This window comes from Chlorocebus sabaeus, chromosome 22 (assembly GCF_047675955.1).
Source record: "Chlorocebus sabaeus isolate Y175 chromosome 22, mChlSab1.0.hap1, whole genome shotgun sequence".
NCBI classification, from domain to species: domain Eukaryota; kingdom Metazoa; phylum Chordata; class Mammalia; order Primates; family Cercopithecidae; genus Chlorocebus; species Chlorocebus sabaeus.
In genome coordinates, this window is record NC_132925.1 from 56,809,745 (window position 1) to 57,963,177 (window position 1,153,433).

General features: G+C 37.6%; 1 protein-coding gene, 2 long non-coding RNA genes and 1 pseudogene across 6 annotated transcripts; 2 read left to right on the plus strand and 2 right to left on the minus strand.

The window, feature by feature from the left end:
• Positions 1 to 2,896: 2,896 nt before the first annotated feature.
• Positions 2,897 to 902,692, minus strand: GRM7 (glutamate metabotropic receptor 7). 3 transcript variants are annotated; one of them, XM_007985083.3, is made up of 10 exons: positions 901,831 to 902,692; positions 627,469 to 627,685; positions 471,803 to 471,944; positions 464,622 to 464,776; positions 342,135 to 342,275; positions 304,707 to 304,907; positions 295,789 to 295,928; positions 168,114 to 169,049; positions 63,908 to 64,154; positions 2,897 to 4,064 (listed from the first exon to the last, which is right to left on the minus strand). In XM_007985083.3, the coding sequence occupies exons 1-10, from the start codon at positions 902,347 to 902,349 to the stop codon at positions 4,015 to 4,017; spliced, it is 2,748 nt and encodes a 915-aa protein (XP_007983274.1). In that variant the 5' UTR covers positions 902,350 to 902,692; the 3' UTR covers positions 2,897 to 4,014. The 3 variants fall into 3 exon arrangements, with proteins under 3 accessions (XP_007983274.1, XP_072866009.1, XP_072866010.1); XM_073009908.1 differs by lacking the exon at positions 2,897 to 4,064 and adding an exon at positions 54,691 to 57,860; XM_073009909.1 differs by lacking the exons at positions 2,897 to 4,064; positions 63,908 to 64,154 and adding an exon at positions 155,654 to 159,250.
• Positions 902,693 to 912,753: 10,061 nt separating this feature from the next.
• LOC140709774 (uncharacterized) lies at positions 912,754 to 918,323 on the plus strand. Its single transcript, XR_012090497.1, has 2 exons — positions 912,754 to 913,909; positions 917,831 to 918,323. It is a non-coding gene; the product is annotated as an uncharacterized lncRNA (long non-coding RNA).
• Positions 918,324 to 960,287: 41,964 nt separating this feature from the next.
• Positions 960,288 to 1,139,228, plus strand: LOC119625867 (uncharacterized). 2 transcript variants are annotated; one of them, XR_005242062.1, is made up of 4 exons: positions 960,288 to 960,348; positions 974,600 to 974,688; positions 1,136,390 to 1,136,499; positions 1,139,018 to 1,139,228. It is a non-coding gene; the product is annotated as an uncharacterized lncRNA (long non-coding RNA). The 2 variants fall into 2 exon arrangements; XR_012090498.1 differs by lacking the exons at positions 1,136,390 to 1,136,499; positions 1,139,018 to 1,139,228 and adding exons at positions 1,024,036 to 1,024,128; positions 1,029,453 to 1,029,665.
• LOC103227953 (dipeptidyl peptidase 3 pseudogene) lies at positions 1,061,921 to 1,064,581 on the minus strand (annotated as a pseudogene).
• Positions 1,139,229 to 1,153,433: the final 14,205 nt, after the last annotated feature.

Below are 1,153,433 nucleotides of genomic sequence, written 5' to 3' on the forward strand. Positions count from 1 at the left end.
CCTCCCTCGATATTCTTGAGCTCTTTCACTTCATCTATTCATTCTTGCTTGCACAGATTTATTTGCAAATACTTATGGAGTGCCGACTATTTGTGTTACAGGTAGTTAGACAGGCATGGGCCAGGGGAGAGGGGGCAGAAGAGGCTTTCCCCCCACCTACCAGGAATGTCAGGCAATTATCAGGTTATGGTTCAATAGTTATCACACTGCCTCTCTAAAAATGATAATTTGGTAGCTGGCACCTGTGAAAGACTATCTCCTGATGGTCCACAGCTGTCACAGTAAAGTGTTAATTAAATTCAGACACCAGGGAGAGGCAACTTCCCGGTATGCACATTAAAAGACAAAATGTTGGAGTATAACCTTCTGGGGGCACTCCACCAGAAAAGGGAAGCAAGCCTCAGAAGAGCATGCATACAGCTTTCTAACTCAGTGCACATGCTCACTTCCCAGGGGCAAGGAGGGCACTGTGCATGCGGGGAGCCCACCCTAAGGGAAGTATTATGGGAAAGGGTCTCAAGACACTGGGAGTAGATCATCCTATAAAGTCCTAGGATCCAGGTTAAACGCTGCACTCGACCTTCATGGTGCCTTTTTCCAAGTGTACTTTCCTTTCTTTCCTGCTCTAATGCTTTTAAAACTAAATGTCCATTTCTGCTCTGAAACTTGCCTCGGTCTCTTTCTCTACCTTATGCGCCTCAGTGGAATTCTTTATTCTGAGGAGGCAAGAACTGAAGTTGCTGCCGACACGTACGAATTCGCTGCTGGTAATTCAGATATCTTCCACCCCAACACTTATTAAGCATTGTTTTAAGTGCTCAGATATTACGGTGAGCAAAACAGAATATCTGATCTCCTGGTGAATACTGCAGAAGGAGACTGATGAAAACAAGAAAGCAAATCTGAAAAGTCAGATAATCGTTAAGTGTTGTAAAGAAAAATGAAGCAAGTTAATGGATTCACTGGGATCCTGGGTGGAGGACTGTACTTTTAGATATGGTCAGGAAAGAACTTAGACATGATGTTTAAGCAGAAACTGGAAATAAATGAGGATATTGAATCATGCAGATATTTCGGGGGAGAGTGTGTTAGGCAAGAGAATGATGAAATGTCAAGATTTTGAGGTGGGGTATACCTGGTATAGTTGTAGAGCAAGGAGACCTGCGTACTTGAGGGAAGTGGGTATTTGTTATGCTGCCTGGTATTGATAATGTTACCCAATCTATCTGTTCTACGGCTACAGCCACACCTTAACTACTGGGTTGGAGATCAGCATTGTAGAAGATGATTAGAACTGCATTTTGAGGACAAAATACATTGATATATAAGGTATACATTGTAATAAATGTAGTATGCATAAAGTATGTAAAGTATATTTTTTATATATATATATATGAATAACAATTCCTTATAAATAGTGCTGCAGAAGTTTTAATCATTGTCGCTATCAAGATCATTATTTCAATTTGCCCCGGGAATCCAGAGGAAAGGCAAAGGTCTTTGAAAGTAACACTTTCCAATTCTAAATGGAATTGCTTTTGCTACTGCCTGAATGCATGGTTGTACATTTGAGTACTTGGGAAAGAACGTAATTTCTTTTTGAAAGAAATGATTTCTACCACATGCCACAACACAGCCTGGCTTGCCCATGTACTCTTTTAGATTCTGTTTCCATGTCTGGAATGGAAAGCATAGCACCCTTGATTTTATTTTTAAAACAAAATATAGCAACCACGATGATGTTGATGCTGGCAGTCATAGCCATGGTGGTCATAATAGCTAACACGTATGGAGAGTTAACCATTTGCCAGGCACTGGTACTATGTTCCATTAATGGATTTTCTCTTAGCCCTCATAACACTATGAGACAGGTAGCATGATTAACCTGTCATCTGCCTGAGGAAATGGAGGATTCAGAATGTTTATGTAACTTCTCCAAGGAGAGTTAGCAGGAGGAGGAGCCAGGTTTTTACACCAGTTTGGCCTATGACTTGGAAATGTGGATCACCCAAAACTCATTTCTGCTTTGATTTCTATTTTCCTATGGTCTATTGGTTGAAGGGTATTTAAGGAGTAGGGAAAATGGGGAAATACATTTGATTTTCTTTAGTAGGATGTTGAAAAGAAAGAATTTCTAGTGTCTCTAAGCACATTGCTTGGGCTGTGGGAGCTAAGGGACAGTAGGGAAGAGTTTGGTCAATGCCAAAGATGAGATGCAGGTATGAGTTTTATTAGTCACAGCAGAAAAGAAGTCACAGTTAGATCCACCATAGAACCTTTAAATACATTTTACTGTTTGGGGCCCAGCCCTGAGTATTATGAACCAATGTTCCCCTCTGCAAATAGACAGTCTTCTGAGTTCCTGATGGCCCAAGGTGCGATTAATTCATCCTGAGGATACTTCCTGCAGTTGAGTTTTGAGAATCCCACGTCTTAATCTCACTAATGACAACATGGCCACTATATTTGTTTGTAAATACAAAGGCAACATAATAGCTATATTTACTTATGTCCTTTGGATAAATTCTGCAGAAATAATGATCTCTTCACTAAATTGCCCCCACACTATTATTTGCTTAAGCTAATATTTCCTCTTCATTTTCCTCTTCCCTTCTGATGTTTTTGATAACTTGCTGAGAAACACCTGGAGTTATCAGGTCTCAACTTCAATTATGAAGAAAAAAAATTGCATGGACTTTGTGATAGTACTTTTTCTATGAGACAACATAGCATCTCTGGGTTTTTAATATGCCTTTCAGAAATGGCTGTAGTTGTGAGCTAAAGCGTGTTACTTCAAAAAGTTGGGCTGTCTATATGGCCCTCTCACTTAGGACTTTATGAAATACACTGTATCTAAAAGGGGAAAAACAACTGAAAATATTTATTGCAGAAAATAAAAAAGTTAACCAAAGTATTTTATTGATACATTCTTGGACAATATCACAGAATTGAAAGAGAATGGAAAGAGGGAATTTTTCAGCAAGGGTTGTTTTTTTCCACTAAATTGGCACATAAGCAGCAAGATTAACGAAAGTACTTATTACAAACAGTAAAAAACATACATGCTTTTTTCTAAAGTCCTTATCACACTGATCAGTCAAAGGGGCATGAACAAAACCTCAAGACATAAAAAATCCATATTCTTTCCTTCAAACAGCTTAATAATTATTAAAATTATTGCAAAATATTCATATACTCTAATTAAAATAACAAAAGAGAACACAAATACAAATATTGAACATAATAAACATGTACTGTAAAATACATTACTGGCATGCATTCCAAAGATCAAGACCTCTATTCAGTTCAGCCAATAACTTCCTTTTATGTAACCTATCATGTACCAAAGATAGGTGGGGCATACTTTCTCAGCACAGTTTTTGGTCTTTAAACATCTTTTTTGTCTTAAAAAAAAACATGATGTGCAGTGGTACTATAATAATTATACAGTCATGTACAGATGTACTTTTTTAATCTGCCAAGATTGCTTTAAAATTTTAATCGTTTTAAAATTTTTCCAAATATTCCACTGTCTGAGAGAATAGGGCTCTATCTATGAAAACAGGGCATTCGAAAACAAACAGTGAACCAAGGTACGACATCAGATGGCAAAGTGCAAAAGTCCTCACAAACTGTACAGAAAATTTCAAAACCTTGCAACCTAGAAGTACATACGTAATAAGACAGGTCAGCCCCAAAACGGTCCTGTGGCTCTCACGGTCCATTCTAAAGAGCCGGGGCGGGACTTGAGTTTCAACACTCCCTTTGGTAGGGAAGGTCCAAAATTGCAGCCGAGTTGGCAGTGCTGATGTCAGTGACTTATTAAGCCAAGATAAAGTAAGGATGTTTCATAAAGCAGCTGTTTAGGTCACTTGGATCCTCTAACATTGGTCTCCCGGCCGGGGAAGCTCCTCCGGTGATGGGAAGCGGGTAGGACCAAAGAGTCCTGTGCCAGGTTGGGTGACAAAATAACTGAGGGTCTTCTTCCTCCATGGTTCCATGGAATGGAACAGGTTAGATAACCAGGTTATTATAACTGACATACTTCTTTTTTGCAGCAGGGCCTGAAAGAAAAATTAGAAAGTGTGAGTTGCAGTAATAACCCTGTTTGCAAAGGTAGAAATAGAATTAGAACTTTTCACTTGAGGTACAGAGTCAAAGTGGGGTGATACAGCTCTGAAGAACACACACAGACAACTTTGGATTCCTCTGACTGTAAGGCTTTGGCCACCAAAGTCTGTGGTTCCCAGTGATTCTCAAATCATCTGTGTTCTCTTCTCTGATATGTCTCCAGCTTCCCTCTTTATACTCTATTAATAAATTTATTTGTTAATAAATGTATTAGCAATGTTTATTAATAATTAATAATAAACAAATGTTTATTAATAAACAATAAACAAATGTTTATTAATAAACAATAAACAAATGTTTATTAATAAACAATATGTATTAAACAATAACAATATGTATTAAACAAATGTTTAATAATAAATGTTTATTAATAAATTTATTTGTTTATTTGTTGTTACGCTTTCTAATCAACCAACCCTTAAAGGGTTCACTCACATTGTGGTATATTTCTTTGTGTGCTCTTCTCACAGACCTTTTAATAATAACTGGCCTTTGCTTGGAAAAGGCCAAGTTGCTTGGGTCACTGAAATTAATTGAGGTTGAATGCAGATTAGGTCAGAGTGTCTTCTTCAGTGCTGATTCACACAATCAAATGACTACAGATTGACTTATGGAGTGTTAACAGTAAGTTGTAAATGGTCATTTGCAGAACTATTTCCATTAAGATGTAAAGCCCACTTAAACCTGTCAGGTGTCTGACACATACACACGCTACATTTGTTTTCCTTAAATGTAGAAATTATTTTTCTACTTGGTAGGGTAATTTCAGGACTCACCTTCACTCACTCACTCAGGCAGTAAATATGTATCTACCGTATTGCAGCCACAGGGCTAGGCACTGATGACCAGCCAATGAGCACAGCAGATTTCATGTCCTCATGCTGGAAATAAAGACACCAGGATCCCAGAGTGTGCCTTTGCTTTAGGTTCTGGTCCTCAATACCAAGTCATACAGTTGCAATGATGTGATATGTTCCTTATTCACTAAATCTTGGTAGTTTTGCATCAGTTTCTGTTGGGCACAAAGTAACTTTTGTGTAGCATTTACTGATGGCTTATTTTGCTTACTGTTTTTAAATTCTAAATAGAAGTGTTCACTCAAGACAGAAATGTCAAGAGCTCTTCAAGAACTCTTAAGTAGGGATGCATATACAATTTTGGAGGAACAGAGAAGTCATATTAACATACTAAGAGAGAGTTTGTCTTTAAACTTTGAATAATACAAGTAGTATGTTACAGGTGCTTGCATGATTATAGATATTACACAGAATACTGTACACTATACAACAAGCCTGGTCTTCTTTTCTGGATTAAAAATTGGGACTCTCTGACAAACTTTGACTTGAAGACTCATTTTTATTTGAAACTCATTTCTATATTAAACCATATTGCATTTATTAACTAAAATACAAAAAGATAAATAAGAATAGAATTTTATGAAATTCAGGGCCTCCTGGAAAATCTGGTGATGAGAATTGGGTCATGATATGTCCTCATTTTGATGAACACATAGCCTCAATAATGCTCAAATCTTCCAAGAAGTTTCCCATTATCCCAGTGTTGTCTTCAACAATATTCTTGGTTTGGGTAGAAGGAGGAAAACTTTCAAAAGATGTTTCTTGACTCTGAATCTTATTTTCAGTGTCATAACTAGAAGACCTCAGCTGACAGTTGCAAGCAATAGTCACAGCATGCCTTGTCAAATGTCAACACACTAATTATCCTCAGGACAAAAGGAGGGGAAAAAAAAACGAAAACCCAGAAGCTGATCTGAATACCTGAGACCACCTTTATTGTGTGAATAATTAAGACTTTTTTGTAGCATAACACTCTAGTGAAAACAAAAGTGAATTTCCTTACATTGGTTACTATAAAACACTAATTTCTCAGGAAGAGTTTTTACCAAAAGAATAAGTAGGTTAGAACTGTCAAGCTGAGCATTGGCTAGGATTAAATTAAAATCACAATAAGGTTATGTTTAAAAAAAATGGATATAAAAATAATGGCATTCCATTGATGCTTTGCTTAGATTATCTTCTTGTGTTCTGTGTAGCCTTGAGATGAGCACTGTTTATGATCGCCATTTTACATAGGAAGGGTCTGAGCCTCAGAGGAACAAGCATTCCAAAACTAGGCTGCCTGATGGTTGAATCTTTATTTCTGTCTTCATACTATAGTAGGAAGACAGTACTGCAGTTGGACTCACCTGACCTGGGTTCTGATTCGGCTCTGTCACTTACTTGAATGTGACCTTCCCCAGTGTCTTGATAATGAACTCCTTGTAGCCTTTGTAAAACTGGGAGAGGCCGGGTGTGGTGGCTCACGCCTGTAATCCCAGCACTTTGGGAGGCCGAGACGGGTGGATCACCTGAGGCCAGAAGTTCAAGACCAGCCTGGTCAACATGGTGAAACCTCGTCTCTACTAAATATACATAAAATTAACCAGGCATGGTGGTGGGCACCTGTAATCCCAGCTACTCGGGAGGCTGAAGCAGGAGAATCACTTGAACTCGTGAGGCAGAGGTTGCAGTGAGCTGAGATAGAGCTTCAGCCTGCACAACAAGAGTGAAACTTTATCTCAAAAAAAAAAAAAAAAAATTGGGGAGAATAATTGTTACCTGGTGTACTGTTGATATCACCAATGTACACAATACCCCAGTTTCTCATCTGGGAATATAATGTATAAATGTATTTTTAAATTACAAAGTTCTATGCAAATGATAAGCCTCAGTACATGCTTTCTTTGCAGAATTGCTACGAACATTGCCCCAAAATTATAATGAAGTTTATGCAGGTCCTAGAAGGGCAATTTGCGTACTTTTCCCAGCAATGTCCAGTGTATTATGTTTATTTTTAAACCATTCTAGTCCTGCGAGTAAATAAAATAAGTGCCTGTGGTGTCTGGTAATTCCATTTATTTGACTAGCAATGTAGTTTATGGTCAGGAAAGAAAATTACTGAGCTCAAAATAGTTGTGCAATGAAGCACTTGCTAAGGAAATAGACTTTTTATTTTAAAATAGTATGTTTTTCTCTTATAAAGTTACAGATTTTAAAGAAGAATTATAGTATATGGCATTGTCCTGATTAACTTTTGGTTATATCTACTTATCTACATAAGTAGTTCTCAAAACAAGGTATCTTGAAGAGCCAATGTTTACAGTGAGGTAGTGTTAAGAATACTGGTTTGTGAAATGAATTACTAATACACCATTGCTACTTAAGAAAGGTGAGACATTCCAACTCATTCTTGATGTCTTGTCAAAATCTATACTCAATATGACATTAACTTTATTGAACTTCTTATTTTCTCTTTGCTTTCATCTGAGTTTTTTTGTCTTACAAAAATTTCATTCCTTGAAGTGCATTCTATTGAACATGCATAACCCAGATTCAAGGAAGTGAAGAAAAAAATAGAAAAGAAAGCCTCATAGATATTATGTTGGGAAACACTGAATAAGTGATATTAAACATTACTCTTTCCTGTTTCCACCCCATATTTAATTTTTTATATTTTAAGTAATAAGAAATATTGTAGCTTATTAACTATATACTGTGTGTTCTCCTCAGGTCATTTTGAAGAATGTGTGTATGGATGTGTATGTGAATAAGAACATGTATGAAGTGATTTAAACATCCAAAAAGGATAAAAACAAAATATAACAAAATATTATATAAGCCCTGAATATAACACATTACCATACTGACATCTTGATTCAGGTGCCCCTCCATCCGCTCATAGGAAATACGATGCAATCAAAGCCCTTGACACCCCACATTCCTCCCCATCCCCCATAGTATCTACTATACTGAACTTGGGATGTGTCCTATAGCTACTACAGTAGTTGTCCATAAATTATAGATAGTATTGATTTCTGCATTTTAAGTTGTGCAAATTATTCCATGTATATCCACTTGAAATCTGGTTTCATACAACATTGTGTTTTTAAGATTTACTTACATTGATTTAATAATCATAGTAACTATATAGCTTTCTATATATTAATGTTAGCATAACAGATTTTCTGTAACTCTTTTCCTATTGATAAACTCTACTTTCTAATGTTTATGAAATAAGCAATGCTAGAGTAGATGATACCTGCAAAACAATATTTTTAACAAAGTTGAATGACAATGCTATAGGGCAGGATAAAATATTTGTCATGTATTTAATTGACAAAGGATTGATATCTAAAATTTTTAACTTATACAAAGGAATAAATAAGAGACAATCTAATTTTTAAAAACATAGATTCAAGATAAATAGACAATTTGTAGATGAAGAAATATAAATAAAAAATGTTCAACCTCACCAACTAGAGAAATGCAAATTAAAACATTAATAAGATAGAATTTCATGCCTGTACCATTACAAGAGAAAAAGTGAACTAATACCAAGCACTGGTGGGTGTGAAAAAGTGAGAACTCTCAGACAACACTCAGGTATAAATATAAGTTGGTAAATTTATATGGGAGAGCCATTTGGAAATATCTAGAAAACCTAAAGCTACGCATGCCACTGAGTCAGCAATTTCACTTCTAGATCTAGACTTGAGATACTTTCACATGTACACATACACATACACATGCTTAGGATTTTAAAAGCCTTTAACATAACAATTTTCTCTGTGGTTCTCCAAGAAAAAATTCTTTTATAGAAGCTAGGCACCTACAGGAGCAAAGTGGGCCAAGTATAAGATATTCAGGAAAGATACAGACCATAGTGAACTAGAAACCACCTGCCCCATCAAAAAGGCATAATTATATGGGATGTTACCACAATAGGAAGATAGTACATTGTTTGAGGAGAAGCTTGACTGTATAATTTGATGTAAAAGTTCAATTTTTCACTCAGCCATCTAACAAATATTTATTGAGCACGTATTATGTGTTGGGTTCTATTCTAAGCATTAGAAATACCTCAGTTTTTAACAAAAGTTTTAAGATCATATTAAAACCATTTAGCAAGTCAAAAAAGAAATAGAGACCAGAGGCTAGACAACATTTCTAGGCTGCTTATTTTCAACTCTGTGATCCTGTCTGCACTCAGTTCCTTAAATGTGCTTGATTATAAAGTACCCTCTCCTGCTCGCCTTTTTAGTGGATCATTTTGCATTCTGTAAGAACATACTTTTGGAAATACATGGGATATTTCTTAAACCTTAACCCTGTCTATCACTTCAGTCATTTGTAAACCTCACCCAACTTCTGAATATTGGTTTATTGCCTGATAGAACTTTGTTCAAACTAACTTTGCTATGAACTCATTCAAAGCACTGTCTGTGCCTCTTCCCTCACCAATTCTGCTAACTAATGCTTCCCTATCAAACAGGATTCATAGTTGTTATTTACTTATAAATATTTCAACTGGGAGGGATTCTTTATATTATGGTTTGCAGTTTCTAAAACAAAAAAGAAATACTTTTTGGTAATTACTTCTCTAGTCAATGGCCTGTTTCCTGCCTGTTCATTTTATTAGTAAATTGCCCTTAGCCCGTCACTTAATAGCAAAAGAGTAGATGTTATCTTCAACATCTCAATTCTCATTTCAGATTTCAAAAAAGCTACTAAACTTCCTGTATTTTACAAAGAAGCAATTCATTTTATAATGATCTCCCTTAAATCCTTTTTTAAATTTACTACTCAGTGTAGCACATTACTCAACTTGAGAAGATACAAAGCTAAACAAGAATGAAGAACATGACTACCAAAAAATTGAGACATTCCCAATTATACCAGTTCAACTCTGAACTATAAAACAATGGAGACTTTCTACATCTCCCAAGAGAATGTGAGGCTATTGCTCATATGTTTGGTACCTGGATTTGTTGACACAAGAAACTTGTCAGGGATAAAAGCATGATCAGTCAGAAAAATAACTCAGTATTTCAAATCACCATAATTTCCAATCCAGTGGCAAAAACTCTCAAATTTGGATTTCTGTTGATCTACTCAGCCATTCATCTAATAAAATATTATTTAACACATATTAAATACCAGGAACTTTAATACATGCTAACATTAAAAGCAGACATGGGAATCTGCAAGCTGTTCAACATTTACTCACTTCTCATTCATCGTATATTCAGATTATTTAACAAATATTTATATGAAGCTGCTGTGTGTCATCAGCAAGGGATTGGCATATCTTTTTTTTTCTACTCAATGAGATAAAGATAAGTCATGAATTTATAAACTAAACTCACACTGAGAGGAACCCCCCCAAAGCAAATTGGCACCCCTCCCTAATGCTGAATAAGGGAGATAAGGTCAGTGGATGGCGAGGCAACAAATCTGTTACCATATTTGGAGACAATAGTGATCCAGTTCAAAAGAATGGAGAAGCATCAGCCTAGATAACCTTAGAGAAAATGTGTGAAGTGTTTGCCCCATTTGTACCAGGGACAGAGAAATGAGTCAAATACAGTCTTTATTGTTATAGAACTTATATGATAATGCAAAAAACTATTACATATCTGTGATGAGTACTTAAAGATATTTTACAAAGACTAATTTTGTCTTGGAAGAGGATATACTGTTCTAAGCCCAGGAAGGCTTTTCAGTGGAAGGGGCATTGATTTGGACCATGCAGTGTGAGACAATTTAAGAAGAGGGCAGGGCAATATAAAGGTACACTTCGTTTCCAAAGGTACATAGAGAGGAGGGTCAGAGAGTGCTGGAAGTCAAGGTTGGAAAGGTACACAGGGCCACATAAATTACTTCAATATATAAAACTTCAATAAACCTGCAGCTTGTCATAACAAATTCAGGGTACTGTCAGAGGCATCTGAACCAGAGCAACTCCACCTTGAATAGGGACTGGGTAAAATAAGGCCAAGACCTTCTGGACTGCATTCCCAGGAGGTTAAGTTACTCTAATGATAGAGGCAGGAGGCAGAGAAATGCCTAGGCAGATAGGGAAAGGTCCCCGGAAAATCTGACCCGCCCCACAGGTGTTTACAACAGATGTTTCGTGCAGACAAGGGGGCAGTGGACTGGAGACCCACATGCACTGGGGGAATGGGGTGGAGCCACCAGAAACAAACATCTTATTCAGGGGAAGAGCCTGGCCTCTTCGGCTCCTGTGTGGTGACCCTGGTATTCAGTTTGTGAGGTGGAAACCCACTTGCAGGACCCCTCTCTTTTTTGAGAGTTTTCCTTTCACTTAATAAATTCTGCCCTCCTCACCCTTCAGTGTGTTCATGTGCCTAATTCTTCCTGGTTGTGAGATAAGAACCTTAGCTGAACTAAGGAGCAAAAATCCTACATCACTAAGTCACAGGATGAGATAGGAGGTTGGCACAAGATACACATCATAAAGACTTTGCTGATAAAATAGCATACAGTAAGGCCAAATCCCACCAAAACAAAGACAGTGATGAAAGTGACCTCTGGTCATCCTCGCTGCTGCCCTCCCACCAGTTTACAAATGCCATGACAACACCAGGAGGTTACTCTATATGGTCTAAAAAGGGGAGGAATGAATAATCCACTCCTTGTTTAGCAGATGATCAAGAAATAACCATAAAAATGGGCAACCAGGCTGCTCTGCCTGTGGAATAGCCATTCTTCATTTTACTTTCTTAGTAAACTTGCTTTCTCTTTGCACTGTGGACTCACCCTGAATTCTTTCTTGTGTGAAAGCCAAGAACCCTCTCTTGGGGTCTGGATCAGAGAGTACCAGTAACAGTCTGGTTCAGTACCAGTGCCAGAAACAGAAGAATGAACAAGGCAAAATTTCTGTGATTATTTAGCTTTCTAATAGAGGTTCTCATAAAAAGCCTTTAATGCTAAAGCAGTGGTACTTGAGAAGCCACAGGGAAATATTAACGATTTTGAAGAGGATCTTCACACTTGCTTTTCCCTCTCTGTAATGTCCTTCTCTGCCCTTTTTCCTTAATTGGTTTCCTGTTCTTCGCTCTGGTTGGTTTTAGTTTCTGCTCACTTGCTCCAAGTGGCCTTTCCTATCCCTCCAGACAAGTGAGATGTTCCTGCTCTACCCTCTCATGACCTCTCTACTATTCCTTCCTCATATACAACCAGGGTGAAGTACTAATTTCTCATATGTGTCTCCAACATTAGAACTTTAAGTATCAGGATGGTAGACACGGTGTTTTTCTAGTGCTTGGGAAGTGTGCAATATATAGTTGGTGCTCAATATTTTTGGGATGTGTTACCATAGAGGAGCCTTTTGTAACTGCCCTTCCTGCCCACTGCATAAAGAAAGACCACGGCATTGTAGTAGAGAAAGAGCTTAATACGGAAGGCTGAGGCAGGAGAATGGCGTGAACCTGGAAGGCGGAGCTTGCAGTGAGCCGAGATCCTGCCACTGCACTCCAGCCTGGGCGACAAAGCAAGACTCCGTCTCAAAAACAAGCAAACAAAAAAACATACGAGATGGAGTTTGCACTCATATCATCTCATGCAAAGCTCACAGGTTAGGGATTTTTCAGAGACAGTTTAAGGAAAGGTGTGGGAGTGGCAAGGTAACAGGTGCTTGCCGCTGATTGGTTGGGACAGAGATGAAATAGTTGGCCAAAGCTGTCTTCCTGAGGACTAAATTGCTTCTGGGTGGGGAGTGAGGGGGTTGGTGATCGAGGGGGAGCTATGAGTGTCAGACATGCAAAACAAACAGAAAAGATATCTCAGAAGGCCAGTCTACAATCATGATGTTATTTGCAGATGTAATTGGGGGAAGTTGCATGTCTTAGAACCTCTGGAATAATGACTGACAATCATGCATGTCTGAGCCTTAGCAGGACTCAGCCTCCTCTCCCTCTCCTCCTCCTAGCCTGGTGGTCTCCCTTTAGCTTTACAAAAGTGGTTGAGTTTTGGGCAAGGCCTATTATCATTTAAATTGTAGCCTAAATGTCTTCCAAAGTTAGCTTGGCCCAATAGCCCAGCAATAATTAAGGCAAAGGCCAGATGGGGTTGAGTTAGCTCGCTTACTGTTAGAATTTTCTCACTGATATAACTTTTGCAAATGCAGTTTCACTTTGCTCTCTGAAGTCATTGTCAGCTCTAGGAGGGTCTTAGAGATGAATAGAACAAAACAATATATGTGGGAACTTCATGAGCTTTGCCATCCTTTTTTTCCATCCCTTTTCTCAGTATTCTCCTATGGGTTATTGTATTCAAAGCTAACCATTATTATAACTCCTCACATTTCCTTTGTAACTTTTAAACCACAGTATTCTTTTTTTTTCCCCTCTGTTTGCATCTAAACATGGCCAAAAGAGCCTGGCTAAATTGAGAAATCAATTTTCAGTTCTGTCATGAAAAGAGTACATGAATGTTCCAGTGTTTCCTTAAAAAACAACAACAACAACAACAAGAAAACTAATTTGTACTTTAAGATGTAAAGCATCAAACAGAGGTTTACATCGTTCTTAAATGGCATATTTGAAACAAATGGACAAAGTCTCTGTCTTAAAACATCTTTAAGCTTGGCTAAGTTAAAATCTAGGTAATTTGCTGCTGTATATGTTTTACTTTGGAAAAAAATAGATATGCATTAAATTACCACATCAGATTTCTACTTTTTCTACTTTTTCTTATGCACTTTGGGCATTGAAAAACTTTTGTGCATTTTACAATTTCAATATATTATAGATGTGAGCAATCTGGAGCATATTATGAATGCAGTGCAATCATACATCAAAGATCGAAGCTGTGAACCAAAGTCGGTCTTAAGGCTAATGTTACAGATAAGGCAATAGTGACAAAATAGCAGCAGAGTAGTACTTAGTGTTCCTGGATGAAAAGCTCCTGCTGAAATCCAGGTCTTGCTATTTTTGGATGGGGCATTCATAGTCTCTTCATTCATTCCTTAATACATTTATTGAACTTTTACTAAGAGCGCACAGTGTACTAGTATAGCCTGGCTATAAACTAGTGGCACAAAGGTAAGGAAAAATAGTCTGTATCCTTGAACAGTTTCTGGTTCAGTACAATTCAACATGTATCTGTTGAGCACCTACTATTTATCAGATACTGTTTTAGGCAATAGGGATGTAGCCATGTTACTGTGCAGGTTCAGTCCCTGCTTTCATGGAGCTTAAATTCAACTTGGAAAGACAGATCTTAAAACAAACAAACAAACAAACAACAACAACAACAAAAACAGGCCAGGTGCAGTGGCTCACACCTGTAATCTCAGCACTTTGGGAGGCCAAGGTGGTCGGATCACAAGGTCAACAGATCGAAACCAGCCTGTCCAATATGGTGAAACCCCATCTCTACTAAGAATACAAAAATTAGCCAGGTGTGGTGGTGGGCACCTGTAATCCCAGCTATTCAGGGGGCCGAGGCAGGAGAATTGCTTGAACCCGGGAGGTGGAGGTTGCAGTGAGCTGAGATCGTGCCACTGCACTCCAGCCTGGGTGACAGAGCAAGACTTCATCTAAAAAGAAAAAATGCCAAAAAACAAAAAATCAGTCAGGTGTGGTGGCATGCACCTGTAGTCCCAGCTACTCAGGAGGCTGAGGCAGGAGAATCCCTTGAATCTAGGAGGCGGAGGTTGCAGTGAGCTGAGATTGCTCCATTGCACTCCAGCCTGGCAACAGAACGAGACTCCGTCTCAAAAACAAACAAACAAACAAAAAACAAAAGTAGATGCAGCCAATTCCCTTTATTCACGGCACTGATATTCTATAAAGTCACCACAAACATTGAATTATTGAATACTGAACCACTGCTTCTACAGCCAAATACGGCGTTACCTATACCCCTCCAGTCACAACATAACCTTATTTTATGTATATGTTCCGTTAAAAACACTTTATTATTACATATTGTTGACTCATTAATATTGAAATCCGAGCTGACAAATGCCTATAAAAAGTTTCTCTAACACAGCTACTTTCTCCTGAAGGCATGACACATCATAGCCTTCTTGCACTTAGGAATATGACACAGCGCTTTAGTATTTGTACAGGAGTTATTTTAAACTGCAAAACCACCAACCACAATCACAGGTGTTAAATAGACTGAGAAAAGGACACTTGTTCAAATATGAGAGCTGAAACCAGAAGGTAGGGCATCATCCTTTTTGACCTCAACTGCAAATGTGTGCATTGGGTGTTTCAAATAGTTGGTGCACTGCACATTCCTGTGAATGACTGTGAAAATGCCGTAAGTATTGATGTTGAGGTTACCAATCAATTTCAGTGTGTAGGTGAATTTGCAAATATAAAACTTACTAATACTGAGAATCAACTGCATTATAATGTCATAGAATCCCCAAAACTATGAAAAAAACGGCCCGAGGGCATTATGCTGAGGTTGCTGTCCAAGGCACAGAGAGGATGACTCTTTCTTATTTATCTCCATAGGTAGGAGGTGCCAATTACAAGAAAGAAGACCAGCTAGGAATGGATGGAATACTTAGGACTATATGTTAAGTGAAATTCCAAGTTAGTACTACAGTGGGGTTCTAAATAACAAGCATATAGAGATGCTGCTGCTTTCACCAACACCGTGTGGTGTGGCAGGCCAGTTCTTCCTAACAGTCACACAGACAGACCTCCATAGCACTCCAGTTATACAGGCAGACTTCCACAGCACCTGCCTTCACACTAAGTTAATAATTAAACCTAGGGAAATCGATGCCTGGGCACCAAAGCCAGAAATGAAACACATTTGGTAAGAGCCTTGCTCAGGCTTCTCCTGAGACCTGGGGTAAGTCAAGATAATAAAGATAGTCCTATGCTCCTTGTACCAGGACCCATCTTGGGTTGAATAAATTTCTGGGGTGCTTGAAGTAACTTTCCAGACCCAAGTTGTAGGTAACATAAGATAGAAGTAATCACTCCATTACCAGGGCCCTCATAGGTTAAGTAGATTTAGGGGATAATTCTGGCCTCTGACCTTTTAGTTACAACAAAATTAATCAGGCATAGACAACGGCGAGTATGATACTTCACGTAGGCATATAGTTTGAAACATATATAAGCACTGGAAAAACTTTACAATTGTGAGTTGGTCTGGTGAATTATCTCTGACCTTCTCTCTGAACCTGGTTACAGACATCAACTCTCCTCTTTCCCAGTTTGTCTGCATCTTGTTATTGGGCCACAAGAACACACAGCCGGACCCGGTTTGGTCTGGGAACAATGTCCTTTTATGAAAGCATCCTTGAGACTAGAGCTACTTTTTCTTTTCTTTGTTTTCAATGTGAGAAGGGCATGTGTGTGCTGTCACAGTCAAGTCCTGTTAAGTTCAGTGGCTTCTTGTTTTGACTGCAGATCTCAGAGGACCAACAGCGCTCAAAGGAGAGGAAACCAGAAAGCTTCCTGGCTAGGAAAACAGAAGAGATGAAGGGAACCTTAACTATTTTTCCTTTCTTGAAATCCAACTAGGCTTAACCTGACAGGCAAAAGACAGAACCTCAGAGTTGCAGCTCTGTCTAGGATTAAAGATGGCTGGAATGTCGCCAGGATTGTGTATTTTGGGATCCTGGCCATGGGAGATGGAAAGGTTGGGACCTAGGACAGACAGAAGTCAGACAAAGCTCAACCAATATAAAACAAATATCTACTAAGTTTTAAGTACAGGTTGCTGGGGATACAGAGGGAGTAAAGATGTCTTTGTCCTCAAAGATTTAACAGACCAGAAGCCTGTGTGGTTAAACTGGGTTGGCACAGACTGTGAAGTTTGAGAATGTAAGTCACTTCTCATACATAGGCTTCTCCTGTGTATGAAACTGACCAGCTCACACTCAGACTGGAATACAATGTGTCAGTCTCAACACTAGAACTCTGGAGTTACAGTTCCTTTTGTGTTCTGCTTACATTTCATATATATTTGTTAATTTATTTAATAGCTACTCCTCTGAGTCAAAGAAACTAAAATTAAAACAACAGTGAATTTCAGGGTGTCTTATTGTTTTTTGTTTTCATGTGAACAAGAATCATTTTAAAAAATTTAAATAGTCTATGATTTAGTACAAGCAACATGCATTTGAAAAAAAGTATTAAGAATGTTAAAAAAAGGACCCTGTTATCTGCATTAAGATGTTCATGATGATGTACAATATAATTTGCAATTTTAAATAACCCAAATGCCTAACATTAGAGGGTGATTAAATTCTAATACATTCTTTTGATGGAGTATTTTAAACCTGCCAAAGGTGATAATGATGATTAAGACTATGGAGCAACATGGACAATGCTTATGCTATATTGTTAATAATATTTAATACAAAAGGACAGGTTTGAAAATTGCAAGTATTCTGTAATTAAATCTGCATCAAAAATATTAAAGAAAATAAAACAAATTTTTAAAAGCCATAAGAAAATGGGTGACCTTTTCAAATATTCCAACACTGTAAAAGACAAAACAAAACGTTGTGAGACTGTTTTAGATTACAAGAGACTGAAGAAACGAAAAGATTAAAAATGCCTGATCCTTGATTACAACACAGATTTTTTTTAAAGGAAACAGCCATATTGGGAAAATAATATATTGACTTTATAGCAAAAATAATACATCAATATTAAATTTATTAGATGAGAAATGGTATTGAGGTTTTGTAGGACAACGTTGCTCCTAGGAGGTACATGCTGAAGTATTCAGCAGTGTTAGAGTCATGATGTCTGCAACTTGCTTATAAACAGCTATATGGGGAAAACCTCTGTGTGTGTGTGTATGTGTATATATATACACACACATATATATATCTATAGAGAGAGAGAGAGGAGAAAATGAATATAGCAAAATGTTAGTGAATGGTGATTACATGTTGTTCCTCATTTCAATGTATTTGTAAGTTTTAAACTTCTCAAAATAAAACACAGGGAGAAATGACTTATAAAGCTCTATTAGGGTAGTTGAATTATACTTTTTTTACATTTTACTTTGTACATTTTACTTTTTTAACTACATTCTCTATAATGCTATATTTTTATATTGAAAGTAAATTAGTTTTTTTTTTTAAATGACAATACATAGGTAGATGACAGTAACCATCTCCGAGGCCTGAATAGCCACATCCCTTTTCTTCTTTTTCTAGGGTTTCTTTAGAATGAAGGGAATTTCTTGTTCTGCAAATTTTGTCCTATGGGCTCCTGCAAAGTAATCTCTGAAGAGGCCTCTAAGGGGTGACTCTCCTACACAATCTAATCCCCCCATTTTGTCTTCTGTCATTGTTTTTGTTAGATTGACCAATAATTTAAAACCACTGTTATAAATTCTGACTCATTATTAATTACAAAATGACCCTTTCTTCCAGGCTTTTGGGAAAATAGCTCTAAGAATTTTGTCTAGTCTTCATTTTTTTCCCCCCATACAACGTGTACCTACCTTATGTAATAAATAGCCTCCTAAAATATTTTCTGAGGCATTCATATGTTGAATACACCTATGAGAGACTTCTCCCCCTAACGTCAGAGTGGAATTTTGTTTTTTCAATAAAGTATCTCTATTTAGCTGTTTTATAACTTTAGCTTTTAAACTATGTAAATCATGATGTCATATCCCAGAAGGAGAAAGTGCTGGAATGGATTGGTAATGTCTGTTGAAAGTAGGAAGTGGACAGCACTAGCCAGGTAATGGACTAATCTGGACTAAGTCATGCATCTCTCAGTACACTGGAACTTGTTGGCTTGGCTTCTTCTCAGAAGAAACCCTGGTGGGCACACCTTTCTACAGAGGGTTGGCTTCCCTCCCACAGAGGAGTATCATTGAGATGCAGTGATAAGTAGAAGTGAAAATGTAAACACCGTGCCCTGGGTCAGAAGGATAATCAATACCTATGACCTTTCCTGGCTCTTCCAAGCCAAGGCCTTTACTTCTGTGTGTGTGTTTGCCTGTGTGATGTCTCAGGAGTTGATTTATTTAAAGGATGGAGAAAATACAGAAATGGAAGGAAGAAGTGGGAGAGAATTCTGAGTCTGGCCCCAGGGTTCATACAGACAAAGTTACTTCTACATAAAACCCAGGCCAAAAGTATCTGCAAGAGAGGAAAAGAGGCTGTGGAGGCAGTGATACCCTCTAACTATCTGTTCTGGAATGTTCTTCCCCAAGATATCCCCAAAGATGGCTGTTTCTCTTTCTTCAGGATTAAATTTCTCCTCCTTGGAGAGGCCCTCCTTCATACTCTCCGTAAAATAGCACTTGCCAACCCTCAATTGTTCCCTAGTTAACTACAGCTTATTTTTCCTCACATCACTATCACTCTCTGAAGAGTTCTAATTTGTTTATATTTCAATGTATTTTCTTGTCTGCCCTCTGTAATGTAAACTGCTCATGTCTTGTCTTGATGAAAATTATATCCACAGGAGTTAGAACTGTGGGTTATTGCCTGAAGCTAGGAGTTTGAGAATAGCCTGGGCACTAAAGTAAGACCCCATCTCTGTAATAATAATAATAATAATAATAATAATAATAATAACAACAACAACAAACAAAAAACAACAGCTGGACATGGTGTCAAGTGCCTGTGGTCCCAGCTACTTGGGGAGGATGAGGCAGGAGGATCGAGTGAGCTCAAGAATTCAAGGCTGCCGTGAGTGAGCTTTGATTGTGCCACTGCGCTCTAGCTTGGCGACAGAGTGAGACCCTGTCTCTAAAGAAACAAAAAGACAAAAATAATGGAATGTGTAAAAGGTGAGAGATCCTTGGTTTGGGATTAGTAGGAAATAATGACAAACAGGCCCCAACTCAATATTCTGTCTTATATTCCTTAAAACTGGTGCCTTTGACTGTATGCTTTCAGCTGGGATTTTCATCTCCTTTTTGAGATAGATACAAAGTGGTGAGGAAACTGACAATGCTGTCCTTATCTGCTTCCATTAGTAGGGACAGTCTCTGATCCTCCTAGCCGTTGAGCAATTCTTCTAGTTACCCAATCAGGGGAAAAAATAGTTATTTATTGCAGGAAATAATGAAGAGTATCTAAAATTATTGACTGAGGGAAATAGAAAAGAGACTGTATTCTGATAAAGTATGGATGGGACAGGTCCCTAAGAATTCCATGCCTGAATTAGGAGAGTGGCTTCTACCGGACAAATGAAAGAATACACTAGAAATTGGTTATGGCTGTGGATGTTTCAAGCATGGTTAGTTGAGGGAAGAAATTGAGGGCATCTGTGGCATGGGCCTCACTAACCAAAATGTCCTTGCTCCGTTGTTGCTTTCTCATGGACACAGCATTTGACAGAGTGGTTAATACAAGCAGGCATGGTTCTGCAACTCTGGGCACCTATGGCTGATCAGAGCGACACAGCCTGTACCCAGACATATTAGGCTCACAACAGTTCTGTATTTTCCACCTTCACTGTTCTCTATGGACGTGTTTTCTGTCCTCTTCATTTCTCATGCATGGTGCCAGTCTGTTGCTTTGAAGCTAGCTTAAATTCCAGGTAGGAGATGGTGGATTGATATTGGCTCTCCAATAAGTATATCAGATTCAAGGAGTTGCAGACTACTTAAAATATTTTAGGGATATATATCAAGTTCCTTATTTTTTATTTAAAAAAAATGTTTTTGGGGTGGGGTGCTCTCACTCTGTTGCCCAGGCTAGAGTGCAGTGGCCCAATTATAGTTCATTACAACCTCAAACTCCTGGGTTCAAGCCATCCTTCCACCACAGCTTCCCAAGTGACTGGGACTATAGATGCATGCCACCACGCCTGACTCATTTTTAAATTTGTTGTAGAGATATGGGGTATGTTGCCTAGGCTCTTGTTGAAATCTTGGTCTCAAGTCATCCTCCCATGTCAGCCTCCCAAAGTGCCAGGATTACTTGTGTGAGCCACGTGTGCCATCGTGTCCTACCTAAATTCCTTATTTCAGATTGATGGGGTTATAGCCTTGCCTTAAACATATTCTGTTTGCTGTGGTGATGTCTAGTGGACCTGCCCACACTGTCCATTCCTCTTTGCACTTAGGGCCAGACAACTTGTGACGTAATTTGAGGGATCTAATAGGAGCCTGGAATTCCCATCACTAGAATTTAGCAAGGGTCTTACAGAAGTGATCACTTAGCTGGACTGAAGGCAATGAGTCTGGAAAGACTAGATTGAGGAAGCTTAGGAGTTCATTCCATTAGAAGCAATAAAGAGATCTTGAGGATGAGAGCACAAGCTGGGTATTGAATGATATTAGAGAATTACTGTTAATTAGGTTGGATATGATAATGGTATTATGATTATGTTGGAGAATTGCTGTATTTTGTGATAAGCTAAAATAATTTGGAGTACTGGTATCTGTAGGTAACTCTAAAATGTTTAAAGACAAAAATACATAGGTATAGATGAAGCAAACATGGTAAAACCTTAACAGTTAAATCTTGGTGGTGGACGATACTACTGTTCTTTCTACTTTTCTGAATGTTTGAAGTCTTATGATAAAAAAATTTGAAACTTCCTGTCTCCAAAGCAAAATTTATGCTTCACAACTTTTCTGGAGCTTGTCTCACTTTTATCTCCTAACATCTACGACCAAGAATTAATACTGTCAAGGCAGTCTTCTCTATGTGTCTTGAGTGCCACTGCACTCCAGCCTGGGTGAGAGAGTGAGACCCTGTCTCTAATTCAGGAGTGATCATCAAAATAGCCACCAGGATGAAAGAGCAGTGGGAAAACACAAGGGGCCAGGCGTGGTGGCTCACACCTGTAATCCCAACATTTTGGGAGGCCGAGGTGGCAGATCATTTGAGCTCAGGAGTTTGAGACCAGCCTGGCCAACATGGTGAACCCCTGTCTCTACTAAAAATACAAAACTTAGCCAGGCATGGTGGTGCATGGCTGTGGTCCCAGCTACTTGGGAGTCCAAGGCAGAACAATCTCTTAAACCCAGGAGGCAGAGATTGCAGTGAGCCAAGATCACCACTGCACTTCAGCCTAGGCAACGGAGCAAGACAAAGAGACACAAAGACTGTCAACATTTAGCTGTATGACCCTGGCCAAGTTACTTTATCTCTTCATGCCTTGATTTTCTCATCTGAAAAATGGACAAAGTAATAGTACTATAGTATAACAACTCTAGGTTGTTCTAAGGATTGAAGGAGTTGTCATATTTAAGGAACTTAGAACAGGGCTTGGTAAAATTTGTAATCAATATATTTTAGCTATGCTTAATATTCTGAATGCATTTGGAGAATTTCTCTGCACATGCATATAACACTGACACGTGTTTGCAAGTACTTTTCCCTTAACAGAAAGGGGTCCTTCTAAAGCAGGTCAGCCTGCCTATAAAATGAAACTAAATTTGTTGTTTGGTTTTTGGACTCTGTTAGGGTGCCAGCAACTGTCCTTGAGAAGGTTTAAGGAGATGTCAGAGCACCTAGTGCATTTAATCCATTCATTGAAACATGAACCTGTCAAATTATTGTCAACATGTTTCCACTTCCATCCACGCATACTGCCATCATTAGCCACTGTTCCACCTCTGTGAAAGTGTGAAGTCAAAATCTTGTGCTTTGAGAGGTTGTATTATTTAAGTGGACTCAAAGGGGAAAGCAGGGAATTGGCAAAAATGACAGTTTCTTATTCTATGGAATAGTATTGTGCACATAATCAATGGCCCCTGCTAGTCTCTCATATAACCATGTCAACTCTGTGGAATATTGGAACTGGGAATCATTGAGTTTGAGAACCTCATTGTGGTGATGTTACACCATATGCAAAATCAGTCGCTGGAGACTATAAATGAGCATTTATTTATATATTTTCTCCATTTTGGTTTAATAAACTAGATATCTACTGATTAGTGCTAGACAAATGCCAGTTAGATTAGCTGAAGTAAGTTTATTCACTACTCAATTTTGCAGTGAAGAATTGATCTATGTCTGCATTGATAAAGTGAAGACTGGGACAACTACCAAGCTGATTCTGTTGAAATGACTACAACCAAAGCTATCCATGCACATCTCTGGCATATGTCTGCACCTACACATTGAGCCCATATGGCCCAGGTTGGTTATCAAAAAGACTCAGCACTTATCACTCAGAATCCCACATTCCCCCAGAAACTTTATGTATTCAACACGCAAAACAACTTGTTACATCTCAAAGAGGAGTCTACCTTACACATTTTGACCAAAACCTGAAAACTGTGTGGGATGAATCTTCATGGAAAAAAACAATATTGCCAAAATAATGGAACACCAAAAATATTTTCTCTTGATAGTTTTTGTTCTTAGAAATTAAGAGGTTAAACATGGATCCTGTGAAGAACTTAAGCATGAGTCCTAGATGATGCAATAAACAGTACAAACAGTTGTGCTCTGAATGTAGTAGCATCTGTTGAGCATTTATTATGTGCTAGAAATAGTGCTAAGCATTTCATATTCACGGGCCCTTTTAATCCTTCCAGCAAGCTCTGTGCAGTAGGTACCAGCATTATCTCTACTTTACCAAAGTAGATCTGAGGCTAAGAGAGGTTAAGGAACACATCCAATACAATTTCAGATATCCCCACCTTTCCTGAATCATGGTTTTGGTAAAAACAAGAGAGGGCTATGAGAGGAGGGACTGACATCAGGAGACAGAGGTAATTCTCATTCAACAAACATTTTCCAGCTGTCTACTATGTGCCAGACACGGCTGGATAGTAAGTGCCAAAAAGTCATGGACAACATCATTGTTGCTCAGTTCTTTTTATCTTTAGCACCTATCACCTCTTGATTTCTTTTCTGAAATTCTATCTCCCCATCTTCCATGAATGTTCAAGTTGTTGCAGGAAGCTGCAAATGCTGTGAAGTGCTCAGGGAGTATCAGTGGTAGAATGGTTAGTATGGATATTTAGATTCCGGGAGACTGAGGAGCCCTTTTTAGGCAGTGATAGCCCCTGGCAGCAAAGCCTGGCAGGTAAGATTCCACTGTTCAACGTCACCTTCCTTCTCCCTGAGAGGACCAGTGCAGGACTCACTTTGAAACATAAATGCAGGATTTGTTTGGGCTTGGAGGGAAGATCTGAAATAAAGAATATAATCACAGGCCAAATTTAAAGTTCTCTTGAAATTTTGAGAAATGGTTATGGCTGGAGGAAAAAAAAAAGTTGAAGATTGCCGAACCTTTACATTCCTCAAAAAAAGAAGATGGTATTGCCTAGGTCACGATGTGAGAGGCAATATGAAGTCATAGTTAAGGTGAGGCTGCTCATGTCAAAGTTCCTGGATGTAAATCCTAGCTTTGCTGTGATCTTGTGAGAGATCATCAAGTCTCAGGTTTCTTGCCTTTAAACTGTTTATAAGATGAGGAAAATGATAATAGTGATTGTTGGGAGGATCCACTGTGATGCTGTATGTGAAGTGTGTAGTATAGTGCTAGACATTTAAGAATATACTCTTATTATGACCATCACCACCACCACCACTACTACAACCGTTATCTTTATTTACTTGACGATTCCACCATCATAATTATTATCAAAAGTTAGTCATCTGTATGAGACAATGGAATTCAGAAGAGTGACTATATGAAAACTCAACTGGAAGTCCCTGTTTTATAGGCTGAACTCCTTTTGTAGGTTATCATTTCTTTTTTTCTTTCTTTCTCTTGTGTGTGTGTGTGTGTGTGTGTGTGTGTGTGTGTGTGTGTGTGTCACCCAGGTTGGAGTGCAGTGGCAGAATCTCGGCTCACTGTAAGCTCTGCCTCCCGGGTTCAAGCCATTCTCCTGTCTTAGTCTCCCGAGCAGCTGGGACTACAGGTGCCTGCCACCATGCCCAGCTAATATTTTGTATTTTTAGTAGAGACGGGGTTTCACTGTGTTAGTCAGGATGGTCTCGATCTCTGACCTCATGATCCACCCGTCTCGGCCTCCCAAAGTGCTGGGATTACAGGTGTGAGCCACCACGCCTAGCCGTAGTTTATCATTTTAACATGAAATTGATGTAAGACGGGATTGCCAGCTTTTGCTATTCCTTACGAGAGAGGTCTAAACTCTGAAACTGATCTTCAATACAGTCCCTTAGGCCTTTAGTGAGGAGGAGTTTTCCCAAACTGTGATAGTATGTAATAAGACTATATTTTTGCAGAGAAAACACAGGAGCACAGTTACATGGTAGATCTTCATATCACTTCAGAGAGTGGCCATCTATCTCTAGATTATCGAGTTTGGATAAAGAAACCTTTTACTTTTGGAGAAACTTCCAGTTTTTGGTGGCAGCAACATGGGTAATTCTGAATATCCAGGCTGTCTAGGAGAAGCAGGGTTGTTGTGTTACTTGGGAGAAAAACACTATCGTTTCTGCAAGTACTTCCAAATAGCGTTCCTTGGGATAGTCACCATACCTGGGGTCTGTCACCTCAAGCCATCATAAAGTTCACACCATTACCATAACCACCCCTCTCATTGGGAGAATGAGGTAAAATATCAGGCAATGAATATTTACCAGATCTCCAATATGAATCATATTATACCAGGTTCTAGTGCTGTGATAGATGCACAAATATATGAGGCATAGCATCAGCCTTCAAGAGACTTCTAAGCTGGGACAAGAACTGAACCACCTATGAACATACCAAGGTCTCTAATGTCAGCAAGATTATCACCAAAGACCCTGCTGTTCTAGAGGGAGTGATGTCTGAAAAATGACCTTATGCCCAGGGAGTTGTTTTCCTGAAGCAGACTTAGAGGCCAATATGTCAACCACCTCCCAACTAGGAAGTCTAGACTGTTAACTTGGCAGACGGTCTTTGGACAAGTCTCCTCCCCAGGTACGCCTGGTCTTCTGGTTGGGTAGCTTCTGGTTTTTAAATTTCTATTTTTATGTCTGATTCTACTCTTGCTGTGCTGTGGGTGAGGTGTCTCAATTTCCAACTCCCTGGTATCTAAGTGAATAATTTTCTCTTTTTTGGTTGTATTCTATTAATACCATATTTCCAAGTTTGAGCTCTCCTAGAGGCTTGGGATTATTTTTCTGCAATCTTTTTAGTGCTGCCTGGGTCCAAAGCCTTCTCTTTTGTTATATTTAAACCCTTTATAAACAGTCAGTGAGTTATAGGGTTCATTTGTTTATTGTGTGAAAAATATACAGGGGAGGGAAGAATGGGATGAAGCTGTACAGGTCTCAAGGACTATTTGAAATGGAAAGGAAAGGCATTTTATTACATGGTTGATGAAAGAGAGTTTCCTTAATAATAGTGATGGTTAACATTTATAGAGTGCGCCCTATGCTCAGACATGGTATTAAGTGCTATGCACAGACTGCCTCATCAACTCCCTGAGAAGATGCTTTCATTCTCTCATTTTGCAGATGGGAAAAGAGAGGCACAGAGAGATTAAGTATAACTCCCAAGGCCCCAAGGTTGGCTGAGCTAGGCCATCTGACTCCAGAGTTCATGTCTGAACCCTGTAAACCTCTTCTTTTAATAAGAGATGTCAGTCTTGCTAGTCCACATCATCTTGGAAAATGGAAATACTGTAAGGCAGAAGGGTGAAGGAACTGAGCATATTTAATGACATGTAAGGTCCTTTCTTCTGAAATGTACTACCATACCTCTGATGCCACAGTGAGTGATTCTGATAAAACACAGGAATGGGTTTGAAAAGCAGATAACAGAGTTTGTCCATAGTAAGCATCTTTGGCAGAATTTCCTATCTTGAATACTCTCTCCTTCCTCCCTGCCTCTAAGAGACCTCATACTGGGGCATAGAATCTCATTTCCATCTAGTACTAGAGACTCTCCCTTCCTGTTGCTAGTGGGCCATTGAACCTGGCTAGCTAGAGGTTGCCAACAGATATCAAGAAACAAAGACATATCAGTTGATGGGACAGCAGTTTTATTTATCTTTGGCCACCTTGTATTTGAATCCAGGTTACCATTTAGCTGGTTACAACTTCTAATTTCTGCTTTTGAAATAGTATATCCATTGCCTCTCTAAATACCAGTTCAGAGAGATGATGGATTGAAACAATCATAATATGAAAACCCTATGGCTGAATGGCTGACTCTGTTTCCTGGTGGAGAAAAAATATATACCAGCATTTTCTAGACCTTCCACAACCACCTGTGGAATTTTTTTTTTAAATCAACCTAATTTTAGCTTTCTAAAATTTCAGTCAGCAAGAAGGTTGTGCTGTGGTTCTGTCTACTGGAAAATAACTTTGTGTGTGATTTAATTTTTTTTTTAAGAAGTAAGTTTTGGAAGTCTTTTCTGTCTGTTTTTTGGTGATTTCAAAATGAAAACTAAAATTGACCCATTTATAATTCATCCATTTTTAGATGGGAAAGAAGAAAATGTATCAAAGTCACCATTTTGGGGAAAAAAAAAGGAAGGAAGGGAAAAACTATCTAGTTTGAAGAAATTAAGACAACCCCAGGAAGATGTGCAGTATTCCATCCTTCCACACTTAGAGTCTTTGTACAGTTAGCACCAGTGGTCAGAAAAGTGAACCAGAGGCCCTTTCAGAATTCCCACCTGAGCAAAAATAGGTTAAATAACACTCAGCCTGCCTCATCAAGTAAACAGAGTAGAGTGATATATTTTTGAAAATAAGGATTTCAATCATGTGAAATGAAACAATGGGAGGATTCAGGAAACCCCAGGTCAACCAGAAAATTCAATAAATCTCACACACATAATTTCCCTTGCTCACTCCTTAACGTGTTATTGGAATTGGTTTGAATGAATCTGCTTACTTTTCAACTGACTATACTGATGTCCTGTAAATACAGCCCAAATATCAATTTCTATAACAGAGCCAACCATAAAAACAAAATCAGCAGCATCATTCAACCCATGGGAGTAGGATGTCCGAATGTTATGTATTCAGGCTGGACTGGGGCTGTTTATTTCACTCTATTTTTGCATCATCTGTGACACTGTATGAAAAAACTCAACTACTGCTTTGTCCGTGCCATATTTTCTTTTTCATAAAAACCTATAGATGCTTTCCCATTTCTTAATATATGCCCCTGGCTTTGAAATGTTGACAAGTAAAGTACTAAATATTGGTATCACTTTTGCTGGAAATAGTATTGGATAATGTGCAATTTACAAACTCTAATCTATATTCTGAAAAGTATTATTTTCCCTGTAGGCAGAAAGAAAGGAAAATGAGGGCAATAAATGTATCCCAGCCCTTAGGTTACGGAACAAGTTAGTTATGGAATGACTGTGGGGAATTGCTGGCCAAAGGAGTGGATGCTTTGTAATGGATTGTAAGAAGGAGACAGCTTGTATGCCAGTAGCAGAATGCAAATGGATGTAGATACAGCCATTCCAAGTGTCTCTGAACAAGAAAACATCCCCCACAGCATGATTAGAAAGCTCTCTTTTGGCCAAAGCTCCAGACCTTTGAATTAGACATTGGCTTTTCTCAGATACTCCTGCATTTAAGACAGGTGATAGGTTCCTTGGGAGGGGAGAGCCTGGTGGTGCAGGAGAGAAGGCTGGCAAGGAATTAGATGGGGGTGAGGATAACACTGGGGAGGAGAACCTGGCTTGGGTTAGGGAATGGCTGCTGAATCTCTGCAACCTCTTTTTAGGAGGAGGTGGAGATGAGCAGAGCGGGAGAAGAGACAAAAACCCACAGTGGGAAGTGAAGAAGAAATAAGAAAGAGACAAATGCTTCAAAAACTAAAGAAGGCTGAATTTGAAACCTTTATGTTACATTTTTTTCTCTCTGTGTATGCCAGATATATGAGTGGAGTGTTCATATGTGAGATTCAGGAACCCAAATGTGGGGGGTCTGGATCCCTGTTCTGCCATTTAACTGTGTGACGTTTGGCAGGCTGGTTAACCTCTCTGTACTATTCAATAAGAATTTATTTAACTCTTTAATAAGAATAACAATGGAACCTACTTATGGAGTGGTTCTGAGGATTATATAAGTAAAGTATTTAGTAAACACAGACACTTAGCAGACATTTAGTAAGCACTTGCTATTAGTATGTCAGTCCTTGATAAATATATGTTACCATCTCTTTCCTCCATTGCTTTTTGTTTTTAATTTGTTTTGAGACAGGGTCACGCTATGGCATGGAGTGCAGGGGCACGATGATGGCTCATTGAAGCCTTGAACTCCTGGGTTCACGCGATCCTTTTGCCTCAGCCTCCTAAGTAGTTGGGGCTACAGGCACATGCCTCCATGTCTGACTAAATTTTTATTCATTTATTTTTTATTTTTGTAGAGATGGGGTCTTGCTATGTTGACCAGGCTGTTTTTGAACTCCTGGCCTCAAGTAATCCTCCTCCCTTGCCCCCACAAAGTATTGGGATTGCAGGTGTGAGCCACTGCACCCAGCCACCATTGCTTTCTTTTTGTCATAGAGAGAGTAGAAGATGTGGTACAGATAATTTCCTATTGGGTCATGCAGTGAGAATTCCTTTAATCCTTACTAAAGCTGAAAGTGAGAAGAATCGACTATTTATCTCCCAAATTGAAAGGCATGTTTATGTTCCTGCAAGAGCCTTGAATGCCATGCTTTTGGCAAGGAGAAGCCTCGGTTCAGCCATTGCTTTGGCTGGGAAGAGAAGCTACCAGATGGGTGACTGTTCATTGCCATTGGCATGAGAACAAGATCAATTTAGCATTTTGCACCTGCAAACCTTCATAGGTGGGAACAAAGCTATGTTCCAGTTCAACACTGTTGCACCAATAGACCTCTGGTCTGTGATGGTGTCCTTTGGACTTGGAAGGAAATGGACTCTGTTACAGGACCCAAACTGTTCTTGGATAGAGGATTTATCCACAGAGGAAGTTATGTGCTGGTGAGCTCTTGGCTGATACAACCAGGCTGCTGAGTAGATATATGCACACAAAGTCAGCGTTAGGCAGATTGGGAGAGAAAACTTGTGCCAAAGAGCACGTTTCAAACTGTAATGTGTAGAGGAGTCACCTGGGGATCTTGCTGGAATGCAGATTCTGACTCAATCTGCAATGGAGCCTAAATGAATGCATTTCTGACAAGCCCCTGGTGACACTGATGCTGCTGGTCAACAATCCAAACATTCAATGTAGCGAGGTAATAGGGGACATTTCTAGAAATTCACGTCATTGTCAAGTTCTGTTTATCACTCTTGGCCTTGTTGGCACACACAATTTAGAAGAGAACTGGCACTTTTCACATGACTGTTTAAATCTGGAAATTTGAGATAACTGAAGAGAACCAGTTGGATTTTATTCTTTGTTTTGAGATTGGAAAGAGTTACCTCAGTTGTCCTACTCTTTACTACATATGTGTGAAAAGGCCTTGCGCAAATATCTTCTCCCTCACTTTGATTTGTTTAATAAAACCTTCAATTAATTCCAAGCCTTCAGGATGGCACAGATCTGTGGAGTGTTTCGTTCTCCATCCCAGTTTCTTTCACTAGATAACCTTGGCAATACATATTCATTGAAATGGGATTTAAACAACTCAAAACACAAAAACAGAAATGCATGCTTAGCTGAGATTGGTTTTGCCTTTCAATTTTGCATCACAAGGCCTGATGCAAGTGGTTCCCTCTGCTTACTTTCAGTAAAGAAGAGACTCTGTGGATGGTTCTTAGGAATGCCCTTCTTTTTATTCCCATCAGCTACTTGACTAAATGTGTGCTTCCACTTCTCAGGCAATGCGTGGGTGGATGTCTCAAGGCGAACTCAACCCATTGCTTTAAAAAAAAAAAATCCATGGCTCTTCCAATTGAGAGCAATCCAGGAGCAAACTCTGTTTTATACCTCTCTTTCTTTTACAGTTTTACAATTATTATGCTGTTAACATGTATTTTTCAAATAATTTTATTTGGTACTAATCCCTGAACTACTCTCTGAGCTGGCTATTAATGTCCCTCTTTTAAAATGAGAAAACCCAAATTCTGATCAGAGAATTCATTCAAGAGTGCTGTAGAAAGTGGAGGTAGAACCTGGATTTACACTCGTATCTGCTCTAGAGCTCTAAACTCTTAATACTACTTGGAGTTTGACAGGGGCCACATTATAGATTGAATTGTGTCCCCTGAAAAGATATAATGAATCCTGGCCAGGCATGGTGGCTCACACCTGTCATCTCAGCACTTTGGGAGGCCGAGGCAGGTAGGATCACTTGAGGTCAGGAGTTTGAGACCAGCCTGACCAACATGGTGAAACTCCATCTCTACTGAAAATACAAAAATTAGCCAGGCATGGCGGCGGGTGCCTGTAATCTCAGCTACTCGGGAGGTTGAGGAAGAAGAATTGCTTGAACCTGGAGGCAGAGGTTGCAGTGAGCCAAGATCTTACCACTGCACTCCAGTCTGGGTGACAAAGCAAGACTGTCTCAAAAAAAAAAAAAAAAAAAAAAAATTCTAATCCTCTATTTGTGAATATGACTTTATTCAGAAGTAGAGTCTTTGCAGATATAACTAAGTTAGAATGAAATCATACTGGATGAGGGTGGGCCCTAATCTAGTGATTGGCATCCTTATAAGAAGAGGAAAACTTGGAGACAGGCAGATGGACACAGAGTGGGAAGGCCATGTGAATGAAGACAGAAGCAGAGATGGGAATGATGCAGCTACAAACCAAGAATCACCTGGGGCTGCCAGAAGCTGAAAGAACAAGAAGGACCTCTACTAGAGGCTTCAGAGGAGGCACAGCCCTGCTGCCCCCTTGATTTCAGACTTCTAGCCTTCGGAACTGTATCCAGTTCATTATACTTTCTTTAAGTAACACAGGGAAAGTAATAGAGGCCAGGATTATACACGCAAACCTTTGTTAAGTGTGTAGATCTTAGGTTAAGTGTTCTTACCACAAAAAAAATAACAAAAAATAAAACAAAAATCAAAACAAAACCAAATACTTAACGAGGATGAGATTTAAGGAAACCAGTGGTGGTGGGGCCTGTTATTAAGTGAAAAGGTACTTAGATCTACAGCAATTCAGGAAAGAGGGAAGGAGAGAAAATTTAGTTGAGGGTGGGAGAAGAGGGAAGGATCCAATGAAAAAGTGCAAGGATAAGAGGAGGAGAGGGAGGAGGGAGAGAGAGAAAGTCATCTTTACACAATAGGCCTTTCTGCTGGGTGTAGCCTAGGATGCCACCAGCTCAGGGCCCCAGCACAGTCCTACAGCTGCCACCCAATCTATGTTAACAAGGTATCTAATAAAGGCATACACTTCATAGGTATTATTTCTATATTACACATTATGAGAAAGGTGTGGTTTGCTTTCATTCATTTTTATAAATGTGAAAAGTGAGGCCTAGAAAGGTTTACTTGCCCAAAGCTTCCTAAATGGCAGAAGATGGAACTGGGTCCCTTCTGTCTAGCACTGCCCCTCCACTGCCCCTGGCATGGGGAACAGGAGGGCATGCCCTGCTAAGGAGATTGAGTTTCTCCTGGAGTGCCCCTAAGTCAAAGGCAAAAGACCTGTGGTGGGTACAGTGCAGTCTGCTACGGCTCAGTCATATGTCATGATGACAGAAATGCTCCTTTTATGACAGTCACTAACTGCAGAAACCTTGAAATATCTTCTTGGGCCTATTCATTGGTTTAGTTACAATGTAGCTCAAGTGGGTACAGAAAGAACAGGAGATAAGCTGACTGTCCATGTGCTCACTGTTTTGGGAGCATATGAAACACCTTGGAGTGGCTTGTCAGGTTCTGCTCTTCACAGGCATTTCCCGTTTAGAAGGAGCTGATCTTTGAAAGGCGCGCATGGGGCCGCATGTGAAACACACAGGCGAGGCATCGAGAGAACTAAAAGAACGCGGATAGGGAGCCATGGCCCAAGATCGGTGGTTGATTCATTGATTCAGAGTACAAAGCTTTGGTGCCCTCTGAGTTCCAGGCACCATGCCTTTGAGAAATGCTATAACTGGAGTTAGAGGTGGCTTAGGTCACGTTACACTTTTGATTACAAGGCTCCCATGGTTTCCCCTTAATCTTTGGAACAGAGACTGAATTCTTCTCACTGCCAAGTGGACCGGTTTCTACCTGCAACTCTGACCTCATTCTGTTCCACTTTTCTGCTCGCTCACTACACTAGCCTCCTTGCCATTTGGGTGCCCACTAAATCTGTACCTCCCTCAGGGCCTTTGCACTTGCTGTACGTGAATCATATCTTCACTGCCCGAAATACTTTCCCAGGTATCTTCCCATGGTTTGTGTTTGTGCCTTCTCATCATTCAGTCTCATGTCAAATGTCACTTCCTTGGTGACATCTTATCTAAAATAGCAACCCCCACTCACAGTCTATCTTGATACACTGCCCTTATGATTTTCTGCATACACATGCTTTATTTATCTTTCTTTCTCATTAAAATGTAAGTGCCACTTGGGTAAGGATTTATTGTGGATACCACTGTGTCTAATACTTAGGGACCACTTGCCAATGATGGGTTGAATAAATGAAACAGAGCAACCAGAATAAAAGTGTGAGAGAGGTAGGTTCAGGGCTGTGTGAGTGCATAGGAGGGACATTCCTGTCTTAGGTAGTTAAGATCAAAGGCATGCCCAGAGAAGGTGACTCTAAGCAGAGTGCTGAAGGCAACGTGAGCTTGAGACAAGTGAAAAAGGTGGGGAGGATCTTGGCAGAGACAGTGGTACATTCGCAGGGATAAATACTATTTCACATGATGGGGTGGAGATTATGGCATTGAGAATTGGGGAGATAAGACTAGGGCAAGATCTTTCAAGAGTTTTATACCCTGTGTTGATGAGTTTGGGTCAATATATTCTACGCAGTGAAGGAAAGAGCCCAGCATCTTCTGGTTTGTGAAGTTTACTGGGGCAGGACTAATGCCTCAACCTTCCTCCACCCTGTCATTTCTTAGTTAGAAGCTGAGAAATGAGGGTCAGTAGAGACAGACAATCAGGCTGTATTTTCAGAAATACTCGGTGGAGCCTCAGATTTATCCTCTGGTATGGGACTCAGGTTGATTTCCTGTTATGCTCCTTGTGCACCGTCTGGCAAGGCTCCAGGAATGTGAGTGACAAGGCAAAACAAGGCACCCTGAAATTACCTATAATGAAAATGACTGGTAATCTCCAGCGATTACTGTGTTTGTGAGTGACAGGGCTGCACTTTGTACAAAATCTTTTGCTACAGCAAAAACAGGTCCTGTGGCATTTTCAAGTTGAGGTTTTTGGAGTTTTGTTTTTAATGAAAATAGCTTCAGATCTTTAGCATTATGCATTCTTTTGCCTTCATAATGAGTCTGATTACAGATAGCTAATGTACTTTTTGAAGAGATACGTGTGTAAGTCTTTAAAAATATAAACCCAAGTTAAAATGAAAGCAATAGCATAATTCTTATACTATTAAGAACAGTATACATTTTATACTATAGTATTATGTTTATATATAATACATACACACTCTCTATATATACACTTACACATAGTACTTATATGCTATATTTATAATCCCAAGCAGTGGGGAAGCATTCAGATTCCAGAAGTCCCACCCACGGCCTGTCTGAACTCTTGGAGCAACCACAAGTCACAGGAAAAAAGGGAGCTTGGGGCAGGAGGACGCCTAATGTGCATTCCAAGGCTGAAATATGGGGAATGAAAGGTGGACCTGGGTAGCCTAATCATCTGTCTCCACTGATACTCATTGTCTTCTGTGGAAGGCAGCTTCCTGTAATAGAGATAAGGGGTCTGGAAATAATCGGGCACATTCCCTGCTCCCCAACTCTAGAAACACAAGTTCTTCCAAACCAATGCAAGGAGTTTTGGGCTGTGTTTATTTTTCCTTGAGTTTGAGAACACTGAACTGCTTATTGAAAGCAGAAATCTTCACACTTGTTTGGAAACCTTACTCAAAGGAGTCCTGCTAGGAAAACTAAAATATACAATGAATGATGGGGAACTTGTGGTTGACACAGAGAGGAGGAGCCCACTCAGCCACCCACATCCCCTCACTCTCTGGTCCACTTCCTGGTGACCCTATGCCATTTTTCTATCAAAGTTTGTAAACAAGAAATACATGCCTGCATGCATACACATAATTTTAAAATTATATATAACATATTTTATATTATTATTATTATTATTATTATTATTATTTTTATTTTTATTTTTTTTTTTTGAGACGGAGTCTTGCTCTGTAGCCCGGGCTGGACTGCAGTGGCCGGATCTCAGCTCACTGCAAGCTCCGCCTCCCGGGTTTACGCCATTCTCCTGCCTCAGCCTCCGGAGTAGCTGGGACTACAGGCGCCCGCCACCTCGCCCGGCTAGTTTTTTGTATTTTTAGTAGAGACGGGGTTTCACCGTGTTAGCCAGGATGGTCTCGATCTCCTGACCTCGTGATCCGCCCGTTACATTTGTGTATGTATAAATTGTTTAATTTTGACTAAAACATAAATGCCACATGAGTAAGGACTTATCATGGACACCATCCTGTCCAATACCTAGGGACCACTTGCCAAAGATGGATTCAATAAGTGAAACAGGACAATCAAAAAAAGTTGAGATTTTTTTCAGAGGATGGATGTTGACTTTGACTACAGAGGTGGTGGAAGGAAGTGGAAGGAGATAAACAATAAATCAGAGGTAAAAGCAACAAGATGTGGTGATTGAATTGACTTTCAATTCTACTTTTCCACAGTCTTCAAAGTCTCAATTGTGTGTGCATACACACAATTTTAAAATTATATATAATATATTTTATGTAGTATTTCTATTTTTATATTTGTTTATATTTATGTATAAATTACATTTATTTTTTCTGATAAAGAAATTCTACCCTAACCCCAAGCCAACTCCCATCTCATCTGAGGTACTTCCCTCGGATCCTACCAGGCTGTTAAGAGAGCTAGGGAATATCAACCATAGGATGTCGAGATGTCATGCTATACGAGTGACTGGTTACCAACCTCTACTACTGCCTTCAAACTCTCCATCCCGATTGGTGTCTGTCCCTCTTCCTGGCAAATTCATTTGCTCTTATGAAAGAAAGTTTAGGTTCGCTCTCCAAACCCTTTTACCTTCCTGTCCCCGTACCTGCATAAGGTTAAATACACCTTACCCTTTGTGTTCTCCAACAGACCATGACCTTCCTCTCTGGCAACCCCTGATCACTTCGAGACACGGATCAGGTGTCACCTCTCTTAGGAAGCCTCCTCTGACTCCCTCAGGCAGAATGAGGACCTTTCTTCTCCCTGTGCCTACAGCACTCTGTGCTTTCCATGCAACCGGTCAGTCTACCACATTTGTGATATTGTTTTTTTGCCATGTTTGCTTTTCTATGCTATTATTTGATGACTGTTTTCTGTATATTAACCTTAAATCAACTCATAGTTTTAAGGAAACTAGGCTTTATATAACAAAGTACATGAAAGCACATGTTCAAAAATAAAATAAACGAGACAAAAACCTCACAAAGCCAAAACCCAGCTAGATGGTATTGGGATTGAAGGTTTGAAAAAAAAAAAAAAAAAGATTTGGTGAGGCAAATAAAATGACAGAAACCAGTTATATCCTGTAAAATCCTATAATTATATGAAATTAACCAAGATGAGTGTTCCATGATATTCCCAATTTTATAAGTACTCAAAATTCAATCTCTGAATTTGGAAGTTAAAAAAAGGCTTGCTTTATAGAGCATGGAAAGTTAAAAAAAAAAATGGAAAGCTTTACAGCAATATGTTCTATTGTGGTGCCACAAAAGTGAACTCTGGTAAGAATGAAGTTAAATGGTAAACGGGGCAAACTATGAGCATACAGCACAGGAGAGCACGGTAAGTAGACATGTGCAATGGTTCTGGCTTGGCCAGAGAAGCCATAGTTAAAGAAGAGACCAAGAGAGCTTGGAATTTTTGTGGCAGAGACAACGAGTAGTAGACTAGTTCCTGGGGATGTTTTGGAGGCATCTGGTGTAAGATATTTTGGAAATTTCTGGTGATCCTAAAGACTCCACCATCTGCTGGTGTTTTGTAAATAATATTTTCATTTGTCTTTAAAATAAATGGTTTCAATTATTTAGAAAAGTAGATGCCAGGCCAGTGACTGTACCAACTTAACATGGTGCTCTTGATGATTGTGCTGTCACTTAAGCATTATTCAAGAGTCAGTCTCCATGGAAACTACCCGATTGTAATGAATGGCAAAGCATACGTGGGCAGTCATGCTAAACAGGAAATCATCCTGCCTGTCAGTTCCCTGGTGAGTTCTCCTCAGATACAGGAAGGGAAGACCTTAGAATCTGGCCCATTAACTGACTCAGTGGGCAAGAAATGACTAAACCAAGAAACTCAGACTATGGAGAAAGGTTAAAATGCTGAAATGTAGCCCAACTTCCTTTTTTATCAATCTTCTCAAGAAACGCATTTTTCTCCTAGTTGGTCACAGGAAGTAGGATTTTTGAGGCTAGCAAGGAAGGAAAGATAGAGAAAGTAGTTTTCTATCTAAGCGGTGCAAAACTTAGTTCTGGGCAAGGTCATATGTAACCTCAGTTAATTTAAGCTGCTTATTATGAGAAAAGTAGCATCGTTTTTATAAGCTTATACTCTCATTTCAATGCAGTATTGATTTCTAACTTCATTTCCACTACTAGTCACATAAATCATTTATTTTTGATGTTATTGGCATATTATACATAAAGAATTTAACCTTTCCCAAAGAGAGGTCTGGCTCCTTGGAGACGATCTTTGCTGGTCTGGGTGCCTCCTCCTAGCCAGATAGTGACAATGTGATTTAGGGTGGTGGTTGGTCATGCAAAAAATACCGCATTGTGAGTTATGGCAGAAGCTTTGGTTCACATGGTGTCAGTCAGCCTAAAGACTGAGTTCAACCACATAGGCAATTAATCAATCATGCAAATATAATGGAGCACCAATAAACACTCAGAATACTGAGAATCAGTGAGCTTCCCTGATTAGCAATACTCTGTGCATACTGTCACACAAAGATACAGAAAAGTAACATGTTTATGACTCCATATGGCGAGGACTCCACATTCGATACTTCGCTTGGACCCTGTCCCATGCACTTCCCTTGGTAGATTTTCATCTATATCCTTTCCCTGTAATAAATTGTATTGTTAGTATAACAGCTTTCATTGAATTTTGTGAGTCCTTCTAAGCGAATTACCAAAACTTAGGGTAGTTTTGAAAAATCTCCTCCCCAAACTTGCAACTGGGGATGGTCTTAGGGTGTGTTCCTTTTAAAGTTTGTAGCTTGCCTAAATTCTTCACGTACATACAAACTACAACCTTCTGCATAGGGTCATACATATAATATATAGACAGCTGGAGATATCTTTGTAAAGATCTCAAAATAATTGGCCTGTGTATTGGAGAAATTTCCCTGTACTCCATAGTACAGATAAATGAGCAAAAAGACAATCAACTGAATTTGGGCAATACGGCTTTACAAAGATACAACCAACCTACTTGTTTTTTCTATGTCTAGGGCTATAGAAGTCAATCTGAGTATGTAGGTAAGCTCTGAAGTTCAAGTCAGAGGGATTTATTATGGGTGGTAAAGTGGAATTGAAAGTTAATTTATCTCCAGTGTTGTTGCTTTTACCTCTGATACATTGTTTATCTCCTTCCACTTCTGTCCTTCTCTACTGCCACCTCCATAGTCAAAGCCAACATTGATACCTCAACTTATGAAATATTTCCAAGCTGAATTGTTCCATGTGGCAACTAAAGTGATTTAGATACATAATTTAGATCATGGTGCTCTTTATCTTCTCACCTTCTGTGATTAAAACTCTTAAATGTCCTCCCAGTGCTCTTAGAATAAAGTCAAAACATTCCTGAATTGGTCTGCAAATATTGGTGCCACTTGATGCATATTAATTTCCCAGGCTTTTTCTTGAACCACACTTCCTGAGGCTCTCTTATCTCTGGTCACACTGGCCTTTCTTTGATCTTTCACATTTAGCATACTCCTACAGCATGGTCTTTGCACAAGTTCTCTTTGTCTAGCTTTCCCACCCACTTTGTGTTTATTAATGCCTACACATTGTTCACACAAACATTTCTTTTAAGAAAGCTGCTTTTGATCTCTGTAGCTTTGTTTCATAATTCCTTCTACTTCTTATTCAGAGGTTTTTCACAGTTGCAGTTTTGTATTTGTTATCAATTGGTAACCTGTGTCCCCAGCTAGAATGAGTGGTTTGGATTTGGGTGGATCCATGGTTCTGCACTTTTCACAATTACCTCATGCCATTTTGATGCAGGTAGTCTTCAGACTAAACTTTGTTTAGATAATGATTGTGGGGTAGGATGCTAGCAACTGACACTCTGAAATTTTAATTAGAATGAGTAATTGTAGAGTAAACATTGCCACCCAGAATCATCATTTGTATCTAAGAAGTTCTTTCAGATGTTGTTTGCCCTGGTTGATTTGTCCTAATCATTTCGTTCAAAAAAGAGCCCTTGACATTCCAAGAATGACATGGGTAGGAGAGTTGGCCAAGGTGGTGCCATTTTGGGCTTCAGTAATGCGTACAGTATATGAGATACTGATCCCTCTAGACCTTGGCACAGCAAGTCAAGGCCTGGGGTAACCTTCCGCATCATGTCTAGCCACCACAAGCCTTGTATGGGGTCTTGAAGGCTTCTTGAACAGAAAAGGAACTGGCAATTTGTCCCAGGGTTTCTATAGCTAAGCAGAGCAATTAATGATGTCCAGCTCTTGCCATTCTGCCATAAAGCGTGGTCAAGGAGTTTCTCTATCCACCTGGACATGAGGTTCAGTACATATGTTCCACTGCCCACGGTGGACAAGAGCCCTATGGAGCTCCAGGATATGCCCAGAGAGCCAGGCCGCTAAGGACATTAGGGAAAGATGGCTGGATGGGTATTCTGACGGGTCTAGGTCCAGCTGCAGGTCCCTATATTTGTGTTCATGTATATATTGAATACTTCTTTCTATTGTAACTGATGTACCCTTTTGGTAGCATCCTGGCTATCTGCATGACAACAGTGCAATGTATTCAGCAAATTAAAATATCATTATTTTAAAAACTTGAAAGAAAAAAAGCTTGGATAGGATTCAAAATTAATTCATATTATCAAAAGACATTTTGATATAACATTTTTTCAGTAAAAGAGACGCTATTGGATTGTCCAAATATAAATTCAACTGTTACACATTTCTGAATTGTAGAAAAAAATACTCTCAAACTTTTTATCATTCACTCAATGTTTTTCATTTATGTTCTCTATAAAGAATTTGAAGAGAGTATCATCAAAAAGTCTTGACCAGGAAATTTTTTATAACTCTTTTATGCATATAAATTGATGTGAAATAGCTGTTCATGAAAGCAATCCTGAGTTTTCTTTTAAAACGTTGAAAATATTAGGTTTTGAAGTTTGATACAAAACAAACATTCAACCTCTTCTTTAAAACTTTTGGATTTAGTAATCATACTTAAAAAACAAGTGATTTTTTTCAGCAAGCTTGACATACATTTCCCCAAATCCTCTTCAGTTTACCCAGTGTGCTTTACCAATGTTATCATGTTTTATATGCACTAAGACATGAAAAATCACTGTTTAAATAGATGCGTAGAATGGACAATCTATTAAATCTGTTTTGTGTGCTGGTCAATAGAACTCAGCAGAAATGATGGATGAGTTTAGAAATTGGCTGCAAGGAACAAGGGCTTCTTATTTTGGAGACCAGATAGTATGAAGGGACAGTTTCATTTTGACAACTGCTTATAGGTAATCATTTTTGAAAATGCATTTTGTATGTGGCCTCAAGATACAGAACCTGGTGCAAGCTTTGTGAAATCCATGTGACCTTAGTAACTCATACAACCTCTCTAAGCCTCCATTTCTGCAGGTACCAAATGTATATTATAACAACTAGCTCAAGGGTAATTGTCAAGCATGGATGAATTATCTTTGTAAAATGCTTAGTATAGCACCTATACCTAGTAAGCAAATGGGAAGGACTGGGCCAGATGGTAGTAGGTTCCCTATCACTAGAAGTATTCAAGCATATTATGGAAGATCACAGTTTTAGACTGACACAATTAAAATAAAATCTTTAATAACCTTAAGATCCCCTGTGTAGCTGAAACTCCCAGATTGGAAGTAGCAGAGCCGTGTCTAGAATAAACACCACAGCCCAGGTTGTAGGCCATCCACCAGATTTAAAAAAAAAAGTCTTAATGTGAAATCTTTCAATGAACTCTCATAAGAATTTTTTAGTAAGAATGTTGATGAGGACCCTTGTCTTTCTTAAGAAAGAACTTACAGTAGCATGCATTGGACTTACTTGGGGTGGGGGGGGCGGGTTGTTAAAACACACATCAATGGATCTCATCCCCAGAGTTTCTGATTCACCAGGTCTGGAGTGGGGCCCCAAAATTTGCATTATTAGTAAGTTTCCAGACATTGCCAAGGCTTTTGGTCCTAAGATCAGAGTTGAGAACATTAGAGCAATGCTACATTGGAGCAATGCTTCTCAGTTCTAGCTGACATTAGATTCACTTGGGGAGATATTTAAACTTATAGCTGTATGGAAACTTACCCTAAACCCATTACATAGAATCCTGGGTGACAGAGCCCAGGCATGGGTGTATGTTAAGAGGTGTCCAAGTGATTCAAATGAGCAGTCAGTACTGAGAACCACAGAGAGAGAATATCCGTATTTTAGCTAGTGATTGTCTTGCTACTAGATCCTAATGTTGGATTAATTTTTTCATTAGTTTTTGTTATGACTGTCTTTCTCTTCTGTATTTCAGTGTATTTTTAAAAATGTCACAGTGACATTTGAAAAAAGTGTTTTTGTACTCTGAGACTGTTCCAATAAGTTGCATCCCATCCTCTTCCTAATTATTCAAGAGCCGACTTACTGTCAGCAATTAGATGAAAATCTGTAGCCTGCAATTAAGATCAGTATATATGACAGTGCAAATGGACTCTGAATATTTTATTATTTATGCTTGTAATACTTTAAGTGTTTTAAATCATTGTACTAATAAGAATAACTTAAAGCATCTTTTAAGTGAAATTATAACTTGCAGTATATTTTGTTTCCTAAGACAGAAACACCTTTAGATAACAATAGCCAATTGAATTGCACCAAGTTTTCATATTTAAATTTTAGTGTAGTTATATAATGGCTCTTTGAAGCCAGATTAAAATGCTTATGACTAGTGGACTCACATCTGCCATAGGGGTTCGGTTTTTAAATCAGCATGCATGGCAAAGGTTGTACATCGTCAAAATTTTCTTTCAGAATCCTTTAAATCTACATTATCCAGACTGTGCTCCAAAGACCAGCAGCATGGGCATCACCCAGGAGACTGTGAAAAATGTGCAGTCTCCATAACTTATTGAATCTACACCCACAGTTCAACAAGATTCTTGGGTGATGGTATGGACATTAAAATTTGAGAAGTATTGCCTTAAATTATTCATTAATCACTAAGGCCTGAGACTTCAGTAGCTGAAGAGCCCACAATTATTTACTCAGTTTCTCTTTGCAGTTTTGTTGAGGCTTCATTCTTCCTTTTGAAGTGGAGGCCTGCCTCTAGGTTGAACAAGGAAAGTGGGAAGAAGAATTATTTTCTTTACATCTTTCCCTGCTCCCTCCCTTTTCTTCTATATAGACTTCATGTGGTCCAATGCATGTTAGCTGAAAATGCCTGCATTGAAACTCCATTGTCTTTTATATTATAGTGTAAAAAATGGATTGCCCATCTACCATAGGCTTGGTGACAAAGATGCAATGGCAAAGAGGAAAAAACGGTTCCCACTGTCATAGAGCTTAGTGTCTAAAAATGTCTCATTGAAGTTCATTAGTGATTAGCAGGCCTTCAATGCACGAAGAATACTGTGTTCTGTTCAACTTAGTGTTCAGTTTCCAAATACCTCTAGTGAAGAATATCTTCTGTTAGGAATCCCTGTGAACTGACCATCCACAGGGAGTTTTCTGAGTAAAGCTCCTACCATCCTACCACCAGTTTAACTACCTTCCTTCAATTCTTACTGAGGCCTGAAGGAATGACTCGAAATAAAGGCAACCACTGGTATCTTCTGTATGAGCTTCCAAAACCAGGCGTTCAGTGGCCAAGGAGAATTAATGACATTGGGAAAGAAAAGCATCTTTGGAGAAGACTGGGCAGCATGCCAACAAGGTCCCCTCTATTGTTATGCCAAATCCCAAGCATGTCTCAGGATGCTGGCAGTGCCAATTCCACATCTTATATCAGCAGTCTCCAAATATTCTAAACAATTTCATGCATCTGTTCCCTGGGGGAAAGGGGAAAAAGGGCTTCATTTTTCACTGCCCTCATGAGATTTTATTGTTTCCACTTTCTGGATGCTTGCTTTCTGTTAACTATCTTGAAAAAGAAAGCTTTTCACTTATGAAGAGAAGGAAAGAATGACTTGTGAGATGAGAACTGATCACCTCTTAAAACTATTTACATTACTGCCAGCTGCTGGCTGTCCTTAAAATGCTGCAAGATACTTGTAAGTGTCCTTTATTTTCCTAACAATGCGTGGCAGATGTTTGGGGTTTCATGTCTTTAAATGCCTTTCATCAGTGCAGAAACTGCATTTCCTGGTGGCTGTTATCCCCATACAATGGCTGTTGTATAATGATTTATCGTGTTTAATCAGAAATTACAACTTGGTTCTGAATAAAAGGAACAAAGCACATATTACAGGATATTTATGACTAAATCTATTTACTATTTATGAAGAATCTAAAAGCTTAGCAATCTCCTTCAAAGACAAACTGTCAAGTTTGAAAAAACCTCCAGCTGTTTGAGATTTCAAATCCTTAGCAGAATGACTGATCTAGACTGAGGCATTCTATTTGAATATCTTTTTTTAAACAAAGCTGTTGAAGACAATTTTCTGTTATGTATTGTCTTTACTACAACGCAAGCTGAGAGCTTGGTGGTGTTCCCAGGAGAACTGCTGATGTTAAGATGCTTGAATCCTACAATTCCAGTTTCCACAGTCTTCTGGCTGTCACTGAGACCACAGAGATGTGGTGTTGGGAGAGGAAGGCAGGTTTCTGCCTTGAGTTCAGGGACATCCACTGAGTCGCAGGGATGTGCCCTTGTTGAAAGCAGGTTGTTGTCTTATCTGAACACAGAAGAAATTTCTAAGTGGTTCCAAAGGAGACCTGATCTCCTAAAAGTCCTAGATGATTCTGCTAAATGCTAGTTGAGAAGGGATGCCAATTTCTGAGTATCAGCTATGTATCAGATCACATCCCAGGACTTTAGCTTGTGCCATCTCACCCAGTCTTGAAATAACTTGCTTACAGAGGGTCCTGTATCCCTGTGTTGACAGATGAGGCAGTTTAGATGGGAAGATGTTTGTTTTAGACTTATGCAAGGTCCAACTCCAAAGCCTGTAACTCTGACCCTAGACTGGCTCTCCAGTCAAAGATGCCTCACTTGCTTTCTCTGGGATGAGAAAACTTTTCTCAGGCAATCAAGTTGTTTTTTTTTTTTTTTTTTTTTTTTTTTTTAAGAAAAAAAATCTATCTTCAAAACTATAAAGTTAGCTAGAAGCTTGGAACTGCACTAGATTCAAAATGCTCATAGCAGTCTTATAAAGAGGGCTAAGAAAATAATTCTTTGTAATTCTTCCCAATGACATGATAAAGAAAAAAACATTACGAGCCAAAGTAAGTAGTAGAAAAAAAAAAAAAAACACTAAGTTTTGAAAATGGATGAATGTCATGATTAGTTCAGTGTTGTCTACTCACCAACAGAGGTACAGTTCAAATTAGATCCATTTGAACCATACATTTTCAAATTTAAAAAATTGTTTCATAAAAGTAACTTGTTTGTTATAGAATTTAGAAAGTACATAGGCTTTTCCTTTCCTAAGAGCTACTCTAAATACATATCCCCTTGGTTTGAAATGTGTATGTAGAGAGTTGAAGGAAGAATACTTCTATTTTTTCCCATTGTCACCAACTGTCTAGTAAATATTCCTGTAGAGATGTCCTCTCTAAAGTTTATGTAATTATGTTCACATTTACACGGTGACCTGGGGTCTGATGATAGAGCTTTTTCAGAAAACTAGGTGGTCAGTTTTTCCATAGATGTAGAATCTTCCTTATCTGAAATCAAACTTGGAGTTTTGAGCTTTCAGGTCAGGATTGACTGTAACCCAGGGACTACTAAGGTGAAGTGGTTGCCTGAACTTTTGCACTGTTCTGAGAGATTACCCTTTGCCATCTGTAGCTTTGGAATTTTTGAGCATAGATTTCTATAAAGTCTGCAGATAATCCTGCTCCTAAGCTAAGATCTCAAAAGTGTGTAGTCTCTGACAATACTTCCTGCCCTAGTGCTTCTGCATATTATCTTTTCTGCTACTCCTCGGTTGTAACCCGTTGACATTTTTCTCTATATAGAGTACATTCCCATAGCCTTCAGAAGAGAATTTGGGAATATTCACAGCTGAGTTCTAATTGTTTTCTTCTGCTCTTCTCCAGGCTTACCCATCATATAGAAGCCCAGTGGTACTTAACTGGGAGTAATTGTGCCCTCAGAAAACAGTAGGCAATTTCTGGAGATGTCTTTGATGCTCAACATTGGGATGGAAGTCAAAGATGTTGCTAAACATCCTACGACGCAGTGGACAGCCCACTGCAACAAGAATTGTCCAGGCCCACATGTCAGTAGTGCCATGGTTGAAAAGGCCTGTGGTTTAGCTATACTGGAAAACAGACCTTCCACAAACACACCATGTATTTACCTACCACTGGGAAGTAGTCCATTGTTTAGAGCATGATTTCTGGGCCCAGATGGCCTGGGCTTATCTCCAAGATCCTCTAGTTATCAGCTGTGTGACTTTGAGAAAATTATTTAAAATCTCTGTACCTCAGTTTCCTTATCTGTAAAAGTAGCCTAATTATGTCTATCACATACAGTTGTGTAATTAAATGAGTTAATACATATTAAGTACACAGAATAGTGACTGGTGCATGGGAAGAACCCAGTATGTGCCACACAGCATGGCTGCCACTACTGCTGCCACTTAATGCATTTGGACTTTATTTAGGATGATCCCTCTGCCCAGAACACCCTCTCCCATATTGCCTCATCCTTTAAGCCATAGTTAGACATTCCCCTTGCAAATGGCCCCCTTCAGTCCTCTTTACATACCTCTAGTATAAGTCAATGTATAGTACCTGGCAAGGAGTAATTTGTTCTCCCTTCTCCTTTTAATTGCAAACTCTTGGAGGAGCTGCAGCTTGCTCTATCTCAGCCTTTCATGCAGAGTCCCTAACAAGAGTAACCACTCCGTAAATTAATAGCAAACTTTACTTTCTTTTCAGACTTAATATAACCTGTTTAGTAAGCCTCACAGGGCTATTTGTTCGAGCACAACAAGCCTGGTTTTAATTGGACATTTGCAATTTCTTTATAACTCCTACAGTAATGGTGGAACCTCCTTAATAGTTGGCACTGAAAGCCAAAAGCTGAGTGACAGTGCAGAGTGTAATGCTGTTTCCTCCCTCAGACATAAGACAGACACTCATCTTCAGCTATGCCAGCCTTCTGGCTTTGGGGAGACATACACCATGAAGTGCTATGTGGAGTTAATAATTCACTCCTCTTTTAAAGCTGTCTATCTTCATTCTTCATTCTGGCCTGAGCTAGATAAGGCAACTAGTGGCTCCTCGCTGCTGTTGATCATCTATGAGTAGAAGAAACCAAAATAAATTTGTATCCTGTATTGTAAATCTGAATCTTCTATCATGAGATAACATTTGTTGTTCTCTCCTTGGCTTAAAATTAATTTTTTCAGTTCAGAAATATTACAGCTCTTTAATGAAGAAATGCTGATGTACAAAGGGATCAGAATGGGTTCTAAAACTTCTGTCACTAATACCTTGGATCATTTTCTTCACCTCTCTGAGCCTTACTTTACGCTTCTATGAATGAGGATGACGACACCTACCTCAGTGAGATACCCTGAAGATAAAATAAGATGCTGAATTTGCAAGCACATAATAAAACAAAACTATAAAATGTTACATAAGGGCAAGTTGATTACAATAGTTAATTGATGATGATGTAATTTTTAAAAATTAGGTACAGTTTTCTTTTTTGCCTATTTTGTCCTTCTGGACACAAATTCATTGATGTTGTTTTATTGAGGAGATTGAGAAGTCAATATTTATTTAAATGTATAGCTTGTATGCAAGTTCATGGAAAGAATGACATGGTTCTTTCTTTCTCAATCCCTTATCTGGCCATTTAACAGCTTGAGTTCTGTCTGGAGTGAGCACCTGAGATACTGAAGGAGGTTTATCTTTAGCTGTACTCAACCCGATTGATAGAACTGGCCTGGAACTGGGATTAAATATATTTTACTAGCTCTTCTTACTAGCTTTCCATGCTAGTTTTAAATAAAAGCTCTCCCAACATATAAACTGATAGCAGAAACTCCTCTAGCTAATGTAAAATATTATTAACTATTCATGATTCACATAAAACTTCTGATAGCTGAAAAATAGCCATCTTCAGTCCCTTGCCTGTATTGTTTTTTCCTTCTGAAACATTTACAAAGCAACTGCCAGACAATGTTGCCAAGGGCTAACCATGCACAGAAAAAAAATAAGACACATCAATTTTGACTTTTTAGAAAAAGAGAATTTTCCAGCTGACACCAGAATCTCAAAGTTGGCCAATCTAAGTGAAAAATGCTTGGAAATATTCTGTTTAAGGTTGGGTGAAGCCTCTGTTCATATCCTGGAATATTTAATTTGGCTTTTCTGTTACTGAGGAAACACGGCATGATGAGTGAATATGCACATTACTTCCATTCGGGTGGTGATTAAGAAAACCATTCTTCCTTACATACAAAGCCTTACTGTAGTCATTCTCTATGTACTGACCACAAACAAACTTGCCATCTTGCCTCCTTTTCAAGAACTAGGTTCAACTATAGAATGAATGAATAGAAAGCATTATAAATAGCTTGTGAAAGGAATTGAGGAAACCTTCTCAACTAAGAGAACATCATTTCTGATAAACTATTTTTGTTAACTCACAGTATCTACTGTACACTCTACAATGTAAATGGCTTTTTACTAGAAGCTACAAAAGAAATGGGTCCAAACACTCTTGAGAGATGTATAGATAATTCTTATAAGCAATGGAGAGTATTAAGAACAACAGGAACTCTCTTATAAAGGACATTCTTATCCCTCTTTTTACCTTCTCTAAGTTGTGGCTCAGTGCTATTTAATTTTTGTGATAATGGAAATGTTCTCTAACTTTGTAGTCCAATATGGGAGCTGCTAGCTATATGTGCCTGTTAAGAACCTGAAATGTGACTTGTGCAAGATTATTTAATTCTAATTAATTTAAGTAGCCACAAGTATCCAGTGGCTACTGTATGGATTGACAACTATACTTCAGTTGGTGATAGTCATTAAGGAGTAACAACAAATTATTTAGCATTCTATTACATGCCAATCACTGTTTTAAGCATCATGTCATATATATTAACTAATTTAATCCTAATAAGTGCCCCATGTGGTAGTTACTAAGATTATACCAATTTTACAGATGAGAAAACTGATGCGCAGAGTAGGCAACATGGCCACATCACAATCTGGAGAATGACAAAGTTGGATTTAGAATCCAGGTATATGGGCTCCAGCATCTTCAGTCTTAACCTGGGCACTAGACTGCTTCTCCATAAAATCGTGGTTGATTTATTAACAGCAAGAGTTATTGAAGACTATCCTGATCATTTTCACTATCTGATTGCACAGAAAAGCATATAAAGCATAAATGAAGATTTAAAAATCATATTCTCTTTGAGGACTTCAGGGCTAAAAAAAAAATATGTAGACTTCCTTGGCTAAGTGCCTTGAAATGATTGCATAAGATGTATCAACACACTTTGCCTACAAAAGGCCAGGTCTTGTGGCCAACTGAGTGCAGAAAAAAGGAATGTTGACCCAGCTTCTTATTGAGTGTTGTCATGGTGATTCAGCTTTAAACAAAGGTGATGCTATGTTTTTGTGCTCCAGTAACAGAGCTCAGCAATTAACTTTAGTTTTATTTAGTCTGCAACACCAGATTGGAGAGTCTCTTGAGAGAGGACCTTGACATAGCTTCTCACAGTACTAGCCTACAGAGGGGTGACTTCTTGGGTACATGGTAGATCCCACTTGTGCAATAAACCCAAATAACTTTTCAAAAATCAATCATTTTAATACCATGAAAAACACTTTGCTCTGTAAGTGATCACCATCACATCAATGCCATATTGCATGTGTTTCTTATCAAGGACAATTTAAAAAATAAAACTGTTTCCCAAACCTGGATGTGCATCAGAATCACTGAGAAGCTTGTTAAATACAGGTGACATTTTGATGTCCACAAGGTTAGGGGAACAAATGATTTAAATTAGACTGAAGTATAAACTGAAATGTACTTCAGAAGGTATGCTTTTGGCAAATTTTCTGCCATACAAAGGATTTTTAAAAATTGGTCATTGGCATTTCCTTAAATATCTGAGTACTAACAGGTACTAATTTTTAAACCATGATGGTGAAAATGTTGAATGTATTTATGCCTAGAGTTAGGAAATATGTGTTGTGTTATGAAATTAAATGAAAACTAAGTGTGTTTAAATGTGATTTCCCAGATAGCTCATTTGACAATACAGCAAAATTTTGACTTTAAGGCACCATTGCTCCAAAAATGATCAATACTAAATAGGTTGAAGACAAGACTGGAGATGTATTGATATTTCAAGATGTATTGGAAAATCCTGCAGGTTATTCCAAACAAAAATTAGATGCAGATGGATTGCTTGACATTCTTAAACTTTATTATGTGTGTGGTACAGGAAGACAATGGGTACAAGAGACCAAATAGAAGAATATCAGATGGGAATCTCCAAAATCCTTTCCTAGAGGAAACAGAAACAGAAAATCCAGTTAATTTGAGATGACACCATCAAAACACTGATGGTTAACATTTGAATTGCCATTATGCTAAATTCTGATCTAAGTCCTTTATCTTTATTTATTTCTCACTACTACCATATGAGTTGATATTTTGCAGATAAGGAAATTTAGACACAAAGAGATGATCTTTTCTAAAGAATCAGCATTTTCTTGCTTGGCACTAATGATAAAGTTTCACCTACTGATATCTTATTTGATTTTCTTTTCCTGTAAATGGGAATGGGTCAGAACCCCCTATGAATGCTACTCTTCCTGCTGACTTGACCCAGAATAAACTGAGAATCCAGTACCCAGGAAGAGACTGGCTTTTCAGTATTGCATCACAGTAGATCACAATAGATCACAGTAGGGATCTCTTCTTCATTTGATGTCACTGATGTCTTCCTTAAATAAAACTCCTAGACAAGATTCTAGTGGGCCATGATCTCAAGACATCTCTGGCGCAATTTCCTTAATTATGCTGGAATATTAAGAGGATGTTGCTGGCATGTGATGAGAACTGCCCATGACTAAACTCATGCAAACAGGATAAGGTCTCTTTCATTCAATAAGTTCATTGGTGGGCTGGGTAGCAAAGCTTCCTTAGGATACTTAGAAGGACAGATACTTGCCTCAGACAATCACTTGACTAGATGCCAGTGCAGATGGTCAATTGCAGTTGCATTTCTCACCTGAATAAAAACAACAGCTCAAGTCTCAGTCTGGACTTTGGCAAACCACGGGAAATTAAATGCAAATGAAATTTGCAAGCATGACAAAAATGAGGGCAAGAGGAATTAAGTTCCAAGAACAAAAATGTAGCATTTTTCATGCTAACCCTAGGAGGCCAACTTAATCAAATTTTCAGCTCAGACTGATAATGACCCTGGTGGCCAGTTTCTTTATAGAGCTTTGCGATGGCAAAAGCAGAGAGAAAAGCAGGTGATGAAGGGGTGGGGGAATTAGCTTTTCACATTTTTGTTCCAGGGATTTGCCATTTTTTAATGCTAGCAAATCTTCTGAGTTTAATTACCTTTGCTCATGTTTCCATGCCAAACTTGATTACCTTAAGCAGAGGTGAGTCTGCTTATAACCATCTGTATATGAAGACCCATGGCTTGAACTCTGAATGGCTAAACTTCACTCAGGATGACCAGTAGATGTCAAATATGATCATCAATGGATTTCAATGAATTCTGAGAATTAAACATTTCCAGTTCCAGCAGATCACGTTCTTTGTAACAGGAACTACAGTGTTTAATTTTTTAGACCATCAAAAAAAAAAATCCAAGAAGAAGTGAAATTATATCCAGTGGTCTTTGCAATACCATAAAGAAAAAAAAAAAAAAGTAAGATGCATCTCACTCCACAATGGCCCTGAAGTCAGATTACGTTTCCCTCCTTGAAACCCTGGAGGACCTATCTAATTTTTAGCAAACTGAGGGCCTCTAGAATCAACTTATGAGAACAAGAAGTGATGGCGAGATAGATGATGTAGACTGAGACATTTCACCCTATTCCATTCCATTTCAGAAAAATTCATTAGAAAGACCTCTGGCCGCAAGATCTGAGTACAGGTGTCTACTCTGCCACTCATTGATGTGTGTTACTAGGAAGGTAATTCACTGCTCTACGTCAGTTTTCACAACTTTCAATAAGACCTGCCTCAACAGATAGTTGGGTACATTCTAAACTTTGCAGCAATAGTGAAAATATGATGAAAATTTCAGCATAATATTATTAAATTGCTGCAAATGATCATGATAGGCCCTTTGAAGACTGAGATGAAGGAGTCTGGCCCTCCAGGGTGGTCCCATATTTAATATAAGTGCAATAAAAGCCAAACTTCAAAGTATCAAGGAAGATCTCTGAGAAGTTTTGTTAATTGATTTTTTGGTAGGATCCTAGCTTCTAAAGGAAACCAAATGTGTTTTCACGAGCTAAAATTAAGGGAATCTGTTCCACTCAGTCATTATTCTATCACTCAAGACATACCCCAGAACTATTATTTGTACTCAAAATGCTCTTCAGCTTGCCAGCCAGCCAGGAGCTACCTGTCAAAGTTAATCACAGGTAGTGGTTCATATATCAGGTGGTATGAGCCTATCTGGCTCACAGCAGCTTTGCTGAGTGACTGATAGCCTTCTCTCTCAATTTCACCAAGCCAAAAGACTACTAATGATGCATCAAAAGGCCACAGTAAACTGTCTTGAAAATAGAAATTGTTGTACCTAGAGAAAAGCTTGCATGACTTTATTGGCAATCCTAGATATCATGACTTCCAACTCTAAGAGTTTATGATAGACAAAAATGTAACCAAAACAAAAAAGAAAAAAGAAAGCCAATTAAAATAAAACACAGGGCCGGGCACGGTGGCTCATACCTGTAATCCCAGCACTTTGGGAGGCCAAGATGGGTGGATCACGAGGTCAGGAGTTCAAGACCAGCCTGACCAACATGATGAAACCCCCTCTCTACTAAAAATACAAAAATTAGCCAGGCGTGGTGGTACATGCCTGTAATCCCAGCTACTTGGGAGACTGACGCAGGTGAATCACTTGAACCTGGGAGGCGGACATTGCAGTGAGCCGAGATTGCGCCACTGCACTCCAGGCTGGGTGACAGGGTGAGACTCCATCTCAAATAAATAAAATAAAATAAAGTAACACAGATGAGCAGAGACCAACAATGTTATCTTATGTACCCTGACATATGCACAGTCAGCCCTTACAAAAGAGAGCTTTCATATACAGAATCTCATGCGACCTCCATGGTACCTCATCAAGATTAGCTTATTTCCATCTTATTAAAGAGGAAACTGAGGATTGGAACTTATCCACAATCAGAGATCCATTAAGTGATGAAGCTTTTGCTACCCCAAGTATCAGAGTCAGGGTGGGACTTCCAGTCCAGTTTTTCTTATTCTTGGCCAGAGAAAAGGATAGCACATGCAAGGTTATAACCAATACTTGGACCAACACTTACAGAAAATGGGGTTGCTGATCCATGTCACGTTTTTCTAAGTGTTGGGTCAGCTCAGGAAGAACAAGCTTTGGAAATGTTATCTCAGTCCTCTTTGTGCAAGCTGTGGTCCTCAGAGGTTACTATGAAAGAGGGCAGAGATATAAAGGGAATTGAAAACTAATCTTCAACTTGAAAAAAAATGAGAATAGTCATGTAGATCATAGAGAGAAATAATGATTACCTTTGATTCCTAGAGAAAGTTAATTTAAAGTGTAATCCAAGTTCCACTGTACAGCCAAAAAAAAAAAAATCTGCAAAGTTGAGATACATCTTTAGTAGATGGAAACGAGTCACAAGGATCACCTCTCTTGAATATTGGGAAGATGCTCATTCACAATAATTGGGGGAAAGAAAGATTTTGGAGATTAACTGACCTTGGTTTAGGATACACAGTGTTTTTTAAATGCAAATGATATTTGGTATCATGATAAAAGGCAAAATCTGTCCTGAATGACAGTCTCTAAGGAAATGCACTCAATAGTCAGAAAACCACCAATTCGATTGCTTATGTTTTTGTGTTTACCAAATTAGAATCTGTAACTATTTAAAGCAAATCCTTAGGATCCATGTCCAATGGAATCTTTCAAGTTCACGTGCACTTTGAAAGTATAGATATCTGTGGTCCGTGAAATAAAATAGGCATAAAACTTTGTTGGTTTATAAATGGCTTTAGCACAACAAAAGAAATTAATTACACAAGCCCAGATGTAGCACTGACACCCATTTAGGAGCGGTACCTTAGAACTACACCATATTTTTGAAACCTGTGACATCAGGTTTGTACATTGTCTTTTTAGGGTGGTCTTTGTGACCTTAGAGGCTTTATCTGGAAGAATATAATTCCACCTACTGAGGCTGCAGACTTATTATTGTTTTTATAATATTTATTATTGCTAATAAATATTCACTTATAAATGTTTACTGTGCATCTACCGAGTTCTAGGTAGTAGGAGCCTTTGGTATGGGAGGCATTGTGCTCCACTCATTCCAAGCACATTTTCTCACAGCCTAGTACTTACTAGCCCTTGTACTTAAAGGCACAAAGACAAAGGATATTCAGTCTTACTATCCTCAGGCTGCTTCCTGCATTTCATTCCCTAAAACTATCTGCCTCAAAACCCAATAGCCTCACAGAACTGCTTTCTAGTACCAGAACGTGTCATATTCTCTTGTACTCCAGGTTCTTTGTGTATACTTTCCCCTACCTTGAGTGCCTTTCCTTTTATAGCTGCCTGGAGCCCTTTATCTTTTAAGAGCAGCTCAAGCAAAACATCCTGGGTGATGGCCTCCACCTGTAGCTTGATGGCACTTGGTATATACTTTGAGGAAGAGCCCTTGTCACCTTTGAGTCTATTACTTACCTTCGAGTCTTCCATCAGATCTGAGCTCCCTGAAGGCATTGTCCCCTCCTGTCCCCCACTCCTAGTCAGTTCATGGATGGCCTGGAGGAGAAGTGCTTGGCAAATATTTCTTTGATTGACCCAATTTAAGGATACTCAGTAAAAAATCTTGACCAGATAGGGCAGTGCAATGCATATATGTAAAACTTGACATAGTTTTTGTGACTTTGAGGTATGATGTGTATATTTCTTTATGCAAGAAATGAGAGAAGTAGTAGCCATGTAAACATTCATCCAGTTCTTTAAGTTGAAGTCAAGTTGCAGAACCAAGACGGCAGATATTAATTGGATTTTGAAGATATGCTGAGATATCAAACCTTGGCGAGAGAAATGATGGTGTCTCACAGACCTCATAGGCAGAGAGAAATATGCCAAAATGATTTATAGCTTCATTTATTCCCAAGGTGATTCAGTGTCAAAGGTCAGATAACATATATTCTTTGCTATATTTATAGTGTTTCAAAGTGAGTTTTAAGAGGAGGTGGTCTCCAGTTACAGCAGAGATATCACATTGAATGTAAAGAGGGAGAGTCCCAACATGATACGAAAACTTGCACTGCACAGTTCCAAAAAGCTTAAAATTGCCAAATAATCCCATTCATTACAAGAAATCAAATATGATTTTTATAATATTCAATAATGGATGTCAATAATATAATTCATGTGTTTGGCATTCTTGCAAGGCTTAATTATACTCTCAAAGTTTTTTTTATCAAAATATCATCCTAGGGTGTGAAAATTTACCTTCTAACAAAACTTATTTCCTGACCCAGCCATGGTGATGATGCCAGATTAATTGTGCTTTTCATTTTGTACCTAATTGCATTTCAACATAAATGTCATTAGGTTGATAACACTTTGCAGAGTTTTAAAATTTATAAATATTCATGTAAAGAATGCAGAAAGTATTGATTCTGCAGATGCCTGGCTGAGAGTGGTCGTCACATGAGAGTGCTTTTAAACAGAGGCATGTTATGGAATGCATTTTCAAACCACGCTTAGGTTATGTTCCATCTGAATTTGAACCTACTTCATTCAAATCCCTATAAGCAAATATTTGATTTGCTGTAAACATTTTACTAGGCTTTGTTGGGACATGATGCCTGACACTAAGTTTTAATAGCACAGTAGTGTGAAAGTTTACTCTTGAATCTGTGATTTTCTTTTTACTGTCTTGTCTCCCTGAAAGCAATCACTTAGAAATGGATTTGAACACATAACATTAAGAGACTTCTTTCATTGACCTTCCAAGTTTACTAGTCTCATTATTGACCTGAACAAGTAAATCACCTGTTCTTTGAATTAATGTAACTTAAACCAACTTATATCCCCAATTATTTTGAAGCAGTTCTACAAAATGTTTATCTTTAATATTTAAAGTCACATTTAAGTTGGTCAGAAAAGGAGACCAAATACAATTATTATTTGCATTTGGAATACCATTGTGAAAACAAAATGGGAAGAAATAGAATAATAAACTAATAAAAGCCCTATGATATTGACATAGGAAACAGACCAGTCCACATTATTAAGCAATTATTCCCCTCTCATGATGTGACCTCACTGCTTTCTCTCATCAAAATCTTTGAAGTAAGACAGTTCTTGCTACAAGTTTGAATTTACTTCTAACCTGTATATCCTAAAAGTATTTTTTAACCAAAAGGTTGACTTAAAATATTTTCATCTGATTCCCTTTAAAACCAAAGGCATCAACTTAGAAAGGAGCAAAAGAGAATTTTTAATGGATTGAGATTAAATCTATCATTTTTACCCAGGGAAAATTCCTTCTTATTTATTCTTAGTCAGTCTCATGTAAAAAGACTATTAAAGTGATGAGCTCCAGTGTTTTGACAAGCACTTGTACTACAAAAAACTTGAAATCTCACTGGAATACAGTTACATATTCACTGGGAGGAAAGAATGCCCTATTTAAAAACTAGGACAGATCATGTTGATAGGGAAAAAGGAAATAACTATGTGAACAATATAGCCTAAATTAAAGACCGAGTTGCTGGCATCCATCTAAAGTCAACAGAAAATGTCATTACTCTTTGGAAGTACTCTTATCCTGTCTTACAATACTAAATAGACAAAAGAGAGAGAGAGAGAGCAAGACATTATTCGTATTCAGAATTCTATTACACAAACAAAGATGGGAAGAAACAGAACAGTTATCTAAGTCCCATGTTATCAATGTAGGAAAGAGAAAGACCAGTCTACATTATTAAGCAATATTTTTCCCCCTCCCGTGGTATGACCTCACTGCTTACTCTCTTGGGATCTCTCTAGAGAGAGGTCTCTCTATTTTATAAGTACAATAGGAGGTTCAGAGAAACTCAAAAGAGAATGTTTTACTCAAAGCCACCACATGACTTGAATAACGTATTCCATGTTCTCTACTGTATATTTTTCCATAGTTTGGAACGCCCTGTTCCACATGGATGAGGATGCTTGCCATAGCAAGTGTTGTTTTCCACTGTCTTGTAATGTTGCTTAGGCTGAAACAGGGTGATGATAATATTCTTTCAGAGTACATTTTCTTTAGTGAGAGCCTAAAGCAATATAAAAGCCTCTGTGGTGAATCCATTATTATTCTTATGCCACCCCACTCAGGTGGTTGGTTCACACATCACACAATACATCATCATTTTCTCTAATCTATTTATTTGAACACCTTTGGCCTTTATTGGTATTCTTGGGTATAACCAGCATTGAAATTAATCTTTAGATCTTTGTGGTCTTTCACTGACCCTTTCTCTGCTTTTGTGTGATGAGTAAAGTTGGTTCAGTGTTTCTCAAAGGCAGAACTATGAGCCACAAATCATCAACATATTATCAATCCCTACCAGTAAATCTATTTATTTTCTGCAGAGAAGGAACCAAGACAAGTCCGCCAGTAAACCCATTTATTTTCTGCAGAGAAGGAACCAAGACAATTTTGAGTTAAAGATGGTAAGGCCATTTGTTGCTATTTCAATGGATACTTCTTTGAAGGTATTTAGTAAAAATAAACCAGAATAAACATTTCACTAGGTTTGCCTTTACTAAGCATCCCTCTTCTCTCCTTGTAGGTTTTCCACATTGCCTTCTAAACCCACAGTAGGAAATCATACATTGAGAAATACTGTGAAATAGTTTCTCACCACTGGTAGTTTTAAAGTAGAGCGTGTGTCAGAATGACCAGCAACAGCTCTCTGCAATTACTGGCTAGCTGTTCAGGAAGACAAATGTATACATACTCATAAACACAGTCTTTAGAAAATTAAGCAGGCATACGACCAATGGCAGCTGCCGGCACTAAGCTTATCAAATAGATCATATTTGAAAACTTATTTCTTCCTATAGATATATTTTCAGGTAATCATGCACCGTTTCCATGGCAACATTTCTAATTCTCATTGGAGACAAGAACACATAAATAAATAAGAATTAGATTGTTTTCTTACCTTTTGGAAAGCAGTCAAAAGCTATACTGTTGGTGGGATAGTGTACCAAGTAACAGACTTTTGTACACTCTTTCTTACTGGTGGTATACAGTCTACAGGAAAAGTAAATATATAGGTATGTATAAAATAAATGTGCACATGATATTACGTTTTATTATTATTATTTTCCTTTTGGGAAAAGGCTGCGATAGAGACCATACACATTATGCCCACACTTTTGGTGGGTTCAGTAGCCTTTGGTAGACCAGGTCACCTCAATTCAGGTACCTCTGAACATGGGAGTACTGGTGCCTCTTGAGTTAAGGGAGTTGGGTTTTACTTGCTTGATTTGGAACAACTGAGGGAACCAGCCCAAACATAATTTATCTATCTGCTTAGAGCATTATTTTCTTCTTCTTGCCAGCCCTTTTTTCTCAGCCTAGTCCAGTCATGCTGTCCAGCCTGTGTGGTTAGTCCAAGAGGATGAAACAAGTAACATAATGTTGAGAATGTTAGGGATCCAAACAAATGGAGAAGCAAAACAAAACAAGAACCATAACAAATTAACACAGCACAGAAGTGTGTTCTAGAATTTTCTAGGAACCATTATTTGTGTAGAGTTTTGGTGCCCACATCCATTTTCCAGCAGCCTGAGTTTTCTTTCTTTTCTTTTTTTTTTTTTTAAATAACATACCTTCTTATGTTGACAGTCCTATTTTATGTAATAAATTTATTTTGTTGAGAACAGCACAAGTTGTTATTTATGTATTTTCCTTATTGTAGATGCAAAAATGGTAGCACAAGAAAAACACCATCAGAATACAATTCCATACCTTATTTTGTATTTTAGGTGCAAATTGTTATTCTTCTAACATGTGCTTCATCATACAACGTGTTAATTGGCTTAAACCAGTCTTTTATGTAGTCTATGTCCATTTTCTATCCCAGAGTGAGTTCATCAGTCATACATCTCCACATCCAAAAAAAGGGTTGTCCCTCGCTGTCCACCTGCCTGCCATCTCTAGTTGCTGCTGACCTGCCAGAATAAACTCTCTGTATCTAGCTAAGATCCTTGAAGTATTACTCTGCACTGCTTGCAGGGCATTAGCTTAGAAAATGGATGGTAGCTTAAAAGAAAGGTAGCTTAGGGCCAGGCCTCTCTTCACTATGCACTGCGATCTTTTACCAAAGAAAGCATGAAAGCCAAAGACAATTTACAGAATATCTTCTGGTTGATACCAGTCCAGGTGAAGAAGGCTGTGGTTCTTATCCACCCATCCCAATAAAGCCATGCTGCCTCTTAGTTAATATTATCCATCCAACTTGAAAAGGATCGTCGTGGCCATCAGTAAGCCATAGCCCAAGCACAACCACGGCATCTTGTTTATCTGACATCTACAAGTTTGCCATGAACATACATCTGCCAAGTGAACTGTAGAAAGTGCAGGGAAACATTCCAAATTCAGGATGCAGGTGGGAGAAACAGTTTGAGGTACCCTTCTTCTTAGACAGGAATGTGAGAAGGCATCATCTTGGCCAGATATACAGCTATCCAAATGAGGCCAGGTTCTTTTAAACTTTTAGCAATGGAAGTCTTATTTGCATAAATAAAATTCAGTAAGTAGCTGAGCTACAGCCCTATGCCCTCTGAGCTTGCTGTTTTTCAATCTAAGTGCAGAGACCAGCAAGAATTGGCCCAACTCTGAATATCTAATATGCCAGCAGTGCACAGATACATTGAAATTTTGAGATTTACTTTTCGTTTATTCCACACATAATGGAGTTTTTCTTTCATACAATGGACTGTTAGCTAAGGAAACAAACTAACAGGATAATTGTATTTCTTCAGGAAAAAAATATGGTAGTATAAATGTCCTCCTATATTAAGTCAGCAAGCAAATTCATTTTTATGTAGACATGTAGTTGCAGTGTGGAGTTGGATGAGTAGAAGCATGCATGCACCAGATGGCAAACTGCAGTGATGGAGCAGAGCTGTTAAAAATGAAAACACTGAAGATTGAAATACATTGAGACTAAGTGTTTAGAGCAACAATGAATAAGAGGACATTTCTGTTCCACTATTTACTTTGCAGCTCATAGTATAAACTCTACTTCCTCTCAGACATCCTCCCTCAGAAAAAATTGTACAGAATTTGCCTATTGGAGAGACAAATTCCTTTTTCAAGTGCATGAGCTGTTTTTGTTTGTTTTTAACCAGTCAGCTTAAATTCAGAAAATAATGTCATTTGTCTCTGTTATGACAGTTAAGATACTGGAGATAATTTTAGCTATATTTGGCATTAAACAGAATATTATAATGTTACCTAGCATAGCATAGTCATGTCTGTTTTTATTAATTGAATTTTTCACTATTGTTCTTTTCCTATTACATGTATTTTTGCCTTGCTGGGGACTGGTTTTTCAAATGTCATTGCTGTCTATGATGTTACTTTTTCCCTATTAGTGGCTCATTTTGAGATCATTTTAAATGACTATTTGTTTGTATGTTTGTCTTATCTCAAATGTTTTATTTCTTTGAGTTGACTTTGTCCTAGATCAGTATCAACGCTAAAACTTTGGAAGCTATATCCAATGTGGACTCAACTTGAGTTTCCTAGAATAAAATCCTTGTCAATTTCTAGAGCTACACTGTCCAATACAGTAGCCACAGCTACAAGTGTGTGTTTAAATTTAAATGCAATGTAAATAAAGTTTACTTAATTAAAAACTAAGTAAAATAACAAATGTATTTCTTCAGTTGAGTAGCCATATTTGCTTACTCTATTAGACATCACACACACAAAACATGACCATCATTGCAGAAAGTACTAGTGGACAGCTTTTGTGCAGATAAGCTCTTTGGATTCTTTTTTGGGACCTTTGAGAGCTGGGTCATCAGAAACCCCAATGTTTGGAGGTACATGAATCTCCTCCTATGGTTTAGCAAATATCTAGTTAAGTTTTCATGGTGTTTTAGGGTGTGTCTACACAATAACAAAAGAGCTAAAGCAATTAAAAAAATATTTCCAACTGGTAGTGAGAAAAAGGCTCTATTTTATTTTATTTTTCTGTATTGTTTACCTTGGCTCTATGTAGACACTTAGAGCAACAACAAAAACCCTATGAAACTTTTTCAAGGAAAGAGATACCAAATGAATTCCAAATGGAATCACTGGAATATAATTTTTGAATTAATCAGATGAGGCCTCTACCTGGGCAGCCTTCTTTGAGCTCAGGTTACTCCTGTTTTTGTAGACAAAACAAGCAATAATACGTTACAGTATGTTTAAAGAATCTCCCACCAAACATCATTATATTCAGCATATACAAACTATATAACCAAATAACGAAACCAAAAGAGTAATTCCTGCATTGGAATTTTGACATGCCATTCATATTCTAAGAAACAGAGGAGCAAAGAGGAACAAGCGTGGGCTGAAGAGTCAGACCTGGGTTTTAGTCCAACTTCTGCTGTTAACTACATGTGTGGCTTTGGTAATGTTACTTAATCTTGTGAAGCCAAGGTTTCCTCAGTAAAATGAGAATAACAACATCTATTCTATAGATGTACTGTGAGGAGTAAGTGAGATATTCCACACAAAGCATTCCGCATAATGCCTATTTCAAAGAGTACTTTATGCTAGCATTAGCATTAATGTCAGTGTTAGCATTTTAACAACCAATGTCATACCCAAAAAAAAGCCTCAACAAGGATTGCACCTTATCATTAAATAGCAACAGTAGTAATGTTTTTTGAAAGTTAATAATTCTTAAATAGCATAGTATCGAATTGTCTAAACTCAAAACTTCTAATTTCGTCTTTTATTCCCCAGTACAATTACTTCCAATTATGTTTTCTGTTTATTGACTTTGAACAGTAGTTAAATTGTGTGTGTGTGTGTACAAAAATAAAGCTGTTATTAGAATATTTGCAAGATAACGGTTTTATGAAATGCAAATTTGACAAAACAAACTATAATTAAAAGCCACTAATTATAAATATACAGATATATTTAACAACACAGGTATAGGTATAATAGATGCACACATACGTTCATGTAAATTCTTCTTCTTCTTCTTTTTTTTTTTTTTTTTTTTTGAGACAGAGTTTTTCTCTTGTTGCCCAGGCTGGAGTGCAATGGCACAATCTCAGCTCACTGCAACCTCTTCCTCCTGGGTTCAAGCGATTCCCCTGCCTCAGCCTCCTGAGTAGCTGGGATTACAGGCAGGCACAACCACGCCTGGCTAATTTTTTATTTTTAGTAGAGATGGGGTTTCTTCATGTTGGTCAGGCTAGTCTCGAACTCCCGACCTCAGGTGATCCACCCACCTTGTCCTCCCAAAATGCTGGGATTACAGCATGAGCCACCGCACCCAGCCGTAAATTCTTCTTTTAAGGATTTAGTTTTATCTACCCTGTGATGTTTAATGTACATTTAACTGCACCTTTATATCTACTATATCTTAATAAATTATGCTGAAATTTATTTCTAAGCAAAGCTTTTTGCCTCTTCAGGAATGGAAGGACACTGACATTTAGCTGATATAGTATTTTCTAGACATCATATTTTATGACACACTTACGACAAAGTTATTCTCTCTTTTATACATAATTTTATTGAGTTTTAGAAAAGCTCAGTGATTCTTAAAGCCACACGGCTAGTAAATGGAGTGGTTTAGATTTGAACCCAGGTATGTCTCAACCCAAAGCCTCTTCCTACATCACACTGAATGCCACAGCAAGTCACCATCCACTTGCTCTCCTCTCAACTGGCCACTTGCTCTGGAGACACAACACAGCCTATCATTTATTCTGTTCCTCCCTTCTCTCAGTATGTTCCTTTAGCCTTGTCCTAGGATGTTTTCTGTCAAAAGTCAAAGTGGGGCCCACAATGTTGTTAATTAACCATGTTACTTTGTCTACATATAGTCAAAATATTTCACAACATTCACTCAACTATTCGTAAATAGAGATAGGTCAAAATCACAGTTCTTTGTGTGTAGTGTTTGTCAGGAGCAAACCCAGTTGGCTTCTTGGTTTTTATTAAAGGTATCTCTCTTATTTCCAGAGCAAAAAGGATTTCCTCAAGAGTATTTAAAACTGAGACTTCCTTCTGTTTGGCATTAAGCCTTTGACAACAAGATCAGCTTCTAACTGAAATATAGTATGTCATGAATGACTTAATGGATAACCTGAAATCCCTTCTGCCTTAAACAGAATAAGTATCACAAATATTTGAATCTGCCTCATTCTACATGCAACTAGCCAAAATATTCCTGGAAAACAAATCTTAAAACTAGTATTTTAAATCTGAAATGTGCTCTTACCACCATATTGTTAGTAAAGTTAGCAATTAGGAATTCTAAGCATTTAACCTTTGAGCTGGTCTTGTGGTATTTACAAAGTGATAGCTATATGCCCATTTTACCTGGGGACATTTGCAGGCATGACTAAAGGGTCCTAGAGTTTTGCAGATATGCCATATAATAGCATCTTAAATCCAACGTTTTTTTCCTTAATTTCTTCCCTAAGGTTTGTCTTGCATAGAATAAAACTCTTCTCCAGTGGTATGGTAGACATTGTTTTTCCCACAGGACGATGCCATTGTCATGGTAGTATCTGGTCCTGTGTACTTGGATTAAAGTTTGACAACTTTTTCCAATTTTTATATGTTTCTAGAAGACCTGATGAGTAAAAAATAACTTTTTCAACATTCACATGCTAAAGGAAAAAAGTTATGCTTCCAAAATTCTAATTTATTCCAGTTTTATTCCTACCAATACAGTTCATTAGGTATGGAAATTTCCCTAACAAAAAAGTTGTTGCCTTAACAGGAAGGGTGCAAGAAAGAACAACCTGACAGGCGCATTTGTCAGTTGGAGGTTTCAGTACCAGAGGACAAGAAGCAAGGGAAGGGGGAGGCTTCACACTTCTAAAGCAGAGCCTCCAAAAGCTCCTTTCCAACAAGGAACAAAAAGAAAATGGTGGCAGGAATGAGTCAAACTCAAAAGAGCAGAAGTTAGCATTCACCAAGGCAGCCCAGTCCATATGACAAGAACGATCACAGTAGTTCTCCAGAGAGGCAAGCACACCCACCCCACCTCTTCTAAAGTTTCTTGATGCAGGATGGGAAGATGAAAGAAAAGGAGAGTTACTTACTGTTTGGGTCTACATTTTCACAGAGCTCTGTCTTTGCCTCACCGTTGGGTCTGTCACTGGGTTTGTGTGACAGCCTCGATGACATGGTGGCTGCTGTGACTACCGCCTTGAAGCTTCGCTTCCGTTTCTGGACATTGAGTTCAGGGTGGAAAATGATGATGTATACTTTCGGCATGTATAGCATCCCCAGCGCCACTGACGCACTTAGGTTCATGGAGATTGTAAGCGTGGTAGTTTGTATGTAGAGCTAGGAGACACAACACACAAGGCACTATTACAAATAAAATGACTGCAGAGGGGGTCTGAACACTTAAAGCGATGTCAAGAATGACTATGGCTAAGATAAAAGCAATCTTCAGGAATTTTGATAAATAAAGGAAAGGACAATGACTCTGCACAGTTATTGGAGAGTATATGCATATATTAATTGATTGAATGCTGTTGGGTCAATCCATGCACTAGAGAAGTCTCCTATATTAAAGTTCAGAGTAGTCTTGCCCTAGAGAAGTCTCCAATATTAAAGTTCAGAGTAGACCTTTAATCATAGTTGAAGGACTTCTAATCAGAGTGTCAGCTAAATATAAAGACATGAAGACCACAGAAATCTATAATCTTGATTAAGGTGTAGTTAAGTTTTATCTTTCATACATGTAAAAGAAGGTTCACGCTCCATGATTTCTTCCTGCATTGAGATTCTGAGGCCTTTTGAGAAGTCTTTATCTTAATATATGTCTCTTTTTATATTGTTTTCTAGAAAGGCATACCTTTTCCCTATTTGCCGAATAGTGAGTTGAGTTTCTCTGAAAACTAAGACCTTCTTGTTTAATTCTGTCTTACAAACCACAAATGACAAGTGAACAAGACCTAGTGATGTTGGCTTGTCCACTCTTTATATTGTCAAATTACTAATGAGATGCAAAATTGTATTCTGGAGTTGGGTTATTTGCAGTTTGGATGGTGCCCCTATTTCTGTCCCTGTCTCCTATTGTTTCCTCAAGAAATCAGATCAACTAATTGCTTGCTGTCCAGTGTAAATATGAACAATTGATGGTAGAACAACATAGGGAGGTGTGTGATCCATAACAGTAAAGCTATAGGCAACTTGCCTTGGTCTAGTTGTCTACAATACGCCCTACCATGATCTAGGACTCCACCACCCCACCCACAATGTATTCAGTCATACTTGTGTTTTGCATGACTTCTAAAGGCTATTTAAATGGAACAACCAGAAACCATTGCCTTTTCTGTCCATGGAAAGCCTAGTTCCTTGACAATGGATTCAACTGTGGTATTCCACAACTATGCCTTCTTATTGATTGATGATAAAACCCCCATTCTTAAGGGAGTTCACAAGGCCCCTCATGGTTTGGGCTGGTCTACTTTTTTAGACTAATTGTCCACTACTTTCCACCTCCCTGACCCCCTGATCCCGTCTTGCCTTCCCAGGGTCCCATCCATTTGTGCCTTCCTTTAGTTCGTGAATGAACTGTACTCATTCAAATAACTTTTCTCCATGCCCCTTTTCTTCATTTTTGTTTTCCTATGTATGGAATGTTCCTTCTTTTCTTCTTAGCATACCCATCCTAGGCTGCGCTCACAGCCTCAAGTCTAGGCCAGCTTCTTTACTGATACGCTCTCAAAGGACTTCTTTAGATCATTTGTCTCCATTGCAATTATGCACTCAGTACCTTGATCATTTTTCTGCCCATTTTCCCGCAAGGTCTTAAGTTCCATGAAGGCAGGATCTGTCTCTCTGGGACATTATTATGTCTGCGAAGAAGGCACTTCATAAATATACAATGGATAGGCTCATGTGTTTGTCTAATGGACACCTTTTTCCTACCTATAACTCACTGGTTAAACAGCCTATCTCTAAATATACAAAAATTTCCGTTACACATATTGGCTGCCTGGACATTTCTGATCTTAATTCTTCAAACTGAGGCCATACTGAAATCAAAGACAACTTTGCCATCTTGGCTGGAAAAAAATACAGTTTTCTAGCCAACATTAATTTGAATATGGATGTCTCCAAATGGTTAAAAGGAGCTACCAGGTGCTGACTACAATACATAATGAATGTAACATAGAAAGACAAAACAATGTTGAATTAATGACTCTTTAAAGTGTGAATTAGTTCATATTTTTAAAGCTCATATTTCCCTACTAGCATACCCTTAGACTTTTAATGTCATTCCACCCTGCCAGCCTACACTGTTCAAGAAAGGCTTAACATGGTCATAGGGCGTTATAGACATAGGCAATTTTTGTCACCACTATCACTGTACTTATGAGAGATTTGCAAACCATGGCTTAGATCAAAAAGGAAAGGGATGTCAACAAACCTATGGGATCTTAAGTTTTGTTTCTATTTTTCTGCTTATGAGTGAATTTTGCAGTTGATGAAATTATTCAGACTTATTAATGTAATTATAAATTATACAAGCATATATGCTTATGTATATTTGTATGTGTGTATACATATGTTTTCTTTTTTCAACTTTTAGATTCAGGGGTACATGTGCAGGTTTATTACGTGGGTATGTTGCGTGATGCTGAGGTTTGGGGTATGAATAATTCCACACCCAGGTACTGAAGATAGTACCTAATATTTAGTTTTTCAACCCTTACTCACTCTTCTATTAGCCCGTAGTGTCTATTGTTATCTTTATCTCCGTGACTACCCAATGTTTAGCTCTTCCTTATAAGTAAGAACATACGAGGGATGTGATTTTCTGTTTGTGTTAATTCACCTAGAAAAATGGCCTACAGTTCGACATGGTTTTGTTCTTTTTTATGGATGCATAACATTTCATGGTATAGATGTACCATATTTTCTTTATCCAGCCCACTGTTGATGCACCTAGGTTGATTCCATGTCTTTGCTATTGTGAATAGTGCCGTGAGGACATGCGTCTTTTGGTAGAACAACTTGTTGTCTTTTGAATATGTACCCAGCAACGTACATACTTTTTCTTAACAAAGACTACTTAGCAATTTAGGACTCTACAACTATGATGTTTATTTTATGAAGTGTTTATTTTCATCATTTTTAAACTAGAGACCATCAAGACTTTGATTTTCATTTAAAAAAATTTTACAGTCTCTGGTAACACTTCAAAAGTATGTGAAAACTGAAATAAACTTCACTAATCATATTTTTTCTACAGCCCCTCCACCCCCGAATCCTCTTTACACACATAGTGGATAAGAATGCAGATTCTAGAGCTAGCCTGAGTTCAATTCCCATTTACTAGTTTTGTGACCTTGGACAAATTACTTCCCCTCAGCTTCTGCATCTGCAAAATGGGCATAATAGCACCTACCTCATAATGCTGTCTTGCTTGATGATTAAATAAGTATTTATAAAGTGTTTAGTATAGGGCCTAGCACATAGTATTAATAAGTAATAAGTAAGGTTTTTGTTTTTTGTTTTTTGTTTTTTGTTTTTTAAGACAAAGTCTCCCTTTGTTGCCCAGGTTGGAGTGCAGTGGCATGATCTTACCTCACTGCAACCTCTGCCTCGTGGGTTCAAGTGATTCTCCTGCCTCAGCCTCCCAAGTAGCTGTGACTACAGGCATGTGCCACCATGCCCAGATAATTTTTAGTAGAGACGGGATTTCACCATGTTAGCCAGGATGGTATTGATCTCCTGACCTCGTGATCCTCCCACCTCAGCCTCCCAAAGTGCTGGGATTACAGGTGTGAGCCACCACACTCGGCCGTATTTTTAAATAAGTATAGTCATGCATCACTTAATGACAGAAATGTGCTCTAAGAAATGCATTATTAGGTAATTTGTTATTGTGCAACCATCACAGTGTACTGACACAAATCTTGGTGGCAGAGTCTACTAAAGTCCTAGGCTATACAGTTTAACCTATTGCTCCTAGGCTACAAACCTTTACAGCATGTTACAATACTGAATACTGTAGGCAATTGTAATACAATAGTATTTATGTATCTAAATATAGTTAAACATAGGCCAGGTGTGGTGGCTCACGCCTGTAATCCCAGCACTTCGGGAGGCTGAAGTGGGCAGATCACCTGAGGTCAGGCGTTCAAGATCAGTCTGGCCAACATGGCAAAACCCCACCAGGTGTGGTGGCAGGTGCCTGTCATCCCAGCTACTCAGGAGGCTGAGCCAGGAGAATCACTTGAAGCTGGGAGGCAGAGGTTGCTAGGAGGCAGAGGTCGCAGAGAGCGGAGATCGCACCACTGCACTCCAGCCTGGGGGACAGAGTGAGACTCCATCAAACAAACAAACAAACAAACAAATAAATAAATAAATAAATAAATAAATAAAAAGAATAAGCATGATTAAATATATTATAATCTGTTTATCAAAAACTCATTATGTGGCACATGACTATATGTGGGTATGAAGGCTAAGAAGGCTTTAGTCTACAGAGATCTCAGAGGTATTGGTCCACAGGGACCTGCTCCCACTAAGCCTAGAAGGGAAGCTAGGCTGCTGACTCTTTGGCTTTTGGTGAGGTGGGAGGCTCACATTGAAGTTATGAGTTTTCATCCCACCATCTTCTTTAGTACATTCTTTAGTAAATTATGGCATATCTATATTTAGTCCCATGGTTGTTCTTATTTTACCTGATGCTTATTGTATAATGCACTACGCTGTTTAAGGTTAGGCATTTCACATCACTTTCCTTTATTTGTAATTTCTTTAGAAATGTAACAGTTGATGATCATTATCAGTTCCTTTTGTCAAAGTAGAGGTAAAGGAGTTCTTATGTACAGAGTTTTACTGAGACCAAGGGCTGTCCTCCAACTGAGCCTAATCTGATTTTGGATGTTGGAGGATCATCCCCAAAGGAAAAAAAGAGCTTCCCCACCCTGGCCAATTATGGATGGCCCAGGCCTGCGGGGAGGACATAGACTGCCTTGAGATTTCCATGTCTTGATAATTAAGCCTTAATTTTATCATCAACCTAAATGAATTTCCACTCCTGGGTTAAATGTGGCTTTTCTAACACCCACTATGTATAATTTAGGTCAAATAACTGAACAGCATTTAGGTAAGGAATTCAGAGCCAAGCCAGCAAGAGTTATGTACAGTATTCTAAAATACTTTTCTTAAAAGTCTGATGTGCAGAACCCACAGCTATAACTATTCTCTCTTTCAGTTTTATGAATTATAAAATGAAAACCATAATAGTTTGTACCTCATATGGTCACTGTGAAGAAGTGACCAATTAATATATGAAAATTGTTTAGCAGAGTGCCTAGAAAATAAGTACCCATGAAATGTTATCTGTTAATATTTACTTTCTGCCAGGTTAGGTTTCTGGGGTTTAGATCTAAGGATAAGGCTTTCACTGTAACCACTTTATATATTTTAAACTTTTCATGTATAGGTTATTAAGTAATAGTGTTTATAAAATCCACTCCTATTCATGTCTAGTCAGATGGAAATGTACCAGCAAATATTCTATTAAAGTGCACAAGGATGTGGTGAATTCAATGCCAGGCAAAGCTCATTTGAACATGTTCCATGCTATTTTTTCATCTTGGTCTAAATAGTTCATTGTTGGATAAAATATGAATGCATATCACAAGATGCCTTTATTTCTTTATAAAATTGTGTAACATTTAGTGCTAGCTGAGTTCCTTATCTAATTTTCAATTGCTAGGATGTTAAGAAATTTGAAAACTTGTTAGATAGTGCTTACAACCAACTCTGGAATTTGCCAACTCTCCTGTGTAGGTTTCAGAATCAGTTTAATTGAAGAATATTCTGATAGATTTCAAGGAAATCTGTTAATAATTGTAATAATCATGGGTCTTCAACTTTGAAAACCAGAGTATTCTCAGTACTGTTCAAAAAAACAAAAGGAAGTCAAGAAAAAAAATTCACAGGGCACAGAGATAGATATAAGACTAGAATTATCAGGAAAAACTCAATTTCACATTTTTGAGAAATCATCTTATTACTACTGATGTCTTTAATAATTATATTCCATAAAAATGATATAACAATATATGAATACTAATGAATCATCACTTTTATCTATATAAAAATTTAATTTACTCAGAAAAGTGTTATGCAGCTATTTCATGGTGTCAGACCACTGGTTTAGGGGATGATTAACGCTTGACCATGTTTGTTAGATCACTGTTAGCTGTAGTTTTCAGATAGGCTGTATATGAAATACCTTACTCTTCTACTACTTGTACATTCATCCATTTATGAGTTTACCATTTTTTATTTTTAGTATTTTTCTCTTTTTAAATCTGATCAAACTTAAACCACACTAAGTTCACCATTTTTATTGAGATACAAGTGCCTGGACTGGCCCATGTGCTGTGCACACAAGGGTGAACACGCCAGGCATGCTTCCCGCCATCAGAGAGCTACATTCTAGTTGCAGGAGGAAGGCAAGAAAGACATCTATTGTACAACATGGTGACTATAATTAATAACAATGCATTATATATTGGCAAATTGCTAAGAGAGTCATTTTTAAGTTTCCTTACCACACACACAAAAATATGTGAGATAAATGAGTATGTTAGTTTGATTTAGCCATCCCACAATGTACACATATTATACAATTTGTATGTCAATTAAAACATAAATATTCAGCCGGGTGCTGTAGCTCACTCCTGTAATCCCAGCACTTTGGGAGGCCGAGGCAGGCAGATCACGTGAGGTCAGGAGTTCAATACCAGCCTGGCCAACGCAGTAAAACCCCATCTCTATTAAAAATACAAAAGTCAGCCAGGTGGGGTGGTGGCTGCCTGTAATCCCAGCTACTTAGGAGGTCGAGGCAGGAGAATTGCTTCAACCCAGAAGGCAGAGGTTGCAGCAAGCCAAGATCGTGCCACTGCATTCCAGCCTGGGTGACAAGAGTGAAACCCCATCTCCAAAATATAAAAAATAAAAAAATTCAACTACTAAAGAATTCATGATGCAGTAATTGCTCACTAAATCATTTCTTCATAGTGTATATTGTCTCTTGCTTTTCCTTCCTCTTGTAGTGCCCTCTGCTCACTGCTCTGCCCCTGATACTCTTGTTATAGTTGATGCTCAATCCACAGGCATCCTCTACATAAACCATTCCCCATCTCCCCAGTCAGGACAATTCCTTTCTTTGCTCCTTTCTGAAGTTATGGCTCATATAGTACTTAACCTGGTCTGCTTAGGAGAGGTCAGTCTGTGTGCTGTGAAGTTGCTTTGAAACTACAGATTCATCCTGAATAAACTGACTTATTAGGGAGCAATTTGAGTATACCACAAAGTTCATGTTTGTAAACATGTGATTTCCTCTGCAAGAAACACTAGGTAAACATGGTAAGCTGCTTCTTGCAGAAGTCAGCTATGTGGGAATACACAAAATGCACACTCACGCCCAGGCTTCAAGCATCTGCCTGCAAGCCTGACCCTTCCACAGTTTTACAATCAACCTCATGCAGCAATCCTTCTGGCATCCACTTCCATGAACAAACTTTAGGTCACTTTTTATCAGGTAAAGTGACACATTTATTGTAGTATTCATGGGTTTCTTAGCCATTAAACATATGTAAAATCATGCCACTATTTTTATTAGGTTCTGTCTTTTTTTTTTTTTTTTTTTTTTTAAGTGTTACTGATGATGTTTCTCAGTGTTGTGTCTCTAATCCGGTTTCCTGTAAGTCCTGTGTTTTCTCATGGGAAACTTTTGAATGGCATGGTGATCTTTTAAGAACACCTATGTCATGTTTCAGAAGAAATGACTGGAAAATAAACACGATGTCTGCTGCAGGGTATCCACTTATTAAATTCTGGTGAATCAGGAAGTTCTACACTTGAAGCAAGTATTAGGTATGATCAGTATTCTTGGCATTTAGCACTGTTTCAAGAAAAGCTATTATTTGTAGTCTATTAGTAGCATTTTTTCTATTTGTGTGCTTCTGTTTCCTCATTACTAGAGTGGAGATGACAGTAATATCTATCTCATAACATTGTTGGGATCAAATAATGGTCTATAAATATACAGAACTGTTACTAGCATGTAATAACCACTCATCAAGGATGTTAGTGTTATTGATTTATTTATTGGCTATAACATGAAATAATTTATTTTCTACACTGTTTTTTTCCATTCAATCTGAACACATTTTAAAATGATTTTCTTCTTATGAAATCCACTGAAAAACAACAGCCTGTTTTAGGGGAAAAAATCTCGTTTAGTTTGCTTCCATTTTGTTTGAAAGTATATTCAAACTCCTATTTCATCTGTCATTGACTATTTTATGAGAAATAACCAGTTTTGTATGTTCCCAGGTGACAGTTGAAAATTAGGACAAAAAGGCTTTAATGGAGTCTATCAGTGGGATCGGAAAAGTTTCACAATTCTCATGAAATCTCAGTGACTATGTAATAAAAATGAAAAATGTAGCCAATGTTGTCACAGTAAAGAGGAAGGGTACATTATTATCTGACAGATGTTTGAAACATTCACATTATTACATTGAAATGAAAGTTCCTGGCAGTTAAGACCAATGTTTTCTGTCTTCACTACCTATATCCATTGCTTCCTAATTAGAGTGCTCACATATTTGTGAAATAAATGTCACATAGCCGAGAATGAGCCAGAATGTTTGCAACTGGGATTCTTTCAGCCATCCTGCAGGTCAGTACCCTGAGGGTTTTTGCTTAAGTATTTATAATACATGATGATGGAAGAACCCAGTATATAATGGAAAAACAAAAAAAAACAAAAAAAACCAAAAAAAACTGTTTTTCCCCCTGTGGGGCAGGGGCGAGAGTTTACATCCTTTAGAACGATGATTCAAGGGAGGAAAAATATTTTTGTTGTTAAAACTATTTTCAAAGGTTGGCCTTGGATTATTAGTGGGTGACTTTGGGCAAGTTACTTTACTTCAGGCAAATGATAAAATCAAGATTCAATGCCAAGATGTTTGTTACTAGAATGTCTGATATAAACTCCTACCTCATTTACCATTACCACAAAGACTTCCTCACAGTTCTGAATATTAAAAGAAATCATGTATAAAGAGTAGGTAACACAGTCCCTGTCACATAGTGGTGCCAGAAATTGCAAGTGTCATTATTAGATGGCCTCATACTCTGCAGATAATTTTTATGCTATTCTACTTAGATCTCCTAACTTTGAATAGATGCCAGATAGGTAGATAGAGATATACTCACACACCAAATAGTGTGGGACAGGCATCTGGTCATAGAATGATAAATAATGGAGGCAACCAGATGAGTATTGGACAAGACCTAGTTTCACTGTGTTTTGTTTTCTCATTTAACATCTCCAGGCAGACATGATATTAAGGCTACACACAATTGCATTCTTTATTTGGATAGACTTAAGGTGAGCGCTCCAGGTGAATGGAAATCAGTTTCTGGAGCATGAGATAAGTGATTATGTTCATGCTTGAAATCACCTGCATCTCAGTGCTTTGCTCTCCTGACTGGAAGCCTGATGCGGTGTCTATTCCCAGATACTGTAATCAGAGAAATGCTGTTATTCCAATTGACCACATCCTTGGAAAAGTTTAGCATTCATCCCCACCCCATGCCATCCTAATAAGCTGCAAACCATCTTGATTCCAGGAAAGTCACTTCTGATGTTGCTGGGCATGTGCAAGCACAGCCTACGCACTCAGTGGTACACAGAATTTCTCTTCCCTAGCCGCTCTCTGACTCCTCAATTTTGATTTCAAGATGTTTTCCCTCTCCAGTTGCAAGGTAGGAATTTTACTCTCTTATGTAGACAATATTGGGTACTATTTGCCCTGTTGTGTTATCTAAAAGGTTATTGACCATTCCTGCTGGCTTGAGAGCACTAAAAATGTTAGATCTCTGGCTTGCAGGGATTTAATGTACAAAGGCACAGCATTTTGCCTATAGTTAGCCTGGAGAGACAACTCCTGCCAGAATCCATGGGCTCCCTTTAATCCTCTGCCATATTCATGAAAATGGAACCTAACAGCACTTTTGTAGGAAGCTATGTCAGATTCTGTCTTATAATGTGAAAATGCTGTCTTGTACCTCACTGGGGAATATATTGGGTAATATACCATTAAGTTCTGTATTACTTTACAAGTCAACCAGTAAGTTTAAAAGACATTAAATCTGAGCTTAGTCAGTTTCTAAAGATGTGAAATACTCCATTTGTATTAGTACAATGCTGTCAAATCTTGCCAAATTTTAAAATAATCTTTATAGTGCTAATGAACATAAAAAGAGAAGAATCAAATGGAAAACACTGACGTCAAATAAATAGTTAAAAAGCAAATGTCCTAAGAATTTCTTGGGCCTATTCAAACTTGTAAAGGGTTCATTAAAACTAGATCCAACAGTGTCATTGACAAGAAGACAATGTCAGATTCTCACAGAAACAAAATATGTTCTTATCTCAGTTTTCAAAGCCATTGACAATGGCTTTCTGATGAACTTTGACAGGTTTTGATAATTGGATTCATCTCAGCCTTCTCTTTCCTCTTGTTAGTTCTGGTTCTTCTATTTGCTGATCTTCCTCTGTTGTTTTTGGTCTGCATCTTTCCTGTCTTGCCACCAAGCTATGATAGCTCCCTTCCTGCCCTTCAGCTTCCTCTTTTCACCTTGCACTAGTCCATACTTTACTCTGTATATGTCTTGGTTTTCCTGCCTTTCCATGACCACCATTGTGGCAACATGGTTGTGGGTAGAGGCAGGCTTCCCCATTCTCCACTCTGAGTGCCTGGCACACTGAAACACCCCTAGGTAATGTGCCATATGGTGTCCCTGGCTGATGGGCAAATCACTTCAACAGCTGGAACCTACGCTAGTTGAATTGCCCCACTGGGGTGAGTGTGCACTCAAAACCCCTCATTACGCCCCTCTGCTGTTTAATGGTTGAAGCCCAAGAAGAGCAAATAATAGAAATGACACTGTTGCACTGTTCACAAAAGTGTAAACAAGGAGTCACTCAGTCCATGCCTCTAAATGGAACAGTGAGAGCTTTGAGATTGGGCAGGAAAATGATGCCCATCCTGCCAAGGCAGATGCAGTGAGAAGAGAGTAAGCCTGGTCAGGCATAGGGGCTGAGCAGTTTGATCTTTGATCTTGCCTTTGACTTTGATCTTACTTTAATCTTGCCTTCCCAAGACCCATTTCCCTTTCCTCTTGTTACCAAGGTGTTGGATCGGAGATTTCCTGACCACTCACTCTTTAGGGCCTGCAGTCAGGCTTCTATCCCCTGACCTCCTCTGAGTTTGTCTTAGACATGTTCTTTGACTCCTTGGAGAACCTGAGAGGCAGAATTCTTCTAGGTCTCATTCTTTTCTTCTTTAAAACTCTGTCCTTCTGCATTACCTCAGATTTCTACTACACTTTGGATGAAGAGAAAATTCCTTCACATGGCCCAAAGAACTCTGTGGGGTCCCCCTTCTGATTTCCCTCACCTTCTCTAAATCCCTAAAATGAGTCATGCTCCATCCATCCTGAAGCCCTCTGCACATGCTGTTCCTTCTGCCTTAGATGCTATTCCCAGCCATCTTTACCTAGCTACCTCCTACTTGTCTTTCAGGACTCAGCCTTACTTCCTTGGGGAAGCCTTTTCTGGCCTTCAGGTCTAAATTGTGCCCATCTTGTTTTACTTGCTTATAGGATGTATCATTTCCCTTTGTTTCACTAATCACAATTTGTGATTATTAATCCATTGCATGTTTCTTTTATACATGTCCCCTTGCTAGACTGAACATTCCATATGTTCTATATATTGCACAGCAAAAGATAGGACAAGTGCAATAGAATTGGCATCAAGCGTGCCAGATTTGGATGCAGGCTTATGCTACTTGCTAACTGTGTCATCTCCAACATTTTATTTAATCCTGTAAGTCTGGGGTTGAATACAAAATGGAAAGTAGTAACATATAATAGGTACAGAACCAGAATACATCGTGGGAATCAGGGATTGAGGGAGCATCTAGAAGTGATGAAATCAAAGGCATGGGCCATACTTAAATTCTCTTGCATCTTAGTACCTGGCACAAGAAACAAGTTCAATGTATGTTTGATGAATGAAGTGGTCCTCACTCATTTGAGCAATCCATGCAAAATTCGAAGTCACTCAATTTCTATCTCTCAGTTCATGATGTCTCCCACAGTCACTCTGTCCTCTTTCATATTCCTAAATATGCTATATTTCCTTCTGCCACAAGCCCTTTGCCTATGCTTTCTTCTTCCCCTGGTATGTTCTTCTACCCTACCCACTTTGTTATCTTCTATTCATCCTTCAGAGAGCCACTTAAACTTCACTTCCTCAGAGGAGATTTTTCTAACCAAGACTAGGGAATACTGTTCTGTTAGGCAAGTTCTCAAAGCAAATTTTGCCTCCATATTTAAATGTGTATGTGTGCATAAGAGAGAGGGAGGAGGAGGAGAGAGAGTGAGTACTGTATCTCCTCCACCAGGAAGCATATCTGGTTAGCTCACCATTTTATCTCCAGTGTCTGCCACTGTAGGTGGCAAAGAGAGGGGACTTAATTGGTAATGTTAAAGAAGCAAATTTTGGACACACAAAGATAGAGATTCCATTTCCAATCGTTGGCTCCATACCTGGCATAATCACAGAAAACAGAGAGACAAAAGGTAGTTGGTGGGAAGGGGAAAGAGCCCGAGGCTCCCAGGGCACACACTTTCCCTGCAGTATTTCCCAAACCAGCTCAAGAGAGGAGGAGTGGACTCTGCTGTCCCGAGGGTGGCCACCTACATTTTCTCTAACTCATCTTTGATATATTCACTAAACAATAAAGCATAATTATCAATAATGACTTCTATAGAGTCTGTGACAAAAATGAAAATCCAACAACCCCGCCTCTTTTGTAAAGATGGAAGCTTATCTTTCAAACAGCTTGAGATAACACCCAGGTTAGCACCTAATTGTCTCCTCACAATAGAAAAATGAAATGGTTGCCATGACAACTCAGTGATGAGTTCAGGCATTGAAGTTTTTTTTTTTTTTTTTTTTTTTTTGACATAAAGCTGCTGACTTTGACTTAACTGAGACCCTATATGTGTTTTGTTTTTGTCTTGCTAATTTCTCCTAGAGTTTTAAAGAAATCATCAATAAATATTTTTAAAACCTGCCTTCTTTAGATAATATAAAAGTGATCTACAAAATAATTAATAAGAATGTGAGTAAATTGCTGTCTTTCCACAACTCAGATCCCTCCATAATATCTAGGCCCATGTTTATAATTTAGGAAAAAAAAATGTTGGAAAAAGTTCTATTGTTTCATCTGACTCCTGAAATGAAACTATATGAAACTTTGATATAATTATTAAAAAATTGATGAGTTTTTTTTTAAATAAGTAATTTTAATGGCAATTTCTCTATTCAAGTTTAGCTTATGGGATCACCATACTTGTTGTGTGTTGCTGAGTGGGGGAGGAAGAGAAATAAGATACAGAAGTCTCCTACATAGTGTACTCAGAAATGTCAACAGGGATGTCAGGCCTACCCATCAGACCGCCTGCAGAAGTGCCTGAAAATGTTATTCTCATTTCCATGTAACTAGATGCTTATCTTTTATCTTTCTCTTTGCTTATCTTTTCTCTTTCTCTGTTTTTTTTTTTTTTTTTTTTTAACAGACAGGGTCTCACTCTGTCACCCAGGCTGGAGTGAAGTAGTAGGATCATAGATCACTGCAGTCTTGGGCTCAAGTGGTCCTCCTGTCTCAGCCTCCCAAGTAGCTGCAACTACAGGCATGTGCCACCACTTCTGGCTATTTTTTTGTTTGTTTGTTTTTGTAGAGACAGAGTCTTGCTATGTTACCCAGGTGGCTTCAAACTCTGATGTTTATCATCTGTAGTGTAGGGATGATCATCTCCAACCTCATAGGTCTGCTGAGACAATCAAACAGGCATCTCAAACGATGTCAAAAATAGGGCATTCGCTGTACAACATGCCTCTCCACAAATTTTCCTTTTCTTGGGAACTGTTACCTCTACCTGGCTGCACAAATTGGAACCTTAAGTGTTATTCTTTAACACTTGTATTTCCCTCACTTTTTATACTTCATATCAGGTTTATTTTCTGGTTGGCTAATGTTACCTGTAATATAAGTAATGCAATATATAATATATGTAATAAGAAGTAATAACAATAAAATAAATAATACCTGTAATACTTCCGGAATTTGTTCCCTTCTCATTCCAGTGCCCTCACCTGTCTCAAGTGTGTTTAACCAGTTAATACACCTAAAGCACAGAGACCAGTGGCTACCATTTTTAAGTTCTAAAGTTTTGGCTATTATCATTGTTATTATTGTTCTAATGCACTCACATCATGCAGACAATGCTATGGTAGCATCCCAACCGGTTTCGCAACATCCATTTTTTTTGCCTCCCTTCAAATAATTCTGCACAGAGCAACCAGAATGATCTTTGTAAAAGCTGCAAAGCAGATCATGTGGTCCGATGTCAAACATCCTTCAAAGACTTCCCATGGCCCTATAGTATCTGGCCTGGCTCTGTTTCAAATTTTTTAGCTAGTTTCTCTTGAATATGACTTATCTATCCTGGCATTCTTGGGGGATTCAAACTTAATTCCAGCAAAAGGACTTAGTGTATATTATTTTCTCTGCCCAGAATGTTTTCTGTTTGTTTGTTTTGCCTCAGTTCTCCTAACTCATTCTTCAGGTTCAACCTTCTTGCATTTTCTCTGATGAAGAAATGTAACTTGAATGACCACACGCCACCAATTTGAATTTTCTCCTTCTGTGATGCTCCCTAAGAGCAGCCTTCTCTTTTCATTCACAGTATATATAATTATCAGTAATTATCATTGAAGTCATAGATTCAGTTATCTCAAGTCCTACTCTCCCACTAGAATTTAAGCTCTGTGATGGCCAGGGGGTACACCTATCAAAAACGAAGGCTTCAAAAAATAATTTTTGAATGAATAAAGAGTATAAAAATCCCAAAGTATGGTGCACATATAAAAGTCCTCATGAGTAAAACCGACCCTCTTTTTGAGGTGTAAATATATAATGAGTGGATTTAGAATCTTAAAGTAAATACACATAGAGAATATACATTAAAAATCCTAAGTTTGCAGAGAGGTTACATGACTTGGGAAGAGACACAGTAATCAGGAGCAAAGCTAAGAAGAAAGTTGAGGTCTCTGGGACTCTAAAGCTCACTCTACTATACAGATAGTCACTTTCAACTAAAAAGCCTATTTAATGAAAGACTAGATTGTAAAACTGTTCAATTTTTCATTCTCCACAGTTTTAATTGCCAGTACTTGGAAAAACAAATAGCTCTAAGTATTTCTAAAGGCAACTGACAAGAAAATTCTGATTCTTTACCATGGAGTGCATACTTATATATGTGTTTTATATTTAAATTCATATTTCCTATTAAGAATCTTGGGCAAACATTCTCCGTATGCAGTTGAAACTGTGTCCAATTCCCTTACCAAATACAACCTTTTGTCAAGAGAATGTGTCATTGCTATCTTTTCCACCAATAGTGTAAACACACCCAGGCAGATGTCCCAAATGATAAAAGGTGTGCTTGAGCAGGCAGAAAGAAAAAAGAATGAAAAATAAATAATATACAAATTAAATATAAACATTGTCTGAAACATGAACAGGTTGCAATGTCTGATGATTCTGCTGATATGTGGTTATAATATGAAATTTAGTAATTTGAGAAGATCAAGAGTAGACTAAGAAAACTAGCCATAAGGCAGGAGGGAGGAGCTTAAGCCACATAAGGAAGATGAATTGGAATTATCTGAGTTTCAAGTAAGCATTTGAGTGCCCCAGTAGCTTTATAATTTTCTTTCTATGGTAGAACAGTACTACCTGTCTCTATTTATTTTCTAGCTGTTTTGCTTACATATAAGATAGAATAAAAATAGAAGACATGGGGGTTAGGGGAAGGATAGCATTAGGAGAAATACCTAATGTAGGTGATGGGTTGATGGGTGCAGGAAACCACCATGGCACATGTATACCTATGTAACAAACCTTCACGTTCTGCACATGTATCCTAGAACTTAAAAAAAAAAAAAAAAAAAAAAAAAAAACTAGAAGACATTTGGTAATTCCAAAGCAGAGACTTTGCCCATAATAATGCATGACATACGCGGAAAGGTGCCCCAGATCTCCCGTGAGAAAAGTCTGACCCCTTTACAGACATACAAAATAGATCTGAGTCATGAAATACCCATATCAGAATGAGGACAAGTTGTTGGAATCCTGTGAAGTGGTATCAAGGGGATTATGAAGAGGACAAAAGAGAATTTTTTCCACAATGACAACAAAAGTGGCAGCCTGAGGGGTGACCTCAAATGAGAAGACCCAGGCCTGTCCAGGAATTGAGGGAATTAGTTGATCTTACTCCAATCTTGGGTTGAGAATTGTGGTTGTAACCTTAAAGAAATGACCACTTTACACATCCTTGTAGATTCTGGAAAGTTTGGCTGGATAATTATAGGGTGTCTAATAATGAACTATCCATTCTGTTTCTTCCACTATAACCCTGTGGCACAGGCTTTGCACCCATTAGAGATGTTTGAGACAAGCTTTTCTTGTCCTGTGGTCATAAAAGTGAGACCAAAGTTTGCATTAAGGCGTAGTCTTAACACATATATCCCTGGTGTAGAGATGAAACCCCTGGACTCAGGTGTCAGAAATCCTAAATTCCAGTTTCCGCTCTTTCACTTAGTATTTGTGGGAATTTGTATAAAGGCATTTAGAAATCCTTATGTCCCAATGTATTATCTTCACCTTTGCCTTTGAGTCTCAGAAGCATGTCTTCTTTCTCAAGCTAACTTGTTTCTTTTTCATAAAATCCATGGCCTCCATAACATGCCATGAATTGAAGAAAGTTAAGACACATGCTGAAGAAAATTAGAATTTCGAAATAATATGGTAACAATGTATAACATTTATAAATGATTATATGTCAATTATTACAGGCAATTATTTATGCATGCCTTGTATAAAAAGCATTAACAATATATGAAAGAAACACAGAAGCAGTGTGTTATGAATGTTGTGTCGTACCCTCCAGAGGCATTCCACCTTGAGGACCGAGGGTTCTACTGGTGCAGATGCTGGAAAATTCATCAGCTGACAGCTCTCTCTGGGAATTGCCTTGACTAAAGAGATTCAGCTTGCTTAAGTGTATGCCCCCTTCTCCTGGGCATCCTGCAAATAATGACTGGGAGATACTGGTACATAAAGGCCCGGTTCTTTGTCCCAAGTGAGACACCTCTGTAAGGCAGCTTCTGAGTTCCCTGAGGGATGCCAGCTGAGACCTGTTGAGTCTGCATCTCAGCCCCACTTCTCCATCAGCCCAATCCTGATTCTCTCCCTTCTGCCTACTGGTACTGAAACTAAGGGCATTTCCAAATACACCTCCTGCAATTGTGCTCCCTGGGAGTTTAGCCAGAATCAGAGTATCACTTAGAACCCTCATGGGCATCTCAGTTCTAATTAAAATCAAGAATATTCTAAATATAATTTATTCTGTAACTCCCCTTCCAAGCACTTACCTCAATGATCAGCTGAGCACCCTACAACATTTACAACAAGTACTAAGTCACATCAGCATCTCTCAGAAAAGCCACATCCTCTCCCCAGAACTTGTTCCTGCATTCCTATGACTATAAACTGAAACATCCCCATCTCACTTTTTTTTTTTTGAGACGGAGTCTCTCTCTGTCGCCGGGGCTGGAGTGCAGTGGCACGATCTCGGCTCACTGCAAGCTCCGCCTCCCGGGTTCACGCCATTCTCCTGCCTCAGCCTCCCAAGTAGCTGGGACTACAGGTGCCCGCCACCGCACCTGGCTAATTTTTTGTATTTTTAGTAGAGACGGGGTTTCACCATGGTCTCAATCTCCTGACCTCGTGATCCACTCACCTTGGCCTCCCAAAGTCCTGGGATTACAGGCATGAGCCACCATGCCCGGCCCCCCATCTCACGTTTTGTGCCTAGACACATGTAAGCATATATAATACATATATTTTCCCCAATTTTTTATTTTGAATACTTTACAATTTTTCAGAAAATTTGACATAGGACAAAGAACATCTGTATACTCTTCATGCAGATTCACCATCTGTTCATTTCCTGCTAAAATTGTTTTATCTTTACTCTTTTTGCTGAACTATTTAAAAGTCATGTACATTATAATACTTCATACTTTATTTCTGTATGCATCACCTAAGAAATACACACTTTTGTATATAACCGCAGTACCATTATCACACCTAAGAAATTTAACAGTAATTTCATATCATTTAACATATGAAACAAAGTCAAATTTCTCCATTTGTTCCAAAAATGTCTCATATGATTTTTCCTCAATCCAAAATACAATCGAGGTTCATACATTGCATTTGGTTATGTCTTATTAGACTTGTAATTAAGAACACTCTCCCTGCGTTTGGTTTTTAAACAGATTTGTTGAAGTATGCTCAGTAAACTGTGCATAAAGACTAGAATCTGATACATTTTGACGGATGTACACCAGAGAAATCACTACAGTCAAGATAGTTATCAGCATCACCTCCAAAAGTTCCTCATTCCTCTTTGTAATTCTCCCTCACTCCTTTCAACTTCCCCCATCCCCAAGCAACCATTCATTTGCTTTTGCTCACTGCAAATTCTTTTCTGTTTTCTAGAGTTTTATATAGATAAAATCCTATGATATCTACTATTTTTTGTCTGGCATCTTTCATTCAGCATAATTATTCTGAGATTCAACCATATTATTGCATATATCAATATTTCATTAATTTTTATTGCTGGGCAGTTTTCCATTGCAAGGATATACTATGATTTGTTTTTCCTTTCATCTGTTACACACATTGGGGTTGCTTCCAGTTTTGGCAGTTACTGTCACTGATATTCATGTGTAAGACTATATACATATTTCTCATTGGTGGGGGGGCGGATAAATACTTTGGAGAGGAATGGCTGGATCACATGGTAGGTATATGCTTAACTTGTTAAAAACCTGCCAAAGTATTTTCCAAACTGATAGCAGCATTTTACATTCTTTTTTCTCTTTTTTTTTTTTTTTTTTCTTATTTTTTTAGATGGAGACTCATTCTGTGGCCCAGGCTGGAGTGCAGTGGCATGATTTTGGCTCACTGCAAGCTCCACCTCCTGGGTTCACGCCATTCTCCTGCCTCAGCCTCCTGAGTAGCTGGGACTACAGGCGCCTGCTACCACGCCCAGCTCATTTTTTTTTTTATTTTTTATTTTTAATAGAGATGGGGTTTCACTGTATTAGCCAGGATAGTCTCTATCCCCTGACTTCATGATCTGCCCGCCTCGGCCTCCCAAAGTGCTGGGATTACAGGTGTGAGCCACCGTGCCCGGCCACATTTTACATTCTTATCAACAGTGTATGAGAGTTTCAGTTCCTCCAAATCCCTTCTAACATTGGATATGGTCAATCTTTTTTAACTTCAGCCTTTCTAATAAGTGTGCAGGAAAATTCAATTGTGATTTTAATTTATGTTTTTCTAATGACTAGTGATGTTGAGAAAATTCCCTGTTGGTATTTGTAGTATCTTCTTTGGTGACATATCTGTTCAAATATTTTTGCCCAGTTGTTTTTTATTGGGTTGTTTGCCTCTTGCTAAAATTTGAGGGTTTTTTGATTCAAATATAGGCCCTTTATCAGATACATGCTTTGCAAAAAATTTTCTGTCTGTATCTTGTCTTTTGATTCACTTAACAGTATCTTCTGAAAAACAGAAGTTTCTTATTTCGATGAAGTCCAATTAATCTGTTCACGTATAAATTGTGTGTTTGGTGTGATACTGAAGAAATCTTTGCCCAACCCAATGTCACAAAGATTTTCTTCTATTCTAGAAGTTTTATAGTTTAGGTTTTATGTTTAAATCTATAATCTACTTTATGTTGATTTTTATATATGGCACTAGGCATGGGTCTGTGCATGTTTATTTATTTTGGATATTACTATCACTCTAGAATCATTTGTTGAAAAGGCTATTCTTGCTCCATTGTATTGCCCTTCCACCTTTGCCAAGACCAGTTGTTCATACATTTGTGGGTTTAGTTCTGGACTCTACTCAGTTCTAATGGTCTGTTTTTCTTATACTCTGTTGTTCCGATTTCTAGAGCCTTATAATAATTCTTGAAATCAGATTATATTAGCCCTCCATTTTATTCAGAGTTGTTTCAGCTTGGTTTTCTGTATTTTTGTATAAACTTTAGAAAATGTATGTCAGTTTCTGTAAGAAGCCTGTTGGGATTTTGATTGGTATTGATTTGAATTTATATTATAATTTGGGGAATTGATATCTTAACAATATTGAATCTTCCAAACCATCAACAAACCATATTTCTCTATTTATTTGGTCTACTTTAATTTATTTCAGAAATATTTTGTAATTTTTCATATGTATACATCTATAATATTTTGTCATTTCTCAAAACATTTGACTTTTTGGAAGATCTCAGGCCCATGCCAATGTCTTATAAAATGTCCTGCCTTCTGCATTCCTTTGTTCTTTCCTAATTAAATTCAGGTCAAATGTTTTTGCAAAGAAAGCTTCATGAGTGGTACTACAGGCATGTGAATGCCTCTTCTGTCAAGAGGCACCAATTATTAGGCTGCCCTGCTACTGGTGATGCTAACTTTGATCATGTGGTCAAAGCAGTGACTGCCAGATGTCACCATTAAAAAGTTACAGTTTACCTTTGCAACCGGGAACTAATCTAGGGCTGATACATTCAGACAAAATATATTTTGAAAAGTTAAACCATAAGGTTATATTTAATACTTTGTTTTTTTTAGCTTACATTCTATATTTTATCTACATATTTTGTTTTCATCTATTCTGTCTTGGTAAACAGAACTTCAGTTTTCTCTGTAGATTAGAAAGCAGATGCTACTACTTCCCTGACCCTCACTCCCATGAAATAATGTACCACTAGAAATAATATGCCACTAGGAAATGCTTGCCTAGCCCCAGTACCAAATGACCAGTGATTATACTATTAAAGGTGTAGTTAGTCTGAAGAAAATGTGGGATGAGCTTCCAAGACATTAGAACAGGAAAACAAAATCCTCACCCTTTTTAAAACATCTCACCATGTTGAAAATACACATTCTCTTCCTGTCTCAGTGAGACCTTGTTGCTGTGGAGCCAGCCAGAGTTTGATCAGTTTTATAGATTTATAAACTATGAACCAACCTGTTTATAGGCCTTCAATCAACATTAAACAAAACGAGATGTCTCACTTACACAATGGTGTGTAATACCTGTGAACAGGGGGCTTCCAATTGGTGATTACTTTTTCTTTTTCACATACGATGTATTTTATACCCTGTTAGGAGAATTCGTATCTACTGAGATTCTACTATGTGTCAGGCTGGGTGCTGTTCGACTTACATATGTGATTGCTTTAAAATAGTCTGACCATGACTGAAATTAAAAGAGATGCCCTTAAATGATCATTGGGCCCCCACTAGATTAATCCAATGGAAGCCTCTTTCTCTTTCCCAGTAACTCATCTCTCATAGCTATAAAGCATATTTCTGTATAACAACATTCCCTCCAACTCACAGGCTATCTCCTATACTTCATGATGCATTGTGTCCCCATCCCTCAGTGTCCATGAAAACAGGAGTAAACAGGTATTCTGCAAATTGTATGAAAGCAGTAATATTCATTTTCCAAGATTCAGTAAGTTACAGCTAATGTTCATTTCATTTGGCTTAAATCAGAGCAGGTCTTGAAGGGAGACAGCTCAACAGAAATACGAGCAATTCAGACAAAGGAATATTCAGTTACTGAGTTGATTAATAGGAATTGCTTCCACTATTTTAAAATCCTGGTTTGCAGAAATCTTAAAATCTTTGTGAAAAATGCAAAGAAATCTTTGGTATATAAACTCTCGATATTATATTTATGTAAAATGAGAGTATTCACCTTTCAAAAACTTTCATGTTTTATTATCTTTTTATAAATTAGAATTGCAAAAGTAAAAAAAAAAAAGCTGAAAGGCATATAAACAAGAACTGGGTGGAAAATTGTTGGAAGAGTTCAAAGATTCAAATTCAATATAGGTCATGCATTTACAGTCACTATCTGATGACTTCATTTTATTTGGTGTTTGACATTCTGTGGACCATTCTATACACAATGGTATGGATTTTCCTAATACGTTATTCCTACTTACAGAATCCTTTATTCCCCCCAAATAGTCGCTTTAAATTGCCTAGGCAGCATTTTTCACAGAGGGTATCGTTAACTCGCTTTATATCAGCTATCTCTCTAAAAATTGACTATGAGTCAATTTCACTGGATTTTGTACATGCCTGCTCCTGGGAATTCTTGCTGCAGCTAGCTTTCATTAAATGTCAGAGACTGCATGAGTGGGAAAGATAAGATGAAGCAAACTAAAATTATTGCCAACTTTTATCTAGGCGAAAGGCTACCAAAAAAATGGTAATGGAACCAATTTTCATTTTCCCAAAACTAAATGGTTCAAGTTTCACACAATCATCTATTTTCCTCCGCTGACTTTTTAGAACATTCCATACTCAAAAGCTATATAGTGAGCATTTATTTGGAGTTTTAATACTGTATGCTCTAAATTCATTAGCAATGCATTGAATTTGTCTTATAAAATTAACCATGATATCCATCAAGACTTGATGCCTCAAAGATTCATTCAGATTTTAGAGTGTTTATATTGACATATACACACATACCCATTCTTCTTCCATGCAGCCATAAGGAATACCTTTTGATGCACACAAACTTGGGAATTAAAGAGGGAAGCATTCACAATAGTGTTCTTCATTCTTATCAATTCTGGTTTAGTAATTAATCTATGGTTATGATCTTCAGTGATTCAGTAAGAGTGGAGACACATCATGCCTGTAATCCCAGCACTTTGGGAGGCTGAGGCGGGTGGATCATGAGGTAAGGAGATCGAGACCATCGTGGCTAACACGGTGAAACCCCGTCTCTACTAAAAAAAATACAAAAAAAATAGCTGGATGTGGTGGCAGGCGCCTGTAGTCCCAGCTACTCAGGAGGCTGAGGCAGGAGAATGGCGTGACCCCACGAGGTGGAGCTTGCAGTGAGCTGAGATCTCACCACTGCACTCCGGTTTGGGTGACAGAGCGAGACTCTGTCTTAAAAAAAAAAAAAAAAAAAAAAAAAAAAGCGGGGGGAGACACATACCCAGGAGCACGATGCTCTCTCTAAGCCTCACTTAATTGCTTGGAGAGATTCCTGGAGAAGTGAGGGTTTCCTTTAGCAGCCAGCCTGGTCTGTATATTGAGACCAGTGCTCCTACTCTCATCGGCCAGGACTGAAACTTAAAAGCCAACTAAAGGTCAAATTTTCTTGACTTTCCCAGGAAGAGTAAGGTTTTCCCTCTATTATCATTACCAAAATTCATAATTGATGTATCTGTTTCTGCTCCCCTCCCAGCCACCACTACACTTAACTATGAGGCTCTCCAAAAATGTGCGATTCATTCTGAGAACTCAACCCTTCCATATTCATGACTAGCAAAGTGATGGGGACTGAATGTTTATTTTCAAAAAAATGGAAATAAATTCCTATTGCAAAAAAATAAAGGGAATTCTTGTTCTCTTTGCCATGATATTTCATAACTCTTTTCTTCTTCAGTGGTAACTAAGATTAAATGAAACTCTTTCTCCTCTTCCCAAAACATGTTGTAGCTGCTTCAATACTTTTTTGGGGGGTTGAATTAATTGGATTGGGTAAATAGCAACACATGCACATCCCACATGAACCCTGCCCAGATGTTCATATCAGGGTTTGTATCTGATAATACAATTTCCTTTGGTTTCTAACCAACGTGTTCTGACATGACAGGCATGACTCAAATAATTACCATTTATCTCCTTATTTTTCCCCAATTTAGACTGTTTCTGCCTAACATTTTTTTTCTCACTTGGGGAATGGCAATGATATTAGAAGGCAGGAACTCTAGAATAACGCCACCACTAAAACAAGGGTATTTTGGGTTCTGCAACAATACTCAGGTCATCATTTCTGCTGAAGAACCTCGGGAGTGTGGAAAATTGGCTTTTCTTTCCTGGGCACAAACTTGCCATTCTCTTGGGACTCATTTTCTGGTTATTAGTCACATTAGTGTGTAGAAAAACATTGTAGGTTTTTCCTCTGTCGATTTTAAAGTATCTTTGTACTTCACTCAAAGTAAATACTATGTTTTCATTAGCGTAAGTGTTCAAGTGGCAGTTGTCAATGTGAATTCACGTATCTCCCCCATTGCTAAGGAATTATGCCCATTTTAAGTAATCTCATACTTTAGTTGATAAAAATATCCTGATATTTCAAGTCTCCGTGTGAAAACCCCAATTATTTTGTTTTTCTAGGACCTCTCTTTGACCATTTTTAAAAACGTGCTTCACTTTTCAAATGACATTCCTGAGGTAGGTGGTAATTGACACTTTTAATGTAGCCATCAAGTAGCTTAACTCAGGTATAAATGAATGCTGATGTTCCCAGAGAGAGACTTTAACCTCCCTGCCCCTAGGACATAAAACACTACCTGATTTTCCTCTGTCTGCCACAGCACACTTTGTGTGTGTGTGTGTGTGTATACATATACATACTTGCTCTGTCTCCCAGACTGGAGTGCAGTGGCATGATCTCAGCTCACTGCAATCTCTACCTCCTGGGTTCAAGTGATTCTTCTGCCTCAGCCTCCCAAGCAGCTGGGACTACAGGTGCATGTCACCACACCTGGCTAATATTTATATTTTTGGTAGAGACAAGGTTTTGCCATATTGGCCAGGATGGTCTTGAACTTTTGACCTCAGGTGATCCACACGCCTCGGCCTCCCAAAGTGCTGGGATTACAGGAGTGAGCCATTGCAACCCAGCCAGGAAATGCACATTTAACCACACACACTCACCCACAGGTTTTGATTTGTGGACAGGATAGAAAGAACATCTGAAGTAAAGATACATACCCATGCACTAGACAGAACCCCCAAAAGTTCGCTCTTCAAGTTGCTATTATATGCCAAGCACAGTGCCAGATGCATTTACATTTATTATTACTCTTAATCACCTGAAATAATGTCATTATTCTCATTTTATGGGTTGGGATGCTGAGGTTCTTTATATTACGTGAATATGATCACATAGCATGTAAGTGGTAGGACCCAGATCTTTCTTACACATAGTTCCTTCATAAAGAAATTATGAAAATTGACGATTTTGGATTTTTCCACACATCCAAAATTCTTGAGGAGTGCATGGGTGAACAGATTTCTATTCAGGGTGAGAAGTTGTTTCTCCAGATAGAAGCCAAGTGGCGCTCTGGCGAAGCAAAAGATCATAGGAAGTTTCTTTCCTGTTATGAAACCCTCAGTGTCTAGGAGCCATGACAATTGGTAAACCTATGTGAAGGTGATAGTAACGGAGATAGATGCCTCACCCTCAGATCCCTGTCTATGGGCAATGCACTTTTTCAAAGATACCTCCAAGGCATATAAGTGCATTCTCAAACCAAGAAGTCATTTGGAGGTATAGTGGATCAAACAGTGACCCTCAACTTCATTCCTGAATCTTTGAAAGTGACCTTATTAGAAAAAGGGACTCTGCAGATATAATTTGGTTTCATGGTTTTAATTTGTATTTCTGGGATGGGTTTTATACCTCCAATCCTCCATAGCCATCCCAAAGGATAGAGCCACATGCTTCATCTTGTTATTGGGTGAAGAGGTGATAACTTTGAACCCTGGGTTATTAGACATGGCTATTTTGACGGCAATACAAAGTTGCTCTTTTCAGCTTTGAAGATTTTGCAAGAAATTATTTTCTCTTCTGCCACAAATTCGACTATACATCTCATTTAGGTCTTTGACAACAAGGTAAAGCAAATTCAATTTCCTGGTGAATTTTTGACATCAATTTACCTCTTTTTCTACTTCTCTTTGAAATAACCCACCACAGATATCCCTGTGGTTGGCAGGTCACAACCAGGCCTGAGCTGGGCTTGTACTTAGCTGACTTCTCTTGTTAAAATGGATCTGCTCACACAACTAGAACCACAGACAGTTGAGGCCACTGTTAAGAGTCCTCATGTAAGTGCCTTGACTTCCCACTCCAGTGTAAGAGGGAAAGGGAAGAGAGGAAGTTAAGAAGAGGTGGTAAATTTCCAGTCTTCTTAGGTAGCAGAGCTGCTCAGAAGTCAAATGTTAAGTGTGGGCCACCCTGTGCAATTATTTCCTAATACAGAATTCAGAGTTAAGTTATGGATAGTACTTCATAAGAACAAAAATTTGTGTCTACTATGCTTAAACATTTACTATGCATGAGCCAGGCACTGTGCTTTGTGTAATGTACTTTATTGAGCAACTCATTTCAGTGCTATGATATCAGTCTCAGGTGATTCTCATTTTTTCAGATAGACCCATAGATTAAGACGGTAGAATCAAGTTCACAGAGCTGATCAGTGGAGAAGCTGGGCTTCAAACCCAGAGCTTCCTAGTTCCAAAGCCTATGTCTTAACCTCTTCACTGGACTAGAAACAGTCAAAAATAATAAAATAGAAGTGTTCTTTATGAAACAGTGCAGCAGTAGTAACAAATCTAGGAAGGACAGCTTCTGATTCCCTCCATTTGATACCTTATTAATTTAAGAGAAAAGTTTCTAGGGCCACTGATTTATAAACAAAAGACAAAGTAACGTGTAGATGGTGATTGGAGTGGGTGACGCTTTAATTACAGAGATAGCACAGGGGCTAAAGATGTCACCCAACAAATGTAGGAGTGACAGATAAAGCTAGTTAAACTGTGCTTTGTCATTATTATGTTGAGGAGACAAGTTTACTGAAAGAACAAACTCATGTCCAAGTTCTGTGGCATTTTCACAGTATCCATTACCTTGCAACTTATTTATGAATCCTCTTGTGTCCTTGGTGGGTTCTTGGTCTCACTGACTTCAAGAATGAAGCCGCGGACCCTCGCGGTGAGTGTTATAGTTCTTAAAGATGGTGTGTCCGGAGTTTGTTCCTTTAGACGTTCAGATGTGTCTGGAGTTTCTTCCTTCTGGTGGGTTCGTGGTCTCACTGACAGGAGTGAAGCTGCAGACCTTCGTTGTGAGTGTTACAGCTCTTAAAGGCAGCGCGGAGTTGTTTGTTCTTCCAGGTGAGTTCGTGGTCTGGTTGGCTTCAGGAATAAAGCTGCAGACGTTTGTGGTGAGTGTTACAGCTCATAAAGGCAGCCTGGACCCAAACAGTGAGCAGCAGCAAGATTTATTGCAAAAAGCAAAAGAATAAAACTTCCACAGCGTGGAAGAGGACCCGAACAGGTTGCTGCTGGCTAGGACAGCAGCCTGCTTTTATTCCTTTATCTGACCCCCACCCACATCCTGATTGGTCCATTTTACAGAGAGCTGATTGGTCTGTTTTGACAGAGTGCTGATTGGTGCGTTACAATCCTTGAGCTAGACACAGAGTGCTAGACAGAAAAGTTTTCCAAGTCCCCACTAAGTTATCTAGACACAGAGTTAGCTAGATACAGAGTACTGATTGGTGTATTTATAAACCTTGAGCTAGACAGAGTACTGATTGGTGTATTTACAAACCTTGAGCTAGACACAGAGTGCTGATTGGTATATTTATGATTCTCTAGCTAGACAGTAAAGTTCTCCAAGTCCCCACCAGAATAGCTAGATACAGAGTGCTGATTGGTGCACATACAATCCTTCCGGCTAGATATAAAAGTTCTCCAAGTCCCCGTCCAGTGGATCCTGCACCAGGGCTGCAGGTGGAGCTGCCCACCAGTTCTGAGCCGTGCCTGCCCTCCTCAGCCCCTGGGCCATTGATGGGATCCGGCGCCACGGAGCAGGAGCAGGGGGCAGCGCCCGGGGAAGCACGGGGCGGGGGCGCAGGAGCCCACCACGCAGGGGAGCTCAGACATGACGGGATGCAGGTCCTGAGCCCTGCCCCGCTGGGAGGCAGCTGAGGCTCCGCGAGAATTCGAGCACAGCGCCTGCGGGACGGCACTGCTGAAGGACCCCGTGTATCCTCTGCAGCTGCCGGCCCGTGTACTAAGCACCTCTCTGCTCTGGGCCTGCGGCGCCCGCCGGCTGCTCCGTGTGCGGGTCCTGCTGAGCCCGCGCCCGCTGGAACTCGCACTGGCGGGCAATCCCCGTGCGCAGCCCGGGTTCCCGCCCGCATCTCTCCCTCCACGCCTCCCCGCAGGCAGAGGGAGGCAGCTCTGGCCTCAGCCAGCCCAGAGAGGGGCTTCCACGGTGCTGTGGTGGGCTGAAGGGCTCCTCAAGTGCCGCCAGAGTGGACGCGGAGGCCGAGGAGGTGCTGAGAGTGAGGGTTGCTAGCACATTGTCACCCCTCACTCTCTACTTGCACAAAGGTCTTTTTCAAAGGTGTTTTGAAGGGGCTTGCCATAAGACTATATGAGCTCAGAGAAAGAGACCAGAAATCAGCAATATAGAGGAAGTCGGGGGAGAATTTGAAGAGGAACCTAAGATAGGACAGCTATTAGCTATTAGCATTAGGGTATGATTATAAGTTTTCTGGCAAAAAATGAGAGAAGGCAGAAGCAATGTCACATCAAAATGATTTAAGGAAGGGGGTGAGGGAGCAGTGGGGGTGCCAGCAGGATTTGGAAGCAGCACTGGTCTTAGAACCCTGGCCGCATCTTTTAGGTGAATTATTTGTCCTGTTTCTTTCTACATCTGTAAAATGGGTGTAACTTTACCTACCCTGCCTACTTCACAGAATCAAGGTGATGCTCAAAGAAGTCAGTATTTGTGAAAGCCCTGCTCTCAGGCAGGTTTTATTTGGTCAGTGCAGTCTGTAAATTTGAATTTGAATGCCTTTCTTTGGAAAATGCACCATCCACTTAATATTCAGCACTCATCTTGTTTTACATCCTGCTGCTTCAGGAATTTTAGCTTGTGCACTCAAAACCTTTGGTTTAATGAGACTAGCCAGCCATGTAATATGAGCATATTAACCTGTTTACATCTGTTGGCCATGGAGAGACTTGCGGGGCAGGGGTTAGAGGCAGGCTGATTCTGGGGACTGGACTTTGAGATAGCCTAAAGCGCTAGGCAAGAGTGGACATGACCCTCAGAAACAGACCTTCCTCAGAGAAATCCAGTGGGTTCTCATATCTGTTACTTTGTGGATTTCCCAAGTATCTGACCCTGGACCATATTTTAACACAATATTCCTACCTGGATCTCAACATCAGAATTACATATTTTCTGAAGACTAGCAGAGAGGCTTTTAAAAAATTGATCATAATAGTCATAAATGATGCCATTTATTGAGTCCTTGTCCTAAAAGCATTTACAATTAGGTAGAGTAAGAGGGGAGAAAGATGCAAAGCAAAAAAAGATAAATAAGTATATAGTATGTTATAATGGAAAGTGCTATAGAATATAAGACAAAGGGAAGCAGGCTAAGGAGATGCTGGAGAGCAGAGGAGTGGTTTGCAGTATTCAGTAAGAGTAGGAGTTCATTGCAAAGGGGAAATGAGGGCAACGATGTGGTGGTGAGATTGTTAGCCAGGTGGGGAGCTGGAAGCAGGACATTCCAGAGAGACCCTATGGTTCAACAGGGATGTTGAGTTCAGCCTGAACCAGGGATGTGCCTGATGTGAAAAACTCCATTGTCCTGTGGTGAAGATGAAATGGGATCATAAATGCTACATACTTAGCCCTGGTCCTTGCCTTATGGAAAGGTTTCAAAAAGAATTAGAAGATGTTATGCATACAGCTGGTCTCAGAAAACACTCTAATTTTTAATGATCTGGCCCTTATTGTCATCTTATAATTTCTGTAAATTTACTGAAATGGGTTTTGTTTATTTTGACTGGTATGGCCAATCATAATGGGTGGTTTCAGTCAACTTAATTCCTTGTGAAAGCGTAACCCTGCAAAAGAGCCACAGGGTGCAAACTGCAGGCTGGGTGGAGTCCCATCTAGGTTCGGCACTGAGTATTTCTGATGGCAAACAACAGCCTTGTGAAGGGAGCCATGTTTGTTCCCCTCACTTGACAAATGAGGAAACTGAGGCTAACAGAGGTGAAGGGATTGACTTGCCCCACTAGAATGTGGCAGAGCTAAGCAAAAACACACCTACTCAGAGTCCTTCCATGAGTCTATTTATTGAACAAATGTTCTTCACCAGGTACTGTTCTAAATCCACCCAAAGTGGCCCTCTCTTTCCTTCTGAGAACCTTCCCTATCTCTTCTCCCCTGCCCAGTCCTTGGCCTGAGCAATTGGATTCATGGAACATAAGTAGAATGACCACATGTCCCTTTTTGCCAGGGACAGTCCTGTTTCTACCCGTGTCTTGGCTTGATTATTACTGGTTTCCCCCTTCACTCTCAAATATGTAGCAGTTTGGAGGGCTAACTTCATAGTCATTCTGGATAAAATATCTGTCTGCTATTCAGAACAAGCCAGCTGCCATTCACTGATTTGGTGCCTTGGTTTAAAGCGTGGTTTGCTCAGGTAAATGTACTACCCTTCAGGAGTTAATGTTCCATTTTTTTCCTCCAAATGTTGGTCAAAATGTCCTGTTAAGAACTTGTACAATACCAAAGGAATATGAGGTAGGATAAGGCAGGGACAATATTCAAGATATTTGCCAACTTTGGCAGGGGCTGAGAGCTTGAACTGTATGTGTGCAGCTAGACTTGGCTGGGGGAAGGAAGAAATTCCATTCCCCACCTCCAATCTTTCTCCTACTGGCTGGAGCTTTTTGCTATGGACCTGCCATCGGACCATATCCATTAAACTTCCTCCTGTCTATGAATTGCTATTTCTTCTGCAAAATGAGGGATGGGACTCTGTTATCTCAAAACCCCATAGTGCTGCGTACTTACAATTGCAGCGAGACGGAGGTGAGGACCTCTTTGGACCAAATGTTGAGATTTAGTTGAAATTTCTGGAACTGAGCAGCAATTCTTCTCACAGAGCCAGGACAGAGGATTCTTTGCCAAGGAGATATAATGAGATGTATGTAAATAGCTCTCCCCTTCTTGTTGTTTCTGCCTTCAGCCTCCTCAATTATAGAGCAAGAGCTTTGCCAGTTTGCCCGAGTTCTAGAAATTCACCTCTTCAGTCCAGCAAAACAGGCATTAAGAAGCCTATAAATAATCATCTTATTCTTACATCTCTGCAACAGCAGGAAGGCTGGTACTGCAAACAAATGAATTGGCAGTTCATAGACAACTTAAATGAATATTGAAGGGTGGAAGCTTACAGGATGCATTTGGAAGTAAAAGCAGCACTTTTTTTTCCCAAGGAGGATCAAAAGCAATTCCCCTTCACTCCCACCTATCTTGTAGCTTTCTTTTCCCAGGATAAGGTCCACAGCTCGGTTTCTGTCTTTGAGATGCTGACGCTAAACATGAGAAAGGAGAAAGAAACCCTTTGGGTCCCTGAACTCTGGGATCTTGTCATTTATCAGGAGAAGACGTAAACTCTATAAACACCCTGTGCTATTTAAGCTTCCTGTGTTGAATAGGAGAGAGGCTGCCTTCTTTCCCCCCAATTTTCCTTCAAATCCAAAAATTACAGTCAGAACTGAGGTTTGGGGGCAGGATCAGGAGGCAGTCTTCATCAATTTTCATTAGCGCCCTCACTATAATGTTTTAAGAACTCTCTGACTCTTCCTTTTTTAAAATGAGGCAGGCCAGACGCGGTGGCTCGTGCCTGTAATCCCAGCTACTCAGGAGGCTGAAGCAGGAGAATCTCTTGGAGCCAGGAAGCTGAAGTTGCAGTCAGCCAAGATTATGCCACTGCACTCCAGCCTGGGTGACAGAGGGAGATTCCATCTCTAAAATGAATGAATGAACGAATGAATGAATGAATGAATGCAAAATATTGTTATGGACTTTGAATTTTCTCAATCTATTCCTAGAAAATGATCTCTGCTTGGCTTCTGTAGACAGAAAGGAATGCCACACTTCATAGTGCTATTGTAATCAATAATTTCACTCATCTGAAACAGAATTAGAACCAGTCTCAACAGGTAACAGATTTCCTTCTGCAAGGTAAATTTAAAAACAAAAATAACCCTTTTTAGCCAGCAGCAAGAATTAATTTGAAACTTCCATTTGGCTTGACATAAAGTACCATCTTTTTAAGTATAGTAACTAGTAGTGGGTTCTGTACACAGTGGCTTATACACAGCATCTCACTTAATTCCTGCACAGCATAAGGGATAGGTAGATGAGTACCATTATTATCACCAGGGTTCAGATCAGAAAGGGAGGCGCAGAGGACTTACATCCTCATTCAAGGCTATAAAGCTGGGAAGGGGGAGAGCCAGAATTCATATCCGAGAGTGTTTTCACTCTGTAGCTCATGGGCTTATAGCAAGCAAGCTTTTGAGAAACACTAATGTTACTTAACAGCATTGACCTCAAAACATCATTAAGTCATTTTTTAAATCATCGTATTTTCCTTGCGTAGGATAAAAGGTTTTCTTCCTTTGCTGAATAAGCTGAATATCTAGACACAAGCATTCAAATACAAATAATGCAGAAAAGAACATAAAAACAAATAAGTCACCCAATAATTAAGTCCTCAAATTTTCCATTTGAAGCCTAGATAATGATGTACTGTAATTATTATAAAAATAACAATCTATTATCACCACTATGAAATTAGCTGTTATTACAGAATTCATATTGGCTTGGAATTCCAACATCTCTTCTTGTTAAAGAAGTACCCCTCCTCCAAATCTGTTTCCTATTTTTTTTTTCCTTTTACCAGCAGTAGAAATAAATTTGGGTGGAAAATTATATAGGCCATGTTATATGATTAGGAATAGTTTTGGGAAGGAGGATGGTAAATAGCTGAATTCAGCCAACAATCATTCTTTACCTAAATATCAGTAACTCCCACGCCGAAAGACAAGGAGACTGTGTTACAAATGTGATGGTATAAAAATAGTCAACTCACGCAAGTGAGCAAGGGGGTATGTGTGACACTGTAATATATACCAATTTTATTTGTATATCTCTGCCACATTGAACCACTGAGGGAAGAAAAAAAAACAAAAACCAAGAGACAAAATTAACCGCTATCAACAAGAAGTCAATACATTTAATTTTTTTTGAAACCTTTATCAGAAAGGTTTATTTTACCATCCTGGCTGAATGAAACACACAGTAACTTAAAATCTGAGGTTGTCATTTTCCCTGTAGTATGAAGTTGGTACTACCTGGCAGACACACAGTGCTAAGGGGCCTGGGCAGAAACAATGAGTGCTTCCTTCAGTTTGTTCCTTTAACCAAGACTGAATTGCAGGAGACATGGGCCTGAGTATTAGCAAGCTCTACTTGACTAAATCCACTAGTCAAAAGGAACACCACAAAGTCTGACTTCCACCAAGTCCTAGAAGACCTACTTTTGTAGTCTTACCATGGCTGTCACCTTGGAAGACAGCACACTTTATGTAACGTTTGACTTCGCTGCATCTGAAGACCTTTTGATATTTTCACAACATTTGACTTCTCTGCCCAGGTGCTAGGGGAAGTTGGCCTCTCTTGATCCTTTTTTTTTTTTTTTTTTTTTTTTTTTTGCTTTTGAGACAGAGTCTCACTCTGTTACCCAAGCTGGAATGCAGTGGTGCAATTTCAGCTCACTGCAGTCTCCACCTCCTAGGTTCAAGCGATTCTCCTGCCTCAGCCTCCTGAGTAGCTGGGGTTACAGGCGCCTGCCACCACACCCAGCTAACTTTTTGTATTTTTTAGTAGAGACGGGATTTCACCATGTTGGCCAGGCTAGTCTCGAACTCCTGACCTCAGGTGATCTGCCCGCCTCAGCCTCCTAAAGTGCTAGGATTACAGATGTGAGCGACTGCACCCGGCCTTGATCCTTCTTGTGTCCTAGATCTTCAAGTCTTGCTCTGATTATCAAGATTTTTTTATTTTCCTTCCTCCTCACGGCCATTTATTTTTTTCTTTTACAAACAAACAAAAAACCCTACTTATAGCTACTAATTAAAATAATAGCCATATTAAGAGAAAGAAGTTAAGCGGTACTCATTTCTTTCTCAGAATGTTTTTTGGGAGCCCCCAAAACTCTTAAAGGAGAATTAAAGCTTTAGATACTGCTCTGGAAGTCACTGCCACACAAATAAGTTGTGTCCTAGTTTACATCTGGGGCCTCTACTGAGCATTGGGAGCATTGTTGTAAAATGCGGTTAGGCCGAGTGAGCTTCAAAGACAAAATCTCTCCTCCGGTGGAAATACTGTGTTTGTAGGGCTATATAAAACAACAACAACAACAACAACAACAATGAAAATACAGATAATATTAATAATGGAAATGGATAGCATCTCAAGTAGACTTGGACGCTTTTTATTTTCTTTCCTGCTAACCTCAAATCCATTTCTCCCTTGGTCTACCCCATCTCTTTACAAAGCAAGATCATCTGCTCAAGTGACTCTTTCCATCCTCCATTCTTCTCCCTACCCCTAGCCTGTAGCACATCTGTTGTTTGTTGATTCCAGATCTGCATCTCTTGAGTCTGTCTACTTAACCTTCACTGCCACCATCACTTGTCACCTAGAAGACTCCTAGTGGTCTCCATTATTACTCCTGTCCCCTCTATAATTCAGAGAAACCTTTTTTTTACTTTAAATAAAATTATGTAGCCCTCATACTTCCAACTCGCCATTGGCTTTCTATTGTAGTTGCCTTAAATTCCAATCTCCTCAATATAGTCCACGTTGCTTCTGCACAATCTGACCTTAGCCTCTTCAGGTGCTTTCATACCTGCTCTGTCCTAGTATACCAGCCTCCTTGTAGTTTCTTTAACAGTTCAATCTCTTTCCCAGTTGAGTTAGTTGGTTAAGGTAAATGTGTGTCATTTATGGGCAAGGTGGGCTACAGCAAAAAAGAAAGCTGCTTTATCAGGAATGGGAAGAAAAGGGAAGTGTCTGTACCCATTCTTTGTAAGAGCAAGGCAGGGGCCACTGTGAAGCTAACCAAAAAGGAAGCCAGAGTTAAGCTCTAATTGTTTGGCTTGGAAGCATGATGAAAAAGAGGTTTTCCAGGCTGATTCTTACTGGCTGAGGGTCCACACCCACATCCTCATACCCACATGGGTTCTTTACTTCCATCTATGTAATCATCTGTTATCTATTTCATCAAGCAAACTTTCATCAAGCATGGACTATGGGCCAGTAGGATAAAATGCCAAGGGAACATTATTAGGACAGAATGGATACAAACGGATCGAACTTCGGCCCTTGACCCAGTTCACCTCTACAAGTATACCTGGTAATGCAGCCTTGTGAGGCATACCCTTTTCCTGCCTCAGCGCCTGAGAATGACCTCCAGAATACAGACTTCACATGGCTCCCTGAGCAATGCTGTTCTGGTTAATGAAACAGCCCAGCTGTGGAATACTTCTTTTAGACTAGGAAAGTCGTTTTTGGCCTGAAGAGGAATTGCAATCCAGAACCATTCATTATCATCAAAGATGCTAACTCCATCCTTCAACTTCTCATACATGCACACATATACACATAACCTTCCCCCCAGAATCACCATGAAACACAGGAAGACTTGTGGCTGTCTTTTTTTGGACATGAGAAACCAGGCAAAAGCTGTTGACAAAAAATTACAAGCATATCTTTGGGCCCACGTGTACTGCATGGCACTAACAAGAACCTTCTAGAAGTTCAATATTGGACCTGACAGGACTAACTGCACCATGATGGCTGAAAAATTGACTGTGATCAGCCAGGCACAGTGGCTCATTCCTGTAATCCCAGCACTTTGGGAGGCCAAGGCGGGTGGATCATCAGGTCAGGAGTTTGAGACCAACCTGACCAACATGGCGAAACCCTCTCTCTACTAAAAATACAAAAAAAAAAAAAAAAAAAAAAAAAAGCCGGGCGTGGTGGCACATGCCTGTAATCCCAGCTACACAGGAGGTGAGGCAGGATAATTGCGCGAACCTAGGAGGCAGAGGTTGCAGTGAGCTGAGATTGCACCACCATACTCCAGCCTGGGCAACAGAGTGAGACTCCGTCTCAAATAATAATAATAAATAAAAATAATTACTGACTGTGGTCCGCCCAGGCAGACACATTAGAAAAAGGAGAAAACCAGTGTGACCGCCATGGTGCACGGACCCTGCATGGACAGAAGACTTCTCTTTTGCATTAGATTGTGAGCTGCTCATTAGATTTAAGTTCAAAACCAAGAGAAAGACAAATGAAGAGATGCAATATTCTGATAGATCTTTAAACTTGTTAATGAGGGCTTAGCAAAAAGTCCTTCTGATTTAAAACAACCAAACAGGCGCTCCCCAAGTAATGATAAAATAAAATAGCTTATTTATCCAAGGAATGGGTATGATAAATTCTATCTCAGTATACTCCCAAATAGCAGGAGACTTTGGACATAGAAAGGAAAACCGGGGTCAGACTGGGGAAGATGACCACCTGCAGAGGCTAAATGCAAAGGCTGATAGCTCAGTCATAAACAGGTCCACAAAAGCTTATTTTCAACACTTCCTCCCAGTAGCACACAGAACCACACTGCCGCTTCCAACACTGCACTCCGGGAGCCAAGTTAAGATTTTCTATCTTATGACTTTGTGGCTCATAGAGATTAGCTTGTCAATTAGGTTTGGTGGGTCTAGGGAGACAGGGAATGTAGGCTTTTTAATTTTCTTTCTTTCTTTGTTTCTTTTTTTTTTTTTTTTGAGATGGAGTCTTCCTCTGTCACCCAGGCTGGAGTGCAGTGGGGCAACCTCAGCTCACTGCAACCTCTGCCTCCTGGGTTCAAGCGATTCTCATGCCTTAGCCTCCTGAGTAGCTGGGATTTCGGTCACGCACCACCACACCCAGCTAATTTTTGTATTTTTAATAGTGACAGTGTTTCACCATGTTAGCCAGGATGGTCTTGATCTCCTGACCTCGTGATCTTCCCGCCTCGGCCTCCCAAAGTGCTGGGATTACAGGCGTGAGCCACCGTGCCCAGCCAATTGACAGTAGAAAATTCAGCTCCTTTGAAGTTTGCTTTCCATAATCTCTTTGATCCATCTACCTCAGTTTAGGAAAATGTGAGGTACAGGGAAGTAATTAGTGGTTTCTGAGGCAAGGTCTCAGTTATTCCTCCTGTCTAGTGGTAGGCAAGGCTCATTTTGGGGAAAATGGGCAGGAAAGCCAGAGCTTTGGGTAGGGATGTAAAACCTAGTTCTTTTCTATTCCCCTGTTTGCATGCTCAAAGCACGAGCTGAAGAGGCATCTGTGGAAAGATGTTCCTGGTCAATGAAGCTTCAAGGGCAGTCTGTGAGTCTCAGTGGAGAACCAGACGGGGGCTGATGGGCAGGGAGCCTCCACTAGGACCAAGCAGAGGTCTGTATGCTCTGGTCCTGACCCGGAATGGGAGAGTGAAGTCAATGCAGAATTTATGTAGACTGTCCAGACAGTCTGGAAAATTGTCCCTAAGACTGTAAAGTCTTGGGGACAACTTTCCAGAAAAAGTTGGCCTTGAAAATCTACATGGAAAAATCCAGATAATTGAGGCTAAAAACTTTTCTATGGTAATTTGTCAGGATAATGGTTCACATTCTCATTTTCCCCAGCTAACATTCCCAGGACTACCCTTTCAAAGACTGAGAAGTGAGATATCATGTTACAGTGTTCAGTATGGTGAGGAATAAAGATTTAGGAATAACATTTTTTTCCTTAGTTTCTGCATCTTTTAATATTCTAAGAACTTATCTGGGAGGGAATTGAATTATTTAAGTAACTTGACAGAACAAAGAAAAATCATGTTACTCTCTAACATAATATACCTCAAATGGCAACCAGGAGATAACTGAGGAATTAAGCCTGTGCTATTAAAACTAACTATTTCTGCAAATTATATTATCAGAAGGTCTGTGGTTGCAGAAATATGTTTATGCATGTCCACAACTTCCTCTCCATTCTTTTTTGTATTCTTTTGGCATCTTGTTAATCACACATACTTTAAATCATGCCATATATATATGTACAGGCATATATATACACACACACAATATGCACAGTGTTTTAAAAATTGTGGATAAATGACAAAGGAAATATATATATATGTAGTGCACATACATGTACATACACCATCTGATGATTTTGTTTCAAGACCACAGGTAGAAAAGCAAGACCATGGAATGGCCCAGCCCCTTAGATGACCATTATTCATATCTCAAATACAAAAGACATGTTAAGGGAAAGAACATACTGCTTCTACTGTGAATGGGTAAATGGATTTCAGAAGGAAATATCCTCCTTTCTCTCCTCCTTCACATGTAAAACACTTAGGCACTGTGGGACAATAATTCTGGTGATGATAATTATATTAATAACCTCTTACTTGGATGCTTGATGATTTATAAAGTGCTTTTCAATGACATTATCTCTGACCCCTGCCACACAATCCTGTATGGTAGGTGTTATTATCCTCATTTGACAGTTAAATAAAAAGCAAGGATTTAAGATAGAGTCCCTAACCTGCTGGCCAGTAGACAGCTTCTGACCTATACAACACTATGCATGGTGTTTTAAAAATTGTGGATAAATGACTAGCATTTTCAAGTCTCAACTTTTTATGTAAAACTCTCGATTTCCAACTTCTCTTTAAAACTGTCAAGGCCTGGCCACTTTTATTTTAGAGGAATGACTCTTTTAAAGCAGGGCATGAATACTTCAGTTTTCCAGAGTCCCACTGTGCCCTATCACCCGTTAGTGCCCTACTTTGTTTGTTTTTCACTGGGCTTGTGGATACTGAAGTTGCAACCAATTCTCAGAAAGCATAAGCAGTATGCTTAAGATCATGCAGCCAATAAATGGCAGGAGGAGAAATTGAAGCCAGAGCTCTGGTACCAGGCTTCTGTCTCTGACAGTGACTCTCAAAGAGAATGGCTTGAACTGGATGCTGAAATCCCAAGTATGGGGTATAGGAATCTGCATGTTTAACAATCACCTAGGATGTGATGTGATTAAAATCCTTGCAGTCTGTGACAAACTGCAAAAAGCCCCATCCTAAGGGCTCAGGAGACTTGGGAATCTCGTTGATTCTCTTACTAAGCTAGCCTATCTCTCAGTATTGAGTCATCAAGTATTTGGGCACTTATAGAGTTCTGTATTCTCTGCTTGTGGATAATAATTGTTAGGCAGCATAGATCCATTCATGATCTATAAAATGAGTGCATGCCATGTGCTCATTTACTTTCCTGTTCTCATACATGAGAAACAGATTTTTCTCATTTATTCATCAAATATTTACTGAATGTCTACCTTGCAATTTGCATTATGTTTGACTGTGAGGATCAACATGCCAGTTAATACTTGATTGTTTGAGTTCTCAAACTAATAAATTCAAGTGAAACCGAGCTGTCGGCCTGGATTACCCCAAAAGTACATTGATACTTATCTTACGTTGGTAAGCACAGCCTTATTTAGAGCATGCACGGAACTCACATGGTTAATACAGTCCTATGACCTTATTTCTTTCCTAGTGGCCACTGTATTCAGACTTACTTGACCGAATGTCTTTTACAAAAGCAACTTAAGTATTTCAGTTTCTAGACAATGCATGATGAAAGCAGGAATACACTCCAAACACCAGATTTTAACTATCAATATTTCATTTGTTTGTATGAGAATGAGAATAGTTGAAATATTTTGTCTGAGAGTGCACAGTATGTATGTCTAAATTATGTCTTACCTCTCCCTCTACCGCTTTTTTTTTTTTTTTTTTTGAGATTCGTAGGAAAATAAAAGGCAAATACAAACTCTACCCCTCTCTAAAGTTTTGAAAGTTGACTAAGTATTTGCTACTCAAAATGTAGTCCCAGGATAAGGTGTATTGGTAGCTCCTAGAAGTTTTCTAGGAATGTAGATTCCTAGGCAAAAATGTACATTTACCAAGACCCGCAGGTAATTTTTATGTACACTAAAGTCAGAAAAGCAAGCCCCGGGTTAAGCTCCTTGTTAACAGTTCACTAGATGTGGTTGTTTTGGTACATAGACTTATTTTATAAGGACTTTTAGATGCAGAAAAGCTAGGCAGTAGGAAATAGATGGTACAATGTATTTACACACTGAACTGTCTGGAAAATGTTGATGTTTTTTAAATTACTGTTTTCCCCATCTAGATTTCAAAGTAAACATGGTAGGAGTGAGTGAGCTCCTAGAAAATACCAAAACAAAACAAAATGACAATGTAGAAAATGTGATCTTATGAATTTATAAGGGTTTCTCATGTATTAGACATTAAGTCCTTGTCTTTTATATGTATTTCCAGTATTGTCCCTGTTTTTGTATTGTTTGTAATGTTTGTCAGAATTTCATGTTGTTATGTAGTCACATCATTGGGCATTATTTTCTTTATTATTTCTTCTTTTGCTTTTAAGATCAATAATTATTAGCCTTGGCTGTACATGGGAATCATCTGGGAGCTTTGAAAATCACTGATGCTCGGATTCTCCCCATCCTCCCCTCCCCTGGACATCCCAGTTTGATTAATTTGGTATCAAGATTTTCAAATGTTCCCAAAGTGATGCTATTGTGCCACCAGTGTTAAAAACCACTGCCCTAGAAAGTCCTTCTCTATAGCAAGCTTAGATAAGATTCAGCCACAAGTGCTTCTAAATATTCCATGGTTTTATTCTTCACCTGCTTCTTAGTTTGTTATATAATATGAATTTGGATTAAACCCAGGACACATTTGAACCCTTTGAATAATATATTGTTAGTTCTTCTTACTGTCTGTAATTTCTATTTTATCTTTTCCTTTTAGTTCCAACAGATAATTGGTCTCAAAATCAAATTTCAGATGGCTTACAATGGCAGAGGGTCAGAAAGTAGTATTCCAGAAGTAAAAAGTTCTAGACATTTCTGGAGTCAGTTTTTGGAAGAAGTAGGAAGAAATTGAGTTTACTGCTTCATTTGCAAACAATCACTAGGAAACTTTTCCTTTCACTGACTAAATTGCTTAACGATTAATTTATTCAGTTTCGATTGAGTCAACAACCATCTTAACAATAATCACCAGAGAGACAAAGTGGAAACTTCTAGGGCTCTAAAACTTTACTCTTTAATAGTTGCTCTATAATTATGACGCCTTTACTGAGTGTTTTGTGAATGGACAAAATAGCTGTCAGAGGCAGACACATCTAGTGGTTAGTCATTGTCATGGCTTAGTTGAAAGTCAGAGGTCTTGACATGGTATTATATAGTCCTGACTTCAGTTAGGAGACAAAGCAATTCGTCCTTTACCCAAAAATGCAGATGATATCACTCCAGAAAGCTTCACATCATTTTCATAATTTTTATAGTTTTCCAAATCCCATTAGATTGCCACTCAGTTCTAAGACTTTACAAGCTTAAAGTACCAGGCTATAGTTATTGCTATAAATAGTATTTCTCAGACTTTCCTTAAATTCTCTTTACACACAAACTCAAAGAGCGAATGGAATATATTTTCCTTCTATATGCTTGACTGGCATCATTCAGATTTTAAATTTTCAACATGGATCACATTCCATTATTATTGGAGAACAAGTAGAATTTTTGACATTTTAGTTTAAAATTTGTGCTTATAAAATCCACAGAATTCAGAGCATGGTAACCAATTCCAGGCATGTGGGCATGTCAAAATGCAGAATTTTATCACACAAGGCACTGAGCCTTTGCTATCAATTCTCACAGAATATAAAGTGCCATAGATATTGCACTGTCTTTCTCTTCACATCATGCTCAATAAACCCTCATTGCTATAGAACACCTGTCCCAGTAGCACGTAGTTTTACACAGATCATGCTATCTTGCTTCCATGTGATCTTTCTAGCTGAAGTCATCTAGTGAGCTAAGAATGAAATTGATCATTTGCCCAACATGTGTTGGTCATCAACTATATGTAAAACCCTGTGTAGGGCATTGTGGGGGACAGGAAGATAAACTGGTGTGGAACCTTGCCCAAAAGAGGTCATTCGTTAGGCAAGGATGTCTTATAAAATGTGGAAACAAAGTATTTCAGGAGTACAGGGCTGTATATATATTATGACATGACTGAATCTCAAAAAATAAGTTGAATATAATTATACAGACACATAAGAGTACATACTATATGATTTCATTCATATGATATTCAAGCACAAGCAGAACTAATCTATGATGGTCAAATCAGAATAATGGTTATCTGAAGATGGGTCCTGACTAGAAAGGGACATAGAAAACTTTCTGAATGATGGAAATCTATATCTTGTTGTGGGCAACAGTTACATAAGTGTACACATTTGTCAAAATGTATCCCAAACACATTTAAGACTTGTACATTTCACTACTTTATGACATATAAATAAAATATACATACATATACATATATATACAATATACATATACTGCATACATATATTGCATGTATTTTTCATTAGTGATGCTACATATGTAGCATCACTAATATGTAGCATCACTAATTTAAAAAGGTACATATGTAGCATCACTAATTTAAAAAGGTAGTAGGAGTTTAAAGGAAGGAGAAATTTTAGGGGAAGTTGTGAAGACTTTAAAAAGGTGGTAATATTAAAATAGGCCTTGAAGAGTGAATAACACTTAATAAAGAACAGATTTACGGGAATAAAGAAAACAAATTAGAGAGTGTTCACTGAAGGGTCAGTAACTCTGTAAGCTTTGCACTTACAGGGCTGTTGTGAAAGGAAATACTTGCAACACATTAATGGGAGAGATGGAAGGGCAGTTTGGGGAATGACACTTAGATCATCAGGTAAATGGGAGCCAGTAGACGTTTTCGGGTAAGGGGTAAGTGTGATTGCAGCTGTGCTTGGGCAAGATGGGTCTGGCCACACTGTGTCCACAGATACTCATAGAGAGAGAGGAGTGTGACAGAAATGTATGAAACTCTGGAGAGGTGCTGGAGTTTCTGAAGAAGCAAAATTGGTACTGGACATACTGAATGACAGTGAAGAAATGGGGAGATGTAACACATTTAATACACACCATGTAGGATTGTCTTTGAGTTGTCTGGATGTTGGAGGTGAGGGAGACAGAGGTGGAAGGTTTTAAGTTTGGCTGTCAAGAGGGGGTCAGCAAATTAGGAAATACAGTGGAAAATAATAACAGGTCTGTGAGAGGGTGTTGGACATCCTAAATTAGAGGAAAACCTGGGAAGACAAGCACATTTTGGACACATATTCAACAGCTGGCAAAGCTGAGAAGCTCAGACTGAAAGCTTCTGGGAGATTCTGCCAAATCATTAGCTGTCTATTCCCCTTGATTTCCCTTGACTTCCAATCCTTGACCGAGCCTTTAGATACAACTAATGCAGGGAGAACACAATAGTGGTGTCTTTGTTTCCACATTGTCTTCCTTGTGCTATGATCCCTGTTGATATTATGATGACCCATCTTTCAAACTCTTCAGGGCAATGCAAATGTTTCTTCTAAGAGCTTACCCTGAAATGGCCTTCCATCTGGATTATGGCAACAGTCCAAACTCATTGGCAACAGCATGCCAATTTCAGAAAAAAAAAATGATATATCCAAACACCAGGTCCATTTTTCATTTAGAAAGAAAAGAGGTGATCTTACGGGAAGGCGTTGTTGCATTAGGGTGAGTGGGTGTGACTGACAGTAGGAATGTGGAGACCTTAGTGGGCATCCCACTTTTATTATCATCAAACTGGATCTTGAGCAATCTTTTACAGTCAATGATTTAGCTTCCTCTTTCATAAAAGGGGATTCTGATGTCTTCCTTAGAGAGTTATTTTGAGTATCAAGTAAATTAATTGATGTCAAAATGCATTACAAACTGTAAATTACTGAGTGAAACTGAATAGTGAGTATTCCATTTTATAATGATGCAGTCCTTATATGTTGTGGAGCTTCTACTTTATCATTGGATGTATTCCCAGGACATTTCTAAGACAGATTCATCTTTGCAAAGATTAATTTATGATTCTGGAACTTGACCTTACCCTCCCCTCAAACAGTGTGGGCCTATTAGAGGAAGTGTGGAAATAAATGAGGAAGAAGTAGATAATTGTTGAACTCATAACTGATCATAACTCATAACCCAGGAAGATTTTCTTTCTCCTGGATTCTTACCAGGTGTCTCAATTCTCTTGGATATGCCAGAGATAAATTATAGAACTTTGCTCAAGGGAATACTCAGTACCTGGACACCGCCATTCCTGTAATGGGCAAACACAGCTTACTGAGTTGGCTGAGAATGATGTCGGAATTGTCAGATCAGATTCTGTGACTGCTGCCTGCGACTAAAGAATGCCGAAGAGGCTCCTGTGGGAGAGGCTGCTTAGAAACACAGCCTGCCAGTCTGTGTCTTTGCATTTCACGGCTAATATTGCACTAGCTGTTGCTGTCATTCTTGCATCAAGTTCACATGCCTCAGTGACAGGCCAACACCACTGTTCAGGTTGACCGACCTGTCACTATAGCCAGTGGTCTGCCATGAGCATGTCCCCAGGTAGGTGTGTTTGTGTAAAATGACTTCATGTTTCAAACAGGTGTGCCTCCTCTTTACCTAACAGGCGATAGGCTCCTGCAAAGCCATGTTGGAGATAAATTCTGTAAACCAAATTTTATTTTTCTATTGATTTCTTCTGGAAATTTAGGAAGGCTTTGTGTCTGATGGATTTTTTAACAGAGGGTTGTGCCTGGCATCTCAGAATTGCTATCCATCCTGAATGTCAACAAAAAAGTAATTTGTTCCTTTGACTCAATCGCTGGCTTACTGTGATTCATTCTTTGTAAGGAAACATATGTTCAAGTCACCTTCCAATACACATCTTTCAGGGCTTTGGATGCTGTTTAAAGTGAGCATGGTGGCTCATGTCTAAAGTCCCAACACTTTGTGAGGCCAACAAGGGAGGATCATTTGACCCCAGGATTCAAGGTTACAGTGAGCTATGGTTGTGCCACTCCACTCTAGCCTGGTGACAGTATGAGACTTTGTCTCTAAAATTAAATAAGTAAATAAATAAAGGGGACATGTCTGCAAATTTTCTTCTTCCTAATTGCAGCATCTCCCCATGCATTTCTATCAACCACTCTTTTAAAAAATGGGGCAAAAATTTAGAATGCCTCAAATCATCTGGAGTATTCTCATGCCATGACCATGAAGTTAAAGGCTATTTCCATAATAAAGAGAAAAGACCATTTCAGGGTATGCTTTTGAGGAAATCATTGCATATTATGGAAACCACTGTTAGTAAATAGAATGCCTGTTTTTATAATTTGCCAGTAACCCTGACAAGTCTGCAACATGAGACGGGGCTTGTCATTTTGCCACCACGCAACGTTGAATCTTGGGCACTGAGAGCTTTGGGCATGATCAGTTAGGGCATGAGCTGAGCTTTTACCCAGCACTCAAAACATTACAAGCCCAGGGTTCTCTCTGCATCTACACCCACTTGCTTTATGGGGAAGAATTTCACACTACAAAAGTGCGTGTGATCAGAGGATTCTCTAAAGAATCTGAACATTTCTGTCTTGAATGCCAATGATCAATTACATTTTTAAAATAAAAATTCTTGAATAAGATTTATAGGAACCTGGTCTGGCGCAGTGGCTCACGCCTGTAATCCCAGCACTTTGGGAGGCTGAGACAGGCGGATCACAAGGTCAGGAGATCAAGACCATCCTGGCTAACATGGTGAAACCCCGTCTCTACTAAAAATACAAAAAAAAAAAAAAAATTAGCCGGGCATGGTGGCGGGTGCCTGCAGTCCCAGCTACTCGAGAAGCTGAGGCAGGAGAATGGTGTGAACCCGGGAGGCGGAGCTTGCAGTGAGCAGAGATCATACCACTGCACTCCAGCCTGGGTGACAGAGTGAGACTCTGTCTCAAAAAAAAAAAAAAAAAAAAAAAAAAAAAAAAAAAAAAAAAGATTTACAGGAACCTGCATGGTCTATCTCCCAAATCATTTTCCTGATGTAGACTAACAGAACTCTCATTACCTGACCCTTGGAATTTTTCTACCATGTTCTCATGGAATTATTCTCAATCAATGTTCTTGTAACTTTAGAGTGAACATGTACTCATTTTTCAAACAATGACACTGTGTGTCCAGACACCATTAGATTCTCAGGAAAATAAATAGGATGGAGTCCCTGTCTTCATTTAGCTGAAGTTCAGTTAGGGAGGATAACAAGAACAGTCATTGCTGTGTCTTCATTATCTTGCAATGATTCAGGGAAAGCCTGAGACCTGGGAAGTGGGGTAAGAGAAGACATTACAAAGAAATTGAGGCTTAAGTTAAATCTTGAAAAATGAATAGAAGTTAGCCTAGTGGACACAGTTTAGGCAAAAGAAGAACAACCTCTAGTTAGAATTCACCATAAACCTATTTTAAAGAAATTTCTGTTCTAAAATTGGGTAGTTTTGATAAAATAACATATTTTCAAGTTGATGAATAATTTAGATGTGCTTTCTTGAAGCAAAGTAAATTAGCTTGTAAAGATTTGAAGCGGCCAGCTGCAATGGCGCACACTTCTAATCTCAGTTCTTTTGGAGGCTGAAGCAGGAGGATTGCTTGAGGCCAGGAATCTGAGATAAGCCTGGGCAACATAGTGAGACTCTATCTGTAAAAAATATTCTAAAAAGTTAGCTTTTGTGGTGGCATATGCCTGTAGTCCCAGATACTCAGGAAGGTGAGGCAGGAAGATCACTTGAGTCCCCAAGTTTGAGGTTGCAGTGAACTATGATTATGCCACTGCACTGTAGCCTGGGCAACGCAGCAAGACCTTGTCCCTAAAAAATAAAGTTAAAGAGATTTGCAGCCACATTGGCTTTGGCTCAGAGTAGTGTTTGATAGAGGACTGTGGGCCTCAGATCAGTGGAACAACTTCCAACAAGGGTTGAAGCAATTATCTACTGAAGATACTACATGCAGAGGCAGCAGGGCAGACTATAGCTTTCAGTGGACAAATGGTGAATTTCATCTTAAACATGAATGACGATATCTTGAACAGTTAATTAAAGATGCCATTTTATTAAGGAGTTAGGTGGGTTTGACAACTCCATGCTTCAAAGTTCTTAATGAAATGGACACAGTGTTGAACATCCCTCAAGTTCTGCTTGACTTCAGCCTAAGTGTTCTTTAGTCATAGGAGAGATTTAATCCACGTTCATTTCCAAATCCACTTTTTGAGATTTTTCAAAGTCCCATATACTCTCTGGTAGTTATTTCCTTAAAGTTAGAAGTTCCTGTTTTCTTCCTCTTACTTTTATTCCAGGAAACTTTAGCTGTGCTGTTCCAGCCATTAGCCACATGTTGCTGTTTAAGTTTAAATTTAAATTGATTAAAATTAAGTACCTCATTCTTCAGCCCCACCAATCTCACTTCAAGTGCTCAATGCCCACATGAGGCTATGGCTGCTTCATGGGGCAATTCAGAGAACATTTTCATAATTATAAAAAATTCTATTGGGCAGTGCTGATCTAAGTACCCCTGTGGTTAATACCACCTGTCTCCATATGTAAGAATAGGTTTTTGGTATCATTATTTGATGATCTTTGAGAAAGCCTTTATATCCTCTATTGGCTTTTGTGGCTAAAATATTCAAAATCTGGCCAAAGTACCATAGCCTTGAAGGATCTGTGGATTTCTTTTTTCTTTTTTTGAGATGGAGTCTCGCTCTGTCACCCAGGCTGGAGTGCAATGGAGCGATCTTGGCTCACTGCAGGCTCTGCCTCCCAGGTTCATGCCATTCTCCTGCCTCAGCCTCCCAAGTAGCTGTGACTACAGGCGCATGCTGCCATGCCTGGCTAATTTTTTGTATTTTTAATAGAGACAGGGTTTCAACGTGTTAGCCAGGATGGTCTCGATCTCCTGACCTTGTGATCTGCCCACCTTGGCCTCCCAAAGTGCTGGGATTACAGGTGTGAGCCACTGAGCCTGGCTTTTTTTTTTTTTTTTTTTTTTTTGGAAAAAGAGTGCAAAGTTGGATTTCCATCATTCCTACCCTTAGTGGAAATTTGACAGTGTGTTTAATGGTGTATGCTTTCAGTTTGCAATGGGAAAAACACTTGTCGATGTTTTTGTTGCTGTTTGTTCAAGAAATAGGTTCCTAATTGAGCTAGAAAAGAATGAGATGATATGTGACAATTTAGTTGATCAATAAGCAGTTGGTTGGGGTAAATAGATGAGGAGTTTTGGCAAACTACTTGCTTTAGCTAACTTTACTAGGATAATATTAGTTATACAGTTCTGAGCTCAAACCCAGTTTTGAATTACTTTATCAGCCAAGTTATCCAAGCATAATTCTGAGCATGGAAAGAAGGGAAGCAGGAAATGGACATTTGGGCGAAATACCATGTGCTGAGCACAATGTTAGAATTTCCACATATGGGATTTTATTCCAGATGAAATGAGATCTACAATGCTTTTTGAATACTAAATTAATAGAAGCATGTTGTGAACAAAAGGCAAGCATAACACACAAGATAAATTGGGATATTTCCTCTTAAACTGCTGAACAATGTCTGTTGCTATTTGTACACCCCAAGGTCAAGGATTAGAATGCTGCTAATTAAGAAAAAGCTCTATTTATTGGGATGCAATTAAGTTAATGAAAATGAGAAGTAACCATAGAAGAAAAAAATTAAAAGATCAGCTTGAATGGGTCTTGTTGATAAATCTGGCAGTACATACAAAGAAATTAAGTAACAGTAATGCATTGTGGGGAATGAACATCAGTGATCACTTTGGAAATTTTTTTAAGTATCTTCTAATAGGCTATCGTTCATAGCAGACATAATGGAACCAGTTTGGCTTGGAATTAGAAGCTTCAGGAGTACTGGAGGATAGAAGGGCTTCAGTATTTAGGGCTACCCTAATTCCAGTTTCATTCCTCCCTCCTCCTAAACACCCCTCCTTGTCCATACACACCCTGCTATGCACACCAGCCCCACTGGGCTTCTTACAGTCCCAGTTTGTTCTTCTCGCTCCTATTTTCCTCTTTTGCAGCAGTGTATGTTAATGGTTAAGACCCAGACTCTGGAAAAAAAGTTCCTAATTTCAAACTCCAGCTCCATCACTTGCTAGCTATGTGTTTTGGGACAAGTTACTAAACTTCTCTAGTTCCTCAGCTTCATTGCTATAAAGTGAGGATAATAATACCTACCTCATTATGAGCACAGAATGAGTTAGTATCATGACTAGTTCCCGGCACATGGTAAGTGCCTTAAGAGTGTCTACCACTCTTAATTTGTGGCAGCATCTGCCCACAAATTCACATTTTCATCCTGTGATGATTATAAGAATGTATGTCTCCTCTACCCTTGCACTGGCCCAGGCCATTTGTAGAGTTTTATACCCCTTGCATCCCAGCACCAAATAGGTAACTTCTTATAGTAAGCATCAATCTACATTTGTGGATCAATGATTTCTTTGGACAAATTTCATTTAGATTCTGTTTCTATCAAAAATATAATCATGTTTTCTTTTATGGCTCTTTAAAGCTGGCTATCAACACTATAGATTATATTAAGAAGTAAAATTATTCCATTGAAGGGATTCTTTGCTCTATGACTACTTTTTAAAGATGCACTGAAATCTTTTTTTAATGTTTAAAATAATTAAATGCAAATTTTCATTGCAAAGCCCAGCTGGGAAATAGATTGTAGGATGACAGTGCTCAGAAAGACATATAGGAAGTAAAACGTGATATTTACATGTAAAAAGTTTATGCTATTGTTATGGATAAAAACAATTAAAATAACTATATTCATAACTACCATTTTAGGGATTTGCTCCCATCATTACAACAAGGCTTCACTTAATTATCTCAGCCTTCCTTAATCCATGTGTAATACATTCTATTTTGATCTTCATTTTACAGATTGGAAAACAGCCCCAAAGCAATATTCAGATGACTCTTATCACTTTGCCACTTTGATTTTGTACCATCAGCATTTCCTTTTAAATAACAGTATTTAAGATTAGATTTTGCTGCACATTAATTTTCCCATATTGATGGGGCTCTTCAACATTATCCTTTATTCCTTTACTTTTTATGTTCCCCTATGAGTCCTTAGTACATACACAAACATGCAAAGTGCCATCACACAATAGACTGAGAATAATAACGGCTACTCATGCCCACTCCATTCCCTTCTCGCCAATATATTCTCTATACCACGGGGGAAAGTAAACCAAGTCATGTATCTTACTTGCTTGAAATTGTTCAGTGCCTTCCCACCATGCTTATGATAAAATGCACACTCTCTATCACAGTTTCTAAGGCCCTGCATGATATGACCTTCACCTGCCTGTAGCACCTCCACTTACACAGGCCTGCATTACTTTCCTGAGTGGATCAAACTCTGTCCTCCTGCAGGGCCTGTGTACTGTTCCTTCTTTGTTCTGGAACACTCCTATATTCAGTTATCTTCCCTTAGGCCTCCTTGTAAATATCATCCCCTTAAAGAGATTATTTCTAACCACCTAATGTAAATTAGTTCCATTCTCTGACTCTCTCTCACCTATTTTCTATCAATAGGGAAACTATTTTGTTTCCCTAGTGATGCTTGTTATAAGTTACAGATACACACACAGACATACACATTCTGTTTGTTAGTTTCTCTATATTACCGCCTAGCTCAACTCAGGGCAAAACTGACCCTACTCGCACCCTGGGGAACATATGGCAAAGCCTGGAGGCATTTTTAGTTGTCACACCTGGGAAACGGGGGTTGCTACTAGCATCTAGTGGGTAAAGACCTGGGATGTTGTTATATGTCCTACAATGCACAGGACAGTTCTCCTTCCCTCCCATGAATTATCTGGAGCAAAATGTCCGTAGTGCAAAAAAGTTGAAAAAGCCTTGTTTATTCCACTACTTCCACCATTATACTTAAAGCTTCATGAAGGCAAGTCTCTTCACTAGTTCCTTAAACAGCATGGTTCCAGAACCTAGAAAAGAATCTACTGAATGAATGAGTAAATGGGATAAAGGAGGAAAAATAAAGGATCTCTAGAGGCCTTAGAGTCCACCATGGCTTCCACTTCCCTGTGGTGGTCTCTGTAGAAATACACATCCTTCTGTGCGGCTCCTGAATACTCCCCACTGCCAGGCTACTTCTACCTGAGGCACCAAGTGTTCCGCTGTTGCAATCTTTATCTTTTACAAAGATTTGCAGCAGAAACAGGCTTCCCCTGAAGTGAAACCGCAGGGCATAAAGAGAAAGTACAAAGAGCCCAGCTGGCTGCCTGCCCACTGGTGGTCTGGAGCAGCAGTGTCACTGGAAGGGTGATTGTACTCCTGCTGTCTGGTCCCCACAGCTGAAATGACAAATGTTCTGTGACCCTGCGGCCAGAGTGTTTGGCAAGCAGTCTGCTAGGAATCAGAACACAGATCCAGAGAGGACTGAAGTGATCGCTTCACAGTAATTTTCTTTTGTTAACATCCAAGGGTTACAGTGATAATTATAGTTGGCACTTTTAAAAAAGGTCACATCAACATACAAAAAATTCGTCCTGTATTCATTGGGTTTAACACTTAACAGCAATGCAGCTTATCAGACAGAAATTTAAACTATGCAACATTCACATGCCTCTGAATACTGACTAATGCTCATTGTGTACCTACTTCCTGGGGGTCAACAGTTTTCTCCCAAATCCTTTTGTCTATGATCTAGGGAAGTGTGTCACATGCTTAACTGTTTTTGAGACAGTGCCATGCTTGGAGATTACTTGGCTTTGCTGATAACGTTAAATGCTCTCATTGGAAACAGAGGCAGGATGACGTCACCTTCTAATGGATCCTCAGGACAAGCCAAACCTGTCTTCCCCATTCCAAGTGATTTCCAAAAGCCCAAGTGAGAGAAAACATGTTGGGGTAGTAGCAGTTCCTTTTCCCTTGTTATATTTCCTTTGATCAAGGAAGAGGTGAGTCTGGCAGGGCTGGCAACATAGGGGTTGAGCTCAACAGAGATACAGGTCACCACTGACACCTGAGTTGACAATCACAGTCATTTGTACATTTGCACAACATTGTTGCCAGGTGTTGAAAATACTGTGACAGCTGGGATGATTCTTTTGTCATGCTTGTTTGTGTCTAATAAGACATCTCAGGGAAGATTCCTCAGCTTAATAGAATGGGTAGAAATTCTTCTTCTCCTATCCTATGATCTGTCTCCTAAGGGGGCCTTATTTCATGAGTACCACCCCCCCCCCCAACACCCTCAGTCCAAATTATTTAACCTTGAGCTTGGAAATCATTCTTGTCATCTGAAGTTTTAATAAAAAATATATGCAGAGTATCAAACTTAAGTATGGCTGAGTGCCTCAGGCTAAATTTTAGGTGTCGGATTTTACCAACAATGTAACTTGCTTTAAATACCTCCTCATTTCCAACTCTGAAGAGAGTCTAGTGATTAATTCAAATTAAACTACTCCAAAGCCAAAGTGGTATGTGTTACGAAACACGAAAGCAAGCTGGCTGAAAAATTTTAATTTTCCCTGCTTATTAGCTGTCTGTTCTGGGAATAAATCGAAGGTGCTAATTTCCTAGGTTTCAAATCTATTTTTAAATGTACTAGGCTGAGAGATTAAAAAAAAATTGGAATGTAAAACAACTTTCTTATCTTTGAAATAAAATTAAGAAACTTGGTTACATTTTCAGAATTGTGCTTGCTTTTAAGACACTGTGTTCCAGTTTAGATGGCAAGCTCTGGCTACCTGGTCCATATGATACTTAGCATAAGGCAGTGCTTAAAGCTTTGTATCAAATTGCTATGGATGAAATTGTCCCCACACCATTTGTATGTGGCAGACCCAACCCCCAAATGCAAATATATTTGAACACACAGCCTATAAGGGGATAAATGGGATCAAAAGGGTAGGACCCTGATCCAATATGGCTGGTGTCCATATAAGAAGAGGAGGAGATACCAGAGTGCCCTCTCTTTCTGCACTGGGGAAAGGTCATGTGAGGACATAGTGAGAAGGCAGCTATTTGCAAGCCAGGAGGAGAGTCCTCACCAGAAACCAACCCTGCTGGCATCCTGATTTAGTGGAAGGAAAAAAAATGCCTACTGTTTAAGCCATCCAGTCTGTGATATTTTGCTATGTCAGCCTGAGCTGACTAATACACAACTCTACCTACCTCTTTGCTTTGGTTATATAGTACTGTCTATTACAGTAAAATCTCATGTATATGATCATTTTCTTGGGCAATTTAATCTATCAGGAAAACCCGATATTAAATGATGAAGACAACTATCCCAAAGCCCATGCATTTTAAGCTGTAGCAGTCAAGTTATCTCCTTTTTTTAACAGAGCCTTCATAATAACATTACCTGCTAGGCTATTATAATTATTGTGCCTTTTCTAGATTATTGCAAAGTTTGAGGATGGGCTAGGTAGAGATTTGCAATATGTATCCTCATGCCTACTCTAACCAGGACAGTAGTAGAGGGTGAACAAAAACAATGAATACCACCTAAGGCCAGTGATCTACAGGGCCAATTGTGATGCACAGCTAAGCAGTCATTATGCAGTGTTACCTCTGCATTTTCCTGGACGTGAGCAATCTTATGTTCAAATACCAATACAGCTGCCGAGACCGGGGCCAAGTGCTGGGAGCTCGCTAGCATTGCTATCACTTCTTATCCTTCCACTGCAAATAGCGCCCCTCTCTCAACTCTCACTTATTCTTGGAGATGACTCTCAAATGCCTTGTCCTCTAGGAAGGCTTTTTGAACTCCCAAACCTGAGTTAAACATAGAATTATTGAATTGGAAGTAACCTTAGTGATTTCTGGCCCAAATGCGTATTATTTTACAATGAAGAAACAAAGGTAAGTGATGATGTTGGCAATATAATATAGAACCAGGACTCACAGTTCAACATGTTCTTTCTCTTAATACATTGACATATTTACATCCAAAACAGTTTTAAATATGTAACTGAGAGAACGCAGGAGATTAGTTTGCAATGATTGCTAAGTAAGTTCCAGGCACTGAGGATACAGAGATGAATGAGAAATGGTTCCAGTTCTTTCTGAAGTCGTGACCTGGGCAAACTGAAATATAACGGAGGCTGTTAGAACAAAGATTTTACCTGAGGACAGTGCTGCATTCCCCAGGTTGGGCACAGAGTAGGCCCTCAGGAAAAGTGTGTCAAATCAATTAGCTACTGTTAATAACATAATTAAAGTGTGTGTTACCTATTTTAAGTAGAAGAAAAGAAGACTCTAAATATCTTTATTTCTAAGAAAAAAAATGCCTCAAGTTTTTTTAACGATTTTGAGAGCTGTGCTTTGAAGTTCAAAGTAAATGGTAAATATATTTTGTGTGTGATGAGGAAAGGGGCACTACTTTGCTTGGGTGGCAGGGGGTGGGGTGTCACTGGCTGATTTGTCTCTCATACAATTCATATGTTGAAGTCCTAACCCCTAGTACTTCACCAGAATGCCATTGTAATGGTGACTGAAACTTTTAAAAGATAATTGAGTTAAAGTTACTAGGGTTGGCCCTCATCTAATATAACTGGTAGCCTTATAAAAAGAAATTTGGACGCAGATACACATAGGAGAAAGACCATGTAAAAACACAGGTGGAGGCAGCCATCTTCAAGCCAAGAAGAAAAGCCTCAGAAGTAACCAATTCTGTTCACACCTATATCTCAGACTTTCAGCTTCCAGAACTGTGAGCAAATAAATTTCTGTTGTTTACACCACCCAGTTCATAATACTTTGTGAAGGCAGCCCTAGCAAACTAATATAATAAGGAAAATATACTTTGAGATTAAAGTTCAAGTGTTTTTCCAGTGAACTACAATAAGCTTTCAACTCTGGCTAGTTGAGAGTTCATGGTTTTAACACCATGTGAATGTATGTCATGCTGACCTTTTTGCACCTACAAAGGAAAATGTCTTACCATTTTCTAGGAATATGAAATGTTACTATTTTATATAAGAATCATTATTTCCGAAAATATCTAACTTTAATAAGCTAATGAGAACCTCTGAAACAGGGGACATGATCTCTGTTCTACATCTGCAGAAAGATAGAGTGTTAATTTGTACTCCAGGTAACATTTTTGAGATTAATTTGCCACCTAAGGCATGAGCGTGATCTCAAACATGTGCTGATCAATAAGAGGAGAAATAAAAATCACGAAGTTTCTTCTTGTTTTTGTATTTGTAAACTTAAAAAGTTACAAAATTTGTAAAAAACTTAAAAATTTGTTTAAAAAAAAAAAGTGACTTAAAAAACACATTGCTTTATAGTTTGTCCAATCTCTATTTGCATTTTATTTGGTTAGGACCACAACACTTTGAGTTGGAAGGAAGAATTTCCAGTGTATAGATATGGAAGCTGAGACCCAAAGCTCAACAGCCTGATTATGACTGAATTAAGGCCTTCAGTCCAGTGATATTTCTTTTCTACCCAACAATCAGCCCTTTTAAGGTGGCCAAAAGAAGGCAATGTAGTCATTATGTAAATGTTTCTAGAACATGAAAAAAAAAAAAGAGGTGCTCATGTAGGCTTTTGGACCTGGGCTAATGCAAACATTAATAATGTTCAGTCTTTGACATAACAAAATATTTGATCTTTTTAATGGGTTGAATTGTGTTGCCCCAAATTCCTGTGTTAAAGTCCTAGCCCCTCGTGCTGCAGAATGTGACCTTATTTATAAATAGGGTCAGTGAGTACGTAATTAGTTAAAATGAGATGATTAGGGTGAGCCTCTAATCCAATATGGCTAGTATCCTTATACAAAGGAAAAATTGGGACACGCACAGAAGGATCACCACTATGTGAAGGCAGATGTTGGAGTCATGATTTTCATAAGAAACACTAAGCATTGCTGTCTGCAGCTAGGCAGAGGCATGGCACATGCTCTTTTTCACAGCTCTCAGAAGGAGCCAACCCTGCTGACACCTGGATTTCAGACTTCCAGCTTCCAGAACTGAGACAATACATTTCTGTTGTTTATACCACCCAGTTTGTGGTATTTTGCCACAGTAGCCCTAGCAAATGAATACAGTCTTTACAAAGGATGCCCACATGGTGATTTCAGAGCCGACAGAGAATTGTCCAGCCTGTGACTGAGTAACTCTAGTTGCCTTCCGGACATTTCATGTTAGAAAGTTTAATGTATCTACTTACTCCATAGAACTGCTATTTCTAGAATGGTTAGCTTCTACCCAGTAGCAAGTGAGTCACATTGTCAAAGTGAGATTCTGGGAAGGAGGAATGAGGGCTCAGGCTGGATGACCCTCAGAGTAGGAAGTGCTGCCTGCAGGAACCAGTTCCTGATATACTGTCTTTTCCTTTTGCAGTCTGACCTCTGGACATACTAATGTGCTAAGACAGCTCCCAGAAAAATGGCTCTCTCATGCCTAAGAACATGTTTCCCATGTTTTTGAAACAGTTCCTTTCTCAGCTATAAGGACAATCTGTAACTTGAATGTTTTCTCCTTTCTTGGCTCAATTGTTGTTCTCTTTTAACTCTAAGTCCTTTTTCACCCTTTTCTGTGCTTTCTCCCTTTGCTGATCTCTTCAGCAAAATGGCTTGATACAAATGCCCCTCTCCAGCCATGGTCTCTCTTTAGAAGTCCTACCTTTGAACTGCACATGATACTTTTCTACTTGGATATCTCATCATCACTGCAACCTGCACTTTTAAAGCCAGGCTGTGCAGAAGTCAGAGCAGAAGCAGACAAGGAATATTTTTCTGTCCCTGATTCTTTTTAAAATTTATTTATTTTAGAGAGGTCTTGCTCTGTCATCCAGGCTAGAATGTGATAGCACCATCATAGCTTACTGCAGCTTCAAATTCCTGGGCTCAAAGGATCCTCCTACCTCAGCCTCCCACCTAGCTAGGATTACAGATGTGTGCCACCATGCCCAGCCAATGTCCCTGGTTTTTGACCTCATGAGTTGGGCAATTCTTAGCAAACCACTTCTGAGACTCAATTTTCCCATCTATGCAATAAGCAAATAGTGTATAAGGGCTCGTAAAATTTTTTCATTAGAAAAATATATCCCCTGTACGAGTTGCTTGCTTTTTGTTAGCATTTCACCACTTTTTCTTGCCCTCTAGAGTGTGAACTTTAAATTCTTCCCATTCCTGCTTCCTCAAGCGAATCTTGTTTGTTACTACTTTGAAAGGCCCTTTGCATGCATTGGACTCAACATTCCAAATGCACCACGGCATTGCTGGCCTTACTACAATATGACAGCTACCAGAGGTTTCTAAAGGGTTTCTTTCCTTGATTCCATTGCCAGTGATCTAACGGGCCAGTTGTGATACACAGCTAAACAGTCATTGCATAGTATGAATATTGCCTCTGCATTTTCCTGGAGGTGAGAAGTCTTGGATTCAAATACCAACATGGCTAGTGAGACCTGGGCCAAGTTCTGGAAGCACATTAGCATTGCTATCATTTCTTATCCTTCCACTGCCAACAGTGCCCCTCTCCCAACTCTCACTTATTCTTGGAGATGACTCTCAAATGTCTCCTTCTCCAGGAAGGCTTGATATGTGTAAATAGCTCTTTCTAAAGCTTTGCTTTCCTTTCCTGCTCAAATCCTCCTAATGTCCCCAACCATGTGAAGTCTAACCTTTGAAAAGACAAAAAGGAACAGCCAGAAGTCGGAAGATTAACACTAAGCTCACCTACAGTAAGATTTCTAAGATAAACTAATGTTTATTGAACCCCTAAGATGCTTCATACCCTAATTTAGGCACTTCCCATATATTATTAAATTTTCATAACAACTCGGAGATGGTAGATTTTATCAGAGTTATGACAGAAAATTATGATAACTAAATTTGTAGAATTCATAAACTGTTCTAGCATGTACCATTACATTACAATTTTGTAGTGTCTGGGAAGTGTTGTACATCCTGGAAACAATATATGGGTTTTTAAAAGTATTGGAAATTCCTGTATTATCAGGTACTTGATTATTTATATCTGTGTATAATTACGTAGCTAATGCAAAGTTAAATGTAAATGACCTGTAGTTTTGGAGTTTCTCAGTATGTTAGAGGTGCAATTACGGTTTTCTCTGTAGAATCCTACTTTAAATCCTTAACCTCTGATGTCCACATGGCATCCCTCATGCCAAGATAGCATCTTTTTGGAGAGGCCTTCCCAACTCCATGTATGACACTGTAACCACCCCACTCTGATCCTCCAACCTGGTTTACTTTTCTTCAGAATAGTCATCATCAGCTTGCCTTCTACATCATTTTCTGAATGTAACCTCTAAGACTATCGACTTTGGTTAATTTCTATATCTAATTCTCAAAACAACCTTATCAGATAGAAATTAGTTCCTCTCTATTATAGAGGGCCTACGTTCAAAGGGTTTTAGTGACTTGTGCCAAGATTCTAAGCTCAGTCTGATAAACTAGGCCACAGATGCTCATCCACTGTACCATATAACACTTTGAAAAGTCAACAGGCTCTACTCTCCGGAATGCTAGCCAGGTTCTTGACTGGAGCTGCACATACCCACCTAGGAAATTCTGTACATTGCCCTTCTAGGTCATGAGATTTCCCCTTCTTTTCTCTGTGAATAAACTCCTGTCCATCTTGTAGGACCCTCAGTTCTATTGGGACTTGTGGATTATGTATGTTATTCTATCATAGATACTGTACTGTATGTAATAGTTTCACTAGTGCACATCTGATTGTGCTGGCAAGTTGATAACTAACACCTTGAGGGCTGAACTCCCATGTCATGCTTGGTGTCCCCTCCCATGCATGTCCCGGGTGTAGGAGATGCTTCAGGACAGATGGTTGGCCTGATCTGTAGTCAGCCAAGTGAGCAGGTTGAGCTCATCAGACAGATTCACTGGTCTCAGAGTCAAACTTCATTGCTTCATTGTGTGCATTTAGTAAACGTGAATTTGGTGCCATTCAGCTTAAATGAGTTCTGATTCAATTTCACTTTAGCCTAGCTTTATTAAAATTTTGCTAAAGGGATTCTAAGACGGCAACTGAATAAATTGCAGTATTTTGTTTGTAGTTAAAAATTTAAGATACATGAAGCAGAGTTCATTCTCCAGAATCTTCAATGAAAAGACATTGGATTGGTAGAAGAAATTACTTATGAGAACCAGCAGTCTCTGTCCCTCCTTAATTCTGCACACTGGTCTCCTTCATTCCTTCCATGGCTGCATCATCCTTCAGGGCAGAGCCTCGAACAAATCATTACCTCTACTTCTCGTGTGTGCCTTTATAACATGTCAACTTAGCTAGGCTGAATTATATTTCCCAGATTTCCCTTCCCTGGATGTTTCCAGTTAAGGTAGATCACGAGAAAGACTGCTATATGACATTTGGAGAGCAGGAGTGAAGCATTCACCGTTTCTTAGTTGATGCCCATAGTTACCTTATCTTTTGGGCTTGCAACCCCGCCCCCCTTTCCCCTGGAACCTCCTTCAGCTTCTTTGACTTACAGGCAGCAGGGTGTGTGATTAGCACCATGACATACCATCAAGGTCAGAGGAAATAACATGGACATGGGTTTCAGTCTGCCCTCGTGGACTCTGGTTTGTCCATGTTCTCTTTCACTTTACATCCCTCTTCTAAACTTCACTGGCTGACTTGTGGGCTTCAAGTTCCAGTGTCAGACACCAAGGCAGCCTTACACATACTGTTTAACCAGTTCCTGCAACCACCTACAGGTTCTGCCTCCCTTACTGAACCCTGGCTAAGCCTTCTTTGGGATTTCAGCTCCATCCCTGCTTGAAAGTATGTCAATTCCACCCTATTCTCTACGCCACAGTGTCACATGCCTCTCCTTTATGGCACTTAACACAGTTGCAATTTTCTATTTGTGGGATTATATAAAGAACAGCTGTCTCCCTCATCTGACTACAGCTTCTTGAAATGAGGGCCATGTCTATTTCACCCAGCATTGTAGCCTTCCCACGTGATAATGCGTCCAACTGACATCTGTAAAGTGTTTGAAAGAAAAGGCATCATGACATAGAGACAATATGAAGGGAAGGCTCAGGACTGGAGTTTTTCTCACCTTAATATCCCATGTGCCTACCACAGAGTGGGTGCTTAATGCAAAAGTTTGTTGAATGACTGAACAAACTGACACATCTAATATCCACCCCTTGCTCTTTACAAACTCTGGTCTGCAGCTTTTGGGACAGAAATAGCCCTGGCATGGTGATTTGGGTAAATCATTTTGCCTTTCCAAGTCTCAGCTCCGTCATCTGAAAAATTGAGCCCATGACATCTTTTTTCCCAGGACTGCGAATGCTGAGAGATAATGGATGTAGACGTACACTTATAAAGTCTGATGAGGATAGAGTTGTTGTTCTAGCATTTGCCCAGATTCATAAGTTGAATTTAACAACCCCATCTTTGTTTATCTCAATCCAATCTATCATATTCTTGCTACTCTTGATGTAAAGCCCACCCAGCTTTCAATGATGTCAAAGCATAGCTGGCTTCCACAGTTATGCCTGTGTCAGCTTTTTCCATTATAAACTCCTATTTTCAGGAACTCAGTGTGTTAGTGGCAACTCTGTGGTTTCATCATTTTCTGTAATTGCTGTGAGCTACCACCTCCCTCCATGTGAAATTTCATATATTTTACCGGTCATAGCAACAACAAAAAACATGTCGCTTTGATCAGTGCTGTTGTATTTCATTTGAGGATGCATCTTAAAAATAAATTATAAAATAGTTCTGTAACCAGATATGGGTAAGAAAGATATGTTTAGAATGCACAAGCATTTCAGCTCCTTCGTGCGTCCGCTCCCCCAGCTGACAGGACTAATGCAATTCACATTTTACAGGTGCATTCCGGTAGATGTTAATTTCATCCACACTTCTTTTGGCAGAGTCCACGTTTGTGTTTAATTCACTAAATGACTTGAGCCATCCAATTCTTGTTGCTACAAATGTATCACAATTAGTGCAAATGGTAGCCATGGAAACCATTGGCTTCATCATAATTCCTAAAACAAGGATGGCTTACTTCTGAGCCCATGAAATTCTCGACTCTCCATAGCATACGTTTACGGTTATTGCTAAATTGGGATTTGGTCACTTTGGAATGTAATACGTAGCTCCTCATTTCAAACAAATGTCATTATAAGGAGTCTGCCATTTCACTAATGTTTGCCAAGTTCCAATCATTCCCATATCCCTGGTAGTTATGTTCAATTAGGGAGATATTGCAGTCTATAAAAATAGGTATGAATTCATGTGGGGTGGGAAATGCATCCCATTTCTACAGTATAAAAAGGAGGAGATGAAAATCTGTGTTGGGTTAAGACTATGACAACCTGGAAATTAATTATTCATCCCCTCTATGACAGGCTTTTCTCCCCACTCTCCTGTGGCAAGAGTATTAGTTAGGTTGGTGCAAAAGTAACTGTGGTTTTTACCATCACCAGGATCTGCTCCACCACTGGGAAAAAGAGGTACACTATTGAAATTCTGGACAAGGCTGCTCTAGCATAACAGGCAAGAAGATGGAGTTTGTTGCTCCCAAATAAGAGTTGCTAATGGTAGTTTACTATTTGGGTCATTTTAGAGCAATTTCTGTACTCTATAACCAGACATAAAAATGAAGAGAAAAGTAACACAGGCCACATCTCTACCAGCATATAAAAGTCATTTTGGAAATAAAGCCACACATGTGTATTTATCTATACCACATATATAATATTGGTTCTGGGCCCAAGTGCCGCACTGCCTGGTATGGTGTAACTATAAATTAAGACTGCTTCAAATATAAAATGAGGACTGCCGTTCTTTTCATTTCACTCTCCTCAGTGTAGCTCTCTTTCTGAAAGTAATATAGCTATGGCTATAAGTCATAATTCACCAAGACATTCACTTAATATTTAATCTTTCTAAAATCCTAAAACATAACTTTCTTTCCCCAACATAAACTGTATTTAGTTAAGCAAATAGATAAAATTCTTATTTTATTTGTCAGATAAAATAGTGAACATTCCACTAAATTCCAGATAAACAATGGATGAATTTTTAGTATAAGTGTGCCCATAAATAGTGCATATTTCACACTAAAACATTCTTTATAGTTTTATTTGCTAAATCTGGCAATGCTGGAAGCAAAATTTTTGTTCAGATAATGTTTCAGTCCTGAAACACTGCTAATGAGTCTTAATCTTCTTTCTTATCTTCTAATTCTTCATACGATTGGTGAATACTCAGTGCTCCCCAGAGGACAGGCAAGTAAGCACATGGACAGTTAGACTTGGTAAGGAAAGTCTAAGGAGTGGTCAGGATTTTTGGTCTATATTCAGTTCACAGACTATCACTTCTAAAATAAGGCAAAGGCAGAATTTTAAGAAAAATGTTATTGGACTGTAGAAGTATTTTGCCAAGAGCTCTCTCAGTCATCATGCCGAATTAAGGCCAGATCCAATGACTACTGAGAAAAGTGACCTTAGAATAGAAGACACAAAAGGTTGTGGGACTGTTGACAAAACACAAAGCTTCAATATGCCTTCCTTGTCCCAACTTCTTTATCAGATATGCATTCCATTGGTTCTTTAAATCTACCTTTAGTAAGCACCCCACACTGAATCTAGCCATAAGTAGATTTGCTGCCTTCAAAATAGATCTCTGGATAATTCCACGTTCACTGCTCTTGCTCAAAAGACATGAGGAAAACAGGGCAGTTGACAACCATCCTTGCAGGACCATCCCCTCTACAGCTTTTGAAGTCACCTCTAAAGTTTGCATTTTGTTCGAAAAATCAACTGTTACATTCTACAGTTTAATACATAGGCCTGGAATGTCTTGGTTTGGCCCTTCGCTTAATCCCCTGAGACGAGGCAGATCCTTCTATGCCAAGGTTGACCTTTTTCTGAAATCCACCCATTTCTCCCTAACTTGTAAGTGTACACAGTCTGACTTGGAGCCACTGTGCTGTCCAATTTAAACTTTTATTGACACCTGGCAGTTGAGTAACATCCCAATTCTTCAATTTCATCAGTTAGGGCCAATTTAGTCTTCACATTATGTTGATAACCTAAATTGTTGGCAGGAGCTGTGTCACCACTAGAGAGGAGAAACTTGTCTTCGAATTACATTTAATTACCTTCATTAAGTACTACAGCATTTCGTGACACATATTTGCAAAATGGGCCGACTAAAATAAGCTGAGTGCATCTAATTTCCTGAATATCTCAGGCTCTCTTCCTCTCCTGTCCCATCTGTGTCTATCCTTGTCCTCTCTACATGATGGTCAAAGGAAAAGCCACCTATGCTCCCTCCAGGGGAAGATAGAACTGTTTTCTGAAAATAAATTCTTTTTTTGATCTCTGAACCTCTGGTGATAGAGACTTTTTACAAAGCATCACTCATTAAATATTTACATTCTTCTAACAGTCTAGCAGTTGGCAGTTTCTACATGCAGGTCAATGCCTAAGGTCAACAGAACTGGACCTTCTAACAGCTTTTCTGTATTATCATCAGGCAGCAGTTGTTGGCACCTCCAGTCCATTGTAATTGTCAACCTTCAAGGTATATCTCCTAAAGGATTGAGCAGATTGAGCAGTTGCTTGACAGCTTCTGGGAAAGAGATGTGCCTTTGCGTTGGCTCGTCATGCGGGTAATTTTAGGTTACAGTCAAAAGGACATTCATCCAGACTCAATTTAATAGAATCCACTCTTACTCAATATGTGATGATTGGGTTCCTTAAAGTCACAAATGGCAACAGAAAACAAATAAACTACCATTAAACACAGATAAAAAAAAAAAGAAACCCAAGTTGTCCTATTCCTTTTCTTTAAGCGCTTCGAGAGTGGTCACATTTTCTAAATGTTCCTTTTGGCATTTAAGCTCATATTTTTGATTGCTTGACATATTTTTGGCTAGCTAGACACAGTATTTTTCTTTTAACAAACACATAATGGCACTTACTGAATACCATGCAAATGCCAAAGGTAAAATAACTTATAAATATTAACTCATTTAATGATCACACTAACCCTACCTAACATTATTTCTCCATGTTACAAATGAAGAAACTGAAGCCCAGAATGATGAAGTGGTTTACTCAAACCCCCAGTTTCTTCATGCAGGAGGAGTTTTGGTTTTTGGCTTTAAATAAAATGAAATTAAAAAATGAAAGTAATAATTATATCAGCCAACAGTTATTATGCACTTGTTGTCTGCCTCTGAGCTAAGCATTGTTAGCTCTGATCTTCAATAATTCTGTGTTATAGGTATTTCTAACCCCTGCCGCTCCAACTGTGTATGAAAACTCTAAGGCACAAGAGGGTTTAAAAGATTTTCCCAGAGTCTAAATTTGCATCTGGGCACAAGAATCCAGGACTAGCACTTTTAATTGCAGTATTTGAAGCCCCTTCCTCCACATTGTCCTGAGCTATTTATTAACGGATTGAAGTTGTTTTGATTGACTTAAAAACAAACCTTATTCTTTAATAAAGGTCAACATTTGGAATAGTTTGTTATAGAGACTTCCCCAAGTCCCCTTCAAACTCTTTCCTATCTCTGGTAAGATATTAAATGTCTTGATACTTGTGCTGTTGTTTTAATCATAAGGCTATATCAATGCTGTTCACTCTGTCTTGGAGTTTTCTGTTTCATTTATTTACCTTCCTTACTGTATTCTGCTTCCTTTCCTTGCAGGAATTCTTTGTATTTTCTTGTTTCTTTTGTTTGCTAACAATATTTTTGTTCATTCTGTCAATCTTTTGCTTTATGGCTTCTGGGTTACTGTTTTTCTTAGAAAGTTCTTCTGATTCCAATGCTTTTCCAAATTTGTGTTATATTTATGAGATTTTTCTCTTTACTTCTAGCTGTTTTATCTAGCTGTAGTTTCCCTTTTCTGCAAGACATGGAGTATGGGTTGAAATTTTTCTCTCTTCCATAATGGATATCTAGCACACCCAACATTATGCATGAAAATAAGAAAAACATCTTATCTTCATGATTTGCAAAGAGACTTTTATTATAAACCAAACTTTCTCATATGCATGAGTCTGTTTTTATACCCTATATTCTGTCCCATTAACCTATTTATGCCTAGTGTCCCATTATTGGAACACTAAGCTTGTGGGAGTTATTTATGTCCTAATGCTCAAGGTCATTGCCAAGGTCTGATTTTTCACGCGCACACACACACAAAAAAAATTTGCAATCTCTGGCAATAAATGAGTTAAGCCATTTATCCATCCTTACACTAACATCACTAGCATTCTAATTATGTTAGCTTTGATATATCTTGCTATGGAATACAGTAAGTCAGTCACTAACACTATTTTTTCAAACTTGTCTTTATTATTTATTTTCTTCTTCCCAATTAACTTTAGAATTAGTTTAATTCCATTACAATTCTTATCAGAATTACATTGAATCTATGTATTAATTTAGAACTAATAATCTTTCCATCCAGAAAGGACAACTTTTAATTAATTAAAAATTTTTAGGTTTTTCATCCTGAAGTCATTTTTCTCAGTAAAACTGAAATAAATGTATCATCTGAGGTAGAGTTTCTTTTAATTAGTTTATAATTTTAGAATTTTCCATTGTTGTGATCTAAAGATTTTTGAGGCCTTTTCGAAGTTTATTATAAATCCAAAGAAAAGATCAGCTATACATATTTTATGTTTTTAAAAAGCAAAACATACAGAAAACAACTGCATGATTCACTAGTGAATGAACAAACACTTGAGGGTTGTAGCAGGAGAGCTCAGTGTGTCTGGAGTCATGAAAGATAGCTGTATAGACTATGAGGAAATTAGCTGGGTCCTGATGGACCTAGGGAAAGTTTTGAGCAGTGAGTGAAACCCATCTAAATATTAGCTGGACCAGACACAACATGCATTCCAGATTAGCATCCTGAGATTTAACATCTCATGAAGGATAGGTCTAAGTTAGGTGTAGGAAGTATATGAAACATAGATTCATGTACTTTAAATTATTCTAACGGTAAAGCAAACTTCTTTGTTGGGGGGCAAAAGGGTGCATTTAGTGTTTAAAGAATTGTACAGTTTTCATTTAAGAAGCTTCAAAAATGTATGCAAAATGATGCCGGCAATAAAGTATATTAGCGTGAGACACTGTTTTGTCTACTTGGAAAGGAAACTTGCTTTATCATTTGACCTTCAAATAAAATAATTTCTAAATAGAGCATTACTGAACATTGTAATTCAAGACACTCCTCCTAGTAGCACACTACCTACTTCAGATCTACCTTTCTACGGAGGACAACTAGAAACCTGAATAAAATTAAAACTATATCACTATGTATCTACTTATCTACTATATATGTGTGTGTGTTTATGTAATATATTTATAAATACACAAGTACATATAAATATGTTGTATGCTTATATGTAATATATACTATATATATGTATACACACACACACACACACACACATATAAAACCTTCTTCAAGGCATTGAAGAGTTAACAAGACAGAAAATAATTACAGGGAAAGGATACCAAGCCAAAAGAAAAATCAGAGAGAGGCAAGCCTGGTATTTTCAGTAGTCCCTCCTCCTCCTCTTTCTATTTTATTTTTCCCTAAGAGCCATCTGCTTATTCTGGAAAACCTTATAAAATTCAGGCTTTGGTTTGAGACCTCAAAGGGCCATAAGCTAGGAAGACTACATAGAAATATACCCACCCTCATAAAAACCAGCCTTACGCAGAAGCAGAAGTCAGTCTTCCACAGGAAAAATATTATCCACTGCTTCAAATTATCCATATACCCACTTTATACAGTATTCAGTAGGTATTCTTAGGTATTCAAGGTGATGTGATTAAAAAGAAATGGCAACAAATTTAGAATTTAGTGTAGAGGTTTTAATGGTAGAGTAAAACAGAGCTCAAGAGAAAATGACCAAAACCAGAAATGTGTGGAACTGTATGGGGAAAATAAGTAAGGCATTTTAATTTACCTAAACTTCGAGTCCCAGTAGAAACTGAAAGTGGGAATGGAGAAGTAATATTTAAATAGATAATGGCTGAGAATTTCCAAAACTCATAAAAGATGATGAAAGACAGTGACACACAGATTTAAAAAGTGTTACAAACTCTAAGGGAGGAAGAATACACACATATACACACATATTCATGCATATGTATATATATACTCATGTATGCATACAAAAGAAGACGAAATCTTGAAAATAGTAAAAAAAAGGCATATTACTTTCAAATAAAAAAGAAACTGACTTCACAGTAAAAACAACGTAGTCAAAGACCGCAAGATGTCACCTTTAAAATGTAACTAAATTTACAAACAAACACTGCCCAAAGGGTATGAGACAGATAGAATAAAAGCTGAACTGAGATCACAGTTCAGAGATTCAAGAAGAAATGGAGAGTCAGAAAGAATAAATAGGTGGGTTAATCCAAATGAATCTACTTTGCAATAATACTGACTGGGGTTTAAAGTGTATTGCACAATGACATACAAATAAGGAAGAAGGTTGACTAAATTACTCTTTCAAAATACTAGTATTATCAGAAAATTGGTGAAAGTAATAAGTTTTATTAGAATTTAATTCCAGAATGCCTGTAAATTGTAATTATCAGAGTAACTAAAGTATCTAACAGGTTAATGTGTAAGAGAAAAATGAACAAATTATATATTTGTTGAATGTTTCTTTCTTGCTTTCTATTGGATGGATCAGAATAACAAACTCAAAATCAAAGCAAAACATTATGTTTACTGACTAGATTATAAAATCAAACCCAACTATCTGTTTTAAGAATAAGAACACAGTTGAAAGGAAAATGCTAGAAAGATATTCTTCTTGAACTTGGCCTTTTCCTATAAATCTATTTGAGGAATGGGCCAAAATGGAAGATTCTGGGTTGTTCTTTGCAAGTGCATTCTTCTCCAAACTACAGAGGGATGGTGACTGGAAGTGGGGGAAAAGGGCATCTCTGGGATGTTAGTGATGTTCTGATTATTTACCTGGGTGCTGCTTATCAGGATATTTCTCCAAACTACAGAGGGATGGTGACTGGAAGTGGGGGAAAAGGGCATCTCTGGGATGTTAGTGATGTTCTGATTATTTACCTGGGTGCTGCTTATCAGGATATTACTATTTATTTATTTAGAGACACAGTCTCACTCTGTCACCAAAGCTGGAGTACAGTGGCATGAACTCCGTTCACTGCAACCTCTGCCTCTTGGGTTCAAGTAATTCTCCAGCCTCAGCCTCCTGAGTAGCTGGGATTACAGGTATGTACCACCATGCCTGGCTAATTTTTGTAGTTTTTAATAGAGACGGGGTTTCACCATGTTGGCCAGGCTGGTCTCGAACTCCTGACCTCAGATGATCAGTCCGCCTTGGCCTCCCAAAGTGCTAGGATTACAAGTGTGAGCCACTGCGCCCAGCTGACATTTTTATTTTTAAAAAATCCAGTGACTGCCTTTATGGGTTCAGGCACTTTCATTCAACACTGGTATCGAAACTTCTACTAAAAATGTTTTTGCAGAGTTTCCCTATACCACGACTTACAAGACACAGTATGTACAAGACACAGTATGTATATCAGTCAAAATATTACAACGTGAGGTCTTGATGTCAGAAATTGAGACAATATCTTCAGAAATAGTTCAGAAAATGCTGTCGTAAGATGCTCATCTGGAAGGGGCCTTAGAGAGGAAATTAAGGCCCAGATTATCTAACTTCCATAAGAAGGGATCATATGTGTTCAGGAGAATGCTCAGAGATATCTTCCCTTGTTGTTAAAGCAAAATGTAAACATTCTGAAACTTCTAGGGGAAAACAACTCTGTACATTGGGAAGATGTGAGCATTTTCTTCTCTACTTCCCTGCCCTGGGAGAAGTGGTACCTTATGTTTATTTTCTGAGCGTCAGGGATGAATAATACCACATATTTAGAGTATTCATCAAAAGCCCAGCCACCATCTGGACTAGAATCTAGCCGCCTTTACAAATGCTTTGTCAGCTATAATTGAATCTTGTTGAAATATGCATGACATATGTACGTTAGGGCTGGAATTTTGAATGCATAGACTAAATCCTATCTAGCAGTTTGAGAACAGCAATGGAGGGAAATCTCTTATTGATAAACTAAACCAAACACTTTAACTATTTATATGTTTACTCTCTAAGTAAAACCTTATTAATCTGGTGGCCACTGACCCCAAATTCATGTCCATTAAGACTAAGTGAGACAAATAGAATTTAACTTAACTCATGGAAAGTGTTTCCCAGGAAAACTCGAAGGGTAAATATGTTGGGAGATAGTTTTTAATGACTTTACATAAGTATGTTCAAAAAAAGACTTGGAAACACTATATATTCATGTTGCTGATAATTATATGTTCATATTATCTGCTCATTAGAGCAGCTCATTAGTTTACTCTGCAAAAGTAATTGGTTCAACTTACTCTGCAGAGTTGAAAGAAATGAAATCCTGCTTCTTTAAAGATAAGCAATGGATCTTTCACTGAATCTAATTGGTCCTCTTTACAAACTAATTCAAATTCATGCAGTTTTACTGAAGCTGTTTTCAAGAATTCTTCCTTGGTGACCAAATTACTTTTTCTTCTCTAAATCTAATTCTTCCCAGATATTAACAAATCTGGATGGCCATTTCCCAAATCTTTACTAGTTATCCTTCCAAAATCCCTTTTAACCTTCATGCTAATTCTTCCCTCTGATGCCATGCAGAGAAGTCTGAACCTCAACTTCCTGCCAGCCCAGTGTTTGAAGACAGCTATCAGGTCTCTTCAGCTTCTTTGTCTTTTCCATTTCCTCTGTGAGTTAGAGCTTAGTATTTTCCTGATCCTCCTGAATATGGCTGTGTACTCTAAATCCAGACCTACCCTGATTCCACCCATTCCTAGGAGGTTCAGCTCAGAGTTTCCTCCTCAAAGGCAGAGACTCATCTTTGACTTCTCCACATCTTAGCCCAGGGCCTGGCATAGGAAATGCATGTTGTCCAGTGGTTTTAAGCACTTTATGGTATCTCAGTTTAATTCTGAACATAAACTCCAAGAAGTAGTTACTACTGTTGTCACACCTATCTTATAGATGAGACACAGACAGGTTAAAGAAAAGTGACTAAGGGCACGTAACCCAAAAGTGGCGAGCTGGTATTGATGCCTTTGGAATCTGGCTCTGGCATTCATGCTCCTAACTGCTGGGCTACTTTCTAGCCATTCTACCATGCTATATTATTAATACCATGACAACAGAATTAGTAACCAAGACTTTCAGAAGGGTGTGAGAAGGCGTCTAGTAAAACCATAGAGATACAGGAGAAGTCTGAGAGGTAAAAGGACCTCAAGGTGACAAAAGTCAGAATCAAAATTCTGCGCTATTGGTTTTAAGTCCATAGCTTTTCCTATTATATTCTTCATGAGATCTGTTCATAGATTCTTAAAAACATGTATGATTTTTATATTCTCACACTATGAATTAACTTCAATGTTCCACATCTCGAGATTTCTCTTTGCAAGATGGAACTGTGCATTTCTACCTTTAATGGGCATATGTAGATCACCTGGGGATCTTGCTGATATGCAGATTCTGGTCTGGTAGGTCTGGGTGGGGCCTGAGAGTCTGCATTTCTACGATGCTCTCACTTGATGCTAATGCTTTCAATCCATCGGGCAACTTTTCTGAGCAAGAACAGAGCTATTCTAATTGGTCTCCAGTTTATTTATCCAGTTCTTGGGAAGCTTGACCTCAATAATCACAAAAGTCCATTTCAGCTCTAGTAAGTCTATGATGACCGTCCCTGTTTCTCTCTGGCCTCTGTCTTCTATATCTTCTTGACTGATTGCTAGGCATGATATGATAGGTGGCAGCAGTGGAGACAGGGAGAACAGAGCGATGACAGATATCTTGGAGGAAGCACTTGATACCAAGCCATTTCTTACTTCATGAGGGAGTCTTCTGTATCCCTATGTTTCCTCCCTAAATTCCTTGTTTCTCACTGCACATAGCTTATTTCTCTACCAAATTATAGGCCCCTTGATACAATAAGGCAACAGTTTCATATAATAATTATTAGTGGCCAGGCACTGTTCCAAGGCATTTAGGGGACAGATTCCTCAAATCTCTTACAATAATCCAAGAAGATAAGTATACTATCTTCTACAAGGAATATGAGGCTCAGCAAACTTAACTAATGTGCAGAAGATTTGAAATACTCATATACATTAGAATTAAATTGGATGTGATCCATCAGGTAAGACCCAAGGCTTTTCAATATATTCTCTAACATCACTTAGCATATAAATGCTATCTAAATATTTAAGGACAGACAGAATACTGTTGGCTTAGCTATGCCTAGGGAACCAAAAAAATTATTATATATTAACTATCTTTTTGTTGTTATTTGTTCTTGTTTTTTAGTTGGTCAGCCCAGGATGGCCAAAGTAATGTTTTTGCTAACCATATCCTGTTGGTTGTAATTTTTCACTCCAATGCATAGTGTGATGACTACAGGGAAAACCAAAGAAACAAAAACAAACATCTTTCACCTCTAAGAACATGTGGCCTTGGGGATTATCAGGAGGCTGTGGAAGCCTAAAATTTAGATATAATGCCCTGGATCATGAAAATAAGAAACAAAATCCCAAGATGCTTCCTTTGGATATACCTCATACCTAATCCATTTTGCCACCTTTGCAATAGCTGATGTTTTTCCTGGTGTACTTCTTTTTGTTAGGTGAATTATCCATGGAAAACTAAAAAATCCCTCCAAACACATAGTAGGTCATTTAATTCTAAGAAGTGATTTCAGGGCCATGGCTATGTATTTTAAAAGAAATGAAAACACCTTATGACACCACAGTGATTAAAAAATCCTATCTGGTTGTTTCATCGATAGAGTAATTACTTTGTTTAACTAGACTGGAACCAATGACAGCAGGGCTGCTGGCAATGCCTGGTAATGAGCTGTCATGTCAATTGATGTTGGGGGGGGGCAATTACTTTAAAAAGCATCTCTATTATGGTCAATTCTTTATTCAGTAGACAATTCATGAGTGGCTTTGCACCTTTTTAAAGAAATGATTCCAAGAGATAACTGCCACCACTAGGGATTAAAATCCTACGCTGCTTTAGACTTAAAAGTTTAAGCACCTTTTAGTCCAAGGCAGTTAACCAAGAATTCTTCCAAGTGCCCTACCTTCAATAAGACAGACGCTCAAAAGTACTTGTTGAATGACCATCCCTCTTTCCAAAATGGAAAAAAGAAGGTTAAAACGTAAACATCAAGCATAACAAGGCACTCAAGTCTATTTTATTTAAGTAAAACCACGTCAACTAAGAACCAGCATCAAAAGCTTGGGAATCTATTTGTCAAAAATACCCAGCTATGAATGGGCTATATCCAGAACTTAATTCTTTCTGGTGTCACTTGTTTTATTTTTCCTTCTTTAAGGGAGTGGTTCTCAAAGTAGGTTTCCAATGTTGGCTGGTTTTACTTTAAATTTACCACTCACTCCAAGTGGGCTTCTGATGTCATTCCATGATCATCCTATATTTCTAGTCCTGCATGCTTTTATTCTCTAGGTGATGATTTCATCCACTGGCCTCTCTCCTCAAAAGCTCAACATCTCCTTCCCTGGCCTTCATTTACTCCATTTATATTTCACAAAACAGAAGTTTCTCCATCAGCTTCTAACCCCACATTCACCCACCTACCCACACCTGTGCCTGCTCTGTTTTTCCTCCTGCTAATGTGGAGGAAAGGTTCATCTTCTGTTCCATGAGCTCCTCAAGTTTCTCTTGAGGTCTAGAGCTCCTTTACTCTGCCCTGTTCAAGAATATCGTTCCAGCCATCTCCAAGCCCACCCTGCGGCAACATTTATCCCTCTCTACTGGATATCCTTATCTATACACTAAAGTGCTGTTATTTCTCCCAGCATTAAATTTCATTTTTGGACCCCACTTTGCTCATGATCTAAAATGTGACTTGCCTGCTTCCCTATAGTGTTAGATGTCTACATCATTTCTAAGAACAGTGAATTACTGACTTAAGTGCTTTTGTTCCTCATTTAGAGGCTCTATCTTTGGTCCCTGTAAATGAATGTGTTCTTTCTTGCCACTTTGAGGAGTTTTATGAGGAATGCATATAGCAGTAGAAAGTTAAATGTATAAAATGCTACAGTAACTAAAATAGCATGATCCTGGTACAAAAATAGGCACATAGACCAATGAAGCAGAATAGAGAGCCCAGAAATAAGGCTGTACATGTACGACCATCTAATCTCTGGCAAAGCTGACAGAAACAAGGAATGGGGAAAAGACTCCCTATTTAATAGATGGTGCTGGGATAACTGGCTAGCATGTGTAGAAAATTGAAGCTGGACCCCTTCCTTACATCATATACAAAAATCAACTCAAGATAGATTAATGACTTAAATGTAAAACTCCAAACTATAAAAACCCTGGAAGACAACCTAGGCATTACCATCCTGGACATAGGAACTGGCAAAGATTTCATGACCAAGACTCCAAAAGCAATCACAACAAAAGCAAAAACTGACAATTGGGATCTAATTAAACTGAAAAACTTCTGCACAGCAAAAGAAACTATCAACAGAGTAAACAGAAAACCTACAAAATGGAAGAAAATATTTGCAAACTATGAATGTGACAAAGGTCTAATATCCAGCTCCTACAAGGAACTTAAATTTACAAGAAAAATCCCCATTATAAAGTGGACAAAGGACATGAACAGACACTTCTCAAAAGAAGACCGAAGTACAACCAACAACCATATGGGAAAAAGCTCAATATCACTGATTATTAGATAAGTGTAAATCAAAACCACAATGAGATACCATCTCACACCAGTCAGAATGGCTATTATTAAAAAGGCAACAAATAACAGATGCTGGCAAGATTGCAGAAAAAAGAGAATGCTTATACACTGTTGGTGGGCTTGTAAAGTAGCTGAACCTTAGTGGAAAGTGATTCCTCAAAAAGCTAAAAGTGGAATTACTATTTGACCCAGTAATTCCATTACTGGGTTTATACATGGAGGAATAGAACTCATTTTACCATAAAGACATATGTACGTGAATATTCATTGCAGCACTATTCACAGTAGCAATGACATGGAACCAACCTAAATGCCCATCAGTGACAGAGTGGATAAAGAAAACGTGGTACATACACACCACGGAATACTATGCAATCATAAAAAAGCATGAGATCATATCTTCCGCAGGAACATAGATGGAGCTGGAGGCTGTTATCCTTAGCAAACTAACGCTGAAACAGAAAACAAAATATGGGGTGTTCTCACTTATAAGTGGAAGCTAAGTAATAAGAACTTATGAACACAAAAAAGGAAACAACAGACACTGGGGTCTACTTGAGGGAGGGTGAGAGGAGGGAGAAAAGCAGGAAAGGTAACTATTAGTTACTGGGCTTAATACCTGGGTGATGAAATAATACGTACAGCAAACCCCTGTGACACTTGTTAATGTATGTACAAAAGCTTCACATATACCATAAACCTGAAAAAAAAGTTAAGTGTGCTTACGAGCTCTGTGAATCTGCTGAAATGATGGCACATGACAGGCTGTCCTCAATCATTCACCACCACTCCCCACCCTGGGCCAAATTTCTCTGTGCAAGAGTGGCTATTTACTTTGGTTACAAGATAAAAATTTATGTAAGTGGTTGAGCCTAGATAGGAGCACTAGTTTCAGAAAAAATGAAACTATATATATTTCTGTGTTTTTTCCAAGGCCAAGAGTAGTTTTGTCCTAAGACAACAGTAATCAGTATTTTTTGCTTCTGTTTTGTTTTTGTCTTCTTTACACTCTTTAACTACTTTATACCTTTCACATCCCTTATACTCTTTTTTTTTTTTTTTTTTTTTTTATTTAATTTATTTATTATTATTAAACTTCAAGTTGTAGGGTACATGTGCACAACGTGCAGGTTTGCTACATATGTATACTTGTGCCATGTTGGTGTGCTGCACCCATCAACTCGTCATTTACATCAGGTATAACTCCCAATGCAATCCCTCCCCCCTCCCCCCTCCCCATGATAGGCCCCGGTGTGTGATGTTCCCCTTCCCGAGTCCAAGTGATCTCATTGTTCAGTTCCCACCTACGAGTGAGAACATGCGGTGTTTGGTTTTCTGTTCTTGTGATAGTTTGCTAAGAATGATGGTTTCCAGCTGCATCCATGTCCCTACAAAGGACACAAACTCATCCTTTTTGATGGCTGCATAGTATTCCATGGTGTATATGTGCCACATTTTCTTAATCCAATCTGTCACTGATGGACATTTGGGTTGATTCCAAGTCTTTGCTATTGTGAATAGTGCTGTAATAAACATACGTGTGCATGTGTCCTTATAGCAGCATAATTTATAATCCTTTGGGTATATACCCAGTAATGGGATGGCTGGGTCATATGGTACATCTAGTTCTAGATCCTTGAGGAATCGCCATACTGTTTTCCATAATGGTTGAACTAGTTTACAATCCCACCAACAGTGTAAAAGTGTTCCTATTTCTCCACATCCTCTCCAGCACCTGTTGTTTCCTGACTTTTTAATGATCGCCATTCTAACTGGTGTGAGATGGTATCTCATTGTGGTTTTGATTTGCATTTCTCTGATGGCCAGTGATGATGAGCATTTTTTCATGTGTCTGTTGGCTGTATGAATGTCTTCTTTTGAGAAATGTCTGTTCATATCCTTTGCCCACTTTTTGATGGGGTTGTTTGTTTTTTTCTTGTATATTTGTTGGAGTTCTTTGTAGGTTCTGGATATTAGCCCTTTGTCAGATGAGTAGATTGCAAAAATTTTCTCCCATTCTGTAGGTTGCCTGCTCACTCTGATGGTAGTTTCTTTTGCTGTGCAGAAGCTCTTTAGTTTGATGAGATCCCATTTGTCAATTCTGGCTTTTGCTGCCGTTGCTTTTGGTGTTTTAGACATGAAGTCTCTTAAAACTTATTGAAGACTCCAAAGAGGTTTTACTTCTAGGTTGTAAATATCAGTGGTCACTGTTGGAAACTGAACAGAACCACTACTATGATGCTTATATAATGATGCAAAGGAAGATAGCAAAGATAAAAGCATTGCATATTAATAATATCTCGGTAATAGGACAAAGTTAGTTCTGGCCTCATGGACCCCCGAGATCTGTCCTAAAATCAAGTGTCAGTTTGTTCCAGAATGTGAAAGAGCAGAACCAAAGACACAACTTGGAAAGTAAAACTTATTTGCCTTGGTTTTTATAATACCTGAATCTGGAAATCTATAAAACCTGTTAAGATACTAGCAAAGCTTTCTAAATTTTGATGAGCTTATTTTCCTTGTTTACTAATATCTTCATCTGCAATATAAAGTGTTATCATTTTTGTTGTGTGTAATCTGTCTAGATAATAAAGATTTTGTTCTCACCAGAGTGACTTCTACACTTTGAATTGACATCATGATGTCCTTGATTATTAAGAAAACAATGCCGGGTGCAGAGGCTCACACCTGTAATCACAGCACTTTGGGAAGTCAAGGCTGGTGAATCACCTGAGGTCAGGAGTTCGAGACCAGCCTGACCAATATGGCAAAATCCTGTCTCTACTAAAAATACAAAAATTAACCAGGTGTGGTGGTACATGCCTATGATCCCAGCTACTCAGGAGGCTGAGGCAGGAGAATCACTTGAGCCCAGGAGGCAGAGGTTGCAGTGAGCCGAGATTGCACCACTGCACACTCCAGCCTGGGTGACAAAGAGAGACCTTGTCCCCGGAAAAATAAAAAGAAAACAAGCAAAGTTTCCTCACTTATAAAACAGATAAGGTTTTCCACAATTGTATAATTTTCTATGCTTATTTGTGTGTTTTATTGTCATATCTTACTCCAAAGCACCCACCTCTGAGTTTAGTTTTTTTTTTTTTAATTTTGCTTTCACCTAATCAGATTTTTAATGTACAAAACATCATAAAGCTTTCAGGACATCTGTTACACCTAAAACTGTCTTTGAAATTTCATAGAGGGTTCCTGGAAATTCACAAGGATTTGTTCTTCAGTCATAAAAAAAGAGGAGCTAGAAGTCATCTGGTTCATTTGCTCTGTTACTACTATGAGTTGTATGGGAAAAGTCAAATAAGAAGAGTTGCTCAGCCTTCCCTAGATAAAATTTGCACTGAAGAATATTATTAAAGTAAATATTCAGAAATTATAATCCTTAGGGGAAGTTCCAAGAGATCTGTCACTGTCTTCACTGCACATGATGTGTTTCCATTTGTCAAAGTCTTGGTTATGCTTTGTCTGATGATGTAGGTAACAACAGTATACCTCAGACATCGGTCAACATGGCCCTTCAGCCAAATAAGGCCCATTACCTGTTTTTATAAAGTGTTACTGGAACATGGACAAGCCCATAGATTTCTCTATGGCTGCATTTGCACTACAATAGCAAAGTTCAGTAGTTGTGATGGAGATGTTATGCCTCACAAGCCTAAAATATTTACTAATTGGCCTTTTACAGAAACATTTTGCTGATGTCCCATATAGTGTTATCATACATAAGTTTAGTTATTATTAAAATGCTTACTTGGCTACAACCTCACTTTTTAAATTTAAATCTAGCAATTTTTAGACCAATAGATTTCAACTGGGGATGCACATCAACGTTACCCATGGAGTTTTATAAAACTGCAATTATCTAGAATCTACTGCAGACTTACATAATCTTTTTACTTGATATTCTTGCTATATTCTTAGTATGCTAGGTATATTATGCTTCAGGATTATTACGTGCTATGTATCAATATTTTTTTCTGCTGTGAAAATTATGTTCATTATTTGTATAAATCATATATAGCATTCCCTCTTTTCTTTGAAAATAGCCTTAATCATTATTCTTAGAGACATTTTATCAAAAACATTTTTGATTATCTTTATTATCTTGTTTTGCATGCCACAGAAACAACCAGATTTCCTTGTCAGCTGGATTATTCTTGACATGAATTCTCATTAGGTCTTTCACATTTGCAAATTGCCAATAATAAAATAACCACAGCCTTTTGAGTCTCTGTCATCTACCGATAGCTTTTGTTTTTCTGTGACTCTTCCCTGAAAGCTCTGCAATCAGATATAAACCCTCTTATGGCCCTGAGGAAAAGGACTGAATCAGAAGGCATCATCTGGGCAATTTTTCAGATGATAGAAAAATTTTCAGATTTCTTTTTAATCAAAAACTCTGCTCCATGATATTGCTACTCAAAACTCCAGTGGAGCAAGAATTAACGACCTAGGACTGAATTAACTAATGAAAGAGATTATATTGCATTATTTGTTTGCAATATTTGTTGATGTTAGCCTAATATCCTATATTTTGATTAGATAAGGAAGCACTTTTCTATCTTCTTAAGCTTTTGATAATTCATAACAATTTGGTAGGCTCTCTTTTTGTAAACTGAAATAAGACATTTGCAAAGGACATCTGATTTCTTTTTCATGGACTCTCCTACCTTCAATTCAGAAACTCTTATTGAATCCCCTTACTTTACATGACAGTATATGTATTTGCATGGTTTCAATGTATCTGTCTTCCTTTTCTACCAGAACATAACAGGAAATATTGGTATGCCTCCAAAGCCTTGCCTGGTATATCATATTTTAGGATGATGTTCTGTTAATCAGGTATACTAAGCCACACGTAAGAAAGTTAGATGGCCTTTTAGGAAGCCTTTGCAAGAAAACTGACCAGGTACCTGGCTTTACAGGATCTCATCATTGTGGGTATGGAATGTCATTTTCTAGTAGGTCAAGAGTGTTGAGGTAATTTGGGAACCTTGAGAAGGGAGAAATTTGCCCCAATTCATAGATAATGCAGGAGAAACCTGGTAAAATTTCTTGGGCATGGCCTCCTGGCCTTTGAATAGCAAATGACAGAGCCCTTAAAAATCTAATCTGAGAATCCTCATGAAAACTTCCAGCAAAACAAACTTAAGCTATCCTCCATAGTAAATGAATGCTTGTTTCACCTACTTAAATGATCAGGCTAGGCCTGAGACCAGTCTTATGATCACAAATAACCTTTTTTGAGATTATTTTTGGTCAAAAGGTGGAAGACTATGATAAGCAAACTAATGATTAGTATCTCCAATGGAAAGTTATGCTTCTTTTTTTTTTTAATAGAACAAACCCTTCTAAGTTATCTGTTCTCTTTCATTACCTTTGAACAGTTTTATGACTCTGTAACTTATAACTAATTTACAGCAATGAAAAATAAGTCTTGCCTATAGACAAACAGATGAATTCTGCCCAGTATATTTAGAAAGTCCAATTGACTTCTCTGTCCCCTATCCCAAGGCAAAAGCCAATTTTGTGTCTATTTACACATTTGTTTCAGCATTCTTTATTCCATGTAAATGTGTGCTGCTCTTATTTCTCCTTTGAATTGGCTGTAACATCTTCCTTGTGTTCTCATTAAAAATTAGTTATATAATAAAATCTTAAACATGTATTAACATTTTTAAAAATTACCTTCAAAGTTTCCTTTCAAATTGTCAAATTAACTTGAATCCCACCTCCCCATATGATTGAAACCTATGACAAATACAACAGTAGGAGGAAAACAAACAAAAATCCTAACATTCCAGATGTTAGGAGAAAAATGGTGGAAAAAATAAGCACATAAGTCGTACAGTGTATTCGAAGGTGATAGTGTTATAGAGATAAATATAAGTCACCAACTCTGTGAGCTGCTGTTCTGGAAATTTAACTCGCTTGTACAATTTTTCTGTGGGATGTAACAAAACCTAGAACAATAACCCTTGGAAATCCTCAGTGCTATTTATGGCCTATCAAGGGTCCTGATCTCTGTGACTTATGTCATAAAACAGTAGAAATTTGGAGTCTAGGGGTACTAAGACGACAGCAACAACAACTTTCAATAAGTGACATACTGTACCAACTAGTGATAACCTTCCTCCCCTTAGGTTACAAAAGACAGCCTCAGGCATGTGGACTTGAGTGTTTATTTGACGGACTGATTTTTTTTTCTTCATTAAATGAGTAAAGGTTTATACTTCACCATGTGTGCCTAGCTCTTTGGGAAAGAAATCTAAGTTCACTGTATCAACTGGAAATAGGCAAGTTTGATCAAAGGGCATGTATCTGGGCATTAGTGCAATATTCAATGTGGTGGCTCTAACTGGGCAGAATTTATTTTTTAAGTACAGTCTACATTACATATTTGTAGGAAATCAGAAGCCTGTGATTTTCTTTACCATTTCTCCTAATAAAATGAGTTTATAAAATATCACTCATTCTGTCAGTAGATGCTTTGCCAACCAGAATAACCCACAACTTTGAAAAGCTTAACTTACCATACTCATAACCCACATGCCAGAAAGTCTCTGGAAATAGTATAAATGGCCAAAATAATTACGAATCGGTGGTAGTGATGGCAGAATCTCCTGCTTTTATACAAGACACATCAAAGCACAAAACGTGCAAGCTTGAAAGAATTCCTCATTGACTATCAGCCTACCTTAGAGAATTCTAACTTCTAAAAAAGTAATTTCTTTTGAAATAACTTTCTTTATTATGAAACAGTAACAGGCAAATTACCTACAATCACATCTTCATGAAGATTTCTATTCTGAGAACTACATTTTCTGGAAATCAATGGAAGGCTAATTATGCCCGAGTAGTCCCTGATGCTGAAAGCCTGGGCGCAGGGGAGAGCACAGAGGAGATGTGGATTGTTTCCTCGTGAGATGGTATCTCTCCTCTCCTTTTGGTGGTAGGCATATGCATCTGTAAGTAATTATAGAGAGAAGCATTCTGACTTTCAGTTCTTTCATCTCTGTAGATGATAATCGGAGAGATAGATACTAAATTAATATGAAGAATAAAACACGAGAAAACAGAAAAGAGCTGTGTTAAATTTTGGTGCTCATTCTACATCCTTTATTTCACAGGGTGTAAAACCTGATTCACAAAGTGTCACCTGATTAGGGGAGGGAGGGGGAAGCTTTCTTCAGAAGAATGGGATGCCTGTACTTTCCCTGCCTCTTCCATGTGCAATTTCATTCCAAGGGCATCAAAGCCAGGGCTGCTCATAGGCATTATCCCTTTATTTACATGCTCTCCCCTTATCCTGTTTTCCAAAGATAAGTGTTTGTTTAACAAACAAAATGACTTTTTTTTTTCCCTGCTAATATGTGTTCCCTGATGAGTTTTCCTGACAAGTTGTGTGCCATTCACTCTGCTGGTTTTCTTTGCAACATTTCTCCCTTCCTTCTTTTCAGCATGGCTTATTGTTCATTATCCCTCCTCTCTTTGGCTGCAGAGATGGACACTGATTAGTCCTATCCAATGAACACATGGCATCACCCTGACAACTACTATTGGTCAAGGAGACACTTCTTCCAATTCGTCTCAAGGAAACTGACAGGAAAAATTTATGTCCTCATGCTTGAGAGTTTGGGTCTCTCTTTCCTGTGAGACAGAAACAAAGAGGTACATGGCCCCAGTTGCTCCAGTAGCATATTTTGAGCATGAATTCTTGAAGACTCCTGGAGACACTGACCACAAAGAACCTGAATCCCGACTTCCTATACATGAGAACACACACATCTCCTTGGTATTCAAGCCGCCTAGAGTCAGGTTTTTGATCTTTGCAGCCCAAAATATTTTAAATAGATACAAGATTTGGTGCATCTTTTCTTCTAAGCATTGAGCCTCAGAAGGTTATGTTGAGTAACTAGACCTCTGATTTAAGGGTTATGTATTCCAATCTTGTGGAGGTTTTTTTCATTTATTCATTCAACATGTACTTATTTACTACCTGAAGTTTACCAAGAACCTTGATTAACACAGCCAGATAGAACCCCTGTCTCTCTCACTTATGGTCGAATGTAGAGGTTCTTAAGGTTTGTGGTGCCAAAGACCTCTTTGGAAATGTGGTGAAACCTGTGCACCCCTTCTTAGAATGCCTTTAGATGCATAAGACAAAATGCACAGCATTACAAAGGAAGTCAGAAGTCAGACATGTTGAATGACAGTAATCAAAATGCTTTAAGAATTTTGACACTGTTATGTATACATGCTTCTCTATTAATGCCTTAAGTAACAAGATCAAGGCAGCTGGTTTAATAACCAGCATTTATAATGCAATTATAATGCAATTATAATGAGGAACATAAATGATATTTTGAGATAGCCACAACAAGAGTAATGTGATGGGAATCTGTGAGTTTTAACATGTGCAAAGACTCCATGGCAGGGCAAATCATGGCAAGTGTTAGGGATTGAAGCCTGTGTGGCTATATCACAGAGATTGGCAATGAGGAATATGAATAAAGTTGCATTGGTAGACATTGGCTATCTGTTTTATTTCTGTCTGTCTTTCTCTCTCTCACACCTCCCACCCCTAAAATAACTTTAGCAAGAGAACTGCATGCAAAATAGCAATAAAATAACTGTACAAAAGAAATCACAGATGTCGCTTTTGAAATGAATGTGCCTATCCATCGATTCAGTTAAACATAAATTTCCCCAGAGATGCTATACTCTCAATTATAATAAACTTTGGTTAAGATGATATGGGCAAATTATAAGGCATTTTAATAGGTAACTTAAAATCATACATTAAGGACGAACTGTTAAAAATTCATTTTATGATGGGGAAACTGATGCCCAGAGAGGAGAAGAACACCAGAGGGCACACAGGTAGACAGGCAGAACTTACCGCAGCCCTGGCTCTTTAACTCTATTTCACTACACTCTGTTGCTTCTAAATACCCCGTTCAACAGGACAGGCATAACTAGGTCATTTGTGTTGCTTACCAAGAGTTTTTATTGACAACTAAGAGCTCTAAGGAGTAATCCAAATAGAATTATCAAATTCTAAACTTGTCCCTCTGCCAGCCCCATCTCACCACCTCAACCCCTGGGATCTAGAATGAGAATTTTATTTGGTGTGTCTCTCATTTATTCCACATTTCTCTGTGATACAGAAAATCCATTTCCCACTAAATTAAAATTGCTTTTTCATCCTAACAAACACTATACCCCTGGTACACACCAGAATAAAAATAAATTGATTTTTAAGTATCCACTGCAAACAACAACAACAACAAAAACAATAAGAAGCATAAAAATCATGGTGCCTCTGTGTGCCTTCTGAACAATTTAGCTATGAAAATGGATTCCTATTCTGCAGATAGCAATTGTGTCTATGATGGCAACATCTTTGGACAGTTTAGTAGCTTCAGTAAAAACTTCAGTCTCTCAGATATTTTGCAGAATGATGCTAAATGACCTGTTTGGTTGAATTGTTGCTAAGGTGATAAGATAGCTAATGAAATAAACCACTGTATCACTCAAAAAAGAGGAACTTTCAAAGGGCCTCAATAGCCTATGTCCTCACTAGTGACCCCACCCTCCCACGACCATGTACATCTGAGTCCAGAAACCAAGCCTTCCATTTTGTGCTCCCGAATCAACAGCAGGTAATTGACAGCCTTACTTAGGGCTTCATGATTTCAGGTTGTCATTAAGCCACCTGATTTTCAAGAGTATAAGATTCTTTGTCAGTTAATCTTATCTGTCCTTCTGACAATCCCCCCTCCATAATAAAGCTGTAAAATACTTTATCAGTCATATAAACATTGCCTCTTTCTGCAATGTTTTACTAGCTATAGAGTAGACATCTTTCTTTGGATGCTGAAGCAGGCACAGATGTCCCCATGTCAAGCTCTGGATATAAGACCAGAGACAACAACCTCTGGATATAAGACCAGAGACAAATACCTGCTTCTGAAAACCACACCCCAGGTGTTAATGTGAAAACTGGGTACAAATGTTTTGAGGACTACTATTTCTCATCACTCGGGATACAGGGACTAAAGCTTAAAAATATTTCCACAATATATCATCAAGTGATCTGAACCTCTTTGGGGACCTACAACAGCCAGGGTGAAGTAAATGTATTTCAGTTTTATGAAAAGAAACAGATTAACAAAAAGATATTAAAATTCACAGTGTTGAATTTTGTATGGCAAACATTAATTTTACAATAAAAAATCAAGAACTAAAAATAATGGAAACGTCAATATGTAAAGACATCAAGGTACTCTCAGTGCATTATGGGAAACATAATTTGCATATAGCCCATTAAATGAAATCAGTTGCTGCCACTGATGATAGGCTCCTAGGAATGTCACTGAGATAGGAGTCTCTGTTCTCAGATCTGTATAATAAAAGGGCTTAACTATATCATTTCTACAGTCCCTTCCAGTTGAAATATCTGAGTAGAAATTATCTTTCAAGAGGAATTTATGGAGATTTAAGAAAAGGATTTAAGTCCCTGCATCCTTGCCCTTTGGTCTCATTAACTATAGATATCAAGATATCTTTATATCATTATATTCAAGCTTGTAGTCCTTCTGGAAAGAAATTCATGTCTCAAGTCCTCAATGGTCCATTTTTAATCCACCAAAATCAATTATTGATTATTTCACTATTGACGTAAACACTTATTTTTTCATCATGGAGAAGCCCTTCTGTGCTGTCAAGAAGTATCTGTGCCCAGCCCACTTTGAAGTGTACCTCATTAAACACAGAATTGCCAATAGGATTTTCAAAAGCTTAAGCAAAGATGGAAATTAAAAAAAAAAAATTTATAATTGTTCCGAGGATTATAAAGTCCTACTTTATTTTCTTATAAAGGACAACTTCAAGATCCTTGCAATCGACCCTCACAAGCAAGATATTCCTTTCATGATAACTGATAAACATATTTTAAAGAAAGTTCCTTTGCTCTATTATAGGGTTCAGAGTCATTGTATCTTTGCTGGGGAGAATGCTGGATAAATGGGTTAGATATGAAAGCTGAGTCTGCCTGTGTTATCAAAGGACAGGTTGTTGGTGTCAGCGTTCACTGTGGCAAAGATAGTGCTCATCAGATATCCATGTGCTCCTCAACCTCCCCCAGGTATTCTCACACTGTTCCCCTACTCCTGCAACCTCAAAGGACATGTGTCCAAATAGCACAGCTAGAGGATAGAGAAGAGCTGCCCAACTTTCATGAAACTTTACTTTGTTACCCGCCACTGGGATGTGGGGATTTATCTCTTACTGCATCACACCTGTGCAGCTCTACGTTCCTTATCTGCAATATGTCAGATTATGATGACTGAAGACCCAGAGTCCTAAGACCCAGAGATGCTTCTAATTTGCATGCAAATTTTGCTGATTGCCAGGAAACAAACACCTGTATCCTAGGGTCAAGGAATTTGTTCCTTTGGTCTTCCAGAGAATGAAGCTTTCCCTCATTCTCTGCTTAGGGAAGTAGAAAATGGGATGAGGAGAAAAAACTGCCTCAAATGTAATAAGAGATCTGTTGTCCATCACCAACTTCCCATATTCCTCATTTATGATGTGTCTTGGTCAACCCAGGTCTATGCTATTTCCTAGATGAGCCTTCTTGCATTCTTGGTATCTGCCAGCACTATAGGATCTATTTGTTGAAACTTGTAATTCTAACTTCTAATGTCATCCATGGTCCTAGCAAAAAAACATACTTTAAGATCTCATCCTCATGGAAACAAACAAAAAATGAGCCACACCTAGAAACAAAGGTACCCTGGATCAGAAGCCTTTTTACATGCACTGTCTAATAGATAGAAACCTCATATCCTTCATGTGCATAATGACCCCAGGATTGATGTGCTAAATCCAGTATATTTGAGTCTGGTAATGGAAGATCATGGAACAGTCTGCTGGACTGCAGGGGTCAGCAAACTATGGTCCATGGGCAATTTATAGCCTGTTTTTGTGTGGTCTACAAGCTAAGAATGGCTTTCACATTTTTAAAAGGGGATATAGTTTGGATATTTGTCTCCTCCCAAATCTCATGTTGAAGTGTAATCCCCAGTGTGGGAGATGGAGCCTGGTGAGAGGTGTTTGGGTCACTGAGGCAGATCCCTCATGGCTTGGTGCTGTCTTTGCAATAGTGAGTGGGTTCTCACAAGATCTGGTCATTTAAAAGTGCATGGCACCTCCCTAAACTCTCTTTTTGGTTCCTCCTCCTGCCATGTGAGATGCATACATCCCCTTCGTCTTCCACCATGATTGAAAACTTCCTGAGACCTCCCCAGAAGCAGATGTTGCCATGCTTCCTGGAAAGCCTGCAGAACCATGAGCCAATTAAACCTCTTTTCTTTATAAATTACCCAGTCTCAGGTATTTCTTTACAGCAGTGCAAGAATGGCCTAATACAGAAAATGTCACAAAACCAAACAAGCAAACAAACAACAAGCACATCACTGTAATAATGATCTCCTCACTCTTCTGAACTTTAAAGTTTCCTTTTCTTGCAAGATTACTGTCTTCACCAGACAAAGACTTAAAGACACCCTCTCTTGATCCTATAACCCTCTCCACCTACTACCCGGGTCCTCACAGCTGTGCATGTGCTTTACGAAATCATGACAGTGAAACCCCTTGAAAGCCTTTATTATGCTCACAGAAGCTCTCTCTCCTCCCATTCTCCCTAGCATCACTCTAGCCAGGCTTTCACCAATACCAGTCCATCAAATCACTCTTGAATTTTGCAGTAATAAGCTCAATGTGATGCTCTAGTACTTCCAAGCAGCATTTGAAAAACAATGGTTCATTCCCTCTTTCTCCTCACCCTTTCCTCAATCACTTTTTGGGTAACTGTTCCCTCCCAGTTGCCCTCCTCTCTATTGCGATATTCTTTTTCAGCTCCTTTGCTACTTCCTCTTCTTCCCTAGTTTAAATATTGGAGTATCTTGGGCATCATTCTTACTTTTGTATCTACAATTATGCCCACATGATCTCATCTAGTCTCCAGGTTTCCTGTATCATTTGCAGTCTGATAATTCCCAGCATCTCTCCTGAATTCCAGAATTGTGTATTCAACTCCTAGCTGACATCTTTACTACCATTCATAAGCATCTCTATGTTACCACGTCCAAAGTTGCCTTTTTCCTGCCAAACCTGCCCTCTCCTCTAGTCTTGCCTTTTCAGAAATAACTCTACTGTTGACACAGCTGTACGCACAACACCTGTGGAGTCATTTGGATTTGCCCCTTTTGTTTATAACACATATAGCATCAATCACCAGATTTAAGTCTAGCTCATCTTCACATCTCCCTAATCAAACTGTTTTTACCTCTAATTCATTCCTCCAGCCCAGGCTACCATGGTCTTTTGCCTTGATTACTGTAACAGTGAATAGTGCCCTGGCTTATCTTCCTGCTTCCACTTTCACCCCTAGAGTCTGTTCTTCTCCAAGACAGAGTGGTCCCTTTAAAATGTTTAGTCAGATCATGCTCAAAATCATCCAATGACTTCCCACACAATGCAAAAAACCCTGAAATTTCCCCTCATGGCCTATACAATGTCAAGGGATCAGGGTCCTGCCCCCTCCTGGACTCTTTCCTGCCTGTTCACTGCAGACACAGGAGCTTCCTTACTGCTCCTCTTGCCAATCTTACCCCTGCCTTGGTGTCTACCTGCCCTTGCATTTGCTCATCTCTGGCCTGGGCACTCTTCCCTACTCCCACCTCCAGTTATATTCATGACTCCCTCTCTTGCTTTGTTCTCTATTCAAGAATACTCCCACCTCCAAGACGGTGTCCCTGACCACCCTCTTACTCTCCCTCCCAACACATCACAGCATTTAAGCAATTGATATATTATATACTCATATTTAATTTAACCACTCTCTCACTCTCCCTCCCATCATATCACAGCATTCAAGCAATCGATATATTACATATTCATATTGGAATTGTCTACTTCATCCCATAATGTACACATTCAACAAGGATTTGACAAAAAGAAGAAAGAGGAAAGTATCTAGCAGACTCATGTAAAGGAGTTTAACCAATTACATTTGCTTCTAGATTCTTCTCATTACTACTTCAGCTCATGTATTACCTCCTCACTGAAGCCTTTCATGACTACCAATCAGAAGTAGCCCTGCTCTCTCCAGTCATTCTCTATTCCCATGCACCTGTCTTTGTCTCTTCAGAGCACATATCATTATCCAAAATGATGTGTAGCTTTATCCAATTACTATGTAGATTTCATGAAGCACTAACTTTTTCAATGTTGTTCACTGTCCCCAAGGCCTAGATAGTGCCAGGCACAAAGTTGATATTTGTAAATACATATTGAATGAATGCATCAATCAACAATTGACTGAATAGAACATTTCTTTGCAATAGAAGGCACAAGAGGACACAGGATAAGAAAATGAGGATTGTATCAGAAATACACATGTACAGACACACACACACACACACACACAGAAAGGAAGACGGGAATAGAAGGCACTTTTACCCACCCTTCCACAATGATGAGTTGACACTTTTAACCTCATAAGAAGTTGGGTAACTCACCATCTGCTGGTTTCTCCTAGACCATATATCTCTTCTTGTGCTCTGTGTGGGGGCCCTGAGCTTTGAGAAGAGCCTGCAGATGCTTTTGCAGAGGCCCAGATGGTGGTCAGGATGTGTCTGGAATCTCAAATCATCCCTGGCTGCGGCTCACCTCTGTAACCTGCTTTGATCTGAAATGCTTCTGATGGGTTTCCAGAATGAATACTGCTGAGGCCTGTCGGGAAGACAGGTTTGGAAGTTTTGCATTTTTGGAAATGCACCCTGCTGTCAGTAACCCCTGTTTGTATTTACATAGAGGATGGTGAAAAACAAATGAACTCATTAGGATGCCAAGTAAAAGGGCAATCACTCTAACCTGGGAACATGGTGAATCAAAAATATTATGTCTTGCTTGTTCCTATCCCCAGTGCCTAGCACACTGGCAGGGCTACAGGGTGCAGTTATGCAGGCAACACATCGCACAACTCCATGGGGTGGCATTCTCATCATAACCTATGTGAATAACAGTCCCTGGCATTACACAGGATGCAAAATACAACCTGCATGGACCTACACTGTGGTTATGATTCACGGCACCTGGACACAACAAGGTGCTGAATAAAATTCACTGAATCAATGAGGGATTTTTTTAAACAAAGCCTAGGGGGCTAATTTGCTGTCTGGGAACTATCTCAGATGGCCACTGGACAGGTGAATGAGACTTGGAATAGTCACATCATTTCAGAAGAAAGGAAGAAAGAATTGGGGTCAGTAGCCTTGGAACATTGCCTGTAAGATTTGCTCACTTCCTGGAAGTTGTAGAACTTGCCTACATAATTGATTTGATAAAATGAGTTCCCCCAAAGCTAGGAAAGTATGATGCTTGTATTGTGAGGAAATCACTTTCAGTGGTTTGCTTCCCCTTCTGTGGATTGTGTCAAGGGTGTAATTTTGGAAGCTCTATCAAATGTGCAGGTGCTTGGGAAACTTCTATCTGGCCTCCCTGACCCTACTCTTGCTCCTCCACAGTTTTCTTCTTACCAACAGTCCAAGTGGTCATTCTAAAACATAAATCAGTTTCTAAAGCTTCCCCTTTTTCCCCGTCTTGCTCAGAATAAATTCCTAAGCCCTACATAAATAGCCACTGGCTACCCCCACCCCATTCTATTTTCTACTTCCATCCTTTACACTCCAGCTTCTGTTTCTCAAGTCACTCACACTCTCCTCTGAGCACCTTTTCCCTTGCTTTTCCTTTTGCTATTTCATTTCATGCAGGTTTATGCTTGAAGAGCACCTCCTCCAAGAAGCCCTCCTGACCATTCACATCTCATATAGGAGTCTCAGTAAGATCTATCTCCCATCTTCCTCTACTTTTCCTGTCTTTCTATCATTTTCTATTTGTTTGTTTGCACATTGTCTCACTTTTCCATACAATATCATTTTCATGAGGGCAATGAATTTGTCTTGTTCCCCTTTCCATCCCTGGCACCTAAACACATATGTGGCACATGGTGGCTTTTTGTAGACATTAGTGGGATGCATGAATAAATGTTTGAAATTGGAAAGTGCCAAAACCCAGCAAACTGGATATAACCACAAAATCACTGGAATATAAGGCTATGAATATGGGGTCATTCTTTCACCATCTGCTACCTGATAAAATCGTAATTTAATGATACCAAAAGGAGAAATTTGGTGAGGCAATTGCCAGAAGCAATGATCTCATCAAAATAGTATTTTAAATGCAAAAGTGTTATTGTCGAGTCAGAGCTGCATAGAAGGATGCATTTGAAAAGATACTTTATCTAGCAAGAACACTTCCATGCATGGAAGTGCTCTTACTAAATATTGTTACATTATTGTGTAGTTATGTGTGGAAGCCCCATTATCTTATCCATGGAAGAGGTTACCAGTCCACTCAGGTCTTCTCAGGTTTAAACTGTTCCTAGGCTGAGTGCAAGGGTAGGATTGGTGCTAGAATTCAGTTTCCCCATGTTTTCCAACACAAACTAGCTTCTCTCCAGCAGCGGACAAATGGCATATACAAAAGTCGCCCTGTCACCTTATCCTCCAGGTTCATCTCCTACCATGCCTATCCTAGCTCACACTACTCTTCTAGTCATTTCTCAAATAGCTTTGACATGCTTCTGCCTCAGCACTTGCTGGTCTTTCTACCTGGAATACTTTTCTCTTAGATGTCCTCAGGGTTTGCTTCTTTACATCTTTGTGCAAAGGTCGTCTTCTCAGTGAGCCCTGCTCTGAGTCCTTATTCCTAATAGCAGACTGTGTGCCCCATCCTGGTATTTCTTCTCTTATCTACTTTTTAAAAAATATTTGCCACAGTCTGATTTTCTCTTTATATTTCATTTATTCATTTAAAGTCTGTCTCTATCCACTAGAATGCAGACTTGGGAATTTATCTCTTTTACTTGCTCATGCCTCCTCTGCATGCACAATAGTGGCTAGGATATAGCTACCCACACATATGTATATGAATATTTTAACATAGATACATACAGAATGAATTAACTCATTCCATCCTCACGAAAACCTTGTGAGACAAATACTGTTGTTATTCTCATTTTACAAACAAGGAAACTGAAACCCAGAAAGATCAAGTAATTTGTCCAGGGTAAAATAATTGATCATTTTTATTGTCCATATCCCAGAGCATTATGTGAGTCAGGTCCTGATAAGCAACTTTCTTTGTCCCTTTCTGGCTCTGGGACCTTAGAAAAAAGACCTTAGAGGCTTTTGTAAGCCTCTATTTTCTACTCTGTAAATGGGGATGTTATCAGTCCCTATTTAGAGTTTGGTGTGGAGTTTCAAAGAGGTAATCTATACGAAATGTTCAGACTGGTGATTGATACACAGAGAATGTTCAACAATTGGTGTTCTGGGCTCTGATTTGCACCATCATTTTTAACAATTCTAAGTAGTATATTTTGTAGAAGTACTATAATGCACTGTCACTTCCCTTTTGTTAGCTACTTACATTTTGGTGAACATTCTGGTACTTCTATCTTTGAAGAAGTTTCTAATTTCTCCCCTTTCCAAAAATCCTAGAAATGGAACTACTGGGTCAAAAGTTATTCATACTCTAAAAGCTTTTGATATATAGCATAAAACTACCCTCCTTAAAAGATTTGATCAGTTTGGACATTGATTTGTAATAGGTAAGAATATTCATTTCTCCCACATCCTCACCCCATCACTGTGTATTACTGTATGTTTTCATCTTTACTGTTCTGAAGACTAAAAATTATATATGAGATTGGACATTTTAATATATTCATTGGTAATCAATTTCAACAAATAACGTCAACATCAATTCCTTCATTTTAGAAAGTCCTTTTTATGTTTAACAGTGCTTGGTCATCCTTGACCATTAGCTTTGTCTACACAATCTTCATGACATACTCCCTTAGCAAGATTGATCTTGCACAGGCTGTTCTTGCTATAAACCTACTTTCTTAATTTCTCAGACATTAGTGTACATGGCTCTCTCTAAACAGTTTATTGAGGGTAGAAACTGTATCATACTGCACAACAGATTCATTCATTCATTCTTCCATCCAATCCACAGGGATTTATTGAGCACTTACTATATACCAGTCACTGCTCAGCACTCTAGGGATACAAAGCAGAACTGGAGACAGACCAAGGCCTTGCATTTAAGGTACTTTCATTTTAATGAGGAGTTACAGGTACACATGAACAAACCAATAAGTGACATAAGTTACTGATGAATAGGAAGAAACAGAATATGACTGGGGTGGAGCTCACTTTAGCGGGGGTGGAGGAGAGTTAAGGAAGCCATGATATGTGTCTGTAGGCTGAGCTTTAAGTTCTTTGAGAAGAACACAGCATGAGAAGGTCTGTGTGACAGCCTCCGATAAAGAAGGCACATCCTGAACCAAGGTCCTGGGAAGGAAACGGCCCTGGGGTTTTCAAGAGCAGAAATACTACCAGCAAGACTGAAGAGAAGTCAGCAAGGATGAGAAGAAATTGGAAATGAAGGTCAGAAAGCTAAGAAGGCAATAGATTATCTAAGGCAGGTCCGGTAAGCTTTTCTGGTAAAATTCTGGTTTATAAATATTTTTAGCTTTGCAGGTCATATAATCTCTGTCACAGCTATTCAACTCTGTCTTTGTAGCAATAAAAGCAACCATAGGCAGTACGTAGATGAATGGATGCGGCTGTATTCCAATAAACCTTATTTATAAAAACAAGTTGCTCATTGGACAGGCCCATGGCCTGTATTTTGTGATCTTGAGCGAAACCTCCTGGGCTCTAAGAAAGAGTCTGAATACTGTCCTAATTGTAATGGTGGCAGGGAGGAAATGATAATAATAGTAACAATAGGAAACCCTGGAAGGTTTTCTAAAAAGCAAGTGATGTGATCCTCACTGGTTGGGGTTGCAGGTCATGTTACAGGTGCTTTAAAATTGATTGTTAAATAACAGGGGGACATTCTGAATGAAAAGGAAATTATTTTAAAACTCGATCTCCTAGAATATCTAGCTCAGGGGTGGTAGGCACTGAAGGAATAAAGATAGTATCACTACAGGGAACAAAAACCTTTCTTAGTTGCTGTTTCAGAACATCTACTAGTCAGGGTTCTTTTTTAGACCTGTATGAAGGGAGGCCTTGGATCAAAAAATCACCGTTGGTTATAAGTCAAGCAATCAATTGGAACATAAAGCTGAATGGGAGCACACAGGCACATTAGAGAGACAATTTTCAATTTTAGGCATCAGAGGACCTATTATAGATACCAGTGCTTCTGCATCGGCTAGACTGATAGTGTCACCATTAAGAAATCATTTCCTTACATTTTCTTTTCCTAATAACTGCAGTGGGAAGCTGGATTTCTATGAGAAAATCAAATGATGATTCCTTTCATTTCCCAAACCCCTTTATTAGGATCTAAAATTCAATAAGCTTGGTTACCAATCATCCACACAGCTCTCAACCCTGGAATAATATGGGACGTCTCCTCTTACCTGGCCCCATTTCTAGAGATTTCAGTCCAAGGACTGTGCCATTAACTTGCCTCTACTGTTTATTTACTGTTGCCATATTGTCAACAATGAAGCATCTTAAGATTCTGACCCATTCTTAGTACACTGTAACTGGGTAATGTCCCAATTTAGAAACTAATACAAAGGTTCCAAGGCCTTCTAAAACACTTATCCCAGCCAGGCGCGGTGGCTCAAGCCTGTAATCCCAGCACTTTGGGAGGCTGAGACGGGCAGATTACGAGGTCAGGAGATCGAGACTATCCTGGTGAAACGCCGTCTCTACTAAAAAATACAAAAAACTAGCCGGGCGAGGTGGCGGGCGCCTGTAGTCCCAGCTACTCTGGAGGCTGAGGCAGGAGAATGGCGTGAACCCAGGAGGCAGAGCTTGCAGTGAGCTGAGATCCGGCCACTGCACTCCAGCCTGGGTGACAGAGTGAGACTCCTTCTCATAAAAAACAAAACAAAACAAAACAAAACAAAAAAACACTTATCCCTATGCTGTCCACTCACTGAAGATTTGGAGAAAAAAGATCAGCATTTAAGTTGAACCTCAGTATATGGCAGTAGAAACATCTATGTGGTTCTTTACTCTTCAGTTAATTTCTTTAAAAAAATAATGCGCAAGGCACTTCCATACCTCAAGATCTAGAACATGAAAATAAAAGAGAATGATCTGCTTGCTGGGTTAAAACCAAGGGCTCCATTCATCCGGCATTTGGTGTCACACCAGGCAGCAGCCCTCACCTTATCAACAATTTAATTTGGCCATGATGCCTCAACCCAGTAACTTTGACAGGGAACTGGGAAGGTTACCAGAGAAACACAATGGAATTGACAGAATTGGAAGGCAGATTTCGCCAGCCTAAATATCTGACCTTGATGCTAAAACCCAATCATTACAATCTGATCTAGGGCTTTGGGTCTGTTAGCCAGAATCTCCCAAGTATGAACAACTGACTCCTTATATATAAATCAAGCCTTTTTTGGAAACAATCTAAGTCCTTCGCAAGTGATAAATCACTAACATGAGATCACATCTAAGTTGAAAGTGAGGATGAAGAGCCTGCAATATGAGAAGGAAAATGAGATGTTTTGTTTCAGTCATTCATTTGTCCACCAATAGATTTCTACTGATTACTTACTGAGTGTGAGTTTCCTCCTGCAGGTATATAGAGACACCGAGAGCTTCAAGGAAGTGCTAGTTTAGTGGCATTAACTTGTCTTTTACATTCCTTGCCACAGTATACCTTGCTCTATGATATCTCTATTGACTATTTGTGACCTGTTATCTTCCCCAACACCATCACATACATGAGACTTAGATGGAAAAATGTGGCTTTTGTTGAGTTGGGATATTCCACAGGGGTCCTCTTTGAAGCCTGCAATTGGATACCTATTTATTTGAGGTTGTTCACTTCTCAATGCTTTATGACTCAAAAACTTTATGGCCAAACCCAGTGAGACCAATAGAGCCAAATGTGGTCCTGAGCTGGGTGGGTAGAGAGCAACCAAATGTATTATAATAGGTAACAAGCTGAGCCATCTGAAGGTGCATAACTCCACAGCAGGTGGCATGTGCCCTGAATTCTTACACCCCAAGTGCAAGTCATTGGAGGATAGCTTTATTCATTAGGAACTGCTTACAGTTCAATAGCCAGAGATCCATTATACTCAGAAGAAACTAGTGTTGTGGTAACGTACTGAGAATATACCAAAACAAGGAAGACTGTATATGGGCAGTATTTCTAGTATATGGATATTTTTCAACAACAATTCTTATGATTACCCATAATATACATCCATTATGATGGTGTTGCAGTCTCATTCCAATGTCTCATGCTTTACTTGGGGAGGGAGGCCATAGATTGAAGTCAGTGTTCAAGTTTCCTCTCCACCAAATATCCTGTGAAGCAGAGATGGGAGGAGAATCATATGCTGAGTTCTCATCTAACGTTCTTTGGTATGAGGGGTTCGCTGGCCTCTTTCTGAAGGGGGACGTAAAGGTACTATAGGTGACTGTCAGTTCTGATCCAATTTTTGCTCTAAGGGATTCTTCTCATTCTTCCGCACCCTACAGGTTGTGTGCTAACCTGGGTCTAAAAATATGAGCTTTAGGAAAGTCCATTTAAATCATGATTGGTAGCCAGTGCCTGTCTTTCCAGGGTAAAATTCCACATCTTAACTGTCATGCAATCTATTACTTATAAGCAATGAGTAATTTTCTAAAGCATAAGCCCAGACAAGTCACACTACTATCCTATAAATCATTGAAATACTTCTCCCCTTGTTTAAAGAACAACATCCAAGCTCCTTAATAGGGCACACAGGATCTTCTAGGGCTTTACCTCTACCTGTCTTTCCAGTGTCAGCTCTTACAGTCCTGCTAATTTATACTACAGCCTCTCCTGACAGTTCCCCCAGATATATGACTATTTTACCTTCTGGGGACCCTCCAGCCAATGCCTAGATAGACATTTTGCTAAGGGGAGCCTAGGGTAGAAGAATAAAGTTATCCTTTACTGAGTATTTACCATGTGGTAGAGAGTGTTTAAAGAGCTTTACATACTCTAATTTGCACAATTCTAATATCATTACAAATATATTTCTAGGTTCAGTACTGTGCAAATAGGCCAGTTGGCATAAGGCCACTTAATGATTACATTTCAAGAAAAAAAGAGGAAGAGGAGAGAAAGAGAAGGGTTTCCGTACAAAGCAATTTGTCATGGGTTTATGAGGTATAATTAATATACAATAAACTATTCATGTTGAAGTATGCAAATTGATCAATTTTGACTTACATATCTGTGAATCCACCTCCACAATCAGGAGAGTGAACAAAATTTTCTCATGCCCCTTTGTAATTCTTCAGCCCTTCCCTGCTTATTCACAGACAACATCTGATTTCTGTCACTACAGACTAATTTGGATATTTAAAAATTGATATAAATTGAATCATACAGTATATATGCTTTTATATCCGGGGTCTTTTAATCAGCATTATTTGGAGATTTATCCATGCTGCTCAATGCATCAATTGTCCATTGCAGTTTTTTTGAGACAGAGTCTGGCTGTGTTCCCCAGGCTGGAGTGCAGTGGTGTGATCTTGGCTCACTACAACCTCTGCCTCCTGGGTTCAAGCAATTCTCATGCCTCCACCTCCCAAGTAGCTGGGTTTACAGATGCACACCACCATGCCTGGCTAATTTTTGTATTTTAGCTAGAGACAGGGTTTCACCATGTCAGCCAGGATGCTCTTGAACTCCTGACCACAAGTGATCTACCCACCCCAACCTCCTAAAGTGCTGGAATTACAGGTGTGAGCCACTGCACCCAGCCTGGTCCATTGCTTTTTACTGCAGAGTAGTATTCCCTTTTGCAGATAAATCCATCCCAATTTGTTTATCCATTTACCTTTTCAGGAACACTTGGGTTGTTTTCAGGGTGGGGCTATTAGAAATGAAGCTACCAAAAAAAATCCTCATGTACAAGTCTTTACATGAATACACTATTTCCTTTCTCTTGAGTAAAATACATAAGAGGAATGGCTGGAGCAGTATGGTAGGTATATGTTTAATTTTTAAAAATACCTGCCAAGCTGTTTTCCAAAGCGGTTGTACCATGTTTTATATTCCCACTGGGAGTATATGAGCATTCTCGTTGTTCTTTATCCTCATTAGCATCTTGCATCATCAGTCTTTTGAGTTTGTATGCTAAGCAATTTCAATATTTTATTTTACTTAAACCTAGATGTAGGAATAATTAGACCTATGGTAAAGAGGAAAGAAGTGAAGACCAAATAAGTTAAGTGATACATCCAGAATGTATAATGATTAGGCTCAAAGCAGTATAGGATGGTGGAGTAGAAGAAAATGCCCAAATAAACCAGCTTCTAGGACCGGAAGAAAAGAGGGTAAATGAGACTGGAAAGAATTCACAATTGGGCCAGTATTGTGACCTATAGTCTATGGAGCCGAGGATTTGGCAGTCCCCTGACTGCCCATCAGCACACCAGGCTCTGTTATGGTTTCCTGTGCTTTGAGAAAGGTTATTTCTGAAAATGAGAGATGGTCTCTGATGCTTTGAGAAAAGCTAGGGAACAGACATGTGTCAGTTTATGCCAGTTCTGCTTATAAAGGTGAGGCCTGGGTCCCTATGGCTGTGTCTCTTAGTGGCTGAGGTCTCAAAGTGCAAGAAACCTAGGGGGAGAAGTGAGCTCCAGGGAGTTCTCCATGGGAAGTGGCAGGAAGATTCAAGGTCTGTTGTTGAGTCTTCCCTTTTAGAAGGAATTTCTCTTTCTGAGTATCCCTCTGTTCAAACTTTCAGTGATTAAAACCTTTCTTTTAATGTTGTAAGCTATTCCCTTATTTGTTTTAGCTCAGTTCAGTTTTATACAAGCCCTTGATATTTACCTGCTGAAGTAGCTCTTCTAGCTAAAGCAAGGGTCTAAGATGGTTGGGACTCCATTTATCCTAGGTGACTGCATCTGAAATTAGTTGATTCATTATGGCAGGAAGAAAAAGGACTGCACTATCCCAAGCCACTGCTAACACCAGCCTTGCAAACAGCTGGTTTCTGACAGCTGTTTAGAGAGAAACTCAGTTATCACCAAGGTCACAGCAGGCAACAGAAAGAAAATAGTTTCATAGGCTTCTGATAGAAACACGAACAGACAAAACCAAACAGCAGAAGCAAGACCTCAGCAACCAGTATGAGTTCCTATCACAGCATGAGTGCACAAACGGCATCAGCAAAAACTATGTACTGGGACACCTCTTTCTCCTGTGTTCCAAAGCAAGGTGAAGATTCTTACTAAGCATGCTAGAAGAGAAAATATGGATTTTTGTTTTAAAATAAGTTTGGGTATGTGTGTAAATATGTTTATGTTTATATGGCTGGAAGTTACAACCAGATGATTGGACAATGATTGTCTCTAGGATGTGGGATAATGAGAGTTCTCTTTCTTTGGCTAGTTGTTGTTGACAATAGAGATTACTTTGGGAGGCTGAGGTGGGCATATTACGAGGTCAGGAGATAGAGACCATCCTGGCTAACACGATGAAACCCCGTCTCCACTAAAAATACAAAAAATTAGTCAGGCGTGGTAACAGGTGCCTGTAGTTCCAACTACTCTGGAGGCTGAGGCAGGAGAATGGCATGGATCTGGGAGGCAGAGCTTGCAGTGAGTCGAGATCATGCCACTGCACTCCAGCCTGGGCAACAGAGTAAGATTCTGTCTCCAAAAGAAAAAAAGAAATTAAATAGTGGGCAATGTTATTTTCTAAATTAAACAAATTTTGAAAACTGTATTTCTATTGAAATAACAAAACAACATAACACAAAATAAAAGATAAGACTTACTCTACTCACATATTTTCCTAATGCTTAAAAAGTCCAAAATAGCTTTCAAATTTGCTCCATCTTTTCCAGTCCCTTAAGCTTTCTTCAAACCAGTGCCATCTTTCGTCAAATTATTATAATAGATACTCAACTAGTTTTCTTACCTCTAGCTGCTTTTCACCCTCAAGCACTATTTCTAAAATTCTCATTTCAAAATACCCTATGCTCACATTTCTCCCACATTTAGAAATTTCTGCTGACTCTTCATAACTTCAAGGAGAAAATTCAAACAGAGCCCTTCACAATTTGGCCTTGCTGCTTTTTACTATATCTTTGCCTCTGCTATAGAGTCCAGCCCTACAAAACGAGAGGGTGGTAGAATTGCATCAGAGGAAAGATCATGCAGAATTCAACAGGCACATAAGTCAATAATTCCTCTTAAGGTAGAACAGGTATTTCAGCTTACAAGCTACAGTATTTTAAATTAACTTGACCCACTATATGGAAAAGATGTGACTCTTGCCAAAAGTTAATTTGGAATTCACATTATTCCAAAATCTGCACATAAAATGGTGTTTCATTAATTCTGATTATACTCTCACATTTTATAAGAGTCAAAGTCGTGTAAGTGCAATCTGTCTCTTCTCTATGTGCTATATGTTGAAAACACTGTCCCTCACTTTTTAACATGTAATATAATTTCTTACTACATTGTCATGCCACTTTTTCTGCCTCTAAATTTTAGTGCACTTGTCGTATTTTCTGTGAAGCTCCTTCTCCATATGGCTGTACTTCATTCTTTGTGCTACAACTGTCATATTTCTCACACTTAATTCAGTGTTTGTTTGAAGACCTACGTTGACCATTAGTGTATGAGTTCCTAATGGAAAAGAACACTGTTTTTTTCTCTGCATCACAGTCCTTAACAGAGTACCAGGGGCACAGTACATGCATTGTAAGTTTAATTACTGAAATACCATGAGAAAAATTTAAGCAAACCAAATAGTACAGAAGCATAAACTAATATGTAGCTTCCTAAGAGAACCAGGGCTGCTCCTTGCTGTATGGCATTTGGCAATTTAACAATAAAGGTTTGTAATCAGAGACAAAACCAACAAGAATTAAGGCACACCCCAATTCCCTGACTATTCTTTAAGTAGATTAATCTTTACAAAAACTATCATTGGTTTTCACACAATGACAGCAAACAACTGAATGGGAAGAAGTATCAAGAATCCGAAACTAAATCAGAAATAGCAATGGATTTCAAATTCCAGCTCTGATTTGTTAATAGTCCTTGTCTTAAAACTGTATAAAAAAAGATTTCAAGACCATACCAGAGTACAGGGGAAGTGTGTCATAATTGATTAGTGATGTCTGCCTTGGGTATGGATGGAGAAACATTTATCTACCTGCCAAATATTTCTGATCCCTGTATTAGTTCTGGGCAGATTTTACTTTGTGTTTAGATTCTGAGGCGCTATCTGTTATATGCAGAAGATCAAAAGGTCTTGGTCTATATTCTCAGCCTCACAAGAAATACTACTGGGGAACACCAGTCTACCTATTCTATTGGTATCTCTGGTCCCAAGACCAGGGACTTGGTTCTGACTTTTTAATGGTCTCTGGCCCAAGTCTTGGGACTGATGCTTCATTTAGACATTCTAATCTTTGACTTTGTCTTTGACTGTGGATTAGTGTCTTTCTGACCTCCTGGTTCCTTGATTTCTGGACCTTCGCTTTGCTTGAAATGGGAGTTAATTGATTCCCAAAGGTTCTGAAGTTAAGAATCAAGTAAATATTTACAGGATGTCTTCTGTAAATGGGAAGAAAGTAGTAAGGCTTTTAAAAAGTATGGTTGGTGTCCACTGGCATTTTTCCAGCAAACTTGAAAAGTGAATAGTTCTATGCCCCATTCTAGACCTGTCAAACCAGTAGGGGATTACAGGGTTGGGGAGACGTGACAATTTGTTAAATTCCTCAGGGGATGATCATGAACATGAACACAATTTGAAGAACCACTGAGATAAGAACCCTGAACTGGCTCAAAGTTTGCCTGTAGTTGCCCCAATTCGGTCATTTAGTGACCAAAGGCTCCAGTGCAAATCAAGTTACTTAAGTTTTGTAATGTATTCTGGTTCTGTTATAATATGCACAGAAAAGTGGCCTGTGGATGCCATTTTTGAGGACACAATTCTTTCTTCAAGCCACTTTCCTTTTTAGCAATTTTCTCTGCCCTTCAATTGCCTCAATCTTTTTCTTTTTCCTCTTCTTACCATCCTCCTATCTAAACAAACACACTTGTACACAAAGGAAGACCTTTGAGAACCTATGATCCCATTCCTTGTGTATCAAGATCATTTTCCCTTTGTAGAGTGACATTGCACAAAGCATGTCTCCCTGCCTGTGTATAAGGATATGTTGACTTACCTAGAAAGCTCTTCAGGCAATAACTGGCTACAAAGCTCCAGATGAACATATCATCTATAGAATTTTTCAGATTTTGACAGGATAGGCTGCATGTTCCCTACCTGAAGCATACTTCTTTTCCTAGATGTGCAACTCTCTGTATAGATACAAACACAAGGCAAGCTTTTGCTTTTTATAGAAAATATTCTAGTCCTCAACAGATAGTGCCAGAACAAAATAATGGGATGTTATTACATCACACTGGGCCAGCCAGCTTCCACTGTGCTATTGACGTACCAGTTTTAGTGTGTTCTTGCATCATTACATCACCTAAATATAATTCCTGAATCATTCCCTTGTGGTTAAAGTTCACCACGTCCATCCCTGGCCACGTGGTAAGATGCTCATTCTAGAAGTCATGGGGTTAACAATGATAAAACAAGATAGCAGTGGTCTCCCATATCCTCCTTAATAAAAGCAAAAATAAGCTTCATGGGGGTTAATATTTTGCAAAAAAAATATAAATAAATAAGGAAAAGAACACTGCTTGCTCTTTATGTTGTGCTAATAAATTTGACAGAAGTTTTTACAGATATTCCTAGCATAATCAATATAAATTCAATTTCTTGAAACAGTAAATTGTTATTACTGAACTCACTGCCTAATCTTATTTTTCCTGTTATAACTCTTTGATTTAAAACACTTAAACTGTTAGATCTAAAGAAAAATGAAAAAGCTGTGATTTTGTAGGTTGCTGGCTTGGCAAAAATCCCTTCTGATGTGATCTCTTTGATAATGTGCTACTTTCCACATTTTAAATGCCATAGTTTCATGTATACATGCTGGTATTTTCTCATTGGTTGTGCATGCTTCTCTAGCCATATGCCTATAAGTGGATGTGCATTTTCATATAATAACTTACTGTTCCCATTTGGCAATTCTGTGCCTTTCATTGTGTCAATCAACCACGTAAAATTTCATAACCTATTGAGAATACCCAAAGAAAAATATGTGCCTTCTAAAACTCTGGTATAAAAAGCATACTGCTTGAAGACAACTTAAATTTCCCCAGACTCCAATTCTACCAACACATTGTTCTCTAGAACAACTAGAATTCAATTCCTGAAACCTTGTTTCAATTTCAGGTTTTTAAATGAATGTATAAATTATACCTGTGACCTTACTGAAAAGATCCATAATCATGACTAGAAATAAAAAATGAAATGATAGAGACATATATTGTCAAACAGGCATTACAATCAGCCTCATCTATAAAACCACTATAATTATTTTTCCTTTTAATATTCCTGAAGAATAAACTTATGGGAAAGGTTTTATGTCTTTAACCTGTTGCATGAAGTATTCAGTTGTTTTAATAACAAAATAATTATTATCTCCATAGGCTTTTATAATACTCATCATTCCCTATAAAAAGTTCAATAGTTATCAACTTACCAGCATATATTTGGGGATTTTTTTTTCTTCTCTCTATTGTATTATACCACTCTAACTCATATTTTACTATTCCCTTGGCCCAGGAATACACAGAAGAAATAAAATGATATTCAAGTTGGTTTCACAGACAGTAAACATACGTTATGAAATTGAAACATGCTACGCTTATTGAGCATATATTTTAGAAGAACTTTCTCTAAAATACTTTATGACTAAAACCATAATCTGGAACTATTCACTCTCCTTGATTTTAGATTCTGTGTGGCTTCATGAAATATTTACTTTTTAAAAACACAGTTCAAAATTATAGCCCCTCTGAATTACACAATTTAGGTAAAATATATCTTTTCAGCTGGAAAACCAGATGCCATTAATCCTTTGTATGATTATATGGAGAACAGAGGTAACAAAGAAAAACTAGAGTAATCTAATTCTGGGATATACAGGTTGTTGTAAATTTTTAGACATTCTAAGTCTATCCTTGTTTTTCCCACTTAAGTCCCTGAATGTTTCAGAGATTTGTCCAAAGTAACATGGAAGCAGACTAGACCCCTGATGTGCTAACATCTAATCAAGCTATCCCTAGGTCCTCTTGTGCTGATTATGTCAGTTAGAACTCTAGGTCACAGTTGTACTAACCTGCCAGAGCTGCCTACATCCAGTGAAAGACACCATACCTTATCAGTATCAATATATTAGGGTTGATATTACATGAAACTATAGCCACATGGGTGAGTATAGGAGTCAGATGTATAAGAATCATGTCGGAATCTGCCATAGAATTGTCTAAATCAAAGATTCACAAGACTTATAACTACCTGGAAGGTGCGTGTGAACTAGCAAATATGTTGGCCTCAAAGTTTCACAGCTTGATGACACTAGCTCTGCACCAAATATTCACTCTTCCTCTTTTAGAAAGTCACGTCTCTGATCTCACTATGAATTGCTGGATGTGATTAATGTCCATCTAGTTGTAGGGAGACTACAGTGAAATGCTAACCAAATCTTTCCTATAGTCACCCACCTGGGTATATATTGTGCATATACAACTGGGCAACTCTACTCTGTTGTAAAGCTTGAGTACTAGATGCAATGGACAGCAATAGCCTAGGTAGCCACTAGGAAGAGATAGAGAGCATTTACACTGGTGATAATAATGACCATCACACACTCCCCAACCTGGAGGAGAAGGTACTATGCTCCTCTTTTCCTATCCCCAAAAAATATGTGGGTAAGTGGAGAAGGTGGGGAATAAATAAGTATGAAGGGTTATTTTAGATAGATTAGATAATTTTATACTAGATAATCTCTCATTATATTTAATAATTCTATAATTTAATTAATTTGAAAAGGCTACATCTGGTTGGTTTCCAGTGGAATGAATGTGGCTCAGTTTTAGATTCTTAGAGCATTGAAGCCTACTAGACCTTGAATTGGTTCTCTACTCTTGGGAATACCATTCTGCATATAGAGAACTTCTTACTTTATACAATCAATTTGGTTTCAGTACTTACAAAAATCAACACATTTTCAAAAAACATGTTATGATGTGCATTTTCACTTACCTTTTCCGCTGATTGAGCGGTGCCAAAAAAAATTGGAATGAAGGCAAGCCATACTATACATGTCGTGTACATAGTGAATCCAATGGGCTTGGCTTCATTAAAATTCTCTGGTACACCCCGAGTCTTGATGGCATACACAGTACATGTGACCATGAGAAGAATGCTATATCCCAAGGAGCAAATGATTTGGAGATCTGTAATGTCACACTTGAGAACTCCTCTGGCTTGCTCAGGGTTCATTGTCTTATGTTCATCATAGTCTATGATGATGTTGGGTGGATCAACACCAAACCAAATGAAAACCCCTAGAAGCTGAACTGATATTAAACTGGAAGTGATTGCCAGTTGTGATGTTGGGCTTATGAGTCTGGGAGCTGTTACTGATTTCTTGCCCTGCTCAAATATGCGATAAATCCGATTTGTTTTCGTCAAGAGGGCTGCATAACTGATGCACATACCCAAGCCCAAGAAAACACGCCGGAAAGAACACACTGCCACATCAGGTTTGGCAATCATCAGGAAAGTGATGATGTAGCAAAGAAAGATGCCCGTCAAAAGAACATAGCTGAGTTCCCGCCCAGATGCCCGGACAATGGGCGTGTCATTGTAGCGGATGAAAGTGGCCATAACAAAGATGGTGGCAATGATCCCCAACATTGCCAGGAAGACAGGAATCACAGCCCAGGGGGAGTGCCACTCCAGTTTGATGATGGGAATATCTTGGCATCCGGTTCGATTTTCATTGGGCCTCTGGTCATAGGGGCAATGCTGGCATGTCATCTCATCAAACTGGTACTGGTAACCATCGCAAGGCTCACAGGTCCAACAGCAGGGAGTTCCTTTCTGTGTCTTCTTTCTCTGTCCAGGCTTACATGGTAGTGTGCACACTGAGGGAGGTATCTCTCGGACTCCTTTACCCCACTGCATGTCTTCTATCTGTAACATAAGAAAGAAGAAGGTGAATCAGGCAGATTCTTCAAGAGAGTAGAAAAAGAACACCAGCAACAAACAGTACTCATGGCAAGTGACATTTCAGCTGTGATGAGGTTGAATTAGCTTTCCCTCAGCTTGCAAGAGTTACAAGTATGATTTGAGCCCATATCATAGGACTCCAGCATCCTCGCTCTTCACCATTAGTGTGTTCTCAACATGCCAGATCTTAAGAATTCCCTGAGGCAATACAAATTCCCTCTTCCCATTCCTGACTTTCCAAATATGAACATCCTGAAAAAGAACCTGAGGGGCTGTATTTATAACAAGTGCCCAGAGGATTCTTGTGAGCAGATAAATTGAGAAAAACTGGCATGCAGTCTACTGTCTTCCCCTGGGTAATAAGTGTAAATGTCCCCAATCAAGTAAAAAACAAAAACAAGAAACTACGGCAGTACGAAAAGCTACACTCACCTCCTTTGTTAGGTGTTTTATTTAAAAAAAAAAAAAATGTTCTAAAGTTATTTTGGATAATACTGCAGTGCTGGCTATCTTCCCTAAAATTCTGTAAGCATTACTGTCATTTTCACTGAGAACTTTTGCAGCAATGTGAATCTATTATCACAGGGGAGAAGTGGGGCTTACTATTGAAGGCCTTAATTGTATTAGACTATTTCCTATGAATTCAGGAATTATTTGATAAGAAAATAATATGGTCTGGAAACCTTTCAAGGTTGGCCATCCCCCATTTGCAGATGACATTTAGACTATCCTAGAGGAGAATGTATTTGCTTAATTGAAACACTGGTTTTCTGGAGGGCAACATAACCAGCAGTGTTCTGAGAAATAATGGCATTAGAAACAACAGGAAACTTTACTATTGGGTGGAAATCTCATTAGAGTAGGCATCTCTCCTCTTTGCCAGCACAGCATCTGCTCTTTCTCTTCCCTGGTATCAGTTCCTTAGATTTCTTTTCCATATGCTTTCTGTGCAGTTGAACTTACACTGAAGCTCTTGGGTTGTGCACATGACCCAGGCCTAACCAATTAGTATATTGTAGTGGTTCTCAAAATTAAGAATGCATCACAATCATATGGACTTGTTACAATAGAGTCTGCAAGATTTTCTGATTCATTGGATCTGGGATGTGGCCTGAGGAATATGGTTTTTTTTTTTTTTTTTTTTGAGATGGAGTCTCACTCTGTTACCCAGGCTGGAGTGCAGTGGCGCGATCTCGGCTCACTGCAAGCTCCAACTCCCAGGTTCACGCCATTCTCCTGCCTCAGCCTCCCGAGTAGCTGACTACAGGTGCCCGCCACCACGCCTGGCTAAGTTTTTGTATTTTTAGTAGAGACGGGGTTTCACCGTGTTAGCCAGGATGGTCTCGATCTCCTGACCCCATGATCTGCCTGCCTTGGCCTCCCAAAGTGCTGGGATTACAGGTGTGAGTCACTGTGCCTGGCCAGGAATATGCATTTTTAACAAGATCCCAGGTGATGCTGCTGAGGATTGTTCAGGAACCACATTAGTCAACTACTGATACATTCCAACCTCCTAGCCACAGATATTGGGTCAGAGATGGCATAATTATGTCCCAGGTCATAGAATTTAATTTCATGACTATTTCTGAGGTCACATAGGATAAAAATATTTGTTTTCACTGGACTCAGAGTTTCTACGGTATAAGGTGGCTAGTGCTGATGGCTAAAAGAAGGAGTTTATTAGAGACAGAAGCTAACATAGAGGGAAGTTAAGTGGAAAGACAAAGATCACTGGTGAGCTTGTTTGAGCTCCTGGATATAGTTATCCCTGAAGCAAGAATTTTCCTAGACTATGACATTATGTAAGCCAATAAATTTATCTATTTTAAAATACTTTGAACTTTATTATTATTACTTGCAACCAAGAGTCCTGAGCAATATATGCATGAAATAGTTTTAGTATTCACAAGTCACAAAAGATGTACTACCTCTGCAAGTTATTATACAGAATAATTCCAATTAACAATTAAGACTGATTTTCCCCATAAGTAGTTAATTGAATTTTTAATACAATTGAACTAAACAATAGACTAGAAAGATACTGGAAAGTCTGAGACATGTTTTCAAGTGCATAATTTTAAGAGATAAAGGCAAAAGATAAATAATATATTGCATATTGGAATTTCAGTGTTGTGTTAATATACTGAATGAAATGCATAGCAGAGAGTGATTCTTCCATCAATGCTTGAATGTGAACTACATTCAAATTCTGAATTGGATGTAGCTAACTCAGAAAAACAAATGGCTCAGGAGTTAAACTTGGTAAAACAGCATAACCTTTTAATGGTTGAATTTAAACTTTAACCAGAGACCCAAGCATCTTCAGATGACTCTAGTGTGAACTTATTTTACCAAGCACAAAACCCAAGTCAGCACTAATAAATCACTTACTATAAAGCACAATCTTCTCTTTCTCAATATGATAATTTTTGAGACAATAAGTCACTGGAAGCCATCTCAAAGTCATAAAATTAGGGAAATAACTTATGACAGGAGAGAAAGATATGCATTAACTTTACAAATGTCAAATTTCAAGAGTTGGAAACTAAAAAAATTGCTGGTATTAATACAACAAAGATAAATACATTTGCTTCATTTCAACATTAGCGGTTACTAATGTTCCACACAATTAAACTTTATAGGAATAAATGTAGGGCTCCTACAAATATATAAACAAATTATCATCATATGTAATACTTTACAGCCAGTTTCAAATGCTGCCAACTCATTATTTTTCCCTTGGAATAAAATAAAATACCTGGCAATGCTGCACAGCTTTTTATTTTCTCAACTTATCCAAATATATACAAGAGCTGTAACCATGGACATCACACTGACTGATCACTTCATTTGTTTTCAGTTTTCGTTTAAAGCAGGTTTCAACTCAATTTAATTGTATATGTTAAACCAACAAAGATTCCTCCCGCTCCAGATGGACAAAAGTCTCATTTACTCCCTTTGCTAACAAAAATCATTATTGAAAATATAATCTGTGTTCCATGAAGGTACTGATTAACCTTTAAAAGCTCTAGTAAATGAGAATTTTGTTAATATGATGTGTATCATTTGTATATATCTACACCCATCCACACAGATACGCTGCCTTGTTTCATAAGAAACAATCAGCTGCAAATGCCCATGGGTATCTATTTTAAAGGGAGATAATTATTTAATGCTATGAAAATCAAGTCTAATGTCAGTTTACTTTTCAAGAAGGCTAACAGGAATGTAAATTTCAAGTTTCTCCTAAACTCTGCAAAAAAACTGTGTTTCAGTTAGCTGGAAAGCCAGATGTAAGGTGCAGAAAGATTAAGAAAAAGACTGACGTGTTTATCATCTTCTTCATTAGAAGATGCAAGTTTACATTTCTCCATAAAGATGCATTTTCCCCCTGGACATCCAAGGTTTATGGCTTTAGGGTACCTGGTCTGCTTAGTAGGTGGCTCCTGGGGAAAGGCTCTTGAGATCCTAGCTTTTGGCAAGAGAACAGAACTTTACATCTCCATCTCATAGCAAAAACTGACACTATACATGGCAAATAGATTGCATAGATAAATGGATCAATAGTTTAGGCAAAGAGCAAATTATGCAGTTCTGGTCAAAGAAAGCAAAAATAAGTTGCTTGTAGAGTCCTAGTTTCATTCTTATACAAGTGGAACAAAGAACGAATATGCTATTGTTAACTTAAAAAAAGAAACTCAGACAGACACGCTGTCTGGAACAAAAGATTTCATTTGGGAAGAGCAAAGGGTTGTAACCCGGGGTGTGCAGCACACCCAAGCAAAATTAAGACAAAGGAAAGACACCCACACAAATTGCTTTGAAAGAAAGGTCACTGGTCTCAGAAACTCACTACAGGAGTTGTCATTAGTTCACCGGGGGAGGTAGTCATTGGTAGGCAACTGTCCTGATCTGAGGTTCTTATCTGAAATACTGTAGGCCAGAGAAAATTCCTGTGAGAAGCTCTTCTTGCTGTTTGCAAGCTATGAGCAAGACATTCAGGGATGCAAGTATGTCAGCTTCTTTGTTATGGCCCTCACTAACTCTATTTTGGTTAGTGTTTTGACATGTGACTCTATTTTGTACTTCTCACTTCCACACTGCCTTCAGCCTTTGAACTTTGATTTGTGCATACATGATGGTTGGAGCTATAGTAGCCATTTTTCAACAAGAAAAAGACAAGCTGGCTGGGCACAGTGGCTCACGCCTGTAATCCCAGCACTTTGGGAGGCTGGGGCAGGTGGATCACGAGGTCAGGAATTCAAGACCAGCCTGGTCAACATGGTGAAACCCTGTCTCCACTAAAACTACAAAAATTAGCCTGGCATGGTGGCAGGCGCCTGTAATCCCAGCCAGTCAGGAGGCTGAGGCAGGAGAATTGCTTGAACCTGGGAGGCAGAGGTTGCAGTAAGCCGATATTGCACCTCTGCACTCCAACCTGGGCAACATAGCAAGACTCCGTCTCCAAAAGAAAAAATTAAAAAAGCCTAAGACACACAGCTCATATGCTGAGGATGGCCTACCAATGACTACCTCCCCTGGTGAACTAATGACAACTCCTGTAGTGAGTTTCTGAGACCAGTGACCTTTCTTTCAAAGCAATTTGTGTGGGTGTCTTTCCTTTGTCTTAATTTTGCTTGGGTGTGCTGCACACCCCGGGTTACAACCCTTTGCTCTTCCCAAATGAAATCTTTTGTTCCAGACAGCGTGTCTGTCTGAGTTTCTTTTTTTAAGTTAACAATAGCATAAAAATAAAGAAGACAGAAAGACAGACTAAAAATAATTTACACCTCTGAAGGCAAAATTATGTCACCAACTGTCTTTAATGGTTAACCAGTTCTCCATGGGCCATCTACTAATTGTTGTCAAGCATTCCATCTAATACATTTTCTCTTATTTATGCATTTGGTACATGAAAACCTTCTGAGTGTATCAGAAAAATTCACCAATAATTCAAGTTCTTACATGGATAGTAGGCAACTCTAGAAAGAAATGGAAGTTTTTGTCTTTGTCTCCTGAGAATGCTCAGAAAAAGGTGTGGTAAAGTACTGAATTCAGAAAATAAGTTTTGACTCCATTGCTTCTGACTCAGACAGAATACAGAAAAAGCACCACCAGCTAAAGTTTTCTAGCACACATGTTAGGGGAAAAAATGGTGTCTGGCTCTAGTAGAGAGACAAAGCTACTCCACAAGGAATGTGCAGACCTTATAATCACTGGAATTTTAAAATAAAACTAAATTAGTTGCTGTCTTACTGCCAAACACAAAAACCAAAGAGATAGTTATAAACACCATTCAGGGCATCCATTTTTATGGAGAAGAGATCTGTTCCTCTCCCTACGCAGACACACTCTATCTAAAAGAAAATTTTATCACTTCAGGGATATATTTCTTGGTGAAATTCCATTTGCATATTTCCAAAGCTTACTCCATAGACCAAGCTGGCTGGTGCTTTTATTGCATAATTCTCTGCAATATTATTTTTACTTGTTAGAACCTTAATAGAATGAGCTAATTTAAAAAAAGAACTTTCTTATTAAAATGCCATTTGTTCATTAAAATACATTTTGTCCTGTCTAATTTATAGAAAAAAAGCTTTTTAGGAAAAATTCATAGGAATGTTGAATTTTCAATACTAGGAAAGAGCCAGGTTTTGGTTCTGATGAAGAGGAGTGAGGTAGAGGAGTTAGCAAGTGCTTGACAAGGAGTTCTGCAGCACCTCAAGACATTTTTAACCTCAGCCCATATTTTGAACATTAAGTAGCATGACTAGACAGTGAACAGAATTTAGGGACTCTATATTACAATTAAAAACATTGCCAATTCACATTCTACTTATTCAAAATTTATAATTATAAAAATCATCATTTTTTAAATGTACTCCAGGTAGAAAGAATTGTACACAGCATTATTATAATTTTTTTTTTTCTTTGAGATGGAGTCTCACTCTGTCACCCAGGCTGGAGTGCAGTGGCACGATCTCAGCTCACTGCAAGCTACGCCTCCCGGGTTCACACCATTCTCCTGCCTCAGCCTCCCGAGTAGCTAGGACTACAGGCACCCGCCACCATACCCAGCTAATTTTTTTGCATTTTTTTAGTAGAGACGGGGTTTCTCTGTGTTAGCCAGGATGGTCTCAATCTCTTGACCTCATGATTCGTCCGCCTTGGCCTCCCAAAGTGCTGGGATTACAGGCATGAGACACTGCGCCCAGCCAGCATTATTAGAATTTTTTTAACTGCAGCAGACCCTGGGCTTCCATGGAAGGATCCAGAACTGTATTTCACTGCAAAGCCCCAGGGGATCCTAGACGGGAGACTTCCCTAAGGTTTCTGAGGCTCAACTTTGAATTGAAGCAGTAATTCCTAATTTGATTATACATTTGAATTACTTGGGGATCTTCTAAAAATTTCAGAACCTGTACCATACCCTGGATAAATTAAATTACAATCTATGAGGGGCAAGAAATAGGCATTGGTGTGTTTCAAAGTTTCTCAGGTGATTTCAGTATGTGGACAAATTTGGGAACCACTGAACTAAAATCTCCAAAAGGCTGGGATGCAGAAGAAAATCTTTGTTTTGTTAAGTGAAATAGTGACTACAAAACCACTTATCTGGTGATATGATTTGACTGTGCCCCCACCCAGATCTCATCGTGAATTGTAACTCCCACAGTTCCCATGAGTCACGGGAGGAACTTGGTGGGAGGTGATTGAATTATTGGGGGGAGTCTTTCCTGCACTGTTCTCATGATAGTGAATGAGTCTCATGAGATCTGATGGTTTTAAAAATGGAAGTTTCCCTGCACAAGCTCTCTCTTTGCCTACTACCATCCATGTAAGAAATGACTTGCTCCTCCTTGCATTTCACAGTCAGCCATGATTGCGAGGCCTCCTCAGCCATGTGAAACTGTAAGTTCAATAAACCTCTTTCTTTTGTAAATTGCCCAGTCTCGGGTATGTCTCTATCAATCAGTAACATGAAAACAAACTAATACAGTAAACTGGTACCAGTAGAGTGGGGCACTGCTGAAAAGATATCCAAAAATGTGGAAGTGACTTCAGAATTGGGTAACAGGCAGAGGTTGGAACAGTTTGGAGGGCTCAGAAGAAGACAGGAAAATGTGAGACAGTTTGGAACTCCCTAGAGACTTGTTGAATGACTTTGATCAAAATGATGATAATGATACGGGCAATGAAATCCAGGCTGAGGAGGTCTCAGATGGAGATGAAGAACTTGTTGGGAACTGGAGCAAGGGTGATTCTTATGGTTTACCAAATAGAATGGTGGCATTTTTCCGCTGCCCTAGAGAACTTTGAACTTGAGAGAGATGATTTAGGGTATCTGGCAGAAGAAATTTCTAAGCCACAAAGCATTCAAGAAGTGACTTGGGTGCTGTTAAAGGCATTCAGTTTTATAGGGGAAGCAGAACACAGAAGTGTGGAAAATTTGCAGCCTGGCAATGCAATAAAAAAGAAAATCGCATTTTCTGAGGAAAAATCCAAGCCAGCTGAAGAAATTTTCATAAGTAACAAGGAGCTGAACATTAATCCCCAAGACAATGGGGAAAATGTCTCCAGGGCATGTCAGAGGTCTTCATAGCAGACCTTCCCATCACAGGACTGGAGGCCTACGAGGAAAAAGTGGTTTCGTGGGCCAGGTCCAAGATCCCCATGCTGTGTGAAGCCTAGGGAATTGGAGCGCTGCAGTCCCAGCTTTTCCAGCCATGACTAAAAGGTACCAAGGTACGGTTCAGGCCATGGCTTCAAAGGGTGCAAGCCCCAAGCCTTGGTAGCTTCCATGGGGTATTGAGCCTGTGGGTACACAGAAGTCAAGAACTGAGGTTTGGGAACCTCTGCCTAGATTTCAGAGGATGTATGGAAACTCCTGGATGTCCAGATAGAATTTTGCTGCAGAGGCAGGGCTCTCATGGAGAACATCTGCTAGAGCAGTGCGGAAGGGAAATGTGAGGTGGGAGCCCCCAAACAGATTCCCTATTGAGGCACCACCTAGCGGGGCTGTGAGAAAAGGGCCACCAGCATCCTTCAGACCCCAGAATGGTAGATCCCCTGACAACTTGTACCATGTGCCTGCAAAAGCCACAGACCCTCAATGCCAGCCCATGAAAGCAGCCGGGAGGAAGGCTATACCCTGCAAAGCCACAGGGGTGGAGCTGCCTAAGGCCGTGGGAACCGACCTTTTGCATCAGCATGACCTGGATGTGAGACATGTAGTAAAAGGAGCTCATTTTGGAGCTTTAAGATTTCACTGCCCTGCTGGGTTTTGGACTTACATGGGGACCTTGTTTCGACCAATTTCTCCCATGTGGAATGGCTGTACTTACCCAATGGCTGTATCCCCATTGTATCTAAGAAGTAACTAACTTTTTAAAATTTTATTTTACAGGCTCATAAACAGAAGAGACTTGTCTTGTCTCAGATGAAATGTTGGACTGTGGACTTTTGAGTTAATGCTGAAATGATTTAAGACCTTGGGGGTCTGTTGGGAAGGCATGATTGGTTTTGGAATGTGAGCACATGAGATTTGGTAGGGACCAGGGGTGGAAATGATATGGTTTGGCTGTATCCCCACCCAAATCTCATTTTGAATTGTAACCCCCACAATTTCCATGTCTTGTGGGACAAACTTGGTGGGAGGTGATTGAATTTTGGTTGGGGTTCTTTCCTGTGCTGTTCTTGTGACAGTGGATTAGTCTCATGAGATCTGATGGCTTTAAAAATGAAACTTCCCCTGCACAAGCTCTCTCTTTGCCTGCCGCCACCTTTGTAAGATGTGACTTACTCTTCCTCGCCTTTCACCTTCTGCCATGATCGTGAGGCCTCCTCAGCCACATGGAAGTGTAAATCCAATAAAGCTCTTTCTTTTGTAAATTGCCCAGTCTCAGGTATGTCTTTGTCAGCAGTGTGAAAACAGACTAATGTATCTGGTCTTTAATTCTTCATCTTGTGATGCACTATTGAGATGACACAAGGCCCTCAGTTTCCCAGCATAGAAATAAAGAAAAATTCTGAGCCCCATCAAGGGAAATTCCAGGTACCTAGCTAGCCCTGCCACCAGCAATTAGGGAAGTGAATGAATAACTTACTAAGCAAGAAGATAACAATAACCACCCAAGTAAGTCAGGGTCATGAGATGTTTGGTTCCCGATGTAAACTAAAGATAACATCTTGACGTATGTTCCTGATTTGTTTTCATAAACTGAGACCCCCTGCTAGATGAAAAATGCTGATTGCGGCCGGGCGCGGTGGCTCAAGCCTGTAATCCCAGCACTTTGGGAGGCCGAGACGGGCGGATCACGAGGTCAGGAGATCGAGACCATCCTGGCTAACACGGTGAAACCCCGTCTCTACTAAAAATACAAAAAACTAGCCGGGCGAGGTGGCGGGCGCCTGTAGTCCCAGCTACTCCGGAGGCTGAGGCAGGAGAATGGCGTAAACCCGGGAGGCGGAGCTTGCAGTGAGCTGAGATCCGGCCACTGCAGTCCAGCCCGGGCTACAGAGCAAGACTCCGTCTCAAAAAAAAAAAAAAAAAAAAAAAAAAAAAAAAAAAAAAAAAAAAAAAAAAAAAAAGAAAAATGCTGATTGCTGTCATGCAGACCTCACACAAACTGGAACTGGAAAATGAACACGAAAGTTCCCAGAATGCCCCCGCCCTCAACTCATTTTGAAAACCCTCTCACCCCTGCCCTTAAAAACCCTTGCATATAAGTCATCCTGGAGTTGGGTCTTTTTTTTTTTTTTTTTTTTTTGAGATGGAGTCTCACTCTGCCACCCAGGCTGGAGTGCTGTGGCATGAACTGGGCTCACTGCAACCTCTGCCTCCCAGGTTCAAGCAATTTTTGTGCCTCAGTCCTCCCCAGTAGCTGGGAGTACAGGCATGCTCCACCATGCCCAGCTAATTTTTGTATTTTTAGGAGAGATGGGTTTTCACCATGTTGGCAAGGCTGGTCTGGAACTCCTGGCCTCAAACAATCCACCCACCTTGGACTCCCAAAGTGCTGAGATTAAAGGCATGAGCTCCTGCTCCCGCCCCTGGTCAAGTTTGGGTCTCAAAACATTTGCTGAAACTTCTCCTCGCTTGGTGCCCAGCAATACACACCTTACTTTCTATGCAAATCACAATGTCATTGTTTGGCTTTGCTGCACTGGGTGGGAAGCCCCAAGGTTGGTTCAGTAACACTGCCTCTTTTTAAAAGTCTGAATGGGGCACCTAAAATGCTTAGTTATACTCTATTATGATATTATAATGGAAACATACAATGTTGTAGTGGAATCACAAATTTTCACAGTCAGGAAGGTCTTTAGGCTTAAGTTTCATAATGTCATTGGTTAAACAACTTAAAATGCCTACAGAAGCTGGACATATAAACAAATGAAGTTAGTGGGTAAAAGAAACATTTTTTCCCCACCCCAAAGAACCAAGTCTAATGGAACACAAGTTTGTTAAATTATATATCAAGAACGGATTTCATTGTATTTCTCCCTAAATGACCTGTATTTACTATTTTAATGCTTGCATTATCCTCAAAAACAAAAAAATTATGAGGAAGGTTCTTATCTTAAGTTTGCAGATTTCAAAACTCCCAAATTGAATAGTTAGCCACAAAAGTAAATCTAGGTCTGTCTTTGTGAAATCTTTCTATACCCTTAAGTAAAACAGACCCAATTTACTTGATTTCAGAATTTTTTTTTTTCTTTTTTTCTGGAAGAATCAGAACAGCCTTATGGGAAATCTTCAGAATTTTTTTTAACAACTTCTATGCCTTTTTAAAAAATACCATATTCTCAGATTGCCAAACAATATGCATCTGCTGATACCAGTTAGCTATCTTTTTTTTAAATTCAGTGTCACAAGTTATCCCTTTCTGAAATAGTTCTGCCAGTAGAGAAGCCATCTCCTTGTAAACAATTTATTTGCTAACTGCAAATGACCTCCTATTTCTTCTTGCTCTGTGATGGTTTCCTAAAAGATGTTTAACAATCAAGGATAGACATGTTTTATTCTAATTATTAAATACATTTGAAAATACTTTTTTAAAAGCCTGAATTTAAGAATAATTATAATGTAAACATAATTCACATGAATCTCTCAATGAAAAAGAATGAGTTGGGTTCTTATTTTAAATTTATTTCAAATTAAATGTGTTCAAAACTGGACACATAATCTGTACCAGGGGCTGCCAAGCTGGCCTATGGGTCAGAACCCATCCATGGCCTATTCTGAAAATAGTTTTATGGAAACACATCCACATTCATTGATGTACACATTATTTTTGGCTGCTTTTATGCTGAAACAATGGTAGAATTGAATAATTGGGAATCCATAGCCAGAAAAGCCTAAAGTATTTACTATCTGGTCTTTTACAGAAAAAAAGCAGCTGATTCAGATCCAAAGAAAGCAGAAATACAAATCCTTAGTGTATGGTAGCTTTATCTATTCATAAGCCAGAAGTTAGGGTCATCTTTGATATTTCCCTTTCCCTTAACCACACATATTTAAATTACCAAAAAAACGTATGTCAGTTTTATGTCATGCAATAAATGATTTATATCATCAAAAAAACTACATACGAAGTACTTACTGAGTTCTGGACCTGGTTGAGTTGCCAGGAACAAAACAGATAAAGGTTACTTCCTTAGAGAGTTGAATCCTCCTTTCTGATCTTTGCTACCATACGCTCTTCAGCGAAAGCTTTCTGTCCAGTTTCCTCATCTCCCTTTCCTGCTGGTCTTCTCCTAAGAAAATTATTGCACGATATCCAGCACTATCCTTTTAATGTGCAGGTCTAATCATGTCATCCTTTTGGTTAATATGATCAGTGACTTTTCATGCAGGTCTAATCATGTCATCCTTTTGGTTAATATCATCAATGACTTTTCATTGCTCTCACACCTCCCATATAACTGTGCACAGTCTGGCAGAGATATCCATCAGCTGGCTTCACTGTCCTGGCTTTATCTGAATTCTGTGAAGTTTCCTGTCCCACAGTGGCTTTCATGTCACAATATACTGCTCAATAACCCTTAGGCTTACCTAAGTTTTGTTCAGGAAGTGCCTATACCTACTGGAATGAACACTGTTTCATTAATTCATAAAGATACCTCTTCACAGCACTTTGTCATTACAATTTGTAATTATGCAAAGATGATACTCGATTCAAGTCTATTTTCCCAACTAATGTGTGTATGCTGCATGAGAGCACAGCCTCCAATCTCTTTATCCACTATTGCAATTCAGTATCTGGGAAGAAATGCAGTGGCATTGTTGGATTAAATGGATAAATGACGGTGTGAAGGAAAGAACAGACTGACCGCTCTTTTAGAAGTGATTTTTCTATACTCAAAATTTGAGTTGAAGTGTAATTAGAAGTGATGAAAAGATCCATAATTACTTTTGTGATTCTCATCAGTTTTCTGGTCATTTAATGCATATCTATGTATAAAATGAATGTTTGCAGTTGAAATGTCCTTGGCATTTTCTTAAAGGAAGAAAGAGAATTAAATATGGAGCACTCAATTGCTAGGTAGAGGACAAATGAACACAATTAGCACATTATGAAACAGGAGAAAAACAAGTCATGTGCAACCTGCAGCCAAGGACAGAACATGATTTCAATAGTCCCTTACCTCTCTGAATACTCTCCTTCAGTAGGCTTAGGTACAGCTCGAAATAGAAAGAGTATGAGTTAGGAAGTCAGGCTGTCCTGGGTTCAAAGCCTAGTTCCATCACCTCCAGAAAGTATGGCTATAAGCAAGTAGAAGATATGGAATCTCAGTTCCCTTAGTTTATTAGGTAGGAAGACTAAATAAGATGACATGTATAAGGAACAGCATGATGCCTGAGACATGGCAGTTACCTAAATCATTAACTATGGCTCCAATGATCAATATATTTCATGCAAAGAACTTTAAGATGAATATTCCCATCCCTCCTCTCTCTCTTGAGCTTCAATTCTTCCAGCTGAATATTGCCAGTATTTAATGTCATAGTGGCTTTTCAGACCCTGGAGATGTAAAACTGAACACATCAACTTCCTTCCCTTTTTCTAGATCTCTCCATACACACTTCAGCCTGTCTTGATGGATTAGAGTAGATAATAACATGAACATTGGAATCAGATAGATGATCATGGGTTCAAATCCTAGCAGGGTGATCTTGGCCAAGTTATTTAAGCTCTTGAAACCTCACTTTTTCATCCGTGAAATGGAGACAGTAATAATTACTTCCTACACTTATTGAAAAAGGACATGTTGTCTGACACATGGTAAAAGTTTGATGAGTTCTGTCTATTAAAATTATTACTAATGACAATACATTCATCTTTAACTCTATACCTTGCTCCCTTTGGAGAATAACAATTGTGAAAGTTTGTTCCCGTTTTCTCCCACAAACCCTTTTCTTCTTTGTCCCCAATGATGACCATCTATTAAAGTCATCCTTACTGGGTCCACTTAATTGCTCTCTCTGATTTGGGGTCTTCCCTTCCTTGTTTCTTACTCCTTTACTCTGCTTTATTTCTCTTCATAATAATGGCTGGCTTAAATCAAACATATGGGTGTTGACTTCTGTGTCCATCTCCCTCCACCTGAATGTAAGCCCAGGAGGTCAGAGACCACATCAGTGGTGTTTCCTAATGTTCATCTGTACCTAAAAACAGCAGTTCACAAGGACTGTTTGTCTGAAGTTGCCAGAGTGCCTTCTTGGAAGGCAAGTGTGAGTTTACTACATCCTGGATTAAAACCTTAAATGTCTCCATTGCCCACCTGAGGCAGTGCAGACTTTTCCTTTGATTGTTCACGTTACTCCAAAGCAGATCCCTGAACCTCCACTCCAGTTTCATTGGCCTCTTCTAACAAAGGGCAGTGATTGGGCTTCCCTTTAATACCAGAGTCCCTATTTATATTATTTTATTTACACGTAACCTTTCAGCTGTCATTTTTCCCCTTAATTCTTCTGCCATTATCTTAAATGTCCCAAATCTTTCCTGATACCTTCAAGTTAGAAATGGCCTTTCCCTTGTTTGAAATCTCTTAGCATTTCATTTGTGCTATCTTTCTCTTCCCTGTACTTACACTTTGAAAAGTGGGGCTATTATCTATTTTGTATAATCCCCTACAGAGCTGAAAAGAAATATGGAACCTGGGGCATATTCTATCCTAAGAAAGAACTTTTAGGATTAGGATATAAAAGGATAAATCCTTAGAGAAAAAAAAAATGTCTTCTTTTATGCCTTTGAACACTTGTTATTCTTCTTTTGTGCTTGAGCCTTCTGTATCTGACTAGCTTTAAATATGACAAACTATACAAGAAAGAACAATCGAAATCCTTAAATCACTGAAACTAAATCTTCTTTTCTAACCAGCTCAGCCATTCATCTTAGATTTTCACACTCAAGACAACTTGCAAATTGCTTTTTACCCACTCACCTGGGGTGAGTCATGCTCTCTGCCAGGTAAGTGGAGAAGAATGGCTTACTAGGGCAAGAAAGGCTTTTGATTATTTTTTCTGTTATTCCCCTACTTTCTATTTTTATAAGTCTTGAATCTCTTCTTTTCCTTTTCTAAACTAAAGGATAGAAACTGTTTTTATACAGGTTATTTAGGATAGTTATCTCACATTTCATTATAATGAAAACTAGCCCTTGAACATAATCTTTTGATACAAAGAAACCACTCTATCCAATACAGACACATCACGGGAGGCAGGATGCATATTAGTGTATTGAAGACTTTGAGATGTTTTGCTCTTAAGGAAAAACGAGGCCTCCTTGATTTAATCTAGTGCTTTCTAATCCATTTGAGTATAGAACAAACCATGCTTTTTCTTCCTGTAATATCTATCTCTCAACATTCTCTGGAATCTGTGTTCCTTCAATAACACTGTAGAAAACAGTGATGTTGCTTAACTAACACTTTGGTTGGGATTCTAGCAGCAACTTTCAGGCTTTCTTTGTTCTTGGGCTAGAAGAACTTGTGGGGTCATTGCAAAACTTACAGAACATGAACTGGGTTGCAAACGCTCTCAATGCTAGCTAGATCATCTTGATCGACTCACTTAACTTCTGTGTGGTCAATTTCCTCACCAGTAAAATGGAGTTACAGAAAAACCAAATATGACTCTATATACGAGAGTATTTTAAAGGGGTAATAGTCAATTACAGCTAGTATTTTTATTTTTTCCTTTTTAAAAAAATATAAGGGGGAAAATAAACTTTTTTTTTTTTTTTTTGAGACAGAGTCGCCCAGGCTAGAGTGCAGTGGCCAGATCTTGGCTCACTGCAAGCTCCGCCTCCCGGGTTTATGCCATTCTCCTGCCTCAGCCTCCCAAGTAGCTGGGACTACAGATGCCCGCCACTTCGCCTGGCTAGTTTTTTTGTATTTTTTAGTAGAGACGGGGTTTCACTGTGTTAGCCAGGATGGTCTCAATCTCCTGACCTCGAGATCCGCCCGTCTCGGCCTCCCAAAGTGCTGGGATTACAGGCTTGAGCCACCGCGCCCGGCCAATAAACTATTATTTCACATGGGTTTTGGCTTTTTTACTGGCTCATTGTGTCCATGCCTTTGTTCATGCACGTCCCGCTGACTGGCATACTCTCTCTCCAGCTAAAGTTAGCAAGACTGAACCAAATACTTCCTCCTGGTGAACACTTGGCAAGAAAAACTAAAAGGTCAACCTCTATCTTACAGGGCAATGGGTTAACGCTTCCTACAAAAAGCATAAATCAAAAATGTTTTCAAGCATGTGCTATCCAGTGATGAATTGGACAATCAGTTCTTTAACAGACAACCCGAGAAAACAACTCAAGCAGTTGGAATTTCAAACTCAGTTGCCCGTTCAGGGGGTGTGGCATAACATATTTGCGTAAGAGGCTTTCTGGTATCTTTCATGTCACTTCAATGTAAGTCACCACCCATTGCCACTGAATTCTGTCCCATGCCCTGTGGAGTTTGGCAGAAGGCTGCTGAAATGTATGTTCATTGGTACTGATGTCTATTTTACATGAATATATTTAAAAATTCAATTAGACTATTTAACAAACAGAATCTACTATCTCAAAAACTTTTAAGTCCACAAAGCTAAGAGAGAAGTGGCTTCTAAACCAAACATGCATATCTGCTTACTTTTTTGCAGTGAGAAGTTAGGTCAACTTCAGAGAATGAGACAAATAAAGTGTTTATCTGATTCACATTATCTTCCAAGACTGCTGGAGGACTAACGGGATATAAAAAGTTGCTTTTTCCTCAAACAAAAATATGCTTACTAAGGGTACTACAATGTCCTGGAAGGACCTTCCATGCCAACATTCTGTAGCAGGAACAAGTGGTCTTTATCCCATCCTTCTAACATCATCTTGTAATTCTCCTACCCCATAATCAAAGGCCATTCACTGAGCAGCTTCTGTGTTCCATGCACTATATTAAACAATAAAAATACAGATATGAGAAACACCTATTTTCTTTTCCTCAATAGGATCTCAGTGTCACAGTATAAATTTACATATAAATCACACTAAATTCAATGTAATTTAAGATATAAGTGGGACCCAGTTGGTCCTTAAGCATCCTTTTCTAGAATATTGGAGCAGAGACTCTGAGGATGAATATGAGTGCTTTAGTGAAACAAGATGGCAAAAAGACATTCAGAAACAGTGAGTAGCTTGACAAAATGCAAGAAAGCATGAATGCACTAGATTCACAGATGGTGATGAGGATGAAGGTCTGTAAGTAGTTTCAGTTGAACTGCAATATAAAGTGCAAGCAAGGGAGGAAGAAAGAAAATGTTGGAGACTAAGACACAGACAGGCAACAGATTATGGAAAAACAATTTGCTAATTATTCATTCAAGGACTATCTGCCATCTCTGCAGTATTTGCCACATTATATCCATTAGGATACAATTGTTGAACAAACTGGATATGACCTCCTGAGCTTAGAGTAGAAGAGATGGCCAAGGCAAAAATAATATAACAATAAAATGTATTATAATAAGTGTTAAACAGGAAATAAATAATGTGCTGATAGAATTACATGAAGGCAACCTTTCCAGTAGAAGATGAGAGAAGTAGCAAAGGTGATTTTTTAGCTGTGATCTGAAAGGTGAAAACACAAGCATGGGAAGTAACAGGGCATGTATGCAAAGATCCTGAAAGCAGGAAAAGCTCCAGATATTAGAACAGGGCTTCTCAAACTTGAATGTACCAACAAATCTACTGTGAACCTTGTTAAAATGCAGATTTGGATTCAGTTGGCCTGCAGTGGGCTTGAGACTCTGAATTTTTAGCAAGCTCTCAGGTAATGTTGTTGGTCTGGGGAGCAACAACGTTAATCAACATAATAGCACTGTGTTAGAGAAACAAAAATCAGAGAATGCATCCAGAACTCAGTGGTAAAGATAAAACACTCTACATGAGAGTGGGGAGAAAGAAAGGTGAGCTGAGAACTATCACATATGCCATTGGGAAATATATGATTAGCAACAGGCTTGCAATTCATTCCCCTTCTCCACAGGGGCTGCGAGTGAGGATGATATGGGAGCATCCTCCAGAAAAACAGAAGAAAGGTAGCTTGATTGCATTTCCTTTTTTGTATTAGATACATTACTTACAGATCTAATTTATTATCCCAGAGTAGACCAAAAAGGAAGTAAAGACCTAGGTGTGGTATGGTACTTCTATGCCTCTCCCTATTTTGCCTGTGTCTCACAATTATTTGAAACTCTGTAATTAAGGGTAAAACCTGATAGTGGGGATTATGGATTCAGTTGTGTCCTCCTACTGCAAAGTCATAGGTTAAATTCCTAACCCCCAATATGACTGTATTTGGAAATGTCACTTTTAAGGAGCTGAGAAAGGTTAAATGAGGTTCATACAGGTGGGGCCCTAATCCAATAGAACTGGTGTCCACAAAAGACGGTGAGGAGACAGGAAAGGCCATGTGGGGACAACATGAGAAGGAGGCCATCTGCAAGCCCAGAGGAGAGCCCTCATCAAATACCAATGCTGATGGCACTTTGTTGTTGGACATAAAACCTTCAGAAATGAGAGAAAATAAATTTCTGGGGTTAAGTCATCCAGTCTGAGGTACTCTGTTATGGCAGCCCTAGCCTATCCGTGTACTAGGTAAGACCACTGATTTGTATAAATCAGACTTGACAATCAAACTCTTTGTGTTCATTCGCCTTTGCAGAGTTGAGAAATAATACTGTAGCATGATTGACGGCTTAAAGCAATGCTCCTTTGGCCAGGATATTTATTAGAAACATGTTGGAAGACTCTGAAACACATCCATACCAAGATTCTCTCAGAAGGGTTATCATTTCATTGGTCAGTGATGGAGCCTGGGCATTGGTACGTTTCCAGCCTTCCTATGTGGTTTGTATGTGCATCCAGAGCTGAGAAACAGTGGAGGAAATTATGCTTTGAAAGATACTTCTGGCCACCCTAGAGGCAGCAATAGTAGATAATGTGCTTGTAAATAAATATAGGGTACACACGTTGGTATCTGTGCTTCTTCAGACCTGATAGGTGATAAATAAGAAGCAAGGTTCCCCTCCCTTCAGTCCTCAACATGCACACATTTCTAGAGCATCTGACTTTATCTTGGATGGGAAGCCAAGCAGCTGTCTTGGGCCACATATCCTGTTGATGCCCTCAATGCCAGGCTCCTTGGTAATTACTCATTTTAATGAAAAAAAAAAGCTACTGTTAATATATGTGCATTATTGAAATGCACTCTCCAATCTTTCTTGCCAACCTGCATATTTCTACAATAAGTCATTTGTTCAGAGCTCAATTATTTTCTGATGTTTGATTAAACAAAATCAACACCAAAATAATTCTATTAGGGTTAATTGACATCTTCTCACAGGAAAATTAACCACTTTGCTGGTCATGCTTTTAATAACAAGCTTCCCAGATTTCAATGGCCATATTTGAACACAATTCTTGAGGACTGCTTGAAGACTGAATATAACCTTACAGTTACTATGTCAACAGTTCAAACAATTAACAAAACAGTTACCATGTCAACAGTTCAAGCCATTATTCAGCCTTATGGATGGCACTGCAATATTCAAAAACTTGGCAGCTAGAATTTAACTATTAAAGCCTTATAATTAGTTTCTTAATCTAGAGCTTGAAAATGATAAGAGTTTAATGCCTAGACTATGTCAATAACTTTTAGGCAATAATATTTACTAAAATATGTGGACCCCTAATTGTCTTATTAAATATATTGGGATAAAAATGAAATTAGCATGGGCCTAGGTCAAATAAACTTTCTGAGCATAATAATGAACCATTATTATTTATTATTTTGTTCCCTTCCCTCCTACTGGGATAAATTTGCTATACTTGCAGAACTCTCCTAAAGCCTAGAAGCGCTACATCAAATCTACAGGCCCTTCTTTTCTTTTCCTTTTTGAATACTAGGTTAGTGTTTTACTTGGAAAACTTCTTCAGAACGAAAACTTACCCATAGCAGTTTGTTTCACCATAGTATATCGAAAAAGGATTTGCTTTTCAATAATAATTATTGAACTTTCACTCTATGTCAGGTATTAAATATATACTACCTCTAATCCTCATTAAAAACAATGTATGGTAAGAATTATTCCCCTGAACTTGGAATGAGCAAACCCAGGCTCAAGTATTAAATGTAAATTTAAAAAATGTATCCAAGTCATACATCTTATAAGATTTCAAGAGATACATAGTCATATATCACGGAAAGTTAGCCTCCTTTTCATCCTTGGAAACAGGTTGTCCAAAAGCAAATGCTTTTACCGGTTTTCTATGCATGTTTTAATGCATTTGTGACAACATCGTCACTAATTGCATTGCTTATGTTAATTTTAATGTCACTCCCTCCACTGTCTCTTGAGGAGAGACAGGAGGAAATAAAAGAGCTCCAAGGGCATTTGAAACATCAATGATTTAATACTGATCCTGCTTATTTCTGAGGGTCACTCCCCACGTTGCTCAGCTCTAAAGTACTCTAGGGTGATCCTGCCTTATTTGGAAGAGACTGGCTCAAGAGAACAAGGAGGGGATTTACATTTTCATGCCTCCATTCAGAAATATTTTTAATAATTTTAGTTACAAATTATTTGAAGATTGTTAATGAGCTTAAGTTTTTTACAATTGCCAAGTAGGTTTTTGTTTTATACAAGCCTATAATGAAATACATATCTTCCCTATGTATGTTCTTAGGCCAGTCACTAAATCTTTATAATCATTTTTTGATGTGATCCATGAGGACAGTGTCTGACTTGGAAGTTGATCAGAAGGATAAACTCTGAAAAACTAAAAGCACTCAAAACATGGAGGATGATAAATACATGGCAATTTATTTTTCTATTCTTCCTTGCTCAATACATGTTTTTGACTTGACAAATATTGATATTCTAATTTGAAATTAACATTAATTTCAAAATATATTCAAACTACAAAACTACATCATGACGTTTCTTCCTAGATCGGTCAATATCTCCATGTGCCATTTAGAAAATCAGAATTTTAGAGCGTCTCTTTTAACATTTCCTCTTCTCATCTTCCATGTCCAACTCAAGACCAAGTCTTACTTATTTTATCCTCTAAGCACTTAGCATAGCCACCTATATTTCTCATTTTGCACCATTACCTCCCACAGATTGAGCCCAGTGGATTCCTCATGTAGGCCCAGAGTCTTAGAAGACCCTCCATTCTGGTTCACACACATCCACTAGATTTCATCCTCCAGACACAGCAGTCTTTTCAGAAGGCAGATCTAGTCATCTAATCTAGTCATAGTAACCCTACTCTTCTCTGTTTAAAATTCATTAAATGGGTTTTCATTGCTCATAAGTTAAAAACCCTAATTCTTGGCATGGCCTATAAGACCTGCTTTTTATGCCTCATCTCATATGCTGCAATCCTATGAGTATTCTCCAAAGTTCACCCATAGCTGAGCTCTACAACCATACTCTGCTCTCTCTCATGGATGGCTTTTCTTTCTTTTGCCCAAGTTAGCTCCTCCTCCATCCTCCAGCCCTCAATGCCTCAGTCACTTCTGCAAGGATACCATTCCTAATCTCTCATTTAGGTGGAATTCCCTTAAATGGAGTCTCATACTATCATTGTCAATGATGCAGTTTCATACTGTACATGAGAGAACATCATATTATCATCTAGTCTCCTTGCCGAGTGCCAAGTTCAGTGAGGGCAGAGACAATGCTTTGGTTCACCAGTTGAGCCCTCATCAGCTAGTACAATGCCTGGCATCAGACAGACAACTAATAAGTATCAGTCAAATAAATATCAAAATAATGGTTATTTACAACAGAGGATAGCAATGACTTCTAATAGAAGGTAGTATAGTTTACTATGTGCCATGCAATTTTTTGGGCACTTGAAACATGCAGTAGTCTCACAATGAATCTTTGCACTAAATATTATATCTTTTAAGCCCTACTTTACAGAGGTGAAATTATGAAAACATAGAGGTTGCTATGGTCTGAATGTTTATATCCCGTAAAATTCACATGTTGAAACCCAATCACCAATATGATGTTATTAGGAGGTAGAACCTTTGGGGGTGATTAAATAATGAGGACAAAGCCTTCATGAGTGAAATTACTGCCCTGATAAAAAAAGGTCCCAGAGAGGTGCCTTGTCCTTTCCACCATGTGAGCATGCAAAGATAAGGCATCATATATGAACCAGGAAGCCAGTCTTCACTAGACTCCAAATCTGCCAACACCTTGATCTTGGACGTCTGTGAGAAATAAATTTCTGTTGTTTATAAGCCACTCAGTTTATAATGTTTTGTTACAGCACCCCAAATCAGATAAGATAGGTTAATTCAGAGGGTAATCTATGCTAGTCATCTAAAATGCTGGTTCCACTTTAAACTTTTAAGTTAAAAAATAAGTTTTACCAAGATTAGCCATGCTTTTGGCCCTTCCTATAGGGTGTCTTTTAAGTATGTAGATATGGTGACTTCTCACTGCATAGTGAGATATCTACACAGATGGCAGGAGTATGAGCTGGGACTACCGCACATGCAAGAAAAAAGTTAGCAGAGTAATGACTTGAGGTGCTGCTGAGTGTTCTACTGTTATGAGTAATGTTTTATGAGTTACTCCTTAACTGTAAGCATCTGCCTTAAATATAAGTGTCAGTGGGTAAAAATATTTGCCAATTCAAGATTCCTACTGCCAAACCCACATCCTAAAATTCAGGCAGTCGTAACAATGTTTTAATTTGCCATTGAAAGGTACACGGATTGTTAGGACTAAAAAGAGTCTTGAAGAATAGCTTGTAGTTGAACACATCATTTGACAAGAGAGAAAAACAACAACAGCTACTGCAAAATGTAAGTTAAAATGAAAATCGTGTATCTACCCCATTGGATTCCTTGTTTGTAGGCTGTCATGGGGACTCTAAGACAGACAGGGAGGGGAAGAGATTCTATAGTGCCAGTTACAAAGGATCAGGTGAAATTTTACATTGAGATGGCTTGTGGGGAATAGTAACAGAACTTAGACAACAATGTTTCAAAATTTTAAAATTCTAATTCCTTCAGATCTCACCTTATTATTACTAGTGACAGCCACAATTATAGTTTAACAGTAATGGTACACTTAGAGTGAACCAACCAGATCTATGCTAAATGTTGCTTAAGGATTTTACCAGTTATTTCATTTGATTTCTCACAAGTGTCATCCACATTTTACATCTGAGAAGAATGAGACATGGAGAGACCAGGCAACTTAACCTGAAGTCCCCAGCTGGTAAGGAGCAGAATCAGGAGGAGACTCTGGCTGTCTGACTTCAGTATCTGTGCTACTAATCTAAGCTGATTCCTGGGCGGTGCCTTTTCTGACCACCCTAAGTGATCACTCTCCCTATCCACTACCACTCTCCCTATCCACTACCACTCTCCCTTGGGGCAGGAGGCAACTTGGGAGTCTTTTAGACATCCAGCTGAACTGCATTTCCAAGCCCATCATGGATTTATGTTGTCAGCAGTACTGACATGGGCCACTGGCAGGCCATGTGTAGGACTTTCTCCATCAATACCCTGCCTTATGGATATCAACCTGCTGATTACAGAGAAGGGAGGAGGCCCTCAAAATGGCAGCACCAACTAATGAAGAGAGTATGGATCCTTGAAAGATTGAATGGAGCCCAGGTCCTACTATCCCCACACCAACTCCAATCCCCACTGTCTGTCCACACTAGACTGTGACATGAGTATGAGTGATAAATCAACTTTTATTAGGCTAAGCAGCTGATATTTGGGGGTGGATTACTTACCCTAGCTAATTTCTCACTGTTGGTTTCCTCCATAGCGTTGATTACAATTACATTTGTACTTTATTGTATATTACTCATTCAATGTTATCACATTTGCTCAACTGTAAGCTTCTGAGGGGAGTGACTGAGTCTGTTTCATCTACCACCATAGCTAGCAACTAGGAAGAGTCCAGCCTGAAGCACACACATAGTGATATTTGTTACATGATTGTTGGGAAGATGGAAGCCAATGCAACAAAATGAATGGGCATATACAAAGAGTTTCTTCCCCAGTGTGATGTGGCTACTTTAAACAGGGTTTAGGTTCAAGAATCAGGAGTGCCAGCATCTACAAGCATATTCTTAAATAAAAGCTTTAGGTTCAAGGACTAAAGATATTCTTCTCCAAGTATTTCTATGGAATTAGAATGCAGGACCAAATTATGTTTATGTATCTAGCAACATTCTACTTTGCATGGCTCCATCATAGCTTTGCATCATAGCTTTGCACAGAGGGTGGGGCACTAGAACACTGCACTGAGACATCAGACCCCTTACCCCTACCCTACAGGGCTACCCCCCATTAGTTGAGTTCTTGAAAACAAATTGGGAACTTAATCTACATTTACAATATGTCCATGGTCCCTTCCTGCTATCACAGCTTCTTCAAGAAGATACAATAAATGAAAAGAAAGATCTCCCTGTAATCCCAGCACTTTGGGAGGCCAAGACGGGCAGATCACGAGGTCAGGAGATCGAGACCATCCTGGCTAACATGGTGAAACCGCGTCTCTACTAAAAAATACAAAAAACTAGCCGGGCGACGTGGTGGGCGCCTGTAGTCCCAGCTACTTGGGAGGCTGAGGCAGGAGAATGTCGTAAACCCAGGAGGCGGAGCTTGCAGTGAGCTGAGATCTGGCCACTGCACTCCAGCCTGGGTGGCAGAGCGAGACTCCGTCTCAAAAAAAAAAAAAAAAAAAAAAAAAAAAAAAAAAAAAAAAAAGATCTCCTAGGTAAGAGCTGATATGGGTTAGGCTTTGTGTCCCCATTCAAATCTCATCTTAAATTGTAATCCCAATAATCCCCATAATCCTCAAGTGTCAAGGGAGAGACCAGGTGGAGGTAAATGAATCAGAGGGTGATTTCCCCCATGCTGTTCTCAGGAGAGTAAGTTCTCATGAGATCTGATGGTTTTATAAGAGGCTTTTCTCCCTTTCTCTTGACACTTCTCCCTCCTGACACCTTGTGAAGAAGGTGCCTTGTGCTTCCTCTTCACCTTCTACCATAATTGAAAGTCTCTTGAGGCCTCACCAGCCATGCTGAACTGTAAGTCAATTAATCCTCCTTCCTATATTAATTACCCAGTCTCAGGAAGTTCTTTATGGCCATTTGAAAATGAACTAATACAATAAATTTGTACCAGGAGTGGGGTGCTGCTATACAGACACTTGAAATTGTGGAAGCAACTTTGGAACTGGATAACAGGCAGAGTTTGGAACAGTTTGGAGGGTTCAGGAGAAGATGGGAAGATGTGGGAAAGTCTGGAACTTCCTAGCGACTTGTTGAATAGCTTTGACAAAGATGCCGATAGTGATATGGATGATGAAGTCCAGGCTGAAATGGTCTCAGATGGAGATGAGGAACTTGTTGGGAACTGGATCAAAGGTGACTCTTGCTATGCTTTAGCAAAGAGACTGGCAGCATTTTGTCCCTGTCCTAGAGATCTGTGGAATTTTGCACTTGAGAGAGATGACTTAGACTATCTGGCAGAATAAATTTATAAGCAGCAAAGCATTCAAGAGGTGACTTGGGTGCTCTTAAAAGCATTTGGTTCTATGCATTCAAGAGATGGTTTGGAATTGGAACTTATGTTTAAAAGGGAAGCAGAGCATAAAAGTTTGAAAATTTTGCAGCCTGATGACAAGGAAAGAAAATTCCATTTTCTGAGGAGAAGTTCAAGGCAGCTACAGAAATTTGCATAAGTAACTAGAAACCAATTGTAAATAGCAAGACAATGTGGAAAATGTCTCCAGGGCATGTCAGAGGTCTTCACAGCAGCTTCTCCCATCACTGGCCCAGAGGCCTAAAAGGAAAAACAGTTTTCTGGGCTAGGCCCAGGGTCTTGCTGCTTTGCACAGTCTCGGGACTTGGTGCCCTGCATCCCAGCTGTGACTAAAAGGGTCCAATGTACAACTCACACTGTTGCTTCAGAGGGTGCAAGCCCCAAGCCTTGGCAGCTTCCACACGGTGCTGGGCCTGCGGGTGCACAGTAGTCAAGAACTGAGGTTTGGGATCCTTCACCTAGATTTCAGAGGATGTACGGAAACACCTGGAAGTCCAGGCAGAAGTTTGCTATAGGAGTGGAGCCCTCATACATAACCTCTGCTAGGGCAGTGCAGAAGAGAAATGTGGGGTCAGAGCCCCCACAAAGAGTCCCCATTGTGGCACTGCCTAGTGGAGCTGTGAGAAGAGGGTCACTGTCTTCCAGAACCCAGAATGGTAGATCAACCAACAATTTGCATTGTGTGCCTGGAAAAAGCCACAGACACTCAATACCAGCCAATGAAAGCAACCAGGAGTGGGGTTGTACCCTACAAAGCCACAGAGGTGTGGAGCTGCCCAAGACCATGGGAACCCACTTCTTGCATCAGTGTTACATGAATGTGAGACATGGAGTCAAAGGAGATCATTCTGGAGCTTTAAGATTTGACTGCCTGGCTGGATTTCAGACTTACATGGGGCCTGTAGTCCCTTCATTTTGGCAAAAGGTTTCAAGGGAGAGACCAGGGGGAGGTAATTGAAATATGGGAGTGGTTTCTTCCATGTTGTTCCCATAATAGTGGGTGAGTTCTCATGAGATCTGATGGTTTTATATGGGGCTCTTCCCCACTTCACTCAGCACTTCTCTTTCCTGCCACCTTGTGAAGAAAGTTCCTTGCTTCCTCTTTACCATCTGACATTATTGTAAGTCTCCTGGGGTCTCCCCAGCCATGCTGAATGGTGAGTCAATTAAACTTCTTTCCTTAATAAATTACCCATTCTCAGGGAGTTCTTTATAGCAGTAAGAAAATGGACTAATACACGAGCCTACCATGTACCAGGCACTATGATAGTATCATTCACATTTATACTTTTATTGACTGCCTGGGCAGTCCTCTGACCCAGGAAATAAATAACAAAAATTGGTATTTATAGTTTCCATTTATTGTACAACTATTATGAACTAGGCATAAGCATTGTCATATGTGCTTTATATATATAAATATATACAATTTTATATATTAATATGTTATATTTAATTATGACAACAAATATATGAGGTAAATGTCAAGAATTGTAAAGGATGTGAGATTTTACCCTACTTTCACACTAACAAGTTAGCTTGCACAGTCTCATGAATGTTGGAAGAAGACACAAGACTCTTAGGTCAGAGACAAAGCACAATTTACTACTCACAGGAATAGCAATAGACAGTCATATCATTTGTCTTGGTTTCCAAAGTCTCAATTCCCATAGGGTGTGAAAAAGGTCCAGATGCATGCTATACAAGCTGTAGGTTGTTTTACACGTGAAAAATCCTGAGTTTAGGAAACTCCATTATTTTATAAGGGGCCTGTATGCAAAACTCTTCAATCTTTAATGTGAGCATTATTTTTATTATCTTGAGCACAAAACAAATTTTCCTCTGCTCCCTAAGGAGAAACTTATCTCTATTTTCCAGTGTGTACTATGTAAATATTCTTGGAAAGATGGAGTTTTGAAACAAAAACTGAATTTCTTTATTCATAAGACATGCAGAAATGTGAAAAATTGATGAATAATTTTTCATATTTTATAAATGTGATAGCAAAGCTAAGAATCACTAAGTAATTTACCTAGTTAACTAACCCATAGGAAGATGAATGGGGATTCTAAGCCTGATGTATCTAACTCCAAAACTCACACTAATATCCACTGTGAAATACTGCTTCCATATTTTATTGAGCAGGAGAATGGGGCTTAGAGAAATTAAAGATTAAGCCAATTGAGGCTGAAGGAGCTTGTAAGCAAGGGAACTGGGATTTGAGTACACACCATCCAACTACAGATCTGGTAGTCTTGCCACCACACCACAGCTATTGATCAAACATCAGTGTACCTGAGTTTGCTGGGTGATCCAGGACATTTCAAGAAAAGCATACAGAGCAAAGAAAGGTCTGGAGAAAGCAGGAAGCCCAGTTGGCTCAAGTGAGGTGAGGAAGCCTCAATGTGGTGGAAGTAGAAAATACACACACACACACACAGAGAGAGAGAGAGAGAGAGAGAAGAAAAGGGGGAAGAGAAAAAAGGAAGAAAAAGAATAAGGAGGAGGAAGAGAAGCAGAGAAAGGAAAGAAAGAGAGGAAGAAAGGAAGAGAGAGAAAGAAAGAGAGAGAGAGAGAAAGGAAGGAAGGAAGGAGGGAGAGGAAAAAGAGGAGGGGAGGGAGGAGGGGGACGAAGAAGAGGAAGGGGATTAGGAGAGGAGGAGGAAGAGGAGGAGGAGAGAAAGCAGCTAGAAATAGTTTGGAGGTTGCTTTCTACCTTGTAGGTTTTGGCCTCCGGGCAGTTACCCAATTCTTAAAAAATGAAAAAGCTCTCTATGCACTTACATGGACAGCACTTAAGTCTATTACTAAGCGGGGGTTGGGGGAACCAAGGTAAAGGACAATAACACTTTATGTAAAAAGGGGGAGGATGATGGTAAAAATCCATATTTATATTTACTTGGATATGCAAAAAGAAACTGGAAGGATATATAAAAAGAGCAGCAGTGATGGTGGTGTGGGTATCAGAAAGCAGACAGATATGTTCATTTCATAGCTTTCTATAACTTCTGTTTTTTTGGATCACTTGAATACATTTCCTTTAGAAATTAAATTTATAAAACACAAGCACTGCAGATGCATGGTTTTTCTACAAGGTCAATTTTCAGGATTGGGAAAGTTTTTCTTCTCATATTTTCACAGGCGATTTCAAAATCTTCTGGCATAACTGTCACTTGTGAAAACAGAATTGATTTTGCCTTTAGAAAGTAGAGTATGTGTAATCCCAGCATTTTGGGGGGCCGAGGTGGGTGGATCACGAGGTCAGGAGATCGAGACCATCCTGGCTAACACGGTGAAACCCTGTCTCTACTAAAAATACAAAAACTTAGCCTTAGCCGGGCATGGTGGCGGGTGCCTTTAGTCCCAGCTACTCGAGAGACTGAGGCAGAAGAATGGTGTGAACCCGGGAGGCGGAGCTTGCAGTGAGCTGAGATCCCACTACTGAACTCCAGCCTGTGCAACAGAGCGAGACTCCATCTCAAAAAATAATAATAATAAATAATAATAAAAAAATAAAAATAAAAATAAAAGAAAGTAGAGCATGGACTCTGGCTAGTTGCTGGATTTTCTTTCTCAGCATCTTGCCTATTTTGAAAAAGATATAGGGAGAAGTTTTTCTTCCCACGTGGTTTTCTAGGTAACTTTTGGGAAAATCTTCCAAGTCATAACCTATTGATGTCTTTCCTGATAATAGTTAAGGTGCTTCAATTGCACTCATCCCTTCTCCCTCTCCCCACACACTGGCTCAGAGATATTGTGGTAAATGTTTACAACCAGTTCTCTGAGAGAAAACACAAAAATAAAAACACCTTGATTTGTAGCATTTCTTGATTTCTGTGCTAGAAACACTATGATTGATTTAAAGGCATCCATGTGATATCATGAGGCAATGTAGCACACAATTATACAGCATTTCTACCATACAGACTCAACAGATACTAATAAACTCAGGTGAAGAGAAAATAATAAAATGTAGTGAAATAATTAGGAAGTGATGAGTTTTAGGTATTTATTGCTTTTGCTTTTAATTTAATGTATTGAATGTAAGTTGATATTTAATTTTAATAATGGTTGTTTTTATAAATGGACTCACAAAATTTCTAAAATTCTAAAAGTAGTTAGCTCTCTGTTAGGCTGGCATGTGATGGCAAGAGCTGGGTCCAGCCTGCTACTGCCAGATCCTAATCTCTCCTCAAGGATACATACTCTCTCTCTCTACTCTGCTTACCAAGAAAACTTTGGGAAAATTGAATAAGACATCCCATACAGGTACAGTGAGTAATAACAACCAGCATGTATTGAGTCCTGCAGAGTTCTAGGCACTGTGAAAAGTGTCCTGATTTTATTTCATCTTTGCATTCACTTTGAAAAGCTTCAAATATTGGTGCCCATCACAAAATGCAGAGAGTGAGGCTCTAAGTTCTCAGAAAAGGGGCTCACCCAGAATTGCAACCAAAGCCATACACTTGTCTTTTCCTGAATGCTCACAGACTATTGCTTCAAAATGGCTTTAAGAGATGATTTACATTAAGCTAGATAAATGAGAGGTAGTCCTAAGGGATCACAATTGGAAGAAGAACCAAAAACGTCTTTAGATTGTATAACAGATGGCTCTGCCTCCCACCCTCCCCAGTAAACACATTTTTTTCCTATTTCTAGAAGAGGCATTTTGCCTGAGATTTTCCATTAAAATATAGTCTGGATTTTTGCTCAGAAATATTTCTTTCAGACGTTGTCTTAGTCTGTTTGTGTTGCTATAGAGAAATACCTGAGGCTGGGCAATTTATAAAGAGTTTTATTTAGCCTGCGATTCTGTACGCTATACAAGAAGCAGGGCACTGGCACTTGGTTGGCTTCTGGTGAAGGCCTCAGGCTGCTTCCACTCAGGGTGGAAGGCAAAGGGGAGCTGGAGTGTGCAGAGGTCCCATGGTGACAGAGGGAGCAAGAGAGAGACTTAGGAGGTGTCAGGTTTTTCTTAACAACCAGCTCTCATGGGATCTAATAGAGCTGACATTCACTCACTACCTGAAGGATGGCACCAAGACATTCATGAGGAACCTTCCCCTATGACCCAAATGCTTCCCATTAGGCCTCACTTCCAGTGTTTGGGATCAGATTTCAACATCAGATTTGGAGGAGACAAACACCCAAACTATAGCAGTTATACTTTTGCGTGCCAGCAGTGCTGGCCAATTGTTCAAGATCCAAAACTTGTCCTTGCCTGCCTTGTTTTCTTTCCCCATTCATGGCCACCACTCTGCCTTTTTTGGGCTTCATTCCAGAATCCATAGTCAGTCCTCTCTCTTTTCCAAACAAATTCTTCTGGAAAAGATCTCCAGTTAGTGAAATGATTCACTTGCTATTAAGTCCACTGTATTTTAAATATCCAAAGGAATGACACTTCTTTTTTTTTTTTAATTTTTTTTAAAATTTTATCATTATTATTATTATTATTATACTTTAAGTTCTAGGGTACATGTGCATAACATGCAGATTTGTTACATATGTATACTTGTGCCATGTTGGTGTGCTGCACCCATCAACTCGTCAGCACCCATCAACTCGTCATTTACATCAGGTATATCTCCCAATGCCATCCCTCCCCCCTCCCCCCTCCCCATGATAGGCCCCGGTATGTGATGTTCCCCTTCCCGAGTCCAAGTGATCTCATTGTTCAGTTTCCACCTATGAGTGAGAACATGTGGTGTTTGGTTTTCTGTTCTTGTGATAGTTTGCTAAGAATGATGGTCTCCAGCCACATCCATGTCCCTACAAAGGACACAAACTCATCCTTTTTTATGGCTGCATAGTATTCCATGGTGTATATGTGCCACATTTTCTTAATCCAGTCTGTCACTGATGGACATTTGGGTTGATTCCAAGTCTTTGCTATTGTGAATAGTGCCGCAATAAACATACGTGTGCATGTATCTTTATAGCAGCATGATTTATAATTCTTTGGGTATATACCCAGTAATGGGATGGCTGGGTCATATGGTACATCTAGTTCTAGATCCTTGAGGAATTGCCATACTGTTTTCCATAATGGTTGAACTAGTTTACAATCACACCAACAGTGTAAAAGTGTTCCTATTTCTCCACATCCTCTCCAGCACCTGTGCAAAAATCCTCAATAAAATACTGGCAAACCGGATTCAGCAGCACATCAAAAAGCTTATCCACCATGATCAAGTGGGCTTCATCCCTGGGATGCAAGGCTGGTTCAACATACGCAAATCAATAAACATAATCCAGCATATAAACAGAACCAAAGACAAGAACCACATCATTATCTCAATAGACACAGAAAAGGCTTTTGACAAAATTCAACAGCCTTTCAAGCTAAAAATGCTCAATAAATTCGGTATTGATGGAACGTACCTCAAAATCATAAGAGCTATTTATGACAAACCCACAGCCAATATCATACTGAATGGGCAAAAACTGGAAAAATTCCCTTTGAAAACTGGCACAAGACAGGGATGCCCTCTCTCACCACTCCTATTCAACATAGTGTTGGAAGTTCTGGCTAGGACAATCAGGCAAGAGAAAGAAATCAAGGGTATTCAGTTAGGAAAAGAAGAAGCCAAATTGTCCCTCTTTGCAGATGACATGATTATATATTTAGAAAACCCCATTGTCTCAGCCCAAAATCTCCTTAAGCTGATAAGCAACTTCAGCAAAGTCTCAGGATACAAAATTAATGTACAAAAATCACAAGCATTCTTATACACCAGTAACAGACAGACAGCCAAATCATGAATGAACTTCCATTCACAATTGCTTCAAAGAAAATAAAATACCTAGAAATCCAACTTACAAGGGATGTAAAGGACCTCTTCAAGGAGAACTACAAACCACTGCTCAGTGAAATCAAAGAGGACACAAACAAATGGAAGAATATACCATGCTCATGGATAGGAAGAATCAGTATTGTGAAAATGGCCATACTGCCCAAGGTAATTTATAGATTCAATGCCATCCCCATCAAGCTACCAATGAGTTTCTTCACAGAATTGGAAAAAACTGCTTTAAAGTTCATATGGAACCAAAAAAGAGCCCGCATCTCCAAGACAATCCTAAGTCAAAAGAACAAAGCTGGAGGCATCACGCTACCTGACTTCAAACTATACTACAAGGCTACAGTAACCAAAACAGCCTGGTACTGGTATCAAAACAGAGATATAGACCAATGGAACAGAACAGAGTCCTCAGAAATAATACCACACATCTACAGCCATCTGATCTTTGACAAACCTGAGAGAAACAAGAAATGGGGAAAGGATTCCCTATTTAATAAATGGTGCTGAGAAAATTGGCTAGCCATAAGTAGAAAGCTGAAACTGGGTCCTTTCCTTACTCCTTATACAAAAATTAATTCAAGATGGATTAGAGACTTAAATGTTAGACCTAATACCATAAAAATCCTAGAGGAAAACCTAGGTAGTACCATTCAGGACATAGGCATGGGCAAAGGCTTCATGTCTAAAACACCAAAAGCAACGGCAGCAAAAGCCAAAATTGACAAATGGGATCTCATTAAACTAAAGAGCTTCTGCACAGCAAAAGAAACTACCATCAGAGTGAACAGGCAACCTACAGAATGGGAGAAAATTTTTGCAATCTACTCATCTGACAAAGGGCTAATATCCAGAACCTACAAAGAACTCAAACAAATTTACAAGAAAAAAAAACAACCCCATCAAAAAGTGGGCAAAGGATATGAACAGACATTTCTCAAAAGAAGACATTCATACAGCCAACAGACACATGAAAAAATGCTCATCATCACTGGCCATCAGAGAAATGCAAATCAAAACCACAATGAGATACCATCTCACACCAGTTAGAATGGCGATCATTAAAAAGTCAGGAAACAACAGGAATGACACTTCTTATGATGATAGGTTAGGGGAGAATTTATTCTTTTATCTGTTTATTTGCTTTTGTTATTTTGCTTGGTTATTTTTTCCTTTTGTACATGGGACAGTCAGATAGGTAAAAGCATAATTTTATAGGTGACCATTATCTAAATTTTGCTACATACTGGAATTATCTGGGGATCTTTAAAAAACTACTGATATCTGGCACACACCCTGACTCGGACTTTCTGATTTAATTGATAAGGCATTGGACCTGGGCATTAGGATTTTTTTTGGAAGCACCATGGCATTTCTTATGTGCCCCGAAGTTTAGCAAACATTCTTCTAGCTATTAAGAATTTACTCTCTGGGGGCTGTGCTGAGAAAGGCCACTGTGCCAGGGGCTTTCTCATGGATCTGGCATAGGATGGGTTCATTAATTAACACTTCAATTAATTGAATTTTCATTGAGCCCTCCCTTCCTAGTTTAGGCCTCCAGGGCTCTGTAGGATTCAGATTGCATTCTGATTTAGTTTCCCAAGGTCTCCCTGCTTCAAAAGAGAAGAAAACAAGCATCCCACCTCCCAAAAAAGAGCTGTTTACTAAATAGAGTGTAACTCAAGTGGCAAACAAGAATGTTTTTTCAATGGCTTATTAAGTTACTCCAACATCGGCATTTACATGCAAATAATTAATGGACCAATTACAAATTATTTGGTTGTATTCATTAAAGCAGAACCACGATTTATTAAAGCGGGAACCAAAACAAATGATCTTATTGTGCAAATGCTACATAGTTGTTACAGAAAAACTAGAATATGGAAACTCAGCTTGTCTGCAAGAAAAGAAAAAATAAACTCTAGGCTTTTCTGTATCCATTCAGTGGAAAATATGACTAATTCAAGGTCAGCATTAATTTATGAATTTAAAAACTCTTGGGAGGAATTTACATCTGCTGCCTATACTCTTGGGCAAGCCAAGGTCAGGAAAAGGCTTTGTTTTTCACTTGCTTCTCTGCAGTGCATAGCAGCCTTGATGCCGTATTACCCCTTCTCCCACAGCAAGTTATCTTGTTTCTGGACTGCTGAGAAGTATGAATATGAAGACCTGAATTATTCAACAGAAGGTGACTCCATTGGGTAAGTTCAGCCAGAGACTTCCTGAAATTAGCACAACTGTTTTCCTTACTGTTTCCTTAGTAATCCCCATCACAGGGCCATGGTCAGGTGTCTGTAACAAAAGTCCCTGAGGGATGGATAGATGGATGGCTATACAATGAAGAAAATCTAGCAAAATGTTAGGCATAGAATGCAGATGGTGAGTCTAGGAGCACTGACTCTACCATTCGTTCAACTTTTCTGTATATCTGAAAACTTTTATGATGAAATATGAGAGGATAGGGGAGTGTCCTCATCTTACCCTGTTTTCTGAATTTAGACTCCTTGCATATGAATTAAAAGTAATGGACACTTTTAGTATGGTTTTAATAAATTCGGGCTGAGTTAATAATGATAATAATAACTAATTAGTAATAACTGATAAATAATGAACCAGGTACTACACTAAGTGATTTATTTACTGTATTTAATCCTCACATCAAACCTGAGAAGTAAGCGCTATTATTAGGAAGAAATTGAGGCTCAGAGAAGAAAATTGACTTGCCTGAGTGTCTGATTTTTAAAAGGTTAAGTTTGTTGACCTCATTATTCTTTCTTTTAATTGTGCCTCTAGAAAGATACACAAATTTTAATTGTATAGCTTGTGAATTATTACAAAGTGAGCACACCCATATAATCAGCATCCAGATCAGGAAACTGAATCTTTCCAGACCCTGAAAATTCCCTTCTTTCTCCCAATCACTACCCTCCTTGCCCCAAGTCATCTCCTTGGCTGACTTCTACCTCCATATATTCAATTTTCTAGACCTCATTCTTCTTGTGTCCACATTCTTGAGGCAAAGCTCTCCTTCTGTAAAGTAATAGCATTCTCATCCCAAAGACTTTCTGGTTAAAAAACAAGTTGAATAAGCCACTACTATACTGTGCAAGGTTGCTTTCTCCTTTGCCTACAGAGGGCTTTCAGGTAGCAGAATAAAATCACTGTAATGAGACAGAAATGGTGCCTGTGAGCAAAGGTATCATGTCTCCTTCACTAGTGGGGCAAGCACCAGACTCCTGGAATTGTTCCGATCAAGGATGAGTTAAACCCTACATTTTAATTCTTCCTTTCGTTTATTCATTCATTAAATACTTAACCCTACATTTTAATTCTTCCTTTTGTTTATTCATTCATTAAATACTTAACATAGTACAGAGTACACAGAGCATCAGGCAATTCGCATGTGCACTCAGTATGTCAACAGTCAGGTTAGAGATAAAAAGAGGAAAATAAAGATCTGATATCATTTTGATCAATGCTACTGGAATGTTTTGACAAGTTTCAGAAGTGGAAGCAAATATACATTTTCTACTTGCTCTGTAGCAGGAATAAGACTAAGCAATTTTTTTACGTGACTCTGTTAATCCTCAATCCATCAATTGACTCACTCACTCACCCATCCAATAAATATCACTGCATTTCTTATGTGCCATGTGCTAAGGATACTGTTCAAACAAGACAAGTATTTCCTGGTGACATATAACTTGCAGTATTAAGCATGCATTTTTTAACAAGGAGTGATAATGCCCCTAAGGGGGCAAAAATTGATTTTACAGGGGCAAAGATTTTTAGAATTTACAATGCTTTATGCCCTTCCAAGGAATCACATTGCAGAAATTGATATACAAATTGATATCTGTGGTATTTAAATCATAATGGAAGGGGAGAACAATTAGAGAAAAAAGTGTCAAAAATACTCCTTAGGGGCAGTATTGAAAAAAGAAATACTTTTCTAAGGAGGAAAGAAACAACATAAAAATGTCATGATTATTAGACTCAAAGAGGTACAGTAACCAATGAAAACAGGTAACTGTGAGTTCTGTATACGTTGAGACTTGGGAGTGATGTTAGCTTGCCACCTGAAGGAATTCTTGGAGTAACAGCAACTTTGATTTACAGCTGGGAAATAGGGCTTAGCCAGGTTGGGAACTACCCAGGATCTTCCACCCAGTAAGTCAGAGGCAAATCTGACTTCAAATCCAGGGCCCTGGAGGTTGGGTGCTACTCCACCTCCTCCTAATTTATAATCCCAGTGCTTCACGAGGCTGAGGAGGGAGGATCACTTGAAGCCAGGAGTTTGAGACCAGATAACATAGTGAGACCTTATCTCTCAAGAAATTTAAAAATTAGCCAGGCATGGGTGGTGCACACTGTAGTTCCAGTTACTCAAGAGGCTAAGGCAGGAGGTTCGCTTGAGTCCTGGAGTTCGAGTTTGCAGTGAGCTACCTGCCACAGCATTCCACTTAGGTGACAGAGTGAGACCCTGTCTCTTTAAAAAAAAAAAAAAAAAAAAAAAAAAAAGTAAAAATAAAATAAACCCAGAGTTCTTATCACATGATTTATGCCTAAGTGTGAGTGTGCTCTTTCTTCTTAGAAGCAATAGTACTGGGATCCTATCTCGTTTGTCCTGTCTGGGCACCAAACAATGAACTAGGTCCCTCCTGGCTTGAAATCAATCAAGAGCTTTATGTCTAGATTTCCTGACATAATTGTGGAATTTATACAACTGCCTTGTAATAGTGAAAAGCTCTGATTAAGGAAAATCTATTTTTCTTGCCCAGGGAGTAACGCTCAGACTCAGCTTTTATTGGGTCAGTATAAGCCCCAGGATGAAACTGTGCCTCTCATTTAAAGGTAACTCAAGTGCAGCACGAGACTTGTACTTTGTCTTCTGTCCCTTGAGGCAAGCGCTCACCATGGCTACAGGTTTTCATGTTGATTTATCGCTTTGGAAAGGTGTATCTATAGAATTCTCTCCTCCTATTAAATTCTGGCAAAATCTTCCTTCACGATCTCTTGCTAAGTTTTACTCCATAAAATCAGAAGTGTGGATCTTTCGCAGTTTATGGACTGCTGTCTTTTCACTTCAAGGATGTGAACTATTATCTGAAAGGGGTGAGTTTCCAGGCCTGCAGCCTGGTGGCAGAATTGCTGCCAAAGAAATTAGCTGAATGCGTGGCTGGAAAGTGAAAACGTGGCCTCAGGATGATGCTGTCCTCCATGTTTTCAGAGCAGGTACGGAAGCTGCATAAGACAGGATTGGTCCTTTGGGAACTTCCTGGCCAGCCCATCTTATATCTTTGCTTTTGGATACATTCCCAAATTTTCCTCTCATTGTCACCTCCACCACCACTCATGCCCCGGCTACTTCACCTTCTCCTAATTTACTGAGCCAAATTGGTACTGTGATGAACCCTGTTTTATAGACAATATAATCAAGACTTAGAAGAGTCAAGTACCTTGCAGTAGGCACACAGTAAGTGGTGGAAGTTAAAGTTCTGTCTCCTACTAACGTCTCTGCTCTGAACCATTTATGTAAAACTGACTCCCTAACAGGGATGTAGATTTCAGATAGGACACACCATAATGGCTTCTGGCTTATTCATTTATTCATTTGTTCATTCATTCGTCCATTCAAATAAAAGCTTATTGTGACAAGCACTGTGTGACAAGTACTGTGCTGCAATTGTGAACCAAAGAATCAGGATACCAGCCCTTCATATAGTTTATGTTTGGGGGTATGGCCACGGTGGGAGGATGGGGAGTAGAAAACAGGCAAGTGAATAATGAAATATATTTATAATTTATTTATAAATAAAAATTGCTATAAACAATTTTTTATATAATGAATTTTTTATATAATGAAATATGTTATTTATAAATAAAAATTGCTATAAACAAATTTATAATTTATTTATAAATAAAAATTGCTATGCATGGGCGCAGTGGCTCATGCCTGTAATCCCAGCGTTTTGGGAGGCTGAGGTAGGCAGATCACGAGGTCAGGAGATAGAGACCATCCTGGCCAACATGGTGAAACCCCGTCTCTACTAAAAATACAAAAATTAGCCTGGCATGGTGGCACACGCCTGTAATCCCAGCTACTTGGGAGGCTGAGGCAGGAGAATCACTTGAACCTGGGAGGTGGAGGTTGCAATGAGCCAAGACTGCGTGACTGTACTCCAGCCTGGTGACAGAGTGAGACTCTGTCTAAAAATAAATAAATAAATAAATACATACATACATACATACATACACACACACATACATAAATGAAAAACAATTTTTTTTTTAAATGCTAGGCATGAAACTCAGGGAATTAAAAAGAAAAAGAATGAAAAAGTAGAATAAAAGCATGCTTAAGAGAGGTTGGAGTAGAAAACACATCTAAGAGGAGGTGCTATCTTAAATTAAGACCTAAAGACAGAGAAGGAGCAGGCTGTAGGAAGGCCTTGGGAGTGCATTATTCCAGGCTGAGAGCAGTAGGTTCAAAGACCATGTGGTAAAAACTAACAAGGCTGCTCAAGAAACCGAAAGAAGATCAGTATAATGGTATAGTGGGGGAGAAAAGCACTGGATCATAGACAGCTGAGAAGGTCTTGAGAGGTATTTGTTATGGGTTGAATTGTGTCCTCTGAAAAGACATGTTGAAGTACTAACTCCCAGTACTTCAGAATGTGACTTTATTTGGAAATAGGGTATTTGCAGGAGTAATGCAGTGACAGTGAGGTCATACTTGATTAGAGCAGGTTCTAATGCAATGTGACTAGTGTCCTCATAAAAAGAGAAAATAGAAACAAAGAGATGGACACACAGGGAGAACGCCATAAGATGCTGGAGACAGAGGGTGCCAGGATGCAGCTGTGAGCCAAAGAATGCCAAGAATTTTCAGCCACCCCAAAAGCTAGGAAGAGGCAAGGGAGGTTCCTACCCCTGAGTTTCAGATAGAGTATGGCAATGCTCTTGATTTGGGACTTCTAGCCTTAAGAACTGTGAAATAATACATGTATGTGCTTTAAGCCTTTCCAATTTGTGAAACTGTGTTACGGCAGCCTCAGGAAATTATTACAGTCTTGAAGACACCAGGAAGAAATGCAGATTTCATTCTAAGCGATTGAAGGCAAGTCAAGGCAGCTAAGGGAACACTGGAGATTTGTAGTAGCCGAGAGAAAAAAAGACAGTCTATTGGATTTAGGTTGTCATAATACAAATGGAGCAAAAGGGGTAGTTAGTTTTTTTACATTGGAGTCAGTTTTCTACAGAAGACAGTGGAAAATACATGTAAACTACCACTAACCCACTCACAGTCACTTTGGGTAAGTGATTAAAACTGAATCTTAGGTAGATGGAAAAGGCAAGATGGTTGAATAGGAACAGCTCCAGTCTCCAACTCCCAGCGCGAGCGACACAGAACACCGGTGATTTCTGCATTTTCAACTGAGGTACTGGGTTCATCTCACTAGGGAGTGCCGGACAATCGGTGCTGGTCAGCTCCTGCAGCCCGACCAGCGAGAGCTGAAGCAGGGCGAGGCATCGCCTCACCTGGGAAGCGCAAGGGGAAAGGGAATTCCTTTTCCTAGCCAGGGGAACTGAGACAGACAACACCTGGAAAATCGGGTAACTCCCACCCCAATACTGCGCTTTAAGCAAACAGGCACACCAGGAGATTATATCCTACACCTGGCCGGGAGGGTCCCATGCCCACGGAGCCTCCCTCATTGCTAGCACAGCAGTCTGCGATCTCGCCGCAAGGCAGCAGCGAGGCTGGGGGAGGGGCGCCCGCTATTGCTGAGGCTTAAGTAGGTAAACAAAGCCACTGGGAAGCTCGAACTGGGTGAAGCTCACAGCAGCTCAAGGAAACTTGCTGTCTCTGTAGACTCCACCTCTGGGGACAGGGCACAGATAAACAAAAGCAGCAGAAACCTCTGCAGACGCAAACAACTCTGTCTGACAGCTTTGAAGAGAGCAGTGGATCTCCCAACACGGAGGCTGAGATCTGAGAAGGGACAGACTCCTGCTCAAGTGAGTCCCTGACCCCTGAGTAGCCTAACTGGGAGACATCCCCCACTAGGGGCAGTCTGACACCCCACACCTCACAGGGTGGAGTACACCCCTGAGAGGAAGCCTCCAAAGCAAGAATCAGACAGGTACACTCGCTGTTCAGCAATATTCTATCTTCTGCAGCCTCTGCTGCTGACACCCAGGCAAACAGGGTCTGGAGTGGACCTCAAGCAATCTCCAACAGACGTACAGCTGAGGGTCCTGACTGTTAGAAGGAAAACTATCAAACAGGAAGGACACCTACACCAAAACCCCATCAGTATATCACCATCATCATCAAAGACCAGAGGCAGATAAAACCACAAAGATGGGGAAAAAGCAGGGCAGAAAAGCTGGAAATTGAAAAAATAAGAGCACATCTCCCCCGGCAAAGGAGCGCAGCTCATCGCCAGCAACGGATCAAAGCTGGACAGAGAATGACTTTGACGAGATGAGAGAAGAAGGCTTCAGTCCATCAAAATTCTCAGAGCTAAAGGAGGAATTACGTACCCAGCGCAAAGAAACTAAAAATCTTGAAAAAAAAAATAGAAGAATTGATGGCTAGAGTAATTAATGCAGAGAAGGTCATAAACGAAATGAAAGAGATGAAAACCATGACACGAGAAATACGTGACAAATGCACAAGCTTCAGTAACCAACTCGATCAACTGGAAGAAAGAGTATCAGTGATTGAGGATCAAATGAATGAAATGAAGCGAGAAGATAAACCTAAAGAAAAAAGAAGAAAAAGAAATGAACAAAGCCTGCAAGAAGTATGGGATTATGTAAAAAGACCAAATCTATGTCTGATTGGGGTGCCTGAAAGTGAGGGGGAAAATGGAACCAAGTTGGAAAACACTCTTCAGGATATCCTCCAGGAGAACTTTCCCAACCTAGTAGGGCAGGCCAACATTCAAATCCAGGAAATACAGAGAACGCCACATAGATACTCCTCGAGAAGAGCAACTCCAAGACACATAATTGCCAGATTCACCAAAGTTGAAATGAAGGAAAAAATCTTAAGGGCAGCCAGAGAGAAAGGTCGGGTTACCCACAAAGGGAAGCCCATCAGACTAACAGCAGATCTCTCAGCAGAAACTCTCCAAGCCAGAAGAGAGTGGGGGCCAATATTCAACATTCTTAAAGAAAAGAATTTTAAACCCAGAATTTCATATCCAGCCAAACTAAGTTTCATAAGTGAAGGAGAAATAAAATCCTTTACAGATAAGCAAATGCTTAGAGATTTTGTCACCACTAGGCCTGCCTTACAAGAGACCCTGAAGGAAGCACTAAACATGGAAAGGAACAACAGGTACCAGCCATTGCAAAAACATGCCAAAATGTAAAGACCATCGAGGCTAGGAAGAAACTGCATCAACTAACGAGCAAAATAACCAGTTAATATCATAATGGCAGGATCAAGTTCACACATAACAATATTAACCTTAAATGTAAATAGACTAAATGCTCCAATTAAAAGACACAGACTGGCAAACTAGATAAAGAGTCAAGACCCTTCAGTCTGCTGTATTCAGGAGACCCATCTCACACGCAGAGACATACATAGGCTCAAAATAAAGGGATGGAGGAAGATCTACCAAGCAAATGGAGAACAAAAAAAAGCAGGGGTTGCAATACTAGTCTCTGACAAAACAGACTTTAAACCATCAAAGATCAAAAGAGACAAAGAAGGCCATTACATAATGGTAAAGGGATCAATTCAACAGGAAGAGCTAACTATCCTAAATATATATGCACCCAATACAGGAGCACCCAGATTCATAAAGCAAGTCCTTAGAGACTTACAAAGAGACTTAGACTCCCATACAATAATAATGGGAGACTTCAACACTCCACTGTCAACATTAGATTAACGAGACAGAAAGTTAACAAGGACATCCAGGAATTGAACTCATCTCTGCAGCAAGCAGACCTAATAGACATCTACAGAACTCTCCACCCCAAATCAACAGAATATACATTCTTCTCAGCACCAAATCGCACTTATTCCAAAATTGACCACGTAATTGGAAGTAAAGCACTCCTCAGCAAATGTACAAGAACAGAAATTATAACAAATTGTCTCTCAGACCACAGTGCAATCAAACTAGAACTCAGGACTAAGAAACTCTATCAAAACCGCTCAACTACATGGAAACTGAACAACCTGCTCCTGAATGACTACTGGGTACATAACGAAATGAAGGCAGAAATAAAGATGTTCTTTGAAACCAATGAGAACAAAGATACAACATACCAGAATCTCTGGGACACATTTAAAGCAGTGTGTAGAGGGAAATTTATAGCACTAAATGCCCACAAGAGAAAGCAGGAAAGATCTAAAATTGACACTCTAACATCACAATTAAAAGAACTAGAGAAGCAAGAGCAAACACATTCAAAAGCTAGCAGAAGGCAAGAAATAACTAAGATCAGAGCAGAACTGAAGGAGATAGAGACACAAAAAACCCCGCAAAAAATCAATGAATCCAGGAGTTGGTTTTTTGAAAAGATCAACAAAATTGACAGACTGCTAGCAAGACTGAAAAAGAAGAAAAGAGAGAAGAATCAAATAGACGCAATAAAAAATGACAAAGGGGATATCACCACCGACCCCACAGAAATACAAACTACCATCAGAGAATACTATAAACACCTCTACGCAAATAAACTAGAAAATCTAGAAGAAATGGATAATTTCCTGGACACTTACACTCTTCCAAGACTAAACCAGGAAGAAGTTGAATCCCTGAATAGACCAATAGCAGGCTCTGAAATTGAGGCAATAATTAATAGCCTACCAACCAAAAAAAGTCCAGGACCAAATGGATTCACAGCTGAATTCTACCAGAGGTACAAGGAGGAGCTAGTACCATTCCTTCTGAAACTATTCCAATCAATAGAAAAAAGGGAATCCTCCCTAACTCATTTTATGAGGCCAACATCATCCTGATACCAAAGCCTGGCAGAGACACAACAAAAAAAGAGAATTTTAGACCAATATCCCTGATGAACATCGATGCAAAAATCCTCAATAAAATACTGGCAAACCGGATTCAGCAGCACATCAAAAAGCTTATCTACCATGATCAAGTGGGCTTCATCCCTGGGATGCAAGGCTGGTTCAACATTCACAAATCAATAAACATAATCCAGCATATAAACAGAACCAAAGACAAGAACCACATGCTTATCTCAATAGATGCAGAAAAGGCTTTTGACAAAATTCAACAGCCCTTCATGCTAAAAACGCTCAATAAATTCGGTATTGATGGAACGTACCTCAAAATAATAAGAGCTATTTATGACAAACCCACAGCCAATATCATACTGAATGGGCAAAAACTGGAAAAATTCCCTTTGAAAACTGGCACAAGACAGGAATACCCTCTCTCACCACTTCTATTCAACATAGTGTTGGAAGTTCTGGCTAGGGCAATCAGGCAAGAGAAAGAAATAAACGGTATTCAGTTAGGAAAAGAAGAAGTCAAATTGTCCCTCTTTGCAGATGACATGATTGTATATTTAGAAAACCCCATTGTCTCAGCCCAAAATCTCCTTCAGCTGATAAGCAACCTCAGCAAAGTCTCAGGATACAAAATTAATGTGCAAAAATCACAAGCATTCTTATACACCAGTAACAGACAAACAGAGAGCCAAATCAGGAATGAACTTCCATTCACAATTGCTTCAAAGAGAATAAAATACCTAGGAATCCAACTTACAAGGGATGTAAAGGACCTCTTCAAGGAGAACTACAAACCACTGCTCAGTGAAATCAAAGAGGACACAAACAAATGGAAGAACATACCATGCTCATGGATAGGAAGAATCAATATCGTGAAAATGGCCATACTGCCCAAGGTAATTTATAGATTCAATGCCATCCCCATAAAGCTACCAATGTGTTTCTTCACAGAATTGGAAAAAACTGCTTTAAAGTTCATATGGAACCAAAAAAGAGCCCGCATCTCCAAGACAATCCTAAGTCAAAAGAACAAAGCTGGAGGCATCATGCTACCTGACTTCAAAACTATACTACAAGGCCACAGTAACCAAAACAGCATGGTACTGGTACCAAAACAGAGATATAGAACAATGGAAAAGAACAGAGTCCTCAGAAATAATACCACACATCTACAGCCATCTGATCTTTGACAAACCTGAGAGAAACAAGAAATGGGGAAAGGATTCCCTATTTAATAAATGGTGCTGGGAAAATTGGCTAGCCATAAGTAGAAAGCTGAAACTGGATCCTTTCCTTACTCCTTATACGAAAATTAATTCAAGATGGATTAGAGACTTAAATGTTAGACCTAATACCATAAAAACCCTAGAGGAAAACCTAGGTAGTACCATTCAGGACATAGGCATGGGCAAAGACTTCATGTCTAAAACACCAAAAGCAACGGCAGCAAAAGCCAAAATTGACAAATGGGATCTCATTAAACTAAAGAGCTTCTGCACAGCAAAAGAAACTACCATCAGAGTGAACAGGCAACCTACAGAATGGGAGAAAATTTTTGCAATCTACTCATCTGACAAAGGGCTAATATCCAGAACCTACAAAGAACTCAAACAAATTTACAAGAAAAAAACAAACAACCCCATCAAAAAGTGGGCAAAGGATATGAACAGACATTTCTCAAAAGACATTCATACAGCCAACAGACACATGAAAAAATGCTCATCATCACTGGCCATCAGAGAAATGCAAATCAAAACCACAATGAGATACCATCTCACACCAGTTAGAATGGTGATCATTAAAAAGTCAGGAAACAACAGGTGCTGGAGAGGATGTGGAGAAATAGGAACACTTTTACACTGTTGGTGGGATTGTAAACTAGTTCAACCATTATGGAAAACAGTATGGCAATTCCTTAAGGATCTAGAACTAGAAGTACCATATGACCCAGCCATCCCATTACGGGGTATATACCCAAAGGATTATAGATCATGCTGCTATAAAGACACATGCACATGTATGTTTATTGCGGCACTATTCACAATAGCAAAGACTTGGAATCAACCCAAATGTCCATCAGTGACAGACTGGATTAAGAAAATGTGGCACATATACACCATGGAATACTATGCAGCCATAAAAAAGGATGAGTTTGTGTCCTTTGTAGGGACATGGATGCGGCTGGAGACCATCATTCTTAGCAAACTATCACAAGAACAGAAAACCAAATACCGCATGTTCTCACTCATAAGTGGGAACTGAACAAAGAGATCACTTGGACTCGGGAAGGGGGACATCACACACCGGGGCCTATCATCGGGAGGGGGGGAGGGGGGTGAGATTGCATTGGGAGTTATACCTGATGTAAATGACGAGTTGATGGGTGCTGACGAGTTGATGGGTGCAGCACACCAACATGGCACAAGTATACGTATGTAACAAACCTGCACATTATGCACATGTACTCTAGAACTTAAAGTATAATAATAATAAATAAAAAAAAAGAAAAAAGAAAAACTGAACCTTAGATTTTCTCTGTAAACTATGAATCATACAGAGTTGTTGTAAAGATTTACATAGTGCCTAGTACATAATTCACATCTAATAAAAATGAGCCATTCTTGCAAATATTACTACTATTTTAATCTCACTCCCACCAAAATCTAACAAAGCGTGTTATAAAATATGGCCCCAAAAGCATGTCCCCGGGTTGAATTTAGTGTCTGTTTGGCTCCAAATCTCTATTCTTCTTACTTAAAAAAAAGTTTGAATAATATGTAATTTCTGGTATTTGACTATTTTGACTAAGAAAAATAGCATTTTTACATGGTTTCACCTAATGCCATATTACATCTGCATGCAAAAAAAAGTACACTATGAAATGAAGTATGATAAATGTTGATCTCTGGCATATTTACACTTAATTTAAGAACCTGAATTTTGCCAAACTCCTGACTTTTCCTGGCCCCCATATCACTGTAATCACTAATCCTTTGTTTTATTTTAAATATACATATATTTTTTACACACAAACATATCTGTGAATTTGTTTCCAATCTTTATTAACATATTGAATGATCTATATGTACTTCTTCAACTTGCTTTTTCTTCTACTGAATATTATGTTTTGAAGATTCATCTATGCCCTTTCCTATATCTGTAATTCTTTCCTTTTTACTGCTGTGTATTATTCCAGTGTCTGAATATACTGCAAATTTTAAATAATCCATTCTTCTGCCAATGGATATCGTTTGCTGAATGAATTAAAAAATTCCTCAAGGATTCTATTTTATCTTTTTTACATATCTTTTTGTAACTGATATATAAATCACATACATCAAATTTGCCATTTTAAAATATGTAGGTCAGTGGCTTTTAGTATTTCCAAAGTTATGCACCATCACTACTATCTAATTTTAGAACATTGCGTCACTGCAAAGAAAACCCCATATTCATTAGCAGTCACTTCCCATCTTCATTTCACGTTAGTCCTGCCAACCACTAATCTACTGTCTTTATGGACTTGCCTATTTGGACATTTTATGTGAATTTTTTTTGAGTATCTAGCTACTTCCACTTAGCAAAATGTTTTCAAGTATAATTCCTACTGTAGCATGCATCATTACATCATTCCTTTTTTACCATCAAGTATTTCATTGTATGAATATACTACATTTTACTTGTTCACTCATTAGTTGATGAATAATAGGGTAATTTTCACTCCTTGGCTATTATAAATAATGGTGCTGTGAACACTTATATACAAGTCTTGTGTGGACACATGCTTTTGATTCTCTTGGGTAGACACCTAAGAATAGATTTGCTGGGTCATCTGGTTATCCCATTTTTAACCTTTTGAAAAAATATAAAACTGTTTTCTAAAGCAACCATTCCATGTGGCCTTCCCACAGTGACATATGTGAATTATGATTTCTCCACATTCTTGTCAATACTTGTTATTATCTGTCTTTTGATTATAAACATGATCTTATTTTTATAACGGAATTATAATAAAATCTATTTTGCAAAGTTATTAAAAGGAGCATTTAAGATAATAGAAATAAAAGTACTTTCTAAATTACTGGTTAGCCTTGTTATGCTGATGAAATCAAGGAAAGTCCATACAGACAGTATTTCTTTAGTGTGCCACAGACATACACAAAATATTTTAATGATTCAGTAAGACAAGCCCCTTTGAAATTCAATTCAGTGCCAATATCATTTACAATTCCCATGAACTCTTGAAGTTAAATGAACACTAGTGTTTAAAGACTTTAACTCCTCCTTCTGCATTTCAGTGGTCTGCTTTTACCAGGTTCTCTGTGATGGGTGAGTGAATTTTTTTTTTTTTTTTAAAAAGACAGAATCTTGTTCTGTTGCCCAGGCTGGAGTGCAGTGGCATGTTCTCAACTCACTGCAACCTCCGCCTCCCAGGTTCAAGCAATTCTCTGCCTCAGTCTACCGAGTAGCTGGGATTACAGGCACCTGCCACCATGCCTGGCTAATTTTTCTATTTTTAGTAGAGATGGGGTTTCACCATGTTGGCCAGGCTGGTCTTGAACTCCTGACCTCGTGATCCAGTAGTCTTGGCCTCCCAAAGTCCTGGGATTACAGGCGTGAGCCACCACACCCGGCCAAGAGACTGGTTTTAAAGAAAGCACGGAGAACTTCATCAAGACGTTTAGAAGAACTTCCTGATCAAAAGCACATCTTTTTCATGGAATTATGCACACTGTTCTAGTGACATTTTTTCAGAAACTCACATAAAGCCTTGCCAGAGGCTGGGGAATAAATGCCAGGATGAGGGTTTAGTGGAGAGTGGTATAGTCTACCCAGCTATTGTAGTTTCACTGTTCTCTGCTGATCTGGGTACAATAAATCACCTCAACAGACATGGTCTATGGCCTTTGAGTATTTAGAATCCCAGATCTCATCTATAAGAATCAACCATCTGAAAGTTAATTTTAGAGGTCCATGAAGAGGAACCAAATTTTGCATCATTTGGCAAAGGGACAGCTAATTTTGGGGTGGGGGCAGCTGAGAGTTCCTCTCAGAAACATGAACGCACAGTGCAGTAAGAATTTGGATTTCCTCTTACTAGTTGCAGTCAAGCACAAAAATCACATCCTCTCTACCAAGTCTCTATTCTGATAATCTGCTTAACAATGTGAGTTTATCTGGCATTTGTTCACTTGATTTTGTTACAAAAAGAACAAAAACAGAAATAACAAGATCCATGACAGGTAGCACTTCCGAAACAGCCAGTATGCCTTCTGAATCTTCAAAAACCGATTACACTGTGTTTTGTTGTACATGCTTTTTATCTTTTTTTTTTTTTTTTTTTTTTTTTTTTTTTGCTGTGGCACAGCATATTGCTACAGCACTCAGACAACCTGCAGGCACTCAATGATGTTTACTGATTTGAATACATTTTTACCAATATTTTAAAACTGCCAACATGTCTATAAGCTTTTTCCAAATAAGACTTCTGGTTAAATTAAACTTTGATATTTTTTATCCTTGTGAAAAGGGAAGGTTTTGCTGATGCAGATTCCCTAGCCTGGTATGGTTGCTTGTAGCCCAGGAGTAGGAACAGCTAAAGCAGGACATAGACAAAGTCCTGTGTATCAAAATACAGTATGGGCTGGACATGGTGGCTCATGCCGGTAATCCCAGCACTTTGGGTGGATGAGGCGCACAGATCACCTGAGGTCAGGAGTTTGAGACCAGCCTGGCCAACATGGTGAAACCCCGTCTCTAATAAAAAAATACAAAAATTAGCTGGGCGTGGTTGTGCACCCTTGTAATCTCAGCTTCTCAGGAGGCTGAGGCAGGAGAATCACTTGAACCCAGGAGGCAGAGTCTGCAGTGAGCTGAGATCGTGCCACTGCACTCCAGTCTGGGCAACAAGAGTGAAACTTCATCTCAAAAAATAAAAATAAAAATAAATAAAATGGAGTAATGACCTAGGCAGAAACTTTTGTTTAATCATGGAATCAGCATAAACAAGTAGATGATAAGCTCCAACCAGTTAAATTTTGGATACTGCTGCTGGGAACATTCCTTCCAAATACTATTTTCACCTTTCCCAGACTATTCTGGTGTGGGGAGGGGGGAAAAAGCAAAACATAACTCGGCTGAAGCTCAAATTTTTGCCATGTTGATTCAAACTGCAGACCATATTGGCCTACATCAGTAGTTCTTGCAATCTGGGGGGCCTATTAGTCAAAAGCAATAGACTTTCTCTTCTAAAGATATACATCTGCATGCCTAGTTGAATAATCTACACTAAAACACTAAGTTCCTGGGCTACCTTCCCTGCCAACCTGAGTTCCAAAGGAGAGTAAGCTTGTGCATTCCATCTCGGTAGAACAGGACCTCCTACTGCACAGATTCTAAGTATTTTATGGAACTGACCTAAAGTCTAATCCATGCAGCAATTGTTTTGGTAAACACAACATGAAAAACAAGTGCTTGCGGACCTTTACATTGAGACTGGTTTAGTAGTTAAACCTAGTCATTTGCCTTATTGATTGACTAATGGATAGATTTATTTTTGGAAGAGTTTCTGCCAAGTTCCTTGAATCTGTTATGGTAGACACCCACTTCTGTCTCAAGCTGCGCAATCAGACACACTGAGGTTCTAAAACAGCTTCTTAGTAGAACCAAAGATTCATTGTCACCTTGCTAAAGCAGCCCTTTTGGGTTAGCCTGAACTGAGAGTTTAGAACCCTAGTTTTAGTTAAGAGGGTAGCTGCCTTCAAAAGTCAATCCATCAATAAATAAATAAAAGGGAGGAAAGAAGAAGAGATTAAAATCAGGAAGTGAAGAAGAGTGGGCCAAAAGAGGAGAGAACTCAAGTTGAGAGGCGTGAATAATCATGCTTAAGATTACACAGCTGGCCTGGTGCCCTGTCCTCACACACTCCTTCAGACATTACCTGCAGCTCTGAAGAGCCATTCTGGTGTGTGCTGTAAACTTCCTTCCTCAAGCATCTGTGCCCCTTTCCTGATGATTTTCTCTGGCCACAGGAGCTTGTCCTGCCCATGGAAGCAACATTTCAGAAATGTTGGAAAGTTAACACCATGTATGAGTTATCTATTATTCCATAAAAATTACCCCAAGCATAGTAACTTAACAAATATTTATTATCTCACACTATTTATGAGGGTGGGAAATCTGGGAGAAACATAGTCAAATGATTCTATCTCAAATTCTCTCACGAGACTGCACCTTGAAGGGCTGGTCACAGCTACAGTTATCTGAATCTTGGACTGGGGCTGAAGGATCCACTTCCAAGATCACTGACTCAAGACGGTGGGCAGGAGGCCAATATGAGCCAAATTAGCCTCTGCATTTGGCTTCCTCAATGGCAGCTGGCTGCCCCCAAGCTAGTGATCCAAGAGAGAAAGCAATGTAGAAGTCATGCTGTCTGTTATAACCTAGCCTCAGCAGTGACATCCTATCACCTCTGCCATATTCTGTTGGTTGCACAGACCAATCCTGATACATTAGGGGAACAGATTACACAAGGGCATAAATACCAAATACTATGAGGCAGAGATTTTTAAGGGTTATCTTGTTGGCTGGCTTCCACATGTCCCCAGAATTAGTCCTTATGTAATGAGAAATAGGAGTCATTGGATAATATCCCAGTTTTTGTTCCTTACTGAGACAATTCCAAGTTGTGTCCTACAAAGCCCTTCATGTAGATCCTGGTGAACTGAAGTCCGAGCTACCAATAGTGGTAATAGTTATTGGTTATCTTCTGTTCCCCATTATCTTACCATGCTTCCTGGGATTATCTAACAACTAATAAGTGATCTCAAACTTATTCAGAAACACAAAGTAAGATAGCTAAAACGGAGCAGACTTCAGAAACCAAGTCCCACATTCTGATTCCAAAGCCCATTATCTGAGCCACCACACACTTTTGGTACTAGGAGTGGGTTAAAAAGAGTTAGAAACATATGCTTACCATTCTTGTACACTGTCTCCCAAGAAGTCCTGTTAGAGGAGCACTAGTTTCTCTCCTTAAACATCCTGAGGAGCAGGGCTCCTATGAACCCACACGTAGATGTTTAAAAGGCACTTCCCACCTTACGCTGTTGTAGACCCCTGGATTTGTGACTTGCAGGTGGATAATGTCCTTATGGAAGGATGCTTTACTCGGGGTGGACACAAGTATCTGCCAAGGTGCATGATTGGACAAGTAAAACATGGGCTGGATTGAAATCCCCTTTGGACTCTGCAGTTTGGGTAACTTACACAGTATCTTCATTGAGTAAAATTCCCCAGGTATGTTTTCTGCACTATTCTATGGTTAGAGCAATATTAATTGTTAGTCCCCCTGTGCATGAAGAGTAAAAAGTCCAGTTCTTCAATGCCTGACAGAGACGCCTACTATGAAAGGAAGGAAATTAGAGCATATGGAAGTTAAGTGTTCTTCCCCTTACTGCAAAGGCAGTAATTGGAAGAGCTGTCAGTTGAATTATGGAGGAAGCCAGGTGAATGGAGGTGCCTCCTGTGTCTATGGTTCTGAGCTTCCCTTGGGCCTACCATGATTTCTAAGCCTTCTGCATGCCCAGTAGTGGTCACTTCAGCCAGTGCCTAGGACTATTTTATAACTATATTACATTTTTTTTTTACTAAAGCAATCAATCCTCTTGGTTATCTCCCTAATGTTCATTATTTCCCCTATCTGTTCCAAATGAAACCCTGTTTTTTTTTTTTTTTTTCTTTTTTCTTTTTTCCAGGTATCCATCCTCCTCCAGTTGCATCAGCCCTGTCAGAAGGGTTCTCTAAGTCAGTTACGATTGTCTCATTTCCTGAGACACTATTAGTTTGGGGGATTGGTATATACAAGATTCTAACAAAAGACTCCCTTAAACATGCAGAGAATATTTGGGAAAGTTTTCTCACTTTAAAAAGACACATAGGTAGAAATGTCAATTGATCCGTCAGTTCATGGTCATTTCTGGATGTAACACCTGATACTCCCACAAATACCCAACAGTAAGAGAAGTTAGCTGAAGGACACATAGCAGTGGAAGAGTGGAAAGAGGGCAATAACCTGCATATGCATTCTCATTGGAATGTGGAATCAACCACCCCCCAGAACACCCTATGATGTTCCCATTATATAAGAAAATGCATTTCCTTAATAGCTGTGTTTTCCTATTGCCAAAGATTTCTCGACAGAGTCACCAGCTGTGACACCCCTGGATTTCCACATATTGTATTCTATTTTTACTTACTTGTCATACTGCCAACAACTAGATATATATTCTGTAAAGACAAGGAGTGGTTCTTCAACTATGTATTTCCTATAAAATTAAGGGCCCTGTTTATTAGAGCTCCTGAATAAGTGGAATAACCACAACCACTGAATTCTAACTCACACTTTAAAGTGACTCTTTCAGGTGAAATGAAACACTTGAATTCTGGGTGGGACCTTGGAAATGTTATTTCTGAGTCTCTGTTTCCTTATCTAAGAAATGGGAGATAGTAAACACAGTGGTTAAAAACACAAGATACGGAATTACCCAGACATGGGTTCAAATCTTGATTCTATAATACTGTATCAGGGCAAGTTTCTTCACTTCTCCATGCCACAGTTTTCTCATGTGTAGAATTAGGCAATAGTACATATCTCAAAATGTGGTTATAAGGCTTCAGTGAGATTGTATATTTAAAGTATTCACACTTTTGGCTGGGCGCCGTGACTCACGCCTGTAATCCCACCATTTTGGAAGGCTGAAGAAGGCAGATTACTTGAAATCAGGAGTTCAAGACCAGCCTGGCCAATATGTTGAAACCCTGTCTCTACTAAAAATACAAAAAATTAGCCAGGTGTGGTGGTGTGTGCCTGTGGTCCCAGCTACTCGGGGGGGCTGAGACAGGAGAATCACTTGACCTGGGAGGCAGAGGTTGTAGTAAGCCAAGGTTGTGCTACTGCACTCCAGCCTTGGTAAAAGAGTGAGACTCCATCTCAAAAAACAAACAAACAAACAAACAAAATATTTAGCCTTTTCTATGTCACATTTTAAATACTCAACTGATAAATCACTGGTTGGTTTGCTGTATGAGCATGGTAAAATGTACATCATAACATCTACCATGTGGTAGGAATGTAGTAAATCAGTAAGCAAAAAATTGCAGATTTGAGTCTTGGCTATGAGGCTGAGATGGCACAGCTCCTATTACCCTTTGGAATTAGGGAAAGTTGGCAGTGGAACATAGGCCATGGCAGTATCTCTTACCAGTGGGAATTAAATATTGATTTCATTTTCACTTCATTGAGTCTCCTATTGATTTCAACAAGGAAGATGACAGTCAAACACTAAACACACACTCAGTAAATAACAGGAAAGTTTGCTTTTCCTTCAGGATTGGGGTTTCCTCTGGATTGCCAGAGCCCTTTTGTGAGGCTACACAGCATATTGGAGATCCTGGCTTGCTCCTTGGGGCCACAGGCATAGAGATGAATTAGCCATCATAGTTGCCCTGAAGGACCTAAGATTCTCTAAACACTGCTTTAGTTGTGTCCCAGAGATTCTGGTGCATTGTGGTCCTTGTTTTCATTGGTTTCAAAGAACTTATTTATTTCTGCCTTAATTTTGTTATTTACCCAGTAGTCATTCAGGAGCAGGTTGTTCAGTTTCCATGTATTTGTGCGGTTTTGAGTGAGTTTCTTAATTCCGAGTTCTAATTTGATTGCACTGTGGTCTAAGAGAATGTTTGTTATGATTTCTGTTCTTTTGCATTTGCTGAGGAATGTTTCACTTCGGATTATGTGGTCAATTTTAGAATAAGTACGATGTGGTCCTGAGAAGAATGTATATTCTGCTGATGTGTGATGGAGAGTTCTGTAGATATCTATTAGGTCTGCTGGCACCAGAGCGGTGTTTGAGTCCTGAATATCTTTGTTAATTTTCTGTCCTGTTGATCTGTCTAATTCTGACAGTGGGGTGTTAAAGTCTCCCATTATTATTGTGTGGGAATCTAAGTCTCTTTGTACTTCTCTAAGAACGTACTTTATGAATCTGGGTGCTCCTGTATTGGGTGCATATGTATTTAGGGGAGTCAGCTCTTCTTGTTGCATTGATCCCTTTACCATTATGTAATGCCCTTCTTTGTCTTTTTTTTTTTTTAATCTTCATTGGTTTAAAGTCTGTTTTATCAGACACTAGGATGGCAACCTCTGTTTTTTTTTTTTTTTTTTTTTTTCTTCTTTCCATTTGCTTGGTAAATATTCCTCCATGCCCTTATAGCACGAAATGTCCACAGGAGAAATCAGGAAAGATCTAAAATTGACACCCTAACATCACAATTAAAAGAACTAGAGAAACAAGAGCAAACAAATTCAAAAGCTAGCGGAAGACAAGAAATAACGAAGAGCAGAACTGAAGGAGATAGAGACACAAAAATCCCTTCAAAAAATCAATGAATCTAGGAGCTGGTTTTTTGAAAAGATTAATAAAATAGTAAACTTCTAGCCAGAATAATAAAGAAGACAAGAGAGAAGAATCAAATAAACACAATAAAAAATGATAAAGGGGATATCCACCACTGATCCCACAGAAATACAAACTACCATCAGATAATACTATAAATATCTCTACGCAAATAAACTAGAAAGTCTAGAAGAAATGGATAAACTCCTGGACACATACATCCTTTGAAACTAAACCAGGAAAAAGTTGAATCCCTGAATAGACCAATAACAAGTTCTAAAATTGAGGCAGTAATTAATAAGCTACCAACCGAAAAAAGTCCATGACCAGAGAGATTCACAGCCAAATTAATTCTACCAGAGGTACAAAGAGGAGCTGGTACCATTCCTTCTGAAACTCTTCCGAACAATAGAAAAAGAAGGACTCCTCCCTAACTCATTTTATGAGGCCAGCATTATCCTGATACCAAAACCTGGAAGAGACAACAAAAAAGGGAAATTTCAGTCCAACATCCCTGATGAACATCTACGCAAAAATCCTCAATAAAATACTGGCAAACCAAATCCAGCAGCACACTCAGTAAACTAGGTATTGATGGAACATGTCTCAAAATAATAAGAGCTATTTATGACAAACCCACAGATAATAACATACTGAATGGGTAAAAGTTGGAAGCATTCCCTTTGAAAACTAGCACAAGACAAGGATGCCCTCTCTCCCCACTCCTATTCAAGGTAGTATTGGAGGTTCTACCCAGGGCAATCAGGCAAGAGAAAGAAACAAAGGGTATTCAAATAGGAAGAGAGGAAGTCAAATTGTCTCTGTTTGCAGATTACATGATCCTCTATTTAGAAAACCTCATCTTCTCAGCCTAAAATCTCCTTAAGCTGATAAGCAACTTCAGCAAAGTCTCAGGATACAAAATCAATATGCAAAAATCACAAGCATTCCTATATACCTAGAATAGACAGAGAGCCAAATCATAGTGAACTCCCATTGACAACTGCTATAAGAGAATTAAATACCTAGGAATACAACTTACAAGGGATGTGAAGGACCCCTTGAAGGAGAACTACAAACCGCTGCTCAAAAAAGTAAGAGAGGACACAAACAAATGGAAAAACATTCCATGTCCATGGATAAGAAGAACCAATATTGTGAAAATGACCATATTGCCCAAACTAATCTACAGATTCATTGCTATCCCCATCAAGCTACCAATGACTTTCTTCACAGAATAAGAAAAAATTACTTTAAATTTCATATGGAACCAAAATAGAGCCCTCATAGCCAAGACAATCCTAAGCAAAAAGAACAAAGCTGGAGGCATCATGCTACCTGACTTCAAACTATACTACAAGGCTACAGTAACCAAAACAGCATGGTACTGGTGCCAAAACAGAGATATAGACCAATGGAACAGAAAAAAAGGCCTCAAATATAATGTCACACATCTACAACCATCTGATATTTGACAAACCTGACAAAAACAAACAATGGGGAAAAGATTCCCTATTTAATAAATGGTGTTGGGAAAACTGGCTAGCCAGTTGCAGAAAACTGAAACTGGACCTCTTCCTTACACCTTATACAAAAATTAACTCAAGATGGATTAAAGACTTAAACATAAGACCTAAAACATAAAAACCCTAGAAGAAAACCTAGTCAATACCATTTAGGACATAGGCATGGGCAAAGGCTTCATGACTAAAACAACAAAAGCAATTGCAACAAAAGCCAAAATTGACAAATTGGATCTAATTAAACTAAAGAGCTTCTGCACAGCAGAAGAAACTATCATCAGAGTGAACAGGCAACCTACAGAATGGGAGAAAATTTTTGTAACCTATCCATCTGACAAAGGGCTAATATCCAGAATCTACAAAGAAACAATTGTACAAGAAAAAAACAAATAGCCCCACCAAAAAGTGGGTGAAAGATAAGAACAGACACTTCTCAAAAGAAGACATTTATGTGGCCAACAAACATATGAAAAAAAAAGCCTATCAACACTGGTCATTAGAGAAATGCAAATCAAAACCACAATGAGCTACCATCTTACACCAGTTATAATGGTGATCATTAAAAAGTTAGCCAACAACAGATGCTGGAGAGAATGTGGAGAAATAGGAACACTTTTACACTGTTGGTAGGAGTATAAACTAGTTCAACCATTTTGGAAGACAGTGTGGCAATTGCTCAAGGATCTATAACCAGAAATACCATTTGACCCAGCAACCCCATTGCTAGGTATATACCCAAAGGATTATAAATCATTCTACTATAAAGACACATGCACATATATGTTTATTTCAGCACTGTTCACAATAGCAAAGTCTTGGAACCAACCCAAATGCCCATCAATGATAGACTGGATAGAGAAAATGTGGCACATATACACCATAGGGAACACTATGCAGCCATATAAAGGATGAGTTCATGTCCTTTGCAGGGACATGGATGAAGCTGGAAACCATCATTCTCAGCAAACTAACACAGGAACAGAAAACTAAACACCGCATGTTATCACTTATAATTGGGAGCTGAACAATGAGAACACATGGACACAGGGAGGGGAACATCACACACCGGGGCCTGTTGTGGGGTGGGGAGCTAGAGGAGAGATAGCATTAGGAGAAATACCTAATGTAGATGATGAGTTGATGGGTGCAGCAAACCACCATGGCACATGTATACCTATGTCACAAACCTACACGTTCTGCACGTCCCAAAACTTAAAGTATAAAAATAAATATATAAAATGTTGAACTGACAAAAAAAAAGAAAAGAACCTAACAGCCAGTGGTCTTCTGAGTTAAAACAACAACAACAACAACAACAGCTTATTTGTTCACCAGGTTAAGTCTTTTGAGAATGGCCATAATTTTTCAGTCATGCCAGGAGTGGTCATTCTTTGGACAGGGCTGGTAGGGGTACCAGGATCAAGGGTTTGATTAGACATTGAGGATCGAGAGTAGAAACAATAAAAACAATATCTTAAGGCAGGATGATCAACCTTGAGCAAAATGCAAAGGTGTTCATGCATTCAGGGAATCATACAGGCAGTGGGCTAGGAACCAAGTTATGAGAACTAAGGAGAGTCTGTGAAAAAGCTATGGAGCAAGAATATTTGACAATAAGTGTCCATTAATAGTCTCTATAAGGTTAATGACCTTGACCTAATAATTCTACTTGAGACTCTCTCCTAAACAAATAAAGAATTTCTGCCCGTATAACAAACTTCCCTTGCAGTGTCTCCTTGCTATGCCAAACCCCAAAACTTGAATGGATGTATGAATAGACAGTTGGCTTGGTAGGTGAATAGACGGATTCTTTCATTCCAAAGTGCCTCTTAAGAACCAGAAGCTATCATAAAGTTTCCTTCAATAAACATTAACTGAAACCTATCATGTGTCAGTAATTAGGCTACATACTGGAGATGTATTAATTCACTGCAATAATCATTTGATGACTAATAGGAGCTTGGCACCATTCTAGACAATAAGACACTTATAATACAAGGCTCTCAAACTTTACCACAAAATATTTTTGAAAGATTCTTGTCAAATATTCAGTTTCCAGACTTCCACACCCCACTGACAACATTAGACAGATCGAGACAGATAACTAACAAAAAAGTTCTTAAGTTTGATACCTGACTAATTAGATATCTACACAACATGCTACCCAACAATTACAGAATATGCGTTCTTCCCACCCCAATACTCTAAGATTGACCATGTGCAATGTCATTAAGCAAGTCTCAATAAATTAAAAAAAAATTAATCATACCAAGCATATTCTCAGATCACAGTGGAAGAAAAATAGAAATCAATACTAGAGGAACTCTCAAAACCACACAATTACCTGAATTGTCCTGAATAAATTTTGAGTAAACAACAAAATTAGGGCAGAAATAAAAAGAATTATTTGAAAAAAATGAAAATGCAGACACAACATACCAAAACCTCTGATACGTGGCAAAAGCAGTGTTTAGAGGAAATTTTATAGTGCTAAATGCCTACATCAAAAAGAAAGATCTCAAATTGACAATTTACCCTTGCATCTAAAGAGACTATAAAAACAAGAACAAACTAAACACAAAGCTAGCGGAAGAAAAAAAAAATAACTAAAAGCAGAGCAGAAATAAATAAAACTGAGATCCCAAAAATCATACATAGGATCAATGAAGTTTTGAAAAGTTGGTTCTTTGAAAGTGTAAACAATAGACCACTAGTTGAATTAACAAGGTAAAAAGAAGACTCAAATGAGCAAAATCAGAAATAGTGAAAGAGACATGACAACCAATTCCACAGAAATACAAAAGATCCTCAGAGACTATTATGAACACCTTTATAAACGCAAACAAGAAAATCTAGAGAAAATTAATAAGTTTTCTGAAAATACACAACCTTCCAAGATTTAATCAGGAAGAAACTGAAATCCTGAACAGACCAATAATGAGTTCTATAATTGAATTAGTAATAAAAAATCTACCAACCGAAAAAGGCCCTGGACCATATGGATTAACAGCTGAATCCCACCAGATGTACAAAGAAGAGCTGGTACCAATCCTACTGAAACTATACCACAAAACTAAGGAGGAGGGATTTCTCTCTAACTTATTCTGTGAAACCAGTAGTATACTTATACTAAATTCTGGCAAAGATGCAACAAAAAACAAAACAATGGGTCAGTATCCCTGATTAACATAGATGTAGCAATTATCAACAAACTACCAGCAAACTGAAACCAGCAGCACATCAAAAAGTTAATTTAACACAATAAAATGGGCTTTATTTCTGGCATGCAAGTTTAGTTCAACATACACAAGTCAATAAATGTGATTTACCACATAAACAGAACAACAACAAAAAAAAACATGCAATCATCTCAATAGACGCAGGAAACACATTTGATAATATTTAACATCTTTTCATGATAAAAACTCTAAAAAACTAGGCTTCAAAGGAACACTCCTCAAAATAATGAGTCTTTTATGACAAACCCATAGCCAATATCATACTAAAACAGCAACAGATTGAAGTATTCCCCCTAAGAACTGGAACAAGACGATGATGTCTACTCTCTCACTCCCATTCAATGTAACACTGGAAGTCCTAGCCAGAGCCATCAGGAAAGACAAAGAAATAAAAGGTATCCAAACAGGAAAAGAGGAAATCAAATCATTTCTTTTCACTGATATGATTCTACATGTTGGAAACTGTATAGACTCCATAAAAAAGACTCCTAGATCGAACAAACAACTTCAGTAAAGTTTTAGGATACAAAATCAATGTAAAAAAATCAGTAGCATTTCTATACACCAATAACATTCAAGCTGAAAGCAAAATCAAGAATATAATCCCATTTACAATAGCCACAAAAGAATAAAATACCTACAAATACTTGTAACCAAGGAGGTGAAAGATCTCTAGAAAGGGAATTATAAAAAATTGCTGAAATAAATCATAGAAAAAAACAAATGAAAAAATGTCCAATTTTTATGGATTGGAAGAATGGATATTGTTAAAATGTTCATACTGCTCAAAGCAATGTATGGATTCAATGCTATTCCTATCAAATTACCAACATCATTTTTCACAGAATTAGAAAAAACAATTCTAAAATTTTTATAGAACTAAAAAGAGTCACAACAGACAAAGAAATCTGAAGTAAAAAGAACAAAGCCAGATGCATCACATCACCTGACTTCAAACTATAAGGCCACAGTAACCAAAACAACATGATACTGTTAAGAAAAAAAAAAAAGGTACATAAACCAATAAAATATAAGAAACTTAGAGGAAAAGCCACACACCTACAATCAACTTATCTTTGACAATGTTGATAAAAATAAACAATAGGGAAAGGACTTCCTATTCAATAAATGGTGCAGAGAAAATTAGCTAACCATATGCAGAAGTGTAAAACTAGACCTCTACCTCTCACCACATACAAAAGTTAACTCAAGATAAATTAAAAACCGAAATGTTAAAACCTCCAACTATAAAAATCCCAGAAGAAAACCTACGAAATACTCTCCTGGACATCAGCTTAGGCAATGAATTTATGACTAAGTCCTCAAAAGCAAACAAAAACAAAAATTATCAGTTAAGAACTAATTAAACTAAAGAGTTTTGCACAGCAAAAGAAACTACCAATGGAGTAAACAGACAACTTACAAGATTGGAGAGAGTATTTGTAAACTAAGCATTCAACAATGGACTCATATCCATAATCTAGAAGAAACTTAAATCAACAAGAAAAAAAAATATTAAACAGTGGGCAAAGAACATGAACAGACACTTCTTAGAATAAGGCATGCAAGCAGCCAATAAGTACAGGAAAAAAAAGCTTTACATCACCAGTTAGTGGGGAGACACTAATCAAAACCACTATGTGATACCTTCTCACACCAGTCAGATGGCTGTTATTAAAAGGTCAAAAAATAACAGATGTTGGCAAGATTGCAGAGAAAAGGGAACACTTATATACTATTGGCATGATTAGTTCAGACATTGTGGAAAGTAGTTTGGAGATTTCTCAAAGAACTAAAGATAGAACTACCATTCAACCCAGTAATCCCATTACTGGGTATCTACCCAAAGAAAAATAAATCATGCTATCAAAAAGACACATGTATGCATATGTTTATCACAGTATTATTCACAGTAGCACAGACTTAAATTAATTCTGGTGCCCATCAGTGGTGGATTGGATTAAAAAATACAGTACATATATGCCATGGAATACTATTCAGCCGTAAAAAAGAACAAAATCATTTCTTTTGTAGGAACATGGACGCAGCTGGAGGCTATTATCCTAGGTGAATTAATACAGAAATAAAAAACCAAATATCACATGTTCTCACTTATAAGTGGGAGCTAATCATGGATACACATGGACATAAAGATGAAAACAATAGTCACCAAGGAATCAAAAAGTGGGGAGGACGAGAGGAGGAAAAGGACTGAAAAACTTCCCACAGGGTACTGTGTTCCTTATTTGGGTGATGGAGTCAGTAGAAACCCCAACCTCAGCATCATTCAATATACCCCTGTAACAAACCTGCACATATACCCACTAAATAATTTATTCATACATACATACATATGAACATAAAAATGTAAAAATTCCATTCCCAGCTAGGCTCTGTGATGGATGCCTATAATCCCAGCTACTTGAGAACCTGAAGCAGGAGGATCACTTGAGTCTAGGAGTTTGAAACCAGCCTGAGTAATACAGGGAGACCCCATGCCCCGCAAAACAAATCAGTATGCTATACTCCATTCCTAAAGATTTGGATTCAGTTCACCTGGACTGGAACCCAATACACTGTATTTTTAACACCAGAGAATTCTGACACCTGTGTCCCATAGACTTTCTTTGAGGATCAGTGAATAGTGATTGAGAGTATCATCTGAATTCACTTAGGGCTCATGCTGAGTTCTCAGATCCAGCACCCTCCTAGTCTCCATGATCTCTCTAGGAGCAAGATAGAAGAGGGGCTTTTTGTGGCACCCACTGGAACTTGTTACCTTGAAAAAGCATTAACAACAAAACCCAGAAACCTATGTTGAGAGATTAAACCATAGTTATCCTCAAAGTCTTGAAATTGCATAACGTCCTCTATTTTTCTCAAAGTCCTATTTCCTGGAATCCTTCTTCTCCCCATCCCTGCATTTCCGTATCTGTCCTTAATCCCTACTATATCCCGACCCACCTATATACTAATACAACAGTGACCATGCCAGTCACAAAGGCAAAATTTGATGACTAGTTTTTCTAAAACAGTCTCTTGTTGAGATCTTGAAGATTTCCTCTCATTTCTTAATGTCTTTTTTTGATGATATCATTGTCAGGAAAGTACATCCCTTGTAGTCTTCCCAGGTTTGCTCATTTCCCTCAAATTTAAATGATGCATACTTTAAAAAAGCACATTTATTATTTAAGTGCTATTAGCCCTGGCCTTTGAGCCACATGATGGAATACAGCAGGAGTGTACACTTCTACCAGCTCAGAGATGCCTGCTTACCAATCTGCATTAAAGTCCAGCCTAGCAAATCAGAGTGCACATTGCTAGCAAAACTTACTTCCATATTTCTTGTAGGTTCCGTTTGTTACAAGCAACCAGGAAGCCTGGTTTCAAGGATTAATTAGGGACATGGGGAGAGGAAATAGACAATTTCATTAAGGAAAAATTTTTCTGTATATCAATTGACCCTTCTCCTTTTCTGATCTTTTTGTTGAAAGGCACAATGGGAGACAACTGATGATAGTACGTTATCATGGAGTCATGGGAGACTATAAGAAGGAAATGCAGTAAGTTGGAGAAAAAAGAAAAGAAACATGAATGTCTTCATTAGCTCAGCCTGCTGTAATAAAATACCATAGACTAAATACAACAGAAATTGCTTGAACAACAGAAATTTCTTTTTTCTAGTTCTGAAGGCTGAGAAGTCTAAGATCAAGGTGCTGGCCTATTCATACGAGAGTCTTTCTGTCTGGAGGACAGCTGCCTTCTTGCTGCATCCTTACATGCAGAGAGAAAGAAAAGGAGAGAGGAGAAGAGAGAGCACTAGCTCTCGATTGTTTCCCTTCTTTTAAGAATACTAATCCCATCATAAGGGGCACAGCTTTATTACCTCATCAAACCCTAAGTACCTCCCAAAGACCTCATCTCAAAAATAGTATACATTGGGGGTTAAGGGCTTTGACATACAAATTTCAGAGACACAGCTCAGTTCATAGCCATGAATTTCACAGGCCATTCTGCCACCTACCAGTCTGTGACCTTGACATGTTACTTAATTCTTTCAGTCTTCTACAAATCTGGAGAAATGAACTTGAGACGAAGTGAAAGTGTTCTGGAAGTCTTGGGATGTAGACACAGATGTAACTACATCATAAATTTGTGGAAAGAAATTTTCTGGCAACCAAATATAAGTGTGGATGTGGGGAGAATGTCAGCGGGTAGAGGCATAAACTGACCTCTGGAGGTGGGGAGGAGGGCAGGTGTCATAGCCCTACAAGACAGTAGCAATGGGTCTGTAAATGGAAACGTAAGCATAGAGAAGATGGTACATGTGGAAGTACAAAGAAACATCTCAAGTTCCTGGGAGAATTGTTGAAACAGAAAAAGAAGAGCAGGAACCTTTGACTGCTGTTCATTGCCTGTTTTTAGTTTATTCAAACTGTAGACTTCCTCCCTCTACCCTGAGTTGATTGCATTTGTACTTAGAGAAAAGATGATACAGAATGACACAGGATTCAAATTACTAGATTTAAAAAGGCAAGGTCCAGTCATATTACAATGATTTTGATCAGAAAGAGCCAGCCTATTCCACATTTTCCCCTTCTTTCCGGGTTAGACAAAGATTTCAGAGGCTACGGTCTAACACAAACCTGAACAGGCCTATGAACCTCCAAAATGAGCTGGGAGAAAGGACAGCTGGAACCCTATATGAGTGAGATTCTGAGTTCCACACTCCAACACAGAGAAGGAACAACAGAATAGAACTATCCATGTGGCATGTGGAGACAGGGCTCAAGGGACTTCATCTGCCTCCCTTCCCTCCATTCAGAATTGGGGAGCTATAAATGATTTTGCCTGTAGAAACTGGTGAAATAATTTGTCCCCAATGAGTTTCTATGTGTCTACTTGGGAAAGCTACTCAGTATTCTTTTTGTTATCTAAAGATCATAGCAATACCTGAGAGGCAGACCTGAGAATATCATTTGGTGAGGTTCATCAGACATGAATTCATGTCTAGAAAGAGGTATTATACATCTCCAGTATTTCATGTGGAGGGAAAATGATTGTCTTAGTCCATTAGAGCTGCCATCACACAATACTATTAACTCAGAGGTAATGTAGTTCTCATAATGCCGAAGGTTGGGAAGTCCCAGATCAAGTTGCTGGCAGATTCAGTGTCTGGTGAGAGTCTGCTTTCTGATTTCTAGATGTTGCCTTCTCACTGTGACCTCACATGGTGGAAGCGGCAAGGGATCTTCCTTGCATCTCTTTTCTAAGAGCATTAATCACATTCACGAGGGCTTGCCCTTAGACCTAACCATCTCCCCGAAGGCCTCACCTTCTACTACCATCACCTTGGGGATTAGGATTTCAACATGTGAATTTTAAGCGGACACAAACATTTAGACCACAGCAATGACCAAGAACTCTGGCTTTACCCGGCCATGTACCAAGGCCAGGGGAACATCTACGGCACCAGGAACCTGGGAAAAGATGGTAAGCCGCGAGACTGGCCTGCTCAACATCAGGTTCCACCACCCAGTGAAACAGGAAGCTCAAACTACAAATATACATTTATTCATTCAAAATAATTATTTGCACACCTGAGTTTTTGGACTGATACTTCTACGTACTACAACTGAACAATTATTATCAGTTTGACCCATAAGGAACAATAAAACCTGGGTCAGAACGCATCTACAGCTCAGAATTTGAGTTGGGGGTCAGGGAAGATATAGTAGGCATCAAAGGAAAATGGAAAGAATCTGGGATACGTTAGAAAGGGAGATCCTCAAGCTTTAAATGTATTGCAGGGTGTGCAGCAAGGATGTGAAAACTAGAGTTGCCTTCACAGTGAAGTGTCATACTATGTATGAGCTGACAGAAGCATTTCTGATGCCCCACTCAGGAAAATACACGAGTTGGATGATTTCCCTCAGGGAAATGGGATCTATTTTAAATGGGAATCTGAATGCTACAATTACAGCTCAGTTGTCTGTGTAACAACATTATGAGCCTTAAACAAGGGCACGATATGAATCAGGCCCCAGGGAACCTGCCTTCTACACCCTGATCCACCTTACAAAATAAAAGGGTTTGATATTCTTTTTGCTATCTAAAGAGCATAGCACACCTGGCTAGCTAAGTAGCTAAGCAACTAACTAGTAGAATGTGAACTTGTGTTAGAGTTAGTTCTGAGTTTTAGGTATTTTATCGTGATGAACAAGATTAAACAAGATTAAAAGTCCCATGGTGGTCATTTTTTTTTCAGGTCTAGAGAGTCATTTGAATTTAGAACATAAAGAAGCCAAAATATAGGAGAATTAAATGATGCAAGAAAGACCAGAAGTTAGGAGAATTAATAAGGGCACGACAGGACTTCTATATGTCTAAGCTGGATACATACCTGGCTGACCACAAAAGTGGCTCTTAAACCTATTAATTCAACAAGAACTTGCCTGCCTCCTTCTTGTCTTCCTGCCTTTCCTTTAGGACTCCAGCAACCAAGGATAATGAGATTACCAAGCTCTTCTGGGAAGACAATGTGTTCCAATGATGGCCCATTCTACATGCTTTCTTTATATGAGTGACACTCCTCTCTATCCACAAGTGAGATCTATGTACCTCTCCTTTGATCTGGGTGGGGGATTAAGATTATTTTATCCAATAGACTATGGTAGAAATGATGCTATATTGTTTTCCAAGGCTGAATGCTTGGGCTATATCTTCCACCTGTCTCTCTTGATCGCATTCTTAGGAATGTGGTCCGTAAGCAACCAGCAACCATGCTGTGAAGAAGCATAAAGCAGCCTAGACAGATAGATGACATGCATAGGCTCACATGGGGTGGAACTGAGGTCCTCAGCCAGCAGCCAGCCTCAACCACCAGCCCAGTGAGTGAATGAAGCTTCAAATGATTCTACCGCTCAGCCTTTGATCCACTTCAGCTGTTGCAATGTAGAGCTAAGACAGGTTATCCCCACTAAATCCTGCCCAAATTACAGATTAATGAGCAAAATAAATTTGTCTTGTTTGAAGTTACTAAGCATCAGAACAATTTTTTTATACTAAAGGTAACTGTTACTGAGAAACAGGTCTCAGGTGCCTGACATTACTCACACAAAATGATATAAATTTATTTTGAGAACATCAAAAAGTGATTCTAATTTTGCTTCATTGTTAACTTGGAATTATCTATGACCTCTTTAACTCCATGCCTTCTGCCCCAGTAAATTGCAAATAAATGAATGGTATTATCTGAATTGAATATTAAGGTTAACTGAGAAGTCCCATGTAACAGCAAAAGTTCTAGACCCAGCCTGTGTCCCAGATCAACAGACAGAGTTCCAGCAGGAAAGAAAATATAATGGCTAAATTTTTATTTTATTTTATTTTTTTATTTTGTTTTTTTAGACAGGGTCTCTCTTTGCCAACCAGCCTGGAGTGCAATTGTGCTATCTCAGCTCACTGCAGCCTCTACCTCCTGAGTTTAAGCAATTCTCCTGCCTCAGTCTCCCAAATAGCTGGGATTACAGGCATGCACCACCATGCCTGGCTAGCTAAGTACGTTTTATAGTGAAAGTAAAAGCTGTTCAGTTCTACCAAGAAATGGTTTACTTGAGTGAAAAGAACAGTAAATGTATAGTGAAAAAAACTGGATTGATATTTTCACACTGTCATTTTCTAGCTGAGCAAGTCACTTAATTTATCCAGGCCTCAGTTTCCTCAAATGCAAAACTGAGTGGAGAATAATGCCTGATTGTCACAGTTCTTGTGAAGATTTAATTCAATAGATTAACAGACAGAAAAGTGTTCTAGATTGTTACATGAAAGAAAATAATGAATGAGAATTATTTAAAGATTTTTAAAAAGGGCCAGCTAAATCTTAAATGATAAAACTGCCAGCTAAATCTTAACATTAATCAGAGGTCAAGTTTTCACTTAGGAAAATTGAGGACTTATTTCATTAACTGATATTTAGAGGTATTACATGAAAGTTATTTTCCATTTACTGATAACCATCTTACTAATTTCTATTTGGGCAGCTATGGTTTTAAATTTGTCTGGCTTCTTAGAATTTGATCAGCTGATGCTTGGCTGTTAGCCAAAACATAAGCTACAGGGAACAAGAGCTGGCAGCTCTGGTATTATATTTTTGATGTTTGAAAAACCCAGTCAGTTTAGACGGTTTTTAAAAAAAGTATTTTAATATCAGTGAATTAACAGCTTAATGTCAGGAGCAAGGTAGAATCAGAGAGAGAAATCTGGATATGAAACCTTTTCCTAGGAAGAGAGGAAAGATCACAGTAACTGAAGCCTTTTTATACTCTTGTTTAAAACCTGTCATACCTGAATTAAATAAGGTGTCATGGCGGACAGAATGAGGAAGCTTATTCTGTGATGCTTTCTAATGCACTTTACGTAAGAACCATCAAATGGTATTAACTTGCAGCTGCCTTCACCCTGGCCTTACTTTTGCAGAACTTCCATTATCATAGATATAATTCCCTGACCCCCTGGAAATGCTGCCAAGGCCTTCCTGGTTGAAGACATTGAAGCCCGTTGCTGAAAAAGGAATCACACCACAGTTCTCTTGGGGCTTGTGCTCTCTTGGGAACTAAAGCCCCACAGTTCTTACAAGGGAGGTCCAGAAGCCATGCCTATGAGCTTTACAAGACTGTCTGAGAAATCAATTATCCTCACCATAGTGGATAGAAGCAGGAGTGGGATCTCAGCAGACTGCAGCCACCCCAACCAAGTCCTCTTTTATGACAAAATGAGTGAAACATCACACGTTGGCATTTTAGAGGCTACCTCTGGGTTTTACCAATTAGATGTAAGGGTCCTGAGCCACAGTAAATATGCACTTTGGGCAGCAGTTCAAATCCTACCTCTGTCACATGTCAGTTGGATGAGTTGGGAAAACTACTTAAGTTAAAATGTGGTGATAAAAGAAGTTCAGAATGTATTGAACCATTATGAAGATGAACTAGGATAATCCCTAAACAGTGTTAATACCTGGCCCGTATAAGCCCTAAAAGGCAATCAGCAGCTGGTATCAGAAAAATAATAACCAGCCAGGCATGGTGGCTCATGCCTGTAATCCCAGCACTTTGGGAGGCCAAGACAGGTGATTGCTTGAGGTCAGGAGTTCAAGACCAACCCGACCAACATTGTGAAACCTTGTCTCTACAAAAAATACAAAAATTAGCTAGGTATGGTGGCAGGTGCCTGTAATCCCAGCTACTCAAGAGGCGGAGGCACGGGAATCGCTTGAACCCGGGAGGTAGAGGTTGCAGTGAGCCGAGATCATGCAACTGCACTCCAGCTTGGGTGACAGAGCGAGACTCTGTCTCAAATAATAATAATAATAATAATAATAATAATAACAACAACAACCACCACTGTTATTATTACAATAACACATTTGTTTATTCATACAAACATTTGCTGTTTGACAAATGTTTATTAAATGCTAATTATGTATAAAGTGAGGACAAAGCAATTTCTAAGAAATTAATACAAAATAAATGACCAAAAACTTCTCTGCATCTACTTCAATTTTACCAGGAGGAAAGGAAACAAGATATTTGGGGTCTCAGTGTGATTTGTGTAGCCTTGACTTGTCCACTTTCTAACCTCGTGAACATGATTTCAAGAGAGATGCAGAGTGTGAAAGAAAGCATGCCATAGCCCTGCTTGTGAAAAGAATATTTGAAAGATCAAGTGCGCTGAGGGGAGGCTGGCAGCAGAGCGACTGACAGTCCAGTGGATAGGTGGGGTCTACAGGAAGGTGCATCTCAGGAACCTAGAATTATGGTACATCTATAAAAACACCACCAGTTAGATTCCTATAATAATTCACAAAGCCTTCCCAAGGCAAAGATCAAAGCTCTAACAGGACCTGATTAAACTTAAATGAAAAAATACTAAAATGCTTAGTCATCAACAGAAGCAAAGACTAACCATTTCTTTCTTTCTGCCTGTCCTCCCTGCCCTCCCTGCCCCCCATCCTTCCCTCCCTCCCTCCCTCCCTCCCTCCCTCCCTCCCTCCCTCCCTCCCTCCCTCCTTCCTTCCTTCCTTCCTTCCTTCCTTCCTTCCTTCCTTCCTTCCTTCCTTCCTTCCTTCCTTCCTTCCTTCCTTATATGGTGTCAACTCTGTTTCTTTCTTTCAGATACGGTGTCACCTCTGTTGCCAAGGCTGGAGTGCAGTGGTGTGAACATGCTCACTGCGGGCTCTGCTTTCCAGTCTCAAGGTCCTCCCAACTCAGCATCCCAAGTAGTTGAGACCACAGGCATGTACCACCATGTCAAGTTAATTTTTTTATTTGTTACTATACTTATTTATTTATTTATTGAGACAGGGTCTCCCTATTTTGCCCAGGCTGGTCTTGAACAACTGGACTCAAAGGATTCTCCTGTCTCTGTCTCCCAAAGTGCTGGGATTACAGGTGTGAGCCATCATGCTTGGCCTTACCATTTCATTTTTATATCAGCCTCATGCAAAAGTCATTGTCCTCTAGTTTACACAGCAAGAGTCACTGAACCTAGTTTAGTAAAATCTGTGACATAAACCAGCCTGAGGTTACGGCGTTTTAAAGTCTAAGAATCCAACCTTAACTGTGGCTCATGGATTTCTTGTGAGTCCTCAAGGTGACAGGTACCTTCCTTTGCTACACCCTAATAGCACTGTGAGATTTCCCCTTTATAAGACTGGGGAGCTGTCAAAGGGATAACCATCATAGCTGGGTTAGTTTCCTTTTTGATGTTGGCTTGGTAAAACTGACAGTTTGATTTCTTAGTTTGATTTTACAGCCTATAGGCTTAAAATTCTAGACCAAGAACCAGGACAGTGCTCCTCAATGGGGTGATTTCTGCCCTCAAGGGAACATGGACAATGTCTGGTGACATTTTTGATTGTCAGAACTGGGCGGTGCTACTGGTATTTAATGGACAGAGACCAGGGATGCTGCTAAAACTAAACCTGCTACAATGCATGGGGCACCTGTCTCCCTTCCTCCCTCAAAAACAAAAATTATCAGGCTCAAAATGTCAGTAGTCCTGAAGTTGAGAAACTGAGTTAAGAGAAAATATTTGATGTCTTTTTTTTCCTTCTACATTTAACACTGCACTTGTGTTTTAAAGGAATAGGAAACTGACATCTATTGAGCATTTCACATGTGTAACAGGGGCTCTCAAGTGTATTCCTAATTCTCACAACACTCTTCGAGGTGTTTATCAATATCTCCATTTTACACATGGAAAAACCTAGGGACACAAAGGTTGAATGGCTTGCCTAAGGTCACACAGAACCAAAAGTCAAATCCAGTTCTGTTTGAAGCACTAGATATCTTCTGTGACTCAACAGTCATAACTCGAATTCGGAAAACAAAAACTGAGCTAACTCCCAAACACTATTAGGTTTTAGAAAAATTAAAATCTGAGCAAAGTTTCATCAAAGCAGACTCTGGAGAATAAAATCCTACGCCTGCACTTTATGGAAAGTGTTCTACTGAGCTCCACAGTAGGTGAAGGGTCATGCTGGTGCCTTTAATCATGGTAGACACTTAGATCAAGGTCAGGCTCACAGTGGATTTATATTGCACCATGCAATGATTTATGTTAATTATTCAATTCTGCAAATGAAATAGCCCCATAGTTTTTACAAGGGAGGTCCAAGGAGCCATGCCTATTAACTTTAAGAGACTGTCTGAGAAATCAGTTATCCTCACTGTGGTGGATAGAAACAGGAGTGGGATTGCAGCCACTCCAAGCAAGTCATCTTTCATGACAAAATGAATGAAACATTCCACATGGGCATTTTAGAGCCTACATCTGGGTTTTACCAATTGATACATCCAGAGATGACCACTTTCCTTTGACCAAACTTCTGAAAATGTAGCTTGTAATGGAATAATCTGGCAAGCTTACTGAAGATACGAATAAGAATCCCAGAGATTCTCATTCATCAGGAATTTGCAATATTAATAAGAATTTCATGTACTTTTGTTGCAATGGGTCTTAAGCCAATCTATGCTGAAAGTTACCTAGAGTGAGCATCTATCTCCAACTTTTTCTTTTTGTTCCTGTCTAGGATTTCTCAATAGGAGAATTACATATTTTTGTATAGGATGTGTTTCAATTATTTCTTAAGAGACAAACAGGAAATAAAAATCATATTAACAGTCAATGTCTGAGTTCAAACTACACACCAGAATTTTTTCTGGAAGGTTCATTCTTATTAACTTGATACTCACCACAGAACTATAAATCAGATGTCATCATGGCCCCCAGCTTACAGCTAAGGAAATAGATTAAGTCACTCAAGGCATACACAGTTAGTAGTGAAGTGATGGGTTTAGCTCTGCTAAAGTGAAATACTGCCTTTGAGGAATTTTTATACTAGTTGAAAGATAAGGCAAATATGCAAATAGCTATAGATAGGAAAGATGAAGTGCAATAAAATAAATACTTCCTTTGCACTAGAAGTTCAGAGAAGCAAAAGAGAAGACACGGTGAAGTGATCAGGTAGGAAGTAGTTTTGGTTTGTGGTTGCTGATGTTCTTCTCTCTTTAGTTTTTTAAAATTTTTAATTATTATGGGTATATCAGAGTTATGGATATTTACAGGAAACATTATGTTTTGATATGTGCATACAATGTATAATGATCAAATCAGGGTAATTAGAATATCCATCACCTCAAGCATTTATTATTTATTTGCACTAAGAATATCACAAGTCCACTCTTCTAATTATTTTGAAATATACAATGAATTATTGTTAACTATAGTCATCATATTGTGCTATCAAACACTAGGTCTTATTCCTTCTATGTAACCATATTTTTTAACTCATTAGCCATCCCCTCTTCTTCAATGTGGAGAAGGCAGGAATACCAATTAAGTGAGTTTAGCATAATAGATAGAAAAGAAAAAAAAACAGAGAAAAAAAGATTTTATCTTGGTAACACTGTTAAGTACTGTAATGAATATCTATTCCTTTTTCTAAGTTTCTGAATAATGAGGACATTCATCAAGGTTCCCCTCTTCTTTGCCAATGATTTTAATCCATGCAATAACAACTATTTTGAGGGTCCATTCCTCCTATGAAAACACCAGGAGAAAGGTGAGAGGTGGAAATTGACGACACTACTAACTGCATATTCCTAAAGGGAAACATTTTTCAGCCTTTACAGGGAATCTATTTTCTCTGCAAAAACTTTCTTAGACTGAATTCTCCAATGTCTTTCCTGCAATACTCCTAGGAATTGAAAGCAATTCCCTACTCCCTGGACTCATTTATTTTCTCCAGGTACTGCCTGGCAGCCATCTGTAACTGTAAACAATAGTTCCATTTGGGACAATTAAAATGGATTTTCTATTATGCTAAACTCACTTAATTGGTATTCCTGCCTTCTCCACATTGATGAATTTTTTAAACATGGCATCGGGTGTCTGGGCAGGGGAAAGATGCCATCAGAGTCCAGACTGGTCACCTTATATGTCTCTCCTCATTGTCCCTTCTCCACTCCCCCAAGAACGTCTGTCTTTTCCTCCTCAAAGCACTGGCTGCTAGATCCTTTCCCAAGTGTCCTCCAGGTTGGATAAAAATGTTTTCCCAGCATCAACTAAGGGCTTTCTGAGATAAAATGACTTTATTTCATAGCTTGACATGAAGAAAGAACACCCACAAACACTTCGCACCAATCCCTCAAATTCCCCAAAGTCTCTATTCTGCTCAAAAAAAAAAAAAAGAAAAAAAAAGAAAAAAAAAATCAAAAACAAAAAGATAAACAGGATCCCTACATATCCATTTTCTCTGGAACTCAAAAATAAAGAAAAATATTTTATCATTGCCCACACCCACACAGACTCTCTGTCTTTGCCCACTGTGTTGGGCTCTCCAGAAACTGTATTTTATGCAGGGGAACTTTGACTCTCACACTAGAAGGTAATTTACCAATCTCTTATCTATCTATTACACTTCACTTAAAAAATAATAACTGAATTTCATCTTTTTTCCAGCTTGGAAATTATCTCTATCTCCTCATTCTGCTTAGCATGAGCCTCCTGCAGAAGCAAAAGTAAAACAGGCTTGCCACTGAAACTATTGCTCTTAGACTTTCTCATGGTCACTGAATAGTCATTTCTTTTCTTTTCTTTTTTTATTTTTTATTTCCAGAGACAGGGCCTCTATCACTCAGGCTGGAGTGCAGTGGTGCACTCATATCTCACTGTAGTCTCCAATTCCTTCCTGGGTTCAAGTGATCCTCCCACCTCAGACTTCCAAAGTAGCTGGGACTTCAGGAGTGTGCCACCATGACTGGTTAATATTTTTTATTATTTTTGTGGAAACAGTGTCCCACTATGTGGCCCAGGCTTCTCTCAAAGTCCTGGCCTCAAACAATCCTCCCACCACAGCCTCCCAAAGTGCTGAGATTATGGGCATGAGTCACTGTGCCCAGCCTAGCCTCAAACAATCCTCCCACCACAGCCTCCCAAAGTGCTGAGATTATAGGCATGAGCCACTGTGCCCAGCCTTGAATGGTCATTTTTAATTTTAGGCAATAGCTACTGAGGATAAAGACTGGATATACGCTGCTGATATGATACCAAGACATCCTGTTCTTCATCTTCTTACACCTATTTGGACAAGCACTAATGCCTTTGTAGTCTCATTGAGAAATCTCCAGGATAGCTTTATTAACAGGTAGTTTACCAGTTTTGAAACTAGATTGAGAAAATCAAAGTAAATCCTTAAAAAAATCCCTGGGGCTCCCAGGTGTTCAGTCACTTTGGCATGAGGTGGTACACATCTGGGTGTGATCATCTGGGACAAAATGCAGCTGAAGAGATGAGAGGTAACAGTCTGATGAATGCAAACACAGTCTGTAATAAGGGGTCCACTCAGTCTTAATGACAAGCAGTCACGATGTCTGTGGTGCACTCACCACTGTGCAGCAGCCTCTGTATGTGACCAGGTAGCAAATGGCTTCTGTTTATCTTTGAAGGGAGAAGGGAATAAGCTCAGGTGTGATTTTAACTTGGCATCACTGTTCAAGTACTAGAATGAATAACTGTTCCTTTTTCTAAGTTTCTAGATAATGCAGACATTAATCAAGGTTCCTTCCCCACAACTCCTATAGTCAAGGGCCAGGCATGCAAACTAAGTCAAGCTCCTTAGGCTCACTTTTTCTGGAATTTGGAAACTGAGTTGAATGAAATTAGGATGTGGGTAATCAGATTCACTCTGCTGGTGACACCCCAAGTAACTGTCTCTTCCTTTCTGCTACCTGGATTCCAAGCCTTACCTTGCTTTCTTAATTCCCTAAGGAATTATGACCACCCTAAGGTCTTGTTGCCCAGTTGGATTCCATGTGCTAACTTAGGGATTGGCGAAGTTCTGAAAAGGACCCGGGAGTAAATATTTTAGACTTTTCTGTATGTGCATTCTCAGTGACAGCTATTTCCCTCTGCCACTGCAGTGCAAAACAGCCACAGAAAATGTGTAAATAAATGGGCATGGCTGTGTTCCAATAAACCTTATTTATGGACACTGGAATTTGAATTTCATATAATCTTTATGTCATGACATGTTATTCTTGTTCTGATTTTTTCAACTATTTGTAAGTATAAAAACTATTCTTAGCGTGTGGGCTGCACAATGATAGACAGCAGGACAGATTTGATTTGACCTCAGAGCTATATCCTTGAACTGACCCATCTCCTTCCAATAACTTCCTTTATTTTACCTAATCTTACCCAGGCCAATTTTTGTTGCCTGCCACCGAAGACTGACTATAATGTGTCTTAAATTTGTTTGTATCTAAAGGAGATTGGCTACAAGATTCCCCAACACTATTCATTCCTTATTTGTTCATTCATGCATTCAATCCGTGTTGAGCACCTTTTATACTCAGGCGACTGTAATAGGCACTGAGAATACAGCTATAATTTAGGCTAATACAGTCCTGCCTTCCTGAGGGAGCTTTCTTTGTAACAGGCACAGACAATCCTGATGAGAGACAAAGGAAGGTATTTAAAGAATCATCTGTGGCTGTACAGAATGTTCTCTGGGGAGCTTGAATGTTCAAAAGACATGTTCTACAGAAAAAGAAAAAGTGACAAAGTCCAAGATAGTAATAATACGGTGACCATAAACATGTAAAAGAGGACCAGAGAAGCTCGACTCAAAAACAAGCTGAAACTTATTGGGGGAAAGATAGGACTATCAAAGTGGGGGTTTAAAGTTCTAGTTTGTAGAGAAGGAAGAGGAATAAGCTATTAAAATCTAAAAACCAATGTACACATGATGCACTTGATTTAAGGCAATTTTTGTTGCTTAAAAATAGAAACAAACAAATATTACAGATGACACTGGCTTATGTTCCACATTTTTCAGGTTTAGCTCTCTTTTTCCAAGATGACAGGTAATTAGAAAGGCAAAATCAGAGTTCTTACTTTTCAAGTCCTCATTGGTGATTCTATATTCTTCCTCTCCTCTGTTATTTTTTTAATACCCTGATACTTAGATTTTGGAGGTCTGTCCTAATAAAAAAAAAAAAAAAAAAACTCCCCAGCTGAAAATATAAGCCTTGGCCCCGCTTGTCAGGTACTCGGAGAAACTGAGTTGGGGCTGCCTTCTCTACCATGCCTTTCTAAAGTGCCACTAAAGAAAAATTGTTACTAGGTTGACCCTAAGACTGTCATTTTCTAGGCTTGATTCACTTGGTTGAATGCAACTCTTCCTAGAAGAATTAGAGTGAAAGTCCATTATGAAGTGGCTTATCAGATTGGATCTTACTTAGTTCCTCTTTATCTTCAGGGGATACATATATCTGTAGAGGATATATACATACTTATGATACATTATTAGTTCCTCCTTATCTGCAGAGGATACATTCTAAGACCCCAGGAAACACCTGAAACCCCAGATAGTACCCATCCTATGTAGCCCTGTTAGATTCCATGTTAGGGACTGGCAAATGTCTACTATGTTTTTTCAAACTGTATGTGAATACCTAAGATGATGTTTAATTTATAAACTAGGTGCAGAGATTAATAACAACTAATCATAAAATAGAACAATTATGACAAAATGCTGTAACAAAAGTTACATGAATGTGGTCTCTCTTTGGTTCTCTCTCTCTCCCAAAATATCTTATTAGACTGTACTCACCGTCTTTTCCCTGTGATTTGTTGATCTGATAACTGAGATAGTTACTAAATGATGAATGGGTGGGTAAAATACACGGCGTGGTACATTGCACAAAGGAATGATTCACATCCTGGATGGGATGAAGTAGTACAGCCCAAGATTTGGCATAATATTCAGAATGTGTGCAACCTAAAACTTATTATTTCTGAAATTTTCCATGGGTCACCGAAACTTTGAAAGGTGAAACCACAGATAAGGAGAAACAACTGTCATATGGAGCAGAGGGGTCCAAACTTCTGTCTCTTCTAGTCTTGGCTTGTCAATGGAGATGAACTTAGGAATGCCTATTTCATCAAATAGAGATGGTGCTGGACTCACAGCAAGAGCTCAAGAAACACATGGTAAATAAAAATATTTTGAGCTGACTCTAATATGACATTGATACCTTCCCAAACTTTTTATGAATGTTGAACCTCTTATTTCATTTTATCTCCCTTAATTATCTTGCAGGAAATGCCATAGAACCATTTTTCCCAAAACAATTTTTCAAATGCCCTAAAATGAAAACAAACAAGCTAAAATGATGGCTAAAGACACCCTTGGGAATATATTCCAGACTCACCATGATATTGTTCATTAATGGAACTACACAGCTGTAAGAAAATCATTCATGAGTATTTAGCAGATCATATAACCAATTAACCTCATTTTTTATTACGACATATATATTCACATGTGTGTGCCTATGTATATAATTATACACTAATATTACTCTATAAATATTTATTGATAAAAAATTCTTTGTGTTTTTAAATATAAGGTAAACTATCACTTGAAGTAGCAAAACAGCATGGTACTGGTACCAAAACAGAGATATAGACCAATGGAACAGAATAGAGTCCTCAGAAATAATACCACACATCTACAGCCATCTGATCTTTGACAAACCTGAGAGAAACAAGAAATGGGGAAAGGATTCCCTATTTAATAAATGGTGCTGGGAAAATTGGCTAGCCATAAGTAGAAAGCTGAAACTGGATCCTTTCCTTACTCCTTATACGAAAATTAATTCAAGATGGATTAGAGACTTAAATGTTAGACCTAATACCATAAAAATCCTAGAGGAAAACCTAGGTAGTACCATTCAGGACATAGGCATGGGCAAAGACTTCATGTCTAAAACACCAAAAGCAACGGCAGCAAAAGCCAAAATTGACAAATGGGATCTCATTAAACTAAAGAGCTTCTGCACAGCAAAAGAAACTACCATCAGAGTGAACAGGCAACCTACAGAATGGGAGAAAATTTTTGCAATCTACTCATCTGACAAAGGGCTAATATCCAGAACCTACAAAGAACTCAAACAAATTTACAAGAAAAAAACAAACAACCCCATCCAAAAGTGGGCAAAGGATATGAACAGACATTTCTCAAAAGAAGACATTCATACAGCCAACAGACACATGAAAAAATGCTCATCATCACTGGCCATCAGAGAAATGCAAATCAAAACCACAATGAGATACCATCTCACACCAGTTAGAATGGCGATCATTCAAAAGTCAGGAAACAACAGGTGCTGGAGAGGATGTGGAGAAATAGGAACACTTTTACACTGTTGGTGGGATTGTAAACTAGTTCAACCATTATGGAAAACAGTATGGCGATTCCTCAAGGATCTAGAACTAGATGTACCATATGACCCAGCCATCCCATTACTGGGTATATACCCAAAGGATTATAAATTATGCTGCTATAAAGACACATGCACACGTATGTTTATTGCAGCACTATTCACAATAGCAAAGACTTGGAATCAACCCAAATGTCCGTCAGTGACAGATTGGATAAAGAAAATGTGGCACATATACACCATGGAATACTATGCAGCCATATAAAAGGATGAGTTTGTGTCCTTTGTAGGGACATGGATGCAGCTGGAAACCATCATTCTTAGCAAACTATCACAAGAACAGAAAACCAAACACCGCATGTTCTCACTCATAGGTGGGAACTGAACAATGAGATCACTTGGACTCGGGAAGGGGAACATCACACACCGGGGCCTATCATGGGGAGGGGGGAGGGGGGAGGGATTGCATTGGGAGTTATACCTGATGTAAATGACGAGTTGATGGGTGCAGGACACCAACATGGCACAAGTATACATATGTAGCAAACCTGCACGTTGTGCACATGTACCCTACAACTTAAAGTTTAAAAATAAATAAATTAAAAAAAAAAAAAAAAAAGAAACTTAACTTTAAGGCACGCTTTGGTGCCTTCTCTCAAAAATCTCAACTATTATTTACCACTCCCTGGTTTCATCTTTATTTTCTATTTTTTCTCACATGGCTAATTATAAATCTGATTTTCACCTCTAATGGTATTTTATCACTAAACCCTAGCCCATATATTCTGGTTTTGATAGGTTCACTACAGCTATTATCTTCATCATCTCTATTCACAGAACCAACCAGCACTAAAAAATTGGCAAGTATCTGAAGAAAACTATCTAGACCAGAGCTTTCAGCACACAGACATTCAAAATGTGACTTTAGTTTTTAATTCTCCAGGTGAAAGAAACAATATTATAGATTATCTTTTTCTGCTCTCAGAAGCCACGCATTTATTCTTGGAGTAAGCACAGGGGAAGAGGATTGATTGCCCAAAGGAAAAACTCCAGGTGCGGTTATCAGAACAAGGGAGATAAGTGTTGAGCAAGCAAAAGCTAACCAAAATTTGTGTATATTTTCAGACCACATTAAGGCATAAAAATATGTAAGCATTCTATCCTGTTTGAAATAAAACTGAGCCCCATATTTTACAGTGCAAATTATTTAAGAGAGAAATAAAATACACTGAATTATAAAAATAAGCAGTATTTTTTAAAAGCACAACAACTAGAATAATCTAGTGCTTCCTCAATCATAACTACCAATTAATAATCAACTCAGGTCTATTCACTATGTCTTGAATATCAAAAGTTAGAAGAACTATACCTGTTCTAAAATTGGACTATGCATTAAGAGAGCACTTGGCCTCGGCTTTTATCTGCTGATAGGTTAATTGGTTTTAATTAGCTTGCATACCTTATCAGAACCAAAATAGTTTCTTTAGTCTGCTAAATCTTTGGAGCATAGTGAATACTTTTTAGAAGTAACTTTTTCCATTAGTTACAAAATGCTATAGCTTCTCTCCTTCTCAGGACTCAGTTTGACTCCCATTTGTTCACACTTCTGTATGTGGAAACAATTCTAGAAGTTTCCAAAATATATAGTTGGTATTTACTTGTCCCAGTAGCTGTGTCCTCACCAGACACTCTGCTATGAGCACACTGCTGTGGCTCCTCTTTCCAAGTGGTCTAAACTGGATTTTTCCCTGCCTCTTTCTCAGCCTGGTTCTCTAGGCTCAAAAGGGAAAATTCCATTTAATCCCCTTTTCTGAAATTAACCAGAGTCAATTTCTGCTGCTTAAAATAAAATATCCCTATCTGAAAAGCATTTATCCAACTAATGTTTTCTAAATGCCCACAATCTGTCAGGCATTTGCGTTTCACTGTTGGGTAAACAATAGGTCCCTGCTTGTAGAAGCTCACACAGTAGAAGACATAATTATAAAAATGGTGATATGAAGGCTGTCTGATAAAAGATGGTAGTTGTGGGAGCTATGGTATGTTTCTTTAAATATGTTACGATGGTTTGAATGTTTCCCCCAAAAGCTCATGTAATGGAAACTTAATCCCTCATCTCTCACTAATGGATTAATGTTGGCTCTGCCCTCATGAGTAGATTAGTGGATTAATGAGGGTTCTGCCCCCATTCATGTTATCACAGGAGAGGGTTTATTATCTGGAGAATAGATTTGTTGTAAAAATAAACTGTATCTGACTCTCTTGCTCCTGCCTTTTTGCCAAGAGCCTTATGCCCTCTGACATGTTATAACACAATAACAAGGCCCTTATGAGGTACAGGTACTATGTTCTTAGACTTCTCAGCCTCCAGAACTGTGAGCTAAATAAACTTTTTTTCTTTATAAATTACCCATTCTGTAATTTCTTATAGCAACAGAAAACAAATTAAGACAGAAAATTCTACCAAGAAGCGGGATTGTTGGTATAACGAATACCTAGAAATGTGGAAATGGCTTTGGAACTGGATAATGGGCAGAAGCTACAAGAATTTGGAGGAGTAGGCTAGAAAAAGTCTTTATTATCATGCATGGAGCATTAAGAGTGATTCGAGTGAAAGCTGGAATAAGAGAAGACTAGGGAAAGTCTGGACCTCAGAGATTACTTAAGTAGCTATGACTAGAATGTTGATAGAAATATGGACAGAAAAGGCTATTCTGATAAGGTCTCAGAAGGAAATGTGAAAGAAGGTGTTGGAAACTGAAATTAAGACCCCCTCCCCCACCTTGTTATTAGGTAACAAAGAACTTGGATGAACTGTGCCTGTGCCTGAGGGTTTTATAGAAGGCAAAATTTAAGAGTGATAAATTAGGATATCTGGTCAAAGAAAATAGCTAAGCTACAAACCATGCAGGCTGCTTAATGGCTATTTTTAACCATTTACAGTAAAATATAGAGGAAGGAGTTGATTTAAAGACAGAATTTATAATTAAAAGGGAAGTAGTGTGCAAAGATTTGGAAAACTAGCAGCCTGGCGATGTGGTAGAGAATGAAAGAACATGGGACCAATTGAGAAGGAAATTAGTATGGATCAAAGAAAGCCAGAGGCTATTCATCAAGACATTTGGGTGATAAAACTTGAAAGATATTTTAGAGATCATTGAGGCTGCCTTTCCCAACACAGGCCCAGAGCTCCAAGAAGGCAGAATGGTTAGGGGGATGGGCAGCTGCCAAGGGCTGCCTCAGGTCTCTGCTCTCTGCATTTCAGCACATGTTGAGCTCTCCAGCTGTGGCTCAAATGGCCCCAGTGCTTCCGAAGGTATAAATTGTAGAAGGTGTAAGTCCTAGAAGGCATAGGTCATAGGCCTTGGCAGTGTTCATGTGGCTCTAATTCCGCAGGCATGCGGAAAGCAAGACCTGGGAACACACAGCTTCCTCCACCGAGATTTCAAAGGATATCACAAAAGCCTAGGGGCCTAGACATAGACCATACAGTGGTTGTCACAGAAGTAGAGTTACTGCAGAGAGACCATACTCAGGCCAAGCTGAGCTAAAATTTGAGATTGGAGTCAAGGCTGCCACAAAGAGCTCCCTCTAGAGCAATACCTAGTAAAGCCACAGGGTCAGGGTCACCCTCAAGACTCAGGAATTGTGGAGCCACCATTGTGTAACACCAACCCATGATAACTGCAGGCAAGGGACTCAGTCTGTGAGAACCGCTACATAGGCAGAGCCCTCTAAAGTCATAGGGGTGGGGCTGCCAAAAGCTTTGTGGAGGAGGGGGTCCAAATCCCCACTGTGTCCTAGAGGCAACAGAGAGTGAAAAATCATTCTGAAGCTTCAACGAATAATATTGTTTCTCCTGTTACATTGTTGACTTACTTGGAACCAGTTACACCTTTTTTCTTGCTTCCTTTCCCTCTTCTGGAATGTAAATGTTTATCTTGTGTCTGTCCCACCACTGTATTTTGGAAGTAGATAACTTGTTTTGATTTCAAAGGTTCACAGCTGGAGGAAATTTGCCATGGCATGAATCACGCCTGAGTCACTCATATCTGATTTAAAGGAGACTCTGGACTTTGGACTTTGAGTTGATATTGGAATGCTTAAGACTGTGGGGCTATTAGGATGGAATTAATGTATTTTGCATGTAAGAAGGACATAAATTTTGGGGGCCAGAGACAGAATGCTATGGCTAAAATGTGTATTCCAAAGTTTATGTGTTGAAAAGTGAATCTCTCTCTATTCTCGTGAATGAATTAATAAATTAATGAATTAATGAGGCTCTACCCTCATGAATGGATTAATGTTGCTATCATGTGATTGAATTCATTATCGTGGGAGTGCCTTTATTATAAAAAGCAACCTCTTTCTGGTTCTTTTGCTCTTGCCTTTTCTCATCATGTGATACTCTCTGCCATGTTATGGCAAGCAAGAAGACCCTTACCAGATGCAGACACCATGCTATTGAACTTTCCAGTCTCCAGAACTGTGAGCTAAATAAACTTCTTATCTTTATAAACTAGTTAGTCTGTGGTATTCTTTTATAGTAAGAGAAAGTAAACTAAGATATATGTTGATAGAGGAATTACTCTAAGGTGGGGGAGTGTAATCTTACAGCTCAGATCTATCTAAAGAGAAGGAGGCAGCTGATTGGAGAGCTGAAGCATGAATACGCTACCCAGAGGGAAGAAGAAGTACAAAGAAGCAGGAAAAAGCTTGGCAATTTCAAGGAAAGTGGTTCAGTCATCTGACCTATTAATGTGCCCTGGTCTCTCCTTACTCTCATTCTTCTCAGTCACTTGTGGTAATAAAATCCTTATGAGGTAATCCTACTCCAAAAATGATATTATCTTTCTCTAAAAGTATTTTACCACAAAATTTTTAATGAGTCTCAACTTTTTTTCATACATTTGAGGCTTGTTACCTAAGATAATTTTAAATCTTTCCAGAGTTGCAAACATGTCAGATATTTTGTTGATATTCTCATATATTAGGTAAATGGGTAGGTATCCTATAAAAGTGCATCCGTTGAGATTCCCAGTGTCCATCCACGGAGAACAGATTTTTGTTAGTTTGGTACCATGTGAGGCAATAAATGCTATAACAATGTTGCAGCATTTTGCCCTATGAGTTGCCGTATCTCTGCATTCATTAATTAAAGCAATTAGAATGAAGAATTTTTATATATCTCGTCTGGCCTGAAAAAGCTGACAGTTCAATTGGAGTCATTGGCTAAGTCCCTAAAGTTACAAGCTTTTATAATTAGCAATTGGCCTCAGAGGATTTAACAAACAATGACAAACATGCCAACATTTCCAATCCCTTCTAACACACAGAAGTAATCATCTATAATACACCACATTAGCACCATCTACAGAGAGTGCATGTACAGAGTGGGAGACCCACTCTGTAGTGAATGATTAAAAGATAATGTTTTCAGCAGAATCGATTTGAAAAGAAGGAATAATCACCAGAGAAGTGCCAAATAGTGGGTATGCAATTTGTCTGGAATAATTCTAGAAGACAAAAGAACTGAAATATGTTGCATTTGATACGATACGTAGGGAGGACTCAGGCAAATCCTGAGAAATTGTGTGTGTGTGTGTGTGCATGTTTTATTCTCTTGGTGGAAAGGCCACTGTCATCTAGAAAAGAGCCATTCCCTGGATTTGTTCCCATGACACTAAGAATCTGGAAAAGAGAGATATGACAGAGGAAAATAAAGAAGAAAAACATTATCTGGTCTCTCTTTTATTAGGAATTTTTAATTTTCAATAAATTTTGAAATTCTTTAGAACATGTAATTTTGCCAGAAATACTGATATGGGGGATTTGCTTGCTTCTGGGGGAGCAATCACATCATCCCACATGGTTTTCCTCTGCCCAGCTTTCTAGACACTCTTTATGATTGTAAGTAGACACAGTATAGTGACAGGGACAGTCATATACCATAGAGCAAATTACATGTGTAAGTTATTACTAAGTCTATTATATACACAAAGAAGTGGGGCAGAAATTTAAACTGAGAATCCTAAGTCACATTTTAACACTCAATGGAAATCATTTAGGCACTTGGACTCACAGTTTCTTCATCTGTAAAATGGAATTTATCACACTTCAGGGTTGCCTTAGAATTAAAATGATGTTGATGAATATGCAAACAACAGAAACAACATAAACTACAATCTATGACCACTAATATCCTCATCCACTTAGGAAACAGTAGCTGTTTATTGACCAGTAGAGAAGTCTTTTAGTGTATGCTGGTTATTTGCCAAATTATCATCCATTTTCTCTGAGTTTCTCAGGACAGAACACACAGAACATTCTGTGGGACAAAAAAAATAGTGAATTTATTAAGTAGGGCAATCATACTTCTGCACGTGCGTATGCACACACACACATACACACATGAGAATTAACATTTGCCCAGTTTTTTCATCTTTGAATTATGCTTTTATTTTATTTTTTTCCAGTTTTGCCGGCTGGTTTTGTTCTTAGACTTGGAAGAAATCAAAAGTTTCTGATACCCAAATGTCTCATTCTAATGTTAGGAAACTGAGACCTAAGGAGAGAAAACAGACTTATTTTGTGTCTTGTGTACTTTCAACTGGTATTGAAAGTCAACTAGAAGAAGGTGTTCAATTCTAAGTGTAATATTTTTAGGAGTAATATTTTCAAACAGTAATTATCCAAATGCAAATGAATATAATGTTGAGGGAACTGGACATAATTCCTTATAAGAGTTGTTGTTGTTATATGACTTATTGACTTTATCGTGGCAGTCACTGAGATGAGAGCTTTAATACATTTCACTCTCTACTCTCTGCAAGAGTGCGATGTTAGCTCTACACTTAGGATTTTACAGATAAGGATAGTGAAGCTTAGCAAGGTGACATAGCTAAGTGAAATTTATATGCAGCAGGCAGCAGGGCCAGAATTTCAGTACAGTTTTGATTGACTCCAAAGCCAACTTTTTTTACAAAGGGAAAAAGAACCACTATGTAAGGCTACATTATTCATCAAATGAGGCAGTAAGTTCATTTGATACAGTAAGTGCATAGGATAGAAAGCTCAACTGGAGGTTTTATATGAGGTCCCTTATGCTCTTATGACCGTGGGACAGCAGAACCTGGATTTTCTGACACCCAGTTCTAAACTGTTTCCAATTATTTATTTCCATTGCATCGCACAGTGCCTTGAACATAGTGCCTTGTGTCAATCTGTCAATCTGTAATTGCAAAAGTTGTTCAAATCGCTCAACTATGAAATATATGCTTCCTACAAAGAAAATGGTTACAAACGACCCATAGGAATCATGGTAAATTGTGCTGCAAAGAAATAAGTACCATAATAGGTAGCTTAGTGTAATAGATAAGAAGTCAAGTCCTGTGTTAGAATTCTAGATGAATCAGCTGCAATCTTTGTGACCTTAAACACATAGCTTAACCTCTCCAAACATCAGCTGTCCTATAATACAAGCTGATAAAACTAGTGCCAAACTCAGATGGCTATTGTCCACTAAATGACATAATCAAAGCATAGAGTCTGACTTAAGTAGTCAAAAAACGGCAGCCTTAATCATGCCATGCCTACATGACACTGGCCAAATAAATTCTTAAAAAGCAGAAGTTGTAAGTGTTCCTCAAGAATTTCAGAAACATCTGCTTTGCTGATCTTAATAAGAATATCCAAATTCCACTTTTGTGCCATGTTCAAAAGGGTGAGTTTTGATAAATTATTTGAATCATTTTCATCAAAGGCAAAAACTTAAGCCTCTGAAATGAGGATAATGATATTATCTACTTTATGGGCTTGTTTTAGAATCAAAAGAGGTAATGCATGCAACATGCTTAGAAAGTATCTGGCATTATATTTTAGGTACTTAATAAAAATAATAAAGTCAACACTCTATATAGTCAATAAAGGTCAGCTGTTACATTAGTTATCTTTTTACTTCATTGATACTGTGAAACAAAGGCCTAAAATCCTCAGTGTCTTGCATAGATGAACATTTCTTCTCACCCTTACAGATCTTCAGCTTGACTGATTTGGTTGAGGCAGGTTGCTCAATGGGACAACTGCTTCATGAAGTGGGATGTCTGGATTCGGAAGGAGGCTACAAGTTGGGCTTGAGTCTGTACCAAGTATTTCTTATCCTCCTTGTATCCCCAGTGCATGTCTGTTGCATGGTGAATGTCAGGAGAGTAGGCTTCAGCCAAACTATGCCTCTGCTCTAGTCATGATTGATAAGGGTTCATTGACCAAAATAAGTCATATAGCTCAACCCATGTCAGCAGGAAATGAAGTACATCTGCCCAAGACACTGAAGGATGTGAGTGAAGATTTGACAACAACAATCCAATCCATCACAGTTGGATTCCAAGTGTTCATGAGCTAGATAAACAAATTTAATCAGTATCATCCAATATCAGATGAAGTTCCCTCCAGGCCTCTGGACAACAAAACCATTAGGAATGGAGATGACTAGATAAGGTCAGGTTCAATTCTCCTTCAAGATCTTTCCCTGCAGACCAAGTTGAAGAAACTGGCCCTCTGGCAGAAAAACTGAATTTGGAATTCCAAGTAAAGAAAGCTACAGCTTAGGGCAATGCATCGTGAAGCAAATACCGACTCTGAATTCTTATCATCATTGAAGGGGATGACAACTCTAATAAATCTCAAACAAAAATAATTTTCTTCCAAATTTGATGGTGGTTGATTCTATATGAATAGAATGCATTTGATGCAATAGACTATTTTATATACAGTGAACCAAAAGGAAGCTAAAAACCAAAGAGACAAGAGCTTTTATGAGCTTCATAGTGAATTCAAGAAGATAACTTAACCTGGTATGTCAAAAAAAATTCGTAAAAATAGCTCATAAGTAATAATGTAGAGTTAAAGACAAAAGGATGCTATGGTGGAGGATAATTAGAAAGTATGGTGTCCATGCCTGTAATCCCAGCACTTTGGGAGGCCGAGGTGGGCAGATCACGAGGTCAGGAGATCGAGAGCATCCTGGCTAACACGGTGAAACCCCGTCTCTACTAAAAATACAAAAAAATTAGCCTGGCGTGGTGGCAGGTGCCTGTAGTCCCAGCTACTCAGGAAGGTGAGGCAGAAGAATGGCGTGAACCCGGGAGGCGGAGCTTGCAGTGAGCCAAGATTGCGCCACTACACTCCAGCCTGGGTGAGAGAGCGAGACTCCATCTCAAAAAAAAAAAAAACAAAAAAAGGAAGAAAGAATGGTGTCTAGGCCAGCTCTACAATTAAACTGTGAGGTTTTTGCTGGATCACTGCTTTTTCCACTTCAACAGTTTTATCTTGGGAGTGTTCAAGACTTGAACTTTAATTGCCAACTCTGCCTTTATACTAATCTGGAAGCATTTTCATCTTCTGTGACCCAGTTTCCTCATCTGAAAATAAGTACCTACTCAGAGAATTTTGTGAGAATAAACATGTAAAGCATTTAAAATAGAGCCTACCAGAAAGTAATCTCCAAGTAAACATTAGCTTTTATTGATGTTGGCAGCATTATCATCATTAAGGATTATAAATGGATTTACTCTATCAGGGATCTCTAGATTACAGCTTTTGATGGTTTTGTAAAGGTCTGCAACTTCATTGACCCTCAGGAAGCAGTATCTGTGCCGTCTCCCTTTAAAACTGGGTGGGCCTTTGAGACTACCCAGAGGAACAGAACGCTGTGGAAACTCCATGTGTCTCCCAAGGCTAGGTTAGGAAAGGCCTGAATCTTCTGCTGGTTTCTGCTGGGACACTTTCTGGGTGCCTGCAAGTGCCATAAAAGAAGCCCAGGGATTTTGAGGCCACCATACAGAAAGACTATGTATGGGAAGTTAGAGACATCCAAGGCATCCCAGTTCTTCCCATCCAGACACAGACATGGAGCAAAGAAGCCTTTGAGATCTCCAGTCCCAGCCACCAAGTGATTGCAACTACATGGCAAAATCTGAGCAAGAACTGCCTAGCAGAGCCTAGTCAACTCCCAGATTTAGGGCAAAATCAGCAATTTTTAGTGTTACCATTATTTGTTATATAGCAATAAATAACCAGATTGCAGCAATTCTGCATAGGTGACTCTACATTCACCCCGGTGGAAGGAGGCAGCCAAGGACAACAGAAAGTGGAGGGCTCTGGCCTCACCCGCTTTAAGTTAATCAGAACAGCTCTCTTTTACAGATTTAAATTTTATATACATTTTTATACGGGGCAAAAAATTTTTTATAGCTAAAAGGAAATGTTTGAAACCACTGAACTAGGCGATGTCTCAGATACTTTCTAGAGCCACAGTTTCATAAAAGAAGTTTATGTTAAAAACACTGAGAATCTACTGCTAGCTACACACACTGATCAAGTGCCTTATATATAATGAATCTTTAAATCCTCATCATGTCCCATCAACCTAATATCAACCAAATGTGAAATAGCAGAGTCAGGATTCAACCCTAGGGAGTCTGGCCTCAGAGCTCAGACTCCTAATTAGAATACAAGAGCTAAACTAAGCTATTTTGCTTAACAAAAAACAATTTTCATGCTTCTCAAGGACAGTTGTGAATGAGGGTCCAGTCTACTTGTAAGTTGAGTGTCAGCCACATGGCACAATCGGCTTTTAAAACATTGCCCAACACAAATTACTGTCCCCAACTCTAAACCCTGTAGGGTAAATGCATTGCAGGCTATTGCCCCTTGGGAGAGGTCATTAAGTCACTTTCATATATTAACTTCTCTAGTGGACAATTATCTGTGAGGACTTCGATAATAATTTTAAAAAGGCAGGCAAAGTTTACTTGTGGGAAATGCTAGGGAAATATTTTCTCTGAGCAAGCTATAGAACCCCAACAGGCTATTTTTGTATATACTTGAAGAGAGGATACTTCTTTTGTGTAGAAGAAACTAGATGATGAGGAAATCTGGGACTAATAGAATTAGAAAAGTTCTTTGAACAAAATTTCCCTATTGATTGTTTTCAAAAGATTGGACTTCCTGGAAGAAGAATCAATAATACAATTATTATTGATTGTTAGTAATATCTGTTGAGTTCCCATCATGTCTTACAATTTTAAATATATGATCTTGAATCTTTACAGTCACCCTATGATATGGGCATTAGTATTTGCATTACGTACAAGAGGAAACTGAGGCTCAGAAAAGTTAAACCTTTGCCCAGGCTACAGAGGTAATAAATGGTGAAGCCAGGACTTAAATTCAAGATTCAATGACTGATTTCAAATTTATGCTCTTTCCTTAGACACCAAGAGTGAGATTATCTCTATTTAATTATACAAATGAGGCTCATGTATATGCCAAAAACACCCAACTCTCCTATCTCTTCTTACTAAAGGGAACAAATGAATTACATGAAAAAGAACATGCAGACATTCTTTGCAAAGTGGAACTGCTAACATGTAATCTGTAAGAAAACATAAATCTGAGAGAAAGAAAAATAAATCGAGCCAAGCACTGAAACCTCCCATGTTGGTAGAGACCGTAGTACATCTAGAGAATTCTAGGATCAAAACCAGTTGGTTTTGATCATGGAAGGAGGGATTCATGGAACATAATGGGTGGGCTTATACTCCATGAGAGAACTATATGTGGTTTCCAAACCCCATGGGAAATGTTGCCACTTTTAGTTATGGCCTCATGTGACAGCTTGGCTATGATTTGGTCACCTCTAAAGCATCTCACTGCTTATGTATTGAAGTGACATAAATTGTACGTTTACACATGACTGAAAGTAGCTCACATCCCTCTCCAGGGCTCTCAGACTTTCAAAGCCTGGCCCTAATCATGATGACCACTTCATGACCAAGAGAGCCACTTCATGACCATGCTAGACATGGCTACAAGTTCTAAAGAACGTGATGGCTTTCTCTAGTGACTGGTAAATCTGAAATGGACAAAGCAAGGGCCAGAATTTCTATTCCTAGATTTTTCTATAGTATCTATGAGAATAGATGTATTAGTATTGACCATATTTTTAATCTTTAATTTTTATTTTTCAATATTTTAAAACTTACATAAAAGTTGCAAAAATACAGAAAACTTCATATATCCTTTCACCAATTAACATTCTGTCACATTTTTTAACACATTCTCCTTCTCTCTCTGTCTCTTTCCGAGTGTGTGTGGGTATAATCACACACACATACATCTATATCTATATATTTTTATATCTATAATTATATTTTTCTTAATTCAATGCAGTTGCTTCTCTTTATCCCTTTATATTTCAGTGTATTTTTCTTGGAAACAAGGGCATTCTATTACATAACTGCAGTAAAGTTACTAAATCAGAAACTTCAACAGTGACACTCCATGTTAATCTACGTCCATGTTACAAATATTTTATTTGTCCCAATAATGCAATGATGTACTTCTTAGCATTTTTTTTCATTATAAGATCTAATTCAGGACTATGTTTAGCTTTTTGATGTCATGCCTCTTCAGTCTCTTTCACTCAGGAAAAGTTCCTCAGCTTGTCATTTAAAAAAATATATATATAGGCTCATGTCTAAAAGAATCATTTGTGCCTCATTTTGACTTTGTTTTAGTGTTTTCTGATGATAAGATTACAGTTAAGCATTCCTGACCAGAGTACTATGCAGGTATTCTCAGCATATTATGTCCAGAGGCTCACAGTGTCCAGTTGTCCCCACTGATGATGATAACTGAATCAAGATGTTGTTGGGTTTCTTCACTAGGTAGATGATGTTTTGCTCATGCAATGAATAAATGGACTATGGAGAGATAACTTTAGTAGTGCTCACTTTTGAGTACAAGATTAAAGGTCACACCACCTCCCCACAATATACACATCAGCTGCTTACAGGTCGCTGCCCAGAAGCTTCAACATTCTACTACTGATAAGAGGGACGCAAGATGAGTTTCATGGATAAAATATCGGGCATCACTTGATAGAGGAAAAAGGTGGCCATAAAAATATGTTTTATACTTTCTCTCTGGACAAGCAGACATAGACCCATTTTTCTCAGCTCTTCCTCATTAAGCACAGCTATAAACCCTGCGAGAGGTGCAATCAAATAACTTTAGAGGGTGGTAAAAGAAGGTGATCTGTTGTGGGAACCAAGGACTAGAGGAACAGCCAAAGGGCAGGCTACTTGTGTCCCCCTATCCACCAGAAGGTGACCCAGGCTCAGTATTTCTAGACTCACAACCTAGCAACAGAAGACATTTGAGGTAGGTTTATTCTTTCCTCATGCAGGAATCCCTCTGATAACATCAAGTGAGACTAACATCTGTCAAGGAAGACCTACCGGGTTTTACATCAGAAGTAAGCAATCAGGAGAGGGACTTTTCTTCCCCTGCTGGCCCTGAGATTCTCTTTTTCTCTTAAGAGATTCTGAGATGGGCAGGGAAGGCCAAACCAGTAACAGAGACCCAGATGTACAAGAGTTTGATCCAGGAAGCCTCTTTGTCACCACGGGTCTGAGCCTTTTCTCCCCAAACCAGGGACACTGAGAAGGGTGAGTGAGGGGCCCAACAATAGCAAGGAGCCTGGCCCCTTCGTCCCTGAGCCTCTTTTAGCTTCTTTGCCCCTGCAGGCCCATGACTCTTCTATTTCTTTGCTCCATTACCTACAGAAACCAGGGTTTGAGAAGAAATAGGAAGATATAACAGTGCTCTTCCACCAAGCAGGCTGACCTGGGAAACTGCTCTTCTTTTCTCCCGGGTAGCACCATCAGGAACCCGTGGGAGCCTGAGCAGCAACTTATAAACAAAGCCAGCAAAAATAGCTCTGCAAAGACTCCAGAAATTAAACTGCCATTGGAATGGCAGTCCACAGAAGCAAGCCAACACCCACATGACAAATTTTAACAGTGGCTACCTCCTGCTAAAATAAAACATACATATAAGACACAGTGCCTCCCAACACAATAAATAAAATTTCAAGGATACAAGTGAAAATCACCTGTCATACTAAGAACCAAGAAAATCACAACTTGATTGAGAAAAGATAACCAACTGATGCCAATACAAAACAAATCAGATGTTGGAATTATTTGACTAATGTTTTAAAACAGCCATCATAAAAATGATTCAACAATTATGAGTTCTCTTGTACAAATGAACAAATTGCAAACTTTCATCAAGGGATATAATGTTATAAAAAAGAACCCAGTGAAAACAATATTGCTTAAAATTACAATGATAACAATAAAAATACTGACTGGATAGGCTCAAGAGTAGAGATGACAGAGATTAAAATCTGTAAACTAAAAGACACATCAGTAGAACTTACCCAATGTAAAAACAGACAAAAGACTGAAAAAAATGAACACAGCTTCAGTCACCTGTGTAATAACAAAAGATTCAATATTTGTATTATCAGAATCCCAGGAGAAGAAAAAGGGAGTGAAGCTAAAGGGTATTGGAAGAAATAATGGCTGGACACTTTCCAAATTTGACAGACACAAACCTATAGACTAAAGAAGCTGAACCAATCTCCAAAAGGATAAATCTAAAGAAACATGTCAAGACATATCACAATTAAACTTCAGAAAACTAATAAAGGAAGTATCTTGAAAGCAAAGAGAAATGATGCAACCTGTAGGGAATATCTATTTTCTTGACAGTATATTTCTCATTGAAACCACACAGGCTAGAAGGACAAGACTTTTCAAATTCTGAAAGAAGGTAACTGCTCACTGTAAATTCTATATCCAGTGCAACTACCCTCCAAGGATAAAGGAGACATGGAAACCTTTTAAGATAAATAATAATAATAATGTACTGCTGGTATATCTCTGAAAGAGACCTCTTTAAACAGAAAGGAAATGACAAAAGAAGGAATCTTGGAGCATCAGGAAATAAGTAACAACAAAGTAGAAATATGGGCACATAAAATAGTCTATCATTTTTCGCATAAGTTTCTAAATCACATTTCATGACTGAGACAAAATTATAACACCATCTGACACCCAAGATAATGATATTTAAAGTGGAGAAAAGAAAGGGATCTAAATGGAAGGTTTCCAAATTTCGCAAAAATAATAAAATGTAGACTTTAGTAGACTATTATAGGTCACGTACATACATTTTAATACCCAGAATAACTATTATGAAAAACACAGATACACTCACAAACACTATAAATAAATCAATAAGGAATCCTAAAAATTGTTCAAGTAACACAAAGGATGACATAAAAGAAACAAAAGAGCAAGTACCAGAGAAAACAATATAAATTCATAATAAAATGGCAGAATAAAGCACTAATATATTAATTACCTGAAATTTAAATGGTCTAAATATGCCAATCAAAAGACAGAGCTTAGTAAAGTGGATAAAAAATATGACCCACTTATATGCTTCTTTAAAAGATGGAAACTCACTTCAAATTCAACTTACTAGTTAGGTTGAAAGTAAACAAGTTGCAAAAAGATATACCATGTAAATATTATTTTTTAAAAACAGCAAGAGTGGCTATATTAATATTTGATAAAATAGACTTCAGAGCAAAGACAATTACTAGAGACACAGAAAAATGTTACAATAATGAGGGAAAAAAAAGAATCAATCAACCAGGAAACATTATGATCTTAAATGTGTATGCACTAAAACACAGAACCTCAGAATACATGAAACAAACACCAATGGAGCTGAAAAGAATAATAGACAAATCCACAATTACAGCTGAAGAGTTCACCATTCCCTGATCAGTATTAAACAACTAGACAGAATTCAGCAAGAATATAAACAATATGAACAATATAGTCAACCAAAAAGATCTAATTGACATCTATAGAACATTTCACCCAATAAGAGAAACATACACATTTTTACCCAAGTGCTCATAGAACATTCACCATGATAGAATATGTTTGCCATAAACATACTTCACCAAATTTAAAAGAAATAAAATCATGCAGAGTGCTCTAGAATAGCAACAAAATCAAACAGAAAAATTGATAACAAAAAGGAAACAGGAAAATCAATGTGTTGAAATTTAAAAATACACTTATCAATAATGAATTTAAGAAGATTCTTAAAGAAAAAAATAAAATATCATGGAAGTGACTGAAAACAAATGGCATATCAAAATTTGTGGGATGCAGCTAAAGCCCAGCTGAGAGGGATATTTACATGATTAAATGACTACATTAAAATGAGGAAACTTTTCAAAATAATACTCTGAGTTGCTACCTCATGAAATGGGAAAAGGAAGAAGAGAATAAACCCAAAGCAAACATAAGAAATATTAAGAACAGAAATCAAATAAGCTGAAAACAAAGATCTATAGGAAAAAAGTCAATGAAATAAAAAGTTGACTCTTTAAAAAAATAGATAAAATTATCACAAAACTCATATAGAAAAGACACACCAAATCACCAACATCAATAATTTAATATATTGCTATAGACTCTGCAGTCATTAAAAGATAGGTGAATGGAACCAACCAACAACTTTATACTCATAAATACAGCAACTGAAAAGAAACACACCAATTCCCTGAAAGTCACAGAGAGCCTAAACTCAATCAAGATTAAGTAGACAAACTGAACAGTTCTATAACTATCAAATAAATTAAATATGCAATTAAAAACCACACAAAAAGTAAACTTTTAGGCACAGATGGCTTCATGGGGAAATTCTACCAAAGATTTAAATAAGAATTAATACCAATTTTGTCTGTTTTAGAAAGTGGAAGACAGGGAAGCACTCCCTACCTCATTTTATGAAAGCTAGTTTTACTCTGATACTAAAACCCAGCAAAGAGGTACACAAAACAATAACCACAGACCAATCTCTCTTATTAGTTTACATAAAAAATCCTCAGTACATATTTGTAAATGAAATCTAACAATATACAAAAAGAATTCTACACCATGACTATGTGGGATTCCTTCTAGGTATGCAAGGCTGGTTCAGCTTTAAAAAATCTATCAATGCAATCTACCATATCAATAATCCACAGAAGAAAAACCATATGATTTCATTGTCACTGCTTGGTGCCTGGGTCCTTGCCAGGTAAAACAGGGCAACTCAAGAGACTTGCTGGAAAAGGGCATGTTCTCTTATATATGTACCAGAATCTGTGAAATGCTGCTTCTCCTTCAGGCATTTATTATATACTTACCATGTACTAAGCACCATATCCAGTGTTTCCATGCTTCATCTTATTTAATCCTTCCTACTATCTTTTCAAATGAAGAAAACAATTCAAAGAGGAGAAAATTATTTGCCTAAGGACATATATCTGTTGTGTAGAGGAGCTGGCATCCAACTCCAACTGCCACACGAATCACAAGCTAACACATCATCTGGTAAGTTTAAAAGCTGAAAGGACATGTAGAGTTTAAGAAGCCCACCTCCCTCACCTTGTCTATGAGAGGCGGAAGCAAAGTCCCATGGCTTCCTTCCTGGGAGCCCAGGGCAATGCCATACACACAGAATGAACAAATATTTTACGCAAATTACAAACCAGAGGGACTTACTTTTAAAGGCCAATGTCATAATCTCACTATATATTTCCCATCTAAATCATTTTCTTTAATATTTTATTATGCAAATAGAACCATAAGAACTAGATAAATTGAAAAATATAAAATAATCCATCCGTTGAGAGCTCCAACAAATAGCTAACAAATCATCTCTCTTTTTTATGTTTATTTCCACTCATGATTTACCTAACTGTACCATTTTTATAAAAAGTTTTGCTCATTTGATACATTTTAATTGAATACCTATTATAAGAAAATAATTTGCTGGGCTTTGGGAATATAATACAAAGCAAAAATAGATAACCTCTACCCTCATGAAGCCTAGTGATAAGTAGATTTTTACTATTATATTATAGAAATGTTTTTATTTGTATACATGATTAATTTTGAAGCATCAAAACATATTCCATTCAGGTAAAACAATTTTCTTACTTATTTGTAATGTAAAATATTTTAATTATTTTCAGATATTTTCTATTTTAGATCATGTAAGTTTTTGCTTGTTTTTCTTTTGTTTTAGATTATTTATTTACCTTAGACTCCAAGGAGTAAGGCTGTGGAATTTCAAGACTAGCAGTATCTTTGTGGCATTTACATATATTGCCAAGTTTATTTCTGCAATACTTGTTCATACTTCACACAGCTACCAGGAAGATACATCGAGTCTTATAATATCTGTAGCAACTTTTGGTAGTTTTGACATTTTTCAAAACTTTTTTAACCATACTTTTTAAAACATAAACAAAAATAGATCATCTAATAGATCCTCATGTATAAGACACTCAACTTCCACAATGAATAATAGTACTTTTAAATATATATATATATATACACACACACATATATTGTCATTATACTTTTAGTTCTAGGGTACATGTGCATAACGTGCAGGTTTGTAGTCATTTACATCAGTTATAACTCCCAATGCCATCCCTCCCCTGCCTCCCCATAATAGGCCCCCATGTGTGATGTTCCCCTTCCTGAGTCCAAGTGATCTCATTGTTCAATTCCCACCTATGAGTGAGAATATGCAGTGTTTGCTTTTCTGTTCTTGTGCTAGTTTGCTGAGAATGATGGTTTCCAGCTGCACCTATGTCCCTACAAAGGACACAAACTCATCCTTTTTTACAGCTGCATAGTATTCCATGGTGTATATGTGTCACATTTTCTTAATCCAGTCTGTCACTGATGGACATTTGGGTTGATTCCAAGTCTTTGCTATTGTGAATAGTGCCGCAATAAACATATGTGTGCATGTGTCTTTATAGCAGCATGATTTATAATCCTGTGGGTATATACCCAGTAATGCGATAACTGGGTCATATGGTATTTCTAGTTCTAGTTCCTTGAGGAATCACCATACTGTTTTCCACAATGGTTAAACTAGTTTACAATCCCACCAACAGTGTAAAAGTGTTCCTATTTCTCCACATCCTCTCCAGCACCTGTTGCTTCCTGACTTTTTAATGATTGCCATTCTAACTGGTGTGAGATGGCATCTCATTGTGGTTTTCATTTGCATTTCTCTGATGGCCAGTGATGATGAGCATTTTTTCATGTGTCTGTTGGCTACATAAATGTCTTCTTTTGAGAAGTGACTGTTCACATCCTTTGCCCACTTTTTGATGGGGTTGTTTTTTCTTGTAAATTTGTTTGAGTTCTTTGTAGGTTCTGGATATTAGCCCTTTGTTAGATGGGTAGATTGTAAAAATTTTCTCCCATTCTGTAGGTTGCCTGTTCACTCTGATGGTAGTTTCTTTTGCTGTGCAGAAGCTCTTTAGTTTAGTGAGATCCCATTTGTCAATTTTGGCTTTTGTTGCCGTTGCTTTTGGTGTTTTAGACGTGAAGTCCTTACCCATGCCTATGTCCTGAATGGTATTACCTAGGGTTTCTTCTAGGGTTTTTATGGTATTAGGTCTAACATTTAAGTCTCTAGAGTCCACATTGCCAAGACAATCATAAGTCAAAAGAACAAAGCTGGAGGCATCACGCTACCTGACTTCAAACTATACTACAAGGCTACAGTAACCAAAACAGCATGGTACTGGTACCAAAACAGAGATATAGACCAATGGAACAGAACAGAGCCCTCAGAAATAATACCACACATCTACGGCCATCTGATCTTTGACAAACCTGAGAAAAACAAGAAATGGGGAAAGGAGTCCCTATTTAATAAATGGTGCTGGGAAAATTGGCTAGCCATAAGCAGAAAGCTGAAACTGGGTCCTTTCCTTACTCCTTATACAATTAATAGCACTTTTTGAACGATTTCTTTTATATTGAGGGGCACTAGGGGGATACCATTTTCCCCACTCGCATCACAATAAATATGCTACCACAAGTGATATTTCAACATTATAGTTTCAGGCTAACACAAGTGCAACCATTTACTCAAGAAGTCAGTTTCCAGTTAGAGAATATCACATGGAGAACATTTGAATTGCATCCCGTTCTAGATGAATCTGAAATGGTGCTTTGCTTATGTATGCCCCGGGGGAGGTTTAAAGGAGAATAATGTGTGCCTCTTCAGTTCATATATTTCAGACTGTTTTTGTGTGTAGCTCGTATTTTGCCCTAAAGCCTATACATTTTGTGCTATAACTTTATTTTTAAGTGAAGTTTAAGTGCAAGATGGCTATGTTACCCCAAAGGTAAAAAAACACTGGCAAATAAAATGATTCAGAAAAAAGAAAAAGAATAAATTTGTATTATATTATATTTTATGTATAACTTTTGTAAACTAAATTCCAATTGGCAGTTTATCAGTTATATAAACTTGGTTTTTAAAATTCAGTTGATATCATTTTCTGTTATAATTGTATAAGTGTTTGAGAATTTTAGGATGGATTTCAGCATATTTTTGTCAGATGTTCACCTGTTAATATTATAGGGTATATACATATTTTAATTAATAATATACAGTATTGAGTGTTATGCTCCATTTACTATTATATGGTATATATCATAAATTAATGAATCTGTTATATGTCATATATTTATTATTTATAATATGCTCTTTTGTGCTGCCTGTGTTTTGTCCTGAAGGTTGTATATTCTTTGCTATAACTTTAAGTAAAGCTTAAATTTAAGAAAGCTGTGACCTAAATATATTTATACTATATATTATAATATCTAATAAATTAATCCACTTATAATATTGCATTGTAGGCAATATTATGCATACACATGAAATTATGATTCATGCTACTATGCATCCATATCTTCTACTTAAACAATCTGACTAAATCACAGGAACATTACACAGCAAGCTACACAGTCACCTGAAGCACCACCCTTACAGATAGATGTCATGTCCATCATGGCTTTAAAATGCAGGGTGAAAGAACCAGTGTTTTGAAATTGACAGTTTTGAAATTGGGTCCGAATCCTAACACCGCCTCCTATTAGCTGGTCAGCACTTGAGTGTGATTTAAATTAGTTTTCATAGCTACACTTGTAAAATGGGAATAACAACATGTGTATCCCAAGGATACTGTGGATACTAAATTAGATGATGTAAAGTGGTTTCAACATATGGTGGTATCAGTGGAGGGGGAGGAAACGGAAGGAGAAGAAAGGGATAACATTTCTAGTTCATAACCAATTTCTTTAAAATGAAAAAGAACAGAAAATACTTTTCTTCTGATGTGTGTATTTGGGTCGTGTTGTAAAATGTATTTCTTATGGTGAACCACAGTCAAATACATTTTTAAAAATATATATCCATGGAGGCACTTTAATACTCTGAGGATGGTAGATGTATCTCCCTCACAGAGTCGTTAGTAAATGAATTTAACCAGTTAAAGTATTCAAAGCAACACCTGCACAGGGCAGACAACCAAAAAGAGTGAAGTAAGTATTACTACTTGTTGTGGACAGTGTTGGTATTAGTGACATCTATCACCCTGTCACCATCTATGTAAAAAGTGTCATTTGATACACACTCTATGTAGTAGATGCCTTCTTCCAAAAATAAATAAATAAATAAATAAATAAATAAATAAATAAATAAATACCTTTCTAGGTCAGTGGTTTCCAGAATGTGGAACAATAAAAGTGAGGAAGAGCATCTGAAATAAGACAACCAACTTTTTATCTGGCCAAGAACACTGTCTTAGTCTGCTTAATGTTGTAATAACAGAATATCTGAGGCTGGGTAATTCATAAAGAAAAGAGATAATTTCTGTCATGATTCTGGAAGTAACACACCAGCACCAGATTGCCTGTTGGCAGGGCACTCATGCTGCATTACAATATCATGGAGAAGCGGAAGGTGAAGCAGGAATGTGTAAAGAGAGCAAGTATGAGGGCCAGCCTCAATTTTCTCTGCAGAAATGAATTCAGTCCTGTAAAAGTGAGGACTTACTCACTCCTGTGAGACTGTTAATCCCTTCATGAGAGTAGATCCCTCATGACTCAAACATCTTTTAAAGGCACCACATCTCAACACTGTCACATTGGGGAGCAAACTTTAGCATGAGTTTTGATGAAGACAAACCATATCCAAACCACTGCATTCTGCCCCTTGCCCTCCACTGTGAGGAAATTCATTCTCCTCATAGTGCAAAACACAGTTATTCCATCTTAATAGTCCCCAAAGTCTTAACACGGTCTAGCATCAACCCAAAGGGTCCAAAGTCCAGGTGTGGGCCTGTGAAATAAAAAATAAAGTATCTAATTCCAAAATATGATAATGAGACAGGCATAGGGTAAATATTCCCATTTCAAAAGGGAAAGATAGGAATAAAGAAAGGAGCAACTAGAACAAAGTAAGTCCGAAACCCAGCAGGGCGAACATCAGCTCTTAAAGCTCCAGAATAATCTTTCACTCCATGTGCCACCTTCTGGACACATTGCTACAAGTGTGGACCCCCTAGGAATCAGACAGTTCCTCCCCTGTGGCTTTGCTGGGTGCAGTCCACATGGCTGCTTTCAAAGGTTAGGATTGTACACTGGAGCCTGTGGTTTTTCTCAGACTAGTATTACAGGCTGTTAAGAGCTCTACAACTCTGTGGTAGTGAGGGTGCCTCTGGCTCCAGCCTCGCATATCCACTCAGTATTGCTTTAGTGAAGGCTCTCTGGGGTGGCTCTGCCCCAGCCACAAGTCTCTGCGTAGGCCCCCAAGTCTTCTGAATACATCCTTTGAAATTTGGATGGAAGTGCTATGCCTCTACTTCTCTTGCATTCTTCGCATGTGCAGAGTTAGCACCAGTTGGTAGCTAATGGCAACAAGGCCTACACTTGTGCCCTCTGGAGCAGTGGCCTGAGTCACACCTGTGACCACTTGAGCCAAGACTGAAGTGTCTTGGATGTGAGTTGGATATGAGGAGCAGCAACTAGAGGTAGCTCTGGGTAACAAATTCATGGAGAATATTCCAAACCTGTCCTCTGAAACCATTTTGTTCTCCTAGGTCTCTGGGGCTTTTTCCCATTGTACTGATGCACAACACTTGAATCCCTTTTATCCATGTTAATATCTAGCAACTTGTTGGTGGGCCACACCCACCCTCAGCATTCTCTTCAGAACAAGCCTTTTTACTATTCACATGGTAACTCTGCAAATTTTCCAAATTTGCACACTCTGCTTTCCTTTTAATCATAAACTTTGTCTTTAAATTACTCTTTTGCTCCTGAATCTCAGTTTAAACAGCCAAAAGTAACCACACAGTTCCTTCTGTATTTTGCTTAGAAATCTCTTCCAGAAATCCTAATTCATCACTCTTACATTCTGCCTCCCGTAAAGCCCTATGACAGGGAGACAATGGTGCCAAGTTATTTACAAGTGTATTTTACTTCAAATCCCAATAAAATACTCCTTATTTTTATCTGAGACTTCATCAGAATGGCCTTCTCTGTCTATATTTCTATCTACATTTCAGTCACCACAACTTAACTAATCTCTAAGAAATTCCAAACTTTCCCTAGTATTCTCATCTTCTATGTCCTCACAAGAATCTAGGTTTTTTCTAGTCTGCTCCTTCAAACTCTTTAAATGTCTGCCAGTTACCCAGTTCCAGAGCTACTTCTACATTTTCAGGTATAGCAACACTCCACTTCCCAGCATCCATTTTCCATCTTAGTGTGTTTGGTGTTGCTGTAGTAGAATACCCGGGGCTGTGTAAGTTATTTTTTAAAACAGTCTTATTTGTTTCATGATCCTGGTGGCTGGGAAGTCCAAGAAGCATGATGCCAACATCTGCTCTGCTTCTGGGGAGGGTCTTGTGCTGTGTCAACATGGCAGAGAAGTGAAAGAAGCAGGCGTGTGCAAAGAGACCAAACTTGTGAGGCAGCCTTGCTGTATAGCACCCCACTTTTCTGGCAAATAATTCAGTCCAGCAAAGAAAAAACTCATTCACTCTTCCAGTGACTGCATTAATCCCTTCATAAAGGAGGACACTTTATAACCCAATTGCCTTTCAATGGTATCATCTCCCAACACTGCCACATTGGGGACCAAGCCTCAACACAAGTTTTGCTGAGGACAAGTCATATTCAAATCATAGCAGAGATAGAAACAAATAAAAAAAGTCTTCCTACCCTTTATTACTATCATCACCATTATTATTACCATCATTTCTTGGGAAGCATAGACACTTAAATACAAATAAAACAAGGGCAAATAGAAGGAACCAAAAAAGTATGAAAACTCATGATATTTTACTTGTTCTTTTCTATTTTTAGAGCAAAATGAAATATATTCTAAGATCAGAGTCAGTTCAAGAAGCAGTATTTAAAATCCATATTTTATCTCATCCTTTGACTCTTTGCAGAACTTTAAAGTTTATCTCAACTTCTATAAGATGTGGTGCCTATTTCTGGAGGATTTTATCACATTTACCATATTTGTTTATATATGTGCCCTTACACATTCATTTATGTCTTAATATGTTAAAGGCACCTTAAGTTATAGTTTCTGTCAGCTATTTTTTTTTTTTTTTTTTTTTTGAGACGGAGTCTTGCTCTGTCGCCCAGGCTGGAGTGCAGTGGCCAGATCTCGGCTCACTGCAAGCTCCGCCTCCCGGGTTCACGCCATTCTCCTGCCTCAGCCTCCCGAGTAGCTGGGACTACAGGCACCCGCCACCTCGCCCGGCTAGTTTTTTGTAATATTTAGTAGAGACGGGGTTTCACCGTGTTAGCCAGGATGGTCTCGATCTCCTGACCTCGTGATCCACCCGTCTCCGCCTCCCAAAGTGCTGGGATTACAGGCTTGAGCCACCGCGCCCGGCCTCTGTCAGCTATTTTTTAATTGCTGGGGAAAAATTCAGTATTTAAGTACTTCAACTTTTCAGCTTGACTCTTACATGTGAACAGAGTTTGTGAACATGAGTTAATAATCCGTGCCATTAACTGCCATGCAGTGGCATCAGTGATTCTCTCGGTTTGCTCCAAAAGACAAGCAATATAAATGTTTTCTATGGTCTCTGTAAAAGCAAAAATTAAGACAGCAGAAAGGCCCTCTGAGAAAACAAGGGCTACTGCCATATCTATTGGAAGAATCAGAAATTCCTGAACTTCCTTAAGTACCTTCTGATATTTTGGGAGGATCTGATGTTTATCTTGCATTTGAGCTTGAATTTAAATCTTCTGTGTTTAAATTTCTTGAAATTATTTTTTCCAACTTATTTGAAAGGGAAAAGGTATGTATAACATGAATGACAGAGTAAAGCTATTATGAACAGATCTATCTCCGAGAAACTCAGGGACTTGTGGTATTAGAACTGATGAGGTCCCTTAACCTATTTACACTGCATACTTCTCCAACTTGATGACTCTGTTACATATGGCCAGGTGTTTTCAGTACATGAGTCAAGAAACTCCTTAAGGAACATTTCACTGATAAGGTCCAATTCTCCTGAGATTATATGAATTAAAGACAGTTCACTTAAATGAAGGCATATTAGTTATTGGCTGCTGTGTAACAAATTACCCCAACAACTTAGTGACTCAAACCAACAAGCACTTATCTTCTTTCATTTTCTGTAGATTAAAAATTTGGACACATCTTAGTTGGGTTCTCTGGTTCAGAGTCTCTTTTACAGCTATAGTCAAGGTGTCAGTGAGGTCTAAGTTTCATTTCATGGAACAAATGGGGAAAAATTCACTTGCAAGCTCACCGTGTGGTTGTTGGCAGGATATAGTTTCCCACATCTATTGGAATAAGTGCCTCAGATCCTTGCTATGTGGGTCTCTCCATAGGGCAATTCACAATCTGGCAGCTAACTTCTTTCAAAGCAAGCGAGAAACAGTTTAAGAGAAAACACCAAAGACAGACACCACAGTCTTTTTGTAACCTAATTTCAGAAAGGAACATCCTACCACCTTTGTCTATTTCATTTGTTAAGAATGAGTCACTAGCTTTGGCAGACACACAAAAAGAAGGGAATGCACATGGGCATGGATCCCAGCAGGTAAGAGCACTCAACACCATTTTAGAGGCTAAATCAGAAAAGGAGTTTAATGAGGAAATTATACACACATACTAATACCAGGCATATTTTATTTTCTGTTTTATTTACTCTTGCGTTCCAGTTCTAAGAACTGTGCCTGGCACATAACTGAATAAAGGAATGCATGGAGGATGTACCAAGCCATATCCCCTATCTAGCCTCCCTTTCTTTGATTATCTTTATAGTCAGGGATTTGAAGTGATGTAATTTCTACTCCATGGTTCTTACAGCTCTGAGCATTGGAAGAAACATACTCTCACACTTTATGGGTATTGACACATATTCTACTCACAGTATTGATATCATCCAGTATAAATTAATCCCCACTGCATGAAGGAATGAATTTTTAGAAGATAGCCACAATGGAACCTTGGAAATAAGAAAATATTACTACTGGCACAAGTGAACAATTAGAAGCGGCAGAGCCTCCACTTCTCTCATTTCTTCTCTAGCCTCATTGAAGAGTATATTCTGTCCAACAAGACCGGACAAAGTCTATCAGAAAACAAACCCACCTATGTATCAGAAATGGGAAATAGAGATTGTTCCACTCTTGTTAAATGCACCTTACCATACGTCTTTATTTAATATTTACAGATTGTTTCCTTAGGAGGTGCTTTCTCAGTTGTGACAACTATTCAAAACTATTCTGGAAATAAACCAATTATAGAATCAGATCTTTGAATCTTTGCGTCAAAAAGTGTGAAGCCAAATGTTTTTTTTTTTTTTAACAAAAGTATATTCAATTATATTAATCTCACTAAAATATTAATAGCACTTAAAATAGTAACACATTAAGCACACTTTTTTCTTTTAATATGATAAATCACGTAGAGTGTGTTTTCTCTTTAGTTGACAATTTTTAATGTCCATTTTGCATGTTTTATAATATTCCGAAATATAGTATTCCATATATAATATATAATAAGATATATAACATATATACATAGATATAGACACATAAGCATATCTATCTATATCTATCTGTCATCTGGAATAATAAAACTAACTGGCCTAACTTGCAGTTGCTTTTACCCCCACAGCTCAACCTCCATCCTCAAACCACAGATTTAACTGAGATCATATTGCTTCCCTAATTACAATCATTACATGGCTTTCTAGTGTACTTTTAAGAAAACGCAAACTCTTCTCCAGGCCCAAGACAGACTGGCCTTTGTCTATCTCTGAATTTGTGACCTGTCCTCCTACCTCCTATTCACCTTCTACTGTCAATCACATTGGCTTCTTTCACTTCCATTTCCCAGGACATGCCAGGCCTCGAGGGCTCTGCTCCTCTGTTGTTTTCTGTTCCTTCCAACAAGTCCATTCTGTCCCCAGATCAATATTGCTTCTTGTTACCCACATGTTAACTCAACTGTCATGTTCATAAAGAAGCCTGGCCTTCCAATCCAAAGTATCCTTTGGTAACACATCACCTTATTTTATTTTTCTCATAGCAGCTATGGCTATCTATTTATTTGTTAGTTTATCACTGTTTTGTACACTCAGATATTATCCTCCATATGATCAGCAACCTTCTCCCTCATGTCCAAGGTTGCATCATCAGTATTTACAATATGACTTGGCATAGAGTAGTTATTCAATTAATGTCCATTGGGTGAATGGATGACTCATTGGATATGCTGAAAAGAGACTCATTCTTTACCTCTTGTTGCTTCTTTCCTTATTTGCAAAATGAGAATTCCAGAAAAACATACTGCTTAGAATTGTTAGGAATATGAACAAGATGATATGGAACAAGATGATATAAGTAATTTTAAATAGTAGGAAAATAAATGTTAGCACTTTCTTTTCTCTCCCCAAGGAATGTGGAATTTATTTAATGTCACTTATTTTAAAATTCACCAAATGACGCAACACAGCACATGGATCCTCAGAATCAGAAGAACCCCATCCTCGGTCTTTAGAACACTTCTGAAAGATACTTGCTTAACTTCACACTAGTAAAGGCAGCTCATTCTCTCACTTTTCCTACTTAAAATTTTTCTTAAAAAACCTTTATCTCTAGATCAATTTTCTTCCAGGGAAGAACACAGTCATCCACATTTGCTCTAGAGGGTCTTTCACAGTTGGGCTCAGAGCTGGCCTATATATAGCATTGCCTCCTTTATATCTTCTAGCCTCTCATACCACTGGCTTTGCCACAATCTGGGGGTGCTTTATAACTCTCTCTCTAAGGACATGCCTCCTGGCATTGTCTCCCTTCAAAAATATCTCTCACATTGACTTGCCATGAACCTCCCCTAGGTCCACCAGAGTTAAATTACTGGTACCTTAATGGGACATGGTTACCTACATATCAATTTTTCCTACTATCTACAGCTACACTGAGGTAGGTACCTTTCTTCAGGTTATGTGAGTTTATTTGGAAGCAATCAAGTGGCAGATTCTTTCTCTAGAGTAGGGTTAGTGTCTATGGGATTGAAATACATGTAATCAAACTTACAGGGTTTATAGAATCTGACTTGCCTGCCATGGTGTGAAATATTCATTTCTTGTTTTTTTTTTTTTTTTTTTTTTTTTTTTTTTGTTTTTTTTTTTTTTTTTTGAGATGGAGTCTTGCTCTACTGACCAGGCTGGAGTGCTGTGGCGCAATCTCGGCTCACTGCAACCTCCGCCTCCTGAGTTCATGCCATTCTCCTGCCTCAGCCTCCCAAGTAGCTGGGATTACAGGTGCCCACCACCATGCCTGGCTGATTTTTTGTATTTTTAGTAGAGACGGGCTTTCACTGTGTTAGCCAGGATGGTCTCGATTTCCTGACCTCGTGATCCACCCACCTTGGCCTCCCAAAATGCTGGGATTACAGGAGTGAGTCACTGCACCTGGCCAGAATACTCATTTCTAATTAGCAAAATGCTTTGACCTCTGAAGTGCATTTGTACCTTCTATGCTTTCTGCAGCTCACAGCAGGACAGTATGCCTTGTTGAGGATAGATGCCCAGCTACAGTGAGAATATCTCCTCCATGTTCGCTAAGAACTTTCCATAGGCGTTGTGTACATTTAATATCCACATTAATAGGCAAGAGTTCTTTTCCTTTCCTGAGACAGGATTCTTCCCTCAAATTATCATAAGATGTACTGAGGGCTTGGCCACACATAGCAATAAGAGTTATCATTAATCCTTAAAACAATCCTTAAATTAATCCTTAAAACAATCCTGCCAGCTAGGTCTTATTTCTCCTTTATCAATAGAGGAAACGGAGGCCCAGAGAGACCACATAATTTGCTCAAGGCCTAATAGTCATTGTTTGACAAATCTGGAATTCAACTCAAGCTTATCTTACTTGCTGCCTACCATTTGCTTCAGATTAAAGGATGCATTGAACTTGCTTTGAGAATTACGGATGCTGATATATAAGGACTTCGTTGGCCAGGTGCAGTGTTTCATGCATATAATCCCAGCCCTTTGGGAGGCCAAGACGGGACCCCAGGAGTTCAAGAGCCCACTTGAGCACAGGAGTTCAAGACTAGCCTAGGCAACATAGGGAGATACTGTCTCTACAAAAAATTAAAAAATCAGGCATTTGGCACATGCCTGTAGTCCCAGCTACTTAAGGGGTTGAGGCAGGAGGATCACTTCAGCCTGGGAGATTGAAGCTGCAATGAACTGTGACTATACCACTGCATTCCAGCCTGGGTAATAGAGCAAGATCCCGTCTCAGAAAAGAAACAAACATTCAAGACTTTGTATTTGCAATAAAATCTTGTAGCCCAATGGCCCTGCCCATGTTTGCCTACCCACTTGCATACTTTCATATCACTCTTCTCCAGGTAGTCACGTTGGACTCTAATATACTCCCATTTTTAAATGTCTCCTTTTGAATATATTTTGTTTTTCCATGGACAAACACTTATTTCATGATTATTAGCTGTGTGTAGCTTAATTCTCAAAGCATGGTCCACAACTCATCTGAACAAGGTTTCAACAGAATCAGAATTTTAGTGGTGATGCTAGGCTCTGGTAACTTCCATTTCAACACATATCCCAATGATCTGAATGTACAGCAAAGTTTGAAACCCATAGTTCGAGCCCTACATTAAACAGTACCAATACCCACAATTCGAATCTGTAATAGTAATCTCAACAATTTCACTCTGCAATACTCACGATGAATTACTACTCCTAAGTGCATGCAGAGATATAATATGTATAAATATTGTATACCATTTTGCTCATTTGCTTTTTATTTAATGTTGCAACACATTGGCAGGGTGGATATTATGGGACTGATTCCAGACTTTGACAGTAAATCTCAGAGTGCTTAAGTCAACTTTAACACAGTTCTAAACCCAAAGTCTCAATTTTATTCCAATTGCTTTGAGGCTAGTTTACATATAACTAACTTTCCCTTCTGTAAGTGGGGAGCTTGGTCCCTTCCTTTTTCTATATACCACTCCCCTTAAGACTTCTTTTTCCTAAGATGTTGCTCTAAATCTGCATTTCTACCAGCTAGAACCTGGAAAATACATTGCCAGAGAGACGGAAGTCCCCAACTCCTCTATCTTGAGGGGCCTAGCTGAGTTGTGTATGCTTATTTCTCATTTTTGCCACCTAGGTAGATAATTGTGAGCATCTTTCTTGTCTGGTTAGACTCTGTGATGGATGGGACTGTCTCCCTTCTGCGTCTCTCAACAGCTCTGAGAACAAAGCAGTGCACACAGGAGATCTTCACTAACTGTTCTTGACTAACGACTGCGTCTGTGTCTGACAAGTGCGGTATCCATTGTGCACTAAAAATGAATGAGTTGATTTAAATTAAGAAAAGTGTCAGGTTGTTCCTGGGGTCATATAAGTTGCCACAGTAGCAGGGTAAAAAGAAGAGTTAGAGTTAGTTAACTTTCATGTGAATTTAAAAATATTTCCAGCCTTTTTCTTTTTCTTTTTTTTTTCTGTTACAGATGGAGAGTCAGCATACATATTAGTTACGACTGTGAACTACAGAGCTAGACAACCTGGGTTTATTCACCACTCCACTTATTTATTGCCTATAAACCTTGACCAATAGCATAGTTGGGGGCCTCAGGTTTATCATCTGTAAAATGGGAATAACAACAGCACCTACAAATAAGTGAGCTGTGAGAGTGACCTAATAAGTAAGCTGTGAGATAGCATAGTGACTGGCATATAGTGGGTGATTAAAAAGTTAACTCTTTTCATTTATTGTTCATCAATATATATTTAGAAGGCCCTATAGGTTAGACATTAAGCTAGCTCCTTTGCATAGATTAACACAGAAACTCTGGGAGGGAGGTATCTGTAGCAGGTGCTGTCATCTGGCAGGCATTTTCCGTACAGGTCAACATACTCAGCATACTTGCTACCGTGGCGCACTCTTTGCCTCTCTGCTTGAGAGTGGTCTCTAGCTATTGTTAGGTATAAGTGGTGGGAGATAACCTCCAAGGAGTATCTGTCAAACAGTGAGGCATGAGAGTTGTAGATAAGTACCCCAGCTTCCTCACCACCATTTTGAGGTTTTTCTAGCCATTCCCTGTGAGTCACCAGTGAGATGTAGCTTGAGGCGCACAGAGTGATAGCCTCCTCATCCCCACACTCTGTCCTGGCTTTCCTTGCCTAACTTGCCTACTCCCTTACATGTTTGGCAGGACCATTTCCCAAATTCTTGCCTTGGAATCTTCTTTTGGGGAAAAGCAGACTAGGACAGTATAAATGTCCCCACTTTACACATGGGTACACTGAGGTCCAGAGACTTCCAAGCTGGACTTCTGAGGCCACACTCTTTCCATCTCTGTACTATAATTGTCTTCTAGTTCTCAGCTTGTACTCTTGAGTACTATAAAGTCATGTTTAGAGTGCTCTGGGGACACTGCATAGAGACCAATTGAGAATTAGGGAAGGTTTTATGGAGTGAGTAAAACAAAAGCTAACCTGTAAAAGATGTGCAGGTGACTGCACGCCTGCGGGGAGATGGGCCAAGACAGGAATAGTAACTAGTCACGTACATAAGAACGACCTTTGAGTACTAAAATGCCAACACACTAGTTGATAAGTAGGACTTCTCATCACTCTCCAGTGTTCCCTACTGTTCTACATTCCCAAAATTTCCCAGGGATGCCCATGGCCTGCCCATGATCCAGTAACTTATGTGTTAATAAGATAGGAGGCTTCAGGACCCTATTTCAGCAAGAGGTGTTGACTATACTCACTGATTGCTCCCCAGATCTAACTGATTATTAAATATTTGAAATGTAACGCTCTTGGCAAAAAGAAAGAGGACTAGCAAAAATATTTGCTGATTGAATTCCATGCTTTTTTCTCCTCCCTTTCTTTGCAAAATGCCCGTCATCTCTCAGCTGAAAAATAAATGTCTACTTGATACGTGGGCCAATATAAATTTTTAATGGCATGAGCAATTACCCAGTGAGGACCTTGCCATATCACAAGAAGTGTTAAAACAGAGCCCAGCGCTTAGTGAGAAAGACTTCCACCTAAGACAGCAGAAACATATGGTTTTTCAACAGGTCAGTGGGTCCCCAGATTTCCCTCCAGTTGGCATGAGAAAGCCCAAGCCTGTAAATTCATGGTTCCTGAGATGTGCTGTCAGCGTGAGGTTCAATGAGCAGAAGAAAGAAAAATCCCTATAAGGAAGGCACAGTCACCACAGAGAATCAAGGACAGCCAAGTTCATGTTTCAAGCTGGGAGACAGAAGGGTCATTATTACAGCTTTCAAAAGCACCTCTGGTAGAAATGCAAAAAAACCCCACTCACATTAATAAATTTATCTTATTGAACTTGCTCTTCAGGAAGGGCAGGAACGTTGGATCATGACAAAGGACAAAGATAGTGCCACTTATAACTGGTCCTTATAACATGCCAATTTCAAAGGGTCTTTGATACCGTGCTTTAGAACAGAAATTGACATGGACCAAGGTATGCTGAATACATTTGTGTGTGATTTTACTTTTTAACTGGAGATTCAGGCTTCGCAAGGAGAGAGGGAAATTAGCAATCCCATGAGAAATGGCTAAAAGAAAGGGTACAAAAACATTCAAATGATATTTCAAAAGACATTTTAAAAGGAAATCTATGGTGATGTTTCTTTGTGTTGATGACAGCAAAGAGAAACAAGGGAATAAAGACGTACATCTCAGAAAGAAACAATCAAAGTGAGATGCAGCCCCAAAGTCTGGTACTTGGTGGAGGCCTCACTCTTGAAGGTCACCTCACACAGCTAAATCTGTTACCTCTGCTCACATACTCATGAATGTCTTTTTGAAAACAATTATCTTGGGTGTAATTGATCTTTACCTATTCATTCTGGAAGTCAGTTTGCATCAGGGTTGAAGAGCTAAGATTTCTTAAGTATACACCAGAGTTGGGAAGGGTGAGAGAGGCGTGGTTAGTGCTTCCTTAGTATCTGTCTAAAGAAGACTTTAGACAAGATTGAGCTTTCGTAAGATATAGTAAGATTTAGTAAGACTTTAGTAAGATTTAGCTGTGAGGTCCTGATGAATGAATGCACCCTAGGCAGCTGAGTATCTTGCTCTTTTGAGTGCATTTGAAAAAAATTTCCACCAGAGATGCTTTTGAAATCTCCAATAATGTCTCTTCTTTCTAAATTGTAGTTGCAGAGCTCTCTGGAAAAGGAAAGTTAGTACCAAATAAGAGATTCAAGTTTTTACTACTTTACACTTTCATTTTCAAGCATCAGTTTGATGTCTAACACTTTGCTAGGCCCTGGAAGAGACAGTGCTCTGAAGTGCTTCATGGAAGTGGTTAAAAAATAATGTTGACCTAGCAAGATGGAAATTTCCACTAGGGAGGTTAAGGAAGAGGCAATGCTTTATGTGAGTCTTCACAAGTAAGGTGAAATGTGTCCAGTGGCCAGTGTTCAGTTTGGTGGTGGAATATGGCATTTCAGACAGTGTGTACAAGACACAGAAATGTCAGAGAGAATGTGACAGATTCAAGACCGTCAGAGAGGTCTTTGAGACAGAAGTGTGGGTGTGAGTGGCAGAACAAGGGCAGAGAGGTATGAGAAGCAGGAGCTGGGAGTAACCATCTGATCCTGGAAGGAGGGAAAACTGGTGGGAAGTTTTGACATAGAAGAGTGACATGGTCTTATTTGTGTTTCAGAAAAAGTAGCAACAACAATAATAGTAGTCCTGGCAAATATTTATTGTACCAGCCACTGTCTTAGCCACTTTTCTTTTTTTAAACTTTTTCTTATTTTTTTGAGATAGAGTCTCACTCTGTCACCCAGGCTAGAGTGCAGTGGCGCAATCTCATATTACTGCAACCTCTGCCTCCTGGGTTCAAGTGATTCTCCTGCCTCAGCTTCCCAAGTAGCTGGGACTACAGGCACGTGCCACTACACTGGCTAATTTTTTGTATTTTGAGTAGAGATGGGGTTTCATTGTGTTAGCCAGGATGGTGTCGATCTCCTGACCTTGTGATCCTCCCGCTTCAGCCTCCCAAAATGCTGGGATTACAGGTGTGAGCCATGGCACTCAGCCCCCAGTCACTTTTCATGTCGTTAACTCTCACAACAATCCTGTGGGTTAGTTCCCAATATTAGTCCCATTTTGCAGATAGGGGAATGAGGCATGGAGAAGGGAAGCAAGTTAAGTGGTAGAACCAATAGGCAGTGAAACACGGGATTTAAACCCAGGCAGCCTGCCTCCACAGCCCATGCTTTGTAATACCCCCATATCACCTCTTCTGAAATAAGTGTCAGTCCACACCTGTGAAAACTGATCTACTAATTCCTCTCCATTTCTCAGAAAGTAAAATGTAGGCAAAGAAAGCGGATTTGACTTGGGACATTTTCACAGAGGGATCAATAGTATTGTCTGTTTTAAAATAATCCACCAGCCCCATAGTAGCTCCAGATGGTTTAAAAAACAATTTAAATATAGAGCAGAGACCAGTGAAAGGCGGCATTTCAACAGGGTGCCTAAATCTTGAATACTCCATGATAGAAATGCCCACAATACTGCATATGCCTAATAAAATGCTTGACAGTGAAATTCGCAAGGCATCCAGAAAATCTTCAATGGTTTTGCCATAATGTTGTCAGGTAATGACTATAAAGCAAATCAGTTAGTCTTCTGCTCAAGCCTCCTTTCATTATAGACAATCACCTCAAGTGGTGATGACAGTCATTTGTGTAACAATAACAGTGATGAGAAAGTGAAGAGCTATGAATTCCACCCCTTCTTCCCAGACTCCTGACATTGTAATCTGCCATCCTTGATTGAATCCTGTAAACTGGCACTAACAGCCAAGGTGATCTATACTGTTAATGGAAAAAAAATTAACTATCAAGAAATATGCACACGAATCAAGTAACTGACTCTTTACCAACATCAGTGATAACTTCTTACTGAAGCATAAATGATTTCAGGGCAATTTCCAAAAGCCACTTACCTTTCCAATGCATATCCATCAATGTGTTGAAGCTCGCTTTCAGAGTGTGATTTCAAATGGCAGGCATCAAGCTCCCTGCTAAGATAAAGGTGCTGGTTTCCTATTCAGTCATTGTGAAGGCTCCCTTACAGTATCACCACACAATAAATCAAGAACACATTTGTTATTGATGAGAAACGTAGACTTCTTTGTATTTTCCCACCACATCCTTTCTGTCTTCATTGTTCTGAGCTTGTTACTTCTTTCTCATTGTCATCCTCAGGAAGACTTTCAAGTAGAGCAATTGAAAACAGGTCCCTACAACTGAATAGTTGTGTGTTTGTTGAGGAGTTTGTAAGGCATCCACACCTATTGGCCAAAGAGCTGTGTTTAAATGTGGGACTAACTTCAACATACAAGACCAAGTCACTACTTTGCATTTAACAATTTACAAAATCATTCCTAAGTATATGACTGGTTATCAGTTCTATCTCTGCCTGCTTTCCTGCAGGCATATAACTGTCTATACATCTTTTAAGGAGCAGCCCTTATTTCACTTACTCTGTAAAATCTTTCCAGATTCCCAGTTGGTCCCTACTCATGTCCCTAGAACACTGTAAATGTGACATCATAGCACTCAAAAGTATATGTGAACCCATTTTCCAAGCAGGACAGATATTACATCTTGGGATCCACAATCAGTCAAATGTAAGAGTCTAAGATTTAGCTTAAAAAAACTCTGATACCACTTTTATGCTTAGCAAAGGGAAGTTAGCTGTACAGCTGTGCAAAGATTAGCTGGAACTTGTTTCCAGGAGTGGGAGACTCATTTATGTATGTGCACAACTGAGGGATCAAGTGGGGCTTTTCTCATTTCAGTTATTTTTGGTCGGGGGTTACTACTCTCAACTGTCGATTTTTTTTTTGAGAAGCTATTTGTACACATGATGCTACCCAGGCATCATGGATTTAAACCCAGGCAGCCTGGATTTCTTTCTACCATAAAATGGTAGAAAGAAAGATGGGCTGATCAAACATTCCTAAGAATAGGAGGGTCTACTTGAGAGCACAGGGTATAGGGTTGGGGATTCCAGCTACAGTCATCAGAAAAATGAATTCTTTCAGACTAAAGCCTCCACTTAGGATATGAACACTGTAATTTCAACAGAAGAATGCTGATAGCACCAATTATGGAATTGTCTTGCTTAAGTAACAACAGTATATTAGGATGACATGTAGCTCAGTGGCCATGCTATTTTGGTTCTAAAAGTTATAGTACAAAAGATAGATAAATTTGACTTTTTTATCATGGCCATAAGTGATGACACCAAACAGCCCCTCATTAGGTGTCAGAGAACTCTGTAGAAGCTGACCCTGCACAGAGCTGATATCATAGATTAAAAGATTCTAACTTGGTCCTTATCCTCAAAACAAATCCCCTGCAATCACCCAGCTAACTAGGATCAAAGAAACTAAAACTGTCTGCACTAATAGGATTTTACTATTGCAAGAAATTCTTACCCAGGAAGATAAAGTTACAAATAGTTGTATGGTTTGTTGTTAGAACTTCCTGAAAATCCATCTATTTGAATAATCAGCCAGGAAAATAAGTTACCATAGGGATAAATAGTCTCTTTTCTGAAATACTGACCACACAACTGGGCCAAGCCCTCTAATCAAACAATGGTTTACTCAAAACGACTTGTTTCAAAATCCTCTTTGCTGTATTCACCAATACAAAACTATAAGATCACATGCTTTGCACAATTCTGATCAAGATTCCCTCACTGAAAGAAATGCCTTAATTTAAATCCCCAAATCTTAAAAAATATCTGTCCTTGATCTCACTTTTCTGAGATGTTACAAAAACTCTGTCAAGGTGGTTTTCTCTCTCTCTCTCTCTCTTTTTTTTTTTAAGAGACAGGGTCTTGCTCTGTTACGTAGGTTGGAGTGCAGCAGTGCAGTCATAGTTCATTGCTTTCTTGAACTCCTGGGCTCAAATAATCTTCCTGCCTCAGCCTCCGGAGTAGCTAGGACTACAAACATGTGCCATCACACCCATCTATATTTTTATTTTTTAAAATTTTTGTATAGATGGGGTCTTGCTTTGTTGTTCAGGCTGGTCTCGAACTGCTGGCCTCAAGTGATCCTCCTGTCTTGCCTCCCAAAGTCCTAGGATTACAGGTGTGAGCCACTTCCCTGGGCGTAGTGGTCTCTTTTATTGAAGTAAGCAATAAATGTGACTTTGTTTTATCAATAGGATATTTTGGTAGCTTTCTCAGGGAGTCAGTAATTGAAACTCCACATCCCAAGCTATTAACTACTGTGTGTTACTGCTTCATTGCCTTTGCAGCCAGAGAATATGAGAGCTGGGTATATACTTAGAAGTGGAACTGCTAACTCATATGGTCACTTTATGTTTACCGTTTTGAGAAAACGGTCTTCATGTATGCTTTGTCACTGAAAGAGATCTAATGCAACAAAAATAAAATATTGAGAAATCTAGGGACTAAAACAGAAATAAAAGATCTTAACTGGGGGCAGGGCGATTGAAAAACATTAGTTGGCATGACTAAGTTATTATTCTACTTTAAATGGAAGAAGGAAATGAGTTAACATTAAGGTGGGATCAGGAAGAGAGATGAGTGAGTAGTGTTACACTGTCTTCCTGATTTTGACCAGGTTTCTGGAAGTGGTGACTTTGTTGCGTCATGTCTCACTCCCCTGTTGGGAGTTCTACTCTGTTTCAGTGGATGGGGCTATGCCATCTGCAGGGACCCTGAAAAACAGCTGGAGTCAACAGTCCTCTCTCCTTGAGCTCATCTAACTCGCCTATGATGTTGGCATCACTTACCGTTCCTATTAATCTTCAATCTTGCCCTGACACTCAAGGGGGTTCTATATGTTTATCATTGAATCTAGGATTCTTTCCAAGCTTCCCAGAAATGTGCGTGACACATTTATCAAACAGACTAGCTCAATTATAGATCAAAAGTGTTTAAGTATAAAAGCTTCATAACATTTCTATTTACACAATTATGTGAACTCCCTTAGTCCGTTTTATGTTTCTATACAGGAATAACTGAGACTGAGTAATTTATAAAGAAGAAAGATTTGGCTCATGATTCTGATATATGGAAAAATCAAGATTGGGCATGTGGCAAGAGCCTCAGGCTGCTTCCACTCATGGCAGAAGGTGAAGAGAAGACAGTGTGTGTGGAGATCACACAGTGAGAGAGGAAACAAGAGAGAGGGAGAGGGGAGGGAGGTGTTAGGCTTTTTAACACCCAGCTCTTTTGGGAACTAACAGAGTAAAAACTCACCTCCGAGGTAGGGCATGAATCTATTCATGAGGGGTTTGCACTCATGACTCAAAGACCTCACCTTTAGGTCCCTCTCCCAACACCACCACACAGGGAATTAAATAGCAACATGAGGTTTAGAGGGGGCAAGCATTCAAACTACAGTACTCTCCATTTAAGAATAATGGGAATTTAATATGGATGTTACAGACTTCCCAGAAAAACAAAGTTATTAAGTACAGTAAAGAACTATGGTAGGCAAAATAATCCATTCCTCTCAACTCCCCACAAAGATGTCTATGTTCTAATTTTTGGAACCTGTAAATATGTTACATTATATGGCAAAAAGGACTTTGCAGTTGGAATATGGTTACCTACCTTAAAGTAGAGAGATTATCTTGAATTATCTGGGTGGACCCAGTACAATCAAATGGGCCTTTCAAAGTGGAAGAGGAAGACAGGAGAATCAATGAAAGAAATGCATTGACAGAAAAAGAGGCAGAAGAGACTGGATGCTCAGAGAAACTTGACCTGCCATTGCCAGCTTTGAGGATAGAGGAAAGGGGTCACAAGTCAAGGTGCCAGAAGCTGGGGTCCACCCACCACTGCCAGCAGAGAAACAGGGACCTCAGTCCTGAAACCAAAAGGGACTAAATTTTTCCAACAACCTGAATGAGCAGAAATAGATTCTTCCTAAGAAAAGGGAAACAAAGAAAGAAGCATAGCCCTGGTTCTGCCTTGATATTAGTCCTGTGAGACCTATGTTGGACTTCTAAAGAACTATGAGATAATAAACGTGTACCATTTTAAGCCACTAAATTGGTGGTAATTTTTTGTACAGCAGCAATAAAAAACTAATACAAGAAACACGACCACAAATCTCATATGCATTCTTGCATCAGGGAAGTTTTCACTATTCATTTTCAAAGTGTTCTTATGAGGTGCGTATTTTGCTTGATTTGACTTTCTTTTATTTTACTTTCTTTAAATACAAAAGGGAATTGTCGTTCAGGAATGTTAACTGATTTCCTCAAGCAACAAGCAGAAAAGGCAGGACTCAAACGGGGGCCTTCTGATGATGCCTCATTTTATGAGAGTTTCTCCCAGTTGGAGGGAAGCACTTTAAATCTACTTCCTGTATTTTCATTTGAACGTAACCAGCTTGTTCTAGAATTTTTTGGCTTCCCAAAGCAAAACAGTGAGGCAGACCATACATTCGTTGACTTTCCTTCCTTTCATAATTTTGGGTTAGTGATAACAAGTTGAGTCCCTGTTATAAGAGTCTAGCTCTCTAAACTCATTCATCTTGTTGTATTTCTTTTTTCATATATATTTTGCCTGAGCCCAAAACGCAGATAGTAATGGCGTTCGACAATTTCCACAGAGAATCTGGAGTCTATTAATAAACATAAAGTGATCTGCTTGAATGCCTAGAATGCAAACAAGAATTTATGGGGGTTTAGGCTCTCTAATGTACATGTTTGTGGAACCATATTGAAAATTATACATATTATTAATCTTCCAGACATTCATAGAAAGAACACAGTTATACACCATTGATTCCTAGGAGAGATGCTGACAAAAGAAGGAGTATCTGTTTCCAATATGTTTCTGAATACACACAAATACATGTTTCCAAACAAAAGCATTTTCTTTACTAAGGCAGTCCTCTCTTTCAGACTGCATTTGTCAACCCTTTTAAGAAAGTACTATTACATATTACGGAATGTTTTTGGATATTAACAGTATTGATACATTATTGATTTTTAGAAACCAATTTCCAGAGACTATCAATAAAAAGTTAAGCATACATTCAAACTAATTTCTGAATTAGTGAAAATAAGTTAGAATCTACTCTAAGTTTAGATTAGGTGAATGACATAAAATGCTAGTGGGAGTTAGGGGGATTATGTAAGAGAGTGGAGTGGTAGGAGGCCGGGGGTCTGTTGTAATGTAGAGAGCACACACCTTGTATCAAGTGGAAAGCTGTTCCTTTGATTTAGCCAGCTTTTGTTGCATGAGGAGGAAGGGCATATCATTGCCAGATCTGATCTTTTAAAGAGAAGTCAAAAGCATTCTTATTTCCTGACACTTAAAATATTGGCAAGTAGTTAATTTTTGAACCACATCTGCTGTCTGTAATCAATTTGGGGTCTCTCATCTCAAGTTAACTGACAAATGGGAAGCAGTACTTAATTTTGACTTATAAATCAAAATAACAGTACTATTTTTGATTTAAAAATATATTTTATAAAACATCACAGATTCAGAGATGCTGACAAATAAAAATAATTCTTGTTATTGTGGTGTCAGGTTAAATGCTCTCTTTTCAGAGAGAACTTCCTTGTCCTGGTTCACAGATATGATCAGTATCAGGCAGGGCGTGATTAAGAGACCAAATCCTAAATCCTTTCCTGTTTTGATGCTTCCTGTGATGTAGCATTAAAGTGTAGAGAAGCAAGTGGCAGGTGCAACCAGCTTCAATGGTTTGATGATTAGTTCACTTTAACTTTAGCAAAACAAATGGCCAATGACTCCTCAACTTGATTCCTCAAAAGCAGCAATTTCACCTCATGCTCTCAAATAGCCACTGATAAGTGTCTCAAAACAAACAAACAAACAAAAATTGGAGTAAAACAAAAACTAATTCTTCTATCTCTTTCTCTCCTTTTCTTCTGAACGGCCTTAAAATTTAAAACCAAAATCATTCATCTTTACACTTGGAACAAGCTTACAGAGCACTTAGGGAACCCTTGAGGAACCTATTTGGTAAACCAAGTTCTCAAATGAATCCCTCAATCATGTAGAATTGCTGACTCGGGTAGAAGTCTGGTTGAATCCTCTGATCCATTCATCCAATAGGCACTGGGATGCTAAGTCAACAATGACCTAGTCCTTGTCGTTAAGTAATTTGTATAATTCAACGGTTTGTCTGTTTATCTAGTTATCCATTTAATATTTAACAAACCGTTTCTATATGCTCAGCACTGTGCTTGGTGCTGGGGGATACAGAAAAATAACCCAGCTAAATGCTAGTAATTGATGTTTTGAGCAATTATGGATCATGTGTATTAGCCTGTTTTCACATTGCTATAAAGAAATACCTGACACTGGGTAATTTATAAGGGAAAGAGGCTTAATGGACTCATAGTTCCACAGAGGCCTCAGAAAATTTACAGTCATGAAAGGGTAGCAAGGACCTTCTTGGCATGGTGGCATGAGAGAGAAGTGAAAGCAGCAGAAATGCCAGACACGTATAAAGCCATCAGATCTCATGAAAACTGACTGCCATGAGAACAGCATGTGGGAAACCACCCCAATGACCCAGTCACCTCCCTCCCTCAACATGTGGATGTTACAGCTCCCTCCCTCATGAGATTTGAGTGGGGACACAGGCAAACCATATCATCATGTGACAAACTAAGGATGTGAAATGTTATTTTTGTTGCTGTTATGGCTAACATTTGTTGAATATTTACCACATGCCAGGCACTGTTTTTAGCATGTTACATATACTTTTTATTACATGTAATGCTGACCATAACTCAGTGAAATAGGTACTACCATAAACCTGCTTTACAGCTAGTAATGGTGGAACTGAGACTCAGATCCATTTAATCAGTTCAGCTTTAAAGCCTATTGTCCTAATTACTAACAATAAAACTATAAATTACAAGAAAAGAGCTGTTAATTATGATGGGCAAAAAGGTGGTTCCATAAAAGAAGACTTCAAATGGAAGCTGAGCAAGTGCTAGATTTTGACACCTTACATATTTTCTCTTTGTCAACATTGCCTTGATTACTGCTATTACATACCTCATGTAATACATTGTAAATTATGAGTACAGTAAGATTTTTACTGTTGCAATTACGAAACAATAGAGCAATTAGCAGTTTTATAGGCAGGTGCAGGTATAAGTCCATATTGATTTGGAAATATTTAATTGTATTAAATAGATTTTGGCAATCAACTGTTTGTCTTATGTCCTAAGTGTCTGTGACAGCCAAAATTCTAGCGAGTGTGAAAGATTCAATATGGAACGAACATTACAACTTTTGAAATTAATTTGAATCACTTCAGTTTAATAAGAACTGAAACATTTCTGCTTAATAAGGGGTGACAGAGAGTTTTTTTTTTTTTTTTTCTTTTCCATCCTGGGCACATTAAAACAAAAAACAATTCTATTTTATTTTTTCCATTTTTCATTACTATGGTGAATCAGATTGTAAACAAAGAGTATCTCACATAAATTGTTTTAATTTATTGATAACTAAACAATCCAGAGAACATTATGAATGGCTTCTGGTAAGGATTTCCTAGGGCACAAACAATATGACCTAGATCTAGTTTTTGTTTTCAAGTTTTGACTTCTCTTCCCTGAAGCTCCTACATGGTGGTCTTAAAATGGCTCCCCAGGAGCCATTTTGCCTCCAAGAAGAGCATGTTGGTGTCTCAGATTGGCCAGCAGACATCCAGTGATGTCTTGATTAGAGAGACATAGTATGGGTGCCCATCCCCATCACTATGGCCACAGTGATTGGCTTAGACTGAATTAGTTGACTCCCTTGGACTTGGGAAACACCCAGGGCAAACCACATGGCGGAAAAGAGAAACTTGGGGCCAGGTGCAGTGGCTCACACCTGTAATCACAGCACTTTGGGAGGCCAAGGAGGACTGATCACGAGGTCAGGAGATCAAGACCATCCTGGCTAACACAGTGAAATCCCATCTCTACTAAAAATACAAAAATGTAGCTGGGTGTAGCGGCACGCGCCTGTAGTCCCAGATAATCAGGAGGCTGAGGCAGGAGGGAGGTGGAGGTTGCAGTGAGCCAATATCGCACCACTGCACTCCAGCCCAGGTAACAGAGAGAAACTTGGGTGCTCTACTCAGAAGGAGGAAGAGTGGCTGTAGATAATGTCCATCATTTTAAGAAGTACATGTTCATTATATGTGATTTTATATATTTTTGTTAATATATAAACAAAATATATTAACAAAAAATAATAAATGCCTACACTGTGTGCTAGGTACTGTGTTTACAGGCATCCAAGCATGACTAAAACATGGATTCTACCTTCAAGGAGCTTTTAGTCTCTAGGTGTGAAGTGTAAGTTCAACAGAGAAAACAAAATCACCAGAAAAAGTTAAGAAACCCCATATACCTCAGAATATCAGAAAGTTGGTCTATCTTAACAAATGGCAGAAAATTGAGGTTTGTAGAACTTCAGTTATCCAGAAAAGAGGAAGTAGCTTTCATTCAGTATTCTATTTAAGAGAATATGCAGTTCACTGCAGGAAGCTACTATTAAAAATAGTTCTTTTCTAAAAATGTTTTAACATTTTGGTATATTAGACAATTTTAGTTATTTGGAAAATTAAGATTTTTAACATATCTGAACTTCCTAATTTCAGATAAATAAAAGACAACAAAGTAACCATCATGGTTTCTATCACACATAATATATTTTACTTACAACATAAATTTAGAATTTTTTTAAGCATCCACATTCCATTTCTTGCCTTTTTTCAGAAATATTTCCCTACCCTAATTTTTAAATATTACTGCATTATTTATTATAAAGCAATTTTTTTTCTACTTCATCTAAGGAACTACTACTTAACCTTCAAAAGATCCAGTTCAAATATAACTTTGTGGTGGGTGTCTCTAAACCAGTGCCTGTCTGTAGCCCTAAAATGCCATATATCTACTACAGAGTCCTTACCCTAGACTGTGAACTTGGAGTGCATGGATCTGTCCCTTATTTATTCTAACATCTTCATGAGCTATCATCTCTCCTGACACACTGCAGATAAGCAATCACGTTTGTTGCATTGTCCCTTCTTCTTTCCCCCACGAAGAGTATTTTATACAATCTCTAGAGAGTAGAATACAAACTTAAGAAATTAAATTAGGGTTGTTTCTACAGAGGTTACAATCAGAAGAGTGAATGGTTTTGTTGGTTATGATTCCCTGCCACAGAATTCTTGTTCAGCAGAAATATCCTGGTGGCTAACCATGCATTCATCTCTTGGGCCACATAGGAGACAGAGTATAGTGAGGGTACCTGAGACATTTTACAGCAGACAGCACACTGCTAAGCACTTAAATTCCAGAAATTGCATACAGAACAGCAGAGCAGTCTGATCTACAGAGCTGAGATTCTAAGAACCTAAAACTCTGATTTCTTGGCCCAGAAATTCATTTGCAATTACTGACCACAGAGAAAGCCGCCCTTGAAAATTTCATTTGCTTGGGATGATGAAACTGAGAATTGAAAAAGTACCCATGAATCTTTGTGAGGAGACATACACTTTTTACTTGAAATACTTTATTTTTTTCTGTTGACTAGAGGAAAGCAAACCTACAAAACTGTTTGCCCAAATTCCACTCTCACAGAATCTTTAATAGAATAATTACAGAAAAAGGAACATCAAGGGCAGGATGATGTTGGAGAGGAACCAACCATTGGATACGACAACTGGGCTGTGATTCTGGGTCCCCAGGTGAGAGGGGTAGGGTGCCCTCTGGGTACTCTACTTAACTTTTATTTTCTTATCCCCCTGAACACAATTTAAATTAAATTTCACATTAAAAGGTATCAACAGGGTGACATCCTACCAAGTCCAGTTATCTCAGTAGCCACATTAGTTGAAACCCAGCCTCTTATCCCCCTAAAAGTGACCCCCTTCATGGTTGTCATTCACTCCTTTAGGTCCCATGCAATACCAAGTATAAACTACTGCATCCACCTGAGGGTGCCTGTTTTTCCTAACACAACACTCTTAGCATGACAAAGTAGAATAAAGAATGCTCTCACTTAATTCCAAGCCAAGAACGAACCCCTGTTTTAGCTAGCATAAACCCAAACAAAAATCGAAAATATATGGTTAGTCCAAATCTCTGGGCCAATTAAACAGAATATTTTAAACTGAGTATTTGGAGCAGTTGGAATGGAATTGCGTCATTTTCTTTTCTTTTCTTTCTTCCTTTTTTTTTTGAGATGGAGTCTCACACTCTTGCCAGGGCTGGAGTGCAGTGGCATGATCTCGGCTCACTGCAACCTCTGCTTCCTGCGTTCAAGCGATTCTCCTGCCTCAGTCTCCCAAGTAGCTGGGATTACAGGCGCGCACCACCACGCTCAGTTAATTTTTTTTTGTATTTTTAGTAGAGACGGGATTTCATTATGCTGACCAGGCTGGTCTCAAACTCCTGACCTCATGGTCTACCCACCTCAGCCTCCCAAAGTGTTGGCATTACAGGCATGAGCCACTGCGCCCGGCTGGAATTGTGTCATTTTCTATGAGGTTTTCAAGGGCTTGGGGTCTCTGCTTTTTTCTTACTCTCTTCGTAATGGATTTAAAGACCATTTATAGGGTAACAGTTTACATTGTTTTATAATTATGACTCACAACTGTTGTCTGAGCTTCAGACCTATATCAATTTCATTTTGGCGGTAGTATATTTAAGAAGTCTCACATATATAAGAATCCCAATTGGGATGCTTGATTTTCTCCCTTCTACTCCCAGCAGCCTCCCTCATCTCATGTGTTACCATCATCCACACAGTGCCTCATGTTACATACGTATCCCGTTCATTTGGCTTCATCTTCACTATCACACATGTCCCTGAGCCAGTGGTCCTCAAAGGGACATCAACATTGCCCAATGACTTCTGATAAAAAGCAAATATTCAGGTTTCCCACACCTCTAGTTCTTCTGAATCAAGTTATCTGAGAGCAGGGCTGGGTAATATGTGCTGGTACAAGCCTTCCAGATGGCTCTGATGCACACTGAAGTTTGAGAACCACCTCACTTAGCCACCCTATTCTAGCTAGACACCTGCAATACACTCATAATTGGTCTTTCTGCTGCTACTTTTGCCCCCTCCATTATCTTCCCAGCAGCCAAAGTAATTTTATTCCCAAATTGGATGCAGCCACTCCCTCACTTCCTTGCTTAGTACTTCTTAGTGGCTTTTAAATGCACTCAGAATAAAATGTTTAAAATGTATCATGACACACAAGGGGTTGCATGAATATGGCTCTTACCTATTGCTCTAACATCTCCTCTTCCCCTTCCTCTCATTTCCCTTGCTGATTAAATCATCACCACATCAGCCATCTGGCCTGCTGGTCACTCTAGTTTTCACATTGCTGGCTTCTCTTGTAGTAAGTCCTTCCTTTTCACCTCCATTATCCTATCTACCACCTTTTCCATTATCATACTTCAGTATTTCCATGTACATATCTGCTTGCTGTGTACCATGTAACTCCATCCTAGATGCTGAATTGTGCAAGAACAGGGACCACATTTGTTTCATCTTCACTGTGTACCTACGCATATGACTCGTGCAGTGCTTCTAACTTGATAGCTATTTAAAACCAAAACCAAAGAAGCAACAAAAACTTGCTGAATAGCTAATCAAATGCAATTCCTATAAAGGATAAAATACAAACCAAACAAATGAAAATAAACCAGTGTTAATGTTTGTTCTTAAAATAGTGTGCTTAAGAACCCCCATGTAAGATCCCATCTGAAGTTGGTGAATGCTACTTGGGAACTCTTATGGATATTGGACAAATTATATGTGCCAGAAATTTAACAAGAGTGCAGGGTTTATGCTGGTAAAGATTAATGAACCTATTTAATCCACTGGGTCTTACAATAAGCCCTGAGCACTTCACCTATGCACCAAAGACCTTGATTCTCTACCTTTAGTTTTGGCAGAACCATCTTCATATCACATGGCAGCACCCAAAAAAACACACTTTGAGTGTGTCATCCAGGTTATGCTGCTTTAATTCTACTTTTGATTACTACCCCTTGAGTTTACCTTTTAGGTTTTTGTTTGTGTTGTTTTTATTTTCTCCTTTTACTTGCAAGTTTAGTGTGCCTTGGATTCAGAATAACCTTAGCTTCTCTTTTGATCTTGGCCGTTTGCATTTATGTAAGCCATGGATGGTACCTGTTGATTCCAATCATTCCTGGATGCCAGAGCATAATCCTTTGGACCCAATTTTAGTGCCAGTTCATGTGTATGGTGCATGTCACGATGGGGAGAACTGGACAGGTGCAAAAGCAGGTCTAGGCTAAGGCTATGTGTAAATGAGGTCATTGACCTGTAGTGGCTTCAGCCCTCCCTATGTGAACAACCCTTTCTTCTTAGAAACCACAACATAACCTTCCACTTCCCAAGAAATGGGTTTGCTTTCCACACCCAAGAAGCCTTGTTCTCAATAATTCAAAAAGTACTTCCTGAGTTATAGACTAATAAAGGCTAATGGCATAATTTATCGCTTTACAAAAGACATTAAAGGAATTTTCTAGGATAGAGACTGTGATGGTTAATCTTATGTTCTACTTTGCCATGGAGTGCCCTGATAGTTGGTCGAACATTCTAAGTGTGTCTGTGAGGTTTCTGGATTAGATGAAGATTTGAATCAGGAGGTGAGTAAAGCAAATTACCCTCCCCAATGTGGATGAGTCTTATCCAATTATTTCAAAGTCTGAATAGAACAAAAAGGCTAAGAGAGAATTTTTTGATTGTTTTAGAGCTGGGGCATTGGCTGATGGATTTGATATAATCTCGTGAAAGGAAGTGGCTGCTTACTTAAGGTCACGTTTTATAGAAAGTGGGAGAGGTTACAGAAATGGGAAGCACTGCAATTACTCAGATAATCCCATTATAAATCTCACATAAAGTGATACACTCAAATGTCTCAAAATACTATTTAAAAAATCAGTACCACCAAATAAAGAAGAAAAAGGAAGCAAGGAATTGGGGGAGGCAGAAGAAATAAAAAGTTTAACCAAGAGAAGGATCTTGTGAAATTGTTAAGTAGTAACCTGTTTGCTAAGTAACTCCATCTCAGATTAAATGAGATAATTCGCACAAGTGATGAATATAATACACAAAACTCAATGCACATTTCCCATCATCATCATCACCATCATTATTATTGGATATCAGTTCCTCTTGATGCCCACAACAAATTGCATGCCCACTTGTATATGCACACAAACATTAAACAAGAATCATTTGTATAACTGAGCAAATTAAAAGTCTGTTCATTCATCTCAACAAGGGAAGAAGGGAAGCAGGCAGAACTCACATTGAGCTGAAGTTCGTCTGTCCACTGCCCGATCAGACGGTAACCCGGGTTGCTGGTGTTTGTGGTCTGGTACTGAAAGATGTCATAACGGCCAGGTGCATCCCCGTTCTTGTTAAACATCACTGGAGTGCCAGCACTACCTAAGGAAGACAGAAAAAAATGAAAGATTCTAAAGTTAAACAAGATTCCTTATATCTCTTGTACTACGGGTGACAGGCTAGAGACTTGTTGAGGAGCAAGGTAGTTAGTAGATATCCCCTTTAACCGGTCCCCCAAAACGGCCCCTGGAATTCATAGGCAATTTATCACTATGGCCTATGAATTTTAATTATGGAAGGTGAAAGACAACTTCCCCTTTTGAATAGTTTCACTGTTTCTCAATATTTCTTAATATTTTATTCTAGTATTTTCCCCTTTCTGAGGAATAAAAACTACATGCATTATTTTTAAGAGACAGCCTTAAGTTTACTATGCTCCTGATGATGATGATTTTGACTATTATTTTAGTTTCCATCTAACACTAAATTGTGGTCAAACAATTTCAAAAATAACAAATTAATATTAAAAGAGAAATGCTATTTAGAAAACAAGAAGTAAATAAGAAAAATGTATTTAAATGTATTTTTCTACTCATTCTATTTTAAATATTTTTGCTGGTTATTTCTAATTTATATAATTAACAGGGTAAAACGTCTAGCAGTGTGTTTGGCAGGCCATGTTTATTTATTTAAAATAAATAATGGTTTCTTTCTCAATTTCTCATTTGGATCTTCTTAAAATGTCTATCTTAAGACACAATCAATTATTTTGGTAGAATTAGACTTTGGAGTTAATTTTAAAGAACCAATATATTTATTAAGCATATATACCTATATCTACATCTGTATCTATCCATCCATACTCAATATATAAGTGTATATGGTTGGATAAGTAAAGATTCCTTAATATTAACCACATAGAACAACTGGAAAACAGTATACAAATAACGCAAGACATGAGTTTTGGTTAGTTTCAGCAATAGTTACAAAAGAATCACAAAACATTCAGTAACTGAGTTCTGTTTCTTTCCTGATCCTCTGGAACTGGGAAAAATTACCACTGGCCACATGATAACATAATATATGACTGCTATCTGTCTATAAGCTAATACTGGACCAATATTCCCAGCAGAAATCAATGCTCTATTTCCTGCCATTTACAAACTGAAATGGTTCTTTGGCCACATACAGTTTCAGCCATTGACCCAAATTTGGCGGCACCAAAGCAATGCTGCTCCAAGAATATCAGTGTCCTCTCCCAATGTGAGACCCAGCTTGCTGTTTGGGGGAAAAAAAAGAAAAAAGAAAAAAAAAATTTATAGTGACAGAGAAATTAAAATTAGATACCAGTTAGAAGAGGGCAACTTTGGTGCAATGAAAAATACATTTGTCTGGGGAGCTGAAAGCATTGTTATGTCTGGTTTTGAGGCATAAGCAAATTAAACAATTATAAAAACTATTAAAAATCATTACCATCTATTGAACACATATTTTAGTGTCATTCTTGTGTTGAGTTAGTTGTTTGTGTGGGGATATTCTCAACATCATGGCTGCTTCCTCAAGGTTTGGTTTTTTTTTTTTTTTTTTTTTTTTTTTTTAACTATTTTAAGCATATTTTTCCCTATCTGGTTAAGATGCTGCCATAACTCTCATTTGAATATGAATATTCGAATTGCCTCGGTATCAATCTCATCCTGTCTCTCTCTTGTCATCCTTGCTCTACATATTTGAAGATAGTCTTCACCCATTTCCTGTTTTTGTGTTCTAGACAAACAAGGCTCTACAACCTGAACAACTTGAGTGGCTTACTCTGCTCCTGGAACTACCAAGAACGAGCTTACAGAGTTCCCTTGCTTATACTCACACACTCTTCAAGTTAACAAATCCAACTCTGTCACAGGAAACATACCTAGGTAATTCCCTGATATGGTTTGGCTGTGTCCCCACTCAAATCTCATCTTGACAAGTAGCTCCCATAATTCTCATGTGTTGTGGGAGGGACTCAGTGGGACATAATTGAATCATGCAGGCAGTTTCGCCCATACTGTTCTTGTGGTGGTGAATGAGTCTCATCAGATCTGATGACTTTAAGAGGGGTTCCCCTTTTGCTTGGCTCTCATTCTCTCTTGCCTGCCACCATGTAAAGACATGCCTTTCGTCTTCCACCATAATTGTGAGGCTTCCCCAGCTTCATGAGACTGTGAGTACATTAAACTTCTTTTTCTTTATAAATTACACAGTATTGGGCATGTCTTGGATTAATACAAGCCCTGAACCCCAATAAAGACTTTGGCACACTAGTTCCTTCCTCCCTCTCTGCTCCCCACCTGCTGGCTAAGTGCTCATACCTAACTGGTATCTAATTTAAATTTCTCCATCACTATAAACATTTTTTATTTTCCAAACAGCAAGCTGGAGCTCTGGGAGTGGACACTGATCTCCTATGAGCAACACTGCTTTGGTCCAGCCAATTTGAGTCAACAGCTGAATCTGTGTGTGGCCAAATCACCATTTCAATTTTTTTTCTGTCTTTTACCTAGACACTACCCCCATAGACCACAAAGACACCCACTTTATCATAATAGAGATCTCTTAAACCTGCTGTGTGTAAGAACCTACACAAGTCTTTCCAATATAGGGAGAAAATAATGACAACAAAAACATCAATAACAACAAAAGATTTTTAATATTGGATTTCTGATTTCAACAAGCCTTGCGAGTATCTAAGAAAAAGAAATAAAATCTGGATTTTACATGTTATTAGCAAAGAAATGAGCATCCTGTCAGTTTGCACGAAGACATTATTATTCAGATACTCACCTTTTTCTTTCACATTGGATAGTAGGATTCATGTTGTGCTTTGCTGTAATTCTACAGCTTCTATTCATTAAACAGTACTATTTGAGTTTTTCATAGTCTTTGAGAAGAGAGAGGAAGAATATTGCAGGCGTGGGGCTCCAGAGGAACTCAAGTGCACCAGCTACATATTCATCAGAATGGGCCCCATCACCTAATCTTTCTCCCTTCTTGCAATCTTTGTTAGAAGAAATGGTCTTGTCATGCCCTTTCCATTCTCATTAAAGTTCCGGTTTAAAAAAATTAAGGCAGAAGAGCTGAATACTTTATCTAAGTGATGACTTGTAATAGCACATTGTGTGGCTTTGACCTTTTTGATGGATTCTCTAATGCAGCTGTCTTATTATTTCCAGTTTTTTAATCCCCACATCTCCTTTTTAACAGCATCCATGAACTTCTCAAAAGAGAATAAGAAGCATTGTGTTCAATGAACTCTATATTTTAAAAAGGTCCAGAGGAGATAAAGAATTCACCAATGGGGAAATGATTCCCCACAGAGATGCCCACAAGGCATTAGAGCCAAGATGCAGGCACACCAGGGCAAAAGAAATAGAGTCACCTGACAAGATGGGTAACAGACAGTAAAGGACAGATAACAGATTGTACTGAAGTCTGAAATCTCCCCTACTGGATGAGAGTCTCTGAATTTCTTTCTTCTTGGACAGAGAAGGAATAGAGACTCAGATAGCCCAGATAATAAAACAGTCTTCTGCATCAACGTATTTACCTGACACATTTTCTGTTCTCATTTTACCAAACCATGCACAGATTCCAGGAACGTGACATTTGTTCGGGGTTCCTGTTATCTCTTTCTGCCCAAGAAACCACTCTGAATATTAGTACTCAAAACAGTGACAACACTTATTTCATAATTTGGTCAGAGCTCTGTGGGGACAGCAGCTCTCTGGTCCACTCATGTCAGCTGGGGCAACTTGAGGCTCTCATGTCTGACAGTTGATATTAGCTAACAGGTGGGACCCTCAGCTGGGGTTGTAGCCAGAACATGTGGCTACACGTGGCCTGTCAGTGGGTCATCTAGGCTTCCTCCCAGCATGGTACCCATGCTCATAGTCCAAATGTTCCGACAAAACTATTTTGCCTTAGAAGTCACAGTGCTACTTCCAAATTAATCACAGGCTCACTCAAAGGGAGGAAAAATAGATCTCACCTCTTGATGAAGGAAAGTTAACATCATATTGCAAAAAGAGCATGTGAGATCTGCCATCTCTACAAAATATAACCTACTCCAATTTGTTTTCTAGAAACTAGTAAATTGAAGTACAGACATGCTTCAGATGAAATCCTTCATTCTATAGCTATTTTTGAGATTTTATAATCAAGACACCAAATTTGTTAAGTTTATATTTATAAGTATTGCCATATGGTTGGATGGGCCAACATAAAAGTAACTAAAATGAATTTAGGCTTGGGACTTTGCATGGATTTGGGTTGCAGGAAAAATATCTAGGCATGATAACTTACCCATTTCTTTCCTCAATGCATAAGAGGAGGCTAAATACTTGATGAAACTGTATCAAACACCTTTAGGGTACGATATTATCATTTTTTAAATTGCTACTTTGGCAAATACGAAGACCAGAACTGTTAAATTATATTCTGCCATTAACAAAACTCCTATCTATACAGCAAACTTTGTACTCAAGTAACTGTGAAACATAATCTCAAGCTTACTGAGACAAAGAAAAATCAAAATCCTCCTAAAATATGCAAAATAAAGTTTAGATTTTTCACAATGGATTGGAAAAAGACTTGAGTTCTAGATCTGTCTCTGTCCTTTGCTAGCTATGGAGTCTTGGACAAATATTTTTTCTCTAAGATTTGATTTTTTAACCAAAAGTCAGAAAATTGAATGAGTAAAACATGTCAAGTTCTTTTCCCCTCTACCTTTGCTCACTTAAAGTGACATAGGACCCACTGATTAAATTTAGCACAGTTTCTTTGCTTTACAAAACTTTTGAGCCTTGTCATCCATGAGTACTGCAGTGTCTTAGGAGCCAGAAGTCTCTTAGCTATCATATGGAAGATAAAGATATCCTCAGAGAAAGAAGATTTTGTTGACCATAGAGTATGATTACAATGATGACCAAAAAACAAAAAAAACCCAAAAAACCAAAAAAACAAAAAGAGAAAAAATTAGCCCTTCCTGAAATTCCCATGTGACCTCAGATCTAAGAGGAGGCAGCAGGAATGATGCAGGGAGCCCTTGCTCTCAGCAACTTGAATAACATTCAAGGAAGCAGATTGTGGACTTAGTCGTCCTGTGTCTCAAGTATAACATCATCGCTACCTAGCTGTATGGATTTGAACATCGTAATTCTTAAGTTCCCCATGAATCAGTTTTCTTATCTGTAAAAAAAAAAAAAAAGAAAAGAAAAGAAAAGAAAAGAAAAAAATAGCATCCTAAACCATTATGATGTTTTAAAGATAAAATAAGCCAATGCATAAAACGTTTAGCAGTTTCGGGCACACAATAACCACTTAATAAACATAAGCCCTATGAATAGCTCAGCTATTCTGGCTTGTCAACAGACAATCCCCTCTTGACAAAATGGGTCTATAATCATTCTCTAAAAGAAGAATCAGGGAAGAACCATCAAGAAAACTTACCAAACAAATTTTATTTTTGTCGCTAGTGTAAGAATGGTCACACATATCCATGAACCAGAATAAAAAGTCCAGAAATTGACCTCAGCATATGAAATATGATGCTTGAAAAAAATAAAATTTATATTTGTTTGACTCTGGGAAAATTGGTTATACAAATATTAGGAGATTCTGTAACATCAAGAAAAAAATACAGAAAGAACATAACTTGTAGTTGACCTTCTTTCTCTCCATCTAAAGTAGGAAACTATTGATCCCCATATTGAATGTGGCTCCTCTTCATTCAGATACTAGGTAACTCCTGAAAGACTGACACCATGCTGTGGTTTTAAATGAGTTGTTATTAAGAGAAAAAAGTAAAGAGTTTTTAAAAACTATACTATATCCAAACCAGGAAATTAACACTGATAGAATACTATTGAAACTAATCTGGAAATGTTATTAAAATTCCTCCACCTTCCCATTAGTGTTTTCTCTAGCATAGGATTAATTAACATTTCCACATTACATTTGATAGTAATACTTCCTTGGTCTCTTTGAGTCAGAAACAGTTCCTTTATCTATTATTCTCCTGGACACTTTAGAAAAGTACTTACCAGTGATTTTATAAAACATCTTTTAATTTGGATTTGTTTGATGTTTCCTTAAAATTAGGTTTAAGGTATACTTTTCGGCAGTAAAACCTCAGAAGTGATGCTGTAATCGTGCCACTGTATCGTATCAAAAGGCACACGATGTTCATAAGTCTCATTAGTGATGATGTCCACCTTGATCACCTGTTTTACGTGCTATCTCCCAGTTTTCTCCACTACAGAGCTACTATTTTCTTTTTGGTTATTCATATATATCTTGATGGAAGGTACTTTGACGCTATGCAAATATCTTGTTTCTCATCATACTGTAACCCCATACTTTTAGCATCCCATGATTCTTGCCTAAAAAAATTACTACTTAGGTCTTTACTAAAAGGCAACTCTGTATTTCCATCTAAACTTTATTCCATCATACTGCCTATTCTCTTGCTTTTGTTTAATCAGTTCAAGTGTTTATTGATATCAGTATGGACTCATGGTTATTTATGTTATTTTATGAGTTATAATCCACTGGGATCCCAGAGTTGGCCAATGGGATCTCTTCCAATTTGGTTTCTGTGCCCTTTCAACATGACCCCTTCAGTTTTTGAGAACTTTCTTGTATTCTGGCACAGCATGCTTCAAGCTTATTTTGGGCTTTCCCTGCCCCAGGACCTTAAAGAATGGCCCCAACCACTCTTTAAGGGTTCTTCTACCTTTTTAATTTAACAATGGTATTTATAATTAATATCTGTGTGCTAGATGTGTTCATTTTTACCTGTGTATCATTGCTCTCAGGCCCTCTCAGGGAACAGAGCCAGGCAGAATTGGTATATATAATACACATATAAAATTTACTTCTATATTTACCCATTGCATGTTTATTAAAAACCATACATATTATAATTCAACACAACAGGGTTCATTCTAGATTTCCCTCATTCCTTATTAGTGGTTTCTATCTTAGATAATGAGAAAACTGGCTCTCATTATTCACAATATATATAATTATTTTCTCAGTCTTATTATATACATAGATTAGCTTCAGAATTGTGGAAAAAACACAGATTTACTAGATATTGTCCAATGTACGTGTACAGCTACTTTTGTCTTCAGCCTTATATAGTCAAATACTATTTTCCAAAATTACTTGCATTCATGATTTCTTCCTCACCCTCCTTCACTTTAGTTATGTAATTTGTAAGATAATTTGTTACTGTCCGTGTCGAATGTTGCATTGCTCATACATTCCAGTATACTTATTTAATTCTTGGCATGTGAAACATTAAGATGTTGTAAGAGTCGAGACTATTCAAATAGATATTCTCAGAGTGTGCTTCCTCCTATTCCTTTTATCCTATTGGCGCATTTTTTCACCTATCTCTACCCACATATTTTAGGTAACCTATCAATTTATAAAAGAGTTTTGTACTTGGAGAAATAAGTTTAAAACTTGAAATATGGTTGATGTGGCAAATTACAAACATTACTTCTATTAACTTGAGTATTGTGATGTTAGTTTATAAGAGTGTGTGTGTGTGTGTGTGTGTGTGTGTAGCTTTTCATTTATGGTTCTTGGCCCGTAATTACCATAACCTTTGTTATAATGTTGGAGCACTTTAGGTCTCAGAAAACAATTTCTCTTTCCAAACTTCTCCTGCCCTCCTTCTACCAGCCTAAGGTAGGATTCTAACCTTCCTCCACCTTTCTGTTAACAGGCCATCAGACCCTCATTTTAGAATGGTCCTGTCCCATACCCTGGAGGAAGAAATGCTGCACAGATAGACCAAGAAGGATGTGGACAGACAGGTCTCGCTGGGTATCACTGCTTAGCCTATTAGTATTAGAGTATATCCTTTGTGTCCATTCACATTTCTTCACGGTTGTCGATCATGCCTATTCAATGAAATCTTCATAAAAGACCCAAGAGGACAAGGTTCAGAGAGCTGAACACATGGAGGCTGACAGGAAGGTAAGCAATAACTCATCTGTGTGCAGGGGAGGCCAGCACACCCCAACTCCATGGGGACAGAAGCTCCCACTCTCAGGACCCCTTCAGACCTTGCCCTATGGATCTCTTCATCTGGAGGTTTATTTGTATCCTTTAAAATACCCTTTGTCATAGACTTAAGTAAGTGTTTTACTGAGTTCTGTGAGTTGCTCTAGGAAATTAATCAAACCTGAGGAGAGGATTGTGAAAACTAACGTTTATAGCAGCCCATTTGGAAGTACAGACAAAGCAACCTAGGGTTTGCCACTGTCATTGGAAGTAGCAAGGGGAGGAGTCTTAGGAACCAAGCCTCCAACTTGTGGGGCTTGACAGCATGCCAGATACATCATGTAGGAATTGAAGTAGAGGACACTCAGCTTATGTCCACTGCAGAATTTATTGCTAGCTTGGTGTGTGGGGAAACCTCTCCCCTGACATTTGGTCATGGAAGTCTTCTGTGTGAATTCTTGTTGTGGTATGTGAGCAGAGGAAAAATGGCTTCAGTTTTTCCATATTCAGAGGTACCTACAGCAACTGCTCCTTTCCCTTCCTCTTCCATCCCATACCCACCTAAATTCACCAAAGAAGAATTTGGCTGTGTGCAAAAAAAAAAAATCTCTATTTCAAGAAAATGAGACCAAACCATAACCCCCAAATATATTGTAATTCATTCTTCCATTCATTTGCTCATTCATGCATTGATTCAGTCATTTAAAGTTTTATAATCAAGCAAGTTTTGACACATATTTTAAAGCAAATCATAATAAAAATTTAAAACTTATGAAACAGAATGCCAACACTTAGGATTCCAAAAAGGATGGATTTTTGGAGACTCACCATTGAAGTTAACATTGCGGATATACTTCAGCAACTTCTTGCCTCCAGCTTGCTCCATCTCTGGACAGACACCCCGGTAGTCAGCGCAGAGATCCTTGTTCATGTGGTGAAGGGCATGAGCCATAGCATAGACCGCGTCAATCACGAACTGGACTTTACCCTCCTGCTCATAGTTGGAATCTTTTCCAATTCTCTCCTGTCCTGCACATTAAAACAAGAAACACACACACACACAAATTGGCATTGAGTAGAATGTCTAAATTTAAAAGTAAATTTTCAATTATGCTTAAAGAAAACACTGCTTCGACAACTACAGTAATTCAAGCCACATTTGCCTACCATGTGATAGCCAGCTGGTATCCATATCCAGCTACCACGTTAGGTTTCTCTAATAGTTTGTAGTATTTTACTTTGTGACACCTTACCTGCTATTCAAAATACAGTGGTCCCTTAGAATAAAAGGATCTTTGAGATTAGAAGCTGGGTTGCCACACCCAAGTCTAAAAAGCTTGCTTATTCTAGAAAGACCAAATGGATAATGACAGAAAACAAACTAAATTCCACACCTGAACTCATTACCTTCTACATACCTATTGTACCGTCTCAATTGTCGCTTGTCTCAATTGTTAGTATTACTGGAGATTCAGATGCTCAGGCTAGAAACACTGATGTCAGTTTTCTTTCTCTTCTCTTTCACAGTCCCTGCTCTCACATATGTAAGTCTAATAAATTCTAGCAGTTCTACCTGTGAAATACTGAAGAGTTTCAAACACCCCACCAATGGCCTATTTATGCCTCCTACCATTTTCCATCAGGTGCAAAGCTCAATGTCTCCTTTCATCCATTCATTCCTCCATATTCACTTTACAAACGATCGAGTTAGTCCCACCATTCCCACACTAATAATCCTTCAATGGCTCTCTACTGCCTACAGATTAAATCCAGATCCCTTTTACTGGTAACAGCGGATATTTATCATTTTGCTCCCATCTGCCTAACAACTGATATTGACTAAGTCCCCACACTGTGTTGAAAGCTATGGATGTGGGATTTTTATGTCATCATCACTTTGTGAGGTAATTTTTTTTATCCTTATGATACTGATGGGAAAGCTGAGCCTTATAAAGATTAAATCACCTTCCAAAGGTCATTTACAGGTAGAGCAATGATGATGGCCCAGGCTTGTCAGACCCCAAAGCCCACATTCTTCTCATTACCTGGGCCCTGCTTACCCTCTCACATTTATTTTCCTTTACTCTTCCACATAGGTGTGACTATTGTTGCTGTTAAACTATCTTTGCTCATGCTGTTTACTTTGCCAGGGAGATCCTTCCTCTTTGCTTCCATCATCATACTTAATTCCCAACTGTTTGTCACACTGAGGCACTCAATTACAATTCAACATTCCCGTAAAACATTTCAAAACTTGCTTATAGCATTGTCAATAGAATCATATTTTAATGCTCTACCAGGTGTCCAAGACATTTTTCTTGTTTTTACCCTCGGATCCCCACCACTGAACATAGCATTTAGCATCTAGTAGATATTAAATAACACTTGTTGCATTAAATCATGCATTCATTAAGTACATGACACTAGCAGCTCTCTCTAGACCTCTGTCCCTCTATGAAGAATAATTATCCACAAATTGCATGTCACTTTCACATCAATATTTTCCAAATTGTTTTCTATGGCACATTTGTGTAGTGAGGAAACAATAAGAGCTCTACAACCTCAACCCCTTTTCCTGCAAAACTCACGAAGGTTTCCCAACAGCCACTGTGCTAAAAAGTTTTAGGTTTCTTCACTGAGAGACTTTTCCAGAACATTTAACATTGTACATAAAATGTAGTCTCCAAGAGGGAAATTTAGAATTTCCCAAATTTACTTGAATTTGTATTTTTCCATTTCAGAGCACCATTAATATCTCATATGCCAGAGAGCTGTGTTTTATATGTATCTCATTTAAATACCAAATCAACTTTATGTTCACTGCCTGTCACGGGATCTAGGGTTTTTCAGTGTATATAGTATACGATTTTTTTTGAAAAAGATAAAATTTATCATGAATTTATGCAGCTACTTCCCATTCATATTCAGGACTACAGAGTTTTTGCTTAACCTTGACACTCTTAAATCTCTACTTCCTTTCTCTCATAAGGAAAATCTTGGTTCTCAATGATATCGCTATGATTATTCATTTGCTTTATCCCATAATATACAGATAACATTCTTAGAATAACAATCATGTCTAACTAATAGTCTGAAAAGTATAGAACAGCCTTCTGCATATACCTGTATGTGTTTTTCAGTTTTTGCCTGAGTATTTTGGGGAAGAATTTTGAGAAGTAGAGGAGCTTTGTCAAAGGGTAAATTCATGTGTATTTTTTATATATATATATTGACAAATTGCACTCTAAAAGGATTGCATCATTTTGCCGTCCCACCAGCAATGGATGAAAATGTTTGTTTCTCTGCAACCTCAGCAACAGAGTATGCTGTCGAACTTTAATTTGCGTCAATCAGGTACGTGAGAAATGCTACCCTATTGTGTTTTTATTTGCATTTTTCTTGTTATAAAGGAAATTGAACTTCTTTCATAAGGAAAGATGCAACTTGTTTCTTGTTTTTGTAAACTGTTCATAAACAAGCCAATTCTGATAAAAAATTACTGGCCATTTTCTTCTGTATTTAAAATTAATTAGATATATTAACTCTTTGAGATTAAGTTGCAAATATTTTTCCCCGTTTGTCATTATTCTTTTACCTCTTTTAGGTATCTTTTTTCAAATAAAAATTTATTCTTTTTTTCTAATAAAATGTATTGATTTAGTTTTCTCTTAATATATCTGGATTTTGAATCATGGTTAGAAAAAAATGAGCCCACTTCCAGAGTACAGAAGTTTTCATCCATGTTTTCTCTTAGTACTCATACAATTTTTTAAGTTAAATATTTGACTCACTTGGAATGTATTTTGTTATGCAATGTGAGAAACTAATCAAAATTTTACCTTTTACCATATAGCTATGCAGTTATTGCAATATATGACAGTTCACCTTCTCTTGCTGATTTGAGGTTCTGCCTTTACTATATGTTAAATTTCCATGTGACTGGGTCCCTTTACGGATTTTTAAAATCTGTTTCATGGTTTACTTTCTCTATCCATGCACCAAACCAGAGTTTCACTTATAAAGGCTTTATAACATATTTTAATAACTGATACAGCAAGCCCCTCTGTGCCAGATTTGTTGATTTTTAAAGATTTTTCTGAATAATTTATTTCCTCCAATAAAATTTATTAACCATTATCTTCAGAAGGAAAATCTAGCAACGTGGTGGTCCATTTATCGGGTTTTCGTTGTATTTAAAAATAAACTTGCCTGGAACAGAAGCCTTGCTGAGGTTGAATCTTCCTATCTGTACCTTCATTTGCTCAAGTCTACTTTTGCTTCTCTCAATAGTGTTTAAAGTTTTCTCAAACAGGTTTTGAATGTTTCTTGCAAAGTTAGCCACGATGTTTTATTCATTTTTGCTATTATAAGTGTGGTGTTATTTTTCATGAATCGTTTTATTGGTATTTCATCGTATATATAAAAGCTACTCTTTGCTACGTTGTGGCTGCTTTACTGTTTTCCAACTTTCTGTTATGAAAAATTTCAAACATAGAGCAAGGTTAAAAGAACTTTAGAGTGAACCCACTAACTAAATTCTAATATTACCATTTTACTATATTTATTTTATAAGGCTATTCATTTTTAGTATTTTATAACCTGGGCTATTTTATAAATTTCTCTTATTTTTTATAGAACTTTGAAAAGGCAATCTTGGAGGCATTTTGACCATTATAAAATATACACTATGAAATAGGTTCAGACTAATAATTGAGGGGAGCCATTTCCAAACTATACTAATAAAGACAATCATCCTTGAAAGAATGCCATGAAAAACAATTGCATTATTTTACATAATAAAATATTTTATTATCTGTGAAACACTGCAGGCTTTATCCCTTTCTCAGAGAGTCTCCAGGTATGTTAACATATTAAAGACTCTGAGAAGACTTACGCATTAAATTTGTCTTTGGAGCTAATAGGACTTGAAAATGTAGCCTTATATCAACAAAATCAGAAGTGACAAGTTTATGTTTCATAAAAAGGATTTAAGCTTTATTTTCCTTAGTATGGCAGTCACAATTATTTGCCAATCTCTGAGTCTCTGACTACTCATATACCATCCCTACTCCTTGTCTCCCAACTGAAATCTGATTCTGTTCAGATATCAGAGGCCACCAATGGGAGTGAGGATTTCTGGACTTTTCACTTAGTGAATCCTGATTTGTCTAAGCCAATCCAAACTCCTCTGCAAGCACTGGTGTAGGAACATGGGATAGGATACAATTCTAGCCAATGAGATATAAAGAAAGAGTTTGCTGGAGAACTTCTGAGAAAGTTAGTTTATTCTTACAAAGAGATTAGTCAATTGTATCAAAAATCCCCCACACCGCACCCTGTCCACACACCCTGCAACTACTCTAGTTATTTTGTAGTCCTGAAGAGATGATAGCAAACTGATGACAACAGGGTAAATACTTGATAGGGAAGTGAAAATGCAACTGAACCGTGAGTTAGCCAAGCTTGAAATCACCCTCCACTAGGTCTTCCAAGAAATACATGAAATGGTTCAGCCACTTATTAAAGCTTGATCATCAGTATTTTCCAGGTTTATTTAACTACTACACTTCTTATTCATATACCCATTTACAAAATTCTAAGGGACTAGCATTAAACACACCCACACACACACTGAAATACAGTGTTAAGAAATATCTTCAACAACATAGCTTGAAGTGGACCAAAGAAAAAGCAGCTTTTTTTCAATTAATTCTCAGTTAACAGGACATTGTTTTGATCTCTGTGATTTAATAAGACATTATTATATTCTTTATTTGGAGGAAGTTCGTCCTTTTCATTACGTTTTCTAGGAAAGAGTCTGCGGTTTAGATAAAATGAGAACTCTGAAGCATTACGTTTTTCCTCTCTAGTATGCAAAGCTTACCTTTTCAAGACTCCTGATTTTCTTCTCTATTATTACTTTTGCCCAAAGAGTCCAGTATTTATCTTTAAAAGGCACACTCTTTTAACCTTCTGTTGAATTAATTGTCAGTTGCATTTCATAAGAATAACCCATAAATTCTTTCACTCTCAGAATTTCTAATGGTCATGCTATGGGGAAGATCTTTTCTTTGAAATACCTGTTTAATTTGCCCATTTCAGCTTACTGCTTCCTCAGAACATATGCCTTAGATAAAATGGATCAGCAAATTATTAGGATAAAAAAGATACAGAAAATGAAAGATATAATGGATTTGAAATTGTTAATTAAAAAAAAAAAAAAATCCTGGCCTGGCACGGTAGCCAGTAATCCCAGCACTTTGGGAGGCCAAAGTGGGCGGATCACCTGAGGTCAGGAGTTCGAGACCAGCCTGGCCAACATGGTAAAACCCCATGTGTACCAAAAATACAAAAATTAGTCGGGCTGGTGGCACGTGCTTGAAATTCCAGCTACTCAAGAGGCTGAAACAGGAGAATTACCTTGAACCCAGGAGGCAGAGGCTGCAGTGAGCTGAGATTGTGCCACTGCACTTCAGCCTGGGCTACAGAATGAGACTCCGTCTCAAAAAAAAAAAAAAAAAAAAAAATTGTGTTTCAAAAGGAAAACCAAAAGAAAGAGAGATGGAGTTATGGTTAGGTGAGAAAACAAATCAAAGATGTTTACTAATGTACACTGAGACACACAGATGCTAGAAAGATTCAGCAGATTTGAACAACTGGCATAAGGCTTCTCATGTGTTTTTAAGGCAATGAATAATTGAAATTTTTATTTCAAATATGAACTGAAGTGATTTCTTTGGAAAGTCTGATCTGAAGCTGTGTACGCTTGTGCTGGCAGTGCTTTTAGACTTTGCATTACATAATTTTATTGAATGTAAAGCCTCAAACTTAAATATTTCTTGAGGCTGAAGTCCTGAGTAGTAACAGCATATAATTAAATGTTAATGTTTGGATCTATTGTAAATGATAAATGCCTTAATAAATAGTAATTGAATATATTACAAGAGCTTTGAAAAGAGAGTCAGGGCATATTTCATTTGTGACAAACTGCTATATTCTGGGTGAAGAGGACACAGGGACAGCAGGGTGGATATCCTGGAGTGTTACAGAATGTTGCTGGGTTCTAAAAGTGCTACAGTAACCTAGCAAGTCTCATGACAAAGCTGCTGCAGCTTTGTAATATTTAAAAATAAATTTAAAGATAAATAAATAACTGTCGACTGGGTACTATTCCCCTTCAAGGGTAGGCATTTCTTTTTATAAAATGAATATTAATGGAAAACTAAGATTCTGTGTTATATTGAAGTTTACTTTAGTGCCATCTTTCATAGTATCCACATTTAGATAATCCCAGAGTAAAATCCTATGGCCTTGTGAGAATTATCAATAGAAGCAAAGTCAGAAGGTCTGGAATGAGCCAAAATGTCTGCAGTATTGCTGTGCCTCTATTTGCAGGTGAAGATGAGTGAGAATTGAATGTGATGAACGACTCCTGAAAAGAATGCTGGGGTTCACAGTGGGTCGTAGCACCACCGGCAACACGTGTTCGTTGCGAACTTTCTGTGCACCAGGCTCTGTGGAAGCACTTTTCATGGTTTGACTTTTTAACCCTCACAGCACCCTTGTGAGACAAGTACTATTAATAATATTTTCTCCATTTGCCTTCCATTTCTTGCCTCTGTGTTACTTCGTTGCACATTATAAAAAATGAGCCAAATGGTTTCTTCCCTATCTACACAGGAAAAAGCGACACACTTGTCCTCCCACCCCCAGCCCCCTTTAATTCTTTTCGTTTTTGATATTAGTTTAGGGTCATAAGTAATCTAAAAGTTCATGATGGCCATTATTTTTATTTACATCCTCTTACACCTACTGAATGTTTCAGCAGAATTTCCTGCAAGGAGGAAATGGATGGTTTTGACAACCACCACTGTATTCTTGCTTGACTTCTCTTTGGGTGGAAAAGTAATGCCCAGAACAACTGACAAAAGGCTGGCAGAGGAATGAAGAAAACAACGCAAAAAGGCCAGATGACTTACCCATTGATCTTCCAGCTTAAATGACCAAAATTTGATTGCAATTGAACCATTAACATCCTAATGTTCTGCAGTAGTACCGAGTGCTCTGCTAAAGATTCAAAAAGAATTACAGCAAAGGAAAAAAAAGTCTAGCTAAAACCCATTATTTCTAAGCATTTTTCAACTAGGATGCTTCCTTGAGAGCTATTCGTTTTCACTTAAAACTGTGTTTTCTTCTGCAATTCCATTTTCAATTTCCAGGTAAGTACAAGAAAAGATACATGCAGTGAATAAATGTGTGTTGGGAGTAGGGGGTGGATAATGAGGATGTGTTTAGGTACAATGCACACAGAGACTGGGGTTGAATGGAGGAATGTTTCCATCTCATGTTTACACACTCCAAACATGTGAAAGGTGTCCTGAGAGACTCCACCAAGGACTTTATGGCCAAGAGCAATTTGTTGTGGGTAATGCTAATCAGTTCAGTAAAGGTAAAAACACTGTTTGCTACTAAAACTAACATAAGAAAACTTAATATACCTTGTTACCAGACAAACAAACAAAACGATAATGGTTTCCTAAAGAAGCACATAGATTCAGTTTCAATGTCTTACATAGATTTCCTTCTCCTAAGCTTTCTTAAGCCAATTTTCTACTTCAACAATTTTGATTGGTCCTCTTCTACAAGCCATAGAATCATTGAAAAAGTATTCTTTCTAGAATTGACTTAAAGAAAAGTCTCTATAGATGCCTGTCCTCTTAACTCATTCCTCAACCAAACCTCCTTCAATAAGGAGGTTGTACCACTCTGAAACTCTGTTTATGCCATCCCAGGAGTTGTATTCAGGTTGAACTTTTAGGACATTCATGTATTTGTTTATTCACAAAAGCATTAAGAAGCCAGATTAAATAGTGGATCTGTTCAATTGTCACCAATAGTTGCTAAAAGCATGAGATAAAAGGATGATGGGATCTTTGCAGTGAATAGATCAGGTTGACAACCCTGGAATCCTAGCTTAATCCTTTTTCCTCCTCCTGTTTTGTTCTTGACATTAGCCAGTTTTTTGTTTGTTAGTTTGGAAAACGGCATTATATACATATGTAGCCATGTAAACCAACAACAACAAAAAACTTTCACAAAAACATAAATGTTCAGAGTAGAAAGGAAAATGTCACCTTGTCGTCTTGTGCTTAGGATATTCCCTCTTCTAAATATAACTACTCTCATTCCTTATGTTAATAACACACAAAATTAAGAAACAGATTTTATGTGTTTTCTAATGTGATGCAATACTAAATGTATACCACCACCTGGTAGAAATTCTCTCAAATACATAACCATGCAAACACAGAAAGAAAGAAAGCGAGAGACATACACCTGATCAAACTCTGGATCTATGCATTAATTTACAGGAAATGCAGAAAATAAAGAGAATATAAATCAAAAGTAAAATTCAATTCTCACAGGATGTTCTGACAAATGGCAAGAAGTAAAAAGAAAAGAAGGAAACATATTTAGATTACAAAAAAATTGAGAAACATATCAAATAAATGTGAGATGTACAATGTATTTAGATCCTGATGTGAAAAAAACAATTTTATAAAGACATTTATGAGAGAAGGGAGAGACTAGCTATTCAATGATGATAATGAACTATTGTCTTTTGTGTGTATTCTACATTTTTTGAGAGCAATTATCTCTTAAAGTTGCATGCTGAAGTATTTAAAATAAAATCATATGTAAAAGTTTACTTTGAGCTGGCCAATGGTGAGGGAAAAAATATGTATAGGGTATATGTAAAAATAAATTGGCCAGATATTGACAGCTGTTGGGGTTCAGTGACGGATACATGGTGATTCATTACACTACTCTTTCTGCTTTTGTGTTGGTCTGAAGGATCAGATGATGCTCATGAAAATAAAAATAAAAGACGGAGAAGACCAGAAAAAGAGGAGGAGGAAGTAGAATAAAAAGAAGAGGAGGAGGAGGAGGATAGAAACAAAAAGGAGGAAGAAAAAAAAGAAGATCAAGATGATATCAGGGGGAAACAGGGAGGGTGTGCGGAGGAGGCAAGAGAGGAGATGAAGTTAGTTGCATCTAAGGATATCTACCATGTACCAGACACTCTCCTAAAGATGAGGGATACAGATATAAATAATAATACAACATGTTGTCAGCTTTCACAGTTCTACTCAAATACTTCTGCTGAAAACCAGGGTTTCCACTCTCATGTCAGGTCTTACAGATGCTCTTGGATTAATGTGCTTCCCATGTATCTAATTAAGGGGCACACATATTGCAGAAGCTATGGCATATGGGAAGGTTCATCTAACTCCCACGGGACTTTAGCCCCTTCCTGGATGAAACCTAGGCATGTTATAGGGATGGAATGATTGCATCTCACTGGTACCATGCCCCTTCACCTCCTTAAGCACACAGATAAAACACAAGGGAATTCATCTCACTTCAGAATTTGAAAGGATATTTCAGAATCATCAGTTTTATCAAAGTTTATTTTTAGAAAAGTCATACTTGAAAGTCCTAGTTAGAGCAATCAGGCAAGAGAAAGATACAAAAGGCATTTAAAGGAAATGAAGTCAAACTATCTTTGTTTGAAGATGCTGTGAATTCATTCCTACAAGACTCTATAGTCTCAGCCCAAAAGCTTCCAGAACAATTTCAGCAACGTTTCTGGATACAAAATCAATATACAAAAATTAGTAGCATTTCTATATGCCAATAGCATCCAAGCTCAGTACCAAATGAAGAATGTAATCTCATTCACAATAGTCACAAAAAGTACTGAGGAATATAGCTAACCAGGGAGGTGAAAGATCTCTAAAACAACAATTACAAAACACTGCTGAAAGAAATGAGAGATGACACAAACAAATAGAAAAACATTCTATGTCCATGAATAGGAATAATCAATATTGTTAAAATGGCCATACTGTCTAAAGCAATTTGCAAATTAAATGCTATTTCTACCCAACTACCAACAACATTCTTCACAGAATTAGGAAGAAAAAAAAAAAAAAAAAAACTAATCTAAAAGTCATATGGAACCAAAAAGAGCCCAAATAGCCAAGGCAATCCCAAGCAAAAAGAACAAAACTGAACACATTACATTACACAACTTCAAGCTATACTATAAGGCTACAGTAAACCAAACAGCATGGTACTGGCACAAAACAGACACATAGACCAATGGAATAGCATAGAGAGCCCAAAAATAAAGCTGCACACTTACAGCCATCTGATCTTTGACAAAGGTGACAAAAATGACCAATGGGGAAAGGATTCATTCAATAAATGGTGCTGGGATAACTGCAGAAGATTGCAGAAGATTGAAATTGTACCACCTCCTTATACCATATACAAAAATTAACCCAAGATATATAAAAACTTAAATGTAAAACTTAAAAGTATAAAAGCTCTTTAAGAAAATTTGGAAATGCCATTCTAAATATAGGCCCTGTCAAAAATTTTATGAAGATAACAAACGTAATTGCAACAAAAATTGACAAATGTGACCTATTTAAACTAAAGAGCTTCTACACAGCAAAAGAAACCATAAATGGAGTAAACAGACAACCCAAAAAATTGGAGAAAATATTTTCAATGTACGCATCCAACAAAGATCTAATATCCAGAATCTATAATGAACTTAAACAAATTAACAAGCAAAAACCAAATAATCTTATTAAAAAGTGGGCAAAGGACATGAACAGGCACTTTTCGAAAGAAGACAGATTCATGGTCAAAACACATGAAAAAATGCTCAACATCACTAATCATTAGAGAAATGTAAATCAAAACCATAATTAGATACCATCTCATACCAGTCAGAATGGCTATTATTAAATGGTCAGATGCTGGTGAGGTTGCAGAAAAAAAGGTAATGCTTACACACTTCTGGTGTGAATGTAAATTAGTTCAGCCACTGTGGAAAGCAGTTTAGTCATTTCTCAAAGAACTTAAAACAGAATTACCATTTGACCAAATAATCCCATTACCAGGTATATACCCAAAGGAACATAAATTGTTCTAACATAAAGATACATGCACACACATGTTCATGGCAGCACTATTCACAATAGCAAAGACATGGCATTGACCTGGATTCCCATCAATGGTAGACTGGATAAAGAAAATGTGGTACACATACACTATGGAATACTGTACATCCATAAAATCAAGAATGAGATAATGTCCTTTTAGCAACATGGATGGAACTGAAGGCCACTATCCTAAGCACACTAACGCAGGAATAGAAAGCCAAACATTAAACTTTATAAGGGGGAGCTACACATTGAGCACACATAGACACAAAGAAGGGGACAGTACAGGCTGGGGTCTATTTGAGGCTAGAGGATAAGAACTGAAAAACTATCTATTGGACACTATGTTTATTACTTGCATGACAACATAATATGTACACCAAACCCCCACGACACTCAGTTTATCTATAGAATCAAGCTGCATATGTACTCTTGAAACTAATCTAAAATTAAAATTAAAAAGCCATGATTTCACCCATTCTAGTTGTATGTCTTATGGGTATATTGGATTAGCTCTAGTGATTGCAACTGTAAATAGGAAGGAAAAATATACATGCACATACACTGAACACCCTAAAGGCAAGTCTAGGTCTTCAAAATTTCTACATGCCCAGAATCTAAAACCAGGTCTGGCATACAGTGGACATCCAGTAAAAGTATGTTTAATGAGGATAAAGGAATAAGTGAATGCACTGAAAAGGGAAATAAAATAATGAGAAGTAACATCTGTAAAAATGTGTAAAAGGAGAGTTACAATGCTTCACCTTAGATAGCTGATAGTTTGGATGAATAATTTAATTCCAGAGACCAGGTAATTTCAGACAAAGATGGAGAAAAAATAGCAGTACATTAAGCCTTGATATTTGAGCTCTTTATCATGAATTGGCTTCTCAAATGGCTAAAGACCCTACTTCTCTACCTGTCACTGCTTTCACTTTTTTCAATTAATTTATTCAAGTAAAGATGATATAAATACCCTGTGAGCCTTTTTAATGATTAATTTTATATTAAGACAATTACATATATACATTTACCTCTTCACATATACTTTTGATCATGTAGTCATGATCATTCAAGAATGAAATAGATGGGTTTCTTCATCATGAGTCCTAACGATATTCATAACTGAGGAAAAAGAGTCCGTATATTTCCCAACACAGAGGTTCTGAGGGCTCTGAGCTAAATATGCATGTCATATTTCACTTGTCCCAAGAAAAACAGAACAGCTGACCTGACAAGGAAATATTTGTAACCATCTGCTAACCAGAAGGTTGAAATGGACAGTTCACCATTAGAACAAACTTGACGATTTGCTTGACGAGCAACTAACCACTCCCTGCTACCCACAGAAGGAAAGTCATTTAATAGCAATGTAAAGGCCATGCTCAGTAGAGCAGTATTGAGAACACTGTCTTAAAATCCAGGCTCAGTTAAAACACTTTCATGTCACCACTATGGTTTAATGGGGAAGGAGTCCTTCAAAAATCTTAACATTTTGAAACTAGTGTGATGGTACTTCCATCTTTCTTATAATCAATCTAACCACTGTAAAAGAGTTAGGAGCTTGCAGGCTGGTAGAGAGAAACCTGGGTTGAAACTCTACCTCTGCATGTATTGTATTTGTGACTAAAATCAAGTTATATAGCATCCCCAAGCTCATCATTTCTTCATGTATAAAAGGTAGTCATCCCCAAAGAGAAACATTATATTCTTTGTGTGGCTAGATGCTGTAAGGAACATTGTGTTACTTCCAATGTCTCCAAGCCCACAGTCAGAAATACATTACCAAAATAAGGGCCAGAATGTATCTCAGTATTGCTACAGTTGATAGCTTTACACTTAAATTTCATTTCCAAAGTTCACCTGCATTTTCCTAGGCTCAAGTAACTGCCCTCCTCTAGAACATTCTCAGAAACAAATCGTTCATGCCTCCCTTTGAAGCTTTACTGCCCACTGGACATGCCTCTCTGATCCTACATCTGCTAAGCTCTCATCCCTGTATGCCAATTCTCTATTGTTTAACAACCAGCTCCCTCCATCTTTCCAAATATTTTGTGCTCTCTGGAATTCCAAATCCACACTGAGCACTCCTCAATGCAACCTTATCCCAGTTTTCAAATAGTTCCTTAACTAAAACCTGGAGGTTTGCTGAGAACACTGCTTCCCCTAGGGCTCTATTAAGTAGAAGTATTTTTCTCCCTTGCATAGCCCCATGTATCTCAATGTCCTTCTTATTTCCCAATGCCACTTGCATTCTCAAATTTGTTTCTCCCTGTGTACGACAGAAAAAAAACTCCTGTTCCTTTTTTTCCTAACCCCTGTGCGTCTTGACTTGTTTGTCACAAACTGTGAAGGGTCTGGGATTTCACCATATCTGCATGACTACAAGTTAGCCTGCCATAGTTTTGGGTGCTGGCGGAAGACATAAGAATCAAGGGGCAGGGATGAAAGGTGTTATTTTTCACAGAAACAGTAGTAGCCAGAGTATCAGCCTTTTCTGGCTCTGGTTCCTCGAGCCCCAATGCACATAGGCTGACAGAAAAAGAGCCAGGTGACACCACGGACTACATTACAGGAGAGGACTCTGAGCTTAGAGAGCCTGGTCTTTGATCCCAGACAGTAAATATTACTGACCTTTGCTCTGAAAAGAAACACTATCTCCAGCTTCCAAAGTTGTTTGCTATACAAGTGCCCTTGGAAAGGTAGTCTGGAACAAAAGTGGTCGCTGTCCCTGCCCACAAGATGTGCAGAAACATGAGAGACCCATGGACAATCTTCTTCCAACAGTGTTCATGTCCCTCCTTATAATATGAGTCTCAGGGTTTGGGATCCGTCTTTTCCTTCTCCTCACACTCACTCCTTCCTGGACAATTTTATTCATTTTAATGACATTAACTATGAACCACTGATGAAGTTATACTTTGTATCTGTGGTGTAGACTCCTGAGTTCTACACCTATACATTTAGTTGTCTTCATAACCCTTCTAGTTGTATGTCTTATGGGTGTACCGGATTCAACATGTCTACAATTAAACTCTTGCCTCTTCTACCCGCCAGCTCTTAGTCACGTACATACATGACAGCTTCTGTGCTGTATATATTCTGTGTGTCCCACAGATGAACCTGGTACCATTCTCTACACCTTGAGAAACTTTCTTTGATGAACAAATACAGAGCTCTCTTACCTTTTGACATCTGGTTAATTTGGTCAATGGGAGCCGCAGGCAGAAGACTAAAGGGCAGGAGGGTGGTTTGATGTTGCTGTTTATTGGTCTGGCTACCTCCCTGTCAGGTAGCTGTCCTTACATTTGTCCTCCCAGGCTTCTGGTAACCACTCTGTCTGCTTGCCCTTTCTGGTTTGGAGTGGTGTTTCTCTACGTTATTCGCCCAGAGGTACTGCATTGTCCTTCACTGCCTTCTTAAGAAACCCTTCTGGCACTTTTGGACATTATGCCTTTGTGAGACTCTGTTTAAGTAATTCCCTTTGAATGAGGCATCATTTCTGCTTGGATTCTCACTGATACATTCAGCTGTGTATGCCAGAAATGGGGGTGTCATGATTGCTCTCATTTCCCCATATCTCATCCATGACCAAATTATAGAGATTTGGATTCCCAAATACTTAGCACAATTGTCTCCTTCCCTCCATCTCCACAACCACTGCCCTTCTCCAAGTCATCATCCTATCTCACCTGGACTGCTGTATGGCCTCCTCACTGGTCTCACAACGTCTATCCAGGCACCTCTTTAACACAATTTTCACATAGTAGTCAACTTACCATTAAATTGCAAACTAGGCCATGCCACTCCCCTGATTGAAACCCCTTACCTGTTCCCCACTTCATTTACTTGGAAATCAGAACCTCAACATAGTCTACGAGGCTCAGTGTGATCTGACTCCCTCCAGTCACATCTTAGAGCCACATTCCTTCTCATTATATTTCACGTTCTGTTACCTTTTTTTTTTAAAAAAAAAAAAAAAACAAATTTCAAGCATATTCTAATTTCCTCTTTCTTCTATTTGAAAAATTCTCATTCTGGATAACTACTACTCTCAGATTCTAGTTTAAATGTTATATTTAAGAGACTTCTACTAATTCTCAAAGTTTGGTCTCTCTGTACAGTTTCCCTACTTGCCCCTAGCCTAGCATTAGGCTATGCAAAGACATAAAAATTATAGTTATATTATGGGTGTTGAGAGAGGTGGGCTGGGTGTAGGGTGGGGAATACAGGAAGAGAAAGAAAAGGAAAGAAAATGTAAAAGAAGGAAACCAGGCAGACATGAATCAGTTATAAATAAGAACATAAGGCCAGGCAAGATGCAATTTTAGAAAAAATAATAGAGACAATAAACATTATGAATTAAGAGATGAAGAATACCATAAATTTACATAGTCAATTAATTTAGAGTCTAGGACTAGAGGCAATGACTCCAGTTAGGACTATTTACAAAACTGAGACATGCGGTAAGGATGTCTTGGACTGCAGTGGTAGCAGTGAGGATTATCTGTTCCCCACAGAGTCTAGCACAATAAATAATTGATTTATGAGTTAGATTATTTTGTAGAAAGCTAAGTAGGACTTAGTGACTGAGTGGATAAGGGAGAGAAGTGGATAGAGAAAGGATGGGAAAAAAGGAGGGTGCAAAAACATTTTTAAAACTCTGCTAAGAGAAGGCACCAAATTTGGAACTTTAAAACTGAACTCACTTAACTCATACAACAGCACTATGAAATAGACTGCATTACTTCACTCTTTTAAAAATAGAAGATAAAAGCTTAAAGCAGAAGAGATAGGCTTTGCAGTTAGTCTCAAATCTTGGTTCTGCCACTTACCAGCTGTGTGACTAGTTATGCTAGGAAACAAAAATGAATAATAAAAGTCATGCTACAGGGTCAGTGTGAAAGGAAATAAAAGTTGTAAGGAGTATACATTGGACTTGATCTCTATTGTATCCAATGAAACCATTAAGTGATCTCCAAAAACTAAAGCAAATGACACATATAAAGAGTGAAATGATGATGATGATAAAAGACCTGAGGCCAGAATATAGATCCCAAAGTCAACAGAGAAACTAGAAATAAGGGGTATTTCTGCAAGCAAGAAAACAACACAGAAGGTGAGTCCCACGTGTGCCCAAATACTTGACTGACTGCAAAGTTCATAGGCACAGGGGAGCCCCAGAGAAGTCCAGGCTGAAAAAAGCAGAAGTGTAAAATGGCAAGAGTTGGAGAGATATATAAGTAGCTGTAGACTGCAGGAGAGGCAAGTTTGCAGTTTGACTGTAGGTAACTATCTTCTAGAAAACAGCACAATCTTCAGAGGAGCATGACAGAATTCAGAGTTGCTTTAGCCACAACCCATATCTTTTGATAATGAAAACAGGAAAATTTGTAGCATTAGTTGTTACATAATGAAAAAATGAAGGCTGTAAATCAATGAGCTAAGCCAGGGGTAGACAAAGTATGACCCATGACATGTTTTTCTATGTCCCACAAACTAATAATGGCTTTTAAATTTTAAACAATATGGTTAAAAAAATAGAAGAAAAAGAAAAGAATGTAAGACACAGACTCTATGTGACCCTAATCCTAAAATATTTATTATCTACTTCAGAAAAAGGTTGCTGAACCCTAATCTAAGCCTCTTCTTAACAACCTAGAAAAGAAGAAAGAAAAGGAGGAGAAAAAACTAAACAAAAAGTTACCAGAAAGAGGGATATAAAGACAACAGTAGAAATAGATGAAATAGAAAACAACAGACAATAAAGAAAACAAAATTTATTTTTATAAGGTTAATAAAATTGATAAGGCCAGACTCAGTGGCTCACACCTGTAATCCCAGCACTTTGGGAGGCCAAGGCAGGTGGATCACCTGAGGTCAGGAGTTCAAGACCAGCCTGACCAACATGGTGAAACTTTGTCTCTACTAAAAATAAAAAAATTAGCCAGGCGTGGCTGGGCGGGGTGGCTCACGCCTGTAATCCCAGCACTTTAGGATGCTGAGGTGGGTGGATCACAATGTCAGGAGATTGAGACCATCCTGGCTAACACGGCAAAACCCCGTCTCTACTAAAAATACAAAAAAAAAAAAAAAATCTCTACAGCTGTGATCATATTCACTGATGCCAGGCTGATTTACCCTGAGATTGGGAACAAGGTAAGTACTCCCATTATTACTTCTACTCAATATTGTATTAGGAAGTCCTGATCAGTGCAATAAAGCAAGACAAAATGCAGTGAAATAAGAAAGCATTGTGTCACAGATGATGTGATCATCTATATAAAAAATCCTAAAAATCTACAAATGAGCTACTATAAGTAATAAACAATGAAAATGTATAATATTCAATGTCTACAGAGTTAATTCTATTTCAGGAATGGTAGCATTAACACTTGAAAAGGAATTACAAAGATACTATTTTATAATGGCATGACAATATGAAAAACTGAGGGTTGAATTTAACAAAAATATATACAAAATCTATATAATGAAAATAACAAAACAAGAGAGAAATCAAAGATTTTAAATAAACAGAGTGGTATACGATGTTGACGAATTTAAAGGCTCAATATTAAGATGTCCATTTTCTCCATATTGGTATACAGATTGGATGCAATTGAAATAAAACTGCTGCTTCTCTCATTTGGGTGTGTACTAAAGAATTCACAGATGAGACAGGATGAGAGCATTTTTATCATGATAAAGACAAAATTCTGTTTTCAATCCCATTTTTCATAAGCCTTCTACAAATATTCAGCATTCCTTAGGGAATATATTTTAGTTATGTCAATGAATTTGGCATGAGTATCTTTTATCTAGAATAGTCCTGGAAGAAAACTGCTCATCAGAAGAGATTTGAAAAGATACTTGGACCATGACCTGTAGAATTACTTATGCCTCATTCACTTCCATGGCATCACTCACATTATTTTTCACCATATAACCCTTCGTACTGAAACACAGTAAGGCAATATGACAGGATTCACTGGTCTGTCTTACCACATACCCTTCTACTTGGCCTAACAAAAATGACAGAATAGCTTACTGAAGACTCAGTTATTGTGCCAGCTAGTAGACAACACATTGCAAGGTGGGGACAACATCCCACAAGAGGTGGTATGTGCTTTTAACAGGAACAAATATATAGTGCTGTTTCTCCATCAGAACACTGAGCTCCAGGAAGGAATGGAAGTGTAAACACGTGCATCACTATTATGCCAAATAACTCATGTGCAAACACAATGTTTTCCATGGGTGCACATTTGATCTCTGTTTACGTAGAGATAAGAATGTTTGCACCAGGGTACATGAAAATGATTCCAGTGAATTGGAAGCTGAGACTGCCACTTGGCCATCATAAAATATTCTCTTTATCTTCAGAATCACGCATTTTCACCATTATTGTGTCCATGGAAACTTTCTTCCTTCCTCGATCTCTTCTCTTACTCTCTACTTTCCTTCTTTATTTTTTTATTCTGGTTGGCATAGATTTCCTTGATCTATGGATTATTGTGTTTCTTCAGCTGTTAAAATTCTTCAGTCATTATCTGTTTATGAATTCCCTCTTTTCCATTCTCATTATTCACTTCTGGGACCCAGGGCTGATTAGTGTTCCTCCATACACTTCCATATTTGCTATCCTTCATTGTCCTGTGCTGCATTTTCTTTCAGATGTATGTTCTAGCTCAAGCATTCTCTCTTTGACTGTGTCTAATCTTTTTTAACCCATCCATTCAGTGTTTTATCATTTTTGATAGCCTTTGGTTGATAGTACACATTGGCAGGATTCCACATTTATTGATCTATTTTATGCATGATTTTATTCTAAATCTATTATTTCTAATTAAAAAAAAAATCAAAAAACAAAAACCAAAAAACTAGATGCCGGTCTGGGTGTGGTGTCTCATGCCTGTAATCCCAGCACTTTGGGAGGCAGAGGCGAGCAGATTGCCTGAGGTCAGGAGTTTGAGACCAGCCTGGCTAACATGGTAAAACCTCATCTCTACTAAAAATACAAAAAGTTAGCAGAGCGTGGTGGCCCATGCCTGTAGTCCCAGCTACTTGGAAGGCTGAGGCAGGAGAATCGCTTGAACCCAGGAGGCAGAGGTTGCAGTGAGCCGAGATTGTACCACTGCACTCCAGTCTGGGCAACAGAGCAAGACTCCATTCCAAAGGGGGGAAAAAATAAAAACTAGATGCCTTGGTTTACTTATATATATATTATCTTTGTTTATGTTGGCTTTCACTACTAGTGTTTTCTTTGTGATTTATCAGCTTTAATTATCAGATAATAATGGTTAATTAATTTTAATTTAAAATTTTGGCTCAGGCCTAAAGAAGACATACTTTTCTTGAAAATAATTCCTGCTGGAATCCAAGGCAAAACCTACCTGCTACTACTTTATTCCTCCCAAAGCAGTTCCAGCTTCATGCTTGAGTCTCAAATTTAGCAGCTCTACCTTGTAGCTTATTTGGGGCCCTTTGGAGTACCTGGGAAGCCACACTGCTCAAAGTCAAGTCAGTCCCCTAACCTAACTTTATGGCCCATCAGGCTTCTTCTCAGGATTAAAGAACAATAAAAAACATTGTGCCAGGTATTTAAACCTTAATAATTAGCATTTGAATGCATATTTATTTCTCTATAATGGAGTCTATATATTGCTCCACATACATCTGTTGTTACTCCCATAACTACCAAATTCAGGTTGTCCAACATTCATACAGTGTACTGCGGTGAACAACAGTTAACATTCATGCAATGTTTTCTACACTCCCAAAACTGTCCTCAGCACTTTACATTCATTATCTCACTTAATGAAATAATCATCCAATGAGGTGTTTGCTATTATTATTATTGACACTTTATGGGCAAGAAAACTGAGACTTAACTTAAATAACTTACCCAAAGTTATACAGATAACAAGTGGCTAGTCAAGTTACTGAACTCCAGCTGTTTGGCTCTCAGTCCAATGTGTGAATATTTTTAATAAAAGTACATTCTGCATACAGTTGTAAGTGAACTGTTTAATCAGTTTTGATAAATACATATCAATATGAAGAATATTTCATCCCCCGGAAATCTCCCCCAACTAAGAAGGAACTATTGCTTTGCAATCTAGCACCATAAATTAGTTTTGTCTATTCAAGACTTTCAAATAAATAGGATCATACAATATGTAGTTTGGGGGTCTGGGTTCTTTCACTCAGACACAAAATTTTGAGATTCATTTTGCTGCATATATCACAATCCATTCTATTTTCAAATGATAGACATTATTTGACTGATTGTATAGACCAGAGTTTGATAATTCACTTTCTTTCAGATGCACATCTGGGTGATTTCCAGTTTGGTGTACGTGTGTCAAGTTAGTCCGACATAGTTTCATGAGTGCTGGCTGAAGATGTGGAACCCCTGGTTCAGAGTCAAGGCATGGCAACAAGCACAATCATTATGTTTGCACTGGGCCCCTTCCCACAACCCCTTCAAATCCAGTGGGGGTAATGCAGAGTGGTCTATGTGGATGCAGAAGGCACAATGAGTTTGTGTTACATCAGTCAAACTCTGAGCTTTAGGAATTCAAATCTTTTATATAAAAGGACTTTAAGCAAGCCGATCTGACCTTCGCTCCAGAGAGAGATATTATCTGTATTATATTTGCCAGTAAGCAAAGTTCCCTATACTCCAAGGGGATACCCTATCTGTATCATCTGGGACTATTTGCCACGGAAACATCTTGAAAAGGTAATCAGTGCTTCTATTTGCAAAATAAGCAGAAACAAGAGAGGCCAATGGAGGACTGCCCCCCAACTGGGCTATCATGAATAAGTCGATGTGAATATTTCTGCACCAGAGTTTTGTAGACATATGTTTTCATTTCTCTTGGATAAATGCTTAGGAGTAGAGTTGTATAGGACAGGTCGGTATGTGCTTAACTTTTAAAGAAGTGTTCTAAATTAGTTATAGCATTTGCATTCTAACAGCAATACACAAAGTGCTGGCTCCTCCATATCTTCTCTGATGTTAGATCTCATCAATCTTTTTCATTTTATTTCTGTGTAGTAGAATTTCATTATGGTTTAATTTGCATTTCTCTGGTGAATTATGACAAAGAGAATTTTTCTTGTATGCCTACTGGCCCACTGTATGAAATCTAACAACTTTCCTTGCCAAACATCTCAGAAGTTGAACATCCCAGATTACCTAAATTTTCTACTGGAAGAACACAGTAGTTCAGAAGGCCACAGGAATGGGGCCAAAATTTAATTATTTATTAAGAAAAGATTATATAGGCTGCAACCATTAAACTATACTTCATAAGATCACAACTACTTCCAAGTAGTTTTTCATTTTTAATTTTATATTTACTTATTTATTTGAGATGAGGTCTCTCTATAGCATCCAGGCTGGCCTTGAATTTCTGGGCTCAAAGTAATCCTGCCTCAGTTTTTGAGTAGCTGCAACTACAGGCATGCACCATCATGCCCATCTCACTACTTCCAAGTTGTAAACTGCAGCTAATTCTGTGCCATTTTATACGTACTTTAAGGAGCCAGTTAGAGCACAATTTTTCTTTTGTGGTTTCCAAATGAACTAAAGGAAACAGCTTGTAAGATATTTAAATCATATTTCCCTAAGGGTTTAAACTTTTTACATGGAAAAATTAGGCATTGCTTGTTTTATTTTTAAATTGTGTTAACTCTTTAATGCCAGGGAGATGCCACTTCTTTGTATCATTGTTTATGGTTTACAAGAGTAGAGCAAAATACTTTGGTTCAAATTCCAGCGCTGCCAGATGCTAGCCAAGTGACTTTTCGGCAAGCCACTTAACAAACCTCTGAGAACTTTGCTTTTATCTTTCTCTGTAATAGATTGTAAATATTACCAGCTCTGTCAACTCTACTGAGTTGTAGGGAGGATCAAATGACACAGGAGTATTAAAACAATTTAAAGTCTGTAAAGTGCATCTCATAAAAAAGACAAATCTGTACCCAAACATATGGAAAAATATTCAACCTTGCAAGTTTTCCAAGAAATACAAATCAAAATAGAGATAACATTTTAGTAGTTTTGCCAATGGCTGAATAAATTAGTAGAGTGCTTTCAGAAAACGGCTTAGCAATATATTTCAATTGTCCAAAAATGTTTGTACTCTGAATCAGTAATGATAAAAATAGGTAATGTGCATTTTATTGTCATTTACCACAGGCTTCCTATGTCAGGCATTGGACCAAGCACTTCACATGTATTAACTCATTTAGTGCTTCTACTTAAAACACAAAACAAAACAAAACAAAACCCTATCAGATAATTATTATCATCAACATTTTAGAAATTAGAAAACAGGCACAGAGATGCAAAGTCACTTGTGTTAGGCTTCATAGCTAATGAGGCAGGAACTGAAATTGATTTAAGGCAATTTAGCTTCCAAGTCTTTGTTCTTTACTACTCCATTTAACAACTTCTAGAAATAGGCCGGGTGCAGTGACTCACGTCTGTAATCCCAGCACTTTGGGAGGCGGAGGCGGGTGGATCACGAGGTCAGGAGATCGAGACCATCCTGGCAAACACGGTGAAACCCCGTCTCTACTAAAAATACAAAAAAAATTGGCCAGGCATGGTAGTGGGCACCTGTAGTCCCAGCTTCTCAGGAGGCTGAGGCAGAAGAATGGCATGAACCCAGGAGACAGCGGAGTTTGCAGTGAGCCGAAATCGCGCCACTACACTCCAGCCTGGGCGAGAGAGCGAGACTCCATCTCAAAAAAAAAAAACAAAAACAACAACAACAAAAAAAAACCACTTCTAGAAATGCATCCCAAGAAAGCAATCTCCCTCAAAAAAAAGAAGCAAGAGTTATTGAGTTATGTCCTGATGTGTTTTAAACATACCTGCAAACTTTGTAAATAATTTTAGTGCAATTTCTGCAAACGATAGTATATGAAGTCACTGGGTTATTATATAACACTTTAATCAAGAAAATTAACAACAGATATAATATGTATGTTTCATAAAATTAAAAATACATTTTAAAGGTACCTGAATTTCTTATTATTATTCTGGGGTCACAGAATTACCAGAGTTGGGGGTTTTGCCTGTGCTAGCATTGTAAGTTTCCCCCTTTTGTGCTGAAGTGTATAGAAATCATTAGGACAAGTAGTTACTGGATACCTAATGTTAAGGACCACACAGGACCATAAGTGGTAGGCAAACATCTTCCCATGAGTGACAAGACCAACCACAAACCCGAGTGTTATCATGAGAAGTTCTTTCTTTTCATGAGTAAGCAGTCATGAATGCACACTTTTTGTGAGTAAGTACTCGTTAATAGTACAGAGCGAATGAGATATCATTCACCATTTTAATGAAAGAACGCACACTATTGTGTTAAAATCACAAGAACATTAAAAACAGGTAACAATCACACAGGCTGTCCCAGGAGAAAAAATGGTGAGCCAGAGTTAGGCACTCTCCCAGACTTATGACCTCTGCAAATTTTCTCCATCAGAGAAGTGACAGCTCTTTTTCAAGGACAGTCTTTTCTTTGCCCATATTCTTTCCCTACTCTTGGATAACAAAATAACGAGCCATTGAATGGCAGAGACGCACTCCTTGGTGGACCAACTCAAAAGAGCACAAAGCCTAGAGTAATGAGCTCCTTTTAGAAACAATGGTATAAGCTCCTTTCAGAAACCCGTGTTTTCTGTCCCCAAACACAGAAGCCTGTAGACATATATGTCACTCCATATCTTTTATTTGCTGCTGTAGTGGCTGAAGCTGGGTACTAAATGTTTTGCACATCATTTTCCCTATAAGGGGTCTCAACCCTGGTGGACAGCTTGGAACAAAAGAAACAAAAAGAAATGGCCGGGAGCAGGTCTGTAATCCCAGCACTTTGGGAGGCCAAGGCTGGTGGATCATGAGGTCAGGAGATCAAGACCATCCTGCCTAACACGGTGAAACACTGTCTCTACTAAAAATATGAAAATTAGCTGGGCGTGGTGGCGGGCACCTGTAGTCCCAGCTACTTGGGAGGCTGAGGCAGGAGAATGACATGAATCCGGGAGGCAGAGCTTGCAGTGAGCCGAGATTGCCCCACTGCACTCCAACCTGTGCGACAGAGCGAGACTCTGTCTCAAAACAAAAACCAAGAAAAAAAACATAAGGCTTTGAAGTCTGCCAGACCTTGTTTTGGATTCTGGCTCTGCCACTTTCTAACCGGCGACTGATCATGAGCATGTCATGTCATTAACCTTGCTGAGCCTGAGCTGCCATTTTCTGCTGTGTGACCTTGTACAGATTGCTGTCTTCCTGCGCTTCCATTTACTCATTTATAAAATAGCAAAAATAATCTCAGAGGGGAGTAAAACAGATCAACCCTTCTCAACTAAAAACTGTGGATAAAAATGGGACTTTTGAAGACCACCATCATCTGTGCAAAGTGCTTAAGTGTTAGTGTTAAGCAAAGTGTTCAATATTGCTTACTGTACTTAGCATAGCAAAGTGTTCAATATTGCTTACTGTACTTATTTTTCAAAAGATGCACAGAATTAAAATCTTCAGTGTAAAACTTCCAAAAATACAAAAATTTTATTTTGTCGATTTGAATTCACCTACAGGAATAGGTGTTTGCAGGAAGAGACATCATCATTTAAGAAAGTACCCAGTAAGCATGGGTTATTTTATTATTTTTACTATTAGGGTTTTAACAATTTATGTAATTTCTTCTTCATAACACATGAGATGCAATAATTCTTCATACCATAAGAGCATAAGAGCATCATATAAGAGAATTGAACGTAACAATGATCAACGCAGAAAAGATGTGGTCAAAGCTGAGAGGCTGATGACATTTCTTAGTCCTCTATTCCTGTAAATTCATTTTAAAGGAACAAATGGCTAATATATTACAGTTTATTGAATTTTGGGATTTTCACATTTCTCCTTAAAGTGGGAACACTTGTCAACTCAAATATATGCAGATGTTGCTAATTTCTTTTTGTGTCTTGTGGAAAACAACATAATGGGCTTCTGAAACATTTATCACATGCAGCCCAAAAGATCCTACAAAGCCTCTGATTCAATCTATTTGTGCGGAATAGTCTTGCAACAAAAGACGCTGCTGTAGTGTTGTAAGTGCAGCAAGCTGAGCACCTTTAGGAAAACACAAGCACAAATCGTCTCCTCCTTCTCCTCCAGTCTGATCAATTGCATTGAAATGTTTTATGCAAAGCAGATTTTTGTTTTCAAGCCTGGAAAGTAAAATTAGTGGTTTCTCAACAACCACTTGTAGTTCCAAAACAATTAGTTCCTCAACAACTACTTGTTAAACTCCTACTCTAAGCCTGATACTGGCCTAGGGCCGGGGATGTGAAGATGGGGATCAACAGATATGTGAGCAGCTTGTTTGATGGAGCTTGAAGCCGAGTATGAGAGAGACATTCACCTCATATGCACACTGAGGAGCACAGTGTCACAAACAGGCGTGTGTTTCTCAGGACAGGAAGGTGGCAGAGCAGATGGCAAGGAACCTGCCCTAGATCGTGGTGGGAACTTCATTGGAGACTTCCTTAAAGAGTTGACACTGAGATATGCAGGATGAGTGACTGTCAAAAGTTGTATTGGGAAGAAAAAAATACAGGCAGATAAATAGCATATACGAAGGCCCTGTGGCAAGAAAAATGCAGACACCTCTAGAGAACTAGAACATCAGAGTCCCAGGAGTATGAGATAGGGCCTTCCTACCAGGTGCCCCACAGACCATGCTGAGGTTTTAGTCTTGTAGAAACCTGACCAACATGGAGAAACCCTGTCTCTACTAAAAATACAAAATTAACCAGGCATGGTGGCACATGCCTGTAATCCCAGTCACTCGGGAGGCTGAGGCAGGAGATTTGCTTGAACCCAGGAGATGCAGGTTGTGATGAGCCGTGATCGCACCATTGCACTCCAGCCTGGGCAACAAGAGCAAAACTCCATCTCAATTAAAAAAAAAAGAAAAGAAAAGAAAGAAACAACGTATGGTACGGCCAAAGAAATGTCTTAAATATTGAGGAATTAGTTTTACATGTTAAAAATAGCACCAATCTAGACATTTTGTGCTTCTTGAAACTCACTAACACTTATTTGGCAATCTCAAAACTCATCCAAGGAAAGAAAGAATCTATTGATATATAGTGTGTGCTGGAAGCATGATTTACAGTCACGTTAACAGCCACACAGGCAGACATTAGAAGTCCAATAACTGCTTGTCGTAGTGATTTCTGTACACTTCAGCACAAAAAGAGAACTGTTTCAGCTTGGTTCTTGGCATCTTTTTCTTTGTATTTTTTTTTAAATTTAATTTTAAAACGTAACTATTTATTATAAACTTGACCAGAACCTGTGTGTAATAGTTCCATTTTTTCTCTAATATAAAAGCAATCACATCTTGTAATCCAACATTTTCCTTCCATAGTAAATTGCCCACTTCTGTCAGTGCATTGGACCACTTTGGTAGCTCAATTTACAACTGCTGCTCCAAAAGTCCTTTGAGTTACTTAAAGGTATTATTTTGTACCACGTTGGTTTCACACAAAATTCAGTCTCCACCATCTGCTTTAACAAGCCTGCTGGCTTGTGTCTGCCCTACCCTAAATGGACAGAAGGTCCCAAGCAAATGAGATATATTCAGAGAGAATTTTATAGTCAGAGCTACAATTCCCTCTTGTATAACCATGCTGCCTTTGAGACAACAGGTTTGAGCTCTCTTTTCTCTTTGTACAAATGGCTAGCTTTTTATCATTATAACAAAGTTTGAACATAAACTGGAAAATACTGCCCTATTTTAATTTCAAGAAAGGAGAAAAGAAACAAGGTCAGCTCACTTCTCCACTATAGCTGTTTATCAGTGCGGACTAAAAGGGATCAATCCAGGATCATTATCAAACATGTTCTACTACGAGCCCTTGTGTGCCTGGGTATCACAGACTGAGGAAATTGCTGTAGAAGCAGAACTACAAAGTTACCGAAAAATGACAAAGTATCTATTTGTGTTCAGTTTTCCAAGGGTCTTGGGAGGCAACTAGGCATGAGAGGAGAAACAGCATAGGGATAAATAAGCTCTATGTACCATTGGGTTGATCCATCTGAAGCACAATTTCATCATGTGTATAATGGAAATAATAACCTCTCATGGACAGTCAGGGCTGCCATGATCATCTCTGCTGACTATATATTTCTGGAAAAATTGTCTACTGTTATGTTCTAGCTCAACCTCTTGTTTCTTTCACAGCACTAATCACAACTTGTAATTATTCTCCATATCTGCTTTTGGTTTTTCTTTCTGCCTCCTGTACTGGAATAAAAGCTCCCTGAAAGCAAAGACCTTGCCTGTGTTCTCTGGCTCAGCACAGACACTGGCCCAGTGCAGCTCACTTGTCATTCACTTGTTGAGTAAATAAATGAGTGACAGAGTACACGATTAAATGAGTGTATGCACTTAGTTGCTGGCATTATTAAATTTTTCTCATTGGTCACCCTCTCAGAGAAGTCACAAACTATCTCCAAGTTTGTTGTCTTTTTTATTAACCTGTAAAAAGAGGGCATTACTTACCCTGACTATCTCACAAGGCTGATATGGGGATCAAGTAGAATAACATAAACATTTACAAGTGTTTTGTTATGTGCCTAGCATGATATAAGGCAATAGGTATTTAAGGTAAAGGCAGAATAATACTTTATATGAAAATAAAAGAAAGATGGACTATTTAAGTCATGGAGGAGCCTGACTTTTCTTTCTTTTTTCTTTTTTTTTAAACGAAGGTCAAAAGTAGGATCAGTCACCACTATCAACAAAGACAACCACAACAATGGCACCTAAACGCATCGGGTGCCCTCTATCCCTACCAGGTATTGCTCTATTTAATTCTTGTGAATGAGCCCATATAGTAGGGACCCTGCTTTACAGATGAGGGGATGGGAAAGATCGCTGGGAATGTCTGAGTAACTTGCCCATGGTGACACAGTAACAGAAACAGCTGGGATTCAAACCCAGGGAATCTGACTCAAGTCTTAACTTCTTTCATGAACAAACTAGTGAGACTGAAGCAGGCAGCTTGAATACTGTGTTTCTACACCAGTGAGGCTGTATTTAAAGCCAGCACCCAGCTTTCAGTGCCCAGGATGGTAAACAATAAATACTATTTGAGGACGAGAATGCAAAAATTAGCAGCCTCCATATGTGTTCGCCCACATACCTGGATCTCCTCTTCACAGAATCAGGGAGACAAAGTTAGAATAGCTCTAGAAAGTTTCATCTGTATGTATATATACATATTCAATATTTATTTTGTGATCACATTTTATTCTGTAGAAAAATAAATATGATGCTGCATATACCATAAAAACCTAAAATGCTTTTAGTATCCATATTTCTCTTTGGTGGGTAGTGGTGGTGGGGAGAAAGCCTCTATTGCTAGAAACTCTTCTAAGGAAGGCTATATTCTACTCTAACTTGCTTGATGATACTTGATAAGTCATTCCACAACCCTTTCTTATACCTACTAAAATGACTCTAAGCATCCAATTTATAATACTTCTATTGCTTATAAGAGGCACTTTGTTTACAAGAACTGTTGCCGAGAAGACGCATATGCATTAATTTCCCTAGTTCAGGAATTCCTTCTCATTAACAGCCAAGCCTGACAGACTTTCTGAATATGGAAAGGCCATAATTCCTAATTTTAAAGACGTTGCCTGTTGGAGTTACTGAGAAAGAAATGACACACAGCTCAAATAATTATGGCTTCTAGCATTTATGGAAAGAGCTTTGCCTGAGTACTCCCGGGCTTTCTAGTTGGTGTTCCACTGCTTGGTCTGCTTCGGCACAGAATTAAACACAGTTGCCGTGGGTGACGTAAAGAGCTGTGTGGCAAGAAACAAACTGAGGGAGTGCGCTCTGAATTAAAATGGCACTCAGCAGAGACCCCTTTTTATGCTTTGAAGAGTTGGTGGCTGAAGGAAAAATTTATTTACTGCAGGGTTCATCTATAAACCTCTATTTCATAAGGCTGAAGATACCCAGTCTCCATTTGGGCACCTGGTCAAGATTTGGGAAAATGAGGTTTGTGAGTAAAATCAACGATCTGGCTTGCCATCCATCTACTTTGCTTGTACTTCGGTTAGTGTCATATAGTAATTTTCTAACATAATAATATATCAACAAATGTGCCTTTCATTTATTCCCCACCATTTATTTTCTAACCATGGTAGTTTCAGAACTCTTCTTCATTGCTTTTGGGAAGGATGGTTATAATAAAACACAGAACAACAATGGAAGCAAAAAGAAAATAATAATAATAAATAAACGACTGACATTTGTGCTCTAAAAGCCACTGTTACGTGGTCAGTACTTGGCTCTCTGCTTCAAAAATACTGAAGTATTCAGGACATGAAGTGTATGCCATATACAAAAAAAAAAAAAAAAGAAAAAAAAATGGAAGGATATGAATGGATCTAAATTAGTCTCCTCTCCCAGCCTATTAACAAGACATTGAGGAGTGACAGATGTGAAGGGAGAAACTAACAGGGTATGTAAAAGTTAAATGCTGGTATAAGATCCTGAAGAGCTCCTAGGCTCTGCAGAGCCAGTCAGTACAGTTGCCACTAGGCACATGTGGCTGTTTACATTTTAAATAATTTTAAAAGTCTGTTCCTTAATTGCATTAGTCATGTTTCAAATGCTCAGTAGTTGGATAATAAAATATTTCCGTCATCGTAAAAGGTTCCGTTGGGCAAGGCTGGTCTAAAGCAAGGGATCATTTGTTTACTGTCCATTTGTTTATATATTGTGGTTGCCTTGTGTTATGGGAACACAGTAGTTGTGTCAGAAACAGCCTGACCCATAATGCCTCAAATATTTACTACCTGCCCTTGAGACGGAAAGTTCACTGACCTGATCTAAAGGGATAGATACTGAGCAAAAGTTGTATTGCTATGGCCCTATTTTGGGGGGGGGTTTGAGACAAGATCTCACTCTGTCATCCAGCCTAGAGTGCAGGCAGTGGCATGATCACAGCTCACTGCAGCCTCAACTACCTAGGTTCAAGTGATCCTTCCACCTCAATCTCCCAATGTAAGTAGCTGGGACCACAGATATATGTCACCACTTCTGGCTATTTTTTTTTTACCGTCTGTAGAGACACAGTCTTGCTACGTTGCCCAGGATTTGGCCTTATTTTTTAAAAATACAGTATTAAAAAATGTATTTTACTCCTTTAAAACAAAAAGAAAAAACTGAAGAGCTCCTAGGCTCTAGAACCTCCAGCAACCATGGTCACAGGAAGGACCTGGAGGTCATCGAAACCATGGTTGTACCTGGAGAAGTCCTGAGGTCGGGACCAAGAATCCATGTGGCAGTAGCCCTCACATTTTCACTCCAAAGGGCAAGAATGGACAAGGTGCATTCCCGGAGATGGATTCATGGCTAGTGAAAAATCATGCATGCCAAAGGCTCAGAGCAAAGCCTCACAAATAATTTTCAAGTCCTGGACTTTAAAAGAATCTCTTTGTAACTAAGGTCTAGGCCTGTGGACCATGTGGAATAAGGGGTTTAAAAAAGATTAAATTTCTACAAAACACTGGGATGGAGATTCGAAAAACAAAGTGAAGTTATGGAAAATAACCAAAAGTTCAATTTTTTGCACTAGTAATTTTATGATTTGAGATTTGTACCTATTACAATACACAGCCATACAGAAGGCTATGCTAATTACTGCCCTCAGAATCAAGCATTGTCTAATCATCTTGCTTATCTTCTCTCAGAATTATCCAGTGGAATAATTGGCAATTAACATAGGTGGTGATATGCTTCCCTTGAAAAGAGGTTACATTTTTGTTCTTAAATGCCTTTAAAAAATTTATTGATTTTTAAATAATACAAGAAGATAAACTTTCATATTTTAGTGACTTAAAAGCAAACCCATAGAGTTAGCATGACACTTACTATGACTTAATGTTACACTAAAGTCTATTTTTAACAATTATACATGAAAAACTAAAGTCTAGAAATGTAATTACCTTTTATGGGCATGGAATTTTTATTCAATACCTTACGTTCCAAAAAGGATTTAAAGAGGTTTCCCAAAAACAATGAGGATTGTAGATGTGACATTCAGACCATTTTAACTTGAAGAATCATATGTTAATTGGTATTCTATGTATCTAAATGTTATTAACAAACTTACCCAATCAGTTGCTGTAGAATGCCTTACTAAATCCCCAAAGCTATAGACTTTAGCCTTTCTGTGAGGATTTACTATTTAACACTCATTTTTAAATAAATAAATTAATTAACAAGCAAAAATTCTTAATAATTTGACACATTTCCAGTTCCCACAACTAGAAACAAGTCATTTATGGAGGTAGGTAGGGGAAGATTTAAGGGTGATGGTAGCAAGAGAGATGTCAACCAAGACTCCGATATTTGGAGATGAGTCAGAGAACCAAAAATTTAACAAAGAACCACATTAACACCATAAAAAAGGATGAATTCGTGTCCTTTGCAGGGACATGGATGCAGCTGGAAACCATCATTCTCAGCAAACTATCGCATGTTCTCACTCATAGGTGGGAACTGAACAATGAGTCACTTGGACTCTGGAAGGGGAACATCACACATCGGGGCCTATTATGGGGAGGGGGAAGGGGGGAAGTGGGAGGGGGAGGGGGAGGGACTGCATTGGGAGTTATTCCTGATGTAAAGGACGAGTTGATGGGTGCTGACGAGTTGATGGGTGCAGCACACCAACATGGCACAAGTATACATATGTAACAAACCTGCACGTTATGCACATGTACCCTAGAACTTAAAGTATAATAATAAAAAATTTAAAAAAAAACACATCACCCTATGCATGCTCACAGAGATTAAATCATAATTAATCTGTGGCAAGCCTCTATTTAAGAAAGCACAAAGGTGTAAAAATACATTTGACATTGCTTCTCATCAAAAATGTTTCAAAAAAGTCTTGGAGTACCAAAGGGTTAGACATTAGTTACCTATAACATTGTGTTGTGGATTCCTCAATCGTGTTAAGTAAATTAGGTGCTGCAATAAAACATCTTTGTGACAATTAAAGGTCAACTCAGAATAGAATAATAAAATGACAGTGAGCATAAAAACGAATCATATAATCATCAATTATTTTTGCACATATATTCTGAGCACTTGACTTTAAGTGTAATTCCTTTGTCTTGATAGTCTTGTTAACGAATTATATAGGCTCTAATGAGCCTGGGTCCTGGTGAAAATAAAAGACTTAAGAAATACGTGGCTTATTCATTAACAGCATTTATCAACAGGCTTTTTGTTAGCTCCACTGAAAAGAGGACTTAAACTATTAGCTCTGAGAAGTGAAGTGTAAAGAAAAACACAGCTTAAGAATTCTGACCTTCCAAAATGTAGACATTTATCAGAGTATGCTCTTTAGCCCTTGATATCTTTCCACAGAAAGCAGGGGTTGATTAGGGACACAAATCAAAACTGAATTTGCTTATTGTGTGACTTGAAAGCACTAGCAATGAAATATGAAGGCTTGTTACAAAAAATGTATGTCACCAATTTATTCATCTTCTGTCATCTCAAAAGAAAAACAAATCTCTGAACGTTAAATTGTCCCATCATCAGATGATGGATTTGTAAATGCTGAGTTCCTGCTTTTCAGCAAGGAGGTAACTCTAATGAATCACTATTCATCAAGTGGCATTTCATAGAACGGTGATATTAGTTAGACAAATGTTCTGGGTAAGTCATGAGTTATGACTGATAAGTTATAAGATGTTGCTCAGTCATAGGCAAACATATTCAGGTTCTCAGAACCTCCTTCTGAGTTTAAAACATGAATTTGGGAGCTAAAATATTTGATGCTATTAGACATGTAAGGATACAGCTTCTCAGAAGAAGATGAGCAAACTTTGGGATATGAGATGTTGAGTGTTACAATCTTGGGGATGCCATTAGCTATGTAAGGATACAGCTCTTCAGAAGAAAATGAGCAAACTTTGGGATATGATGCTCTCTATAATGCAGCGTGTGTCCAAGTGTCACTGGGCCTTGGACACACACTCTGTGTTAAAGCACCGAAATTCCTTAAGCCTTGAATTTCATGTTTCACTCATAGCATAACATGGTATGATGCCTGTCTGCAAACTCTTTTGATACTCAATACTCCACTCTATAGTGTGCACCCCAGTAAAAATTCTTGTCTATATTTATGTACTTGTTTTCTTATTGGAGTTGATATACATCCTGATCTCTAAGGAGTGACACAGACAAAAAGATCTTCATGAATTCCTCACAGGCCATTGAATTCAACCCAGAACAGCAGAAAATTTCCATTGTTAGCTACTATTATGTGCTAGTAAAATTTCAGACCCTTTATTTAAATTATCTCATTTAATCCACTCAATAATTTTGAATGTAAAGTTTTACTAGTCTCCCTTCAAAAATAAGAAATGACTTTGAGAGGTTAAAAACACGTTATCTAAGCTGTCACAAGCATGTGTGATTAGGGATGTCCTTAGAACAGAAGCTTCGACCTTTTTGATTCCAAAACCAATGGTTTCTTAACCACTGTGGTATAATGTTCCTGACCCCGAGATGGCCTCAATCTCTCCTTGCAGCGATATCACTTCATTTGTGTAATGTTCCTTATTTCGTTGACCCTTAGTATTTCCACTGAAACTTATTATTCCCAAAGAGGTCATACTCTAAACTGGTATTTGTGCCAGCAGCATCCTGGCAAGTCTCAAGGGTGAACACAGTCAGCTGGTGGGCTGTGAGTACGGGAACATAAATACAACCCAGAAAAAAATCACATCTGATCCTTCTGCCTGCAAATGATAAATGGTACGTGGCAAACTCTCCAGAAGAGATGACTGTGTGTATAGCTAGCACTGTCTCCATGAGAAAACGTAGCTCTTCTATGAAGTAGCATGAAGAGCATTAATGCCTGTCAAATGGAAGTTGTGTTTTCTGTGATAGCTTGGACAACCACATACTTGCTGAACTGCTTTCGCGCTGAGTGGTGACAGCCAACATATCCCATGAGCAGGATGGCTCACTGCGAATGCTTGATCTATATCAATGGTTATTAGGCTACTCCGAAGGAAGGTAAGAGGAAGAATGTCTAGCTCTCAGATTGTCACATCCTGGGATGTGGTATCAAGGAAAGTGGGGATGTTCTTGAAATACTAAAGAATGTGATAAAATCCCTTGCTTGGAGGAGACTTTAAGTGAACATGGATAATTTACAGAAATAAAGATTACATAGTTGTTCAGGTCATTTTCTGTAAGAATTCATGCACATCTAGCCCCAAGTAAAATTATGAACTATGAACAGCCTATCTCATGTTTCTTAATGAATATTTTTCAATAATTATTATTCCTCTCATGACTTTGCATTTTCTTGTGATTTTAGAACTCATGGTTATATTCTGACCTCAGGAATTTGCTCTCTCCAAATAGTATGGTCTCATTCCTCATCTTTAAAACTTGTCAAAAGGCTGATTCAGTGTTGGTGTACTTGCAGCTAATATATAACAAATATAGTTTAGTATGGCTAAGGAGGCTACCCAGTCCAAAAGAAAAAAAAAGGTTTACATTTTAATTTGTGCTCACGTCTTAAGAGTGAATGTTATATGAATAAGACTTCCTTTTTCCTTAGCAGAGCCAAGTCACAGAGAGAGCTCTGTGAAGGGGGATATGTTCTACAGTCCTCAGATAAAAACACTCATTGTATTCACAGTGCAGATCTTCAGTGCCAGACTACTCAGACAGTCTGCTCATCTGGGTGCCCTTTCTAACACGCCTGTCCTAGTGTTTTAAAATCTAGTTACCAAAGCATGTAACCAGGTTACCTTTCCCACTGATTCTTCACTTCCAAATTGAGAAATACTTAAATGTAAAGATTTTTTAAATAGTATTTTTTGGAATACTATCGAAGAAAGATGTACATATGGTTGGATTTGGAAAAAGGAAGGACAAGAAAAACAAAATATGACCACCATATCAACAGGTGGAAGAGTAACAGATATGATAATGGTAACAATATCTACCTCCGTTCCGTATGGTACAGCTCATCACAAAGAAAAGTGACGAGGAAGGAAAAAGGAAGGTGAGAATATACAAATAATTTGGGTACACTGATAATTCAGTGAATGTGATTACAAATATTCACATGGAAGAAGCATGGTAGTTAGGAAGACACAAACACTTCTATTTCCATTTTTGTAAGGTAGAGGCTTGCATAATGACCTTACTAGCTTGTATAAACCCAGATTCTGAATGATCAGCCTGAAGCATGGCTCCAGATAAAACAGCCTGTGTTTAAGCTCATAAAAGTCAGAGGTATGGCCTCAGATTGAGACAATCCTAACGTCCATCAATCGATTCCACCTTCCATACACTCTACAGAACACCAAATGTCAGAAAGAACCCAGGAAAACTGTCATCAATCTTCTACATACTTCTGGTGCACTTGAATGTACCCTGTCATATAGACAAATTATCCAGATGTCAAGCTAATTTTTTCAGTTTCCACTGGAAAGCTTTGTGTTGCCTAGGTCAAGTCAATACTAAATTAATATTTTCCCTTTTCCCCCACTATTCTAGGGACCATATCTCTGAATTATTGTTATACAGCATGATCTGGAGAACATGGTTAATCTAATATTCCAGTTGACTGAATAATGCCTTTAATATATGCATCATACCGATTTTATAGTGTTATTTTTATTCATGTTTCTGGTCATATCTTGTTCATTTCTCCTTTTTCACAGAAAACTCCTTGAGACTACATTTAAGCACCCTGAAAGACTTCATGGTGTTCCTGATACTATATATTACATGATTAATAGATGCTTGTTGAGTGGATTAATCTACAACATGTGGGTGACCGGTATTCAAACAGCTACGTTATATAGACTAGAGACAGAACTGTGTCCCACATGAATGTGTCTTTCTTGATCATGCATAAGATATTTTAGCCTTATTACCTTATTATACTTGAAGGTCATCATTACAAATTGTAAAAGCTGCTATTTAAAGAGGTCTAGTTGATAAGATAGTAGATCATGTCATACCCTTGTGTAACACCCTTCCATGGTCACCACTGCTCTAAGGATAAAAGTCAAGTCCCACATACATCCTAAAATGATTTAGTTCTGGACCACCTCTCCATACCTGCAGCCTTGGCTCACACATTCTCTCTGTTCCGTGTACTTCAGTCATGTTTTTTTTTCTGTTTTTCACATCCTCAGAAACACAAAAATTCCTCCTACTGCAAGCCATTTGCCATGTTTAATCAGAATTCTCCAACTTATTCTCCTTCCCTAACCAGCCAATGTCCATTACTTCATTTTATCTTGACTCAAGCATCATTCTCTCAAAAGGGTCTTTTGAGACAACTTCTACCTTCAACATGAGTAAACTTCCTTAGTTACAGGCCCTCATAACACTTAGAACATGGATTGCAGTTTGTAATTAAGAATTCGTTCACGAGATCACTGAATAAAGTCAAATTCCTTCCACCAGACTCTGGACAGCAAAGAAGGATTCTCACTTAGTTTGCTCACCACGGGATCCCCAGTGCCTAGCACAGTGCATAGCAGAAAGGAGTCACTCAGTAAATATTTGTGAGTGAATAAACGAATGAATGTGTGATTTTTCTTCTGACTTATTCACAGATATTTTTCATTTGCAAGGTTATATATAAGGAGCTGTGAATATTTTAAACAGTGGGTAACTCATTAACTTAGACATTAATGAAAATCATTTGGGATTTTCATTATTCTAAACCCAATCACTCTGTTTCCTTAATCAAGTATACTGTCCATGGTAACAGTTAAATCCGGCAATAGCATGGGATTTGTCAGAGATTTTTGTCTACGTGAAAATTACTTCATACCCCTGGCTGAAACTGAACAAGAGAATTCAAAGCAACATGACCCCTTCTGAATTCAAGGAATCACTGAAAATGTCAATTACTGCTAGATAGATAGGCAGAAAAGAATACATTCTTGTCTGTACATCTTTTGTCCTGTAAGACGTATGCTCCTGTTCCATTTTCTGAACAGTCTAGTAAAATTTAATTTACTTTTTCAATTTGTCTCCAGCCAAGCTTCCTTCTGTCAGCTATGCAGACATTTCGGGGCTAGCCACGTAGAGTAATAGGAGAAGGACAATGAGAATTAAATTACCTGTACATTTGCGATCTGTGTCTTCTTTTTTTGACCCACTAATCGTCAACTTGCAGTTGAAGTTTTCCTCCCAGTATTCAGCAAACCATACATTTCTTCTGTTGTTTTCAAGTGTACGGGATGTAAAGTAGGCATCAAACCCTAAACAGAGTTAAATGAAAAGGTCAGTGCTTGCAGGGCACTGCTGGCATATTCAGAAATAAAAATAAAAGTGACTTTTTTTCTTTGTTTCAGTGAACTGGATCCTCTTGTGTGTCAACCAAAAAAAAAAAAAAATTTAACAGAAGGAGGAAAAATATTCTAATTGCATTAATCTATGACTAAATTCCTAGTTCAATCTGACAGGTAGGTAGTTACTAGCATAATTTCCATTTGTAGGTGAGAAAACAGAGAGTTATAAGAAATAGTAACATGCCTAAGGTCAACCATTATGCCACATTCTGCATCCCTAATTGTGTTAGCTCCTGATCCATGAATATTATTTTAAGAACCTCCTTTCACTTAGCAATATCCCATTATGTAATTGACTTTCTAGTCAAATTAGAAGGAAAAGTTTTTGAAGAGGTTATAGGTGAACTGACTCCAATATAAATCTCAATCCAATGTATACAGAATATCCAGATAAGCAGGAACGAGGAGGCCAGGGAACTCTCTAGCTTCCTCTTTAGGACAGTGTGACTTTAAATATTCGTATGGGGTCATAAGATCTTGCAAGAGTCAGAGTGGAAAAAGAGATTGGATTCAGTGTCCCTAGGCTCAAATCCCAAATCTATGAATCTCACTCAGTCATGGACCCATGAGCAGGTACACACTTAACCTATCCGATTTTCCTTCAATCCACTAGCAGCAATGAAGACTACACCATCTCCTTCCCCCACAGTATCTTGTTTGTGGCCATGGAAAAACTTTGGAAACTTACAAAGTTGAGTTCTATGATCAAGAACCATAGGGAAAAAAATGGACCTACTTTCAGAATACTTAAATTATTCAAAGTTTTCCCTTACCTGTAAGGCCATAAAAATGGAATAATCATTACAATTACAAAAATAAGAAGTATTTTATGTACATTTTCTCATAAAATGTCACATCAGCCAAAGGAAGTAGGTAGTCTCAGATCCATACTCTAAAGTTTAAAATGAAGGCTTAGAGAAGAATTTGGACCCACATCTGCCTAATTCCAGACCCTGGTTTCTGACACCCAAGCTATGGGGCAGTGAGTCTCACATTTTGGTGGGCATTGCAATCATTTGGAGAGCTGATAAAGAATACAGAGTTCAGCTCATTGAGGTAGGCAGTATCTGAGTCTTGTTATTTTTTTTTTTTTCAAGTTCCCCAGCAAATTCTCTTAGCCACCAATGGTCAACAACTACTGCTATGAAGCTCTTCCATGGCCCACTTACCAAGCCACTTCCTCTCTTTCTCTACTAGATGCCCCATCACCAACTTACTGTATCAGCTATTGATTCCACAGGGCAACTGGGTGGATTGACAGGTAGAAGAGCAAAAACAATCATGCATTCAGCTATTGGAATGGGTAAGTCAATCAAAACAGTAAAACCCACTACACAGTCTGACAGTCCTGAGCCAAAGCCACTTTCATAAAACGAAGCTCCTCTCAGACAATTCAAAGCAGCAGAAGCAGAGGTCAAATGGATACTATTCTATTTAGTTACTTCTTGCTGACTTGCCTCTTCTTAGCTGAGTCAGATTCTTCCAGGATCTAAGAGTCTGTTTATTCTTCTAGCTAGGGAAAAACATAAATTAAGTCTTGAAGTTTGCTTCTATTCAATTTTGCTCACAAAGAATAAAATTGTCCACGAGAGACTTAAGTTTTAAGAGAGATCTTGTTGTAGCCATGTATTTACAATGCCTTGGAATATACTTGGCAGCTCTCTGGGTTAGGCATACGCTATAGCTTTTCTTTATTAATGGCTATGGAGCTTCTGATACAGAATGGTTTAAAGTTTTCCCTCTGGCTGAAGTCACCAAGCCATCACTTTTGGTCTGTCATTATAGTTCCTGTAACCTAAAGATTCTACCTATCTTGTTTGAGGAATAGACTGTCCAATACAAGATATACAGTTACCAAGGTGGAGCAGAGGGAAAGTCAGGGGTAGAAGCAAAAATTAGAATAACTCTATTAATATTATTATGTGTGTGTGTGTGTGTGTGTGTGTGTGTGTCATAGTGAATTGAGATTTTCTTCCAAACTTTCTACTAGAGCCAAGAAGAAAAGTAATCTAGACATATATTCCATTACCATTAAATTGTCAGAGTATTTAAATGTAAACCAAGGCAACAAGACCAGAGTTTTAGGTCACTGGAAAGAGAATCAGAGTCATGTAAAAGGAGATCATTCTTTTATACGGGGCAGATGGTATTTTTATTATGAAATTGTTCCTTTTATTAGACAGATAAATTTAATTTCAAAAATTAATCTCCAGGTGCCTCTGAAGCAAATGCCCCATTGGTTACATGTTGAGCAATATTCCTGTAATCTTGAAAGTAAACTTAGAAAGAACAACATAGAGAAAATGTAATGGATTTTAGCTGGTGTTAAGACCATACCAGTCTGGTTCTTTCCTCTTTTAACAGGGTTGCTGCCCTCAAACACCCCTTGAAATCGGTGGTTGAGACAAGACAGTACAAAACAATAGAAACATAATTTATCCCAGGCATCGTGTTTGGTAAGTGACCTTTCCAGGTAAGACAGAGAGAAAAAGCTCTTGCAAGTGTGCGGTATGAAGGGAAGCCTATCAGAATGTCAAGAGGGGGTCAGACGACCCAGTTGCCTGCTCTGCCAGGGTAATGGGAGCTGACAGATATTGATGGCGCTTCCTGTGACATCAGAAAGTGACCAGGAGTCCTGACGGCTGCCTTCTCAACACTATTCATGTGTTGGAGATTAGAACATCCCTGTTAGCGTAGGTGCCAGGGGGTACCCAAGGCTTCATTTTACCAGCCTATAAACAGAGAGTCTGCTTTCTTCTTAGGAAGAATGGCCCAATGATTCAGAAAAATAAAGCTCCTACCACATCATAGGCATATGACACTAATAGAATCAGTGAATGAAGCAATTAATAAAAAGAACAAAAGGAAATGACAACGGGGGAGACAGAGGGAGAAAGAGAAAAGGAAAAGAGGTGATGCAGGGAAAGGGAGGGAAGGGGAGAGGAGGAGAGAGAAGAGAGAAGAAAGAGGCATTGATTAGGGTGAGAAACAGGGAATTCCCTGTTTCTGAGAGTGCAAATAAGTATAAAAATTTTGAAAAATAGGTCAGCATTATATATTAATATTATTAATATGTATTCTTAAAGACGAGCCATTCTACTGCTAGGTACATGCACTAGAAAGTTTACACACATGCACCACAATATACATTCAATAATGCGTAGCGTGGTAATATCTGTAATAACTAAATCCGAAACAACCCAAATGCCTATGAAATACACAGGAAAAAAAGTGCTGTTCACAAAAACACATATGAATCTCATAACAAATGTACAAACCAGGAATGAAAGAATGCATTCAGTATCATTTATGTCACATAAAGTTCAAAATTGGGCAAAAATAAGCTACATTGTTTAATGAGGCAGTCATATGTGGTTCAACTACAAAGAGAAACATTGAAACTATTACAGTAAAAGTAGGATATTCTAAAAAAAATAGATTATTTCTGGAGTTACAAGAGAGGAGACAGACACATGGTGGACAGAAACAGTGCTGGGGCATCTATCGTTCTGCTAGTATTCTTGACTGGGTGGTAACGTTATAACTATTTTTAAACCCGACATAGTTGTTTCATGCCCTTATATATTTCTATAACATAACCTGTGGCAGTGATTTAAATTTGGCTCTTAAAAAAAGTCCATGTCCTAACCCCCCAAACTTGTGAATATGACATTATTTGGAAAATATATTAATATTGTATAGCAATAAGTTACATCACAAATAAAATTAATGTAGGGATTTCTTGATGGGATGATCCTAGATTATTCATGAGGGCTGTAAATCCAATGACAAGAATCCTTACAAGATACATACAGAAGAGAGAGACACAGAATGTGAGAAGGAGATGTGAAGATGAACACAGATGGAGTATTGCAGCCACAAGCCCAGGAATGCTTGGAACCAGGAAACGCTACTCTGCCTAGAACCTTCAGAGGGTGGTGGCCCCAGTTGAAACTTTGACTTTGGATTTCTGGCCCCCAGAACCATAAGATAATACATTTCTGTTGTTTTAAAGAACCAAATTTGTAGTCATTTTTCATATTATCCTTAGGAAAGGAATACACCTTAGTAAATAAAATATCCTGTTGTGGTATACCTTACCAGCTTCTCTTTGGTCCAAATGATAACACTGTTCTCAGAGGTCACAAAGTGGTGGCTTACAGGGCATATTTAACATACAGACTTGTCTTGTCCTTTCTGTTTTGCCACAAAATGTGTGTGTGTGTGTGTGTGTGGTGATTTTATTTGTGTGTGTGTGTGTGTGTATATATATATATATACACACATACTTTTTTTTTTTTTTTTGAGGGTCTTTTTCTGTCCCCAGGCTGGAGTGCAATGGCTCAAACATGGCACACTGCAGCTTCAACCCGCCAGGCTCAAGTGATCCTCCCACCTCGGCCTCCCGGGTAGCCAGGACCACAAGTGGGCACCACCATGCCTGGATAATTTTTGTAATTTTTTTTTTGTAGATATAGGGTCTCACCATGTTTTGCAGGCTAGTTTCACATCCTTGGGCTCAAACGATCCACCTGCTTCAGCTTCCCACAGTATTGGGATTACAGGTGTGAGCCACCATGCCCAGCCCCAAAATATTTTTAAAACCAACTTTTTATTTTTTTTTATTTATTTTTTTTGAGACAGAGTTTCGCTCTTTTTGCCCAGGCTGGAGTGCAACGGCACGATCTCGACTCACCGCAACCTCCGCCTCCCAGGTTCAAGCAATTCTCCTGCCTCAGCCTCCCGAGTAGTTGGGATTACAGGCACGCACCACCACCCCGGCTAATTTTGTATTTTTAGTAGAGACGGGGTTTCTCCATGTTGGTCAGGCTGGTCTTGAACTGCCAACCTCGGCCTGAATCCACCTGCCTCGGCCTCCCAAAGTGCTGGGATTATAGGCATGAGCCACCGTGCCCAGCTAAAACCAACTTTAAAGCCAGAAGATTTTACTTCAAAATCCAGATTCCTAGTTTTGCCTATAAAGTTAGAAGATCTAGTAACACTGTCCCCCCAATAGTGTTCAAAAAATAGCTATTCCCTTTAGGTAGGCCTGAGCTCTTCTGCTTACACTATTTCCTCACCATCCGACTGCCTTTAACCTGGGCTACATTTCTCATTTTTGAGATGTACGTAGTTGTCAGGGTAGACACGAGCTTCCCACCACTGAGAAACACATCTCTCTAATGTTCCTTTGCTGCAATTTGAGTAATCTAAAAACTTCACTGAAATGAGAAATACTATTTCAGGCCCATAAGAATATATCCTTGAAAAAGCTACTAAAAACAGAGAAGTTGGCCAGGTGCGGTGGCTCATGCCTGTAATCCCAGCACTTTGGGAGGCTGAGGTGGGCAGATCACAAGGTCAGGAGATCGAGATCATCCTGGCCAACACGGTGAAACCCTGTCTCTACTAAAAATAGAAAAAATTAGCCAGGCATGGGGGCATGTGCCTGTAATCCCAGCTACTTGGGAGGCTGAGGAAGGAGAATTGCTTGAACCCAGGAGGCAGAGGTTGCAGTGAGCCGAGATCCTGCCATTGCACTCCAGCCTGGGCAACAGAGCAAAACTCTATCTTAATACAAACAAAAAAACAGAACAAAACAAACAAACGAAAGCAGAGAACTTAGGAAAGTAGCAGGATATTCTCTCTCTTTTTTGAGGGGAGGTGCGGTTAGCTATTTAATTTTGCACTTTTCCACTGTGTCTCTAAGTGGTTATTGTTGGTGTATATAAATAGAGATGATCTCTCTGTGTAAATTTTGAGAAACTTAGACTGGTTAGCCCAATATCTATCCAAGAACAAGTGATACCTTTCCATTTATCAGGGCTTTTGTCTTTCAGGAAAAGTTGAAGGTTTCACATACGTCAATTCCCTTCAAGTTAATTTATAGATTTTATGTGATCTCAATAAAAATACAAACTTTTCTTGCCTAGAGATAGACAAGTTGCTTTTAAAGTTCATATGGAAAAATATCAGAACCAAGAGAATGCTGAAAAAGAAAAGCAAGTAGTTTGGGGGAAGGAAGTGAAAAAAAGGAGAGCAAGCGCCAGATGATTTTAAATTCATATTTAAATTCACTATTATTGAAAAAGAGTAGTCCTGGCACATAAAGAGATCAATTTATCATTGGAACAGAACAGAAAGTCCAGAACTAGACCCAATTACACATGGGAATTTAATGTAGTGCAGAGTAAAGGTAGTATTTCAAATAATTAGCGAAACAATGAGCTTTTAATAATCGTCTAATAAACAGCAACCAGTTGGATATTTAGAAAATGATCAAGTTGAATCTTAGCTAGGAATTTAACATATAATCCCACAAGAAATATGAGGAAGCATTGCATGGATTCAACCACAGCAAGCGCATTTGGATTTTCTCTCTGCAAAATGGGGAGTTTTGTATGATTGTAGAAATCGGCTGTTCTGCACCCTTGACTCTATGCCATGTGCTGTGTTCTCAGGACATGTTCCGCAGGTAGCCCCGCTAGCATTTGTGCAGTGTTACAGGTGTTAGTTTTTTGTCTGCCTCTCTTGAGAATCTTTGAGGTCCTGGAGGCCAGAGACTGTGTGTCACTCAGCTCTCCTTCCCCATTCCAGTTCCTATCAATATTAACTGATGTAAATGGAAGTTAAAGACATGTAAATCAGCTTGGCTAGAAGATCATTACTGATCTAATGAGAGGAGTCTAGGCTCTCAGATGCACTCACAAATTATTTGGTGTGTCTGTTGATGAGAGAGGTGGAAACCAGCCATTATTTTTGAGAAAACAAATAAGAATTATTGCAACAAAAATTATTCCACAAAGAACAAAAATCTCACGGGAAGTGTTTATGGATGAGGTACAGGAAATAATGTCTGCAATGTTATTGCACAAAATGTCTCCAAAGGGCTGTTGCATATTATATAATATCAGAGTGCCTGTCATTTTTTATTCCTTTAAACTGCTTGGGAAACAGAAGGATATTTATGTAATCTGAATATACTTATATGGGAATAAATATAGATATAAACAATACCTATTAAATTGATAGTTTAATGGCTAAAAGCAGATTCTGAAACTAGAATTCTAGGGTTCACTTCCGAGCTTCGACACTTGCTAGCTAGATGGCCTTGAGCAAATGGGCTAAGCAGTCTAAGTTCCTCAGTTGATAAAATGGGGATGATGATAATATAGACTTCATAGGATTGTTGTACCTATTGGATGTGCTAATAATATATGTAGTTTTTAGAGCAGTGTCTAGCATGTAAGTGTGTAAATGTAAGCTAACTTAATAGAAAATTATCTCAGGCACACACGTAAGGTGAGGAAAAAAGAGAGAGAGAACAATAACAAAAAATTTAAGAAACTTTGTACTTTAACACTAGGAACTATGCATGAAATATTCAGCTCTTAAAAGCCTCACTTTGCAGTCAGATAGACCTGAATTTGAATCCTGCCTCTGCCAACTACTGGCTATCTAATTTCACTTGTCTTATGCTAAGTCTATCACTTACATTTCTGCCACTTTTGTTTTGCTATCAAACTGTACATTTTAATTTGCTTATCATTTCATTCATTCATCCATTTCTTCACATATTCCAAATAAGACTTAAAGTGGCACCTACTTTTCCTCATCTATAAATTAAGGACAATAGTACCCACCTTACAGATGATTTTTAAAATTTTCAATATGAAGGATAAAACAACATTTTTGAAATTGTTCAGTAAATGCAGGTTGCTTTCCTTTTGTTAAGGTAAGCAGTTTTAATATCAGTTCCAGGCACTGTAAAGTAACAACCCTCTACACTTGAAAGCCTCTTATCATTTTCCTATGCTATGTGCAGTCATGTGAGCTTAATGGCCCACATATATATTGTTTTGAGGCTGCTCAGGATGCACAAAGTCAGTAGAGATGAAAAATAAAATGATCATCCCTCTAGTGGATGATTTAGGAGGTGAGACTTGAAGAGGCGTCCAGCTGGAGGCCACAGGCTGCTTCCACAGGGTGTAGAATGGGTGATAAATAAGCACACGATGGAGTCTCCTGCTATTCTTCTTTCTACCCCACCTCATGGCAATGCCAACTTGAACCCCTGCCTTAATGGTTAAATGATTTGTGCAGAAATGTGGTAAGGGTTTTACTCAAGAGCACTGATCCCTCACAGGTATTACAACATTACTTCCTGGCTTGAGTTTTTATTGTTGTCGGTATAATTTCTTGCCTTTCTAATCTCTTACCTTTGTACCCTTCCTCCTTCCATACTATGTTGTTTTAATGACATCCCATATTTTCATATATTTTTCCCTCTAATAACAATGAGTGTTAATTGTCACATTAAATTGTGCAATCTTGACTGCAATACATATTGGCACTTGCCAAAATATATCCAAAGTCATAAAAAAGGTGCAAACTTTTTGATCTAGCAATATGTTTCAAGATATTTATCCTAATGGAAAAAAGATATGCATTTTTGAAAAGGCATTTGAAGTACTAGGTGATTTTAAAAATCATTAATTTTACCAGATATGGGAATAGCATGGTGATGTAAAGAATAGGTTCCCATCAGTTAGAGATACATTCCAAAATATTTTAGTTAAGAAGACATAATGTCTCAGATTTGATCTAAAATGCCCCATCACAACAAAAATTCAGGAGAGAAAGTTAAAGCCTGATAGCAAAATATTGATAATGCTTGAAACTGGGTTTTCAATTCACATGAGTTGATTATATGATTCTATTTTTATGTATGTTTAGTAATTTTTATGATATATTCTTTTAAAAGTAGTTATAAGGATAATCATTTGAGCACTTTTTAGAACAATGAAAATGTAAAACCACTGCAAATGTCCCCAAAACACAAGATTAAATACACGTTTTGAGGTAGTATGCAGCCATTAGACTACAGAAAGTTTTCAAAAGTGTATGCTAGGAGCCAAAATAATTTATGTTTGTATGTTATATTTTAAAAATTAAAAATAATTTGATAGTATGACTATTACATATAATATTACATATATAATATTCATTACATTATCTAATACCAAAGTCAATAGTAACAATGAATGTCAATAATGTCAATATGTCAATAGTAATAACCCACTGTTGACATATTAGATGATGTGATAACCTACTGTTGATACTAGATAATGTGATGAACAAATGATGAGTGATATTTTATTTTTAGTTCCTTCATGTTTTTTATTTCCTTATATATCTATAAAGCAAAACACAGACACATGCAACATAAAACAAAAAATATGTATATGAAATATATATCTCTCCAAAATAAGTGCCCATTTGATACAATATTCAGTCTTTTGCAAATAGTAAAATTTTGTAGAAGAGCCATTATTCTCCAAGATAAGTTAATTCCTATTTCTAAACAAATCTAATTTTTACAAATGTAATCTATCAGGCGTGTCCTCAGAATGCTACAGGGTACAGCCCATTTGAGCTCCTGTATGGACGCTCCTTTTTATTAGGCCCCAGTCTCATTCCAGACAACAGACCAACTTGGACTGTGCCCCCCAAACACTTGTCATCCCTACTCTCTTCTGTCTAGTCATACTCCTATTCGCTGTTCTCAACTACTCATAAATGCCCTGCTGTTGTTTACACTGCCAGTTTACACTGTTTCTCCAAGCCATCACAGCTGATATCTCCTGGGCTATCCCCAAACCACCACTCTTAACTCCCTCTTAGAGTGGATAGATGATCTTTGCTGGCAGGGCACCCTCCAATACTTGTACCCTGATGAAGTTCTATTCTTTACTTTTATACTCACTCTTATTCTCATTCCCATTCTTATGCTACTCTCTACCTCTCCCCAGTTATCTCTGCCACACTATCAACCTTACTCACTCTCTCCTAGCCGTTTCTAAGCCCTCCTTAGTGAACAATTGCTGGCTTTGTATTTCCCTTTCTTCCTGTGCCTGAGCAGCTGTCCCCGCCTTACATACAGACTGGGCAACATCTCCTGTCTCCTTACACCTCCGAACTTCCTTTAACAGCCTTCACCTTTACCCTCCTGAAGACCTTCTTTACTTTCTAGACAGGTCCAGAAAGACCTCCCCAGGCATTTCATATCAGCAAGCTGCCACCCTTCTCCACACTTACTTAAAAAACCTTTCTCCTTATATCAACTCTACTCCCCCCATAGTTGGATCCCTCACAACACAAACTACTATTCCTGTGGCCACTCCTTTATGTATCTCTTGGCAAAGACTCACTGGAATTCCCCTAGGTAACCTTTCACCTTCTTGATGTTCCTTCACTCTTCATCTCCAAAGCCCAACTATACACATCACTGAAACAATTGGAGACTTCCAGCTCCGTATTACAGATAAGCCCTTTATCAATACAGGCAAACTTAAAAACGTTAGAATTATTGCTTAGGAAGACACTTACCCTGTATTTCACTCCATCCTTGGCTACTTTCCCCTTGCTCGTCAGACTCTCCTCCCAGGCCCTCTTCTTGTTTACTTATACCCAGCCCCGTAAATAACACTGAAAGGTTGCTTGTACTCACTCAACATTTTCTCATACACCATGAAAACTGAACCTCCCCCTCTGCGCGGTTACCCCATCAGTCCCCATTACAACCTCTGACGGCTGCTGCCCTAGCTGGATCCCTAGGAGTCTAGGTACAGGACACCCCTTTCAGCACTCTTTCTCATCTTTTTACTTTGCATTTCCAGTTGTGTCTTGCACAAGGTCTATTCTTCCTCTGTGGATCCTCTACCTACGTGTGTCTACCTGCTAATTGGACAGGCACATGCACACTAGTTTTCCTTACTCCCAAAATTCAATTTGCAAATGGGACCGAAGAGCTTCCTGTTCCCCTCATGACACTGACACAACAAAAAAAGTTATTCCACTAATTCACTTGCTTGTCAGTTTAGGACTTTCTGCCTCCACTATTGCTCTCCGTACAGGAATAGCAGGCATTTCAACCTCTGTCACGACCTTCCATAACCTCTCTAATGACTTCTCTGCTAGCATCACAGACATATCACAAACTTTATCTGTCCTCCAGGCCCAAGTTGACTCTTTAGCTACAGTTGTCCTCCAAAACCGCCAAGGCCTTGAGTTACTCACTGCTGGAAAAGGAGGACTCTGTATATTTTTAAATGAAGAGCGTTATTTTTACCTAAATCAATCTGGCCTGGTGTATGACAACATAAAAAAACTCAAGGATAGAGCCCCAAAACTCACCAACCAAGCAAATAATTATGCTGAATCCCCTTGGGAACTCTTTAATTGGCTGTCCTGGGTCCTCCCAATTCTTAGTCCTTTAATACCTGTTTTTCTCCTTCTCTTATTTGGATCTTGGGTCTTCTGTTTCGTTTCTCAATTCATCCAAAACCGTATCCAGGCCATCACCAATCATTCTATGTGACAAATGCTCCTTCTAACAGCCCCACAGTATCACCCCTTACCCCAAAATCTTCCTTCAGCTTCATCTCTCCCACTCTAGGTTTCCACGCTGCCCCAATCCTGCTCGAAGCAGCCCTGAGAAACATCGTCCATGAACAATCCATGCCACTCCCCAAAAAGTTTCGCTGCCCCAAAACTTCAATACTAAATTATGTTGTTTTTCTTATTAATAAAAGAAGGCAGGGATGTCAGGCCTCTGAGCCCAAGCTAAGCCATCATATCCCCTGTGACCTGCATGTATACATCCAGATGGCCTGAAGCAAGTGAAGAATCACAAAAGAAGTGAAAATGGCTGATTCCTGCCGTAACTGATGACATTCCACCGTTGTGATTTGTTCCTACCCCACCTTACCTGAGCGATTAACCTTGTGAAATTCCTTCTCCTGGCTCAGAAGCTCCCCCACTGAGCACCTTGTGACTCCCCACCCCTGCCGGCAAGAGAACAACCCCCTTTGACTGTAATCCACTCTCCACCCAAATCCTTTAAAATGGCCACCCCTATCTCCTTTTGCAGACTCTCTTTTCAAACTCAGCCCGCCTGCACCCAGGTGATTAAAAAGCTTTATTGCTCACACAAAGTCTGTTTGGTGGTCTTTTCACATGGACGTGCATGAAAGGTATAGTAAATATACTCATGTCACCACCCCCTACATCTACAACCATAGCAGACATCAATAATCAATTTTGAATCTTCCCAATACAAAGAAATGATACATGTTTGAGTTGATGAATATGCTAATTACTGATTGATCACTAAATATAATGTGTACCAAAATATCACTATGTACCCCAAAATATGTACAAGTATTATGTGTCAATTATACAAATAAATAATAAAATAACAATCAATCATGATAATCAGTCTTAACAAACCTGGTCTTCAGCCTCTTTCTAGCTTAGTGTCTTAAAAAGCTAATATTCTTCTGACTTTTTAAAATATACTACTTATATACTATCCTTGATATGACATATTTTCAAGAAATTATTCCTGAAAATTTACTATATATAAAGTGGTATTTTCAGATCGAAACATTTAAATTAATTAATGGCAACACAATCTCCTACTGTGTAGGTGACTACTATGCCCAGAGCTTTGGTCTAAATGCTTCGCATGGATTTTAGCTATTGAACATAAATGTACCATTCTCTGGCTCTCATAGAAGTTCCAGTTCAATGTGCTCTCTTGGAAGACACCAAAGAAAAACACATGGTGCTTTAGCTTGATATCATATGTTCAGTATCTTCATAAAAGAAATATGGTAGGTGTTAGAGATTATCTAGAGATTGTCTATCAAGAAAACCAAGACCAACAGCGTGTGTTGCGAACATTTTTTATTGATTATATATAGAGTGTCTTTGGCTTAATCTTGTTTGCATTAATTTTTTGTTTTATGTAGGACTCAAAAGAGTTCAGAACTTTCTATGATCTCCAACTGGGCCAACAAGAGGCTTCCTGGTGGAAGAGATGGACAAGATCTTAAAGGGAGAGTATCTGGAACAAACAGTTATTTCTCTATGCTAAATTCCACGGAGCACACATCTTGGTATTGTACTCCTGCTGCCAACAATGGTTGAAAACTTACCATAGGATTGGTAGATTCCAAGGCACTATATTTTTTAAATACTTTTTATAAAAGCCACGCCTCAAAGGATCAGTCATCCACCAGAATTTCTTTTCTCTGTGCCCTGAACTCCAATGCCTCATCTTAATTTATATTTCTTTCTCAACTTCCAGGAAGAAGCCTGATGCTTAGTTCCCAGAAAGGCTGTCAGCCTAATTAACTAGTTGGAGAAAATCATGGGAAATCTAAACCAATAACCAAGAATCTACCAGAGAATTCCCAAGTGAGATCTGCCTTTCTTAGAAGACAGCGTTTAGATTACAAGAGGAGTGCTTGCCAAGACCTGATGCCTACCTACAAATGCTCCCCTCCAGGAGAGTGCTATAACAATCCACAACTACTGATTTGTATAGAGCCCCTCTTTCTAGGAACTTATCCCTGACATAGAGGAAGTATATGCAGAATACTTATGTCCACAACAGTTATACACTCTGGTCTACACACTGGAATTAGGTATAGAATTTTTTAAATTACTTTTGCTTGGACTCCAAACCAGACCAGCTAAATCAAAGATTCTACTGCTGGGCCTGAGCATCCATGATTTTAGCTTCCCAGGCGATTCAGACACGCTGTTAGTGTTAAGAATATCTACTGTATATGATTATGCAATTTCATCACTCATATATCCATTTTACACACAGCCTTGGAAGAGCCATCTGAGGAGTACCAGAAACATGAGAGACAAGGTCCCCTTAATTTGAGCATATCTATCTATCTATCTATCTATCTACACACACACACATATTCTTATATATATACACATATATTCACATATACACACATATGTATATCTTATATATATCCATATATAACACACATATGTTCTCATCTATGCATTCTTATATGTGTGTATATATGTAAAAATGTGTGTGTGTGTCTATATCAGAATTACTCAGATAATAACACATGTTCAGATGTCTTTGAAAACATTAAATAATGGACATATATTTGCCATATATGACATATATTTGCCATATCTTGTTGCCATTCTTTGAATATCACCATTTATTATATGAAAGCTTTCCAAGATTTAATGAGTAATATTCTGCTATATAGAGATTATATATATGATTATTTCAGCTTGATGTCATCCTAATGAATGTAGGGTGAAATTTATGTTTCCATAGATTGTGGATATTGTGTCTATTACAATACATACAATTATACATTTGTAATATATAATTTTTTTAGAAATGTCTAAGGAGGAATATTTTTAGGAATTATAGTAAATTATCATAATCACTTTCATGTGTATATAACTGTCCAAGAATCATAATCTTACAGAATAATGTATTTAATGCATATAAATTATCAATCAATTCAGCAAATGGGACCTACCCATTTTTCCAGGCAATGACAGAAAGAAAGCCAGACAAACTTGTCAGAGAATTATTCTGCATCGTGGAAGCTTCACATTTTATTTTTAATAACTATAGAAGGACCATGTTGCCTGGTTACCGTCTTCATTTTGTACTCTGATCTAAAAATGTCTCAGCAGCCAGAAGTTTTCAGTGAGCTCGACATCTAAACTTATATAATCAAACATCTATAACAATTCAGAAGGAATTTTATCAAAATGATATTTCATTTTCTTCCTAATCACAGATTCAGCTACCACCTAATGATTGAGGGGAAAATAAAGCAAGTTTTTGAAGGAAAGACGTTTCCTATGCAGGTCTGAGAGGGGAAAAAGAATCTTAAAAAAAAAAAAAAAAAAAAAAAGGAAAACAAAACTCAAAGAAAATGACACCAGTGTCCCAAATGCGTGACCACTTAGTATTTGAATTCCCATGAAAATATAAATCAAAAGAAGAAATGTTTCGGACACCTAGAAAAACTTCATGTTTACAATATTTTACAATTTCACGTCAAAGGTCACTTTTATTTGCAGGTATTTTCAGGTTTGAGAAGAACTGTCCAACATTCTAAAACATGCTATTTTGGTGTATGTTATTTCTCCATGTCTTTCTGGCATATTGATTAAGACATCATATTTGCAGAAGTGTAAAAATGAGAATAGATGGCTCATGTAAATATCTTCATGCAGGATCAAGTTCAAGCAGCAAACTCAGATTATATTCATTCTCTCACTACCTGAGTTACTAAGACATTTCTGAGAGGGAGACATTGCATTAGGTGCAATAATAGGAAAGGTGAATTGCCTTCACCTCTGACCTCTTACACTTTTAGACAATACATCTTGTTTTCTAGGAAATCACTTACACGTTTATAGGTTTGTAATGGGTATCAACTGACCGGGTTGGGAGTGAGCACCTAACCTTATCTGTGCCAACAGATTCTTTTCCTTGGTAACCTAAAACTGGAAATAGTGAATTCCTATCAACCAGTACTGCTCACTTTAATAGAAGAATTATTAAACTCAGGAGTTGCTGATAGCAGCCACATCGACTGAGAAGTAGAAAAACTCAGTTTGCATGGAGAGATGAGTCAATTAGAGTCCTAGAATGAAAAGACATGGAGGGAGAAAAGAGTCTTACATTTTTAACAATGTTCAAGTACCTGGTTCCAATCTGTTTCTAAGGCCCTGACATATTCCTTGCTTTTGGATTCTATAAGACATCCACTTATTCTTATAATAAATCAACACCCCTCCATTTTTACCTTAGGCAAATCCCAATTTTTGTCTGTCATTGGCAACTGTAAGGGTCATAACTAATGCTGATGTGGGGATGAGTCAGATATGGATCCTGCTCTCAGGGAGATGACCAAGAAGTAGGACATACACATATACTTTTAACAGAGAAGGAAGAGATTCAGGAGTTATAGAGATGCAATGATGGAAGTTTCATATTAAGAAGCAAACATTCCTGACTCTGAATAAGGTGAGTTCAGAAAGCTTTTGGAGGCAGTGATATTCAGTATATTTGGAAATGTTTAAAATGATGACTAATGCTTTTTTTTTTTCTTTCAAAGTTTTTTTCTAGGTAATTGGTGTTGCAGAAATATAACTTCAATCTGCTGCCAGATTGGTTCAGACACAGAAATCCTTGCTTTTATCTCAATGGAGAGTGTTATTAGTAGGAGTGCTTCATGCTCTGTATTTTAGAGAGAGCAATGGGACGGACTTGGAATGCAAGCCATATGGCAACATCATAAATATGGTCTTGCCTCGGACATGATGTTTCCAATAACAAAAAGCGATCAACACTGTCTGTACTATAGCCCTACTGACAACTTTCTGTTCCTCTAAGGAGCAGGCAGCGCACGGAGTGCCAGATGAGAGTTTTATGACAGTTACTGGCAGGGTCTGTGCTTGCTACCTGGGTTAGCAACAGTGTAGAAAGAAAATGCAGTCTCATTTTAGTCACCAGGGATTACTTCTTTGTCACACACATTTAGAGTGTGTCTTGGATGAAATCAGAAAATGGTACAATACAGCAATTAATTATAGCAGAAATTAATTAAAGCAAAAGGCTCCATGGTAGAGAGATTCTGAAAGTATATAATACACAACTTCTGCTCCAAGACACTTTCAGTGTTTGAGGTTAGATAAGAAAAACAAAAACAATATCAATGATTCTGGCTAATGCTTACTAAAAAAAAAAAATTAAATGATTATACTGGGTTAAGAATGATATGTTATTTCAATTCTCACAAACATCCTAGGAGTTGACCATTATTATTATCCACATTTGGTGAACGTGCACACTGAAGCTCATATAGAATAAGTAATTTGCCCAAGGGCTCATAGCTAAAAAGCAGAATCTGAACACAGTGTACCTGATTCCAAATGGTAAACCACAATGCAAGAAGAAATAACAAAGCCATTTAAAAATTCAAAGGTAGCCTATGAATGTTACAGGATTTCAGGGATGAAGAAAAATACCAGGATAGAATGATATGCATTTATGCCATTGAAGGGTTGTGATTTGAGTTCAGCCTAGAAAATGCAGAGTTCATACAGATAGGAAGGATTGGAGAGAGTGGAGCATGATAGCAAGCACAAAGGGTGAGGTGGTTGTATCACTTGTGTTTCCAGGTGATGAACAGACTGATTTGACTACAATGGGTGTTTGATTTCTGAACTCACCTTCTGTTTGATACAGAACATCTTTATGCAAAGGTATAATGGAACCAGATTATAGAGGGTCTGCAGTATAGAGAGTCAGGATGTTATCTAACAGGCATTGTGAAATAATTGAGGGTTGGTTCTTAGAATGGATACTGTGATAATAGCTGCATTTGAGGAAGAATATACTAGCAAGACTGGGAGGAAGGTTCCTATTTGTTGAGTGACATTGCTATAGAAGTGTTTATGAATGAAGCTTTTCATAATCCTTACAACACTTGGAAATGTAGAACTACCATGTCCATGCTTAGATGAAGGAGCTAAGGTTCTGTCAGGGAAGATGCCTGTCTCAAGTTCACCAGATGGAAAAGATGGACACAATATTTTGTCCTAGTCTGTTTACTTCAAAGCCCACACTCTTAACAATTCAATGTGAAAAACAAAAGCAGTAAACAGATGTTGCAAATATTGAGCCTTAACTATTTCTAGGTTCTAAGTAATCTGCATGCAATAACTTATGTAAACCTTCTAATACCCCTGAGATAGGTACTTGTCTTTGTGCGTTTTTGTGTTGCTATAAACGAACACCTGAGGATGCGTAAGTTATAAAGAAAAGAGGTGAGCTGGGCGCGGTGGCTCACGCCTGTAATCCCAGCACTTCGGGAGGCCGAGGCGGGCAGATCATGAGGTCAAGAGATTGAGACCATCCCTGGCTAACATGGTGAAACCCTGTCTCTACTAAAACAAACAAACAAACAAAAAAATTAGCCGGGCATGGTAGCAGGCACCTGTAGTCCCAGCTACTCGGGAGACTGAGGCAGGAGAATGGTGTGAACCCGGGAGGCAGAGCTTGCAGTAAGCAGAGATTGCCATCACTGCACTCCAGCCTGGGTGACAGAGAGAGACTCCATCTCAAAAAATAAATAAATAAATAAATAATAAAAATAAATAGAAAATAATAAAGGTTTATTTGGCTCATGGTTCTTCAGCCTGTACAAAAAGCATGGCTCACACCATTTACTACTGGTGATGGCTTCAGTCTGCTTCTACTCACAGCAGGAAGGGAGGCGAAGCTGGTATGCAGAGATCACATGGTGAGAGCAAGTTGAGGGGAGGGGCAGTGGAAGGTGCCTGGCTCTTTTTAACAACCAGCTCTTGTGAGAATTCTGAGGCAACTAATGGAGCAAGAATTCATTCATTACAGTAAGAACGATACTAAGCCACTCATGGGGGACCTGCCCCTGTGACCTAAACACCTCCCATTAGGCCCCATCTCCAACACTGAGGATCAAATTTCAACATGAGACTTGGTGGAGCCAAACAAACCATATCCAAACCATAGCAATACTATCTTATCCCCATTTCACAGATGAGAAAAATGAGGCAGAAACAGCATGGGTCATTTGCTCATTACCAGAGGAAATGATATTTCGTTCAGATCTTTGGCTCCAGAGCCTGGGCTCATGGTTCTGCTGTGAGGCCCTCAATTATAGCAGCAGTTGACAAAGTAGTAGTAAGTGTGACATCTACAGTCTAGTTGAAAGTTTTACAGAACAGACCAAAAACGAGAACCTTGATAAAGAAAAAAAGTAAGATGGGGTGATTGGATCTAGAGCTTAGAGAATAATGTAGAGGGTAGATTCTAGAAAAAGTTGAGGACATTTATTATTATTATTATTATTATTATTATTATTAGTTGTTTAAATAGGAAGATGTGTGATTTCCACCTCACTAAGCTTACGTGGAAGGTGGAGCATGAAGGAAAATGCTCTGAAGGGTAAAGCTGTAGATTCAGAAGTCAAGCAAATGCCTATGATGCTGGGTATTAAAAGGATGAAAACATCAATGGAAAATGTATAAAGAAAGAATGGTGTGTGAAAGGAAGAGCTATTGAGAAATGACCACATTTGAGGATGTCAAAGACAAACAAAGGAGCCATTAATGGAGACAGAAAGGAATTGTCAGAGAAGTAGAAAGGGTAGAGGATACAGAATTTTAGAATCTCAGAACTTAGTAACAACCAGGGTTGGCTTCATGGTCACAGGACCTGAGCACTCACACAGGGCCCCAAGTTCAGAAAATTCCCTGGATGTAGGTTTAAGGCTTTTATGTCACTCTTGAAACTCTTATTAATTTTTGAACAAATCAAATACCCTCATGCTTTTCTCTTGCACTGGTCCCCCCGACACAAAAACAAGTGTGTATATATACACACATATACATAAGAGTGTGTGTGTGTGTGTGTGTGTATATATGTGTATAGCCAGTCCTGGCAAGATTTGGGAGTCACCTTTTTTCCAATTGTCTTTAAATTTTTTCCATACATAGCCTACCAAATTTCTCTGTATGTGTATCTAGTACAAGAAACTTGCCATATCTTAGGGATAGCCCATTGCATTATCAGATCTAAACTTTAGGAAGCTCTTTCTATAGTAAGCTAAGATTTGTTTCTCTGTAATTTCTGTGCATTCATCCTGGTTCCCCTCTTGATGATAAAAAAGAGCTAAGTATAATTGTACTGCTATGTTCTCTACAACTTCCATAAATTATCTGATTTCAAACCTTTCATTCCATGGAACTGATAAACTCTTCACTGCCAACTGCCAAAAATGTGGTTAGCACATAGTAGGCAGTCAGTAAATACTGATGTGTTGAAGCAATTCTGAACCATATTTCCTAAGTTCTTTCTCACTTTCAGAAAAGACATTTTAAAATTTATTTATAGTCTAAGTCCCTCAACTCAATAATTCTATGTAGTCATTTTTAAAGTCATTCCCACATGGCAACCATGAAAACTTTTAGAAGTTATGCCTACACTGAACCTTCTTTCTTTTCATCTTTTCCTAAAATTGTAAGTTTTCTTTGTGCGGGGGGTTGTTTTTGGTTTATATCACATGGGTCAATTGTAACTCGGGTGCATCCACGTTTTGGCTCCCTTTAAAGCAGTGTTTCTCGACCTCAGCACTATTAACATTGTGGCCAGAAAGCTATGTTCTGGGGATGCATTAAGGATGCTTAGCAGCATTGCTGGCCTCCACCCACAAAATTCCCTAACTGTACCACCACTGGCCCCCAAGTTTTGACAATGAAAAAATATCTTCATACATTGCCAAGTGCCTACATAGAGGAAAATCTCCCTTAAGTGAGAACAACTGATTTAATGTTTTTAAATCTTTAATTATTATGAGTGCATAATAGTTGAATATATTTATGGGGTACATGTGATGTGATATGGGCATGCAATATGTAATGATCAAATTAGGGTAATTGGAATGTCCATTATTTTAAGCATTTATCATTTTTGGTGCATATTAGGAACACTCAAATTCTACTGTTTTAGTTATTTCAAAATATACAACAAATTATTAACTATGGTCACTGTATTATGCTACTGAATATTAGGTCTTATTCATTTTATTTGTATTTTTATACCCATAATGATCCCCACTTCATCTCCCCCTCCCCACTATCCTTCTCATCCTCTAGTAAAGCAACTCTACATAATGGCTTTAAGTCAAGGGATGATGTTTCCTTTACTGAATTATAGAACTTTCCTCTAATGGTGAAAAATTAATGCAAAAATTCATGTATATTGTATGACACAGTATTAAGATGTCTGGATGACGAGTCACCAAAATTTCAATATGATAAACTTCCCCGGGGGATAAGTTTGTTTCTTATCTTGTTTTGTTTACTTAGTTACTCATTCACACTTTTCCAACTCTTTCCATTATCAACAATCAGAATGAATACTTTTTATAATCAGAGTAAAATGGTGCTTTCATTCTGAAATCAAACAATGCACATGTGAGTGGTAAGGAAATGGAACCCATGGGCATGGACACATTCAAGAAAGATTCACAAGAAAGGCTCTTAGGGTACTTTTGTTTTCTTCCTCAAAAACCCATATCTTATAATTTATAGGAAAGGAGAATAATATTAGATGCCATAAAGTTCTTCTATTTTATGATAAAAAACTATTTTAATACATCACATAAGCTAGAGGTAGAACTTTAAAATGAAATGGCTAAAACCAAGCACAGTTATTCCTAAGGAAGAATAATGATGGCACCACTTGCATCAGATAACACGCACAAAGAGGGTTTATGCATTCCTCATGAAACAGACCACCAGACTGAGCTCATTATATACTCCCAGCTACCCATCCATCCCAAATGAAATTTTTAAATAACTATTATTTCCAGTCTTAATGATACAAAGAAGAGAAAAATTGCATGAAATACTATTCATGCACATCCCAAAGCTTCCTATAGGCATTCATACTAAAATAATAGCAATAAAAATATAAAATATGGGCGAATCACAATGTTTCCAACATATGTTAATTTAAGATGCAGAAGATGAAAACTTACTGAATTTTAGGGTAGGCTAACTGGAGAGGATTTAACAGATGTCTTTTTTAGTTTGTAAAGTATTTCTTAAAAAGGAAGTAAAAATAAAACAGCAAGGGAGTTAAAGGGACACTTTTTTTTTTTTTTTTTTTTGCTACCTCAGAAATCTCTCTTCAGATTCACCTTTTTAGTGTGTGTAGTTACACTTTCACTTTATTTATTACAGCCTGAAAATATAGGTCATGTTAAACCCAACATGTCATTATGAGGATTTTTTAAAGGTTCTTACTGGGAAATTTTTCGTTTTGTCCAAAAATTTCTCCCAGGTGTCCTTGGGTCTCATTGATGATTTTGATATAAATTTGACAAAATGAACCTTCTTGGAGATAAAAATCATGAATTAAAATATAAAATATTGATTTTATTTTTTTCAATTAAAAAAATCGGCAAATAATAATTATACAGATTCACGGGGCCCATAGTGATGTTTTGATACATGTAATATATAATCATCAGATCAGGGTAATTGGCATATCCATCATCCCAAACATGTATCATTTATCTGTGTGAGAAGATTGAATATCCTCCTCCTAGCTATTTGAAACTGTGAAAATATATTAACGTTAACTACAGTCATCCTACAATGGTATATGTATTATACCATATGTATTATACCATATGTATATCATACATATCAATGATATGTCTATCATTTTTGTGCTGCTGATAAAGACATACCTGAGAGTGGGTAATTAATAAAGGAAAGAAGTTTAATTGACTCACAATTCCATATGGCTGGGGAGGCCTCATAATCATGGTGGAAAGCGAATAAGAAGCAAAGTCATATCTTACATGGCAGCAGGCAAGAGAGCTTGTAAAGGGAATTCCCATTTATAAAACCATCAGATCCTGTGAGACTTATTCATTACCATGAGAACAGTATGAAGAAAATTGCCCCTAGGATTCAATTATCTCCACCTGGCCCCACCCTTGACATGTGGGGATTATTACAATTCAAGGTGAGATTTGGGTGGGGACACAGTCAAACTGTATTATTATAAAACACTAGAAATTATTCCTCCTCTCTAGTAGAAATGGTGAGATGACATATTATCTGAAGTGGAACTCCATACTAGACTTGGAAAAGCAAATTATTAAAGTAAAACAGTTATGCTAAATTTATTATGAGAAAAAATGCCTATCCAATTTGAATACATAATCATAGATACATGTGAATGTAGATACATGTGAATCATCATAGATACATCATCATAGATACATGTGAATACATAGATACATCTATGATGTATTCACCAAATTTTAACTCAGATAGATGACAGAGTAAATGGAGCTGTTCAAAGTCTATTTTGGCTCCATATTTTGGCTCAATAAACATATTTAAAGTAGAAAAGAAGAAAATAATCATAACATGGGAACTGAATCTCCAGCTATAATTTGTAAGTCATAAGACGCCCTTATAATTTTTTTTTTTTTTTTTTTTTTTTTTTTTTTGAGATGGAGTTTCACTCTTGTTGCTCAGGCTGGAGTGCAATGGCACAATTTCAGCTCACTGCAACCTCCACCTCCTGGGTTCAAGCAACTCTCCTGCCTCAGCCTCCTGAGTAGCTGGGATTATGGGTGCCCGACACCATACCCAGCTAATTTTTGTATTTTTAGTAGAGACAGGGTGTCGCAATATTGGTCAGACTGGTCTTGAACTCCTGACCTCAGGTGATCCATCCACCTTGGCCTCTCAAAGTGCTGGGATTATAACCATGAGCCACCGTGCCCGCTATCCCTATAATTTTTAATGAGTTCAAACTCAGGTACAGACCAATTATACTATGAACAAGACAATAAAACGTTGCTGAAAATCTTAAGAATTTGAGTGAGGCTGCAAGATCCCACGTGAAAGAGTATTTTCCCTAGATTAAAAAGGGGAGGAATAAAGAAGATGAAATATGGAAAAATCTTTATATCACCCTCAAAAAATTTCTATGTATATTTGTATGACAATTAGTATATGAGCACAAGTAAAGTATGTAATAATCACTCAGAGAGAACTATATGTCTTTAGAAAAACAAGGTGACATCAAGTTTCTCTTTCAGTGGCCAGGCCAGATCATCTCACAAAAGATTTAGAACACTTTACATGTTCCTCTGTATGTTTACTTCTCTGTAAACTTTTACAGTGTTTTTGTGAATGAGCAGAAGAAATGTTGTGTGAATCTACCATTTGGAGATATGTGAGTAGGTGGATTTATAGCAGACCTAACTGAAGATTGCTGAATAATGGTTCAAAACAGAGCGAGAAGTTAGGACAAGAGAGAAGGAGGAGAACAGTTTTTGGAATCAGACATATCTGGGTTCACTTTCAGGTTCTAGTCTCTTATAGCTGTGTACTTTGGCATGTTATTTAAATTTTCTAAGCTGAGGTTAATTTCTAAGATGTGAAGAATGATAATCACTTTAAAAGAATTTAACATAATAATGCTATGGTAAAGATTATAAAAGATGACATAGGTAAAATACATACAGAGTGCCTAAGGTGAGAAAATTGTACTACCTAATTGTTATAATTACTACTGGTAACACTACCACTTCAACAAGAATCTGATGGGAAGTCTCTGCAAGGACCACAGTGGTGCTAGTCTCTTCAAGATGCTAATCAACAGCTTATTGAATGAAGACTTAGTTGATATACTTACTAGTTTCCTACACAACTCAAAATTTGGGAAGAAAGCTACTAGTGTGATAAGAGACACATAACAGTCTGAAATAAATGAGATGTAATTTATTGGAGCAACTGTGTACATACATAAAACCATTTTTATTGTGAAGTAAAGAGGCAATCAAGATGGCCAACTACACACAAGTAGTATGTGCCTCCTCCACAGAAAAGAGCCAGAATGTAAGTAGATACTCATATTTTGAACACGTTATATAGGAGAGAATGCTCAGATTCACCAGAGAAAAGACAGAAAGCACCAGAAATAAGTAGCGAGAGGTTCCAGGCAGCTTGTCCAGTCAGAAACTGATCTGAGAGCTGGGAGAGACCCCTAGACATAGGGAAACAGTAAGAGAGAAACATCCAGAGCTCCAACATGGGCTTTTACGATCTTGGCAATGGGAGAAACCCTCCTCTTATCCTTGGCCTGAGTCAGACTGATATAGATGCAGCCACCACTCAACCAAAAAGGAGTGGAGAAACCAGGCTTTTCTAAACATAGCTAGGACAATACCTGACACCTTGCTACCAGCTGCTGGGAGACCAAGAGTCAGGTAGAACGTACTTGCCATAGTGACTTGCCCATGTTTCTCACCTGAGAGGGATTCCACCCACCTCAGGTCACAAGCCCACAACTGGCACCATTTTGGGAGTTTAGAGACATTATTTAGAAACCTGGCAGCAGAGGCCACAGCAGGCATTTTAGTCTTAGATCAGACATTGAAGGGCTTGCTCTGGAGCGTGGGAAGGGCCCCCATAGCCAAAACTGAGCAGCAAGTATGGAGAACACCCACAGCAGTAGGTACTGGAATTAGACTCTTCCCTGTCTCAGGACTAGAGTGGGAGGAGAGTTGCTGAAGCCAAGGTTCCTTCTGTGTGGCCAGACATGCAGCCAGACAGCTTTGGGACCTGGAACTGGTCTGTGAGTGTCATTGCTCAGTGCTGTAGTCTTCTCCCTTGGTCAGTTGAGGGACAGTGCCCACCAGCTCTGAGGGGCAGAAGGGAAACACAGTTCACTCACCTGGAGATCTAATCCTCAGTGCAAACCACCCCAAAGGAGGGGAGAGAACAGTCTACCAAAGGCCCTCTTGAGTCAAAGAAAATGTGAACCCACCCCAGCTCATGAAGGTGGCACCACCAAAACTCAAGAATAGATGTAGAGAGGGGGTCATCTCCTGCCTATCCCTCTCAGTGCATTGTCACAGACTTAGTAGTGTCTCTTCCCATCAGGGCCTGGGGAGCCTGAGCTAAGATGGTTGAGTTTGCTTTTCCAGCTTTTCCAGAGGCTCCACCCCCACTGAAGGTGAGCATGCTCTGGGGGAGGGTGCTTTTCACCTTTCTTCATTACCTCTCCCCAGACCCCTAGCTGCCAGCTCTTACACTTACGTGCCATCTACTGGACTGCAGCCTGAATTATATCACCAAACAAAATTAAATCACAACAAGCAACATCTGAGAAAGCCACTGCCAAACCTATCTGCAAGCAAGGAACCTGTACAGAGTCTTGGCACCCTGAAAGCACCCAGAATTGAAGCCAATAGATCATATACAACATACACCACAATCATACCTCCAAGGGAAAAAAAAGAATAAAAAATCAAGAAGCCCCATCCAAATGATAGCCAATTCAAAACAACAATAACAAAAAGTATCAGCTCACTCAGATGAAAAGAAACCAGAACAAGAATGCTGGCACTAAAAAAAAACAGTGTTTTGTCACCTCCAAAGGATCCCAGTAGCTCTCAAGTAATGGATCCTAATCAAAATAAAATGTCTGGAATGACAGATATAGAACTTAGAATTTGGAAGGCAAAAAAAATCAACCAGATCCAAGAAAAAGTTGAAATCTAACACAAAGAGGACAGAAAAAGATCCAAGATTTGAGATGACATAGCTATATTAAGAAGGAGCTAAACAGAACTTCTGGAATTAAAAAATTCACTACAGGAATTTAAAAATACAATCAGACGCCTTAACAGACTAAGTGAAGCAGAAGAAAGAATTTTAGAGCGCAAAGACCAGTCATTCAAATGAACCCAACTAGACTGAAAAATAAAAATTTAAAAATTTAAAGAAAGAAAAAGAGAAAAGAATTTTAAAAGATGAGTAAAGCCTTCAAGAAATATGAGATTATATAAGATGACCAAATCTATGATTTACTGTCATTCCTGAGAGAGAAGAGAAACAACTTAGAAGCCATATGTGAGGATATAATTTAAGAAAATTTCTCCAATCTTGCTATAGAAGTCAACATGAAGGTATAAAATATCCAGAGAACCCCTGTGAGACACAAGATAATCAATACCAAGGCACATAATCATCAAACTATCCAAGGTCAACACAGAAAAATCTTAAAGCAGCTGGAGAAAATGGTCATGTTACCTATAAACATAAACACATCAGAATAACGGTAGACTTCTCAACAGAAACCTTACAATCCAGAAGAGACTGGGGGCCCATTTTCAGCATTCTTAAAGAAAAAAATGCCAGCCAAGAATTTAATATCCCACCAAATAAAGCTTCATAAATGAAGGAGAAATAAAATATTTCCCAGACAAGCAATCACTAGGGGAATTAATCACTACTAGACCCATCCAACAAGAGATGCTTAAGGAACTTATAAACATGAAAATATAAAAACAGTACTAGCTACATGCAAGCACATAGCTCATGGAACCCAATTGCATGAGCAATCAATACTAAAATGTAAGCATCTCTTGTACTTACAAGTACTAACAACACCATGACAAGAACAAAGGCCTCACATATCAATATTAATCTTAAATGTAAATGGTCAAAACACTCCCTTTAAAAAATAGAGTGGCAAATTGTATAAAAAAACAAGATTCATGCTTCTTCAAGACATCCATCTCACATATAATGACACTCATAGGCTCAAAGCAAAGGGATGAAGATTTATCATGCAAATATAAAACAAAAACAGTAGGGTTGTTATTCTTCTATCATATAAAATAGACTTTAAACCAATAACAGAAAAAAGGACAAAGAAGGGCATTATATTATAATAAACTCTGTAATTCAACAAGAAGAGTTAACTATCCAAAATGTACACACATCCAACATTGGAGCGCCTGGATTTATAAAACAATTATGTCTATACCTAAGAAAAGACTTCCATAGCCACAAAATAAGAGTGGGAAACTTCAGCACACCCATGAAAGCATTAGACAAATAATCAAAGCAGAGAACTAACAAATTCTGGACTTAAATTCCTCACTTGACCAATTGAACCGAATGAATACCTACAGAATATTCCACCCAACGACCAGAATATACCTTCTCATCCACACACAAAACATATTCTAATATTGACCATTTTCTCAGTCATAAAGCAATTCTCCATAAGTTCAAAAAAATCAAAATCATATCAAGCATCTTCTCAGACCACAATGCAATAAATATCAAAATCGACTCCAAGAGGAACTCTCAAAAACCACACAAATTAATGGAAACTAAATAGATTGCTACTAAATGACTTATGGGTAAATAAGGAAATTAAGGCAGAGATAAAAATTGTTTGAAACAAATGAAAACAGAGACACAACACACCGAAACCTCTGGTATATGGCAAAAGTGGCATTAAGAGGAAAGTTTACAGCACTAAAAGCCTACATTAAGAATATAGAAAGATCTAAAATTGACAACCTAAATTCACACTTAAAGGAACTAGAAAAATAACAAACTAATCTCAAAGCTAGCAGAAGACAAGAAATAACTACAATCAGAAGAGAACTAAATGGAATTGTGACCATACAAAGGATCAAAAAAATGAAAAATTGCTTCTTTAAAAGTATAAACAAGATTGATAGACTGCTGGCTAGATGAACAAAGAAAAAAAGAATACCCAAAAAGCATAGTCAGAAATGACAAAGGTAACATTACAACCAATCCCAAATATAAAAGGTCATTAGAGACTACTATGAACATGTCTATGTACACAAAGTAGAAAATATAAAGGAAATAGGTAAATATCTGGACACACACAACTTCCTAAAATTGAACCTAAAATAAACAGAAATCCTGAACAGATCAAAAACAAGTAATAAAATTGAAGCAGTACTGAAAAATCCATGAACCAAGAAAAGCCCTGAATCAGACAGATCCATAGACAAATTCTATGAGATGTCCATAGAAGAGTTAGTACTACTGAAAATACTCCAAAAAATTGAGGAGAGACTTCTCCCTAACTCATTCTACAAAACTGGTGTCATCCTGATACCAAAATTTGACAAAGAAACAACAAAAAGTTAAACTACAGGCCAATATCACTGATGAACATAAACCCCAAAATACTTAACAAAATACTAGCAAACTGAACCCAGCAGCACATCTGGAAGTCCTAGCCAGAGCGATCAGGTAAGAGAAAGAAATAAAAGGCATCCAAGTAGGAAAAGAGGGAGTCAAACTCTTTCTCTTGACTGAACATATGATTCTATGCCTAGAAAACCTTAAAGACTCTGCTAAAAGGCTCTTAGACCTGATAAATGATTTCAGCAATCTCTCAGAATACAACATCAACATACAAAAAGTAGAATCTCTATCCACCAATAACATTCAAGCTGAGAAAGACATCAAGAACACAATTCCATTTATAATGGCCACAAACAATAAGATACCTAGGAATATATCTAAGAAAGGAGATAAAAGATCTATATGAGGAAAACTATAAAACACTGCTTAAAGAAATCATAGATGACACAAACAAATGGAAAATCATTCCATGCTCATAGGTTGTAAGAATCAATATTGTTAAAATCTCCTAATTGCCCAAAGCAATCTACAAATTAACCATCATTCCTACCAATGTATCAACCTTAATTTTTCCACAGAATTAGGAAAAAAACTATCCTAAAATTCATATAAAACCAAAAAAGAGCCTGAATAGCTAAGGCAATGCTAAGCAAAAAGAATAAAGTTGTAGGCATCACATTAACTGGCTTCAAGCTATACAACAAGGCTACAGTAACCAAAACAGCATGGAACTGGTACAAAAATAAACACATAGACCAATGGAACAGAATACAGACCCCTGAAATAAAGCTACACACCTACAACTAAGTGATCTTTGACAATGTCAGTAAATAAACAATATAGAAAATATATCCTAGTCAATTAATGGTACAAGGGAAAGTGGATAACCATATGTAGCAGAATGAAACTTGATCCCTATCTCTCACCATCACAAAAATTAACTCAAGATGAATTAAAGACTTAAAAGTAAGACCTAAATCTATAAAAATCTTAGAGAGTAACCTAGGGAAAACTCTTCTGGCATTGGCCTAGGCCAAGAATTCATTATGAAAACCCCAAAATGAAATGGAATGAAATTTAAAAATAGACAAATGAGACTTAATTAAACTGAAGAGCTTCTGCCCCACAAAAGAAACTATGAACAGAGTAAACAGGCAACCTACGAAATGGGAGAAATTATTTGGAAACTATGTATCCAACAAAGGACTAATATCCAGAATGTATGAGGAACTTAAATCAACAAGAAAAAAACAAATAACCATTAAATGGTGACCATTATATAGAAGTCAAAGGACTTCTTTGGAGAAATCTCTATTTCTCCAAAGAAGACATAAATGTAGCCAACAAACTAATAAAAAATGCTCAAAATCACTAATCATTAGATAAATGCAAATAAAAACCACAATGAAATACAATCTCACACCCATCAGAATGACTATTGTTGAAAAATCAAAACATAACACATGTTAGCGAGGTTGCAGAGAAAAGGGAACACTTACACACCATTAGTGGGAATGTAAATTAGTTCAGCCACTGTGGAAAGTAGCTTGAAAGTCTCAAAGAACAAGAAACAGAGTTACCATTTGACCAAACAGTCCCAATTACTGGATGTATGCCCAAAGGAAAATAAATCGTTCTACCCAAAAGACACCTGCACTTGAATGTTTATTACAGCATTATTAACAATAGCAGAGTTATGAAATCAGTATAGGTCCCCATTAATGGTGAATTGGATAATGTGGTACATATACACTATGGAATACTATGTAGCCATAAAGAAGAATGAAATCATGCCCTTTGCAGTAACATGGATGCAGTTGGAGGCTAGTATCCTAAGCAAATTAATACAGAAACAGAAAACCAAATACCACATATTCTCACTTATAAGTGGGAGCTAAACACTGGGTAAACATGAACAGAAAGGCAAGAACAATGGACACTGGAGATTCCAAAAGCGGGGAGGATGGAAACGGGAAAAGGGTTGAAAATCCAACAATTGTTTACTATGTTTGCTACTTTGGCAATAGGTACATTAGAAGCCCAAACCTAAGCATCATGTAATATACCCATGCAACAAACCTGCACAGGTAGTACTCCCGAATATAAAATTTAAAAAAATTTTAAAAAGAACTTTAAAAATTGAAAATTCCATACAACTTAGTTGCTGGTATAATTAATACATTTTTAAAAGCATCCATTTAACAAACATCTGATCAAAAAGTAGATTTCCACACAAGAGCTATCCCCTTTACCATCAAATTCCTGCCTCAATCATTATTTTGACTTGCATCGTAATCAGCTCCACATTTTGTTTTGTTTTGTTTTGTTTTTTCGTTTATACTTTAAGCCCATTGTATACATTGCTAAACAGTGTAGTACATTTTGTTGACTTAGTGTAAATGCAATCAGACTGTATGCACATTTTGCTTTGTATCTTTTGGTCAACATTTTGTTTCACTATCAAGCATCATACCTATGAATGCATTCTATTATAATTCATTTATTGTCATTGCTGGTAGTTTGCAAGATATGAATAGACCACAATGTCTTTACCCATGCTGTCACTGATGAAATATTAGGTTATTGTTAATGTGTGGCTTCTGCCAACAAGAATGCTTTATTTATGTCTTTATTCATGTCTTGCAATGCATTTGTGTACACATGGAAGAGTATTCTCAAAATATATTAAAGTTACTACTTATTTTTCTATATTTCACTTTGCCAAGAACATATAATTTAATTTATACAAGTTAAATCTATTGCTTTGATACTTCTGTATTTAAAACTCCACATAGAGGGGCCGGGTGCCGTGGCTCATGTCTGTAACCCCAGCACTTTGGGAGGCCAAGGTATGCGGATCACGAGGTCAGGAGATCGAGACCATCCTGGCTAACATGCTGAAACCTTGTCACTACTAAAAATACAAAAAATTAGCCGGGCGAGGTGGCAGGCACCTGTAATCCCAGCTACTCGGGAGGCTGAGGCAGGAGAACGGAGTGAACCCAGGAGGCGGAGCTTGCAGTGAGCCGAGATCACGCCACTGCACTCCAACCTGTGCAACAGAGCGAGACTCTGTCTCAAAAAAAAAAAAAAAATATATATATATATATATATGTCCATATAGAAATAAGATTCCACAAATAAGTGCTTTTTTATCAATATGTCTAAAATATTCCTTTTAATAAATATAAATTATATTAAAAGAAATAAGTCACATTCTATATGGTCAAATATAATGATTTAATTTCCTGGAAATGCATTTTCCCTTATTTTGATGAGAAAGGTTTGTCAAGGTATTGTTTGCATATTTTAAAAGGAGGCTTTAATTTCCTTCTTTAGCCCCAAGGGAAAATGTGAACACTGGATATTATTTGGAGCTTTTTCACATGAAATAGATTTCATTTAAAGGCAGTTTACAAAGGAAAGTAAAAATGTTATCTTTTTTCCAGTATTACATCTATTGTTTAAAATGTATTTGTAAGATATTTGATTTCCATAGCATATTTCTTAAGTTTCTGTCACTTACTGGAGGAAAGAGAGAAGGGAAGTGTGGCCAAGCAGTTTTTTTGATCAGGTAAAGCTGATAGATTCCTTTGTAAAAGCTCCCCAATCTCTCTGTAGCCAGGTAGAGCTAAACTGTTTTGTGACTATGTGTACACCTGCTGTATTCGACTTGATAGCCACCAGCCTCGTGTGGCTACTGAACAACTGAAATGTGTCTTGATCAACTTAAGGTGCTCTAAATGTCGAAGACATCCAAGATTTTGAAGACTTAGTATGAAAAAAAGAATGTAAAATATTTCATTCATAATTTTATTTGATTATATGTTGAGATTATAATATTTTGGATACATTGGGTTAAATAAAATATATTATAAACTTAATTTCACCTAATTTTTATCTTTTTAAAATATGGCTACTAGAAAATACTAATTTGCATGTATTATTGGATTACATTTCTATTGGACAGCATTGGCACAAACTTTAACAATTAAAATATTCCAAATGTTGGTGGATGTTTTTTCAGTTATCCAAATATTTAATTTATATTACTCCAAAAATTGATATAAATGTATTATATGGCCAGGTGCAATACCTCATGTCTGTAATCCCAGCACTTTGGGAGGTCGAGGTGGGCAGGTCACCAGAGGTCAGGAGTTCGAGACCAGCCTGGCTGACATGGTGAAACCCTGTCTCTACTAAAAATGTAAAAATTAGCCAGCTGCAGTGGCATGTGCCTATTGTTCCAGCTACTCAGAGGCTGAGGCATGAAAATCACTAGAACCCAGGAGGCGGAGGTTGTAGTGAGCCAAAATTGTGCCACTGCACTCCAACCTGGGCAACAGAGTGAGACTCTGTCTCCTAAATAAATAAATGTATTACTTATTTTTGGCCTAAAATATCATTAAAATTTCATTTTACCCTTAAAGTAGGGTCCAGATGACTTAGATGGCTTGTTTATACCTAGTGAGAATTTTAAATATACTTAAGTTAAAAAGGTAAACTCCACGAAGCTAAAGAGGGACGAGGGAAATTATAATTCTACCTAAAAAGGTAAACATTAAAGTTAATTAAAATAAACCTTAAGATAGATTTCATATATCCCAGGGTGGTATGAATAAATTTTTATATATTTCATTGGGTTAATATTTGGATGACTTGAATGCAGATGTTTCTGTTTTTATATCCTTGCCTTCCAGTGTAGTAGGGAAAGTCAGGAGATTAGTTTAAGTGGACTGTCGGGGAGAATCTATGACATTTCACATTGAAGGGCCACTTAATGGTGTATCTCAATGTCATATACTAAAGTTTGTTAGTCTTTAGAGCATCTTATTTGATAGGTAAACATTACTCTGTAATAATTCAATAGAGAAGTATGTATATAATCAGAACTGATTTTGTGTCATTTTTTGGCATGACTAGGTATACAAGGTATTATTTCCTAATAACATGAAAATGCTCTACAAGTTCATTTTAAAAAATCTCTTTGGATCACAAAGCTTAATTTCTATCCCACCATAAACCATCTTTATGTCAATCCCCACTTTCATTATCTCCTCTCAGATACCACAGTTCTATAAACCAAAAAGCCAGAAAAAAAGATGAAACACAGGTACCTACTCAATAGTCTGAGCACTTCTTAGGTGTAAGGAACTGCAACAGCAATTGTAGGGATCCAGATACTTATTATACCTAAATGAAACATCTTAAATCATTTTCCATGAGAACCTACGAAAAAGAAGAGAATATGATATTTCCTGCAGGCTCAGTGTCTTGACACCCAACAGCTTCACTCTGAAATTTGGAGGTAGGGGCTAGAGTATGGATCTGGGTTGTACTGATATTCAAGATCACTCAGTAAGTAGCACAAGAAAAATCAACACAAACACATTGCCCACTTGGAATGGTTGAAAAAAATCTCAATTTCCTCTCCTTGAAGTCACAGTCTGTGGATAGCAAGGCTACGGCATCAGGGTATTAAGGCAAAGTATGTGTGAAGTGAGATGTAAATGATCTTCTCCAAAGTCCAGAGCCAACTGAGAATGTGCGTTGTAGTTTGACACGCAGATTCATTAATTTCTGCCATCTCCAAGGTCTGCTTCCTTAATATAACTAAGAGGGCAGTTTGCCCAACTTTCTTCAAATGTTGTTTTAGGTTACCCATATCTAAACTAATTAAATAAGACATATAAACACACTATCAGACTAATTTATTTTTTTCCTTTCAATCTCTACTCTTCCTTTCTATTTATTCTATTGTTTCCCCTTTTTATTCAACAAGCTTTTATGAAGTGTCTTGAATGTTCCAGTTATTGTTCAGAGTGAACTCAAATATGAGTGAACAGAACTTGAACATTTATGCCTTGCAGAGTTTACATTCCCATAATGAGCCAGAAATAGGTTTTGTTACTTGCTATAATAAAACTCTGATGGTTTAGGAGCATTCCCAGTAAATTTCAGGAATAAAGCCAAGATACACACCATCACAGCCCTGTTCTGCGCAATGATGAAGAGCTTCTCTATCAAAACAAAAGAAGAAAAAGTAACAAGAGACATGGAATAGAAATGAAGATACAAAATCTTCATGCTTCACATTTAACAAGCCTATATACATAGAAAATCTTTGATAATCTAAAGGCAATCAGAGCTCATAAGATTACTTGATAATTATCATCAACTTGGTGTAGAAATAAACAGCTTTCACTCATAGTAAGAACACTCTAAATCAGCCAAAAGATCCAATAAAAAAGCCGTAAGTTAACCAGAATTTTTTTTTTAAAGAGAGAGAGAAAAGAAGAATCATCATAAATAATTTCATAAAACATTATTGATGAATAGCTGTTGGTTTTCTTGTCTGGTGCAGCATTTGATAGTGACTTAACTCATTTTGGGCCATGGACTTCAAATAAAATAAACATGATTTTTATGCAACCCATGGGTCATCATCCTAGAAATAAACACACGCATAAAATACTGTGGTGTATGAGTGGTTGCCTAACACACGAAACCCACTTACCCTGAGCTAGATAACCTTAAATGTGCCTTCAACTCTAAAATGATTGATTCTCCCATTATTATCACTTTAAGATCACATTGGTAGGATATAATCAAAACCAAAATAATAAATGTTTAAATTAATGAGATCCTACAATTTTCAAGGCACTCGCTAAGCACATTATTTACATTATCACATTTAATGTTCACAACAAACTAATAGTGTAGTCACTATTATTATTCCCACTGTATAGATGAGGAAATGGAGGCTCAAAGAGGTCAAGTAATCCCATACTTCAGTATGGTCAAGCTCTTTGGATATATGTCTTTTCATACAACCAATTGATGTATCATATTTTGCTTTTTTCTAGAAAATTTATCTCAGTTTGTATTTATATACACCTTAGTATAAGTGTTTAATGCTTGCCTCCCCAAAGATCCATAAACCCCAAGAATAGAGACTTTAATGAGTTTTATTTACCAATGTAACCCCTATTACCTGCACATGATATAGGACTTAGTTTTCACTCAATAAATACTGGCAGAATATATTAATGAGTAGGGGAAAGAATGAATGAATTATGAATAAAATGTGCAAAATTGTGTGGCTTTTGAGTAGAAAAGCCTGGATTTTTATCCAGATTTGCATGCCTTCAGAGCCCTACACACTGTAAATGAAGTTACAAAACAAATAAAAACAATAAAAATATTTTAAAAGTAATGAAGTTGAACATCAAAAAAAAAAAAAAACTAAATAATAGCATGAAGTCAAGGAAGTAGATGATACTCAAATGTACTTGCGAAAGGTAGTATTGGCTTCGAGCTCTCTACTGACCAAACTAAGAGAAAAATGATAAATTTCTTCTGCTTCCAAATTTGAGTTCCTCCACCCCATAATGCCTCTCTTATCACAATTCTTTATTTTTGCTCGTCTTATGACTTCAAAACAGACGGTCTTCCTTTTATAGCCTCCATTTTAATATAAATTTTTCAGAGACATGGATGTTACAATGGAAAAACACCAGTTTCCCCAGGATTATATACTGGAAGGAATATGTAAACAGAGGAGGAGAAATGGATTTGGCTAAGCAGTTCAAATGGGGTTTAGGGAATTCTTTTCTCAGTGCTGAATCTTCATGACCTGGAAGAGTGCAGAGGATACCTTCCTTTAGTTTTAACTTTGCTACCTTCAGGATAGTTAGTATGTTCAAAATTGGGCACGTCTTAAAAGGTTGTATTTTACCACCTGGTAGGTTAGGAGAGGCTGGAGCCCTCATCACCTCCTTCTTGCTCACCTTGCTTCAGTCTCTCTTAGCCAAACAGTTAATTCATTGATTTCCAAAGAAGTTGTTTATGCTGCCAATATGTGCTCAATCTCAAGCCAAAGACTAAGGTTGACAGAGAATAAATATGCACAGAATCAACCAATGATGCACTCATTCATTCTCCACCAGGAAACGCAACATTTCAACTCTAGTTGAAATATTGTGGTGACACAATATATTTGTGTCACAAAATATCTTATGAACAGAAAACAATGCCCTCTGAACTAAATATAATGTGCAGAGGACAACTTCTGTGTTTTCTTATTGTTCCCAATTAATCTAATTGCTTTAATAACACAGATATTCAAAAATGGAATGTTAAAACTTCTTGAGGGCATGGCCAAACTAGGTCACTTAAACCATTTTATGCATTCCTGAAAGACACATTCAAGACTTCTCTAAACAATTCTTTATTTATCCTGAAATGTCACCAGCATTTTTTTTCTACTAAGTAAATATGGACCTCCCATATTTCAAGTCAAGCCAAGCCATTCTACAACTGCTCCTTGTTCCAGTGGCTTTGAATAGTTTTGAAATATCATTTAGAGATGGAGTAGAACCAACAAAAACACATCCAAGTTGCCTTGGTACAGGGTTATCTGTCAGTGGAAAATAAAGGTAGTAAGAAGGTTTGGAGAATTGGAGACCCAGGGTGATGACGGAGGGAAGGCCGCAGAGTTTGAGGTGATCCTGAGCAAGCAGGTAAGGAAGAAGAATCGGCTTCAGCCTCTGTGGGAATACTGCACTCTGTGCAACTAAAAATACAGATGGCAAGAAGGAGTCAAGCAAAGATGTAGGACAACCTCATATTCCTACATACAGAAGTAACATATGTAAAACATGTTCCCAAAAGTGGTTGATTTTATATTTAAAATCTCCACTAAGGGTACATTTTTTCCCCTGAAAATTAACATACTTGCATTATTTACATACTTATAAAAACATCTGTCAATTTTACACCAAAAAGATATGAAAAAATATATAAGGAAAACAGAATATTCTGTTTCATAATATTTAAGAAATTAAAGAATGAAGATTTTACTAATAAAGGTTTAGGAAGAAATGAGATGTTATTTTTAGCATACTAAGGCTCAGGATACTGAGTTTGGTAAGTCTTAAGCAAGTCATTAAACATCTCTGAGCTTTAGAGTTTGTTATGATGTCACTTGTAAAATTCACAGAAGAGGCTGGGCGTGGTGGCTCGCACCTGTAATCCTAGCACTTTGGGAGGCCTAGGAGGTCAAATTGCCAGAGTTCAGGAGTTTGAGACCAGCCTGGGCAACATGGCGAAACCCAGTCTCTACTAAAATACAAAAAATTAGTTGGGTGTGGCAGCAGGTGCCTGTAGTTCCAGCTACTTGGGAGGCTGAGACAGGAGAACTGCTTGAACCTGAGAGGCGGAGGTTGCAGTCCGCTGAGATCGTGCCACTGCACTCCAGCCTGAGCAACAGAGCGAGACTCCGTCTCCAAAAAAAGTAAAAAGAAAAAGAAAAAAGAAAATAAAATGCCCAGAAGATGCCTGGTACATAATATGCATTATTTAAAGCTGATATTATAAAGATATCTTCTAGCCAATCAAGGAAATTTGATAATGTACAGGATAGTGTTTCTGATGGATGTGATAATGGCATTGCAGTCATGCATTGCATGACCTTGCTAATTCTTGGAGAAGCTGACTGAAACATGTGTGGGAGAAAAAGTAGGATATCTGGGATTCTCCTTCAAATACTTGAAGAAAATTTTAAAAGATAGATGAATCAAATGTGGCAAAATCCTGGTAAGTGTTGAAAGCAGGCATTGTATACATGGGGGTCTTCATAAGTCTTCATAATAAAAATCAGAAGTTCAGATATTAATGTATATTTTTAATATTTTCTATTAATATTTAATGTTAATTAATACATTATCCAAACATACAACTGGTTTTTAAAAGTCACTAAAATATAAACTCTCTTGTCACAAAAAGTATTCTAACATAAATGAATTTTCTCATGGCATTTTGTGTAAAGAGAAGTTCAAGAAGAGGCCATCTTAGTAGTTGATCCCTTTGAATGACAGAGGACTCCCTTAACTCCCAAGACTGTTGTAGTACTTAGGACTTCTTTCTTTCAAGTGGTAGAAAATCTGACCCAGTTTAGCTTATACAAATAGAAAAATATTACTTTGTATTAGTACACATATCTAGATGTCCAATTATTTTCAGGCTTGGTAGATTCCAGATACAAAATATCATTAAAAATCAGTGCTTATTTTATATCTCTGCCTTTTTCTTTGGAATTTCAGACTCAGACATCATGTGGTACCAAAATCAAGGTAGCCATTCCAGCCCCTACAACTTCTTGTTTGAGGATTAGAAGATAAGAGTATTTTTTTCTAGAAATCTAGGAGTGTATTGTCTCTTCCTGGGCTGTGCAGCCATCCCACACCCGGTCACCAAGAGGCTGTGTGGAATGGCTTAGCTTTGAAGTCATATGATTTTGTCTATAATTGAGATTAGAGTCAGCTCCAATAAAACGACATGAATTGGGATGGGGTCGGGGGGACTTCCTAGCAGAAGACAGATGTTGGTGACTAGCTTCTGGGAAATGAAAGGCACAGTAGTTCCATGTGACTGAGAACCACCGTGTCAGCTTCCACAGATACATGGAAAGATCAAGGATCTTTATGCAAAGACCTTTTAGCATTGCTTAGTTAACTAAGTGACAACCTCCAATAACTTTAAGACTAAATACATGATTTTTATGTTCTATGAACACTAGTATTCAGTATTTTGAACTCATATAATTTCCTGTTTTGTAAATATTTTTATTTGTTCTCTTCAAGTTGCTACTTGAAGAAGTGGTGTCTTTTAATAATAGATCTAGTTCACATCTTGGTGGGAATAGAAGCCCAGCAATCCCTACAGAAGACAGCAAAGATATCAACATCTGAGGTCACCTCAATGTTTTTTCAACCTTAACACATCATGATTTTAATGTTTCTTTCTATCACTCCACAGGGTGCTTTATGAATATCAGTTTCTTATTTCTCTCCTCTTTTTTCTTCCTTCCCACCTCCATTACCACCACTCTCATCACTGCTATCCCATAAGCACTCACTATTGATGCCAGACGCTGTCTTAAGTAGTTTAGAAGAACATGCTCTCACTTAATTCTAACATTTTAGAAAAGATTCAGGTTCAAAGACACAAAATAATGTGCCCACATTGATAGAGTAGTAATGTTGACAAGGCTCAGACTTAAGCTTAGTTCAGGCAGGTGTCACACAGGCTGTGCTCAACACCCCTGTGGCCACACTGCCACTATACATATTTGACTTGAATTTATGGTGGGAAAAAAATATTAGGAACCCAGCCAGCAAATCTCAATATGTTCTCCCCTCCTGACCAGACAGATTGAACAGTATTGCATTGAGGTCAGTGAAATTTGTGCAATGAGTTTGCCAAAGGAAAATAAGTAGTTGGTGCATCTGACATCTTCATGCTTTTCAATAATTGTTTTTTTTTTTTTTTTTTTTTTTCCCACTTTCTTCTAAAATGTATCTGGGTCTACTTTGTCTCGAGCAGTGCTTCTCAACTGAAAGTGATTTTGTCCCCTAGGGGACACTTGGCAATGTCTAGTGACATTTTTGGTTGTCACAAATGGGGAGATGGTACTGCTGTAGATGCAGTAGTGGGCAGAGGCAAGGGATGCTGCCAAATATCCCATATTGTACAGAAAAACCCTCTTTGCCCCCTTACCCAGCAAAGAATTCTCCTGCTCCTAATGGCAACAGTTCTGCCTCAGAACAGAGGTCAGCAATTTTTTTTCTGTAAAGAGCCGCATAGTAAATATTTTAGGTGTTACAAGCCACACAATCTCTTGTACAAGATTGTAGGGCAAAAGCAGCCATAAGCAATACATAAACAAATGAGCATGGTTCAATAAAACTTTACTGACATACACATGCATGCAGGGCAGTGGGTCACATCCATCCTGAGAGCTGTACACTGCAAACTTCTGGTCTAGAGTGCCCCTGAAGTTGCTTAACCTCAACCACAGGTTGTTGAAGCCTCTATATATGTCTTCGTAAATAACCAGATAGTCTCTATGGAGCAGGTCTCCTAGCTTGTTCCTCAACTGTTTTCCTTAAGGAACTCAAAGCTATTTTGCATGGGTGTGGGTAGGTGCATAGCATTAACTAGGAGAACAGCTCGATGTGAGGATTATAGCATCTATAAGAGTGGACAGTCAGCAGAGTACCTGCAGCCACAGAGCAGAAACTAGCAAGTGAGAATACAGAGAGGAGAGGCAACATCCAGCTTGAAATGAAGATGTCTGGCCCACATGGTGAGAAACATGCAGCGAGAACCATGGGTGTAAGAACACTGCTTGTCATAAAGTTGGTCAGCATGATGCAGACACTAAGTCAGCAGAAAAATTTAATTAAAACATCGTCACCTTATATCTTGGCAGTACTTTGCCATTTTGAAAATGCTTTCACCTACACGATTTCATGGTATACCTGGGACAATATCGTCTACTCAATAAGCCTCTCTGAGCTATAACTCATAGGCGCTTGGGTTATAAAGCAAGTGAAATATATGCTTTCCTCTCAGGGAGATGTTGGTCTAGTGGGGACACAGATACAAGGAAGCAGAAAAGCCCAACATCAGCATGTGTTCAGTAAAAGAGCTGCACCTGGAAGAGGCTGGAGACTCACCCTGGTTTGGGAATTAGGCTAAAGGAAGTCATAGGCAAGGACATTTTTCTGAGGTGATTTTGCTTGAGTGAGTACTAAAATAGAGGAGGATGAACCTAGAATTAGGGGCAAGGGTGTAGTTTTGCAGGGAGGGGCATATGAAGAATTAGTCAATCCAGAGACGGGGTTGGATGGAGGTGGAGAGAAAGAGAAAAGTGCACGCATAGGAACAGCAAAGCCCATGGAGGTGAGAAATAGCAGGGCATGGGCACGTGACAGGGAACTGGGGAAGCCCAAGAGTAAATTCAGAGAAGGAATTTACTTTACATATGTAAATCTTTACATATGTAAAGAAGAGGCCAGGCACAGTGGCTCACGCCTGTAATCCCAGTACTTCGGGAGGCTGAGGTGGGTGGATCACAAGGTCAGGAGTTCGAGACCAGCCTGGCCAATATGGTAAAACCCTGTCTCTACTAAAAAACACAAAAATTAGTGGGGCATGGAGGCACATGCCTGTAGTCCCAGCCACTCGGGAGGCTGTGGCAGGAGAATAGCTTGAACCTGGGAGGCAGAGGTTTCAGTGAGCCGAGATCGTACCACTGCACTTCGGCCTGGGCGACCAGAGTGAGACTTCATCTCAAAAAAATAAAAAAAAAAACGGGGTGGGGGGGATGTTTAAATGAGAGCCAGTTTATGGTTTGGCCTTGGTTACCATTCTGAGCAGTATGGATTTGATTGTTTAGCGATAGAGAATATGGAAGTCAAATTTCAAATTCAAGTCAAGATGCAAAGTTCATATTTGAGAAGAGTGAAGGCAAGGAGATCTGCTAGGAAGCTGATGTATCATCCACCTGAAAGATGAAGCAGTCATTGAGGGTGAGGAAGAGGAAATAAACTCAAGAAACACATAGGAGGTCATGGTTTCAGAGTTTGGCAACTTTCTACAATAGGCAGGACAGGAATTATAATCTCCATTTTACAAATGAGGCCAGAAACTCAGAAAGCTGAAATCATTAGTTTACTATCTCACTTAAGGAAGCTTACGTTTACTCCCAATTCTCTATGTCATGCTCATTAAAATAGCTCACACAGGCCGGGCATGGTGGCTCAAGCCTGTAATCCCAGTACTTTGGGAAGCCGAGGCAGGCAGATCACCTGAGGTTAGGAGTTCGAGACCACCCTGGCCAACATGGTGAAACCCTGTCTCTACTGGGAAAAAAAAAAAAAAAAAATTAGCCAGGTATGGTGGCAGGCACCTGTAATCCTAACCACTTGGGAGACTGAGGCGGGAGAATCGCCTGAAGCCCGGAGGCAGAGGTTGCAGTGAGCCGAGAGCACGCCATTGCACTCCAGTCTGGGCAACAAGAACAAAATTCCATCTCAAAATAATAATAATAATAATAACAACAACAACAACAATAACAACAACAATAATAATAATAACAAAGCTCACATCTGTACTCCCAGCGCTCTGGGAGGCTGAGGTGGGATGACTGCCAGAGGCCAGGAGTTCTAGACCAGCCTAGGCATCAAAGCGAGGTACGGTCTCAATAAAAATACTAATATTAGCCAGGGCCTGTAGATCCAGCTAGAGTACAGACTGAGGTGGGAGAATCACTTGAACAGCATAAAACATATATAATAAATAAAATATATATGTACATATATAAGTTTAACTAACATTCATAGAGTATCTGTAAATGCTAGACCTTAAGAAAGCCGGTTTCACTCATGTTATATCTTACTAATATTTCATGCAAGTAAGTTTTGTTACTTGGACTTCGTTTTGTGTGGAAACTGAGGCACAGGGACTTATCTAACATACCTAAGGTCCCAGAGATCATAATGGAAGAGGTTGGATTTCCATGACACTATGCTGCCTCTCCTCATGGAACATGTCCTTGACATAATCACTATTCAGAACTGTACTTCCCCAACATGGTAGCCACTAGTCACACAGATGGTTATTTAAATCTAATTAAAATTAAGGTTAAATAACAATGCAGTTCCTCTATCATACAAGCGACATTTCCAAGGTTTGATAGCTACACATGGCTGGTAGCTACCATATTGTGCAGCACAGATATTGACTATTCATCATCACAGAAAGGTCTATTGAACAGTGTGGCTACTTCAGAATATTAAATCCCAGAGATGCTGGCCACATTCCCAAACTATCAAAGTAGAAACTTGCAGCAGGATTTTCTGTCACAAGTGCAGAGCAATGGAGATCAGCTGTCATTTTATTTTCTTTCTCTTTGTGCCTCAGTGGCATAAGGAACCATTGTGGATACAAAAGCTCCACCTTAAAACAAGGAGAAAGCATGGGAGAAATAAATAAGGGCTTGCTTTTCCTTGTGGAGGACTGGCTTCTTGGTGCTGTGTTTATTAATGTAGTTTAACTGGAGATTAACTGGAGAAGACTGATAAAGAAGCTAGACCTAGCAGGCACCAGAAGGGGGATTAAAGCTTAGCCTAAGCATCCACATAATCTGATTTATTTATATGTCCACACGTACAGAAATAAAATAAAATTAGCCAAGATTAAAATCATTTGAAATAATATCACAAGTAAATTTGGGCTAACTCAATTAGGCAGTTCTAGAAAATTACTGACCCAACTATTGGGTACTGATTATAAAATAAACTTATGATTCTAAAAGAAAAACTTAGTAAATAGGAATTAGAGAGCAGTGTATATCAGTAGTAACCAAGATAAGGTACTACAAATAATTAAGGTATTAAGCAGATAGTGGTAGCTTTCCTTTGAACTATGTAATGTCATGCTGAGTGTCCTTGAAAGAGAATAAAACAGTTTGAGTGCCTTCAAAATTTTCAGTAAGTGGATCATAATTCCAAATTTCAAAAAGATTTCAAATATGCTGTTCTAATTATGCTTTCTAAGTGGTAACTTGAACTATGCTGGCTTAGTGGTATATTATATGAGGTTTCTCATTTTTCAAGAAAAAATAAATAAAAGAGAAAATATATTGCTTTCCACTACCAAAGATAAGATTCCTGTAAAAAATTTAAATTGAAATTTAAATTGGGAGGCCTGCCTCGACCTACCAAAGTGCTGGGATTACAGGTTTGAGCCACCATGCCCGGCCAGTGTGAGCTATTTTAATGAGCATGACGTTCCTGTAAAAAATTAAAAAAAAAAAAAGCTTTCTGCTTTTTTCTTCCCTTAAGCCCTCCTTTCTCTCCCTTGACACACCCCTGTCACATACACCACATAAAAATTTGATGTTGTTCAAATTCCTGTGATAAGATATAACATGGCTTAAAATAAAATGATGAATTCTTCATTGTCCTTGACAAAGATGATAAATATCAATCTGTCACTTGTTTGGTGCTAAAGTGCAAAATTCTAAAACACCTGCTACTTCTAGGGATCTTTTATTCTGAGTCCTCCGGCAACAGACTATAAAGATGATCAGATGTTGAAGTATCACAGAGTTTAAACTGTGGCCAAAGTGAATGGCGTACAATTAAGGCCTACAAAGTTGTCTGTACATCTGTAGACCCAAGGCTAATTGGGAGAATATTTTATGCATACAGACTGCTCTCTACAATTCTGGTTCTAAAATCCGGCATGTCTTAAGTGTTCTTCACTTCAGACTTCACACCTGAGTTTTCCAATGTTTGCTCAGTGTTATAAGATTGTACACAACCTGAGGACACAAAATGGGTACTGCCAGCACCTAGCACTGTTTGCCACAATTAAGGGTTCCAGAAAATACACACAAACTTCTTTACATGATTGTTTTGCTAACATCTAAAACTCAAGAAATCCCAATGTGAACGCCATCTTCTGCCACAAACCATTCCTCCTTCCCTAGTTATTTCTTAACTAGTTGGCAGGAGCTCCTTCCCACAGTGCCCAGACTTCCACCCATCTCTCCTGCCCTACTTCCATAACTTAGAATGTAGCAATAGTTGACGCTCTCATCTGTAGGTACAGAATGTCTGACTGGACCTCTCTTCTATAAGGCCCTGCTGTCTCTGCACACGGCTCCTCCTCCAGCAAACTTAATCCATCTCTCTCCCTTTGAGAATCTTTTACTGCTTTAAGATGATCTCCAACTGTGTCTTTAGGGTCCTCTGTTCCGGAACACTAGTCTACACCCACCAAGCCCACCCACTCACTGACTCACACCTCTGCTCATTCTGTTTGCTGTCCCTGTTAGAAAAGTTTCCTCTTTTTATGATTGGATTCTTCTTTCAAATCATTATAGCAAAGAAAGGGATTAAACTCATGGGTTGGGGCTGTTCAAGTCACAAACCTGGGTGCAAATCCCAGCTCTACTGCTTAATTAACACATCCATACAGGAGGACAAAGCGGGTGTAAGAGAGACAGAAACAGAAGAGAGAGACTGAGCAAAGTGTCTATTCACAGAACGTACATCATTGTGCATTGCTCAGAATTAAATTACTTTATACACATAGAAAGCACTCAGTATTGGCCCTAGCACATTATAAAAAAATCAAGAATTATTAGCTATAACTATTAATAATATCTAGATTAACCAACCTCCATTTTGTTGCCTTTTTTCATCCTCATGCTTCTTTTATCTTAAGTGTTGTAAACCATCTATTACGATTATTATCTATTTTGGTTATAAATTAATTATGCCTAAGTCTCTCACCAAACTATAATCTATTTGAGAGGTGAAATATTTTACTTTTTATATCTCCTAGGTTAGTGCTTCCTAAGTGTGTCCTGTCTGCAAACTGCCTGCTACAAGTGTCCATGACCAGGTCACTTCAGAATTTGGGTCAGTTTTCAGAAGCTTCCATAGCAATCTGCCATGGCTACAACATTTTTCTTCTATGTCACTCTATTTCGGTCTGCAATCTATTAAACTGTTTTTTTAAAATAGTCCCTTACTACAGAATTTGAGTTACACTATCCTAGAATATATAGCCTGTGCGGTGATCTACAGTAGATGCCCACTGAATATTCAATAGTCTCTGTACAAAGAAAAAATAATGAAAATAGTGTTTTACTGGGAACTTTTGTACTTGTTCAAGTTAGCAATATATATAGATAACCAACAAATCAGGCTCCTAAAATCAAATTCAAGACTTGAGGAAATGTAAGCATAGATTAATTTACTGAATCCTGAATTTCAGAAAATGTTAAGTAGTTTTAAAACATTATCTACCACAGTTCAGACACATTATCACACTGCTGCCTGAGGAATGGAAGAAGAAACGTAAGTTCTGATTTTTAATTTCTCTTGCACCAAACATATTAAAGTACCAACCCTGACACTGATGCACACGATTTCTTCTATGAGAGAGGGTGAGGGTTGAAGGCAGGGAAGGAGGGGAGTCATTTCTAGTCATAGTTTTTAGACATTCTTCTTTTTGTCCTTCAGTTTCTGGACATTTCTGGAGACATCTTTGTCCATTTCCTTTTGTATTAGAGTCCATTTTCATGCTGCTGATAAAGACATACTTGAACCTTCCTGGGTACTTTATAAAGAAAAAGAGGTTTAATGGACTCATAGTTCCGCATGGCTGTGGAGGCCTCACAATCATGGCAGAAGGTGAAAGGCATGTCTTACATGGCAGCAGACAGCAGAGAATGACAGCCAAGTCCCTCACACAACACGTGGGAATTACAGGAGCTACAATTCAAGGTGAGATTTGGGTGGAGACACAACCAAATCATATCACCTTTTCTCCAACCTGGATCCATATCATCCAAGCCTGTGGGGTACATGGATAAGAGAAAAGGGTCTAAGGAGGAATTCCATCAACACTTGATACTGATGGGCATTGGGAATCTTATGAAAATACTTAATTTACTAGTTTGTATTAACAATATTCTCAGTATCATTTATTTAAGTCTTGGCTTCAGATACCAAAAAAAAAAAAAAAAACTTTTTAAGTATTCTGAGAAAGCTAATTGGAAATTTTAATTTTTAACCCTGGAAAGTAGGTGCTTTTGACAGGATTCATTTCATACATTATGCAGTTACCCAATGACGTGGGCGAGGCAAAGTGGCCGGAATTAACACTTGCCTTGCTGTTATTTTTTTCCCAGAGAAATTTCCCATGAGGGATGCTTGCCTCTTCTTAGCTATTTCTGTTATCTGTGGGATCCTTGACTAGATCGGAATCAATAGAAGAAAAAAAAAGAAAAATATTGTAAACCAGAATACTGTTATGCTATTCAAAAAAATCTTACTTTGCCACATATTTCCAAGTGATCCACATGGATTCTGGGGTTTTTCATGCATTTAACAATTATTAACTGAATACCTGCTCTGTGTCAGGGAGTATGATCAGCACTAGTAATAGAATGATGAATGAAACATATTTACTGCCTTCAAAAACTTCAGACTTTAGTTGGAAAAAGAGAACAAAATAAACTGACAATGACTCTTCTGGGAGAACAGTTTTACAAGGAAAAATTATGAAAACTCATATGACAATAATTGCTAATTGTTCTCTACTACTGATTCCCCTTCTTTCATAATAGAACTCCAAAGTTTTAGCTACAGACATGTCTAACCTGCTAAAAGTTACAGTTCTCAGCTTCCGTTGGAACTGATTGTGTCCACTTGCCAAAGTTATAGCCAAAGGAACATGAGGAGAAGTGTGACTCATCTTTTTGGGAGAAAAAAAGCATGTGTGCCCACACCTCCCTGGCCTAGGCCTCTGTTCTCCCTCCTCCTGACTCACCATGAGACCTGCCTAGATATGGAAGACACACGGTGACAACATCAGAGTCATTCCCTTTAGGATCGCTTGAGGCCACGAGTTCAAGAACAGCTTGGGAAACATAATGAGACCCTGTCTGTATGAAAAATTTAAAAAGTAGCTGGCGTAGTAGCATGCACCTGTAGTCCTGGCTACTCCAGAGGCTGTGTCAGTAGGATCACTTGAGCCCAGGAGTTCAAGGTTGTAGTGAACTATGATCATGCCACCATACTCCAGGGTGACAGAGAAAGAGCCTGTCTCCCATTCTGTAGGTTGCCTGTTCAAAATTTTTGCAATCTACTCATCTGACAAAGGGCTAATATCCAGAACCTACAAGGAACTCAAACAAATTTACAAGAAAAAAACAAACAACCCCATCCAAAAGTGGGCAAAGGATATGAACAGACATTTCTCAAAAGAAGACATTCATACAGCCAACAGACACATGAAAAAATGCTCATCATCACTGGCCATCAGAGAAATGCAAATCAAAACCACAATGATATACCATCTCACACCAGTTAGAATGGCGATCATTAAAAAGTCAGGAAACAACAGATGCTGGAGAGGATGTGGAGAAATAGGAACACTTTTACACTGTTGGTGGGATTGTAAACTAGTTCAACCATTATGGAAAACAGTATGGCGATTCCTCAAGGATCTAGAACTAGATGTACCATATGACCCAGCCATCCCATTACTAGGTATATACCCAAAGGATTATAAATTATGCTGCTATAAAGACACATGCACACGTATGTTTATTGCAGCACTATTCACAATAGCAAAGACTTGGAATCAACCCAAATGTCCATCAGTGACAGATTGGATTAAGAAAATGTGGCACATATACACCATGGAATACTATGCAGCCATAAAAAAGGATGAGTTTGTGTCCTTTGTAGGGACATGGATGCAGCTGGAAACCATCATTCTCAGCAAACTATCACAAGAACAGAAAACCAAACACCGCATGTTCTCACTCATAGGCGGGAACTGAACAATGAGATCACTTGGACACAGGAAGGGGAACATCACACACCGGGGCCTATCATGGGGAGGGGGGAGGGGGGAGGGATTGCATTGGGAATTATACCTGATGTAAATGACGAGTTGATGGGTGCAGCACACCAACATGGCACAAGTATACATATGTAGCAAACCTGCACGTTGTGCACATGTACCCTACAACTTGAAGTTTAATAATAATAAATAAATTAAAAAAAAAAAAGAAAAAAAAGAAAGAGCCTGTCTCTTAAAAAAGAAAAATAAAGATTTATCAGGTTGTGATGTGCCATAGGGAGGGAGAACGGTGTGATAGCAACAACAAACTGAAGAATTAAAGGTGACTGGAACTTAATAAAATTTTTGAAAAGTAATGAGATCAAATAGTTGGAGTTAAAGTGTACATGAAAAACACTGATTACCATCACTCATTTAAAAAAATTCAACATGTTTGTAATAGGCCACTCTTATGTGCTAAGCACTATATTTGATGTTAGAGATATAGTGGGTATCAAGAACAGATGTAGTCCCTGATGATATAGGCTAGGAGATTAAGGGACTACTACACCATGAACAGTTTGGCCCTCTGCACTGTCTATCTGATCTTCACCACAACCAAACAGTAGTGTTCACTACAATAACACATTTACATATTAGGAGACCAAGGCTCAGATAATTATAAGTAACTTGATCTAAATCTGGCTTGTCTGCTGTTAAAACTCATGCTCTCTCAACTAAATCATGCAGCTCTCTGAGGAATAACATAAAACAAAACACATACTTCCTATTTTCAACAGTGAATGCTAAAGCAATCCCAAGGCATGAATTACATTTTAAGTAGAAAAAAAAATGAATTATATAAAGTAAATTATCCATTACCATCAATGAAATTATTATGTGGGTCTCATTTTACCTATTGCCTAAGGCATAATCTCTAAGAATTTTACTACTGAAAAATACTTATAATAAAAAATAAACTTGCTATTTAAATAGTGTTTAAAGAAAAAAAGGGCTCATTTTGTGATGTGGTGAGGAAAGATAATAACATATCATTCCAGCTTTTCAAATTATCTTCATTTTTTAATTAGTGGCACAATTATCAGTTCTAGCCTCACGATCTCACCTCTGTCACCCAGGAAACAAGTTCCAGAAATGCCTTCGTAGTCTTTGTAAACCAATCTCCCAGGCAGATAAGAAGTCCACACAGCTTAAATATTTTCTTAAGGTGTGATGGTCTTACACTTTATAGGCATCTGTTACACTTCTTCTTTGTCCTCCAAATAGACATTTCTTGGATTCTTCTCGTAAGGCTTCTTTTTTTATTTTATTTTATTTATTTATTTTTTTTTGAGACGGAGTCTTGCTCTCATCCAGGCTGGAATGCAGTGGCGCGATCTCGGCTCACTGCAAGCTCCATCTCCCTGGTTCATGCCATTCTCCTGCCTCAGCCTCCTGAGTAGCTGGGACTATAGGCACCTGCCACCACGCCCGGCTAATTTTTTGTATTTTTAATAGAGACGGGGTTTCACCGCGTTAGCCAGGATGGTCTCGATCTCCTGACCTCGTGATCCGCCCGCCTTGGCCTCCCAAAGTGCTGGGATTACAGGCGTGAGCCACCGCGCCCAGCCAAGACTTCTTATAAGTTTTTCTTAAGGATTTGTATCATTGTATTTTTCATTTCTCTCTTTATTTATTTATTTTTTTTTTAGGATTAATGTTTCTTTTCCCTTAATAGTCAGAATAGTCAAGTTTGGGGAATACTTACGGCAAAGGGAAGAATGTGGAATGTAAGGTTTCAGATGAATGCTCGGATCAGCGGTCCACAGGACCCCATCTAGATGGTTGACAGCAAGATCACAAGGGAATTTTATTCTCTGGACTCTTTTCAGAACGTTTTTCAATGGTGAGTACTAGTTTTTCCTTTTTTTTCTCCTTCTCTCCTAGAACTACCATTCCACACTACATTGTTAAAACATATGAGTTTCTTTCTTTTTTTTTTTTTTTAATTTATTTATTATTATTAAACTTCAAGTTGTAGGGTACATGTGCACAACGTGCAGGTTTGCTACATATGTATACTTGTGCCATGTTGGTGTGCTGCACCCATCAACTCGTCATTTACATCAGGTATAACTCCCAATGCAATCCCTTCCCCCTCCCCGCTCCCCATGATAGGCCCCGGTGTGTGATGTTCCCCTTCCCGAGTCCAAGTGATCTCATTGTTCAGTTCCCACCTACGAGTGAGAACATGCGGTGTCTGGTTTTCTGTTCTTGTGATAGTTTGCTAAGAATGATGGTTTCCAGCTGCATCCATGTCCCTACAAAGGACACAAACTCATCCTTTTTTATGGCTGCATAGTATTCCATGGTGTATATGTGCCACATTTTCTTAATCCAATCTGTCACTGATGGACATTTGGGTTGATTCCAAGTCTTTGCTATTGTGAATAGTGCTGCAAGAAACATACGTGTGCATGTGTCCTTATAGCAGCATAATTTATAATCCTTTGGGTATATACCCAGTAATGGGATGGCTGGGTCATATGGTACATCTAGTTCTAGATCCTTGAGGAATCGCCATACTGTTTTCCATAATGGTTGAACTAGTTTACAATCCCACCAACAGTGTAAAAGTGTTCCTATTTCTCCACATCCTCTCCAGCACCTGTTGTTTCCTGACTTTTGAATGATCGCCATTCTAACTGGTGTGAGATGGTATCTCATTGTGGTTTTGATTTGCATTTCTCTGATGGCCAGTGATGATGAGCATTTTTTCATGTGTCTGTTGGCTGTATGAATGTCTTCTTTTGAGAAATGTCTGTTCATATCCTTTGCCCACTTTTGGATGGGGTTGTTTGTTTTTTTCTTGTAAATTTGTTTGAGTTCTTTGTAGGTTCTGGATATTAGCCCTTTGTCAGATGAGTAGATTGCAAAAATTTTCTCCCATTCTGTAGGTTGCCTGCTCACTCTGATGGTAGTTTCTTTTGCTGTGCAGAAGCTCTTTAGTTTGATGAGATCCCATTTGTCAATTTTGGCTTTTGCTGCCGTTGCTTTTGGTGTTTTAGACATGAAGTCTTTGCCCATGCCTATGTCCTGAATGGTACTACCTAGGTTTTCCTCTAGGATTTTTATGGTATTAGGTCTAACATTTAAGTCTCTAATCCATCTTGAATTAATTTTCGTATAAGGAGTAAGGAAAGGATCCAGTTTCAGCTTTCTACTTATGGCTAGCCAGTTTTCCCAGCACCATTTATTAAATAGGGAATCCTTTCCCCATTTCTTGTTTCTCTCAGGTTTGTCAAAGATCAGATGGCTGTAGATGTGTGGTATTATTTCTGAGGACTCTGTTCTGTTCCATTGGTCTATATCTCTGTTTTGGTACCACTACCATGCTGTTTTGGTTACTGTAGCCTTGTAGTATAGTTTGAAGTCAGGTAGCGTGATCCCTCCAGCTTTGTTCTTTTGACTTAGGATTGTCTTGGAGATGCGGGCTCTTTTTTGGTTCCATATGAACTTTAAAGCAGTTTTTTCCAATTCTGTGAAGAAGCTCATTGGTAGCTTGATGGGGATGGCATTGAATCTATAAATGACCTTGGGCAGTATGGCCATTTTCACGATATTGATTCTTCCTATCCATGAGCATGGTATGTTCTTCCATTTGTTTGTGTCCTCTTTGATTTCACTGAGCAGTGGTTTGTAGTTCTCCTTGAAGAGGTCCTTTACATCCCTTGTAAGTTGGATTCCTAGGTATTTTATTCTCTTTGAAGCAATTGTGAATGGAAGTTCATTCCTGATTTGGCTCTCTGTTTGACTGTCACTGGTGTATAAGAATGCTTGTGATTTTTGCACATTAATTTTGTATCCTGAGACTTTGCTGAAGTTGCTGATCAGCTTAAGGAGATTTTGGGCTGAGACAATGGGGTTTTCTAAATATACAATCATGTCGTCTGCAAACAGGGACAATTTGACTTCTTCTTTTCCTAACTGAATCCCCTTGATTTCTTTCTCTTGCCTGATTGCCCTAGCCAGAACTTCCAACACTATGTTGAATAGGAGTGGTGAGAGAGGGCATCCCTGTCTTGTGCCAGTTTTCAAAGGGAATTTTTCCAGTTTTTGCCCATTCAGTATGATATTGGCTGTGGGTTTGTCATAAATAGCTCTTATTATTTTGAGGTACGTTCCATCAATACCGAATTTATTGAGCGTTTTTAGCATGAAGGGCTGTTGAATTTTGTCAAAAGCCTTTTCTGCATCTATTGAGATAATGATGTGGTTCTTGTCTTTGGTTCTGTTTATATGCTGGATTATGTTTATTGATTTGCGAATGTTGAACCAGCCTTGCATCCCAGGGATGAAGCCCACTTGATCATGGTGGATAAGCTTTTTGATGTGCTGCTGAATCCGGTTTGCCAGTATTTTATTGAGGATTTTTGCATCGATGTTCATCAGGGATATTGGTCTAAAATTCTCTTTTTTTGTTGTGTCTCTGCCAGGCTTTGGTATCAGGATGATGTTGGCCTCATAAAATGAGTTAGGGAGGATTCCCTCTTTTTCTATTGATTGGAATAGTTTCAGAAGGAATGGTACCAGCTCCTCCTTGTACCTCTGGTAGAATTCAGCTGTGAATCCATTTGGTCCTGGACTTTTTTTGGTTGGTAGGCTATCGCAATTAAAAGAACTAGAGAAGCAAGAGCAAACACATTCGAAAGCTAGCAGAAGGCAAGAAATAACTAAGATCAGAGCAGAACTGAAGGAGATAGAGACACAAAAAACCCTCCAAAAAAATCAATGAATCCAGGAGTTGGTTTTTTGAAAAGATCAACAAAATTGACAGACCACTAGCAAGACTAATAAAGAAGAAAAGAGAGAAGAATCAAATCGACGCAATTAAAAATGATAAAGGGGATATCACCACCGACCCCACAGAAATACAAACTACCATCAGAGAATACTATAAACACCTCTACGCAAATAAACTGGAAAATCTAGAAGAAATGGATAATTTCCTGGACACTTACACTCTTCCAAGACTAAACCAGGAAGAAGTTGAATCCCTGAATAGACCAATAGTAGGCTCTGAAATTGAGGCAATAATTAATAGCCTACCAACCAAAAAAAACATATGAGTTTCTTAATAAGATATTGGAAGAATTATTTTTGGAGGGTCAGATATTATTAACTGAATACCTGCTCATCCCTCCCACATTTATTCTCGTACAGCAGTTCAACTTGGTGTAAAGAAAATAAGAGGAAAAGGGAAATAACAAATAATATTCATATTTTACCAAAAATCCAAAAATTTCCTTTCTAATATCTTGTCAATAATTCTAACTATATTTTGTTTATCAAGGGAGTTGGAATAAAAGAAATATTGCTTCTTGTTGGATTTATTTAGGTTTCCGACCATTACCATTCTTACAAACAAAATACCGTCCAACAAAAAGAATTCAATGATTATTAAAATCCATTTCCAACATAAACTAAGGGCAAAAAAATCACTGGAAATACAGCAATGGTGTCATACATACAGAATAAGTAGGTTGAGAAAAAAGTGTGAAGGAAAAAAAACACTACATTTTATTCTTAACCCTTCTCTAACACAATTTTAGATGATTTTAGGATTCTCATCTAGAAAGAATATGGAAAACAAGTATCAACATTTTTGAAGTAAAGAGATAAACATGATGTAAAAATTGACAAACCAACTCCAAAAAAACCTTAAGGAGCACAACTGCAGAGAAGACCTGTAAGCCACTGAGAACAGAACTTTATTATATTCCGACAAGAATCCTTAGGGTAATTTATAGTAAGAGAAAGAAAAAGCACTTCCAAGATAATTTTAAGATTCATTAAATAATTCATTAAAAAGTATAACATAACCAAGAATTATATTTTATCTTACCAGTTCCTATTAAAATTTATTTTTATTAAATAGAAATTTCAATGATCCGTGTCTTTTCATATTACTTTTATAAGAAAAACTAAATAAGAGTAGAGTGATAATTAACATACAAAAATCCTAGTTTCTGTAATTCAGAATTCATACAGCCATCTCTCACACAGTTTTCTCAATCTCTTTCTTTCTTTTAATACAGTGAGATATTGCAAATGGTGTATATGAGACACTGTAAGAACTTTCAATATCAGAGAAAGATTCATGTTATTAAATGGTATGCATTTAGAGAAAAATAAAGAGAATCATTTAAAAAATTTCCAACCATATTAAGTAGTAGAACTTAATAGGAAAATATCAATTTCCAATTTAGTACTTAAATCTTAATTAAAGGTACTAATATACTTCACTCAAAAAGTATAAAGACATTGAAAGGACATCTGCTTCTATTTGCAGCAACATGGTGGACTGAGGAAATGCAAACTTTCCAATTATTATAATTTTAAAAACTTGGAAAGTGTAGATGACAAAAAATTTAACATTCTTTAAATACATACATAATCTTGAGAGAATAAATGGAAAGTGTCAAGGTGTTAAAAATAAAGAGGAAAATTAAAGACAGGCTTGTAATACTGCAGAGGACAGAAAAGAGTTACAGAAGATAGCAGAATCCAGATCTAGGCTATAATAGGTGAGCGTTGGCTGTTAAAATCCTTTTGGGGATGGAAGATATGACTTTAGATCTATAGGAAGTAAGGAGATCTCTGCATAAAGCCAGGACTCAGGAAAGCTAGCTCCCTCCATTCCAATGAAACAAAAACAATTTGATCTCACAGTTCACAAAAGTAGGAATGGAAAAATGGACCATACATGGTTTTACAGCCTAAATGCACTCTATTAGTATAGTATGGCAGGGTCTCACTGAAAATTTAACATAAAGCTGACCCCAGAATGGTGAAACTTCCAATCTCTTAGAAAATCAGATATTAATCTGCTCTGTAGCCACAATTCCAATTCCATAAGAAGCACATCCATATCCTTTACAGAAAGAGCTACCTCCTCCAAAGAGAAGTTTGCAAGCCAGATTATAAACCGTGAGTGCGAAAGAAGCTATAAAATATCGTGAAAGAGGCTATAAATTATTGAACTAAAATGATTAAAGAGATAAAGTATAAATTATATATATACACACACACATGTATATATACACACTTACATATTAAATCAGACTACTGTACAGACCATGAAATACAGATTTTTTTGATTATCTGAAATGACAAATATAGGAAATAAAGTTTATTTGAATGAAAGAATCTATTAAAAAGAATTAAAAATCAGATTGGATATACCTAAAGAGACAATCAGTGAACTAGAAGACCATTTGAGAACACTTCGTAGAATTTAGCACAAAGTGGTAAACAGAAGAGAAAATGAAAGTTATGTAACTAGGCATGAAGATGGAGAGCCTGTGAGGACTTCCTGAAGAACAGATGAAAGAGAAGAGTGTGAATTAACATTCAAAGAGAACATGGTTGAGCCTTACTGTTAAATTTATACAACATGCCAATTTCAATTTCAGCTATATGTGTCTTTCTTATACAGAAATCACAAAGAACAAAAGGGGAAGAGGGAGTGCCTTCAAAAATCAGAAAGAAGAGCAAGTTACTCTAAAATAAATCTTTAAAAATATTGTTTGACAGCAAATCAATTATTGGCAACAGAAGAACCAGAAAACTGTGGAAAAGTATCTTGAAAGGTATTGAGAGGCAAATACTGTCATCTGTTAATACTGATTTATATGTCTAACTTAACTGACAATCACGTGTAAGGGCAAAACAAGAGCAATTTTAGACAAAAGTTGCCACCTATGTATCCTTATTTGAATTGATGCTAAAAGTTTTACTTCAGGAGAAAAGAGAGCAAACCATGTGAGTGAATAGGATGCAAAAAAGTATGATGAGCAAGGAAATTTATTATCATGTAGGTTAATTTAAATTAACATGGCTATAAACGCTAACCACAATAAGGACAAATAGTAAGGGATTTATAAGCACTTGCATTAAAAATAAATAGATAAAACTGTGGAATTTGGAATTCAGTGAGCAGGGTTACAGCATTCCACAAAATCTGGTATTCCCTGAAAGGAGAATAACACCAAACAACTTTTAATTTTTAAGTCGAACAGGGATATTAAAATTTCAGAATTATCAGTAAAAAAGAGGAAATAAAATGTATAGTTTCCAGGTACAGAGAAGAAAAGGAATAAAAACAAAAAGTCAGTGTGATAGGAGGAGGAAGGAGTAACAAGTTAAATCAAAATATTAAAATATAGAAAAAACAAAAGCAGATTATATAAATAAATAAGAATATCTCAAGTTTTATAACAAAGAGAACATGATTAAACTCACTACTAAAAGAACGGAGATTCTCAAATACATTTCTAGACATCCAGACAGGCATTGCTTATAAGACACTCATCATAAACTTAAAAACAAACAAACATATTTGTAAATGCCTCAGACCAAAACTGTGAGAGTCTGTATATAAAACAAAATCAAATTTAAAACAAAAGTTGTTAATGGGGTAAAGGAGTCATTGAAACATTAAGAAAGGGAAAACTCAGGAAGAAAGATATCAATTCTGAATGTGATACATACATCTAACAAGGAAATTCTTTTTATCAAAACTTGATAAAATTACATAGAGAAACAAAACACAAAACAAACATAATCAAGTTAGAACATTTTAATACACCTTTCTTAAAAACATGCAGATTAAATAGAGTTATATCTATTAAGGGTAAAAAAGTGGCACAGTTTACAGGATTTATCCATAATATACACAGCACCCAACTTTTAACAGTTGGAGAATAAACTTTCTTTTAAATCAGGAATAGCCGATCCATCAACAGAAAAATTGACAAAGAATGTAAACAGTAAGTTTGCAGAAGAGAAAACTAGAATAACAAATGAAGATGGAAACTGATCAAGCAATGCAAACTAAAATAGTAATAATTTTACCCATCAGAATGGTAAAAATGTAAAAAACTAACAATATCAAGTGTTGAAGATGTAGAATTCAAGGAGCTCTTGTTAACTGCCAGTGGAGTGAATCATCTGACAGGGTCAATTAAGTTGAAGATGCTCATATTGGTGAAAGCGCTCGTATTGGATGAGACCCAGTAATTCCCCTTTTATGAGACTTACCCTAGAGAAACTGTCACATGTATATACACCGATGTTCATCATCTTTATAAGTGTTAAAATGAAATATTGGGGAATACATTAAATATTCTTCCATTAAGGATATAAACTTGTATATAATCATGAGCAATAATTAAAATGAGTAAAATAAAATAAATGGTCAGGTTTCCTAAGGTCTACCATGATTTTGGTTATTAAATAGTGTTCGTTATACTGCATGGCCTGCTCTTTTGGTGGTGCTGAGTCAAATGGTAAATAACATAGATTTTTCTCTAACTTTGTTTTGTCTTGATCTCTAGATTGACTATTGTCAGGTGACTTCTTGTGAGCTCATGATCTTTTCAACGGTTAATGCAGAACAAATCATCTTAAAACATAGCAACCATGGCTTTTGTAATTCACTTAGACTGTTAGTAAATACCACAAAATTCTGAATGATACATTTTATCACTATACTTAATTTTTATATTTATATTTATATACTTTATTTTAAAATTATGTATTATTTATTATATTTTATTGATTTTAGAGACAGAATCTTACTCTATAGCCCAGGTTGAAGTACAGTGGCACAATCATATAGCTCACTGCATCCTCAAATGCCTGGGCTCAAGAGATCATCCCTGCCTCAGCCTTCTGAATAGCTAGGACTATAGGCATGTACCACCATGCCTGGGTAATTTTTCATTTTTATTTTTTTGCAGACATGAGGTCTTGCTATGTTGCCCAGACTCTGGCTTCAAACAATCCTTCCACCCTGCCCTCCCAAATTGCTGGGATTAGAGCTGTGAGCCATCATGTCCAACTGTTATCCCTACTTTTAAGTACAGGAACTAAAACTTGGAATGAAGTGGCATAATATTACTCAAGTATCAAGCAGTAGGACTGATATCTGAACTAACACTTCTTTGCACTACACCACACATAAACTTGAAAGTATAAGTCTAAGTTGTTATGCTTATTACACACAGTTTCAAAAGAAACACACATAAGCTATGTTTTTAATGAATTGTACAGCCAAAGAGCAGTTGTGACAGATCATTAGCTGTGGATCTCACCAACATCTATCAAGTAGACCAGATGCATAAGCTACACATGAAAGGCAGTGCATGTAGGAATCATACTTAATTTAAAATAATTGGCTGTGGGGAAAAAAAAGATTTTTCTAATGTATCTTTAAAAATTTACATCTCATATTAATATTACTTTTGAATTCTGCTGAGATATTGACCAAATAATAATTATTTTCAAGCATGATCATTTTGTCTCATTTTGGATTTTGACAAAAGTATATGTGTATGTGTGTGCGTGTATTCTTTAAAACATGAATAGAGTTTTAATGATGGAAATATGTTATGCTGTGCTTTAAAATGTTCACACTATCATTACTTTGTTTCTCCTCTCTTACTGGAGTGCTGATGATGTAGTTCAACTTTCACTCATCCATGTTCCCATGTACATTAATTATGCTGTTACAAATGACTCAAAAAATGACTATTAAAAAGCAGCATTTCAATCACAATGACATGATATAACTCTACATTTCTGGTTTCCACTTTTCATTTCCCAGGTCACTATGAGGCACAAAAGTGTTGAACACAATAGTACTGACAAGGCTGAGACTTAAGACTTGAATAATCCAGTTATTAAACATTGGTCTAAGATGTGCCTGATGAATCGACATTGATCAAAGCTTTCTTATCCTTTAGAATCAGCAGAAATTATCCCTAGAGAGCCTCCAGTTCTGTGGTTCCCAATCTTGAATGAATTGTACACTTCTAAGACTGCACCTAAGTAATAGCTATCTAACCCTTTTCTACTTCCTTAGACAAAAGGTTTTGAGGAACACCTTGGGGCCAGGAATGTGTCAGCAGCCAGGAGAAAATATCCGTTAGTTCCTAAATTCAAGAGCTGCTTCACCTTCTGCGTTTGTGGAGTTTTTCTCTCACTTTTGTGAGCCATATATTTTCTATATAATTCATTTCCTTAAATTAGCATGTACTTGTTTCTGTTGCTTTCAACCAAAGAATCCTGAATGATATAGTATTCCTGAAGTGGCTCCAACTTCCAGAAACAGGACAAGGTAACCTACAGGGGGTCTTCTGAACCACAGGAAAACACAAGTAACAAAACAGAAATGTGAGTCTTAGCAAGAACCGTTCAGGAAACTGGAAAAGCAAATACTATGCCATGTACAAAGAACAGGAATGAAACTATGTGCAGAAAATAGGCAGTAGGCTCATGAGGACACTAGTTGGCAACAAAATATGGTTAGGATGTAAAGCAAAGATGATCCTGGGTGACCTTGTGTCTAGACTTGCTTTGTTCTTTTTTGCAGGCTGGTGTTCAGAATTCAGGATAATGTAAATGCACAGGGTAGAGGTGACTACAGATAAAATTCTGAGAAGCTAGTTTCAACGTTAATCTAGTTTAAAAAAAAAAAAACACTTATTGTTTAAAAATCTAATGTGGCTTTTTGGAATGTCAACTCTCTTCTTGGATCCAGAAGACAGATAATAAATAAATGAATAAGAAAAGAAACACAAACATAAATAATCATTAACACTGGTTAGATAATGGCACTTAGAAGTCCTAATTAATCACTACAATAATTCAAAGGGATTCTCTTTTCAGGAGATAATTTTTGGAATTAGGCATCAGGACAAGAGCCTCAGATTAGGCAGAGAATTTCAGAACTCCTGAAAAAGCATGTCCAAGATGGGACTGTCATTAAACATGAATGCAGGAAAACCTGATCTTTCAAAACACAAGATTTCATGGGACTGGAGAAAAAGAGAATAAAGGAAGAAAGGAAGAAAAGAAAATCAAACTTGCGGGGACTAATGATTTAGTTCAACTCAGTATACTATGCTTGAACATTCTTTATCACATTTTGATGATTATTTGCCCATAATCAGGCTACATCATCTAGCCATGACATGTTTCCCAACAGGAAACCTCACAAATTGATAAAATCAGCCTGAAATACAGTCCAAATCTTGCTCATTTCTGTGGAGAAATGGTTAAACAAACTTCACTTATTTGGCTAGAATATTATTGGTCACAGCTGGACTGGAATTCCTGAAGTTGAGAAATGAATAATAAAGACATTGATGAGAACAATACTAGAAAAATATTTTCCATCTATAACCAAAAAACACTGTGTTATAGAACCTTGGGGATAATCCACATAATCTTAATTGTTATGGTAACCCCAATTATTTTTTACCTGATGCATTATAGTTCAAAAGGCAATTATTTGTCAAATTTCATTTCCTTAGAGTATATGTTTTTATGACTTTTTGCTAATTTGAATTGTCTTTCTTCTTTAAAAGTCCAAATAAAAAAGACCTTTTATATATTTCAGACTTTATTTTCTGAATATTTGCTGATACTCTATTTCCTAAAAATGACTTGCGAATAAACAAATTTAGGTTTATCCAAAGACATATTTAGTCATTAATCTATTCTCTCTACACACATTCTCTCTTACACACACACACACACACACACACACACAGAGAGAGAGAGATAAAAAAAAAAAGAGAGAGAGGGCCGGGCGCGGTGGCTCAAGCCTGTAATCCCAGCACTTTGGGAGGCCGAGACGGGCGGATCACGAGGTCAGGAGATCGAGACCATCCTGGCTAACACGGTGAAACCCCGTCTCTACTAAAAAATACAAAAAACTAGCCGGGCGCGGTGGCGGGCGCCTGTAGTCCCAGCTACTCTGGAGGCTGAGGCAGGAGAATGACGTGAACCCAGGAGGCGGAGCTTGCAGTGAGCTGAGATCCGGCCACTGCACTCCAGCCTGGGCACAGAGCAAGACTCCGTCTCAAAAAAAAAAAAAAAAAAAAAGAGAGAGAAAGAGATAACCTCATGCTTGCCAAATTACAAATTTGAGATTTCAGTATAAAAATGAGTTTTCCCTAAAATCAGAGTGAAACAATAATGGTAAAACATTTCTCTATCAATAGCAAACTTTTGCTGGTAACTTATGTCTGCTAAAAAGCTTAGTTAACTAATAGTCTTTACTTATCCTGCTGACTAATTTGCTTCTCAGTAATTAGAAACCTTAAGAACGATCTGTTTGAGACCTAATTCCTAAAATGAAACGACCAATAATGAGAAAATAAGAATTGTTGGGGTAAGTACTTTGCTTAACATTAAGTTTATACTTTGCTCAATACAATTCCACAAACATTTTCTGCACACCTATCATGTGCCATGTGCTATACTCATTTACAATAACACAGAGTAAACTTTTAATAATTGGATTACACAAATGAAAGAGAACAGAAAACTCTATTAGATAGAGACATTTAAAGGGAATAGAATTGACCTGGCATGGTGGCTCAGCACTTTGGGTAATCCCAGCACTTTGGGAGTCCAAGCAGGTGGATCACTTGAGGTCAGGAGTTCGAGACCTGCCTGGCCAACATGGTGAAACCCCATCTCTACTAAAAATACAAAATTTAGCGGGACGTTCCGGCGCACACCTGTAATCCCAGATATTCAGGAGACTGAGGCAGGAGAATCGCTTGAACCCAGGAGGCAGAGGCTGCAGTGAGCCAAAATTGTGCCACTGCACTCCAGCCATGGGCAACAGAGCGAGACTGTCTCAAAAAAAAAAAAAAAGGGCGGGGGGAATAGAATTCAGTTACTTTTTGTGAGGTGCCTAATGAAAGGGAAAACCTGAGTATAAAACCACAACACCACACACACACACACACACACACACACACACATACACACACACACACCCCCTACCAAATGGTAAAGGCAAAGAAGTTATTTTAAAATAAAATACATAGACCTAAGGCAATTCTTTTTTTTTTTTTTTTTGGAGATGGAATCTCACTGTACCGCTCAGGCTGGAGTGCAGTGGCTTGATCTCAGTTCACCACAACTTCCTGGTTCAAGCGATTCTCCTGTCTCAGCTTCCAGAGTAGCTGGGATTACAGGCCTGTGCCACCTCGCCAGGTAATTTTTGGTATTTTTAGTAGAGACGGGGTTTCACCATGTTGCCCAGGCTGGTCTCAAACCCCTGACCTCAATTTATCTGCCTGCCTCAGCTTCCCAAAGTGCTGGGATTACAGGCGTGAGCCACTGTAACCCATCCAGGAAATTCTCTAAGTTTATAAAATACTTACACACTATAGTGAGGCACAGGATCCTAAAAAATAAATTATAAAAAGGGGCAGTCACCTATAAAAAATAATAAGTATTCAATAGAGAAGCTTATCCCAAAAGGCATTCAGTGGAATATTAATTCCACAGGAAGTTAAACAGTTTTATTTGTAACTGACAGTAAAATAAAGTTTGGAAGCACTGTATTAAAGTTAAATTAGTTTGTATGTTCTCACTCATAGGTGGAAATTGAACAATGAAAACACTTGGACACAGGAAGGGGAATATCACACACCAGGGCCTGTTGTGGGGTCAGGGAAGGGGGGAGGGATAGCATTAGGAGATACATATAATGTAAATGACGAGTTAATGGGTGCAGCACACCAACATGGCACATGTATACATATGTAACAAACCTGCATATTGTGCACATGTACCCTAGAACATCAAGTATAATAAAATATATATATATATAAATAATAAAAATAAAGTTAAATTGGTTTACTTACTTCAGGACTTCTCAGAACCTTTATAATATTAAAATATATTGTGAATTTTTCAGAAAAAATGATAGAATACATTTTCCAAATATATTTGGCCATGTGATACTTTTAACGCAAGCATTTTAACATTAGTATTCCATGAAACATTCTTAGGAAATTCTGTTTCACATGACCATTGAATTTTTTCAACTTTTATAAATATTGTTATTTGTCAAATGACTATGGTTGATGATCTCCCAGTACTCAGGCCACGCCTTGACATTTGCTGGACCTAATTAACTGGATTTTTGTATTAATCTAAAGGCTGCCTTTTCTTGCCTTACCATAACTTGCACTCTACAATTATAATTTCCCACATATTAAAAGTCTCCCATTCTTACGTCTGGGATATTTATAGACTTGCTTCCTTCCTCCAGCCTCCACATAGCATCCCTACATTGCTAACCTAATTTTCAACTCCCAACCCCTCAGGAAAGTTGTCATGTGTATTCTTAGAATGGGTTGGAGGAAGAATGGAACAATGGAGGAAAAGAGGGGATGACAGGATAGTAGCAAAATGTTATGTTGCTCTATATTCAAGGTCATAATGTCACATGCCTGCAGAGACCAGGCAGGTAACTGACATGAGTTAAGCTCATGAGGTCTGAGTTTTGGGCTATTGGATTGGAAGTGTTTTTTTTTTTTTTTTTTTTTTTTTTTCATAGCTACAAATAATTGCTTATTTATTACAGGCAATCTTCTTGGCCAGTCTTTCCATTTCCCACTTTTGATAAAGACATGAACACAGAGAAAGTTTGTTTTTTTTTTTTTTTAAAGAAAATTACAGTGGAAATAGAGAATGCAAAAGCTATGACACAGGGTGACCTGTCAGCTTGAGCATCAGGGTGGCCATAAAGGACAGGGACTGTGATGAGCTGCAAGGGGCATGCCCTGGCTAAGCAGGGTAATCCCTTATGAAGGAAGCTATTCAGATCTGTCACCAGCTAGGAAGGTGGCAGTGTAGTAAGATATTCTGATTCTGTTTTAAAATAGCCCAGCTATTTACATTATACAGGGTATCTCTTACTTTTAAATATTGTCTCAATATTTTTATAACAACCTGGGGAAAAATATGTGTGTAGGAACTGCAAGCTTGAGACATCAGGCATGACAATTGAAGGGGGTAAGAGGAGAAATGAGTTTTATGGTGTTGGGTAGGCAGGACATTCTTGGAAAAGTGATTGTAATTAAGAGGTTCTGAATTATTGGGCAGAAACAAAGCTGGCAAGAAGGGAGAGAGAGTGGTGTCATGGAGCCTTACAAGCTGCTTTTCCTTGTATATCCTTTAAGGTCAGGAGCAAAAAACAAATTTTTTTGTTATTTATTTTTGCTTCCTTGGACAGTGTATAAGTCAGGGTTCTCTAGAGGGATAGAAACAATATTATACATATGAAAATGAACATATATATCAAATAATTTATATTATATCAAACATATATTTATATAGTATATAAAATGTTACATTTGAAAAATATTACATATAATTGTGTGAGTGAGTGTGTGTGTGTGAGAGAGAGATCAAAAAGACAAAGTTCCATGATAGGCTGTCTACAAGCTGGAGGATGAGAGAAGCCAGTAGGGCAGTTTTGGGAAAGTCAGTAGCATAGCTAAAGGCAAGTTCGAAAGCCTTAAAACCAGGAAAGCTGACAATACAGCCTCTAGTGTGAGGTCAAAGACCTGAGAGCCCCCAAAAAGCTGCTGGTACAAATTCCAGATTCTGAAGGCAATGTCAAAGACTCTGATAACACGGGTGGCTGGGGAAAGAAGCTGAGTGGTATCTAAAAAAGGGTCAGCCTATCTACTTGATTATTAAAATCTTCCTCTGCTGGCCGGGAGTGGTGGCTCATGCCTGTAATCCTAGCACTTTGGGAGGCTGAAGTGGGCAGATGATTTTGAGCTCAGGAGTTTGAGACCAGCCTGGGCAACATAGTGAAACCTCATCTCTACTAAAAATGAAAAAATTAGCCAGGTGTGGCGGCACCTGCCTGTAATCCCAGATACTCGGGAGGCTGGGCAGGAGAATCGCTTGAATTTGGGAGGTGGAGGCTGCAGTGAGCTGAGATCACACCACTGTACACCAGACTGGGCGACAGAGTAAGACCCTGTCTCAAAAAAAAAAAAAAAAAAATTTCTCCCCTGCTGATGTCACCTTTTGATGAACATTCATGTGGACACAAATACCTTCACATCTTTTGTCCATTCAGAGAAGTTTATTCATATACTTCTTCTCCCAATTTTCTTGTCACCAATTTGCCCATCATGCTCCTTGCAAGTCCCTGACCATCCAGCTAAAGCATTAGCTACAGTCCATAAATCAGTACAAAGTCACATGTCTGATCATTTCTCCTGCTAAGAAAAGTGCACAGCCAGGTGCACTGGCTGAAGTTCTGCCTATGGGGAAGATTTCCCTTCACCAGCATCCTTAGGGGATGTCACAGAAAGGGGCTATAGTGCTGCAGCATTGACTTCTGGGTGGCACCTGCTTCACATGCAGAACCATCCCAAGTAAACAAGAACTGAGTCTTCCCTTTCCCTGTCAGCTGATCTAGGAATCCCCATTAAGCCACAGGTGCAGACAGGGAGAGAGAAGGCAACATAACAGGAATAGGAACTATGGGCATTTGGGCCACTTCTTCATGTAACCTGCTTATGCCTTCAGAACCTGCTCAGGCCTGATCACAAATACACCACTTCCATTTGATGATGGAGTCCTGCTGTACACACCCAACTTTATGTCTTGGGTGGGTCAGATAACACTCAGCTCATAACAGACAGCTCAGGTCTCATGGTAACTTGTTGGCCCACAGTCATGAGTTCAGTCTATACTAAGACTTAGTAGTGTGCGGAAAGGTGTCTCTCAAAAGGAGAGTAGTTATGTGCAAATGACGGAAGTTGTTTGCTACAAAATTATAACAGCCTCTGCTGCAATTCACCTACAGAAGCCTTCCAAATGCTCCAAGCAGCACCTCTATCTGGCACTGACACTGCAAGCACCATGGGGTCTGGTGAATCATATGGACCAAGGGGCAGAACAGTTTGCACAGGAGCCTGGACCTATTGCAGAGATTTTTCTGTTCTGGGCCCCACAACAAACTAGCAGCTTTTCAGGTCACTCAATAAATAGGCTTAAGTGACACCCTCAAAGAAGCAATGTGTTTCCTCCAAAATCCAAATAGGCCTACTAGGCATTGTGCCTCTGTCTTGGGTGTAGGAGGGGCCAAATACAACAACTTATTCTTCACTTTATAGAAAATATCTAGGCAGGCTCCACACAACCGGACCCCTAGAAATTTCAGCAAAGTAAAATAACCCTGATTTTTAGCCTGATTTATTTACCACCTTCTCATAAGCAAATGTTTTACCAATAAGTCCAGAGTGGCTGCTACTTCTTACTCACTGGGTCCAGTCAGCATGCCATCAATGTAATAGACTGTTGAGATATCTTGTGGAAGGATAAAGCAATCAAGATCCCTGCAAACTGGACTATGACAGAGAGCTGAAATGTTGACATACCCCTATGCAGGACAGTGAAAGCATATTGCTGGTCTTGCCAGTTTAAAGCAAACTTCTCCTGATGGGCCTTACAGGCAGATATGGAGTAAAAGGCATTTGTTAAATCAATAGCTGCATACCAGGTACCAGAAGATGTGCTAACTTTTTCAACCAATAAAACCACATCTGGTACAGAAGTTGCAATTGGAGTTGCCATGTGGTAAAGCTTTGACAATTCACTGCCATTCTTCAGGATCCATCTGTCTTCTTCACAGGCCAAATAGGAAAATAGAATGGGGATGTGGGAATCACCACCCGTACATCTGTCAAGTCCTTGATGGTGACACTAATCTCTACTATCCATCCAGGGGTACAATATTGTTTTTGTCTTATGATTTTCCTAAGTAGAAGCAGCTCTAATGACTTTCATTTGGCCTTTCCCATTATAACAGCCCTCACTGTTAGGTGACCAATGTGGGGATGCTGCCAGCAGCTAAGAACGTCTATTCCAATTATGCATCTGGACCCGGAAGAATAAACATAGGGTGGATTTAGGGACCCATGGGCCCATTGTAAGTCAGATATGAGGTAACACTTCATTAATCACCTGAACCCCATAAGCTCTACACTAATTAGAGGGCCACACTGACTTTTCAGGGCTCCTGAAATCAATGTCAGTTCAGATCCAGTGTCTGGTAGTCCCCAAATGTCTGATTATTTCCTTTCCCCAGTACAGTTATCCTGGTAAAAGGCAAGGGGGTCCTTTGAGGAACGATGACAGGAGGATTAACAGTACAACTTTTTAATATTATACAAAGGACTTTTCTCAAGGGAAACCAGCTTCTCTTTTGTTCCAGGGATTCTGGGTCTGTAAGCTGACTCAAGACTAAAAATTGATTGAGGGGCCATCATTCTCTGTTTTTATGACTTCAATTAGACTTTTGTTCACTTGACCTGGAAGTTTTCTGCATATATAGATCAAGAAATAAAATAATAGGCTTCCTATCTTTTTCACTTAGGGAAACACCATGATTAATTAGCCAATGCCATAGGTCTACATAAGTCACACTATTCTGATTGTTGCTTTGCCTCTGCTGTCCATTATAATAACTATGTACACCTTGCTTTTGGTGGTGGAGTGCCACCACTTGGTGCCTGTCACCCCAGGATCCAATTATTCTTATTGCATTTATGTTTTCCAATTGAGTGACTGTGGTTCCCAGCATAAAGTCTGGAATGCAGACAAGAGCAATCACAGAGCTCTTCGAGAATGTTTGTGCATCCTATTCAAATCTATTTCTCAATGGATTGGTGAAAGGTATGTTTTCTGGAGCCTCCTAGTATGTGTGGTTTTATGTTACATATCAACACTGTAATTCCAATCTTCGTAAGCCTGTAAATCCCTTTTTCTACAGTAAACCAAGGGAGATCAGGCATCCCCAGCTCATTCATGGTGGGACATCTTTTGATCCATGTTTCAGCCAACCCATTAAATAAACTAAGTTTTCTTTAACTTCCCCAGCTGTAACACTGATCCAGAATCTCTGTTTAGTGAGCCCATACCAATAAATTTTGCCTGATCCAACTTTTGTTCCTTCCACTATTATCCCACACCCTTAATATTCATTCCTACCATTCCCACACAGGTTACATGTTTCCTGGATTTCTACCTGTATAAATTAGAAAAATCAAGTAGTTCTATTACAGTATAGTGCACTTCCTCATGAGTCACTCTTGGTGTCTTACCTTTAGGGACCCACTGCATCTTGAGTCTAGTTATAGGTCTGGAAGGAAAAAAGGCTGGTGGAGGTGGCTGCAGGGAAGAATCAGCAGTGTCTTGCCTAGTGACTGCCTCAGAGGCAACCACTACTGCACATACACAATCTAAAAGCTGCTAAGTATGTGCTGAAGATGACCTTCTCTCCTGTAGCCATATGATGGAAATTTCTGAAAATCAAACACAAGTCTTTATCACACCATTGGCTGGCTTACAACAAAAAGTGAACTCTCAGCCCTGCAGGGTGTCTACTGTTAAAGTGAGGATATTGAGAAAGGATAGGATCCTATAAGTTAGGATAGGGACATGTGGGAGGACCCCGAAGAAGCCAGGAATATTAGCTTCAGGCAACACAAAGTTAATCCCCTCAGACAGAGGTGAAAAGACTGATATCATGTGGGTGGAGGTGCTGCTGCTATTAGGGGTGGGGAAGTCACTTCCCCAGGCAAAAACGACTTATCAGAATTTAAGAGCTCAGTATTCATGGCTTCATCAAGGTCCTCACATATATCTCTATTCTCTTACAAGAGTTCATTCTTTCCCAATCAATGTCCTCTCTTTAACAGTAGACACCCTTTGGGGCAAAGAGTTCACCTTTCCTTGTAATCAGCCAATTGCATGATAAGGCTTATGTCTGATTTTCAGTAATTTCAACCATATAGTTACAGGAGCAAAGTCTCTCCTTCAGAGCATACTTAGAAACATTTAGGCTATGTATGTGCATCTGGAGCCTGGAGTTCAAATCCCAGAGCTTACCGTTTTATTTTATTACTTTGTCCAGTGATGTTAGAAGCAACCAACTAATTTCATTATATTCCTTGGTTTTCTACAAATGTTTAAAAATACCGTGTATAGAGTCACTGAACTCCTTACTAAGCGATGATTAGGAATATCAACTGCATTTGTTTTGTGTATTTCTATAAAGAGTTCATAACAAGAACTATCAGTGCTCTCAGTACTATAAAAAGTAGAACGTTTTGCATGTTAGGTCTAATCAGATTATAAAACCAATTCCAGAAACCCCAAATATTAGTCAGGGTTCTTCAGACAGACAAAATCAATTGTGTGTGTGTGTGTGTGTGTGTGTGAGAGAGAGAGACAGAGAGAGAGAGAGAGAGGAGAGAGAGAGAGAGAGAATGAGAATGAATATATTTATTAGGGGGAATTGACTCACATAATCGCAAAAGCAAAGTCTCATGGTAGGCCATTCATAAGCTACAGAATGAGAAGCCAGTAATGTGTCTCCCCGGAAAGCTGTTAATACAGCTCAATCCAAGTTTGAAAGCCTCAAAACCAAGGAACCCAGCCCTCAGTCTGAGGCCAAAGACCTGAGAGTCCCTGGGAGTCTGCTGGTGCAAGTCTCAGAGTCCAAACACCAAAAAGCAACATGAAAGAGTCTGATGTCTAAGGGAAGAAGGAGAAAAAAAAAAAAAGGTATTCTGCTCCTGAAGAGAGAATAGTAGTGCAAAATAGAAAGCAAAGCAAGCTGAATGCCCCACTTCTTCTGCCTGCTTTGTTCTAGCCATACCCACAGCCCATAGGATGGTATCCACTCATATTGAGGTCATGTCTTCCTTTCTTGGTCCACTGATTCATAAGTCAATCTCCTCTGGAGACACCCTCACAGACATACTCAGAAGCAATGCTCCATACAACCTTCAATCCAGTCAAGTTGATACCTGAAATTAACCATCACAGACAATGCGACTTACAGCTTTTATAAGGCTGCAAGGATATGAAGATTATAGTTTTACAACGATGGAGGAGGGTTGGGTCAGTTTATAAATCACTATTTTTGCCTGTGGGAATAAAACAACTGAGTAAACATTGGGAGAAAACAGCCTGAAAGTGGAGAGAGGGCAGCATGTAGCCCCTGCTATGTCTGTGTTCTCTGGGACACAAGATGCATGTCTTCTATCTACTCTGATATCCATTGGCAATTGGAGGGCACACCACTTTTTCTGATGGAAACAAAGAACCTGTTTGCATGATGATCTCCTTTCTATGAGAAAAGACAAATATAACTGGCTTCAGAGTGAGACCTGACTGTATCCTTTACTGGCAAAGCACTCTGGGAAACTCACTAATGTTTTAGGGTTTTAGCATCCTCAACAAATGCCCTTCTCACAGAAGTTTTGATCTAAGAATAAACAAGTTTCAATGATGAAAGGACATTTACTCTGATCTTCTATAGACCTGAGATCACCCCTCCAGTTGTAGCATTTGGTCAAATTGTCTTGCTCTTTTATGCCTCATAATAGAGAAAGTTTGTTATGATTTAATCCTCATGAAACTGTCCATGTGACAGGACACTCTCTGGTTTACTTTGTTTGGAATATCAGAGCACCATCGGAGAAGACTCTAATCCAAAACAACCTCAATACTAGTTTGGGGTATTATCAAGTTTCATTAAAAGAAGGAGAAACAAAGAGCCAAAGAAATATATAGTTATGGATTATCCTTGGTGGTATGACCTAAATTTTATAAGTATTAGTGCATTAGTCTATTCTCACACTGCTATAAAGAAATAACTGAGAATGGGTACATTATAAAGCAAATAGGTTTAATTGGCTCACAGTTTTTGCAGGCTGTACAAGAAGTATAGTGGCTTCTGCTTCTGGGGAGGACTCAGGAAACTTGCAATCGTGGCAGAAGGCAAAGGGGAAGCAGGCACGTTTTACATGGTCAGACCAGGAGCAAGAGAAGTGAGAGGTACCACGCATTATTAAACAACCAAATCTCACAAGAACTCACTATCACTATGATAGCGCCAAGAAGGATGGTTTTAATCATGAGAAACCACCATCATGATCCAATCACCTCCTACCAGGCCCCACCTCCAATATTAGGAATTACAATTGATCATGAAATTTAGGTGGGGACACAGATCCAAACCATATCAATTAACAAGCTCAAAAACTTTTTCTCAGTAATTTTAGAAAACAATGCAGTACATGGTCATACTGTGGAGAAGCACCCTAAATACTTAAAGGATGAAGTAAAACTTTAAACAATACAAAACAACATTGTCCTTATGTTTCGTGATTAGGTACTTACACAAGTATCAATAACCCCAGCAATGACCTCCTACACAGATCAAGTGAGGCCTGTATTTCCAACAACACAGGTGAAAGTAAAGAAAATATGCTCTGGGAAACTACAAGATGATTCAAAACTGGTGCTAGAGAAAAACAAAGGAATTGGGCTTAAAGATGCTTATAAAGCATTTGAATATAATTACTTCATGAAAAGAAAAAAAAAAAAAGAGGAGGAATCTAACCTAATAGACAATTCCATATATGAGTAAATACATATATGGAATAACCAGTAGTTTAAACTTTATCAATAGATATTTAATCATTTCATCTATACCCTTGACAATTGCATATGAAATTGCTCCAATATAAACTTATTTGAATCTTGTTATCAGTAAAAGGGAAGATTGCTTTATATCATGTAATAAATAATACACCTGGTTCCAGAATGATTCAGCCATGCCCTGTACTATCTGCAGTTCCCCAGGGGCTGGGTCCAGTCATGGTAATGAACTTAACCTTACAATTTTACAGGACTAGGACACCCAGGGATGTTATACATTATCTACTTCAACACCACAAGTTAAAATATATTCTCTTCCATCTATGAGTATCTTCGAGATTGAGTACCAGTGAATATCAGGGAAAAATACATGTGGAGAAGACAAATTCCAAATTAGAAATACTCACACTGTGCTTGAGGAACAGCTAGCCATTATATCTTGAGTTCTGCATGACAAGCCCATCAGCTGGGCCGCTTCATGCTAATAGAAAATAAGCTGACATGTTACAGTAACCTGAAATGGAAAGTTTGCAGTGGCCAGCCTCTTAATCAACAGAGAAAGAAATAGATGTCAAACTGTAACTAAGTAAAATGATGAGGAAAATCAAACTACAACGAGGAGGGAAAAGGAATAAAAATGTTCATTGTGAAGAACTAAGCTGACAGAAGCACAGAAATAGACTGTAAGAGCCTGTCAGACTGCACTCTAAAGAACTTTATGAAAACTAGGGATGGAAGACAGTTTAAGAGGACAATGCTCACATTTGTGTATCTATATATTATTGAAAGGAGGACCACAGGGACCGTGTTTTACAACCCCTCCCTTGCATGAAGTCATGGCCCATCTAATTAGTATGCATCAATAAATTATGAATGAAAATGATGTACATCCCTCTTGACCAATGCTTAAAGAATTACATGTATATTGTTCATGTTCTTCTTGAATTTCTATAGGTTGGATATAGGGGACTAGGAGGCAACAGAATAGCAACTCTTAAACTTTAGTGTGCATCAGAATCACTTGGAGGGCTTGCGCAAACACAGACTGCCAGGCCCTATTATTATAGTTTCTGATTCAGTAGATCTGAGATGTAGCCTCATAATTTGCATCTCTTGATCTGATAAGTTCCCAGGTGATCCTGATGTTGCTGATGTGAGACTGAACCACTCTTTGAGGGATGGAGGAGCCATGTGATCAGAGGAGTCTGGGTCCTTGAATCATTGTGTGGACAAATACCACCTGCTGATCATGGATGTACACTTCTACTATACTAGCAACTTTATGCATTTTGGGGTCTACTTGGTAAAGCAGCTATCATTACCCCAAATAAGAGAGAAACGAATAAAGAATATTCTGGGATAATATGAGCATTTAACTGGTACTTGAGAGAAAAATAAAAGAAATTTTCCCGGTGATGTAGAGGAACAAATATAAGCAGGGAATCAGTAGGAAGTGGGAAAAGGAGTAAATGAGATGTGACAATGGAAATGAGGATGCTGGAGCTGTTGGCGCATGCCAATACGGAAACAGACTTAGTGCGAGAAAAAAAATTGTATTAGCAAATAAGGGAGATCAAAGTGTCAAGATATAAAGTGAAGTCCATAGATACATGGCCTGGAATGTCCGACTGAGTAGAAAATTTAACCAAAAAGGCAGTTTCTAAGCAACAGATGACCCAGGCTGATAAAAGTCACTGCTTATGTTTGAGGGCTAAGGATATGGAAGGAGTCCATTACCATAACTCAGAAGCACACAGATTTTACCACTAGGATGGCCTTGGGACAAGTCATCTGATCAATCAGAGCCTCAGTCTCCCCTTCTATGGCCTTTCAGAGTTAGTGTAACAATTAAACACAAGGGTGCATTCAGCACAATGATTTGCTGTAAACTCATAATAACTATTAGCTAAAAGATCAGAATTGAGGTGGAGGGAATCCAGAGAACCGACTAAAGTCCAAGGGACAATGTCAAAAAGCACTTTGAAGAACAATTACATGTGCTAGAGAAGAAACATGGAACTAAAATTGTATTTCTAACCTAGGATGCCTGAAAAGATTGGAATAGGAGAGAGAAATAGTGAACATGGAAAGAACAATGAAGACAATAAAGTTTTTCTTTTTAATTTATGTATGCCTTACATTTAGTCAAAGGCAGACTTGGGAAAGCCTTAGAAAAAAATGGAGTATTGAGATACTGATTACCGCAGATCTCCAAACAATTATGGCAAAAATATGCTATGGTCGGCATACTTATTTGAAAAACCTCACAGCCTGACAATCTGCACGGGTCCTATGATAGAAACATTTTACCCCAAATTTAATTTGCAGCACTGAAAATACAATTTTCTAGTTAAAATGGCTCACTCTCAGGAAAATCTTATTGGCATATCTGCAAATACCACAGGTGAACTAAGAAGCATTCAGAAAGTTGATCTTGTTGGATTTATCTATGGCTGGAGAGTAAGTTCCAAACATCCTTTTGCTCAAGAACATAAAACATATAACCGAGGTTTAGGCATGTTTTCTCAAACTCTAAGGCATTATAAGGAGTAGCCTTGAAATCGTTTTAAGCATGTTGTGTAAGCACTGTAGTAACAACACTCTATAAAATTTCAGAGGCATCTTTCTCTCTAAACATGCTTGAGGGCCTCTTTGGAACTGTGATGATATTTTATCGATTTCACTAAGTGCCCTGGATTGATTGAAAACTTGGAGAAGCTTAAAACACTAAAAGTTCCTCAAGGGCATTTTTTCTTGGTGGACGTTCTGTTTATTTTTAATACAGTATTTTCACTCCATAACCAATATTCCTTACCATTTTACCGGTCTGACTTCTTTTAGAAAGTGTAGGTATAGCACATGATCTCACTTGATCTGAAGTTAAGTCAGAAGTCCCAAAGTAAGTATTAGAAGCTGTCTTACAGATACATAATCTCATGTTACAGACTTATGGTATTTCTTAGTGCCAGGTAGGGCTCACTTAGAATTCTCATCTTATCATAAAGGATCAGAGTAGATCTAACGAGTACACTTCAAATGATGAGATTACAAAGAATTGGTAAATTTTCTTTCAAAAACATGTATATTCTGTGACCTGAGTTCACTGGTAGTACATTTTCCAGTGGGTGCTTTAATTTTTCACTTAACAGTACAACAATAGAACAAAGAAAACATGAATCTTATAATTATTCATTTCCAGAGGAAACACGAATGAAAACATGGTTCTCTCATTTCTCCCACACCATTGCAGTTATAGCTAGGCATCCCTGGGAGTAACTGTTCTCTTTGCATCTCCCTGGAATATGATTCTTCTCAAAAGGGAAATGATTCACCGGAGAAAGCACAGAAGTGATCCCAATGAAATTCATTGGGTTTTCCTCAGTATTTCAATAGCTAGGTTAACTCTGAAGAAGAAGAAGAAATTCATGCCATCAGCTTTGTAAGCAGACTGAAAACATGAAGACCTTCAAATGACTTTTGAAAATCACAAATTCGGGGGCGGAGCAAGATGGCCGAATAGGAACAGCTCCAGTCTCCAACTCCCAGCGCGAGCGACACAGAAGACCGGCGATTTCTGCATTTTCAACTGAGGTACTGGGTTCATCTCACTGGGGAGTGCCAGACGATCGGTGCTGGTCAGCTGCTGCAGCCCGACCAGCGAGAGCTGAAGCAGGGCGAGGCATTGCCTCACCTGGAAAGCGCAAGGGGGAAGGGAATCCCTTTTCCTAGTCAGGGGAACTGAGACACACAACACCTGGAAAATCGGGTAACTCCCACCCCAATACTGCGCTTTAAGCAGACAGGCACACCAGGAGATCATATCCCACACCTGGCCAGGAGTGTCCCACACCCACGGAGCCTCCCTCATTGCTAGCACAGCAGTCTGTGATCTACCGGCAAGGCAGCAGCGAGGCTGGGGGAGGGGCGCCCGCCATTGCTGAGGCTTAGGTAGGTAAACAAAGCTGCTGGGAAGCTCGAACTGGGTGGAGCTCACAGCAGCTCAAGGAAACCTGCCTGTCTCTGTAGACTCCACCTCTGGGGACAGGGCACAGTAAATAATAACAAACACAGCAGCTCTGCAGACGCAAACGACTCTGTCTGACAGCTTTGAAGAGAGCAGTGGATCTCCCAACACGGAGGTTGAGATCTGAGAAGGGACAGACTCCCTGCTCAAGTGGGTCCCTGACCCCTGAGTAGCCTAACTGGGAGACATCCCCCACTAGGGGCAGTCTGACACACCACACCTCACAGGGTGGAGTACACCCCTGAGAGGAAGATTCCAAAGCAAGAATCAGACAGGTACACTCGCTGTTCAGAAATATTCTATCTTCTGCAGCCTCTGCTGCTGATACCCAGGCAAACAGGGTCTGGAGTGGACCTCAAGCAATCTCCTACAGCTACAACCTACAGCTGAGGATCCTGACTGTTAGAAGGAAAGCTATCAAACAGGAAGGACACCTACACCAAAACCCCATCAGTACATCACCATCATCAAAGACCAGAGGCAGATAAAACCACAAAGATGGGGAAAAAGCAGGGCAGAAAAGCTGGAAATTCAAAAAATAAGTGCGCATCTCCCCCGGCAAAGGAGCGCAGCTCATCGCCAGCAACGGATCAAAGCTGGACGGAGAATGACTTCGACGAGATGAGAGAAGAAGTCTTCAGTCCATCAAATTTCTCAGAGCTAAAGGAGGAATTACGTACCCAGCGCAAAGAAACTAAAAATCTTGAAAAAAAAGTGGAAGAATTGATGGCTAGAGTAATTAATGCAGAGAAGCTCACAAACGAAATGAAAGAGACGAAAACCATGGCACGAGAAATACGTGACAAATGCACAAGCTTCAGTAACCGTCTCGATCAACTGGAAGAAAGAATGTCAGCGATGGAGGATCAAATGAATGAAATGAAGCGAGAAGAGAAACCAAAAGAAAAAAGAAGAAAAAGAAATGAACAAAGCCTGCAAGAAGTATGGGATTATGTAAAAAGACCAAATCTACGTCTGATTGGGGTGCCTGAGAGTGAGGGGGAAAATGGAACCAAGTTGGAAAACACTCTTCAGGATATCATCCAGGAGAACTTCCCCAACCTAGTAGGGCAGGCCAACATTCAAATCCAGGAAATACAGAGAACGCCACAAAGATACTCCTCGAGAAGAGCAACTCCAAGACACATAATTGCCAGATTCACCAAAGTTGAAATGAAGGAAAAAATCTTAAGGGCAGCCAGAGAGAAAGGTCGGGTTACCCACAAAGGGAAGCCCATCAGACTAACAGCAGATCTCTCGGCAGAAACTCTTCAAGCCAGAAGAGAGTGGGGGCCAATATTCAACATTCTTAAAGAAAAGAATTTTAAACCCAGAATTTTATATCCAGCCAAACTAAGTTTCATAAGTGAAGGAGAAATAAAATCCTTTACAGATAAGCAAATGCTTAGAGATTTTGTCACCACTAGGCCTGCCTTACAAGAGACCCTGAAGGAAGCACTAAACATGGAAAGGAACAACCGGTACCAGCCATTGCAAAAACATGCCAAAATGTAAAGACCATCAAGGCTAGGAAGAAACTGCATCAACTAACGAGCAAAATAACCAGTTAATATCATCATGGCAGGATCAAGTTCACACATAACAATCTTAACCTTAAATGTAAATGGACTAAATGCTCCAATTAAAAGACACAGACTGGCAAACTGGATAAAGAGTCAAGACCCATCAGTCTGCTGTATTCAGGAGACCCATCTCACACGCAGAGACATACATAGGCTCAAAATAAAGGGATGGAGGAAGATTTACCAAGCAAATGGAGAACAAAAAAAAGCGGGGGTTGCAATACTAGTCTCTGATAAAACAGACTTTAAACCATCAAAGATCAAAAGAGACAAAGAAGGCCATTACATAATGGTAAAGGGATCAATTCAACAGGAAGAGCTAACTATCCTAAATATATATGCACCCAATACAGGAGCACCCAGATTCATAAAGCAAGTCCTTAGAGACTTACAAAGAGACTTAGACTCCCATACAATAATAATGGGAGACTTCAACACTCCACTGTCAACATTAGACAGATCAACGAGACAGAAAGTTAACAAGGATATCCAGGAATTGAACTCGTCTCTGCAGCAAGCAGACCTAATAGACATCTATAGAACTCTCCACCCCAAATCAACAGAATATACATTCTTCTCAGCACCACATCGTACTTACTCCAAAATTGACCACGTAATTGGAAGTAAAGCACTCCTCAGCAAATGTACAAGAACAGAAATTATAACAAACTGTCTCTCAGACCACAGTGCAATCAAATTAGAACTCAGGACTAAGAAACTCAATCAAAACCGCTCAACTACATGGAAACTGAACAACCTGCTCCTGAATGACTACTGGGTACATAACGAAATGAAGGCAGAAATAAAGATGTTCTTTGAAACCAATGAGAACAAAGATACAACATACCAGAATCTCTGGGACACATTTAAAGCAGTGTGTAGAGGGAAATTTATAGCACTAAATGCCCACAAGAGAAAGCAGGAAAGATCTAAAATTGACACTCTAACATCGCAATTAAAAGAACTAGAGAAGCAAGAGCAAACACATTCGAAAGCTAGCAGAAGGCAAGAAATAACTAAGATCAGAGCAGAACTGAAGGAGATAGAGACACAAAAAACCCTCCAAAAAATCAATGAATCCAGGAGTTGGTTTTTTGAAAAGATCAACAAAATTGACAGACCACTAGCAAGACTAATAAAGAAGAAAAGAGAGAAGAATCAAATCGACGCAATTAAAAATGATAAAGGGGATATCACCACCGACCCCACAGAAATACAAACTACCATCAGAGAATACTATAAACACCTCTACGCAAATAAACTGGAAAATCTAGAAGAAATGGATAATTTCTTGGACACTTACACTCTTCCAAGACTAAACCAGGAAGAAGTTGAATCCCTGAATAGACCAATAGTAGGCTCTGAAATTGAGGCAATAATTAATAGCCTACCAACCAAAAAAAGTCCAGGACCAGATGGATTCACAGCTGAATTCTACCAGAGGTACAAGGAGGAGCTGGTACCATTCCTTCTGAAACTATTCCAATCAATAGAAAAAGAGGGAATCCTCCCTAACTCATTTTATGAGGCCAACATCATCCTGATACCAAAGCCTGGCAGAGACACAACAAAAAAAGAGAATTTTAGACCAATATTCCTGATGAACATCGATGCAAAAATCCTCAATAAAATACTGGCAAACCGGATTCAGCAGCACATCAAAAAGCTTACCCACCATGATCAAGTGGGCTTCATCCCTGGGATGCAAGGCTGGTTCAACATTCGAAAAGCAATAAACATAATCCAGCATATAAACAGAACCAAAGACAAGAACCACATCATTATCTCAATAGATGCAGAAAAGGCTTTTGACAAAATTCAACAGCCCTTCATGCTAAAAACGCTCAATAAATTCGGTATTGATGGAACGTACCTCAAAATAATAAGAGCTATTTATGACAAACCCACAGCCAATATCATACTGAATGGGCAAAAACTGGAAAAATTCCCTTTGAAAACTGGCACAAGACAGGGATGCCCTCTCTCACCACTCCTATTCAACATAGTGTTGGAAGTTCTGGCTAGGGCAATCAGGCAAGAGAAAGAAATCAAGGGGATTCAGTTAGGAAAAGAAGAAGTCAAATTGTCCCTGTTTGCAGACGACATGATTGTATATTTAGAAAACCCCATTGTCTCAGCCCAAAATCTCCTTAAGCTGATCAGCAACTTCAGCAAAGTCTCAGGATACAAAATTAATGTGCAAAAATCACAAGCATTCTTATACACCAGTGACAGTCAAACAGAGAGCCAAATCAGGAATGAACTTCCATTCACAATTGCTTCAAAGAGAATAAAATACCTAGGAATCCAACTTACAAGGGATGTAAAGGACCTCTTCAAGGAGAACTACAAACCACTGCTCAGTGAAATCAAAGAGGACACAAACAAATGGAAGAACATACCATGCTCATGGATAGGAAGAATCAATATCGTGAAAATGGCCATACTGCCCAAGGTCATTTATAGATTCAATGCCATCCCCATCAAGCTACCAATGAGCTTCTTCACAGAATTGGAAAAAACTGCTTTAAAGTTCATATGGAACCAAAAAAGAGCCTGCATCTCCAAGACAATCCTAAGTCAAAAGAACAAAGCTGGAGGCATCATGCTACCTGACTTCAAACTATACTACAAGGCTACAGTAACCAAAACAGCATGGTACTGGTACCAAAACAGAGATATAGACCAATGGAACAGAACAGAGTCCTCAGAAACAATACCACACATCTACAGCCATCTGATCTTTGACAAACCTGAGAGAAACAAGAAATGGGGAAAGGATTCCCTATTTAATAAATGGTGCTGGGAAAACTGGCTAGCCATAAGTAGAAAGCTGAAACTGGATCCTTTCCTTACTCCTTATACGAAAATTAATTCAAGATGGATTAGAGACTTAAATGTTAGACCTAATACCATAAAAATCCTAGAGGAAAACCTAGGTAGTACCATTCAGGACATAGGCATGGGCAAAGACTTCATGTCTAAAACACCAAAAGCAACGGCAACAAAAGCCAAAATTGACAAATGGGATCTCATCAAACTAAAGAGCTTCTGCACAGCAAAAGAAACTACCATCAGAGTGAGCAGGCAACCTACAGAATGGGAGAAAACTTTTGCAATCTACTCATCTGACAAAGGGCTAATATCCAGAACCTACAAAGAACTCAAACAAATTTACAAGAAAAAAACAAACAACCCCATCCAAAAGTGGGCAAAGGATATGAACAGACATTTCTCAAAAGAAGACATTCATACAGCCAACAGACACATGAAAAAATGCTCATCATCACTGGCCATCAGAGAAATGCAAATCAAAACCACAATGAGATACCATCTCACACCAGTTAGAATGGCGATCATTCAAAAGTCAGGAAACAACAGGTGCTGGAGAGGATGTGGAGAAATAGGAACACTTTTACACTGTTGGTGGGATTGTAAACTAGTTCAACCATTATGGAAAACAGTATGGCGATTCCTCAAGGATCTAGAACTAGATGTACCATATGACCCAGCCATCCCATTACTGGGTATATACCCAAAGGATTATAAATTATGCTGCTATAAGGACACATGTACACGTATGTTTATTGCAGCACTATTCACAATAGCAAAGACTTGGAATCAACCCAAATGTCCATCAGTGACAGATTGGATTAAGAAAATGTGGCACATATACACCATGGAATACTATGCAGCCATAAAAAAGGATGAGTTTGTGTCCTTTGTAGGGACATGGATGCAGCTGGAAACCATCATTCTTAGCAAACTATCACAAGAACAGAAAACCAAACACCGCATGTTCTCACTCGTAGGTGGGAACTGAACAATGAGATCACTTGGACTCGGGAAGGGGAACATCACACACCGGGGCCTATCATGGGGAGGGGGGAGGGGGGAGGGATTGCATTGGGAGTTATACCTGATGTAAATGACGAGTTGATGGGTGCAGCACACCAACATGGCACAAGTATACATATGTAGCAAACCTGCACGTTGTGCACATGTACCCTACAACTTGAAGTTTAATAATAATAAATAAATTAAAAAATAAAAATAAAAAAAAGAAAATCACAAATTCCAGCATTTGGAAAACTGAGGTGGGTTATTAAAATCGATATAGGTCCTAATGGAACACATCAAATTGATGTGCTGGTAACCACCTGGCTAATGTTGTTAAAATCTGAGATCAGTACTTTTACAGTATTAAAATTACTTAGGTACACAGTAAACAAGTGCCCTTGAATAATGAAACCATATAATAAGCATTTTCCTTCTCAACTATGGTTGCCATCGCCTAATTCAAATAAAACACAATGACAGTATTTAGCACAGGTCTCCTAGATACATAAATAGCTTAATTAGAGGCTGACTCTTAATTTGTACCATTTACAATTTGAAGTCAATATATTTGGGGGAAATAAATATAGTTTGATTCATAGTTTATAATTACTTTTCTGTATTGATATTGTTAATCATAATGTCTTTATACTCTGCTTGAAAGCTGCAACCGGCCGGGCGCCGGTGGCTCACGCCTGTAATCCCTGCACTTTGGGAGGCCGAGGCGGGCGGATCACGAGGTCAGGAGATCGAGACCATCCTGGCTAACACGGTGAAACCCCGTCTCTACTAAAATACAAAAAATTAGCCGGGCACGGTGGCGGGCGCCTGTAGTCCCAGCTACTCGGGAGGCTGAGGCAGGAGAATGGCACGAACCCGGGAGCGGAGCTTGCAGTGAGCCGAGATGGTGCCACTGCACTCCAGCCTGGGCGACAGAGTGAAGACTCTGCCTCAAAAAAAAAAAAAAAAAAAAAAAGAAAAAAAGAAAGCTGCAACCATACCTAACTTATGTTACTACATCCACATTTTTAAAGCTTAAAAACATCTTCCAAATTGATTTTGATTTTTTTTTTTTTTTGAGGCTCTTTGAGCATGAACACATTTTACCCTCAGCTCCCTACAGATCTCGAGTTTACTCAAAGACTACAGGAATGAAAAATGGGGAGCATCTGAAAACAGGGTTAATCTCCACCCGTTCTAGTGACTGGCCAATCACGCGATAATCAGACAGTTGACATTTATTCAAATATGTATTTATTATAGGTGCCTAAAACAGGCAGCAAACAATTTCTGCCAGGCATCAGAAAGTCAGAATAATTGTTAAGAGGTCTGGGCACAGTGGCTCATGCCTGTCATCCCAGCACTTTGGGAGGCCGAGGTTGGCATATCACTTGAGGTTAGGAGTTTGAGACCAGCCTGGCCAACATGGTGAAACCCTGTCTCTACTAAAAAACAAACAAACAAACAAATAAATAAATAAATAAGTCAGGCATGGTGATGGGTGCCTGTAATTTCAGCTACTATTTGGGAGGTTAAGACAGGAGAATTACTTAAACACCCAGGAGGTGGAGGTTGCAGTCAGCCGAGATCCCACCATTGCACTCCAGCCTGGGTGACAGAGTGAGACTCTGTCTCAAAAAAAAAAAAAGAATAATTGTTAAAGATATGAGACAGAGTTAAAACCATTAACAGTATTTATAAACAAACCCATATAATGTGAGTTCAGATCAAGTTCAGACCAGGGTATTTATAATGTAAAATTCAAATGTCATTTCTATAACAGGTCAGCTTCTTTCTACAAAAATCACACATTTTAGATTTTTCATCTTACCTTTTTTTAAAAAAAAATTTAAAAATTGGTTTTAATTGATACATAACTGCACATATTTATGGGGTACACTATACTTTAATACATGTATATAATGTGTAATGATCAAATCAGAATAATTAGCATACCCATCACCTCAAACATTTATCATTTGTTTTGGGAACATTCAAAATCCTCTCGTCTAGTTGTTTTTGAAAATATGCAATGAATTCTTAACTATAATAACCCTACAGTGCAACAGAATAACAGAACTTGTTCCTCCTCTCTAGCTGTAATTTTGTATCCATTAACCAACCTCTTCCCTATTCTATCCTCCCCTAAACTTCTCAGCATCAAGTAACCACTATTCTACTCCCTTCAGTCAAATCAACATTTTTAGGTTTCACATATGAGTGAGAACATGTAATATTTATCTTTCTGTGTCTGGCTCATTTCACTTAACATAATGCACTCCAGGCTCTTCCATGTTGCACGAATAACAGGCTTTTATATATTTTTTACAACTAAATGGGCAAATTATCTGAATAGACATTTCTGAAAAGCAGACATTACTCTTTTCATGAATTTTTATTATTTTTTTAAAAATTAAATATCCATCAGTAATAGACTAGACAAAGAAAATGTGGTACATACACACCATGGAATACTCTGCAACCATAAAAAATGAGATCATGTCCTTTGCTGAGACATGGATGTAGCTGGAGACCATTATCTTTAGCAAACTAACACGGGAACAGAAAACCAAATACCACATGTTCTCGCTTATATGTGGGAACTAAACAATGAGAACGCATGGACACATAGAGGGTAACAACATACACTGCGTCCTGTCAGAGGGTGGAGGGTGGAAGAGGGAGAACATCAGAAAAAATAACCAATGGATACTAGGTGATGGAATAATCTATATAACAAACCCCCATGTCACAAGTTTACCTATGTAATAAACCTGCACTGGTACCCCTGAACTTATAAGTTAAAAAAAAAAAACATGATTTGATACATATACAATTAAAGGTATGTATATCTTTTTATATGAATAATTTTACAAGTCAGATAAAAGAAGTTTTTGCTGATTTGAGAGTTCTGATTTTAAGTTCAGACAAATAGTCAACCTTTTATCTCTAGCCGCTATATCCAGGCACCAAATTCCTGGGCCTCATTCCCTGCTTGCTGCAAGGAGTTGCTAGCTGAAGGGTTCAGAAGAAATGTGAAGGAATGTCGTGGCAACTGCATGGCTGTGGACACATGAAAGAACAATAAAAAGAGCAAAGTAATTCAAATGACAGATTTCAATCATCATCAGGAGAAACACCAGTCATAAAACCAAGCCACTATCTGGTGACAACACAATTAATTCAAAGCTTTCTCAGTATTTCTAAAAAGAAGCATTTTGTTGCAAAGTTAAAAAACCTTGCTGAAGGAGATTCAGCAGTTTAGTCTTTCTTCTCTATGACAAGTGTTGGCTTTTCTCAGCATCAATAACTGTGTAACAGTCGACCTCTGTTTGTGCATTAATTTGATAATAAAAAATCAAGCAATTTGTACCATAGTATGCAAATAAATATTTTTACAGGCCAGGTGCAGTGGCTTATGCCAGTAATCCCAGCACTTTGGGATGCCAAAGCGTGAGGATTGCTTGAGCTCAGGAGTTTGAGACCAGTCTGGGCACACAAAAATAAAAATACTTCCCTGTAGTCCCAGCTACTCAGGAGATTAAGGCAGGAGGACTGCTTAAGCCCAGGAGGTTGAGGCTGCAGTGAGCCATGACCGTGCTACCGCACTCCAGTCTGGGCAACAGAGTGAGACACTGTCTCAGAAAGAAAGGGAGAAAAAAGCCTCTTAAAAGGGCTGTAAACTGCTATAACCTCTTTAATCTTATCGTCTTCTGCTGCTAAAGGGGGCCACATGTCAGACATGCTATTCTAATGTTGAATTCCAATACTGCATGTTGAATTCCAATACACTGAGCATTTGGGTAGCTGCCATGTACATAGCTCTAAACTGAGTCAATAAGTAATATTAGTTAAATAAGTAATATTAGTAAACATTTTTGGGTGAACCTTCTAAGTTCTAGGTCCTTTTCACAGTATGTAACATCTATGAACTCACTTGGTCCTCACAAGGATCTCCTGAGAGAGGTTAACTGTACCACAGTTTACAGATGAGGGATTGCAGTCACCCAAAAGTTCAATAACTTGTCCAAAGCCACAGACCTCACGGGTGGTAGAGCTGGTATGTCAGCAGGCTGCCTGGATCCTGATTCTATTCTCTCAACCACAATAGTACTAAGCAAACAGCAGTGGTTCTCAAAGTGTGGTACCTGGTCCAGTCAAATCAGCATCACCTAGAAACACTTTAGAAACAAAAATTCCATGGCTCCAGCCCAGATACGTTGAGTCAGATTCTCTGGGATGGAACCTGGCAATCTGCTTTCACTTAACATTCTGTAGGTGATTTTGAAGTAGGCTAAAGTTTGGAAATGATCAGTACAGGGTAGACAGATTTGAATAGGATAGGTTCTTCCCTCGGTGTGCTCTGGAGATAAAAAATAAGTTTCATTTTTTATGCTGATGGTAAAAATTGTGTTGAGAGGAATCCTGAGGCCAAATCTAGATGCAGTAGGAAACAGCACAGTAATCGATTAGTCATGTCTAACATGGGCTTGGAAGGATGAATGGGTAGTGTGCCGACTGCGTGCTTTCCACCCTGTAGAGACATCAGAGAATCTAAAACCTAGACCTATTTGATGTTTCTTGGCAAGTTTTGAGGTCTAGATTGAGATGAGGGTACAGCTAGGAAAGGCAGTTGAAGCCAGACTGAGTAAAACTCATAGTTTTGTCTTGAAAATCACCATGCAGTGGAGTGAGGGAAAACATCATATCTGGGTCCTTGAGTCACTGGGACATAAAACAATTAATTCCAGTGTCCCTCAAGAAAGTAAGGCACAGACTTAGCAGGGAATTGACTTGGGAGCTATGAATTATAGAGAATGGGGGCACATGAATGGAATGCTGTGTCTGTTACATCATATACTCATGAATACTTATTTTTTAGGAGAACTTGTCTGGTATCTACCTTTCCTAAAATTATCCTATTATATGATCTATAATTGGTATAGCCTTGTCTTATGAACGACAGCAGCAATAGATTAATGGTTCAGACCACTGGTTCTGAACTCAGACTGAGTTCAGGTTCTAGCTCGTTTTTCAACTTAGCATGCAAACTTGAGCAAGTTATTAAACTTCTTCTAAGTTTTAGTTTCCTTAATGTGGGGTCCTATCCAAATAGTTTTGTCTAGAATTAAACACATGTAAAACACATAGTAAATATCCAATAATAGTTCATTACTGGGACAAACTGTAAGTATCTTCTGTAACTTGCTAAGTGCTATTGGAAAAGAACAGTTTATAAAAGACAAAAAGACTTTTGGTAAAGGCAGTTTTTGCTTATCTAATCAACATGCAGAGTGCACCGCTTACAAAGTTTACCTCTATCTACCAGATTGCAAGATCTTGTAAGAGAAGGACAATTTTCTCAGTGGTACTGAGTCAGGCCATGTGCTGGGATTGCAAACGCTCATAAAATAGTAGTACTCAATCTAGCAGTACATGATTTCTTCTTTATTTAACAAGCATTTATTCAACAAACATTGAATAAGTGTTTGTTAAACAAGAAAACATGAGTTGAACTTTACTGTTATTTGTAATATTATCTTCTCAACCTCTGCATGCACACACACACAATCTCCTTGAAATAATAGTCGCCTGTCATTGCTTAAAGTTACATTTGTTGAATTTTCATCCTCACACAATCTCTAGAAAGTACTCTGAAATCTGAGAATTATTCTTTTCCACAGCATCAGTTGACTGTGGCCTTTGACTTTCACTCAGAAATATTTCATATCTTTTGGGTAAGTGATTCTTCTCTAAGTTCCCTTCTCTTCTCTGAGCCAAAAGTTGTGCGAAAATTAACAATGCTAAAGAACAAAGAGAAGCACCGTCTGTATGGCCTTTCTTCACTTACAGCCTTCAGATGTGTTTGATCATGTTTCCTCTTAGCTACAGGATGCTGTGAGAGGCAGAGCCTGTCTTTCTGCAGGTCCCAGATACAAGCAGGGGAAGCAATAAATACCAGCCCTCACTACCAGTTCTAGACTTGATGCAGACACATAATTCCTACCCTTGCACTGCTAGAACACATTGCAAAGATAATTCAGGCTGGCTTTTGTGACAGAACATTGATTTTACTTAAGGCTCCTGGTCACAGATTTGCAATTTCTAATTCTTTTGTTTCTCATGGATATTTGTTCCTTTCTCTAGAATAAAGTGGCACGAGTGATTAATGCAAAGCTGAGATAATATTATGGTTGAAGGCAAGGGCACTTTCTTCTGGGGATGAACTCTATCTAACTAAGACTAGATATCATGGAAACCCAATAATAGATGTGATATGCTTAGGCTTCATGTCTTCACCCAAATCTCATCTTGAATTGTAATCCCCAGATGTTGAAGGAGACACCTGTTGGGAGGTGATTAGATCACAAAGGCTGTTTCTCCCATTCTGTTCTCATGATAGGGAGTGTGTTCTCACAGGATCTGATGGTTTTATAATGTGCTCTCCTCTCTTGCTTCCCATACACCCTCTCTCACCTGCTGCCATGTAAGATGTATCTGCTTCCTCTTCTGCCATGATTGTAAGTTTCCTGAGGCCTTACTGGCCATGTGGAACTGTGAGTAAATTAAACCTCTTTTCTTTATAAATTACCCAGTCTCAAGCAGTTCTTTATAGCAGTGTGAGAATGAACTAATACAAGACGTTTATGGAAAATGTACTATATTCATGGATACACTGACCCTGGACACCATAAGACATTCAAAGAAGATAAATATGACACAATTCTTGTTCAAAAGAACCTTATTATTTCACAGAAATATTAAATAAACTATCCTAGTGACTGTGATATGAGATCAAATATTCAACATACAAGATCTCTTGAACTTTTGAGTGTTAGAAGAAATATAATAACATTACCATACCCTGAATATTTAAAATGATTTTTAGGAAAGTTATTTCTCAGTTCTGCAAGGATTCAGACTCCTAGATAATTACATTTAAAGCCAAGAATTTATTGTTACCTGGATTAGTTGCGTTTTTCTTCTTCTGCTCTCTAAATGGACAGTAAGCAGTCACTAGAATCCTTTTATACTTGGTAGAATGTGTTTTTTGCAGTAGTTGAAACAATTTGACCATCCATTTAGGAAAAAATCACAAAGTTCATTCCTCCAAACACACAGAGAGCATTCAGCAAAGCTCTTCAATTCACCTCTTCCATACTTAGATATGATTGACTTTGTTCCTTGCCATGAAGAAATAGGATTTGCCTTAGATCAATTCCTTTGAAACAGGGAACCTGCACACCAGGCATGCTGATCTTACTAGTAACTTCTGCTTAACTATTGCTCTAAGCCAATTTTAATGGAGGGTGGAGCTCAGAGGTCCTAGGAGGCCACCCCAAAATCGTGTCAATGCCCTGTGCAAAGGAACACTGTCCATACTCCACAGGGAGTGTTATAGATTCTATCAGAGAGCAGAAATTCTAGATAAACTGCTGAATTAACATAGGATGCCCATTAGAAGTGAAAGTTTGAACCCTGTGGCCAATTGCTGTATTAGTCAACAAGATGTATTTGCCCATGTCTCGGGCTTGCTTGAGAAAGAAAAAGGGGTGTAAACCAGCAATAAAACAAAAGAGCTGGCACCTACTGTCTTGCCTTTTTTCTTTTTTGCTTTCCAATCTCTTGCAGGTATATGTTTCATCCAAGTGGACTTTGAATGGCCACTGCTACTTTGGCAATTCATAGAGGATAAAATAGATTTCTCCAGAGATTTTCTTCAAAGAGATTCTAAGTATGCAATCATATCCCTACCCAGAACATATTTGAGACATGACCCTTTAATCCAATTTGAATTATCAAACTATTGCTAAATATAATACTTTGTGACTTGATGATTCCTGGTTTTAAAAGTCTGACATTTTTATGAAAGACACAGATATGAAAAGGTGATCTTGTCAGGTGCTGATGACAGGTAGGAGTTTTTTGGGTTTTTTTCCCCCAGCCTAGAAAGTAGTCTCTGTTTATCAAATTACAGCTATCCCAGAATTTACATGATAAAAGGCCAAGTTTATAGGCCTCAATTTATTTCTATTATCATGAAACCAAAGGGAGATAATTGGCTGGTTTCAATACTAGTAAACCCCAAATTTATATGCTTGTTTAGGAGACAATAAGCTACCTTCATTTCTACAATCATGACATCAAATGAAGAGAATTTTCCAGTTTCAATACCAGTGGGCCAGTGATCTCAATACAGACATTTTCACAGAGCATCCATGGTAGTGAAATTCAAAGGGCAAATGTCCCCCATGTGATCATGAAATGCTGTTTGGACTTCCTGAGAACCAAGTACAGTTGCTTATTGTTCTTAAAGATTCATGTAAGAGGAAGGTTTTTTTTAAGGTTAATATATTTTTATTTTTTTTTATTTCAATAGTTTTTGGGGAACAGGTGGTGTTCAGTTACATGGATAAGTTCTTTAGTGGTAATTTCTGAGATTTTGGTGTACCTATCACTCCACCAGTGTACACTGCACCCAATGTGTAGTCTTTACCCCCACTACCCTTTCACACTTCCCTCCGAGTCCAGAGTCCGTTATATCATTCTTATGCCTTTGTGTCCTCATAACTTAGTTCCCTCTTATAGGTGAGAACATATAATGTTTGGTTTTCCATTTCTGAGTTATGTCACGAAGAATAATGGTCTCCGACTCCATTTGTTGCAAATGCCATTATTCATTTTAATGGCTGAATAATATTCCATGGGGTGTGTGTGTGTGTGTGTGTGTGTGTGTGTGTGTGTACACATGTATGACCTATAATATATAAATTTATGTTTTAAGGGGGATATGTATTTATATATATCCCACATTTTCTTTATTTGCTCATTGGTTGATGGACATTTAAACTGGTTTCATATTTTTGCAATTGCAAATTGTGCTACTATAAACATGCATGTGCAACTGTCTTTTTCATATAATGGCTTCTTTCTTCTGAGTAGATACCCAGTAATGGGATTGCTGGATCAAATGATAGTTCTACTTTTAATTCTTTAAGAAATCTCCATACAGTTTTCTATACTGGTTGTACTAATTTACATTCCCACCAGCAGTGTAAAAGTGTTCCCTTTTTACCACATCCATGTCAATACCTTTTAAAAAAAAAAAAAAATTATGGCCATTTTCGTAGGAGTAAGGTGGTATACCATTGTGGTTTTGATTTGCATTTCCCTGATAATTAATGATGTTTAGCATTTTTTTCATGTTTATTGGCCATTTGTGTATCTTCTTTTGAGAATTATTTGTTCATGTCCTTAGCCCACTTTTTAATGGGATTTCTTTTTTCTTGTTGATTTGAGTTCCTTATAGATTTTTGGATATTACTCCTTTGTTGGATGCATAGTTTGCAAGTATTTTCTCCCACTCTGTGAGGTGTCTGTTTGATGATTATTTCTTTTGCTGTGCAGAAGCTTTTTAGCTAAATTAAGTCCCATCTATTTATCTTTGTCTTTGTTGCTTTTGGTTTTGGGTTCTTGATTATGAACTATTTGCCTAAGTTAATATCTAGAAGAGTTTTTCTTATGTTATCTTCTATAATTTTACTGTTAGGAGGATTAGATTTAAATCTTTGATTCATCTTGATTTTTATATAAGGCAAGAGAGAAGGATCCAGCTTTATTCTTCTACATGTGGCTTGCCAATTATCCCAGCATCATTTGTTGAATAGGGTGTCCTTTCCCCATTTCATATGTATGTTTGCTTTGTCAAATATCAGTCGGCTGTAAGTAAATGGGTTTATTTCTTAATTCTCTATTCTGTTCCATTGGTCAATGTGCCTATTTTTATACCAGTATCATGCTATTGCTTTTTCTAGTTCTGTGAATAATGATGATGGCATTTTGATGGGAATTGCATTGAATTTATAGATTGCTTTTGGCAGTTTGGTCATTTTCACAATATTGATTCTACCCATTCATGATCATGGAATGTGTTTCCATTTATGTGTGTTGTCTATGATTTTTTTCAGCACTGTTTTGTAGTTTTTCTTGCAGAGATTTTTCGCCTCCTTGGTTAGGCATATTCCTAAATATTATATACATATATAAATATATATGTATTTGCAGCTGTTGTGAAAGGGGTTCAGTTCTTGATTTCATTCTCAGCTTGGTCGCTGTTGGTATATAGCAGTGCTACTGATTTGTGTACATTGATTTTGTATCCTGAAACTTTACTGAATTCATTTATCAGATCTAGGAGATTTTTGGATGAGTCTTTAGGGTTTTCTAGGTATACAATCATATCATCAGTGAACAGAGACAGTTTGACTTCCTCTTTACTGAGTTGGATGCCCTTTATTTCCTTCTCTTGTCTTATTGCTCTGGTGAGGACTTCCAGTATTAAGTTGAATAGAAGTGGCGAAAGTGGGCATCCTTGTCTTGTTTCAGTTCTCAGGGGAAATGGTTTCAACTTTTCCCCATTCCATATACTATTGGCTGTGGGTTCATCACAGATGGCTTTTATTACCTTAAGGTATGTCCCTTCTATGCCAATTTTGCTGAGGGTTTTAGTTATAAAGAAATACTGGATTTTGCCAAATGCTTCTTCTGCAATTGAGATGACCTTATAAATTTTGTTTTTAATTCTGTTTATGTGGTATATCAAATTTATTGACTTGTGTATGTTAAACCAACCCTGCATCCCAGGTATAAAACCCATTTGATCATGGAGTATTATCTTTTTGAGATGCTGTTGGATTCAGTTAGCAAGTATTTTTGTTGATAATTTTTGCATCTATCTTCATCAGGGATATTGGTCTGTATTTTTTTGTTGTTGTTATATTCTTTCCTGGTTTTTGTTTTATGGTGATAGTGGTTTCATAGAATGATTTAGGATAATTTCCTCTTTATCGTTTGGAATAGTTTCAGTAGGATTGGTACCAATTCATCTTTGAATGTCTGATAGAATTCAGTAGTGAATCCATCTGGTCCTAGGCTTCTTTTGGGGGCAATTTTTAAATTACCATTTCAATCTCGCTGCTTGTTATTGGTCTGCTCAGTTTCTTTTTCTTTCTGATTTAATCTTGGAGGGTTGTGCATTTCCAGGAATGTATCAATGCCCTCTAGGTTTTCTAGTTTGTGTGCGTAAAGGTGTTCATAGTAGCCTTGAATGATCTTCAGTATTTCTGCAGTATTTGTGGTAATATCTCCCATTTCATTTCTAATTGAGCTTCTTTGGATCCTCTCTCTTCTTTTTGTGGTTGATTTCACTAATGGTCTATTGATTTTGCTTATGTTTTCAAAGAAATAGGTTTTTGTTTCATTTATCTTTTGTATTTTTTTGTTTCAATTTCATTTAGTTCTGCTCTGATCTTTGTTATTTCTTTTCTTCTGCTGGGTTGGGTTTTGGTTTTTTCTTGTTTCTCTAGTTCCTTAAGTTATGAACTTAGATTGTCTATTTGTACTCTTTCAATGTAAGCATTTAATGCTATAAACTTTCTTGTTAGCACTGCTTTTACTATATCCCAGAGGTTTTGATAAGTTGTATCATTATTGTCATTCAGTTCAAATAATTTTTAAATTTCCATCTTAATTTCATTGTTTACTCAAAGATCATTCAGGAGCAGTATTTAATTTTCATAATTTGCATAGTTTTAAGGGTTCCTCTTGGAGGTAATTTCCAATTTTATTTCACTGTGGTCTGAGAGAATACTCGATAAAATTTAGATTATCTTAAACTTATTGAGACTTGTTTTGTGGCCTATGAGATGGTCTATCTTGGAGAATGTTTCATGTGCTGATGAAAAGAATGTATATTCTGTAGTTGTCAGGTAGAATGTTCTGTAAATATCTGTTAAGTCCATTCATTCTAGTATATAGTTTAAGCCCATTGTTTCTTTGTTGACTTTCTATCTTGATGACCTGTCTAGTGCTGTCAATGATGTATTGAAGTCCCCCACTATTACTGTGTTGCTGTCTATCTCATTTCTTAGGTCTAGTAGTAATTTTTTCATAAATTTGGGAGCTCTAGTGTTAGGTGCATATATATTTATTATTGTGATATTTTCCTGTTAGACTAGTCCCTTTGTCATTAAATAATGTTGCTCTTTAACTCTTGTTGCTTTAAAGTCTGTTTTGTCTGATATAAGAATAGCTACTTTTGCTTGCTTTTGGTTTCCATTTGCATGGAATATCTTTTTTTAACCCATTTACCTTAAGTTTACGTGAGTTCTTATGTGCTCAGTAAGTCTCTTGAAGACAGCAGATACTTGGTTGGTAGATTATTACCTGTTCTGCCATTCTGTATCTCTTTCAAGTGGAGCATTTAGGCCATTTACATTCAATGTTAGTATTGAGATATGAGGTACTGTTCTGTTCATCATGCTAGTTGTTGCTTATGTACTTTGTGTGTGTGTGTGTGTGTGTGTGTGTGTTTCATTTTTCTATTGTTTTATAGGCCCTGTAAGTTTTATGCTTTATGGGGGTTCTAGTTTGGTGCATTTCAAGGTTTTGTTTTAAGATTTAGAATGCTTTTTAGTAGATCTTGTAGTGCTGGCTTGGTAGTGGGCAAAATCTTTCAGTATTTGTCTGAGCTGACAGACTGATAATTATTTTGTTTAAGGAGGCTAAAGATAGGACCCCAATCCCTTCTTACCTGGAGGGTTTCTGTCTAGAAATCTTCTGTTAATCTGATAGGTTTTCTATTATAGGTGATACTTTTTTTAATCACAGTCCTTAAGATGCTTTCTTTTATCTTGAATTTAGATAATCCTACGACTATGTGCCTAGGTAATTATCTTTTTGCAATGAATTTCATGGGTGTTCTTCAAGCTACTTGTATTTGGATGTCTAGATCTCTAGCAAGACCAAGGAAGTTTTCCTTGATTATTCCCTTAAATAAATTTTCCAAACTTGCAGATTTCTCTTCTTCTTAAGGAACACAATTATTCTTATGTTTGGTTATTTAACATAATCCCAAACTTCTTAGGGGCTTTGTTCACTTTTTAAATTCTTTTTTCTTTGTCTTTGTCTGATTGGCTTAATTTGAAAACCTTGTCTTTGAGCTCTGAAGTTCTTTCTTCTGGCTGTTCAATTCTATTGTTGAAACTTTCCAGTGTATTTTGCATTTTTCTAAGTTTGTCTTTATTTTCCAGAAGTTTTTATTGTTTTTTCTTTATAATATCTATTTCTCTGGAGACTTTTTCATCCATATCCTATATTTTTAAAAATTTCTTTGTTGGTTTTCAACTTGCTCTGGTATATCCTTGAGTAGCTTAATAATCAACCTTCTGAATTCTTTATCTGACATTTCTTCTTGGTTTGGATCCATTGCTGGAGAGCTAGTGTGATCTTTTGGGGGTGTTACAGAACCTTATTTTGTCATATTACCAGAATTACTTTCCTGGTTCCTTTGTTTTGGTGGAAAGTTCTATAATTTTCAAGGACTACTGTTCATATTCTTTAGCCTCATGGGGTGATCTGTTGATGTGGTGCTCCTTCCCCTGGGAACGGTGCTTCTTAAGAGGCAGACTGCAGTGATTGTTATTGCCCTTCTGAGGGCTAGCCCTACAGTGGGACTACCGGGCTCTGGGCTGGTGCTGGCGAATGTCTGCAAAGAGACTTGTAATGTGATCCATCTTCAGGTCTTCCTGCTGTGGATACCAGCACCTGCTCAGGTAGCAGTGGAGTGAAGTGGACTCTGTGGGAGTCTTTGGGTGTAGTTTTGCTTAGTGCACTGGTTTTCTCAAATGCTGGTTATGATAGCAGCGAAGTTGTCATGTGGGCAGACTCAGGAACTCTGGTTAGCCAGGGTGTTGCAGGCAGTGGAATTAGCTGTTGTTTTTTCATTCTTTGGAGCAGGGCTGTTTTGTTATGAGTTGCTATAATGGCTTGACTTGATTGGCCTCCAACCAGGAGGTGGCACTTTCAAGAAAGCACGGGCTGTGGTAGTAGAAGGGGGATATAAGCTTGCCCTGCATTGGCTAGGATAAGTACCTGTGTTTCTCAAGTGATGGGAAGAGCCAGAGAGCTTCCAAGAGTAATTTATGTCTGTTGTCTTTGGCTACCAGGGCTGGTAGAATAAACCATCTGGTGGGGGCAGGATTAGGCAGTTCTGAGCTCAGACTCTCATTGGGTAGGGCTTGCTGAGGTCAAGTTTTTCAACTGTCTCATAGTCTGCAGCAGTAAGCCGCTTCTTTCAAAGGGTCTGTGAATTCTTTCAGTTTTCCTGGTATGTTCTTGTGGTGGTTCTTGGAGTAAAAGTTCACAATGTGAGTCTCTACATGCTGTTTCTATTTATCCAAGTGGGAGCTCCGTGTTAGCCCTATCTCTTATCTACCATTTTCCCCCTTAGTGGAACATGACTTTAATGGAAGGAAAAGATCTTTCAAGACTTGTTATTGATTCTGATTTTTTTTTTTTTTTTGAGACGGAGTCTCACTCTGTCATCTAGGCTGGAATGCAGTGGCACGATCTGAGCTCACTGCAAGCTCCTCCTCCTGGGTTCACGCCATTCTCCTGCCTCACCCTCCCGAGTAGCTGGGACTACAGGTGCCCGCCACTACACCTGGGTAATTTTTTTTTTTTTTTTTGTATTTTTAGTAGAGGCAGGGTTTCACTGTGTTAGCCAAGATGGTCTCTATCTCCTGACCTCGTGATCTGCCCGCCTCAGCCTCCCAAAGTGCTGGGATTACAGGCATGAGCCACCACGCCCGGCCATTGATTCTGATACTGATTCATATATATAAACCAGAGGAGAATTACGCAAAGACATACTCCATGATTTCAAAGCTTATGTATGTATGCTACTTGGAAAGACAATTTGATACAGTGAATATAGTTCATTGTCTTTCGCAACACAAATCTTCTTTGACCATAGCTGTATGGAAAGAGAAGGCTGCAGCCAAAGTCCAACCCTCACTATTAACCAGGTATATAATCTTAGTTCTATTTCCTTCCTTAAGATAGACTGTCTATTCTCTTCCTCTCCCCACACAAAGTTGTTGGGAGAATCTTATTAGATAATGAGGGGGAATTAGTTATGTAAGTTCCAAACATTTGTGCACACTCAAAAAAGCAGTAACTCATGGGATGCTAGGCTGATGTTCACTTTCCTCATTGAATATCCTGCTCAGATGTGGTGTCACTGTTATTTTACTTAGTGCTACAAGGATGTCAAGTCTACTCTAGACAAAAGGAAAATTCCTCTTGTATACACCTGTAAAATATACCTACAACTTGACCATTTCCTACCATTACTTCTTCTCCCACCATAGTGTGAGTCACAATCCTCTTTCACCTCCTTTAAGTTTCAACATCCTTTTCCAGACACACTCAATAGAATTGCTTCATGTTTTTCTACTTCTCAGTGTCAAACTGCATGGGAATCTTTAAAAAGTATCACTGACATTGAATCCCTTGATTCTTCTCTAATTATTTAATAATGGTAGAGCCCTTAGAGAGCTACCTCTGTGCTGTTTACCTATGGGGAAACTGAGGCTCAAAAGAAAAGAGACTCCTTTTATGCCATACAACAATTATTAAGCAGAAGACAGGGCCCCAACACATGGGTTGCTGTGCTATGGTACAGATTTTCCCAAAAGCTCCAGAAAAGATGTGGAGTAATGAGGACTGCATGTCCATGACTCAAACTTCAGGTTCTCAGGTGCTTTTGGCTATAGGATCCATGCTGCTATCTCACAGAGATTAGCTAGATGACTACAGAAGAAAAATTGAATTATGCTTTCAGAGTGGAATATTTTGTGTCTTACACAATAATTTGAGCTGTGGTATGTCCACTTGGAGTCTCTGCTTCTATTGCATTTTAAAAATATCTCTCAAATTGTCAGATTATTGTATCTAAGTTTTTGATCATTTAACTCTACTCTTCAAGGAAATTATCCCATCTTCCAGTTCTGTCTGTCAGGATTCCACCAAGTCCTTCTCTATCATGACACTCTTTTGATTGCCCCTTCAGACACACTCACTCTATTCTATACTGTTTTTGAGATTTGGCCATAAACCTTAATGCCTTCTCTTTATTCATTCATTTAAACATATTTATTATCTAATGTATGCCAAGCTTTATTTCATAAACTTTAGTATAGAGGGAATATAGTATTAACTAAAAGAGACATGGATCCCTGATCTTGTGGAGGTTTTGTTCTCCTGGGGAACACAGGTAATATATAAGGTTATTTTCAGATATTCATAAGTGTTGTAAAGAAAAAATCAACAAAATAAATAAGACAGCAAGCTTTTACAGGGGCTCAGGGTGAGAGGATGGGGTGTTCATGAGATGCCTCTCTGAAGGGTGACAATTCAGGTAAGATAAGGATAATTGGAAGAAATCAGCCCTATGAAAATAAAGAGAAAGAAGATTCCAGATAGAAAGACCATCTTGTCTCTAGGTCTGAAAGTAGGAAAAAACATGGTGCCCTGGAAGAAGGGGTATTAGTCTGTTTTCACACTGCTGGTAAAGACATACCCAAGACTGGGTAATTTATAAAGAAAAAGAGGTTTAATGAACTCACAGTTCCACGTGGCTGGGGAGGCCTCACAATCACGGTGGAAGGTGAAATGCACATCTTGCATGGCAGCGGACAGGAGATAATGACAGCCAAGTGAAAGGGGAAAGCCCTTCAGATCTTGTGAGACTTATTCACTACCACGAGAACAGTATGGGGGAACTGGCCCCATGATTCAATTATCTCCCACCAGGTCCCTCACTCAACATGTGGGAATTATGGGAGCTACAATTCAAGATGAGATTTGAGTGGGGACACAGCCAAACCATATTAGAAGGGAAAAGAAAGGAAGAAAGCCTGTGTGGTTGGTGCAAGAGGGACAGATAGAAGAGGGCTAAGGCTTGAGGATGGAGGTCAGCTTGCATCCCCTATAAATCAACACAGAAACAGGTTTTCTTCTAAGTGGGACAGAAAGTCACTGGAGCGTTTTGTGAGAGGTTCTTCCTTATATCATCATAGAATCACTGAAAACATCAAGCGTATCTTGAACATGTCTGTGCCTCTAACATATCAAGATGATGCCTTAAAAACAGCAGGAATTCAATATATATTTGACAAACTGACTGACGTGTGCTTTTATGAGACCTTTTGGGTTCATTTAGGGAGAATTTCTTTTATCTTTTGAAGTGGATATCCCATGCCTCAACCTCAGTGATTAGGTAACATGAATATTACCTTCTGTGTTGTTTAATTACCTTCCTTCTTCTCAGTGGCATTCTTAAGAGTTGAGCAAATGATACTATTGAGTGACTCCCAAACACTAGTCATTCATGTAACATCCTCAAAATGTTTGTTCAATCCATATGCCATCTATATGACTGGATAATGTATTTCTCTATAATAAAACACTGTTTACTCAAATAAGTATATTTTAAAAGGAAATAGATGCTTACATATTATGCATAAGTATACATACATCCATGCATATATACTCCTACTCACAGATACATAAGTTAAAAGGAAATATAAACACACACACGTATGCACACACAATGCTACTGAACACCCATGAAATCACAGATGTGACATACTAGGTATACTTTTAAGTTACACACAAAAATATAAGACTATTAAAAATTTTTAAATATTTATATATGTATACCTAAAAATCAGCTCATTTATAGTACACGTATCACTCTTTCAGAAACTCCAGTCTAATCCATTTACCTGGCTTTGCTCTGAAAAGGGTGAGTCTCCACTCCTGAAAGCAGGGCAAGGAGAAGTGCAGCCCATCACTGGGCAGCTCCACGCACCCATTCACAAAGAATAAATCAGGCTGCAACTTCTCAATTACTGGCAATGCCATCTTGCTCATTGTAGACTAAGTAGCTTATCCAAGGTCCAATGCAAGTCGGTGGAAGAGTGAAGCAATTTGTGGTGAGGCATGATTGAAAGGACCCTGCTTGTTAAATGATGGATGGAGCAGTTTTCAGTCTAGCTGTCCTACTAGAATGAGCAACTTGGGAACCTGTCTCTCTCCTCCTGGAAGCAGTAGAGAAGTAACAAGGTTTAGGAGCAAATTTGTCATCATAATGTTCCTCTAGTGATTTTGTGGCCTTGGTTCAAATACTTTGATGATGTCTTTCATGGCAGAAGGCAGGTTATGATTAATACTAATGTCACAGAACGAACATCCTTAACACAGTCCAGGTTTTAAACATAAGGGCAGTGGGGATGGGGGCTGAGATTTGCTTTTACTTACAGTTCTTTATAAAAGTTAACTTTTAGAAAACTTTAAGTTATGTTGGAAAGGAAGAGTACCTGCAAAGAGACTAATAAGTCTCATAGAGCAGAAGGTAGACATACCAAAATCCATCAAGATCCATCCCACATATACTCATCACCATACAAACTTCCCAGGCTTTCTACTGTCTGCAAAACTTGGTCCTAGGTACCATAGAAATAAATTTTAAAAAGTCACCTGTGAGGGGTTTATAGCGCAGTTTGCTATATCTAGCAAAGTTCATGTCAGAGAGGAATGCATTTTGCTATAAGAAATAGAATTAGTGAGTCACAGACTTTAAACTTAAAGAGGTACATGTGTCTTGCCCAACAAGTATTCTGAAAACACAAAGTCTAGGGCTGGCACCGAGGTTCAGCAGTTACCGGAGACACAGGCACATTCTGACTTTCTGCTCTATCGTCCTTGCCAGGTTGACTTAGTGACTCACAGGCAAAGCAGCTCCAGGCATCACATCTACCAGTAAGGTACAGAGAAGGGTTCGAGGTTCAAAGGACTGTGCTATTGCTAGCATCCTATGGGTCAGAACTCAGTCACCTGGCCATCTCAAAGCAGCAGGAAAGTTAAAATACTAATTGTTAGGTACCCAGCAGTGACGAATTGGTCAGAAATGGTTTGGGGGCACACAAATCAATAGTTTCTCTTACATCAAACCTTTCTTCAAAGATTCTAAACCAGACTACATTATCAGGGTATCCACAGTGTGGAAAACTTTTTAATCAAATGATATAGGACACAAAAGCCATGACGATGAGTTAGAAAATTTTTCCCAATCTGTTACCTTGGTAAATCAGCCTTTTACAATATGTCTTGTCATGGGAAAATCTTTGCTAATTCTAACGTTGAGATAAGTTGCAGTCACTGAATTTTGGTGCCATAGTTGGTTTTGCAGTGGAATGATAAAAGCAGGGATTTCAGCATTAGAGGGCCCTGTGTTCAATTCCGGCTTTGGACTTGGAAGCTAGCAGCCCTGACCAAAATCATCAACTCTCAAAGTGTTGTTTTCCGCATCTACACAAAGAATAAATATCACTTATATTTTCATAAGTTTTTTGTAGGACATATAATGTTCTTATACATTATTTAGAATAGCATCCTGCTCAACACAGATGTTCAATAAATGGTTGCTTTTGAAATTAGGTGAGTTTAAGGTCAGCTTTGATTATACATCAGGATCACCTGAAGGATTTGTTAACAATGCAAATATTATACTATCTCTTCCCACCTGGTCCACCTTGCATACTAGGGCTCAGGAATGCTTATTTCTTAACAAGCTTCATTAGAGATTAAAGAGCAAAACCTGGTGTGAAAATCAAGAGGCCCCTGGTGTGAAAATCAAGAGGCCCAACTGCCTTCCAATTTTAGGAATACTTTATACTAGGGAGTAGCAATGGAATTTTTGAAGGCAAATGTGGAAAGATAATTTTGCACTTAGATAACACTATAAAAGTCAAAATGTTAAATATATGAATAAATACAAATATATAAACATGAATATGTTAACTGGAGTTTAGAATCAAAATTTCTTCATTGACCCCAACTGGATTACATAATAGAATTTAAATTGAGGAAAAAAATAGCAATAGTTATTTTCTTTCTTATGCTTTCTTTCTTCTCTCCTCCTCTCCTTTTCCTTCCTTCTGATAGGAGGTAGAGGGGAGTCGCAATATTTTAGATTCGCAGAATAATAACAGGGAAAGGTACACCCTGAGATCTGGCAATGAAGAAGGAAATTCATGAATATTCACTTGGAGTCGAAGTTTAAAATACTCAATATAAGAATATTTTTTCCTCAATGAGTTATAATTGTTTGATAAAATGCAATTTGAGCAATAAACAATAACTTTGCAGAAATGCTCAGAATGAGTTTTAGCTCCAGAGATATTGGGCAATGCAGAGAAGCACTTTAATTAATTAACCAATTAATGTCTTCAATAGTTTCTTCAAGCACCTGTTATGCGCCAGGCACCATGCTAGTGATGAACAAGAGAGATGCCATCTGTGTTCTCATAAAGCTTATATTCTAGGAACACAGATGTTAAACAATTATTTATGTATTTAAATATAATTTTGATAAGTGTAGTGAGGAGAAAATACAGGTATCTTTAAGGAATTATAGTGGTGAGGGTGGACTGTGGGCAAAATAATTGGGAGAAACTTTTTTTTTTCTTTTGAGATGGAGTTTCACTGTGTTGCTCAGGCTGGAGTGCAATGGGTGATTCTCCTGCCTCAGCCTTCTGAGTAGCTGGAATTACAGGCATGTGCCACCACACCTGGCTAATTTTATATTTTTAGTAGAGATGGGGTTTTGCCATGTTGGTCAGGCTGGTCTCAAACTCCTGACCTCAGATGATCCACCTGCCTCGGCCCCCCAAAGTGCTGGGATTACAGGTGTGAGCTACTGTGCCCAGCCCCCAATCTCCTTTTCTAAATGTCCTTTGCTTCTGCTCAATGTCTTTTCTTTCTCTTGATACACAGGGTGCTTAATTAAACCCCATTAACTAATGATATGGCCATTAGCAACAAATACCACCTGGGAACACTTTTAACTTACAGTTCTTTAAAGAAAAAATGCTATAATCACTTACTATGATGCATCACCATCTGCAGTTTAAAAGAACATAATAGTAACTCACCTGCCGTCCCACCTAAGATGTTCTCAAGACAAAATTAGCCGAACACTGACAGAAGTGAGACACCTATTCAATAATTATAATTTGAACTTTAAAGAGGCCTCCTTGGATAACCACAATTAGGCTGTTGTTTTTCTCTCAAAATAAGGGTTTTTTTTTTTCTTTTTTTGCCTACTGTTGTTCAACAGATGTTGATACCTTTAATTACTGTGGTTGTCACTTAAATCTAATTTCAAAGCTCCTTTCACTTTGCCAAGAATCAGGTAGTGTTCATGCTTTGGGGCCGGGGGGTGGGGGACGGGCATGTAGAAGGGGTAGTTTATTTTCTTAGACAAGTTAGATTTATTTTTATTATAGATGTTTCTTTAAGCAGTTACTCATTACGATGAAACACACATTCAGGTCTGGCTTTGGTGCTGTTTCTCGCTCATGATCTGATGTAGGCATGTATTTCTTCATCGTCAAGAGACAGAAAACAAAACTGTAAACTAATGAATTTGGGAGGAAGCTCATAAATACCCAATGTTTCAACTGGTACATCAATTGGAAGAATAAAATTATTCATATTAATTCTGTTAACACTACAAATATTTAAAAGACTCAATAGATAGAGATGCATATAGACATGCTGTTCTGAAATGAATTACATTTGATCAGAATGGTTGTCAACACCATTTAGATTTATGTGGCACTGGTTGTGCTGGAGAGTTTGGTACTCCACTGATCTCCTTTCCCAACTGGGATATCTATCCCTCAGTTGCTGAGTATGTTGGCTGCTAAGTGGCTCAGGGCTGCCCCTTTCTCCAGAGCAGAGGTTCTCAAAGTGTGGTCCCTGAGCCAGCTGCATCAGCATCACCTGGGAACTTGAATGCAAGAGTTTTATCCCACTCCAGACATACCAAATCAGAAACTCTGGATTGAGGCCCAGCAATCTGTGTATTAGTAAACTCACCCAGCAAGTGATTCGATAAATGCAAACATTTGAGAAACTTTGCTCTAGAGAATCTTTGGTCCTTTGCTCAAAATGTCTTTGTATTTTTGTTCACAAAAGAATTCCCTTTCAGTAAAACAAGACCTAACAAAGGAAGTAACCTTCTCCCCTCACCTCACTTAGCATGGTGACAGCTTGGTAAATATATTCGAGAACTTTCAATACCCAGATTCCCCTGAAACCTCTGGCCCACTATCCATGTTAGAAGACAGTTCGGGGGCTCTTGCTTGAAGATACTGGAAAAGCTTAGAAGGAAGCAGGTGGTCTGCAAGGCAGTGAGGCTCTGCCTCTTCTCCCATCCTGGCAACTGAAAAAATCCACTGGGTTTAAATCTCTGTGTGGCCCAACTGAGAAAGTGCTGGCCTGCTAAGTGAGGAGATAAATTATACATTGGAAAAGCTGCAGGACCTGGCTGACATATACTGGAAGAAACTAGGAGAGTATGTTTAAAAATAGATTCTACAGGCCAGGTGCGATGGCTCATGCCTGTAATCCCAGCACTTTGGGAGGCTGAGGTGCATGGATCACGGTCAGGAGATCAAGACCATCCTGGATAACACAGTGAAAACCCGTCTCTACTAAAAATACAAAAAATTAGCAGGGCGGGGTGGCAGGCGCCTGTAGTCCCAGCTACTTGGGAGGCTGAGGCAGGAGAATGGTGTGAACCCAAGAGGTGGAGCTTGCAGTGAGCCGAGATAACACCAATGCACTCCAGCCTGGGCAAAAGAGCAAAACTCCATCTTAAAAATATATAAATAAATAAATAAATAAATAAATAAATAAATAAATAAAAAATAGATTCTACAGGGCTGGGCCAAGGTCAGGAGAGGCCAGCCGGATACAAGAGAATTTGCTGATATTGGAGATTCGTCTATGACTCAACACTTTGACAAGGATTCTGAGGGCCCCTCTACGAAGGGTTGAGATGCTTCCTCGGGACTTGAAAAAAAGCAATGGCTTTAAATGAAGTAGAGATGCCAAAATTGCCTAGCAGAAAGTGAAGGAAGAAATAAAAATGCTCAAGAGTTAAAAAGAAAAAAAAATTGATGGTATGTGACTATTATGTGAGAAAGGAAAACAGAGACAAACTAGATCACTTGAGGGGACCTGTAGGCACACCTTTTACTCTGGCATAAGGGGAATCCATACTCACTGAAAAGGCCAGAGGAGGCTGTTCTTTGTAAGTTGTTACTAACAGAAGATACTATTATAGAACTGGGCTGAGGTCAGCAGTTTCAGGGAAAAGTTACAATTCTCTGTCCAGTTTCCAGATTCAGAACGCATTGACTGAAGTTCCCCATGAGGTAGGATCTTGCAACATTATAAGTAAATAGAGAAGTAACTCCTTCACTTCTTCCTTAAATGAACCTATGACATTAATTTTGAAAACTATACACTAAGGAAAGGAGAGTAACTAGATTTTTCAAGGACTCTCATACACCTGAGTAGAAGCTCACACACAGGGATGAAAATCATGATGCTGACCACCATTGCATGAAAACATGCATGAGAATGGAAGCTCTGGATCAGGAAATAAATGAAGTCCTGGTCCAGGTTTGTTTCACAGGTGGTCCATGGATTCACACAGGACTGGTTTCCTTGGGCCCTGTTATATAATTAGAATGAACTCTATTACACCTTTGAGGGAAGGCATGATAAATTGGTGTCACCTGTAAGGATGTAAAGGCAGCAAGGGTGGTGATACCCATCATATCCACGATCTTACTAGCTTGATCCTTACAAAAAAAAAAAAAAAAAAAAGCTTAATTTTGGTAGATTACAGTGGACTGCTGCAAACTAAAGCAAATAGTAGATCAAATTATAGCTGTAAAGTAGTTCTTACTTTCAAGATTATATTTCATAACAGCTGGCATAGTATAAGTGCCCACTAGAAGTTCACTACTGTTATTGTTGTTATAATCATTAACATTGTTATAGAAATATTTCCGTAACAATGTGATTACATTTTATAGAGAATATTAACAAAACCATTACATGTTATGTGAACATTGACTTGGCAAATTAGTTTTTTGGATTTTTCTAATATCTAAAAGAAAATAGTTTAAGAAGCAGCTTGCTTTCATATGAGAGGAACAACAGTATACGTAAGCTACAGTATATTTTAACATTGTGGCAATTCGGCAGAAAATCAGATGAAACCACTATATTGATGATATCATATTAATCAGACATGTTGAACGATAAACAGCAAGTTCTCCAGATGTCTTTGTAAGACAGATGTGCACCAGAAGGTGAGAAATACACATTACAAAGATTTAGGATCCTGCTATGTCAGTCACAGTTTGTTTTTAGTTTTTGTTGGAGTTATGGGGTGGAGAGGGGCTGCTAGCCTGGGACATGTCAAGACTAACCTTTCAAAGTAAAAGTAGTTATTGTGCCTTTCCTCTCTTACTCCTAAAAAAGATGCACTATGTGTGATAGGCTGCTAATGATTCTTAACTATCTCCCTCTCCTTTGGCCGAACAGAAGCTGACTCCAAAGTTATTTATATCTCATTCCTAGAGACAGCCTGTGGCTAATGACTGACTGACTTTGGAATACACATATCCATCCCTCTTGCCTTTCGGTGACCAATTCTCTTGTGCAGTTCACGCTCCAGAGATCACGATGTGTTCAGGGGGAAGTGAGACTCCAGTGGTGAACATGTTCTTGCTTGTTTCCTTTGTCCCATGAGCAATGCCTCAATAAGGTATGGCCCAGAATCCCTGAGTTCAACTCTGCTTCTAAGGAAGTCAATCAGAGACACTGATGCCATTACAAAAGGTACATTTCTAACGATCATATACCACTTTCAGTACTTTCTCTAGCTCATTTTCAAAAGAGGATAACGAATTTTGTGCTTCTACTCGTAAATCTCCCACTCCCTAAATAGAGCACAAAGTAGTAGTTAAGAATGTAGTGGTAGGTGGCATACAACTCAGCCATAAAAAGGAATGAAATAATATCATTGGCAGCAACCTGAATGGAGTTGAAGACCATTATTCTAAGTGAAGCAACTCAGGAATGGAAAAGCAAACATCATATGTTCTCACTTGTGAGAGCTAAGCTATGAGGACACAAAGACATAGGAATGATTTAACGAACTTTGAGGACTGGGGTGGGGGAAGAGGGGTGAGGGCTAAGGGATAAAAGAGTACACATTGGGTACAGTGTACACTGTTGGGGTGACGGATACACCAAAATCTCAGAAATTACCACTAAAGGACGTATCCATGTAAAAACAACAAAAACAAAAACACCTGTTCCCCAAAAACTACTGAAATAAGATAAATACACACATAAACGTTTTTAAAAATAAAAAGGTGGTAGAGATCAGATAGCTCTTATAATGAAATCCAACTTTCAGCAAATATATTCTTATGTAACTTTGGGCAAATTGTTTCACCCAAGTATTCATTTTTTAATCTAAAGAATATCAATAAAGTAGTTCTTACTTTAAAGATGGTATTTAGTATACCTGGCATATTATAAGTATCCACTAGAAGTTCACTACTAATGTCATTGCTATTGTCCTCATTAACATTTTATGGAAATATCTCCATGTAGATATCCAACAACTCTATTCATGGAGGAAAAATAATTAAAAACTTCATATGTTCCATTTTTATTTTTTCACAAGTAATTTCAAGGGAATCCTGTTTATATTTTACCATTGACTATGTTCATGATATTCTGGGGTTTTTCTTGGAATCACACACTAATTTGCCAGAGGCCATTCACATTGATGTTGACATATGGAGGCCAGATATAACCCAACCATAGCATCATAGCGTAAGTCACAAGCATCTGCATGAATGATGTTGATAGTTGAAATAATCAATTCGAGACAAGAACATTTTTTAGAATTTCATGGTACTTAAAAGTAAGTGCCAATATGCTATGCTTCACTTGGCCTATGTAGAATAAATTCTGTTAAACTTTTTTTAAATCATCAGACAGAAATGTTTAATGCTCAATTTATTCCTAAAAAGCAAATTCCCTGAGGTTAGAATGAATTAGTGCTCCAAATGTCAGTGTCAGAGTAACTGACTTTAGGAAAACTGGTATTTGACTAGGAGAAAAAAAAAAAAAAAATTGCCACAAACCCAAGAGTGTTAAACTATGAGCTAAAATAGAAAAAGAGAAATTTTGTTCCACCGTGATTTGTTGTATAAGAACAGGGAAAAAAACCACGTAGCAGAAAGATCAGAAATAGCTAAGACACTATTTCCTTAGGAGGAAATTTATATGATTAATTACACTACTTTTTGGGACTCACCAGAGGTTAGTTTCTATATTCATTAAATTCATCAAATAATTGAACTCTCTGCTTACATATAATGCCATGTCTACACATAGGTCATAAGACATTTAAGTTTATAGGTAGAAGTACAAATAAGATTCTCATCTAAATTTAAAACTTGCTAGTATCATTATTAGTATCAGAACCTTATGAACTCTTTATTTGTGTGACAACTCAGAACAAAAATAATTCATTTCTAACACTGGCTGCATTATATAGCTATATCTTTCTGCATTATGTAACTTTTCCACTGCCTTTTATCCATATATATTATTTTTCTTTGTTACTTTTCTGTATGTCTGTATCAAAAGCTCATCTAGCAGACTCAACAGCAGTGAGGCTTAAAGAAGTTGGAAAAAAGCACTAGAGTACTTTGCCACAATGGTACATTAGCTGAAAAAAATGTGCAAAAATGTGAATTTACCCAGTAAGACATCTTCTTCAAAAAGACAGGAGTATTTGTGTCTTAATACAATCTTTCAGTTTAAAATAGAAAGTATCAGAAATTACATCTAGAGAACTCTCATAAAACAAATGTTTATGATGTATCAATGGATAAACACATCGTGGTATATTTGTACAATGGAATATTACACAGCAATAAAAAGAACTACTATTATATGCAACAGTAAGGATCCATTTCCAAAACACTATGTTGGGTGAAAGAAGTTGCATGCACACACACACATGCACTGATCACGCACTGATGAGTTTCAGGACATGCTACCCCAAAATATGGCACCTTGTCATTTGAGGAAACAGAAGAAGTAGGAAGGTTACTCTCTGGCCTTTTCCTGTTCTTCTTCTCTGAAGCATGTCACACAACTCTCACTCAAGAAGGATCCTCCCTATATCTGGAGGACACAACTGCCCTTATCTCCAAAGACAGGGATACAGGGAAGAATCTGAACAAACAGATCTTGCTATGTTTTCCCAGTTTATTACCATTAGATTGTACCCGCTTTGTCCAATCATACTTCTCCACAACTGTCCACCTCTTCATCATACTAAGCATAAAATATACAGGTTTCCCTTTTTCTTTTGGTTTTCATTGCTAAAGGCTTGTGTGTCACATAAAACTTGTATTAAATAGATGTGTATGCTTTTATCTTGTTAATTTGTCTGTTGTTATCAGCGTTTCAGCCATGAGTCCAGCAATAGATGAGAAAAACATCTTTACTCCCCTACTATGCACATAGATACACATACACACACACACACACACACACAGAGAGAGAGAGATACTGTACAATTCCATGCACACATAATTCTTTGAAATGCAACAATAGAAAAAATGTATTTACGGTATGATATATAAATAATTATATTTATAAAAAGTGAAAGATAAGTCAACAGTAACCTCTATGAGTGACAGGAAATGGAACCCTGAGAATCTATCTGGTGTGACAGAAATACTTTATGTCTTGCTTTGTGTAGTGGTTACCTTGGCGAATACATATATCAAATGTCATCGAGTGGTACACTTAAGACTTGCATATCTTAGTCTGTGCTAATTACACTCCAAGAAAAAGTTTAAAAATAACAATAATCAAAGGCAACAACACACAAAAATAAGTGTCTTTAATAAAGAAATGTGTCTAAGAACAGTTAAGAAAAACAAATGGTATCTTTTGTCAGTTTTTTTCATTAGCCCTGATAAGTTAAGGAACTTTTTGGCTTTTGTGTAAAGTTTACTAATGGCATCAGGCAGGCTGAACCTAAGTAGATACATTCAAACGGTAAATAAGTCCTGGACTCTTTTGCCATACTGTAGACATTCTGGTTTCTAGGCAGTCTAGGATAAATTCTCAACTCCACTAGATATCTCAGAAAGACTAGTCTCAGCTCTAGGTTGATATCAAATGCTAGAACCCATATCCCAAAGACTCAGAGTGGTCCATTTTGCTATAGGTCTCAAGAGGGCATGAATACAGACCATGATGTGGTTTCTGTCAATATCTCCATCACATATCTGAGGTCTTTCATGTTCTCCAGCTTATCCTAACAAACATGTTGACACACTGATACTTTTGGCTCTTTGTAAATTCTGTCCCCCTTAAATGAACCCTTCTGCCCTTATTTCTTAGTTCAACTAGTATGTGTTCTTTAAGGCGTCACTCTGATGTTGCCTACTTTTTTCAGCTAATACCCCCTCTATCTACTGGTGTACACACAACCCCCTAAGCTTATCTCTATTAGGGTTCCTTTAAAATAGGGGCAGTATCTTATTTCTTTATTGCTAGGACCTACTGGTATGTCTAGGTTGAACTCAATTAGTTTGTTGAAGACAAGTTCAATGAAACAACCTCAAAAACTCACAAGTTGGACCACCCTATGTCTCTTGCCAAAACCTCCTAAAATCCAACAAGACAATTTGGCATTTTTGTCTGAAATGTGAATTCAAAGAAAAAAGCAGTCAGCTCTTTTTGCAATATGAAAGAGGATGGAGTATTAAGAGGTTAGCAAAGTAATTTTCTCAGACAAATTACAAATAGTACAGTAAATGTAGTCTTTGGAAACAGTATGCAAAACATCCCCCTTTTACAATTGACCAAGTAAAAAACAGTTTCTACTTAAAGTTAGAAGAAGGTCATTTTAACTTTAAAATTTCAATTAACCTATAGCACACACCTAATATCGGGAACATATTGAGCCTAAAAAACACTCACCTTATTTAGATGGCTTTTTTTCTTCCCTTTTCCAAATGAGAAGAGATTAACCAGCATCTAATTTTTGTTAAAGAACATTAAAAAACCCCTTCAACCTCCCAAATTTATAAACGACTTTTCTTCCAGCTGTCCATTTGGCTAACTTAATGGCCCTTTCAATTCCCTTTACTGATTTGCTTTCATATTAAGCCCTGGATTTAATAGTTTCAAGCACTTCTTTCTTATTGTTCTCACTCAATCCAAACTAATTATACTTTCCTGCTGCACTAGGTACAGTCCTTCACAGCCCATAGGTAAGTTTGTGAGCTCATGGCATGACCTACTGCTTGCAAAGAAGAGAAGTCTTAGCCCCAGTCTTTATTTAATTCCTTCTCCCCAGTGATGGACCAAGTTCCTGCTTTCCTAAATGGTAAAAACAGATAAAAACTGTTTTCTTGTCCTTGTGATTAAAAAAAACCAAAAAACAAAAAACAAATAAATTGCTGATGTCCTTAAAAGGGAAAAAAGGTAGATTGTGGACAAGTTTCACAACAATTTGTTTTGGCAGCAGCTGATTCCAAAGATAGGATGTTTCAAAATGTTAAGATACCTGTGATATTTTTCCCCTTTTTCTTACTCGGTTTGTAGATTTCTTCTTTTCAGATTCAGATTTTAGACTTCACCTTTAGTTGGCTCCCTTTCTTGTTCTTCTTCAACCTCTCCTCTAATAATGCCATTGTTGTTTATCCTCTACATGAATAAAATCAAGAGAGGTATTTTAAGATCTTAAATTTGTTGTTTAATCATTTTAACTTTTGTACCCATAACTTCAAGAAGCCGTAATTCCTTCTCTTTATTCCCTCACCTCTTCTTGACAGCAGTCTTTCAAGTTCTTTTTATCTACCTTGCACAGTTGTGTTTTTCTGTAGAAAAGCAGAGAATTCTAGGGCTAAAAAACATTCTCAATAACCTCTTAATCCTGTCCACTCATTTTCTATTTGACGGCACTAGAATAGACTGTCCAAAACATCTATCCATGCCTACTGAGCACTCTAGCTACTTTTTGTCACAACCAACACTGGAATTGATGTGGGTTAACTCCAGAACCAATCTGTTTTCTCTGTTCTTAGCAATACAGAGTAATTGGTGGTGATTATAGGACTACAAGTAAACTGAATCATACTGTTAAGATAGCAAAACACCTGCCTCATTTAAGTTTCTCTTAAGTTTTTGCTCAATCTGTATGTCTCAACATGACCTCATATGCAAAATTAACTTGGTATTCTAGAGGATAGTATTATTATTTATTCTATGTAATTATGACTTTTTGTCATTGACAATGGCCTATTCTTCAGAGATACTCAAAAGTTCTATATGACTATAGTTCTCCTTCCTTAAGGTCTGTGGTATGCTCATATAAAAACTGGGAAGAGGTTGATGGGAGTTCTAGAGGATGATATTCACTATAGACACATCACCCCATTCGTTTTTATATCCACTTCACCAGACTTTTTCCAATCACTCAGATGTAATAAGCCTACATTAAAAATCACCAATGATGTAGAGACATTGTCAAATTGAATGGTCATTTCTCAGTATTTCTACCTGACTTCACAGCAGTACATGACGAAGCTGATGAAATCGCTCCAGTCTAAAAACAGTTACGTCACCTGGTTTCCAATAAAGTATACTCATGTTATTTTTGTTTTTCCTCACTGGCCAGTTTGGCTTCTCTTTTTCCTTCTCCTCATGATGGCAGAATATTCTAACAAGTGTCCTTTTGTCCCCTATTTTCTATATTACTTAAATACCATCTACATTTCAATCACTCCATAAAATTGAATTTTGTTTCCAGATGTCTCCCATAAATTCCAGGCTTATGTACCCAGTTACTTACTTAATTGCCTACCTTCAGATATTGAGATACTTGGATAGATACTTGCATGTCTAATAAGTATCTCAAACTTAACACATTCAAAATTGGCATTGCTGTTTGTTCCCTTAAAACCTGCTCTAATGATAGTATTCTCCATCTCAGTTGATCATAATTCCATCTCTCTAGTTATGCAAGTAAAAAACCTTGCAATCATTCTTATATGTTTTTTTCCTGCTCTAAACTCTTGCTGACTTTAGCTTCAAACTATATTTTAAATCCAGACATATCTCTTTATCTTCAGCATTACCACCCTGGTTCACCCTACGATCATCTCTCATTTGTTTTTCGTTGTAGTTGTTGTTGTTTCTTTGTTTTGGGGGCAATAACCTCATACCAGTCTCCTAGATATTATCCTTCTTGCCTTATATTGGATATTCAGCCTAACTGCCAATATGATCCTTTAAGTACATAAGACAGATCAGGTTATTCTTGTGCTCAAACCCTACAATGGTCTCCTAATGGAATAGCAAAGTACATGCAATCGCCTGCATGGTCCATGAGATCTGACCCTCCTATTATATCCTGACTTCATCTCCCTCTTCCTCACTCTGCTCCAGCTCATCAGTTTCTGTGCTGTTTCTCACCCATGCCTAGTGTACTCCTTCATTAGGACCCTTGCACTATTTTCTATGCCCAATACACTCTTTCCCTGATAGATACTTGGATAATTCCTTTATTTATTCAAATCACTTATCAAAAGACATCTTGATGAGAGTATCTTGATCATTGCATTTAAAATTGCAGCACCCCTGACCACTGATGATTTCCCTTTTCTTGCTCTATTTTTTCTTACTTTATAGCACTTGTCAGGTGTGATGTTAGCAAAATGGCAGAGTAGGCAGCTCCAAGCTCCTGTCCTGCCACAGAAATATTGAAAAACAAGTAGAAAGTGTCAAAACCAATTTTGTCAGAATGCTGAAAAGTCAAAGGTTTACGGCAACCAAGTGAACATTAAATCAAGAAAAAGACAAATAGGATGCAAAAGCTTTGTGACATTTTTACTTGTCTTTGTCCCACCTCCTACCAAGGCTTAGCAGTAGCCCTGAGAACAGAGGCTAATGTGCCCATTGTGGGATCCTCATATAGGGTTCCAGAGGGAATAAAGATGTATTTATTCACAAATTATTCTATTTGTCTGTTCTAATTTGTCTGGGGGATACCTGAAGGATGGACAAAGTTTATTTGTTTCTTTTTCACCTAACTCAGAACTTCCCAGGGTGGAGAATAGGGAGGCATTGCTTGAAAACACTGAGGTGAATGAAAAACCCACAGCCACCTGGGGCAAAGGATTAGAGTTGACGCATGCAATGTACAGCATTAAGCCTAGGAGAAAAAGCTGGAAAGAGTTCTTTTGAAAAATGAGGGCACTGAAAATTACCTATGTATAATAGAGAATTTAGAAACTCATGTGCATGTCCAGGGCAGGATGTGCACTCAGAAAAGACCTGAGAAGACCTTAAGCTTGACCTAGGTCAGTGCAAGCAGGAAGTGAAAGATAAGGCAGAGTTATGAGGGGCCTAACTAAGGGTTGACGGAGTGTCCCAGCACAAGGCCAATCAGCAAAAACTGGGAGTGATTTGTTTTGTTTTGTTGTTGTTGTTTTGTTTTCTTTCTAATAGTCCTGACATTTAGAGAAATCTCTGACAAGACACTGGTTGAGTATAAGGTAAAAAAACAGATTTCAGTAATCACACATGACAAAGAATACAATCTTTGCAGAAATAGTTTGGAAAAGTCACTAACCAAACATGAATGTAGCCTACAACAATCAAGAACATTATACTAAAGGGAAGGTGGAAAATCCTATTTCTAGAGCTACTACATCGTAAGATTCCAATGCCAAGGATTTCACAACAGAAAAATTTTAAAACACAAATAAATAGGAAGATACAACTTATTAAAAGGGAGGAAAAATTGACAGAAACTGTCCATTAAGTAAGTCCACAAACTGGACTTACTAAATGAAGAATTTCAATCAATTATCTTAAATATCTCAAAGAGCAACAGGAAACCATAGACAAAGAACTAAGGGAAAACAGGAAACAAAGATATGACCAAAATAAAAAAAATATCAATAAAGAGTAGAAATTACAGCTTTTACCACCTCCTATTATTGTATATAATTTACTTATTTATTGTGCCTATTGATTATCATCTGTCTACTTCTGCTAGAGAGTAAATTTAAAAGTTAGCAAAGATCTCTGTTTTATGGTCACCAGCAATTGACCATAGTCAGGTCTGACAGTTAACATTTGAAAACTGGATGAATGTTATCTTCCCTATCTGACAGCCCATTACTTATAACTTTGCAATATATAGAGATGCTAATGATGATGTGATGACAGTGAAATCAATTTTTAGGGGGAGGGAGAAAGACGAGGGATAGAATATTACAATGTGGATATAACTTAGGGAGAAAGTTGCTGCTGACATAGTTGGATGAACCAGTTTACACTCCTGAGCATACATTATCCACACAGTCAGTTCTCAATTGGGCAAGGGTCACATGAAACTCATGGTTTTAAGCTGCAAAGTATTAAATGATTTTAAGGGAAAAATCTACTCAGTGTCAGATGTGCTTATTCAATGAAATCCTCCAATAATATCATTGGTGTCAAATTTCCTAGACCTGAGAAATGTTTTATCAAGACACTGGCATTCTGCTTTTCTTCTTTAGAATTAAAATTTAGGATATCAATATGTATACATTTCTAATTTCAATACAAAGGGTATTTGCTTAAAATATTAAATCTCTCTGCCTCTCTCTCTCCATTTTACAACTTTGTTGCCACTCATGAACCACAAGCTATACTGACTTCATGATTTTAAGAGCATTCATTAGTTTATATTTTCCCTTAGGGACAACTCTTGCATGGATATTTTCACATAGTTCATAATTTCTATAAAAAAGGCATGTGAAATAGCTTCACTTTATAATAGAAATTTACCAAAATAATATTTCCTGTGGTGATAAATATAGGGATATATATTAATAGTAAAGGTAACAATCTATCTTGAAGCTACCTGAACTTTCACTCTATAGTAATAAGACTTACAGTTCATATTTTTAAAAAATCATTATTTTGTAAAGCCCATTTATTCAACAGCTATTTTGTGAGAGTCCATTAATTTACAGGTATTATTCAAGTGCTGAGTATACAGAGGTGAATAAGACGGGTATTTTATTAAGAATATCTTAGGTTACATATAACAAAAATAGCTTAAAAGTGCCTTAAGGATAACAGTGATTTTTCTAACATAAGAACAAATAGTAATGTAGAGAATTCCATGATTGGTTCAAAAGCTTAAGTAAGCCATCATGGGCCTAGGCTTTTTGCTTTTTCCGTCTGTCTTTTCTGCCTTCCTCCGGCATTAATATTTCCTTTCTGTGAAGATGGCTACAGAAGCTCCAAGTGTCCTGTCCTCACGTGATAACATTAAAAATAGGAGGACAGGCTGGGTGCGGTGGCTCACACCTGTAATCCCAGCACTTTTGGGGGGCTGAGGAGGGCGGATTGCCTGAGGGCAGGAGTTCAAGACCAGCCTGACCAACATGGTGAAACCCCATCTCTACTAAAAATACAAAAACTAGCTGGGCGTGGTGGCAGGCGCCTACAATCCCAGTTACTTGGGGAGGCTGAGGGAGAAGAATTGCTTGAACCAGGGAGATGGAGGTTGCAGTGAGCCGAGATCACATCACTGCATTCCAGCCTGGGCGACAGAGTGAGACTCAGAAAATTAAAAAAATAAAATAAAATAATAAAAATAAATAAACAAACAAACAAAACAAAACAAAACAAACAGGAGGAGAAGGCAGGAGTTTCCCATGTGAGAAGGGTTACTGCATACCCTGGTCTAGCTGGGACAACTACAGTTTATGGCCCTTTTACTTCTAAGGTGTTCTGGTTTGGATAAAATGTTATATAGTTGTCCTATTAACATGACTTTTTTTTTTTTTTTCTAAGGGAGGGAAATCTCTCTATGAAGTTCCCTCAGATAATGTCATCATGCATCCCAATAGTCAGGATTAAGTCACCTGTTCATCCTCTAACTGCAGGGAAGGCTGGGTAAGTCAGCATTTGACATTTTAAACCAACATATTGGGAGAAGTTTTCTGCTTATCAAAAAGGCCAAGAGAATGTCAAGAACATCAGTCACAAATGACAAATCCACAGCCTCCTTGAGGTAACTGGAATTTCATCAAGCCACACTCTGCAGGAATAATCTAATAATATCACTATACCCTACCAAGCCCCAGGGACACTTTCCCACGTGGCTCTTGCAGTATGGCCCCAAAGGGTGTCCACATACTTCTCTCGAATGAGTCCACGGGTTATCTCCCTTCCTTTTGAGGAACTGCTTTCTTCCTCTGGGATCTTCTGGCCACAGTAGCACTGCCAAGACATTGCCAAGTAGCATGTTTTCTACTGAACCTGGAAGCCCCTCCTTTGCATTGCTGCCAAGACACCACATATGGTGTCAAAGCTGTTCAGACATCTGTGGCAAGGTAGGGGACAGGGAATCTCTCATCATTGATTGCCCTCTGTTAGAAAGTTCCAAAGCACTGCTACTAGTGTCCTAAATGCTACCAAAGATTTCCATTAAACAGAGCTGGAGGGAGAAAGGACTTGAGATTTATCAATATTCAGCTCTACTTTATTTTCATAAACTCCTTGAAAAGAAAATTTGCTATGACTTTGTTATTGGTTAATGATAGAGGAGGAGAAATCATGGACATTTCTTATAGGTAAAGGCATTTGTGAGTAGTGTATGTGAATCTACTACTCTCTTTCCAAAGCTGTACAGTGGTGAAAAAAGAATGTGTTGAAGCTGGGTGCAATGGCACATGCCTGTAATCCTAACAATTTGGGAAGTTGAGGTGGGTGGATGACTTTGAGGTCAGGAGTTCAAGCACAGCCTGGCCAACATGGTGAAACCCTGTCTCTTCTAAAAATACAAAAATTAGCCAAGTGTCGTGCCATGCCTGCAGTTCCAGCTACTCAGGGAGGCTGAGGCAGGAGAATCACTTAAACTCAAGAGGCGGAAGTTGCAATGAGCCAAGACTGCACCACTGCATTCCAGCTTGGGTGACAGAGCGAGACTCCATCTCAAAAAAAAAAAAAAAAAAAAAAAAAAAAAAAAAAAATTGAAACACAAGTGCCATAAGATTGAGATGGCCTAGATTGTGGAACAAATACAGGGAGGATAAATGCCCTGGGAAGTCTCCTAGAACCACAGAAGACTTCACCTGGGTGAGAAATATTCATGCATTCTGTTAGTCCATTGGGAGCCTATCTGTTGCCACTATGTAGCTTAGCCTATCAGACTGAGATCCTTTCTTATGTATGATCTGTCTGCCTGTTCCCTGTGGGATTTCACCTGTGAGTCCAATGGATGCTGGTCTTGGAAGAAGGAAGTTTGTCTTTTCCTTTTGACAATGAAAACTTACTTATTAGGTCTGGCTCATTTTATCATTCTTCCTGTAGAAGAAGTTATCTCTCAAAGCTCTTCTCAATTCTCAATTAGATTTCTGGAGAATGACCACATAGTTCATCAACATTTCCCAGGTATATTTGAATCTATCTTTTTAAAAAAGCTTTTTCTCTTTACTATTTTATTCTTGACCCCTAGGACTTGTTCATAAAGGATAAATATATCATTTAGATCCTACTTAATAACCTTGATATATACAAAGAGTTACTAATTATATGTGACAGATGCTTCAAAGTGGAATAGACACAGCATGCCTGAAGGGATGAGATGTGGAACAAGGCTGACATGATGAGGGAAGGAAAGCAGGGAAGGGTAGATGAGATGTATAATGAGGCTCGGAGAATGCAGAGATCTCATGAGAGAGGGATAAAGGAAGGGAGAAAAAAGAGAGTGGCAATGATGCAGAATCAATGGCACTTGGATAGGATATAACTCAGAAACCATAAAAAGTTGAACAAAAGGCCCTGAAGAAGTCTTCAGCCATGTTTTCAAGTAGTTTTAGTTCAACCATATTTTTTCAAGTAGTTGCACAAGACAGAAACTCACTCTGCCACAAATAGCAGGAGTGTAGGTTTATCATGTAGTATCTCACCGCTCTCTTATCAAACAAAGTGATAGGGCCAAAAGGCATATGCATTGTTTAGAAGCAGCACTGTGGTTCAAGGCAGTATTTTCTTTGTTTTTTTCTCATTCACCCAGAAAAACCCTGTGACACAGGTGGACCATTGCAGGTAATCAAGGGAAGCTAAAGTAGGGCATATCTAAATTGGAGCCAGAAATATTTTAGTTCAGATCTTCACAGCTTTGATCTTTCCAGTTTTAGGAAAAATAAAGAATTCATTCAATCATAAAGTAAAAATCATTACTATTTTTTAAAAAAGCTAGCTCTTTAATGCTGGGTCCAGGGTATTTTTTGTCTACTCCTATATACATTGCAGATTTAACTCATGAACCAAGCTGTTCTACAGTCCCATTTGAAAATCATCACCAATTGTAAGAGTCATTATAGTTAGCTTTGAAAATCTACCCTTCATTATACTAGCTTCCTAATGTTAATGAGTATGGAAGAGATGAAAAGATGCTGGTCCATGACCCTTGTTGGCCATAATTAGAGGATGCCTAGAACAGCCTCCTCTCAGAGAAGCAGAGCACTTTGGAGGATGAAGAGTTGAAGGCGATGTGGGCCATTAGTACTCTGCGGATTCCTTGGAGGCTGGAGAGGATTATTAAGAGTCTAGTTAATGGGGCAACACATGAGTGAGGAAATGCCAGGGATTCCTTGGCTCATCAGATAATGCAGACAAACTAAAAATTACAGAAGTGTTTTGGCTCAGGAGCTGGAGGAGTGCTGCCAAGTTCTAGAGACATTCCCCAGATTTCCCATAAACACTGGGCAGCCAGCGGGACCGCAGCCACCCCTCCAGGAAACTGGATCCTTTCATCATTAAATCGAAAGGGGGAAAATTACACCTTTGTTTAAGAAACACTGAAGTTCCCTTTTTCCATAAATGGAGAATAAGTACAGATAGAAGAGAAAGGCCACTTTCAAAGAGGCAATAAATCTGCCAGCATTTTGGTCTCACACAATTTCTGGTTATTTTGATGCATACTCAGAAAAATGCCAGCCAAAAATCCAGATGTTTGCTGAACATAGTCATGACATGGATCTAAAGGGGAAAAAAAAAGGTAGATTACTGATCGGCTTTTCCCTTACATCTGAGGGTATAGCATTATACAATACAGTCAAAGATATAGGAATCTAGCAGTATCATGAATATTTGAAAAATATTCTAGCCCAGCATAATTCCATATGAAACATCTGCAAAACAGGAAAAAGATAAAAAGAAAGAGACAAGAAAACAAGCAAATGACTGTAGGGAAGGATAGGAGAACTTACTTGCCCCCACAGGCTATACTCCATTTATAGTTTTATTTTAGATATTTCATAGTTTTGTCCAGAAGCTTTAGCACAACTGAATGCATTTCTTCTTTTTTTTTTTTATTTTTACTTTCATAGAAGTGACACTGTAAATGCATAGCCACTATCTTAATGTTCTGTCTGCTATGAAAGTGAACAAAACTTGGTTGCTCTTTGTAAGAAATGCACCTAGGCAATATGGCCAGATGGAAGCCACAGCATTTTTGTACATGGCCACAAAAAATCTTCACTCTTCTCTGGGTGAGATGAGAAAATTTCATATGAACTGTTGCAATTCCATCACATTCTAATATTGTTTTTCTTAACATTGCTCTCCAATTTCATTGTTTGGAATCTTAATTTTTATTTTGCTACCTCATGATGCTGTTCTTTGATTTTGTAAAGTTGTATATTTCTATATCTACATGAAAATAGTATTTTCTCTCAATTATTTATAAAACCTTTGAGATAACCCAGTAATTCCCCAAAATATCAGGCATCAGGGGTTAATGGTCACGGAGTATGTGCATTGTGTCTACATGGCATCTACAGCCTAGGAAGAGAGGACTTCAGTTGAAGCCCTGAAAGTTCTTCCTTTGCCTTGAATCTCACCCAACGCTTGCCCTTCACCCCTCCTTACAGTCACCTGAGTGAGCTTGTAATCCTTCCAACGCCCCCACAATCACATCTGACACACTCAGATGCTCTTCAGATTTTCAGCATAAAGTACAAACTCCTTAGTATAGTTTTCAAGACCCTTTGCAATGCAACTTCTGGCCCACTTTCAAATAGATTTTGTGCCAGGTCCTTATAAGATCTGGGATTCCTCCATCCCTCCAGATACTCCAGATACATAATCACTTAAGAATGTGTTTGAGCACCTACAACTTTCAGCAAAGAGCCACATGCTGGGGTAAGATGGTGCATAATAGAGACATTTCTAGACAGAGACAAGTAAACAGTAGGAGTTCCCACAGTAGGAGATTTGTGGGATGCCATAGAAGGAATGGAAGGGGCTTCTAACCCAGGCTTGGTTGGGGTGAGATGGTCACAGATAGCTCCCATGAAAAATTAACATCTAAGATGAGACCCCCAAAATAAATAGAAGTCAATCAGCCCAACAGTGTAGCAATGATTAGTACTCTAGAAGAGGAAAGGGTCTCCCCAGTGTCTTGTAAATTGGAACAGTCTTAAAGAACTGGAAGGATTTCAAGAAGGCAGGAGTGCAGGACAGTGCTGCAGAATGAATTATTTGTATATTCCCCAATGTGTTCTGATCCTTCATTTCTCTGCATCTCCCATGGAACTTTTGTCCCAGTTATCACTTCTTGCATCCAAGGATATCTTCCCCAACTACATCACCACCCTAGGAAAGCCTCCATGGTAACTCTCTCTTTGTGCCCTCCATACTGTACTCACAATGGTTCCCATGTAGTCTCTGCTTGTTCTGACACCTGCACTCAGGTCTGTGTGCTTTGAGGGTGAGAATTTTGAGTCCTCATCTTTTGTTTTCCTGACTCCTAGCACTGAGCAAGGCACAGAGAAGATACACAGCTTTTCCACAGCAAGGAGTGGAGAAGGTTAAAATATTGTCCTTTATTCTTGCAACCCATCTGCAAATGCATTGCTCTGGGTTGTAAGACAGGCAATCTTTTCTGGATATGTATTGGAGAATGAAATTAATGCAAAGCCTCCCAGTGAAAACATGGGTGACTCATGGGATCTTTATCTTCTCCAGATAACAGAAAGGAAACAGTGACAATCACAACCTGATTTGTCTAAAAAGCCTACACAGAACATGCAGCCTTCAGAGAAGAATAATTAATTAGATTTGAGTGGAGAGAGAATAGAAAATGCAAATATTTGATCCCTTTTTGAGTGAGAGGATAGAGTTCTTTTTAACGTGCAAAGCATGTTTTAGAGAATCTTTGGAGACATGGCCCATCAGAAAAGGAACACAAAGCAGACTATCAGCAGAGGAGTCCCTTTTTCTTTACACAGTGTCTACTTTTAGAAATAACTGTTCTTTCCCAATTAAAGAATAACATAATCAGCAAATTTTGTTAGATTACAGGGTGGCAACAGACACCCTTTCCTACTTCTGTCTCTCTAAGTATCTTTGCAGTAGCAAGGAAGGCATAGAAAGAGGCATAAATTTAGAAAGGCAAGAGAAGGACAGAATGAAAACAAAAGCGACCTAGGAAGGAGAGGGGATGCTGGTGCCTGAGAGAGGTGGTGTACTGCATTACAGCCTCCCTGAGCTGGAAGGGACCTTGACAGGTAAGGGGGGAAAAGGATTCTTGTAGTTCTTCTGCTAAGGAAATAATGGATGCATTGCAAATAGAAAGTGTTCTCTTGGAAAATGTAGCTCACTTATACACACTTGATGCATTATTATTTTACTTATTAACGATAATGCTCTCCTCTCAGAAAGCTCCTGTGGCACGAATGAAAAAGAAAGAATGTTTGCTAATCATGATATTATGAAAATAATACGATCTCCTCAAAAGAGGCATTTCAACTAAAAGAACAAACCAGGTGTGTGGCCTCATTTGTATTTCATGGCTATAAGTTTGAAACAACCCCACATGAATTTGGTAAAAAACCCAAACCCTCAAAAAATCACATGCTTGGACCTTCAGCATGGCACCAGAACCTCTCTCAGCAAACCTACTGCTGATTAAACCCATACCTTCCACCGTGGCTCGCTTGGGCTGAATGGTGATGGCCCCTTCTGCGATATCTTCATGCTGGTGCAGTGGGTTTATTTTGGATCCCCAGCTGTCTGATCCCACCCAAAGAAAATGGCCAACTTGGTCAGCTCTTTTGGCTGCTGCAAGGATCTGCCTGTGGAAAGAAATATGGAAAGTAATGATAAAGAACATCAGCTGAATCCATGCATATTAACAGTCAGCAAAAAGAAAGGTACTATTATTTCTCAAAAAGTAAATAATTGCAAAAAACATGATAAAGATTTTATATCCCTAATATATAAAGATAATTTGTAAACCAATAATAAAAAAGATAAAGCACCTTGAGAAACATGAGCAAGTAATAGCAAACGTTAAAAGATAAAAAGAGAACTACAAATGTCCAGTAAGGTAAAGACACATATTTACATATGTTAAAAATGATGGAAATGCAAGTTAGACCAAGGTACCAAATTCATTTCTCATATTGGCCAAAATGTTTGCTTTAAGAGTTTTGGCTTGGGACTGGAGAAATGAGTACTCTCATTTACTGCTGGTGGTACATATTATCTCTGAAAAGCAATATGATTATGAATTAAACATGTTAATTATTTATTTAAATAAACAGAACTCCATGTTAAACATGAAAAATGTATAACTTGTGTATGATTGAAAATATTATATATACATATCAGGACAATGAGGGCAAATAAAAGAAAAAAGGGAAATATTAATGAAAAAGTTATTGCAATAGTATTTTTGGAAGAGGGGATTGAGGATTAATGAGATGTAATTCCATTTGTAGAACAGAAAAAGCTACAACTGAAGCTCCTTTGGTGGGTAAGACCGCAGGGTAAGGGGTTTGTTTGTCTCTCGGGACTTGGGAGTATCAGGCACTACAGAGCTACAGGGCAAAACGCAGGAACATTGGGTGAAAGATTGTAAATAAGGTGACAAAGGCCAGTTCTATTTCTTTTTCTTCCAGGCAGGAAACGACAGTTTTCTTAAAAAAAAAAAAAAAAAAAAAAAAAAAAAGCAGCATAGGGAATAGGTTCTGATATTGTAAACACCAAAATGGTAAAAGGTGGATAAGAGATGGTGTGTTAAACCTGGAGATAGGGCTGGGAGGGAATGACTAAGTCAGTATAATAGAATTTGAAATGTTAAGACACTCTAGGAATCTTAAACTTCTGCTCACAAAATGCTGGGAACTAGGGGTATGTTACCCCAAATAGAAAACAATTTTTCTGTAAAAATCTGATGCGTATCAGAAAGTAGACTCTAGATATTGTTATAAAGAAGTCCTCTAGCGGAATGGTCAGTCTGACTCCCTGGCAACCCCATCAGTTGTCATGCACTGCCCATGGGCACAGAGCTTTTTACTGCCTTACTCATATGTGAATTGCCAGAAGACACTCATTATTGAGGAAAATCTCCATGGTCAAATAGAAAAATTAACAAGGAAAAGGAAATGTGTGGGGTGGAGCAGAGACAACATATGGAAAAAAACCAAAGTAATAAACACATTTAAATGAGAATGATCATATCTGTAATCAAGAACAAGATAATAAGAAAAAAAAAACAACAAGAAACAGCTCTTATTAAAAATATGAAATGAAAATTACATTAGTATCAAATGCAGAAAATTCTCTAGAATGCAAAACAACAAAAAGTTGGAAAATAAATAAGAAGAAATAAAATTATTTTTCCTCTTATCAATAATCAACCCAGGAAGACCTATATCCAGCTAACATTTAGAGAAAAAAAAATGTACAGAGAAAATAGAGTAAATCTTTAAATATTATTTTTAATAAATAAAAATCCAAAAACTTGAAAATACAAGTTTTCAAATTTAAAAACCCAGCTGCATAATGGGAGGAAAATCAAGCATGTCATGAAATATAAGATCCCTGGAAATAATGAGAATGTTTTAAAAGCTCTTCAAGAGAAAATGAGAAGACATGAAAAAAACTAAGAAACGATATTATTAACCTCTCAAGAGGTCAAAGAAAAAAAAAAAAGATGGATGATGCCACAATGCTTCAAAATTCTGACAAAAAGGCTTTAAAATGTTAATATTTAACACACAAAGAATCCCAACACAAATAGAATTTGCATATTTGTTCAGTAGCTCTTTTAGATTTTTCCATCCACAATTAGAACCCTAAATTCCCTATAAGTTAAGAGTTCTGCAACTCATTAGTCACCACAGCTATTTGTTGTAAATCACTTCTTTACTAGGTATGATGCATTTATTAATAAAAATAAATATGATGTCACACGTTACCACCCTAACTATTAATTAAGGGTAGAGGCAGAATGAGAACATTTTTAGACATAAAATATATGAACAAGTTTTCCCTTAATTTACTCTTAAAAAAAAAAAAAAAAAGCTACAGGATATGCTCCAGCAAAATGAGGAAATAAATCAAGAATAAAATTCAGTTAGGGTCCAGAAAAAAAAGAAGTGGTAAAACAAAGAGATTGAGAAGAAGAAACTCTTCAAATGATAATAACTGATCAAGATTAAAACAGAATGATGGAGATTTCAGGAAGGAAGTATTCAGGAAAAACAAGGCAACTCAGATAATCTTATATATGAATATACAGAGAAAAGTGAAAGGCCTATAACAACAATAGAAAAAATATTAAAGATAACCATCAAAGTATGAAGATTGTCATATTAACTTCAAAAAACAACAAAATGTTTTCCAGAAAAACAACTACCATAGAAAACATACTTGATGCTGTAGTGCATCATATTTATATCATCACAGTAATGTAAATACTGATTTTTGTTAAATTAAAACCTAATAGAATATTATGACTATAGAAATAGAAATAAGTTATATTTAACAGAAGAATTAGATATTTAAAATTAATAATTCAAAAATTGCAACATGTACACATTATGCAGATAAAACCAGAAGAAACAGTTTAAAGAGTTAAAGTAACTGCCAAAAGAGAACAGAACCAGAAAGTATGGTGAGATGGAACAGGAGACTAATGTTTTGCATCAAAAGTACTTTAGTCGTAGTTTGGTTTTTTAATGTATTATTTTCATAAAAATAGATCAAATATTTATGCTTTCGGCCTAGAGATACCACTTTGATAACGTATCCAAAAATGATCAAAGATGCTGTCAAAATGTTTGTTCATTACTAGGTTAACCTACATACAGAGCAATGAGAAACCGGTTTAAAAAAAAATGACAATACACCCAAAGGATGAATTCTAGAGCAATTACAAATGTACTTAGTTTGATTTCCACAAGGTATCAAACTAGATACTACACATTAAAAAAGAAAATTAAAATGAAACACATGATAAAATATTTAATTCTCACAAAATAAAAGCTGGCCAAAAATTGCTTGTATGTGTGTATATATGCATAGTTAAAAGCATAGAATCATATCAAGGCACAGAAAATATAGAATGACATACAACTTTTATTAACAAGTTTGGAGAGGTGCTGATGAAGTTTCAAGAGGATAAGAAAGGTAGGGATAAGCCAAGTAAAACAGGAAAAGAAAGTCAAAACTGATACAAACACAAAAGTATGTTCAGTTTAATATATTAACATAAAATTTAGAGGTTATAAGAATATAATTAAAGCATTTAAAAGTACTTGTGATATGAAATGATTAATCTATAATATGAATTGCAAAAAATGACAAAATTCTATGTGATCTTTATTCTGTTGGAGAAAATTTGTGTATGTATAAAAAACTTATTGCAAAAATTAAACTAGAAATTTATTAGTAATTATCTCTGAGTGTTGGAATTGCAGGTTTTATAGAAGATTATTTAAAATTATTGTTTGTGATTATTCTCCTTAACCTTTCATTTTTCTAGCAGATTGGGGGCAAAGTAAAATGTAACAGTTCCTTTTATAAAAAAAATAAATAAATAAATAAATAAAATCTTTATTTCCCAGTGGATTTACAGTGAGCATGTGTTCCTTTTATAATCAGAATAAATTATTTCAGAAAAAGAATCCACTCTTGTCTAAAATCCAAATTATCAATACCCATGACTGATTAAGCACTTAGCTTTAAAATCTAGATATTAATATCTTCTCACTGCTATCCCTCTGACAAAGTATTTGAAGTTAATGTTCCAAGAAACCTCAAATTTTCCCATCTACAATGTAAATCTTCTGAAGAAAGAAATAATGTAACATTATGGGTTATCAGTACAATTCAGACACTGCGTTTAAGATGACACTTTAGAAGAAATATTTATATGCTGTTGGCTTTTAGTACTGTGCTCAAGAATAATTATTGTCGTCACTATTATGAATGACAATATATAATAATGTTTAACGCACAAGTCTAATGCAAAAAGAATGGGCATAATTAATGAATGTCTTATATACAGTTTACATCCAAATATGAAAAACTCACACTACTTGCAAGTCAAGAGTATTATAACCAATTAGTTACCAGAACTATTTACCGTACATCTTTTATGTGCCTTGTGCAATCTATTTAAAAATAAACATGAGGCCATATCTTACCAATGTATTACATATTTAGCAAAAGTGTAAAATAGGTGTTAAAAGGACTTATAAGATGAACAAGAAGGGTATTAGCAGATTTTTTTTTAAAGTACCGTAACAGAAAGAGTAATATTATGAAAACAAAATCTCATAGATACCTAAAATACAAAGTAAGGGAAAAATGCCATAAGATAATTTTGTTAGGAGAGAAATAATACATTTAAGGGATGATCAGAATCGGGATCAGTTCTCCCAAACTGGAGAACGGAATGCTTGAAATAGACCTTGAAGAAGAGACATAAGTTAGACAGATAAAGAGAGAAAAAACATCATGAGCAAAGACCATGATGGAGAAGTAATCAGAACAAATCGGAGGGTCAGAGTTATGCATTTTGGATGGAGAATTGGATGAATGTCGATGAGGCCTAAACTGTGAAAATAAGCTCACATATTAAATCACCACGAAGTTCAGGAAGAAAAGAAGCTTACTGTTAAATTATTAAATATGAAGCATTAGGTTAGGAATTTCACTCACTTGTTCAATGCCATTTATTGAGCTTCTACTATGTCCTGAGCCTCTGAGTTATTGAGAATACAAAAGCAAGTTGAAAGAGGCATCATTTCTGCCCTAATGTTTACAAACTAGTGAAGAATACAGACATTAATTAATCCAACAATAAAAATGACACCATTCACATAACAATGAAACTGAGTTAGTACGAAGAATTTTCCAAAGTGACATTGATCCGATAAATCTTCCCTGAGAGGACAGCACTAGAGATAGCATTGAGGTGATGAAGCAGGGAAGGAAACATGGGCCAGAGAGGGTGAAATAATGCATGCAGAATTGGGAGGGAGATCACACCACAGCAATGTGCCTACAGTAGCAAAATGTGAGGGAATTTGGAATACAATAAGACTAGAAAGGTGAAATAGCCAGATCACCCGAAAAAGAACTCTAAAGGATGTTCATTTTATTGGTAGGAGACTTGAGGCCCAAAGAACCTGGAAGGCAGTGGGAGGAACTTGCCCAAGGTCAGACAGTGCTCATTATCTAAGGAGCAAATAAACCTCATTTAAAACTTCAAAACTCTTTCCATTTAACAGCCCTGCCACCACACCTGTGGTCAGAGCTTTATACTAGGAGATGGATGGATTCAGGGGCAGTGTCCAGAATACACAAAGCAGGGAGAGAGACAGGCTGGAGACACTGGTGGTAAAGACACTGAAAAATCCAAGCAGGAATTTAAGGGTCCAGGCCATTAAACCTTTACCCTGAATAAAAGATATTCACCTCAAAGTCAAAGATATATTATTTTGAACTATTAGATAGACAAAGATTTAAAACACACACAAATAACTCTTTCACGTCAATGGACATATAAATTGGCATGACTCCTCTGGGAGACAATATTTATATATTTTTAAGAAGGGACATATCTTTGTCTTAGAAATTTTTTAATAGAAATGTATTTTATAAATATTTATTATATCTACATAAAGCATATTTGCATGTTTTATCATGTTATGTTTTATCACATTACAAATTTATATATTGCATAATACATTATAGATTAACCTATTTTTCTATTTATATTTATACACACAGATTTGTGCAAAAGGAAGTTAATTGCAGCATTATTTGTAATTTCAATAGTCTGTAATCCAAATTAAATGTCAATCAGGGAGCAGTTAGATAAATTACAGTACCTATGTAAAATGAAATTCTGCCTGGCTATTGAAAAGACTGAATAGATGTATAGGTACTGATATTCAGTGATCTCCATGATAAAATGATAAACAAAATGCTGAACAGGAATACACATAATATGCTACCATTTGTGTAAAAACAAGCAGCACATCCCTCTAGCATATATACAGAATGTCTCCACAAGGATATATAAGAAACTTTTAATTAGCTATTGTACCTGGAGAGAACTTGTTAGCTGTGGGACAAGATGGAAATTATACGTTTATTTTAAATTTTGTAATCAGGTTTATTTACTGTTTATTCTAAAAATAAAGATTATAAAAACAAATATTCTAAAAATTCTAAAAATGAGGACTGTGGACCAGGTTGGTTCGTGATCAGAAAAAAAAAGCAAGAGACATTTACATTGTGGAAACAAGTCAAAGCTTGCTTGTACGTGGCTTGGCCAAAAATACAAGGAGCCAGGACAAAAGGAAAGTCAAGATTACAAGCAGATTTTTGAGTCCAAGAAGGATCAAGGTCTGAAAAGAAAAAAGAAAAAGTGGATTGGAGAATGTAGAGGTAGGACAAGTTTTTGATTTGAACATATTACAGTTAAGGCACTAGCAATAAAACCAGAATTTTAAGACATTTTCTTTTACATTAAGAGAACCATTCTTTGGATAAAAGTGTGTTATTAATATGTTTGGAAAAAATGTTAAATAAAATACTTTTAAAAGATCTAGAGTTTTCTGTTTTTACAATTAATGGAATACTTATTTTGCTAACAGAGGAAAAATAAAATATGCGACCATAACACGTGACCATACCATGCTACTACTACATGTGTTGGGGTAGAGGCAACCACAGACTTTGCTGCTGTATGATTACAGCTTTGATCTTATGCTATCTTTTCCTGTCACAGCCAGCAGCCTCATCTTTCTCCTAAAGTTGCGACATGCATATTAACAAATGTCATCAGTTATTCTTACTTTATATCCTCATCGTTGGCAAAAATCACGACGGCCCTGGAGTTGGGGGTATCCAGGAGTTGTTTGATAATTCTATCAAAGTCAATGGTCCTGTCTTTGCGTTCCTGGGGGATTCTCACAGACTGGGCAATGCAGAGTCCACCTGTTTAAGAAAAGAAAACATAGGGTCAAGAATGTTTCCACAGAGATGTCAAAGCAGCCAAGCAAGGTAGATGAGGAGATTCTGAATCCTGGATACACAATACTTCCTTGATGCTGTTGCTAAGCGAGGATGGCATAAGACATCATGCTGAGTCCTGAGATGCTGTTCATACCTAACACACTTTCCATGGTATTGCATGACATTCTCTTTATAGTACACTTACAAATATCTAATTATTCCCAGCAATACCAATGATATTACTTCAGAGGAGGCAGGTTTAGGTAGGAAGAAAAAGTGGCTAGGTTGAAGAAGGTTTTTGAATTGAATGTAATACCCCTTACTAACACTACAAAAAGGAAACTACAATAAAGAAATTGGAACAGGTAAAGTTCTGTGTATCTCTGTGACTTTTGTGGTGTTTGCATTCCCAGAATTTTTTTTTCCCTTTTCACCCATCTCTATTTTTAAAGATCAACTCCAGTGGAATAAATGGAATAAACTAAAACCAAGAACACCAACTACAGTAAATCATGGTAACAAACACTTATTGACAACATACTATGTGCCCAAGTCATCAAGTGTTTTACAGATGTTATCTCATTTAGTCTTCTCAAAAATCTGATAAAGTATTTAATATTGCTCATTTTATGTTAGGGAAAGGGAGGAATAGAGATGTGTTAACTCCAAACTTGTCAGAGCCAGTATGATATTCACTGGCATTATGAATTTCAAGATGGAGAAATACTCATCAGTTTACTAAGCAATGTGTATACATCTTACTTCCCTGCTTCTTGCTTAGCAGTTGCTCCTCGATCTAGCATTTTATAAAACACACTTAAAAGCCAGTATCGATGAAAAGGATAGAGGAAATATTTATAGAAAAACCCTAATGGCCATGCAAGGGGCACAAGATCCAGGGACAGAGACAGGTAAAAAACCTTACTCTAATGTGTAATGTGTTTAGGAGATATTTGTAATCAATAAGCTCAAACCTAGAACATGGACAACTGGGTGGAAGCTTCTAGACTTCCACAAACACGGACAAATATAAAATCAAATACAAATTAAGCCTTCATTACACTGGAATCCCAACTAGTGTTAGCTCACTCCAAGTGGCTCTCAACTTTCAGCATACATGGAATCACCTGTGGTCCTTCTTTAACATATAAACACCCAACAAAACTATCAATCATATTGACCTAATTGACAACCCACACAACAGAAACGCACTTATTCTTTTCAAGCACAAATGCAACATTTATTAAGATAGACCATATTTTGAGCCATACAAAAAACATTTTTAAAGCTTAGAAATAATACAAAGTATTTTCTCAGAGTATAACAGAATCAAAGTAGAAATCAATAACAGAAAGATAACAGGAATCTCTCCAAACACTTGGAAATTAAACAATATACTACAAAATAACCCATGGGTCAAAGAGAAGTGTCGAGGTAAATTTAAAAATATTTTGAGCTAAATATAAATGAAAGTACAATATATCAAAATTTGTAAGTTACAGCTAAAGCAGTGTTTAGATGGAAACATGGCATTATGTTTATATTAGAAAAGAAGAAACATCTAAAATCAGCAACCTAAACTTTCAGTTTAAGAGAAAATAACTGAGTAAATACCAAAAAAAACAAAAACATAACAAAACAAAACCAGAAAGGACATAATAAAAGCTAAAGCAAAAAAATCAATGAGTTTAAAAACAAATATAATAGAGAAAAACAATGAAATCAAAAGCTGCATTTTTAGCAGAGCATGATTGTGAAAACCTACAGATTCGCTACTCAAGAGACTGAGACGGGAGAGTCACTTAAGCCCAGGAGTTGGAGATCAGTCTGGGCAACATAGCAAGATCCCAGGTCTTTTATTATTTTTTTAAGTTGCTTTTTTTGAAAATATAAATAAAATTGATAGATATGAAATGCAGACTGAGACAAAAATGGAGAACTAACAAATGACCCTATTTAGGAATGAAAGAAGGGTAACCCTGATGATCTCATGGATATCCAAACACAATACGAGGATATTAGGAATAACTCTACATCAGTAAGTTCAGCTATGTAAATGATATGAAAGAATTCCTTGAAAGATACAAAGTACCAAAACTGAATGCATAATAATCTGAATAGTCCTATGTAAATTAAAAATGCCAAATTCGTCATTTAAAAATCTTTCAGAAAATAAAGATTCAGGCTCAGATGGTTTAACTGATGAATTCTATCAGTGAATGAATACATAAAACATAATCTACACAATCTCTTCCAGAGAATGGAAGAAAAGAGAACATAACTCATTTTATGAGATCAGTATTACCTAATACCTAAACCAGGAAAAGATATTACCAAACAAAAATTACCAAAAAAAACAGTAATACAGACAATATTACTTGGAACATATTTGCAAATATTCTTAAAAATATTTTAACTAAACAAATCCAACAACACATTTTTAAAAAGATTAAGACTGAGTGGGTTTTATTCAAAGAACAAAAGGCTAATTATCTGAAAAATCAATCATTATTTACATATTGTCAGACTAAATAAGAAAAAACATGAGCACCTTAATACATGCAGAGAAAGTACTTAACAAAATTATCTCTCTGTCTATATATATATATTTATAATAACAATAATAAACTCTGTAAACTAGAATTAGAAGATAATTTCTTTAGCCCAAGAATAGGCATCTACAAAAAGCCTACAGCTAGCATCACATTTAATAGTAAGACACCACAAGGCAAGGTTGCCCTATCCTGTTCAATACTGTACTATAAAATCTTGCCAAAATGAGGGGAGAAAAAAGAAACAAACTATATACATGTTTCAAAGGAAAAAGTAAAATCAGTTCTATTTACATATGACATAGAAATCCCTCACTCTCCAAAAAAAAACTATCAAAAAATCTCCTAGAATAAGTTCCTTAAACAACGTTGCAGGAAATGAAACTGAATAAGCAACAGTCAATCATATATCAGCAAGGAACTACTGGAATTTTACATTGAAACACAATGCCATTTAATAGTATCACCGAAAAACCAGTCCTACTTAGGCAACAAAATATGTACAAGGTCCGTGTGCTGAAAACTATAAAACATGGCTAAAATATATTTTTAAACATGTAAGTAAATTCTTCCCAAATCTATCTATAGATTCAATGCTATCTATATCAAACATTTCGTAAATTTTTTTTTTATTTTTGTAGATTTCAACATCTAACTTAACATTTATATGGAAGGGCAAAGGAAATGGAATAGTCAAAACAATTCTGAAAAATAAAATAATTGGAGACTCACACTACCTAAGTTTAAGACTTACTTTCAAGCTACAGGAATCAAGCAGTGTATAATGTTGGTAAAAAGTATTGATAGTTGAACAAAGGGAAGAAAATACAGCCTCAGAATTACGCCAACACAAATACAGTCAACTGATTGTTGGCTAACATGCAAAGGCAATCAAAGGAAAAAGAATAGTCTTTTCAACAAATGATGCCAAAATAATTGGATTTTCTTATGCAGAAATAATAAACCTTGCCTTATATCTTATACAGAAATTAACTCTAAATGGATAATAGACTCAAGTGTAAAATATAAAGCTAGAAAACTTTTAGAATAAAACAAAGGGAAAATCAATATGACCTTGGATTTTGCCAATGAGTTTTTGAATATAATACCCAAAGCACAATCTACAAAGAAAAACATGATAAATTGGATTTATGAAAATTTAAATCTTTTGTTCCGTGAAAGACGGCATTGAGAAAACGAAAGCACAAGTCAGAGACTTGGTTAAAAGTATATGTTTGATAAAAGAATGTATCCAAAATATATAAATAACTCTCACACTCAGCAATAAAAACACAAACAATCAAACAAAATATGAGAATTCACACTTACAGAAGAGCTTGTGAAGCACATTTCTGATCCCCACTTCTAGAGATTCTTAGTTTGCGTAAAGCCTGTGAATTTGTAGTTGGAACAGCTTCCCAGGTGATGCTGATGCCGCTAGCTTAGGGCCCACTCCACTGCTCTATGTGAAACTGCTGCAGGTGGTCAGATTTTGAGACATATTCACCTGGGTGTCTCCATACTGGTTGTAGCCTACTCGGGTAGAAGTAAAATTTGTTCAATGATATTTTTGCCAAACATTTTTTGAGGAGCTCTTAGGAAGGTGGCATAGAGAAAAGGAAGGAAAGGGTAAATCATTGTGCTTTGTTATAAAGCTTACAATGGTACAGAGAGCCAGCAACAGATATATCCCTGGGCAATGGCGACTACAGTCTCAATACCATGATTCCTCCAAGTCTGGAAAGCATTATGAAGGATGGAGGGATGAAACCATCTGCAAACTGTCCTGGGACTCCTGGGGAGAAGAAATGGCTACTTTACCATCTTCTCAGCAAGAGAAGGGGTATAATTTTGTATGGAAACTCAGCTTCCCATCGGGATTCAATTACAGCTGAGTGATTAAGCAAATTGGAGCAAACTCCATTTGGCAACATGTCTAGTAGAGGAGCAGTCTGCACACATAGATTGAGGGCTCACCCGGTGTACACTGGGGGAACTGATGTGCAGAGTTTCATGATTGCAGAATTGAGATGCTCATCCCCTCTTACAGGGAATTGCCTGCAGGTGAGCAAAATTAAACACCTCGACAGAAGAGATTGGCTATTAACATGGTAATGGGAATAAACCTGTTCGCAAAGCTAAAATGTAAAAACGAAAGAAAACTGGAAAACAGAGAAAGAGAAATAAACATGTTGTTTTGAAAATCAGTTCTTGGAAGGCTTGAATTGTACCTACTGGAAAGACAATCCACCCCTTATTTGCCTCAGATCCATAAGAGAATGTGGTAGGTTTAAAAATACACTTATATTGTGAGTAGATGACATCAACACAAACATTGAAGCCATACCAAGAGTGTCACTGTGAGACAATAATGATGGTCCCATGTACCTACCAGCAAAAAATGGAATCGTGCATTGCACACACACACACACACACACACACACACACATATCTGGTATCTGAATATCACTTAGCTTATTTCTCAGTAATGGTGATAATTCAGCAAACTACATTCTCCTCGGACACACGGAAAATATAATCAGAGTTTGATGCTGCCAGTTGGTATTGCAATTGCCAAATTAATTCACACTTCTGTGGGGAGCCAACAAGTAGGGAGAACTGGAAAGTTTCATTGTAAATGTGGCAATTGAAGAGCCATGAGAGATAGGACAACTCCATTCATAGCACCTCAGCTTTCACTGAGAAAGTCCACTGTCAAAAGCTTAAGAGAGTGATACATACAAGAGAGATACAAGCCACTGAGGTAATGAAAAGAATTTCAGAGTCCCAGAAATCAATCTGCTTCTTGATTCAGAGCTGAAAACTGGTCAGTTTTCTGTCTGCACTTGGTAGCTAGCAATCTTTAACAGCAAGAATCATCTCAGGAATCACACCGCAGATGCTTTCCAATAAAATACTTTTCTCTCCCAAATGATTATGAATTATTTTTGATCTAATAAGCAGAAACAACAGAAAATTTAAAGCCTGCAACTCAATCCTGAGAGAGCTGATATACAATACAGTTCTATTGATGATCTATTATTTAGATATCCCAATTTAATTTAGTAAATATTTATTGAGACTATTATAAGAAAAACTCAATTTTTTTTTTTTTTTTTTTTTTTTTTGAGACCAAGTCTCGCTCTTATCCCCCAGGCTGGAGTGCAATGGTGCGATCTCAGCTCACTGCAAACTCCGCCTCCTGGGTTCAAGCAATTCTCCTGCCTCCGCCCCCTGAGTAGCTGGGATTACAGGCGCACACCACCATGCCCGGCTAATTCTTGCATTTTTAGTAGAGATGGGGTTTCACTATGTTGGCCAGACTGGTCTAGGACCCCTGACCTCAGGTGATCCGTCCACCTTGGCCTCCCAAAAGTGCTGGGATTACAGGCGTGAACCACCATGCCCAGCCTCAATGGTGTTTGTTTGTTTTTAAAGAAGTAATACATGGAAGCAGAAGAAGCCTTAGAATGCCCACATCCAATTCTCCATTACACATGGAGAAACTGAGATCCAAAGAGTTTAACAGAGATAATATTAATCATAGTTGAAGGACTGGGTCCCATGAGTTCTGTGTGCTGATGCTATTCTAAGTACTTCTTATCTATTAACACATTCAATGATTATACCACCTTATGAGTGGGGAGAAAAAAAGAGGCATTCTGAAATAAAATAACTCACCTCAAATCACAACTGAATGGCAGAGTAGTACTGAGGTTTTAATCTTTCAATACTTTAAGCTAAATGACAAGACACTGATCTGTCCTCACGTACTCCACAGATTAAGAGGAGAAGAGAATACATATTATAAAAGGAGATAAACATACATATAACACCTCTTGTTAGAGGAATCACCAAAGGTTTTATAAAAGAAATTCAATTTCAAATGAGATGTTACATGTCTGTGAAAGGATGGATACTTAATGGAGGGAAGAGAGGGGTTAACTTTGAAAGGTCAAGGTCATTGTGAATAAGACTGTCCAACCCTCCCGCATTAGTGTGTTTTCATGCTGCTGATAAAAACATACCCAAGACTGGGTAATTTATAAAGAAAAAGAGCTTTAATGAACTCACAGTTCCACATGGCTGGGGAGACCTCACGATCATGGCAGAAGGCAGAAAGCACATATTACATGGCAGCACACAAGAGAAAACATGAGAACCAAGCGAAATGGGTTTCCCTTTAAAAAACCATCAGATCTCCCGAGACTTATTCACCACCACCAGTACAGTATGGGGGAACTGCCCTCATGATTCAGTTATCCCCCACTGGGGCCCTCCCACAGCATGTGGGAATTATGGGAGCTACAATTCAAGAGGAGATTTGGGTGGGAACACAGTCAAATCATATCACCTCCATTTCCCCTCCCATCTTTGCTGAGAGATTCCTGGTTTTAGGGTGGTGAGGCATCCAGTCCCATACAACCGCTCATCCCTGATCACAGTCAAAAGGGGTCAAGTATGTTTCCCAATCTCCCAGCCTCTTTTCAACTACAAATAATCACGTGACCCACAAAAGAGGGAGAAATTTCCTAGAGTCAGTTCTGGGAAAAGTTTTACTCCCATGGTAAAAACAGACAGAGGGAGGGGGGGGAGAGAGAGAGAGAGAGAGAGAGAGAAAGCTGGCATGACTTTTCCTCTAACCCTCTATATATTATGATGTCTGCACTATTACTGTCCTCTTGGCACCACTAGGACACAGCAAAAGGATGACCAATTCCTTAAAACTGGTAAACCAGAAAAAGAGAGAACCAGAGTCCTTGACGTCATGCACCATTGAACAGAATAAATACTGTTAGCACCCACCTACTTCCTGATATGAGAGAAAATGAAACACCTTTTCGTGTCAACTCACAGCAGTCAGTTTTCTCTTATTTGCAACTGAACACAGTCCTAAATGATCTTTACCTCAAAACATTCCAAGCTCAGTATAGAAGAGAAAATTCCTGAATATAAAAAAAAAAAGTCAAGAAAATTACAAAGTTAAGAGTCCCAAGGAATCACTGCCTCAGTGAGGATGCTGGGAAGAGGGTGTGGCTGGCACCTGCATGGATTTGTGGACAAGATTGTTAGGTGAGAGAGGGAGACAAGGGAACAGTGTAAATGGCCACAAAGAAACTGGAAAGAGCACCTGGGGGTGGGGAGGGGTGGACAAAGATTTTGGTGATAGAGGCATTGAGAGTTAAGAGTACAGGGTTCTTGATCTTTCTTAGCCTCTAGCTCTCTGTGTGATCTTTGACACGTCCATACCCCTTTCTGGATTGCCAAGGGAGAGAGAGGAAAGAAAGAAGACAGGAAGCAAGGACAGATGAACACCCCCAAAAGCGTTCAGCAGCCAGAATGTAGGGAACATTTTGGGGAACAGATAGATAAGCATAGTTGCAGTAAAGCATAATAAAAAGCAGAGGTTAGGCTAGTGGGGTTGGGGTGGAAGTACACAAGACTTCCTAAGACAAACCACAGGAAACTGAACGCTTAGATAAAAAACTCTCTGTTCCCTGCCAGTGAGGACCACACCTCTCATTCTGAGCAGAATGCATGTTTTATCTGCACATGCTAATAAGGAATGAATCCATCATATCTTTCAGCCAAGAAATGTTGAACAGCAAGTCTCTATAAAATGTATTCAGGAATTTCATCATTTTATCTCAGGCAATATTTTGCCTGAGAAACATTTGCATTATACTTGAGGACATGCTGAGGTTTAAAGCAATCTTGGACACAGCTATATGTACGCTAGCTGACTTAACCTTAAAATCTAGGAACTAAAACAACACTTAGAACAACGCTTCCATTTTACAGATGGTGAAATTGTTCCAGAAAGGGGAAATGATTGAGAAACTCTGCATCACAGCTGAGGCTGCAATTAAGTTTTATTGATTTCTGATGTCATACTCCTTTACTTTGTGTTGATACTTTGTGATACTTTCTTTGCCATTTTTAGATTCATGTATTCATTTAAAAATATTTATTAACCAACTTTCATATTTCAGGCATTCTTTTAGTTGCTATGAGGGGAATATAGAAATTAACATAAGATACAAAGATCTCGCTCTCACAGGAATATATACTAATAAGACAACTTTTCTTTTTTTATTATTTTTATTTATTTTTTTATTACACTTTAAGTTCTAGGGTACAGGTGCACAATGTGCAGGTTTGTTACATACGTATACATGTGCCATGTTGGTGTACTGCACCCATTAACTCCTCATTTACATTAGGTATATCTCCTAATGCTATCCCTCCCCACTCCCCCAAGCCCACGACAGGACCCCGTGTGTGATGTTCCCCTTCCTGTGTCCAAGTGTTCTCACTGTTCAATTCCCACTTATGAGTGAGAACATGCGATAATTGGGTTTTTGTCCCTGCGACAGTTTGCTGAGAATGACGGTTTCCAGCTTCATCCATGTCCCTACAAAGGACATGAACTCATCTTTTTTATGGCTGCATAGTATTCCATGGTGTATGTGTGTCACGTTTTCTTAATCCAGTCTATCACTGATGGACACCTGCGTTGGTTCCAAGTCTTTGGGTTGGTTCCAAGTCACTATTGTGAATAGTGCTGCAATAAACATATGTGTGCATGTGTCTTTATAGCAGCATGATTTATAATCTTTCAGGTATATACCCAGTAATGGGATGGCTGAGTCAAATGGTATTTCTAGTTCTAGATCTTTGAGGAATTGCCACACTGTCTTCCACAATGGTTGAAACAGTTTACTTTTCTTTTTAATTCCCTTTCAAGACTATAATGACCTCTGCAAATGATCTAAGCTTAGATGACAAACAAAATCCCAATCAGGAACATCACATTTTTTTTAACAGCTGGTATCTTGGCAGGTCATGAGTGGGTTAATCAAGTTTGTGCTCCAATTCAAGAAGTCTTTGGAAAGCAAGCTGTTCCTTTCCCTGAACAGAACTAAAAATTAGTTGATTTTTTACAGTCACTGGTTTTCCCTGTGATTTGAACAGGATCAATTGTCACTGGTCTCCACGCAGATTCTCTGTAAGAATGTCCCACTATTCATCCCTGGACAATAAAAAGAAGGTCAATTCATGAGGTTAAAACATGGCAGGTATTTACAAGTGACAGTTCTCATTTTTTCAGTCTCACCTGGATGTATATGGGGAAAAAGAAGCAGGCATTTTTATTATTCATTTTAAGTCATGAAAAGTAGGGGATAATAGAATAACATGTCCATGTGGGATTCATCCAGAAAACTTCAAATCAATGGGATTTTAGAGCAGGCATATATGTACACTATGTCATTACACTTCTAAGACAGTGGTTCTCAGGATATTATCGGACCTTTGTGAATTTTCTAGTAATCTGTGTGTACATTTCTTACAGTACTATACTATAGTAGTTTTAAAAATTATCTATATACTACTACTTTCTGTTAATAATTTAATAAGTACTTGTGTCATTCTTCGTTACTTCTTTCACTAAAGTCGTATCTCTCCCCAATAATAACTGCATTTATTGGTTCCAAAGCATTTTTAAAGCCTCCATTCTTATTTGAACACTGCCTCATAATACCAGAGATGGACAGAAATGGGGTTATGGGTCCACTTTACAGATGAGATGACTGGAGCTTGGAACATAGATTTGTCCAATGCTACATAGCTAAATGCAGGACCAGGGCAAAAATTGAGAAACATGACCCTTGTCTAGAGCTCTGTTCCTACCAGTTCTTATACATTCTGATAGGATTTCTTTCACTTCCTACCCCTCACTCTTTCCTGCATCACATTTCTATCAATAAGTCAATAAAATAGAATAAATGGAAAGCTTGTAACTCCAGTGTGGTCTTCTAGGCCATCAAAGTCATCTAAATGGTAAAAAAAAAAAAAAAAAATCAATAACTCTTTTGTAATAGCATCTTTTCATTTGGTGAATTAGTGCCAGATATTTTACCCTAACTCATCCAGACAAACAAATACATCTCCCTTTGTATATCCTTAAAGGAGAACGATTGAGTCTTTGTCCTGTCAATAGGAATGGGCATAACATATATTCAGATCTCTAGGCTTGTTACATATGGTAAATGTAATGTTTAAATACACAGAATTTAACTTTGTAAAGAAATATAAAGAAAACACTACTGTCATATGATTATACTATCAATTTGGATAACAGCTTGCCACATTAGATATCAAAATTAGAGTTATAAAACATGATTAATCTTCATTGAATTGGGGACCTCTGAATGCTAAATGATAAATTGAGCTTTAAGAATTGTGCTATTTTTCAGCATCTTTATCTGCAGCTCTTGTTCCCCTTACCTTTAGTGTCTCTGCTAAGATATATTAGTCCTGCAGCAAACTATTACCTCTCTTAAGACTTGAAAGAGTACACATGTCAATTAGAGCATTTTTTTAATGTGAGATTTATCATTGTAAGGAAACTTTCCTATTTATCAGTATGTATGTCCCAAAGCAAGTAAGTGGAAACAAATAAATCCAGCTTTTAGTAACTTAAAAAAATGTGTCACTCTCATCATTTTTCAGAAAGCCCAGATAAAATTATTCCCCTTCTTACTTAGTAGTGAAATATTTAAGACTTTTATCAGTTATGTTTCTTAAGTACAATAGGTAAACAAAGATGCTAGTTAACATCACATTCTTCATCTTTGTGATCAAAGCAAATGACTTTGGGTAAAAGCTTCCCAAGTCCCAGAAGATCGATTGAGTTGTTAACAAGAGAAGGCAAAGAGTTCATTGAGTTTTCTAAGTGTATGAAATAAAACAAGATATTTGAAGCCAATTTTCCATCTTCCAATTTACTGGCCTTCTCTTGAAGTCTTGCTCACCCTCTTTATTTTCTTTAGAGAATTCCAACAGAAGTCAAGTCACAAAAGGGGCTACCCAAGCTTAAGAATTCAATACTTAGGTTCTTAGGTCACACCTGAGAGTTTGAAAGATTTTTCTGCAGTAAATGTCTCCAGATGATGTCAGTATACTTATTTGCAAAATAGATGTGAGCTTACTGGCAGAATTATTCTGAAAATAGCTTTATTTATCTCTATCTATGGGATCAACCATGCCAGTTTTAGGGGTAGAAGGGGAGCAATTTTTCTGTCCAGGAATCAGGAAACAGACTCAGCTACAGCCATTGCCCAAGTAATTTACCCAAAACTGTGCCCGACAAAGCCAAAGTCCTATCTAAGATGATGCTAACTGTTCATTTTAAGCCAATGTAACATTATTTTTGCCACAGGATTTGCAAATATATTTGTCTTTTGTGGCATATTCAATATTATGTTTTGATAATAGAAATGAAAGATTTTTCATTCTGAAAAACAGAGTGTACTCAAAAGAGGAATAAATAAAATCCTACCTTTAATGACCTCAATATAAATTTGATCAACCATTTGCGACAGTCTTAAAAAAAGAGAGGAAGAGACATGCATGCAGATATCCTTAAATTCTAGAAAGAGACACAAGTGATCGAATAAAACATGACCAGTTTTTAAGGCCTTATGTTTGGGGTCACAAAAAAATTCAAAAAGAAAGAATAAGAGAGGATAAGAGATTATTTTCACCTCTGTCATTACATATTCAAAGGGTTATTGAAATTTAGTAAATGAAATAAAAAATTAATGAGAAGGCTATGTTCTATGCATAAAAATGAAACCAAAGCTTTTGAAGCAGTTGAATCTGCAAATCATTTTGATAAACAGCATTTCACATTAGCATCAGAGCAACACCCACAAGAAAAGAATGTGAGAGGTGAATATTTGTGGATATCATATAATTTATCTCCAGAGTATAACAAGTCAGAAATTGCATGAACCTCAGGTTTACCAATTGGCCCGACAAATACCAAATTACATTTTGAAATGTAATTACTCAAAACCGTATGTTAAACGTTTAATGCAAAATATTAAGAAAAACATGTAATCTTGTAACAATGAATATGGGTTTTAATTTAGGTTACACTAAGCAATCACCTTTATGATTATGAGTTTTGAGCATTAAGCGAGCTCTGGCAAATTTCCTTCCCATGAATGAAAGTACAGGTTTCTTCTCATTCAAATATCTTAATTAGAGACTAGGATCACAGCTGGGTTGCTACCTGTTTGACAATGCTGTGAGTTAAAGAAATCAAAGGAATGTACATAATCATCCAGATTTAAAGTGATTTGCTATATTTATATGTGGTGTGTGGACTCAACCCACATTGTCTGCTAATGATGCCCCGTGAACTTCAGCTCCAAAAACTCTATCCATCCACGCTAAAATCACGTTGGGCTTCAGAAATTAAGAGATAAATTAGAAGGAAAAAATCATAAATAAATACGATAAGTAAAACAGTGGAAAGGCATAAAGAACCAAGAACCTTCTTTTCCTCTCAGACTAAGGTTAGAGGTGACTTACCAATAGACAATTGGCATCACAGTGCAACAAAGAGGACAAAAAACTATTTGGTAGGTGGAGGCATCCTAGAAAGCATACAGTCTGGCCTGGCCCTCAAGGAACAGAGGAGTTTACATGGATGTTGAGAGTATATGCACACTGTAACATACAATATTTTATCCCCAGTCTGGAGTTCCTCTATTACTTGTATTTTTTTGGACAACAACCCCTTATAATTTACCATTTTGTGCTCTTGAAAGAAAAGGCACACTAATAATAACTATGGGATGTTTATGATGTATTAGGCCCTATTTGATTGTCATGTATGATCTTCATTCAATAAAACACACAATAACACCACAGGTTTGATGGGAGACACACTGGGATGGGGGTGGTTAGAATGACCAGGCAATATGAGGTGCACTCTCCATAGGGGGTTTTAAAAAGAAACAACTAAAAGCCACCTGCCTTTTATCTTAATCATATAATAATAATTCTAAACAAAGTCAGGGAAAAATACTATTCTTCTAAAAATCTTTTGCTGGTCTAAGTTAGGAGTCAGCAAACTTTTTCTGTAAAGTGCCAGATACTGAATATTTGAGACTTTGCAGGTTATATGGTCTCTTTCACAGCTACTGAACTCTGTTGTAGCCCAAATCAGCCAACTGACCTTGACAACACAGAAGCAAATGGTCATTTCAAAAAAATAAAATTTACAGTGATAAGTAGCTGGACACATGTAACTTGCTGGTCAAAGTTTGCTCATCTCTAATATAAGTTCTAAATAACTGCTGCCATAACTATTACGTTTTAGTAATATATGCATAAGCTTCAAATTACCATCATTTTTATTGGGTATCCTTTAATAAGCATTATATTTTATAAGGAAGTGAACTCAGAGAACTCAAAACTGTTTCATTTCATGATTATTATTGAAAATACTTTTGTAATACAGAGGAGGAAGCTGATATAAAATGATTTTAGTTCATAGTACGCCCCTAAGCAAACAACAGTTTTGTTTTATAAATGAACATAGTAAAGTGAAAAATGATTTGCCAAGACCAACCAGTAGATAAATTAAGCCCAATTGCAAAACTAGTTTCAATAATGAAACAAAAATATTTAACTCCCTCATGATAAACAAGATGTCACAACAGCCATGGCTTGGAGTAAACCCGAGTCAGAGAATGAAAATTTAGCCTTCGGTTTCTTACCCAGTGCTCTATTGAACGTTGATTAAATCTACATTGTGATAAAGAGGCAAGATAAATCTATAATTCATCCCATCTAAATTTCCCAAACTATTAATAGATCTCTCCATTCAAAGCAGATTACATATTTCATCCTATTAATTATGTGATATTCTGTTGACATTTTGAATTGATCTATTCATCTTGATTGTTAGTATTGATTGTACTAGTGTGCAGATCCAAGAGAGCTCATGTATATACACGCACACACACATACACGGGTGACCATGCACACCCCACACACCCCTAACTCCTGAAGTCAAACACTCTGGTACTTTGGTAATCAGCATTTGTAACTATGCAAGTATCTGTGATTATGAGTATTGTAATTTCTACTTAGCTAATTAAATCTGAAAAATTAGTGTGTTTCTCTCAATTTCCTTCAAAGCTTATTTTTCTATCACAATTTAATTGAGTTATTAGGCTGCAATCGAGACAAATTAAGATTCTTGATGATGTTTTCCTCTCTCAGTAAAGATATTGACACTGCTGTTCCAGTTATATTTGAACAGTCACTTTGCAAAGTTATAGACAGCACTCTTAATTAAAACACCTAATCTTCTGAATTGGTTTGATTTATATGTTGCTTGAATCAGCTTTCAAAAGAAATTGGATTTATTAGAATTTTAAAATAAAATATCGGGCCAGAAACTCCATTTATTTTCTTTTTCAAAGCCTGCTTAAGTGTTTTATGTATGTCAATAATTCTTCTTTGTGAATTTTTTAACTGCCCGTAAAGTCCATGTGTAGAACTTTAAAGAATTTTTCAATGATTTGGCTCAAGTACGTAATAATTGTATAGTGATTCCTCGGAAATGATATTCTTGATGAAAGCAGTTTTGTGCTATATAATACCCCCAAAGTCTTTAAATTCAGCTCTTCTTTATCCAATCAAATCCCTCTCCAAATCTTTCTCCTTGGTTTACATTGAACAGAAAATCTTAACTTATAATTAATTGTTTAGAGTCTATTTCAAAAGCAGTCTTTCATATCCATTAAATCAGCATTCCCATGAGAGGTCCTATCTTTTTATACTACTTATTTGTTTGAACAGAGCTTTGGTGCTTGCAGTTATTTTTAATAATAATAATAATAATAACAACAGCAACCTCCATCAAAACGTTTAATGAACATTTAGGGTGTGCCAGGCTTTGCATCAGCTACTTTATAAGCATTATTTAACTTAAACTCACAAAAATATTTACAAGGTTGAAACTACTCTCGCCTTCATTTTAAGAATGAGAAAACCCATGCACAAGGAGGTTAAGTACCTTTCTCTCTGAGCCACACAGCTAGGAAGTTTCCAGCACCAGCATTCTAACCTAGACTGTCTGACTCTAGACCCATGGTCTTCACCATTCCCTACAACTCAGAACTTCGAAAGTAATGTTAGAGAGATTAAAATCAAGGTCATGTAACTAGCAGTAGACTCAAGATGTGAAAGTAGGTTTCCCACTAAACCAAGCAGAACTGAAACAGAAGAGTAATCTGATCTGCCTAAATTAAAGTTACTTAATATTAGGTCCAATGATAAAAACTTAGTCCTAAATCTCAAAGCCCGGGTCTACATTGTTGGTTAATCCTTGGATAGAATGGAAAGGATAAATGTAAATTCCTCTGGTCCACATTTTTCAAATGAGTTTCCCTCTTCTGGGAGATCTTAATAAAAAGGTACTGTGATCAAACACATCTGGGGAACATCCCACAGTATATATCACTGTTGACGTTTCACAAAACAGCTTTAATATATTAAACATTTTGAGAAGCACTGCAAAAAAGACACAATCTTAATTAGGTCTAATCGACAATACCTACATTTATTAAGTCACAGATCCTATTTGTGGTAGGCAGAATAATGGCACCCTAATGATGCCCACCCCTTACTCCTCAGAATCTGTAAGTGTGTTACCTTACATGACAAAGGGGAAATAAGGTTGCAAATGAAATTAAGGTTGCTAATCAGCCTACTTTGACACAGGAGAGTATTCTGGATGATCTAGTGATGACAAGGGTCATTACAAGTGAAAGAGAGAAGCAAGAGAGTCACAATCGGAGAGACAGATTTGAAGATGCTGCACTGCCAACTTTGTGGATAGATGAGAGCCATGAGCCAAGGCATAGCAGCAGCTTCTACAATCTGGAAAAGGCAAAAAATAATAATTCTCAAGAGTTTCCAGGAGGAATGTATCTCCACCAACATGTTGATTTTAGACCACTGAGGCATATTTTAGACTTTTGACCTCCAGTACAGTAAGATAATGGATCTGTATTATTTTAATCCATTGACCATAAATTAATCTGTTATTTCAAGATACATCTTGACAGTTTGAAGAAAATGGAATTCTAATTTTTTAACATAGCATTTCTGAGATTGTAATGTGCATAGGAATTATGTAAGTACCTTTTTTTTTTTTTTTTTTTTTCGTAGAGTTGGAGTCTCACTCTGTTGCCTAGGCTGGAGAGCAGTGGCGCAATCTCTGCTCACTGCAACCTCCATCTCCCGGGTTCAAGCAATTATCCTGTCTCAGCCTCCCAAGAGCTGGGACTACAGGCATATGCTGCCATGCCCGGTTAATTTCTTTTGTATCTTAGTAGAGACAGTAGAGACGGAGTTTCACCCTGTTGCCCAGGCTTCTCTCAAACTCCTGAGCTCAGGCAATCCGCCAGATTCAGCCTCCCAGAGTGCTAAGATTACAGGTGTGAGCCACCACACCCCACTGTTTTTAAAGTACAGACTCTGATTCAGTAGGTCTGGGGTGGGGGCTGAAATTTACAGTTCTAACAACCTCTTAGAAGATGCTGATGCTGCTGGTCTGATGTTTATATTTAGTATGACAAAATTTAAAGGGAATATTTTTTTTTAAAAATCTGCTTTCTTAGGAAAACTTTGGTAAAAGGAATCCCACGAAGTTACAAAAGGAAAATAATTAGCTGCAGATAAATGATCATTGAAATAGATTAGCAAGTATTGTCCCATCTGTCAATGTGACACAGATAAATTTCTAGGGAAACGAGGATAGAAGGAAAATTCATAATTTATTGAGATCTTCCATCTCTAACATTTTAGGCACAATCTCCCTCACTAATAAGACAGAAGACATATGAAACACAAATGGAGATTTTATGAAATATTTCCAATGTAATCATGAAGTCATGTAAAATACCTGTTTTAGCACTGCAAAATAAATTAGATTTACATAGATTAAAATACAAGATTTAAAAAAAGAATATGGAAATTTCCGCCTTGTTCTCTCTTTCAAATGATATTTTAAAATATACTTTATTTCCTATGTTTCATACTTATTTTAGAAATACCTGAGTGCATGGAATCAGAAAGCCTCATCAATTATCTTATTTCTTACCTGCTTGGAGGAGAAAAAGCTTAAGAAAACTTGAGAATGCCAAAGAGAACCATTCCTAACTACCTCTGCCAGCACAAAAAGAACAGACGCTTTTTATTTTTTTTTCTTTTCAGAGTAAATTTAGTGTCCGTGGAAAGTGTCAAGTTAAAATCCCTAGAAATACATGCATTTTTTCTGACCAGAAAGTCTGGGGATGATGATAAAAGCTTTTTCATATACCTGTTCAGTGCCACAGGAGAGCATTTTTCTCCACCATTTCTACTTATCTGGTCTTTATAGAAGGAGATACAAATTATAGACTAAGCCATTAGCAAGTTATCATTTGTAAGCACTTTGAGGATTAACTTGAAACATATCATTTTGTGCCTCAAGAAACTTTTGTTTAAACAGGATCATGCGTGTATAGTGCTACAGAATTTTACAAAGCACTTTATGATTGCAAACACTTACTGCAAACACTTTTCTGAGCTTGTACTACATGCCAGTACTACTGGGCTTTGTATCCAGTGCTTTATAGGTTTAATGATATTTACTTCCCGTGACAGCCGATGAAATAGGTAGTACTGTGATTTCAGTCTTGCAGAGGCATGAGCTAAAGTGCAAAGTCGTCACATACACTGCATATGTTGCCTAGGGTCACACAGCTAATAAGTAGAGGAGCTGGGATTTGAATCACAACCCTGGTTCCAGAACTCGCTCTAAAAATTGTGTGACACATTTCTCATCATAATTTTAAGAAGTTGAAAACTGCATTTACCAAACGAGAAAACTGTTACCAGGGAACGTGATATGCCAAATGTCACACAAAAAGTATGACAAGAAGTCATATTGTAACTCAGCTGTACTGTTTTCAGAGACCAAGGACTTTCCAATTGGTCCTGGTATTCCAGCTCAGCATGCTACCTTTTACGGAGTTTTGCTAATGTAGATAAATTAAACTTTGCCCCCAAATATAAAGAAGGGGTAAGGCCTTTTTATGATTAATGAGGGTATGAAATGCTAAATATCCCTGGCTTTTCAATTAAGCAGTAATATCACTTTAATTATAACAAGGCAAATATGCCTGTTTCTGATAGTAATGAATCCAGACATTGGAAATAACACTGGCTAGAAAGACTCTCCTGTGGTCACCAGTCTCCCTTCCTGACACCCAGCACACATGACAAAGTTTTGTAAGGAAGGGCATAGGCTACTGTTTTCAAAACCAGGCAATAGCTGAATATGACCATAGCAGGAAAAATCTTAACCATAACTGGACTGGCATTTCAGAATAGCACTTCTTTTGGTTTCAATGACTATAAGTATCTCTTTCTCACACACACAGACTTAAACATGACCATGTCCACAAGCACACACACAAAATAGATATGAGTCCTTGAAGAGCATGCAATGAATGGAAACAGAGTTCAGCTGTGTCTTATGGAAGTAGAGCTGAGAAGGCATGCAAGTCTCAGGTAGCTCCTCACCGACTCTTATTGTAGGGCTGTTTGGTCTGTTGCCTCTGCTTACTTGCACACATCTATTGAATTCTACTATCCACAGATAACTTCCCCTGGTTACTCATGGATTCTGCTCCCTCATAACCTTAGCTTGCCCACATCTACTGGTGGATGCGGTGCCAACTCTCAGAGCTGACTCCATGGCTAACTGGCTCAGGTTCTCATCTGCTCCATATGGTTTGGTCAAATGTCCAGTCTTCATGCAATCAGTTGTACAGAGATCATTTCCTCTCTGTACACATTCTTTTCAATAGATATTGGTATCTGGACTTTCTATAGTTGGAATTACGGATGAAGCGAGAGGAGATGTGAGGAGTACAGTCATGCCAAAATTACCCCCACCACGTTGAAATGCATCCACGCATGTTCACACCTTTATTATGTAAAATAAATGGAGGTTTGTTTAGATTTTAAGGCTTTCAGAGAATAAGATTTTGATACCTCTACTTAACAAATCACTCCAGTATTTGGTGAACATCAACACATCCCTTATGTCAACTGTGAGTAAATCTGTAATATACCGTTTTCTTATCTATGTTGAAAAACTAAAGCATTATCTTATATTTTATTTAATATTCACCCCAAACTGGATATTAGAGTCATAAATTCTCAAGGTTGAAAAGGAATTACAGAAATCATCTATATTGGACCTGTCACTGTTTTCCCCTGAGAACAAAGCAATAAGATTTCAATAACATTTAAATTTATAATCTCCAACCTACCAATAAGCTAAATGATGATTGTGTTTGATGTTTCTTCTCTGCTTTCAAATGACTTACTTTGTATTTAACCATTCAGTGAAGACCTGAGAAGTCTCTGTATTCCAAGCACAATGATAGAACTCAGGTCTTCAATGTTGTTGCAGATTCACTCCTATACTTGATCATGGTTCTTATCATAATTTCTGAACTTGCTCATATGCTTGTCTTCTTGACATTGAGTACCTGATTCTAAGAATCACATCTTATGCGTGATTATTGCCTTAACACAAGGTAAATACCAAGTATAAACAGATACTCAACATATGTTTTGTAGATCGATGAATAAATGAATCAATTTCAACACCTATTAATTAAATAATGAATGAATAAATTAAAAAGAAGAAAACGTATAAGAAAGGAAACAAGATGGTCTTTGCTCTTAAGGATAACAACACGAATTAATAAAACAATGACATCTTTCAAAAAAACATGAGTATGCTGCACAGTTATTAATTTAATAACGTGTTTTCTTTCATTTGTCTGAGCAGTGATTTGCTCAAATAAAACAGATCCTAGGCCGGGTGCGGTGGCTCAAGCCTGTAATCCCAGCACTTTGGGAGGCCGAGACGGGCGGATCACGAGGTCAGGAGATCGAGACCATCCTGGCTAACACGGTGAACCCCATCTCTACTAAAAAAAAAAAAAATACAAAAAACTAGCCGGGCGAGGTGGTGGGCGCCCGTAGTCCCAGTTACTCAGGAGGCTGAGGCAGGAAAATGGTGTAAACCCGGGAGGCGGAACTTGCAGTGAGCTGAGATCCGGCCACTGCACTCCAGCCTGGGTGACAGAGCGAGACTCCGTTTCAAAAAAAATAAAAAATAAAAATAAAAAAATAAAATAAATAAATAAATAAATAAATAAATAAAACAGATTCTAGAGCTTGGGTTTTCTTAATTTTTTATTTTTATATTAGATTCAATTTAACAGTGATAAACTCAAGGACAAAATAAAACTTAGGACCCAATACTAATGCTTAATAAATTAAGATTTTTGAGTTCAGAAATTGCTTCAAGGCATCTTCTATTAAACATGTCTGTATTTTTGAGTATATCTTAGGTAAAGTCTTCGTGCATCTAATCACTGCTAAGAGCATTTTTATTATGCGAACTAAATCAAACTCCCCGTAAAATAGAAGAAATGCTACTGTAGACTTAAAATAAGAATTAATATCATATTCAACAGCAATTGGAAAGCCAATATTGAAAAGAGAGCATATCAATTCAGTAAGTATTTGTCCTCGGCAATAATGTATGACTTTAGAATTCTTAACATCTTAGAAAATTATCAACTATTACTTAGTCTCATAGTGGCCTAAGGAAGAAATATATTCAAAATATAAATAGGTACAATAAACATCTTTCTTAGCTAATACCTATAAAAAAAAGTTAAACGTGCCATAGTACACTTTCCTGTTTGTTTTTCCTTTGTCTTCACTTTATTCTCTATCTTCTGTTTCCATTTTAACATACCATGATCCAAAAGCAACATGTACAAACACAGATAATGCAATAAAATATTCAAAATGTACAGGAACAACTGTTTCTTCTTAATGTATAGTGTGGTAGCTCCAAACAACCAGATTTACATCATCTGAAGCTGTATCCCATGCCACTACTGATTGGTTCAAAATGGACCTCTTGATAAAGTTTAGTCATTAAGAGACAGTTCCCTTTTATGAAATAATGAGGATAAAATTGGTTTTTTCAAAAACTGTCTTACTTGGTTAAAAAAAAAAAGCATTATTAATCTTATGTTAGTCCATATATTTTCATTTTCTTAGAAGATTTTTTGGTCCATGAAATTCAACAGTCCAGAAATAACTTACCTAGTTTAGTGTGAAAGGATAAAGTCTTTGTGAGAAAGCAATCTGAAGTTAAAACTGGACTCCAGGGTAAAGTAGATCAGAGATGAGTTCCCAAGTACCTCCAAATTCTTCCATGCTGAAACCATTTAAATGGTGGCTATGTGCAATAGTTTGATCATGTGATGAATAGAATACTTGCTTTGACTGAACTAACTACCAATTATAACACTGCTTTTAATCGGTTGAAAACAACCAACCCTCAATGCTGTATCTGACTGTAAGGTGGAAAACACTTGGACTTTCACAACAAATCAACTTTTGTTAAGCAAAATGATAGTAATAACAACTAATATGTCTTATTGGCATGTGGTTGTAATAAGACTAATATGTCTTACTGTACAACAAGCAATGCCACCACCAGAAAGAAAGAAAGAAAGAAAGAAAGAAAGAAAGAAAGAAAGAAAGAAAGAAAGAAAGAAAGAAAGAAAGAGAGAAAGCAAGCAAGCAAGCAAGCAGGCAGGAAGGCAGGAAGGCAAGAAAGCAAGAGAGAAAGAGAGAAAGAGAGAAAGAAAGAAAGAAACAGAGAAAGAAACAGGAGTTGCTGATCCCTAAATGCTAAGGCTATATTTCACTTAGGTAAAACATGAGTTAGTAATCATTTGACATCACTCTTGGTTTGGGATGGTCTGAGAAATAACCCACAAAGAACCTCACAATTAGTATTTTGAAAGTATATCCCTTATTTTTTTTTATTAGCCATTGACACCACAGCCATTTTCATCTAAGATCATGAAAAATGCTATAGTACTAAATCCTAGGCTAGAAATGAAAGTAACCTAAAGAATAATTCCTAATTTGTACCTTATAGAGTTCCTAGGGTAGTGGGGAATGCCATGCAATGCCTCTTCAAATTTTGGCAGGGTATCAAGGGATAAAGAAAACAAATTAGCCTTTTGCAATTAACTAGATTGGGGATGGAACTCATGATTTTGGAATACTAAAATCAAAACATTGATTTTCTCTTAGATCAAAGCAATGTGTCCACATTGAAAGAACAAATATATATATATATAAAATAGTGATTAAGATTTCTGATTTCTTCTCCAGCATTCATTCTATCCTAATAACAAGTTAAAAAAAAAAAAAAGAAAGAAATACCACTGACTGTTTTTAGATCCATAGAGAAGTAAGGTAATGGGACAAACCACTGCCCCTAACATGGGGAAATGGGGGGACCAACAGGTGAATACAGAGAATCACAGTTTACCAGAGTGAAAACTCATGAGCTAACCCTTCTGAGAGAATCGATGCTGGGGTAGGAAAACCTAAAGTGTAGTTACTGAACTGCTGGAGGGTCAGTGTGGATAAATCTAGAGATAGACACTCAGGGGGGCCTTGCTATCTACCCACACAGCCCCTACCTTTGTGGGTTTTACCTTCTGGAGCTGTTTGGTTCTTCCAGTGAATATCTGTCAGAAAAATCCCCTCATGTCTCCATCCAGGAGTGGGGGAAAGGAACCATTTGGAAATACCCACAGAGCATTCTGTTACTCTTAAATCTATTCTCAGAAGAAACTAGCTAAACAGAACCTAACTCTGTTTTATTAGAACCTCTGTTTTATTAGAAGTTAGGTTTTATAAGAACCTAACTCACCTAGTTGGGGAAGGAAAATCCCCAACAACCACCAGCTCTAGCCTTGGGAAATACCCAACTGTAGCTCATGCTAGTCTTCTACTTAATGAGGAAGGGCAGGAGATGATGGAGATGCACGTGTGAAGTTCACAGTGCAGAAGCACAGGCTTCCTGAAAAACTGAGACATAATCATAGGATTATAAAATTCTTTCCCTCCCCTCACACCTTACCGACATAATAGTAAAGGCCTATTTACAGCTGTTTCTCTTACCGGGTACATCATGCCTGGCTATCAGGAGAAAGAATTATAATACATACTGAAAAACAAAAAGCACAGTCTGGAGACACAGAGTAACTATCAGAACAAGACTCAGGTATTTCATTGGCGTTGGAATTATTGAAGCACGTATTTATAACAACTATAATTAACTAAAGGTACTAATGGATAATTTAAACAGCATATATAACAGATGGGTAATGTAAATAGATGGGAATTTTAAGAACTTTTATGCTAGAGATAAAAAACACTTATGAAGAATACCTTTGATGGGCTCACTAGTAGACTGGAAGTGGCTGAGGAAAGAATCTTTGAGTGTGAGCATATCTCAACAGAGACTTCCGAAATGGAAAAGCAAACAGAAAAAAATAGACTGAAAAGAACAAAATAGAATATCCAGGAATCACAGGAAAACTGCATGAGATATGATATACACACAATGCAAATACCAAAAGAAGAAAGAGAAACAGGAACACAAGAAATATTTAAAACGATATATAAGTATTGAGAATTTCCTCAATTTAATATCAGACACAAAACCACAGATTCAGGAAGCTTAAACACCAACCAGAAAAAATGACAACAGAAACAACAACAACAACAACAAAACAACAACTAAACATACTATTTTCAAACCACAAAAAAATTAAAAATAAATAATAAATTATGAAAGAATCCATCGGTGAAAACACTTTACCTGTAGAGAAATAATGATAAGAATTACAGTCTCTCCTCAGAAACCATATAAGCAAGAAGAACAGAGTGAAATACTTAATTTGTTGAGATAAAAACAAAAATAAAACATCAACCATCAACCTTGAACTTCATAACCTGTGAAATTGCTCTTCAAAAGTGAAGGGCAAATGAAGACGTTCTCAGATAAAAACAAAGGGAATTTACTGCCAGTAGGCCTGCCTTGTAAGAAATGTTAAAAAGTTTTTTTTTAGAGAGAATAAAGGTGATATAGGTCAGAAACTCAGATCTACATGGAGAAAAAAAGAGCACTGGAGAAGGACTAATTGAAGTTAAAATAAAAACTTTTATTTTTCTTATTCTTTATTGATCTAACAGATGACAGTTCAAAATAATAGCAACAATGTATTCAAATATTTATTTATGGTTTTGTATAAGTAAAATGAATGACAAAAATGATACAAGGGACTACAAGAAGGAATTAGAATTATTTTGATACTATGAGGTACTTGCACTACCTATGAAGAAATATTGATAGTAATAGTGTTATTTAAAAATCAACTTGGATTAGTTGAAAATGTATTTTGAAAATTCTAGGGCAATGACTAAAACCAAGTAAAAGTCAAAAATGATATAATCAATATACTAAGAAAGAAAATGGAATAATATAAAACATTCAATTAAAGCCACAAAAGACAAAAAAAAAAAAAAAAGAAGACAAAAATAGGAATAAAAAACAAGGGCAACAAATAAAAAACGGTGGCAAATATGGTAGCTATTCCTCCAACTATATCAATATTCACTTTAAACATCAATGGTCTAAGTGTACCAACTAAAAGCCAGAGGTTGTCAGAATAGATCAAAAGCAAGATTCAACTATATGTTGTCCACACACACACACACACACACACACTCCACTTTAAAGAATCATATAGATTAAAAAGTCCATGAAGAAAGATACACCATACTAACACTAATAAAAAAAAAGAAGTAGTTATATTAATTTCAGACAGAAAAGACTTCAGAGCAAGGAAAGTTATCAAGGGTAAAAAGGATATTTCATGATAAAGGAATCAGCTCTCCATAAAGACATAACAATCCTTAATGTATATGTACCTAATAACAGAGTATCAATTCATGTGAGGCAAAAAATTGATAAAACTACAACTATGGATAGGTAAATTCACAATTATAGTTGAAGATCTCAAGAACTGTCTATTAGAAATGGACATATCTAGCAGGCAGAAAATTAGTAAGGACATAGTTGAACTCAACAATGCCATCAGTCAACTAAATAGAATAGGCATCTTTGGACTACTTTATTCATTACGAGCAAAATATACATTCTTCTCAAGCTCACAAAGGACTTTTACTAAAATAGATCATATTCTTGGCTATAAAACGCATCTCAATATGTTATTTTAAAATAGAAATCATACGATGTCTGCTTTTAGACCACAATAGAATCAAACTTGAAATCAGTAACAGAAAAATAGCTGGAAAATACCAACATGCATGCCTATCATATAACACACTTCCAAATAACACGTGGGTCAAAGGAGAAATCTCGGGAGAAACTTAAGCATATTTTGACATAAATGAAAATGAAAACACAACTTATCAAAACTTATGGGATGAAGCTAACACAGTATATAGAGGAACATTAACAGCATTTAATGCATGTATTAAAAAATAAAAATCTAAAAGCAATTATCTAAAATTGTATCCTAGGAAACTGGAAAAAAAGAGGCAATTAATTCCAAAGTACATAGAAGAAGGAAAATAATAAAAATTAGAGCAGAAATCAATGACACTGAAAACGTATCATAGCTAGAGAAAAATCAACAAAACCAAAACGTGGTTCTTCGAAAAGACAAACAAAATTAGTTAACCTCTAATTGACTAAGAAAAAAAAAGACAAAGAACAGAAATTGCTAGCATCGGAAATAAAAAAGAGCACATCACTATGAATCCCAAGAATATTAAAATAGTAATAGAGAAATTCTACGAACAAGTTTGTGCCCACAAATTTAATAATATAAGGGGAATCTACCAATTCCTTGGAAGACACAATCTGCCAAAACTCCCACAAGAGGAAACAGACAATTTGAATATGTATACATTAAGGAAATTGAAACAATAATTAATAGCCTTACAAAACAGAAAGCACCAAGCCTAGATGGGTTTACCAATGATGTGTAATTTTCTGCAATCACCTAAAACACGTATTCCTGTTTCCCATGTGTTCCATGTACTAACTCATGACACATCCTCAGCACTGACTCATAGGGAGGTTAGATAAACTCTTTATTTATAGAGAAAAGATCACTAAATTGAGCGTTAGAAGCCTCAGTTACTCTTGTGGAAAATGAGCATGCATATTCTTTTACCTGCATTGCAAGGCAGGTGAGATCCCAAAGGAGATAGTGTATATTACAAAATAAGGCTGTAAAAATGTCGAAGAATATGACATAAAGGAATGGAGATACGGAGGGGAGAGAGGAAAAACATACAATAGATGGACCCAAAAGATAGCAACTGAGAAATAAGATGAAGTTGAAAAGTAAAAATATAATTGTATCTTAACCACACAGAAATGGATTTTTTTCAATAAAATACGTGTATGATTTAAAGCTCCCTGATAGGGCTTTTCCTCCAAGAATCTGTCACAATGTTTCAGATTTCTGTTTCCTTAATTCTTTCAGATTGGTCTTAGAAAGACCCTGTTAAAACAGAAACACAGATCTTGGAGAAAGGGCACACTAAGCAGTTATCAGCTGTCAAGTGTGCAACACAAATGTGTTGATAGATTCAATAGTCACTCAGCTGAGAAGACCCTGCTTGAGGAAACAGGAAATAGCTTTCTCAAGTGGCTTTTGTTTGTATTTTGTCTTTTCTTCCTACAAATGTTTTTTAATCCAAAGATACCAGCCTGAGGACCCACTTAGGGTGATGAAGAGAAGAGTTTTTATTGAACTTTAAAATGCATAGGAATCAGCTAGGGACTGTGTTAAAATCTAGGTTCTGATCCAGTGAGTCTGGAGTAGGACCTGAGATTCTGAATTTCTTTTTTTTGTTTTTTGTTTTTGTTTTTGTTTTTTTGTGATAGAGTCACTCTGTCGCTGAGGCTGGAGTGCAGTGGCACGATCTCGGTACACTGCAAGCTCTGCCTCCTGGGTTCACGCCATTATCCTGCCTCAGTCTCCCAAGTAGCTGGGACTACAGGCGCCTGCCACCACGTCCGGCCAAATTTTTTTTTTTTTTTAATGTATTTTTAGTAGAGACGGAGTTTCACCGTGTTAGCCAGGATGGTCTCGATCTCCTGACCTCGTGGTCTGCCCAACTCCACCTCCCAAAGTGCTGGGATTACAGGTGTGAGCCACCGTGCCCAGCTGACATTCTGCATTTCTAACGAGTTCCAGGTTATGTAACCAAGCAGCTTAACTTCAAAATGCATTTTAAAACCTTTTTTTTTTTCTTCGTTCTATTGGGTTTCAACACATAACCTTGAGGCAAACTGCAGAAGCCTCTCTTGTTAGCCTAAAAATAGACTTCATGTCCCTCCCTTTCTCACCGTACATACTGCCTTCACATTTAACTGTATACTAGTATCTAATTATGTGTCCTCTTAGAAGTTTCAGGGGCTAATCTTGAGACAGACAGCCAAGTCTAGAGACCTAGCTGCAAAATTCCAGAGATTACTTCGAGGCAGCTAGTTAACAACTAGGCCATTGTTGAGATGACACCAGCCCAAGATCCAGGTGGACTGGGACCAAAATAGCTATCGGAACACACATTGTATTCAGCCTGATTGTCCTATGCCTTTCTCATCAACTTTTCCCTTCTTAAACCACTGCCTTCCCCCTCCAAAATTGAAGCCCTTACTTTGGATACAAATTGACCATTTCCTCTTCACTACTTCTGATTAATAAAGTCATTTTCTTTCTACTAAATCTCACTCTTGTCAATGGGCTCTGCAAGCGGCGAGCATCCGTACCTGCGTTTGTTTACAGTTATGCTAAAGCTGCTGGTCTTCAAACTACACTTTGAGGATGAGAATATGGAACTGGGACAGGAAGCTATTTTTAAAGTCAATCTAAGGCATCATGGAGAAGATCCCTGGATAGTAAGAAGCAAAAGAATACATTGAATATTGAGAAAAAAAATTAGTAATTCAAAGAAAAGGGGGAAAGGCTAAAAAATTATACATTTTGAGATGAATGCTTAACAAGAAAAAGTTAATTGAAGATTCAATACTTATGGGCCATCATCAATACCATATACTAAAGATACTATGGTATACAAAAGACAGAAAATCTTTGTCGTCAATGAAGTTACAGTCTAGCTAGACGCTAGGGTAGTACTAGTCAGTTATCAAAACCATCAAACATGTAAGTGGTAGCATAATTATAAGTACACAGATCAAAGGTCCCTGGTGCGATAAAAAACTGTAAAGAGAACACAGACATGCTTCAAAAAAGAAATGAAAACATGCTGAGATTTAAAGCATTGATTCTCAAAGTGTGGCTTTCTCAGATCAGCAACATCAGCATCCCATGAGAACATCTTAGAAATGTAAGTGCTATGGCCTTTCTGCAACATCTACTAAGTCAGAAACTCTGGGCGTGGGACCTAGCAATGGGTGTGTTAACTAGCCTTCCATATGATTCTGATGCATGCTAAAGTTTGAGAAATATTAATTTAAAGGAAGTGTTGGAGTTAAAACACAAAAGATTAGGGGACAGGGAGGGTTAGAATGACAGAGGTGAAAAAGTGTTTCTAGTTAAGAAAACAGCAGGAGTAAAAACGCCAGTAGGGAAAGAGGGAGTTGCAGAAACCCTCAGAGTCAAAGGGTGAGACAAATATAAAAGAAGAAAGTAACACCAGATAGCCTTCAAAATGACAGTTGCCAAATGAAAGTCCAAAGACTGGATTTGCTCATAGTCCTGTCTTCCTTAGCCAGCAGAAAAATAAACTTTAATTTGAATGACTAGAAGGAGCAGAATCTTCATGCGTTTACATCACCAGCCCTGCACCCTAAGTCCTTTGGTTTTGCATCCTTTGCTAAATCATCAGAGGAGACGTAGCTGGGAGGTAGTGCACAGCTCTTTACAGCAATAGTTCTCACCCTTGGCTGCATATTAGAATCACCTGGAGAGCTCTGAAAACTTAAGATGCAGGAAGCCAACCCAGAGCAATTAAACATGCTCTCTGGTGTGGGGTTCGGGCATCAAAATTTTTTAAACCTCTCCAGGCGATTCTAATGTGTAGCAAGGGTTTCTTCAGCACCACTCAGTTCAGAAAGTAAGGTATAGTGAGGTCATAGTTCAGGTGGAATTTCTCTGATGATGTTTCAGGCAGGAAAGAACAAGAGAGTGATTATTTTGGCTTTCTTGTTTAAATTTCTTCTGTTCACCCTGGAGAGGGTATCTGTTAAATTACATATGTGTTTTCATGGGTAGAACGAATTATGGATTCCCACCATATAATGATGGGCAAAGCAATGTGCTTTGATGGAAAAGCATGCCTTGCTTTGAGCACAGCCTTCCAGGTCATGTGGTTCTGATTCTGTGGGTCTCTTTTTTTTTATTGCCTTTGAGCTATTTTATAACTCTCTAATTGTAGATCATGGACAGCAAAGGGAAATTATTCTTGTCTAAAGACATGCAAACACATTCTTTCTGATGAAGGGTCGACTGACTACTCTCTCCCTCCCCAAAACAATTCTACATCTGTTAAATGAAACTTGATCCTCTGTCTTAAAACTTGAAACTTAGATTGTCACATCTGAGTTCCTCCTCAGGAAACCAACCCTCAGGCAAAGAGCCAAAACTCACCATGTTGTTGCATCCACACAATGAGACACCAGCCCCTCATCCCTCATGATTCCTTTCTTATTCCTCCCTAGTGCCTGTTTTCCCTCTTTCCCCACTATATGAAATCCCCAATTTCAGTCAGTGGGGAAGACGAATTTGAGACTTTATCTCCTATCCTCCTTAGCATCAGCCTTCTTCCCTGGTTATGCTCATCTCAGTGATTGACACTCTGGGCTGCAAGGAGCAGGACCTAGACCCAACCCCTGGTGTTTCAGTAAAACCTCTATTCTATTCTCTATTCTTTCCCTGAGTCTCCAACTAAGCCCTCACAAAGGTACTATTCTAATCCCTGCTTCCCAACTCCTGATTAGAATACTAATTGCTACAACTTTCTCATTAATCCATTCCAATAAAACAACAGTTTCAAGAGGGTCTTGGGGTAACAATTATGTGATTTCACTAGGAAAAATACTCTTTTTCTTATGAACTTTTTTGTTATTGGAGATCCTCATTCACATATCTTCAGCTTTCTGTTCTTGCAAACTAAAGACAGTGAGTTGGGCCTAATCAATAGTTGCCAAAATATATAACACTTTCTATTTGGAGCTTTTGATTTCCTGTAATCAGTATCAATCAGTGAACTTCAATTTTCTACAGAAAAGCAATTTCCACGTTCTTTCGTTTTTCTGACTCAAAAAAATAGTTAACTACAAATTCCAAATATATAGTAATAGTTATGGCAAGTTTCTTCAAAGCAACATACAAAAGCACCAGATAGGAAGATCAGCAATTATCTTTACTCTGTAAGGAAAACTGCCAACCACTGTTGCAAATTAAGATAAAGGACCCTTTAAGACAGTAAAGGGGTCTCCTTCCAACCCTGAAGTCAAAGGGCAAGTTCAGTGGATGTAAAGTAAGTTAAAGTTACATTTAAATATAGAGTAAAACTTATTTTAGAATACTTGGGAGAAAACCAGAAACCTGTTGAAAAATATGAATTATCCAAATTTAAAAAGCAAATGTGATTTTGTAAGTTTAGGTTCAAGTACATTCAGCAACTCAAAATTTGATACAATGCCCAGTTTCTGTTTGGATTGCCATAAAATAAATGTGTTTCTGGGTTATATTAAATTTATATCAAAAATTGTGAGCGGAATGCTTTGCTGAGTTGAAAAATAAAAGAGAAAACATTTTGTTTGGTTAAAAAAAGGCATTTTGTTTTCCCTATATAAGGTTTTCAAGGGTGAGTAATAACAGTATTCAAGCACTGCTAATTCACAGAGATTTGTTTGTTGCACGTAATTTCTGGGTACAACTCTAGTCACACACAAACAATTCTTTCAGATGTCACTTGGGTGGCCTTGCAAAAAGTAATTTCCAGCAACCTCTACCTACACTGAGTAACTCCACATACCATGATGTTGATTTTACTTTTCAGGACCAGCTCTTGTAATTTCATGCAGTAATTTAGGTGATTGTCAAGCATGTTATATTCAAACCAAATGCTTTTTTTGGAACAGTAACACTTTACTAGACTGAATCCTTCAATTTCTAGCAATAAAAAGTGGGTTTTAATAGCACTGACTTGAACTTGTACTTGGGATTTTTTCTCTCTTGAACAATGAACTAGTATTTTTTCCCCTACTGTATTATTGTACCTTCATTTGTTCATTTCATCATGGTGAGAAAATATCAGAGGTTTTCTCTCTCTCGCTCTCTTTTGTTCCTTTAAATCACTTTCCTCCTTCATTGTTGTAGAGATGCACCGGGGACTTACAGGCTCATACATCTCCCCTGAATCAGGATTAAGACACTGCCTGTGCCCAGCACTGACCACAGTCTTGCTGAGCTCCCAGAGAAGCATTAGATGGCTGGATACCCTTCCGTGTAACCCCACCAGGCCTCCCAGGACATTTAGGAGGATTAAGAGGATAATGCCATCAAAAGACTTGAATCTTCTCAGCAGGGCCATTTGTGGAAAGTGAAAAAGAAGAGGGTTGAGGCTACTTAGAAAGGAACAAAGAGAGGTGGCCTGTCATGTTTTGCACTGCAATAGTAGAGCAAAGTGCAGCCCTAACAGGACAGGAAACAGATTACAGCACAGGCTCCCCTCGTACTCTTTAATCTCTGTCCACCCTCCCCACATCCATTCTGCACAGCACCAGACTTGGTAGAATCTTCAGTTCAAACTATTCTGTCTCCATTTCCTTTACTTGAATTTTTGTGGATGAAATTTTAAGTTACGGATTGCTGCTTTCTCTTGGGACTAAATACCTCTGGATGACAGAATTGTGACATCACTTATAGCCCTCTCTCAAGGTCATGAGACAGAATTGCTTTCTCTAAGACAGAAAACAAAGTTATTTAACATTTGTCACCACCACTCAGGGGCAAGATGTGGATAATAATATTATCCAACTTATAGAATTATTATGAATTATAATGAATAAAGCTCTTAGAAATGAACCTGACATATGGTAGGCAATATATGCATTTTCAAGTAAGTAAATTACATAAAGACGTTCTTCAGATTTCTACAATTACTTTAAAGTCAAGTCAGATCAAAAGTCTGAACTGAAATTTTTCCATTCCAAATATGTCCAGAGATAGCTAGAACATTAGATGGAAGTAGGGAGGTTGCTGGGCTGTATCATTTCTGAAACCCTGCTAACATAGTATGTATTTGAATGTGTCCCTAGTCCTTGGGGAAGAATTCACAAAAATCTAGCTGCCCTCTTTGAACAGAAAATGTGCCAGCTAAGGGGTATATGAGTGATTTGAAATTTAACTTTGAATATCTGTTCTTCCACCAACCAGTAAATACAACCTTTATTGAGAAAGATGCATATAGATCCAATGAAAATAGACTTATTCAAAGCAAACTAGTAATGCAACAATCATTGACTCTCAAATCTGTAGCAGGAAGGTGTAATGCAAGCTGCTTTAAACATATTTGCTCTCTCTAGTAGACCCGAGGTAACTCTGCTGTAGTCTTTGTGGCCCTGTACTGGAAGTACCGCAGGTACTGGAAGATCCATAGGGAGATGCCAGGACACGCTGGAAGCTAGGAAATGAAAGCAGATGTGGAGAGGTAGGCAAGATGGCCAACTAGACACAACCAGGAGGAACATCTGGCACCAAGGGACTGGGACGTATGGAAGACTGGTGCACTCCTAGCAGATATTCAGAGGGAAGACATTGAGAGTAGATGGAGGGAAGACACAGATGCTGGGCTGAAGGGGAAGAAGTTGGGAACTCTGCATGGGGCTACCATGTATGGAGACTTGTTCCTGGCCCTGAATGACTGTTGGGGCAAGGGTGAGTTGAACAGGCAAGAAGCAACCTGCTGTTACTACAGGCCTCTGGAATCCTGGCAGGAGGAGACCCCATGACTACCACAGACACTTGAGTTGGCAGGGAGAACTGCTTAGAGAAGTGGTAGGGGCAGAACTTCAGGCTGGTATGGAGCCCAGAGGATTTGGCATAGGAGTGTCTGTAGTGGAGCACAGCCAGGAAAGCACATCCCCTTGGTTCCACTTGCTCCCATAGGAGACTTTAGCCCTAGGGAAGGTGCTGGATCTGAATTCTGCAGGGCGGTCTTGCCCATGAGACGGGACTGGTCTGGCATGAACACCCCTCAGTATGTTGGCCTTTTCCAGGACCCCAGCCTGGCTGCACCAGCTTGCAGTGCAGCCTGGGGTACTCAGAGGGGTCAGCTCCTGAGGGCCTGCATCATAGCTCCTGCGCTGGTGAATTACGGCTGAACTGTGGACAGCTCCAGTAGAGCAGCCCCCCAGACACACCAGCCTGCCTGTGCCCTCCTCACAATGCAGCCTCTCTCATGCCATTTTCTCTGCATGCACTCGCCCAGGGCCACCCCCTACATCACTTTGCTGGCACATGTGTATGCAGGCAGACCTTGCCTTACCTTCCCCACCAGCATGCCTGTAGCATGCATCCTGCTGTGCCACTGCTGCCAGCATGAGTGAACCCCCCAACCCACCCTACTGCCATTGCTGTGGGACTATTGGTGGGCATGGAGAGCACCAGCCCTGTCCCTGGCAGTGCCCCACCCCTGCCATCACACTACTACCAGCATGAAACTAGGCATGGAGAACAGCAGACCCTACCCTGCTCTGAGCAGCTACTACCACCCACATGAAGGCACACAGAAGGTGCACAGCAGAGGTCACACACAGGCCTGTGCCCCCCAGCGCCCCACCCTCATGCTAACATGACCATGCACAGTAGCTGGTGAGGTGGAGGTGGCACCACCCCTGACCCATATTGCCACCAACGCTGCTGCAAATGCCCACATAGAGGCTGGTACCACATCACCTGCTAGCACCCTGTCACAGCCAATGAGGGTGCACCCTGCCATGCTGCTGCTGCCACTGCTGCTGGCACGTGTGAAAAATGACATATCCCACTGCTACTGCCCTATGAAGTGCTTTGTCTGGCACCACCCATCTGAGTGTTGTGACTAGTGGTCCTGTTGCACCTCTCCCTCTCCAGCGCAGTAGGTTACCAACCTTGAGGAATCAAAAAACAAAGCCAGGGCCCAATTCCAGTCCCCCAGAGTTAGAACAGGCAGTCCAGGAGCTCTGAGCTGAGGCTCGGTCTCCCAAAATCTTCCAGAAACAAAGCCAGTTGACTGAACCCACCTTATACAACTAACCTCCAAGAACATAAAATAGAATAAAGTAAAACAGCACATCTAAAAGACAGCAACTTCAAACATTGATGGAAAATCATCCCCCAAAAACGAGAAATAACTAGAACAAGAACTCTGACAACTCAAAAAGCCCAGGCCAGGTGCAGTGGCTCAGGCCTGTAATTCCAGCACTTTGAGAGGCCAAGGCGGGTGGATCACCTGAGGCCAAGAGTTCAAGACCAGTCTGGCCAACATGGTGAAACCCCATCTCTACTAAAAATACAAAAATTAGCAGGGTGCAGTGGCACAAACCTGTAGTCCCAGCTACTCAGCAGGCTGAGGCAGGACAGTTGCTTGAACCCAGGAGGTGGAGGCTGCAGTGAGCCAAGGCCATGCCACTGCACTCCAGCCTGGGCGACAAAGCGAGACTCCATCTCAAAAAAAACAAACAAACAAACCAAAAAGCCAGAATGCCATCTTTCCTTCAAACAACTACACCAGTTCGTTAGCAAGCATTCTTAACCAGGCTCAGATGGCTGACATGACAGAAATAGAATTCAGAATGTGATTATGTACAAAGATCACTGAGATTCAGGAGAACACTGAAACTCAATCCAGGGGAGCTAAGAATTGCAATAAAATGATACAGAAACTGACAGACAAAAAAAGCCAGTACAGAAAGGAATGTAACTGACCAAATAGAGCTGAAAAACACACTACAAGAATTTCATAACGCAATCACAAGTATTAACAATAGAATAGACCAAGCTGAGGAAATAATCTCAAAGCTTGAAGACTGGGTTTCTGAAATAAGACAGTCAGACAAGAATTTAAAAAAAAAAAAAAACAAGAATGAAAAGGAACAAAGAAAACCTCTGAGAAATGTGGGATTATGTAATTATGTCACTGAAAGAAATGGGGAGAATGAATCAACTTGGAAATTATCTTTCAGGATATCATTCATGAGAACTTTCCCAACATTATTTTACAAGAAGGTGATCCCTAAGACACATAACCATCAGATTCTCTAAGATCAAAATGAGAAAAAAAAAAAAGTCAAAGGCAATAAGAGAGAAAGGTCAAGTAAACTACAAAGGGAAGCCCATCAGACTAACAGTGGACCTCTCAACGGAAACCCTACAAGCCACAAGGGATTGGGGGCCTATATTCAGAGGAAAAAAAAAGAAGGAAGGAAGGAAGGGAGGGAGGGAGGGAAGTAAGGAAGGAAGGGAAGGAAGGAAAGAAGGAAGGAAGGAAGGGAGGAGAAAGAAAAGAAAGAGAGAAAGAAAGAAAGAAATTCTGACAGATAACTTTGTATCTGGCCAAACTAACCTTCATAAATGAAGGAGAAATAAGATCCTTTTCTGACAAGCAAATGCTAAGGGAATTTGTTACCAACAGACTTGCCTTGAAAGAGATCCTGAAAGAACTACTAAGTATGGAAAGGAAAGACCATTACCAACAACTGCAAGACACACTTAAGTACACAGACCACTGACACTATAAAGCAACTACATAAACAAGTCTGTATACTAACCAGCTAACATAATGACAGGATCAAATCCACAGATATCAATAATAACCTTGAATGTAAATAGCCCAAATGCCCCAATTCAAAGACACACAGTGGCAAGAATAAGGAAGCAAAACTCCATAGTATGCTGTCCTCAAGAGACCCATCTCACATGCAATGACACCCATAGGTTGAGAGTAAAGGGATGGAGAAAAATCTACCAAGCGTTATAGCATTAAACACCCACATTAAAAAGTTAGAAAGATCTCAAATTAGCAACCTACCATCACAACAAAAAGAACTAGAGAAGCAAGAGCAAACCAACCGCAAAGCTAGCAGAAGACAAGAAATAACAAAAATCAGAGCTGAACTGAATGAGACTGAGACACACACACACACACATTCAAAAGATCAACAAATCCAGGAGTTTGTTTTTTGAAAAATTTATAAAATAGACCACTAGCTAGACTAATACAGAAGAAAACAGAAAAGATCTAAATAAACACAATTAGAAATAAGAAAGGGGATGTTACTACTGACCCCAGAAATACAAATAGTCATCAGAGACTACTGTGAACACCTTTATGCACACAAACTAGAAAACCTAGAAAAAATGGGTAAATTCCTGTACCCGCACATCCTCCCAAGACTGAACCTGTAAGAAATTGAATCCCTGGAAGGCAACCTAGGTAATACCGTTCTGGACATAGGAATTGATGAAGATTTCATGACAAAGACCTCAAAAACAATTGCAACAAAAGCAAAAATTGACAAATTGAATCTAATTAAATGAAAGAGCTTACACAGCAAAATAAACTATCAACAGAGTGAACAGACCTACAGAATGGGAGAAAATATGTGCAAACTATGCACTTGACAAAGGTCTAATATCCAGCATCTATAAGGAACGTACATAATTTTACAAGGAAAAAAACATTAAAAAGTGGGCAGAGGACATGAACAGACACTTTTCAAAAGAAGACATACATGTGGCCAACAAGCACATGGAAAAAAGCTCAATATCACTGATCACTGGAGAAATGCAAATAAAAACCACAATGAGATACCATCTCACACCAGTCCAGATGGCTATTATTAAAATGTCAAAAAAAAACAACAGATGCTGGTAAAGTTGCAGAGAAAAGGGAATGCTTATACACTGTTGGTGGGCATGTAAGTTAGTTCAACCATTGTGGAAAGCACTGTGGTGATTCCTCCAAGAGCTAAAACAGAACTACCATTCAATCCAAAAATCCCATTACTGGGTATATATCCAAAAAATATATATAAATCATTCTATCATAAAGGCACAAGCATGCTGCATATGTTCACTGCAGCACTATTCACAACAGCAAAGACATGGAATCAACTTATATGCCCATTGATGGTATACTGAATAAATAAACTGTTGTACATATACACCATCTAATATTGTGCAGCCATAAAAAGAATGGGATCATGTCCTTTGCAGGAACATGGATGGAGCTGGAGGTCATTATTCTTAGCAAACTAACATAGAAATAGAAAACCAAATACCACATATTCTTACTTATAAGTGGGAGCTAAATGACAGAAACACATGGACACAAAGAGGGGAACAACAGACACTGGGACCTACCTCCACTGGGTTGAAGTTGGGAGGAGGAAAATAATCAGAAAAAAATAACTATTATGTACTAGGCTTAGTACCTGGATGATGAAATAATCTTTACAATAAACTCCCAGGACATGAGTTTACCTATATAACAAACTTGCACATGTATCCCAAAATCTAAAATAAAAGTATTTTAAAAATAAATAAATAAATATATTTGCTCATTTGATCACCATCACTTTACAGATGGGAAAACTGGGCCCAAAGGAGTGGATTTATCAAGCAGCCAATGTGAGCTTTGGAATGCCAATTTACCAGTGTTTGGCATGCTGGCCAAATGGTCTATCAAAATGGATAGAAAAGAGATTCCAAATGAGTCTATGAAAGGCTGTGATTACAAAAGGATCATTTATACCAGCCTTTATGTGCTCTGCCTGGCTCCAGTCTAGCAGTAGGGCAATGCCAGTGTATTAATTTGGAACATACTGCAGAATGCACACCTTGATTATCACACGCATCTTAAGTTAGTCTTGTAAAGTAGTTTACAAAACCCTTGCTGTTTTCCAAGCTCATCTCGGATTGCCACATTTACCTGTCCTTTCCTTGAAGATTTGTGTGCCTGCTCAAGGTCCTCACCTTTGCTATCTTCCTGTCCTTCTGATTCCTCACAAGTTATTAGGGTGGCATCAGTGTCCTCAGAGTTCACAACACAGCTTTCCTTGAAACAAATCAGAAGGAGATGATGGATTGTGGAAAATATTCCTAGGCCTACTATTTAAACCAAAGGCATAAACTTGTGGCCCATGGTCCAAACTCAGCCTTCAGGAATCTTTTTTATACTTTGTTTAAAAAGATTTAAATTAGTATCTACTGTTTTAAAATTGGAAATACCTCATAAGAATTAAGATTTCTGGCTTACCTCGGAGGATCAAATATAACCCCAATTAAACCATTTGTCTGTGGCTACCACTTTTAGAAGGCTGTATATCTCTTTAACAAAGATGTGTGCTCTCTGGTACCCTTATTCCTACCACTCCCTTCCTGTCTTATAGCTTATATGTTTTCTTCAGTAATGTTACCTCTTTACATCCCAAGCCTTAGGATTTTCAAATGTTGGCATAAAGCGTACTTTCTCAACCTGGTCACCCATTCCATAGACCCCTACACTCTAGGTTTAAGAATGCTTCTGTCTAGTCTCCAATCACTCTAGAAGACATGATACAAATGAAGTAAGAAAAAAGGAACTAGCCAAGAAATGGCGCAGTGATAGAACACTGAAAGATCAAGAGAGAAAATAAGGTTTAAACTTAAAGAAAAAAAGCTGCAAGGAAACACTATAGTGTGACAGTTAAATCACAGACTTTGAAATCAGGCTGTGTCACTGGGTGCTATTGTACTTCCCTGGGCCTGAGTAGCCTGAACTGAAAAAAATATGACACAAATACTACCTCACTTTTGGAGTTGGGGTATAAGGATGAGAATAACTGCTTAGCATTGTGGCCCATGTATGGATGGCTCAATTAATCAAAACTCATACATATAAGTAACATGAAAGTGACTGGGAAATACTTCCTGGAATTTCTTGAGGCTAATCACCCTTGTTCCTATAAAATAAGGAATAAAAATTTTACAAACATTATTTTCTTAGTGTGGGAATATCTCAGAAGGACCAAGGAATAAAAGTTAAGTAAAGATTCACAAGATAATAATAAGTGTAAACTGGAAGATGCTACAGGTGGAAAAGTAAGATGCTCAAGGTCTGATCCATACTGTTAGGAAAGGCTTAGCAAAAGCAATAATTACTTTGGTTCATTATGAGGTAGGAAAAAAATTTACTTGCTACTGTTGGGTTTCTATCCAAGGTTAGTTGGATATGAATAAATTGCATCCTGTGATGGATTTGAAGAGTTTATATTCATATTCATGGTTTTGCCCTTACAATACACTTGTGGGGAGAAAGAGAAGGGAACAGAAGCCAAATCAGAGCAAAATCAGCTTCCATCTCTGAATACTGCCATCTGGTGAGAAATTGAGCTTCTTAAGGAATTTAGTATGGGGTGAGCAGATTGTAATGGCTATTCAGAAAGATTTGGCCTGCTTCTTAAAACTCTAAATTGCTTTTTATTAAAATAACTCTTTTGATCTTGAATGATCACGATATCCTCCAAGAATACTTTTCTGGGTGATGTTGAAGGATATAATGGACAACATGTAGACAATGATGTCATAAAAAGGATACTTCCTTCTAGAAACACATACCTATGAGCAGAGAAGTCTTCCATAGAAAACACCCTTCCTATAAGGTCCCTCACCTAACTTACCTTTATTTGAAAAGCCTCCTAGGATTAGTGCTCCCTAAAAAGGGAGAATCTGAGGATTAACTAAGGGTTGACCTACTTTAGTTAGTGGACTGAACCTTAAAATTGGAGGCAGGAAATGGGAGACAGAATCCCATATATATCCCCCACTTTCATTTCTGAGCCTTTACTTAAGCAGATACCTCTGTCTGAAATGAAATTCTCATCTTTTCTACCTAGCAAATTCTAGTAATCTTTTGAGACCTGGCTACCTAGCCAAGGCTTCCCAAATACCTCTGAAAACTTGAATCACTTTATCTTAGGTTCGCTCAGCAATTTTTAACAGTCTCTATTGGAAAGTTGATTAAATTGCAGCTTCTTTATTAAACTATCTCTGTTTCCCTACTAGATGATAAAATTCCTACAGGATATACACCATACTTATTCATCTTTGTATTTCCAAGGCCTAGAATATAGCAAATGTTCAATAAATAGTGCCTTGAGCATTTCCCTTTAGAGACTTGGTCTCATTATGTGTGTGTGTGTATGTGTGTGTGTGCATATGCAGTTAGGAAGTCTACAGTTTCACAGATAAAACAGACATACTACTACTTCGAAGTGGTTCCTTCACTATAACAACTCCCTGAATGTCTTACTGGAGCATAACAGACAGCCACACAGATATTCCAGTCAGCATCCTTACATAATTATTCTAATACATAAGTGATAAAATTGTGGGCTGCCATGCTATGCTGCTTGTTTAAATATGTTCCTTCAAACAAACTACAAACCAAAAATTAATTTTATTCATTCACTTATTTATTCAATCAATGTTTACTTATTGAACACCTAACAGACGTTAGACAGCGTTCTAGATGTCAGAATGAAAAAGACAATCCTCTATAGTGATTTCCTTCAAGTAGGGGAAACTATGAACTTATAAATAAAATAGAGAATTTCCTAGAGTAGTAAGTGTTCTGTGATAGTTGAGCAGAGCCCTGAAGAAGAAGGAGACAAGTAAGCAAAGCTCTGGGGAAAGTTCATTGCATTCCCAGAGGAAACGCCAGACAAGGGCTCTGGAAGAGGGTAAGTGTGGTGTGTGGACCAAAAGGTCAGCATTATAAATAAGGGGCAGAGGGGTAAGAGGTCCTACGAGAGTCAGGCAGGGACATCTGCATCAGGACTGTGGGCTGGGGAAAGGCATGTATTTTATCTAAGTGTTAATGGAGCAATTTAAGCAGAGAGTGGCATGGTTTGATGAACAGTTGTATAAGCTGTGCTGCTTCATGGAGAAAGACTGTATTGGATATTCAAGAGTAGATGCACAGAAACCCCTGAGGAGGCTATTACAGTAATCCATTTGGGTATGACATGTTATTGCTGGTTAGTGTGCTTTGTGGAATCCAGATAGAACTCGTGTCAATTATAAGGAAATTACACAGTTCTCATCAACATTGTCTTCAAAAGCAGAAAGCAAGCTGTTGCCACTAGAAATTTCACCCAACTCACTTCTCTCCTTCATCCCTTCTATAAATAGGAACATGGTTTAAACACCTTGAATGAGCAGAATGATTGTTTTTAGGTCATTTTGGATTTTGTTCTTATCTGAAAATTTGGAAGCAAATAAATGTTGTTGCCAAAGCATATGATTAAAATGGGAATATTTCTGAGCAGTCTTTTGTAACACCTCAGCTTTAATTCAAAGTCATGTTTGGATTGTCAAAGCAATGTGCTCATTCCTTATTTTATGCATGAAGTATCCAACAACTGAAATGGAAGTGGAGAGTCCATTTACTTTAAAACCTAGAAAGACAACAACCTTTGTAGCATCACAAAGCTATTGACTACTTGAGATGAGATTTAAAACCAAATGCAGTTCCAGAGTCTAACAGCACAACATTTACACTATGTGGCCTTTCCAATTTGTAAAAGGACTTGATCATTGTTCTAGTACAACCTCTTTATTTTATAGATGGGAAACTGAGGTCAAAGATGATAGATTCCTTGAAGAGAATCTACTGGATCTTTTGACTCCTTGTTGATTAATTTCAGTGAATATAGATCCTGTATATGGAAAAAAAACAGTACTTCCTTACCATGAAATATTTGCAAAGGAAAATAAAAAAGTCATTTGGGATACTTAACAAAATGTTTGCTCATCCCTCAAAACCTGTCTAGCAAAAGAGCTGATGAAATTGTCTTGTATATGTTTATTATCTGCAGACCTCTGAAAGTCAAGCCGTTCTTAGTGATTATAGAAGTAGTACCAATGGCAGTTGAAAGGGTTATAATGTGTTCAGCTGTTCTAGATGTCTTTTATGTATTATCTCATTTAATCGTCACCATTGACCTATTAGGAAAGCACTTCTATTATCCCAGTTTTCCAGAAAAATAAACTGAAGCTCAGAGAAGTTAAGCAACTTGCCTGAAGTCAAAGAAAATGGTAGAGCCAGGGTTGAATCTCAGCAGTATGACTCTACAGCAGAGGTGAGCAAACTTCAGCATGTTGGCCAGATCCAGACCACTACCTATGTATGTCAATAAAGTTTTATCAGAACAAAGTGACACTCATTCCTTTCTCTACAGTTATTGCTGTTTTTGAGCTTCAATGACAGAGTCTGGTAATTACAACAGACACCTACCAGCCAAGAGGAAATATTTGCTATATGGCCCTGTACGGGAAACTTTGCTGACCTACAGCTTGTACGCTGAACATTCTTTAACAAATGTTTACTGAATGCTTACAATGTGGGAGCCACAGTTATGAGCGTTCAGTAAACAGAAAAGGTAAAGTTCTCTGCCTTTCTGAAGCAATACACTAAGACATGCTGCTTCCTGATTAGGACTGGTTACAAAATTGGTGGGACCCAGTGCAAAGTGAAAATGGGGACTATTTGTTTGAAAAAAATATTGATACTTTCAAGGTGGCAAGAGCAGAGCCTAAACTAAGCACAGGTCCTTTTTAAAGCACAGGGCCTGTTTAACTGGACAGGCTGCAAACCCATGAAACTTGCTCTGCTTCTGATATGACCTTGCTGAAGTTGGCTGTGAAACAATAGTGCCCAAGAAAGCCTGAAATGGTAATCCTGATATATAAAGAAGATACCTTACCTCTCCTTGTACTTCTAGTTCTGGGTGACCTCCAGGGTTGGAGGGGGAAGGCTGTGAAGCCATCCACCTGGAATACATCCCACAGGGACTCACAATACTCAATACTCAAAGTTGTGCTCCTTACACTTGGCAGCACTAACTCTCCTGTCAATGCTCCAGGAAAGGGGATGTCTCATCAATTGACTCTGAAATGATGGGCAAAATCCATGCTTATATGCATAAGAGATCATTCAGAACAGTTTAAAAGCCCCACCTCTGCATTCTACATGCTTGCATCAGAAGACTTCCTACGCCATACTCTAGCACTGTGAGCTTGGGAAAGCTCTTAAATGTCTCTGTGCCTCAGTTTCCTGAGCTGTAAAGTGGGAAAAGAAATAGTACCTACCTCATAAGGATGCTGTGAGAATTTAGTGATTTTTATTTTTATTTATTATTTTTTTTTGAGACGGGGTTTCACTCCTGTTGCCCAGGCTGGAGTGCAATGGCATGATCTTGGCTCACTACAACCTCCGCCTCCTGGGTTCAAGCAATTCTCCTGCCTCAGCCGCCCCAGTAGCTGGGATTACAGGAGCCCACCACCACGCCCAGCTAATCTTTTTCGTATTTTTAGTAGAGACAGGGTTTCACCATATTGGCCAGGCTGGTCTCAAACTCCTGACCTCAGATGATCTGCCCACCTCGGCCTCCCAAAGTACTGGGACTACAGGTGAGAATTAAGTGAATTTAAATGTGTAAAATGCTTAGAATAATATCTGGAAAATGTGAAATGCATACATTGGAATATTATCATTGTTAGTATTTTTATTATGTGGAGAGGGTATGAGGAAGAGATGGTAAACTACTGAAAACAATGTAAGTTGACAAGGGGTTGATGTAAATGAACAAAGTTCATATTTTAAAATAGAGGGTGCTGGGGAGCATGTGAACTGAGGAGTGCATGGTGTATCCATACAGCTATCTACCCCTCAACTTTAGCTCCTTGCTGCCATGTCCACCATTATTCCTGTGAAATCAACTCTCTTCCGTTTTTTGTTTGTTTGTTTGTTTAATTAGAGCCAGAAATTGGCCGGGGGCAGTGGCTCATGTCTGTAATCCCAGCACTTTGGGAGGCTGAGGCAGGTGAATCACAAGGTCAAGAGATCAAGACCATACTGGACTACATGGTGAAACCCCATCTCTACTAAAAATACAAAAAAAAAAAATTGCTGGGCGTGGTGGCGGTCACCTATAGTCGCAGCTACTCCGGAGGCTGAGGCAGCAGAAACAGCTGAATCTGGGAGACAGAGGTTGCCGTGAGCTAAGATCGCGCCACTGCATTCGAGCCATCTCACGAAAAGAAAAGAAAAGAAAAGAAAAGAAGAAAAGAAGAAAAAAGAAAAGAAAAGAAAAGAAAAGAAAAGAAAAGAAAAGAAAAGAAAAGGGAGGGGAAGGGAGGGGAGGGGAGGGAAGGAGAGGGAAAGAGAAAAGGAAAGTCAGAAATCTAGATTTTGGTAGGAAATCTCCCAAGTTTTCTATGTTGACAACTAATTCAAACTTTCTTTAAATATTCTGTCTGGAAAACCAAACACCACATGTTCTCACTCATAGGTGGGAAATGAACAATGAGAACACCTGGACACAGGGTGGGGAACAACACACCAGGGCCTGTCGTGGGTAGGGTGAGGGGGGAGGGATAGCATTAGGAGATATACCTAATGTAAATGACGAGTTAATGGATGTAGCAAACCAACACGGCACACATATACGTATGTAATATACCTGCACGTTGTGCATATATACCCTAGAACTTAAAGTATTGAGAAAAAAAAATAAAAGTCCTGGCCTAGTGGCTCACACCTGTAATCCCCGCACTTTGGGAGGTCGAGGTGGGTGGATCATGAGGTCAGAAGATCGAGACCATCCTGGCTGATACACCATCTCTACTAAAAATACAAAATTAGCCCAGAGTGGTGGTGGGCACCTGTAGTCCCAGCTACTCGGGAGGCTGAGGCGGGAGAATGGCGTGAACTCGGGAGGTGGAGCTTGCAGTGAGCTGAGATAGTGCCACTGCACTCTAGCCTGGGCGACAGAGTGTGACTCTGTCTCAAAAATACAATAAAATAAAATTAAAATTAAATTAAATTAAATAAAAAATACATAAAAATATAAAATGCAAAAACAATATAAAAAATAAATATTCTGTCTGGTCAAACAATCCCTAACTAAATCCTCCAATCAAGCATATTATAAGCTTTGCTCTGTGGCACCCATCAGATTCTCAAAGGACCATGAGCATCAGAAAAGGGTGAAAACTTCCACTTCAGAGAATCAATAGGCCATCAACATCCCCAGACCATGTGTAGACCATTCTATTTTGGATGGTTTTCTAAGAAGTTTTGGGGCTCTGCATCTGGAAGGACTTGAGGGCTATGGGGGGAACAGGCAGACCGGGAAATAAAACTTGTCCTCCTCAAGGCAACCTCTTAATTCCCCATATCAGAGCCTTTTCCGACCACCTTACAGCGCAATGAGCTTAGAATTAAAGCACTTGCCTCTCAGTAACAAATTCTATTCTCTCTGTCTGCCTTTCTATTGGGATCTTCTCCTCCTCCTTTCAGTATCAAAAACTACCCCAGGAAAGAGTTATAATTTAATGTGAATGTAAGTTGGATATATTCTACTTCAGGAGGATTTTTTGTTTAATGGGGGAAGGTGGGTGAGGGAGACAGAGAATGGATTCCCTATGTCTCAATCCCCACTTTAAATATTACTTCCAATAATTGGAAAAAAGGCTTTGTTTTCTGGCTAATGGAGTTTACCTATCCATTTCTGGCCTCATTTCCAGTAATAAAAATGGAATAGTAATAACTATCTTTGATAATTTGCTCTCAACATCAGATTATACTTATGATTTTTAATTCATACAAGAGATTTACATACCTTAAATCCCAGTTGCCAGAGAACATTTTGGGGGAGTCACTGTGTCTGCAGGATCTGTCACAGGGTTGGGCACACAGATTGACTTTACAGAGTGGACTGGATGTCTTGGAACTGAACCGACTGGTAGCTAATGTGCTTTGGGTGTTTTTGCACTGCCACCATCTGAACCAAATAGTCAGTGGTCTATGACAGATCTGTCTCACAAGCATCGCAGTAAAAATACAAGGATCATAATAGCCCAACATAGTACTTTAATGTAATGGTCTACTATCTATTCTATTATAGTGATATCATAGAACTAATTCAAATGATTCATGCATATGAAATTTGAATGGCATTTTGTATTTTTATGCATATTTTCATTATATTCCAATACTACTTTTTGTGAAAAAAAGAACAATACCTTCACAGTGATACTGAAACTATGAAACCTAAAATAATTTAAGGTTAGTCACTTAGGAGAATAACTTAATCATCTTCACTCTTAGCCCATTACTTTTTTTTTTTTTTTTTTTTTTTTTTTTTTTTTTTTTTAAGTAACCGAACCACTTCCCGCTGCCCTGCATTGAAAGCATTAAAAATTCTTTCTGGTTATTCACACTTTTAAGAGCCTCTTGTTGAACTGCATCAACCCTGGCTACATCCCCTTTGGTGCTCATTAGTGAATACCTAATCATGTAATATTCATTCACCTTGTATCTCCCAATTGCCCACAGAATAATAGTCCAATGCCTTACTAAGTCTTAGAAGACACTTCACAATCTAACCAAGTCAACCCCTCCGCTGTTAGAATCTTCCACCTTTCACTCTGTACCTCCATTCTAGTCATATTGATCTTTTCTCCATCCTTCCTTTCCTTAAGCTTTCCTAATTGGTTTCTCTAGCTAATAATCAAGTACCTTATCCAATGCACTCATAGGTGAACAAGATCTACTCTCAACTTTTCAAGTACCTACCATGCAAAGGCTTTAAAAATTCTCAACAGTTGGCCATTAAATATATATATATAATCTAATTAAACTAAAGAGCTTCTGCACAGCAAAAGAAACTACCATCAGCATAAATGGGCAACCTACAGAATGGGAGAAAATTTTTGCAATCTACTCATCTGACGAAGGGCTAATATCCAGAACCTACAAAGAACTCAAACAAATTTATAAGAAAAAAACAACCCCATCAAAAAGTGGGCAAAGGATATGAACAGTCACTTCTCAAAAGAAGACATTTATGTAGCCAACAGACACATGAAAAAATGCTCATCATCACTGGCCATCAGAGAAATGTAAATCAAAACCACAATGAGATACCATCCCATACCACTTAGAATGGCAGTCATTAAAATGTCAGGAAACAATAGGTGCTGGAGAGGATGTGGAGAAATAGGAATACTTTTACACTGTTGGTGGCACTATAAACTAGTTCAACCATTGTGGAAGACAGTGTGGTGATTCCTCAAGGATCTACAACTAGAAATACCATTTGACCCAGCCATCCCATTACTGGGTATATACACAAAGGATTATAAATTATGCTGCTATAAAGACACATGCACACGTATGTTTATTGTGGCACTATTCACAATAGCAAAGACTTGGAACCAACCCAAATGTCCATAAATGACAGACTGGATTAAGAAAATGTGGCACATATACACCATGGAATACTATGCAGCCATAAAAAAGGATAAGTTTGTGTCCTTTGTAGGGACATGGATGCAGCTGGAAACCATCATTCTTAGCAAACTATCACAAGAACAGAAAACCAAACACCGCATGTTCTCACTCATAGGTGGGAACTGAACAATGAGATCACTTGGACTCGGGAAGGGGAACATCACACACCGGGGTCTATCATGGGGAGGGGGGAGGGGGGAGGGATTGCATTGGGAGTTATACCTGATGTAAATGACGAGTTGATGGGTGCAGCACACCAACATGGCACAAGTATACATTTGTAACAAACCTGCACATTGTGCACATGTACCCTAGAACACAAAGTATTATAAAAAAGAAAAATATATATAATTTGGCTGGATGCAGTGGCTCATGCCTGTAATCCCAGCACTTTGAGAGGCTGAGGTGGATGGATCACTTGAGGTTAGGAGTTTGAGACCAGCCTGGCCAACATGGCAAAGTCCCATCTCTACTAAAAATACAAAAATTAGCTAGGTGTGGTGGTGGGCACCTGTAGTCCCAGCTACTTGGGAAGCTGAGGAAGGAAAATCACTTGAACGCAGGAGGTGGAGGTTACAGTGAGCCGAGATCACGCCACTGCACTCCAGGCTGGATGAGAGTGAGATTCTTCTAGACTCTTCTCAATAAATAAATAAATAAAAATAAAAATATATATGTGTATATACACACACATATATAATAGCAATAAATGTTTAGTTTGTACATGAGTGCTTATTTATCAACACAAATTATTTCTACAGTTAAATAATCTTATAAAATATACTCACACTTTAAACTACTTTCACATACTTCCAGCCAAAATTGAAGAGAACAATTATAACCTCTGGCTTCCAATAATGATTATTACTAATTATAAGGAATGATGTAATCCTTTCAAGGAAATTGCATATAGGACAGGAAATCTTCTGAGGCATTTTGGTTTTTTATTTTTTATTTCTGGATTTTTGCAGCTCTGATTATTTAGGGATATATGGTTTCAAATCTGTTTTCTGCCAATATCCACTCTTCTCTTTCTCAGCAGAATATTTAGATAAACACCTGGCCAAAATAATAAAGCCTACATTTCCTAGCCTTACATGAGGGGTGGGGACTATGTGACTAACTTCTAGCCAAGAGATGGAGAATAAGGATGCCCATGTCCTCTGACCAGGTCCTTGAAAGGAAAGTATATTCTCCTCCCTTCTCATTTTGTCTTTTCTTGTTTGAATGTAGACCTGATAACACCTGGTACCAATCTCAAGGGAATACCCTTGAGATTGCAGAGAAGATAGTGTTAATGCAGGCCCCTGATGATTTGCAGGCAGAGCCACTCAGACAAGACAGATAAACCAGTTTATTAAGCTATTTATGGTCTCTCTCACATGCAGCTATATCTATATTGTAACAAATACAGATGGCTAATTTCTTGTTAATTTCCACAGGTTTTTTTCATGTGGCAAATTCAGGAAGCAACTTCATTCTGATGTGATGATTTGTCTGCTTCAATACATTTCATTTTGCTGATTCAGTCATTTGTTTAGTCATGCTCTTTTTACTTCTACATCCAATTTTGTTTCCCTTATCAGAGACAGTTTCTGTCATTAAACTATATGAATTTTCAAAAAATCATATACCACTATAGCTTTTAATATAAGCATTCAAAATATTTCCTACCCACATTTCCATGTTGTCTCTAAGTTTGTGGCTGATAACACAAAGAATTATGCTGTCCAAAGTAACACTGAGAAATCTTCAACCCTTCCTTCTTATTTACTTTCAACAAGAAACGATGAAGAAATTATAAAGGCCAAAGAAAGCACAATAAAAAATGCAAAGAAATGTGCAGATGGTACACTAGCATTTACGTATATACTCTAGGGTGCTTTTGGCTTTATTTTCAATAGCTAAGTAAACTACTTGGAATATAAGTAAATTGTGAAAGGTAATCCCTGAAGAGGTATAATTAATCTTTTGGGGGAGGTCACAAAACCTCTTTGACATTCTCAAGAAAGCCATGGAAGTTTTATCCCAAATAATTAGCATATAAATATACATACACATTTAACATATAATTCAACAAGGTCACTTCACAGAGACTTCTAAGGATTATATGTAAATTTCAGGGTAAAAACCTTGAGTTAATGTAAATATCTATATCCATGTTCATATCTATGGCTATCTACTGATCTATATTTTCTCCTGGATTTTAAATATGTTTATTCTTTAACAAACTATTCTGTTCTCTAACTGATCTCAGTATGAGTGATGATAAAAGTGATAATAAGAACAATCACAGGAGCAGCTACCTGTACTGATGACCTACTATTGCCCCGGTACCACATGCTTATTGTCTCATTTAGTCTTCTAAATAAGTCTCTTATATAGGTATTTGCAAGTGGCACATCTGAAGCATAGAGAGTTTGTGTCCCCATAGAAAGTAACAGGGCCATTATGTGGCAATAATATTTTAAAATATGGAGCCAGAACTCAAAACCACATTATTATGCTGGAAAGAAATGAATCCTTACAATCTAATTTCAATCCCAACACTCTTTTCTTTCAAATAAAAGAAAAATTTGCGTGTCATAAAATGCACACATTTTAAGTAAAATGTTCAATAAGCTTTGACAAATGTGAAATCACCAACATAATCAAGACAAAAAGCATTTCTGTCATCCTAAAAGTTCCTTTCTTAGTTAACCCACCCCCTCCAAAGGCAAGTATTATTCTGATACTCGTCATACATATTAGCTTTAGCTGCTCAAGAATGTCATAGAAATGAAATTATTAACTATGTTCTCTTTTGCATTTGGCTTCCTTTATCCGACATATGTTTAAGATTCATCTATACAGTTGTGTGCATTAGTAGTTCATTCCTTTCCACTGTTGGGTAGTATTCCCTTGTATGAACACAGCACAATCGTATTAGCCTTCCTCCTCTTAATAAACATTTGAGTCTCTTCTTAGTTTGCGCTATAATAAATAGAGCTGCTATAAGCATTGAGTACAAGTCTGTAAGTGGACATGCTTTCATTATTTTAAAATAAATACTAGCAGTATAATTTGCTGGGTTACCAACCAGATATATGATTAACTTTATAAAAACTATCAAACATATTTCTAAAATGGCTGCACAATTTACACTCTCACCAGTAAAGTGTAAGAGTTCTGATCTGTGAACAACAATACTATTCTTGGTTTCTCGTTATTGTAGCTTCTGTAGCTGTTGTCTGTAGTTGTAGTTTTAGCCATTCTAGTGAGTATAATGTGGTATCTCATTATCATTTTATTTGGCACTTTATCACTTTTTGAAATGCTTATTTACTTTTTGTATCTTTTCTTGTGTGAAGTGTTCACAAGGTCTTTGACCTTTCCTTACTGAATTGTGTTTGCATTTTTTATTTGTAGGTATTTTAATACATAAAACATTACGGAGATGGGAATATATATTTTTTCCTCCTAATGTGTGGCTTACCTTTCTGAAAAGCAGAACTTTTAGTTTTGGCAAAGTTTTTTTTTTTTTTCCTAGTATTTTTCTTTCTTCTTTTTAAGAAAAAAAAAAAAAAAAAAAACTACAGGTGAGCCACCTGTAGTCCTAATTGTTTTAAATATTTTGCCCAACAAATTGTTTTAAATATTTTGTAGAGATGGGGGTCTCACACTTTTGCCCAAGCTGGTCTCAAACTCTTGAGCTCAAGCAATCTTTGTGCCTTGGCCTCTCAAGGTGCTGGGATCACAGGCATGAGCTATGGCGTCTAGCCTACCAATTTTTTCTTTTGTATTTTGTGCTATTTGTGTCTTGAAAATTTTTTGCTTATCCAAAGTCATGAATATATACTCTCATGTGTTTTTTTTCTAAAACTTCATAGGTTGAACTCAAATTTAAATTATGACTCTGGTTAATATGTAGAGAGGTAAGGTTTAAGATTTATTTTTTTAAATATGTAGTGTACCATTGTTCAAGCAATATAGATTGAAAAGATTTTTCTAACCCTATTGGATTATCTTGGTGCCTTCGCAGCAAATCAGCTGATATATATTGGTCTATTTCTGAATTCTACCGTGGTGCATTGATCTTTTTTTCATCCTTACGCCAATGTAATACTCTTTTGATTACTACAGATTTATGTTAAGTTTTGAAATCTATTACTGTAAATCCTACAATAATGTTTGTCCTTTTCAATACTGTTTTGGCTAGTGGCTGTTCTAGCTCATTTCCATTTCCATATACATTTCAGAATCAGCTTTACAGTCTTTACAAAGAAAATTCTGATGGAAGTTTGGAGATTTCATTATACCTACAGATTAATTGGGAGAGAACTGGTATAGCAATGCCTACTAGAGAGGCTTCTTAGGTCTATTCATGTCTCACTCAGACACACAAGGCCCATATGGATGACACCCAGTGCCAGTCTATTTAGAAGGATTTAGATCCAGGCAAGAACTTGGCAACAGGGTAGAATCAGGTGTTTCTGCTCAAAGTAGTACTTACATACATCTGAGAGCCATCCAGGAATTTTCATCTTTGATCTACCAAGTGATGACAACTGAGGTGAAAAAGGACAAGATCCCCACTGTGAATATGAGGTCTACCCTCTTTAGAAGCCCTATGCACACAGGAGCCAATCTCTCTTGTAAAAACTTCACAGACAAAGTTTCCAGGGCTCCTGTAAAAGATGTGCCAATGTACAGAATTCATTCACTAAGGAAAGTCTAAATTTAAGGCTCCCCACCAGGCACTTATAGTACTTCCCAAGTAGATGCAATAGGCTAATCTGGAGCCACATTTGCCATATAGCTGATGTTTTATCTGTCTTTACATTTCCAGGGGAAAAGACTTAGAAAAGGATTGTAAAAATTTAGTAATTGTGACTTCTACCAAAGTTCCACTGTAATCAGATACCATACTCTGTGTTTCGATGAAGTTCAGCTTCTCATGTCAAAGAAAAAAAATTTTGTTAAAGATGCGAAGAAAAATTAGTAATATTATGCTTTTCAAACTATGAATGCGTTCTATTTCTTCAGTTATTTACATTATTTTAAATTCCTCTAATTAATGTTTTGAAATGTTTAGGGTAATAATCATGTTCATATTTTGCTCAATTTATTACTAAATGATTTACTAATTTGATGCTATTTCAAATGGCATATAAAAAAATCCTACAAATGAACAATTTTTCATATAAGCCCCAAAATGCATTACTATTATTTATGCAGTCAGTTGTAATTTAAATAATATACGAATAGAAAAAATAGACAAGGGGCCGGGCGCGGTGGCTCAAGCCTGTAATCCCAGCACTTTGGGAGGCCGAGACGGGTGGATCACAAGGTCAGGAGATCGAGACCATCCTGGCTAACATGGTGAAACCCCGTCTCTACTAAAAAAAAATACAAAAAACTAGCCGGGCCCGTGGCGGGCGCCTGTAGTCCCAGCTACTCGGGAGGCTGAGGCAGGAGAATGGCGTGAACCCGGGAGGCGGAGCTTGCAGTGAGCTGAGATCCGGCCACAGCACTCCAACCTGGGCGACAGAGCGAGACTCCGTCTCAAAAAAAAAAAAAAAAAAAAAAAAAAAAATAGACAAGGATTTCTATTTGTCCGTATACTTACATTTCTAAACTCCATTCCTTTTCATGGATCCAAGTCATCATTAGGCACCATTCCCCTTATGTTTATCAAATTCCGTTTGTCATTTTTAAGTGTAGGTTTGTTGAGATTAATTCTTCCAACTTTGATATTTGACAGTGTCTTCATTTCAACTTTATTTTTGAAGGATATTCTCTGTGGATATAGAACTCTAGATCGATGATTTTACTTTTACTTTCTGTTTCCTTCTCTTTTTTCTCCATAATTTGCCATTTTAAGGATGTATCTTTATCTTATGGCTTTGTTTCTCATATGAAGTCCAGCATTGCTTGTTGTCATCAACTCTTTTTCATTTTTCTGTCTCTTTTCTTGCCTACCTTCAATAAGTCTCATTTGCATAGCTTCCCCCTAGTTTGACCATGATGTCCCTAGATATGATTTCATTTTCATTATCCTGCCTGAGATTCGTTCGGCTTCTTTGATCTACAAGTTCTTGTTTTTTTGTCATTTTAAAACATTTTGTCATTATTTATTTTAATAGATTTTCTGTCCCTTTTATCTTTCCTACCCTTTAGGGAGTCTAGGTATGTCATGCTACTTGATATTATCTCACAGGTTATTTGTTTTTTTTTAAATTTTTCAATCAATTTGGGTTTCAGTTGAGATTTCTGTTTACCCTTCCTCAAACTCACTGATCAAAAGATGTTATGTCCAGTATGCCATTAATGGAATCCAATAAATTTATGATATTAAATACTACATGTTTTAGTTCTAGATTTACATTTAGTCATTTTAAGTTGCTTTTTACATACCTACTGAAATTTGTACCCCTTAATTCATTGTATACTTTCTTCCCCTGTAAGTTCTTAAACATAGTTATTATGATTATGTTTAAGTCATTTAAAGCTCATTCTAACATGTGCAGTATGTCTCGGTTTGCTTCTATTGACTGTTCCTTCATTTGCTTTCGAGTCAAATTTTTCTCACTTTTTATGATGGATATTTTTTGATTATCTACTGGTAATTATGAATAATATGTTGTCAAAGCCGGCAAATCATTTGTATTTTTTTGAAGACTATTGTTTTGTTCCAGCAGTGGTGAAATAATTAACAGGTCATCTTAATCTTGTGGGAGCTTGGTTCAGAGTTCATTTTACCCTTATTTCTGGGCATATTAGTTCTAAGGCATGATGTTACTTCTGGAGTTTAAGATAAGGTGTTTACCAAATCCTTCTAACTCGGTGGGATTTGAGCTCTAAGCCCTGTCTTCAAAAAAAAGTGGACAGTTTCTGAAATATCTGCTGAGACTTTGAAGTTTTTCAGCTGTTGTTTTCTATTGAACATTTTAGGATCTTGTCTCAAACATTACATTTTAGTGATCAGCATGTAATTTAGAAAGATTTTTGTTGCTCCATGTTCTAATAATAATGTCATGAAGATGAGGTCACCACCAGTTGATTGGGTGAAGTATCAAGAGTTTTATCAAGTAATTTGAGAAATGTTGACAGAGCTGTACATAGCTGTACAATATGTCCGTGTTTTAAGATAAGTGTTATTACCCAGAAATCGAAAAGTTAAAAGTTTATAAAATAAGAAAGTTATTGTAAGCTAAGGTAAACTTATTAGTGAAGAAAACATAATTTTCATAAATTTAGTGTAGCCTAAGTATACCATATTTATAAAGTCTACAGTGGTGTACAGTAACATCCTAAGCCTTCACATTCACTCACCACTCACGGACTCACCCAGAGCGACTTCCAATCCTGAAACTCCATTTATGGTAAGTGCCCCATACAGGTGTACTGTTATTTTTTATGTTATATTTTCGCTGTACCTTTCCCATGTTTACTTTTGTTTAAATACAAAAATGCTGAACATTGTATTACAATTGCCTACAGTATTCAGTACAATAACATGCAACAGAGGTTTGTAGCCTAGGAGCAGTGGAATGGGCTATACCATATAGCCTATAGTAGGCATGTCATCTAGGGGTATGTAAGCACACAGTATGATGTTCACACAATGATGACATGGTCTAATGATGTGTCTCTTAGAACGAATGTATTCCTGTCATGAAGTGATATATGAGTGTATTTGGGCTTACACTGACACAAAGGTAGAGCACATGACCTTAATCTAAGGCAATGAACTACATTCTCCTGAGAATAGTGATTGGTTTAGAATGGGTTCATGTCCCATTCAGAATCAATGAGATGTCAGAAGAATTTTTATAGAAACTCTAGGAAAGTTTTATAAAAACTCTCTCATTATTGTAGGATTTTAACCCAGAAGGCTGAACAGTCTGGAACTGCTGAAACCATTTTGCCAGCAGGAGATCGTCATCTTCCTGAGAATGAAGCCAACATATGTGAGAGATGAGAACCAATTTGAGCTAGGAAATAAAGTTCAAGGTGAAGTTTGATCCACTGAATCAAGCCTCAACCCTACCTATATCATATAAGGCAATAAATACTGTTTTACCTTAAGCCAGTAGAGACTGGGTTACCGGTAGCTCTGCTACCAGTTGAATTTAGGTCAGCACTTTGCAAATGGTATATTATAGAATGTACTATAAATGAGTTAAAATGTGTGCTTAAATCTTAATTTTTTTAGCGTGTAGAAGGGCTAGGAAAAGGTCTACAGCCACTGGAGCCCTTGGGCTGTTCAGCTGTAGCCACTAACAACCTCAAAATGTTAGCCCAGTGTGTCTTAGAATGATCATCACCTTCTATCTTTGCTATGACATGAAAACATTTGGAAAGCATTGCCTTCAGCACACCACTTAATATTTCTGGACTTCGTTTTTATCATTTGAAAAATGAGAAAGCTATAATAGGTTACCTTTAAGGGATTTTTAATCTACACTATTTTATGGCTCCACATTGTCAATTTTGGCTTCAGAATTACAATAACAAAGTTCAAAACCATACTGTTCAGCCAGGAGGGGAAACGGGCTGTGTCAATGCTGAAAGAAACAAATGGAAAGGCATAATTAACAAATGGAGAGACACTTAACACACAGCCCTGGAATAGATCAGAGGCACTGGAGATTGTTTTGCATAAAAATAATCTTAAAATGGACTAGGTCTCTTCATCTGAAATCTGTGTGGTCTGTGGAAGCACAAAACTTTAAGAAAATCTTACACTCAAAACTCCCCACATGCCACAATTGATAGAGAGATTGAGCCTAAAGGCCCTAACACTATTAAAATCTCCATCACTTGACTGATACCCATCAATTTCAACAATTGCATTCATATGTGCAACACAATTGTCCAAAGTTAAAAAGACAATGCTATTCAGTCTATTGCATAAGACAAAGCATAGTTTGAATGTGGGCAGGCCATATTTTTCAAAGCAAGATGCGCTACACTGCAAGAGATCTTACACAACCTCTAGTTCAACTCTGCCAATTTAAAGATGAGAAAGACCATTCCAAATATGATCATTTTCTGATGAACCAAATGGGCTATTTTGCTACCTTACACTCAACCACAATCATCTAATTTAAGGTACATACCCTGTAAAAGATCTCATATTATGAATCCATCGGCTCCCTGGGAAGTAAACAGCACGTGCTATTTCTCTGGACCATTTAACTCTAGCCAGTCACAGAATCATTATTTAAGTTGACATCTTTGTTTAATCTTGTCCTGATGCCTAGATCTATCCTGCAGGGAATCAGATAAAAAGATCTGGCACAAAAAGGGGTTATAAGTTAACGCCTCAGTTGGTGGTAACAGTGACTGTTCAGTTTCCTCAGAGATAAAGATGTTGTTTCCATCCCATTTCATTGAAGCTATAAAAGAAGTTCTATAGGTAAAAACCAAGAATTTCAGCAGGGGATATTTAAAAAAACAACTGTAGCTGTGGTCCCTCTGTGCCAGCTCTGCTGAGAAACTTGCTCCTGAGGCATAATAACAGAACTGGGACCCTTGAAAGCTGGCAGATCTCTGAAATGTTTGATCAACCAACACACACATCTGTGCATAAATAAAAACCTGGAGATGTGCCCTGGAAAGTTGGTTGAAGAAATCACGGGACTTTGCTGGCAAACCTGAAGTATGCACCAGCTTCCTAATTCTCCCATTTTTTATGCTGATAGAATATTGGAACGGCTTCGGAAATTAATGGTCAGCCTCTCTTCTGTTCACTTCTGTACTCATTAGCCCACCCAAGCAGGTAGCCTGGCATTTAGCAGAATATCTAGCATACAGTCATATCTGATATTTCTCGATTTAATTTATTTAATACAGAAGTAAATCATCTTTGTTTAAATTAGACTTTTCCTGGTGTGACCTCAGATTGATGAGATGGTCTTAATAATGTTATATATTTTTAATTCCTAATTTAAACTTTAAAAAAGTAAGTTCTAAGGATAAAAAATAATGCTAATGATGACTGTTATATTAATATGTATAAAACATTCAAAGCAGTGTATGGCATGTACCTAGCATTAACTATGATGATGATGATGAAGACGCAGATAGTGACTACTACCACTACTACTATACAGATGTTTGTAGTCCATATAGACACCCTTACTAACATTCCATAGAGAAATTTACATCAAATACTTTCGATCAAAGGAAGTTATGTTTGATCCATTGAATAAGGCTGCCTCAAACTGGAGGTCAAGCAAAGAGAGGTTAACTTTAAAATAAACTTTAGCTTAGTCATATTTTAATTAATTCAGCAACCATATACAGTCAATGCATGCCTTAACAATAGAGTTATGTTCTGAGTGCTGCACCATGAGGTGATTTTGTCAAATATCATAGAGTACAGTTACACAATCCTAGATGGCATAGTCTATTATACACGTAGGCTACAAAGTATAGCCTATTGCTCCAAAGCTACAAACCCATGCAGCATGCTACTGTCCTGAATACTGTAGGCAATTAAAACACAGTGGTAGGTTTGTGTATCTAAACATAGAAAATGTACGGTAAAAATACAATATTATAATTTTATGGGACCACCATTGTATTTGAGGTCTGCAGATGACTGAAACATTGTTATGCTACACGTGACTACATTTGTGCTTATTTATGTGCCAGGCACTATGCTAAAAACCATGCTACCTTCACAACCTCTGGAAGAGGGGGAGGGAAGGGATTGACAGTTAGGAGAGAGACTGAAATCTTCCTGAAAAGCAATGGAAAAAAGAAACAGATTTTTAAATCCTACATCTCTATTAAAAGCGGGAGATGAATATTTCAGGTTTGAAGCCTGAGATATACGCCTCTTCCAACAAGTTAGATCTTTGATATATGCCAATATTCAACTGTATCTTAGTAGTTGTATAATTTCCTCGTTCATATTTTAAATTACTCTAAACATATTGCAAAAATAAAACCTATTTTAGAGGTCACAAACTGTAAGTCATTTGGTTAAAATTATGCCCAACAGACATATTTATGTCCAATACTACATGTTTATTTGGTGTATTTTAAAATTAGGAGATTTCTGATTTTAAAAAAACAACAATTCCATATATCTAGAGGATTTAAAATACTGCAACATGTGGCAATGTGGTGCCCTCATTCTTGCATGACCACAGTCAGCTGGAGAGAAATAGCAGCTGCTTTCTTTAGGAAAAGTTTGACCTCTCCATGGTTTCAGGGTCCCTCCTCTCACCCTATGAATGTGCATGCCCTTAGTTCCTTTCACTTCCCAAATCACATGCTTAGCCCCTCGAGGCACTGGAATGCATGACTTCTGCCCTAAATCCATAGAGTTCTAATATATCCCTGCTTGATTAGGATGTGCTGCAGAGATGATGAAGCTTAAGTTCAGGGCCCCTCACTACCACAACTCCACGCAAGCCCTGTACTTAATTTTAAATTTTTATATTCTTATTTTTCAAGAGGCTTCACCACTGCACAGTGTGTTTCAACCCCACACCACCTAGATAGGCCTCTGCTTTCTCCATCAGATTGCCAAACCAGAATGAAATTAAGCCACTGGGAAAAAAAAAAACAAAAAACACTTCACATGCTAAAAGATTACTGGTACGCCTTACTCATGGCACATTTGATGGTATTCCACAGGGGAAAATGGATATCTGCTTTTGTTGGACATTATCTCTAGAAGGGCATGGAGAATTAATTGATAAAATGATAGTGTCATTTTACTCTTAGGATGCTTTTTAAAATGCAGAGGAATGCTAGCAGCCAAAAGTAATAAAAAATATGATCAAAAGTTACAGCCAGACCACTTGGTACAGTGTGTGATTCTCTGATTTCAGGAGAAGGGCAGAACTAACTTGTGAAGAATCAAAGCCTTCATAGAAAAACTCTGACGCTGAAAGAAGGAGCACAAGGCCTTAACTCTTAATGCTTCTTGTTTGCAGACGTCTGCTTTCAGAAAGCTGGTTAACCAAACAGAATATTTGAGAGTCTTCAGAAAATTTTCCCAGATCAAAAATGTCCTCCTCTAGGCCTTCAATAGACTGGATGATGCCCACCCACATTGAGGAGAGCCATCTGCTTTACTGAGTCCACCAATCCAAATCCTAATCCCATCCGGAAACATTCACAGACACACTGAGAAAAAATGTTCAGTCTGGGCACTCCATGGTCAGTCACACAAAACTAAGCCTGACAGCTGGGTACGGTGCTATATACCCATTTTATGTTCATGGTCAGTCCATAAAGTAGGTAGGATTAGTCATATAGATGAGCAAACTATGATCCCAGAGCCTCCAGGATAGTGACTGATAAGGCCAGTTCGGTCTTTCCTCAAAGCCCATGGTGCTTTTACTACATCACATTTGGACTCCGCATTGGAAATGTGGATGTGAGACCGGGCTCAGTGGCTCATGTATACAAACCCAGCACTTTGGGAAGCCAAGATGAGTGAATCTCTGGAACCCAGCAGTTGGAGACCAGCCTGGGCAATATGGTAAAACACCATCTCTACCAAAAAATACAAAATTTAGCTGCACATGGTGGCACATGCCTGTAGTCCCAGTTATCCAGGAGGCTGAGGTGGAAAGATCACTTGAGCCCACAGGGGTCAAGGCTGCAGGCTTCAGTGAGCCTGTGTTCTCCAGCCTGCATTACAGAATGAGACCCTGTGTCAAGAAAAAAAAAAAAAAGAAAGAAAGAAAGAAAGAAAAGGAAAGGATAATAAAAGAAAAAGAAAGGAAAAGGAAAAGAGAAAAAGAAAAAGTAAAGGAAAAGAAAAAAAGAAAAAGGAAAGGAAAGGAGAAGAGAGGGGAAGATAAGAGAAAAAGTGAAGGGAAGAGGGGAGGGGAGGGGGAGGGGAGGGGAGAGGAGAAGAGAGAAGAGGAGAGGAGAGGAGAGGAGAGGAGAGAAGAGAAGAGAAGAGAAGAGAAGAGAAGAGAAGAGAAGAGAAGAGAAGAGAAGAGAAGAGAAGAGAAAAAAAGAAAAGAAAAAGCTACATGTGTGTTGTGAAGGGTCAGGGAGAAGGGGAGTGTGAGCAATGCAGGCCAAAGTCCCACCTTACTTTTGAATATGTTAAATGTCTTTAGACAATTCCTTTAACAAATATTTATTGAGTTTCTTCTGTATGCTAAGCCTGAGGACACAGCCTTGAAAGGAGAAAAGGTCCTCATCCTAAAGGAGTTTACATGTTAGTGGCAGAAGAAAAAAAAAAAAAGGCTTATTAGAAAACATGAGAACTAATACAAAGAAAATAAAACAGTAGGGAGTGGTGAAAAATATCTTTGTAGGCTCAATTTTAAAGAGAGAAATCTTCTCTGAAAAGGTAGATTCAGACTGGTCCTGAGTAACTGGAAGCATTAGCTCTGCAAGGATCTGGCATTAGAAAATGACATGCAGAGCAGAAGCAAATGTGATGAACCTAAAACAGAAATATCTGAGGAAAGCAATGAATCAGTGTGTCCTGGGCTTGTTGGACAGGGGAGGAAGAGTTGGAGTTGATGCTGGAGAGGACAACCAAGGAGCTTGGATAAGATATGAGCTGTAATGAGAAGTGCTATTTACAATGGTGGTCACATAATTTGAAAAGTACTGTTGCTGATATAATTTTGATTCAATACTATGGTGCATGCAATATATCACTTAATGCTATGGGCTTTTGAGAGGTGAAGCAGGTTGGGCCTCTGGGTTGGGTGGGGACTTGGAGAACCTTTCTGTCTAGCTAAAGGATTGAACACACACCAATCAGCACTCTGTGTCTAGCTAAAGGTTTGTTAACGCACCAATCAGCACTGTAAAAATGGACCAATCAGCACTCTGTAAAATGGACCAATCAGTGCTCTATAAAATGTACCAATCAGCAGGACGTGTGCAGGGCCAAATAAGGGGATAAAAGCTGGCCACCCAAGCCAGCAGCAGCAACCCACTCAGGTCCCCTTCCATGCTGTGGAAGCTTTGTTCTTTCACTCTTCACAATAAATCTTGCTGCTGCTCACTCTTTGGGTCCGCACTACCTTAATGAGCTGTAACACTCACTGCGAGGGTCTGCAGTTTCATTCCTGAAGTCAGCGAGACCACAAACCCACCAGAAGGAAGAAACAACTCTGGACATACCACCTTCAAGAGCTGTAACACTTACTGCGAAGGTCTGCGGCTTCACTCCTGAAGTCAGCAGGACCCTGAACCCACCAGAAGGAAGAAACTCCGGACACATCTGAACATCAGAAGGGACAAACTCCAGACACACCATCTTTAAGAACTGTAACATTCACCGCGAGGGTCTGTGGCTTCATGCTTGAAGTCAGCAAGACCAAGAACCCACTGGAAGGAACCAATTCCGGACACACTTTGATTATAAAGGGAAGACATGGGGTTTAGTGTTCTTTCTACCATCTGGGATAGGTCCAAATGCAAGGGATATAAAACATAATGATTATTCACTAGCTATTCTATAGGATTTCCAAGAACACCTAATAGAAGGACTGCTTAAAGTTGAGGGGCTTCTCAAGGCAATCGCTGAAATTCAACATCAGAAAGGGTAGAGGTAAGAGAAATGGAAAAAGGGAAAGAACATAGAGTTTTGACTTGTGCTCAAATTCTGGCACTGCCACAATGACTGACTGGCTCGCTGGCAGGCACCTCTTCTGAGTTTCAGTTTTCTTACCTGTGAATGGAGATAAGAAATTCCCCCTGAAATTCACTGAGGACAAAATGGGTTTACATATATACAAGTACTGATGACAGGGCTGTACACACAGAAGTATTTAGTATTAATAATTTATTTCCTTTTTTCAATAACCACATCAGTATGCAGGATGACTGAGAAAGAATGAGTAAATAAAAGGAAGAATTCCTCCTATATCTGAGAGCTATTGCTACATAACAAATGACTCCAAACTCAGTATACATTTATTGTTGCTCAGGAATCCATGGGTGGTTTTGCTGATCTGAACCAGGTTTGGTTGATCTTTTAGGGCTAAAGCATATGTCTGTGGTCAGCGAGCACAGGGGCTGGGGGCTGAGTGTTCTGGAAAAGATATCTCTCACATATCTTGTGATTTGATGGCTCTCGGCTGTGGTGAGGGTACTAACCTGGCCCTGGATCACTTATTATTTACCTGCTAGCCTAAGCTTGTTGCTTTGGGCAGGATTCAAAGACAGAAAATAAAAGAGGGCAAGATCACTGGAGGGCTAGAATGGAAACTGGCCTATTGTCTACTTCAACCACATTCTATTGGCCTAGTAAGTCACAAGGCCAGCCCACATTCACAATGTGAAAAACTTCAGCTTTTGATGGGAGGGAAACTTCAGCTTTTGATGAAGGGAAAAACTTCAGCTTTTGATTGGAGGAGCTGTCAAGTCATACTGCATAAAGCATGGATATAGGAAGCCATGCAAAATTAGGACCATAACCAATCTGCTACTTCCCTTTTCTAAAAAATAGGAGAAAATAGGAACATTTTTTTTGGGTTTGTGGTAAACATAAAATAAGACAAAGCACTGAAAAGATTTAGAATATTGTTTGGCACACCTTAGGCACCAGGCAAATGTTACCGCCTGCTATGGTTTGAATGTATGTTTCTCTCTAACATTCATGTTGAAACTTAACCCTCAATGCAATAGTATTAATAGATGGGGTTTTGCGGAGATGATCAGGTCATGAGGCCTCTGTTTTATAAATAGTATTAGTGACCTTATAAAAGGACTTGAGGGAGCCAATTAGTCCCCTTGCCCCTTCTACCATGTGAGGATGCAGCAAGAAGGCACCATCTTGGAAGTAGATAGCAACTCCCACCAGATGCAGAATCGATAAGCACCTTGATCTTGGACTTCCCAGCCTCCATAACTGTGAGAAATAAATGCCTGATGTTCATAAATTACCTAATCTAAGGTATTTTGTTATAGCAGCAGACAGAAATCAAGGCAGTACCTTTGCTGTATTGATCTACTATATGTGCTATCATTTAAACATTTTCTTCAAAGCTTGTTTTATTTCTCTCACAAGAAAAGTGAAAAATAGATAGACTTAATTCTGGATAAAGAAAAAATTATACGTACATTATATTCCTCACATCTCATTTAGAAATGATGAATATTATCCATGTAGGCAGCTCAAAAATAAGATGTGTTTCCGTTGTGAGTTGAATGCATTTGCATTTATTCTGCAATGTGTTAAATAGAGAGGCAAGATATAAATGTATGATGGATGAGGAATATGCTGCCACTCTCTGTAAAGAATCTCCTTGGTGGCTTAGATCAAATTGTCAGGAGGTGTTGGAGTAACTCTGCTCTATCATAGCTCCTTAAAGTTTCAAGACAATGCCCAATCAATACGTGGGCATAATGGGGAACCCAGGGGTGCTTATCATGTACCATAGAAAATTCCTTATTGGTGGTGGCCAAGTTACTAGGAGAAATAGATCTTTTCTGAGATGCTTAAGAAGTGAAAGACTCTGTACTCACCCATGTATAGAAAATGCTGTACCAAATACAAGGAATGACTCGGCATACATATCAAGAGCTGAAAAATGCTATCTACAGGAGCAGAAAATTGCAGAGGCACAGTGCATGAAGGGCTCTGTACAAACACTCAGGACATCCACATGGAAATACAAAGGAAGGAAAGCACTGGCAGATCCTGCACTTTACTGTCTAGTTGATGCATAATAACTAGTAAGATAACATAGGTTTAATGTGAAAAGCTCTAAAACTTGGTTTCTAACTTCAAGATAGGTAGTTTACCTTTTTATTCTAATGAGGGAGACGCTTAGATAATAATTAGGTATCAAAAGGGATCTACAGAGGGATGACAAACATAAATATTATAAAGAGTTAAGTTTTAGTACAGGCAAGAAAATGATGGATGAACATTATTTTGCAGAAGGCTGTTGTAAAATGGGTCAAAGGAAAAACTTTAATGAGTTGAATGAAGGACTTTTTGATCTAGCACCTTTCAAGAATGTTAAATAGTAAAGCAAAACATAATCTCTAGTGGAGAGTATATTCTGGAAAATATCAGAAATCTTTTCCATATCTTGACCATTACATTAACAAATTATCTCTCCATAACAGTGTTTTGCAATTAAGTCTTTTTTTAAACTAATGATCACTCTCTCGAAACATAAAGAAACAATTACCTTTGGGTGTTGCCAGAAAAATATGTGAAAAAAATGCAACTTTTTTATTTTCTCAAAACGTTTAACCATGCAGTATGATCTCTAGAACCACTTCTTATGTAAGCTAGACGATACATGTGCTATCAATAAATATTTGTTGAATGGAGATTTTATTGAAGGTATTATATGGACCAGATCCAGGGCTAAGTACTTCATAAACATTATCTTATTACAATCACACAATTCTATGAAGCAGATACTTTATTACTGGTTAGGAATCAGAAGCCCAGGAGAGGGAACTAACTTGACAGAGTCACAGTGCTAATTAGTAGAAATAAATGGAAATCCAAACAATGCAATCAGAATCCACATCTGTGAATTAACCACTATCTTCCTTTGCCTAACTGAATCTAATAATTAACACTAAAGAGATAGGTACCTGTTTTCTAATGAACCTCAGAAACTACATTAAAAAATCAAGTTTGGTTTTTAACTCCAAAAGTCACCTTATTTTTTAAGCATTTTATTAAAACATTGTTTCTAGGTAAATATGAAACATAATTTTGTTTTCTTAAATCCTATTACAATTCCTTGAGCATTCCTTTTTTGGTTATTATAAAGATTTACATTTTATTCATTTAAAGCTATATTAAAAACATTAAAGCCTAGGGCAATAAAATTAGGACCAATGAGTAGCAATTATAGGAAGGAAGTTTTTAATGTTCCAAACGATTTAAAAATGCCATGAACTGCTTTAGGATATAATCAGTTACTCATTATGGAATGTATTCAAGAAAAGCCTAGGTTGCCACTCTGAAATAGTGCTTTAGATTAGAGGTCTTAAAGCAAAACTTGGGGAGGGGGTAGATCAGATATCCTCTTTTCCAACCTGGACATTCCATGGGTATCCAAAAATTGGGTTTATTTATTTGCAGTTTGGAGCCATTTTGTAAAAGAAAAATTTTTAGCTGTTCAAAAGTCACACTCTGTGCAAACTAAATAGAGCAGTTCTAGTCATCTGACACTTTTCTTCACTCAAACAAGGGGTCTTGCACAGAGCAGGTATTGAATAAATGACTCTTTCTATATTACTCATAGATGGTGCAATTACAAAAAAAACCCATATAGTCTTTCAAAATAGCTGTTACAGACTTTTATTATATCTCCTCAGATTAAATAAGCTGCAAGGCTCTAAGAAACCTCAAAGTTACAATAGCTGGTACAATCTGATATCATAATCAACTTTATATGATTCAAACCAATCTCTGCATTCGTATCCCTTTATTTTCAACCAATTATAGCAGTGGTTACTTCCCACTCTGTTAGAGGATTAGTCATTGATATTTAATCAGTGAAAGGATCATAATTAATCAAAATGCCCATTTAGAAAAACTTACCAGTGATCAAGAAGTCTTTTTAGCCTTCTGACAAATCTTATCTTGGAAAGCTGCAATAAGCAGATTACATAAATTGGGCTTCCTCTGTTCAAAATGTGATTCTGTAACTTCAATTACAAAGTTGCCCAGAATTCTAAACTAGGACATATATATTCTATTCTCTATTTCGAGAACATATAATCAGTTTTTGAAGTTAAGAAAAAAAGTATTTGATATAATGGTCCAAATAAAATTTGGTAATAGCTTTAAATGTATTCAACACAAATAACTATTTTAATACCACTCTTCATATGGTCATGCAAATATTAAAAAGTCTGTATTCAGACAAGCTCTCTACTAAGTGTTCCCTTCAGGGTACCCATAAGTCTACATTTCATTAACATCTAACGATTCAAAGAAAGAAGTCACCTGGAAGAAATCCTAAGAAGACTATGTTAGTAGACCTGCAAGCTCATCTTAAGCAACCCTAAATTTAGTGCATTGGATCTGAGTTAGAATCTTAGCTCTGCTACTTACTAGCTGTGTGAATTTCATCTGCAAGATATTGCTAATAAAAGTAACTATTGCAACCAGGCTATTGAATCAATAAGTTAAATCAAAGCTTGTAAAGCACCAGACACAGTGCTTGACACATAATAATGTCCTAAAATGTGAAATAGCCTTTCATTACAAACTGCAGGAGTCCTCTTCTATCTCTCAGAAGTTCAAAATGATGTTGATTGACTTGCATCGCTATCACACAAACTGACCTTAAGAAACAGTTTCCTCTCTTTCACATTTCTCCTATCATCTGATACTTCAGCCCATTTTCTCCCACTTCCATCTAGATTTTTCTAACTTGATCTGATCCAGAAGGGAGCCTTTGATGGGCAAAATGGAATATAAATGATTAGGGTCTCTCCAGCTGTTTATGGTATCTCAACTCCCATGACAACAGTCTCATTTCCACTTTGAAACATTGACCTATGTTTTGTCAAAAGTTAATCTATATTTTGATTCAACATAGAACCAACAGAGTGAATTCAGCTTTTTTTTTTTTTTTTTTACAAGATATGAGTGAGCAAAAAAAATGTTGGAAGAGAGTTCACCCGTATACATAGGACAGAACTGTGTCAGGCCCTAGCATACACGTGTGCTATTTCTCTCACTTGGAATATTTCTTCCCATCATTTGTCAAAACTCCTACTAATGCATCAAAAGTCATCTCAGATATAACTGCATCCAGGAAGTCTTCTACTTCCTGCTTCTCCACTGGGAATTAATCACTTATTTCAATGTTCTTCTCAATGATCTGTGTACTTCGGTTCAGCATATTGCTATAGTTATCTGTTCACATCTCTCTCCCTCAGCAGCTTCCCATGGGCTGAAATTGGATTCTTTTGTATCTCCAGCACCTAGCACAGTGTCCACCATAAATTGGGTCTGGATAAATGTTGAAATGAAAAACTGACCAGCTGGAGGGCAGTGAGGGGACACCTTTACAGCTGGACTGCTTAAGTTTTAAACCTAGTTCTGCCTCTTCCCAATTTAGAGACTGGACAATCACCTAAACACTAAATGCCTTGGTTTCCTCATCTGTACATTTATGGGCAAATCTTATCCATCTCATAGAGATGTTGTGAGAATTAATTAAATCACTGCATGCAAAGTCCTTAGATCAATGCCTCAGACATTGTAAGCCTGTAAAGGTCAGCTGTTTTGATAATTGTTATTACTGTGGAAGTGGTTTTCCTTCACACAACTGTCAAGACATAGTTCAAGGACATTCTAGCAGAGATGCATTTGTTGGCTACCTTTGAGACTTGACCAATATAGATTGTGTTTCTGGAGATTATATATGTGTATATATATGCTCCAAATTTTAAAAATAATGATTTCAGATAAAAATATTTTAGTATGCCATATGTTCATCTGTTGGAGATGGCCAGTTTGATCAAATTTCAAAGAAACATATGTAAATGCCAACATCTCACTATCAAAGACACGTTGTGATTGGGTACTGAGTTTATTCAAATCGTTTTTGTAGGGCACCTGTTCTTTGGTTGGGTTACATGTGCAACAGGAAAACTGATTGAAGTCCAGGAATCACAATCTCATATGTCAAATGCCTAATTCAGTGTACACAGCTCACTCCCAGAGTCTTCCAAGAGAGGAATGACACCCAAACTTTTTTTCTGCAGTTTTGCCAGACAGAGCCCTCTTCTCTTTCTCTAGCTAACTCCCTACCACCCAATTCCTTCCCCATAACACAAACACACACACGCAATTATAGCTCCAAATGTAACCCTATTGGGCAGGTGATTTTTCAGTGCTCCTGTGAAAAAGTGGCTGGATGGGTGAGTATGAATGCTGTTTCTGGTGGTCCAATTGAGATGGTAATGACCTATAACATTATCTTCCCCCTCAACCCACCAAGATTCATAAATATACTAAAAGGGTTTTATGCAATAGTTGCTTCCCAGAATTACCCGTACCTTCACAACCCTGGTTCGCTCCATTATTTCTTCCCTGAGGCACGCTTAATGCTGTTTGCAAAAATGTCTTACTGCATCAGATTTTAAAGTCTTTCCAGATCATGGTCAATTCACAAATGCTCCTCACAAGAAAATTCATTCTGATACGAACAAAATCTCTTTGAAAGCTGCGTTAAGCCACTGACCCATACCCAACTTCTAATCTATGCCCTAGTTTCTACTTTTTACACTGTTCTCTTTGATGTCCAAGGAATCTTAGACATTTGCAAGAGAAGAATTAAAGCTATACTCAATGCCTCTTTCTTTAAAAACTGAACCTTCACTCAGAGCTGAACACTAAGAAACAGTTATGGGCATATTCCTAATCAGATGACGAGAATTCAAGGCACTTTCTACTCAATAGCAATCTGCAGCTCCTTGACAGATGAGATGAAAACTCAGTAGTATGTGACCTTGCTTGCTCTTGATATTCACATTCCTACAAAACAATAAGCATCTCCATGATGTCTAGTATATTAGAGTTTTTCACTCCTTCCAAGTGTGGGGTATACAATTTTGTCTGTTTTGATTCTAAAATGGTTGTAAACATAAGATGTGTTTATTTCACTATTAATTGAATCTGTTTGAGGAGGTAATTTCTCTCTGATGTAAGAGTTCAATTAGAAGATGGAAGATTGCTGACCCATAAAGTCTGGAAACATATGAAAACACTCAACACCTGTCAACCAAAAAAAAAAAATGTGTCTATGGTGAGCAGGTTGGGGAAGGAAAACAGCTCATTTGTTTTCTGTCTCTCCTACCATTGTTTTCTTCTCCAGAGAGTATTTCCTAGGGAAATCCATTTACCCTTCAATTATTCTTGCAGAATAGTTAAACTGGCTCAACGTTTGCAAACTCCTGTTGAGCCTTCTAAACAAATAATGGACAAATGACTAATATCTTCATATGCAGATGAGAGGTAATTTAACATAAGACTCATAAAGTGCTTGGGTTTGAGGCCCCCTTCTGCTACTTCTAGGTGAGGCATTGGACCTGTTATTTAACTCTCTGTGCCTCATCTTCTTCAGCTATAATGAAGAAATAATAACAGAGCCTCATAAGGTCATTGTGAGGATTAAATTAATATGTGGAAATAATTTGGTGCTTGTTAAATGGTAAATGCTGAAAAAGTCATCGAATGATAAGAATATTTCTATAGTGCAAGTATTTTGTTTTTGTTTCTTTTGTTTTATTGTCATGAATGTTAACACTGGAAATGTTAATTGTAAAGTTACTCCAACAACTACCTCCACCCCTACCCCTCAAATAAATAGCTAACATTAAGAAGATTAAGTGACCCCTTCTAATTTGTCATATAGTTGATCACAATGGACATTAGAAATAAGTACTGAAGTCTACTGATTTCACTTTATGATTCTTTCCACTTTGTGATAATATGAAGTCTTGAAAGAAAAAGCTTGATATTTTTATTTTGTGTAAAAACATACATTCATTACTATGTCAACATTTCTCAAGTTATTTAATAAGACTATTAATGCTTCACACAATCAACTGGTGGTTGACCACATCTTCATCACATCATTATCAAAGCTATTATTCTTTCCCGTTTGAGATACCTAAAATACAGGAACCAATTTTATCCACATTGAAAAAGCAAATAAATGGAAATGTTTGGTAATGTGCCTAATATCACACATCTGGTAGTAGAACTATAATTAAAACCCACAACACTTGATTCCAAATCTTGTGAATCTCTACCAAATCTCATAGTAGAGTCTCTTGTGAAGCAGACTTTTATTCTTAGTAGGACTGTCACAGAAGATAACCCCACAATTCTCTTTACCCATATACAAGGGATATAAACATGATCCAAGCAAGGATAATTTTAGAATGTGATTTTTCATTCAAACAATACAAGATCTGGAACAGATTCTCAAAGGTTCTTTAAGCAAGGACCCAGGAGCGTCTTCTTGGATTTCAGAAGATGTTCTGTACTGAAATTCCTGAATCCTGTTTCTCCACCTGTTTTATCAGATTTTGTTTCCAATCCTTTATTCTTCTGATAAATTTGATTTTTATTAATGCTATTCAGAATTGATATCTATTTCTTACTACCAATGAACTATAACTAAAAAATGCATGGCAATTTACCTTAAACATATCAGTACTGAAAATGTGCTATTTTATTTATTGATGCAATGCCTAGCTTTGCCCAGTCCCTATGACATCAGCACTTTCCCTTATCCATTCTCAGTTCATGTGCCTCAATTTGGATTCACCTTACCCACAGGTCTGAAAGTTGGGCAATCCTAGCAGGAAACTTCACTCGCCAGATTTATGGGCTCAGTAATGGGTATGTGACATACATTGATAACTTTAGAGCTAATCGCAGATGTTTTATTAGAACTAATTGAAAAGAAATAACTTTCTGATTATATTCAGAGTGAAGAGTACTTTAATGAAAACCATTAAAATAGACATATGACAATGGAAGAGACCTAATTCTGAGAAGTGTTTGGTCCCAGGGATCTAACTATCCCTAACCTAGGAACTACTCCTGGAATTACAATAATCTAAGCCATTATGTTGCCTTCCTCTTTTTTATGTTATATTCCTGTCACTTGCAGCCAGAGAAGTCTTAGTCAATATCATACCCAATGAAAATCCTCTCACAATTTGGTTCTAGCACTAACCAACATGTGGAGATAATGCTGCCCTTTTATGCTTTAAAAGAATAGCTGTAATATATTTTTTAAAAGAAACCTTTCATTTGTTGATTTCTTATTATGTGATTTTTACAATGACAAGCACTTTATGTTTACCATTTCAACAGTAATAACAGCCACATGGGGTAGGTAGTGTTTTTATTTCCATTTTGCAGATGAATAAAAAGGAAATGGTCAAGTATTTGTATAAAGATGTACTGAAAAATGTAAGAAACAGATACAATACTAGGTCTCTGTGAACTCATTATGGCTACCTCCTATGGAACAATATGGTGAACAAACTGGAATAAAAATGTTAAACACAGTGGGGTAGGGTAGACACTCCCAAGGCAACAGTTACTCCACTATCTGCTAGACCTCTAATAAACATATAGTATACAGATGCCAATTTATTCTGGAATAGATTGTCCTTTATTTTCTAAATGCCTAAACTATGAACCTCTTGCAATTTGCCATTGATTTATATAAATGATGAAATCATAAATGGTCAATGGTAATCCAAAAAGACATTATATCTACTATAGAAAATGGTTACTATATTACATTCAAGTTAAGACTTCTACAGTTTAACAGGCTGAATATTGCAAGAGAGGTACCTTAATTCATATTAAAATAATTTTTAAAAAATTAAAGCCAGGTATTCCAGTTGAATTCTCTTTTCCTCTAATCTCTAGATAATTTGTTTAACCTCCAGTAAGTCTTAGCAAAATCAGAATGTCCTTGGAAATGCCCTCTAAATATGCTTAATGATAAGTGACATTTATTTATGGGAGCAAATCAGAGCAATGCCATTCTTAGGCTCTGTATGGTTCGATTCTGAAACAAATGTTTGTAACGAAATAATAAAAACTCCTAAAATAGAGTTTTATTTTTATGCAAATTCACCAGGAGCCGACTATGGAGTGCAACACAGCATGAGTACATTCAAAATAACAAAGTAACTAAATGAGGAAAGCAACTAAACATAAGAAAGAATAGAGAAGGAAGCTTGATTTATACAGTTTCAAAAAGGAAATTTAGACTTTTCTGCTTATCTTCTGTGGTGGATACACCTAAGGTGGCCCAATCAGTCCCATCCTAGTATAATCTCTTCCTGTTGTGCAGGTAGATCGTGTGACTTGCTTCTAACCAATAGAATGTGGCAAAGTTAATGTGCTGTCTCTCCTATGATTGTGTTATTTTATACAGAACTCTGTCTTTGACTGGAGTTAGAGGCTCTTCTGCTGGCTTTGAGAAGCAAAAACCAGTGGGAAGACAACATGATAGGGAACTGTCAGGGCCTCTGGGACCTATAGGAACTCCAGTTAACATGCATAAAAAGCCAGAGCCCTTAGTCACACAGTCACAAGGAAATAAATTTTGCCAGCAACCTGGACAAGCCTGAAAGTGAATTCTTCCTCAGTCAAATCTCAGATGAGATCCCAGCTCAGGCTGACACCATGACAGCAAACTTGTAGTTTTGCCTAGAATTCTGACCTATAACTGTTAGATAATCCATATGTGTTGTTTTAAGTTGCTAAATGTGCAGTGATTTGTTACACAGCAATAGAAAATGAAAAGACCTTCTGCTCTAAAATTCATGTTCTGCTATATACTTGATGAGACTCAGGACCTATCAGAGAGTAGGCATATAGTAAATATTAATTAACTAAAATAAGTGAAAATCATTTTTTATAAAGACAGAATTGTGAATACTCCCTTAGCAATGAAAGGGACTAATGTTCTTTATTTCACAGAAGACCATGATGATCTGAGGATATAAGATAAAAATATTTAACTGTTCACAACTGGTTTTGTTATTCTCATAAAAATCCAGATCAAAAGTCATTATAAGTAGATTATTAAATGAGGGTGATATTTCAGGTACCATTTGCACCCTGGCATTTGAATTTCAAAGATTCAGAATCATCCCTGAAATAATTTAGGGTACATTACTAACTTGTAATTGAGAGATAAAATATATGTATTGATGTATTAAAACTATTGTTTTACTTAATGTACTTCTACTTAATGTACAAGCAAACTCATAACACATGATAAAAATAATCACCTTGGCAGCTTGGAGATGCCCATTTCCAATTAATTTAGTTCATTTAAAATATTTTTAAGGCTGGGCGCGGGTGGCTCAAGCCTGTAATCCCAGCACTTTGGGAGGCCGAGGCGGGCGGATCACGAGGTCAGGATATCGAGACCATCCTGGCTAACACGGTGAAACCCCGTCTCTACTAAAAGTACAAAAAATTAGCCGGGCGTGGTGACGGGCGCCTGTAGTCCCAGCTACTGGGAGGCTGAGGCAGGAGAATGGCGTGAACTCGGGAGGCGGAGCTTGCAGTGAGCCAAGACCGCGCCACTGCACTCCAGCCTGGGTAACACAGCAAGACTCCATCTCAAAAAAAAAAAAAAAAAAAAAAAAAAAAAAAAAAATTTAAAATTGTATGTTAATTTAGAAAGTACATATTAATTTCTTTAATATTGTATATATAAATATATTTATATATCATATGTAATTTATTATATCTATAGTTTCTTAAATTGCCAAATAAATTATTTATATTTATATTAATTATAATTATATCATTTCTTTCATATATCAAAAAATTATAGATATAACTATATTTATATTTATTTATTATACATATATAAATAATATCTATAATATTTTAAGAAATTATACATATAATAAGAAAGTGTATATATAATAAATTATATATTATAACCCAATGCTGCTAAGTTTGAGGTGAAAATGATACAGTCACATATTGCTAAAATATTATAAATTGGTATTAGTCTTTAAAAAAGCAATTTGAAAGGTATGAGTGAAGGATACATCCATAATCTATAATGCATTAATCCTACTCCTTCTAGGAATAGATATGAATTTTTAAAAGTCAGGAGATATTAAAAGTAAGACATATATTTCAATATCCTTTGTAGCATCAAAGAGAGTAAACAATCAAAACGGAGTCAGCAAGGAAGTAGTTTAGTATATTATGCTGCACAAACTAAATATTATATTAAATAGCTATAAAACTAGAGCTGTAAAAACTAAAGAAAAATATTAACAATTCTTACTATCAAAAATATGAAAATACACAAGGCATGACACAAGGGTACATGCAGCATAAGCAAAACTCTTGGTCATGAGATTCATGAAATGCTTCATATTGGGGGTGGGTAGTGACTTAGGTGCAAACATCCAACTTTTTGTATGAACTTGCACCCTTCCCATTACACATGGCCCATCAAACACACATTCACCAATCTGCCAGTCTTTACCAACACGATCAAAAGACTATAAAGAGACAGAACTGTTCTCCATAATTTCTTGAAATGAAAGCATATGCCATGATTATCCCCAAAGTTTAAGATATTTTGCTATGCATAGTGGTTTGGAAGATTAATTTGAAAGAATACAATTTTCTCAGTAAACACCATCCACTGAGTTCCTCATTTCTCTTACATTTCTTAAATAGGACATAAAACATGGGTCAGCAGTTAGCAGTGGCATCTATAAGGGCCATGACTGTGGAACTGTGTTCTATTCTAGAACAACAATAATATGGTTTGGACCTGTGTCCCCATCCAAATCTCATGTTCAATTGTAATCTCCAATGCTGGAAGTGGGGCCTGCGGGAGGTAATTGAATCCCGGGGGCAGTTTCTCATGAATGGGTTAGCACCATCCCCCTTTGATTCTATCCTCATGATAATAAGCAAGTTCTCATGAGATCTGATTGTTTAAAAGTATATAGCATCTCCCTCCTCTCTCTTTTCCTGATTCTGGTGATGTGATATATGTGCTCCCCCTTCCCTTCTGCCATGACTGTACGTTTCCTGAGGCTTCTCCAGAAGTGAGCAGATGCTCCTGTGCTTCCTGTACAGCCTGCAGAACGGTGAGTCAATAAACCTTTTTTCCTTATAAACTGCCAGGTGTCATGTATTTCTTTATAGGAGTGTGAGAATGGACTAATATGAAGTTGGATATAGCTTCTCTAGGATGATTAATGGCAAGAAAGACATCAGAGAGATTTCCAATAGGTATTTTAGATAATCCCTTAGTCAACAGATAAAAGCAACAAGAAAGAGTCCATAAATTGCAATGCTGTATATTCAGAAACAGAGACTAAGTGGACAAGAAAAGTAAGTGATAGAAGAGCTTTACCAACACTAAGAAACCACAAAGAGATCAAGTTCCTTTGTATAGCAGCCTGCAACTATAGCTTCTGCCCCACAGTTTTCCATCTAGAAAATCTCTAGACTGGCCATATCTATTTGTATTATTCAGCTCTCCAGATTAAGATTTGAGATTTTAAGATAATTTTAAGAGTGTCCCTGTGAGAAGGATATAAGCATAGGAGGTTTTTACTGTCATGTTTGTAGACAAGATCAGGCCAAGGGTAGACTCTCACATATACAGATGAGTATATAGAAAATACCCAAAATAAAACATAAAACATTTCTATAAAAAAGGAAAAATGAGAACACATAATTCAGGAGAGGAAAGAGGAGCTTTTTTCATAAATAACTCTTTAGGCAAAGAAAAAAAAATATTAGAGAAGTTATGTCTAGTGATTTCCATAAAATTAAATATAGGTATAAAATGAGAGATGAACTAGAAGACAAAATCTACTGATGACATTGCAGAACTAAAAGTAGCCTCATAAACTGAAGAAAAAAATAATATTGTAGTAGTAAGAGATTGAGGCTTAAAACCTGTTTCAGCATTCAGGGGAAAAAAGACAAAGATTTTAAAAAATCAGATTTTTTTTAATGGGAGTTATGCCTGATGTAAATGACGAGTTGATGGGTGCAGCACACCAACATGGCACAAGTATACATATGTAGCAAACCTGCACGTTGTGCACATGTACCCTACAACTTAAAGTTTAATAATAATAAATAAATTTAAAAAAATCAGATTTATGAAATTATAGGATGTATAATAAGACAAAACAAAACCAGAAAATTTGTAATCCCCAAAGACCAGAATGAAAGGAAACCAAATATTTAAAGTCTAATATAAGAAAATTTTCTGAATGCTGATGCAAAGATCTTACTAAATAATTGGCAAGGTTAATAGGGGAAAAAAGCACCTATATATAAGTTAGTCAACATACACATTTCAAGAACAAATATCTACATATAAAACTATGATTGTTGAAGGGAAAAATATCTTTTCCCTCCAACATTAGTTTAGCAACATGAATCAAATTATGAGAAAGAAAATGTATAATTTCAAAACTCACTATCCAGATACGCTGTCATTTATGTTGATGGCAAGAGATAAATATTCTTATACAGTCAAGTGCTAAGAAAATAAACTGGAATTGCTGAAAACACTGACATTGAAAAACAAACAAACTGGAATTACTGAAAAGACTGGCATTAAAAAAGAAATAATTTAAAGATACAATTATTCCAAACTAACACTTGAAATGTAATGCAAATCTCAAGATTAACCCAACAAATCTAGGATTGTGTATAAGGGAAACTGAGACTGAGCTAATTTCATTGCCTTTTAAATTAATTTCCTGCTGCCACAAACCATCACAAATTTAGAAGCTTAAAAAACCAAACATTTATTATTTCACAGTTCTGTAGGTCAGAAGGCTATCAGACTCAGCTACTTTCTCTGCTGAGGGATTGCACAAGGCTGAAATCAAGTTGTCAGCAGGGCAGTTTTCCTTTCTGAAGGCTCTGAAAATGAATTTACTTCTAAACTCATTCAGGCCATTGGCTGACTTCAGTTCTCTGTGGTTGTAGGACTGAGGCTCCATTTCCTTGCTGATGTCAACTGGGGGATATTCTCAGTCTCTGGAGCAACCAGCATTCCTTGGTACATGGAACCCTCCTTCCATCCTCAAAGCCAGTTGCTGGGGTCAGGTCCTTTTCACCCTTCAAATCTCTCTGACCTCCCTTCTGCCTCATCTCTCCTATGCCTTCTCTTGTCATCCTATCTCTTTGATTAATGCTTCTGCTTTCCTCTTCCACTTACACGAGCTCTTCTGATTGCATAAGGCCTCCTCAGATAATATAGGGATTATTTTAATATCTTCCCATAATCTGAAAATTTTCTTCACAGCACTACCTTATTCTAGGTAGTGTTTGATTGAATGATCAGTGGATGGAATCTTGGGGTGACATATTGAGAATTCAGCCCACCACACCTGGCAAAGAAAGCATTCAGACATATTGTCATTTTGTTGATGATGATTCACGAATATATTTTCAAGGAAGAGGGCTGTTATTTTAAGACTTAAAGGTAATTACTTGCTGGGTGCCAGTAATCCTAGCACTTTGGGAGGCTGAGGTAGGCAGATCACTTGAGGTTGGGAGTTCGAAATCAGCCTGGTCAACATGGTGAAACTCTGTCTCTACTAAAAACACACACACAAACACAATTAGCCAGGTGTGGTAGCGGGTGCCTGTAATCCCAGCTACTTGGGAGGCTGAGCCAGGAGAATTGCTTGAACCCAGGAGGTGGATGTTGCAGTGAGCCGAGATTGCACCACTGTACTTCAGGCTGGGCAACAGGGCAAGACTCTGTCTCGAAGAAAAAAAAAAGTTAATCATTAAGAAATTTAAATGTGTTTGCTCTTGCTTCTCTAGTTCTTTTAATTGTGATGTTAGGGTATCAATTTTAGATCTTTACTGTCTTCTCTTGCGGGAATTTAGTGCTATAAATTTCCCTCTACACACTGCTTTAAATGTGTCCCAGAGATTCTGGTATGTTGTGTCTTTGTTCTCATTGGCTTCAAAGAACATCTTTATTTCTGCCTTCATTTCATTATGTACCAGTAGTCATTTAGGAGCAGGTTGTTCAGTTTTGATGTAGTTGAGCGGTTTTGAGTGAGTTTCTTAATCCTGAGTTCTAGTTTGATAGCACTGTGGTCTGAGAAACAGTTTGTTATAATTTCTGTTCTTCTACATTTGCTGAGGAGTGCTTTACTTCCAACTATGTGGTCAATTTTGGAATAAGTGCGATGTGGTGCTGAGAAGAATGTATATTCTGTTAATTTGGGGTGGAGAGTTCTGTAGATGTCTATTAGGTCTGCTTGGTGCAGAGTTGAGTTCAATTCCTGGATATCCTTGTTAACTTTCTGTCTTGTTGATCTGTCTAATGTTGACAGTGGGGTGTTAAAGTCTCCCATGATTATTGTGTGGGAATCTAAGTCTCTTTGTGTGTCTCTGAGGACTTGCTTTATGAATCTAGGTGCTCCTGTATTGGATGCATATATATTTAGTATAGTTAGCTCTTCTTGTTGAATCGATCCCTTTACCATTATGTAATGGCCTTCTTTGTCTCTTTTGATCTTTGTTGGTTTAAAGTCTGTTTTATCAAAGACTGGGATTGCAACTCCTGCTTTTTTTTTGTTTTTCATTTGCTTGGTAGATCCTCCTCCATTGCTTTATTTTGAGCCTATGTGTCTCTGCATGTGAGATGGGTCTCCTGAATACACTAAACTGATGGGTCTTGACTCTTTATCCAATTTGCCAGTCTGCATCTTTTAATTGGAACATTTAACCCATTTACATTTAAAGTTAATATTGTTATGTGTGAACTTGATTCTGTCATTATGATGTTAGCTGGTTATTTTGCTCGTTAGTTGATACAGTTTCTTCCTAGCATCCATTGGGTCTTTACATTTTGGCATGTTTTTGCAGTGGCTGGTACCGGTTGTTCCTCTCCATGTTTAGTGCTTCCTTCAGGAGTTCTTGTAGGGCAGGCCTGGTGGTGACAAAATCTCTCAGCATTTGCTTGTCTGTAAAGGATTTTATTTCTCCTTCACTTATGAAACTTAGCTTGGCTGGATATGAAATTCTGGGTTGAAAATTCTTTTCTTTAAGAATGTTGAATATTAGCCCCCACTCTCTTCTGACTTGTAGAGTTTCTGCCAAGAGAACTGCTGTTAGTCTGATGGGCTTCCCTTTGTGGGTAACCCGACCTTTCTCTCTGGCTGCCCTTAACATTTTTTCCTTCATTTCAACTTTGGTGAATGTGAAGATTATGTTTCTTGGAGTTTCTCTTCTCCAGGAGTATCTTTGTGGCATTCTCTGTATTTCCTGAATTTGAATGTGGGCCTGCCTTGCTAGGTTGGGGAAGTTCTCCTGGATAACATCCTGCAGAGTGTTTTCCAACTTCGTTCCATTCTCCCCGTCATTTTCAGGTACACCAATCAGACATAGATTTGGTCTTTTCACATAGTCCCATATTTCTTGGAGGCTTTGTTCATTTCTTTTTTACTCTTTTTTCTCTAAACTTCTCTTCTTGCTTCATTTCATTCATTTGATTTTGAATCACTGACGCCCTTTCTTCCAGTTGATCGAGTTGGTTACTGAAGCTTGTGCATTTGTCACGTAGTTTTCTTGTCATGGTTTTCATCTCTATCAGATCATTTAAGGACTTCTCTACATTGGCTATTCTAGTTAGCCATTCGTCAAATCTTTTTTCAAGGTTTTTAGCTTCTTTGCATTGGGTTTATACTTCCTCCTTTAGCTCAGAGAAGTTTGATCGTCTGAAGCCTTCTTCTCTCAATTCATCAAAGTCATTCTCCATCCAGCTTTGTTCTGTTGCTGGTGAGGAGCTGCGTTACTTTGGAGGGGCAGAGGCGCTCTGATTTTTAGAATTTTCAGCTTTTCTGCACTGCTTTTTCCCCATCTTTGTGGTTTTATCTACCTTTGGTCTTTGATGACGGTGATGTACAGACGGGGTTTTGGTGTGTATGTCTTTTCTGTTTGTCAGTTTTCCTTCTAACAGTTAGGATCCTCAGCTGCAGGACTTTTGGAGTTTGCTTGAGGTCCACTCCAGACCCTGTTTCCCTGGGTATCAACAGCGGAGGCTGCAGAAGAGTGAATATTGCTGAACAACAAATGTTGCTGTCTGATCATTCCTCTGGAAGCTTTGTCTCAGAGGTGTACCCGGCCATGTGAGGTGTGAGGTGTCAGTCTGCCCCTAGTGGGGGATGTCTCCCAGTTAGGCTTCTTGGGAGTCAGGGACCTATTTGAGTAGGCAGTCTGTCCGTTCTCAGATCTCAAACTCCATGCTGGGAGAAACACTACTCTCTTCAGAGCTGTCAGACAGGGACATTTACATCTGCAGAGATTTCTGCTGCCTTTTGTTTGGCTATGCCCTGTCCCCAGAGGTGGAGTCTACAGAGGCAGGCAGGCCTCCTTGAGCTGCAGTGGGCTCCACCCTGTTCAAGCTTCCCAGCCACTTTGCTTATCTACGTAAGCCTCAGCAATGGCCGGCGCCTCTTCCCCAGCGTCACTGCCGCCTTGCAGGTCAATCTCAGACTGCTGTGCTAGCAATGAGGGAGGCCCCGTGGGTGTGGGACCCTCCAAGTCAGGTACAGGATATAATCTCCTGGTATGCCATTTGCTAAGACCCTTGGTAAAGTGCAAGGGTCCCTATTTTCCAGTTGTTGTGTGTCATGATTTTCCTTGGCTAGGAAAGGGAATTCTCTTCCCCCTTGCACTTCCCAGGTGAGGCAATGCCTCGCCCTGCTTCGTCTCTCACTCGTTGTGCAGCATCCACTGTCCTGCACCCACTGTCCAACATGCCCCAGTGAGATGAACCCAGTACATCAGTTGGAAATGCAGAAATCACCCATCTTCTGTGTCACTCATGCTGGCAGCTGGAGGCTGGAGCTGACAAAGGGCTAATATCCAGAACGTACAAAGAACTCAAACAAATTTACATGAAAATAACAAACAACCCTATCAAAAAGTGGGCAAAGCATATGAACAGACACTTCTCAAAGGAATACATTTATGCAGCCAACAGACACATGAAAAAACGCTCGTCATCACTGGCCATCAGAGAAATGCAAATTAAAACCACAATGAGATACCATCTCACACCAGTCAGAATGGCGATCATTAAAAAGTCAGGAAACAACAGGTGCTGGAGAGGATGTGGAAAAATAGGAACACTTTTACACTGTTGGTGGGACTGTAAGTTAGTTCAGCCAATGTGGAAGACAGTGTGGTGATTCCTCAAGAATCTAGAACTAGAAATACCATTTAACCCAACCATCCTATTACTGGGTATATACCCAAAGGATTATAAATCATGCTGCTATAAAGACACATGCACACGTATGTTTATTGTGGCACTATTCACAATAGCAAAGACTTGGAACCAACCCAAATGTCCATCAATGACAGACTGGATTAAGAAAATGTGGCACATATACACCATGGAATACTACACAGCCACAAAAAAGGATGAGTTCGTGTCCTTTGCAGGGACATGGATGCAGCTGGAAACCATCATTCTCAGCAAACTAAGAAAACCAAACACTGCGTGTTCTCACTCATAGGTGGGAACTGAACAATGATATCACTTGGACACAGGAAGGGGAACATCACACACTGGGGCCTTTGTGGGGTGGGGGGAGGGGGGAGGGACAGCATTAGGAGATACACCTAATGTAAATTATGAGTTAATAGGTTGCAGCACACCAACATGGCACACGTATACATATGTAACAAACCTGCACGTTGTGCACATGTACCCTAGAACATAAAGTATAATTTAAAAAAAAGAAATTTAAAAATAGAATGTGTCATCTCCAAGTACCTCAAAAGAGAAAATAAAACAAACGATGTAGCAAAAGATATACAGAAAAGGAAAATGGAAGGACACATAAAACAGAAGGAAATAGCTAAATTTAAAATTAATAATTATATCAGTAGAGACAATAAATGAAAAGAATTACAAGAAAGAAACTATACAATCTTAGATTAAAAAATAAAAACAGGATAACACCCTTACAATATAAAATTCAGAATCCATAGAAGAGATTGACTAAGTCAACTAAACAAAAAGCAAATATGTTTACATATCAAAAAACAACAAAGTCAGAATATAAATAAAGTAGAAAACTATGTGCTGCATGGCTGCTATAAATGGAAGAAAAACAATCCAATGGAAAAATAGCAAACAATCAGGATTGAGAGTTGAAAGAAAAACACACACATACTTTTTAAAAATATCTGAACAGCTGCTCAACTCATAGCAAGAAAAATAAGAATAAAAATTACACTAAAAATCTTATTTTAACCTATCAGAGTAGCAAAAAACCAAATGTTTAACAAACATTTGGTAAAGAAAACATTTCTCACACTGCAGATGAGAGTAAAGATGCACATAACCTCACTGGAGGGTGCTGCAGAAAAGTTTTGTTTGTTTGTTTGTTTGTTTTTTGACAGAGTCTCACTCTGTCACCCAGGCTGGAGTGCAATGGTGTGATCTCAGCTCATTGCCACCTCTGTGTCCTGGGCTCCAGCCATCCTTCTCCCACCTTAAGCTCTTAAGTAGCTGGGAACACAGGTGTGCGCCACCATTCCCTGCTAATTTTTTTGTAGTTTTGGTAGAGACAGGGTTTCACCATGTTGCCCAGACTGGTGTCAAACTCCTGAGCTCATGCAATGAGCCTCAGGTGGAAAATGCTGGGATTACAAGTGTGAGCCACTGTAAAAAATCTCTTTTTTTAAATAAACTATATTTTAGAAGTTTTGGGATTAAAGAAAAATTATGAACACAATTACAGGTACATCACACCAACCAGTCTCCCCTACTATTATCATCTAACATGTATTAATATGCAGTATTTGTCACAATTAAAGAACCAATGTTGATGTATCATTAACTAAATTCATACTTGCTTGGTATTTCTTTTTTTTTTTTTTTTTTTTTTTTTTTACCTAATACCCTTTTTCTAATCCAAGATCCATCCAGGTAAAAAGGTTACAGTTAGAGATCTTGTCTCCTTAGGCTCCTCTTGGCTATGACAGTTTTCCAACTTTCCTTGTTTTCTATGCCTTTGGTAGCTTTGAGGAGTACTGGCCAGGTATTTTGGAGAAGTCCTTCAATTAGGATTTGTCTGATATATTTCTCGTGATTTGCCTGGTCTGGCATTTTGAGGAGAAAGGACACAGAATAAAGTGCCATTCTCATTACAACATGTCAAGAGAATGTAGTATGAACATAACTTATCATATGGATATTAACCTCATTCACCTCACTGAGATAGTGTTTGTCAGGTTTCTCCACTGTAAAGTTACTTTATCCACTTTTTCCAGGCAGTCTTCTTTGAAAAGAAGTCACCGTGTATAGACCACAATTAAGGAACTGAGGAATGATGCTATAACTTTGTGAGAGAAGAGTATATATATCAAGCATTTGAAATTCTTCTGTATAAGAGATTTGTCTAGCTTTCATTCATTTATTAAGTCCTTTATTTATATCAGCAGGATCTTACAGATATCCATGTTATACTTTAAATTATAGTCCAATACTGCTTTATTTATTTTTTGTTCATATTAGCTCTGCTTTGGACATTAAGAACCTTTAGTTGGTCCTGCATCCTTTTGACATACTTTTACCATCATGGGTTTTGGTTAAGCACTTTTTAACTTTCTAGCACCATAAGATACTCCAGAATCATCTGGAATATTTCCTGTGCCAATCCATAAAATCAGCCATTTCTTCAAGGAGGTCTTCAAGGAGTTCCACTCATTGGATAATGGTATTAGAAACCAAGACCTGCATGCCAGGTGTGCTTGCTGCTACTGATATATACCTGCTTTAGGCCTGCTAGGCTGACACGAATGGCAAAAAAACAGGTGAACACTAATCCATGCACACAAAAGTACCCATAAATATTTATATATGTATCTATCTGTAGGTATATTAAACTGAACTTGAGCTCATATTAATGTCCCTAATTCCAATCCATAACCACATAGATCATGAAGGTGCCTCCCATTACTTACCTGTAAACTCCCACTCCAACAGTGAAGGCAATGTCTTTTAAATGAAGAATACACTCAACACTTTCACTTAACAGACATATTTATACGTATACAAGGGTATTCACTGTAGTAACGTGAATGAAAAGTCAAGATACAAAACTAATGTGACCATCAATAGGTGACTGACTAAACAAATTTATTCCAGATGCAGCCATTACATAAGCTCTGTCTATTCTGTTTGGAAAAGGTCTTCCAGGTGCAGCATTCAGTAAATGAATGAATAGCTAGACATGTGAACCAAAGACGAATAACAGAAATCAAAGAAAAAATATAGAACATTATATGAAAAATCTAGATTTAGAAAGAACTTTTAACTAAGGTAGGAAATTTAGCAGTTGGGAAAAAAATAAAGCATCTCCTCACACTGTATGCAACAATTAACTTCAGAGGAGTTAAAGACTAAATGGGAAAAAACCTGCATGATCTTATACATATGTTTAATGATCACAATAAAACATAATTCATACCACTAGTGGCAAAACCCATACAATCAATAGCATAAACACCATTAATTTCATTCAGTGGCAAAAATAACCAATATATTATCAATAAATGATGGGTAGTTTTGAAAAATGCATATTTAAATTTATCCATGTAATCATGAACTACTTGTACCCCAAAAGCTATTGAAAGAAAAATGCTAAAAATAATAATAAATAAAATTAATGTTAAAAAGAAAATATATATATTTGTAATGCACATGACAAATCAATATCTATAATATTAAAATAAAGCTAATAAATTGATATGAAAAGACGATGAAATAGAAATGTAGAAATTATGAACAGAAGGGCACATTCAAGTAGCTAATAAACATCGGAAAACATCAACCTTCCCAATTAATCAGAAAAATGCATTAAAATGAATTATCACTTTACACCAAAAGAATGGGCAGCAATTGAAATATTTATACATTTACCTTATTCTGTGAAATTATGGGTAAATTTTACCGTTCCTCTTAAGATTTTATGTGTCATCTGTTCCCACCCACAATAAACACGTATTATTTACATATCAGACAAGCAGAGTTATTTTTATTTAAAAAATTAGAAATAAAAATAAAACATGGGCACCTGCAATTCAAAAAAGAAAAACACAAATTGAAAATAAATATATAAAACATTTTTAATTTTACCTGAGACAAAGGTACTATAAATTAAGGCAATGCCCTTTATTGCCTAACAGGTTTTCAGTTCTGAAAAATATTGAAAATAGTAAACAGATGTGACCTATACCATTTAGTCAGTAAGTTAGTAAAAGCTTTTTATAGTAACTTTCAAATATGTATGAAATATTTACACATGCATATTTTTTAGTCAACAATGGAAGTTCTAACAACTGAAGCTAAAGAAATAATCTAGGATTTTGGGTTTAACCATAAGATTGATTGCTACAGTGTTAGACATATCTCAGTCACTACAGACTCACAATAAAAGATAACCTTGTTATTTAACAGCAAGGGTTGGCTAAATATATTTTGACACAGCCATATAATACAGGTAACACTATCATATACTGAAATCATAATATTGAAAGAAATCAACATCTTGACTAATAAGGATATGGGAGGACAACCACAGTGTTACAAATAATAAAAGAAAATAACAAAATTGTAAAAGGTAGAATTTATTTTATTTTTTAAACACTATATACACACACACATAAACACACATCTATACATCTATAACTATATCCATATCCCTATGTAAATATGAACGGCTATTTTTCAGCATAAGAATTTTAAAATGTTTTAAAATAATTTTATATTATGATAATTAGTAAATATAATATTTTATTTTATAAATGCCTTCTTATAGAAATTGGAAATATTTTATAATGCATTTTTACTACTTTTGCAATTAGCACATGGATGTGTGTGGACAGAGGAGAAAAACACAATAAAACATGAAAAAAGGATTTTAGGTAACTACTATTTTCACGATTTTAAAAATTATTATTGAAATGCATTCTAAGTGAAATAGAAGGTATAAGAACCTTGGTAATTTTTTTTCCTTCAGACTCCAGATTTGGATAATCACTTCTATTTTAAAAGTCCATAGTAAGAATCTGAACCAGAATGGAAAATCAGTTGTAGGTAATAAACTTGAAGAAGACATCAACATGCCATAGGGAAACTATAACAACTCTGTACTTGAGTGGGAATTAGGTCAGTCAGTACACACTTTAGTGAACGTGCCACTTGGGGCAAAATTATAATTTGCCTGAATTACACCAGCAGACTCACTGGTGGCCCATTTGTAATTCGTAAAGTTTTGTCACTTCCTCTCTGAATATGGGCCTCCTAATCCCTCACTCCTCTTTCAAATTAGCTCCTTTTTTATTAAGAAAGGCATTTTGGTTTTTTTTGCTTATTTTCCCCTTCTTTCAATTTCAGCAAAAGGCAAGCAGGCAAACTACCTTCAAGGTATGCCAGCTCACCTCAAGGAAGAAAACCATTTCCTTGGGATGAAAAAAACTAAATGATGTGATTACTTAAATTACTACAAAACTTGCCTTTAGCTGGTTACAGGAATGCCTGCATAACATCACATTAAAGATGGATGTCTGTATTTACACAAATACACGCAAACATGTTGACACAGCAGAATTTAATGTAGGCACATCCAACACCATCGGTTAAACAATCATTTGAGTCACTATGTTTCTAATGAGAGCAACATCAACAGGGAGAGCAAAAACAAACAAGCAAAAACAAACCCCAAATAGGCTTCAGATGTATATGAAATATTGTCAATTTGAATAACAGAAACATTTGCTAAATAATACATGTAGGCAATAATAGAGAACAGTTTATTGGGGAATTTTTAGGGAGAGTGAGGGTGGCAGTACTAGTAACCTACATATTGAAAGATGTGGCCACAAAAGATGTGTTATTTTCCGGTTTTGAATAAATCTCTAAAGCAATCTCAAATTGTTGTGGATCATATAAAATCTCATATCTTCATTTGATGGCAAATCACCATTAAAATATTCAGTCATCAGTTTGGGAATGTACTACTTTATTTTGAGGAAATGAGAATTACAAAATATGTTTTAAAAAATCTCCCCTCAAAGCCTATCACAGATACATAAACACGAATACATATAGGTACATATACTTGCCTTTCATCAATTATCAGTAGAGTTCTCTCATTGTTTATGTAATTATACTAACATGATGCTAATGATGATGATGATGTAACAAAGACATGAGATATTTATATATTTTGCTTTCTGCAGCTTCTAAATTCCAAAAATACAGGCATAAAATCACCTGTTCAATTAGGCATACTCCTACTGAAGTGACAGAAATAGCAGACAGACATAACTTTCTGAAGCATTTTCAAAAGCATTTGGAAATAAAAATAGTATCAGAGCTAGAAAATAAACTCACTTTATTATTTTTAAAACATTAGAAAAATTGAAACTTTTACATAAAGATGAGACTATATATTGCTTTTGAAAATAGTGAATATTTTACAATTCTTATTCCTGTCCTCTGACTTGGGATATCTTTGCCAGGAAGGTTTCCCAAATAGAGACAACTGGATGGGAATCCCTCAGGAGATGCCAAGTATTCACTTGGTGGGAAAGTTGAGTTTTGTCCAATTTTCTAAGAGGCAGTGTTGAAGATAGTGACTAAGAGGGAGAATGTAATGTTTAGTTCTTAAAAATTTCATTCACAACTACATTTGTCTAGCCTTTAAGACCCGTAAGACATTTTTATGCATATTCACTTTTTAAATAAACATTACAACCTTTCAGAGTAGAAAAGAAATTTATTCATTTATTTTTATTGTATTTATTTATTTATTTATTTATTTACTTATTTATTTTGAGACAGAGTCTCACTCTGTCGCCCAGGCTGGAGTGCAGTGGCGTGATCTCAGGTCACTGTAAGCTCCGCCTCCCAGGTTCACACCATTCTCCTGCCTCACCCTCCCAAGTAGCTGGGACTACAGGCGCCCGCCACCATGCCTGGCTAATTTTTTTGTATTTTTAGTAGAGATGGGGTTTTACCATGTTAGCCAGGATGTCTCGATCTCCTGACCTCGTGATCCACCCGCCTCAGCCTCCCAAAGTGCTGGGATTGCAGGCGTGAGCCACTGTGCCCAGCCTCTAAGAAATTTGTTTTTAATATCACTTCAAACATGTGAAGAAACAGAGTCACAGATAAGCTATGGAATTTACCCAAGTCACAAAGTAAGGGCCAGCATCAGAACAGAAATTTATCTTTTAACTCCTAAATATCTATTCTTTCCAACATATTAACCAATTTGTAATGATTGGAAATGATACATTACTAGGTCTTGCCTCATATTTTCTAAAGCAGAGTTCCAGGGGATAACTTTTAGGGAAATATATGTTATAGCAAACTCCTTATGTGATGCTTGTATACAACTAAATATGTCACCACCTTGTCATATCATTCACCCAGTGTTGTAGAGGTCACTTTTTCAAATACATAACAAGTATATAATTTCATTAAACAGAAATAAAATATATTTCTCACTTTGAAAGAGGTTTAAATAAAGACATGCCATTATTTGCAAATGAGTCTTTTAGGTCTTTCTAAATACTAATCTTGGAAAAACCCTGGAATATATAAAGAATCCAATGTTACAAACTCTACAGCCTTCTTAGGAAACATCTCTAAGTGTCTGAATAACCATGCATAGATAATGAGAACAACAACAAAACATCAAACCCAGTATTATTTCTTCTATTCACTATCCAATTGTATTCTTTTTTCTGTACATATTTTTCAAACCTGCCAGCATTGTCCTTCCCTTATAGTCTACCTCAGGAAGATTTATGACATCTCTGAAATCTGGCTGGAGACAAAACAAACATTTGTTCAGCAATTAAATATTTAGAGGTGTGATGGCTGTAGCTCAAGTTCTTGTCTACATGTGTAAAAGAGTTTATTATGTTTTTCATTCAACAAACATTTATATGCCAGGCATGAAGCAAAGCACTCGAGATATAAAGAAAAATAGAACATAGCTCCATTCTCCAGAAATCCACAATAAGATGCTAAATATGTGAAGAAAACCAACAGAATGAACTCTAAGGGGTCAAGCCTTAGGAACTTTGTCTTGTTAGATTCTGAATCTCGAACACCCAGAACATTGTTTGGAACACATGAGAAGCTCAATAAACATTTGGTAAATTAAGAATTTGAGAAACTAGGTTTTTGTTAATCCAATTAACAGGCTCGTTCTAGAAATGTTGTTTTCTCACTTTCCTGTAGATGCATATTCGCAACTTCTACATTCATTATATTGCATCATAGGTGACCTTCCAAAACGGCAATATAAGTTGCTTCATTTATGAGTTCTTATCCCCAAGAATCGTCACTGTGTTGTCTTTTTCTTTTTTTTTTTTTTTTTTTTTTTGGTTGATTAGTTCAGATGAGCTCTGTGAGCATCCGAAAGTAACATTAAATAAAAATTCTCAGGCAAATGTATCTTTTTCAAGTAACACTTTTTGTTTAGAATAAGAGAATTTTTAAAAATCCAGTAATAAGATACTTAGCAAGAAGTCAAATATAAGTCCTTTGCTTTTCTTTACTGGGACACGCTTTTTACGAAAGTATCCTCATCTGATATGGTAGATGCTGTGGTGAGCTGCCCAGACCCCCTTCAGCACCAAGGCCCTAACTCTCCCAGTTGCTGGGAGTACTGGCAGCTGGTGTTTCTCCTAGAATTGCCCCTGTCCAAAGCCACGCTCCTTCTCCAGGGGCAGTCCATATCTAGTGACTTGTCCAAGTGCCTCAAGGCAGAGCAGCTCTGGGGAAATGAACCCAATCCAGAATCCACTATGGGTTCATTTGAGGCCTGTGTTGTGACTGCATAGAAGTTCATCGTCTTCCTCTATCCTCCTGTTCCCACCATTCCCTCACAAAGGTTTTCCAGAGTTCTCCCCAGTAAACCTCCTGTATATACATCTGTCTCATAGCCTGTTCTCCAGAGAACCTAACTTCAGACACCCTGTATGAATGCCTATGCTGTATTTGCATAACTATGATCAAGTCAATTAACATCCCTAAGCTTCATTTTCATTCCATCTGTAACATTAAGAGATTGAAGTGGGTGATTTCCAAGGGCCTTACTACCTCTTAAGTTGTATGATTTGCTACTCAATAATCTTATTATGAGATAAATAGGTGGTATATTCCTTAGATATTTGAAAGAAAGAAAGAAAGGCATGATAATCATCAATCTTGAAGAGAAGGATTTGGATAATACTGTTCAAATCCAATTTTCATATCAAGATGATAAAACAATACCTTCTTTCTTAGACCTCTGGAAAAGAATTGTCTGAGAATTTTGTTTTTGACTGGTGGAGTTGGTATCTAAAGTACAGTCTCTGTTGCCTTGAGCAGGGATTGAAGGAAATAGTAGTATTTAACTTGGAGCTCAGTGATAGCATGGAGGAGGTAAACGCATAAAAATAGAACAGAATCAGGATGGTAAAAATCCAAAAGGGCCTCCAAAGAGTTGTGCATTTCGAATCACGTTTTACAAAACCAAAACAACATGCAGTAACAGCTGCAGCTACAATAATGCTATTAACACCCCCCTCCACCCCAACCACTATTCACTGGGCTTTACTGGGGCACACAGGTGTACTTGAGCAATGGAAGCTCAGCATGCAGTATCTTCTCAACGCCTGACAGGTGATGAGGATGTGATAAATATTTGTTGAAGGTATTGCTTACCATAAAGTCTCATTTTTAGTACAGTACCAGGTACAAGGTAATCATTCAAATATTTGCTGATTGGGTAGTGGATGAATGGATGAATGAATAAAAACATAAATAAAACTTTATGTTATTTTCTTGCTCCACTCAGCTTTAGCCAGATAAAGTTTTCTTTCTCTTTCAGCTGGAAGCTACATTGTACAAAATCACCTTCCTTCATCTCTTCCTGTATTCCCAGGTTTTCCAGTTATTTATTCTGCAATATTCTGGACATTTCTTTCTCAGTGCTCATATCAGTTTGCAACTACACATTTTTTTGTGATTATTTCACTAATGTCTCTTCAAAGTTTCCCACAGGCTGGACTCTTGCTATCTTGTTTTGTTTTAATTACCACTGGACTTTAGTACAATGCCTGACACACAGCTTCCACTTAATATCCATTTATTGGATTGATGAATTGATGGATGAATGAATGGATATTGAATGAATGAATGGATGAATGGAGAAAAAGAGATAAATGAGAGTGAGAAAAGAATTAGGAAAACCAGGTAGATTTTTTCGTTTCCTTACCATTCAGTGGAAATGAAATATGAGGACTGGATCTAAATCTCAGTCAAAAAAAAAAAAAAAAAGAAAGACTCAAAGGAATGACAGAAACCAAAAAGCCTGAAAAACTATGCCTCATTTAGAAGCGGGATTAATACTTTTTTGACATATGAATGTGGCACTTCAACTGGAAATTGTGTAGAATTTTGGTGTCAGCGAAGTAAAGGCTGAGGAGGTGGTTTGGTAAGGGATGTACAGGCCTATGCTAGTTGATCCTATTTAAAGAAAGAGCTAAGCCTGAGGGAATTGCATCAGTTAACTGGGGGAAAAAAAGGTGCCAGCCAGAAATGGCCATGGAGTTAGGGTGACTGAAGAATACTAAGTCAGGAAAGTCAAAACTGAAAAAGTTTTAATGAAGGTGGCTGCGATTAGTACTGTCAGCCGCAGCAGAGGGGTCAGGAAAAAGAGCTGGCTCCCTTACATTGCTCATTAATAATTTGAGCTATTAAGTACGATGTGAAATCTGAAGTGCAAAATGAATTTCTTCTTGTGCTTGTCTTTTATAGCTATTCCTGTTGACATCCACAACAAAGAATTTTTTCCCTTCAGGGTGAACTGTTTTATTGTTTGTTTGTTTATTTGGGAGTACAGAAAGCTAATTTTGAAAGTTGGGAACTATTTGGCCCTTTTTAATAGGTTTATATAAAATTCAATCCCCAAAATAGATCTTATCTGCTGATTCTCAAAAGATAATGAGTTTACTTTATTTTGCTTTACCTGGTAAAAACCAGAGCAAGGCTTTACCAATCAGAGTTTCAGGCTACAACACTCCCACTTGGGAACCCTAGATGATCCATCAATAAATCCAATGTTTATCATCATCTGGCTCTCTTCCTGCCTGCATCAGAATCCCAGAGGGTACTATTAAAAGTACACATTTTGGTGTCTTACCTGTAAGAAATCTGATTTGAAGTCCAAGAGGAGTTTCTACAAATTTAATAAGCAGCTCAGGTGTTCTGGATGCACACTGTAGTTTTCAAAATTCTCTTAGAGTTTATGCAGAATTCATCTTTTTGCATTTGGCATTTAGAAGACTTGTTTAAATCATACATATATTTTAATCAAAGGTGGGGTACATTAGTCAAAGGTGAAGAAGAAAAGTCTACTTTTTAAAGATATGCCAAATATCATACTGTCAAGAGGTCTGAATATGTCAGTAATAAAGACAATAATAAAAACCTGATTGGTTGGTTTTTTATTTATGGAGTTGCCTTTTCACCTGCGGATGAAACTGGTGGATAATATTACTTCCCATGACTTAGCACCACCAGGGATAAAGACTTCTTCATTTAATAAGTGATTTTCATTTCTAATATTGGGTAGTCCCCATTTTATGAATTATTCATCATGCCAGCCTTCACCAGAGTAACATCAGTTTAAAATTTACAAGGCACAAAACACAACATTGCAATTCCTCAAAAAAAAAAAAAAAAAAACCCAATACACAGCATGTTCATAATTGTCTTTATTGCTGTATCTTTCTGTCTTCCCTATCACATGCCCAGAGCATGTGAGGAAAGGACAGGGTAGTCACAGAGGCTTTCTTGGTGAACAGGTTAGATGTTGACACAGTCAGATATTTTCTTTTATATATTTCTTTAACATTTCTTTTATTTTTGAAGGGTGCAGGATCTTAAATTACAAAAAAAAAAAAATTCCATTAGAATGCCATCTGTGGTGCTTTTGGCATTTCTGTTCTTCACTTGATTCTTAAAAACACATACCTTCTGTAGCACCTGGCCTTATACTTTCACATCCCTCTTCTCCCTAGAGTTTATCAGATTTGTTTGAACTAATATTAAGGGTTTTCTTTAAGGATAAAAAAATCTTTCAAAGATATTCCAAGCCTCATCTGTATGCTGAATGGAAGACTAAGGCTTTATAAGAAAGTGGTAGGAAAGCTTCTTAGGGTATGTTTCTAATGGCTGTGAAGCCACAGTAGCTAATAGGTGAGAACTGAGTAAATCCTCCATTTGTTTAAGCTGATAATATTTTTGCCAGCTTTGTGCAACAAATGCTGTGTGTGAAGTTTCTTAGTTAAGATTTCTTAACTCAGCATCCAAGCCACTACCCATTACCATGAAGAATGTGGCAGTAGTTGAACACAAAGAGATACTTTATGGGATTGAACTGTGAACAGCTGATGAAGATGAGGCTCCTAGATAGACTGAACAGAAACATTTTATTACCATGCCTAAAGGATCCTCTCTGCAAGAATGGTAATGAGTTAGGACATGCTGCCAGATAATCTTGCTTAAATGTTTTACTGCCTGGGTCTTTTCACTTCCTGCCTTTACTTCCATCTCCCATTGTATCTGAGAGGTGACATAGGCCTCTCTCTGGCCAAGACTGTTGATCCTTTATCCTCATGTAAAAAAACAAAATAAATAAAAATTACCCTTTAAGGCCTTCTCCACTTCTACCCACCTCATCTCTCATCCTTTCTTATGGCTCTTGGCTAATCTGGTCTGCTCTACTTTCGTTGAATACCCTGCATCCGGTTTGTATGCCTTCTCTTCAATCTTAAGCCTTTCCTCCTGCATGACTTCCATATACCTTTGAGCTACCTCGTCAACAGACAGCTTTTTAGTTCCACACGTTTTTCTCATACATTCCACATTCTCTATGCCTGCCATAGTGCAGTCTCTACCTGGCTCTTAACGTTTTCTGAATTGCATCTTCTTTTAAAGCTTTCAATCAAAGGCCTGATCTTCTGGCAATGACCTCCATTACTCAGAGCACATTGTCTCTGGATGTTTAACTTCTCTATTTTCTCTCTCTGTGGGTCTTCTTCTCTTATGTCCTTATTCACTTATCTATCCAACTTAGATCCTACACTTCATTCGCTTCTCCACTCAAATACATCTCAAGTTCCTAGGGTTTTTCCAGACATTGATTGTTCTTGGAAATACAGCAATAAACAATGCAAACAGTATTCAAGCTACAATGGTTTGACTTAGGATTTGTCAGCTTTATGACAATGTGAAAGCATGACATATTCAGGAGAAACTATACTTTGAGTCACCCTAAAACCATTCTAATTTGTACTTTCGGTACAGCATTCAATAAATTACATGAGATATTCAATACTTCATTTTACAATAGGCTTTGTGTTAGATAATTCTGCTCAACTGTAGGCTAATGCAAGTGTACTAACGTGTTAAGTAGACTAGGCAAGGCTATGAGATTCAGTAAGTTAGATGTATGCATTTTTAATTCATGATATTTTCAACTTATGATGGTTTTATGAGGACATAATCCCATCATGAGTCAAGGAGCATCTGCACAGACAATATTACTGAACTTGTGGAACGTACATTCAACCGTGCTCTTGCTGAACCCTGAAATCACATGATTGCTTATCTATTATACCCTCTTGGAAAAATTCTATCCAGGATCATATTAGATGTTCACCACCTTTGCTCTTACACTCAGATACTTGCTAGAGAAAGCAAATTGCAGAGCAGTGTAGAGTAATACCACGATTTGGTTAAATGAAAGATTGTGTTTTATGGAACTACAATCAGATGTATCAGTAAGCACCCATGATGGTCTGAACCTCCACAGGACCCAACACAGTCCCGTGATAATATTATGTTATCAGCTAGTGTTTACTATACCTGGTACTGAGTATATATATATGCCCTCTAAGCAAACCTCCCTCCCATCTTGCTTGCTTCTTTACCTCAGCCACTCAGCACAGTACCTGATATGCAGAAGGCACTCAATATAGATTTTTAAAAATAAATCTGTATCCCACAGACGAGAAAACCAAGACTGAGAGAAGCGAGATAACTTGACTAACGTCACGCACCAGCAAGGAGAACAGCAGCATTACCAAACTGAGAACTGTAGCTCCAGGCCATCTAGCCCCAAGCACACTACACTGAACTCACTTTTCTGTCTCCTTATGGCCAGTCATTGCTAAGGAAGTTATTGAGGTCAGTGAAGGCCAGGACCATATCTATTCTACACTCTCTTTTAGTATTACTGCTACTCAAAAAATGGTTTGATTAAATAAATGAGTGAATGAATGAATGAATAAATGAATGAGACTTTTGGAGAGGGATCAAATGGGTGTCTGAAATGTTTATCCTCTCTGATTCTGAAGAATAACAATGGCTGAATATGCTGCTGTAAAAAGCACTAATGTCTTTTTCTAAGCACTTTCTCAATTTATCTTGCCACATTCAATCTTAAGGCAGCTGTACTAAATATAGAAGGCCTGGTATCTCTAAATGACCTATTTAATAGTATTTCTCCTTTGTGCCTCCAACACTTCTTTTAAAAGGAAACAAGTTTGAATAAATATATTCCACTTTCATGGTTATAATTACAGAGGCATGTGAAAGATAAAATGTGCCATTTTCATTTTGCTTTTGAACAGATGTAGCAAAACTAGTATGATTTGGAAAGAAAGTAAAATGGTTCTGAAAGTTGTGCTAATAGTGCTTTAAAAATCTGATATATCTACTATCGTTCTACTATTTCTTATTCCAGAGTCTAACATCCTACACAATTAGCGTCCTAAGCCGAAGCTCAGGAGAGAGAATCCTCCACTTGATACAGAAATCTCAGTTTATGAAGGCACTACTATTAGGAATTTGCTTCTAGCCCTTCACTTCTGTCTCCGCTTGTATCTGAGAGAGGAGATACATGTTAGGGTGAGTATTGGGTGTTAGGGTATTATATCTTGCTATTCAGGTTTCTGTTGAGGTTAAGACAGCGTATGTGAAGGGGATAAGGTGATGGGAAGGACAGGAAAAGTCAGCCTATAGATGAAAAGGAAAGTAAGACACAGTGAGAGAAGACGGCATTAAATGAAATTTGCATATTTCACAGAAACAGTTGGCAAGCTCAGTCGTTTTTGAGAGCCACCTGGGCCATTTTGCAAGCTCCTGATGAAGAAGCCCTGCCCTGTCTCCGTCAACTCAGAATCTCCAGGAATGGGATGCAGGCACGAGTATATTTCCAAACTCCTCAGGTATTGCCAACACTCAGTCAAGGAAAAGAGCCACTGTCCCCATGTCTCTAATGCAGAAGGCTATTAGAAAGCATTACAGAAGCTCACTTGGGCAGTAGTGAATGCATTCCTTCACCTTTTGCATGCTTCCCAGCAAACATTGTTTCCCTTCTGTTTTCTTCTATTTCTCTTTCAGATTACATTCAACTTCTCATGCTAGCTTTCTTTATTGTTACTTATTTCTATCCAAACTGGCTGTATGCAAATCATCTTTAACCATAACTCTGACTTCATTTTACATATATATCTTATCCATATTTTCAACAAAAACTCTGACACTCCATCCACACAAGCATCCCCTAACACCTGGGGGTTCTGAGTCTATCGTAAAGCCAGCTCTTCAGAAGAAGGCATCCATTAGAACCCATCGAATAATGAGGGAAGACTGAAGTGGCTTCTCATTTCCTTTACATCACCTTGTTCTTAAGACCAATTATAGTCACACGATAATGAGCTGAGCCCTGAATGCTACCAACACCTCTAACTTTTCTCAGGTGCCATCTCTTTTTTTGCTTTCCTTGCAAAGATTTAGCAGATATAAACATAGACTCTCCTGTCTTGCACCTCAGAAACAACAGGGTTATTTTTCCCTGGTCCAAGATGACACAATGTAGCCACTGTAAGCACTGTCAAATGTCCCAGGGAATAAAGGAGGTTGGTTTTGTGAGATCATGGACCTTTCTTTATTAAATCTGAGGTTTATCAAACATATAATACTTGATTTCCTTTCCAGAAATTTTTTAACCATCAGTATCTCCAAAAAAGGAACCTCTGACATAATTTAGTTGTGCAATAAATTGGTTTGCCTAATTATCAATTATTAATCAATTAGCAACAGTTAAATAAATTCCATAGATTATCCCTCAGCTTCATTTTAGTTAATAGTAATAGCTCCTCCTCCCACTGAACATTTAATAGGAACTGCTAACAAGTTGCAGAATTAGCAGATTTAAGTTTCATTACCTTCTGATTTCCCTATCTGCCTTCTAATGAACGATCTAATAAGCAAGGAAGTAGCCAGGAGCAGACAGTGAAAAAGAGAAAGAGGAAATGAAAGCAAAAAGACTAACGAACATAGAAGCAAGTGCATTTTCATCCCGCCTTACCACAACACAACAGTAATGGCATGACAGAGGCTCCTCTCCTGAATATAAGACTTTAGTGTATATTTCAGTTATAACCAGAGTATTGATACAATGCCATGAACAAAAAGAATTACGTCCAATACACTGAGGTACTTGAGGGAAATTTTAAGAATGACTTAAAGACACATAGCTCAATTCTATTAATTTCTAATTGTAGCCAGGGTGTTTAAATAAACGTAACACTTAGATGGTTCAAAGGAGTCTTCCCTCCATGTGGTTACGATTAGCATATTACCAATATATATTTCTCTTTTGAAATCCCCTTTATGGCCAGTTTATCAGTCACACGTGAAAATGAGTTTTATTATGCTGCACTCATGTCTGGGTGTTACCTTCCCTACTTCCCTGTGGTGAATCACCATACCACATAATTACGCAGACACTATACTGAACAGCTTTGTTGTATTTTCAAATGTTAAATTCATCCTCAAATAGAGACTTGTCATCTCAGAAAAACATTGAAATCAGTGATTCTTATTATTGGAAAGCAATATCAAAATGAAACATTATATAAGAGCATTAAACAAAAATGGCACAGCCTAATAATCACACTTTGTGTATGGTTCTGAATGAATATGTGCTTCTGAATTAAGGCCAGCCCTTGAAGGCAGACTCTGTTCTCTGGCACCACCAGAAGCCTATGTTACCCGGTTGGCTGAGTTGAAGTAAACAATTTCATGGTCCCACCTAAAGATCTTTCCCAAATTATTAATTCACAGTTACAAATTGCACTAGACAATGTGACATTAAATCCAATGCACCTTCCATGACCAGATCTTCAGCCTTTTGCAGTTACGATTTTCAGTAAGTTTCTGAAAGCCAAGATCAATTTACCCAGTTCTTATGAACGTTGCTGTTAACTTCTATAGACTGCACATGATGTTTGGAAACACCTGTCTTAAATTATGAAAGAACAAAGGAAAACTGACATTGTCCGAAGCCTAAAACCCTAGTCTTCATATGCTCATGCTTCAATCCCAATGTACAGAACAGTCATTCTTTCTCACTGCTACCCTCCTTCTCTAGTTATTTTTAGAGACAATATTTAAATAAACCACCCATAAAGCAAGCTAATTATTAATTATTTACATATCTGGAGCCAAGCCTTTTTAGTTTTCATTGAATTACTTACTTACAAATGAAAATCAGCTTGGAAATCCCAACAGACAGACCTAGAACATAAATTTCACATCTTTTTTCTCTTACAAAGTTATTTTTAATATGAGCAATCAGAAATGCATGGAGGCAAAAAAAATTGTTCTACAAATTAATACAGTACTTGATTCAGTATTTTTCCACTTCTGTTAAAAACAAAAGTCTGTCTGGCATTCCCAATGGGGAAGTCAGAATGTGATGGTACTGCAGAGAACACTTCTAACACTTTACCCAGGTCTTCCTATTTCTGCAGTGGTTATTTGCCCACCCAGCAGTCATTTCCGCTATGTTTTCATGTATGTATGCATCCTTCCCCACAAGGTAGCCTGTGTGCTTCAGGGAGAACCAGCCTAACCTCCGGACCTGACTAGGCTAAGGGAATCATTTTCCCTTTGTCCACAATGGATTCAGGAATGCAAGGCTAAGCCAATAGATTTCATGACATTTTCTTGACCAAAGAGACTGGTTAAATAATTGATGGATAACCCAATATTAGCTGATAAAACTCAGTAGATTTTTGCTCTGGGCATGAAAAAGAGATATTCTTCCTCCTAAAAGAGAATCTCTGGAAGAGATAATCTCAATTCCTAAGAGAGAACCACTGGAAGAGATCATCTCTCCTCCTCGGAACTTTAAATACTGACACGAGGCCTAGATTTCCCACAACCACTGTCTTTCTGTCTGACGATTAAGCTGCCACATGTTCGAGTGGTGACGCAGGTGGACAGGGCCAGAGTCCTTGTCAAAACAGGTCTGACTTCTGTCCACACCTGAGCTTTTTCTTTTAACTGAAGCAATACTATGCCTATATTGCTTGAGTTTGAATTTACTTTTCTAATATTTATAGAAAATGATATTTGAAATGTTTCCAATCACAAATATTATATCTCAGCTATCACAGCTTCCTCTAGACATTAAAAAACCTGTTCCCTTATAACTGACTATTTCTGTGCTCTTAACATAGCTAAATTTTCATATTCTCTAGAGAGTCTTTCCTGGTTAGCCTGGAATCAATTTAACATCAAATATCTAAATTTGTAGTGATAAGAATATGAACACAAAGGAATATTTATTTCCTGTGTCTCTGAGAACAAAATGTTTTATATAGCATAAGACGTTCAATATATTCAGAAGTTTCATAATCTTATTAAAGTCAAGGCAAAACACACACACACACATTTGGTGGGAATATAAATTAGTGCAACCACTATGGAAAACAGTATGCAGATTTCTCAAAAAACTATAAATAGAACTAACATATGATCCAGAAATCCCACTACTGCATATTTATTCCAAGAAAAAAAAAAAAGCTGTATATAAAAGTGATGCCCACACTCACATGTTTAGAGCAGCATTATTCACAATAGCCAAGATATGGAATCAACCTAAGAGCTAAATGCCCATCAATGGGTGGGTAAAAGGACAAAGAAAATATGAGATCTCTCTCTCTATGTATATATATCTATATACACACACACACAAACACACACACAATATGGAATACTATTCAGCCACAAAAAAACAATGCATACATGTCATTTGTAGCCACATGGATTAAACTGTAGGTCATTATGTTAAGTGAAATGAGTCAGATACAGAAAGACAAATACTACATATTCTCATGCATATGTGAGAGCTAAACTTGATCTCATGGACACAGAGAATAGAATGATGGATACCAAAGGCTAGGAAGGATGTGTAGATGGAAGGAGACATGAAGAGAGGCTGGTTAACCGGTACAAACATACAGTCAGATAGAAGAAATAAGTTCCAAGGTTTGACAACAGAACAGCATGATGATACTTAGCAATGATATTTTGTGTATTTCAAAGTAACTCTAAGAGGGGACTTGAAATGATACCAACACATAGAAATGATAAAAGGCGATGGATAACCCCAGTACCCTGACTTGGCTGTAACACATTCTATGCATCTAACACACACTCATATGTACACCATAAATATATAAAATGTTATGTGTCAATGAAGGAATACATTTTGAAAGAAGACTTCAATAAGAATCATTTTGAAAAATGCCGGTGGGCTTTTAGACAATTGGAGCTCAAAGTCCAGATTGTGAAAGCAGAGGTGAATGTAGAGGCTCAAAGTTTCATAAAGGTAAAAAGACAGTTTTCTAAACCCCTTCTCTGGAGATTTTGGCTCTGAAGATCTAGGATGTGTTTGAGTTAATGATTATATCTTCAATAAAGTTGAAAATAAAGGATGAAATTTTTAAATCAGCAAATTTTTGCATGAATGCTATTTGTTTTTAAAGATTTTGTGCTGGCCAGGTGCTCCCACTTTGGGAGGCTGAGGCGCGCAGATCACTTGAGGTCAGGAGTTCGAGACCAGCCCAGCTAACATGGTGAAACCCCACTTCTACTAAAATTACAAAAATTAGCTGGGTGTGGTGGCAGGCGCCTGTAATCCCAGCCACTTGGAAGGCTGAGGCAGGAGAATGACTTGAACCCAGGAGGCAGCTGTTGCAGTAAGCCGAGATTGCACCACTGCACTCCAGTCTGGGCAACAGAGTAAGACTCTGTCTCAAAAAAAAAAAAAAAAAAAAAAAAAGATTTCGTGCTGTGACTTGGGAATAGGAAATTGAGGAATGGCAATAAACAGGCTGCTTGAAACTTTACTTAAATGTAGTTTTTAATAAGACAAGATAATAGATAATAGGGAAACCGCTTATCTTCTACATATACCATAGAACAGAAAACCAGATAACCCTGAAAATAGTTGACTTGAGACAAGATGACTATAGACTTTTTTGGCTAGCCAAAAATGGTACTGGAGAATAGACAGCAGCATCAAGAGCACCAGATCCTAATAGAAGGATAAAAATAATGCATTAAAGTTCCAGCAAGGCTAAAAAAAAAAATGCTGGTAATGTAATTAATACTAGACAGATAGCGAAAACGGTCAGTCATGGCCACATCCTGTCAAGGCAATACAAAAAATCTTGTTCCAAAACAATCCCACATTCCCTTTATTCATTATATAAAGAGGATACTCCATTTGAACTATTGTTTTTGATAAGAATTAGTTTTATAAAGCCTAATTAAATACAGATGCCCACATCCTATTTCTGAGGAATCAATTGTTCATCAAATCCGACAGGGTGAAAATTCTGGCTGTGATATTAACTATCTATATGGTCTTGGTTAAGTATCTTAAATGGAGTATGCCTTAATTTCCTCATCTATGTGTTGAGGATAATAGTACCTGCTTCTGAAGGGATTACTTAGTGTATTACAGGAGATTGAATTGGGAAAATATTTACATAATACCTGGTACATAGCAAACCTTCGAGACAGTATAGCAATGGCCATTACTATCAATGTTTTGTCTAAATGGCCAACAGACTCCAACTTGTGGCTTCTATAGAGAATGTAATAACACAAACTCAAAAAGAACTGAGTGACTGGCCCAGGAAGAAAACACCACTTTTAAAAACAGTACTTCTGATTCTATTAGATAACTCATCAACACCTTTGATAAGCATAAAACTCTCTTCCACTATTTTCATGTTATATGATATTTGAAAATAAATTCAGATGACCATTAGAAGCAAATTAAACTGATGAAAACATTAAATGTGTTTTTTTCTAAATGACGCAAGGTCCTCCCTGAAACTCAGTTTCTAAAATGTTTCCTCCAGGACAGTGTTTCCTAAAGTGCAGTCCTGGGCACCTGATAAAAGAACCACCTCAGGTGAGGCAATTTATCAAAATAAAAACTACTAGGTTCCCAGACCAGACTAAAGGAAGAAATACAGCGAGGAGGAGGGAGAGGTTTCAGAACCTGCAATTGTTGCAGTCACTTGAGATGCATTTCTATGTGCATTTAGATGTACAAAATCATAATCTAAGGCAGTGATCCACAAAGTGTGGCCTCTAAACTAGTAGCAGCAGTATCACCTGTGAACTTATTGGAAATACGAATTCTCATGCTCCACCTCAGACCCACAGAATCCAATTCTGGGGGTGAGTGCAGCAGTCTGTCCTTTTCAGGTGATACAGATGCATGCTAAAACTTGAGAACTACTGCTCAAGAGCCAAGAATGATCCAAGGAGCAATGCTTTGGCATCATCTAGGAGCTTGTCAGAAACCAGAAACTTGGGCTTCACCCCAATCTAAGTGAATCACATTCTACATACTTTATCAAGATGCCCACATTATTACTATGCACATTAAAATCTGAGAAACCCTGGGTAGGGCAGAGTTTTCCAAACTTTCATGAAAGTAAAAACATAACCTCCCAACCCCCTTCCCTGGATATTCTGATTTCTTTAAAGGTGCTATGATTTGAATGTGGTTTGTTCCCACCAAAAGTCATGCTGAAATTTGATGTGGCAGTGTTAGGAGGTAGGACCTAGTGGGAGGTGTTTGCATCATGGGAGAAAAACCCTCAAGAATATATTAATGCCCTCCTGCCAGAGTGAGTGATTTCTTGATTTTCCAAGAGCATGTTGTTAAAAAGAATGTGGCTTCTTCGGTTTCTCTGCCACCCCTCTCATCATGTGATCCCTTGGCATATGCCCATTCACTTTTCCGTTTTACCATGTTGTGACCCAGCATGTGCCCTCACCAGGAACCAACCAGGTGCAGCACTATGCACTTGAACTTCAGAGCCTGTAGAATTGTGAGCTAAATAAACCTCTTTCCTTTTTATAAATTACTCAGCCTCAAGTATTTTGTTATAGCAATACAAAATGGACCAAGACAGAACGTTTGGCAAGATGTTAAGATTCCATATATATGACATGAATCCTAGATGACTAATATGATCAGGAAAGTTTAGGAAATACAGCTTTAGAGAAAAATTCTTGGGTACCACCTAAGTTATAAATCACTACTCTATGTCAGGGTTCCTCAACCTTGGAACTATTAACATTTTAGGCCAGAAATTATTCATGGAGGTACAGTGTAGGATGTTTACTAGCATCTCTGGCCTCTTCCAACTAGATGCCAGTGGAAGTCTCTCCAGTAGTGACAATTAAAAATGTCTCCAGATATTAACAAAGGCCCTGGGCTGGTGGAAGTCAGCAAAATCTCTTCATCCTCCATAAAATCCACTGTTCTAGAAGACAATTGTTGCAGTGATTGATTGCTGCATAACATGGTACTCCAGAGCTTAGTAGTTTAAATAAACAACCTTATGGAATTTTTTTGTGGGTCAGGGATTCAGGGAAAGACTGGCTAAGCAGTTCTTCTGCTTCAAGTGGCATCAGCCCTCAACACTCACTCTGTTGCGTTCCATTAGCAACCGAGCTGGAAGGCCCATGAAGATCTCAGTCATATATCTGGTCACCCAGATCTCTCTTCATCCACGTCATGTCTCAGCATTTGGCATCCATCTCAAGATTCTTTATGGCATGGTGAACAGATTCCCAAGAGAGGAAGCAGAGGCTACCAGGCCTCTTAATGGCTAGACCTGGAAATATCAGTGCTATTTCCACAACCTTCTATGAATCAAAGGAAGTCTAAGGTCAGCCTAAATTTAAGGAGCATATCAATGGACACTACCCACTTACAGGAAGGGAGAAATTGATAGCAGTAGCTTTTGAAGACTACTTACAACGAGCCTTGCACATATAGTCCACCTTAATAACAGAAAGGGCCATACCTTGTTTAAGAATCCCATTAAAAAATTTTTAAAGACACATCATGGAAATCATTTTTTCTGTCTTTCTGATTTCATGGCCTCTATTCAACCTCACCACCCTTTTGAGGAGTAAACTTTTTGAGTTAAACATAACAATCTAAATGTACAGGCAGTTCCCAACTTATGATGGCTCAACTTATAATTTTCAACTTTATGATGGTGTGAAAGCCTCATGCAGTCTGTAAAAACTGTACTCCAACTACCCATATGACCATTCTGTTTTTCACTTTGTGTACAGTATTTAATAAATTACAAGGTATTCAACACTTTATTACACAATAGGTTTTGTGTTCCATAATTTTGCTCAACATAGGCTAATGTAAGTGTTCTGTGCATGTTTAAGGTAGGCTAGGCTAAACTATGATGTCCAGTAGGCAAGGTTTATTAAATGTATTTTGACTTAAGATATTTTCAAACTTATAATGGATTGATCACGACATAACCCCATTATAAGTCAAGGAGCATCTGTGCATGTCTCAATTGTAAAGCTATCTGAGTTTTTACATCCTGAATCAGGATATAGAAGGTTATCAGTATGCTAGAAGCCTCCCAGTCATTAATTCTCTCCAAAAGTAATCACACTGCATTCTATCACTATAAATTAGATTTTCCCACTTTTCAATTTCACATATATGAAATTGGAATATTACCCCTTTTTGTATGGCTTCTTTTGCACACCATCATGTCTGGAAGATTCATATGTGCTGTTTCATATATAGCCAGACCCATTATTTCTCCCTTTAACTGGTGTGCCTGTTTTCCATCTCTCTCTCTCTCTCTCTCTTTTTTTTTTTTTTTTACATTTTATCCTTTATTCCTTAACTTCATTAATCTTCTTTAAAAGCTGATTCTACAGCACTTTTGATTAAAACTCATCATCAGCTCTTGGTTCTCCAGCACTTTCAAAACAAAACCTAAATGGATAGCCTCCACAATCTGATACAAATCTATCTTCAAATCTTAAATTATTCTCCATCCAGAGTACCCAACTGGGTCCACTTAATCTTTAACTTCCACTATATTTTCAATCAACTTTACTGGGGCCCTGGAATGAAGAAATGGGTCTTATTCCAAGGTACTATGTTTTGTTTTTTGTTTTTCTTGCTGACATGAGTTGGCTGGACTTTTAATTATGAATTGTTAAGCACAACAGTAACTATATACACCACTAACTGGCCTATAAGATACTAACACCACAAACTTGAAGTTGTTTCTGGCTAAACTAGAAAAAAAAAAAGAAAGAAAGAAACTTGTGGTAAAAAGAATTTTTTTCCATGGGATGTTAATTCGCTTAGGAGAAATCTAATTGAACTCTCTAAAACACAAACTGATTAGAAAAAAGTAAGATAGAGGGAGTAGAAAAACAATTGAACAGAGATGTGTATGAATAGACTATATTATCTGGAACAATTAACAATCTTTTAGCATTAGGAATATGTCAGGATAAAGAGTATTGCTTGAATCCAATGATCACAGCTTTGGAGAAACCATCTATTAAGGACCTAAAGGCAGCAGAGAAGGATAAAGGTCTACAAAGAAGTAACATTGGGAGAATTGGAATTATTTTGAACACGAAAGAACAGTGAGAATAAAAGATGTCTTTAAATATTGAAAAGAATGTTATTTGCATCTTTACTGCATCTAACTGGTGAGTGTCAAAGGGGCATAAACAACATCAGTATACAATGAGCACCCAATGACAATATCACTGGAGTTGGGAATCCGGTCTTAAGCAAAAGTTTGGGCTAATATAAGTGGTTTCCAGCTATTGGTTGATTAACCAAAAGCATCAGTGTCACTACAGCACTTGTTATTAATACAAAGCAAAATCATCTTGTCCTACTTCCTAATCTGCTGAATCTTATGGGACATTGTGGCTAAGAATGCACATTTGTAAGAAGTGCCTGGTCAAGCTCTAAGACCCCCTTTAATTCAAGAAAAGTCTACCTTTGGTAGAAAACCATGTATTAAAGTGTTTCAAATTGCCCCTGACTAAAAAGAATGTTTTCAATTATCGTAAGCTTCATTTGTTTATTTGTTTATTTATTCAGTATTCATTGGGTAACTTTCATGTGTACTGACGTAAAGTGAACACAGTGAGTCAGGTCCCTGAACTCGTGGAGTATTCACGTTAAAAGAGAATGCAGATATTAAACTAATAAAGACAGAAGACAAATTTGAAATTATAAATATGCCAAGCCACATAATTGTGACAAGTATTATGAGAGAAATAATGGTACTTGATGCAAAAATGCTAAGGGGGCCTGATCAAGACTGGAAATCAGGAACATCTTCACTAAAGAAATGCCATCTAAGCTAAGATTGAAGGATGAGAAGAAAATTTCCAGGCCAGCAGTAGGAAAAAGGCCATTTCGGGTAGAGGGAACAGTATCTTTAAAGGTTTAAAAGTAGGAAGCAGAAATTCGTGTTTGTTAGGACTGGAAAGACAGTCCCTGTGTTTGAAGCAGGTAAGTGGTCCAAGATGAAGTTGAGAGTTAGGCAGGGGCCAGACTATGCCCAGTGGCATAGCTCACTTTATGTGTCAAATTGGCTGGGCCATGGTGTCCAGATGAGTGGCCAAACATTATTCTGGATGTTTTTTATGAGGGTGTCTTTGGATTAGATTAACATTTAAATAGGTAGATTTTGAGTAGAGCAAACTGTCCTCCACAATGTGGGTGTGGCTTACCTAATCAGTTAAAGACCTGAATAGCACAAAAAACGCTTCTCTGGAGCAAAAGGGAATTCTGCTAGAAGACGGCCTTCACATTTGAACTGCAACATAGCCTTTCCCTGGATCTATAATTGGCTGACCCACTCTACAGGTTTGAACTTGTTAGTCTCCACAATGCATGAGCCAATTCATTAAAATAAATATCGTTTTGTCTGTAGGTGGGTAAGTAGGTAGGTATGTAGGTAGGTAGGTAGATAGTTAACTAGCTAGCTAGATAAGAGATAGTCATAGAGATAGACATACAAGTGTACCTGTATATTTACCTTTATATCTACACATCCTATCGGTTCTGTTCTCTGGAGAACCCTGACTAATACAACGGACCTTAGAAAGCTTATACATTTTATTTTTCCCAAGGTTAAAAATGGGAAGCCACTGCAGGTAAGTACCTTTAGCAAATATTAATTATTATGTATTTAGTTCTTATACTTTTTTAAACCCTTGTATCTCAGTATAGACTTCTAAAATGGACTATCAGATTCACAGCTTCCCCAAAGTCTGTTTATCTCTTTAATATTCTCTGTTATATATTTTAGGTCTTTTCTTCCCATTATTTATCCAATTTCAATCTCAAAAGTTCTACAGACTCCTGCTTTAAAGATTTTACTGGAGAAATCACTAAAATAAAACACCTTTGAAGCCAATTTAATTCCATTGCTCCCAGCATACAACTGCATATATAGTCCAAAATCCCAATTTTCTCTTACTTTAGAACTTGCATGAAGAATAGAGTTGAATGACAAGAAAACTTGTCCAGATTCTGAAGTCAGGAAAATCATTCATTTCTCTTCCTTTCCCTTTTCAGAAATAAATCTGTGTCAACCTTTCTTTGAATTGGGGTGCATGATAAGGAGTTTTGTTGCAATTTGTTTTCATGGCTCCCATCCACGAGAAGCCACCAAACTAAATCAAGTGAGACAGAGGCAGTCTTGCTGGCTTACTGAAGCATGGAGGGAAGTCAGAATCCTTCTCAAGAAATTTACACAATTCAGAGAGCAATTATAAGTGCTCATTTTTCTCATTATGCAATGCCTGCAAGACTTCTGTTTAAAAATAGCATGAACAATATTGGGGTTTTATCATCATCACATATATTTTGGTAACCTACTATGCGTAATATACTAGGCCAGGTATTAGGGACCGAATGACTGATTGCATACATCAATCACTTATTTAACAATAACATGATAAACGTCAAGTCCTGTTCTGGCCTCTGGGATATAGTAGCGAATAAGGAACCAAGAAGGAAGAATCCTTCCCTCTTTCCTCAGATCCTCTTCCATTCTGTTGAGGTAAAATAGACTATCATAGGATCACTGAGCAAGACAATTTCACAAAGGAGTAAGTGCTGTGACTGTAATCATGAAAAGAACAAATGCTTACTGTATATTTTGTGCCAGAAACTCTACTAAGTATCTTACTCATATTAACTCATTTCACCCTTACAACAACCCTGTAAGACAGGTACTAACATTACCTCTGTTTAATAGATTAAGACATTGAGTCACCAAGAGGTTAAGTAATTTGGCTGAAAGTAGGTAGAGTCAGGATTGCCTTAAGGCATCCTGACTGCAGTGTCTCTGCTTCTTACTTCCCGTGCTATACTGGTTGCTGTGAGAGGAAGGCTTGAAGGGTCCACTTTAGATGAGACTGTGAGAAAGGCCTCTCTAAGTATTAACAGTAGATCTGAGACATGACTAATACAGGGGAGACAAGGATTTAAAATATTCCCAAACTCCAATGACTTAAACTATAGGTAGGAATAAGATATTTGAAACAATAACAACAACAATCATAGTATCATTTAATGTTTTAGTAATGACTCCTGTATGTCAAACACTGTGTTAACACACTGTTTATGCTTCACCTCATTTAGTTATCACAACATTCCCACGAGATCGTGCCATAGATATCTATTTCAAGGAGGGGAAATTAGGAATTTGGAGATAATAGAGTCCTTGCCTTGGATCAGCAGAAGAAAGGACTGACTCTGTGCACAGATCTCTGGGAAAGTTTGGTGACTGTTTAGGTGAGTAAACTGGAAACCACAAACTGGAGGAGGGAAGGTGATTCATATATGAGAAAATGCATTTTATATAATAATTTTTTTTCGATTAATTGAGATAAAATATTTGGCTTACTAAAGGATGTGTAAAGCAGAGAGAACATGTCTCTTTGAAAAGTAATGAGAAAATAACTGACATTTATTGTCTATTATGTATTATGCACTGTCGTCAGTACTTTCAGAGTCAGTGGATTATAATTTTTAATCTTGAAGTAATCAAGATATCTGTTGGCAGCTCCAGGTCTGGAGGTGGTATCCACACTAATGGATATCATCTCACTGACCTCTGGTGCTACAAGGTTTCTTCCAGTTGTCGGTGTTGTCTCTGGTGGTTTATTTGTGTGAAAAATTTTCTATATGTTGTAGCTTGAGCTTATATTTTAAAGTGCTTCTGAAAATACTGTTTTTAATTTAACAAATTACCCTAATACCTGTCCTTATGTGTATGTGAGTGAAAGATGGGAAAAGGGAGGGAGGGAGAAACAGAGAGAGAGAGAGAGAGGAAAGAGAGATACAGAAACGACCATGAATGAGTATATCATGAAACATCTTAGACATCGTAGAGGTTTTAAAGGATGTGATACTCATGCATTAATGATTACTATTTATTATCCCATTAATTTTGAGCTTTATTGTTTTGAACTTGCACACTGGAAATCAGATTCTCACAAGAAACAGAGGGAGTGAGAGGTTCATGAAATTCTTAGGCCTCCCACAGAGGTCCAATGGCCAATAAGGTTCCATGTTTCATCCCGGAATTTCTAAGCTAAACACAATTGAGTATTTTGATTACCCTTAAGTGCTTGGTAGAAGATGAAAAAATGAAATCCAATAAGCAACTATATAGATGTCTCTACCTATAAATTAATCCATACAATCAGAAATCAACAATCTATTTCCTTTTGCTGTGGTGTTTTTCTAGTTCACTGCCATTCGTTCAGCTATCTACCTATCCACGCACCCACCCATGTATCCTTTAAAGAAACAGCTACTGAGCACCTATGATCTTATTTGAGGCCTATGACCCTAACCAGAGGCACAGGTATAGGAATTATGAGTCTAAAGGTAGTAGTTCAAGTCATAGACATGAAAGAGATTCCCCCCACCAAACCAACAACAACAAAAAAAGTAAAAAGAAATGAAGGCCAAGGATAAACCCACGGAGAATGCAAGCATTGAAGGGGAGGAATGTAAGGTAGGAAATGGAAACTTAGAAGAAATGATCAGAAAATTTGTATGGATTCAAGAGATTAGTACCCAACTGGCAAGATTCACCAGTTACATCTCATTGCAGGGCCAGAGGTACAGGCCTCACTACATTGGATTGAAAAGTGAAAAATAGGCACTAGGTACAAGATGTCATCAAAGATTACCTACTTCAGCAATATGGCTGTGAAGAAAAGCAGAAAAGGTGAGAAATAAAAGAATATTCTAAGTTAAAGGAGAGTTGATAGCATAAGATGGAGGTGGCTGGAACACATTTACAGGATGCGTGGAAGGAGCTAAGATAGAGGGAGAAATCAGAAATGAAGGAAAGAATAGAGTATCAACAGCCACTTAGGCGTAGCTTCTTCCTCAGAAGCTGGAAAAAGAGAACAAAACTCAAGGCAATGCCATATTTTTTAAAGTATATGAACAGCAAGTTGAAGGTAAGTACACCTAAAAATGCTATTTTTCTAGGTGACAAAGTCGAGGTCAACCAACTTCTAGGGGAGTGCAGTAGAAAATTTGAGGAAGCTGGTTCAGCGATAAAACTGATGTTGGAGAATTGGAGAGGAAGCTAATCCAGGACATGTAGAATTACTGGGTGGATACAAAGAGCAAATTGACTCTGCTCTTTATTTGATGAGGTAGAGTGGCATTTCTCGAAATCTATTCCTTGTACCACCTGAATTAGATGTTCTTTGGGTCCTTGGTAGTAATGCCAATTTCTGGACCCCATCCCAGGCCTTACCAGGTCTTCTCAACTGATTCTGGCTCACGCTGAAGTCTGAAACCACTGACCCAGAGCAGTTTCTCAAACTTTCTCTATCCCCCACATCATCCAGCCCTAGCTCGCATTACAATTTACATTGTTAAACTTCAGCCAATCTATGAAATGAACATCCTCAGCAGAGAGTTTTGAGAATCTGTACTGTGTTCATAAGAGGCCTGGGTGTATCTGGTGATCAGTAAAGTTTAAGAATACTGATGTAAAATTCGGATGTACCTGGTAAGAAATATTAATAGGGGTATATGAGTACACCAGAGATAGGTTTATAAAATTTATTTTTAAATATATAGTAACACTTATTTGTGCATGTATAGTTGTATGAATTTTAGTACCAGAAAGACTTGTAGAATCACTACCACAATCAGCACAGTTCCTCATCCAGAAAAACTCCTGTGTCCGTTAAAGTCTACTTTACTCTGATCAGTAAATTCTGGCCACATCTGATCTATTTTCCATCATGCCTTGTCCTTTCAAGAATGTCATATAAATGGATTCATGTAGTATGCAACCTTCTGAGACTGGCTTGTTTCATTCAGCATAATGCATTTGTGATTTATCCAAGTTGTAGCTTGTACCAATATTGTGTTCCTCTTTATTGCCAGCAGTATTCCAAGTTTGCTTGTTCATTTATCCATTGAAAAACATGTGGGTTATTTCCAGTTTTTACTATTATAAAAGCACTGCAATAAATATGTGCATAGAATTTTGTATAAACATAAGCCTTCATTTCTTTAGCATAAACACCCAAGAGTGGGATTTCTACAAACTATGATTTCTTAATTCATTAACAAATAGTTATTGATCAGCCATTGGATATAAAGGGGAGTTTTGGTTGTCTCGGTATAAAGGAATTGTCACAAAATTTAATAAGATGTGTAATGGGTTTCAACATGAAGTACAAGAGATGGACGTATTCACAGTTATTACAAAGGAGTGAAGGATGAGGTAAAAGGCAGAGACTCATGGAGGAAGCACTGATTGCAGCTTGAATATTAACATCTTCAATTTCAATTCTCCTCTCATTGCCATGGCTAATATTATAGAATCCTGTGGACTCAAAAGCAATGGGCAATCTAAATAAAATTTTTAAAAGCTTATATTGATATTATTGTCCCCTGTTACATTCAAAGAGTAGTATATATTATGTAGTCAATAAATGCTTGGTGAAGAAATAAAGGAAGAATTATCCATATATATTTATGTAAGGTGGGGGGCCAAAGGGTTGGTGGTTAGTAGTACCATAGGAAATGGTTTTAGATGATGGAAAACGGATTTCTTATACCTGGGACAGCTTTTATCTGATGCCTACCTTGTCTCTGGCTAGAGAATGCCTGGAGGGGCACCTGCTGTTCTCCATGTCTAACAACTCAACTCAATGGTGTGAATTAATTGAGGGTTCAGCTACACTGGGGGCTCTCTGCTTAAGGACCCCATGATTTTAAGAAATAAAAAGTATTAAACTGCTTGTAGGAAGGACAGTCCGAAAACAGTAATGTGCTTGCAAAATGATGGCCCCTAGAACCTTGTTCCAAGTAGGAAATCAAAAGAATTGGAAAGGCCGGGCGCGGTGGCTCAAGCCTGTAATCCCAGCACTTAGGGAGGCCGAGACGGGCGGATCACGAGGTCAGGAGATCGAGACCATCCTGGCTAACACGGTGAAACCCCGTCTCTACTAAAAATACAAAAAACTAGCCGGGCGAGGTGGCGGGCGCCTGTAGTCCCAGCTACCCCGGAGGCTGAGGCAGGAGAATGGCGTGAACCCGGGAGGCGGAGCTTGCAGTGAGCTGAGATCCGGCCACTGCACTCCAGCCCGGGCTACAGAGCAAGACTCCGTCTCAAAAAAAATAAATAAATAAAAATAATAAAAAAAAAGAATTGGAAAAAGCAAAGTGTCTCATTAGTTGGAGTTGAAGTGTCCATGAACAACTTGACAGAATAAAGCTAAAGAAAGAATAAAAGATCAAGATTTGTCTAATCTTCAAACAGAGGACTTTAGAATCTCCCTTAGCTTTAAAAATAGGTCAGAAAGCCCATGAGTCTAAAACCAACACACATCTGTTTTGAAATCTGCCTCTGAGTCTTATTTTTGACTAAGACAACATCCGTTTGGGCACATTACCAGAAGAAACACTGTACGCTGAGAATAACTAACAGATAAGTTTAAGTTGTTTAAGGAATAACTAGACTTACTAATATAAAACGAATGCCAAATGCCTGCCTTATTCTGATCACCGTGCTTCTGAAACTGTGCATACTAAATAAGACCAGTAAGAAAGTACAGAGAGAGGATATTTGCAGATAGAGTCAATGGATGCGTTACTTGACTAGCGCATAATCACCACCTTCACCATGACTCCTGGTTTTGGACACACGACAGAATCAACACAGATAGGAGAACTTTATAATTGTTCAACCACCTTGCAGAAAAGAACAATTTGCTTATCATGAAAGTTGTTTGTGGAATATGTACGTGTGTATGTTTCTCTGTGTGGGTCTGTGTGTGTGTGTGCCTACATTGCTTTTATATATGTGTGTATAGTTCTGAGTGTGTAGATCATGCAATAGTCTCAGCAAAAGAGGCAATGTTTAGTCATTCTAATATAGCGCTGGAAGAATCACTATTCCTCATGTTGCAATGTGACATCTCTATGATGTTTTATGTTTGCAAGATAATCTGTCACCATTAAATTGCCAAGTCTCTGAAAAAAATATAGGTGACAAGAATTACTTTTATTATTGTTTCTCCTTGCTTATAGGTACGTATTTTAAATTTATCCTGCAAACCAGCTCTTCCCATCTTCCCTGGGTCTATTATCCCATCATGTAAGACAAAAGGTTGAGGTCACCTTGCTTTGGGTCTCTCTTCTTTCTATCTATAATCAGCTGTTGCTAAGCCCCATAAATATCTCTTAGAATATTTTAAAGAGTATAACAACAGTAATAGTGATAACAGCAGCTGTAGCTGACACTTTTTATTGAGCATTTGCTATATGCCAGGCAATGACCTAAAATAGTTACAGCATTAATCTTCATTATAAACCCAAAGCCAGATCGTCTTCATTTGATAGATGAGAAAAACAAAAGTACATTTGTTGGAAAGGATAATTCTTTGTTCAATATCATAGCTAGAAGATAAGAGACCCAGGAGTTGTACCCAAGCTCTCGGTCCACAAATTATCTTGATTTATTGCTTTCTCATGTGCATGTGTGTGCGCATGGTATAGGTGTTTATGTGTGTATATACACATATGCATATATGTATACATATACAGGATATATTAAGATACATGCATACATGTCCACACGTATACATACATTTATATGTCAATACATAAATACATGACTTCTCCTGTCACTGCTATGGGAAGCAATCTGCTACCAGCTGAGTTAATTGCCACAACTACCTCTCACTCTGGCAGCAATGGCTTGCGTAGAACTGGTGGCCATACAGTAAGGCTGCAACAGGTCAGAGACCACTCAGTCAGAAAGTACAGCTCCTAGGCTCTTTGTTCCTACATGAGGCCACGTCCATCCATCCAGCTATTGCCAATAGAAAGTGAACAGAGGATTTGTGCATTTCTTTAAAACCATATGTGTTAAGAAGCAGGTGTGTCTTTTACTCTGTCTCTCCCTTCACTGCTTGGATGCAATGATGATGAGTCACTACAGACCGTCAAGGCCACAGGAGAGAAGGAGCCTGAATCTCAAAATTGCCACGTGGGAGAAAGCTGTCCACCAACAGAAAACAGATGCCTTGAACAGTACAGGAATGAGAAATGAGAAAAAACTCCTCTGCTAAACTGTTGAAACTGAGAGATCTATGTGTCACCACTGTCTCCTCTACCCTTATACACTCAAGTAGATCCTTTATTCCAATATCTTTTCTCATTATTTCCCACATCTTTCACCCGCAGGGATCAGGCAACTTTTTCTGTAAATTTCTAGATAGTAAATATTTTAGGTTTTGAGGCCTCCAATGTGTATTTTACTTTACTTTTCAAATTACTTTCTTTAAAATGCTTTAAAAATATTTTCACTGGAGCACTGTAGAAAAACAAGATATGAGCTAGATATGCCATGTAGTTTGCCAACACCTAGAATCTTATTGTCAGACTAAAGTTTTAACTACAGATTATATTATATCACATACCTACCTACAAAGCTCTTTGGATCCATAATTTCTACTTTATAAGCTGTAAAGTTCTCTGCCTGGAGTTTTGGCTCTTCTGCAGGCTGATAATGCTGATCTTCCCCTTGCTGCCAGTGATTCTCTAAAATAAGAGCATCTCTTCATTCCTCACTTCCCACATGTCCCTTTCTCACGTCATAGCCCTTCTCTATCCTCTTGCCCAAGTATAATGCTAAGTATAAGGCCAGTCAGCCAATACCCACCCCACATCATTCCTCCTCCATTAAACTCACCAGGGAACTCGAATCCTTCTAGGTTTGCCTTTCTTTTGAGCTCCCAAAGGGAATTTTTAAATCACATTATTTGGCTTTTAATGATATCCTTTGACATCAACTCCCAGCTACAGTACTAGGCATTGAGACAACTGAGGTAGGAGGTGGGATTCAGCTCTGAAGCTGGGGCTTGGACACCGGACCACACTGAAGACCAGCTAAAACATGGCTGGGAAGGAAGATTTCCATAAGACACACCTACCAGTGTGCCATGTCAGTTTACCATTGTCATGACACCACTTGGGAGTTACTGTCCTTTTCCATGTCAATGACTCAATGACCCCAAAAATTACTACTCCTTCCCTAGAAAGTTCTGCATAAACTGCCCCTTAATCTGCATGTAATTAAAAGTGGGCTTAAATATGACTGCAATTGACCTGAGCTGCTACTCTCTGTCTATGGGGTAGCCCTGCTCTGCAGGAGCAGTCATGGAGCTGCAGCGCCATTCGAGCTTTAACACTGTTGCTTCAATAAAGATGTTTTCTGCTATTCTACCACTGACTTGCCCTTGAATTCTTTCCCAGGCAAAGCCAAGAACCCTCAAAGGCTAAGCCCTCCTTTGGGGCTCACCTGTCCTGCATCACAACTACAATAAATATGTCCTAGCCCTTACCTAACTTATGGAGGGTGAGAGAGACAAACAAGTGATGATAATATAAGGTTACATGCGCTACTTATGGAAATACGAGACAGGAATGGGAAGTAATAGGGAATATTGTGTCTCATGACATTTTTTATTTTGTTTCAAAGGCACATCTTGTTGCTAACTAGAGAAAAGGACAAGATTTCATGTGTATATGTGTGTGTTCTCACCTCCTGCAGCAGTATGAGCATATTTCAGAAAAGCATTTAATTGATGAAGATCTGAAAATTCAGATCAAATCAATTGTTAATTTTTTTAAGAGACAAGGGTCTCACTATGTTGCCCAGGCTGTAGTGTAGTGGCTATTCACATTGGCATGATCAAAGAGCTCTGCAACCTCTGGATTCCTCTGCCTGGGCTCCAGCTATCCTCCTGCCTCAGCCTCCCAAACAGCTGAGACTACAGCCATGTGCCACCACATCAGATTCCAATTATTAACTTTGACATACATATATGAAAGGTATTGTCTTAGATACTTAGAGTTACTAAACAAAAATAAAACCTTATTTGTAATTATACTAGTCCCAAGAGAACTTTGCAATTACTGACAATAGAAGACTCATTAACATTGGGATCATTAAGATAAAAATAAAAATGAAAAAGTAATACAGTACAAGGGAGACTATAATTATACCACAAAGACAAGCTAAAGATGGTCATGACAATGACACATTAACTGTGTCTCAGAGCTACATGATAACACAAAATCATACAAGATAGATAGATTATATTGACAGAGAGATAGACAGATAGACAGATAGACATTATTGTCTGATAAAAACAGGGAATCAGTTAACCAGCACAGTTGAATTATCTGGTGAGATAGTTATTTTGACAAATAATTACACCCTGGCCTTACTCGTGCTAATGAACAATCAGGATTAAAGCCAGGGTAATCAGAGCAAACAATTTTTTTTTCCCAGCAGTAAACGTTAAACATAATTTATTGCCTGAGTTCTTGTACAGGAAATATAAAATGTTCATTTGTAACATTTTTTAATCCACTGTACGAAAAACAACTTTAAAGTATAGGTCTATATTTTAACATCTTAAGGGGAGAAGAAAGAAGAACTATGCACATGTGCTAAGCACTCAAATTTTATTGATTTATGTTGATACAGGGTTACAACCAAAAGAAAAAAATACACACAACTTGAAATATGGGTGATTACTTGGTTCACTGCACTGCTTCTCTTTAATGGCAATGAATATAAGAAGCAGGTGCTAAGTAGCCAGTGTTCAGACAGTCAGCTTACTACAGTACTATGGAGTGCTGGGAGAGTAGGCTTTGTCTGCTGATGACGGAAGACATCCATGCTAAGCAGCCAGACATGCCCATGGTGAATCTGACATTTTGTTATGAAAACTGAAGATCTTGACATGCAATTTTAGTGAAGCAGGAGGCCATATAATTTCCACCTGAAGATGGCTTAGAGAAAGCAGGAGTAAAATGGGCCTTATGAACAAAATTTGCTCAATTTCTGGGTAAAGTATTTGGATCTAACCACAGATGTTTAAACCTGGGCATGATTTGGAGACTTTGAAGGAGACTTTGAAGAGTTCCCAATTAGCTATGCAAAGCATCAGGTATTAGTTCTCACATGTTGACCAGTACCAGAATCTCCTCAACAGTTTGTTGAAACAGACTGCTGGATCCCTTTCCCAGAGTTTCTGAGTCAGTGCACAGGATGGGAGGCCCAAGCATTTGCATCACTTATAGGATCTCAGGTGATGCGGATGCTCTGGGTACCACATCTTAAGAACTACTTCAATAATGGAAGAGGAGGATGCCTAGACAACACCGAATATTGAACGTCACTACTTTCTAATGGGCTCGCCATCACTGGTTGGCCGCAAAATGGCCTCATAAATATAAGTAATAGGTCCACATAAAGTTACATAGTGGGGTCCATCTGAAAATTGAGAAAACCTGGCCAAAATGGTTATTTAGACTTGGGCATAGATTGTCTCGAGCTGCACTTTGAGGTTTATAATAAGTCAATAGGTGCACGTGAACCTCTGGACATAATAATAAATAATAAATAACACAATCAAAGCCAAGAAAAACTCAACACTTCCCAACTCCCACTGGCAGTGGCACTGGAGCACACAGCCAGTTCTTCCAAACTCCCTATGAAGGTGTGGAGGTCTTTTCTGGAAAAGGTGAATGTCGGGGGTCACAAGTATAAGCTGCTTTCTTTGCCCTCATATAACATGATCTAGTAATTAAGGCCATAGTGGTTGCATTTGCAGAGATTAGGGTTTAAATATTGGCTTCTGCATTTACTAAATATATTACCTGGAGCAAGCCATTTTGACTTTCCAAACCTCTGTTTTCTTACCTATAAAATGCTAGTAATGCCACTTAACTTATATCACTTTTGAGATAGTTACATAATGTGTAAAAATACTCGGCATAGTGGCTAATACACAGTAAATAATAAAATTTGCCACTAATAATGTTACTATTTTCTTTTTCTTCTGATCAGTATTACTATTACTGGCAATTAGGTGAACATAGAACAACAATCATTATAAACGCAAGAGTGGAATGGAAATATATCAACAATAATGATATAAAGTCAGCAAAGGGATGTCACATGAGTAATGTAAGGAGTATCCGCCACAACATGGTTCATAACAGTAAAACACATTTGAATATATAAATATTTATTATGAGCAGACTGCTTAAATATGTTAAGAGTTCATGTGACAGAATATCGTCTGGTCCTTAAAAATAATAATATAGTTCTAATTTATGTACATGGAAGATACCATGATACACTCGTGGAAAGAGAAAGCAGTTTATAAAATAGAGGAAAAGATACAAGTTGAGGGATAGAGAACAGAGAATTGTATCTGAATAGATCTACATACCACAATGTTAATAGTATTTATCATTAAGCAGTGGAATAGTTAATATAGTTTATTAATATATTTTGTATATATTTGTCTCATAGATATATATGGAAAAATTTTAACATATTTGTTTTTATTTAGAAATATAAAACTAGTACTACTTTAAAAATTGATAAATAAATTTGATTAATACACTTAATGCAAGGAGCTATATTTAAAAACAGATCACAGTAGGGGCAATTGTCTAGGAAAGGGTAAATGGAGACTAATCTCACAAATTTTTCACATTTTCAGAGAAGGGAATAGCTTATCTTTCATATAAGCTGCATTTTCTGCTATAAAAGTATGCCACGTAGTATATTATGTACCTAATAAAACCGCTCTCTCCAGTCTTCTCATTCTCTCTCTCTTTCTTCCCCCATTCACATTCTCTCTTTCTCCTCTTTAATCATCTTCCCCTTTGTCATAAGACCAAAGAATTCCAAAACATACACTTCATGTCACCTTTCTGAAGTGGCATCTTCCACCAGGGCCACTACATATACGAACATGGCATTCAGGATGACTATTTATACTTTGTCTTCAAAGTGTCATTTTTCTATTTGTTCAACTTCTAATACACCCTAATGTTCCACCTTAAATCTCTCTTCTTCTCTGAAGATTTCCTCAATTTTTTCACATTGATACATTTTGTTTCTTTGAGTTTTACAACACTGTGTATGCATGTATGTGGTATAGTATTTATGATTGTCTGCTTTGCTAATTGCTCCAACAGCAACCACAATGAAACCAACAGTACAAACATAAGTGAATATTTACTGAGCACTTACTTACCAGGCCCATGAAAAGAGCTCTTAATGCATCATTAGTTTTTCATTTTATTATTTATTTATTTATTTATTGGAGATGGAGTCTTGCTCTGTCACATAGGCTGGAGTGCAGTGGCATGATCTCAGCCCACTGCAACCTCTACCTCCTAGCTTCAAGCAATTCTCCTGCCTCAGCCTCCCAAGTAGCTGGGACTATAGGCATGTGCCACCATACCCAGCTAATTTTTGTATTTTTAGTAGAGACAGGGTTTCACCATGTTATCCAAGCTGGTCTCAAACTCGTGACTTCTGGTAATCCACCCGCCTCAGACTCCCAAAGTGCTGGGATTACAGGCGTGAACCACCACGCCCGGCCTCATTATTTTTTCTATCCTTATTAAATATAAGTGACCAAGTGTTAAAGGCATGAGTTATTTTGCTCCCCTGTACACAGCTAGATAATGTAATATCTACTGTAATAGTTAGGACACAATTGTGGGTTCTTCCTTAACTTCCTAGTCTTTAAAGTTAATGCCCATGATATGGAAATTTATCTTTTGTAATTTGTTATATATGTGAAACTTTGAAAAATATGTATACTTAGGCAAACCTGGAAATAGAAAATCAGAATATCTTGAAACAAGACAAGGGCAAGGATATACTTTATGAAGTGTTCAGAATTCATTTTGATGCCCAGCCTATTTAAAGGCCACCCCACTATGCTGTGATGAGTTGCATTATGAGTATCGTCTGCTCAAAAACTACTAAAAATTCCAGTCTACTGTCTCTTTCATTTAAAAAAAAAAAAAAATCCCTTTCACGTTACGCCTAAGACCTAGCACATAAGGTCACAAGAAAATCTTCAAGATAAAACTGTATATGAATTCATGAAATAGTCTATTTCCTTTGTGGACTTCAGTAATAGGAGAAATCATCAAAGAAAGACTTCCAACCAACTTCAAGGAGAATTTGTTTACCCTAGACATGGCTTGTTACTATTGGTGAGATTAGGAAAGGTTTTTCTTCAGAAGAAATTCTTGTTATGATTAATTGAACCTTTCCTACCTGAAGACTTGGGAGAAGAAATAAAACACACAAAGCCACTTTGATGGAGTTGTTGTGATTTTTGAACCTGGTGTTTAACAAGAACTAAGTGCAGAAACATAAACTGCCAGATTTACTGCGTTGTAACTTCATCTTTTTTTTTTTTTTTTAACTGAGATCTTTCTTCCTTTATTATTGAGAGAAAGGAACAGTTAAAAAAAGAAAGTAAGGAGAATGAAAAGTAATCCTCTCCCAAAGATTTTTATTGAAGCAATAATGTTTTAAAAATATCCAAAAGATATCAGAGGGAGAAAAATTTGCAAACTATTCAAAATAGCTAATTACAGGGCAGCTGATATTACAAAATGCTTGAATACTGGCATATTAATGAGTGAAATGCTTAAAGCTATCTCAAGGTTAAAAGATATTAGGATACTCTTTTAATAGTTATTTTTTGCATTATCAGTAAATTCTGAGGAAAGATTTTTTTAATAACCTGCACAATTCTCTGAACTTGAATGTTGCAAGTAGGTAAGAACAAGGACAATGAAGTAAGTGAGAAAAGGAGTCAAAAAAGAAACCAGTTATAAGAGGAACAAGATCACACTACTTTTGGTTTGTACTATTCCTTAGCCTTGAACTTGAAAAAGAAAGTAACACACTGATATTGTACCAAGGCCATTGTTAATTAGATTTATGTACACTTTTAGGCATTAAACTAAAATTCTACTTCTTTTTCAAGTTCTATGTGATTTCATATTATTTTAGCTGAGAAACGTGACTCAAACCTGTAATCCCAGCACTTCAGGAGGCTGGGGAGGGAGGATCACTTGAGCTCAGAAGTTTGAGACCAGCCTGGCCAACACTGTCACCTCATCTCCACAAAAAAAATAAAATAATTGGGTGTGCTGGTGCATGCCTGTGGTTCCAGCTACTGGGGAGGCTGAGACGAGAGGATGACTTGAGCCTGGGAGATCAGGGCTGCAGTGAGCCGATATCACACCACTGCACTCCAGCCTGGGTGACACAGCAAGACCCTGTCTCAAAAATAAATAAATACATATTTAAAAACATTATTCAATAATGTTTCTCAAATATTATTTTGAAAGCTGGAGGAAAGGATACTTCTTCTTTAATAAATGGCACAGCTTGTAAAATACAGAGATTTGTTTTCTTTGTTACTTTTAATGCCTTAAAGAAAATGAGAATATGGAATACTAACAATTGACCAAAAAGTTAATGTCAAGAGATGGTGCCTGGATTTTTAAACCCTAGGGAAGTTTCCAAAATAGTAGACTACAGAGAGGAAAAGAGAACCCTTATAGACTGGTAAGAATGAATCTGCATTGAAGGGAGACACATCTAACTGAAAGACCTCTAATAGAAACCTAAAAAACAGTATGGGAGATATGGCATTATAAGTGATGGGATGCCATGTGTTCCCTCATTATGAAGGCCATTGGGTATGGAAAGAAGAGAAGGGTAATGGTTTAAGAGCTTAATTGTAACATATAACAGAAGATTGGGAAGAACTGGGAGAAGCATTTGAAATCTTCTCCATCTGTGTATCTATGATAAAAACACGGTTAATGAGTGGACACTGAGCCTGTAGCAGAGAGGGAAATAATCTCAGAAGTCACCAAGATTTAGTTGAGTGAAAGTCATTACTGCAAAAATGATCATGGGATGTTTTACCTAATTCCAAAGTAAAATGACTTTCTAGAAAGGGAGGTAAATTGGTGTGTGCATTAAGGATAAAAAGGACTGGCTTAAAATTTGAAAACTCAAGGATTGCAAACTATGATAGAAGAGCTCACTAGAAATAAAAAGTAGGAACAAAAGGAATACAATGGTAGGTGTTAGCAGCAACTTACCGGTCAGATGAAACATTTCTTTGCTGCATTTAATTTACAGAGGTCTTTATAATCAGCATAGAGACAAGATTTTGGGACTTAAGAGAGAGGAAAGATGTAAGTTTGTCAATTATCTGCTAAAGTGCTTCTTTGCTAAAAAGCGTATCTGGTAAATTCTTTCTTAACTTGGGGTCTATTCAAAAAATCGTATGAATTTTGAGGTTAAAACACACTAGATTCGAACCCAGCTCTTCAAGTTAGAAGCTGTGATATGAGTCAATGATACCCATTAAAGGTGACTGCTGCAGTTGCCGGGGATATTAAAAAGTAGGTCATTCTGAGCACCACCCTAGTCTGTACTCTTAAGCAGCCAGTCCAATACTGCAGGTCCACAGATTGCTGTTTGGGGGGTGCTAGGCCCTCATGAAAAGTGAAAGATGTAAGAAGTATGAGCCTCCTGCACCTAAGAATGCAACGCACAGTGATTCTACCATATTCTTTGCAGACAGCAACACAGTAGCTATTAATATCAATCCCAGCCAAAATTTTAGCACAAATTAACAAGAGGATGATTTGTCAACAGTCCAAAAAGAAAGTGGTGGCCACCAGATTCTAGTGTGGCTTGTTACTTAGCAAGTTGTACCAACTAATTTCTGTGATAATTTGTCTTAAATTGATTGAAGTTATTTTCACTGTTTCTATATCATCACTTTTCAAACAATGTTCTGTGAATGTCAGATGCTAATAAAATAAAGTTAAAAGAAAATTGGAAGGTGGCAGATTCTAAGGTCAATTAAATTTGGAAATTCCCTGTTAACCAGTTTAAAGGGTTTCTAACTCTGGACTTCTTAAGGACATTGATAAGCTAAAACTCTGGAAAGGGAAATCTCTGGAAAGGGAAAGAAGTCTGGGCGATTTCTCAAACTTTCACTTTTGTGTAAAATTTTACAAGCCAAGGTAAATTGAGTGTTTCCCCTACACCATTTTTCAATTATTCCTATATCAAATGCACTTAATTCCTGGCCATATTGCTCTCCCTTAAATATGACACAGTGGCATGTACAAAGTTTAAGACAAGCATTGAGCTTCTTACTCAATGCTATATATATTACAACTCCCACATCAACAAGCTGAATGAATCAGGTAGGAGGCAAGTTACTAGGTGTCTACAGGGTAGGAGAGGTCAACCGACTCCTATTAGTTCAAACAAGTCACTCCAGTATAAGCCAGTAGGTGGATCAAATCAACCACCTTTTTTAAGGAACACATATGCGGCTCCTTCTGCTGCATATGTGACTATTTTGAATCTAAAATATAGAGTAGAAAAGCAAACCAGTGGTTGATGTCTATAATCTAAATGAGAAAACATTGAAAAAAAATCAACACCAAAGCAAGTTGTGACTATTGAGAGAAATCCTGGATGTTGTTTTCCTTTGCAGATATGCAGTAGTAGAGTCACTTGCATATATTAAAGGTTTATTTTTGGAAACAAACAGAAATGATTGGGAGGGGAAAAATTAAATATTTTAGATGCTTCCTCTTGCTCATGCCCTGTGGTGTTTTGAGTCAGTGCAGTTGGGAGTTAGGGAGTCAAGAAGACAGGGACCTGACAATACCTACAGAGATTTTAGATAGAAAGGATCTCTGCTCATAGTGAAGTTTGCACTGTACTATGTTTCTAGAGTACCAAGATAACTTTTTTTTTTTTTTTTTTTTTTAAAACAGAGTCTTGCTCTGTCACTCAGGCTAGAGTGCAGTGGTGCAATATCTGCTCACTGCAACTTCCACCTCCCGTGCTCAAGCAATTCTTCTGCCTTGGCCTCCCAAGTAACTGGGATTACAGGCACAGGCCACCACACCCAGCTTGTATTTTATTTTATTTTATTTGTTTTTTGTATTTTTTTTTGTATTTTCATATTTTTAGTAGAGATGGGGTTTCACCATATTGGCCAGACTGGTCTCAAACTCCTGACCTCAAATGATCCATCCACCTCGGCCTCCCAATGTGCTGGGATTACAGGCATGAGCCATCGTGTCCAGCCTAACTTTTTTTTTCATATGACATAATTGACATATAAACTCAACACACTTATCTGGTTTATCACTACTGAATAAGTAGATCTACTTCAATATTGGGGAGAAAACCCAACTGTGGTAGGCCAGTTGAGAGGGACATCCATCTGCAACTTTGCCTTTCCTACAATTTTCAAGATTAATTTTGATGCTGTTCAATTTCTGCTTTATGGGTCAACTCGTGAACCCAGCCATCACATCCAGCTTATAAACCTATACAAACCAAACAGCCTAGAAGCCAGAAATTAGAGCTGAGATGAGGTGTGCAAGAAGCTAAGCAGTGACCTCTGCTAATCACACAGTATTGACAGGGATCTACACGGATGCCAAGTGTTTAATAGAAGAGCAAGCTCATTGGGTCATGTATAATACAGAGTGGAAAAAAAAATCTGATTATACAATGTAAAACGAATAATGAAATATAAGTACGGAAGAGAGTGGCAGAAACAAGGCAATGAAGAAGACCTAAAAAAAAATTCTAAGTCAATTTTTATCTCATGACTTATGCCTAATATATTGGAGATGTTGCTTTCAGAATAATTTAATTAATATATTCTTAGATGTTTTGTCTAGACTTTCTGAAGCCATGATAAGACCTTGGCTTTAATAAAACATGGAGAAATGATTCCTTAAGGAGTCTTGCTTTCATATTGGCCAACAGATGTGCTTACCCAACACTTTAAATTCATTAAGGAGTCATCTGCTGATACAAAAGTCTATTAATCAACAAATCTGAGCAAAAGCAAGAAGAAAAATAAGCAAGAAAACAAGCTTTCCAAACATCTAACATAGGACTAGGTATTTTGAACAAAATATAAGAGGAGTTATTTCTGGAAAGCAGAGAACATTACTATTGACATTTTACAAATTTATTATGGACGTATTTTTACTTGTGATAGGATTTAATCAGACTTGAGGTCTTAATTAAGAAATAGCAAGTTATAAGTAATGATAGAAAGTGTTACTCTTCGTCCTAAGCACATAAAGAAAGAAGCTTAATCAGTTAGAGCATTAAAAACAAATTATATGTCATGATTATCAATATTTAAAAACAAAATAAAAATTATGTCCTCCCTCCCTCCCTCCCTGCATTTTGTTCCCTTCTTTCTATATCCTTCTTTTCTCCCTCCCCATCTAACTTCCCTGTCTCCTCCATGTCTCACTCTGTCACCGCCTTCCTTCCTTTCCTCCCTTCCTCCCTCCTTATTTCCCTCCTTCATTCGTTCTTTTTCTTCTTAAGTTTATTGTGGCTAATAACTACAAGATATCAACTGGTTACCTGGATGAATCAAACACTGCTCTTTCACCATTAAGCGCAGCAGCAAAAAAGATACAAGATGACTTCAACATAATTACTAATTCCTCGAAGAGCTTATGTTCAGGTAGTAGAAATAACACCAGTGTGTAAAATAAGTATAAAGTGGTGCCTGTCATTCTAGACAAACAGAATAAGTGCCATGGTTGCATGGAGCAAAAAGATGTTATTTTCACTTTGATATTTCAACCTCTAAGAGTCATAAAGGCTCTGCATTTTAGAGCCTTTTTTGATAATTAGAAGACTGAGGCTCCAGAGTTTAAATCACTTGCTCAATACTTTGGTTTAAAAAAAAATGCAGAGTTAGGATCAGAATTCTGTAAAAGTGATAGAGAATGGGAACAAAATGAGCAAAGAGAAGGATTCAGAAAAAATTGGAGTCCATGTGAAAAGAGTGACAAGCTCACTCTGGCTGGAACTTAGCTTGTACCGAATGGCACTGATTATACTACTTGTATCTTGCGGTTCTTCAATTCCCCTTCACATGAAGGTTAACTTACATTCTTTTACAGGTAATGGTGACTCCTAGGACTTTGTGTGACATGAATAAAGCTGATTCATGAAGTCACAGGTATAAAATAGAAGATGGATGAGTTTTCTGGCTATAATAATAGTTCAGGTGTGACCTAAGTCAAGATAGAAACTAAGAGGATGGAAGAATGGAATGTAACCAACATGTAATTAACTCAAAGCCATGGCCAACAAGACTTCTAAGAGACAAGGAAGAGACATGAATGAAAAAGCCACCACAAAGTTTCCAGTATGGGTGCCTGGAAGGGTAAAATTCATCTACTTAGCTTACCTTTCTAGGCAATATTAAAAATTACTTAATATATGCCAACTCTTTAAAAAAGAGGATCAGATTATTCAGTTTTTGCAGATAAATGTAGCAGGTCAATTGCATATATTTTCTGCTTTGAAAGAATAAAAATGAAAGGATGAGTTTGCAAAATCATAATATTAAGTGTCACATCTTGGGATTTATTTGCTTTTTTTTTTTTCAAGACAGGGTCTTGCTCTGTCACCTAGACCAGAGTGAAGTGGCACAATCACCACAGGTCACTGCAGCATCGACCTCCTGGCAGGCTCAATCAATCCTCCCATCTTGACACCACCACACCCAGCTAATTTTTTTTTAACTTTTTGTAGAGATGAGGTCTCCTTATGTTGCCCAGACTGGTTCTGAAATCGAGGGCTCAAGGGATCCTCCCACCTCTGCCTTATAGGCATGAGCATGCTTCCTTGGCCTGTTCTACAAATGTAAGTGTAGCTCTCTTTACAGTTCTATATCACACAGTATTATTTTGATCTGGACAAAGTAGTAAAGTTAGAAATCACATGAAACTATTGTATGTCATGATGCGGGTGGTTTGAGCTCTTTAACATTTATATACCCACCCACACGCAGATAGATAAAGATTAGCCAACAATGAAGATATCACCTCAGATTTGGTGGGTTTGTACTGACTCCTCTAGCAGAATTTTTGTCTTACTTTTGATGATGCTTATTGATAAAATGCAAAATTTTGGACGGGTGCCGTGGCTCACAACTATAATCACAGCACTTTGGGAGGCTGAGGCAGGCAGATCAGTTGAGGTCAGGAGTTCAAGATCAGCCTGGCCAACATGGTGAAACCAAGTCTCTATGAAAAATAAAAAAATTAGCTGGGGGTAATGGTGCGTGCCTGTAGTCCCAGCTACCTAGGAAGCTGAGGCAGAAGAATCGCTTGAACTCTGGAGAGAGAGGTTGTAGTGAGCTGAGATCACACCACTGCACTCAAGCCTGGGCAGTAGAGTGACACTTTGTCTCAAAAAAGACAAAACAAAAAGCAAATTTTCAAGTTGATTCAGTTGTTATTCATCATTAAATAGTTTTCATACATGCCCTATACTCTGTTTTAGGTACCAGAGGAAGAAGTGACACAATAATCTCTTCCACATTCTAAACAAAGTCTGATATTTTTCTTTGTTTCATGGAGACATGACAATGGAGTCAGCCAACCTTAAAACATGAATGAATAACTCAATGTAAAATTGTTAAAGATTATAAAATCAAGGCAAGCTTTGATAACTTGACGGTGCTCAGTTGATGGATGGAGAGTATGGTATTTGCACAGAACAGGACTGCTGGGAGCAGCTGCTGGCTGCGTTGCAGAGAGCTGTCTCTAGCTGAATATAGGAAAGTTATCATTTCCATTCAAGTCTTCAAGAGTTTAAATACATGTTCCAAAAGCAAAACTGAAAACATCAATTTAGAACCAAGTATAACACATACTTTTCTTGGTTTTTCTCCATCTCCTTTTCTATTACCCTGAATGGAGTTTGGGCCTGATCTCGCTCCTTAATCCAAAGGAGGGATCTCTTATGTTCTTGACATTGTGCTGGGACATTTAATGTATTACACCATTATTCATCATAATCAGTCCATATATTAGCTGCTATTGTCATTCTCATTTTACTGAAAAATAAATTAAAGCTTAGAGTATGTCACAAAATTGGCTGACTACCTACCAGAAATTCAAACTTCTCTTTCCATTAAGTAAAGTTGCCCTGGAAGTCAGCTACCCAGCCAAAAATTATATCAGCACCCTTTGCCTCTAGGCAAAGCCACATGACTAGTTTTCACCCATAGAAGATGAAATTGGAGTTTTTGTGAAGCAGGTAGCACTTCCCTACCTCATCTCCTATTTGCCAGTCAAACACAGTGGACTCTGAAGCTTTAGGGTGACTGTAGAACAAGATACAGGGAATAAAGACCAAGGACTACTGACCAAGGCCTCCCATATTGGACAACAACTAGAAATAAACTTTTATTGTAGTGAGCTACTGAAACTTCAGGATTTGTTTGTTATAAAAAGGACTGCCCTAAATAATACAGTGCTTAAATAAAATGTACAAGGACAAACAGCAATTAAAGATGAGAGCTGGGATTGAAACCTAACATGTTGATTCTAAAAAAAAATTCTATTTTAAATGTGTCTCTGTCAAATAATTCTAAATCACTATGATGTCACTCTTATCTTTAATATGTTTTTAGTGGTTTATATTTCTTTACAGAATAAAAATATGACTCCTGGCTCTCCAGTTTTATCTAAGCATAATTATTCAAAATTATCTTCTGAAACTCCCCATCTTCTAATCTGTATTCAAATGAATCCACACTCCTCACCAGCTACAAACATTGTTTTTTTTCATCACTAAGTTTTTAAGTGATTTCTGCTACCTGGAAAGATGTTGTCCATACTCCCACCCCTAGTCTTATTTAGTAACTAGCCACTCTTCAAAATAGAGATTAAATACCACCTTCTCAATGTGGCCTTACTTTCTGCTTCAAAAGAAATATTTCTCTTATTCTGGGCATTCAATAGAAATTCAGCAATTTAACCATGCATGATTTTATGTGGAGAAAAAAGGAAATAAAATTCCTACTCTAATGAGCTTGCAATTTAGAGTAGAGAGATAATCAAAAGCAAAATAAATAATGTCTTAATGGCAATTGGGATAAAGACTACACAGAAAAGTATAAGCTGTTAAAATAAGCTATTAAAGAGGAAACTATCTCACTCTGATGGAGGAGGTTAGGCTTCTATGAAGCAGTGAAATCTGAGCCAAGCTCTGAGGTCCAGGAGTTAACTGAATAAATGAATGTAGGGTGGGGCTGGGGACACCTAGGAGAATATTTTAGGCAGAAAGAATAGGATGTGTTTGAACCATGAGTCTAGAACATCAGCATGTATTTGAGGAACAGCAAAGAACAGTAGGTGTGGGACCCAAAATAGGCAATGTGGAGAGTGGCCTTCTAAGAAGCAATGTTGATCCAAGCAGGGCTAGTTTACTGAAAACCTTGAAGAAATATTCAGGATCTTGTTCCTCATCCAGTGATAAATGACAAACCATTGGACAACTTTAGAAAAATGTAACATATGAAATGCATTTTATAAGACTGTTAGGGCCATCAAAAGGAGGATGGGGTGGAGTCGGAGAGAGGTGGGGAGAGCAGTTGGTAAGCTTTTGCTGTTATGCCTGTAAGACATTACATTGGTCTGGACAAGGGGAGTGGCAGCAGAAATGTAGAGAAGTGGTGAAATTCAGGATTGTAAGTAGTAAAGACGAGAGAACTTAGTGATGAATTTGAATGTAGTTAACTTCATTCTCAAGGAGTTTAGTCATGCCTTAGAGGGGCATTGTGATTAAAATATGAATTATGAAGTCAAATTATCTGCCAGTGTTTAAATACTGGCTCTGCTGCTTTCCAGCTTGGTGACCTTGGACAAGTCCCTATACCTCAGTGTCCTTATCTGGACGATGGAGAAATTAATAGTACTTACCCTACAAGATTCTTCTGAAGTTAAATACACATAAACAGTAATATATAGATGTATATCTGTATATACACATACACATACATATAATGAATTACATATATCTGTTGTTATTATTATTATAATAGCATAGATATGTATATATGTATCCTCCTCTGGTAAATAATATTCTTAACAGTGGGACTGACATAGAGCATAGTATCTATATCCATTAGAGACTCAATATATGTCTATTAAACATCCATAGTTCACTACTTACATTATTCATCAATTTTTAAAAGTTCAGTTTCATGGTACCACTGGATGTATTTGAGGAACAGCCAGTCAAACACAGTGGACTCTGAAGCTTTAGGGTAACTGTAGAACAAGATACAGGGAATAAAGACCAAGGACTACTGACCAAGGCCTCCCATATTGGACAACAACTAGAAATAAACTTTTATTGTACTGAGCCACTGAAACTTCAGGATTTGTTTGTTATAAAAAGGACTGCCTTCAAAGAAAGTATCAGTTTTCAAGTAGAACTCCAAAGTTTTTTATCTTGCCAACAAATACTCAAAAATTGTTCTTTTCCGAAATTCAACATCAGAATTTGAGTTTATAGCCATTGACACAATGTACACAGATGTAATTTTTAGGACAAATATGTAATGTTTATATATAATTTTATATATATATATATGTGTGTGTGTGTGGTGGAAGATTACATATGGTCTTTCATGGATGTCCTGGGGTTGGTGAGCTCTAAAAGATACGAACACTGTCTGGGAAGCTTCTAGCAAAAAGAAATAGATGAGTCCAGCTCTTGAAAATGGGCAATGATTGGGATTGCTAATGTCAGATTTAAGGCCACAATGTCATAGATACATGGCTAGAAAATCATCCAGTTCACTTCCTTATCTTTAGAACTGTTGCAATCATATAAAACCTAGAGGAATGTGAATCCAGCTATTTTATTTAACAATTTTAAGTGTTTACCACATCACTTTGCTAATTCCCTGCCTCCCAGATTTAGCTCTCAATTTTGTTACTTAAAAAAAAAAAATTATCATATAAAACCCCAGAGGGTATCTCATATAGTCTTTTGGCAAATCCTTTGGGTGTTTAACAGCTCATGTCTTACTGACACTGTATTATCTTGAAAATCATGTGCTAAAACAATGTACATGGAAATAGAACACACTGACAATTTCAAATACCAGCATGGAAGTCCTATTCCCACATAAGCACTGACAGACACACATATTTCTAGTGAGATTATGTTCTAAACCTACTTCTGCAGCCAGAGAATAAATGCACTGGGAAACTGCATGCTGTTTTCATTTCACTGCCGATGTATTATTTTCCTAGGGGAAGCTGTAGAGAAAACGCTTTAAACTGTGAAGCTTTCTTGACTGCACATAACCCTCACCCAACAGCATGTGATGCACTTGGCATTTACTTGGTGCTGATGTTTAGGGAGGAGGTGGTGTTCTCATTTTCTAAATCGGTTTTCTCATCAAGTCATGCCTGTATGTCTCATGGCCCACATGACAAAGACCAAACAACTTAGGCAGGTATGCAGGACGGTTTACCTTTTGTTTGCTTAATACACATACAGTGGCACCTCTAAGATGCTGACCTTGCCTTCTTAGAGAGTGATTTAACAGAGGAAGATATCCTTCCATATTTATTTACGCAGAGAGACATCACTGCATAAATAAGAGTAAAGTTATAGCTGTAGTATATTCTGAAAGTCGAAGTGTGTGGTGCTATAAAATCCATAGCTGTGAGTTGAATTGTGACTCCTAAATAAAGATACATTGAAGTCCTAACCCCCAATATCTCCGAACGTGATCTTATTTAGAGATAGCATCTTTGGAGAGGTAAGTTAACATAAGATTATTAGACTTGGCCCTAATCCGGTATGCATGATATCCTTATAAAAAGGGGCACATTTGGACACAAACACAGACAAGCAGAGGGAAGATAAGTGAAGAAACACAGGGAGATGAAGGCCATCTAGAAGCTAAGAAGAGGCCCAGAGCAGATCCTCCCGTCTTGGTCCTCAGAAGGAACCAATTCTGCAGACACCTTGATCTCAGACTTCCAGACTTCAGGAATGTGAGTCAATAAATTTCTGTTTTCTAAGCCTTGCAGTCTACAGCACTTTGTGATAGCAGTGAGGTAGGTAAGGGAACGTCTGGAGGAGGAGGTAAAAATTGAGCTGAGAATTAACCTAGAAAAAAAGGAGGATAAGAGTTCCAGATGTGGTGAGCAGCATGTATTCAAGACATGTGTCTGCATGTATGATGCTTTGAAAGATGGCCTGCACATCTGGAGTTGAAGGACCAGGAGGAAATGAAGGGAAAGATGAGGCTGGAAAGAGATTTTGTAGCGAAGCCAGGTCATATAGAATCATGCAGGTTTCATCGAGTATTTCCTTTGTAACTCAATCTTCTTCTCATATCTTCTCCTAATCGGACAGACCACCCTTACCCTTTTGTTCTGAATGGAAGCATCCAAATATGTGTAAAACCTCCTGCAACAGGCACATCTCCTGCATGCACAGTCCCTTTTGAATAATCTCGCTATGTATAAGGATATGTTAAGTCTTTTAGTATCACTTCCCCAGCTTCCTTCACATCTAATTTATGTGATAGGAATCCACCCACCAAATTTCACCATATGACAATTTGCTTCAAAATTAAACCACTTGAAGTAGAAGGCTCCAGATCGAACCCAAGAGTGGAGAAAAACAATCTGGTATTCAGGGAAGATAGTCATCCTACGAAGTGGCATCAATATTGGCACAATCACAACTGCAGCAAAGTTATGTCCCTGGCAGCTCTGAAACTGTGCTAAGTATGCCTTACTCAAGTCTTGGTGGCCCTTTAGCCATCAGGCCACTTGTACGTGGCTTTGTGCACTGTTTCTGGAAAATAGACCTCCACGATTTCCCCATTCTACCCCACTTAATATACTCCCATTCTACTTAAATGGCTAAGAGTTGCCTTTTGTAATTAAGAGCCCTAACAGTCGATTTACTTCCCCAATTCTACCCTGGATGGAGAGAACACGCTTCTGTCATGACTTCACAGGTTGCTATGTCAGTGGCTCTCAAAGTGTGGTCCCCAGAACATGAGCCTCAGCAACACCCAGGAATGAGTTAGAAAAGCCAATTATTAGGCTCTGCCTCAAACTAACTGAATCAGAAACTCTCGAGATGAGGCCCAGGAATCTTTTGGCAAGTTCTTTAGGTGACTCTGATGCAGATTAAAGTTTGAGAACCATTGACCTATATATACCTCTATTGTTAATATTTTAACAGGTGTTAAAAATGTTTGTCTCCCTACAAGACCTCTCCTGAGGCTTCTTATGGGAACTATTATATCTTATTTAGATCTTCAATGCTCAGCTCAGGCTGGTACAATTGCTTAATTATTGGCAGAAATATTTCTCTATCTCCTATTTATCAAAATAATAATGTCTCCTATTTATCAAAATAAGCAAACCATTGCCCCCAAACCTTGTCTACCATGTTTATGTCATAAGGGGATGAAAACAAAGAAGCTGTCTCCCCAAGGAGTATTCATAAGATGAAGCTAACTTATCACCTTACCTGGGATTCTAGCTTCCTTCATCACTATGTGCTACACTTTTATCCCATTTCAGATAAAATTATACATTTCATTCAATGATATAATTTTCACAGTGTTTCCCACTATCCCACATCCCTTCTGTGTTTTTACATGGTCTTGACATTTAAAATTTATGTGAGTCCCATGATGGCACCTCTGAATTGAAGATCAGAGTGTTAACTGGCTACCCCAGCTCCTCTTAGCACTACAGGATTAGCTGGGCAAATAGTCAGAGCCATAGTGTTGACTGGAGAGAGTAACCTTTATTAACAGGGGGACAAATGATATTTCTACAAAATGGATACACTGTGGTATAGAATGAAATTAGGGGCAAACCTTTGATATTCTTTTGTTTCCATCTTCAGAGATGAAAAATTCCAAAAAAAATGCACCCCTATGCATTTGATGACCACAGACAAGATGATTTCAGTCTAGGAAGCTTTGAATGAAAGCAATTCCAGGCAAAAATATTAAAACAGCTGGAATATTAACAGCAAAGGACACATAGATTGTGTCAGGTGAGGGAGGCTAAATACAAGTTTGACTTTATGGTTTATGAACAGTTTATAAAGTTTCTAAATGCATACATACATTTAGACAAAAATAGTATGTGTGCATATTTATGCACATACAAGTATGCAGATACTTTTTCTGGTCTGTTCTCATTCTTTTCTTCCTTTCTATGAGTAATGTAGAGGTGATTAAATTGGAGATTTATCCACTATATGATGAATATCAAGACAAGGTGAAATCCTTTCATAGAGAAGCTGGCCATTACCCTGGGACTAGTCTTGCTAGTTACTCAACAACACTTCTGAATGCTGAATGCAGTCTCTGGGTATAACTATGTATTTTCTTCCACTGGAAAATGGCGGCTAAATTGTTAGTGTTGTATGGGATATTTAGATTATATTAACAGAAATATATTTGAATGGGGTCGTCTCTGCTTGGGCTGCTATAACAAAATGTCATACCTTGAAGGGCTTAAACAACAAACATTTATTTCTCATAGTTCTGGAGGCTGGAGAGTGTCAGACCAAAGTGCTGGCAGATTCAGTGTCCTGTGAGGATTCTTTTCCTAGTTTTCAGGTCACACCTTCTTGGTGTGGCTTCGCATGGTGGAAAGACAGATCTCTGCTGTTGCTTGTGATCAGGGCATTGATGTCATCAGGAAGTCCACCTTCATGACCTCATCTAAACCTAATCATCTCCCAAATGCCTCACATTCAAATACCACCACACTGGGACAAGAATTTCCATATGAAATTGGAGGGGAAAGAATTCAGTCCACAGAAGGCATGAAGAACCTCAAAAATGGGAATTATATTTACAATCACTGAAACGACAGTTGAAACATAATTGCACATTTGCAAAGTACCAGGCACTGTGCTCAGTGTTTTCTATGAAAAGGCAGTGCTTGTAAATGCTGAGAACCTAAAGGGGTAGAATGTGGGAGGCAGCTCTTGTGTTGACTGCTCAGCACACAGTGATCCCCTTTCTCTGAGAACTGTCACTATGAACTCATGAAAGACTGAGTCTCAGACTTTAATTGGGACAGATTTTCTCAGAAATTTGGATTCTTTCTTTTAAAGAGACAAATTGACTTTTGGAGTCATTGGAGTTGAGCCATCTAATGACTGGAACCTAGCAAGAAGATTCCTAAGGACCCATTGCTAAAGGATCTGATGTGTTTTGCATTTTCCGAGGCTTACTTGTTCTAGTCTGCCTTGAACACTGACACAGGCCAACACCTTTTAAATAAATTCAATGTTTCCCTTAAGCTAGGAAGAATTAATCTCTTATCTGGCAACCAAATGACTCTAGCCTAACTACAAAATGGCCCTCTGCAATGGCACATACAGGAATGTGTGCACATGCACGTCAACTGTCAATCTAGAGTAGGGCTGGGAAAAGTGAGGCTATCGTCACAACATACTGATGAGGACCCTGTGTTACAGGCTCCATAATAAACCAGCAAGCTTCCAAATTGAATGCTTACAGCGTGTGCCTAATGCAAATTACACTTATTAGAGATGGTGCTTCTTATTTTGGCAATAATAAAAACAAGAGAAGTTGCCATAGTATTTTTGCTTAGAGTGCTGATGAGGAAATATTTGATTGATTGAAAACAAAATCACTTTGTTAAGGCTCCATTACCAATAGAACAGTGAATATTAAAATACAAAAAGCCATGTGGTCTTTGTTATTAAAATAGTATTCTATCTTTTATCACCTCATTTGAGGTATAATGAGTTTCCATTTCATTCAGCTGGGCAAAGTTTACCCTATTTCATAATAACTGAAATATAATAAAATACAAAGGTTGTCATGATTTACAAGACATTTTATTTAAACACAAATAGTCAAATTTTATTCATTTATTAAAGCCAGAGAAATGCTAAGGCAACATGGGAATTTATTATTAATAAAGAAGTAAGCAGGAATCCTGGGACAAGGTTTACAGTGGTGACTTCTGCTCTGCCCAGGGACTGATTCAAGCAGAATCATTTTCTCTGACGGATGTCAGTGCCATCAAGTGACATCTGTTCGTTAATAAGCAGCTGCCCTGGAATTGGCTTAGACAATGCAGGGATTTGATGTACATGGTCTAGTGGTTAGAACAGCAGACTGAGCATCCGCATTTCTGGGCTAGAGTCCCAGGTCTGTCACTCCTGTCTTGGAATGAAGTTCAGTCTATATGACACCAAAACAATCTCTCAATTGCGGTGGAGGCAGTGGCTGGGGAAGGGTGAGGGAGGGTTCACATGAGTTTGACATCTCAGAGAGAATATCTCCTTTTAACGAGTGGATTATTCATTCATCAGCTTACTGGGACAGAGGGAAACAATTCTATCAGGGATAAAGGTCAACAGCTATTATCCAAAATGCGTGTTTAGCCTATTGGCTAAATTTGGTACATAATTTTTCTGTTCTGAAAAATATCACAATGTTACAGGTATAAGATTAGGGAAAAGAATTCATAGATGCCACTATCAGAAATTCAAAAAAACTTTATTTAAACCTGGAAATAGCTCATTTTCCTAAAGAAAGTTCATAATTTAAAAACCGGCTCAAATACTTTGCCCTCAGTGCAAAGAGGAGAGACTACTAGTTATAAAATTATACGTATCTCTGTCCCAGTTTCTTTAATTCTGAAACTGACACTATAACCCTTAGCCAAATCAGTGAACTTTCAGGATAACATATTATGAGTAATAGTAAGAAAAAGAAAAGATGACATTCATATTGATGAAAGTCAAGTTTTTCTCTTTAACATTAAATAATAATATATTTCAAAGTACTTGAGAATTTAAAACTAAAAGCAAAATTTAATTCAGAATTGCTGAACTAATTTATTGAGAATAAAAAATGGATTGTCAATGCCAAATAAATAAGTATTGTTATTAGAATGTAAATGATGAAAGCCAGATAGTATAATGGAAATTACAAATATGTAAATAGAGCTTTAAAAAAGTACATCAGCAATATATGGTTAAAAGGTAAATGTTTTCAAATAAAATCTCCTGAAGAGACTTGTCCTAGCTAAAATTTTTTCCCTAATGTCATGATAGTAAGTATTTAAGTCCTAATATTTTGATTAGCAGTATAGATATTGAAATGGCTAAGTGTACCCCACTGGGTTGATTCCATATATATGGCAATACCAATGTTACATTTTGTTAGTGGAAATTTTTCTTCTTTTCTAACAGAAAGGAGAAAACCATATAGAAATTGGAACCAAACATTTAAACCAAACCTGACTCAACTACATAAAATATATTTTCAAACAATAAAGTGAATAGACACCAAGTGATAAAATATTTTATTCTAAATTACTCTGATAGTTTAATTTTTCTTCAATTTTTTTCTTCCTGTATCACACATAGCCCACCAGGGGGCCAGAGGCTGGCCTTGTATGAACAAATCTAGCTTGTGATTGTCTGTATTGTACACTTTAATTCTGGGATAATTGAAGGTGTCTACACAAGAAATGCAATCACTGGGATGCACCATGGGGTGGTTAACCAGAAACAGATTTGCAGGTGGTAAGGAAGTTAAGAGGAGTGAAAATAGACAATCTTGGAAAATGCTCCCACAATATCTCAAGTGAGGAATAATAAAGGTCTAAAATGGGTATCAGTTATGTGTGGCTTTCTGGATTCATTCCATATCTCATAGCATTCTTCTTTCTTTATGGTGAAATCTACAGTGCTGCTGGGCAGTAAACACAGATGTTGATTTTTCCACTATGGAAGCCATATGAACCCCTGAAGACTCCTTTTCAGTTTCTGTTCTCAGCGTCTTCATATATTACACCAGTGTCAACCCAGAGATGGGCAAGGGATCTGGTGGACCTAAGCAGATCTTCTCTCCTAGACTCTGCCTTTAAGTCTATCATTACAAGAACTGAAGAAATGCTTGAGTTTATTCATCCCAAATGCAAGGTCAGCAGGAAGTGGGTGACTTACGAAATCTTTCAGGAGCTATCTGATTCTTTCAGCTATTTCACTCTTTTAATTTCCAGTTCATTACTTTATATTTAAATTATTTGGTTTCTGTTCCTTACCACCAGAAAATACTCTCTGATTCTTATGGAAGCATCAGAGAAAAGAAGATAGGATAATCCAGCAACTCACTGGACTTGAAAGGGAGAAGTGAATGTGACTCCAAGTTAATGGTGAAGTTAGAGACATAGGGGGGATGTCATGTGGGACAGATGGTTCAAGGTATGAGTGACAACTCTGAAGAAGTGCAACTTTGAGAAGTCTTAGCATTCTTTGTTCCTTCACCAATGCAAGTGTCCACAGCTAGAAATACGCTAAGTTTGATTCTAGGTTGTGATTTTTATGTTTTTTTTAAATTTTTTGAGAGGAAGCCTCGCTCTGTCGTCCAGGCTGGAGTGCAGTGATGTGATCTTGGCTCACTGCAACATCTGCCTCCCAGGTTCAAGGGATTCTCCTGCCTCAGCCTCCCAAGTAGCTGGGACTACAGGCTCATGCCATCACACCTGCCTAATTTTTATATTTTTAGTAGGGACAGGGTTTCACCATGTTGGTCAGGCTGGTCTTGAATTTCTGGCCTCAAGTGTTCTGCCCACCTCAGCCTCCCAAAGTGCTGGGATTACAGCTGTGAGCCACTGCACGTGGCTATGATTTCAATTTTTGATAAACATAGAAACCATGGATAGAATAATCTGTGAGATGGCCACTTGCATGTTTATTACAGGGGCTTTACAAAAGTTCTCTGATAGGGATGATGGCAAGATGACTTGAACACTGGAAATGAGGTTAGATGAGTACCTCAGGAATTAGCATTTTCTTTCAAAGATTCAAAACACATTTTAAAAAGGGATCAAAGAAACTTTTTAAAGAATGGGGCATAAGCATGACTTCAACTAAATCATTCCACACAATGAGATACTTTCTTTGAAAGTAACAAGACATTCTTATATTAAGGTCTTGGAACATTGCTTTTCCTTCTATCTGGAGTAATTTCTCCCAGTTCACGTAGTTCAGTTCCTCATTTAATTCATCTCTTTATTAAATATTCCCTCCTCAAAGAGGTGTTCCCAACCACCCTGTCTAAAATAACATCCAACACACAGCACTTCTACAGTCTCCCTTTAACCTGCTTTATTCATTTACTTGTTTATTGTCTTTGCCTGTTAGTATAAACTCCATGAGGATACAAACTATTCACTATTGATTACTCAAAACCCCTAGCTGCAATGAAGACAGAGTAGGTACTCACAAAGTACTTGATGAATGAATCAATAAAAATTTCTCTCTTTCTAGGGTTGTGCACACGTTTTCTTCAAGAGAAAGGCAGCGCTTCTGGTTACACCCACTGAGCAAGATTCTTTCCCTTTTCCATTGAATTGGTATCAGGAAGCTAGCATTCCTCAGAATTCACTGAGACAAACACCCTGGATGTCATTTGGGGGACCCAGTCTTGCCACCTCTTCTGATATTTTCTAAAGCACAATATGCTGTTATACCATTCACATGGTCTGGCTCTAGACAATGAGCTCTGTGCAAGATAGGCCTGAGTCTTTGCATGTTTGTATTCTTAGTCTGATATAGTCCAGAGCAACGGAAGTTTGGAGGAGGAGGAAGATGAAGAATAAGCATGAAAGGAATAGAAAAAACTAGAAGAGTAAGTTGGGCATGGTGGCTCACACCTGTAATCCCAGCACTTTGAGAGGCCAAGGTGGGAGGACCACCAAAGGTCAGGCGTTAAAGACCAGCCTGGCCAACATGGTGAAACCCTGTCTCTACTAAATATACAAAAATTGGCCCGGTACCATGGTGCCCTCCTGTAATCTCAGCTACTTGGGAGGCTGAGGTGAGAGAATTGCTTGAACCCAGGAGGTGGAGGTTGCAGTGAGCTGAGATCACACCACTGCACTCCAGCCTGGGCAACAGAGTGAGACTCCATTTCAAAAAAAAAAAAAAGAGAAAAAGTTAGAAGAGTGAGAAGATGAAAAATGGGAGTAATGGGAGACTGGAAGTAGATGTAGAAAACAAACAAATATCCTGAAATTGCCTTTTTAAGGCCCTCACATCTCTGACAGTTCCATTTCTCTTATCTCTATTAGTATATTCTCCTATTAAATTGTCTATTCACTATGACCAATTTCTCACCTCCCATTCTTTCTTAAGCCTACTCTATTGAGGTTTTTGGCCTTAACATTCCACCTAAAATTATCTTTCAAAGCCATTGATCATCTCCATGTTGCAAAACTCAATAATTAGTTCTCAGGCCTCACTGGACCTTCATTTCATCTTCCTTGCTTTTTTAAACACTTTTTTACTTGGTCTCTGGAACACCTCAACTCCTGGTTTTCTTTCTACCTCTTCAGGCATGCCTTAGTTCATCTCACTAGATCATCAATTTTAGAGTTTGAAAAACTCTGTTGGTTCAGTTCCCAGGCATCTACTCCAATGAAGTGATCACATTCCATCTCACAGCATTTTTGTCACAGATCTCAAATTTAGGTCTCTATTGTGGACTTCCCCTCTTAACTTTAGATTTATACATCTTACTACCTGCTCAATGGCTTCACTTGGATATACTGTAGGCATTTCAGGCTTCACAAGTCTAAAATAGGGCTCTCAATCCCTACCCTATTCTTCAAATCTGCTCGTAACAGCCATCACCATCCAACATAAATCTATACATCTCCTTCGACCTCTGCAGCCAAGTAATTAGCAAGCTCTGTTGGCATTATGTTGGCAATATCATCAAATTATTGTTGCCATCTCAGCTCCATTCGCCCTGTTTATAAGCCATCTGGATCTGCCAATATAATGTAAGCAACACAAATAAAAGGACATCATTTTTATTGGGCACAGATATATACCTAACACTATATGGTTATTTGTTTACTCTCGTTTACTCTCCGTTCATCTCACCTAAATTCACAGGCAATGTCTGGGTCTATTTTGTTCACCCCTAGGATCTAGAATTGTGCTTGACACCAGTAGGCACTGAACAGATATTTGTTGAATAAATAATAGAAGTAACGAGCAAGGAAGGACTATTAATATTGTTACTAATATATTCACATAATTAGGGTAATAGTAATCATTATAATAATCATCACAGTAGCTAATGTTTATAGATTTAATCTATGATGGGTACCATGCTGAGCATTTGCATGCATTAGGTATCTTACTTATTTGTCAAAAAAGCCTTCTAAGGAAGGAACTGGTTTTATTTCTGTAGTATAAACACGAAAATGGAAACTAGATTAGAGTAAGTGACTCACACATTTCTAATGTGAGTAGAGCTAGTATTTAAACCTAGGTATATCTGGCTTCCAATTATGTTTACCAACCATTAGGAAATAGTCATATTCAGATGTTCGACTGATGTTTGGCGAGATGATGAAAATGGGCTGAAGAATGAAAGAGAGGGAAGGTGGAGAGAATGAATAACAGGTATTGAACATCTATCCACCTCCTGCTAGCAATCTCTGTCTTTCTCCATAAAACATAGAATGAAGCTTGAGCTCCCTCCCAGACTCATCTCTTTCACTTTTGAGGAAAATAAGAATAAGGAAGTTAGTCTCACCCTCTTTCCCTATCTGATGAACTTAGTCCTTGAATGCTGCAAAAGCTAAATAAAGCAAATTGATCTTGAGCCAGGTAATATTCTTGCCCTTTAGAATATATATCTCACCTGAATCTTCATGTTTTATTGTACTTCATGTTAACAGATCTTTAAAATTTAGGGGGAAAATACTCATTTTTCATCTCCCAATTCATTAAAATCAACATTTCATTATGCTGTGGTTCAAACTATGTCTCATCTCTCTATTTTAATCTTAATCTTTCTCATACACACATAACTGATCTTAAAAATCTACTTCATGTATTGGATACATAAAATAAACCCTTTAATATATGGGCAGAATTAGTGTAAGCTTCAATTTTAAAACATAATTACATTAGGTCTTTCTTTAACAAGCTCAACAGCACTGACAACAAGAAAATCACTACTATTGCAATCTGAAACCTAGCATTAACATCATATACATTTATAATCTGTCATAAACTGGTAGCTAAACTACCTTTAAGGAATTGGGAAATACATGTTTCTCTACCAGGTTACTATAGCAGTTTGTCTCTAATATAACACAGGGTAGGCTAAAAGACTCCCTAGAGAGATGAGATTTACAATAAAATTTAAATTAAAAAGGCAAGTAGATTTAGGGACTGGAGATGCCAGAATTTTACTACATCAACAAATGTTTATTTAGTATTTAATATTTCCAGGGGACTGTGTTATAAGCTCTGATCAGCACCTGGACTGGTAGAGATGCCTGAAAATGTTTAGTTCATCTTCCCTATTTTTAATATCTGTAGTTACCCTGAAGGAGTACATAATCTTCAATATTATAATAGTGACAAAATTAAATGCATGGCCATGGATACACGTATTGATGGCAGGAACACTACAAGGAGCAGGGTGGGGAGAAGGGGACATATTGGAGAAACTTCACTAAGGGGAGGGTTTACCAGGCAACTGAGCTTCAGAGGGGATGTTCTAAGCAGAGGACACTGCTTGAGTAAAAGCCTACAGAGATGCAAAGTTTGTTGTGTGGGGACTGGCTTGTCCAGGAAAAATAAAAGACAAAGGAGAATAACTAAATGGCCAAACAGAAGCTGAGAGAGGGGGGAAGAGATTTAAAGCAGAGGTCTTCAATCCCCTTTCTCTGTGTTAGCCTATTTGTGGAAGTGTGTTTTAGGACAGAATACTAACCCTTACCTAAGTTTGCATTTCAATTCTATCCTTTGCATTCTTTTACCTATTCACATCTCAGAACAATGAAGACATGTGTTAAATAACTCCTCTTCCTACAGTTTGCATTTTCCCAACTGAACAACAAATGGTAGGCTCTATAAAGCTATTTTTACTAAAAACTTTTCTTTCTGCAATGCTCTCCCACCCAGTTTTTGAAAAGAGTTTTATTAGACTGCATGGCAAGCACCACCAGGAGATTCTCATCCTTTTCCCGGCATGTGACGAGCCCCTGTCATTTTCTTTCTTAAGGAGTCTTGGTTCTCCTGGGCTTCAGCACAGATTGTTCAGCCACCCTATTAAGTCCATGTCCCTGTAAGGAAGACTGCAGGAACAAGGCCTGTCTTCTGACTCTTCTACATGTCAAGGAATGTTTGTTTACTGCCATTATCAAAACTCCACAGGTTGCTTGGAGGAATTCAGGGATTGTAAAAAAAAAAAAAAAAAAAAAAAAAAAAAAATGAAATAGCATTTGTTTATACCAACTGCCTAGCACAAAGAAGCAAAAGTCATTCTTATCTTGTAAAAAACTCTTAACGGTATCACAGATGTAAACCTTGGAAAATTATATTTTGTATGTTTTTAGAAAGCTAGTAGCTTGAACAATCCTCTACATGTATTTTAAGTTGTGATGGTTTCTTTTGAGGATCTAGTTAGAGGGGGAAAAAAAAAGAAGAAGGAGGAAAAAAAATCCCTTCACTTCAAATTTCAAAATTTTAACAGAACAACTTTAACTAGAAAATTTTTTTCTTTTTTTCCAAATGTGCTCTACAAGAACAGAGAAGAAAATCTATTTTATCACATTTCATCCTTTGCGTTTATCATTTCTCCCTTACTATTTACTCTTTGGGTATCAAGATTCTATGTTTATCCTGAGATATCTAAAATCACCATCCTATGGAATTGTCCGTCAACCACCCCACATTCCTATAGTCAATGGATGACCACATGATCTGAAAATAGATTTAGAAACTTAGAAACCTTTAGAAACTTAGAGACCTATAGATTTAGAAACTTAGAAACCTTTAGAAACTTAGAGACCTATAGACTTAGAAACTTAGAAACCTTTAGACTTATAGACTTAGAAACTTATAGACTTAGAAACTTATAGACTTAGAAACTTAGAAGCTTAGAAACTTAGAGACTTAGAAACTTAGAGACTTAGAAACTTAGAAGCTTAGAAAAGCCACACCAGGTGGCCATCTAAAAGCACCCACCCAATGACCAGGTGGCCATCTAAAAGCACCCACCCAATGACCAGGTGGCCATCTAAAACACCCCCCCAAATTCCTGGAACTCAAACAGAAGAACAAGTCCGGGAAATACCCCGCGCGGGTTCAAACCAGGTTCAAACCAACCAATCAGAGTAAGACACCTTGCTCAGGCCATAACCTGCTCCAATCATCTTGCGCCTCAAGCTTTGTGAATTTTTGTTGTTTTTGCCTTTATAAACTGTCTGTACTAGGCATTCGGGGTCCTGTGGCCAACTTCGGACATAGGACCCTAGCGCACTAGCAATAAATCTCTCCGCTATGACTTCCGTGTCGAGTGGTCTCTCGCGACGACCCCTGCCCAGGAAGGAATCTAAAAACTAGGTTCCTACAGATCAACAGCAGACAATGGGGTGCTTTCTTACTTGATGCTGAGTTTGGAGCCCAGAATTGAAGGCCTCTGTGGAGTTGGAGCTGACTCATCCCTCTGGTGGTACCCTGAAGACACAGTCTGTCATCTTCTGCTGCTTGCATCACTAGAGTAGTCTCTTTTCCCATCCATTCCAAGATTCTTGATTCCTTACATCTTCCTCAGGTTTTTTGCATTGCCTAATAATCTTTCAAAGAATTCTGACTTTTTTTTTTTTTTTTTTTTTCTGCTTAAGTATCCCATGTTGGTCTATCTCACTTACACTTTTGGGGGAGAGGTTAATTCTCAAAAATGTTTGGAAAAAGTGATTTCAATATCCAATGAAGGCTAAATAAACAAGCAAAAACAACAATGGAAAAAAAAAAACTCACATAGATTAAAAAGAACTTTCCAAATAACTAGAAATTTTATTGTCATGATGCATGGTACCAGTTCTTCCCTTCTGGAGCATAAGACAAGGTCATGATATAAAAGGGCAGGTCCTCATTATTTCACTGGGAACTAATCCATGCAGTTTACACTTAGGAGGCTGACTTCAAGGCTGAAGTTGTTTTTTGTACACAGTCAACTGTAAACAAGTTTTTATGTTTTCATATAATAGATATGGGGATGCATTTTCCCTGTGAAGGAAGCGAACACAAGCGAGGGAGCAAATAATAATTATCAGTCAAAAGCCAGTCAAAGTGGGAATCAGACAGCTCAATAGAAGTGTCTTATGCTATTGATCTGGTTGCCACCCAAAGCCATTACTCTATCTGAATGCAATCATCCAAGGCTGAGGGAATTTGTTCAGAGAAAATAAGCTCCATCTAAACTTTACCCACATTGCATGAGGAAATGGAAACTTTTTGTTCAGTAACATTAAGGGAATATTCCAGAAAATATTGAAAATATTGCAATATAAAGAAAACACATAAAGCAATTGATTACCAGGGCCATCCTCTCCTGACTGTACCTTTGCCCCATGGCTTTCCCCCCATACTTAGCATCCTGTGATTGAGACTTACTCTCATGATCTTTTTGTTTCATGACTAATACTTAGTCTCCTACCAGCACCTTCTGTCTGCTCTTCTGTCTTCTCACAACCTATACACTAGTTGCTCAAAGGTACATCCTAATATCATTGCTTTTAGAGTGTAATGATACTTGAGGATTGCCTATTTAAACAGGAGCTGGTTTGACAACTAATGCCAAATGTAAAAATATTAATGCAATGGAATAATACTGTCCAGTGATTATGGACAATATGGTTTAAGTGCTTGCTTTTAACTAATCTAGGCAAAAGAGTAACAAGCAATATGAATAACTGGAAATAGACAAACTTGGAGCTACATAAGGTCAAACTATTATTTCAAAGTCAGTCAATGCAGTGTGTTTGGAATGGCTACCATTACTCCCAGATATGTTTATCATCTGCTCCCCTTCAGCTTGACTGAGAGTGCTAATGCAATTGATGTGGAGCTTTGTAGAATTTTCTATAATCTCTTGAAAGATTTAAGAGCAGGAATCCATTTGCCAAATTAAAGGAAAACAGATCCCTTTGTGCAGGTCTCAAACAGGCTGCATTTACACATATCAGGTTTTTCAAAATACAAAACAATTTAGGAAGCAGTTGAAGTCCAATAAATAGATATTTTGCAAGCAACCATGTATTAATTTAATGTTTCTTGGATTGGAGTATTTACTTGTTTTTCAGAACTCTCCATTTGACTAATTCCGGTGCCCACTTTCATGCCTCGGTTTTAATGAATACTTCTTTTTGTGTGTGTGGCCACAGTTTAGGCCTACTCCTTTTTACTTGTGTATTCCAGGGGTGGGGGTGGAACAGTGGGGAGCCTTTGGTAACGGCAACCAAAAAGATAGCATTTTTTTAATACTGTGACTACCCAACTTTTGGTTACAACACTAAAATTACATTGGGAAATATATTTTCCCTATTGTTTATGGCCTTGGAGAGACTCAAAACCAAGGCGTCCTATTTTCCCAAAACCCAAACATAGGCAAGTTTCATGAGTCACTAGTTCACTTTCTCTGATGAGATACCGAAATTTGAGCACCATGATATGAGTGGAGGACATACTGGATATGCTAGACTTCAGTAATGACACTAAGCATTTAAGTAACTTTTACTACTATGAAATTTTTAGCTACTCTATATCTGGCTATCCTTGAAACTTTTTCTGGGCACTTTCCTCCAGTTCTATAAACTAATCAATATCCTTCCAATATACATATAAAATTTTCCTACTGAAATTTCTCTCTCTTGCTGACATCTACCAAAACCTATGAGATACAGAAGTAGCAATCTCTTTCAATGAACATTTTTGTGAAGACTAGGAAGAGAAAGCTTCACCTTGAAGGCTGAATGCATCTTCCTTAAATAGGGAAGACAACATTTTGCCCCTAAAGTTTATTGATTATAATGATATTATTACAAAAGTGTGACTACTTCCAAATGTAAACTGTCATAGAACAATAGTGCTCTTCCTCCTCAGCCAATTAACCAAGAAATTCCATGGCTCAATAAAATTCTCCATATTTGAGTCTCTACCCCTCTGTATAAAGATGACCTATGTTTCCTTACACTACATCTTTAACCTCTCTGCCAGAATCCCATCACTTTTTTCTCCTTAGCCTGTGCATCCTATGGCAGTGCTTAAAATAGGCAAGTAAAGGAAGAGTTCACTTCACCTCCAGATCTTTTCATATCCCCTCAAATTTATCAAGTGCAATGATGGCAGGCAGAAGAGATGAGAAGGAATTGCTGAGATACGAGTTTTCACTGTCTATTTTCTCATCCAGCAAAAATACCCTGTCACTATCTATTTCTAGTCCCATGGCAACAATGACAAGCCATAGCTTGGGAGAAACCCATCCTTTGTAATTAGGAAGATAAACATCTGAGAATTGTCTGACCCAAGAAAGACTAGTTTTCTCAATTAATATGTGATGACTTTCCAACCCAGAGAAACAATATGGTAGTTCCCAATGAGTTATTGGAGGCATTAGGGCCACAACCCGATGCTCTTGGTTCAAAAGCCAGAAATTCTTTTGGAATGGCTACATTGCTTGGAAGAGAGTTTTCCATCATATTAATTCAAGATTCACACAATTTTTCAAAGCAATAGTATTTCTCTTACAACATTCAAGTATTTAAATATTATCAAGCAATTTTATTTTGGACTTTTAACATGCTTCTCTCTTCCAAGCGTGTCCTCCACAAACCTCTTTAGGTCAGCTTTGTCTGGTTAACATCTACTTACCTTTGGGATTTAGTTAAGATCTACCTTCTTTCAGAATCTTTCCTTGTAGTATGCCCTAACCAGGCTGTGTTCATTGCTCTAAATATGTAATTCTACTATTTGAAAACAGAGAGTTTTTTGTCCTGTTGTTGTCTCTACTAGAATTATTATTTATCATTATTACCCTGAAATAGGACCTACCATAAAGAAGGTATTCTGATACATATTGCATAAGTACAAGTCATGTCACCAGATTTCTTGTCCCATTTTTCCCTCCTATAAAGTTAATTATAGCAGACCAATGATCACTTCAGAAAATTCAAATTAGAAAAACTTTCAACAGCTTTACTGTATCCACTACAGCCTCAAAGACATCACCACTTATATGACTAATACATTATTTTTAAATTCAACATGCATTTATTGAACCTAGTCTCTGTTGGGCACGGCTCTGGATATTGAGTGCTGAAAATCAAATGTAGCATACCGTCTAGCCTCAAGAATTTTACTCTTTAATGAGAGAGGATAACTAGGCAGATGATTACAATGAAATACAACAAAGTCCATGATAGAGTTTAAATAGGGTGCTGTGGAACTCACAGACACCCCTGGTTATATTCATGAAGGTTGAAGGCAGACAACAGAAGTCAATAATGTCTAGATTAAGCAGAAAAATAATTTAAGTTATAAGGGATAATAAACAGAATCCGTTGGAAGGAAAGGGAAACAAAATCAGAAAATAAGCAGAAACAAACGGGGCTCAGTTGTCAGAATCAAAGTCAAAAAAAAAAAAAAAAAAAAAATCCACAGTACAAAGCTTACTGGGAACTGCGGCAGTTTCTTCTAAAAGAGGGAAGCCTTCCAAGTCGCTGGGACCACAGGCTCATGTCATCACACCTGCCTAAGTTTTATATTTTTAGTAGGGACAGGGTTTCACCATGTTGGTCAGGCTGGTCTCGAATTCCTGGCCTCAAGTGTTCTGCCCACCTCAGCCTCCCAAAGTGCTGGGATTATAGCTGTGAGCCACTGCACGTGGCTATGATTTCAATTTTTGATAAACAAAGAAACCATGGATGGAATAATCTGTGAGATGGCCACTTGCATGTTTATTACAGGGGCTTTACAAAGTTCTCTGATAGGGATGATGGCAAGATGACTTGAACACTGGAAATGAGGTTAGATTAGTACCTCAGGAATTAGCATTTTCTTTCAAAGATTCAAAACATATTTTAAAAAGGGATCAAAGAAACATTTTAAAGAATGGGGCATAAGCATGACTTCAACTAAATTATTCCACATAATGAGATACTTTCTTTGAAAGTAACAAGACATTCTTATATCAAGGTCTTGGAGGGATTATTCTGGAAGAATGGATAATGATAGCTATAAATGAAGGTGAATTAAGAGGGTCTCAGAGGTCACTGTAATGATGGGGGAAGGGGACATACTCAAGAGGTGCTAACAAATGAAGCACGAGTTAAAAGCTAAAATGTTGTGCTAACCACTGAGGTTCCCAAAACAAATAAAATGCAGTCTTTCTTCAGGAACTTACAGTTTAGTTTTAAATGTACCTAAAGATAAATGACATTATAAGAATTTTGTGATTTTTGTGTCTTAAAATTGAGTTCTCAAATGTTTAATATCTATATTTAAGCTAGAATCACCAAATACCTCATTAGGAAAATAATCTACTTAGTTTTAAAATGTGTCAGTTTTCCATAACCACCCTGACATAGACAGCAAGAAAAGAAAAACAAAAACAGAATTCAATATAGATGATGGTATTAGGAATTACAGCCTGGTTGCCCCATACTGCTATCAATTTTATATAGGAATGGTGAGAGGAAATAATGGTGTAAATTCAGATCTAGGATATAATATTTTATGGCCTTCTAGCAAAATTACATATCGTAAGGTCTTTCTCTACATGCTTCCTTTTTTCCTAAAAGGCAAAGGGGAAAAATACAATTCTTCCTTCTGTTAAGAAATAATGACTGACTGCCTTCTATGTACTAGAAATTATCTTTGATAATGGAAACACAGGAAAATGTCCTTGCCCTCATGGAGCTTAAAGTAAATTGGCAAAGACTGACAATGGGCAAATGCACACAACAACATAGAACATTGTATCTGTGAAGGAGAGAGGCATACAGTCCTCTGAAATTCCATAGTAGGAAAATCCATCTGGCTCTTTTTTTTTTTTTTTTTTTTTTTTTTTTTTTTTTTTTAAGAGATGAAGTCTTGCTCTGTCTCCCAGGCTGAAGTGCAGTGGCACAATTTCGACTCACTGCAACCTCCACCTCCTGCGTTCAAGCAGTTCCCCTGCCTTGGCTTCCCCAGTAGCTGGGATTATAGGCGCACGCCATCACGTTTGGCTAATTTTTGTATTTTTAATAGAGCTTGAGGTCTAAAGAACTGAAGACTGAATAATAGTTAATAACAGTTAATCAAATCTTCCTCTAAGTATTTTAGGAAAGAATATGCTAGGCTATGATAAAGTATTAATTAAAAATAAATTCCAGAATTCATCTGAATAATAATAACCACTTTATAAGAACAATTGAAATACAACTATGTCAAGTGATCACCATAAAATACCAAAAGGATAGTTCTTTTAGGTTTTGAGAAATCCACATGTATGATGGCAGCATAGCAGTAACAATTGTTACTATTTGTGTTACATTGTCAAGCAGTATTCACGAGATTTTCCTGGAAATAGTCTGATGGACTGTAAGAGTCACATATGTAGTCCTTAGTTTTACAGTGTTTGAATCAGATTTGGTTAAAAGAATCTGGAATTTATTAGTGCCACATGCTATCATAAACATTTACCTTGACCCTCACTTAGATAAAGGAGTTTTTAATGTCTAATTTATGTCGTTTTTCTTGACCTGAATTTTAAAGCTCATTGAGAGTGGATTTTCTTTCATTGCCTGCAATATTAAGAAATAAATTGCCTTTGTTGCTATTGCATGTGAATTCATTCAAATAAACAGGGCAATTTATGCAAATTTTACAAAACCTGTTTTACAAAACCTCATCATCTGAGAAAATCATGTTACAGTTCTCTTTGAAAGTTCAACAAGGAACAGCATCCATGCATATTTAAATCTGCTGGACTATACTTGAAAGAATAAGTATTGAGGTTTTCTTTCACAGCTTAGTGAAAATGTGCCTAGACTTCCATGTTTTAAACAATTACATGGCCTCTGTTAAAGGATGGCTTATTTTCTCTGACACCATTGTCTTGGTTTGTTCTATCAGTAAATGATGAAGAGGTGCTCATCCGTGCACTGTGACTGTGTGCATGGTGGAGATGCTTTCGGCTCTGGTTTATAAGTAGCCTCTGCCTCAGAATTTAAGTCTAAAGTAAATTTTGAAGCTAAAGCCTTTTAAAAGGGTGAGGCCCTTTATAGAGGAAAAGAATCACAATCTTCAAACTGTTCAGAAACAATGGAAGTAAATGCTTCCAACCTGCCAGCAGTACACAGAAACAACACCATTGAGTCTATGCACCCTCTCTCTCTTTTTGCTCTCTCTCTCACACACACACAAACACATATATATACACACACATACACATATTCTACATAGGACAATGCAAATAGTTCACTTCCTTTTCTTCATATCCATCTTACATCGTGACAGCATGTTAATAAGAATAGAAAGAGCTTTAAAAATAACCCTCTAATTACAACTCAAGGCAGATAACATCTATTACTCAAGTTATTTTCAAAATTTTCAGACTCAACCAACCAGTCTCCTTATTTATAGGGAGCCAGTGTGATGCACTGTAATCAGATATTGCTGGGTATTAAATGCTTCCCCATGCACCATTTTATATATTCTACCAACCTGGGGAAGCAGAAATCATTAATTTCATTCTTTCTATGAGGAAGTTTAGGCTTGAAAAGTTAAAACCTGTGTCAAAATAGCTAAAATAAGAGAGTGATGGAGTCCATTATTCAAATCCAGGTCTTTCTGACACCATAACCAGTGTGCTTATTTATTTTTGTGCCACATCACCTCACGTACCCATAAACATTGGGTTTGTCTCTTTTGTGAGGGTGAGTTCGCAGGTAAAGAAAAAAGTGAACATTTAAAATTACCCTGGAGAATTCCCTAACCATGTATACTGTCCAGAAATTCCAATAGATAAGTTTTTCTTTTATATTGTTATTTTTTTGGAACTGGAATATAGATTATTTCTTCAACTGAACATCAGAGGAAGGAAATGGATTCTTTTTAGAGGTCATGGGATGTGTGTCTTTAAACACCAGAATCACCTTTGCAGCAGCAAGATGCACGCATTACGAGAGGCCCACAGAAATGAAACTCACTGAGTGTATTTCATGTTTGCTCGAGGCCATACAAACACTGAGTAGACTTACTCCACATCATTTAAACTAATTTCCTCTCTTTCTTTCCTTTCTTTCTTCCTTTCTTCTAATTGAAAAGGAAGGGTATTTGCTAAGCACATAAGTTCATGTGTCTAAATCACTTGCACATGTGATATAGTTCCAATGCATTTTATTATAAATACATACCAGATACCATAATACATATAAAAGAAGGATACTTATTACTTTTTATAAATACATGCCAAATACTATAATATGTATAAAAGAAGAATACGTATTAAATACTTACTATATATATACAACAAATACCATACTACTTATTATTAATACGTTGAAGAGGTATTAATTTTCAAGACATCACCTAAACATTCACTGTTTCCTTGCATTTCTGCAGCACCAGCTGGCTTTTTAGCTACTCCCATCCTCAAGGGGAAAGGCTCTAGGATGGAAATATTTCATCCAAAATGGCTGCCATTGATAGAATCTTTATTTTTTAGCTGGGGCTTTTCAACATAGGATTAGCTAAAAAGATGAGCTAGGGAGTTCAGATCATATTATAAGAGCTTCTCCTTTTAGAAGAGTCATTACATTTAATAGCAAACTCAGATATTAATGTCTTAAGGTTCCACCAAATGACACCAGGAATAAACAACCATGTGAAAGTCACTGTTGACCTGTCTATAGAATATAGTTTTTTATACAGACCCAGAGCAAACATCTGTCTTGATCCCAAGGCAAGGAATAATCAACATGATTTTGACCTTATGAACACTGTAAATCCTGTAACAGAATGGGCAGTGTTCTTCCTTTGCTTCATCCAGTTTAAACTTGAGTGTTAAATTTGAGGCTCACTTTTAACAACGATATAGTGCAAAATGGTATCTGCCCTTTATCTCTAAGCTTTATCTTACTATTTTACCCATATTTTCTTTTCATCTTATTTTGTCTATTTTATTCTATCCTGCTATTTTAGATATTTTTCTAAGTCAGCCTCCAGCCTTAGTTTGATCAAGGCAGGATTCAGAAAAACAAAGAAAGAAAGAAAAACATAGGCATCAAAAGTGATTAGATACCTCTTTGGGGATTTATGAAGTCAATTGTTAATGAGTCCTATAAATCACAGCATGCCACAAGACCAGAGTTAAGATTTCTTTCCTAATCAGAAAGTCTCTAACTGAATTGTAGCATAAATGTGTCCCTTAGGAATGTAGCACCTGGGGCCATAGTAGAAAATGAGACAGACATGGTCTCCTATAGTCATGAAGATTAGATGGAAAAACAAACAAACAAACAAGAAATTATACTAACCTGTGATAGGTGCTGTGGGAGAAGACACTAGAAATGTAAGACCAACCCAGCAAAACAAAGGAAGTTTTTGTGAGTGTTGCATCTGAACCCAGAAATGGTGGTTAGAGCGAGACTTGACAATGATTAGAAGCTATCTAGTCAGCTGTGTTAAGTCAGAAGGAAGAGAATAAGAATTTCACAGATCTTCCCAGATCTCCTGTGACGTTCTGAAATTACAGCTAACAATGCACTGAATTAAAAACATGAGATTTATAAACAAGCCCTAGTTTCTTTATTTTAGCATCATCCATATCCGGAAGCACTATACTTCTGAGTATATCCGTAATCTGACAGTCAAATACTCAAAGCTGTATCTTCACAATTTATGACATCTTTCCTCATAACACGGAGCTCTCTTTCTATTGCTTTGCTTGTTTGTTTGCTTTTATGGTCAGTAAACTGTTCTGGTAAATAACAATTTAAATTGCATGAAATGCTTACAACACTGAGCACCCAATTTTAACATAAGAACAGTATGGGAATATCTAAGCATACATATTTGTATGTATTTACCATATCCAATACATCCATATGGGGAAACCCAAATACTTACTGTCAAAATTTTTAAGTGAGATAATTTTGTCTCATTTTTCAAAATCTGCCTACTGGAAGACAGCTGGCCAAATATTTGAACCCATTACCTCCAATCTGAGCTAAATAAACAAACGTTAAGAGAATCCTCTCCAAGTGCTGCTAAAGAGAACTGTCTCAAAATAATCTCAAGTTTGAAAGACTGTTTGTCTAAATACATTCTACTGCCTGGATAACTTATTTACTTTTGTTTTGGCCAAGTCATTCAGAGGAATTGCAGGTATTCTTCAAATCAAAGTGACACCGTGATTGCATTCACATAATTCTAAATTATTCTCTCCATTTTGGAGAGAGGCAGAGAGGAAGAGTCTTCATGGGGAGGTACATCCAGCCACATTTTCCCACGTTTTCATACACAGGCTAGAATCCACCTTATTACCCATTAGGCAGAAGTAAGATATATACTTTTTTTCTTCATTTATTCTATTAGTACTCAAGGGATCTCAGTTTCACAACTTCGAAAATCTCTCCAAAAACAACAAAGTCTTACAAATGAAGACGTTACAGGTAACTCACAGGACTCTGGGAATGTAAGAGTCTGTAGTGTTCATTTAATGAAGTCTGAAGAGAACTCTACAAGCCACAGACATTTGAAGAGAGCCAACTTGATCAGAGCAATCTCATCCTACCTGCCTCTTTGGAAATCTGCGTGAAGGATTCCACACCTTTCTCTCCATAACTTCCTTCAGATGCGAGAGTAGACACATAATTCCAGCCTAGGGCCTTTACAATGTCTACCATGGCCTGGGCTTGGAAGGAATCGGGTGGCACCACGCGAGAGAAGAAGTCGTAGCGTCGGTCATCACTTAGCTCAGGTGCCGTTGATGCATAACTAATCTGGGGGATCTGTAAAGACAAGAAAGCACCATATGAGAGTACGCCATCAGGATATAAGAGACTCACTTATATTATGACAATTTACTTAAAATACAGGGCTGCAAAGGGGATATATGTATTGCCAAACACCACCATGTAATTTTAGACCACCTAAATGCAATCATCTACTTCTTAGCAGCACGAAAGTATTGATATTGACTTTAGCGTCTTGCCTTTTTATTTCCTTCTCTTAGGAATAAGGGAACGAGGTTAGCATGGGAATTTCCAAGGTCAGGGTCATGGTTGTTTAGAAGAAAAAGATTTATGACCATTGTATGAAACATGGTGAATCATGCTTTACTACTTATACACCAATGGAAATAAAAATACAACAACCTAACTGGAGTGTATATAAAGATTGGTTTAGTTGACACAGCTTGTGAATACTGGGTGGATATCATTAGCCATCTAACATTGATTGATTGCGGATGGTCTCCAAGGAAATATCTAAGTAAGTCACAAGTATTATCTAATTTATTCTTCACAAGAACATTTTAAAGTAGCTCAGTAATACCCTTGGCCCCAGGCAAGGGAAATTCTCCACCCCCGAGGCATTTACTCTAGTGGTCTTTGCACATTGACAGGCTTTCCTCAATATTTTCCAAATTTTCTTTTGGCTTCTGGGAGAGAGCTGGCAGTACTGTCTGAGTAGAGTCCACAAGGGCCTCTGATTTCTATCTTTTTCCTTCAGAGAACCCTCTGACCTCTACCCCACATGGCATTCACCAAATGTCCTGAAGAGCTCTAGAACTTTTGCCTATAAGGATCATCTTAGGACTCCACAGGCCCCTTAAAAAAAATCAAATTATCTCCCTCAGCTGCTGTAGTATTTATTTCTTAGGATCATTGGAAATTGGGCTATGTGAGTAGTCCTAACACATCTACTTTGCTAAATTAAATTATATATATGAAAAGAGCTGCAAAAAAATGTCTGCCTGGGGTCTCAGGTGGCCTAAGGCCAGCCCGAAGTAATCACAGATGAGAAATCTGGCTAAGATCCTAACTTCAGAACTCCTATGCTAGTTACCTCTGCAAAGCATGGTAACCTTTGTCCCCTTCTTTGTCTTAATTCTATCAAGCAATAGATAATGAGTGGCACAATTAATTTTCACGTAAGAATTATCAACTCTGACAACATTCTGCTTACAAACTCTCCCAGGACTTATCTCTGTATTATCACAAAAGGTTTTTCAGGTGTCCAAAGGCCAGTTGATCTTTTCTCAGACTAAGCCCAAAAGTCCATCGTAGCTCAAATATGGTAAAGCCACGCTCAAGTTGATTCATCGAGCCCTGAAAATTCTACTATTAACCCATTTATTTCCTTCCTTTGTAGTTTGCCTAAAGTGTACCCATTTGCCATCATTTAAGGTTAGTTATCGCCTCCATAAAGATCGTTTCTCCACCAACATTTCTAGGTCAGCATTAAAGTCCTGTGGCCCTGAAATCAGACGACCCACCATTTTCCATGCAGCCAGTTCATGATGCAGTTCTGCTCTATGACCATTGGAGGGCAGGCTTTCTACCCCTGACTTAATTCAAAGCCAGTGTGAGAAAGCCTACATGTCTCCTGATGGATCTTTTTACCTGAGCAACTTCTCAATTATAGTGAGGTTTAGTGCAAAGTAAAATAGGATTTGGTATTGACAAGATATGGGATCAGAGTTTGGCATTTCTGTTTGCTAGTGTTTAATTTGATGAAGCTATTTCACTTGAATGAGTTGGTGACATTACTAATAACAAGTTGTTCTGAGAAACAGGGAAAATGAATGTGCATTGCTTTGCATGACGTCTGGAACAGAGTGGGTGTTTAATACATGGGAGTAATAATCATCCAAAATAAAGAATGGTATGTTTTTCCTTACTAAAGTTATCGATTCCCCAATTTGATTTCCAAGTTCTCTGCTGCACGTCATCACGAACATTCTCCATATTATCCCATGGCAAAAAAATATTTTTACATATTCCTATCATTACTGCTTTCAAAATAATATGTACTCTTTATCCAACTCTTTATTTTGTACTAGTCATGTTCTAACAGTTTTATACACATTGGTTTATCTAATCATCAGCAAATACTGTGAACCGTACTATACAATATTACATGAGACTACATTGTAGTATTATTAACTTGTTTTACAAGGGAGAAAATTGAGGTTTGGAAGAATATTACCTTGCCTCAGGTCACAAAGCTATAAAACACTCACAACTATGATGCTTTGCTGAATTATTACTAAAATATTTTTTAAATAAGCATTAAATAGGAAGGCCAGTAGATTAATGGAATCCAGGCTGACTTCTGTTCACATCACTGACTACATAGCCACTAAAAGTTATTTTACTGGTCACTCTTAGACTGCTGTTCAAACACCTTATATAAGTGCCTCAGCAAAGCTTATACAAATATCTTAATAGAATGAGTTACCTATGTGTCGATTGTAGTTTGGAGGTTTTAAGTTTTAGGTAACAAAAATATCAACTGAATAAAGGCTTTGGACAGAAATAGAGAAGAGGGAGGAAAAGAGGGAGAAAGAGAGAGACTTTCCCTCACAAGAAATAAAAAGGAAAGAAGCCAGGCATGTCAATACATTTCCATCAATTTCAACTTGTGGGAATGTAAAAGCTGCATGCTGTTGCACAGATGTCTTTCCTGCCAAAATCCCTCTGTACCTTTGACAGGGTGCTAATAAAGATACATCCAGCCCTCTACTTGAATTTTCATTTATGTAGCTGCTGTAAAACCTCAGAATTGTGAGGTGCCCCAATGCAATGCATTTTCTACACCGTGCCCCAAATTTTACTAATGAAAATCCTGAGGAAACAGATTTCTTTCCTCATTACTGTGCACCCTTTGAAAATGATTAGTATCTGTGGTCTATCCCTTCCAGTGTAAATAAGGAATATCTCCTGGCTTAAGACCCATATTTCTCTTTAGGATCATGCATATACCCTCTATCCAATGGTACTTCTTTTGACACTATGAATATAATGATGCAAGCGTAAGGAATGAAATACAAAATGGATTTTATTCTGAGATTAAAATGTGGCTTTATAAGGATATCCCTTGTAGCAATAGAGATGAAGGACTGGAAGAATTTATGTAATCTATGAAATATGATGTTGCCTATTTTCCTAGCTATTATGCTTCATTTTTAGTTGCTTGCTTTCAAGTTAACGTTAAAGCCTATATAGTAATTATTTTGAGTGCTACTACTGGTACATACAACTGATCAAATGATAATTAGGCATCTTTAGCAATTAATTTCTATTTTCACCCAAATATCTAGATATACTTTCTTTTGCGGCTATTGGACCTTTTCTCTCCTGCCAGTCTTCTTTGGAAATGGAGACTTGATCTTTTGATAAAGACAATTTAGTGTGATAACATTCCAGCTATATAAAATGAGATATTCCATGTCTTCTTAGGCCTTTTTTCTTGAACTTAGAAAACTAAAATACTTTTAATCTTTATCACAGGACCACATTGTCATCTTATTATTCTTTTCTCTTCATAAAAATTTGCCTATTGCACAGGAATGGTTTTGTTATGAGTATCAAATAGGATTTTTAAACACCTATATTCTATTTAGAATAAGTGCATGCTTTTTAATGAAAATTAACAACATATATGAGAGAAATAAACACAAGAAAGCAGGTTAATTTTAATGCCTTGATCCCTGTCAATATTTTGTTGTATCTCTTTATTGCTTTTAGGTGTATATTTGGTTATGCACACATACTGATATGGTTAGGCTTTGTGTCCCCATCCAAATTTCATCAAGAATTATAATCTACCTAATCCCCATAATTTCCACGTGTCCAGAGACTAGGTGGAGGTAATTGGATCATGAGAGCAGTTTCCCTCATGCTGTTCTCATGATAGTGATTGAGTTCTCACAAGATCTGATGGTTTTATAAGGGCCTCTTCCTCCTTTGCTTGACATTTCTTCCTGCCGCCTTGTGAAGAAGGTGCCTTGCTTCGCATTCTCCTTCCACCATGATTGTAACTTTCCTGAGACCTCCCCAACCATGCTGAACTGTGAGTCAATTAAACCTCTTTTCCTTTATAAATTACCCAGTCTCAAGCAGTCTTTATAGCAGTGTGAAAAGAGACTACTACACATATATAATTATTGTTATGAGCTTATAAATAATATTTATTATTAAAATATGGACCTTAGTCTCCCCTTCCCTTCCTTTCATCCTCCCTTCTTTTTTCTCTTTCTGGTTGCATAATATTCTGCTGTATGAATATTTGACCTAACCTAAACTTAACGTTCATTGTTAAATATTTAAACCTTTTCAAGTTTTCACTGTCATTGTAAGTCAAAACAAAATCCTCAGAGCTAATGCAAGTCTTTATACATACTCATGAGTATTTCCTCACAATAATGTTTAAGTCACTCTACCTCAACGTGACAGAAATATTTGAGGTTTGCATTTACATCTTTCTCTACATGGAAATTACTTTGGGCTGTTAAATACAGAGGAACAGTAATCTATACTTTTTTCTCTTCCAAATGGTTAACTACTTGATTTAGCATCATTTATGAATTAATCATTCTTTAATGACAGAAAAGAACACCTTTTGTTCTATATTAAATTCTTAAACATCCTTAGGTCTTCAGGGTGTATCTTCTACTATTTCATTTTTTTTTCAAGTCTTGGGCTTGAAAATAGTGTTTTACTCTTTTAGCTGTTATGAACTTAGAGTATTTTGAGGCTATCTTAGTTGCAACATACTCCCTCTACATAGCTGTTCTTTTAAAAATGATCACGGATAATCACATTTTTAATTTTCCTTATAAGCCTTAGGATAATTATTTTTAGGTTAACAATAAAATTCCATTAAGATTTTGATGAGAATTATACTACAGCTATAAATAAATTTGGGTAGAATTTAAATATTTACAACATTTTATCTCCCCCCAGGGGAAATTATCTATTTTTATCTATTTGGTTGTCCATTCTTGCTCTTCCTAAAATCTTATAATTGTCTCCATTTAAACCTTGCACATTCCTTAACTTTGTTTCTAAATAATTATTTTCATTGCATTATGTATGAGACAAAATACTCATTTTGTTATCTATTTATTGCTGCCATATAGGAATCTATTAATTTCTGTAGATTTTCTTTGTATCTTCTACCCTTGTTATAATTCTTCTTAGTTCTAATAGCTTTCAGTTTATTTTCTTGGGATTTCCATGTAGGCAAGTTATAATGATTCAGTTAGTTTTCTAATTACATCAGTTAGAGTTTCCAGAAAAACAAGAGTGATAATGGGAAAAATTCCTTTCCCTTTTGTTATTTCTGAACAGTGAGCAGTTAAAAACCAACTAGTATTATTCTGATGTCTTACCTTGAAAAAATATATACAGTTAAATTAAGAAGTTTATATTTAATTTTTTCATTTTGTCAATATAAAGTCTTAGCTAGAATTTGTCGGACATTTCTTTAGATTTAGAAAGACACTTTTAGAATTGAAAGGGAACTCCTAGATCATATGGCCCAAAGTCTCCCTCTCTCTGTAAGTTTATGACTCGCTGCAAAAATGCTGCGGAGACCCTCACACAATCTGTGCCACCATCTACTGCCACATTTCTTGAAAGCATTTTCTTTATATTTGCTATTGATACAGGATGCTCTTATTTTTACTTGGGACACAGAACTGTACTTCATCAGGATATCTAGGTAAAGCTATTCTATGAACAGTAACAAAATGATAACATTATAAATTATCATTTAGTGTCTTCCCACGTGTGACACATCATGCTAAGAGCTGTAATACATTATTTTAATCCTCACAACAGCACATTTACACAATTTCTGTTTTTCTGGTTTTACAAATAAAGAACCTATGACACAGAGAGATCAAGAACCACTCTGAAGGTTACATATAAGTAAGTGGCAGATCTGGAATTCATTTTAAGCACATCTCTAAATCCTTTACTCCTAAGCCCTGTCTTACTATTCACCTTTAAGAGAACATTATTCCGGTTAGAATGGCTTACAATTCATTTTTTTCCCTTCCTTTATAACACGTTCTTCCTCCTGTATTGTGTGATACTAGTTAAGCCTTTCTCTCCCCTTACTTGGAATAGTCAACCACTTCATGTTCTTTCTGACATACTACCTACCTTTAGTCTTATAACTTCTCATTCTCTCTCATGAGAAAGATAATGAGACACCCAAAACCCTTTTTCACCTATTCATGAGGAACCTTCTCTCCACATCCTCACCAATGCTTGTCATATTTTGTCTTTTTGATAATAGCCATCATAACAGATGTGGGATGATATCACGTTGTGGTCTTGATTTGCATTTCCTTGGTGCTATCACCTTTCCATGTACCTGTTGGCCATTTGTAAATCTCCTTTGAGGAAATGTGTATTCAGGTCCTTTCCCCATTTTTAAATTGAGTTGTTTTTCTGCTTTTGATTTGAGTGAGTTCTTTATATATTTTGGATATTATCTCCTTATCAGATATTGGTTTCCAAATATTTTCTTTTATTTAGGAGGTGTCTCTTTACATCATTGATTGTTTTCTTTGCTATACAGAAACTTTTTAGCTTAATGTAGCTTCATTTTTCTTTTGCTTTTGTAGCCTGAGCTTTTGGTGTGATGTCCAAAAAAATCATTGCCAGGGCCAGTATCAAGGAGTTTTTCTTTTCTAAATCTCTGCTGACTCATCCCCTACGAAAGTATCCTTATAATCAGCTATATCGACACATCACTCTAAACTATACATTGATCTAGAATCCTTTTTGGAGAAGAAGATGTATTTATTTCCTTGAAGATACTTTATTATAAGGTATTCCATTCTTTCAGAGTAAAGATCTATGCATGAATTCATGCTCTCATATCTGCAATACATTTCCAAACATCCAAGGTGTCTCCTCTACAAAAATCAAATTTTCCCCTAGGCGTTTTTTAAATCAGTACTTTTGAAAATGCTACAGACCTTTTTTGCTTCTGTAACTAAATAACTTTAAGCAGTAATTAAAACTAAGTTTTTCATTTTTATATTGATGCTTCAGATTAATTTAAAATTCTGAATGCTGCACATTGCTGTGTTATGTTAGATGTTGTGATCATTCTAATATCACTGTGGGACCAACTATTTCTAGCATGCTTGAAGTGTTCAGTACAGTAAAAAGAAAATATGACAAAATGCCCAAATCTCTGTGGTATTCTTTATCTCTTCGCCAATTAAGAAAATCAAATACCTGTAGACCTTAATCCTTTAAGAGGTTAAAAATAATATATATATTATTTATACATATATATACACATACATATGTATTTAGGTATATACACACACACCTAAAAAATATAGTAAAGGTGAAATTTTGGTTAAACTTAACAGTAGTAGTTAATTCTCTATAATGTGCCTACACTTGTCATTGTATGCCTTTAATATCTTTTTGGGTCTTAACAAGTAGGTAAGTCTAAATGTGTATGAACCACAGAACACATCCTAGGAATCTATTCTGCACTTCTCATGATTTCTTTCACTGCATTTAATAAATGTCTCCATTGCTTTTATAAATAAAGGCTTTCCATATAGATATATGGTAACATATATTTACAGTTTACTACTAATGTAGTGTATATCTAAATTAATTTTCCTTTTGCTGATTTAAAGAAATTGTAAAAAAACCCTAAATTTTATACCAGTATTTTTCAATCTTCGGTCATCTGCAAATGTGTCTCATGTTTTCTTCCCACATGCTATACCACATTCATGAACACGACAATATATTCATACTACTGAATCCATTATTTACTTAACATTTTAACTTCTCACCCTTATTTGCTTAAATAAAGTACAAAGAACCTTCTTTTCATGTCTACCAGTATGCCTATAGAGTGATTATGTATTTAGTTTAATGTGAAAGAGGAATATGTAACTATTAGTATTATTCGTGGTATCTTTGATATACAAAAACATTTTCTTCTGATCTACTATATCTATATTTTACTTTATAGCTTCTTAGCTTTCAGTGATAAAAATAGTCTAATGTCATATTGATTGGGCATATTGTCACCTACAGTTTATGATTATATATTTACATAACTGATTTTTAGATTTAAACATTTTAATGCATCCAGGATCTATTTAATATATATTATCTATTATAGACTAGGACTTCGATTTTGTTTTTTGTTTTTGAGTGGATAGCCAAGTGAATAGCCAGTGTTTTAAGGACAAAAAATATTTACTTGCATGTCATTATCACTTTTATGCATTTTTATATAAATTTATATCTATACAAACAGAAATATTTAAAATTAAAGCATTACATAGATGTTATCTCATGCTCTTGGATGTCTTATGAAATTCACTATTAATGTATAAAATATTTACATTTCCATTTCCTTTTTAAAATTTTTTTTATTATACTTTAAGTTCTAGGGTACATGTGCATAACGTACAGGTTTGTTACATATGTATACTTGTGCCATGTTGGTGTGCTGCACCCATCAACTCGTCAGCACCCATCAACTTGTCATTTACATCAGGTATAACTCCCAATGCAATCCCTCCCCCATCCCCGCTCCCCGTGATAGGCCCTGGTGTGTGATGTTCCCCTTCCCGAGTCCAAGTGATCTCATTGTTCAGTTCCCACCTATGAGTGAGAACATGCGGTGTTTGGTTTTCTGTTCTTGTGATAGTTTGCTGAGAATGATGGTTTCCAGCTGCATCCATGTCCCTACAAAGGACATGAACTCATCCTTTTTTATGGCTGCATAGTATTCCATGGTGTATATGTGCCACATTTTCTTAATCCAGTCTGTCACTGATGGACATTTGGGTTGATTCCAAGTCTTTGTTACTGTGAATAGTGCCGCAATAAACATGTGTGTGCATGTGTCTTTATAGCAGCATGATTTATAATCCTTTGGGTATATACCCAGTAATGGGATGGCTGGGTCATATGGTACTTCTAGTTCTAGATCCTTGAGGAATCGCCATACTGTTTTCCATAATGGTTGAACTAGTTTACAGTCCCACCAACAGTGTAAAAGTGTTCCTATTTCTCCACATCCTCTCCAGCACCTGTTGTTTCCTGACTTTTTAATGATTGCCATTCTAACTGGTATGAGATGGTATCTCATTGTGGTTTTGATTTGCATTTCTCTGATGGCCAGTGATGATGAGCATTTTTTCATGTGTCTGTTGGCTGTATGAATGTCCTCTTTTGAGAAATGTCTGTTCATATCCTTTGCCCACTTTTTGATGGGGTTGTTTTTTTCTTGTAAATTTGTTTAAGTTCTTTGTAGGTTAAGATACTAGCCCTTTGTGAGATGAGTAGATTGCAAAAATTTTCTCCCATTCTATAGGTTGCCTGTTCACTCTGATGGTAGTTTCTTTTGCTGTGCAGAAGCTCTTTAGTTTAATGAGATCCCATTTGTCCATTTTGGCTTTTGTTGCCATTGCTTTTGGTGTTTTAGACATGAAGTCCTTGCCCATGCCTATGTCCTGAATGGTATTCCCTAGGTTTTCTTCTAGGGTTTTTATGGTATTAGGTCTAACATTTAAGTCTCTAATCCATCTTGAATTAATTTTCATATAAGGAGTAAGGAAAGGATCCAGTTTCAGCTTTCTACTTACGGCTAGCCAATTTTCCCAGCACCATTTATTAAATAGGGAATCCTTTCCCCATTTCTTGTTTTTCTCAGGTTTATCAAAGATCAGATGGCTGTAGATGTGTGGTATACCGGATCCAGCAGCACATCAAAAAGCTTATCCACCATGATCAAGTGGGCTTCATCCCTGGGATGCAAGGCTGGTTCAACATACGCAAATCAATAAACGTAATCCAGCATATAAACAGAACCAAAGACAAAAACCACATGATTATCTCAATAGATGCAGAAAAGGCCTTTGACAAAATTCAACAGCCCTTCATGCTAAAAACGCTCAATAAATTCGGTATTGATGGAACATATCTCAAAATCATAAGAGCTATTTATGACAAACCCACAGCCAATATCATACTGAATGGGCAAAAACTGGAAAAATTCCCTTTGAAAACTGGCACAAGACAGGGATGCCCTCTCTCACCACTCCTATTCAACATAGTGTTGGAAGTTCTGGCTAGGGCAATCAGGCAAGAGAAAGAAATAAAGGGTATCCAGTTAGGAAAAGAAGAAGTCAAATTGTCCCTGTTTGCAGATGACATGATTGTATATTTAGAAAACCCCATTGTCTCAGCCCCAAATCTCCTTAAGCTGATAAGAAACTTCAGCAAAGTCTCAGGATACAAAATTAATGTGCAAAAATCACAAGCATTCTTATACACCAGTAACAGACAGAGAGCCAAATCATGAATGAACTTCCATTCACAATTGCTTCAAAGAGAATAAAATACCTAGGAATCCAACTTACAAGGGATGTAAAGGACCTCTTCAAGGAGAACTACAAGCCACTGCTCAGTGAAATAAAAGAGGACATAAACAAATGGAAGAACATACCATGCTCACGGATAGGAAGAATCAATATCGTGAAAATGGCCATACTGCCCAAAGTAATTTATAGATTCAATGCCATCCCCATCAAGCTACCAATGAGTTTCATCACAGAATTGGAAAAAACTGCTTTAAAGTTCATATGGAACCAAAAAAGAGCCCGCATCTCCAAGACAATCCTAAGTCAAAAGAACAAAGCTGGAGGCATCATGCTACCTGACTTCAAACTATACTACAAGGCTACAGTAACCAAAACAGCATGGTACTGGTACCAAAACAGAGATATAAACCAATGGAACACAACAGAGTCCTCAGAAATAATACATTTCCATTTCTTAAAGAAGCTCAGTCTTCTCTGATTTGCCTTCAGGTTACTATGCTATTTCTCAGTTTGAATGAATTGACAATAATTTGTCTTATTAGATAAAATGGCACATATTTGCTTCTCCAGGAGACTATAGGGCATTCACACTCCCTCTTAATGATGTTCCAATGAAGAGTAGACATTATGTGGATTTTTCTGATCCCGAATGGCCACCGTTCCAAATATTGGGCCACCAACACCTGCATGCCCATAATCCTCTATGCGTTTTCTGCCTTTCACGGTTATATGCAGGACTAATTTCACTTGTCTATGTGGGTCTCCAACTAGTTGTAAAGAACCTCTCTTCTCCAAGTTTTTTTCTCAACTCAAATCTCAATTTCTCCAATTATTTATCTCAAGACACTAGTCAGGTGACACTGATGACAAGACAGAAAAGTCATTTCAAGTAATCAAGGTTTGAGAGTAATTCTCATGCCTCAAAATTATCATATAAATTTTATGTTGAAGTCAACTTTCCTGGCCATTGTTAAAAATAAACAAGCAAACAAGGAATAAAAACAGCAATAAAAATCATACTCTTTCAAGTCATCAGATGTGATGTTTCCCAAATTCAGATTTTACTCTCAAGATAGAAAAAAAAATGCCCAATTCTCTGTTTCTAATTTTACCTTTAAAATATTTATTTAAATTTATGGTTCTAAGAATTCCTGTAAATCTAAGAGAAACAATGCTAGGGGAAAAAACAATTTCAAGAATAGTTGAAATGGACACATAAATAACTTATATCATATACACCCTATACATACTTTTGAAACACAAATATTCATGTCTCATCAATAAAATGTGTTGTGGTGGTTGAATTATTTTGGTAGACTGAAAGAATGATCAAAAATTAAGATACATCCAATAAACAGCACACATTAATCTCTAAAAGGTGCTCAAGGCTCTGCCCTAACCTCTACAATGCTTGCCCTAGAAAACACAGTGAATTTATAGGAAGGTCAATTGATGGGTACTTCCAGAACACGGTAGTTTTCTTTGGTAACAAGTGCCACCGTTCTAATTAAACAATTATCTGAATCATTATCTGTTTCTTGTTCTCCCCATTCCTTAAGAGTATTTACCCTTATGGAAGACAAAGACTTTGCTCATCATTGTTTTACCACTGGATACCACTCTATTGGGAACACAATAGGAACTGATCAGTATTCATTGAAGGAATGGGGATGCCAGGAAATGGATAAAATGGAATAAACTAAGTGAACAGATTTATTTGACCCGCTCCTCATCCACAAAGTTAGTGTGGCCAGAGAGATTCACAGTATTTGGGAGTTTTTCTTGTCTTGGGTAGATCTGTGATGGGCTGCTTTAAGCACCAGGGTAAATACTTTTTCTCACCTTTTCTTTTCCTTGGCACACATTTTTGGGGATTTCCTTCCTCAATACTGGAATGTAGGAGAAAGCAAGCTATCATTTGGATGGAAGATCAAAGATAAAGGGACCAAGGAAGTCATTTAGGAAGCTGCTCACTGTGTTTTTTTTTTTCCTTAGGCCTTAGTTCCTGACAACCTAGGCAACATAAACTATGATGCCCCAGGATTCAAACTTTGCAAGACATAACTAGGATTTGTCATTTTAAAGAGGCAGATTCTGCTCTGCCTTTTTCTTAGCTCCTCTCCCCTCAGGAACCAGTAAACTGCTACTAGGCAGAAGGATCTCCTAGGCTTGGAAACATACTCCCTTAGGCATCATCTTACTGTCAATATTTGTCACTGAAGACTCAAGTACAGATGTCTTCTAGAAGACATTAATACAAATGTTTAAAAATCCAAATTTCCACCATTGCTCCATTGCAAGTTAACTTCTCATAAAAATAAATTTCTAAACATTTACATAAAGGAAATTATTTTATTTAGAACACAATGAAAGTTCTGAAATTGTTTTCATGCATGTTAATTTTTTCCTTTTTGTATTATTCCTCTGTATATTATATTTTTTCTCTATATTACATTCTTTCTCAGTGTATTATTCTTTCTTATATTATATTCTTCCTCTCTTTATTGTATTCTGCTTTGCATTATAAGCGCAGTGCCTGTAGCAAGGACAGTCACCTGAGGAGTATCTTACTTTTTGGAAGGCAAATGTGGTTCATTTGTTCCTGGGGGATTTGCATATGCGGGCAGTACAAAACTGCAAATATAGAAAGGCAAAACAAAATTCCTTAATGTTAGTTCTAGAGGGTAGTTTCCACAAAACTTGTAAAAGGCGAATTTTTGAAAGTATCATGTGCAATTAAGATAATGCTTCAGTGTACCTGTTGAGATATTAATGAACTCCCAGTGGGGCATTATTAAGTTCACAGTTAGCAATAATTTCACTCTTAGTTCTTATTAAGCCTTATTGATATGGATCCCCAAAAGGGAAAATCATTGAAGAACCATTTCAGGCTCATTCTTTGAAACATCACTCCCTTCAATTTATACTTATCTCCTCTCTAGATATCATCTCTGTTCACATAGGATGGTTGGGCAGCAATTCTAATTTGGGGGTAATTTAATTTTTATTAATGTATTCCAAACTACTGAGGGATAACTAATAATCTTGAATTAGCTTAAAATCTGGAGTTTTACACAACTTTAACTTACTCATGATGGAGATTATCATCAATTATTGCAACTTCTTTTTTCCTTCACTTTTCATCTAATTACATAACGCCAAACACCTTCAAACATTCTGTGAGTGGTTTGTAACCATTTTCTTGAAATCCAAAAAAGAATGCTTATTGCTTTACTAAATCTTTATATGTAGTAGGTATTGTTATATGTGGTATTTTATATATACAATCTCAAATTTTTGCAACAACCTGTTATAGGTAGACATATTATTATCATATTCACTGTTTGTGCTCATCTAGCATACATGTACTTTTCTCTTGGTTACAGTTATTATGTTTGCCTGAGGAGAAATCTTTTCTCATCCCTGAATTCCTGTGGTTTAGGGAGACATGGTTGTATTTCAGAATCCAGATGTTGGTCCATGTGACACACAGTTGACCAATCAGAACACAGGATTCCTTTAGCCTCAAGAGAAATTATATGGCCTGATCCAGACCAATATGAACAAGTGAATTGCAATATCAAGGTGTGGTCAGAATTTCTAGATGAAAGAAACTTTTTAAAAAATAAAATGTCTGAGAGAAAACCATATAAGTCTACGGTTGATGACGATGATGATCATGATGATGATTTTGCCAAGTGACAGTTGGAAAACCTAGTTATCTTACACACCTCACAGTTTGAAAATATTAGGCTCAGGATTAGAGAGAGAATATCACTTAGAACTTGTCTCATCCTATTTTTTTATGGAACATAGAAAATAAGGAAAAAGCTGCAACTTTTGTCTTATGGTTAATAGCTGCTAAAATAGCAATAACATGTGGCTCTCATCAAGCTAGACAAACTCCCCAGGACTGTTTCTTTAACCAGAAAAATGAGGCTAATCTTATAATCACAAGATACATCACAGGGTTAAGATGAAATACCTACAAAATGAACATTGCACATGCCATACTAATATACACGTTGCATATGCCATACTGATACACATTGCTATTTTGTCTGGTGCTATTTGCTTAAATAGACATCCTAGTTATAAGTACGGGAGCGGTTGTGTGTGTGTGTGCGGTATGTAACGAGGCTTTCTGAGACCAACTGTAGATTAGAGAGAAATACTTTCTTCTGTATTCCCACAGCATTCAATGACACAGTACAATGGAGGCCTTTTTCATCCCAAGATGGTATCCCAGAAACCATCAGCATACACTTACCTAGAGGAGCAGAGAAAAGCAAAGGAGAAACGTAAATTTTATGACCTCTCAGCCTCCTTCCTAAGCTTAATTGTCTATGACCTCTCACTGGTCAGTAACCTAGGATTAATTCCTATAGATAACCATATCTATAGGTTATCTATATTATGAAACAAAAACCAAACAGACTAAAGATTTCTATTAATATTTTTTATATTGATTAAATACGATCCTAGACTTCTTCCAGGCCTCAAGGGCCAGCATCTCATACATAGAAGTTTGGCTTACCAAACACTAAAGGTTGAATTTTGAGGCGTTTTGCTAGCAATATAAATGTCAAATCTCTGTGGAGCAGGATTTCTCAAACTTGGTGATGTTGACCTTTGGGCTAGGTAATGCTTTGTTCTGGGGGCTACAAGAGCCATCCAGGGCAATGTAGGCTCTGAGGCAGTACCCTGGCCTCTGTCTACTAGATGCCAGTAGCATATTCCCCAGTTGTCAAAACCAAATAGTTCTCCCAGCAATGCAAAATATCACCTCACATGAGTATGGCATTGGGGGTGGAGGAACACTGTCACAGTTGGGGACTACCAGGCTGGAGGTCTGTCTGTGCAAAAGGGGAATCTCAACCATCACTCTGTAGTCACAAAATGAAAATAAAAGAAAACGCTATTTTTAACATTTTGTATTCTCTCTATACTTTTCACATTTTACTTTCTACTTGCCAAACTTTCCCCATTATCAGAGCTCCCTGTGTTTCCTAGCCACCTTCAATCATCTGCTGTCTCAGTAGAATGAACAATGACAACACCGGTGCAATGCTGAGTCCATTACATGGACACAGCCAGGAACTTCTTAAAGTGAAAAGGCACTTTTCCAGGAGAGAATGAAATTAAATCCACCTGATTTTCTGAGAACCTTCACCACTTGTATGTTTAGTGAAAAAAAAAAAAAAATTGATTATTCAGAAAGGTTGAAAATGGAGAGTTATGGTTTATTGAATATTCAAGTAAACTATATGGTATGCTGTACGGCAGTTCCAATTTTCAACAAGTTAGTGAACAATAAAGTGCACTTCACAGAAATGCTCCGGAACATGGTGAAATCTTCACTTAATGATTCAGAAGCCACTTTCAGCATCAAGCGAGCCTTGGACACGTTCATTCTCATTGTAAAAGACCACAGGTGTAGATGTTCCAGAAGGTGAAATTAAATCTGTGTTGATCCTTTGATTCCCTGAAAGAGGCTTACTTGACAAAAAATTTTTATTTAGTTCTTTTATTCGTATAAAAAGGAGGTAAGCTATGCTTTCTTTTTTCAACCTTTGATATGCCTCATAGTCTAAGAAAATGAGCATTTAGCGTTTCTTACTATCAAAGATTTATATGATTTCTGCATGGTAAATAATTCCTTACCATTTAATTCAGATAATACAATACACCATCAGTAGCATATGATAACCTTTTTTTTCTTTTTAAAATTTATATATTTGAGGCACTGCAGATACAGTAATTAATGAGGTAGGCCAGCTCTACACATGCTTGTGGGTACCCAGGAAATATTTAAATAACGAATCAATAACTTAATGAGTGTATTTATGTTTTGTTACTCACCAAGTAAGGAATACAATATTAGCGTGAACAAAGCTTATTTGGCCCATAATCCCTTTCCCCCTAGAATATATATTTTAATTTCATATGGTTATTGTTTCTCAGTAACCACTTTGTTGGAGGGGCACCAGTCTAAATAAAACACTAAAAGGTCACTGAAGAAAGAACAGCTGTTTAAAACTGGGAAGTTTAGGAAACTTCTGAGCAAGAGGTGTTGTTTAAGCTAATTAGGAGAGAGGAGGCTGATTTCCTTTAGCAAAAGAGCAAATGAAAGCCTTTCCCAATGAAGAGAGATGGTAAAAGCAAATTCATAAAGTAATGAAGTAGGCGTCCTTTGAAGAAATGAGGGACACTTTCTTAGCTTGAGGGTAGAGTCCATTGTCCCACCTGATTTATAGCTGGAGAAAAGGATGTGGCAACATGATAAACAAAATTAATCCCCGTCTAAATTTACTTTGGTTCTTCTCCTATTATAAAAATTACTTTTCTGGACTAATAAAATATACAGAATAGGCCAGGCGCAGTGGCTCACACCTGTAATCCCAGCATGTCAGGGGGCTGAGATGGGTGGATCACGAGGTCAAGAGATCGAGACCATCCTGGCCAACATGGTAAAACCCCGTCTTTACTAAAAATACAAAAATTAGCTGGGCATGGTGGCACACACCAGTAGTCCCAGCTACTGGGGAGGCTGAGAATGGCGTAAACCCGGGAGGCAGAGCTTGCAGTGAGCTGAGATTGGGCCACTGCACTCCAGCCTGGGTGACACAGCAAGTCTCCATCTCAAAAAATAAAATATACAGAATATTTATAACATATGTTACTGCACTCTTAGAAGAACAGATAAGAGATGCACAGACACCTCAACAAGAGGTGAGACCCAACTACTGAGACCCAAATACCTCTAACGTAATATCTAAGAGGCCCTTCGATGAGGATACCGGCATCACTCCCCAAGGATGCGATTAGACAAAGTGTCGTTGATTGTTCAACGAGGGCCTTGTGACAAAAGGTTTTCATGGTTCCATCTGACATTTGAAGCAGTTCACTCCCTGCTGTTAGAGGGAGTAAGAGCTTTGCTCACTTTGGTAATAAGAATCACTCCTGCCTACAGATCACAGATCTTGGTGGAAGAAGCAAAGCTGAGCATTTGTCTTTCTATATTTTTTTCTCAGTCCTTCTTCCTAGCTCCTGGATGAATATATGAGAATAGAAAATGGAAAATAAATAATAAAGCTTTGGAAGGGAAAGTCTTAGCCTTAGATTCACAATGCTAGTGAAGTTTACTCAGGACTAATAGATCTTGATATAATTCCACGTGCGCGCATGTGTGTGTGTGAAGAAATACTTCCTGTAAAATTTCCAAGGTATTTTCAGGCTGGGGTAGCCTGGTAGGTTCCCTTCATTGCACATTGTTGGAAATACTGATTTGTTCTAGAATCTAACATTTTCAATATTCCTTCCCTACATCCAGAAACTGACTTTTGCTATCACATCACCTGCCACCATATCATCTTCCAATTACCATGATTGAATCTTTTTTGCATGTAATTGCATTTTAGGTTGACTGCTTCCTGGGGAGATTGAGGGAGAGAGAGAGAATGTCATCAATGCCAACACTACTAGCTGTATTTTAACAAGTTTGCTTCAGGGAAGATTTTGAGATAGAGCTACTAATCCTCTCCATTGGCCATTAATCTTTTGAGACAGAGGCTCACACTGTCACCCGGGCTGGAGTGCAATGGCGCAATCTCAGCTCACTGCAACCTCTGCCTCCCAGGTTTACGTGACTCTCCTGCCTCAGCCTCCCAAGTAGCTGGGATTACAGGTGCACACCACCACACCCGGCTAATATTCTGTATTTTTAGTAGAGACGGGGTTTCACTATGTTGGCCAGACTGGTCTCAAACTCCTGACCTCATGATTCGCCCGCCTCAGCCTCCCAAAGTGCTGGGATTACAGGCGTGAGCCACCATGTCCAGCCCATAAGCCATGAGTTCTTATTAACAGTAAATCTTGACTGGATTTGGGAATTTTGCTCTCTTCCTGATCGTGGCCTTTAGACTCAAGGTTATGAGGGACGTTTTAGTCAGGACAAGGTATCTCAATGGGTCAAAGATGGAATGGTAATGCTAACATAACAGAGTCAGAGCTCTATTTTTATGAAAGAAAACAATGCTCAGAGAGGAAAAGTAATTTACCAAAAGCCACATTGCCATAGAGTTAATGAGAAACAACTCGAATCACATCTCTTGACTAGGTCGTGTGATGTTACCAAAAATCTATACTGCTCTGCCAAAATGTTTTGTCCCTCTGTATATTCGATTTCAAAATTTCAAAATGACTCATTTTGATGATTAAGCTATACCAATTATTTACTGGTTTGATTGCAAAAATAGAAAATAAAAATAACAATTGCTTGAAAATATATTTTTGTCTTTCTCACATAAAGTAAGTTGACAGGTAAATAATTCAGAGCTGGTATGGAAGTTCCAGTCACCAAGGACCCAGGCTACTTCTGCAGCGCTGTCCTAGAATGTCAATTCCATTATCAATGTTGTTCATAGTTTCAGATGTCTGCTGAAGCTCCAGCAATCATGAGCTCATCTCAAGCAGTAAGAAAGGGGATATGGACAAAGATAAATGGGCAGTTGTTTTTGTTGGGTGAAGTCTTTCCATGTTACCTTCCCAGCTCGGCATACAACACTTCCACCTATATATCATTGTCCAAAAGAGTCTCATGAATCACACCTAGTTGCAAGAACAGATTTTTGAAAAATGTAATTTTTTAGCCAGTATATTGTTACCTCAAATCAAGCTTAGTTCTTTGACTAAGAAAGACTAAGGAATAGAAAAGGAATGGACACTATCTGCCACAATCATGAAGGATGGATAAGAGTTGATCATGTGCAGCTCTAGGCTAGAGAACTTGTAAACAGATATAGCTGACCATTTGTGTGTGGCTAAATCAATTTTTGAAGTATTTGTGTAGAAGGCAAAGAAGACAAAGTAAGCAAGCAATAATTCTCTAGTAGGATATCAATTTTATGTTGACCACAGGCAGCAAATGATGTCAAAAATACAATTCCGTTAGGGTCACCTAGCAATGACCCCAAATAGTGCTTCTGTTTCCATGAAAGCATCCCAGCTACTAAACTGGTACACTCCTAATGGTACTGTCTTTATAACATACCAACTCTGCTATGAACATCCGTGAACATGTACTAAACATGTTCAACTTTCTCCTACCAAAGACTCACTTGAATTTTTAACATGAGCAAGTTTAAGAATCTTTCAGAAAGCAACAGTTTCTCCCAACTTCAGCTTAAAAGCAACTCTATGATAGTTTATTGAGGTTCCTATGCTCTTTTCTGCCATATGTTTCTCCATGGATTGGAAAGATAGATCCCTTAACCTGCTCCAGTTTGAGCAATTAAGAAGTCTGGGTCAGGTGTGGTGGCTCACGCCTGTAATCCCAGCACTTTGGGAGGTGAAGGCAGGCAGATCACCTAAGGTCAGGAGTTCGAGACCAGCCTGGCCAACATGGCAAAACCCCATCTTTACTAAAACATGAAAAAATTAGCTGGGCGTGGTGGTGGGTGCCTGTAATCCCAGCTACTTGGGAGGCTGAGGCAAGAGAATCACTGAACATGGGAGGCAGAGGTTGCAGTGAACACAGATCACGCCACTGCAGTCTGGCCTAGGTGACAGAGCAAGATTCCATCTCAGAAAAAAAAAAAAAAAAGGAAGTCTGATTTTTAAAATTTTTCTGCTACTAAGGGCAGAAAAATACCTAGAGTTGTAAAGCATAATCTCAGATAAAAACCCACGAGATTCTAAATGTCATCATGATCAGACCTTGCATCCTGGAGCAATGAACTAAGTGTATTAGGTGTCTGACTGCCAGCAGTCAAACTTGAGTCATGTTTATGTTCATGTATAGAAAATGAATAGAAAGAATAAAAAGATAATTTCCCAACTAAAATATCAAGCAAAATGATGAGATGCATTTCATTTTTTACATGAATGGCTACATTCTGAAAAACAAGTGTTGCAAATTTTAAATGGACTCTGGAAGATCAATACTTTATATCCACCAGTTTTTTTAAAGTAAAGGGACCCATATAAATATTATTATAAGTATTATATATGAGTAATATATATAATACATATATATTTAATTTTGAACTCTTTTAGTCTTTTATTGGCCATCTTTTCCCTTTATCTCTCTAAAATTATAGTGTGTGTTTCCTACTTGAAATAATTTCCCCAGGCTGGCACTATTATGCCACAGAAAAGGTCTACTTTTCATTCTGATCTTAATCTATTACCAAACAAATCAATAAGCATATTAAAAAGCTTTGACTTCACTTCTCATAGATAATTCACATAAAATTTTCCAAATTTGAAAATCGATCACTGGGGTTAGGCAAACAGTATTGGAAGTAAAACAAACAAAAAAAGTCAAAAGATCCCAAACTAGTTTCTTTTAGATTTGAAACCAATGCATTTGTACATGTCTCATTTATGGGTGTGTAGTATACACATAAAATTTACAATCATACTCTATGTATTACCAATTACAAAAATATTGTACATGTTATGTATAACTTTTAAAATGCACCTTCCCAGTTAGTATTAAGAGAAAAAATAAAACCAAAACGTTTATATATCCTAAGGACTATCCTAACTAGAAGTTTTGCTAAATACTAACAAGGATTAGAAAGCAGCTACTTTGAATTTAGTAGATATTGCTAAATAGAAAAGTGGATGCTCAACTATTAAATTTACGTAAGATACAGCTCTGTCATTCGGGTTATTAGGGTTAGGTGCTATCAATCATTTTCTTTGTAGTGGTGGGGAATCTATCCACATTAACTCCTCTGATCTTTTCTCTGACCAGTCTGTTTCCTGAACACTTCATTGGAGTCATCTTGCGGAAGATGTTAGAAACTCTAAGAGATGTAATCTCTCTTCTCCAGGTGTTTAAGGGACAGAAAGGTGTGACCCTGTCAATACAGAGTAAATGAGGTTGCTGTCTAGAACTGTGAATGGAAGACTCTCTCTCCATATATATCCTTCCACCTTTCTGGAAGAAGAGTGTTAGACATTACTTTTTAGTAGAATGAGCTGCTTTTAAGAAAGACATCATGCCAGTTTGGGGACGTTTTCAGCTACTAGTCAAGAGCTCATGATTCTGGCCACTGGCCACCTTTGCAGAATTTCCATAAAGTAGAACATTTAAATAATTGAAATTTACTCAACTTTTAAAAATAGATTTGTGTGTACCTTGTTCTCAATATCTCAGGGACATGGTGTCCAAATGATTTCTGAACAAATGTAGTTCATTGGCTATGAGAATAAATGGAGAAGCATCACAGCAGTGAGACAGGGAGATAGATATATATGATGGGCCATGAAGAGATTAACAAAGTGAAAGAAGTAGAAGCAAAAGAGACTAAAGAGGAGGAAGGAGAAGCAGAGAAGAGGGGGCAACCCAAATGGTTTCTCACAACAACAACACATTTATCTTGAGATATTTAAATTTTTGTTAATAAGAACACTTAAAATTCCTCGTAATATGAGTGGTAGTAGCTAACTCAGTCCTTTCCCTCACCCCACATAGCCCAGGAAATAGTAAAAGCTCATACATAAAACAACACAATGAGAAGCAAAATGCCTAGGCATTTCCAAGCATTATCATTCATTCAACCACCAGTTCATACTCCCATGGAAGTTGACAAACCTTCGGGGTTTCATACATGAGTAGGGTTTATCGCAGCATGCTTTCTGGAGCATGGCAATTAACACAATAGGGGGGGATTTTCAATGTACTGCTCTATGCCTGAGTGCCACACATTTGACCTCTGTTGATCTACTTACAAATCGGTGTTTCTGTGCAGAGTTATGGTAATAGATGGTACTTTCAGAAAGGTAATTTTGAATCTTAACAAAGTACCAGAGCAGCAGCCTATTTTGGGAGAGAAGTCACTGGGCCTATTATTATTCAAGTTCACTTAAGGCCCTAGGCAGTTTGAACCACCTGAGTAACCTTCCCAAATAGCCCATCTTCACAACCCACCAGTACCTCTGAGCTATTTCCAGTGTGATTTTCCTTAGCTCCCAGGCTGTCCTGCTCCTGTTTGCTTTGCAGCAGTAAAAAAGATTCTGATTCTCTATTCTGTTTCCTGACACTGCACAGAACAAATTGTAATTAGGAAACCACCTGAGGGGAAGGTGACAATTCAGTTGTCAATTTTCATGGATAAATCCCATTTCTATCAACAGAAGCAAAGCAAGCCTCTCACCCTCAAAATAGACACTCAGGAGATGCTGTAGTTAGCTGGTTCACTGCCCTGAGAAGAAAAGCAATCACAAAGATGACAGCAACTACAACAGAAAATGTGAACAAAAAAGAGAGCCCTCTCACTGTAAATATTTTTACTGCCAACAGGTCTCTAATATGGGTATAGAGTGATGTGAAACAGTCATTTTGCAAAATATCCCTTCTAAAGCTGATGAAAAGCTGTCATGTCACAATATGGAATGTAGCCCAACAGGGTACCCAGAGATAAATGAGTGTAAGTGTTCAAAAGGTAGAAAATAAATAAATGTGCAGCTTGTGGTGAGAACGGATTAACTCAGAATGGATTAAGAAGACATTATAACCTTATCTTTAGTCATCTGGATGCAAGCTCTAAAAATTTGTTATGCAAAAGGATGTTTTTAAATCTCAGATTATTTTTTCCCCAAACAAGCAATCTTGATTTTATGCATACCTCTATAAAAGACATATGAGGGGAGTGGGATGAAACCAAAAATAAGGAAAATGTTCTAAGTTTTGTTTTTGTTTTGTTTTTGAGACTCTTCTTGCTATGTTTCCCAAACTGGCCTCCATCTCTTGGGCTTAGGTGATCCTCTTGCCTCAGCCTACTGAGTGACTGTGTTTAGCCTCCATGTGCAGCTAATCAAAAACTATTAGGCCGGGCGCGGTGACTCACGCCTGTAATCCCAGCACTTAGGAGGCCAAGACAGGTGGAACACCTGAGGTCAGGAGTTCGAGACCAGCCCGGCCAACACGGCAAAACCCCATATCTACTAAAAATACAAAACTTAGCTGGGCATGGTGGCGGGTGCCTGTAATCCCAGCTACTCAGGAGATTGAGGCAGGAGAATCACTTGAACCCAGGTGGCGGAGGTTGCAGTGAGCTGAGATCTGTGCCACTGCACTCCAGCCTGGGTAACAGAGTGACACTCTGCCTAAAAAAAAACCCAAAAAACTATTAATCTTAGACTAGCATAGTAATGTTTCAGATGCAAAAGGCAACATTAGATGAGTATGTGGGACTGGAATATGACTATATTTCATTAATGTTTTAAATAATGAAATATATTATGAATATAAGACATTATATTTCACGATATCTCTTTCTTGGGTCCATTTTATTTATCTCCACAAAAAGTTCTCATTGTGATGGGGAAAAAGCTCTGGATAGAAGTAGGTCTATTAATAAATGACCGAATCACCTTTCTGTTAATAAAAAAAAAAACAGGATCATTGTTATAATCTGAGAAATTTCTTGAAAAGCTAAATTTTGTGTCTATCCTGGCAAAATAATGAATATTTTACCAGTTATTAGGAAACTTTATATTCTGGGTTTGCCAGGTTCCACATCTGGTTTTCAATCATTCCCGCCACCTAAGTGATATTTTCTATATCACTCTGGATATCACCCCAGGCTGGAGCGCAGTGGGGCAATCTCCATTCACTGCAACCTCTGCCTCCTGGGTTTAAGCGACTCTCTTGCCTCAGCCTCCTCGGTAGCTGGGATTACAAGTGTGAGCCACCACGCCTGTCTAATTTTTGTATTTTTAGTAGCTCTACTCTGTGAGAGAAAAGGACCTGCTCTAACAGTATCTTTAAATCTAAGCATGCTATGCTCCACATTTGAACTTTCCTGAAACTGGGATGTTTCTTCAACTAAAGTATCAGAATCAGGGAGTACCATTATTGGTCAGAATATAGAACTTCTGATTTAATGTCTTTTGCTTTGACTGTATCCAAAAATAAAAAATAAAAATAAAAATAAACATAGCAGTTACAGTTCCATCAAAGATGATTCTAGATCACACCGAAGTCTAAGCAAGGTAAGGAGTATGAAGAAAGGGAAGAAAGAGACTTAAAATTTCTAGACTAGAACAGGCACTAGATCAAGATAAGGGCAGGCTGGCAAGGGAATATAATTAGGCAAAGGACAAAATTTATTTTGAAAGGGCCAGACATGTATTCAAAATACAACTGAACACAATGGAGACCCCAAACTCAGGAGTGGAGAAGCAGCAGAGCAAACTGATCTGCAGGTCAAGAAAGATTTCATCAATGAGGCGAAGTGAGACTTCAACACAAGCACACTTATATTGTTCTTTTAGAAGCACAGGCAAATCCAGGAAGTGTTGACCTCCAAGGCTGTTGATAGAAATAATTGAGAAGCTCCCACTGGAGCAAGCAGGGAGTGAGTTAGGAAGGTAATCTCTGCTGTAGTGCATTCCTGAACAATGCATCCCACATTTTTATTTTTATTTTTTTCTGAGACAGAGCTACGCTCTTGCCCAGGCTGTACTGTCGTGGGGCAATCTCGGTTCACTGCAACCTCTGCCTTCCGGGTTCAAGCGATTCTCCTGCCTCAACTTCCTGAGTAGCTGGGATTACAAGTGCGAGCCACCATGCCCATCTAATTTTTGTATTTTTAGTAGAGACGGGGTTTCACCACATTGGTGATCCACCCACCTCGGCCTCCCAAAGTGCTGAGATTACAGGCGTGAGCCACCGTGCCCGGCCCCACTTTCTTAAAGAGAGTACACAGAAGCCAGTCAGGATGGGTAGTCAATTGCAAGCCACGATTCCAGTACTCTGACCGCCCTGTCATTGGTCATCCTCATCAAGGCAACTTAAAGAACTGCAGAATGCATTTAAACATTCTCAACACACATTACTGTGAAAATAAATAGAGGTGAATTTTAATGGAGAAGGGAAGAAATGAAAGGAGCAGAAGATGGATACATTATTTGCATGAACCGTGCATTTACTACTGACATGTTCAAAGATGAAATATTTCTGATTATAGTGATTCTAATTTACCAATTTCACTGTAAGTAAGGGTGCATAATTTCCATATGTGTCTCAACAGGGAAAAGGAGACCTTTTCAAAAATTCGCAGGAATGCTTGTTTTATAGCTGCCAGGTTGTTCCCACCCTGATATTCAAGGTTAAATAGATTCCCCTCCCCATAATAAAGTGTCTGTTAAGAGCTTATTAGTTGCTTTCACCATTTGCTTTTCATTAGACATAAAAGCGAACTATTCTTTTTGAAAAGTTACTTGTGTCTGATGGGAGGTATCTACCCCAACAGATGTTTGTTAAATAATATGTGCTAGATGCAGAAAATGTTCTTTTCCTATTTTCAACAATTTAAAATGTTAGCACTGAAATATCTTTTGCTAACAAGTATTTTCAAAGTAGAATAAGGTTAGGTAATTACTGTGTAGGTAAGTCAGCCAAATTTTTCAGAGCATTTTATCACCATTTTTTGCAAAAGAAAGCCAACCTGGTAAAAGCCACAGTTTTATAAAATTAGTTCATACCCTTTGAAGAGCTAATCATATTAAAACACAGATAAAAATATTTTAATTAATTTTAATATTTGTCTTAGTAGTCATTTTATCTTTCAGAATTAGGGTTTCTTAAAAATCTTTTTTTGACAACCTATAACTTTATTACATACAGTTCTCATGGCATTTCTAATCATTAATCTTCAAAACGTATGTAATACATTCATTCTTAGAGCTTTTTACCTCTTTTGTCATGACAAACACAGGTTTTGGGCAAAATGCAGTAAATACATCAGGATGCCTGCCAAGACGTCTGCAAATAGGCTGCTACCAGCCACCCTTCCAGCCAGGCACAGCCACAGCTACAGGTGAACCACTGCTTATCAAGCTTAGGTTTGGTTACTGTCTTAGTCTGTCTTTTGCTGCTATTAACAGAACACCACAGACTGAGTAATTTATAAAGAAAATAGATTTATTTGGTCCTCAGTTTTGGAGGCTAGAAAGTAACACAGCATAGTGCCAGCATTTGGTCACGGCAACCCTTGGCAAAAGGATGGACGGTGAAAGTGAGCATGTGAGACAGAGAGAGCATGAGGGGTGAACTCTCTTTCGTAATATGTTCTCATGATAACTAGCCCACTCCTTCCATAATGACTTTCCCCCATTCATGAGAGCTCTGCTCTCATGACCTAATCACCTCTTATGAGGCCTCGCCTTGCAATATGTTGCACTGGGGATTAAGTTTCCAACACATGGATTTGGGGGCCACATTCAAACCATAGCCGTCACTATGTATTGGCACTGTTTTCAGCTTTATCCCTAAAATCCATCTCTGCTTCCTCATTGATATTTGCACTATAGTAATCCCCAGTGGCTTTACATCTACAGATGTGTAATATATGTTCAGTTCTTCTTTGAGAATGAGTTAATCTTTCAATTAGACCAAGAAGGAGATAGAAAATCTAAATTAGGAGGAAGGGGGGATAATGTTGAAACCTTGGTTGTAAGAATCTATGGTGGAATTTGGTTCATGAATATATTAGAATGGGGCATAAGTTTCACTGAAGCATAGATATCTCATAACTTCATGAGTTATGAATGTATTTATACATTCATTAACAAATTCATGTGGCAGGTAAAGTACCATAAATACAATGCCTTACAATGAATAAAGGGGTAGATAGATGGATGGATGGATGAATGGATGGATGGATGGATGGATGGATGGATGGATGGAAGGATGGCTGAAAAAACATCTCAGAGAATCTAAAACCACAGCAAAAGTCAATGGTTCTGCTCTCTATCAGTGCATATGGGACTCATGGTCAATTAGTCACTTTCTTTTAATGGAATCTGTCATAGGAGGATACACTGAGTTATTGGACCAATTTTAAATGAGTGTTCCTGGCAGTCACAGAAAGTTCTCATGATAATACTCTTTCAATTATAGTTCAACAAACAATTATTGAAATCTATATATGTCAAGAATCCTGCTGGGGCCAGTGGCACCATGATGAATAAGGAGATTATTGACTGGATTTGGAGAAAGAAGTTAGAAGAAAAAAAAAACCCACAATAATAAAGTGCGGTAAGTGATGGGATACAGATAAGTGCAGGATGCTAGTGGGGACATGTGTAAGCTGTGACAGAGCTTGGTGACAACTTAGGATTCCCTTTAACTTGAATTTCACAATTCCAACCCCTCTAACAAATAAAAACTGTTATCTAGAAAATTATAAAGTAACCTTGCTATGTTCCATGTGTAAAACTGTCTCCAGACAGGCAGAATGTTGAGATTTTTAAAACTGTTATGGGTCACTTTCAATCCAAGTAATTTAAGGATTTGTGATTTTTGTTGGTTTCACAAATGGAAAACGGCCTTTGATCCACATTTGTTATTTAAAATGACTGCATATTTAATGTAGAATATATTTTTGGCAATATATATAACTATATGCAGTAAAATTGGGGTATAATCTTGTATAATTTGCTCATGGAGCTGATTATTACATAGATCTTACCATGTTCACAAGAAAGTATAAATGCCTGATACAAAATGGTTTTGTATCTACCTAAGGGGATTATTTCTATAACAAGTTTATTGTTTAATCCTTTAGAAAACATTAAAATTAACATTGGCTACACTTAGGATAGACAGTGGGTACCCCAAATTTTCCCAGCTTCTCACTCCCTAAAAATATTATGTAAATTAAGGTAGAGTTACACAATTACATCTAATGTGGATTTGGGAGATAAATTTTAGATAGGAAACTTTAGTCTCCTATACATCTCTATTTTTCCATACTTCACTAATAAGTTTTTGCTTTTGTTTTAGGCTTTCTGGTACATGAATATTTCAGTCACTGTGTAAACTAGCTTTTTGTAATACTCAAGATTACCTCATTTTTCTAATTTTCCTCCTGAAGACAAATGTCTCAAATGTCTTCAGTTTTCTTAATATTCTGAGACTTTTTGTGCTTGTTTATTTTATCTCTCAATCTCCTAGGATTTATTTGTAGGACTGCGAGAAAAAAAAAAGTCATCATCTGCTACATTAATGAAAGATTGTCATCTCTAGAAAACCTTACAAGGAAAAGCCATATTAAATCAAAGCAAGACAAATACCATGCAAACACATATTACAATGGGAGGAAATGAGCTATGTAAATCAGAAGCACCCTTAATTTTGAAATATGAGCTGAAGTCATCTTCTAAGATATTGACCTGATTTTGTTCTACGTTGAATAAACCTAATATGAATTCATCTATAAAATAATCAACAGGGTTTGTATATAGATGCCTAATTTCCAATTCTAACTGGAACAGAGGAAGAGCTCACAGAAACAATTAGGTTAATCCTTTAATATACAGGATTTGGCATAATGTGAGTTACTACAAGGAAATATCCAGTCCTAGATTATGAATGTTAGAGCACATTTCAAGCAATTCATTCAAAGTACTCACTTTACAGCTCAAACATCTAATGATGAAAAGTGTCAAGTCATATATTTGAGAGTGTAATTGTGTTAAGTTTGTTTGTTCTGCTAATGTTATCACAAGCACTTTGTGAGGTTTACAAGGTACAGGGACTACGAGTCTAGTCATGTATGTGAAATCTCAAGAAGGCATCATGAACTGCAATGACCCGGAAAGAATAGATCATTGATACCCAGCAGGTATACAATTTCCAGTAGAGTATGTTCAGTAAAATCATCATGCAATTTTTTTTCAAGGGATCAGTTTTGAAAAGGCCCAGGGAGGTAAAAAGAAATTGCAGACAAAAACCCATCTCGTAAAAATACGAATGTATCATATGGTACATATACTGATGAACGTTCAATACTGATGAACGTTCAATAAAATGTAGAAGGAAAAGCAAACAGAGTATTGGAACGCCAGAATAATCTGATTGGTCACACACACACACACACACACATGCACTCATAGTTTCTAAAAAGGGGTAAAAGGAATAAAGGACAGAAAAGAACTGGAAAATGTAACTGATTTTGAAAATGAGAATTCTGTAGGAAATTTGTTGCTACGTTTTAAACCCAATAAATTAGAATGCTCCTAGTTAATTAAAAGAGAGAAAATAGAGATTAATTACTATTTTAAGGCAAGTCAAGATATGCTTTATAAATGTCACATTTCCAAAATGTAAGTGGAACCACCTAGGTAGGACACAGTGTAAATGTGGAAAGATTTTGGAAGGTGAGGATATTGACATTCTTGTGATTGAAAAAACAAAACAAAATAATACCACATTCAGTTTTTTGACTCTCAGTGTTTTCAGATCTAAAACGACAAAAAACATTCTGTAGGAAGTTTCCAAAGGCACCAGCTCATTGTCTTCTAAAACATCAAAACCATGTGAAAAGGGGTGAATTTTATTTCACTACTAGAAAGGAAGAAGCAGATCAGTTTTTAATTACTTTCTTTGGGTCTTTTTTTGGCAGAAATTGGAAAGATTGAGCCTCCAATTTTCAAATTAACCACATATAATGCTACTTTCTGCTGTATCAACAGCAAACTATTACTTTCTGTAACTTTTTTTTTAGAGGAAAGTACTAAAGGACATACTAAATTTTATTCTTTATCTAAAAAGGAGTTTAGATGATGGTGAAGTTTCTTACTTTTTAAAATTTTTCCATTTATACTTATTTATTTCAGGGACAGGGTCTCATGCTGTTGCCCAGGCTGAAGGGTAGTGGTATGACCACAGCTCACTATAGACTCAACCTCCCGGCCAAAAGGATCTTCCTACGTCAGCCTCTGGAGTAACTGGGACTACAGATGCATACCACCATGCCCAGTTAATTTTTATTTTTTATTTTTTGTAGAGACAGGGTCTCACTATGATGCCCAGATTGGTCTCTAACTCCTGGGCTCAAGTGATCCTCCCACCTTGCCCGCCCAAAGTACTCGGATTACAGGCATAAGCCACCACACCCAGCCTTCTTACGGGTTTTTATAAATAATTACTCATATGAAAAATATTTTTCCCTTTGACAGAAATTATTCTTCTATTTTTGTAATTCCCAATAATAGTTAAGGAGTTTTCTGTACTCCATAAATAATTTTTTACAAGGCCCATGCCTTCCCCCTCCCCCCGCTCCCCTGGAACTTGATAAAAGATAAACCAAAATGGTCCTATAGATCTTTAGATGGCAAGAAACTGGCATTTTCGTTTTACGAATAAACCAAGGGAAGCATTCATTGCTGAGGAACTTCTATGAGACTGGAATTTTGAGAAACATCATTTAATCTTTACCACAAACGTGTAAGTAGTTACTGCCACATCTTACAATGATGACACCGAGGCCTTGATTGACTAAGGATTTGCTCAACTTCACATAGCCCATAAGGGTAGCATTCTGGATTTTAAATGAGACTTTTTATCTAAACTGTCATGTTCTTTCTTCTTTGCACTCTGAGAAAACTGAAGAACTGACTGGGAGAGCATGAGGATAACTGATAGTAGGCACTGAACTCAAGTGCAAGTCTTCTGATGCCCAGGAGGGCCCCAGAGTCAGGGGATAGCTTAGACCATTTGATGCAGGAATCCAATGTCCCCTTCCAACTGGAGCACGTTGCACAAGGAAAAGATGATCACTTAAGTCATCCACAGTTTCAGAGATACATGTGGGTTAGTCTGTGGTTCCAAGGGGAAGAACAGAAGGTGAAAGTCTTGGTTTAGAATGTTGCAGAGGCCAAGGGCCTACTTAGGCAAACCTGTATTATTTGTTCTTTTCAGATTCTTTTCAGAAAAGAAAGGGAAAGGAGAAAGATTGGGTATCTTGACTTGGACTTTTTTTCTTCAACATCTGACTCATGAGGTGGTGGGAATCTTACTGCCAGGACACAACACAGCACCAGATTAAATAGTCTGGCTCTTTTCCTTGCAAGGCTGCCACTGTGGGGTTTTCCCATCTCCTCCACTCTTTGAGGACTGGAGTTTATTTCTCTATGTATTCCTGGAGCTAACTCCATTACCTGGCATGTGATGAAGTCAGTGCTTACCCCGAACACTTCCCAATCTACTCCTAATTCTTTCATACACTTTCACCTTTAAAGCACAAAATCAAATTGCCTAAGTCAAAGTTTTATTCTCACTATGATGCCCAGGTTGGTCTCTAACTCCTGGGCTCAAGTGATACTCCCACCTTGCCCTCCCAAAGTACTCGGATTACAGGCTTATGCCTGTACAGGCTTAAGCTCAAATTTTATACATTAAGTGGTCAAATACTGCCAAGTAGAGCAAAGGATTCATTTCCACAACCTATAGCAATTGAAACTTGAACACTGAGAGAGAACTCATCTAATGTCTGATTCCTTTCTCAAAACACGCCAACAAATATGAGTATTAAGTTGTGTGGATGAAGTTATTTTGCAACAAAATAAACCTTGAAGTTTTTTAAAGGAAGAAATAAAATAGAGCATCATCTAAAAAGGGAAGGTTTAGATTTTGAGCAAAATCTTCATAGTACAATAACTGTGGGAGAATTATTTCTTCATGGCACCACTCCAGTCATTTATTTGTTTGGTACAGAACCTGTTGCCTTCTTATAATGGTAAAGTAATCATATGGGTTTTTTGTGTGTGTGTGTGTGTGTGTTTTTTTTTTTTTTTTTTTTTTTTTTTTTTTTTTTTTACAAATAACAGTATACTTTTTAATAACGGCATAAGTAGAGACAGACAGTATGTGACTGTGGTGAGGGACTGAAGTCCCAGAGGCAAACCACTTGGATGAAAATATGTGACTTACTGATCAGCCAGATTTCTCTGGGCATCAGTTTCCTCATCTGTGGGCATAATGACAGATGGTTTTATATATTCAATATGCAAATAGAAGTGTCTACAGTGGTGCTTGGAAATAATACACTTGGATCCATGTTAGCTGCACCTCAGTTGTTATAATTTATGACTTTCAACTTATGGTAAAACCAGTAATGCCTGGAGAGAAATGGCATTAGACAATTGTTTCTGTGGTCACCAAGCCTAATTACCAACTCTCAAAGGAAGAAATTATTTTTGCCACCATCATCAGACTCTGTTGGTACAGTCTGAGTATCCCCATCAAACACAACAGGTATGCACCCCTGAAATATGCTGAGAATGAATCCAGGAAAACAAACCTCCCAATTTATAGCATCTTCCTTGTAAAGTTTGCAGTTGTATTGCCAGGGTCTTTGCATAACAGCCCTCTGGAAGAATGTAAGTATTGAGAGCGACAGTAATGAGACATCTGAAAGGCAAATGTCTAAAAAAGGTAATTTTCTGGTCCTTGTTTTGTACCCAAATGCAGTACTTCCAGGTTGCTGATTTGTGAAAGCTAGACTGTTCTAGGAAGATGAAACATTCATTTCAACCCTCTGACACATATGTGCTCACTGATTCACGCTCTCTCTTACTAAATCTTCTATTTGTACAGAATAATCAGGAATTAATCTGGAATAATGTATTGCCTTCCCCTCTAGGCCCTCTCCATGATTAGTGAGGGCAGGCATTTAATTAGATGATCTGAGTGACACCATTACAGCTACCTGTCCTGAATGACTTCCCATAGAAGTCTCCAGGGAAGACTAACATTTGTAATAGATTAGCCCTTCCCTTGATTTGGAAAGAAAAGATGGAGTTATCACCCATCAGCCTTTTATAGACCTTAACTTGAGAAAAAGGCTCTTGTCAATATTCTTATAGCATCTATCTGTATATCTGTCTCATTGGCAGGAGCAGCAAGGAGATACTGGCACTCACAGCAACACAGGAAAAGGGGAATTTGAAAAAGAAATCAGAATGTTCACAGCACCTAGGATTTTTTCAGGTGCTGGTTCAGTTGTTGGCATATGTTATTTTGCGTCTTGCTGAGATACCTTCAGCAAGTCTGTTATCACTGGCAAATAGAAGCTAGGAAAATTGCACACAGAAGCAGAGTGAGTTTAAGCAGATGAAGAACCAACATTGTCTGAAAGTTTGTACTTATTAAAATACAGCATTGTGGTTCAGATCATGTGCTCTGGAATCTAAAATCATTAGATTTAAGGCATCTCCTACCCAAGTATTTAGCCTTCTGACCTTAGATAAGTGGCATAGCTTCTCTGTGACTTAGAATCTATATCTGTGGATTGAAGTGAAAAGATTGAATCACAGAATAGCAAAAATGACGCAAGAAAATGATCTTCATTCAGGGATCGGCACACAGCAAGTCTTCATCAAATAGTAGCTTTCACTACCTCATTCGAGCTCCTTCTCATGACAGCCACTTGCAGAGGAGCAAGGGGTGACAGTATGCCATGCTGCCACCAGGAGAGGGCAAAACATGGGGTGGGCGTCTGTGATGATCTCCAATTGGTCCTGAGATCAGCAATGAAAGGAAAACACCACAAAACTGGTCATTAGAAACTGGAAAAACTTGGTCCAAACTTGTTTCTGACTTTTATCCCAGACCTACTGTGTTATACTCCCAATTAATTCTAATTAGCTGTATACTCCAAGCTTTCCAAAAGTGCAGCGTTTAGATAGTGCCAAGAAACACAAGTTTTGTGGTGATTTCAACAGAACTAGGTATGTAGGGGGAAAAGGTTTTCTCAATTGGATCTGTGTGTTTATTTCAAAGCAGCAGATTCATTAGCTTTATTGATCCTTTTGTGGCTGTATTAGAGGAAAGAGGAGACTGCATTTTCTAGATGTGCATGTTTAATCCTTAGTAAATTTTATGTATTAAAAAATGTATTCTGGTGTTTTAGAACAAAGCTCCTAAGTTTATCAGGGGGTCACCAGATGTGAATGTATAAACCAGAGTTAAATAATTGGAGAATAGACTTTACTGAAATGTTGACTCTATTTTATAATGATTATTATTTTTTAACAAAGTAGGCTTTGAAGTAAGGTATATAAAAGGACTGAGCATCTTCAGAATGGGTTCCATTTGTGTAATAACCTCATTGTTCATTAAACCATTAAAATGTTAAGCAGCCACTCACTTATAGTAAGTATGTGCTACTGCTCATATCTGTACTAGAGTACCCCAAGCATTATAAAAGTCATTGAACTTACACATTTTCCCAAAAATGTTAAGCTTTATTTCCATTAAGTCACACATCTTTACTTGCCAGGACACAGCTGATTTTAAAAATTTCATTATCTATTATCTGAGAGGCAAAATGTGTAGGAGCTATATTTAGGGTATTTGAAACCAGATAAATATGTGTTCAAAAATCTAACTTTGTCACTGAAGTCTTGTGTCATCTTTAAAAACTTAATCTATAAAAAGAGATAATTTATAGAGATGTTAGCACTAAAAATAATACAAGTAAATCACTTATCAGAATACCAGATACACACTAAATACTCAAATGACAATTGCTATTTTCACTTTAGCTATGGCCATAGAAGACCATACTGTTGAGGGCTTGCACCAGAATTCTGGTGACGGCTCATGAGTTGGGAGTGGAGAGATACCATATTTCATCACATCTTACATCATCTACTATAAGATGCACCATTATTTAATATGCCACAAAGAACGACAATGACAAAACATAAAAATAAAGAACACTGCAAATATAAATTTGCCCAAAGCCATAGAATAGGCAACACCAAGAGCAAACCCTAAAATAAACTATGAACTCTGGGTGATGATGATGTGTCATTGTAGGTTCATCAACAGTCACGCCTGTAATCCCAGCTCTTTGGGATGCTCAGGCAGGAGAATTAATTGAGCCTAGGAGTTGGAGACCAGCCTGGGCAATTTGTACAAACCTTGTTTCTAGAAAAAATAATACATTGGAACAAATATATCACTGAGTTGCAGGATGTAGATAAGGAAGGGGGCTACGTATTTGTTGAAGCAGGGGATATATGATAATTCTCTATACTTCCTGCTCAATTTTTCTGTGAACCCAAACCTGCTCTAAAACAAAGTATTAATAAAAATAAAATAAAAAAGTCACTATGACAAGGCATGCTTACCACTTAAAATTGTTTTGTACATATTTTTTAATTTTTTCATGTATTTTGAAAGAAACATTTCAATGACACAATGATTTTTAAGTGTGTTTTATAGTGTTAAAAAAAAGAAGAAGCAGTAATGGTATTCCTAAAACTTCATCACATTCAGGACCCAACTCTTCTCAATCACTTTTTTTCTCTTGGAATCATCAGTCTATGTTTCATTATTTTTCTACAGAGTTTTCATCTAAGCTCATTTTGAAAGGTATGATGCTAGTGCCGTCTTACCTGAACCAACTCAGTTTTGTTTCTTTCTCTGTGGAGTCACAGGCTGCTGAGAGGGAAGGAGCTTCCGTTCAAAGTCAACAGGAAGCGGTATTCCTATTGCTTGATATGTGGCCAATACCCCTGCTGAATCAGTCATACCAGTCACTCATGACTTTGAAATTCCTTTCTTCTATTCTGAGGGATAGGAAAATTTTCTCCTGCCATTGGGAGCAAGGCTTGGCACGTGGCATCAATGCATTTACCGCCAGTCATGCACATGGCTTAATTGAAGTGATGACAGTCATGGCCATGATCGAGTGCAAGCCAAGTGAGGACAAAAACGGCTGAGTGAGGGCTGCCACACACCAGTCTGATGGCAACTGCAGATCAGCATCCATCGCAAGATAATTCTCTAAGTCAGATATAAAAATGTGAAGCAAATGCATTTTAAGAATCATAAAGCCGGGTGCAGTGGCTCACGCCTGTAATCCCAGCACTTTGGGAGACTGAGGCAGGTGGATTACGAGGTCAGGAGATCGAGACCACCCTGACTAACATGGTGAAACCCAGTCTCTACTGAAAAAACAAAAAAATAGCCAGGCGTGGTGGTGGGCGCCTATAGTCCCAGCTACTCGGGAGGCTGAGGCAGGAGAATCACTGGAACCTGGGAGGTGGAGGTTGCAGTGAGCCGAGATTGCGCCACTGTACTCCAGCCTGGATGACAGAGTGAGACTCTATCTCAAAAAAAAAAAAAAAAAAAAAAGAATCATAAAATATGAAATCTCAATTGACTAATTATTAAGGAAAAACATACCCTCTTTCATAAAAATAGCTAACCAGGTCCCTTCTGGTAGGAATTCACGAATTAACGCATAACCCCTGCTTTCTTTGAGAAGCAATGTTTACCACGTGCAGTGTTAACAGCTCCGAAAAATCTCCTGCCTTTTCTACTTCAACCAACTTAAATTCCAACTTCATCAATTATTGCCTTTTGCCAAAATAATGGGCAGCTGAGGAATATAATTTTCATAGTCAATCTCAGGCTTAATTTTAAAAGCCCCTGAAATGGGACTCTCTGGGGGTGAGGGGGGTGCTAATAATATGGCGGAGGGTGTTGGTTATATAGGTATGTTCACTTTGGAGAAAAAGAAATGAGGTTATGCACAAATCTTAAGTTTACAGAGAAATGATCTTTTTCCCAAAATGAAGACAACCATGTAGCTACGCTATGATACATGTATTTTACTGCAAGCATACTAAAATTCAATTAATAGTTAAAAATAAAATATGAAGAAAATGCAGTTGAGAACAAATGGCAATAATCAGATAATGAGCTTATCCAATTATCCTATGTTTTAACATAGAGTCACAGCTCAAGTTATTCAGCTAGACCTCTGCTCCTCAGAAACAGAGGCAAGACAGTCTCTTAACCTCTCATGCTAGAAATAGGTTCCTGATGCTTTCTTCCATTCTCCTGCCTCTCCCTAATTTGAATAAAATACTAAGACTTACTGATTTTACTTCCTAAATGCTTCTTGACTTGGTCCTCTTACATGTAACATACTCCTAGTAGCAGGCCCTCACAAATCCTTATCTGAACCTCTGCGGTATAATACCATCAAGAACAATGCTGGCCTGTAGCCATGCCTCATTTCAATTCATGTCTTCATCATGTACATCCTCAAATAACCAATTCAAATGTATGTGAGGCCATATGTCATCCTGCTTAACATCCTAATTTAGGAATCCATCCTCATGGCAGGCTCTGCACCTGAGTATGCACATACCAGCACCCTCCATGAGGGGCTATGATCAACCCCTGCAGCCTATCTCTCGTCACTTCCCGCTTCAGGGTTTAAACTCTGACACCTGTGGTTGACCCCACATCAGTCCATTTCTCCATTCTGTGCCTCTGTCCAGGTTGTCATAATGACTTGAAACACAGCTCTTTCCCTTGTGCTATACCTCCTCCACCCATCCCGTCTTCCCCTGGCTCACAACTTGTACTTCCACTTGTATCTCAGACATCATCTTCTGAAACAATCTTTCCAGGACTCCCTGCATGCATGTTGTGTTGAACATTCCTCATCTGTGTTCATCTGCTTGGTATACACACCTCCACTGCAGATCTTGTCAAATCTTTATGTTGCTAATTTACACATTCTTCTCCCCTCCCAGACCACTCATCAAATATTTCTCTATGCTTTATCCATTCTGACCCTTTCAACCTAGCATCTGGAACTTAGTAGGTAATCCATTAAAGTTTTATGAATGGAAGTGAATGCCAAAGGACTCGGAATGGGAAGGCACCTCTAGCAAAAACCTAACTGTAGTATTTAACCTGAGGCTAGGTAAGCTAATACAGTTAATTTCACTGCATCTGTGTGTGAGATTTTTGGCATATTTTCCTTTTATTTCTATGAATTAGTTATACACACACACACACACACACACACACGTATATATATGTGTATATATATGGTTTTTTTTTTGTTTTTTGTTTTTTCTTTTTTGAGACAGAGTATCGCTCTCTTGTCCAGGCTGGAGTACAGTGGTGCAATCTTGGCTCACTGCAATCTCCACCTCTCAAGTTCAAGTGATTCTCCTGTCTCAGCCTCCTGAGTAGCTGAGATTACTAGCCATCACACGTGGCTAGTTTTTTTTATTTTTAGTAGAAATGGGGTTTCACCACGTTGGCCAGGCTGGTCTCAAACTTCTAACCTCAAGTGATATGCCCACCTTGGCCTCCCAAAGTGCTGGGATTGCTGGCATGCAGCAGCATGCCTGGCCTGAATCCGTATTATATTTTACATTATAGTTTCCTATAAGGAAAGGTACATAATCAATGTTTATACAACATGATTGGGTTAGACATGTGGCATTGAAGACTTTAAAAAGTTTTCACAGAAATTAAAACTTCTTGAAGATTTAGGTGGTATATTAAATCACTTGGGTGCTAAATGATTTTCCATAGTAGGCAGATCGAGGTTTTATATCTTCAATTTTTAAAATAAATAATGAAATTGTATTTTGAGGCAAAATTTCATGTTGTGTATATATATTTTTTTAATTGTTATTTATAGTTAGAAATGTACTGAAGTACATTTGTAGGTTAAAATGATTTGGCTTTGATTTGTGTTCATCTAATTTAAGGGAAGCTAAACATATTTAATTTAAAAATACAAGATTAAAACATATAAAAAGAAAAATCAATTCTAAATGAGAAGATTGGATTTATGACAGAATCATGAACGTACTCTTCACAACAATGGATATAATGGAGAAACTGTAATAATTACTTGCAGTGGTATTGCTGTTCTCTAAATTTATTACCTGCACATAATTTTTTAAAAAGAAATATACAGATGGAAATTTTCTCTTACTGGCAAGTGAGGTGATTCATTTGATACCATCTTTTATTTTTAGCACACAGAACTCACTATGGAGGATTCAATGAAAAGGAGTCCAACTTCTTCCATGCTGAACTGGAACAATGGAGGAAAATGCTAGAGAATCTCCTAATTAAGCTGTACCATTTTGGGCCATCATTTACCCATTCCTGGACAGTAAGTCTACTGGCAAAGACTACTTTTCCTACAGGTATCGCATGTCTTAGCACAAAACAGCAAAGGGTAAAAATGGTTGCTGAGAACAATGGATTGGTAAAGGGTGGAGGGAGGAGCACAAAACATTTGTCAGAGTTGACACAGAATTTGGTAAAAGCTATAGTCTTATAGCAACATTAAAATAACCTGTAAAAATTAAAACAAAGACTAATCTTTTGGCTTCTGATTCTTTTTATTCTTATTTATCTTTGTAGATTTCTTGATGATCAAGTTCACAATACCCTCTTCCTTGAATTCAAACTTTCATGTGAGTTATGGTTCCAATTAGACATAATGATCAACCAAAAAATGAACTGTAGCTCAGCTAAAACAAAAGGAATGAGGGAAAAGAAGGAGTGTATCTTTCTTCTCATTTCTTATCAGCCTCTTTTATGCTCAGCACTCGGCCATGGACACTTCCCTGAGGATTCTGTCTACTCAGATTTTCATTACTTACTCCATCCCGAAAGAATTCTCTAAATTAAGAAAAAATAAAAATAAAAACTTAACGCTACTCTGGGAAAAAATACATTTTGAAACCTCCAATTGCATGCTATCTCTGAGACATATCTGCTTATAAATCCTGCTGGTATGCTGAATCTTATCACACAGGAGAAAACTGGAAACTTTATCTGCATTGAAGCCAAGTGCCTCTATGACTGCAACCTCCTTCTGTAAAAACCACTCCTGGTTGTTTCTTTCACATAAGTGGTCTTTTTGTATGTGATGTGATTTATTATTTTGGCTTTCATGGGTTGACCCAGGAGGCTACTTACTTCCCCAAAGTAGCTGTCAGTAACCAGTGGCCTCTAATATGATGTGGTGTTAAGATGTCAAATGAGATGGTCCGTAATGAATGGGGACTGACTGGACCATTCTTTCCTCTCACGTGGTCTTGAACATGAGACACAGAGAAAAGACTGTACGATGACAGAGCAGCAGAAAACTCAAGAAGGCAAGAATCAAAGAGAAAAGCAGCAAATAAAAATGGGTGAGTCCAAGGTACGGTAAAGTCACAGTAGACACAAGCACCTGCTTTTAAGGAAATACAAGATCACTGGTTCTTCAGAGACATGGTAGCAGACCTGCGTTCAGTAACAAATCAGTACCATTCCAATTCTCCACAAAACCTGACCATACGTGTGCCCAGACTCTTTCAACATCTGTCTTGCCTAAGGCCATGCAACCATATCACTTCTTCTTGCAATCAGACAGAGCCTAACATAGTTCCCTTACATGGATGATGGTGTTCATTTTGACTCTCAAATATGTAATGTAGAAGGCTCTACGGTTTGTTAAATACTTGAACACTCTATCGTGCAGCACTTACAAAGTTAAATGATCTCCAATCATAGCACAGACACCATTTTCACTAAAAATGGCACAACATAGGCAAACAACCCCATTGCTTAGTACAGCGAATTACAGTTAGTACTACTCTGTAAAGGCTCACGTACTACCCTTTTCTACTTACACTCCAACTGCTGCTCTCTCTCCCCATCTTGCTTTTACTCTCAAACATTTTATGAATGCTCCAACATCGGCCTGTCTCCTTTTTTGTCTTTTTTTCCAGTTATCTGAAATGGGGTCTTTGGCAATGTCCTACCCCTTAAACCAGGATAGTAAAAGGCCAAGTAACTTCTAATTAACAAATCTAATTTTCCTTTCTTTAGTTTCCATCTTACCTGACCTTTATGTAGCATGGTGAAAATGACTACTCTTTCTTCTCTAAAGCTCTTTAAATAATAGTTAAGTTCTTGAAAAACACCTCTTGCCAATCTATTTTTAACCAAGTACATTATGAACTAAACTTTACCAGCAACTAATTTTACAGGTGTCTCTTCTTGAAATATAAATCCTCAAAACCACTGGCTCTACTGGAACTTTTATCCCAGCATCTGTTTTGTAATATTTAGTTGTGATTGGTGCTATTTTACTTTGTGTTTTTCCAGGGTTGGATTCTGCTGGGGCTCATGTCCTATCTGGTACACATCTTTGTTATATTACTCATAGAAAAGCACACGGTGATTGTCAACTTTGTGATTCTTAAGAAGATTCCCCCTTAAAGAATGTTCATCCATATAATAGATTTATGGGACAGGACCACTTGAGAAAATCAGTCTAGACTTTACTGTAGAATATATTACATAAATATCCACTCAGCAAACATTTATTAGGCTACTACTAGGCATCAGGCACCTATCTAACTGGGAAAAAAAAAACTAGACTGTGTACTCCGGAGGTGAACAGAAACCATGCATGTCTGTTTTGCTCTCCACTGTCTTCCCAAGGCTTGGCCGAGTATCTCTATCCTAACGAGTGCTCAGTTACAGTTTGTTGGATGAAAGAAAATAAATGCTACATGTTTTGAGTCTTTGCTAGTCTGTTAATCTCAAGTCAGGCTATCCTGTCCCTCATGTATCATAGCCCCATAGGTTTCATGTATGTTTAAAAAGGTATCTTTTTTCTAAGTCAGTATCTTACAATGTTTTGGTCATCACTGTATCACTAGCATATCACCTGGCATGGCACTATGCACTCAATACATTTGTATAGTGAATGGCATGATTTGTTTTTCTCATTTGCTAGATGTTATTTTGGGCAGGCAAAACTGGGCAGGGCTTCTTCACCTGTCAGATGATCTGTCTCCTCATAGCCATTGTAAATAGAAAACACAATATGCATTTGCCTTAGTTCAGATCACTGTTCCAAGTTTATCCCACAAATAGTTTGTCCAGCAACTGAAAGCAGCAGTGACAAATGCAGGTGGAACTAGGTCACTAGCAGAAATAAAATGTGGTCCTAATGCCAGGACTAAAATGGACCTACTGCCAAATTAGTCCAATTGTAGCCTTTGCTTCAGCTGGATCATCCCGTGTTTGTTAGAGCTCAGCTGTTGTCATTATTCATTTGTTGATTGCTGCCCCATTCTTGGAAGTGCATAGGCATCCCATTCATTTGAAGCTGTTTTCTTAAAAATTATCATTCACATTTGATTTTTTTTTTTTTTTTTCCTTTTTGGCTGCCCAAGATAGCAATCCAAGATGTTTAAAAACCCGGCATGTGATTAAAATATAGGGGGGATTGGAACATGAATTGGGTCTATAAGGAAGCAGAATGGTCCCAGAAAAGAAGAAGAAGAAAAAAAAACAAAATGAATTGCCATATTGAAGTTGTTCCTGACCTTTTCCATATTTGCTTCTAATTTAATTTTCTCAGAAATTTTCGTTTTAAAGAAAATATCTAATATTTTTATTTTAGATAGAAATTGACACTATTAGCAATTTAAAAGCTTGCCACTTTGTAAACATTAGTTAAGTGAATGAATAAACAAAGAAGAAAATGGACTGACGTTGAATGGTTAAATAAAGTCTATGTACATTTTTTAAACAGGGTTTTTGAGAAGTTAATACTTCTCCAGGTGAGATTATATTATACTATTTAATTTGAATTGTGAGGAAGCAAGTATCAATAAATACCAATATAAATTCCAAATGGGGACATTTGAAAGAAAGTTTAAATTATTCAAAATTTAAATTATTTTTCTAAATAGAAAATAATTTGCATATTATTGTGTATATTCAATAATAACCCAACTCTTTCATCTTCAAAATCTCAAATACTATATATAGAAAATAATTTAAATTTATCTTTTCCACTTAATTTTAATTTTTGGATATAACTATATATTAATAATTCCACCAATCTCACAAAATACTTGAAAGAACTCAAAACAAAGAAAGGAAATGAAGGGAAAGTGAGTATGGTAACTAACAAAAACAATAAATAAGAATCATTAAAATTTCCAACATCCCACAACAATTCTTAAATAAGTAAGCAAGGAAATAGTTTATACAATATTAATCTTAGAAAGATTTAAGAGTGAAGCTATTGTTCCCCAGCACTATAGTGTCTGATCAACTTAGTCTACTAAGGTAGGCAGAAAAGAACACCAAAATTCATGAGCTCTAACACTGCTAAAACAAAAACTTCTATAGGAAAGACTTAAAGAACTTGCTACCATTGTACTTAACAACAGGCAAAGCTTCTGATGTCTTGCAACTTTGCAGCTGGATCCCTGGATAGATGGTTGTAGGCAAAGAACATGAGTTATTTTTCATTCATTTTGGACAACCAACCTCTAGAACACATTTGCTGGATTGTTCTTGGTCAACATTTTTTGGTCATCTTAAAACAGGAAAAGTCTTCACTTTCTACACATTATGTGTTTAAAAAAATTTCATTACCACATTATAACAGAGAATATTAGGAATGAAGTCAAGAATGTAATAGGATTTGCCATCTGAATATTTCAGATATGGGCCTAAAATGAAATATGTAAGTATTTATTGGGAATATTTTGTACGCACTAGTAAAGGAGAATAAGATAATGCCTTCATGCTCAGGGCACTATTCAACCATGTATTACTAAATGAAAATATGTTAAATATTTACAACAGTGTTTAAAACATAATTAATGCCATGTATATATTTATATATATATATATTATTGTATTATGTTGATTAAAATCCTGGATGCTGGACCAGAGAGACATGACTTTGAATCTTAGATATGCCAATTTTTATCTATGTATTTTTGTAAAAGTTGCTTTATTTTGTAAGCCTGAGAAGTTTTATCTGTAAAACAGGGATAACACTAACTCTTACCTCCTAGGGTTGTCAGAAGAATTAAATTAATTAATGTTTTTCACAGGGCTTGATGACTGATAAAAATGATAATGATGGTAACAGCTAACAATATGAGATGTTTGATGAGTTCCAGGCATAATACAAAACAAACATCAAAAATGTTTAACAAAAAAGACTGGCAATCACTTTTGCTAGAGATAAATTGTACCATCTTATGATATGAAGTCACCAAGATTTGAGAGTCGTTCTGTAGTGCAGATAATGGATCCTGATTGATAGAGTAATATTTTATAAAAAGAAAATATTCATAAGCAACCAGATTGTGGAACTGGAGTGTCCTAGTTCAGTCTAAGACAAAATACCTTAAAATCGGTGACTTAAAAATCAAAAATTTATTTTTTCACAGTCTAGAAATTAAAAGACTGAGATCATGGTGTCAACATGGTCAGGTTCTGTTAAGGCCTCCACTTGGTGTGCAGAGGTCAACCTTTTTGGTCTTTCCTCACATAAAAGAGAACAGAGGACGGGTATGGTGGCTCACACCTGTAATCCCAGCACTTTGGAAGGCCGAGGCGGGCAGATCATAAGGTCAGGAGATTGAGACCATCCTGGCTTACACGGTGAAACCCCGTCTCTACTAAAAATACAAAAAATTAGCCGGGCGTGGTGGCGGGCGCCTGCAGTCCCAGCTACTGGGGAGGCTGAGGCAGGAGAATGGTGTAAACCCAGGAGGCGGAGCTTGCAGTGAGACTAGATCGCGCCACTGCACTCTAGCCTGGGCGACAGAGCGAGACTCTGTCTCAAAAAAAAAAAAAGAGAGAGAACAGAACCGAACAGAAAAGAGGCACTTTTTGGTGTGTCTTCTTTTCCCAGTAAACACTTGGTGTGTCCTCACATGGAAAGAGAAAGAGAGAGAGAGAGAGAAACAGAGAGAGAAATTTCTCATATACCTTCTTATAAGGGCACTAATCCCATCATAAGAGGACTACCCTCATGACCTCATTTAAACCTAATTATCTCCCAAAGACTCCATCTCCAAATGTCTTCACATTGGAGGTTAGGGCTTCAACATAAAAATCTGGTGGGGACAAATTCACAATGATACAATGAATGAATGATTAAAAACATTATCTACAAACATTCTTAATTGCTGGGTTCTGGATTTACAGACCTAAATATAATGATAGTCACTTCTCAGAAAAGGAAGAAAGAAAGAGAGAGAGAAAACAAAACAAAACAAGACTAAGGATCAGTACACAGTAACACTGTAAAGGGTCATGCAATTACATGTTAGTATATAATTAATTATGGAAGAAGAGAGAGGAAAATATAAGAAGCTGTTAGACAAACATAAGACCCAATGTTGAAATTAAAAGCCTACAGCAATCAGAACAGAATGATGCAATGTGTGAGTGCAATGGAAACATTGGCCCAAAACAATTTTATTTTGGCAATCTCAAATCCTGGCTGATTCCTAACCTAAATTTGTGTGGGGGGAACTCCAATGATTCCAGCAGAAAGCAACAGCTCGAAGTCTGAAAAAGCTGAGCAGAGATTTCAGCTTCTGCCCACTACCAGGGAGGCAGAATTTAGAATCTGAATCCTACCAAATTAGAGAGGCTTGGTAGCCACTTTTGGACCAGACTTTAGAAACAAATACTAAGGTCTCACTCTCAAACTAAAATACAGAAACAAAGCATGAAATAAAGTCTCCACAATTCTAATATAATCACCCAGGATTTTTAATAGCATACTAGGACAAAAACCAATATTCTTAAAAGAAAGATAATAGAATCTGGAACCCCTACAGCATATTACTCTTAGTTTTTAGCATAATAAAATATGAGACATATAAGATGAAAACGGTTACATTATCAAGAGGGAAAGAAAATCAATGGAAACAGTCTTCTAAATTACACAGTCGTTGGCATTAGCAAGAAAAGTGTATAGAGCAGGTATTATAAATATACTGAAGCCTTAAAGGAAAAGATGGTCAAATAAGAGAAGAGATGGAGAATATCAGCAGATGAAACTATGTAAAAGAATAAAAGAATGGAACAAAAATTCTAGAACTGAAAACAAAACAAAACCAAAATAAACAAATTTACTGGACTGGCTTAACAGAACATTGCAGATAGCCAAAGAAAGGACCATTGAAATGAAAGGCAGATAAATAGACTTTATTCAATGTAAAACAAGACCAAAAGAGAGAAGAATGACTGAGCAGAGCCTTAGTGACCCATGGGACAATCTAAAACAGTCAAGTATGTGTTTAATTGAAGTTTCAGATGGAGGAGAAACAGAATGGTATAGAAAAAAAAAGTGAAGAAAAAATAGATAAATATTATCCAATTCAAGGACAATAGCTCAACTTGCAGATCCAGGGAGCTCAACAAACTCTAAGCAGGATAAATACAAAGAAAACCACACTTCAGCACATCATACCTTAGGTATGAGGGCACATCATAGCCGAACTCCTGAAAACCAAAGACAAAGAGAAAACCTTGGAAGCAGCCAGAGAAAAACAGCACTGTCTATACCAATTAACAATGATTTGCAGATACACTGACTTCTCTTCAGAAGCGATGGCAGCCACCATACAATAGAGCAATGTTGTTACTGAATTATTAACCAAAATCCCACATCTAAGGAAAAATACACAAAGGCAAAATAATCACACAAACAACAACACTGAAAATAAAACATCATCAGACAAAAGCTGAGAAGGCTGGCAGCAGAACTGTATGCAAGAAATGCTAAAACCAGTTTTTTAGGCTGAAGACAACATGAGGACTGAACAGAAGTGGAAATGGTAAAAAAGTGGGTAAACTGTTCTTTTATCTTAGTTGCTGTAAAACACAACTAAAATTTTGAAAGAAAAAATTTTAACATTATATTATGGGATGTATAATATACATAAATGTAAAATAGTGACAACAATATCACAAAGGACAGGAGTAAATTAAACGAATTTATAATTTTGCAATTCTCTTACATTTAAAGGGAGGTAGTACAATGCCGTTTATGAATGAACTGTGATACATTAAGGATGCCGACTGTCATCTTTGGAAACACCACTAAAATGTGTACTTATACATATACCTTTATATATAAAGCAAATATAAATATACATTTATATATAAAGCTTTACATATATTTATATATTTTAATTAATTATACATTTACATGTACATATAAAGTTCTCTATAGATATATAAAGCAAAAACTATGAAAACAATTTAGTCGAAAGCCATGAAAACTGTTAAATATCTCATTGATCCAAAAGAAGGGATAAAAGGAGGAAAGTGGAATTTTAAAAAGTCAAATAGAATAAATATACTAATAAGAAAATGGCAGACCTAACCATGATTGTATTACATGTAAATCTACAAGACGTTCAAATGAACTGAGTACAAAAGAAATACATAATTATATCCCATTTACAATATATGCACTTTAAATATAAAAACACAGTTAAAAAAGTGGAAAAAGATACAGCACACAAACAATAAGCATAAGAAAGCTGGTAGCAATATATTGATATATGACAACCAAGTCTTCAAACAGAGAAATGCAAGTTATAACCAAAATGAGATACAAATACACACCCAAATGAGATACAAATATCCATCCACTGAGGAGGCTAAACATCAAAAAATACTGGCAACATCAAAAGTTGGAGAATCTGTGGTGCAAACGAAACTCTCACGGATTGTTTGTTTGCGGGAATAAAAAATGGTACAACTACTTTGAATAACAGTGTGGGAGTTTTTAATAAAGTTAAACATAAAAGCTACCCTATGACCCAGCAATTTCACTTCTAAGAATTTTCCAAGAAAAATGAAAACATACCTCTACAAAAAGACTTGTACAGGGATATTCACAATGGCTTTATTCACAATAAACAAAAACTGTCAACCACACAAATGTTCATCAACTGGAGAATGGATAAAAATTCTGTGGTGTATTAATAAGACAGAATGTGACTCAGCAATGGAGGAAACAAACTACTAATGCACACAACAACATAGATGAATCTCGAAAACATGTTAAGCAAAAGAAGCCAGATACAAGAGTACAGTATACATTATTCTCTTTATACTATAGATTGCAAGACTAGACAAACCAAATCTATCACAGGAAGTGTCAGAATACGATTGGCCTTTTTAGGAGAAAGGGGTGATCAGAAGGGACACACAGGAAAGCTTTTTTGTATAGATGGAAATAATTCTATATCCTGATAGAGTAATGATTATACAGGTGTATACATTTACCAAAACTCATAAAATTCCTCTCTTAAAATCTGAGCATTTCACTGTATGTAAATTTTTCTTCAATTAAGAGAAGTTGCATTTCTAAATAAATGACAGAACTGAAATTTTAAAGCTCATAAAAATTCAAGCCCCGTGCTTTTGCGGTATTCCACAGTAGTACACTCATTAACATTAAACTGTGGCAGGGATTTTAGTCTATGATTTAGGCTGGTATTTTGCCTATGAAAACTATCCAATTTTTGTTTTTCTAATAGCAACATCTTCCCTTTATACCATTTTCTTTCTGAGGGGGAAAAATAAGTGAGCCTCTTGGGGCGTTGCAGCAAGCTCTTTAAAACTGCAGGGGTGCCAATTAACACAGTTTCAGGAAGTGCCTAAACTGAAATCCCAGAGAGACAATCCTACATTACCAAGTACACAGCCCATGAAACACCATGTCGTTTCATAAAGGCTACATTTCAACAGTCATCTAAAACAAATGAGAAGTGCACAAAAAACATCAAAGTTCATGAAGTCAGCATGTTATAAAAGTTTAGGCTCTTTGTTTCTGTGCCATTTTTCGATTGCACTTTCATATCTACTTCGAAGATTTAAGAGGTGCGTCAGTGCCTATGATCTTCTGTGGGGAAAGTAAATTACATATGCTATATATATCCATATATATGTATATTACATGTATATTACATATATGTATATATGCAATTATATGTGTATATATGTATATACGCAATTATATATGTATATATGTATATACGCAATTATATATGTATATATGCAATTATATATGTATATTTATATATATGCAATTATATATGCATATATATATATGCAATTAAACCGGTGAACTTCTTTGGGTCTAATGTTTTCCTTCATTTCTTGTGCAGTCATTCAATCATTGATTCAATCATTAACAGTTAAAGAACATTATATGCCTGAAACAAGTTCAAGCACAAGTAAGATATAGGTCTTGGCTTTAAGGAACTTAATCTAACACTGGTTAAGAATAATTAAAAAGATAATGTTAAAACTTCATAAGTACCGAAATAAAGAAAAACCCACGGGCATCAAAGAGCATATTTGATAGCCACTGAAGTATGCTTATGCATATATATTATTTCTCAATGGGAGAAAGAAAGAATTATTTATCTAATACATATGCACACCAAGTCTCATCTCATCCTTAAATGGAAAATGCATCAGATGCGTAACCTGACATTCTAATGAACCAGAACAGATTGTGACACCACCTTGCAGCAGAAACAAATGGAGTCCCTCGTATGGTTATTATCCATCATCGATGTTTTTTATAAATGGCACCTAAAAATATTTCTTAACAGCTTTCTCTGCTTGAGCTATAATTATAGTCCTACTGAAGAGTAAATAAAAAATTAAGGACATATATTTTCACCTTGAAGCTGTTTTTTTTTTTTTTTTTTTTTTTTTTTTAAGATAATGTCTTTCTTACTGTTTGGTAGAACACATAAATATGTGGGACAAGTAATATACAAAACGAATCCACAGATGAGGAAAAAAAATCTTATAATCTGATTCTATAGTTTGCTGTTGTTGGACATTTCTTAATAGCATTATTTTCATTTATTTGATTCCTAGATCTAGGTTTATTGTAAATACTTTAACATGCAAGGACCCAACAAATAACTGTCTACTGGATTTCAAATGGTTAATTCATTTATCAAGTTATTCAAAATGCTATAGATTATATTTCCTGGCCGATTATTTCAACATTCATAACACACAAAGTTGAATGATTGGAAGAGAGAAACAGCTGTTACTAGGGAAATAAGGGAACACTGTAAGGAATTTAAAAACCATTCTGGGTAATCAGTTTCAATTTTAGAAATTAACAGCTGCTTTGAAAACATAAAATCCATATGTTTCAGGATTTATTTTACTTTTGTCCCTTTGTCATTTTAGGGTTTGTCATCAGCTGAGAATACATAGTATATTGGATTTTCTTAGACACCCATCTCCTCAACAAAATTCAGGGGATTCCTACTGCTTTCTGCAAGTCAAAGTCATGGCAAATGTAAACATTGTTGGTTAATAATTAAAAGAGGAAACGTTCCAATTAGAAAAGCATGGCTTCGAATGTTAAATGAGATAAAGGAGTCAAGAATTTTGATATGTGAGACAAAACTATTGAATTTGCCAATCTGGAAGTTCTGGTGACCTCACAGCGAAGTTTTCAGTAGTGTCAAGAGTATACAGACCAAACTTGTAAGAGTGATGGAAAAATGGAGACAGTAGAATTTTATTTATTAGTCACATTTAGTAAAAATAAAGATTCTTTATTCCAGCACTCATTTTGGAAATTCTAATTCTTTTATATTTTATATTATTCTTTTGTTAGTGGAAAAGTTCAATGCTCTCTTCAAGTTTTCGTAGAGATATTTAGATTCCACCCCACAGAGTAAAATGTTCCAGGTACTATTTATGGATCTCCATATAATACTTCTTTCAGGCCAAGGTTTATAATCAATTCACTTAATTGTCTATAATCAATTCAGCTAATTGTTACAAGAAACTAGTATCCATGGACTCATATTTTTTGTTCCTGAGTGGATAGTTATTGTACTGAAAACCACAGCACTAGCCATTTGCTGGTTGTCTCACATCCTCTTACACACACCTATGTGTAGGCACAATATTTACCTAGATTATCAATTCAAGTGGTGAGGGGGATAGGGCTCCCCATCTGGGTAAGGTCAGTCTACCACTCTCCATCTGCTTTACCTGCTCCTGGGTAAGTGACCAATTCAGTGTTGATCAGCATGCATGGGTAACTTCAGTGTCAACAGAAAAGTGTGGGAAATTAAATTGGGCCCCAGACTCGGATTGTATCCTCAATTGTTTCATATTCAGGCATTTTGTGTGTATTGTTAATCAGTTACAATTCAGTTGGAAGAAAAAGTGAGAGACTGATGTTTCACATTTCTACCATTAATGTTCACTTGTTTTTACCTTCATTTCACAATGACATAATGATTTTGATGATGAGTATCCATAGCAAAATAAAGAATATATCTGGTTTTTGTCCTTGGTTCCTACCACAGAGCTTCAAAAACCGCTGGAATTTCCTGATCGATAGGAGTGTCTGTTATCTTAATGAAGTAACTTCTGATAGGCCCCTAAACAGCTTTCATATGGGATTGGTCAATAGAAAGAACCACCATGAATAGAGCACTGGAATTTTGAGCCATTCGGACCTCCTCAGAGGGGACCAGGGCTGGAAGTTGAGTTGAAACACGCGGCCAATGATTTTACCAGCCATGTCTATGTATTAAAACCCCCATAAAAACTCTGGACACCAAGGCACAGTAAAGCTCCTACTTGGTGAACACATTGATGCACTGGAGGGTGACGCATCATCACAATGTGGGGAGAGGGCATGGAAGTCTGATCCCTCTTAGACTTCACCCTAAGTAAATTCTTTACACTAAAATTATAAGGATAGCACTTCCTTGAGTTCTGGAATCATTCCAGAGGATTGTCAAACCTGGTGGGATTATAAGGACCTCAAAACTTATAGCCATTCTATCAGAAGTACAGGTGTCCTGGGGACCCTCAAAGTATGGCTATTGTCTGAATTAAAGACAGTCTTGTAGAAGACTGAGTCCTTAACTTGTGGGGTCTGCACTAACTCCAGGTGGTTAGCATCACTGGGTGTACTACTGTATACCCAGTTGGTGTCAGATTAGTGGAGTCTGGACAGGGTATAAGGTTTTAAGGAGCCAACTGGCTTGCATTAGCTTTAGGATAGGGGAGAGCATAATATTTTTATTGGCATGATAGAACTTCACAGAGAAGATATTTGAACTATATATACATAAAACAATTGATTCACATAACTGTAAAGTTAATCTTGTATATTCAATATTTTCAGCTTTAAACAATAAAAGCAGTAAACAGTGTGAATATGTGTATCTAAACACACAATGTATATCTAAAATATATATAATATATATTTTATATATTATGTATGTGTGTAAAGTGTGTGCACTTTTTTCTCGTAGGCTTCTTTGACTAGTAATTTGCATTTTCAACAAGACTGCTACTTTTTCTTGAGAAATTGAATATTAGAGGATCAAAATAAGAGCTGAAGAAATTTAACCAGCAGACTAGAAAAAATATGGCTACATGGGCACAGAAGTCATAATTTTTTAAAAACAAAATACTGATCCCATTCTCTATGATGTTTTTATGTCATCTCTGTATTCCATGAAGATAACACACAATATTTTACCCAAAAAACAATAGTTATAAAATATGAAAATGTCTATCCCTGATATAACAGAAAACATTGACTTATTTTTTTAAGCAATCGTTGGGAAAGAATGTTGTTCTCATATTCCAAAGCTCCAGGTCCTCCAGAATGTGTAACATCAATGTCAATGGTTTTTTATTGTACAGAATAAACATTCAAAGCAACGGAAGGAAAAGCAACATGACACACGAAACCCAATCATTCCTTAAAGAAAGGGCATTAATTCGGTGATGAATTGCTCACTGAGTCATTCCATAGAGGGATGCTTGAAAAAGAAAGTAGGAAGTATCAAGTTAATGAATTTACAGATATAGTCAAGCCACTTAGTAATCTGAGCAAACGAGTGGAACTGGAGACTCACTGCTTCCGTTTCTCCATCTGTCAGATATTGAAAGCTATTTACCTTCTTTTCAGAGGTTTAGGGAAGATTAGTTGATTTCCTGAAGTATGTTGAAAGTGAAAAGTCCTTTTACTTTCACCAAGTCTCTTTCTTACATTTACTAGGTCGGGCATTGCTGTAAATCAACACCAGAGACCAACAGATTCTATTACAGCAACCCAAAGACATGTTGTAGGAGATGGATAAGAAATTAACGCAATAGGGATGGGTCACCAGACTCCCCAGATTAAAAAAAAAAAAAGTCTCTCAGTCCTCAGTTCAAGTAGCACTTTTATATGTTTTTTATCAAACACTAATGAATGTCTTCTATGTGCTAAATACTGTAATGTATTAGTGAAATGTCCTTGATTAAATAAAGATGTAATTTTTTTAGCATTTACTTTATACTAGGCTATATGCTAAGTGACTTACATGCATTAACTTATTTAATTTCTAAAATTAAAATTATTGAATACATTTTATTATTCCCATTTTGCAAATTAGGAAATGGAGACTCAGCAAGTTTAATTACTTTTCCCCAGGTTATATAACTAAGGGGTAGCCAAGCCAAAATATAAACTCTGTAGCCTATCATCATAGTTATATTGCCTATGAAAGCTATATAATATATTTTCATGTTATAAGTAAATTTTAGGCAAAAGTATTGCCCATTGGGAGTGCAACTAGTACAGGGAAAAGAGTATTAAATCTGGCAGCAGGTAGTGTATCTCAAGCCCAGTTTTGCTGTCTTTTACTTTTCTGGTTTTGATCAAGTTATTCTTAGCTTTCTGTGTGCAAACTAAGAATGGCCTGGAAAACTTACTGTTATTCTTTGTTCTGGCCTCATTCTTCTAGAGGCCAATAGCCAGTTCCCATGTGAAATGATATTGTGCCATAATCTGGCAAAATCCTGGAATGCATGAACTCATTTATTACGGCCAATTATGTAGGTTGGATGTACAAAATTAAACAAGATAATCTCTTACACTCATTCTCTGTTTTTATAAAATTGTGGTTTATTTTTAGCTTGCTTCGCTCAGCTTCAGAGACATTCCTACTACCTGACATTAAATCAGTTCTCTGTTTATTGTCTGTCTCTTCCACTGAAATATAAACTCTTTGAGAACAAAGGACATATTTACATTATTTTCTGCTGTATTTCTAGTACCTAGAATGGTGCCCACTAGATGCTCAATAAATAGTTGCTGAATCAATAGGGAAGCTTACAGAACTCTCTGTTTGCTTCCAATATCTTAAATGTAAAAGAACAAAGGTCATTAACTAACTTTTTTTTTTTTTTTTTGAGACAGAGTCTCGCTCTATTGCCCAGGCTGGAGTGCAGTGGTGCGATATCGATCTCAGCTCACTGCAACCTCCGCCTCCCAGGTTCAAGCAATTCTTCTCCCTCAGCCTCCCAAGTAGCTGGAATTACGGGCATGCGTTACCACGCCCAACTAATCTTTGTATTTTTAGTAGAGACGGGGTTTCACCATACTGGCAAGGCTGGTCTCGAACTCCTGACCTCGTGATCCACCCACCTCAGCCTCCCAAAGTGCTGCGATTACAGGTATGAGCCACCACGGCTGGCCAGCTACTAACTACTTTTATTGAATAGTATAAAAATTCCCTCTTTTCCTCCAGCACACACACACACTCCCAAGTACACATCATGAAGCCAGTAATACCTGCCCCCTCCATCAGAGTCAGCCAGTATGACTTTGAAAAGTCAGTTAATCAAACTGGGGCCTCAGTTGCCTCACTGGAAAATTTAAAGTACATATTTTAATTCCCTGAGGTCTCCAAGTGGAAAAGAGTGAATAGCAAAGGTCTCTGCATCTTTCCTAAATCAGAGTTTAATGATTCAATAATTTCCTTTTGTTGTTGTTGTTGTTTTAATTGAGACAGGGTCTTGTTCTGTTACCCAACCATGGCTCACTGCAGCTTTAACTTCCTGGGCTCAAGGAATCCTCCTACCTCAGCCTCCCAAGCAGCTAGGACTACAGGTGCACACCACCACGCCTGGCTAAATTTTGTATTACATGTAGAGATGGGGCGTCACTATGTTGCCCAGGCTGGCCTGACCTCTTGGCCTCAAGCAATTCTTCTGCCTTGGCTTCCCAAAGTGCTAGGATTAGAGGCATGAGCCAAGGTGCCCAGTCAGTAATCTCTCTGAAGTCTAATATTGGCAGACAGTGGGGGAGGGTCCACCTTCTGACCAACCCCAAATATCTCAGTGAGATTCTAATAAATATGACCTTCTCCTTCTCAAAAATAGCATCAGGTCTTCTGACCTGAGCATACCAGAGCCCGATACTGCTTCAGGATCTCAAGTGACTTTTAATCTAATTAGACACCCACATTCAAAAAACATTTTTACAACTGAAAACATCAACATAAAGAACAAACACTAAGACCTAACTCTGAATACTCACTGTCAGTCAGCATTTGACGATTTAACATTGATTCGCTTATTTAAACCTTCCAATAAACCATTTTGTAGAAAAGCAAACTGAGGTACAAAATGATTGTCAATTGCCCAAGACTCATTAAAGTACCAAGTACAGTTTCATGGATTAAACCAAGAAGTGGTAACTAAAATGTTTGCTCTTAACATAATGGATAAAATAAGAAAAGTAACATAATGGATAAAATAAGAAATGTGTCAGAATTATGATCAAATAAGGAACTATCTCTATTTAGAAGTTCTATCCTGAAGATAACTAGTCAGGCATGGAAAAAGTTAATTCAGGGGCTTCTAACTAAATTCTGTTCTGACACATCATTAATTTCTTTATTTCATGGATTAGTAGAAACTTTAAAAATGGTGAATGCTTGTAGTCCTAGCTACTCTGGAGGCTGAGGCAGGAGAATGGCTTGAATCCTGAAAGTGGAGGTTGCAGGGAGCTGAGATCATGCCACTTCATTCCAACCTGGGTGACAGAGTGAGATTCTGTCTCAAAATAAATAAACAAACAAACAAACAATAAATAAATAAAATTAAAACTGAATACATCCTTCCATTTTCAAATGAGAAAACTGAGGTTGCAAGCAGCAAAGTGATACCATGTGATTACTTACAGTCTGATAATTGTAGTATCACTCAGGAAAGAACTGTCCTACATTGTGCTAAGGCAAAAACTTCACATAAGGTACTATGTAGCATAAAGTAGCTACGGTATAATTCAGGGCTTCTAAAATTATCTGGAGTTTTAAAACTCAGTCTGCACCATACTGTCAAAAACACTTATTCCTGACATTCAATGTCTGGCTTTAATTAAGTTATTTATATAGATTTTACTCCAAATGTATTTGTAGAAAAGGTAGAGCATATCAAAAACAAATTGTGGGATTTTGCTATTCACTACAGCATCTCTCCTCCTGCACATAAATGATTTAATGAGATAATGGGACTCTGGAAGGGAGTGCAAATCCAAAAAGGAGTAGACACTGCCAAAAAGGTCATTTCTTGATGCCTGTAGCAAAGGGAAATGTTCAAAATGGACTAGCATAAACACACCAGGAGGCACTTCATAATGTGCTTTGCAGCCATTTACAAGGTATTTTATGTGTTGTGTTTGATGAAAACAATAAACATCTTATATCAAATGGGAAAAATGATGTCTTATGGTTCTGCTACCTGCTGTGGCATCACTTTAAGTCACTGGAGAAACCTAGAGGATATTTAAGTCCCAAAAGAAGGCCTTTAGTTATCAACATTTGGCAAATTCATGGGTTGCTCTAGCATAAAATTTTTTTTTTTTTTTTTTGGTACTTCACAGCCAGGCCTACAAATCAATCCTTTCGACACCTATTAACCTATAAAATTCCTCTATTCTTCTGCAGAGCTGAAGAATTTATATCACTCAATTTATACAGAATGCAAATTCAAAATAATGTTCCAAAGTAGAAAGTATAGGATATCAGTTTATTGGGACAAATAAATCATGACAGATACATTTAATATGTTAATTATTTAGAAATAAATTTCTAATGTTCATCACAGCATGTCTTCTCTATTCTATTTCTTTCTCTTTATGTAATTTTCTTAAATGGCTGTTTTTAAAAAGCTCTGTAATAGAATTCCCTAACAGTTTAAGATATTTTTTAAGAGGCTAAATTCATTTTCTTAAACACTTCAAAGACTCATGGCTGACTTTGAGTTACCAACCCATGTATGATGGAGGATCACTTTCTAAATCTTTGAGTTTCTGCTCTCTCTTCTGTATCTTTTTAATTTTATTACCTATCTTTGGTTTCTAGTTTGAGTTCCTTAAATATAATCAATGGCAGAAACAGAGTTTTCTGTATATATGCTCACAGAATCTAATTCTTTTTCTTTGGCCAGGAATACTATCAACTCTCTATGGCTATCTCTATACTATCTATCTCTATACTATCAACTAATCAGAAGTTTTGTCTATTGACATTTTAAGAATAACTCAGGCAATAATAATGAATTAGGCAGTTATCAGGGCTGAGTGTTAGGTAAGAAATCTTCAATTTGGGGAGGAGGGTTGGAGGCCTCTAGTGGCATCACTGCGTGGGAATATTCTTGCATGTTGAAAGAATGCTATGCATAAGAAACTCTTCCTTCTTTCATCCATTCATCCCACTATCTCATTATCAATGTCACTTATTCTAGACAAGATCACACACTTACAGCCTCCTAATAGGTGTCTATCTCCAGAAAGGTATTTCCCCCAGTTCATATTTTTCACACTAATCTTTCTCGGTGGCTTCCCATTGTCACAAACACACACCCAAATCCTCACTTTCACATCACTGTTCTCAAATTCTACTTACCACATGCTTATTCATTTTAAAAATATTTTACCCTTCTTTTAATCCATCTATTTTTAATCAAGTATTAATTTTAGGCTGGGCACAGTGGCTCATGCCTGTAATCCCCGTATTTTAGGAGGCTGAGGCTGGTGGATCACCTGAGGTCAAGAGTTCAAGACTGGCCTGGCCAACATGGTGAAACCATGTCTCTGCTAAAAATACAAAAATTAGCCAGACGTGGTGGTATGTGCCTGTAATCCCAGCTACCTGGGAGGCTGAGGCAGGAGAGTCACTTGAACCCAGGGAGTAGAGGTTGCAGTGAGCCGAGATCATGCCACTGCATTCCAACCTGGGTGACAGAGGGAGACTCCATCTCAAAATAATAAGAATAATAACAATTTGAGCATTTAATGTGGTCCTCTAGCATTACTCTAGTCAGGGCTATCTTACAACATCTCTTGAAATGTAGTTATTCCCTAACTACAAGCTACTGCCTTCTTGGTATCTTTCTCTTTCTCTGACAACTAAAAATGTAAGATTGTCAAAGATTGTAGCTTAGTTTACAAACTCTTGAACAACATTTTTAAGACAATTCACATGTTACTGTTTTTCCTGAATGTCTATATAATTCCATGCTTATGTTAACTGTCATGGTGCTTAGTCACTTACTGCCTTCAATTTTAATTTTCCTATGCATGTTCTGCCACATTTCTGCTTGAAGAGCAGCAGATGAAATATATACAATCCTTCTGCTTCTCCCACAGCTCATAGTCAGCATTTTGGCTGAATGAACACAATTAAATGAGAAACAATATCCCTTTACAGTATGTTTGGAGAATTATGGAAGAAACACGAGTAGCCCTAAAAGAAACTGGATATACAAAACAACTCTATTATATGGAACTACAGCTGATGCAAGAAAATTACATAATATTATTAAGTCTCTACTTTTATACCTTTCTCATTGATTTTATGACTTGATATTTTATTTATAACATTTCTTTATCCTATTTTCTCTCCTATAGATTTTATGCTATCCCTGGCACTACTGAATTCTGTAAGGCACTGGGTGCATACTCTTTTAAATAAAATAAACTCTACCCAATAAAGTTGGAATTTTCCAGAAGAGATACTTTGAACAAAAACGATTAGAAAACAGAGAGATTAAAACAAAAGTAATGGGAAGTGTCCAGACCTTTTGTTGTTGTTGTTTGGTAATCGACATTTGCTTTTGGTTGGACGAAACTGGGCTTTTCTCTTCTCAGCTTGAGCAATAACAAATTGGGAACTGAAGAGATCTGTGTTTTTAAGAGGACAGCTGTACGTATACCCTCACAGGATGTCCTCTTTGCCAAAGTAGTCAGTTTAGACTATTTAGAAAAATTATAACTCAATTCTTCTTACAAATTCCTGTGTCATGCTTTATGCGTTCCTCCATGTAGTAGTTTTCAATCCTTAAATCTTTGGGTCAAGAGGTGGAGGGCACTGTCACACAAGCCTCTTACTCCTGCCGTTCCAACTCGCACCACTGGTGCTTCGATGAATGAGAACTCAGTGAACCTGCAGGGTCCTTGTGGCTTCAGATAATTTTAGAGGTAGCAAGAATGAACAAAAGGATTCATTCAACAGTCCATGTTTGTTTTTAAAGTGGAGAGGTTGTAACCAAGTGTTTCCTGAGGCCACACATTTAGGTGATCTCTGGCCCCTATTTCTCATCCCTGGCACTACAAATATAGCCATTTTAGAAGAAAAAAAAATGTTTTAGATAATATCCCATTTACAGTTGATACACTATTTTTGTTATTTAAAAATTCCACTTACAACCCAAATTCTTAACTTCATAATCTATTTTAGATTCTTGCTTACAGATGTTTTGATTGGTAGATTCTCTTAGCTCCTCCTTCAAGGCATATTTGAGTTCACTGCCCCTTTTTGCAATCGGTTTCACGTTTACTTCCCTGATTCTGGCAACCATGAAGAAAGGAAGGACTGACTTTCTCTTCCAGCAGGAGTGTCCTCTGTGGGACAGCTCAATCACATGTCCTAGGAATGGAAAGGTGCTGAAGCCTGGACGGCTGGACTGGACATTAGTTAACAACTAACACCTATGGATCATCCACAGGTTCATTGCTAAATACTTCACAGTAATTTTCTTGGTATAACTGTTAACTAAGGATGGTCATTGTCATTTTATAGATATGAAAAGTGAGGTTCAGAAATGTTGGCTACTTTGCCCAATGACACAGTTATAAGCAGTAGAGAACCCAGGCCTGTCTGGCTGCAAAACTTATTTGTTTATTCCATTGTTTTGACCTCTAAACCACATTGTCTCTCTTCTAAGTATTAGACAAAGATAGCAATGCTGGTGTTTTCATAACAAAACTAATAAAGTTGTTACACATCTACATAATGACTTCATTCTCACTACCTTTGAGATAGGTAGCAAGGTATCATTGGTATGTTATGGATAAAGGAATTAATTTTATAAACTCTTGTGCTACAGAGTCATTGTACCACAACTATAAAACACCTGCCCTAGAGAGCTTCAGCTCTCAGAACATGTACTCATTTACTTCCCCTTTTTCATCTCTGTACTGAAGACTTTAGAACACAGAGTATTGACTTGTAATAGTGCTTAAAATGTTAGTTCTGGGGAACAATTTTATCAGGGAATAAAGATATTTAAAAGTCTATGTCTTTCTTTTCCTTCAACTACCTCTCAAGTCCCTAGATCCTGAAAGTTACTTTCTTTCAGCCATAAATGAACTTGTCTTTTCCCTAGCTATCACCTAAACAAAGGCCATGAGACCTGTAAGTAATTTTTCAGTTGGGGTTAAAAAAAAAAAATGAGCACATTCTACAATAGAAGATACACAATAACTTAGCAGAGAACTTGGCACAAATCAAATATAATCAGACATAATCATTAGTTGCATCCAAAAACTTTAAGTACTATAATATAATTAAGATAAACATTTATTTGCAGGAGGGGAGTGATGTGTTCCACTAAGTTGAATATTCCAGGAACATTACTTAATCTAGCAATCCAAGAATAATAACCAAATATCTTAACCACCAAATAAATTTCTTAATCGTAAGAAGAAAGGGCATGCTTATCAATCATTTGGAGGTTTTTTTGAAAAGTTACCCCTAAAAAAAGTGAGAGTTTTTCACTTTCTTCTGTTTATTTTTATTGTGGCCCCCTGAAATGTCTTCTTTTATTTGGCATTCCTAGCCTTATCCAGGAAATGTATCAGTTCCACGTCCTTATTTACTGCTGGAAGGAAGTATGAGAATGACAGCTACACAAACTGAAATCCAAATTAGCCACAGAAACAATAGCATTGGCTTCTCCATTTGACTATAGCCAACAGCCAAAGAGTGACCTCTAAGTGAAGCAAAATTTCCACTCCTGAGATTTTGAGTCTGGATCTCTACTCTTTTTAATCCGTTATCTTTGTCTTAAACAACTGTAACAAGAAAGGACAAAAATGAGACTAGCCCTTTATTTTCTTCATTTCATGGACACATGCTAAAGTCTTGCTGCTTTCTGCTCTTCCAACTCGCTGGAATCTTTCAGAGCTCCTCTTGGGAAAAAAAAACGAACAAAGCACTGAGCAGGATACGTTGATGTGGAGCTCTAGGGGTTGGCAAACATCAAGTTGCACAGAAGTCACCAGGGTATTAAGCAACTATCACAAAGTATGTGAAAGATATCTTTGGAAATATTTTTCTTTTTCATACGTTCTTCACTTTTGCCTTCTAGAAACCCAACGTTCTCACTTACTACTTTAATATAACGAAACTTCTGAATACTCAAATTTAACTAAGCTTGACTGACCTGTGGTTTAACAACAACAACAAAAAAGTATGTTTAAAAGAAATACTAACTTGTATTTCTATAGGATTTTATTTTAAAATATGTATTTATAAGCAGATATAGATTTATGCACACATATACCCTCATGCATATTTATTTATTATGATAAAGGGTTATTTGACATGGTCATGCTAGATAAATTCAAAACACAAACAACTGCAAGTATAAGACAGTGATTCTATAGACTCAATATAGCTCCGGTGAACATAACTAGAATCAATCCAGTGATACTCATGTGTCTAATGACTGCTAGTGTCTGTGGGTGTGCCTAGCAATCATTAGACATATTAGTACCACTGAATTTTTCTTCAAAGAAAAATAATTTTTTCAAATTTTAAACCAGGAAAGAAGTTTTACTATCCTTATCAATTCAAAGCCAAGTCATTAGTACTCAAAGTTTGCCATAATTATTTATACCACATTTTATTTTATTAACTATACATCACCAATTGTTTTTATAGCTATTCACAAATTTTCATCTTTAAAATATGTTGACATTTCTATTGGGTTTGAATAGCCCATATTTTCCAATAACTGAATAAGATCCATATTCCAAGAGGATGGGGGTAGGTTCCACATCTAGCTGAAAGGGTATGCATATTTTTCTAGCTACATTTCCCCAGTAAGAGGCTGAAGGAGCCACTGAAGCCCTCCAGGTATGTTTAACTTGATAGTTACCTACTATGCCAACCACTCAATTCCTTCTTAACCTTCGAGTAAAAGTTAATTGAACTGAACAGATCTTTGTTCGCTTTTGAAGATACTAAGAGTAATTATCTCTGAAGTTATTCCACTTTCCAAGTCTTCCTTCTTAGTTTGCCAGTATGGAAGCTCCAGATCATCAAAACATACCAAAACCATAATTCAAGACAGAGCTATACAACTACAATTGTTAATAATTAGGTAGAGAATAATGTCATTACTTACATTCTTAATTCTATACCAAGTTGAATAAAACTACTTATCCCATTATAAATTCAGGAATATTGTTATTTGAAAAATAAAGAACAGTTTGATTCTTTAAATAGAAAGATGTATTACATTTCAAACAATGGAGAAATAGATAACATGATATATAACTCGCGTATCTGGATTTTTATAAAAGATGAAGTTATATATCAGCAGCCAATATAACTTTCAGCCTAGGCTGTTCAAAACTAAATTAATTGGTGCAAATTAGGCTGAGCCAATTCCAAAAAGGTCTGATATGAAACAGATTTCACAGACTATTAGGATCCTTGGTACCACTGCCATTAAAATGCCACTCAATGGACTTCTAAAGCAACCCAGTCCCTCAGCAAGCTATTAAATCAGATATGGAATACTACCTGAGGATATGAAATGCTCATGACACCTTTGTCTTTCAAGGTAATAATGGAATGATTTTTAATTTCTGGGCTCATTAAAATACACTTAGTCATTTAAGAGATTCTATTAGGTGATCCACAGCATATGACAAGTTGAAGGATTTAGTCTTGGGAAAAAATTAACAATTCACTTTTCTTCTTGAGCTAATTTTTTAAATGCTGTCCTAAATAGTTCCTTAATCTCTTCTAATTTCATTTCCTGCATAAAGAAATCCCGAAAAACAATATGTAAGTCTACATACAACAACTGAAACAGATTTATTAACGAGTGACTCCAGACTTAAATATCCAATCACCTACCCAACAGCTCTACTTGAGTGACTAATACACACATCACAATAAGTACAGCTAAAACTAACCTGGTTCCCATTTCAGCAGCTCCTCCCAGGATCTTCTCTCAGCACACAGCAACTGGATTCCACCAGTTTCTTAGTTCAAAAACCTCCCTGTTATCCCTTTTCTCACACATACCTCACACATAACCATTGGTCAATCCGATGAGTTCTAACTTCAACATATGTCCCTAATACGACTACTTCTTATTGCCTTCCAAGCTATTGATGACCCAAGGCATGATTCTCAAACTTTGATGGGCATCAGAACTTTCTGGGAGGCTTGTTGTAACACAGATTCCTGGGCCCTACCTACCTCTACAGTCTCTGATTCAGGTCTAAGGTAGAGTCCAGGTGATGTTGCTGTAGCTGCCCCAGGAACCATGCTTGAGAACTGCTATCCTATACTAAGTCACCATTGCCTGTTGCCTATACTATTTCACATATGTCTTTCCGACTTCTCTTTTTCAGCCCTTGCTCCCTTGGAGTCTATTTTCCAGAGAGTAGCCCAAATGATTTGCTTTAAATCTAAGTTAAATCTTGTTACTCCTCTGCTCAGGTCCCTGCCCCCTGCCCTTATGGTTCCCATCTTACCCAGAGAAGAAACTGAAGTCTATATAATCATCTACATGACCTGACAAAATCAACTTCAACTTTTACTTCTCTAAAATTTCTCATTTTCCTCTAGCTACACTGAAGGAGGCTTCGTGAGCATTCAAACACATTCTCACCTCACTGCTGCTCAGGTTGCTGGTGTTTCTACCTCGTAACACTCAGCCTCCAGATTTCAGAAGGGTGCATTCCCTCAGCATGCTCAAGTGACATCTCATCAGAAAGACCTTTGATTTTCTTCATAGCACTCACAGAGAATACATTTAAACTTTAATAAATGTATGTGCTATTTATTTCTTGCTTGTCTCCTCCTATGAAAATATAACTCATCCCAAGAACAGAGACTTGGCCCTGTTTGATCATCACTAGATTCTCAGCACCTGGAACAGGATTTCACACAAAGCAGCTGTTTATACATTATTTGATGAATCAGTGAAAAAATAAATGAATGTAGGCCTACAGAAAGAGTGATGATTTAGCAAGAGTACCTACTGTGTTTATGTATCAACAACTCTGTTAGATACTTACTATATGGCATTGTAAGCATGCCTAGGAGATATCGCAGGTTTGGCTCCAGATCACCACTGTAAAGTGAGTCACATGAGTTTTACCAGTGCACAGGAAAATTGTGTTTACACTGTATTGTAGTATATTAAGTGTGCAATAGTACAATATATAAAAAAATGTGCATACCTTAATTTAAAAATACTTTATTGCTAAATAATGCTAACAATCATCTGAGCCTTCAGCAAGTTGTAATCTTTTTGCTGACTGATCAGGGTGGTGGTTGCTGAAGGTTGGGGTGGTAGTGCCGGTTTCTTAAATTAAGGCAACAGTGAAGTCTTCCTTTCACAAAAGATTTCTCTGTAGCATGCAATGCTGTTTAATAGCATTTTATCATCAGAATTTCTTTCAAAAGTGGAGTCAATCCTCTCAAACCCTGTCACTGTTTTGATAACTAAGTTTTTGACCTATTCTAAATCCTTTGTTGTCATTTCAACAATGTTCACAGCATTCCATCTCATAAAATCACTTTCTTTGCTCATCCATAAGAAGCAATTCTTCATTCATTCAAGTTTATTATGAGATTGCAGCAAAGAAGATCAGCCACATCTTCAGGCTCCACTTTTAATTCTAGCTCTCTTGCAATTTCCACCACATCTGCAGTTAACTTTTTCCATTGGTGTCTTGAACCCCTTAAAGTCATGCATGAGGGTTGGTATCAATTTCTTTCAAACTCCTGTTCATGTTGATATTCTGACTTCCTCTCATGAAGTATGAATGTTCTTAATGGCATCTAGAATGATAAATTTATTTCTAGAGGGTTTTCAATTTACCTCGCCTAGATCCATTGAAGGAAGCACTACCTATGGCAGCTATAGCTGTATGAAATGCACTTCTTAAATATAAGTCTTAAATAATAAGATTTCAAAGTCAAAATTACTCCTTGGTCCATAGGCTGCAAAATGGATGCTGTGTTAGCAGCCATGAAAACATGAATTTTCTTGTACATCTTCATGAGAGCTTTTGGGTAACAAGTGCATTGTCAGCAATAATGTCTTGAAGGTAATCTTTTTTTACTGAGTAGTAGGTCTCAATAGTGGGCTTAAAATGCTGTAAACAATTTTGCTGTCATCCAGGTTTTGTTGTTTTATTTCTAGAGCACAGACAGAGTAGATTTATCATAATTCTTAAGGACCCAAAGATTTTCAAAATGGTAAATGAGCATTGTCTTCAACTTAAAGTCAGCAGCTGTATTAGCTCCTAACAAGAGTCAACCTGTCTTTTGAAGCTTTGAAGTCAGGCATTGATTTCTCTACACCTATGAAAGTCCTAGATGAAATCTTCTTCCAACAGGAGGTTCTTTTATCTACATTGAAAATATGTTGTTTAGTGTAGTCATCTTCCGTTATTATCTTAGGTTTTCTGGATAAATTGCTACTGCTTCTGTATCAGTACTTGCTGTTTCTCCTTGCATTTTTATGTGATGGCGATGCATTTTTAAGATTTTTTTCTTAAACTTTAGGAACCAACTCCTGCTAGCTCCAAACTTCTCTTCCACAGCTCTCTCACTATTCAGCCTTTGTAGAACTGAAGAGAAATAGCAACTTGCTCTGAATTAGGCTTTGGCTTAAGGGAGTGTTGTGGCTGCTTGGATCTTCTATCCACACCACTCAAACATTCTCCATTTCAGCAATAAAGCAGTTTCACTTACATATCATTTGTGTGTTCGCTGCAGTAGTAGTTTTAATTTCCCTCAAGAACTTTTCCTTTGCATTCATTACTTGACTGTTTAGTACAAGAGACCTAGTTTTGGCCTATCTCAGCTTTTGACATGCCTTCCTCACTAAGCTTAATCATTTCTAGTTTTTGATTTAAAGTGAGAGAAGTGTGATTCTTCCTTTCAACTGAACAATTAGAGGTCATTGTAGGGTTATTAACTGGTCTGTCTGCATTATTGTTGTGTCTCAGAAAATAGGAAGGCCCAAGGATGGGGAGAAATGCAGGCAAAACCAGTCAATGTAATAGTCAGAACACAAACAAGATTGATTGATTAAGTCTGTTGTCTCACATGGACACTGTTCGTGGAGAATCATAACAGGTATAATAAAAATAAGAAAATGTTAAACATTGTGACAATTACCAAAGTGTGACATAGAGACATGAAATGAGCATGTGCTATTATAAAAATGGTGTTAGGAAATGGACTTGCTTGACACAGGGTTGACAGAGACCTTCAATTTATAAAAAATAGTATCAGAAAATGCAATAAAGTGAAGCCTAATAAAACAAGGTATGCTTGTACTTATATCCTACAAGGACTTTGTACCATGACTTTTTCTAAATGGTGTGGAGACAAGGGGAGACAACAACAGGGGAAAAGCTACACAAAGTAACTTTAAACAACACAGGTATAAGGAGACGCATAGGAAACCACCTGAAGTCTTTGTGATTGCGTAGCTTAAGCCTATGTTGTTTCTTACTCCATTACACAATGAATGAATGAATTAAACTAGATTAATTCATTTGCTAAATATTTTGAGCATGACATATCAAGATCCAAGTATAGAACACACAAGGATAATTTTTTTTTAAAGTCCTTATCTATAATCTGGCAGAGGAAAAAGGAAAAATACATGTATGGCAATTGTATTGTCTTTTTAATTTATGTATACATAACATGTATGTATACATAAATAAATATATACATTGTTTATATATACAAATACACATATGTGTGTTTATATATATGCATACACACATATATACGTATATGTCTACTTATGAGATGAGGTGAAGCTTAGAATATAACAGTCCTAGAAGAATACAGTGTATAAGAAAGGGCATCATGCTAGATTGGGAAATTTAGTTGGGACTTCTTTCCTATCGGCTGACTATGGAACATCTAAGAAAATATGCTGAGTAAAGCACTTTTCCTACCACTTTGAAGCTCAGAATGAAAAACTTACTTGAAGGTCTACATTTTGGGCTTGTGGTAGGAGAGCTGGTCAATAATTTCATGACTATGAATCACCTCACCAAAGCGAAGTGTACACAGTGAGGAGACTGGACCAAATGTGGCAAAGGGAAACTCTAGGGATATAGAGTCCAAACGAAATGTGTTTCATGAAAAGTATGTAACAGTCTTAGAAGTGCTTAATAATAAGATTGAGACTTTGGAAAAAGTATGTAACAGTCTTAGAAGTGCTTAATAATAAGATTGAGACTTTGGAAACTTAAAAACCCTTCAGCAATTGATGACCACATATTTTGGGAAGAGTTTTCTGGGGGAAAGACAGTTTGGAGAGGTTTGTGGAGTGAGTGGGAAGGAGAGAAATAAAGACACTACAAAAAAGATGATAATGGGACAGCTTAAGGAAGTTGCAGATAAATTCTTTTTAGAATGGTAATGAGCAAAAGAATTGAGGTGACTATATCAAGGAAAACCATTAACTCTTTGTTTCACGTAAATGTCATTCATTAAGTAAACTCTGGCATCAGAATTTCCAGATAGAAAAACGAATGAATAAACACTTTTTGAGCACTTGCTCCATGTCAGGAATTATACAAGCCTCTGTCTTAGGCATGACCACCTGAGATTCACACAAGACACGAACATGTGTGCAGTTATCAAAACCATTAAATAACGTAACTAAAATTACTTTTCTAGAAATTATGGTCCAGGGCCTCTATTCAACATATATCTCAAAATTCCTATTCAGTCTATTCAATCAACCCTGCTAAATATCCCACCATCACAGATTAACTCATCCTTATCCAGTTCTCTATACCAGTTAAATTTTTCTGCCCATTCCAGTCCTTTCCTTGATACTTCTATTCAACTACTGTCTGCGTACTAGGCATGGTGTTTAGTTACCCATCTCTGATTCAAAGTACTCCAGAGTCAATTTGAATTATTTTTAGACTAAAAAAAAAAATGAACTCTTTCAAACCTACCAATCATTTTTACAGTTCTCCATTTTTTATTCTAACAGTCACTGCTACCTGCTTACAAGGTTGAAATAAGATATTTTGATTTTAATCCTATCTTGGACTTATAAAGTATCATTCTTCTAAAGAGCGCAGTGACCTTTGTCGTCTGTCCTTCCAATATCTGTAGAAGAACCAGCATTATTCTCATTTAACAGCTGACAAAATAGATACAGAAGATGAAATGACTCTGTTAGACTGTGTTCCTTTACTCTTGCTAAGCAGTGACCTTACACTGTAAAATTCTTTACACAATATGCGCCTTTTAGGGAAAAGAGGTGTTCTAATTATGGTTAACAACCAAAACCTCGGGGTCTGGCCATTGCTTTAACATAAAAGGGAAGGGTAAATGAACATAGAGAACATAATTCAGTTTACTACTAATATTATACATTATATAACAAATATTAAAAGAACGCAGCTTTTATGTTTTCTTAAATTTCTGATTAACAAAGAATATGTTTTTGTGGCTTAGGTCTTTAAAACGAAATTTTCTCAAAAATGATATGGTATTTCTTATACCTTCCTCACTGCAAAGATAGTCACTACCTCATTCTAATAGCATCTATTTACTCTACTTATCACAGCCAAGAAATGAAAAAAATATATATATATATCAGAGCTCCAAAAGGACTTAGAAAATGCCTATATAGAAGGGAAGCCTACATTTCCTCCCTATCTGATTTCACAAAATTCCTTTACTAAGTCATTCATTATTCAGAATGTGGCTACACCTTACAAGTTAAACAATTTGCAATGTCCCTAGTATGCCGTAGCTCCTGTCACTCCATGAATAAATCCTATTCATCATTCCATATGGTTTGGCTTTAATTTTCATTAAATATGATGCGGTTTGGTTTTAATTTCATGTAAAACCTTCCTAGATTCCACTAAATTCTGAGTTTTCTGACAAATCCTAATACAGACATGGGTGAGCAAAAACATGAGGGAGTGATTATTATAGTTCCAGTACGTAAGTGCTTTGAGGACAGCATCTCAATTAACCACACAATTCAGTAACCCTAGACATTGATGTACTAACAACATCAGCAGCAGCAGCAGCAGCACCTGTCCCATGCTTCTCCAACTATAATATGCAAATACCCCAAGGGGCTTGTTAGAATGCAGATTCTTGAATCAATAGGCCTGAGGCAGGGCCTGTGGTTCTGCATTTCTAACAAGTTTCTGGGTGATGATGATGTGTAGACCACAAAGTGCACTTAGTCTATGTAGGCGTCACTGAGGATATCAAGGCTAGGAGAGTTTGTATACCTGGTACATGGCTGACCACAGAACTGATATCAATACCAGAATTCATCACCAGCTTTAAGTGCAAAGTCTTCACTTTTCATCAGGGTTCAGCAAGCTAGGGCCTGCAGGCAACACAGAAACACTGTCAGGCCCATTCATTTACCCAATGCCTGTGCTGTTATTTGTTCTCGCTACCTGAGGGCAGAGTTGAGTTGATTACCACAGAAACAATGTGACCAGAAAAGCCTAATATATTTATTATCTGGTTCTTTTCAGAAAAATTTGCCAACCTCTGCTTTAAATCATAGCACTGTATTGTCATATTAATTTGTTTTAAATCCCCAGAGCCATATATAAAGTGGTATGGAACAAATGTTTAAAATAATAGCTCCCATTTGTCACTTCCTGTCATTTCATCTACAACTTTTATAACACAATTTTCTTTTTGATGCATAAAATCATTTTTTTATTATTATACTTTAAGTTCTGGGGTACATGTGCAGAACGTGCAGGTTTGTCACATAGGTATACACGTGTCATGGTGGTTTGGTGCACGCATCAACCCGTCACCTACACTAGGTATTTCTCTTAATGCTCTCCCTTCCCTAGTCCCCTACCCTGACAGCCCCCAGTGTGTGATGTTCCTCTCCCTGTGTCAATGTGTTCTCATTGTTCAACTCCCACTTATGAGTGAGAACACGCGGTGTTTGGTTTTGTTACTTTGTTAGTTTGCTGAGAATGATGGTTTCCAGCTTCATCCACGTCCCTGCCAAGGACATGAACTCATCCTTTTTTGTGGCTGCATAATATTCCATGGTACATATGTGCCATATTTTCTTTATCCAGTCTATCATTGATGGGCATTTGGGTTGGTTCCAAGTCTTTGCTATTGTGAACAGTGCTGCAGTAATGTGTACATGTGTACACAGTACATAACAGTATGTGTACATGTGCCTTTATGGTAGAATGATTTATGATCCTTTGGGTATATTCCCAATAATGGGATTGCAGGTCAAATGGTATTTCTGGTTCCAGATCTTTGAGGAATCGCCACACTGTCTTCTACAATGGTTGAACTAATTTACACTCCCACCAACAGTGTAAAAGCGTTCCTATTTCTCCACAGACTCTCCAGCCATCTGTTGTTTCTTGACTTTGTAATGATCCCAATTCTAATTGTCATGAGATGGTATCTCATTGTGGTTTTGATTTGCATTTCTCTAACGACCAGTGATGATGAGCTTTTTTTCATGTTTTTTGGCCACATAAACGTCTTCTTTTGAGAAGCGTCTGTCCATATCCTTCTCCCACTTTTTGATGGGGTTGCTTTTTCTTGTAAATTTGTTTAAGTCTTTTGTAGATTCTGCATATTAGCCCTTTGTCAGATGGATAGATTGCAAAAATTTTCTCCCGTTCTGTAAGTTGCCTGTTCACTCTGGTAATAGTTTCTTTTGCTATATAACACAATTTTCTATTTATGATATATTTACCTAATATCTTTATGATCTCACCTTTGAACAGTGATCTTTAGAGTGGAACATACTTGCCTAAGGAGTGTTTACAGTGCTCCATTGGGGTGCTGTATTAGTTTGTGACAGTGCTCTAAGGATACCCAAGCCTGGGGAATTTACAAAGAAAAGAAGTTTAACTGACTCAAAGTTCGGCATAGCTAGGAGGCCTCAGGAAACTGACAATCATGATGGAAGGTGAAGGAGAAGCAAGCATATCTTATAGGGCAGCAGGCAAGAGACAGGAGAGCAAGGGGAAAACTTCTGCTTATAAACACATCAGATCTGCTGAGAACTCACTTTCACAAGAACAGCATGCAGGAAACCGTTCTCATGATCCAATTACCTCCCACCAATGCCCTTCCCTCAACATGTGGGGATTACAATTCGGATTACAATTCAAGATGAGATTCAGGTGGAGACACAGAGCCAAACCATATCAGGTGCAGGAAGAAAACAATGGAACTACTATTTTTATTTAACTTTACATTAGTCTGTTTAAATTGTGTATTTGTATGTGCTCTAGGATTATTCTTAATGTGTATTACAGTGACCTTTCCAATAAATATTAAATGAGGAAATAACCCATGTTTGCACTCTCCCCATGCCCAGCAGAGGGCCCATACATGGCAGGAACACAGTAAATCTTTACAAAGTATTTGTTCATTTAGTAAAAATGTTTTCTTCTTTTTTTCCCCCTAAAAACCTAGATAACTTTCAATAAGGTTTCAGAATTTGGGATGAAGGGATACAGTAAAAAAAAAAAAATTAAACGTCAGTTTTGTGGCACAGAGGATTGCTGAATAGGCTGGCATTTGAACCAGAATAGTCTATGAAAGATTCCTTCTAGAATATCCTACGACAAATATATGCACATCTTGCCAAGCACAGTGGCTCAGGCCTGTAATCCCAGGACTTTGGCAGGTTGAGGCAGGCAGATCACCTGAGGTCAGGAGTTCGAAACCAGCCTGGCCAACATGGTGAAACCCTATCTCTACTAAAAATACAAAAATTGGCTGGGCGTGGTGGTGGGCACCTGTAATCCCAGCTACTCAGGAGGCTGAGGCACAGGAATCACCTGAACCCAGGAGCTGGAGGTTGCAGTAAGCTGAGATTATGCCACTCTAGCCTGGGCGACAGAGCGAGACTCCATCTCCAAACACACACACACACACACACACACACACACGTCTGAGAAGCAAGAAGTTTTGGATAGTGAAAAGAGCTGAAGAGGTACTTATCCACATGGAGTTGAAAGAAGGCAGTGAAGAAGTCTGGGAGGTACTGATGTTAGAGAGAAGGAAGAAAGGCTCCAGAGAAGAGCCTGGCAAAGCCACACAGCAAGCTGAAAGCAGCACACAGCTGCAAGCATCAGGCAGCAGCTGAGGCTGCTTCCCAGTTGTTCAAATCCCGCCTCTGGGTGTTCAGCACCAAGGTCTTTACTTTGACAGTTATAACCCTCTGAGTGCCAGAATCATCATTCTAAAGCATCAGTTTTCACTGCAAACTACTGCAGAAGATTTATCTGAGTCCATATAGACTCCAAGACCTTCTCAGCAAATTCTTTTTTGCATAAATCCCCTGACCTGCACCTTTTTTCATCTAACTTGGTCTCCTTATTCTAGAATTGAATTACAAAGACAGACTGACCGAAAGAGACCCTGATAGAAGAGAAGGTTCGACTTCAGTACTGCTCCTCAGACTAAAGTGATCACTGAAGTGAGATGCAGTGAAAATGCTATTAACCTACTCTCGGTTTTTATTCTCATGGTTACAAGTTCAGCTAGCTTTGATTGAAAAATCTACCATGTGCTAAGCACAGTGGGAGATGCTAGATAATATGTTCCTGCATTTAAACTTGGCAACCATCCTACTAGGTAGATATTAAAACCATTCCAAAAATAGTAACTGCAACTAATAGAACCAGGATGGTCTTTATTCTACATTGGTATTTCTCAAACTCTTTGTTGGAAAACACCAGATTTTTGTTCTTGTTTTAAATTCTCCAGTCTATCACTAATTATCATAGAATAAAGTAAAAATACAATTCTAAAAATATTAAATTATTAAATTAAAATATTAAATTAAAACATATAAAATACAGTCCCTTTTTTGTGGTTATTAGTTTCAACAGAAAAAAAAAATACTATCAAATTGCTATAAGAATTTTGTGGTGCCGATTCTTAAATTTTGTATTTATAAAGTTGCAGAACAGTAACATAAATAATTCACAGACTACAAGAAATTCATGGACCACACTTTAAATAATGCCCTTCTATACACACAAGTCTTCTGAGAACAGTGTTGCACAGAGCACAGCCCACATAGAATGTTTCCATTCCTACCTCCTGTTGGTAAGCTTGCAATGTCTCATGGTTCAAGCTAAATGAACTTAACTCTGTGTTGATGCTTACAGGATTTACTGAGTTGGAATCTGAACTCTATCACTCACCACTAGTGCAACATCTAAGCCTTATTTTCCTTGGCTACACAACTAGAATAATGACAGGACCAACTCCACAGTGTTATTTTGAGGACTGAATAAGACAACACATGTAAACTCCTGAGAACACATGAAAAATATTTAGATATTTGTTTTTGCTACTCTTATTAATAAATATTAATATTTATAAATCATTAACAGTTTATTCTTGTTCATATCTCTTTTCTTATCCTCTTACTATAATGTGCATTGCTTGAAAGATTCCAGCAATGTTTTGCAAGTAAATTATATTCAGTGATGCTTTTTGTTTCACCCTCCCCATAATTAGTATCCTCATTTATATCTTTGTGATTTTAAAAATCCAGCAATAAGAGAATATTTACGAAATGATCAATCTCCATGATATTTGTTTCCACCTCCCTCAGTATGCTTAGGCAGCTCTACTCTAAGACCATAAACATTATCTATTTCTCCAGTTCTTTGTACATGAGGACCAGAAACTCTGACTGCAACTTCTTCACCTTAATCAGAAGTACCGTATTATAAACATAGTCAGACCTCTATAAATACCCGGTAAAGTCCCAATAAAAATCAAAACTAACATTTTTAGCATAAACTATCAACAGTACTCATTGACAGCAACAGTATTTCTATGTTTGACAGATGTAGTGTTTCTTTTTCTAAAATGAACCCTAACTCCAATAGTCATTTAGGAATCAAAGAATTTTGAAATCTGATCTGAAAATCAACCTATCAGGGAAAGAGTACCTTCCCTGACATGTTTTTCCTTCAAATATAAAGCAGACTGTCTGCTTGTCTGTAATATAATACTAAGGAACAGTGCTGCCTTGAAACAAGGGACCTAATCAGACACTGTGAGCGTCTTCCAGCTTGAAGGATTTCAGGGAGTACGTGAACCATTATTTTCAAGTTATACTGCCATTAGCTAATCACATCCATTTTAACAAGGCAACGGGTATGGCACAAAGAGGAATTATGTTGAGATATTAGAAGTAAGGTATTCAAACTGCTTTTTTTTTCTTTTTTTTTTTTGTATCTTGGATGCATTCAACTATTTTATCACCATATCAATCTGAAAGGATCTCTACCTCCTTGGCAATGAATTTTGAATATTTGCCCTTAAAATTAAATTAGTACTACTTGACCATTCGTTGCAGGAAAAAAATGAAACATAAAAAAGGAAAAGATTTTCTGTAGCCCTGGTATCGCATGAAAATACATCTCATTTCACTAGGTTAACTTCCTTAAAGGTTACTTAATATAGGGTCCACTAATTTCCACTTTTTAACCCAGAAATCTTTACAGATTTTCCACAAAAGCAGTAAGATGGCATGGAGCTTGAGGAGTGCTCAATATCATGATCTCAGTGTACTCAGACTTTAGCCTGGGTGCTATGATTCAGAAAGACAGCAGCCCCTCAAACAAAGAAATGCATTTTAAAATCCTACAGCAAACATCAATATCCTTTCTATCAATACCCTTTTGCAAACACATTACTGTGTTCTGTAATGTTCTGCAATGTTGAGGGATATTACACAACTTCAGTACCTTGAAGTGAGACCTTTATCTTATTATTTATTATTATTATTTTTGAGACAGGGTCTCAGTCTGTCTTACAGTCTGGAGTGCAGCAGTGCGTTCACAGCTCACTGCAGCCTCAGTCTCCCACTCTGAAGTCATCCTCTCACCTCAGCCTCTGAATAGCTGGGACTGCAGGTATGCACCACCACACACCCAGTTAATTTTATTATCTATTTTTTTTTGTAGAGACAGGGTCTCACTATGTTGCCAAGGCTAGTCTCAAACTCCTGGGCTCAAGCAATCCTCCTGCCTCAGCCTCCTAAAGTGCTGGGATAACAGGCATGAGCCACCACACATGGCCAAAGTGAGAACTTTAGATATGACATATACAGCAGATAAATGAGCATACCAACAATACCTTATTCAACTATTTAAACAGAGAATAACTTACCAAAAGTATTTAAGGGCTCAGAGGTTCGCAGAACCCCATGTATGACAGATGTCCTTTCTAGTTACACCATAAGAGTTTGGGATAACGAATGCAGCGTGAGGGGAAGGGATTATACAACTACACCATACTCAGCTACAAGAGATGCTGCAGGTTATGCCCATAGTAAAAATCCCTCCTCAGTATGAACTGGGCATATTACGGTCACCTGGAGTGATCCAGGACTACCAGGGGGAGAAATGCTAAGAGATAATGTGAATCCATCCACGAAAGGGAAGACAGATTTCTCTGCTTCCTTGCCATTGCCATGGTAATAAGGAAACTTAATTTAACATTTTACTCAAGCATTTATTTTTTTGGTAGACAGTTCTCTGAGATTAAGAAAAATTGAGTAAATATTAGATATTATTGTAAATCAGTAATAATACTAGTGAAGGTTTAATGCTAGTATAGACAAAACAAGTTCTATTTTTATAGGGCTTCAACAATAACTTCACCGATGAGCTTATTATATCTTTTAAAAATATTGATTAATACCAAAAATAATATTTTACACAGTGATTGTGAAGAAAGTAAATTTGCAGTGACTCTGAATCAATAAATATTTTATAACTTACTGAAAATAATTTAGCCTCACTCAAATTAGCCTCACTAAAAGATTCTTTCTTGTTTTAGGTTCCTTTGGTGACACGTCCTTCTATCCTCAGTCTGGGGGACAGTAGCTGTTACTCTATCTCTTACACATGGCTCACTCGAGAATGCAGACAGCAAGTTCTTAAAGCATGCCAACAGTGAGGAGAAAACATGAAGGAAGCTGGGTCAGAATGTTTAGAAAGTGGAAGACAGCGTTTTTTCACCTCTGGAATAGCTAGAATATTTTTCCTTCTTGATAACAGGGATGAAGCCTGGAAGTTTTGTCCCGATAAAACTAGTTGAATCCCTCAGGCTCAGATGTTCGTTTGAGAGAAGTCAAAAGTTATTCTAAGAGTGACCAAAAAATGCGACCTATTTCATTCCCATCAACTCTTTCTACACCCCTTCTACGACTGAAATAGTCTACTCCAAAGTGGAAAGCAACTAAAAAACCAATACCACCTATTCACAGAAAAATTGGGTTAGGTTAGAATCAAACAGAAGAAAGCCACCATCCCCCAATGAGCTTGACTCTAGTGAAACCTACTAAAGGAGTTTTGTTCACCTCAGAAAGGGAGGCTGAGCTTTTCAAAGGAACACACTGTGTTCACTTCTTTTATGGAAAATAAACATTGTCTCTCTCCAGAGGATCTGAGATGGAAAACCCCCAGTGTGCTCCTGAAAAGTCTTACATAACAATTTTAAAAAGTAAATTAAAGTAAAAAGAACTCTTCTTAGTGAATTTGAACCAGTTGACCACTCATGAGCCAGTTGTTAGAGTAGAACTCTTAGAAATGCTTCTTAAATGAATAAGCTTCTAGCTTCTATTTGATGTACAAAATTTGCATTAGTTCTGTCTATAGTTCTCAGTTCTTCCGCCCCTCAATCATTTCAACTTGCATTGTCACAAAGATAAAGAAAAAAAAGTCATATGAGCAACCAACTGTACTAAGACATTCAAAACCCTCTCACAGTACAAATTCTTGTGGGAAAAGGGAAGGGACAGGAAGAGGAATGAGTTTGACATCCATTATATTCCTGTAGTGACTTAAAAAAAATTGCCATGTGGCTATTTCCATCAAATCAAAGGAACAAATTCTACGTGAACAATAGTGTGTAATGCACTCACATTAGAATAGTATTTGAAAACTGCCATTACATATTTCCAAAGCAAAATCCATTAAATAAAAATGTTTATTAGGAATGAAAAATTTTTGTTTTTAGCCTTCATTTGTAATTAATGCAAATCATTCAATCGGAAGAAAAGTGTTAAGCATATAGAGTATGGATTATGAGACTACAACATTGAGAGCAGGTTATTTTTTTATTTTCCTCAGCTACCTGGAAAATTTTAAACAAAATATACTTTGGAAACTGTTATTCTGATAATTATCCATTTCATTAAATATTCTAAATAAAATACACTTTGGAAACTGTTATTCTGATAATTATTCACTTCATTAAATATTCTAAATAAAATATACTTTGAAAACTGTTATTCTGATAATTATCCATTTCATTAAATATTTACTGAGCAGCCATCCTTTTCCAGATTTGGGGTTAGACTTAGAGGATATAGATACTTGTCAAAGGATGAGGATGAATTCTCTTCCTTCACCTTACCCATCTGCTTCCCTAGAAGGGGACTTGGTTTATTTTCTCAAAGGAAAATACTATAGTAAATAGGTAATTCCACCCTCACTATTCACTCCTCCTCCAACTCTGTGGAAAGTGAATCATTTGACTGGGATGAATGGAAAGCACTTAAAAATCTACTGGGTTAAGTCACCACTAGGAGAAAATTTGTGCCTGAAAGACCAGAGTACACTATGTTGCTCTTCACTTTGTCAGTCACACACATTTATAAAAGTATTTTGTTTGACTACTCCCCAACCCATGTGCTGCTGGTCAGGGTTGTTAATCACACTATTCAGACATCCACACTGTACAACCAGAGTTATACAACCAGAACACCAAATTTCCCTGCCTACTGTGTATGGACATATGATCCAAGCCAATGAACACTTTCTCTAAAAATCATAAGAGGCCATTGAAAGAAAAACTATCTTTACTCAAGTGGATACATTGACGACATTGGATATTTTCCCTTTTCCTCTCCATCCTTAATTCTCACCTTGCTCTGTTGACGCTAACCTCTATGGACTGCCAGAACTCAATTCTCTTACATTCAATTAGGTTTGGCCCATGGGAGGCACTACTAAGATCAAAGCAAAAGAAGAAAGGGCAGAGTATTTATTCTCCTGGTTCTCTCCCTTCTGGGCTCCAGGTTGGCAGTAGCTGTGTTTTTCTACTGAAGGCCACAGCTCAACTGCATTACTCACTGGTCCTGGTAACCTGTCAATCCACTTACTCCTTCAGCCTAGAAGTGCAAACAATCTCCCTTCGACTAGCCCAGAGTGCTTCATCACCCCATGTAGCTGTTTCAACCTACCTGAAACTTGCAAATACTTTCAATATTAAGGGTTCTTTAATTATACTTTTCGATTATGCTTTTTTGTTGCAATGTATTTCCAGATCGATGTATTATATATATATACACATATATATCATTATATGTATCATTATATATATCATCGTATATATAATGAGAAAAAGCCTTAGACCGACATTACCCACTTATCTACCTCATAGAGAGAGCCTGCAATTCCAACTGAAGTCCATTAAGAAAAGCATAACTAAAAGAAAAGTAATAGTTACATAAACACTGTCTTTTATTCATGAGTAAAACTATGCTGAAGCCAATGAAGCCACTAGACATTCTAGTTATATAATTTAATATATTTCAGGAGTATTTTTGAGGCAGCTTGTATTGGGTTTTTAACAGTTGAAACTGAAAAGAGAGGCATACCTTATGGAATGAAATATATGCTTTGCTAAGAATTTCAAATCCTGAAACAATATTAAAAATAATAGGTTTAGGAGAAAACTAGGATTGAGAACAGAACATGCAAACCCTATTCAGCTCTGCACCTTACTAGCAAAAATAATCCTAATATACTATCTCAGTTTAATGCACAAGGCAAAACTTTACATTTCCAGTGGAAATCAACCACAGTAAACAATGTTGTACACAGGATTCTCAAGATAGAGTTTCAAATCAAAACTGGTTCTTGTATAAGATCATGAAGTACATGGGTATTGCAGACAGTAGAATAACAGTTGGTTGAAATTAGCTGTGTAGCGTACTTTGTGTGTATTACTTGATGGTGCGGGCCTTTATTGACCTGAGAAAAACAATGCTTAAATAGATGTGATGCCCACATTATTCTGACATCATTACCCTATTTATAAATAACATGTGAGTTAATTCACATCGTAGAAGTATGTATTATACTAAAACAGACTGTAGTCCTATACAGCTATCATTTTTCCTTTGCTCAGTTGTTCCACTGGTGATTTAGAAAGGTGTACATGTTGCATTTATTCTACTACTAATCACTTCTAAGTATTTTAAAAACATCTAAGTCTATTTTTCATTTCCATGCAATCTCCCAGTCTCAGATGGTTTGACCTAAAAACTTCTTGTTTCAGCATCATGATGGAATATCTCTATACACCATGAATTATCTAAAATGTTCTCATTTCTTGTAATAACTACATTACAGGATGGCAGTTGTTCTGAATAGTTGTTCTGAATATTTGGCTGGGATGCAAGGTGAGTTCTTTCTGTTTAATTGAAAGAGAATGCATGAATAATATATTTATATGGGCAGCAATATATTTCAGGTTAACGGAGAGGGTATTTTAAGGTAATCCAATACTGGAAGTTGGGGTATTATGGAACAAATTGGCTAGCTGTTCTCCAAATATTTTTTCCTTCCTCATGGGCACATAGCTAGACTATATTCCCCAGCCTTATTCAAGTCAGGATGACTTTACAATTAAATTCTGGCCAGTAGTCTTTAGACATAATTGGTTTACAGTCTTCCCAGACTTGACCCATGGAGCCTTCTTTGTAGTATCCCAATTCTCTCCTCCCCTTGACTCTTGGCTGCCTGCCAACAACCAGAGAATTCCTGGGAATCATGCATTAAAAACAGCAAATCCATGAGCATGGGATGTGTTTCCATTTGTTAATGTCATTTATGATTTCTTTCAGCAGTGCTTTGTAGTTTTCCTTGTAGAGGTCTTTTGACTCCTTTGTTAGGTATATTCCTAAGTATTTTATTTTTATTTTTTGCAGCTATTGTAAAAAGGGTTGAGTTCTTGATTTGATTCTCTGCTTGGTCACTGTTGATGTAATAGAAGAGCTACTGATTTGTGTACATTAATCTTGTATCCAGGAACTTTGCTGAATTCCTTGATCAGTTCTAGGAGCTTTCTGGAGGAGTCCTTAGGGTTTACAAGGTAAACGATCATATCATCGGCAAACAGTGACAGTTTGACTTCCCCTTTACTAATTTGGATACCCTTTCTTTCTTTCTCCTGTCTGATTGCTATGGCTAGGAATTCTAGTACTATGTTGAAGAGGAGTGGTGAGAGTGGGCCTCCTTGTCTTGTTTCAGTTCTCAGAGGGGACACTTTTAACTTCTCCCCATTCGGTATTATGTTGGCTCTGGGTTTATCACAGATGGCTTTCATTACATTAAAGTATGTCCCTTGTATGCCAGTTTTGTTGAGAGTTTTAATCATAAAGCAATGCTAGATTTTGTCGAACGTTTTTTCTGCATCTATTGAGATGATCATGTGATTTTTGTTTTTAATTCTGTTTATGTGGTGTATCATATTTACTGACTTGCATATGTTAAACCATCCCTGCATCCCTGGTATGAAACCCACTTATCATGGTGGATTATCTTTTTGATATGCTTTGGATTTGGTTAGCTAGTATTTTGTTAAGGATTTTAGCATCTATGTTCACCAAGGGTATCGGTCTGTAGTTTTCTTTTTTGGTTGTGTCCTTTCCTGGTTTTTGGTATTAGGGTGATCCTGGCTCCATAGAATGAATTACGAAGAGTTTCTTCTTTCTCTATCTTGTGGAATAGTGTCAAAAGGATTGGTACTAATTCTTTGAATGTCTGGTAGCATGCTGCTGTGAATCCATCTGGTCCTGGACTTTTTTTGTTGGTAATTTTTTAATGCCTCGCTGCTTGTTATTGGTCCATTCAGGGTATCTAATTCTTCCTGATTTAAGCTAAGAGTGTTGTATTTTTCCAGGAATTTATCCATCTCCTCTAGGTTTTCTCATTTATGTGCATAAAGGTGTTCATACTAGCCTGGAATGATCTTTTGTATTTCAGTGGTGTCAGTTGTAATATCTCCTGTTTCATTTCTTAGTGGGGTTAGTTGGACTTTCTCTCTTCTTTTCTTGGCTAATCTTGCTAATGGTCTATCAATTTTATCTTTTCAAGGAACCAGCTTTTTGTTTCATTTATCTTTTGTCAATTTTGTTTATTTCCATTTCATTTAGTTCTGCTCTGATCTTGGTTATTTCCTTTCTTCTGCTGGGTCTGGGTTTGGTTTGTTCTTATTTCTCTAGTTCCTTGAAGTGTGACTTTAGATTGTGTGTTTGTGCTCATTCAGACTTTTTGATTTAGGCATTTAGGGCTATGAACTTTCCTCTTAGCACCACCTTTGCTGTATCCCAGAGGTTTTGATAGATTGTGTCATTATTGTCATTCAGTTCAAAGAATGTTTTAATTTCCATCTTGATTTCATTTTTGATCCAGTGCTCATTCAGGAGCAGGTTATTTAATTTCCATGTATTTACATGATTCTGAAGGTTCATTTCAGAGTTGATTTCCAGTTTTATTACACTGTGGTCTGAGAGAGTGCTGATACATAAATGGGTAGAATCAATATTGTGAAAATGACCATACTGCCAAAAGGAATCTACAAATTCAATGCAATCTCCAGAATACCACCATCATTCTTCACAGAATTAGAAAAAAAAAAATTCTAAAATTCATATGGAACCAAAAAGGAGCCCACATAGCCAAAGCAAGACTAAGGAAAAAGAACACATCTGGCATCACAGTACCGGTTTCAAACTATACTATAAGGCTATAGTCACCAAAATGGTGTGGTTCTGGTATAAAAATAGGCACATAGACCAATGGAACAGAATAGAGAACCCAGAAATAATCCCAAATATTTATAGCCAACTGATCTTTGACAAAGCAAACAAAAACATAAAGTGGGGAAAGGATACCCTTTCAACAAATGGTGCTGGGATAATTAGCTAGCTACATGTAGCAAAATGAAACTGGATTCTCATCTCTCACCTTATACAAAAATCAATTCAAGCTGGATTAAGGACTTAAACCTAAGATCTGAAACTATAAAAATTCTAGAAGATAACATTGAAAAAACCCTTTTAGACATTGGCTTAGGCAACGACTTCATGACCAAGAACCCAAAAGCAAATGCAATAAAAACAAAGATAAATAGCTAGGATCTAATTAAACTAAAGAGTTTTTGCGCAGCAAAAGGAACAGTCAGCAGAGTAAACAGACAACCCACAGAGTAGGAGAAAATCTTCACAATCTGTACATATGACAAAGAACTAATAACCAGAATCTACAACCAACTCAAACAGTAAGAAAAAACCAAATAATCCTATCAAAAAGAGGGCTAAGGACATGAACAGACAATTCTCAAAAGAAGATATACAAATAGCCAATGAGCATATCAAAAAATGTTCTACATCACTAATGATCAGGGAAATGTAAATAAAAACCACAATGTGATACCATCTTACTCCTGTAAAAATGGCCATAATCAAAAAACAGTAGATGTTGGCGTGGATGCAGTGAACACGGAACACTTCTACACTGCTGGTGGGAATGTAAACTAGTACAGCCACTATGGAAAACAGTGTGGAGATTCCTTAAAGAATAAAAAGTATAACTACCATTTGATCCAGCAATCACACTACTGGGTATCTACCAAGAGGAAAAGAAGACATTATTTCAAAAAAGATACTTGCACACACATGTTTATAGCAGCACAATTCACAATTGCAAAATCATGGAACCAACACAAATGCCCATCAATCAATGAGTGGATAAAGAAACTGTGGTATATATATACATGGCAGAACACTATTCAGCCATAAAAAAGAGTGATTTAACAGCATTTGCAGTGACCTGGATGCAACTGTAGACTATTATTCTAAGTGATATAACTCAGGAATGGAAAACAAAACATCATATGTTCACAGTGATACATGGGAGCTAAGCTATGAGTACACAAAGGCATAAGAATAATACAATGGACTTCGGGGACTTGGAGAGAAGAGTGGGAAGGGGTGAGCAATAAAAGACTATAAATATAGTATAGTGTATACATGGGTGATAGGTGCACCAAAGTCTCACAAATCACCACTAAAGAACTAACACATGTACCCAGACATCACCTGTGCCCCCAATAACTTACCAAAAAAAGCATAAAATAAATTATAAAGTAAAATAAGTAAATAAATAAAAACAGCAAATCCTCTTGTCAGTTTAGATCCCTAAATGACTGTGTGGATCAGAAGATCCCATGCTGCATGCCCACCACCTTTTTCTCTATATGAATTAAATTTTCATTGTGTTAACCTGCAGAGATTTCCAGATTTGCCTATTATATTAGCTTGTGTTGCCTTAACCACTATGGACAGGTTTTGTTGGCTATTACACACATAGGATCTTATGATAAATGTGCAGACTCAGATGGGGAGAAAAGGGCAATTTAATAATTTTTCTTGTGTTACTTTGCCAAGTAATACAATACTCCATTGGAATAGGGGGTGACCTTGGGTCTGTCCCAACTGGGAGTTTCACCTAGGAGTCAACTAGTTTCTTTTTCCAGTTAGTGAATGTGTTAGCCAAGATACTTTCAGGTGTGAGGATTATAAACCTAGCCAAATTATTTCATGTAAAAAAAGTAATTATCTGAGAGCTTATAGATTTTCATCAAATTCTTGGGCAAGAAAATGAGCTTTGTACAAAGTAATTAGGATCCTTCAAGAACTGGGAAATTAATTGAAAGTTAATTAAATAAAAAATTAAGCTGCCGCCTCTGAGATGTAGAGGTGTAGCTAGTATGTTGTTTCTGCATGTCCAGCTTATCCTCTCTCTCACCCCAGCTTCACCTGCTTAGTCTTCATGATCCAGTAACTCAACAGTCACCATCAGGGAACAGCAGTCTCTGAGCTCAAATTCTAGATAGAATGAAAATTAATGAATCTGATAAAATTAAGATAATTGCTGATTCACTGGAGCCTTGTAATACAACCCTTACTTGTGTCTTGATTGTCTTTGGATTGCTGTTGTGGTATCCTCTAGGCTGATGAGTTTGGGCTAGAGAAGGCTGCATCACAAGACCCATACCCATGCATTGGGGAGTATCTTTAACATTAGGCAACAGTGGGCATGTTTAGAAATATGACATTCAGCTGAGCTAACCTTTGGCTTGTGCTACTTGGGGAAGGAAAGGCAGGAAATAAATGCTGCTAAGTGGTTTTCTTACAGTATGACTTTCTGGTTTCTACCAAAGTTCCCTCAAACATCAATGGGAATAAGACAGTCCCTTGGAACATTATTATATCCTTCGACTAGGAGTTTTATTGTAGTTCTTCTAGGAACATAGCCAGCCAAGGGTAAGCTACTTCTCTGATATAGCTATTCTATGAACAGGCACAGCTAAGAAAAATACTTTGTAAAATTCAGTCTCTTGTGCACTATATTTGGCCAGAATTGCCCAAATTTTTAAGTGTGTTGATGACAAACATCTAATATTGATAATGGATTATCACCATTTTTGCATGAATTAACAATTTAATAGAGTACAGATGTGGACAGAGAGGGTTGGACAAATATGCTAAAAGTCAACTTTTACATGGAATTTTCCACTGCTCACTATCACTGTCAAATTATGCCTTGGGTTGACCCATTTTGAGAGTCACAGTTTTTCTAAATGACAAACTCCCTGGGGGTTATTGTCAAAATTAAAGGTATTAAATTGCAGCGACCACTTCTTGCATTTATTTGTATTTATTGTTCCCTTATAGCTAACTACACATATATTAGGTGCTATATTTTTTATATTTATTCTGATTCTTAATTCCTGGAATGAAACTCCCCCTTTTGTCTTGGCTCCTTGTTTCTTCCTTCAGTTGCAGATGGGTGCTCCTTTTACAAAACTCAGTTCCACACACTACAATTGTCCACCATCTCCTTCATGTTCTTTGAACAGATACAAACTCCTCAGTGTAATGCTTTATCCCTTCCATTCACTACTCATCTCCTTACTCCCATTTGTCTCTCGCTTCATCTCCTATGATCCTTGTACTCCAAACAATCCAAGATGCTTAACGCTTACCATGCCAATTTCTGTAGGTATTCCCTTTTATTTTTCTTTTCTTGAAAATTTTTTAACAGTTTCTAGAGGAGTGGGCTTACTTTGTGTCTCCAGTGGGTTCATTGTAGAACTTTAATGTCTAGTGGGTATCCAAACAGCAAGCTGATTTTCTCATGGTGAAACACAAGAAAAGTCTCTCCCATATTCCCATATTACTCTCTCTCCCAGAAGGTCCTTTTAGCATGTTGGTTAGATAACAAGTTAGGGGCAGGGAATATGCTATTTTGTATTTTAAAGACCTGGTTCAATTCCCGGTGCTTACATCTACTTTTTTGGAGTAAGTTACTTAAATTCCTTGAACTTTATCTGCCTTGCTTTAAAACTCAATGATAGAAACAATTTTGCTGGATGGCTTGGAGGTTATTAAATGAAGTAGTGTATGAAAAGGACTCGATATGCAAGCTTCTGTTCTTACTTTCCTGTGAGTCCTTGCTTATCCTCTCTGGTACCCAGGTCAAGTGTCACTATTTCTCCTTAATTTGCTCTTTCATTATTTTCTTTGTTGAGAAATTTATTTCATGTGTATACCTAGTTGTTTCCAAAAACAAAGGGCAATATAAGAACATTTCATTCTTTCCTATTACAATTTCCAGATATTAATTGCTAGGTACAATGGCTATGACAGTCAACTCCGGGTTTGAATACCAGCTTACTACCATGGAAACTTAGGCATGGTTCTTAACTCGCCTGTGTCTCTTTTACTCATCTGTAAATGAGGGCAAAGTTAATATCCTAACTCATACGTTTTCTGTGAAGATAAAATGAGTTATGAACTTTAACATTATCCAGCACATAGTAAAGTCTAAAAAATATGCTGGCTATTACCATTGTCATTGTTAGTAATACTATTCCAGCCATGTTTATAACCAACAGTTACACTGCAACTACCTAAGAACAATTCAACCAATATAAAAGAAATGCATGCATGTTATGTTGAATTGTATGAACAGCCTTAATTGAGATTTATCTTACATATCCCAAGTATAAACACAAGGAGTATGATCTTCAAGAGTCTGCCCACATATAAATCTTAATCATTTTAGGAAAGCACATCACAAAATGCCTGTACTAACATGAGAGTAATTGCAAATAAACCTAAAAGGGCATTAAACTACATTCACAGAAATAGCTTGGGAAAAGGCTTACGGATTCAATGGCAGTGTGTTCTATAAATCAATCACCCAATATGACTGTGAAACAGGAAGATACAATCTAATGTGAGGTAGGAAAACTATCTGAGAGATAAACAATGATAGGCCACATAAATATCAACATATGCTTCAAAGACACTGTCTCTACCTTTCCCCATAATATTTTATTATTTCCTACTTTTCTCAACAAAAATAAGACTATTTCTTCATTTATAGGCACAAGGAAACATTTCTAGGCAGTTAAAGAAACAATCATTTATTTTTATTAGACATGATTAATCCAAAAAACCATTTGAGTCAGCATAATGTTGGTAGCTATATTAAATAAATGCCCAAACTTGAGTGGCTTAACATAACAGTAGTTAATTCACCATTCTTGTAATAGTTCATTAATGATGTTCCTGACTCATGATCAGCTCTCTTCCCCAGTGTTTCCTTCTACTATATAGATTGGTATCCCCATAGCCACAGATTTCCCTGCACTGCCTTCAATAAAGAGAAAAAGAGAACGTAGAGAATGGTAGAGACAGCACATCTTTTTTTCACCATCTTGTTCCTACAATGGTTTAATCTTTCTGCCCCTACTCAGTCAGTGAAAACTAGTCATATAGCCCCACCCAAATGCAAGGAGGTGGTGGTGGAGGCTATGAATTCAATATCCTCTTAGAAAGCCATTTCCAATAGCTTTATACCAAACCACAGCAAACAGAATGCAAAGATGGGTGGGATCTGGGCTCCTTCTGTCATATTTAATTTGACTGGATATACTGAAGGAGATACCTGCAAAATGAACTCAAGGGCCTTGCCAATTAAAGATATTAGTTCTAATGGACAGAAACAAAGGGCAAGTGGATGGAATCCCCTAAAAAACTTTGGTCTATCTTCCAAAAACTTCTGCTCCTCTGTACTCCACCCCAAATCATTATAGGATACAGAGAGGGAATAGCCTTTGGACTTCACCTGGAATATGTATACTCTCCTCCATTCTAAGAATCATGCTGCAGTCCAGCTGGGCTGCTGTAACAAAATACCATAAACTGGGTAGCTTATAAACAACAGAAATATCTTTCTTATAGTTCTGGAGGCTGGGAAGTTCAAGATCAAAGAACTAGCAGATTCTGTGTCTGGAGAAGGCCAATGTTTTAGTTCTTAGAAGACATCTTAATGCTGAGTTCTCACATGGCAGAAGAGGTTAGCTAACTCTCTAGGGTCACTTTTATAAGGGCACTAATCCCATTAATGAGGGTCTCATCCTTATGACTCAATTACCTCCCAAAAATCAAACCTCTTAATACTATCACCTAGGTATTTTAGGTTCTATATAGGGTTAAGATTGTAATATACAAACTTGGGGGAGATGCAAGCATGCAGACCATAGGAAAAGAGATTTTAAAAAATGATTTTAGAAAGATTTAGGTTACCTTTCAAGACCTCTAGCAATTTTCTTTGGAAGATTTAGACTAATAATGATCAATAGAACAAATATGAGCAAATCTTTTAATGTGTTCAGATACCTTTTTGATTTTACATACAATGAAGTATTGAATAGAAACTTTTATAAAGACCTTTCTAGTTATAAAAACCTGTGACTTAAACAATGGTGGGGGAAAGGAGAAGGAGAGACAGTGTATAAACAAGTAGTAAATATTGGCTCTTTAGATGTGGTTCATTGATAGAAAAAGATAATTTTTGCTTTGGAACTTTCAAAAAGTAAATCAGTTTCTCAGTCCTGTGTAGGTTTACTCCGTCCTACTGAAAAAGTATATTGATGAAACACTACTACATATACATATATATATGTAAAAAGTAAAGTAGAGGTTCCTCTTCAAAGACTTTCCTCCCCATCTAATTAGGAATAAATAGTAACTTCTCTTAGAAGCAAAATGTATTCAAAGAACACTTGGACACAGGAAGGGGAACATCGCACACTGGGCGCTGTCATGGGGTGGGGGGAGTGGGGAGGGATAGCATTAGGAGATACACCTAATGTAAATGACGAGTTAATGGGTGCAGAACACCAACATGGCACATGTATACACATATAACAAACCTGCACGTTGTACATATGTACCCTAGAACTTAAAGTATAATTTAAAAAAAAGAAAGAAGAAAGTTCTAAGTTGCTAGTCAGGACAAGGACAGAATGTGAAGTCCCATTCCAGTCAATGGAAATCTGACACAGCAGTAAGGTGACAGGCCAGGTTATAAATGACCCTGTCTCCTTTGTTCGGTATACTCTCGTGGCAAAACGGCTGGCAAGTGTACCCTTTCTGCAGAAAGTAAAAATGGCCTTGCTGAGGAAATTAAATTTATGTTCAAGTGCTATTTTTTATGGCACTAAGGAACAAGAATTTCTAACATATATAAATAAAACACAATTACTTATTATATAAAATAAACACCATTAATATATTCATGAACATAAACTCTAACCAGATGAACGACAATATTGCCAACAATCAAAAATTGACATCAACATCTAGAAGCATAAGTTGTTCCTCTCTGTAGAAAAAATTGAGCTAACTCTTCCAAACCTAAACATAATCAATGTGATATTCCATATTAACCAATTAACATGGTAAAAAAAAAAACTTTAGAACAATATTTGTGTTAAATACTTTCAATTTTGAATACACAGAGCATAAATATGTAAATTAAAAATATTTGAGACTTCATATTTGGTTGACTTAGAGAGGGAATTCTATCTAATTATTTGGTCATTTTATAGAACTTTATGGAGCTACTTTCCTAGAACTATAGATAGCCTAGGAAAAGAAAATGTAATATGATCAATCATCTCACATAGGCCAAAAGTCTGTTTCTGGATTTCAATAAAAAGGCATCTGAATTTATAAAAGATAAAATTCTGAATGTGTTTATACACGTGTAAGTTAGAGATTGTCAAAGATAGCTCCAAGAAATTTTATTGGATCAGAGAGAGAAAACTAACCAAAGACTAACTGAATGCCTAAGAACTGAAAGTTACATATTATACAAAATATGACCTATCTATAGATACTTGATGAATCCATCTTCTTGCTATATATGCTTCATTTGCCTAAGTAGATCATTTGCCTAAGTAGATTTGTAATTTGCAAATAAACAATAGAGATAGAGTGTGCACTAGATCAAGAGATCATCCTAATATATGAAGAGGTGTCAAGTCCCAAGATAGTAAAGCATTAAACTACATCGATCATCCTAAAACACTGAGCCTCCATTTCTCCAGCTGGAAAATAAGATTTGGAAAATATTTCAGAGCTTAGCTCATCTAACTCAAACATTAAGATATTCTAAAGTAGATATACTCTAGATCTCTCATTTTCTAGAAGTATGGATTTTTTTTTATTTTTTAAATGCAATGATTTGCCACAATTCAATTTTGAAGAAAAAACATTGATTTGTTGAAAAGGCAGCTGTTGGGTATTTTTATCTGAGATTCACATGAAAATTACTTGTTTGGGAAAATATTACTAGATGCATAAAAAAGTGAAATAACATATGAAGATGAAAATTTAAATGTCTCATATTTTTACAACCTAGAGATCACCTTGCATTACTTTGTATCTACTAATTTAGAATAGGTTCGTTGAAAAAAAGGATGATCTATAAAACAAAAGATATGTATAAATACAGGGGTAAACAGATTTCAGAGGTAATACTCATAACTATTGTAATTAAATGAACTTCTCAAACATTCCCTTAAGCACTCTGGAAACCTTTATTTGCATAGAAACAACCCATATGTTAATTGAAACCATTACAATCTACTAATTTCAACAAGTTTCCTAGGAATCTATCACAGATAACACTTGCTTTGTTAGCCTAGCTTTTCATACCAAATTCTCTTGAAATGAACTTAATTTAATTTCTTTCAATATTTGCATTAATTCACACCACATACATATACAGACTTCCCCTACAAAGTCCAAATTAGTATGTTTAGTTGTACTGCAGAATAATTTAGAAAATTAAAGCAAATAAGAAAAAGAAAATGAGATTTTAAAAATCTGTAAAATTAATGAGGACATCTATGAGAACTACAGCAAAATCAAGCTCTAAGTTACGTTAATATTACAATCCAAATTCAAGTTAATAATGTAACAAAATATTATACTACTATTAAAAAGGAAATACTTAAGATTTTTCTGTTATTCCGCTATTTGAAAATAGGTACAAGAGTTTAATCAAATTTGAATGTTATAATAAATATAGGTCATATGGTACATACAGAGGATTTTTTTGGAGACCTCATAATGATCACGATGGTAAACAGATCTCAGAGAAATGAGTAGTTATCTTCCACAGTAGCTACAACACCTGATTCACCTCTGAGCTGCTTCTCGCTTGTACAACTGCATCTACTTATTACACAAAGTGGAACTTTATTTAACAAAGATGATATATAATGTTTCGTGGTCCTAAATGTCTGAAAATGGAGTCACTTATGACAGGTAATTCAGCTTACAGTGAAATTGTTGACCTCAGAGTGAGAAGCGTATATGTGGTGGACTAAGGTGATAAGCCAACACCGGCTATGGCTAGGCACCCTGAAACCTGATGAGAAAGTGAAGCTAAGAGGCAGCTGAGGATAATGGCTATGGACACTCCCAGCCATTAAAAACTGCAAAGAAACTGACCATGGCCACGACCGTTGTAGAAGCTCTGCCACTGAGAACTCCGAGGCCTCTTTTCCAGAAACTGTTGCTGCCAGAAGCCCTGCTTGGGGAGAAGAGAAGGGACCTCCACCCTGGCTGGACTTCCAGTGGAAAATCAGACCTGCTGGTTTTTCCGTCAGTGTGTTGGTCTCCTAAACTACTTGCTGTGTTTTTTTCTCCCTCTATCTTATTACTGCCTGTGTTATTGAATATATTTGCATGGTTGTTGATGTGTGAAGGCCTCACAATAAACTGTGAATTTGGAAGCATTTAATTGGCTACTGAGTCATAGGGAAACCTCCCATGTCCCCGTATCTTCTACCAATCCTGTGGAGTTAGCACAACTAGGTTGATTCAAACCTGACATAGGAAAAACCTAATATTTCTCCTGATCAATACTGAGAGGGCCATGAGTGTGTATATATTCAGTATATATTTAAAATATTTATCTTTAGGCTGAGTGCAGTGGTTCATGCCTGTAATCTCAGCACTTTGGGAGGACAAGGTAAGCAGATTGTTTGAGGCCAGGAGTTTGAGATCAGCCTGGTCAATATAGCGAAATCCTGTCTCTACCAGAAATACAAAAATTTGCTGGGTGTGGTGGTGCATGCCTGTAATCCCAGCTTCTTGAGAGGCTGAGGCACAAGAAATGCTTGATCCCAGGAGGCAGAGGTTGCAGTGAGCCAAGATCATGCCACTACACTCCAGCCTGGACGAGAGACTGAGACTCTGTCTTAAATATACATTTTATATATATATATATATATGCAAAATGTTTAAATTCTTGATTTTCATAGGAGAGAAAATTGTTAGCCTGAATCCCACAAAATGGTCTCCCACCTATGAAACAACTGATTTGAAAAAGAACTGATTTGAAGAAGGATGCTGTAGCAACTTTTCCTCACCCAGCTTGTTTGGAAACTTAAGAGTAGTTATTGGTATTAACAGTCTTGAAAAACAGCTGATTTCAAGCAGCAGCCCTGTCCTACTTTAAAATAAATAATAAGAGAGAGAGAGAGAAGAAGAAAATGAAGGAAGAAAATCCCCATAGATTGTTTGGTACATTAACTAGAACCCTAGAAAGTAAATTAAGACATCACCCAAAGGCAATACATTTGCATTTTATCTAAGCAAAAACAAGTAAATAGGAAAAGGACACACAAAAAAAGACTGATACAAAAACCAATAACTGAACTTGTACTTTGGGGTTATGATAAGATTTACACACTCATCTTAAGCAACAGGAAAACTGGAACATATATATATTCTAGGAAAACAAATTAGATGAGCCTTGCAATTTCCGCAGCTCATTGCCACTGCCTGGAGAGATTCTAGGGCATACCACTAAGAGAAGACTAACCAGAGCCTGGTGATCTTGTTGAAATGAAGAGTCAGAACTTGAGTTTCAGGGAACCCAAGGTGACCCTAATTTTGAGGACAGAAAACAGTAGCTTTGCTGTTAAGAGAAGAACAATGGCAGGGAGAGAGAGAGAGAAAGAGAGAGACAGACAGAGAGAGAGAGAGAGAGAGAGAGATGAGAGAAAACCAGTAAGAAAAATACATGATTAATTCCATATATGCAGAAAAGTTTTTGACAAAAATTTAATATTCAATTATGACTAAAAATAGAAGGAACAGAAGTGAATTTCTTCAACCTAATAAAGGACTTGTAAGAAATAATAATAGTTAATGGTGAAAGACTGAAATCTCTCCCACTTAGATAGGGACCAAGGCAAGGATGACTACTCTCATTATTTCAGTTTAACGTTGTACTTAACATTGTATCCCAGTGCACTCGGACAAGTAAACAAAAAAATTAGAGATACATATATAGCCATTTTAATTTTATCTTTTATGATATATAACACATATATCATAAAAATATATATATCATATATCATAAAAGATACGAGTTTTGTCTTTTATGATATATATATATCATAAATGATAAGATTAAAATGGCTTTATTTGAAGATGGTCTATTTTGAAAATCTTAAGAAACCTAGAAAAAAACTGTAAGTTTATTATAGCAAATGATACAAGATCATATAGAAAAATCAAATGAACTTATATATGCTAGTAATTAAAAAACTGAAAATTAAAATGAAAATATTTATAATAGCAAAATATAAGATAGTTGTAGCTTGAAGTATATGAAAGAACTATAGAATAAGTTATAAAATATAGATAAAATTACATAAATCCAATATACCATGCTCAATATTGTCACAGTAAGAGTTTGCATAAAATGATTTACACATTCATTGTAATCCCAATCAAAATTTGAGAAAGAATTCTATAGAAATTGAAAAGCTCATTCTAAAATGTATATGGGAAAGTGAAGGGCCTATAATAGCCATAACAATTTTGAAAAAGAAAAATAAAATTGAAGGACTTAGCTTACTTCAAAACTTATTTTAAAGATGTAGTAATCAAGACAATGTTATATTCATGTAGAAACAGACATATAGATCAAAGGAACAAGACGATACACAAATAAAGCCTTTATATGAGGTCAATTCATTTTAAAAGAAGGCAATAAACCAAAACAAGGATAACATTTGTAACAAATGATGCTGAAACAACTTGGTATCAATATAGAAAAAAATTAACTTCAGCCCTCACCGTACATACATAAAAATTGACTTAAACTGAATTATAGACATTAACGTAAGATTTAAAACCATAAAAATTCTAGAGAAAAGGAGAACATTAAGCTAGATAATGATTTCCTAAATAGGACAAAAAAGAATAAAAGACAAACAGGGATAAATTAGACTTCAGCATTTTTTAAAATGCTTTTTGTACAGCATTGAAAAACTGAAAATAACAGCTACACCCTGGCAGAAAATATTTTGTAAAATGTTTAACCAATAAATGATTTATATGAAGAATATATTAATATAAAGAGCTCTTATAATTCAATAATAAGATAACTAAAGTAAAACAAAAGGATTTGAATAGACATTTTACCAAAAAAACACATAAATGTAAATGCATGAAAATATTTTTAACATTAAGCCTAAGAAAAATGCAAATTAAAATGACAATGAAATAGCAATACACTTCAACTAGAATCATTAAAAAAAAAAAAAAAACAAGCAAAACGAAAGATTAAGTGTCTTTGAGAATACTGACCAATTGGAATGCTAAAATACACTGGTTGAAATATATAAAATAATATAGTCACTTTGGAAAAGAATTCACCAGTTTCTTATGAAGTTAAATACACATTTACCATAAAACCCAGTAACACACTACTAGCAGTTACCCAAGAGAAATTTAAGGCCTATGCCCACTGAAAGCCTTGTTCGTAAGTGTTTATAACCATTTTATTCTTAATAACCCTCAGTGGGGAAGAACCCAAATGCCCATAATCTAGGAAACAAATTGTGATGTATCCAAACAAAAACATACTACTCAACAATAAAAAAAAGAAAAAAACTACTGATACCTGCAATCACATGCATACATATCAAGAGCAATAAACTGAATAAAAGAAGCCAGACACAAAGATTACATACTCTTTTAATCCATTTATTGAGAAGGCAAAACTATAGCAATAGAAAGTTAACTAGTAGTCACGAAGGTCTGTGTGTATATATGGAGGTGGGAGGATTAAATTCAAAGAGATACAACACAAATAAAATTGGGGTATAACGTAAGAGTTCTCTATCTTGATTTTGGTGAGTGGTAAATTAGATTTTTAAAACAAGAGGATTGTACACTTAAATTGATAATTTTTTTATATAAATTATACCTCAAACTAACAAAAACAGAAGAAAAAAAATCAATGCCTAAAAGTTAATTGTTCTGAAATGCTTACATTTGGGCAATTCTCAAGGAGTTCAATCAACAAACTATTGTATGGAACTTTTTCTGATACTACGGTGAAGCAGAGGACAGGGGAGAAGGGAAAAATAGTTTTTACCAGCATGGCATCTTTAAAAACGAAAATGATCAAGCTCAAAGACAAATAATCACTGATTCATAAATACATTTTCAGTCCAAACATCAAGTGTTATCTCTGTCATTTGAAAGCTTTACAATTAAACTCCTGGAACAAAGTATAAGCAAAATGAGAATTTCTGAACCAATGAGATGACTTTTTCCTAACATAATTTGTTATTTTATTACGTTATGACTCCCCAGTTCTGTGAAGACAGGCATCATCTTATCTTCTGGCACAATTAAAAATTAATTAATGTAAATATATTTTACAGCTAAGATAATTAATTAGATTAGCTTTATTTAGTTTTTAAACTATTAAAGTCACCCATTGATGTAAAGATTATAGGTTGATGTACCAGGTCAGCTTCTCTTCCCATTTTCTTTATCTATGTGGAAATCTTTTAAAAATATTGTTCTGTCTAAAATCAACAGGAACTACTGCAGAATACAAGAAATATTTTGCACTTTAAAAGGCATTTTAAGTTGCTGACTTCATTTAGATCTCTAAAACCCTAAAACCAATCTTTTAAATTACAAACATGGGGAGGTGGGAGAAAAGAAGAAAACATCCTGGTTACCCAATTCCTTTGGACACTTTATAATCAAGTCAACTTTTCCTAAGGATTCCTTCATCAGTAATTTGAGTTAAAAAGAAAAGGCAGTTCAAGATTCAATTGATAACATATGTTCCACAGCTGGATTCTTTTTAGGCTAGAGAAAAGCTACCTAAGAAACAGAAAGACAGAAGTGATGGTTCTCATAGATTGTCATTTGGATTCAGTTTCACAATTTTTTTTTTCTTACAGTTTGTTAGGAACTCTGCTGTCCTGCCTAGTTGAGCAGGAATTGTTATTCTTCTATTCATTAGACACTCACCACCTCAGGCCAACCATTATTTTCAACCAACCAATTATTCTCACAGGTTGTGGTGAGGATCAAACGAGAAAAGAGTTCGAGCATTTTTGTAAAATTAAAGCACCATTCCTAAGAGACCTTTCTCTACAAGATGAAGCATTTGATTCTGCACAGCTTATATTGTAAATCCTGGTTTCCTCAATTGCAAATATCTCTCAGATTTTTACGTTTAATTCAAGCAGCGATCTCCAAACTCTAAAGAAAATGTGTATGTGTGTGTTTAATTAACGTATTAAATATATTATAATACCTATTTTAAAATATAAATTAAAAATCATGAGCAAACTAAAATTATAATACTGTTACCCACAGTCCTGTGGAGCTTACACAATGTAATTATATTTAACCAAGTATAAAACAAGTAGATTTCTGATTTCAAGACAACCGCAAATTTTATTCAACTGGCATCTAATTGGTTTTGAATCAAACACTGTGGAGAAAGGAGGAATAATTTATAAGTTGAACCTAACTATTACATCAAGACATTGCAAGTACTTCTCAATATGTGCATTTCCAAATCCTGACTGATGACCACATCAAACAACAGTATTCAATGCAGAAACATTCCTGTAAAATTATCTGTATTGTCAATTGGAGTAAACTTTTGTGGCTCCCACTTCCCTGCTTTTGTAGCATTTGTGTAATTATGGTTTAACTGAGGATTGTGACCTTTGAAAGTAAATGCACGGATTTATTTTTCAGCACTTTAGATTTTATTAAATATGCAATCTACTTGATCAATTACATCATTAAATTGTTTACATCAAGAGAAGTAACCCCAAGTCTAGGGTGACTACAGTTGATATAACATGGTTTAGAAGTTAAACTGTCACAGATTTAAATTTTGTTTCCATGGTAGGAAGCTGTATGACTTGGAGAGTCACTCAAGCTTTGCAAAGCCTGATTTCTTCACATGCAAAAATGAGATTCTTATAGGGTGTTTACAAAGTTAATACTTAACAGTTTGATGTCTGTAAAGCTTTTGCTTCAGAACAGACTTTTATGTTAGTTATTTTATTCCCCCTCCATTAAAACAAGTCTTCTATTTTACAAAAGTTCATGAGATCAATGGGAAATCTCAAAGTTATGAATGTGTGGAACATGTAATTTGTACATATTCCATTGAATATGTGACTTTCCACAGACCTCCTCGTAGCCTTGTATCCTTCCATTCTTACCCTCCATTCATTACTGCCCCAGCAACAGGAGTGGTATTTTCTGTTCTCAAATATAGCCATGACACTTTCCTGATTAGAACTTTACAACAGCTGTCTATTGCTCCTGGAGTAGAAACAAAACTCTTTAATATGGTATGGTTTTTGCTTTGTCTGTCAACTTCCTCTGATAATAAACTAGTTTCCAGTTCCTTGAATAAGCCTTGCTCTCCACCCCTCCATGACAGGATCTTTGTACTGGCAGTTTACTTTTTTTGGGTACTCTCCATCTTCTCCCCTATCCATCCCTAATTAACTCTTTACTGTTAATCTGTTAGGTCTCAGCTCAAATACACTCTGAAAACATAAATTTACCCTGAATACTGTGTCTATGTTGGCCTTCTTTTGCATAATTTTTCACAGAACCATAGAACCAGGATTCCTTCCTCATGAACACTTTTCTCAGGATACAATTCTACTTTTATTTTTGTGGAATTATGTTATTAATAGCTGCCTCCCTCATTATATATACTGCATGTGATATGGTTTGGATTTGTCTCCCCACCCAAATCTCACCTTGAATTCTAATAATCTCCACATGTCAAGGGTAGGGCCAGGTGGAAATAATTGATTCATAGGGGCAGTCTCCACCATACTGCTCTCGTGCTAGTGAATGAATCTTACAAGATCTGATGGTTTTATAAATGGGAGTTTCCCTGCACAAGGTCTCTTGCCTGCCATGTAAGATGTGACTTTGCTCCTCATTTGACTTCTGCCATGATTGTGAGGCCTCCCCAAACATGCAGAATTGTGAGTCCATTAAATTCTTTCCTTTATAAATTACTCAGTCTTGGGTATTTAGCAGCAGCATAATAGACTAGTACAACGTGCTATATGAGCCCAATTATAGTATGTGGTTTGGCTCTACATTTATTTCAAGGAGAGCACAGGAATATAGTGAACACTCAGTAAACATTTGCTTAATGAACTAATAATGTGAGAGGAAAGAATGGACATGAGTGAGATGTTGTTTCAACACTTTAATATTGATTGAATATAATTCATTTAATCTCTGAATGATAAATAACACTATGACAATTCACTTATGTAACTTCTAGAAATGCTTTATTTTTAACCAAGGAACAAATTCTTAAAGGAAAGAGATGGCATAAACACAAGGAAATAGAAGCAGAATTGATTGAAGCAGAGAATAGAATGGTGGTTACCAGGGGCTGAGGAAGTATTCATCAAAAACATACGAAATTTCAGGTAGGAAGAATAAGTTCAAGAGATCTTTTGTACAGTATGGTGACTATAGTTAAGGTATTATAATCCTGAAAATTGCCAAGACAGATTTTAAGCCTTCATACCATAAACAGTAAGTGTGTCAGGTAATGCGTATGTTTTTAGCTTGATTTAACCATTCCACAATGCATATATGTGTCCGTATATAACATATCAAAACATCCGTGTTGCACAATATAAATAATTCTTGTCAATTAAAAATAAATTATAGGAAAAATGGGGATGTAAAGCTTGTCTCTCTAAAGCTATAAATCTATTACTTTGAATTAAGCTAATAGGCCCCAGTAATGCTTCTTTTTTCTTTTTTTTTTCTTTAAACATGACAACCTACACTTTCTTTGGTCAGCAAAACAAAAATACAAACATCAATTTAGCATGAAGTTTAATTTACTATTATTTAATATGAACACTTCAGACACTAATTTTAATGACAAAGTATTGCTTGTGTACATTGTATTAACAGACAAAATTGCAACAAACAAGAAAAAATAAAAAATCTAAATATTTAATTCTCCAATGTCAGATGGTAACCCAACTCTGAGCTAGGTACTCCAATTTATTAAAAGGCCATGACTCAGTCATGCTTGGATAAGGACAAAGAAAATTTTGAATACAATCTGTTACTTTGCTTATCTCCTATGCTTTCCAATGTATGTCAGAAATAATTAAAAATATAGGAAATCAAACTTTTAGAGAACTGTAATGTTCTAAAAATTCAATGTGCAAATTTGACCTGTTCCATTTCATCACAATGTTGAACTGAGACTAAGAATTATTAATTATATGCATGTCAGAGGAAGTTATTTAACATCAAAATCTTCACATTGTCAATACCTAACACTACAAAAGTGTAGCTAAACAGAATTATAATAAAGCACCAGGCATCTAATGACATTAGCAGAATTGTGAAGTTGAGGTCTCACAGTAATTTTCAAAGTAAAGAGATTTTTAAGGGCAAAACCATTCTTGGAATCAATAACAAAACTCCTTGAAAGATTACTCAAGCTTTAGGATAATGCTGACCCAAAAATCTCTGCTAGGATCTGCATTATACAATGAGTGAATGTTCTGTTGAGGTCTTTATGTTACTAGTAGGGATTTAACTCTGCATAGAATCCAGGACATTTGAACATTCCACAGTGCAGCAGCTTCCTGGAGTGTAAGGAATTCATGTCAAATACTAGACAACAGGGACCACTTATCCATTTATAACATAAGCCTTTTTAAATCGACTTCTGAAAAATAGGACTGGCTGGAACTACAGAGTCCTGGAATTTTATTTTGACTTTGTTATTAATTTGCTGCGTGGCCTGGGGCAAGTCACTTCACCTCTCTTTCTCTTGGTTCCCACTGGTGAGAGAGATGGCAGTTGGACTATATGACTCCATTAAACCACTAAGCTCAATTTTGAAAGCAAACCTATTTTCTAGTGGCATGGTAGCTCTAACCAGTCACACTGCATTTGGGTAACAATTCTAGTCTAGTAATATATTTACTGTGTATAGCAAGCGTTGACAAACTTTTTCTGTAGAAAAGCCAGATTGTAAGATTGCAAAATATTTTCAGCTTTCAGGCCATACAGTCTGCATTACAACAGCTCAATTCTGTCACTACAGAGCAAAAGCAGACATAGACAATACAACAATAAATTATTTTCCAACAAACTTTATTTAAAAGAGAAAAAAAACAGGTCGTGGGCCAGATTTGACTCGTAGACTAAATTCTTCTGACCGTTGGCATATACCATTGCAACTATGACTACAGATTTTGGATAAGAAACCTCCCAATTCCATCCCTGGACCTGGCTAAATGGCTCACATGTATTTAACAAATAACCCCCTTCCTGTTTTCAGTGTTTATTTTCTTATCCTTCATTTATTCTTTATTCATGTACAGCTCTGCCTTCTTTCTTTATAAGAACTACTCTATTGATCTTCAGCTTTGACTCCCCAGAATTTATTTAGAACATAGTTCATGGCAAAAATGCAATACTTGTTGGGAAGGACTGATGCCAAGGCTTTCATGTGAGATTCTCTTTTCCGGAAACTAAAGTGTTATCCATCAGAAAAGACCCTCTGGACCCTCAAAATTGCATCCATTCTCCTTCTCTTCAGTTATCTCACTGCTTCTAGTACCACTCACTCACTTAACTCTCAGAGTAAACCTCTCAGAGACGACAGCTAGTTATCCACATGAACTGTCTAATGCCTCTTGAAGGGGGATGCCTCCCGTAAATAGCCTGGAAGTAACAAAACTACAAACCAGAAAATATAACACAAGTGGCTGTTGCCAAATTCTCAAAAAGATAGGAAACAAAAGGAAGTTCTGAAAATGATGAGTTCATTGTCTCACTATATGAACATTCAATTGCAAGCCAAGTGCTAACAACTTTGTGTAGTTTCCCATGTTGAAGAAATGCTGGCATTTTTGTTTAGAAGCCATAAACATCATAATATGTAAGACTTTGGCACAAGTCTAGCTCAAGCTCAGCAGATTCTTTAACTTTGCCAACTACTCACACTTGTTACTTTACACATACCTGAGAGCCCTGTTTAGAAATATATAAAACACTCATTTGACTCAATAGCAAACAAACAAAAACACACAAATAATCTGATTACTCAATGGACACAGAACCTGAACATTTCCCAAAAAAGCATAACAATGGACAACAGAATATGAAAAGGCATTCAACATCATCACTTATCAGGGAAAGTCAATCCAAGCCAATATGAGATATTACCTCATACCTATTAGAATGACTATTATCAACAAAAGGTTAAGTGCTGGCAAAGATATGAAGAAAAGAGAACCCTTGTACACTGTTGATAAAAATGCAAATTGGTAAAGTTATGGTAGAAAATAGCAAAGTTTCTCCAAAAAAATGACATATAGAACTATCATGTGATCCAGCAAATCCACTTCTGGGTATATATCCATAGAAAATGAAATGTGAAATTCAAAGAAATATCTATGATTCTGTGTGCATTGTAGCATTATTCATAATAACCAAAATATGGAAACCACCTAAATGTCCATTGACAGATGAATAATGAATATGTGACATACACAAATAATGGAATATTATTCAACCTTAAACATGGAGATCTTGCTCTCTGTGACAACATGGGTAAACCTAGAGACATTATGTTAAGTGAAATAAACTAGACACAGAAAGACAAATAGTTTGTGGTATCACTTATATGCCAAATGTAAAATAGTAAAGCTCATAGAAGCCAAGAGTAAAATGGTACTTAACAGAGGTTTGGAGAAGGAAATTGGGAGATATTAGTCAAAGGGTACAAAGGTTTAGTTTTACAATACAATGAGTCCTGGAGATTTAATGCACAGCATTATTACCACAGTTAAAAATACTTTAGGGTCATTGCTTTCTCTTTCCTCTTCTTATCCTCAAAGAAAGAAATACTAGATGCTCTTCCATGCAAAGTGAGACCTTGCAATTTGACCTATTCTATCTTTGTCTGTGGCCCAGGCAAATGCAGAGGATTCAGCAACAGGTCTTATTAAGTGCCCATACCACAACATAAAGGGAACTTCCAATGGAAGGCTGTCTGATAAACATCTGATTAGACTACATACACTTTAATGTTACAGCATGGAGATTTTGTACAATTTATTACAGCTGATACTAACAGCCCTAACACGTCAACTTATGAAATTCAACCTTGTAACATTTCATAGTCATGAGCAAGGTCAGGCTGCAGTTCAAAAGCACACCACCTTTCCTCACATTAACACAGAATCTTCTACAGTAAAAGCAAGAAACAGAAATAGAAACAGGTCTCTGTGCCAATCATTCAGCAGTACATATCAACAGAATAGAAATGAAATGCTTTAACTAATTTCACCTGTAAAGTTTCTGTCAAAAAATAGCGATTTTAAAAATGACCTGCAAATTGAGCAGGATAAAATAAACACCAGAGAAAGTTCAGGGACTAAGTGGGAAGAAATAAGGATCTCTGTGAGTGTGGGTAAACTTTACCAGGTGAAGTCCACTCTGAGAATATTTGGAACTTACTGATGAAATTGCCCAGCCTCAGTCAGTGCAAGTCCACTCTGAGAATATTTGGAACTTACTGATGAAATTGCCCAGCCTCAGTCAGTGCAAGTCCACTCTGAGAATATTTGGAACTTACTGATGAAATTGCCCAGCCTCAGTCAGTGCAACTTAAGAAAGAATATTAAATGAAGAGATGAAAAATTGGCAAAAAATTCCATAGGAGGAAAAAAGCCACAGAAAAGATACTGAAATGGCTAAGAGCTAAGTTGTAAGTCTCTTAAATTGAAAATATGATCATTTGGAATTAGCAAGAAGTAACTAATAAATCATCACTGTGGCTTTCTTTTCTATTATTCTGAAAGAACCATCTAATAAGTAGATTGGGAAGTGTTGAAAGCTGAGACACAATATTTAAACTTATTTTCTCATATTATAAAAATATAATCTGATAAAAAATAATCTCAATGATAAGCAATAATAAAACATAAAGATCATCTCTCATTCCACCACCAGGAAACAATTCCATTAGCATTTTCCTTCAATCCATATTTTTAAGCATGTGAAACACAAAGCATTTCTGAATATCATGAAAGCTTTTGGTACAGAGTTAAGGTATCTCTCCATACAAATACAAATTGAATGGTCATACAGTAAGTGGATGCATGATTTGGTTAAATGACTCTCTGCAAAATATTGATTCATGGATCCATGTCAGTCTGGAAGAAAAACTGAGAAGAATGTCCCCTGTATTACTCTGATCAGTATTTTTATCAGTGACTTGGATGATGATATGAATTGGTGGCTGCTTATAAGTAATTTCTAAAATAAGATGATGTCATATTTTTCCAAAATGTATTGACTGCTTTGAGTGATGAGCTAAAGTAAATGAGATGACAGTTAATCAACATATAAAATGCAAAAGCTTGATCCAGGGTGGTGGTGCATGCCTGTATTCCCAGCTACTCAGGAGACTGAGGCGGGAAGATCACATGAGCCCTGGATTTTGAGACCTGCCTGGGCAACACAGTAAGACTCCTCTGCGAGGCGGAGCAGGGTGGTGGCTAGGGAGCAAAGGCTTATATTTGAATTCTGAAAACCAACTGCAGAACTACTGAAGAGGGGATGTGGTTAAGCATTCATTCATTTTTTAAAAATTGATGCACAAAGGCATAGGAATCATGCCAAGAGAACATAAGGTGCATTATCTGGGGGATGATCAGTCTGAAGACAAAAAGATTCAGAGAAGTCAGGAGAGATGCTCCATGGCAGAGCACTGCTTCTAACATTTTAATTTGCACTATTTCTGCTTCCGGCCAAGGTGGAGCAACAAACACCAGATTATACTAGTTACACTTTCAAATGAAACAATTAAAAGCTGGAAAAACTATCTGAGGGAACATTTTCAAGACTTTAGATATCAGGCAATGAAGGACAGTGAACTCTAAAAGTCAGGAATGAATAGGGTGAGTCCTATGGTTGCCCCCAATTTGCTACATGGAAAGACTGTCTAAGCTGTGACACAAAGAGGAAACGCAGGTAGAACTCAGAAGACTACATGCATTGAGGAGACAGAGCTGAGAGTCCACGAAGACCAAGGCAGCTAGAGTTCACAGGGCAGAATGTCATACACAAAGGGAAGTCCAAGAGAGAACTCTGAAGATCTTCATTAGGATGCCCCCCACTTCAATATATGGCTGAGCACTGGTCAGCTCATGGGTGTGGGGTAACTGCCTGAAGCCAAGAAAGAATCACTTGAAAGTATTTGAGAGAACAATAGCAGGTCTCACAAAGCTGAAACTAGTTCCTGTTTCCAATAGCCCAAGTGGAAAACCTCATAATGTATGGAGCATTGGAGATAGTACTAAAAACTGTTTTCCTCTGAAGTGGAGCAAAACTTAGTTCTTTGTTTAACACTGACCTAGTTCACCTGTCAAATCTTAAAAGATGAAAAAGGATGAAACTGTCTTTAAGTAACTTAAGTACATCCTAGAATAAAGCTCAAAAATACTTGGCAAAAATATAAAAATATTAAGTAATCAACAAGGTAAAACTCATAATGCTCAACAATCAAAAATTATCAGACATAAAAAATGACCAATATTTGGGAGGAAAATAAATCAATTGAAATAAATCCAGGAGAAATATAGATATTAGAACAGTCAGAACTGCATTCCATATGATCAAGAAGCTAGAAACAAAATTATATGTTAAGGAGAGATACAAAAAAGTGTTTAAAAGATGAAAATATAACTTTTACAGAGCAAAACTAAAATGCCAAAGAAAAAAAAATACTCCAGATAAAATTAAAAGTGTAGTAGACATTGCAGAAGAGAATATTGGTGAATTTGAAGATATAACTCTAGAAATGATCCAAGAAAACACAGAGAAAAAGAAAGAATGGGGGAAAACAAACGGAATGAGTGAGGTATGGAACAAAGGTCAGGCAGTCTCTCATAAAGCTAAGACTATTATATGGTCTGGTCTGATGACGTCAGAATAAAACCAAAGCTTATTTTCTATTCTCTCATTCAACATCAATCAACAAAGTATACTTCTGTGACCTGTGATCACCACGAAGTGTGTGGGGATTTCTCCCCACTAGCAAGCAAGCCTTTAATTCTGCAGTGGACACAAGCTTCTTGCTCCCACCCCTCCTCCAATTCAATTCCCGTGCTTTTACCTGTGTTTCTGATTGACTGGCTACAAATCAGAGTTCCCACAACCCCCTCCTTGGATTGGATTAGTTTTCTGGAGCAGCTCACAGAAGTCAGGGAAACAGTTTCATTTGCTGGTTTATTATAAAAGATACTACAAAGGATACAGATCAAGAGATGCATAGGGCGAGGTATGGGAGGTAGGGAAGGGCAGTTTCCACGTTCTTTCCAGGCATACCACCCTTCTGGAAACTCCATGTGCTCAGCTGTCTGAAAGCTCTCTGAATGCAGTCCTTTTGTGTTTTTTATGGAAGCTTCATTATGTAGGCAAGATTGGTTAAGTCATTGGCCACTGGTAATCAGCTAACCCTTCTGCCACCTCCTTAGAGGCTAGCGGAAGGGGTTTAAAGTCCACCTGTCTTGTGTTTTCCATGGTGACCAGCCCCCACCTCAATCTACCTAGGGGCTGCCAGTCATCAGTCAACACATTAGCATTCCAAAAAAGCACTTTGGAGATTCTGAGGATTTTAAGTGTTATAATCCAGGAATCAGGGAGGAACACCAAATATATATTTCACAATATCACAATTGAGTATTCTATTGTAGTTGTTTCCACAAAAGAAATGAAAACATATGTTCTTAAGAAGACCGGGACATAAATATTTATAACAGCTTTACTTGTAATAGAAATATACAAACAGTACAAATGTTCAGCAAGCACTGAAAGAATAAACATATTGTGGTATGTTCATACAATGGAATACTATTAACAATAAAAAGAAATTAGCCATTAATACATGCATCAGCAGAAGTCACTCTCAAAAGCAAAATAACCAACATTGTTTTTTGAAAGTACGTGTTGTGTAATTTCATTTATTTTTAAAACTAGAAGATGCAAATTAATTTGTAGCAGAATATGGATCAGAAGTTGCCTGGGAATGGGAAGGTGGAAGGAGTCAGGAGAATTAGAGGGAGACAGGAGGAAGCACTTGGCAGTAATGATATGCTTGTTATCTTGATTGTGGTGATATGCAAACACTTAAGAATCAAGATAAACCTTTATTAAAGTGTTAACTTTATTTGTGCTTAATTTTACGTGGACTTGATAAAACTGGTTGAAAATTTTTAACACGCAATCACCACATCAATTTTTTTTCTTTTCTTTTTTTTTTTTTTTGAGACAGGGTCTTACTCTGTCACCCAGGCTGAAGTGCAGTGGCTGGATCATGGCTCTCAGCCTTAACCTCCCAGGTACAGCTGATCCTCCCACATCAGCCTCTTGAGTAGCTGGGACTACAGGTGCACACCACCACACCTAGGTAATTTTGTTTGTTTTTTGCAGATACTGGGTTTCACCGTTTTGCCCAGGCTGTTCTTGAACTCCTGAGCTCAAGTGATCCACCGACCTTGGCCTCTCAAAGTCCTGGGATTACAGGCATGAGCCTCTGCACCTGGCCTGACCTCATTATTTTTTAAATGAATATTCTGAGTCAGGAACTTGGAGTGGCACCTAAGGATCTACATTTCTAACATGCTGCCCAGCAAGGCCCATCCTGCTGGTCCCAAGACATACGTAGCAAAGGACCAGATTCATACTTGGACTCCTAGACAACAGGAGTAGGCAATACAGTTAAGAATTTACAGAGACAGGCGTGGTGGCTCACGCCTGTAATCCTAGCACTTGGGGAGCCTGAGGCGGGCGGATCACGAAGTCAGGAGATGGAGACCATCCTGGCTAACACGGTGAAACCCCGTCTCTACTAAAAATACAAAAAAATTAGCCGGGCGTGGTGGCAGGCACCTATAGTCTCAGCTACTCGGGAGGCTGAGGTAGGAGAATTGATTGAACCCAGGAGGCAGAGGTCGTAGTGAGCTGATATCGTGCCACTGCACTCCAGCCTGAGGGACAGAGCAAGATTCCATCTCAAAAAAAAAAAAAAGAGTTTACAGAGATAGACAAGGGTCTCATCATGAAACACACTCTGCCGTGGAGCAGTGAGGTTTCTGTTACAAGAGGTGTTATCAGTGTTTAGTTATGTTGTAGAGGGGCTGGAACTAGAACATTTGTAAGCTAAAATCTGATGATTCACTAAATTTGAACTTCAAGTAAATGTGTTATATAAACTGGCAGTCTTGGAATGGGGCCCTGCAAAGGGTATGCTGGCTTAGTGAGAACTACACAAAGGCTGTGGGCTACGGTATAACCCAACTAATGAGAAAAATAGTGGCCATTTGTCCAACAGATAATTGTCAAGCAATTGCTACGTGTGGGGTACAAAAGATACAGTTTTCAACTCGGCAAAAATCATCATTTTTAAAATGCCATTGTTTTGTTTTTAAAATTCTAAGGAAATTAGATACGTGCTCCTACTCATAAACATTCTAAAACATTGAAATGGGAAATAACCAGTCTACCATTCACAAGAGCCACATAGCTACAAAAAACTGCTCAGCAATAACAGATCAAATCCATCATTGGTGGAGCAGAGTCTCATTAATCTAGGGATTCTGAGAGTTTTTTTTTTTTTTTTCTCACTCTTCCAGAATATTATAAGAATGATATTTTCCCTGAACTGCATTTTAGCTTTATATTGATTGACACTCCCTAGATGGAAATTATGGGTCCTTTGATTTTTCTTATCAGGGCACATCCAATATTGTACATGTAACATGCATTTGATACACTGTCATATTCATAAGCAAAAAGATGCCACTACAGGCTTATTAGCATATGCATTGCTCTAATCCCTTGAAAGGGAATAAGCTGTCACAAATGCTCAGGATAAGGGAGGTTACTTTTTTACCTCTGAGCACTTCATTAGAAGAAAAAAGACATAAATAGAATTTCTTAATCCGTGATACCTGCCACAAAACATTATAATTTTTTTTAAAAACTTTCTCATTTAAGACTAAGCCAATTTTCTCCATATCATCTGCCTTGCTATATGGTTAGGCTAGTGACAGGAATTCAGAAGTCAGGTTTTCTCCAAGTTTTTCTTGACAACTTACTCTTTCTTGAAAGGAACCATGCACACTCCACAATCACAGGCTTGTAAGAAACTCAGCAAGCTCAGCTAGGTTGTTTGAGATCATTTTTTGAGTCTCAAACTAAAAGTTTTTGCTTTATTATTATTTTTTAAACATGAGGTAGTAGATATAAAGCAGTGGTCCTCAAACTTGACCATGCATCAGCATGGCCTGAATAACTTATTGAACCACAGGGTTCCACTCCCCAAGTTTCGAATTCAGTAGGTCTGGGATGGAGCCCGACAATTTACATATGTAGTTTCCAGGAGATAATTATGTTGCTGCCCTCTGATGACCCCACTTTGAGAAACCCATCAGCATAAAGGTTAAGTACACGGGTATTATAATTTTTTTTAAAAAGGGTTGGAATCTTTATTTACTAACTTATGAGTTGTTTACAAGATTCTTGAAAAACTTATTAAAATTCTCTAAGTCTCACCTGCCTCAGCTTTCTCATCAGTAAAATAAAATAATTGTATCAATCTCTTTTTACCATTCACAGCATTAGAACAATGCTTGTAACAAATGTATCATTTGTGTGGCAGGCTCCAGGCACTAAATAAACATAGCCGAACACATCATCATGAAAGTAATTGCAGTAATAGACTCATGTAGCATCCTTTTGGAAAGGGTATCCTAGGTCTTGTTACCCAGTGAGTATTTTCCTGGCTCTTCCTTCCTTATCTATGAGTTCTGATCCTTAAAGCTAAGGATTTTCGTGGGCAGCCGCTAAGTCAATGAACTTTGCCTTTGCTGTCTCTCATCTGTTGATAAAATCTGCCTGAGTTCGGATACAAGAGAAAGGGAAAGTGGAATCAGGCAAGTCTGTGGATAATTTGTAGGATACCAGGGATTTTCAGGGTAGAGCAAGAATCCTGATTCTTAAGAAGTCTGGTTAATAAGGCTATGTGTTAATGAATATCTTGGAACCTCCCTTCTTAGTTAGCTGTAGAAGAGAAGGTGCTTGAACAGAGATCTTTCCTGAATATACTTCAAGAGAGTTTACGACTTTAAAAAGAATACCTTCAATCACTTTGTAAGGGTACTAGGCATCAGCTTGGTCTCTGAGGTTGGAGCTACGATTCCACTGCAATGGACTAACCTTTCTTCAGTCAATAGAGGGGTCTCTATACATGAGAAGAAAACTTTTATTCATTTGAATGTCTTTTTTATTGACTGAAATGATGCTATTTATTATAATTCATCAGAAGAAAAAAGCTACCTCTTTAATATGGAAAGCAATTAGACTATTTAAATTATTATAGAGGTTGAGTACTTTATGTTTAGAATACATTTCCATGTTTATGAGCTCTCAGCTTATTATTTAATAACTAGAGACTTGGAAATCTGCTCAGAGTATAATTTCCCCTTTGTGGTTTCTATGACTACTCTCTCCTTTTATTTTATGAACACATTGTAGTCAGATGTGTGACTGTTGCTGCAGTAACAGGTTCTATTTCTTGAGGAAATTAAAATATTTGTACCAAATACATTTTCCTTGTTCCTACAGGCATTTAGCACACTATCAAATCCATCACATGCTTGTTGGTTCCTTCCTTCAATCAGACATGGTATATTTAAAGTTCTTTGCAGTTCCTCAAGAGGTGTGGAAAAATATTTTGTATCTCTGTAGAAAAGCACCTCAGTTCCAATTAAAGTGAGAAAAGTAATGACTAATGTTCGAGGAGCACTTCCTATGTGCCCTTTACATACATTCACTCACTCAATTCTTAAAACAATTCTGGATGCAGTGTCATTATTCTTGTTTTTAAGATGAGGAAACAGAGCCACAAACAGATTAAGTACTGTGTCCACAGGTATACTGTTAATAAGTGATACAGCTAGGTTCTAATCCTATGTAATCTAGCATCCTGATTCTTTCCTAACTTTGTAATGTATTTAATGTATTAAAAGTAACAACAAAAGCAAAAATTACTTTTGCACTGACCTAATATAATGCGTATTTCTTCCAAACTGACAAACATGTCTTTTTTCTAAATGAAGCTAATGGAAAGCCCATTAGCAGCCAGTCAGTTGGGTCAGCTGGTATACTACAAATAAAATCACTGAAAAACTCATATAGATGTTTAAATAGTTCTAAAAATTCACCCAAGGTCAAAGGTATTCCTAACTACTTGATGAAGTATTATTAGAAACATTAATAAATATTTCAATGTCCTAAGACACTCATCTCTTGACACAGATGGAGAAATCAGAGATTCAAGACAGACTGCTCATCCATTAATCATTCATTATGTCATGCCCTCTTCTTTGCGCAAATTGCCGGGACAGGGTGGCCAGAACCATTTTGTAGATGGAGCAACTTGAAACACAGGGTAATAGTTCATGATTTGCTTGAATCTTATTCAGAAGTTGTGACTGAGTTTCTAACTGCTACAATATTTAGGGGGATATAAAGTGAGAAAGACATTCCTAAGTTTTCAGAAAACCAGTGCTTTAAAACTGCAAAACTGTCATGCACTAGCAAAGAAAATAAAATTTTATATAATTTCTGTGTTAAACTGGGGACCTTTTCTATTCAATCAGTGAAACTGAAGCATATATAATTTTAACCAAAAAAACCCACACCAAATAAAATGTCAATTTCACAGTTAAATTAGCTATTCATTGAATTATAGTTGCATTATACACCATCTTTTCCCCTCTTTAGACGATATTTTTAATGAATCAGATGTAAGTGTTGGAGATTCTATAATCCCATGTGAGCTTGGTTGTCTAGATGTGATTCTCAAGATGATGACCCTCCATATCTTTCTCCATTTTCAAAACTACTGTTCATGCCATCATCAAACAGAGACATATGAGGCACATCCCCACCCAACAAAGCCAGTAGAGTAAGCTCGCTCCCATAAGTCAAATTAGCTGTAGAAGTTATATTTTACTTTCCTTATTCTGTAGGATGTTTCTTATTCTTTCCTCTTTTCTTCAATCTACTTCAAATTATTGGCCATGATTCATTTATCAGCCTCTCTTTTATCTCTTTTACAGAATTTTTATTATAGAATTAATGACTCATAATGCCATAACCTCTATAGTGTAGGCTGTAAGAACAATTGGTTTGGAGTCTGCAAGATATACATTTATGTCTCTGCTTTGTCCTTCTCCAGTTCCCTGACCTTAAGCAAGTTAATTTATCTCCCTCAGTCTCATTCTCATTGGCAAAATGGGAGTAATACAAACACTATCATTTGTTGTCAATACTAAACAAAATGCTGCATGCCATAACTTTAGCAACAGAGCCTGGCACATAGTATATGCTCAATAAAGGTTAGCAAAGATAAAATACCAATTTAAGTTTAAGCCACATTTGTGTCTTAGCTGCACTAAAGGTGCCCATAAATATTTCTAAGATGTAAGGGCTGAGGAGGGAAGGTAACTCTGAGACTTATCTCTGAGATGTCCCCAAATCTTTGATACATTCTCATATAAGCCACATTTGTGTCTTAGCTGGGCTAAACGTGCCTGTGAATATTTCCAAGACATGGGGGCTGAGAAGGTAACTCTGGGACTTGTCTCTGAAATGTCCCCAAATCTTTGATACATTCGCATTTTCACTTGTCTATAGGCTCAATGGAAGACAGATCATCATTATGGTCTGGTATCTCTTTAAATTATATGTAAAAGGAAATATGTCATTCAAATTGTTTATTTCAGATAGCCACCCCTCATGCACAGCTCTTTGTAGAGACCTTGAAATAGTATTCTCACTTTTTAAAATTTCAGTCTTGCTCCTTCTGTATTGAAACAGCATTCTCTATTCTCTATTTTCCCCTGTGCCTTTTATACTTTCCCTACTCTCACATGACCATATTTTATTTCAGCAAAAATTCTAAAGTACTGACTAAATCACCTGAAATATTCTCTTTCCTAATTGAGCAGCAAGAAACCTTAATTTGGCTTCTTTGCTTCCATTTTTGCTGCAGCCATTTCAGTAGACAAGAGCTCTGGTGTCTCAGGCGGTGCACATCTCTGATTTCACAGAGAAATACTTTGTCAAGAAGCAGCCCTCCCTTTCCTACCACAGGGTAAACCAACAGTGCTTGGGGGTGCAGCTGCTTAGTCCCAAAGAGGTAGCCAGTGCAAAAATGTATACCTCCACCTGCTCTTCCAGACCTGGCCCACCCCATATCCACAGGCTTCCCCAAGAACCTAGAAAAGGTCAAATCTCATGAAGCCATGTTCTTTGTGCAAGCCTGACTCATCCAGGCCTTCATCCTCAGGATCCTTCTCCTTTCTCCAGGGTCTGACCCTTTCTGAAAGTCTGAGACATCCTTCTCCACACTGCCACCCTGTCCTGGAACTACCATTGCAACACTTTCCCTCCTGAGCTAGTGGAGCCTGGAAGGACAGGAAATTGACACAACTCCAACTGTGTCCGGCTGACATGGATTGCACCAGTCACTCTTTAATTGCTTTGGATTCCAGTAACAATACACAGCTCATGTGACGTCTTACTGATCTTTATCACAAATATCTGTTCTTGGTTCCTGAGTCTATACTTGCTAAAGCTGAGAAAAAATCATAATTTTTGATGTGACTTATAGTTCTCAAATTACATGACTACTACAGTCTGGAAAAAATAATGAAGTTCACATGTATGTGTGTACATGTATATATGTACGTATATATGTATATATACACAAACATATGTATGAAACTGCTTTATCATAAGGTAGCTGTAAATCAAGTAGCAATAGTTCTATTGGTGGGAGTTACTCTCTAGTAAATGCTTTGGGAGGAGTGGTTCTTTTTGATAATTCAGATGTAGCCTAAATATTTCAGTAGTTTAAAACTGTTCCTCCCAAAATTGGCTAATTATCAGAATCACCTGGGGTAGCTTCTGATGAACACAGATTTTTTAATCCCCATCAGAGACCTATTAAACTTCTGGGGATGGGATCAGAAAAACTGTGTTTCCTCAAAATGTTTAAAGTGACTTGGGCAATGAGAGCAATTTAGGAACAAAAGATTAATGATGGAATGAGATCATTCAAGGAACCTAGTTATAATCTTACCCAGAGGATATTTTTTCCCTTAGCCTACTCTTGACCAGTTTCTATATTCTTTGTATAGCTCTTCAGATTTGAAAGGTGTCTATAATCAGTTCCATGATGGCCATTAAATGAAAGATTCATACCACAAGACCTGTAATTGGTGCTCAGGCACAGCTGCGGACAACTGCACTTCAATATTTGAACCAATGTTCTATTGTACCTGTAACATAAGGCAATTCCCAGAAGGAAAGAATCCCAGACACATAATAAATCAGCAAATGAATACTACTTAGTCCTCTTCTTCACTTTCACACCCTTGAGTCACTTTCCCCTGAGACCCTCTACTAGGGTGACCAACTGTCCCCAGTTTGCTGGAATTGGGGAGTTTCCCAGGATGTGGGATTTTGAATGATAAAGTCTAGACATCCTGTTCAAACTGGGATGGTTAGCCACCCTATTCTGCTTATTGTTTTTTAGGCATAGAGAAAGGAGACTGAGAGACTTGGGAAAGTAAGAAGAAATTAGTTTGACCATAAGGTGGCCACTTGCAGCTTCAGGGGGAAAACACCTTTCATAAACATTTTGTAAGTGGCTAGGTTTGGAAGGAAGCAGGTTTCAAGAAGAATGAACTTGGGAATATATATGTTAAGCATGAGAAGAAGTTTTACAGTTATATTTTGAACGTGTTTTTATAAATGTTTTTGATGTTTACCCCTTAATAGCAACAAAAAACAGAGAAAACTTGATTTTAGGCTTTTCATATTATATTTTAATAAATCGAAATAATTTTCTATATATTGTGAGTTGAATAGCATAATCCTGAATTCATATCCACCTGGACTCCATTTGGATTGTGACCCTATTTGAAAATTGGGTCTTTGCAGATATAATCCGTTATGATGAGGTTATACTAAATTAAGGTGGGCCTTAAATTCAAGCACTGCTGTCCTTAAAACAGAAGACACAGATATATAGACACACTGAAGGGTGAAAGTGAAGTGAAGACAGAGGCAGAAATTGGAGCGATGCATTTACAAATCAGGGAACACCAAAGACCGTGGCAACCTCCAGAAGCCAAGGAGAAGTATGCAACAGATTCTTCCTGAGAGCCTCCAAAGGACTCATCCCTATTGGTGCCTTGATTTCAGACTTCCAGCCTCAAGAATTTACAGAAAATACAGTTCCACTCAATTTTTGGTGATTTGTTATGGCAGTCCTTGAGAACTAATAAACCATAGAATTGGGTAAGTTAAAGGACATTAGAAAGGCTCCTGGAGTAAGAGGTCAGAAGTCTAAATTCTAATTCCAAGTTTGTCTTTGACTCAATTGGTGTCTTGGAATATGTTACATAGTAGATTCTAATTTCCTTGAGAAGTTAGAGAATGAACTAGAACTAGAAGATTGTCAAAGAATCCCCCTCCCTCCCATAATCTATGGTCTGAGTTAAAATTAATGTACTTTTCTTATTTGTGTATTATCATTGTGTGTATTGTTTTACTAGTCACTTCCTATGACAAACTCATGCCATAGTATCTTCCAGCAATTTGAGGCCCTAAAGACTTATTAGACCCTACCTGAAAAAAAAAAAAAAAAAAAACTACCCCGGGAAATTAGACGCAAAACATGGTTGGGGAAATTATCTTTGCTTAATGTGAAAAGAGGATCTGTCTCCAAGTACACTTCTGGCTGATTTTCTCCTAAGCACAAAAATAATAACAACTAACATTTATTGGACACGTATTAGGTCCTAAGCTCTTAAGTGCTTCTTATGTATTATTTCCTTTAATCCTCACATAACCTTATGAAATTGGAGTTAAATATAAAGTTGTCTACCTATACTTCTTACATCTAGCCAAATAACTCACAGGATAAATTTCAGAGCCTATAAGAACAGTTTGGGCTGAAAGCCACACTTTCCCACAGCTACTTAATCAGTTATGCATTTGGGGAAGAAGTATAGATTCTATGTTCCTCTCCAGCAGAAGGCTTACATACATTTTAGATAGCAAAATCATCACTTAAAGTATGACAGCATATTGTTCCACAAGCTGGCTTACCAAATTAACTTCCATAGTGGCTGATATCTATGTGAGATGTCTTTGACATGTTTTAGGATATTAGGCACTTCAAATGTAATATTAATCTACAAATCCTTCCCTTGGACATAAAAGCATTGACTGTCATTTCCCTTAATGCCTGATCAATGTTAGAGGACAGGTAGGTTAATCAATAGGGCACAGGTCAGAAGACTGTGTTAGCATTCATAGTTGAGTTTTTCTTGGCCAAGTCACTAAGTTCTCTGTGTTGGTGTGATTTGTTTTCATATATATTTACTAAATGCCTGTTTGTGCTTGGCCTTGTGCTACAGAGCGGTGACAAAGTAGTGAACAAAATCAAATCACAGCATACATTCTACATGGGACACAGAAATTACACAAATAAAGTCATCTATGAATATGTTATTAACACCTGAACATACAATCAGCACACAATAGTAGCAATGACAAGTGTAATAAAAAAATGTATCTGGAGTAACATCGTGAAAAAGTATTTGCAGGCCAGGTTTTAATGGGATTTAAGGAAGGTCACTGTGGGGACATGAAGGCAGCATCTGAACTAAATCAAGGGAAATGAACCCTAAGCCCACAAAAGAGAATTTCAAGGGAATTTTGGGTGTGAAGAGACTTAGCATTTTGATTGTAGCAAAAGACAGCAAACATACTGAGTATAAAACAAGGAGAGAAAGGCATGAGATGAAGTGACTGGATTTTATCCTGAGTTATAATTGGCAAATATTGAAAGCTTTACAATTGTAAAATGAGGAGAGCGGTATTTATTTCACACTTTTTTCTACCTAAGGAATAATGTGACAGTGTTTATGAATATGACTTATACAATTGTCAAAGTATTTCTTGCTACAAACGTATTTTTTCAATAAGTAGGGCACATACTTTATTCTTTCAGCTATTCCAAGATTTGTCTAAGGAGGAGCAAGACAGGAGGATGCTTTAACATTACACTTCAAGAGAGCCAGAGTTTTAGTAAACTTAATTCTGAATCATTTGCTTTTAAATAATAGATGTTAGACAATTTTATGACAGACATATTAATTATTCATTCAGATAATTTAAATGAAAAGTTATACTATATAATTTTCTATTATATTTCAATAAGACTGCAAGGAATCCATTAAATTCCAAATCATTATCATTCATTTTCATTAAGATATATGGACACCAAATAAATGCATTCTATCTCCTAAAGCCAGTGATTTCCAGGATCCATTTGATCAAATTACTGTGAATAATGAGCCAGGTCTCAGATTGTGCCCTTCATAAATAACAGCTTTTGGATCAGAAGGCCAGCCTATACTTACATTGTTACATTGGTACAGTGTTAGTTTACTATTTTTAAAAACTGTACTCAGGTATAATTGAAATCCAACAAACTTCACATATTTCAACTATTCAATTCAGTGAATTTTGATTTATATGTATATCTGTGAGAAAATCACCAAAATCAAGATAATGAATATATCTCCCACCCCCAAAGGTTTCTAGGGGCTCTTTGGAATACTCACATCCCACCATGTCTTACATCATCATTTCCTGCAACCTTCTGACACACACATACAAACCCACAAGCCACCATTAATCTGCTGTCACTATAGATTAGATTGCATTTTCTAAAGTTTTATAGAAATGGCATGATAGAGTATACTCCTTTTTCATATGTATTTTTTTTTCATTCAGTATTATCTTAATATTCCTCAATGCTGATGTTTGCCTTGAGAGTCCATTCTTTTTCATTGCTGGGTATATTTTATCTATGGACACACCACCATATGTTTATTCATTTACCCGTTGGTGGATATTTCGATTGTCTCCAGTATTTGGCTACTGCAAGTAAAACTGCTATGAACATTTGTGTACAAGTTTTTGTTTACATGTATACTTTCCTCTAGGATAAAAACCTAGAAGTGGAATGAATGCTTAGATATCATTATATGTAAAGGTATAATGTTTTCTAATTGCAGTAAAATATATATAACATTTATAATTGTAATTCCTTAAAGAGTATAGTTCAGTAGTATTAAGCATGTTAGCACTATTGTGTAACCATCACAGCATCTATCTACATAACTTTTTCATCTTCCTGAACAGAAATGCTATGCTCATTAAAAATAACTCCTCATTCCTCTCTCCCTACCTCCAGCCTCTGGCAACTATCATTCAACTTTCAGTCACTATGAATTTGACCACTCTAGGTATTACATATAAGTGGAATGATACAACATTTGTCCTTTTGTAGCTGACTTATTTCCCTTTGCAGGGTATTTCAAGGTTCATTTGTGTTGTAGCATGTCTCTGAATTTCATTCCTTTTTAGACTGAAGAATATTTCATTGCACAGAACACATTTTATCTATCCATCAATTGACATTTTTATTGTTTTCATCCTTTGACTATTGTGAATATTGCTGCCATCAACACTGTTGTACAAATACCTGCTTGAGTCCCTGCTGTCAATTCTTTTGGATATGTATCCAGAAGTGTAACTGCTTAATCATGGTTTTTTGTTTTGATTTGTTTTTTCTTTTTTTTTTTTTTTTTGAGACAGAGTCTCACTGTCGCCCAGGCTGGAGTGCAATGGCGAGATCCCAGCTCACTGCAATCTCTGCCTGCCAGGTTCAAGCGATTCTCCTGCCTCAGCCTCCCAAGTAGCTAGAATTACAAGCATGTGCCACCACAACAAACTAATTTTTGTATTTTTAGTTGAGACAGGGTTTCACCATATTAGCCAGGCTTGTCTTGAACTCCCGACCTCAGGTGATCTGCCCTCCTTGGCCTCCCAAAACACTGGGATTACAGGCGTGAGCCACCACCGTGCCCAACCCTAATCATGTGGTAATTTAATGTTTACTTTTAGAGGAACCAACACACTGTTTTCCACAGCAGCTGTACCATTTTACATTCCCACCAGCAGCACACAAGGTTCCAGTTTTTCCTAAATGTCTCACTTCAAAGGAACTGTCAAGCTGTTTTCTAAAGTGGTTGTATTATACATTTTTCTTAGCACATCTTAATTTGTTTGTGTCAATGTAAACACTTGGTGTGGTCAGTCTTTTTATTTCAGCAATTCTAATAGGTCCGTAGTGGTATTTCAGGGTGGTTTTAATTATTTCCTAGTGACTGAACATGTTGATCATCTTTTCACGCATTTATTTGTGTAGTAAACTCACAGAATCATAGGGATCACACTGTTTCCCATCCCTCAGAAACTTATGTCCTTAATTGCCTGATATCCAGTGTACTGAAAATCATTGTTTCACATAGTTTATCTGTTTTTTAAAAAATGACAGTTTTAGGCAAGAGGATAAATCTGGTATTGGTTACTGTATCTTGGCTAGAAGTGAGTTTAGATTTCCTGTTTTTGAACCAAGGTTATTATTATCTGAAAGTTTTAAAACTAACACACAGATTCCCTTATCCTGGCTTTTTAAATCCACTCTTGAACCATCCAATAAAGATATTGTCAGATCTCTACTACATACCTACAAAAAGCTAACTGTTTTGTACTGTTAATGGGTTTATTTAAATGTGCAAATCCAGGTACTGATTTACAACATGCTTATAAACTCATTGGGCAGAAAAAGTACAAATGCCTATTATATGACATTATAAACCAAGAGTCAGGGAGATGCACACATTTATTAAATAGTAAGCTGACTTTGTACATGTCCACTTAGGGTTGTTATGCACCAGGCTAAGCACTGGGAAACTGGTGAAAAAGACAATATTTCTGCCATCATGGAGCTTCCACTCTAGTGGAAGGAAATAGGAAAAACAGGTAGTCAAATACATAAATAGAATCATGTTAGATAAGCAGTAGAAGAAAATAAGATTTACTATCAGTCATTACATTAGGTATGTAATTAGGCTGATGTGACAAAAAAATTTCTTTGAGTTTAAGTATCTGGCGATTTTATATGGGGTGGTCAAATAAGTCCTAAGACCTAAATGATGGAAAGAACTATCCACATGAAGATTCAGAAAGAAAACTAATGTCTAACAACAACAACAAAAAAATCAATGACTAAGGAGTAGAAAACTTGGCATGATCAACAAAAAGAACAATGGTTGAAACACAACACATAACTGGGAGAAAAGTCTCAGGTGAGGGACGCTAGCACAGAAATACGTAATTTCTCTAAATTCAAGAAAAAATATTTAGAGAGTTTTAACCAATGAAGTGACAAAAACCTCTTAAAAGGTTTTTTGCCCTTCTTGTCTTCTTTATTTAAGATCATTCCAGCATATATATGGAGAGCCAGCAGAAGAGAGGCAAAACTAATAAGTAAAACAAAAAAGGTAAAGGCAAATTTGTAAGTAACTGCAGTGTCCCCTGAGAAACAGTAACAAAATGACATATATGAGTAAAGCTCATTGAATGTAATCAAAAGGTACAATGAGATTGTTAGCAAACTGCGGAATATATTTCCTAAATACAGAAATGGCTACTACTCAGTTTTAGCCAATTGTTGCCCAATTAATCATACACACAATTTTGCTAGCTGTTGTCATCTTTCAAAGGTCTAGATGTTTAGATTTTTAAGATATTCTCATTTTACAGTCCTGCATGGGATGCCTCAAAACGTCCGAGATAGGTTTATTCTGTGAGCCAGCCGTTTGTGGTCCCTAGCAACAGCTAACAATACAAAAGAGGCTGAAAGCAGGATGTAGGTACCTGGAAAAAGACTGGATGTGAAGTGTTGTGATTTTCACAGATTAAAAACTTGCCACAAGAAGACAGGCGTCAAGAATTACTTCAATAAGAGGTGGAATTTGTGGTGACCCTTGAAAGCTATGTGATCTATACAGGCAGAACACAGTGGGGAGAGCATTTTAGGGCAAGAAGATGGCATGAGCCAAAGCAATGAGGCTCAAAAGCTCAAGAGATGGGAGAAGATGAGTTGATTGGCCAGCGCCAGAAATTTGGTAATGGGACAGAAGAAAATCAAGACGGAAAGGTCACTGTGGTCAAATAGGTTAATTTGGGTAGCTTTGAAATTCAGTTCAGAATTACTGCACTAAAAACCCTGTATTTTCTGGTGTGATACAGTCAGGGAGAAGTGGCTCAACAACTGTTTTATTGTGAGTCATTACATTAGGTATTTACAGTAGCAGAGTGAAGAGTAAGAGAGAACCTAAGACTGCAGAAAAATTGAGTTGACATCATCAGATATTATTCTTACACGGGCAAAATTTCTGGGCATGTATTTACATAATTGAGCATTTTTCCCCTCTCTCGTGTGCCAGGAAGATGTTTCCCTTTTATGTTGGTGCCGTGATGATAAGTATTCCAGAGTGCTTTATTAAAGACAAATTTAATCCTCTTTTTACAAACACAGCAGAGAAAACTCCCAGGGATAGAAAAGTCCTTGAATCTTCAACACGGCAAATTCTCTTATCCCCACAGCATTTATAAGCAAGAGTAAGTGACGGGGACCTCATAGAGGCATTTTATTAACAATTCGGTCATTCTCCCTTGAATGTGATGATGAAAGCTATTCATATGATGGCATTTCTTCTAAATAGCAAAGATCTGTTGAGCAGAATCCTTACTACTGGTCCTAGTGCCCACAGGGTGCTGGACAACTTGTAGGTGGCACCGATCATTAACAACCTTGACTGCTGCCTAAGGTACAACCCAGTTTGTCCTAGACAGTGAGGCTGCATGAGTCATGGTTCCAAAACCGCTGGGTTATGTCAGGTCCCACCATGCTCTCCAATATGACTGGTATGACACTTCCACAATCCACTCCTCTTCCCTGAACCCCTTGCTTAGGATGTAAATTAAGTGATTGGCTCTGAGAAGCTGCAATTGAGTCACTGTCGGGGGTGTTGGGGGATGACAGTCACAGGTAGTCACCTAGCTGCATTCTATTAGCCATGTATGGCTTTGCTGGGTAGGTGTCATGAGCCATAAAGGCTATAAATATATTGGTGCATTACTTCTGATGCCGGACACTCCTACGGCTTGTAACTAAATGGTAGCTCCCCATGCACAGTGGAATTTACCTTTCGAATAAAGATGCTGCCAGTGCCATTCTCTCAATTGTGGTCACTCGCTACTCCCCTCTGAGATCTTTGGGTAATGAGGCTTCTAAAAGAACACAGGAGGCCAGTGTTAGAGTAAGATGTAGGCAAAGCAAAACACACATGTCAGAAGGCTATTAACAGAAAATACCAGGGAAGACACAAGAAAGATAGGGCAGAGGAGTACACCAATAATCCTGTTCTTTAAAAACCTGCACATGTCTGCATGCATGACTCAGGGATTTGATGTCCCAGCCTTTACAGAGATGACTGAGAAGAATTCTGGGAAAGCTGAGAAGTTATACTTTGAAGACACTTCTGCAGATCTGTTCCCAGATCTGTATAATGAAATTTCTAGAGTCACCTACTCAGACTATATATTAAATCCTAAAACAAACTACCCCTTAACGTCTTCACATGGCAGATATGCATTGGCCTGAAGTCTCTATTTTACTATCTCTTCCTGGCGGACAGAGTAATGCTTCATCCCCAGAGATGTCCACATCCTAATTCCTGGAACCCCTGAGTTTGTTCATTATATGGCAAGGGAGAACTAGGTATAGGTGGAGGTAAGATTGCTACTTAGCTCACCTTGAGATGGAGAGATTATTCTAGATGATGCAGCTGGACTCAGTGAAATAATACGGATTCCCTTAAGTGGAAAAGTGAAGCAGGAGAGAGTGTCTGAGTGATGCAAAGAGAGGAAGAATGAACCATCCATTGCTGCTTTTGATGGCAAACAGGGGCCCATGAGCTAAGGAATGGAGCAGTCTCTAAAACTTGAAAAGGGCAAGAAAACAGATTCTCCTCTAGAGTGTCCAGATTGAAACACTGCCCTGCCAACATGTTGATTTAGCACAATGAGATCCATTTCAACTTCTAACCTCCAGTGAGATAATACATTTATGTCGTTTTAGGCCACTAAGGTTGTGGTGATTTGTTACAACAGTCATAGAAAACTAATAGGCTCCTACTTTCACCTGTGAAAAATCTGCATTATAGTATCAATTTAACCTGGTGAGTTTTCTGGGCCAGAGACAGTTCTAGGAGAAGACTTTCAGTAAGCCCTTGTATAGAGTCACAGGAAAATGATGTCTAACAAACAGTCCCTTCTAGGCTTAACTCTTGTTCTGCTGTCCCACACCCTAGTCCTATAGCTACACTAGACTGCAATTTTGTGACCAAGTCATGTGTTGTCACACTCGGCATCTCCACGTATGCTGCAGTCTGCCTGGAAGGCTCTCCTCACGCACCTGCCCCAGCAGTTACCTCTCTGTGCCCAGCAATCTTCTATTTGCTCTTGAAGGCCCAGTTCAAACCCCACCTCCCACTATGTTTACCATTTTTCATCCTGGAAAAAAATTAACTTTTCTTTCCTCTTTGGCATGATGCTAATGTCAAAGTATACGTCATCCATTTGCTTCATTTGGATGTAGCAACTGCCTTTGGTGTGGTTGGTTTGACTGGGTTTGGTCTGATTTCCTTTCCTTCACTGCATAGTGGGATGGCATGTATCACCCCTCCCTCTTGCGGAAGGTTTAGACATTAAGCCTTCCCTGACCTAGATAAGAGGAAATGAGTTTCTCTGTTACTAAAGATTCTGGCTTTGAGTTAAATAGGTCTGTTGTAAATAAAAAAGGAGGATTTGAAGAGAAACCACCGCTGCCTGAAAGAAATGCTGCCTAAAAGAAACAAGGCGGGAGATGAGATTTCCCCAAAACTGAGGAGACTAGAAGAGAAAGAGAAGTTACCGGAGCCACTTGAACGGAGTTGTCCTGTAAGGGAGTGGGCGTGCTGCCCTGGTTTGTGCCTCTTCCGTAAGATTTCAGAGCCTGCCTGGAGAGAACAGGCCTGGTCTCCAGCACCCACCTAGGAAGACTCGCATTAGCATCGAGCGTTATCTGTCCTCAAGAGCGATAGTTCCATGCCATCACGTTTTGTTTAGTCCTCTCCTGATGACCTTACATAAACAATGTTGTAAATTGCATGATGTCCCCCCAACTCCAAGATAAGTTGAAATCTTAAGCCCCAGGACCTGTGAATGTGACCTTACTTGGAAATAGGGTCTTTACAGAGGTAATCAAGATGAGTCTTCAGAGACAGACAGAGAACACTGTGTGATGACAGGCAGGACTGCAAAGGTACAGGTGCAAGCCCAGGAACACCAAGGGCCTCTGGCCATCCCAGAAAGCTGACCCTCCCTCAGAAGGAACCAGCATGGTTTACTCCTTGAATCTGGACTTTTAACCTCCAGAACTGTAAGGAAATAAACTTCCATTGTTGTAAGCTACCAGTGTATGGTACTTTGTTACTGCAGTCCTAGAAGACTCACACAGTGAGTGCCCCTTATATTGGGGCACAGAAAATGATGCCCCAACATAAGGTACCTGGGCATGCTAAGTGCCTTTGAAAATCAAAAGCCTTTAAGAAATAAGCCTCAGAACCAAGGTCTCTTTCTGACCTATTCCCCTCTACCTGACTCTCTGATCTTTCCAGAAGCATCAGGAGGGACTCTCTGGAATTCTTTTTATCTGACCAGCAAAGCTTCTTTCCAAAAGAAATGCAATTGTCTTAAGATCTCTTCCCTTGGGGTCTCATCAAATAACCAGGAAAGATCAATCACTACAGAAGAGACTAGGATTAGTCATCACCAGGCCCAGACAGACTTTTCATTTATTTTTCTGAGGGCAACTACAAGAGATGACCTGGAAGACTATATCTGCATAATGAGACAACTTTTGCTCCTATGAGACTCCACCCTTCACCTTCCCATGATATCTGCCTCCCACCTTCCATGTTCATCCATTCTCCCTCATTACTTACTGCCCCTAAAAGAATTTTCTACACTCCCCATCTCTACTCTCCTCTATGAAAAAGGTTATATAAGCTACCTTCTAAAATACACTGGGTTATTATATAATTACTCTGACCACGACCCGCTCCCTCCATGTACATTAATACATTTTGTATGCTTTTTCTCCTATTAATCTGCCTTTTGTCAGCGAATTTTTCAGCAAACCTTCATAGGACAAAGGAGAAGTTTTCCTTCACCCCTACAACAGAGACCAAGAAGATCCCCGTTTCTGGTGCCCTGGCTATAAGAGGACCCTCATGGGCTCAAGACACTTGCTTTCATGGGCCTCTTCTTCCATAAAAAAAGTTAAAAATTACATTTTACAGTTGCATTTACAATGCATTTACAACATATAAATATAAGAATGTACATATTAGTATCTATAAACATTTTATCGAACCTAAAAGATCAGTTTTTTGCTGATTTTAAAATAAATTAAAATATTTTGAGGGGTGCTAGAAGTATTGTAGGCTGTACATAGGGGGCCTCTATACCCTATGAGTTAGTCAGTACTGGCTGCTACAGAGGCAGAAAGACTGAAGCTCCCTGAGGTGGATATACATAGACACTTATGGAGATACCATTGACCACTAGGGTATGGGTGTGTGTGTTTGTGTGTGTGTGTATTATTATTATTTTTTTTTCTGAAACAGAGTCTCACTCTGTCACCCAGGTGCAGTACAGTGGCACGATCTCAGCTCACTGCAACCTCCAACTCCCAGGCTCAAGCAATCCCAGCTCAGCTCCTGAGTAGTTGGAACTACAGGTGCGCAGCACCATACCCAGCTAATTTTTGTATTTTTTGTAGAGACTGGGTATCACCATGTTGTACAGGCTGGTCTCAAACTCCTGGGCTCAAGCAATTCTCCCAACTCAGCTCCCAAAGTGCTGGGATTATAGGTGTGAGCCACTGTCCCCGGCCTAGAGTGCATATATTTTTGTATGTCTATTTTATAGTCTTCTTTTATATCATCTTTGGTTGATTATGCAGTTCATACTGTGTGTAATTTATTTCTATATGAAAAAGCCCTTAGTGTAGTAACGCATTAGGCAACACTTTCACACCAAGTGTCAAGCGGTGCTATGTGCTACTGAAACAATAAATGCCATAAATCTTATTTTATATGAATTGCTCAGTAGCTAAGCAGTCTTGTGCATAGTAAACATTCGGAAAATGTCAGATAAATAAGCAAATGCATAAATGGAGCATGAATAAACATTCCTAATTTATAGACAAGATCATTAATAATTCATCAATAAATGGCCATTGCTAACCATATGAAGAAGCAAAGATAAGACTACTGTACAATTAAAAACTTCTTTTTATTAGTATCGTTTTTAAGGCAAGGTGTGCTCTAAGATATTCTAGGTAGGGTTCACCTCTTTAGCTAATTCATCAGAAATGTTCTTTTCCCAAGTGAGTCCTGGGCGAACTGAGATGTGAGAATTATGAACCACAGTTTCTAGATGATCAGTTTCACAGTCCTCTAGCAATTACACATAAGTGACCTTTTCTAGGTGAGGAAAGCACTTAAATCCCTCAAAGTCCAGTATAACTTAAAGTTCTTTCACGTAACCTTCTCTTCCATGTATTAAGTGGACAGTTATGAGCAAGTTACATCTTTTCTCACCTTAGGGCAGGGTGAGGGGAGGGTATAGAATCAATTCAAATCAATTGTTTCTGCTCCATTAAGATAAAAGGGTTCTACTGCATATAGAGGATCACATACTTGAGTCAGTTGAACAATTACTACATTTATATATGTTGCCTGAATGTCACTGGAAACACACAAGGGAAATAAAGGCTTGATCAATTTAAGGGGCATCATTTGCTGGCGAGGAGAGAGAAAATATATTTAATAGCTCAAAAATAATAAAGTATCATGAATCATTAAAAATAATGCGTATAGGAAACATAATCTGGCAGAGTTTATTAAGGTGATGTAACTTCTTTGCATGTATCATATTAAAAATAGATTTGGCCTACTTCCTTCCTAAGAGACCCTATGTACAGTCATAGTTAGGGATGTCCTCCTCAACTGTTTTACGTTATGTAACTTGACTGTCATCAAGCTGACTTATAACTACATTCTGTCAACTGGACTGAGCATTCTTAAGGCAAGAGACTGCATCTTATTTTATAATGAATTGCCCAGTATCTAAGCAGAAGATTGTGCATAGTAGGAACTCTAAAAAAATGTAATAAATGCATAAATGAATCACAAATTAAAATTGCAAATATACATATTACTAAGATGATATTTATAGTGTTGTTGTCACCCTATAAAAGGAGATCTTCTGCAACAGATTTTGCAATTACATTCCTTTGAATTGTGGTATTCAATCTTTATTAAGTACACTAATTGTGTGGGTACCTTGTATAAAATTAAGATTCCCAGATTCTCAAACATTATGTCAGTAGGTATGGGTTGGACTCCAGGAATCTGCATTTGAACAATGAAGCCCAATGTTTGATGAACGATTGAGAAACACTGCTCTAAATAGCAGGTTCTGCTATTGTGCATTTCATTGAACATCTGGGTTATGATTTACCTTTTCACTGCTATAAAAATCCCCCATGCTCTGCCTATTTGTCCCTCTCTCCCCTCTAATTCTAAACAATCCTTGATCTTTTTACTGTCTCCATAGCGTTGCCTTTTCCAGAATGTCACATAGTTGGAATCATACAGTATACAGCGCTTTCAGATTGGCTTCTTTTGCTTACTCATATGCATTTTCATCCCACCTTTTAATATAGTATCCTACAGGGCTTTGGGAGATTTGCACATTTTTTAGAAAAAAATCTACTTTGGCCAGGCGCAGAGGCTCATGCCTGTAATCCCAGCACTTTGGGATACTGAGGCGGGAGGATCATGAGGTCAAGATATTGAGACCATCCTGGCCCATATGGTGAAACCCATCTCTACTAAAAAAACTACAAAAATTAGCTGGGCATGGCAGCATGTGCCTGTGGTCCCAGCTACTCAGGAGACTGAGGCAGAAGAATTGCTTGAACCTGGGAAGCGGAGGTTGCAGTGAGCCAAGATCACGCCACTGCACTCAGACTGGGTGACAGAGTGCGATTCCATCTCAATATATATATAAAATAATATATATATTAATATAGAGAGAGTAAATAATGATCACCAGAGCATCTTAAATAAACAACTTAATTGAATAAATTACGGTGTAGTGGAGTGCTTCTGAAACATCGGTGTACATATGAATCACTAGGGATCTTGTTAAAATGCAGATTCTCACCCTGTAAATCTGAGGTAGGCCTGTGATTCTACATTTTGATGCTGATGCTGCTAGTCCACAGAAAACACTTTGAACTGCATAACAATAATATACCACATCTCTTCCCAAATTCTGATACACAAGTCTTACAAGGTATAACTTGCCAAAAGTATCCCTTGAACAAATAAACATTTTCAAGACTACATGTTACAGTTCACTCTTGCAGATCTCCCAATGCCCTATAGGATAATATATTAAAAGGTGGGATGAAAATGCATATGACTAAGTGAAAGAAGCTAATCTGAAAGGGCTGTATACTGTATGATTCCAACTATGACATTTTAGAAAAGGCAACGCTACAAAGACAGTAAAAAGATCAAGGATTGCTTGGAATTAGGGGAGAGAGAGGGATGGATAGGCAGAGCATGGGGGATTTTTACAGCAGTGAAAATACTCTGAGACTACAAAGGCGGACACGTCATCATGCATTTGTCTAAACCCATAGAATGTATGACACCAAGAGCGAACCCTAACGTCAAGTATTGACTTTGGGTGATAATGGTTTGTTGATACAGGTTCATACATTGTGCGACTCTGATGGGGGATGATGATAGTGGGGGAGGCTGTACATGTATTTTGCTGAGAAACGAACTTGTTCTCAAAAGTCAAGTCTTCAAAAAAATTGTGACAACTCATGAAATAAAGAAACTATACATTTTCACAAACAAAACTTTTTTTTTTTTTTTTTTTTTTTTTTTTTTTTTTTTTTTTTTGAGACGGAGTCTGGCTCTGTCGCCCAGGCTGGAGTGCAGTGGCCGGATCTCAGTTCACTGCAAGCTCCGCCTCCCGGGTTTACGCCATTCTCCTGCCTCAGCCTCCCGAGTAGCTGGGACTACAGGCGCCGCCACCTCGCCCAGCTAGTTTTTTGTATTTTTTAGTAGAGACGGGGTTTCACCGTGTTAGCCAGGATGGTCTTGATCTCCTGACCTCGTGATCCGCCCGTCTCGGCCTCCCAAAGTGCTGGGATTACAGGCTTGAGCCACCGTGCCCGGCCAAACAAAACTTTCTTTTCTGTTTCTCTGAGATGGAGTCTCCCTCTGGAGAGGGAGGCTGCAGTGCAGTGGCACAGTCTCAGCTCACTGCAACCTCCACCTCCAGGGTTCAAGCAATTCTCCTGCCTCAGCCTACCAAGTGTAGCTGGGATTACAGGCATGAGCCATGACGCCTTGCTACTTTTTGTATTTTTAGTAGAGACGAGGTTTCACCATATTGGCCACGCTGGTCTCGAACTTCTGAACTCAAGTGATCCACCAGCCTCGGCCTCCCAAAATGCTAAGATTATAGGCATGAGACACCGCGCCTGGCCCACAAAACTTACTTTTTAAACAACGCTATTAGCTTCCTAGAGAATTGGCATTGCCTAGTATATAGGACATTTCTTGTGCCACTCAGATCCTCACAGTTCCACTCCTATTCCAGTTACTGCGGCAGCAAGTATTTCCCCTTTGCTCTGACTAGCTTTCCTCAGGTGCACGTTAACAGCTCCGAGATTTGTGGCTGCACCATTTCCCCACTCACCTCCTACCCTCAAACTTCTTTGATCCCTCTACAAGGGACCCCCATGGGACTTGCTTGGTCCTTAGAATGAGCAACAAAAAGTGCAGTATGGGGTAGTTAGGGCCGTAGGGCCACCTTTGCACAAAGGGTGACAGATAAAAAGTTTTCTCTGTTCATCCCTAGGTATGTTTTCAGACATACTTAGAAGGTTCCATGGGGTCAAACACCAGACACCTGCAGGTGTGGACAATGTGACAACACATCTCTGCCCACTTCTCTGTAATTCTACTCTTCATTCCAAATCTGTGGAATCACTTCCAAAGTAAACTGGCATGAAATTGGCTAGTCTGAATTTAATTGTGCTGTAAACAAAGCATTCACCAGATTTCAAAGACTTCGTATGAAAAAAAGAATGTAAATACAGTACTTCTTATTTGTTATATGGAACACGTTAAATATAAGGATACATTCAAATAAAATGTACTATTAAAATTAAAATTTCACCTGTTTCTTGGTACCTTTTTTCTTATCATGGTTACTAGAAATTTAAAATTAGATCAATGGTTCACATTTCTATTGGATAGTATTTTCTTCAACTTTATGGAATAGCATACATTCTTGCAATAAATTATCTTTCCCTTTTATTTGACTTACAAGTAATTAGGTCCTCGGAACTAAATGACCTAACCAGTAAGTCTACCAGGACAATAGGTAACAGGTGATTATATATAATGTCTCATTTTATCTTCACTATGCTCATTCAGTTAACATTAACTGAGAAATCAAGAAGTACAAAGACAAACCACAGCTCACAGTAATTCTCTAGGTCAGTGGTTCTCAACTCCAGTTGTAAATGAGAACCATAGGGGCAGCTTTTTAAAAGCTTGTGAGGATGGGACTTCACTGCGTACCATGAAATCAGGATCTCTAGGGGGTTAGGCCCAGGTGTCAGTATATTTTAGGACCTTCCCAGGTGATAATAATGTACAGCAGGTGGAGAATTATTAGCACATCTTATCAACATCAGATTTGGGAAAATATATCTATTCATGAAAACTGATGGCCATAGCATTACTTTTTACATACTTGCTGTTGAGCATCTAAGACTATAAACTTTACCTCAGTTTCTGCATTATTCTGCTCAATACTGATTAGCAAAATTGCTTCGCTTGCCAAGCTTATAGCTTATTGATATTCTGTCAGTTTTAACAATAAAACTTGTTTTCTTCTGCATGCAGAGAAGACAACTTTTCCCAAATCTCTGTCCTTGTGGCCCAGCTTAGTTGCTTATTAGTATAATTATTAAAACCACAATATAAAACCGTTTCCTTTTTAAAGTCTGACTGGTTCTTAATTTTGTTGAAAATTGTCAGGAAAAGGGAGGTGTGGAAACACCAACAATCTCATTATATTAATGAGCCCAAAGTTCCCTTGTCTTTTATGTGCATAGCTTGCACGTGGTTATTAAATGTACAGAATTTAGAATTATTCTATGACTGGAAGGCTCGTTAGAGACAGCAATAGCATGTTTCATTAGAGCAATGGATCCCAGGTTTTAAGTGCCTCTGGATCAGCTGGGGCTCATGTTAAAATACAGACTCTGCTTCAAGAGGCCTGGAGTGTGACCTAAGATTCTGTTTTCCCTCCAGGCTCCCAGGTGATGCTCATGCTACCAGCCCCAAACAACAAATTAAGGAGCAAAGGTTTAAAACTGAACAATAAAATGAAATTGCAACTGCCAGAGTCTAGATTCTGTCGCCACCAGTGGGTGACGTTGGGCAAGTTACTTAATCTCCTTAGGTCTCAGTTTCTTTGTCTCTAAAACAATACCATAGTGGCCATGATGAGGATTAAAATGAATACTTCATATATTGTACTTCGAATGCTGGTGCTATAGCATGTATTTAATAAAGGTGGTTTTATTTTGTTATTACTACCATCACAGACAAGTTTAATCCTCTACCTTTAAAACTGGACCAACTGTTCCATAGACTCAATATTTACAGTGTTTTAAATAAACAAGAAATTGACCCTCCATAATCTTACAATTTGCAACTTACACTTGCCTTATCTGAGCTCCTTCCTCAGGCAAGGAGCTGCTGAAACTCACCAGATCACAGCACACAGACAGCAAGAGGCAGACCCCTCATCCATCATGATTGATTCCTCAATTTCTGTCTTCCCCGCACACAGCTACATCCCTTCCCTAGTTATATAAATCGCGAATTTCAGTCAGCTGGGAAAGACGGATTTGAAACTGATCTCCTGTCTGTGTGTGTGACTTCACCTGAATAAAAAGCCTTCTTCTCTGGCAATACTTATTGTCTCAGTAATTAGTTTTCTGTGTAGTGAGCAAGGGAACCTTGACAGGCCTCCTGGTGTTTTGGTAACAATTTTTCAGTTGTCAAAAATGTGACCCAAAGAAAGAAAATAATTTACCTAAGGCCATGAGTTTAGCTAACAATAGAGCTAGCCAGGATTTTAGCCCAGGTTTCAAAACCCTTAATAAACTGCATATTCCACTACAGTAGCATTCCATTTACAGCAAAATAACTTTGTACAATTCTTTACTGTAATCTTTGTTGTACTTTGTGGTAATTATTACCTGTGGTGTTTTAAAATATATAAAAAAATCCTTTAGAACTCCCTTCAAAGGGTGTAGCCTGACTACCCTCCCATTGAGTGTAGGCCGGAATTAGTGACTCATTTCTAATGAACACAGTAAGGTAGGAGTAACGATGCATGACTTCTGAGACTCAGTCATCAAAGGCACTCTGGCCTCCTTGCTCTCTCTTACATCACTTACAATGGGAGAAGCCATGTTTTAAGGACACTCAAGTATGCCTATGCAGCGGTTCACCTGTCAAAGAACAGCTGGCAGGGAAAGGGGGCTTTCTGCCAGTAGCCACAAGAAGGAGGAATGTTGGAAATCTATTCTCTTGCTCTACTGAAGCCTGAAAATCACGACAAACCCAGCAGACATCTCAACTGCCACCTGATGAACCTTAAGCCAGAACCAGCTAGTTAAGCTTCTCCTGAATTTCTTGCCCGTAGAAACTGAGACAATAAGTTTTCATTGTTTTAAGCTGCTAATTTTTGCATTAATTTGTTATGCAGCAAGAGGTGACTAGTGTGTTATTTACTTAACTCTGTACTCCAAAAGATTGAAAGCACAACATCTGTCATAGCATGTATTAATCCATTTACTCATTAAATTACTCATTCACTCTCACATTCATTCATCTACCCATCAAGCATCTATTGATATCCTACTGTTTCCGGAGTTGGTTCCTTCCGGTGCATTCTTGGTCTCGCTGAATTCAACAATGAAGCCATGGACCTTCACTGTCAGTGTTACAGCTCTTAAAAGTGGCAGGGACCCAAACAGTGAGCAGCAGCAAGATTTACTATAAAAGAACGAAGCTTCCACCACATGGAAACACACCCAAGCAGGGTGCCACTGCTTACTGTCGTGGGAGTGGTGGGAGCTTTTACTCCCTTATTTGTCCCCGCCCACATTCTGCTGGTTGGTCCATTTTACAGTGCACTGACTGGTCCATTTTACAGAGCAATGATTGGTCCATTTTACAGAGTGCTGATTGGTCCATTCTACAGAGCGCTGATTGGTCCACTTTACAAACCTCTAGCCAGCCACAGAGCGCTGATTGGTGTGTTTTTACAGAGCACTGATTGGTGCATTTTACAAACCTCTAGCTAGCCACAGAGCACTGATTGGTGCGTTTTACAATCCTAGCTACAGAGTGTGATTGGTGCATTTTACAATCCTCTTGTGAGACAGAAAAGTTCTCCAAGTCCCCACCCAACCCAGAAGTTCAGCTGGCTTCACCTCTCACTACAATATCTCAGCTGATGCTTCTAGATGTTGGGGATACAATGGTGAAACATGATAGAGTCTCTATTCTTAAGAAATTTACAATCAAGGAGTCAAATACATAGTCAATAAATGACAAATGACTTGAGGCAGAACACAGTAAATACGGTGAAATCTTAATTATTATTATTTTCAAAATATGCTACTTTTGGCCAGGTGCAGTGGCTTACATCTGTAATCCCAGCACTTTGGGAAGCTGAGGTGGGCAAATCACTTGAGGCCAGGAGTTCAAGACCAGCCTACTAAAAATACAAAAATTAGCCGAGTATGGTGGTGCACATCTGTAATCCTAGCTACTCTCTGAGGCCGAGGCAGAAGAATCCCTTGAATTCTGGAGGTGGAGGTAGCAGTGAGCTGATATTGCACCACTGAACTGTGGCCTGGGTGACAGAGTAAAACTCTGTCTCAAAAAATTATTAAAAAATAAATAAAATGAATAAATAAATAAAATATTACTAATTTTGCTGATTTAATGCCACTGAATCAAACTTTGCCTACTCCCTCCCTGGGCTCAAAGCAAGAAAGTCTAGGGTAGAGTCATAAGCTTGTGATGATGCTATCCACAGACATTTGTTTTGGTTTGGTTTTTCATTCCCTAGTAAATTAACAGACAATGATCATCAGTAGAGGTAACATTACTTTAAGACAGGTATCCACAGCCCACATGCATCCAGATAGATGTATACAAAAGCACTGACAGCTGTACACATATTCTTGCCCCCCACCAAAAAATCTACCAGAATTAATTAAGCCTTTATATCTAATTGTTTTTATATATTGCAAATCAAGGGAGGGGCAGATACGTCAGCTAACACCAGAAGAAGCAAAATCCAAGTTGTGAAAATATATACATAAAATGATGCAGATTCTTTAACAAATTAATTACCAAAAAAAAAAGAGAAATAAATGAGAAAACATAGGACATATTAATAGATTAAAAATAAAAGACCCAAAAGATATAGCAAACAATTGCAATTGCTTTCATTTGAATTTTTAAAAAAATTGTAAGAGATAGGGTTCTCACGATTTTGCTCAGGCTAGACTGGAAGAACTCCTAGGCTCAAGCAATCCTCCTGCTTCAGCCTCCTGAGTCGCTGGGACTGCAGGCACTCACAGGCATGCACCACCACACTAGTTTATTTGGATCTTAATTCAAACAAACTCATACAAGAGAGAGGATAAAGGGAGAAATAGATATGTACTTAAAGAAAATTATGAAAGTATTAAGAAAATGTAAACATTGACTAAAAATTTAATAAGTAAAAAATACGGTGTTTTGATTGTTGTTTTTTCATGAAGAGAGTCTCTGACATTTAGAGAAATCTACTGAAATTATTATGGATAAAATAATATGATAGCTGGAGTTTGCTTCAAAATAATCAAGGCAGAGGGGAGGAGGGAGACAGGAAAAACCACGAGTTAACAAGTTTTGAAGCTGGGTGAGGAGGGATGGGAGGAAAAAAAATTTTTTCTTACACCCTTACCTCATGGCTAAGGTCCTTATAAAAAATGACAGATTAACAAGAGAAGAGCATACACAGTTGCTTTTTGCAATATAATTTTGACATGTCACAGGGGCCTTTATAAGGACATTTATTTAAGTTTCTTTTTCTTACTGTTTCTGAACATTTTTTTGTAATGGTAGGGTTGATAAAGAATGGATTGTCATCCAGAAATATGGTAGGGCAAAAGAGGTGTGGGCTAATGGTAAAAAACTGGGAGTTGTCAGGAAGGTCAGGTGCCATTGCTCATACCTGTAATCCCAACGTATTGGAAGGAAGACGCAGGAAAATTGCTCAAAGCCAGAAGTTCAAGACTAGCCTGGACAACATACGGAGACCCTGTCTCTACAAAAAATAACAAATTAGCTGGGTATGGTGATGTGCACCTGCAGTCCTAGGTAATCAAGGGGCTGAGATAGGATGATCACTTGAGCCCAGAAAGTTGAGGCTGCAGTAAGCTTTGATAGTGACACTGCACTCCACCTGGGTGAGAGAATGAGAACCTGTCTCAGTAAACAGACACACAAATAAACTGGGGAAACTTAGCAAGGCCTGTTTGCTCAGATTCTTCTTTGTCTGTGTCTCTGCATCTTTGGAGCTAAGGACATTCCTTTCCTCTGGGAAGGCACCTCTTCCTTAATAGGAGTCCTATGGTCCTCCAGGGAAAGGTCAGAAAATTATTCCTAGTTTCTAGGACCTCTTCAGGGGACAAGGATGGGGGAAGGTCAGAAAGGCCTTCCTGCTTCTGCCTTTTTCTCAAATAGTTTCAGTTTAAAATATTAAATATGTCAATGAGGGCTATTTTGGGGTAGGGTTTCCTGAGCCCCATCATAGGTATATGAGGTTTCACTGAACACTGTTTTCTGCTTTTAAATATGTTTGAAATTCTAAAGAACAGTTTTTGAAAGTCGAAGATTTTACATAATTGAAAAAAAGATTTCCAGGTTTTCAAATGCGCTTTAAAAACCAAAGTATCAGGGAAGGATTTGGAGGTGAGAGCCAAGATTGTCTCCTTCGGATAAACCATGCTGTCTTGAGTGAACTAGGATCCTCACTCCTTCCTATCCTCTTTACTTGGCTGGTGTCACTTATGTACAGGATTCTCCTGGGCACACAATACATTTGATCTCTAGGGAAACAGACTTTTCCCAAGTACCAACTAGAAAACCAAGAATCAGGGTACTCTAGTGACAGGGAAAGAAAATGGAGCCCAAGAAACAGCTCAGAGGCAGAGTTAATCTGATTCAGCAGTTTAACCTCTTTCTGAGGTTAATTCCAAAGCTCATTTTATTTTAGAAGAACGTTCTCTTCTAGGAACCTTCATTTGCAAGACAAAGGACAGAATAAAAATGAACCACCTAAACCCAAATGGCTGATTTGCTATTTCCTAAGGCTTTTGTGGGAGCTCAAATATAAAATGATACCTTTCCCACTGTTTCTATTACAAATTCACTTAATATTTTAAAATCTCTTTTTAATCCTTCAAGACTGAAAAAAAGAGACTTCCATTATCATACACATGGCTCTCGGTATAGGTAACTCTGCCTCTTTCTGTTCCCAGGTTTGCTTTCAATTGTTAGTCAATTATACAAATAAGTTCTTGGTGTTATTAAATGGATTCCATTTCAGATAAAACAGATTTTGTACTGCTAAAACCACTGGCATTGAGTGATAGCTATGTAAATGAAAAATAGTAGATAATTACTCTGGCTCTGTTCTCTGCATTAAACTGAGTATAAAAAATGCATGCAAAGAATAAAAATGGCCCCCATAATCACCTCCTGATGGTAAGATACCACCAAAGACATAAAACACTCATTTAAAGTTAAGGCATTTGGTGAAACACGAGCATATAAACTTAAAAATGTTATTAAAAATAAAAGTTGGCATTAAGAACATCAAGGCAGAGATTTACCAAGTCACTAATGGTAATAAAGGTTATTTTCTTTTATTTACAGAGAGCTCTTCTACATATAAAGTTTCAATTTATGTCTACATTAATAACATTGATTGTCATTATTATTGGTAACATTAATGTATGTGCCAGGTGCCATTCTGATGTGTATATGAGTCAGCTCATTTAATTTACATAACAATTTTAAACATTAGTTATGATTTTTGTCCCCTGTCCCCCAGCATTTTTATCAGGTAAGAGATCAAAGGCTATGAGAGGACAAAACCTTCATATGTTGTAGAGTTAGCCAGGAGGGGAACCAGGATACAAACCTAAGCATTCTGACTCTAGCATCTTGGCCTGGATCCACTGTTTCTCAAGCTAGCTCTCAACTCATGCACTTTGAGGGACCTGGAAGTCCCTACTCTTTCCCCTGACTCTGCCTCTGCAAGTCTTTTCTGGACTGGTCAATGCTACAGGAGAAAAAAGCTTTGTTTGCTTTTTTCCCATTTTCTGGCAGTTCCATGGTATCAAGCTATCCCTGATCTTGTCCAGAAAGTTTCCCACAAAAGGGACTGAACCTTGGAGGATGGTTTCTACACTCTGGCTCTCCACCCCATGCTACAAGTGACAAAGATCCTCTCCTGGACCAAATCGTCATCGGCCTCCTCTGAACACTCTTCTCAACTAACCCCTGTTTTTTAGGTTTCTGTGTTTGTCTCTAACTTATCCCACTTAAGCAAAAATCCTGCTAAATCAGTTTAGCCTTGATCTCCCATCTTCTATGTCTTATCACCCTCAGTAACTCATTGGGTTGTTTATCTTTCACTGTCCCCAGGCAATGTCTGATCACCTTGGACTTGCCTTCAGCAAGAATCCTATTAGATCAGTTTAGCCAGAATCTCCCCCTCCCCCTTTTCTTTTTAGAGAGAGGGAGTCTCTCTCTAAAAGAAGGCTGGAGTGCAGTAGTGTGATCTCGGTTCACTGCAACCTCTGCCTCCCGGGTTCAAGCAATTCTTGTGCCCCGGCCTCCTGAGTAGCTGGGACTACAGGCACACGCTGCCATGCCTGACTAGTTTTTTTTTTTTTTTTCTTTTTCTTTTTTTTTTTGGAGTTTTAGTAGACATGGGGTTTCACCATGTTGCCAAGGCTGGGTTCCAACTCCAGAGCTCAGGGAATCCGCCCGCCTTGGCCTCCCAAAGTGCTAGGATTACAGGCGTGAGCCACCATGACCGTTTTGAGCCACTGGCCCGGCCCAGAATCTCCCTTTATTTGTGATGTTTCCTTTTAGTAATTTTCTATCTACTGGCGCACACTCTGCTCCTTAGCTGCACATTTCCAGCTTTCTTGTTATACCTGTAATATATTAACAGGTCTGAGTTTGAAGGTATAGCTGAAAAGCCAATTGTTATTAAAGCCCAATTTAAGGAAAAGGTTGCTTTTGATAAAGATCAAAGTTGCTAAATGTACTTCAGAGTATCTTCTTGGGTCTTAACATTTTGGAGTCTGATTTGAGAATCTGTGAAAGATACTCACCTACTACAATGTATTGCACTCAATTCCAGGGCTTTCTCAGACTCCCAAAGCCCATCTCAAGGATCTCCTGGAGGCTAATGGACCCTCGTTAAGGTCTCTTTCTGTGATAACTATCCAATAGACAAGCATCCGAAAGGTGACAGCTATTTCTAGCAACTGAAGGCAGGCAGTGCGCACAGAATCAGACAAATAAAACTGCATATTGACCTGGGCCCTTAACAACCTTCCTCCCTCCTGGCTCTCCTCCAAATCCATTATGTTTGTTAGTCTGAATTTCACAGGAGTAGGACTTTCTACCTATATTTTGAAAGAGTCCCCCAGAAATGGAAGAACCACTGGTCTACTTTATATCATAGCCTTATCATTTTTTAGATACATAAAAAATGGATAGAAAACTAATTAGAATCCTATTCTTACTGAAACTCAGTCTCACTTACCAGCTGTGTGACCTTGTGCTACAAACTCCAATTTCCTCATTTTTAAAATGGGTTTATGAATAGTTCTTGTATTATAATTGTTGGAGGAGTTAATTATATTAAGTAGTGCAATATTTAGCACATGTACTCAGTACATGTTTTCAAAATGTATTGATGTGAAGATACAGTGATTCAGATATCCTTATTATCACTGTGATATGAAAAAAAGAGACAACAACAACAAAAAACTTACTAAATCCAAGGCAAAGATGAGAAGAAGTTTAGGCACCAGTTGTTTTATATCTGAGGACAGACTGGTAGAAACTGACTTAAATGAATGAAGCAGATCTATTTGTCTTGAGATAAAGAAAGGCCTCCATGACAGCAAGAATTGATAATTTTGAAATTATTTCTTTAAGGAAGTCACTAGTTTCTAATCATAAACAGTCAACTTTTCAGAGAAGATCTTTTTATATTCATTATTTCATCGAAGCCTCACATACATTTTTATGAGATAGTCATTATCACCTGCATTTTTCAGATTAAAAAAAAAAAAACAGAGTTTGACAGGAGTGGAGTGTTTTAAATTTGTGCTATTAATATGCAGCACAAACAGAATTCGAGTCTCGTTCACTGGCTCTAAGCTCATTCCAAGAAAGAAAGAAGGAAGGAGACAGAAGAAGAGGAAAGGAAGAAGAAAACCACAGAGAAGATTATTGTGTGAGTCTACTCAGGCTCTGAAAGCCACTTCTGGCCGCAAAATGAGGTAAAAACAACTGAGTACTTCATTTGGAATTGTAGATATAAACTTGAATTTGAGAGGGACACAAAATCATCATCAAGTAGTTTTTTTCTTTCTTTGCAAACCAATTTTCTTTTAAGAAGATGGTATTTAAATTTTGTTTCTTTTTGTTTGTTGGAAGAGATGCAAATTTCCAAACAATTGAGTTTCCCACTCAGCAACTTTCTCCTGCTTGAAGAGAGTTTTCTTTAATTAAATGTAAACACGTTTAGCAAATCAGTGTAGTAAGTGTCTAAAGGCCTCCTAGGATGATGTGAATTGTCATCAGACTCTTCCATCAGTTATGAGTGTTTGATTTGAATGCCAAATAATTTCCTTAAGAACCAGGTCCTAAACAAAAGATGAGCTTGAATCAACAACAAACTAAGAAGGCCATTCTTGACAATTTCTACTGATGCACCAGGATGCTGCATAAATGCTGCACAGCCAATTAGCTCTATAACTCCTTCTAGGTCAGAGACAGGCATTGTCACAATGAGAAAATTCAGCCATTGTAGGTGACCCTGTTAAAAAGGCCAAAGGACACCAACAGAGGAGTACATTTTCTCATTGTTATCTACAGGCAGCATCCAAATAAACACTATAGCAAGTCTATACCATCTTTTATTTGCTTGTTAGATGTTAAGACATTTGCTTTAGAAAAGAGTATAATTTACCTTAATTTCAATATAAGACAGAATGAGAGGGAATGTTTTGAACATTTCTTGTGTTGCTAGTTCTGCAGGTACAGTTCGGCCAAGAACCAAATGTCCTTGGTGTCAACAGTCAGTTAATGGGTGAATGGCCTGTTTCCCAGTACTGGAATCTCTCAAATCTCTGTGCAGTTTCAGAATTTGGGATAAACTGGAAGCTACTGCTGACTATTTTAAGTCACATATTTAGCGTTTTCTTCTTCAAGAAACAATCTATAGATGAACTTGAACATTTTGTGGGGCATCAGATCATTTAAAACTCTTTCATAAATAAATCAAAGTTTATAATAAGAGGAAAATACAAGCCAGATATTCCAGGGCAGAGCAAACTCAGACAGGAGTTGGCAATTGAGAACTTTCCATCTTAGGCCATGAGGCTACATCCAGGCATTGGTGCAGTGTCTGGGAATGGAGAAAGAAAAGGGAATGTAAGATAATATGTTCTCAGAGACTCTGAGCTATTCCAGATATTGAGAGATATTTGCTCATAGGCTTCCCCAAATCTCTGAGAATGAGTTAGATAACATAATATTTCTATCTTTTGAGATATAATATCTGCTACAGGAGAGTTACAGGGAAGATCCTGAAGGCCAAAAAATATGAATAACAAACATTCTTATTGATGCTTTTCTAAAAACTGTTTTATAGAAACTGTTCCATTTAATCTTTATCATCGCGATACAGGTTAGGTGTGGCCATCATCTACATTTGATTGATAGAAAAAGAGGCTCAAAGGGCCAAAGGAACTTGCTGAATGACCTACAGCAGTTGTTAAATGGCAGAGCCAAAAATCAAGAGTAGGGCCCATACCACATCCTGAGCTTTTTCTTCATTAGCCACACCATTACTAATCATTTGAGAACGCTAATTGAAGCTAGAGACCCAAGTAGAAATACCAATATATTCAGTCTGTCCAGAAATAATAACCAAATTAGCTCTAGGAAGTTGTCTACCAAGGTTTGTTGTTTTGTCTAATAAACATATCATTTTATACTCATTGAAATATTTCGTACTGTTTGAAGTTATTTTCATATGCTTTATTTATTGCTATTATTTGTCAATCCCTTTGAAGGGAAATCACCTTTTTCATTCCTATATTTCCTTCAGATTCTAACACAGAGTAGGTGCTCAGCAAGATTTGTTTAACTTAATTCATTAGAAATACTTCAAGATTGTAAAATGAAATCAGTGTTCCTTTTGCCTTTTCACTTATACACACAGCTATGTGTAATGATATTTTATTTGTATGAATTTGTTTTTCAATTATGAAAACTCATTAAAATTTTCTGATTTCTCCTCCCAATATGATGTAGTGTGGCTTACACTACTACTGCAAAATTACGCACTGAATAACCGTCATAAGAAAGGGCAAAAAGGATTTAATAGCCACAAACATTTACATTATTACTATGGCAAAACAAGAACTTTTTCTCTGGGCTTCCCTGCAGCAGAGTAAAAAAGGAAAGATAATTAGATTAACAATCTTTACAATTTGATGGAAGGAGGCACATTAACTTATCAAGAAATGACATTAACAAGAATTTATTCTGTGGGCATTCCCATTGAGTGACACTACATTTCTTAGATTATAGCTCCCTTCACATAAAGACAGTTTTTCACACACTTTCTGCTAGTAATCTTGGTGGTATGACTATGAAGCTCAGAATATCAACTGAGTTTCAGTAAGCATAGAATTCTAATTAGTTTTCTATCCATTTTCCTATGTATCTAAAAATGATAAGGCTATGATATAAAGTAAGACCAGTGGTCCTTCAATTTCTGGGGTACTCTTTCAAAATATAGATGGAAAGTCCTACTCCTTTGAAATTCAGATTAACAAACATAATGGATTTGGAGGAGAGCCAGGAGCGGGGAAGGGTGTTAAGTAACGATTTCCCTTTTCATTATAGCATCCCATTTTTCTTTTGAGGCATTATACCTCTCCTCTATTTTAGCCATATGGTTTGAACGAGGTTGGCTATATCCCCTTTGTTACCTGAGTAGGGATGTGACACAGTTCTGGCCAGTCTGAGCATTCCTCAGCAACAGGGCAATGAGACTCAACACTGAGCCTTTTGTTGAAGCTATTGAAAAAAGAGGCAACCTCTCCATGCTAAACATAGTGTAAAAATAGGTAGTCAGCTTTGACTCCCTATAAAAAGAGGCAGCAGAAATATATGGAGAGTGCCAGCAAATAACTTGATCTCATTTTTGGTGCATCTAGATTTTTCTGTATCTGAGATAAGTCTGGATTTTTGAATTTAAATTGAAATTTTGATACTTGCTATTGCAAGAGGCATACTAACAATGGCTAACTATCAGTATTTAAAATCATGCAATTCTGCCCAGAGGAGTTTCATGATGAGCCAAGTTAGAAAACCACTGCATGAAATGTTCTTATGAAGTATGTTTTAAAATACATCTGCAAATACCTAAATTAACATATGGTACTATGAAAACACATAAGTTTATTCATAGAATTCAGTATTACTGAAAACTTTGAGATGCTTTCAGAACTTTAAAGGTGCCAGGATTATAGGTTAAAATTGATTTATCAGACTCTTAAAATGTTGGCTGGGCACAGTGGCTCATGCCTGTAATCCCAGCACTTCAGGAGGCCGGAGGAGGGTGGATCACGAGGTCAGGAGATCAAGACCATCCTGGCTAACACGGTGAAATCCCATCTCTACAAAAAAATAATAATAAAAAAAAATTAGCCAGGCATGGTGGCAGGCGCCTGTAGTCCCAGCTACTCGGGAGGCTGAGGCAGGAGAATGATGTGAACCCAGGAGGCGGAGCTTGCAGTGAGCTGAGATCGCGCCACTGCACTCCAGCCTGGGCGACAGAGCGAGACTCCGTCTCACCAAAATAAATAAATAAATATAAAAATAAAAATAAATACATATAAAATAAAATGTTACTCATGATATGAATGAGTTAGAGATTTGACAAAAAATATGAATCCCATGTAGTTGGGGATAGAGATAGAGCCACTCAATGCTTAATTGGCCAGAGTCCCCGCATGGCCACACCCAGTTATGAGCAGAGTCTCTGGGATTTCATAAAAGGTAGTCAAGCCCTAAGAGGAACTACTGAGTAGTCCCACGGTCCTTACTGGCCGTGAAAATGATGATCAGTACCCAGCATCTGCTACTCCACCTTGACGCCTGACTTGTTCAAAGACAAAAACTACCATCTGGCCTTCTGTCTCAAGAGCCAGCAACCAAATACAGACCTTCCCATTGTTGATAAGGTGCACCAGTGAGCTTCCTACAGTGTGTGATGTAGAGCTAAAGTGCAATTTGTAGAGGGCGCTGTGCCTGGCGATGACAAGCAAGCACTCCTGACATGCACAACCAGCCAGAAGCCTGAAATCTAAGTCTCATATGTTGATTTGCCTGCCTATTGTCTGTGGTTTTTTTTCTTTAGGCACTTGTCGGATGTGCTTTTTTGGAGTCATCCAAGCTTCTTGTAGGGCCTCTAATCCAATAAGGCAGTGCATTTTGTAAATTAGGGCTTCATTATTATTTTGAAACACTTGACAGGAAAAGCATAGATTGAATTTTTAATCCATTCACATTTTCACAATAAATTGAAAAGAAAGAGCTGTTACAATCTTTGAACATAATTTGGTATATGTTTTAAATTGTTATAAAATGATTTAAATTATTTTATTATCTACTTGTGTGAGTGAAGTTTCTTGTTAAAGATGTTTATCAAGAATTTGAAGAGATCGTCATTAAAAAAGTATTGATCAGACATTTCATTGTAACCCTTTCAAGCATAAGATGAGTTCTTAAAAATAGTTTCATTCTCAATAGGAAGTTCACGTTTCTCACTAATCATAACCAAATAGATTGTATTTGAAAGTTTTATCCAATTCATATTTGTCCTAATACTTATATAATTATAACCAAAGTTATATAATATATAAAAAAGATTGTTTTCACCAAACCTCATTTGTATACTTCTAAATTTTTCCAGTTCATCCCAATACATCATATACATGTAATTCTTATGTTTAAAACATTTTTACTATGGTAGCCAGTCCCTAAAATGAGTTCAAATTATTCTCGCCTCCTGTTATTCATGCTAATTATTTATTCCTTTACCACACTGAGTTTGGCTTACATGTATAATCATGAGATACTGCATAAATGGTGGAGTATGACTTATCAGGTTAGATAATTAAAGACCATGCGGCTTCTGTTCTGAGCCCTTTGGGGTCACTTATCCTGGGGGAAGCCTGCAGCCATTATGCAAAAACCCTCAAGTTTCCCTATGAGAAGTTTCACATTGCAAGGAACCGAGGCCTCCCTCCTGCAACCACAGCTAACTTGCTAGACATGTGAGTGCATCATCTTGGAAGTAGAACCTCCAATGCCAGACAAGCCTTCCGATTACTTCATCTCTAGCTGGCATCTTGAATAAAATCTCATGAGATACGCTGATTTAGCTAGGCTGCTCTAATCATTCCTAACTCAAAAAGTATATGAAGTGTTTATTGTTGCTTTAACCTGCTACCTATAAAGGGAAATTATTACATAGGAATAGATGCATGTACCCTTGGATTATATCACTATTATAGTAATACATTGCATTACTTACTATGATAGCAGCAACCACTCTGCACTTAGCTAAAATTGCAAAGTAAAAGAAAATTAAAGCATATGCTTAACATAGACCTAGACTCATCCACTAGCTCAGTGACTCATTTCCACCTATCACTCTTATAGTGGGCAAAAGTCATAGTTATAGACCAGCAGCATCTCATCGTCTCATCAAGTTTTGTATGGTATAATCTTTGAGCACCACCCAAATATGTTAAATCATTATGCTGTGATAATCTATTGCATGTGCTCCTTGTAGAGCATTATAACTTTTTTTGTTTTAAAAAAAGTACAGGCCGGGTGCGGTGGCTCAAGCCTATAATCCCAGCACTTTGGGAGGCTGAGACGGGCGGATCACGAGGTCAGAAGATTGAGACCATCCTGGCGAACACGGTGAAACCCCGTCTCTACTAAAAAATACAAAAAACTAGCCGGGCGAGGTGGCAGGCGCCTGTAGTCCCAGCTACTCGGGAGGCTGAGGCAGGAGAATGGCGTAAACCCGGGAGGCGGAGCTTGCAGTGAGCTGAGATCCGGCCACTGAACTCCAGCCTGGACGATAGAGCAAGACTCCGTCTCAAAAAAACAAACAAACAAAAAAACCATATTTATTTTTCTTAAAATGACAAACATTAATTGCATATATTTATGGGGCACAATGTGATGTTTTGATATTTGCATATATTGTAGAAAGAGTAAATGAAGCGAATTAGCATATCCTTTACCTCACTGACTTATCCTTTATTTTTTGCAGCGAGAACATTAGAAATCTATTCTTAACAATTTTGAAATATGCAATATGTTATTATTAACTGTGGCCAACATGCAGTGCAATAGATCACTAAATTGTGTTCCTTTAGTCTAACCGAGTACTCTTTGATCCACATCTCCAGATTCCCCATCCCACTTCCCCTCAACCCACAGCCTCTGTAAACACTTTCTGCTCTGAGTTTTGTTGAGATCTACTTTTTTCAGCTTCAACATATAAATGACATCATATAATATTTGTCTTTCTGTGCCTGGCTCATTTCACTTAACATAATATCTTCTAGGTTTATCCATGTTGTCACAAATGATAGAATTTTCTTCTTTTTAAAGGCTGTATAGTATTCCATTGTGTAATATACCACATTTTCTTTACCTACTCATCTGTTGATAAACAATTAGGTTAATTCTATACCTTGGCTATTATCAATAGTACTTAAATGAACATGGGAGTGGAGACAACTCTTCAGCATACTGCTTTCAATTCCTCTGGATATATACCCAGAAATGGGATTGCTGCATCATTGTGTTGTTCTATTTTTAAATTTTTAAAAAGATTATCTATACTATTTTCCAAAAATCCTATACTATATACATTCTCATCAACAAAATACTGTAGAATTATAACTCTTAATGCCTCTTACATTAGGCTAGGGACCATCCCTATTTTTACATATGTCTATATCCCCAGGGGCTAGCAGAGTGCTCAGGATAAAACAGGTATTCAATAATATCCTTTCATTTATGTATTCTAATATGCATTTAAGTTTTTCATATGTATATATTAGTGATTCTTTGTCAGTAATATGTATGTTTGAAAATCATCCAATCTATTAAATGGTACATAAGAGCTATTCTTTAATGAATAGTATTATCTCTTAGGCACATAGTTCTAGTTTAATTACCAGAGAAGCCCTATGGTTATCCTGTTTTTTAATTGAGGAACCCAAGTCTAATAAATATTATACAAAATTCCCCAAACACAAAGCTAAAAAGCTTAGGAGTGAGATTTAAAATGTGGCAGGTCTGTTTGATTCAGAGCCTGTGTAGCTAACCACTATACCCTTAGATAATACCTTCCTTTAATAATTCCTAATAATTCAATCTTCAAAGAGGATTATTTGTCTCTTTCCTACTTCCCAATTTTTTAAAACTAAAACAAGAGATATAAGAAACTCTTCCAAATTGTCTAGAAAGTTTCCCACTAATTAACATGGAATGTTGCAGCTATAACTTATCGTTATTTTAACCATTAATCAAAAGCATATAATGAAAGATTAAAATGAATTAAATGTCTCCACTAAGTAATTGGCTTAGGGGACTTAATGCATACTACAGTAAGAGTCCATGCACACACATCTCATTGCTGAAGTGAATCGATGGGCAGATGGGACTTCCACCTGCAAGTGGTATATAATTCATGTTTATCGTAGATAAAAATTTGATGCAGGGCTGCCAATATGAAAAACAAAGTTTTATAATAGATTTGGTTTTCACTCAAAAGAGTTTGTCCAAAGGCAAATTAATAAACAAAACTTACATTGAGCATATTCCGTTCAAAAATAAATTAATTTCAACGCCCTTAATTCAGTTTTTAAAAGTGAAATCACTTTCCTTAGTAACTCAATTTATCTGTAACTTGCTGTTTTTTCAACTCAATTTAAAAGTTAATCTTATTATATTTTAAACCCTGAAACAAGCTGTTATTCATATGTGGAAGAGCTTATTTGCCAGTTTACAAATAGGTGTGTTTTCCATTTGGTTTTAACAGATCTACAAATAAGCTCATAATTAAGTAGCTCATCTATAAATTACCCACACACAGAGTTAACATTTATGTTTCCCACCAACTACAGCATATTCACGTGCACAAAAAGATAGCCTTTATTTTTAATTTTTTTTTTTTTTAATTTTGCAGACAGGGTCTCACTCTATCACCCAGGTTGGAGTGCAGTGACACAATCACAGCTCACTGTAGCCTCAACCTTCCAGGCTCAAGTGGTCGTCCTGCCTCAGCCTTCCAAGTAGCTGGGACAATAGGCATTTACTACCATGCCTAGACAATTTTTAAACTATATTTTTGTGCATATGGGGTCTCACTATGTTGTACAGGCTTATTGTATTTAAAAAGACTTTGCATGATTATAAATTCTCAAATTGTTTTCTTCATTTTGGGTTATGTTGGATGGCTAGGTTAGCAGCTATCACCATTCCCTGACTATGACTTTCAGCAAAAGGCTATTTACACTACTGAGTAACCCTCCAATTGGCAATATCATTCAAGCATATTATATTTTTTCCAATCTTTGTTTCCTCTTTTTTCTGTTTATTGATGTATGCCTTGAAGCATTCCAATAGTCAGAATTCATTCACATCTCTGTCCCATTGTCTGGCTCTATCCTCTGACTTGCTCTGGCCAATGGAATGTGAGCAGAGGTAACATACACTATCATGTCTCTTGCTTTTTCCCACTCCAAAGCAATGGCTGTCCTAAAGAGTAGCCACTCCTTTAGCCTGAGTCCCAGAAAGAAAAGAAATGCCAAAATGCATCAATCAGTCCACACATGCTGACATATTTCACAAAGGCTTGTGGTTGTAAGACACTAAGATCTGGGGATTCTTCATTAAAACCGTTTCAGATACAACCATCCTTTAATAAGAATGTTGTACAATGTAAATAAGATAATGTTTCTGAAAAGGAAGTTACCATTTATTAATGGTCTACTGTCCCATTTAATACAGACAGTAGTCACATAAGAATTTGTATACCTGTTACACAGATGAGAAAACTAAGTCTCAGAGGAATTGAGTTTCCCCAAATCACAGAGGAAATGAGGGACAGAGATGGAATTTAAAATCAGTTATAATGGACTCTAGTTGTAGTTCATGTTTTTCCTATTACACTTTGAAACCTCAGAATGTGCTTTTTAAAAATGCCACATGCTCACCCGGGCAAGGTAGCTATGCCTGTAATCCCAGCACTTTGGGAGGTCAAGGCAGGTGGATCACCTGAGGTCAGGAGTTCGAGACCAGCCTGGCCAACATGGTGAAATCCTGTCTCTACTAAAATAAAATAAAATAAGATAAAATAAAATAAATTAGCTGGGTGCGATTGCAGGTGCCTGTAATCCCAGCTACTCAGGAGGCTGAGGAAAGAGAACTGCTTGAACCTGGGAGTCAGAGGTTGCAGTGAGCCAAGACTGTGCCACTGCACTCCAGCCTGGGTGACAGAGTGGCATTCTGTCTCCAAAAAAAAAAAAAAAAGAGTCACATCCTCTGACATTACTGTTGTTGCATTTATACTGATGAAAAAAAGTTACAAAAAACTTTAGCATGAGAGAATAAATCTTGAAAAACATTACGTAAACTCCTGCATTATATTCATGTAGTATATAATGAATCCAATACAGCTTATTACTGAAAGTACATATTATGTTCTAAATCTTAATTTGAAAATGAAATTAATACATCTTTTATTTAAAATGTAATAATTATATTCACTTAACTTACTAAAATATTGGTATGGTTTGGCTATGTCCCCACACAAATCTCATCTTGAATTGCAGTTCCCATAGTACCCAACTGTCTTGAGAGGGATCCAATGGGAGGTAATTGAATCATGGGGGCAGTGACCTCCATGCTGTTCTCGTGATAGTGAGTGAATTCTCATGAGATCTGATGGTTTTATAAGGGGCTTTTCCCCCCTTCACTCTGAACTTCTCCTTGCTGCTGCCATGTGAAGAAGGATGTGTTTGCTTCCCTTTCAACCATGATTGTAAGTTTCCGGAGGCATTCCCCGTCCTGCAAAACTGTGAGTCAATTAAACCTTTTTCCTTTATAAATTACCCAGTCTCTGGTGTGTGCTTATAGCACCATGCGAATGGACTAATAAAGTAAATTAGTACTGCAGAGAGTGTGTTGCTCCTATAAAGATACCTGATTGTGGAAGCACCTTTGGAACTCGGAAACAGGCAGAGGTTGGAACAGTTTAGATGGCTCCAAATAAGACAGCGAAATGGAAAGTTTGGAACTTCCTAGAGACATGGAAGGCTCAGAAGACAGGAAGATGTGGGAATGTTTAAAACTTCTTAGAGACTTGTTCAATGACTTTGACCAAAATGCTGATAGTGACATAGACAATGAAGTTCATGCTGAGGTGGTCTCACATGGAGATGAGGAACTTGCTGGGACTGTAATGAAGGTGATTCTTGCTATGATTTAGCAAAGAAACTGGCAGCATTTTGCCCCTGCCCTAGAGATTTGTGGAACTTTGAATTTGAGAGAGATGATTTAGGGTATCTGGTGGAAGAAATTTCTAAGTGGCAAAGTGTTTAAGAGCAAGCAGAGCAAAAAATTTGGAAAGTTTGCAGCCTGACAATGCAATAGAAAAGAAAATCCATTTTCTGGGGAGAATTTCAAGCCTGTTACAGAAATTTGCATAAGTAACATGGAGCCAAATGTTAATCACCAAAGCAATGAGGAGAATGTCTCTAGGGCATGTCAGAGACCTTCATGGCAGCTTCTCCATCACAGGCCAAGAGCCTACGAGGAAAAAATGGTTTCATGGCCTGGGTCCAGGGCCTTGCTGCTTTGTGCACCCTAGGGACATAGTGCCCTGCATCCTAGCTGCTCTACCTCTGGCTAAAAGGGGCCAATGTACAGCTCAGGCCATGGCTTCAGAGGGTGCAAGCCACAAGCCTTGGCAGCTTCCATGTGGTGTTGAGCCTGCGGGTAAACAGAAGTCAACAGTTGAGGTTTGGAAACCTCCACCTAGATTTCAGAGGATGTATGGAAACACCTGGATGTCCATGCAGAAGTTTGGTGCAGGAGCAGAGCCCTCATGCAGAACCTATGCTGGGGCAGTGCAGAAGAAAAATGTTTAGTTGGAGCTCCCAAACTGAGTCCCCACTGGGGCACTGCCTAGTGGAACTCTGAGAAGAGGATCACTATTTTCCAGACCTCAGAATGGTAGATCCACTGACAGCTTGCACTGTGTGCTTGGAAAAGTCACAGAAACTCAGCACCAGCCCATGAAAGCAACTGGGGCAGGGGGACTGTACCCTGTCAAGCCACAGGGTCAGAGCTGCCCAAGGTCATGAGAGCGCACCTCTTGCATCAGCATGATCAAATTAAAGGAGATTATTTCTAAGCTTTAAGATTTAATTACTGCCCTACTGGATTTCAGACTTGAATGGGGCCTGTAGCCCCTTTGTTTTGGTCAATTTCTCCCATTTGGAATGGGTGTATTTAACCAATGCCTGTACCCTTATTGTATCTAGGAGGTAACGAACTTGCTTTTTTTCTTTTGAGATGGAGATTTGCTCTTTTTGCTCAGGCTGGAGAGCAATGATGCAATCTTGGCTCACTGCAACCTCCACCTTGCGGGTTCAAGTTATTCTCCTGCCTCAACCTCAATAGCTGGTATTACAGGTGCAGGCCACCACGCCCAGCTAATTTTATATTTTTAGTAGAGATGGGGTTTCACCATGTTGGCCAGGATGGTCTCCTACTCCTGACCTCAGGTGATCTGCCCTCCTCAGCTTCCCAAAGAACTGGGATTACAGATGCCTGGCCCTAACTTGCTTTTGGTTTTATAGACTCATGAGATGAAAGAACTTGCCTTGTCACAGATTAGACTTTGGACTTGAACTTTTAGACTAATCCTGGAATGAATTAAGTCTTTGGGGGACTGTTGGGAAGGCGTGTTTGTGTTTTGAAACGTGAGGACATGATATTTAGGAGGGGCCAAGAGCAGAATTTTATGGTTTGGTGGTGTCCCCACCCACCTCTCATCTTGAATTGTAGTTGCCATAATCCCCACTTGTTGTGGGAAGGACGAGGTGAGAGGTAATTGAATCATGGGGGCAGTTACCTCCATGCTATTCTCATGATAGTGAGTAAGTTCTCACAAGATCTGATGGTTTTATAAGGGGCTTTCTCCCATTTCGCTCTGCACTTTTCCTTGCTACTGTGATATGAAGAAGGACGTGTTGCTTCCACTTCTACTGAGATTGTAAGCTTCCTAAGGTGTCCCCGGCCCTGCAGAACTGTGAGTCAAATAAACCTCTTTCCTTTATAAATTAGCTAGTCATGGGTATGTCCTTACAGAAGGGTGAAAATAGATTAACACAAGTATTAAGCCAAAGTTTCTATTAAAGATAATAAAATAAATTATCATTTAGAAAAGTGGCCTCTGTAATGGCACCTGACCAAGAAAATATTAATTATTGAATGTAGTTAATAAAACCAGCTTAAAAATGAAAAAAAAAAAAAAGAAATGAGGCCAAATGAGCTATGGAACAATTAATTCAGTGTATCCATATTAAATGTTTATCTTCTCTCACAGAGAGAAAAAATAAAAACAGGATTCTAAGATTATTAACATTTTTCTTGCTTTTTAATCATAACTTCTTACTACCGTGCAAGTACCTGATACTTTTCCATTCTGCAGCATTTCATCTGGATTCCATATGTTTGTAGGTAGGACAGGGAATTACATGGATGTTTTTCCTTCCAGACTTCCTTTTGTGCTTGTCAATTCCCTAGCTTTTTGTTGAGCTGCAGGGATTGGTTTGTCAGGGATTTTGATTCTGGTGAGTAGGACCCTCAAGCTCCCATAAGGAATCCTTGGCTCAGGTTTCCTTCCGTTTGCAGGAAGAAAGAAATCAGCAACATGAATGACAGAAGGCAGATAAGAAATAAAGACTGAAGGAAAGGAAGATACCCTTTGCTTTTGTGACAGAAAATTTGAAGGATGCAATAAATTTGGCTGAGATGGCTCTCACTACTCATGGGAGAAGTTGGGGCATTTTATCTTCAAAGAGATACCCATGAGTTGTGAGGTTTTACCCAAAAGAAGCATGTTTCTAGAAAACAGAGCCCAGCAGCAAACTCCCAATAGTATGACATTGCCCAGAGAACTCCTGGCTGGATCACAGGATGCTGGAGTTTACTGGTATAACAATTGTACTTTCCAAATTACTCTTAAAACCAAATCATAAATTTATTATGAACATTTCAGAAATGATTTCTTTCATTTTGGTTTTTGAGACAATTCTATTAAAAATTTGTAGAATTAGGCAGTGGCTCATGCCTATAATCCCATCACTTTGGGAGGTCAAGGCGGGTGGATCACGAGGTCAGGAAATCAAGATCATCCTGGCTAACACAGTGAAACCCCATCTCTACTAAAAATACAAAACATTAGCCAGGAGTGGTGGCATGTGCCTGTAGTCCCAGCTACTTGGGAGGCTGAGGCAGGAGAACTGCTTGAACCCAGGAGGCAGAGGTTGCAGTGAGCTGAGATTGCACCACTGCACTCCAGCCTGGATGACAGAGCAAGACTCTGTCTCAAAAAAAAAATTGTAGAACGATATACACAGAAAAGGACATGTCATCAGGCATATGGCTGGATGCGTTTTCATGAAGTTAGCATACCTATGCAACAGCACCAAATTCAAAAAATAGAAAATCAGTAGTGTATAGAAGCTTACCTTTCACATTTTTTAAACCTCTACAATTAAAATTTGAACTCAATTATTATTAAAATTAGGGTTTAAGTGATAAGAAGTCAGGAAACTTCTTCCCATGGTCCCTTGCTTATATGTGTTCTCTTGGTACTACTTCTGTGGTGATCACTATAGCCTTTCAAAAATAATTTATTTTCTTTTTTTCTGTGTTCAATTTTGGGAAAATTTCTAAATGTTCAGCCTGCTTTAAAAATAGCTGTTCCAATTCAATTTTATGTGATTATTTCTTTGATTCTTGATATGATTCAGTTAGATTAAATAAAGCTCCAAAACCAAATCAATTTCACATCGTCCTATTTTAACAAATATTTTCATAGTAAAATACAAAATTGCCATTGTATCCATTCAGTACTACAATAAATTTCCTTTGTAAAATGTAATAGTAGGTAGGCAGTATAGTCTAGGTTATACTGCTGTAACAATCTCAATACCTCAGAGGTTTAAAACAGGTGTCAATACATTGTGGCTCATGGGCTGAATCTGACTGCTGTCTGCTTTTATAAGAAAAGTATTATTGCAACACAGACATGTCCATTAATTTAATTTAATTAATTTAATTTTTGTCTATGACCATTATTTGTGTTACCCTAGCTAAAATGACAAAATTGAGTAGTTATAATAGAGATCATGTTGCCTACAAAGCCAAAAATGTTTAATATCCTGCCTTTTACAAAAAAAGTCTGGTGACTATTGCTTATACAAATAAAACGTATTTATCACTCATGTCTCGTGACAAACATAGATTGGCTGAGAAAGATTATGTTCCTTAGGGATCAGGGATAAATGAGTCACCATCCTTTTATGATGCCGGCAAGCATTTACCAATGAATAAGAGCACATGGAAAGTGGTGTACCAACTCTGAAATGCATCTCTTCCACTTACTTTTTGCTAGTCAAAGCCAGTCATGTAATTCTGACTAACTGCAGGATAGTAAAGAGTAACCTGTGATGTGAAAGTTTAGCCTGGGAAGAACTGGAAATAGCTGTGGTACATCCATAAATAAAATCTCCCTTTCAACAAAGAAATACAAAACTCAATTTGACCTAATCATCCAAATGCACAATTTCACCATGAAAGACTTCAGAAAAACAATAACAATTATTATTAAAGCACCTACTATATGGTCAGGTGCTACAATTACTAAAAAGGTATTGGAAAAGATTTTATTTATATCACTGGCTGAAATCCACAAAGGAAAAATAAAACCTGTTCATCAAGCAATAAATTGTCTCTAAGAAAAAAAAAAAAAAAAGCTGTAACAGTTTAAGGAATCACCTTGTCCAGAATAAACATCTGACCAATGTTCTTTTTTAAAAAATTCAACAACAAAAAAGAGCTTCAGCTTTCTGCCTTAAGCATTGAGATATTATGGCAATTTAACTACTCACTGGGTCAGTTTAGAAAGTAGTGTCTCCCTCCTGTGGACTCTTAGAACATTGTTACTACAGTTTATTAAGGACAACTAAGACTATGTTTCATTAAAAGGAAAACAGGGAGAAAATATGACAGTAAGAGAATTGTTTCCCCTCTCCCAGCTGACATGCTCAGGTTTCCTTTATCAGAGAAACAAAACCACATTCCTTCCCCTGTCACCTCCCTGCATAGGGACTGTAGGTCTCTACTCACATTGCTCCTTCACCATCAAAGTCTCTGAAATAGTAATTTACATAATTGCACAATCCAATGATCTTTCTCTGTTGTGATTCTTTTTAGAAATATTTTACCTTGAAACTGCCTCTTTTGATGGCCTCTATTGGCTCAATATTTTCTTACTTTCTTCTCCCACTTCAGTATCCGTTTTTTATATATTGAATCGATCCCTTTATATAATCACATTACTAAGATGTTATTTGCCAAATTTCCACTAAGAAGTCACTTATTGTTTTCTATTTTTGGCAACTGTAATCTCTTTTAGGCAGCTGTGATCTCTATGCCATTGAGTCCCAAATGTACAACTTCAGCCCATGCTCCATTCCCAAATCCTGCACCTCCCAGCACAAGTAGCTGAAAATGAATTCATCCCTTCTTCCCTCAGTTCTATTTTTTGCTGACTTTCTTCTGTGTGCCACGGAAGAACACAAATTAAAGCCCTTATTTTTACATCTCTTTCTATATGTAATCCATCATTAAGCCCTGTTTGCTTTAAAACCATAATTTCATGATTTCTTTCCATTGCCAACATCCTTTTCAGACCAACATAGTTGCTTAGCTTGAATGCTGCAATATGCTCCTGACTGGCTTCTCTGCATAGAGTCTCTACCACCTCCAGGCTGTCTCTTCTGACACCCAGATTAGTTGTTTCAATATGCTTTTCTTTTCAAGTTAAGACCATTAAATCACCAACTACAGTACAAGCCACCCAACTGGGCATCTAATGCTTTCTTCTGCTCTCTCTTAAGACCACTTATCAGACCCACACCATGTATTTGAGCTAATCTGAAATACTGTTTTTGAGTTTCTACTTCCTTGCTTTTCCTCAATCTGTCTACACCTCTGGGAATGCCATAACATGGTATGTTACGTTTGTTCCAAGGTTTGTATCATACCTGCTCCTTTTTGATATCTCCAAGAAGGGGTCTAATATGGTTTGGCTCTGTCCCCACCCAAATCTCATCTTGAATTGTAGTTCCCATAATTCCCACATGTTGTGGAGGGACCTGGTGGGAGGTAATTGAATCATGAGGGCAGTTTCCCCCATGCGATTCTCATGATAGTAAGTTCTCACAAGATCTGATGCTTTTATAAGGGGCTTCTCCTTCACTCAGTTCTCATTCTTGTTTTCCTTCCTGCTGCCATCTGAAGAAAGACATGTTTGCTTCCCCTTCTGCCATGATTGTAAGTTTCCTGAGGCTTCCCCAGCCAGGCTGAACTGAGTCAATTAAACCTCTTTCCTTTACAAATTACCCAGTCTTGGTTATGTATTTATTAACAGCATGAAAAAGGACCAATACAGGGTCTCTATTGGCTTACCCTCAAGTCTCCCTCCTATCTTTCTCTGCCCTGATCTGTGTTGCACGGTGCTGCATTATCTCCTTGACTGGGCTATCCAGCTTCTCAAAGGAGCTGACTTCACATTTGGCTTGACCAATGGGACCTAGCAGTAAGAGATCAGAGGGTGGGAGGAGAAAGAACTGGAGGTAACACTTCCTCCATCTCTTGTTCTAAGCCATTTTTTTTCTGGCAGTGGCTGCTTTTCTTCATGGTTACAGCTCCTGTGGGGCACCACTCTTCCATGTCTCTATCCCTTACTGGATTTCAGGCACACTATTTCCTCTTCTGGCCCCTGTAAACCAAGGTTGCTAACAGCTTTCTTAAATTGCTAGTCTCATCAACCTCATTCCATGTTATCTCCCTTGAACCTATCCACAGCTCTGTAAATAGTTCCTTTATTAACACTTTCTGAATCATCTAAATTGGATACTGTTCCCTGCAGGCAGCATTATTGATATGAAGGAGTGGCCTCACCCACTTATCAGCTCACAAAGGCAATTTGTTCTTGTTTTTGTGATTTGTGTCCAATTCTGCATTACATTTCAGTTAAATGTATGTGCATATTATCTCTTCTACTTGACTGTAAGTGATTTCAGGTTAAATATTCATCTTTGAGGACTTCAGAAAATCAAAGCACAGGCTGGCTTATGTAGAGATGCAATAAGTACTTGTTGAATTGAGTGTATTGAATAGTAGTAAATCATGTCAAATAGCATGTAGCACAATAGACAGGGAAAGAAATGAATACTAAGAGTCATTTTCCTGGACAAACGCCTGCTTTTGAGATTACAGCACCCTCGGCCTACAGCTACACCTCATCCTCTCCTTCTCTTTCCACTTCTGCCTTTCTTTCTGTGACTGTAATGTGTAAATTAGTCTTTTCTGTCCTTACGTGACTTGTCTGTGGCAGATGGCATTGATAGTTTTTTTTTTTTTCTTTTTTGAACATAAAACAAACTGGTTGTGAGGAACTGGGAGGTAGGGAATAGGGAGATATTGGTCAAAGGGTACAAAATTTTGGTTAAAAGAGGAATATTTTCTAGAGATCTAATGTACAGCATAGTGACTATAATTAGTAATTCTGTATTATATACTTGAAATTTGCTGAGAATAGATTTTAAGTGTTTTCACCACACACACATGTGCACACACAAATGGTAACTAACAGAATGGATGTGTTAATTAGCTTGGTTGTGATAATCATTTCACAATATACATTTATATCAAATCATCACTTTCTATATCTTAAAGAAAGATAATTTTTGTCAATTATTCCTCAATAAAGTTGGAAAAATAATTTTTTAACTCCATTCTCTGGCTTGTGGGATATGACCCTTTTTTCTTCCTGTTTCTCAAATCTTGTTTGTGCCTCCTCTTCGCTGACTCTTAACTTTAGCTATATTTCAGTGATTTTTAGTCTTCTCTCCTCACCTTACATATCCCCTCCCCCCACAATCTTAAGATCTCATTTGGTTCGAATACTAAATTTGTTCTTGCAACCTTCACATTGTTTTACTTGCAGTCAAGCATTTCTCCTTAGCTCTAGCGATTAGGTCCAAAGGTTCCTGAAAGCAATTAGTTTGGCAGGAAAGGGTGGGAAAAGAGGTTCCCCCAACCCATCTGCAAGTAAAGAGGAAGAGCAAGTTTAGGTGCTGTGAAAGTCTCATTCATAGGTTCATTCATTCTTTATCAGCACTTACACATTGGCTGCTCTTATGGAATTTCAAATCTAGAGTAGCAGGCAGGGAATAAGTAATCTCTTGCACAATGGGAGTTAACTAAGGGTGCAGGTTGGTAAAAGGGCATTTGTGTGTGTGTGTGTGTGTGTGCATATATGCATGTATGTATTAAGACAGAGTCTGGCTCTGTCAACTAGGCTGGAGTGCAGTGGTGTGATCATGTCTCACTGTAGCCTGGAACTACTGGGCTAAAGCAATCCTCCTATCTCTGCCTCTCAAAGTGCTGAGACTATAGGCTCCTGCCATCACCCCTGGCCTCTTGTGAACTTTAAACAGTCCTGGGCCACAGGAACATAAAGCTCCAAGGAAGAATCCCAATCAGTCTCTCAAGGAGATTTAATGAGGACTTTGGAGTTCATTAGCTTTGTTGAACATTAAAAACTAAAGAGAAAGCCCATCTCTCCAGGAAAGGAGGAATGTTGGGGAAAAATAAGGAAATCCCACAGAAAGAACCCGTATTTTATGGCAGATCATGAAGAGAACGAGGTACTGATTGGAGAGTGTGAAGAAAATGAATACATCTATGTAAAGAAAAATGAAAAATTGGGATTGACAGATATTGAAAACCCAGCATTTGTTAAAAATTCATAGTCAGACATCTCACCCCAAGCCAACTCTGCCCCCTTCCATGAAACCCTCTCCCTCCATGGAACCATGTCAATAATAATAACTAAAAAGCCTGGATGCCTGATAATTCGCTAAGGAGAAGAAGAATGAATGAAAAAGGTTTATTTTGTATTTACATGTGATTTCTAACACCCATCTCCCAACCCAGTATTAACGGACTTAGAGAAATAAAAACCATTTTCTAACTCCCCTTTAAGAGTCCATGAAGTACTGCCATCAGATTTGTTTATTTGCTTCCTTTTAAAGTTTTTATTTTCTTCTCATGGAATTTTCAAATATTAAGGAAGCAATGGACAAAATACAAGACTGGAGGACCAACATCTTTCTGAGATTTGGGAAAAAATAGCTATCATATTTGGAATTCCATTTTCATGTAACTCAAGATAAAAGGAGGAAGTTGGGAAGGGCTGCCTGTCTCTAATATTCACAGGGAGCCCCGGCTGGCACAAATAGTAAGCAGCCCTCTTAGGCACAGCCCTTCAGGAAGGGAGGAATATAGGTAACTCAGAAAGAAAATGCAGAGTCAGCTAGCATCCCCTGTTCTTGAAAGTTACCAAAGCAACTGAGGAAAGAGGAGCCCTGAAGATAAAGGGAAGCAACAGCTGTTCACATTTCTGAATGTTTTGTCAACATCCAGGAAAAGAACCATTAGCACATAGTAGAGAGAGGCTGCTGCCTCTTTCACTCTGGAGATTATATTTCTCTTCATGGATCCCAAGACAACACTAGCTCTTTTCACACAGATGATCATACTGATGATTCACACTGAGAGATCAATGAAGACACTACAACCCTCTAACCAATAACACTGCTCAAGTCATGTGAATTACCAGCTCTTTGGCCCCAAAGGTTGTATTTTTCCATTACTCCCATGTAGTCTTGGCTTCTTAGGTTTATCAGTTTATTTTACGACACTCTTTCAATCTGGATTCAGATATCTTATATATTTGTCATTATGATTGTTCATAGTTGTATGATCAGGATTGATAATTTGGAAAAAGAAATAAAGATTGTGAAGGAAGAAAGTCTGAGATAAGACTAAGTTTTCTATTTATATGTGATAGCCATAAACATATATGGTAAAAATACAGAATATAAAATAGACTGGATCCATCCCCTAACTATGTCATCTTAAGGAATTCACTGTCCTAAAGCCTCTGAGTTTTCTCATGTGTAAGCTGAGGATAACCTTTAAAAAAATGCAGATTTCATAAATCTTCTATTCTTTGTTGATCTGTGTTTTCCTAATAGCATTAGCTAAAGTGTTGACATACATAAAATACATGAAAGGAAAAAAGTACATTATTTCTTTCAGATGAAAGAATGGCCTTCCAGACTGCTGTTTGAACATCAAAATACCTTTAAAGGAAATCTCTTGATATGTATTCCACAGAACACTACTTCTAAATGCTTTGTGTAAAAAGGTTCTGTTGTCAGTTTATAGTTGCTTTCAGAAATGTGATATATCCTGCTCACCCTTGGCCACTTAAAGAGCTTGATGGCACATTTTTATGCTGAAAGATTTAAGAAATCCTACCCTAAAGAAAACTGATTTTGTTTGACCTAGCATTTAAAAGTGATAGAAAATAGGAGGGTTTTATTTTTTATTTTTTGCAGTAATATCGACTAATTTCTCACAAATCAAAATGAGACTTTGAGAAACATCACCTTAAGAATATTAATTTATGTGGCCTACAAATAATGCTACCTTTGGTGTATATGGAGTGAAGAAATAGCCAATTTTCATAAGGGTTTGAAATTCAAAAATATAAAATAAAAATGATTTGGAAATTATACTCCTTATGAAAATTTTGGCATAGTCAGCGTACATGTTCTTCTGAATATTTGCAAATGAAAAGTAAATTTTAAGACTTCAATTTCTATTGCTGTGGTGTGAAACAAGAGAAAACAATGATGTGAAATATCACACAATTTTAATAGGGGGAAACAACAACAATAACCAGTAAGGTTGGTTCACAGTGGATACTTCAGATCTGAGAAGCACTGATACAACTTGCAGTGCTAGTAATCACAAAGATAACATTAAGACCTGCCACTATGGGACCATCAGTAGAAAAACAAATGCATTAGGCTGAGAAAGGTAATGCCCTTAGTGATTGAGCAGCATTCTTGAAGAACACTGGATGCATCTGGTATCTACTGGAACTCCTGAGAGACACCTAACAGATGAGCTGTGAAGTCCCAAAGGAGCGGTCCATGATGACCTGCAAAAGCTGGAGGTGATATGACCTCCCTAGATGTCATACTGATTTTCAGGGACATTTCATGCAGAGAGAGTCTAGCTCCATGGGCCTGAGTTTCTTTTTAAAGAATTTGCTCTTCTGGAATGACAGTAACATTATCAAAGAGATAATCTCTGCCTCCGTTGCTACTATCCTGGCCTAGACGACTGTCAGATTTCCCCTGGGCTAGGTCCAGAGCCACCTTCCTGGTCTCTCTCTTTCCAGGAATCTTGGTCCTCCATACTCCTCTCTTCATACAGCAGCCACTGTGACCTCTTACATATAGTAAGCAGGTCATATAACTTTCCAGTCAAAATCTTTCTGCTAGCTTCCATGTGACTCAGGAACTAGTGGCCTACAAGGAACTAGCATGATCTAGCTTGAATAGCTCTCAACCTTCACCTCAGCATATTTCCTTCCTGTCTGCTCCTTGAATGCTCACGTCCACTCCTGCTTGGAAGCATTTTGCTCTTGCTCTTACCTGTGCCAGGCAATACTGTTTCCTCTCATTACTGAAGTCACAACTCACGTGTTCGAGAGGTCTTCTCTGACCACTTTGTTTAGAGCAGTACCAGATATTTTCTGTAAGCTTATCAGGTTTTTGGTTTGTTTTTTTTTTTTTTTTTTTTTTTTTGTCCTTCAGCATTAATAATTTCTAAATCTGTCTTATTTACTACTTGTTTGTTATCTTTCTTTCCCCACCACAAGAATGTTAGGTGCTCTGAAAGCAGGAAAATTGTCTGCATTTTTTCATTATTTTATTCTTGCAACACTTAATTGTCTCTGCCAAGATAGCAGTACATGCCGAGAAATGCATGCCTGTATCTTGTGCCACAGTAAGCGCACAAGAAACAGTTGTCAATAAAGCACCACAGAAGGCTAGAAGAAAAAAAGAGAAAAGGCAAACAGGGAGGGAGGTAAAGGGGAAGGGGATTAGAAGGAAAGGAAAGAATAGAGGAGAAAAGAAACTAGGAAAGAAAGGGATTAGGATAGAAGAGCAGTAGGTAGAACTATTTTTGAAGAGTGTGAATTAACTGAGTAACAGAGGGCGAGATCCAACTTTGGAAAAAATGCATCATTTCTTCCTTCCTTCATTCATTCATTTAGCATTTATGTGCTTTCTAAGTATCAGGTGCTATGTTGATAGCTGAAGGTATGGAGATGACAAGCTTCATACCTCCTTTCAGGCAGCTCACTTGCTCAGAGGAGAGAAGAAAAAGTGAGTGGCAGAGTGCTGGTGGTGCTAAGACAGAAACATGAAAGGATGGCTGTGGAACTTAGAATGAGAAGCCACTGCTTAGATACAGGGGAAGCCAGGGCAGAATTAGAACAATGGCATTCAAATGATCAGGTAGAAGTTAGCTAAGTCAAAAAACACAGCAGCCTATTCCATATAGAGAGCTAAAAGGGAGAGAAGTAGAGAGAGCTTAGAAAATCATCACAGTTAATTCCAAGATTATGAAATACATGGGGGTGTGAGGCAGAAGACCAGGTATGAGCATTAACAGAGTGAGCATTAGAAGTTAGGAAAACAAACAATCCATTTCAAGATGTGGAACTGGAACTAAATGAATGTTTACAGTGGAATTACTACGAGGTGAGGTTTTTTCAACCGTTTTATTGAGGCATAATTGATATACCAAAAACACTGCATATATTTAATATGCACAATTTGATGAGTTTGGACATATGCATGTACCTGTTATACCATCACCATAATAAAGGTGATAAACATATCCATCACTTCCAAAGGTTTCCTTGTGTCCATTTATGTTTTTCGGGTTTTTTCATTTTCATTTTTGTTTTTGTGGTAAGAACACTTAATGACTGATTTATCCTCTTAGCAAATTTGTAAGTGCATAATACTGTGTTACTAAGAATAGGTACTATATTGCACAGCAGATCTCTAGAACGTACTTGTCTTTCATAACTGAAACATCACACCCATTGTGGCCACCAGGTACATGCAAAGGTGCTCGTCATCACTAATCACCAGGGAAAGGCAAATCAAAACGACAATGAGCTGTCACCTCACACGTGTTAGGATAGTTATTCTCAAAAAACCCAAAAATATTAGCGGGAATTTTTAAAGACTTCGGATAAGTGAATTTAAGTCTTGAAAACATCCTCAGGGGGGTCTTTTTATACATTATGTTAGACAAACATTAATACCTTAATATACATCTCTATAGTTTCCAGTCAAGCCCATTTCCACATTTAGTAACATGTCTTTGTTCCTGCTAGGCCCAACTGCTTCAGCCAGTATTATCATCCTTTTCTTACCACCTCAGCACCAGCAGATGTGGAATAGTGAAAAGAGAATAGGAGCTTATTTGGAAAATATGGATTCACATCCAGCGTCTATCTCATATCAGCCATGTGACATTGGGCTATTTGGCCACTTTGAGCTTCAGTTTCTTCATCTATAACACGAGATCCATCAGGCATACCTGTAAGCCTGTGGCAGCAATGAAACAACATATTTGTGAAAATGGCTTGATAACTACACATTGAAAATGTGATAAATGGCACCGAGAGACAAATATCACGTGTTCTCACATATTTGTGGGACCTGAAAATCAAAACAATGAACTCATTGATACAGAGAATAGAATGATTACCAGAAGCTGCGATGGGTAGTGGAGGGTGGGTGGAGATGGTTAATGGGTACAAAAAAAAAAAAATAGAATGAATAAGACCTACTACTTGATAGTAAAACAGAGTGACTACAATCAATAACTTAATTATATATTTTAAAATAAAGAGTGTAATTGGATTGTTTGTAACCCAAAGGATAAAAGCTTGAGGGATGCATACCCCATTTCTCTATGATATGTTTATTTCACAGTTCATGTGTATATCAAGACATCTCACGTACCTCATAAGTATATATGCCTACTATGTACCCACAAAAAGTTAAAAAATGAAAAAAAAGAAAATGTGATAAATGGTGGAAACACCTGGAGGTGTGAGCCTTGTTTATAAAGGTGATCTCAGCCTCAGTGCTCTGTCTGATGCCGAAGAAAAAGCTGAGGAACTGAAATGGACTGCTTTTTCGATCTGCACTGATACACAAACTCTTTTGGCATACGCATATCCCACTGGAATAAAACATTAAGTCAGCAGCCTCCTCTCTCAGTTCCAATGGGAAAGGCTTTATTCTACCTCAAGAATGCTTCCTTTACAATCTTGGACCTTATTTTCCTTAAACCTAATTTTTCAGGAAACTTTGACCTCATATCATTGGATGTATCAGTGTAACTGAAGGATAGTCAGTCAATTCCCCTTCATAAAGGCTAAAGAAAACATTCAGGGTGAGTGCAAGATCCAGAAAAATATTTGTATCACTAAAAGACACATGTAGATGTCAGTCATGTTCAGATAAACTCTACAATGTTCACAGGGTAGAGAAAAAAAGTGATTCATAATAAAAATTAATTTCTGGTAGCAAATGTATATCACCTTTTGCTGTGATTACTATTAAATGCCTGCCAATGAATAATTATTGACAAAAATAGATAATGCATAAATCCAGTAACCATTGATGGAACAAAGTCTATGTAATTATTACTAAGGTCTGCTATTGTAATGCATCAGCTTTCAAAAGAGTTGGGGTTGACATATTAAACAGCAATTGGAGAGAGTTTGATGAAATATTATTTCTTCTCCCCAACACTTTTGCACTCTACTTTTTCTCACGAGATAGGTGCTGGCTAGTAAAATAATATGGATAATAATAATATACAACATTCATTGAACTCATGACTTTACAGCTCATTTTCTTAACCACAAGGTTCTACTACCTCCAAGATGAGGTGCCAATAAATTTAGGTATATTTTGGCAGGGCTAACTGAAAATGTCTTAATTCAGGGAATACGTAAAAATCCTCAAATATTAAAAGTGGCAGGGTAGTGAAAAAAATGTTTTTGAGTAGGTGAGCTTTGATTTGTTCTTCAAGTCATTCCATGGAAGTGGTCACCTACCAATGTCCTATGACTGGCATAAGCTCTTTGTTTTATGATGACAGAAGAAAACATACCACATGGAGGGTTATTTTGATTGTTTTGTGGCTTAAAAACATAGAAAGATTGTTAGATATTGTTAAATATCTAATTGTTAGATATAAATATATTGTTAGATATCTTTAGCAAAATCTATCAATATTCTGGCACTCAAAAAACTGAAAACGAAAAAATAACAAAACAAAAGGTTATCTGAGGTTGGATTGTAGAAAAAAACAATGTGTTTAAGTTTGTAAATAATATTATTACAAAAGCCGGGTTCTACTATAATGTTTAACTTATAGATGAACTGCATGGTTCAATGTCGAGCCAGAAAACAGAAATATCTCATAATAACTCATAAGTTTGTAGGGCTCTGGCAAAGCATGAAAGTTTATGTTTCTTAATTAACCTTGAGTTCATTTTATGTATGAAAATTATGAGGAACGGCCGGGCGCGGTGGCTCAAGCCTGTAATCCCAGCACTTTGGGGGGCCGAGACGGGCGGATCACGAGCTCAGGAGATGGAGACCGTCCTGGCTAACACGGGGAAACCTCGTTTCTACTAAAAAAATACAAAAAAATAACAGCCGAGCGTGGTGGCGGCCGCCTGTAGTCCCAGCTACTTGGGAGCTGAGGCAGGAGAATGGCGTGAACCCGGGAGGCGGAGCTTGCAGTGAGCTGAGATCCGGCCACTGCACTCCAGCCTGGGCGACAGAGAGAGACTCCGTCTCAAAAAAAAAAAAAAAAAAAAAGAAAAGAAAAAAAGAAAAGAAAAGAAAGAAAAGAAAAGAAAAGAAAAGAAAATTATGACGAACAGTAACTAGACCCTCAGTAAACATATAATTCACCCAATGGCATTGATGTATCCCTTTCTGACTCTTAAAAAAATCAATTAACTTCCTGAAATCATTAAGGATAGTGACCATTTTTCCCATTCATCCCTTACAGTTTCCTTTTCACAGAAACCTGAGCTTTCCTCAGTGGGTTTATGACAGTTCCTACTCTACCTCCAGGCTGAAAATATCAGGCCTAATTTTTCCTGCATATGAACTGTTTACCAATTATTGCCATTGCTTCCTTTCTATTTAGCTTCCCTGCATTAACTAACTTGGCAAATTTTCACTCCAAACAATCTTGGATAGTCAGAGATGTGTGGCCTTTTAGTGATTTGTGGTTGTACCTAAATTTTCCGGCCTATCTTGCTTTGGCAATCCTTCATTTTGCTTATTGAATACAAAAAAATCAATAAAAATAATGTTTCTAAAGGAAAAGCAGAGAGGATTTTATAATTATAGATAATTCAAAAATATCTTCACCTACTGCATATTTTTTTCTTCAAAAGCCATGGTAAGCAATTCCATTATTTGGCATTTACTCTAAAAAATGAAAATCTATGTTCATACAAAATTCTCCACATGAATGCTTTTAATAGTTTCATTTGTGATATCCAAAAACTGGGACCAGCCAAAATGTCCTTCTCTAGGAAAATGAATAAACAAACTGATGTATCTTTAAAATAAAATACCATTTGACAATAATAAAACATAAGGTAGTAATATACATGACAATTTGAATAAATCTCAAAGGTATTAAGCTGAGTAAAAAAAACTAGTTTTATACTATATGCTTCCATTTACATGATAGTCTCAAAAGGACAAGACTATAGTGAGGGTGAACAGATCAGTGGTTTGTAGAAATTACCAGCTGGGGGAGACTCTGACTATAGAGTAATAACATAAGGGAGGTTATTTTTTCTTTTGAGTCGATGAAACTGCTCTGTATCCTGATTCTGGTGTTGTTTACATGGATCTATATATGTATTAAAACTTATAGAACTGTATGCTTTAAAGGCAACTTAAAAAGTAAAATTAGAAAAAAATCCTATGTGTCTCATAGTTGATTTTTAAATTATATCTTCTATTTTCTCCCCACTGGCTTCTTTGTAACATATATTATGACTGATCAAAATGTCACTGAGGTTTGGTGTAGCAATAATCCTGTCACCGAGTTGCTGAGCATAGTATTGCATGGGTACTTTTACAACTCTTGCACCCCTCCTACCCTTCTCCCTCTTGTGGTCCTCAGTGTCTACTGTTGTCATCTTTATAGCCATTATACCCAATGTTTAGCTCCCACTTACAAATGAGAGCATGAAGTATTTGGTTTTCTGTTCCTGCATTAATTTGCTTAGGACAATGACCTCCAGCTGAAGCTGTGTTGCCACAAGCACATGATTTTGTTCTTTCTTATAGCTGTGTAGTATTCCATGGTGTATATGTACCACATTTTCTTTATCCAGTCCACTGTTGATGGGTATCTGGGTTCATTCCATGTCTCTGCTATTGTGAATAGTATACAAGTGGCATATACTATTGGGCATACAAGTGCATGTGTGTTTTTAACAGAATGATTTATATTCCTTTGTTTACACACCCAGTAAAGAGACTACTGGATTAAATGGTAGTTCTGAGTTCTTTGAGAAATCTACAAATTGCTTTCCACGGTGGCTGAACTAATTTACATTCCAACCAGTAGTGTATAAGCATTCTTTTTTTTTTTTTCCTGCAGCCTCGACAGCATCTGTTGTTTTTTGACTTTTTAATAATAGCCATTCTGATTGGTATAAGAGGGTATCTCATTATGATTTTGATTTGCATTTCTCTGATAATCAATAATGTTGAGCAAATAGTGATTTCAATAGAAACCAAGCAGTTCTCTCCCTCAAGCTAGAAAACTCAGACTCAGAGGCTACAGTTTGAGGATGATCATGCAGCCAGAGCTTCACCTGTGAGGAAGAGGCCTTCCCTCCATTAAGAGGAATGCTAGGACACTAAGTAAGTATCCTGCCATACAAGTTTTGTACTCAAGGTAGACAACCTATGCCAACAATAGCCTCTGGATAGAAGACAATTATTCAGAAAATGAAACAAAGATACTCATGGAGCCTCATTTCAGTATTTTTTAGCAGGGGTCGAAGATACCATTGTCCTCTTCAAAGTCCTTTGTTCACCTTCAACTGCTGGTGAAAAACATCTACACCAAAGAAAGCCCACAAGTCATGGTGAATTATATAATACGCCTAATTTTAGACAGTGCATATAACTACAGTAGAGTTCTTAAAGCCAAGATATTTTTTCTTTAAAAGAGCACATCTAAATTATAAATGAATCAAACATTTATAATTTAAATATCAAAAATATGAAACCCAGAAATCAGTTGTGTTTCAACATCATTCAGGGCTTTGGTTAAACTTTATCTGAACTTCACTCCCACGGCCTTTGCGAATTTTGCAAACTTCTGAAAATTCTTGGCAGAACCCTTGTTTTCACCTCTTCATCCATTTTCTCTATCTTGGTTCTTCCCCAAGGTAGGTTAAAGATAAAGTTTAGTTCCTTCAAGGCTTTGTACTAGGGAAAAAAAAAAAAACATCCCTTCTAGTTTAGCATTTTGTAACTTAAGTAATTTCACCAATTTACATTGGATGGGTCATGAGGAGGGTTCATCTTACCTATTCTACAGCCTTTTCCTATTTCTCTAGCTTCACACTTTACTCTCCATCTTCTGTCATCTTCTCATTGGGGTAATAAGCAAGTTATTTTCTTCTTTCTCTAGCAGGGAAGCTCACTCAAGTTCCAGTGAGTAAATAGTTTTCCTAATTTCACTCTAGTAAGAACTTGCACACGAGTGGCTAAGAGACCTGTTAACATCTCATTACATGTATATCAGGTGTGTATTTGCTTACCAATTATGGTATTCGAAGTTATGTGTTCATACTGCAGTTATAAAATTAATTTAATACATATCCTTATAAGAAAACAATAGAAGTTCTCAAGTATAAAGATCTGATCTCTTTAACAAACTAGTTTAATTGGATTTTACAGAGGAGAGCTAGAGATCTAGGCTTCCCAAGTATGCAGTAAACAGTGAAACTTATCACTGGAGTCTTTCATTCATTATAAAAAATTGTTGGGAATACAAAGAACAAATTCACCCATGGCTCTATTAGCACCTTCTCCCCAAAATTATATACAAAATGTTGCATATGTAGATTTTTTGGAGAGAAGATCAACAGTTTTCAGCAAATTCTGTAAAGGTCTATGACCTCAAAAATATTAAGTATTATATAATCACTAAGCATTGTGTAATCATTAACATTATGCTCTGATTATTCAGGTAAGTTTTCTTTTCTTTTCCTTCCCAAGGCCTCTTCATCAGAGCTCAAGAAAGAAATAATAAAAGAATGAAAGACTGGAAGGAAGAAAGGAAGGAAATATATGAAGTTGAAATAGAAAAATATATGCCTTTTAAACATTTAACCTTAAAGGCCATTAATTATAACATACTAGAAGGTAGATGGTAAACAAAAAAAAATTCAGTTGAGATTTGGGGATTTTTCAACAAGAATTAAAAATTACATGTTTTATTCATATGTCTTTATAAAGTGGAATGTTACCCCTCACAGAATGACATTGACATCAATATATATTGGAGGAAAAGAAGAAAATGGCAATCAACTGAAATTGGCCACATTGATAATCACATATAATAATCTATTATATAACTTTTTTCATTTTCTCTGCATGTATTATGTTGATGCAAAAGTGACTGCAGATTTGCAATTAAAAGTAATGGTGAAAACCACAATTACTTTTGCACCAACCTGTTTTTTTTTTTTAATTTTTTACAAAATAAGATAATGCAATAAATAATGATTTGTAATCTATCCTTTTGATATATCAATAATAGATCTTTGTAATCTTGTAAAAGTACTGTTATTCTGTGATCTCCATGGGCAATTTTAATTAATTTCTATATTTGGATATTGTTTGACTTTTTTAGCTATTAATAAATACCACTGAGATGAACATCCTCATAGATAAATCTACATGCATTACTATGATTGCCATGAGTACTAGAAATGTGGTTGTTGGGTCAAAATGTCTGCAAAGGACATGTCTATAGGTATGTTTGTTTCTATGTTTCTAAGGGTCATGGTGAACACCAGAGATACCAAATGTCCTCCTCTACCCATTGGCAGAAAGACCTTGGCTTGCAGGATAGTCCAGGGCATTCTTCTTCCCTTGAAGATTTTACTGAATGTAGCATGGCTTGAGATGATCATGGCTGACCTACCCTGCTGTAGAAATTACTCCCTTGTTAATGTTTAGATTAATTTCCTTATTATCTGAAAAGAGAGAATTTGTTGAAGCTAGAAAATCTTAAATCAAATGGTGGGTCTTTCGATTAATTTTACTGGGAAGTATTTTAGTGCTGATACTCACTAACCAATGAAAGAGGTTTTTCAAGAACACAATAGGTTTGTTGGAAGGATCTGATTTTGTCTGTATCTCCTTACTCACTATTTGGCTGAGGGTTACTCTGAAACATGTATATACTCTCCCAGGCACTTCTTTCTATTACAACTTGGAAAGAATGAAAAACAATTGTATGAATGTCCATACCTCTTCTCTCTAGGACCGCCTTTATTTTAAACCACTATCAAGGATGAATGATTATTCTGGAAGTATTTGGAAGTCTGCCTTCTCAACTTGGAAGAGCAGACACACGTCCCTGGGTTAATATGTCTCCACTTGTTAACAAAGTCTTCTCCATTATTTTTAGTAAAGAAAAATGTTCTAAGAGGTCCTTTCCTTTCCTGTTATGCCACTATGTTCTCCTTTAATAGAAATAATGTAGATAGGTCATCCTCTCCCCCACTCACTCCCATCAAGAAAAGTGGTAGGATTAAAAAAATCCTCATTTTGCAGCGCAATTTTGCCTAACCCAGCATTCATTTGACTAAATAATTTCTCTTTTTATAGTAAATTATTCTGAAAAATAATGGCGATCAGTGCCCAAAGCAATTTAATTGTTTGGATCAAATGGGGGGAAGTACTAAAACAATAATTTCCAGTGCCCTTGCTGTATTCATTTCTTACTGTTGCAGCCATTTAAAAAATTATCATAAACTTAGTGGCTTAAGACAACAGAGATGTGTTCTCCAATAGGTCTACAAGCTAGAAGTTTATAATCAAGGTGTTGGGGGCATCACTCCCTCCAGAATCTCTAAGGGAGGTTCTTCCTTGACTCTTCCAGTTTCTGGCGGCTCCAGGAGTTCCCTGGCTTCTGCTGCGTAACTACACCATCTTGCCTCCATTTACACATAGCCTTCTCCTTTTCTCTGTGTATCTTCTACTGTAAATATTTCTCCTTGATTTTGTCTTCCAGGTACACTCGTCATTGGACTTAGAGTCCATCCATATAAACTATGATGTTCTCATTTCAAAATCCTTAATTATTTCTGCAAAAACTCTTCTGTGAGTCAAAGAAGCTCACCTTTACAGGTTCTGGGGGTTAAGACATGAACAGAGATTTTGAGGGACCACCATTCAGTCCACTACTCTTGCTCACCTGAGATCTTTAAAGTAAAATGTAATAAATGTATTAACATAAGGCAAAAACAGAATTTTATTTTCCCAGTTCATTTTTAGAGAAACGTTCTTATTTTTCTGGAATCATTCCACTATCGGCCAAAATACTATCAGGTAGGACTACTTTAAAAAACACTTTTCCCAGAATTTATGATGGCTTCTTAACCCACTGAAGTTGTGTTAAGCCCAACATTTGGCAATACCCATATATTTCAGTGTTATTAATGTCTCCTCTGTCAGTGTACACATTGGCCCATTCTAGTAAAATCCACAAGGTACTGATCCACAATATAAGGGATACAACTTATATTGTTTTAAATAATATTTCCGATTGGAGAGTTAGTTTTCTTGCTTGTTTTGCTTTTGGTTATAGGGATGGCAGGGTCCCGCCACTTAGTGGTGGGTTGGCGTTGCTGAATCTAAATTTAGATGTCCCATCTTTTGTGACCTCTGACATTGAAGAAAAGAACAGTTTAGGGAGTTATACTAATACCCTAGGGGATAATGACTTATTTCAATCGTGGATCTAAAACAAAACAACACACCAACACACACACACACACACACACACACACACACACACACCAGCTTAACATCTGCCATTATAGATACGGGAATAGTAAGTGTCTCAGTACAGGATATTAAAAACAAGGATAAATTATACACTTAAGCACTCTCGTTTTTGGTAAAGATAACATCTAATCTGCCGTGCTTGCTTGTGATGCCAACTAAAGTGGCAAATGCATCAACTAACCCCCAATCCTCCCTGTAGCTTCATATTTGGCCAACACTTGGTTTCACCACAACTTCCTGGCTTGCCAGCAATTAGAGGAGGAAATATGTCATGTTGCTTGGACAGATTAATCAATAAATGGCCAGCAGTCATTCTGAGTAGCAGTTGCCCAGTCAGTAACCATCAATTCTGATCACTTCACATCATAAGCCAAGCCTCTGCACTGATTCTCTTCACTGCATTCTAGGGACCGGATTATTTACCTTTGAAAGCAACAATGGGGTAGAAGTATGAGTTAAAAGGAGAAGACCCTGAGACCCTGAGGCTGTCCCAGGCTGGATTTTTTTCCTGCTGTCAAGAATGTCTTTTTAAATAGTGTTATAACACATCTTATTTAAGTATTTGTCAGTGCAGATGGTAGATTTTGTTTCAGCACACTTGTAAGAAAAAGTGAACTCATGGGTTATAAAGACAAAAATTCTGGTCAAATAATCAAATTAGGTCCCCATTTTTTTTTTTTTTTTCACTTAGGCCGTAAATAGAGAAATGGTGGTAAGCATGATGGAAGCTCCTATGGCCAACTGCATAATAGAGGGACTAAAGCCACAAATGCTGTTTTCAGAATTGGCGCTCAAACAAACAAAAAATAAATAAAAAGATTAATTAATCCTTAGTTACAATGCCTGTATAAGTTATTGCAGAAACCAGGTAACACTTGAGCAATAAAGTGCAAACTGACACTGTCCCTGGAAAAGTAGATGCAGGGCCTCCCCACTTATAGACAGCTTTCTTTTTCTGACATTAGACTTGTACATGCGTGTCTGATTTCCGGTCATCTGTGAGAAGTCTATGCTTTTATTAAAATATTCTAAGTGAACTGGAATCTTGCAGAATGAAGTCACTGAAAATTTTTATTTTCTCTACAATGTCTAGTAAAATGTTGGGCCTTTTGCAAATGCTCAATAAACATTTACATATCGTACTTTGGTTAAGGAGGTGCCTCAAAATTGGTATTGTTCTTAAACTACAGCATGGGTTCCTAACTCCTATGGCTGTAGGGGCAGAGCTGGTGACCAAAATGAATGAAGTGGGCCAGGTATGGGGAAAGTAAATAAACTGGAAAGCTCAGTGAGAGACCAGGCCAACCATGCCAATTCTACTGATTTTTTCAGAGGCACTAGAAATCCAAATTGTGGAATCACTCCGCTTAAAATCTTGGTAACTAGCCTGTTTATTTTTTTAAACAAAATCAGTGTATGGTCCAGCTCTTGATTCTGGTCACATGTTCATAATGTGCCTTCTGTGACTGAGGTCATTTTATCCCTAATGTTCTTGCTAAGAGTTCACAGAATCTCATAATTAAATAATAAGAGGCACTTAAGGCAGTGACTTTTCAAACTGTGAGTGCTTTTCAAATTGTAGATCATGACCTATTTGTGGGTTGTGAACCTTCTTCATAATCAGATCAGCCAGGCTTAAAACAAACAAGTAAATAAACAACAACAAAATAAAATATATTAGAATAAATGTATTCACCTAGAATAGAAAATGTCAGACAGCATCATAAGTACATATAAAATAAAGATAAGCATTGTTTTTTAAACTTCAAGTTTGCAAATACATAGGTGTGTACTTCATTTTGTGTGTTTGGTGGGTCATGATAGAAAATGTTTTAAGGAGACTCATTCTCAAATAAATGTGCATGCCCTGATTTTGTCTAATTCCTATAAGACAAGTAAATGGAAACCTAGAGAAGTGAAATGTTTTTCCAAATCTTGTACAGGTAGAAAGCAGGAAACTTGAAACTCAAGTCAAAATTCAGGTTTCCCTTGTTAAAATTTTCTTATTAGATAGAGCCTTCCTTTGGAAAGGAATTATAATAAGAGCAGTTGCTTTGTGATCTTTCAGGGAAGGATTTGACAACTCCTGGTAGATTTTAACCTGACCATTTCTCACTTCTTCTTTAACCCCAAGTTCCTCTTCTAAAACCTCATGATCCGATGGTGAATTTTTTCTAAAACACAGACACACACACACACACACACACACACACACACACACACACACAGCAGACCTCAGGAGATTCTCCACATATTTTCCCATTGCATCTACTTACCCCCACGCATCTGCATGCTCAAAGCATGTGTTTCTACAGATGTTCTACCCTTGCTCCTACTGCCAACCCTTCTCTGTATATTCTATCCCACACCCTTTGCTTGTTCAGTAATTCCTCTGCTAAAACTGTGCCCAGTCTCTCCTGAATCATGGTATCTGCCTCCACTGGATCAAACACATCAATACCTAAGAATATTCTCATATTTCCCAATATACCCCCAAAGCACAATCTATTTATTCTATATCTCATCCACCATGCTTTCATTCCACCCTCTTTCCAGAAAAACTCTGTGAATAATTTTTCTACACAATTCACAAACTTTTCTTCTACTTTTCTAAAAATCACAGTTCAATCAGGTTTCCACCTCTGCCTTACACTTCTCCCCAGCAGCCCTTGTTATGGTCACAAAATAACTTTCCCTTGACATGTCTGATGGGCCATCCTCAGTCCTTATCTTACCCCATTGGGCAGCAGCTGTTATCACAGTTGATCACAGCCTCTTCCTTGAAATATCTCATGCAGCTGGATTCCAGGAGACTACTTTCTCTTTTCTATCTTCCTACCTCACCAGAGGCTCCTCTTCGGCAGCCTTCCCTGATACCCTCACATTCTACAGGCTGCTAAACGTTGAGTGCCTAAGCTCAGTTCTCAGGTGTCTTCTATTTTCAGCCCAGACTCACTCCCTTGATAATCTCAACAACATCTCAACAAAAGCATTCTCTAGTCATTAAATGTTATTTCTAGGCTGACAGCTCCCAAACTGATATCCTCAATTGGACCCCCAGAGCCCTTTCTCTCAACTGTCTACTCAACATCTGCACTAGGATGACGAACAGAACATGCCAAGTTTTTTTCTTCAAAACTCAGACCCTGATATTTCCCCAGTGCTACCCCAGCTGGCCCCTCAACATGCTATACATTTCGGCTTTCTCCATATATGCTAGTGGCTTTCTTTCTGTTGTTGAGGCTTACGGCTTTGTGGAATCATCTTCGCTGCTCTTTTACTTTCATGTTTTGCATCCTCTCCCTTGGTAAATACTGTAAACCTTACCACAAACATGTGTCCAGAATCCAAACACTTCATTTCAAATTTAAAGTCTGCACTCTGGTCTGAGCTACAATCATTTCTCTCCTGGCTTTTTGTAGGAGCTGGGTAGCTGGTCTCTCTGTTCAGTTTTCCCTCTCATACAATCAACTCTTAACACACCAGCCTATCAGATAATGCCCAGCTATGCTCAAATTTCTACCATGGCTTTCCCTCTTGTCAAACAAAACTCAAGTCCTTACCATAGCTGCTAAGGCCCCATGTGAACTGCACCTTGACTGCCTCTCTGACTCCATCCCCTTTCACATTCCCTTTGCTCAAGCACTCAAACCACATTTTATTCCTTGCTGCTCCTTGAATATTCTAGGCACATTCACACTCAGGGCCTTTGCACCTGCTAGTCTCTCTGCCTAATGGTTCTTCCTCCAGTAAGTCTCATGAATCACTTTTACTTTCTTCCTATCTGACCAAAATATAACCCTACCAGTGAGTTTTGCCTTGATCATGAAACCCACATTCCTCCTTTATCTTGCTTTATTTCTTTCCAGGCACTTATTATCACTTGATATAGCATAAGTTTATTATTTTACTATATATATAAATACACACACATACATATATGTGTACACATATATACACATTTATATGTGTGTGTTTGTATGTGTGTGTATGTATATATTTTCCCTACTACTGGCATGCAAGCTTCTTGTAAATAGGGATGCCAATTATTTCACTAATCTTTAGTACTGAGATTGGTACTAAAAAGGAACATGGTACATAGTAAGATGTTCAAATAAGAGTTGTTCAATGAAAGAAAGAAGGAATGAATTAATTAATGAGGGCTGTTAGGGCATAATAACATTAATAATGATGATGATGGTGATAATAATAATAACAAAATCATAATAAAAACTCAAAGTACTTGTAAAACTGACCAAAACATCTGCATACACAATACCTTATTTTTTTTGCCTTACCACCAGTCTTCATGGTTGATATACATTATGTTCCCTGTTTACAGAGGAAGACAGTAAGCCTTAAAATGCCCAAAGTGCCATAGCTAGTAAACAGAGAAATCAAAACTGACACTCATATTATTTGACTCTAATTCCAGTTCTCATGTCCCCGTGGAATATTCCATGAATATTCCGTATCAGACACAGAAATGTGCCATGAGATTCCTCAAGAAATGCCTTGCTGCGCAGCTGCAAGAGTGTGGTTTGCTAATGGCCTCAGCTGTTAGCCCTAGCAGGATTCCCCTCAGCTTTTGAGATAAAGTCAAGTGATTTTGGGGGTCCATAACTGAGTGAGATAGTGGCACCTACCTTGCCTAACCATCTCTGCCTGACACAAGATGATTCTAAGGGACCATCCTTGCTGCAGAGCTCTCCATTGGCCTGGCAGAGACTCTGTCAGTCCTAAAGCACAGTCTAATGCCCTATTCACCCCAATCCTGCTTCCTTTCTTTTCCTTTTACAGGTTCTCGCCAATAGGCCTTCTGACACTATTATATAAATTTCAGCTTTCACCCTCCAGAAAATCCAAACCAGCAATGGATGATATACAAGGCACACTAGAGATGGCCCTGGATGAAAAGAAAGTAAAAGCGAGGAACCTCACATGATTTGTATCATTATGTATTTCTGAGCCACCCCGCAAGAAAGACATTTTCTCATCCTTTACCCTTACCTTCTGTACTCTATCAGAAGATGAAGAAACACGGACAATCAGAACTCTCTCAATGGAAAACCCAGTACTGCCAAGGTTTGAGGAAGGGTCTGTGTATTCAAAATCTAACTCCAAGAAAAGTCACAGGAGTCTTTTTTAATAAATTGAGTGCCTTCCTGACCTGCATTTCAAAAGTGAATGGCACTGTGTGTTCTGACATCAATGAAGTGAGAAAATGCCACAACACAACTCATGTATCTCTCAGAAATTTGTGCTGACACTACAAATCCCCTTTTCACATACTTAACTGGAAATCATGATAGACATTCAGGTATCGCAACTGCAAAACAGAGAAAATAATAATGATGTCTGCTAAGTTGTGTGAAAATTAAGTTAGATACATTATAAAGAGTAAAATGCTCAATTAATATTATTTGCTATTATTAATCATTTCTAAAATGCTATTATTAATCATTTCTTTAAAAGAAATGCAATAAATATTACCTTTTAAAAGTCATATTTATTTCTAAGCTTTACTTTTAGTTTTAATAAAACAACTGTGATGAGCTCTGCAAAAAATTAGTTAAGTACCACTTCTTTTATTTTATTCAATGTGACTTTCTCCATTGCTTATAAGGAATTTCTTAACCCACATTATCTACCTCAATAGAGTGAATAAAACAATGAATATAAATAAACTGTATAGGAAGAAAAAAAGGAAAAATTTGAGGCTAAATATAAACCCATACAACCCCGAATAGTAGTTGATATTCATCTGGATAAAGGGTGTCAATGACAACCATTTAGCAATGCATTATCCTAAATTACACTCTTTTACTATAAAAAACACCTTTGGAACAATTGGTGAAACTGGAATTGGGTCTGGGATTTTGACAGTAGTAATCTAGCAATATCAGTTTCCTGATTTTGATGGTTATATTGGAGTTTTATAGGAGCACTATCCATGTTCATAAGAGCTGCGCTCTAAAATATGCAGGGGGTGATGGGTATTAGGTAGGCAACTAAGGAAGAAAAGTTCTTTGGACTGTACTTGCAACATTTCTGTGAGGTTGTAATTGTTTCCAAATAATTTTTGAAAGTTAAAATAGTCACCTAGTTGTTGACTTTTATTGGTATGTATGGCTTTTAAGCTACTGGTTTTAAAATATGCATTCTGATTAGAATCAATTAGTAAAGTGTTTTGTTGTTATTTTTAATGTTTGTTTTTTGTGGAACTATCTTTGCTGCTGTTTTACTTTCATGTTTTGCACCCTTTCCCTCGGTAAATACTGTAAGCCTTACCTTAAACATGTCTCCAGAGTCCAATGTCCAATCACTTCATTTCAGATTTAAAGTTTGCACTGTGGTCTGAGTTGCCATCATCTCTCTCTTGTTTTTTTTTTTTTTTTCTTGAGACGGAGTCTCATTCTGTCGCCGAGGCTGGAGAGCAGTGGCGCGATCTCAGCTCACTGCAACCTCTCCCTCCAGGGTTCACGCCATTCTCCTGCCTCAGCCTTCCGAGTAGCTGGGACCATAGGTGCCCACCACAAAGCCCGGCTAATTTTTTGTATTTTGTTCAGTAGAGACAGGGTTTCACCGTGTTAGCCAGGATGGTCTCGATTTCCTGACCTCATGATCCGCCTGCCTTGGCCTCCCAAAGTGCTGGGATTACAGGAGTGAGCCACCACGCCCGGCCTCTCTCTTGGTTTTTTGTAGGAGCTGCCTAACTGGTCTCTCTGTTCAGTTTTCCCTTTCATACAATCAACTCTTAACACACCAGCCTATCAGATAATGTCCAGCTATGCTCAAATTCCTACCATGGCTTTCCCTCTTACCAACCAAAACCCAAGTCTTTACCATAACCGCTAAGGCTAGGTGTATATTTTAATGTTTAAAATATTTTAAATTTTAAAAAGTCAACAACTAGGTGAGTATTTCAACTTTTTAAAATTATTTTGAAACCATTATAACCGTAATCTTGGAGCAGTTTTCAGGAGAGGCCAACTTTTTGCACCAGAAGATGTCTTGAGTCACTCTTGGCTGGGAACCAGGTTAATCAGAGTACACTTCTTTTTTGAAAGGTGTACCTAGAAATGTAATTTTACAAAAAAGGTGTACCCTGTGGCCCAGTTCACTTAGTGCAGGCAGTCGGGTGGTGTGTGGGGTTAAATGTTTCTTGTGCTCTTTCACACCTCAGGCCGGAGAAAACTGCCTCCAGGTCTTAGGAGAAGGCACATGCATTTCTGCTTTACACACTCTGAAGGTGGCAGTGGGAAAACAAGAGTTGACAATTCCAGTCACACCCAGTACTCTGCTTTTCCTGGTGAGTCCCCTGTACTCTGGGAACATACAATGTGTGTCAAGTCTGTCTGGGGATGGAGATTCCCTGTACCCCTAACCAAACCAGCACCACTCCCTGTCTTCAAAGGGCTGGGCCTTGGATATGGGTAGAATTGTTAACTTCCTAAGAGAAGGAGTAGGCAGGGCAAAACCATGGAGATCGTGTGGTGGAAATTTCCCATGAACTCTCAAGAACTGATGGATTTGCTTTATCCTGACCCATTCATTCATTAACTATTCATTAAGGTTGTACTGTGCTAGGTCACGAAACAGATTTTGCAACCTATGACAGAGTTCTTTATAGTGCCCTAAATATGAAGGAGCCACAGTGGGGGCAAACAGTGAACTGAGCATTAGTAGAGTTGGATTCAAATCTATTTACTGATTCACTAACCATTCACTGATTCACTATGTGACATCAGAAAGTTTAATTAGTTTCTCTGAGTAGTTAGTGTCTTCATTTATGTAATGGGGGTAATGATAAGTACCTTCCATTGCTATTTTGAAGATGGAAACAGATATTATAGCTAAACATATTTCTTCGAAATGTAAAAAACCAACTTATGTATGTAAAATGATCTATATTAGTCAGGCAGAGACATATAATTTTCAGGACATTATTAAGTCATACTACCTAACCTGCCCTGATGGGGCCAACTTTTAAAACTATAAATTACAAAAAGTAACAAAAAAAGCAAGGAAAAAAAAAAGAAGGATGTGCTAGTAATTTTTAAATTACTGCCTCACAAGAAAGAAAAGAAAGAAAACACCCTGGTTTGTAGAGCTTCCTGATTTTAGTGGTGTAACTACTCCCCATATAACCAATTTTGTGCTACTAACATGACATCATTGAAATTAGAGTGAATTAGGGAGGAATGAAATTAGTTGTCAACATTCAATTTTTGGTAGATTTCACACACAAATTGAATTTCTGGTGTACTCAAAGAATTAGAAAATCTGACAACCCTGGGCTCATATTCTACAGAGTGGCACATATGTGGAAATTCTGGTAAATGTATGGAATGGGTAACAATGGTTAAGTGCCTTGCTTTGAGACACTTTTCATGATGTCTTGAAAGATAGGGAGGGGAACTGTTTTGAGTCAGTTTCTACTTCTTCACCCTGCAATAATAACCTCTCCTGAGCCAAAGGAGCACAAAAGTCTTGGGTATTTCTCTGAAAAGGATGGGAAAAATAAAAGTTCATAAAATAAATAATGATAATGAGAACAAAATATTAAAATAAATGATCCTGATACACAGCAAATATTAAAATAGCTTATTTCCAACTTAATATTGCAATAAGCATTTTAAGTAAATGATCCCACTTCATTCTCTCAATAAAATGAAAGAGGTGTGATTATTATTCCCATTTTCCAGATGCATATAGTAAGTGTTGTGGGTTGAATTACGTCCTTCCGAAAACATATTTGAAGTCCTAAGCACCAATATCTCAGAATGCGACCTTTCTTAAGAATGCAGTCCTTACAGAGGTAATCAAAATAAATGAGTTCATTAGGGTGGACTCTAATGAGACTAGTGTTCTTATAAAAGGAAGAAATTTGGACACAGAGACAGACATGCACAGAGGGAAGATGATGTGAAGAAACAACAGAGAAGACGTGACCATCTAAAAACCAAGGAATCCATGAGACTATCACAAGTTAAGAGATAGGCATGAAACAGATACTTTCCCTAGAGTCTTCAAAAGGAGAAAGGCCCTACTGGCACCTTGATTTTGAACCTCTGGCCTCCAGATATGTGTAGACAATATGTTTGTTTTTGTTCAAGCCCACCCAGTTTGTAGTGCTTTGTTATGGCAGTCCTAGGAACCGAATATACAAGTCTCAGGGTAAATCAATGTCTCTAATTCACACAGCTACTAAACTCTCAACTTGGTTGCAACAAGCTTGTTTGTTTTTGTTTTTAACAAATATCAATGCCCAGATCTCCTTGCCCTCCTCCTCTCCACACCCCAGAGACTGATTTAATTGGAAAGACACCCACAGGGCATTTTGATGGGCAGCCAGGTTTGAGAACCACTGTCTCAAGCGGCAGAATGAGGATTCCAGCTCATGTCTGCCTGGTCCCCAGCCCTGTACTGAAATAAAGCACTGAGGTTCAGCATTTCACATGGGACATAATAGTTTTTGTTTTACATTTGTTCTATAACAATATATAATGTTGTTCATCCTTATTGATTGTATAGGTAAAATATCCTCCAAACACTGTATTCTTCTTAATAAAGACTGAAAATATATGATAACTTATGATGTATATTACATAAACTCATCCCAACTTTAATGATAAAGTGAGAAGATATTGTGTGAAACAATAGAGCCGATTAGGGTAAATCAGTAAGGCCTAGCCAAGTGTGGTGGCTCACGCCTGTAATCCCAACACTTTGGGAGGCCAAACTGAGCCGATCATTTGAGTCCAGGAGTTGGAGATCAGCCTGGGCAACATGGCAAAATCCTGTCTCTACAAAACACACACAAAGGAGTAGCTAGGCTTGGCGGGGCATGCCTGTAGTCCCAGTTGCTCGGGAGGCTGAGCTGGAAGGATCACCTGTGCCCAGGAGACTGAGGCTGCAGTGAGTGAGCTGTGATTCTGCCACTGCATTCCAACCTGGGTGGCAGAGTAAGACTCTGTCTCCAAAAAATAATTAAAAATAAAAAAGGAAGTCTTATTAAGGCCTTATTATAGTTTGGCAACTCAAAGCAAATTCCATAATGCTTATCGACACTGGTTGAAAGCCAATAAAATACTGAGGTGGGAAGTTTGAAAGTTTGAGGCCAGGAGTTTGAAAGTCAATAAAATACTTCAGCAGTCACTATGCTGTAATAGAGTCACATATCTGATATTATTTAATCAACTCTAATCCTCATCATCATTTTGTAAGATATTATTATTATTCCCCCTTATAGGAGAATACCTGAAGATGAAAGAGGTTAAGCATCATCATGGCCAGAGATTACATACATTTTAAATGGTAGGGCCAAGATTTATACTCCCAGATATCTAATCCAAAACTCTTGTTCTTACCTCCACATCTGGGCTCAATAAATTGAGTTTATTAGCAATTACAGAAACCCTTTTGTTTTACTAGTCATTTATTGCCAAAGTTTTTATATCTGACGTTAAGCATCTGACTTGAAGCCTCCGTCCTCTTTGACGTATTTTTCATTATGGTAACATTTGGAACTTTCTAAAAGATACACTGATTCGTCATATATATTAAACATAGGGCTTTCCATTTTTTAAAGTGTATTTGCAAGGTAAGGATAAGAAAACAAGGAAATGGTTATAGGAATTCATGCCTGAATGAGAGTTAATGGGCAATCTTAGGAAAGTTCACCTTTTGGTAAACACTGTTTCTGCTCTCTAAGAATATGTATTCATTGCAAGAAATATAAACTGCAAAAATATAACAGCTTCTGTTTGTTAGCTGGAGACCCCAGAAAATCCTCAGCTTAGAAGGTCTCAGAAGTACTAGTCCAACCTTGCATCCTTACATTTTTCTCCTCCTACTTAAGACTATCCTGTTTTCATCTCCAAAAGAGAACAACCAAATGTGAAGGAGGATTATATTGTCACAACTCTTTCATCTCCTGCCTACACCAATTATGTGGACTGATAAGGAAGGAGATTAAAACGATGCCACCAAAATACAAAATACATAAAATGAATTCTAGAAATTTAAAAAAATTCCATGAATCTAGCTCATACTGATGGAGTCACAGTAAATTCATTGTTAACATGGCAAGGACCTGGGCTGGGAGAGAGCCCCAAGGGCATTTCATATACCACTCGTGATATGTGCATTCCCTCTGAAACATTCCTGCAAAGTAATTATCCACCCCAGATCTGAAAATCTTTCAGATCACCTTGGTGCAAAGGATAGAGTGTGGTGACAGGGATAACCAAAACACTTTCTTTTTGGTGTGGATATTTCTCAAGTTGAGTGTGCCTTGTTTGTGGAACTGTTGGGAGGTTGCTGAACTTCCTTCTCCTGCCTATCTGTAATCAGCAGACCCCTTGATAGCACCACTCAGATGGATGCAAGCAGAACCTTGCTCATTTACTCCCCAGAGAGCATCGAAAAGTCATTTATTCATCTGTAGGCAGAAATTGAGTTGGAGACAATTAAGAGGAGAGGCCAGGTATGGTGGCTCACACCTGTAATCCTAGCACTTTGGGAGGCTGAGGCAGGAAGATCACTTGAGTCCAGAACTGCAAGACCAGCCTGGGCAACATAGTGAGACCCTATCTCTACAAAAATAAAAAAATTAGCCGGGCATGGTGGCCCATGCCCATAGTTCCACAAGTCCTAGCTACTAGAGAGGCTAAGGTAGGAGGATTGCTTGAGCCTGGGAGGTTGAGGCTGCAGTGAGCCATGATCACATCACTGCACTCCAGCCTGGGTGACAGAGCAAAACTCTGTCTCCAAAAAATAAAAAATAAAAAAGAAGGAAAAATGAAAGGAGAGAAGGTAACATTGTTAAGCGAATGTCATCCAACACAGAAGACTGGATTGTTCTTGAACCACTTTTCTCTGTCCTCTCTGTGCTTCAGCTACACTAGTTTTCCAGCAGTTCCTCTCCAGGGGGAAGTGGCAGGCTTTCTCCCACCTAGGGTCTTTTTGCTTATCATTTAGTTTTGAGTACCAGGGAAGCAGCATGATGTCACCCAGCTCTTGACCTTTACTTGCTGCTTCCCTGGTACCCACATTTCACACAATGGTTAATTGGTGAGAAGCATGGATCTGGGCCAGAGTGGTGGCAAGGAAAGTGAAAATGAAGGCCTGATAAAACAGACATTTGGAAGAAAGTACCCAGTCAATTATCAAACATAAATTCAAGGGACAGAAAAAAGAGACAAGCAAAAGTGACACTGAGATACTGAACACAGAAGACAGGGAGAACGCTAACAGCATTGCTTTCGGATACCAAGAAGTCTGGAGGGGCAGCTGGTACAAAAGAACGATCACGAGCTTCGTTTTCTGCTGACGTGACAGTAGAAAAAAAATTGCAAACATGTCAAAATGGTTGTCTGAGAGAAACTATCTTTGAGGAGAGGAAACTGATAGAAATTAACCTTTTAGGATTACTTACATACATAGAGACTATAATTGCAGATGGGAGATTTGTTGATTTCTGGAGGAAGTGCAAAGAATTGAAGGCTGAATCTTAAACAACGTTTATATTATGAAGGCATGTGGAAGAAGTAGAGTGAGCAAGAAAGGGACTGGATATGTTTGAGAAGTAGGACAAGTCACCATGGGAGGCAAGAGAGTTTGAAGAGGAGCAGTGTTATGGACTTACTGTTTAAGTCCCTACACAATGCATAATCCTCATGAATGAGATTAGTGCCCTCATAAAAGGGACCCCAGAGAGCTCCCTAACTAACTCTCTTTCCACCAAGTGAGGATACAATGATAAGTTCACAGTTTGCAACTCAGAAAAGGGCCTTCACCAGAACCCCAACCAGATTGGCAGTCTAATCTGGGACTTCTAGACTACAGAACTGTGAGAAAATTTCTGTTGTTTATAAGCCACCCAGTCAATAGTACTTTGTCAGAGCAGCCCCGCTAACTGAGACAGGAGGGATGTTTAACAGGGTCAAAAGCTATCAAGAGGCCTTTAAATTTGTTGATTAAGGGGCTACTGCTGATCTTCAAAAGAACAATTTCAATTAAGCATTGTGTAAGGAAATAGGGGTGGTGGGTGGTGGTGAATCAGCGGTGAGAATATGGAGGCAGCAAATGTAGATGGTCTTGTATGGAAATTAAGTGGTGAAATGAAGGCAGTAGCTTGAAGGCATTAAAGTGTCAAAAACAAGCTTTTATCAAGTAGAGAAAATTCCAACAGAACTTCAGCGTGGCAAATCTGATGTGCAGAGTACAGATGAAAAAAAAAAGCATATATTTTGTACTCATACTGAGTACCCTTAATATTTGTGTTTATTTCTTTGAAGCTAGGATGCCATTCATGTTAGTCACACCATTATTTTACGTAAGTAAGGAATAAAATGTTACCAATTAAACTACGGCCCATATCCATTGCAAACTGTACCATGATTTTAAAAATGCTAAACATACACACACATTTTGAAATGAATGATATGTATTGGGATAAAATTTTCTTTATTTATTTAGAAGGAAGGTCTTGCTCTGTCACCCAGGCTGGAGTGCTCACTGTAAACTGAAACTCTTGGGCTCAAGCAATTCTCCTGTTTCAGCCTCCAGAGTTGCTGGGACTACAGGTTGCACCACCATGCTCAGGTTATTAGTGCATTCTTTTCTTCAGTTAGGGTTGGTTTACATCATGAGCAGAGATATATTGTTTATGCAGTAATCTATACATCTCTGTGCATGATAGAGCTCCATAAACATCCAGATTCTGGCAGTAGTATTACTCAGATGTTTTTAATTACATAGTAGATATTTGGGGTTGCTGAGCTAAAGAATGTAGAAAAATCAGCCCGTAAAAGTTCTTAAGAACCTACAACTTCTGAGTTTTCCACATGGTTCTATTTTGGCAAATAATTCACCTCTCTCCTGGCAAAATTGCAGAGCTTTGTGTTTATGCTGAAGCAGCAGTTATACCCACTTTGCAGAACACTGGCCACCTGAAAAACATCTCCAAAGAAAATAAGGGTTCCCAGAGACTATCAAGGCTCTTTTTTAATCTTATTTATAAAAGCTGCAATTACACTCTGCAGAGAAATGAACTATACACGGGCCCTTTGGCAGTTTTCCAGAAATGAAGGCAGTTTCCCCTTGCATTTAACCTTGAAGTGTACTTCCTCACAATCACTTCGTGATTGATGATAGCCAGAGACAAGTAAACAGCTTAAAACTTGAAATGTAACATGATTACAGCATTTGTTCCTTTTCTTTTTTAAGAAAAATTATCTCCATTTTTCTCCTATTGGGCTGTTAGTCTTCTTGATGAAACCTGGAACTATCCCCCTCCTTCCCTACTTTGGTGATAAAATTCACACTGCAATGTAGCACAGTAGTTAAGAGCAAGAGTTTTAGTTCTGGGTTTGAATCCCACTCTTGACACTACTAGTTGTGTGACTTTGACAAACTTCTGACACTAACTGAACCTTGTCATGTTTGACCACTTCTCACCTGCATTATTTGTGTCACTAATAGGAATAAGTGTACGTCATCATTATTAGTCATTTTCATATCATTTTTGTCCTCATTGACTGTTGAAGAATAGCTCATTATATTCATGTTCCTCAGGTTTTATCTTTGTAATGCTAGTGAGTTTTCCTTTCTGATTCTTTATGTGGACCATCTTTTTTTGTCCTTTTGACTGATTCTAACATACTGTTTCTGCTTAGCTTTCTTCACTTTGCTATATTCTCTGTTCCCTGGATTCATAGCTCTAGTGCCAGTAGATACAATTTCCTCAGATATCACTAACCATGATGAATTTTGTCATGCAATTATTCAACAAAAAAATTATTCAGCTTCTACTATATACCAGGATTATACAAGGCTATGCAAGTGCAGAGACAAAAATGATAGTCTTCATGTTTCCTAAATTTAGGTGGGAGTAGACAAAGAATTACAATACAGTAAAATAAATGCTAAGGGATATCTAGCTCATATGGTATCAAAAGTATGCATAAGGTAATGAATGAGGATGATCCATAAAATTTAGCAAGATGGAAGATGTGGAGATGGAACCTCAATTGCAATGAATTAAGGAAAACTTGTAGTAGTTTGGACAATTTTTTTCAAGGAGTTTTTCTATAAAGGGAGAAAAGAGATATGGAAGCCTGACTGCAGGAGGTTTGTAGTTAGTTTATTGTTTTGAGATGGGATGGTGTAGAGTAGTATGTTTATACCTCAGCAGGGATAATCTAGTATAGATGCATACATTGAGCATACAGAAAACAGAAGAAATAAGTGCATGAGGACAGGGCTCCAGTGGGACAGAAGGGAGGGTCTACAGGACATGAGTGGATGGTTTTGCCCTAGTTAAGAACAAGCAGGTATTATCCATGGGAAAATGCAGCTGGGTCAGTAGATTTGGTTGTAGGAAGGTAAGGCATTTTCTTTTGATTGTGTTTATGCCATTTTTAAATGAAATAAGTAGAATCAATGGGAGTAAAAAGAAGACAGATAGGATGAATGGTTAAGTGGAGAGGAGAAAGTATGATTGATGGAAGGTGTGGAGTAGAATTTCTGGTCGGTGTGAAGGACCACGGAGACACTCACGAATGACCAGTCAGTACTGCTTGTGCATTTTTCTCAAGCCATATTCTACCTCCTGAATTCAGTGGTCTAATGGGTGGAGAGTTACGAGACGGTTTGCCAGGAAAGTCAACAAATGGAGAAGAGGCAAAGGAGTTGAAGGTATGAGCAAGGGAATGATGATGACAAGAAGAGTAGCAGTTAAACTGGGTAAGGTGGAATTGACAGGGTTTTCAGAGATCTGAAAGGGGCCTGCAAATTGTCAGACTGGGATCTTTAGTGTGATATTATGGAAAGAAGGAGGTGACTGTGAGAACATGAGATGCTAGTGATTGAGATTTGACAAATTACACTCTTACTGATAACAAGTTATAGGATATGTCCAAAGGAATGAGTGGCTGAAGTCAGATGGAAAAGAAGATCTCATATGTACACAGGTCAAGGAAGTGAGAGAGACTGTGATTTTGGGCAGATGATCAGTGTAAATTTTGAAATCACCAGAAATAATGGCAAACATAGTGAGAGAAAAACAGAAAGCTGCAAGCAAAAATATTCAGAAAATAAGGAGAAATGAGTAAAATTTAGCAGACAACTATGACAACCAGGATAGTACATTTTGTTGGCCTGTGCTTTTAACACAGTGAGTTTTTTGAATTAGAAATGTCTCAGAAACAGCAATAAGAGAGAAAGAGAATGACAATCCAGCCCCCAGGCCCCACCGTAGGTAGAAGGAGCAGAAAAAGGCGTTCTCCTCTTAGGGGACAATAAGGGAACCTGGGTCATCAAGGGATGTCAGCTTTCTATTCAAGTCAGAAGAGGAAGGAAGCAATAAGAGAAAATGTTAGAGATTGGGAATTTTGCTAATGACAGACTGCATGTTCCAGGGAATACATTGAAAGGTTTTTGGGGAGTGAGGAATTGGAAAGAAATGGAAGATTATGTTAGTTAAGGGATGTAATGGGTTATAGGGATAAACTCTGGGTATTTAAAATTCTGGGATGCTTAGATTTTTGGTGGTTACAGAGTAAAATGAGAATAAAGGTATGATGGGATTAGACTGGCAGTATTTTTGGTGGGAGATAAATTAGTGGCAGAAGCATAGGAAGTGTGGAGAGATGTTGATTTGGATTGGGTTGGGGGTTGGTGAGCATTGATTAGTGGGCTTCAAAAGTGCTAAAGTGATGTCATAACTGGAAAAGAGAGAATCTTTACTAGTACCACAGAGAATTCTTTGCACATTCCTTAAATCCAAGACAGTGAAATACAAAAGAGAAGGCACACGCGAAAGAGGTTAGGAAGAGCAGAGGAATGGATTGGGGGTGGCTCAGCTTGAGTCATTGCCTGGAATACACATTGGTGCTGGAGGCATCCCTTAAAAGAGAGGTCTGGTTAGTTGATGTTTGCCTGATTTAATACTAGAATTAGTCTTTAAGCAAAGTAGATGTTTAGGATTGTAGTAGTCATTAGTTTGGGGAACCTACTGATACAAGCAGAAACTTCCTAAATCTAATCTTCTATTAGTCTGACCTCCTTCAGTTTTTAGATGTTCAGCCTCTTTTCTGGTGCTACTGAACGAAACAGCTTCAGATTAAGAGTCCAAGAGACAGAGAGAAACCATATCTCTCCATGAGTTTTCATTTGTTACTCACAAATGTGAGAACAAATTAACCTGCTAGTAGAGACACCACATTTTAAACCCACCTTACGGACAATGAGTGTTAATAGAGTCTGCATGATCATGGGCTGATGATCCATAATACATATAGTCATAAAGATAAATGGATTCTAAATGAATCTGGTGATAGATTCTATTTACATGTCTGGTACTTCCTATTTTAAAAAACTATGGACTCATTTGAGGGATACATGTGCTTTGTAACTAAAGATGCTAACTGCAACCCTCAATGAGCTCAGATGGGGTAATATATTGTCTGGTATTAGCATTAAACTCTTGCCACTTTTCAGGAAGCCCCCTTTCCTAGAGTCTTTTCATAGCCTCACAGAGCATCACAAAGGGTAATGTAATTATTAGAAAGCATTTATAGAAACACCTCATTTATTTTCCATGATTGTGGAATAGATGTTTCTACTTTAACTGCTATTTTACATCCCTTAACCATCTTCCTGGAGAATTTGAAATTTGAAGGAAAAAAATCTAGTTTTGATGGAATTCTTTTAAAATTTATTGTTTTTTTACATAGGAAAAAATAACATAATTTAATCTTTTCTTGATTACTTAGAGTAGGCAGGCTAGAGTCATAGCCATGAGCCACATAACCAAAGCAAAGATACTTAAGTTCTCTAAGCTTTCCTTTCTTCCTCTGTAAAATGTATCAATACCTACTTCATAGGGTCATTAACGTGAACGAAATGAGATGACGCGTAGAGAGAGCTTAGCCTTAATTCTGCCACATACTACACAATCAAGCATAGCTATCATTATCAGACAAGCATTTTAATTTTCACCATCCAAAATTTCCTCCACTTTAATCAAACGATGTCTACAGGGCCATATGCCCCTGGACATGATGGCCCTAAAGTACCATTTTGATTTATGGGTTTTGAGTTATAATTTTGTTTTTCAATCTTATCACTTTTTTTGCTGTGGTATGTGCTTTCACTTATCTGCATTAATTCTTCTCTTCAACCACAGGATTTTCTGCTTCTAATATCCTCTGGTATGAGAAACTTGGTACCTGGATTTACTTGAATTGTATAAAATAGGTATAAAATAGATTTTTGAATGAGAGCTAGAAGGACTCTCTTATAATCCAAAGTCATGGATTTTAGGGTATGAAATTGGTAACATCCATATTAGTTCTTGGGAAAGTTTTTTTGTATTTAGTCTAACTCAGCTTCAACTCTCAGATACATGTCAGACATCTGTTATGTAAAGTCTAGACCACTGTCACTGCCATTTATTCAATGACCAAATGTCTTAGAAAATGAAATTATGTCCTAGAAATTCCACTCCTAGATATTTACCCAGGGAAAATGAAAGAATAACGTCCACACAAATATTTGCAGACAAATATTCCTAACAGCTTTATTTACAAAAGACAAGTCTGAAAATTTCTCAAATATCCATCAGCAGGTGAACAGATAAATAAATTGTAGTACATCCTCACAGTGGATTACTATTCAGCAACAAACAAGTAAATAATTTGACAATGAATCAACCAATAAGAAGAGTAAACTATTGATAACATGAAATAGTACAGATGTATCTCAAATCATTATGCTGAGTAAAATAAGTCAGACTCCTTAAAAAAAAAAAAGCCTGATGCCATTTGTATAAAATTCTAGAAAATGTAAACTAATATATAGAGAGGAAGAAAGATTGCATAGGGGCACAAGAAAACTTTGTGGGTGGTAAATTTGATATTTTGATTACGATGATGGTTAGTAGGTATTGGCAATTAGGCGTATATATGTGTGTGTGTGTGTGTGTATGTGTATATGTGTGTATATATACACGCACACATATATACACATAATCAAATAGTTTGTGTACATGTGTGCAGAGTATTGCATGTAAATTTAACACAACAGAGTTATTTAAAACATGCTTCTGTGCTCCCCTGATCACCTGCTTCCAAACTAGGTGAGCTCTTGTTTGCCATTCTATGTCATATTATAACAGTCTATACTTTATCTTTATAAAATGCATCCAATTGTCTTTTAGAGTTAGTGGAATACCTGTTTATATAATGTCCTTCCTCTCTAGATTGTCAACGCCAAGTGGACCAGAAATATATCTCTCTTTTTCATTGTGTTTTCTCACCACGTAGCACATTGAATGAATGGATGAAACATTGAAGGTGTTACTAGTGCTGGTAAATATCTTGGAATTAATCTTTCTTTTCAAGTAAAGATCTCTGAGAATAGAGCAGTAGGGGATGGGTTGATGGTGGATATGAGGAAAGGTATCCCCTTGCTGTGTTACAATGTGCAAATGAGAGGAGGGTAAGTCAGAGTGGGAATGAGATAGGTCTGCAGCAATGCTTTAACTTGGGACATATGCAGAAACCAGTGAAACAAACCTACAGGAAGGTGAAATACAATTTAAAATATTTTATGCAAGATGTGTTGCCTATGGGACACTAAAAATCAAGGCTTACATTTTTGTATCAGTGTTGAGAGTGCAAGTGCAGAGGGAGAGTTTTGCAAATGTCAAATGCAGCCTTCAGGGAACACTCGTTCTGGAAGGAAGCAATGCCACACATCACACCACGGCTTCGGCTGCCACTGAGCTGTGCTCTGAGCTCCCTGCCCTCAGCAAGCTGACAAGTGAGACACCTTAATCAAGAATGGAAAGCTCTGGGTCCTGGGGGAAATTCCTCCAACAGAGAGATTAATTTTAACTAAATGGAAACAGCTTGTGAAATAAAAGCAAGAGTGAATCTTTATGAAAATTTTAGGATTGCACTTAGTGGCAGTCCCAAAACAACAGCAGGGTCCAAAGGCAATCTTAAAAAGACACTCACAGGGTCACTGAAGGCACTGAAAGGGTCTATCATATAAAATTAAATTCTAGTGGGAAAATTATTATGCTATATATATACATATAAATAGAAGGTTAAATAGTCATCTAGCTATTTTTAGATATTCAGCGTGATGTAAACTTGATGTTCTTCTCAGCAGCAGTTTTGTAAAGTATCACTGCATGTTATTTTAATTGAGTTTATATTTGTTTAGCCTATGTGTTCATTACCAGGGGGTTGTAAATTGTAATTTAAAATACAATCAATGACTGCCCTCAAAGATTAGCCTCTCCCTTCAAATTGCATTTCCTGGTCCCTGTGCTACTTGAACAAGACACAGTAACACTCTAAAGGTATATGAAAGACATTCTACAATGGAACGCTCAACTGTGAAATATAAACTTTTTTTCCAGGCATTTGGAGATGAGAGAGATTCATGTGAGCAGTACTGGGCAGGTGAACATGCACAGAAAAGATGAGCTTGAGCTTACTTTGGAAGGACCTTTAGGATTGGGAAAGTGAGACAGGATAGAAGGGCACCTACCTAGGAGAATAGAAGAGAGAGTGTGAAAATTTTGCCACAGAAAACTCTCTGGTTTTCTTCTCATACACTAACAAAATAAAAGAAAAAAATGAATGAAAAACATGGTGCCTGCATTCGCCCAAAGTCTTAGAGGGAAAGGTCTGAGAGGAGCAGGGCTTCTCTGTAATGATGCAATCCTCTAATGTGAATTAGAAACCACATCAGAGCAGAGGGAGGGTGAATAGGCAGCACACTGTCATCTCTCCCCACTAACACCCATAGAAGAATATTATTTGTAGATCAAAACCCCTTTCTACTGTTGACTTCAGACTTGACCTCAGAATCTTCCCCACCACAACGCGATGCATGAGAGTTGGCCCATACGGCAAAACTCATGTGTGATCCCTGTCTTAGAAAGTCACTTTCCCTGCTGAACTGCCTGGAAATAATTGTGTTCCACGGCATAAACTAGTTGTATGTGTTGCTGAATTCATGGGTATACTTCTCTAAACCTCTGTATTGAGATTCTCTAGCAAGGCTCTAAATATCCCAATGGAATTTGTCTTTACTAATAATTTTAAAATTAACTTGGGGTAGCGCTTACAGGAGCATAGATAATAATATTTCTCTCCTTTGTGATTAAAACAATTTATGCCATATACAATGTGTTTCAGAAATGTCACTGCACAAATCCAGCAATTGTCTTTCTTCATAATTTCAATGGTCACATTCTTTCAGAAAACGAATGTGATTTCATTTTTTTCTTTTCTTTTTTTTTTTTTTTTTTTTTTTTTTGGATACAGAGTCTCACTCTGTTGCCCAGGCTAGAGTGCAGTGGCACGATCTCAACTCACTGCAACTTCTGCCTTATGAGTTCATGTGATTCTTGTGTCTCAGTCTCCCAAGTGGCTGGGATTACAGCCATGTTCCACGACACCTGGATACTTTTGTATTTTTTAGTAAAGATGGAGTTTCACCATGCTGGCCAGGCTAGTCTCAAACTCCTGACCTCACAATCTGCCCATCTCAGTCTCCTAAAGTGCTGGGATTACAGGCTTGAGCCACCGGCCCCAGCCATCATTCTATTCTTAAATAATGATGCTGTATGCAGTATTATTCTTTACAATTGTTTAAAATCTTGTTTTGTTTTATTTTGTTTTAATACTAACTACAGAAGGCCAAATAAAAGGCATAATTTATGTGAAAGAAAGGTCAACTTGCCTAGGGTGACAGATACTATAAATGAAGTAAAGAATTTTTACATGCAATTAACTTTTTATAGGTTTGAGGCAAGGTTTTATTTACTTTCACATACTTTGTAATACAATCACTCCTTCAACCCCTTGAGGGGAATATTATTAACCCCATTTTATTGGTGAGAATACTGAGGTTCAGCAGTTAAAAGCAACAAAACCTGGACATAAATTTGAGTCCTCTCCCTCCAATCCCAATATTCTATCTACTACATTTTACTGCCTCTTCTTTATAATCATATTCATTATAATAACATTTATTAGGCACTTACTATACACCATCTTCTCTGCTAAGTACTTTACATATATTATCTCACTCCCATGATAACATTTCTATGAAGGAATATCATTGACTAAATTTCAGACTTGCCAAGAGGTTGCTGGAGCTCACACAGATAGTAAGTAATAGACTTGGGCCTTGAATTCTGAATTAGAGCTCACAGGGATAGTAAGTAGTGGAGCTGGGCCTTGAATTCAGAATTCAGAACCAAAGCTATTGGTATTCTTTGTTGCCTCTTTCTGGGTGGTGAAAACTTATAAGGGGATTCAGTTACAGCTGTTCAGACCTTATTTTAGGGATATATGAGAAGGCAAGGGGGATAGCCCATTTTCCTGAAGAATCAGACAGCAAGCACATAATGAAAGCTTATTGTGCTTTCATTGCAGCATAAGTTCTACTGGTTAATAGAAGAGTAGGGTGACTATAGTTAACAACCAGGTACTGTATCTTTCAAAATAGCTAGAATAAAGGACTTGACAAATACACAACACATAAATAGGATAAATACTTTAGTGATGTATACCCTGAATACCCTGACTTGATCATTACACATTCTATACACATAACAAATATGCATATATTATGTATGTAAGTATTATATAATATTATATATAATATAATATGCATAGCATGTACCACACAAATACTTACAAACATAATATTTCAAAATGTTTTCATTGAAGAAAACAATACAAGCTTAACTTTTTCAATATATTATCACCATCTACAAGAAGGGCACTTAAATATTTCCTTAAAATCCTACCATTAACTAATAATTACAAGAGCTTTGATTATGAATTGCTTTCTATATGTGCCTGGGACCATGTTTAGCACCTCACATGAATTATCTCATTTAATTCTCATAACCTCCCTATTTGGCTTATGATTTTTTTATGTCACTGGAGGGAGCAGCCTACTAATCCCAAAGAAGTCCAACAGGTACTAGCCTACCTGGCTAAAAGGGAGCCAAGCAGGTCTACTTCACAAATGCTTTGAAGCTAATCATGGCTTCCTTTTGTGTGGACTCCACAGTCCTTGAGATTATTTAGCAATCTCCTGGTGAGATGTGATGTATGGTTTTGATACAAATGTGGGGAATGTGCTATGAAAAAAAACCTAGTGTGCTTTTTTAGTTATATAAAAGAAGAAGGCTCCTTTAAGAGCATAAGTGGATGAAAGAGACATTGAGGCCACTGCACAGCATCAGAGTTGGAGGCATGGGGTAAAAAATGAAGCATATATTTTAGAAGGGGTTAAAAGACCACAGAGTTCCTTATGTTTGTCAAGAGATGGTGAGCCATTCAGCAAAGAGCTTGCTTGCCTTTTTGGGGTACATCTGTTGCTGTGTGTTGGCTTGTCAGGGCTACAGTTGCCAGAACCTCCTGCATTTAGATCTTGCCAAGGCATGTGAGTTGAAGTAATGAGTATCATACCTGGATTTAGGTGATTGAGAACAGTGTGGCTTCTGCACCCTCTTCTCTGTCTTCTAACTATATTCAAAACAAAAACAAAACAAAAACTCTGAGACACTGGGAAATGACAGAGCCAGGGGATGAAAGAATCTGGGTCCCCAAGTTATTTTATTAAAAAAAAAGTCTGCAGCAAATTGGAAATACCATGTTCTACTCTAATGTGAACAAGAAATGAAACTTGTCTTCATGTTCAGTCACTAAAATATAGAGAATTGCTGTTACACCAGCTCATATTGCCCTCACTAATATAATGTAGGAATGTGAATCTTCTTTATTTCATTAAGAACAGATGTTGTATTGTGCAGTCAATTATCCATTGTCGTTGGAATTTTGCTTCATTACTACATTAGAAAAATCCACAGGGAAACCTAAAGCTTCATTTTAACCGTGAGGATGTTGGTAACAAACTAATACAGGAAAGAAAGTCATATGGTACTATTAATTCAATTTTGGATCCTCTTGTACTCCCTATTCTAGCTAAATTACAGTAATAGGGCTGGATTTACCTTCTTACCTGAAACGCTCAAAAACAAAACAAAACAAAAAAACAAAACAATAAGCAAACATATATATGAAACAAATTTTTAAGAAATTAGATATTTAAGGTTAGTTTTCCCCTGAGAGATGGGAAACAAACAAAATGAGTCCTATGACTGCCCCAGCTTATTGCATTCATAGAGATTTTAGGCCAAAATGCAGGAGGGGAAATAAGGAAGAGCCCAGCAGACTTCTTGAGTTGAAGAGTCACAGAGGAGACTGGAGAGATTACTGTAGCCAGAGTTAATAGGACAGAATACCAGAAAGAATAGAGCTGCACACAGAGAGACCTCCAGAGATCTACAAAGGGTTTCTCCCTCAAGCATTTGGCAGAGTGCTATTTGGTGCATGCATGTAAATAAATTTCTGGATCAGAAATCAGAAAAACAAGGTTTAGAGGTAACAGAGCCAGGCGCACACAGGCCCTGAAATTGTGCCTGTTTCCACTACCCAGACAGGAAAACCTCATAATTCATGGGATAGTGGGTGGAGGACTCAGAAGGGTCTGGCCTAGGTTATAGGACATTACCTTAGACTAAATATGATTCTGTTCCTTCCTAACAACTCTTAGAAGCAACACCAGAATGAATGAAACCATTTCCCAAGTAATATCACTGCATCCTCAAACAAAGCTCAAGAATATTTGAAATCTGAAACAAATAGAAAACAAATGGTAAGATGATAGATGTAAATCTAACAATATCGATAATCACCAGTTTTTCTAAAAAAAGCTAAGTGGTTATATTGAAATCAGGCAAAGTGGATTTCAGAAAACAAAATACTACCAGGGATAAAAAAAAAAATCATTTCATAATGATAAAGGGGACAATTTATCAAGAGGACGTAATAGCTCTCAATCTCTAGGCAAAAAATAACAGAGCTAAAAATATATGAAGCACAATAATTAAGAGAATAAGTAGATAGAAAAGTGAGTAAGGGTACACTGGACTTTTACCCCACTATGAACTAACTTGACCTAACTGACATTTATAGAACCTTCCACGGAACAATAATGGAACACACATATATGTGTTTCTGAAAGGGCACTTGGAACATTTACAAAGATAGGGCATGCTCTGCACCATAAAATAAGCCTCAATAAACTTTAAAAGATGCAAGTTCAGCAAATTAGAAATCAATAACAGAAAGATCTCTTGAAATATCCCAAATACTTGTAAACTAAATAATGTACTGCAAAATAACCCAGGAATCAAAGAAGAAATCACAAGGGAAATTAAAACTGTTTTAAACTAAATGTTAATGAAAACACAACACATCAGTATTTGTAGAATACCACTAAAGCAGTATAAGGGGAAATTTATAGCATTAAATGCCTATATTAGAAAAAGAAGAAAGACCTCAAATCAGTGACCCCCAGATTTCACACTGAAAGACTAGAATAAAAAGAGAAAACTATATCCAAAGTAAGCTGAAGAAAAATATAATAAAAATCAGTCTGAAATGATAGTATAAAAATTTTAAAAAGAAGAAAATAATTCAGGCACAAAGCTGTTTTTTCGAAAAATTAATAACATTCATAAACTTCTAGTCAGACTGATCAAGAAAAACAAGAAAGAGAAAGACACAAATTACCAGTATCAGAAATGAAAGAAGCAACATAACTACAGATTCTGCAGACATTAAAAGGATGATAAGACACTTATGAACACTTTGTGTCAACAAATTGATATTTTAGATCAAAGACATGTTAAAAGGGCTCACTTAATAAATAGAGAATCTGAGTAGGCTGAAATTGAATTTGTGATGCAAAACCTTCTCACAATAAAAACTCCAGGTCCAGATATATTTATTAGTAAATTCTACCAAATGTTAAGACAGAAATAATACCAATTCAACAAAAAGTTCAAAAACTTGAGGAGGGGCAAATGCTTCCCAGCTCATTCCATGAGGCTAAATTTACCCAGATACCAAAATTAGAGGGGGAAAGACATTATAAGAAAAGAAAAGAACAGAACAATACCTCTCAGGAATATATATGCAAAAACTCAACAAAATTTAAGGAAACCAAATCCAGCAACACATAAAAATGATCATTTGTCATGACCAAGTAGGTTCACTCTAAGAATGTAAGGCTGGCTTAGCATTTGAAAAGCAATCAAGATAATTGAACATATTGACAAACTTTAAAAAGAAAAGCCATATAAGTCATCTCTGTAGATGCAGAAAATCAGTTAAAACAAACATCCCTTTCTGATAAAATTTACCAGAAAACCAGAAGAAAAAGGGAACTTCCTCAGTCTCATAAAGGGTATCTATGAAAAATCTATGGTTAACAGCATACTTAGTAATGAAAGATTGAAAGTCTTTTCTCTAAGACCAGGAACAATACAAGAATATCTTTTCTTGCCACTTCTATTCAATCTTGTACTAGAGATTCTAGCCCATGCAATGCAGCTAAAAGAAGAAAGAAAAGCATGCAAATGAAAAACAGATATTAATTTGTCTTTATTTGAAGATGGTATGGTCACATATATGGAAAATTAGATGGAATTCACAAACAAAAATTATAAAACTAAAAAATGAGTTTATGAGAATTGCAAAAGGTCAATATACAAAACCAAATATACAATATTTCTATATGCTAGAAATAAAGAATTAAAATAATTTTTCAAAAATACCATTTCCTATAGCATCAGAAATTTAAAATATTTAGATATAAAAAGCACAAAAGATGTACAACACCTGTACTTAATAAACAAACATTGCTGAGGAAACTAAAATTACCTAAATAAATAGAGTTATCTTTTTCATTAATCAGTAAGCTCAGAATTGTTTAAAAGACAATTTTGGTCAAATTGATCAATACATTCAATGAAACCCCAAACATAACCCAGCAGGTTATTTTGTTAAAATTGACAAGCTGTGTCTAAAATGAATGTGGACATGCAAAGTATTTAGACTAGGCAACATAACCTTAACCAACAAAGCTAAATGATTCATATTACTCAACTTCAATATGTGTTAGAAGGCTACACTAATTGACAAAGTAGGGTATCAGCATAAAGATAAACGTACAAATGAAGCAGAATAGAATCTATAAATTGACCTATACATACAATGGCAACAGATTTTATTTTTTTGGCAGAAGCTTTTTAACAAAGGCAATTCAATGGAGATGTTGGTGCTGAAATAATTGGATTTTCAAATGCAAATAATCAACTTTAATTCATAACATAAACTGTACACAAAAATTAATCAAAAACAGAATATAGACCTAACTGTAAATTGTATAAAACTATAAAACATCTAAATCAAAACACAGAAGAAAATATTGGGCAAAGAATTTTTAGACATCACACAAAAATATTTTATTTTATGGTCCATAAAGGAAAAAAATATATATAAATTGGACTTTATCAAAATTAAAACCTTCAGTTTTCTGAAAGACTCTGGTAAGAAAACAAAAAGATATGCTGCCATCTGAAAAACAACTTTAATGTATATGTCTGATAAAGAACTTGTCTCTAAAATATATGAAGTATTTTAAAAACTTGACAATAAGGAACCAACTTACCAAAAAGTGGACAAAGATTTGAACAGACACTTTATCAACAAAAGCATAAAGATGGCAAAATAATCTAATGATATAATAAAAATCATTCATCACCAGAAAATTCAAATCAAAACCACAATGAGATATCACTCCATGCATATTCAAATGGCTAAACTTTAAACAGATTGCCTATACAGTTGGTTGGAGATAAAGAATAACTGGAAATCTCATACAATGCTGATGAAAATGTAGACTGGTACAAGCGCTTTGGAAAACAGTTTGGCAATTTCTTAAAACATTAAGCATATCCTTACCATATGATCCATCCAGGTATTTACTGAAGAGAAATAAAAGCTGGCACCCACACAAAAGCTTGTACACAAATATTCATAGTAGCTTTAATTTTTTAATAGCTAAAGTAACTGGCAATAACCTAAATTCCCACCAACAAGTATATGGAACAAACTGTGGTATGAACTATACAATGGAATAGTATTTAGCAGTTAAAAGGGATACACTATTAATATGGTCAATAACATGGATAAATCTCAAAATTATTATGCTGAATAATGGAAGCCAATAGTGACTATATGAGCTATTTTCAGTAACATTTTAGAGAATGTAAACAAATCTGATGGAAGCTTAATTAACAAGAATAAGTCACAGGAAGAAGTTTTTGTGTACATCACATATTGTGGTGATGGGTTTTACAGATTTACACGTAAGTCAAAACTTGTATTTTGCATTTTAATTACATGCAGCTTATTTCATGTCAATTATACCTCAAAAAGGTGTTAAAAATAAGGCTTTTAGATGTATATTTTTTAATCCTCACAATCTTACTGGTAGTAATTATAGTAGTATTGCCACTTTACAAAAACAAAATGCATACTTACAGGGAAGGGGAAGGTAGGGAGGGATAATAAAAAAAATAGCTGAAGATACATTCAATAAGGTATAGTGACTTACTTGTATCCAAAGCATTTGATAATACAACATGCTTAAAATAAAAGCGATTAACACTTGGATTTACCCCTCAATATTACAACCTTTATTGGAAAGTTTTGCATGTTGAGCAAGTAAATAGTCAAATATATAACAAGTCTGAATGAAATTGTTGTTGCTGATACTCTATTCTGTTCATACGACTAAAATGGTACTTGTCAAATTTTACAATAGTTATGTGTTAACCTACAGGATTTCGCACAAGACTGACAGGGCCTCCAAAGTAAAGGTAATGACTCATTCACCTATCTAGCCCAGCACCTAGATCAATATCAGGTATAGAGTCCACACCAACAAATGCTTCATGAATATATGAATTAATACTTAAATGAATGAATATACGAATGCAAGTACAAATGAATTAATGAAGACTGAAATATACAAAGAATAAAACCATTATTTCTACATCAAGACCACTCAAAATAAAATAATTTCCATTTGACTTTAGAATGTCTTTTTGATCTGTATTTAAATGTGGTTGAGTCTAAATCAGTTGAAAATCATTCAAATAGTAGAATTAAGTCACAAGGTTAGAAGTTAGATCTAGCAGATAAAGCTCATCTATTTTGTTCTTCATCCTCAGTTTCTCTTCATAAACCTTTCTGACTAAGGCAAAGCACCAACCTAACTTGAAATTTTCATCCAAAGTTTGTTACTTTCCTGCTGATTGTTTTGAATAAAAGACAAATAATAAATATCTATTCGATATAAAAAAGTCAATGTTTTCAGCTCCCAAAGACTTCAGGTTCAGTGTAAAGAAAGGATAAAAACAGAAGTTCGCCATTTCGTATTACTTTAAAAATTCTTCAAGACAGTTCTAAGTCATATACCTAGAGCACAGGGTTCCAGCCAGTCTGCTGAGGTACACAGTTTGGAAACTAATGTGTGTAAGTGGTACATAAGATAATGACTCCCTTAGCCTCTGGGGCTCTCAGGCGGGGAGGCTAGTTTACCTGGAATCCTGGCGCTATTAACAACCAGCCAAGAGTAGCAACTCCAGAGTCTTCTGGGAAGGTGACTCAAGAGAGGTAGGGACTGATGGAGGCTTAAGTGGCCACAGATGGCAAACACAATGAGCAACATCTACACCCATGGGTTTACCATAATTTGCTCAACGTTCAACCATGTGGACATCAATTTCTGCAGCAACCAGCTACAGTGTATGCCAATGCTCACTGTGAAGAAGTGGCTGCAGGAATTTCTAGGAAAACTCATATTGCAGGTAGAGTAGGTGAGGGAGAACTTAGGTGGTTATTCCATAACTCTATCTTCACATGAAGATGACATGACTGTTAAATAGGTGTCTAAGCTACATAGGAAATGGGGGTTCAAACATAGCCTTGTTCCTTCTACAAAATAGAGCACCATCATTATTGTGACATAATTGTAAAAACAAACTTGGGTTGAATTTAATTTCATACACATTATCAGAAGATATTTCAATTGTCTATGTATGTGAAAGAAAGAAGAAACTGTAGGTTCTTTTGAAAAAATGAACTCGTTTCTCAATCAGTTGTAAAAATGATAAAAAAATTTCTTATTGAATATGACTATCAAAAATTGGAAAATAGCACTATTGTAGCATATTGACCAGAATTATATATGAGAGTTGAAGCATAAGATCTGATAGAAAAACATGTTTGTTGAGTAAGAACAAATTTCTCACTTAAAAAATTAAAAACGGGCTGGGCGTGGTGGCTCAATCCTGTAATCCCAGCACTTTGGGAGGCCGAGATGGGCAGATCACGAGGTCAAGAGATTGAGACCATCCTGGCCAACATGGTGAATCCCCATCTCTACTAAAAATATAAAAATTAGTTGGGCACGGTGGTGGGCACCTGTAGTCTCAGCTACTTGGGAGGCTGAGGCAGGAGTATTGCTTGAACCCAGGAGGCGTAGTCTGCAGTGAGCCAAGATTGTGCCACTGCACTTCAGCCTGGTGACAGAGGGAGACTCCATCTCAATAAATAAATAAATAAATAAATAAATAAATAAATAAATAAAATTTAAAACATATTTCAAAAGTTCTATGTAAATTAAATATTTAATATATTTCCAAATACCCTAATTGTATTCTTATTATAGTTGTTTAATTTTAAAAGTTATAATAAGATTTTCATCAAGCTTCATTTAAACCCCCTCTGGTTTACCCCAGTGTGGCATATAAATATTATCATTTTCTATGCCACAAAATGGAAACAGTAAGCAGAAGTAGCCTAGAATATGAGTAACATGTTAACACTCACGGCCAGAAACTTTGCTCTAGATTTCAAGGGGATAGAAACCAGAAAACATCCTTAGCCTGCTGATTACGTAAAAATTCAATTTAAGATTGTGTCTTCCCTAGACCACACAAACAAAAAATAAACACCAGGATAATGATGGGATTTGAGGTCTGTAATTTCATCTGGCAATGGAGACTTTAGGGCAGCAATCCCTGGTGTTTTATGCATTAATTGCCTACTGTCAAGCTTTTTGACACGGAGTTGAAATTAATTTCATACATCTCACTATCTAAAACTTACGTTTTTCATGACACATATAGAATCTAAAGATTTATAAATGTGAAATATATATGCTTTCTATTTAAATGTGGCATTTAACTATTCCTCTGTGCCCAAAATAACAATGTGAATAACTGTTTTATTTTTTAATCCAGATTTATTTAAAATCTTTGATTGTCTTTTCCTTCACCCACAGGTTTGGGGGTGGTAGGAGGTGTTATACTATGAAGTCAAGACAAAGTATTCTGTATTTGAAGAATCAGATTTATTGATTGATAATGAGGTGAATCACTATCACATAACTCACAAAATTGGGAGGGAGTACAACTGGATATTTCTTATTACAACTAAAGCCTAAAGCCTTAACAGATTCTTTTTTTGGTTGTGTATGTATAGATCAAGCAACTTTTCTTAACTGAGCTGGAGTTTTCTCATATCTAAAAAAAGGTTGCATTAAATATTTATTGAGTTCTGTTGAACATCTTGTGATTTTGTTATCCTGTATAACTTGTGCAGAAAAAACAAAATGAAATATATAAAACTCTAGCAGTAGGTATTCTGCTTATACATTTAAGCAAGAGATCGAGAGGGGTTAGTTTATGCACTGAATTAATTTGATTTTATGCCACAATGTCTACTAATAAATAAACAGCAAGTGCCTTAACAGGGAATTTATAATATGAAGGAATATCAATAGATTTCCCAAGTTTGGGGGTTCAGATGTGAGACTGACCTTCCCTTGCTGATGAGATACAACTTCATGATTTTCCACCTGTCTACCTCCATTACATCCAGTCTCCTTCATTTTTTTGTCAGACTTTTTAAGCTCTGAACAAAACCTTCATGGTCCAGAATTTCCCAGAAGTGACTCACCTTTTAAAAGCAAAATTCCAATTAAGAAACGTGAGAATGGGCCCTGCTAATACGTCCCTGTCCTCGCTCCCCTCCTTTCTTCACTGCCTTAAGATTGAAGTGATTTTGTCAATGGTGTCAATGCCTGTCTCTCTTAGGCTGTCTTATTATTTTTAAACCCCTCTAAGCCTACTGCAGTGATCCAGCCTTTTGCACGTTAATGGTGCTCAAGATACATTACTCAAGCCAGCACGTCTTTCTCAATTTTACCAGACTGTAGCTCCTCAACTGAAGACTCTAGGATCAGTGAGAGACAGAGGAGTGGAGTTACAGCTGGCCTGGAAGACACTATGCAAAAACTACAGACTTTGACTTTGTAAAATACTTCTGGAAAAGCACATGGTAGAATATGATACAAATGAATTTTATTTGTCAAATGTTTTTATGATGGGAAAGAAGTTGATAATAACAATGTTAGACCATATAGAACTATAATACATCTGAGAAATCCAAGCAATTTCCATTCAAAATGGTGAATTAAGGTGAACAATCTAACCATTTGACTTGATAATAATCCATAATACATTGTTTCTTAGAGACTCTATTGGAACAAAGGCCTAAAGGAGTTGAATGAAGGTGCTCAGGCTGCTGTCATTGGAGTCAGACTAACGTCATTCGAGTCAGACAACCTAACTTGTTCACTGGCTGAACAGATGGGTAATTATGTCATCATAGCCAAATTCTTAACTTTTTCTCTCTCAGCGTCTTTGTCTGTAAAATGGGGATGTCATTGGTATTTACTTATTAAGAGACTTGTGAGATTAACTAAATTAATCATAGACAAGAGGTAAGTGCTCAGTAAGTGGCAGTGTGTAATTGATGATAATGATCATGACCACAACAACAAGCTTGCCACGTGCCTGTTTTTATGATTATATCGTGATAATAGATAATAAAAGTTACACCTCTTTGTTCTGACATTAGAACAGCATTTCTTGCAAATCTTCCAGAGGCTCACTAAAGACTGGTGTTTCTACCAGCTCATTCAGAAAACCCCTGTAAACAAATCACAAACACTGTTGAATTAAGATGACCACTTTCAGGAAGAGTCTCTAAAGCTGTTGGGTTCCTTCCCAGTGGGAAAGAATTTTCAGTGGTTACCAATCAGAATCATTTCCTCATTTGTTCAAATTAACCTGAAACATCCTCAGCAATTCAGAAATGTTTAACTCAATATTCAAGATTATTTATACTAGGGATGCATTCATGTCAAGAAAACAACAAATACGCCAGTGGATTAGGCCTTCCAGATGAAGCTATGGGGATCTTTTCTCTAAGCACAGGAAATCAGCCAAACTCAATTTGTTTAAGGTGTTGAGGTGAACAATTTGTTTTCTTTCTCAAAGCACTTGCTTCTAAGAATAATCAAGATACGCTATATCATTTAATCCTTTCCCATTTTCCATTCTTCTGATGAGATGGATTTCCCAATTGTAAAACACAAGGAAAACATTTAATCAAAGAAGCAGCAAGAAGTGATTTATGATAATTGATATTTAATGGCTCAATCTCAAATTTTGTTTCAGTTCTTGTGTTACAGGAGAGATTTTTCTAATTCCTGCTATGAAAGTTTGGCAGGACAGAATAAATACCATGACTTTCTTTCTTCTTATACTTCTATCTGATGTTACATTATACCACTAAATAATATGTTCAAAATTCCCCTGGAATTACATAAAGCACTTTACATAGTGTGTTCATCATTTGCCATTGACTAAAATGTCCAAATGACTAAGAGTTAATTGCAAGGAAATCATTACGGATGTCAACAAAGATTTAGGTTCAAGGGTGTACACCCGAGCATTGTTCACAATTTGAAAACAGTGTGTGTATATATATATATATATATAACACATTTTATATGTCTAATAATAAGGGATGGAACAAATGATGAAGTGTCTACTACTATCATAGATTACTATGCTGTCATTAAAATAATAATGTAGAAACTCACAGAATGTCATGGAAAGTGGGCTTGTGATTCTTTTAAACATTAAAATAACACACACAAAGATTAGAAGACTAATCAATTATCATTCTGGGTCCAATCAGGAGAGAAAAACCACATAATAACTCCAGCATAAAAATTTAATAAAAAAGAATTCTTAAGTACAGACAAGAATTAGAGTAATGAGAGAATGAATGATGATGAGTAAAGAGAACTCAAAAAAGTAGAGGAGTAGCAGATATGAGGAATAACAAGTTCCCCTCAGGCTAAGAAGAAATCCAGACCTGGTTGGAGAGAGCATGACTGTGGCTCCTTGGATAACACAGAAGTTCCTGTGGTGCCACACCGGTAAAACTGGGGAAAACCACCCTCTAGGCTTCCAGGAAAAGCTATTTATGGGGAGGTGTCTTACCAAAGACACTCTATTACAGAACCTCTTGATGGGACCTGTGAGAGAAGCTGCTGGCTGCCCTGTACTGCTGAAGCCAGCGATGAGAGCTGTGTGCACTGCAAGAGTGGAACACTGAGGGAGAGACCTCAGAGTTGGGACAGCTGGGTGCTGGAGGAACCTTGAATGCTGGAGAAATTGCACGTGTTGCAGAGCTGGGTGCTGGGAAAGTGACTGGGCATTATGAGCTGGACACTCGAGAGGCCTCCGAGAGACTTCCAATCAAGCACATTAGAAACAGAAAGCAAAGGCTGGGTGTGGTGGCTCACATCTGTAATTCCAGCAATCAGGGAGTCTGAGGTGGGTGGATCACCTGAGGTCAGGAGTTTGAGACCAGCCTGGTGAACATGGTTGGCCAACATGGTGAAACCCCGTCTCTACTAAAAATGCAAAAATTAGCTGGGCATGGTGGCACACTCTTGTAATCCAAGCGACTTGGGAGGCTGAGGCAGGAGAATCACTTGAACCCAGGAGGTGGAGGTTGCAGTGAGCCAAGATCGCACCATTGCCCTCCAGCCTGGGTGACAGAGCAGGACTCTGTCTTAATAATAATAATCATAATAATAATCATAATCATAATAGACAGAAATCAAAGCCTTTCCTTCTGCAATGTCTCTGCAGTGCCATCTGTTGGTAAACCATAATATCATGCCGGCTGGCAAAGGAAACACTGTAAAAGGCTCAGATCTATTTTCACAGAGCAGGTAAAAAGGGTGAATTTAGAGCTTGAAAGGCAATAAACAAACTGTCACAAAGAATATATATTAAAATGCTATCAATGTTTCTCTTAGGGTGGGAGATTTCAGGTTAATTTTACATTATTCTTTGAGCTTTGCCGTATTTCTACAATGTAAATGTTAAAAAATAGACTTTCTTTGTAAAGAAAAAAAAAACCTAGCAGCTTTACAATAAACTTAATTTTCATTCAGTGAATTTTATTTTACATTTAATTAGTCATAAAGTAAACATAAGTACAATGTGGATACTACACATTTAAGGCATAATCAATAAGTCTTACTCATTTTGTGGAATCAAGTAGAAGGAATCATTTAATTGTCCCTAACAATTTCTCTTCCATCCTACTACATAAAACTCTCCCTCTAACTAAAGGCATAATATGAATCATGTCTAGTTCTCCAAATCAACTGTGTTTTAATGTTTGTTCTAGGGTTGGTGCTGGGGGCAAGGGATGCAAGATGAAATAAGTTTTGGTAATGATTGGTGAACCAAAAGGGAACAAATTAAATGTTACGGAGTTTCTCAGAACTTCTAAAATGCTGGTGTTCACTGAGAACCTTGAAGAGGGATGATTAGCCCATTATTGTTTTTGCAACATAATTCTGTTTGGGGGAAGACTGTCATCTTCCAATATTATTTTTTTTTTCCTCAGGGCATAATGTAAACATCATGTGAGGCAAAAATCTAGGAGTCCTTCTCAAAATTCCCCTACCAATCCAAACGTCATCTAGTTCTATTGATATTTCCATCCTAAATCTGTTTCTGAACTGAAAAGTATCTCACTTTGCCCTGCCACCGTCCTCATTTAAAGTAGATCATGTCTCACCTGCACTATGACTACCTAGTGATCTCCACCTCTACTCTTCTCTCCTCTATATCTGTTCTCCACTACTATGGTCTGTCAAATCTCTTCCAAAAATATATGCAGTTATACCCTCCTATAGAGACATACAAATATTCATGTACACTCATTCTAATGTCTTCATGGTAACTTTGAGCACCCAAATCTTTAAGATAAACTAACTTCGACTCGTAATGATATATTCTCTAGTGGGTTTTGTTTTCCAATATTGTTGTTTCCTAATGTTATGAAGAGATGGGGCAGGGTGGGGGGCAGTTTTCATGGTACCTTACTATTGTATCTGTGCCCAGTACAGCCCTGGTACAGAAATGATTTTTAAAAAAGTGTGAAATGATGAATGAAGAAAATAAATAGAAAATACCACTCTGTGTCTCCCAGTAAACAGATTTTCTTATGGTTCATCTATTCATTCAAGAGATATTTACAGTGTACCTAAATACCACACTAGAATTTTCAAGGCCTTCAATCCCTAGTGAATGCATGAACAATAGATTATAATTAGGCTAGACATACTCAGTGGTCAATTCTGCCCTGGTTTTCTTGAATGGACCCATGGTATATACCGGTAGATATGAAGAATGATCCTCCCCATACTCACGAGTGAGTTTGCCAGTTACACGTCGGAACTGGCTTAGCTCGGAAAGCTCTTTCCTTTCCCTCACTTAACGCAACCTTGTCCTCATTTAACTTTCCACCCAGATCCTGGAGGTTCCTTCTCTAGAGAATCACTTAGTTGAACAAAAGTTTGTAAGTCAATAATTCCTACCATTTGTATGGCTAACTAAAAAAGAAAGAAAGTTACTATTCTGGTTTATTCTTTTCTGAATAGAAGGATCAAGCCCTGATTACCATTCCAGCACAGTTTTGTACCTAACTCAGAATAACTGGCAATGTTTTTTGTTTTTGTTTTTGTTTTTGTTTTTCATTTTATTTTCTTGCCAGATTTGGTAAAATGTGGCCTGATTACAAAACAAGTATTAGGCACATAATTGATCTTTATTCTTTCAAGAAGAGGACTTAAAACTTCTGGTTTGATCTTGCAAGTCATGGTTTGCAGTTACCCTTGCTTCTATTTTAGTTTTATCTTAAACAAGTTGCAAGATGCATTTTATATCAATGTTCGCCTGTATTTCAAATAAAATAGGGGTTGACTTTGCATAAATTTTTCCACTTTAAAATTCACTAGATGGCTTTCATCTTAAAGTAAGTAGCATCTATTGGATTTAAATACTGTTTCTGCTTCTATGTATACACGATGTGTAGGTTTATACAGAACTACAATCAGTTTAGAGTCCAATTAAGCCTGGATATGATCCTGTTTTACCAACCTAACAAGGAAACTCTCCTTTGAACATGATTGAGTCAAGGAGAATGAACATGTTTTGGGGAAATGATAGGGGCCTACACAAAGCACTACATCTCTCTCAAGTGATACAAAATAATTGTTAAAGCTTTTGGCTTATAATAGCTATTGTCTTTCAGCCTTCCTTCCTGCATTTTATTAAACTCCACCTGATTTTAAATGTGATTTAAGGAAATGTTTTGCTTTATTCTTTCTTCATTCATCCCTTCCTCTCTTTCTTTCTAACTTATAAAAACATCAAAGGCTAGGCACGGTGGCTCACGCCTGTAATCCCTGCACTTTGGGAGGTCAAGGCGGGTGGATTACCTGAGGCCAGGAGTCTGAGACCAGCCTGGCCAACATGGTGAAACTCCATCTCTATTAAAAATACAAAAATTAGCTAGGCGTGGTGGTAGGCACCTGTGATCCCACTACTCAGGAGGCTGAGGCAAGAGAATCAAATGAACCCAGGAGTCGAAGGTTGTGGTGAGCCGAGATCACGCCACTGCACTCCAGCCTGGGTGACAGGGCGAGACTCCATCTCGAAAAATAAAAAAATAATAAATAAATAAATAAATAAATAAATAAACCAAAAAATTCCAGCAAATTTCTAAAAAACTTCAACTGGAAAGTTACATGTGACCTCCTGCTATGATGAATATAATATCTAATAATTTATCATTGAAGCTGTAAGAAAGTTAGTGGCATACATAAAACCACCTTTTATTTTAAATATCCCTTGCTAGACTAGTAATGATGTGTCCTTTTATTATCCCCAAATTATGTTTTTAAATCTAAAAGACAAGTCCAATTTTATTTATCTAAATTATTTCACTATAACTACATGTCCCCAAACTGTAAGAGATGCTTGGGCCATTTTTTGCTTAAAATTTCAGCAGACTCATGCTCACATAACCCCCACAGACTTTTGCAAATGGACAAAAAGCTTCCATCTGGGCTACTCAATTAGAACAAATGGGGATATATCAAGTACAAAGCAGGATAAAGGGTTTAGACTAAGAATATCCTTAAAGAAAAAGCCTAATTGTGGGCCCTTGGTAGGCAAAGTCCCCATTATATTTATTTTAAAATGCATTTAGGATGATACTATAGGTACATGTTAAAATATCTAGTCATTCGATTCACAAATAAAACTTCAATGGTAGAACATAACATTCAAATAGACAGCAGTTGTTGCAGTGTTTAACTTTTCTTACATAGAAATTTTATTGAGGTTTATTTCTAATTCTTACTCTTCAAAACCCAACCCTATATTACATCTGTGATGCTACCTTTACACCTGTCACCCTACACATGCAGCAATATTCCCTTATGCCTGGATTGCTTTTGTCTCATTGCATCATAATAATTAACTTAATCAACTTTCTTCTTCACTAGAATATGAGATCTGTGAAGTCAAGAACCTTATTTTATTATGTTAGAGTCCCTAAACTTGAGTGCATTCATTTTTTCCAGTGTTTCAAATGCCTGCTCCCTTCCAGGCATCTGTGCTGAGTATGAGGGAATAGTGAAAAAGAGAGATAGAGTTCTTGAGCTCACTGAGTTTAGCGTTTGGTGCAGGGGATAATAAATACACAAATAAATGTATCAAGGAATAATTAAAAATGTACATAATTTCTAAGGCACAAAAGAGGGGAGTACTACAACATACAACAACTTGGTGTCATTTCTTAGAGTAAATAGGGTAGAGCCTTCTTGCAGGGGGCACTTTGGAGCAAGGGATCCTCAGCAAAGCATCCAGGCTGAAGGAACAGAATGCAAGAAGTTTCTGAGTCAGGAGGATGGGCAGGAATTAATGGGAAATTGAAAGAAGAAATGAATAGTTTGGAAATGGACTGTACAGCAACATAATGGAAGGTGGGAGCATGATTCCAGTCTCCAAGAAGGGCGCTAAGAGCAAGGATGAGAAGCCTGAGAGTGACCATCCTTTCAGTCCTCTATGTCACTCTTCCTATTTCTATTATTTTCTCTGTCACCCAGGGCAGACATTGCTAATAAGTCATGGCATTCTCCACTATGGCTAGATGACACCTTGATATCTTCTGAACTCTTCTCTTATGAGTGTTTCTGGGCAGCCACCACTAATCATTCAAAAAGGCCCCTCAAGATGATACTGTCTTGCACTTCCTGACTTAAGTGGTTCATATTTTTAACTAATGAATGAAAGATCGATATCTGTTTGACAAGGCAAGAGCTAGTGAAATTTCAGCTAATATAAAGTGAACAATATAAATGGATATGAAGCCTGGCTCCGTTTAGGTGCTGGAGTTGATAGAAGCAATTATGAGTGTGGAGGTAATGATGGTGGAAAAGCATGAGGCATCCCAGTAACTGGTGGCAGTTCACATTTGAGGCTACTCCTGAAGGTGAGAAAAATGACCAGGTGGGAAGCATTGAGTGTCCTTTAATGAATTCATAGTTTTTACATGGGCCAGCAGCTAGCATATTATCAAAAATATACAAAAAGAAGCATTCTTATACTCAAGAAAATGAGACTACCTGCAAGTGCCTATTGCTGTTGGAAATTGGCATCTTGATCTAACCCAAGTACACTTAGAAATGACCAACCTATCAGTTTAGCTGACTACACTCCTTGATCTCTGAACTGAGAACAGAACCCCAGCAAGCCAGAGTAAGTCTGTCAAAAAAGTTTGTTTTTTCCCCACCTGCATTGGGTAAACTATATATTTAGGTATAAAATGAGTGCCTTTATAATTTAGTAAGAGCTAAATTCAGAGGCACTCTAATACTTTACTAAGATTAAAAAACCAAACACTAAGACACTGAAAAATTATAAAGGCTTAGTTCTTATAATTAATTGGAAATGTGTTGCCTATACCACATATTGAGAACCTATTTGGATATAATTAGATGCATTATAATCTGATGTGTTATAATCACAGGATATAGACATGCAATCATTTGACCTCTTGCCTACTCTATGTTATTCCGGTAAGTTTTATTAAATATCGTTTCACTTTAGGATGGTCTATGTTAGATATAATATTTTTCCAGAATTATAGAAATAGCTAGCACTTTTACTGTCTTTTTAATATCAGTGCTATGCTTGGCTTTTTACATATATTATCTCTAATACTATATTAACCCAGCAAGGACTGACCCTATTTCCACCTATAGACAATGCAGCTGCAGTTCAGAGAATTTAAAGAGCTTGTTCAATTTACTTAACTAAGTCAACAGTAGGGTTGGGATTGCCACCCAGTCTGTCTCACTCCAGAGCATGTATCATTTTCACTACCCTTTGCCTCAACCTTAGCTTTATTTCATTCCACAGCCACATATGGGTTGGGGAAAATCAGATGATTACTCCAGACACCACATTGTGGGGCCTGCCTTGTAAAAATTGGTATGAGGTATTGATCTCTGGGAAAGAGAAGCGTTGTTCCCATCTGATGTGGAAAAGATCCATGGCAGGGTATGTACTCTCTATCAGCCCCTAAACATTCTGACAGCACCTGGACAGTGTGTGCCGTCAGCATCTTTCACCTTCCTTACACACCTTCAGGCCATCTTGGATTGTAATCAATTTTTAATGTTCTGATAGAAACTCATTTTAACAGGTCTGTCATTGTAAACAGGGCTGGGTGTAGGGCCCATTTTTTCTCTTATATCCACCTTATTGGCAGTCAAAGACTGCATCAATACCTGTCCCCTAGTTTTATCTTACAATTGTAGACAATATGCACTGGTAATCCCAAGCATGAGCAGATAGTCATAATTCTATTCTCTTTTCCCTGGGAAAAAATAAAAAAATAAAGTAAAAAGACAGCACACCTATTGTGTGATATACAGCAGGCAGTCTGCTACTGTATCGTCTTAATGAACAAGGTACCACCACCTCATAACTATTCAATTTTAGCTCCCATACCTTTCACTAGTTTCTGGATTCTCAGTTCATTTTGGGCATCTCAGTGCTGTCTCCAGTAGATATTCCAAAGCAAGTCCTGAGATGAGCAGCTGCTAAGAAAGTAGAGGCAGTCGGGAAGCCATGGAGGTCTAAACAGAATAGTCATGGGGACAAGGAGCAGAGGTGGATGCTCTGTGTGTTATTAAAAATGAATATGTGCCCTCTTGCCAGCTAGAGACACCATCTTTACAAAACTGAAATACTCCTTTCTCACACCTCCCTCAACTACTCAGGATGCTTTGACTGTGATTTTTTACTGACAACTCGGCATGTGTTATAATGCCAATATCACACTAAATGGAACAGATTGAAAGTCTTACAGATATTACTGTCCTTTTCCAATTATTTATCAGCTTTCCAAGCAGGTCGTGGGTGGAATTTTCAGCTCTATCATTTGCTTGCAGAAGCTAAGTGGTGCAAGATATTAACTAAGCACCAACCCAAGGCATCTAATCAAAACTGCAGAGAAAAATCACTTTAAAACACTATGACTGGCATTTTATGTACCAGTGCAAATATGGGAGAAACTAATCATTGTGAATGACAAACAAGTGTTCACAAACCCACTACTTATTAGCACAGCATGCTCAATTTAAAAGAACATTTTCTAACAGTAAATATAGCAGAAGGCTACAATTACAACCTTTCAATGATTGCAATCCATGGAAAAGCCATTTAGTGATAAATTGGAGGGCAAGAGAAGATTATCACCTGCTTAAGTAAGTTTCCATTGATTCTATCAAGTTGTTTGCCTGGCAAAATCTGGGCTATAATGAAAAAGTTGAGAAAAACTCATTTTCCCCCATCTAAATATTATTAATTACAAACATTTATTTTAAAAGGTATATGGTACTTTGTTAGAAAAAACATCTGCTTGGCAACTATTAATTACACTTAATAATAAATAATATGTATCATTTGCATAATGATTTCCACATTTAAATCCTTTCACAGATTTTGCTTCCTCATATGCCATGATGCATATATCGAATATCAATGCAAATTCACTATGTAAGTAACATTGCCATCTTCCTGCAGGACCAGTGCCAAATAGTAAGCTTTCATGGGAAAACTGTGGGACTTAATCATATCTGTACGTTAACAAATCATTACAACTGCATTTTTTAGTACCTGAGAGAGAGAGTGGTATTGAGCAACTATCTTTGGGGGAATTCCAAGGGACATTTTGGGAAAAAGCCCAGTTAATGCAAACCATACAAAGTGCTTGGAAGACGCAACAGGATCAATGAGGGATGTGTTGAAATACCTACATCAGCAGTGTAGGAAAAAAAAGGAGCAAAACAGATAAAAGGAATATAACTGAAATAATTTCAAATGTGAAGGTCTAGATTTAGATTTTTGAAAAATTGCCTATGTGAGTTACAAGTGGACTTGTGACCTAGTGATTACATATTTAGAAATGTGTTCTAAGTGTGAAACTAGAAGAAGTAACAGAAATCCATGTACGATGGCACTAACTGGAGCATTGTTTGTAAAAGGAAAAACTTGGAAACAACTTAAGTGCCCAATAATAGGAGATTATTTAAATAAGTTATCCCATATATTGGAATATTCAGCAACTTACAAATTATCTAAATGAAGAACACTAGATCGCATGGGAAACAGCCATGTTATGATGTTAAATGAAAATGTAATATAGATAAAAATGACATAAACAGCATACCTTAACATTATTAAATTGTGTATAAAATGAGTACATTTGCATATGCATATGAACATAAATGCATGTAATAGTGGAAAAATAGAAATGATGGTATTTATTCTCTCTAAAGTATATTTTTCTCTAAATTTTTCTGTATTTAATAATTTTCCTAATTTAACTACTAGATTTCTTTCTTTCTCTTTCTTTTTCTCTCCTTCCTTCCTTCTTTTCTCTTTCTTTCTTTCTTCCCTTCTTTTCTCTTTCTTTCTTTCTTGCTTTCTTGTTTTTTTTTCCTTTTCCTTCCTTCCTTCCTTCCTTCCTTCCTTCCTTCCTTCCTTCCTTCCTTCCTTTTTTCTCTTTCTTTCTTCTTTCTTTTTGACAAGAGTCTAGCTCTGTCACCCAGGCTGGAGTACAGTGGCATGATCTCGGCTCACTGTAACCTCTGCCTCCTGAGCTTAAGCACTTCTCCTGCCTCTGCCTCCGGAATAGCTGGGATTACAAGCATGTGCCACCACACCTGGCTAATTTTTGTGTTTTCAGTAAAGACAAGGTTTCACCATGTTGGCCAAGGTGGTCTCAAACTCCTGGCCTCAAGTGATCCATCTACCTCAGCCTCCCAAAGTGCTGGGATGACAGGAATGAGCCACATGAAGTTTGAGCAATTCTATGTTTGACCTATGTCTACATATACAGTGGGCAAAGTTTGCTTAACACAGTGCAAGTGAAAGATGCAGGCTGCTTTTGTGGGCCTGACTGTGATAAAAAGAATAAAACTAGTTCTAAAAGTCTACTTTGGCTCAATGATTTCACATCCGGTTTAGAATTTCATTACAAGAAATTATCAGATATCTCGGTGAATATGTTGTACAAACATGTTTGCTGCAACTCTGTTTACAAAAGGAAAACTATGGAACCAACATTAATGCCTGTCAAAAGGAGATTTATGACATGAATCCTGGTTTATCCCTTGCATATAGTTCTACAGTTACTGAAGTGGTGATGTTCAGGGGATACTACTCAACCCTACGGGGATTTGCGTCGGCTTTTTGCAAGAAACAGGCCAAGTTAATGGCTAAGCTGTTTGGAGAGCACCTGCTCATTGTAGAGGAGACATCTGCCTTTCAATTTCCATCACATCCTTGTAAGACTACAGACTCAATATCACCACATTATCCTCTTTGCAGGAGAAGCTGCAAAATGTCCTGGCTTCTAAAATGTTGTGCAGGTCTTGGGGGGTTGGAAAGAAAATACCTGTGGGCTGCATTTTAGCTAACATTCATGACTTTACAAATTTTAATGTGGAACTAAAATTATTGCCAGGTAATAATGCTCAGTACTTATAATCAGTCTTAAAACAGGATTAAAGCACTATATTTTCACTTAGGTAAAATTATGTGTATATGTTTGCATGTGTGTTTATGTGATGTTTACACAAATGAATGCACACATGACATATGTAGAAAAAAGCAGATAGATCAATGGATATTGATCTGAAAGATATTGAAAGAGTCTGAAAGGGCTTATCTTAAGATAATGAGCTATTCAGAATGATTTTTGTGTTTTTCTTTATGCTATTCTATATCGTTTTTATTTTTGAAACAAACATATATAGATTTTATGATATAAGAATTACATTTAATAGAAATACGGTTTTCCTTGGGTGTACGTGCATGTGTGGGGAAGGTTTTGGAGGGCCCCTCTGTCTCGGATGAACCACATTTGAAGCACAAAAGCCCAGTCTGAGCACAATTTGGGGGAAGTAACTTTAGAAAACAAAAGCAAGTGAAAACAGGGGTAAACAAGATGGTGAGGAGCCTAGACATACTCTCACATGATTTATAGGAAAAACACCAGAATATCTGACCTGAAGAGAAGACTTTAGGGATGCAATGTGGGCTACAAATATCTGAAGTTCCAATGTGTGTATGTGAGACTGGAATATTTTTCATTCCAGTTCCACCAGGACAAGGTAGGATCAATGGGTGAGATGCTTCAGGGAGGCAGATATAAGGAAGGACTTCATAGCAGCTATAGCTATTTATATATAGGATGAGTTAAACCATCAAATAGAGCATTCAGATCATAAGAGCTCTCAAAATGAGACTAGATGACCACTACCTGATTTATAGAGTAAATTCCTACATTGAATGAGATGACAGAAGAGATGACTTCAAGTTCTAAAATCAAGATTATGGTTTCTCTTTTAGATCTAATGATATGACAACATAACCTTCTCAAGTATGGTATAAAGCAGGTAACTCATTTGAGAAGAGTGCTGAGTTTGAAGTTAAATCGATTGATTGATCCGATTTTGGCCTAATGATACGACAACATAATCTTCTCAAGTATGGTATAAAGCAGGTAACTCATTTGAGAAGGGTGCTGAGTTTGATGTTAAATCGATTGATTGATTCATTAATTCATGCATTCATTCAACAAACGCTTATTAAGGGACTTTGCTAAGTGCCTGGAATCCAGAAAACAAAATGCCAGCAGTCATCAATCTCCTTAATGGAACTTAAAATATGTGGAAGACAAACTATTAATGCATATATAGAGTAAAGCATGAAATGGAAGGAAGAAATACAGATGATCACATGATGAGGGCTTGCCCAAGAGTAAGCCTTCTCTAGATGGATTATTTTTGCTTTTCTCTTTCTTTACTCCATTCTCCCCACTCATACCTCTATTTCCCCTATTTCCTTCTTCAGTAGAAAATATTTGTCCTTTCCACTTCTATCACATAAGAAGCCTCAGGTATAGATTTATTATGTAACTGTGGGTCCCTATATTATGAAACAACAGTCAAGGGTCATGAGCCCTAATATCATGACTCCCAAAAGAATCACAGGCTTTTCTGAAAATTTCACTGATTCGGGGGTATTTGCTGTCTCTCTCTCTCAGTGATCCAGGTATGGAGGCATCCATATCACAGCCCTAGAATTCCTTCTACTAACATTGCGTTGGAGATGTGCTTTTAATGTTAACATACTCTGAGCTTCTTTAATGTCTGGTAGCCTCTTACAGTGTTTATATATGTATCTATAAAATTGGCTTCTATTTAAAATTTTTAAATAATTCATGTTGCTGCTCATTGGCATAGAGTTGCCCATGAAAGAAGCAGAACTACCCTGTCACAACATCCACTTTTGTGATACTTTGGCCACAGTATCTTAACATATGTAGTAGTTCTCAATCTTTACTGCATATAGGAACCATGTTGTGCGTCTTAAAATACACCAGTGTCTTGCTGTAACTCTCTAGCCCCAGAAATTCATATTTAATTGGTGTAAGTAACTGTCTGGGCTTTAAGATTTTTAAAAGTTCCCCAAGAGATTCTCCATCTATAGCCAAAGTTAAGAACCACTGAAATTATAGATCGCCTGTCTCCTGATGGAAGGTCAAAATGCTTCTCATTTTATCTTTGCCTTTGATGATCTTGGAGATATTTGTCTATCTCTTTGAAGTGCCTTCAGAGGGTCTTCTTAGTATCCCATTCAGCTAATATTTTCAGACGGACCATTGCAAACTTCCAAATATGATGAAAGTCAATTCAATTATTTTTCTCCAACATGACAGCAGATGGGAAGAATTTCTTTTCTGTTTACCATTCTAACTACATTGTGTTATAGGCATAATTACTCACATTTTATAGAAGAGGAACTGAGATTCAGAGAAAATAAGTGAAGTACACATTGCTATAAAGCTAGCAAATGTAAAAAGTTAGAGAAAGGTCAAGTCTTCTGACTCCAACTTAAATAAGTATCAGATGTCATCATTTTATTTCTCCACTGACAGTATTGTCATGAGTGAACAGAAGAAAAGCAAATAAATGAAAATGTGAACAGGCCTGTGAACAGAAAGAGAAATCACATCCTTCATTCAAAAGACATATGTGTTCAGACATTAAAGAGTTTTAGTCAGTTGCATTTGTAGTCCCATAAACGGGAAGAAACATCATGACAAAAGGAAATTTTATGAATCCAGGGAAAAACACACCAAATGAAATAAATAATTCATGGATAGAGCAAAGTTCACAGAATGGGTCTGATAACAAAGTATCTAAAATAAGTGTTGATATGCTTATTTAACCACTCTATCTGCCAGTCCAGGTGCAGGGGGGAAAAAAACTGTCATAGATCTAGTAAAAGTTAAAACAAAAAATAAAAACCAACAGAGGAGATGAATTCTAAATTGGTGATCCTTTGAACAATCCTGAAAGATTTCATTTGCTATGTTAATCCAATGTTAAAGGCATTTTTGAAATAAAATAACTTTTTTTCTTGCTAGAGTTTATGCATAAATCAAACCAAGATGCTTCTAGAATTATAGAACTAAAGATAATCAAGTATTATTTTTTAAATGACCACTTCATGTTACAGGTGAGAAAACTGGGCTAGAAAATGTTCATGTGGGCTAGGCGTGGTAGCTCACACCTGTAATTCCAGCACTTTGGGAGACCGAGACAGGTGGATCATCTGACGTCAGGAGTTCGAGACCAGCCTGGCCAACACAGTGAAACCCCGTCTCTACTAAAAATACAAAAATTAGCCGGGCATGGTGGCACACACCAGTAGTCCCAGCTATTCAGCAGGCTGAGGCAGGAGAATCGCTTGAATCCTGGAGGCAGAGGTTGGAGTGAGCCGAGATCACGCAACTGCACTTCAGCCTGAGCAACAGAGCAAGACTCCGTCTCAAAAAAAGAAAAAGAAAATAGAAGAAAAGAAAAGAAAATGTTTGATAATCTAAAAGTCAACTTTATTCCTGTCAGTGGCCAAGATAAGATTAGAATGCAGTTCTCCTGTTTTCTCTTCACTTAATTATTCAACATTCTTTATCCATTTAAGCACAACTAATGCACTGCTGTTTGAAATCAGACCGTTCCAATAGCAGTCAAAATACCATACCTTTAACAGTGTTTTCATTATCTTTGAACAGAACATTAAATAACTGACAATCATAATCTGAGCTTCTTTTCAGATGAATTATAATGTGTTAAGCTCTGTTTCAATATTGATTTATACTACATTTTCTAGTACCTTAGCTTCCTCTAATCTCTGTTTAAAGTTCTGATCTACATGCATGTTACAGTTTCTAAAACTTGTGATCTAATGAAGTATTTCCCATTTCTATCATGTCTAACAATTCAAAAAAAAAGCCACTACAAGAGTAAAAAAGGTGATAAATTTAAAAACCAAAATCTTTTGTATTCATTTCAAGAAAGCTATTTGACAGAATCTAAACTCCAGAAACATGCATAGGGCTTAGGGAAATATAACAGTCAACTTTCTATGGAGTATTACAGTTGGAGAGTGGTTGGCCATTTTAATCCATTGAAGCACATCATTAGTTACTTATGGCCACTAAAAAGGTAGAAGACTTTGCTTAAAGAAGTGAATATCTTCAGTAATGGAAATAAAAGTAATATAAGTGCATTTTAAGCATCTTCACGGTTGTTCATTTCTATCTGGAACTGTGGTCAGTTTCTCGGACTGCAGGAGAAAAAGTAAACTGGCAGGTGAGGAAGTTTAAGTAGTATAATAGGTTAAAAGCATGGGCTATGTCATCTGGGGATGTTACTCAGCTTCTGCTTTAGCTGCACATCTGTAAAAAAAGGAATAAAACATGTCAGGAAGAGATGTGCTCAGACCATGCTTAGTCATCATATTTTTGTGAGGGAATAGAAAACCCAACCCCATTGCCCTCCCTCCTGTTACTGGAAGAAGAATGGTGAACTTTATTGGCCAACAACCATGATTATCTATTGAGCAGTGAGAGGAGTTATTGCATTAGAAAGCGGCAAGTGTGTTACACAGTCAGTCCCAGCATCTCAGTCTGTGATTCAGAGTAAATCATATTAGCTTAGACTTGTCCTGTGTTCCAGTCATCCATGATTCGGGGGGAGAGGAGAGAGAGAGAAGCTGTTCTGAATTCCAAAATGAGATAACAGGGCCATGCTCACTTTTAACAAATAATAATTTGGTCTTTTCTGGCTATGGTTTCTTGTACACAGATCTCTTGGCAGGAATCTTCAACACCCATTCCAGAGGTCTGTTACTCAATAAGAAACAGTATAGAAAGCAACACAGTGCAGAGCCTGGTACACAATAAGTTGTGAAGGAATACTAGATAGATGGCTTTGGATTTGTACTTAAACGTTTGTTGTTAAATCAGTTTATATGAGGTTAGGCATCCTGAGCCTTAGGATAAAATGGATCCACATGTTTTAATAGACGTAAGCTCTTTGAAATTCTAATTAGTCTGTCCTACTATTTCAGGTAAGTAGAAACTGTTGGCTGGGTATTCCCTCGGGACACTGGCACTGACAGAAGAAGAACTCGGCTTATTGAAACCAGCCCAGCATTAGATGGTAAACTATCTCCCGGGCACGGCTGCCTCCTGTTCAGCAGAAGGCTCTCATGGAAATTGCTTTCTGAATCATTAGCTGTCACCTACCCCCATCTCTCCTCTTGCAGCTGCTCTTTCGGATTCTGCCTGCAAACTTTTCACATTGGGCATGCTCCCAAGCCAAACAAGTTGCCTCTCGGCAGCTTTTGTTCCTGCCGGGAGCTAGAACCAAACCGCACAGATAAGCGAGTGTAGGGATGCAGCATGGACTCATACATTTGCTGAAGGAAGAGACTTCTCTAAGCCAATGTGACGGATGCCTTCGGAAGTCATTTTCATGCTGGTTCACATAACAGTGTCAGCCAGTCTCCAGGACCATATGCTGCTATTTTAAAATTATTTGCTTCTTTAGATTTTTCTAAGGTTCTGATCATCTAAGATGTATCTTTAGATCATGATCTTCCTATTGGCTAGAGACATGCTGGTGATATTTTTGGAAACATACAATTCTGAGAGCATGTCTGGGTCCACTGAAGCAAAATGAAATAATAAATGAAATACAAGAACCTCAGATAGAAGCCACTGCTCAGATAACTATGAACAGCTCATGAAGTACAACTCAGTCAGATCCAGCCATCCAAAAGGAGAAGTAGACCCAGCCCCAAGCAGTGGAAATCATTGGTATTAGAGTGAATGAAAACAGGCTGGGGATTAAAGTGGACAACTCATGAGAGCAAAATATAGACACTAAACTAATTTGACTTGATCTGCAGAGGTATTATCCAAAATTTGTGGGACAAGTCATCAATCATCTTTTTTTTTTTTTTTTTTTTTGAGATAGAGTCTTGCTCTATTGCCCAGGCTGCAGTGCAGTGGCACAATCTCAGCTCATGCAGCCTCCGCCTCCCAGGTTCAAGTGATTCTTGTGCCTCAGCCTCCTGAGCAGCTGGGATTATATGTGCATGCCACCATGCCCAGCTAATTTTTTGTATTTTTGTAGAGATGGGGTTTCACCATGTTGGCCAGGCTGTCTTGAACTTCTGACCTCAAGTAATCCTCCCGTCTCGGCCTCCCAAAGTGGTGGGATTACGAGTGTGGGCCACTGTGCCTGGTCCATCAATCATCATTTTTGTTAATTTAGGGATTGATAAAAATGTATTAATGCTATGTCACTAATTAAAGCTTAGCAATCTCAAAACTCTTCTATAAATAACAAAGAGTATACATGCATTTAAGATGAAATAAATGAGAAAACTATGCCTTACATTTAAATCATATTTTACAGCTTCTGCTGGCTATATGTATTACATATTAATCAATTGGCAGAGCAAAAGAATAAAAGATAGCTTTGTCTCCCTAAGTCTTAACCATTGTGTTATATTCAATTCTATAAAAATTATATGGCAAACATTTGCTTAATAATTGCCATCTCATTCAGATAGAATGAATAAGCAGAAACTAAGCTTCACCTTTGGTTTTAGCACCTCAACTGGTTGAGCATCTCAAAAATGGAACAGGCACATTGCTGTATGAAAAAGCTAAGGTACAGGAAAAAGAAGGAGGATGTTTTAGTTAAATCCTAATTTCCTACCATGGTTAAATATAATAGCAAAAATTAAATAATTTAGAATCTTCGACAGTTACCTTTATCCATGTTAAAAACCTAAAGTTGATGATTACCATTAATCTAAGTTGCATAGGGAGAGAACCCCATGATCTTATACCTGAAATCAAAATTTTAAAGCGTTTTCTTCAGACTCTGTTTTGATCAGCATATCAAAAAAAAAAGATGAATAATACAATATTTTTCTACGTTTTGAAGCATAAGATTTAAAATATATTTCTGGCTGAGCATGGTGGCTCACGCCTGTAATCCCAACACTTTGGGAGGCCAATGCGGGTGGATCACCTGAGGTCAGGAGTTCGAGACTAGCCTGGCCAACATGGTGGAAATCCCGTCTCTACAAAAAAAATTAAAAATAAAATAACCGGGCATGGTGGTGGGAACTTGTAATCCCAGTTGCTTAGGAGGCTGGAGCAGAAGAATTGCTTGAACCCGGGAGTTAGAGGTTATAGTGAGCTGAGATGGCACCACTGCACTCCAGTCAGGGTGACAGAGTGAGACTCTATCTCAAAAAAATAAAATAAAATAATAAAATAAAATACATTTATTTTAAGATTTCCTTTATTTATGTCTCCATACATAAAGAATCAAAATTAAGTGATATTAGACCATGGAGGCAAGAATTCTCCATTGATTCCAAAAGTAAGATCTGCCTGATACAACAATGTCAGGCTCAACCAGAAAATTAGAGTGCTGTGATCACCTGCTATGTCATAAAGATTGATTTTGTTTACAAACATACTCATATGTAATAATTTATCCACTGCTTCCTATGTCACACACTGTATGTTCCCTCATTTAATCCCTACCAAATGAACTCTGTGAGATATGTTTAATCAATCCATTCTCCAGATTTGGAAACTGAGACTGGAAGTGCAGTATGTCCAAAATCACAACACGCTGTGGTGCCAGATACCTCGAGGTCTACCTCTTGGAAGTGTGTGAGAGTCATTTCTCCTATTATCTGAGCTTTTCACCTTCCCCTGAAGTCAGTTTCAACCTTACTTCTCACCTCTACTGACTTCTGCTATCCACTGAAAAGTGTTTCTGGCACTCTAGGGAATTTAACTATTCTTGGCAGAGTACTTGACATGTAGTGAGCTCTTAACCAATATTTGTTGGACAAATGAAAATAATAAACATAGAAGATAATATTAAAATTGACACTTCATGGAAGGGGAAATAGGCATCAAGAGGTTAAGAAACTTTCTCCAAAGATACACAACTAGTAAGTGATGGAGCTGGAATTCAAATTCTAAAGCACATGGGATCAGTCATCAGGATGTCAAATTTATCTTCATTAGAACAGAATATGTCCAACCTAAATACCTCACAAGACTCTAAGTAACATGAAGCAGGAAATGGGTACCTAATACACTTTATTTCCTATGTCGTCCTACAAGGTGATACGCAAAAATTCTCGTGTAAAAATGAACTGAAGGCTTAAGCTTTCCCTGCCGTATTCCCTCCTGAACTTTGAGTCATTCCTGTGATGAAATCCTTGTCTAGCTCACAGAATGACCTTGAGCAAGCAGCTGTCTTTTACAGCCTTTGTTTCCTCTTCTGCAAAATACTGTTGACAGGACTTGTTTTACCTGACTCATAAAGATGCATTTAGAAAGCACTTTGGAATGTACGAAGCTTTCATTAAAAGCAAGCAAATATTTTAAATGTCATTGTTATATGACTGCTTAAAAGGAACCTTTTATATGGTGGAAAGAAACCTTAGCTTACCAATTGTGCAGCTAAATCATACAAAATTTAAGGCAGGATGGTATTGGTGCAATAATAATTCCAAATTGATGCCTTTAATGAATAGGTAAAGAGCAGTCAAAACTTCTTTCTGTACTATTTTGATTTACTTTGGAGGGAGCCCCTTAAGGAGTTATGAAAATAGAGATATGAGCCTCAAACCCTAGTTTGCAATGTGACATTTTTTTCTGAACTTCATCTGCCAGTCTTGCTATCAGTTCAGTCACAATGTAATATATTACCGCATTTCATTTCTAGGCAAGAACATTATTTACTCACAGGAGAAATACTTTCCTGAGGAAAGATTGTCTTTGGGAACTTTCAAGGACATTTGAGAAATGCTTTAGCCCAAGCCACAAAATTATGAGCATTTGTTTGTGCCTCTGCGTTCCCAGGGAACCATTTTTAAAACTCTTTCATTTAAGTTTATTACAAACATCCATCTTCTCTTCCCAAAAAAAAAAAAAAAAAAAGCAATTAACAAAACTTCATTGATTTCCAGTTTCCCTAAGTGCCATTTTTTAATACATATATTTCAATAAATTTGCATCATCATTTTGCCTCTTTCAACATTTTTCTTGTCTCCCCATCTAAATTTTATTTTAACCTTATATGAAAAGTTTTATCACTTACAATTTACTTAAGTAAATCTACAGTCAACATTCACCATTATTTAATTACATTTATTTTTCTCAATCTATATCTAGTTTAGCAAACTGAGCAAAAATACCACATAACTACGATATATAATATTTATATAGAGGCTAAATGCTGGGTATAGTTCTAACCTCTTATCAAATCCTCACCCAAATCTATAATGTAGGTATTATCAACATTATCAGTGGACTGTTGAGGAAACTGAGGCACAAAGAGTTTAAGTAACTTGCCTGAGGTCACACAAGTAGTGGCCCACATGGCTGGGATTCTTCTGAATAGAATCGACAGGAGGTATCTGCACCTCCCCCTCCAAAGAGAAAGGAAACATCTATAACTGAATTTGGGAAATTCCTAAGGGTTACTTAACAGTGATTGTTTTGAATCCATCTCAACCTGCAACATTTTCTGCCCCCACCCAGCTACCACTTCAGTTTTTTAGAAACATTCCTTTCTTCTTACATATCAGGATTGAGAATAGTATAGACACATTGTAGGTTCTGAGTGAAAAAAAAATGAATTAATAAAGTTTTACCTCTGCTATGATCTGAATGCTTGTGTCTCCCCAAGATTTATATGTCGAAATCGAATCACCAGTCCAATAGGTAGGGTCTTTAGGAGGTAATTAAACAATCAGGGCAGAGTTCTCATCAATGGGATTAGTGTCCTTATAAGAGGACTGAGGGAGCTTGTCCCCCCTTCCATGTGAAGACACATAGAAGGTGCCCAAGACGCTGAGAGCCCTCACCAGACACTGAATCTGCTGACGCCTTGATCATGGACTTCCCAGCCTCTGGAACTCTAAGAAAAGACTTTTTGTTGTTTATAAATTATTTACTCAAAGGTATCCCTTTATTGCTCATTTCTGTGACTCCCCCTGTACTGCCACAGCTTAATTAATGCATTCCTCTGCTCTCAGCTCAAATAGCACTTAGAAAAGTCTTTCTTGGAATGCCTGATAATGTTGGTTCTCCTTTCACTTGCTTTTATGGCATCACATATTTATTGTACATTTTATATATATTTGTGTGACTGTTTCATTAATGTCTGAATCCCTCCTTCCTGTGGGTACCTGCAGCACCATCAAGCTTTCCAAAATATAAGATTCATGACTACATGAGGTCTGTCTGTTTTGCCCATTATTGTATCTTTAGTATCTGACACACAGTAGCCTTCAGGAAATTTGTTGAATGGACAAAAACAGGACTTTGTAAAAACAAATAAATATGTAACCAGATCAATGATTTTGGTTGGCTGTAACTTCAAGAAAGACAGTGCCTTGTTGAAAGTTTACTCTGAGTCTACTCCTAGAATCCTTCTCAAACTGAGTTCTTATTTGTTGTCTATACCACTGATTAGAACAGACAAAAAACAATCAAACTCTGACTTTGCCATTATCCACAGAGGCTGAAGCTCATGGGCTAGGAAAGAAAAGATAGATTAACTATACTATTTCTTCTTGAAACTACACATAGAACTCAGTCTTTGGTAAAAAAAAATTTACTGTTTCTATGTTTGGGTGAAAGATAAAATAAGAGTATCAAGCCCATTAGTTGTGATATTGAATTCTGTTGTTCCATTTTCACATTCATTTCCATGAATTTGGATGCCTTTTGGTCAATCTCACCTAAGCATTTATAACACCTTGATGAATAGTGAAATATTAATGAATATAGAGAAAGAAAGTTTCCATATTTTGCAAAGAACATATTAGCATGAGCTTGAAAATGTAACACGCAGGTTCATTGGTATGCATAGAACCAAGTGATTTTTGTTAAAGTAAGAAATCTGATGACAGTATGAAAAGATGAACGTTGAGAATGAATGTGCTTCCTATTTTAAAATCAAGAATTTAGAAATATTTTAAGGATTCACACTTCTTTATATCTGCCATCCAAGTGACTATAAAAAATCAATATTTATACGTGAGATTTTAAAAGCCCATCATCTCCAAGGTACAATATGGGATAAAACAAAAACATAACAGAGCACAACAGCAACAACAACAACAACCAAAAATGGTTACATTTTGGCTCTTTTTAATGGTGAAATGATTGCTGTATACAGAGGGGTAAAAATAAAACTTTCAAAAGGATTGCACTCTGAAAAGCATTTGTAAATATGGATGACTATTTTATATGTGATTCATCAAAAAATCATAAAAGCATGATTCTTCATTACATATATTTAAGAATACATTTATAATGATGAATAAGGACCACGCAGTCTGGGAGCAATAAGGACCTGGAGCAGTAAGTCCTAAGTAAGGAATATTTAGTCCTGGAGCAATAAGGAATAAGTCTTGAAGCAAATGCATACATTGGCTTCAGTCTCAATACACAAAGAATTTTTTTTTGTCCTTTTGAGTTCCTGTCAAAAATATTTTCCTAGCTGTTATAACCAAATAATGTTGTGCAAAGAATGATAGGGGCCACACTGGTCTTGAATAGAGATGGGGAGGATTGAGGGAAATTGTCTTTGCTCTCTAAAATTTTAAAGTCAACTTTATCGAACATCCACTAAGTGAAAAACATGGCAAGATACTAGAAGACTGAAAAAACTTGTTAATAAATACTTTATGTCTTCAAGAAACTGGTATCATAGACATATCAAAATATGAAAATAAGGCCAGGCACGGTGGCTCACACCTGTTATCTCAGTACTTTGGGAGACTGAGGCAGGCGGATCACAAGGTCAGGAGTTCGAGAACAGCCTGACCAACATGGTGAAACCCTGTCTATACTAAAAATACAAAAATTAGCCAGTTGTGGTGGTGCACGCCTATAATCCCAGCTACCCAGGAGGCTGAGGCAGGAGAATCACTTGAACCTGGGAGGCAGAGGTTGCAAGGTTGCAGTGAGCTGAGATAGTGCCATTTCACTCCAGCCTGGGTGACAGAGTGAGACTTGGTCTCAAAAAAAAAAAAAAAAGCTAAATAGCTATTTTGAAAGCTATTGTGAAAATAGCTAAAACAATGAAGAATATTGTAATAACATTTTAGATAGCATAAAGTCAAGTTATTTTTAGAATACATGACTATGGAAGCAATACAACCATCACTAGTAAAGATTGGCAACTTTATTTTTAGTGGGTGAGGAACTTCATTGAAGCAACTTATGAACCTACTAATGGTTTATTGATTAATTGACGTGTTGATCCTGGAAAGAATAGCATTTTCTAAAGTACTTGAAAGCAAAGGAGGACTCAGTCCTGTGAATAACATGAAGGAATTTTCTAGGCAGAGAAACAGGGATACATTGGAACACAAAAGAAGAAAACAATTCATACCCCAGGTAATTAACTGTAGTTCAGGTGAATGGATGTTCAGTGTGTGAAAGAAATAAATGAGGAGTAAGAATGGGAGGGAGTTTTTGAAGACAGGAGTATGCAGTATCTTGAATATCAAGAAAAATTGTTATTTTATCTGGCAGACTGCTTGTGAGAAGGGATGGCATGCCAAGAAGGCCAAGGCCACAAACTGTTGGTCGAAGTTATGGACTCTATCACTCAGTCTGGTTATCTATCTATCTGTTGCATCAGGCTGATCAGAAGTAGGGTTAAATGGAAGACTGAGTGGTTGCAAACAACCCATACCTACTCTTGCTACTAAAATGGTGAGTACTCTAAACCTTGAACAGAACAACCTCTGGACTAGAAACATCACTTCATAAATAAAGAATGAAAACAAAAGGTTTATTATAACTAGAACCAGAAATAAGGAGTTCTGCAAATAGTCAGAAATTCAGTGTTACTGGAAAGTTAAGAACTTCGTAACCAAGAACTAGAAAAAGATAAGAATAGAGTATATCAAATTGGCAAAGTTCATTGGTAAGTATTTTCACATAACGAATGTCTTGTCATTCAAATGTTCATTATTCACATGCTCACAATTTTAAATTGCCTAAAAATTCCAAATTTTCTAATTTGATAACCTACCCATTTACTTTTAGTTGATTACTCATTGATGAATGCAAGATATGAACATCATATCACACAAAAGAAATAAAATGCAAATCAAGTGCAATGTGAAATCCTAACTTTTGCAGATTGGATATCATCTATCTATCTATTTACACTGATAAAGCCAATGTAAATAATATCAAAAATCTTCCAGAATAAATAAACAAAGCCATTGCTAAATGGGGGTCTGGCAAAGATATATAGCTACGTATTTTAAAAGATATATGGACATAATAGGGGTTACAAAAGAGATTTCTTTGAGTATCAAATGATTAGAAGAGGGCTTAGGAAAACTGATGAACTCCTTCAGTGAATTTTTGCCAGAAGAATCCTCTTTGATTTGAACTGCTAATGTTGAATATTCAGAGGATAGAAGCGAATAATGCTATAATCCAATTTTGTCGGAATAATCACTCAAAACAACATGCAATTCTTTTTTAAATTATTACAATTGTGCATAAGTGCTATTTAGCTTGAATTTATGAAACACAAGAGAAAATGTGCTGGTTTTATTCACTTAATAACAACCAATTTTTACATAAATTTCAAATCACAATTTATTTTTAAAAATTGTTTTAAATTAATCTTTGAGCACTATTTATAACTTATTTTAGCATTTTTTCTAGGTAGAATTTGTCTATGATTAATATAGACTCCTTAAGTGGGATTTTTTAAATCCAGAGATCAGATCTATGTCCAATAAGTGAACTCTTAAAAGTTAAAATTTTCTAACTGTAAAAAAGACATTGAAGTTAAAGCTTCCTAACAGAGAAGCATTCCAACTATAGAATCAGCTGATCTGTATGGCATTGAACATTCTGTTATCAACATATTCATCCACAGCCAAATGAGAAGATAGCATGGATATAGTGAAGATTTCTATATTGGAAATTGGATGAGCTTGTTGGTGGGCCTCCCTCCAACTGCTAAGATTTCAATGGCACAACTGAAAGTAGGACAGCATTTCCCAAAGTTGCTAGAAACAAGAGTCCTTTAAAATGTTCCACCAACAAAGGTTTGTACAGCCAAATGAAGTTTAAAAATTCTTCACACCAACACCTACTTCACATGGAAATTCACAGGGCATATTATAGCTCATTCTAAATCTTAGACATCCTGTAGTGAAGAAATGTATTTAATTTTATCTAACACAGCATTTCCCAAACATATTTCACTAATTATAGAATTCTTTTTTATTACTTTCCTTTACTTGATATCAGTTAATATCCTGTGGAAGCATAGGTGATATTCAAAATATTTAATAACGTTAAGAAGAAAGCACTAAACAATCACATGGCTTGTCTGATACAATTAGTGTTCTTTGGAACATAGTTGGGAGAGGGAGAATCTGGGTTAATACTGAGATCTTATTTAGTAACCAAGTGTAATCAATCTTCAAAACCTCAAAACCAACTTACTTACTGGATTATTTTTCTTACAGTTGATGGACGTGAACATGGCTGACATGATGCAAATCATTTTAAAAAGGTCTAATGTATATGATTATCATATGTTCCTAGCTTCGTATGAACTCCACTAAGCCTAAAATAATCTCCCTTTTAAGAATCATATTTTTTAACTTTGGAAGATTTAGTCTTCTCTTAAATAAAACTAAAAAAAATTTTCAAAATGAAACAAAAAAGTTTTAAAACATAAATGAGTGGAAATAAGCAAGAGCTAAAGTAGAAGTTTTCATTAGCCATGAAAAATCCCTTCTTAAATCCAATTTGAAAAATAAATAGCAAAGATGGGTTATTTGGTTACTTTCCCTAGTGCCTACTACTTGTCTTATAGTACAAACATTTACTGAGATGACTTGTTCCAGTTTCCCGCTTCTGTAATTTTATATAATAACCTCTGAAACATATATATGTGTATTTGCATATATACACAAAAAATCTCTGATGGACACGTAAGAAATTAATAACAGTTGTCAAGGGGGAGGGCTCTTAAAATGGTTGGATGAAGGAACAGAAATCCCAGAAGAAATTTCTACTATTTATCTTTTTATATTACATGATTTTCAAATTCTCATTAGATATTCTAAAAAGTAAATAAGCAAAAAGATTCTTTTAAGGGAATGGCAAAATAAAATGTGGTTATATATTTTGGCCAAATAAAGGCTGAGGGAGAATTTGATAATAGTGTTAAGTAGGCCAAGAAACATGAAGAAAAACACTATTTGAATGTGGCAAAAAAAAAGTGCCAGATTATAGAAGGTACTTTCTCACAAGCAGAGAAATAAATCTGCCCTCTTTCCTGTTGTTTTTGGTTAAGGATGATTAGAAGCTCCTATGAAGGGGCTAATGCCCACATCAAGTTAATTGCTCATGTCTTGATATCAAATACTAGAAATCACCCAGGGCCCAGGAAAAAAAACAGTGGTAGGCTGCAGTTGCTATTACAGTGCTTGGTAGATACAAATACTTGTACTGGATTGGTAGTTTCTAGTGGATGACTTAATTTATTGCAATATAGAACTCTGTTCGATGGGACAGTGCTCCTCCATGAATAAGAAATCAGTCTTGAATTTTCACTCATCACCATCTGCAAACATTGCTCTTCTCTGTCACAGATTACCCATCTTCACCTGTGTCCTAGAGAATGCGATGCTTTATTTTCCTCTTCCTGGGCAGAGAACAATCCTTTTGTTTGTTAAGAGGTGGGTTCTTGCTATGTTGCCCCCAGGCTGGCCTCAAGCAATTCTCTTGCCTCAGCCTCCATGAAGCCAGGGCTACATGTATGCAAACGAAAGAGAACGCTGAGCCCAACTAAAGAGAACACTCCTTTTACAGGCTCACTGTATTTAGGTGGAGGTCATGATTTTGCATTCTCGCCAAAAGGATATAGGTGCTCCACTTCCAGACTTGGTCAGGAAACCTTGCACACTGCCTGTGTCCCCTTCTGTTGTAACTCAGGAGGCCATGCGTTTAAGACATCAACATTCCAAGATGGAAAAGACACGGGTTCCTGATTGACTACTTGAAGATGATCTGTTAAGAAATAATTGCCTGAACCACATTTGCCTCCACCATGTGAAATAAACATGTATTAAGTTATATCACCTGGATTTAAGGAGGGTTTGTTACAGTATCTAGCATTGAATACCCTAATTCATTGCTACATTGGCACACTGGTGATACCTATGGATTAGTGATGAGTCTACTCAGTGTGAGCCCTCTCCATTTCTTGTTGTCTATTTACCCTACCTACTAAATATTATTTTTCACATACTATTTATTGATGACAACACCAGTTTTTAATTATCCCATGTACCTCTTGATTTTTTCCTTCAGCCCAACTTCCCAATGAGGAAGCTGACATCATGTATCTTATATAGATAAAATCCCACATAAGGACTTAATATAGAATTTCTATATATGGAGGATCTGTCCACGAAGGAATCATATCTAGAAGGGCTCTCAATTAGACATACATTTGCCCCCTAAAGTCTGTATTAGGTCAGTTCTTGAAAACTACTTTTTCTATTCTATAAATCTAAATTTTTACATAAAAATTTACTATTTTCCTTAATTTACATGTCATTGATGGAAAATAAGATTTTTAAATTCAAAATCAAACTGGAATATGTGATTTATATTGTGTAGAAGGATCCTGATATCTAGCCTAGACCCAAAGGGAAAGAACGTCATGATAGATTGGGGTAATTACTGTAATGAACATGGGAAGGAAAAGTAGTGGCATATTTCCCTGACTTAAATCGTTTATTTTTTATATACAGTGGAAATCTCAGTACTTTTAGTTAATTTCTATGCTTTGAGACACCAACAATTGATCCACCCATCTAAGTAACATTTCTGAGATCTTAATCTGAGCCAAGGAATATGCTGTCTGCTGGAAAGACAGTGAAAAATAAGGTCTCAGTCTGTCCTGAAGGAGTTTATAGAGGAAGACTTAACTTACTCCAATTAGTAACTGACACCAGATAATTAGAAAGGCAAATGGGTCGTTTGCTTTATTGTATACTTGAGGGATAGAAGGCAGAGAGAAAAACATCTTCAAAGAGTTGGACAGTTTTATTATTATTGATTTTGGAGTAACCACCAATCAAAGGGCAGGCTTAGCAGTCATAAATGATCACCTCCTTAGATGACTACAAGAGTTGGATGCAAAAGTTTTCCCTAACCTCTCAGTTCTATTTTCATTTTATGAAGAGACAGGTTAATCAGATAACATGTTCTTGTACATTCATAACACGGATAATTTAATAATTCTAGTAAACTACCTGCTAAGCAAAACCTAAGGTCATAAGTTTTTGAACCCAGGGAAGGATTTAATGACTTAGGCAACTTTCTTTCCTGGAAATACATGCAAGATGGATGATGAATGGTAATGAATTATAATATATGATGTCGATCATGAATTTAAAGTCTCTAAGAAATGGGGAGAAACAATTAGCAAAAGGGCATTCTTGAACTTACCTACCCAGAAATCCATCTCTGACTCCCAAAGCACTCATTTCGGCAGTCAGGCCACAAGACATATCTTCAATTTCTGCACAATCTAGTTCTTGCTAGTTCTAATAGGAACGTGATCTTAATGGATATCTCATGTTTCTCATACAGTGTGGTTGAGAAATTTTATGAGATAGAGTCAATAAAAAAGACCAGTCTTTTTATATAGTATTCTTTGTGTCTGATTACTCTTGCCATAGTCTTAGTGTCCTCATAAAGGGACACTTCAAGGACTCTATGCAAGGACAGGTACAGTGAATTTTAGCAGTCAGAGTGAACCAGTGGATAATCACCTGTGAAAAGGCAAGTGAATAGGGGAGTTATTTCTGGTGTTCGCATCACCACAATGAATGACCTTGACTGAGTCATTTAGTCTCTCTGAACCTCAGTTTTTTCATCTGTGAAATGACGGAAAAACATATCTGCCCTTTCAGGACACTTTCTCAGGATTGCTGGAGAATTAAACAGATCATTGCTGCAAGCGTAAGTGTATTGAGTCCATGAGACGAAAAGAAAAGAAGACGTCATTTAAGTACACAGTATTCTTTTCATCATTATTAATTTTCAAAGGTGAAGATAACTATGAAAGAACCACGGAAACAGACTGTTGTCTTGGAAACAAAATAAAGGCTCAACCAGCATCCCTACATTAGAAAGAGAACTGCCACCTTGGTATCTACTTTTCACATCTACTCAAAGACAGAAAGGACCCAGACATTCTTTCTACTTTCTCAAAGTTCCTTAGCTGGAATATTTTCTTGGTCACTTCGTCTTTTTATTTTCTTTGTCTTCTTTAACAAAATGATATTAGCTGTTTTTTGGGTTTTGTTATTGCATAGTTTAGTGTATGTATGGTATATGTAATCTTCTTTCCTTTTGGCTAATAGTAAGAGAGTAAGGGAGGGAAAGCAGAGAGGGAAAGAGAGACCAATACATTAAGAATAAACCCACATGGCTAAAAGAACTGATTTCTAAAGACAAAGCAATTTTATAACCTAAAATACTATATAATACAAACTAACTTAAAAGTGAGTTTGCCCTAAAGAAGATTGAATGAAAGAGGACTGTTGTGGTTTTCTAGATAATGTCCTGTATTTCCCTACTCCAATGAGACATTTATTTCTAAAAGAGCTTTATCTCCCAGAAATGATAAAATCAATAATTTTTCTCTCTCCATAGTTCCTTAAAATAAAAATGGCCTTATTTCTTTTCATTCTTCTCTCTACCTCCACTCTTTATCATGGCCAACCTAGGGGAAAATAGCATTGTGTAATTACTTAGAAATAAGTAGAAATCACTTGATGATTTATGATTTTCAGGCTCCCAGTATGAAAAATGTGAATTTAGACCCAATAATCTCTTTTTCTTTAGTTTTAACTACAGTTCTTTGATTTTAGACCTTGCTGTTAGAGCACAGCTTCTTGCCAATAATTTTTGAACTAGAGATCAGACTGTTACTTATCTTGTTCAGTATAACCCTTTAATGATCACACTTCTCCATGGTCCTTTTTCAAACCATTTTCATCTCATGTACGTTTTACAGTTGATATCCTAACTTTTCAGTACTTTCACCTGTGAAGGTGCGAGACAGGAACAATGAAAAATTTCGCCTTTTTACTTTGTATTTTTATTTTTTCAAGAATTTAGTATTTTTTAATTAAAAAACAGCCTGGACATAGTGGCCCATGCCTGTATTTCTAGCACATTGAAAGGCTGAGGTGGGTGCATCGCTTGAGCCCAGGAGTTCAAGACAGCCTGAGCAACATGGCAAGACACTGTATCTATAATAATAATAAAAGAATACATCTCAAGAAATGTACCCATCTTTAGTTTACTTTTCATACTATTGATTATAAAAAATGCATTAAGGGAATATTGGGAGGTGTTGAATTTATCTATTACCTTGATTGTGGTGATGGTACAATGGGTGTTTGCATATGTCCAAATTTATCAGATTGTACATGCTAAATATATGCAGTTCTTTGTATATCAATTATACCTAAGTAAGGATATTTTTAAAAATGCATCAAGGTAAAAATTTAATTCGTATTTACAGAAACTTTTTTTTTCAACCCTGGAGATACTTTCAAATTTAATTATTTGTAGAGCAGCTAAAATCATAAGAAAACTGCTGTCATGGTATAAATGAGACACATTGTGAATTATGCTCCTTGAAAATGCTTCATGCACATATGGGTTCAAGAGTCAACTGGGAGGTCAGAGCCTTCTGAACATCCTCAGTGCATGATGGGACCCATTTGTCTAAGTCTATGTGATATAAGATGTAATACTCATTTCTATTCCCTTCAATTATTTTAAATGCCCCCAGGCTGGAATGAGAGAATTGGAGGTGGAAGAAGGGCATCAAACTGAATAAGAATAATATTTTTTTAAAGTCAAATTTTTCTTATAAGATAGAAGCCAAAAATCTGAGTATAATATTATTTCAAAGAATTTTGAAGAATATTAAATATAATGTGATAGGATGTTTCAAAAATAATGGCATAATCCCCCCCTCCTGCATCCTCGTCCCTGGGTCACCCACTTCAGTACTGACTCAGCTTCAGCATATAACTTAACTTGTTCCAGCTGCCCAGTGAGATAACAGCAAAGGAGCTTGACCTGTCTTGCTGCTGTTGGAACCCAGTTGCCCTGGACTAGCCTGTCAGATCCTAACGATATTACACATGAACCAAGTGCCCCCATCGCCCAAGTCAACCACCAAAGATGTAAGTGAGGCTTCAGCTGACAAGACCTCACCCTGCTGATTCATCAGTTAACTGAAGCTGTATGAATGAACCTGGGAGAAACCAGGACAAAAACGTTCCCAGTTAAAACCACCCCAAAATGTCAAGTGATTGCTGTCTTAAGACAAATAAAGGAGAGGTGGCTTATAATGCAACAAAAGCTAACTTACACAATAAAACAGTATGGCCACTTCGGTTTATCCCTCAGAATGCAAGTTCAGTTCAATATCAGAAAATCATTACTATGATTCACTACATTGGTTAAATCAAGGAAGAAAATCATACCATCATTTTATTAGATATACGGAATAAGAACCATCCGATGAAGCTCAAAACGTTTTGGACAGGAAACATTTTATAAACATAGATCCAGATAAGAATTATCTTTTTTGACAAAAGCAATATACCAAAATTATGTGGCATATGTACAACACTAACTAAAATTACCACGCTAATATTTTTTTAAAATCTTATTACTTCCCTGAAGGGGAGAAACAAAATAAAGATTTTCAAAATACTGTCTCTGTTTAACATCATCTGTTGGAGTTGGCCAACATAAGATGGAGAGGGAGAGACAGAGAAAGAGGGAGGGATAAGATATCAAAGAATATACATGTCATTTTATAGATGTTTTAATCATTCGTTTATTTGGAAACCCAAGAAAACAAGCTATTAAATCTGATTTTAAAAAAATCGTAACATGGTGACTAAAGATCAATATACTGAAATCAATAATATTTTCCAATAGCATCAACAACCAGATAGAATATAAGATACATTAGTAACATCAACAAAAACTATAGAGAATATAGAGCTTCCTATAACAAATAGTACAGAACATCTTCCTAGCAAAAACTTTAACTCTCTATGAAAGGACACACGCGTAAAGGAAATATACACTAGTTATGGATGAGATGATGTAACACTAATAATATCAATCTCTTTATATTAATCTATAAGTTAAACGCAATTCCAATACAAATCCAACCTTTTTTTAAGGACAACATGAAAAAGCGATTTTGAAATTAATTCTGGAAGAATGAAGTTCTCCATACAACTAAGGCAGTTTGGGGAAGCAAAACCAAGATGGAGAACTTGCCCTGCCGGATATTAAAATATATTAGGAGCCAAGTGTGATGGCTTGTGCCTGTAATCCCAGCAATTTGGGTATCCAGGACAGAAGAATTCAGGCCAGGAGTTGAAGAACAGCCCGGGCAGCATAGCAAGACCCAGTCTCTACAGAAAAAAAAAAAAAATACACAAATTATCCAGGCAGGGTGTTGTGTGGGCCTGTAGTCCCAACTACTTGGGAGACTGAGGGTGGAGGATAAATTGAGCTCAGAAGGTAAAGGCTGGAGTGAACCAAGATGGTATCACTGCACTGCAGCCTGGGCAACATAGTGAGATCTCATCTCAAAAGAAAAAACACACATAAGGAAGTCACGATGATTAAAAACATTGTGATGCTGTTGTGAGAAATGGAAAACGCAGCTAAACAGATGGTCTAGAAGTAGAACCATATAAAGATAGGAAGTACATGAAAGAGGTAGCATCATAGTCCTGTTGAGAACGTTGAATTATCAACTTTAGGGAAAGAGGTTCATTACACAAAGAGACACAGAACTGAATCCTAACCTAACGATGTAACTTACATTGTGCTGTCTTATAAAGCTTGCTGAATTTTCACAAAGAAATCCTATGAGACATAAACTAACATCCTAGTTTACAGGTGAGAAAACTGAAGCATGAGAGTAGAATGACTAGCCTAAGAAATACATGGCAGAGCTGAGACTTAAACCCATACAGTTTTTCCTCAGAGATCATTCTACTAAATACTATAAATACAGTCCTACACACTGTCCAAAACTAAAATTCAATGAGTTTAATATCTAAATGTCAAAGACAAAATTTAGAGAGAATAAAAAACTACAACATCTTTGTGATTTCAGAGTAAGGAATAAAATAGATTAAAAAACAAACAAACAAAAACATATATTGTATAAGCAAAATGGATGAATTTGGCTACATTAAAATTATGGATTTATGTACAACAAATGGAGCCAAAGTCAGATTTAAAAAGACATGATCTGTAGACGATATATACAATATCTAAAAATCAATAATGGATTTATATCTGAACATAAATGAACACTTACAAATCTAATTGAAAACACAGAACATTTATTAGAAAAATAGGCACAAGTCATGGATGAGCAATTCATAGATGGGAAAACACAAATGGCAATATTGTATATAAAGACTCAACCTCATCAGAATCACAAAAATGTGGAATTAAAACAAAAATTACCTGTGAATTTCTATATGCCAGATTTCCAAAGGTTAAAATGTGAACTAATATTATTCACTGGTTAAGGATACGGTTAAAGAGAAACTGCTGGTGAGAGATAAATGGTGAAGCTATTCTGGGGAATAATCTGTGAATTAAAGTACGTATACAACTTCTACCTTAGCCATTCTATATCTGAGTATAAACTAGAGAGAAACTACGCCCTGTTCCTCAAGGGGACATGTAAAAAGAGTTGATTATTGCTTTATAATGGAAATGAAGTGTTGAGAATAGCCTACGTTCTCATCACTAGGGTAATGGATAAGTAAAACTTGGTATTAACATACGTGAAAATGTGAGATGGTGCCAGAAGCAATAAATTAAATTCATATGGAGCAACAGAGATATATCTTAAAACTATAATTATGTCATGAAAAATTAAGACCTAGGATGTGATTTGTAGTCAATACTATTTTGTACAAATTAGTAATCACAAAACAATCCAGTTAATTTTTCAAAAATCTATACAAAATAACTATTAAAGATGAGTTGGGAGATTGCATGTCAAATGACTCAAACAATGCAATAACGCTACATAGCAGAGAAAAAAGGAATTAAGCTGGCAGAGGAATGTGAAGACCAAAAAAAAGAAAAAAACCCTATAAAATATTGGGGAATAGAGGGATCATATACATTGTTTTTAGGGTACATTAACTAAGGTATATGGTACATAATCCAATTTGTCTAAGTATCCTAAAAACAAACGAAAGATACACAATATGTTAAGACTTAAAAGCTTTATAAAAATGTTTAACATGATTGCAGAACACAGGAGAAATACGTAATATATAACCTCTCAATTTAAACTGCTGCAATACTGATTAAATATATCATCATTGTTCTCATGTCACCCATGCAAAGAAAGCAAATAGAAATCAGCTTTTAAGATAGATACTGGTTTTTAATTGTTTTAGAATCATTTAGTTAGCATGCCAAGTAAATAATAGTCCATCTGTATCCAAAACACATAAAAAGTTCTAACTCTTAAAATTCCAGGCTCTAGAGTAGGGGTGTGTGTGTGGGGGTGTGTGTGTGTGTGTGTGTGTGTAGAAGTGTGTTTGTGTGTTGTTTAATAAACTCACGGGTACATACTATACCTTACTTACTACAGTCTTAACAACTCTTGAGCAAGTCAAACTGGAGGTCAAGAATAAACAGGTAGATGCTGCTAGAATGACACTCCAAATTATCTTAATAGTCTGTAGATCTGGCTAGACAATCATGTTTTGCTTTCAGAAATAATATATGTTTATTTTCTCATAAAAGTTGTTGAAAGACTAAATCTTAGAAGCATTTGTAATTAATAGACTACATGACACAATAGTAATCTAAGAGTTTATATAACAAGTTCATTCAGGTGTCTGGGGCAAGTTGACTCTTAATTCTAAATGTTAAACTTATTTAACTTAGATTTTCTGTAACTCAAATTTTTATCTATAAAATGGAGGTATATACTTCAATAACATAAAAAAGTCTACACATTTGGACTTTGGGTTCCAAATTCTTTCTCCAAATGATAAAAAGTTTTAACCCAGACATTGGGGTTGTCTAAAATTTTTCATTTTCTGTATTCATACACAATCTTCCAGCTTGCAATTTGGATAACTGTCATTCTTTAAAATTGTGCAAAAAGCTAATGCTTTTTTGCCAAAAGACAAAACAAATTCCCATGGACTTGAAGTAATAACAAGGCAATGTCATGTATTGGAAGTATGTGCTTCATGGTAGACAATAATCTGGAGGTTAGGTTAAGAACAGGGTGGTCTGGTTGAAGTGAATAAATTATTTCAAATGTACATATAACATTAACTTACTTCGTAATAAAGTCTTTGTCATTTCATATAAAAATTAGTTTTTTGTTTTTCTCAGTTTAAGCTCAAGAAAACCCCATACATTTTCTCTCCATAGGGCAAATAAAAAAAAGTTCTTAAGACAGACAAGTTCTTACGAAACATGTAGAAAATTAAAAACACACAAAAATGTATAGTCTAAGGAAAGTTCAACAAATAGAAACTTAAGAGGCCTTCACTGATATTACAAAGCTTAGAAAAATACATTATTCCTAAATAAAAAGATAAATGGAAGCAAAAAAGATCAAAGCTAAAATAAAAATTTAAAAATAACAAAAATACTAGTTAACACAAAATTAAAAACTCATTAATTTTGGTGTATTACCAAAGGCCTCATAAAAGATTTTACATATATTACAAATCAAAACAAAACAAAGAAACAAAAACAAAAAGATTTCTCTCTTCAAATTATTCTACATATATCTTCTTTTTTTCTTTTTTTTTTTTTTTAGACTGAGTCTTGCTCTTTCACCAGGCTGAAGTGCAGTGGTGCAATCTCGACTCACTGCAACCTCCACCTACCAGGTTCAAGCGATTCTCCTGCCTCAGCCTCCTCCTGAGTAGCTGGGACTACAGGCGTGCACCACCACACCCAGCTAATTTTTGTACTTTTAGTAGAGATGGGGTTTCACCATGTTGGCCAGGATGGTCTTGATCTCTTGACCTCATGATCCGCCCACCTCAGCCTCCCAGAGTGCTGGGATTACAGGCGTGAGCCATTGTGCCCAGCCTACACAAATCTTATTGCTAAACTGGTAGGAAGAAAAATTCTGTTTAAACAACCGAATTATACCTATTAATATTTGTACTTCTCAGATGGATCTTGTTGTATAATATGTATGATTAAAATAACTTGTCTGTTAATTATTCATATTTTAGCATCTGTCATTAACTCTTATTTAATTACATTGTCACCCCTGGCTAACTCCTAAATAAAAACAAATGTAAATGTAATATACATCCCATCATTAATTTTAGAGCTCTAAGAGTTAGGAAAACTCAACCTGGAGAATAAAGTTTAGTTTTACTAAATGAAGAAAACTATTTTCCAGCTTTTTAAATGAGGGGTTATTCAATCTGAGTAGAGCAGGCATCACAAAAATGTAAACAAAATGATCTTTGCCAGGTTCTAATGCCAGAAATACTATGAATGTTGCACTGGATCTTGTAAAAATAGCCACAGCCTGGCGCTTGCAGGGCTGGGTCGTGGTGTGTTAAACAATAATACCTAGCCTTGATGGAACTTATTTGGGCCAAAAAGCTTTCACCTGCATTATTCTTTTAACCTCACTGCATTGTTATGGGAAATGTGTTTATTTTTTGAAATGACATTCAAATACATCCTTAAAAGAACACTTTCAGTCTCTCTATAAGCTTCTTCTCTCTTTCCGCCAACACATTACCTTTTAAAAATCAATAGTAGACTTCTCTTTCTTTATTTCATCACATTTCAAATCTGATGTAGCTAACAGATGTTAATATAATTTTTTTCAAGAATACTCTCCTTCTGAATATCTATGCCCTCATCTTTATCCTGCCTATTCAGGGCAAAGGTTATCTTTCCTTTTTTTATATAATAATATCAAGATTATGTACTTTGTTCAATTTTAGTTTTAAGTGGTGTCTAAGTGCATAAATTAATGTCTGTGCAAAGAATAGCTTGTATTATTTGCCAGATGGTTGGAAATTCTCATGCTTTTAAAACAACTGATTTCATGCCCTCCAATCAGTCCAAATATACAGAAAGAGAACTTTAGAGTGATGTGATTTTTCTGCAACACTTTCCAGGCTGCTGTTCACATGTCAGTCCCATGTTTTATTCTTAAACTGTTGTTGTTGTTTAATCTATAAAATCTCTCTTAAAGGTCCCCAAACTGCTTGTAATTTGATCTTTTACTTTTGAGGACACATTGTTTCCAAATTGCCATCTCTAACAATATTCCCCTTCTAATAGACTTTCAGATTATCTTAACCAATAACAGCTTTACTTTTTAACCTCTATTTTGGCATTCTTGAATTAGCTCTTCTATCTGTATCCATTATTGCTCCAATTATTTTGTTTTGCCTTTTTCCTGGAAGTAAGTTCATGCTATTTTTGATAAGGACATATTTGACTTCTGTAAAGATACCGATTTGAGAATTTTAGAAATGGGTGTGTGTCATACACACCTCTAATTAAATGTGTGACCTTGGATAAAAGCACCTTAACTTTTCAGATGCTCTCTTTGCTCACCTCCAAAGTTGATTAAAAGTATGAACATCTTAATGTTTAGGCTTTTTAGTCTTAGTTTGGTCAATGAAACTCTCAAAAGTCCATCATCCTGTCTTTATTTGTACCATTAGTCAGTTTGTTCAAAATAAATTACGGTTTATGAAGCCAGAGATTTTCTTTTTCTCTGGCATCCAATCACTGGAAACATTTCTCACGGATCTATTTTAAGAAGGCCTATGAGTAACTTGACCTTTTATGACTTCCCATTTTGTTATCTTAACAACCTGGTTTCCCCATAACTTTCAGAGAAAACTTTTCACCTTTTCCTGGTTCTCCTTTTGACCTCTAGAGAACTTAGCACTTTCAAAAGACATCATACTAACGTTATTACTATCACATGCCCTCCAAAAACCTTCAACCTACTTCTGCCTATTTATTAAGTTAATATTTTATCAAAAGTTGTCCAACTGAGTATTTTATGCCCAGCTCTGTGTCAGATATTTTACATGCCCTGTAATAAAAAGCTGAGAGATTCATTAAGAATTAATTTCCTAGTACATTTTCACTTCGATACTTTCCTCATTAATGAGTCATCAATTGTGTCTTGCCTATAGAAATAGATAAAACTAAGTGAGAAAAGATATGTAAAAGAACTAGCACAGTATCACAGATATAACAAGCATTCAATGGATGGTAGCTGTTATTCTTACTATGATCATCACCTTAGCTCATGTGTTTTCTGACTTCATACTGGACTCTACTCTTACCTCTATTTCTTATTAGATCCTCACAGCAACACTTGAGGAAAATAGATTTTGTCCCTATTTTACTGATTGTGATATGGAAGCCTAGAGCATTTAAGTAAACTGACGGAAGTCAAGAGTCAAGAACCCAGCCTGAATTTGTCACAACCACTTGCCCATACTCTACTGTGGCAATACCACTGGTCATGCACCCAGTTTCACCAAGGTCTTATCAGTGCTCCAGTGCTCTCTTTTCTTTTCTTTCTTCATTTTGGTTTTGTTTTGAGATAGAATCTCATACTGCTGCCCTGTAGTGCAGAGGTGCAATCATAGCTCCTGGGCCCAACTGATCTTCCTGCCTTTGCCTCCAGAGTAGCCGGGAAGTTGGTACCACCACACCTGGTACCCCTCCAAAAAAAAAAAAATAGCCAAAATAGATAACCTCAGCCAACCTATTTTTTGAGGGTATCTTTTTCTTGACACTGCCATCCTTGGCCCCCAATTTAAGTTCATTTTTATTTTCCTAGTCTTGGTGAAGAGAGTAGAAGGTGGAAATTGAGGTTAAAGGAGGGAACTCTGATGTTATTCAAATATTGACTTTATCTTAACTTCCAGCCTCTGCCTGCTCCATTTCTGCTCAGTCACACACAGAACATTCACTGTTTCTACCACGTGCTCTGCCCTGCCTTTTCTTTGTCTTTGTGCCATTGATTTATCTCTAATTGGAATGACACTCTTTCGTCCTTGGTCTCTCACCAATCCCTATTTCATAGTCATCATTAAAATCCAAATCTCCCTTTCATGCCACATTCAAATGCCAGTTCTACCCTGAAGCTTTCTGGGTCTACCAAATAAGCACTAACTACTGGTCTCTCTATGCTTCTATAATGGCCATCCCATGAGAATGACAAGTGATTTTACAGCTGACTATATATATCTTATCAGCCCTTCCAAATTCTTTCTCCATCCATCTTTTGCCCTGGATGTCTCTCACATGGCCTAACTTGATGGATGTCCTTGCCTTCTAGCTTCTCATTGGGTTCACTAATGGAGAACACCCATGAGAGATTACAGAAAAGGTGAAAGAAGAGTGAGGTCAGGGTGTTTATTCCTTTGGTTTCCTCCCTGCCAAGTTGCTGAGGGATGGATGGCTGCATCTCTCAACTTAAGGCCACAGTCTCTATGGGGAGGCCCCCACTCTCCAGTAATGCCTTTCTTCTCCTTCCCTGCTAGTCCAAGAGTGATAAAAGTGGCCAAGCTTTTACTGACCCACTAATGCTACACTATCTCTGTTTCCCTACATCCTGCTCAAATTGTCCTTTTCAGGGTACTACAGACTTCCTGACGAAATCTTGTTTGATGAACTTCTTAATATATTTCTTCTAAGCTGCTAATTTTACAAATGATATTATTACCTTTATGTGAAATGTGTCTTCAGGATGAGTTAATACATTCTGAATGATGATAATGGTAACAGCTAGCATTTGTTGAACACGTACTATGTTTCAGGTACTCTCCTGAATGCACTAATTAATGTAATTATCCCTATAAGCTAAGCAAGGCACAAAAATGGTGAGAAGGTACCAGAAGTAACTTGCTCAAGGTCACTCTAGTGGCTGAGTGGAGTTTAAGGGTCAGGTCTGCTCCAAGCTTAAAGCTTAAGCTTTAGATCTAAACTGGCGATTCTTAAACTTGAGTAGGCATTGAAGTCACCTGGAGCATTGGTTAAAACACAGGCATTGGGGCTCAATCCCAGAGCCCCTGACTCTTTCCGTCTAGAGCAAGGCCCAAGAATTTGTAATTCCCTGGTGAGGCTGAGGTGCTGGTCTGGGTACTACACTTTGAGAACTAGTAGAACAAGCAGTACTGCTTCCCATACACAATAACTAAAGAAGCCGCTCAACAGTATAAGGAACAAAACTTTTAGGGCTCATTTCCAGCTGATTTCCCAGCTGGAAGTCAAAAGAACAATGAGATATTATTGTCTATATGTAGGCAATAAAATGTAATTCAATTCAGTCAGTGTCCTAGGAGCAACGACTATGTGTTGGAGTAATTTGCTCAGGATAACTGTCAAACAGAAATACACCGCACTCAAGAATTCTTTCTGATCATCCAAACACTTAGGCAAACAAATAACCATGATACAATATGATAGCTGTTGTAATAGAGCGCACACACACATTTACATGCACACACAATCGGTGGAGCACAGTTGAAGAGGAAATAAATTTTTTGTGAGGAGGTAATAAATGCAATCGCAAGCAGTCAATAATGGGACTAAGAATTCAAGAAAGAAGAGTTATTTTCTAGGAAAACAAGTGGAGATAGGCATTTTAAGGAGGAAAAAAAAAAAAACACCCTTCAGCCTGCACACAAAGGGAAATGAAGAATAATGTAGCAAGATTCTTGTATCCAGTGTTCACCAGACACGAGAGTGAGTGAATACCCTGCCTCTCTCTAAAGTAGAAAGCAAACTTCCCTACTACTTATTGAACATCTCCTAAATGCTAGACGTTAAGCTCAAAATCAGGCCACATTGACGACGCAGGTGCCATGCTTGCCCTGCAGGTACTTGCATTTTAGATGATGCACATCAACTAGGCAGACTGAATGGCGGTTAATATATTGAGTTACAATTTATCTCAAGCAAAATCTATTCATGAAAGTGATCCAGGAGTCAAATGACCTAAGACTTCACCTGAAAATCATATGTTCATTTTATGAAATGGTAGGTAAAAATTATTTTATATGCCAATACAGGCTTGACATAGAAGACACACAATTCTTCCATTCATACTATCTGATCCAGCCCATAAACATGTTACTTTTTACCAGAAGAAACTTTCCCTTCCTTCCTAAGAAGCTAGAAGTAAAGGGCAGGCTTCGGAATACTTTCATCAAAAAAGCAGAACCTCAATGCAACAGCTCAGCACAGCTCCAATTCACATCCTTTGGAATGGCTTCCAAACTAAGTAACTTAACAAACTGATGAAGAAAAAATGGCCCATTAATCTCATGCTGCATGTTATAATTTAACTCGGGTTTAGCATAGGAAAATATTATTTGCATTGATTAGAAATATGCTTTATGGGTGCATTCATTATAGACTCAAAACATTTAAAAATTATTGGCTGGGCTGACATAATGAACTACATAAGAGCACTAGTAGATGGCATCTCAATGTCGTCTGCACCTCATGTCATACTGGGCTAGGAATAAATATATATTTTTACTCAATGGGCAATTTTATTCCAAACAGCAAAACATGTTCATTTCCACTCAGTTGTTGTAATCATGAAGCTATCAGCTAAATATTATTTGGATAACTTAGATGCAAGTAAATTCTTGTATTTACAATTCAAATATTCTTATGCCATTTTCCCACTTTGCTTAACCTAATATAATGGCCTGATCAATCTGATTAGGAAAACTTTTTAAAATTAGTTTACTCAAATGCTCTAAGGTAGATTCTGAAGGACTAAAATTGTGGTCTTTGGTATCCAACAGAAAGGGTTCAGACTTATCTCTTACTAGCTGTGTGACCTTGGCCAAATGACAGTATCTTTGAGCTTCACTTCCTAATTTGTAAAATGAAAATAATAATAGAATTCGAGTTGTAAAGTTGAGGAAAAAAATAAGTTTTGTAACGTGTTTACCGTATGGCAGAAAAGAGCAGTTGTTCTGATGGTCATTACTACAAGTGTGGTTGCTAAGATTACTGACAACCTATTGTTTGCTCCCTGTTCAAAGAGCTAGAATTTTAAGGCAGCTTTCCATTCTTTTCCTTGATTTCACCCCTAAGATTCTGTCACACACTGGCAAAAACACATTGGCATCTTTGGGGAAGGGATCTACTGAGGTGACACTTTTGGTGTATCAAGTATATAAGGCATAGAAATCTTTGGAGTCTTTCTTTAGACTTCTATTTACTTTCCAGTAGATTGAGTGTTAATAATCATCCTGTCTCCTGCTGTGGATAGCTGTGACCTGGTTCAACTATTGGCACCTTCTGTGGTTCATAGGAAAAGAGCAGGAATCCAGAAAGAGAGGCCTTTCTTTTCTACTCCTATTGCTAAGAACTCTCTTGGATAAAGACAATCTTAAACAGATTATGAGATTGCTGCTTGTTATAGGACCAAAGCAATGTCCCAAAAAACAGCACTGGCCTCTGTTTATTACACTTAGATTTCACTTGAGATACTTTTCCATCCCCCAGAGAAAACAGATGTTTCAACACCTTCCAGGCACTGGAATAATACAACCAGGGCATCTCTACATGATTGGTTTTCTCCCTGCCAAGTTGTTGAGGAATGGATGGCTGCATCTTTCAACTTAAGGCCACAGCTTCTATGGGGAGGCCCCCACGCTCCAGCAATGCCTTTCTTTTCCTTCCCTGCTAGACCAAGAGTGATAAAAGTGCATGTCTAATTATACTGTTCCATTCAGATGAATGTTTTTCCATCAAGGTCAGATTGACCAGTTGAAATGCTTGATTTTATCCTAAAGTCAGAATCAAGTAAAGTTGCTGAAAGCCTACCCAGTTTACATCCTATCTTCTCTTCAAAATCTGCTCTGAGGATGCAAGTTGAAATTTTACTTAGACATGTGTATATGTGTATATGCAATGTATATGTGTACATATTTGTATATATAAATATACACACACACATATATATACACATATACCTATAGAGGTGTATGTATATATTACAGTTACAATGTATATACTGCAATTAATTTGACTCATTTGTTCCCATTCTAGTATTTTTAGGAAAGAAACAATAGATGACATAAATCCCTTTTCTGCCACAATATAATACCACCTAAAGAATTGTGTTTTATTAGCTAGAAATAGGATTTGCTTTCATTATTGCAGTACATTTGATAATATAAAAATATTTCTGATTATTTTTTCTTATGTGAATTTCATAGCATCTTCATCTAAAATTTACTTTAGAGATTCAGACCAAAGGTCATTATCAATTTCCTAGACTGCTTAATATGTAATTCTGCTACAGATTTTAATGTCAATGTAACAAGGGGGGAAAGCAGAGACAAATGAACTAGGTGTATTCAGGATCACTCTCTGCTACTGAAATTTCCCCAAATCTGAGAGGTTTCATCTTTACATAGAAATATTTTCACCATGGAACGTATAGTGGTTGAACTTTTGAAGAAAATTGGACTTATTGTCTAAAAGTGTTCCATTTGTCTCTTCTAGGTTTGCACTCAAGACTGCCATTTACCTTAATGGAAGCTGTTCAGGTGCCCCCAGGAAAGAATGAACAATTTGATAGAAAATGCTAAAGGAGTGATATTAGGTTAGCATCTCATATCATCCGAAGAAAAACATATGCAGATTTTCTACTCTCTACCTTATTTCCCGCCTCATTTTCAGGATGTGGGGATAAAAAATATAGGGTCTAATGAACTTTTCAACAGCTTATAATTATTAGTGCTATTGTTAGACTATCAGAATATAACTAACAACCAAATGTAAAATGTTTGTTGATGAAATTGCTTTATTAAAAATATAAATTGGGTGGGTGTTAGTAAATGTTAAAAGGAATTGACAATATAAAAGGCACAAAAATTGATGACTGTATTTCAAATGCTGAGAGGTGTATTTGTGTGTCTTTTTCTCTTTCTCAATCTTATTCAGCACCTATATAACTAAAGGCATATATTTACAGGATGGTGGGCATGTTTTGGATGCTCAGTTTATATCTGGAGGAAAGAAAACAACACAAAGATAATTGCCTCAATCAGGTCAAATGTTATGTAAGAGATGAGTTAGAGGCTGAATTAGGATTCACGTTATGAGTTTCTCAACAGTTATCAATAGAATCAATGACAGATACGAGAGTGTAGTGCAATATAGGCCAAGATACTTTGAAGTAATTTACTTTATATTAATATTATCTATTAAGACATCTTAGTTCAACCACACTCAGCTGCTCTGCAATAACCCCAGGGCTTCTGAGTTACAATATGCCAGAATTAGGTAAATGGCTCTGCTCATACAATATAATTCAGGCTGATCCTGTGTCCAGTCATTGCTGTTCTACCACTCAGTTGTGAGCTAGAATAAATTCCTTAATTTTTGGTCCCTCGAGGATATTGGAATAATAATAATGCTTACTTCATTCAGTCATAGTGGAGATTAAATGTTATTAAGATGATATGCCTTTCATCTAGGAAACATCAATAAATGTTACTGATGCTATTGTCATCATCATCATCATTATCATCATCGTCAAGGTCATGCCAGAAAGAGGACACATTACCACATGACATCTCAACTTCGTCCCTGGGCCATGCACACCTTTCTCTTCAAAGACTTATATGTCAGATTCTAACACTGTCGGATGACAGAAAATATAAGTCTTTATGCTTTGTTCTGTAGCTAATTTTTGCATCTTTCCATTTGAGTTCCGGTTTAGCATAGTTTTGTCCCACACAACAGAAGCTGATCTCCAAAAAGAAGAATGATGTAGCCTCAAGTGACAAAGACACTGAGTGAAGTCTTTCACATCCTGGGATGCCTGTGGCCCAGCACAGAGGGCTGCTGGGTTGCCAACACAGAGTTTACTCCTCATGTGTCTGTAATTGGGTAAAGAGAGGTGAAGCTTAGCGTGTGATATGTAAAACGGGCAGCTACAAATACAATTCTAAAACAAGCAGAATTGGCTTCAATTCTTCCTTCTTTTTCCCCACTCTCAGATGCTCAGGAAGTTTTCCTACTCTTGTCCCTGACAGGAATATATTATACATTCCTGGATATGTAGGTGGATATCAAGAAAGTGCTTATTTGCAAGCAATAGGAGCCAGATACAGCTGATTTGAGCAGAAAATAATTTTTGAAAGGTTATTGATTAAGTTTCAGTAACCAGAAGCAGACTAAAGAACCAGAACCAAGGGCACACTATCAAAATTATAGAATCATGCAAAATTGAAGTGTATATGCAGGCCTGCCTCGCTGACCCCACAGGAGCAGGATACGGGATGCTGACCCAGGTACTGCTGCCTCCTCTATTACTCCTGGAAGGGCTTCTCCGAGGTCCTTGCTTCCTCATATCATTCGTCTCTAATTCAAAATCTAGGACGTGAGTGTAATTGGCCAATCCTAGGTCATCTGACTGTCTTCAGTTGCAAGGAAGACTGATAAAGAAAGTCAAGTTTACTTTACATTGTTTACATATAAATGTGTCTGGTATTTTCAGTTTACACAGTGGGAGAAAGGCACTGTCCCTCATTAAGACCCATAAAGTGAAAAGTTCCCCAAATATATAAAGGAATTTCAAATCAGATGTTTGGAAGTTAAAAACAACAACAAATTCAGAGGTAGAATTATAGACATTTTGTAGTTAAAAAAAATACGTTTGGATTAATTCTGACCTGAGTTCATATGTTAAGCAAAGTACTCAATCTTGCTGATCCTCAATGTCCTCTGAAAAAGAATTTGGAAGATAATATCTATATAAAATAGTGTAGTATAGATTAAATGAGATTATATATACAAAGTGCTTAGCACATCCTAAGCATTTTACTAAACTGTTTATTATTATTCTTATTGTTGTTACTGACCACTTAAATGAGTGCAAGAATTAAGTCATGATATATGTAACACAGTGCTAAACGTCACATTTACCATCTCAACTAAGCATGTGTTGATTCAACAAATATTCTGTATATCAGACAAAAATTCATTAGTAGTTTTTTTACAGAAAAAAAATCATGAGGAATATGAAGCATAAACAATGGACCAAAAGTCACTCAATTAAGACATAATGGAGGTGAGATTCCAACCCAGAATTATTGAGCTTGAGAAACTCCACTCTTTTTTTAATTATTATTATACTTTAAGTTCTCGGGTACATGTGCATAATGTGCAAGTTTGTTACATATGCCATGTTGGTTTTCTGTACCTATCAACTCGTCATTTATATTAGCTATTTCTCCTAATGCTATCCCTACCCCAGCCCCTCACTCCCAAATAGGCCTCGATATGTGGGTGTGTGATGCTCCCCTCCCTGTGTCCATGTGTTCTCATTGTTTAACTTCCACTTATGGTGACAACATGTGGGACTACACTCTTACCTATAACAATGTAGTACCCTTCAGATCAAATGTACAACATGGTGACTATAGTTAATAATACAGCACTGTTTACTTGAAATTTGCCAAGACAGAAAATCTTAGTGTCCTCACCATACACATACACACACACACACACACACACACACAATGGTAACTATGTGTGGCAATAGATGTGCTAATTACTTAGTTTGTGGTAAACATTCCACAATGTATACATATATCAAATCATCTTGTGGTACATGTTGAATATATACAAATTTTAACTGTCAATTATATGTCAATAAAGCTGGAAAGAAACTCAAACTAACTTGAAAACAAAATATAGCATCCCTCAATGTGTTAATAATTATAAAATACTTAATAGATTGGAGACCTTCAATAAGTGATATTTCTTTTAACTATAACTACTATTAGTTACTAGTTGTGTGCCATAGTCTACTTCTAAAGACAAGGATATAAGATGGGGGTTGCTGCTATAAAACTTTAGAGCCCCTGTGGGCATTTGTGGGGTAAACACAGCAGGAAATGAGGTCTCTCAATTTCCGACACAGAAATTCTAAGTTGGCTGGTCTTCATAATACCTCCTTTATAATAACAAAATAATGCTTTTCCTACATTTGCACTGGGCATGGGAATCGATCCATATTTCTGGGTGCGAGGTAGAAGGCAGGACTAGGTTTTGGAGGTGGGGCTTGGATACCTGACCAAATGAAGGACTAGCTAGAACAGGGTGGAAACACCTCCGCATAAGACACTCCCACCAGTATGCCATCTTGGTTTATCATTGCCATGGCAATACCCACAAATGACTGCCCTTTTTCATGGCAACAACCTGGACAACCCGGAAGTTACCACCTTCATCCTAGAAATGTCTGCATAAGTTGCCCCTTAATTTGCATATAATTAAAAGTGGGTCTAAGTATGACTGCAGAACTGCCTCTAAGGTACCTAAGCTGGGCACACTGCCTATGGGGTAGCCCTGCTCTGCAAGAAGCAGTACCTCTGCGGCTGCTGTAGGCTACTGTTTCAATAAAAGTTGCTGTTTAACACCACTGGCTTGCCTTTGAAATTCTTTCCTGGGTGAAGCTAAGAACCTTCTTGAGCTAAGCCTCAATTTGGGGATTTGCCTGTCCCGCATCAGGTGTGTATAGAACCTTTACTTAAATTCTCATCTACTCAGACTTATTATACTAAGAATGCTTTATTCCATTAATGCAAATTGTCCAGGGATAGAAATAAGGTATATATGTAGAGTATTGGAGGAGTTCAAGAACATCACCACTTATCATTCTGTAATCCTTAAAGGCATGTGTTATTTCTACTCACACGAAGGGCATGGTGGCTCACGCCTGTAATCTCAGCACTTTGGGAGGCTTAGGTGGGTGGATCACGAGGTCAGGAGTTTGAGACCAGCCTAGATAACATGATGAAACCCCGTCTCTACTAAAAATACAAAAATTAGCCAGGTGTGGTGGTGCGTATCTGTAATCCCAGCTACTCAGAAGGCTGAGGCAGCAGAATTGCTTGAACCCCAAAGGCGAGTGTTGCAGTGAGCCGAGATCGTGACACTGCACCTCAAGAAGAAAAGAAAAATGTGTCCAAGGCAGTTTAGTGACTTACCGAAGACTATACAGCTAGGTTACAAGAGAAAAGGTATATTTAAATGGTCAAAATGATGATGTATTTATAACTAAAAGACTGTGTCTAACTAAATAAAAATATTTAAAACTGTCCTAATACATTGTGAGGAATTCTTTTTTTTTTTTTTTTTGAGACGGAGTCTTGCTCTGTGCCCCAGGTTGGAGTGCAGTGGCGCGACCTCGGCTCACTGCAAGCTCCGCCTCCCGGGTTTACGCCATTCTCCTGCCTCAGCCTCCCGAGTAGCTGGGACTACAGGCGCCTGCCACCACGCCCGGCTAATTTTCTTGTATTTTTAGTAGAGACGGGGTTTCACTGTGTTAGCCAGGATGGTCTCGATCTCCTGACCTCGTGATCCGCCCGCCTCGGCCTCCCAAAGTGCTGGGATTACAGGCTTGAGCCACCGCGCCCGGCCGAGGAATTCTTTATACTAACCTCAATGCACCAGTGTGTACAATATTTTAGAGATGATAAACAGGCGCTTTAACTTGCTGATCATACAAACCTACTTAATACTCCCAATAACAAGGAATTAACTACCTGATGAGGCAGCTTCTTCCATTTTTGGACAGCTCCAGGGATCAAATATGATAACATCTCAGTGCCTGCAATATCATCTAGTTCTACTGGAGAAATAAAACAGAACAAATGGCCACTGTTCTTGACAAATGGATATAATTTCATTTTTTTCCAAATGTGAGTGCCAGATTCATTCATTGTACTGAATAGATCTGTCAAATGGATTTGCCCATTTACCAATGGATGGCAAACTGCAAAAACATGTTGGAATTTTAGAGGACTAAATGTCATCTCACTGATACTGTCATCAATATAACTTACATTGGCATTTTTGTCTCACACTGACTTTAAGGGCTACAGGGGGAGCTCCAAGTCTCCAGACCTTGTGTTGATCATCTCTGCCCTACACAGTACTTTTCTGCTCATTTCCAAAGGAGACCAACAATAACTTTTCAGACTTCTCAAATCTACTTGCCCTACTTGACAACACATGTTCGCTGGGCTGACTGGATCAAGATTCTATAAGCAGGATCCTCATGGTTTAAAGTCCTTACTGTTTTGGATGAGACAGAGGATATTTCTTGCTCCCATAACCACTCACTTCTTACCTCGAAGCTTTCCTAGGCTGTTCTTGCTAATACTAACAAAATTAATTATGCTTATCTGATGACAAGTATACAACCTAAAATGCCATCTTTATAAATAAGGCAATCATCAATGGAGTGTGATTTATGGCCTTTCATTTTTCCTATACACCCTATGTGCCCTATAAAATCTGGCTTTACAGCTTCATAGAGGCTATAATCCCTTTCACAGGGAATAAATCATTTTGAACCATAATATAAAATAGGGAGTTATATTCACATACTGGCAAAGGAAAAAAATTGATTATAAAATGTAAAAGAGTGACTGATGATTTCTCACTGTGTCTGCACTATTAAAGTGTGTTTGAATAGACTGGACAATATTAAAGAATTTCTATAAACATGAGATTACAATTTATAAATTAAAAAGAAAAATTACATTGAAAACTGTAACAAAATAACAAACATTATAATATATAAAAAGTTATTGTAAATCAATGTGAATAAATGGATAAAGGTCATAAAGTCACAAAAGAAGAAATATAAACAGCCAATACATATATTAAAATAAGTTTAATCTCACTCTTATTAACCGAAGAAATATAGTTAGAATCATGTAGGTCTCATGTTTTACTCATCAGAGTGGCACAAATGAAATAAATGGCTAATGCTGGTACTGGAGAGGGTGTGAGAATCTACACATGAAGTTAAATTGCTGATAGAAAGGTAGGGTAGTGCAACTCTTCTGTAAGCTCATATGTCAATGTGTACCCAAACTGAAAAGTGTCCATTCAATTTCTAAAAATTCATTCTAAGGAAATGAATAAATGCAGGAAGGCACATGAAAAAAGATATTTTTCTCATGTTTCTGAAGTACCAAAGAAAAGAGAGAAGTAAACCTAAATTTTGAGTGGCAGAAAACTGGTTACATTAATAACGAAATGCTGCTGAGCTATTTAAATTTGTGATATAGACTTATTAAATGACATGGAATCATGCTCATTATATACTAATAAGTAAAAAATGATACAAAACATTTTTATAGTTTGACCTAATAATTAAAAGTCGTATGTATTTGCTTGCATTGTGTCTGTGTGAACCCCCACAAACAAAAATATCTCAGGAATGTTATGAAGATCATTTATTGGAAATGGGATAATGGGATTTTAAGTTATTTATACTTTTTTTTTTTTTTTTGGAAACAGGGTCTTGCTGTGTTGCCCAGGCTGGAGGGCAGCGGTACAACTATAGCCCACTGCAGTCTGGAACTCCTGAGCTCGAGCAAACATCCAGCCTTAGACTCTGGAGTAGCTGGGACTACAGGCTAATGCTACCATGCCTGGCTTACATTTTTTTCTTTATGCTTTTTTAATTTTTGTAGTTTCCACAATGAGTTTATGCTACTTTTATAATTAAAAGTATTTTAATTTTCAACAAGAAGCTTTAGATTTCCCAAATTTTCCAATTACCCTGCACCATGGCTCAGAGTATTTGTGCAAAATAAAATCAGTCTTTTTTTCTGCATTAATTTTCCACAAATTAATCATTTGGAATTGGTAAAATTGTACAGAGTAAAACTGTTACGGTCTGGGTATGCTATACCTTTCAAAGAATTGGAGATCTTAGAATAATTTCTTTCAGTTTTTACCACAGTGATACTAAGGTGGATGTGAGGTAGAGGATGAAGGAAAAGAGGACTCATCTGCGAGCAGGAAAGATAACAGTGAATGACAATTGGATTTATATATATTTTTAAGGGGGACTTCCACAAGTTGCAGCTCATACTAATACACACACACACACACACAAAATTCAATTGTCTTAGACTAATCGATAATTGTGGCAGAAATGGCCACCTATTGACTAAAAAAAAATTTTTTTGGGGGGGGACGGAGTCTCGCTCTGTTCCCAGGCTGGAGTGCAGTGGTCGGATCTCAGCTCACTGCAAGCTGCGCCTCCCGGGTTCACGCCATTCTCCCGCCTCAGCCTCCGGAGTAGCTGGGACTACAGGCGCCCGCCACCTCGCCTGGCTAGTTTTTTTGTATTTTTTTTTAGTAGAGACGGGGTTTCACCGTGTTAGCCAGGATGGTCTCGATCTCCTGACCTTGTGATCTGCCCGTCTCGGCCGCCCAAAGTGCTGGGATTACAGGCTTGAGCCACCGTGCCCCGCCGACTAAAAATTTTTAACCACTCCAGATTGTAGAGGTGTTGCATAAGGCCTAGGATACTATCCCCCATCTCCATGCATCTGAGTGTTGCCACATTACTGCTTACTGGCCCACAGAATGCTACCAGAAATTTTATAAGAATATATATTTGATTTGCATTTCTCTAATGATCAGTGATGTTGAGTTTTGTTTTTTTTTTCATGCTTGTTGGCTGCATGAATGTCTTCTTTTGAGAAGTATCTGTTCATGTCCTTTGCCCATCTTTAATGAGGTTGTTTTTTAAAATTTTTTCTTGTAAATTTGTTTGAGTTCCTTGTAGATTCTGGGTATTAGACCAAATACCCATCAACAATAGACTGGATAAAGAAAATGTGGTACATACAAACCATGGAATACTATGCAGCCATAAAATGAATGATATAATGTCCTTTGCAGGGATGTGGATAAAGCTGGAAGACATTATCCTCAGCAAACTAATGCAGAAACAGAACCAAACACCACATGTTCTCACTTATATACGGGAGCTGAACAATGAGAACACATGAATACAGGGAGGGGAACAACACACACTGGGGACTGTCAGAGGTGGAGTGGGGGAAGGGAGAGCATTAGGAAACATAGCTAATGCATGCTGGGCTTGATACCTATATGATGGGTTAATAGGTGCAGCAAACTACCATGGCACATGTTTACCCATGTAACAAACCTGCACATTCTGCACATGTATCCCAGAACTAAAAATAAAAATTAAAAGAAAAAAAGAATATATATTTGAGGAATAATGAGTTTATAATTGAGCTTGCAATTTCCTCTCTCCTTTCCCTTTTGAGACAATGTATAGGCACATAATGGAAATGGTAGGCTCTTGAATCACTGAGCAGAAAAGTGACTGCCAAGCCAGCGAAGTCCAAACTGAACTACAGAGTAACTGAGATATAAACTTAAAATAAATTATAATAACTTATACTAAATATAATAAACTTTTAATAAATTATTAGAAGCATTACACACATTGCTTACCTTTCAAGTTAATTAACAACTCTACCTTTTTTTGCAAAGGGAAGTTCTCCAAGCTTCTGGAGAAACCATAGCAATCTCCTTTTTCAGTTTGAGAGATGAGTCCAAATATGAGATAAGAAAGAATAAAGACATTGAGAAATGCTTTTGACAAAGAGGAATGAGAGATGGAATGCTGAGGAATTCTTAGTAATAAAGAATTCAGACAGGAGAAGTGGATGGGATGATATCAAACAGATTTGCCCAAAGGCATTTCGGAAAAGAAAATTTGTGAAAATTTGGTGAGAGGAAAAAAAAAATCAGACATAAAGGGCATTTTGGTCCCTAAATGAATTTTTCTTCCAAAAGATTCATATTGTTTATATGTAAACCATAAGAATTCTCTGTCCACTCCTTCCAGAATTTTCTAAAGCCCGCCAGGACATCTGCAGAGAAAGAGAATGTCATTCCAGGATAATCAACTGCAAGTTACTAAATTAGGATCAAAATATCCTCAACCTTGAACATTTTTCAAAGAGTTTTTAGAAGAAAGAGGCTCTCTAGGGGGTTGTATAATTATATAATTGTACCCTTTGTAGGAGGCTATTTACAGATAAGTAATTTTTCCCCACTATTCTTCAAAGTAAAATGCATAAAATAAAGTAGAATTTGGGGTTATTTGTCGTGGAGACTGGGAAGGAAGTCTGCGCAGACTCTGTGAGCCATCTGATTAATTACCCACGCTCCCCTCATTTCCTGCTGTCAAAACCCTGACTGCCAAATCCCTAACATCCTCAAAACTAAGGTGTCCAGTGTAAAGCCCCAGCTAATGAGATCTAAGTGAAAGTCTGATGATGAGTTTTGGTAAATACTTTCTTTGCTCCAGGATTTAGATGCAGATCCCCTTTTAAATGTTCTTTCTTCTGCCTTAAACATTGTGAATGCAGCTGCAGATTCAGTAGCCATCTTGCAACTATCTTGCAACACAGTGACACACCAGAGGTGACAGGACAGGAAGATAAAAGAACCTAGTCCCTTATGGACACTACTTAGGGGCTGAATTAACACAAAAACAATCTCCAAACTGTTACATGAGGAAAGTTAGGTAAGTAACTCTTATTCAGGTTCTATTATTTCAGCCAAACTCATTACAAATAGATACTGAATTCTAACCTCAGTTTTCCAGAATTCTTCCTAGTATCTAATAGTTATCCTCCTATTCTAGACTATTAATCGTCAGACAGGTAACTGTGTGGCGAGGTCTGGCTCTTTTAGAAGTCCTGATACTATTCACAACATCTTTTAAAAAAAATGGTAATACTTTTATGTCCACTCATCTTTCTAATTACACTCAGAGGTCAGTTCCTGCAGAAAGCCATGGCTGACAACATTTTACCCTTGTATATAAGCAGAATGATTAAGCAAAATAAATAAAACAGAACGGGTAAGTGTGTACTGTGTTATATCTTTCAAAACAACTAAGACAAAAATTTCAAATGTATCGCCACAAAACAATGTCAAGTAAGTGTGATTCGCTTGATCTAATCACTCCACTGTGTTCATATATCAAAAACATCACACTGCATTCTATAAATGTAATACAATTATAATTTGTCAATTGAAAATAATATAAGTATTAAAAAGTGTGTGGGCTCTGGAATCAGACTTTCTAGATTTGAATTTTTAATCTACTACCTACTGGTTATATGACTTGGGTAAATTAATTTATCTGTAAATTGGGGACATTAAGTAGGACTTACATATCTTATTGAAAATATTCAATGAGGTAATTCAATTAAAGTTCTTATAATCTTGCTTGGTTCAATAAAAATCTAGCTAGTTTTTAGATTACCTTTGGCCAATTTAGGGTAGAGGCCCTTTGTACTCCTATGGGTCTCTGTAAACTCATCTTTCATGAAACACACATCCCATACTGAAGGTATTTTCTGTAAGCAATGCGTTTTTAAAGTGTGGTCATTGGACCAGTGACATCAGCAGCACCTGAGAACTGGGTAGAATAGATACTCAATATTTTGAATGAACGGATTTATTTATTAATGTCATAAAACAGCCCTCACCCATATTGTGGAAAATTCCATTCAAGTGGCTGAAATTCCTCCATACACTCCTCACCTCCTGTAAGCTTGCAATCAGACAAAGACTTAATTACAAAAAGAGCTGAGGAAATTATAGAAGCTACCTAAAGTTGTGTTACCTTCATAGGATTACACAACTTTAATTTAGTGGTAGGCTGGGGTGAGTGCCTCAGGCCTGTAATCTCAGCACTTGAGAAGGCTGAAGCGGGTGGATAACCTGTCAGGAGTTTGAGACCAGCCTGGCCAACATGGCGAAACTCTGTCTCCATTAAAAGTACAAAAATTAGCTGGGCGTGGTGATGGGTGCCTGTAATTCCAGCTTCTCCAGAGGCTGAGACAGGAGAATTGCTTGAACCCAGGAGTCAGAGGTTGCAGTGAGCCGAGATGGTGCCACTGCATTCCAGCCTGGGCGATAGAGCGAGATTCCTTCTCAAAAAAAAAAAAAAGAAAAAGAAAAAGAAAATGTACTAGTAAAGACCTCTGACTTGTACGTCACATGGACCTGAGTTCAAGTTCCACCATCATCATATTTTAACATGAGTATATATACATTTCAAAGACTCTGCTCCATGTGTGCAGTGTGGGGGTCATAATAACATGCATTTTCACTGTATGACTCTCAAAAAACTTGGATGAAACAATCCATTTGCCATGGCCAGCAAAGTGTCTTGCAACTAACAAGCACTCAAGGCATTAGCTAATATTAACAGGGGAGAAACAAACAAGCAGGAAAGCCCAAAGCCCAGACTCCTACTCAGTGGCCCTTGATTCATGCCATAATAACTCTTTTTTTTTTTTGATATGGAGCCTCGCTCTGTCACCCAGACTGGAGTGCAGTGGAGCGATCTCAGCTCACTGCAACCTCCGCCTCCTGGGTTCAAGTAATTCTTGTGTTTCAGCCTCCTAAGTAGCTGGGATTACAGGTAACCACCACCACAACCAGATAATTTTTGTATTTTTAGTAGAGACAGGGTTTCACCATGTTGGCCAGGCTGGTTTTGAACTCCTGACCTCAGGTGATCCGCTTGCCTTGGTCTCCCAAAGTGCTGTGGTTACATGCATGAGCCACCACGCCCGGCCATGCCATAACTTTCTTCCATTCATCCTACTAGCTTTCCATCAAGACTGAGTAGAGGAAGATGAACAAATTGAGATTAAACCCTTTTAAGATAGTTTTGTAATTCCTGAATGAATAAAATTATAAAAATTTAACAATTAATGAGTTCTGCAGAAATATGAGAGAACCCCAGTTCTTCATGTTACTTTTCTAGAAAACCAAGTTATGGTTCTAAGATGTACCTCCCCACCCTAATTCACCCCTGGCATGATAAAATTATATTTTTGTAAATGGATAAGTCAACAACATAATCAATAAGCTAAGTTATAAGCAGGTGAAAATTTGTAGGCTTGATAAAAAAATCTCAGGTGATTGATCTGTTCTCACACTGTTAATAAAGACATACCCAAGACTGGGTAATTTATAAAGAAAAGAGGTTTAATGGACTCACAGTTCCACATGGCTGGGGAGACCTCACAATCATGGCAGAAGGCGAATGAAGAGCAAAGCCACACCTTACATGACAGCAGGCAAGAGAGCTTGTGCAGTGAAACTCTCATTTATAAAACCATCAGATCTCGTGAGACTTATTCTCTACCATGAGAACAGCATGGGAGAACCACCCCCATGATTCAATTTACCTCTACCTGGCCCCGCCCTCGGCACATGGGGATTATAATTCAAGGTGAGATTTGGGTGGTGAGGACATAGCCAAACCATATCATCAGGCTCATCAGTACATGTTAAAATAAGGTAATATGAAATACTTAATCTTAAAAAAAAAATGCAGCACCAAGACCTCTGTGATAATGCTATTTAAAAAAACAGTTACAATTTTAGTTAGAATGTTTCCCTTTTGAGAAAGTATTTTCTGCATAACTTTTAATGTACTACTGTTGATGAGCACAATTCAACAAAACTGAGATAAATATTTCCAGAAGTCCTGCAAGATGAAAAGCACAGAGTTAGATGCTATAGAGGATAATTGTACTTCAGGATGAGTAAGGACCCACACTTGACCTCAAATAAATTAACTTTAAATAGAGTGGATGAGTCACGTGCAGAATGTAAGAATGCTAAAAGGTCAAGGTAACTAACAAAAAGGAACATGTGGTGATTCTTAAGAAGGAAATAAAATATTAGTTGATTCAGGAAAGGCTGAAAGGAGTAAGTTTTCCTTGAATGGTCTTTGAAGAGTTCCCTTCACTACCTCCTAGTACTAAGGCTAGGGTGTCACAGGAAATAAAGATATGGAGATCAAGAATCTTCTCTACTCTTATAGGATTGACTGAAAGAAGATTTTCTTACCAGGATGTAATATAACATTTAAGGGTTCATGAAGTCAGAGAGACAAAGGCTTGAATATCCCAGCTCCGTCTCTCTCACTAAGGGTCAAGTTGCTTATCCTTTTTACACCTCAGTGTCTCTATCAGTAAAATGATAAGAATTTTTCCTACCTGAGTGGGAGAAGAAAATGACGTAATCCATTTATTGGGATAAGCTTGGTATCTGGCACACAGAAAGTACTGAATATGACCAGTTGGTCAATGATGATGGCAATGATGATGGTGGTAGTGGTGGTATTGATGTGGCCTGCCCAGAGCTAGCTCTGACTGGGAGTACAGATTAAAGACTTCTGGGCTCCTGAGGCTTTTCATGTAAGTGACACTTGACAAATGTAAACAGGTTGTCCAAAAGTTCATTTCCAATTTAAGAAAAGGAAGGATCTCAGAGTTGTTCAACTACTTACTAATGAGTTATTATAAGCAGTTATGGCAGCTCACATTTATTGAGCACTTGCATGTGCCTAGTACTTTAGAAAGATTTATTCATTGTTCACAACAACAGTATGCAGTATGTCCTAATACCTTTATTTCTTTCTTTCAGAGGTAGACACAGGCGTAGAGAGGTTACAATAAACACCTAAGCTCCCCCTGTCAGTATGTGCTGGAAAGGAGTTAAAATTCAGTCTGTCCAGCTTGGTCTCAATTACTAAACTATGTAATTAAGCATTTTGCCCATTGCCTGATTCTCCTTCTGATGTGTGACTATTTCACTCAATCCCCTAGGTGAACAAGAGATAAAATAATCTCTCTTTCACCCTGCTTTGCCTTAACATCCAACTTCCCTTCTCCAAACAGGGATTGTTTCAATAGGCAACAACAAATGCCAGGGACTGGACCAACCTCAGAGATGACTAGGGGTCAGGTACCACCATAGGCAAAAGCTCTGTGACAACCCTGCCCTTGTACAGGGTGCATGACAGGAATGGGAGTTAGGGGATAATGGAATAAGGCTAGGAAAGATAATACCTGACATGCCGAAAATACTGACACTAATACTATTAATAATAAATAACAGAACTCACTGTGCTGTAGGCATTGTATTAAGTGCTTGACATGAAGAACCTCATTTAACACTGAAAACAGGCCTATGCGGACGAATCTATTGTTATCATTATTTCACCATTGGGGAGAGTGAGGTCCTGATAATCAGGTAAATTGCTCAAGCTCACATGGTTAGCAAGTGGAAAGCAGGAATTTGAACTATGTTCAGCACCTGCACTCTTAACCACTATGTTATATTGTATATATAGTTCTATTACTGGCCATTGACGGTGGCTCAAGCCTATAATCCCAGCACTTTGGGAGGCCGAGACCGATGCATCACCTGAGGTCGGGAGTTCGGGACCAGCCTGGCCAATATGGTGAAATCCCATCTCCACTAAAAATACAAAAAATTAGCCAGGACTGGTGGTGGGTGCCTGTAATCCCAGCTACTCAGGAGACTGAGGTGGGAGAATCGCTTGAACCTGGGAAGTGGAGGTTGCAGTGAGCTGAGATCGCACCACTGCACTCTAGGGTGTGACAGAGCAAGACTCCATCATCTCAAAAAAATGTTGGTGGGAGTGTAAATTAGTTCAACCATTGTGGAAGGCAGCAAGGTGATTCCTCAAGGATCTAGAAGCAGAAATACCATTTGACCCAGCAATCCCATTACTAGGTATATACCCAAAGGATTATAAATCATTCTACTGCAAAGACACATGCACACATATGTTTATTGCAGCACGGTTCACAATAGCAAAGACTTGCAACAACCCAAATGCCCATCAATGATAGACTGGATAAAGAAAATGTGGCACATATACACCATAGAACACTATATAGCCATAAAAAAGGATGAGTTCATGTCCTTTGCAGGGACATGGATGAAGCTGGAAACCATCATTCTCAGCAAACTAACACAGGAACAGGAAACCAAACACCACATGTTCTCACTCATAAGTGGGAGTTGAACAATAAGAACATAGGGACACAGGGAGGGGAACATCACACACTGGTGCCTGTTAGGGGGTGGGGGGCCTAGGGGAGGGATAGCATTAGGAGAAATACCTAATGTAGATGAAGAGCTGATGGATGCGGCAAACCACCATGGCACGTGTATACCTATGTAACCAACCTGCACGTTCTGCACATGTATCCCAGCATTTAAACTATAATTAAAAAAAAAAAAATTATAATGATCTTTTCCCATAAGCCATTCTGGCACTCCAGACTTAAATAATCCATGAAACAGAGAATGAGATCAAGGCAGACAAAGAGCAAGATTGAGAGTGAGAGAGAGAGAGAGAGAGAGAGAGAATGTGAGCATGCAAGCTTGGAGAGTGGAAGTTGAGGAAATGGCATCATTTCAAAACAATGTACTTTGCCTCATATAATAGAGTTGTTGTGATAATCTTCTCAATGAAACAGGGTGCAATGATTAGCATCTAAGTATGTCCCTCCTCCGATGGCAGGACAGCATTTTTTACCTTTAGCTCAACTGTTTCAGAAAGTGTGGTCCCAGCAGACATACAAACTAGTGGGTGTTTCACGCCTCCAAAATCCAAAAGTAACATTTCATTTCCATGTCTCTTTCTATAGTTCCACTCTTCTCATGCCTATCATTCATTTACCTGCCTGTTTTTTCTTGATTTCTATACAGAAAGATGCTAAGTCTGTGTTCTCTGATATGGAAAGGGGTGGAGGAGTGGGAGCTATGGTGCCTCAATGGTTTGGGGATTTTTTTTTTTAGTCTTAATTTTATTATGCCAACTCTACTGAACTTAATTATGGTAAATACAGAATTACACAATTACCCTCTGTTCCGTTCTTCAGAAGCTATATTTTGATAAAATTTACTACACGCTGCTTTCCCCCTGAACACTAGAAATGGATGTGTGTTGATATAAAATGTGTTATAATTACAATTAAAATATAGCTTACATAATGATAGTGTTAAAATAAAATTATAGATGTGTCGAGACAACATGGTCATGCATTTTTATTGTAAGTACATGCTTAGACCAATATCTGGTAGCCAAATGAAAAGGGAACAGAATTTTGGTTAAGCCACAAAAGCTGTTTAATGGTTTTCAAATAACTAAAGGGAGCTTACAATCTATGAGATAAAATTTCCCCATCATATTTTTAATTTAAAAATTCAAGGAAATACATGAAATGCCTGGAGAAACTGTTTAAAGTATCCATATGCACATTTTAAGATAAGCCCCTTATTTTTCTCTTAAATACCTGTGTAACTACCTAAATTTCATCATGTGTATCAGTGATGACAAATTTTCAACTAAGTTTAATGAAGAGCATAAAATAATACTAATAGTGTATTATTGCATTAACTAAGTAGTTCAGAATTGATTCTCATTAAAGAGCCACCCTATCACAACTAACTTAAACTTTACAAAATATGGTTGCAATTACAACATGAGGGAGAAACATAGGAAACTGAAATGTTTCTTCTAAATGTTTATGGTTATGGTGTCCGACCAGAATAATTGTGTCACAAATATTATTAAAATAATAAGATATCGTTTTGTTCAGCTTTACTGCAGAAACAAACTACAGGAATTTCTTTTAATTTCAGATAATTATTTTTCAGTAATTGCTCAGTGTTTTTAGAACCTACAGTGCTAATTCCATTTCCTCATTTAATCTTTAAAATAGCCCTTTCTGATCATTATTCTTAATATCTCCATTTTACACAATGTAGCTGTAGTTCAGATCTTTCTTCAGACCTGCAGACTTCTGGAACCTTCTGTCTCCAAAACTCATCCTTAACCCCTAACCCTGTTCCACCTCAATCTTTTCAATTTCAGATGATAATAATCTCACCTTTCCAGTTGCCCAGGCCCAAAATCTTGGGTTAAGGGGTCTCGATCCCATTCTTTCTTTCACATCCCACATTCTGTCTGCCTGGAAATCCGGTTTCAACCTTCAAAATGTACTCCTTCTTAGAAGCTCAAGCCACCAAACTATCGATCCTACCTGGAAATGCCTCCTCTCTGTTCTCCGTGATTCTACTCTTTGCCCTTACCGTTTTAATACCACAGAGGGTTATCCTTTTCAAACAAGAGATAGTTCATCTCATACCTCTGCTAAAATCCTACCACTAGCTGCCTACAGAGTAAATGACAAAATGCCTGCGACGGCCCTGCGTGAACTAGCCCCATCACATCTGGGACCTCAAGACCTCCTGCTGTCCCTTCCTCCTCATTGACTCTACTCAGCCACAATGGCTTCCACAATATTCCTCGAACATGCCAGGCCCATTTTTTGCCTTGGAGTTTTAGCACTGGTCATTCCTACTCCCAGGGAGTGGTCTTCCCCTAAATACACTGTGCCAACTCCCTCACTTCAAGTCTTTGCTCAATTGTCACCTCATCAAATCTACCCTATTACCCTATTTAAAAGTAGAGGTCACATTTACAGCCCCTAGCACTACCAACCCAACAATCTTCAGCAAGTTCCACACTCTTTTCCTTATCCCATAATGTTCACCAACTTGTAACATCCATAGGATGTATTTATAACATCCATCTGTTTTCACACATGACAGTGTAAGCTGAGAGAGAAAGGAGGGAGGAAAGGGGGGGAAAGGGAGAGAAGACAGGGAGAAGGAAAAACAAAAGAGGAAAGGAGAGACAGAGAAAGCTTTTACTTTTTTACTGATGTGTCCAAGCACTTAGAAAAGTGCACATGGAAGGTGCTTAATAAATATTTCTTAAAAAAATAAAGATAAGGAAAGAGGGAGTAAAGCTTGTAAGTGTAAGTAACTTTTCCAAAGCTCTGCAGATAGAAAGGGTCTGCAATGGAATTCAAGCTTGAGGCTGCCAGACTTCCACTGCTCTTAGCCTTTCTGTGAAGTCCATGGAATTCATTATTTCCTTTAATTAGTTCCATAAAAATTTTAATTCCACTGAGCAATGTCACTAAAATATTCTGTGTGTGTGTGTATCTCTCACTCTTTATCTCTCTCCTTCTATCTCTCTCACTGTTCTCTCTTTTTTGCTCTTTCTCTCTCTCTCTCTCTATATATATATATAGATGTAAATTATATATATATGCAAATTTTCAATTTAGCAGAAGAAACAGAGAACAGTGTAATACAGCATAACTATTACGGTAATTTAACAGCAAAATTCAAAATTAGCAATAATGATTATTTAAGCAATATTGACACTTGTTAAAGTTATCTAATAACTTTAACATAGCTTGTAAATTTATTAAACATGCTAATCTCAGTGCTAAAATATTTCCATGCATATTTCATGCAATCCTTGCAATTACTCTATCAAACAGGTACATTTTTCTTATACCCATTCCAAAGATAAGAAAATTGGTGAAAGGTGTGGTACCTTTTTGATCAATGTCAGACAGGCAGTAAGTGGAGGGTATGGATTTAAATCCAGGCCTGTCTTACTCCAGAATTTGATTCTTAACCCCTACATGGAAATTCTGATAATTCCTCTGATAGAGTGTGTGTTTTCTCCTGGGAAACCTTCCCGTGATGTCTGCATGAGCTAACACCTTCAGAACATAGTCAAGTTTAAAACATGATAAAAATGTTTAAAGAGCACTTTAAAAACGGAAATATTTTTATTTAAACAATAATGTGGCAGACTACACTAAGCCCTTTAAGTGACCTTCTTGCTACTTTCTATCAAGAATAAAAGAAAGAGTCAGCAGCCATGGAATGACAAAAGCACAACACCCAAAGATGGAGAATTCTGCAAATGACCAATTATAAAACTATTAAGCTGCAGCTCTTTTACAGCAAGAGGCAAAATAACCCATTAAACTGAAAACTCTCCTACCCTTCCCTCCATGGACCACACAAACATTAACGTTGCATTTATTAGGATGTACTTCCTGTGCTCTATCAAGTTGACTTTCAGCAATTGTATTAATACCGTCCTCTCACTCTGCACATATATCTGAATGATGGATTTCCTCACTTGAGGTTTGTAGAAAGAGTGGAGTGAATGAAACAAAGTTTAGAAAGAGCCATCATGATCTGTAATGGTGGGTACTGAATCAAGACAAGATGAAACATCTTTTCTCATTTATTTGAACGAAAAGTCTACTGTATATTTATTTCCTGCATACGGGGCTACTTGTTGCATAATGGAGAACAAGCATTTTTTATTTGGAGGTAAGGGTTTATGTGCTCAAGTTTCTATGGGCCTACAAAGTTAATCTTGTTTTAGGATTAAAATAAAACATATATTTCTGTAAATAGATATGGTTAAGCAATCAGCAACTGTGATGTCTTTAAACCACTATAAATTCAGGATAGGAATATCTGCAATTACTTTAAGCATTTATGCATTTGTGCAACAATTGAGCAGTATACATAGTGGTTTGTTGTCAGACAAAATTAAGTTTGAATCCAGACTTTGCCACTTACCAGCTATGTGACTTCGGGCTACAAAAATAACTTTTCTTAGCTGAACAACAGGGATAAGAATATGTACATTGCAGGACTACTGTAAGAACTAAATGAAATGAAGTACTTTTAGCACATGGCACAGTGGCTCATAGTAAGGACTCAAATTATTATTATTGTTACTACTACTTTTATTGAAAAAAGATTAGAAAGTCTGCATAAAATGTGATATATATCCTATATCATTGAAATTTCATATATTTGATTTTTGACTTTATAATCTAATAATGTGATTAAAAAAACATTTAGTCCTAAATATAGTTGAAAGCAGGTTACTTGTCAAATATGGAAATATAATATGAAGAAGGTTGACTCAACACTCTTTCAGACAGATATTTACCTGTACATAGATTTTATTGTTTTGATTTTTTAATTGCAGAAAACATATATATTGACTATGTCAATTCACAAAAGGTCCATTAATAAACCAGACTGACTATATGTTGCATAAATATCATTTTACATAGAGATCATATATGCATTTTAGTGTTGGGAAATGTTTGCAGCTGTTTTTAATTGTCTACTTAATGTAAAAAGGAACAAGAAGCAGAGTTAGGCTTGTTGCTTACTGTAGAGTGACCCAGGAGTTTAATGTACTTTGTATTCCATTATACTATGAAAATGTTTCTGTGCTCTGGGGATATCAACAAAAGATTTGCTTTAATGAAAAGAACCAAGTATGGGTCCAAAGCTTTCAGATAGGAGGCCTATATATCCTGCAGTTTACATCAGAAGTGTCCGCCTTCTCTCTCAACTGCATCGAGATAGGGAAGATGTGATCACAAAGGCTGAAAGCAATTACAGTAAATGTTGGGAAGAGAAGGACATCGAATTTTGAATGTCCCAAAGCTGAGCTAAAAGAATTATGTTTAAAGTAAAGAAAGTGTTATCTTCAGCAAGATTTTTCACTCAATGAATGCCAGTCAGTGAACCTTACATTAATGTAGAAAACCAGCTGTTTTTGCTATAATGCTTTCAACTGCACATGGCTAAAATCAAACTCAAAATAGTAAAAAGAAATGTATTTCAAAGAATAACACGTCCTAGAAACTCACAGACACATCTAGATTCGGATATAGTTGAATGTAGGAGTTCCAGAATACCATCAGGGCTCCCCCTCTCTCCCACCACTCAGCCCTACTCACGTCTCCTTGACTATATGCTACAGAAAGTTGCTCCTTGTGTTGGATGGCCACTGGGAGCCCCAGAATCACATCTCCCCAGCTTAAAAATTCCAGAGAGAGGAGATAATGTTCTCGTTCATCTCTGAGAGAAACATCTTGGGGAAGATTCTAAGTGGCCTGGATGAAGTCAAATGATTACAAAGGAACCAATCACCTGTTTTGCTTGACCTGGGCCACGTACTTCATCCCTGGGACCAGGAAGATAGGCGGGATGTCATCATTTCTCAGTTTGGGGAGAGAAAGGTCTGATATTTTTCCAAGATGAATGAGAATACTACATGGAGATACAAAAGCTGTAGCTTGCTGCTACTGTAAATTCCACAGTTCTCACTCCCTGCCTTGTGTCTTATGAACATGCAGTAAGGTGACCGGAGAGATCATTTTCCCTACCAGCAGCCTTGATATATATTATTGAGAAGTAAATTGTAAAATAATACAGAAGCAGTCTGAATATAGAAATTAACTTGACTAGTAATGACCAAGACAGCTGTATGAAAATATATTTTAAAAGTTCCTACAAACTCACCAAAAGTGGGAGCTGGAAATGCAAAGACAGTTTTGACAAGAGAAAGTTTTTTCCAAGCTAAACCAAAAAGATTACAGACTTGTAGAAACTACATTTTTAAAGAAAACAAAATCAGGTAAGGAAAATGAGGCCTAGAAAAAGTAAGAGATTTATTTAGGGTAACTTAGCCAGTTACGGCAGGATTGAGACTAAAACACACTGTATAATCCAAGTGTGGTCTTTTAAACCTATGATATAACCTGTATATATGTAAGAAATACAGCACTTGTCATTTGTTAATCTCCAAATGTTCATGAAGTTGAAGTAAATGTATTTACTGTTTCAAGTATTCTTAAAAAGAAAAATGCCCAAAGACATCTTAATTGCATGGGTGTGTATACACGAAATACACGTGGAGATGTCTTCAAATATAATATGTGCATGTCTTCATTCCTTCCCTCTGCTCTTTTTAAAAATGCCCCTTTAAAAGTTTCCCACTCACCATCTGTTAGGTAAATGTCCTAAAACACAGTAAATGTGGAGGCAGAGATTGTTATAGAGACTATTCCAAACGGCAGTGACACCTATACTTAGGAAATTATAAAAAGTGTAGGTTAAAGTTGTTTTTTTAATAAATTTCACCACTGTAGTAATACCACACCACCCTATGTGCTCAGCGCGATAGGATTACATAAGATGGAGAAAGAGAAAATGAAAAAAAAAAAAATCTAGGTATTTATGTATAAAATATTATCCCAAAAGTATGATATTACATTCAAATTTCAATTAACAGAAGAAAACAATGACACATTTACTAAAGCATTTCATTTATGGTATAAGGTCCACAGACTTAGATTTGCATTATGCTCCAACAAGGGTAGAGTTGACCACTTTTTCCAGCTACTTGCTTTGAGAGAAAAAAAATCCACCTGCCTGAATCAGATGCCATTCAATTCCAAGTCTACAGCATAGACCATGTCACTACACATGAAATATTATTCATTCAGAGTTAGGATGTAGCAAGAGTAATTTATACTCTGGGAGTGTTTGCTCTCAAGTCAATAACAGAGAAGCCTTGAATAAAAATGTTCCCATTACTTTCTGCTATAATATATCTTACTTATTGCCCATAAAACAGTGGTCAGAGGAGATTTATCTGTTGGTCACCATATTATATAACCTCTCCACTTTAAGCCATCCCAACTCTGTGATGATTTTTTAAAAAATATGTTACTTATAGTCAATATTAATTTATCTTTAATATTTCTTAGCATTACAAGAGTATTATTTTGCACAAGCTTAGGAACAAATCTCCAGAAATTCCTCCCTGATGTTTCTTTGAGGCTGAAAATGCATTGCAGGGCAGTTGCAGTGATTTAATTCTAGTTGGCAGAGCCCTGGCCACACATTAATTTCATTAGCCTCAAATTCCTGGATTGATTTGAAGACCCACTGGATGTGATTCCCGTCCTCAGACATGTCATTTACTAACCCACTCAGTGTGTAAAGAGAGGAGAGAAAGAGGACTTGCTAAGCTCATATCTTCAATCTGGTACCCCAGCAGTCAAATGAAAATTCGAAGTCAGAGACACCATTTACATTTGAGTAGTCCATTCTTGCCCAGGTCGAAATTTTCAGGGAGGAACTTTATTCCTGACTTCGCTGGGGGCAGCAGCATTTGTTACATCTATGACCATTTCATTTCTCACTCCTTCTCTGCAGTGCTCAGCACCTCCCATTTAAGTCCCTAAGTATTCCCTCTCCTAGCCTACAGGCTTATCTCACTATAAATGTATATCTCAAGTGATCAGTTTGGCATGGTCCCTACAGCAACCTGCAGGGACCAGAGGAAAAAAGAAAACTCAAACCACCGGAAAGCTAGGAATTCAATCATTTGGAGGAGTTTCTTTTAAATAGGACAACCTTAACTGAACTGAACCTTGCGATCCCACAGGAGATTCACTATGTCCTTTTTCTCTCCCTCTCAGTGTGCTTTGAACAATGGGTATGTGTATCATTATTCTCTCTACTCATTTTGCAGGCTTATAGAAACTAGAAAACTAGGAACTGGAATTACACGACAGGAGCTTCTAAGATCACATGCAAAAAGGGTTACTGGAAGAGATTGTTGGTATATGAAATACATATTCCAACACGGGCAGTGATTAACCAGGACACATACAAACCAACTGTTTTATCCCAAGCTACAAGTTGGTGCATTCCTCAGACTACCAGCCTCTTCTCAATAAGTGCAGGTGAGAACTAGGGGCTCTTTCTCCCTCCGCTATTCAATCTAACATGAATAGCTGCAATTTACAAATTAGAGGCAAATGACAGTGTTTTCTCCGAATGGTTTTACTCCCAAGCCATAATGCTAACGCTAACATTGGGTTCCTTCCTCCTCAGCTCAGGGAATGGAGAAAATAATGTAAGACCAGCCCTCTGCCTCCCCTGCCAACTTTTTAACCCCTAGTAAGTTGCCTCAGGTTCACACACCAGAGGAGGAATCAGCTCCCCCTGGAATCTTTTTCAGGAAACACAGTCCCTTAGCCTAGTCTGTAATCCCTTTCTTGACTTTAACATTTCACTCTTTTTTCAGACAGAGACAGGCTCATCTGCAGTACCGCCCAGGGTGAGTGAACAAACAGGCAAAATAATTTTATAATGCTAAACACAAAATATTTTGTGCCTTTAATCCCAGGGGCTAACAGGGAAAACACTGTCACCTCCCCCAGCCCTCAGTGGTTCTCAGGTAATGTCTCTGACAACCTCTCCCGCCTGCACTGCTACCGCAACTTGTCTAGCTTTAAGCTCAACGATGAAGGAAGCACTCTGGGTTTCAGCTACAAGCCAGGTTCTTCCCAAAAGCAAGGAACTCAGAGTGACGGCTAGCCCCAGAACACTTTTGGGTTTGCAAGCCTCCAAGGATTTCCATGATGGCACTCAGAAGTGTCAGAGGGGCTATGCAAGCTGCAGCCTTGGATGGGCACTCCTCTTTCCTGAATGCAAACTTCACACTCCTGGAGGTGATGTGGTGACAGCCTGGGTCTCACAGAGTCCCCTTCTGAAGCCCAACATCTTTAGGGAAAGCACTTGAGAGGGGCCGGTTCTCTAGATATGATGAGCATAAAGGTGCCAGGATCAGCATGTACATCTGCCGAAGAGATTAGCTGGGTTTGGGTACCACCAAACAGGTAGAGAGCCACTATGCATTGGGAAAGGGTCATTTTAATACTGAGATGAACCAAGAACTTGGGAGTGAAGACAGAGGAGGAAAGGAGGCAGAGGTTGAAATGGAGAGAAAAAATAGAGAGAGAGAGAGAGAAAAAAAGAAAAAAACCCAGCAAGGAGACAGAGACAGAAAAAGAGAGTGATGCACATATAGGGAAAGACAGAGAGGAGGGAACCTACAATCACAGAGACCCTGAAACTCAATTTCCAAACCCGAAAGCCACTAATTCCCACCGAATGCAGCTCAGGAGCCATGGGGCAGAGGCTGCTGGAGCAGGAGGCGAGAGAACACTGCGGTAGAACCCACCGCTCAGCGGCCCCGGATCCGCCTTCCTCCCATTTTTTCTCTGTCTCCCTCCGGGCACCGGAGCAGGAGGACCACGGAGCCCTGCTCCACGCACCCCTCTGCCTCCCAACGGGTGCCTTCATGCCTCGCTCCGGGAATCATCCTCCAAGCCGAGGATTTGGCTTGGGGTCTGCGTCAGGGAGATAGTGGGTGATGGGGGGGAGGAGGGAGGAGGCAGGGAGAGCGATTTTGTTTCGCAGTTAGCATGAGCTCATCCCTGGGCTGAGGTCTGAAGTGGCAGGAGTGGAAAGCTGATCGCCCAGCTCCGGCCAGTGGCAGGATCGCAAATGTAATTTAGACGGTGCAAAATATTGCCTGGAGCAAACCAACTGGGGGTCACGTCTGCAGGCAGCATCTCTCCACCTGAGGAAGGTCCCAGTACCTCGCGCCCTGGGCTCTCGCGGAGGCTGGCTACAGGTCGGGAAATCAACCCGAGGGAGATGGGGACTTAACATCCATATCTAGGTTAAGACCGAGCCCTCGATTTAAGAAGTGCCTCCTTAAGGTTGTCTCCAAATTTTCCAAGGGAGTGCAGATTGGCAGACTGGCTTGGAGGTGGGAAGCTGGGGAGTTGGGAAATGCCCGGTTTCGAGGCATCGTCTCATCTTTCCTATTCCATTCTCCTAACCAGCTCTCCTAGGAGCCCGGCACTTTTACGAGCCTGTTTTGGGACCATATTTCACCCTAATGCAAACCCATTTAAATCATCGCCTTGTTTTTCGCAGATTGCTTCTTGTAAATGGGGCCATAAATCCAGGATGTCAAGCCGGATGGAGTGGAGCGTGGACAGGGGAGAGATGGAAGGGAAATAAACCAAGCAGGGAAGGTATCTCCTTGGGCGGGGTGGGAGGGATTCGGCAGGATCTCCAGGGTGAAAATGAGCGAAGGCTGACCTGACCCGAACCACCGGAGTCCAAGCCAGCTTTTAGGGTTAAGGGCTCAGGTAGCCACGGTGTGCTCCGCCCCGGAGGGAGCGCCCCCCTACCTGGAAGAGCCTCAGGATGTTGGCTACCATGATGGAGACCGAACTCCCCGAAGCCCCAATCACTCCAACTACTTTCTCCGGCTTGACGAAAACCGGGGGTTCGCCGTTGGTGCAGCGCACGTCGGAGGTGTCCTTCTGGATGAGCGCCTGGACGAAAGTGAGCGACTGTTCGAGCGCGTAAGTGTCCCTGGAACAAGTGTCCAGGATCCGCGCGCCCAGCGTCACGTTGGGCAGTAGGTTGGGATCACTGTTGATCTGGTCCAGGGCGTAAAGCATCGCTTCCAGCCTGTGGATCCCGTTCTCCCTCTTGATGTCACCGCAGGGCATTCCGCTGGGACCCTTGGCGTGCACTGGGAACAGCCCCCCGAGGGTGACGTCCCCCTCGATCCGGATTGAGTGCGGGGCGTACATCTCCTGGCCGCGCGCCGCCGCCGCCAGCGCGCACAGGAGCACCTCCAGCACGCAGCAGGGGAACTTCATCAAAGTCAGGACGCGGAGCAGCTTCCTCAGCTGGACCATGCTGCTCCGGCTGCTGCGGTGGCGGCGGCAGCGCTGGAAGGGACGGTGGTGGGCTCGCCGAGGTCCGGGCCCCTCAGGGCGAGCTCCTCCGGGAAAGCCCAGGGGCTCCTGCAGGCACGGAGGGTGGGGGAGTCCGGGGAGGGGCGACCAGAGTGGGTGAGGGGTCCCGCGGTGCCTGCCAGCCTGGGGCGCCTCGCGCTCTCGGGTTAGCCGGCCGGCGCGCCGCGCTCGCGCTCACCGGCTTGCCGCTCGCTCTCTCCAACAGCCCAGCACTGGGGAGAGGGCAGGGATTGCTATCGCTTTAAATGGTCGTTCGGCTCCCTCTCCTCCTCCTCCCACTCCCTCCCTCCCTCGCTGGCTCTCCTTCTCTCCCTACCCTTCCCAGCGCCAGCCCTCCCCACTGGTTTGCATCATCACGCAGGGAGGGGCTGCGTGCTGAGGTAAGGGGGGAGAAATGGGTGGGCGGCTGGGGAATCGGGGGAGGTTTCCTCGGAATGGGAGTTTCGTGGTCCCCAGGGAATCTAGGGATTGCGGGGAGCAAGCAAGAGCCTAGCCCTCGCCCCCAACTCACTGTGGAAGCCTCCCTACCCACACCCACGTTCTGGGTACGGGTGTCATCAGCCGCGGGATGGGGCGAGGACGTCGCGCTGACTGCTCCCAGACCCTAGGTCCGGAGCCTAGGCTCTTAGATCGGGGAGAACACGAGGGAGAGGCAGAGAAACCAGTGAGGGAGGGGCGCGGGAAGACCCTAGCTAGACTCTACTCCTGAGCCGCCTGTGCTAGTTCTTGCTAAGAAAGCCACACATGCACACTGGAGCCTGATTCATGACTTAAAGACGCTTTACCCAAAGGGGTCTCCAGGGCCAGGCGCTGAGCTTGGTTGCAGGGAAACAGAAGTCAAGAGGAGACGCTAGGCATGGGAGTGCATCCTTGGTCTTCAGTAGTCACTAGAGTCAGAGCTCCGTGAACTGACGCGTTTCCCCAGCACGTCTGTGTCAAAAACCTCGGACGCATCCCTTCTCTTTACTTCACTGCGGAGATGGAACAACTGAGAACTCCGCAGACAGCACTTTCTTCTCTAGCACTGACAGGTGTAAGTCTCCCTCCTACCTATTTCCAGAGATGCATCTGGTGCACCAGGTGATAGTTTTTGCCAGTAAGAAACAGCAGGAAAGAGGTGATGGCAGGAAGAAAAAAGAGGGGGCAGGCAGAAGTGTCCCCACTGATTGGGAATGCCTTTCTCTTTCTCTGACTGGGGTTAGGGGGCAAAGTCAGGATGCCAGAACAGGTTGCAGTGCAATTGAGAACCTCTTTATGAACGGTGTCTCCTCCTGCAGGTCCAGACCACATTTGGCCCATTAAAGCAACAAGTGGCTCTACTTCCCATTCAAGGAAAGTGAATGTCTGTCCTTGGGGATGGGAGTGAACTTAAGGAGGTTAAACCAACTCTTCCTGAGGCTTTCTGTTGGAGTGCAGCAAAATCATATTATACAGATTTGAGGGCGGAGAGAAAACCAGAAACAAGACTATACTTTTTGTTTTTGTTGATGATGTAACGAAGAAACCTACCATTGTAGGGGGAAAAAAAAAGTCAAAAGGCACCTAGTTGGTTGTCTCTGCCACCAAATACTTGTGTGCTCTCAGCACTTCTGTTCCTCTGTCTGGGTTTTAGTTTCCCCATCTGGAAAATGATGAGATTGAATTGGATGCCCTCCAAGTTATCTTTTAACTCTCAAATCATCTGTTAAAATAGGTCATGTCCCTTTGGCCATGGTGCTCTTTTTAGGCCAATATTTTCTATTGTATTATGTGCACACCAGTTTTTGTATATCCAAAGAACACTACGAAGGTTTCTTGATATAGAAGGTTTTTGTTGTTGTTGTTGTTGTTATTTCCTGTCAGGGACATCCCATCAATTTTTTTTTTTTTTTTTTTTTTTTTTTTTTTTTTTTTTTTTTTTGGATATGCCCCTCTTGCTTGTTTCAATGTTTATGGTTTCAGGAGAACTGATCCCACTGCCTGTGATTAAGTCTTGGCTAATCAGAACATCAGATCCTTCTGGCTGTAGTGCTGTTCCAGGATGGGCAAAAAGTCCAACCAGAGCCATTCAGGGATAATCCCTGGACTTTTGCTAGGGCAGCCAGGATGGAGACATAGGGTTATCACTATCACATAGGCAATCTCTGTATAAGTCAGATAAAAAGGGGCCCCTTCCACAAAATACTTTGTTTCTCTTTTGGAAAATTGTTGTGCTATTCTGATTTTGTCAAAAGAAGATATTTTCTGTCACCTTCCAGAAAACAGTGCTGTAATTAATATACAAATCTACTCTGTGCACAATGTGCCTGTGAATCACCTTCAGACTCAATGCCTTGCTACACAAATGCACAAGTTGAATTACCGTATGCCATGATGGCCCCTGCTCCTTCCTGCAAGTTGTGGAGCTATGAGAACATAAGCCTATAGCTGTGCCAGGGACTTCCACAAGAACAGGGAGATATTTGAACCCCAAAGTAAGAGAGACAAATACATAGAGATAGAGATAGAGATAAATAAAGAACGAGAGAGAGATTGAGGCTTAATTAAAACATTTGCATTCCTGGATCCAAGCATGCTTGAAGAATTGCCTCTGGACTATTTAAATTATATAGCACTTTCTTTCTGTTTGAAGCCAAAAAAAAACCCCTCTTCTAATTCACCTGTTCTAATACACAAGACCGAAAAGGTGAAACAGCTGAACAGATACTCTGTTAGGGCAGCATCAACTCATTTGGAAGAAGATATAAATAAAGTAATAGAGAGGCATACTTAGGAACACACATACTACGATCCTAGTGTTTAAGCATTAGCACCTCAGGCTGTCTTTGACAGACTACTATATCCTTATTTCATTTTTAAGTTCAGGCTATTTATTACAAACTTGTTGACAGAAATATTTGGAGAGTTGGAGTAACAAGTAATGTCACTTGATTTTTCACCTGCACATGTCTCGGTTCATGCTCTGTGCTTCCATTTTCATTTCCCATCCAATGATTGCTCAATAAATATTTCTTGGCTGAATGTTGAATGCTGCCTTATTCTGCGTTTTCTCTTTGCTCTGCTCCTTCTCCCCAAACATCTGGCAGCAATGATTATCTTTCCTTTATTGCTGTCATCTGTGTGCATGTCATATTTCCCTTGCCAAGTTGTAAGATCCTTGAGGGTAAGGGCTGGGTATTATTTAGCTTTTTATCCAGGACCATGTTTCAAATGATGTTTTGTGCCTAAGAAGCACTCATGTGTTGAATGATTCAGAACTGGTTTTGCTATTCTCCACTGCCTTTATTTGACAGTGACCAAAACTTAAAGTGGGCAGAGCAGGAATGCTGACAGATAAATCATTTTCCTCTCAGTCGCCATAGACAGTTTCTAGAACTTAAAAGATAATTAGTAAATTTTGAAGTAATTTTGTTTTTTAAAAAATGTGCAGGACTAAAATATCCTAACCTTAAAGAACTTAACTCTCAGGTAAAGCTTTGATTGTTCCTTCCTAAGTCAAATGCTCATTTAGAAATTAATAATTGTGGCCATGCCCATAGGCTGGTTAGAGGAGCTCAGAAGCATAGACCTATTTTTCTAGCCAGGCACCAGCACCACTGAAACTACATGGAAAGAGAAGTCCGCTACCAGAGAAACTGGAAAGTGATGCTGAGCTTGCAAAATCACTACATATCTAGTACATATGATTTATAATTCATCTTTATGCCTTTAACCGTGGCAAAGGATCTGGCACTTGATAATGAGCATGGTATTTGTTTTGTTTGGTTTTCTGAGATTATACAGACAGAAAATATCTGTGTAAGACAGGTTTATGTAAAATTGGGCCAGTGTTCTAATGTCTGATTTAATTGGGGGAGAACCTAGTTTTAGGTACAAAGATTGTAAGCTGTAAAATGTATTCACAGGCTTGGTTCTATTTAGTAATCAATCTGTCCTCACTGAGGGGTTAATGAAAAGTAACTAACTAAACTTAAGGTCTCAGTCTTACTTTATATTTGTTTGTTTTCTTGAATATCTTAATTTTACTTATTTTATTTGTTGTTCTGCTGCCAGAAGATGTTCTACTCTTCAACATCTTCTGCAGGAAATAATATTTGCACTTCCAGTTCCCACTATATTTATTTAAATCCAATTTGTAATCTACAAGTGTCTTCCTTAACCACTGCTACTTCTGCTATGGCCACGAATGCACTTTGGCTATTCTTCTATCCTTTATATAGTTCTTCATCTGTAACTTTTCAAAACACAATCTCACATTTATTGTACTTTTGAATGGGTGTTCACTTTATCTTGGGGAGAGAGAGAGAGAGAGAATATTCCATTTTCGTCTGTTACACTTTTTTGCTGTATCTATTTGTAATAGACACCTTTTGTCACTTAACTAGCATCCGTTCATCCATTTTCTGATCCCATTTTGTTAAGAAACCTTGGTATTGTACAGAAAAATTCACTCCAGAGAGTTTTCAATGGGTGGATTGAAATTGATCCCTACTGGTAATCCTATCTTCCTTTCTAGTAGTTCATTTAGGAATTCAAGGCAGTGACACTTAGGGAAAGGTTTGATGGGGATTTCTGAAAGCATTTCTTGTGTCTGGCATGATTGTGTGTAGATATGAGACCCAGGATTATTGTAATTCTTTCACTACCTGCCTGAAGATGAGCTCAATACACAGAGTCCCGGCACCACTAGATCAAATTATCCCCAATGCTTCCTCTTTTGATTTCCAGTTATGTAAGCCAAGAAATCTGCTCATTGCATAGGAAAGTATTAGTTGCATTTTCTGTTACTTGCAGCCAAATGCATGCTAAGTGTTACTAAAAGTATTTATATTATTATTAATAAATAGTATATGAATACATTTATATTAATGTTGTACATTTTATATGAATAATGAATATTACCAAGAGCTTATATTTTTCACATGTTTACTAGGTACCAGGCACAATATATATCAATTCTCAAGATAATCTCATTTGATATATATCATCATTATTATTGTTATTTCACAGATCTGAAAATGGAGGCCCAGGAAAGTAAAAAGTATAGTTTAATCAATATGCTGCCATTTGTTACTGCCTCTTTAGTTTCTCTTGCTTACCATCTTGTTGCCTTGAAGCTTACATATCTTAAGTCCAGACTCCAGATGCTCTATGAGTGCTCTGTCTCATCAACTGCACTCAATTCAGAAAGACCTTACTTGTTACATCCCTCAGATCTCATTGGCCTTTGGATGTAGTATCTGGGAAGCCACAACGAGAGTCTTACCTAAGGGCCAAAGGAAACTTCACTCCCCAGTTTTCTTTCTTCTCAGGTCTCAATGTTCCCACTCATTTATTCTCTCAGTACATAGGGAGGACTGTTTTGTCCTGCCATTTGGGTAGGTATATGAAACAACAGCTTTGGGGCAAGTCATTCATACAGTAAGTGATTCTCCAGGTACAAATCTCTCTCCATCATATTTTGTACTACAATTTAAAAAAACCAATTGTTCCCTCCAGAGCTGTGACTCAGAGAACAAAATGGCTTTGACTTAATAGGCAAAAACTGTTCTCTGCTTTAAAATTGCTGGACAAGGCCTGTCTAGAAGGTCTTGTACCTCGCCCTACCCCTATAATTCTTTCAATCTTCCTACAGTGCCTCTTAGGTGTGTAGAGCATGAATATTCCTTCCCTCCTTTTGGTAACATCATCAGCCATTCCTTTGGGAAAGCACCCTTCTCCTTTTTTAGGAGTTGAGATGGATCCTAATGCTCCATCTACCCAAATTCAGATATGGGCACACATCTAGGGTTGGCTGAACTGAACTCTTTCTTCCCCTGGTGGAGCTGATGAGTCCAAAGATAGGTAAAGAACTTGAAATGTTATGTATGAATACTGGAAGTCAGATGTTCTCCTAGCTAAATATATATGAAGACAGAGACCTGGTGCTTCTAGCAAGTGTTGTTTCCACAACATGAAGAAAGTTTATCTGAGAATAAAATCAACCTACACGGCGGGGCACAGTGGCTCACGCCTGTAATCCAAGCACTTTGGGAGACTGAGTCGGGTGGATCACTTAAGGTCAAGAGTTTGAGACCAGCCTGGCCAATATGGTGAAACCTCATCTTTACTAAAAATGCAATAATTAGCTGGGTGTCATGGCGCATGCCTGTAATCCCAGCTACTTGGGAGACTGAGGCAGGAGAATCGTTTGAACCAGGGAGGCAGAGGTTGCAATGAGCCAAGATTGTGCCACTGCACTCCAGCGTGGGCAATGGAGTGAAACTCCATCTCAAAAAATAAAAAATAAAAATAAATCAACCCACACAAGGAAGCAAATCCACAATATGAAAAGAAAAGCTCTGACAAAGTCTCCCAAGACAGTGGATCCAGTAATGTCTCTAACTGTACTTGCCTTCAAACATTTCCTTTTGTCACCCAATATATTTTATGCTTTGCCTAAGCTAGTTTGACTCCAGTCTCTCAAAATTGAGGGTACTAATTTAGATGGTTACTGTTTCAAGATAAGCAGCTATTAATTCGTAGCTACTGATTCTTATACTCCTCTGAGAATGAACTATGGAAAGTTTAGAACTCTATGACATAAGAGCATAGTAGCCCTGGAATCAGTTCTTGATTTGACTCCAGACCTTGTGGATATACTATCAAACTCCACACTACACTGGTTTTAAATGACCAGTTGAGTGGGAAGTAAAATTAAAACTTAAAAAGGATTGAGTATAACTGATGGACCTTTAAATTGTCTTAAAAATACAATTTATGTTCATCTCATGATAAGAAATGTAGCAATACTACAAAACAATATGAAATTAGCCAGATGTAGTGGCATGTATCTTTAGTCCCAGCTACTCAAGATGCTGAAGTAGGAGGATGGCCTGAGCCCTGGAGGCAGAGGTTGCAGTGAGCCATGATTGTGCCACTGCACTCTGACCTGGGAGAAAGAGCCAGACCCTGCCAAAATAAAAGAAGAGGAGAGGAGAGGAGGGGAGGGAAGGGGAGGAGAGGGGAGGAGAGGAGGAGAGGGGAGGAGAGGAGGAGAGGGGCAGCAATAGTGTAGATTTTTATATGTGTGTGTTAGATATGTAGGATATGATATTTTCCCTATTTAAAGCTGGTAGTAATTGTAAAGTAGTACAGTTTGCTTTATTGTAAGAATCAAACCACACAGCCCTTGCATTCTAAAGACCTGCTTATCTATGGGAAATGGAGGCATTTGAATATGCTGGTTGAACCTCATGTATTTCTTGAATCAACTCTGACTAATGTGTGAGGCTTATTCTGTTTATTGAAGACCTACTCTGTATTAGGTACTGAAATGGGCAGTTTATATGCAATGCATCATTTAATCTCTGCAATGAATCTATGAAAGTGTTTGCTATTATTGATATTATCCTAATTTAAACAGAAATACTGATAGTAAATAACACTTTTCTGGTACTTTCATTGATCCAGGTACCGTTCCAATGATGTACACATGCTGATATATTTAATCCTCATAGTAAATTAGGGAGTTATTTAATTCCTCAAATACATAAGGTAAGTACTTTTATAATTACCTCTATTTTTCAGATAAAGAAATTGAGCTGCAAAGTTACTAAAAATTTTGCCAATCTCATAAATATAATAAGTGCCAGAGCTCAGATTTGAACCCAGAAAATCTATCTCCAAGGTCTGTGTTTCAGTCACTATGCTTCCTAGCTTGTGGATACGGAAGCATAGCACACTTGCGTCTGTGTTCCCCAGACATGCTTTTAACTACTGTAGTCTATTGCTTGTCTGTTTATTAGTAGATACTGATTTATATCAGCAGGGGGTTCCTGAATTTTTACTCTTTGGGAAGACACCTTCACGGCATGTCTAGTGAACCACTGGCACCCACTTTTTCAATTGCTGTTTTTGTTTTTTGTTTTTTCCTCTTCCCACCATCATATGCATGGTCCATATAAGAGGCAGAGAATGTCTGTTCTCTATCTGTCTTCTAGGCCTGCATATGGCTATGAATACCTCTACTGTATCTTAAGGTCCTGGACAAGCTTCTTTGCTTTGTTAGGACCCTCTCTCTGTGTGACGTCCTGCTGCAGCTTATTGAGATGCTACTGTCAACCACCCCTAAAACCCTGAAACTGCCAAGTTCAAAGCCTACCTGAAACGAGCTCAAGTTCAGTGCCTTGCTTGAAGTGAGTTGATGGTATGTTTTCCTTTCTGGCTATTACTTGATTCAATAAATATTAACTGAGTACAATAACATTGTTTTCACAATACCAAAACTTGGCCATCCAAGTAAGTTTTGTGTCTTTCAGTGTAGTCAGTTTGGATATTATAGATCTATTTCTAAAATGTTCAAAATATTGGGCGATTCCCTCTGGGAAATGTCTTAATATGTTTTAATATGTCTTATGAGACCATCTACTATATTGTTTAATATTCACCTCATTTAAGAGTCAAACAATATCTCTGTAGTTATTCATATATGTTCCTTACAAGTATTGATTCTTTGTGATTTTGGCCCATTTCTCATTATCCTTTCTACATAGAAATTGTGTAAGACAAGTTGATGCTAGTATCTTAGCCATACCAAGTTCTTTATTTTACAACTTTGATTGTTCAGTCCCTCAGATACCCCACACACACACAAAAAGAAAAAAAAAAAAAAAAAACGGGTACTTATAAACCACAAAAATTGGGATCTAGCCTCATTTCTGTGGGAGATGGTAGAAGGTAAGCTCTTGTGCACATTCATTCAGTCAATCAATCTCGATTGAGAACTTTTGCTTCCTCATGATGAACTAATTGGTCCCAGGCTTTCCCTCTCACTTACTCCCAATCATTAGAAAATCAGACAGAACATATGAAAGAACTTGTTTAAGCCACTGGGTAATTAGCAGCTCCAGACCATGATTCCCAAAGAAGGGGAACAAATTAGGAGAGCTCTATGAATGTCATGACTTTCTGCTTCATGCCACTATTCAGACCCAAGCTGACCATGACAGATTGATACATTTGAGGAGATAGAGATCAAAGTTCAGAGAGGTTAAGGAGGCTATCACCTGCATCTTGATGAAGGCTACACACACAAGATGAAGGCTACACACAAAAAGAGGACCAGAAACCTGTATGAGGTTCCCTTGAAGTTTATCTGAACACTAAACTGTGAAAACATAGGATGAGGATCTGGGACACCAGGAAAACAACAACTTTTTGGGAACTGCATCAGAGCTCATGCATTGCCAGGAGACATTTGTGCTCTGACCCTTGTTGACCAGGAGACATTTGCAGAGCCCTTGTTGAACTCTCAGAGCATTTAGTAGAGACTCTAGAAAGATTACACTTTAATAGTAGGGCTAAACACCCACCCTAAAACATCTTAGAAACAAGTCTGGAAAGCTTCACGCTGATCTGCAAGTAACTTAAGCCTGCTAAAACAAAATATAACAATTTTTAAAGGTAGACAGTGTAATACTGGCACTTAACTCTGTTACATTTACATTGGGCAGAAGAATCCAGTGAAAATTATAAGGCATGTAAAATGCAGGAGAAGAATAAAAACAAATTTTGGAATTATATATTTTTGAATCAGCAGACAAATACAATAAAACAGCAAGGCAGACAGAATACTAAAATAACCCCAATGGTTCTATTATATTACATGATGATAGGGCTTGTACAGACATAATTAAGGTTATTAATCAGTTGATTTAGATAGAGAGATTATCCAGATGAGCCTAACCTAATCACATGAATCCTTTAAATGTAGAGGCTTTTCTTTGGTTGGTTGCAAAAGAGGAAGTCAGAGAAATTCGAAGCGTGAGAGAGATTTCACTCTGTAGTTCAGCCTACAGAATGGTAAGATAAATGACTATTGTTTTAAGCCACTACAACTAATATAAACAGCTAATGTAAATATTCTCAAGAATTTGAGGAAAACATGAGCATAATGAGGAGAAAAGTAGAAAACATAAAAAAGAACCAACTGGAATGTCTAGAGCTGAAAAATACAATATAGGACATAAAATATCTGAAATTCATTGCCAATATGTAACAACAGTTGCACATTGCAAAAGAAAACATCAAAGAACTTGAAGACACGTGGAACACTGATCAAAATCGACTTCATAGTATTCCATAAAATAAGTCTGAATACATTAAAATACATTGAACTCATTTTGACAATGAGGACATTAAATTAAAAATAACAAAATGTCTGAAAATCACCTTGCATTTATACATCAAACAGTACACTTTCAAATTACCTACAGTCTAAATAAAAACTTTATTTATTAAAAAATACTAGAAAATATTTTAAATGACTGACAACAAAAGCAACCTGTTGAAATTTATAGTGTGTAGCCTAATATAGGTCTTTGGAAGATATTGAAAGCTTAAATCCTTATATTAGAAAAACAAATTTAAATTTGATTATCTAACCTGTGCATTAAGAACTAGAAAAATATAATGAATTTAACCCAAAGTAGAATAAATAAATAATAAACAGCATAACTAAATAAGAGAAAACATGTAAAAATAGAGAAAAAAATCAATAATACCAAAGCTGTTATTTGAAAAGACTAGTAAAAGTGACAATGTACAGCAGGACATATTAAGAAAAGAGAGAAGAGAGAAATGACTGATATAAAATGAGTGAACATCACTCTAGACCCTATACTCATTAAAAACATAAGAAGGCAGGTGTGGTGGCTCATGCCTGTAATCTCAGCGCTTTGCTGGGGCCGAGGAGAGCAGATCAAATGAAGGCAGGGGTTTGAGACCAGCCTGGGCAACATGGGAAAACCCTATCTCTAATAAAAATACGAAAATTAGCCAGGCATAGTGGTGCATGCCTGCAGTCCCAACTATTTGGTGGGCTGAGGCGGGAGGTTCACTTGAACCTGGGAGGTGGAGGTTGCAGTGAGCCGAGATTACAACACCACACACCAGCCTGGGTGACAGCGAGACTCTGTCTCTAAATAAATAAGAAAATGTTATAAGCAATTTTGTGTTCAAAAAATGAATAACTAAATGAAATGAGCAAATTTATTAAAAGGCGTAATTTACTAAAACTGCCACCAAAAAAACCAAATCTGAAAATGTTTATGTCTCTTAATTACAAACCCACTGTTTGTAATCATAAAGTACATTAAAGCGACAAATCTTTTTTCCCACTGTTGCCTGGGGCTGATGGTGGGAATTAGAATTAACTGTAAATGAGCATGCGAGATCTTATGAGGGAAAGGAAAATGTTCTAAAACTAACTATGGTGATGGTTTCACAACTTGGTAACATTAGTAAAAATTCAATTGTACTGTTTAAATGGATGGGCTTATGATCAGTGAAATGGATCTAAAAAAACTGTTTAAAATAAGATAAATAAAATTATAAATATATATATTATTTCCACAAAGAAAATTTCAAGTCTGGATAAATTGCATCAAACATTTAAGGAAAAAATATCAATCCTGGACTTGAATGCCTGACCTCAAGCAATCCTCCCACCTGGGCCTCCCACAGTGCTGGAATTACAGGGGTAAGTTATTGCACCTGGCCCATCCTCAAGACTCTTAGAAAAAAATAGAAGAGCAGAGAGCAGGAACAGAGAATATTTCACAAAACATGTATTTGTTCATTATTGTGTACAGTTAAGTTATATAACACACAGGCACACATGCAGAGAAAAAGAATGTATATGTTTACTTTGCAGATAATAATAGGCACACAAAAAGATGTTCAACATCATTAGTTATCAGGGATATGCAAATTAAAACCATGAAGAGATACTGCTACCAGTTAGAATAGCCAAAATCTAGGAAAAAAAGACTCAGCATTCCAAGAGCTGGCCAGAACTTGGAAGCAATGGTAGTTTTATATACTACTAGTCAGAATGTAAAAGGGTATTACCGCTTCAGAAAACCTTTTATCAGTTTCTTATAAGGTTAAGCTTACACTTGCTATACAACTCAACATTTTTGCTTTTACTCAAGGACATAAAAATGTGTGTCCACACAGGTTTCTATTTGAATGCTTATAGTAATGTTATTTGAAATAGCCACAAAATGGAAACAACGAAATGGCCATCAACAGTATAAATACGTTGTGTTATATCCTGACAATGGCATATTACTCAGCTATAAGAAAGGAACAAACTATTGATTCACACAACATAGGTAAATCTCAAAAATGTTATAGCAAGTAAAAGAACACAGACAAAAAGGAATATGTGCCATATGACACCTTTTATATGAAATATTATAAAAGTCAAAATTAATGTTATACAATAGCTGATCAGCCCAGGTCTGGGGTTAAGAAGTGGATTGAGTAAATAAGGATATAAGATACCTCTATAGGAATTATTCTGTACCTTGTTTGTGGTAGTTGTTATGATATATAGTTTTATGTTTATATATTTATAAACTCATCAACCTATATTCTTAACAAGTGCATTTTTGTTTATCTAAATTATACCTCAATAAAACTGATACAAAAGGTTAAAAAATCTTATAGTCTTATGCATTTCTCTCATCTATAAACTAAAGGGACTTTTCTGAGTTTTAACATCTCTTTCTGCTCTAATTACATGCAATGCTTCTATAACTATTGATAAAATATAAACTTGTATAATGTCTCCTCATGAACTTTTATACTTGTATTTGTGTTGCTTCTTGTAAAACACATTATTTTCCCATAAATCTAACAGTGATTAATGTTATAACTACAACTTGCAAGAAGGCGTTGATAAAAACTGCTTAGAAATCTCTTTCCAACATTGAAAAAGTCTTACTTAGGAAGTTAGGATCATATATGTCTTGCTCCTACTTGAGTGGCTGAAGTAAAGAGCACACCTCAGAAATCTTTGAATACAAAATATCATTCAATTCTCCTTCCTTACTCTTTAAAAGGTAACATTCCATAATTTTATCCCAAATAGCTTGCTTTATGCCATATTTGCCAAAGTCATGCCAGCTTCTTCACATCTTGCCACACACTCAGAAGTTATGAGACGTCTTTGGTTAATCTTTTTTTTTTTTTTTTTTGAGTCAAGTTAAACTTTTGTTTATCATCAATTGATTTTTCTTTTCTTTTTTTATTTCTTTTAATTTTTGGTAGAGATGGTGTCTGTCTATGTTGCCCATGCTGGACTCGAATGCCTGACCTCAAGCAACCCTCTCACCGAAGCCTCCCAGAGTGCTGGGATTAGAGGCATAAGTCACTGCACCTGGCCCAGCCTCAAGTTTTTACACATGGGACAATGTTTAAAGTCCCTGAGATGGTTAATTTCCTAGTTTCCTAGTTAATCCAAGCAGGAAAAATAGATGGAGAAATCATAAATCTGTTGAAAGTAACCCAACAGAATCAGGTAGTTAACCAGAATACTTATTTCCAGAGCAACTCAAAATGTGTGATATGCCTGACAGACTTTGGGCACTTATGACTCAATTATAACTAAAAGGGTTCTTTAGAGATTTCATGAAATCAAAAGATTGAATTAAGGGGAGTTAAAACAACTTTAGAGGGTTGATAGACATGTTCTACATTTTGACTGGGATAGTGGCTACGTGGGTAAATCCATCTGTTAAAAGTAATGTCTTCATACACTTAAAATGTATGCATTTTCTTCATATAAACTATACTTTGAATAGGTTAGTAACCATTTTAAAACAGTAACAGTGGAGAAACATGTCAAATACTACTTACCTCAATCAGGTGACTAAAGTTAACATCAACAGTGGTAAACCAGGTCAATAGTACATATCCTTGATATAATGTGATAAAATTGGCACACTACTTCTGTGGTCTTCCCCCTACAAGACCATAATGCTATTTTAATTATGAGAAAAATCATCAGTGAAATACAAATTGAGGGACACTCTATAAAATACCTGATCAGTACTTCTCAAAAGAGCCCATGTCGGCTGGGTGCAGCGGCTCACACCTATAATCTCAGCACTTTGGGAGGTCGAGGCAGGTGGATCAAATGAGGCCAGGAGTTTGAGACCAGCCTGGGCAACATGGCATAACACTCTCTCTACTAAAAATGCAAAAATTAGCTGGGCGTGGTGGTGCACGTCTGTAATTACATCTATTTGAGGGGCTGAGGCAAGAGGCTAGCTTGAACCTGGAAGGTGGAGGTAGCAGTGAGCCAAAATCCTACCACCGCACCACTTTACTCCAGCCTGGGTGACAGAGTGAGATTCTGTCTCAAAAAGAATAGTAAAAATAAAAAGAAGTCATGTCACCAGAAACAAGGAAAGCCTGATAATTTGTCACAGTCAAGAGGAGTCTGAGACATGACGACTAAATGGAATGTTATAGTTTGGGTAAGATTTTGATTTCCTTAGGGAAAAATCAAGAAAATTTCAATAAAATATAAAATTTAGTTAATAATGTATCCATATTAGTTCATTAATTATGATTCATTAATAAAAATGTTAATAATAGAAAAATCTAAATGTGGGGTATATTGGAACTCAGTGCTATCTTTGCAACTTCTCCATAAATCTTAAGCTCTTCTCTTAAAGTAAAAAAAAAGAAAGTTTATTAAAATTGACTTGAATAAGACATATGTAAAACATATGGAAATTCATATATGTATATGGAGGAGGCAGTATTAGGGTGATCATATAATTTATTGTACAAACCCGGACATGTTTTAAAGTAGATGCTGTTAATAACCATTTACGGACAGGAAGATAAAGTATAGGTCCCCCTAAGTGAAAAGCATATTAAATATTCAAGTTTTGGTTTTATACTTCCTGTGTTTCAGTCCAGTCTCTGCCACTTGCTTGTTTTTATAAATTACTTTACTGAACATTATTTCCAATTTGGGAAGGACAGTAATACTTTCCTTACAAAGTTTGGGAGGATTACATAAGATAATTAAAGTGTTTAGTTAACACAGTTACTGGCACATAATAAATGCTCAATAAATCATAGATGACATTTATGCATATCTAGACCTTAGTACATTTTGTTAAAATGTACCTACATAGTTACACAGAATTCTACACTAATGTATCCTCTTGATTTTCATCCTAACCCAACAGTGGTCATACCAACACTTACTCTTTAACAGTTAGCATAGATGTCACCAACAATATACATGTTCCACCCAGTATTTGTTAGGAGATTGAAGGACATTTGCAATAATGCTAATTAAGACAAAAAAATAATAATAGTAAATAATATTGGTTACATGGCCTTTTTTCCTTGGAGTAACTCTCCCCATCTTACTTCTTCTGATCTTGCTGGATCTGACAGTCTGAGTTCCAGCACCTAGATGCAGATGTAGCACATGGATGTGACTGAAGCACATCCTCTTAGATACAATTATTGGTTCAGAAATAGACCTAAGACTACAGTAGAGTCAGTCAGACTCATGTAACGCTTGTGATTGGATTCATGACTGGTAATGATGTTAACCCCAGGCTGACAATAGTCTTCTTTGCCATAGTATGAAGAGACATTTCCTGAGGAGGAAGTCAATTCAGAAGTAAGTAAAACTAAGAGGTTAAGAGAAAGATAGAGTTGGGCCGGGCACGGTGACTCATGCCGGTAATGCCAAGCACTTCGGGAGGCCGAGGCGGGCGGATCACAAGGTCAGCAAATCGAGACCATCCTGGTCAACATGGTGAAACCCTGTCTCTACTAAAAATACAAAAATTAGCTGGGCGTGGTGGCGTGTGCCTGTAGTCTCAGCTACTCAGGAGGCTGAGGCAGGAGAATCGCTTGAACCCAGGAGGCAGAGGTTGCAGTGAGCCGAGATGGCGTCACTGCACTCCAGCCTGGTGACAGAGCAAGACTCCATCTCAAAAAAAAAAAAAGAATGTGCAAACAGTAGGTGAACAGAAGGACAAAGTCTTCGGTTTGATTCTGGACATTTTCCTCCTCCATTATCGTCTCTATTTCAATCCGCTATGAGGTCATTTTTCTCTGATGCCTTGTTTGTCCTTGAAGAAAAAGTTTGTAAGATAACCCATACACTCCCTCTTTATTTGTTCATTATTCCTGCATTAAAATTCAAGGGGCTTTCTACCCCTCCTTGTTATACCTGTTTGTCTTTTATCTGTATATCTGTCACTTTGCTGTCTCTTTGCATTTCTAATTTCTTGTCCACATTTGCTCAATGAGAATATTCACTTTAATCAGCAGATCTCTTTCCTCTGCAAGTGATGGAAACCTAGTGCAAACTAGATGAAACAAAAATGGAATTTTGTTGACTCATGTTACCAGATAGCCAAGGGAAAAAACTAGCTTCAGATATGGCTAGATCTAGGTGCTTGAAAAAGTCATGAGACTTTTTTTCTTTCAGAGTCCTCTTACCTTTGCATTTCTTTGCTTGTTCACTTTATTCCTTCTTGCTGTGTGGCCAGGCTCTCTGCACCTGCACGCAAGACAGACAAGCATAGTACCAACTGCCTTACAGAATCCTTAAAGGTTAAAATACAAAGTAATAGAGATCTCTATGCCAATGTCCATAGAACAAATATTAAAAATATCATAAACATAATCTGACTGGGCAAAACTGAGTCATGTTTTCTTTCAGGAAGTGATCAGCCATTGTGGTTGAGACACTCACCAGAACTATGCTCACGATAGAGGAGCAATTCCACACTGAAAATAGCAGGTGTTTACTCAATATAAAGTAAAATGTGACTAAAAATAAATAAGCCAAATAACATTTTTATTATAACTATGGGAAACTGATCCATGAATTTCTTTGGTTTTAGGTAGGAAAAGAATAGGTTTGAGACAGAAGCTACATAGAATGCTACAGCGTTCTGTACAATAGTCTTTTCTTCATGACGTTTTCCATTTTTCACTATAAAACATGTCTTGCCAAACCATCAAAGATAAATATTTAATTATTTTCTGCCCAACATTTCTAGGGTCACATATAGAAATTAGCAAGAGCTGAGTTCTATTAAATTACAGTATTAAACATTTTTCTTGACTCACCACACCCACTAGGCGTATAGTCAACTCACATTCAGCCTGCTTTACCTCTTTGCATTAAACTATGATCTCACACTTTCCTCACTTCTTCCAGTCCCAATTACAATCCTTAGAATTCCTAAAATAGCTCACTGTATTGCTTACACCCTGGAACAAATGGCCATAAATGAAAATTACCATATGGTCAGATAGCTTCAGTTAGGTCTCTCAATTCTAATTTATATCTTACATCATCAAGATTAGTGATTCTCAGCTAAGATTGTTATACCCCGTCCGTTTATTCCCCAAAGAAGACCACCAGAGACTGCAGTCAAAGCCAAGCGGCAAGGATCTTTATTGCAGGTTCGAACCTGGACCCCCGACCGAATGTCGAGCGAGAGCCCCGAGGAGGGTTGGGAGCTGTCTTTTATAGTCAGCAGTAAACAAGTACAGAGTCATAGGGGACTTTTGAACAACGCAAGTTTGGGATTGGTGGACATTTGAACAGTGCGAGTTGGCTGTTCTTGATTGGTTCCCGCCATCTCCCGCCATCCGAGTTATTTCAGTTACTCTTCTAACATGTTTATGACCTTTGGCAGGGACTTTCCTAACCGGTTTGTCCCGGCTTCAGTTCCGGGAGCCGACGGTTCCCACAAGATGATGTCACCCCCCCAAGGATAGCTGGCATTATCTGGAGACATTTTTGATTGTCATGACTGATATCTTTCCTGTTTTCTAGTGGGTTGAAGGCTGAGAGGGTGCTAAACATCTTATAAAGCATAGGTCAGCAACAACAAAAAATTATTCAGCCCCAAATTTTATTGGTGCTGAGTTTGACAAACCCTGGTCTAGATTAATAACTGTCCAGGGATTATGAACAATATTATCACATCTCTATCACTTCATTCAGTATGCACAATATACTCAAATAGGTGGATGAATAAATACATGAAGGCAAAATGCAGTAGAAAATAATAACCATTAATGATCTCAACCTTCCTTATAGCTCATTTCTTTCATTTTCTCTATTTTTGTCAAGCCTTCATGTTCTATTACAGCATTCCAGTTGAGCTCTTAGATCTTCAACAGAATAGAAAAGTGAAATAAAAAAGACGGTGCACTAAAATTCAAGAAACCATGGTACTAGTTCCAATTATATCTTGTATTAGAGTTATGACTTGGTAAAATAATTTACTCCCTTAGAAACATGGTTTTCACTTGTTTAAAATAAAATATTTAGATTAAATCGTTATTTTAAGTACTTTTTCATGTAATAAAGAAGAACAAAATGCGAAAAGAAGCCTACAGAAACACAATGGTGAAAAAAAAAAAATTCAAGAAGCCAGGACCCCTACTGATTCAGCTTGTCTCTCTTTCCCAACTATGGCACCAAAAGGGAAATTCTTCTGAATTCATTTTGTTAATCACCGAATTCACTGACTTCTATTTTTCTTTGAGTTCTAGTGTTTGATGAATAAAGCAAAATTCATTCATTGTAGGTTCCATTTTTATAATGAAGCAGGAAATTTCCCCTGAACCCTTCGTGGATGGGAAGTGGAGTGCCGGCAATGGGGCTAGCTGACTGCTTTGGTGCCAGCAGCGGCAAACTCCACTCACTTGAACCCATTGCCCCATTGCGCTCAACCCCTTGCAGGAGGGAGCATGCAGGTGAGGGGGTGCAGGATCCAGGGCAAGTGCTTTTAGGCACCGGCAGGAGCAAAAATTCCATGGAAGCCCTGTGGCAGTGTCTAGCAGGGAATACCCACAATCCTCAAAGCCCCAGAGGGCATATGTTAAAATGCTCTTTTAGTTTTGCCATCCACAACGGCTTAGGTGCTAAACAACTCAGCGGGCCCTCTGGCTTTTCAAGTGAGGTGATGGTTCTCCACCAATGAGGGCAGAGGGTCGGGATAACAGCCTTTAGTGTCCACATCCGTGACACCCAAGCTCTTACTGGGTGTCCAAGAAAAATAAGGTCACACAAAAGAAACGAAGGGTTGTTAATGTGGAGGATTTTATTGCTGATGAAAGTGACTCTCAGCGGGAAGGGGAGATGGAGAGGGAATGAAGAAACAAGGTGATCTTCCCCCAGCATCCAGCTGTCCTTGGCTGGACTCCTCTCCAAAGCAACACCATCAAGCCATCCCTCTGAAGTCAAGCTGCTTGTCTCTGACGTCAAACTGTAGTTTCTAACGTCTAGCTGCTTCTCCTCTTCTCTGCCTCTCTTTCTCTGCTGACGGAGCCTGGAGATTTTATGGTTACAGGATTTGGAGGGGGGTGGGCATGGGCGGTTTTAGAAAAGGCAACGTTCTAGTAGGAAAACAGGAATGCCTGTTCTCACTTTGGGCTGTGGCCCCAGGCTTGAGCATGGGGTCTTCACCAGGGACCTGCCCTCTTCTGCCCAGAATTTTCCTGCCTCCTGTTTCTATCAATAATGCTTTGCTCTCTATTTAGAACTAAGTCTTACCTAATAAAATAACTAAATGGTCTTAGATACCATAATATGGTTACATTTCCGAGATAAATACATAAGGGCTTCTTCAGAAATTATTCTAAGACCTATAGTCTCATGCACAATGCCAATATAGTACAGTGAGATTTTAGGTGAGAGCACCATTTTGCTTCTGTCAAATTGTTTGAGAAGAAAGCTTATTCAAGATTTGCCTAAAAGGGACAGTTCTAACATGCCAAGCCATAGAGAAAACCATGTTCCAGAGACAGGGAAAAGAGATGGAAGATCTTTCCCAACAGTAATCACTTGATACAGGAAAAAATATATTTGGCAAATAAAATCCTTCTAAATTCTAAAATAATAAAACAAAATTAAAATTACAAAACAAAATTCTCTTTGTTAACCAATGGATCCTTTTAACAATGTTTGCACAAAAATCTGCAACAGAGATTCTGGAATGCCAGAAAATGAGCAACAGTATAAGACCAGCAAGAGTATTTACTAAGATTTTTTTTGTCCATGTTTTCTCTTCTCTTAATCAGCCTTAGCAATTACATCTGACTTAAGAGTACCTGTTGGATTTTCCCTTTGTTGCATCTTTCCTTGATGTCTTGGTGAGGAAAATGAAAATCAATAGAAATTCTGTGGCATGGCCCTGGCAGCATTTGACTGTATGTATGGCTTCAGAAGTGCTTTATTTAGACTGAATTAAAAGTGATAGGGTTCACAACATGCTACACCCAAAATACGGTGCTTTGGCATATTGAATGTTTTAAGCTGAAGGAATTTGAGAAACAAGAGGTGCAGTAAGGACCTTTTCACCTTCCCATGGAGGAAGTTGGAAGACCCTCATTTGAGAAGTGCCCTCCTTAAGACAGAGGATGTTGCCCTAACTCACTACTCATGGCTCCCACCACTTTGTCCAACCACATTTTTTCATGGCTTTCTACTGTAACTGCCCAAAGAGTTTTTCATTGCCCATTGCCCAGATAGAGCCAATTTACCAAGGCAGGAAAATTCCAACAGAGAAAGAATTTTACACACATTGAGCAGACCAAATGGAAGGCTGGAGTTTTATTGTTACTCAAATCAACCTCTCCAACCATTTGGAGGCTAGGTTTCAAAGGTAGCTGGGGGGAAGGGGCAGGGGTGCAGGTGGGAAGTGGTCTTCTTGTGCATTGAGTGGCTTCTGGATTGGGCCACTCAGGAGCAGTTGGCAGGTCCAGGGTCCAGGTGGAGCCACTGGTAGAAGGATTTGCAAAAAACAAACAAACAAACAAAAACCTGAAAAGATGTTTCAAAAGGCCAATCTTAGGTTCTACAATAGTAATGTTATCTGCTTGAGTAATTAGGGAAATTGCCTATCTTGTGACCTACAAAATAATGACTGGCAATTGTTTATGTCTACGCCTCAGTGGAATTGAGGCTCCTTTATTCACCTAGCCTGGAGGTCTCTCATTAGCTTTACAAAGGCAGTTAAGTTTTGGGGAAGGGCTATTATCATTTAAACTACAAACTAGATGTCTCTCATTAGTTTGCTTGGCTTAATCTCAGAAATAATTAAGGGTATCTTGAAGGCCAAAGGCAAGATGAGGATTGACCAGATCAGATCTCCCCCACTGCCATAATTTTCTCACTGATATAATTTGTGAAAAGGTCATTTTACTACTTTGCTTTTCAAACCTAGTATAAAAACACTCAGGTTTAGCTGTTTATTTGGGTTGTCATTTCTTTTTGAAGCTCCAGTGTTACATAAAACCTATATTAAATAAATTTGTACGCCTTTTTTTCATTAATACATCTTTAGTACAGTACCCAGAGGAGAACCAAGAAGGTTTGAAGGAAAATATTTTTCTCCCTACAGTTTCTGGTAATAAGGATAAGATACCACTGTCCAGGACATCCTTCTCAGTCCAGAAGTTGCAGTTGAAATCTGGAAACTTGCCCAGGTTCAGTGACTCACGCCTATAATCCCGGCACTTTGGGAGGTGGAGGCAGGAGGATCACCTGAGGTCAGGAGTTCAAGAAGAGCCTGGCCAACATAGTGAAACCCTATCTCTACTAAAAACACAAAATTAGCTGGGTGTGGGAGCACATGCCTGTGGTCCAAGCTACTTGGGAGGCTGACACAGGAGAATCACTTGAATCCAGGAGGCAGAGGATGCAGTGAGCAGAGATCACACCACTGCACTCCAGTCTGGGGGAGATAAAGCAAAATTCAAAAAAAGAAAAGAGAAGAAGAGAAGAGAAGAGAAGAGGTCTGGAAACTTTGACAAAGTTGGCCAAAGGTAAATATTCTTTAAAGGGTTTATTGGGCTTAAATTTGATTCACAATTGGAATAGGTATACTTTGAAGATTTGGACTTTTACATCCAAAGGATTTTTCTTTCTTGAGGGCTCTCATTCTAAACAAATGTCCCTTAAGTATCTATAGAAATATCAAGTTGAAAGAAAGGAAAAATGAAAAAGAAACAATCTCTTGACTGGTCTAAGAAAAACACACGCCAAAAAACTCCCTTAAAAAGATTAGGAGGTAGAGCTCAGACTTAGAACAAAAGTTACGAATTGCGAAAGGCATTCAGACAGGCTGAGACATAGGTTACAATGGATAGCCAGCAAATAGCTTTGAAAAAGGCCCCAAGGAACCCAGCAAGGCTGTTTTACAGTCCCTTATAAAGTCCACTTATTTCATGAGGCTCTATAACCAAACCTTTTCAGCTCTAGGCCTTCCCATTCAAATTACTTTGCAAATGTATTTTGGACCTCAATCATAAAAATTTACTCAATGGGGGGGAAAAAAAATCTTATAATTACCCTAGATTTCTGACACTATAATAAGCAAACATGTTTCTTAATTTCTTCTTGGAGAAAACCTACATTTCTGTTTCACTTGGAGATACAAATCTTACCATCTCTTTGGAAATACAAACTTCCAAGAAGATAACTCTTGCATTTAACTCAAATGGAGAAACAAGGGAGACATTTTGGAAATAAACTGCCACTTGATATTTTCAAGTAGGCATTTCAAGTCCCTCACCCCAAATGTAGTCCACAGCTTCCATAAGATTCATATGAAATTCTTTAAAGTCTGTTTCACAAATACTGGTAAAAAAAAAAAAAAAAAAAGTTTTAGCTTCCATTGAGCAAGTAATCTTGACTTATTTACTCCATCTGCTAGAAATGTAATAATACAAAGATGAGAATCAACTCTTATATAAATAAGCAAATTTTGTGTTTCTGCATTTCTACCTCATTAATAGCTAAAATTTAGAATGAAAGCTATAAAATCTCTATTGGCATCTGTATACTTAAAATCTCTATTGGCATCTGTTTGTATATTTATGTGTGTATGTATGTTATGTATATATAATACTTTCTACCCTTGAATGGTTGAAAATTAATTTTAGAAATTAATTAATTTCTACCACAGTAATTTATAAAATTCTCAAAAGAAATTATATTCAAATTGACTTTGAGATAAATGCACACGTATATATATTGTCACAGGTGCATCTGGCTGGGACTGGTGTCGTGGGCAGTAAAATAATTTACCAAGACAGTCGTGGGTGAAGAAAGGCAGATTTATTAGAAAAGACGTGAGATCCATTGTAAGGGTGCAACGGGCAGCACAGCAGAGAAAGGGCTGTCTGCCAAGAGGCAGGGACTGTAGGGAAGTACTAGATAGGTTGTACTGGAGGGGCTTTGTGCAGATAAAGTATGCAGATAAGGTCTTGCTGCTGGGGCTGTGTGCAGAATGGGGTATTTGGGAATAGGATGTCATACCAGTGGGTTGTATGTGATTAGTCATTTCTCAGAACAATTTTTCTCCTCCATCTGGGACCTCTTCCTTGTTGTTGCTTACTTATCAGGACTACACATCTAGTATTCCTAAAAGTCTCAGAAATATAAAAAGTAACCCAAATGCTTTTCAACTTCATGTGGCTTGAGCAAATCTTTAATAAATAAGGTTAGTTTAATATTGTTAGTGTAATAAAAACAGCTATGTCTTCTGAGTTATCAACATTAAGTATAATACATTTTTATTCTACTTGGGTTTACCAGTCAAATAAGGTGAAAATAGTTAACAAGAAAAGAACTTGAGATGATGACTAGCATTGGTCAGTGTTATAATAAGTCTGCCTAAAAAAATAGCATCCAAAATCTTTTTGGTAACCTGCATTCTTAAAGTTACACTAAGCTAAATTAAATAACAGATATTAATTAAATGTCTGGGTCAGTTCTCAAATAAAGTACTAAGACATTACTTTTGGCATCCTGGTTTAATATGGTATAAAGAAGTTAAATATATTTGGGTCTGTTAATAAATGTGAGGAATTGTACTATGAGGATCATATTCCTCTAAGAAATAAGAGATAATATATTCATAAAATTTGATAGTCTGCTATAGATTGCTAGTATTTGGGAGACAATTCATAGTTGTCTACTTCCTGGTTTTTTCAGTTAAAAAAAAGGATACCAATGGCTAAAAATTATAATCGATATATAAAATAAAAATACTAAAAATAATAAAGGAAAAACTTTGTATGCAACAAACACAGGATATATTTTTAACAAAGAAACATACAAGATATGGATACAAGAACATATACAAGATATAAAAGATGAGTTATTGTTAAGAAAAAAATAGAGTAATTTTATTCAAAAGTAAGGTGACTAATTTTTCCAGAATTAAGTAGAGACAAATCCTGAATAGAAAGTTGTAAAAGGCTTGCATAAAAGATATCTTATCTCATGTAGTTAATTAAGCTGGCTAAGACTTAAATGAATTTAGTATAAAGTTTTAAAATTAGCTTTTAAATCAATAGAATACCTATGCAAAAGTAAAGTTTAACTTTTTCTGTTAAAAGGACAAAGATTTCTTGATTTAAAAAATATTTTTGTTTACCTATTAAGTAATATGCCTAAGAAACAAAAATCCTGTTTAATCAAAAAAAATTTTCCCATGCTTTATGTTATGCTTAACAGACCTTGATTACTTCAAAAAGCTCAGTCTCAATATTAAAAAATAAAGTAAGAGTTGGGGTTTTGTTTGTTTTTTTGACAAGTATATTACTTTCTGTATTTGCCTTTAAAATAGTTGTCACTTTGGTTAAATGGATAACTATTGTTTCATAGTAATCTGGGATTCTACTAAATCAAGGGTTCAAATATTTAAATATATTTGACAAATTTCCCAAAATCAAATGCTAAATATAGTCTTTTTGACATCAAACTAGCTTTGAGATTTTCCAGAGAGCCCCTAGAAAATATCAAATAAAGGCCGGGCGCGGTGGCTCAAGCCTGTAATCCCAGCACTTTGGGAGGCCGAGATGGGTGTATCACGATGTCAGGAGATCGAGACCATCCTGGCTAACACTGTGAAACCCCGTCTCTACTAAAAAAAATACAAAAAACTAGCCGGGCGAGGTGGCAGGTGCCTGTAGTCCCAGCTACTCGGGAGGCTGAGGCAGGAGAATGGCGTAAACCCGGGAGGCGGAGCTTGCAGTGAGCTGAGATCCGGCCACTGCACTCCAGCCCAGGCAACAAAGCGAGACTCCGTCTCAAAAAAAAAGAAAAAAAAAAAAGGGAAAATATCAAATAATTTCTCATCTTGTAAAGGGAGAAATGTTTAAGCAGATTTATTAGATATGTAAAATTATATAGTTACTAAATGTTTAATAATTAGTTACTAAATATTTAACTAGTTATATTTATTTGAATTTTAAATTACAAAGTGAGGACACTTACACATTTCTAGGACTTTCATACAATTTGTGATCTATGTATTAATAACATGTCTATGCAAATATAACATGAAGGTTTATAATCACTTCTTATTTGGTAATGCAAGTATGGGTTACATGGGACTAAATTAACTGGGAAAAAAAGGGCTTAAGATTTTCATGGCCCTTTTGTTAAAAACATTGTGGTTCTCAAATGTTTTCTTTTCTAGATTTAAGGAACTCTTCTTCCCTTTCCTCTTAAGCTATCTATAGCTTACAGCTATTTGATAAATTATGCCTTTATAAAAAAAAATGAAATATTTTCCCTTTATCCATACTGATCCCTTCACGAATAAAAAACTACTATTGAGTATTCTTATTTTTGTAGCAATACAATTATTTGCATTAAGTTTAATAAGAATCTGTTCTCCTTGTAACAGGACGTAATTGTCAACATTGGTTATATTACCAAGGCTTTGACTGGAATGTTGTGCACAAAATCAGAAGAATGAGATATGACCAGAGAGTTTTAAGGAACTAAGGCTGATTTTATGGAGCCAATGCTTATAAAATCCCTTGGAAAAACTGGCATGATACCTAGTTACAGGATTCACAGCCTTATGGGTGAGTAAAGGAGCTCACCTTCTGCCGGTTCCAAGAATCTCAGATTATGTTGGAAACCTCAAGAAAACAGGGATTCACTCAAACCAATAGGTATTGTAGGAAAAGTCTAATGCCCTGTTCCCGGCTTGTCCTCTAGCCTCAAGAGGCTTTTAAAAGTCCAATCTGAGATTCCTTATAAAAAATTACAGCAAAGCAAGCTAAAGAAAATCTCACATAGTAAATTACTGTTTTTTCCTGTACATATGTAAATAACAGGCCATGTGTAATGAGAGAAGACTTAGTTTGCAAACAGATTAGTCCTACTTTGATTATCTTTGATAGAAATGGAGGTGACTAGAGAGACAAAAATTATGTTTCAATGGCAAACTATATCACATCATCTGAATTATACAATTCCATTCCCACTGTTCATTGAATTTGAAGTTTTTTTATCTACTGTAAACTGGATGGAGCCTGATCAATTCTTTTAGCTTCCTTGAAAACGTGGTTACAACTCTAACATTTTACATGATTCTTTTACCCCCCTGATTTGGCACCACAGAAAGCTAAAACCTGATTGCTCACATCCTTATTTGGAATACCTAAAAAAGCCTTGCAAGCTGAAACTGGGCACTTCCATACTTTGCTCTGAGAATAAACATATTGGTGCGGTACAGCTTGGAGATTTCTACCCTCCAAATCTCACGTTGAAATTTCATCCACAATGTTGGAGGTGGGGCTTAATGGAAGGTGTTAGCATCACGTGGGCAGATCCCTCATGGATGGTTTGCTGCTGTTCTTGTGGTAATGAGTGAACTCTTGTTCTATTTGTTCCCAGGAGAAGATGATTTAAAAGAGCATGGCACCTTCTTCCCCTCTCTCTTTTTCTTCTCCTTTGTCACGTGACATGTCTGCTGACCTCTGCCTTCCACCATGGGTGGAAGTTCCCTGAAGCCTTCACTAAAAGCAGATGCTGGTGCCGTGCTTCTTCTACAGCCTACAGAATTGTGAGCCAAATAAGCCTTCTTTTTTTATAAATTATCCAGCTTCAGGTATTCTTTTATAGCAACACAAACAGACTAAAACACAGTGCCATCACTAGAGGCATTCAAACTGCAAACCAAGAAATGTGTTGGATGTCCACTGTTACTGTCACTCCACCATCTCAGGATACTTTCAACTCAATATCTAGAAAATTTTTAATTGCACTCTGGATTCAAAAACTGAGTTTATAGCTTGTTTTAACAATTAACCTTTTTTAATTTGTGTTTTCATAGAAATACCCCTACTTAAATACCTTATTGCTTATACCTCATAGAGGTTTAACTTAGGTAGGCATCCTACTTCTGCCAATACTACTGAGTCCAGAAATAAGACACAACTCTTTAAGCAGAGGAATCTAATCCCAGGACCGACAGACTGGTTCAGTGACATATGGGACAATCTGCCAACTCAGTTTCTGGGCTGTAAAACTTTTGGGGAAAAGTTGCAGATGGAGAAATCATAGGGTTCAGAACATACTACCCCAAAATATGGCACCTTGATATATTGAATGTTTTAAGCTAAAAGAATTTGAGAAAGAGTAAGTGCAGGAATGACTCTGACTTTTCCCTGAAGAAATCATAAGATTTTTGTATGAGAAGTGCCCTTCCTATACCTGGGAGAAACCAGTGTCCTTATCTCTGAAGATGAAGAGAGAGAGGCTGAGAGGTATCTAAATGAACAAGCCTTGATAAGTTAACCCCAGTTTACTACTCTTATCTCACACTCCCTAATCCTACCATATTTTTTCATAACTTTGTCTCTTCATCAAACCTAGTATAAAAAGAGTCGGGTTTAACCATTTTTTCTTTGGGATCTTCATTTCATTATGGAGTAGCCCATGTCACATTAAACTTACAGTAAGCAAATGCACCAGGTATGGTGTTGCACACCTGTAATTCCAGCACTTTGGGAGGCCGAGCTGGGTGGTCACTTGATCCCAGGAGATCGAGACCAGACTGGGCAACATGGTGAAACCCCATCTCTACAAAACATACAAAAATTAGTTGGGTGTGGTGGTGCATATCTGTTGTCTCAGATACTTGGGAGGCTGAGGTAAGAGGATTGCTTGAGCGCAGGAGGCAAAGATTAGAATGAGCTGAGATTGTACTTCTGCACTCCAGCCTGGGACACAGAACGAGACTCCATTTCAAAATTTTTAAAAAAGTAGTTTTTCTTGTTTTGTTTTGTTGTTTTGTTTTTTGCTCATCTGTCTTTCCTTATAGGCCTCAACTGAGATCCTAGAAGTGTATAAGGAAAATATTTGTTTTCCTCCCCTATAAAATAATTGAAATGTTAATACTTCAAATCTGGTTAAACCTATTCAGTGCTAGAAAGAATTCATGCCTCAACTCATACAAAGTTTTTCTTTATCAAATTTTCTTTCTTTCTTTTCTTTCTTTCTCTTTCTTCTTTTCCTCTTTCTTTCTTTCTTCTCTTTCTTTCTCTCTGTCTTTCCTGTTTTCAGACAGAGTCTTGCTCTGTCACCTAACCTGAAATGCAGTGGTACAATCTCAGCATTACAGACATGTGCCACCACACCTGGCTAATTTTTGTATTTTTAGCAAAGATGGGATTTCACCATGTTGACCAGGCTAGTCTCAATCTCCTGACATCAAGAGCTTAAGAGATCCACTCACTGAGGCCTCCCAAAGTGCTGGGATTACAGGTGTTAGCCACTGTGCCTGGTCTCCTTCTCTTCTCTTCTCTTTCCTTTCCTTTCTTTCTGTGTAGTGTCAAATACCTTGGGTTTCTTAAATTTTTTTTAAAAAATTTCCCAAGTAACTATTGTAGAATATTAATCCCCAAATATGTTCATTTATTAAAATCTAGATGACCAAATACACACTCGTGTGGATATATTTTGTTCCCATTTGCCAAACAAATTTCCTGAGAAGTCTTATAGTAAAAATAATGTTAAATTGTCTTCCCAACTTATTTCACCATGGTACTATGTCCCAACCTTTTTCTGTATATTTTTTCAAGTAATAGCTATTAACACCTGTGAAGGTATCAGGAAAAACTGGAAAATATTGATCATTGATTTTTATCTTCCTTCCCTTCTATTTTTTTCAATATCTTTTGAATCTGCACTTTGAACTTCCAATATTCTACTCCCTTAGTAGCACAAGCACTTTTGCGAGAATCTCTGTGATTCTGAATTTTTTATTTAAATAATGTCTTTTAATTCTCTACTCTAACTGGATCTCTGTAGTGTATATAAAACCACCCATTACTCATTACTTGATTATCTTGTGTCCCCCATCAAGATTTTAAAAATATATATTTCTTGATTTTCCTCCTATATGTCTTGCTATGATTTGAATGTCCCCTTTAAAACTCCTGTTGAAACTTAATCCCAATGTGCAAGTATTGAGAGATGGGATTATGAAAAGTAACTGGATCATGAGGACTCTGCCCTCATGAATTGATTAATCCTTTCATATAGTAATGGCTTAATGGGTTGTCATGGGAGGGGAACTAGTGGCTTTATAAGAAGATGAAGAGATGTGAGCTGGTGTGTGAGCCTGCCAAGCCCACTCACCTGATAGCCTGCATCATCCCAGGACTCCTTAGAGAGTCTCCACCAGTAAGAAGGCTTTCACAGATCCAGCCCTCAACCTGGGCTTAGCCTCCATAATTGTAAGAATAAATCTCTTTTCTTTATAAATTACCTAGTTTTCGGTATTCTTTTATAAATAACAGAAAGTGAACTTATACCTGTCTCCACCTAGAGCGTATTTCCATCAGGACTCTCTCCTTAGTTCTATTATTTATTTTGTTTTATCCCTTTTCCTTGTGTGATTTCATTCACTACATGCTTTTTAGTTATAATGATTGGATGCTAATGACTCTTAAACCAGTATTTCCAGCCCAGACCTCAGTCTTGATCTTGAAAATCAAATTTTAGTAGTTCCCAAATACTACTCGGAGTTCACAAACTTTTCCTGGGTAGGAAACTTCCTCTCCCTCACCCCTCCTCCTCCCTTCCCCTCCCCTCCTCCTCCCTTCTCTCTCCTCCCCCCCCCCCCCTTCTTATCCTCCTTCTCCTCCTCCTCCTCCTCCTTCTCCTTATTCTCTCTGTCACCCAGGCTGGAGTGTAGTGCCATAATCACTGCTCACTGCAGGCATAACTTCCTGGGCTTAAGCAATCCTCCCCTCTCTGCCTCTTGAGTAGCTGGGACTACAGGCATGCACCACCATGCCTGGCTACTCTGTTTTGTATTTTTTGTGGAACCAGGGTTTCACCATGTTGCCCAGGCTGGTCTCAAACTCCTGGGTTCAAGCAATCTACCTGTGTCAGCCTCCCAAAGTGCTGGGATTATAGTGGGATTATAGGCATGAGCAACTGTGCCTGGCCTCTTTTTTTTTTTTTTTTTTTTTTTTTAGAGCAGCACTTATTATAGTGCCTTTATAATTGCACAGTTCTAATACTTGTTGGTTAAATCAAAATTTAGAACCAAACAAGCTACATGGATTAGTAATTCATCTAAGAGTTTGAAGTCAGATTAATTTGCCATTGGTCAAATCACTTAATTTATTCAGCTCTCAGTTTCATCTGAAAACTGGGGAAGGTGGACTAGATAATTGCTACGCTCACTATTATCATTACATTTCTTTTTGAAAAAATGGAAAAAATGTTAAAAATTATTTAAAACAAGAGAAGTTTTGCCTATGAAGTTATGGTATTTCAGTACAAATATACACATTTAATACATTGTTTTGAGTGCCAAATTAGTGTCAGGCATTGGGGTAAACATTTTAAGATGAATAAAACATGCTAAAGATATGTAGAAAAAAATTCTAAAGAAAGTGATTTACATTTCTATTTAAAGTTTACATTCTCCATATATGAGTTAAAAAATATGTTCTACCAAGTCTTAATTGAAACTAAAAAGAGCTTAAAAAGTGACTGAAAAACATCATAAATTTATTGTTAGAGGAACCACTGAAGAAATGTACAATACTAAAAGCTTTTATAATTTTGAAACTTCAAATAAAATTTGTCCTAGTTGCAAAGACTTAAGAATACAGTCTTCTGTAAAAAATATTTGGACCATTTTAAGCACTAAATAATTATTTCATTTTTTGTTTGTCATAAATTTTGAAAAAATTAAGGAAAGTCAGAAAATAATACTGGCCTAATATTGATCAGAAATGCTGTAAGGTCAAATAATGTCACCTACCTACTCATTATCCATGTTAATGGAGAGGTTATGAATAAGGCATGTTGCATATAGTAGTTCATAAGTGAAAACCATCTGTAATAGCATTGGACGCCCTGCTGGTGTAAAGTTATCACGGTATTTCAGAGCCACATATATGAATCAGAAATCTCAGGGGATTGAGAGAGATTTCAACTTAACTCTTCACACTGGAGTGAAGAACAATAAGAAAAAACTGTAACTGATATAGATTGACAATCAGTGATAAGAGCACACGTTTTTTCCAGCTACTTTTATGTTTTTAAAACTTGGTCTAAATTATGCAGAAAATATTACATAAAATACTGGAAAAAAGATATAAAAGTAAGTGAGATGGGGAAATATTTCTAATACTTGAAGCCATATATTTTAAATTTTTGTCTTTATGGAATTCTAAGCATAGAAAAAAAGTGTTTGTTATCCCTTTTTGGACCCTTTTTGCATTCAGGGACCAGACTTTATTCAACATGATATTCTCAATATATAGTAGAGTATGTGCCCACGAGAAGGTGCTCCAAAAGCTGTTGAATCTAGTTAAACTGAAAGAAAACAGGAAGGAAATATGTGATATGTTTATGATAGTTATTACCATGCCAAAAAATAAGTGTGTAAATACAGTAGAATCTCTTTTAACTGGTCCCCACTAAAATAACCCATTGGATTTACTAAGAATTATAATTTACATTGCAAAACATAAAACTATGTTCATCATCTGAAGAATGCCCAAGGCTACTTAATTATATTCTAGTATTCTCACATTTCTGTTACCCCCAGATAAGCTCCATACTTACCAAGAATCATTTTTCTTCCCAGATCTGTTTTTTTTCCAAGTGTACTTTTTATTACTTCCTTCGTTATTTATATAACCTAATGGAATATGAGCATGGAAAGAGCAGTTCCTATGAAAACTATGTTTCATGGTTTCAAAATATACTAATAGAGGCAAGTTACAAAAAATATTCTTGAATTATGTGCAGAAAGAGAAAAATAAAAAAGATTGGGGGTGAGAATATAAGATCTCTGAGGACTGTAATCTTGCATTGTTTCACAAATGTCTGAGATCTCATTTCACTTAAAAAAAAAACCAATGGGGAAATAAATGACAACACACTGTGAGTATAGTTTATGCAAAGAAAAGAACATAGCACTTTAATCAGCAAACTCATTAAAATAAATTTAGTCCTACTTCAAAATATTGGAAAATGAATGACAGCTTAGTGTATCTTTATAAAACATTTCATGAGTTATATGACTTAAATGATTTTTCTTATTAATTGATAATTAGACTAATCATGTTGAATAGAATACTTCCATGCTATCCAATTTAAGTGTGATATATGATACCAAAAATCTATTTTAAAAATACTTCCCCTGGGTACCTCTTCTTCCTGGTAAGTCCATTTCTTTCTTTTTACTCATTCTACCATGACAACTTGGCCATGGAATGTATCACCCCAGGTAAAAATACGGTACATTCAGCCCAGAAAAATGCAGTCGCTGTTCAGTTTCAAATTGACTTCAAAGTGACTTGTTCTTCCCCACTGGCAAAAACTATCTTCATATTCTGACTATGTCAACAGCAATATCAGAATCTCAATATTCCAAATAATTTTGTACCTAGTAAGATAAATGCCAATGTTGGATCAAAAAATATGTATCAGGTATGCTTTAGTTAGTGGCCTTTCAATCACTTATAGATAACTTTTTTAAAATTCTGTCCTTGCTAAAAACGTACTTAGAAAGTTTTATTTGGTTGTTTCTGAGGTCTGCTTTTAAAAATCATGTTGTGCTGCCTTTAATCTGCTAAATATCCTGAAAGTTCTTCCCTCTGAAAAGGAACTGCTAACAGACATTCGCAGCTGGGGAGAGAGAGATCAGATTGGTATGTCTCAGAAGAGAGTAGACATGAGACAGCATCAAGCCCACACAGAGTGGAAGAGGGGTCCAGAAGTACTGAGATGCCTCCAGAGAAAGAGCTGAGGCATGAGGGCCAAACTTGTGGAGAGGCTGGAGCCATTATGGTAAGGGAATAGGTAGACTTGGTATGGATGCCTTAACATGGATGGTCTATGTTAGGGCCTGAAGGGTGGCATTTCTGAGACTCAGAAGTTCTGAAATAACAATGGAGCCAAGTTACTGGGGAAAGAGAACCGCTATACTATGAATACTCCATGAGTGATAAATCCACGAGCCTCAAGATTCAGCAACATATAAGGCAAGATGTGAAACCACAGCTCAGAGTTCAGTTGAGTTGTGAGTCATCTGGAATTTATCTGAAACAAGAAAGAGCAGAGCAGGTAGAGTGGGGGCCATTTTCCCAAATCAGTAGAGATAGATAGGTATCTCTATGCACCTAAAGTAGACCTGCATTGGGAAGGGGAATGATGGCACACCCTTTGAGATGGGTTCCTATAAATCCATTCTCCCCTACAATGAGTTTATAGGAAATTTAAGTTTTTCTGAGATTCACTTATAGAGAAATAAGGAATCTGTATTCTATTGTTGCCAATATGAGTGGGAGTGTATACATCATTTTTTTACACATACACATACGCACACATTCAAATATGTATAGAAACTAAGAAAAGGAAATGAAAGTATTGGAGAGGAAAATCATGTTGATCTGTTCATAGAGAAAGCAATATGCATTCCATTGATTCTGTAGAAATTGTAGTGAACAAATATGTGTAGTACTTGCCTTGGTTTTACCTATTAAAATTATCTATGGGCAATTCTGAAAAAATAAAAACTCTCTAATGTGCACCCTCAAAATGTCTTTATTTTCTATTTATTTATTTGTTTATTTAGGGACAAAAGTCTTACTCTGTTGCCCAGGCTGGAGTGCAGTGGCATGGTCTCAGCTCACTGCAACCTCCGCCTCCCAGGTTCAAGCAATTATCCTGCCTCGGCCTTCCAAGTAGCTGGGACTACAGGTGTTTGCCACCACGCCTGGCTAATTTTTGTATTTTCAGTAGAGGCTGGGTTTCACCATGTTGGCCAGGCTCATCTTGAACTCTTAACCTCAAATGATCCGCCTGTCTCAGCCTCCTAAAGTGCTGGAATTACAGGTGTGAGTCACCGCTCCCGGCCTTCATTTTCTCATTTTTTAAAGCTTACGGCTGATACATTGGGCCAGTACATTTAATAAGAACAATGCCATCTGATATAGAGAGATGTTTTATTGAAGAGTTCTGTTTTCTTGTGAAATGTGTAACATGTCCCTAATAAATCAGACTCCACCTTTTTGAGAGCACTAAGGCATATTTTAAAGAATCAAATATTTAGCAAATCAACAGTTCTGTCATCATGGTACCAAACAACCAATTTTACTTTTTTTCCTCCCCAAATTTATTTTTTCATTATCTGCGAGCAAAGAAAGCAAACTGTTTTCTCATATTCTGATATTAGAGGAATAGAATCTTTCATGTCCAAGCTCCCAAATTTTTGTTTTTTTTTTTTTCTTAAATTGATCATTGTTTTTTTGAAAAAATCCTCTTATATAATATTGCCAGAGAAATGTAGCAGTGAATATAAAACAAACTTAGAATCTGTGAAAATGCACCTTGTTAAGAAGAATACCTTGGCTGTGATCACGTTCTCCTCATAACCTTCATGCCAATCAGACATGGGTATTTCCTAAAAGACACGCAACCCCGAGTCAGTTACATCCTATTTGGCGTAAGAATTACAGATTAATTCCAGAAAAATCCAAGAGGAGTAAAGTTATTTCAATGAAGTTAATTTTGCTAAATTATTTTTATGTCCTCCATTCTTTTATATTATTATCAATCTTTCTAACTTTCTTCTATTATACTTTCTAGTAGTTAATAGAACATTCTCTAGTTGCAGTTCGGTTGTTTTGTTTTCCAAATGCTTTTTATTCCCTGACCTAATGGGAAAATAAAGGTTTGCTTTTTCACTAGCACTACACTTCCTAGGTAGCCATGGTCTCCTATGAGGTCACTAGAATAGCACAGAGATGTAGCATGTTGTATTGACTTGGTTCTCATTACAGCCGTTCAATTCAATGGTTGTCTTTCCCCAAAAATCATTAGTAGTATTCAATTTCTACTATACACTGATAATTCAACCTTGAACAAATGGTTATAATTCTGCTTCTCATAGCAACTACATTCTAATGAAAGAAAGAGATGAAAAGTACAAAATAAATATATACAAATCTAACTTCTCATTTAAACAGGACTTAGGGAAAAAATGGGATATTGAGGCAGATAATACTAGAGGGTATGATGGGAAAACTATTTTCAATGAGGAAGGCAGGGAGGTGACATGATGGGTGGGACCTGGAGGTGAGAAAGGACTAATTGTAAGAGGGAAAGAAAGAGAGCAAAAAAGAAAGAAAGCAGGAAAAAAAGAAAAGGAGAGTAAGAGGGAGGGAAGGAAGGAAGGAAGGAAGGAAGGAAGGAAGGAAGGAAGGAAGGAAGGAAGGAAGGAAGGAAGGAAGGAAGGAAGGAGGGAAGGAAGGAGGGAAGGAAGGGGGAGGGAGGGGAAAGGAAAGGAAAGGGAAAAGGAAAAGGGAAAGGGAAAAGGAAAGGGAAGAGGAGAGGACAAGAGAGAAGAGAAGAGGAGAGGAGAAGAGAGGAGAGGAAAGCAATTGATATTTTTATCTGAAGAAAAATGTGAGACTAGATGTAGGAAAAGAGCTTGGAGTAAAGAAGAACTAAAACAAGACCAGGGTAGTCGCAGCGCTGTAGGCAAGGCAGAAAGTGACCTTGGATGAAGTTGGAACCTTGGTAAATAGCCAGGACATAACAGTCATGATAACGCCTTGCTGTAATTACAAAACTGTTAGAGCTGTTCATTTTGAAATATGAAATGTTCAGATAGGACAAAAAGTAATGGGATCTTTGTTACATTTGTAGGATTCTATAATGATAATTGCCTTCTGAACTCAAAAAATCTCGCCTATCACAAACCCATCTCCACTTGATGTCTCACTTGAAGCCATTCTTATCATCAGCTTCATAAAAATGCGAAGATGTCCATCGTACACGTTGTAAAATGTACAGTGCATTTTTTTCTAGCCAGTTCTGTTCTCTTCAGTAGGAACAAGATCTTTCTGAGGTGCAAGACTGTGAGCACACACAGTTCAACAGAATTACTTCAGGGCAGTGAACCCAGTCTACCTCTCAGATCTATGCTGCTATCCTCCTAATTGTGGTCCATCATAGCCACAGGCCATGGGTTCTAGAAACTGTTTTCTCATTGTAATTTTAAATATAATTTCCATATTTATCTCATTTGTTATAACTTTCAAATCGATGACCCACTCTCCCATTCTCTTATGGATAAATTAGCCAACCTATTTTACGCTTGTTAATTTTACTTTGTTTTTTATTGTTGTTGTTGTTTGTTTGTTTGTTTTTAGATGGAGTCTTGCTCTGTCACCAGGCTGGAGTGCAGTAGCACGATCTCAGCTCACCACAACCTCCGCCTCCCGGGTCCAAGCGACCCTCCTGCCTCAGCCTCCCAAGTAGCTGAGATTACAGGCACGTGCCACCACACCCAGCTAACTTTTAGTATTTTAGTAGAGACTGGGTTTCACCATGTTGTACAAGATGGTCTCGATCTCCTGACCTTGTGATCTGCCCGCCTCAGCCTCCCAAAGTGCTGGGATTACAGGTGTGAGCCACTGCACCCTGCCTGTTTTCATTTTTCTAAATCTCACTTTTGTAAAGCTCCGTTTATAAAATTATTTTCAAGAACAGTCAGAAATAACTGTGTTTATAACCAGAAAGTTTTAAGTGAAATTCATTTCTGAGGAATACATAAATTTCTCATGGGGGAACTATGATGGGTTCATTGACCTTTTTGCAAAATTTGGCATTTAAGGAAATAAATTAAGAGATTTCAACCTTTTATTAGGAAAACAGCAACAACAACAGAATAACTCCAAGCACTATGAAATATTACAATTAGTAAAAGTTCAAACATCCAAGTATTATGTCATCTTTATTTTGTTACTATTATAAACAATTATAAAACATAATGTATTTTAAAATTCTTTTGCATGCATTAATTGTGTTTATACTTAATAACCACTGGAGCTTGGTAACCTCTCACTAGACTATTTTTTTTTTTTTCATTTTATAAGGTCAGATTATAACATACTAAAAGATGAATGAGCTATCTGTAACTTCTACTAATGAAGACATTTAATTTTTAGAGATTTTTTCCCTCCCCCTTTTCCTTCATGTGTGTTTTGCTTAAACTATTTTTCAACATAAGATAAACTTTTCCAAAATTTTTGTTAGGGCAAGTCCAGGCAAGTTAATTTTATTTCAGACATGCAGTTAATAGTGTATGTTTCAAAAGTCCTAGTAGCAATAAATTAAAAAGAAACAGAGAAAAGAGCATACTGTGGCCCAGTGGTGTGCCTGTCGTTTGCATGCATTGTTCTTGTCTACCAAACAGTCTATAGGTATCTCTATAGATGGCTCCTAATAAATTATGTCATAGATTCTAATTCCAAAGACATAAGGAGTGAAAAATTTTCACAGTCAAATGAAAATAAAAATCAAAGCTACATCAGAACCCCAAGATTGGGAAGATCAGAACTGTGAACTCGCTTTCTGAGTATGGTTTCCAGCCGGAAACCAGTGTGTACTTCATGCCTAGGCATGAGTATGAGCAATTATCTCTTGGCTGGAGTTTCATGGGCAGAAATCCAAGTGTCATCACTGTATGACACTGAGAATATAGTGACATTTGGTGGCTGAATCAAGCACTACACTGATCTTTGATTCATGATTTTGTCTTATATCCTGGGATGAGCTAAGAAATTAGTGTGTTCCCTTTCATTTGTTGAATTGAGCAGCCAGTTCTCTGTGGGTGGTTTCCCATTAGGAAGTGGAAAACTCACTGTTCACCAGAAATGGGCAGCTATCCTAATTTTTTGTAGGATAAATTAACTTGGACAATATCATTGGGGTGATACTTCTGCATGGTGTGAGCCAAAGGCAATGACAGTGTTGGATCAAAAAATATAAATCCAACTGCATTTGAGTTAGTGACCTCACAATCACTTATGGATAACCTTCCAAAATCGTCTCTTTCTTCAGAAAAGTTGCCTAGAAGATTTTGTTTGTATTTCTTCTCAAGTCACCTTTCTAAGTAAGGTTGTCACGTCCCTTCACCTGCTAAATACCCTGAAAGTTCTTCCCTACACAGAGGATTTGCTAGAAGTCATTTCCATCTACAGCTAATGAAAGTCACTGAGTTTCCCAAGTAAATACATCCTCATAGCAACAATGCAGGACATTTTTTTTTTATAAGGAGGGCACAGAGCATTTAAAAGAGGGAATACAATGTAAAAAGTAAACAATGACTAATAATACTGTGTTGTTTACTTAAGTTTGTGAAGAGAATAAATCTAAAATGACCTCACTACACACACACACACACACACACACACACACACACACGAACAGACATACACACAGTGACTGTGTGGTGATGGAAGTGCTAATCAATTTGATTGTGATAATCATTTTACAATGTATACATATATCAAATAACCACAATGTATATCACATAATTATGCTGTACATCTTGAATGTATATAATTTTTATTTGTCAACTATACTTCTATAAAGCTGGGAAAATAAACAAATAAATGAAAAATTTAAAAAGAAGGGATGGGGTTGAGAGCAAAATTAAAAGGGAATTCAGGGAAAGATAAATAAACTAATTATTTTTTGAACACAAAGTAAGATAAAAATGTGTACTAATAACTTTTACATTCCTAACGCCATTTCATTCCCCAACCACAGTTAGTATCTCAGATGAATTCTGAGCTACGACCTAAGATTTTTCTTTAGGATATCCTAAATTTTCTTCTTGCCCTGATATCCTTCACCATTTGCATCGGTGACAGGTACAGGATTAGAGGCCCTATGGAGAATGTCAAGGTAGCAAACATGTCAATTTGTATCTTCTGAGCTTCCCAGCTCATCTTTGGAATTTTGTTGCACAGGCAGTAACTTTGAGAGAAAAGATCTTTTGTGAATCAAGACTCAAGTTCATGGTATAAACAATACACTTAGAGGAATATTTGCCTTATCAGGTGTTATCCCTAGGACAGTAAAAAGGAAAATCATTTTTATTTCCAGAGAACATTAGAATTAGTTGCTGGGTTGGATCTCATTCTGAAAAATGGAGCTATAATCCCACAGCCCTGTGCCAGGCTCAGGCAGGAAGAGGGTAGAATAATGTGCAAATAGATTCATCATTTAACTGGCACAGGTGATAATGTTAATTATAATAACATTAGGTTGTCCCTCATTTCACTCTGCATAAAAACCTCAGTGTTGTTAACAGATGACTAGTTTATTTTTTCTATTATGCCCTTAGTAATTATGGATACAATTATAAGGGAGATATAGAATATTTATAATATTTGTCATTTGAGCATTCTGAACCCCTTTATAAATTACCATTTTCAGATGTAAAATAATACACCTTAAAAAGATTAAAAGTAATTCACCCAAGACATATTCTCTTTTCAGAAACACCTAACTTAAAAAAAATTCAAACCACTTTCTAAATAATTGTATTTGCCCTCATATCACACCTGGGAAGTCTTTATCTTCTATTTTTCAGCAAACAAAAATGTTCTTATCTCTATTGTTCTTACGGTTTACAAATTTTACTCACTTCTATTATCTAATTTTATCTTCATAACATGTGTGTGTTAAGCTAAACAGGCGTTAATATTTCCATTTTATACATGATGCAAACATGGCTAAATTTGTTCACATGCTCTTCTCAAAGGCTCACAGCTAGCAATTGTCAAATTTAAATTCAGACTGAGTCTCCATTTCTAAGACCAACTTATTTTATTCATCAAATCACAGGACACAGAAAGTTTGTGTGACTTGTCTAAGACACTTGGCAGAGCAGGAATAAGAAAAAAATATCTTTAGATTTCATACTTAAGTGTGCCTAACAATCATTGTGTTTTTATGAAAAATGCAAATTGCCAAGACTTATCCCCAGTAATTCCTACTTGGTAAGCCTGGCTGGAGCCTAGGAACCTGCTTATTTAGACACCAAAGTCATATTTTATGAAGCAGAGAAGCAAATTTATCATGGACCCTAAGTGACATGAGTGCCCTATACAGTTTATTTCATAGGAATTTTCTTTTTGTAAGAGGGATATATCTTTAAGTATATATAATGTATGAACTATATATAATATTGGTAATTACATATTTATATTACATATATATTTGTTAAAAGCAGGTGCTCTTTTTCATTCTTTTTAGAAATATTAGTTAACCTGGCCAGGTATGGTGACTCATGCCTGTAATCCCAACACTTTGGGAAGCTGAGACGGGCAGAATACTCGAGCTTAGGAGTTCTAGACTAACCTGGCCAACATGGTGAAATTCTGTCTCTACTAAAAACACAAAAAATTAGCTGGCATGGTGGCATGCACCTGTAATCCCAGCTACTCAGCAGGCTGAGGCAGGAGAATAGCTTGAGCACGGGAGGCGGACATTGCAGTGAGCTGAGATGGCACTGCTGCACTCCAGCCTGGGCAACAGAGCGAAACTGTCTCAAAAAAAAAAAACTATCCACCATATTAAAGGCAAGGTGGTAGAAAAGGGCAAACTAAGCAGTCTTTTTTCTTTTTTTTTTTGAATTTGAATTTGCAAACAATCTCCCATGGCTTGTACATAGGCTTTCCATTCTTTACTACAAAAACTTGTAGTCTATCTATCTGTCTATCTGTCTGTCTGTCTGTCATTATCTATCTATCTATCTAATCTATTCATCTATCTATGCCTTTGTATTTATTTTGTGGAGACAATACTGTATGAGACCACAAAAAGCTACAGGCTTTAGATATAAAGCTCAACTTCTAAGGGGAAGGATCTACATGTATCTATTCCCCTGAGGAAAGTGAACCAATGTCTGCTAAGACATGAAACAGGATCCTCAGTAGAAAATGTCAATCACATGAGAGACTCTTCTGTGTACAGCCCAAATATGGGCCAATGACATTTTCTTCTCTGTAGCTTGAGGCAGTTCGAGAAGGTACCATTCTCAACTGGAATACATAACAAAATGATCAAACGCACAAAGATCCCAGAAATTATGCCTCCTCTTCTCTTTCCCTTCAAATTAGCCATTGATTATTGTGAATAATCTCATTTTACTCATACACAGAATTTCTTTCTTCTGCATCTAAAGGACATTCATATGGACATGATGCTCTTCATCTAAAATTTAAAATAGTGTTCATATTAATTTTCTGAGGCCACATCTGCACCAGGGAAAGGGGGGTTCAGGGTTGGCATTTATCAGATGGTTCCAGCCAATGTAGATTATTTAGGTAATTCAGGCTAAGGAAACTCATCCTTTTCCTCAATTATTTAAGTAATTCAGACCAAAGCAGCTTTCAGGTCTGATTATCAGATAATTAAAAATGAGGAAACCAAATTCAAAAGAGAAGTTAGAGGGCCTAGTTAACCTGAAAATATTCTGGATTCTGCTGATAGCCATTTTTTTCACTTAATGGTAGCTAGGGGAGCCGTTTGGTCTTACTATTTTAAGTTTCACATAAGAAAATGTCTTTTTGTATATCAATTATTGAATGAGGGACAGAATTACTCTATCTTGGTTCATTAATTCTACTTTTTTATATATCCCCACTACAGTCATTTGCAGTTGTAGCTGCATGTTATTAGATGAATTTTTTAACTGTGTATTCAAACGTCATGTCCAACTCAGCAAGACCTGACTCACCAAACCCTCACTACCAAAACCAACTCTTACACCAACAAAGAGAAGCCATGATTGCATGCTCCGAAGTGGGAAAGACCTACCAAGATTTGGAAAATTGTCTTTACTCTGCGTGCTCTTTAGTTTTATCATACATGAAATGAGAATTTTGAACCTTATAACTTCTAGATCCATTCCAACTCTCACTTCCTGTTACTTCTCTGTAGTGTGATGTTTTCGTTTATTTACTGTTCAGACACCCTTGAATCTGTAATATATTACTCTCAGGCTGGGAATAAGTATATAAGTGTCCAGTTACAAAGGTAGACCTTGAAGCTTTATTTTTATGATGCTAGTATTTCTTCTATTAATTGCAGAGGTCCAAGAGAGCTAGCTGTCTTTTCTTAACATCATAAACATTCCCTCCTCCTCCCAATACTACCTGTGATAATGCTTCGTGGCAATCACCATGCAAGAAATCTTTACTGATAATGACAAGAGTGTTTTCTGGTCAAACAAATCATGACTTTGTGAATCATCATTAAATATTGGGCTCACTTTCGCAAAATGTCAGGCACATTGTATTCATTCAATAAATATTTGTTGACTAAATGATTGAATATGTTAATTCAAGCATGGGACAAAATTTGACACAGGACAGGGTACCAGTTCCTATATGAGCAATAAGAAAAATATCATGCTATGCTATAGATAATCTTTCTTGCCCTCTAAAAGAACTTACCATTTTACATTTCTGAATGGATGAGAATCCTTACTGAAGAGAGCAAGAAAGACACTTTTTAAAAATAAGTACAGACAATGTGTGTGTGTGTGCTTGTATGTATACGTGTGTGTCTTGGTGTTTGTGTGTGTGTCTTGGAGGAGGAGAGAGATCGAAGGATAAAAAAACAGAAATCAGCTTGACTGACTGCAAAGTCCACTGAGAAAGAGAAAAAGGACTGTTTATGGAGACAGGAGATAAGATAGAGGAAATAGAAAAAAACATTTAAATGCTTTCATGAAGTTTGGTCATGTAGTGTCTAATACAGATTGTCTTTCAGGGATTGTCATGTAATAGTTAGTAAAAATATTCATTTCTCTTTAATATAATGTAGAGACAGCTGTTCCTGGATATTGCAGAACGCTGAGGTCTGCTTCTCCGAAGGAAGTGGATGAAGAGCTTGTCACATTTCGGTTATTGATGCTAACAGTGCTATTTGCTCCAGGCAGTCCCATGGAAGCCAAACTCATTGTGCCTTTTAGATCAGCTCTTTTGATTTTTAACTTTCTTCAACTGGGAAATAAAAAGTACAAAATAATCCGTTCCTCTCCCCAGCCCCACCACATACACACAAATCTCAGTACGCTACAACAGTACGCTATAACGGTAAACCAACACATCCCTAGAGGGATGAGTCTGGTCAGGGAACACAATCAGAGGTTTTCCATTAATCTGTTGGATGTCAAAGGAACACTAAGGAAAATGAGGTGGGGGCCAGAGGAGAATCATCTGAAGGGAGTGTTTGCCTTGGGGTTTGCACTTTTGCTCATTTTAATCTTTTGTATATTGGTCAATACCTGAGCTCTTTGACTTGCAGGTTGAATGTTTTGCTGAAAAAGAAATGAGCAGTTTATGCACTTTGAAAGTAAGACATGCTGAAAAGAGAATCATGATATTTAACTACACCACATTTAAGCACATGTAAATCAACAGCTTAAAGATAAATGTTAATAAGATAATTACAATAAAATCAAATCAAGTCCACCTGCGTACTTGCTAGCTCATGGTCAGCCTGGCTAAGTGTTCCAAATTGTTTAAACACATCTAAAATGGGACTGATGGCAGGTCTTTTAAAACTTTCTAATGATACTAAGAAAAAAACCAGATTTATTGAATGATCTATGAGAATTTCACTTCATTTCACAAATGAGCCGCTTAATTTCCACATGTAAGGTATACATTTCAAGAAGGAGAATCTTTGACTGACATTGCTAGTTTTCTTTCATTTATGTGAATTTAAACGAAATCAGATTTCTTTGAAAAATGTATTATAGTTCAGCCTGTCTAGTAATTCAAATTTCCCTTGTAGACTTCACAATTAGTTAAAACCAATGATAGCTTACTATTCCTTTTATGTATGTACTCATCCCCAAAGTTAACTAAGTGCTATCACCTAGGCATTTTGCTAAACACTGATTCTGCATAAATGAATAAAACAGAATTCTCTTAAACTCACTAGCAAAAGTGGATAAATGAATATGCAAAGAAGAGGCGAAGAAACTTAACAAATATTAATTCGACACCTTCTATGTGCCAGATATTAGTTTTGGTACTGGGAATATAATTGTTAGTGAAATTCAAGTGTCCCAAACCTATGATCTTACATCAAAGAGGGTTTGTAAGTGTTAAGAATATAGACATATCCAGCACATTATCAAAAACAAAAGTTGTAAGTATTTTGCTTTGTATGTAGAAAATTATTGAAATTCCAATTGAAGTTCTTCAAAAACTGCAGTTATTGCTATAGTATTCCAAAGGACACTCTATCATGTAACAGAAAAGATGCTGATTGAGAATCAGCGTTCACCTTTGACGTTAACTCAGTTTGTGCAATTAGGAAGTAATTTAACATAGCCAGGTCACATTTCCCTAATCTATTTTATGTGTAAAGTGAGAGGATGGATCAAATATTCTCTAAGATCCCTCTAGCAGTCAAACTCAGCGTTTCTGAAACTACAGCCTCCATCCAATCCAGAGATATTTGTTGGGATAATTTTTTTTTTTTTTTTTTTTTTTTTTTTGAGGCGGAGTTTCGCTCTGTCGCCCAGGCTGGAGTGCAGTGGCCGGATCTCAGCTCACTGCAAGCTCCGCCTCCCGGGTTCACGCCATTCTCCTGCCTCAGCCTCCCGAGTAGCTGGGACTACAGGCGCCCGCCACCTCGCCCGGCTAGATTTTTGTATTTTTTAGTAGAGACGGGGTTTCACCGGGTTAGCCAGGATGGTCTCGATCTCCTGACCTCGTGATCCGCCCATCTCGGCCTCCCAAAGTGCTGGGATTACAGGCTTGAGCCACCGCGCCCGGCCTGTTGGGATAATTTTAAGCTGTGAGAGAGAAAGAGAGGTGGGGGATGTATAAGAGCAAAGTGCACATTTTTAGAAGAACAGTGTTCATCAGGGTGATGTGGTTTGGAGGTTTGCCCCCTCCTCCAAATCTCATGTTGAAATGTGATCCTCAGTGTTGAAGGTAGAGCCTGGTGGGAGGTGTTGGGGTCATGGGGGCAGAACCTCCATGAAGGGGTTTGTGCCCTCCCCATGGTCATGAGTTCACACAAGATGTGGTCATTAAAAAAGAGTATGGGACCTCCCTCCTCTCTCTTGCTTCCTTTCTCACCATGTAACACACCTGCTCCTGTCATCAGCTTCCACCATGAGTAAAAGACTCCTGAACCCTCACCAGAAGCTGAACAGATGTTGCTGCCATACTTGTACAGCCTGCAGAACTATGAGCCAAATAAACCTTTTTTCTTTATAAGTTACCCAGTCTCAGGTGTTCTTTTACAGCAGTGCAAAATAGAATAACACGTAAGAAAAGATGGCTCTTAGGATGTGGCAGTTATTGTGGCTACTTATCAAGTATTTCTGGTTTTCCTCATTCTGATCCCATGGTAGGATTGCACTTGAAGTTGGGCCTGCAGGTGACTTGCTTAGACCTATAATATGTGAGACGTGGTCTTCACGAGCTGAGGCACAATTCATCACATTTTCTTACATCTGCCAAAATGACAGAGATATTCCACATAGTGGAAAGTCCATCAACTCGTGTCACTGACTGAAGGCAATGGAAAGAAGAGACTCCTGCAGACCCAAGATAGATATATGGCATAAGAAAGTCTATTGTCAGTCAGCCGCAATGGCTCACATCTATAATCCATGTACATTGGGAGGCCGAGGTGGATCACTTGAGGCCAGGAGTTCAAGACCAGCCTGGCCAACATGGCTAAACCCTGTCTCTAATAAAAATACAAAAATTAGCCAGGTGTAGTGGTGCAGGTCTGTAGTCCCAGCTATTTGGGAGGCTGAGTCAGGAGAATTGCTTGAACCTGGGAGGTGGAGGTTGCAATGAGCTGAGATCGTGCCACTGCACTTCAACCTTTGTGACAGAGTGAGACTCCATCTCAAGGAAACAAACAAACAAACAAACAAAAAATGGAGAGAGAAAGTCCACTGTTGCTTTGAACCACTGAGGGGGATATCTTTTCTTTTTGAGACAGGGTCTTGCTGTGTCACCCAGGCTGGAGTGCAGTGGTGTGATCACAGCTTATTGAGCCTCAGTCTTGGTCTACTGCAGCCTTGATCTCCTGGGGTCAACCAATTCTCTCATCTCAGCTGGGGGTACCTGGAAATACAGGGACTGGAGTCCCTGGGACTGCGGATGTGTGCCACCATGCCCAAGTGACTTTTTTTTTTTCTTTTAGTAGAGATGAGGTCTCGCTCTACTGCCCAGGCTGGTCTCGAGCTCAAGCAATCTGCCTTCCACAACCTCCCAAAGTGCTGGGATTACAGGTGTGAACCACCATGATCAGCCAGCAGGGTATTTTTTAACATAGCAGAACCATACCCATCTAGACTGAACTATATTAGCAAATGGACTATGTTACCAGTAGGTCTGTTCTTGTCTTCACTCTTCTTTGCAAAGCTCAAAAGGTTGACTCCCACTAGTTTATGGCTAACACTAGAAGGGGAAAGAGACATTTGATGTTCCTTCTATGCAAAATCTGATAGAGGTTCATTAAACTTTTCAAACTTAAAATTGTATGTTCTTTTATGATTCATCCACAAACTCAATTTGGTCAACTTAGGTAGATTTTATGGGTGGAATTATGTAAACATATGAACTTAAAAGGTTTATCGTGGATTGAAAAGGCTCAGCAGAGATTTATTGTGGATACTGGACACGCCATTCCTACTTTGTTCCCCCTTTCCTGCCACAAAAACTGCATCATTTTTTATAATATTCTTTCTCTCTATTACAGATCCTTTAAGATTTAATAATTTCAAGGTCCTTGAGACTCAAGAGTTAAGTCATTATTATCCTCCAGAAGTTTCCTCAACCATGTAAAAATGCTAACTCTGTATCAGGCTGACTCATGTAGAACCTGTCTGTGCATACACCACCCACCCTTAAAACATGTGAAGCTCCAGCCCCAAGCTGATGCTCCCACACATCAAATCCCAGTTTACAAAATCCAACCCACAGTATAACACCTGCCAGCGATAATATTATGACTGTAACTCACATTGTTCAAGTGCAGACCACAGCACTATGAAAAGCTTCTATTTTGTGATATTTTTATGACTGATCCTAAAGCAAAGGAGTGGGGGAGAAAGAACTATGGATGGTCACGAATTGCTGGTAACTGGCTTTTGCTGATCTGCTGCAAGTGTTCAGACCTAAAACACAATTTGCAAACTTGTATAGAGAGGAATAACAATCCCATTCATCAGCCTTTACTAATAATTCATAAAGTCTGAACTACGTTACCGATCATGTGTCTTTTTATGCCAGTTTCATATCTGCTGGTAAATAACAATCCATTTAATTACAGAAATAAATCTGCTCTGCCATCACCACGAACTTGAAAGTGATACAAAGTCTAATAAAATAAGCCCTAGAAATAGAGAACTCAGATGCCACACTTTGGCCTCAATACCTTTTTATTTTAGTTCTTGAAAGACCTTCTGACCTCCCATAAACAAGGCTGCTCCATGGAGATAATTGCTAGTCCTTCTTATTAGCAGTTTCCATTTCTGAGTTTGCTTTGTTATAACTACTTAGTTTCTTATTATTCTCAAGCTCTTTATCAGACAGCCTGAACTCTTGCCTATATTGTATATTCTTTTCTCTTTCTTTCACCATTTTTTGTCTCCTTTTTTTTTTTTTTTTTTTTTGCTATGATCTTCTCGTCCTAGAAAAGGTAATTTCACACAAACTGAATTACTGCAATTTAGGTCAGAGAGACCAGGCACCATGAAAATAAGTTCTTTATTTAGAAAAAAAAAAGTTTCTGATCTATTTCTCCCGTTAAGCTTGTGAGAGTCTCACCTTCCTCGTGTTATGGATATCGCAAAGAAGATATTTTTAAAGCACCCTTTTAAAAAGTCCCAAGAGGTACCAAATATGCTAATGTCTTTCCACAATGCTATTTCAGAAAAGAAAGAATAAATTAGAGGAAGCAAAAACCTCTTATTTTGATCCTTCTCTTAATGTCATTGGTAAACCTTCTGTGACTTGATACAAACCAAGTCTAATCTTCTGCTTTTTATGCTAAAATCATGGGGGAGTTTGTATACTATGATTATGTTGGTTTTATGAGGGTTTAGGAGATTATTGTGGAGGGTTAAGTTTTACTTTGCATTTGTTAATAAACATTCATTTATTATTTGTAGGGGAGTGTGCATATATGCTCACATACTCCATGGGTATTCTGCCAAAACCTTTGCAAAACTTATATCATTTTATTAAATATGACATTATTTTATAAAGGGAGAAACTAAAATTTTGAGAGTATAAGCAACTGAATTAAGATCACACAGCTCAGAAGTGCCACTGCCCATACTAAATCCTCAAATTTGAACAGTGCAATGGTCCAACCCCATTACTACTTTTTTTTCTCTCTCTCTTCCACTTCTACCACATTTGCCTCCAAATAGCTAAATAGAGTGACTCAGTTCAAGTCAACAGATATTGCTGAGGGTCTTCTGTGGGCAAAGTGCCCATGCCAGATGCTGTAGGACATGCACAGGAGAACAAATAGAAACTCACAACCAAGAAATGGTGCAGCTAATCTTGTTCAGTCAGAAGCCTCCGAAAAGAAAACAATAAAGCCTCTGAACAGATAAAGCCATTTTCCTTCTTTTGGACTGACAACGTGGTCTAGTTAACATTTACTCTTCGCCCTGGAGGGAGATGCCACTAACTGAAAGATGAGATGGTTTGCTACATCATATTTATTATTATTTTTTGCTAGATTTCACTCATATGTTTCCACCACATGACTTGACTCTCTTGAGGGCTTTAGAGCATGGATGCCACTTTGAGATATTAAGGATGCCTAAAGGAGCACATGAAAAGAAAATGTGAAAAAGAAAAGACATTCTGAATTCAACTCTTGTGACTCTGTTGCCAGGGAGAAGACAATGCTGGTGACCTGAGAATCAGCTGAAGACCCGGATTCTATGCTTGGGAACTGCTGTGGTTTGGGTATCTGACACTTTCAAACCTCCCGGCAAAATTTGATCCTAATGTTGGAGTTGGGGCCTAATGGAAGCTGTTTGGGGCCGGGGGGTGGAAGGCCCCTCATGAATAGACTAATGCCCTCCTTGTGGGGAAGGGGCAGTGAGTGAGTTCTCGTTCTATTAATTCCTGTGAGAACTGGTTGTTAAAAAAGAGCTTGGCACCTCCCACCTCTCATTCTCTTGCTCCCTCTCTGGCCATGTGATCTCTGCGCATGCTAGCTCCCCTTCTCCTTCCACCAGGAGTGGAAGCAGCCTGAGGCCCTCACAAGATGCAGAAGCTGGTGCCATGCTTCTTGTACAGCCTGCAGAACTGTGAACCAAATACACCTCTTTTATTTCTTAATTACCCAGCCTCGGGTATTCTTTTATAGCAGTAAGATAGGAATGATCCCAGCATTGCTCTCATTGGGTTTAAATGAGAAATCTTTTTCCCAACATGGCGGTTTTAACCCTTCAGTAAAAACTAGCGAAGCGCCTACCTATAAGCAAAACCCTGTAGTAGTTCCTGGTGATTCAGAGAGAACACAAATTACTCATGGGCTTTCTATCAGGGACCTCTCATACTTAATAATACTAATACACAGGCCGGACTGCAGTGGCTCATGACTGTAACCCAGGACTTTGGGAGGCCGAGGTGGGCGGATCACAAGGTCAGAACTTCAAGACCAGCCTGGCCAACATGGTGAAACCCCATCTCTACTGAAGATACAAAAAATTAGCTGGGTGTGGTCACGCATGCCTGTAATCCCAACTACTTGGGAGGCTGAGGCAGGAGAATCACTTGAACCCGGGAGGTGGAGGTTGCAGTGAGCCGAGATTGCTCCACTGCACTCCAGCCTGGGCGACAGGGCAAGAATCTGTCTCACAAAAAGGAAAAAATAATATTAATACACATATAAATATCTAATTATGGAGGCTGATTGGGACTATGAAAAGGTGGTAGTGGAGAGTGATGAGCTAGTGGGAATAAAGAAAAACTACTTTAGGTTTCTGGGTCAGTGTCTCACTGTGTAACTGCAGCAGCATCTGAATTTTATCTCCCACTTATGTGGCCACCTTCACAAACCAACAACATACTTACTGGTCATTCCCAAAAGCATGGCCGTCACTCTGAAGAGGTAGTTGGTATATCTTTATGCAATACTTTTGGTCTGTTATAATAGTTTGCCATATCTGGAATCACCACCATTACATCAATGGTATCAATATTGAATGGCTCATGCCCAGCTTGCTTCCAATAAGTTAATCTAAAGGTTGAGTTATACCAATGAAAGTATATATTTACTTTTTAATTCCAGCTTATAAACAATAAAACATAAATTAACTTTCTACTTAGCAAACATCAGCTCCAGAAGCATGGTTTAAAGTAGACAACGTCTTTGACCATTTAGCCTCTTAATATGTGCATATAATATTTTAAAGCCCTCATAGTAAATCTGAAGCTAAGTGAAGAATTGTCTATGTAGTCCAGCGTGGTGGGTTATGCCTGTAATCCCAGTACTTTGTGAGGCCAAGCTCACGAGTTTAGGACAAGCCTGGGCAACATGGTGAAACTTTGTCTCTACAAAAAAAACACATAAATTAGCTGAGTGTGGTTGTGCACACCTGTAGTCCCAGCTACTGGGGAGGTTGAGGTGGGAGGATGGCTTGAGTCTGAAAGGCAGAGATTGCAGTGAGCCAAGATCATGCCACTGCGCTCCAGCCTGGGTGATGGAGCCAGAAGTAATTTTTAAATCCAGGGATAAAACTGTGGTGTCTGTACAAACCCTATACCATTAATATATAAGTAAACATAAATTTCATCACATAACAATAGCCTGTTTTTCCTCAAACCCATTCAGGTACATGATGTTTTCATTGTAGTATTGTGACAGCAGGCAGAATGGTTTAGTCAGAAGATGTGGGAATGATACTGCCCTCATGTTAATTTGGGACACTCAGAAGCATGATAGCTAAATCCTGGTATATGTGATTACTCTTTCTCCTACAACAAAAATTTATAGAAGGGTGATAAGAAGTGATTTAAAGAAGCACATTTCTGTTTTCTTGACTTCAACCAAAATTAGCAAAATGTAAGCTATTCTGGAAAAGTCCAAGAAATGCTATTAGTGAAATAGTCAGAAGTGGTGTGAACAACTGCACTCTTTTTTGTTGCTCTTCTGAAGTCTGAGGAGTTTCTACTTACTAACAAGATTGGACAAACTGTTTTCTTTGCTTCCATTAAAAATAAATAGAATTATGGATGACATAGGGGAAAAAGTTACAATCTGTAATTTATCCTAAATTACAAGTTCAAGTTGCAATTTTCGGGTCTGAAGATGTTTGACAATAAGGACACAGAGCTAAAATCTCAATGGGCAATAATACATCAGGTTGCAGTGGACAAAGGATAAGACACTTCATGACATTTGAAAGCGGCCATTATATTGGTGGTCTTCCACATACTCCAAGATTAATCAGAAATTATCGTTTGATGTTTGCTATAGCTTTTGATGGGAACACTAAATCTTTTAAATTCATGATTTGATGTTCAACATTCTCGTTGATTATTTTAATCACATCACACACAGAAGTACTTCAGTCATCCAATACCTCCCAGGAGGCATAGCCTCAATTGCTATCTCTAATCTTTTTAGAGCACCCTCTTCTGCTACTGTTCATTAATTAAACATAGCTCTGCTGATGCTTCTTTTGGCTGCTGCTCCCCCAGAAGCTGCCAGATTGCTTGTCATCATCTTATTCCCTTCATCCCAACCAAGTTCATTATCAATTATTTTCCTCTTTCAGAGCTATCTTTCTCTTTTAGAATATTCTTTGATGACTTGATAAGTCTTTACAGTCAAATCCCACCTCCATTTATTAATATTACTACTCTCAAAGGCACGACCAATCTTTCTTTGTAATCTTTTCTTTAGTCGCCAAAGAAGCTTAAGACTCCAGGATCAACTGTGGACGTACAAAATTAAATCCTCATATTGAAGAGTAAAATTTCAAACCAGGGAGCGAGGTTGATACCAAAACTCAATGTCAATGTAAAAAAATAGAAACTACAGCAATAATACTGTAACACTGATTTATTTATTTTCATATGCTATATGTATTTAATGAGCAAATATTTATTAAGGAGCAATACTGTGTTAAACACTGTGCTGGATAGGTGGGCAGGATAAAAATGGCATTTTTGCCAGGATATATTTTTCTCATAATGTGACTTTGACACTTTCCTATAGACAGATGAGGGTCTGTTATTTTCCCCTCAATCTTACGACTACGGCTTACCACTATGACAATGCCAATGCTATTCGATTCCTAAAAGTAGGTCAAAAAGACCACAGAGTTTTTTGCTTGGTTCTTTTGGGACACTCATTTAGGAGCCCTATGCTACTGTGTAAGCTGTCTGACTGTCATAAGGTAGCCATGCTATAAGGAAGCCCAAATAAAGAGCTGGCAGGAAATGAGACCTCGTATCTTTAACTAGTTCACTACCAACAGCCATCTCCAACTTGCCAGCTCCAGCCAGGTAAGTGAACCATCTCGAAAGTGACTCCCCAGCTCCTAGTCAAACTGCCCTAGCCAATGTTGCACAGAGTAGAGACAAGTCACTACTGAGCCCTGCCCAAATTGCTGACTCAGTGATAATTGTCTTTTCAGGCACCAGGTTTTGGAGTGGCTACGCAGTAACAGATAACTGATGCAGTCCAAAATGTGCAGCACCTACAGTCTACAGTGGAAGACATCATGTTTTCACATAGTTCATCATGTGTGAATTAGTTGGAATAAATACCTCAGGAAGCCAGACATTCTGCTGAAACAAGCCCTTTGTGTGCATTAGCTCCTTTCTTATGAACTTCACACCCATTTGCTGGAACACATGAGATAAAAATCTAGGACTACACATGAGATCAAATCTTATGACCATGAGAAGCACCCTCTAGAGTTGTGTGCACAGTGCAATTATGACCCAAGATAAAAACTGGGCATTCAAAAAGCCCCAGAAAGTCAGAAATACAGTCCAGAAAACTAGGTCCAGAAAACCAGGTCCAGAACATCAGAAAATAACCTAATTCCTTTTGCCAGAACGTACTTCTTGAACTTTAACATATTCATGGCCTATTCATTCCAATGCTGGAAAGCTTTTTGTTTTACTTCCAAGTATTGATTTTAGTAATAATAGTAACAGTAACACTGCTACTACTACTGCATTTATTAATCAGTTACAAATTCCTAAATACTAGGTATGTATTTTCTCATCAAAGAACCCTATGGAATAGATGCTAATGTTCTCAACATTTTATGAAAAGGAAATTGGAGCATAGTGAAGTGAAATCAATTGCCCAAGGTCATACAACATGCAAACAGTGGTGCTTTGTTTAAACTCAGAGTACCTCAATGCACAGCCTGCATTCTTCACCACTGTGCAAACTGTCCTCTTTTGTGCTCTGGCAATGCCTAGTAGTGCCATTCTCAGTTTACTCATCTGAACTGTCAAATTGATGGCAAGTTCCTAAGGGCAAGAGTTAAGCCTCAGGCACTATTTTATCTGTACTCCCTAATGAAATGCACAGCATGGCAGTATATTGTTGATGCTCAATAAATGCTTGTTACGTAAATGCATGAAGGAACAACTTGTGTAAGTCACCTCTCCTCCCTGGATCATGATATTCTCATCAGGAACATAAAGATGTTGCAGTAGATATACAGGAATATCTCTTTTGGCTGTGAAATTCTGTGATTCCCTGACTTGAACTACCTCTAAGTGAAGCAGGAACTGCGAATTTTCATTCAATGTTGCCTTGATCCCTAGACTAGAAAATAATAAAAGTTTTATAGGGTTGCACTGAGACTAGCTCTTCTTTTTTAGCGTTGGGGATTTCCTGTGCTACTTTAGTTAAATAGATCATACGCTCTGGATTCTTGAGAGGAACCCAGTTGAAAGAGTCACACTTTTGTTCTTCGAGATGAATGGGCAAACGGAACATCCTCAAGGCCCACAGGACTTGCCAGCTCTTAGGGCAGATGTGGGTCAGGGTTGGGTTGTGAGTATCACTCTTTTGGGTCTCTTTGTTCGTCAGGGATAACCCATCTGGGTCGTTCTCATCATATGAACCACAAGGCAAGAGAAATGGGAAGCTGAAGCTCCTTTTGCAAGGTAGCAAAATGGACTCCACTTCTCATATATCAGAGTGCTTGCAATTTGGTATATAAATGCTTGGAATGTTAAGTTGGCTTTAGAAGGGCGATAATCTACCTCTGTTACCTCGTCTAATTTTGCAGTTTTTTTAATTGGGGGAAGAAGTAGAAGGTATTAAGTTCATTGCCAAGCAAAATTACTCAGCACAACTCTCACTGTCTGAGCTCTCACAAATGAGAGGCGGCTCTCTGTCCTAGATTCTATGCTCCATTTAGGTGTCATCGTCATCACATCAAAGTCACTTTGTTGTTGTTGTTGTTTTGCTCAGAAATGCTCATATTTTCCCCCTTTGCAATCTATTGACTACTCTCCCATGTAATTTTCCTGGACTTCCTGGGTTGTTCTATTTTACTATTTCCTCAGCAATGACTTTAGAAAAGGAATTTGGTATTTATAGGACACAGTTCGTACCATCCTTTCCTAACTTTATATTCTTGTCAAGTTGTCTGTAAAATGAGTCACTTTCTGTTCCAGCGAACACAGTAAACTTAAAGTTACCATCTTTGGAGGGCGAAGGAAACAACTTAAATGAGTAGAACCCATTATCAATTCAAGGGTTAATACATGTCAATTTGACACTGTAGATATTTAAACATTTTCACTGTCCATAACCACAAGTATTATATTACATTCCTATTGAATCTACCTACAGGAGTCCTTGCCTCTCTTCTCTTCGTGTGTCAAAAATATATTTATTTTATTGCTAATGCTTTGGTCAACTCTTGGAATTTGTACCTAGTTTATGACTCTTACCGCTCTGGGATTTTCTGGGGACCACTCCTAGACATATCTTACTACACATTCTTACAGACCCTTATAAATATCAACGCTTTGTGTCTGTTATTACAATAGTTATACATATAAGCTATTTTGCAGAGCCTGCCAAGATGACAAGTTCCCCCAGGGTTATTCGTCACTTTGCTCACACATTAAAACTTTGGACGTCACCCAATTTCCTTCAAATGAATGTGACAGAATACTGAACCATTGCTTACTGAGTTTCTTCTTTTTTTGGCCCTTCTTTGTTCTTTGACAACAGTGTTTAATAACCACACTCTCCCTCCTGTTTCCATAGCTAGTAACCCCGAGGTTGCTTTTGACTCAGATTCTTTCTTTGAGACTCACATTAGTCATGCAGTTAGCAATTCATGTATATACAGCTTGGCACGGAGATATAGAGAAAATTGGAATGATGGTCGCACGTTCTCCCTGCTCCTTGCTTTCCCTTGTTGTTTTCAGTCTACATCGCTGTGTGGAAACACTGGGTCCCCTGCCTGTTTCTAACCTTTAATGGTTTGGCACATTTTGAATTGCTTGCAGTCACCTTATGAGAGTTGAGTGCACAGATTTTCTTTCATTTATTACCTGTCGTACAGAATTACAAAATTATTGTATCAAGTGGATAGCCTCTTTATTCCTTGGCCTACATGAATATCCCTTCTGTTCTTCCTTCCTCCCTCTTTCCATTCTTACTTTCCTCCCTCCCTCCTTCCTTCCTTTGTTTCTTCCATTTTCATTAGTCATTTGTTGAACACCTATTATGAACCATGCTTTGTTCCAGACACTGGAGAGAGCTTGCTCGAAAAAAAAAAAAAAAAAAAAAGGAGATGAGATTGCTGGTCCTTATATTTCTGGAAGGCAAGAAAAGGAGGTCCCAGGAAACATTTAAAAGGAATAAATCATAAACAGGATAGCTACATGTAGTGATAAATTCTCTAATAGCAAATATAAAGGGCAATGTAATAAAGAGTGACTTGGGGCAGGTAAGATACTCAAGAGAGACTTCTGCGTTAAGTTAAAACTATCATAATAAGAAACTAGCTAATCATGCAAGGCTTTAAAATAAGAACATTCCAGACAAAGGGAACAGCTTATGCTATGATGTGGAAAAAACTTGGCTTGACCAAAAAGTCAGAAAAAAATTCATTAAAAATAGTAAAATCAAACTTGAAAGCAAGAACACACTCATCTTCCCCATGTTAAAAATGGTTAAACAAATAAAAAAATGAGTAATGGCATTCCAAAAAGGATACCGATCATCTGTTTTCTCCAGTCATTTGTTTCAATGATACCGGATGGAACTCAGCTTCGCCCATTAAATATTGAACTAAAAGTCTGTGGTACTGTAACCAGACGGCCAGTGTAGTATATCTGACTCTATTACTTTATACCAGCCCTCCAATTCCAACTTTTTAAAATAAGAAAATAACTTTGGAGAATGGTACAGAGGCATGGGTGCCTGCTATAACATAATACCAAAGTCTGAAAATTAGGAACTGGAAGTACATGCATGCACCTGTGTGTCAAGAAGCAGGTATAAGATTATGTAGGATCCTGCTATTCATAACAAACAACTAAATATCTTTCATACTAAACTAGATACATTGTATAATGTCCATACAATGGAATATATTGTGATATGTTTATAGGATAGAATGTGAAAGACCCAAGGAATGCTACAAACAAGAGCATGAATGAAAACCACAAATGTAGAGTTAAGGAAGACAGACATACAAGAATATATACTATTAAGATTCAATGTATTTAAACTTTAAAAAATAATAAAGCCCAGTATTTTTGGATACATGGTAATGTAGTAAAACTATAAAGGGAGATAGTAGCCATGACAATAAAAGGAAAGGTAGTAGGTGGGGAGAAAGGTAGCTGGAATTGGGCTAGGCTGTTTAGTGATTCTCAGGAGCAGGCGATTATCAGTTTTTTGATTTAGGTACATTACATGAGTGTTCTTTTTTTCAGGGGACAAATCACTGACCTATATTTTATGGTGTACTAATCTATATGTCTATTAAATTTTACAATAAAAAATAGTAACTAGCATAGTTCCTGGCCCACACTAAATGTTCCATATATTAAAATGGAAGGCATTATAAGCTTGGAAAATACATTTCTCCTCCTCATCTATGAAAGGAAGGATTAAGTGAAATGTTTCCTAAGTGCTTCTTTCCTTTTTTCTTTTTTTTTTTTTTTTTTGAGATGGAGTCTCACTCTGTTGCCCAGACTGGAGTGCAGTGGCACAATCTTGGCTCACTGCAACCTCCACCTCCTGGGTTCAAGTGACTCTTGCCTCAGCCTCCAGATTAGCTGGGATTACAGACATGCACCACCATGCCCAGCTAAGTTTTCTATTTTTAGTAGAGATGAGGTTTCACCATGTTGGCCAGGCTAGTCTCAAACTCCTAACCTCAAATGATCCACCTGCCTCGGCCTCCCCAAGTGCTGGGATTACAGATGTGAGCCACTGCGCCCAGCCTCCTTTTTCCAAAGGAAAAAACAAAACTATTTAAGAAATGGTTTATAGTTGCATCCTGATTCCTGGGTGTTGGGGGAGGAAAGGAAGAAGCAATTTAACCTACTGATTCTACTAGTCTATTCTGGACTCAGCTCTCTATGTATAACATGAAATCCAGATTTATTTTCATCCGAACTAACATTTGGAAAAAATAATATTGAGTATTAATGAATGAAAATATTTTTCAACCCTAGAGTAGTTTAAATCTTACTGTACTATATGCTCTATAGGTACTAAATTTATATTTTGCATTTCATTACATGTATATAATTAATAGATTGATTGCAATAGTTTGAAGTGTGTCTATTTTTTTCCTACTACTTTAAGATGCTATTCTTGTCTGGTTACCATAGAATCCTTGGAATCTGCATTGCAAGGCACATAGTAAGCAGTCAAGAATATTTGTGGTTCTACTGATTGAAGTCATCCTGTCTTGTGACTCATGCATGGCACGTGTATAAGTCAAGGTAAAAACGAGCTGTTGAAACAGATATACACAAATTCTCAGTGATAAACAATAGTTTTACTGTCAGGGATCTAGACAGGTGATGCTCCATGCAGTCGCTGGTGATGGGGGCTTTGACAAAACTTCTCACTTTTCCCCAGGTTGAGAGGTTACTGATATCCAATGGGCAGAGGGGGAAGAAAGAGACATATGGGAGTATACTGCTCAGAGGATGGGTGCACTAAAATCTCAGAAATCACCACTAAAGAACTTTTCCATGTCTCCAAAAACTGTACTCCAAAAACTATTGATATAAAAGAATGTAAAATAAAAAAAAAGAGAGAGAGGCGGTCACATGGGAGATCATACAGAAGATCTTGTAGGCCAAGCCTGGAAATGGTATACCTCCCTTCTGCTCAAATTTTATGAAGCAAATCCAGTAAGTGGCAACTCTAGACGCAAAGTCCTCTGGGAGATGCAGTCCCTCTCTAATCTGGGCCACTCCTTCTTGACAATAGAGTCTCCTAGTTTTCCTACCATGCAACTCTGGTGGACAGCTGGCTCTCTATGCCACAAGACCATTCAATTAGTTTATTTCTACAGTCTATACACCCCACACACTTGCCTCAGCTACATTATAAGCAGGTGAAAGGAAAGAGATTAGATTCAAGTTTGAGTTTTAAAAGGATTTTACTTTGTCTTCTCAAAGTCACCATTTTAGTGTGGCCAGTATAGATTACTGCTTTGTGTTTTAAGAAACTACAGAGAGAACAAACATTTAATTCATATTTTTGATCAATTGTGAGGATCTTAATATATTATACACTTAGAGACTTACCAGATCTGTTTATAAATGTCACATAGAAAGAGAGAGTGCTTGCTCAGAGTTTTCGAGAGAATATCTCAAACCATTCAACATTCAAAACAGAGAACAGTTCTGCCGGAAGATTAATCTTCATTCTCACACTGTCCTTGGTAAAATTTGAAATTACAACCTCAATTCCTTGACTCATACCAACAAAGGAATATTTCCAAAGGCTTGCGTCTCTTTCACACCAAAATTTCAGTTTGTTAAAGCAAACAATATCCTCCTCCCTTTTTCAAATGCTTACTGCATTTCAGGTTATTCCTGAACCTTACATTTCTGATCTTTCTTACTAATAGTCAGCTGTTAGACATTTCGGCCATTCAAAAAAGGAGATTTTGAAATTTCTAATTTCATAAAAGACTATCTCAAGGTGCTGAATGATAACCAAGAACTGGGAATTGTGGAAATTCTTGCTTCTGTGATTTCAAATTAGAGCTCACAGTATCTTTGGCATGAGCTACATAAAGAAGAGCATCATGGCACTGAGTGATTTAAACATGATAAACAGGTACAGGTGATGTGGTTCTAACCAAATCACTAATGTACTGCAGATCAGACAGAATTAATGAATTTTATGCTGTGGTCTCTATAAATGAGCCAACAAATATGCAGCAAAATTCTGAACGGCAGCCTTGAAATAAAGAGCTTAATGTAATTCAGTGCTTATTGGTTGCCTAGAAACTAACTTGGAAGGGGGTTGGGGAGGGAGGACTAGAAAACATGGAGGGTTCATAGGTTTAATAAGGAAATTATTAACTCTGAACTGCTTGGGGATGTGATAGATATACTCCACAATGCGCTCCTCTCCCAAGAGCTCCGTAATACGTTCGAGAGCAAGGTTAGGGGACACGCAGAAGAGGCTGCTATAGAATGACAGGGCAGTCGTGAAGGCTTTGGGCAAACACCAGCATATACAAACCTCCACAGTTGCTGCAACCCATGATCATCTCAACTTGTTGACCAGCTGCAGCTATGGGTAAAGCTTGCTTATTTGCTTTTCCTAAATTATTTTTCCTAGAAATATATAGCTTAGGACTTGGTTATTACATGAGACACTTTCCCAATTCATTATATCACTAAGGATATTTTAAAATGTGATTTGGGGCAGGTAGGGGATGGGGAGACAGAAGACAGCTTAATCAATTTTATATTAAGAAAAGTGGGCCAGGTGTGGTGGCTCCTGCCAGTAATCCCAGCACTTTGGAAGGCCGAAGCAGGCAGATCACCTGAGGTCAGGAGTTCGAGACCAGACTGATTGATATGGTGAAACCCCGTCCTTACTAAAAATACAAAAAAAAAAAAAAAAAAAATTAGCCTAGCATGGTGGCAAGCACCTGTAGTTCCAGATACTCAGGAGGCTGAGACAGGAGAATTGCTTGAACTGGGGAGGTGGAGGTTGCAGTGAGCTGAGGTCATACCACTGCACTCTGGCCTAAGGGACAAGAGTAAGACTGTGTCTCAAAAAAAAATAAAAATAAAAAAAAGAGTGAAGGGGCTGAGAAACGGGGCACGGGGCACACGGCACACATATTCAGCAGGAAGCCTTTTGGAAGAGGAGAAATTAACCAGTTTGGATGTTTCAACTGCAAACCACGTGATGTGAAGGGCTCATTGAGACCACTCATGTTACAGTCCCATTGCTAGTTCAACTTCTTTTCTTTATTTGAATATAGAAACCAAGGAGGAGGAGATGATACCCAGGTGGCAATTCACAAGGTAGCATTTTAGCATTTCCTTTAAAACTTAAATAAATGGCCCTCTCAATTTTAGAGCAGTGCATACACAGGAGGTACTGTGCTTTAGCGTCTCAGCTTCAAAGAGTTGCTTAGGGAGGACATATTTTATCCTAATTATTTTTGACAGGAATTAGGTCAGATTAATTAGTTTAAAATTCAGCTGAACAACAACGTCTTTGCTAATTACTTCAGGGTTCATACATAATTCATTTACAGTAGCAAAAAAAAAAAAAAAAAGGAAAATACTGGGAAAGAATGCTACCTAACACTGACCACTTTGATGGGCCATTCATAAAAAGAGGACCCTCTGTGACCCAAAAGGTGTGATGAGGAGCACAGAGTTCCATGAGCATTTTATTAAGTATGAAGATGAATATTTATTTATATAAATATGCATTTTTAGGTAGCTTTATGTTTTTAATTACTTATATTTAAAATAAACATTTATTTATTTATTTATTTGTAAACAGTGTCTCCCTCTGTCGCCCAGGCTGAAGAGCAATGGTGTGATCTCAGCTCACCGTATCCTCTGCCTCCCGGGTTCAAGTGATTCTCCAGCCTCAGCCTCCTGAGTAGCTGAGATTACAGGCGTGCACTACCACACCCAGCTAATTCTTGCATTTTTAGTTGAGATGGGGTTTCGCCATGTTGGCCAGACTGATCTTGAACTCCTGGCCTCAAGTGATCCACCTGCCTTGGCCCCTCAAAGTGCTGGAATAACCGGCGTGTGCTGGACCTAAATATATTTTTAAAAATACTTTAGAATGTAATGTCAAGGTAAGACAGAGTAAGAGAGTGAGTGATGAGGAAGTGAGTTTTAGAGAGAAGATAGTCCTAGCTCAGTCCCTTACCATAGGCAATGTACATAACTGCTCTGAGGTTTAGAATTTTTTTTGTTATTGCTGTTAAACTAATAATAGCATTTAGCACCTACTTTATAGCCTGTTGTGAGAATTACACGAGATAATGTATGTAAACCTCAGCACCTGACATAGAATAAGTATTTAATGTTAGTTATTATCATTTCTATAGTAGTATAGGAAATTAAATAAATGTTTGCCCTACTACCTACACACTTCTAAGCTTGCCCTCAAATTACTTTAAAGTGAATTATACCTTTTGGCTCAGATGGCATTAGAAAGGCTGCTTTAAATTTAGAGTCAATTTTCTACAGGGGGAAAAAAATAGATGGACTAAAATATTTCAGTAGATTAAATATCGACTAATATTAAGCAAAAACCAAAGGTGTTTGGGAGGTCTTGGACAAATATCAAATAGTAGAGTGTAAGTATGCATTATTTGTCCAGTGTCCTACTCAGGGATAAGAAAGCATTTTAAAATCTTTTATTTATGAAGAGAATCCCAAATACAGATTGTGGAATCTCTTGATATTTAAAGGCTTGCTCACAGATTCTTTTTTTTAAAATGCATGAGACAAACAAATATATCTACACTTAGGTTCTGTTAATCAAAAATTCTGGGCTAAATTATGACTGGATTTGGGGACATATAATCAAGCATCTAGATACATGTAAACTAAAGGCGAATTTTGCTGGCAAACAAACTAGTTCCGGCCTCTGGCATTAGGACTACTTAGATTTTCTTTTCAAATACTAGACTATATTTACAGCTTAAAATTTGGATGGAATAGGAGCCATTAAAAACGGATGACATTGAAGGAAACAGTAATAATATTTTCCATATGTAAACACAAGTTGAAAATATAACTGGCAACTCTGTCTGTTCAGTGCAAAGTATTTTGATGCTTAACACACGTGTTATCATGATTGCTGCTACTTTAATTCCCACATCTCCCTGGCAAAATAATTGAATAGTCAAGAGAATAAATGTCTCTCACAGCATGTGAGGCAGAACCCAGGATGGTTCAGATCACATTTGGCCAAAGAAATGCTTTCTTATTTCTCTTCTAGAACTGTGTGTCTGAACACTATGATGGGCTGTCCAAAGTGTTTTATTAGATGGTTCTTCCCCCTAAATACCTGATTTCTGTACTGGAGGCATGCTCTCTTCCCTGGAAACAATTTTCCTTTTAAAGTTATAAAACAGCCATTAAAATAAGTAACTTAACAACTGCCATCAGAGAATAAATTCTAAACAGTCTGCAGCACTGTTAAGAGAAAAACAAAAGAAGGCCTATGCACTTACTTTACATGGATAAAATTTCCAATTAACCTTTGGCTATTTTGGGGAGCAAACTTTAGCTATCAATGGGGAAAAGGAAGCAGGTGTTAGGGTGGATTGGGAAGGAGAGTGCAACTATCTTGAATTGCTGAATTGCAGACTGCAGTAATCATCAAATTCAGGCCATTTCTGGTCTTACTTTTTCTCTTTGACAAAAGAGCAACAAAAGCTCATTCTAGCCTATATACGTCTCAATTATCAACCAGCTGTAATTGGTATTGTCATTTCCATGGGCACTGGCAGCACAACAGGTAGTGAACATGGGTGCAGCGAGAAAGATGTGGCTGAAATATTTTCTCCAACACAGACTATCTGAGATCTTTACCTACCCTATAAAAATGTTTTCTGCATTAAATTTTACATACAGGAAGACTTTAGCAAATCTCTTGATATATTGTTACTATAAAATAATGAAGGGCAGTATCATTGTTACTTTTGTGATTTTTATCAATATCAAATAAATTGTCTACAGTACACTGTAGACTGTCAAATAAATACAGTCAACAGTAGTTCTAAATTCAAAGATGTTTTACTTTTAAATAGAGAGCATAAACACAAGATATAAGCAAATGAGAACAGGTAAAAAAACAATTTTATAAATAGAACGTCATTGTAGCATTTGACTACACTTGTGACCACTTTTACTATCATAAAATAGGAACACTTACTTTTTCTTGAATGCTAACTCTAGGTTTAACTGTGTTAGGTGTTTTACCTATGAAATTTCATTGAATCATTGCAGTATAACTAAGCCTGGTGTTATCATAATCCTCATTGTAGAGTTACAGAAACAACTGAGCTTACTACATGAAGTTCAGTAACTTTGCTCAAGTCCCCCAGCAGGTGATGCTTAAACACATGAGAGTAGGTGTCCATATCTCTGGTAGATATGACTAGTAGACTGATACTTGTGAACCACTGCACCGCACTATACACTTTCTAAATTTGTTTGAGCATATCCACTGTTTAGTCTTTGCAAGAAAAGATGGAGGTAGGGTGACAGAGGGTGTGAAGGAAAGAGTAGATCGCTTGGAAGTTTGGCCCCATGGATTTAGGTTGACAGCACAGCAGTCTAGACTACCACTAGGGGGCAGACTGGTGCTAATTCATATTTCCATTATTTCTGGCCTAACCGTAATGTATAGAACCCAAAGCAGCACCTTACTTTGCTCCTCACTATCCAAGAGGGCACAGTTCTTTTTCCTTCAGGATAACTAAATGAATGCAGTTATAAAGGTAAGTGAATATGTGCTTATTAGGGCAGAGATGAAAGAGCGTGAATGTAAATGTTGCAGCCACGTTGGAAAGAAGTTGGACCATTTCTGAGAAAGTTCAACCCAAACTTAACATACAACCCAGCAATCAGACTCCTAGATAACTATCCTGGAGCAATGAAAACCTATGCTTAAAGATTTTCATGTGAATATTCATAGCAGTATCATTCACGAATGATGGTCAAAAAGGGGAAGTTATCCAGAGGTCCATCTATTGAAGTATGGATATATAAAATGTGCTCTATCCATAAAATGGAATATAAGGCAGCAATATAAAAGTAATAAAGCACTGATATAAGTTACAACAGGAGGGAACCTCTCCAACAATACACTAAGCAAACGAACTCTGACACAAAAGAACCCACATGTTGTATGGCTTCTATGAAATGTATAGAATAGGTAAATCTGTAGAGACATACAATGCATGTGTATTTGCCTGGGGCAGAATGTAGGAATGTGGATTAACAGTAAATGGGTGTATGGAATATGGAGCAATGAAAATGCTTTAATATTAGATTGTGGCAATGCTTGTATGCTCTGTAATTTTATTAAAAATCATCGAATTGCCGGGCGTGGTACTGTAATCCCAGCACTTTGGGAGGTCAAGGTGGGTGGACCACAAACTCAGGAGTTTAAGACCAGCCTGGTCAATATGGTGAAACCCCATCTCTACCACAAATACCAAAAAATTAGCCAGATGTGGTGGCACATGCCTGTAATCCCAGCTACTTGGGAGGCTGAGGCAGGAGAATTGCTTGAACTTGGGAGACGGAGGTTGCAGTGAGCCAAGGTGGCACCACTGCCCTCCAGCCTGGGTGACAAAGTGAGACTCCGTCTCAAAAAAAAAAAAAAATTGAATTGTATACTTTAAACATATGAATTTTATAATATGTAGATTATACTTCAATGAATCTGTTTACAAAAACTTTAAAATGAAATTAGGGATGGAGCACGTCAGGTATGAGATAGCACATTCACTCAAGTCGTTTCTCCACTAAAAACATCTCACCCTTCAGTCCACATTCTGCTGCAGTGACTTCCTGCCCTTCTAGTCCCAGCTTCTTTTATAACATTTTGCCTCTGCTTCTTGTCTCTTTATCCTCATCTCATATTCAACCCTCAGCCCACTGCAATCTGGCTTCAGCCCACATAATTCTACCAAAATTATTCTTGCCAACTTGTGATGACCTCCTTTTTGTTACATCCAGTGGGTGTTTTTAGCCTTTATCTTTACTTTATCTCTCAGCACTCTGACCCTGTTCACCACTCTTGTACCCACTATTTTCTTACAGAATTTGTAATGTTTTATTCTCCTGGTTTTCCTTCAATACCTCTGGTTGCTTTTTTGCAGTCTTCTTTCTGGGTTCCTCTTTCTTTGTCCATCACTTATGTTCCGATACTACTCAGGACACTATGCAAGATCCTCTTCTCATTATATTTCAGAGTGGTGTCACAACATCATCTCTACCAGAACCACTGGGTGGGGCTCTGCTTTTCAACAAGGCAGACTTGGGAACTACATTCTACACCTACTCAATGAAACACTCTGGAGTTGGTACCCAGGATTTTGAATTTTATTGGGTTTCCTGGGTAATTAATCTGACCCCAAAGTTTGAGAATCATTCCTTTATATATCATCCCTGAGTAAGATTATCTACTCCCATATGTTTAATTACCATCTGCTTGCTGACAACCTCAAAGTTTATATCTCTAGCTCAGATCTTGTTCCTGAAAAGGACTTTGTTCATAATCCATATGCATAAATTTCTGCTAGCCATCTCACTTGAAGTCTTACAGAAGGAAAACCTTACTATGCCACCAAATGATCTCATTACCTTCGCTTGCCATATTTAGTGTATGTTTCCTAGTTCGGTTGAAGAATCAACCATCACTGTTACAGATCTCACGAATCTAGTTAGCTTCCTTAACCCTTGCTCCTCACCCTCCTTTACATCCAATCTGAAGCACTCTCAATTTAATCTTCTAAAAATATGATGATTCCAGCTACTTGTCTCCATCCCCACTTACAGGTATTCTAGTTGAGGCCAATAGTATCTCTCACCTGGAACCACTATAGCTGACTCCAAATGAGTTTCTCAGCCTCTCTCTTTGCTGCTCTCATTTGTCTATCATCCTTTATTCGTACTGAAATGATTTTTTTTGAAATGTGAACCTAACTAGGCTGCTTTCTTATTTAAAACATTTCTGTAGAATTCCAGTCTTCTTAGGAGAAAGGTCAAATTCTTTAACTTGATAAAAAGGAACTTCCATGATGACACCCCGGCTTACCACTCCAGATTTATTATTCCCAATCTCCGTGTCATCTTTTCAGGAATTCTAACTTCTAGTTTCATTGAACTCTTACTTCTTTAAAGAATGCCAACTCTTTTATTGCCTCTATACATTTGCATATAATGCTTACTGAGATGAAGTATTCTGTTCCATCTCTTTGGCTGATTTTTACTGATTTGTCAGATATTACCTTCCATGTTACCTTCCCTGGAAATTCTCCGACCCTCTGAGTTCAAATAAGAGGACTCTGCAATATGCAATTGTAATACATTATGTTGACCCCAGCATAGAACTATTACACTGCATGTTAAGTTTTCAGTTTTAAGAGTTTACTGAACTCTTCTTCCACTGGACTACAGGCTTAATGGGGGCTGGACCCAAGTGACCAGAACATGGATTTTGCCAATATAAACCTACTGAATTATTCAACAGGGGAATGATTTTTTTTTGTAAACCACAGTCTAAAAAAAGTGTTATAGTCACATATGTTTAACTTCCACATAATTGAAATTATAATAAAGACTAAAACATTTTGTGGTAGGTTTTTGGATGACACTACGGATATCATTTTAAAACACTACTTGAATGTTTAATATAGAATAAATACAAATATATCAACATTTGGGGGAAAAGTATTAGAGAGTGTTAGCATCCTCAGAGCTAACTCAGTATAAACCATACTAAATTATATTAAAAAATATTTTCACTTATTTGGATACAGAAAATAATGCTATAAGTTTTAAACTATTTTATTAGCACCACAAATTCAATAGCATTCTTATTTAAATAGACATGAAAAAGAGTCTTGTTCAAGGTCTATTTTCCTGTTGATTTACCTTCTGAATGAATGACATTTTTGAAGTTACAATGGAGATCTCCTTATTTAAAACACATTTACCTCCTCAGAAGCCTGTTTTTGACTCTGTATATTTTGAGGTGACGTCTTCACTTATAGTTTCAAGGTGTCTCTACTAAAAATACAAAAATTAGCTGGGCACAGTGGTATGCACCTGTAATCTCAGCTACTTGGGAGGTTGAGGCAGGAGAATCACTTCAACCTGGGAGATGGAGGTTGTAGTGAGCTGAGATCGCACCACTGCACTCCAGCATTGGCGACAGAGTGAGACTCCATCTCAAATTAAAAAAAAAAAAAAAAAAAAAAAAAAAAAAACAAGAAAAAAGAAAGTTCATGAAGATCAGTAAAACAGCCAAAGAAAATATAGGAATGAGAAATTCAAGGCAAAATTTGGCCCACTGCCCAGATGATATGGGAATAAACTACTTGTGATGTTTAATGGGAAGCTATAGAGAAGTTAATAGGTTTGTGAACAAATACGTCAAGCTCTCAGCTCGAGGTATGATTTATCAATTTAAGAAAATTTCTACCCTGAGGGTAGTAATTTTTACCCAGATTTTGTCCAAAGAAACTGCCACTATTTCCTTTTTTTCTTCCTTTTCCTATCTTCCTAATAAAAGTGTTCAGTATTCTTTGGTGGAATTCTGCCCTACTGTTTGATGTCATGACACTTTCTTGTCATTTGGAGCCACTAGTGCTAACCAGAGCAGTGCAGGATAGATACTAGAAGGTGCATTAGTATATTAGGTTATATCTCATATTCTTATATAACTCACACAATCAGCTACTTAATAGAACTCAGCTTCAAAGTTGTGTAATTTTATTTGTAGTATTTTTAAGTAATATTTTATTTTTAAATGTGATATATGCTCATTAAGAACGCACACTAACAATTAGTCACACATCACTGTAACTGAAAACAAAAATTATTTGGAATAACGTCAGACAGGCCTGATAACCAGAAATATTCATAATGTTGGAGTCCTTCTCAGCTACTTAATAACTGGGGTGATAATTTCGGGTCTCCTCACCCTGGTCCACTCCTTTCCCAAACACTCAAATATTCACTTGATCATCTTTGTTTGCCCTAAACCTCTCTGATACAAGAATACAATATTGTTTTGCAAGCGGAAATACAATTTGGAAAATGAAAATGAGAAAGGAACATTCTTGGTTGTAATTTTCTTAGAGCAGAATGACATTTCAGCTCCAAGAAGAAGCATCATTTTCTTAGAAATGACACAGGTCTAGAGAAATACTGTGACTTGCCTAGGGTTGCACAGACCTAGAATCCATGATCCTGGCTAGATATCTTCAACTTCAGTCTTATTTCCACTGTATTGATTCTTTGATTCTATTTTCTAGTTCATTAGTTTGTACAATGTGATTCACTAATAACTACAGCAGGGTTAATCCTAATAAAGTTAGTGAATTACTCTAGACACTCATGAAGTACCTGCAATGGGAAGCTTCTGCAAAGAACTTTTAAAAAAGTAATCCTGCTTTATTCTCACAACAACAAAGAAGGGAATCATAGGAATTACCCACATTTTAAAGGACACAAGGTATTTTTATTCATATTGATGCATTATTTAAGTTTCTGTAGTTAGAAAATGAAGGACCTCAGATAGGAATCTCACATATATGCCTCAAGAACTTGAAAACCTTAGTCTTTTTTTTGATACTCACTCACGACTTAACCTTTTTCTTTGCGTTGGATTCACAATTTGTGTTTCTATATTTAGTCTGTTTTCTCAGAATTTAGCTTTTTACTAGAGGAGCAGACTACAAAAAGGACCCCTATTCTTTACTCCTTCCTTTGCCCTCTGCAATGTAATATTGCAGTTTCTTCCATCAAGAAGTGAGATCCCTTTGTTGACTGCTTTTTGTTTTGTTTTTGAGACACAGTCTCACTCTTTTTGCCCAGGCTGGAGTGCAGTGGCGTGATCTCGGCTTACTACATCCTCTGCCTCCCGGGTTCAAGCGATTCTCCTGCCTCAGCCTCCAGAGAAGCCGGGATTACAGGCGCCTGCCACCATGCCTGGATACTTTTTTGTATTTTTAGTAGAGGCAGGGGTTTCCCCGTGTTGGCCAGGCTGGTCTCCAACTCCTGACCTCAGGTAGTCTACCTGCCTTGGCCTCCCAAAGTGCTGGGATAACAGGAGTGAGCCATCGTGACTGTTGTATTTGGACTAGTTTTGTGACTTGCTTGGCCAATGTAATGCAACAAAAGCTAGTTAGCACATAGCAAAGCAAAGATGCAACCTACAGAGTGGGAGAAAATATTTGCAAACTATTCCACTGAGAAGGGGTTAATAGCCAGAATATGTAAGAAATTCAAACAACTCAATAGAAAAAAAAAAAAAAAAGTCAACAAATAATCTGATTTAAAGATGGGCTAAAGATCTCAATAGACATTTCTCAAAAGAAGACATACAAATTGCCAACATCAATAATCATCTAAAAATTGCAATTCAAAACCACAATGAGGTATCATCTCACCCCAGTTAAAATGTCTTTTATCAAAAAGACAAAAAATAATGGATTCCAGTAAGGGTGCAGAGAAAGAGGAATGCTTGCACACTGTGGATAGGAATATAACTTAGCACAGTCACTATGGAAAAGAATATAGAGGTTTCTCAAAAAACTAAAAATAAAACTATCATATGATCCCAAATAAAGGAGATATATATCCAAAAGAAAGAAAAATCAGTACATCAAAGAAATATCAGCACTCCCATGTTCACTGTAGCACTAGTCACAATAGTGAAGACATGGAATCAACCTAAGTGTTCATCAGTGGATGAATGGATAACGAAAATGTGGTCTATATACACATTGTAGTATTATTCTGCCGTAAATAATAAAATCCTGTCATTTGCAAGAACATGGGTGGAACTGGAGGACATTATGTTAAGTGAAATTAGCAAGGCAAAGAGAGATAAATATTTCATGTTCTTATTTATATGTGCAAGCTAAATAATTTATCTCATGGATGTAGAGGGTAGAATGATGGTTCCCTCACAAAATTGGAATTACTCCATAATCTCCCTGTTAACCTACTTTTTCAATTTACCAACATACTTAGACTTAAAAAATCAATAGGTGTAGGCTCTCTTTGTGGTAGTAACAGTTATGAAGTACTCATTTAAAGGATTTTGCCACAGCACATTTAATACATTTAACTAATTAGTTTTCCTTGATGCTTATGTGGTTACCAACTGCTCACTACGTTAAGCATCACGGCAAGAAACATCTTTGTACAGTTATCTCTTTCTCAGATCGTTTCCTTAAGAAAGATGTTGAATGTTTAGTCAAAGGGTATACTGAAATCAGTGATACATATTGCATGATTATCATCTGAAAATGAAATATCAATTAACATCTGTATCAACATTGCTCTCTTGAAAACTTTGTGAGGGCAGAAGATTGAAAATATGTATTAGGACTTCCTTGCATTGCTCTAAAGAAACTATAAGACACTGGGTAAATTATAAGTAAAGAAGTTTAATTGGCTCACAGTTTTGCAGGATGTATCAGAAGCATAGCAGCATCTGCTTCTGGGGAGATCTCAGGAAGTTTCTAATCATGGCAGAACGCAAATGGGGAGCAGGCTCATCACATGGTGAGAATGGGAGCCAGAGTGAGAGAGAATGGCGGGGGCAGTGCCACACACTTTTAAACAAACAGGTCTTAGGAGAATTAATCATCATGAGAACAGAACCAAGGGGATGGTGCTAAACTCTTCATGAGAAATCCACCCCTATGATCCAACCACCTTCCACCAGGCTCCATCTCCAAAATTGGGAATTACAATTCAACATGAGTGTTGAACAGGGACAAAAATATGAACTACTTCAACCATATAGACTAGGTCTGTTTTCCTGTATACACTGAATATAGTATAATGGTAATTTCCCATTCATCCATATTGGAAATTGTCAAATGACCATCTTTTACCTTTGCATATTTTCTACTGAATTATCTTAAATATTCATTATCATTTGTAAAAGTGCTTTATATAGTAAAGATATCCCCCATTGTCATATATATTGTCAGACAGGTTACAACCCATATAAGCTTTTAACAATACCTCAAAGCAAATTTAATTGGATATGTATTCTATCTTCTCGTATCCTCTGTATTTATCACAGTTATTACCATATATTTTAAATCTTTTGGGTTTTATCATTTTTGACCAAATACTTGAATTGTCTAGAGCATAATAGCACTGAGGACAAAGTAGTGGAAGCTGGCTATGATTTTCAAAGGTTTTAGAGTAAATTCCTTAGACAAACATGAAAAGACAATCTTGTGTCCCTGGGAGAAACAATTATGGCTAAGAACAATTAAGTCCACTGGTAGAAAGATACCTTATTGCATAAGTCTTTATTCTCCAAATGGGTCAGTGTTATCTTGGCATACAAATTATGTCACATTATTAATGAAAACCAGCAGAGAAAATGTTTTTAAGGCTATCAAATTGCTGAACGTTAGAGGTCAAACTAAAATGTATTAGAAGCTGTCAAAAACATGTTATTTCCATGATCATAGACATGTTTAAATCACACTGAAAAATTATTAGAACAAACTGCAGAGTTTTTAACCTAAAAGGACTCTGGAACTTTAAAAAAACAAAACAAAACAAAACCTTCTTTAAAAAGAAACCTGCATATTGAATTATGTCACTCTTCTTGTTTAAGAAGCATTAAGCCTTTTAAAAAACCATGGTAATGAGAAGTAGTTCTGTCATCTGTGGCAAGTTTATGTATAAATTTTCTATACAAGCAAATCTGAATACATCTGCTATTAAAAGCACAAGTGTGCCCCCTTCTGAATAAATGAAATATTGAGTCCTATATTTGCACTTCAAATAACCAACTCCTTCCTTTCTGGACAAAACTGAATAAACAAATTTGGGCAAATATTAACAGACAGTTTTAAGAGCACTCTTTTCTACAAACATTCATGATTGGCAAAATTCTAAAGGAATATTCAGATGAAATCTGCTATGTCCTTTCATATGTGTGTGTTTGTTTTCACAGTTGGAATCCACTAAAATAAGTCACCCGGGAAAAAATTCTGATCTCATTCTAGATAAAGAATGAAAAGCCAGGAAGCTACATAACCCAAGGTTGAGTGGAAAGAGTTGGGTAGAGAGTGGGCAACTGTTTTGGAAACCAAAATAGTGTTAAAGATGTCAGAAAAATGTGAAGTGATATTCCATTAAAATAGTTCAAAGATGTTTTTAAAGACGGTAGCTACGTAAGTTAAGTATCTCGTGTTGACTTAAGTCTGACTTTGTTCTCTTAGTTCTATGGCTGAGACAAGTCCCAGAGTGATTAAGTAGGTTTTGGGAAATTATTTAATGACTAAGCCATATTTTTATACCTTCATTCAAGTACTCTATCTACCAGAAAACATAATGATCCACGTGAACTATTCTGGTATATTAATACATGTTTAATAGATTACCTCTATAAAACTATTTATTTCAATCCAAATTCTTCTCTTATTTCTCCTTCTGTAAATTCAGACCCAAAAACAATTTTTGACCAAAATATGGCACCATATTTGATACACTTCTCTTGGGCAGTGTGACACTTGACTATTTTAAAGCATCATGGAAATCAAATGTGGATGATGAAGATGATTATGACAACAGCAATTGTTATCAAAGTGAAAGTGCACTTGGTCATCACATTATTAAAGGTTGACAGTTAAATGATAGCTTAAATCGTAGTTAAATGATATCCTAAGTAATCTGATAAACAGGAATTAACTTCTAACCAAGTTCTCCAATTTATAATCAGAGAACATCATGCCTTGTCTCATATTTGCCACTATGGTGGCAAAAATAATTTGCCTCATTTTAAACACAAAGGCTGACTGATTAAACCTATAGCTACTATTGCTAGCTTTAGTGGGATTGGTGGCTAAATAAGTTACTTTCTAAAATTCTATAAATGTAATACATTAGAAAACTAAATATTTATACAAATTTCATCAATCTCTGCCTTTGTTTTCTAATGTATAGAAATTGGAAAACAAAGGCAGAGACTGATGAAATTTGTATAAATATTTAGGATTTTCCTCTCTTTAGCAAACCCATTCACTTCGTGGCCATTCGATTTAGCTCAGATTTATTTTTTCACATGGTATTTAAAACTCATATCCTCTAAGAATGAAGTAAATTATTCTTATTTTCTACATATTTCCAGTGCATTTCCAGAAATCACTAACTTCTGACATTATCAGAACTTTGGATGAAATAAACACAGGCTTTTGAATGAAGTAAATATTGTCTATCACCAGTTAAAATTCTTTTCCAATACTATTCTTTAATGATTCTATAAAGACTCTACACAGAATCTTTCCAACACTATTACTCAATACATTCTCCAGAATGCTGTGTTAATATACTTACAAAGTGTTGAATCTTTAAATTACTGTTCTCAATGGATAAAACTGACTGATAAAAGCACATTTATAAATGTCAGTTGCCATATGGTTTACACTTTTGCTAATGATCAATCACAAGATTAAATCAATCATTGGACAAATACTGTTATAAAACTGTGAAATGTTTACGCCAACTCTCTTCTTCTCTCCCCGAGTAATATCACTAATTTGTGCCTATATTTACGAACATTTAACCCATACCTCCTTTCCTGCTGTAAGATTCAAATTCACCAATTGCATTTAGAGTGACCACCTATTACTTGGCCAACATATTCATTTGAAAAGAACATTTATTGAATCAGCATATATAAAATATCTCTTTGATTTAATTAATAGGCATTGTGTATTCCTTGCCAAAAATATGTTCTCAACTAAAATATACCCTATGATCATCAACTCACAGAGTTGTTGCTGATTATTCATAATTGTGCAATGAACTATCTTGCAGAATAAACAACCTCGATAGTTCTTATTTTGAAAAACTTTAAAACGTTCAGACTAGTAATTACATTGAATAATAGCTTAATTTAAATTGTAAAAGACCTCTAGTGGATTGTTTATTTCATTTACACTGTGTGATATGTTTTATACAGAAAGAAGTTATACATACTCATGAATCAATATGTACAATGAAGAATTAATATTGAAAACAAATGGGTTTTATTCTACTTTTAAAAAAACTGTTGAAATTGAGCCCAGCCTTACCCCTGCCACTTGTTGCAACTTCCATACTTCATATGTACACCACCTCTTTCCTTGACCCTTGAAAGACATCATGTGTTTTTCACCTGAGAATGATGTAAATATGAACACTCTGATATTTACATTTTGTCGGAAGGTTTTATTTATGTATTTATCTTGTGAATTGCTGATGTATTATCAGTATGGCATCCAATTGTCTTTCTTAACTATGAATCACTTTTCAGTTGTGAATTTGTTATCTGTAAATCACAAACTATCCTTGTTGCCTGGGCTTAAATAAAAAGCCCAAGATGCATACCTGACTGATCACTATATTCCATCCCCTAGACTACATAGCTTGATTCAAGAATAGACATCAACTAAAACTAGTCCAGTCTCAATAGGGTAATGCAAATTAAAACAACAATGAGATACCACTACACACTTATTAGAACGGTACAATCCCAAACACTGACAAGGACAAGTGCTGGCCAGGATGTGAAGTAACAGCAACTCATTCATTTACATAGAAATGAAAAAAGGTATGCCCATTTTGGGCAACAGTCTTGCAGATCCTTAAGAAGCTAAACATAGTATTACCATATGATCCAGCAATTACTCTTGTTGGTACTTCTCCAAATGATTTGAAAACGTATGTCCACACAAACCTGCACACACGCATTTCCAGTGACTTTATTCATAATTGCCCAAACTTGGAAGCATTCAGGATATCCTTCAATAGGTGGATGAAAAAACAAACTGTGGTATATCCATGCAACAAAATAATACCAGTGTAATAACAGTGATAAAAACAAGCAAGCAAGCCCTCAAGCCATACGGAAAGGAACTTTAAGTACCTATTGCTAGGTGAAAGAAGCCAATCTGTAAAGATGACACACTGTATGATTCCAACTATACGACATTCAGGGAAAAGGAAAACTCGAGAGACAGTAAAAACATCACTAGTGGCCAGGACTTTGGCAGGAGGGAGGAAATGCTGAATAGGTGGAGCACAGAAATTTTGGAACAATATTCTGTATGATACTGTAATGGTGAATATATGATATTACATATTTGTCAAAACACATACAAACTCTACAACACAGAAGGTGAGCTCTAATATAAACTATGGACTTTAGTTTATCATGCTATATCAATACTGGTTCATCAGTTGTAACAAATGTACCACATCAGTGCAAGATATTAATAAGGAAAACTGTGTATGGAGGGGTTGAGAATCTTTGGGAGCTGTCAGTATTCACTGCTCAATTTTTCGAAAAACCTAAAAGGGCTCTAAAAATAAAGTCTATTAATTAAAAAACAACTGGTTGAATGAATCATAGTTCCAAAAATTCTGTTGGTGTTACTTGGAAAGAAAATCACAGGAAAGACTTCTCAGGGACTATCACATGAAGAAAGCCTGCCCATAAATAAACCCAATATCAGATAAATTGAGGTGAATAACAGGAAAAGAGTGAGAAAGAGAAATCGAATCTTGCGTATTCTCTTCCCTCTGAAGGGAAACTGTGCTTGAATCCAGTGCTACCTCTAAGCCTTTCAATGTACAGCTACCTCTAAGTCAACAGAATGCCTTTAGGTCAGAATGAGTTGGGTTTTCTGCAACCAAAGGACTCCTGAATAATACAGTTCTATAGGTACAGATAAATGTTGCAGTGCTAATTTTATTTTTTTTAATAATTTATTTTATTTTCTTTTTTTTTTTTTTTTTTTTTTTTTGAGATGGAGTCTCACTCTGTCGCCCAGGCTGGAGTGCAGTGGCGCAATCTCGGCTCACTGCAAGCTCCGCCTCCCGGGTTCACGCCATTCTCCTACCTCAGCCTCCCCAGTAGCTGGGACTACAGGCGCCCGCCACTGCGCCCGGCTAATTTTTTTCTATTTTTTAGTAGAGACGGGGTTTCACCATGGTCTCGATCTCCTGACCTTGTGATCCACCCGCCTCGGCCTCCCAAAGTGCTGGGATTACAGGCGTGAGCCACCGCGCCCGGCCTATTTTATTTTCTAAGTTGATGGAGATGGAGTGCTAGTTTTAAATTACCGGTTAGAAACACAGCTAATTTCTAGAGTGGAGAAGGGAACATTTCCAAGTAATGTTGGTAATAGACCCCCAGAAATTCAGTTAAAGACAATGAAACAGATTTTATTTAAGTAGTGTTATTAGCACTGGGTATGGAAGAGCTCTAGACAGTCAATGGAATTCCCGCAGTGGCTACTATGGAACAAGTGAAGTCAACAGGTGGGTGTTGACAATGAGCAGGAAAGGCTCCCAAAGTCAGCATTCACAGCTTCTCTATTTCATTTACTGGACATCTCTGTAAGTATTTCTTTGAACAAAGGATGTTCAGTCAAGACAAAGTTTGAAAGACACTAGATTTGGAACATGGGTAACTACCAAGTTCAGGTCTTGCTCAGTTCTGGACCTCCAAGAGAACCATGGAGCAGGAACTGAAACACATAAATGATAACCTGGCAATTGAATTTAGTGGGCATTTATTATTACAACAGATCAATTGGCTGCATCACAATAACCAGCCAAGTTTCTCAGGAGAAACAATAAGCCTCTGCGGGGGTAGAGAGAGCTTAGCACCTTGGAAGATGCATTCTGATGTCTTAACACAATACAAAAAAGGGAGAAGACATCTACACAGAAGTGTGATGAGAGCATGGACAGGGTGAGACTGACCTCAGTGTGTACCTTTATAAACCAGGGTTCTGTTTGTATAAAGAATCTCTCACGATGGTCTTTCCAAATTGCTGCTTCTGTGTAATACTCTGTATTCCATAACACTTCCTGGAATAAAGGAATGGATGAATGGTGCCCCCTGGAGTTGTTCTATCCAGTGACCCTGCTGCTGTCACACTAACACGAGTACTTCAGTCCCCATATTATCAGCTATTTCAGGTGGGCATTTATGTCTCAATGCCATAATGTTAAAATGACTTCCTGCCAAAGTCATGCTCCCAATCACCTTGGGTCCCCTCGGAATCCAAGATTATCTTCCAGTCTAGTTTCAACTCCTTATTTCCCACCTCAGGTTTTCTCAAGGCAATTTCTTAAAAGTTCAATTTAATTTAATTTTTATATTAAGTTTCATTCCTGATCACCAAAACCCTTGCTTTTGGACAAACATTTATGTGTCTATTGAAAGACTTGCATACAGCTATAGTAATGTAATAATGATGATGACAAACATTATAAAAATCAACATTTATTGTTGTACCACACTGTACTTAAAGATTTTGAAATACATCATCCCATTCCAGGAGCTTCTCATTTCTAAATGAAACGTTGACTTCTCTAAGGTGTCCAGAGGATTCCTCCTCCAAATAACTGTCTATTTATCAGGTACAATTGGCAATTCCGCCAACTGGGATTCCTGCTGCTAATGTGGTTTCCCATATTGCTGTGTAGGAAGTAATCGTGACATCAGCTTCTGAACCAGCCATGGAAATAGCAGATCTCACACACACCTACTCTCTGCAAATCATCATGGACAGTTTTCCTCTTTCATGTTTGTAAAAGGGGGAGCAGATGATTTATGTTACTTGAGGGGGTGGAGATAAAAATTCTCCACCTATTTCTTGCACATCACAGCCACAGAAAAGATTTCAAGAAAGATTTGAAGCAGAAATGAATAATTTTGGACTCAGCTCTTGCCTCTACTGCTCTCTCAGGAAGGGTGCATAATAATGTATTTTCTTTTCATCTCAGAACACTGGCAAATGTGTCAGGGAATGAGGATTAATTCATTTCTGAAAAAAATCTTTTTAGTCATAAGAAACATGGAAAGCAATTTTTATGAGCATTCTGAATGATTTTTTTGATGTCAATAGTATTTAAGATAAAAAATGGCAAATTAAAGCTCTACTTTCTTTTTAATTAGTGATGTTTAAAGGCCAATGTAGTTTTTAGAGCAGCATCTGTACTTTGATAAATGACATCCTTCAAAGAATAGTTTCTGATAGACTGAACTACATATTAATTTTGTTACAGAATTTCTTTCTTACCAACACTTTTATGTGATCATGAACACGCTTCTTCACCATTATGACTAAAAAATAATCCACATCGTAGCTCATTTTTCATCTGTAAGATTTTTGGCTTTTGAGGTACTTATTTGAAAACTAAATAAGATTTCATTGAAGCCTCAAAAGAAACAGTTCTGCCTGTTAGTATCTACATACTTAAACTTCATGACATCATATACAAGTTCAAACACATGTTTCTTTACAGACTCTAATATTTTTACTGTTACGTGGAAACAATGTCATGTTATATTTATAGCAAAATGCCTAGACATGGTCAGAGGCTCCTGTTAAATGAGACATAAGACTGTTACTTTATGCAAGGGGGATGTGGTTGGGCAATGTCAAACAAATCAGAACCAATCATGGGGCAACAAGATGGGTATTTTTTAAGACTTTATTTTTTAGAACAATTTTAGGTTCAGAGTAAAATTGAGATAAAGGTACAGAGATTTCCCATATATACTCTGCTAGTACACATGCACACTCTCCCCCACTATCAACACCCCCTCCCCACCCACCGCCCAGAGTGGTGCCTTTGTTACAATTAATAAACCTACGTTGATAACATCATTATCACCAGAGTCCATAGTTTATATTAGGGTTTACCCTTGGCGTTATTCATTCTATGAGTTTGGACAAATGTATAATGACATAAATTCACTGTTGTAGTATTATACTGAGTAATTTCATTGCCCTAAAAATCCTCAGTGCTCCACCTATTCATCCCTTCCTCCCCCAAACCCTTGGCAACCACTGATCTTTTTGCCATCTCCATAATTTTACTGGTTATTTCTTTTGACTGGCTATAGTGGGTTCACCACGTGAAGGGTAAAGCCAGCTCGCTTCCAGTGGACATGACTCACCAGTTTTCAAACGATAAAATTCTAAAATTCTAACTATATTTTTGCTTGAGAGAATTTTTAAAATTCAAATGGTATATATAAAGTGAGAGTATTTTGATATATTTAAGTCGCTCACTATTTTAAATTTGCATGGTTCCATTTATAAAAATGTGGCTCCACTGGTGCCCAACACATGGAAGATTCTCTCACAGATAAATCTGACTTTTTGCTGTAGCTGTACCCATTCATGTTCTGTGACACTCATCTCTTTGCCCACTTCACGAAAGAGAAGTAAAGACTGTTTGTACTAGAATAAATTATCTATATTGTCCTTGCCCCTTACTAAGTAATATTTAATTTATCCTTTTGGCATTGGGTCTACCATGTGAGATCCAAACAGAAGAGATTCCAAACTTTTATTCCTGTGCTTCTAAACAGAGAACACAGACGGACATTCCATCTATAAGAGCAACTCTTTATAGTTCCTGTTTCACACTGCTGTATCAAAGAATGACTTTAGTCCTATGCATTCAGAATGCATCTTAAACAGGCATAAAGAATAATGTAATTGTACATTTAAAAATAACTACAAGAGTATAACTGGATTGTTTGAAACACAAATGATAAATGCTTGAGGTGACGGATACCCCATTTACCCTGATGTGATTATTACACATCGTATACCTTTATTGAAATATCCCATATACTCCATAAGCATAAACACTTACTATGTACCCACAAAAAATAAAAATTAAAAATAAATAAAATAGGCGTAAAGAATGATTGAACACTAAGACATTTTGCTCTGGCATGTTTTGTTTGTTTGTTTTTTCCAGAGATAGGGCCTTGCTCTGATGCCTAGGCTGGAGTGCAGTGGCACAATCATAGCCCACTGAAGCCTTGAACCCTGGGCTCAGGCAATCCTTCTGCCTCAGCCTCCTGAGTCCTTTAAAATATTTTGTGAGCTAGCAAGAAAGAACTTTGGAGTTTACATAATCTGGGGCTACATGCACGAGCCACCATACCCAGCTAATGTTTTTAGAGACATGGTTTCCAACTCCTGGCCTCAAGTAATCCTCCCACCTTGGCCTCCAGAGTCCTTTGGAGTAGTTTTGAGCAAGTGACAAAGTACTTTAGAGATTACATAATCTAGTCCATTCTGTTTTATAATGGAAGATCCTTAGTCCCAAGGGAGTAAACCTAATTGTCCCCTCAAATTTCTAATCATGTAAGCGACAGTCCAGTCTACTGAATCCTTAATTACACATGGTTCACAACATAAGTATAATTTTGCCTACTTGTTTATTAACTTATCATCCCCATATGATGTTCAGTGAGAGTTGCAGTAGACAAAGGACAGACTCATTTCCAATTATTTTCGTCCAGATCTTCCTATCTGGAATAAGATCACCTGGGTTTGTAATCTAGCTCTGCCACTTACTAGCTGAACAGGTTACTTAACCTTATCATTATCTTTTTCTGTAAATTTAAAATGGAAAATTTAGTACCAATCTCTTAGGGATGTATGTTGAAATGCATAGCAGAGAGAGGGTTTAATAAATTTTAGCCACGGTGATCAGTATTAGCATTATCCAGCCAATCTATTTCTAAATAAATAGTCCATAGTAGAATTTTCATCAGATCTTTTCCGTCTTGTATGTAACCTGCTGGTCTTCATTTCTTTACTTCTCTGGAACAAAAAATGTAATCTGAAAAAATATTATAACATATGTCTAAACTGCATCGTCCTAAGCAATATATCTTCTAAGGGATGTGGACGGGAATCCAATTGCATACCATCCAAAAAAACTCATGCAAGGGAATTAAGTATCTAGTATAATAAAGGAAACACACCTAAAAAGAAATGATCAGAATATTTCTCTCCTGACTTGACACTGATTTTTGTCAAATGGTTTATGAGTTCTCTAGGAAACTTCTTGCAAATTTTTGTATTGGTGACTATAATGTTCACTCTCCAATGGAAATACTATATCAACACTACTATAAGAAATGACAAAGCCATTGTTTATTGTTCTAAAAAGTAGAGTTTTAGAACCCTCTAGGGAAACTATCTTCTGTAGAAAGTGATGTTCATGAAAACTTTTAGCATTGATTCAATAAAAAAAAAGCATCTATTTGCAAAAGTAATAGACTAAACGTGAAATTGTTAACCAATTGATATCTGCAAATGGAAATGAGAATAATTGTCAATCTGTACTCCCCAGTACAGATCTCTTCGGGTCACCACAAAGTAAATTTTGTTGGCATAATGTTACTTTTCCCATACTTTGCACCATGCCTCAAATCATAGCATATTATTATTTATATGTAATATATATATACAATACAACACACACACTTGCCAAAAGAAGTAAAATTGCTGGGAGTTTTCTGTTTGTTTGTGTTCATTCAACTCTGCATTCACATACAAAAGCTTCCTAGGATTGTGTACCAAATTATTAGTATCAACTCTCTTAAAATTTGAAGAATGTTTTTACTAAACAATTTACTTATTTCCATTGCTCACAGGCATTCTAGAATAGAGCTTTAGAGCACAGGGTTCTGGGTTCTGGCTCTAGGTTCTACTGGAATTCAACTACTTTTTAGATCTAAGCCTCAGTTTTCTGAAATTTAAAGAGAGGGCAGAAATAACATAGATGTGGCAAAACTGCTTGGCATAGATGCCTGGAATATAACTAAGCACATACAATATATGTGTGTACATGTGCATGTGTGTCTGTGTATATTGTATACATGCATGCCTTTTATTTCTGTTTTCAATTTTTTAGGTAATGCTGAAATTGTATTTGTTCAGAAAAAGTCAGTTTTTTGTAACATTAGTACAAACCAGCTCTTTTTCCTGGCTTCCATTCTCCTTGGCCTTTCAGATTTTGAGAGCTTTTTTTTTTTTTTTTTTTCCCACAGTAGGCATTTAATAAATACGTATTGCAATGATTTCGACTCTTTTCTTATTTAGGAATATCTGAATCTTCCCTTCCTCTCCCTTGGAGACCATATTTATTTATTTTTACTTTTATACCTGATGGTCCTGATTCTTCTGTTACTTATTTATATCTGGGAATCTGCCTCCTTTTCTAGTTCAGTGAAATTCTATTGCTGTAATGCGGTGTTTCCTGGCCTCTGCACTACTGATACTTGATGCTGGATACTCCCTGGTTGTTGGGGTTTTGTTTTGCTTTGCAGGATATTTAGCAGCATCCTTGATCTCTACCCAGTAGATGCCAGTAGCACGCTCCAACCCGTTATAACATCCGGCATTGTCTCCAGACATTATTAAGTAAATATTCTCTGAAAAAATTGCCTCAGGTTGAGAACCACTACTGCAATGTATTGGTTGACACACACACTTTAGAGTTAGAAAGTCACATAGTTTAAGTCTTGATTCAGTCCTATCACCTGATTTTGACAATAGTAGGCATTTAATAATAACTTGTTAAATAAAGGCTGAAAACTATGATAACCACTTAACATTTCCAATCCTCAGTTTCCTGATTTGTGATATAGGAATAACAAAACACCTATTTTTAGAGAGATGCTTGAATGGTCCTAAGTGGGATTTAGTGAAACCTTGTAGTTCAGCTGCTGTGTTTCATTTGGGTATCTGAAGTGGATATGAAAATAGGATTAAACTTGTAAGAGTTTACCTAGGGGAAATGTCCATGTGAAGGACAATGGAAGGGACTTATGGAAGTCTAGAAGAGCAGAGCCATCAGGAAGCAAGCCTGACTCCAAGGAAAGCGAGGAGGAAAGGAAGATTGGATACAAGTGTCCTGAATTGCCATGCAATATAAAGAAGTTTCAGCAAGGCTGAAGGGGAATCCTGGAGCAATGATCAACCATCAGAGGAGTCCTTCCTGCCTTGGAATCCCTGCCATGATCCCACCTCCACTGGGAGTTGTCCGTGAGAGACCTGGCCCTAGTGCAAAGAGGGTAACAGATCGCAGAGCGAGGCAGCTGGGGCCCTTCCTCAGTTATGCTCCTTGTGGTGGAGGTCTGCTGAGTGCTTGCTGGTGTCTGACAGCTACCTCACACAGTGCTTAAAACAGATTGGGACATTATTATGATAATTAATATTATCATCTTTGTTATGATTACTAGTATAATTCATATGAAAACCTCACCCTATACCAGACCCTAAACCCATAGCCATCTTCTCAAATTCTTTATTACATGTTATCGACAACACATTTTTTACATTCGTTAGACATCTCTATTTGGAAATCTACTAGGAATCCTGAAATTAACATGTCCAAAACAACATAACCTCATTTCCCCCTACCTTGGCCCAACTTTTTCCTTCCCATTCATCACCAGCTCAGTAATGGGCTCCATCATCCACTCAGTTGCTCAGACAAAAACTCCTGGAGTCATTTTTGACTCCTCTTTTTCACATACTGTGTCTGATCCCTAAGCAAATCTTGTCACTTGGCCTTTAAAATATATCCTGAATCCAACTATATGTTTCTTTTTCTTGTTTTGTCCTTCATTCCGACTGGCAATCATCATTTCTCTCTCTTTCTTCTCCAGAATAAAAAGTTGCATGAAGGAATAATAAATGATTAAACAGCAGGGGCCTAAGGTCTAACATCATTGCCTAGGTCAGAGGTTGACAGACTTTTTCTTTAAAAGTTAGACAGTAAACAGTTTAAGCTTTGCCAGCCAACAGGCTACATCAAAACTATTATGTAGGTACTTCTATAACCATTTATAGGGGAACCATTACAAAATGTAAAAAATCATTCTAAGCTCTCAAGTAATGAGCTAGATTTTGCTCACGTGCCACAGTTTACCAAATACTTACCTAAACTATCATCTCTCAACAATCGGGTTACCTTTCTCACTTCTTATTCTCCAACAATACTCTTTGTAGGAGAGCCAGAATAATGATTCTTTTATAATAAGATTTCATTTCATTCTGTTTCCCTAAACCTTCCTATAGATTCTGGTAATAATTGTTATAAGATTCAAAATTCTTCCCTGGACCCATAAGGCCCTACATGATGTGTCTCCCACTTCACTTCATCTCTCTGACATCATTTCCCACCACATCACCTCTTGATTTTTGTCTGTCCTGCAGCCACACGGGTTCTGGGGTACTTTGAATGCCACTCACATGTTCAGCCTCAGGGCCTTTGCACTGGTGTCTTCCTCTGCTGTTCCCTGACGCACCACCTGGCTGCTCTCTCACATCACATACCCCTCTGCAAAAATCTCACCTTCTTGGAGAATCCTCCCATTGAGAGGTGACAACGTGCTAGTAGCCGTCACTCTCGGTGCCTCCTCGGCCTCAGCGTCCACTCTGGCAGCGCTTGAAGGGCCCTTCAGCCAGCCACGGCACTGTGGGAGCCCATCTCCGGGCTGGCTGAGGCCAGAGCCGGCTCCCTCTGCTTGCGGGGAGGTGCGGAGGAAGAGGCGCAGGCGGCAACCGGGGAGCTAGCGGACCAGCGCGAGTTCCGGGTGGGCGTGGGCTGGGCGGGCTCTGCACTCTGAGCTGCCCTGGCCGGTGCCGCCGCCCAGGGGCAGTGAGGGGCTTAGCACCCGGGCCAGCACCCGGGCCAGGTTGCGCCACGTCCCCCAGCAGTGCTGGCCTGCCAGAGCTGCACTCGAATTCTTGCCGGGCCTCAGCTGCCTCCCAGCGGGGCGGGGCTGGGGACCTGCAGCCCGCCATGTCCGAGCCCCCGCTGTCCGAGTCCCCCTCCGTGGTGGGCTCCCGCAGGGCCTGAGCATTCCGGACAGGTGCCGCCCCCTGCTCCGTGGCGCCTGGTCCCATCGACTGCCCAAGGACTGAGGAGTGCAGGTGCACTCCTAAATCCCCTGTGTGGGATCTACTAGGTGAAGCCAGCTGGTCTCTTGGGGACTTGGAGAACTTTTCTGTCTAGCACACTATGTCTCGCTAAAGGATTGTAAACGCACCAATCAGCATTCTGTGTCTAGCTCAGGGTTTGTAAATACACCAATCACTACTCTGTGTTTAGCTTAAGGTTTGTAAATACACCAATCAGTACTCTGTATCTAGCTAACCTAGTGGGGACTTGGAGAACTTTTCTGTCTAGCACACTGAGTCTAGCTAAAGGATTGTAAATGCACCAATCAGCATTCTGTGTCTAGCTCAGGGTTTGTAAATACACCAATCAGTACTCTGTGTTTAGCTCAAGCTTTGTAAATACACCAATCAGTACTCTGTATCTAGCTAACCTAGTGGGGACTTGGAGAACTTTTCTGTCTAGCACTCTGTGTCTAGCTAAAGGATTGTAAAGGCACCACTCAGTGCTGTGTCTAGCTAATCTAGTGGGGTCTTGGAGAACTTTTATGTCTAGCTAGAGGATTGTAAATGCACCAATCAGCACTCTGTGTCTAGCTCAGGGATTGGATCAGCGCTCTGTCAAAATGGACCAATCAGCTCTCTGTAAAACAGACCAAGCAGCTATCTGTAAAATAGACCAATCAGCTCTCTGTAAAATGGACCAATCAACAGGATGTGGGTGGGGCCAGATAAGAGAATAAAAGCAGGCTGTGCAACCGAGTCAGGTCCCTGTCTGTGCTGTGGAAGCTTTGTTGTTTTGCTGTTTTACAAAATCTTGCTACTGCTAACTCTTTGTATCCCTGCTGCCTTTTTGAACTGTAACACACACTGTGAGGGTCAGCGGCTTCATTCTTGAAGTCAGCAAGACCAAGAACCCACCAATTCTGGACACATCATGAAAACCCTAACTTGAATATCACTTGTCTGTCACCGTCTCTCCTCTTACTCTTCATCATGTCCCTCCATTGCACTTATCATTGCTGGGTTACTTGCTTATTTGTTGGCAGGCAGTTTTTCTCTTCCACTAGGATGTTGGCTGAAAAATAGTTGATGGGGTTCACGGGAGGTCTCCATGCCAAGAAGAGTTCCTGATACTGAGTATAAAAAACTTGATTTTTTAAAGTAAACAAACAAGTAGGGTTTAATGTCGTTTTGAATTATTTATTGCATTGTCTAGATTAATCCCAAGCACCTTAAGTTTTGAATCGTGTATTTCATTGTCTTCTATTCTGTTACTCTTATGTCTTACACATGATCTGTGCTAAATGTTTACAACCATTAAATACGTATGACATATGTTATATGGATTTACTGTTAAAGCACATTTTCTTTTTTGTCAAAAGAAAAAAGTCTTTTTTTATAATAAAACTAGTGCACACTGACAAGTAGAGAAAAAGTATAGCAATAAGGTACATAAAAATTGAAAATTCTCTAAAATCTCACTTCTAAGAGATAATCAGTGAATGAATTTTTTTTTTTTCTTTTTTGAGGCAGAGTCTTGCTCTGTCGTCCAGGTGAGAGTGTAGTGGCATTATCTCGGCTCACTGCAACCTCTGCCTCCTAGGGTTCAAGTTCTTCTGTCTCAGTCTCCTGAGTAGCTGGGACAACAGGTGTGTGCCATACGCCTGGCTAATTTTTATATTTTTAGTAGAGACGGGGTTTCCCCATGATGGCCAGGTTGGTCTCGACCTCCTGACCTCAGGTTATCTGCCTGTCTCTGCCTCCCAAAGTGCTGGGATTACAGGTGTGAGCCATCGCGCCTGGCCGATATATTTCTTTAGTGTTGTGTTTCTGTGCACGTATTGCTTTCTTTTCTTTTAATAAAAATAAGGTAACACGCGCCGGGCGCGGTGGCGCAAGCCTGTAATCCCAGCACTTTGGGAGGCCGAGACGGGCGGATCACGAGGTCAGGAGATCGAGACCATCCTGGCTAACACGGTGAAACCCCGTCTCTACTAAAAAATACAAAAAACTAGCCGGGCGAGGTGGCGGGCGCCTGTAGTCCCAGCTACTCGGGAGGCTGAGGCAGGAGAATGTCGGAAACCCGGGAGGCGGAGCTTGCAGTGAGCTGAGATCCGGCCACAGCACTCCAGCCTGGGCGACAGAGCGACGACTCCGTCTCAAAAAAAAAAAAAAAAAAAAAAATAAGGTAACACGCTCCATAATCCTTTAACGGCTTATGGACTTCTTAAATTCAGATAATGCTAGGTTTTTAATATCTTTTCATGCCAGGAACTTATAATTTGAGACTTGGCTTTTGAAAAATATGTGAGAAAATATAGAAAATCCATTAATTAGGATACTTTAGGATTAAATTATTGTAGAAGTGACAAGTATAGGATTTTTAGTGAGCAAGAGATGGCATTTGGGGGCCTAAATGCATAAGCATTGAAGTATAGATGGAGTTGAGAGAAAAATGTCATCTGTAGGTTAACAGGCTACCTAAAAGATACAGATTAACTATCTGAATTCTACAAGAATAAGAATGAGATCAAGCAGTATAATAAAGGAAGAAGTAGCAAAATTACAACAGAGCAGTGAAATGGATATGCTTTCTGGCAATAATTGTGAAAGGTCTGGTAATGAGAAAGTAGGAACAGCTAGTGGCTGCCACATAAAGAGAAAATAAATGAGATTAAATAGCTCAAGTTATAGCGTGATGACTTCTTTAACAATCCGGAAAAGGTTTTGAGGAACATTTAACCATAGACAGATATTTTATGTGCAAAATTAAGGTTAGAAAACTTATTTTCTTTTTAATGTGAAGTTATACATTTCAAATGCAATGTTACTGCCTTTTATAACCTAAATTATTATTACTAGTATTATCTTTTTCCAGAGCTCTTGAGTTTAGTTAGAGCTGCCAAACATTCTCACATGATAGAAGTGATGTATTAAAAAGTAAAGTAATAGAAAAGGAGTTTTGCTGTTTTTTTTTTTATAAAGGGGCTGTTCAAATGGAATAGTTTCTTGCTTATATGGGACTATAAGAGTTTGCAGTAACCAGTCTTCATGGTGTGCTTTTTCTTTAAACTTCCAATTGCTTTATGCTCAGGTATTGAGTTTCTACGTGGATTTCCTCCCTGTACAGCTGAGATGCTGAGAGATTCTAGTGTAATCCTTTGAGCCAAATGCTATTGTTGCTAAGGCAGGATTTACAACATACATATAACTCCTATTTGGGATGTGGCTGTTTATTTTATTTATTTTCCCCTGGCTGGTGGAGACCTCTGGGGAACATTCTGAGTCTGTTTAAATGAAGGCATGCTTAGCATGTGTGGAATCACGCATCATCCTTTTCAGCACAGACTTATCAAATATTACTTTATACTTTATTACAAGAATCAAGATACGTATTTTCTCAGTTTTTACACTGAGAAAATATCATTTTACAATGATCTCTCATCACCTTTCTTCCCGATATTTACATACATATGGTCAAAAAGGCAGGATCTGTACAAGTTCATCCACCTCTTAAAAAAGCTTAGTGGTCCTGATAATCAGCAATGATAGGAATAAATGCCTTTCCGATGTCTTCGAAAAGAACTCGCTTAGAGACCATAGATTTCATTTCGTATTGTCACTTAGACTCTCATTAGTATGTCCCTTTATCCATCAACTTCTTTGATATGCCATGACAACAGAAAAATTTACAGCAACCCTTTAGTTGAATCACAATGTATTCAAATTCACTGCAGGCATTTCATTTAGAGCTCTTATCAAAATGCCTCGGAAACAGAACTGTCTCTACCCGACACCCAAATTTTGCAAATCCCATTACCTTACTAATGGCATTTTATATCTGTAAATCTTTTTAGCCTTTTCAAAGCACTTTCAGATTTATTTATTTATTCGTTCAACTCAATGAGATCATATGACATGCTAAACACAGAATTGGGGACAGAAGAAATAGGAAAGTACGGTCCAGCCTAACAGGCACCTAACCAGCTAAAGCTGGGGGCAGAACTGCTGAACTGTGGTATTGACGATTCTCCAAGTGTGCTCCCAGATCAGCAGCATCAACATTTTAAGAAATACGTTTCATGAACATAAAGATGGTAACAATAGACACTGGGGACTACTAAAGAGGGTAGAGGGGGAGCAGGGCAAGGGCTGAAAAACTATTGGGTGCCATGTTCACTACTTGGGTGATGGGATCATTTGTATCCCAAACCACAGCATCATGCCATATATCCATGTAACAAACCTGTACGTATACCCCCTGAATCTAAAGTAGAAGTTGAAATTATAAAAGTTAAAAATGAAAACATAAATTCTAGAAAAAACACAGAAGCATATAAAATAATTTTGGAAAGTTGCATGGGTATCTCACATGCCTGGATGAGAATATTCAGCATTGGTAATATTAAACCAAGCTAAATTTCTGCACATATGCAAGTTGTTCCCCATCAGAAAAAAAGTGTTGATGAAGATAGATGAGGGGAAACTTGCACTTGCAGATATTCCATCGTGATTACGTACTAATCAACAGAACGGACAAGAACTGGTGGGGGAAATAGAAAAGTCACTGATGGGCCGGGCGGTGGCTCACGCCTGTTATCCCAGCACTTTGGGAGGCTGAGGCAGGTGGGTCACGAGGCTAGGAGATGGAGACCATCCTCTAACATGGTGAAACCCCGTCTCTACTAAAAATACAAAAAATTAGCCAGTCGTGGTGTTAGCGGTGGCTCACGCTTGTAGTCCCAGCTACTCGGGAGTCTGAGGCAGGAGAATGGCATGAACCCAGGAGGCGGAGCTTGCAGTGAGCCGAGATCGCGCCACTGCACTCCAGCCTGGGCTACAGAGTGAGATTCCGTCTCAAAAAACAAACAAACAAACAAAAACAAAACAAAACAAACAAAAAATCACTGATGAATCTACATAGATAGTAACGCTGCATTATAGCATTATATATATTGATATATCTAAATAAATAAGTGAATACATGTGGTAGTTACACCAGATACATATTTGTTACTTATATGATGCAAACATTAGTTATATTCAATAGCATTTTACTTTGTGAGATTATGACGTTTATTAAACAAAGTTTGTGAAGCTGGGGAAAAAAAAAACAAAGGAAAAAAATGTGTTAGAAAGGCACTCTTACACCCCACCCAGAGTAGTGGAATCAGAGACTTGGGGAAAAGTGGCTTGGGAGCCAGCTATCTATGTGTAATAAGCTCCCAGGTTTCTCTAAAGCTCATAAAAGTTTGAGAAACACTGCGTTATATATTAATAGTAAGAATATTTTTCAAAGTGAACACTGGAACAATTTGCTCAGGTATGGGGCTCCCTTTAAAAACTGGATCATGTAGTTACAATGGCTAAACAACCAAAAGCTTTCAACTGAGGTGATTTTGCCCTGGAGGGGACTTTTGGCAATGTCCGGAGACATTTTTGATTGTCATGACTGGGGGAGTAAGTCATGCATTTAAAAAGCAGAGGCCAGAGATGCTGCCAGACATCCTACAATGTACAAGACAGCTCCCAAACACAAAAGAATTATCTGGACCAAAATGTCAAGATTACCAAATTTAAGAAACCCTGAAATAGAAGTAAAAGAGGTTGTGAGAGCAGAAAAGAAGAAGTGATTCATTTCTAAGGGAGTCATGCAAAAACCTAAAAAGAAATCGCAAGGAGGTGGTGATCTGGCTGTACACGAAAGGACTAGAAGATTTCTGACCAGATTAGAGAAGGTAGTGGAAGGTGGGTGTAGGGAGAGTGGAAGAATGGGAAGTTGAGATTGGAATTCTAGGTTGAGAAGACTACCTGCTGTAAATAAAGCAAGGGAAGTAATAACAGATGTGATTCCAACTCTGTTAGCCAATCACACCTCCCCACTCCACCTCCTTCAAATATATCCCTGGACCACTTTTTCCCCTCTTTCCATGGGGACAATGTCTTTTGTGAATTTATCTATGTCAATTTTTTCTTGTTTAATTAAAGATTCAGTCTATGCATCCATTTCTATACCATCATTGCCTTATAATTCTAAGTCATTTTGCTATGTCTCAAAATACTTGCATATTTTATCTCATTTGAGGACAAATAGTATGAGACAATAGTTGAGGCGTGTGAGACCTGGATTCAAAATCAGATTTAGCCTGGATATGAATCCTGGGCCTATTGAACTTGGGAATATGATTTGTGATGAGGATCAAATAAACTGATACTTGTAAAGGAACTAACACAGTGCCTGGAACATAGGACAAACTTAATATATGTGAACTCCTATTAATAAAATACTCATATTATATTTTGCACCAGTGCTATTAGGCAAATAACAAATGTTCCTATTATTGACCTGTGAAGGCGCTGAAGCTCTGAGAGTATCAGCAACTGATCCTGGATGACCAAACACATTTTTGTGAGACTAGAACCCGGGTCTCTTGCTGGTTTGAGGTTTTGACTTTTACCCCATGGAGCCAGGCACAAGTAATATTCATCATACAAATTTAAACAAAGATTTGAAACTAAGGCAATTTAAAAGTCTACCCTTTAATTAAGGAATGGACTTTATGCATTCAGGTTAGGATGTATATATGTCACTACTTGGTAATGCCAAAATGATAGTAGGGAATGGGGACGTTTTATACTGGGGGAAGTTGCTTAGATACGGTCATTTCATTAACACTGCTTGAGCTTCGGCTTGTGTCCAGCGGTGTGGAGGTATAGCAGATACAGAGGTATCCTCAAGGAATTTATAGTCTGGCTCAACACAATATGTCAGATTTAGACAAAGGATAGATACTATGGGAACCCACCCAGGAAATGATCATCAAATCTGCCTGAACATGTTGGTCTGGTCGGAATAGGTGTTCCAAGGGAGTTAATCCTGAACTTAAGAAAGAGCTAACTGCATGAAGAAGCGGTGTGTGGGCTGGGATCCCATTCAGACCTACTCATCTTCAGTCCTTCTCTGTGTACTTCTCAAAGATGTACAGATGCAAGATGTGGGCCTAAAATCCCCAATTTCCCCTTCAAGTCCATACTTGTCACAAATTTCATAAATTAAAAGGCAAGACTGGTGACCCTAGTGTATAAATTCATTTGAATGTCTCTGTCTAAGTCAGCACAAGCAACTTTCAAAATATGTTCTGATTTTGCATTCATTTGTGTAAAGTTTGTAAAGTGAAAAAGAATAAATTTTCACCTTAGTAAATAAATATTCGTAGTGAATACGTTCTGTTCACAACTAAGTAACATATATGATCTGAGGTTTACAATCACTTTAAATATTTGTTTTACATAAAAGAGTAGCAAAATGTCCACAGGACAAGGAAAGAAGGAAACTTGATTCTAGTCTGATGTCTCTAAAGAACTGAGTGACCTTGAGCCAGTCACTTCCTCTTCTGGGTCGCATCGTTCCCTTTTATAAAAGAAGGAATTAATAACTTATTAATATTCTCTCATATGCTTTATTATACAAGACAATTCCAATTATATAGAATTAGACACAACATTTAAAGATCCCAGAAACATACAAAGAGTTAATTCTTGTTCTCTCTCTCTCTTTCTCTCTCTTCCTCTCTCTGTCCCCATTCCTTTTATTTTCAAATCAAATCCTCATCCAAGCATATATATTTTTAATAATGTATTAGAAAAAATGTTGGGTATCTGAATATTATGACTACTTAGAATTTTTCTATACTGTATTAATTTTATAAAGTGTCTATCGTAAAATACTTATTTCTCAATCTAACTTTTTCTTGTTCAAAACAGAGGCTCAGCAGAGGCATTATAATAGAATAGCAAATGGAGTTTATCTTATTGTAACGCATATGCACATGCACACATCGACACTTATTCACATGCACACACACCACCACTGGCTGCTAAACATAGACAAAAGGCAATAGGCACATTTTTCATGTGCGTAATTGTCACCATAATAGGATTGTATTTGAAAGACAATGTAAAATGTCATGTCTGAGTGGTGACTCAGCTCCTGTCGATCTAGATTTATTTTTATAGAAAGAGCAAATGGAAATCAAGATGAAATGTTTGAGCAAAACTTATTGCTCTCTAGAAATCACTCAAACAATGGTTTAATCTTATCCTCTATTTCAACTGCTCTCAAATTATTTTATGTCTCCATTCTCAGCTTGTCTAGTAGACCGAATGCCGAAGCAAAGAGTCTCCAGAAAGGAGGGATAACTAATTTCTGACTTCTAAATATTGAACGCTGACAAATTTTCAAACTATATCCCACATCTTCTTATATTTTCACCTTTATATCTTCCCAGAAGTATGGCCTTTGAAGAGAATGACAGTCAGAAAAGGGATTAAGTGGCACATTTCTTTCAGACGACTGATGCTCCTGTGAGTAAGAGACTATACAGTGCAATATAAATCAGCTGTTGATTTGAGTTATGGGAAGGAGTTGGTCTTGTTTATATATCTTAGATATCAATAAAGTGGTCAAAAGGAGGCCATCAAAGTCAGCATTAGAGTGATAATATACTTGCACAGTCTCGTCTCCAGCCTCATGCTATGTGCTTGCCTTTTCACAAAAAAAAAATAGGAAAACAAACCACACATAAAAGCTCTGAAGTTACAGAGTCTCCCACATTTCTTCCCTTCTCAGCCATCAATCCTTTCCCCAGCCCTCACAGTAGGAGCCCTGGGAAGACATCCAGGCACCTAACAAAGGAACCAGAAGGAGTTTTACATTTAAGGCAGACAACTACAGAATTCACTGAAAAGGCTGAAACAGAACAATTCAAGAGAGTTCCAGACTCAACCACAGAGAAATCCTCATTTTAGTTTTCACAGAAAGTTGCATTGAGGTAAAAAAGAATGAAAGATACAGGGAGAGGAAAAGCATGCATATTTCTTTGATACCCTAGACTTACTCCCCGAGGCTAGATAACGAGGGTAGAAATTGTGGCTGAGAACTATGACCCATTAAACTGTATAGCAATAAATACTGGAAAACGGCCCAGAACAATGTGTCCTAATCTTTGAGTTTACCAGTAACACTTCCTAATCACTTTTTAAAAAATTGAGCTCATCTTTCTTACTTAATTGATTTAAATTCATATATTTAAAGAAAGACACTATATCATTACTATAAAAGCAAAACCAATATACCTGGCATATTAAAGATAACTTCCAAAGTGATGTCAATGAAAGGAAAATGGTACTAGGAGAGTCTACCTCACACAAAAGTGTGGAAACTGCAGGCTCGTTATTTAAAAAGAGGTGAGCGTGAATTACAGAAGTGCTGAAGACCTGAATGGTAGGACTAGACCGACACTATCCCCTCCCAACAATGATGTGCTGGTCCACGTTTAACAGCTATCTGAGACGAAGAGGCTGACTTGTAGAAATTTCTGATTTTTGTGTGTAGATCTTTCCACCACGGATAATTTCAAGCTATTGAGGTAGCATCACTGGATATGGATGGGAGGAGATGCAAACAGCCTGCTCTTGTAAGCATCTAAGAGGCAACCCAGCACACAACTGCCTTTTTAAAAAAAAAACTTTTATTTTAAATTCAGGGGTACACGTGAAAGTTTGTTACACAGGCAAACTTGTGTCATAGGGGTTTCTTGTACAGATTATTTCATGACCCAGGTATTAAGCTTAGTACCCATTAGTTATTTTTCCTGATCCTCTCCCTCCTCTTTTAAGTAATTAGAAGTACTGAAAGAATTGAAACAAGAAAACTTTTCTTATTATTATGTGTTTCTAGGTAATTAATTCCACGTTAGTGTTATACTCAAAACCATATTCATTTATCAGCAGTGCTACATGCCCCCCTTTTGGAAAACATAAGTCTTAGGTAACCTCCCAGGCTACCTTTTTTTTTTTTTTTTTAAACACTGAGGCACTTTAGTAGATAAAATCATGTTATAAGAATGGTAATATTTTTCTACTTCAAAGCATGATTTCGCTGGTACAGTTGTTTGTGCATGATGCTTGCCCCACCTTCTGTGAGATACTAAATTGGATCTATCTGTAGAGAGTACATAAAGAATAACACAGGAATAGTGTAAGAATAAGCATCCATTTCAACTCTGTAAAATACAAAGTAAACACAAACTAAAAGAGAAAATGATGCTAATATCCTTAATCTAAACTCTTTTTCTATGGGAAGGAAAAAGGGGGTTGTTCTTTGAATTGGTTAGAAAATGTTTCAATGGCGGCATGAGACGAAGTGTTCAGAAGAATAAAGTGTATCAAAATCCCTGCATATATTTTGCATCCTATTTGGATTTCCTCGTACCCTTCGGGCTGCTCTTCCTATTGTTTACAGAGGTAAATTTTAAGAGAGTTTTGTTTATTTTTTGATGAATCCTGATGGCATTTTTAGGCAGCAGAGATACCAAACGACACAGCTGAGAATAATGAAGCTCTTACATTAAATCAAAAGGCTCATGATTTCATCCCAACAATGCAGATTCAGCAACTGAGACCTTGAAAGCATCTATATGGAATACAAATGTGTAAAAGCAGAGATGGAAAATGTCCCAAATCTCTTCAGAATGCCACAGCAAATCAAATAAGAAAAAAAATTACCGGATTTTTAAGAATGTTCTGTTCTTTTAATGGATAAAGATTCAGTGGCATCCAGAAATGAGATGTGAATGTTCAGAATATAGTGGTGTGAAACTTTGTCCTGTCAGTTCTATTCTATGAATTTATGTAGAGATTAAATTATTATAGCCTGCTTCAACTCCCAACCAGTTCCTCAGGAATAGAGGAGAAATTCAAGGGTGATTTAAGGGAGCATTTACATCGACGGAGAGAAGGCATAATTCGTCAGTAGAGACTCATGCTTCCTTATTCTTCAGGCTGCTCAACTGAGCTGAAACTTTAGCAAGTTGAAAGGTTTAGCTGTTTAAGAAGTTCTGGATATAAAAAAACTGGGGAAAGGGGCTGTGAATAATGGCACTAAGCTGTTGCGTGCTCATCTTCTTTTCTCCGTGCTATCCCTGTTTTCTCCTTTGGGGATAATGGTAAAAGTCGCCTTTTAAGCTGGATTCCATGTGACCCATGGCTTCCCCCATCTTTCCACAAAATACAACAAATTATCCACTTTGACTTGATAATATTTCCCCACTAGATATTCCTTTGCTTGCTTCCACCCTATTCTCCAGCATTGTTCTTCTAGTTCAAACTTCATCGTTTCCAGCTAAACTGAACTATGACTTTGTGACCCTAGTCTTATCCACTGCAAACTTCCAGAGTTACAGCTCAGCCAGCCAAGTCTGAGCATATCCTTCCCTTGAAGAGAATATCCTCAAGTCAGGATGACTGCCAAGTGCCTAAGGAGGGCATTCGCAGCCACTGTGCTCTAGGCCCTGCATACTTCTCCACATTCATCTCTTGCCATTCTCCGGCGTGAACTGCACCCTGTGCAAGGCTGTTTCTTCTGCTTCTGTGTCCTTCATGTCACTCTCTTGTTTGTAGGACTCTACATCCCTTCTCCCACTCTACCGTACTTGATAATAAAAGCAATAGCATGTCTTCCATCAATGATAGACTAGATAAAGAAAATGTGGCACATATACACCATGGAATAGTACACAGTGATATAAAGGAATGACATCATGTCCTTTGCATGGACATGGATAGAGCTGGAAGCCATTATCCTCAGCAAACTAACACAGGAACAGAAAACAAAAAACGACATGTTCTCACTTATAAGTGAGAGCTGAACAATGAGAGCACATAGACAATTGAGGGGAACAACACACACTGGGGCCTGTTAGGGGGTGGAGTGTCAGGAGGGAGAGCATTAGGAAAACTAGTTAATGCACACTGGACTTTATACCTAGGCGATAGGTTGATAGGTACAGCAAACCACCATGGCACACATTTTCTCATGTAACAAACCTGCGCATCCTGCACACGTACCCTGGAACTTAAAATAAAAACAACAACAAAATAACAGCAACAACAAAAACAAACAAAAACCCAATAGCAACTTGTTTTTATAAACTGCTTACTAAACTCTAGGTACTGCTCTAATCATTTCATGTAATCCACAATCAATTTTGACAGGTGTGGACCATTATTATCACCATTTTAAACAGAGAAGTAAAGTAACTTGCCCATAGTCATGGAGTTAGTAAGTTTTAGATTCCTGGACTCTAAAGTAGCACTCCATCACCATACCATATTCACTGTGTTTGCCTTAGTTAAATTCAACCATCTCTTTAGACACAGAGTCACTGTCTCCAGTACGCTCTTCCCACTCTCCTGACTGAGTTGGGTTATGTGTTCTTCCTTTGCTCATGTGAGTCTTTCTATAAATTTATTTGGCTCATCGAACTGTAATGAACTGTTCATATATCTCTTCACCCTGCTGGATTGTCAGCAGCCACGGCTGATTTGTTTTTATATCCCAATGTCTGCTATCCAATAAATGTAAGTTGAATGTGAATGTAAATACATATCTTACATTATAGCAAAATATCAGAGGCTTACAAGGCACTACAGAACATGATAGTTATATGTAATTCTCACTATCTTTTATACAAATATCCCCATCATCACGTAAACCCAGAGAGCTTAGGTCAATATTTGTTGAGTGAATGAAAATGTTCATGATGAAATGTTAAGGGAAACTACAATCTGTGTAGTAAATATTCAGACTGTTCTCAAAATAAAGAGAGTATCCAATTAAATCAAACTAGACCAATGCTTCTGGGTTAGATACATCCTGGGTACAAATTAAATATTTGGAAGATTTATTAACTGACCTATGCAAATGGACAGAGTTCGACAGTTGTGCTTCAAATATAAATAGGTAAGTCTATGGGGGGAAATGGGATTTGATAACTGCAGTTTAGGAAAAAAATCATCTTGATCCAGTATCTTAACTTAAACAGAGCAGCAAGTTAATGGTAGAAGAACTGATTACTTTCGGATTTAATCTAAGTATTGTGGAAGCTTCTTTGCAGTCAAACAATTCAATATATATATCAGCCTCTAAAAAATTAAACTATTCTAACATACAAAATAATGAGAAGGACAGTTTTGAGCCAATATTTCACACTAACTTTAAGTCAGTCCAAACTGCATTTAGGAAGTACTTAGTACAATCCTTTCATTTCCATTATTATTTTGTCTTCTTTTTTAAATGGATAATATGTGTACATGATATGCCATCAAAAATTATGAATGAACATATAGGGAAAGTAAGACTTTCCACCTGTTTTCCTGTTTCCTTCTCTATAGGCTAGCACTATTACCCATTTTGTGTGAATTCTTCCAGATATAGTCCCAACAAATACCAATGCACAAATAGTTACATAATCAAACTGTGTTATAATATTGAATTCAGTTTTCTATTATTGAACATTTGAAGTGTTTTAAGTATTACAAACAATTTTTCAATGACTGTTCTTGTATATATGTCTTTGTTTATACCTATTAAATTCTAGAATACCTGAAGAAAAAAAACACCTAACAGTAAATCTGCTAAATTAAAACGTAGCTACATTTTAAATTTTGATGTGTGTTATCAAATTTGTAATCAAGCTGACCTTTGCAAAAGTTTTGCAATTTAAACTGTCACAACAATAAAAGAGAGTTTTTTCCCCTCTATGTCTTCATTGATAAACAAAAAGTGATGTCTCAGTGTAGTTTATACGTGTGTATGTGTTTGTGTGAGTGTGTCTGTGTATCTCTATATAAGCAGAGCTTAGTACCTTTTCAAATATTTAAAAGACAAATTTTAGTTTATTATTTGTCTGTAAGCTTTGTTTATTCTGTGCCTATTTTTTTCCTGTTGGTTTGTTTTCTGATACAGAAAAAGTTCTTCATATAGTAAAAATGAATAGTGGTCGCACTTAAAGTACGGGTTGGAAGTATCTTTTTCTAGTTTGTTGTGTTGCCTTTGGACATTGTTTGTTTTTTTTCCTATTCCAAATGCTTATGCAGTTGAACTTATACATTCTTGGCATGGTTTCTATGATTTGACAAACACTAGGAAAGGTCTGTATCTTCAAAAAAATGCCTCCATACTTTCCCCAAGAACATTCGTGTTTTCATTATTTCCATTTATATCGTTTTATGTTTTATCCAGTTTTCTCCATGAGATTTATCAAATAACCTATCCTTTTTTGCTTGATATAAGTTTCATTTTTGATATATAATGAATTCCCTGTGTAATTTGGGTCTATTTCTGGACTCTATTCTGTTCCAACATTGTATTTGCCATTTAATTAGTTTGATAATATCTGTAGTATGATTTGGAGAGCATATTCTCACCTCTTTGTTCTCCTCTTTTGGAGATACTGGCTATAACTACTTTTCCATATGATCTTTAGAATCTAAATTCCTAATTCCAGAGAGAAATTATCCTTTCAAAATTGTTCCTTATTTTATCGGAATTGAATTAAGTTCGTAGAGTAATTTAGGATGAGTTGAAATCTTCATTGTATAGAGTTTACCTATCCCAGATCAATATGATTTTCCTTCTATGCAAGCACTTTTTAGGTGTCTTAATAACCTTCTTCAGTTTCTTCAATAAATATGTCTTCAAATATTTTTAGTTCATTCATAGGTATTCTATGTTTCTATTTCTATTTAAAATTGAGTCTCTTGTGTCACTTGAAAATTTAGTTTTCTGTCTATAACAAGGCCATTAATTTTTGTTGTTGATTAATTTTGTTCCCAATAATGTCACTGTATTCTCTTGTTATAAGATGTCAAGATGATTTTCTTGCATTTTTCAAGTATGTCATATCTTTGGCAAATAATGATAGCATTATTCCCCTCTTTCCCATTTTTATGCCACACTTATATTTGTAATAGTGAACATTCTTGTTTTCTTCCTAACCTCAAACATTATAATATTGTATTATATTATAATATCTATTCATTCTGATGTCATATTTTATGCTGTTTTCTCTTTTATTGCTTTATTTTTTCTGTGTTGTGTATATTTGTTTGCTTTTTTGTGTGTGGGTTGGGTAACTTACTTCCATTCTGGAAACTTTTGTTTCTCCTTTGGGTCATTTTAGTATTTGATTCTATATCTATAATATGATTTAGTGTACTTATCTCCTATTTTGTGGACACTAGAATAATGTTGTATTGATACATCTCTAATTCATTTTCTCCAACATGGCTTAGTAGATACTACTATGAGTTCTACTTGTACTTATTTCACACCTTAAATTATACCCAAACCTCAGTTGTTTGAACTATCAGCTATAAGTGAGGCTTTTAGACTTCTGATTATAAAAGATGAAATAATCAGTAGTTTTACACAACTGCCTAATTTCTTGCCAACTTTTATTAGTTATATTGGTTTCTTGTCATTGCATTCACATTGTACTAATGAAGCTGTGATTCCAAGAGTTCCTTTTTCGTTACTTTTAAAGTCAAATGGAGTTTAGGTTCACCTTTGTCCTTTCGGTACAGTGTTTCTATTCAACAGGTGTTCGACTTAGATTTATTTTTTTTTTACAATTTCTTCAAGTTGGCTTTAGAGGAAATATATTCTCCTAGTGCTTGCATGATCAAAAATGCCTGCTGTTGCCTTTCTATTTCAGCAATTTGTCTAGGTGTGTGAAACATTTTTGCTCACACTTTATTTCCTGGAGGACTGTGCATTTATCTCTCCACTGATTTCTGATGATGTATATTGTTGTGAATGCTAAGGCCAGCCTGATATATTTCTCGTACAGGTCTTTGATCTTTCTGTCTGGATGTTCAATTATATTTTTAAAAATCATAACTTTACTGGGTTGTATTTTGGTAATTTTTAAATTGTGTTTTTATTGACAGATAATAATTGTACATATGTATGAGGTACAGTGGGATATATATATTATGGAAATTTCAAATCAAGGTATTTAGCATACCCATCACCTCATACCTTGTCATTTTTTTGTGGTGAGAGAATTCAAAATCCTCTCTTCTACCTATTTTGAAATATAGAGATATAGAGCAATCTGTCTGTCTGTCTGTCTATCTATCTATCTATCTATCTATCTATCTATCTATCTATCTATCTATCTATCTATCTTTCGAGACAAAGTCTCACTCTGTTGCCTAGCTGGAGTGCAGTGGTGTAATCTCAGCTCACTGCAACCTTGCCTTCGAGTTTCAAGCAAGTCTCCTGCCTCAGCCTCCCAAGTAGCTGGAACTACAGGTGCCCACCACCATGCCCAGCTAATTTTTTTTGTATTTTTAGTAGAGATGGGGTTTCGCCATGTTTGCCAAGCTGGTCTCAAACTCCTGACCTCAGGTGATCCACTTGCCTCAGCCTCCCAAAGTGCTGGAATTACAGGCGTGAGCCACCACACCCAGCCACAATATTGTTAATCATAGTCATCCTACTGTGCAATAGAACACCAGAACATATTCCAACTATCTACTCATAAATTTGCACACACTGACCAATCTCTCCCTATTCCCCCTTCTCTCTCCCTTCTCCAGCCTTTGGTAACTATTATTCTACTCTTTACTACTATAAGACTTACTTCTTTAGATTCTACACATAAGTGAGATCACGTGGTATTTGTCTTTCTGTGTCTGGCTTATTTCACTTAGCATAACGTTGTCTGGTTTCATTCATGTTATTGCAAATGAGAGAATTTCATTATTTTTATTGGCCAAATATTATAGTATCCCATTGTGTATATATACCACATTCATTTTATTCATTCACCCTTTAATTAACACTTAGATTGATACCATTTGTTGGCCATTGTGAATACTGCTGCAATGAACATGGGAAAACAAATAATCTCTTTAAGATGCTGATTCTATTCTCTTTGGCTGTTTACCTAGTAACAGGATTACTGGATCACATGATAGTTCTATTTTTAATTTTTTTGAGGACTCTCCATATTATTTTCCTTAGTGGCTGTACTAATTTACATTCCCACTAACAGCATATAAGAGTTTCACTTTCTTCACATCTGCACCAGCATTTGTTATTGTTTGTCTTTTTAGTAATAGCCTTTCTAACAAGTGTGAGGTGGCATCTCATTGTGGTTTTGCTTTTGCTAATGATTTGTGATATTGAACATTTTTTCACATACTTATTGGTCATTTGTATGTCTTCTTTTGAGAAATGTCTATTCAGGTTGTTTGTTTGTTTTTGTTTTTTGTTTTTTTTGACAGAGTCTGTCCGTCACCCAAGCTGGAGTTCAGTGGCACAATCTGGGCTCACTGCAACCTCCACCTCCTGGGTTTAAGCGATTCTCCTGCCTCAGCCTTCTAAGTAGCTGGGATTACAAGCATGCACCACCATGCTCAGCTGATTTGTATTTTTAGAAGATACTGGGTTTCATCATGTTGGCCAGGCTGGTCCCAAACTCCTGACCTCAAGCGATCTCGGCCTCTTAAAGTGTTGGGATTACAGGCATGAGCCACCAAGCCAAGCTATTCAAGTCTTTTGCCCATTTTTAAATGTAATTATTTTTCTTTTGTTATTGGGTTGTTTTAGTTCCCTATCTATTCTGGTTATTAACTTCCTGATGCACAGTTTGAAGATATTTTCTTCCATCCTGTGGTCGTCTTTTCACTCTGTTGCCTGTTTGCTTTGCTGTGCAGAAGTTGTTTGATGTAATCTCATCTGTCTATTTTTGCTTTTGTTGCTTATACTTTCAAGGTACTTTCCAAATTGCCCAGGCCAATATGATGAAGCATCTACCCTAGGTTTACTTCAGGTAGTTTCATTGTTTTGAAGCTTCAATTTCCATCTTGAATCCATTTAGAGCTGAGTTTTGTATACCGTGAGAGATAGGAATCTAGCTTTGTTCTTCTACATGTAGATATCCTCTTTTCTAGGCACTGTTTATTGAAGAGACTGTCCTTTCCACTGTGTGTTCTTGGCAACTTTGTCAAAAATCAGTTGGCTTCTAGATTTGTTTCTGTGCTCTCTATTCTGTTCCTTTGGTCTATTTGTCTATCTTTTATGCCAGTACCATGCTGTTTTGTTTACCATAGCTTTAATGTATATTTTGAATTCAGATAATGTGATGCTTCTAGCTTTGTTCTTTATGTTCAAGATTGCTTTGGCTATTTGGGGTCTTTTATAACTCCATGTCAATTTTAGGATTTGTTTTACTATATCTGTGAAAAATGTCATTGGTATTTTGATAAGGATTGCATTGAATCTGTAGATAGCTTTTGATAGTATGGACATTTAAACAATGTTATTTTAACCCATGAGCAGAGAATATCTTTCCATTTGCTTGTGTCTTCTTTAGTTTCTTTTATCAATGTTTTATAGACATCAGTGTAGACTTCTTTCACCTCCATGGTTAAATTTACTCCTAAGTATTTACATTCTGTAGCTATTGTAAATGAGATTGTTTCATTGATTTCTTTTTTATGTAGTTTGCTATTAGTGTATACAAATACTAATAGAAATTTGTATCCTGCAAATTTACACAACTTTATACAAAATAGCATTTTGTATCCTGCAACTTTATTGAATTTGTTTATTCCAACAGTTTTTTGGCATTTCAGTTTTAACCATACCTTATTGTCTTTTCATGAGACACACTGCGGTTTTGAATCTTATTTTTAGAATGTATTTTTGAATTTTTTTATTAATATGCTTTTAGTCTTTGCCTTGGTAGGAATTTTTTTGTAATTCAAGGATGCTAGATGCATGCTGAAACTCCTTTGCCTATTTTCAGTATCTATTCATTTTTTTCCTCTAATCCTACTTAATTCATTATTAGTTTCTAGTGTATGTTTTAATTGTATTCAATCTGTCCTGTGCTCCATATTTTTATTGTGTTTTAAACAGTCCTTGAAGTTACTTGTTTTTGCTTTTTCTAATATTGTCTTCATTTATACTATGGTTGTATTTTTGTCTTTCACTGCTTTAGTGGGCTCTGTCCGCCAATTTAATTTTCATTTGTTTCCATTGAAACATATTTCTAATGTCTTACCTAGCCCATACCTCTGAGAATTCTGATTTCTTTAAATTTAGGAACTATTTTTTAAAAATTTAAGATTGTTTTTTAAAATTACTTAAATCCATGAAAATGCATTTGGACGCAAGATTCTTTGGCCCTCGGTAATGTTTTTCTGATGTGTAGTCTGTAGTCTCTGTTTTGTTTTTCTGGTTCTAGTCCTCCTCTTTTCTTATATTTACACAGATGCAGTCATGTATCGCTTAATGATGGGGATACATTCTGAGAAATGCATTGATAGGTGATTTTGTCATTGTGCAAACATCATAGAGTGTGCTTATACAGACCTAGATGGTGGAGCTTATTATACACCTGGGCTGTATGGGATAGGCTATTGCTCCCAGGTTGCAAACTTGTATAGCATGCTACTGTAAAAAATACTGTAGTCAACTGTAACACAATGGTAAGGATTTGTGTATCTAAGCATATATAAGAGGAAATGTATGATAAAAATACAGTATAATACAGTATTATAATGTTATGGGACCACTGTTGTATATGTGGCCCATAGCTGACAGAAATATGATTATGCTGTGCATGCCTATATTGTGCATTCTTTTCAAATATTGTTCACTTTGAATTAGGTGAGCCTTTCCTGGAACAGCTATTTTCTGGGCTTTATGATGGAGAGAGAACAGAGTTGCAAAATGTCTCTCTGCCTCAGAGCAGAGTTCTTCACGACACAGGGGAGTGTATGTGTGTGGAAGGGATTGATTTAACCTTCTGTTTATCCCTAACTTTTAGAGATTTATGGCTGCAGGTCATCTAATAACTCTGAATCTTTCTTCTAGACCTTGACTCACAGACGACTTACTCCTGGCAAAAATGTCATGTGTCACCTAATTCAATTCTCTGCACCCCTCCAGTCTCTAGAGTTCTGTGGTACCAAACCAGGAAGCTCTGTCCTAGCTGTGTGTACTGATCTTTTGTAACAGACTAGGTGTGGCCCCTTGGCATGCTCCTGAGTTTTGGAGCTTGGTCCTCGCCAGGTTGTGCTGCCCTTGGCTGCTACAGTGTTTCTCTTTAGTACCTTCCTGCACACCAGGCAGATCCTTTCTTCACATAGCACCCCATCTTCACCATTTGTGATTTTTGTGATTGAGGATTGTATGTATCTGTTGGTTTGTTTTTTTAGTCTCTGTTTGTTTTCTGATCAGTTGTAGATAGATAAGGATGGTAGTATCTGAAATCTGCCATTGCATACATGATGGTACTGATGCTTCTATCCAATGTCCAGCACATTTAGTGCAAGCCTACTCTAAGCCTTCTACTGCTTTAGCTGCTGGTAGTACAGCGGCATCAAGAAACAAAAACAACAATAAAAACAACAACAAGCAAAACAGACCCATATCTTTGTCCCCATGAAATAAGAAAGAATAATTAACATAAATAAGGTAGTAGTTTAATTACATCTTGCCCTCTGCCCTTCAAGTGTTTGGCTTGGCCTGCATAAAATGTAATTTCAGTTAAAAAAATATTGCAAACTAAGGTTAGGCCCCCAAATCCACTGTAATTACCTCTGAGTTAAAAGGTCAGCCAGATTTCAGATTGTCTGTTGAACTTCCTGGCTGGAAATTCCCTTTAGCCATTTCACAAGTATTGCGATTTTCCTTCTTCAGGGGTTATGTGTGACACAGGCACTGGGAATGAGAGTAAATGGCCCTGGTAATTCAACTTTAATAATCTCTTAGTGCCTTTCTCCCTTTACAAAACACTCATAGTAACTTTTGTTTGTTTGCTTGCTTTTGTTTATGAGAGCAGTACTGCAGTGATGACTCTTAAAATTCAATCCCTTTCTACTGAAATTTGAAGAAAAATTGGAAATATTTTATGACAGAGAATTATGCCATTTGGAAGTATACCCTGGAGTGTAGAAGATGACAGGAAATTTTCCCCCAAACAATGGCACGAAACTCAAAATGGTATATAAATCAACTTGGGGCAATTAAAACCTTGTTCCTATCCATTTTCGTCATCATCATGGAAGGTTAATAATAATGATGATGACATTTACTATTTTTAAATTTGTTTCATCTATTTTTTATTTTTAAATAATGTATTATTATGCTTGAGTGTTTACGCTATGCCTGGACATCATACTACCGGCTGTATAAACAGTGTCTCATCCACCCTTGCAATTAAAATAATTAGCCTCATTTTATTTATTTTTTTCCTTTTTTAGTAGACATGTAATTGCACATATTTATGGAGTACATAGTGATATTTTGATACATGTATACAATGTATCATGATCAAATCAATTTAGCCTCATTTTAGAGTTAAGAAAGTCAAGGCTTAGAAGAAATAAAAAGATACTTGAAAATAATCCAGCTACTAATGGCAGAACTGGAGTTCAAATCCAGGTCTGTTAAATACCCAATCCAACACTCCCACCCATCGTATCGTACCATCTTGGTTCTAGTTCCAGAGGTTCTTCAGAACCTTGGAAGAAATGAAAATCCTTTGACCCCACTTTAGGATTTCTGACTCAGTAGGCTGGGATGGAGCCTAGGAATTTGGTGTGCTCTAGATGATTATTTTCTGTACCAAGTTTCAGAACCATTATTTTAGAAAAAAGAAATCTCCTTGTTATAATGAAAATTATAACTTAAAAAGTTTTGTTTTGTTTCTACTTATAAGTTTTTATATTAAAATATGAAACAAAAGAAAATCAGAAAAAAATTTAAAAATGAATTCCTTTAATCCTACCATCGAAAAATAACTACTTTTACATTTCCATGTTTTTCTTCTTTTTTACGTATTATGTATATAATTTCTTTTTGGTTTGCTTTCTCTTTCAGGTCATCTGCAATAGTGTTCTACATAAAATGTTGTATCATGATTTTTATACTTAGTGTTCTATAATAAAAAATTTTAATATTATTACGTAGGTCTTTATAAAGCTCACATTTGTCAAGATACTATACTTGCAAGAAAACCTGAGTCCAACTTATACTGGCTTTTACAAAAATGAGAATGTATTGGTTAATATAATACACCAGGGAAAGAACACGGTAGAGCCGGATTCAGAGACAAAACACCATCCAGCCTCTTTCCGTTTCTGTCCTTGTCTTGTTGTTTCTGTCTCATCACTGTTCCCTTTTTTCCCTGCTTCTGGCTGTCTTTTGGATTTAGCCTCTCAGGCTGTCAGTTCTCATGATTCCCATGTGGCTATAACCGTCGGTTCCCATCTAAAGAACAAGGCAGAAATTGCAAAGGGCAGAAAGAAATTTCCTGTGCTGATTTCAGAATGAAAAACCCTTTGGATCTTTGCGGTGGGTTGTGTGGTCAGCCCCTGGACCAACTGGCATAGTCAAAGAAGGTGGAGTTTCATGACTGGTATGACAACAGGCCCACTCTTGAAGCCAGGAGATAATATGCTACAGTTGTCACCTCCCGTAACTACCAGACTTGAGGAGAACCTGCCGTTTAATTTTTTTTACATGAAAAAAAGGTAAATGTAATTATATCTATTTTTCCAGAAGTAAAATCACTAAGCCAAAGTGTTGAAAAGGCTTAAGGATCTGTTATGTCTTTCCTAATTGTTTGTAAAAAATATTTTACCAATGTACACTGCTGCAAACACTGTCTGAAGGCTCTCTTTTTCCCATATACCTGTCATCGTTGACTTCTTTTATGACAGCTTAAAGTAAATCATCTGGGTATATATAGTGTAAAAGTAAATTTAGTAATTACAGCAGAGATGATGTTTAGAAGACTATGTGGTTTAGCTATTAGACCACTCCCATGTGTATTCTACCTGAGGATGTTTACACACATGAATTTTTTCCTGAAATGTTATAGTATAGTAGTTATTTATTAGTTACACTGTGATATCTGGCTTAAGTAAAATTCAGTTGCATTATGGAAAATTATTGTTTCTAAAATTGAAGTAAAATTGTCGCACATCTCCTAGTGTGTATTATGGTACACTATGACTTTATGTGGAATAATATATGTGACAGTGTACAGCATAGGTGAACAGATTATACATAGGAAAAACAAGGAAGTGTGATTGCTCAGAAAAAGAGAGAAGAAAAGGATAAAAGAATAATAAATTCAAATAAATTAAAAATATCAGCAGGTAGTCATGCTGTCAAAAGCAAATAAGAGAATATAATTTTCCTATTGTGTTATTGAATTGGTTAGAAGCTTGTGTGTTACCTAGCTTATACAATGGAAATAATACAATGGAAATAACCAATACTTAATCAAAATCTATATACTAATAAGGAATAAAAAGAATTAGGGCTGTAAGAAATTTTGAGAATGCAGGAAATTCAAGGTGGACCCTGTAAAATTTGTGGTCATCAAATAAGTGACTTCAAAAATATAGGGAAATAGTGGTAATGTGACAAAGTGTCAATTTCAAAAAGGCCTTCACTCTCCAAATATTACCAGTGCCAAAAATAAATGAAATAAGTCAAAGCTTCCATGGGCCAGGCGCAGTGGCTCATGCCTGTAAACCCAACACTTTGGGAGGCTGAGACGGATGGATCACGAGGTCAGGGGATCGAGACCATCCTGGCTAACACGGTGAAACCCTGTCTCTACTGAAAATACAAACAAAATTAGCTGGGTGTAGTGGTGGGGGGGAAAAAAAAAAAAAGCTTCCATGATACTACACAAAGGAGAAAACAGTATTAATTGGAACTCATATATAATTTTTTTTTTTTTTTTTTTAGATGGAGTTTTGCTCTTGTTGCTGAGGCTGGAGTGCAATGGGGTGATAACGGCTCACTGCAACCTCTGCCTCCCAGGTTCAAGCAATTCTCCTGCCTCAGCCTCCCGAGTAGCTGGGATTACAGGCTCTGCCACCAAGCATGGCTAATTTTTTTTGTATTTTTAGTAGAGATGGGGTTTTTCCACACTGGTCAAGCTGGTCTCGAACTCCTGACCTCAGGTGATCCACCTGCCTCGGCCTCCAAAAGTGCTGGGATTACAGGCATGAGCCACCGCACCTGGTCTCATACATAAGTTTTTAATAATATTCATACACACATAAATTGCAATCAACTTAAATGAGTTTTACACCCAAGATTTCTGGCCAAACTTTAAGTTGGCAATCATAGATGGTAAAAATAAATTATTAGTGATGTAATAAAGGTGTTATTAAATTATAACCCTTGATATTTCAAATAAAAATGTATTTCTGTTTGTAATACATTCACAAATGGAGCCATCTTAAAACTAAGAAAAAAACATGGATAACTATCAATGAGTAGGAAATGAAATGTCAAAATTAGTAGGGACAGCTGTGAGCACATACTGTATTACTTATTCAGAGGAGCTTTAAACAATTTCTAAGAGCACTCTCTTTTTAAACTATTAACAGCCAAAACAAACCCATTAATTGAATGTTATCTTGTTTATTTATTTATTTATTTTTATTTTATTTTATTTATTAATTATTTTTGAGACGGAGTCTTGTTCTGCCGCCAGGCTGGAGTGCCGTGGTGCGATCTCAGCTCATTGCAAGCTCCACCTCCTTGCCATTCTCCTGCCTCAGTCTCCCGAGTAGCTGGAACTACAGGGACCCGCCACCATGCCTGGCTAATTTTTTGTATTTTTAGTAGAGATGGGGTTTCACCATGTTAGCTAGGATGGTCTCCATCTCCTGACCTCATGATCCGCCTGTCTCGGCCTCCCAAAGTGCTGGGATTACAGGCATGAGCCAACGCACCTGGCTGAATGTTATCATGTTTAAACATATAACGAATATACAATTATCCCAGATACATTAATAAAGAAATTAATGTTCAGTGACTTGTCCATGACTGCATATCTAATAAGAATTACAATGTGAATTTAATTCTGAGACTTATTCTAGGTATCTCAATACGTGATCTTTATGCATCAGGTCAATTATTAAAAGAAGCAATTTGATACTGCTGGAAAAATCAAATCAATAAGTGGATTTGAAAATCTAAAAAAATTTAATAGGGAAATAAGCTTTCAGTATGAATACACACACAAACACACCCAGGTTGCTTCACGATATTGCTTCAGTGCTGCTAATTTCTAAAACATTTGGAATAGAGAGTTACGGAAAATTCGGATAAAGGTCATACTAGACCACATTACTCTGTAAAAGCAGTAAACTTGAGTAATAACTGCAGGACTCCCATATCATGCTCTGGCTACAGCCTCTGCTACTCAAGCTGCAAAGGCTAGCTGATGTTCCAAGCCTGGCTGCCTCCACTAATAAAAGAAGGAGGAGAAGGAGAGGAGGAGAAAAAGAAGAGAAGGAAGATGAAGAGAAAGAAGAAGAGGAAGAAAGAAAAAGAAAAAACAAAGCTCATACTCAACACTTGAAGTAGTAAATTTTATACTAACGCTAAATAAAATATTAAAAATATATCCACAAAATTTAGGAGAAAGTAAAAAGTTTAAAACAATACCAAGTCTAAAAACTCTAAAAACAGTATATGAAAATATTTCTTGATCAAAGAAGTATTTCTCACCTTATAGAATCTCTTAATCTGTATAAAATTAAAACACCTTATTTGCAATATATAAATTTGATAAAATAGAATATTACTATAATTTAAAATTAAACAATTCCAAAGTTAAAAAATAAATTGCACAAATTATTAATAAGGTTCAGACTAGAAATCTCTGCTTATAAATCGTCAATGTGATAGGACACTTTAAATTCTGGTAATCTTTGTATACTATTGTGCTCTTTGAATTGTTAACCACCAAACTCAAGGAATTAAACAAATGAGTACCAGCTACTCATTTTTATTTTGCCTTTATTAAGTCAAATAAAATATAAATTTTAAAGTATCTTGACTTTCTTATCCCAGTGACAAGAAAAGAAGAGGGTCGTTCTACTAGACCACCGGATAAACTTCTATTTAAGACTAAAGTTTCCGCATCATACTTTTTCCAATTCTCTTAAAACATTGCACTCCTTAACCATGTCAAAATGGTTTCAGTAGAGTGGGGAAGGCCAAAATTATCTGGAGGGGATTGGGAAGCAAAGGAGGGGTGAGGTGAGAAAATAGAGAAAGCAGGTACAGACATTTTCAAAAACTTTATTGTAAACAAAAGAATGAAATAAGATATTAGTTGAAAGGGGTTGTGGGGCCTAGCACGGAATTTAATTTTAAATACAAGAACTGTTTTTCATGTTGATTAGATTAAAAGGCATCATGGGTTGTACAAGAATGAGACACTAGGAAAGTCAATGAATGAGCAAAATGGAATAGGAGTACTGTATTTAATGTTGCCCTTACCTAGCTGCAAGGAGAAGTCCATCATCATTATAGGAGGGTGGGCAGGTGCCCTGGCACATCTGGTGAAGGGACAATGAGGCAGAAGTGGAGGAAGTGACACTGAAGTTGGAAGTAAAATAAGATGACTATTTCTCTACTGAAGTGAGTCAAAGCAGGATAACAGAGAAGATATAAATCTGTTATCTCCGAAAGCAGGAAGCAATCAGAAAAATATAACAAGCCAGCTAACAACCCAGTTGTGGTCTGAGGGTGTAAATTTTAATGTCTACCTACTTTGTGTCTACAGTTGAGAAGCCAATGTGGCTGGCAGATGCCATTTAAAGTTACCAATGTAGTGAGGATTGGTATCTTGCTGGTCAAACTCAACAGAGGTTAACGGAAGGTTTGCCAGTGATGGACTGTGAGTCCTTGCAGGTGCAGTGGAGCCACTGCAGAGTCCCCATGGGGTGGGAGATTGGATCTGAAAAGTAATATTAACAGCTTACAACACACAACACTGCTGAGGGAAGTTGCATCAATAATTGTGCATACTCTTCTTCATGTCAATTTCACTTGATGCGACACATGCAATTAAGAATAATGCTTTCAAGAGTTCTCTGAAAACTCTAGGTTCACAGATGATGCCACTTTACTATTAGTAGTGTGGCTCAGGTACAAAGAAGAACCTGCCTGTGTCAGCTGCCATAAATAGACGAAGAATTTCATGTAGCTACTACCCATCTGTAGCCTGCACAATGACTGTTCAAAAGTCCCAGATTCTTTTCCTCTCTGATACAGATGATTGGTCAACACAACATGATTCTCTCTGGGGAAACGGAGGTTCAGATCTGATTGGATGTGTGAGAAAAAATAAAATAAAATAAACCAAGAGATTTCACGGGGAGATGAAACCAATATTATTTTAAACAGAAAGCAAATGTACAACATAATGAATCTTTGGTGGTCACAACCTTTTGTTTTCTGTCTTTTATCTTTGTTGTTAACCAAGAATTAAGTCTATTCTAGTGAAAAGAGTCACCCTTAATTTTAGTAAAATCTCTTCTCATTAAAAAAAGATGAAGAAAAAAATTACATTGACCAAGATGTTATAAAATATATATAAAATTCTCCCTTAATTCCACCAACTATTGTACACCCTTACTGTCACTATGGGGTAATTTTTTTCCTCTTTTTTCTCTGCATTAAAATACATGAAACCACCTTTGCAAGAATTATGTAAGTAAAAACATTATGGCAGTTAGGCATTAGGGAGATCTGATCTAGCCAACCCCCTCCTTGCCTTTAGCTTTCAAACTGCCTTAATTATCCTTGGACTTAGGCCAAGCTAACTTTGGAAGACATTTAGACTATAGGCTAAATGATGATAGCCCTTCCCCCAAAATCAACCATCTTTACCTTTGTAAAGCTAATTAATGAGAGGCCACTAGGGTAGCAGGAGGAGAGGAGCCTGAATTTGATAAAACGTAGACTGGTCACAAGATATGCACCTTCCTCAGTTAGTCTTGCAGATAACATCACTATTGTAGATTGGCCTTTTGAGATATCTTTTCAGGGTTTTCATATGTCTGACACTGATGGATCCACCTAGACCCACCAACTGATGGTTTCACTGCTCCTGTAACTTCACCCGGAAGCAACTGTGCACAAAAGGACAGCTTAGACCCTTTATCATTTCATTTCCACTCCAACCAGTCAGCAGCAAGCACCCATTTCCTAGCCACCCCACCATTACCCCAAAACTGCCTTTGAAAAACCTCTACCCTACAAGACTTCAATGAGATTAATTTGAGTAGTAACTTTCTCTCACATGGCATGGCTAGCCTCATGTCAATTAAACTCTTTCTTTACTGCAATGCTGTGGTTTTTATTTGGGCAGTGGGTAGGAATAATCTGTCAGGAGGCTACATACATATATATTTTTTAAATTGATATCCTAAATATAGTTAAACAAAGTTTTTGTTTTTTTTTTTGAAACTGAGTCTTGTTCTGTCACCCAGGCTGGAGTGCAGTGGTGCAATCTGGTTTCACAGCAACCTCTGTCTCCCAGGTTCAAGTGATCCTCCTGCCTCAACCTCCTGAGTAGCTGGGACTACAGGCATACGCTGCCACACCTGGCTAATTTTTGTATTTTTAGAGACAAGATTTCACCATTTTTGTCAGACTGGTCTTGGATTCCTGACCTCAAGTGATCCACCCGCCTTAGCCTCCCGAAGTGCTGGGATTACAGGCATGAACCATCACTTTCGGCCTAAAAATTTTTAATAGTTTTACTTTTTTTTTTAAGTTGGATATTTTTACTTGAATTTTGCGTACCTTTTTCCAGATTATTACCTATCATCAAATTCATAATTTTTACGGACTGCAGAGCTTTCTATGGGAAATCCATATTTTACCAGTTTGCTGTCATTAGATATTTTCATTGTTTCTAGTATAGTTGCTATATAAGACCCCAATAATCCTACTTTTTAGTACATGTTTTGGTGTTTCTCTAATTATTCCTAGAAATAGAGTTTTGAGGTCAAAAAGGAAAAGGTCTATTGTGAATATGATGGTTTCTCCTCAAGGTTTGTCTCCTTTTAAAGTTCACCACTGTTTTAAAGCCGGAGACTCTTATGTCTCTTATGTTAGTTAAAAACAGCACCTTCACTGGCAATTATTTCCACAAGGGCCTTAAAAACATACCTAAAATATATATCTATTAAATCAATAAATACTGTCATTTTATCAGTTCCTCACTTCAGGGGAATCACTCTTCTGACTCAGAGGAATTTAGAGACCAATAAGGAAGCTAGTCCTATAGAAAACTGGAAAGAATTAATTCAAACAAAAGTTGAGTTTCTATTGTGTTTGAGGAACACGACCCCAGTTGACATCAAAACATTGTTTCCTTTGGCACTTGAGATTTATTTCTCCCTTTGACAACAAAGATTTTGCTTTTAGGACACAAATAAGATATTCCAATTTTCTGTTCAAATAACCGTTTACTTGGTATTAGATAAGGTGGGCTCAGTTTCAAAAGCAAATTAATTGCAAACCTCAATTTGAGGCAAGTCAAAGCTACAAATATATTATGGAGTTCATTTCAAAAAATGACACGAAATTAAAATGAAATAGGCTCTAAAATTTGAGAACCCTTAGGCACAGTAAATCTTAGTTATAGCAGAAAATGAAACATTCTATGACAAGATCGGGTCTGATAAGATGTAATAAAAACATGAGGCATGATACATAAGGGCAGGAGGATTGATATAAAATGTGAAATGATCACAAAGATAGCATAGTCCTCGTCCCCTAAAGTATTTGGTAGTGACAGGAGAATTAAATAGCAAGCAAAGCTGAATAGTAAATGAGGGTGAATGTGCAATACATCATCCCTAAATCTATCTAGGTATTCCTAAAATGCATGTCACATTTTTCCTGGAAATAACTGATGTCTAGACCAAGGTTAAATTTTTCAAAAATGAGAGCATGAACATCACGGAATTTCAACAATGGTATTACGTACATACGATGAGAAGGAGATGAGGAGAAGGTATGGTTATTTGGCAGCAGCAAAATACAGTTAAAAAAACAGCAGAAATATATTCTTGTAAAACAGAGTGTGACTTACTTTTATGCCTAACTTTGAAATTATGATGGCAAAGCCCACAGGTGCTGAAATGGCCAAAAGCTTACTGACATTGCACCATAGAGCAGCGTGACATTTATCCCATAGGCACCTCTGATTAATTCACATAACCCTTTAACAAGCCAAGGGCCACCTTTTAAAACTGTTTTGGTAGTACAAAGTTCTTAGAATAAGGAATAATAGCTTTGCACTTCCTCATAGTGGGGTTTCAAGTCTGTCTTTGCTACTTAGTAATGTATGATCTGGAAGAATTTCTAAACTCTTCTGAGCCTCAGTTTCTTCATCTGTGAAACAGAGATGAATCTTACAAATGTTAACCAAGCTAAAATATGGAAAGTTATAAGCACAATGTCTGTTATTCAGTAACTTTCAAAGAACTTCACTTCCTTTTCTGCCACTCCTTAACCTCTCCTGGCTGCAGAAATGTGAATTGATCTTAATTAGTCAGATACTGTCTTTATTTGTGGTTAACATCAGTAGCTATGAGAAAGGATGCAAAAAGGGGAGAAGGTGACTAAAGATAAAAGGATAAAGCATAAATGTAGCTTAATGTTTCCTCTTAGACATTTTATAGCACCTGGCTTTCATCTTATTCCTCATCTTTTCTCTCTCTCTCTCTCTTTTTTTTTTTTTTTTTTTTGCCAGAAGGAAGACACTATGATATTGACATTCAGAATTCAGTAGGACAATAGTCTTGAAAACCAGGCTATTGTCCTTCTAAGACACTGGCTAAATTATTCTTTCTTTTCTTTTAACTGATGCAGTTGGACTCATTGTTAAATTCCCTCATTGTATTGAGGAGATCAAGATTTCCAAGTTGCACAGTTACAGGAGGCATCATCTACATTGTGTGCAATGGTTTTCTCCAGGGGCTGCCATTCACGTAATATACAATTTAAATAATATTCAGGGAGATATTGCTGTTACCCATTAAAGATGGGTGAGATAAAGTAGAAGGAGCATAAAATAGGAGGGCAGTAAAAAGAAAACAAATAATTTTATCTACCCACTAGGGTGGTACAAAGAAGAGAAGATCAGGGAAGAGAAGCTCATGAAGGAAACAAACATGGCTGTCCTGCTTGGAGAAGCACATTTGACAGTTTATGAAATCATGGAAGAGAGTGACTCTTGCCTTGCCACCCATTTATTCATCTGGAAGGAGGCTTCCGTGTAGGTTGCACTCACACTCAGAGGGAGGGCAGTCACATGAAAGCAGAGGTCAGGCAGAGATTTAGTTTCCTTGGTTGCCCTTGGGTCTGATGAGGCAAAGGCATACCCAAAGCAGCTAAACACTTGGTTGGCATAGTGGGCAGAGAGGCTTCCCTTAGGGGTTCTGCTCCAAGGGCTATGAGCTAAATTCCCAGTCAGACAATCAGAGGGTGTATAGCACCAGCAAGAGCTCAAATAAAGCTGAGAAAGTGAAAAAGTATTACATGGCCTTGACTACACCCAGACAAAAGATGCTGACCATGGCTGGGCATAGTGACTCAAACCTGTAATCCCAGCACTTTGGGAGGCCAAAGCAGGAGGATTGCTTGAGCACAGCAGTTCAAGGCCAGCCTGGGATGCATAGTGAGACCTTGTCTAAAAAAAGAAAAAAAAAAACAAAAACAATGCTGACCACAGTCCTAAATGCCAGCAGGGCTAACTGCCCCAGGGTGGCCAAAGGACATTGCTTTGGAGGTCAGGGTAAGGGAGGAATCACAAGAAGAAGTATAAACACCTACTCCCCTTCTACCCAGATACCATCTTTAGCAGATAAGCAGAGATATTTGAGGTAGAGCAATCTCTGAGAGAGAGTAGGAAATTATATTTTAAAAATCTAAACCATTTTTAAAAGTCCTTGACTAGTTATTGGGTTAAGTTTTATTTTTTTAACTACCTATCCCCAAGTTCTGTGAATAACCTGAAAATGAGGTTGTAGAAGGCAAATAGTTACAGGCAATAGTTAAAAGTGACATTTTTCCCTCCTGTACCTAAGATGAGTGAGAATTATAGGAGAGACACTACTACCTACAAGGCATGCACATTTACATTTGTATGACTACTGGAATTTACAAAACATATCCAAATGTATTTTTCTTTTAGAAGGAAATTATCAAGGTAGAAAATATAGATGTTGTCAAGAGATCTTCATAAAGCAAGAGAAAGAGGAAGGTTTTTCTTACATGAGGTTAGTTTAACATCCTTGAAATAGCAGAATAATGACTGAGATCTTGCTCTACTACATGTGGAAACGTGCCATGAAGCTACAGCAATTATATCAGTATAGTTCTGAAGTGAAAATGATGGATCAGTGAAACAGTAGAGCCCCAAAATGCACATACATGAATAGATGGATATAAACAGTTAGGTATCCATATAGTCATCACATCTATCTATCTATCTGTTCATCTATTTATATTCATATATGAATATCCTTATGTGAAAAAGTTACATTTCAAAATCAACAGGTAGTGGATGGACCATTCATTGGAGTGGATAGCTACAACAGGTTACTAATTAGTGGTGAAAAACAGTATTTGATTCTTACCTGGCATATCTTCCCTAACATAATGTACTCATTTGACACACATTTATTCCAAATAAATACATGACCAGAAGGTAGAAAAAACATCTTAAAATACTAGATGAAAATAAATGTTAATTTGGAGAATGTGTACCTCTCCAGAAATAAAATAAAAATCAGAAGTAATAAAGAAATTAAATATTGGAATTGTTTAATGAAAAAAAGTTAAATTTGTCTATGGCAAGTAACACAATAAACAACTTAAAATTAAAGACAGACAGGAGAATTATTTGTAAGTATAAAGGCTAATAAAATACCTGGTCATATAAAATGTTGACTGGACTATATATTAGTACAACTTGTACTAATATGGGGCAATTTGGTATTAACTACTAACATTTTGATAGAGGATGGATAAGCCACACATACCCATTTATACCAAGACATTTTGAGAAAGAAGGAGGGATATTGGGGAGGGGGTATTTGTGAGAAATTAAGGATTTACATTCAGGAGAGGCTAATATTTTCTAAATGTGCTCAGTATATATTGATTTAAACATTTCTTACTAATCATTAGGTGCCTTTCTAGGATTTTAGCACATAGAAGAAATGTCCCTACCTATGCATACAGACGTGCATAAGAAAGAAAGTGAAGTCTTGTTTATCAGGAAAAACAGCATTCACGTATTACTTACAAAAATTGAGGCCAATCTCCAAGCTCTACTGTGGAGAGTTCATCAATTTCCTAGATTGAAGAAAGCTAATTGTAAGAAATACATATGTAGTATAAAAAAGTTTCATTATAAATAAGAGTAAAAACGTGCATTGTATAAGTACATTTTTATGAATGTCTGTGTGTATATGTGTGTAAATGTCTTCTTGTATGTGTATAAAATCTAGAACAATCTGTACCAATCTTGTAAAGTGGTTATGTTTGAGAAATGAAAATGGAGACGCGAAATTTCTGCTCTAACCCTGACTTTGTTTCTTTCATTGTTTTTGTTCTTTTAAAAATAATTTACAGTGTGAAAGGGTTTGACATTTATTAAAAAAAATTAAATAACTAAACCACCTGTATACAACAAAGTAGAATGTAATTCTATATGTTAATTAGAGTCATAATTTTAATTAGACAAAATTTGCATATATACTCAAAGATGTAGTCTTGATTGGAGGTAGGGGTAGGGGTAGTTTTTGGAAAAATTTACCAAGGTATAAATAGAAACTATACATAATGTAATTTACTTCATTTTGTACATTTTCTAAACTCAACAATTAATACAAGCTACTTTTACTATCCAGAAAAAGTCATTAAAATGACAAAAATCTAGGACACCTGTGCATTTTGAAATATCTCATTTTGTATCAAATACTTTGGCAGTTCTGGATTGATAACCAAGATTATACTTCAGCAAACAGGTAAGAAGGTGTCTGTCTTAGGTTGATTCCCTAGAAGCAGACTGAGGTTGGGATTTATTACAGAAACTGTTTATTCCAGAAGCGCCCCCAAAGGGAACCACTAAGACACAGGGAAGCAGAAAAGAGAAAAGTGGAAGAAACTCAACAAGGGTGTGGTTTCAGGTGATGTCTTCCCAGAGTTTTCCTGTCTATTCCTGCAGGGGACCTTGAGAGCATAAATTAATCTCAGAGTTGGTCACCTCCATGCAAGGAAGTTGGACTTGCAAGTATTCTTTGACTAAGAGCCTCTGCTGGAGAAAGGGGCCAAGCTGGGCAGGAAGGAAACCCCTAAGAATGCTGCAGTAGGTAGTAAAGGGATTCCAGCAGTTGAGGCAGGCTTCCTAAGAGAAATGCAGGTGCAACAGAGAAACAAAAGCAAACACAAGCCAGGAGAAGGATGCAGTCAAGGAGAAAAGGGGATTGGAGGAGATTTAGTAGAGCATCAGCAGGATCCACTGCAGAAGAGGTTTTATTTTATTTCCAAATATACCTTCATTTGTTAAAATATTGCATTGAACAAATATCTTTTCTACTTCCAACATGATAGAAAAAAAATAAAAAATTACAAGTGGACAAAATTTCAGATGCAGCAATTGTAATACAGGGAAGTTTGCAGGAATTCCCAGAAAAGCATAACAATTTAACAGCTTAAATTTAGTGAGATCAAAGTTCAAAGTTCTCAGTATTTTATAGACTTAGATGTTTCTATTATAAATCAAAACAGTGATTCAGCTCCTGCATCTATTTTTCTTTAGGATTCATTTTCTTTTTCAGTGTTCAGTGTTCTTTTGTACACTCTGGGAAACTCAGTAGAGAAAAAGGATACTTCTGTTTTAGAAAGATAATTTCAGTTGATTACCCCTATATTATCCTAAAGCATCCCTGGACACAAGTAAAATAAGTGCTTTCAGGATGACTTAACACACAATTTAAACTACAGTGCAAAGAAAACAAGAAGAACAAGATGTATTCGAAGATAAAGATTAAGTACTTACTCAGAGACCCTACTGGTTGGGGTGTCACACAAACATGACTCCATTTTCCCCTGCAGCATTCTTGTCTTCTTCTATAATTGTTTTTTGTAAACTTGTGCACGTTACTTAAGCTCTCCTAATTTCAGTTCCCCCATTGGTTTCCTGGTCAAGTTTTAACACATAGTAGGCACTCAGGAAATACTTATTCAAAGGCCGGGTGCGGTGGCTCATGCTTGTAATCCCAGCACTTTGGGAGGCTGAGGTGGGAGAGTCACTTGAAGTCAGGAGTTCGAGATCAGCCTGGCAAAACCCTGTCTCTACCAAAAATACAAAAATCAGCCAGGCATGGTGCCTGTAATGACAGCTACTTGGGAGTCTGAAACAGGAGAATGGCTTGAACCCCGGAGGTGGAGGTTGCAGTGAACCGAAATTGTGCCACTGCACTCCAGCCTGGGCAACAGAGCATTCAATATATGGATCAATATACAATATGGATTATTAAAGATGAGTGTATTCTGGATACTCTAGATGTATGGAACCACAGAGCAGAAGTCCAAATAAGAATGTCAGTCTTATTCTCTATACTTTAGCTCATGTGGTTCTACACATCTAGAGTATCCAGAATATACTCATCTTTTTCTCTAGCCATCTTATTATTTTTCTATTGCTACATAGTGAATTACTACACATGTAGTGGCTTACAACAACACACATTTATGATCTCACAGTTTTCATGGGTCAGAAGTCCAGACATGGCTTAGCTGAGTCCTTTGATCAAGGTCTTACAAGGCTACAATCAAGGGGTCAGTTGGGTGGCGTTTCTTTTTGGAGCTCAGGGTCCTGTTCCAAGCTCACATGAGAGTTGGCAGAATTCAGTTACTTGCAGCTGCAGAGCTGAGGCTCTGCTTTCTTGCCGGTTGTTAGCTGGGAGCCACTCTTAGCTCCTGCAGGTTCCCATAGTCCCCTATCATGTGGCCCCTTTGTAGCCCACCTCACAGCATGACAGCTCACTTCTTCAGGGCCAGCAAGGCAGGGTTTCTCATATCGTCCTTGTCTGCCCACAGTCATATATCTATATCTATGTCGATATTTATATCTGTATCTATATGTGCATCTGTATCATCTATATATATCTATATCTACTATATGTATATATAACTTAAACCTCAACGGAGTGACATTCCATCATTTTTGCCATATTCCATGGGTTAGAAGCAAGTCTCAGGTTCTGTTCATGCTCAAGGAATAGGGATCATCAACAAGTATGACTCAACCGGGACTCCCCTCATGGTATATTTGTCACACTGTACAAGTCCTATTGGCTTCAAAGTCAAGCTCAACTCACAATCTTCTCCTTTGATCTCCTAGCACTAGACACCAGACAGGACAGAACTAAGAATTTATCTAGGGTGTTTTTTTTTTTCTTTTTTCTTTTTTTTTTTTAATCATTTGTCATATCCTGTAACACACACACAAAGGTGCAGGACTAAATGCTTAATGCTTACGGCTTCAGATCCCCTGAGGCTAGGATCTTGCAGCTATCTGCAATCTTTATCTGTCTTTTGGCACACTATCCAAATCCTCAACAAATTATGCTAAATTTTCTGCTCAGACACTTAGAATCCTCACTTCTTCCCCATTTATGGGTCTTCACTCTATTTCAAACTTCAGATATATCTCGTGTCTGAAAAAAACCTTTTGGCTGTGCTTCATGCTTCTCATCTTTGCTAACTCCTCAAACCCCTACACACGCTACTCTCTGAAACTGTCACCACAGTGATTATGCGATCCCCACGACATAGGCCAGATGTCTTCCTCACTTGAAGCACTTACCAGCACTTATATATCTCATCTTTCAACGAGTACATATGTAAAGACTAAGAATAATTTGTGTATTATTTTTTGTTTAGGTAACAAATTAAAAAATTAACATATCCCAAAATGGAAATAAAACAGATAAAATGCCAAGTGCATATTAAATAAGGCAAGCTATTTATGATGAGGTAAGGAGAGTACATAAAACTTTATTTTTAAGATGTAAAAGCAATACTAGTTTGAAACTACTTTATTTTATTTTTAGTTTTTCTCAAAATTAATATATGTAATAAGATTCATAATTTTGTAGATAAGAGTGTGGAGCACAAAACTATGCAATACATGGGTGTTACCTACCCTCAACTGTGATGGTTTCCAAGGCTGCCTGTGGAGTCTGATACAACTGTGAAAGAAAAATAAATCTTGGGGCCCCCAAATCCCTCAGCTAAAGGAAAAAGTTAAGCTGGGAACTGCTTAGGGAAAACCAGCCTCCCGTTTTGTTCGGAGTCACCCCTCTGCTCACTCTGATTGCCTCCTTTGGAAAGGCTAATCAGAAACTCAGAAGAATGCAACCATTTGTCTTTTATCTACCTACGACCTGGAAGCCCCCTCCTCGTTTGAAGTTGTCCCGCCTTTCCAGATGGAAGCAATGTTCATCTTACATATGTCGGTTGATGTCTCATGTCTCTCTAAAATGTATAAAGTCAAGCTGTGCTCTGACAACCTTGAGCACATGTCATCAGGACCTCCTGAGGCTGTGTTACAGGCACACATACTCAACCTTGGCAAAATAAACTTTCTAAAATAATTGAGACCTGTCTCAGATATTCAGGGTTTACACAACTAGAATCAGTCCTTGACACTAGAGAAGCTCATCTCAAATATTGATGTTCTGAAGTACCATAATTAGAATAATTGAAAATTAAATTATATCCAAGGGCAAAATAAATTCATCACAACAGGACCGGTGATGGCCAAGACCTACACAATTTGACACAGTTAATGGAAGCCTATTATTTTCTTCCATCTGCTTCAGGGGCATTAAGATTTAGTTGTAGTTTTTTAAATATGCAAAAAAAATCTACATATTATTAACTTCACAGATTTGAAAAATATGGAGTTATTTATTCATTCGTTAACCTCACAGGAAGAGGCTATCTTGGTGCACTGATGAATGTTGGGAAGTCAAACAGGGAAGTTTCATATTCTGGTGATTCTCATTCTTTCTTGGGGACTGGAGTTTATTCAAAGCTAAGAAAGATGAAGAGGTAAATTGTTAACAAAATAGTATGCCTTGCCCAAAGAACTAAACAGGAATGAAATAATTTATTCTCAACCTTTCCATGGTTTAAGCAATATTTCTTTGTTAGCATCCATTGTTAAGTATTAAAAACTACTAATTTTTTTTCACAGTGTTTTAGCATATGGCTAAGGAGCATTTCTTTTTTCTTCTTTTCCTCTTTCTTTTTTTTTTTTTTGGACAGAGTCTTGCTCTGTCGCCCAGGCTGGAGTTCAATGGCACAATTTCGGTTCACCGCAACCTCCGCCTCCCGGATTCAAGCGATTCTCATGCCTCAGCTTCCCTAGTAGCTGGAACTACAGCATAAGTCACCATACCCAGCTAATTTTGTATTTTTAGTAGAGACAGGGTTTCGCCATGTTGGCCAGGCTGGTCTCGAACTCCTGACCTCAGGTGATCCACCCGCCTTGGCCTCCCAAAGTGCTGGGATTACAGGTGTGAGCCACCGTGCCTGGCCAATAGCAGCTTTTTTTTTCAATAGTCAAAGAGAAATCATTTTGTAAACATGCTACAAAACTACAGCTAACTCTTTCTGTACAGTTGAAAACATTCTTTATCAGGAAATATACATATGCAGCTCAAAACTGTGGCAACTAATTGTATATTACATTATTTGTTTGTGTATTTAATCTATTTTGTTTTATTCAACACACCATGAACAGAATTGATACTATACTGCTGTGTCTTAGAAGGTATATTCTTGGACCAATGTTGTCTTTAATTAAATTTAACAGTGTTTTAAATGAAGTGGCCAAAATAGACACTTCCTTTGACTGGACCATTTACGCAGTGCCCAATTCAATTTATTTTCTAAGTTCCAATACCCAAGCCTCAAAAATAATGAGCAATCCTTCTATTCAACAGAACTGATTCCATAAATAAAATAGTGAAACGTCAAACAAATGAGAGTTGTGGCATTCTTGCACCTTACCTTTTACCTACAGATATCATCAAGCTTGCCCCAGCCAAGCAGATTTTAGAGGAAACTGCTCTGCTCATCTTCCTCGTGTCGGGAGCTGGTCAGGGGGCGGGGGGCGGGGAGCATGTTTTGTACCTTGTAATGCAGCCATTTCCTGGTCTAGGCTACAGAGCTGTGGTGAACATATAATAAAATATGAGCTATCTACAGAGTAGCAGTGTCTAAAAATATGAAGTTGGCAGATCTGATCTTCTGAAGAATTTGAACTCAAAAACATAAAGAAATTAGAACAATTAATAGAAAGAAAAGAGCACAAGGGAAAAAGAGGGAACAGAAAATACCCCTGGCCAGAAAAGGAAATTAAAAGAGAATGAAAAAATATGGGGCAGCCTGATAAGTAGGTAGTGTCAAGGAGATATGGGTACTCCCTTGACAGAATCCATGTGTGTTTTGAGGGATAAAAGCTGGTTCTTAGAATTGTTGCAGCTTCTGAAGTTTCCCGTAGATGGGAATATTGTTTTACTTTCTCGAAAATTTCTTGAATATCTGTTTCTAACTATATGACAACAAAAGCAACAAACGTGTACTTTGATACTAATACCCCGGTATGATATTCAAATTATGAAATAATCAGTACAAGATAGGCAGTGATCAACCTGAATAGATGCTGAATATAAATATCCACTACTTGTACACCCAGTGGCCTAGCTAAAACATTCACTGTACTAGCACCATGTAATGTATGCGACACTAATTTAGAGGTGGTAACATTATGCAAAGTCAGTGTGCACTGACTTTTGACTTTGCTTATCAGGGCAAAAACAGATGCTCATAAAGTTTGAAAGTAGCAACAGGATTCTAACCTGGATCTCTCTGACTTTATTATTAATTAATTTATTTATTTATTCATTTTAGAGACAGGGTCTTGCTCTGTCACCCTGGCTAGAGTGCAGTGGTGCCATCATTACTCATTGCAGCCTTGACCTTCTTGGCTCAAGGAACACTCCCACTCCAGTCTCTTGAGTAGCTGGGACTACAGTATATGCTACCATGCTCAGCTACTTTTAAAAATTCTTGTAGAGATGGGGTCTCACTTTGTTGAGCCCAGGCTGGTCTTAAACTCCTTGTCTCAAACTATTCCTTTTTGGCCTCCTTTGGGAGGCTAGAACTCCTACTGGGATTGCAGGTGTGAGCCACCATATCTGGCCCTCTTTGACTTTAAAGCCATAATAATTCTAACTGAAGATTAGATTATACACACAGAAGTGGCTGACATTTAGTTAATGCTTAATATATATAAGACACTTGATTTGGTCTTCACCAGAACTCTGTTTGCCTGGTGTTATTATTGTGCCTATTATCGAGAAAAATAAATGAAAGTTTGAAGAATTTGCTCAAGATCACACAACTGGTATAATTTGCAGTCAAGTTGTAACAACAGTCTAACTCTTGAGCCACCGTATTTACTGTACTGCCCCTCAGTCTAAGATCATACTTGCTAGATGGCCTTCAAAAATCTGACAGAAAGTAAGCAGTGGTGATAATTCAGACATGAAGGGCTCCCAGGAAAGGCTTTGTTTGTATCATTTGAAAGCTCTTCTCAGATCAAATCAATATTAACAGCCAAGTGAATAGTGAACCCAGCATGCCATTGTTACTTGTTGTAGGCTGGGGCTTCAGGTCTGTAGGACGTAATATTAAGTCATAATGTGACACGATGATGGCTGCCCCAAGCAGTCTCAGAGACTGAGAGTTACTAGTGACTTTAAATCACCTAGAACATTTGAATCATGATTCTAGAGAGAGCAATAAGCAGTGCAGAGCACAGAGTAAAGAGATTGTTAGAGGGGATAGCCAACAATAAACAAAATACTGGGCTTCTTTGGCTTTCCTATAATAAAAAACTGCATTTTTCCAGCAAGTTGTGTCTATACTTTTATGAGTTAATGCAGAGAGTCTCTAAGAGTCAAGACAAAGATTGTTAGAAGATAAATATCTGTGATAAACCAGATAATGTGTTCAGTATTGATGTAGTATATAGGGATTTACTCAGATAAATTAGATGTGGAACAATGCTCCTGTGTGTAATATTATTTTTGAAACTTTTAAGGAAAAGACCAGAATCGCATGTTCCTTTCATTTTAACATTCCATGATCACTGAGCATATTTACTTGACAAGTATCAGATGAGCTCCTATCATCTATGCAGGAATGTGCTGAGTTCCCCGGACAATACAGAAGTAGTAATCTACACCACGCCTGCATCAAGAAGCCCAAGTTTGATCCACTGTTACTACTCAGAGCTACTTTATGAAAACTCATTAACAGAATTCATTCATTAATTTATTCTTTCAACAGTTTGTGAGTCTCTCCTTTGTTCCATAGCCATGCTACGTACTAAAACATAAAGAAAAAAGAACTGATTAGTGTAATATATAAAAGTGCCAATGAAAGATTCAAAATGTCTAGAATGAGATCCCTGCTTTGCTAGGCTGACAAAGATGAGAATTTAGCCAAATTAAGGCTATTTTACCAGGGGCCTTTTGGAAATAAGGATAGTCTCCCTCTTGTGGCAAGTATAATGGTCCACCCTGGGCAATGCAATGGCTAGACTACAGACACTATATGCCCATTACCTTTAGAATCATGACTCTCCTATGGGGTTAGTATACCTAGACTGATTAGATTTGATGAGGGTAGTACGAACAATGCCATCATTTATCAGAGTTAGTGGCTGAACTATCAGTGAAGCTTGAGGTGTGTTAAAAGCGGTGAGAAAGGATTAGTTTGTCAATGACTGCATTAATTTGATTTAAAGTATTCATTTGGTCAGGTTAAGTTTGTTTACTGACTACAAGTTAGGTTTGTTTATAGACTAATGTTCTCATCTTCATGCTGGCATAGAAATAGTCTCATAATCTTGTTTGTTATTGCTAATTTGACTCAATTTCTTATGCTATTTTAATCAAGCAGATATCCCTATTGTCTCATTGAATATTCAGCAATGACAGATGAAATTTTGCATGCACTTTTCCCTTCACCTGGAACGGCATTCTATTTCTCATTCCTTCATCATAATTATTCCCTGTTCTTGAAGCTTAATTCTATTCTTTTCTAGCAGAACTGTTGGCGTTATCAATCACATGTTCTTTGAAATCTTATTGCATTTTTTTGTTTGTATAAAGCATTTTAGACTATCCATATAGAAATATGCATGTTGTATTACAACTTTTTTTTCATATACACATGCCATAATAAAACTTTTTCCCTGTGTTTATTTCTTTATTTCATAGCTAACTCACTTGCAAGTTACCAGAGAGCATGGAGTGAATCCTTTATTTTTCATGTACTCATTATGCCTAAGACTGTGTTCTGTACACACATATAAAACAGGAAATCAGTGGTTCCCAATGCTGATGTGTGAACTCTTCAGGATCTGGAGGAACATTATAAATTGCTCTATTAGCTTTCTCTTCTTTAGGTTGAAAATAAAAATTGTGATGCCATTTCTACCTAGTTCATTCTTCCCAAGACTAACCTAAGTCATGGTTTCCTTACTAATTAGGCAATAATGAGGATCTTAAAAATATTGTAAGAGAAAAATATCTTAGCAACGGAATATGCTATCAGAATAGCAATAATGATAGTGCCTGAGGAAGAAAGGGAAGACATTTTAAGGTAGGTAATTTTTGTAAATCCATATCTGTTTTTACTTTGGCCTAGAGGCAAATATTCTCTACTAATTTAACTTTTGAAAAAACTCATTAGATTATAGAGACAAAATACCAGATGAAGAGAAATAAGTAAATGTTAGAGGAAATTCTGCTGTGTAATATTTATAGGACTTCAGCAGAGCTGTTTTTGACATTTACAAAATAACAGAATTGTACTACATAATATTTATGATTATTTTCTGTTCTGAAATTTTATGCTGAAGTAGGTCCAACTTTTAACTCTTACACAGTTGTCCCTTTGTATCCATGGGGAATTGGTTCTAGGATCTCCAAAGTTATCAAAGTCCAAGGATGCTCAAGTCCCTGATATAAAATGGATATAAACTTATATCCAAAGGTTATATGCAAATACTATGCAAAGGTTAAATAACCTTTCCTATACACTTTAAATTATCTCTAGATTACTTATAACATCTAATATGGTTTGGATTTGTCCTCTCACTCAAATCTCATGTTGAAATTTAATCCCCAATGCTGGAGGTGGGACCTAGTGGGAGGTGATTAGATCATGGGGGCAGATTACCCTCTGTTGCTGTTCTCATGATAGTGAGTGGGTTTTCATAAGATCTGGTTGTTTGAAAGTGTGTGGACCCTCCCCTCTCTCTTCCTCCTGTTCTGCCCATGTAAGGCATGCTTGCTTCCCATTCACCTTCCACCATGATTTTGTTTCCTGAGGCCTCCCCAGCCATGTTTCCTGTGCAGCCTGCAGAATGGTGAGCCAATTAAACCTCTTTTCTTCATAAAGTACTCAGTCTCAGGTATTTCTTTATAGCAGTGTGAGAACAGATTAATATAATACCTAATACAATATAAATGTTATGTAAACAGCTATACTATATTTGTATTATTTTTCATTGTTGTAATGTTATTATTATTGTTTTTTTCCTAATATTTTTTGATCCCCAATTGGCTGAATCCACAAAGGCAGAACCAATGGATGAAGAGGGCTGGCTATAAATCTATGTCAATGTGGGAAAAAGGAGCTGAAAATCTTATGTGTTTACATTGATCTGCTTTTTTTTTTTTTTTTGGTAAGTGCACTTAACAGGAAATCCATCCTCTTAACAAAATTTTTAAGTTCACAATACAGCATTGTCAACTATAGGGACAATGCTATGCTGCAGATATTGCTAGAATTTACACATCCTGCATAACTGAAACTACACATGCATCAAACAGCAACGTCCCATTTATCCCGTCCGCAGGCCCTGGTAACCCTTTTTCTTCTGTTGTCTGTTTCTATGAGTTTTACTATTTTAGATATCTCATGTAATTGAAATTATGCAATATTTATCTTTGTGTGCCTGGCTTATTTTCTTAGCAAAACATCCTTCAGGTTCATGCATGTTGCTGCATATGACAGGATTTCCTTATTTTTAAGGTTCAATAATATTCCATTGTATGTACATACAACATTCTCTTTATTCATTCATATGTCAACGGTCATTTAAGTTGTTTTTACATTTTGGCTATTGTGAATAATGCTTCAATAAACATGGGAATTGTAGATACCTCTTCTAGATCCTGATTTCACTCTGATTATGTATCCAAAAGTTGGATTGTTAGATCTTATGGTAATTCTATTGTTCAGTTTTTTTTAGGAACCTCCACAGCATTTTCCATAGTGGCTATAACAATTTTACATTCCCAACAACTATTTAAAAGAATTCCAATTTTTTCATATTCTTGCCAACACTTTTTATCTTTTGTTTTATAACAATCTTTGATTACCAAAATCCTTACCTAGTATTTAAAATCTTGAAGAAAAGAACCACCATTTGACTTCTTTTTCATCACCTTTCCTTATTAGTACATAATGTTTAATAAATAAAGATCGTTTAATTTGACTTGGTTTTCTCAAAATACTTCTTAAAGTAGTAATCTCCATAATTTCTTCCACACTCTGGAGTCTAGAGCTATGGCTGTTAAGCCCATTCTAAGTTCTTGGACTAGCCTGATACTCTGGAAAAATAAATGGACTACTGAACTAAAATCTTATCATTCCGTATTAATTTGGTTTCCTAGCTGACATTGAATGGACTCTTCTTCCAGTGGTCAGGATCTAGCCTTCTAATACCAAATCTAAATTCTGAACAACCCCTATTCCAGTAAATGGAGTTGTAGCTGTTGGCTATTGACACGTAATAAACATTCTCCACATTTAGTGGCCCAAATCAGTATCATTTATTAAGGATACAGTTCTATCGATTGGCAATTTGGAATAAGAAGTCCTGCTGGTCTTGGTTAGATTTAGTCATGGATATGTGATCAGCTAAGGATGGGCTGGACAGCTTCAGAAAGTATGACTACTCTTGTCCCACAGAGTCCCTTGCTCTCCAGCAAACTTCCTTGAGCTTGTTCACCTGGCAGCAGGAAGGGCTTGAAGAGAGCAGGAGGAAGCAGGCAAGCTCTTTTGATGTTTAGGCTTGGAACCAGCCCGATATCACTTCGGTGATACTCTGTTGGCTGAAGCAAGCCACAAGCCATGAGGCGAGCACAGATTTAATAGATGGAAAAAAATGCTCCATTTCTCAATGAGAGAAGTGAAGACTCACACTGAACACAGCATGGATACAGGAAGGCAGAAATAATGGTGTCTATTTTTATAATCAGCCTTCGACGTGACATTTTTTCTTATTTTATTTCATGCCTAAAATCCTATCTTGACACCGTGTTCTGAGAGTCCAGGTTACCCTGCAATGTTGTCATGGCTCAATCTAAATACAAGTCCATTCTCCAAAGCCAGCCTCCATGGTTTGCTTTCCTACCACCTGTGCTGGTAGTTTGCTATGTCAGTTTTGTTTTTCCTTTTATTTTCAGTTGACATGTAATAATTATATGTATTTGGGGGATATGGAGTAATATTTGGATACATGTAAACAAGGAATAATGAGCAAATCAGGGTAATTAGCATATTTATCACCTCAACCAATTACCATTTATTCGTATTGTGAACATTCAAAATCCCCTTTTCTAGCTTTTTGAAAATATACAATAAATTATAGTTAACCATATTACCATATTTGTGCTGTAGTACTGCAGAACACCAGACAGAACTCATTCCTCCAACCAAGCGGTAACTTGCTGTGAACCAACCTCTCCCTGTCCTCCTTTCTTCATGCCTTTCCCAGCCTCTGATATCCACAATTCTCTCTACTTCCATGAGCTCAAAATTTCTTTCTTAACTTTTGTATATAAGTGAGAACATGTAATATTTATCTTTCTGTGCCTGACTCAACTTTGTTTAACATAATGTCCTCCAGGCTCATCCATGTTGAATGAGAATGGCTATTGTCAAAAAGACAAAAAATAGCAAATGCTGGTGAGGATGCAGAGGAAAATGATTCCTTATAACGGCTGATGGGGATGTAAATTAGTACAGCCATGATGAAAAACAGTATGGAGGTTTCTTTAAAAACTAAAAATGGAACTATCATACTATCCAGCAATTCTTTTACTGGGTATTTATCCAAATAAAAGGAAATTAGTATATCAAAGGGATACCTGCACCCCCATGTTTATTGCATCCCTATTCACAACAGCTAAGATATGGAAATAGCCTGGATGTCCATCAGCAGATAAATGAGTAAAGAAAATGTATATATACACAATGGAATACTACTCAGCCACAAAAATGACTGGGATGTCAGTTTTTCATTGGATTATTTCACGTTGCGACTTCCTCTGTGTTCCTCCTACCTACCAGCTCACTAACACTCAATGAACACAATTCATTTATATTGTGCAACAGTGATTTCATTTATTCTGTGGATTTTACCCATGTCTTTTGTCTTTCTTATCATTGGATGAGACTCTGTCATCTAACTAGTAGAGGCATACATACAATAAATGGTTGTAAAATGGTCTTGTCATGAAGAAAACAGGGAAGTGTAGGCAGAGAACTTATAGGGAAAACACAAGCAATGACTAAATAGCTACAACAGAATAAAATGCAGCAGTATCTTTATTACTAAGGTTTTATTGCATTACTGCTTTCCACAGGAGGCAAATAAATCATGAGTTAGCTCGACTGATACCAGTACTGTCAACCACTATTTCTACAATAACATATGAGAGGAATAACAGCCTTGTAGTTTGATTCCTTTAGTAATTCCCAAGTCAAGGTTGAGATGAGATTATGAAGAGTGACATGGAAATAAGAATCAAACTAGCCTATGTAAGTGCCAAACCAAAAATGCTGCTTAATGGAGTCCTTTTTTTCTCTCAAAGCCCCAAAGAATAAATGTTATCAAATATAGGTTCTTTCATTTGCAGATTGTATAGCAGTTGTCAATTTTAATATGGAAAGGTAGAGGACAGGGAGCTGTGAAAAGCAGCTCTTTCATATTTATGGATGGTTCGGGAGTCTGAACAATTCAGGTCTAATTACATTTTCATCATGGACTCACTTTATCAGAACCTTGTGACCTGAAATATGCCTGCTTAATGGATTTATTGTGGTGAACCAGAGAGTCATTTTCAGCTGGGCCAGAGAGTCATTGATACAAGCTTCAGGGATACAAGTAGATTTTAAACCATTTATTATCCAATGAAGCAAATAGATTTACGGACAATTTAAAGAAGAAATCTGCTAGAGGGAGGGGTTGCAGCTTTTTTCTCTGAACAGTGATTACTGGTTGAGTTGGTACCAATTCAGGGTCAAAAATGGAAAGGTAAAACTACTAAATAAAGGCCCCATCAAGAATTAAGATGGTCAAGATCATGTAGCAACACCAAAGTCAGAAAAATTAAAGCCAATGGGGAGAAACGGGAATGCAAGAAACTAACAGGGAAGGCTAGGAGCAAAACGCTGACATGTGTTTCCCAGACCCCTAACATAAAAGCAAGCATTTCTCAGGCCCAAACCCTTCATGGTCACTATAGGGCTCATGGAACTCTCATGGTAGGAACGTTAGCAATTTGTTCAAATGCAGATCATACTGATTTGTATTAGCCACTGAACTAGTACAACCATATGGATATACCAAAAGCAAATGAAAATCCAAAAAGAGATGAAATAATTTGTAAAATTTTTTATAGTTTTCTTTTTAGACATGGATGATTATAATATGATGGACACTTTTCTTAAGAACTCTCTAAATTATTGATGGCTTTAATGTAGTTATTTTGTCTCTTTTTCATTTGATAATGAACAATTAGGAAAACACCAGATTCAAAGAGAAACGAGTCTTCTCACATACCTAAACGAAAACAGTAGTATGCTCCATAGTCTTTCCATTATATACACATATGAGAATTTCTAATTCAGGATTTTGTCAGTCTAAAACACCCAGCTTTTAGAAATAACATTATTGAACATAATTACTCTAGCCAAACCTATTCCTAACTCAGTGAAAATAAACTATTATTACAGATAAATAAGATAAAATAAAATGATGAAAATAACCAAAAACTTGTTAGTAGACCATAGGAAAATGCCTTAAAATTTAAAAAAGAAATTATCGACATAATTTAAATTTCTAGCGTTCCAATCCATGTATGTATATGTGCTAATTGATTATTATCATTTTTCAGAATTTTAATTTATTTTCCTGTTTGGCCACTGTGTGATGCAAATAAACTTCAAGGAAAAAATGATTTTGTGGTCTTTAATTCAATAGTAGGTACCAGTATCTGATTAAAATGTACTTAAGTAGAATGGTTGAGAAGAAAAGACTCTGAAGAGGATTTCATTTGAATTATTTATCATCACCGTCTGTAAAATATGTCTTTCTTACTTCTTTCTCTGTTTTCACTGTCTGAAACTGACTAATAAATCTACTGGAAATGAGACATCTTTTGTTTCCTTTTTGGTTAAGTATTGAGTTCACGGTTGAGAGGAATTATTTACTTTCAGATATATTATATCCAGGTTAAAGGGTTTCAGACCCATAGTGAGAAAAGCATAATGTCCTTAGCCTTTTAAAAATTGTGTTCTTTGATCAGAATGATATGAGTTTGCTTGCTTATGCATAAGAATTAGAAGGGAATGCACAAAACTGGAAATAATATATGTGTTAAAATGGTGAGATTAGTGGAAAGCCTTTCTTCTGTCAAGTCATTTTAAAAGCAGTTGGAATATTGATTTGTCAAGAAAAATAAACTCTATTTGCAATATTCTTTAGACTTATAAAAATGATAATTCTTTTATTTCCATTGTCTTAAAGCTATAATTAAGTAATTGTATCTTAAAAGAAAATGAAAACCTTGGTATTGCCATAACAGAATTTATAGGCTGTACATAATGATAAATAATATAGTTGTAGGCATATACTTTTACCACATTTAACAATAAACTAGATTTCCAAAAACTGCTATAATAACAAATTCCCAAACTCTAAATATAAAAATAGACTCCGATCCAAAAGACTTACCCTTAATTCCTATGTTACAGCCACAGGCTTAACTCTTACTTAGAGTCGATTAACCCCTCCAAAGTTTGTTATACTCTGTAAACTGTTTTATCTAGTTTTCCAATCCATGACAGATTATAAGCAGAGACTGAAAGGATTTAGGGAAGGAAGGTGAGTCAGGGGATAATGAAAAATGCAAGAAAAGAAATCGCCGACACTTTGGCCAGGATAAGAGAGGGCTGTATACTAAATCATTACCAAAAAAAACAGCAACACCAAAAATATCTAATATTTACCAAGTGTTTCTTTTATATTCGATACCACGACCTAAGTGATTTGCATGGGCGATTTTATTCTAATCCTTGCAACAAATTAATGGGATATACACTATAATTATTTTCATGTTATATATGAGGACTCCAAGGCTCAGAGATGTTAAATAGCTTGCCCAAGGTCACAGAGTTAGCATGTTACAGAGCTGGAATTTGAACCCAGACACTGTGAAGGCTCAAAAAACAAATGGCTAATCATACTAATGATGTAATTGTACAGGAAAGTATGTATATGTACTTAAAATTATTCATGTTTACAAAATGCAATGTATAAATGTGTGTTTCAGTTAGTAGAAAATCCATGTATGTGGCTACTTAATTCCTAATCAGTAAAGCCTTGCTATTTCTCTCCACTCTCTCACTAATTTTTACTTCTAAGCTAAAATTCAACTCCTGTTGAGTAAAATTAAATGTTATTTTCAACAAAATGTACTTACAGTGTCCAGTATTTCTCTTTGTAGACATTTTAAATTCTTTTAAAAATTTCCAGAAATATGATTTCAGTTCTCTCAAGGGTTTTTAATAATGTCTAAGTAGATGTTCTAGTATTAGCTCGTAAAATGCTGAGTCAAAGACTAAAGGTAATTTAGTCTTGAGAACTTTTGAAAGCGTTACATAGTTAAGTCACCTCAGGGCCATAACTATCTGCTAGTTCTATCTTATTATAGGTTTAAAAAAAATACAGTAGTGTTTTCTCTCCTCAGCCATATAAAGAAACTGGCAATAATAAAAAGCACGGTTGTGTTTGTGTAGTTGAGGGTTTTTCAAGCACTAAAGCTTTTCAACACGTACCCACCTGAGAGGTAAAGCTCTTTGAACATTGGTAGGTTTGTCAAAAGTTACTGCCAAGGGAACCCTTGAGTAACAGGAGTTGACTCATCTCATTGGAGTTGATTTGCTTCAAGCTTTATTGTGTAGAATGGGTAATCTTTCTAACGTGCCATTTGCCCAGAGTTTTCTGCAATATATTCTGACAATTTTGCTACTCCAAAGAGAAAACCAATTGGTTTGGACCTGGTCTGAGTATCTTTAAAAAAAGAGTGTGGGTAAAAAGACTTTCCCTAGTAGAGAAGAACATAACTCACACCCTTATAGAGAAGAGCATAACCCACATTTGGCAAAACATTCCAATTGCTAAACTAAGCATTGTTGGGAAAACAGAGCATGTTTCACTGCTGGAATCAGCATAGTTAGATATGGAAGACTGACATGTAGGTTTGTATTATTTCAATAGGGTTCAACATCTAATTGAAACAGGCATCCAAAGCCAATGAAAAATAATAAAACTTGTTCTTCAAGACAAATTCCAAGGTACATGATCTGACATTTAAGGTGGAAGGGAGAAGGACATAAATAATAAAATTTATTGATAGTATGTGAATGGTTTTTAGCTCATCAACAGGTTTCACCCATTTATTAGAAAGATAAAAATACAAGACCTTTAAAAGTTTAAATTTGCTACCATGATTGACATTCATTTTGAGATCAAGGTGAGATATCATTACTTGTATATAGTACATAGAACTGGGCATCAGAACGACACATGCTTCCCCTTTGGAGCCTCAGAAATCTCCTCTGTAAATTGAGGAAACTGAACTAGTTTGGTGGATTAAATGCTTTTCTTAGCATTAGAAATCTTTATTTACATGTAGTCTTATGTTGAAACACACATGCACTCATGCATTGATATGGTTTGACTGTGTCCCCACCCAAATCTCACCTTGAGTTGTAATGATCCCCATATGTCAAGGGTGAGGCCAGGTGGAAATAACCGAATCTTGGGGGTGGTTACCCCCACACTGTTCTCTTGGTAGTGAACAAATGTCACGAGATCTGATGGCTTTATAAATTGGAGTTTCCCTACACAAACCCTCTTGCCTGCCGCCATGTAAAACGTGACATTATTCTTCCTTTGCCTTCCATGATGCTTGTGAGGCTTCCCAAGCCATGTAGATTAGTTAATTTAAACCACTTTTTCTGTATAAATTACCCAGTCTCTGGTACGTCTTTATTAGCAGCGTAAGAACAGACTAATACATGCATACAGACAGGCAGACACACACACACACACACACACACACACAATTGGTTAAATTGGATCTGTGATTGAAGCAGAGTGGATTCATGGAACTCATCCCACTCTATCTTCCCCTAAACATTAAGGAAGCCTCCTAAGAAATACATGGCACAGAGGAAAACCACTAGACTGGATAACCTCAAAGGTTTATGATTCTGTCATTTTTGTTGCTGCCTGTAATACGGATCTGCTGTGAAATGAGAACCCCACATCTGCATAGAAAAAACTGTTGGCCACAAGTAACTTGTGTAAAAAAACAGGCAGTCATTTTTATTTCAGTTGCCTCCTTTGAAGCACCATAACTTTGGGGATTGAATTATCCTTCTGAATCATAGTTGCAGCTAATAACTTTTAAGTCTTTTTGTTTGTTTTTTAAATTTAAGGGACTGTCACCTCTTACCACAGCATAACTTAAATTCTCCCAAGAAGGCACAAAACTCCTGAAACTAATTTATGCTTACAGCTATACTTACTTACAGAAACAACAGTCAGATGCCAATAACCAGGAACCACCCACAGGACAAGCTAAGCCCAGAAATGCTGCCTTCACCTGAACTTCTGCCTCAGTGCAAGACCTGACCTGATTTCTTGCCTCATTCTCATACCAGCATTTCCATCCAATGAAGAGAAATGTACCTTGCTGGGTGCAAAAAGTGCCAATGCAAAATAAAAATGCAAGACTGTATATACTTAACCCCTCCTGGAAGAGATAAACTTTTTTCAAGGAATCCCCACCCCTGTCTCCACCTACCTGCCTAAAAGCCCTTAAAAATCCCCCTTTACTTTCAGGGAGAAGGTACTTTGACCATTAGCTCCCCTTCTCCATTACTTGATCAATGAATGGAATTTCCGCACTGTTTTGCCAAACCTGGTCTCCTTACATGTGTGAAAGGCACCAGGCAGGGTGAAAAAAAAAACCATCAGGGTCAGGCGAGGTCCTTTGAAGGTCAGTTGATAAGGGGACTACATGATTTTTTGTTTGTTTGTTTGTTTTGAGACCGAATCTAGTTGTGTCGCCCAGGCTGGAGGGCAGAGGCACGATCTCGGCTCACTGCAAGCTCCGCCTCCCTGGTTCATGCCATTCTCCTGTCTCCTGCCTCAGCCTCCCAAGTAGCTAGAACTACAGGCGCCCACCACCACCTCTGGTTTATTTTTTGTATTTTTAGTAGAGACAGGGCTTTACTGTGTTAGCCAGGATGGTCTTGATCTCCTGACCTTGTGAACCGCTCGCCTTGGCCTCCCAAGGGATTAAGGGCGTGAGCCACCGGGCCGGGCAAGACTTTTTGTAGTTTTTAATTCACATCAAGACATTCTATTAAATTTAGTAATGTCTTCCAAGAGTTTTCTCAATGCTCTTCTGCTCAGCTTCTCCAGAACTTTCATACAAAATGAAAATAGTTTTGCTGATTATAGGTAGTAATAAGCTATCAGGAAGAGTACAGATCTCTGGCCTATAAAGGGATTTTTTTTTTTTTCAAAAAAAAAAAAAAAAACATAAAACAGAAGTTGTGCCATGGGATTAGCAAACTGGATGGATATCAATTCTCATTAGATATTTATTAAAAATGCCTGGGGCTCTTTTAAAATCTACCAAGAACTCAAGCTCTGCTCACCACAGACAAATTAAATCTGAGTCTCTGAAGGTGTTCCGGTAGATAGGTGTTCTGTTTTATTTTCTTTGCTTGTTTTTCATATAAGTTCTAATTTTAGAATTATGTACCTTTACAAAAAGTTTCAAAGTTCGGAGAATTCTTATATACCCCATACCCAATTTTCCCTATTATTACCATCTAATATTAATAGTTTTTTGTTTTTTACAGTTAATGATTCAAAAGTCATATATTAACTAAAGCCCATACTTGATTCAGATGTTTTTAGTCTTTTTTTTTAATGTCCTTTTTCTGTTCTAGGATCTCATCCCACATACCACATTACCTTTAATTATTATGTTTCCTTAAGTTCCTCTTGGTCATAACAGTTTTTCATACTTCTTTGTTTTTGATGACCTTGACAGTTTTGAGGAGTGTTGCTCACGTACTATGTAAAATATCCCTTAATTGGGACTTGCCTGATGTCTTTTCTCATGATTAGATTGAGATTACAGGTTTTTAGGAGGAAGACTGCAGAGAAAAAGTGTCATTCTTATCACATCACATCAGGAATAAATGACATTCACATGACATTATTGTTGATGTTGACCTTGATCACCTACTTAGCTGAGGTGGTGTTTGTCAGATTTCCTCACTGTAAGGTGCCCTTTCTTCTTTTGCATACTGCACTTTCTAGAAGCAAGTTATTATATGCAACTCACAATTAAGGGAAGAGGAGTGATATTCCAACTCCTCGAGGGGGAAATACTTACATAAATTATTTGGAATTATTCTAATTGGGAGACTTGTCTATTCTCCCCACTTATTTATGTACGTATTCAATCATTGGTTTATATCCACATGGGTTCAAAAATATTGACTTTATACCTTGGACTATACTCCAGTATTAAGCTATTTATTTTGCTGCTCAAATTGTTTCAGCTTTGACCATTGAGAACTATTTTTCTTGGCTTTTGTGTCCCCTTTATATGCTTCCATCATTTTGTTTTTTAAACACCAGCCAGGCACATCTTGTGTATTCCCTGCCCCAACCTTATAAGCAGCCGTTTCTCCAAGAAGCCCAGGTTCCTTTTATTGGAGAATGGAACTGGAAAGCACTATCTGGGCACTTAGTGTGCTCACTGCTTCTGGGGTGTTAGTGGTGCTTCTAAGACTTGTCAGTAGGCAGAACTAGAAAATATACATTGTATGTTTATTGCAGCACTATTTATGATAGAAAAGATTTGGAACCAACCCAAATGCCCATCAATGATAGACTAGATTAAAAAAAAAAAAAAAAAGTGGCATATACACACCATGGAATACTATGTAGTCATAAAAAAGAATGAGTGCATGTCCTTTGCAGGGACATGGATGAAAGCTAGAAGCTGTCATTCTCAGCAAACTAACACAGGAACAGACAGACAAACACTGCATATTCTCACTCATAAGTGGGAGTTGAACAATGAGAACACATGGACACAGGGAGGGGCTCACCACACACTGGGGCCTATCAGGAGGTGGGGGACAAGGGAAAGGAGAGCATTAGAACAAATACCTAAGGCATGCGGGGCTTAAAACCTAGATGATGGGTTAATGGGTGCAGCAAACCACCATGACACATGTATACTTATGTAACAAACCTGCACATTCTGCACATGTATCCCAGAACTTAAAGTAAAATAAAAAAAATAAAAATAAAAAATAGTTTTAAAAAAGAAAATATACGTTGGCACTATTAACCTGTGAATACATACATATCTACATTAAAATTAACCTGAATTCATACTGATGTTTCCTACTTGAATCCATTACTATGTGGACCATTGTACTTTTTTCCCCTTGCCCATCTATAACCTCCCACTCCAACAGTGAGAAATCTGGCACCGTTCAGCATCTATTTAAACACTTGTTCAACCCTATATACAAGTACAGTGGTTCCAGAAGTGTTAGACTGTGCTTTTGTAGGAAGTAATTTTACCAATTAGAGTGCAGTGCTTATGCACACTTCCTGTTGCCTTCAGTGTCAGTGTACTCAATTCCAAAAAACTTAGATTAGCACCTTGTTTCTCTGCCTCCTTCAGTAGGGTTATGCATACTTTTGTAATACAGTTAGATTCCCTAGTCACAGTCTACATTCCATCTTGCAACCCTCTGACCTCCTTAATTGATTTTTCAAATTTACATACATTAAAGTTCAGCATTTGAGCTGTAAATTATGTGGGTTTTGACAAGTGCTTAGTATCAAGTATACACCACTAAAATGTAGCAGTGGTGCTTTCTGGAAGCTTACCATGATATTCTAGTGTTCATCTAGCATTAGGAACCACTAGACTTTTCTGCCAAGTTCAGGTTCAGATGTGTCCAGCTTTAGTTTTTGTGTGAGCAGGATCGAGAAGACTGGTGTGTTTCTTACTGAGTAAGTTTCTTACTGAGTTTCTTACTGGCTAAGTTAGTTAACCTTTTTGCCCAGGTAATGTACCCTCACATGGAGCCTCACAATACCTGCCTCAAGAGTTGTTACAGGAATTAAATTGATTGATAAAGATAAAGCACAGTTTAAGTGTTGAGAAACAGTAGGTATTTAGTTAATGTTAGCCATCATTTTATTTGATGTCCTCATAGTTTCTTAACATGACTCGCAAAGGAAAAATTCAAAAAGCAAGGGCAAGAAAGCAGACAGAAACAGAGAGAGAGAGAGACAGAGAGAGAGAGAGAGATCTTTTCCTTTTGCTTTCTGACTTTCATGCATTCTAGATTAGACATTTACTAGGTTGCTTCCCCATAGTATCATTTGTGGTTATATAACAGTCCTAATGTCCAGTCTGCCCTCACAATAATTAAGTTAGAATTTCTGATGGTGGTGGTGGGGTAGAGAAAATAGCTTCAGTAGTTTTTAAAAGATCCCCAGGTGATTTCAATGATGTCATAGTTTGGGCTGCTTAAACAAATATATCACAAACTGGGTGGCTTAAACATTTATTTCTCACCATTATAGAGGCTGGGAAGTCTCAGATCAAGTTGCTGGCAGAGCTGGTAGCTGGTGAGGGGAGATTCTTGGTTTGTTTTCTTGTTCTATCTTCACCTGGCTGAGAGGAGAGAAAGAGGAAGTGAGCTCTCTCTCTCTTTATGAGGGCACTAATCGCATTCATGAGGGCTTTACTCATGACCCAAACTCCTCCCTAAGGACCCACATTCAAATACCATCATAGTGGGGATTAGACATCAACATATGAATTTGAGGAGGACATAAACTTCCATTCTATAGCAAACGTGAAGCCAAGTTTGAGAACCACTGAACAGAGCAGACAAGTTGTACCTTTACTACAGTTTCTCCAGATTCTCTGACTCATGGCTTTGAAAAAGACTCCAGAATATGACCAGATAGAGCAGCTTGGTTGAATGTGCACATGAAGCTTAGAAAAAGAGTATCATAGCTGTGATGGGTAATTTTCGTTGTGTTTCCAAATCCAATTCTCAGCACTGTATTTCATTTGATTAGTTCAATACAGTCAAGGTGAGGGCAACTTAAATGTGTTTATCTCCCTCAGGTCTTCCTGATCAAATTTCTGGCTCGCTCTCTCTTTCTTCATTGTTTCCTATTCCAGATAGTGACTTTCCCCACTCTTGATGGCATGTGTTTATGCCTTAATGATTGGAGGTATAGCATTTCATTTGCACCTGGTCATTTCACCCTGTTTCATGGTGAGCAGGTATATAAAAACCTACCCCCGAAGACTGAGAGGCAGCTGAGAGACCAAAGAAAGAAGCTGACAAATCGAGTTTCTCAGAAAGAAAATATTCAAGAGGGGCTTACAAATCAAAGGAATGTCTTGGGTGGACTAGAGATTGTAGATCTCAGCTCCAGACCTCCAGAAAATTTTCATTTCTGTAGAAGTTTTTAGGGTAAAACCTATAAAACTGGTCACGTCTCAGGCTTTCTTGTTACTGAGGAACTCAGATAAGCAGCATCTTTCTGAGGGGTGATTTATGCTGTAGGCATTGTTTTAAGACCCTGCTGAAGAACAGCTTGATATGCAGAAGTGAAATGTCTGTCGTCATCATGGTTTCTTTTCAAAACAGCGTCACTCTTGCCATGCCACAGGCTGCTTTCCTGCACACCTGTCTGGGGATGATACGAATATATTTCTTTCCCTCTGCTTTTCTTTCCTTCCGTTTCTTCCTCTCCCTTCCTCAGCATTTCCCAAACTATGTTCAAATAATTTAGTTTAACGTGAGATGTTAAAAGACATATTGAAAAAGAGGGCTACCATAATCAAATACCCTTTAGAAAATACTGTATCCTCTGTCATCGGCAGCACATATTAGCATGTTAAAGACAAGGTGATGTTTGTCAGTGACGTAAGTTGATTTACATTAAATTGTCCATACACATTTTTTGAGGAATATTTTTGGAGGTGGTGAGAGAAAGATGAATATTTAATACAAAAAGTTTTAGTCCATGCTGCTGCAGAGTAAGAAATACTTACTTATATAAAATACATAAGTTTACTACTTTCTTCTACCTGATGTAGTTTGATGTCATTTAAAACGTGAAGCTCCTTACACTCAAAATCCTATTCCAAACTGTTTCATAGACTTAGAATCACATTAAAATTTGACAATCATAGTTTTAAATATTCATGTATTCATATTCAAGCCTGGCATGGTGGCTCATGCCTGTAATCCTGGCAATTTGGGAGACCAAAGTGGGCAGATCACTTGACCCCAGGAGTTTGAGACCAGCCTGGGTAACCTAGTAGAGACCTCATCTCTACTAAAATTCAAAAGACTTAGCTGTGTATGATGGCTCATGCCTGGAGTCCCAGCTACTTGGGGGACTGATGCAGGAGAATCACTTGAGCCCGGGAGGTCAAGGGTGCAGTAAGCCATAATCATGCCTTTGCACTCTGGCCTGGGCAATAGAGTAAGACCCTATCTCTCTCTCTCTCTCTCTCTCTCTCTCTCTCTCTATATATATATATATATATATATATACACACACACACACACACACACACATATATATAATATTCAAAATTCAGTAACTACCTACCACTTTTCAGGCACTTGTATGTATTGATTCATCTTATTGATTCTTTACATCAACCATGTAAGATATTATTCTCTTATAAGGAGAGGACAAAAAAGACAAAGAAATGGAATTATTTGTCTAAAGCAGGATTCTTCACCTTGACGCTGTTGATATTTTGGGGCAGATAAGTCTTTGTTGTTGAGGAGCCATCATGTGCACTGTAGGATGTTTAGCTGCATCCCTGGCCTCTACCATCACATGACAGTAGTGACCCTCTTTCCCCCCACAAGCTGTGACAATAAAAAGACCTCTACACATTGTTAAATGTTCTCTGTGAAGCAAAAGTACCCCATCAGTTGAGAACCATTGGTCTAAACCCATGCAACAAGTAAAATGCCAAATTCAGTGCTTTTAGTTTTCTTTCTAGATATTTATCTACTTCTCAAAGGCAATGCCTTTATGGTTCAAGACCCATCACGCATAATCACTTGCCATGCCCCTTCTAAAATGCCATTATCTTTATGACATGATGCAGTATCCCCTACTGGTTAGCCCAGCCAGTGCAAATGACCTTAGACTGAGTTCCATTCTCATATAAAAACTTGATGTGGGCTAGAGGAACAAATGAGAGCCACAGGCTCTTGTCTTGAAAATGTGTGGTAGGGTGTAAACTGGAATGTCCAAATGAATCCTTGTGGCTGCTAAAACAGATGGTAGGTCTGTAATTTTGTCTCTGGATATAGAGCAGGACACTATTATTGGAGCTCCACAATACGGTAACCTCCTAGAGTATATGCCATTTTGCAATCTGGCATCTAGTTTCTTTATCATTATTAAATCCTTTGCACACAATGATGATTATTAGATTTTTCTTTGTCTTTTTGGCATTTGGTTTTTCTCTTCTAAATGTTAACCAGATTTCCGTTTCAGAAATTCTTTTTTTTTTCCCTATCAGTTATGGGATTTCTCCTAGACTTATAATCTCATTTCAGGTCAATCTCCCTAATTTCTTCATCACCTACATTGTCTTCATTTACCTTTTTAAAGTCTTCTATCTCTTTAGCCCCTTGGGAACTTAATACTTGTCTCTGGTGTTTCTTCCCATTCTCCTTTACACACAAGGGATCAGTAGATAATTTTTTGTTTTCTAGACATAGGTGCTTCTTCTGTCAATAAATTTCCTCCTTCCTGCTTTTGAGGAATCTGAATGTCCAACTACTATCTCCCCTCATCAGATAAAACCCATCTTTAACATTTGTATCTATAGGTAGAGAGACTGAAAGAGAGAGAGAGAGAGTGAAAGAGAGAGAGAGAGAGATAATTTTTTCTTAAAATAAAAAATAAATTCTCGGCTGATATTTCCTTCCAGGTAGTTTTCCTAGATAATGGTAGAACAGTCCTGTTCAATCTCTTCTGACACTGAATTTCAGAAGACACCAAAGGCAGGGCCAAAATCTCTGAGTTGACTATGATGTGTTTTGCCCCAAGGCTGAGTTGTGCCAAGTCTAGGAAATGAAAAGTAAAGACGTGCCTTTCAGTTCTGCTGCTCTCAGTACCTTTCCAGAAGGGCCAGAAGTGCTCTGCAGCCCTGGAGCCAAATTGCCTAAGGATGAAAGATTCCCACTTGGCATAACAGGGAGGCTTGCTCTTTTTCAACCTCTTTGCACAAGTTCACAGGGACTGGAGATTCTTTCCTTTTAATCTAAAGGAAAAGACCCTCAAAATAGAAAAGGGCATCAATAGTTAACTCCCAGCTAGACAGAAGAAGGTCATCTTTTATCAAATATTATTTGAGAAGTTTAGAGTGTTTCTCCACACTCCATAATCACTTTAAAAAATCTCCCTCAGCTACCTCTACTTATCTTCTTAAAGACTGATTTCTTCTTTTAAACACGCATTTGGTCTAAAAAATTCACTGCTGGAGTGAAGATATATCTTACTGGTACCATCTTTGAACAACCACAATATTTCAGAGTAGTGTTTTCTAAAACTTTATTATAAAATGTAGTTATTTTAGTAAAAAGGAATATGGTCATTCTTAAACTGCTAAAAATGCACCTTCACACTTCTCTCTTCGAGACCCGCTCCGTAAGAATTGCCACGTGAACCTCTCCATCCCTACGGATCTATGTATTTTTAAAAATCCTCTGAGGCCTTGAAATATATCACCAGATTTAAGATTCACTATTTGGAAGATTCTACGCCTGGAAACAAAACTCTGGAATAGAGAACGGAGCTCCAGTACTATAGGGCCAGAGGAGAAGATCCAGCAATTTACTGATTTCAGCATTTGCCTTGCAATGTGCCTGGTACATTATTAGACAGCTAATTAATAATATCTGCTGGATGAAGAAATAATAGCACTAACACAATATGACCAAGAGTAACAGGAGTACCTCTTATTTATTTAGGTTAAAGAATAGGAGAAGACTTTTATATATTATACTATTTTATGTCATTCCTACAAGGCTTTTTTTCCCCAAGAAAACAATATTACTGACATTCATTTTATAGTGTATAAATTAAGGCTCAAAAAGGTATTACTTGACTATGAGTGGACCTGACCCAAGCCTGTCTTATCTCCAAAATGTGTGCTCTTGCCTAGTATACTATACTGCTTCTCTGTCACTCCCTGCCTGTCTCCCTTCCACAGATATTTATTGACTGCTTTGTATGTGTTAAGAATTCTTCTAGGTGCTGGGGATATACAATTAAAAGGGGGCAAATAGCCTGTCTTATGAAACTTAAATTCTTATATGAACAGGCAGAAAATATCAATTAAACATTATATATGTATATATAAAATATCCATTATACATCATACGTATATATGTATTATATTATTAATGTGTAATAAAATACCTGCTATACTATATATATGTATATAATGTATAATGGGTATTTTCTGTCTATATATAATATAATATATATTTTATTATACTATATATAATGTATAATGGGTATTTTATTACACATATTTTTTATATTAATTATATTATATTAATATATAAATATATAATAAAATACTCAATTATATATCATAATTATATTATATATAATTAATCATATAATTATGCATCTATCTATATATGATATAATTGTATATATTATATATATCCCCATTATTATATTATATATTATATATAATACTGTATTTTATATATAATATAATGAGATTATACATGTAATTGTAATTATATGTAATTAAGTATATATTATATATTATAGATAGATATATTAGATAAGGTGCTAAGAAGTAATAATCACTGTGGAAACTATGGAATAAAAGTGGAGCTGGTAAGTGGAATGAAGAATGAGTGAGCAGACGTCAGGTTTACAAACGAACTGGCCAACACAGGCCTAATACAGATAGTGGCACCCAAACAAGAACTTGACGAGTGAGAGGGAGAAAGTTATTCAGGAGTGTTCATAAGAAGCCAGGTTACCTAGAGACAATCCTGTGTTTAACGTTTCATTTTATTGGCCTAAATTTCCATTACAAGTAAGACTATGTCCTAGAATTAAAAAATTGTACAACTGAATCAGACATTTATCTGAAAATTTATCTCATTCAGGCTCTTAGCCAAGGCAAACATTCATCCCATACCATGTTCCTCATCTCCTTCTCCTGCTTTATTTGCCCCATGGTACATACTATTTGATGTATATTTTACTTATTTATTTTCTTTCTGTATCATTAGAATACACATACAAAGAGGGCAAGACTTTCTGTCCATTTTGTTCACACATATAAAATACTCAGAAGATAGCCTGACATAGAGTGGACCTCAATAAATATTGTGTAAATGAATCTTATACAAAGCAGTCAACAGCTTCATATGTTGCTTGAACATTTCCCATGAGGGTGTGTTCCCTGTCTCAAAAGGCATGCCATTCCACTGATGCCCTACTTAAAAAAAAAAAGAAAAGAAAAGAAAAGCTTTTCTTGTATGACTTCAAGGAGTAAGAAGTGATGTGGCCAAGCCAGTAAGAAATGCATCTGTAACTCTACATGTGCATGTGCTACCTAATTTATCAATGAAGGATTTCTTTCATCATGGTACACATTCCTCATTGTCCCTGTTTTGCTAAGTAGAAACCTTAAGCAATCACTCAGGAGACTAAACACCAAAGCGATTAAGAGTTAAAGCATATGTTCTCTGAGAGTAAGATCTGGGATGTGCATTCTAGGTTAATGAAACTCAAACTGAAGACTGAAAAGATGACTGAGCAAACTTTCCATTTTCCCAATGTTAGAAATAAACCTTGACATCTCATTGGCTTAATAAAATGAACATTTCCTTCTGGTCACATAAATGTAGTTTTAGAACAGATGGTCTCCTTTCATTTTGTAGCTCTGAAACATCTTTCTCATCTGTAAAATAATGGGGTTGATGATTTGGGTATCTTTTGGCTTCTTCCCCAGCATCCATTTTCCCACTTCTTTTAGCATTGTGAATTTCCATTTGCAGAGAAACCATATGGTCTGGGTAGTATTGGTTGTACTGCCCAATAAAAGAATGGACTCTGTGTGGCTAAAGTTAATCAGTGCATGCCATCTTCTCATGATGGGAGCCATAAAGACTTCAAAAATGAGGCACATACTATAAACAAAAGAGTAGACTAAGGGAAAGTGATGCTGGCTTTCATGAGTTTTTTGAACCACTAGATCAAGCCTCACCTGAAGGATGACATATATTTGAACTATTACTTTACAGAGATAATCAATTTCTTTTCTGCTTAAGCAAGTTTGAGCAATGTTTTCTGTTGCTTATAGCAGAAAGAATTCTGATACAGATGATAGAATTGATATGACTTCTGAAGTTCCTTTCAGCCCTAAAGCATTGAGCCTCCATTTTTGTCTTCTGATTGAGGATTATTTGGAATTAAATACAAAATAAATTCAGAAGGGCTGTCAGAGACAGATCAAGAGTACTCCAGAGAGATATGGCCAAGGTGAAGAAACCTTGGCAGAAAGCCTCTCTTAAGGCATATTCATCCGAGGAGAACTGATTTATGTTAGGCTCACGTCTGCAGTATTTTACAACTGCAATGGCCAGTAAATAAAAGGAAATTGTTTCTGTCAGCTTACCACCTCTCTTATCATGAGTGGAAGAAGTTGAAGCGCTCCATCTTCTAAAAATTATATAAAGGTCAAGTAGAACTCCCATTATATCTTCCACCTGGAGGAAAATGATTTTGCATTTTCAAAGTGTAATGTGGCATCATGTTATGATCTCTAGATTCAGTAATGCCTAGGTTTTTAATAAATTCAAAAATACACTAAGGCTGTACTTCACAATGATGTTTGCATTTCAAATGCAAAGATTAAAATGTATATTTATTTGATTGAGTTGTATCATACAACTGGTGGGTAGTAGGCACCTGTCTTTCTGTGTTCTTGGCTATTAATAACACTAGAGCACAAAACTTCAGAAAACTCTGTCAAAAATATAAGTGTATGTATGAGTGTGTGTTTGTGTGTGTGCATACACTAGGGATATTTCTTTTTCTCATTTAGATGCAGACTTTTAATTTTTTTTATTAGAAGGAAGATCATAGCTAGCTGTCAGCTCTCTTCAAAGCTGATCATTAGCTAGCTGCCTGCATTTAATTTATATTTTTTGAATTGAATAAAATCGGATTCTGGTTAATAACTTACTTCTTTTAGTTCACAAAGAATTACTGAAAACCTTGAAAAGGTAACACATGGGATAGTGCAATGTATTACTGTTGCATGTGGTGCTTCAGAATAATTCTGAAGCCTGTTTTCAATTTCTCATTCATTCACTTACTAGCTGTATGACTGAAAACAAGCCATTTCTTTCCTCTGTGTCACATGTATTCTATTTCTAAAGTAGGGATGATAATAATAACAGTAGAAAGGGTTATTTTGAGGACAAAATTTATGTTAATATGTATAAATATTTTGATCAGAAACTGGTACAAGTACTGCTATTTTGGTTCCTGATACCACATTTCCATTTGTGGTAGGTTTTTATGAATTTAGTTCAGTTAGATAAAATACAATTGTGAAAAAAAAAATTAAGTGAAGACTCATACAGTAGTATGTAGAAATGAAAAAAAAAATTCATATGCTGTATTGTCCCAAAAGGAAATAACAAAGAATGAAGGGTAGGCAGAATTTGAAGAGCAAATATTAAATATGGCCATTTGTGTATCTTCTTTAGATCAATATTTTCTAGCCAGGTGTGGTGGCTCATGCCTGTAATCCCAACACTCTGGGAGGCTGAGTCAAGTGGATCACCTGAGGTCAGGAGTTTGAGATAAATATCTGTTCATATTGTTTTAATGGGATTATTTGTTTTTCTTTTTTTTCTTGCTGATTTGTTTGAGTTACTTGTAGATCCTAGATATTAATCTTTTGTCAGAAGTAGAGTTTGCAAATCTTTTCCCCATCCTGTAGGTTACCTGTATACTCTGTTGATTATTTCTTTTGCTGTACAGAAGCTTTTTGGCTTACACAGGTCCCATTCATTTGTTTTTGTTTATGTTTCATTTGCTTTGGGGGTCTTATTCATAAATTCTTTGCCTAGGCCAATGGCCAAAAGAGTTTTTCCTAAGTTTTCTTCTAGAATTTCTATGGTTTAGGGCCTTGGACCTAAATCTTAATCTATCTTGAGTTAATTTTTGTATATAGTGAGAGATGAGATACCACTTTAACTGACCCAGAATGGCCATTATTAAAAAGTCAAAACACAGTAGATGTTAGTTCAGATGTGAAAAGGGAGTGCTTATATGCTGCTAGTAGGCATGTAAATTAGTACAACCTCTTTGGAAAACAGTATGGAGATTTCTCAAAGAACTAAAAGTAGATCTACCATTCAATTCAGCAATACCACTACCGGGTATTTACCCAAAGGAAAAGAACTCATTATATCAAAAAGACATCAGCAAACATATGTTTATCACAGCATAATTCACAATTGCGAAGATATAGAATCAACCTAAGCGCCCATCAACTGATGAGTAGATAAAGAAAATGTGGTATATACCTATACCGTGAAACTCTACCCAGCCATATAAAAAGAATGAAATAACATCTTTTGCAGCAACTTGAATGGAACTGGAAGCCATTACTCTGAGTGAAGTAATTCAGGAACAAAAACCCAAATACCAAGTGTTCTCACTTATAAGTGGGAGCTAATCTATGGGTACGCAGAGGCATATGGAGTGGTAAAAATGGACATTGCAGACTCAGAAATTGAGAGGGGGAAGAGGGAGGAAGAATAAAAAATTACCTATTGGTTACAAAGTATGCTATTTGGGTGTCAGGTACACTAAAAGCCCAGACTTTACCACCATACAATTCATCCATAAACTTCACCACTGTATGATTCATCTATGAACTTCACCACCGTATGATTCATCCATGAACTTCACAACCGTACAATTCATCCATGAACTTCACCGCCATATAATTCACCCATATAACCCCAAATCACTTGTACTCCTAAAGCTATTGAAATAAAAATAAATAAGTAAATAAGTAAATAAATAAATAAATAATACTTGGGAAGAAAAGAATAATGTGAATTTGAAGAAATATATGCATTCTATGATTCAGGATGTACAACAAATTCCAAGCACACACACACACAAAACAAAGGTAATTCAAATCTAGGCACCTTACAGAGAAACTTCAGAATACTTATAGTGGATCTTAAAGGGAATCAGAAGAATTAGAGATGAATTTCAAAAGCAAGAAAATTAAAAACATCTCAGGCTACATCACACTTCTACCCCAAATACTTTCTAAATCTGCAAACCCATTTGATGTGCCAGTCATTTTCTTCAATGAAGAGGCAGATTAAGAAGACAGTTCAGACATAAAACATCAGGATTTGGTGGCTCATTACCTGGACAGAGAAAGAAGAGAACAAAGATGACTGGAAGCTTTTGAACCAAGGCACTCAAGAGACTACACTCTAAGACAAGAGAAGACAGCATGGGGTTGGCAAGGTTATGAGGTTTTACATGAACTAATGAGTTTGAGGAAACCTGTAAGAATCCAGAGTAAAAGTGTCTTACAAAGAAGAAGTTTGAGCCTGAAGCTAAGTAGAGAAGTCAAAACTTCAGAAAAGATTTTGTAGTTATGAAGACAGAGTTGGTAAGTCAAGCTGCAAGGTGAGTGGAAGTGCTAAGACAGCCGGCAGATAAAAAAGGGACCAAGAAGAAAACATTAGGAAAAGCCTAAGATACACAGAAACAAACCATTAGACACACAGAAGGAAACTACAACTAAATAATTACAAGAAACAGGCAAGCCCAATGTCATATAAGCCTGAAGAATAAAGAGGTTTTAAAAATACCTTTATTCTGTAGTTATATTCAGTTAGGCTGTAAGAAAGAGAAAATTCAAATTTAAATAGATTAAATCATAAGGCATTTTTTAGAAAATTCAGAGAGTTCAGCTGTGTAAGTGACTATTTAGATGGCTTGAAATTGGCAAAGATTCAAAGTTCTGCAACATTTCTGCTGTGCCACCTTCAGTATGTGAGATTGTGGCTTTTAGATGCCTCAGTTCCACGTGTAACATACAAACATGGCAATGCTCAGTGAAAAATAAAATGTTTTACTTTTGTGGCTTTTTTTCTTTGCAGAAAACCTTTCCCAGACACAATGCCCTCACTGCCGACGTTCAATCTGTTTCACAGCTCATTGTTCAAGGCATAGTCAGATATTTATTCCCAAACCAATCAATGATAAGCAAAATGAATTTTACCTGTGATTCACTTAAATTAATGAAGATCCATCATCTTTCATGGGCATGTGCTGTAGCAGAACTGACTAAATTGGGACCATGATTAAAAGTTGCCTGGCAGCAAAGGAAGGTTTTAGGTAGAGAACAAGAACATCTGATAGAATGGGCAGTAGGATGAAATGACAAACAGCCGTCAAATACGTTGGAAAATAGCAAGAAGCTGTTGGACTTGCTCTTAGATGTAATTTTGGTTCCTTTCCTATCCCAAGCACTGCTGCACGTCTGGAATACAAAGAAGAGAAAGGCACAGCTCCTGCCATTGAGTTGTAGTGGTTTGGAGAGTGTATTACACTAAAATCTTAGTGCTGAAGACCAAATAGAAGTCTAAACTGCTTATTTTATCAAGATGATTGCACCACAACAAATTTCCAAAGGAAAAAGTGTCCTCAAAGATAGTACAAAACTCTTTTTGAGAACATTATCTTACCCAATTAACCAATCCTTTATGAATCTTTCCTTCTAGTCCTAAAATATTTAGAGAATTTATCTAGATATCTTTGATTTGGAAGAAAGTAAAATCACAAGAAAATTTATCATTGATCATATTCCTTTCTACGTATAGTATGTGTACACAGTGACATTCTACTGAAGGAACTATACCTGCAATGTCTATAAAGTTTATTTCAATTCAACAACTTGTCTTAATGACACTGGGTCTAATATATGGTAAGTTGGGGAGAGTAATACATTTTTTGCAAGTAGATTTATAAGAAAGAAAAAAGAATATAACATAAACAACTATAGAATATAAAAAAGAATATAATTTAAAGAACTATGCTTTTTTTTCTCAAGTACTTTTAGATGTATATCTGAATCCACAGGTATAGACTATTCCAACGCTAAAATTAAAAAAAATCGAAATTCAACACTAGAGATGTTTTGTGTTGTTTATATTTATTTAGCCTCATACAATTCTCATTGTTTGGTCATTAGACCAGTAAACACTTTGTTGACAAAGTTAATTTTTAATATATATTTATTAATTTTATATTATTATTTTATTTCCTTTTTCTGATGATCTTATTTTATTTCTCTTTCAAGTTTTGTTTTAGTTTCACTGGGTACATGTGCAGGTTTGTTCCATGGGTAGATTGTGTGTCACTGGGGTTTGGTGTATGAATTATTTCATCACCCAGGTAGTGAGCACAGTGCTTTATAGGTAGTTTTCTTGAAACTCACCCTCTTCCCACCTTCTCTTCTCAAGTTGGGCATGGTGTCAAATTTCCCACATTTGTGTGCGTGTGCACTCAATCTTTAGCTCCTATTTATAAGTGAGAACATGTCGTATTTGGTTTTCTGTTCTTGCATTGATTCACTTAGGATAATGGCTTTCAGCTACATTCATGTTGTTGCAAAGCACATTATTTTATTTTGTTATGGCTGTGTAGTATTCCTTGATGTATATACACTACATTTTCTTTAACCAGTCGACCGCTGATGGTTATCTAGGTAGATTCACTGTCTTTGATATTGTGAATAGTGCTGCGATGAGCATACGCATATATGTGTCTTTTTGGTAAAATGATTTATATTCCTTTGGGTATATACACAGTAATGAGTCAAATAATAGTTCTGTTTTAAGTTCTTTGAGAAATCTCTACACTGCTTTCCACAGTGGCTGAATTAATGTACATTCCCTCTAGCAGTGTATAAGCATTTCCTTTTCTCTACAACCTTGCCAACATCTTTAGTTTTCGTTTTTTTGACTTCTTAGTAATAGCCATTCTGACTGGTGTGAGATGGTATCTCATTGTGGTTTTGCTTTGCATTTCTCTAATGATTAGTGATGCTCAAATGATTTTTTCCTATGTTCATCATTTTGGCCACATGCATGTCTTCATGTCTTCTTCTTCTTTTTTTTTTTTTTTTTTGAGATGGAGTCTTGCTCTGTTGCCCATGCTGCAGTGCAATGGCGTGAACTTACCCCACTGCAACTTCTGCCTCCCGGGTGCAAGTGATTCTCCTGCCTCAGCCTCCTGAGTAGCTGGGATTATAGGTGCGCACCACCATGCCTGGCTGCCCGGCTAATTTTTGTATTTTTAGTAGAGATGGGATTTCACCATGTTGACCAGGCTGGTCTTGAACTCCTAACTTCATGATCCACCTACCTCGGCCTCCCAAAGTACTGGGATTACAGGCATGAGTCACCACATCTGACACGTCTTCTTTTGAAACGTGTCTGTTCCTGTCCTTGGTCCATTTTTCAATGAGGTTGTTTGTTTTTTTGCTTGTTAAGTTACTTATAGATTCTGGATATTACACCTTGGTCAGATACAGTTTGTGAATATTTTCTTCCATTCTGTAGATGATCTGTTTACACTGTTGATAGTTTCTATTGTTGTACAGGAATTCTTTAGTTTAATTAAGTCTCACTTGTCTTTTTCATTTTTGTTGCACTTGCTCTTTGAGCCTTCATCATGTAATCTTTGTCAAGGCCTCTATCCAGAATGGTATTTTCTAGTTTTCTTTGAGGATTTTTATAGTTTCAAGTCTTTCATTTAAGTCTTTAATCAATCTTGAGATGATTTTTGTATATGGTAAAAGAAAGGGGTTCTGTTTCATTCTTCTGCATGGTTAGCCAGTTATCCCAGCACCATTTATTGAATAGGGAATCCTTTTCCCATTGCCTATTACTGTCGACTTTGTTGAAGATCAGATGGTCGCAGGCGTACAGCTTTATTTTTGGGTTCTCTAACCTGTTCCATTGGTCTGTGTTTCTGTGTTGTACCAGTATCATGTAGTTTTGGTTATGATAGCCTTGTAGTATACTTTAAAGTTGGACAATTGATGTCTCTGGCTTTGCTCTTTTGCCTTAGGATTACTTTGGCTATTCGGGCTCTTTATTGGTCTATTAACTTTAGAATAGTTTACTCTAATTATATAAAAAATAATTTTGGTAGACTGATATAAATAGCATTGAATCTGTAAATTGCTTTGGGCAGTATGGCCATTTTAACAATATTGATTCTTCCTACATGAGCGTGGAGTGTTTTGCCATTTGTTTGTGTTGTCTTTGATTTCTATCAGCAGTGTTTTGTAATTCTCATTGTGGAGATCTTTCACCTCCCTGGTAAGCTGTATTCCTAGGTATTTTATTCTTTTTGTGGCTATTGTGAATGCTATTATGTTCTTGATTTGGCTGTCAGCTTGGATGTTACTGCTGTATAGAAATGCTGCTGATATTTTAATGTTAATTTTGTATCCTAAAACTTCTCTGAAATTGTTTATCAATTCGAGCAGCCTTTGGGTAGAGATTGTGGGGATTTCTAGGCATAGAATTATGTTGTCTATAAAGAGAGATAGTTTGACTTTCTCTCTTCCCATTTGGATGCCTTTTGTTCCTTTCTCTTGCCTGATTGCTTTAGCCAGGACTTCCAGTACTATGTTGAACAGGAATGGTAAGCATGAGCATCGTTGTCGTGTTCTGGTTCTCAAGGGGAATGCTTCTAGCTTTTGCTTATTCAGTCTGATGTTGGCTGTGGGTTTGTCACAGATGGCTCTTGTTATTTTGAGGTATGTTCCTCCTATGCCTAGTTGTTGAGGGTTTTTAACATAAAGGGATGTTGAATTTTGTCAAAAGCCTTTCTGCATCTATTCAGATGATCATTTGGTTTTCGTTTTCAGTTTTACTTATGCGATGAATCACATTTATTGATTTGCATATGTTGAACCAACCTTGGATCTCAGGAATAAAGCCTATTTGATTGTGGTGGATTAGCTTTTGGGTGTGTTGCTGGATTTGGTTTGCTATTATTTTGTTGAGAATTTTTGCATCTATGTTCATCAAGGATATTGGCCTGAAGTTTTCTTTATTATTATGTACGTGCCTGGTTTTGGTATCAGAATGATGCTGGCCTCATAGAGTGAGTTAGGGAGAAGTCTCTTGATTTGCTGAAACAATTTAAGTAGGATTGCTACCAGCTCTTTTTTGTATGTCTGATAGAATTTGGTTGTGTATCGATCTGGTACAGGGCTTTTTCTGGTTGGCAGGTGTTTTTCTTTACTACTGATTCAATTTTGAAACTTGTTATTAGTCAGTTCAAGATTTTAATTTCTTCCTTATTTAATCTTGGGAGATTGTATTTTTCCAAGAATTTATGCAGTTCTTGTAGGTTTTCTTGTTTGTGTGCATGGAGGTATTTGTAGTAGTCTCGAGGTTTTTGTTTTTGTTTTTGTTTTTGTTTTGTATTTCTGTGGGGTTGATGGTAATGTCATCTTTGTTATTTCTGATTGTATCTATTTGGATCTTCTTCTTCTTTTTTTTTTTTAAATTAACCTAGCTACTGGTCTATCAATCTTCGTTATTGTTTTGAAGAACAAACTTTTGTTTTTATTTGTCCTTTTTATGGCTATTGTCTCTCAATGTAATTCAGTTCAGCTCAGATTTTCGTTATTTCTTTTCTTCTGCTACCTTTGGGATTAGTTTGTTCTTTCTAGTTCCTCTAGGTGTGATAAGTTCTTAATTTGAGATCTTTCTTCTTGACGTAGGTTTTTAGTGCAATAAACTTTCCTCTTAATACTGCTTTAGCTGTGTCCCAGAGATTCTGGTATGTTGTACCTTTGTTTTCATTAGTTTCAAAGAATCTTTTTTATTCTTGCCTTAATTTTATTTTTTACCCAAAAGTCATTCAGGAGCAGAAGAAAATTGTTTCATTTTCTTGTAAATGTACAGTTTAGAGAGATCTTCTTCATATTGATTTCAATTTTTATTGCACTGTGGTCTGACAGTGTGATTAATGCTTTCAGTTGTTTTGAATTTGTTGAGAATAGCTTTATAGTTGAGCACGTGCTCCATCTTAGAGTATGTGCTATGTGTAGATGAAAATAATGTATATTGTATTGTTCTTGGGTGGAGTATTCTGTAGCTGTCTGTTAGATCCCTTTGGTCAAGTATTGTGTTTTTGTCCCAAATATCTTTGTTAGTTTTCTGCCTTATCTCTCTAAAACTGTCAGTGGGATGTTGATGTCTCCCACCATTACTGTATGATTACGTATGTTTCTTCATAGGTCTCTAAGAACTTGTTTTGTGAATTTGTTTGCTCCAATGTTGGGCGCATATATATTTATGATAGTTCAGTCTTTTTGTATAATTGAACCCTTTATCATTATATTATGTTCTTCTTTGTTCTTTTTGATCACTATTGGTTTAAAGTATTTTTTTTAATCTAAAATAAGAACACCAACCCTTGCTCTTTTTTGTTTTCTGGTTACTTGATAGATCTTTCTCCATCCCCTTACTTTGAGCCTATGGGTGTGCTTGATAGATCTTTCTATGGGTGTGGTTGCATGTGAGACTGGTCTCTTGAAGACAGCATACAGTTATGTCTTGCTTCTTTATCCAACTTGTTGCTCTTTGTTTTTTGAGGGGCATTTAGCTCATTTACATTCAAGATCAATATTGATATGTGAGAATTTGATTGTCATTGTGTTGTTAGCTGGTTGTTATGTAGACTTGACTGTATAGTTGCTTTATAGTGTCAGTGGGCTATGTACTTACATGTTGTTTTGTGGTGGCAGGTATCAATTTTTCATTTTCACATTTAGTACTCCATTAAGTGCCTCTTATAAGGCAGGTCTGATAGTAACAAATTCCTTTAGCATTTGCTTGTCTGAAAAGGATTTTATTCCTCCTTAACTTATGAAGCTTAGTTTGGCCTGATATGAAATTCTTGGTTAGAATTTCTGTTCTTTATGGACACTTACTATAGGGCCCCAATCTCTTCTGCCTTATAAGGTTTCTGGTAAAAGGTCTGCTGTTAGCCTGATGGGTTTCCCTTTGTAAGTGACCTGTCCCTTCTCTCTAGCTGCCTTTAAGAGGTTTTCTTTTGCACTGACCTTGGAAAATCTGATGTCTATGTTTCTTAGTAATGGTCATGTTGTATAATATCTCACAGGGGTTCTCTAATTTTCTGGATTTACTGTCAACCTCTCTAGCAAGGTTAAGGAAATTTTCATGGACAATATCCTCAAATATATTTTCCATGTTTCTTGCTATCTGTCTTTTTCAAGAATGCCAATGAATCATAAGTTTGTTCTCTTTATATAATCCCATATTTCTTGGAGGTTTTGTCAATTTTGAAATTTTTTTTTAGTATTTGTTTACCTGCATTGATTCAAAGGAGTGGTCTTTGAGCTCTGAGATTCTTTCCTCACCTTTGTCTATTCTGTTATTAATGCTTCCAATTGTGTTATAAAATTCATGTAGTAAATTTTTCTTTTACAAAATTTCAGTATGATTCTTTCTTAAAATTGCTATGTTATCTTTCTACTCATGGATCATTTTACTGTTTTCCTAGAATTAGGTTTTAACTTTCTTCTGCATCTCATTGAGTTTTCTTGCTATCCTTATTCTGAATAGTTTGTCTGTCATTTCAGTCATTTCAGTCTTGTTAAGAATCATTACTGGGGAGCTAGTGTGATCATTTGGAGGTAAGAAGACACTTTTACTTTTACAGTTGTCAGAATTCTTTTGCTGTGTTTTTTCTCATCTGCGTTAGCTGATGTTCCTTTAATTTTTGAAGTTGTTCTCCTTTGGATGGTGCTTTTTGCCTTTACAGTTTTTGAAACCTTTGAGGGTTTGACTGTGGCAAAAGTTGGGTTTAGTTGGTTTAGTTCATTTCTGGGTGCTTTCATGGGCCAGGGCTCAGCTCAGCATTCCTGGACTTCATAGTCTAAACTTGGAGGTTTGGGACCAGGTTCACAGGTTTGTTCTCTGGCCCCTTCAGGTCAAGTTCCTGCTGCGCTGGGGTGATTGAGGTGTCCTCAGTCCACTACTAACAACATTTTGGTGGGGATTGCCAGTCAAAGTGCTCCAGTGAGGTGATGGGGAGCTGCAGGAGAGTGTGCTGTAGTGTAGAGGCCATGGGTGAGCATGCACTGGCAGGGTAGTGCACAGAGGTCATAGGCAAGTGCATAGTAGTAGAATAGCTATGGGAGTGTGTATCCTGACGAGAGTAGAATTTCAAGGAAACTGCAGAAGTTTTAACGTAATGCCATTTCCTGACTTCTACGTCATGCCAGTATCCTTTCTACAGATCTCCCAGTACTTGCAGGTTATAGGGTGACAGAGGTGGTGATGGAGCCACATTGAGATTTCCAGAGCTAACGAGACAGAGTAGTAGAGATGGGACCCTGATTTTAATGGATTGAGACAACAGCTTAATTTTAAAAATTATCTCAGTTACATCAAATCATTTAGTACAGAGAATGGTCTATTTTTTCCTAAAAACTTAGTGCTCTATTTACTTCCTTGTTAATTGTAAATTTTCCAACACACTAGCATTGTCATCCAAATTTGACAACATTTATAAGTGTTCCATAGATAAAATATTAGGCAAGTGAAAGATAATATGATGTTCTATTAAAAAATGTAATAAAAAAAATCCTGACCTGAACATCTATAAATAATTCTTTTTCCTCTTTTGCTGGATGAGTATTTAAAAAGCCAGTGAAAATCTCATTAGTGGAGATTTTACCCAGACACTTCTCTAATGGTTCATTTAAGTAATTATAAATTACTGTGGACATAGAATCATAATCAACTTATCAAGGCATAAGGGAGCTAAAGGTCAGGTGTATGCAAATGGAAAAGTTATTTTGACCTTGGTTCTTGAGACTGGATAGTGTTGATGAGATGGAAAGTTTGAGTATTGTTATATACAAGTTCCTTTGAGTAGGTTCTAGAGTGGCAGCTGTCTTATTATTCTCCCATCACCAAAATTCATGGATATACAGTAACTGGCTTAAAGTGTATGTAACATTAGTCATAACTAAATAAATTAAAAAAAAAAAAATCCAGAAGCCCAGTGCCGAAAACCCATTAATTCAGACTAAATATCATCATGGGACTTGTTACATTTTTTTTTTTTTTTTTTTTTGGTTGTCTCTAATATTTATTTGTCTGGTTATAAAATTAATATGTGAGGAGCACTGGATTAGGTGAGAACATTTTGAACCCTAGCTGTCACATGCCACCTGTGGAATCTAGACCAGTGACTTCTCAGAACTGCCATTTCCTCATCTGGTAGACAGGGTGGTGAGCCCTGTCTTGCTCACTCCAGGTATGGCAGTGCAGATGAAATGAGATCACAGAGGGGAAGCACTTGGCAAGCTGGAAAGTGCTGACAAATGGAAGGGGTTAGTGTCACCACCCTCAGCTGAGGTAGTACCAAGGTCCAAGATCCTGCCCCTCCCCCTCCCCTAGCCCCTAAAAACACACACGAACGGAGGGCCACTTGCAGCCTTGGTTTCTTGGAGTTAGGGGAGAGGCCACACATCTTCCTCAAGCCTGGCCAGATGGGGCCTCACTGGGGCCCTTCCAGAATCGGGCATCAGCTGTGGCCAGTTGTGTGAGGATCTCCTCCAACTCGGGTCCATCCTCTGGAAAACGCTCGGAGAAGGATCGGATGAGGCCAGCAGCCGAGGCCTCGTATTCCAGAAGCTGCACGTCTGAGTCTTCAAGGCGAGTGTTGGGCTGAACGATGAGCTTCCGAGATTCCTTACGCAGCAGCACCGTGTCCCTGAGGGTGAGGAAGCACTCCGGGGGCGTATCAGTGACTGCCGCATACCCCTCGTACAGGGCCCGCCCTCCAGCCACATCCCCTGTGGACTTCAGCACCTGAAGCCTCCGCAGGAAGCGCTCTAGAGCAGGCTTGCCCACAGACCGGATCTTGCTGCGGTTGAGGCGGACCCGGGCATCTGGGCGCCCATCAGAGCCTGTGGTGGGAGTGATGGTAACGAGTCCCTCGCCAGCCTCCAGCAAGACTCTCAGGATCACAAACCGGGCCTGCATATGGGCCTGTCGCCAGTTGGAGGCCTCAGGTGTGTAGAACTCCAGAGCGAGCAGCCCGGCCCGAACCATGTTGAGCCAGTTCACGTAGATCACGTCCTCTGCATCAGCCCCCTCAAAGCCAAAGATCTCCAGCACTTCTGGGTGGAGACAGAGGTAGAGGCCCACGCTCTCAGCCCGGCACTCTTCGTAGCTGGAGGCGATGGTGCTGAACTTGCTGTCCCAGGTCACCCCGCTCCGATACCAGCTCTGAATCTGCTCGCCCGTCTCTGGGTTGATCACTGTCTCCTGGTCAAAGTTGAATGCTCCTTTTTCATCCTGTACGAAGAGCTTGCCGCTGCCATGGCCCAGCAGCTCGTGCAGGCCCACCTGCACATCGAAGGAGGGCCCCTTCCAGAGGATGTACAGATCCTTGTCATCCTCCTCCAGAAAGGTGAGCTTCTCCCGCTGCGTGGCGTAGGCCACAGCCAGCACATTCCCCAGCGACACGTTCTTAAAGCCTTCCGTCTGCCTCAGGTCGTCGTAGTTGGGGATGTTGATACCAGCAGGGATGCCGGAGCCAGCAAAGGTGAGAACATCCAGGGAGGTGAAGTCGGGGGTGAGGAACTTGTCCTTCTCAAAGGCTGGGGGCCAGGGCAGCTCCTTCAGCAGCTGCTCTGCACTCGCCACTAGCCGCTCAAACTTGGCACTCATGGCCTTGTTCACCACAGCTATGAAACCTTCAAATTCTCCTCGGGAACCAAAGGGGTCACGGTAGCTCTCGATGAACCCGATGTAACTCTCCACGATGGGGCCTTTGTCCTGGATCCAGAAGCGGGAGCCCCTCTTGTGGGCCTCGATGGAGCCCTGGGTGAAGCTCTCTATATACTGGGCCAGCATCTGCCCCTGGTGGCCATTGGCTGCATACACCTTGGCTTTCTCCAGCTGCTCCACCACCTTCTGGAGGATGGGCGCATAGTCCCCTCGGGTCACCTGGAAAGGGCTTCCCCGGAATTCATAGCTCTTCAGCTTGGAAGTCATCTCAGAGTCCAGGGAAGGCTCTGAGCCAAGCACAGAAGCCAGCCGCACCTCGTAGTGGGGCTTCCCTTCTCCATCAACCTCTTTGAAGAGCCGGGTGTTATAGGCACTGAGGTTCTGTGAGTCCAGAAAGTCCTGGGCCAATTTGGCATCTTCCATGGTACAATTCCCAGAGAAATAGGTGGTGATTCCCTCCTTCCCCAGTCCGAGGTGTCGAAGCCTTGGCTCCAGAGAGAACATAAGCTCCCCACAGGTCTGCCAGAGGCCCCTGACTTCTTCGGGGTGCTGCTGAGCGGCCTCACTCCCTAGGATCACCTGTTCCAGCTTTTCCTTGGGCAAGTTGGGAACAAACTTGGTGTCACCAAAGGACTTGTAGTTGCCCATGTTGGAGTAAACACCCGCGGCATAGACCAGGAACGCCTGATACTCCTCCTCGGTAAGGCCCTCAGCCAGGGCATGTTGGCGCAGCTGGTCGGGGTCCTGCGCGCGGAAGAGGCGGCTGAGCAGAGCATAGATATAAGGGGCCTCGGGGGAGGTCTGAAGCAGCACAGCCAGGCCTCCATACCAGGCAGCACGGGACAGGTGGTGGGCATAGAGGCGCTCTGTGGGTGACAGCAGGCGGAAGGCCTCACGGCAGTCCGGGCTAGACACGCCGATGTCATTGGGCAGGATGTACTGGGTGTCCGCCATGGGCCCTGCTGCAGCAGCTGCTCCGTTCGCAAACTCACTTGGGACTTGTTACATTTTAATTGTGGTGAAAACTACACAATGATTCCCAATAGTGAAGTGAGGTAGAGGAACAGTACTTGCATGGAGTTCAGGCTCCTGCATAATTGCCTTACCAGGTCATATAAGCTTACATGTAATTGGCAAGGTGTAGAGGGAATAAAGTTAGTTAGCTTGCATATTTTTCCAGTGTTGAGAACTTACCAAGTGAAAGGTACCATGCAAATAAAACAGTCAATGCAAATGGGTGCTAACATAGCAGAGAAAAATAGGTATACAGGTAATTATCACATAGGTAAACAATGATACTGCTTAAGAGAGCCAAGTGGTAGATTGTGTTGCTGGCTCCTAAAATTCATCTGTTCCTGAATCCACAGCCTTTCTTCATCTTAGGGCCATGTGGCTTTCGGCTCTTAACTTTGTACCTCACAACCTGCTTTGGCCAGAGGCAGCAACGACAGTATGGCAGTTCTGAGAACAGGCTTTAGAAGGTCTCGTAAGTTTCTACCTGCTCTTTTGTGCCTCAGTCATCATTATAAGAAGTACATGCTATTAATAGATTAGTCCTCAGGGTGTGGGGGTAGAGTAGCAAAGCCATTATCAGCTAACCTATAGACCTGCAGTAGGAAGATGAGAGTTATTTAGACCAGCTGACACCCCGACAACCTGGACGCACATAAACAGTAATAAATTATTGTATCAAATTATTATTGGAAAGGTTTGTTATGCAGCATTATTTTAACAAAACCTAATCAATAGAAGGCACAAAAATACACAGGAATTTAATAGTTACTTAAATCTAAGGAAGTTGTTATAGGTGGCTTTGCTTTTAATGATGGGCAGAGAGAACTTAACCAGTTAAAAAATGGGGAAAATGGGTATATTCGCAGAGAAGGGTGTGAGAAGAATATATGGAAATTAAAGATTTATACCTTTGTAACTACAGGAAGCAATCTGGAAATAACATTCGGGCATAATTCTCTGGCTCACAGATGTTGTGGCAACTTCCTTGTTCAAGTTCATAAAATAGGCACGATGAAGAAGAGAATTAAAAGGGAAATTAGGTAACTTTTCTATCTCCTTTCTCCCTCCATGATGACCAGAATGGTGATTTTACCATTCAGTATCATTTCAAAGGTATCTGTATTTTATCCTGGCTCTGTGGAATGGAAGAAATGGATGATTCTAAGGTTAAACTGTAGATTTGTAATAGTGAGAGAAAGTTTCTCATAAATTATATCTTAATACTATGTTACAGTATTAATGGTAATTATATAATATTAATACGGTAATTTGGTGTTAAGATAGTGACAAAAGTCAATTTAGAAAATATTGTATAGACCAGTAAGTTGAGTATGATTCACCAGACCGTTGGTTTGAGGATGAATATCTTTTACTGACTCATAATACACATTTTTAAGAGCTCACAGGATTCTCCAAACAATTTATATATAATTATGCCATTAAGGTAAATATGATGAAAATGGTAACACTACATTAGGGAAAACTAACACAAACTGTTTTTAAAAATAATTTTCAATTAAATTACATTGTGTATGGTTTCATTTTCATTAGTTCAATTTCATTGACAAAATGCCTACACTAATTTAACTGGCTTCAAGTTGCAGGGAATCTCATATCATTGATACACCATTTTTATTTGTGTGACATAACACCTTTTATGGAAATGCTTCTTCAGACAAGGCCTTGGGTCCTACGATGTAGAGACAATGCACTGAAAGTAAATTAGTAAACTTAGAAAATGTTCTCTAACCTTTTAGGTTGCTAACAGAGTTGAGAGACAACAGTCTTATTTATTTGTGACAAGGTATAACAAATTGGTAGATAATTGCAATGTCATTTTGGCCAATATTGTCGATTTTCTATTCATTTTTCTATGCTTCCTGTAAGTAGGCAGTGAATAGTTGAATAGTTGATACAACCGTGTGAATATTTCAGACTCTTGTGAACCCAGCCATCAAGTCTGGAAAAAAGTTTGTTTTAACTTATGTTCTCCAGAGTCACTCTTCAGATTGCTCTCAACTTTGATCCACTTGGCCAATGGCACATGGGTAGAAACTCTCTAGTGGGCAAAGTTTAAGCTTCAGCTATAGGAGATCCTTCATATTACTAAATCCAGGTAGCAACTGTTTCATACTGTTTGTGTGCATAGCCTTTAGTGGTCTAAGAAACAAGTTGTCCCCCTTAGGCACTCTTCTTTCAGCTTCAAATTTTAATTATGGCATCTAGTGACATAAGGCCATAAGTATTACACCAAACATGGGAGATGTGAGAGGCTGGGGACTTCCTTGGGTTTTAGAGAAACTCAGAGAATAGATGAGGGAAGAAGACCAACCAATGGCCCTCTTGGATTGCTTGCATATTTCTTGTCATTGGCATACTCAAATTATGATTAGCATTTAAGCTAGATTCAAAATCTCCATCTCTGTATTTACAATCTGGGTTTTTTGCTGAAGCAGCAGACATTATTATTGTCAAAGGAGACCAGATGGAGTGGTAACAGTGCTACAGAAACAACAGAGAACAGGGATTTTTTAAAGAATATTTTTTAAAAATTCAAGAAGAAAGTAGATACCAATGTGGACTCCACTGAATAGAGTGATCCCTTGTAGCTCTCAGTCTTATTTCTTTGAGGTTTCTGGGAAAGAAATAATGATCTATGAGCATTCAGAATCATGGCAATTTAGACATTTAAAAATGGTATTTTATTTTGTACCCCATGATGGTAAAGGGTATTACACCTATAGTAACTGTTTCTTTTTTATTATTATACTTTAAGTTACATGGTACATGTGTACAACGTGCAGCTTTGTTACATATGTATGCATGTGCCACATTGGTGTGCTGCAACCGTTAACTCGTCATTTACATTAGGTATATCTTCTAATGCTATCCTTCCCCCTCCCCCAACCCGATGACAGGCCCCGGTGTGTGATGTTCCCCACCCTGTGTCCAAGTGTTCTCATTGCTCAATTCCCACCTATGAGTGAGAACATGCGGTGTTTGGTTTTCTGTCCTTCTGATAGTTTGCTCAGAATGATGGTTTCCAGCTTCATCCGTGTCCCTACAAAGGACATGAACTCATCCTTTTTCATGGCTGCATAGTATTCCATGGTGTATATGTCCCACATTTTCTTAATCCAGTCTATCACTGATGGACATCTGGGTTGGTTCCAAGTCTTTGCTATTGTGAATAGTACCACAATAAACATATGTGTGCATGTGTCTTTATAGCAGCACGATTTATAATCCTTTGGGTATATGCCCAGTAATTGGATGGCTGGGTCAAGTGGTATTTCTAGTTCTAGATCCTTGAGGAATCACCACACTGTCTTCCACAATAGCTGAACTAGTTTACAGTCCCACCAACAGTGTAACAGCATTCCTATTTCTCCACATCCTCTCCAGCACCTGTTGTTTCCTGACTTTTTAGTGATTGCCATTCTAACCATTGTGAGATGGTATCTCATTGTGGTTTTGATTTGCATTTCTCTGATGGCCAGTGATGATGAGCATTTTTTTCACGTGTCTGTTGCCTGCATAAATGTCTTCTTTTGAGAAGTGTCTGTTCATATCCTTTGCCCACTTTTTGATGGGGATGTTTGATTTTTTCTTGTAAATTTGTTTAAGTTCTCTGTAGATTCTGGATATTAGCCTTTTGTCAGATGGGTAGATTGTAAAAATTTTCTCCCATTCTGTAGGCTGCCTGTTCACTCTGATGGTAGATTCTTTTGCTGTGCAGAAGCTCTTTAGTTTAATTAGATCCCATCTTTCAGTTTTGACTTTTGTTGCCATTGCTTTTGGTGTTTTAGTCATGAAGTCCTTGCCCATGCCTATGGCCTGAATGGTATTGCCTAGACTTTCTTCTAGGGTTTATATGGTTTTAAGTCGAACATTTAAGTCTTTAATCCATCTTGAGTTAATTTTTGCATAAGGTGTAAGGAAGGGATCCAGTTTCAGCTTTCTACATATGGCTAGCCAGTTTTCCCAGCACCATTTGTTAAACAGGGAATCCTTTCCCCATTTCATGTTTTTGTCACGTTTGTCAAAGATCAGATGGTCCTAGATGTGTGGTATTATTTCTGAGGGCTCTGTTCTGTTCCACTGGTCTTTATCTCTGTTTTGGTACCAGTACCATGCTGTTTTGGTTACTGTAGCCTCGTAGTATAGTTTGAAGTCAGGTAGCGTGATGCCTCCAGCTTTGGTCTTTGGCTTAGGATTGTCTTGGCAATGTGGGCTCTTTTTTGGTTCCATATGTACTTTAAAGTAGTTTTTTCCAATTCTGTGAAGAAAGTCATTGGTAGCTTGATGGGGATGTCATTGAATCTATAAATTACCTTGGGCAGTATGGCCATTTTCACGATATTGATTCTTCATATCCATGAGCATGGAATGTTCTTCTTCCATTTGTGTTCTCTTTTATTTCACTGAGCAGTGGTTTGTAGTTCTCCTTAAAGAGGTCCTTCACATCCCTTGTAAGTTGGATTCCTAGGTATTTTATTCTATTTGAAGCAATTGTAAATAGGATTTCACTCATGATTTGGTTCTCTGTTTGTCTGTTATTGATGTATAGGAATGCTTGTGATTTTTGCACATTGATTTTGTATCCTGAGACTTTGCTGAAGTTGCTTATCAGCTTAAGGAGATTTTGGGCTGAGACGATGGGGTTTTCTCAATATACAATCATCTCATCTGCAAACAGGGAAAATTTCACTTCCTCTTTTCCTAACTTAATACACTTTATTTTTTTCCTCTTGCCTGATTGCCCTGGCCAGAACTTCCAACACTATGTTGAATAAGAGTGGTGAGAGACGGCATCCCTGTCTTGTGCCAGTTTTCAAAGGGAATGCTTCCAGGTTTTCCCCTTTCCATATGATCTTGGCTGTGGGTTTGTCATAAATAACTCTTATTATTTTGAGATACATTCCATCAATACCTAGTTTGTTGAGAGTTTTTAGCACGAAGGGCTGTTGAATTTTGTCAAAGGCCTTTTCTGCATCTATCGAGATAATAATGTGTTTTTTGTCATTGGATCTGTTTATGTGATGGATTATGTTCATTGATTTGTGTATCTTGAACCAACCTTGCATCCCAGGGATGAAGCCAACTTGATTGTGGTGGATAAGCTTTTTGATGTGCACCTGGATTCAGTTTGCCAGTATTTGAGTGAGGATTGTTGCATCAATGTTCATCAGGGATATTGGTCTAAAATTCTCTTTTATTGTTGTGTCTCTGTCAGGCTTTGGTATCAGGATGGTGTTGGTCTCATAAAATGAATTAGGGAGGATTCCCTCTTTTTCTGTTGATCAGAATAGTTTTGGAAGGAACGTTACCAGCTCCTTTTTGTACCTCTGGTAGAATTCAGCTGTGAATCCGTCTGGTCCTGGACATTTTTTGGTTGATAGACTATTAATTATTGCCTCAATTTCAGAACCTGTTGTTGGTCTATTCAGAGATTCAACTTCTTCCTGCTATAGTCTTTGGAAGGTGTATGTGTAAAGGAATTTATCCATTTCTTCTAGATTTTCTACTTTATTTGCGTAGAGATGTTAACAGTATTCTCTGATGGTAGTTTATATTTCTGTGGGATCGGTGGTTATATCCCCTTTATCATTTTTTATTGCGTCTATTTGATTCTTCTCTTTTTTCTTCTTTATTGGTCTTGCTAGTGGTCTATCAATTTTGTTGATCTTTTCAAAAAATCAGCTCCTGGATTCACTGATTTTTTGAAGGGTTTTTTGTGTCTCTATCTCCTGCAGTTCTGCTCTGATCTTAGTTATTTCTTGCCTTCTGCTAGCTTTTGAAGGTGTTTGCTCTTGCTTCTCTAGTTCTTTTAATTGTGATGTTAGTGTGTCAATTTTAGATCTTTCCAGCTTTCTCTTGTGGGCATTTAGTGCTATAAATTTCCCTCTACACACTGCTTTAAATGTGTCCCAGAGATTCTGGTATATTATATCTTTGTTCTCATTGGTTTCAAAGAACATCTTTATTTCTGCCTTCATTTTGTTATGTATCCAGTAGTCATTCAGGAGCAGGTTGTTCAGCTTCTATGTAGTTGAGTGGTTTGGAGTGAGTTTCTTAATCCTGAGTTCTAGTTTGATTGCACTGTGGTCTGAGAAACAGTTTGTTATAATTTCTGTTTTTTTACATTTGCTGAGGAGTGCTTTACTTCCAACCATATGGTCAATTTTGGAATAAGTGTGATGTGGTGCTGAGAATAATATATATTCTGTTGAAATGGGGTGGAGAGTTCTGTAGATGTCTATTAGGTCCGCTTGGTGCAGAGCTGAGTTCAATTCCTGGATATCCTTGTTAACTTTCTGTCTTGTTGATCTGTCTAATGCTGACAGTGGGGTATTAACGTCTCTCATTATTATTGTGAGGGAGTCTAAGTCTCTTTGTAGGTCTCTAAGGACTTGCTTTATGATTCTGGTTACTCCAGTATTGGGTGTATATATATTTAGGATAGTTAGTTCTTCTTGTTGAATTGATCCCTTTACCATTATGTAATGGCCTTCTTTGTCTCTTTTGATCTTTGTTGGTTTAAAGTCTGTTTTATCAGAGACTAAGATTGCAACCCCTGCTTTTTTTGTTTTCTATTTGCTTGGTAGATCTTCCTCCATCCCATTATTTTGAGCCTATGTGTGTCTCTGCACATGAAATGGGACTTCTGAATATAGCAGACTGATGGGTCTTGTCTCTTTATCCAATTTGCCAGTCTGTGTCTTTTAATTGGAGCATTTAGCCCATTTACATTTAAGGTTAATATTGTTATGTGTGAATTTGATCCTCTCATAATGATGTTAGCTGGTTATTTTGCTCATTAGTTGATGCCGTTTCTTCCCAGCATTGATGATCCTTACAATTTGGCATGTTTTTGCAGTAGCTGGTACCAGTTGTTCCTTTCCATGTTTAGTGCTTCCTTTGGGAGCTCTTGTTAGGCAGGCCAGGTGGTGACAAAATTTCTCAGCATTTGTTTGTCTGTAAAGGATTTTATTTCCCCTTCACTTATGAAGCTTAGTTTGGCTGGATAGGAAATTCTGGGTTGGAAATTCTTTTCTTTAAGAATGTTGATTATTGGTCCCCACTCTCTTCTGGCTTGTAGGGTTTCTGCCAAGAGATTCGCTGTTAGTCTCATGGGCTTCCCTTTGTGGGTAACCTGACCTTTCTCTCTGGCTACCCTTAACATTTTTTCCTTCATTTCAACTTTGGAGAATCTGACAATTATGCATCCTGGAGTTGCTCTTCTCAAGGAGTATCTTTGTGGCATTCTCTGTGTTTCCTGAATTTGAATGTTGTCCTGCCTAGCTAGATTGGGTAAGTTCTCCTGGATAATATCCTGAAGAGTGTTTTCCAACTTGGTTCCATTCTCCCCATCACTTTCAGGTACACCCATCAGAGGTAGATTTGGTCTTTTCACATACTCCCATATTTCTTAGAGGTTTTGTTCATTTCTTTTTACTCTTTTTTCTGTATACTTCTCTTCTCATTTCATTTCATTCATTTGATCTTCAATCACTGAAACTGTTTCTTCCACTTGATCAAATCGACTACTGAAGCTTGTGCATGCGTCACGTAGTTTTTGTGCCATGGTTTTCAGCTCCATCAGGTCATTTAAGGTCTTCTCTACTCTGTTTATTCTCATTATCCATTCATCTAACCTTCCTTCAAGGTTTTTACCCTCCCTGCGATGGGTTAGAACATCCTCCTTTAGCTCGGAGAAGTTTGTTATTACTGACCTTCTGAAGTCTACTTCTGTCAACTTGTCACAATCATTCTCCATCCAACTTTGTTCCGTTGCTGGCGAGGAGCTGCATCCCTTTGGAGGAGAAGAGACGCTCTGATTTTTAGAATTTTCAGGTTTTCTACTCCTGTTTCTCCCTATCTTTGTGGTTTTATCTACCTTCAGTCTTTGTTGATGGTGATGTTCAGATGGGGTTTTGGTGTGGATGTCCCTTTTGTTTGTTAGTTTTCCTTCTAACAGTCAGGACGCTCAGCTGCAAGTCTGTTGGAGTTTGCTGGAGGTCCACTCCAGACCCTGTTTGCCTGGGTATCACCAGTGGAGGATGCAGAATGGCAAATGTTGCTGCCTCATCCTTCCTCTGGAAGCTTTGTCTCAGAGGGGCAGGCAGCCATATGAGGTGTCAATTGCCCAGGTGTCAGTCGCCCAGTTAGGCTACACATGGGTCAGGGACCCACTTGAGGAGGCAGTCTGTCTGTTCTCATATCTCAAACTCCATGCTTGGAGAACCACTACTCTCTTCAAAGTGGTCTGACAGGGACATTTAAGTCTGCAGAAGATTCTGCTGCCTTTTATTCAGCTATGTCCTGCCCTCAGAGGTGGAGTCTACAGAGGCAGGCAGGCCTCCTTTAGCTGCAGAGGGCTCTACCCAGTTCGAGCTTCCCAGCTGCTCTGTTTACCTACTCAAGACTCAGCAGTGGTGGACGCCCCTCCTCCACCTTGTTTGCTGCCTCAGTTCGATCTCAGACTGCTGTGCTAGCAGTGAGTGAGGCTCTGTGGGCATGGGACTGTCTGAACCAGGTGCGTGATATAATCTCCCAGTGTGCCATTTGCTAAGGCCTTTGGAAAAGTGCAGTATTAGGGTGGGAGTGTCCTGATTTTCCAGGTACCATCTGTCATGGCTTCCCTTTGCTAGGAAAGGGAATTCCCCAACCCCTTGAGCTTCCCAGGTGAGATGAAGCCCTGCCTTACTCCATGGGCTACACCCACTATCTGACTGAAATTCCATCAAAGAAAGATTAATCGCATTAAACACACACACACACACTTCTGGCCAGTTTATCGGGTATTTGCTCACATATTCATGCCACTCATCATAAATGCTTATTGAGACTCTTGATGCTTCCAACTGCCAGAGAGGATAAGAGGTGATTCATTCAAAAAGCTTTTCTTCTTCCTACTATTTTAAGAAAATAACTAGTTTTGCCATGGGTTCCTTCTTTAATGGCTTCTTGAATAATGTAAAGATAGAGATTGTATTAGATACCTATTGCTGCATAACAAATCACCCCAAAAAGTGGTGACTTGAACCCACAACATTTATTATCTCATGGCTTGTGTAGGTCAAGTGTATGGATGTGGTTCAGCAGGATCTTTTGACCTAGGATCTGTCAGAGGGCTACAGTCATGGAGTTGGCTGGAGCTATGGTCTCATCTCAAGGCTCCAGTGAGGAAGGGCCTGCATCCAATCTCCTCTACATAATTTATGGCAGAATTCAGTCCTATGCCTTCTGCCCTCTCCATGAGGCAACTGATACCACGTCAACTTGATTTATCAGAGCAAGCAAATGAGAAGAGCCAAAGAGAGGACCCTCAAGATTGGTTGATTAAGTTTTAAAGGTTTATTTTATTTTATTGTTGCTTATTATCGAATGATTGTGAATGTTTACGTGTCGGGATAACATTTTGTAGTATTTTACTGTGCTTTTTTTCTTTGTATACATTTAAGGAAGAATACATTTTCTATATAGATAATCATGATATCTACAGAGACATTTTTATTTTTCCCTTTCTAATCTGTATGCCTTAACTGCAATAGTTAAATCTCCAGTACTATATGGAATAAGAGCAGAAAAAGTAAACATCATTGTGTTGTTCCCAATCTTAGGGGAAAAGCATTAAGTCTTTTGCCACTAAAGTATGATGTTAGCTGTAGATGTTTTATAGTTGTTCATTATTAAATTGAAGTAGTTTCCCTCTATTCCTAACAGGCTGAGTGTCTTTAATATAAATTAGTATTGAATTTGGTTAAATGCTTTTTCTGCATCAACTAATAGGATTATATGATTTTTAATCTTAATTTGTTATATGGTGTACTTATATTGACTGATCTTTCTTTTTCTTTCTTTTTGCGGCAAGAGTATAATAAAATTTTTATTAGGAAGGAAAGCTGTCAACTTAAATACAGTAAATGAAGAGTGAATAGTGAAACTTCCTGTTGTCACAAATATAGATGACCTATATAAATATATAAATATATTATTATAGAAATAATATTTCTATAATTTAGAAATATTAAATACTTTTTCATTCAGCCTAATTCATCTGCTTACCTGTTAAAAAAGAAATGCATTAAAAGCATGAAATGTTGTTTATTGAAAGAAAACTCCTGTAAAAGAATAGGGAGGGAATGTAGAAATTAAAAAGTTATATAAGAACACTCGGAGGGGCGGAGCAAGATGGCCGAATAGGAACAGCTCCAGTCTCCAACTCCCAGCGCGAGCGACACAGAAGACCGGTGATTTCTGCATTTTCAACTGAGGTACTGGGTTCATCTCACTGGGGAGTGCCAGACGATCAGTGCTGGTCAGCTGCTGCAGCCCGACCAGCGAGAGCTGAAGCAGGGCGAGGCATTGCCTCACCTGGAAAGCGCAAGGGGGAAGGGAATCCCTTTTCCTAGCCAGGGGAACTGAGACACACAACACCTGGAAAATTGGGTAACTCCCAACCCAATACTGCGCTTTAAGCAAACAGGCACACCAGGAGATCATATCCCACACCTGGCCGGGAGGGTCCCACACCCACGGAGCCTCCCTCATTGCTAGCACAGCAGTCTGTGATCTACCGGAAAGGCAGCAGCGAGGCTGGGGGAGGGGCGCCCGCCATTGCTGAGGCTTAAGTAGGTAAACAAAGCTGCTGGGAAGCTCGAACTGGGTGGAGCTCACAGCAGCTCAAGGAAACCTGCCTGTCTCTGTAGACTCCACCTCTGGGGACAGGGCACAGTAAACAATAACAACAGAAAACTCTGCAGACGCAAACAACTCTGTCTGACAGCTTTGAAGAGAGCAGTGGATCTCCCAACATGGAGGTTGAGATCTGAGAAGGGACAAATTCCCTGCTCAAGTGGGTCCCTGACCCCTGAGTAGCCTAACTGGGAGACATCCCCCACTAGGGGCAGTCTGACACCCCACACCTCACAGGGTGGAGTACACCCCTGAGAGGAAGCTTCCAAAGCAAGAATCAGACAGGTACACTCGCTGTTCAGAAATATTCTATCTTCTGCAGCCTCTGCTGCTGATACCCAGGCAAACAGGGTCTGGAGTGGACCTCAAGCAATCTCCAACAGACCTACAGCTGAGGGTCCTGACTGTTAGAAGGAAAACTATCAAACAGGAAGGACACCTACACCAAAACCCCATCAGTACATCACCATCATCAAAGACCAGAGGCAGATAAAACCACAAAGATGGGGAAAAAGCAGGGCAGAAAAGCTGGTAATTCAAAAAATAAGAGCACATCTCCCCCGGCAAAGGAGCGCGGCTCATCGCCAGCAACGGATCAAAGCTGGACAGAGAATGACTTCGACGAGATGAGAGAAGAAGGCTTCAGTCCATCAAATTTCTCAGAGCTAAAGGAGGAATTACGTACCCAGCACAAAGAAACTAAAAATCTTGAAAAAAAAGTGGAAGAATTGATGGCTAGAGTAATTAATGCAGAGAAGCTCATAAACGAAATGAAAGAGACGAAAACCATGACACGAGAAATACGTGACAAATGCACAAGCTTCAGTAACCGACTCGATCAACTGGAAGAAAGAATGTCAGCGATTGAGGATCAAATGAATGAAATGAAGCGAGAAGAGAAACCAAAAGAAAAAAGAAGAAAAAGAAATGAACAAAGCCTGCAAGAAGTATGGGATTATGTAAAAAGACCAAATCTACGTCTGATTGGGGTGCCTGAAAGTGAGGGGGAAAATGGAACCAAGTTGGAAAACACTCTTCAGGATATCATCCAGGAGAACTTCCCCAACCTAGTAGGGCAGGCCAACATTCAGATCCAGGAAATACAGAGAACGCCACAAAGATACTCCTTGAGAAGAGCAACTCCAAGACACATAATTGCCAGATTCACCAAAGTTGAAATGAAGGAAAAAATCTTAAGGGCAGCCAGAGAGAAAGGTCGGGTTACCCACAAAGGGAAGCCCATCAGACTAACAGCAGATCTCTTGGCAGAAACTCTTCAAGCCAGAAGAGAGTGGGGGCCAATATTCAACATTCTTAAAGAAAAGAATTTTAAACCCAGAATTTTATATCCAGCCAAACTAAGTTTCATAAGTGAAGAAGAAATAAAATCCTTTACAGATAAGCAAATGCTTAGAGATTTTGTCACCACTAGGCCTGCCTTACAAGAGACCCTGAAGGAAGCACTAAACATGGAAAGGAACAACCGGTACCAGCCATTGCAAAAACATGCCAAAATGTAAAGACCATTAAGGCTAGGAAGAAACTGCATCAACTAACGAGCAAAATAACCAGTTAATATCATAATGGCAGGATCAAGTTCACACATAACAATATTTACCTTAAATGTAAATGGAATAAATGCTCCAATTAAAAGACACAGACTGGCAAACTGGATAAAGAGTCAAGACCCATCAGTCTGCTGTATTCAGGAGACCCATCTCACATGCAGAGACATACATAGGCTCAAAATAAAGGGATGGAGGAGGATTTACCAAGCAAATGGAGAACAAAAAAAAGCAGGGGTTGCAATACTAGTCTCTGATAAAACAGACTTTAAACCATCAAAGATCGAAAGAGACAAAGAAGGCCATTACATAATGGTAAAGGGATCAATTCAACAGGAAGAGCTAACTATCCTAAATATATATGCACCCAATACAGGAGCACCCAGATTCATAAAGCAAGTCCTTAGAGACTTACAAAGAGACTTAGACTCCCATACAATAATAATGGGAGACTTCAACACTCCACTGTCAACATTAGACAGATCAACGAGACAGAAAGTTAACAAGGATATCCAGGAATTGAACTCATCTCTGCAGCAAGCAGACCTAATAGACATCTATAGAACTCTCCACCCCAAATCAACAGAATATACATTCTTCTCAGCACCACATCGTACTTACTCCAAAATTGACCACGTAATTGGAAGTAAAGCACTCCTCAGCAAATGTACAAGAACAGAAATTATAACAAACTGTCTCTCAGACCACAGTGCAATCAAACTAGAACTCAGGACTAAGAAATTAAATCAAAACCGCTCAACTACATGGAAACTGAACAACCTGCTCCTGAATGACTACTGGGTACATAACGAAATGAAGGCAGAAATAAAGATGTTCTTTGAAACCAATGAGAACAAAGATACAATATACCAGAATCTCTGGGACACATTTAAAGCAGTGTGTAGAGGGAAATTTATAGCACTAAATGCCCACAAGAGAAAGCAGGAAAGATCTAAAATTGACACTCTAACATCACAATTAAAAGAACTACAGAAGCAAGAGCAAACACATTCGAAAGCTAGCAGAAGGCAAGAAATAACTAAGATCAGAGCAGAACTGAAGGAGATAGAGACACAAAAAACCCTCCAAAAAATCAATGAATCCAGGAGTTGGTTTTTTGAAAAGATCAACAAAATTGACAGACCGCTAGCAAGACTAATAAAGAAGAAAAGAGAGAAGAATCAAATCGACGCAATTAAAAATGATAAAGGGGATATCACCACCGACCCCACAGAAATACAAACTACCATCAGAGAATACTATAAACACCTCTACGCAAATAAACTGGAAAATCTAGAAGAAATGGATAATTTCCTGGACACTTACACTCTTCCAAGACTAAACCAGGAAGAAGTTGAATCCCTGAATAGACCAATAGCAGGCTCTGAAATTGAGGCAATAATTAATAGCCCACCAACCAAGAAAAGTCCAGGACCAGATGGATTCACAGCTGAATTCTACCAGAGGTACAAGGAGGAGTTGGTACCATTCCTTCTGAAACTATTCCAATCAATAGAAAAAGAGGGAATCCTCCCTAACTCATTTTATGAGGCCAACATCATCCTGATACCAAAGCCTGGCAGAGACACAACAAAAAAAGAGAATTTTAGACCAATATCCCTGATGAACATCGATGCAAAAATCCTCAATAAAATACTGGCAAACCGGATTCAGCAACACATCAAAAAGCTTATCCACCATGATCAAGTGGGCTTCATCCCTGGGATGCAAGGCTGGTTCAACATTCGCAAATCAATAAACATAATCCAGCATATAAACAGAACCAAAGACAAGAACCACATCATTATCTCAATAGATGCAGAAAAGGCTTTTGACAAAATTCAACAGCCCTTCATGCTAAAAACGCTCAATAAATTCGGTATTGATGGAACGTACCTCAAAATAATAAGAGCTATTTATGACAAACCCACAGCCAATATCATACTGAATGGGCAAAAACTGGAAAAATTCCCTTTGAAAACTGGCACAAGACAGGGATGCCCTCTCTCACCACTCCTATTCAACATAGTGTTGGAAGTTCTGGCTAGGGCAATCAGGCAAGAGAAAGAAATCAAGGGGATTCAGTTAGGAAAAGAAGAAGTCAAATTGTCCCTGTTTGCAGATGACATGATTGTATATTTAGAAAACCCCATTGTCTCAGCCCAAAATCTCCTTAAGCTGATAAGCAACTTCAGCAAAGTCTCAGGATACAAAATTAATGTGCAAAAATCACAAGCATTCTTATACACCAGTAACAGACAAACAGAGAGCCAAATCAGGAATGAACTTCCATTCACAATTGCTTCAAAGAGAATAAAATACCTAGGAATCCAACTTACAAGGGATGTAAAGGACCTCTTCAAGGAGAACTACAAACCACTGCTCAGTGAAATAAAAGAGGACACAAACAAATGGAAGAACATTCCATGCTCATGGATATGAAGAATCAATATCGTGAAAATGGCCATACTGCCCAAGGTAATTTATAGATTCAATGCCATCCCCATCAAGCTACCAATGAGCTTCTTCACAGAATTGGAAAAAACTGCTTTAAAGTTCATATGGAACCAAAAAAGAGCCCGCATCTCCAAGACAATCCTAAGTCAAAAGAACAAAGCTGGAGGCATCACGCTACCTGACTTCAAACTATACTACGAGGCTACAGTAACCAAAACAGCATGGTACTGGTACCAAAACAGAGATATAGACCAATGGAACAGAACAGAGTCCTCAGAAATAATACCACACATCTACAGCCATCTGATCTTTGACAAACCTGAGAGAAACAAGAAATGGGGAAAGGATTCCCTATTTAATAAATGGTGCTGGGAAAATTGGCTAGCCATAAGTAGAAAGCTGAAACTGGATCCTTTCCTTACTCCTTATACGAAAATTAATTTAAGATGGATTAGAGACTTAAATGTTAGACCTAATACCATAAAAATCCTAGAGGAAAACCTAGGTAGTACCATTCAGGACATAGGCATGGGCAAAGACTTCATGTCTAAAACACCAAAAGCAACGGCAGCAAAAGCCAAAATTGACAAATGGGATCTCATTAAACTAAAGAGCTTCTGCACAGCAAAAGAAACTACCATCAGAGTGAACAGGCAACCTACAGAATGGGAGAAAATTTTTGCAATCTACTCATCTCACAAAGGGCTAATATCCAGAACCTACAAAGAACTCAAACAAATTTACAAGAAAAAAACAAACAACCCCATCAAAAAGTGGGCAAAGGATATGAACAGACATTTCTCAAAAGAAGACATTCATACAGCCAACAGACACATGAAAAAATGCTCATCATCACTGGCCATCAGAGCAATGCAAATCAAAACCACAATGAGATACCATCTCACACCAGTTAGAATGGCAATCATTCAAAAGTCAGGAAACAACAGGTGCTGGAGAGGATGTGGAGAAATAGGAACACTTTTACACTGTTGGTGGGATTGTAAACTAGTTCAACCATTATGGAAAACAGTATGGCGATTCCTCAAGGATCTAGAACTAGATGTACCATATGACCCAGCCATCCCATTACTGGGTATATACCCAAAGGATTATAAATTATGCTGCTATAAAGACACATGCACACGTATGTTTATTGCAGCACTATTCACAATAGCAAAGACTTGGAATCAACCCAAATGTCCATCAGTGACAGATTGGATTAAGAAAATGTGGCACATATACACCATGGAATACTATGCAGCCATAAAAAAGGATGAGTTTGTGTCCTTTGTAGGGACATGGATGCAGCTGGAAACCATCATTCTTAGCAAACTATCACAAGAACAGAAAACCAAACACTGCATGTTCTCACTCATAGGTGGGAACTGAACAATGAGATCACTTGGACTCGGGAAGGGGGACATCACACACCGGGGCCTATCATGGGGAGGGGGGAGGGGGGAGGGATTGCACTGGGAGTTATACCTGATGTAAATGACGAGTTGATGGGTGCAGCACACCAACATGGCACAAGTATACATATGTAACAAACCTGCACGTTGTGCACATGTACCCTACAACTTAAAGTATAATGATAATAAATAAATTTTAAAAAAAAAGAACACTCAATTTTAATTAAGTATGTTTTCATATCTTCATAGTAATACAATAAACCACCACTTGCCGAAAGGATTCAGATTGTTTAAATACTACTTACATTTTAGACTTCTACATAAGTATTTGGAAGTTACTTCTATTTATGTGAAATGAAGATTTGAATTCTTCTTTGAACTCCAGGCAAACCAAAACAAACACAAATCAAGCAACAAAGTTTTCCCAGAACTACAATGTGAAAAGACTATAAACAATTGATTCCATATGGAATGGGATTTATTGTTGTTGTTGTTACAGGAAATCCAAGTTACATAAGAAATGGAGAGTGTAAAAGGGTTGTGTTAGGAGGAGAAGGATGACACCTGTATGCATTTAGTTTTCTGCCCCTTACACCACATCACGTTCCTCCCTGCACTGTCTGATGTCCATAAGATTAGGTTGCCTCTAAGCAACTTCATGATAAGGATTATGTCTTTGTATAAATCTTTATTTGGTGTAGGGCCAGGCGCAGTAGCTAATGCCTGTAATCCCAGCACTTTGGGAGGTCGTGGTGGGTGGATCACCTGAGGTTGGGAGTTAGAGACCAGTCTGACCAACATGGAGAAACCCCGTCTTTACTAAAAAAAACAAAAAAAAAACAAACAAAAAAAAAATGAAAAAAAAATAGCCAGGGATGGTGACGGATGACTGTAATCCCAGGTACTCAGGAGGCTGAGGCAGGAGAATTACTTGAACCTGGGAGATGGAGGTTGCAGTGAGCCGAGATTGCACCATTGTACTCCAGCCTGGGAAACAAGAGCGAAGTTCGGTCTCAAAAACCAAACCAAACCAAAACAAAACAAAAACAAAAAATAATCCTTTATTCAGTGTATCAAATTCTGTGATGGGCTCATCAAAAGTTATATTAGTCAAGGTGCAGGAAAGCTCTGAGTTATTAAGGATCTCATAGTGAAATATAGAAATGTTAAAAGCCAGCCCCAGGCAGATTAAGTGTAACAGTTTCACCCCTTTCTTATTTATATCAAAAGCCTCTTGCTAAAATCTTTGGATATTATCTGTCATTCGTTTTTGAACATCACCACATGCAACTTCAGCAAGATATTAGAAGTAATCTCCATTTTGATATAGATGACCTTAACTGTCTGGAGTTGCATTGACTATTAAGTATTTATCCACCAAGTTGAATTACAATATTTAACGTTTATAAAGTATGCATGACTTCCCTCCTGGAGTTTCAACCGGGTACAATAGTTATTTGCCATATGCCAGTAGCTCTCTACGTATTGATTGATTTTTGAATGGTGAGCCAGTATTCCATACCTGAAACAGATCTCATTTGATCATGGCATAGAATTCCTTTTATACATCATCAGACTCAGTTTGCTAATATTTTGGTGTGTATGTTCACATCTAGATTTATAAGAGGGACTGGTCTGTAGTTTTTTGTTCTATTTTGTTTGTGCTATCTTTTATCTTGCTATCAGGAAAAACCAGCCTCATAAAATAAGCTGAGTATGTGCCCTCCTCTTCTATTTTCTGGAGTATTATGTAGACTGGCTATTATTTATCCTTTAAACCCTTGGCAGAATTCTCTAGTCTAAGCATCTAGACCCAGAATTTACTTTTTCCGTAGTATTCTGGTTGCACTTAAATTTCTTTAATTGTCATATGACTATTTCAATTATCTATTTTATCTTGGTTGAGTTTGGGCAGTTTGTGGTTTTTCAGCAATTGGTCCATTTCTTCTAAGTTATTAAATTTTGGGGCATAAAGTTGTTAATATTATTCCTTTATCATTTTAATTGCTGTAGGATCTGTGGTAATATCCTCTTTTTCATTTCTGATATTGGCAATCCAATTTTTCTCTCTTTTTATTTTTGTCAGTCTTGCTACAGGTTTATCAATTCTATTAATTTTTCTGGAACTAGCTTTTTGTTTCATCGATATTTTTCTATCTTTTTCTTAAGTTTCTAAACAAGCTGTTCCTATATTTATTTTCTATCTTCTTACATGGGATTTATTTTGCTATTCATTTACAATTTTCTTAAAGTAGCAGCTTAGATTATTGATTTAAGATAAATGAGCTTTAAAGGTTAGATTAAAAAATAAATAAAAATAATAATTCTTTGAACATAGATGATAAAACAAAGAATTTTGAGGCATCAGAAAGGAAAAAGGAAAAACAGAGCATAAATGTAGGTATATACAATAGGCTATATTTTATTTATGAGTTTTAGTAATTATATAAGATAATCAAAGCAAAAATTACAATACCATCTTACACTAGACCATTTTATTTAAAAGTAGGGAAGGTAAAGGGAACTAATTCATGGTTGAGAGTTCTTTTCATTTTGTATTTGAAAAATGTACCACTTCCTTCTCTCCATGATTTCAGACGAAAAACCCATTGACATTAGAATTGGTATTGTTCTGTAGATAATATTTCATTTCTCTCTTGCTGCTTTCAAAAGGTTTTCCTTGTGTGTGATTTTCAGAAGTTTATTTATGATGTGTTTGGCATTAATTTCTCTGCATTTAACTACTTTGGGTTATTTCTTTCATGAAGGTTTGTATTTTTTGCCAAAGTCAAGAAGTTTTCAGCTATTATTACTTTGAGTGCTCTTTCAGACCCTTTGTCATTTGTCTCTTTTGGGGGGCTGTGGTAATACGAATGCTGAACCTTTAGTTATGTTCCCTCAAGTCCCTGAGGATCTGTTCTCTTCCTCTTCTTTTTCCTCCTTCTTCCATTCTACATTTCAGCTGCTCTTTTTGTCTATTTCTCTCCACTTTTCAAATTGGGTGAATTATATTGATTTGTCCTGTGTTCTTTTATTCTATCCTCTGTCATCTCAACAACACTATTAAGCCTACAATGAGCTGGTTTTTTTTTTTAACTTTCAAATATTGTTCTTTTCCCTTTAGTATATTTATTTTCTTTCTTTTTTATAATTTCTATGTTTTTGGTGAGATTTTCTATTTTTTAAATTTATTTCAAAAGAATTGGTAATTTATTGTTTTGAGATAGCTGTTTCAAAATCCTCATCTATTCAACTATAATTTCAACATCTGATTCATTCAAGTGCCGATGGCTGTCAGTTGATTGTCCTTTCTCATTCAAATTGTAATTTTCTTAGTTCCTTGTATGATTGGTGATTTTCAGTTGTATCTTAGACATGGTTTAGTCTACTCTGTGGTCTGCAGTTCCTTGGTAGTTTAATTTTTGCATCCTTTGTGCTATTATTTTGGCTCGTTTGTTTGGTCTGATGCTTGTGGGGCTCTCACTGGTTCTTGCTGATGCTGCCTCAATAGGAAACTAAAAGATTACTCAGGTGGGGCTGCTGGGTGTCTCCGGGTGGAGGAAAGGACACCCAGGTTCCCTCTCTGGATGCTCATTTATTGCTGGCCCCTAACCCTGGCAGCCCTAGTGCTCTGCTCTGCATAGAGGAAGGGAGTATCAGGCCCACATGTACACAAAAAGACCTTCTGGGTCAGGACGGCTTCCATGTCTGAGTTCCTCCTTGCAGTTCTGTCTCCCAAATGGGGGTATCCTAGTGTGGGTAGAAAGTCTTAAGTCTACAAGGGGCATCATTGTGAGGAGCTTGCTGTGGCAGGATTCCCTTGCCTGGGGGGACCTGGAGAGCAATTCTGGGAACCATCACATGCAGAGATGGGATCCCTATACCTGTGCCCCTTCCCCTCCTGGTGTCTCTGGGAAGGGAAGTCTCAAGACAATGGTGACAATGAGGCTTCTCAAATCCATCTGTTTGCTGTGGTCTCTCTTGCAAGTGTCATTGGCAGCTTCACTATCTCTCTGTGGAGGAGTCATCTCTGGCCCAGTGGTGGGAAGAGTGTTTCCTTGGTTGTCCATTGTTTGTGGGCTTCCAGATTGATTGCCTTGCCAGCTCTGCCAGTTTTGTGTTTCCTGTGGGGTTCTGGTTCTATGTGAGAAGGAATGGGCCTAACGAGGTTACTTTTTATTGTTAGGTCGGGGATCAGGAAATGCTGGCTCTGAGTCCCCTTTCTCTGTTGGTTGGGGACCATAAGGCACCCTTCGGCTGTGCTGTTCCTCCAGTCCTGGGTCCTCGACCAGTACACTGTCTTAAAACCTTTCAGAGATTTCCCTGATTGCCTTGCTATGGTCTGAATGTTCGTGTAACCCAAAAATTCATATGCTGAAACCTAATTCCCAAGGTGATAATATTACGAGGTAGGGCTTTTTAGGCAGCAGAGCTCTCACAAATGGAGTTAGTGCTTTAATAGAAGAGGCTCCAGAGAGTTCTCACACCCCTTCTCCCACGTAAGTTCACAAGGAGAAGACAGCTGTCTATGTACATAGATGTGGGACTCGCCCTGCACAAAATCTGCCAGTAGATTTGATCTTGGACTTCCTAGCCTCCAGAACTGTGATAAAAGAAAGATTTACTGTTTATAAGCTATCTTGTCCATGGTATTTTTTGATATAAGAGCCTGAATGTACTGAAATAGACCTCTTGTTCTATTTCCTGGGCTTATAGTTGTATTTAGAAACTTAATTTATGAAATTTAGAAATTTTAATTTGTGGGAGGAAAAAAATGGCTCTGTATCATCTTGTCCTAACCTGAAGTCCATAATATGTTATTCAAAAACACTTTTTTAGTCTTCTGAAAACTCCTCTGAATATTTAAAATCAGATGTCAGTAAACGTAACATTCAAGTCGGATAGGAAAAACCATATAGCATCAGTTTTTCCCACTCACTTCCATCATATTTTAGAGATGTCAAGACAAAAAGGCAGTCTTATAATTAAATCCACAATGAAGAATCTTTCAGTTCTTTACAAAAAGCAGTTTGCCTTTGCCACTGTGCGACTCTGTATGCGTTTTATTCTCCCAGATGAGTGAGGAAATAAATTCAGACAAAAGAAGAAAGTACATGAAGCTGTGTAACAATTTAATGTGACATAAATTATACAACTAATTCCTATATTGCTGGTAGTTCCAATATGTTTTAAATGGCCACATCTAAGCAACCTAATTTTATTTGTGAGAACTACCTGAAAGGACTGCATAAAGAAGTTTTTGAAAGAAAAATATGTGTGTATGTATATATATTTATGTATATTAATGCAATGTACATATATATATTTATAAATGGAGATAAGATGCCTATTGACAAATGGAAAGGAACCCCATGCATCTGTTGACTTTAATTCATGAATGTTGATGGCCTCTCTGTTCATGATGAAACAAATAATTTATTCCCTGATTGCAAAGTCATCCACAGCTACTCAAGCAAAGGGTGATTCGAATAATGATTTTTTTTTTTTTAGCTTTTAGGGTACTTGAGACTTCTGGGGTAGTATCCAAAATTTGTCCTACAAACTTGCAGTAAATATGCAAGTCACAACCTGAATATTTCGTCCAATACATCAGTCTCTATGCTAGACAGAATAATGAGTCCCCCAAAATATGTACTTAAAGTAAGGACCTTGAGATAAGATTATCCTGGATTAAAGTCTGGGATCAACATATTTCCAAGGGGCCTTATAAAAGAGTTTTTATAGGAGGGTCAGAGTCAGAGAGAGATGACACAGAAGCAGAGGTCTGTATTATGTAAGGGAGGGACCATGAGCCAAAAAACGCAAGCAGTTTCTAGAAGCTGGAAAGGCAAGGAAATAGATTTTCCCCTGGAGCCTCCAGAAAGAATGCAGCCCTGTTGACATGTTGATTTTGTAACTCCTGAACTCCAGAACCATAAGTGAATAAAGTTTTTTAGTTTTTAAGTGACTACATTTGTGGTAATTAGTTACAGTGGCAATAAGAAACAAATAAAGCCTTCGAGTTAGTTTTCTTTGAAGCATGTTCATTTGCACGATGTCATCAAATCTTCCTTTCCATCCCTTTGCCCAAAACCTTACTATTCTTTTGCCTAGATGATAAATGGGAGAAATAAAAACTATGTTCTGGACTTTGTTTTGGAAACTGTACTTCTGCTAAGATTCTTACTCCAAAAATCCTCCGAAGGCACAAAAATTTTTAGCTGAAGATGGTTTGGGTGTGTTTGTGTGCACGTAAGTGCAAAAGTTTCTTTCTGATCACACATACACAGCATATGCACACATGTATATATATCATTTACATATTTATGTATAAATTCTTCTCAGACAATGTATGCTACCACATTAATATGACTTGTTGTAGATAAAAAATTTTTTCTGTTAACTACTGGATTTCCAGCACCCAGAACAGTCAATGTCTATTGAACAATGAAAAATTCAGTTGAATACTAATACAAACTAGTACTTTGTTTATCCTCAGTTATCAGGACTAGGTGTCTTCCAAGCTCAGAGTCACCAGCTAAACCTAGTTCTTTATGTGTGTGTGTGTGTATATATATTTTTTATATATATATATATAACTATTTCATGCTGACATTGTGTGTGGCTTACAACTGAAAAGCTTAACTCAGATTTATAGTCTAATGCATACGGTTTTGGGGGCTTTTAAAATTTTGATTCAGTTGTATGCTTATTGGTGACAACTCTAGCTTAGTTGTGGTAATCAAAAGAGATGACAAATTCATGTTAATGAAGAAGTGATGAGTAATATTCTCTAAAATTATGTTGAAATGGTTCAGAAGGGAGCCATGTAGGGTAGAGTATACCCCAATGTTTTTTTGAGAGACAGGAATTAAAAATTCATGATGGAACACATTAATCATATAATCAAATGCCATTACATCTAAACCTTTGGGGTATCTGGTATGTTTGCTGTGATGCAGGTTTGTCACGAAAACATAGCTGGAAATCATATTCCCAGATGAAGGAAGTTAAGCTAATGTCACCCTCTCTGGTGAATTTACAAGCATAAAAGACTTTTTTTTTTTTTTTTTTTTTTGAGACAGAATCTCCGTCTGCCGCCCAGGCTGGCATGCAATAGATGCAATAGCGTGATCTTGGCTCACTGCAGCCTTTGCCTCCCAGGCTCAAGCAATTCTCCTGCTTCAGCCTCCTGCGTAGCTGGGACTACAGGCATGCACCACCATGCTCGGCTAATTTTTATATTTTCAGTAGAGACAGGGTTTCACCATGTTGGTCAGGATGGTCTCAAACTCCTGACCTCAAGCAATTGGCCTGCTTTGGCCTCTCAAAGTGCTGGGATTACAGGTGTGAGCTTCCATGCCTGACCCTAAAATATTAAATTGTAATGGCATAAGGAAAGGAATGGTTTCATATATCAGTGTTCATCTTTTATCTTGTTTCTACTCTACAAGTCCCTGGATCATTTTAGGCAGGCTCTCTGACCTTTACTTTGGGTGCCTATAAATTCAAATCATTTTTTTTTTCCCAGATAGGTTTTTGGAATTTCAGAGATGAGGGGGAAGAGAAAGAGAGAGGTGAGAATTGATTTTAACAGTGAAATATAATATGGATTGTTGAATATCATGTGCAGTAGTATTTTCTTCTGTTTCTTTTGTGTTGACATTGGAAGTGCTTATAATAAGAAAGAAAGAGAAAGGGAGAGAAGGAGGAGAAAGAAAGAAGAAGATAAAAACAGAAAAAATAAATAAAAGAATAAATTTGTTGAATGTAATAATAATTGTAAAGAACATGATAATATAATAAATGTATTGTCATTATGTCATAAAAAATATATTTAGTTTTCAACTTAATTATATTTTTAAAAGAAGCATTGCAACTGAGAATATAAACTCATTTATCTACTGTTTTAAAAAATCAATTAATTAAAATGTCTTACTACTATTTTATATATATATATATATATATATATATATATATATATATGAAGCATATGAAGCATTCTGAAATACCTTCCCAATTAAGGTAACAGATTTTAAATAAATATTTCATAGAATGTTATTTTGCATTAAAGCTAATGTTGCAAGATGTTTTGCCTACAGTATCACCAGATTGATTTTACTTTTCCACAAACATCATTATCATGTTTTTCTCTGCCCTCCCTTCTGTGGCTTCCTGGGAACTGGAATGTTCACATCAAAACTAGCAAATAATTTAACATGCCAGTAGAGGTTTCACAATGTTTTCTTACTTCCCTTCTTCCTCCCTTCCCCTCCCCTTCTCTTCATCTCCCTGCTTTCCTCTCTCTCTCCAATTAGAAAGTAAGTCCTAGCCAGATGTGGGCATTATTCTTAGTATTGGTAGGGAACAGGACAATCAGGGAACAGGACTGATTGGGAACAGGACAATCAGGACCTCTACTTTTGTTGACACCTTGTAATGAGGAGGGATGTTGAATAGAACAGCCGCACTAGGCTAATATCAAAGAAGCCCAAACAAAGGAGGTAAGGCACAGATTCTGGAGCTGTTTCAATCTTGGCTCTGTAACTGATAAATGTATGACTTGAGATGGTGTGTAATCTTCCTGAGACCATTTTTTAAAAATCTACAGACAAGGAACAATAATAAGAAGGAGGAGGAGGAAAAGAAGAAGAATGATAATACTGCTTTATAGGATCCCCAAGAATACTAGTGGAAATAAATATTTATAACCATGCAATTGAATATTATAAAGTCTCAATAAATGTTAGTTGCTATCATTACCGATATGATTATGTATTGTTAAAGGTTGGGCTAAACAATGTACCTGTGCTTAAGGAGTTCAGCTGGATTTGAGAACTACCAAAATATCTTCCTATAATTTATAAAAATAATGGTTTTTAATGACCAAAAAAATATTCACCAGGAATCCAATAGACTTAGAATAGTATAGTTGAAAATGGCCAATAGTATGATTTTCTTCCCAGGGCGCTTCCAAATTAGGGGGACAAAGGTGAGTTTATCAACCAATACATACCATAACGCACCTGTGCTGCTCCAGAGTGAAGGAGCCCCACACAGCACATGCCTCCCAGCTCCTAATTGGCTGCCTCTTTTGTCTGCTTCTTTTCAACCTGAAAGAGGTCAAGAAAGCATTGCAGAGAAAAAAGAGCATGTGCAGTATAAAAATGACAACGGAGAAACTGGAAATCTTGAATCATCTGGTGAATAAAGGGTAGATCATTCATTCCTGGACACACATTTATTCTGAGTTCCAATTATTATTGCTGAATCCGTGCAAGAGGTAACATATGAAGCAAGGCTGACAACTTTGTTCATCAATGACCCAGGGAATGAGAACAGGGAAAATAAAAGATAGCTTGTGAAATGAGTCACTGCTGGGTTTTATGTTGGCATTTCTGAACATACTGTTTTTGCCTATATCCTTTTATGCTCATTACTGAAATTATAGGGAAAGATAAATGAAGGAAGCCTACACAAAGAGCTTCAGGATCACCATGACTGTTATTTGAAGAATAATGATTTGCATTTCGTTGCAGAGATAGAGTGAGTCCATTAACACAAAAAGTTGGCAAAAAAGGATGTAGGTCATAGAGAAGGTGACTTCGTTTGATGAGTAGTGCCATTAATAGCAACAGCCCTGAATTAGGAATCAGGGATCCTGGCAGACAGTCCAATACATCTCGAGCTGGCAGGACAGTCCTGGACCACTGAGGAAATAAATCCTTGAACCCTCCGCCACCCCGCCCTGTGCTTTAGTGTATCATGTGCAGGGGGCCTTTAGAACCTTCCTCATATTTCTCGAAAGGAGTTGTGGCAATCAAAGGAGAACTGGCCACTGTGCTTCTCCTCATCAGCTAAAACAACAAACTGCTGTGAGGATATCAATAATTCATTTAAGTAAATCCTATTGATGTTTTTGTTTGAATGTATGCTTTTATCAAAGGATAGTTTTGTTTTTAAATCTGTAAGTCTCAACTTAAACTTGATTTGTAAATACCATATTTTAAAAAATCAGTAGAGTCACACTTTCCCCATTCCTTTTTCTCTCCACCTGTCTTTTTCCTCTGGCTGTATTTTGCTGGAAATATACGCTGAATTCTAAACCCTTTCTACTCCTAGTGTCTAAAATATGGCTAGGCATGGGCAGCTTTGGTATCTATCAGGAGTTTATTAGAAATTCAGAGCCTCAAGCTCCACCCTTCGCCTGCTGAAACAGACTTTGCATTTTAATCGCAGCACTTTGGGAGGCCGAGGCGGGCACATCATGAGGTCAGGAGATCGAGACCATCCTGGCTAGCATGCAGGAACCCTGTCTCTACTAAAAATATAAAAAATTAGCCAGGTATGGTGGCGGGCGCCTGTAGTCCCAGCTACTCGGAAGTCTGAGGCAGGAGAATGGCGTGAACCCAGGAGGCAGAGGTTGCAGTGAGCTGAGATCCTGCCTCTGCACTCCAGCCTGGGCGACAAAGTGACACTCCATATCAAATAATAAAAATAAATAAATAAATGAAAAAAAAGAGTAAAGACCGAAAACAAAGCACACAAACTCTCAAAGCTAGGTTGGGGGTCGGGAAAGTCTCTGGTGATCTAGTCCAGATTCCTCCTCTTAAACTAAGAGGAATACTAATATGGCCAAGGTTATATTCTTACTGAGCCAGGAGCAGAACTTAATCTGCTGACTTGAGTCATGAGCATTTTTCAACACCACCATGCTGGCAAAAATTTACTTTGCTACTGAACTTTTCCATTTTCTCTCTCTGGCCACAGAAAAGTTAATCACAGGTTCTCTAGGTCACCCTTGGTGACTTGGTCTGTGACTCTCACGATCCTGTGTGCATGTACTTATTTATAGTAGAAAACAACCATCAACTGCTCAGTGGAGACCAAGGCCATCTAGACTGCGCTAGTGGTAGCTTGGCTAATTCACTACCCTTTGCCTCTGGCTCCTCAATTATGGAGTAGAGTATGTTTCATCTTTACAGAGACCTTTGACAGTCTTAGCTGAAAAGTCTCTGAGAAGTGAAGAGCATTACTGTGCCCAGCAAGTGAAAACTACACCATTCTGTGAACTCTCTCTGTATCTGGAACTAAAACTGAAATTCACAGCTGTGATTGGTCTAAGTCATATATTACCCAGCAGTTTATTCCCACAGGCCCAGTCAAATTTGTTTTGCAGTTTATGAGCTCTACGCACTTGGTTCTCTGTGGAAATAACAGTGTATGATAGAAAGAACAATAGATTTGCGGTTAGAAGTTCTGGCTTTGAGTCCCAGTTCCTCCACTTACTGCTTGTGTGCCTATAGGCTGCTATTCCAACTCTCTGGGCTTCTGTTTCCTCCTTTTAAAGAGCCTTAATGCTGCTTATATCAAGATATTCTCCTCCAGTGTTTGCTATTGACACTGTAGTTTTCATCTGCCTCAGTGTAGAAGTCATCTTTCCACTTTCCCAGTGTTCATAATTTTTTCCCTTTTCTAAGACCACTAATTTTTCATTTTGCTGTCCATGTGGCCCCAGGGAATGCGACTCTACTCTCAGCTCTTCCAGAAGAGTATGTGACCATGCTGAGGCCAGTGAGCACACTCTGTGTACTCTGTTCTCAAAAACTGGGTTCAGTAGTTGACATGTGAACCAATACACTAGCCCAGTGGGATGGTCCCAGGACTGGCCAGTCAATGCCGCATCCAAGAGTTTCACTTCCTCTTCACTTTGCAAGGAACAAGATGCATGCAATTGTTATGACCATTTGCTTCCACAAGAGACACCAACTTGGGACAACACTGACACACTGAGGTGGCAGAGCTGAAAGAACTGGCACCTGGGAGCCACAATTAACTTCTGGATCAAACTACACCTAAAAGCAACTTTATCTCTGTTCTTTTCAGTTATCTGAACCAGTTCTCTTCATTGCTTAAACAAGTTTGAGTGTGTCTATTTATACACCAGGAAACCTAATCATGTAGACTAATATAAACATTGTGGTCACAACAATGTTTTTCTAAGTAGCCAACTTTTCACACATTTTTAAAAATATTATTTATAATTTACTCCATTCCAAAAAACTTAGCATGGGATGTTGTTTAGACAACCAATGCTAAGGGTTCTTTGAGTACTGAGGTTAAATAGATGTGTGTGTGTGTGTTGTAAACTGCGAAGTACTCACAAATCTAAAATATCATTGTTTCACAGAGTAGTGAGTCTTAAGGAAACACACTGGTCTTGGTCTTACTTTATTTGAGGTAAATAAACTAAAGGAATCTATAGGTCTTATTCCCCAAATAGTGAGTATACACATACACAGAATTTCATAGAGTTCATGGACAAACTTCACAGGTCATTTATTATGTCTTCAGGACTGATCTTTTAGAATTGATTCTCAACGTATAGTTTATGGGCACATAACAAAGATTTTTAAAACCACACATTGTCCTAAGCACCAATGCATTATAAGAATTCCTCTATTCAATGTATCTTATTAGAAATTCCCACCTCTAAGCTCTATTAGAATTCAGTCAAATCTCCATTACAATTAAAGCCACAATTAGAGATGTTCAGCTGAAGTCAATGGTCCCATGCTTTTCTTTTGACCTGGCTTCACATTTCTCCTTAAATTATTCCATAAAAAGGTGGGAAAATTTTTGATGGCTGTCTAAAACACAGATTGAAGTGGAAAACTACCACAATAATTGAATTCAATATTTTATTTGTGGAATCATTTTATATCCTCTGAAAGCAACTCAAGAGATTCCTATAGCTCCCTCTTCCAATCAAACCTCAGAAAGGAGAGGGCAGCACACAAATATGGGAAAAGGGAGGCAGGTTTAGTGTAGGTAACAAAGTTATTTCTATCCTTCCCCCAGCTCATCCACTACAAACCTTGTGCCACAAAAAATCTTTAGCACAAAAAAGCAACAGTGAATTTATGATGCAAGCTTGGGCCAAGAGCTGGAATTTTGGAGTCAGAAAAACCATAATTTGAATTCCAATTTTCCCAACTTCTTGCTATGTAATATGGGGAATTTTCTTAATTGATTTCTAACTGCTATCCCTGCTTTTGCTATTTCCCTTCTCTTTAAAGTCTTTTCTCAATGTCCTTCTCATTGCCTATGCCTCTCCAGCTATGCCAAAATGTGCTAAGGGACTGTCTGTAACAGTCATCCTCAGAGAGTTACAGGGCTCACTCCCTCACCTTCGGGCATTTGCTTCCATCTCACAGTTTTGTGAAGGGAAGCCTTGACCACCATGTTTAGTACTGCAACTCTCTCATATTGCTCTAAATTTTATTTTCCTTAGTCCATATTATCTTGAACAGCCTATATGATATTAATATATATGTAAACATTGTGTTTATTTTACCATTCTTTGCCAGATTATAAACTCTGCAGAGGTAGGAGAAGGTGGGATTGATCTAATTCTCCGGTGTCACCCCATCACCTAGAAGAGTGTCTGGCATAGTAGGAACTCAAAGCACATTTGAGTTACATAATTAAATATATTAATCTCTGTGAATTTTATTAAATTGGGAAATTGGATAATATAACATATTCTCGCAAAGTTTTTCACACGTTAAAATATTTTTATTTGCCTACTATGTTGACCAAATAGTTGGTTAATAACTGTATCTACCCTGTATCCTTCCCTAAGCACATTGTAAGAGATTTGACAGGCTGATACTGTGCTTGAGAAACCATATTCTTCATTCTCTGAATCTTCATTTAGTGTTTGGGCAACCAACAATTCTACATGATTTGGTGAAGATCATGTGCTATGTCTTCAGGACAAAGTCAGCATATGATTATTTCAAGAAACAGGAATGCTGAAATTTGAAAGCAGGTGAAGGTCTGAAGCACAAATAAAAACAGGAAAAAAATGTTAAAGTGAGATAGTTACAAGTGCTGTTTAGTTACGTTTAAGCTGAGCCCTTCAATTCATGTTATCCCCTGAGGCAGGGAGAGAACAAACCATCAAGATCAAGGAAACAGTTGTTAGGACCCAACCTGAGAGATAATTGGGTCAAGATTTTTGTGTGAGGGAATTTTACTTCTGGAGATACAAGGATTCTTATGGCTTTTGGAAGAAGTATTAAAGGTTTGTCTCTCTCTTTCACACTGCTTTCTTATTTTTAGACCAGGTTGGGTCAAAATTAGAGAAAAGACTCACAATCCCTGATAATTAGAAGTGCTGACATAGATTGGTCATATTTATGGAAAATTATTAATCCAAGTGTGAAGTGTATGCTGTTTATAAAGTACTTCCCAATTTGGGGTTATTTCTAAGGAGAGCGAATCTTGGTAACATTTAGACAAATACGGAAATGGGGTAGACTCAAGTGACTTCAAGGACAAGGATACAATGCTCAGGACCAGGCAGACAGAAAGAGGAGAGGAACACCTGAGGGGTAGGAAAAAGCAGCTTGTGGTTAGAGTTATTCTATGACCAGAATAATTTTTTCTAGTTTTTCAGGTTTTAAAATTTTTTTATTTTCACTTTGATAAATCTGTCCTTTGCTAAGCAAATGTTATTGTGGTTTTGTAGTATAACTTGTCAGTCTTTTCTGTTATTGCTTGCGGTTTTGAGTCATAATTGGGCAGTTTTTCCCTCTAAAAGATTATAGCAAAATTTACCCACTTTCCCTAATACCAGTATGAGTTTATATTTTCCATTAAAATCAATACTAAGAATTATTTTCTTTCAAGATATTGGATAATTACTGTGTGCTTAGAGCTGGACATGAACTAACCGACTTAGGCTTCATTACAATTTTGAAGTACAGACTTTATGTATTCTATGCAAGGAGAAATTGAGAGTCAGAGAATTTAAGTGAATTCTAAAGGTCATGAAGATCATAAGTAGCAGTGCGGAAGAGCCATGAGTTCAGTCCACTTCTAATTCTGGAATACTTAAACACCATGGGATGCTGGTTTCCTGAAAGACACACAGTCAGAATAAGACATATATAGGGTGGGGTAATGGTGAAGGAGAATGAGTGACAAGTTGCACCATTTTATGGAGAAGAGAGCCACAATAAGATAAATTCCATAACTTCTAAAGAATATCACCTTGTTTGGCTTTGGGTATTTCCTCTCACCAACACAATAATTTACAAAGAATCTGATAATTGCTCAACAATTAGAATTTGTCAGTTTCACTGTTATCTTCCACTACTATCATTTCTCTGTGTACTTTCTGAATACTACCTATGTTTACTTTCAAGAGGAAAGAGAGCTCACATATAACAAAACCTCAGAACTGATTAAAGAGTGCCTGAAAGTATATCTCAAAATCCAGGCTTATCCACTGGGCTCAGAGCTTTAGATGTGATAAATCATACATAATGCAAGAGCAAAAGAGTTAGAGAAAGTTCACCAAAAATCATTTGAACTTCCATTAAGAGAGTGTTACAGCTGTCTCTCCTCCATCACACCATTAAGTATCTCATTATCATTAGCTCTCTTTGTGGATTTTAACAATTGTCTTTTCATCTAAACACCCCTTCATGCTCTGACCCAACAAATGCAATTCTGACCCCATTAACCTGGTTGGTGTTAACCTTGGAATAATAAAAAGTTGAAACTAATTTCCATATTGATGTTGAGTTGGAGTCTTATTTAAGTTCGATAGTTGAGTTTTCTGGCCACAGTCATGGGCTTTACCCTCCAAGTAGGTCAACCAGCATCACTTGGAGACCCAGAGTTTGTGTAAAGGAATGGCAGTGAATAAATGGATATGAAGTCCCATTCATCAGTAGAAAATACAATAGAAGTTAATGTTCTTCAGCATAGTGGAAAGAGCCTTAGAGATGATCCTACCTTAACCAAATGGCAATGAAAACACAGAGGAGAGGGTAGATTTGAGGGTAGTTGTACATTTTTTAACAGCTATATGAAAAAAAAAAAAGCTATATGAACTTTGTTGTTGTAAGGTTGACATATTTAGTAAATAAAAATATAGAATTCCCAGTTATATTTGAATTTCTGATAAGCAAAGAATAATTTTTTAGTACATGGTCCAATGTAATATTTAGAAAATATTTATACTAAAAAAAAATCGTTATTTATATGGATTTGAAGTTTACCTGGGCATACTAATTTGTTTCTTTTTTTTTTTTTTTTGAGACAGAGTCTTACTCTGTCATCAGACTGGAGTGCAGTGGCATGATCTTGGCTCACTGCAACCTCCACCTCCCTGGTTCAAGTGATTCTCCTGCCTCAGCCTCCCGAGTAGCTGGGACTACAGGCGTGTGCCACTACGTCCAGCTAATTTTTGTATTTTTGGTAGAGATGGGGTTTTATCATGTTGGCCAGGATGGTCTCCATCTCCCGACCTTGTGAACTGCCCACCCTAGCCTCCCAAAGTGCTAGATTACAGGCATGAGCCACTGCATCCGGTGGCATAGTAAAATTTATCTGCAGTCCTAGTCATGGGCCATGTCTGGTTTTAGGATTTTGGCAGCTACACACCTACACAATTATCTGGGTAACAGTGGAATATGTTCCCCCTCTATGAACACACAGGAAATGTAATAGAAGCTGCTTTCTCTATGTTCCAAGTATTTCACCATCTGCCAGATTTTGAGGGATAGAATAAAACCCTGCCTGTAAAATCATAATGTTTTCATTTCTCCAGTGCAGTGAATATTTAGTCTTGTTGTTCACAAAATGGTATTAATGAGAAAAGAGGTCAGTGGATTATTTCCCGTAAGGTCCAGTTAGCATTTAAAAGAATCATGACATTTTACAGCTCGGAGGGATAAAACCATAATTCTGTGAAACTCCCATCTTTTCAAATAAAGAACTGGAGTCCCCAAGCAGTTGAGAGACTTGTCAAAGGTCAAATGGTAAGTGGCACTGATTCTGTGACCCACTGTACTGGGTCAAATATGAGTATTCTGTTATTTAATTTTCACCGCCAGCCTGAGAATAAGTAATGTTATGGTGGTGCAAAAGTAATTGCGCTTTCAGGCTGTGAATTTTAAATCATTATAACTAGGCTCAAACACATCTCTATTAATCAAAATAGGGATCATTACAATCAACACACATTTTTGCCAACAATAAATAAGTGTTTATCGCTGTAGTGTAAAAATTTTTGCTTTGGAATGTGACAAACTCTTGGAAAACATTTTCTGCATCTGCTGGTTGTGGAAGCATTTTTTCTGCAAAAAGTTATGGAGATGCTTGAAGGAGTAGTAGTTGGTTGGTGAGGGGTCAGGTAACTACGGTGGATGAGGCCAAACTTCATAGCCCAATTCATTCAACTTTGGAAGCATTGGTTGTGTTATGTGTGGTAAGGCATTGTCATGGAGAAGATATGAGCCCTTTCTGTTGACCCATACCGGCTGCAGGCACTGCAGTTTTCAGTGTATCTCATCAGTTTCCTTGGCATACTTCTCAGATGTAATGGTTTGCCCGGGATTCAGAAAGCTGTAGTGGATCAGACTGGCAGCAGACCACCAAACAGTGACCATGCCCTGCTTTTGGTGCAAGTTTGGCTTTGGGAAGTGCTTTGGAGCTTCTTCTCAGTCCGACCACTGAGCTGGTCATATAAAATCCAATTTTTGTCCCACGTCGCAATCCAAGAGAGAAATGGTTCGTTGTTGTTGCGTAGAATAAGAGAAGATGATACTTCAAAACAACGATTTTTTTGATTTTCACTCAGCTCATGAGGAGCCCACTTAATCGAGCTTTTTCACCTTTCCAATTTGCCTCAAATGCTGAATGATCATAAAATGGTCACCTTTGAGTTCTTCGGCAACATCTCCCGTAGTTGTGAGAGGATCAGCTTTGACAACTGTTCTCAATTGGTCGTTGTCAACTTCCTGTGGCCGGCCACTACGCTCCTCATCTTCAAGGCTCTGGTCTCCTTTGCAAAACTTCTTGAATCACCACTGCACTGTATGTTCATTAGCAGTTCCTGGGCCAAATGCATTGTTGATGTTGCAAGTTGTCTTTGCTGCTTTACAACCCATTTTGAGCTAGAATAAGAAAATTGCTAGAATTTGCTTTTTGTCTAATACCATTTCCATAGCCTAAAATTAACAGCAAGTAATAACTCATTAGCAAAACAACATAAAGAGATGCCCATTAAAATGATGTATAACATAACCACATTTATTTAAGATTGTATTCCAATATCAAAAGGCAAATTCCAACAATGCAAAAATTGCAAATAATTTTACACTCACCTAATATTAACACAATTTTATAGATAAAAAAGGGTCTGAGAGAAGTTAATTAATTTTTATTGAAGAAGAAGGACAGAAAACAGCAGAGCTAAGATGTGAAATGAAAATTGTCTGAATCTTCAGTGCATTCTCTCTTAATATCTACAAAATCTCTCTCTTTCTCCCCACTTCCCCCCTTTTTGTACACACACACACTCCATGCCAACCTCTCCATGGGCATAAATAGTTCTATTGTATAATTTGTATAATGTACTTGTGAAGGAGCCAAAACAAAATTTGTAGCCAGAGGATAGTGCCAGGGTTGGCCTGTGAGTTCTTGAGGGGAACACTGCTATTCTCTTATGTTTTTTCAAGTCCTAGCTTCTACCTCATTAGCAAAGTTTTCAATAAAGTTAAGAATTGTACTATTCCTTGCATTTTTAATAGACTTTATTTTTTAGAGCAGTTTGAGGTTCACAGGAAAATTGAACAGAGTATACAGAAGGTTTCCATATACTCCTTGACCCCACATTTGCAATCCTTTCCTACTATCAACATCCCTTACCAGAATGGTACATCAGTTGCAGCTCTTGAACATACATTGGCAAGTCATTATCACCCAGAATCTACAGTTTACATTAGGGTTCATTCTTGGTGGTATCTATTCTATGGGTTGTGTCAAATGTACAATGACATGTATCCATCATTATGCTTATTATTGCCTGCATTTAAAGTCTGCTTCTGAGTTAGCAATTGCAAGTCTAACTGAAATTTCTCTTAGAAGATAAAGCACCTTGACATGCTGTCAGAAATCTTGGGCCATAATATAGTTAATAAAATGTTTAAGCAGGAAATAATACAATTTTATAAAAGTAACTGGTATTGGCCAACAGATGTAGCTTTGACAACCTCTACTAGATTTCCAAATATTATGTCTTAAAATTTGCTTTAGGAAAAGTATATTACAGTATTAAATAAATATATTTAAATGTCTAAGTAATCAATTTTTATGGGAGTCCAGAGTGAGTCTAAGTTGTTTCTCTGCTAAATATTAATTTGTGTTTTAGTAAATATTATCTTGTTCGCTACAGACCTATGAACATTTAGTACAGCAGGAAAAAAAGACCAAATTTTATACTTACCGCCAATATATAAGAATGATATTTTCACTATACTTTCTTCTCAAAAATAAAATGATTCAACTACGGAGGGTAATCTGGAGTAAAATGACCTTTATTAACCTAAACACTCTTGTGCTGGATAACTTGGGCAGAGCATGCTAGCAAGCTCATATTGGTCAGCTCACTTTTGATGTTGGAAAAGAAACACTTTCAAGGTACTGGCATTAAAAAAAAGTCCACGTTTTAAATTTTATCAGAACATTTATAAGAAGTTTAAATTTCTTAATATTTTCCCCCCGAAAACATATTTATTGACTTAATAACTAACTCCCTGGAATATTTGGAATACTCAAGAACTTTAAATGAACCTAGGCCAGGCTTTAATTTGTGTGACAAATTCTGCGGGCTCAGGAGTTTCTAAATAAACTAAGATAATATAATTAAAGACTGAGAGTGCTGGTAGAATTAATAGTGTTGGCCCTATCAGTTCAATTATTAACAGATAGCCATATTCAACTAATTGAAAAGTTCTGTTGAGGATATCACCAAAGAATATTTCATATCTTTCAATTTGTTTCCATCACCACTTTTACACTCCTGTCCAAACTTATTTCCAACCTGGTCTGCAAGAGCCTCTGATCCTAGTTTCCACAGCCCATCCTGGTCCATTGCCCCTCCCTTAAATTAATCCCATCTGTGGTTGCCTGCTAGTGTAAACTTTATAAAATACATTTGGATGAATTATCTCATAGTTTTCCATTACCCTTATGATGAAGAAAAACCAACAAAACAAAACAAAAACCTTCCTCTTCCCTGGAAGCCCTGAATGATTTAGCCACTGGTAACTCCACCACGAGTTTTATACTACAACCAGCTCCTTATTCACGAAACTCTACTTACACTAGTCTTCTCTCTCACCCTTTAACTCGACAAGACCTTCCCAGTCCCAAAGCATGTTGTTCACCTTGCTTCTTCTTTTCTTGTATTTTCTGGTTAATTTCTGCTCATCCTTCAAGTCTTGCCCTACATGTCTCTTTCCTAGGGCATCCTCCTCTGACATCCCTAACACAGAGGTTAGGTAACTATGCTATGAGCTCTCACAGCAACCTGAAATTTTACTTTGTAGCACATAACCACAATTTTATTCTAACAAGTATTATTGTACTGGTGTAATGTGTTTTTTTTCCCCTTCACTAAGCTCCTTGAAACCACAGGTGTCTTGTTCATCATTGACTTCACTAAAATCCCGGTTGAAAAATTAAAATCGCCTGAAGAGACTGAAAAGAATTCTAATTCCTAGACTATGCCCCAGGTCAATTAAACAAAAGTTTAAGTGCTGGCCTGAGTATCAGTACTTTTTAAAACTCCCCATTATTTTATTTTAAAGCTCTCAAAGTGATTCAAATGAAATTCAAGGTTAAGAACATCTGACTTTACACAATACTTGTCATAAAATAGATGCTTAAGAAGAATTTGTTGTAATAAAGTGTAGATTAGAAATATTGGGATGGCCCCAAGACAAGGCATTTACAGAGAAGCAAAATAAATAGTCAAGTTTAAATAAAGTAGAAAATCCTGAGGAACCCTCTAAATAGGTTAGACGTCTTAACCCATGGAGATTTAAAAAAAAAAAATCATTATTCATATCCACTAAGACAACACAATCTAAGTAAAGCTATATCTGACAAGTAAGTAAAGTAAGTATAACAACAAAATGGAAGATAAGAAACTTGTTATAAATACAAGAGTCATCTCCCAGTAGAAAAATAAATGTTTGTTTGGATTGGGGAGCAGTAAGAGAGAAATTACAGAGGTGTGACATTTGGGACCATCTGTATCCACAGAACTTAACTAACAGGACTGAGAACTGAAGCCATCTCTGTCAACATGACTTAACCACCTTTTCCAGGGAAATCTTTCTCAGAAAGATAAGACTATAAACCAATACATAGCTTCCCTGTTTGCTTCACTAAATTCCTACAAACCAATATATCTGAACAAACAGTTTTCTCATTTGGGCAAACAGTTCTCCTATTAGGACATTAGATTGCTCATGTAGGCAAACATCTCATTTGTCAAACTCACTTCAAGACTGTCATCTTGCTGGGACCACCAATTGTAAATTGTCCTATTTACTTTGTCCTATCCTAATTAGTTTCTCACCTTGAGATGCTTGCCTTAAGCTACTTGAGCCGTGACATCAAAACCCTCTAATCTTCTGCTGACTTTCCCATTTGGAAGACCTGTTAAGTTTCTTTCAAAATGAGAACCTTTCTGAAAATCCTTTGACATTGATCAGATTTGAAAAACTATCTTCAGTGGAAACAGGTTTTGCTAATAAGAATACTATCTTTTTTCTGTCTACAACATAGACAAATTCTAAGAAAAAAGTTATGATGAGGGTTTGCATTTCACTTCTAAGCCAGGACTTTATTACATGTGCATAAGAATTTAACAAGTGGTGTGTCAAGACATGAATGTGCCTAAATGAAACCAAAAGAGCAAATCTCATCCTTAATTTGGAGAGACTTGTGCTCCATAGGAGGTAGAGGGTCCATGGTACAGATGGCCTTAAAAACAAGTGTAGTCTCTCAACCTGTGAATGTACAAGATAGTACAGAGACTTGTTCTCTGAGGCTGTGAGTGCTTTCAACTCAGAAGGTGTGTATAGAAAGCCTTGCTTTAGCCACAGGTACCAGCTATATTTTTCAAGTCCTTCTATGTTGATATCACAATTGGTTAGGACCCAAAGGGAAGGCAGGGTAAATGATTAGCATCCTCTGTCCTCTGGCAAAATGCTATGCATCAAGTCAATATCTGTATCTTACTAGTCAGCAAATAGATCAACAAACCAAGTTTTTATTTGGCCCAGATAATTAGCGTAAAAGCAAGACAAAAAAATTAGGTTGTGGTTCAAGTTATAAAACTCTATTTCTTTTAATCACATATCTTAACAAGGACATTTTGAATTTATATTAGGCCATTATTGCATTGCTGTAAAAAAATACCTGAGACTGGGTAATTTATAAGAAAAGAGATGTAATTGGTTAATGGTTCTGCAGGCTGTGCAAGAAGTGCAGTGCCATCTGCTTTTGAGGAGGTCTCAGGATGCTTCCAATCATGGCAGAAGGCGAAGAGGGAGCAGGCACATTACATAGCAAAAGCAGGAGCAAGTGAGGGGAGCGAGGTGTCACACTTTTAAACAGTCAGATCTTGTGAGAAGTCACTCACTATGTTGAGGACATCACCAAGGGAATGATGCTAAATCATTCATGAAAAATCTATCCCCATGTTCAACTACCTCCCACCAGGATCCATCTCCAACATTGAGGATTGCGCTTCAACATGAAATTTGGGTGTGGTAAGTAACTAAACCATATTATTCCATCCCTGGGTCCCCCCAAATCTCATGTCCTTCTCATATTCAAAATACAATCATCCCTGCCTGATAGTCCCCATAAAGTCTTAATTCATTCCAGCATTAATTCAAAAGTCTCAAGTCCAAGACCGAAGTCTTTTCTGAGACTCATCTCCTACCTATGAGCCTGTAAAATCAAAGCAAGTTGTTTATTTCCAAGATCCAATCGAAGTATAGGCATTAGGTAAACACTGCCATTCCAAAAGGCAGGAATCAGCCAAAGGAAATGGGCTACAGGTCTCATGCAAGTTCAAAACCCAGAGGGGCAGTCATTAAATCTTAAAGCTCCAAAATGATCTCCTTTGACTCCATGTCCCATATCCAGAGAACACTGCTGTGAAGGGTAAACTCCCGAGGCCTTGGGCAGCTCCACCTCTGTGGTTTTGCAGTGTTCAGGCCCCATAGCTGCTCTCACAGGTTGGGGTTGCCTGCTTGTGACTTTTCCATGTGCAGGTTATAAGCTGCCAGTGGCTTTACCTTACTGGAGTGTGGAGGTTTGCAGTCCCTTTCTCACAGCTCCACTAAGAAGTGCCCTTGCAGAGACTATGTGGGGCTCCAACCCCACATTTCCTTCCCACATGGCCCTAATAGAGTTTCTCTGCCAGGGATCCAACTCTGCAGCACCCTTCTGACTGGACATCCAGGATTTCCATACATCCTCTGAAATCTAGGCAGAGGCTCCTAAACCTCAACTCTTGCACCCACAGGCTTAAAATCACATGAAAGACACCAAGGCTTATGGCTTGCACCCTCAAGAGCTGCAGTCCAAGTTGTACCCAGGTCCCTTTAAGCTGAGACTGGAGCCAGAGTGGCCGGATGGGGAGCAGTGTTCCAAGGATCCACAGGGCAATGGTATCCTGGATATGGCCCATGAAATCATTCTTCCCTCCTAGGCCTCCTGGCCTGTGATGGCAGCGGCTTCCTTGAAGGTGTCTGAAATGCCTTTGAGGCCTTTTTCCTACTGTCTTGGCTATCAGCACTTGCCTTCCTTTTAGTTATACAAATTTCTCTAGCAAATGGCTGCTCAGCACCCTGCCTAACTTCTTCTGAAAAATGGGCTTTTAATTTCTACCACATAGCCAGCCTGCAAATTTTCTAAACATTTATGCTCTGCTTTCCTTTTAAACATAAATTCCAACTTTAAGTCATTTCTTTGCTCCTATATCTGAGCATAGGTTGCTAGAAGCAGGCAGCCCACATCTTGAATGCTTTACTGCTTATTAATGTCTTTCACCAGATACCCTAACTTGTCACTCTGAGGCTGAAACCTCCACAGGTCCCTACAGTAGGGGCACCATGCAACCAAACTCTACTAAGGCACATGTGTGACCTTTGCTCCAGTTCTCAATAAATTTTGTTCACAACCATTCAACCAGTCTCTAAGAAGTTCCAAATGTTCCTTCATATTCCTGTCTTCTTCTCAGCCCTCCAAACTCTTCCAACCTCTGCCTGTTACTGAGTTCCAAAGCTGCCTCCACATTTTCAGGTACCTTTATAGGAATGCCCCACTCCTTAACACCAATTTTCTGTATTAGGCTGTTCTTGCATTGCTATAAAGAAATATTTGAGACTGGATATTCTATAAGAGGCTTAATGGACTCATGGTTCTGCAGGCTGTACAGAAAGCATAGCAGCATCTGCTTCTGAGGAGACCTCAGGAAGCTTCCAATTGCAGTGGAAGGCAAAGAGGGAGCAGGCATACATGACAAAAGCAGGAGAAAGGTACAGGGTGAGGTGTCACACACTTTTAAACAGTCAGATCTTGTGAGGAGTCACTCCTTACGGCAAGGATGTCATCAAGAGGATAGTGCTAAACCATTTATGAGAAACCCACCCTCACGATCCAATCACCTCCCACAAGGCTCTACCACCAACACTGGGGATTACATTTCAACACGAGATTTTTGCTGAGCAAATATCCAAACTATATCTGAATCATAAAAAAATGGCCCCATGAGATATTGATTAGAAATTAAAACCATGCAACTTCATCTGTATCCACTTCCTAGCCTCCACTGATATGAAGCTTCTGATTTCAAATTTTGAGAAAGAATGTTCTTGAATTTTAACTGTTATTTATTGTGTAGTTCAAAATTTTTGTAGATGTAGGTCTGAGCAATAAGAAGAGGTTGTTTTTATTCTTGTCTTCCTTCTGTTCCTTCCTTCCACCAAGACTGTAAGAACTCTTAAGTAATGATTACCTCAACTGATTTTTTTCATTCACCGTGAGAAAATCTGTACTCGAAATCATATATATTTATATGTAACTTAATTATCAAGTTGGGTTTACTTTAGGCTTCCTGTTTTTTGTTTAAGAAGATAAGTTTGTTTAAGAGTATTTCACGCAGGGAAATTATGAAACTACAAAATTCTTCACTAAATAAAATCAAAGTCATCTGATGAGTCTCTTGGGCCATCTGTGTTTGTCCAGAACGTTTACTGAGCATCTTCTCTTTATTAGACAATGTGGCAAGAGCTGAGCACTAAATTCTGCCATATTCACTCATTACAACAGAGGTATTACATTTATTCCAGAGTTACAAATGGCATCATACTTCCTGCTGGTCCATGTTACCTCTAATCTTAACATAAGTAGACTTTTATATTTATTATTTTAATCTCTCCAACAGTCTTAAATCTCTTTAATAATTTTAATCTCTTTAGCAATCTCTTTAATAATCTTAAAAATTACATTACCTAAAGCAATAATGAGAGTCTCTTCCAGAAAGAAAACAAAAAAACAAATTTCTTTAACTTTTACCTTCTAAAATAATTTCTCTTTGATAAAGAAGTTACTTTTCTTCTTTGTTTCTTATCTATTCATAATGAAGGCTGTAGTGCATGTGCATGGGAATTCAAAAAGATGTTATAACATGTGAGAAGATGAGGTCGAAAAGATGGAAGTGTTGAAAGGAAACTTTCGTGAATGAGAGATTAGACTTTTCAGTTTTAATAGACATGGCTGATCTAAGACTGATGGGTAGAGAAATAGACATTAGCTCAATCAAAGAAAGAGCATTCTCACAATTAAAGCAAAAAATAAAAGGGAATGAGATTTCTCATGAAGTCTTTGTCTCTGGAGTTATCAGGGAGAGACCAGGTAACCACTTAATGAGTACATCCAAGTGAAAGAATAGGGAAGAGGATTGATTTAAATTGTTCTTTACCAAAGTGTGAGACTTTTAGGTAGTAGTTATTAAGTAAGTGGCATCTCTTGCTTGTTACCAGGAGTGGATGTTTGAGCACTTCTGCCCACTGCATCTTGTTATCAGAGTCACCAAGGAAGTCACAACTTAGTCAAACACTGAATGGAACAGCATTTTATTCATATAGGGAAGTGACAGAGCAAGATTGGCTTCAGGAGTGGGCACCAGTCCCTATGGCCAGTGGATCCTTTCTCGCAGCCAATGAAAGGCAATTAGCCAGCACTCCTCTTGTGTCACAATAGAGGACCTTGTTCCCTCCACACAGGGGACAGATATAGCAGTTGGGTTGGCCAGATGCTGCACAGTACACATGCTTAAGCAGAACAAAGAAGTGAAAACTGAGTCTGAAATGGGAAAGACATCCCCACACAAGTCCAGTACAGGCTGTGAGAACTCTGTATCTCTTGGTAAGGAAGTGCTCCACGTCCAGGGCATATCCTTAGGGGAACAGCAGGGAGTTGAAAGACTGTATGTGTGAGACTGCCTTTCCCCAAACTAGCATGTTACCGTAACTAAATAGGAGAGTTTGCCTTCACTCTTCCTAAACCCCATTAAGAGAAAGACAGTTCAGAATTAGTAGAACTTTAACACTTAGTAATCTTCTCTTTAACCAAGTGAAGAAAGGCCCCTAGCCTGGAATGTTTAATTGGGAACAGTCATTCAGTGGAACTTAATTACACTGTTTTGTTATATTCATATTAATTTTTATTATTACATTTTATTTATGACAAATGAGTCTGGATTTTTTTCACTTGATAGTAATACAAAATTTATCCTTTAAGTAAATGTGTAAAATGTGATTTAACTTTAAAATACAGTAGTCGTCCCTTATCTGCTGTTTCACTTTGCAGGGTTTCTGTTACCTGGGGTTCACTGTGATCCAAAAATATTAAATGGAAAATTCCTGAAATAAACACTTCATAAGTTGAAATTGTGTGCTGTTCTGAGTAGTGTGATGAAATCTCATGCTGGCCAGTGTTAGCCCACCTGGGATGTGAACCCTCCCTTTGTCCACGGTATCCACACTATAGATGCCACCCATCTCTTGGATCACAGGAAGGTTAAGTACAGTAAAATAAGATATTTTGAGACACACACAGAGAAAGAGACCACATTTACATAACTTTTATTATATTGTTATAATTATTTTTTTATTATTGTTAATCTCTTACTGCATCTATTTTATAAATTAGACTTTATTATAAGTATGTATTTATAGAAAAAGCATAGTGTCTATAGAATTCAGTTCTATCTGAGTTTCAGGCATCCACTGAGGGTCTTGGAACATATCCCAGGATACAGGAGAACTACTGTATTAAGTAAATTAGAGTATAGGTAGCAATGTTTATGTCAAAAATTATAAAGTAATATGTAAATAGTGAAGTTTGGAAAATGCTAAATGAGCTTATAAATGAAGTAACTTAATTCTGAAATATTATGGCACAAATTGCATTCCATTTTACTGTTAGGTATTAGGGAGGGTGAAAGATATTTCTCTTGGTCTCAATCCTTAAACATTGAACTTAGTGATATGATTTCGCTATGTCCCCACCAAAATCCCATCTTGAATTTCCATGTGTTGTGGGAGGGACCTGGTGGAAGGTAACTGAATTATGGGGGCAAATCTTTCCCATGCTGTTTTTGTGATAATGACTAAGTCTCATGAGATATGAAAGAGGAGTTTCCCTGCACAAGCTCTCTCTCTTTGCCTGCTGCCATCCATACAAGATGTGACTTGCTTTTCCTTGCCTTCCACCATGATTGTGAGGCTTCCCCAGACACATAAAACTGTAAGTCCAATTAAGTCCTTTCTCCTGTATAAATTACCCTGTCTCAGATATGTCTTTATCTTCAGTGTGAAAACGGAATAATACGGCCAGGCATGGTGGCTTATGCCTGTAATCCCAGCACTCTGGGAGGCCAAGGCAGGAGGATCATGAAATCAAGAGATCTAGACCATCCTGGCCAACATGGTGAAATCCCATCTCCACTGAAAATACAAAAATTAGCTGGGTGCAGTGGCATGTGCCTGTAGTCCCAGCTTCTTGGGAGGCTGAGGCAGGACAATCACTTGAACCCGGGAGGTGGAGGTTACAGTGAGCCAAGATCATGCCACTGCACTCCAGCCTGGCAACAGAGCAAGACTCTGCCAAAAAAAAAAAAAAAAAAAGAAGAAAGAAAGAAAAGAAACAGACTAATACAGTAAACTGATGCCAGTAGATTGGGGTGCTGCTGAAAAGATACCCAAAAATGTCAAAGTGATTTGGAACTGGGTAATAGGCAGAGGTTGGAACAGTTTGGAGGGCTCAGAAGAAGACAGAAATATGTGGGAAAGTTTGGAACTTTCTAGAGACTCGTTGAATGGCTTTAACAAAAATGCTGATAGTGATATGAACAATAAGGTTCAGGCTGAGGTGGTCTCAGATGGAGATGAGGAGCTTTTTGGGAACTGGAGCAAAGGTGACTCTTATTATATTTTAGCTAAGACACTGGCAGCATTTTGCTACTGCCCTAGAGATTTGTGGAATTTGAACTTGAGAGACATGATTTAGATATCTGGCAAAAGAAATTTCTAAGCATCAAGGCATTCAAGAGGTAACTTGAGTGCTTTTAAAGGCATTTAGTTTTAAAAGGGAAACAGGGAAAAACAGTTCAAAATATTTGCAGCCTGACAATGTGATAGAAGAGAAAATCCTATTTTCTGAGGAGAAATTCAAGCTGGCTACAAAAATTTGCATAAGTAAAGAGAAGCCAACTGTTAATCCCCAAGACAAAGAGGAAAATGTCTCCAGGACATATCAGAGTTTCTCACTCATGACAGCCCCTCCCATCACAGGCATGGAGGCCTAGGAGAAAATAGTTTTGTGGGCCAGGCCCAGGGTCCCTGCGCTGTGTGTAGTCTAGGGACTTGATGCCCTGTGTACCAGTCACTCCATCTGTGACTAAAAGGGGCCAAGGTACAGCTTGGGCTGTTGCTTCAGAGGGTGGAAGCCCCAAGCCCTTGTAGCTTCCATATGGTGTTGAGCCTGAGGTTTGGGAACCCCCTCCTAGATTTCAGAATGTGTATGGAAACACCTGGATGTCCAGGCAGCAGTTTGATGCAGGGGCAGGGATCTTATGGAGAACCTCTGCTAGGGCAGTGTGGAAGGGAAATGTGGGGTCAGAACCACTATATAGTGTCCCTACTGGGGCACTGCCTAGGGGAGCTGTGAGAAGAAGGTCACCATCCTCCAGACCCCAGAATGGTAGATGCACTGACAGCTTGTACTGTGCTCCTGGAAAAGATGCATATACTCAATGCCAGCCTGTGAAAGCAGCCAGGAGGGAGGCTGTATCCTGCAAACCCACAGTGGGATGGAGCTTCCCAAGACCATGGGAATCCACCTCTTGCATCAGTGTGACCTGTACGTGAGACACACAGTCAAAGGAGATAATTTTGGAGCTGTAGTATTTGACTTCCCTGCTGGATTTAGGATGTGCATGGGGCCTGTAGCCTCTTTGTTTTGGCCAATTTCTCCCATTGGGAATGGCTGTATTTACCCAATGCCTGTACCCGCATTGTATCTAAGAGGTAACTAACTTGCTTTTGATTTTACAGGCTCATAGGCAGAAGGGACTTGCCTTGTCTTAGATGAGACATTGCACTGTGGATTTTTGAGTTAATGCTGAAATGAGTTGAGACTCTGTGGGATTCTTGGGAAGGCATAATTGATTTTGAAATGTGAAGATATGAGATTTGGGAGGGACCAGGGGTGGAGTGATATGGTTTGACTGTGTCCCTACCAAAATTTAATCTTGAATTCCCACATGTTCTGGGAGGGACCTGGTGGGAGGTAATTGAATCATGGGGGCAAATCTTTCCCATGCTGTTCCTGTGATGGTGAATAAGTCTCATGAAGTCTGATGGCTTTAAAAAGAGGAGTTCCCCTGCACAAGCTCTCTCTGCCTGCTGCCACCCATGTAGACATGACTCGCACTTCCTTACCTTCCACCATGATTGTGAGGCTTCCCCAACCACATGGAACTCTAAGCCCAATTAAACCCTTTTTTCTTGTATAAATTACCCAGTCTTGGGTATGTCTTTATCAGCAATGTGAAAATGTATTAATACACTTAGATATACACAGAACACAATTCTATTAGCAACAAAATAGTTGTGAAAAATTGTTTATAACCTAGTTTCAAGTATACAGCCAAAATGTGCAAAATATTTGTATTTTGAATGAGGGTGTGATATTTTCCATACCTGGTTCCATTTGTAGCCTTTCATTAAAAGTAACCCTTTGTGCTTATTACAGAAATAATAAGACTTAAAACTTAGTAGAAATACACCATCTGTAAATATAATCATATTAATTATATTTGACACATCAGTCAAATGATACCTTGAGGAAGCTGAAATAAGCTAGCTAAGTAAAAAAAAAAAAAATTGTGTAGACCCTCCATTTGTCAGAGCTCCTCAGAGAAGCAGAACCAAGTGTGTGTGTGTGTGTGTGTGTGTGTGTTTATGTGTGTGTGTGTGTACTAAAATTTTTTTTTTTTTTTTAAGAAATTATCGAATGCCATTATGGAAGCCAGCAAATGTGAAATAGTGTGAAATTTGTAGGGCAGGCCAGCAGGCTATAAACTCTGAGAATTTATATGTCACAATCTTGAAGCAGAATTCCTTCTTCTCTGGGACATCTCAGTTGTTGTTCTTAAGGTCTTCAAATAGGTCGGACGAGGTATACTGTTTTACTTAAAGACAACTAATTATATATGTTAACCACATACACAGAATACCTTCACAACAAAATCTAAACTAGCGTCTGACTAAGCAACTAGGCACCACAGCCTAGCCTAGTTGACACGTAAGATTTAAGCAATATGGAGTCTAAGGATAATATTACCATTTGTTTTTTTGAAAGGGGAAGAGTTTGGAGCTGGGGCAAACACTAACTTCCAACTACTCTTTTCAACTTGCAGGTTTATAAAACCTTGAAACCATTACCTACCACCCTTGAAAACGTGTATACTCATCTGAAAATGAGAATATACTACTGTTTATTTTACATAGTTGATTAAAGAATACATGGAAGAATTCTTATAAAGTATGAAATAATGTGCATAGCCCTTAGTAAATGCTCAATAATGGTGAAAATGAAGAAGAAATATGTAGACATTACTTTCAACTTGACAAGAGCTATTTTGACATCTATGCAATCAACATTACTCTGAATTGAAGAAAAATGTGTTCTGAAATTTTTTAGTATTTCTCCCATAAGCAAAAGTCTGGGTTATTAACAAAGTACTAGTCCAGTTTCTAATTTAGTAAAATATTATTTTAATCCATTACTGGAATATATTTGCTTACTGTAACATACAATATATCAACTCAGCTGTAGAATTTTAAAACTCTTGTATTATTTGGAGTGAGTTATATTGTGAATTTTCTATTTATTTCTCTTATTTTATATACATCTAACCTAGTTTATAATCCACTCAGGTTTGAGAGGTATTTTTTCATATTATGCATGAAATATATATAATGTATATTTTATTAAGGAAAGTTCATAATAATTTTGAATTGATATTTTCAATCTTGTAAATATTCATCCATATAGTTTGAAATCACTCAATTTTTAAAAAGAGGTTTTTTTTTGATAAAAATGCTAAAATAAAAAATCATATTAGTTAAAAATTCAGGCAATATGTAACAATCCAAAAAAGTTAGAGAAAGGCAAAAACTAAATTTCACCACATGACAGCTTATTAACATTTGTCTACATCATTTTAGATCTTGCTTATGCAAATAGGCAAATAAGTCTTTTTGTATATTGCAGTTCTTATGGAGAAATGAATGAAAAAATGAATGGGTGGTGGAGACAGAGTAATAAAGATAAAATAAATAAGTGATGAGAGAGAAACACAAAGAGATAATCAGATAAAAATGGGATCACTATAAAATTATTTTGAAAGTTTCATGGTAAATTTAGTTTAATTTAAATTTAACAATTAAGATAGTGTAGAGAGGATGAAGTAATTGCTAATTGTAAATGTTTTTTACCACAAGAGAAAACATTCTTAAGGTAACCCTCTAAAGTTAATAAAGATGTTATTTAAAATAGCAAGAGGTAGTCTTCTTATTTTTACTAATACTACATGATTAATGATTGGACCTTTTCTGTTCACCAGTGAGACACATTGCTGATTTTGGCAAGAAAGATGAAAATACTGAAGATCAGACATTGAGCTGCTTACCTGTGTCTCAGGTCCATGCTTTGTCTGTCTGGCACGTAAGAGGTGTTGAAAGAATTTCTTAGCATTAATCAGTGAACGAACTTCTGGAGAGTGGAGGGAGGAGACTATTGTAAGCTCTACATAGTTTTGTTAAACTGAAATTTTTACACTTCATCTGGCCTCTAGAGCTTACTTACCTTAAGGGGGATACTGTTATCATTACTTACTCACAAGATATGGTGGGCAAAGAACTTAGAATCTAGGATTTTTATCTTCTTTGTGCTATTTTATACACATTTGACCTTGGGTCAATCAACTTGTCAGGTGAAAATTTCTCCAACTTCAAAATCAGGATTATTGGGAGGACTAAATTATGTAACTGACTCTAGATCAATGTCTGGAATATAAAAATCTTCAATAACTATTATTTTAAAAGACTGGTAGGGATAATATAAACAAGCATATATCTTTATTTTTTAATCTGTGAAATTCTTTAAGATAAAGTTCTATTATATCTGGAACTGTAAGCTCCATTCTCAATGGAGTTTGAATTATGAACTAGGTGAGCATCATGAATAGTGCCAACTGAAATTGATTCATTTCTCTCTCCATATTGAGGATCCAAACAGTTAGGCAAAACCTTGGGATCCTACAACTAGTAAAGTAATTATGTTTTAGAGTAGCTTAATATAAGGAATTCATTATTTGAACATTATGTGGAACATTTATAGACAAATTCCCTCTGGCTATACTGGCATCTTACAAATATATTGGGAAATGTCAGCAATTTGCATGTTAGAAATATCTTCTTTGATTTAGAATTTCAAATAGTTTGGTTATGAAATTATACTTCCCACATTCTGCAAAGACTTGGCATGAATGGTTTTGAATATGATTTACAGATAATCTAGGCAAAGCTTATATTTTCTGATCAAAGCAGCTGTGGATATGTAAACATAAGTCATATGCGAATGTAAATAGAAGGTGTCAAGAGATTCTGTTTCCCCTGGAAGCACGGTTTCTAAGTGTCACATCTCTATGCTCTAACAAACCTCCCTATAAATCCAAAGGAGTCCAGTGCTTGTTGTCACAAGAGTAGAGAGGACTAAGTAGTGCAATGGGTCACAAGATGGAAGAAGGAAGAAACTGATAGTTACTAAATAGCTAGGGTGTATCAGGGCTTGGTTCTCCGCCTTCATGATCTTGAGTAATCTTCATCAAAGTACTATAAATTCCTCTAGAATGCAGACAAGGAAAGAGAGCCATGGAAAATTAATAACTTTCCCAGAAGCAAGAAACAAGTAGTTCCTGGGCTTGAATTAGCACTGAAGTATTTTGACTCGTAATCCTAATTTCGCCTGAAGTGTAAATTGTATATATTTCATTAATGCAGAAAAATTTCATCATTCTGAATTTATTTTAAGTCTTTAAAATATTTATTATGTAGTGTAGACCTATTATATTAAAACATTTTAATTGCTTTTTTGAAAAAATAAAATAAGAAATTACAATCATTTAAAATTGAGACAATACACAAAAATGTTCTTCCTACTATACTGTTCTGACTCTAAAAAAATGCTTTAAAATATTCTTTGGTTATCTCTCATGATAAACAATTAAGAAATAAGCAACCAAATGTATTTTCCCATAGTTAATAATTTATGAAATCATAATTCAATTTTGAATATAGCTGATTATAAAGTTCATTTTATGCTACTTATCTGCCTTTCCTTTTAGAGTTAAATACTGTGTATTAGCCCCATAAAACTAAGGAATGTATTCCTGTGTTCTTCTTAATTAAATAATTCTTCATTGTATCTCTAGTACATAGTACAGTATTCGACATGCAGTTATTGTTCAGGCAAATGTATATTAAATTGATGTAAACCATTGAAGATATGGCATCCACGAATCCCATCTGGGAATTCTCCCTCTCTCTCTCTCTTGCTCTCTAATTCCATTGTAGTTCTATCCCATTGCCTACCATCCCACAAGCCCTAATTGGTTAAGAACATGGAGAGCAGAAGGAGTGATATTTAGGCTGTCCCCAGAATCCAAACTGAAATGAAACAATGAGTAACAGGAAGAGGGAGCCTATCGTAGAAACAGAAACTTGAACACTTGTAATGCTGGAATTGAGAATGCACCTTAGAGCAATGACTGCAGTCACTTTTCTTTATCTTCAAATCCAGAATGCTGGGGTTCCTCTCTAGGGAAGTAGGTCTGAAGGCTCTTGAAAGATTTTCACTGCCTCAATTAGCAGGAAAAGAGATGAGATATCTGACGCAGTAGGCTTGAAAAGACAAATAAGCAATTCCCTTAATTTAAACTAAGTAGGGTAAACTAATTTAAACTAAGTAGGGTAAACAGATTTTTAAGTGTACAAATTTGGGCTTGTGGGTAGGCCAACATAATGAAAGATAGAAAGAAAGAGATAAGACAACAGTAGCTGGAAAAGACAGTCTAGAAATACATCTCTGTCAAAATAGCCTACAAACATTGAAATAATATTCTTAGGGGAGGTGATGCCTGAGACAGGATTCAAGATGATTCAGAAATGAGTAATTAAATAGCAATCAGTTTAGATGATTAGTATAGAATTAGCTGGCAAAAGGAAAATTTATGTATCACATTGTACTATTGAGAAGTTTTTTCCATAATAAGTTATTGATATGGTTTGGCTCTGTGTCCCCATCAAAATCTCATGTTGAATTCTGATCCTGAGTGTTGGAGGTGTGGCCTGGTGGGAGGTAATTGGATCACGGGGGTAGTTTCCAATGGTTTAGCACTATCTCCTTAGTGCTGTCTCACGAGGAAGTTGTCACAGGATCTGGTGGTTTAAAAATGAGTAGCCTTTCCCCCTTCATTCTCTCTCTCTTCCTCCTGCTTGACCACGTGAAAATGTGCCAGCTTCCTCTTCACCTTTCAGCATGACTGTAAGTTACCTGAAGCTTCCCCCAGCCATGCTCCCTGTACAGACTGCAGAACCATGAGCTAATTAAATCTCTTTTACTTATAAATTACCCAGTTTTAAGTACTTCTTTATAGCAAAGTGAAAATGAAATAATACAGAAAATTAGTACTAGAGAAGTGGGGCATTGCTACAAAAATATCTGAAAATGTGAAAGCAACTTTGGAACTGGGTAATGGGCAGAGGTTGGAACAGTTTGGAGGGCTCAGAAGAAGACAGGAAGATGATAGCCAAGGTTTGGAACTTCCTAGAGACTTGTTAAGTGGTTTTGACCAAAATGCAGATAGTGATGTGGACAATGAAGTTCAGGATGAGGTGGTTTCAGATGGAGATGAGGAACTTATTGGGAACTGGAGTAAAGGCCACTCTTGCTATGCTTTAGCAAAGAGACTGGCAGCATTTTTCCCCTGCCATAGAGACCTGTGGAACTTTGAACTTGAGAGAGATGACCTGGGGTATCTGGTGGAAGAAATGTCTAAGCAGCAAAACATTAAAGAAGTGACCTTGCTGCTTCTAACAGCATATGCTCATACGAATGAATGAAAAGGTTACCTGAAACTGGAACTTATGTTTAAAAGGGAAGCACTGCATAAAAGTTAGAAAAATTTGCAGGCTGACCATGTGGTAGAAAACAAAAATTCCATTTTCTGGGGAGAAATTCATGCAGCTGCAGAAATTTGCATAAGTAACGAGGAGCCAAATGTTAATAGCCAAGACTATGGGGAAAAAAAAAATGCCTCTAAGGTATTTCAGACCTACACAGCAGCCTCTTACATGACATCAGAGATCTAAGAGGGAAAGGTCGTTTTGTGGGTTAGGCCTAGAGATCTGCTGCTCTGTGCAGCCTTGGGACATGGCACCCTGCATCCCAGTCACTCAAGCTTGAGCTGCAGCTAAAAGACACAGAAGTACAGTTCAGCCCATTTCTTTGGAGGGTACAAGCCTAAGCCTTGGTGGCTTCCACATGGTGCTGGGCCTGTGGGTCCAAAGAAGGCAAGAGTTGAGGCTTGAAAACCTCCACCTAGATTTCAGAGGATGTATGGGACTGCCTGCATGTCTAGGCAGAAGTCTGCTTCACAGGTGGAGCCCTCATGGAGAACCTCTACTAGGGCAGTGTGGAGGGAAAACGTGGGGTTGAAGCTGCCACATAGAGTCCCCACTGGGTCACTTCCTAGTGGAGCTGTGAAAAGAGGGCCACCATCCTCCACACCCCAGAATGGTAGATCCACCAACAACTTGCACTGTGTGGCTGGAAAAGCTGCACTCCATACCAGCCTATGAAAGCAGCTGCAGGGGCTATATCCTGCAGGGCTACAGGAGCAGAGCAGCCCAGTGCCTTGGAAGCATGCCCCTTGCATCAGTGTGGCCAGGATGTGAAGCATGGAGTCAAAGAAGATTATTTTGGAACTTTAAGATTTAATGGTTACCCTGCTAGTTTTGGGACTTGCATGGGGCCTATAGATCCTTGGTTTTGGCAGATTTCTCTCTCTTGGAATGGGTCTATTAACCTAATCCCTCTACATTACTCATATGTTGGAAGTAACTAGCTTGTTTGCTTTATTTTACAGGCTTATAGGCAGAAGGAACTTGTCTTGTCTCAGATGAGACTTTGGACTTGGACTTTTCAGTTAATGTTGGAATGAGTTAAGACTTTGGGGGACTGTTGGGAAGGCATGATTGTGTTTTGAAACATGAGAAAGGCATGCGATTTGGGAGGGGTGAGGGATGGAATGATACAGTTTAGCTCTGTGTCCTCATTCAAGTCTCATGTTGAATTGTGATCCTGAGTGTTGGAGGTGGGGCCTGATGGGAGGTGATTGGACTATGGGGGTAGTCTCTAATGATTTAGCACCATCCCCTTAGTGCTGTCTCTTGAGTAAGCTATCATGAGATCTGGTTGTTTAAAAGTGCGTAATACTTCCCCTTCACTCTCTCTTTCTCCTATTCCACCATGTGAAGTTGCACTGGCTTCTCCTTCACCTTCCACTATGATTGTAAATTTCCTGAGGCCTCCCCCAGCCATACTTCCTGTCCAGGCTGGGGAACCATGGGCCAATTAAACCTCTTTTATTTATAAGTTACCCAGTCTCAGGTAGTTCTTTATAGCAATGTGACAGTGAAATAATGCACTACTTTATTGTTCAATTATATTTCTATTCTGGTATTTTAAAATATTTATTTTATGCCTAAGACTTAACATGTGGTTGATAAATACTCTAAGGTCCTCCAACTAGAATTTCTCTCTCCATTATTTCTCTTTGCCCAAGGTGCTGAGTTGGAGTCTGTAATGACACTATGTGTGAGGATCCTGGAAAGAAGGACAAAGATTTTGAAAAGGATAGCAATAAGAATAGTGATTGAAGAAAGGGACTGATTGGAGAGATTTCAAAGAAAAAATTAAGAAGACATGATGCGGGGGGCAATGGAATTTGGGGGGATGTGAATAAGTGTAGAGAGGGAGAAGAAATATTCCACAATAATGGCCAGGTTTGGCTTGAAAAAACTGTTTTAAGGGAGCTAAACTATTAGCTCCCCTAAAACAAAGTCACCTAAACTATAATATTTGGCACACCCCTTGTCAAACAAAAGTGCTGAATTGGTTAAACTGTTTTAAATAGTGTATACTAGTGCCAATGATGAACATGTGATTAAAAGCATGTTTTAGTGAGAGGTCATAAATTCCGTTTTGCATATGACAATTTTGAAGTTCTTATAGGAACGCTAAGTGAAGATGTCCCATTGTGTTTGGAAAATGTAAGTTTAGGGCAGATGGGAAATGCAGTTTGCATATGTAGACATGGTGATAAAGAATATATACATGGTTACTGAAAGCAACACAGTAGAAGGAGTATATGTAACCTGAAAATGGAAGAAATTACTGGACAGATGACATAGGAACTTCGATGTTTAGTGAAGCAATGGGTACGCATAATGAAGACAGAAGATAAATAGACAGAGATGTAGGAGAAGGATAAGGCAATGTGTTTTTTGTGGAATTCATGGGGGAATAAAAGTACTTCATAAAGAGGAGAGGTCTCATCTATGCAAGGGCTTTTGAAAGTTTTAAGACAAAAAGTGAAAATGGCAATAGGATTTAGACACAATTACTTGGTGAGACAGATTTCAGTGAGGTAAAGAGAGACAAAGTCAAATTTCAATGTCTAGATTTTCTAAGGAAGTGGGAAAATGCAGGTGGCAATGAAAGGAAATTAGAGAATATCATTTGGTGGGAGGGGCTATGATGTCAGGGCAACTCTGCTAGTGAGTTGGTTGCTTAGTTAAAACAGAATAGACCTAAATGTGTTTAAATGCTGATAAATGCAGTCAGGATTGAAAAAGAAGTTGAAAACGAAGTTGAAAAAAATATGAAAAACAGAATAGGCCTCCCTCTGAGGAAGTGGGAATAAACAGCATTTCTTTAAAAACAAACAAACGAACAAACCCCAAGTTCTAACCCTATGTCAAAGAGGAGACAAAACTTCCTTTATTTAAAAAAAAAAAAAAAAGTATAGATTCATGGTCCTGTGGCTACATTTACAAAGTTGGTGTCAGAATTTGAAGGCTCTGCTTTCTATTTAGTTGTGAAATGAGAGGTGAAAACACTTGTGATGGTAAATAGGTAAGACATAGGAACTGAAATTTGATGATAAAGTAAATGCATCAAGTCATCAGGAAGTATATATGCTTGTAATGTTGTTCCATACTATCCTGTAATGTTTTTCTAGAAGCTTTATCTGAATTACTTAATTATAGTCTCAAATAATCCCATGAAATAGGTACTTTATTATTCTCCTTTTATAGGTGATAAAAATGAGAAGACTTGAGAGAGCTTTAATTAGCCACTGTGGAGAATGGAACAAATAACTAAAAAGGCACCTAGAGTTTGCAGGGCAGTACTGAGAAGTCAGTTGCACTGAAGCTGACAAAATACTACTAATATCATCTTCATAGCTGTATCATATTCTCCAGCAGCATTCAGGGTTCCAGAGCGGGTCCAGAGAAAGCTGGAAACTAGACCACGCCCAGGGTTTACCGAATTGACTTTAACAGAATCCCAATGAGGCTAAAGGAATAGGCAAAGGTAATGATGAGCCCTGGAGAGAACACTGGGTAGGGAGAGAGAAAAAACAGAAGGGTAGCAATAGAGAGAAGCCACAGTGATCAAGGGCTGGATAGTTTTGGGAGATTGTGTATGCTATGGGGAGCTACCAAATGACACAGTTGGAAGAATAAAACGCTGCGGACAGATGGTGAGTTGTCTGAATTCATGGCCTAGAGATGGTTCTACTTGATGGTTCGATCATAGCAGTGAGGTGTGAGTGGGTATTAAAAATAAAGATAAGGTGACACTTATGTTAGTCGAGGAACTGAGAAGCCTGTACAGGAAAGCACCATGAGTAAAGAAGATGGCAGGCCTTTGAATAAAGAGGAAGACAGATTTTACACTTCAGAAAAAAAAAAAAAAATGAAAGTCCCAGAAGTCATCTGTTGCTCGGTGACAACTAAGTTAGGATGTCCCATTGTGTTTGGAAATAAGGTGACAAATAAGGGCTGAAAATAATCTAGCATGAGTTAAGAAGATGCCAATTGTACCATCCAACCCTAAGAATGTCAAGTGTAGTGTAATGAACAGTAAATACCCAATTGCAAGGGCTACAAAGGAAAAATAGTTCTCCAGGGAAACCCAGTATTTGGTCAGTACAAAGCAGGGCTTTGAGTCGGGGAGTTAGTTCTCAGGAAAGGTCAATTAAGAGGATACCATGGAGAGGATGGGGAGTGTCGGAGAATAGGTCATAGGAAAGAACAGCTCTACGAAAAGGAGTGTGGGAAAATGAGGTGCCCCAAAGAACTGTCATTAGCTGGCCTACCATAACTGGGAATGTAAGGATGGCAGATTTCGCAGACAAATTTTCAGACTAAAATTCATGCAAGAAGAAAACAGCTCAGGTCATCAAAAGGAGAGTAGATAAACTGTAGGATATTTATACAATGAAATACAACTCAGCAATAAAAGAATCTACACATGCAATGACATAGAGAAGTCTGAAAAGCACTATGCTAAGAGGCTAGGCATTGAAGGTTGTTTACTTATAAATTTATGATATTAAAAATAAAGTAAAACCCTAGTTAAATAAAGTAAATAAATAGAGTAAAATCAAGTAAAACTATAGTTACATAGAGCAGATCCACAACTGAGTCTTCTTGTGGTGGGTAGGATTGACTGCGAGGGGACATAAGAAATTTTCTGTGAGGATGGAGATGTTCTATGTCTCAATAGGGGTGAGGGTTACATGTGTTTTGGCATCTGTCAAAATTGAATAAACTACATATCTAAGACCTATTCATCTCAATAGATACCAAATATATATCAATTTTAAAAATAGCTCTGGCTGAGTGCAGTGGCTCGTGCCTGTAATCCCAGCACTTTGGGAGGCCGAGGCACGCAGATCATCTGAGGTCAGGAGTTCAAGACCAATCTAGCCAATATAGTGAAAACCCATCTTTACTAAAACTGCAAGAATTAGCTGGGTTTGGTGGCGAGTGCCTGCAATCCAAGCTACTTGGGAGGCTGAGGCAGCAGAATCATTGGAACCCAGGAGGCGGATGTTGCAGTGAGCTGAAATTGTACCATTGCACTCCAACCTGGGCGACAGAGCAAGACTCTGTCTCAAAATAAATAAATAAATGAATAGCTCCGAAGCCCTTTATTAATCTATTTTGATCTAGGTTCTTTTGCTTCTTATGACTTGTTACCTCAGTGGTATGCTGAAAATTGGTATGTTGGGGGTTGACTGCTGACAACTGCCCCCAAAATTGGAAACACCGATACCCTACAGTGGTTGCATAGAACTCTGAGATTTATGGATGTGATACTGTTTGTTTGTTTGGTGGGTTTATACAGTAGATACTCAACAAAAATGAGTTGCAATAAGTTGACTGTTCTTCAATCACAAGAAAACAAGCGCTTTGTGTGATGCTCTCTTAGGGTAAAAATCTAACTAACTCACTGGCAATCCTTAGATTATGCTGGTAAGAGAGTCAAGAGGCTTTGCTTGAAATACTGATATATGCTACTATCATTGTTTTTTAGATCTGTGGCATTTTTATGTTGACAAGATTAGCATTTTTGCTCTCCCTTCTCTGTAATTTATGGTTGTTCTGACAAGGAGATTGCATGCCAGGAGTTACAATTAGGTCTGAGTTTATTATCAGTTATTTCTTTTGTTATAGTATTTACTTTCTTAAATAGCAAACAAGTATATTTTTGCCCTAATAAGGAAAATATAATTTTGCATTTGCAACTAAACATAATTTATTGAAGTTATGTTTCCAGGAAAAAATGGCTGCATTCATAGTTGCCAAAATTGACCATATTGGGAAGCATAAACATTTTTATATTGGTAGCTACATTACCTCACTGTTTTACTTATTTTACTGGAGAAAAAGGAAAATGCTGTCTGTCAGTTAAAGGAAGCTAAGTAAGAAAAAGTTATTTTAAAAGTAATAAAAATATGTATCATAAGAAAAAATAGAGGTTGAGAGGCATCCAGGAATTTCAGAGCTTTCTTAAGGTACATTAAAGCATGGTAGAAAGAAAGCTAGACTCTAGGTGGAGTTCTGTCACCTACTCTACCCGTGTTTTTGGAAAACACACAAACTCTACATACTTCACAGGATGCTGTCAGCACCAAACAAGATAATATATCTAAAAGTGTCCTGTATATCCCCCAAATTGTTGTTAATTTAATTATTTAGATAGCATGGAAACAAGTAGATAAATCAAACACCAAAATATTTCTGTTTTATTTATTTGTTTTTCTGATCAGTTTCTGTCCTATGATCCAATACATCATCTAACCTCCAACTGTTCTTGTTCACTTTAGAATATGATAAGTACTTTAGTCCAAAGCCAAATCATTTTTTATTTAAATATAATAACTCAAATATTTTGTAATTTAAAAAGCTTGGACTGGAATATTTATGTAGACTTTAATTCTAGCTGTTGGTGCTGACATCCAAAAGGAAGGTAAACATGTCATCAGTTTGGTTCCTCATTTATACCATACCTAGCAAATGGCCGACTATGTAATAGAGATTTGAAGCTTAATAGCATAAATTAATGGATAAACAAATGAACAACTGAATGAATGGTACGCAGAAGTTATAGCACATGGTGGCAATGAATACATTAGGCGATTAATAGGAATCATCAGGTTGTTTGAACTGGTCACCTCATATTTCATTATCTGGCCACCTACTCAATTTGAAGGCCCAATATAAAAATATCTTCCACTAGAAAGCTTCACCTACCCCAGGTAGAAAGGACTCACTCACTCAGAACTGTGTCGATACCACTGTAAGAGCACCTATCCCACTGCGTGACAATTAGCATTGGCAGTCAACTCCGATAGCCCTAGCCTTCCTAGGGCAGGGGCTGTGCTTTGCGAACACACAGACTCTGGGACAATGCTTGATAAAGAAGGTCTTAATGAAAACTTAAAGAGTCAGTTTAATAAAAGAGTGCTTTACGTTTTCTTTGAATTCCTTTTAGAAGAGGAAAAGAGAACCTGTCAATCAAGTCATAAGCTCAGTAGACTTGGCAAGGAGAAAGAGTTAAACAGGCAGTCTTAGTATAGCTGAAAAGCTGCCTCGACCTTTTTTATTTTCCTCCTACATTTCAAACATTTGGGGCTGTCATTACGCAAAAACTTAGTACAAACATCTTCATTTGTATAACAGGAAAAGCCAGTTTGTGTTTTCATTCTGTAATTCTTGACTTACATTAAGATTATAAAGAGAGCCCATTCAATGGCTCTTCCCTTTCTTCCCAAAGCTACAAAGACTCCCAATTACCTTTTGGTCATTTTCCCAAGGACATGGAGACTAAACTAAAAGAAAGTGAGCTCCTCCTCTTTCCTTTAGATTATAAATTCTTTGAGGGCAGAGTTTTCTTGTCTGTTTTGTTCACTGTTCTTCCTCAGCACTTAGAACTATGCCTGGCACAGAGCAGGTACTGTTGTTTGAATGAATAAATATTTGATAAAAGCTGAAAGTTTTCTCATTTGAAAAAAATCTCTGTGTCCCATTCTAAGTATTAAAATGATACCTAAATGGAACTGCAGAAAATTAATTAACAGAAATCCTAAAAAGATATGTATTAAATTTCTTGTCATATGCTTCATTGATTCTTCTTATATCCATTTAAACTTGAAAATCGTATCAAGCAGTTTGAATTGTCCTAAATAAACTCAAGAAAATAAAGACAGTATTTTCAGCTTAATTGGTTTTATAATCTGTGTGCAACTTGATGAAGTTTGTTTAAAGAACTTTTTATTGAACAGGAAGGTTTAAGCATATTTCTTAATACTTCTATTGTGTAGCTTAAGTGTTTTTATTTTTTCTTGTAAACATATAAAATGCAACTATGCAGTGAATCCACAAATGATCTGAGTCCTCTCAGTTTACTTAGCCTTTCTGATTGTGTTTCCTCTAGCATTACATCCAAAGCAAGGTTGATCAATATAAAAGTCACGAACCTAGATATGTGGCTCCTGCACAGTTTATGGAAATGAATTCCAGGTGAAACTTTACAAAAACCTGTTGTTGTAATTGGAGATATTAAATATAGGGTATCTATCCTGTTGTTGCTATACATTGCACAGAACTGCTAAGTTAATACATTGCAAAAATAACTGCAATGGCAAATTTAAATTTTCTAACCATTTGGAATATTCCAAATATACCAAAAGTTATCTAGGGAAAAAAGTAATGTATATTCATATACCCACCACATAGCTTCAGTTTGCCATATTTGCTTCAAATTTTTCTTAAAGAACTTGATCTTTACAGATAGAGCTGAAGCTTTCTGTGAGCTGTACAATCAATCACATTTCTCCCCCACTGAACTTCCCTTCCTGAGGGCCTACTCTCCTAAATTTTGTGTGTATCATTCTTATGCATAGTTTCATTCTTTTACAAAATGATTTCTCTCTGAAGGATATAAAACAACATTTTGCCTGTTTCTTTAAGCTTTATATATACACCACATTTACATTATGCTCAGCACAGAATAAGGACCCAATAAATGTTACTCTATTTGATATGCCACATGCTTTATTTCCTCTTAACGTTGCATCTGAGACTTAGCCAAGCTGATACACGTAGTTCCAAATAATTTGCTTCAGCTGTGTTCTTGGGCTCTGTTGTGTGAGTATGCCACAAAGCCAATCACGTCTTTCCTATCTGAAAGTGCCCTTTTCTTTTTCCTGTTTCTTTCCTTTTTTTTTTTTTAGGGGGAGGGAGACAGGGTCTCACTGTGTCATCCAGGCTGGAGTACAGGGATACTATCACGGCTCACTGGAGCTTCAAACTCCCAGGCTCAAGCGCTTTTCCCACTTCAGCCTCCCAGGTAGCTGGGAATACAGGTGACACCACGCCTGGCTAATTTTTGTTTTTTTTTTTTTTTTTAGTAGAGATTAGGTCTCACTAGGTTGCCCAGGCTGGCTTCAAACTCCGGAGTTCAAGTGATCCTCCTGCCTCAGCCTCCTGACTAGCTGAGATTACAGGTGTGGGCCATTGTACCAGCTTGAAAGTGCCCTTTTATTTCTCTCCTGCAGTGACCGCTGACACCCAGCCATCAACTAGAGGCTGTTCCTCTACTGCCAACCCCTGCAGCCTGCCTACTGGTTTTATAAGGTACTGGGTTGGTGTAAAGTGATGTTTCTCTCTAGTAATAGGAGAAAACTGTTGGTTCTACTTAATAGACATAATATTAGAGGTCTTAAAGTGATTAAGTATGCAGACTATGTAAATCAAATAAGTATATGAAAGAACAAGTAAAAGAAAGACCTTCTAACAAGCATATTTGTATATTATTTTAATACAAATAACGCCATAACTAAGTCTATTTATATTTCCTTGCTCACATACCAGTGAGTTTTTCTTGAATCATAGTTAATAGAATGGCTAGGTTGAAAATATGCATATTTTTACTTACTAGATACTACAAAATTGCTCTGCAAATTGGTTTTAGCAATCTATTCAGACAATAGGGTCTAAGAATTTCCCTTTCTAAGCATATTTGCCAACACATGTTATTTTAAGAATTTAAAATGTTTTAGCAGTCTGATAGGTGTGAAACATTATCTCAATGTTTTTATATAAATTTCAACAATTTCTAGAAATGTTGAGCATCTTGTTAACTTCTTGATTGGTCAATCCAATCTGCTCTCTTCTGGAAATTGCCTGCTTGAATTTTTGTCTATGTTTCTATTAGTTATTGTCATTTTCTCTGTTAATTTGTAGGAATTCTTTATAAAATTGAAATACTGATCCTAGGTTCTTTATATATGTTGCAAATATCTACCCCCAGTCAGTAACTTTACTACCTTTGTTTATAGTATTTTTGGTTGACCAGGACTTTTATTTATTGCTTGTTTGTTTGTTTGTTTTAGAGAGAGACTCTCTCTGTCACCCAGGCAGAGTGCAGTGATGTGATCATAGCTCACTGCAGCCTCAAACGCCTTGGCTCAAGCAATCCTTCCCTTTTCAGTCTTTTGAGTAGCCAGGACTACAGATGTGTTCTACGATTCCTGACTAACTTTTAAATTTTCGGTAGAGACAGGGTCTCAGTAGAACATGACATTTTAAAATGTTAATGTAGACCAATTTATCAACTCTTTTATTCAAGTTCTGTAATTTTATTTTTCATTTAAAAAACCATTCTCCATTCTGAGTGTATAAAAAATTACATATTTTATTTTTTAGAAATTAATGTTTGCTTTATATAATTAGGTATTAACCTACATGGAACTGATTTTTGTGTACTTGAAATGTACAGAATTATTTATATGTTCTAAATGCATAGCAAAAGGCCTCCAGGTTATTTATTTACCCATCTATTTTTTATTCACTGATTTCTAATGCCATCTCTACTATGCATCCCTTACATTTGCATGCAGACAGGCAAGGTATTTTTTTTCCTGGATTAAAAAATCTAGATCAAACAGATAGTAGGTTATTTTAGTCAGCTCAGGCTGCTATAACAAAATACTATGGGCAGCTTAAACAACAGACATTTATTTCTCACAGTTCTGGAAGCTTTGAAGTCCAAGATGAAGGTGGCAGCAGCTTGTGTTTCTGGTGAGTGTCTGCTTCCTGGCTTGCAGATGGCTACCTCTGGCGGTGGCTGTGTCCTCACATGACTTTTCTAGGGTGTGCTCATGAAGACAGAAAGCAAGCTCCTCCTCTTCTAGTAAGGACACGAATCTCATTATGAAGACACCTCTCTCATTACCTCATCTAAACCTAATTATTCCCTTCAGGCCTCACCTCTAAGTCCCATCACATTAGGGTTTAGGGCTCCACTATATGAATGGTGGGGAGAGACACAAACATTCAATCCATAACATGGATATTTAATAAATGTTCTTTGACTCATCAAAAGGTAATTTAAACTGATTCCCTGCAGCAGCCTATCATTTAGAAGTCTTTTAGTTCATCTCTTCCCTCAATGGATATATTGCTAACCTTAGTTATAGAGGAGTCATATCACTGTGCATTTAGCTTACAATATTCCAAATATAGACATCTGGGGAATCAAAAAGAGAAGAAGAGAAACAATATTAGTGTCTTGAGTGACTCTGTCTTCCCTTTTCTGAAATGAATATAACCCAAAGGGTCATGAACAGTAAACAGGGGGACATGAAGTAGCCGCGCCTACAGTGGGTATGTTTCTGGGAGACTCTGTCAGTGTGAGCGTCTTGCAGTGTGTTAAGTCTAGTTTAGAAATGCAGTAGTCCATTCTTATTGTGGTTTTGCTTTTTCATGGCATCACTTACCTGTGGTCAACTGCAGTCCAAAAATATTAAGATATTTTGAGAAAGAGAGAAACAGAGACAGACCACATTCACATAACTTGTATTAGAGTAGATTGTTCTAATTTTTCTACTTTATTATTGTTGTTGTTAATCTCTCACTGTGCCTAATTTGGAAATTCATCGTAGGTATGCATGCATGGGAAAAAAACATGGTACATTATATATATAGTCTGGTAAAATGTATGGTTTCAGGCATACATTGGGGGTCTCGGAATGTATCCCTCCAAGAATATGAGGGCACTACTGTAGTATCTTTATTTTTTTATTTTTATTTTATTTATTTATTTATTTATTTTTTGAGACAGCGTTTCACTCTTGTTGCCCAGACTGGAGTGCAGTGGCATGATCTCTGCTCACTGCAACCTCCGCCTCCCAGGTTCAAGCGATTCTCCTGCCTCAGCCTCCCAAATAGCTGGGATCACAAGCATGTGCCACCACACCCAGCTAAGTTTGTCCCTTTAGTGGAGATGGAGTTTCACCTTGTTGGCCAGGCTGGCTCAAACTCCAGACCTCAGGTGATCTGCCCTCCTTGGCCTCCCAAAGTTCTGGGATTACAGGCATGAGCCACCGCGCCTGGCCTACTGTACTATATTTAAATACTATTTTACTGCATAAGATTGCATACACAAATCTATTTACAATGCACTTTATGTCCAGCTTAATAGATTTCTCAGGGCAATTTTACTAGACATGGTTTTCACCATAACTACTGACTTTAAATCCTAATTTCTGAGTCAAACATGGCTCCACTGTAATCAATGTGTCAATGGACCACCAAAATACTGCTTTATCTTGAACAAGACGTACAGATACAAATAAAACAGCTTTTAGTATTTCCTCATAAGCAGTGGTGAATGGGGAGATGCAAGGGTCTGCCATTAGATCTTCATGTCTTGGTTCTCAAGGTAAACATAGGCATACCAGGACACTACAAATCTGAAAGCACTGTTTACCAGCAACATCTGGGCAACAGTTTGGCCTTTTCCACCTGGATGAAAATATGACCTGTTGACACTGTGTTCATTTCAAGAACCATGAAGTACCTATAATGGATTGAGTGTTCGTGTACCTCCCACATTCATATGTTAAAAAACTAACCCCTGATGTAATAAGACTCCCACCACCTTTGGCAGGTAATTAGGTCATGTGGGTAGAGCCCTCATGATGGAATTAGTACCCTTTAAAGGAGAGACACACAAAGCTTGCCCCTTTCCCTCTCTCTACCATATGAAGATACATTCTGTAAACAGGAAAGGGATCTTTACCAAGAACATGACCAAGATAGCCCCTTGATCTTGGGCTTTCAGCTGCCAAAACTGTGAAAAATAAATTGTGTTGTTAAAGTCTCCCAGTCTTTAATATTCTGTTATGGCAGCCCAAACTGACTAAGGTAGTGTCAAACATTATAAAGTCACAGAAAGGGACACACTAAATTTAAAAGAGTTTGACTCTACAAAGAAGTGAGTTTCTCAGAGCTGGAGAGAACTGCTTTGCTCAGACAACCGCACTACTGAGTAATCCCTTTAGAAACAGGTGACCAATCAAAGTTATTCTGGTATTGGCTGCAGCTGCCAATTCTCTGTGTGACTAGCTCACTTTTGATATAATTTTGTTTATTAGCTTATCATATCAGAAACTTAATCTAACTTAGTCGAGTGTGGGGTCTTATCCAGGCAATTTATACCTTACCTGAAACACATCATTGGATTATTTCTGCAATGGCAAGTATAATCAGAATAACTTTACTGTCAATTTATTATACCATAAAGGTTTGTCTACTTGAGGAACTGAAAGGAGAACTCATTCTTTAAAGCATAAGTAAAATGTCCTTGCGGACTTAATCGTAAGATATTAGCTCTCATAGACATCTCAGAGACTACCAAGTCCTACAAAAATTGATAAAGATCTGAAAAACAGAGACACTGAGCAGTCCAAGGTCATCCTACTAAGAGGCAGAGCTGGTCTTGAATACAGATTTTCGAAATCTTTGTGCCACTGTTGGACCCAAAAACCGAATGCCAATAAGCAAACCAGAACCTATCAATGTAGCTATTTTCTTCCTAAACAATTTACTACCTCAGGACATGGAGACCTAAATCTTTATGTTCCTAAGAGTTCATATTGAAGGACACAATAACAATGATGTGAACTGTGATTATCTGTACAACTCACTTATAATTTTTTTAAATGGACAATGGCTTTAATTTTAGTCCACTAACTGTATTTTCCCAGAGTTATTTACTGTCTCAGAGAGTACCAGGTGTTACATGGACACTCAGGTCTCAACAACGTGGAAGTAGGACGTGCAATTTTTCTTGAAGATTATTAAAATAATAGTGACAATAATAGCACATATAACGATATAATGGCTAACACATATTGAGTGCTTACATTTAGTATTACAGTTCTAAGTACTTAATATGTATACATTTATTTAATTCTCACAATAAACCGATGTGGTAGGTATTATTTACCTCTGAGGAAACTGAAAAATAGAGGAGTTATATACTTTGTGGAGAAAGGATTTGAATCCAGGAATCCTTCCTTAGAATTCACACCCTTAGCCATTCTTTACTGAAATAGTCCTACACAAAAATAAGGAGAAGGAATACAGACCTCTTCCTTACCTTTCTGAATGCAGAATTTTAGTTCAGTAAAGAGGCAATTTGATAACCAGATTGCTGGTACCATGAAAGAGTTAATGATGCTTCTCAGGTGGAAATTTCCTGTGTGGGAGTAATTCACACTCTGGAAAAATGTGGCCCAATATGTTAACATGATGAGCAAATAAGTTCTATCTATTGAGGTGTCGAGGTTGACATATTACTTAGCATATTCTCTATACCCTGCAGATAGCAGCATCTGTATAATGTAGTGTATGGGAAAGATAATCACATATCACTTTACACATAAACATAAACTTGTCTGCTGTACCTGCTTGTCACAACTCGAGTGCTAAAAGAAGATGAGGCATTTCCAAAGAGCATCTGCCTCAGCCACTAGCTTTATTGTTTCAATTACAGCTGTTTCCCTCTCAGATGTCACAAATGCCACCACAGTTGACAGGACCCCCTTCAAGAGGGAAACAATATATGCTCAAGTTCTCAAAAACTCCCATGAGTATAAGAAGAAGGTCCAACTAGTGTATAAAGAGGGGTAAGATAGTTTCCATTGTCATTAAAGATGTCTATTCTAAAATGCAATAATTGTTCCTATGTTGGTGAAAGGGTAGTCCCATTGTTGAAGCCAATACAGATAGATACAGAGTCTTGGAGATATGTCTCAGAAACTGTTCATTCCGGGGAATTGGCAGTTAAGAAATGATTCCCAATACAGGAAGTGATTCATGCTGAAGGCCACATGACATGTAGTTGTGTGAAAGCAGAAACTTCTTTGCTGAACAAAAATGGAAAAGCTATTAAATAAATATGGTGCATCCATGTGAAGGAATACTATCCAATAACTAAATGTCACACTTAAAAAGTGAAAATCAGGGAATAGAAAACTATAAATATAATATTATATGATTTTTGCAAATTTTTGTAGTCTTTTCTTAGCTTTTTAAAAATTTGTGTTTTATTTATAACTGGCACATAATTATTAGACATGTTTCTGGGCTATAGTATGATGTTTCAGTGAATATATACATTGTATAATGACCAAATCAGTATAGTCACCAAATCCATCACTTTAAACATTCATCATTTCTTTGTGGTGATAACGTTAAAAATCTTCTCTTCTAGCTACCTTGAAATATACATTACATTGCTATTTGCTATAGTTACCCTACTCTGTAATTAAACATCAGCACTTATTCTTTTTGTTCAACCCTAATTTTGTACAGTTGACCAACCTCTTCAGGTCCTCCCTCCCATCTACTCACCTCAGCCTCTGGTAACCAGTATTCTACTCTTTATTTCTATGAAATAAACTTTTTTGGATTCTACATATGACTGAGATCATGCAGTATTTGTCTTTCTATGCCTGACTTATTTCACTTAACGTAATGTTCTCCAGGTGTATCCATGTTGTTTCAAATTACAGAATTTCATTCTGTTTTATGCCTGAATAGCATTCCATTGTGTGTGTGTGTGTGTGTGTGTGTGTGTGTGTGTCACAGAGAGAGAGAGAGAGAGACAGAGAGAGAGGGAGGGAGGAGAGAGAGAGAGATCACATTCTGTTTTATGGCTGAGTAGCATTCTATTGTGTGTGTGTGTGTGTGTCTGATATATCTATATCTATCTGTCTCTCTCTACATATATATATATCACATTTTCTTTATTCATTCATCTGTAGATGGGCATTTACATTGATCCATATCTTGGATATTGTAAATAGTGCTGCAATAAATATGAAGTGCAGATATCTCTTTGGCATACTGATTTCATTTCCTTTGAATCTGTACCCAGTACTGAGATTGTTGAATCATATGACAGTTCTATTTTTCTTAAAAATCTTTATATTGTTTTCTATAATGGCTGTACTAATTTACATTCTCACCAACAGTGCATAAGAGTTCTCTTTTCTCCACATTCTTTTTTTTTTTTTTTTTTTTTTTTTTTTTTTGAGGCGGAGTTTCGCTCTGTCGCCCAGGCTGGAGTGCAGTGGCCGGATCTCAGCTCACTGCAAGCTCCGCCTCCCGGGTTCACGCCATTCTCCTGCCTCAGCCTCCCGAGTAGCTGGGACTACAGGCGCCCGCCACCTCGCCCGGCTAGATTTTTGTATTTTTTAGTAGAGACGGGGTTTCACCGGGTTAGCCAGGATGGTCTTGATCTCCTGACCTCGTGATCCGCCCGTCTCGGCCTCCCAAAGTGCTGGGATTACAGGCTTGAGCCACCGGTTTTTGTTCTTTTGATAATAACCATTCTAACAAGTATGGGGTGATATCTTCTCTGGTTTGATTCGCATTTCCCTGATAATTAGTGATATTTTGCTTTTTAAAATGTATCTGTTGGCTATTTGTGTGTCTGGTTTTGATAGTTGCCTATTTTGGTCTTTTGCCCATTTTTAATCAAGTTATTATTATTTTTTGGTACTAATTTGTTTGACTTCCTTATATAGTCTGGATTTTAAGCCCTTGTCATTGCATACTTTGAAAATACTTTCATCCATTTTGTAGATTCTGTCTCCATTCTGTTGATTGTTTCTTTGGCTGTGCAGAATCTTTTTAATTTGATGTAATCTCATTTTTAATTTTTGCTTTTTGTTGCCTGTGCTTTGAGGTCTTATTTTTAAAATCCTTGCCAAGTTCAATTTCATGAAATGTTTCCCTTATGCTTTCTTCTAGTTTCATAGTTTGAGGTCTTTCATGTAGGCCCTTAATTCATTTAGAATTCATTTTTGTATATGGTGGTAGGTAGGCATCTAGTTTCATCAGTTTGCATGTGGATATCCATTTTTCCTGGCACCATTTGTTAAAGAGACTGTCCTGTTCCCAATATGTGTTCTTGGCACCTTTATAAAAAATCAATTATCCATATATGCATGGATTTATTTTTGAGCTATCATGTTCCATTGGTCTAGGTGTCTGTTTCTGTGCCAGTATCATGCTGTCTTGTTTACTTCGTGGAATATTTTGATGTCAAGTAGTGTGATGCCTCCAGGTTTGGTCATTCTGTCAAGACTGTTTACCTATCCAGGATCTTTTGCATTTTCAAATAAATACGAAGATCTTAAAAATTTTTTGTAGTCTACATTCTCATTTTCTCCTCCTTTTATCCTTCTTCCCTTTTCTTCCCCATTTCCTCTCTCAAACATCAGAAAGATACATTGGAGGAAGTTAGGTTACAAAAAAAAATCAAAATGGTGAAAGTGGTTTTCTGTAAATTAATTGATCATTATTATTTCACCTTAAAGATGTAAAATTTGAGAATTAAATATGTTAAACAGCTTTGCCCAAGGAATACAGAACTACTAAGCCTGGGTGGTGCCATGTCATGCTTCTTCCTGCCTACCTACTGAATTTAATCCTCCGATTCCTCAATTGTAAAAGGATGATCTTTCTGAGCTCTTCAAATACTGATGTGACCAAGTCCAGCCTGATATATTTGTATGATTTTCACATTTGCACCACGAAAAAGTGTGTCAAGTAAGTTAACAAGGTAATCGAATTATGTCAATAGAACTATCAGGCCTTTAATGTGTATGTATGTGAAAACAAGTTTGAATTGAAATGAATTCTTTTAAATAAATGAGCAGATCTAAAAATGCTTCCTTCAGTCATTTATTCATTCACTTGCCATGAATTTATTGAGCACCTTTGGTGTCTCAGACCTTGTGCTTGATACTAGGGATAGAAAAATCAGTAACATAGGTCCTACTCTCAAGAAGTTCACTGTCAAGTGAAACCTCTCTCTCTCTCTCTCTCTCTCTCTCTCTCTCTCTCACGCACACACACACACACATTAAAGCTACACACATACTGTGGTAATTATAATGATAGTTATGTGCCCAGGTATTAGAGAGGCAAACAAAATATTAACACAACTATCCAGCCTGTGAAGAATTTTTGGAGACAAGAAGAGAATGTCTTAGTGAAATTACAGAATATGAATAGTTATCTAAAAAGGGATAAGAAAGAATATTCCAAAGACAAGAACACTCTGAGTTTAAAGTGAAGAGTGGCAAGTCATGAGTTTGGCCAGTTGGAGTAGACAAGAGAGAAACATGTTCACCTGTGAAAAAATTCAGACTTGAATCACTGGAGAGAATTGACAAAATCTCAAAGCAAATGCTTCTGTTTATCTCTACTTTTTATTTTCAACAGCTGCTAGAGCTCTGTAATGGCTTTATAAGAGACAGCATTTTGTGGGTCAAGCCATGATCCTATAGACCAGTTCATGTAAAAGATAGGGAGAATCTAAATTAGGGCAGTGGTAGCACAGATAGAACAGAAAGGATAAATCCAAAAAATAATTAAATTAATCTACATTAATCTAAAGGTATGGGCATTTCAAATATATACACATCCACAGCTTAGGATACAATTTTAGAGAGTTCAAATATCTCAGAGCTCATCTTAACAGTCCATTAATCCTCACTGAAGGTTCCTTTGTCTACAATAAGTAAAACTGTGATGAATGCCTATGGAAATTAGTTGGAATTAGTTTTCAGTTGAAATTATTATACTAGCATTGCTTTTAAGCACTTAATTAAGATGGCCTACTCCTCAAACTACTGAGTAAAATTTTATTTTAGATACGATTTCTTAGGAAATAAAAGTATTCTGCTTTTCCTTTGGAAAAAAAAAGATACTCATTATTTCATTTTCCCAAGGTACATAAAAGCTTAGCATTCCTAAGGCACAAAACAAAACACATAACTGATGCATGAAAAAGCTAAATGAATTTGCACGAGGTCGTCTATGTGACATATCTTTAATACCTTGTTAAGTGAGGACTTGCTAAGTCCAAAACTATAACTGTAGAACACGTATGTAATTGAGTAAGTGGAGAGAGATATTTTAACCTTTAAGTCATAGGTGTCAACTCTATGAAATGTACTTTTTAAATATCACACACAATATAGCTTTTATATGTTTTACTATGACAAAATTGAAAGTTATATTGATCAAATTTTGCATTCTTAAATAGCAAAGATGTAGAATTGAAATAAAGAAAATATATGGATGGCCATATCATTTAGTAGATGTGTGGTTCAGATTTTCAGCATATTGGATGCCAATAAAAAGTGACAGTGAAACCACCAAACGACAGCATATAGTTACTTCAATTTTGATTATTTGGCCTTTGACTATTTCCTCCTTGACTCTATCCACATGACCAAACTATGGATAGGGGAAGGAGTGAATTACTGTAATTAAAAAAATAGGCTAAAATTATCAGCATTGTGAAAGAGACAAATAAGAAAAGTGAAAACTGATAATTTATAAATTGGGTATTTCATGAAAAACCCAAATTTACTCTATGAAACTTTTAATTTAATTACACAAAATGGTAAGAACTTAAAATCTCTTTAAAAAATTACTCAGTAAGCAAAATGATAATAAGTGATGTTCTATTTATTGACTTTAGTGAGGGTTACATGAGAATGTTCATTTTGAGATTATTTATTGAACTACATGCACTTTTCTATACTTACATTAGCTTCCTAAAGACCTTTAAAGTCTGAATACATAATGAAAAGTAAATAGGGTTACAAGGGCTTTGCAAGGTGTAGATCTTATTTGAAGAAGAAAACTCTGGAAGAGTTTATATCTAGCTAAGGCAATGACTCAAGTTCAAAAATTTATTCTTTGAAGTGCAATTACAAAAAGAAGTTGTCTGAATGGGTATATGACAAACAACTGCTATTTGGGGAACTTAATAGATGTGACTTTCCTGTGATCAATGGAACAGTCAATGCTTTCTAATAGAACTTTCTGTGATGTTGGAAATTTCCTTTATCTTCATTGTTCAATATAGTAGCCACTAGCCACATCCAGCTACCGAGCATTTGAAATATGGCTTCTGTGATTAAGAAATTGAGTTTTAAATTAAATTAAATTTAAATTTATTTACATCGAGTAGCTCTCTGTGACTAATGGCTACTGAATCGGACAGCTAGAGTAAGCAAATTGAGATCAAATGTTTACCTTTAAGTTAATGAAGTTGTACCTATTGAAAAAATAAAATAAAATTCCACGTTTTGATTTCCAGGGTCCCCAGTTTGAAATGTCTTGTTACTTCTGACAAGACCTGCATGACTGACCATTTGCTCCCTAAGAGATGAAACTGACATCACTTTGAAGTTCACAATGACACTGCCAGTGAGCTTCACTTTAAAATGGAACAATTGCTTTCTAGTTAAAGGGATTTCTCAAAAGGTCTAAAGATTTGTAGTCATGAAAATACATGTTCTGCCATCATCTTTTTTTCTTTTTCATTTTCTAAGCAGTAACAGGCTACAACTGTTAGAAAGTTATTTAATTTTTCTTGAAAATATTGGGATACTAATTGCAATGTTTCTATGTAAAGCTCCATGAAGCTAGAAATTTGTATGTTAATAGCCAGCTGAATGCAAAATGCAGTTCTTCTAAATGCCTTCCATAATACTCACTGTTTGATTTTGTTTCCCTACTCTGACCTACAGAGTTGTATAGTAGTATGTAGTAGTTACGAGAGTGTATTGTAATGCCTACTTAACTTTCTGTATTCTTCATCAAACTGTAAACACATAAGGGCAGGAGCTGCATCTTACTTACTGTACACAGAGTTTATTAATATTTGCAGGTTAGAATGAATGAAATAAATCACAAAGATCATTATGTTAACAAATATAGAAAAGTGAAAAATGAAGGGCAGGTATTAATCTCATTTAAATTCACTTGATTACATACACAAGCACCAACATGCTCCTCTATTGTGCCCATGGCACATGTCATTTTAGAGACCTCTTAATTTATACTGTAGAAGAATGTGATTATGTATAAGAACTCAAAAGGGAGGTCTAGAAAACAAGAGAGAACTAATAGATTGCAAGCCCAAGGCAAAAAATGTAAGAGCTGGAAATTAGAGTTACAAGAGGAACACCTTGTGTGCTTGTATGTATAAATACTTTCAGAGTACAGCAGGTGTCTACCAGACTTTTCTAAAGGAGCCAGATAGTGAGTATTTAAGGTTCTGTGGGCCATAAGGTCTCCATTACATATTCTTCTCTTTTCTTTATTTTTCAAAAAAAAAAAAAAAAAAAACCCTATAAAATACAAAAAATATTGCTACATCGCAGATTATTAAAACAGAAGTAGGCTGTGATCTTGATCATCTTGATTTGGCTCACAGACCATAGTTTCCCTACTCCTGACATAGAAGATTGATGTTATTGTTGTGAAAATTTTAGTGATTTGGTTTTTTGGCCTCAAAGAAGAAAACTGTCACATGATGTTTTGCATTTAAAATTCTACATTCACAAAACAAAACAAAAAAACAGACAATGGCCAATTCAACCCTGAAGTCAATTTGGAAATGATGTTTTGGAAAATGTTGATTTAGAATTCAGATACTCCCACAACTATGGCTCCAGACATTCCATGTTTAAACAGGAAAAATAAAGAAGAAAAGGAAAATAGTCAAGAAAAATTAATCAGAACAATATTGAACCTAGTTACAGATGGGTTTCCAGGTGGCACAGGCAACGAGTAAAAAATGATCTCATTAATAAAGCCAGACATTTAATAACAACAGTAGCCCACATTCTATAGAATGCTCAAATATCTGAAAATGCAAGTTCTGTACAGAAAAGGATATCTCCTATATGCACGAGGAGCCTCATTAAAGTGGAAGAATCCTTTTTGTAAAGTCTCATCACTATTGCTAGCTATGAAAGATACTGTACCCCATGTCCAAATTTTCTTTTTTCTTTTTGTGTAGTTATTCTCCACATCATAAAATGAAATACTTTAAAGGGAGACAATGTGCCTGTTCTTTGTTCTGCCTATAAAATCAGTACATAGGCCAGGCACGGTGGCTCATGCCTGTAATCCCAGCACTTTGGGAGACCGAGGCAGGCAGATCATCTGAGGTCAGGAGTTCGAGACCAGCCTGGCCAACATGATGAAACCCCACCTCTACTAAAGATACAAAAAATTGACTGAGCATGATGGCATGCGCCTGTAATCCCAACTACTTGGGAGGCTGAAGCAGGAGAATTGCTTGAACCCGGGAGGTGGAGGTTGCAGTGAACCGAGATCGTGCCACTGCACTCCAGCCTGGGCAACAGAATGAGCCTCCGTCTCAAAAAAACCATAAAATCAGTACATTATTCTCCAAATAATGTGTGATTAGTAGATTTTGTTTTAAATGAACATGTTATACCTTCTAAATGTAACAAAAGATAATTCTTTTCTTGTTCTGGCTTATCGAGTGAATTATCCATTTACATGTTCATTGTAAAGGCATCTTAAAGGTTTAACATGAACTTACTAAAAAGCACTTAAACAGCATATACTCTTCATTTCAATACCTCCAACCATATACAGTATTTGTATATTTTAAGTACAGAATAGACAGTCTCCTAGAGAACCTAGGTTTCAAAAAACACAGTGAAGTGGTTTTAAAATAACTCCTTAATTTTGAGAGAGGTCAATGTCTAGGGGGAAGAAAAGTGTTACCCACTGAATAAAAATTAAAGTAGTTAACAAGAAATCCATCTTATTTAAAATTTTTCCTCTTAGATAGTTCAAATTGCTAAAGTGGTTAAGGTAGTACATAATTTTTCTTTTTGAAGAATTTTGTCCAGTTTGACAAGTAAATAAATGTTTAACTCTCTTTCTTCTTTTATTGCTGCAGAAACAAGAAATAGAAAATAACTGCAGCACGTTTATGACATTGGTTTCTTTCTCCACATGAAACATACAATGAGAACACTTTATAGATGAATTGTGCCTTCGATTGAATAGAGGATGGTGGACTAGCTTGGGTTTTATGGAATTGGATAATTTGTCATAGTTTCTGCCCCTGGAAAAATGATAACCCAAAGGAAAACAAGTGGAAAAACTTTTAAAAATAGTGATACAATACACAGCTGATATTTTTGGTTCATAGAATACTTTAAAGGACGTAATTTACAAGGCAAATTACTAAATTATAAGAAATGCTGTCATCATCAATAAACATTCACAGAGCTTCAGGTTTTAACACAAAGCATTCCTCTTACTTCAGGTGATATTATTTACGAAAAAATTACTTGGAGATCGCTCCACGGTTATCACGCTCTTTTCTAACCCCCAATGCCCTATTATTATTTACTATTATTAGTTATTACTTATAAATACATATGAATGTACAATTAATGAAAACATCCTTTATGTATAGCATATAAATACATTTGAACTTTATTTTCCCCTCATATCCTGCAATATAACACCACCAATAAAAGAGTATCTAAATATTAATTGCTCCTGTCACAATAGTGGAAATTAGAAGAGATAAGTTTTCCCAAATCTGAGTAGATAACCATGGTTAGCTGATAACCATTTGTCCATTTATAGAATTATAGTGACAAAATCCAGCTGATAATATTTAGTTTGCTTATTATGTAGTGGCAAAACGTAACGTCTTTTTCTAACCCATTGCAAGGGTCACAGCTGACACCACTATAACAAAACACAGGTGAACAAGAAAAATGCATAATGTGTTTATTTAACAAAGTTTTAATGATGTGGGAGCCTTCAGAAATGCAGTCCCAAATCCAGAGAAAATTTTGCATTTGTATGCTAAGTCTGAAGAAAGAAGTGAATAGTTGTGGAGAAATGTGATTCGACGAAAAGAGCATGACCTAATGATAATAAACTGAAGAGAATTTAGCAACGCCTGTCACTTCACATTCTTCTCAACCTTTCTGTCTAGCATACCTTCCCCCCATATAGGGAAGAACAACTATCAGAAAAGGGTATTCTGACCTATTTTCAGGGGAGGTAGGTCAGAATGACCCTTTTAGGTTTTATGGCTTGCTGTGAGGGAAAAGAATTCTAATTTCTATTAGCCGCCTTGGGAGAGAGGACAGCTGGAGAAAGGAGGGTGAGAGAAGGTCAGGGGGCCTTCCTTCTGAGGCCCTTCCAATACCCTTCAGTTCAAAGTACTCTGCATGCCAAGATACCATATATTGGGGTATTATGTTCTGAGTCCTAGCAGTTAATAATATAATATTTTTCAAAAAATCTAGAGAAGGAAAGAATTTATTTCAGAATGCTACTAACCAGCTTTTTAAAGTCAAATTTGAAAAGCATGCCAAAAATTATACTGATTTTTTTCTTCAGATAATTGTGAAGTTCTACTGTGACTTCTCTTTAAAGATGAAAAAATAAAATAAAAAACGTGAGCTGGGCATAATGGTGTGCCTGTAATCCCAGCTACTTGGGAGGCTGAGGTAATGCAGGAGGATCACTTGAGCCCAGGAGTTCCCAGACTAACCTGGGAAACATAGTGAGGCCCTAGCTCAGAAACAAACAACAAAAAACTTCTAAAATGCATAAATTTGCTTTCAACATCAGTATCAGTTCAGTTGGAGGGGAAATTCTAAAAAATCTCATAAATATTGGTACAAGAGCCTTTCTACTTCCTTCTCTTCAAAAAATTAGTAAACTGTTAGGTTACAAAAACTGAAAAGTCTGGGTTTGATCAACACAGGTCTCTAGATGGAAGTTATTCTGGAATAGTTGTGCCTGTCATACATTGTCTTATTCCAACATCTCCTGAAGTTGTCATTTGGAAAACTATTAAAAAGAACATAGTTTCTCTCAATTCAGTTGATATTTTAAGATGATGTATCTATACTTTGAATTTAATTTTTTTGTCTCTGTCTTATATGCTAACTTAAATTCATTAAACCTACACCAATCTTAAAGGAAAAGCTGATATTAAGCAATTTCTTCAGTACTCTTTGGCTATAACTCTTTGTCTAATTTAAAAATCTAAAATTAATGCTGGACCGTTTCACTGCTGTGAAGATTAAAATTACTTTTGGATATATTAAGTATTTTCTATATTTAGGTTATAGAGTCTCAATCTTTTTTTTACATTTATAAACCCTCTTTAAGTATATTTTTGTTCTAATTGTCAAACTAACCACTTATGCCCTAAATAACATCAGTGAAAAAGAATTACTTCTTTTTCAAATTTGTAATTCAGGTGAGCAGTAATTGACCTATGGCCATCTGCTGGAAACCAGACACGATACTGATTTGGCCTTTCTTTTCACAAGGCAGAAGAACATACTAAATAGCAAATATCGTAGACCACGCATCTATCCTATTTTGACATTAATACCAAGGAGTTTATTTTACATCGGTTGCCTTCCATGTTACCTGTCTCGAAATGTTAGGCTATCTAAGCTACCTTTCTTCCAAAGGAGCTCTGAGACCTTCAGGGAAACAAAGTACACTTTAATCTCTTCTCCTCTTCACTATCCACACACTTTCCTGAAATCTGAGATTGGTGCTCAAACTAAGAGAGAAGAGAGTGAAAAAACTTATTACTCTCTTTTCCTAAATCTTTTAAATATAAAATCTGTGTTACATTACTTAGTTAACTTATAACACCCTCACTTTGCAGGACAGGTAAAAGACAAAAGTAGTAAAAATTTTTGAAATAGAATCATAAACTAAACATTGCCTGGTTCAATCTTCGATTTAAGAGAACTTCTCTATATAATAGTTGTTATGGAGTCAAGACTCTCTAGACACTCACATACAATTATTTAACTTTTTTTCCATGGGAAGCAAATGGTATTGACCAAACATTATTTTTCCCCCCTTAAAGAAGAAGCACATGATTTTATCTGGGTGTACTTTCCCAGAAGATAATTCTTACATATAGTACCAAAATAAAAGAACATGTAATTTTTGCAGACATCCTTTGAAAACTGTCTTTCATTAGAAATAATGTTAGCTTCATTTATGCCTCCTAAGGTGCCAAATATAGTAAGACAGTTGTAATTCTTTATCACCATGGGTCCTGGAAAAATTAGAAATGGTGTCAAATTACTTCATTTTTGACCTTGTTATGGTCCCTAGAAAACATACAAAGACTCCTCTGCAAGGCAAATACTTGCCTATGTGTCTTCTCACAGTCATCAGAACAATTTAGGTCTTAAAGCTAAAATGGATAATACTTGTAGACTTGTAGGAATCTCATCAAGTAGATAACATAGAAGTGTGAAAATCACCATTTATTGCTTTGTGGTTTTTTTTTGTTTTCTGAGACAGTATCTTACTCTGTCACTTAGTGCAATGGCACAATCAGAGCTCATGGCAGCCTCAACCACCCTGGGTCAAGTGATCCTCCCATCTCAGCTTCCCAAGTAGTTGGGATTACAGTCATGTGCCACATGTTCAGGTAATTTTCAAAATTTTTCTGTGGAATTTTTCTATGGTCTCACTATGCTGCCAGGCTGGGCTGGGACTCCTAAACTCAAGCAATCCCTCCAGTTCAGCCTCTCAAAGTGCTGTGATTACAGGCATGAGCCTCCACACCTGGCTGTTTTGTGCTTATTTGGAAGGAATATAAAGTCAATACAATCTGTTTTCTAATATAAGGAGGAGAGGAGGCAGTCCCACATTTCCAGAAACTAAACCTAAAGTTTTCTCTTTTACAGATAAGGAAACACAAAGCCCATAGTCCCCAGAACTCCTCAAGTCTAGTTATCTATAGTCTCTCAATGACAAAGGAAATATTTTATTTAAAAATTGCCCAAAATATACCAAAATGTCAATTTATTCTGGAAAAAGCAGGTTTAAGTAAGAAAGCATTTTACATCTGAGAAGTTTTATGTAACATTTAAGTTTGCTTTATTATAATGTCAGAACAAAATTAGTGATCATTAACCTATCTCATAAGTCTACTTATGGTTGTGATACTCATAGAGATCATAACTACCTTAGATATATTATTAAATCTTTGAATTTTGTTTAGATTCTCATTTTGCAATGTAAGTTTGTTTTTGCCTATTATTTCTCCAAAATGATCTCTTCAAAAATTGATTTATAATACATTAAAATAACAGTTAAAATTTTACAGGCTTTGTCTAAAATCAAAATATTATAACAAAAAATGGACAATTCATTTTTGTAAAATAATTGTTATTTAATGTTCAGGACATAATATTCTAAATGTTACTAACTTACAGAACAAAATAATACTGGAGGAGTTCAGCAAATGCTAGCCCAAAATACGTTGCTTTTGTACGCTGATTATTTCAAACTGAGGGGACCCGGGGAACAGCAAATGAAGGAAGGAGCTTTCTCTACTTCCTTTATCTGTCTAAAAGCAGATCTTCTGAAAGGAACTCAGCTATCACGAATCTTCCCGGGAGTCTCATTAACCAGGTTAAACTTGTATCACAGGAGAGGACACTGGAGGTTGACATCATGCCCAGACAGATTTTGCTGTAGTCTAATACTTATTTCTGAGGGCTGATTCATCTTTCCCCCAAATCATTTACACTTCCCTAAGTTCGCCTACATCCCCTGCTTACCCCTCTCTAATGAAGAGGTTGTAGGGTGCAGAAAGGGGTTGATCCCTTTTCTCGCCATCATGATGGTCATGGCCAACATCCCTATAACTAAGATTAAAAGGAGAAGAGCATAACAAATTTATTTGATCATAGCTTTATGTGACGTAGGAGCCTTCAGAATGAAGATCCAAATACACAGGGAAAACTACACATTTTTAAGTTTAGGTTCAATGAAGTCTAAAGAGCTCTGTAGAAAATTGTGATTGGACAAAAAAAAGATATGACCTAACACTAATACACTGAGAGGGGAAACCCAATAAGGCTTATCTGTTCTTTTTTTTTTTTTTTTTTTTGGTCTCTCTGTGCAGTATTCCTTTTTCCTGGGTATGGGGTAGGAACCCTCTGGACTGAGATTCTTAATTTCTTTATGACCACTTGTTACACAGAATGGTGTGGGAGGGGGGGAAGATTAGAGTATTACTTTAGCTTTTATGTCTGGCTTTGAGGAAAGGGGGTTCTGGTTTCTATGGCTTGTCTAGGAGAGAATGAGAGGCAAGAGACAGGGTAGCAAAAAGAGTTCAGAGAGACACTTTGCTTCTGAGGCTGTTTCTTAAGACTTCACTTTGGAATATTATTTTCTGAACCCCAACAAGAGTACATAAGCTTCTAGATCTTCCTGGGTTTTGGGGTGTTCACTTTTCTTTTGTGTGATGTCCCCATGTATGTAATAAATTTGTACAGACAGTCCTCAGCATACTATAGTTCAATTGACAATTTCTTGACTTTATGATGGGCTTATCAGGGCTTAAGATGCATTTTCAACTGATGATGAGTTCATCAAGATGTGAACCCATCATAAGGTAAGGAGCATCTGTATACCTTTCTCCTGTTAATCTGCCTACTTTCAATTGCATATCAATTATTGACCCCTCAGAGAATAGTGGAAAAATGTGCCCTCACCTACAATGCTTTACTGTCAATTAATGTTACATGAGTAGGAAAAGTGTTTGCCTAAATACTGGTCTGGGAATGATATAAGATCATTACCTTTTTTGAGTTATGAATCATAATTTTCTAAATATTTAAACAGCACTTTTGCCAAAGATGCCATGTTTATGTTTTCCTTGTCAATAAAGTCTGTTTCCTTCTTCCTTGACAAGATAAAACAGGAACCACTCCAATTTATGAGTCAGAAGCTAATCATTTTTAAAAGATAGTTTTAGAATATAGCTTTAAGTAGGTTTTCTCTAAAAAATAATGAGTTGCAATCTCTCAGAATCTTAGCCAATACAGTATTCACTTCTGAGAACAGAGAAAAAATGTGAATTTGGTTGGAAACACTCATTGATGTCTTTCATTATTGACAGGGTAATTCTTCTGTTCAGCAGTGTTTGGAATTTTAATAAAAGGCTTGCAGAACCTCAAAGATTGATGGTTAAAACAGCTAAGAAATTACCCCTACCACTGGAAGATGTAATGTTCCTGGTGCTGAGGTATAATCTGAGTCATTTGACATTTGTTTGTTTTGTTTTGTTTTGAGACTGAGTTTTACTCTTGTTGCCCAGGCTGAAGTGCAATGACACGATCTTGGCCCACCACAAGTTCTGCCTCTTGGGTTCAAGCTATTCTCCTGCCTCAGCCTCCTGGTCATTTGACTCTTGATTTTATAATTGTATTGGTAGAACTGAGTCTAACTGATTCGTATGAAAGTCCAACATTTTTCAGGGAAATTGCCATTATATGAAATAAATGTGTCAAAGTCACATTATATAAACACAGGATTTAGAAGACACAAGTTAACAGCAATCCATTCAATAAAGGCATGGGGGGTCATTTGACCACAAGAGCAATATGAGTCACTGGTGAGATATGTATTAAGAGATAATTTTCAAATAAAGGTCAAATCATGATTCTTACACAGATATAAAAATGAACATGTGTTGAAGATTTTATTTTACTCATACGATATTAGGAAACCAGGGAGATGTTGTAACAGATTCAAAGGAAAAGTCAAAAAAGCAAAAATTACATAGAATAAAAAAAGTTTGGATGGGAAATGTTAAAAATGGGAATAGAAGTGGTTTTCCATAGGAAGGAGGAAATTAACTAAAATCACTATTAAACAGGAATGAATTTATGTACCTATCAGTTACCTATTTACAAAGAGTTGCAAAATGGCTTAAATACAGTAAATGGAGCTAGACTCTAAGAGCCAGGAGGGCTAACACAAGGAGGATGAATAGTTTTCTACTGAATACAATGTTTTTCTACATATCACTACTAAATAAACAACCATAACCCGAGACTGATCTAATAGAAACAAAGTCCCAAGTTTAAGGGAGACTATAGTCAGCCTGCGCTGAATGTAAGTAAAAACACACTAAAATATTACGTGAATTATAAGTATGAATTTTTAAAAACAGTACTATTCATTCTTACCCCAGCCCCAAGATCTCCTCTCTCACCCTTTATTTTTCCCATTTCTGATAAGAACAATAGGGTCTACCCAGTTATTCAAATCCTAAAACTAGGAAGCATCTAGTCCTCTCTTTCAATCATCACCGATCCCAATTGTAACACAAGAAATCTATCATCGAGTACTGGCAATTGAATAATTTATTCTAATTTGGTCTATTTTCAGTCTTCACTATTCCAACACAAATTTAAATTATGATCTCTCTTTTTTTCTCTCTCTCTCTCGAATAACTCCTCACAAATTCCCAACCTTCACTCTTGCCTCCTTGTAATCTATTCTCCATAAAGCAGCCAATGAAATGTATTAAAAATTGTATATTAGATCAAATTCTTTCATACTTAAAGCCATTAGACATCACTGGGCTTTAGAATAAAATCTAAATCCCTCACTAGACCCCATAATGTCTGTCTCTGCCTCTGTCTCTGTCTCTGTCTCACACGCTGATACTTCTCATTTAATCCTGTGTTCTACTTAGTCTGTGCTTACTGAATTCCCTTGTCTTCTGTATATACTACCCTGGGTCTTACCTTTGCCCTGCTTTTTCCTTTACTTAGTCCCTTTTGGTCCCAGATTTTTGAATGCTTGACTTCTTTTTCATCATTCAAAGGCAATTTCCTCCAGGAGAACTTCTTGCCTCATTCAACACAGTATTACATAGCACTCCAGAACATTCTTGGTTTTGTTGTTGTTGTTGTTGTTGTTTTGTAAAGTCTTTGAGAAACTTACTGCTTAGTAAAATTTAAAATTGTTTAATTTCTTGGTTATCACCTATCTTCCCTGCCCTCATATGCAAATTACCTAAGATCTGTGATCTTCTATTTCCTGCTCATGGCTGAATATAAGAACACAAAAAAGATTCTAATACTATTGGCCATCAGTCAGTATTGGTTGAATTTATTAGTCAATTGTTCCATTTTTTTCCTCAAAGAGTTAGATAAACTACATGTTTTTTTTCTGAGAAGTTAAAATTTATAGGATTTGTGATAAATTCAGACCTACTGAAGGAAGCTTAATTTAAAGAAAAGAGGATTCAGGCCTACAGGTACTGCTAGCTTTAGGGGTAGCTAGGAAGAATAAGTAGATCAGTTTACTTAGATCTTCCAGCATCTGATTCAAGAAAGGTTAGCAGGGACTTATTTTAAAGGGGTCAGATTAAAGTCTACACAAGGAGAGTTCTAGCAAGAGAAGATATTCCACATGACAATGAAGCCTGGAATCACCGACTACAGGTTAGGCTAAATAAACATCTCTTGTGTATATCTGATAGAGAAGCCTCAGCTTTCCAGTTTGTAATAAGGAAGTAACAGTTTTGTATTCCTTCCCTTAAAAGACAAAAATTAAAATAAATTCAGTCTAAAAATCTTAATTGTCTTTTATCTGCAATTCTGGAATCAGTCAGGCAACACCTCATCCTATAAAACAGAATGAGTGAGCTGAGCAGAGAAGATTAGCTTTATAGGCAGAAAGGGGCTAAAGAAAGCAGCAACCGAGAACAAAAAGCAGATTAGTAATTTCAAAGTCACTTCCCTTGTAAAGGTTAAAGCAGAAGAGACTCCCTTGTCATGCTAGCTAAAAACTGACCTGTTTGATAATTTGGTTATTACTTCTTCCTCTCTTGATTTCTTGGAAGGTCAGATAAACAACTTAGTTTCAGCTTGATAACTTGGAAGTTGAGCATGAGTAATTCCATTTTGGTTTGGTCTGTTGTGCCTAGTCTAAGAGCTTTGTCCAAATCAATGGTCTCCTACAAATTTTATTTAACTCCGCTTATATTTTATTTTATTGTACAGATCCTAGGAGATTATTTACAAGAATACATTTTGAAAAAAAGGAATCTTGTGCCAACATGAGGCATCACTGTCATTAAAACCACTACGTAATTTCAAGATTTCCATTTAATCATTTAAACATTGTCTCAAAATGCCTCTCTCCTTGCTTTGTAAGGTACAGATGCATGCAAAGAATTTTATTTTGCTGCTTATGGTAGCAATATAGGTTGCATTAGAAATGAGCGTGATGGAAGGATTCTGTTCATTTGGTTTAACCCTGCAAGGGGATTCACAAATGTGCAGAAAACCTATAGAGTGTAAATTTGCACCAGAAAATGTATATGAGCCATTTTCAGTATTAAGGTAAGTGTACTTTACAAATATTCACGGAGTGCTCAATTATTTTCAAGTTGTGTCTCCAGCCAAAACTCCATCTAATTTACTAGCATGACTCTCATGTTTACTGAAAAGGCTTCTTCATTCTTTCCTGCTTAACTGATGGCTTCCCAATAAGCCTAGCCATTACCACTAAGCATATGCTTGTTTAGGCAACATCAAACCTTCCTAGCTCATTTTTCTGATTCTCCCTTGCCATAAATCCATATATTTCTTTGTTTCTATTAATAATAATACATGACTCTGTATAAAAATAGTTACTATTGACTGAATGATTGCCAGGTGTCAAGCACTGTGATGAAAGCTCAACATGCATTAATAATGATAGCTCATGTTTGTGACAGGCACCATCATAAGTGCTTTGCAGACATTAACTCATTTACATCTCAAGAAAACTCTGTGAGGCAGTTACCATCTTCCCCAATTTCCAAATGAGAAAATTGAGGCAGTTAGGGGGAAAAAATAATTTTTCCTCTATATTTTATAGTGTTTAGATGGGACAGATTACTGTAACAAAAGAAAGATTAACAAGAGAAAAAGAAACAGAAATTTAGTAATATATATACTTCATGTAGATAAAAGAGATATCCAAAGAAATGAGTAAATCTCAAGGTAACTTTGAATTCAGGTTTAAATACTGTTGTCCACTGAAATAAAAAAGGGTGTGGGAAGGGCTGGTTATGGAGAGATGATCATAAAACACAGAGTAAACAAAGGTAAAGTTTGTTATGTAGATTTAAGTTGATGCTTTCCCATTGATAAGAGTCTTTGGCGATGCAGAATCATCTGTGTTTTCCTGTTACAGAGGGAGGGAGACATCCTTATAAATGGAGAGTCCTTTTAAAGATATAAGTAGATATAACACTGATCTGCTATAGACAGATAATGTTACAGAACAAAACCGCATTCACAGAACTAGAAAGTATTGAAGCTCAGTTAAAAACTGTTAAAAACCTTAGCACAAGGCCGGGGGCGGTGGCTCAAGCCTGTAATCCCAGCACTTTGGGAGGCCGAGATGGGTGGATCATGAGGTCAGGAGATCAAGACCATCCTGGCTAACCCGGTGAAACACCGTCTCTACTAAAAAATACAAAAAACTAGCCGGACGAGGTGGCTGGTGCCTGTAGTCCCAGCTACTCGGGAAGCTGAGGCAGGAGAATGGAATAAACCTGGGAGGCAGAACTTGCAGTGAGCTGAGATCCGGCCACTGCACTCCAGCCTGGGGGACAGAGCAAGACTCCGTCCCCCCCCCCAAAAAAAACACAAAAAAACCTTAGCATAATGCTGAAAAGTAGGTATTTTCTTCAAAACAAAGACATTGAGATTAGAGCCCAAAATGCTTAAGTGACTTGCCCTATTTTCATAGTCCAAGACTGGGAGAAAGCAAGGACCTGAAGTAATCCTTTCCAAAGTCATGTTCTGGGCTCTTGCACATACCTCATGGGCTTTAAATTGTGCTAGAATTTAAATGAAGGCTAAAGTCAGCAAGTGTTTCCCAACAAACAAATAGTACCAAACAGCAGAGTATTTTAATTCCAACTCATCATTCATTTTAATCACTATATTCTCAGGGGCAAGTATGCAGTAAACTGTCTGGGAACAACACACACCAGTTCTATTAAAGTCATTACAGGACTGGAAGGAACTGGAAGCTCCTTCTCACTCTCTGGAAGATAGTTCCCTGCTCCTCTTCTAGTGAATAGTAGGATCTAAGCTGAATGTCTTGCCTTGCCTTTGTACTGTTGTTCTGAGATTCGTTCTGTAAAAAAGCTTAGGAAGGTTTCTAGAAATAAGGGTCATGGCCCTCCAGGGTGCCTAAGGAACAGGAAAGTCACCAATTCATTTACTACATTGTTTGTCTTTCCTTTTTCTCAAAGCTAATAAAAATGAACAGTTCTCAGAAATGTGAAAAATGAATATCTAAAATAATTTGAGTCGTATTGAGATGGGGTTGTTCCCTTGACCTTCAACTCATTTGTGGGCAGGAACTAGTGGTTCGTTTCACTCATCCTTTAGTCCATGGACAGCTAGGTGTTAACAGCTTAGTGAAGGGTCAGGGTGACAGCCTCCAGCACCTGCTCTTTTTGACACCTGAGTTCTTCTTGTTCAGTATCCAGGAAGAATCAGGTCACATAGAAGGGTAGTGTTTGAAAGGAGGTTTTTAATTCAGGAAGTTGTGATCAAATACTTGCTACAAGCATTTCATATTAGTTCATAAGGAGCTACAGCTAAGTGACACATCAATAGAAAAACATTTTTGGTTTGTTCAGTCTAATCTAAGCGCCACCAAACTTCCCACAAAAAACTGCCCTGAAGTTCACTTTTATAAGACTATCAATGAAACTTACAATATATTTCCAGTTCTCACATTTTCCTTAAAATTTGTCAGACTTAAAAAAGAAAACAGAGAGTGCTCTTATTTATTCAATAATAAGTAAGCAAACAAATAACAGGCTAATTTAGATCTCTTTAGAATTTCTTTTGTGTAAGTAGTATTTGTAACAAATAGTTGTCCATTTCATAATTTCGAGTTATAGCAGCTTTTACTATTCAACTTTGTGATTTTATACTTTAAATACAATACATTTTATATTGTTTCTATTGTACAATTGACTGTTCATTCTTTTTTAATTTCTTAAATTTAGAGTATTGATTTCATCCTAAACATCAAGTAACATTACACAACACTACATAACTACATTTGCATATAATCCCTCCTAATGACTCAGTTGAACTGCTTACTTTAATAAAAACAGGTTTAAAGGCATTAAGAGTGATAAAATGATAAATGCACAAAAGGACACCAATTTAACTGATACTTAACTAGATTATATCTAAGGATGGAAAATAATATTTAAATGCTTTTGTTTCACGGGTTTGTGCTATTTTAACACAGTTTTATCTATGCAAATTTTCTTTCAGAATGGCAATAAGAAAAGAGTGCATATTATCCAAATAAATGAGTAAATCCTAGATAACCATTTTCAAAATAAATTTAAAATATCATGTAAAAAAAAAAAAAAAGAAAGGAGGTTTTTATTGGGTGACAAAAGTGGCTCTCAGTGGGATGGAGAATTGGAAAGGGGATGGTGCAGGAAGAAAAGTCATCTTTCCCTGAAGTCACACTGTCTGAAGTTAAACACAACTATTCCTAGTCTCCAGTGCTCAGCCACATGTATCCCCAGTGTTCAGCAGCCTATATTCCCAATGCTCAGCAGCTTGTGTCCCCAACCACTTGGATCAGCCGCTTGTGTTGCTCTTTTCTTCTTTTTTTTCTGCCAGTTGGTCTGGTTTTTATGGGCACAGGATAGGGGGCAGGATGGGACAAAAACCAATCATTTAGGAGGAAAAATGGGGTCAGCTGATTTCACTGAGAGCCAAGGTTCCAGGATTGAGAGTGGAGTTTAGCCAGGAGTCTAGCCCTTCAGTATCAGGGTCAGTTTTTTTCACATAGGACCAAGGTTCCAGGCTTGAGGGTGGAGTTTAGTAGCCAGGAGCCCAGCCATTGTGTATTAATGTCATCATAAAAAAAATATGATCCAAGACCCATTTGTGTTTTTTCATCAATAAAATGGTAGTAAATATTGAGGTAATTTTAATTTTTTGGTCTACAGATATTTTATGATTTCTGTCTAATGATAACCCTTTCTAAAAAAAAAAAAATTATTCCCCCCACCACCTTTTAAAAAGATGATTGTTAACATGCCCATGTTGTATACATCACAGCTGATGCTGTATTGGACCATATCTGTGTTAGGGCTCAGAACATGATAATCCAAAATATGACACCTACCATATCTGTGTTAGGGCTCAGAACATGATAATCCAAAATATGACACCTTGGGCAATTGAGAAAGACACAGAAGCAAGAAGTTTCCTGTGACCTTCCCCTGGCTGTCTGGTGTGAAGCATGGTCATAAAGGAATTCCCTGACCTACCTCACCTGAATGTAGATTATAAGACCCTCATTTCAGAGGCTTCCTGCTCCATACCTAGCGGAGAGTAAGTGCTGTTCAGAAAGGCCAAGAAGAATCTGAACAAACAAGATTTGCTGAGTTCCTCTCAGTTTATTACCATTAAATCATACCCCTTTCTTTGTCCAATCACATTTCTGAATGACTGTCCATGCTTCATTGACCCTAAGCATAAAAATACACAGTTTTCCCAGGGTCTCTGGGTCTTCATTTCTGAAGGGTCCCATGCCATCTAAAACTTTGTTAAATTAATTTGTTATGCTTTTCTCTTGTTAATCAGTCTTGTCTTATAGGGGTGTCACCCATGACACTTGCAATGGGTAAGGAAAAGATAATGATTTTTCTCCCATTCACCTGTTTGGACAAGGCTAAGGAACTTGAATCCAAATATTGGCAAAATTCTATGTTTTGTGGAGACTGACCCCAAAATCAGCTTCACCATTATCCCTTGTTCTGGGAACCTGGAAGGGTGTATTTGAGAGATTACACAGTTTGAAAAGGAAACAAACACTGAAAACCTTACTGGGTATAAAGAAAATAATTCATCTCAAACCCTTCACTTCCCTTATGGCAAAGATTCTCAACTTTGGTACTACTGACATTTAGAGCCATATAATTCTTTTATTATTGTTATTTTTTAATGTTGAGGTTGTTGTGTGCATTGTAGGACGTTTTGCAGCGTTTCTGGACTCTACTCTCTACATGCCAGTAGCACCTGTGTCCCTGTGCTGACAATAAAAAATGTTTGAAGACATTGTCAAATGTCTCCGGGGGGCCAAAATCACCCCCAGTTGAAAAATAACAACCCCATGAATCTTAAAGTAGTAGATAAACATACACACAAATCAAAAAAGAAGATTGAACAATCTGTCATTCTAGTAAAACCAGAATAACTTGGTGTTAAAAATCAAGGTTTCTTTCTCTGTAAACTGAAATGATTAAGAAACAGGAAGAGCATGAGAACAAGACAAAGAGTGAATATGAATGAGTGATGGATGCTCAGCAGTCCTTATCTCAAGTTCCTCAGTTTTATTAGTCATGTCCTCCCAAATAAAGGAGCTGTTCTAAGAGAAAAGAAGCATGCTCTTCTTTCTCCCACAGAGACAAAATTCCTATTTTATATATAAGATTAAAATAC

Bases quoted from the DNA above. Each gene is read 5' to 3' on its own strand.
- GRM7 (XM_073009908.1), bottom strand. From the start codon at position 902,349: ATGGTCCAGCTGAGGAAGCTGCTCCGCGTCCTGACTTTGATGAAGTTC. The intron at 342,276-464,621 runs GTATGGGTTTAA...AACTCTGTTTAG, and splicing joins CAAGCGAGCCACGGTGGAAG to GGTTTGATGCCTACTTTACA. The intron at 169,050-295,788 runs GTGAGTTCTGCC...CTTATGTTACAG, and splicing joins CAGACGAACTTCAGCTCAAT to ATAGAAGACATGCAGTGGGG.